The sequence below is a fragment of the Castor canadensis genome, chromosome 4 (genome assembly GCF_047511655.1).
Source record: "Castor canadensis chromosome 4, mCasCan1.hap1v2, whole genome shotgun sequence".
In the NCBI taxonomy this organism is placed as follows: domain Eukaryota; kingdom Metazoa; phylum Chordata; class Mammalia; order Rodentia; family Castoridae; genus Castor; species Castor canadensis.
Window position 1 is genome coordinate 61,254,660 of NC_133389.1, and position 1,130,771 is coordinate 62,385,430.

Here is a 1,130,771-nt window from a genome sequence, read left to right on the forward strand (position 1 = left end):
TTGCACACCTTGGGAGGGGGTCAACTGGAGGGCCAGGAACCACACAGGTCTGCGTTTGGGCAGAAAGGAGGGCTGGAAATGGTTCTTGTTCCTCCAGGGAAAAAAAATGTCTGCTCAATGGAAACCATTTGGGAACGTATTTATGCACCAGGATTGAAAAAGTTGCATGACATCAGTCTCCAATATGACCAAACTTTGAAGTAGGACATCTCAGGCTCACAACCTATAGGGGCAGGCAGAAAAGAACTAAATAAAGCAGGATTGTCACACAAGGATTCTCTTTTGGTTATCAGTCACTGCATGATACACCATGCCAATCCTTATAGGCTCTCTCATGTGTCTGTGGATTGACTGAACTCCAACAGAATCAGGCTCTAAAAGCCCTAGATTGTCACTTCCTCATTTTATTGGTCAAGCAAGTCACTAGATCAGCCTGGATTCAGGTATGTGTGTTTCTTACTCTGCATTCTTCCACCTACCCTCTCACCTTCACCTTCATCTCAAGTCTGCTGTTTTGGATCTGAACACCAGTTCAGCTTCTCCCCACCAGCTTCTCTACCCCACAAGCTTGCCCTTGCTTACCTGCCACCACCCTAGGAGTGAGGCCAGGTTCCAAGACTCCTGGTGCTCAGCCTCCTGTCCCGTTGGCACTGTGCTAGAAGTGAGAAGTGGGCCTAGGAACTGGTTGTACCATAGATGAGCTGGTGGCCTCCAAGCCAGACGCCTCACCTCTATTCCCTCATCTGTTCTGTGTCCCCGTTCTTGAGAGGTGACTGGTCACATTACAGAAGAGCATGCGGAGTGGGACATAGTGCCACTGTCATCTTTAGGAAAATGCTCTAGCACAGCATGTTACATTATGTGCTTTCCAAATGGATTCACTTTGCTTTGTATATTAATTGCATAGATGAATCTCTTGCAAAGAATAAGTACCACTCCTTATTTTTTTAAATGCACAACTCTCTCAGGTATATTTTTCATTTTTCTGCTTTTGATAGAGACATGGTACAATAAATACTCACTTTCTTCTTTATGCATCTATGAGGAAAATGACAGTGACCATGATGAGAAATGGCAACTGAGGCTACCCCAGGATAGTTTTGGGGAGTGGTAGGGACTGTGTGATGTGCAGTTTGCATGCCCTACTGAGGAGGCATGGTCTCCCACTGCAGCTGACTGCTGTCACAAGAGAAAGACTGTCAGTTATACTGCTTACAATTTACTTTAAAATAGCTCAGCAAATTCAGTGTGATGCATAGGCGTGTACAATTTACTTTTAATCTGTGCTCTAGACACAGTCAGTTAACATTCAAAGTACTCTTCAAATTACAAATCTGTGCTCCAGGGATGGTTAGTTTCCATGTGAGAGACCCTAATCAGAAGTCGTCATTCATAAACACTTCCAATATTGCTGGCTGGATTTGTCCTAAATGGCTCATTAATAATCCTAAGAAGGGTGCTCTTCTCAAACATCACTGGTTTATACTTGCTGCCCAGGCACAATCACACATGGTAGATGGACTCACCTTGTAACATAGGTAAGTGTTGCCACATGTTCTCTCCAGTATCTGGGGAAACTCCAGGACCCCATCAGTCTTGTTGGAATTGGGGAAAATGGAGTGTCTTTACTCCTTCTACTTCTTGCAATAGTTGTAGGGATGGGAAGGATACAGGTCACATAAGAAAGATCCGGTTTCAAGGTCCCATCTTCCTAAGTCCTCAGATTCCCTACTATACATTTAGCCAGAAAAGTCTAGCATCTCAACTTCATTAAATGTAGGCCACAGTTCGGTCCCAGTTTTATTCACTCAATAAGCAAACTGCCAGAGCCATTTCCAAAGGCAAAAGCTAACATATGAAATTCAGAATGTCTAGTAAATGAGTTTGGCCCAGTCTACTCTTTTATTCCTCCCTTCCTAGTCTAGCATCCTTGGAATTCAGTCCCACAAATGGTGTATTAGTTCATTTTCTGTTACTGTAACAAAATGCTTGAGGCTGGGACTTTATTTTAAAAATAGATTTACTCGATTTGTGGCTCTAGTGGTTCAATGACGTGGTCCCACCATTGGCTCAGCTCTGGTGAAGCTTTCCTAGCAGATGGCATCAAAGTAGTGAGAGCATATGCAGGAGGGAGAGATCACCTATCAAGACAGGAAGCTCAAGAGAGACTGAGGTCCCGCAAGATCTACATTAATCCCTCCTAAGGGCATGCCTCCCATGACTTTTTTTTTTTTTTTGGTATTGGGATTTGAGCTTAGTTCAAAGTTATCTTCATGCTTGCTAGGCAAGCTCTCTACCACTTGAGCCATGCCCTCAACCCTTTTTCACTTTAGTTTGTTTTTAGATAGGGTCTTGAGCTGAACCTGGATAGCACACCTCCTACCTCTCCCTTCCAAGCAGCTGGGATTGTAGGCATATACCAGCACAGCACCCTCTAGACCCCATGTGTTAAAGGTGTCACAACCTCTTATCATTGCCACATTAGAAAACAAGCTTCCAACACATGAATATTTGGGAGTCACACTTATACCATATCCAAACCATAACACCAGGTTAGCAAAGGCTTGTAATCCTTTCGGTGTGTAGCATTGCTTCCTGGGACACAATGTGCACTGTATCCCTGAGATTTCAGTACAGTTATTAGTCCAGTGGCAACACTGGATGGTCCTAAAGTGGATTGGCATCCTCTTTCAAGGTAAGGTCATCACAGTACGTCCATGCAAACAATCTTTATCTCCCGAGACACTGGAGGGCAAGCCACTCCCACTGTAAGTGAGACTCCAATGTTTGCTTCATGTGATAACCTATCCAACCAGCTGTCCCCATTCTATTTCAGGAGCCTGTTGCTCCCCAGTCAATGCTCTGGATTTTACAGGAGTAACCTGGAAAGATCGTGAGTCCAACTGTTGTAATCGAGTAACCAAGGCAGTTAAAACTAGCTTAGTTTTCAGTAATGCAAATCCAAATGATAAAAGACAGGAGATTCTTTAAGAACTGTCATGGAAGATTTTCAGTTGACTTGAATTGAGACTGTCATTTGCTTTCCATACCTCCCCAAGTACATAAAAAAGAATCTATCCCACGTCACAAATTTTATTTGTGCACTTCCACCTTTGGGAATTTTGCAAGCCCAGAAGCTCAACACTGTGGGAGGAGCACCTTTGGTCTGGAGCTCTGCTGGCTTGGTCTTTTGTCTCACCATTTACTGGATGATAATCTTGCCTAATCCCACCAGAAGGGGACTTGAATCTCCTCTTAGAGCACTGTCACATTTTCATCTCGGGAAATCTCATAAATGTTTTCCAGAGTGCCTACAGAGATGAGAGTGGGAACTTCACAGAAACTACAAAAAGGGTTGTGTGATTTTTATGCAGTCTCGCTAAGAAATGTTTACATTTTATACCCTTCTGCTTGTTATGGAGCCCAGTGTTATTAGACCTTCCAGTTTTTAAAGAAACTTCACAAATCTGGATTTTTGTGCAAAACCTCCCAATTGGTAAATGTTGGCAAATGAATGTGGCCCATGTCATAAGTCAAATAAAATCCACATCTGTGCAACCTCAGGCAGTTTATCTAACTTCTCTGTGCCTCCATTCCCTTCTCCGTCAAATGAAAGTAATAATAATAATAGCACTTCATAAGACTGTGGTGAGCTGACATGAGTACATACTTAACACACATGATAAGTAAGATGTGTGTTGATAATTTAAAACTGAGTCAGTAAAATTCTACCAGCCACCAGCCAAGAGCTACCTCCTTCAGACTCCTCCCTTTTGGTCATCACGTTGAACAGTTACACATTCCTGTTGGCCTCCCATGGTTAGTCTCTGGAGAGTGAGCACTAAAAATGCACCAAAGGAAGCAGCTTTACTGTCGGTTTCAAAAGCATCACACCAGATGAGATCTTCAGGACTCCCACCTTGTCTTTCCCTCTGTTGTCCAGCTGTCATAAGTCTAAAAGCAAACACATGTGCTGTGCCACCAAGCACTCAGAGTTGATTCAATCCAGCTCTGCGCACAGGGTGGGTGCTCAATAAAAGTGTTGACTTATTTGGACACAGTAAACACATATGCTTATGTGAGCTTACACGCCAGATGCTGCTTCTAGAAACCATCTTTCCCTGATGGAAACATTGGCCCAAGACTCTGGCATTTAAAGCACCAGAAATCAGCCTAGTAATTTCTATTTAAGCCTGGCCCAGTGGTTAAAATTTTGAAGTTCTAATCAAGGCATTTAATCTTTCTTCCAAAGCAATCAGGCTTGTTACTGCAGGAATAGAGGGGTCTGAGCCTTGAGCACTGGCAGAGTTTTGCATCTTTTTTAGTAAGCCATATTACTGTGCCCTTTTGTCACCGAGAACTGAAGAAAGGTAGGAAGGTGTTGGAGGGAGAGAAAGAAGTAACTTGCCCAATACTGGGTAGCTCCACATTGGTGAAGGAAGGGCTTGCTAGGGAAGGAAAGACACATCTGAACAGGGCTTCTGGCTCATGGACAGATGGCAGGCAGCAGGACTCCCCACTAGTCTCCAGGTAGAGGCCAAGCAAGAGCAACTCCATCTTGCAATGACCACCAAAGTCTCCCACCATTCCCATGAGTAGCTGTGATGTGGCAATGACAGCCAGAAGACTAGATTAACCCTATGCCTGCCCATCTTCCCATGGCATGGCCCCATGTGTCTTTTCGGTACCCCTGGTCCCTGAGAGTCAAAGGCAGCTTTTCTAGGGACATTTTCTCAGGTCCTAACGTGTGTAACATATTGAGCTAATGCCTTTCTTTGCCAACATGCCTACCAGTGAATGGAGATAAAGTTCTCACTACTAGTCTTTATACTTGATAAGTTTATACCTGCAGAGCACTTTTGAACCAGGGAAAGGTTCTAGGTTGTGCCTAGAAAGAGTGAGGACTCAATTCAAATAAAGCCTTCCCACCATGGCTCCAGCTCTACAATACAAGAGGAAAGTAAAAATTGCCCCAAAATGAAGGAATCCTGGAACTCTACTCTTGCATGTCCTTCTAATACAGATCCAGTGGGATTATTCAAATCTTACTAGAAAAATTTCCAGGAGAAAAATATTTGCCATATCATAGTTTGACCCAGTTTCAACTCAACAAACACAACATAACGATTACAAGGATGGGGTTTTGATCAATCTGTATCCTGGCTCTACCACTTTCTCATTATTGAGTAAGCACTCCTCCACACCTTGGCTACCTTTTCTTCAGAATGAGGGCACTAAAAGTACCCCTTTCACAAGGTTCTGGTGGTAATAAAGTGAACTAACACATGTAAGTCAAGGACCATGCACAGCAAGTGCTTACTGAGTGTTGGCTATCACTGTTGTTATGACTATTACAACTCCAGTCGCATTTGCAGCATGCTTTCTAGTTGCATGAGATGAACTCTGCAGCTGTGCAGATGCATTGATTTGTATGGCAAAATGCAGAGCTTAAAATAAAATAGGAGAAGAATCTATTATCTAGCTGAAGACCATTGAACTGGGTATAAAAAGACTCATTTTTTTTTTTTTATAAAACTAGCATGGAAATGCTGACTACTTGCTTGAAACTGTTCTCATTGCTGGGAGTAAAATAATGAACAAAAAATGGCATCTGCATCCCTCTAGAATGCCATCCTGTCTTGGATGGGGACTTACCTGTAAGCAAGCAACCAGAGCAGAGCACAATATGATGGTGCCTCTGTGTGTGCAGAGTGTGAGGAGTTGGGGAATGGGTTGGAGAGGTAGTTTGCCCCATCTTTGGGCAAAAAGAGCTTACTGAAAAAAGTAGTTTCTAAGCCAAGAACTAACCAATGGGTTAGACTTTAGCCACAGAGAGGGGAAGATTTTTCTGCATAGAGAGGGAAACATATACAAAGGACAAATAAAAAGAGTGGTTTTGACCTGCAAATAATTCAGTAAAAGTCTTTCTACATCATGTTGTACAGTCTAAATTGGAGTGTGCATCACATTATTCTTACCCGAAAGTAGTAGGGAGCCAATGAAGGTGGTATGAAGTGTAAATATCACTCTATTGCACCAAAAGGATGGAATGAAGGGACCAGATCAGAGAGAGACCTACTATGTAGAAGGCTGTCACGGACTTTCAGGAAGGAGAGAGTGGTGGTCTGATGTAAGATGATGGTAGTTGGAATAGAGATCAGAAGAAGGGTTTAGAGGATATTTATAAGTCAGAATCAAAATGACCTGGTAACATAATGGGTTAAGGAGAAAAGGACAAGGGAGCAAAACAAACATCAATGTTTGTGACTTCAACAAATAAGTGGATTGTTTTCTTTAATGAGGGAAAAGAAAGAAAAGCAGATTTGGAAAAAAAAACAATACAGATGAGTTTTGAAGACGTCATGCTAGTCCATATTAGTCCATTTTGTGTTACTATAATGAAATGCCTGTAGCTGGCTAACATTATAAAGAAAACAAGTTTCTTTAGCTCACAGTTCTGGAGGTTCAAGTATGTAGCACCAGTATCTACTCAGCACTGGCAAGGACCTCATGACATCATGGTAGAAGCCTATGCAGGAGTGAGAGATTGCATCTCAAAACAGGAGGCCAGAGAACGACTCAGGGGTCAGACTCATTGTGAGAACCTTTTCCTCCCCAAATCAACTCTTCAAAGTCACTGGGGTTGTCCCAAGGGTCGATCATCCTCTCTCAGGAGTACAGTGTTTGATTCCCACACCTTACCTCACTCTGATCTGATCAAGAGCCCAGGACACCTCTCACCCCTAAATCAGCCACACTCTGAACAGAGACCTCCTCCCTGGGAGAGGATGAGGATGTGACCTTGGCTCAGCAGGTGACAGTGGGTATATGAGGGAGTGGCACAGGCTCCATGCAGAACAGGTTCCTCGTGACTTTGTCTTCAATGCTCCTTCATGGTTCTTTGGAGGAGGGGAACATGCAGAAGCAGCCTGCTGTGTCAGGGGCTCCCCTTTCTTTCTCCACCAAGCACAGGCAGGGACTATTACCTCCCTCAGTCAACATCAAAGCACCTTAAATATTTGAAGGAATGTTCTCTTTGGTACTTAAAACTCGCTCCCACCAAAGACTCATCAGGGTATCCAGGGGAGAAATAGGCCCTTTGCAGTTGTGTTTATTGCAGAAAAAAAAAAAAAAGAATCCTAAACAAATATCTCCAGTTGGTCAGAATCTTTAACAAGGGTAGGGTCCCTTAACATTCAGTGGCAGCATTAACCACATCCATAAGCTAACCTATAAACAGCAGATACACTAATAAAAAGGATATTTATGGAGGCAATGTATGAGAGAATAGTAAAGAGACTCCCTTCCCCTTGTCAACCCTGTGCTCTGTGGTCCTGAATATCTGGCGGCCACCAACCTCATAAACTCCAGCCCAGCCGCCCTCACAGCAGCCACTGTCTCCTGGGTCCCCTGTGCTCCTTACAGCAAGGTGAAATGACTGAGTCACACATAGTAGTGGCACAAAATGTGCAAGAGGTTTTTGCCTTCATCCAAAAGCAAAAGTATCCTAATATATATGGGAAATCACTCTCTTTGTGTGTGTTTTCAAGTTTTCACTTAATTAATGAGCAGCAGTATCAGAGTTGCTAACTGGGGTGCCTCTAGGCTCCCAGAGCAGCCACCCTCCAAAGGACCTTGGAAGCTGGAGGCTTGGTTGTGTGGGTGTCATCAGAGAGAAGCAACTGGCTGTGAACAAACCCCAGAGAAGACTCTCATTCAGCACAATAGGCTACTGGCAGAAGTGGGTGAGAGATAATAACAAGGCTGTATGTTCAAATGGCACCTTTTGTTCTTCATTTCAAAGCACAGCACACAGAAATTAAATCTTAAACTTTCATCTGAGGTCAGCATCCTTGAAGCCCCATTTTACAGATGGAGAGAGAGGTCCCGAGAATGAAAGAGCAGCCCACCCCAACAGAGGAGCTATGAATAGAAGCTTTCATGTGTGCCCACCCAGCCTGCTTCCCATCCTCTGCGTCTGACAGAGTCAGAGGCAAAAGCTCAGGCTGAAACAGAAACAAAATCAACACAAGAGTCTTTCCTCCTTCACAGGGACCCTGGGCTAATCCTAGCTGCTGGGAGTGGAGGGGTCTTTGGAATAAGACTTCTGAGAAGCAGAGCTCCCATCTGCTCTTTGTGGACATCTCAGGGCGATTTCTGCAGAGCAAAGTTTACTCCTGGCTCTGGCCTGAATGTTTTCCTCTCTTAGTTGGATATGAGCTGTTTGGATCACTGCCTGTCACTCCTCAGCCCTGAAGAGGGTTCAATCAGCAGCAGATCAAGTGGTGTCTGTGTATGACAGCTTAGCCATCATGGGAGATGATGGGCACACAAGACAGGACCATCATCTTCCATCCTGGACCCGCGCCGGCACAGTTGGTCATTTGCTTCCTTGTAACTTTGGGTTCAGAGGGAGGATAGGTCCTTTTAGGATGGATGTAGCAGTTTCCCATCAGGCTGAAGAAATGGCCTTCCTTTGTTGGTTGGATGCCTGCACATATGAAAACAGGAAAGCGTTTGCTTTGCCTCGGTTTGTTTTATGGTTAAGGAGTGTTCAAAGAGATAGGGCATTTTGTAGGCGGCAGGATAATAGCAAAATATGGAAAATCATGCAATTGTGAGATAGAACCCAAAGGCTGGTCTTGCCTTTCCAGAGAAACCGTCAAGCAGCCAGTTAATAAACCAAGAGTTTAAAACAGTCTCCGTTTTTGACACTGTTAATTTGTGCACAATGTGACGAGACACAAAACTCGTGGTGCTGCTCTCAAGGCAGAGATTATTTTAACACGTGGAGGGTTGTGCAAAGGAAAGGGAAGATTCTGGAAACTGTGAGCTCCCATCCTGTGCTGCGGCGGGGGCCACTTGGTGCAGCGCGTTTCTTCCTCTTCCCCTTTCGTTTTCAAAGCAGACAGAAAATGTGTTTGGCTGTGGGTGTTTTGTTTTGATATGCTTTCTGTCCCATTCCCTGCTTGTGCATTTTTCCTTCCTGTCATTTGTATACTTTCCTCCTATTCTCTGTGCATGTCGTCGTTCCCTCCCCTCTCCAATCCCTCTGTGTTCGGATGCCTGCCTTATTTCTGGACTTACCAGCACAGTACGGTTAGGTCTTCTCTACAACAATGTCATCTGATTAAAAACAACAACAACAACAACAAGTTTTCAGTGTTCCCTGGAATGTTGTGCTGTCTGTCCCTCCCCAGCACCAGCAGAATGTTCTCGATCACAGGTGGTGTGGAGACAGGTAGGGAGATGTGCATCCCAGACCACTGGCATCTCAGAGATGGGAGCTTCAAAACAGAGTTCATTTGTGATAAAGCCACAGAACAATGACACTACTAGTGTCCTTGCCTCCCAGGCTGTTCTAACTTGAAGACCAGAAACACTGAAAGCAAACCTTCTGGCAGCTGCATACCTAGCTGTCTTTGTTTTCTGTTGCTATAACAGAATGCCACAGACTGGATAATTATAAAAAATAAAAATGTAATTTCTCACTGGAAAGTCCACTATCAAGGTGCTAGCACCTGATGGGGAGGCCTTTCTTGTTGTCTCAGAACATGGAAGGGGGCGTGGGGGAGCAGGGACGAAAGGAGAGGACGAGAAGGAGGAAAAGAGAAAGAAAGGAAGGAAAAGGAAAGGGGGTGAACGGGTTCTTTTCTCAGTTCGTGAAAACTAACCCACTCCTGTGATAGCAGCATTAATCCATCCGTAACGACAGAACCCCCCATGACCCAATCACCTCTTAAAGGCTGCATGTCCTGACACTGCTGTACAGGGGATTAAGTTATCAGCCCATGAAACTTGGGGGGACACACTTAAACCATAGCACCTGTACGCACTGCACCCCTCAAACAATGCATCGGAGATGAAAGGAATTGACGGCTACACAGGAAGACTGAGTCGTGGTGGAGAAACTAAGCATGAACTCTATACCTGTGGTCTTTGTTTGAGCTGAGAAGTGGCACTGTCTGCGTGATCTTCCCAGGAGCAGCAATGCCTGAGATGCCCACCTGGATGAACAGGACCTGATGGAAGATGCACGGTGAACCTGCCAAGCTGTTGCATCAGGAGTACTGGGCCTTGGCTTTCTCAGAACCAAAATTGATGTGCACTTGATTCACTTGAGCTGAGATTCAGAAGGCAGCTGAAGGACACAGCGAGACACAAAAGCAAAGTTAGGAGAAAGAGGTTCACTGTGGAGTATGTTATCATTGTAACCGGTGCCTAGAGTGCCATCCTGCCAAGGAGACCGGTGGGCCAGCATGGAAGATGAACTTCTGAGGGTCCCCCTATCTGTTAGGACAACCCAGGAGTCATAGGTTCCTTGACACTTTGACTTCTATTGTGGATGGACAAAATTCGCTCTGGTGACCGAGAGAATGCTTTTAGCAAAAGGAATGTAAGCTCTGGCAGGTGCCAATCCAGGCCCCCACAGTGAGAGAAATAAGCCCTCGGCAGGGTGCTGACAACTCTGCCCCAGGCTCCCAATGGCCTCTCCTGGCCTCTGCCTCCTGTAACATATTAAATGAAGCAAAGAGTCATGTGGCTTTTTTGGCTACTGATGATTGCAGAAGGTGGCCGTGAGCTATGATGATGGAGAGAACTAATTATTTAGATGAATTACTAGCTGAGTAATCTGTGGAGGTGAACGTCTTGCCCAAGGGGTGTTTTGAGCAAAAGTTCTCTTATGCAAAATTCTTATAGGTCCTACAGCAAAGAAAATAAATAAATAAAAATGCCAATTGCATGTATCTAGGTTCCTACGAAGGCAGGCAAGCAGAAGAGGAGAGGGCTTTCCTGAGGGCAGCTCTCCTCTCTAAGCCACCAGTTGGGGCATTTGCTGAGCTTCTCAACCCCCTGAACATCCTTTTGTTTGATTTTTATTGTTTTGTGGTGGAGGGATCAAATCTAGGGTCTTGTGCACCGGAGTTTAGTGCTGTACCACTGAGTGACTTCTTAGCAATCTGAGCATTCTCCCATAACACTAGTCCTTTGCACGGGGGCTCACAGTCTTGGACATCGTGTAGCTTTACACGATACATGTGGCACATAGCAAATGTCTCAAAAATGAATCAATGAATGAATGATGTGTATCTCTGAATTGTGAAAGACTGATCTTCGAAATTTTGGCAATGCTTATCTAGAGGTTTACGCTAACTTGGAATAACTGAGGTCATGCAGGGCAATGACAGCCATTGTAGCATTTATTACTTATATCTATCAAACCAGAAGATAAGCTATTAGGGCAGGAACCATGTCTAATTTGCCCACCATTGAATTCCCAGTGCCTGGCAATGAAGATTTGTTGGATGAATGAGTGAAAAAACAACCAATAAGAAGGCATGAGATGGGATGATTGATAGGACATGGGTGTGGGAGGTAGGTGTTGCTTAGCTTCAGATCTGATCTCTGTCCTCCACTAGCTCTGTTGTGAGCACTAAATGGCAATGCATTTAAAGCACCTAGAAAAGGCCTTAGCAAGTAGACAGAGGATTTATAGAAGCTTTCATAAGCTTGCAGTTCCTGTGGCATGTCTCACTCTTTTTAATGTCAAAAGGAATTATTTTCCAAAAAAATAGATAGCCATGTGGGATAAAAATTGTGTTTTAAGTAAATTTTAGGTCTCACTTTCATTATCTATAGAACTTTTGAGGTTCAAGACATAATTCCAGGCAAATACTTTTCCTACAACCTCAATTAACTTGAAAAACACAGTTTGAGCAATGAAAAGCTAGACCAAGGATGGGGAAATTTAGATTCTGGTCCTAACACATATCTTAGCTTGACTTAGAAGCAAAACTAGAAAACCACTTTGAGCATAAAAAGGGTGGAATTGTTACCAAAGACCATGGATGTAATTGTATCATTAAAATGCAGTGCTATGAAAACAAACCTTCTTTCTTGACAACTTTTAGGCAAAAATGCAGATGACAGAGAAGCAATCCAGGTGGCTCAGATTAACAGTAATAGAAGAAAGAGAGCAAATCTGAAAAGAATGCAGGAATGTACATAAAAGCTGTTTTTAAAGCCAAAAGAAAGGATAATAACAGTAAACCTGTAACCTGGACTTCACTTGCCGTTAGCAATGGGTCTTAGAGACTTGCAGCATGAATCAAGAATAATTTGAGTTTGGGTGATTTTCTTTTTCACATGGTATATTTCACCCTTATCAGATGGCTATATGGACAAATAAGCCATGACGTGTACACAGTAAATCAGACTTCAGGCACTCTCCTCCTTTAGGTTCTGAACACTGGGAAAGCATTACACCAGATGAGTTCTTCAGACACTCGCCCTGGTAAGACTGTAGGAGACCTATGTTATTAACATAGCACGAAAGAAGAAATCTGTCCTGTTACCCACTCACTCTTCCCCGAACCCTGTGAAACTGGACGCCACTGTGCCCCTAGGTAATGGGCTTGTTGCTAGGTAACAGCCACAGGGACAGCCTCTTCTCAGGGTTGCATATATTTTCTACTAAAACCCAGGCTTCTGCAGTCTGGAAACTGTGTTTCCATCACTCATTGTCTCTGCTGCCCTTCCTCCCATTTGTTTTTGTTTACAGGTACCAAAACAAATAAATTCATGCATCTCCTGCCGTTAAACACGGGTGCAAAATAGAGACCCCACTTTAATGGTATTGGTTCACTCCAGCAGGTAACTTAATAAAGAGCTTTCAGCCATGGCTACCTGTCCTCATGTTGTACAAGAAATGGGAAATGCACATAACCAGAGGAAGAGATTTTGCACAGTAGAATGCTATTTTAAATGCAGGCTTAAGTGAAGGGAAAATGTGGTTTCCAATCACAACTGTTTGAGGACAAGTGGGAGAAATTTCAAAATGAACTAGATATTAGATGGTATGAAGAAATATTGTTAATAGTTCAGCTGTGGAAATCCCACTGTGGTCAAGTTAGAGAACATCATTTCTTAACGATGATGTGATGGGTACAAAAGTATCATTTTTGTAGGTTGCTTTAAAACGATGCAGCAAAAAATATAGATGAAGCAACTGTGACAAAATATTGAGTTACCAGGTATTGAGAGTGTGATATATGGGTGTTTATGTCCTATTAATTATATTTTTCATGTTTGAAAATTTTCATAATAAAAACAAAGGCACCCACAACTACCATCTGTACAGGAAGATCTTGTAACATGGAAGGTCTATTTTTTCTGCTTCTGAAAAAAACTAGAAGAATATTAAAAGGGGGTGGATAGCAATTCAGGAAGAAGGAGATGGGGGGGCCAGGCAAGAAAATTGTGTGTGACATTGAGGACTGTATAGAGTGAAGAGGCATTTTAGAAAGCCCAGTGTTGAATAGCTGAAGAACAATGAGTCACAGTATGCAATTTGAAATCATTTGTGAATATAAATCCCTTTTCTGTGAAACACAATGATTCAGTAAATTGTGCTATTCTCAAAATGACTTCTGAGAGTGGAAAGTGAAACAGGTGTTAACTTCCATTTCGAAGAAAGAGTCAAAATGTATAGATGACAGACAACCCATAACCATAATCATTGTCATGGAAGCCAGAGACCAAAGTGATCATGAGACTCAAGCTACTTGGGAATTCATGGATACCTGGGGAAAACATTTGAACTTCCACAGATAATGGAATTGAACTTGAAGTAATCTCATCTTGTTCTCAAGAGCTCAGCTTATTGGGACAATAAATTTTAATCTTCCTTCAAGTCTAATTAGATGGAAATAAAGTATATTGTCCCATTTGTAACAAAGTAGAACATACATTAATTTATCACCAAATTAATCAGATCATAAAATAAGTGGATACATTTACTGTAAAAGTTATCTAATAAATATTTATTGAGCATATACTTTGTTCCAGATACATTTTTATGAGCTGTAGACTGGTATAGTACCAGAGGGGCTTATTTTGACATGGCATTATAAAAGGATAGGTTCCAGATATCACTTGAAGACAGACGCCAACAAAATTTGCTGATGGATTTGAGCCAGGTAGGAGATAAAGGGACGAATACAGGTGACATCACAGTTTTTGGCCTGAGCAACAGGAAGGATGTTAGGGAAACTGTGGGAGGATCAGGTTTGGGGGAAGTAGAAAAAGTTCAGGGATTGGGTGGGTTAAGCTTAAGATACTATTTGGACATCTAGCAGAGACGTTCAGAAGGCAGGCATATCTTGAGTTTACAGAAATCTGGGATAAGCTTAGTTGTGTGTGTGTGTGTGTGTGTGTGTGTGTGTGTGTGTGTGTGTGTGCATCTATGTGTGTGTGCTTATGTGTATGTGTGTGTTTTAAGAGTTCCCAAGTTTGTTTACATGAGGTCTGGTAAGACATGCAGACATGGACATGACTGTCAGGAAGGAAGTTCATTGTACTCACCATTCAGTGGAAACAGGAAACAGAGCATGCCACACAGGAAGTGCCACAATGAAATGGGAAACTGGAGTGGGGGATTGTGGGCAAGGGCCTTTGTGGTTTCTGTGAGATGGAATAAGCAGGGCAGAGCCCATGGGCTCAGGACTGGCTAGTTAGAATAATTTCAGTGCAGGGGCTATCCTTAGCTACCAGATACCAGTCCTGGGGTGACTAGAGCAGGCAGAGAGTGGATAAGGGAGGTGAGGGAGGAGGTTATGGGCTCTGGGTTAGTTAGCTTGCACATGAAAGGCACACCGAGGGCAGAGTTGATAACTATGTCCAGGAACTGGTGAAAACTTGGAGCGCAGTCCCTCCAGGGTCAGCCAGGCCCCAGCCACCAAAGCATTGTAGTACAGAAGAAAAGACGCAGTGGTTATTACGAAGGCATATCATAAGCATGGATGATCCTCAGGCTGGTGCCCTGGCCACCACAGCAAGATGAGAAGGAGTGAGCAAAGAAAGCTGATTTCAAAACAAAAAAAATTTGAAACAAATAGAACAAAAACAATAAAACCAAGAGAACATACGAATGAATGTCATACTCCAAAAGTCAAGGGAGTTGCTTCTGGAAGGAAAGTGTAAGAGACGGCCAAATGTTATTGGTAGGTCAAGTAGACAACAAGGAAGCCACTGGTAGCCTCTGCAAGAGGTTTTGGTGACTTTGGGGAACAAAAGCTCAGACTAGTCATATTTGAGAGAGAGCAGAAGAGAAGTTTGAGAGGGAGAACATCGACTGACCACTCTTTGGAGGCATTCTGTTGCCACTAGAGCACAGAAGTGAAGTTGAACCTGAAACAGAGTCAAGAGAGGAAAACTTTTCATGAGAAAGGAATGGGACAAAGAAGAGCCTGGAGAAGTGCCCATGCACAGGCAAGAGGGGTCCAGGAGGAGGGTCCAGCCTGGGATGCACAAACAGTTCAGTGGTCAGGCTGTTTCCTGTACGTTTGTGTCCCTCCAAAATTCCTATGTTGAACGCTAATCCCCAATGTGATAGAATCAGAAATGAGCCTTTGGGAAGGTCATTAGGTAATGAGGATCTGCCCTCATGAATGGGATTAGTACTCATAGAAGACACTCCAGAGCTAGCCAGCTCCTGGCTGGTAAGGACACAGAGGAAGGGCACCAGGAATGGGAAGCAGGCCCTCCGTAGACATGGAATCTGCTGGCACTGTGATCTTGGCCTTCCGAGCTTTTAAAACTGCAAGAAGTCAGTTTGTGTTGTTTATAAGTTACCCAGTGTCTGATCCTTTGTAATAACTGCACAAACGGACTGAGACTTTGTAGTGAGGCGGGGAGGACAGTATGAGTGCAGATACCGGTCACCATGTCGCTGTGGTGGTGGCAGCAAGGGGACAGGCTGCTGCTGGCTTCTGCTTTCTCAGCACAGGGTGTTCTGCTCGCCACCTGTTTTTATCTCAGGACTTTGATGATCTTGACGGGAGGGAACACAAGATCTGACTCATGAGAAAGTGAGAGGGATACCCCCACCCCCTTTTTAATGTTGTCACAGCACTGTACAAGAAGGAAATTGGGAGAAAGAAACGTTCATTGATAAATACAGTCACATAAAGTAGAGGAATAGGATCCTGATTGAACTGCTTACACCATCCTGGGGACAAACATGTAGGAGGAGAAAGAACTGAACGTGTGTAGTGATAGTAGATATTTGAATGCCTCTTCCAATAAACAGAGTTGGTTACTCTCTGTTTAACCAGAGCTCTGCCAGGTGGGCTCCCGACATCATGGATGGGGGGAGGGACTGGCCTTGGCAGTGTAGTGCCACACTAACCCTCACAGATCTTTAGGCAGTATCAGGAGCAAGGGCTCTCCTGCTTTGTTTCATGAATTCCCCTACCCATTATAAGAACGCACACACTTGTCAGATTCCCTGGGAGGGTTTATCCACTTCCCCTGAGTGAACATTTACCATCTAGATTCTAGTAGACGCACTCCAAACATTATAAATAATTTCATCTTTAATGAACCCATTTGCCGCCTGGGAAGCCAACATTTTCAGGCCAAAGTTTCTCACTTCTCTCTTACAGAGATAGATCTTAGTTCTCCCTCTCATCAGCAGAGATCTGGCAGACAGAAGGTTTTTATTTGTTTGCAAGAGCCCCTGCGTTATCTTTTATGCTACTCACAACTCCTTTCCCAGATTCCTTCATCATGAAAATGCATCATAGTTAAGAAAGAGAAAGCTTCCACATCTGGGGTCCTCTGAGGTCCTAACTGATTTAAAGCATAGGCAGACTTTACTGTTTGCTCTTTCTTCCCATGGAAACAGAACGCACACTGTGCAGCCAGTATTCAGGGAAGAGAGTGATTAGTGTTTACCATAGGGACAGCCGGCCCTGCTTCCCAATTCTCCTTGTCCTGGGTGTGGGTTACAGATTCATCTTTATTCAGGTGCAGAAAATCCTGATTTATGTCACTAATAAGTATGTGTTTTGTGTTGCAGCCAGTGTGGACTGCTCAGAATACACGATGGACTGGTTGTAAATTGATAACCACATATTGTACATCATGGGAAACTCAAAAGAGAGACACAAGCCTGTGAGTCAAATTCATATTGTGTGGCTGGGCCCAATACATACGTCCCGGTCTGAGTGGTCAGGGCATCTTCACATTCCAAGTTGCCCAGCACATCAACTCTGACCATGTCTTGATTTCCTAAGAATATACCACCCTCTTTCAGCTTTGGCATGAGTCTTGCTTGTGAATCAAACTATACTTTAGAACGCATGTTAGTTTATTTTGGACAACAAAATAATCAATGTAATGATCAATTGGCCTCATTACTTTTCACACTGTGGCAAGGCAGGACATCATAATGGGAGCACAAGGCAGAGCAAAAACTACTCACCTCATGGGCCAGGAAGTGAAAGAGAAGAAGAGGAAGGAAGGGAATGGGTTCCCTCCCTTCAAGGGCATGCCCCTGATGACCTAAAGAACTCCCACTAGACCCCACCGCTTAAAGGTTTCACCTTCTCCCGGTAGTACCACTCTGGAAACCAAGCTTTTAACACCTTTGGGGACACTTAAGATCCGAGCTGTAGGAAGCCCGGCCTTCAGACATGACAAAACTGCTGCCATCTATCTGCCTTGTGGGAGCATTAAGGTTCTAAGGCATTGAGAAGAAACTTCAACTACCACATGAATTACCTTGGTCCTTACCAAAGGGAACAATGGCTCTTAATGGAAGAAAATGGACTGTTTTCACATGAGGAGCACCGAGGTTAGCAGGAAGTCCAGTCAATATCAAAGCCATTATTCCCTCTACCCAGTCTCCTGCCTTAGTTCACTTGCTACCATCAATCAAGAGTTTGAAGAAGAAATATGTTGAGTTCAGGCTTCAATTGTGTTAATTGCTAAATTGGGCTGCATTTCAGTGATAGTACTTGAACACAATGAATGGAAATTCACAGACCTGATCATGGGGGTCAGATGCCTTTGCATCTGTCTTGGAGTGCTCAAGCCCCAAGAACTGTATTTTAGTCTGGGGGCGGGGTAAGGTAATTTGGATTTCCACAATGAATTGATTGAGCCAGCTGCTTGTAGGCTCTGCATGACTCTTAGAATCCCCCAGGAGCAATTTGTGAAGCTTGTGACAATAATTGTTTTCTCCAGAAAATGTGAGATGTTGCAATGTGGTTGCTTACCTTGTGCAGAATTTAGAGGCGCTTCCACTTTATCTGAAGTTCTGAATCGTGACATTAAATAGGACAAGAAAATAAAATCATGGCACTCCACCCAGACTGTCAGCTGAGATAGAAAACTTGATTAGAGGCAAATTTGGCACCTGAGACTCCTGCAAATGCAATGAATTGCCAAAGGCGTGTCTCACTGAGAGAACATTGCCTTTTCGTTCCATTTTAGCAATAAATATGTGTTACTCAATGTGGTGCATTAATTGTTTTCTTAGGAAGCTGCAATCTAGATATAATTTTTAGTACGTGCATTTGTAAGAAACATTTTATGTAGCTTGGTCTGTACACCGTAGTTGGCTATTTTATTGAGTTACATATTTACAAATTAACTGTCCTAACAAAAATTATATACGATATACACACTTAGGTTAATGACATAGCCAGGATGATTTTGGAGGTCCTTGACATATTTTCAATTTTGATAAGATAAACTCAGCATTGGCCAGAGTATTACGCTGATAACCAATTCCTATTGATGACACTATATTGCTGAATAAAACTCAACTGTCAGGACGGAAGGTTGGGAGCCATGCTTAGGAGAGTAGCGATTTTAAATGAAAGCTCTGGAAGAAACAAACAGGTCCATTTCCTGGGCTCTATCACCACAGCAACTGCATCTCAAACACTGTTGCTTGTTAATTTCTCATGAAGTTGAGATACAAAGTCAAAGTGATTGCCACGTCTGGTAAAGAGTAGCAGTACAGGTACGTATAATTAAAAATGTAGCATTGAATACATTTGATAGACCATTGTCACCATTCTTTCAAATGGACACAGTTTTCCACCTGCATTCCCAGAGTTTGAAGCCCTGCTAGTGATGTGACAGGGACCATTACAAGGAACAACTGGGGCCATACAGATCCCCACTGAGCTTTCTGTTCCCCACTCTAGAAAGAGCAGGTCCATGTTCCTCTCTCTCATAATACAGAGTTGAAGAGTGTCTGCTACTTAGAAGAATTTGAAAAAATGGAGTTGTTTTCACCAATTTAATGCAATAAGGCATTAAAAGATATTATAGAAAAATATTAGACATGGAACCTTGTCCATGACATATTGCTAATTTTTAAACATGGTAACAAACTATGAACATTATTAGCCCTTTCAGTAAACACACTCATACTGATACACAAAAAGATGAATCAATTTCAAAAATAAGATACCGAGAGCCAAGTATTAGGGAACGCAGATAATTTTTACTTTATTTTTACTTTTCAGTGTTTCTTTATTTGATTGTTTTGAAATAGCTCTAGATTCACAGAAAATTGTAAAAATAGTGCAGAGAGATCCTGTGTCCCCTTCATTCAATCCCTCCAGTGGTAACAACAATAGTGATGTAATTATAGGACAATATTCAAACCAGGAAACCAGCCTCGGCAGAACCCCAGACCTTATGAATATTTCTCCAGTTTTATATACGTTTGCGTGTATATGCACACACCAGCATAGTTCTATGCAATTTTTTTTTTTTTAATTTTTTTTTTTTCCTTTTTTTTTTTTTCCGGTGCTGGGGACCGAACTCAGGGCCTTACACTTGCCAGGCAAGCGCTCTTCCACTGAGCTAAATCTCCAACCAGTTCTATGCAATTTTATCACGTGTAGAGTTGTTCACCCACACTCCCACCACCACAAAGGTCCCTCCAAGCTGTTCTTTTTAAAAATTGCTCTTTTTTATTACTCAGTAATATTCCACGTATGATTGCATCATAGTTTGTTTGACTATCAATTTTAGGACATTTTGCTTATTCCCAAATTTGTACATGATAAAGGAGGCAGCTATAGACATTTATGTGCACATTTTTATGTGGACATCTGTTTTCATTTCTCTGTGATAAATTGATCAGCAGTATGATGGCTGGTTCATATGGTAAGTGTATTTAGATGCTGGTGGTGTTATTTTTGGTAGTACTGGGATTTGAACTAAGAGTTTCACACTTGCTATGCAGATGCTCTATCACTTGAGCGACTGTGTCAGTTCATGTATTTAGCGTTTTTTTTGTTGTTGGGACTGGGTTTGAACTTAAGACTTCATGGTTACAAAGCAGGTGCTATACCTCTTGAGCCACACCTCCAGTCCATTTGCTCTGGTTATTTTGGAGATGGGGTCTCGTGAACTATTCGTTCCGGTTGGCATTGAGCAGAGATTCTCCCAATCTCAGGCGTGAACCACCAGTGCCCAGCTATATTTAATTTTTTAAGAATTTGCCAAACTATTTTCTAGAGGGGCAATTCTGTTTTATATTTGCACCAGGAATGTTTGCGCCAGCTTCTGTGCAACCTCACCAGGATTTGGGGTTGTCACTATTTTTACTGCAGCTTTTCTGGTAGGTCTACAGTGCTTTCACATCATGGTTTTAATTTGCATTTCTCACGTGGTTAATAGTGTTGAGCATATTTTCATGTGGTTATTAACTATCATCTCTTTTGCCACCTTTTAACTGGGTCATTAATGCTTTACTGTTAAGCATTGAGAGACTTTTATGTATTCTATTTATATTCTACTCTATATTCATATAGTCTATGGTTTCTTGGTCTATAGCTTAATCTTTTTTGGGGGGGGTTCCTTATCCACTTAACTAGTAAGATTTCTTACTAGTAAAAGTTTTTATTTTATGTAGTCTTACTGAATGATGATATTTTACTTTTTTTTTTTTTTTGCCTTCATGTCTATGAATCCTTTACTGAGCCCTAGGTCCAAAAGATTTTCTATATTATCTTCTAAAAGTTCTATAGCTTTACATTTAAATCCACTATCCATTTTGAGTAAAATTTCGTGTAGTTTGAGGGTTTTTTTGTTTTGTTTTGTTTAACTGTGGATGTACAATTGTTCCAGCACCATTTGCTGGAAAGACTGATCTTCCTCCACTGGATTGCTTCAGCGCCTTTGCCAATATCGATCTGCTGTGTTTAGGAGTCAGTTTCTGGACTCTCCGTTCTGCTCAAGTGTGTCCACGTCTGTCCTTCAGCAGTTCCACATGGTCTTGATTAATGGCACATATACTAAGGTTCATGGTCAAGTGGAATGTTTCCTATCACTTTCCTTTTCTTTTTCAAATGCTTTTGCTATTCTGATTTTGTTGTTTTATCCTATACTTTCAATAAATGAACATGGTATGTTTCTTCATTTATTTAGACCTTTGATTTCTTTTATCAGCTGTTTTTAGTTTTCAGCACAGAAATTCTGTACACGTTTTCTTAGATTAGTACATCTTCCTTCCTTCCTTCCTTCCTTCCTATACTTCTTCTTTCTCTCTTTTTCTTTCTTTCCTTCTTTTTCCTTCAGTACTATAATGATATTGTTTCTAATTTCAGTTTACACATCCATTGTTCATGGATAGAAATATAATTGAGTTTTGGTATATTGACCCTGTCCACTGTGACTTGGCTAAACTCATGTATTAGTTCTAGGTTTTTGTTTTGTTTTGTTTGTGTTTTCCTAGAGTTCTTCAGATGTTTTATGTAGACTGTCCTGTCATCTGCAAGTAGGGACAGTTTTATTTCTTTCTTTATGTCCCCCTTATTGTACAAGCTAGGTCTTCCAGTGCAATGTTGAATAAGAGTGGTAACAGCAAATATTTTTATTTTGTTCTGAATTTTAGGGAGAAAACATTTAGTCTTTCACCATCAAGCACTATCCTAGATGCAGGAATTTTGTTGATGATCTTTATCAAGTTGAAGTTCTCATCTATTCCTAATTTACTGAGATCTTTCATCATGAGCAGGTGTTGAATTTTGTCAAATTCTTTTACTGACTTAGCTGATACGGTTTTGCAATTTTTATTTGTTACTTTGTTAATATGGTAGACTATAAAGATTGCTTTTCAAATATTGAAATAGACTTATATACCTTAAATAAATCCCACACAGTCCAGGCATATAATTAGTTTTATATATTGTTGAATTTTACTTGCTAATGCATGCTAAGAATTTTTTTTAAAGTCTATATTCCTGTCAGGTGTTGGGCTGTAGTCTTTTTAAATTATTTTTTGTCAGCTTTGGGTACAAGAATTATACTGGCTTCATAAGATGAGTTGGAAATTGTTCTCTTCTAGTTTCTGAAAGAGACTGTATAGAAGTGGTGTTAATTCTTCTTTAGCTGTTTGGTAAAATTTTCCAGTAAGGTCATCTTATTTTTTGAGAGGTTTTCCAGTATAAATTGAACTTTTTCCTAGTGATAAAGATATTCAAGTATTCCATTTCGTACTGAGTGAGTTTTGGTAGCTTGTGCTTTGCAATGGATCCATCCACCTTATCAGAGTTGCTGAAATCAAGTGTGAAGAGTACTTGTGGTTTCCCTTGCTATTCTCTCAGTGTCTGTGTCATCTACAATCATAGTCCCCATTGCATCTGTGATCTTGTCAGTAGTTTGTTTCTTCTCTTTTTAATTCATTTTTTAAATTTACAAATAAAATGCTATATATTCATTATGTACAATGTGCTGCTTTGAAGCACATAGTCACTGTGGGATGGCTAAATCAAACAAATAAATACGCTTGTCACTTTTGTAGGAATACTTAAAAATCTACTTTCAGTGACTTTCAAGAATACAATGAACTGCTACCAACTATGATCACTATGTTGTATAATAAATCTCTTGAACTTACTTCTCCTATCTAACTGAAATCTTGTATCCTTTGAGCAACATGGATTCCAAACGCTACTGCAACTGACTCAACCTTTCCTCCACTTAGAACCATAAAAAGCCACCACTCTGCTTTCCGCTTCTATGGGTTCACCTTTGTCAGCTTCCACACACACATGTGGAATGCAGTATTTGTCTTCTGTGCTGACTTATTTCACTTAGCATAATGTCCTCTATGTCCATCCATGTTGTCACAGATGACAAGGATTCCTTCTTTGTAAAAGCTGAGTAGTGCTCCATAACACATGCACACCATGTTTTCTCTGTCCATTTAGTTTCTGGGGAGCACTGAGGTTGAGTTCATATCTTGGCCTGTGTGAATAATGCTGTTATTAACATGGTAATGCACATATGTCTTTGACATACTGACTTAGCTCCTTTGGATATATACCCAGAAGAGGGACTACTTGAGTTGTTTGAGTTCTTTATATATTTTTGAAATTAACCTCTTATCAGGCGTATGGTTTGCAAATATTTTCTCCTATCCTGTAGGTTGTATCGTCACCTTATTGTGACCTTTGCTATGCAGAAGCTTATTTTTGTTTTGTTTGTTTATGGCTTCCTTTGAGACCAGCTCTTACTATGTAGCCCAGGCTAGTCTCGAACACAGAATCTTTCTGCCTTAGCCTCCCAAGTGCTGGAATTACAGACTTGTCCCACCATACTTGACCAGAAGCTTTTTAATTTGATGCAATACCATTTGCCTTTCTTTTTCTTTTTTACTTTTGCTGTCATCATATTTTTCTTGGTCAATATCATTAGAAGTTTGTCAGTATTATTAATCTTTTCAAAGTACTGGCTTTTGTTTCATTGATTATTTTTTCTATTCTTTTCCTGTTTTCAATATAATTTATTTCTGTCCTTACCACTATCATGTCCATCCTTATGTTTGCTTTAGGTTAATTTTGCTCTTCTTTTTCTAGTTTCTTGAAGTAGAATCATATATTATTGTTTTGAGATCTTTCTTGTTTTCTAATATAAACATTCAGTGTTTAGAAATATCCCCATTTCACTGTTTTAGGTACACACTACAATTTTTGATAAGTTGCCTTTTCATTTTCATTTAGCTCAATGTGTTGCTTTTTTTTTTTTTTTGCAGTACTGTGGCTTGAACTCAGGGCCTTCACCTTTAGCCACTCCAGCAGCCCTTTTGTGTGATGGATGTTTTTTAAGGTAGGGTCTTGAGAACTATTTGCCCAGGCTGGCTTCAAAACGCAATCCTCCTGACCTCTGTCTCCTGAGTTGCTAGGCATGAGACACCAGTGCTGGGCAGTCAATTTGCTTTTTAAAGTTTTCTTGAGACCTCCTATTTGATGAGTGGATTATAAGAATTATGTTATTTAATTTCAAAGCATTTGAGACCTTTCCTGTTATTTTCCCATTGTTGATTTCTGGTTTGACTTCGTTATGACTTGTTTCTGCATGGCTTCAGTTGTTTGAAATTTGTTGAGATTTATCTCATGGATTAAGCTATGGTCTGGCTGAACTAATGTTTGTTGGTGAAAAGAAGAGAATCTATATTCTGCTGTTGGTGGAGTGTTGTAAAAATCCTAATCAGATACAATTGAATGCTGATATAGTGAAATTCGTTTGTGTCCTTGCTGTTTGTTTTAGAATTCCTATCACTTGTTGACAGAGGGCTGTTCTTGTTCCAACTGTAACTCTATTTGTCTATTTCTGTTACTTCTGATGAGTTTTCCTTTGTACATTTGAAAGTCTATTGTTTGATGCATAAACATTTAGTATTACCATGTCTTCTTAGCTGGTTGTTATTACTTAATATCCCTCTTGGTCCCTTATAATTTTCTTTGCTCTGAAGTCTATTTTTATCTGATGTTGATGTAGTCATTTCTGATATCTTTTTATTAATGTTACATGACATATGTCATTTTCCATATTTTTTCTTTTTATTTTCTGAACTCAAATATATTACACTTGATGTTTCTTTCAGCCTGCTAATTTCTGTCTTTTCACTGGTGGATTTATACCAATTAAATTTGTGTTTAATTTAGTTATTAATATGTTAAGGCTTAATTGTGTCATTTTACTGTGTATCTTTTGTTTGGATGATTTTCAACGTTCTGTCTCAAAGTTCGTGGATTCTTCCTTCTACACTCTGTGTCCCATTGTTGAGCCGTCCAGTGAATTTTATTTCAATTATTGAATTTTTCACTTCTAAAATCCTCATTGGGTTCTTTGTATCTCCTCTTTGCTAAGATTTTCTACTTACTCACTTGTTTCAAGTGTTCTGTAATTGCTCATTGAAGTATTCTTATGACTGGTGTTTTAGGATCCTAGTTGATAATTCCGTCAGCTGTGTGGTCTTGATGCTAGCACCTATGAATTATCATTTCTCATTCATGTTGAGCCCCTGGTCCATGGTAAGATTAGTGCTTTTCTGTTGTCTCCTAAAAAACATTTTGGGTATTATGCTATGAGCCTATTTATTTCCTTTGCACAATATCACCCTGATTAGGTGTTTTGTATGGGCTCAGCTTGGGGGATATTCACTCCCTGCTGGACCCCTGACATCAGGAGCAGAGGGCAGAAGTGACTTTTTGATTTTTTGAGACAGGTCCTTGCTATGTAGCTCAAGTTAGCCTTGAAGTCACTATGTAGCTCAAGCCAGCCTCCAGCTCTTGATCCTCCTGTCTCAGTGCTCTCCTGAGTAGTGCTGGGATTACAGATGTGTCTCACAAGCCAAGGTTAGTAATTTTTTATTTCTAAAGGAAAATTTAAATATATATGAATATACATCTCTTAGAATCCCTACTTCATTCCCCAGCTTTTAAAAAATGCAAATTGGTCTAGGAATCTACCCATCCCTAGCTCTTAGCTTGACACAGAAATCCTTAATACATCCTCTGATCCCTACGGAACCCAGCCCTGCCTACCTTACAGGCTCTTCTCAGCCACTGTGGCTCTAACCTTTTCTCCGCTCAGTCCTCTGGATGTGCTGTGCCCATTGCTGTCTGGGATGCTCTCCCTGCTCCCTTATTTGCCTCCTTGGTTCCCCCTCTCTTTTATGGTCCTTGTTCAAATAGCACCATTCCTGGAAAGTTGCCCCCAGTTCACCAGTTTGGGTCTCATACAGCTCTCTCTCTGTTTTTTCTGAGCACTTACCTGTTTGTCACTACATTGACTTGGCTATTTCTATTTCTTCACTAGACTGGCATACCCATGAAGGAAACTAGCTTTCTTCAACATTACATCCAAGGAGCCTAGCACAGTGCCTTGCACATGAAGGTAAAAATCTAATGAAGAGGAGGTAAAAAAGAGGAAAGGAGAACGAGGAGGGTAGAGTAAAGGAAGCGAGGGAAGGAAGGAAGGAGAGAAAGAGAAGGCAAAGGGAAGAAGAAAGGAACCTCCTTCCATAGATATGGTGCCCAGGGAATCCCAGCAACACCTACATGCCTTCTTTGTAGCCACTGAGGCCTTTCATACCCCACTGTGACAACACCCCTTTGGAGGCCACACACAGGTCTGGAGGGACTTGCTGTCATCGTGGAAAGCCCTCAGCCATCCAGTTGCTAGATTCCTGCTTGTGGCATTTATGAGGCCTTTCATAGTGTCACTTTTGGTTGAGACAGAAAATATAAGACACACATACTTTTAGGGAAAATCTGTGGTGTTCCTGAGATGCTGGAAAGATGAATAAATGTGTGGGCAGTGGGGGGGGCTAGTTCTTAATAGAAAATGCCAGGCAGTATGGAGATGGGACAATTTAATTTACTGTACATGAAATATGCTGAGGAACTCTGCAGACCAGAAATGTGAAGAACTTACTTAGAATAGAAAGTACATATTTTCATAATTTTATAGTCTCTGGTAGCACAATTGGCCCTCACCTTGAGATCACATGACACATGGCCCACTTAGGGCCAAGAACTTGTGCTCTCGGCCAAGGGCCTGCACCTAAGTGTGAAGCCAGAGGACCTTGAGAGCCAGGGTGCAGACTTTCCTCTTTGTCCTCATCAGTTTTAGGATTCAGCCTTGAAAAATTGATTTCATTTCCTAGCCTTATAAATATTGAAATGCAATTTTAAGATAGAACCTGAGAGCTCCTTCATCCTCGGCCTCCGAATTGGTCTGGGGTTTTTTTATGTTAAGTTCTTATCCCTTGTTTCTTTTTCTGATTTGGCACTAGTGAAGTCCAAAAAGGAGTACAAATGTCCAAAAATTAAGAGATTCTAGGAAAAGGGAGATGGACGCAAAAGTCAGATCACCTCACAAGAGCAGGAAGGACACTTGTGAGCAGCTTTGGGACACTTGAAGGAAGAGTGAAACAGAAAAAGCTCAGAGTGAGGCGACAGCATTGAACAAAGATAAGAATGCACTCTTAGAACTCATAATTAGCCATATGGGATACATTCTTAAAGCCCTCAAATGTGAAGCTGTTTAGTATAATAAATAGTATTAATATAACTTACCATCTTATTAAATCAAAAAAGAAAATGATCATTTTAGTCATTGACAAAAGTCTAACTTCAGAGTTTTTTTTTCTGAAAAATAATTGTTGTGCATGGAGACCTATAATACAGAAACAGCAAGCATAACAGTAAATGAACTCACAGGACTTCAGATTAAAGTGAGAGTCTGTTTAGGTTTCAAAGGCACAAACTTCTTTCAACACTAATATTTCAACTTGCTCCTCTTGCTGAGGAGTGCAGTTAGGCAAAAGAATGAAATAAGAGGTATCAATAATGGAAGGAAGGAGGCTAGGATGTCACTCAAGTCGTAGAGTACCTGTCTAGCAAGCACAAAGCCCTGAGTTCAAACCTCAGTACCATAAAAAATTAATTTAATTAAATTTTAAAAATTTTGTGGAAGGAAGCAAAGTTATTATTTTTTGATGACACAATTTTATATATTATAACTCAGAATCAGTAAACACAAAAGAATTAGAAACTATAAGACATGACATTCCTCACAGAACTAGAAAAGACAATCCTAAAATTTGCATGGAACCACAAAAAAATGAAATAGTAAATCATCTCGAGCAAAAAGAACAAAGCAGGAGACATCACTTTACCAGATTTCAATACACACTACAAAACCATATCAACCAAAACAACATGGTGCTGGAATAAAAAGAGACACAGAGAGCAATGGGAGAGAATAGAGGGACTGTAAGTAAACACACCACATGCCTGCTGTCATCTGATTTTCAACAAAGGTGCTAAGAATGCACATTGGAGAAAGTCTTTAATGGCACTGGGAAAATTGGGTTTTCACATACAGAAGAATGGGACATGACCACCAGTTATAAAACTAAACTTAAAAACTGGATGGCAGACTTAATATAAGACCTAAAATTATAGAAGTATTAGAAGAAAACACAGGGGAACTGCTTCATGACACTGGGATAGAGAAGCATTCTTTTTGGACAAGCATAGGAAACAAAAGCAAAAACAGACAAATGCAATAATATCAAACGACAAAGCTTCTGCACAGCAAAGGAAACAGCAGAGTAAAGAGACAGCTTACAGACAGGAAAGATCTTTGCAAGCTATAGTGCTAACAGGAAGTTAATCTGCAGTATATATAAGGAGCTCAAAAAACTCTACAGCAAATATTCTAATTTAGATAGATATTTCTCAAAAAAAAAAAGACATACTCAAGCAAATATATGAAAAATGGTCACCATCACTAACCGTCAAGGAAATTCCAATCAAAACCACCTCACGCTTGTGATGATAGCCATTCTAGGCTATCATCAAAAAGACTAACAATAACAAGTCCTGGTGAGAGGTGAAGAAAAGAGAGCCCTTGCACACAGTTGTAAATTAGTACCACCGTTGTGGAAAGCAGTATGGCTTTCAAAAAATTGGAAACAGAACTGCACTATGATCCAGCAACCCCACTCCTGGATATACAGCTGAAGGAAATGGAGTCGTGTGTGAAAGAGGCAGCTGCACTCCCATGTTCACTGCAGCCCTGTTCACAATAACAGAAATGAAGACAACCTAAGCGCCCATCAATTGATGAATGAGTGAAGAAAATGTGGCCCATCTACCCCTCGGAATGCTATTCAGCCATAAAATGAATGAGAACTGTCATTTGTGAAAACATGGATGGAACTGGAGTCTTGTGTTAACTGACATAAGCCAGAGACAGTAGGACAAGTATCCCATGATTGCTCTCATAGGTGAAATCTAAAAAAGTTGATCTCATGAAAGTCGAGAATAGAATGGAAGCTACCAGAGGTCAGGGAAGAGACTGACTAACGGTATTGAGTTACAGTGAATAAGAGGAAGAAGCTGTGGTGTGATAGTGCAAAGTAGCCAGGTGAGTGTAGGTAACAAGAACATAAGGTACATTTCTCAAAGCTAGAAAAAAAGGAATTCAAATGCTTTCACTAAAAAGAAACGATAAATGTTTGAGGAGATAGTTATGGGCACCCTGCTTTAACCATTCCAGAAGGTCTATACATGTATTGAAATATCACATGGGCACCCATAAATTCGTGTAACTTTGTATCAATTTTAAAACATGTTGAGAAGATAGCCACATGAAATGAACATTGCAAAAGAAGTGTTGAAAGACAAGATGTCAGTACTCCCAAAGTTAATTTCTACATTCAATGATTTCTGTATAATTCCCAACAGGATGACATTATTGAACAAAATAATTCCGTATTTTATCTGAACGGGACAAGCTCTATCTGTTGTTACAATGTACAAAAAAGCTGTAAGAATGAAAGCAATGTGGACACGGATCAGGAACAAGCAGAATAAGAAATTTAAAAGTAAACCCACAGGATATAGGGATTTAGTATATTACCAAGTTGACATTTGTATCAGTGATAGAAAATCTGAGTGTGCAATAAATAACAAGTGTCCCATAGATGTATGAAGAAAGTTCAAACTCAGTACAAATCAGAAAAATCTGAATAAAAACAGTTGGTAGGAGTGTAGCTAAGAAGTTATAGCTAAGAAAATGCCCTGTCCCATGTCAGCTTGGAGTGGACGCTGGCTTCTCCCTAGCAGACATGCCACATCCAACCTGAAGGGAAGCCACAGGAATTTTAGTCCCGATTACATCCAGGACCTTTCCACTTCTTGCCCCCTGTTCCTGCAGCACCATGGGTCCGTAGATCGTCCTTTCTCACCTGGACTTTTGCAAATCCTTCCTAAACTGGTTTCTGTTTCCAGCATTGTACACACTCTCTCCTGTACTCATTTTCAGCACTTTCTCCCTCTCTAATCAAGTCTCCGGGATCACTAAGAGAAAACATCAAGTCCTTATGAGGGCTAGAAAGCCCTTGTCATCTGACCACCCTCACCTCCTTGTATCTCCTGCTCACTCATTTTGTTCCAACCAAAGTGGCGTTGTTGCTGCTCCCTGAGTGACTGTACAGTTGCTCACCTCGGGCCCTTTGCACGGACTGTGTCTGTCTGCAATTTATATGGTTCCCCCCTCAGTTTCTAGTCTCTGCTCAAGAGTCACTCCCCAATTTAATTGTCTCATGCTGCTCATCCTGTTTTAAATTGCAATGTACCCTCCACACTCTTAGTCCTTCTCAACCTGTTCTTTCTTTTTCTTTTTCATACTTACTTGGCATTTTAAAAGAGACTGCTTAATTTAATCGGGTTTAATTTGTGTTGGCTTTAGACTGCCTTCGCTAGATTGCAAGTATCATGATAGCAGATTTTGTGTGTTTTGTTCACGTACCTCTGGGTCTAGCATGCAGGCAACCACCCTGTAATGTTTGTTGAAGGAGTTGCTGAGAACATTTGCCATAAGCCGTCCTGTCTGATATGATTTAGGTAAAGCTCCATAATGATCGAGTGGAATCACAGAAGCATAGGATGGCTTGACATTTAGGCTCTTTGCAAAGCTAGGCACAATGCTTAGGAAATTATTGATGTTTTCCCGTGCAGTCCTAAAGGGTGGCCTTATTCCAACTGAAGATCTTTGAATACGTCCTAGCCACCATAATAAAATATGACAATAATAACTGTAATAATAAAACACCCCCTTACATCTGTGTATCATTTCATAATATGCAAATACTGTGCACTCATTGCCTTCATCTAGAACCCACAAATTAGGTGAGCAGGTAGCACCAACTGTGTGATGGATTTAAACAGTACATTTTGCTATGTGATTACTTCTTAAAGCAGACTTTCCTTGAGACTTTTTCAGCACTGAAAGTTAAGATCAACTTAGTCATTTTTTTCTTTCTGAGTCTAATGCAGTAAGAAAAGAATTTCAGGGCTGTGCGTTTATGCCATGTCCATGGGATAGCAAAAACAGGTGGCTCAGAATGGATCCTGTTATTTTAACCATGCAAACACTGTAGTCTAATTCATGCATTTGATTCTTGCAGTCCCCACAGAGCCTGCTTTCAGTCTAGACAAGAGTCCTGTGTGTCGTGGCTGAAGATGTCTGAATGCTGAGCTCTGGCCATGTGCATGGTCATGCAGAGCAGTAAAGAAAAACTACTTTGACATCAAATGTTATGTTCATATTTCTTTATATGTGATGCTTGGTAAAAGGAGCGATGGGGATTGATCATGGGGAATGGAAAGAGGGGAAATAAAGTATGATTTCCGGAAATGTTAGGTCCTAATATATCAAATGCCCATGTGTGACGATGGCTGAGTGTGTTTGTATGTCTGTGTGTCTGTGTGTGACTTGCAAATGTAGCTACTAAGTCTAATTTGATTAACCTTCAGACTCAACTGATAAATCACAAATGATCTGCTGAGAGTCCCTGAGCAAAGTAATTACACATAATATTTACTAAACTTCTCAAGATACCTGCATTTAATTTAAGAAAAAGAAATAAAGCCAAATTCTTACTTAATGAATCAAATAAGTCATGTGTCTGTCTGGAGCCCACAGGACATATGGCAGGGTGTGACTTAACAAGGTCACCCAAACTAAGCCACCACATTAGAACGTGCTGACACCATTTGTAGCTTCAGTAGCAGTCAGGCAAGGAGCCTCCAAACAACTGTGCCGAAGGCCCTCCAAGGCTCCAGAATGTTGGCCTAGCAGAGATTACTTTGCATAAAATGAGGACACAGAAGTCCCTGCTGGAGAGGGAAAGGTGAAGTGTGAAGGACACCTACGGGTGCTAACCAAAGTAGCAATCAACACTTCACAGAGGACAAAGAGTCAGACCTTCAGGTCAGTTAGCTAGAATGACCAGGGAATGCACTTGCCTATATGCATCACGAGGGCGTTATGACAAGGAGGGACCATTTCCATGATAGTTCCACAGAGGGACAGAGGAACTTTGATGCTACCATAGTAGTGACACTGAAGTCCTGAGATCCAACAACCCCTCCAGAATCATTGCCACCAGATTCAGGCTGTAAGGAACCCAGTTTGAAATCCCCTTCTCAGATCCCTCCCTGCTGATGTTCCTTCTGGTTCTCCTTGCTGAAAATTTAAATAGTACTTTCTGGTTGTTAAACAAAGTTCTTAAATATGTTTTAAAAAATCAAAGTTAAAAAGCAGCAACTTCTAAATGAGTGGCATGGCTCTTTCCACCTCTACAGCTTTCTTATCAGGCATATAATCTAGGCTTGATAGGCTCACCTGGTTATTTGTCTAAGTGCTAGCAAAGTTCAAGTCTGAGGATGAAAAAAGCAAATTATTTTAGCTTTTGCAGTAAAACTAAAAGATTCTGTATGCTCCTGGATTTCTCCCATAGATGTATTTTTCAGCATATGAGAACCACAACTTTCCAGTATGCTTCAGGCCAATCACATAAATAAATGATGCATCTTCAAGAACATTTTCAAAGTGCCTACTAGGTACCACATACTGATGTAGAGTCTGGATCTGCGAGGATGATTTAGTCCCTATCCTTGAAGAATTTAGTCGGGGAGCTGGGGCTGGAGAAGCCAGGCAATGTCATTGGTTGGTTAGACGAACCATGGAGTTTTAAGACATGAAAGGAGCCATATCTGAGGTCACTTAACTATGGATTTATCATTGGTAAAATATCATAACAAATGCCATGATAAGGGTATCAAAAAGTGCTTTGGATTCATAAAGAAGATGCCAGACACAACCAAAAGCAGGGAAGGCTCACAGGAGGCTTTCTAAGGAGGTGACAGCTAAGTTAAGTATCACAGTACACACAGGCATAGGTCAGAGGAAGGACACAATGGAAGATGCAATGCATGTGAGTTGAGGTGTCTTTACACCATGGGAACTCAGTGAGAAAAAAGACCTCAGGCAGGCATCTCCATGCTATTTTCCAGGAATGGTGAACACACAGACATGGCTGGGACTGAAGGAGTTTCAGGTTCACCCTCATTTTCCTTCCTCAAATGAGCCTTTGCAGCCCACAAAGCCAGCTAGATAAGCTCCTATCCTACTCAGTCTCAAAGCCCTTGGCTTTGTAGCAGACATCACTATCTGGGATGTGTGTGTTTCTGGTGTATTTCCCTCCTACTGAACTGTGAAACCTAGTATGGCAGAGACCAGACTTTTTCATGCATCAGGGGAAGCCCATGCCAGCCTGGGCACTTGCCAACAGCAGACATTTGCCAAAGACTGGGGAGTCCCATGGCTGGAAAGGCATTTGAAGAGGTTGGTGGGAATAAATGTTCTCAGGATGTGATGTCAGCATGAACAAAGACACAGAGGTTGAAGAAGTGGGAGCTCCAGAAAAAACAGAGTGATGAGAACAGGGGGCATGGCTGGTGGCTAACCTGGCTGGCAGCTCCATTGCTGTCCAACTGTAAAATCCTCAGACACTGGGCTGGGAAGGCTGGTCTTCCCTTAGGTGATGAGACATGGTTCTGCTCAGTCATTTGTAGAGTAGCACTAAGGTGAGGTCACACACAGGAAGAGGCCTGAGATAAGTGACCACTGCCCACTGAGAGTGAATCAAAACAAGGCACCAATATGGCACTAATACCCCAAATGTCAAAGCCCCAAACTCAAGAATCTCTTCCAGTTGAGGTGACTTTTTGCAAAATGTCTGTCTTCATGGAAAACAAACTGTGAGCATATAAAACTATGTCCAGAAATGAATTAAGAAATAAAAGATTTATAAAAATCTTCCGAGCAAGTGATGGACTGCATGGAGTAAATTCCCCCGATGTCCTGGCTCCTCATAACCTCTGTGTGACCTTGGGCAATCTGTCACCTGCAGGCCTCCGTCTCTCATGTATAAGTTGAGTCATAGGTTTGCCTGAACTTTCAGGTCCTTTCTTGGTATAATAAGCACCCTACATAGACTCCAGCTTCCTAGCCTTGGGCTTTGGGGTTTTGAGCTTGCAATACTTTCATTAAACCTCATAATCTGAGATCACATCATTTGGTAACACCATATGAAATTTATTGTTTGCAATTCTGCTGAGGTCCAGCGTGATCATAGAAGCAGCCTCCGTGGTGGCGCTTGTTTGTCCCTTATTAAACACTAAATTCTACATCCTTATGCTCTCAGCCATCTCTGAGAGTCATTGGTAAAACACAGCTAAAACTGAGAAATTCGAGTCTGAGCTGATGAAAGAACTCATTAAAAAATAGGTCCTGAAAAAACTCCAAAATGAAATATAAAATTGAATCCTAGTGATTCAGAAAAGTAAGGTCCAAGGCCTAAACTTTCTGAATGTCCCTTTTTAGGCTTACACATTTATTTCCATTAATTTCTACATGGAACACTATACCTTTCCCAAGGATAGAGACTGTCCCCTTTGACCTTGAGCTGGTTCCTTCCTGCTTCTCCTGAGCCTTGCTCCATTATGTGTATCGTCTCTGTCTGCTCAATAGTTTCTTCCAACCATTGTATGAATATCTCACTTTCTGAATATATTGAACAATTGCCCCTCGGTGTCTGCAGGGAATTGCTTCCAGGCCCCCAACAGCTACCAAAATCCACAGATGCTCAAGCTCCTTCTTTAGAACTGTGTGGCATTTGCATAAAAGCTACACACATCCTCCCAATACTTTAAATCATCTCTAGATCCCTTATAGTACTAATACAATGTAAATTGCATGTAAATAGTTGTCCCACTGTATAGTTTAGGGAATGACCGCAAAAAAAAAAAAAATCTTGGACACACTCAGTACAAATGCAATTCTCTACAAAATATTTTCAATCCACAGTGGATTGGATTATAGATGAAGGACCCAAGGAGACGGAGCACTGACTATATTTGATCGATTCACAGTCATACATTTTTCAAATTTAGCATCTCTGAATTCAGATGTTCCCTACAGCGAAGGCCCTTTACCAATCTTTTGCAAGCACTTTTATTTTTTCTGTCTTGGTACATGAAGCCATTAGAATGACCTTCTACCTGCTAACCCCTCAGATGTGACACAAAACAATGCAAATACCTTCTTTGTCCCCGCTCCCCCCCTTCCCCCCCCCCACCCCCCCCCCCCCCCCCCGCCACCACCTGCCTCCAGTTAAGTTCTTTGAGATGGCCAGAGAAGAAGGATGCCCACTTGATATGCAGTTGATGGGGATTTTATGTGACACTTCTCAGAAGGAGGAAATGATCCTCGCAGCAGGGGAGAAGGGGGTGTGGGGGTAAGAGAGATGGAGAACAGGAAGGGTACAAGGATAGTGAGCAACAGATGCTCTTGTGATCCAGCCCAGGTCTCAGTGGTCCCCTCTCTCCTTCCACAAAGTCAGCCTCACATTCAAGTTCCCTAAAGAAGGACTGGATCAGTTTGGCCAGTCACCATCTGTGCCACCAACAGGACTCTTACCAGGCTCTGAGGGCTTGTCCAGATTAGACACCAATCCATTCTAGATCCAATTCACTCTGGCCAGAGCTGAGATAAAACATGGCAGCCTGTAGGCAAGGAAATTTTTAGGAGAGCCTGCAATGTGGCAGGTCTTCAGAAGGGAACTGATTGGTCTTTTTGTGTTCCTCTAACAAATGCCCTATTTTTCCAATTCACCTTTCAATCCAAATTTATTATAAGAGTGGTCTACACAATGGAGGTATAAGGATAGGTAAGACACCTAAAAATTAGCTAGCATTTGTTGCCCTTAACGCAGAGAAACTAAAGCAGATACCTTAAAAGCAACTGAGGCCAACAGGAGAAGGGGACCAGGAACTAGAGAAAAGGTGAGATCAAAAAGAATTAACCTAGAAGGTAACACCCACGCACAGGAAATCAATGTGAGTCAATGCCCTGTATAGCTATCCTTATCTCAGCCAGCAAAACCCCTTGTTCCTTCCTATTATTGCTTATACTCTCTCTACAACAAAATTAGAGATAAGGGCAAAATAGTTTCTGCCGGGTATTGAGGGGGGCGGAGAGGGAGGGGGCAGAGTGGGTGGTAAGGGAGGGGTGGGGGCAGGGGGGAGAAATGACCCAAGCATTGTATGCACATATGAATAATAAAACAATTTTAAAAACTCAAAAAAAAAAAAGTGGTCTAATCTTGCCATCCCCACCTATGTCCTCAGCCTAGCTCAATCAGACATCTGTCCCACTCCTCCAGGCCTGCCCTCACACAACCTTGGACCACAGCTAAGGAAAACTTTACATTTCCACCCATTTGGTCTTTTTTAAAACTGCAAAGCAAGTAAACACAAAGAAAAATACAGAGAGTGACATAATTCCCATGTAACCTCCACCCAGCTGTAAACAATATTAAACTTGTGTATTTGCTTTAGCTGTCCCTTTTCCTGACTACCCAGAGCAACTGCCCAGAAGTTCTTGTGTATTATTCTCATGTGGCAATTTACCAACACAAGTGACTTTTCCTTGTTGAGCCCGAGGTGACACTATAGGCTCCACTCTTGCATGCAGCTAGATGTGGCCATGTGACTGTGTTTTGCCTAAGTAGTGGGCAGGTTTCTCTGCCCAAGTAGTGACAAATCAGATCTGGTCCCAGCTGCAACCTGAAGAGAGAGGAAGCAAGGACCACAAGACAGAAGCATCCAGGTCCTTGGAAGACCACACAGAACCAGAAACATCCAAATTCCACTATGATGTAAGTGAGGACAAAGAAGGCTTTGTTACATAAAGATACTACACTGCCAGGCCTTATTTGAAGCAGCTAGCATTTTATGAATTCCAATATGAACCAACACTTCATAACTTTTCTAAATATGTATGCATCCATATATAATACACAGTGACATTATGTATTTCAAAGATTTGAACAAATGGTTAAAAAAAAAAAAAGAGACAGCATTCCACAACTTGCTTTTTTTCCTGCCATACTGTATGTTTTACCTCATTGGTAAATGTTCAAACTTTAGCAATGTTAATTTATTTATTTGATTTAAATAAGCTACCTGAGGATCATAAAAATGCATGAAAATATTTTAAATAACATTAAAAGATGAGAATACCTTCAAATCTCCACAGATTTTAGATTGTTTTCAGCTAGCATATAATTAGCCTCTAGACAGCTGGGTACATACATATTTGGGAAGTGGTTTATGTTTTGCCTTACATTTTCACACATCTCCTTGTATGTGATTCTCCCTAACAAACAAACAAACACCCTGTGTGAGTTAGAGAAACTACCGTTATTTCTCTAGTTTGGCAATGAATTCAAATCCCAAACAGTCTAGTCAGGCGACTTTGGAAACTTTTACTTGGCCAGCCTGTCACTCAAAATATCCTTTTCTAAACTGGGAATGAAACTTGAGCGGTGTCTCTGAGTTGTCATGAGGATTAAATGAAGCTTTAAGTAGAAATCGTTCCCTCTTCAACATACAGGGCACACAGTAAGCATTCAACAAACGTTAACTACCTCTCAGCCGAAAACCCTGACTGTGTTACACGCTGTCAATGCAAAACTACAACCCTGAACCCAAATTCCTCACTGCAGAAAACCATGTGCCTTGGGCTGAGCCGTGTTTTCTGAGACTTCCTGTCCTGTGTCTGCTTTCTTTATTCATTCTGTGTCCCCGGGACCTATTCACAATCACCAAGTATTGTTGGGTTTGGTTTCTCAATTGCAAAGCAAAACATTTAATTGCAAGGCAAAGCATTGAAAATTCCAAACTTTCAGCCAGTTGCTAATTTTTGGTAGGGAATTGAAAAAATTCACCCATTAGTCAGTTTTATCAGTAGTGCTGCTGGACCTCGCTCACCATATTTACCCATGTCCTGTGTCAACCAGAGGCTTCTCTCCTCTGGGTATCCTCGTCAACTGAACCAACCTTTCCTTACCAAAGCCTCACACACTCTCCTTTTTCTTTCTCAAGAATGAAAATTTCCCTAGATTTTCCTTTTCCTCCAGCTTAAATCTCTGATTCCCCCAGGACAACGTCACCCTCTTTACACTGTCAGCTGATAGCTTCTGGTCCTAATTCATTGTCACCTGAGATAGTACTGAATAGTAAATAGCTGATCTTGTTTAGCTTATTGGTTGTTTCTTAAAACCAAACCTAGAGATAAATGAAAATTCAGGTTTGTTACAGAGAATTTTAGGAATGCATCATTTTCTACTAAAAGCAGACCAAACCAACAACTTCTTGTCCAGGGTCACACTGCTAATATGGTGGTACTTTTAGCCATCACAGGTTTTGTGACACAAAATCAATGCTGTGTTCCCTCCAGGCTTTATTTCCTGTCTTGAATCATACTTGGCAAGTCCCACAGGGACTTTTGCCTACGTCCCCAGTGTGATATGCTGATTTCCATAATAAAAGAATAAACTTTTATTCCAGCTAGCAGAGTCACAGAATTTAAAAGTGGAAAATGTCTCCAGAAGTCATGTTCTGCCGGCTGGGGGTGCAGCTCAGTGGGAGAGCACTTGCCCAGCAGGCACCAGGCACCATCCACAGCACCACAAAACAATGAAGACCAGAAGTCATGTTCTGAAAATGTCAGCGCAGTTTGTTTCCCTGTTAGGAATACTTACTTTATGATTGGTCACCTATGAGTTTTATGTGTAGCATAACATTTGCAAGCCTTCGCGAGGAGGTACCACGATCCCCTACCGATGAGTCTGCCAAGGTGACCCGCAGGTAGGAGGCAGACTTGGACTCATCCTGGAAAGTCTGACTTCGGAATCCCTGTGGTTCCACAGCATCATTCTGTCTCTTAAACCTCAGCACCAGAAATGAATGCTGGGTGATGACACTTGCCATGATTTGTACCTTTGCTTACTCCCTGGTCCCCATCCCACCCTCAGGCACTTCTCTGCTTATTTTCTTTCTTTATGCACATGGATGAAATATGCATCTGTAGAGGAAAAAAATGCATAAAACATTGCTTTATGTTATGGAAATATACCAGATCAAAAGGGAAAAATTACACAAAGAATCAATGATAACCCTAGGGGAAGGACTTCAGAGAGAGAGAAATCTAGAGTCTTTTTCTAATTTCCAGTCATTAAAATACTTATCATCCTCAATTCTTCTGGGCCACACTTGTAAACAAGAGAACTTCTGAAGGAGAAGAAAACAGGTGAGCAGGGGTAGAAGGAAGGAGGCTGAGCCTGAAAAGACCCTGGGGGAGGCAGGATGTACCCAGGTGAGCTGTAGACAGTCAGTGCACCAAACCCACTTCCTGGCCATGGCTGGGCTCTTCCTGGAGTACACTGTATCTTCCCCAGAGGGTGTTCTGCTCAGTTATTTAAGGTCCCAGTCATATTGACAAAAGTCCTAACAGGTATTATGATTTCCTATGTGGAATTCCACCCATCTGATGCATTACACCTATAATTGTACCACTGTGCCTAACAGTGGCAGAGAAATGCCACCCACTGAGAAAGCGCTCTCTACACAGCATTCCAGGAGTAGAGTTTAGGCCTCCTCAGCTGCTCTGACTCTGTGCCACCTACATCCAATCTAACCCAATGTACTGGGGACAGTATCAGGTGTAAGAGCATTAGGTTGCATGAAAATGGGGCACTGCGTTGAGACATGCTCCCTGGAGACTGTGCGGGAGACGACATGAAATGGCGTGCTTCAAGAGAGAATTTAACCGATGGGCTTGACGTCATTGACCCACTCTGGAGTTTAATTCTCTGTGTGATGGAGAAAAGGGTTTGATGGCAGGGCTGTATATTTATAGGTATCAGGTCAAATGCAAATGAGTAAAGGAAGTAGGAAGCTTTGCAAATGCACTTCTTTTCTGCCTGTGAACTGGGGTGGGCACTCTGGTCAGTAGTGAGGTAAAAAGATAGGACTTCTTCCTTGTCACCTTCGCTTCCAGTCCATTCCTGAGTAGGGAAGGGATGAGTCTTGAATTCAATTCACCTTTCTGATAGGCTTATATTTTGTAATGCGTTGCTACTCAGAAATCTGTCACTTCCCCTCCCGTATGATTTTGCTTTCTCAAAACTATCTTATGACAATTTCATTAAACCTAGATAAAACACTAATAAAACTTAGTTTATTCACTAGCTAACAAGAGAAATAATTTAGAAACTTTTACCACTGGACTCCCATTACTACCATATATTCCCAACAGAGTTTGTTTTGTTGTTGTCGCTATTGTTTTTTTTATTTGTTTTGTGTGTGTGCATGTGTGCGAGGGTGTGCGCATGTGTAAGTATGTGCATGTGTGTGTGCATATGTGTTCATGCATGCGTCCGTGCGTGTGTGTGCATGTGTGTGCGTGTGTGTGTGCGTGCGTGTGTGTGCGTGTGTGTATGTGCATGCACACGCACGCTGGGGAGTGAACCCAAAGCTTCTCACATATGAAGCACATGCTGTACCACTGAGCTACACCCACCCCAGTCCCCCAACACGGGTTTTTAAAGACCAATCTTTAGTAAAAATTGTTTATGTGCAAATACAGAAAGTATTTAAAATGTGCAATTCCATGAGTGCTGACAGTTATCTGAGAAACCACAGACCACTTCCATCACCCCTTCCCAGGTCATCCCCTCCTCCACCTTCAGCCATAGATGAAACTCACCTTCGCCCCGCAGGTTTCCTGTGGAAAGGTCTTTGTTTCCACTTCGAAGAGTAAGAGATGGCCACAAGGGTACAAAGAACTCTTGGAGTCATATTGAAGGATCTGCCCATCCCCAGGTCATTCACGAGTACTAATAGTTTCTGAAAGGTTACAGGAAGAGCGACAAATCCTTTGGCTCTTTCATTTTCACGGTGTCAAGTAGAGATAGGTCAGGCTGAAGGCAAGCAGGTGGCTCTGAGCAGTTGAGAACAGAAGTGGGGAAGGGAGACATCTCTCTCTCTCTTCCTCAGGCACATTGGACAAAAATATGGCCTGAATTTCGATTACTGAAACTTGACACCTTGAAGTATGCATGGCACGGTCAGGTGTTTCTGTGCCTCCAGATAAAAGGCCTCCAAATCCTCAGTCTCCTCCCTCACCTGTAAAGTAAGGAGATGGGAGTAAACCTTCTGGTACCCCTCCCCACAGTCCAACTGTAAAGAAAGAAGACTTTAAAAACACCAGTGAGTATGTTTGCTACTAGCCAAGCTAAGCCCTTGGAATGAAAACAGAGAACTGGGAATTTGTAGAAGAAATGCTCCATGACTCTCAACAGCTCTTGCAGAAATGATCTATTCACCTGGGTCATCTGGCACAAGCATTAGTTCAATTGTCTTCCCTGGCTCTTTGTTAACCTTTATTTTAATGATTCTGTCACTGTGATCTTCCTTTGAGAATTAAGAGGCAAATGCATAAAAAGTAAACAACATTAATGTCTGCTTCTTGTTGAAAAATACTGTTTTCCTGGAGGAAGTATTAGGTTTACTTTTTTTTTTTTAAGATTGCAATATTTTAATGCAGCTATTGGGTCACTTTTTTTTAGAGAAAATTTTGAATCCAATGAATACAAAAAGCTATAATGTTCTTGGACTCATTTTACTTGAAGTAAAGGATTTGAGCTGTTTCCAAATATCCTATTGTAAACAGGTTGCCCCTCTGGGCAGTTCTAACGCCATCTCAAGGTGGCTTATAACTATGGTTAGAACCGAGATTTTTATTTAGCATCTGCTCTTTTTTTATCTTGTGACAGCACTGGGGTTTGAACTCAGGGCCTCACACTTGCCAGGGAGGCTCCCTACCACTTGAGACACTCCACCAGCCCTTTTCTGTGATGAGTTTTTTCAAGGTATGGTCTTGGGAACTATTTGCCATGGGCTGGCTTTGAATTGTGATCCTCCTAATTTCTGCCACCTGAGGAGCTAGGATTACAGGCACTAGGGAGAGGAAAGTCAAATCTCAAAAGCTCTTTTCTGATTTTGTAAAGACAATTCTACAGTTTCTTCTAATTTCTACACATTTCTGAACTTTGGAGCCATGAATTTTGCAAATATTCAATGCTTAGCTATTTGGAAGCTGTGATCCAATCTGTGGGTTCTATCTCTTTTTTTTCTCTCTTTATGATTATTTATGATAGTTTAATAAAAAGAAAACCAAATGAGTCTACTTTACAAGTTATTATTATTACCCTGATAAATCTTGCAAGGAAGAAAATTTCAATCTGTTTCTTAGAAAGAAATGTGTGGATTTTTGTGAGCAACTTTAATGGAACCAAAAGAAGTCACAAGAATTTTTCAGAGCCCCATTGTAAATGAAACTAAAAAAATGTGATTTTTTAATATTCAATCCATTCAAGAAGCCAAAGACAAAACTGCAGATTATCTTGAATATTTTCTTTTGTAGTGGGGCATCAGTACTGGCAATTAAACTTAGGGCCTTCAGTCACACCCTGCAGTCCTTTTTGCTTTAGTTTATCTTTCAGAAAAGGTCTTGCACTTTTTCCATCCAACCTCAGACCATGATTCTCATGCCTCCACCCCCCCAAGTAGCTGGGACTATAGGCATGTACCACCAAACTCAGTTTGGTTTTGAGATAGGGTCTCACTAACATTTTGCCTTAGGTGGCCTCGAATTGTGATCCTCCTGTCTCTACTTTCCAAATAGGTGGGATTATAAGATTGTGCCTCCACACCCAGCCAAACTTGAATACTTTCTAGCATAATAATTCGGAAGATGAAAATAATTTCTGAACCTGAACCAAACTGGTAATTGTTTGATTTATATTTCTGTCCTCTAAATCTACAGATATTATTAAATCATTATCCCATTTAAAAGGTATCGTGACAGTTATCTTGTGAGAGCTGTATCAAGTGGTAGAACACCTCTTAGCAAGGTCTTGAGTTCAAACCCCAGTATCAAAAAAAAAAAAAGTTATCATGAGGCCATATAATTCCCAAAAGGTAACCTACAGATTTTATTTTCAATGATCCATATTAATATAGATTTCATTCACACAGCAAAGTTGTATAGCATTTCAGTAATTCACACAAGCAGATATGTATCTATATTTATATATGCATTTATGTGCCTAGATCTAAATACATGTATTAGGTGTTATACATATGTATATATATTTATACATATTTTATATATTAGATATAGGTACTATATGTTTTATAATTGTGTACAACATACAGATAGATTTAAAACTATCTTCCAAACAAAAGCATTTTAACTACACATGGTTTTTGTTTTGTTTTTACCATTTATTTCCTGGCCATAGGCAGAACTATGTCTTCAGGGCTGTGGAGTTTAGCTTACATTTTTAGTTAAGCCCTTATTTATGCTTTCACTCATTTTATCATTTTAAATCAGTTCAATTTCTTTCAAATCCTGAGCATATAAGCCTCTGCTAATTAGCATAGCCGTGCATGCAATCTTAAATGTGAAAAAGATTAGCAGTAGAGAATCAGAACACACTGGAAGCAGGGTCAGCCACTTTGGTTAGCCCGTTACCCCTGGGAGGAGGGAGGCACGTTCTCAGGTGTCAGGTACCTTTAACTAACTCCTCTTAGCTGTGTGATTTGTGGAGATAGACAATGGGGCAAGCCAGCACCAGCCAGGGTGTAACAAGTCAGAGGAGCCTAAACACACTGCCTTCATTCACTGCCCCAAACACTAAAAACAGGCAAAGACACACCAATGGTCAAGAAGGGCTGTTGTTGTCAAGACAGATTGGCTCAAGTGTCGCACTAAAGCCCAAAGCCTGTGCCTGGAGTGAATCGCCTATGCTGGCCTGACATCTGTCCACTACAGAGGTGGCCAGGTACTAAGAGAAGCCTGTGGAGAGCCTTGTAGGCTGTTGGATTCTATGCACAATTTGCCTGCTGTGGTTGATTAACTCAATTCTCCAGTTGCTTAGCCATCAGTGTTGCCACATTTTAAGAAATATTTAGAATGTAAGGAAGAAGAGAAAGGACTCACTAGAACATCAGGAAAATTCTCCTGTGGAGGTCATACTCTCCAAGCGATGCACCTTAGTAAACAGGATTTAGGCTTCCTGGAATGTGTGCTCCCTGTGATGAACACAAACAATCAGGTTATTCATAGCCCCGTTATTGCTTGTATTGACTGAGTGCTTGCTAATAGACTGTGAACCCCATGAATTTTTGTGATGGTTTTTCTTGGTGATTTTCATTGCTTTGGTCTATTTCTGAACCCCAAGTGCCACAAACAGCTCCTGGCCCTTCATTGGCCCTCAATATGTATTAGCTGAATGAATGTCTTAAGCACTGTTGGGGAGTACCTACTTTACATAAAGTAAACCTCAGCAACTCAAGTGACACAGTTCATGTACACACTCCAGTTTATAGATGAGAAAACAAGGCACAGAGAAATTAAACAATTTGCCTGATCACACATCCAGGAGGCAAAAGGCACAGGGTTTTCTTAATCACATGTGTGCCCATTCTTGTTATTCTAGACAGTCAATCCCTTACACCTACTACACGCTAAAATACAGCCACCCTTGTTCTGTTACATACACTTCACAGCCACGCTGTTTTCCCTGCTTCTAGAATATTGACTGGAAATGTTCTGACACTTTGAAAATACTGCCTTTAAGATTTGCCGTTTTCTGCCCCTGGCAGCTGTCTGTGGCTGAGGCTGCTTGCAAAGTTTGAGCTTGTTAGTCTGCAGAAGTTAGCAGGTAAGACCCAGCTATCAACAGACTTCAGACTATGGTCAAATTCCACATGACATGGGAGCCCTGGCTCTTACTGGATCATGGATGTGTGCTAATGGGTGTGGTTTGCTTTTCTCAAGTGTCTTTGAAGGAGGTTGGCTCTGAAGATAGATGCTGTATTGAAAGCTCTGGAGAAATGAGTTTCTTCCATGTGTGCTTAAAAAAGGGCTGTGTGGCTAGGGCCACATGGTTTACCTGCCATACTTTGTAACAACTAATGAACCAAGAATGTTCCATTCCTGTGATTATTCCCTCCTGAGCTGATGAGGGCTGACAATCACTTTTGTAGCACAGGCACTTGAATTAGGAGCAGGACTGAGACCATACAAGCAGCAGAGTGGCCATAAAACAATGTGATTACTTACTTTCAGCTATGGTGGGATTGGGCCATGTAAGACGCAGATTATAAACCCTGCACCCTACTAATGCTTCTCTCTTTTATCCTTTCCATATGAGGGTTTGGCTAACTTTCATATGTTTTAGAGGATTACCTTCACATTCAGATTGTCTTCTTTCAAGTTTTATAACAGTCTCATTTGCAGTAACCTTCATTTATGGTCTGTGAATGAGGCTTCGCTTTGGAGTGAAATAATCCAGAATGGTGCTGAAGGTAAGGATTTTAACCCATCTCCAGGGTTCTTTTGAGTGATGGTCAGATAGAGACAGAGAGGAATGGCTTATTTCCACCCACTGAATTCATGCACCAGTGGAAACAATACGAGGCGGTCATAACAGCAGCAATAACCATTTATATTTTGGACGTGTTCCATGCATCATGCATCAGTGGACAGAAAGGCATCACGGTGCAACAGTCCACAGCCACTCTGTCTGAAAGTTGGTCTGAGCTACGCTCTTCTATCTTTTCTCCCCTAACTGACAAAACAAACCTAGGAAGCTAATTTGTAAAGTTGAGCTAGAACAGGGCCAGAATTGATTCAAGACCTTATGAAAGATTTGCAGGGTCCAGGGCAAAGAACCCCTTGATGCTATAATCAAGATGTGTTTGCTTGTGGGCCACAGAGAATAAGAACCCTTGCCCTCTTGAAAGGCAACCTTAGGAGTTAAGATTTGCAGGAGGGTTAGAGAAGTGGCTCAAGAGGCAGAGTGCCTGCTTAGTAAGCCTGAGGCCCTGAGTTCAAATCCCAGTACCACTAAAAGAAAAGAAAAAAGACTTGCATGATCCAGGGACAAGGAATCCTGGATACTGTAATCAAGATGTGTTTGTCCATGATCACACAGAAACTATAGTAGAACATGTTTGTAACAGTGGAGCTATTCTGTGCATCTCAGGGGATTCGAGAATGGAAAAGAGAATGATAGCACATCACCAATATCGAAGTACATCACATCTGTGCAGGTAGAGGATAAGCAATATTATTGAAAGCTGTTGAATAATGGGGAGTGGGAGGGAATGGGTAAGGGAGAGCAAAGTACATTATACTCACAGCGGCGGTGCATCAAGAAACCCCTTTGAACACTGACTTAGGAATTTATAACGAAAGGCAGGACTGTAAAATGGGTATAGTGTGTGGGAAGGACATTTGGCGGGGGAAGGTGAATGGAGGAGATGAAGGTGAGAGAACATGGTTGATGGGATTCATATAAATATATAAAATAGAACAATTAAGCCTCTTGCAATAGCTGTAAGTGGGATGGAGAGAGGGTTGGTGGGGTGGAGATGGTGGGTACACCCTAACCAAAGAACAATACAAGCCTATTTGGAATTTTCACAGTGAATCCTTCCATACCACAAATATGTCCTAATTTCAAAATACAAGTTCTGTTTGCTTGTGGACCACAGAGAATGTGAATCCTCACTATTTTGAAAAGGCAACCTTAGGAATTTTGGGGACACAGGCAGTTCCCTGAGAAGAGGCATCAGACTCACATAGATGGTGACTGCTTAAAGGGTGACAGAACTCATTGGAGCTTTCCCACTCTGATATCTGTCTGCTAGTCATTTAGCTAGGGTGTTGGTATGTGATGTTTAGATTTCACCAGGCCTTCTACCAAGTGAACTGGTCAGACTTGGATCTGAGGTGAATAAGTTGAACAAAGGAGTAACATAATCACAAAAGAGGCAACATAGGTAACTTCAGGGACCCATTGAACACACAGAGGAAATATAGCAGCCCGTTGTGGCTCTCAAATCATTTATTTTCCATCACCTGGTGAGCAGGTATACTAGTCCATTTGCTGTTACTATAAGGATGTAGCCGAGGCTGGGAACTTATAAAGAAAAGAGGTTTATTTATCTCACAGTCATGGAGGCTGAAAGTCCAAATAGCATAGCTCTAACAAGGGATTCCTTGAGCACATCACCTCATGAAGGATCACAATGGCAGGAGCTCATGTAAGAGTGACAGATCACATTGCCTAACAGGAGGCCAGAGCAAAGGAGAGAGGTCAATCTTACAACCTCCTACTAGGCCCCACCTCTTAAAGTTCCTACCAGCTCTCAACACTGCCACACTAGGGACTGAGCTCCCAACACATGCACCTTTGGGGTTATACAAAATATGTATAAACAGCTCACTGTTGGGTACTCCCAACTCATTCTGACTTTCCCTGGACAGAATGCACAGGAGTTGAGAGTGGGAATAATGGTTTTTTTCCCCCACATTCTGCCTGGTCCCAGCCATAATGGCCCATCAGATGCTGGATTTTTCTTTGTGACATCCATTACTTAGTTGAGGTCAATACAGTCTCATATTTTATTTATATGATGTCACTTGTGCTTCCCCAAAGGAAAAGAAGGCGCACATGTTTGCAAAAGCAACAGCTTCACTGGGTGTGAAGATACAGCTGGAGTAAGGAGCACAACCACTGTGAATCCACAGACCACTTTGAGACTCTACTGGCACTCATGAAGACCCACTGCAGGAAAATGCATCCTTGCCCCAAGAAGGCCATATCAGGTTTTAGGGTGAGTCCTCAATCCTCACAGCCCATTGAATTCATGGGCCTCAGGGGAGGTTCAAATGTGGCACCACTGATATTTGGGACTGGAAAATTCTTTGCAGTGGAGCTGTGCTGAGTGTTGTAGGGCATTTAGCATCCCTCCAACCAGTGACAAGCGTCTATGTCTCCAGACATTGAGACACTGCCCCTCCACAGTTGAGGACCACTGCACTGAGATGCCACAGTGGAACTTCATAAAATCAGCTCCCAATTGGAAGAAAGCTATCTCATGACCGCAATGTGACCAGAGGCCTAGGATGACAAACAGAAGAAGCCCAGCTTATGTGACATTTTCATAGTTATGTTCCCAACTTAGCTTTGCCACCACTCAGTGAGGTGGCCACATAAGTAGTAAACAGCAAACCCAGGTTTAAAACCAAGTGTCTTCACTCAGATCCGAGGTGCTTTCCATAACTTGCAAAAAAGTGATTGGACTGTCATTTGAAGAACTGAGCTTCCAGGCTGGGGCTCAAGAAGTAGAATGCCTGCTTATCAAACATGAGGCCCTGAGTTCAAACCCCAGTAATGCCCAAAAAAAAGTAAAAAAAAAAAAAAAAAAAAGAACTGAGCTCTAGTTAGGGCTCTAGCCCCTAACCAGCCACATAAGCGCTTAAATTGCCCACAACTCAGTTCCAGGTTGCTCAGCTGTGTGACAGGAAGAACCCCTCAGCTTGCTTCGCAGGAATGTCACAAGAACAGATGAGACACTGCTGAGTGACAGCACTTTAAAGATGCCCAAAGCCAATTCAAATGTAAGACATTATTAAATTGAAACGTATCCATTAGCCTATAAAAATTACATGGATACCAGCACTCTAAAACCTTCTTTATGAAAAGAATCTTGAGAAATGATTGCCGTTGTAGAATATTGAAATGTTGTAGAATATTAAACTTGAAAAATGACCCAGGAATTGGCTGTCCTGCTTGACAGGCGCTTCCTCTGTATCATCCAGTAACACTCAAACCAGTCTCTGTTCCAAAAAGAAATAACTCTAAGAACTAAGTAAGCTAACAGTGACTATTTTTTTTCCATTTCCAGAAACTTCATTGAATTTTCAGTAGAACTGTGATACTTTTTAAATAGAATAAAAATACTCTGATATGGTGGCTCGCACCTATAATCCCAGCTACCTGGGAGACAGTGGTAGGGTTCAAGTTTAGCCTGGGAAAAAACCCTGAGACACTATCTGAAAAATAACCTAAAGCAAAAAGGGCTGGGTGCATGACTCAAGGGGTAGAGCACTTGCCTAGCAAATGCAAGGCCCTGAGTTCAAATTCCAGTACAAAAAAACCTCCCTTACGTGAATCTTAAAAGAATTAAAGATGAATTACATCTTGTTTGTGCATAAAGCAAAAAGCTCCCAAGACTGTAGAATGGGTGTAAAGGAGGTGAAGTGGAAGTGTTGGGACCTGGCTAGTGTCACCTGTTTGCTGAGTGTGCCACTGAAAACCAGCCGTCATAAAGATCGGTTGTTCCTCACAAAACATTGGGTGGGAGTTGTTTATAGTCACATCTGTTGTTAGCTTCAGGGTCAAGAAGGACACAGGGCATCAGCAGTGCTCCAGGCATCAGATGTCATCTCCTGGTTCCTAGTGCGAAGGCTGTGGTCTCTCCAGAATGATAATTGCTATCATTCTTATTCAGTTGCTGTTTGCAGCCCACAAGGACATAAAAATTATGCCAACCCCAGAGGTCACCTGCTTGGCTAATTTTTCACTAATTACCTCTTAGTTGTATTGTTGTGGGACAGAGAAAAGAAAACTCTCTCTTTAAGGATTTTGTGAGGAATGCTTGGGGCGTTATAGACGTGCAGGATTAATAGGACTGAGGCAGCCAGAGGTCAGCACATGCATCCTACTGAAGTCACTCAGCAGCACCACATAGAGAATACGATTTTGAAAAACAGGAGAACTTTCAGGTGAGGAGAGCCTACAGCAAATGATGGGCTGATAAATGACCACACTTAGAGTGACCAGAGCTGGCTATGAAACTTACAGAAATCACAAAATGACCCTGGATTAGACTAGATGGTAAGGTTTTTGAATTGCTGATGGAGAGAGACTGGGCATGGTACAGGCGAAGTAGACCAGGCTGTTGATGTCTCTTCTGTGTTGTTGCCTCAGACCTTGGCATGAATCCCTCTGTCAGATCAGTGTGAACGGATTGTCAGAGCCGTGGGGTCAGAATAAATACTGGGGCACTGAGGTAGCATGGGATGGTGGGGGGTTTCCATTGAAGGAAATCGATGGGCTCACCCCCATTCATCTTGAAAAGGGGCCCATTTGGGATGGAAAATACGGATTGGGGAAGTCAACAACGGTCCTAAAGGGAAAAAGTCCCCACATCTCTGGAGTCAGGCGTGCCTTTGACCTTATGACATATGTGAATACTTGGTGCACTTGGGTGGTGGGGACCCTCAAGGGTAGTGAGGAGGGGAGAGTAGATTGCCACAGTGAAGGTGAGACGGGGTGTAAGTTCTTCTCTCTGTTTTAATTCTCATCTGCCATTTTTGAAACTTCAATCAAGTCTGATCCAAAGACTGGCAGAAAAAATCTCTGAGAAAATAAGAGGTGGATGTCCCTCCCATGTCATCTTTTGCTGCATTTACCTCCCCCTCACACACACAGGTACATATTAAATCAGTGATGCCCACTGCTTTGGGAAGGGCATGTTCACAAGAACAAGGACTCATGCAAGGTCTTGAAGCTGATGAGTGAGATGTGGAAAGCTGCAGGGGTCTTTGGCAAGCATGAGCTTGGGGTTTTGAGTCAGGGAGGCTTTGTGAGCACCAAAGGCCAGGACGAACCATAGCACAGTTACAGCACTAACCAGTGGGTGTCAAGGATGCAGGACAACATCTCAACCATGTTCCTACCCTGAGGATGAAAAGATCATGCCTCTGCTGGGAAGAGAAGTTTTAAGGGGAACAGGGCCAGAGCACATAAGCCAGTGAGTGTTCACTGACAGCCCCTACTCTGATGCCCATGGGACGAGGTCCAGGGGACCTATGCCAATGACCATCAACTAGGGGACCACAGGCGAAAAGTGTGAGGAGGCAGTTCATTCTGAAATCAGCTTGTTAACAAAGTAGAAATGGTACTGTGATGTTTTTACCGAACGGAGCTAAACTTCTGCCTCTGCTCACCTCTGAGTCTGTCCCCCTGCCAACTGGGAGACAGAATATGGCACTGTATGGCAGAGTGTTTCACTTGCTCAAAATATTTCCTCCATAGCAGCTGCTCCTCTGCCTGATCCCAGTGACAAGAGCACACCAGGCAAAGTCATAGATGATGAGTGAGTGAGAAAGACAGCAATTCCCTCTTAGTTCTGCATCCTGTAATTCCATTTAGCTGCAGTTTCAATTAGCCATAGTCAATGGTGATCTGAAAATATTAAATGGAAAATTCCAGAAATAAAAACTTCGTAAGTTTTAAATTGTATCTGTTCTACATAGTATGATAAACTCTCAAACCATCCCCATCTGTTCTGTGAATATCTCCTTGCTGTATTTACGTATGCATTATATATTTAAGTGTGACATTTGCATCCTCTCCTGGATGCTGGCCCCTCCCCGTCCCACAGTTAATGGAGACAAGCTGGAGTGGGGGTGGCTCTTCCCTTCTCCCCTCTCTCCCCTTAGGCCAGTTCTGGGTTGAAGCAGGGTCCCCATGGAGAGGTACCCAGCTGCCATAAGGTGAGGAGTTTTGGTGCACACTGAGGTGACCACGCAGTGGCAGTACCCTCTAGAAACCAGGAGGACCTCACACTCTATCCCCTACAACTTGGTTGTGAAACCAAAATGTTTCCTCAAGCCCCCATTCTACCCAATAGCAGAAAGAAGTCATTTTTAGGTCTTTTTCAGTCATGTCAGGTCACAGTCAGAAAATTCAATGTCTCTGCCTCCCCATTCCTGTCTGTAATTTCTTCTGTAGCTTCAGGCCTGCAGGGAGGAACAGACTGGGGCATGACCTCCTACAGTCCACACCCAATGGTGAGGCCCACGGGCTGTGCAGCACCTCTTCTACCTGGCCACAGGGCTCCTCAGTCTCCAGGTCCTCTGATGACCTTTCTCTGCCCCAACAGAGTCTGGAATCTTCTAGATGTCCTTGCTATTAATCGCCATGAAGACTCAGCTCACTGTAACTGGCCCAGGGACAATGATGAATACTTATCAGGATGATTTGGGTTTGAGTTTTCTCCAGAGACAGAGACTCCTTCATCTATGACAACATGAGTACCTGGGGAGCCAGTGAAACATAGGCCAAAGACCACACTCCACCCCGGGAGGTCAGGCTGGACTCCCTCTGGCTGAGGTCTGGAAGTCACCGGCTGGTGTCCACTACTCTCAGTACTTTCACTGAAGCCAGTATCACAAAAATCTACTGCAGTATCTTCTGGTAACATATGCCATCCACCACCCACAGTGGTGGTGCCAATAGTCAGGTGTCCCACCCATGGTAGTGACATCTTGTAGCCGAGAGGAGGATCAAAAGAAAACAGTCTAGGCCTGAGTCCTGAGAAAGTGGCAGGGAGGTAGGGATGGCATAGCAAAGAGATAAAACCTGAGAAATCTGACCATGAGGAAGGTCACGTAGCACCAGGGAGGGGAAAGTCACATAGCACTAGGATAAAGGAGCCAATAAAATTAAATATAACCATATATGGAATAGATCTTGCTTTTTGCTTCTGTAACCTGCTTGCAAGGGTATATAAGGTGAGACCCCTTTGTTCTCTGGGCTCAGCCTTTGGACACGAGTCCGCTGAGTCTGTGCTGGCACAATAAATGTTGCTTCCTGCTATTTTCCTCAGAGTCTCGTATTCTGCAAACTCCCGTAACAATCTGACCAGGTGACTCCTATGATGGGGCCTTGGCAAGGCCTCTCCATTTTCCAGGCCGGTGCTTCCAGCCTTCCCGATCCTTCCAGCACATTTATTTTCTTAGGTTGGCCATACCTAGTGTTTGGTACTTGTAGTCAGGACAGTTGGCATTCACAGACATTTTTACTTCAGAAAGTCCCAGTACCCCCCACCACATCTAACTTCCTGCTTCTTTCCTCTCCTGCTCCTCATCCCAGCAGCGGCTGGGGCTGTCGGGGGCGGCAGTGTAAATTAGCTATGGGACAGCAACAGGGTTCTCAGAACCTGAGAAGGTACGATTCTCAAATTTCCTTGAGAAAACTCAAGTTTTCCTGCATTATTCCCTCAGCTAGTATTGTTCGGGGTGGTTTTGTCTTTTGTTTTTTGTTTTTTCCTTGAAGACCAAGGATTTAATGTATTGTTTCCCTCTGGTTCAGCTTTCACTGGGGATCAACGCACCTCAATAGTAACAAATCGTATAAAGCAAGGACAAAGAAAAAGGTGTGTGTGTAAGAGAAAGAGATCAATTGATACTTCTCAAAATATCCTTGATGTATACTATTTAATCCTCACTGACACTTTGTCAGGAAAACAATATTGCCCTAATTTTGCAGAAGTGAATGCTGAGGCTCAGAGATGCTAAATGTACACCAAAGATCACAGAGGTGGTGGGTGGTATACCTAGGAGCCAAGTTCCAACATGCTGAATTCCAGAGCCTGTGTGTTTTCCACCATAGCACCTTCCCACTGGGTTCCTAGACTGGGGCCTTTTTCCTCCAGAAACAACTGGCCAGGCTGTGTTGACATGTTTTCCGCCTCTTCCCATTACTGTCTGAGTCACCAGCCTGTGAATTTAACATTCATGGACACATTCATCACTGATGCCATCAGAGTGGCCAACACATGCCTTCCAGGGGGCTGCTCCAGCCACGTGGGGTGGAGCAGTGGGGACCAGCTCTACAGGGACGGACGGCATTGCGTGCCTGGTATCTGTAGTCAGTCCTATAGACATATCTTGCTAGGCCCACGCACAAGTGACAAGAACCATGCAATGACGAGTGGCCATTTTATAGCCTGCAAAATGTCCTAGCTCCCATCAGCAATTAGTGGTACGCAGAGACATAACCAAACCTAGCAGCGATGCATGGTTTAACCTACCATTTGGCAACATTTTCTCCCGCAAGAGCAAAAAGAGCATCTTAGCTGTGTGTCAGAGTCGCTGACACAGAGAAACTGTCCCTGTGAAAGCTCTGGGGTACCCTGAGATTCTGCCCATCTGGAGCAAAAGTACCATATTCACAGATGCCTGTGGTTTGTCTAATTACATTTTCACAAACACTGGGAAACCCTTCAGTGCTTCAGTGGCACCATGCATGTGGCCTAATGAGGTTTCTGAACCCTAGATTATGAAATTGTCACAGGTTATTTGTCAGAAAGCAGCTGCCTTATGACTATGGCAGGCCTTAAATTTGGGGTACCTGCATTTTAATAATAATTCTTTGTAATTATTAAAATACTACATGACTTCAATTACATGCAACAAGTATTTTTAGAACATTCATTTCAAAGACACCTGAGTTTCCTGGGGTTTTTTGTTGTCGTTGTTGTTCCTTTGAGCATTCTTGAGGAATTGAAAATGACATTCTTACTTCATCTTGAAATTTGAGAAAGACATGACATTTTCCTAATGAAAACCGAGATCTTGAAATGAGATGATCAATACTGATTTCCTTTCCTTGTAGTTCTATTAACTGCTGTGTTCTCTTATGTTTACCTTTCTCAAAAATTATTTTATCCTAAGCCACTCTTTGCATTGATTCTTTTTAAAGTGTATTTAATGTGAGCACTCACGTGTTTGGTTACTAAGGGGCAGATGGTCTCATTGATCTCACCAGTAGATTGTTCTGCCCTTTCTTGTTTCTCCTCCCTCGCGTCTCTTTCTGGCTCCTTGCTTTGCAATCCTGCTGTTGCTAATTATGAATTCTTTCCACCCACTGGGGTGTAGCCCAGCACCCTTGGTCCCTGCTCACACCTCATGACACCCCTGTTGCTGAGGGAGCCTCCAGGTACCTGGAGTCACCTGGCCTCACCTTAGAGCAGGTGGGCTGAGCCTTGCTGAGTGTTAGGAACTCTTACCCCAGCAAGTGGGGCCTGGAAAGCAACTTCTATCACACTTTGTGCTAAGACCAAATTGCCTGAGGGCTTCTGAACCCTCACTATTCAGAAAGCCTCAGTGTCTTTGGAGGAGGACATCTAACTGCCCTACTCCTTCCATAGAAATCCCTTGGGTACTCAAGGTCTCCCCACCCTGCCCTAGAAAAAGCTCAGCTTGTACAGTGGAGCATAATGAAAGTAATTTATTATATATGTTCACTCAACAGAACTTGGAAAGTGCAGAAAAACAAACACAGACACAGGATACCTGTAATCCATGACCCAGAGATAACCCCAGGTTAAATCTTGGGGTGAATGTCTGTATATTTTATGAAAAGGGATTATATCATAATACTGTCTCATTAATTGATTTTTAAAATTAAAAATACATCATTCTTTTCTCATGGCATGAAACATTCTCCAGATGACTTCCCTTATGCAACTAGCAAGTCTAACACCGCCTCCTATGGGCGGTCTCTTACTTCAATGCCACACTATGGCCATACAAAAATGTTTCTAAAGACAGTTGTGCATATCTAGCTATTTCCTTAGGATTAAATTCTAGAATTGGAATTCCTGCATCAAAAAGGAAGTTTTAAAGCAGACTTTCTTCTTGACCTGGCTCTAGTAGTTCTGCTTCCCATGGTGTTTTAGTTTGCTTTATGTTGCTATACTTAAATACCACAGACCGGGTAATTTATGAAGAATAAAACTTTATTTGGCTTAAGACTCTGGAGGCCAGAAGGTCCAAGGCAGAAGGTTGCATCTGGTGAGGGTCTTCTTGTGGTGAGGCAGCCTGGGGCATCCCATGGCAGGAGGGTTGCACACAAGAAACAGAGCCAAAATGGCTTTGATAACAGATCTACTCCCAAGATGACCCATTAGACAATTAATCTGTTAATCTATTAACCAATTGAAAGATTAATCCATTCAAGAAGAAAGGTCCCATCTGGTCCCATCCTTAATACCTCATGAGGGGAATTAAATTTCAATTGGTAGGAACAATCAAACAATAGCACTTAGCTAGACTTTCCTACTTCTTTATTGTCCATTCTAATACACAGACCTTGAGCAGAATTCCACATGGTGTCTTTAGAAATACAGATTCCTGGTGGCCTCACCCCTACCTCAGCTCAGAGGTCTGCATAGTTGACCCTCTCCATAGACATTGCACTGGAGCAGAAAGTTCACAAAATACCACACAATTTTCTGTGATCAATGACTCTGTTGTGTTAAATATGTACCTGGGGTTTGTTTTAATGCCAGGCATATCAAGACTGTAGACAGAAATGACTGCCATGAGGAAGAAGTTCATATTCACAGCTCCCTACAATCAGGAGGCATGACACGCCATGCTTGGCCCCATGGGAAAGGACTAGGTGGTCACGAGGCAGCAGAAGAAGGGGGAACATAATCTAGACTTATATTGGAATTTACAAGGGAAGAATTAGCCCAGCAGACTGGGGACAGTGAATAATCTTAGAATTGGATAGCTTAAATAATTCTGGGGGGCTCAGGACTGTCAGTTGTCCAGTTCCTTGTCTTGGGTGACTCAGGGCAGGAGGAATATTGGTTTGGTGTATGAAACTTTGATGTAGGAGCTGGTTGGGGTGTGGGCTCGCAGTTGGTTAGTTTGTATATCAATAGGGGGGTTCTGTGGAGCTGCTGACTGCAATCTCTAGGAATTCACTAGCCCTGGGAGGAACAGTCTCTCCAGGATCAAAATCCCAAATTCCAGTGAATCAGTAATAAAGAAAACATACCTATCACAGTGAGCCTCAGCCTAGAGTTCTTAAGGCCACTGTGCCATTTCCCCTTCAGATAGCAACTTCTTCTGGAAACAGCTATTTACTAGAATTGAGTTCGAATTTTACAAACCTCTCTGTACACACTAATTACAGCTCCTCATTCCCAGAATTCCTGGCAGCTGGCACTAGACTCAAGTTCCAATAACAACCTGACCCCCAAATCTGTCCCTAATAGAGCTTGCTTCCAGATTAAAGGGGGACAGTTATGACAGTAGAATTTGCCTATGTCAACCCACCTAATGTTAGGCACACACACACACACACACACACACACACACACACAAAAACAAAACAACAACAACAAAAACCTATCTCAACTCAAGATAGGCTTGCTTCCTTGTGGCACTGTGACACTCTATACACAACAGGCTCCTGGGGACAAGACTGAAGTTTGGCAAGATATTTATGAGTTAGCCATGGATTTCAAGTGTTCTCTGCATCTATATCGCTTCATTCGGATGGAATCAGAAATTACTTCTAATGATGGAATGCATGTTTTGAAAAAGAGGGGAGGGAGTTTTTAACTAGGATGCTTGTTATTCTCTTTTGTAGGAAAAATCTAAAATTGGACCAAAAAATAAATAGGACTATAAGCATTTGACAGTTCTCCCTGTGATTGGATTACTAAATATTATTATTTCTATTCATAGTTTACATCGGTTCTGATAGCACTGTCATTACAAGAAACAAAAACACAACAACAAAAATGATAAAAACCTTTGAAATCCTCTTTGGCAAATTCTCTAGATAGGTGGGTGGCTTCCTATCTCATTTTAATTCTTTTCTGTAGGATCAGCTAATTTTACCTTTAAAAATCACTGATATTTAAATCCTCCATTCCTTAGTGTGTAGTCATTGCCACACATGGTCTATTTCTTCTTGGCACACATCAATAAAGATGTTCTTCCCCACTGTTGAGGGAGCCCTGTTCCCTGCAATGGGAAATTGCCTCTCTAGGGAGATGGGTCACTGTCCCCTTCATTGGCAGCTCTGTTTTTGTCTGTCAGTTCTCATTGCATTTGTCATGCAACACCTGACTCAGCTCCAAACTGAGCCTAAGCAATCCAGGTGAAACATCCTTAAGTCACCAGCCTGTGACTTCTGTGCCCTTCCTAAGCAGGGCAGTCCCAGGCCTGGGAAAGACATCAGACCAGGGCTCACCAGCCTGCTCAGAGCAGATGAGTTCCCAAACCTGCCCTTTTGGAAACAGGCAACAGGTGACCAGGCCCCTGCCAACCCGTGCAGCCTCTGACATCTTGATAGAGCTCCTGGCAGCTGTCACTTTTCTCACTGTGTGCCAGGCCATCCTGGTGTCTCGTTGACATGCACCACTTAGGCACCGTATTCCTTCCCAACGCCCTAGACATCTATTGCTTGTTCTGTTCAAGCCGCAGGCCAGCGCTGGGCTGGAGCCATCTCCACGGCTCCTTTTCCACCCACTGCATGTAAATCAGGGCATTCAAGGAGGCAGAGACCCACTTTAAGGATTCTTAAAGCTGGGTTTGATGTAGCAATGTCCTTGTTAGAGATCAGTTTCTTGTCCCTTAGTATACCAGTGACGAATTCTGCAACAGAATTTGGGAGAAGCTTCTCTTTCTCCCTACCTCTTCCAATATTCCTGTGGATCATGGGTGTCTCTTCTAGGCCTTCCACAGCACACTGGGGCCACCCTCAGTGCTCGCTTAGTCCCTTTGATGGCCACATGAATATAGATTCCTGTCTATTTCAGCTGTGCTCTCTCTAAGGACTTTTCTGAAATGTTTAAGGCTGAACTCTCGCCAGCATGACGCCATTTCATTTTGCTTCAACCCAGACCCAAAATACAAAAGCTCCTACAAACACATTCATACTGGGTTTTAGAAACAAGAGGAATAAATAGAAGTTTCCAAATATGTCGCAGGAGTGAAAGTTAGATCTCTGCAAAGTCCATTTGGATAATTCAAGCTAGATCCAACCACAGAAAAAGTGATAAAAAAATCTCAGCTGTGCAGTTATTCAGAGGTTCTGAAATGGTATGGAGAGGGCTCCTGGCAGATTCTATACACACTGCACCCTTTATAAAATGCACATTCATGACAAGGAAAAAAGAGAGAGCAAGATCTCATCTACTATCTGACGTGGTGGCCTCTTTCTTTATGATCAGACACTTGACTCTGTGGACATTGACGGCGTCACAGCCGCAGCTTGTTTCACAGTGAAAAATGCTCTGCAGGGGTCTTGGCTGCAAACAGGTCCATCTCCCATGTGCCCTTCCCAAGCTGGACGAGACTCATCTGTCTCCTGGAAAAGGATCTATAGCACAGAAAACTCCATCCCTGCATGTGAGCATCTGCAGCGGGATGGAAAACACAAAAACAGAACATGTTTTATCCACGCATGTCACACTGATGCTAAGTGAGACCCAAGGGACTGTGCCTAGACAGGAAAAGGCAGCAATGCTTTTTCCAGGGGAGGGGTTTGCTATAACATTTGTTTGCTATTTTTTTAGTTTGGGAGAAAAAGCCAGCAGAAATCGGATTATAGGAGAAAGGCTTCCTTGGCATCCACGTGTTTGTCAGCCTTGCAACACACCATAACTTTTATTAAACAAATAATAGTTCCCAAACAGGGGCCATGGAAACCAAAGACTGGGAACTTTGGCCTAGCAGGTGCCTTTCTCTTTGTGTTTTGGGTTTTTCTTTCTTTCTTTCTTTCTTCCTTTCATTTTTCTTCTCTTCTCTCTCTCTCTCTCTCTCTCTCTCTCTCTCTCTCTCTCTGTCTCTCTCTCTCTCTCTCTCTCTCCCCCCCTCCTTTCTTTCTTTTAGACCGGGTTTCACCATATAGCCCAGACTGTCCTCAAACTTTGAACCTCTCAAGCACTGGAATCACAGGTGTACACCACCACACACAGCCTTTTGCAGGTGCTTTTCAAAAGGATGAGGTGTTATTTAGCCTCTGTTAGCATCTTCACCTTCTCAAGATTGGTAGACGGCATTGTATTTATAACCCAACCAGGCTGGCCCATAAATCCCTCTGGATCTGAAATTCGTATTATTTCCTATTTTCTCTGGATAGCTACTGCACTACAAGGGGAGTTGTATCTGTGTGTTCAGGAAGTAGAGCACAGATTTGTACTTTGGGCAAAGGCTTTGCATACAAAGCAAAATACTTATTTTCTAAAACTGAGTGATTGTGCTCCCCATCACTATAGCACATCCCAATTCTTTTTCTATGCATGATGTTAACAATAAACGTGTTGGAAAGAGGTGTCTTTTTAGAACTCCTTTCAAAACTTCCAAGTTCCACAAACTAGCTAGATGAATTTGGTGACAAATGTTTTGTCAGATGAAAGGCACAGGACTCAGGGAATTTAGTTTTCTCTAGGCAATCTAGTGAAGCACGGTGTTGCCAGTTTGGGGTCACACTCATTCCCGTGGTCATACCCACAGCACAGTTCACTCAATTAGTGAGCCGGGGTCACGTGCAGCACGTGGACATGACCACACTCGCTGTGGAAAACCATGGCTGAGGGACAGGGCAGATGTGATCCACGCAGAATTTGGAGCAAGGGTTGAAGACTTCCAGAATGTTCAGCGATGGACAGGTTAGCCAACTCCATTTACAGAATTGTTCACATCACCTCTCATCTCCCTTTCATGTGTCCTGCTTTGGTCTAAATTTGAAATGGTATAAAGACAAAAGAGAGAAAGAAAGGGAGTTTGCCTAATAATTGGCTTGTATTTTGACAAGTTAATTCTCCACAGATAGCTGGGCAGCCTGTGTGCTGCTACCTGGCTCCACTTCACAATACACTCTTATGGGTGACAATCATTCTTTTTTTTAAATTGAAACAATTATTTTATTGATTGGGTACACAAGACAAATTTATGCCACTAGGACAGAGGTTGTGGGTGACTCATATTTCCAATTGGAGGGGAGTACCCATTTGATCTTATAGTATGACAATCATTCTTAAAGACAAAATAGAGTGTCATCTTACATGGGAAGACAGAAATACTGGGCTCTCAAAGTCACATTCTATATGGGCCAAGTAAGTAGCCCTACCCAGTGCTTGAAGGACTGGGAGGATTAGGAAATTAATAACTTTTTATCCGTACAAGACTGTGAACGCTCTCACAATGTTTCAGTGTCTTCCATTTAAATGGAGCGTAACCTGCGAGCAATACATCAGTTTCATCTTTCGTTCATTTCAGGTAATCAAGGGAACCTCTTCTGACTAGCACAGCTACCAGGTTCACAGCAAACACTACTACTGATCAAAATAAGGGAATGGCAACTAGGGAGGGTGGGGACAGTGTTAGGGCACAGGTCATAGCACCATATGCTGAATACCTACTGGGGCCACCAACTTCAGCCTCCATCTCCCAGGCGCAGGCTGGAAGCAGACTGACCATGCTTGCGGCTGTAACTTGGGCAGCAATTTACCCTCTCTGTGCTTCAGTTCCTCATCTATATAATGAGGGAGATGATAACACTTATCACCAAATAGCTCTCAGGAAAGATGATCTGTCATCATTGCAGAAGAGGGAAACTGAGGCTCAGAGAGATTGAGCAAGCTGCCAACAACTACTCAGGCAGAAGAGTTCAGATCCAATGCCAGTCTTTCTGACCCCAGGCCAGTGCTCTGAATGCTGTGCTACCTGCTCTGATCCTTGAGGGAGGGCCAGGAGTTCTCTCCCTTTCTCTTCCTTACTGACTCTCTGAGCATTCACACTGCTGATCTCCAAAGAAGGAACTTGAGGGAAACCACTGAGAGAGAGCTGAGGGATTTTCTTTTTAGGGAGCAGAGGTTTTTAGCTTGGAGTTGGATGTTTTTCACTTGCACCCCTTCACATGCTGAAGGGCAAAATTCAAAGGCTATAAAATCAGTTATCAGCCACCTCTTTGCACCTCAGGCTACAGCAATCCCCATCTGAATGCAGTGTCCCAAAGACAGGCTGGACAGTTTGCTCCTCTGTGCTTTATTCACGGTAATTTATCTGTGTGAAATGCCTTCATTAGTCTAACTCCTACTCATCCCTCAGAACCCTTCTCAGGCATTATTTCTTCCATAAACCATCCTTGATCCCCACTGAGTCAGAGCTGCCTATGGCTCCTCCACTGTTACAATAAACAGATGATCCTCGGCTTCCTGGTTTGCTTGTTTGCCTCTTCCATAAGCTCCAGGGCCTCTAGTTACTCCAGAGACTAGAGTGTCCAATTTGTCTTTAAATCTTTGGCATCTAGTCTGGAATTTCCCATGGAGCAGATTCTCAATCAAAATGCCTTGGGTTGTCGTTCTCTACTTGGAGAAATGGTGCTTCCTTAGGACATTTCGGATGGGTTTGGAGCTCCTAGCCTTTCCTAGTTCACGTCTTGTCCTTTGAGCAGATAATCGAGAGTAAGTAAAAATCAGAGGAATGCTAGCTCTGAGCTCAGGAGACAGTGCTGGAGGTGAGCACTGGGCAGACACATGAGACAGGGAGGCTGGCTTCCCCAAGAAGTTGCCTGTGACACCAGTGGGACAAAAGAGGGTATGGCAGGAGCATTGCCCGTTTGGGCAGAAGGCACAGAGGATGCATTTTCTAACCATTGGTCTTTTACTCCATGCAGGACTTTGGAGAAACTTCCCTGTCTTTCCCTGGCTCTCTGAGCCAGTAGGATGCCAGTGGCTTGCCCAAGTCCTCTGTGGGCTGCAGAAATGTCAGACAGGAGGCATTGTGATGTAGAAAGCAGGAAACTCGTCTCTCCTCCTGCTCTCTGCTGTCTTAACCAGGTTATATGTAAGGCTAGTGCAGGACTGAGATTTTTTTAAAGCCATCTCAACATTCAAAGCAACGGTCTAGGATAAGCAGTCACCAGTGCAACCAGGCCTGCTCACTACAAGCTGGCAAACCAAGGGAAACCTTGGACCACCTGCTGCCTGTTCTTCTGCCTAGCCTTGTAGACGTGGACTTAGAAACACCATAAAGTGAGGCACTTTTCTTTGCAATCTAGAAAACACTTAGTACATTATGTCGATTATGCATACTTACAGATTTGGATGTATTGCTACCATGTTTTTTGTTCTGTTTGTCTTGATTTTCTAAATTGCTTTTTTTTTCCATTTTCTGCACCATCTCCTTGGGAACTACACTTCTCACCCACCCTTAGTGACTTTGAGCTTTGACTCCATGCACCAACCCCCATGCTAACCACTAGTCAGTGCTGCTCCCAGAAAAGAGGCTCACTCAATTTTAGACTTCTGTGTGCCCCTCCCCCAAACACACACACAAGCATGGGTGCAGATGGGACAAAACTGTTTGGGGTTCTAGCACTGCAGTGAGTCACTGAGGGAAGGTGGGCCACCTCTGAGATAACAGTACTTTCCCTGTGCAAGACTTCCTTAACTAGAAAGCAGTGCCAATGGCAGTGTCCATGGCAGAAACTTGGAGTTCTTCTCACTGTCACCCTTGCCATCCTGCATCCTGCATATCCATTGCTCCTGACCCAGCTCTGTTACTACCATCCTTGTCTATGTTCCACGTTTATTCAAACACCAGGAAACTCATTTGAGGGCTATCTCTCATCAGAACGTGATTCGTTTGTTGTCTTCCGCATCTTAAATGAGCATAGATGAAGTTGGATAACACACAGCTTCAAATGACAAGCAAGAACCCTAGGTTCTCTTGGGAGAGAGCGTTACTCACTCCATCCAAATATTTCTGAGGGGAAGGTTGCACACATGCAGCCTCAGGCTGTACCCAGGAAGCCCCCACTCCAGGTCCAAGGTGAAGACTTTTGCCTTCCTTTTCCTGCACCCAGACTAGGTAGCCCAATGCACCTGCTGCCTCTCACTGCCAGCAGGAGAGACTTCAGCAGACCGTACATGACCAGGGGTGTGATTTCCAACCCCTGGCACATTCCCGCTCATTTTGACCAGTGTGTCCAGCCCCAGGGCATCAGTGCCTGCGGTCATTCTCAATACAAGCACCAGACTCTGGGTAGAACCCAGCACTGCAGACCTCAGGCCTCCTTAGCTCCATATGTGCCCTGTTTGCTTTCATGCAAATGTGGCTTCCCTGCAAATTATTCTTCTCCTTAAAAGTTCAGGGCTGTGCTCAGGTTCCAGTCCACTTTCTCCTAGAAGGCTCCATAGAATAGCATCTATTCTAAGGCACACTTCCACTTCTTCCTATTTTCACCTTAGTGTCTCTGAAGGCAAGCTGTGTTTGAGCGTGGATAGTGTCTTGCAATTGACAGCTACTTTTAAAATTAGTGCTGCGTATGTTCTCCCTCATATGCGGACATTAGATCAAGGGCAAACACAACAAGGGGATTGGACTTTGATCACAAGATAAAAGCGAGAGCACACAAGGGAGGGGTGAGGATAGGTAAGACACCTAAAAAATTAGCTAGCATTTGTTGCCCTTAACGCAGAGAAACTAAAGCAGATACCTTAAAAGCAACTGAGGCCAATAGGAGAAGGGGACCAGGAACTAGAGAAAAGGTTAGATCAAAAAGAATTAACCTAGAAGGTAACACACATGCATAGGAAATCAATGTGAGTCAACTCCCTGTATAGCTATCCTTATCTTAACTAGCAAAAACCCTTGTTCCCTTCTATTATTGCTTATACTCTCTCTACAACAAAATTAGAGATACGGGCAAAATAGTTTCTGCTGGGTATTGAGGGGGTGGGGAGGAGAGGGAGGGGGTGTAGTGGGTAGTAAGGGAGGGGGTGGGGCCAGGGGGGAGAAATGACCCAAGCATTGTATGCACATATGAATAATAAAAAATTAATTAATTAATTAATTAAATTAGTGCTGCATAAAATATTGGTGCTTCTACAGTGGGCGCCGTCTTAAATGTAATAAAATACAACTTTGCAGATGCAGAGTAGTGGTGCCCGTACACAGCATCCAGACCCCAAATGTACCTGCCACACTGGGAGAGCTGCCCATTCACCCACGTGGGACATAAATGCTTGGAAACCAATTGCAAGCAAAGTTTCCTCTTATTCTCAAGGGAAGACATGAGTCAAAGGGATCCACAAGGAGGGGAAGTTTGCTGTCTAGACTATAATTCCTATGGACTATAATTAGTTATTATTTAAAGTCACTGAAGTGCCCAAAAGTTTAGAAAGGAGCAAAGGGACTTAGATGTGCAGAATGCCACCTCCCTTTCCCCCATTTGATGTGACATCTATTGAGGCTTCTGTGGGGAAACCAGTTAAAGAAGCTGCCAGAACCTCTAAGAAGCCTGCATTTGGTGGAAACTGCAGATAGTATTTTTTCAGTAAGCTTTTTTTTTTTTTAGTAAGCTCTCAATTTTACTTACTCTAAGGTCAATGCCAATGTTAGGCTGTGTACACACAGCAGCATGGCCTGCTGACAGAAAAGCTGTAGTCTGGCACACACTTATGCAATTGTCAACAAATCTCCCCTTTTATATTTTAAGAAACACAACATATGATTCATAGTAAGATCTACTTTGGTCAAAGAAAAGATTTGGACAAAAACTGTAAGGTTGTGGCAGCATAAATAAATTGCACACAATTACAAAAAATAACTTGGCTTCCAAAGTTGTCTACTTAGTGAACTTTAATCACACTTAGCAATGTGTGCTTGTCCCCGCTGCTTTTGCTTATCTGTGGTTTGGCTTTCCAGTGTCAGTTACCCGAAATCAACTGCCTCCCAAAAGTATTAAATGGAAAATGCCAGAAATAAACTATCCCTAAGTTTTAAACCGTGCCATTCAGCGTGGTGTGATAAAATCTTGTGCCATTCAGCTCCATCCTGCCTGGACATGAATCACCCCTTTGTCCTCATATCCACGCTGTACAGACTACCTGTGCATTAGTCACTTAGTGACTGTATCTGTGAACAGACCCACTATCCCTGACCACAGTGTTTGTGTCAAGTAATCCTCATTTTACCTAATAACGGCCCCAAAGCCCAAGAGTAGCCATGATGCTGGCAATTTAGACACGCTAAAGAGAGGCTGTAAAGTGCTTCTTTTGAAAATGAAAAACCACGATAAGATATTGTTATGATTGCCCTATTTTATCATTAGTTTTTGTTAATCTCTTACTGTACCTAATTTGTAAATTAAACCATATTACAGGTGTGTGTGTCTAGGGAAACACAGAGAGGCAGGTTTGGTGCCATCTGCAGCTTCAGGCATCCACACGGGGCTCTTAGAGGATGGGAAGACTACTGTAACACTATCTTTATACATCCATCTCCTCTTACTGCTTGTCTCAACTCCCCTATTTTTCCCCTCGTGAGCAAGGCAGAGGAGTTCCTTGCAGGTCTGCGGGACCCCAGACCACAGTTGCTCTCCATCCTTTCACTTGGCTCATTCCAGCCATGGCGTCCCTACCCAGTAACAGCTGTGACCTGCTGATTCCCACCTGCTGGCAAAGCCATCCTCATCTTCCTGGGACAAAACCCAACCTAAACTTATATAGAAATCCATCTTTGGGGACTGTGCACTAATTACACCCCTGCCAAGATGCTATGGTTCTAATTATGAGGCCCAGAGCCCTTTGCACCTCCCACTGTTACACTTAGGCATCTGAATCCTGGTAAGCAGTCTCAACACCTCCCATGTCCACCTCCAGTTCCAGGGCCTCTAACTTTTTCTTGAACCCCAGGCTCAGGGCTGGGCTGCTCCCTCACTATAGTCTGACCTGCCACCAATGGCTACCCTGCCACATTTCCTGAGTGTCCTCTTTTCCACTGTCGCTATTTTGCTATGTCAGCCATGACATCCTAAATTGACACTCTCAACTTAGCTCCACCTGTCTTGATCACCACCAATATTGCTTCTTCTCCCTGCAGTCAGGTTGGGCTGCTTACTAAAGTTGCTTTGATATTGTCAAGAACCTAGTCTATCCTTCCTGTACCTCCTTGGTCCTCTTGTTTGGTTTTAAATAACTTACCATGCCTTGTCCATTCCAGGGCTGTGACCCTATGGTCAATGGTATTGCTTTCACCTGGAATGTCCTCTCACCTCTCCTGTGTCCCCCCAATCCTGCAAACCTCAGCCCTCAATACCCCTCTTCAGGGAGTATGCTTGGTCAGTTCAGTCTTTACAGCTTCCATAGGAGCTGGATGAATGGCTAGAACTGCAGACAGACCGGAGTAGTCAGGATCACTGAAGACAAAGCAAGAAGGTTGAGGCAGGTAGTGTTTGGTCCTGTCTGCGGTAGCTGATAGGAGAGCCATCTATGACACTGAGGGCGGCACTCAATAGCTCAAGAAGAGGGTTAAAGTAGCAGCTTTGAGACCCAATTCCTAGAACGAAGGGTACAGGTAATGTTTAGTCAAACTGTTAGAAAAAAAAACAGGCAAAGGAAGCAAGACACCAGTCTAGGAAGGGATCAGCACCTCAATTCAAGTAACTCTGAGGCTCAGGAGTTCTTGCCCAAGGCCTTCTGATGTCATGAGTAAAAGAGGTAGCATCTGACTCTCAACAGAAAGAGGCAGGAGGATCCGCACTGTGAGGCCAGCCCAGGCAAAGGTAGGGAGACCCTACCTCAAAAACAAACTACAAATAAAAGGGCTGGGGGTGTGGCTTAAGTGGTAGGCAGGGCACATGCCTAGCATGCAGGAGGTCCAGGGTTAATTCTCTGTTCCACAAAAAAAAAAAAAAAGCCAGTGTTTGCCCTAGGAACTTAGAAAGTGACCATCTGAACTATTGTACTTCCTTTCCACTCATGATCTCAACTGGCATTTCCCACACTTGCCTCCAAGAGACAGGCTTCCTAAATGACGTGGGAGTCTTCCAGGACTTAAAGATGCTTGGGAATGCCCCAGGCTCTTTCTTTCACTCTACAGTATGTTTGTGAAATTAACCTGAGACCTATGATTCCTAGTCATTCATTTTCACCGCTATCTAATATTACAAATATATTAAAAATCTATCCATTTCACTGTTGACACTTGGTTTGTATCTCTTTTGTTATTGTAAACGATGACACCATCTGTGAACATACTTGAGGTATTCCTTGCATGCATGTACCGGAGTTTATCCAACATATATATTCTGGTCTGGAATCTCTGTAATGAACAGAATGGACAATTTCCACTTTTCTTGATACTGCCAGAACATTCTCAAAATACTGTTTACCAATCTATTATCCACTAACGAAGTGTGAGTTCAGATCTCTCTCTAGCCTTTCCAACTCTTTATGCCGTACGCCTATTTAATTCTTACAGCCTGACAGGTAAGAAACAGTATCTTACTTCTTTTCAAGTCACCTTATCCCTGAATGCCAGTCACATTGAACATCTTTTTCGTGCTGACTTCTATTTTCCTATTCATATCTTCAACCCATTTTTCTAATCTACTTTTATTCCTTATTTATTTTTAGGGAAAAAATCCTTTATATATTCTGGATCGTGATCATTGCTTGGTTTATGGTGGCTTGTCCCTTCATCTTTTAAATTTGGGGTTCTGGTAATAGAATTTTTTACTTTTGTGCCACCCATTTTAGAAATCTCCTTTGTGCTTTGTTTTTTATGTCTTATTTAAGAAATCCTGCCCTACTCTGGCCTTTCAGCAACATAAATCAAAAAACATCCAGTGCTGCTCAAAATACTCCAATGGCTACCTTTGTTCTAAAAATAAAATCCAATTTCCTTCCCCGCCTACATCTCTGGCCTTAAGCTCACACTGCTCCCTAGCTTCTCTGCCACCCATTAGTCAAACTCACCCAGCTGGGTCCCCTCTCTGGGGTAGTGGTGCTTCCTGCCGTCTTGATCTGTCTCTTCCTGGACAGGGGCATGGCTAGGGTCTCCTCACCTTAGTTTCCCCTCAGAGAAAACCTCAGAGATCTCCTTTGACCCTGGTATCTAAAACTCCTCCCCCATTAGTTTCTAGAACATTCCTTCTTTGATATTCTGCACACCCCCGTTGGTGTCTGGCATCACCAAGTACGTTTTTCTACTTGTCTGACACTGTCCAGTGGTGTGGGAGAGTCTCTGTGGGTGAAGACGGGTCTTCACCCTCCTCACTCCCTTCTGCACTTTCAGCCGTGGAGTGGTGGCCAGACCACTGTTGAAGGAATTCATAAATCAAGAACACACAAGGGTGAGCTTATCAGGACAATGGGACAGCAGCAGCCTGGTAAGGTGACGGAAGATGACAGAGGTGAGGTACTGACCAAGAGACTCAAACACTGGTCATTCTTTTATTTTTTTAAAAATTTTTTGGTGGTACCGGGGTTTGAACTCAGGGCCTTGTGCCTTATTCTACCACTTGAACCACACTCCAAGCCCTTTTTGCTTTAGCTGTTTTTCAAATAAATTCTGTTGTGTTTTTGCCTGGCGCCTGCATTGGACCTCATTCCTCCTGCCTATGCCTACCACATAGATGGTATTATAAGAATGAGCCACTATCCCCAGCTCCAAACATGGGTCATTCTTGTTTCTAAAAAAGATACCAGAATACATTCAATAAAAGCAATCCGAATGATAATCACTTTACTGAAAAAAGAGTTGAGTCTTTCCCCACTCTACTCAAATTTTAACACAGGTGCCAGAATATTCCTTTTTACAGCACAAGTCAGGCCAGATCACTCAATGCCTATTCCACTCAATGCCTCCCAGGTTACCAGGAGAGAAATCTAGAGCCCCCTACAAGGGGGTACGGGGTCCCAGATTCTGTCCCTATAGCCCTCAGCACTCTCTGACCTCACCTCTTCCTCTTCCCCTCCCATTCTGCACTGCTCACCAGCCTCCTCTCTTCTCCCCCTCAGCTCTGGCTACCCCTGTGTTGGGAATTCCCATCTTCTACATGTCCCTCTTCTTCAACCCTTGCCTCAAATGTCACCTTGCAAGTGAGCCCTACCCAAACTGCCCTACTTACAACTGTAAGCCACCTACAGACCCTAGCGCTTGCAGCACCCCCCCATAGTTCACCCTTTGTTTTGTATATCCTGACTGTTTCCTGCATGAGAATACACAATCAGCGCTCTGCATCCACTGGCTCCATTTTGCCATTCAGCCAACTGTAAACTGAGAATATTTTTTTAAATTGTGTGTGTATAAAACATTCACAGATTTTTTTCCTTGCCATTATTCCCTAAACAATATAATATAAAAGCGATTTATACAGCATTTACATTGTACTAGACATAATAAGTAATCTGGAGATGATTTAACATATACAGAAAGATATGTGCAAGGTAAATGAAATACTATTCCATTTTGTATAAAGAATGTAGTGCTGCAGGTTTCGATAGCCCTGGGGGTCCCTGGGGGTCCCTGGAATCAGCCCCCTGCAGATACTGAGGGATAACTACTATAATGTCCTAAGAGCAAACCTTTTGTATATTTTGTTCGTTGATACAGACCCAGCACCTATGTGGTGCTGAAGGAATAAATTCAACAAATCTGTGTTCTGAAGAAAAATGATACAGAATAACCAACACCAAGACACATTTTGGTAAATTCAGAGGACTTCCACTGCAAAGAAAGAATGCTATGTGGATCCAGGTAGAAGATAATACCTGATAGGAAGGAAAGACAGAGGAGGAGTGAAAACCAGGCTTGCACGGACCCTCAGTGCCATAACACTGTGGGGCTATGCCTGTGTCATTCTAAAGGAAAGAAAACAAGACACAGAAGTATATTAGAAGCAAATTTGTACTATTCCTTGGAAGGCAACAGACATTGTCAACCATGAAAAAACTAAGGGAACTGGTCTGCTGGGAAATTCATGGAGTAAGGGGAGTCTGCACTGTCTTCTGTGTGTGTCTCTGTTCCCCTAAGTGATCATAACATAATTTCAGCCCTGGATCACAGGGATGGTGTTTATTGAACAAGTTACTGTGATCCCCTGGCTCTTCACTTCCTGCTGAGGAAAACCTCATTCCCTCATCTATGACTTATTTGGCCCCATTTCATACATGAGAAATCCAAAGCAGAGCAAGGTGAGGTAACTTCCCAGGGTAGGACCAGGGTTCAAATCCAAGTCTGTCCAGTAATAAAGCTGTACTTACCTATCAAAGTATGGTGCAAACAATGCCTGTTGGTCTCCTCACAAAGCTGAGACCTCTAATGTTGTTATGATTTGAATCTGAAATGCCCCCCAAAGGCTTATGTGTGAAAGTCTTGTCTGTCAACTGATGTGATTGGAGAAATGACTGGATTCGGAAGGTTCTGACATAATCAGTGGATTAATCCCTTGATAGATTCATTATATGACGGTGTTATTAGGAAGTGGTAGAAAATTAGGAGGTGGGGCCTGGTTGGAGGTTTTTGATAACTGGGTTGTGTTCTGGAAAGATACACCTTGTCCCTGGCCCATCCTAGCTCACTCTGCTTCTTGTCCCTATAAGATGAGTTGCTTTGTTTCACCTCATGCCCTCTGCCATGATGCTGTACCTATCAGGGGCCTAGAAGCAACACAGCTATGGGACGAGGGGCTGAAACCTCTGAAAATGTGATCACATTAATCTTCCCTCCTTTGTTTTTCTTAATTACTTTGTCACAGAGACAAAAAGCTGACTAACATATGCTAAATACAAGTGATTTGCCTTTTACTTTTGAAGGCTGAAGGTGCCATGTTAATGCAGCACTCTCCTGTGTGCCGAGGATCCATGAGTAATTAAGTACACATCATGTACAAAGGGTATTTAATATGTCATCTTTCTACTTACTGCATGAGCTTATCAGTGGTGATTGGTGAGGGTCTCAAGGAGATTCCTGAGATAATTGGGGTTCTCAACTCAGCCCTTCACGTTCCTGACTCCAAATGCAGACTAAGAATTTTCAGGGAGAGACACAAGACAAGAGACAGATTTATTCAGCAAAAAAAGCAAAAAGAATAGATGTGCCTCTAGGTAAGGCACGGGAGTATAGTAAAGACATGAGTAGGTTGGTTTAGAGGAAGTATAAATGCTAGGAAAAACGAGGCAGGGGAATCCTAAGCATACCTTAGGATAAATGGTCCTCTTTTATTCTAGGCACCTGGTACATCTGAATCGTATGTTGCCATATTGTTCTGATGTTATCAGCTAGGCAGGTCACATTAAGTCTGAGGTTATTAATTCTGGGTCCTTCCAACATAGATGTCTGCTTTTTATGACTTTAATGATCACCTTTCAAATGAAGGGAGTGGAGTGGACCTAGTAATTTTCCTGAAGGTATTTGTCCTTGATCTGTTACTGGTAATGAGATGTTCTAGAGTTCTCCTTGGTTTTTGGATGCAGTATCTAAGATTAGGATGCTGCTCCAGGTGCAAGAAAAGAACCAGGCAGCAAAGGAACCACAAAAGAATCAACAGACAGTAGAGCGTGATTTGTTAGCAAAGCCTAAGTACACTAGGAGGCATGAGGTAGGCACAATTCACCTCAAACAGGGTGAGGCAAGAAATGGAATAAGGCCTAATGCATACAAAATCTGTCAGAGCTTGGCATTTTGTTCAAAAGACTGGGGTTACTGAATGGTGTGTAACAGAGGCTCTCCCCAAATGGTGTGGTGGTTGGGTACATGCTGCCCAGGTATAGGAAGCCATACGCCTGTGTATTTGATCCTCTTTGCCCTTGACACTTTGATCTTGACATGGTTGTGAGCCCTGTACAGAGAATATGGGGCTATATTCGTAGTCATTTATCCAGGTTGTGGATTATTGGTTGTATCTTGCTCACTGCTGCAAGAGAGTACCATTTGTTGACTCTCCTCTTGTGAGGGAAGCAAGATGGCGCTGAGTGAGATCCCTGGCCATCATTTACCCAGATAAACCAAGTTGTCTTTTGGTAGTATCTAAAACCTGGTCTGTCCCTCCTGTACCTGTGACTACTCACCACCAAAGACATCACAAGAGCTAATTCAAGTGAGAGACCATGGTGACTGCTTTTAGTATAACAAAAGGAAACAAGGAACAAAAGAGGACTGAACCTCACCCATTACTCAACTCTAAGCGATCTAGCCTGGAGAAAGCCTCCCACTTGGAGAGGGAGAAAGAATTGGGTCCTGGCCTTAGACTTGACACCCCGTAAAGCCCCTGGCCCGCTGTGGTGAAACTCAGTTCTGGACAAAGCCCCTGGCCCAGCTAGTACCTGCGGACTTAGGCCAGGAGCCTAACTGCAGCCACCCCTCTTGCAGCCCTGGCACCAGTGAGTAGGGAGCAGGACTCTGCCCACTGGGGAACAGGGCAGGAAAGCCTTCCCAGGGCACTGGCTCTGTCCTAGGTGGTACCTAGCACTGGGTAGAAACTTAAAACCATGGGCCCTACAGGCAGACCAGAGCTCACAGATAGAATGCCCAAAACTGCTCCCAAGCATCGGGTAGAGGACTGAGCATGGAGGGGCAGACTAAGGTTTTTGTGGTATCATTTTCAGCCTTGGAGTAGACCTGGTCCACATCTGCCCTGTGCAGGCCTTTCAGACTCATGTGGGACCCTGCTTAGGGTGTCAGCCTAGGTTGCCATGGGACTGTCTCTACCACCCATCCCCCCAACCTCAGGCATTACAGCCATTACTAGGCCAGTGCTACAGACACAGCCCTAAATTGCCACAACATCAGGCAGGATAGACTCAGCATGTGCCTTAGTGTACCCTGACACTCTGCAAGTCCGTGCTTCTATGAAACTCAGGTGGGATCCAGCTTAGCATCAGCCCAGGTGGCCAAGGGATGGCTTCGGCTAACATTACCCCAACCTCAGACAGCACAGAATAGGGGTAGGCCAGGGTAGCAAGCACCAGACTTTGCCTTAGAACTCCATGCTGGGATGGTGAGACCTACCACTAGACAGATCCTAACATCCCTGGGCTGCCTGGGATGGAAAAAACCTCTGGGACATCTCCTGGGCCAGTTGAAGACATGCAGCCCCAATCTATCAGACTTCTGTTCCAGCCAGCAGCTCCTGTGATTGGTTGCAGTGGTCTTGGCCCACGGATCCATCTAAGCCATAGGCAGCCCATGGCAGTGTGAGTCTTGGTCCTTCCTGGTGCTGTACTTGTCTTGTAGGCCCCATAGTGTGGTGGCATTTGGTGGCCATAGGTTGTAGTGACATAGAATACTAGGGCTGGTCCATCCATGGTGACTGCCCAGAGGCAGGCAGAATGCAGCAGTGCTTGACTGCAGGCCAGCAACTGTGGAGGAGCTATCTGAACCCTTGGAGCCCAGGGAGAGGTGGTAGGAACAGACTGTGCTTTTCCAGGTGCTTTCGTATTCCTTTCTGAACAATATAGCCCTGTTCTTATGACTGGCTTCACTTAATTTGTAAGGAATTATTTATTTTCATCGTTTATACTGCAACTTGATAAAGAAGAATTGTATCTTTTAAGAAATGGTTGGAAGCTCAGACAATAAAACAATAAAGCAAGCAGCAAAATGGCAGAAATGAAATAGAAGCAATTAGATTTGAATCTGACATCACTTTCTATAGCTAATGTAATATATTAGTGTAAAAAAGAGAATAATGCTTTTTCATTTACTGTAATATTTGTGATCATTATGAAAAATCACATTTAGAAAAACCCTAGCTTAAGCCAGAATGTTTTTTCTTGAACTGTGTTCATTGACTCACTTCTGAGGAAGTAAGTTTTTTGAAAAAAAGATATATTTGAAAACAAAGTATTATAAGCATCAATCTTTATTTTAAAATTTCATATTTTCAAATAACAAATTCAATATCTGTTACTGTTTCAAAACATTTGCTTATTATTTCTATATCACCAAAGAGTGTCCTTTTGGAGGCTGAAATGTCAGATATAACTGAGACATCCTGAAAGAGCCCGTCACATTGCTGCCCTTCAAATGCATTTCCTTCTTGAGAAAGGTACAATGGAGCCTGGTTTATATTTACCTTCCTTGATTGGACCTTGTATTTTTGAAATGAGATTTGCTTTTTTGTTAACTCATCTTACTGTATACTTTAAAAATAAGCTTGTTTCTATTTTTAAGCGAAAGAATTGCATTATGTGTAGTATAATTTAAATGAGCTCATGACATTATGACACATAGGCACAGTGATTCCTCTTCACCTCATGCCTGGGAAGGGTGATGGTACATACACACACTGCTAAGACTGAACTTGTCACCAGAGCCATCATGTAAGCCCAGCCAGACCTCCTTATTACTTGTCCCTAGATGTGCCCATTAGGACGGTGCAGAGGCCCCTGGCTACTCGCAGTGACCCCTGCTGACTGCTGCAGGCTTGGTTGAGGTAAAGCATCTCCCCAAGTGCCCCATCATCCTGGCCAAGGCCATTACAAGCTCATGCTCAGAATATTTAGATTTCCCACTCCCTGCTCAACTTGGCCAGAGTCAGAAAGGGTGCATGTAGTTTGTGTCCTACCCCATAGTATGCAAGCTTCATCATCTGATAAAGCAGCCACTGGTCAAACGTGGCTTTTCACATTTAAAGTCATTAACTGTAAATAAAATTCAAACTCGGTTCCTCTGTCTAGCCCAGGGGCTACCATATTGGACAGCACAGAGCATAGATCTTCATCACTGCATACTATTCCAGTGGACAGAGTGGCCCTAGAAGGAATCCTGGGTCCTGCAACTGATGACTGCTAGGCAGGAGTTCTAGTAGGCCACTCTGAATAGAAGGAAAACCTGACTTGTTCTGGCTCTGTCACCAACTGGTTTTAAGTTGGGGTCGGTCTTCTCTCCTCTTGGGGCTTTGTTTCCTGACCTGTGATGGCCTCCTGGAATTAAGCTTTGGTCCACCATGGAAGGAAGGCAGTTTTCTCATGCCCCACGGGTCCTAGATAAATCGTCTCTGCTTTGGCTTTTAGTGAATTTGCCTCATTTCTTGTCCCTATATAAGGGCAATAACATACAAAGATCTTTTGTATATTTTTACTATATCATATACATTTCTCTCTATGAGACCCAGTAAGGGAAATTTAAGTGACAACTATGAGTCTTTCAGTTTGAAATCAGGTGAATATTACCAGCAATCTCATTTCCCTCTGTTTTCACTGGGGGAGACTCACAGAAATAAATAGGAAACAGTTGGGCTGAATCATCTGGTATTCATTTCTCTTTCTTGATTATATCTTTAACAAAACCCTTTTGGAGGGCCACCAAAATATTTAGGGGCATAAATTAAAATTGGAATAAATTATTCTTCTATTTAAAGGAAATATATTTGTAAAACTCTCAAACCTTCAAACATATCATGAAAATGCATAATCTAAAGTCCATGGTAAAAAAATCTATCTGTTGGGAAGACAATATTTCAAAGATGTGTTCTCAACAGACTTGACCCTAGATGGAAATTTGCTATTCATATATTTCTTGAGCATTGTGAAAGACTAAAGAAATTATTATGCCTGAAGTTATAAACTCTAATGTTCAAAAGACTGGAAAATGAAAATCTATCCCTTTGTTTTTAAGGACAGGGTTGTACTTGCTATTGTTGTTTTCATTGTTTAAAAAAATAGAAAATTTCTAAAATTGTCACAGTAATAGAGTTCTCACCATTTCGCAGTTAGCATGATCTGCATAGCTGAAACCCATCCCAAGGGGAAAATATTAGTAAAAATAAAATCATTTCACCCCTTAAAACACTTCCATCCTTTGAAATTCTTGTAGCATTGTCAAAATGTAGTTTGTGTAGTTTTTTTACATCCTTTTAAAAATTATTATCATATTATTTTTGTTCTGGAGGTACATTATATAACATTTACAAAAGTTCTCACAATATATCATAGTTGAATTCACCCCCTCCTTCTTTTTCCTTTATCCTCCTCTCCCCCATTCCTGGAACAGTTTCAACATGTCTCATTTTTCCATATTCATACATGAATACACAACAGTCCCCCTATAGTAACCCTCCTACCCCCTTTCCTTATATCCTCCTCCCTCCCACTAATATCAACCCCCAGAAAGGACCTGTTTTACCTTCCTGCCCTCCATTAAAAAAAAGACATTTAATTTGCTTTGTTAAAGAGTATTTTCAAATTTTAAAATATCCAAGAAAATATTTATCAGGCAACTTTCCACTTGGGATTATATTGTCATGTATCAAATTTAGCAAAGAAAGATCGATAAGTATTTTTGGAATCAAAATTAGAAGTGACAGACTAGAATGGACCCAGCTATGGTACATAAAAGCTATCTACAAAGTACTGAATCCGAGCTTAGTTGAAGAAACAGAACTTAAATGGAGTCTGTACATAACATGTGCTCTAACAGATATCATCTGGCATGTATTATTTTCATAAGAATATGAGTCACACCTGTGTTGAGACACATATGACAGCAATGAGCACTGTCTATATTGAATGAAATTTCTTCATATTTGTAACAGAGTCATGATCAAGTATCTGTGTCTTCTCAATCATTTTGCAAATAAAGGGTATGGTAAGGAACATTACTTAAATAGTAATAAAGACCTTGAGTGAGACTCAATCAATCAAGAAGAACATTCTGACCAATGTTCTAGATGGATTCTCTTATCAATGGCTGAACAAACTAGGGGTAAATACAGTTTCTATTTCCATCCTACCTTGGAGGAAACCTTGGGGCTAACTTTTCTAGGGCTGCTACGACTTGAACGTTGTTTGCCTCCTCAAAGGTTCATGTTTCAAGAGCTTACACCCAGGGTGATGGTATGAGAAGGTGTCATGGAAACTTTAATAGGTATTGCCTATTAAAGGTATTGCAGGAGGTCCTGAGGTCATGGTGGGGAGGTACCCTCAGAAGGAACAAGGTATTTCTGTGGGACCTAAGATAGTTCTCATGAAAGAATTGTCATTAAAGTCTAAGTCTGGCCCACCCAGATGCTCTCTGACTTCCTGTTTAGAAATGGGATCCCTCTCATACATTTGTTTCACTGTGACCATCTACTATAAAGTGATACAGCCAAGAGAGCCCTCACCAGAACTGAGCCAGTGCCAGTGCAAGCCTTTGAATCTCCAAAACCATGAGTGAAATAAGCCTCTTTTCTTTATAAAGTTAGCCTATCTCAGGTGTTTTGTTACAGTGGGAAAAAACAGACTAATACAAGGGTCCACAGCCACTCAGTGATAGTTGGGACACTAGTCCAAGACTGGTTATTTAACACAACTCTGCAAAGCTTCTCAAGAGGGTAAATCTATTGATCACAAGTTAGTGGTACAGTTGGGAAAGAAATAAACAGAAAAAAAAAGAACAAAAAACATAGAGGCTTGGATGTCACCAGCCCTTCACTGGAAGAGTCCTTCTAAACTCCCTCTCCACTGGTAGAATGAACAGGAGTTAACCCCATCATTAGAGCAAATCAGCACACACACACAAAGACTCAGACAGATGGCTGCCCAGACAACTGAGAGAAGAAGATTCTGGCTTGGCGTCTTGTTATCTAATGTCAAACCTTTTCACTTTGCTTCTCCCTGGAGAGAGAACAAATGTGTTCTCACTTATACATGATTAATTTGCCTCTAGTGTATTTAATAACATCATTCTAATTATCCAAGCAGTCTGATACCAGATAGGTGACCTGTGTAGGCTCAGCTTCCTATCTCTCTGCTTCCAATTCTATTAAACAAGGATGGATAAAAAGCTTTCTTATCAAAGTACCTTTGTGTTTGAGGAGTGCAACAAACAAATACTGAGCTGCCTTTGTGTCTAGCTTAAAAGCCCAGGCATTTTCCAGTGAAGCCTCTATCCACTTATAAAGACCTAATCCAAATAGAGTTTCTATCTAAAATAACAGATCATGTGAGGGCCAACATTTTAACATTCAAAAGTAATCAACTGCTATGGTTTAAGTAAGTGCCCCCAACGACCCATGTGCTAAAGGCTTGGTCCCCAGACTATGACTCTGTTGGGAGCTGAGGAACCTTTAAGAGGTGGCGGCCTAGTGGCAGGTCTTCTGGCCACTGGTGGGCCACCCTGGCATATTAGAACCTGTATCTATCTATCTACCTATCCATTGTGCTTTCTCCACCATGTGCTCCCACCACAATGTGCTACCACAGGCCCAAGTAAGGTCAATAGGCCATGGATTGAAACCTCCACAGCTGTGAGCCAAAATAAACCTCTCTTCTTTTTAAGTTGACTATAGTTTGTTAAAGTAAAGGAAAGCTGATAGCACTGCCCCTCTCTGTAGGTTGTGATCCAGTTCATTTTGGAAGCTGCCTTAAAATGTACATGTGTTATCCATACAATGCACATGAGTTGACAGGATGTTCCTTTCCAGTTTTAGAAGTGGATGGGTGGAGGAAAGAAGAGTAAGACCCTTCCCCACACTTTAGTGCTAGGAAGTAGTACACCTGCATCTGAAGGCCGGTGGCCATGTGGGCTGCCCAGCTGCACCTCAACCTCATGGGTGTGGCTAACACCTACTTGAGAAGGGGAGGCTCTACTGGGTTACCTAACTCCTGGGTGCTGCCAGCTGCTTCCTACAATATGAAGCCAAGCTACAGAACTGCTAGGTAAATCAACCCCAAGAAGCAGTCACTCAAGCATTTTATGACACATTTTAGTTCTCTTGGGATCTTTCCTCTCCATATTGAGACTTGGCCATTTATAACTCATTCCATGTAAAAGTCAGGGATGCCTAGATTTAAGTCTAAGACTGCAGTTGCTGTTTATAAATCTCTTTGGTTCGGCATTGTTTTTAAAAATAGCTTATTTAAATACATTTATTTGAGTAACATTTGTCAGTCTCTCTTGGCATATGTCACTATTGCATTCTCTCCTGAAGTTGAAGTAAAATAGTCCTCCTTCCTTCCTTATTCCCTCCCTCCCTCCCTCCCTCCTTCCTTTCTCTTCTTCCTTCCTTCAGTTCTCCTTCCTTTTCTCATCCTGGTCCAAAGGGGAAAATAAGTTGGCTTAAGTTGGCCACCTTGGATTGCTGATGTAACCTCCCATTCCATTACTAGAATCCCACTTTTTTGCCCTGACCCCAAGTCCAAAGACCTAAAAGTGGGGGGAAGGGATGGAAGTCCAGAGTCCAACCAGGAGCTCTGATGTTCAAGGCAGTAAAAGACACATTCCTTGGATCAGGCAGAGGATTTATCCACTTTTTCTTACCTTGTTTGTTCTGTTTGAGACTCAGTGGATTGAATGATGTCTGCCCTCAATGGTAAGGGCAATCTTTACTCAGATTGCTGATTCAAATACGACTCTCTTCTGCAAACAGCCTCAGAGATACACGCAGCTATCTGGGTATCCCTTAGCCCTGTCAAGTTGACATATAAAATTAACATCATAATAGAGACAGGTCCTAAGAGGGCATCCTCAGAGGGTTTGCTGTAGAAGGGCCCTCAGCTGACTGGGAAGGCTTTCCAAGCAAACAGGCAGATCAAATGAGAAATGATCAAACAGAGTCTTAACAAAGACAGTGCCTGAGTGTGGGGAAGAGTGAATTGTGGAAGCTCTGTTTATGTTCAGACTCCTTGGGGAGTCAGGTACAAAGGAAATTTTATTGAAGTAATGAAAACATCCATTGATTTACACAGTTCTAGAAATGCATGTAGCCAGATGAAAAGAACACATAGGAGACAAGAATTAACATGATTCTCCTCCTGTCTTCCCATCCTCCCCTCATGAATGTGGCTTCTGGAAGGAAATATGGTCTGGGGATGAGGAAGAGAACAGGGACAAATGTCAGATTCTCCCTGGCTCCACCCTGTGGAATCATCCTCACAGTCATCCATACGGGCAGAATGGCAAGAGGACGGCCTCTTCCATCTTGCACTGTCCTCATCCTGCTTGTGATACACTCAACAATCACTTGCATAAAGCCATAAGACTAGAAATTCTCCCTCTTCCTCCCTCTCTGCCTGGCATCTGAACTTCATTCATGTGTTTGGAGAACTGCTTACATAATAAGCCTAGATGGGAACCAGAGCTGACCTCAAAAATAGATTCCAAAGTTGCCAGTCACTTACATTCCCAGCCTTCCTTGCACCTAGGGTATGGGCAGCCATTCAGGCTAACACACCTCCACTTTGAGTAGGGAGGATGGGAGCTCAGAGAAGTGACCAAGGCAAATCCATTCTGGTGGCTGAGTTCTGGGTTTCCAGGGCAGGACTGACACCATGGAGAGGCTCTGTGTCCAAGGTCCAGGATCACACACTGGGCAGGCAGTGCCATCCAGTTGCCAGGGCAACAACATCCAGATGGGTTCCATAGAAGGTTTGTGATACCATCTTTCCTGCTGCTCAGGCCCTTTTCCCTTTCCCAACCCCAGGTCCTGAGGCCTTCCCTGTGAACCCATGAGCCACCTCAAATCTTTGCAGTCTACTATTTCCCTACTTGTATTAATGAGTTACTTTACAACCAAGAACATTGACTAGTGGTGTGCTTTTCAGATCTGACAAAGGCTGTAAGGGCAGCAATCTGTTGGATGGCAGAATCAAAATGGAAAGGACAGTCAAGGGCCAGAATGGAAAGATATTGGACAGAGATAAATGTGTGTGCCTGATGTTAAGCCCAACAGCCAATGCCCTGAGATCAGACTTGAGCAATACTTCTTCAACCTGAATTGAAAAATACAGACACTTTTAAGAAACAAGGGGACCATCTCAGGGTTGATTTTAAATATGTTTTATCACATTGATACTCAAACATAAAGAAACATAAAATTAGGTATAAACTCCTTGTGACTGTGGCTCATTTACAGTTATAAAACCAAAACAAATTTACAAATTAATTACTAGCAGAACTACAAAAGCAATAACATTTAAATTAACATCATTAATTTAATGTGAGAGAGATGATGTTTTGCTGAAACTGGATCATTGCTCACCGCAGGACTCTGGCTCCAACTGCCAAGGCCCAGAGGTGTCGATGAGGGGGCTGGCCTAGCTGTACCCCCAAACCAGGAATCCACTGAGCCCCAGGCCCCCTCCCATCCATCACATTTCAGTTTCCCCTCTGTTTTCCATGTTTTCTCTCTAGATAATGGGGCTTTTATCTCATTGCTCTGCCTTGCACCAAAGTTCTCTCTTGTCCATGCTGATCCCTGGCCAAACCAACTGAGAGCAGAGGGGAAGACCAAATCATGCACCTGTACTGGCAGCCATGGCACTCCGGGGGGTGTGGAGCAGAGGGATAGTTCATGGTACAATGATGCTGGACAGCCATTTAGAGAGTAACGGGACATGGCTAATTACTGTGTGATCCAATTCCTCCACTCTGGTACATATGCCCTGGAAATTCCTAGGCATGCCCAGCCAGAGACACGGGGTACATTCCCTAAGGCATTGTTTGTGGCAACAAAGGGCAGCCTGGTTTCCATCACTGGGAAAGGACATGAAGCAATAGACATTGGTAGGAACTAGAATGAGAGTAAAAATACTAGTTACAAAAATTAAAGACATAAGTTGATACAAGAAAGAGTAGGAAATACTCTGGAGTTAGTAGGTATAGGTAAGAACTTTCTCAATGAAACCCCAGCAGCACAGCAACTAAGAGATAGCATAGATAAATGGGACCTCATAAAACTAAAAAGCTTCTGTTCATCAAAAGAAATGGTCTCTAAACTGAAGAGAACACCCACAGAGTGGGAGAAAATATTTGCCAACTATACATCAGACAAAGGACTGATAACCAGAATATACAGGGAACTTAAAAAACTAAATTCTCCCAAATCTAATGAACCAATAAAGAAATGGGCAGGTGAACTAAACAGAACTTTCTCAAAAGAAGAAATTCAAATGGCCAGAAAACACATGAAAAAATGCTCACCATCTCTAGCAATAAAGGAAATGCAAATTAAAACCACACTAAGATTCCACCTCACCCCTGTTAGAATAGCCATCATCAGCAACACCACCAACAACAGGTGTTGGCGAGGATGCGGGGAAAAAGGAACCCTCTTACACTGTTGGTGGGAATGTAGACTAGTACAACCACTCTGGAAAAAAATTTGGAGGCTACTTAAAAAGCTGGACATCGATCTACCATTTGATCCAGCAATACCACTCTTGGGGATATACCCAAAAGACTGTTACTCCAGAGGCACCTGCACATCCATGTTTATTGCGGCACTATTCACAATAGCCAAGTTATGGAAACAGCCAAGATGCCCCAGCACTGACGAATGGATTAAGAAAATGTGGTATCTATACACAATGGAATTTTATGCAGCCATGAAGAAGAACGAAATGTTATCATTCGCTGGTAAATGGATGGAATTGGAGAACATCATTCTGAGTGAGGTTAGCCTGGCTCAAAAGACCAAAAATCGTATGTTCTCCCTCATATGTGGACATTAGATCAAGGGCAAACACAACAAGGGGATTGGACTATGAGCACATGATAAAAGTGAGAGCACACAAGGAAGGGGTGAGGATAGGTAAGACACCTAAAAAACTAGCTAGCATTTGTTGCCCTTAATGCAGAGAAACTAAAGCAGATACCTTAAAGCAACTGAGGCCAATAGGAAAAGGGGACCAGGAACTAGAGAAAAGGTTAGATTAAAAAGAATTAACCTAGAAGGTAACACCCATGCACAGGAAATCAATGTGAGTCAATGCCCTGTACAGCTATCCTTATCTCAACCAGCAAAACCCCTTGTTCCTTCCTATTATTGCTTATACTCTCTCTACAACAAAATTAGAGATAAGGGCAAAATAGTTTCTGCTGGGTATTGAGGGGGGGAGCGGGAGGGGGTGGAGTGGGTGGTAAGGGAGGGGGTGGGGGCAGGGGAGAGAAATGAACCAAGCCTTGTATGCACATATGAATAATAAAAGAAAAATGAAAAAAAAAATTAAAGACATCTACAGAAAACAACATGCATTATGCAGGAAGGCACACAAAGGCAACAACGCATATCAAATTCAAATGTTCCTGCCTATAACAATGAGGCAGGAAAGGCAGTGGGGTATGCAGATAAAAGTGACTAACTTTAAAACAAACTCATTCATTCACAAACTCAGTGACACAAGCTTTATATGAATCAATAATATGGTCATTCATGCTCAATGAGTGCTTAACCCAGCCCTCTATATTCAGGCCAAAAACAAGAAAAAACATACAGGAGGAGGCAACTACAGACAAATGGATTAAGAAAATGTGGTATTTATACACAATGGAATTTTACTCAGCCTTGAAGAAGAATGAAATCTCATCATTCGCAAGTAAATGGATGGAACTGGAGAACATCATTCTGAATGAGGTTAGCCTGGCTCAGAAGACCAAAAATCGTATGTTCTCCCTCATATGTGGACATTAGATCTAGGGCAAATGCAGCAATGTGGTTGGACTTGGGTCACATGACAAAGGGAGAGCATACACGGGAGTTATGGGGATAGACAGGAAACCTAAAACACGAAAGTGTCTGATGTCTCCACTGCAGAGGAACTAATACAGAAACCTTGAAGTGACAGAGGTCAATATGGGAAGGGGATCAGGAACTAGTGAAAACATCAGGGAGAGGTGAATCAACTTGGGTTGTAACACATTTGTACATGGAAGCAATGCTAGGAATCTCCCTAATAGCTATCCTTAACTCAGCTAGCAAAAACGCTTTATCTTTCTTATTATTGCTGTGTCTTCTCTTCAACAAAATTGGAGAAAAGGGCAGAACAGGTTCTGCCTGGAAGCGAGGGGTGGTGTGAGGGAGAAGGAGAGGGCGGTGGGCAGTGGGGAGAAATGGCCCAAGCAATGTGTGCACATGTGAATAAATGAATAAAAAATGTTTTTAAATACAGGAGGAGGCAGAGACAATGGAGAGAGAAAGAGAGAAAAGGAGTGCTGGGTCTAAGAGACACACACATTATAAATATTCTTCTTGAGAATGAAATCCTATCATTTGCTGGTAAATGGATGGAATTGGACAACATCATTCTGAGTGAGGTTAGCTTGGCCCAAAACACCAAAAATCATATGTTCTCCCTCATATGCGGACATTAGATCAAAAGCAAACACAACAAGGGGATTGGACTTTGAGCACATGATAAAAGCGAGAGCACACAAGGGAGGTATGAGGATAGGTAAGACACCTAAAAAACCAGATAGCATTTGTTGCCCTCAATGCAGAGAAACTAAAGCAGATACCTTAAAAGTAACTGAGGCCAATGGGAGAAGGGGACCAGGAACTAGAGAAAAGTTTAGTTCAAGAAGAATTAACTTAGAAGGTAACACCCACGCACAGGAAATCAATGTGAGTCAACTCCCTGTATAGCTATCCTTATCTCAACCAGCAAAAACCCTTGTTCCTTCCTATTATTGCTTATACTCTCTCTTCAACAAAATTAGAAATAAGGGCAAAATAGTTTCTGCCTGGTAGCAAGGGGGTGGGGGAGAGACAGAGAGGGAGGGGAGAAGGGAAGGGGCAGGAGGAAGAGGGGGGAGGGCAAAGAGGGAGCAGGGGGAAGGGGAGAGAAATGACCAAAACACTATATGCACATACGAATAAAAGAAAAAAAAAACCTTAAAAAATAAATAAATAAATAAATATGCATCTTAAAATCTTACTTCCCGTGGTAGGAAAAAACTATTTTGAAAGTTGCATTGGGAAAATTCCTGCTTTAAAAGGCAATGGGCATATTGTTTGAGTGGGGGTAGTATGCCTGCTTAGCAAGTGTGAGGTCCTGAGATCAAACTCCAGTACAGCCAAATGATGATGATGAGGATGGTGACAAGGTGAAGAAATATTGTTTGATACATAGTAAAGAACACCTTCAGGACTTTAGCAGTGTCTGCACCTGCTAAAAGCCTACTGTATAGCCCAGAAGTCTACATTGCAAAAAGTAAGTCATGCTTTACTGTAACTTTGCCTTATCCATGTGCAAGTCTACCAAGCATGGTTGGAACAGAGTGAGCGTGAAGCTATTCTTGATTACACAATAAGCTTGCACACAGCTTTATCTTTTCAAGCCAGAATAGGCTGTGCTAATTCAGTCACATGTGAGTGAAATATCCTAGTCATGATTCATGAAAACATTTCATTAACTGATTATAGATCTTGTCGCTTCAGCAGGGGGACAGAGGTGCACTTCTGACCTAAAAATCCTTCCACGGGGATTCAATAAAATGCCAAGTGTTACAATTCCCCCATTCAAGTGACAGCACAAGATGCTAGGAAAGTGACATTTCTTTCTAACTGGGCACCAGTCATATATTAAATGGATGATTTCCATAGTCATTTTGGGATATATGAAAATCTTTTAAGGCTCTGCAAATAAGTTTTTAAAATAGTGGCTTTGTATGCACAAGAATCAATACTGGCTAGTTCTTAAGTTCAAGGCATAAAAATGAGCTTGCTATGGTTTGACATTGATGTAGGCCTTCACCTTAAATTAAATCACAGTTAAAAATACTTATTCCCAATATGCAAATATATCACACAGCCTCTCAAGGCTGCAGTAACAGTCAGCTGCTGCCTTAAAATCCATTTTCTTCTCAGTCCATCCTGAAAAGTGTCAATCCATAGAAATATCGGTTAAATTTTCCATGACTTCCTCTCCAGTAAATAGTTTACTGATAGTCATGTGCTCTTCTACCCCACAGCCCCATTTCAGTTAGCTGGAGCCATGTGAATTTTTTGGGTCATAAGTTTGTGGATGGGAATGAGGGTCACATCGGATGGAGAGCAGGTAAGACCTGAAATTAATTCTCTACCCTCTGGCAGTGACCATGGGTCACTCAGGGGAGGTGCTCTAGTGCCTGTCCAGCTGGGTCTTAAGAAGCTTTGAAGGTACATGCTTCCTCCATCTGCACTGGCTAAGTAGTGCAAATAAAGAGGTACCTATGTTAAGCTACTGTAGTCAGGGGCTTCCTTGGTTACTGCAGCATAACCTAGCTGATCCTGACTAAAATTCAGGTTGGATGACATGATAATCAATAGGTCAATCTATTGCATCCTGGTAGGAACAAAACAAAGGCCAATCAAAAGATAATTGGCATTGGAAAAGATAAGCAATATGTTTTTTAAAAAATAGAGAAGAAAATTTTCTTGAGGCTGTATCATATGATTAGGTGAAATGTGAATAATACAAAGAAGAGGTCCAAGTTCAGAGGAGGTATGACTGAGCTGGGCTAAGTCTTATAATTTAAACCAAATCTAGAAAGTTTGCTACACAGTAGTAACTGAGTAAGACAGTAATGAAGAATGGGCCTCAAAAGTTCAGAGTCAATGGAAGGAGGGGTTCATTTAGAAAATATTTGGAAATAAAGTTTGAAAATACTTTAATACCATAATATTACTGAGTGAAAAAAATGTACTTATATTAAAAGCAATAGTGAGCAACTTGGATTTCCAAATATTAGACTGCAGTATAGAGGGAGAGCCAACCTTACTTTTCTATTTCAGCCGTAGGTAAAAGTGGTCTTCAAAACATTAACTGGCCTCAGTGTTCAGGGTAGATTTGAGAGCTGGACTGAGTAAGGACTAGAGGCTGGAGATCTCTCTGCAGATGGAAGGTTACCCAGGGCTGTGGTGAGGACATGAAAGGAGAGAACGCAGAGGCATGAAGGGTAGTGTGAAGTATGTACAGATTACTAGAGTCAGAGCATCCCAAATCTGAAAATCCAAAATACTCCAAATTACAAAACTTTTTGGGCACTACATCATGCCACAAATGGAAAATTCCACACCTGAGTTCATGTGATGATGAGTCACGGTCAAAATACAAATGTACTAAAAATATTGTGTAAGATTATCTTCAAACTGTGTGTGGAAGGTACACGTGAAAACAAATGAGTTTCATGTTTAGATATGGGTCCCATTCCCAAAATAACTCATTATGTATATGCAAATATTCCCAAATCTGAAACACTTCCAGTCCTATGCATTTCAGAGAAGTGACACTCAGCCTGTAGTGACTCAGCAGATACAGAAAGAAGGATGATTTCCAAGTCACTCAATTGTCCATTCACTCAGTCGCTGGGCAAATGTATTAAGAATCACCTAGCAACATGACTCCGGGTTCCTGGAATGCAGCAGTCCCGGCTCTCATGGAGCTTACATGTTGGTAATGAGTAAAGAAGATACCATAGGTTATGACAGATGAAGAAAAGAGAGCAGGGTAAGGGGATAATGAGGGACAGAGGTTGGGGGAGTGGGCATTGCTGTTTTAGTTTGAGTCACATTGATAGGTTACAGAAAAGCAGAGTCTGCATCAATGAGGAAGCAAACCATCTGAAGAGTGACCATCTGGAGAGCACTGAGGAAGAGAATGGTAACTACAAACACAGAAGGTAAGATGTGCTGGAACATCCTCTCCCAACAAGGAACCTGTAGCCAACTGGAGAAGATTGGTCAAGGGTCAGCACAGGGGGCTAGAGTGAGAAGGGGCTAGAGTGAGAAAGGACAAAGGCCCAAGTCACAGGGCCATATGCATCATACAAACACCAGGACTTGCTTCTGGGTGAGGTGAGGAACTTTTGGGAGCATACTAAGCATAAGTTTTATGATCTAACTGCTATTGCAAAATATTCATTGTAGCTCTTAGGTTTGGTAGAGACAGTAGGGGAAGAAGGATGAAAACTAGGGACCAAAGAACTTTGAGGAGACCAAGCAAGAAATGGCACAATTCATGTTAGGGTGGTAACAGTGAATGCACTGAGAATGGTTGTGTCAGGAGTGTATTTTGAAGGTAAAACTGGTACAATTTATTAATGAATGGTATTTTGAACTGAGGAGGAAACTTGCATCAAAAGTGACTGCAAATTTTCTGAGCAACCTGAAGAAATTTGTGGTGGAATACTATGGAAGAAGCAGGTATGGACCTGTGAATTTGAAGATGCCAATTAAGGATGAGGTAGGGAGTTGGATATAGCAGCTAAAGTTAGGGGAGAGGCAAGATGGAGATGTGATGTGAGAGCTGCTGGCTGCTATGGTCTGAATGTTGAGGTGCCATCCCAACACCATCTGTCTCCCTTCTTTTTCTATAGAGCAGCTACTCTGAATATAGGCATGGGCAGAAGTTGGCAAGAAGGTTAACTGAATTATGCATGGGGTTATTTTTTAGTGGAAGTGTTTAAGGTAGTGTTTTAAAATTCACCTTTGTACTTTTTCCATATTATTTGAAGAGTTTATAATGATTATATATATATTTTTTAAATCTCTGTATATAATCCATAAAAGAAAATCTGTATCAATTAAGAAGTGCACCTGAGGTTTTCTCCTTATTTCAGAACAGATTTGCTCACTTTATTTTAAAAGCCCCTACAATCATTTATATAAAATTATACGATATTTCCATTTTCCTATTCTTTTTTAATTGTTAAATGAGGTTTACTGTGGTATTTCCATACATGCACATAATGTATTTTGGTCATATTCACTCCCACTATTACACTTGCTTAATCCCCTGCCCATTTTAACAATTTTAGTGTAGTTTATTATTCTGCTTTCATACATGTGTGTAATGTACTTTGATCTTACCTCCATCAGTTTCTCCTCTCCCCTTTCTCCTGTCAGTGGTTCCCTCCCCGAACCAGTCCCACTTTTACATTCATGCCTGTATTTTTCTTTTGTCTGATTTTTTTGGTCTAGATTCCACATATGAGGTATTTGTTTTTCTGAGTCTAGTTTATTTTGCTTAACATGATATTCTCCAGCTCCATCAATTTTCCTAAAAATGGCATAATTTCACTCTTCTTTATGGCTGAATAGTTCTCCATTGTGTATATATACCACACTTCCTTTATCCATTCATCAGCTGAGGGGCACCTCAGATGCTACAAACACAGGTGTACAGGTATCTGTACTGTAAGTGGACTTACATGGCTTCAGATAGATAACCAGGAGTGGTACAGCACTTCGAGACACCTTCATAGTGATTTCAAAGTGGCTGCACTAATTTACATTCCCACCAACAGTGTATGAAGGTTCGTTCCCCACACACACCCTGTGTCCTCATCAGCATTTGTTGTTCATTTTCTTGATGACCGTCATTTGACTAGAGTAAGATGGAATCCTAGTGTAGTGTTGATTTGCATTTCCTTTATGGTTAAGGATGCTGAATATTTTTTCATGAATTTGTTGACCATTTTTACTTCTGCTTTTGAGAACTCTTTATTCAGTTCATCTCCCCATTTATTAATTGGATTATTTATTCTCTGGGGTTTAATTTTTTGAGCTCTTTATATATGTTCTGGAAACTAATCCCAGTCTGATGATCAGCTGGCAGTGATCTTCTCCCATTCTGTAGTGTGTCTTTCCATCTAGTAGTTGTTTCTCATGATGTACAGAACCTGTGAAACAAAATTTTGGAGGCACTGAGGGTTAAGTCTGGGCTTCAAACTTGCTAGACAAGGTGCTCTGCCATTTGAACTACTCTGCCAGTCCTTTTTGTGCTGGTTATTTTTGAGATAGGGTCTCCTTGGTCTCCCTTTATGCTGGGGTTGGCATGGACTGTGATACTCCTATTTGTGATTCCCCAAAGAGCTAGGATGACAGGAGTGTATCACTGTGTCCAGCCGTTAGTTGAAACGGGGGTCTCATAAATTTTTTTGGCTAGGCTAGCCTCAAAACATAATCCTTCCAATCTCTATCTACCAAACAGGTGGAATTACATGTCTGAATCACTGCACCCGGTCTTGAAATTTTTAAGTTGATGCAGTCCCATGTGTCAGTTCTTGAACTATTGGAATCCTATTTCCTGAGCCATTGGAACCTTATTCAGAAAGTCCTTGCCTATATCTACAACTTCAAAGTGTTTTCCCTAGTTTCAGAGTTCAGGCCTTACATTAAAGCCTTTGATCCAAATTGTGAGTTGATTTTTTTTGGAGGGTTTGGGGAGTTTGGGTTTGAACTCAGGACCTTGTGGTTGTGCTCTGCCACTTGTTGCTTTAGGCTATTCTTTTTCAGATAACATCTCATGTTTGTACCTAGGGCCCAGCCTGGATCACAATCCTCCTACCTGAAGACTCTGTGTAACTGAAACCACAGGTGGGCACCAGCACAGCCAGTTTATTTGTCAAAATGAGGTGTCACTAACTCTTTTACCTGGCTGGCTAGAACTGTAATCCTCCTGATCTCTTCCTCCCAAGTACCTAGCATAACATCCATAAGCCACCATGCCTGCCGTTAGTTAATTTTTCACACGGCGTGAGATAGGAATCTAATTTCAGTCTTATACATGTGGATATCCAGTTTTTCCAACACCATTTGTTGAAGAGGCTGTCTTTTCTCCAACATATGTTTTTGGCACCTTTGTTGAAGATCACGTCTCTGTAGGTGTGTGGACTTATTTCTGGGTCTTCTATTCTATTCCATTAGTCCTACTGTCTGTTTTTATACCAGTCCCATGCTTAGTTACTATGGCTCTGTAATATAATTTGAAATCAGGTAGTGCGTTATGTTCAGGATTGCTTGGCTACTCAGTCTTTTACACTTCCAAATGTGTAAAAGGGTTGGTTTTTCTATTTCTGTGAAGACTGACATTGAAATTTTTATTGGTATTACATCAAATCTATAGATTGCTTATGATAGTATAGCCGTTTTCATGATACTGTTTGTGCTAATCCATGAACGTGGAAAGGCTTCCCATCTTCTCATTTGCTTCTCTACCTTAGTGAGGATTATTTTTCCCATATGTTCCTGGTTGCACTGACCTTCCTCTTCTTTAAGACTCCTTTAGGTATCTCTTGCAGTGCTGGTTTAGTGACCATGAATTCCTTTTGCTTTTATATATCATGAAGGTTTTTATTTCTCCTTCAAATATAGAGGATAGCTTGCCTAGATGCAGTTATTTAAATTGGCAGTTATTTTATCAGACTGAGATACATCATTCCATGCCTTCTTTGCTTTAAAGTTTCTGTTGAAAAATCTGCTGTTATTCTGATGGGTTTTCCTTTATAAGTGACTTGGCACTTCTCTCTTGAAGTTTTCAATATTCTTTCATTGTTCTGTGAGTCTAATGTTTTAAATATAATATGCCTTGGCGAGGTTCTTTTCTGTTCCTGACTGTTAGGTGTCCTAAAAGCCTCCTGTTTGGGAAGTTTTCTGCTATCACTTTATTGATTGTGTTTTCTGTGCTTTTAGCTTGCAATTCTTCTCCTTCTATGCCCACAGGCCTTCAATGTTCCATTCATTCTTCTTTATTTTTTTTAATCTGAATGTTCTAATATATCTGCCTTGTCTTCAAGCCCTTATACTCTTCAAGTTGTTCCAGTCTACTGGCAAGACTTTCAACTGAGCTTTTTATTTGACTTATTGACCTTTTCATTTCCATAATCTCAATTTGATTTTGTTAGGATTTCTGTATCTTTATTGAATTCCTCTCTCATAACATCATTGTCTTCCTGATTTCATTCAGCTTTTTATTGGTTGGATGGATGGATGGATATACACAAATTTTTTTGCTTACAATATTTTTCTGATAGAATTGTTTAAAATCATACTAATATCCTAATGAAAAAGAAAAAGGAGAGGAAGAATTGGAGGAGGAAGAAAGAGGAGACATCAAAAGTGGCAGCTATACCTGAGCACCTCTTTCCTTTCTTTGGTTCATGGAATCTTTGAGGATGGATCCTCACATGGAGGAGTGACCTCTGGCTTTCCAAGGCATGTCTTCCTCATTCTTTTCTAGAGCCTCCCAACCTGTCGTATTACCTCAAGATTTAGGATTGATGGATGGACACAAACCTCACTCAAATCTCTCAAGATAGGATTTCAAGATTTCACTCACCCTGAAAAGACACGAGCTTCTGAATCAAGAGTACTTTATTTAGCATATAACATGGATGGCTTTTGTTGTTGTTATTGTAAAAGTAATAGATGCTCGTTCCTTTTTCAAAAAGCCAGAAAAACATAGAAAAGATAAAAAAAATTTCAAATATTTGTTATCTTACCATTTATACTGCTGTTTAACCCTTAAATATTAACATAGCTACTGAACTAATAGTTTAAAATATACTATAGCAAGCTAAACATGGTGGCACACACCTGTAATCCCAGGTACTCAGGAGGCAGAGGCAGGAATATTAGGAGTTCAATGCCAAGCCCAGGCAAAGGTAACAAAACCCTGTGTTGGAAATAAAATACAAGCAAAAGGGCTGGGTGTGTGGCCAAATAAAAAGACCTGGGTTCAATCCCTGGCACTACAAAATAAATTAAATAAGTAAACAAACAAACAAACCAAAGCAAATAAAACAGGACAGTTAATACCACATGTAAAAATCACAATTCAGAAAAAAAGGATTGAAAATGTCTTAAATGAATACAGACATCTTAAATAATGTCTAATATTTCTTATAAAGCAGCACTTCAATATTACATTTTCTTAAATTTCCTCTACCTTATTCTTTTCTTGACCAGAAAATAAGCATTTGAGAGTGGTAAATATACTCCTGAGGAATTAATTTAAAGTAAATTACTTTTACCAAATTATTTATCATGTGTGAAAATCAGTCTTAATATTTAATTGCTACCATGTTTGGCCTCTGTTCTCATTGTCTATGTTTTGTAAGGTGTTAACTCTCCTTCCATTCTTTGTCCTGGCCTCTTTTACTGTGGCAGTCAGAAACTATAATTGTCACTCAGGGAGAAAGAATACAATGACTAAACCCACAGCAGCACAGATTCCACCACTGGAAAAGTATCACTAAGTGTAGTCTGAGGCTGATTCTCTTAAACAAGCCAGTCTTCTTTCACTCCAATTATAAATTAATAGCTCAATCAAGATAAAGTGCTTAAAATATTTATAATAACAAACTTTCCTCAAATGTTTTTAGAGTCAGATAACTCATATATTCATTAAAAACAGACTTTTAAAAATCCTAGTTTATGTTTTGCACAATGTTTACCTAAAGGTTCTTAAATCATTTAGAATAAAATATTTTGTTTAATCTTGAACTAGTCCAAAATAGTGAGATTTTACTATATTAAGTTTTCTAGTATATTCTCATAGGTTTCACATCTTTATTTTATTTTATTTATTATTGATTGACTGATTTAGTTATTTTGCCATGCTGGGGATAGAACCCAGGGCCCCGCTCATACCAGGCAAGAACTCTACCACTAAGCAGCACCCTTGCCCTGCCTCTTTATGTTTTAATCACACAAAAATATGAGTCTAGTATGGAAAAGTTAGAAAATAGAGTTAAGTTTGGAAACATTTAAAAGATGTGGAGTTCTGGACTTAGCCACAGGGAAGTAAAAATGTAGAAACATTTATAAGAGATAGCCCAATTAAATTGAAGTTCACTGTCCAGCAGGTAGGTAGGTAGCTGGCACACACAGACACATTGCTCCCAACTTGCTTTATTTAAAAATGATTGCATGTTGACAGTGACTATCAAAGTTGCCATCAATTTTCCTCTCTATACCAAATAGAGAAGATGTTGATTAATTCAACCCCCAAGGTGAACTATAAGTAATTAGTCAGAAACAAGTGCTTTTTGATTCAATTTGTAAAATATCCAAGGGAGAAGAGCCCCAGTTTGCCTGTAAAATCTGTTACTAAATTTCCTTGCCGCTCTTAATAGCTCTACCACAAAGCGACTCTTCATTACAGCTAATGCAAATCTCTTAAGCCATAACTTAACCCCATTTCTTCTCAGGGGATCAGTTGTGTGCGAATCTATTGCCTTTGACTTTCACTTCTATCAAGACACATGCTTTGATTTCTAGGCTGTTTTGGCATTTCCCTATCTGATAGCAATGATCCTCCTGTCCTTATTTTTTTGAGAGGGATAATTACTTGAGTTGTATACATGCCACACACAGTCACAAATTTCACTTGCAGAGTCAATTTCTATGATAATAGCCAGTTACGCTCAGCAATAGAACACTTGCCTGGCATGCTCAAAGGCCTTGGGTTTCACCCTAAGCACACACACACACACACACACACAAATACAAATGCACACACATACCTCTCCCAACACACACAAGTAAAACCTTACAAAAATTACGATACAAATGTTCAAGTACATACAAAAGTAAAAGCTTCAAAAATATAGAAATATATAGACTAAAACACCAACACATCCTTCACCCCTCTCCCAACTTATTTCATGTCCAAACCTGTTACTATTTTTACTTCCATTTTACCTAGCCATTTGGTAAGCCTGTTTTGAACTTTTCCCCCAAGACTTGATTAGCCCTTATTTCTATGTCTACGTAGCACCAGAAGCCATGCAAACCTGTAAAATCCAACATACAGCTAATTCTCAGTAGGAAAAGACCTTTATATTGTCTGATGGGGCGGCTAGACACTCAGACCCAGTAGCTGCTATTTGATCTAGGCTTTGTGCCCTTCTGAAAAGTTGCATAAAAACATGACAACAAATGATAGGTCATATTTCTGGTCCATTGGATTCTGTGTCCAGGCTCTGGTTATTGATCCAGGACTCAAACAGAAAAGCTTGATGGCAGACTCAGAGAAACCTGCCTTTTCCCCCAAAGCCTGACTTAACTTGTTATGCTTCACACCCTTGCTCCACTTAAGTGGTATTTCATTGCATTTTTGGTATCCCTAACTGGCTGAGTGACCTTGGGAATGTCTCCTAACCTAAGGGCTTTCAATCTCTCCTGGGTTATGCCAGTTCTAAATTTCCTCCCTACTTCTAAATGTGTTTATATTCTTTACTTTCCTCAAATGAGAAGCTAAAAATAGGACAATGATATTAGCAAGAATATAAAAAACAGAGGGAAGAGGATGAGGGAAAATGGTGGAGGAGGCAAATCTAACCCAAGGTGCATTGTAAGCATATATGAAAATGTAACAATGAAATCCCCTGTAGAACTAATATATGCTAATAAGAATGTTTTTAAAAAGAATATAAAACATAACCAGTATTTCCCCCATGGAAAATTAAGTGCCTTGTTTTCCTATTTAAATATTAATTGAGAGATATTGATGCCAATATTGATTTGACACTTGAAATTAACAGCCTGGAACTGATTCCTATGGTGGGAAAGGACAGAGGGAGGACCCAGGAGTCTGCAGGAACTGTTGAGCCCTGCTGGGGAAGGCAGTAGCCAAGGGGAAAGGCTGGATTCTCTGAGAAGAGAGGCAAAACTATAAAGTAGAGAAAAAATTCAAGCATCAAGTCCCACCAGTGAGACAAAGCCTTACTAGGAAGAGGAAAAACCTTACTTAAGCCTAGAAACACCCTGGGCATCAGAGTGGGGAATAGATGTACAGTGCGCCCCACCATCCACAGTTCCACTTTCATGGCTTCAGTTACACGCAACCACTGTCCTAAAATACCAAACAGAAAATTCCAGAAAGAAATAATTCCTAAGTTTCAAATAACCTATTATAATATATTGTTATAATTATTCTATTTTATTATGTTGTTAATCTCTTATTGTGCCTAATTTATAAATTAAACTTTATCATAAGTTTGTATTTATAGGACAAACATAGTACATACAAGTTTGGTACTATCTGTATTTTTAGGCACCTATCAAGCCTCTTGTATCCCCTGAAGATAAGGGGGAACTTATGTACCGTGGTGGACAACATAAAACTTTTGGGATTCTGTATTTGTTATCTATTGCTATATAAGACATTAACACAAAGTTAGCTACTTGAAGCAGCGCACATTTATTTTCTCAAATTTTCCGATAGTCAGGGAAAATATCTCAACAGGATAGTTCCAGTTTCTCTTGAGATTATAGGCAAGCTGTTGCTGTGCTGGTCTCTGACTGACTGGTCATGACTAGGGCTAAAGGACCCATTTCCAAGCTCACTGTGTGGCATGGGCAGGAGGCTTCCTCCACTCGTGGCCTTCTTCATAGGACTGCTCACTGTGTGGTCTTAGGAGCTCTCACAGCATGGTCAAAGGACTGCTCATGGCAGGTGCACTCATGCTTGTAGGATGGCCTACCGTGTGGTCTTAGGATCTCTCAGATTACTCTCAGCCCAGTAATCTGAGCATGAGATTGCAAGAGAGAGACTAAAATGATAGACAGCAAGAGCGTCTTTTACAACGTAATCTCATGCAATCACTTTTATCAACATCTTCTGACCTAGTACAACGTGGAAAAGCTACCACACAGGATGCAACACCAGAATCCCTGGGGCCAGAGTAAGCATTGGCTACCACAAGTCCCACACTGCAGCCATCTGTCTCAAATGGCTTGATTAGCACTAAGAAAAGGAAAACTCTGCGTGGACTTGTGACACAAACCAAAGCTTCAAGTGTCAGGAATTGAACTCAAGTTTAAAGTTGAGGAAATGCTATGAGGTGGACAGGATCATCTGCACTAAAGACGAACAGAATAGAGCGGGAGTTGTCAGACTTCACTGGAAAGGGCCAGACAGTAAACATTTCAGGCTTTTCAGCCCATATGGTCTTTGTCACAGTCATTCAACTCTGCCACGATAGTGTGAAACCAGTCATAGAAGATACAGAAACAGATGAATATGGCGAGGTTCCAATAAAACTCTATTTATGTAGGCTGAAATTTGATTTTCATGTATCACAAAATAGTATTTGTTGGATTAAAAAAAGCACACATACAGATATCAAAATTGTTCTTAGTTTACACACCATGCAAAATTCGAGTGCTCAGGTTTGGCCAGTGGTCTGTCTCTGAATTCCTGACAGAATTGGCTGGCCCAATCTATAGAAGGCCTGATTAAAACAGGGGCAAAAGAGTAAAGGGCTGCTCTTTAATACAAGTTTTAATCTTTTAATCATATTAATATGCTCAATATATCATGATATTCTCAAGGTGACTCGGCTGAGAAGAAATGTTCCTAAACTGGCCAATTCACCCCACAACTGTGCTATACAATTTCCAGTCTCATGCTTCCTTATTCATCTGTCCATTCAGATATCAACTGTTGAGTTTCTGTTACTTTTCCAGCCCTGGTCTCAGTAGATAAGACATGATTTCTTAAGAATTTATAAGTTTGAAAAGGAAATGAACCATAAATGCATGAACTGGTGAATAATAGTACAAAATAGCAATGATAAAATAGTAGGAGGGATGTCAGAGATAGCAATAGCTTAACTGTTCAGAAGGAACAAAGGGTAGCTGAGCTCACATGAGCAGAGGTCACATTAAACCTTACACTGGGCTCTGATGAATGACCAGGAATGAAGGCAAATTCTTTGACCTAACTTGCCATGACACAGGTGAGGCTCTCATCTGCTGGAGAAGAACTCAGGCAATACTCGGCCAGCTCCTTTCTTGTCACTTGCCCAGTGAGAGCTTCACTCCAATACAAACAGGACCCAACCTCATCTCCAGTAAGCTCTCCCCAGTTGCACAGGCAGAGAAACTCAATGTGTTGGTTTGCTCTGACATTCACATTAATAAAACACAGTGCCTTTGTTCATTGCTTACCTTTGTAGTTTTTAAATGTAAGTAGCTCCCAATAGTACATCCCTTTATTAATCAATAAGTGAACTTAATAATTTGTTATGCATATACATACACATATATGGCTGGCCATTAAAATTTTAGTATCATTAAATTAGGAGGAAAAACATAATTTGAAATAATATGTTAATAGTCATCTTTAAATGACCCCAATCAGGGTGTAGCATAAGAAAGATGCATTCTGGTAGCTGTATAACCTCCCTCATGATCATCCACAGTCCACAGGACATATAGGCTATTTGGATACAGAACATGGTGATGTTTGAACTTCTCCCATCTGACAACATTCAACAGGATGCCTCAAAAACAGATGATGGTGAGTGAGAATGGATGACTCCGATCATAAAATTGTATGATCTCTGTCATTTATCAGAAGGGTGTTTTTTATTAGAGAGGTTGTTGGAATGTCCAGGGAGAAATCTTCTGATTCGTTATGAATTTCCTTCTGATCAGGGACACGTTGCTCTCTAAACTACAGTTTCATTCTTCCTAAGAAGTACAATTCATTAGAAAGAAAAGAAGTGCCTCCTTTTAGGAAGGTCATGAGAAGGGACGATGCCTGGCCTGAACTATGAACAGTCCATTAGACAGCTAATAAAAGCTGACATCTTTTATAAGATGAGCTGGGATGAAATATGGCAAGATGGGCACCTGCGTGTCATGGTCGCATGTGATGTGCTTTGTGTTCCCACTCAAGCCTGGGAGGCCATGAACCCAAAGTCCTCCTTCTCATTCCTCTTCCTGTCACATCCTGACCTCTGGGGAATCAGTTCTGCTAACACTTTAGGACATTTGTCAAAAACATTTCTGAGCTGATTTAGATAAGAAAGGAGTCATAGGAATTGAATTGATTTCTATTCCTTAGGTGATGTAAGTATCTTTAGTCATAACTGAATGAACAGAAGGAGGAGCCCTCACCCTCAAGAAGGAAGATTTCACCATTAGCATAAAAAATAGAGTAAGCGACGAGCTGCGTATCGAAGAAACAGAGACAAACTTATTTCCTGTTTTTTAGGAGATGCCCACTCTGAGTGCAAATCAAGTAAATGAAACAGGAACTTCAGCCTAAAAGCAATAAACCAATATATGAATATGCAGCATCTTATTTACATCAAATTTAAGTCCAAAGTGATTTAAAGATAGGGATTATGAGTAACAGTCTATCTGGGACAGGACTAAGGAACTTGGGGGTCTGCCATTTTAATTCTAGTCAGGAAGAAGTCTTAAACTCTTTCTAATCAAGAAGGATTTTTTCTGAGCTGCACACCTAAAACAACAAGAAGTAATTTGAAATGACCATCTGTGCAAAGGGAGCTTAGAAATAAGGAGACTACAGCTAAAGTAGGGGAGCCCTGCGCTCCCCTAAACAATGGAAGCCTGGGTTTGCCCTGGAGGGACTCCCCTGTCCTGTCCTGCAGTCGCAGATTGCAGGACCCCTCCATCAGTTTGTGCAGACTCACACAGTGCAGGCTCCTCAGCCCAGGGATCAGTAGGGCAGCTCAGTGAGCCAGCGCTGTCACGCTCAGCTGGCCTGGGAGCAGGGGAGGGTTAGCATCTTAGGCTTGATTGGGGTGCTCTAGTTTATCTGGGGTGGAGAATGAGGAAGGACGGCATGAGGGATGAAAGCATGAAAGCCAAGCTAGTGTGTGCTGTTAGCTGGTTGTTGCCTCAGCTCCTGAGGCTCAGTCACACTGAAAAACCACTGAAAATCCACACAGAAAGGGACTCCGAATGATCTCACCAAAAGACAAGAGGCAGGGAATTCTCCATCAGAGCTCCTAATGCTCCTGAAAGCCTTTGGTCTGATAAACTTCCCAGCCACATGTCTTCAACTGAGTCAGCAAATGCAACTTCAGAGAAAGTTCTGAGGAAGAGAAATGGATGTTGTATTAGTTACTTTTCTCATTACTGTGTCCAGATAACTGTCAGAAAAAGCTTAAGGGGAGGAAAGATTTATTTTGTTCACAGTAATTTCAGTCCATTATGACAAGTAGTCATGGCAGATCAGGTCACATCATGATGGACAGTTTGCAGAGTGGAGCCATAACAAGAAGGAGCCCAGGCAAGATACCCACCCCACAAGGACACTCCCTCAAACCGGGCCCCATCTTCCCCAGTTCCACCACTTCTCAATAGTCTATGACAATTTTGAATCCATCAATGGATTAAACCATTGATTAAGTCAGAGCCTTCATAATCTAATTGTCTCTGACAACACCCTCACAGGCACACCCAGAGGTGTCCTGCATTAATCTCCTAGTAGTCTCTCAATCTAGTCAAGTTGACAATCAAGATTAACCATTACAGATGCAAAACACACCGGAGACTGCACACTAGGCACACTCGGTAACTGTCCACCGCAGCTGAAGTCCGAGGTGGGCAGTGGTGGTGTGCATAGAGTGTGATGGTCACTGTCTTGCAGCATATTCATGCATGTAGACCTGTGTCCCTCCTGGGTTCACTGTCACAGACTTCACTATCCTAGAATACTTTGCAACATGTGCAGTGAACTCCCTGAGCTCCAGATACATCACCCCGTTACACTGCAGCTCTTTGTGATAATCAGAGTTGATTTCCTTGCCTGTTACTCTCCCGTCTTGAAGAGACTGAATTGACCAGGTTACAGACTTGCCTTAGCTTCCTTGAATGTCTTATGGTGACCAGGTGAAAGCAATCATCTATTGGCATCCAAACCTTTCAATTCAATGTTGCAGCGAGGGTCAGTCACTAGGAGGCATGGTTGAAGTGCCAGTCCTACTTTTACAACTTTAGTTCCTGAACTCATGACATCTGGCCATTGGAGACATAGCGCTCTGTATCTACCAGTAGTTTGATAACCTAGACCCCATCCAAAGGACAGCATCATAAAACTCATGCCTTTTGGGAACCTTCAATAAGTCATTCTAGCATTCTTACTCTTTCCAGGTACTGAGATATGTAGGAGGACACACCATGATCCATGGTCATGTTTCCTTTTCCTCTGATGCTATATGATGTTATTCAGGATCACGTGCCTATAAATAAAGTGCGTTGTCAGTACTCGGAGAGAAATTCTTGCAGATGTGCTGCAGGTTTGGAATGCAAACCCAAACCTGGGATAGGACAAATCACTACTCCTTCCAGAGCTGAATGTCTTCAGTGTAAATGACTTGCCATCAAATGACCAACAGATCAAAAGTATCCAAAATAGAGCTCTGATCTTCTCCCCAAAGCCTGCTTCCCACATTCTTCCCCCATTCATAAAGTTCATGCCACCTTCATCCTTCCTGTGGAAAAGGCCAGATACCTGGGATAACCCTTGACCCCTCTTCTTTTTTCACCTTCTACATCTGACTGTTACCAAATCATGTTGGCTCTGATTTCAAGACATATCCAGAACACGGTCTTTCTTACCCCATGGCTACCACCCTGAATTTATCACTATCAACTTTCACCTGGATTATTGGGACAGCCTCTTAATTGATCTGCCTTTGGGCTTCTGAAATCTATTCTCACCATCATCTCCAGTAAAGCACAAATCACAGCCTGTCATTTCTCATTTCAAAATCTTCCAGTGGCTCCCTGTCTCACTCAGTGAAAAGGCCAAAATCCTTACAAGGGCCTATGTACTCTTGTATGATCTAAGCCCTTATGGCAGACAGAAGGTAGGCCCCATCATCTTCCTTCCTGGTGTTCTTGCCTCTGTGTGATCCTCTTCCTTGAGTGTGGGTGGAATCCATAACTGGCTTCAAACCATTAGAAGATGGCAAAGTGATGAATATCATCCCTGTGATGATGTAACTGCTATGACTTGAATGTAGTTTGTCCCCAAAAATTCACATGCTGGAAGCTGTCCCCATTGTGGCAGTATGGAGGAGGTGGGAATTATGAGGTATGGGACCTGGTGAAAGTAATTTGGTTATAAAAGTCATCATGAGATCTGTGTTTACTCACAGAGTGTGTTAGATCACAGAGTGTGGTGGAACTGGACTAGTTCCTGCAAGAATGGAGCCTGGCACTACCCCAGAATCCCCTTTTTTCATACATATCAGCATTATGATGCCATCATGAGACCCTTGGCAGAGTGGGATGGATGTCAGCACCATGCTCTTGAAATTCCTAAAATACGAACTAAATAAATCTCTTTATTTTGTTATAATGACACAAAAATCAACAGATTTTCTCTATTGTCCCACCACCTCCCACCTCATACCTGGCCTTGACAAAGCAAGCTTCCTTGTTGTAGCTGTCTATGGAGTGAGCCATGAATCAGGAAATCCTCTAGAAACTGAAGGTGGACTCCAGTTAACACCCAGGGAAGAACCTTGAAGTTCTCAGTTCCACAGCTACAAGGAATGAGCTTTGCCAACAACCTACATGAGCTAGATGGATCCTTCCATAGCTGAGCCCCCAATGAGACTGCAGCATGACCTACACCCTGATTACAGCCTTGTGACACCTGAGCCAAGGACTCTGTAGCTGGACACTGACCCAAGGAAACCAAGGGAATAAATGGGTATTTGTGTTAGTCAGCTGTGCATTACTATAAACAGAATACTTGAGGCAATCAACTTGAAGAGAGAAGGTTTATTTTGGCTCATGATTTAAGATATTTCAGCTCATAGTTATTTGGTCCCATTGCTTTTGGGCCTGTGGTAAGGCAGAACATCACAGTGGGTTATGTGCCCCAGGAATCAAAGAGAGAGAGGAAGGAGCTGGGTTCCCAATATCCCCTTCAAGGATATACCCTCAATTACCTAACTTCCTCCCACCAGGCCCTGCCTCTTAAAGGTTTCACCATCTGCTAACAGACCACAGGCTGGAGAGCAAGTAAGCCATAGATAGCAGTGTTGTTTTGGGCCTCCCAGTTTATGGCAGTTTATACAGCAACAGATAACTTGTGCAGTCCTGCTGCCTCTCACATCTCTTGCTCCTCTCCCCTACAAACCCTCTGCTTGAGTTCCAAGGCCTCTTGGCTCTTTGACATGAGCCAGGCCCATGACCATGAACGCCTTTGCATAGCTGTGTTTCCTCAGCTCTGATAGTCTTCCCCACTGTACATGCGGTTTTGTACTCACTCACTTCCTGTTGTCCATTCAGAAGCCATCTTCTCAGCAGGCCTTCCCAGGGGTTGCTGTATTTAAATTCTCTCATGTCTTTCTTTTACTTCAATATTTCTTTCCGTGCTTTATTATTTTTTCTCTTCAGTATTTATATTCCTCTAAGGTATTACACATTTTAATTATTTCTCTTGCTTATTATATTTTTCCTCTCAGTAGAGAAAAATGCTCCTTCAGCATGAACACTTTTGTCTATTTTATTCATTGCTATTGTCTTAGTGTATTTTGTGCTGAATGCCACAGACTGAGTAATTTGTAAGGAACAAAATTTATTTCTCACAGTTCTGGAATCTGGAAATCCGCTGTTGAGGAGTTGGGATCTCATGAGGGTCTTCATCCCATGGCAGAAGGCAGAGGGCAAAGGAGGACATGAGGGAGAACAAGAAATGGACCTCACCACTTCAAGTCCTCTTATAATCAGCATCAGTCCACTCATTTGAGTGGAACCCTCAGGATTTAAACACTTTGGATAAAGTGTCCAACGTGCTTGGGGGAGCAGTTGAAACCAGAGCAGATGTATTTTCTCTGCAGTGCATCCAATCACAGTGGTTGTGTAGGTCTCTTCTGCCACATGAACTGTTCTACCTTAGGGAAGATGTAGGATATTTGGTTAAGTGGGGTTGGTGTGAGATGAGGAGATACTGGGATGGAGGGCTCTATCTGATTTCTGGGGAGCAGCCTGACACTGGTAGTTAAGTGCAAGAGAGAAGGAAAGACATGAAGGAATGGATGCATGAAAGAGAATTATGGTAAGAGGACTGAAGTTTCATTAAATTCAAGGAACTCCTTGGCTTGCTAGGTGTGCTGCCCAGTAGGAGGTGACAGTTGGGGAACTGATGCTCACACTCAGGTTGTTGGGGATGTGCTGGGTGAATAGTGACAGCAAGGTCCAGGGTGTGGCTTTGTGAGTGTATGACTGAGGTGAGAAATGATCATTGACTCTAGAAGACTAAAAAACTGAGGAACCTGAGTACTAGACTTTTATCAAATTCTGAAGTCCCCAAGAATGAGAGTTAAGAGTGAAATGGTTCAAGTCATCAAAGAATAAGGGGACTTAATAGATTGATAACAGATAGCTCTGACTTGGGACAGCCCTAGAGGGAAAAACACCTTCACCTGAACCTTTCAGGACCTGTGTCCTCAGGGTGAAGCCAGATTTCGAGTAGACTATATGTTCCACAAAATCTAAATGATTTACAATCTGGCCTTTTACGGAAAATGTTTACCAAGTCGAGTTAAAGCAAGGAGAGAAACAGAATATTTAGCATGACACTGAGGATATCCTGGACTTAAGAATTTCAAAGGGACCTTTTGCAATGATTTGGAAAGATGAAGAAAGAGAGAAGATGACATTAGATTAGAGGACATTAAAACAACTTACCCAATGATGGAGAAATTGAGGTTGAGGGAGGCAGGCAAGGTGTCTTAGTCAGGTTGTGCTGTTATAACAAAATATCTGAGGCTAGGTAATTTATAAAATACAAAAACATACTTCTCATAGTTCTGGAGGCTAGAAAGTCCAAGGCCAAGGTGAAAGCATCTGGTGAGGGCTTGATTCCTGTGTCCTTGCATGGCAGAAGAGAAGAACAATGCCATGTGATGCTTCTTTCACAAAGGCCAAATGGAGCAGCCCTCTTCGCCTTAATTATCTCTTACAGGAATCCCGCCCTTAACGCTATCACAGCGGCAACACCTGAATTTCTGAGGGCACACATTCAAACACCACATTGAGAGGTGAGGGGCTCAATGTACTGGACTCTTCAGGTTGGAGAGCTCCCCGTGGGTGGAGGTGTTGAGGCAGCTGGAGGAGTCTGCAAAGAGGGAAGACCTTGGGGAGGCCAACTTGCCCTGGACTGATGAGCAGGAGTAAGTAGCTGTGAGCCTGGGCTGGCCCTGCCAGCATCTGGCCCAGTGGCAGGTCCTTGGGGCAGGCACTGCCTGGCTCCTGTTAAGTTTCTACATACAGAGGAAGGGAAAGGAAAAGAGAAAGAGCAGCAAATAGAAAAGCAATATAAATAAAAGTTAAAATAACAATTCTGTGTTGCAGTTATTAGTTTTAGATCTTCATAAACCAGATAAAATACCAACATGCTTTTCATATTAAAAAACATTTTTATCAAAGAAAGAAATTTTGTAACCAGTGCTGAGTTCTCTTCCAGGTCCTAGAACTCTGGTTCAGGGATGACAACATACAAAGGTGTATCTTACTCTCTTTCAGTGTGTCACTTTACACTCAACTACTCACAGTTCCAAACAGTGATGAGACGGCTCCTTTAAAATGTACCCTCTTGCAGGGTAAATGAGTAATACATGGCTGCCGGCTAGCCCTGGTGGAACTGCTCATTGCATCCTTAACAATTTCTACCCTTCTCCGCTCCAGGGCAACCTGCCCCCACCTTGCCTCCTCCCATCTCTGTGCTCTGCAAAGACATCCAGCTCCCCTGCTCCACATCCTCCTCTTGTCTTGCTTCCCAGAAGATGTACAATTTTGTTATAGCCCCAGAGAAGCTTAACCCAAATTCCCAGTAGGTAACCGCCAATTCTAGAACACTGCACCAGATAATGACTGCATTTTAATAACAGTTCCTTTTTTAAAGAGCAGAACAGCCCAGTCCCTTCCCTTTTACTCTTTGAGCTGCCTGCTGGATTTGCATAGTGTTAAATATTTCTCAGCTTTGCTGCTGTTAGCAAAGGCTTTTTCCTATATAAACTCTTGTCAGACCAAACAGCCACCCTGCACAGGAAAAATAAAAACATTCTGAAAAGAAGTTTTAACAACAATTTCAAGCAGAATGGATCTGGTTTCATCACAGAATCCCTGACATTCCACAGGAATGAAACCTAATTTCAGGGTGGAGAATGAAGCGATGCTTATAGCCAAAAGTTCTGAGAGCCAAAAACGACATCTAAAAATAATATTTGTAAATGTACCCAGAGGCTATTGCATGATGGGCGCCCATGGGAGCAGGGCCCTAGGCATCTGCCTATGCCTCAGGCTGCTTATGTTGATTGTCCAAAAATAGCAACAGCCCCCTTCTACCTACTGCTTACCATGTTCCCTCACAGCTACAAATGTACCTCCCTCACTAAGGATCAGACTGATTCTCTTACAAAAGGCAGCTTCCATCCCTTGTGGGGCCAAGGCAGCATTTCGCTGCAGTACACAGTCCGTTCTCTTTGAAGTCAATGAGTTTCTGTCAGCATTCTCTCTTCTGTCTTCTATCACTTCTAACTACCAACCCTCTTGTGCCTGTGTTATTATATTTACTTTACTTCCTCCAGCTTTTGTGCCTTAATTCCAGTATGAGATCTCATGAGAAGACTTCACATATAGGGAGAGGAAACAAAATCACAGAAAACCAATGTCCTTGGCATGTTCTGGAACCTAGGAGCAGTTAACCGTGTATAAAGCAAAGGCTATATCAAGGCTTAGGTAGGACCCTGAACCTTTATCCTCAGGGCAATGGTTAGCCTTCAGAGATTCTATGCTACTGATACAACCAGGTCTAGAATAATCCATCTTTCCATCATGGAAGTCAGTAATTGTTACCTATGGCTGCACAACAAATTATCCCAAGATTTACAGACTCAGAATAACAAAATTTTACCATCATACAGTTTCCACGGTTTAGGAATCCAGTATAGCTTATCTGGCTGTCTCTCTTCAAAATCTCTCCCAAGGTTGTGATTGAGGTGTCAGCCAGGATAGCTGCTCTTTCGTGGCTTCACTGGGGGAATTTCCAGTTCCAACATAACTCAAGTGGTTTTGAAAAGATTTTGTTCTTCCAGGGCTTAGACTTTGGCCTCAGTTCCTCACTGGCTGTTGTCCAGAGACCTCAGTTCCTTGACACTTCTTACAGGTTTCCTTATCTAAATATCACTCTATGGGCTTTCCCATACAGTGGCTTGCAAAATGGCTATTGACTGCATCAGAGTAAGTGAATGAGAGATCAAGAGAGGGCATACAAGACAGGGGTGTTGCTCAATGGTAGAGTGTGTGCTTGGCATGCATGAAGCCCTGGGTTCAATCCCAAGCACAAACAGTAAAATAAAATCTGTAAATTTTGACGTATGTACCCACCACCGTAAGACCATTAGCACAGTCAAGATAACCACCATGTCCAACACCTCTTGGTGGCTCCTCCTTCATGTCTCACCATCTCTGGGATCCCTTGGTGATTCTGATGCTAATGCATGAGAACCAGAATTGACTGTCATTAAGAGGACTTAGAGTCATAGCTCAAAAGAGAAGTAATGAAGATAAAGACCTAATCAGGAGGAAAGGAGGGGAATGGCAGGTTAGCAGCAGGATTCTTCTCTGAGAAAGGCAGACTCAGCTACCAGCAGCTAAGGACAACCGTAGACCCAAGGCTGGGTATAGCGTGGGCTTCTTCCCTTGTGCCAGGTGGCCAGTAAGCCACCATATGTACACTGCTGCCCCTTCGTGTCAGTGACCTTGGCATTTTCTACCTCGAAAACCTTGAATGGATTTCCGTAGCTATAAGATGCAGTCAAAACAAATAGAACAGGAGCAGCAAAAATCCTTCTTGGCTGCTTTTCCTGACATCCACATGATCTGGTCCCATGTGCCCCTCCAATATGGTCTTCCACTTCTCCCACTCCAGTGTGCACTTTTCCCTCCCAGAGGGGTGTGTGTGGTCTCTTGCTCTGTACACATTGGTCTCTCTCCCTCCTTCTTCTCTCCTTCTACCCTCCCTTCCTCCTGAAACAGGAGATCTGTGTGGGACTGAAAGCCTCCACTCCTCCTTGCTGGCTTAGGTGTTTAGCCAGAGGGAGTGTCCGTGTTCTGGTGTTCGGGGACAATGAGAGCGAGTAAAGCAGGAGAGTTTGTTGACTGTGTAAAGCAGGAGAAGAGAGCCCCCAGAGTTGGGGGACCCAAGAGACGGTGTGTGAGAAGCGAGGTGGTCCCAAGCTTTTAGCCATTTTCTCCAGGGCTTTGTTCAATCTCTATGCTAATTAGGTCTATAGAAAGCGACATTCTGATTGGCTGGGCTTGCAATGTTCTGATTGGTCAGTCCTAATCTTCCCACCATCCTTATTCTGGTCTGTTCTGCTTTTCCTTCTTTCCACCCTGTAAAATCACAGGGGGCTCATAACAGAAGTTTCCAGGGGCTCTTCTGTCTCCCTCCCTTCCTCCGTCCTTCTTTCCTCCCTCCCTCCCTCCCTTCCTTCCCTCCCACCCCCCTTCCTTCCTTCCTGTGCCTTACCTCAACCCCTCCTGAGCTCTTTCAACACCAATCTTAGTACTGCGCTTTCTCGAAGCTCTGTCTGATCCACTGTTGGGAATAATCCCACTTTGCCTGAACATTTATATCAGGTATGATTGTATTCTTGCTGAAAGTGGCAGAATTTTTTATTTTTCATTTTATTTATTTATTTATTATTTATCCATTCATTCAGTAGTACTGGGGATTGAATTCACAGCCTTGAGCTTGCTTTTAGTTTATTTTTCAGATAGGGTTTTGTTGGGTCTTTCCCCAGGCAGGCCTCAGACCATGATTCTCCTACCTCCACTTTGCCAGCACCTTGGATTGAAGATGTGTACTACCATGGCTGGCCCCAAAGTGGCAAATTCATAAATGGTTGAGTGAGTCTCATCCTTGCCTCCTAGTCCTAACCCACTACACATAGGAAGAGCTCACTAAATGCTTGCTGATGAATGAATAAGCAAACAACTTGTGTGGGCCATTTGTCTTTCATTTGTATGACTGTTGTATACCAGAGTTTCTCAGCCTTGGCAGTTTTGACATTGAAGTTTGGACAATTCTTTCTTGTAGAAAGCTGTCTCATGTATTTTTTATTGTTTGGCAGCAGCTCTGGCCTCTACATACTGGGTGCCAGTAGCCCCCACTTGCCATGTGACAACCAGAAATGTTTCCAGCCATTGCCAAATGTCACTTGTGGGTGTGTCTTGCAAGGCAGGGGAATGTGGCAAAATAGGCCTGGTTGAGAAATTTGAACATTCATTTCCCAGGTTGAAATATTCATTAAGAAGAACGGTGGCAATTATTAATTCAGGTTAAGGAAAATGTTTAACATTTGCAATCTTTCTTAAGTCTTAGGTAACTCTTTACACTTTCCTAAAGTGGATTCCTCCCATTTGACCTCCTCCTTCCTCTTTCTGATTTAGAGTACTTTATTCTAGTAGACTGTGGAATGGTTCTCAATAACAGCAAAGGAAAATATATCATGGACCAGAGTAATAAAGCCTTAAGTAAGTTGTTGTGTTAGTCAGCTTTGTGTAATTATAACAAAATGCCTGAGGTTATCAGTTTAAAAAGGGGAAAGGTTTCTTTTTCACAGTTTTAGAGGTTTAAGTCCATGGCTAGTTGGCCTTGTTGCTTTAGGGTCTGTGGTGAGGCAGTGCATCATGGAATAGACCACATGGTGGAGCAAATCTGCTCACCATGTAGAAATAGGGAAGAGAGAGAGAGAGAGAGAGAGAGAGAGAGAGAGAGAGAGAGAGAGAGAGAGAGAGGAAGGTCCTGGGTTCTAATATCCCCTTCAAAGGCACCCCCACATGACAGGAAGACTTCCACTGTGGCCCCACCTCTTAAAGAATCCATCACCTCCTAATAGCACCAGAGGCTGGAGATACATGGCCTTTGGGGAACACTTATCCAAACCACAGCATGCTTTTGTTGGCATTTGAGATGGAGCATTGCTTATGTTCCTCAAACTGAGCTGCAGTTTTCTTCTCACAGGGACTGCTGGGTGTGATGTATGCCAGCTGCCTTCAGGAACTGAAGGTGGCAAATCACTTCCCACATATCTTTGGAGGTAAAATGTTCACCAGGTTGACTTCCCATGGTCCTGTGCTGATCACACAGGAGACATTGATTCATGCTTTTCTTTCAGCTTTGGAGCCCTCTCCAATCTTAAGTATTTCTTCCTTCATCTTATGGATGCAATCTTTGTTTTAATACACTCGTTTTCTTCCTTATTACAATATGATATATGGTGTTCATTTTGCAAGTCTAATTCAATGAATTATTTGCTCATTGGGCTATTAAAACAAAACAGCAGTCTTTATTCTGAGCTGGGCTGGAGGCTCGATGTCCTGGGCTGGGCAACTTCTGTCAGTACTGCCCTCTCACTCTGCTACTTCTCCACCCTCTCCTGGAGGCAGGTGGCTCCTCTCTCCTTTACAGCATCTTCCTCTGCCCCTGCTCTTCTTTATTCTTTATTTTCAATCTATTTCCACTGTCATTTTCTTTTGATCCTTTGATGCTTTCAAGACTCTTTGTCTCTGTTCTCATCCTTGGCTTCTGTCTGTGTTATGTGCTTCAATTTTAAATCACAGAGATCATAAGCTGTGTATTACTGTTTCCCTCCTTAAGTCACAAAAGCAAAGGAAATCATCTTTCTGCCTGAGCGAAGCTTTGTTCATGCAGTTAGTCAGTGGGTCTGTTGTGTAACACCAGCTGGAGTGAATGCTGGACACGATGGTCTTAATGAGAGAACTTCTGATGCAATGAAAAGCATATTCTTTGAAGAAAATATCCTGGAAAGATGTGGCCAGCTACCCAGCAGTAGGAAAACCAGACTGAAGAGTGACAGTCTTATTGTTTTGATGTCACACCAATACTTACCTTTTTATAGAATCCTGGAATGTATCCTTAATAGAATGACTTTGGTTTTAGGTATTAATTTTGAATGTGTCTCAAACCTATGAGAATTATCTTTTATTTGGAGGTCATTAAGAAACACTGAAAGACTCTGCTAACTGAAGCAGCTATTCAGAGAGATTACCTGTAGAATGTGGGCCCCCATCATGAAGGATTCTGCCATTCTATGCAGCTCATTTGTGTCTAAATCCACCTGATTGTTTCTTTCTCTCACTGTTTTGAGAAGTATCTGTCACTGTATATGACATATGTAAAAATGAACATATAATCAGAAATATGGATTTGGATGTACCTATAAGAGCAGTTGGACAAATGCCACAAACCAGTTTGTGGCCCACTGTTCCTCCCTAGAAAAGCTTGGAGCTCTCTTCCAGCTCGCAAAGCGTTTTCTGTTGTTTGAACTCTTTTTTGGACTTGTCACCTCCCCTGATTATGTATGCAAACTGTAGAACCTGGAAGGAAAGATATTCCAGGTTCTTAGTACCAGTAAAGTCTTTTCTTTTTTTTTTTTTTTTTTTTCATTTTTCTTTTATTATTCATATGTGCATACAAGGCTTGGTTTATTTCTCCCCCCTGCCCCCACCCCCTCCCTTACCACCCACTCCACCCCCTCCCGCTCCCCCCCTCAATACCCAGCAGAAACTATTTTGCCCTTATCTCTAATTTTGTTGTAGAGAGAGTATAAGCAATAATAGGAAGGAACAAGGGGGTTTTGCTGGTTGAGATAAAGATAGCTATACAGGGCATTGACTCACATTGATTTCCTGTGCGTGGGTGTTACCTTCTAGGTTAATTCTTTTTGATCTAACCTTTTCTCTAGTACCTGGTCCCCTTTTCCTATTGGCCTCAGTTGCTTTAAGGTATCTGCTTTAGTTTCTCTGCATTAAGGGCAACAAATGCTAGCTAGTTTTTTAGGTGTCTTACCTATCCTCACCCCTCCCTTGTGTGCTCTCGCTTTTATCATGTGCTCATAGTCCAATCCCCTTGTTGTGTTTGCCCTTGATCTAATGTCCACATATGAGGGAGAACATACGATTTTTGGTTTTTTGAGCCAGGCTAACCTCACTCAGAATGATGTTCTCCAATTCCATCCATTTACCAGCGAATGATAACATTTCGTTCTTCTTCATGGCTGCATAAAATTCCATTGTGTATAGATACCACATTTTCTTAATCCATTCGTCAGTGGTGGGGCATCTTGGCTGTTTCCATAACTTGGCTATTGTGAATAGTGCCGCAATAAACATGGATGTGCAGGTGCCTCTGGAGTAACAGTCTTTTGGGTATATCCCCAAGAGTGGTATTGCTGGATCAAATGGTAGATCGATGTCCAGCTTTTTAAGCAGCCTCCAAATTTTTTTCCAGAGTGGTTGTACTAGTCTACATTCCCACCAACAGTGTAAGAGGGTTCCTTTTTCCCCGCATCCTCGCCAACACCTGTTGTTGGTGGTGTTGCTGATGATGGCTATTCTAACTTTTCAAAACAAAAAACACACCTATTTATCTCTCCTAACCCCAGGGAAGCTAAGAGCTTGACAGACAAGCAAGTTTCCAAAGGCAAATGTGCTTTGCCTATGACTGAAAGGTGATGGAATGAATTGCAAACCAGAGCTGATCAGAGAAGCAGAGGTAAAATATGGAGAGGAGACTTTATTAATTCCTCCTGAGTGGGTGTTCACAACATGGCCTCAGTATTTCACTCAATAGGAATTCTCTGAATAGCAAATATACCCAAGCGAACACTGCAGCCCAAAATTTATCTTTCAGAACCAAATCGGAATAATCTTGAATATCCATAACTCTATTATTTTTCAATAAAAGTGAAGGTATTTTTCCTTATCCTTTTATTAATCGGGACATCTTATAAACTAGGACAATTCTTATATTTATAATTTCACAATATAATATAAAAAGGAGTGTGTAGCTGTATAAAGTAGCTCATCTTTATTATGACATTGACATTTCTCTTCATGAATAGAAGCAAGATAATGCCAGTACTATTTTAGCCTTCCTCCCTTATGAACTCAATGAATTCATAAAGATAAATGTCATAAGCAGGGATCAGCAATCATGCAGTCTGAATTGCAAGGAATTTCATTTTAATCTGACAGGAGGTATTGTCTCGCAATATTTTTTAAATTACTATAAATTTTAGAAGTTTTTGTTTTGAATTTTAGCTTTTCAACTGATGTAATATTTTTTATTTCTCTATTCTCTTAAGACTTTTCTTCCTCTCTCTTTTTTAGTTCCCTAAATTGCATTGGTTTTTGTAGGACTATCTCTCCATTAAATGTATTTGACTCTCCTATTTTCTGTGTTTTCCCCAATTTTTGGTCATACTAGACACTGGATTGTAAACCTTGAGGGAACAACATTTATGAGTCCCTAAGTTCAGGCAATTTTTCTAATATTTTTAGATTTAAAAAGTCTGGCAAATTGCCAGAACTGGAAGTAAGAAAGGGAATATTCACAACTCTTAAAGGCTTGGAAGAGATTAGGAGATTTGCTTGGAGGCAAAGAGGAACTCAACACAGACTGCCACAGAGGTAGCTATATGTGCCATGCTACGGTTCGGGGTTTTGGCCAATCACATAATGACAGGTCCCCATGGTCAGTGGAGAACAGCTAGAAGTGGACAGTGACTGGGTGACCAGGACTTAAACCCATTTAGCCACAATACAAGAGGCTTGTAGCTTCAGTATACCCACGTATAACGTCGATACGGAGTCAACAGAACCCCCGAATGATGAGAAGGGAGAGAGTTGTGGTCAGAGAATCTGGCAATAGTAGAGCAGGCAATGGATGCTCACAAAAGCTCTGTGCTTCACCATGATTCTTGAGAACAGGCTGTTATGAATAAATAATGGACCAGCATTGCTATAAGAGGGCCCAGGAGCAACACAGAGGCATATTTGGAAATACCCAGGAGCTGAGTACAAAAGACTCAGAGGTTCTGGATCACGGAAGGTGATGGTATTAAATTCTTTCTTCACCATCTGTTTTAGTTTTCTGTGATTCTACCTGCTTTCCAGAAAGATGTGAACCCCTGAACACATCAGAAAAAAACTGGGAGATCAAAGAAGTCTTTCTAGGTTGATGAGTGATTATGAAACACTAAAATAAAAATTGTTGGCTGTAAGAGATGTTAGAGAGTCTTTTGGGCTTTTGTGAGGAAACAGAGGCGCAGAGAAGGTTAATGAACAGTTGTCAAATACTTGCTATTAAAAGACAACCATTTAAAGCCTCTGCAAATGGGTCTAAAGACAAAGAGCAAATAAAGAAACATCTATTCAAGATAAATCTATGAGAACTTGGTAAGGAAGGTGAGGCATTTACTATTTATTTCCCTTCTTCCCTCCTCCCAGCTCAGCAAAACTCCACTCCGCACAGCTGCGCCCAAGAATAAGGACTTCCTCCATCCAGCTCCCAGCCCAAGAGTTTTCTTTCAGGAGGAGCAGGACCTCAGCATTTTGATCCTGTTCCCAGTTACTTTTTCCTAAGACTAGGTCCTAGGCAAATGTGGTCAAGTGGAGGGGTTCCCTTCTTCTCTCCAGCTCTGACTTACAGGACCAAGAATACTGGGGCCTTGATATGCCTTGCTCCACCTCAACAGGCAGTGGTTCTGTGTTAGAAAAGATAAGCTGCTTCCCTCTCACCCCTCTTACCCTGGACTCAGCAACCAGAGCAGACACCTCAGAAGTTACCATTTTCCCCACCTTCAACTCCGGAACCCCGGCTTAGAGATTTGGCCTGGGAGAAGAAGCAAGCTGTAAATCAAGTGGCCCTTAATCTCTTCCCAAAGCAGATGACTTCATTTACAGCAGTGCTGGGAGAAGTTTAAGCCTAAGGGTGCCCTAGAAAACAGTAAGTAAAAAATGTGGTGGGGTGACTGACAGGAGATTCAAGGTACAGGCTAAACCACTATGCCCCAGGGCATGGCTGGAAACACCCAGGCAAGAAGCCCACTGATATTGTTACGGAAAGAGAAAGTTACAACCCCGACCATCACTGCCTTCCCAGTGTTGCTCTGTGGGTTAAGATACACAGGCTAAAACTTAGCTCAGCCAATTTTTAAACAGCCAAAAAATATAGTGGCAAAATTATGAAATAAATTAAACTACTACATTAGAAAATCTGTATTTCTCATAACAAGAAGCTGCAAAGGAGGGTTCAAGTACTATGGTTTGGGTATGTTTTGTTGCCTAAGGGTTCATGTGTTGGAAGCTTAAGGCAATGTTAAGGGGTGATGGGACCTTTAAGAGGCGGAGCCTAGGGTAAGGTAATTGGGTACTGGGAGCATGCCTTTGGGAAGGACTAATGTAGTTCTCATGGGATTTCAGTCATACTTTGGCTTCCTGTCTTGCCATGTGATCTCTTTCCCACACACTCCCACTGTTATGGTGCTGTTAACCATAAGGACTTACCCGAGCCAAACAGATGTTGACCCACTGAACTTCCACAACTATGAGTTTAAAAAAATCCTCTTTTCTTTATGAAATACCCAGTCTCTAGTATAGTAGCAGAAAACAGACTTAAGAAGCAAAAAAGATATAAGATATACAGAAAACGTGTTAGGCAGCTTTCTGTTGCTGTGACAAAATACCTTAGAAAATAAACTTAAAAGAAGCAGAATTTATTTTGGCTCATGGTTTCAGAAGTTTCCTTTCATAGCAAGCTGGTTTTGCTGTTTCTGGACCATTGGTAAGGCAGAGCATCATGGCAGAAAGGGTGTTGGGGCAAAGATACTCATCTGAGGTAACCAAGAAGCAAAGAGAGAGAGACAGGAAGGAGCCAAGGACAAAATTACTCTTTAAAGACATGCCCCTGGTTACCTACTTCCCCCAACTAGGCCCCACCTCCTAATAGCTCATTGAACTATGAACTCATCAATGGGTTAATCCAGTGATGTAATTAGCATCCTTATAATCTAATCACCTCTCAATAGTGCCACCAGTTTGGGACTCAACGTTATAGTTGAGTTGTAGACTTTAGTGTCCCACTAAATAATGGAAACCAAGCCTTTAATACGTGAGTCTTTGGATATAATATAGATATAACCTATGTCTATATTCTACATTCTATATTCAAACTACAACAGATAAAAAAAAATAAAAATGGTAAATACTCATCCAACTACGTCAATAATAACTTCAAATGTAAAGGGATTAAGCAATGTAATCAAAAAGAAGGGATTATCAGGCTCAATAAGAAAAACTAAGTCAGACCATATTCTGTCTACAAGAAATAATCTTTAGACTCAAAGGTACCAAGAGATTGAAGTAAAATAATGGGGAAAGGCATATCATGTACTCCAATAAGAAAGCTGGGGGCAGCTATTCTGGTATCAGTTAAAGACGGACAAACAAACTGTTGCTAGAATTTTTTAAAGGATATTTCATTAATATTAGTATATATTAATATCAGAATGATATAATAATTAGATACATACAGGCACCTACAATTAAAATTTAAATACATGAAGGAAAACTGACATAATTGAAAAGAGAAATTGACAACTCAACGTTATCGTTGAGTTGTAGTCTTTAGTGTCCCACTAAATAATGGAAAGAAGAACTAGGCAGAATGTCAACAAGGAAATAGAAGATTTGAATAACACTATAAACCAACTAACTTAGTCATCTACAAAATGGTCACCCAAAAGCAACAGGATGCTGCCCAGGACAAACTACGGTTCATAAAACACACCTCAATTAATTTAAAAGGTTATAAGAAATACAAACTATGTTCTCCAACCACAATGGAATGAAGTTAGAAATTGATAGGAAAAACACTGGGAAATTTACAAATATGTGGAAATTAAACAACACATTCCTAAATAACTAATGGGGCAAAGATGAGGTCACACACAGAAAATCAGAAAACACTTTGAGATAAATGAAAGTGAAGACACAACACATCAAAACTATGGAATGGAAGCTGAAACAAAGGTTAACAGAAAATTTATAGTTGATGCCTATGTTAAGAAAGAAGAAAGATATCAAATAAAAATCCTAAACTTCTACCTCATGATACTGGAAAAAGAACAACAAATAAAACCTAAGGCAAGCAGGAGGGAGAAATAATAAAGATTAGATCATAAAATAGTGAAATAGAGAATAAAAGGTAGAAAAAAATCAATGAAACCAATACCTTGATCTTCAAAAAGATTAACAAAATTGACAAAGCTTTAGATGGGTCACCCAGAAAAAAGGATGAAGGTGCAAATACCCGAATTAGAAATAAAAAAGAAGATATCACTACAGCCCTTTCAGAGATAGAAAGGATCATAGTCATATTATGAACAACTACATAGAAAAACTAGGTGGAATGGACAAATTCCTAAATAGACAATACTACTTCAACTCAAACTCAAAACTACTCACAATACTCAAACTGACAGAAGAAAGAAAGAGACATTATAATTAAACCTATGACAAATGACAAGACTGAATCAGAAATTAAAAAAGAAACTACCTGCAGAAAAAGCTCAGGTCCAGATAGCCTCACTGCTGCATTCTATCAAATTGCTTAAGGAACAATTTATAGTAATTCTTCACCAACTTGTCTAAAAAAATGGAAAAAGAGGAATACTTTCCAACTACTTTTCTGAGCCCAGTATACCAAAACTAAACAAAGATATAAGAAAAGAAAACTACAAACTAATAATTATTATGAATATGTGTATAAAGATTACAACAAAAAACAGCAAATGAATACAGGGCACCAAAAAATTATACACTGTGACCAAGTGGAATTGATTTATTCCTAAAATGTGAGGATTAGTTCAATATATGAAAAAAAATTAGATAACATGATATATTATATCAATAAAAAACCAAAAATTATACCATCACTTAATAGGTATAGAAAAAACATTTGAAAAATTTGCATACTTTTATGATAAAAACACTGAATAAACTGGAAAGAAAAGAAAACTTTCCCAATGTGATAAAGACCATACACAAGAAGCCCACAGCTAGCATCACACTTAATATTGAAAGACTAGATGCCTTTGTTTCTCCCCCTGTGGTCAGGATCAAGTGCAGGATATCTGCTCTTACCAGCTCTATTCAACCTTGTTCTTGAGTACCTAGCCAGGACAATTACAAAAGGAAAACAAAGAAAAGGCCCCCATATTAAAAAAGAAGCAAAACAATCAGATGACACCATCTTGAATATAGAAAATCCTAAGAAATCAACTACAAAACTATCAGTGATCATAAGTAACTTCCTTGAGGTTGCAGGACATAAGACCAATGCACAAACATCATGTGTATTTCTATATTCTTGAAATGTACAACGTGAAGATAATATTAAGAAAACAATTCCATTTACTATCAGATCATAAAGAATAAAATAATTTAGTAATAAATTTAATAAAAAGATACAAAAGTTATACTCTGAAAACTACAAAGTCTGTTTAAAGAAATTAATAATGATTTAATTAATTCAAAAACAGTCATGGTGAGGCATGGTGGCGTATGCCTTTTATCTCCCCCAAAGCACCCACTTAGGAGAAGGAGGTAGGAGGATAAAGAGATAAAGTCCAGCCTGAACAAAAGAGTGAGATCTTATCTGACAAACTAAAAGCAAAAGCACTGGGGGCGTGGCTCAAGTGGTAGAGTGCTTACTCAGCAAGTGCAAGGCCCTGAGTGCAAGGCCCTGAGTTCAATTCCCAGTACTGACAAAAACAAAAAATAACACACATACAAAAAAAACCTTGTTCATGAATCAGAAGGCTTAACATTTTTAAGACAGTGCTACTCACCCAAATTGATCTCCAAATTAGTTGTGACCCCAGTGAGAAATTAATTGACAAGCTAATTCTAAAATCCACATGAAAATGCAAAGGACTAAGAGAAGCAAAAACAATTTTAAAAATAACAATCTTTTAAAATCTTCAAATGTGAAGACTCACATTTTCCAGTTTTAAAACTTACTACAAAACAACATTAACCAAGCCTGTGTGCAATGACGAAGGATAGACATACGGATCAGTGGTAGAGAAATGAGACCCTGGAAATAAATCCATACGTCTATTGTTAACCTATTTTCAACAAGGGTACCAAGACCATCCAATGGAGAAAGAATAATCTTTTCAACAAATAGTGCTGAGAAAACTGGATATCCGCAGGGAAAAAAATAAAGTTGAACCCTTACACCTCATACAAAAAACTAACACAAAAGGGATCAGTGGTGTAAGTGTAAGAGCTAAAACTATAAAACTTTTAGGAAAAAACATAAGGACAAGTCTTTGATGACTTTGGATTTGACAAAGGATTCTTGGCTAGAACACCAAAAGCATAAACAACAAAGAAGAAAAACAGATCAATTGGGCTTCGACGAAATTAAAAACTTTTGTGCTTCAAAGAACACTATCAACTCAGGTGTGGTGTGCACACCTGTAATCTCAGCATTTGGGAGGCTGAGGTAGGAGGATCAGTGAGTTTGAGGCCAGCCTGGGTTACATAGTGACACCCTGTCTCAAACAAAACAAAGCAAAGACAATAAAAAGGGGTAAGGGGACATTATCAAGAAAGTGAAAAGACAGCCAATAGAATGGAATCAAACATTTGCAAAATATATATCTGTATCTAGAATAAATAAAGAATTCTTACAGTTTATTAATAAAAGGACAGCCCAATTTTAAAATGAGCAAAGGATCTGGACAGACAATTCTTCAAGGAAAACATGGTGGATAAGCACAGGAAAGATGCTCAACAGGCAAATGCAAAGCAAGGCAAATGCAAAGCAAGCATCACACCCACTAGAATGGCTGGAAACAAAATATCAGAAACCAGGTGGCAAAGGTGTAGAGAAAGTTGAACCTTTGTGCATTGCTTGTAACAGTGTAAAATGATGCAGCCACTTTGGAAAACGATCTGGCAATTCTTTAAATTGTTACCATAAAATTACTCCACATGACCTAGCAGTTTCACTCCTAGGTATGTACCCAAGAGAAGTGAACACATATTTTTTTAAAAACACAAATGTTTGGAGTAGTGTTATTCATGATAGCCAAAAACTGAAAACAAGCCAATGCCCATCAACATTTTCATGGGCACATGGAAATAAATGAAGAAAATGTGGTATATCCGTGCATTGTGATATCACTGACCAGAAAAAGGATGAAAGTACTGATAAGTTATTACAGCATGGCTGAGTCTCAACAACATTATGCTAAGTGAAAGGACACACAGACACCTATGAGCCCGTATTATACATGTCCTTTCATATGAAATGTCCAGAACACAGAACTCTGTAAAGGAAGTAGACTAGAGCCTGCCTAGGACTGGGGTTTGGGGAGGGTACTAGCTACAGAATAGAGGCATTCTTCTTGAGGGTATGAAAATGTTGGAAAATTGACCATTTTATGCTTACACACACGTGTGAATATACTAAAAACCATTGAATTGTACATTTTAAACAAATGAACTGTATGGAATGTGAATTATAGCTCAATGAAGCCATTCATTGAACACAGCACTGAATACTTCCCATGACATCTCATTTCCATTTCCCAGTTTATGATGAGGAAACAAAGTTAGCACTTTTCAGTAGCTATCCCAAGGTCACATTGGGAGGAAGTGGCAGAGTTGGCACTAGAATAGAAAAACTAATTCCTAATTCACTGTAAGTAAATACTACTTTCTCCCTTTTAGAAATGAATAAATTGAGGGCTGAACATGTGGCTGATTAGCCAGCATGAGGCCCTGAGTGCAAACCCCAGTACCAGCAAAAGGAAGGAAGGTAGCCACCCTCCCTCATCCCAGCCAATGGTCAGCTGGTCCACGAAGGTCATCAGATCGTAGCTGAGCCCAGCCACTTTGCTGCATATTTACATCAAATGGAGACTTTGCCAAAGTGGCCCACCCAGTCCTACAACACAGCACCTCCACAACCTTGCAATCCTCTCAAGGCATTTCTGCCGTTGTTCTATAATTCTTGGTCTCAGCCCTGTAGACCACATAAATGTAAAGACTGCCCTCCTCAAAGCCGAGGCGAAGCACTAATTTGATTCCTGTCAAGAGTAATGCGTCTTAAGCCTGTGTTTCTTCACCATTTACTTATTTAGCTGAATTACAGATCAGCTTTAAAAGTCCATTATAGTGAAATAAGCACAATTGTACAAATTGTGTCAGAACATCCATAGACAATAAACCACTTTACAAGATTGCTGAACTTCAGGCCTGTGGAAGGAACACACATGTGCAGTGGGATCCACCTGGTCAGCTCCCTCCTGGCTTTCTGGAGTTGTCTTAAAGAAAACTCAAAGGACAGTAAGCTAGTTCTGGAGCTGTAGGAACAAGGGAGGAGTTGGGAAGTAGGACACTGGTCTTTGGAGAGGAGGGAGGAACTCCTAGAGGGAGTTCCTCTCTCTTCCCTCTATTCACAGGGAACATCCTTGTTGAAGAGAACAGAGCTCGCATCTAACAGCAGAAAAGCCACCAATTCTCCCTAGAGAAAGACCAGTTCTCTAGGGAGAACCAGGTCTTGAGCCAGAACTCCTCTTGTCCCAGGTTTGTGTTCAAGGTACAAAGCATACTTTTCTGTATAAAAACAAAATCATGTGTCTATAGAACAGTATACTAGGGGTCTTGTGTGGTCCATCTTGAACTCCTGGGCTCAAGTTTGTGTTCAAGGTACAAAGCACACTTTTCTGTATAAAAACAAAATCATGTGTCTATAGAACAGTATACTAGGGGTCTTGTGTGGTCCATCTTGAACTCCTGGGCTCAAGCAATCCTCCTACCTCAGCCTCCTGAGTAGACTGAACTACAGGCATACACTGCCCAGCCCAGCAAGAAGAGCTAATTCAATGACCACTTGTCAGGAAAATATTTGTTGGGAAACTGTGAGTAACCTAAAAGAGTGGATTTCACAGGAGCAGCTTTCCTTGTATGCAAAATACGTTCTTACATTGTGGCCTCAGCAGCACACCAATCCTTTTAAGATTTTTGGAATTCCAATGGACCACAGTTGCTTTCTGAGGAGACTGGAGAAAAACCTGGAGAGGGATGAGGATGCACCTAGAACGTTTTGTTCCAGAGATTTAGGGTCACTTGGCATTTTTCCAGGAAGACAGTCCTCCAACTGCTGGCTTATCAGATCTCCAACCTAAGCCTGTCCATGAATTCCAATTTATGCCAGACCTAAAAATCCTTAAGACTTAAAAAAAAATAAATTCAGCTAGCTAAAGTAACCAAAACCCAAGGGCTGGAGATGTGGACCAAGTAGTAAAACGGCCCTGAGTTCAAACCCAGTTATTTCATAACCAACTTCATTTTGGTGCGGGGCATAGTTGCATATATCTCTAATCCCACCTTCTTGGAAGGGTCACAGTTTAAGGCCAGGAAAGGCAAAATGTTAGCAAGACCCCCATTTCAACAAACTAACTGGGGTGGTGGTTTATAGTTGTAACCCTAGCTACACAGGAGGCATTGGTGCAAGGTCAGTCCCCAGGCAAAAATGAAAAATGCTATCTGAAAAAAACTAAAGCACAAAAGGACTGGGTATGTGGCTCAAATGGTAGAATACTTGCCTTGCAAGCACAAGGCCCTGAATTCAAACTCCAGTACCACCAAGTTAATTAACTAATTCATTTTAATTAAAAAAACAAATGCCTGGGTTATCTTCTATTCTTCACATTGGTAATAGAAGCAGAGTTTTTCTAAAACAGAGACAATACTTCTTGCTATGAAAATGCCTTCTCACCATCCTCTGCTTCATAGAGCCACACCAAGTACCCTTCGCTGGTATGTCTGTTGTTGGTTTCAGCTACAGACAGAATTGTGGACAAACGTGACAGAAAAGACATTCCAGGAAGCATTTCAAGACCCATTACACTGAGGCACAATGGGAAACCATTCATACCTCCAAGTTCTACAGTGAAAGAACCACTCCTTGGCTCACTCCCTCTCTCCCAGCTCCATCTCAGATTTCTGGAAATGTTTTCACACAGCTTATCTAGACAGCAGCTGACACAGGCCAATGATTCACTTTGGGTTGACAAAGCGATCTCCTGAGGATAATAATGTCTTTACTCTGTGGTTGTAGAGTTGTTACTCACTTTTACAGTGACACAAAAAAATCAACTGAGAAACAAACATATATATATATATATATATATATATGTATATATATATATGTGCAAGTCAGTAATGAGCTTCTGACACAGTCGGTTTCTATCCTGTAAAATCTTAGGTAGATAAACATGACTTGATGATACTGTGACATCATTTCCAGCTAATTCCCACCAGCCCCCACCTTGTCATCGCTTTGGCTTCCCTCTGTGATTAGTGTGAGCCTGACATTAAATTTCCAGGCCTTCTTCCCACAGATCCTGACATTGTGTCACCTTATGTCATCACAAGAAGGTACCTCCATCAGAGGAAGGTTCTTGGCCTCTCCCACCTCCATCCCATTCCTTCATTCCTGTGGAAGAGTTGTCACATCTTCTTGGAGCGTCTGGGAGAAAAGTGAGCAACAGGCCTTTCTGGGCATGTCCTCGGGATCTGCATGTCCTGGATGGGTCCCATTGTCCCAGGCTTCCTGGGCAGTCTGTCTCTGCAGAAGAACAGAGGGCATGCTAGGGAGTAGCTGGAGGGATTTAATTCTGGACAGTTACTTTGAGTTAAGAACCTTATGCGGTCACAATCTAAGCTTTGTCCTTCCATCCAGCATTTATGTGTGACAATGCTGATTTAAAAGATCTCTTTCTGTTGCAGTTAAATTGACAGAGACAGAGAGTTGAACAGGGGTTGCCAGAGGCTATGGGGAGGGAGGAATGGGAGTTATGATTTAATGAGCATAAAGTTTCCCATTAGCAAATTGAAAAGAGCTCTGGAGACGGATGGTGGTGATGGCTAATCGACAAAATGAATGTACTGAGAGTCTCAGAGTGGTACCCTTAGAAATGGTTAAGGTGGTTATGCCATAAGTAGTTTCCCACAATTATTTTAAAAAATGGGGGAAAATGTTCACACTGATGTCCCCTAGGTTTTGGACAGTTTCTATTTGATCATATACTCAGCTTTTAGTTTCCATGATTTAGAAGAGCCAAAAGCCAATAATTTAATCAAGCAGACTTCAGCCTGTGGTCTCTTGACCCTTGAGGGGGCTTCCCTCAGAGTAACACTCCTGGTCTCTCTCCCCCTTCTCACTAGCTCCTTCCCTTGCCCTGAAAGGAGCTCTTACTGGCTCTCTCCACACCATCTTTCCACCTGCTCAGAAGAAATTTGGGGTGGCCCAGCTCTCCCAGAAGGGCCTAAGCTACTTTAATTTTAGAATGAAGTATCAGGAAACCAATGTAATTTTACATTAAGCTATCTCATTTTATTCATTCATTCATCTGCCAGATATAAGTACCTGCTGGGTGTGGTGGTTCATGGCTATAATTCCAGCTATAAGGAAGACAGAGGCAGGAGGATTAGGAATTTGAGGCCAGCCCAGGTAAAAGTTGGAGAGACCCTAGCTCAATAAAAGTACCTATTATGCTGCAAGCATGGTTCTGGAGCAGAGTAATAAAACTGCTCTTTTAACTTTGCCAGATTTCTAGGTCTTAATTCTTCATTGGGGGAGGAAAGAAGCTGGAGAAAGAAAAAAGAAAAGGTGTTTTGTATTGACTCCCCTCAACTTCTGTGCTCACAACATGCCTGTATTCTAATTAGCTCAATATGGAGATAAAGCATATTCTCAACATATCCCAAATAGAAGTCACCCCCATCACCTCCCTTTCTACATTCCTTCAAATGCCAGAAACATGGAAATTTAGAAAGGAAGACTAAAGAGTAGCACTAACAAAAAAGCATATCCTGCACGGACCCAAGAGATGATTCACAAGCATGTGGCTAGCAACTGAGGGTGCTTTCTAAGTCTCACCAGGGGGTCTAGTATGCCTCCCAAAAGGGAAGACATTGATTGAAAATGTAACTGGTGGAAGATTAGCAGTAATTTAAGAAATTGCTCACTGTCATAAGGAAATGGCAGAGGTTTTTGCATGACAGATAAGGAACATGGAAAATGAATAATATAGTGGAATTTTGTCAGTGTGTCCCTACACTCTCCAGGTGAAGAAATGTTCAGATTCTAAACACAGGATAAATTAGAAATATTCCTAGGACTAAGAAGAGCAAATCATTTTATTCCATAGTTGGATAGCCTCTAATCACAGCTCTAGTCACTGGTCAATCTCCTGATCTCACTGCTAGCCAAAGGCCATCTCCCATCTGAATGACCCAATGGTCCTGTGCAGATGGCCACCACAGTCATCCTGTTAGACGTAATCCCCAGGCTAGTTAATTTGAACAGAGATACTCATTTGCAAACCATTCCTAGTGAGTTGGATCAAGTGAATTGGTCCTCTAGAGACTGCTGATCTGAAGTCACTAATTTGAATGTGCATGTTACTTGTGTTGGTCAATGTGCGGCTCTCATTCAGGTTCAAGTATATCAAGCCATGGGACCTGAGCAAGTAATTTGTCTCTCTAATTCTTTCTTTTTTTTTTTTTATCTTCTCAATGTCATTCATTTCACATTCACTCAGGTTGAAAATCTTAAAAGCATTCTTTAAGTGCTATATCCCCACCATATACTAATCCCAGCCATGTGTGATGTGTTCCAAAAGACTTATGTGAGAGAAACTTCATCTACAAAGCAGCAGTGTTGATATGGGGAGCCTTTAAGAGGTGATTAAGCCCTCATCAATGGATTACTGTCATTATTGTGGTTATGGGTTACTGTGGGAGTGTGTTGGTTATAAAAGCACCTCCCCTCTCTCTTACATGTGCTCTCTCTTGTCTTTGCACCTTTTATCATGGAATATATAGAAAAAAGGTCCTCATCAGGAGCCAGCCCTTCTGTCTTGGATGTCTCAGACTCCACAACTGTGAGAAATAAATTTCTTTTCATTATAAAGTGCCCAGTCTCAGGTATTCTGTTATAGCAGCACAAAATGAAGCAAAATACACTCTAACCAAGTCTAATAGATTTTTCCTTCTTATCTCTTCTTCTAAGTCTGCATCCTGAGGGCACCAGAATTATGTGGTGACAAAGTGTGCCAAAGTACCACACCTACTCTTATGCTCACCTAAATAATTCATCTCCCATGACTCCCTCTTCCCAGAGAGTGAGAATAGAGAAAACCAGAAAGCAACAAAACAGCAAAGGCTGGAAATACACAATTCTTACATTCAAAATCCCCAGGTCTTGGAGGGCTCAGATCTCTATGCATGACTCTCTCACCTAGACCAGAATAAAGGAATGTCCTTGCTGAAATAAGAGGGTTGAGGGGAATGGCTGGCAGAGAGTGAGAGTTTACACTCTGCCTTCTGTCTGAGAGCTGAGAGGGGATATAATAGATTCTCTCATTTAAGTTTAGGGACACATGAAAAGAAAAGTCTTCTGATGGAATAGGGTTGGAAGACAGTTGGTAACAAAACTTGGAGAGAAACCTCTCCACACACGTACTTCCCTGTCATTGTTGAAAACTGCTGGTGTGGCTCATGTTCAAGTGACAGAAATAATTCACCTAGTGTTCTGTGGACTGGGGTGACGTGGACAGTATCTGAAAGCTCCCACGGTTCTCTGCTTGGGCTGGTGTTCTCTGAGAGGGGATTCCAGGGGACTTACAGTCATCATGAGGAAACTTCTCTTGAAAAGGATTCTGTGTGGACAGCTTCTGTTCCATGACTGTCCAACATTGTCTGAGAGACCACTATCCCACACCTGCCTAGAGGATAGGCAAGAAGGGTGACCTTGGGCGTAGGCTGTACCAAATGCAGAGGAGACTAAAACAAATATTGCCCTCCTCTGCCTTCCTTTCCCCCACCGAATCTGAATTGATCACATTCAAAACCCCAAGAAAACACAGCTGAAGTTCTTTTACTCAGAAGTGACTAGAGAACTTTTTTTTTTTTGCAGGAAATAGAAATGAGACTTAGCACTAGAAATTAAATCAATTCTAGGACAGTTACAGCTTTTGTTTATGCTGTTGTTGTTGTACACTTGAATAGGGCCTTTAAAATGTGTACCTGCTGACCAGAATATCTTTTAAATAAGCTCCCTGTGTCTGTCTTACACATTGCTGCCAAATTAATCTTGCTAAATGGCTCCTCTCACAATGCACTTGATGGCTCCCTGTTGCTTTCAGTATGAAGTCCAAACCCTTCATCCCTGAGGCATGGCGAAAGTCCTCCACCATCTGCTCCCCAAACACACTTTTCAGCATTTCACCTGCTGCCGTCTCCAGTCCTCTCTTCCAGCCTCTCCATCTTCTCTAATCTTCACCATATCCTAAACATTCTCCCTGCTTCTCTCTTGCATACAGATCTTAACTCACCGCAGCCATTCAGCAACTGGCTTTTTAGGTCCATTTTTCAGGCTTCTAAACACATCTTTGCATGTTCATGTGTCTAGATCATAAGGAAAGCAGCAGCAGATCAGAGATAAGAGGAAGGGCAGTTGTCTCAGGATGGCACTGCTGAAAGGGCTTCCTGAAAGGTGCTCACATGTGCAGGGCCATAAATGTGGACATGATTTGGACATGCAGAGATGGAGACTAGAGGGGAAGAAGAGTCCACAAGGAATGGATGAAATGATGAGCAAAGGATTCACCCATGTGTTTGGGGATTTCTGAATGGTTGACAGAGGCAAAAGCTGAACTCCCCATTTTCTTAATACGTAAAATATTTATAGTCTGAACTTTTGTATATAATTGGGACCTCTAATGACACCATATCACCTTTCTGTATACACACCTTACATACACTGTTAACATTCTGTAAGGGAATAGCCAACATACCTGACTTAAGCCTCCGAGCTGAAAAAATGTGACATGGGGATGGGTGGTGTATCTTAAAGATCATGGATAATTTCTGAGCAAGTAGCATGACTTTGTTAATGTCAATGCATGCAGAGTTGGATTCTAGAGTTGAGCACTGGGTTCTCTAAAGCTAAATGCTATTTACTTCTCAATTAGAGTTCCTAGGAAACAAAAATTTGCTGACACCAAGAGTTTGCCAACACCAAGAGTTAACAATGACGTGCAGAATACAGGTGTAATTAGCGATTAGAGAGAAGGTAGCAGACATGAAAGAGAGACTTAAGATGATCTAAGATAAGGACAGCTGGTGTTCCTGATGCAGAGAACTGAAACAAAACAAGACAAGACAGATATGGCTCAAGCCTATACTACAGATATTTTAAACAGGAATAAATGCTTCATTATTCCACAGGCTCTCTCATCTTGACCATCACTGCTCAAGGGACAGTTTGTCTAGGCAGGGTGTTGGATATTAGCATTACAAGTTGGAAAACTGAACCTGTTTTCCCATAGATAAAATAAATCATATTTAAATACAGTTAAATTGTTGTAGTATTAGTTTGAGTAAATTTTGAGTTAAATGGTTTCTTGTGGGCCAGGTTAGTAAAGATTTTTACTAATGTTTCCAGGTGGAAAAAGGTTCTGAGTGATGAACTCCTAACTTAAACTTCTAGGCCAGGTGTGACTTACACCTGTATACCCAGCTACTTAGGAGAGGAAGATTGGGAGAATTATTGTCTGACATCAGCCAAGGCAAACAGTTATCAAGACCCCATTTCAACTAGCAAGCTAAGTATAGCAGTATGCACCTCTAATCCCAACTACATGGGTGGCATAGGTAGGAGGATAGTGTTCTGAGACCTGCTCCAGGCAAAAATGCCAGACCCAGTACAAAAAATAACAAAGCAAAGAAGAGCTGGGGGTGTGGCTGAAATGGTTGAGCACCTGTCTAGCAAGTGTGAGGTCCTGAGTTCAAACTCCAGTACTGGAAGAAGGAGGAAGAGGAGGAGAACTTCTAGAACGTAAATCAGTTTCATTCAGGAAGCATCTCTATGTCTTTCATAATAGAATCCTAGCCTAGCAGAAGACTCTACTTACAGCATGAGTTTAATGGACATCTTTTGGGAGAGAAAAATGAAGACATATAGATGTTTATTTCTGAATTCCATAGGTAAGAAAAGCAATGGTGTGTGTGTGCTGGGAGGGAAACACTCAGCTCTTCAAGAGATGACCATGGGAGCGTAAAGCAGTTACCACACACTGAAAGTGATAAAATGATCATACCAGGGCAGAGATGATGGCTACATTACATAATTGTCTCTTCTTACAAGTCTCAGATGGGACAACACTCAGGTGGATCAGCACAGTGAAGGAAAATATTCAAAGGACCTTCGATGTAAAATGGATTGAGACTCCATGACTCTTAGGGAAGAGTATGTCACTCTTTCCACTGGGAAAGCACATTTGATTCATTTGTTCATTCATTTATTTAATTTGTGCTTTCTCATTTATTTATTCAGCCAGTGAACTAGTTTCCTGCTGCTGCAATAACCAATACCATAAACCTAGCAGCTTAAGCAACACAAACGTGTCATCTCAGTTATGTTGGTGAGAAGTGAAGGAGGACATTAAGGTGTCAGCCTGCGGGGCTCTCCTGGAGGCTCAGGAAAGTCCACTAGGAAGCCCATCCTCAATGCTGGCAGAGTCCAGTTGTGTAAAGTTGTAACACTGAGGTTCACAGTCCTGGCTGCCGCTGGGGTGTGCCCTGAGCTTCTGGATACCTGTCTGCTCACATGGGCCTCCACATGGTAGTATCAACAGCAGAGCATTAATACCTCTTACACTTGGAATCTCTCTGACTTCCTATTACCAGATTATTCAGAATAGAGCCTAATGTTAACCTAACCTATAGCAAAGGTCTCAAGCCTTAATTATACCTGCAAAGTCCCTTTTGCCATTTGACAAAACACATTACCAGGATCCAGATACCATGGTGTGAATGTCATTGGGGGTCCATTCTGCCTATCAGTCAAAAACTATTATTGCTGTTATAGAACTCCTTTTTTAAAAAAAAATTGTGCACAATGAACAGTATGAAAATTAAAAAAAAAAAAAAAGCTGGTATTAGCCTTGAAGTCTTGCCAAAAAGTGAACTGTTAGTCATGTTTCATGAACAACCTGATTAAAAAAAAAATCTTTCCAACTCTTCAAATTATCAAAATACATTTTTATTAAAAAAATATTTTTTATTGTGAATCAAGAACAGTATACAGAAACTGTATGCAAATACATAGCATGGATGTGACCTGTGTGAATAATTTATTGCTAAATCTCTTAAAGTATAAGGAAGTGAGAATTCTTACACACCACTGGTGAGAAGTAAATTGTAAACATTTCTGGGGGTGAAAAGCCTTAAAATATGCATATTCTTTGACACACAAATTGCCCTTCTAGGAATTTCTCTTAAAGAAATAATAGCAACAAAGGACTGATAACCAGAATATATAGGGAACTTAAAAAACTAAATTCTCCCAAAACTAATGAACCAATAAAGAAATGGGCAAGTGAGCTAAACAGAACTTTCTCAAAAGAAGAAATTCAAATGGCCAAAAAAACACATGAAAAAATGCTCACCATCTCTAGCAATAAAGGAAACGCAAATTAAAACCACACTAAGATTCCACCTCACCCCTGTTAGAATAGCCATCATCAGCAACACCATGAACAACAGGTGTTGGCGAGGATGCGGGGATAAAGGAACCCTTTTACACTGTTGGTGGGAATGTAGACTAGTACAACCACTCTGGAAAAAAATTTGGAGGCTTCTTAAAAAGCTAAATATTGATCTATCATTTGATCCAGCAATACCACTCTTGGGGATATACCCAAAAGAATGTGACTCAGGTTACTCCAGAGCCACCTGCACACCCATGTTTATTGCAGCATTATTCACAATAGCCAAGTTATGGAAACAGCCAAGATGCCCCACCACTGACGAATGGATCAAGACAATGTGGTATCTATACACAATGGAATTTTATGCATCCATGAAGAAGAACGAAATGTTATCATTCACTGGTAAATGGATGGAATTGGAGAACATCATTCTGAGTGAGGTTATCCTGGCCCAGAAGACCAAAAATTGTATGTTCTCCCTCATATGTGGACATTAGATCAAGGGCAAACACAACAAGGGGATTGGACTTTGATCACATGATAAAAGCGAGAGCACACAAGGGAGAGGTGAGGATAGGTAAGACACCTAAAAAATTAGCCAGCATTTGTTGCCCTCATCTCAGAGATACTAAAGCAGATACCTTAAAAGTAACTGAGGCCAATAGGAGAAGGGGACCAGGAACTAGAGAAAAGGTGAGATCAAAAAGAATTAACCTAGAAGGTAAAACACATGCACAGGAAATTAATGTGAGTCAACTCCCTGTATAGCTATCCTTATCTCAACTAGCAAAAACCCTTCTTCATTCCTATTATGCTCTCTTCAACAAAATTAGATATAAGGGCAAAATAGTTTCTGCCAGGTATCGAGGGGGTGGGGGAGAGGGAGGAGGTGAAGTGGGTGGTAAGAGAGGGGGTGGGGGCAGGAGGGAGAAATGACCCAAGCATTGTATGCACATATGAATAATAAAAAAAAATTAAAAAAAGAAATAATAACAGACATGGCCAAAGCTTTCATTACAAAGCTATTCAGGACAGAATAACATATGATATCAAAAGATTAATGCTACCTAAGTATTCAACAAGAGAATTGCTAAATAAATTACTTATTTTCTTAAAACAAGATAGTGTTTTATGATAAAAATCTTACATAGGTTTGGAGGTCTGACCTCACAGAGGACCTATGACTCCAAGTCAGTGCCAAGCCTGGGGAATTGATGAGGTTTTGCCCATGCCCAATTAATGTAGGAGCAGAAAGAAACAACTACAAAGGGAACCCAGGCCAAGGTCCTAATGGCCCAACAGCCAACAGTTGCTCTGAAAGACTTTACACCATAAGAATTTCTAGAACACAGGCAACCTGCCCATTTCCTAAGAGAGAACTAGACCTGGAGAGACCATGTGGTTGGCAGGCAGAAGAGCAAATGCATGCAAACTCCCTGGAAATTCTAGATGCAAGCTGAGGGTAGGGGGAAAATCACATGTCAACTCAGATTTATTTTTGGTATCGGTAAACTGAAAGCTTGGTCCTAAGCAGGTAGCACTATTGGGAGGTGGTGGAACCTTTAGGAGGTGAGGCTTAGTAGAAGGAAGTTAGGTTTCTGGAGGTAGGCCATTGAAGGGGATATTGGGACTCAGGCCCCTTCCTGTCTCTCTATTTTCAGCCATCATGAAGTGAGGAGCTTTTCTCCACCAGGTGCTCCTCACCATGGACCCTAAAACAACGGCACCTACTGACCCTAGACTGACACCTCTGAAACCATGACCCAAATATGGCTGTCTTCCTTTAAGTTGATTTATCTCAGGTTATTTGATCACAGTGACAGAAATCTAGCACATTAGATATCTGAGATTTCTATGCATAACGATGATGGAGTTGATATTTCATGATAGTAATGGTAACTCTAGATGTTGCCATTATGAATGATATTGATTTTATTTTCTGAAATTTCCTACAATTTCCATACGGCAAAAACTGGGGTAGTTATAATCTCATAATTGGGAGAAAGATGGTAATGCTACTTGTTATGTTACTCAGCAGACTGGAGACTGTACCCACCAGCCTTGTCCAGAGATAACTACCTGAGTTACTGGTGCACGAGAGTTGTGTGGAAGCGAAGAGCCTACTTCTCAGCAATCATCTGACCACGTTGGCTCCCAGTGGCCCATCTGTTGACACTCACCTCATGGTTCCTTGGGCTTATAGTTCTTCATAGCATTCTCTTATAATCTCTTTTCTTTCTGTAAGTACAGTAGTGAACCCCCTATTTTATTCTTGATTTAGTAATTTGAATCTTCCCCTTTTTTTCTGTTTAGCTAAACATTTGCCAATTTCATTAAACTTTTCAAAGAATAAATATTTGGTTTGGTTAGCATATTAGGATTCTCTCAAGGCATGGAACCAGTAACATAAATATATGTATACATGTGTATTTGCATACATATATTTATAATTATGAAAGGGACTTAGATTGACTTACATGATCTACACAGGAGCAGGCTGGAGAGGTGAGGAAACCAGTAGCTGCTCAGTCCAAGAAACCGGAAGCCTCAGAACAGAGTGACACAACCTCAGTCTAAGGCTGAAGGACTGGAGGCCCCCTAGAGAGTCACTGGTGTGAGTCCACAGTCAAAGGCTGAAAAATCTGCAGTCTGATATCAGTGAGTGGTGGCAGTAGCGAAACATGCACCTGCACAAGAAGAGTTGAGCTGGTGTTCTGTGGGAGCTTCCCCCTTCTATCTTATGTTGCATCCAGGCCTCCAACCCACACTCAGGCAGGTCTTCCACACTGGGTTCACGTACCCACATGCCAGCACCTGTCAATCCAGTCAAGTTGACAACCACGTTAACCACACACATCATTTTGGATTTTTTTCAGTTCTTTGTTTCAGCCCTTGCTGCTCTAATAGTTATTATTTTCTTTCTCCTACTTGCTTTGGATTTCATGTTCCCTTTTTCTAGTTTCTTTAGGTCAAGGTGTGGGCTAGTGACTTGAGACGTTTTGTTTTACATCAACATGTTTTCAAGATCCATTTCCCTTTAAGAACTATCTGAGCTGCCTGCCAAAAATTATGAATGCTGCAATTTAATTTTCCTTCAACTAAAAATATTTTCTGATTTCCCATGTGATTTGTATTGACCCACATTTGTGACTTTTCCAGATTTCCTTCTGTTATTAATTTTGGATATAATGGCACTATAATTGGAGATAATATTATGTAGGATTTCAACACTTTTAAATTGACCAAGGCTTGTTTTATGTACTAATGTGTGGTCTATCCTGGTGAAAAATGTGTGCCTAGCCTCAGTTTAGTGGAATGTACTATCAATGTCCTTTATGTCTAGACAACTTACCATATTGCTCAGGTATTTTATTTTCTCCTTGTTAGTATTCTGCCTAATTATACCAATTATTGAAAGTGAGATATTAAAGTCTTCAAGTATTATTATTGAATGGCCTGTTTATCTCTTCAATTATGTCAGCTTTTACTTCATGTGATTTGGGTCTCTGTTTAAGTTATATATATATATATATATATATATATATATATAGTTAACATCATCCTGACACAATGATTCACAAAAGAATTCACAATGATTCTTTTATTATTGTGAAACAATTGCCTTCTGTCAGGTAATAGTTTTTAAATTGAAGTGTGCTATTTTACTATCACTATTTTCATATTCAAGCACTATTTTCACTGCTGTTCATGCAGTTTATCTTATTTTATTCTTCTATATTCTGCCTATTTGTGACTTTAAAGTGTGTCTCTAATGGACATTTTAGAATTGGATCATGATTTTTTTGTGGTGTTGGGGTTGGCACCAGGGTTCTGTACACACAAGGCAAACGCTCACCATTGAGCTACATCCCCAGCCCTGGATCATGGGTTTTTCTATCCATTCTGCCAATCTCTGTCTTTTAATTAGAGTGTTTAATCTATTTATACTTAATACAATTACTTATAAGATCTGCTATTTTCTGTTTTGTCTTATGTTTTCATTCCTCCACTTCTCCATTACTACCTACTTTTACAACTAGATTTTTTTGTTTTTTGACTGTACTGAGGTTTGAACTCAGGGCTTCCTGCTTGCTTGGCAAGTGCTCTACCTTTTTAACCATACTTCTAAGCCCTTTTTGCTCTAGCTGTTTTGGAGATAAGGTCTCACTTTTTGCTCATGCCAGCATCAACTGTGATCCTCCTGTTTCAAGCTTCTCACTGTCACTGGATGACAGGCAAGCACCATTACACCCCACTTTTATTCCATTGAGATGGGGTCTCACAAAAACTTTTCTCCAGCTGGCATGAAACTATGATCCTCCAGATCTCAACTTCCCAACATAGCTTGGGGATTGCAGGAGTGAGCCACTGTGCCCAGCTATAATTAGATATTTTTAGTGTCCTATTTTAATCCCATTTTATCATATTTTAAAAGTTTATTTTCTTAGTGATTGCCTGGAGTGTTATAATTAGGTCCTTAATTAAAACAACCTGGTTTGGTTTAATAATAACTCAAATCCAATATAATACTGACACCTGCTCCAATGTATTTCCATTCCCTTTTCTTTCCCTTGTGCTGTAATTGCCACATAAATTACATCTTTATACATTACTAAGTCCATCAACATAATTTTGTAAGTATTGCTCTATGTATTGCCTTTTGAATTGCATAAGAGAAAAAAAGAGTAACAAAATATTCACTGGTGCTGTGTTTTATGTTTACCTATCCACTTACCTTTACAGATACTCTTTATTTCTTCCTGTGGATTCAAGTTCAGTGCCTTCAAATTTCAGTTTGCATAACTTCCTTCAGTGCCTCTTGCAGGCAACAAATTCTCAGTTTTTATTTATCTGGACATATTGTTCTGCTCCGTTCTCTCTTTCTTCTCCTTTTGCAACTCCCATTAAGCATGCTGGTCCATTACTTATTATTTCAAGGTCTCTGAGGCTTTGTTCATTTTTTTCTTTCTTTTCCTTAGGCTATATAATCACAGATGACATAATCCTATATGTATAATACATATATATTTAACTCCTACCTCTTTTTTTATATTCTGCACATATTGAGACATAGTGGCCCTACTCTTACCTAATTCTATAGACATTGTGTCTTAGTTCTGCGAACATGGTTTTAGCTATCTTAAAGTCTTTGTCTAGTATGACCAACATCTAGGACCTCTCGGGGCAGTTCGATTGATGGCTCTATTTCTTGCACATTTTGTTATTTTTGCTGAAAAAGGCATTTAGACAATACACTGTGATAAGTCTGGAAATAAGATCACCTCCCCTGGGGTTATTTGCTATTGCTGAAAAGTTTTTGTTTAGTTGGTTGGTTGGTTTGGGGTCTTTTTTATTTTTAGTTTGTTTTATTTTTTTGAACAGTAGTGGGTATTGAACTCAGGGCCTTGTACTTGCTAGGAGGTGCTCTACCACTTGCACCATGCCCACAATTTTGCCTGGGCTGACCTTGTACCTTGATACTCTTATCTGTCTCTCACATAACTGGGATTGCAAGCATGTACCACAACACCAGCCCTATTGCTGAGGGTTTGGGTTTTTTTTTTTTCCTGGTACTTGGGCTTAAACTCAGGGCCTATACCTTGAGACACTCAGCAGCCCTTTTCTGTGATTTTTTTTTTTTTGGATAGGGCCTCAGGCTGCCTTTGAATCATGATCCTCCTGATCTCTGTCTCCTGAGTAGCTAGGATTACAGGCATGAGCCACCAGAAGCCAGCTCCTATTGCTGAACTTTTGTTGTTCTTTTGCTACTTTCCAGGGTAACTTTCCTAGACTAATTCCGTACAGTCTTTCTTCCTTGTAATGTGCAGCCCCTGGGTTGTCTGTCTGATTAGTTCAGTGCTCAGATAATGTTCTTTTGAGACGCTCTTAAGTAGGTTGAACCAGTAAGTCTTACGCCCTTCACTGAGGGGCTCTGTGTGTGCATGTGTTGGGGAACACTGTCAGTTCCCAGGTAGTTTAAAACTTCTGTTCATGTAGGACAGCAAGGTCAGGTAGAGGTCAGAGCTCTGAGCCCTGTGAGGTCTTTCCTGGACATGCAAACACCACTGTCTTGTGCATGAACTTCAAAATCTCCAGGGGGTGTGACAAACTCTTCAAAGTTTCTTTTGGAGATCTCATTCCCCACATTTTCCTTTTAACTTTTCAGCCAGGTTCTTATTTGCCCCTGCTGGTTAGTGTGGCCATCAGCAGAGGTATCAGTAGAAAATTGGATGCTGTTTTTTTTTTGTTGTTGTTCTTTTTAACACACATTATGCGACAAGTCAGGTCAGATAATGACAATGCCCTGTGAATGGAGCTTTTTCAGGAAGCTAGAGATCAAATAACAAAGCTCATGTTGGTATGTTGGCTCATACCTGTAATCCCAGCTCCTCTGGAGGTGAAGATGAGAAGGATTGAGATTCAAGCCTGCTCTGGCAAAAAGTTAGTGAGACCACCATCTTAGCTAACAAGCTGGGCATAGTAGTAGAACCTGACATCCCAGTTGTGTGGCAGGTGTAAGAAGGAGGATCATGGTCCATGCTGGCTGGGAGGAGAAACATGAGGACTACCTCAAAAATCACTAAAGCAAAAAGGGATGTGTGGCTCAAGCAGTGTAGCACCTGCTTAGCAAGTGTGAGACCCTTAGTGCAAACTCCAGTGCCACCAGAAAAAAAAAAAGGAAGATGAAGAAAAGAAAGGAGAGAGAGAGAGAATTGAAAGAACAAGAAGGGGCCTTTATGAGAGGTTTCAAACCCAAGGTAACTAGTGTTCAGGGTTGCTATGGAGTTGGGGAGATGAATGGGACTAAGTCAGGTTTAAAACCATAAATCTTGTTTCTTACTATATTTCTGCAGATTTTATTGAACAAAGAGGCATTGATTATTACAAGTCTTTGATAACTTCCACAGATCTGAAAAGTTGCTTTCAGCAATTTTGTCCTTATTTTTGTTGCTTTCATAGCACTGTGGATGCATGAAAGCCCTCACTCCACCCCTCCAGAAATCCCCTTCCCACAGTCTCTTTGTATCCTTGGCTGTCTGCGTGAGGGAACATGGATTTGTTTTAATCAGGTCTGGTAAAATCTGCAGACATGTTGATGGCAGCCACTAAGGAAGAAGTTTAAACTCATTGTCCCCTGGTAGTAGGAGGCACGGCACAGCATGTAGGGCTATCAGGAAGCACCAGTGTTCGTCAGAAGGCAGAGCAAGTGAGGACAGTACATGAGTAGGACTCTACTGTGATTTCCACAGCAAAGAACAGGCCAGGGGTAAGCAGGTTTGAGATTAGCTAGTTTGAATGATCTCAGCATGCAGGAGCATCCAGGTTGTTCCTGGTTGTCTGGTCATGATGTGACTAGACCAGAAGTGTGGGATGCGGAGTAGGAGAAACCTATGAGGACATAAGCACAATTGTACTCAGTGTTCTGCAGGCTGAACTTGGTACAGCCCCAGCTGCAGAATAGGCTAAGAAAAAGATGCAGAGGAGCTGCTTTTCCTAAGATGTTTATGTCAAATGATCTGTAGGCTGAGATTTGGCACAGCCCTTGCCACACAAGAGAGCAAGAAGGCAAGATACAGCTCAGCTGATTTTCCTTAGTTATTTAGAAGTAGGAATGCAGGTTCCTCTTGTTACAATGTCATGCCCCTCCAGAGAGCTCCATTTCCTTGTTTACCACTGGGTTTAAAAGACTCACTGAAGGATGGTTTTGGATGGGGGAGGTTTTTTTGATGGGGGTTGTTTGGCTGATGGGAAATTGCTAAAGGGAGGATTGCTGAAGCAGGGATTGCTGAAGAGAAAAGAATTTCTGAAGGGAAAAGAGTTGCTGAAGGGAAAAGAATTGCTGAAGGAGAATTGCTAAAGAGGGGTTGATAGAATTGGTTGGCAGCTTGTGAGGGAACACTAAAGAGAGAACATGGGACAGTGCAAGTCTGATGAGACAGTGCAAGTCTGAGGGCAGACTTGAAGAGAGATTATGCTAAAGAAAAGCTAAGAGAAAACTTGGGACAGAGCAAGTCTAACGAAAGAGACTTTAAAGAATAGAAAAGAAGCAAGGTTTTAAAGAATTGTAGAGGAGTAAGACCTTAAAGAATAAAAATAGAGAAAAGAAGCAGAGTAGATGAACAGAATAATAGAGAAAAGAAGCAATGAGGCTGTTTCACATCTCCATCAGAGTGCCCAAAATACCTGGCCCCAACTTTCTGTCTGTCTGTCTATCCTTTGTCCTTTCTGCATCTTCCATCGCCCCCAGTTAGGCCTGTTAGGTTCAGTAGTAACAGGAGCAAGAGAAAGCTTGCTTCACAGAGGAATAATAAGCCAGAGTATAACAGCCCAATAAGGCCTGGATATGGACTCTGCATTGATGGGTTTGTGATGAATAATTGCCAGTGAGGTGTTTACTGTCTCTAGGAATTGGCTAGCCCAGGTGATCAGCCCTTGGAGGGTCAGCAAGGCTCCAACATATCAAAGTATCAAAACTTGTAGATTAAAAATGCATGCTTAATACCCTCTCTGTAATTCCCATGCCACTGTTGAGAAATACAGGTGTGTGGCTGGCACTCATTTGGTGTACCACAGAGTTTCTCTGAGATCCTATTTCCTCCCAAAGGAGTGCCAGGGCATAGGTAGCAGGTCTTTTTCCCCCTGGGACCCTTGGGCATGTTTCCATTCCTGGTAAGGAATACTCAGCCCACCTTTTCCGGAGTAGGGGCTTTCTCTCTAAGCACCCCTTCCTGTTGAGCTTTCCCAGTCCAGGTGGTGGCCCACTGTACCCAGATCCTGAATCACTGATAAGCAGGAAACTAGTTACCCTTTCCTCCAGAGGCAGGAATTTAATCTGCCATGAGATGAGGGGAGTTTTTTCCGTTTCATTTTTGTAGTTCAGCTAAAGAAGAAGATGAAGGGAAAAAAAATAAGACTGGTTCAATTTTTACATTTAACATCTTACCATTTATAATCTATCACAGACACACACATCTATATTGTTTATATGTAATGTTGACAGCAGATTGATACAAAAATAAGTAGTGATTTCAATATGCCAATCCATTCTTTAAGGCCTACCTCAGAGGCTACCTGTGGTTATCTCATCAATTCTGTCTTCCTTCCACTAACTTTACCTTCTTTCTTTTTGTTTCATATCACATTTCATTCTGAATTTCTATTCTTTGTAAGTGTCTATGTGTCTTCTGTAAGAATGCTCATCTTTAAATGAAAACAATAGTTACACATTTAGTAGGAACTAAAAAGAAAGGATCAAACAGATACTGTCATTTCCAAAAAGTAATCACATTCAATAACAAGACAAGAGGAAACCCCTCCAACTTTATCTTTTGATTTGTCTGATGGTTTCAAAGTTTTAACAAAAATAAAGCTTCATCGCTCTGAAGAAATCACATTTTTTTTTTAAAGAAAATATCACTCACTTAGGAGTGAGTCATAAACACTCCTGGAAATAAGGCAACATCTAGTTAAGCCTACTATGTAAAAGCTTATTCAGAGCCACCTGGGAGAGGAAAAAAGGCAAAGTAAAGAACTGTGGTGTCAGACTAGAGAAAAACTAGAAGCAATTGGAAGCCCATGTGTAAAGTAGCAGATTCTTCCCTGTTGCCCACACCTGAACTAAGCCTTGACAATGAAACTGTCTGTAAAGAGGCATTATTCTGTAGCTAGAGGAACCCACAGGAGTTCTCATCTTGGCTCCCAGTAAGAAACAAAGGCCCTCTCTAGGACTGATTCTCTAACTTTGAGCCTACCTCAGTAACAGTGAATATGACCTAACATGACAGAAGATAACTTACCATGGAATGTGTCTTTTATGGCTGTGGTAGATGGGGAAGCCAAGTTTAATCTCTTTATATATTCAAAGTGAACAGAGGCTTCTCTTTGGCACCATGGCCACACTTGGAGATTTTTCTTCATGTTGTAATAAACTCTTATGACACACTGGCTTTCAGCTCTGATGGAGTGACAAGGAATAGGTTCTGATTCAGGGTGACAAGGTTGCAAGAACAATGTAAAAGCAGCCAGAGTAGGTTAGAAATTGCACACCGTTCTCCTCGAGCCTGGGTCTTTTAGTCTTGATTGAAAAGATCACAGGAATGAATTACTTAGATCCCTAAGAGGTTTGTTGGCTTAGAGATTGTGCCGATAAAACAAGAAAGATTAACTACACTCCACTTCTGATATGTGGCGCTGGACTCTCTTTGGGTGAATGATGAGTTATGGCTTGGGTTCCACAGATCACTGATTAGATTTTCTTAGGTGGAGACAATGGAGAAAGGCCAGAATACAGTATGTGATATGTCTAATTGTGACCTTTCTTCATACATATTATTCTATGAAAATTATACCTATCTTGAATTTCTTAGAACAAAATATGGAAAATATTTTAAAAACTTATTACTAAGGCAAAGTAAAATTGGAATCCTTGAAGTTTGACTGCCACCAGTACACAGAATGTAATTTGAACTTTCACATCAGGGCAAAGTAGAAAATAAACATGCTAAGTGCAAATCCCCATTGTGCTCGGTGAGATTTTGGTTTTGCTCACTGGGTATGCAGAGTGTTCGAAGACTCAAGGAAATAGGGTACAAACGTTTGTCACTTCAGTCTAGTCTGCCTTCAAGTGACAAAACCTATATTATCTGCTAATTTTAATTACTGGTAATTGGTTCTTACCTTTACATTGCAACTGGATGATCTTGTCCCTCTAGTCATGGTCTTGGATTCCCAGCACATATTCTCCTTTTTGACACTGTCATTTCTCTACCCAACTAAGAGAACAAGAATGCAAGGAAACCCTTCTACAAAGACGGCTCTCTCTTTCTAATCGTGATTTCTAATCGGGATTACATGATTGACAACCACGTGTGCACACCACTCATTCCTGAGAAATGGACTTGGCCAATGACAATGTGGTGGTAAATCCTGAGAGGTCATATTTTATAATCATTCCCAGTGCATTTTTATCCTAAGGGACTTTTTCTTTTTTATATGTTATTAGAACCATATTTTAATACCCAGCCCCAGAGATAAAATACTTGTGAATATTCTATCCTCTCCTATTTACATTCGTTTGTGAATTCTAAATATTCTGGCTCCATTCCAAATGATCCTACCTCCACAAGTAATTCCAAACCATTTAAAAGACCTTTTCCTGCTCACCATCTCTAGCAATAAAGGAAATGCAAATTAAAACCATGCTAAGATTCCACCTCACCCCTGTTAGAATAGCCATCATCAGCAACACCACCAACAACAGGTGTTGGCGAGGATGCAGGGAAAAAGGAACCCTCTTACGTTGTTGGTGGGAATGTAAACTAGTACAACCACTCTGGAAGAAAATTTGGAGGCTACTTAAAAAGCTAGACATCGATCTACCATTTGATCCAGTAATACCACTCTTGGGGATATACCCAAAAGACTGTGACACAGGTTACTCCAAAGGCACCTGCACACCCATGTTTATTGTGGCACTATTCACAATAGCCAAGTTATGGAAACAGCCAAGATGCCCCACCACTGACGAATGGATTAAGAAAATGTGGTATCTATACACAATGGAATTTTATGCAGCCATGAAGAAGAATGAAATGTTATCATTCACTGGTAAATGGATGGAATTGGAGAACATCATTCTGAGTGAGGTTATCCTGGCCCAAAAGACCAAAAATCGTATGTTCTCCCTCATATGTGGACATTAGATCAAGGGCAAACACAACAAGGGGATTGGACTATGAGCACATGATAAAAGCGAGAGCACACAAGGGAGGGGTGAGGATAGGTAAGACACCTAAAAAACTAGCTAGCATTTGTTGCCCTTAATGCAGAGAAACTAAAGCAGATACCTTAAAAGCAACTGAGGCCAATAGGAAAAGGGGAACAGGTTCTAGAGGAAAGGTTAGATCAAAAAGAATTAACCTAGAAGGTAACACACATGCACAGGAAATCAATGTGAGTCAACTCCCTGTATAGCTATCCTTATCTCAACCAGCACAAACCCTTGTTCCTTCCTATTATTGCTTATACTCTCTCTACAACAAAATTAGAAATAAGGGCAAAATAGTTTCTGCTGGGTATTGGGGGGGGTAGAGGGAGGAGGTGGAGTGGGTGGTAAGGGAGGGGGTGGGGGCAGGAGGGAGAAATGAACCAAGCCTTGTATGCACATATGAATAATAAAAGAAAAAGAAAAAATAAATAAATAAAAGACCTTTTCCCCTAAGTCTCCGTTGGTCATTAGATGTAATGTCAGAATCTCACAAGAGCCAGTTGAAAATGTAAAGTGGTGTTACTTCTCGTTATGTAAGCTTCCCATCTGGACACTAATATACAACAGCATTTGAAAGATAATTGCAGAAATTGGTGTAAAATCTTAAAGTGGTATCCCCTTGATAAATGCAAATGCTTAGTGAGTAAGGGAAAATTATATTTTACTGTATGGATATGAAACTTTAATTAAACACTTTTTTATTATTAGACATATTTCCAAGGTTGACCTACTAAAAAAAACACTATAATGAATATTCATTACTTGTTTAAAGTTCTTTCTTTAAAAAAAAAAACACTAATCAAGATATTTCCTATTATTAATATGGCACTTTTAAGTACAGATTTTTTTTAGGAAATTTGCCTAGAAGGAAATAAGAAATGAAAATTTATTCATAATCCCATCACATATATGATTTGGACTTTGGGTATATCTATTTCCAGAATGCTGGGTTTTTACATAGAAAAGGTAAGATCTTGTGATTCTCAACAAGTTGGATAGAAGTTGGATAAAATTCCAGAGCACTGTAGGTGTCTTGGTGCTGTGCGTCCTGCTAGATACTTTCACATGTATTTTAAAGATAACCATAAACAAATGCTGCAAAATTATTTATCTTAAAAAAAAAGCTGAAGAAATTGATACCTGCAAAGTGTAAGTGACTTAGCCAAGGTCAAAGAGCTCATAAGAGGCAGCACAAACCTTGTACACAGGGTGCGTAGGCCATCAGGAGGAAGTACAGAAACTACTATAGATATCAGTCACTATGTGGACCAGCTCTTTCTACAGCAAGACGTGGTATAACTATTTAGACATATTTGGAAGGAATATTGGGAATTAAATACTGAATATTATCCTATCCTAATACTTGAAAAAAATATATTTGGAATAATATGTGTGCGCCTACCCATGGGGAATTCGTGACAGCAAAATTAGCATACTTTCCCTTCTTTGCAACGTCAAGTGTAGAAGATTCTTTCTCACCATGCATCTTAGCAATCTCAGTATTTTTCTTTCATTATTAAGTGGGGAGCTTTCACCTTTTCACATGAAGGATACACTTTACAGTTTCTGCTTGGCATATCCAAATTGCCAGCATCACTTGTCTTGTACTTTGGGCCATTTTTAAAGAAAACAACAGTTACTTGAACAAGCACTGTGAACAAATGAGAGCAGATCTGATCATCAAGACAGTTACTAAGTGACTAACAGGAAAGCAGTATATACAGCATGGATGCCCTGAACAAAGGCATGATTCACACCCTGGACACGACAAACCAAGATGGCACAAGATTTCATAGTGCTACTCAGAATGACACACACTTTAAAACTTATGCGTTATTTCTTTCTGGAATTTTCCACTTAATATTTCTGGACTGCAGTTGACTATGGGTAACTGAAATTCTAGAAGGTGAAACATTCAAGAAAGGCAGGGATTACTGCATAGAACTTTTCCAAAAAGAGAGATGTCAGAGCTTGAGAAGCTCCACTGATCTGCAAGTAGAACAAAACTGCTCTTAGAAAGCGGTCTTGAGTCAACCTGACAACATGTTTCTGAACAGCATCATCACAGCATCATAAAAGGCTCAGGTGCACTAATGGCACAAAGTTCTTGCATATGAGTATTAACTTTGCACTTCCCTTCTTTTTCTGTTTTGTTTGCTTGCTTTTGGTTTTTGGTGGTGCTGAGAATGGAACCTAGGGCCTCATACAAGCTAGGCATGAGCTACACTCCAAGCCCTCCCTTCTTTCATCTTTCACACATGAAATGAATGCTGCTGCTGTTTTGCTCCTTCATCCCACCACCAGCATCTATTTCTTTTTATGCTTTCCTTTTAGCATCCCTCCCCACCCCCCCTTACCCCAGGCCTATCTGTCAGTGAGCAGTGATTGATTTGAAGTTAGCCAGGTGATTCAGCTTTTGCCAACTAGATTAGCGCAATCTACATCACCTGGTGTATTAGTTGCCTATGGCTGCTGTTATCAACTACAGCCAACTTGGTAAATTTACTTCTGGAGAGCGGAAGTATGAAATCTGTTTCACAGAGCCCAAATCAAGATGTTAGCAGAGCTGCAAGCCTTCTGGAGACTCTAGAGAACACCTTTCTTGCCTCTTCCCAATCCTGATGGCTGGTGGCATTCCTTGATTTGTGGCTGCATCCCTTCTACCTGTTTCAGTCTTCCTTTGCTGTGTATGGAATCTCCGATAAGGAGATTTGTGATTACAATCCGAAAAATCCAAGGTAATCTTCCACATCAAGAGACTCTTTATCTGGGAAGACCTGTTTGCCTTAAGGAGTAGCATTTGCTGGCTCCAGGGTTTAGGACTTGATATCTTTGGGTCACCATGATTCAACTAACTACACCTGGGCAGAATTAGGTGAGCAAATGCTCTGTCTTGCTCTGTGTGTGAGGTCTGAGTGTGTGAGCCTATAGATCTGGGAGAGATCTTGGAGTGCCTACCTGAGGGCGGGACCAGCAGAAGCAGAAAGTGATCAGAACAGCAGAGAGAATCAGGGTCATGATGATGTCATTTAATGATATAGCTAAGGCCAGAAATGGAACCACTCTCTGGATTATAAATGATTTCAGCCAGCAAACTTCATTTGTTGTTTAAGCCAGATTTATATTCCTTTTGGCAACAGAAAGTCTAGTGCAAATTACCTCTCCACAATTAGAATGAAACCTGTGGAAAAGCTTCTCATACTAGGCCCATTGGTAATCTTAGGAACTTGACATTTTCTACTTAAATCAACGCTCTGGCACACTCAGGTGTACATTTTATGAACATTTACTTTGAGCTGAAGATAGAGTCAAGTTGTTCCTGCGAATTCTTGTTAAGTTTTTCCTTTTTCCATTGCCCAGAGATGTATCTTAACCTGGCCTTTCGTGTTGTTTTTCTTTTAGCATCACCTGGCTGCCACTCTATTTCTTTTTCCTTCTCACCTCAAAGGTCTCCTAATTGAAATGTGCCAAAGCAATTGAAATGTAGTACCTCGATGAATTACTGTCAGACACGGTGGCTGTGGACCAGCTAGCATCTTGTCATGAAAGAACACAGTGTGTGTTGGTGGAAGTTTTGAAAAAGAAAATCATAAGAAATTTCACAGTGGTAAAGTTGACTCCTAGAAAAAAGAATTGAAAAGAGGTAAGTTTTAAAGTGGGGAAGGTGTCTTTTTAAACTAGATTTTTATATAAAATATTTGTAACACATAAAGTAAAATACATGTTGCAGAAACAGATTTTTGGTAACGTGAATCAAAGCAGGGTAAAGGATTAAATTTCATGAAGGCAGTTTTTAGAGCATTTCTTATGGGAAGCCTACCTGAACAGCTAGACAAATGGCAGGTGTGTGACCAGGTGAAAACTAGATTGAAGGTGACAACCAACGTACACCCAGAGGGTGCTCTGTAGGAAAACTGCCCACAGCTGTCTTCCATTTAGCAGGCTTATTAACTTCAGTAAGGTTGGGAGTAAGGACAAGGACCTGCTGATGAATGGCAGGAAATCATACCATCAGGGAATGTCCTAGGAAGAACAAGGCTACAATGAGAATTCCCACATGAGACAGAGGATGTGCTTTCAAATTTTTAAGTCATGCTGAGTCCCAAGCCCCATCTCAGAAATTTAGGCTCGGTGGTTAGGGAGGAAGCTTCAGTGACTACCCTCTTTCAGACCTCCACAGGGGATTCTGATGACAGACATTATTTTTTAAAACCAATGTTATATGACTTTTAGAGCAGCTTCCAACTCATTTTATGCTCCTAAACACTTTCACTTTCAAAATTGTGTGTGTGTGTAAATCATGCTCTGCTTAACAGTATTTTGCTCAGTGATGTCACATCTGTGGTGGTGATCCTACGTGACATCATAGCCATTTTAGCTTGTACACTTACGTACAATGGATGTCCACAGAATCACAAAGTTGCTTAACAATGCCTCTCTGGAACTGTGCCTGTCTTTAAGTGAGATGTGATTAAGTGCTTCTTATAACTGATCCATTCTCAAACATATGCCAAACCCTGAGTCAGGTATTGCAGGACCGTGCTACTACCTCTCAAGCCCACCCAGCCCCAAGCGCTCAGGAAATTTTAGAAAACACAACAGTGCCACTCCCAGCCTTGGAGGTTCAGTAAACAGAGGACGGGCCTAGTAGTTGACATTTCTAAAAAGACTCCAGTATAAAATACTCCTCAAGTTTGACAACCGCTCTGATATAGGAACAGACTTGGGAGATAAAATGGATTCAGCCCTTATCCTAGCCCCAGGAGAGCTTGTTTCATCTCTAAGTCTGAGACACTGCATTTATAAATTGACAGTTTTTACTGCAGCAGAAGAAAGGGTACAGGTAGAAAAGCTAGAACCCTGAGCCAAATGATTGGTTCATCAGTCACATGCTCCTCTCCAGGTGTGGTGGGTGTCAGCTGACCCTCCACACATCTGTGTGTTTCCTAGGAGCTCCAGAGACTCCCATCCATTGTTGATCCCCTAATCAGTTCCTGGGCTTCACGTGTGTCACCTCCATTACCACTAATGGAAGTTATGTGCAGTCAGCCAGGGTTGAGACCCCTGGTAATTGTGGGATTCTGTGTTTACAAAGTCAAGTCACATTTAATGCTTCACACTTTCAAGAAGGCTCCTTGGCAGCCTTATTAATTTGCTCTTATTTTGGTAATCACTGTTCTTTCGTCTGAGTGCTTACTTTCAAATGGGAAAGGAACCTAAATTAGTATAGCATTGTACATTTTAAGACATACATTTGCATCCATCATAAACTTTAATTTATACTTTGGACAAATAATTTTAACAGTTGCTATAAAATCAGTTATTTAATAATAGATTTTACGACCATATTGAATGTGGCAGGAGACAGGCTTAATAGCCTCGTGTCCACAACAAATTTCCAGCTATTATTCAAACATCCCACACGCCTTTGACAACTCCACAGAACAGTCGGATTCCTACTGATTGCATTATTTGAATCTTGCTGACGACTAGTTCACCACATGCACACAGTGGCTTTTTATTGAATACATCTGTTTTTCCAACCACAATTTCTTTTGCTTTCTCAGATTTGCATCATTATAAAAACTACTGTTATTTTCAATAGAATAATTTCCCTAATCATAGATGTGCCCCTTCATAGGACACTTGCAATTTGGTTCTAAAGCATAAGGAAAATTGAGAAAATGAAATACTTTTAACATTTACATTTATAGTAGTAAACATAAGAGAAGATTTCAAGGGAAGGGAAGCATATTTTAGACACATAGAAAGATAGTTAAGTAAGAAAAATTTAAATGGGCAATTTGAGAGACAGTGTAAAATAAAATGTATAAAAGGATAACTGGCTCTCAGTCTATGGCAACTTGCTTCTAAAATTATGTTCATTTCCTTAAAAGTATGGATACAGCTTTGAGTTATCTAAACTTGGATAACTTTGAATATCTGAATTTAAGAAAATCTAAATTACTAAATTCAGTTAAGTGAAATACTCAAGTCTATTTTCCTTTGTCCTCTGTAACACCCAGTGTAATATTTTGCATGTGGAAATAGAGTATAATATGTGAATGAATAAACATAAGGATCTCCCTCCTTCTCACTCCTCCTCCTCCTCTTCCTCCTCCTCGTCTTCCTTCTTTCTTCTTCTTCTTCTTTCTTCTTTCTTCTTTCTTCTTTCTTCTTTTTCTTCTTTCTTCCTCCTCCTTCCTTCTTTATTCTTCTTCCTCTCTCCTTCCTTCCTTTCATTATGGGTTTCAAGCCTAGGGTGTTGTGCGTGCTAGGCAAATGCTCTGCCACTGAACTACACCCCAACCCTCAAGAAAGGATTAAGTCTTTTGAACTTGGATTGTTAGTTTTGCAGGCATTAATTCTTACCAAATAAAGTGGCTTTTAATCTTTAAAATTTTCCAATGCCTCAAAGTAGCATGTGGAAATAGATAAAGACCAATCAAAGGAAAGAAGTAAAGGATATTATTCAGAGCTCAGTGTAGCAAGGGGGCTGTCAGCCATCACTTGTGTTCGGGGGAGGTTGAAAGGCAGGCAAAGGAGTGGGAAGCTTTGTAGTGGGGAAAAAAGGCAGCTTCAGGTCTGTTCTGATTGGTGGCTGTTGGCACAGGGAAGCTGAGGCTGGCTAACAAGAAGTAGGGCGTCCTATGTGATTGGTTTTGTGTGGGGGGGTGTTTATTAGGCTTTCACACATTGATCCAAAGTTGGAGGCACAGACAACAATTAAGGAAAATGCCATTTATTAATCAAATGTTTAGGGAACCGAATGTTACAGGGACGATTGTTAGATTTCCTGGACTGGTTGCTAGAAAGAGTAGTCTGATTTCCTACAAGTCTTTCCTACAAGTAAGTGTGACTTACAGCAGGCTGCCTTCATGGGATGTTATTGTTCATTGTGGTTCAGCTCTCTTGGCTGGTTGCAACAGATTGCAGCTTGGAATTCTACTTTTATATATGTTCTGGCCATTGTTGGCACAGTTACTATCTTGAGGACTTAAGAATAGAGAAAGTTAAACAACAAAAAAATTAAAGGTGAGAAACTATAATTTTGTTCCTTGTGCCAAAAATGTAGTTTGACAATTTAGTTTAAGAAATTTAGTTTATTGTTGTATTGGCGTTATATATGTGCAAAATACCTTATCGTGAATACAGTACCCACAACCGAAATACACACAAACATACACACATCCCTTTCTTTCAGGTAACCACGTTCATCTCTGTTGGCCATGTCTTTTGGTATTGTACTTCACTTCTCAAGCTACCATGTTTGTACTTTTAATCTAGGACTTCTCCAAGGACTACCACTTTGGAAGACCAGGACTTGGCTCTTTGTCCTACCATCACTCCCTACAACCCCTCCCTACCCACCACCCCTCTCTACCACCACCCATCTATCCCACACAGCACAGACTTCCTTCTTTCTAACCTCTCAATATAACTGTCTCTGTTCACAGCTGAGACATGATACGTAGTATGATCATATTTCCTTTTCTAGTTATTTAATTTTATCACCAAACTATTCCAAACGTTATCCACAGATCTCTAGCTCTCCTCTTGGTATGCTTAAGAATAATAAGTATTCTCTCAAGTTCATTTCCTTAGATACATCTCACGAATTTGAACTTCTCCCAGTTTTCTGCCTGCTGTCATCCTTTGCACTAAGATATTCATGATTTTCTGTATTGCACTGAATCCCTTGTAAATCAAATTCTGTGCTTTCTTAATTTTTGGTTTAGTCCCTCATTTGGGTGGAGAGTATCTGTCAGTAGTTTCCATACAAGGGGTTAATTTTTCTCAAAGTGCATATTTGAGCATGTTTTTATGTCGGCTTCATATTTTATTATAATATGACTGAGAATACAATTCCAGACTGGAGGACATTTTCTTTCAGAGCGTTGAAGGTCTTGCCCCATTGTTTTCCAAACTCATGATGCCTTTGAGAAATCTGAAGTCATTGTGCTTCACAATTCACTTCATGAAAATTTTTTCTCTCCCTGGAAGCTTGCAGATCTCTTCTTTGTCCCATTGTTCTGAAATGTCACAAGGATGTGCTATGGGTGTCCCACCTATTTTGTGGGACACTCCAGGGGCCATTTAAATCTGAAGACCCATGTCCTTCATTTCTGGACATTTTCTTAGTTTATTTTCTTGACTGTTTCTTCCCCTTCTGTGTTTTCTTCTCTATTGGGATGCCATTTTCTGGATGTTCTGGCCTAGTCTTCTAGTTTTCTTAATCTTTTCCTTCCTATTTTTTATCTCCATGTTTTGTCATTCTCCTTTTGGAGAGAATCACTTTATTTTCTGTCATTTCTACTGAGTCATTAAATTCTAATTTTTAAGAACTTATGTTCCTTGGAATGTGATTTGTCTACCACATCCTGTTTTTATTTTAAAAATGCTCTATCTCATTGCTCTGAGACTGTTATTGATAGATTTTTGGGGGAAGTTTTTGTGTCTGTCCAATGGCTTATGGTGTTGTTTTTTCTGGTTATTACTTATTTCCTATTAGAGATTTTCCTATGTTTTGGTCATTGGCTTTGTACTCATGTTTAAAAGTGGGCATTATTTATAGTTGTAAAGTATGCCTCACAGAGCACTAAACAAATAAAAGGGGTGAAAGCAAGGCACTAAGAAATGGATGAGAAGTTCTGCACGTAGGTGAGGCTTATAGAGTACAGTCAGCTACTAGATGGTTTTATGGGGAGATCCCAGTGTCAGAATCAAGATCTTTTCTCATGGGCCACTCAGCCTTCTCAAAGGAGAAACTTCTCATCTCCTATATTGAGTGTGAGAGCCTGGTTGCTAGTGTCCCAGGGGCTGAGTGGCAAAAGAGGGTGAGTGCCTCCACACTCACCATTTAATACTGTCACTTGAGCTCATTTTCATGATGGTATGGCCAGTCTCAGTTGTGGAGCTCCACAATGGGGACTCCATCTTTTATACCTTTTCCAGGAATGAACCTCTAGTCTCTGAGTAGATAAGAGGCCTCAGCCCACCTAGCCAAGTGGGGAGAGAATGTTCTGGGAGTGGGCAGTGCACAACATTCAAACTTTCTCCCATCCTCCTCTGTGCAGCCTACCTTGACCCCCAGCTGCTGCTGGTGCTGAGCTATGCTAGAGACTAAAGGGAACAATGGGACAGTGCAAGTCTGAGCACCGAGGCTTTAAGAAAACTAAAGAGAACATGGGACAGTGCAAGCCTGAGGGCGAAGACTTTAAGAGTTATACTAAAGAAAAGCTACGAGAAAACATGGGACAGAGCGACTCCAAGGAAAGACACTTTAAGGAACAGAAAAGAAGACTTTAAAAGTGAGGTTTTAAAGATAGGGAAAAGAAGCAGAGTAAAGAGAAGAGAAGTAAAAAGGCAATGAGGCTGTTGTGCGGCTCCATCTGAGCACCCAGCACACCTGGCCCCAGATTTATGCATGTCTGTCTCTGTTGTCACCCCCAGTTAGGTTCAGAAAGCTTGTTCTACACCTCCCCCCCCCGCCCCCGCCCGCTTTTCTTTTGTCAAAGTTTTATTTCCTCATCTTCCATTCTTTATCTTTGTGGATTAATTCCCTTTTCCTCTTTGTCTCTTTATTGTCATTATTTGGGGCCTTGAGGAAGAGGCAATGGTGACAGTACGGATTCAATCTGCCATCTTTAACCTGAAGGCCTGGCAAACTGTTTGACTTTTCTGCCCTCAGTATCTTTCCTTATAAAAGAGGAATGAAATATAGAGTTAGGAAGGGCGCTGTAACTTGTGTCTGTAATTCTAGCTATGAGGGAGGCAGAGAATGGGAGGACTGCAGATGCAATTGGAGGCCAGATCAAGCAAAAAGTTCACAAAACCCCATCTTAACCAATGGCTGCACAGCGAAGCACAAATAAGATCATGGATCAGGCCTGCCCAGTCATAAACATGAGACTGTATTTGAAATGTACCTAAAGTAAAAAGGGCTGAGGTGTGACAGAGCACTTGCCTAGCAAGCACCATGCCCTGACTTCAAACCCCAGTACTGCCAAAAAAGAGAAAATGTATGTACGTATGAATATACTCATGACACTATATAAGATACAGTATTTTGTCTGTATAGCAGTTTACAATTTCACAGTATAGGTTGTGCATCTGTTATCCTAAAAATCTGAAATCAGAAATATGAAATATTTTGTATGCTGACATAAATTCAAAATTTTTTGAATTTTGGAGTGTTTCAGATTTTGAATTTTCAGAATAGGGATACTCAGCTGCTACAGTATATGCAAATATTCCAAAAGTTGAAAAGCTGAAATTTAAAACACTTAGATAAAGCAATATTGGTCTACATATAAAATATTTTGCATATATTTCATTTAATCTTCCTGATTCTTGTACAAGTCAGCTAGAGCAGGTATTGTTCCTTCCTTTAATGTAAGTGGAAAAGGAGGCTCTTGTGTGACCTGAGGTCACACTGACAGCAATAGAGTTATTGGAACACACAGAAAACAGGCAGATTGAGAGCACTGGCTTTTATTCTGGTTGCTGATTAAATGTCTGTGTCATTTGATAAAAATAAGAGTATTAGATGGATACAAGATCCAAATTTCTAAGCAAATAGTTTTTAAAAAAAATCCAAGTAAAAACCCAGTTATTGCAGTATATCTGTGTAATCTCAGTAGGCAAGAGGATTATGAGTTTGAGGCCATCCTGGTATATATAGCAAGACCCTATCTCAGAAAAAGAAAATCTAGATAAATCTTTGGTAGGGAAAAAGATTTAATCAAGATTTCCCTGGTAAGGATGCAGATGACACAAGTCAGGATCTAAATGCAAAGCCTTTTTGTTAAGGTTAAATCCTGATTTTCTTATCTCAGATGTCCTCTGGGAGTCTTCCTGCCCTCAGGCTCTTCTTCCTTCCTTAGAGCAGAACTGGGACATGGAAGCAGCAGACAGTATCTGCACACACCATCTGCTGGCTTCTCTCTTTTCTGCTGAGCTGTAAGGCCCACTCTGAAAAAATAATATGGGTAACCTTGGCACTTACAGGCCTTTGTTTCTTCCTAATTCTGTTATTTTTATCTCCACCCCCTTATATCATCAATTAGCAAGTCCCATGGAGTGTCCCAGTAGGAGGCCCTGGAGGGGACTCAAAGAAAAGAAAGGGCAGTCTCTGTCTTGGAGAACTCATCACCTTTCAAGGGAAGCAAAGTGCCACATGGTAGTGACACAGTAGTGAGGTCCAGACCCCTCTTCCCATCACATGCAGGATGCTCAAACCCCATCAAAATGTGGTGTATCCACATCCCATCAAAACGTATCTTCCAAAGTCACCCGACCATTCATTCAACAAAGTCTAGCTAGTGGCTTTCCTGTGCAGCTATTGTGTTACTGTGGCCCACCACGTCAGATCAGGGCCAAGGTGAACTTGGCATTTCTGTGATATGTGTGTCAGTTTTTCAGAATATTCTCTGAAACTGGCATCTGTGCCTCCATGTCTGACCCTGTCCCTCTACTTGAATCTCCTTTCTTCTTCCATGTCCCTCTGGCAGGAAGAGGATCACCTTCTACTTCTTACTCCCTTTCACATGAGCTTGTGCAGTGTGTCCTCCTCCTCCTAGGTGAGTGAGGACAGCCTGCTCTCTTATGAGGACCAGAGTAGGGCACCAAGAGTGGGAGAAAACCTTCCTATGAGGAATGCACAAATTTCTGTCCCTCTAACCTCGTAAACTGAACTAAGCATTGTGAAGTAATAAATGGTGTGCTTCTTCTTATGAGAAAGGACATGCATTCAGCCAGGGGCACTTGGACAATTCTGTGTGTGTGTGTGTGTGTGGTTCGGTACTGGGTTTTGAACTAAGGGACTCACTTGAGCCACATCCCATCCCTTTTTGCTTTAGTTTACTTTTCATATAGGGTCTCATGCCTTTGCCAGGGCTGGCCCAGAACAACAATTCTCCTACCTCTACCTCCACAGTAGCTGGAATTACAGATGAGTGCCACCATGCCTGAGCCTGAGAATTCCTTTTTGGGGACAAGACAATATTAACTGAATCCTGAAGAGAGGGAGGAACCGACAATGCAAAATGATGGTTCTCAGGCTGAGAGGATCATAAATGAGTGGCAAAGACACAGCGTAGATAATGTTGGCCAATAGGGAAGACACCCAGTGGGATCTCAGCTGACAGTGGGTGACATCAGACATCAGTTTGCGCATCACCCATCCCTACCATGTTCCCCTCTCACACCTGGACAATGAGGACTTAGTGTCACCAGATTCCACAGAGGCCAGGCCTGGCCATATGACCTGGTTTTGGCTGATGAGCTGTAGGAAAAACCATTTAGGAGGACTTCTCTCCCCAAATAAAATCCTCTTTCTGCCTGGAATACAGAGATTCATTCTCTGTACCCTGAGAATGAATCTGACTCACAGGAAATGGGGACATGGAAGGCAGAAGGAACCTGCTTCCTCATGGCATCCTGAGGTGCTGCCTGGACTGCCACCTCCTAATTCTTTTCAATGTGAGAAACCAAATCCATTTATTTGTTCAAAGAATGACAGCACTTTCTAAGCAGTCTGTGTGAACTCATTGGCAATTCTCATAAGAACTTGCAAAACTGAGCTCCATTGTGATCCCAATCTTTGCATATGGAAGTCAAGGCATGGGGAGGGTGAATAGTTTGCCCAAGATGCCTGATGTGGAGGTGCTGGACTGTGAACAGGGCTAGTGTGCCAGTGGGTCCCACGCCCTTATCTACTGTTCTCTTGCCAGCACTGGCTGGGTTTTCTGTTACCTGTGGGTGGTCACAGGCCTGATTTAGACATCCTTGAAGGTTGGTCACAGTTTAGATAGGAGCTTTTAGAGTATCTTATAAATAAGATTGGTGCAGTGTGTCAACAGACAATGGCAACTTAGACAAGGAAGAATTTATGGTAGGAAAAGAGACAAGGATGAACAAAGAAAATACAGCAGAGGGTTTGGAAAGGGGTCTCTAGGAATTAGAATTATTTGCCTGCAAATTGCAGCTCTTCTAGCTGAGCCATTGTGGTCTAATTATATTGCCTTATCTTGATTATATCTGTCATCCTAATATTAAGCCTCAGTTTCCTCATCCCAAAAATGGGCGTAATAACCATACATGTCCTCCAGAGATTTAATGTGATAGCTTGACAAAAACATCCTGGGATAATTTGAATGTTTTCTTCTGTGGCTTGTCCCATCTTGACAGTAATGACTGCCTAGAAACCATCAATTCAGATGGCAACATTTGGAAATTTTAAACTCTGGAAGATGAAGAGCAGGTAAAGATGATCTTTCCTTTGATATGAGCATTGAAGCCTTTTTTTCACATTCTACTGGAAACCCAGCCTTATTACGGATCACAGGACCTGAGATGCATTGTTGCAATAATTTAAACTGAAGTCGGAATGACATTGTTAGCATAACATTTCTTAATAGCATTAGTCAGGCTGAGCTTTAAGGAACAAACCTATCGACTTCAAAGGAATTGTTTTAAAGAAAGTAAAATAAAAAAGGAAATAAGATTCTATGGGTACTGGATAGAGGACCACAATTTTCTACCTTGAGTTTTGGACAATCTAACCTCTACACTGTGCTCTGAGAAATACAGTTGTCTCATGCAAAAGCACAGAGCTAATGTAAAACCTTAGTTCAAAGCCTCTGGGCAAAGAGAGGGACACAAAGACAGACTCTCTCCTTTAATGAACCCCCACGTGGAAAGTGGATGCTGCTGGATGAGCTGGTGTCTGTGCCTTTGAACTGACTGTGGTTCAAACAGCAAAGTGTCATCTTATACTCTCAGAGTGAGCCAGCAGATCTCGACAAACTTTGCAGTTCCAAAAAGTTTGCAAAGAGCATTCTCTTCTGAATTTCTTCGTGATTAAAACAAAAGAAATGGAGTGACTACACTGCGATCGCCTGAGGGCTCTGATCAAATCTTCATAAATCAGCTTGTTTCTTTTTCTTTTTCCTACACACAATTGATTAACCAGCCTGAAACCTCCTGTAGATTGAGTGTGGGCAGGTGGTCACTGTGTCTGTGCTGTTGGTACTGCTGTGGGTGGGTCAGGGGTGGAGACCTGCTTGTGAGCACTTCCTGCCTATGGGGACAGGGCAGACTGGCTGCTCTGATCACAAAAAGGCTTTTGCATAGGCATTCCTTTCCCCTAGTCCAAGATGCAGGAGCTGAAGAAAGGAAAGGGGACAGGGTGACCTGTCTCCCTAGTGGGTTCCTGGGTGCAAAGGCAGCCTGGTGTCCTGCCTGCACATGGAGCAGGAAGTCGCCAAGAAATAGGGTCAGCGACTCTCCAGCTGGTCACTTCTCTGACCTGCTGTTCCTAGCAACACAGGTTTGGACAGAGCTATTAATAAGCACATTTTCTGTGGTGATTACCTGGTAGGGCCCACCTGCTATCCTATGACAGTGTAGAGAAGTTATAGAGAATATTCAATCTAATGACCATTTTACCTAAACTTTCAAAGAGATGAAAGTTCCAGTCAGAAAAAGCTTTTTATAAAAACATGGCCTATTTGCAAATTGTGAAAGTCCAGTTCCATCAGAAGAGCTTGTCTTAGTCTGTTTTGTGTTGCTATAACAAAATACCTGGGATGGGGTACTTTATAAGAAAAGAGGTTATTTATGTCATGGTTTTGGAGGTACAAGAGCTTGTAGACTGAATTCTAGTGAGGGCCTTTTGGCAGACAGTATCCCATGGAATGTGTATGAGAGAGAGCAGGAGACCAGGAGGGGTCCTGTTCATGCTTTCCTAACAACTGACATTCCTGTAAGACCACCACTAATCCCTTCAGTTGGGCGGTCATGACCCCCTTACCTCACACTAGAATCCACCTTATAAAGATGCCATTACCTTTCATTATCATCATCACATTGGGGAACAAGCTTGCAGCTTTGGGGGATAGAAAACCATGTCTAAACATAGCAGAGATACATCATAAACTCACCTTAGAATGATCTAAGGTCAATAACATATTATTGCTAATCATGTGCTAGGAACTATTTTAAACACTTTACATTATTATCTAATTTAATCCTCACAACTATAATTGTATCCACAATTATAATCTTCATTTTACAGATAAGGAAACTGAAGCACAGAGAAGTTAAGTGACTGGCTCAGAGTCACACGGTCTAATTGTGTGAAGGTTAACATTTAAAAAATATGCAAATGCATTCTCCCAGAGCTAGAACTGTGGGATTTAACTGATATTTGGAAGGTCATGTAGGGAAAGTAACAAGGTCAGCCTATTACCTCTCCCCTTTTAATCAGGCCACGAGAAGGGATTCTTGGCACATATAAAAACTCTACCTAGAGTCTTGAGCTGTACACGCAATGACTTTGAACTCTGCCTGAATAAGCTTTGCCTTTTGTCAATGACAGGTTCTGGCCTTAGGCAGGCAGGCTATGAACAGCCACAGAAAAAGGGCATCGGCCCCCACTCTTCCTCCTGTTCAGGCAAGAACAGGGTTTTAATGTAGAAGGTTGGATGTCCTGGTTTCTTCTAGCCCCAGTGATGTTTTCCACATTCATCCCATTTTCCCTGGTTCCCCCTTTGCTATGGTTCTGATATGGCTTGTCTCTTCTGTCACACATGCTGGTGTTTAATCACCACTGTGAGGTATTAAGAGGGAAGAAAGGTCATCTGAGAAAGTGACCATATTTAGTTAAGGTCATGATTGAATATGGGTGGTTTTATAAGAAGGGGGAGACCACAGCAGACACACGTGGGCATGCTTCCTGTCTCTTGTCATGTGATGGTCTGTACCATATTGGAATTCTTGCTTCTCATGTGCCTGAAAAGCAAGAGCCAAAGTAAGCTGCTTCTCAGTTTGCCAATCTGTGGTGTCATGGCATCAGAAAACAGACTAAGACAACATTCTGAAGGATAGTGATGCTGTGATATGAAGTAAGAACCAGTGAAGAGTTTCATTTGCTCTTCTCCACCTGAAGCTGGGACGGGGGTATTGCTCAGTGGTAGAGCACTTGCCCAGCACGGCTGAGGCTCTGGCTCAATCCTTAATTCCTAGCACCATGATAGATATGTAGGTAGGTAGGTAGGTAGGTAGGTGGATACCTGAAGCTGAGCAAAGGGACCTCTACTCATGGTAAGTGTGCCTGAGTCCAGGCACCTGTATGTTACTTGGTCAAGTCCCCTCTACTGCCCCAGAGCTCCAACAATCTATGAAGTAAAGGAAATGGAAGTTGGTGGGGGTGTGGGGGGAGAAGGGAGGGGGCAAGGAGGAGGGAGCACTGCTCCCTTAAAGCTTTGTTTAATCAGAGATCAACATAGTAAACAATCACATTTGCTCCTGCTTCAGAATTTACTTCCACATCCAATACTGTTTCTACAAGCCAGGAAGTGAAAAGATCTGATTTTACCCACAGCAGGGAGGCAAATTCAGCTGGACTTCAGAGTTAACTCCTTCCTTTCTTTCTTCCTTCCTTCCTTCCTTGCCCCCTCCTTCCCTCCTCCCCTTTCTCTCTTTGATCACCAGAAGAGAACACATCACTGGGGAAACCAACTTGATGGAGCTTATTTACATTTTCCATTTGTTATCTCAAAATGCACATTCCTCATCCAAACAAACATCGGAAGCAATCCTTTGAGCAAGGCCTAGAGAAGATGAATGAATACATGATGAATACAATGACAGTCTTTTCCACTGGATCACAATAGTCCCCATTAAGTAGCTTTGGAGAGACTGGAATAATCCTCTGGCCTCTGCTTTTTGGCAGGTGGGGTGATACTTTGGCTTAGTTTGGCCGTTAACCTCCAAACTCAATGTAACTTTTAGGACCGGTAGGGACAGGTTATGGTAAGAGCAGTTTTCATTTTTGATTTACATTTTGACCAAAATTAGAAACAGAGTTGCTATGGCCAAAGGTATTGTCCAGCCAGCAGTTCTGCCCGTAGTCCCAGTACAATAGGCTCCTGCCCTGCCTGGGCCTTGAAGGACTGAGTATCACAAGTGTATACAAATACACTTCTTAAAGGACACAAGGTCACAGTGGTCAGTAGGGGGCTGGTCTCAGTGTTGAGAGAGCTGAAAACATAACCAGAAACATCTGCTCAATTTAGGTTCCACAGTACACGTCCCCGCAGTTTTACCCCATGTCCTTGAAACGCAAGGTGACAGCATTGAACACCTGGAAGGCTCCCAAGGTGTGCTGCTGCTGTCTGGGAAGATGGACAGTCCTGGGGCACAGAGGACATCATGGTGGAGGCCACTGATTACAAATCAAGTGAAGAGACTGTTGATGCCTTCCTTTCAGGTGGCAAGCATATCACATACACTCTTACATAATGAGCCTTGTTTCTCAGTAATACCAAATCCATTTACTTGGTTCTCTTTATGTTCCAATGCATGGATCAGGAGGAAGCCACACATTAGCATAATATTTGCATGTATTTTAATGCAGCGATTGAGCAATATTTGACTAAGTTAAATGAATATTACTGTTGAAATGGTAGATGTGTAGTTATAACGTGTAAAACCAATACTGATTTTTTTACATTGACAACTAGATGGACACTGAATGCTAGGATTGTTAGTAGTTTTATGTTTGGTTAAAAATTAATAAGGGCTAAGACTGGGCCGTGGTTCATAGTAGATCTTGGGAGGATGGGGGTTTGAGGCCAGCTGAGGCAAAAAAGTTAGATTCCATCTTAACAAAAAAGCTGGGCATAGTGGCACATACTTGTGATCCCAACTACTCAAGAGTAGGAAGTAGGAGGATTTCAGACTAAGGCCAACCCAGTCAAAAAGAGGAGACCCTGTATGAAAAATAACTAAAGCAAATTTGAGCTGGGAACTTGGCTAGAGTTCCCAGCCTAGAAAGAGCAAGGTCCTGAGTTCAATCTCCAATACTACCAAAAAATTAATAAGGTCTATTTAAATTTTTAGTTATTGTTGATATTCATAGTCATCATTTGCATTTTATATTTTAATTGTCATAGATCCCTTTGAATCATTTGGAAGAAAATAACTTCAACAGGTATAGGAAAATAATTTGAGTTTTCTGAGTTAAAACAATTCACATTTTTCCAACTCTATCCTTTAGATCACTATTGTCCAGCAGAACTTTCTGCAACGATGAAAATGTCCTCTGCATGTGCTGTCCAGTACAGCAGCCACTAGCTAGATGTGTCACTAGATAATCTAGATAGGCAGAACAGTATATTGTCTGTGACATTTTGTTGACTTTTTGTCTCATGCATACTATAGGAAGGGCTTGGGGTGTAGTTCTGAGGTTGGGAGTGTAGTGAGCATGCTGAAGGCCCTGGGTTCTATCCCCACCAACCCCTTCCTCCCAATAAAGAAAAGAAAAACTATAGGTGTTCTTATCTTTCAACTTGGTTCTTTGTCAAGACATATTAGGATGATATAATACATAGTAGATTAACCATTTTGAAATATGGTTGGTGAGTCTTCCCTAAGCCCACCCATATTAGAAGGTGCCCTGACAGACCCCTCACTGTGACCAATCACTCTGTAAATATCAATATTTTCTCCAGAGAGCCAGAGTGACATGTGGTTAGATTGAAATGTGAAATCTCCACTGCTAAAATAAGTCAAAGCAAATGTCCCCTGGGGAGGATTTTTCCAGGGCCTGTCCATTCTTCTTCAACATAGGCCTTCCAGTAGGGCTCAAAGACTGCTTTGTAAGTTACCTAAGAGAAGCAGACCACAAACAATGGTGGAAATGACTGTTAGTAAGGGCAGGAGCTATGGGCAATCCCCTTCCCCTATTCCCCTCTTCAATGTGGATGGCAGGCTAATAAGGGCAGAGTCAGCTCAGCATTGTCATGGTGAAGAGCTGAATACAAGGACAATTGAAACTCAGCCTCCCACAGAGCTTCAAGAAATAGGAGGAACTGAGTTTCTGTGGGTACCAGGGTAGTTCTGGGGTATCAGCAGTCTGGTTCCCAGACCCTGGGAAGACCGCTGGGATTGAGCTCAGTCCCCCAGGAATCTGCTCATTAACACACTCTATGTTGGCTTCTCTTTATTCCTCATTCTTTCCTCTTCTGGGGATCACTTCCCTGGTTAAAAATCCCTTGTTCTAAACTCCTAACCCCTATTTCTGAGGGGCCCCAGCCTCCATCCAGCACCTCACACAGTGCCTGCCCTAATAGACATTTGCTGAAAGAACTAATATGCTTCCTGAATGAAATCCTATCTAATATTAACCTCTGTGAGTGGATTGGCTTTAACCTCCTCATCTGGACTTGAGGCTCCCACCAGCATACAAGTCTTCTGGAAAACCATTACCATTTTAAAAAAGCCCATTGGAGCTCTGTCTGGTTCAGCACACAATTACATCAGAATTGGAAAACGAGGCCTCTGATGGGAGCATTGTCACTTACTGACCTTTTGGAAGTATGAGACTCCCCTTCCTATCAGACTTCAAAATTTCATTTGGCACTTCAAGATAAGGCTCAACAGGTACATATCTGTATAAAGTGGCATGGTTGATGTAAGGTCATATTAACACGTAAATGATTAACACGGAGACTTTGAAACAGCAGGTCTGATAACTTAAGTGGAATTCCAGAGGAAAGTTTGCTTGCTAGTTGCCATGCCAGAAGGCAAGAGTCCTTGACTCTTCAAGTTTGCCCTGGGGCGATAACAGCTGTGAGATATCCTTGCCTGTTGGTTCTGGGGCCCACTGGTCAATGAGAGCATGGTCATTTATTTCTCATTAAGGGGGAGTGATGTGAAGGGTGATGGGTGTGTGTGGGGGTGGTGAGTAGAAGGGAGAAGCCATGGGAAGAGCTCCAGGCATAGTGCTATCAAGGACTTGCCTTCCTGCCAATAACCTAGTGGAACCCGTGGTAACACAGTTACTTTGGTTTCTAATTTCGCGTCTTCCCAAGCCCTCTATTGAAGGCAGGGGAGATGTCTGCTGCTGGCTCAATGTGCTTATCCCTCTGGAGAAGGAAAGCTCACTTTAAAAATTACAAATAAAACTTAAAAATATACTTTTAACTGAAGCACTCACTGCAGGCGTTTTTATTCACTTAATAACAATAGTCATCACAAATCCCCAAATGGCAAATTAAAATATTTCAGGACACCACTGGACTCACTCCTACCATTCATCCTCCCTATTGCCCAGCAAATGTACAACAGATTCAGAAATCATGGGCAGTGTCCAAAGCCTGCTTCCGGGCGGGGCCTGCTGGGGACGTCGAGCACCATGGAGTGGCAGATCGCGCCCCACATCCCCGGCACGGGGCTCGCGGACCCGCAGCGCGTGTGCCCCGCGCCGGCTCCGGGAGCTGCCGGCTCCCGCTCCTTCCCGGGCGCCGGCCAACTTCGCTCCGTTGCGGCGCGAAGAAGCCACCGCCGCCCTCCGGAGCCACTGCGCTGGCTGCTCTCCCAGTTCCCCGCCGCCGGGGAGCGCGAGCCCTGCCGGGACTCTGGGCGCAGCTGGCCGTGCGCGGTGACACTGTCGTCCGGCGCCGGGGACAGGGCCAACGGCCGAGCTGCAGGCCTCTGGTCCCGCCCCGCCGCTCTCGCAAACTCCTCGCGGCTCGTGACCCGGGACAAACTTCTCGCGGAGGCGCGGGCCGTTTCACAGCCACCCTTCCCGGAGCCCGCCGCCGCAATCGAAGACGCGGCCCCGGAGGGGAGGGGCCGAAGTGACGACCCCGGCAGCCGCTCCTCACCGCGCGGGTCACGCCCGCACCCGCCGCTGTGGCCGCGAGGCCGCCCCCCGCAGAGCCTCCCGGAGGCGCCCGGGCTGCCAAGCGCTGGGGACCGGCCGGCGGGGCGCAGGCGCTCACGCCCTCTAGTGGACCGCGGCGGCGCCGGGCGGGCGGCCGTGACGTGGGTTCCCTTCAGCCGGCCTGCGGGGCACCGCCAGTCAGTCGAGGAGCAGGAGCCCCGCGCGCAGCCGGCGCGGGCTCGGCCATCGGCGCGCCGCCACCCGGGGCTGGCTGGAGCTGCCGGCGGAGAGGCGGCAGGCAGGACGCACGCGGCCACGGCCACGCCGGCGGCTTGGTCCAGAGCACGGGAAGCGAGCGGCGGCGGGCGCTGCCGCCGGAACCCAGGGAGGATTTTTTGGCTCGGCGGGCGCGCCCTCCACTCCCTCTCGCAGCAGCGCCAGACGCCGAGCGGGGCCAGGGTCAGGGCAAGAGGACCAGGTCGCAGTCCCCGCGGCCTGAGAGCCGCAAGAGTTCGGACTTGTGCAACTGTTGCCACTTTGGGGTCTTGGTTCAGTGCGTGGCTGCTTCCACGCCTCTTCTCGCAGCCTGAAGCCCAGGCTCGCGTCCCCTCTTCGCCGCCCGGGAGCGGCCCGGCGCGTACTCAGCACCATGAGGAGACTTGGGACTTGCCTGGCGACTTTGGCCGGACTTTTGTTAACTGCGGCTGGGGAAACGTTCTCAGGTAAGTGGACGGACTCTGCCGCCCCGGGGGGCGCACGGGCCGGAGCGGGGAGTGCGGGACGCCGGCGGCAGAGGGAGGGAGAGCCGGAGGCGCGCGGCGGGGCCGGGCGGGGGGCGCGGCGGGCCGGCCTCCGCGTAGCGGGTTATCCCGGCGCAGGGCTAGGGGCGGGAGGCTCGGAACGCTCGCGTCCCCAGAACTTCCAGCTCGGGGTTCGTCCCTCCGCGGCCTGGGCTCCTGCTTCGGGTTGGGTGGCCGCCACTCTGGGTCCCTGGCCGGCTGGGAAAGGAACAGCAGAAAACTTTGCCTGAAGTTCCCAGTTGCAGCCGCCGGGCGTAGGTGCTGTGCGGTCCCCTCTGACCCTGGGCAGCAGCCCGGCGGGGGCTGCGGTTCCACCGCTGCGTCTGTGGCTATCGCCTGGACCTAGCGGCAAGTCGGGCAGCGGCGATGTCCCCGCGCCCTGCACTCCCTGCTGTCCCCTGTCCGGGGCGGCCGGCGACTTCAGCAGGTCCCCGCGGCCGCGCGGCTTGTCGAGAGAGCCTTGGCGGGCGTTCACTGTCGGTCCCAGAGAGAGGTCTCGGCGACAGGGAAGGGAGCAGAAGTCTTTCCCCCAGACCCGGCATTGGCAGGCGGGCGTCCCCTGCCCACCCGGGCCCCCTAGCGGAGCGTCGCGGCCGGTGGCAACTTGTTAACTTAGCCCGGCTCCGCAGGGGTCCTAGGTGGTAGGAGCGGACTGGCTAAGTGCTGGGAGCGAGCCCTTTGTGCACGCTCGCCGGGCGTTTGGTGAGGATCGTGGATCGAGTCGGGGTCAGGTTCCGGGCCAAAGCTGGCACGGTGTCGCAGAGTTTACCTCCAGAATCTCCTTTAGTACCTGGTGGACACGCGTGGATGAATGGCAACATACGCATACGTATTCTCCTGATTATTAGATCAGTTTCTTTAAGGTTCACATACAGCGGTGAAAGTGGTCTTCCATTTTCTTTCAATTAAGAAAAGCGAGCTATTTGGCTTTAAACGTAGGTTGCAAAATAGGTTTCCATGTTTATTTGGCAGGAATGAGTAAGTTGGCCTTTAAAAAAATTTTTTTAAAGTTGGTGAAGGGGCTTTCGTTTAAGTAGAGAGCGTGTTTTAAACATTAGAGACGTGTGGACCTCCGGTGCGTGGAAGCGTCGGTTTTAACTTTCTTGGAGTCCGTTGGCTGTGGTCCCTCTGTTATACACACAGGCACAGAATGTCGTGTGTTGCTGGCCTCCAGACCCTTGACCACAGTTGGCTGCAGGGAGTGAGTGGAGCTTAGCGATGGCTGATTGCTGTGTGCTTTGAAAGAAACCCAAGCCTTCCACTTCAATAGAGAAATATCCTTTCCCCACATTTACTATCTCCTTAACGGTCTGATAAATTGCACGTGCATAATGATGCATGGCTGTCTGATATGCAATTGATGCAGATTTTGGCCTGTCTTTTCATTAGCGAATAATGTAGTAGTACTTGCCAGGGTGGGAGCTTTGTAACGCGTTAGTGTTTGAAGCAATTTTGAAAGCTTTAGTGATGTTTTCTCTTTATTAAGTTCCCTTAACCCTGTCTGGGCCTTGTTTAAAGGTAAGCCCTGTGAAATACCAGTGTGATGGGTTTTTAAATTTGTGTGCAAGGGGGTGGAGACAAATATTTATATGGATTATTTAAACCCTAAATCCATCACTAAAAGAATGTCTGGCTCAGGAGGACTGACCCATGCCCTTGTTAGGCTGATTTAAATGATCAGTCAAACCAGAGTAGGCTTTTACTGAACTTTAGCCCATTTTTTTCCTGTGGAGGAAATGTATCTCTCTTTGTGTTTGAGTTATTCCATTAATAGAAGCATCTTTTCTTTTTGTTTGGAAAGCCATGCTTATGCTGGCATGTTAGTAGATAAAAGAGAAAAGAAGGGCTATATTCAAGTGATTTCTTAGAAGTGTTGAAATAAAATTTGAAGTCATCAGATTTAACATGTTCAAGAATCATTAATGTTGCAGTTCATTATTTCTCCCTCTCCACTTTGGGTTTTAGGAACTACAGGTGTGAGGCACTTAATTCCTTGCAAAAGTCAAGTTTTTAATTTTGTGTGTTGGGAGAGTTCATTCTTTTGCTGTGAGTGACATTGATACTTCTTTTTACTTCTCCCATAAATTGCAGTAATTGGCTGTGTTCACCCGAAAATAAATTTTACAGAGAAGGTAGACTGGAAGCTCTTTGAGGGCTGTCAAGTTTTTCTTTCTTGGCTCCCCATAAAACACTTAATATAGGGCCTTAGACCAGATAGGCACTCACTGTTTGTTGAGTAAATGCCTGGAGTGCGCCCACAGCATTAGCAAACATTCAAATTGTATGTGAATCGACTGGCAATGAAGGGGAGTGGGTGGAGTGATTGCTGAAAGTTGGGCTTGAGGTGCAGCACCAAGGTAGAGCCTTTGCATAGTTAGATTTGACTTGCATTTTCCATGTGGTCTTTCCTAGACTACCTAATGGATTAGACCAGGAAGCTATGCAATCAGTGGAGGATTTTGTGTAACTAAGATTTATACATAAGACACTGCCTTTCCCCTTCTTCAGGGCTCCTCCTTCCTTTGAAATGAGTTTGGAATTAAGATAGCTAATCAATCATTTCTGGGGGTGGACTAGGCATCCTTTGGATACCAAAAGAATGCTAAACTCATTAAAAGAGAAAAGAATTAAGAGTTTTGAACTCTGAGGACTTTTTATAAGTATTTCACTTAAAAATCATTTTCCATCTTTACAATATCTAATTCATTAGGTAAAAGAAGTTAATGTTGTATGTTTTAGCCTTTGAATATTGGTTAAAAATAAGTTATATAAAGAGAGACATACTAGACATGAGGAAGAAACTTAAAATGATTTCATTTTTTGCTTAAACTTCTGTCTTCCATGGTGCGAAGCCAGACTTAGCAAGCTATTCCTTTTTGAGCCCATTTCTTAAAAGCTGAAATGCAGTAAAAGTATTGGACAATGAAGTGTTTAATTTTAACAGCATAGTGAGACTGATGTGTTAAGTTCTGTTAAGCTTTAATTGCAGAAACAAATACACACTTGGCCCTTGTTTTCAGCTTACGATATTTGGAATATATTTAGCCTTAACATGACTGTGAATTTGAGGACCTCTACAGAAATTTATTTTTCAAAATAATGTTTCAAGGATGTTACTGGGAAAACTGCCGGTCTCTGAATAAAGTCTGTAGTTAATAGTTTTGTACAGCACTGACTTTAGCTAATTCTGCTCTGATTACGTAAGATCTTAGCTAGCACTGGGAAAGCTATGTGAAGGGGGTACTTGAACTCTGTACTATTTTTGTAGTTCCTCTATAAGTCTAAAATTATTTTCAAATGCAAACTTGCATTTACAAAGAGTGGTGATAGACTTGTTTAGCAGTCTGATTTATTTTTTCTTACTCAGATAACTGTAGTCATGACATTTTACATTTTTTTGGTGCTTTCACTAGATAATTGATAGGAAGAAAATACTTCAAATTTAAATCAGAGAGCCTGAAAGAAATATGCCTGGAAATTACTGTAAGACTTTTAGCGTTCTGTGTTTGTAAGGAGAATTGCTTGAGCATAATCAATTGTTCTGCTGTAGGTAATCACAGGTTTTAGTCTCTGTTTTCTAAGGGCTATTTTATGGGTTTTCAGATAAGAAGTTTCTGACATAAGGTGATGTATGGATATGTGCATAAAACTTGAGTGAATCTAAATGAACTTTCCTTAACAAACAAGTATCTTGAATTATATCTATACATTATATAAGCCCTATATGGATGAATCCTGGCCTGTAGATTTGGGGAAAGCTGGTTTTAGGATTTAAATATTTCTGGGACAATTACATAAAAACCATTGATTTAAAATTTTTCATAGAATGTACTAGGTACATTCTTAGGCATTCTTAGGTTGTATGTGGAAACATGGCCCAGTGGAGGAACTGTGTTCCTTTCAGTTTTTGTTTTAGAGTTCATTACATTTTCAGTTGGGCGGGGGTCAGACATTTCAATGAATTTTATACCTTTTCCAACATTTTTTGTAAAGGTAGAAAAGTCTTCTTAAGGGTGGTGTCTACCACACATGTTGAGTCTACAATGAATGAGTTGAGCAAGAGAAGGAGGAAATGACCTGTGGACACCTTGACCCTTAGACTTTAGCCTCCAGAAATGTCGTAACACAAATTTCTGTTTCTAAGCCACAGAACTGTGGTACTTAGTTACAGGGACCATGGCAACTACGATATTGTCCAAATCAGTTACCTATTGCCACTACAAGAATACATGTACATGTCAGAACATTCTGCAAAGTTCATCACATTAGAAGAAGTGGCAGGTTTCCACTCATACGGAGATGGACTCTGTCCTTTTGGAGAACATGAGACTAGCATTAAAATGCTGAGTGTGTGTCAGTGCAAACATATATGAGAACATTACAGGAGGACACACATGTGATAGAGACATGGGAGACATGTTTCTTTTAGGCATATCTTCTCCTCACTACTTGTTGGTATGAAATTCTAGTAAAACACCTGCCCACATTTCAAAGCATATACTGAGGGATTTTAGTTATCTGGTTTGGCTTTAAGAGCAAAGATGTTTGACATCTCACCTGAATACTGAATACTAAAGGTATGACCTCATGAAATGTACGCAGATTAAGGTGTCAGTAGAATCCTGGTCAGAAAGAACCATCTCTGAGAGGCTCAGGTGGTGGTTCTTGACTGGAGAACTGTTGCATGAGGTGGTCACAGGTTAACTCCTCTAGTCTGTGCATACCTGGGTGCTCAATATCCAAAGGTCCCTGTTAAACCAGCTATGTTACTATTGTTCTTATCCCAGGAGTGCATATCTCTAAAGACCAACTCCATAGAAATGAGGAGTTCAGGATGGCTGATTTGCTGAGCTCTGAGGCCAGGTGACACAATTAATTTCTCTCCATTCTTTCTACTCATCTCCATTTTGTGGATTTTGCATGCATAGCATATATCACTTCTTTGATAAATTACTTTGCTCCTTTTAAGTTATAAATGAACATAGTATGTAGTTACTGATGTTGGAAAGAGTGATTCCTATTTTAGGTGTTAAACTGTGTGCTGCATATATAACTACAAATAATATGTCAATAATAGCTTGGATGTTGTTTTAAAAAACTAATACTCAGGATTGTATTTTATGTACAAATTACATTACGTAAAGCTTAATAAATTTTGTACTTTTTACATAAGAAATTCTAAGCTACGCTAACTCCTCAAAATTTATATAGCACTGTGACTCTCTGGTTAGAATTTCCTAATCAACTTCTTCAATATTGTCACCATAGGTTCTCAGTTTTCTTCAAAAAGGGTACTATGAGTTGAAAATATAATCTTCAGTATTAAATGAATAAAGGTTTTAATTCAGTCAAAAAAAAGAAAAGAAAAAAAGAAAACCAGCTTTCCCTTCAACTCTTTTACTGTATCACATCTTACTGTGCCCACCGGCTCTAAGAATCACAATATAGAACATGTTAATAGGCTTATCTTATAAACCAGGGAAGCTTTAAGTAGCAATGTCTTTCCAATTCACTAATGAAACATTTTTAAAATCTAAAAATACTATAAGCCTCCCATGATAAGACAATGCAGCTTCATGGATTCCTAAAATACTGCAGCAGTTTTCAGTTCAGTCATCAGAAAGCCTGAGTTTACTCTGTAGCTCTAAAAAACCCTGCAGAGAAAAATGAGTAGGGCTGTGCTGGGTGGGGAGGAGGAAGGACTTAGTCACCAAGCTTCCTGTTCTATACTACACCCCCTTCCCTTTGGTGGGGCAGCTGGGAAGGCCAGGGCATAATTAAGGGGCTGGGAATGTGAGAGAAAATTACAAACAGAAACCGGGATGGGAAGAAAAGGGTCATATGCCCAGGTCCTGGCAGGTGAGGGGTGAGAAGCCCCTCTTGGGCCTGCCTTGCTGTTAGGTAGGGAGCGTAGGGAAGGTATGTGAAGGGCTGTGAAGAGTAACAGTTACGCAGGTGGATCACGCTTACCTCCTGCACCTTGGCAGCTTTCAGAGGATCTGGGGTATTGGAGCCAGTGTTGACCAGGAGCTGGCCTTCTCAAGCTTAATGTATGCATAGATCACCCATTCCTGCTGAATGTTACCTTCCGGGGCCCAGCCATGATGATTCTGATGTCTGGTCACCTACAGTAGGGACCTACAATGCCCACAGGCCATCCTGGTTTGTAGGCACCGTTGGAGGTAAAGTGTTCCAAAAACTTAGTGTGGTCCTTGGGCATGCAGCATCGGTGTCACTCAGAAGATTGTGAAACTTGCAGACTTTGATCTTGAACCAGAAACTCTAGGCTCAGGCCCATTCTAATGGAACGAGCCCTCCAGGGGATTCTCATGAACCTGAAATGTGTAAAGTACTTATAAAATGACCTGCATCCTCAGCCTCCCTTGACAAGAACTGAAAGGGAGCTAGGATAAAAATATAACATGCACGCATTCCTTTGTCCTCTCTTGATTAGCACCGCCAAGATTCTGGACACAGCGATGTGAGTGTGCTCTGACTCTGATAGGTGAGGTCATCAGTGTGATAATTCAAATAGTGGCTTATCTGGGGAAGACAGTGGATCTAACCAGTTATAAAGCTAAGTTACAAGAAGCTTTCTAGAATTTACTGATTAAAAAATTCTGATTAAATGGTTTTATTTTTTTGATAGTACTGGGAAATTGAAGTCAGGGCCTCGTGCTTGCTAGACAGTTGCTCTACCCCTTGAGCCACTCCACCAGCCATTTTTGTATTGGTTGTTTTTGAGATAGGGTCTTGCTTATTTCACTCTGCTGGCCTGGACTGTGATCCTCCTGTTTGTGCTTACTTGCATAGCTGGGGATGATAGGTACCTACCATTGTGCCTAGCTGTTGGTTGAACTGGTTGAGTTGGGGTCTCTAGGAAACCATTGCCCTTCACCAGACTGGCCTTCACCTGTGATCTTCCTCCTGAGTAGCTAGGCTTTTAGGGTTGAGCCATTGTGTTTGGCCTTAAAATTCTAATTAAATTTTGCTGTAATGTTTAGCCATTGGAAATTTTCCTGGAATGATACTTGGCATAGAAGATATTTGTTGTCTTGTTGTAATAAGGGTGTAACCCAGTGCACTTATACTTACTGCTTATTTGATGTCTGTAAGGGCCCTTGGTGGGGTGGCAGTAGGCACAGGTAAGGAAGGAAGATGTAGGTGCCATACTTTAAAAACTTGTCCAATCTGTTTAAAGCTTCCAAAAGTCCTATAAAGAAACAAGGACTTTCTTAGGAGAGAATTGGAAACAATTTATGTAAGAGTTGGAGTTTTAACGTGGAAATGTATAACTTTGCCTTTGGAAATATATTCAACTTCCAAGTAGAAAATAAAGGGTTTTTATCTCATGTCTAGTTAAAGTACTAACAATGTGTTTCCTAAATTAGAGCCTAGTTTTCTGTTGGCCACAAGATCTCTGTCATTTAATACCTGAGGTAAATGAATGTGATGGTATGTTGTTTAGCAGATTTACTTGAACACATCCAGCCTGCGTGGCTTAGAAGTATTTGCCAGGGGCTGCTAACCTCCCGCTGCCCGTTCTCCTGCTGCATTTCAACCCACAGCTAGATCACTAGGTGTAGCTGCGGCTTTAAACCCACCTGCCTGAGCCAAGAAAGGTCTCCTGATGCAATTCATGTATAGCAAAGGAAAGGAAGGCATGCTAGTGGAACTCCCACCTGCTAGTCCTAATTGTAGCATAGTTTGGTATAATTCAGCATCGAATAAAGACAACTTTACACTTGTCTGTTACAGTCCTTTCTTTTTTGACCATTTGATGTTCGCTGCTTGTCTGTATGTAGAGGTGGAACTAAGAAGTAGTATTTATTTGCCAAGCAAGTAAGAGTTCCTGTTGACCTTTGGGGACTTGTAGTCCACCAGCACAAGCGATGAGTCATTCATGTCATTTATTAATGGATCTTTGTAGGTATTATATCTTTAGGAAGTGGCCTGTCCATACCATGCTTCCATCTGCAAGGGATGACCTCTATGGTATTTGGCGTTTTAGATATATAAGTCAAGAAGCCACTAAAACTTGTATGGAAATAGAATTCACACATTTTTCCTGCTTAACACATTTTTCCTGCTTACCACTCAGAAGGCTAATGAGTCATTAACTTTTTCTAGGAAGCAACACAAGGGTTTGGCCCCGGGCCGGAAGCAAGGGGAGGTGGAAGAGCAAGGGAAGAAGGCTTACCTTACTGGGGAGGGACGTGGTTTCAAATGCTCAAGAGCAATGCTTGCAGGACACATAAGCACAGATGAAGGAGAGTGGAGGAGTCAGAGACAGAGACTTGTCAAAGCTTCCAAGGCTTCAGAATCTCCCTGGGAGGAACAGCCACTGTTTAACAGTGATTTATCTCAACATGCAGCAGCCTAAACTGAAGCAAAGCATTTACTTTTTACGGGCTGCAAAGCATAAAAGCTTATAGAGCATTGGTTTGTTTTCAGATGGGTGAATATTCATTTTAATCTCTTTCTCTCTCTCCTATTCAATATGCAGAAAGCAAATTTACTGCAAGCAGTGGAAAAGATACGTCTTCATCTGGCTCCCTGTGGAAGTCTGAGGCCTCCTGGCTTCTCACTCTGCTTCCTCCTGTGGAATCACAATGGATTCACGGGTGGGCGTCCATGGGGATGGGACGGAACTGGATCAGACCCTTTGGAAACTCGGTTTTTAAGGGATCCTCTTTGCTCTCCTCAGTCTGAGAACCTTTGTATCATGCACGAATTACATGCTTGAGATGGACATGTTACATTTGTTCTAGATATACAATTATAAAGTGGTTTAAAGAATTCCTTTGCAAATAAATAGGATAATGTATGAAGTCAAATTACTAAACAGTATCTGACATATAGTAGTCACTCAGCAAATCTTTGTGGAATGAATATGATTGAATACTTCTCTCTTGGAGAAGAAAAAAACAAGTTACCCAAGCTTATTGCTTTTTGTTTTTTTTCTTCCCTCTTTCCTACCAACTTTGGCTTTTTTAAGCTTTTGGAATAATATTAACAACAGAACCAGGTAGGGGTTTAGTACTTGGCGCCATTAGCAATTTATGGGTGTATAGAGGTCAGTTTCTAAATTTAAAGGAAATTTATCTTTAATTAAACATGTAAAAGTAGGCTTGCAATGTAATAAAAATGTATTAATCAGTTATTGCTACAAAGTAGAATTTTGATATAATACTGATCACTTAGAAATGAAATTTATCATCTGGTTGATTTCTGATTCTACTCTAGGGGCATTTAATTTAGTCACTCTTGCCTTTTAGGTTGGATATAGAATAAAATTAATTATGCTTCCATTCACCTGGGAGCATCATGATGGCATGGGCTCACCTTTGTTAGAGCAGGCATGCTCTCCATCCTCTCCATCTTCTCTCAGTGCCACATCCTCCCAAGTGATAAAAGAGGCCACATTGACAACAACCTCATAAGCTCTGTTTTCTGTTTCCTTGGCTGTTGAAAGCTCAACTGCTGACGATAGTATGAAATTTCATCAATGAGTCAGGGCAATGGTATCACATAACGTGTATTGTAGGGGCAGTAACCTTTCCGCACCCACCACAAGGGTCATGGACTGTGTTCCCCTGTAACTGAAGACAGGTTAAATGAGAGAAAACATGACTGATTTATTGAATTAAAGTTTGAGGTGGCACGAGAGCATTCAGTCGTGAAGACCCAAAGACCCAAGGAAAATTGCACGTGTTAGTGCTGAAGTTCAATGAGGAATGGACAGTCATGTAGAAATGCTAATAGATTGATGGAGAGGGGAAATCCAGCAAGGCCTGTAGGTCCAGATTCTTCTTGGCCTCTCCCTGTAGCATTCCTTCCTCCAGGTATGAGGCATGAACCCTCTGGAAAGGGGTAGAGAGGGAGAAAGTGACCTTTCTAGGTATCAGGGCTGACTTTGGGGGAATAGGGCTCTAGTTTCTGTGGTCTACCTTGGGGAAGAGGGATTCTGGTTTCTGTGGATAGAAAGTGGTAGGAAATAGGAGGTGGTCAGAGAGACCTTGCTTCAGAGGCTACGTGTGCAACCTTCCTTGATCCTTTAGTTCAAAGTACTCAGCAGACCAAGGTGCCAGACTTTGGGTTTCCTGTTCTGAGCCTCAACAGTTATGTTCTGGCAGTTTTGTTTATGTCTTATGGGAAGTTTTTATTTTTTTATTATTTTTATTTATTTATTTATTTTTCTCTTTTTCTTTTATTATTCATATGTACATACAAGGCTTGGTTCATTTCTCCCCCCTGCCCCCACCCCCTCCCTTACCACCCACTCCGCCCCCTCCTTCTCCTCCCCCTCAATATCCTGCAGAAACTATTTTGCCCTTATTTCTAATTTTGTTGTAGAGAGAGTATAAGCAATAACAGGAAGGGACAAGGGTTTTTGCTGGTTGAGATAAGGACAGCTATACAGGGCATTGACTCACATTGATTTCCTGTGCGTGGGTGTTACCTTCTAGGTTAATTCTTTTTGATCTAACCTTTTCTCTAGTATATGGGAAGTTTTTAAAAGAGCCCCACACTTTCCTTCCAGATCTGTGTTGGGGCAAGGAGCCCATAGAGGTGGCTGGTTGGGAATCCCTGCTCCTGACCTTCTGAAGGTTAGGGTTGTGGCTGCCCAGGAAGAGACCAGAGGAGTGACGGTGACAGTGAAGACCTGGGGGTTCCTGAGGTGAGGAGAGATGCAGAGGGTAGAAGCCCTTCGTGTGTTCACATATTCCTGGGTTCAAATTCTGTTTCTGTCTCTGAACAGATACATGGCTTTGGGCATGTTATTTCATTTTACTGAACCCTAGTCTTCTTTTCTGGAAGAACACTTTCCAAGATTCTTGTAAAGACTAAATACAAGAATCAGTGTTGTGATGTTAGGGGGCTCTTGATGTTAGGGGTGGGGCCATATGTATTTAATGGTCAGGAAAAGAGGGGGTTGGCCTGGTCTCCCATCCTCCATGTACCTTGTAGGTTTAATGACATGATCTCACTGTGTAAGTCAAAAAGGGTTGAATATGGTAATATTTCATATAGTCAAAAAGGGTTGAATATGGTGGTCTTTCAAATAGTTCAAACTAACTGATCTCCTCTCTGGGACCAAGGCTTCAAGTGGTCATGTTGCCAGGAACCTGTATAAGTGACTGTGTATGTGTGGTCATATACATCTGTTTTAGGAACATGTGGATGATACTATGTTTAAAAGAAAACAAAATCCTGAAAATAGTGAAATGATCATGTGGGAGTTGACACTGTGAGAAGCCAGCATTACTGAGTACTACAAAGGCTGTGTTGTGCACCTGCTTTGGAGTCACTTTGGGTCCTTGTTAATAATACAGATTCCAGCCTGGCTGACAACACACCTGTACGCCCTACTACTTGGGAGGCAGAGAAGGAGGGTTGCAGTTCAGGACCAGCACAGACAAAGTTAGCTTGACATCCTCTGTGAAAAATAAACTAAAAATCAAAAGGATAGGGACCGTGGCTCTAGTGATAGAGCTCTTGCCTAATAAGCATGAGGCCCTGAGTTCAGTCTCCAGTACCACAAAAAAAAAAAGCATATTCCTGACCCACATAGACAGACTAAGCCAGGAGCAGAGCTGGAGACACTGGTAGAAAACACTTCAGATGATTTTGTTGCTCATTCAAGTTCAAGAGCTACAGGTCAGAGAATAGCAGTGACTCAGATACTGCCTATGTGCAGAACTAGCCACAGCTTTCTGACGAGTGTTACGGAAACATCTGAGGGGTCCTACATGAATTTTTATATCCAAACTATAATTGACCTGTGTGTGTGTATGTATAATCTATATGAAATATGTATATGTATGTATTTACTATACATACATATATGTATATAATTATATATATATAATGAAGCAGAGACTTTCTGGCATCAACAGAGAAAATGAATTATGAAACAAAGAATTTTATAAAAACTTTATCTGCCTCACATCATCCTTCAACTTGGTGGCCTCTAGTAAATGTGGTATCAGCCTAGAATTTTTGAGATATAGTGAAAGAAAAAAAGACAGTGTGGGGTCATCAGATCACCAGTGATTTTCAAACTCCAAATTTGCCAATCTGAGCTGCATTTTGAGATGACTCATTCAGGGAAGATCATGAGACAAGATAATCTGTGAGGTATTTTGGGAAGATTATTTTCCAGCACTTACTCCTTTCTTTTGCTCACTGAAGCATATGGATACTGTAGAATAATTTGTCCTGGGGGCCCCGTAAACACTGGGCAAAAGCTTGGCATTTGAGTTCCTCATAGTCTTAGGACCTCAGAATGAACATGCTTGTCTATAAAAGCACTTGAAATTTGTACTTCCTCATCATTTTGGTCAAGGAAGAAAGGTACTTGTCAAAATGTAGTCTCGAGGAGAGGTAGCTCATTAAGTTATCTTTCATATGACATTCCTAACAGGCTGTCAACTTGATACATTGACATTCTTGTGTTCAGATTTCTCAGTTGTAAAATGAAAATGCTAGAAGGTCTCTCCAGTCACCTACAGAGTGTGAGGACTGCCAGGAACTTACATCTTAGTTCATAATAGTTTGTCAGATAGCACTTGGGTCCAGGGGCCATTTTTGATCAGCGAGGATGGTAGAAATGTCTAGAACATTGGGAGCTGTGCTCTGGTAGAGCATGAGGTGGCTCGCTAATAGGAATTGAGTGGCATCGGGCCTTTGGGAGGAGTGTTGGTACTTTGTGTGTATGCCATAGGCTGTCTTTGCTGGGATACATCCAAGAGAAGTTTGCTCTCTCCCTCTGTGTTTGACAGTGTAGTTGTCATTCACAGGTGCTACCACAGGTTCTGCAGCAGCTGGCCTGTCAAGGACCATGATTTTCTATGTCAATTTTGACAACAGATCAATTTTATTTCAGGGGTTTAGAATTGACAGTAATAATTGATTACCATGTACAGAGCACTAATTACGTAATGGTACCATCCTGTGAGCATATGATATTCTCAAATTTCTTGTTGTTCTGTGGCTAATAAAAGCTTGGCTGAGATAATCCATCGAGGCTTTGGGAAATCAGGTTGTCACCGCTCCTGACCATCTCAGATCATCTGTATTGTGTCTCCTGCCCCACAAGTACCCACAGTTAACCTTTTACTGACTTGTGCTTTGCTTTCATCTGCGTGTATTAACTGTGCTCTAAAAGTGAGCATTTCAAATGTAGTATAGTTAGAATGATGTTGAGCGATACATTATTACATGATTTAAAATCTGTAAGATGAGCCAGGCATGGAGGTATAGGCCTGTAAACCCAGCTACTTGGGAGGCAGAGACAGGGATCTCTAGTTTGAGTCCAGCCCAGACAAAGTTAGTAGAGACCCTATCTCAAAACCAAAATACAACCAAAAGGTGTGGGGACATGGTTCAGGTGGTAGGCCATTTGTGTAACATACTAGAGGACCTGGATTCAATGTCCAGTACCGCAAATAAATAAATGAGTAAATGATTAAATCTGTAGGATGACCCCCTGGGGAGATTTCATTTTGGATCTTAGTTCCAGAAAAAGTTGTGATTCTCCTGGAAGTAAGTTTCTTCTTAGGGACACTGAATGCTGTAACCCTGTTGGTCAGATTCAAATGCATGCTCTGTCAGAACATTTTACATTGAGCAACAGACCTCAGCCAAAGCTGTTCCTACGTCAATCAGGGAATGTGCTGGCTTTTGTAACAGAGAAGGCCATGGCTGTGCAGGCTGGTCCCAAGGGCTCAACATTGTCATCAGGGTTCTAAGTTATCTTCTCCAAGCATTTTTCCTCCTTCTGTGATGTATCTAGGAGCCACAAGGCTAAATCCCTCCAACTCCAAGCCTGATGGGAAGACAGATTCCATTCCTTAGTGGTACAACTCAGTCCTGTGATTGGAGTTAGAAGAAAAACAGGCTGTTACTTCTGTGAAGGTAGAGGATGTATATTGGAAGCTGTTGAGAAGTGGGAGATGGGAGGTAAGGGAGCAAGGGAGAGTAATGGAAGGGGTTGAGTGGACCAAAGTTAAGTATACCCACAGTAGGGATGCATAAAGAAACTTCTTTGAACATCGACTTAGATATTAATAATGAAAGACAGGCAAGACTGTAAAATTGGCACATTTTGAGGGGAGGGTTTACTTATGGGGGGAGAGGGTGAACCAAGGAAATTAAGGTGAGGGAATATGGTTGATAGACTTCATATACTTATATGAAATAGAACAAAGAAACCTCTTGCAATAGTTTTAAGTGGGAGGGTTTAGGGGGAGGGATGGTAGGGGTGATCTAACCAATGTACAATATAAGCCTATTTGGAATTACCACAATGAATTCCCTCTCTATAATGAATATATCCTAATAAAAAATGAATGAAAAAAAAAAGAAAATGAAAAATAGGCTGTTACCAGTGGAAGAGGGTGGATAGCATTTGGGCTAAAGACACCTAAAGGCCCCAACCCATCACCTGTCTATGGTGGTTTCTGGATCATTTTACTGGACTGATTCTTAGTCTCCTCTTCACTTTCTCACCTTACTCTAATACACTGTGCTTATTTTATGTCTCATTATAATCATTATAAACACACTAAATCTGGGCTGATAGAGTACCTGCCTAGCAAATATGAGGCCCTGAGTTCAAACCCCAGTAGTAAAAAAAATAAATTAAAATAAATGCACTAAATCTTTTTGGAACTGGGTGGATGTGGCAGAACATAAATGAATTCCAAATCTTACCATTTGAATCAATGTTCCAAATGCAACTTTTGTGGGTGGGTGTTCTTTCATTTACATTTTTTTATATATATTTTCTGGGACAGGGGTCTCATACAGCTCAGGCTGACCTTGAACTCACAATTCTCCTGCCTCAGCCCTGGGATTATAGGTGTGAACCACCACACTTGTCTTTCTTTTACTTCTTAATGACACCATGGAACACATTGGAAGCTTGCTAAAGTGAAGAACACAAGGGTGAGTACAGAGGTTATTATAGTTGAGTACTTCTCAAATTTATTAAGGTATCAAAAATCTTTTGGTTAAAAATTTTATGTAGGTTGAATGTATGAAAATTATTTGGGCAAGCATTTATTTTATGGACAGATTAAAAAAAAAAAAACCAAAAAGACCCTCTGTCACATTGGGGAACATGTATATTGGTTAGATACTGCTGTGTAACAAGCCCCCCCAAAACTTAGAGCATAAAACAACCACCATTTTCTGTTTTTCATGTTCTTTGGGTGGTTCTGCTGATATAAGCTGTACTTTGTCTACCTTGTGTATTTGTCTGCGCAGCTGAGCTTGGCTGTGTTTTCTTAAAATCTTAGGGTTGGCTGGCTAGGATGGGTCTTGGCTGGAACAATTGGGCTGTCCTCCATGTGATCTTTCCTGCTACATCCCACAGTTTCCAAAGAGTGAGGAACAGGCTTGTGTTTGGGAAGGGTTCCTTGTCACTTCCACCTTATTTTTCTGGGCAGAGCCAGCTCCAAGACCAGCCTCATATCAAGGGGAGGAAACTAGACCTCCATCCTTGCTGAGTGGGGCTGCAGCACCCCATGGTAAAGGGGGTAGGGATTTGGACCCAGGTCTTATGACCTAACATGCCTTTGCCTTGCATGGGAAATCACTAGCAGGATGGAAAAAAGGAATTGGGAGTTGAAAGACCTGTACTGCTGGGTCAGCCCTGCCACTGGCTGTCATCTGAAGGAGGAAGTGGTTAACCTCAGTGACCTCCCTTGCTGATTTGCACATAGGGTCATTCAGTGCCACGGTGATTGATGGTTTTGCTTCAGAGATAAATGAGAACTTTTACAAACCCCAGTTTCTGGGGCTATTCTGAAGGGGTGGAACTTGAATAAAGCCTAGTTCTCATCCTGGCTGTGCTGGTTCCCAGCCAGGAGAGCCCCGCGGCCCTGCTAGGCCAGTCTGCTCATATAGGAAAGGGGTGAGACCTGCCTTCTAGGCCATCCTCTGTAAAACACAGGGCCTGTCTAGAATAACTATTGTTTGTAAAGCCCTTTGTGGAATAAACTTGAGCCATTATTCAGGATCTTTTTTTCTGTCTGCAAACCCAAAGGGTATGTTTTTCCACAGTCCCAGTCTTTTTTCTGTCTGTGAGTCAGTCATTCATTCATTTGGAGGTACTGGGGCTTGAACCCAAGGCCTCCTGCTTGTGCTGTACCACTTGAACCATAGCCCCCAGCTTTTTTTGCTTTAGGTTATTTTTCACATAGGGTCTTGAGATTTTGCCCAGGGCTTGCCTCCAACCATGACCCTCCAACCTATGCATCCTTTGTAGCTGGGGTTACAGATTACAGATGTGTACCACCACAACCAGTTTGCTCTGTTAAGATGGAGGGGGAGGTCTCACTAACTTTTTCCCTGGGGCTAGTCTCAACCTGGATCTTCCTGATTTCTACCTTTTGAGTAGCGGTGATTATAGGCATGTACCACTATGTCTGGCCTGTGATTTATAAACTTTGTTATTTTTCCTAGCTTCCCGGGAGCAAGGGAAAATGAGGTAAGACAGTTGCATGCCACTTGGGTGCTAGCTCCCTTACACATCATTTATTTGTTCCCCAAAGCTATCCTATAAAGGTGGTAGTGGATATTTTCCTTTCCCTTCCATGGTAGGGTGGGGTTTGAAATCAGGGCCCCAGTGTTGCTAGGGAGGTGTTCTACTACTTGAACTACTCCGCCAATACCCAAAGGGCTCCTTTTCCTCTGGTCTCTTGGGCCCAAAGCCTGTATTTTTATGCCTATCGTAATTTTCAAGTCTGGCTTTATACTTAGTGCAGTTATTCCCAATGATGTTAAAAGCAATTGTAAAATTGTTGTAACCCAACAGTGCAGTGTACTTACTGCTATTTTACAGCCTTCTGAAATAGTAATTAGAAGGAGTACTTAGCTTCTTATGAACTTGAATAAGATTAATTGAATAGAGACTTACTCATATTTTTCATGAGCAGAGGAGGGCAGAATGTTGTCCTCTTGCTTTAAAATTCTCTAGATACAGTTGTATTCTTATAATTTCCTGTGTTTTGCATCTGAAAAGTCTGATTAACGTGAAAGGTGTAAAAGCTTTGCTTCAAGGTTTCATGGTCAAATGGCACTAAAACCAGTGATAATGTATTTTTAATTCTCTCCACTTCAAGTAGAAGTGAGCGGGCCTTCGGGGGTGGAAGCCAATCACCTTTTCTAGGACAAAAATGCATTGTCTTTTGAGGTTTGATGAAGAAGCCTGCAGATCCATATTTGAAGGATTTAAAACAATGCAGCATGTAGTGTCCAGCGGCATTCTCCATGGGAAAGAACAGGCTGGCATAGTGGTCTGTAAGTCACTTTTTTTGCAGCATTATTAGGGAGAATGGCAGCAAAATAGACTACACTAACAAAAGTGAATAAGTAAACATTCAGAGAATGTTAGTATTTTTCAGAGTGAGGTTTCGAAATGATAGAGTTAGATTTCCTACTAAAACTATGACGTGGTCATCTTCCAAAGAGGCAAATTATATGTAAGTACTTATTTTGGGAAGATTCCCGATCCAGTGGAGATGAAATGAGGTATTTGTTCCTAGTAAGAATGAGGAAGATCCCAGGCCTGATGTTTAGTACACTGAGTGCTGATGTTCCGGTCTGCTGCCATGAAGCATGTGATTTGTGTTAGGTCTGTAATTGTGGTTCAAGTCCTGCAAGAGTAAAGTGGATGTTATAATAATGCTCTGAGTCCCTAAAATGATTATGAATATCAGATGACATAATTTGAAAAGTTGCTTTCTCAGCTCTGGAGTCCTGGCCAGGTGACCTGTGCTGGCTATCACATTCTTGTTGGCTTTGGGTCACAAATGTACTGCTCATTCTGCCCCTTCTACCATCTTCCTGGTCCTGCTTTTAGTTCAAATAAAGAAGCCACTAACCACAGTGGCTATTCTTAATTTCTGTTTAAATGAGAACTCATTATTCAGTTGGGATCTTTTCCTTTGGGGATGCTTTCTGAATATACATTGGTTGTTCCATTCTGAGCCACCCCTCCCACCTCAGTTTAATACTCTATAACTGAACACAGCAGGAAGAACTGAGCATTGAGTAGTGACAGGAAGAAAATTCAAGAATTGTTTGCAAAGCATATTCTCTTCCAAAAAGCAACACTTATTGAGCACTAAGAGTGCAGTGAGATAGGATGACATCCTCCCACCATGAAAGGTGGCTGGGCCTTCTTAGGGTGAATTCTTTGCTGAGCCCTGGAGCAGGCCTCTGCTGGGCATTGAAGATGTAAGGGTATCCCAGTGAGCTTTGTCCTTAAGGAGGTAACAGCAGTACTCTGGGGGCACCCAGGTCAGCTGACCCTTCTGTTTCTAAACAGAAGTGTTGTAGACATTAGAAAGGGGAGGCAGCTTCCTCTCCAAGGCTGGCCTGGCGAGTAGGCCAGGCTTCCAGAAGTACAGTGGAGGAGGCCCTCCAACGGTCAGCTGTAGAGCATTCAGGCACTATACAGAGAAGATGTGAATTTTTTAATGAGCACCCATTTACTTAGACAGAAGGGAAGACCTGGGAAACTAGAGGGAGGAGCTTTTGATTTTTCTTTTCTTTTAATTTTTTTTTTTTTTAAGTAGAAGATTGCTTTGGAGGGCTCAGCACCATTTGTGTGTATGTGTGTGTGTGTGTGAGTAATGAGGTTCCTGCATCAAAAATGGGTTGTTTTTATATTCTCTGTCTGACATCAAGGTCCTAGAGGTTCTGTGCTTTTCTCCCTTTTCCTTCTTTCTTCTCCCTCCTCCATCTCCATCCAGTGTAATAGATGAGTTTTAAAAGAAAGTGATGAACCAAACAGGAATCCGTAGCCTGTGGAACCATTGTCAGTCCTGTTGGAGTGGGCCTGTCAGTGGGCAGGCCACTGTCCTCATCTTTCTTCTCTTCAGAATGAGGGTGGGACAATAAGTGTTGTCCCCATGCTGTGACTTGAGTGTGAAAGCCTAGCCAGGCCAGGAACTGGTTGGTGCTCTGTTTTGTTTCTAATGGCACAGGGGATACTTAACTGTTGTAGGATGCAACAAAGGAACAGCTGCTGTTCACTGAATGCTTAGCCTGTCTAGGGAAGGTACCTTTTACATGTATTGCCTGACCAGATACCTAAAACAATTGAAGTTACCACTTCTTTATAGACCTTGAAATAAGCAAAGTGACCAACATCAGGCAAATTGTAAGGGGCAAATTTGAGATTTGAACTTGAAAGCCACTGAGCTACAGGACAGGTTGAGCATTCCTAATCCCCAAACCTGAAAGCTGAAATGCTACAGTATCCAGAACTTGCTAAACACTGTTGTGAAGCCAGTAAGTGGAAAATTCAACACTTGGCCTCATGCAGCGGATGGCAGTCAAAACCTAGATGTGCTGAAGATACTGTGTAAAATTACTTTCAGGCTGTGTGTATGAGGCGTATATGAAATCAAAATGAATTTCTTGCTTAGACTTGGGTCCCATCTCCAAGGTATGTCACTGTGTATGTGCAAATATTCCAAAATCTGAAAAAATCCCAAACAAATCAGTTTTGAAGTAGTTCCATAAGGGATACTCACCCTGTGTGCAGTACTTTGTGTCAGAGTTAGCACCACTGCATACATCATTAAGCTGCAACTGAGCTTAACCTGCTCAGTTTTGAGATCCTGGATCATTTCTATGCTCCCCTTTTGATTGGTTAGTCAAGAATCTAGCAAGGGCGGATGGATGGCTCAGGTGTGAAGGGCGTTGCCACCTGAATCGAAGGACTAAGGAATGGAGGGGAATACCGTCTCCCAGGACATTTCAGGTTGGTCTCATTTTGGAGGGTGACGTTCCTAATCAGTGGGTAGGTTTGCTCATTCTGGAGGTTACAGTGTCACAACCAACAAAACTGCTTTGGTCAGTAGCAAGGCAGAGTAGATACTGTTGTGTGGGATCCTGCTAAGATGAAATGGTTTTCCCTGTGTAGGGAGCTAGTAGTCGGTGCTGAATTCTGAGGTCTGTGGAGCATGCCTCTGGGTGGTCATGTGATGTTCATGCTTGTGTATTCAGTAAAAGAGTTTTTAAAAATTAGGTACTTCCTTGCACATTGATAAGTTATCAGCCAAAATTTTCATCATGTTTGCACAATTTGAAAGAAGAGAAGTTATGCTCCATGGCAAGTACTGACAAAAATAATACTTCTACAAAGAAAGAGAAGCCAGGGCCAGGTGTGGTGTGGCACACCTGTAATCTAGCACTACGGGAGGCTGAGGCAGGAGGATCATGAGCCTGGGCTACACACACACAAACACACACACACACAGAGCAAAGGGCTTGATACCCTCTATTGTTCATTTATAAGCACACGAAAACCTTTTATTTAAATGAGAGAAATTTTGCCTCCTTAATTTTTTCCTTGAACTAATATTTTGTTTTTAATTCTTCATAGAATTGTATCCTATTATAACATGTTTAAGCTTGCAAGTCTTTTACTGATTACTTATCAAACTTCTCTGCAGCAAAAAGTAGGTATAAAATTGAAATTTTAATTCCATTTTATGGGAGCATAAAACTTTAAGTGCTACATTTTATCTAGTTGAATTATTGGTAAAATTAGTAATAAGTTGAATTGTTATTAAAATTTATTTGAAAAGCATTTCAGAAATAATTTAGGCTTTAAGGAAATCAGTTCGGGTGTCCGTGAATTGATACTTCTGCTAGAGTTAAACGCCAATTCTATTTCCATTTTACATTTTCATAAATATGTGCTGAGAAACTTTGTCCATTTAAATAGATAGGATTGGAAAATTGTGTGTTAGGGTCATATCACTTCTTTGAATTCTTTTCATGTTACATACCAAGATTCACATCTTGATCTAACATGAAAAATTATTATTAATGTCCTATGGAGCTGTCATTTGATTAGGTTCATTCTCAAAATTTCTGAAAGCAAAAACTTGGAAAGCAGCTAGTTTCTCAAGGATTTCTTATGTAGTCATATACGTTCTTTGCATTTGCTGGGAAGGAGACCAAGAGCTTTGACAAGATTCAGCAAGGACTGTTAATTACACACTTGTTATGTTTTAACTTAAAGGCAAAGTTTCTGTGTTTAACTCAGAAATATTCAGAAATGGGTTGAAAACAAAAACAGTGTTAATTTCTTTATGCTTTAGCCAGTGCATGCTCCATGGTATCTGTTTACATTATGTCTCCTGTATATAAAGGGATTGGGATAATCAGTGCATGAGAGGTAGCCTCCTGTGGTCTGATTACGGTAGCAGTCCTCATCAGAGCTGTTAGTCACATCAGCCTGATTTTTTTTTTTTAACCAAGAAAGGTCTTAATTGTTAATTTAAATAAACTTTAATTTGCAATTTATTTTGAGGCAAAAATTTTAAATGCTGAAAGAAATGATAGATTACTTAAAACAGTTTGGTCAACTTTAAAATAGTGTATATTTAAAATAATTATATTTTATAATAAATTATAAAACTATGAGAAATCTTTTCTATTTTCTCATTAAGTTATATGAATGCAATATAATGAACACCTAAGCTTATGAGCTATTATAAAGTGAGTGTTGTGATTAAAAACCATGGACTTTTCTGTTAGATATATGTATAGTGTATTCTGGCATCTGACTTCTGGGAATAAGTGTGTCACTGACAAACTTTCAGAAATAACTACATTAGTTTTCAAAGACTTAAAAGTCTGATAAAAGAGAGGTCTAAGATGTTAAAAACAAGTTGTTACATATTCATTAACAAAGTTTTAAAATAGGAGGTAGAAAAAATTAAACATTTTATGAAGATGAGCTGACCATCAGTTGGAGAAATTACATAAATGAACGTTTGATAAAACACAGTTTAGTTATCATATTATATGGTGCATATTGGACCTATACTAAGTGTCATATTTTTATTTGTGAGTTTTCTTGCATAATTTGAAAATTTTAGAATGCATTATGGTTATACTTCAAAGAATCAGGGTTAGGAATCTTTGCACTTTCTTTCCAGCTGATGTCATGCTTGAGTGTGAATATGTATGTTCACAAGAAAGAATCATTACATTTATTTGCAATTAATTTTTTGTTTAAGTTTCACAATTATCTTCCCTTCAGTGTCACCAGTTCTTCTGCTGTGAAGTGTATCCTTTGACCATGGTCTTGGAAAGGAAGATGTGTGGTTGTTATGTTGTACAATACACTGAACTTTATGACAACATTGAGGGCTAAACTACTCTCTCTAGTACATTTTTTTCCCCTTCATTGAAATATTGGCATGACAGAAAAGACAGGAAGTCCTGCAATGAATGTCTGGTGGTAGGAAGGGTTCTTAGAGGGTGGTAGCTCAGTTTCTTGGATGGAGAAATGGAAGTTTTACCCCATGGTGGAGGAGAGGTGTGCCTTCCTTTAGGGAGAGATGAGATCTGTTGAGAAAGGGCACCATTGGCACCCTTAGACCTTGCAGTGCTAGACCCCTGAGTTTTCCTGTGCCCCTCTGTGTGGTGTATGGGAACTCACACTTACCTTGGAGATGATGGAGCAACTCTATGGCTGTGATGCTTGTAGCCTTCATGTTTTCCTTGGAGATCTTAAATGTTTGAAAGTGTGGCACCCCCCACCCCAGTGAGGCAGAAGTCATGGTAAATGCTGCAATTCTGGTTTTCATCTGTGTTTCTGGCAAGTTTTGTTTTTGTTTTTGGTTTGGTTTTTTGAGATAGGGTCTTATGTGTCTAGGATGGCTTCAAACTGGTGATCCTCCTGCTTCAGCCTCCTAAGTGCTGGCAGTAAAGACTGTAACATGTGCCTGGTGTTCTGGCAAGCATTTTATGCCTTTCTGCTTCAACTACCCTTTCTGAAATCAAAACAGGTAATTACGAATTTCAAATCATTTAGATGTAAGACTTTAGCTTATGAGACATTAGTACAGTGCTCCCTCAGTATCTCCCCAGGGAGGAGGTAGTTCCTGGACTCAGGCAGATCCCAAAGTCTGAGGATGCTCAACCCCTTATGTGAAACCGTGTGCTATTTGCATATATTCTCTTCCTGGCTAGGTTAAATTATCTCTGGATGATTACTTCACATAATTCAAAATGCTGTGTAAATAGCTGCTGTTCCATACTGTTTAGGGAATAATGACAAGAAAAAAGGGTCTGTGCATGTTCCATACAGACACAATTTTTCCCCAAATATTTTCAACCCGAAGTTGGTTGGGTCTCTGGATGCAGAACCCACAGGTATGGATTGCTGACTGCAATTAGATGAACACTCAACAGTGGTGTAAACCCCTCACTGGACTGTAAAGAGTCTTGCCATGCAATTAATTTCCCATTGAGTAACTAAATCTTTTGGACAGTTGACAGCTTCTAATTGACTTCTCACCTTGTTCCAGGAAGCTGAACTTGAGAGAACAGGGAACGTACAGAGCCTGAGAGCAGCCTCACAAGCCCTGCAAATCGTCGGGTGCTTACTGTTTGAGACTCACTTCTTTGCTTTGAGGGGTCTTTTTGGTGTGTCTCTAGGTGGAAGTGAGTGCTAATGCTATCTTATTAAGTGGATTTTGAGCACAGGTTAAATGGTTAGTTCAAGTTTAGAGACAGAGGGCAAGCCTAGCTAACCTATGATTTCTAATGCACTGTTACAAGGGAGAACAATGAAGCCCTGGAAATGAGTGCTGATCCTTTCTACTAATAGGTATTAAGTCTCGTTTCTCCCTTAATGGTCTTTCAGCAAACACAAAGGTGGCATCCAGTGAGTCTTTCAGTGGTTTTTGTATGTAAGGGTATTATAATATGTTTTGAGTAGACTGAAGAAGATAGTAAGGCGATGGATCATCGAGGTTGATTCATTGATCAGTGGTCATAGAGGCACTTTATTCAAATGTGATAAATTTATCGAGAAATGGGAGGGGATATATATATATATTTATTTATATATATATAAATCATGGTACAGTTTTGTAATAGGTGCCACACAGCCACTAATGATGACAAAGAATATTTAAGGATATGAGATAATCACAATGTAGTCCTGTGAGATTGAGCCTCATGACAAAAATCATGGAGAGGATAATGCCACTTTTATTTAATTCATTAGAATATTCATTGAAAAAAGTATATGGAAATGCGTAGAATATAAACCAAAATATTACCAGTGGTTATTTCTAGATGGTGTGTTTATTGGTATTTTTGCATTCTTTCTGAGTTTACTAGCCTTCTTTAGGTGTGTTTTTATCATTTCATAATGAAAGTTACTTCCAGTGGTTATTATGTAAGAGTTGGACCTGTGGTACTTACCTCTGTAGAGAAAGAGCATGAGCTTGCAAAGAAAGAGTGGTGCTCCCTGCCTCATTCAGCAGCCTAGTGGTGACAGAGGAAGATTTCCTGATGTCACATTTCACTGCCATTTTTCTTGGCTCTGAAATACATACAACACAAAACATACAAATGTAGGTGTGAGAATGCATTGAGGTGTGATTTTTAAAAACAGATTGTGTTCTTAGCCCAGCTGTCTTCTAATCCCTTTTGGCTGGCTTTTCCTCTGGAATTGTTTCTTTGTAGGAGTGTTAATGGATTGGTTAATTTGTGAACAGCACTCCTAATTGTATTAAATCTCTACAACCTTATTAAGCATTTGTGCAGAATTAGATCTGAGAGCTTGGGGAAGTAGCTTGCCTGCGGTGGGAGGGAGGGAGAGGGGGAAGGGGGGACCTTGAGGCTTAACAAGTAAGCCTGGGCACCTATTAAGATCCTCACTCTCTACCCCCAAAGTAAAACAACAGAGCTGGGAAACCGCATGGCCACAGGTTTAGAAATATTATAAACACACACAATAGCTTTCTGCCGTCTAGCTAAATTCCACTAAAGAGGGACAGAGACTATGCCAGCTAGCTTATTCTTTTTTAGTTAGATCTTTTAGGATTTACTTCTATTTGGGGGAAAAGAAATGAGCAAGAATTAACAGTCTCAAGAGTGCTAGATTTTTTTTTAAAATTCTGGTTGCTTGTGTTTATATTCAGGCACCAGGCTAGAGATATTCTGTGCTTAGGGAAAGAGAGGGAAACAATTTCAGAAAATATAATTGGGCCATGTCTATTTTGAAACTAAAGGTAATAGCTGGAATATACTGATTTTCAAAAAAAAAAACTGGTTGACAGCTGCTTTCTTCTACAAGTAAGAAAGATGAATTCAACATCTGAGAATGTTTGCTATGCTTGAGAAGTGGGGGCAGGGCGAAGGGATGTTGAGACATTCATAACACCCTCTAGGTGCTCTGTCCTGTGTCAGTCCATGGCTTATCTAGAAGGCAACTCGATGCCTTCTAAGTCCCTGTTCCTTCTTCTGCAGATTGCAAAGTTTATTACTCAGGATAATCACAACAGCAGTGGAACACCAGGTGAAATGCTTAGCAATCTGCTTATTTGACTCAAAGTTATGGGTCCGTTGTATTATGTATTATGTATGTAAGTGTTTGAGAGGTAAGAAATGCTGAAGTACTGTGAAAGAGGAAAACCGATTCAAACCCCAGAAAAGCTGGACTTCCTGCTTTCATAACAGGTCCCATCATATCTCTCTTAGAACATTTGTTGTTTTAAATTGGACATTCCCAGAGGTTTTCAGAGCCATTTGGAAATAGAAATATAAAGGCTATGATGAATTCTTGACGTTTTATGTAATCCATGTTGTTACTGGTGACATGGGCTTGGAGGGTGGTATGGTTTGAGTGTCATGCAAAGGGTCATGGGCTGAAGTTTGGTCCCCAATGTGTGCTGAGAGGTGGTGCCTAGGAGAAGATGATGAGGTCACTGGGGGCAAAGCCCTTGGAAACGATTAATGTTGATCTAAAGGGACCTGGGTAGTTCTGAGAGAGTAGGTTATAAAGAATGAGCCTGGGTCCTGAGTTTCTTTGGCTTCCTGTCTTGCCATGGATTCTGCTCACAGCTATTTCCCTTTGCATTTTTCTGCCATGTTGTGAGACAGCCAGGGCTCTGACACCAGAGCTGAATAGATGAGACCACCTGATTCTGGTCTTTCAACATCCATAAGTGTGATCTAAATAAACCTCTCTTTTTTTATAAAATTCCAAGCCTCAGGTATTTTCTTATAGCAAAAGAAAATGGACTAATACAGAGCCTGAAAACAGGGCAATAGAACAAAAAGAAAGAGAGCAATTGGTGTTGCCCTCTCAATTCTGTGGGAATTCCAACCCAGTGTATATCCACCCATAGGGTGAGGTGGGCATCTGCCCATTGCTGTCATAAATGCTAACCTGGCTGCTGTGACTTACTGTTCTCTGGAATTTTCCTGCTTCTGAGCAGTCACGTTGTATCTGCCTGCAGCTGCATGATGCAGGGCTTCTGGTGCTGGCCCAGAAAGTGGCTCCTTAGGTCAGTGTCCTCTTAGTCTGGTATAACTTCTACAATCCATGGAGTCTAGAACTGGGGAGATAAAAGATTAGAATGTGTGTTATTAAAATAGGGTGATGTTATAGAGAAAGTGCTCAAGAAAGGACAGGATTGCTAAGATTTGGGTGATACACACACACTTGTGTATCGATTGGTTAGCTTTCTGTTACAATAACTGAGTAATGAGGCAATCTGCTTACAGAAGAAAAATTGAATTTGGTTCGTGGTTATAGAGGCCTCAGTGCGTGATGACTGGTCCTGTCATTTTGGGCCTGTGTGGATCATAGCGGAAACACATGGCAAACCATTCACCTCATGGCCCTATTCAAAAAGAGATAGGAGGAGGCTGGATTCCCACAGTCCCAATGACCTAAAGCTGCTAGACCCGCCTCTTAAAGGTTCCTCCACCTCCTCCCAGTGCCATGGGCTGGGCCCCAGGCCTTTACACTTGGGCCTTTGGGGGATGTTTCCCCAAACCATAGCAGTTGGAGTTGAGTTGGGAAGGTGAAAGTGCCCTTTTCTTTGAGGCCTTGTGTAGTGGGTTGAGGGAAGGCTCTTTGCATGCTTGTGAGAGGAGGGCAAGAAGCATGGCGTCCACTACAACCTGGATTTGAAAAACTTGTAAACCTCATAGGCATTCCCTCTCCTTTTAGATCTTCTAGGTCCTGGTAATGATTTAAACACACCTCACCTCATTTTCTAGTCAGCTAAATACATAGGATGAACAACATCTGTGGCGAGGGAAGTAAGTGCACAGACCGACTGCTTAGTTAATAATTGCTGGTGTGGCGCTCTCTCCCTTCGCCTTTCCCCCCTTAATTGGCTGAGTATTAATAAACTCATGGTTTGTTTCAAGGGCACAGCTAGGTTTTAATGGTCTTACAGAAATTTCAGGAAGAAAGCTAAAGAATTAACATAATAAATAATTATTGCTTGCAGGGCTTTTTGTTGTTAAGATAATAAAATGTTAAAAAGCAAGCCACTTGAGCAGAAAGTAATTGCCCTGACAAGCACTACACAGGCAGCATTCACAATAAAGCAGCGCTCCCCTCCGTGTCAGCTAGATTTGCAACCCACATCAACGCTTCCCCACGTTATGGAAATGTGCTTTTCCTATCCACAGAACAGAATAAAACTCCAGGCTGCTAATTAATCTTGGCTGACGTTTGATTTCATACCCAAGTTAAAGGCAGGAGGTGGAGCAGCTCTCCCCTCCCCACGTGCATGACCACAGGCAAATCTCTCCATTAATGTCATATTGCATCTGGACGCCTCACCACGGCTGCCACATGTCAGTCATTAATGCATTAGCAATCACTTACGTCCACTTTCTAGTCCACTTTCTACCTGCTGCTTCTCTGCTTGAGAAAAGGGCATTGCGAGAATTGCACTGCTCAGGTCTTTAACCTTGGACCTCTGGATTAATGACATAAGGGGCCTGCTCAGATACAATGCTTTACCGATGTCTCTCTTTCCTCTTCCCACTCTGGCTGTTGGGAATCTCACCAGCGTGCTGAGGAGGACCACATACCCACGGTTTACAAAGGTGGCCTCCGAGATGCAGAAGGCCATATGCCTACCTAGGCTTTTACGGGAATTAAGTGATGGAACTGGGATTTGAATCCTGAAATCTTCCTCAGTGAGTGAGAGAGTTCTTTGTGCTTAGAACCAAGTAACTTCCTCCCCTCTCTCCTTCCCCAGTCTAGTACCTGCGGTTGTTACAGACGCAGTAGATAATTTTGATTGGCCAAAGGAAAACAAATCAAATTTGTAGAGGACATAAGTTCCATTTACCGTATTTGAAGTGGCTGCGTTTTAAGAACATTGCTAACCTCAGAGCGAGAAGAAAGGTATCGAGAGCATTAGATGTTGGTTTTCGGCTCTCAGACAGCTGTGCAGAGTGCAGTGCAGGAAGGCTTTGGGCAAGAGAGAACCGTTTTCCTGGTTGATGCTCCAAGGTGTCCACCCAAGGATTTTTGGAATGAGTGATAATCTTCTCAATAACAGCTTTAGGGTCAGTGTGGCAGCAGAGTGGATGCTTTTTTTTTTTTTTTTTTTAAATCTGACCTTCAAATTGAAGGAATAACTTGAAACAGTTCAGTGAAAACAATTCTGTGGGAGGTGGAGTTGCCCTATAACTGACTTGATTTAGGGACCAGTGTTGTCATACCAAGCAGAGTAATAAATACCTTGTTTCTTAAATGATCGTCCTCCAAGCCACTTCTCTGCACTGAATCTTGACAGCCGGGGACAGAAGGAGTAAGTACTCTTGCAGCACGTGAACTTCTAGGAGACTGTGGGATATTCGGTTCATTCTTTGAATGGCTGGTTCTTTGATACCTGCAGCTCTGGATGTAGCCAGGAGCCAGGCTGTTCTGCTGGGCTCAAACAGGGCTTGGTTGTTATCCCAGCGTTCCCCACTGTTGATGATGACAGGGTGGCTTTTGCCTGGAGTATTTTGGAGCAGGTACTGCCCAGAGAGCCACCATGCTTATAGGAACACCTCAGAAAAGCACAATATCTAAGCAACTTTCCCATGTGCTTCTGAGTTGGTACTGGCTGCAAACTGCCCCTCTGGGCAGAGAAACAGATCAACCTAAGGATTAGATAGCTTGCTTTTTTTAAATTGGCTATTTAAGTGTTGGGGAATGTCTATTAAACAGTGATTTTGTTCTGACATAATGCTTAGCATTTTGGGGGACAGTAATTAGATGAAGGTTGTTTGGGAACATTGTAATAATGTCGTCCTAGGAGGCTTAGCATTGCTAGAGGACTTGGTGTGTCACATGCATTTCACCCTGCAGTGAAGTCTCAGGTAGTACATTAAACGAAGGAAGTGGTGGCTCAGAGACTTCAGTAGTAATGACACTCTGTCCACATTTTAATGTTTGCCATCAGTAATAAATAGGGATCTTTGTATTAATTATATAATCAATACTTGTGGCCTCGTTTTTTGGTCTTTGCTGTTCATCTGTGAATATTTGAATATGTGCACACTTTCTATGCAGAAGGCATGGAAGCTTCACTTATCAATATTAATAAATCTTAACATTTTTGTAACTTTGTGGTTTTTATTTTGTCTTGTCTCAAAAATTATTGTGTCTTTAAAAAAATAATCCTCGAAGTTGGCAAGTTTCATGTTGTAGGGACATACACTGGGGCCTGGAGCAGGCCCTAGTAAATACCAGAGCTGAGGATGGGAGCACCGAGCAGCATTTGGGTGCAGTCCCGGTTTTCTCCTGCCCCCCGCAGTATACTTTTTGTACACTTACAGGTTGGACTTCCCTACCTGAAAATCCAAAGTGCTCCAACAGTCTGGTGGAGTGGCTCAAGCGGTAGAGTGCCTGCCTAGCTAAGTGTGAGACTCTGAGTTCAAATCCTAGTACTGCCAAAGTACTCTAACATCTGAAGCTCTTTGAGGCTCAAGGTGCTCACAGAATTTTGGATTTTCAAATTATGGATGCTCAAGCAGAAAAGTATATACAAACATTCCAAGATCCAAAGCAACTCTGAAATAAGTCAGAAACAGCTCTGGTTCTAAGTGTTTTTGATAAGGTATACTCATCCTGCAGGGGATTTCTCACAAACTGACCTGCAGAAATGCTACATGCGTTTATATTCATACCCTGGGATGCACCAGAAATATTTTCATCTTTTGTAAGTCAAAAGGATGGTTTTCTTTGAAAATATATATATATATATATATATATATATATATATATATATATATATGTATTGGTAAGTTTTTTTTTTCCTTGCCATTTGTATTTATTTATTGTCCTTTGTTTTTCTTCTGGAGTCATGTCACTTTTGTTTCGTTAGGAGTCTTTGCAAAGATGTCACTAACTTCTTCAAAGTCCTTTCTCCACTTTTGGGGAAATACTTGTCTTTTAACTCATAGCATTTTCTTGTGTGGTGGTGGTAGAGGGGAGTGGCAGCTGCTTTTCTGATGAGCAGAGGTGGGGAGCTGCTGATGGAGAGGTGCAGACTGGGGCTGGGGGTCAGCCGTTCTCTTCTTCTGTCCTTGTTCGTTTGCTCCACATCAGACTTGGACCTCACCATTTCTTTACCCAGCCTATCAGTGTTGTAATTAGAAGTTATTCTTTCCCAAATGGGCAATTACTGATGTACTGAAGTCAGTACTGTAACTGATATACGAAAATGCAGTAAGCCTGCCTTATTCATGCATTTATTACATGTGGTTTTGATCAAGCATGGTAAACTACTTAATTTTAAAAAATCAAAAAATTAGCCAGGTATAATGACTTATACCTATAATTCTATACTGGAGGTAGAGATTGGGAGGACTGAGGTTAGCCTGGGCAAAAAAGTTAATGAAATCCTGTTTAAACTAACAAGCCATGGGGGCCCCTGTCATCCCAGGGGGATTGAGGTCTGAGGCTGGCCCTGGACAAAAATGTGAGACCCTGCCTGAAAAATGATTAAAGCATAATGTTCTGGGGACTTGACTCAGTTGTAGAATGCTTACCTAGCAAGCACAAGGCCTTGAGTTCAACCCCCAGTAGCACCAAAAATAAATAAATAAATCCCCAAATTTTAAATTCCCATGTGCACATCATGCAGCTCAGTGGCTGCAGAGAAGCTGTCAGTCAGTCTTGTGTTATTGTCAGTTGTGTTTAAATCATTGTGTGATCTGCTGTGTGTTTCCCGCCCTTAATTTTGAGGGAATCTGCCTCCCAAAAAGCAAATGGTGCCCCCCACAAGCAAGATAAAAGTGAATGTGCTTAATTTAAGCGATAAAGTTAAAGTTTTAGATTTGTTGCAAGGTGGCAAGACTTTAGCAGAAGTTAGAAGGCCATTAGGGGAAAAATGAATCTAGCATCTACAGTATTCAGGATACAGAGCAGGAAATAAGATCTAGTTTTTGGTGACAGTATTAATGTGTGTGAGAGTAATTAATGACAGCAGTGCAGCCTATTCCATGTGGTTTCAAGTCATGCATGCTCAGACCTGCTGAAGGTATTGCAGAGGAAAATTTGAGTAGTTTTAACACTGAGCCCCATCCTCCTGAACCTGCATGGTTTTTTTCAATGGGTGGCCTCCATGGAGCTGTGCAGCACCAGTGAGTAATGAATGCCTTGGACCTGGAATAGTCCATTTTAAAACTGCATTTCTCAAAGTGGGATATTTTGCATTTTCAGAAATGGCCTGAGTAGAAAAAACTCTCTGAAAATTAGCAAGAAGTTTTAGGCATAATTTTAGAGCACATTCTTGAATAAAACAAAGACCTGATTTTTTTCTCTGGTAAAAAGAATTCTACTTTTTACAAAACTACAACAGCAGGAAATTCTTTTTATTTTGAGCCAGATAAGTATTTTGCTTGGTTTTTCTTCTTTGGCAGCTCAAAATTTCTAAGAAAATCTTTGGCTTCCCCAAATTCAAACTGTTTGGTGGCAGTAGGCATTTACCTTCTACAAACAGTGTGGCTCCAAGTTATCATCCTGCGTGTATAGACCGGAAATCCGAGCTATGTGCTTATGGTTGTTTTTGAAGTTACTGACTGTTGTAGGAATGAACACAGCATCCTTAACTCTGGGGTTAAGATAAATGCTTGAGCTCTTTCAGCTCTCTCTGCTGATGGGTCCACACATCGTGTAGCGATCAGCTGCTGTGTGCTCCTAAGCACTCAGGTCTTTTGGGGTGGGGGAGAGACAGAAGAGAGGTCAGTGTTAATTTGACGTCTTTTTACAATGGCTTCCACCCATACAGGAGCTTTGCTATATTAATAGTATCATTGGTGTCAGCAGTTTTCTTGGGGGAGTGTTTTCTGCTCATTCAACTTTTGCCTCATGTTAGATTTGTTTCTTGCTGAACATTTAAACGTTGCTGTTATTTTAGATTTTTTCCCTCTTTTCTTTCTTTTTAAACTAGCTGTTTGGTCTGAGAATTCAGTTTCTGGTTTTTTTTAAAGCAACACAGTAAGCAACTATCAGTGAGTTGCTTGGTGTAGGAGCTAGTTTGAGATAGTTTATACTCACTCACTTAGCAGTGAAGTCTCATTCCTAAAGGATGCCCTTGAATTGTTAGAACTCCCAGCGTTCAAGCCCTAATGCCAAGTGTAGGACCAAATAAAGATAGCCTCTCTTTAATTTTTGCCATTTCTAAACATTCTCCAGCCTCCTGTTGAATGGCTGAGGCATTGAACGAAGTGTTTAGAATTTTTTGGCTCCCATCAGATTACACAGGCTTAACCCTGGTTCTTTAGGTTCTGTAAATAGGTTACTGTTAAAAAAAGGAACCTTGATATCCTGATTAGAAAAGATATACTCATGGTGAGTTATGTTTTGAGATACAACTAATATATATGTATGTATATGCAAATATATGTGTGTGTATGTAAATATGTATATTTATTTATTTGGCAGTACTGGGGTTTGAACTCAGGGACTCATGCTTATTAGGCAGTTGCTCTACCTCTTGGGCAACACATCCAGCCTTATTTTGCTTTAGTTATCTTTCAGGTAGGGCCTTGCTGTTTTTACTCAAAGCCAGTCTGGACTTCCTATGACTTCTGTGTGACTGGAATTACAGGCAAACACTACCACACCTGGCTTGTTGGTTGAGATGGGGGTATTGCTAGGATTAACAGCTAAAATATTAAAAAATTTCTATGGCATAGTTTTCAAGATGGCAATAAAAAGTGACTGGACAGGTTAAATTTGTAATTACCAGCTGAACTGCTGAAGCCTGAAGGTGGATTGTACTAAGAATTAATGCAGGTCTAAGTAGCTTCAAATAAACTTTCAGTTTGCCTATACAATTGCAAATTTAATAAGAAGTACTACTTGAAAATTCCACTGTGTGATCGGGCTGCCCCGTCTTCTGCCTGGACCTTGGCTGCAGCCCCAGCCCATCTCCCACAGCAGTGTTCCTCATGTCCTTCTTTGGTTCCATCTGTGGCAGCAGCTCCCCTCACCCCCCTTAGGGCTCACAGTATCCCTGGGGTTCTTGCTAACATGCAGTAGCACATTGAACATTTTTGACTCAGAAGGCTGGCATGGGTCCTGGGAGATACACAAACCATCGAGGTGATGCAAAGCCTTCTTGACAGGAAACAAAGGTGTCTTCTAGGTCCAGAGCTGCACTGGGTTCTGTTCCTGTTGCAGCTACTATGGGACTCCACTACCCTGCACTTGCTGCTCCTGAAGCATCTGTGACCTTCACCTCTCACCCTTGTTCTCCTGCCCAGGTGCTGTGGTGAGGCCCATCTGCTTCCTTCCTGGTCTTCTTCTCCACTGTCCACCAGCCCCTCACTGCACTGTTCTTGAATACGCTCTACTTTGCAGGATGGTTTGTTATTTCCTTATCTGCTCTCAGTGCTCTACCCAAATCTCTTCATTCTTTCCACACTTTATTACAGTGGTTAAGCAGGACCCTAGGGCCCAGCAACCTGGACTGGAAAGTTGTCCTGGCTGTTTGATCAAGGATATGTAATTTAACCTCTCTGGGCCTCTGATGTGTCTGTGCACAGTGAGGGACAGTGTAACTGCCTCACAGTCTGTAGCAAGGACCAGATGAAATGAGAAACATACAGGTCTTGAAATAATGGCTAGCATTGTCCGTGTGCAACTAAGGTCTGCATTGTCATCTTGAAGATCTCTCTCTTCTGTTGGAGGTTTGTCATCATCCTGCCAGAGCCCCTTGACCCTCACAGCCCTTGAGGACAGTTGTCCTGTCCCCCCTCCACTCTAGCACCCAGCTCCTCAGACTGCCCTCTGTGTGTTGATGGAATCGAGCTGCCTTTCTTGCAAATCTATTTCCTGATGACAGTGTCACCAGGCTTCAATAATTTGTGACTCTAAGATACATCATGTTGACTTTGGTGATTTCAAAGTCCCTGTCCTTTTGGCCACTGCCTCATAATGTTTTCACCCAGTCCTTTGGAGCGTTCCTCGCCTTGCTCACACAGCACACTCTCCATCCGGGCCCTGCCTTCCTCTGCCTCTTCTCCAGTGCAGGAAGAGCAGTGTGCCGTGAGGCCTAGGCCTGGGGTGCATCTCTGAACTGACTCCAGGCCCCAGCCCATCCTGGACGTGCCCCAGGAGGGCACTATGGACCTTGGCCCCGCTGGCCTCAGCCTTACTGCATTGTACTTGGCCTCTACCTAGGCCTGCAGGAAAGTGCTCCTCCACCTGCAGGGAGCACTGCTGAACTCAGTGCTGCTGAGTTCACCTGCTGCTGCATACAGAGCTGGACCCCTGTCTTGAGCAGATACAGTCCTCCAAGCCTGTGAAGGCTGCCTCTGCTGGCTCCATTCCCCATAGGGGCTCCCATTAGGGCTGCTTAGACTGCTGGCCCAGTGACTTGCATGGCTTTCCCAGGACAAAAGGAACCCATCCTGAAGGGAAACAAGCATCACCTTTTATGAGACACAAAATGGGTTATAATGTCCAAATGACTGTTTTTCCCTGACTGCACAGTTTATAAACAATTTCATGGATCTTAGTCCTAGTTCAGCCAGATTTTCCTCCTCAGCAGTTTCTGCAAGGAGTGCAGTCCAAGGAGTGCAGTCCAAACTGTGGAAGTTTCTCTTCCCCCTGTTATTCTTCCTCTGAGAATCACTATGTTCCTTTAGTGAATTAGTTTCCTGGGCTTCCTGTAACAAATTACCACGAACTTCTGGCTTAAAACAACAGAGGTCTATTCTCTCATTGTCCGGAGGCCAGAAGTCTGACATGAAGGTAGAGGCAGGGTCGGGCTCCCTTCTGAGGCTTTGGGCTGTCCTTTCCCTTCCCCTTCCTGGTTTCACAGGCCAGAGGGATGTCTTGGTATTCCTTGGCTTGTGTCTGCATTACTTAAGTGTCAGTCTCTGTCTTCATTTTGCTCTCCTGAGTTTCTTTTCTGCTGTGTGTCTCTTACAAAGATTCTCATCCCAAGATCTCTGAGTATAGTGAAAAGACCCTTTCCCTAAGGAAGGTAATATTTTACAGGTTCCAGAGATTTGGACTTGATCCTTTGGGTGACCATTACCCAGCTTACTGTACCTGGGTGGCAGTGGTTTATGTGATCACACACTTGTTACAGTTACCAAGTTCATAAACTAAGCTTGTATCAGTTAACTTGATAATCTGATTGCTGCCAGGAATTTTTCATATATAGAAAATAGCAGCAAGTAATTTTTAAAGCCCTTACTGTGCCAAGTAGTATAACACACAAGGACTTATGGTGGTCCAGGAGAAAGGTGTCACCACTGTCCCATTTTACTGATGAGGTGACTAAGGCTTGGAGCACTTAAATAGCCTGGGAGGCTGGTTGGTAGCAGGGTCACCTTTAGTCTGTTCCCTTAAAGTCAGTAAGACCACAGGGCAGTGTCTTGGGCCAGGGCTGAGAAGGACCTCTGTGTCTTAGTTTGTACCAGTGACTTTGAAGATAAGATCACGACCAAGTTCCTCCATTTCTATGAGCTTGATTCAGTCTAGCATAATGGAAGAGTTATGGAGGGGGAATTATGTGAGGGAGAAATCAAAAGACCAGTGAGAAGCTTTGGACAAAGGTTTAGTTGGCTTTGATTGAATTTAACATGGACATTTTGGTTTTCTGGGAAGTTCAGTAGTGGCATCGCTTTTATAGAAGGTGCCATGTAAACTGTAATGCATTTTATGCATGTTAAATGCAACTGTTATTCTACTAGTTCAATTTTTACTTGCACTGTGACTAGGCTACCTTAAAAAGAAACTCGTTGGACTAAAAAATGCTGATTTGTGCTTCAGTGAACTTACATGTCTCAGTACTTGACATTACAAATATTAGGAGCAAAAGAGAAGGTATTGTAAAATTTCTAAGAGCTATTTCACTTGGAATTGTTTTTGCATCTTTCTTTTTGCTTTTTTATTTATTAGCATATAATAGTTGTACAGGGAGATTCATTGTAACATTTAACACACGTGCTTACAGGTATTTTAATTAGATTCACCCCCTCCATTATTCTCCCTTACTCCTCTCCCTCTTAGAACAATTTCAACAAGTTTCATTGTTCAACTTTCATACATGCATAAAAAACACATTGACCATATTGCCCTCCTTTACCCTTTCCTTTTACCTTCCCCCCTCCCAGCAGTACCCTCTCCCGAATAGGACCCATTTTTCCTTCCTGTCCTTTTTTAAGTGTGTGTTGATTGTGTATATATTGTGCTTAATCAGATTAACCCCATGTTACTTACTCTTTATCGCCCTGATTCCCTGTTGTTCAACAGCTTACAGTGCACTGCATTATACTGTCTTCATACACAGATGCATTGTGTTTCAATATTTTTGTAATCTTTCTGTTATCATGTCACTTTCTAATGAAGACATTTTCCTTAACTGTAGAATTTGTTGCGATTCATTGTAAAACCCTGAGAATACCTTCTTGCAACTCCATTTTTTAGAGGGCTCATTTTGAATCTTTCTGGAATGTGTTTGTCGTGGATTCAGAGTAAACATCTGCTTATGACCCCAGCCTGTTAACCTCTGCTGGGTTTTGGCTTGTCTGGCTTTGGCTGTTTCCTTGACCTGGGCTGTTGCCTGCAGGATCTGGGTGAGGCCAATGGCTGTGCACAGGAGGGCCTCCCACTTCTCTTCCCTTTTCTGCTTTGCTGTCAGGACTTAGTTGTCTGAGGCCTGCTGATTCACTCTGTTTCTCCAACTTCACCGCTGTAACTGTTGGCTGGTAGCTTTGGCTTTCAAATGGGTGAATCTCCTGCTCTCCATTCAGAATTATGATTTTTCTCCTTTCCCGGGTCTCTCTGTGACACACACAGTAGCCTGTGGAGTCTGCTAAGCCCCCAGTCACAATGGAGCATTGATCCCTGCTGTCTTGGACACCCTGGCTTATGCAGCAAACGCATGCTCAGCTGGGACAGGTTTTCAGTGGATTTAGATCTGGCACACTGGCTGTCATTTGCAGTTGCATTAGGGTCTTGTGTCCTCGTAAACTCATTCTTTATAAATCGGTGTTCTGCCTGCTGTGAGGACTTTTGGTGCCAGTGTAATTATTTATGAAATCATCACATTACATCAGATGTTCTGGTCTTTTTTCTCCTCTCACACAAGAAACGATTTTCAATTGGTATATTGATCTGTCCAGTTACTGGGAACTGAGCCGTAACCATTTATTCTTTTATTTGATATTTACTAAAATTGCCTCTCTCTTTGGGAAGCCAAAAAATGATCCAGGTTATGAATGGGTTGTTCCAATTCTTTTCATGCTGAGCAGGTCTTCAGGCTAAATTTGGGACCTCAGGAGACAGATTTAGGATCCAGAGGGTTCAGAGTGAGCCATGTGGCTGCTTGGCTGCATGCCAGAGGTAGGAGATAAGGCTGGAGGTTCATGATGGGGTTTGGACATGACTGCCACTGTAACAAAGCAAACAAACAAAAATCACCAACAAAAACTCTACTTGTGTGGAATAGGTGCTAATATATAGAAAACAGAGATTTTATGGTGTGAGAAATCTTGGGCATCTTAGCTTTGTGATAGAACCTGGAAATTGGGGGTCCTGTAGAGATGCTTGGGGGAAATTTGCACATGGTGTTTCTTTTGGGAATGCTAAGTGTTGATGGGGAAGCCAGGTTTATGAATGTAGAAGGAATGTGTATACTGAGAAGGTGCATGGATTTTAAATTTTACTTTGACATTGTCTTTCTGTGAAATGTGTGATTAGCCTGCCTTGTATGCAAAGGGCCAGAGAGGGTTTGTTCTGGAAGGACATGAGGAGGTGCCCCTTTAGCTTGGTGTCCACTTTCACTGACACATATGAAAAAGCTCAGCAGATACACAGGAATACTTCAGCTGCTGGAAACAGGACTGTGTCCTCTGATTCAGTGTTGGATGGGGTGATACACCAGTTTTTAAAAATTATCATATTATTATTGTGCTGGTGGTACACTGTGACCTTTACAGGAGTTCTTAAAATATGTCATAGTTGAATTCACCCCTTCCATCATTCTCCTTTATTCCCCCCCATTCCTGGAAGAGTTTTAGCAGGTCTCATTTTTCCATTTGCATGCATGAGTACATAATAATTCCACCACATTCACCCCCTACACCTTTCCTTAGATCCTCCCCCTCCTATTGGTACCAACCCCCCAGACAGGACCTGTTTTTCTTTTCTTTCTCATTTTCTTCAGCTTACATCACATTAAAGCTGTCCCAGCCCCTCCAAATAGAGGTTTGGCTTTTCTCTTTTGGTCTTGATACTTGGGTATCATTTAGAACATGGAGGAAAAGTGCCAGTGTAACAATGTGCATACAATGTTTGGGTCATTTTTCCCCCCTTCCCCCACCCCCTCCCTTTCCCTCTACCCCCTCCCTTTCCCTCCACCCCCTCGCTACCAGGCAGAAACTGTTTTGCTCTTATCTCTGATTTTGTTGAAGAGAGAATATAAGCAATAATAGGAAGGACCAAGGGGTTTTGCTAGTTGAGATAAGGATAGCTATACAGGGAGTTGACTCGCATTGATTTCCTGTGCATGTGTGTTACTTTCTAAGTTATTTCTTCTCGAACTAATCTTTTCTATAGTTATTGGTCCCCTTCTCCTTTTGGCCTCTGTCACTTTAAAGTTTCTGCATTAGTTCCTTTGCATTGAGGGCATCAAATGCTATCTTTTTTTTGGGGGGGGGTGGTTCTTGCCTATCCTCATACCTCCTTCATCATGTGATCAAAGTCCAATCCCCTTGTTGTGTTTGCCCTTGATCTAATGTCCACATATGAGGGAGAACATATGATTTTTGGTCTTCTGGGCATGGCTAACCTCTCTCAGGATGATGTTCTCCAGTTCCATCCATTTACCTGCAAATGATAAGATTTCATTCTTCATGGCTGAGTAGTAGTCCATTGTGTATAAATACCATATTTCCTTAACCCATTCATCAGTAGTGTGGCATCTTGGCTTCTTCCATAACTTGGCTATTGTGAATAGTGCTGCAATAAACATGGGTGTGCAGGTGCCTCTGGAGTAATCTGTGTTGTATTTCTTTGGGTATATCCCCAAGAGTGGTATTGCTGGATCATATGGCAGATCTATGTTTAGATTTTTAAGAAGCCTCCAAATTTTTTTCCAGAGTGGTTGTACTAGTTTGCATTCCCACCAGTAGTGTACAAGGGTTCCTTTTTCCCCACATCCTCGCCAACACCTGTTGGTGGCTTTTCTAATGATGGCTATTCTAACAGGGGTGAGGTGGAATCTCAGATTGATTTTTAATGTTATCATCTAAGTCAGTTTATTCACTGGAATATCAATATATATTGTGTAGTAGAAAGGCTGCACTTACATAGAACTTCCATGATAAAGTCTTAGAAATTAGCTTTGTTTATTACCCTATCACTTTTTACTTTAGAAGTCAGTGACAATGTCACAGCCCCTGCTCTCACTCTTTTGGTAGCATGCTTTGTAGCAAGAGCCTTTCAGAAAGAAAAGATACTCATAGCACTCAGTGTTCTTTCCTCCATTGGACCTGCAAGGGTGCTGAGGTAAGAACCATCTGGTCTCTTCAAGCCCTCGCAGTGGGTCAAGTATATCTTCTCGGTTATTTCAGGGTTTTTTCTTGGTTACTCTACAGTGTCAGCAGAATGGAGTGTCAGTGAGAACCTCCTGGGAACCTCCCACAGTTCTTTCATGATGCTACCTCTTCAGGGTGGATTATGGACCATCCCTCTGTGGCTCTGATTCTGCAGTAGTGATTTGGGGTAGAGTCTCCCGTGTGGCCAGCATTTCTGTGCATGAGCTGGGCATGGGAAATGGGAGGCTATCTGGAGCCTCCTTCAGAGCAGCTGTTCCCTTCAACCTATCCCCTGGGCCCACAGAGTTTGAGGGAGCTGGCTTTGAGCCCCTTCCCAGGACTGAAGTGGGAGTGGCTGCTCTGCTCTTTGCTCTCTGCCCTCTTTCTGAACTTGAAGACAGACTGTCTCCGGAGGATCCTGGCTCAGGGTGTAGCTGAGTGGTAGAGTGCCTCCTTACCATGTCTGAAGCCCTAGGATCGATTCTCAGCATTGCCAAAAACAAGCAAGAAAGAAACACAAAACAAACTCCTGAGGATCCAGTGGCCTACTTGGGGTGTTTGGGGAAGACTTCTCCAGCGAATGGTTTCAAGCTTGAGAATCAAGCAGTCACCCCACCCCCCTTATTCTGTGGAGACCTGAGGGGTCTGGGAAGAAGAGGCAGTGGTCTTGCTGTGGTTACATCTTGATTCTGTTGGTTGGGAGGAGGAAGGGAGGTTTATTCAATCCTCAGTGTGTGGTCTCAAGTTTTGTTACAAGTGTTACTTCATTAGGTGTCCACAGGAGATGTTGCTGTTAACACTGTTTTGATGATGAGATGCCTGAGCTGCAAGCACCTTCACTGCAGAACTTCTCACTCATTGTGCCTGAAGAAGCCTTTGATAAGCCTCATGGGTAAAGGTGGACATGCTCAGATGTGCTGAATTGCTTGTCTGCATCCATTCCCCACAGGAGGGAGACAGCCTAGCCTACTGTTGGACCAGAACTTGTACTCAGGAGCCAGATACCTGGCTTCCAGTCTTTTTGTTTTTGTTTTGTTTTGTGATGGGGTCTCACTGTGTTTCTCAGGCTGGTCTTGAACTCTTGGTCTCATGGGATCCTCCCTGGTAGCTGGCATTATAGGCACACATACCACTTTGTGTGTCTTCAGTTAAATTAATTAACCTCTTTGTGCCTCACTGTTTGTGATATTCATTGAATAAGCATTTGAGTACAATTTTAGTAATTGCTTTACCCCCAAAGGAGTGGTGCTTTTCCCTGCCTGTGCCAGCTTGCTTTGGTACAGGTCAGGGTTGGTTGTGTGGCCTCCCCATGATGAGCTCTGGGCTGTTTGGTTTCAAGTTTCAGCTGCCATCTGAGTGCTAAGATGTCAGCTTCCTAAAATAAGCATGCTGGATGCCTTAGGTGGGCTGCACATGCCTTGCTCTGCCTCAGGGCACTGCTCATCCTCTCAGCCTCTGCTAAAGCCCCTGGCACTGAACTTGATTTCCTTCTGCTGAATAGTGCTGGGGGTGGAGGCAGGGGGAAGGGCAGCCCAGTAGCTTTTATACAGTTCTTGCCTTACAATTGCCCGCTCACAGCCTTTTAGGGGCATGGGACCCTCCTGGTGGACAGGATCTTTCTTTTTTTTTTTTGCAGAGGTCGGAAAGATTTTATTTGCAGAGAATTTAGTTGGAGAAAAGAGAAGAGAAAGACTGCATATTGGAGAATGCAGGAGGACCCGGAAACCGGTGATCCCCTGGACAGGATCTTTCTGACACCTGTTGTAGTAATGAGTGAAACTTTCCAATCCCTGGTTAGAGAAGACACTGGAAAGGCAGGGGCTGCTGGGCGAGGCCTCACTGACTGGTAGTCACATGAAAGAGATGTATGTATCCCATTTCCAAAATAGGGTTTAAAAAAATGATGGAATAGAAATACCATGAGGGTATTAAGATGGGTCAGGAAAGGGCGGCATGATTTTCCCTGGTTGAAGTTTTATGTAGCCTGGCATGCTTCTGCATGCTCCCGATTTCACTCCACTCTACTCCAAGCTTGTCTAGAATAAGGAAGTTCTACCCATTTTCTACATTGGATTTTTATGAAAAATTCTGAGCTCCAATGACAAGACAGTTGCTCTGTGAGGTTACATTAAGGAGGTCTTTATAGGTTATCATCTGATTTTTTTCCCTTTAAAATTGTACACTGATCTCTGGAATTCATGTCAGTGAGTTTTTGAGGTCTCTGAGGTGGGACCAATAAATAGGTAGGTCCTGAAATGTGTTGGCCTGAGGAGCAGCTCTAGGTATTCTACTCTCCCTGCTGGCAGTGGCTGCCTGGTACCTTAGGATATCACTTCTCCTTTCAGAGAATCAGAGTTCTCTTACTTAGAATTGGATCAATCCAAAAGCTAAACGCCCTTTAAAAAAAAGGAAGCCCTGTCTTCAAACAACTTACATGGGACTTCAGTTTAGAAAATGTTCATACACACAATAGACAACCATTCCACTTAACTCTCCTCACTTCTTATTATCCCCCCACCCCCAACCCAGGTATCATCTTCAACTGAGCAAAGACAGTTTCTAATCTGTGAGAATTACTGGATTCCTGAACCCTGGCAGCACTTGGATTTTTTATTTCTCTCAAGGTGTGCCCATTAGTTAGGGAAAGTATTTCCACAGAGGTGAAGCAGTAGTTCCAGTGGATTTCTAATGGTTTAGGGAACTGCCTCACCAGATGGTGAGAATTTTAGTAATGACTATTGCTGAGGGATGCTTCGCTTTGGTGGTGATATTATATTTCTCTATGGAGGCCCCAAACAAATGACTATTATGTTAGTATTGTGGATTGCAAGGTATTTTTTTTATGGAAGTGATAATTATAAACATCAATAGGTCTTAACCTGGCTAAACATTACACAATGTATGTGTGTGTGTATGTGTATATATACACACATACATGGGACCCCATTAATGTATAATTTTTATCTTATGTACTAGTTAATAAGTAAGTTAAAACAATAAAATGGAAAGACATAAAAATCAACAGGGAAACCCACTAGATGTAGGAGAGACAGAAGACAAACTCTACTGGGCAGTTTGAAAACCTGGTAAGGAAGACGGTCAGTTTAGGAAAGGACTTATAAAGAAAACTCTGTGAACTAGAACTTACACCAACTTGAAATTAAGGCAAATTGATGAGCAGCCTTTTGATAGGAATTGCTGGGTTTTGCACAGTGGGTTTAAGTGAGGTTTTCACACTTGGGTTCCAATGGTTATTCTTAGTCAACATGAGTTCTCTATAATTTCTAAACATTTCCATCTGGATGTTTTAATGTGTTTTTGTAAATCATTCATAAACTTTTTTAAACAAAAATGTTTTTCTTATTTTGAGTCTGTTTTTCAAACCAGGATCCCTGAGAACCCTTTAGTAAAATATTCTTTGTATCTTTGATAATTATTTTTCTTCAAAAGTTTTTCTGAACATTGTTCAAGTTTAAGAAATATAAACTTAGAGACATGTTGAGGTAAAATAAGACCATAGGTTATGAGAATTTTTCCCATATGTGTTTGGAATAACATGTTTCTTTCCTTGTCTCATTTTTTTCAAGAAGTGAGAGAAATCAAAGTGAGCTAATGTGCACTGTGCGTGTATGTGTGTGGTGGGTGTGGTAGATAGTCTGCTGTCATCTTGCTTTGTTTTGCTCTCTGTTCTGAGTAAATGTCCAAAATGTATGAAACCTGTTTATCTTTAGAGGAAATCCCACCCCATAATGCTATGCTTATGGCCTCTGAGGACAAACTTGGATGCCTCTGGTAATTCAAACACACCACCATGAGTCCAGCAATCTTACAAGATGATACGTAGAGATGCTGAAGATTGTTGAATTCCAAACCCTCCCCTGGTCATTCTCTTCTCTGAATAAGTCTGCAGTGTAACCCTCGATTATATTTTGTCTTTGTCAGTTTTGCCTCTTCTGGTGGGCACTCAATAAATATTGTTTTCCTGGCTTAGCTACCTTGTTTCTTCAGGGACATTGAAAGTGGCCTGAGAAATGGGACCATGTTGCTTAGGCAGTTAGTGATCAGCAAATAAATTCTTGATTGATCTTAGCACAATGACAAGGTGATCCTGTTGGATTAATCTCCAGATTACTATTGTCAGATCCAGTAGGTCTCACTCAGAATTTTTTAATTTGAATCAGGTAGATAAATCATAACATTACTTAGATAGAAAATGTTTTGTTAAATGGAAGCCTGTATTTTCCCTGGTAACATTCAAGAAACCCCTTTGGACATTGACTTTGGAATTAATAATGAAAGACAGGACTGTAAAATAGGTACAGTGTATGAGTGGGGAATATAGGAGGAGGGAGGGCAAGTGGAGGAGATGAAGGTGAAGGAATATGGTTGATGGACTTCATATGTGAAATAGAACAATGAAACCTCTTATAATTCCTTTAAGTGGGGTAGGAAGGGGATTGAGGGAGAGAGATGGTAGGGATAATCTAACCAATGTACAATGTAAGCCTATTCAGAATTGTCACAATGAATTCCCCCTGTACAACGAATGTATCCTAATAAAAATGGAAAAAATAGTTTTACTGGAAAAACAAGATGTTAAATTACTGATTTAGCAGGAGATTGCTGATTTGGCTCTTTAGGCAGTGGGGTCTGCAGATGGTGAACACACTTTTTCCTCCATCTTCCCCACAATAGTTTAGGGAAAGAAGCAGAATTAGAGAACACATGTTAAATAGAATCCAAATCAAGCCACCTAGTTGTGCAAATGATTTAAGGGCTGTTGTGGAAATGTATGTGAATGCCAACTCAGCATAGAACAGCAGAGGCACAGGCCCAACCAACTTGGGTTGCCATAGTGATAGAGAACGTGCAAGGTGGTGCGCAGGTAGTGCTTAGGGTACCTCTGGAATGCCAGTTCAAAAGCAGAAGATGCCAGAAGTTTGATTCTGTGATCAAAGATCATGTAGAAGCTGAGGAACTGAAGCGATACTAAAGGACCCGTGGATATGTCTGTGTGTGAGGTGAGTAGAGCTTCATGTGCTTAGAAGTAGGGGTAAATGGCAAGTGATCATAGAAAGAACAAAGGAGCTGCTTGTAACGGAAGGGACGTCTCATTCTTCAAAGAAAATTGAATCAGTTCTAGGCGACTGGTCCCGTTAAAAATTTGAATATTATCAGCCACAGCCAAGTAGTCCAGATGAGTTTTCTTTCCTTCTCCTACCTAATGTGAAATATGAGTTCTGTGTACCTCTCATTTTTCATTGGGACCTTTTCAGCTGCTGCTGACAAACAGGTAATGAGTTTGACACAGAATCAATACGCGATCAGTCTGTAGCCGTATGTTTATCCTGTAATGTGGCTTCTTAAATCTGGGGTTTAGCTTAAAGAGTTGTTTTTCACTCCAGGGAGCTTATAAACAGACTTTATTCTAACAACTGTTTTGCAAGTTTCATCAAAATTTTAATAGGAATGATCAGTTGTTAATGGTTTTATTCTTCTGCCTGGAACTGGAGTTAAGAACCAAATCCTGATCCCAGTTTTTAGTCACCTCCCTTGCACGTACAGTATTATAATAAGACTTAACAAATTAAGTCTTTCTCTGGTTTATTTATGTATGTGTGTATGTGTGCGTGCACGTGTGCGTGTGTGTGCGTGTGTGTGTGTGTGCGTGTGCGCGTGTGTGTATTTGAGACACTGTCTCACTGTGTGGCCCAGATTCACCTGGAACTCATGATTCTCCTGCCTTATCCTCCTGAGTCCTGGGTCTGGTTTAAAATTTTAACTCGGTATTCTGAGAAGTTAAAATTGGGAATTTTCAGAAAGGTTATCTTCAGACTCCTTTGTTAGTTAATCCTGATAAGTTTTCAGTTGGGCAGTTGGTTTGATTTTGCTAAAAAACAAAAACTTCATCATTTCACTACAATCATACTTTTAATGTAACATTCAGCAGAATCTGGGACTGAAAAAAACTCATCCATGATTTTATCACTAATAACAGCATTGTTCATTCTGGTTTTCTTTGGGTGCATGTTTTGTTTGACATCCTCTGCTCTCAGGTTGGTTTGTTCTTAGTGTGGCCATCAGACATTGAGTGGCAGGATGTGGAGTGCAGACAGCATTCCTGCTCCTGGGGAGCATTCTGGTTATCCTTCACATTTTGTGCAGGGGTGGTGGCTTGGTGGTTAGGGACAGGAGTTGGTTCAGGTGGAGAAAGGGCCCTTGGGGTGTTTCCTTTGTTGCCTTCCCATAAGAGCCTGGTGCTGGCTCCTAGGGGGAGGCCTTATTGGTTGGAGGCTTGGAGGTCCGCCTGTTCTCACTCACACGGCCAAGTGATTATTGTGTCTCTCGTTTGTCTGGCCTGCTTTCCTGGCTTGTACCCAAGCCAGGGTTTCTTAGTGTTTCCACATGCGATGACTGTGTTGTGCTGGGTCATTTGACATTGTTCTCATCGTCAGCACTTCTTTGATCAAAAGAAGGGCAGAGAGGGAGGTTTGTATTCACAAAAAACAGGAGGGCATTAAAAATAATACAGTTAAGTAGATGTTTTAGAAAATAGAATGGCTGCTTTCCAGCATAAGACATTTAGGCTGATCCCACAGTGTGGGGAGCATGTGGAAGGTGCCCAGCACCGTCAGTAGAAGTGTCAACTTCATTCTTCTGAGTACAGGATCTTTTTCTAAGCAGATTTTATAGTTGTAAGAGGGGTTTGGAAAAACAGATGTGGGAAACGTGAGGTGATGGGACAGACATTCTTGATAGCACTATGTTTGGTGACTTTGTGGTTTACAGACTATGTGAGCATAACACACTGAAGACCTTAGAATTACTGGCTTAAATGACTTTCTTCTCCATTAATCTGTAAGCTTTTTAAAGCCATAACCTCCTTTTTTCCATTTTGTTTTCCTGGAGCACATATTACACACTCAATAAAGATTTATGGAATTGAATCAAAATATAGATGTCCTGCTTTGGGTAAAAATAGCATTTTCCTGAGAAGTTACTTGCCTGACTGAGTAAACATAAGCCTCAATTAAAAAGCTCAATTTAAATTATATATTTTGTAGGTTTTTGTTTGTGTTTTGTCATGCTGGGGATGGAACCCAGAGCCTCACACATGCTAGGCAAGTACTCTGTCACTGAGCTATACCCCCAGCTCCTAGAGCTTCCTTTTAAAGACGGTTTGTGTTGAACTTAGACACTGAGGATTTGAGTATGAATTTGCAGCTATTGACCCTCCCTGCCCCAAGTGTAAGCCTCTCCAGAAGTGAATAATTGTTGACCACATGAGTTAGTGTGGTGGAATGTCTGGGAAGTAGGAGGCTTAGGAATGCTCTTGTTGAATGCATTAAGGGTGAGCATTTCTGGTTTCAATTTGGTCTACCTACCCTCCCTTTGGAAGATGTGGAAGGCGGCCTGGACTTTCAGTTGACTCTGTGACTTGGCTCTGAGGAGGAGGAGAAATGCTGGAATAGCTGCTGGAGCCAGGAGTGTTGAGATGGGGCTTGGAAGTACATGGACTGGAATCTGTCCTCCAAGAGGCTGCCTGGGTCTGACTGGCTGATGACAGTAACTATTGGAAATACTACTCCACTGTTAATAACAATGTTTGCTTTCACATGCAGCTTCCTACTGATGAAGCCAAGAGTCCTGAAACAAACCAAACCCTCCTTCCCCTCAAAAACTCTTCTGGAAGCAATTCCTTAATAGTGTACATTTCATAGAGAGTTAAATAGAATACAGTGGTAAAGAAAATGTCTTTTCTTCCCCAAGAAATTGGTAGGGGGTTAAGCCACTTAAATACATGGGGATACTGTGGTCCTCAGATTTTCAGGCCTGTGCCTTCCCCTGCCATCTTCTCACTACTTCTGCTTCCCTTGTTCTGTTCTACAGATTATTTATTCTTCCTAAATAATACATTTTAAAGAGGATTTATTTCCCTCACCTTAACTCCGATTTATTACATTTAGAACGTCTGTTTAATGTATTAATAAAATTACCTTTGGTAGAAGTAGTAAAGTGGGGGTGTGACAAACAAGTAAGTTACCGAAGGTACAAAACAAAACAAAAACTTAGAAGATAAAAACCCTGAAATAAATCTCTGAGCCCTATGTCTCATATCTACTATCTTTCAAAACCAAATAAGGATTTCCATTCTGCAACACCTGTCTTTATCCTTCTTCGAGTGGTTTGCTGTAACCTTTGATTTGTGATGCTCTTCCCTTCACCCGGTGACATTTAAGATGTACGCTGCACAAGATACGGCCCCCGGCTAAGCAATTTCATCACTCTTGTTAGCCTTCTCCATTTTGCAGAGACAGGAGCTCTGAAATGCACTAGTGACTACATTCAATCCTGGCTGGCAATTTTGTGTGGGATTGAGTATTGAAATGCAGCAAAGCAAATAATGAAGGCATATGTTTACCTATAATTCTTTTTACCTTGGGAGAAGGATTAAATAGGAACAGTTTGGTTGTTGTCAAATTCTTAACAGTTGCTTTCAAGCATGAAACAGTCCCTGGGCTCTTGGAGGATTTACTTAGCAGTCTGAATAGAGAGGTCTTTACTGCTAATGGAACGAGATGGCAGGCTTAAGCAATGGGGTGCTTTATGGGCTCTTTAGCCACTTGAGAAGATGCAACATCAAATCGCTGAAACTGTCCTGGCCTCTGTAGATGCTTTGGAAGTTGTGAAAAAGATTGGTGAATAAATAATTCAGGGGTGTGTGAATGTCTGGATGCTAGGAGTGTTGAGAGTATCTAAAAGCTTGTCCCTGGATGTTTTCCCTCTGGGAGTCACTCTGGAAGCCTCCTTGAGCTTGGCCCCAGGGAGCGTTTACAGAGGATGACATTTTTGAGGAGGGAAAGAACTTGCACTTGGGGTTAACTGAGCTTTGTAAAGAAGCATTCCATTGGGAACTCCAGTCCTGGAAATGTGTCACTCATAAAACAAAGAATATTTTATTCTCAATGCAGATGGTTGGCACATGCTGCATGTGTGTGCATGTGCATGTGTGCTCATGATACAGGGTGGTGATGATCACTTAGGACTTAGGTAACCATTTCAGCTCTGTACTATTTAATGGTTGAGCTTTAAGAAAAACGTGAAGATGTAGAAGAGGCACAGTCACAATTTGTCTGATGGTTTGAACTTCTGTCTCTCTCATCATTTGTTCCAGGCTTTATTTAGTAAAGATGTTTCCCAAAAGTCTTCTTTAGTGAGCAGGTAGGAAAGAAGGTCTTGGAGATCTACCATTTAGATGTATGGCTATTCAAAGATATTCTGACCCTCTTTCTGGGCTTAGACAGCATTGAACTTCCCTGTTCATTTGGACATAGGTGTGGCCATATGACGTGCTTTGGGCAATTAAATGTTCCAACTGGATGGCAGCATTGGGAGCTGAGTGAGTGAGTGTTTCACCATGTCTTAGAATGACTTGGAACAGAGCCCTCTGTTGATGGTCAGTGGACATGGAATATGAGTACAAAATGGTCTATCACTTACAATTTGGTGCTTGTTACTGAAGCATAACTGAGCTTCCCCTGACTGATGTGACTTATAAAGTGCCAGGTTCTTCAGGAGAAGAAATGTACTCAGGAGGCCCAGTGCCATCTCCTCACCTTGGGCTAAGAGGAGGAATCCTTTGGGCAACATGGAGAGGATATGTGAGGAATAGATACCCCTTGGCTGCTGAACAAGAACAGTGACATGGGGCACTGGCTTTCTCTGCTCTTCTGTTTTCTTGCATAGATTTCTGCAACACTCTTTATCTTCTTCCTTCTGCCAAAAGTGACATGGGGCACTGGCTTTCTCTGCTCTTCTGTTTTCTTGCATAGATTTCTGCAACACTCTTTATCTTCTTCCTTCTGCCAACAACGAATCTTCTGATCCTTTGGATGGTTTCTTGGCAAGATTCTCAATTTTACATTGATCCAAGTGGACCTCCTCCTTCACATACATGACCCCAAAGGACTATGCCACACACACTCTCTTCTCTGTCACAGATACGGAAAACTGCTTAAAGCTTGTGAAAGTGGTCCCTGTCATTGCCAAACAAGGGAGTCAAGGACTTTCATAAAGTTAGAGTTGTGAATGGGTCACAGTCCAGTCCTGTTTTCCACAGGTCCACTTCAGGACTTTGTAAGTCTGCTTCTTATAAGTGTTCCTTGCTCTTCACAGAACTCAGAGAGGCTGGTAATAGAGTGTGCATTTTATGGATGGAGAAGTGAGTTTTGGAGTAGTTAGGGAACTGCTCAGATCATCTGCATGACCACCACATGGCTTACCCAACTCCAGAAACCCTCTGCTTCCAAAAAGGACACTCACTGTGCAGTGCTTTACTATCACATGGCTTCTGAGTGTAATTAAATGGGGATAGTTGGAAGAGGCAGAAAAATTTGAAACTAAAGAAGGCAATTTCAAATAGTCAACAACAATAATAAAATGGTAGCAGCTACAATTTATGTCATACTTACTATCTGCTGGCTGCACTGTTACAAGTATGTATTCAGATGAGGCAGTAGAGGCACAGAAAGGCTAAAAAGGAGGCTAAGAAATGTGTCCAAATAATTGGTGAGCTGGATTTTAATTCAGGCTCTGGAATCCTTACTCTAAAGAATCAAGCAGTAGAGCACCTGCCTAGCGAGCCTGAGGCACTCAGTTCAAACCCTAGTACTGCCAAAAAAAAAAAAAATCACTATTTGAGATTCTGTTAAATGAAGATAAGAAGTGAGAAGACCATTTGTTTTGTTGTTTTTTAATAACTATTTTTTGGAGTGGTTTTAAGTTCACAGCCAAATTCAGAGAAAGGTGTAGAGATAACCCACACACTTCCTTCTCCCACATCATCAGCACCTGCCACAGAGTGGCACATTGTCATATGATTATCACCCAGAGCCTGCAGTTCACATAGCGTTCGCACTTGGTGTTGTGCCATAGGCTTGGACAAATTACTATGACATGTGTCCATCACTGTAATGTCATACAGAGTAGTTTCATTGCTCTAAAAATCCTTTGTTTTCTTCCAATTAATCCCTCCCTTCCCACTACCCCCTGGTGACCACTGATCTTTTTACTGTCTCTGCAGTTTTGCATTTTCCAGAATGTTATACGATTGGAATCATTTTCAGTCTGTTTCTTTCACTCAGCAATATACGTTTATGTTTCTTCCATGTCTTTTCATGGTTGGATTGCTCATTTTTTAAAGCACTGAATAGTATTCCATTGCTGCCTGTATCACAGTTAGCTTATCCACTTACCTCCTGAAGGACATCTTGGTGTTTCTGGGTTCTGGAAATTGTGACTAAAGCTGCTATAAATATCTTTGTGTACATGAGTTCTCAGCTCTGTTGGATAAGCACCATGCTGAGATTCCTGCATCCTATAATAAGAGGATGTTTAGTTTTATGAAGCCACCAAGCTGTCTTCCAAAGTGGCTGCACCATTTTGCATTCCCATCAGTAGTGATGAGAGTTCCTGGTGCTCCATGTCCTTGTCAGCATTTGGTGTTGTCAGTGTTAGGGATTTTGGTCTTTTTAATACATATTGTGAGAAGAGTATTCTTGAATTGAAGTTTTATAAATAATACATGGCTTGCATATTCTGCAGTGTGGTTCATTTTTTTTAAAGAATCCTAAAATGTGTGCTATGTATATGCATTACTGCTTTATCTTTCAAACTTCTAGCTACTGCCTCTCCCCCCCTTGCCTACATAACCCATGGTGCTGACCCCCTCTATGGTAGGGACCAGGCCTCTCCTATGTTGATATGAGAAGAATTGATACACTGGGCTCTCAGTGGTCTGTACTGTGTTCCTTATGATCTGTACCAGGCTTCTTTCTTTACCAGTTTTGTCCTTTCAAAAAGAGGTGTTGGGCTGGGAGTAGCGTGTATCTCAGTGGTAAGGCACTTGTTTAGCATGCATGGAATCCTCTGTTCTATCCTCAGTACTTCTCTCCATCTCTCAAAAAATCTGTGGACTTGGCAGTTTTTGGTAGAAAAAAGACAGGGAAAGACATGATGGTGAACCATCTGGAAACTGCATCAGATTTGTGAATCATTCAAAGGTGCCGTCATACACAAGCTGAAGTAGCACGAATGCAGCTGAGCAAGCGTGGGTGCCACCCCTGCTGTGGGCTAAGCTGTGGCCAGGCCCCAAGACAGGCAAGTGGCTCCCTGCAGGGTGGAAGGCATCAGAGAGGTGGGGACAGGAGAAAAGGAACTCACTGCCCAAGTCAACTTCAGCATTAGGGGCAGGAAGAGGAGGCTACTGGGGGAGGCCAGGCTCTTCTGTTTTTTTTTTTTTTTTTCATCTGAGAACCAGTTGTCAGGCCTGGCTTGTGTGTGTATGTGTCTGTTGAGGGGAGCAAAAGAGAACAAAAAATGGGCTTGTTGAAACAAGTGAAGTTCAGCCAAGTTCTCATCTAAACCCATAATCCCTCCAAGACTTTTTTCCAGGCGTACGAAGAAAAAATCATTTTCTAAAACTTTCCATTTCTGACTTTTCTGTTATTATGGGTAGCCAAACTTGTGCAAAAGTTTTATGTTACTTTTTTATTCATAAATCCTATGTGTGTGTTAAACTTGAGTATTTGCTATTTTAATGGTTAGAAATTCTCATTTCTTTGCTTTTCTTCTTTGCAGAAGGTAATTTCTTGTTGGGGGTGATGCTTTTGCAATTCAGTTCCTTAAAATGATTTTTGTTTTTAAAGTAAACCTTACCTTTATTTGAAAAATGTATATTTGTTTTCTCAAAATTGCTTTGTTTTTAAACCTTTCTCTGAGTGTGAGATGGCTGTAAAATTGTAGGAGAAACTACAAAATACCAAAACATATTGAAAGGAAAATAGAACATATTACTGAAAGAGGCTATATTAACAGTGTGTTGTGTTTCCCACATGTATTTGTGCCTTATACACATGTACTTACCCTTGTGCATAGGATTCACTATTTTACAGCCGACGCTTTTCAATGATCAAGTTGTCATCAAACTTGGGAGATGACCTTGGAAAATGTGACTTTTTAAAGCTGTGTGTGTAACTTTCATTCTACTTCATAACTTACACATTCTGACTTTTTCTAGCAGTCTTTCAGTATAAATAATGAAACACTGAGCATCTCTGCTTCCATGGTTTTATGAGGTTTAATGCTTTAGATGAGAGATGATTATGGCCTTGCCTCTTAGTCTGTTTCGTGCTACCATAAATGAATACTGCAGACTGAGCAATTTATAAACAGTTGGGGATTATTTGGTTTATGGTTCTGGAGCTGTGATGTGTAATATTGAGGGGCCACATTCGGTAAGGGTGGAGGGCATCCGTGAAAAGAAAATAACAGTGGCCCAATGCTGGAGGTATCACGATACCCGACTTCAAACTATGTTACAAAGCAATAGCAATAAAAACAGCATGGTACTGGCACAAAAACAGACATGAAGACCAGTGGAACAGAATAGAGGACCCGGATATGAAGCTACACAACTCTAACCAACTTGTCTTTGACAAAGGAGCTAAAAATATATGATGGAGAAAAGACAGCCTCTTCAAGGAAAACTGCTGGGAAAACTGGTTAGCAGTCTGCAAAACACTGAAACTAGATCCATGTATATCACCCTATACTAATATTAACTCAAAATGGATCAAGGATCTTAATATCAGGCCACAAACTCTAAAGTTGGTACAGGAAAGAGTAGGAAACACTCTGGAATTAGTAGGTATAGGCAAGAACTTTCTCAATGGAACCCCAGCAGCTCAGCAACTAAGAGATAGCATAGATAAATGGGACTTCATAAAACTAAAAAGCTTCTGCTCAACAACAGAAATGGTCTCTAAACTGAAGAGACCACCCACAGAGTGGGAGAAAATATTTGCCAGCTACACATCAGACAAAGGACTGATAACCAGAATATATAGGGAACTTAAAAAACTAAATTCTCCCAAAACTAATGAACCAATAAAGAAATGGGCAAGTGAACTAAACAGAGCCTTCTCAAAAGAAGAAATTCAAATGGCCAAAAAACACATGAGAAAATGCTCACCATCTCTAGCAATAAAGGAAATGCAAATTAAAACCACACTAAGATTTCACCTCACCCTTGTTAGAATAGCCATCATCAGCAACACCACCACCAACAGGTGTTGGCGAGGATGCGGGGAAAAAGGAACCCTCTTACACTGCTGGTGGGAATGCAAACTAGTACAACCACTCTGGAAAAAAATCTGGAGGCTTCTTAATCTAAACATAGATCTACCATATGATCCAGCAATACCACTCTTGGGGATATACCCAAAAGAATGTGACACAGGTTACTCCAGAGGCACCTGCACACCCATGTTTATTGCAGCACTATTCACAATAGCTAAATTATGGAAACAGCCAAGATGCCCCACTACTGACAAATGGATTAAGGAAATGTGGAATTTTATGCAGCCATGAAGAAGAATGTAATGTTATCATTTGCAGGTAAATGCATGGAACTGGAGAACATCATTCTGAGTGAGGTTAGCCTGGCCCAAAAGACCAAAAATCGTATGTTCTCCCTCATATGTGGACATTAGATCAAGGGCAAACACAACAAGGGGATTTTACTTTGATCACATGATAAAGCGAGAACACACAAGGAAGGTATGAGGATAGGTAAAACACCTAAAAAACTAGATAGTAGGGGGTGGGGTCAGGGGGGAGAAATAAACCAAGCCTTGTATGCACATATGAATAATAAAAGAAAAATGAAAAAAAAAATTAAAAAAAAAAAAAAACTAGATAGTATTTGTTGCCCTCAACACAGAGGAAACTAAAGCAGATACTTTAAAGCAACTGAGGCCAATAGGAAAAGGGGACCAGGAACTAGAGAAAAGGTTAGATCAAGAAGAATTAACTTAGAAGGTAACACACATGTACAGGAAAGCAATGCGAGTCAACTCCCTGTATAGCTATCCTTATCTCAACTAGCAAAAACCCTTGGTCCTTCCTATTATTGCTTATACTTTCTCTTCAACAAAACTAGAGATAAGGGCAAAATAGTTTCTGGCTGGTAGTGAGTGGGTAGGGGGGGTAAGAGAGGGAGCAGGAGGAGGGGTAAGGGAGTGGGCAGGGGGCAGCGGGGGAGAAATAACCCAAACATTGTATGCACATATGAATGTAATAAAAAAGAAAAAAATAATAAAAAAAAATAACAGTGGCCAAACTTTCTTTTATAACAGATTAATTCCTGGTAATGAATCTACATAAGTCCTTTCAAGAGGTCACAGTCCTCATGACCTAATCATTTCTTAAAAGGTCCCACCTTGTAACACCGTTGAACTGTTCTTTTGTTTTCCACACCTGAACTTTGGGGGACACATTCAAACCACACACGTAGAGTAATAAAAATAATTACTATTCACAAGCTTCTCCCATGTGATAGGGAGTAGACACTTTACTCACCCCAAGAACAACCATGTCCCCCTCCAGAAAGTCTGACAAACCAAGCAGGGTCTGTGCTGTAAGCCACAGAGGTGGGATGTGAACTCATCCCATCTTTCTAACCAAGCCCTCTTTTCTCCCAGGCTGGGGCACACATAGGGAGCAGTGTGAGACACTGGTGAGAAGACCATAGAAAATCCTGTGGGAAAAGCTGCTGCCTTTAAAAAAGAACCTGTCAATCCCAGTTGCGCTGAAATCAGATATAGACTAGAAACCATCCTACAAATCCTCTTTCCTCAGCATCTGGTGTTTTAGATTTAAAAATTATGTCTCCATCAGTACAATTATTTGCCGAAGGACATACAACTAATTGTTCATAGAGGGGAGTGGGACTCTAACTCCCAGCAATTGGTCTTCCTTGTTCTTTCCACTGTAATAGATTCTACTGCCTTCCTAAAGAATGGAGATTCCAGGGTGTCATTCTTCAGTCACAGGTCAGCCTGCATCTTCAAGAGACATCTCCCCCAGTGAGCTACTTGAAATCAGCCAGTATTTACTGAAGTACAAGTATGGCAGCACTGTGAGGGACTAGATTCCAGTCCTAGCTGTTCCTCACCTAGCTGTTTAACCCAGGCAAGTTATTGAACTTCTCCCTGCCTCAGTTTCCTCTTCTTTAAGATGGAGACAACAGTAATATCTACTGCAAGGGGTGTGTTGTTAGGGCCAAGGAGCAAGCACACACAGAGTCCTGCACAGTGCACAGTGTGTCTCAAAACACTATGTCCTTGAGCTGCTGCTGTTTGGGAAGCTAGGCCAGATTCTTTCTCTAGCTTCCTCCATCAGCAGTGATTTTCAAAGACCTTGAAGGAATCACAAGAGCTTGAAATACACCTGTAGCTGTTATTTGAGAGTATATATTTAGAGTAATAAGATAAAAGCTTTTGCACAGAAAGCTTTTAGGAGGCTAAGAAAACTCCAGTTTCAAAGGGCTTTCTAAGTAGGCACTGGAATGTCCTCTCTAGTGTTTTCTTATATGAAAGTAGTTAAAACAAAACAACCTGATAGCATGTCAATAAGTTAGAGGTTTCCAGATCTCCTGATTTTGTTTCCCTTATTAATAATTTCCCAGTTCTTATCATATTGAATACAAACAGATGCTTGTAGAAGTCTCGTTTCCCACACTGTTTGATTCTGTTTGCTGTTTTTGGCTTACAAATGAAGAAGGAATATAGCCTAGTGCTTGCTCTGTGGTGAAACTATTGCAAGGTAAAAGAATAGCGAATACAGCTTTTCATTATAATCTCTCCATGTCTTCTTGAAGGGAAAGGTTGGGAGTTAGCAGGGGTTGAGAATCGAGATGCTCTTACTGTGTCTTCATCAGGTGCCAGCAAGGTCACAATGGGACTGGTAATAGTGGTCAGTGTGTGACATTCATGGTCACAAGCCAGTGTCTGAAACTCAGGTGCACAGCTTGTAGCTGAAACAGGTCACTCAGGGCTCTCAGCTTCATTTTTCTGGAACATAGAGATGATGCAATGTTTCCTACTGTGCAGATGGGATGAGTTAACATGTGTAAAAGCACCCAATGCAAGGCTCTTGGATTTGGGCATCTTTTGTTTGATGGTGTTGTTTACTCAGGGAAGAAAAGGCAGCACACACTGACAGATTCTTAGATCTTCATGCTCCAAAGCAGACTTTATTCTAGGCTTTAAACTAGGTAATTTTCTTAATACTATCAATCAGACAATATGACATAGGAACTGCCATACCAGCTATGAGACATGCCTTTGACTTTGGCAGAGACTCACCTTCATTTAAAAGGACTCAACAATATTTGTTGAATAGCCATCTCCTTAGAGTACAGGCCTAATATAAAGAGTTTTGCAGAGAGAAAATTTTCTATTTGACAGTCCTGTACATGGGACTCTTTAATGACTCCCAACTGTGTACCAGTCTGAGATTTTAAACATGTTTGAAGTGTTCACAATTTTTTCACTTTAATATCAAAGCATTTGCACAATTCAGAAATAAAAAAAAAGTACTTTAATAATTCTACTCAAAATTAATGCAGCTAATTTAATGTATTTCTGTGACTCCCCAGTGTGCTGTTGCTGTACGGCAGTTATTGTCTTTGAAATGAGAACTTAAAAAGATATGTAACTTTCTGAAAATTGCAGTCATGGTACAGAAGCTTGATTGTAAGTCATACATGTCTTATGCTATTTTATTTAAAAGAATGACGTATTTAAATCACAATCTTTCAAAACCATTAGTTGGCATTTTAAAAGTCACTTAAAGAACGTGTTTTAATTTGAATTAAAAGGAAAACTAAACTCATTCATTTCCATCTTTTTCATCTTTTAAATAGCATTCAAAAATTAAAATTTTCTTAAATTCTAATAATTTGCTTGGTGGTTAATAATTTATCCATTCAACATGTAACTGAGTTCTAAATGCCAAACAGAATAGACTCGAAGTCCTGTCTTCAGGGAGCTCCCTTTCTGTATATGTACACATCTGTGGGACAGCCACTAGGCTGTGCGCTTCCCACTTGGGCTGTTTAAATCCTTGTATCTGTCCAGAGAGTACAAGGATACTATTATTATCCCATTTTAATGGACAAGGAGGTTGAGGTTTGGTGAGGCACAGTCTCAGGCCTCAGAAGTGACTGGCAGGACTTCAGCTTGTCTCCACCTGTCCTGATGCTGGTTTCATGGTTTTGAATTATTGAGTTAGCTTCAGTGAGGAGTTCTAGTGGAATGACTTAGCTTGGTATTAGGGACTACACTTAAAAATGGAGGTGAATGCATGGAAGCAGCCTCAGAGGAAAGTCATCAAGATAGTGAGGTCACCAGTCACATACCGTGAGAGCCATTGGAAGTAATTACTGATCTAGGATCAATGGGCAGGTCAGTGTAAGGAAGAGCTGTCTAACCTGTCCATAAGAAGAGTAAATTGCCTCATTAAGTGCTCAGTTGTGACTGGAGATCTTGGTTGGGGATGTGGTTGAGAGAATTCACGTGTTAGATGGATGACTGTTTATCTCAAGTTCTCAAATTTGTTTATCAAAATAATCCAGCCACTGTTGAAAGTGTATGTTCTGGTTGCTCTGGTATGCTTTGAATTTGTTAGGTTTAGGATGAACTCAGGACATTTGAAATTTCAGCCAACCTATTAGATGACCCATTTGGCCAGGTGGGGCATCCTGGAGATTCAATAGAAGGCACAAATATGCAAAAGCCAGTTTTCGAAGAGTGTATGGATTATTTTAGGAACTGAAAGGCCCACTTTGTGACAGTACTCGAGAAAATGAAAGGAGAGCTATGTTAGAAAAAAAGTGGACACTCAGATGTGGATATACCAGAGATTCCGCTGAACCATGTTAAAGATCGTAAGTGAAATCACACACTTTTAGCCTAGTGAAAAGTAGGGTGACAAAATTGTGTGTGTGTGTGTGTGCATTCACACACAAATACACAGAATATTTTTAAGGATCATTCAGACTGTGAAGAGACTGGATTTGCAAATGTGCATTGAGAGAGTCTAAAATGTAGTATGGCAACACATGGAATGAAGTATGGCTGGTGAGCAGATTGGCGAGGAGGTGGCTGGGAGCCACCATAGCCTGGGCTCCATGGATGACAAGCGAAAGGAGAGCATGGTGCAGGAGAGTGAAGATGGCTACTCATCAGGGTATAGAGTGTGTGGGAATGGAGGTGTCTGCAACAACTTCTCAGCCACTTCCAGATGTTGAATGGGCATTGGAGATGTAGGACTAAGCTCAGGAGTGGTTGGATAGTTGAAACCATGTGGTAGATTAAACATACCGGTGAGCAGGGTGAGTATTGAGGAGCCAGGGCTGGGGACAGTCCCTCCTGACATCTAATACCCCTAAGTGGAGAAGTAAACAGAAGAAGCAGAAGCCCAGGGAAGAGGGGATTTCCAGGTGGAGAAGTGATCAAGATTGGAGGGAAGAAGAGACCTAAAAAGGACCTTTGATTCATCAGCCTGGAGGGCACTGTTTTTGTTTTTTTCAGATAGGGTCCCGCTAGGTAGCCCAGGCTGTACTGGAACTCTGATCCTCCTGCATCTGCTTTTTGAGTGTTGGGATTATAGGTGTGAACCACCATTCACAAATAGGCAGGGAGTTTTTGAAAAACGTAATCGTTTTTGTGGTACTGGAGTTGAACAGAATGCCTTGTGTTTGCTAGGCATACACTGTACCGCTTAAGCCATGCCCCAGCTGTTTATTTTTAGGATAGGGTATTTCATTTATGCCTGGGCTGGCCTGGACTTTGATCAACCTGATTATGATTCCCACATAGCTGAGGTGACAGGCACATGCCACCATGCCTGGCTATTGATGAGATGGAGGCTCCAGAAATTTTTGTTCAGGCTGGTCTTGAATTGTGATCCTCCCAGTCTGCTTCCTCAGTAGTTGGGATTGCAGGCAAATTTTTTTTTAATTAAGATATTATTTTTGAGGTATTGGAAATTGAACCCAGGGTTCAATTTGGATGTGCTTTCTCAGCAGTCCCTCTACCACCAAGCTACCCCTCGCCCCCACAATCTTAAAAATACTTTTTAAAGATAGAATAGACTTTTGGTCTGTTTGCTGATTTATTTGAGAGTTTTGAGGGAATTAAAAAAATTAGAGTAATGCTTTTAAAGTTTCATCTTTGTTATTTTAGGATGTTTTCTATTATGGACCCTGAAGAATCTCTGAGTGGATGATGGATTTACATTGCCAGTTCCTTATATAGTGAGCCCTTGTGAAGTAGCATTTTTGAAGCTGAAGCTTTGTTTTGCTCTTCTTGAGAAAAAAGAAACACACCCACCATTAATATACCTCATTCTGCCTTGGTATCTAAGCAGAGAGTGGCTCCAGTTGTGTGTTGTGGGATCTAAGAGCCAGTGGTTTTATCCTGAGACCCCATAGGTCAGCACACTTTATGTACCCTGAGAACCTGAGAACCTGTGCCCACAATCTGATTTTCCTCTTTGTCACGTTAAATTCAGGGGCTTTGGGACTACTGTCCAAGAAACATTGTCCCTCGTAGTGATTTGCTTTTCTGTTCTACAAATCTGTGTCCTGTTTTATTTAAAACACATGTAAGTCCTTAATTAAGAAGGTTTTAATATCATGAGATTACTTTGTAATCTGGAATCCAATCCTCTGGAATTTTAAGCAAACCACCCAATATCTTTAAGATGAAAATGTCCTTTCAGCTTTAAATTTAAACTGAATCCCACTGAGAAAATATTACCCAATCTCCTCAAAACCTTGTGTTAATTTACTTCTTTGTTTTCACCCTTCTTTTTTTTTTAAGAATCAGTAAGCTTGATTTTTTACAGCAATGATTTTCAACATTAGTAACTGTGATAGGATATATTTCTTCTTATCAGCTTTTCTGTAATAACATATTGATATGCAGAATGACAGTGAGTGAATACAAGAGTGACCTTTTAATTTCATGATATACCAGGGGATTAATTGAGGGATGCCTCTGAGGCATCTGAGGATTGCAGAGTCCAGTTCTGGGTTTAAACGATGGGCCTAGAGATACAGAGCAAGTTTCCAGGTAGATGGATGGCTTCCTGAATGCTGCCTCTTCTTCGGGGTCTGGGTTATTTTTTACTGTTATTCTTGCACTACAGATCTAATAGGGGTAACACAGTCATGTTAAGAAATTTTCTTGGGAATATATCCTATGCTGATTGACTTACTTAAGTTAAAAAATGTCACAGATGCAGATGGCTAAAAACCTGAATGCCACTTTAACAGTGTATATGGAGAGCTGTGATGTAGTGTTGTTCTATGCTGGGAATGTAGTATCCAGATCTGAACCATCTAAATAAGGAGGCAAGTGAAAAGGTTGGTTGAGTGTGGAATTAGCACAAAGGGACCTGGTTGGATGATGTCAGTGGCCAGTGGCTGACAGGCTACTTGCTTGGTGTATCTGCTTATTGTAGTGACATAGCGGTGACATGAGTTATGACATGGTCAGAGGCTGTGCTGTGTTCCTAGCCATGCCATCCTGGACATTCTTCATGAAATAAATGACATGGTTTGCTCATCTTAGAGATGAAGAAAATGAAGCTCTGAGATGTTGCATAATTGGCCTAAAAGTTACACAGAGGATAAGGGTCAAGTTGGAGTGACCACAGGCTATGTTTTTACTCCTGACAATTTGCTGCTAAGATGGAGATAGTCCATTGGTCTTCTGTAATATAGATCCTCTCCAGGAAACCTTGTGCCTCATTGTTCAGTATCATTTTCATGAGCAGAGCTCTGGTTCACTTTTCTGAGATACTGTCCGAGACGAAGTGGCTGAGAAAGGCTCCCTGGGATGGTCACATCTGTTCTCATTAGGGAAGTGTAAAATTCCAGCCATCAACTCTGCCTGGAGTCTGGAGAGGCAGTATGTCGCAGCCAGTAAACAATCTAAGCAAATTATCTGGATTTAGGGCTGGTTTTGAAGGAGCTGTGGAAATGAAATGAAGGAGAGTTATAATGGTCTCTCACCACAGCTCCGTGCTGTTTACTGTGGGAATTAGCATGACTGATTAGTACACTGCTCTGAGAAGCTGTGAAAACGTCTACAAAAATTCAGCAATTGCCTCAGTGCCCTAAATAGTCTTATGTCAGCAATTAGTGGTAACGGTCTTTCATTAATCCATCAGGTTTCTGATGCTGACATCCTCACGAGGCGCATAATAGAGAATGCTCAGGATTAGCCATGTGACATCCCATGGCAGCATGTCAGTACAGCAGTGGTGTTGAGACAGCATGTTGAAGCAGGAAGACAGTAGAGTGACAGTTCTCTATAAGCAGTCTTTAGTTCATTTTCTTCCTTAGATTCCAAGCCAGTGCATGTAACACGGCTTATTACTGACAACAGTGTGGAGTGTTTCAGTGGGCTTTTTAGTTGCATAATTAATAAGTTTTTGCAAAACTAAGACATTCCAAAGTGTCCCCTGGAAGGAAGCATGGCTGCCTAATTCAAAGGGGCTCAGATGGTGTGCATCCATTACTTGATCGCCTGTTATCTGATCTTAGCAGTGAGCTCCATGTTCTTGCCTTCTTTAATTCATCTGTGGTTGGTTTTGTAGCAGAATATTCCACATCTTTTCTGGATCCTTTGACTCCTCAAATGCCTCCACTTCTCCTTTATCCTCAATGCCCAAGTGGATTGCCAGCCAGAAAAACATCTCAGAGCCCTCCCAATAACATTTCTTCCTCTTCCTTTGATGTTTGCTACCACTCCTACAGCATTTGCCACATTTGACCTTCTGTGAGTTATTTCTGAGCACCTTTCTCCTTTAGATATCACCTTGTGCATGTGTTTAACAAACTTATTTACTGATAGAAACAACTCTAAGTTCATATTTCAAGTGTGGAGAGCTTTTATTTTTTTCTCTTGTATGAGTTATTTACATGAACAGGAAATAACATGCATATGACAACAAATTAGGATGTTATTTTCATATTAAATGTCCCTAAAATAATAAACAATGAATTATTAATCTATCAGTCAGGCATATATATCATTTCATTGTTAGTTTTTAAAATGGAGAAACAAAGCTAAGTTAATCCTACTGAAAATTCCTAGGTTGGGCTTTAGGTTTCCAGTAAAAATGATTATTTTTATTTAAAAAGAAATCAGTAATTACAGAGAAAAAAATACGATTTGCATTGTGCCCTCTAAAATTATGGCTTGTATTTGGAATGTATACTCCACCTGTTTTGTGTCTTAATATTTTTACAACAGTAGAGAAAAACAGAAAAAATGGACTTACGTTCATCATTAAGTCAACATTTATTTTATATTTCCACATTTAAAATACTTGTGATTATAATGGCTAAGACAATTTTGTAATGCAAGTCCCAAGTCTCATTACCTTCCTATTTGTCCTTCTACCAGTTAAGTAGTACTTCATGATCAAATGCACTAATATTTTATATAAAGTGCTTGGTATAGTACTGTGTGTTAGTGTATAGAGAGTTCTCAATAAATGGTATCTGTCATAGTCACAAAGAAGTGTCTTCTTTTCAGTCTTTCTTTGCCCTATTATTCATCATCTCTTGCCTGTCTTACCCTTATTTTTATGTCTTTTCTAGCTAAGCATACTTTAAGATTATAGAGAATTTTGCACATTGTGATGGATTAATAAATTATTTATCCACTGAATAAATAATGAATGTGTGAACATTCTTTTAAGACTTAAGTAGCTTTGATTTCTTGAAGTTCCATAATACTGAGCCCAAATATGGTGGAACTTCTGAGCATAGACAAGTTAATGCCTGAAATAATCCCAGAAAAGCCACTGGAGACAGGAGGCGTCCCTGGGGACTCATAAGAAGTCACATTTGCCTGTCTACGGCTTCCTTGCTGAGGCAGTTTTACTAAATTAACAGGAGATACATTACAGTGTTCAGAGACCTCCAAGGCACTGTGAAACCCATAGAATGCCCCGCTTCAACTCATGATAGAGTTCTCCATTTGGTTAAGATTAGTTACTTAGTTTATTTATGGTTCATGACTCATTTGGCTTCTATTTGGTGAGAAGGGTAAGGAAGAGCAACAGAAGGAATGTGAGACACTGTGCAGAGCAGAAAGCAGCTTCTGTTTTCTGACTGTAGGTGCAGCAGAGAAAGGTGGCTTCTAAGAAGGCATTTGCTCGGGTGCCTCTCCTTGGAGATGAGAGCTATTCATCTTTGAGGCCTGCACTTGCTCTTTTGCATGTTCCTTTTCATCTACCAATTATTGCAATGCTTGAAATCTAGCATTTGAGGATAACTGGATGAGGATAGAGTATTCCAGGTGGAGGAGATAGGTTCACTTTGCAGAGATGGCTCAGTTCCAAATTTTCTGCTGTTTGAAGCTCAGTGTTTTGCCTCAGCCATTTTCAGATCAGTGAATGGAATTGATCTTAGCATTAGTATTGTGTTGTACCATTGACTTCTAAGTAAAACCTGCCTCCCTTGTCATGATTATATTAATTCCCACAGTGATTCTGTGTATCTGAGTTGCAAGACTTTCTTCTGTGCAATAAGAGGGGCTATAAAAATGAGGAGGGTCTTTTGCAAATTCCTTCAGTCTTATAGGGAAGAGAAAGTCTGCTTACATCACTGGACAGAGCAGTGTCACATACCCAGGGACATAAGAAGATGGAACTATCGAGTGCAGTTTGGAGAAACTCAAAAGACTTCAGAGAACAAGTTGTGTTTTGAACAAGGCCTTGAATGAGAGATACTGTATTGAAAGAAATGAACTGGATTGGAGATTTAGAGTAAGAGAAAGCAGCAAGTATAGTAACTGGTAACTGGTCGTACCAGCCATCTTTTATGTTGTTACTGTGGCTCTGTAGCTTATAATTTGAAGTCAGGTACTATGGTACTTCCAGTATTGCTCTTTTGGCTTTGGGTATCAATGTTTCTACCTGCCCAGTCTTACATGCTGTGTTATGCAAGTCTCTTGGTGGCTTATATTTTTCTAGATATAATGATCTCATGACAGTGACATGAGAACGTCCACATTTTGTGTCTACTCTAGTGCTTCAGTGATTCCAAGCTCATTGTGTAAGTTAAGAATATTATATATACCATCTTCTAAGAGAAAGTCATGAAGTGCCAGATTACCATACCACCATGCCTGTTTTTTTTCTGTTGCCTCAGCTGGCCTGGACCCACAATGCTTCCAATAGCAGCTTCTCATGTAGCTTGGGATGACAGGCATTCGCCACTGCACCCAGCTATTGGTTGAGATGGGGTCTTCCAAACTATTTGCCTGGTCTGGGCTTGAACCACAATCCCCCCAAGTAGCTAGGATTACAGGCATGAGCCACTGAGCTTAGCATTATTAAATTGATTTATGTATCAATTTTAGATTTATTAACAGAATCTGCCAGATTCATCTTTATGACAGAATGCTTGAATCTGCCAATTATTAATTCTTACTCTTAACCTTGATTCAGATATTATTTGGATAGTCAGAAATGCAGATGCATTTCTTATAGATCTTTTTTTTAAATTTTCTGCCGGGTATTGAGGGGGTGGGAGGGAGAGGGAGGGGGCGGAGTGGGTGGTAAGGGAGGGGGTGGGGGCAGGGGGGAGAAATGACCCAAGGCTTGTATGCACATATGAATAATAAAACAATTAAAAAAAAAGAAAATCCAATAAAATACAAAGACAGATTAAAAAAAAGAAAAAAGAAAATGGTTTTCTTTTGGTTTAATCACTTGGAGTAAGATACATCCATAACACGTCCAGATCTAATTAAATATTAAATTCTGCAGGTAACAGTGATTACAAACTCTCCCTTACAGTGGAAATGCAGAGCATCTTACATAAACTCAATTATATTTGTTTCTTTAAAACACTAGTGTTTTACCTTGAAAGTTTCTTGGTCTCTGGGTGATGAATTTAAACTAGGTATCTCATTTACATTTTCACTCATTCGATTGGCTTATATACTTTTACATGTTTTCACCTCTTGTATGTGTTGATAGAGCACATACTGTCCTTACATTGAATCACAAGCCGTTTCTTGCTGTTTGCATTGGCTCATTTCCAGTGAGCAAATAATGTATGCTTTGACATTATTTATCATTTCTAGTTAGATTATTACCAGTTTGAAATTTTACCCTAGGAATTTGGCCACATCTTAACAAGTAGATGAGTAAAGTAGGAGCCAGCCCATTGTCATGCTGTATTCTACTCATAACTAGTTGTAAGTTCCTGAATCATTCAAAGGAAGTACATAATTTGATTTTTTCAGGTAATTTATTTACTTTATAAGAAATAGTGTTTGTCTAGGGGGAGTGTAGAGCAGATGTAGGTTTAATAAGAAGTGGTAGAATGAAAAAATCATTGGCAGTGACAGATGTTGACAAAAGAGGGGGAAACAGAGGTTACAATGGGTTTTCTATGTCATAGAAGGTCAATAAAAGTATTTATACTCTATTATGCTGATGTAATTAGCATTTGGGTTTCTTTCCTGTACCAGTACAGATTTGGAAGTTAGAAATTTCCAATTCAATCTAGCATAGTGGCTCACGGGTGTAATCTTAGCTTTTTGGGAGGCTAAAATTGGGAGGATTGAGGTTCAAGTCTAGCTTAGGCAAAAAGTCCAGGAGACCCCATCTCAGCTAATATAAACTGGCATGGTAGTGTGCACTGTCATTATAGCTGCACAGGAAGTTTAAAATAGGAGGAACTCAGGCCAGGACAGCCCAGGCATAAATGTGAGGCCCTGAGTTCAAACCTCAGTACCCCCAAAAAAGATAAAAGAAAAAGAAATACCCATAGTATTAGAAAAGAAAAGGAGAGATAGGAAAAGACTTAGTAAATCTTAGTAAATCTAGGACTGTATAATATGCTAAGATATAATTGTTATCACATAAATAGGGTGTTTACATTCTCTCACTCCATAGAAACACATATCTTCCAGATACTAACAACACCAATGTGAATACTTAAAGGATGTCCCATATGTAAAACCACAGAAGTGGCCTGGATCTGAAGAAGTGGACAATTGTCCAAAGCTATGCTTCTGTCTCTGATGGATAAATATAATTACTGATCTTTCTTACAGGATTGGATATGATACTAAGAGCATATTGGTTGATTAAAGGCAACTTTCTGTCACCATTAATTTGTTATGATCAGAGAACAGGGTAATCAAGAATAGGTAAAAATTTTATTGAATACTTCCTTTTGGACCGGCACCATGCTATACACACATTCTAATATTACTGCAAATACCAGTGTATTTCACAGTGCAAACTGAGGCTGGGGAGGTTAAGTAAATGGTCTGAGCCCATGCTACTGGGTACCATGAGGGCTGAGGAGGACAGGTTCAGGGGAGAATCCTTAGAGTGTAAAGATATCTGGCTTTTCAAGTGCCCTGTTTTGCCTGTATCCAGGGCAGTCATTGCCCCAAATATTTTAGGATGGAAAAAATATACTGGGTTATTGACTCATGCTCTTTGAAGAAAAGAAGATTGAATATTTGTTTCTGAGAAAAATTGTTCCAAAGTAGAGCATGCTCTTAAATTGTATCAAGTTTCAAGAGGTGTTTTTTAGGCAAGAAGAGTTGGCAGCTTTTTTCCCCAGGAAATGCTCTCCAGCTGAGTGCCCTGGGAGGAATGGAATATACATTAGCCTCTTTCCAGAGAACTATTTGTTCTCTTTTAGAGACAAGATTTGGTCTTAAAAGTTGGGCAGACGTCACATCTCATTCTTGTGCTGTCATTATAATTTCCTGTCCTAATCCTAAACCCTGTGGAGGTTTTATTACATTGGTTGGTGGCATTAGCTTGTCAGCAGCTGGATGAGATAGAAGTTAGAAAATGGACTTTTTAAGGTCAGGGAGCTAAGCAACCAGAAGAACCAGTTTGTCACCTTAAATCATTTTGGGAATTGGAAAAATCATTCCACAATGTGGGAAATACAGCATAGCTCAAAGCCTCTGTGTTTTGTGGTGGTGGTTTCTCCTCCTCCTTTCAGCCTGCACTTCCTCTGACGTGGGGTTGGTGGACGTGCTCAGTGCTGGTGTGATTGGTGAAGAGCTGTAGTTGTGTCTTTGTGCTCATTTGCAGTGCTTGCTTTAATGTTTACCACAAGTCTTGGGAGTGGCTTTCACCTTCTGTCTTACTTACCTATGGCATGGCTGCTGAATACATTTACAAAGGGCTTGAGTCTTTGTAATAGTTCCTCCTTCCTTATTTTGTTACTTAAAAAAAACCCTTTTAACTTTCTAACATCTATCTTTTAATAATGGGATAATAACTTTTCCACATTTGAGGTGAAAGTCTATGGAGAATGAGGTTCGTCGCTTGTTTTATAGAAATAATTCCTTCAAAATATTTAGGAATATATTTGTTATAGTGCTTTATGAGATTTAAATGTAGGCTCATTCTATTCAAATAGGTATTTTTATGTTCTATTATGTGAACAAATATGTAAGATTCTTTTTTGAAGCCAAGAGATTTTTTTTTTTTTTGAAAACATGTATGTATCTCCATGGGCATTGGCTGGATGCTCTTTTTCAATTACTTGTGTCTTGTTTTTCCTTAGAATAATATTTTATAAATGAAAATTTATATGCTGACATGGCATGAAATAAAACTAATTATTGGAAAAGCTCTATTTCTTAATAAGGCTTAATGCTACTTTCTTTATTTTTAGCGTGGGTCCATGTTTTTCTGGTTATTTCAATGGACTGTGAAATCCAAATTGCTATTTCTTTAAATAGTAAAGTAAATAAACAACTTAAGATAATCTGGGCTTTTAGAAAAGCAGTACAAAGAAAAGTTGGTATTTTTTACTCAGGTTATTCTTTTTCTTTTGTCCATTGCATTTCATTTGTACATATCAGCATAACTCATAAACAATCTGTTCATTAACTTCAAAACAACATTGCATTGTCAACACATATTCATGAAATCAAGTCAAGAGTTAAAAAGGGGAGAAAACTTTAAGAACTGGGCAGTAGCACATATTTAAGCCTATTGGTTCTGTAGGAGGAATTTCTGTTTTCAAACAGATTTCTTTGAGCATTAGCATACTTACTATAATAAGAATATTTTTCTCTTAAAAAGGTACATATGAATTGAAATACCACAAGTGGGATATTTTATAATACTTTGGGGATTTCTACCTAGCATAGTTGTTCTGAGAGTAATTCTTTTACAAAATAGTGAAGGAGTTTTAAAAATAAACACTTTGTTATTTGTGTTTACACATTTGGAGTGTTATATACTGTATTACCTTTTCTTCAAGTGAAGGATGCCTGTTTTTTTTTTTCTTGTGGTTTGGGTCTTAAATGTCCAAAGGCCCATGTTATAGAGGCTTTGTCCCCAAGCCTGTGGTGCTGTTGGGGGACGAAGGAACCTTTAGGAGATGGGGCTGGTCACAGTTACGGAAAGTTGACTAGCACACATTTCAAACCTGGAGCCATTTATATACTAACTTCACACTAATTCATTTGACACTCTCCATTTCGTGTAGAATATGCTAATTGATATTCACCCATGATAAACACAGGAGAATGGCATGTCTAGAAGAGTCAGTGTTGTTGCAGTAGGGTAAGTGAGCTAGCTGAGGAAAAGTTAGAAAAGAATTAGAGTCATCCAAACTGGGACTCTGAGAGAAGGCATGGTGAGGGTTATGCAGAACAGACAGGTGGAGCTCTAATCAGCACACCTGAGAAAAAAGTATGGCTGTACAGTGAAAGATAAGAGGATGATGTTCATATCTGTCATTGAAGTTCAAAATACACTTTTATTTTTCAGTCCTCATTTTGAAACATCTGTCAAATGCACTGAACTTATTCTTTCCTCAAGGTTGAACAAGATATTTTAATGGTTATTGTTAAATATTCAATAAAGGCTTGCATCACAGATTTCATTTCAGTTAACATGTATATAAAACTTTTGTCAACTGCTTCAGTCAGTGGTTTATCTTCTGCCATATTAAAGTTGTTAAATGTAGAAAGACTTTTCTCTTCCATGAACATCTCCTAAAGCCTGGGATATTAGATTTTGGAGTAGTTTGCATAAATGTTATGTTTTTAAGTGCAACCCAGGAAATAATTAAATACTAAATATTTACTTGAAATAAAAGCCAGCTTTTAAATTTAATGATATAAAATCTAATTTTAACTAACCAACTTCATTTTGCACTACTTATTTGGGAAATAAGTTCAGTGTTAGGCACATTTTTGTGCCTCCAATTTAATCATGTTTTAGTTCCACTTATGTAGCCATTTCAATAATTCCCGAAAAACCCTTAGTGTATAGAAATGAAAATGATTTTTGACCCACCTATTTTATCGAAATGATAACTTTTGTTTTTCTTTTGTTTGGGTCACTTCCAAACAAAAGTTTGAAAATAAGCTTTTGTAGGAGGCTGTGGATTTGGACTGGGCAAATCCACATGCATGGGTTCCACAGACCAAACCAGTGTAGAGTTTCATCCCAGTATCTGAGCTTTGGGTGGTGGCAGAAGACCCTGTTAAGGTTCTAAACAGTGAACTAGTTAACCTGTAACCAATTCACTGGTTGATTGATTTACAATGTAGCTAGTTAGGTGGTTTTCTCTGCCAGCATTCTGTTTTCCTATAAACACTGTCTGATCACATTGTTGGTTGGAATTCTCGAAACCTGCTGGGATTCTGGAAGTTGTGTGATTGGTGAATGTTTTATTTGCTTTGCTCAAAATAGCTGTTAGATTTAATTGGTCTAAGGAATTTTCCTTGTTAACACTTCTAATCATTAAACAACAGAAGACATTTTGGGAAAGCACCTAGTAATAAAAACTCCAGGCCATTGTAGTGGCAGGATGCTGAAATGTGGTGGGGACCTGGCAAGCCATTCCAAGCACAAATGCTAATTTAAACCTTATCGTCTCAAAGGCAAAGAATGCATGACCATCTCCTCTGCCCCTGTGGACTGCTGCTCATTTTGCTTATCAGACCAATCATAATTCAATATCTGCGCAGATAATGACCTGCTCAGGATACAGGTTTAAATTTTTAACACCTGTGGAAATTGAAAGAAACAGCCCACTGTGGAGAAATGGACCGTGTGGCCCTTGAATTTGCCTGAGTCTTAAGATCAAATGTCTATTCCTTGGTCTTTGGAAGACACCATAGCCAGATGTGTCAGCCCACTGAGATTGGGTCTTTCCCAAAACAGAGGCATTGGTATTTTATTTTATTTTATTTTTTTGATAGGGTCTTGCTCTGTTGCCCAGGCTGGTCTCAAACTGGTGGCTTGGGTGATCTTCCTGTCTCAGCCTCTGGAGTAATTTGGCTACAGTTGTGCACCACAAGGCATGGAACCTTTAGCTTGGCCAGTCTTTCTGGCACTCCATTATAATTGAGTTATTTTGAGTGAGCCTAAAAGCAGGGAATGGAATGCACTGGAAGATGTCAGGCTCTTCCTCTAAGCATATGCCCAGGGCTTAAAGCAGCTGTGTTAGCATTAACAATAATGTATTCTTGTTCCATGCCTGTACTCAGATCATTGAGAATCACAATTGCTGTTTCCACAAAGCTTCCAGTCCAGAAGTTTCATCTTGAGTGTATCCTTCAAGCTGTGGGAAACATGTAGTCTGGGTTACTTGAGGACCTGACACCATCTGAGATAGAAGGGGGACAAGGCTTCCTCAGGTGTTAGGAGGGGACACACAGGGCAGGAAGGAGGGCCCTGGGTGTCAAGGTCCATGGTGAAGGGGAGTGGCTTTCCAAGGAAAGAGGAGGAGCCAGTGACTCCAGATGTGAAGAAATAGGTGGGAGGTGGATGGGCAGGCTACTGCCCAATGCCTGGCCTGAGGCGTCTGAGCCGGGTCTTCCTGCCTTTGGGGACCCACCATCCTCCCCTGGTGCTGCAGTTTATCAGAGAGTGTCCATATCAGCCATGCTGGTGACCAGAATTATTGGTGACAGGGTCACTTTCTTTCACTTCAGGAACTTCTCTCTGTAGAACTCCTGCATAAGTTAGTGGGAGTCTGAACCAGGAGGTACATCTAAATGGCTGTCCTTGCTCTGGGTCCTGATGAGGGGAGGGGGGTGGTGTCATTTCTTCTTTGGTCAGCCTCTCCATAAGATCCTCACTTTGTATTTCTGATGAACTGCCCAGGCTAATGCAAGTTAGAATCTTAGTGAGGGGAAGGTGGCACCTGCGATCCTTGTTAGGATGGCCTTAGGCAGCCATTGCCAGAGTAGGACACCCCTGTGTCCCTTAGTCGGCCATTCTAGTACTGGGACAGGGATGTCCTCCTCTTGCCTCCAGGCTTTGATGGCTGTGGCTGCTGCTGCTGGTCTTCTGGAGTTGCTATGAATTTATCCTCAAACAAGCCAAGCAAAACTCTGATAAAATGTGAGTCTTTAGTCTTCTGTGTGTAAGAACTCCAATGAAAAGCTCAATCTCACAGGGTACACTACGATTACTCCTATACTGTATCAAAATAAAAATGACCTTCAATTAATAATGTATTAAGCTGGGCATGCTTGCCACTAGCCTGCAGTCCCAGAACTCAGGAGGATGAGGCAGGAGGATCAAGAGTTTCAGGTCAGTCTGGGCTAACTAGTGAAAATCTGTCTCAGAACAACACAAAACAATGTATCCATGTTTATCAGTTGTAACAAAAATACCACATCTGTGAGAGATATTAGTAATAAGAGAAATAAGATGGGGGTGGATAGAGAGTATATGAAACTCTTAATTTTGCTCAATTTTTCTGTAATCCTAAAAATTCAGTCAACAGAAAGAAAGAGGGGAAAGAAGCCCATATGGAACTGAAGAACTAACTAAAGTAATAAAATCTGGGTAGTACTTGAAATAACTCACATCTTAGAAATAGTGTGGATGGAGTCAACTATTTAAGGTAATAAAACAGTAACTATGAGAAACTTTTAAATAGTCCGTCTTCTTCCTGCCTCCATTACCATATATACCTGCATATTAAAAAATTCAGTGCAGCACTGGATGGAGAATGAAGGCTTAGCTGAAGTGTGAGGAGATGGAACGCACATGACAGATCTCTGGGGTGGGTTCTTCATTTCCTGGGGACCATTCAGTTACTTTCCATTTCTTTTGAAGGGTAATAGCCCATACTTCAACTTTTCTTGTGTTCCTCATTCATGGATGGGAGTCATTTGTACAAAGCAGTTTTCTCTCCTCCCAAATCTTAAAACTCACCTTCCCCCAAAGGTTGAAGCCATCCTTTTGCTGTCTCCCTCCAGCACTATTTTTTTTTTACTTACTTTAAGGTGTATAGGAGCATGTAAGAAGCAGAGATAACTCTGCGTATCCCACATTTTCCTTTGAAATCTCCCTGCTTCTTCTTGTCCCTGCATTTTCCCATAGACAGTGACCCTTTCTGCTAAAATTTGGATTCTTCATTGTGCAAAAACTTGAGTGTGTCCCTTTCCAGCAACTGTTATTTAAAAGATGCTTCATATGCCCATCCTTACCTTGAGTTTAGTGTTTGCCAAGTTGTTGTCAGGGTTTGAAGGCCACGAGCCCTGTGCCTGCCTATTTCTGGATCTGCCTTTGACAGCAGTCAGGTTACAGTGAAGCCTGTAGAGTGACAGCTGAGGGGCAGCACGATGTTGCCATGGGCAGTGTGAGCCCGGCTCTCCGTCCTCCTGACTGGGGACATTCGTTCCTCCTGAGGTAGCTTGTCCTTTCTGGTGATGGATTGAGGGAGACAAGCAGCACACGGGTAGACAAACACCTCACCCAGGCAGTTGGTGCCATTTAATGGTTTCCCCATGCATTTGACATTTTCATTTCCCTCCTTCACCTCGCTCATCACGAACTGTTTGCGTCTTATTTTCTGTACACAGCAGTAATGCAGAATGACAGAAAACACACACAAGTTCTATTACTCATTTTGTGTGCAACCTTCTAGTCAAATTACACAGTGGGCTCTACATGAGCTTAGCCACAAGAGGGGCAGACAATTTTAATTGTGCACTGGCCTTGCGCCGGGCATCATTTGAGATGGACTGAAATTTTCAAGTGTTGCCTCTCAGAAAAGCAGCATTGAAATGAAAAAGGTGTTTTATTTGTAATCTGCTCATGCCAGCTCCAGCTTTGCCTGCCTTGTTATCAGGAAGACTCTTTTCCCAGGGAACATGGAGGAGTTTTCATTGTATTCCCATGAGAAGAGCATTGTGTTGTCACCTGGTCATTCTTTCCTGCAGCTTTATTGAGTTATAATTGGCAAAGAAAAAGGCTTTGTCTATTGAAGGTGTGCAGTGTGATTTGTTCATATACATTGTGAAGTGATCACCACCTAGTTCTCACCTAGTTACTCTGTTCTATGTGTGCTAACAGCCATTTAAGAGCCATTCTCTTAGCAAATTGCAATATGGCATTATAAACTACAGACTCAGTGCTATACATGAGATGGCCAGATTTCATTTATCTAGCATAACTGGAACTTTGCCTTTTGACCAACATTTCGTGATCTTTTTCATTCTTCTTCTTCTTCTTTTGTTTTTTTTTTTTTTTTTGATGGTACTAGGGTTTGAAGTTAATGCCTTGGGCAGATCAAGAGTGGCTCCAGTGTTTTTGTCCTGAGCAACTCCATTTATGCTGTGCCATTAATGAAGGTGTGGAGATCTGTGGATGGAAGTGGTATGGAGAATGAGATGATGAAAAGCCAAGAGTTTGTCTCAAACATATTAAGTTTGAGATACCACACAGATAGTTTAGTGGAGATGTTGACTGTACAGTTGGACCCACAGGCTGATGTTCACAGAAGACTGATTGGGTGGAGATAAAATATGGGAGTAGTCATGGTAAAGTCAGTATGAAAGTAAATGTATTTTCAGGGAGAGGTCTCCTTGGGCATGTGATTAATTTGCCATTTGAAGGTGAGATAGGCCTTTTACATTTAGACTGAGAACTAAACCAGTGTTACTATCACATTTCCTCAACTTATATCCTTTGATAGCCAACCAGTTTTTCTGTCAAGGATTTTGTGTATGTGTGCTACTGTGCATGTTTGTGTATGTGTTATAAACCAGGTATCGTAGCCATGATCTTTCCTTTGTGATGTGACTGTTTATGATTTTGTTTTAGGTTATTTGGATTTTTAAGATATTTAAATGTTTTCATTTAAGTAGGTATTTTGCATGCATTTTATTTATAAATTTCTTAAACTAATTTTATAGCTTAAGTAGTGCTTCAAAGATTGCAAGGCCAAATTACTGTGTCTTCTGTCTTTCAGTGATCTGATTCTTTTTTGAAAGTAGCATAAATTAAAAGAAAATTTAAAATTTAGGATATTCAGAGTTACTCTTTGGATCAGTATGCTTACCTAAACTTGAATCAGAAATTTACAGAATAGAGTCCTTCAACTTTTGTTAATATTCCATGAATCATAATTGGCAAATACTGTATTATAGTCAAATAGTGAGGTAAATTAGTTGAGGCAAAATGACAGTATGTGTTTGATATCATCATAAAATATTTTAAAGGTGTATCATTAATGTATAGTTCATCTAATGAAGAATGTTTTATTTAAAAATACTTGAGACAAAGCTGTTGAAAAGTTTGGTTAAAAACATTTTGTTCCTGGATTCAACATTCCCTTTTACTTAGGGCTGTACTCCTCTTCCATGAACCTTTTCCCTTTTACCCCCTTGCATGTTCTCTTCCCCTGTTTCTTTTCCTTTTCTTCATGTGGTTTCTCTTCCTAGAGGACAGACCTGGGATCTGACTGCAAGGGGAAGATTGAAAAGCATGTGCAGAGGATAGCAGGGACCATGTCAACACCAACACTCCTGCCTTCCACTGTGGTTGAACACGAAGATGACCAGGAGCCCAGGGTGCTTTTGTTAGCTAAAGTCTGGAGCAACCTTATGGCTGGGCCAACAGTTCCACTTTTGTTTAGTGAAGAGAGAGGCTCAAATGCCTGAACATTCTTCACCACATTTGGTCCCACCACTTAGGGCTATTTCATAGATGGGGATCCACCCAACCACTACCCTTCTAGACTGTTTTTAGGAAACCCAGTAGATTATTCTGTCCTGCTCTTTGTACTTCTCACTCCCATAGAACTGAAAAAACAAGGCTTTCAGATGAACACCTTATTTTTACTTATTCTCTTCAGCATTTTCCAACACTTTACAAAAGGCTTGTAAAGCTTACCATATTTGGAGATTCAAAGAAAATGAGCAGACTTCTTGAGAGGATGGGTAGAGAGGGTGGAAAGGTATTAAGAGGAAGTCAAAAGCAGGGAGGTAATGATGGGGAGGGTCAGCCTCCCTGGGTTCAAGGCCATAGTTCACATGCCCATTAAATGCTTTGTACTAAAGCACATTTTCAATAAATAATACCAGGCACCAACTCTATTAGTATGCCCAACTGAGAGGAAATTAAGGTCTGTTCCTTGACTGATAATGATGCCAAACAGTTTCAGGTGTTAGAATTTCATTAAGACTGTGTGTTGTCTCTCACCATACCCATGTACTTATGTGTCAGGTATTTCAAATTAATCATGAGCATAATTAATAGTTGTACTAATTAGATTACCATTTTATGATGATCTACAGTGTAACAGAGAATGTGAAGAAGCAGGAAAACTGAAGAGGCCCACTTAGGTCTATATAATCAATGCCCCAGGCTCAGTGAGACTTACCAAAACAGGTCAACTCTCAGGATTAATGTATCAGTGCTTCAGTACATGTTGAATTCTTATTATAGCAGCTAAAAATGGAGACAGCTCTAATGGAAGTGGAGCTCTGTTAGGGCCATTAGATCCCAAAGCACTCATGGTGAACTATTTTATGAGGATAATTTTGTAACAATGGTTCTTGTTGAAGGATAGGTTGCTTTTGATAACTGTGAAGAAACCAGGAAGTGAATACATAGTTTTACATTCCTTAAATGCCTGATTGAGATAAGCATTGGTCTGGATTGTAAGCTAAGAAAGAAGGAAGTTTGGCATTTTAGAACTTTAATGAATTATTGAACATATTTCAGAGAGACTATTTTTTTAAGTAGCTTTTTGAATAGCTCTTGTTAACCTAAAGAGACACTTAGTAAACTATCCACAGGCTCAAAGGGCATTTGCATGGAAGTCACTTTCCAGCCATGGTCTGCCCTGGAATGATTTCAAATGATTGCGTAATGAGGGCAGTACGTTGCAAGGCTACATATAAACTGCATGCTACTTAATAAATTATTCATGTTAGCCCAGAGGTATAATTATTCAGTGAAATGAACACTATGGAAATTAGTTCTATATTAATGTTTATTTATACTGATGATTTTTTTCTTTACATACTCACATTTTCCTGATAGTAGAGGTAATCTAAAGGCAATCCACATCCACAATATGCTTCCTAACTAAATGTTGAAACAGGGTAGCAGAACCAGGTTAATTGTGCTTACCCTTTTCTCCTTCTGTTGTTGTTATTTTAATGTGTTTGCATTTAGAAATAGTTTCTTTCTTGCAATAGGGAACATCAGTCAAACTCTCTTTACGCAGTCTTAATTCAAAGGACAGGTGTAGCCTGTGAACACTGCTGCCTGTCTTCCACACCTGCTCTTCCATGATGGGTCAGAATGACACCATTTTGGTTCTTGGGAGTCATGGGATTTCCCTGTGTCTCCTACTTTTATCACCAAGAGCCTTTCCTCCCTCAGTCCCAATTGGAAATCACTATTCTTGTTCTTGTAGCTTTCATTTGCAACAGTATCTGACAACTTTTAGTTAAATTTAAATTTTTCCTTTCTACCCTCCCTGGAGTCTGTCTTCAGAACAAAAGCAGGGTGATTCTTTCAGAAGGAAGAGCAAACAATTCCTTTGCTCAGAGCCTTCTAGCTGGTTCTTATCTTAGTCAGAGTTGCAGTCCTCAAGATGGCCTCTGCATCCTTGGAGGTCTAGCCCATGACCTCTGTGATTGCCTGTCACTTTGCTCCTTACCAATTACCTGTATACAGAGACCTCTTTTCTGCATTGGGACCATGCCGGCCATGCCCCCCAGCTATGGTGTCTCTTGTCTTCATCTGCCCTCCTGGAGGCAACCTTGGCTTGCTTCTTCATCCTCCTGTCTCTTGGAAGGTCTTACCTCAGCCAGGCCCATCCTGACCCCTCTACAAATCTATTGCTTTTACACCCTGAGCCCCAGAACTGCCTTTCATAAGTTGCTTTTACTTTCGTTTAGCACTTACAATCTTCTAGAAGTGGCATAAAATTTACCTTTTTGTTACATTTGTTGTTGTCTGGTTTGCTACTTGAACAGGGGCTGTTGTCTGTTTTGTTCAGTGGCGTGTACCAAACCCTCCTAACAATGCCCGGCACATAGTAGGGGCTCTGTAAGTACTTGTTGAATGAATGAATGAATGAATGCACATCCTGAAGCTCTCCCATGAAAAGACTGACTCTGGTGGTCTCCCAAGGTATGTTGGAGAGCAAGCCAGCTCCATGTTGGGAATGCCCAGTGACCAGCATGAATTTCTCATGACTAGTGACACCTGAGGACATGAGGGCAGGAAGATGCGCAGAGATGGAAAAAGTTCAGAGCTTCAGTAGCTTAGGGCTAGAATGCAGTGAGGAGCCCCACCATTCTTACTCCCAGCACACAGTCCATTCCCCCAACCCTTGCATTATCAATCCTGTGAAAAGTATGTGGACATGATAGGAGGAGAACTGCACGTGTGGCTTGGGTGTTGAACTGGTGCTGGTTTTGGGTTGAAGTCCTGCTGTTTTCCCTGTCAGGGTTTCATGGACTCCTGGAGGTGTCCCTGGTTGGGTACCTGGCTTTTCTAGAGCAGTGCTGATTGCCACTGAGCAACTAAGTAATAAAACATTTATTCACCTCCCGGGAGATTGGGGTCACAATTTGCTTGGAAACTTTTCCCAGCAGGAAGCAGTGGAGCAGAGGAAAGAAGAGGTAAATGTCAGGGATGAGGCTGGAGGCAGTGAGCTGCAGTTTGTGTTTCAGTAGCCTTCCTGATGGATGGTTTTACTGCTCCTTCTCTCCCTACTTCCTGCCACCCCCCAGGGCATATTTGAGAAAGGGAGGAAATGTATGTTTTATACCTTAGTGTTAAGTGAATGCCAGTTGATCTGCCTCGTAGACTGTTTCAGCTTTAGTCTCTAAAACCACACTGTCCAGAGCCAGAGGTAGAACTCAGTGGTGGAGCTCTTGCCTAGCATGCATGAGGCTCTGGGTTCCATCCTCAGCACTGGATGCAGGGGGAAAAAAAACCATAAAATACCAAAACTAACACTGCAATAGAAATATAAAGTGTGAGCCACAGTTATAAATTGATGTTTTCCAGGAACCACATTTTCCAAAAGTAAAAAGTTGTAATATATTTTAACAGCATATTTTATCTAACCCATTCCATTCAAAGTATGATTATTTCAGTGTGAAGTATTTTAATAATGAGATATTTTACCTTTTTGAAAACTTAATTTTCAAAATTAGGGGTACGTACTATACTCACAACATAGTTTGAACTGGCCATTTTCAAGTGCCCGATAGAGTCACCTGTGCTAGTGCTCATGGAGTGGACAGTGCAGTAATATGTAGTTTCAAGGTAAGATTAAAAAGCTGACTATAGCAGATTCCCATTTCAAAACTGTGCTCAAGCCTACATGAAGTAATTATATTTTGGAGCCCTCTGAGGAATTTTGGTTGATAAAAACCCCAAGTAAATTCTGATGATAATCAAAGGCTGCTCATGGTATGGCATGTGTGACTTGATCGACTGTGAAAACTGCTGGGAGGCTGTCATGCCAGACAGGAATCCCGTATTAGTCTTGATATCCAGTGAAGAAGAATGGGGCACTTAAAATTAGAACTAAATACCATATTTTTTTGTTTCTTGCCATCTGAGCAAAACAGTTGTGACACCCTTCAGTATTAAAAAGAAATCATTCCTTAAAGATTAAAAAATTTAATATTGGAGTGAGTCCCTGGGTTTTGGCTGTCTTGCATATTAACCTTTCTGTTTGTTGCCATCTTTAAACCTGTGTACCTCCTTGTGTGCTTTCCACTTCCCACTCCCAGTTGTGAGAGACAAGCAATTATACATACACCAGCTAAATGTCTGGTAAAATCTCCTGGCAAAACTGAGTTGACTTGTGTGGAACTAAATTTAAAAAATACTTGATAAGATACTGCTCAAGTCTCTGGATACTTGTCAGGTTGCATTTATTGCTGTTGCCTCCTTATCCAGATGCTGCTGTGGTCCTCAGAGATACAGTCCCTGCCTCCTTCCTCCTGAATGTGTGACTCCAGCTTCTCAGGGGTCACAGTCACACAGTTACTCATTTTGCCCTTCACAATAGAAAAAGAGAATAATAACAGAAATTTTGTTTTCTGTTACTAGACAGCTGTCTAGGTAAATGTTTAGGGGAAAGTTTTATTAGTTGTATAAATGGTTTAATTTATAATATAAAACATAATAGTAAACATTCTAATATGTATTAATATGGAATGTGTAACAATGATTATATATTATTTTCCCAAAAGAGAACTATTTGATTTAGAGAAAATTAGTCATTTATTTGTGTGTCAGTTGCATATATAACTAGCCATTGCAATTTACTGTGATTTTTGCACTTGATGTTATGATAGCTCACTGGGGAAGGCTGCCCCCAGACAAATGAAAACAAGACATTTTAAAGCTCATAATGATTAGTTTTAACTTGTTGACTTAAAAAGAAATTTAAAAAAATGGAGACAGTATTTGAATTTTGTATGTCAATCTCTTTTATTTATTTTTTATTACCTAGTGTCCCACTATCTAAACAGAACAAGTGGCAGAATTTATAAATATTCCTTTTTTCTTTTTTTTGCAGTGCTGGGGCTTGAACTCAGGGCCTTTACCTTGAGCCACTCCACCACCCCTATTTTTGTGAAGGGTTTTTCAAGATAGGGTCTTGTGAACTATCAGGTGGCTTTGAGCCAAGATCCTCCTGATCTCTGTCTTCTGAGTAGCTAGGATTATAGGCATGAACGACCGGCGACCGGTGCCTGGCCACAGTTTTTTTTTTTGTTTGTTTGTTTGTTTGTTTTGTTTTCTGGTGCTGGGAATCAAACCCCTGACCTGGCGCAAGCTAGGCAAGTGCTCTACTACTGAACTACATCCTCAGCCTTAATGTTAAGTGGATATGTAATTTCTTAGGGAAGAATCTCTTTCCTCATAGCACTCAGCCTGAATTTATTTGGGAATAAGTTAATTGAGAAAGAATCCCTGGCACTGGTAAGATTCATAGTTTTCTAAACATGTCTATCAAGAATTCTTTTATTTTAAGTGAAGTTTGTACATTCAGTATCTGTTGGAATCCATAGCCACTGGAACTGGTGGAGGGCTTCTTCATGGTTATTAATGGAGAAGAACCTACTTATAATTTGCATATTAGATGAAAGTTAGTAAAAATAATAACTTGTCGTTTAGAAGTGATTTCTGTTTTTGTTATTTAGAATACTAAATTGCAGATTAAGTGATTTTTTTCACACTTTGATCAACTTAAGACTTTTGGAATAGTTTATATTTGGTTGGCTTCACTAAAAGAAAGATGTTCATTGGCTTAACTTTAAACTGTTTAAAAATTAAACAAAGACCTAGTTAAAGATTGTGGTGGAAAGCCATTTTTTTATCCCATTTTTCTGCCTGGAAGCCCACGAAAGGAACAAAAAGAGTGAAAACCAAAGAAGAAATTTTTGTCTTCTATTAAACTGCTACAACCTCAAACCACCAACTATAAAGAATATCTGCCACATGAGGTGAAGTTTGGGCCAGAGGAGAAAGGGTGCTGAGAATTTACACAGTTCTGTGCAGGATACATTTTTCTCCAGTAGGCAAGTCTCTAGACAGTGAGTGGTGTCACAAAGATGAAGGAATGGCATAGCTGTACTTTCGCCACGGGGTGTGGCTGGAGGACTGGAGCTCGTAGAGAAGAGCAACCCTGTAGCATTGGGCAGGTTGTAAACTAAACAACCCCAAGGATGCCATGAACAGCAAGGTCCTTGTGAGTGAAGATCCCTGGAGTCAGTGCCCAGCCTGTGTGCTCTCCTCACGGATTGGGAGAACATTCTGCTTTAATGTCTAGTTCTGGCTCCTAACTGTGGAGAACTCTTTAAAATGATGGGAAAAGGATCAGCTGGGTGGTTAGGATGTCACCACACACAGTGTCTGTGACACAGTCGCTGCTCTCTAACTTCTGCTTGGGTCAGAGGGGGTCTCCTCAGAAACCTGAGTGTGGAATCCTCCCAGGGTCCAGATGGGACAGAGGTGCAGGGACGTTGGAAGTCAGCTCTAGACTTGCAGCTGTTGCTCTCCATGCTGTTTTCCTGTACGTGGTGCCGGCCTCATCCCGTGTACTAGGCGTAGACTGTGCAGATCCACAGAGGGGAGGAACACAAGTCAGTGGGGAGTAACAAGGCGGATCATCTCACTAACAGAAGGAAACCCTGACTGCTAGGTCTTCAAGGCCTTCAAGCATAATGGTAGCTGGGTTTTGTAAAACCATGGTTTAAAGAAAAGATACATATGATGAAAGGAAAGAGAAAATAAAAGGGGTGGAAAGGGAGCTGATGAATCCCAGTAAAAAAGAGAAAAATAAACCCATTGGAAAGATGAGAATCACCTTAGAAGCCAAGGAATATAGTAAACACAAGTGAAAATTCAGTGATAAATTTCAAGAAACTCTGGAAAAAAATGAAAAATGAGATAAAAAGAATTTCTCTGAAGAACAAAGGGTTACCATCACTTATTTACTTGTTTTTCTAAAGGAAGAGAATGAAAAATACAAACAAAAGCTTCAAAGGGATGGTAGAAGAAAATTGTACTGAGAAAAAAGAAGGACATATGGGGGTAAGAAGGTTATGCTGTCTACTAGGACAAAACTACTTGGGAACAATGAATCAAAAGACATGCGGCTTGGTGGGCAGCCAGGGACACTGGAACAATAGGACCATGAGTCTCTGGGTGAGCAAAGGGCACTGCAAGTCAGCTGAGAGAGGCTCCCAGGAAGTAGCAGGGCAGATGTTGGTGATAACCAGGTGGGAATGTGAGAGAGGTCAGCAAGTGCACACAGCCTAGGCAGATCTGAGAGGTCTTCTTGTGAGGAGATGGGGGACGTGGATGTACCTTGGCACTTCACAATACTGCAGGGTATTTTCTATACATGTAGACAAAGGACAGTGATCAAATCAGTGTCATTGGCATTTCTATCACCTCTAACATTTTTGTTTCTTTGTCTTGGCAATGTTTGAAATCCTTTCTTCTAGCTGTTTTGAAATATGCAGGAAATTGTTGTGAACTGTAGTGACCCTGTTTCCATAGGCCACTCAACTAAAAGTTACTCTTCCCACCCAAATGCATTTTAGTACCCATTACCCCATCTTCTGTCTTCCTTCCCCCTACCTTTCCCAGCCTTTTCTTCTCTATTCTTCTATGAAATCAAACATTTTTAAAGTGAGTACATGCATTATTTGTCTTTCTGTTCCTGGCTTATTTCACTTAACATATTGGCACAGAGAACAGGATCTCATTCCTTTTTGACACTGAATAATATTCCACTGTGTGTGTAGTCCACATTTTCCTTATTATCCATTCATCCATTGAAGGACATGTCAGTTATTGCCATTTCTTGGCTATTGTGAATAGTGCTGCAATAAACATGGGAGTGCAGATGTCTCTTTAACATACTGATTTTATTCCTTAGTATATTTTCCCAGAAATGGGATACTCGATCATATGATAGATTGATTTTTTGAGATTTTTTTTAATAACCCCCACATTATTTCCTTTAATATCTCTACTAACTTATATACCCATGAACAGTGTATGAGAGCGCCTCATCTCAATACCCTCACCAGACTTTGTTACTGTTTTTGTCTTTTTGATAATAAGGATAAAATTTTTTTATGATGGGAGAGGCCTGCAAATCTTACCTTATAGAATGTGAAGCTAAAAGGAAGCAGTTCTCAATCTTGGATGCCAATTGGAACCTTAAAAACTCAATGATGGTGGTTATACTCATAGAGATTCCAGTTTAATTGGTGTTGGACATGGATGGTGTGGAGATTTTAAAGCTGCCCAGGTGACTCTAAAAGGTAGCTAAATTTGAAAACAATTCTCATAAAAAGATGAAACAAGCTCCCAAGAAGATGGGAGAGAATTAGATCTTCAGCTGAAGAGAAGGACTGTCTTAATGCATTTTTAATTACACCAAAATACCAGATGCTGCCAACTTTATAAAGAAAAGAGGTTTCATTTAGCTCAGGGTTTTAAAGGAGTGTATTGTTCAATAGCATGATCCTAGGTATTTTTTTGCCAACAATGGCATTTAAACTTGAGGCCTCATGTTTGTTAGACAGACACTCTACCACTTGAGCCCCATCCCCAGCCCTTTTTGCTTTTGTTAGTTTTAGAATAGGATTTTTCATTTTTGTTTGGGCTTTCCTGGACCATGATCCTCCTAATTACACCTCCTATGTAGCTGAGATGACAGTTGCTCAGCTTTTTATTGGTTGAGATGGGGTCTTGCTACCTTTTTGCCAGGGCTTGTCTCCAACTGTGAACCTCCTGATCTCACCTCCTGAGTAGCTGGGGTGCCAAGCATGTGTCACCACCTAGCCAATGTCATCATCTTCTTGGCTTCTGGTTGGGGGCCTCCTGCTGCATTACAGCATGGCAGAGAAGCAGAAGGAAAAGCAAGCATGTGCAAAAAGAAGATACATGTGTGAGAGAGACCAGAAAAAGGAGGCTGATCTGCTTGGTAACAGCCAGCTCCCACAGTAGCTCATCCAGTCCTGGGAGCCAACCTGTTCTTGCACTAATCCCTCCCAAAGGTGGTTCCACATCACCTAATCATCTCCCACTAGACCCACCTCTTAACATCCCAGTACCTCTCAACGCCATTGCATTGAGGATAAAACTCCAGCACATGAACCTTGCGGAGACTAACTGTATTTGGGCCATAGCAGGGGTATTCTAATCAAGAGTGGGTCTTCCTTTTCTCCTGTAGCTAGAGGAAGTGAAGGAGGCACTTTCAGGTAGGTACATAGGTTTGAGGGAGTCCCTGCTATGACTTGTGTTTTCTCTGGAAGGGCTGGCAGTGGAGAAGCACATTGAGGAAGCTGGGAAGGCCCTGAGAGCAGATGGACAAATTTGAGGCAGCAGAATACTAAGGAGCGGTTTAACAAGGGGGTGGGCAGGCAGAGTGAGACTGCTGACTCTTCAGATTATAAGCTTTGGGAGGCTGTACTTTTCCTAGGTATAGATGAGGAAGAATTAGGGGAGTGGTCAGTTTTCTAACAAAGAGTGGAAAAGTTAGTTACTTTTATTTTTCTCTTATTTTATACTATACATGGTAGAAGTAAAATAAGTAAGAAAAATAATGCATTAGATTAAATACTGTCTAGATCTACTTTGGTAAGCTTTTCATTCTGTTGGCCAAAGCACCAAATTCGATTGTTTGTTCAGTTAATGCCGATTTTTACTCCTATTGGCTTAAAATTTCAATTGGGAATGTAGAAGGCTTCAGCTCTCCAAGGGGCAGCCAGTGTGATTTAAGAGTATTGTGTGTGGCAGTTGTTAGAGTTGAAACAGTTTGCTACCTAACCTGTGCCTTGAAATACAAAGGAAGACATACACTACATCATTTTTAATAAAAAAATCCTGTTTTGTAAATATTGCAAAGGGAATTTTATTATTCTTTTGGATTTGTTGGTAGGGTCCCTTGGATGAGATATTTTTGTGTTCATTAGGACTTTAGTTCTTTTAGTGTTTTAAAAACATGATTCCCCACTGCAGGTAGTTTGCATTTAGAACCATGTCACATAACTTACAGGAAAAAGCCTAAAATTGGTGCTGAGGACATTGTGACACATTAAAGGAAAACTGAATAATTTTGGTGTGTGAGAGCCCTCATCCATAAGTGTGCTGGAAGAGTGAGCCCAGGGCTGAAATTCAGAAGAGCCCATTAAGAGCTCCTTCCAAAGTGGGCAGCCAGTATAAGAGGGTTAATATGGTGCCAATATTGTGTACACATGTATGAAAGTGGAAAAACAATACCTGTTGAAATTATTCCAGGCATGGGGGGTGGATTAAAGGAGAATGATGGAGGGAGTGAATTCAACTATGATATAAGAACTTTTGTAAATGTCTCATTGTGCCCCTAGAAAAACAATAGTAAAAAATAAGAGCGGGCAGTCAGAACATCTGGGAAGATTTGCCCATGTCACCTACTTGCATTGTAGTGGTGAGCACAGAATAAACATTGGCTGCTTGGGGCAGGTTTCTGAAGGGCGTCCTGCATCTTTGCAACCTTGGGATCTACTGACCTTGTTTACCTGCCTCTGACCCTCTTCCACTCAATAGCTTTCTGTAGAAATTCCCTGGCACTTGACAGAAGAAATTTTGATCCTTTCATTTAACTTAAAAAAAATATATGAAATTGCTGTATGGGTGGTCCTGAGCAAAACACCAGTAAAACCTAGCTGCTTTCTGTTCTCAAGAAGTGTGTTCTAACCATTTAGAAGCACAGGGAAGCAAAGACATTTTTCTTAGCTTGCTTTTTCAATGTTGCCATAGTATTCATGGCTATTAGAAAATAGGAGTTTGTTGTTGGAATTGTTGGAAAAAGTCATTCAGCCTCTGCCTTAGTCCATTTTCTGTTGCTATAATGGAATACTGCAGACTGGCTAATTTATAAAGACTTATTTAGCTCACAGTTTTTGAGATCCAAGGTTGAGGGTTCACATCTGCTGAAGGTTCTTCTTGCTGGTGGGGACTTTGTAGAGTCCTGAGGTGGCACAGAGTCTCACATGGTGAGACCGAGTATCCTAGCTGGGTCTCTCCTCTTATTAGAAAGCCACAGTCCTATTGGATTAGGACCTCACTCGCATCAGCTCATTAATGGTCGTTACTCCCAAAGGTCCCACTTCCAAATACCATAGGTTAAATTTTCACCATCTTTATGTCTCACAATGGGAACTAAATTTCAACACAAGTTTTGGGGGGCGTGCAAACCATAGCATCTCCTGATTAGCTTCTCCAGTGGAGCTCAGTAGACAATGTCTTGGTCACCTTGGAGCCTTGGCATTAAGGGGGAAAAAAAGTTCGGTGTCTGGTGATGAGTTGCAACTGTGTGGAATCAGAGTCTCCTTTTCCAGTGTTCTTCTGCCTCTCCTTTGGCCTGGATGATAATGGTGCCTCCCTTGAAGAAGGCAGTGGTAAAGGAGGGAATGAAGCTAAAATCAACACTACTGATTTTCATGATGAAACTGCCCTCCCCACAGTCCCCAACCCACATCAGAATTAAGTGTTTCAGCTTCCTCTTTGAGGACAAATGGTGAGCAGATGTCCATCTAGGCTGGTTTTCGATCGTTTGTGTGTGAACTATTTGAGTGTCCAAACATCCAGTTCTGTAAAGATTTAATTGCACAAATCTAATGGACAAGTATTATGGATTCAAACGTGCTACATTATTGACAGGTTGAGAGAAAATGGTGAGTTCAAGGCCCAGCCTGGGGTTATAGGAAGACCCTGTCTCAAAACAAACAAGGAAATATCTTAAATGGGCCAGATTGTGTCAAAACATAAAGGAGATGATTTCTATTAAGTTCTGAGAATATGAAAATATTTCTTTAAAAAAAACAACAAATTACATCTTTTCTAGTCCTTTGGGAGGCACCTACAAGGTTCTAAACTAATTAATTTTCTGCACTTGGCACAGTTTTGCCAGCAAAATTACTGATCATCCAAGTCTAGGAGCAGCTATAGAAATCATTTGGAGGTTTAATTCAGGATTTAAAGAGTACAGTTTCTCTTACTTTCTAGACAGATCGAATTTCATGTCCTATTCGTTCCAAATACCCTTCTCTTTTTATTTTCATCTTAAAAACTCTTTACTTTTTACAGTTAATGAAGCAGTCATGTAAAAGTTACGTGTTATTTCTCTAATTGCTCTGTGGCAGCCAGTCATGTCCATATTTCTTACAGTTTATAAAACCTTGCCAGTCCTTCTCTGAATATGAACTTTTGGGAGTGTTTGGGGGTTTAACAAGTGCAGCCTGAGTACTTTTTCCTCAGTAGTATTGGATGTCTGTAGTTCAAACTGACAGCAATCCTAGTTTCACAGGTGTGTGTGTGTGTGTGTGTGCAGATATGCACAGCAGTAAGTTTCAGTGACTCCCTGTTGTGACAGCAGAGCTAGACATCCCCCTTCCCACCTTCTAAAGGGAGTTGGTGAGCCTGCACTGTTGACCAGGGCTCACTGCCCCTTCTCAGTTACCATGGAGGCAGAGGCTGTGCTGGTTTTTCTCACCCTGCAGCTGACTTCTTGGTACCTTCAAATTGGCTTTTTTCTGTGAGGAAAGTCCATAGTTGTCACTCCTCACCATTCTCCCCTCCTCTGAACCCTCCCCTGCAGTTACTGCTGTTTGAAATGCTTGGTCTCCTCTCCCTAGATTTCATTGAGCTTCCATCCTGCCCAATCACATGACAGCCTCACCCTGCCTGGAGAGCAGTACCTGTTCCCTCTGCCCCACATTCCTGAAGCCCTGTGCTTGTCCTCTTCCCTGGGACATGGCCCCCAAACTGCTGGACATCAGGGTGATTTTTTTTTATGGTACTGGGATTTGAATTCAGGTCCCACACGTTGTTCTATGATTTTTTTTTTCATGATAAGGGTCTCCCAAACTGTTTGCTGGGAGTGGCTTCGAACCATGATCCTCTTGATCTCTGCCTCCTCTGTAGCTAGGATTACAGGCGTGAGCCACTGGACCCTGGCTGTGTGTTTCTTCAGTGTCTGTTGTCCCCCGGTAGAGCGTTACCCTACAGAGTCAGTGTTCCTGTCCTCTCACTGCAGGCTCCTGGAGGGAGAGAGAGGATTGGCACTTATGGCTTCTGAATGTGGAAGGACTTAGACACTGACCCTTAGAAACTGGGGGTGAATGCCCTGGATAAAGGGAACCACCCCTCCCTAAAGAGAGGGGTCCCTGTGAGGAAGGGGGAGCTAGCTTGTCATGGCTTTGTACTCATGGTGCAGTGGCTCCATGTCTACTTTTCCTTGGGACAATACTATTACACACTCATAAGTTTTGTTCATGATTATAATTGACTCTAGGAGAGTTTGTGTGACTAAGACAGTTTGGAAGACTGTGATCCAGGGAGCTTGTAATGTAATTTTTAATTTTGAAAATAGGCTTTATTTACTCATTTATTAAAGTATATTCAATAAATGCAAAAAGTGTTAAGTATTTCACATCTGAAGGATGAAATGCTATGGAGAGGGCAGGTTAATGAGCAGTGACCGTAGGTGTGATTCTGCACAGTTTGACAATGGCATCTTTGTCCCTTCAACTAAAAGCAGTGATGTGAACAGCAACTTGATTATAGCAGTGTGTCATATTCAAGGTGGCATGTTTCCATCTCCAAGGGCCTTGGTGTGTTATGAAAACTTCATTGATTGGTGCTGTAAACATTGTAACACAAAATAAAAATACATTGTTGTGAGGTAGCAATGAAAGGAACTGTGTTACTTGGCCTCATATTTGGGGGGATGACAGTTTGTGCAGACATAGCAACACTGCACATGTGTATATATCCTCTGGGCAACTACACATGGACAAGGGCACATAAGTGTGGGGAATACTTCTGTACTGCTATACCTGGGAATTGGTCATTTTTCCTGGAGAGAGAGAAGGGAGATGTATGCCTGCGTGTTTATCAGTTTTCTGCTTTGTAGTGAAAGTACTCTTTGAAAATAATGAAGTGGACCATTCTCTTTGGTCCTTAGGCCCTACCCTGACTGTGGTCTCCACTGGCTGTGCACCTTGTAGGTGAGGTGGTTATTCTTGTTCACCTTACCCTTGTCTTCTATGTCTGTATCTGTCCTGAGCCTCTAGTTCAGTGTGCACCTCTTAATCATAGACCTGCCCAGCTTGTGGGGTCACTGTCCTCTACTAGTTGCAGACCTGTCTGGGTCTTAGAATGGGGTATGGAATGCTTGACAATGGCTGAATAGAGTGCAGCGGTCAGAGGACAGTCATCGTAGAAACCTTGAGTTTCCTCAAGTCAACCACCAGAGAGAAGAATTATAGTGATTTACCATTAGGGTCCCTACCACTTTAGTGATTTAGTGTTTGTTTTTTTTTTTTTTAATGGATCTTGGAACTGTCTGACTAATAATAACGGGTATACTTACTGAGTCCTTTTTAGCAACTATGATATATTATCTCATTTAATCCTCAGATTGTTGAGGACATTGAGATTGGATGAAGTTTAAAGTAGCTTGACAAGGGTAAGCAAGGCTAAAGAAGAGGGTCTGGCTGCCTGTGCAACCCACACAGACAGAACTTGGTGTAAAACTCTTTTCTTTTTTTGCGGTACTAGGGCTTGAACTCAGAGCCTACACCTTGAGCCACTCCGTCATCTCTTTTTTTGCGAAGGGTTTTTTTCAAGATAGAGTCCTGCAGAACTATTTGCCCTGGCTGGCTTCAAACAAAGATCCTCCAGATCTCTGTCTCCTGAGTAGGATTACAGGTGTGAGCCACTGATGGCCGGCAAAACTCTTTTCTTGATGTGGTGCTGGGGTTCGAACTTGGGGTCTTGTGCTTGCCAGGCAGGTGCTCTACCACTTGAACTACATCCGTAGCCCAAGAAGTTTTCTTAATGAGAAAATTTGCAATTGTTGGTTTATGGGCAAGGGGAACCTGATTATTCTCCAGGCTGCACGTGTACCATCAAGTTCTTCTAATTTTGTTTTTAGCATTGGCTTGATAGGCCTCTTTGCCCAGTGCTGTCTTACTTCCTGTGTTTGGGAATTAAAGTAGTGTTGTATTACTTTTAAACAATCCTAATTTTTGCTTAGAAATGGCTCCCAGTGCACTGCTGATAATTTTTTACTACATCCAGATAGCAGGACCACTTTGTGGGCCCAGGACATACTTGGTTCTCAGTGACTTCTCCTTTAATAACAACTCTGAAGTTTTGATGCTTGCTTTATACTAGTTTTTTTTTTCATTTATGTATGAAAATGTGGTTCTCTCATACCTGTGACCAAAGCTGGGTAAATCTTTGGTTCAGGTGGGCTGATGTAGGGATAGGTGTCCTCAGTGGTCTCTCCTCGGTGTCCCCAGACAGTACTGTTAAGTGAGAGTAGGTAAATATGACAGAACCTAAGGGCTGATTCCCATACCCAGGCAGGGCTCACAGTCAGCACTGTGTGAAGGGTGTTTGTGTGTGTGTCCATTTCACCGTTACCACCTGTGGGATTGGTTCTCTGAGGAGTTCCAGAAGAGGAAGCTGAGATGATGCATGGGTGTTAGTGGCCATACAGGCAGAAAGTGTCAGAGCTGAGATTCCCTTTCAACTGGTCAGATTCTTGGGTCTCCATTCTTAACCTTAGGCTAGAGTGTAGCCATATCCTGGTTCACATGTATTGAAAATACTCGGTCTGGTGTGTTTCTTAATAAACAGTATGACTGAAGGTATCTCAAGGAAATGTCTAAGAAGGTATATGAAATAACTTGGTTAAGGAACTACCATTAAAAAACACACTAAATGACAATTTTATTTAGAGTCATTTGGTTATTCATTTATTCCAGATTATAACTTTTTCTTGAAAATAGTAGGAATAAAGAAGAAAGTGGCTGGCATCTTAAATTTTACTCTGCTCTGCTTCCTGATTGTTATTAGGCACTATCTGATTTATTCTTGCTGTCTCAGGGCAAGGGACAATTGTTTATGTGGTGGGAAGCCTCTGCCTGGTTTGCATTTGACAGTAGAAGTATTTAAACTGCTCTTTTTGTTAAAGATGTCCCCAAAAGCCCCATTGTGTTATAAGTGTAGGATTGATGAAATTTATGACCTCTTTAAGTTAGTTGTAAAATGTAGCTTGAAAATGAGGCATTATTTATTTGCACAAAATCACACATTTTGAAGTTTTACAAATAATTTGCTAAAGTGGCTTAAAGAAAGTCATTGGACTTTTATATTTTAAATGGCACTGTGGCTTTATTTTTTACTCTGTGTCTTAGGTATTACAGGGGTGCCACTGAAGGCCAGAAGGCCATGTGACCTAAGCCTAGTCTTTCCATTTCTTTAGTGTCTTTGTGGTTTAGTATCCCCTAATGGTTTTAGGGTGATCATAAATTTCAAAGTAAAAACCCAGTTTATGGGTTATGGGAGAACAGCTTGTTCCCTGTTTGCTTTTATTTCTGTGTTGTAACTTTAAGCTTCCACTTATACTCCCTTGTCATCTAACTCTTCTGCAGCTCAGTTTCTCCTGACTTTAATTCTTTTGGATAAGTACCCAGAAGTGGTATTGCTGGATCAATTTTATGATAGTTCTATTTTGAATTTTTTGAAGCAAGTTCATACTGTTTTCCATAATGGCTGTACCCAATTTACATTCCCACCATCAGGGCACAAGGGTTCCAGTTATAATCTCTCATATGCAAGGTCAGACATGACATCTAACAACACAGAACATTGTAATCATAATTCTGCTTATGATGATAGGCAGGAGTGATAAGTCATCATATTCACAAGTTCTGCCGGTGAGGAGTCTGGGGGCAGTAGGTGCATTTTTAGCATTTCTCCCATCGCCAGGTACATTTTGGGAAGCCTTTAAGTTCACCTGGACCTGGTTGGACCATTAATTACTGACTCAGCCAGCAATCTTATTTCAGTAGGTGGCTAATTTCACTTGATTTAAAAATTTTTGTGGGCCAAATCACTGTATCTTAATGTCCTGAAGGACATTAAATGAGAATAAACATATTAGAAAATGAGCAAGTATTGTTCAGGTTTGTAGAGTTGTTTATATCCAGACTCAGTGTGTTTTACAGGTGAGACAAAGACATATTATGTATGGGTCAGTTCACTTCTCATTTCATTGTGGGAATGAGTTTGTGGAACTGGGTCACTTGAGGTTTCTACAAATATAATTGGGATTATAGGTCATAACTTAGATGGCTCCTTATATAAATGGACGAATGTGGCATTACCATGTTGATCAGTTACCAGATTCTAGGGCTGCATAGCAACAGCAAAACCATTAAAAGTAGTTCTCCTAAGGCTATTGATTTTATTTTTTTCTTTTACTTTACCTCTAAGGATTCCTCAGAGCCAGTGGGCAAGGTCAGGCAATAATTCATCACTAGAAAGAGTGCCTGATGGTTAAAATGGAGTCAGTGTTCATTACTTTATCACAGAGATAATCTCACAAAAGGCCACCTCTATCAGTTGGGGTTCTTTGGTTGCCAGCAATAAAATTGGACTATAGGTCACTTAAACCAGAAAAGGAATTTCTTGTATGGCTATCATGAAGCTTGCAGAATGTAGTGGCAAGCCAGAAAACGAGTACAGAATGAAGATTGAGCAAAATCCTGGGCCTTTTTTGGGAGCTGGGTCTCCTACCTCACTGCTACCTGGCTTTCAGGTATGCTGCTGGAAAGGGGGTAGAATCAGTCTATGTCCACCCATCCCATTAATCAAGACCAAAGCCCTTCTGGAGGAATGTCCAGGGCAGGGACTCCATGTCTGCACCCTGATGAGTCCCTCAAAGGGACTCAGGATGCTGTTACCAAGCAAGGTGGGGAGAGATAATATTTCTTGGTTGCTTCAAATGCTGTCTCAAAAACTATCCTAAAAAATGTATTGGGTGGTTATTTACAAAATACACTTCTTACTTAAATAAAATAATAGTCTTTTATTGCTATACAACTGCTGCTCTAAATCATAGAAACCCCAAAATCTTCCCCACTAATTAATGTTAAATTAGAGCAGTTCACACATCTTCTTTGCATAATGTCAATGAGGTCCTTTGTTATGGTGTATGAAAAGGTTCCACTTAGCATATTACAGTGAAAACTGAAGTTTCCCTCAGGGGGACAGTACCAGCAAGTGAAGACACAGGAGCAAAAAAAGCCTGGTTTGCAGTTCTGGAGTCTTGTTAACTGAGTATTTATTGTAACGTGAATGCAAACTACAAAAATAATCTCTATTCTGTTTATTGCATGATAATGGATTTAAAAATGAACATTTGTATCTAACATAAAAACCCCTCTATATCTGAGAATTTATGGGTAAATGATCATGTTGTAATAGCATTGTATCCAAAGCTGCTTTTCTTTATAAACCCTTATATTTAATCCCTCCAACCAGCCGACCTGCTGCAAGCATCCCAGGGAATTAATTTAAGATTGAAGATAAAAAAAGAGAGGCCAAAGTTAATGACATCAAAGAGAAAAGCTCCTGAAGGAAGTAATAGTTTCAGAAAGATTTTGGCTGTTTTGTAAAATGAATATAAGCTGTTATAGAAGGAGTTGGTATAAAGTAAGGTTATTGCTTCTGACTGATTCAAAATGATTTTTTCTAGTTTATAACCTCAACTAATCTTGTAATAAATGTTTTAAAGTAAAAGTTTAATGTGTGCCGTGGGAACTCCACTGACCAGCTTTATTATTAGATTGTAAAATATGTATTAAGTATTAATGATGTAATTTTGACAAGAGCAAATCATTACTTTTGGTATTATAAAATTCTTATACTTAAAAATGTGAGATTTCTAAATGTATAAACAGGCAACAAGGATGTTGGTGAGTGAGGTAAAATCTAAGATTTAATTGTGTTTTTGCAAGGTAATAAAAAAATAGCTTAAAAGCACAAGGGGAATTAAAAAATGACAATTTTGTTGAATGATCCCCATTTTTAATAAAAGACCTTTTCATGTATTGACTTACACCTATACTGGCATTGAAGCAATACATTATTTACATATTTAATCTTATTTTGATTTACTCTAATTTATCTGATATCAGCAGCTTGTTAGATAATTTAAAAATCTGCTGCCACCATAATTGCTTTAGGAAACCTTCCTAATGATAATTTTATTCCCTGGAATAACTTAACTTTCCATTTAAAATGCACATCTCAACACTGTAAAGTATGTACTGCCAACTGAAGATGTTTGTGCTCATGAAGAAGGGAAGCTTTCCTCCATGGTCAGCAGTGCTAAGTTTCATACTTTATGGTAGTGGAGATGGAATAATTACCACATGACCTTTCCATGTTGGTATGTGGCATCAACAGGAGGTATAAAGAGATTTAAAACTTAAAACATTCCCAGAAGAGTCTTCATGGGGGCAGAAGTTCCTTCATGTCAGCTGTCACACATACTGTGGCATAAGCTACTTTCTGGCATGGTGGTACTTTTTTCTCCCTTCCCTTCCCTTCCCTTCCCTTCCCTTCCCTTCCCTTCCCTTCCCTTCCCTTCCCTTCCCTTCCCTTCCCTTCCCTTCCCTTCCCTTCCCTTCCCTTCCCTCCCCTTCCCTCCCCTCCCCTCCCCTCCCCTCCCCTCCCCTCCCCTCCCCTCCCCTCCCCTCCCCTCCCCTCCCCTCCCCTCCCCTCCCCTCCCCTCCCCTTCTTCCTTTCCTTCCCTTTCCTTCTTCTTTCCTAATGCCAAACACAACAGTGTCTTGTATTATTGAGCTGTGTTGTGTACCTTAACTACATTCTGTAAAGATGTAAAGATGTGAATGGTTAACAACTTCTTTAAAGACTATTTCAATACACTAGGTCTACCAATTCCTATCCAAAGCTAAGAATTCACTATTAATTAAGCAAAGAATATCCCTTAGGAAATACTCACATAGTACCTACCTTGCTTTTTGGCCACCCAATAAGTACAACTCTTCCCAATCCTGCAGAAACAACAGTGAGCATTAGGAACTTGTGCCCAATTTAACTAACAATTTGGACATTGGCACTGACTAGTTCTATTATTGTTATTTTTTTAAATTTTCATGGGTTTTTACCACTTCTTTTTTTTTTTTTTTTTTTTTTTTTTACAGTTTCTTTTTTGTTCATTTAGTCACACGTGCATACATTGTTTGGGTCATTTCTGCACCCTGCCTCCCCTCCCCCGTCCTTCCCCCACTCAGTTCCAGACAGGTCCTGTTCTGCCCTTATCACTAATTTTGTTAAAGAAAAGACTTAAGCATAATAAGGAAGACAAAGCGTTTTTGCTAGTTGAGTTCAGGGTAGCTATACAGAGAGATTCCTACTATTGCTTTCGTGTACCCATGTGTTACGACCCATGTTGATTCAACTCTAACTGATCTTTACCTTGGTTCTTGATCCCTGCTCATGATAACCTCTGTCATTTTAAGGTTTCTGTGTTAGTTCCTCTGGAGTGGGGACATCAAACGCTTTCATGTTTTGGGGTTCTTCCTATTCCCATATCTCCTGTGTGTGCTCTCCCCTTGTCATGTGATCCAAGTCCAACCACATTGCTGCATTTTCCCTAGATCTAAAGTCTGCATATGAGGGAGAACATACGATTTTTGGTCTTCTGAGCCTGGCTGACCTCGCTCAGAATGATGTTCTCCAGTTCCATCCATCTACTTTCTGGTATGGTAGTATTTTTGAAGGCCTGCATCTGGCTTTTTTTCTTGTTTGTTCTTTCCCTTTCTGACCTTATTTCAGCAGAAGGTGATGGCATTTAGGAGCATCCCAAGGTCAGTGTGTGTGAGAGAGGAGTTGTGGACCCCAGGCCTATGAAGTCAGGGAGAGGAGCCCAGGCACTTTCTAGTCCAGGGCATTTTCCATAAGGTGACATTTGTCCCCTCTCACTTGTTCTCTGACTTCTGTTAGAATACCCAGCCCATCAGTGGCTTTATTCTTATTAATTATACTAATTTTTAAAATAATTATTTTCAATTCATATGGGTTGTTTTATGATTTTGCTGAATAAGGTACTTTCCTAAAAAGGATTTATAGTGAAGGTGATAAATTTCTATGCTTAATCTTTCACTGCAATGCAGAGGGCCCTGTCAAGGAGCTCTTTCTGCTTTATTTTTCACATTCAGGTGCATCAAGCACCTGAATGAAGAAACTATTGTATGGGCGCTCTGTGTTTTGACCAAGAATCATCAGAAATCAAAGGAAGGGAGTCCTTTGTCAAATGTGACACAACCTAGACTTTTATTTATTATTGTGGTGCTGGGGACAGAACCCAGGGCCTCTTGCATGCTGAGCAGGTGATCTGCCACTGAGCTGCACTCCTAGCCCAAGACTTTCATTTAAGAGCTGTAGAAATTAATTTCATTCAGTAGCAAATCCTGAATTGTTATAGATGAACTCTGTCTCAGAAGCCACAGGAGGTTAGACATCTCTGTTACCCTTCCTGTCTGGGTGAGCACCTGTGAATCTATACAGATTCACAAAGGCCTTATAGCCATGGTGATACCCAGCGTGCAGTGGAGGCTGCATTTCCCCAGGAGAATTTGTTAATTCCATAACAAATTTGTTTTTTGTTTGTTTGTTTGTTTTTATTTTATTATTCATATGTGCATACAAGGCTTGGGTCATTTCTCCCCCCTGCCCCTACCCCCTCCCTTACCACCCACTCCACCCCCTCCCTCTCCCCCCCACCCCCTCAATACCCAGCAGAAACTATTTTGCCCTTATTTCTAATTTTGTTGAAGAGAGAGTATAAGCAATAATAGGAAGGAATAGGGTTTTTGCTGGTTGAGATAAGGATAGCTATACAGGGAGTTGACTCACATTAATTTCCTGTGCATGTGTGTTACCTTCTAGGTTAATTCTTTTTGATCTCACCTTTTCTCTAGTTCCTGGTCCCCTTTTCCTATTGGCCTCAGTTGCTTTTAAGGTATCTGCTTTAGTTCCATAACAAATTTGTAAAAAAAAAAAACCAAAAAATCATGTTTAAACTGCAAAACTACAGTTAGGTTCTGAGTTCAGCTTCCAAACACATATTTAACTATTATATATTCTTCCTTTTCTCTACCTTGGATGCTGTTTATGCTCTTATATGCATTGTATTGTGTCAAGCCTGCTTTTATTTGTTGTTGTTGCTTATTAGGCTCAGAATTCCTTGTATGCAGGGACACTGTGTCTTAGAAAGTGTGCAGGCCTATTCTTGGTACATATGTTCTATTAAGTATTTTTTAAAGTGAGTAAAAGTATAACATTTAATAGGTTCCAGAGAAGTATATGCATAATGTGTGTTTTCATGAGAGAAATCTATTCAGAATTTCAAATATGAAAGCCAAGAAATACTCCCTGCATATGTAAATTGAAGAATGTCTGCAAGCACTGTAGCTCAGTATTTTAAAATTATGACTGTTACCTAAACTTCATTAGCTCTAACTGCCTGATAAAACCCTTTGGGAAAAGCCTAACATGTCTTCAGCTACAAAGTGATCAGACTTAAAGAGTCAGTTCTGGGCTCTAGGACAGACCTTCTTCAAGTCTGTAATTCTTTTCCAATCCAAAAAGAAAGAAAATTAAGAGTTATATGTTGAGTTATTTGTTTTCTGGAATGTTAATGGAATGTGAATAATGTCATTACAATAGATTTCAAAAGTTGGGTCCTCTGAACCAGAAAAATATAGTTTTGTTGTTTTTTGCTTTTTGTTTTTGGGGTAACTATTTCTTAGACATTGCATCTTGGTTAAGCAATTTTTAAAAGTGAATTGTTTAGCAAATGTTTTGATTTTACTTTTTTTGTAATTTTTAAGGCCTTAGATTACTCTAAACAACTTCCTCGTAAGGGGAAAATATGAAAATCAGAGTGCTTTTTTTTGTATTTGGAAATATTGGGAGCACAGTTCTAAAATGTGCTGAACATATAGTACCAGCACGTGAGCAGTACGTTAACCAGAAGCTTGAAGTGTGGTATATGCTGATGTTTTAATATTTGAATCTGTTAGATTGGTCTCCTTTCTGACTGCATGTTTCTTGAAGAGAAACTGTGTCTTAATTTTTTTTTAATCCAAAACGACTCTGACAGAGTTGGACATTTGACAGGAACTACTAATATTTGTGGGATGAATGAATTATGAAAAATTGACTGAGGCATGTTGAAGACCATGTTAAATATTTTTGTACCTTCTCTTTCTGGGACTCCATGTCTGATGCAATCCTAACTCTATATTAAAATCTGTAACGGTACCTTTGATCAAGTCTGAGGGTATTAAATAGCTTTAGAAAGTTAGTATGGATAAGAAAACATTTTAAAGCAAATGTAAAATGAATTGCTATCAGGCATTATTGAGGGCCTACTAACATTTTCATTCTGGGTAAGCTTGTGAAACAGTTGAGGAATTAGGAACTTTTAAGTGATTCATGAAGCCAGCCATACTTACTCTTGAGCTTCTTGGATGGGTCCCACTATAGTCATAAAGTCTGGTCTTCCTCTGTTTTCATTGGATTAAATCAAATCCTCTGTGTTTTTCTGATGATACCAGGGACATGCAGTGTCTTATGTCTGACAGAGTTACCTGATGCTTGAAGACAAATGCAGTGACTTTCTAGAAATGGTGTTGTTGTATAGTGAGAAGTGTGAGAATTTGCTATTGAGGAAGAGTTGAAGAACAAAACTTTGAGAATTACAAGGGAATCTGGAGCAATAAGATATTATTGCTTTAATTTGTACTTTTTGTGGGGCACCGAGTTCACACCAACACCTTCTCAAATACTCAAACCTTGTTGAGATCTAGAGTAAACACTGTAAATGCTCATTGTAGAAGACTGGTGCATGATTACTGTGGCTGAGATGGGTTGAAGACCAGCTGTCTTGACATTGCTTATTTTATCAAGGATGTATCTAGGAACATACATGAATGTTTGATTATAAAGAGTTTAAAAGCTAACAGTGGAGGGGTACTTGTTGCTGACCATTCTGTATGCATGGTCTTATTCTACTTCCTACCAACTTATGAAGATGAGAACTGGTTTCACCCATTTGACCCTTCACCCATTTGAACTTGCCCACACATTCACACATTCTATGGCAGAATAGATTGGAAACCCGGCACTCAAATTCCAAACACCAGCCTTCCTACTGTTTCACAATGTACTGTTCCAAATATGAAAAGGCCAATGAACAGAAATAAAGAAATGCATGGGGCATTGGTAACTAGAATATATGCTTTAGACTTGAAAACATTTAATGTAATTCTTGTCTTCTGCCCAAAAGATGTACATATATATCTGCCCTTGGTTCCAAGTCTGAAAAGGGTATAATAGAGGCAATCTAAAATATCAGCAAAGAACTCTAGTACAGGTAGAAAAGTCTAGTTGACAAAGACAGTAATTATATCCATGGAAAATCTAGGAAGGCATCATGGAGGAAGTTGTATTTGTCTTGAGCTGTAGAAAGCCAGATGGTTACCTGAGATGCAGATACGGGCTGAGGCGTGAAGTGTTTGAGTTAAGGAGGGTGCAACAAGTATAAGCAGGTGCAGGGAAAGGAAGGTATAGGACTGGTGTTGTGAAAAATGAGAGGTACATGCCAGGCATGATAGGTACAGTCCTGTAATCCACCTATTCAGGAGGCAGAGGCAGGAGGATTACATCTGAGGCAACCCCAGAAATTTTGAGACCTTATTTTAAAAATAAAATAAAAACACTCAAGCACTCAAATGGTAGAGTGCTTGCTAGGTCCTGAGTTCAATTCACTTAACAAGAAAAATGAGATGTAGTTTGGTGATGCCAGATCTTTGAAAACCTTGGTTCCTCAGTAGTAGCCAGTGGGGTGTCACAGAAGATTTTGGGGTGAAATAGCTTTCTGCTATGCCAAGTACATGATGAGGTATTCAAGTTATTACAGAGCATGGGAGCATGCATTTGGGGGTTTGGGGGTTAATGACATCCCTTTTTCTATTGGCTTGTAATGACATCTCTTTTTCTGCTGCTTTGCTCTTATGTTGTCAACTCCCTTTAAATTTGAGGACTTAACCACCCCAGAACAGAGTGTGTGTTATAGTCTTAATAAGTTCCATGTGTTTTTTAAAGTCATTTTCCATTCTGGAAAGCATCATGAGAAAGTACAGGTTGTGTGTAATGGTGATTCTTGCTCCTGAGGAACAATGCTTGTGAACATACTGCCTTTGAATTGAATCAAGTGTGGACAGTTCACAGGAGCAGCGGAGGAAATGGTTTTCCACACCAGCATTGAATACAAAGAAAGGCTGGGGCACAAGAATGCGTGAATGTATTCATGTCATGTTTATAGCTCTTTTAGACAATGTGGTACGTGTATTATACAAGTCAGGATAAATGTTTAAATGAGTATTTACAAGATCAAGGTTAAAAAAAACAACTACCATAAGCAAAAAACAAAAGGAGTTAGAATAGACCTATGTTGAAGGCTACCTCAGAGCTGCTAAAATTTCCCTAAGCTCATTGTTCAATTCTGACATAACCTTGAGAAGGAAGGGTCTTTGATACCCCATTTTGTATGTAAGGAAACAGAGGCCAGCAAGTATGTTTGACTTGACTGTGATTGACCTGATTGACATAGTGTGGTTGCTAACGAGTCCAGATTGGGGCTTTAAACTCTATACAAGAATGAATATAGAATTTTTAAACCTGTTAAAATCACCTTAAGAAGAGGACTAAGGTAGAGAGGAGAAAAATGGAGGGGAGGAACCAATTCAAGATACAATACATATATTCATGGAAATGCTGTAATGAAAAAAAATAGTAAAACTAGTTTGGGTAATGCTGTTCTTTGTTGGTTGGATGTGTCTCCATGAGCTCAGGGAAGTCTGTGATTTGTATTCCTTTGGGTCAGGAGACATAGATTGCCACACAAGTGTTTTCCATTGCAACATGTGCTCATAAATGGACCATTTAATGCTTAGTGGGATGTTCTGGGGTGTTGGGGTGCTCTCTCATAGGCATTTCTTCAAAGTTTTAAGTGCACTTTGCATGCATTCCCTTCATTAATTCTACAACAATTTATTCAGTCTCTCTCTGCATCATTCTGTAATTGTAGAACTTCAAAAATGCCCATGGTTGCCTTTGACATATAGCTGTTTATTTCCCATTTACTTGGTATTTCTTGCTTAGATTTTCTCTACCTCAGAGGTTGTTGATGTAGAATTAGCTGCTCTGAGTCTTGCCTTCTGCCAGGTTAATAGGAAGAGTGGTGTTTAGTACTATGCTGTGTATTAAGGTGGCTCAAGTGGTATGGTCTGCAATTTATAACCAACCTCCTGCAAAGTGCAGTCTTCCTGTTACATCTTCCATGAAGCAAATGGCTTTTGACAGGAGTATTGACATTGCTCTCACAATAGTTTAAAGATAAATAGGTAGCAAATGTTTCTTAAATTCCTAATGTAAAGTAGTTCTTATAAAAGTTCCTTGCTCGGTGCCAAAGATGATGTTGAGAGCATTATTAATGCTTTCAATGTTCTAATGTCAGCCATCATTTGTTATCTGCGTAATCCTTTTAATGGCTAACACTGGCATTTTACCACAATCGTTGAAGTATCCTGGCAGACTGGAGTGATTATTCCTCACCAACTAGACTCATTTGGAAACGAAGAACATGGCTCACTTGTGCGATCAGGTGTGCCTTTTCAGGTTTTTCTCCTTTAAATCAAATCAGTGTCCCTACACTGAGATCTGTTTTGACTTATTTCTCAATAAAACCATAAAAATGTATATTTTTTTGCAAATTAGGCCTTTGGAAAAATGCAAACCATCTCATAATTTTCTGGTTCGAATGCCACATGTGGAAGTTTGGTGCATGACATCTGAATTTTAATTTCCTACAACTGGGTTCCCAGAGTGTATTTGCTTTCATGTATGATACCCAATTTTATCTATGGCAGATTGTTACTTAGATCAGACTTCATGCTTTTCTGGAATGTTTTGAAATAGTCATACAGTGGAATGTTTCATAAGAGTCATTTGAATACTTCACACCACACACTGTTTTTGTAGCTTCTCATTAACGTTGACTGTTCTGTTGCTGGGCACTTGTGTGCATCTTCATGCAGAGCCTGTTCCTGGGGCTGCTTTACGTCTGCAGATGATCCACAGAAACGCAAATAAGCAATTGTGGCAGCCACATTTCATTTCTAAAGCTGGATGATGTCAGGCATAATTACTGGGACTAACATCTGGAGCAGTTTATTAAAGGGAAACCTGCCAAGATTGGTAGCTTCCACCAAACAGCATTATCCATATGTGCCATTTCATCACCATTGAATGTTGTCAGGGTGTGTTAGTATGACAGGAAGTGAATACGATCCAGCAAAGGCTTGCCACTAATGCATTATCATATTGCAGCTAATTGTAGTTTAGCTCAGTGCAGCAGTTTGCTAGAGATTCTAAAATTTATGCCCATCACCCAACTGGAAGATTTCTGGATCCCTAGGTACCTGGTTACTTTGTCTTATCAGAATTAATATGTACTCCTTCAAAAAAAAAAGTCCCATTAAATTCTTTTTTTCTTTTTTATAAATCTTCTCTGAATCCTAAAAAATAATTAAAGGCTATTATTAACAAACTAACAAGATAACAGATATTGAGGGTCTACTGTATGTTCAGTCTTGTTGAAAACAGTGCATACACTTGGAGAATTTAATTGGGGTCTTATCCAATAGGATGATAAATGAATACTGTATGATTGGCAATTTTCTTAGAGTAGAATTGAATTACTGTTCACTCTTTCCCTGAGAAGAAAGCTCAGTAGTTGCACAATCCTAAGGCCACGGGGTGATCCTTATCAAGTGCTTAAGTGGTTTAATTCTTACAAATACATGCATATACATACGTATCTATACACACATATCTATGTACACACACATTTATGTGCACACACACATACACAGTGTACTGTGTGCATACGAGGCAAGTGCTATACCCTGAGCTATACCCCAAACCCCTAATACTGTATTTGTAATGACCTTGCAATTCAGTTTATTTACATAGTAACCTAAAGAGACTACCCCAACCTAACCTGGTAAATATTGACATTATTAGGCAGCAGCAGAGTATGTCATGCCACTCAACATCCTGTACACAGGAATGATGGCAGAATTTGTAGATTTTAAAAAATTGTAGTAGGATAGTTTTGGTAGAATAGAGAAAAAAGTGGTCCTTAGAAAATGCTCATAGTTTCTCCTTTGTGTTAGTCACTGCCAAGTCCCAGAGACTGAAGAGGGAATAAAACTGTTGCCATCATTTACTTCTAATGTAGCCAGAGTGACCGCTATTAACAGCAACAAAAATGTCTGCAAGTAGTTCAGGAGTTGCGTGCCCCACTTCCCTTCCCTCAGAAATCCTGTTGACCCCCTTCACTCTCTTCTCCAGCTCCCCCAGCTGCAGCTTCAGGGTAGCACCATTCTTACCTGGGTCTTTGAAGTCAGCTCTAAGTGGGCCTTTGTTTTTATTTATTTAAAAAAGTTAAATTGATATACTTATACATGTTTATGGCATAGCATGTGCTACTTTGATACATGTGTGTATTATCTGTTCAAATAGTCAATTGAAATATCCTTGTCTGTAGGTATTTGGAAACACATGTTACATTATTGTTAGTTGTGGTCATGTTACCTTGTAGTAAAACATCAAAAGTTATTCCCAGGTTGGGGATGTAGTGCCTACTTAGTATTTGTGAGGCCCTGGATTGAATCCCCAGAACCGCACTCTTACATACACACACAAAGAATACTCATTCTTCCTATGTAACTGTAGCTCTGTACCCATTGACTAACTTGTCCCCATCCCATTCTCCTCAGTTTCTGGTAACCACCATGTTATTCGATAGTTCTATGAGAATAGTGTTTAAGATTTTTGTATATAGCTGAGATTATGCTATATTGTCATTTTGTGCCTGCCTTATCTCATGGAATATGACGTCCTACAGTTCCATCTATGTTGTCCAAAATGACAAGATTTTTTGAGTTTCCTTTTTATGATGTAGGACTATTCAATTTTGTTCATATACCATATTTTCTTTACTCATCTGCTGATAGATACTTAGGTAGGTTTCTTATCTTTGCCATTCTGAAGAGCCAAAATATTGTGGATAATGCTGTATGCATTGTACTGGAGGAAAAACAGACATATAGACCAATGGGACAGAATAGATAGCACAGAAATAAACACATGTGTCCACAATCAACTGATATTGGACCAAGATGTCAAGAACACACATTGGGGAAATGATAGTGTTTTCAGTAAATGGTGCTAAGAAAATCAGATACCCCATGCAGAATAATGACAGTGGGCCTGTATACAAAACTAAACTCAAAGTGGATTGAAGACGTAAATAGGAAATGGGAAACTATGAAACCTAATAGAAGAAAACATGGAAGAAATGCTCCATGACTTTGGAGTGGGAAAGGACTTTTGGGTTATGACCTCAAAAGGATAGTTCATAAAAGCATGGATAGATTAATGGGTTTTTTGCTTTAAATCTCCTTTTCTTCCAAGCCATTCTTTATTGCTGCTCTTTATGCACTGCACACTTCACCTCTTGTGTAAAACCTAAAGTTCTTGGTAAGACCCCAGTGGCTTTCCGCCATTCCATCCATGTACATGAGACAGGCCACCCCTCTAAGACTTTCCCTGTCTTTTCTTCTACCTCGAGGACTCTTCCTCCTCAGTCTGCTGAATTCCTTGTTATTTTCAAAATGGAACACAAGACATCCTGCTTTAGCTTCCAAGCAGTGGCTCTTCCTTCCTCTTAACTTTGGTGCCTCCGCCATGCCCCAGTGATACAGATTTCACGCAGCTTGTCAGCATTCTGCCTCCTGTGGTATTCTTTGAATTTGTTGAAAGTAGGGATTTGTCTTACTCAGCTCTGTCTTCCCAGGGACTCCCATGGCTGGAGGTGTACAAACTATGTCTGTGGAATAAATGCATAATTGAGGTGATAATTGAACTTGCCCTTGAAGGAGGACTAAGGTTTGTCAGGGATGAATACTGATTAATAGGTATTTGCCAGAAGGCAAACTTAAGCAGTTCCCTCACTTTAAAAAATGTGTTTTAGTAGGATGGACTTTAGCAAGTAGATCGAAGAGCAGGCCAAGGATGAGCCCTCCAGGGAGAGATCCTGCCATGTTACAATTCTTGTTCTTTAAATGCATGCTGGTTTTTTTTTTTTTTTTTGAATCACACAAGTGTTGCTTGAAAGCTTTTTGCCCATTTCTTGAATAGGTGACTTATTTGATTTCCAGACATTTTGATTTAGAAATTGCTGTTTTGCAGTTTTAGAATTCATCAATTATTGATGCCCTGGTGGTTCCTATATACTATATGAAAATGCACGCACAAAAAATGTGTGGTCGTGAAAGTATCCATAACATTTTCCTCTTTCTGAATTATATGTAACTGTAGCAAGAGAAGGTTGTTTGGATCATCTAGTACCAGGTATTCATCCTGAAGATAGAAGGATACCTTTAGTCACTTAGAGACTTGGGGACATTAAGTCAGGAAATAATGGGGACATCTGAAGTGGTTGTGGGTGTTTTGCCTGACCTGACAGCAGGCATCTTCTCTTCTTGCTGCTGCAGTCTTTCTTATGCCCTCTTCTCCTCTCTTTCTTCTTTGCTGTCCCTTGTATATTGTTCATTGATTCTTGGTTATCTGACCACATGTTAAAAGAAGACAAGCAATACAATCTGGGGTGCAGGAGGACTCCAGGGCCTCCCTCCTGTACTCACTGTGCACAGATAGATCAATAGCCGTGGAATGTAAGGCTGTGTCAGGAGAAATCAGAGCACTGAATCTGACTGTCTACATCGGCTTCTGGTTCTTGGTGTAGGTTGGAAAAGAGGATTGATTTGCAGTTGTTGGATTGATGAATTTGAATATTATCTAAGTACTTATTGTTCATTTGAATTCCTTCTACTTAATTTCTTTTCTCCATTTTTTTTTTGTATGGCTGCTTTGATGCCACAGGAAAGAACTACTTACTTGGTATATTGCCAGTGGCCACAAGTAGCTTGTTGTATGTGATGCCTGGGTCAGGATCCATGCCTGCAAGGTTGAGAGTTAAGCAGCCATCTTTTAATTTCTCCAATGCCCTGTTTCGTTGATGTTTCAAGTCAATCTCAGAGCTTAAGACAGATGGAAAATGTGGTCATTTTCTGTCTTTCTTGCTGCTACTGAGTATCTTTCAGTAGTGTGAACTCATACATCTTCTAAAATATCCCTGACAGTGACTGCCTTTCCTTGTTTCTTTTCTTTCTTTCTTTCTTTCTTTCTTTTTTTTTTTTTTTTTGCCTCCTCTGTACCTCTTGTAGTAAGCTTTTCAGTGAAATAACTTTTGGCTCAAACTACTCATCATCCTAATGCTAGGATTTCCATTTTACTCAGTTCAGTTCAGTAACATCTTGCAATTCACATGAGTAATTTAAATAACTTTGTTAACCATAGAAGTTTACTTTTAACCATTTTATAGGTAAATGGCATAAAATATTCTTGTTTCAGGCTTCTGTGATCATAGTCTCATCGTAAGTATATAATCTAGAAGTAGCATTAAATAGGTTGTAGAATATGCGTATACTTCAGTAACATAATCAAAGAGTTTTCCAGTGTGATTGCACCTGTTTACATTCCTTCAATAGTGTGATTGGTTTGGTTGTTGTACATAGTTACTAGTCATCTCTTAGTCTGAGATGATTCTAAATGAATAACTTCCAGAGCCTCTGATAAGCTCATGGGAAAAACTTATAAAGTGCCTGAAGGAGAAAGGGAGAATAGTAAGAGCTTTCAGAGAATAGTCAAGGTATATGCCAAAAAATGATGGACTGACTGCAGAGTTTTTATCAGTAACATTAGATGGCAGATGATATTGAAAGTTAAAGTGCTAAGAGAAAATGTATTAGCCTAGAATTTTATACCATGGCTAAACTGTCCCTTGGGATTAAGGATGAAACGAATACATTTTAGATATGATCAGAAATATGAAATAATTTTTAAAAGAAAAATATAAATAGGTAATGAATATAGTCAACCCTACTAGTAATTGGAGAGATAAATGTTAACAATTATTTATTTCTATTCATCAAATTGAGAGAGATTGAAAAACAAATAATCATGTTGACAAGGAGATTCTACATAGGACAGTCTCACCCTTAGCTGGTAGTTATATTGCTGTACTTTTAGACAATAAGGTAGCAAAGACCTCAAACTGGTGCCGTGTCTTTGTACCTGTAGTTTCATGTATGTAATATATCCTAAGGAAGTAATTTTTAGATCTTTTGCTAGCAAGTTCATTCCAGTGTATTTTCTGCATTCCTCTCCCCCCATTTTTATTAATGTGTATTCATTATACAATGTGAAGGGTTTTCTGATATTTCCAGACATGCATATGATATACTTTGATCAGAAACAAAGTAAATTTCCAGTGTGAAGTGATTGATACACTAAATTATTAATTATATATAATAGAATTGCTATATAGTTACTAGAAGCAATATTTTAGTAACATCAGTTAACAAGAAAATTACATTAAATGACATAAATATACTAAATAAAAATTGTGAATAGTCTGATCTGTTTTTATAAAAGCAAGCAATCATTTGTGCATAAAAATATTTGAAAATTTGCCCACATCTCTCTCAAAAAAGTTTAAGAGTGGTTGTACTTGGGTGTTTACATTGGTTTAAAAATCTTCATTGTCTCTGTTTTATTATTTTTCCAAACTTAGACTTAAATTTCTTAGAAGAAAAGGGAAAGCAGAGCAACCTTGTGAAGAGACACACACACACACACACACACACACACATGCATGTACACACATGCATGCACACACACACACTTTTAAGCTTAATGGTCAGTGACACATAGGTTAGATAAGTAGAATCCAGGTAAGCATGTCTGGTTCATAGTTGTTTTTTTTCACTGACTTTCAAGGATTAAAGGTGAAGTTATTTCTACATTTTCAGTTCCACTAAATAATTCTCACTTTTCTTCAAGTTTTTTTTTTAACCGCTCAAAGGACCAAAGAACTCTACATTGATTGATTAAATATGTAAACACTCTTATTTAATCATATACCTTCTTTAATAGTTCTCTATGGCTACTCTGATAAGTCTTTTTGTGATTTTTTTTCCATCTGAAAATGACATACAGTGTTCATCTGTTACATGCATAAAGGTACCAGAGATGTCAAGAAAGAGGCAACAAAGTTTATCTTTCTCTCTTATCTATCTGTCTGTCTGTCTATCTGTCTATATATCTATTTTGGCTTTGTGTGTTTGAGGCAGGCTAGAAGTTAGAAAATTTTAGGGCTCATGTAGGTTGCCCTGGGATGTCCCAGACCACCCTCACCTGGCTGGGAACTGCCCACATCCCTCCCCACTCCTTCATTATTGGATGGATATTTCCTGGGTCTGCCCTTCCATGGGATAGTGTACATTTTACAAGCACCTAAAAAAAAAGCACACTTTCTCTGCCAGTAGACTCCACCTGTGCCCGCCATGCTTCCTTTGTATTTCCTTTCCTAACTTTTAATAAACCCTATTTGCACCATTGTGTTCTGCTTGGATTCTTCCACAAGGGAACAAGAACCAAGGTCTTCTGAAAACACCATTTGCCATTAACATGTGGTGCTCAGTTTTCTTTTTTCTTGTTAAGACTTAAAAATATCTCAAAAGAGGTGCCTGCTTCAAATGGTAAATAATTGAAAAGGAATTGAAGGCCAAGGTTCTGTATGGAGGAGCAGACTGTTCTGGTAGAACACAGAGTAAGCCATACCTGTGCTCTTGCCCAGTAAGAGAGGGAAGTCATTTGTTCCTGTGTAATGGGGATGTGCCCATACTGAGAACTGTGAGAGAAATAGACATGAGTTATGATTTAAAACAGAAAAAAAAAAACTTCAGAAAGCCCACCATTTAAACCTTCCTAGATTTTTTTTTTTCTGAAACTAGCCATTTAAAATGCTTCAAGTTTGGAGGGTAGGGGTGGGGAGCAGAAGTAGAACAATTGAAATTGGCTTAATTTTTAGAGCATTGACCTTTAGTGATTCTTGATCTCTGAATTCCTTATGGAGGTGTTTATGAAATATGTTTTTAAAATCCTACCTCATGTTTGGGAGAACTTTTAGTAATCTCTTTATAGGAAAATATAAAGCATTATTAATTACTTGAAGCTCTATCCTGTTATATTATACAAGTCAAAGTCATTACCTCAGTGTCTTGAAGAAGAATGTAAATTAAAACATACAATGCCTGCACTCTGAAAACATGCTATGCTGTTCTTTATATGAAGCATCCCATATTCTCTTATTACCTGTGATGTGGGAGGGGAGCAGGTGACATGGAGCTAATACTGGATTGAGAAACCCTAAAAATGAGTTCTAGCTCTACCAGTTTTCTGATGTGTAGCTTAAAAAAGAACTAACTTACTTGGGTTCATTATTTTTCTTTTATTATGTGAGAGCCCTGAATTTATTAGTAGGTGATTTTCAAAGTCCTTGCTACCACAATACTCTATTTCTGTGTGAAACCCAATGATTTCAAAAGTTGATACCCTGACTTTTGACTCTGGTATTCATTCCAGTAAGAATTACTTTATTTAGTATGAGAATATTGCAGAATCTGCTGATTAAAAGTGTTCTTGATTATTTATTCCCAGCTGCTTTATTCAGCATTGGAATTGGTTTTTTGGAAGCATAGAATAAGGTTTTTAAATAAAGTGAATATCTCAACATCTAAATTAACAGAGGTTCAAGATTATGCATTTTTTGGGATATACCCAACTTTAGCAATATCATATCGAGAACTTTAATTGTAAACAAATAATGTTTTCCAGTCCGTGTTTCACTATACATCAGCTCAGTGGATGACTCACAAAGACTATAATTGACAGCTAGTAAACCCCTTGCAAAAGTGAATCAGCTTTTAACTTCATAGTAAATTATCCTTTCTAAACGATTGAAAACTATAATCAAGCTCTTTCTGGGTAATTTGCTATAGATTACTACTTTAAGAGAATAACATCCTTTGTTAAAAAGCTTTTATATTATTGGCTTACCTTGTCCCTTTCTCCCATTGAATTAAAACCTTCACCCTGCTGTTCTATGGCCTGAGCTTTTCACCTGTACCTTTTAACAATGAGAGCATAATGAATGTTGAAACTAGTGTAGATTATTTAAAATAGGTTTAGATTAGCTCTCTTTTGCTGCTCTTGACTTCCAGGGAGAGAAAAGAAACAAGCTCCCTCATACAGAGATGAAATTTTTGTGGAATGCTTTAAAGCTTAAATTGTACAGGTAGAATCTATAGACTCCAAGCCAGCTTTTCTAGCTACTCATCAGATGAACTGAATATAAATGCTTTTCTATGATAAACAATAGAAAACAACATAATGATCAATATATTATGTGGAAAAGTTAGGAGCTTAAAATTTCTCATTTAATTGTTAATCAAAATATAATACTAAGCTTGGTGTGTAAGCATTCTATAGATAGAATACTGAAAAATACCACCAAGATAGCTGACTTCTTGGAATTTATAGGATTATGGTTCGGATGTTTACTATAATTCTTTTTATAGCTGCTGAAGAAGTCTTTGACAAAGTTCAACATCCATTCTTGACATGAACCCAAAGAACAACATATTCACTAAAATAGTAATTTATGAACAGTTCCTTAACATTAGATAAAATATTTAAACTGCATAAATAAGTTCAGCTTCTACTTGATGGTGAAATATGAGAAGCATTCACAATAAGCCTCTGAATAAGGTAAGGTACACACTATTTTCATTGTTGTTTAACCTTGTATTGGAGATAATAGCCATTCAGAATCAATGACAAAACTAACATAAACAATGAAAGAACTAAGTAAGATAGCAAGATATAAAATTAAAGAACAGAAAACATAGTAGTCTTCATGTATATAAACATTAATTGATCAGATCATGATATTAGAAAAATCCCACTTAAGCCAACAACAACAAAAATGACAAAATAATTTTAAGGGTAGAATTAAGTATGTATTTAAAAAATCTATGTAAGGGAATCTCTAGACCTCTGTTAGAAAAGTAGACTTGAACCAATGGATAGCACTAACTTATGCTTGGATAGGCTGATGCTTCATTAGAAAGATGTCAGTTCTCTTCAGATTAATAAATTTAATGCAGCACCAAATAAAAGTGACAAGTTTTCACTAGACAATTTGATGCTAACATTCATGTAGAAAATACTTGTGCGGGAATATCTAGGTAAACTTAAATAGAGGAGGAGAGTGGGGTATTGTGTTTTCTGAAAGCTTTATTCTGGAGCCTTAGAATAGTGAAATAGTGTAATGTTAGCACACCAGTGTCCCTGGCGGTGGGGATCGAGAAACATACCTAAGAACACATGGAGATTCAGTGTAATAAAATGGCTTCTCAAACAATGGAAAAGATAGAGCTTAAAGAAATTGACTTTATTTTTGTTTGATTGTGGTACAAAAACATATAACAAAATTTGCCATCTTAAGTTTTTTTTAGATATAAATGTGACCATTTCCAGAACTCTTGTCATCTTCCTAGACTGACTCTATATCCATTAAAAATAACTGTCCGTTCCCCCTCCCATCAGCTCATGGCTAACGCCATTCTGCTTTCTGACTGTGATTTGACTTCTCTCAGTAGTCTGTACAAGTGGAGTCATGCAGTATTTGTCTTTTTTGTGCCTGGCTTATTTCATTTAGCCTAATATCCCCAGACCCAAATGTAACACATATGACAGAATTTCCTTTTTAAGACTGAATATAATGTATACATGCACTTACCACATTTTGTTTGTTTATATTCATCTATCAGCGGACACCTGGGTTGCTTTCATTATGAGTAATGCTGCAGTGAACATGGGTGTGAGAATATCTTTAAGAACCTTGTTTCCCTTCTTTTGTCAATACACTGAGAAGTAGAATTGCTAGATCCATTGGTAGTTCTATTTTTACCTTTTTGAAGAACTGCCATACTGCTTACTACAGAGGCCATACCATTTTGTATTCCCACCAATAAAAGTAGAACAAGGGTTTTAATTTTTCCACATCATCATTATCAACACTTGTTTTCTATTTTTTTGATGTCAGCCATCCTAATGAGTATGAAGTCATATTGTATAGTGGTATTGATGGATATTTTCCTAATAATGAGTGATTTGAACATCTTTTTTATGTGTTTGTTGGATTGTTGTATTATTTCTTTTCCCCTCCTCCTACTTTCCCTTCCCTCTCCCCTCCTTCTCTTCCTCTTCTTTCTCTACCTCTCCTTCTACCTGTTCCTCTCCTCCTCTTCCCCTTTCTCCCCTTCCTCCTCTTCCTCCCCTTTCTCCTTTTCCTCCTCATCCTTAATTTTTGTATGTGGAATAAGGCAAACATTTAGGTTCATTCTTTTACTTGTGAATATTCAGTTTATCCAGAAGCATTTGTCATTTCCCCAATAAATGTACTTGGCACCCTTGTCATAAATCATTCCGTCACACATTCGAGTTTGTATCTGGGCTCTCTGTTCTATTCCATTGTTCCATATGTCTGTGTTTATGCCCGCACCACACTGTTGTGTTTTGAGTAACATTTCCAAAAGAACTTGAATGAAAAGAACAGAGAGTTCCCATATACTCCTCATCATTTCCCCATTTTTTAGCTTGCATTTGTGTGGTCCATTTATTCTAACTGATGGGCCAATAGTGATACATTACTCTTAACTGAAGTCTGTAGTTTACCTTAGGAGTTATTCTTTGTATTAAATATTCTGTGGCTTTTGATAAGTATATAATGACCTAAGTTCCCTATTACAGTATCATACAGAATGTTAGTTTCAGAATATGAAAACCCTGTGCTCTGCCAGTCTCTTCTGCCTTTCTTTCACTCTTGGAAATCACTGTCCTCTTTGCTGCTCTGTAGTTTTCAGCATATCATTTTGTTGGATTGAGACAGTCTATAGCTTTTACAGATTGGCTTCCTTTATTTAGTGATGTATTTAAGATTCCTTCTTGTCCTTTAGTGGTTTGCTGGCTCATTTCTTCTTACTATACAAGATAGACTTTAGGTAATTGGTTTTGGAAAACTGAATAATAATTTGGTGAATATAAAATAGAGTTCATATGTCATATCATGTAACATCATAAACTCCAAATGGATCAAGAGTTGTTTATTATAGAAAAAGAAAGAAAAAACTTAAGGAAAAAAAAATGAAGCCAGAAAAATATGAAAATGAAACATGGGTGGAATTCCTTTATAATACAGATATAAGGAAAACCTTTTTATGACTCAAAATCCAGGTAGAATAAAAGAGAAATTGATAAATTTGTCAATAGCAATATAAACACCTAAAATGTTTTGTCATACACATGACAAAAAATACCATAAGAATAGTAAAAAGAAAATATTTGCTATGTATCAAAAATAAAGGGATAGTGTGATAAAAAAGAATTCTTAAAAATAAAAGAAAAGAAGGTCAATAACTCGGGAGAGAAAGAAGCAAAAGATATGGTCAGGCATGTAACTATCGTAAACCATCATGCTGATGTCACTTAGAACTAAATGAAGATGTTCAAATTCACTTATGATCACAGAAATGCAAATAAAAATGACACGTCTGCTGTTGTATAGTGAGTATAACTGGATTTAACACTCAGTACTGAAATGGTACTGAGATACTATTTCTCACCCAGTGGACTGGCAAATACTAAGAATTGTGACAAATTTAGTCATAAGGCTGATGCCCTAGGGGCTCTCACAGGCATTGCTAATATGTGCAAGCTGACTTGCCCTTGTGCAGAGAGGTTTCACAGCATCTGACTGAGTTGCCTTCACTGACCATGAGTGCCCTCACCCTGCTCTCTCATTCATCTCTGTGCTCTGGATCTTTCTGTTGGCTGGTTCCTGGCCCTGTTTCCAGTGTCACCTTCAGGATCAGAAAGGCTGTTTTCTAGGGAATCAGCTTCACAGAGAACCCTGCTTGACTGCTTTTTCATCCCCTGTCCCTTCCTCATCTCCCTATACTCTCTGTCCTTCCCAAAGAAACAACTTGCACTTGTTTCCTTATTGCAGTTTCTTTTGGTGTTTGAAATTAATGTTCTGTGCCTCAAGGCTCTGCTCTCAGCACCCTCTAAAAGCCATCTGGTTCTCAATTCCTAGTGCCTTACCATTTCATGAAATTCACTCTAATGTATCTTCTGCGTGTCCTACTAATTTCTTCTCCTGCTTCTCCTCCCTCCTTCCTCCCTCCCTCCTTTCCTTCCTTCCTTCCTGTTTTCTTCCTTTCTTCCTTCTTTCTTCTTTCTCCTCTCCCTCCCTACATATCTGTCACATGGAAAGTTGTAATGCTTCTCTAATTTTTGGTATAAGCTTAATGTGATATTTGTAAAACTGTTTTCCTATCTCTCTGTATGTATTTTCTGCTTTAGTCAACTATCACATTAGAAATTGCACATCAAAAGGTTTCTATGTTGAAAGAGTATGGTTTTAACAATCTTTTTTCTCACACATACAAGGAACCTGGCTTGTGATAAGTAGTGACAATCATAAAAGAAGATTGGTTCATTTATATCCTTAGCACACCTGTAGACTGACTGCTGGTGCCTGGCATCATCCCTACAATATTGGCTTTCCACCGGGATCAATTACTTGACCTTGCCTGAAAAGACTTTTTTAGAATCTAGCGGTGAACTGTTGTTGCTGTTTTAACCCCATTATGGAAACACAGGGCATGTACAATTCCCAGTGGTCAGAGGACATACACTTGAATAAATTTAGCAGGAAGGATGAAGGTAGCTTATTGTTCAGTGCAACACAAGAGAGATTAGCAAAGGTTAAGACAGCAGTGTTAAAGATTGGTACACTGAAAATAAACTTTAAAGGGTGATAGGACTCTGGCTATTAAAAATTTTAAATTACTATTATGGTAGTGTTACTCTTCTTTAGTGAAAAGTAAGTGTTGAATTAAAATGTTCAGGTTATTTTCTGTACACACTTTTAACACTTATATAGTCTACTGGTAGTTTACTTATTTTATATTTTATGGTCCTGTGGATGAAACCCAGGGCCTTGCAAATGTTGGGCAAGTTCCCTGCCTGTGAGCTGTTCCCCCAACCCTTGGTCATTTTTTTAAAGCAATGTTTTCATAAAACATTTTTTGAGATAGAATCCACATGCCATGTGGTTAACTGACAAAGTGTGAGGTTCAGTGGTTTTTGTGTATTCAAAGAATTGTGCAGCTATCACTGAAATCTTAGTTTTAGATCTTTCTCATCATCCCCCAAAGAAACCTTTTATCCAGTAGCAGTCAATACCATCTCTACGCTCTAACTTGAGCCCTTGGCAAGTGCACACAACACTTTACAAATTGTGGATTTGCTTAATGTGCGCTTCTCTTATACGTAGTTTCCTATAGTGCATGATCTTTTATGATTGGCTTCTTTCACTTAGCCAGTGTAAAGTTTAGTAATGGCTTTAAGGTTTGCCCATGTCTTAATATCTATTAGTCCCTATTATGGTTTAATACTATTTCATTGTGTGCTTATGCCATATTTTATTTATCTGATTATCAGTTATCAGATTATTTATGATTGATGCTCCATGAACATTGGTTACAAGATTTTGCACGGATATATGTTCTCTTTTGTTTTGGTTATATATATCTAGGAGTAGAATTCGTGGGTAACTCTGTGCATATCTGTTTATTTCCCCTGGACCTGGGGTTGGAACTCATGGCCTTGTGTTTGTTAGGCAGGCATGCTATACTTGAGTCATGCTGCCAGTCCTTTTTGCACTGGTTATTTTTGAGATAGTGTCTTGCTCTATGTCCCGGATGGCCTGGTTCATGATCCTTCTATTTGTGCTTCCCCACTGGGATGTCAGGCACACAACATAATGCACAGCCATCAGTTGAGAAGGGGTCTTCTGAACGTTTTGCTGAACTGGTAGAGATCAGGAGAATCTCCACCTCCTGAGAAGCTAGGATTACAGGAGTGAGCCACTGTGCTTGGACTCCAGTTCAATTCTAATGGCATCCCTGTTAATAGATAAACTGAAGCCATCACCTCCTTTGAACTTGATATTTTGATTTATTCAGTCTAAGGTTTCCTGACTTTTAAAGCAACTCTACTATGTATTTGTTTATTGCAAATAGAAGAGTTGTTATATTTAATGTTGGAATACTAGCTCCAACTCAACAAAGCTATATACTTCAGTTTAAGAAGAATCAGTATGTAAGTGAAGAATACAGGATAGCAGCCTTAGCAGTAGTTCATATAAAAAAACCCAGACTTTTCATCATCTATAATTCAGTTATAGGACAAAGCTTGTTTTTGTTTGTTATTGTTTGGAGTTCCTTGGTGATTTTCTTTTTACTGAAGAGCTCCTTATCAGTTAGAGCTTAGAAACCATAGAGGGGGTAATTTGAAAAGTAGTGACTTCCCTGTCTTCCAAGTAGAGATTGGTAGAAGGGGCTTTTGATTGGAAAAGTCCATAACCAAGTAACATTTAAGACAAGTCATTTTTCACTTCTAATTCTATATCATGTCAAGACACATAAAAAAAAGGCCAGTTTTTTTTTGTGTGTGTATTTCTGTGGATTGAAATTGTGTTTTCAATTTACTTTTTAATCAGACAGATACTTTTAACCTCAATTGATTGTTTTTATTTTCCACTGAACTGTTCTGGGTTGTAAAGAAAATATGCTGTATTTAGTATTAATAGTTAATGATTTTCTTAGAAAAAATTTTTGTGATGTGGGGATTGAATCTATGGCCTTGTACAGGTAAAAGCACTCTATCACTAAGCTACATCTCCAACTCTTGCTAATGATTTAAATTGTGTACACAGATAAATTTTTGCTTAGTTATGTATTCTCACTTTCTTGGTTAAGTTTCACAGCTGTATTTAGTGAAGTCTTTTGAGAGACAGCCAAGTAACTGATTTTTTGTGGCAAGCCAATGGCATGTCAAATTTGAATTTATGTTGGAAAGCTGTTTTGCACACATAGAAGTCCAAATAAACAGCCAAATTATCATTTCTCCTCAATTTGGATGTGGGAAAGTGAGTATGTGCTTGGCTTTTATTTCTAGAATAACATGAGGATATAAAAATAGGTTTTTCTGTGTTCTGTGTTAGATGGTTACAGTTTAGCAGCAAGCTCAAATGGGAGAATTTTAACCCAATGAATTATGTTACTTGGGAACATCCACTTGTTCCAGACACTAGGCCAGGTATTTTTAAATGACAGGTAGCACTGTAGTATTATAACCATTTCTGTGTTATAGGCACTAAAATTGACGGCATCATAGTTTAATGTGATGTGCTCAGGATTACAGAATCACACACTGTGAATCACACATCTGGGATTAGATCCCAAATCTTCTCAGCTCTAGTCAAGACTGTCTTTGAAGATTTCCCTAAGTTTTTCCATAACATGAGTTGTTAACTAACATTCAAATATTTTGATGTTTAAGAATATGTCTTTTGTTGTGTTTAATCTAATGTGTGTGGGGGGTGGTGTGCACGCACACATGTGAGCGTGTATGCTAAGGCTTGAACTATGGGCCTGGCACAGGCTCCACATTGATTTTTCATGACTATCTAATGCAAAATGGAAGCACTTCTCCATTTCAGTTGATAGAAACAGGGTAGAAATAGTGTTTGTGTCCTAGATTATTTGTGAAGCCTGCCTCAGTTTGAATGTATTTTCATAAGTAAAATCTTGAAGGGTCATCATGACCTTAGCTGTTAAAATTTTTGAAAACTAGTTTCCCTCCAACCTTCTATGTGAAGTATTCCCAAATGAAATAAGTCTTTGTTACACATCAGATACTGAGAATAAAGTCAGTGGTGGTCCATTTTTCAAGGCAAAGCATTTAACCCTGAATGGGAAATTAGAGGTAGCTTGCTTGCATGCACCTGGAAAGTCACAAACAAGGTTTTGGGAAGAAGCCATGATAAAATCAGGAAGTGGGTAAAAACCAAGTACATGCCAGAAAGCACACATCACAGGGAGGCCATCCTGCCACAAGAGACAAAGGGAGGCGAAGACAACTAAAAGCCCACTTCTAAAATTTGATCAATCCTGAGGGAGACATATTTTTAAATAACCCAATAAAAATGAATACAGCTTAGGTGACATCTGGGAAGACTGTACACCCCATGGTACTCAGCCAGTGAGGAACTGGGGGAGGGATTTGTGCACATCATAGTTGTTGTAACTGCTTTGGGTTTGCCTGCCAGCCAAACACTTGATCTTGCAAGACTGTCATTAAAGTCTTGCTCTCACTTCACTTCTCTGAGTCCATTCTTTGAGTTTGGGCAGGTCACAGTATTTCTTATATCAGAGTGTTGGAGCAATAAATATTCCTCACTTACAGCTTCTTTTTTTTTTTTTTCAGTACTGGGGTTTGAACTCAGGGCCTTCATCTTGAGCCACTCCACCAGCCCTTCTTTGTGATGGGGTTTTTTGAGATAGGGTTTTGCGAACTATTTGCCCAGGCTGGCTTCGAACTGTGATCCTCCTGATCTCTGCCTCCTCAGTAGCTAGGATTACAGGTGTGAGCCACCAGCACCTGTCAAGGCTTCACCTTGCTTGTTTATTTGTTAAATGAGGAAAGGATGCTTGTGTATCCCTAATTGAGCACACAGAAATCCCCTTTGGGTGGGGAAGTAGATTATGGTCTCAGGAGAGATTCTACACTCATGGTGTAGGCTAATACTATCTCTTTCCCTGTTCTTTTAATTTTCTGCTACAGGCAAAACTGTTGTATTTAAAAATACTATTTATTTTGTAGTAAGGTGGAAAGAAAAAGTACAAAACACTGAGAAGGATATAATCCAGGTAGAGTTCAGGTCAGAAATTCATGAAGCATCCACTTACCTGGTCACCTAAAATGGTCCTTAGATTCTTAGTTTTGCTTATTATATTGCTGGTTTTAGAGCCACTCATAGATGTTTTTTTATTTTCCTTATCATTACAAAGCACATTTGAGTTTATTATTTTAGTTATTGTTCCTCATTAGCTTCTTTGATTTTTAAAATGCTTCTAATTTGGAGAATTAAAAAAGTCTAATCATATAGAACCATATAAAACTAACCTAAACTTAAATCCTAGTCTCATTTTTATTTTAGTGATAAAATAATGAATTAAAATCAATCTTTTGGGCATTCTGTACTGCAGTTCTATCTAGTGTATTCCATGAATGAAAAATGTACTCTAGCTGTATTTCAGTGCTTAAATACCTTTCATGTTCCAAGTACTATTGGAAAAATTTTGTTTTCATCCTACCTAAAACACCATTCTTGGGTTGTGTGGATGTGGAGGATGCCACTATTCTAAATATTTGACACTTAAGTAATACACCTGTTTTGTTAGGGCTAGTATGGATCCTGGCAAATGAATGTGAACTTTTAGCATTAAGCTAAAACACCATGATAATGCCAGAGTCTCATGCTCAAGGCTTTTGGGAGGATGTCACCATAGGATGTGCGATGCTGAAAAAAAACCATGCTATGTTTACTTTGTCTTTGATAAGGAAGAAAAGCTCATTTGCTTATAAATTTAGCATATAAATTGTTGTCTTAGGTATTGGAGATTTAGTGGCTAGTCATATTTCTATCTTATGGGTAAAGATGTCTTCCTGTAACTTTGAGGGTTCCTATTTTCCCTCCCCAAGTTGTTAAAATGAGGCAGCCGATCAGTGTCTACATTACCTTAAACCCTCACTATTAGAAATGCAAATGTGCTCAAGGCACATAGCACTCTGCAAACACCTGAATTACCTAATGGCCACGTAATTATTGTTGGATTATGCAAAGTTGAGCTGGTGTATATCACTCTTCATTCAGTTAGGACAACTAATTAAGTAATTTATCTGTGATTGCTGTATTACTCAAGAAGCATGGAACCTGAACATGTACCTGTGCCTCATAGTAAATCTCCTCCTTAAAAACAAGTAACGATGTAGCCAGAAATATTTTCTCTTTTCTGGGGAGAGGTTTGTATGGAAAGCTTACCTCAGTGTCCAAATAACTCCAAATTTGTTGAGGCAGTCTTGTTCCCTGACATGTTGATTGAGTTTCACATCACATCTAATCCTGAGAGACTGTGTTCTTGCAAGGTTTCTGGCCTTCTCCTTTATCATAATTGAGGAGTGTCACATTGATCTGATGGAGATGGATGTGGATGAATTGTTGATGGGAAGCTCTTAATACAGACAAGGAGTTCAAACACAGCCTCTGTTTGGAAATTCATCAGCAAGCATCACTCATCTATCATAATTTAACCAATGGAAAAGATCAAAACAACTTGCCATCCATCATATCTATTTAACTACTCCACAGTGAATTAAATTGTGTTTAACAACTTTTATCTTGCAGTATTTGCACACTCAAAAAGTGAATAGCACTTCTCCATCAAGTTGTTACTTTCTGTTCATCAACTTGACATTTTGAAACTTGGTCCAAACATTTGATGTCTAGTAAATTATTTTCAAAGTCTTCTTGGCTCTTTATTCCCCCTACCCTAAATTTTGCTCTTCACAATTAATATGACTATTTAATTTAATGGTATAGCAATGGAAATACATTGTTAGGCTACATAAAATAGCCCAACAATAAAAATATAGTTGATATAAAGATAGTTGATTATTATTAACATATGGGGGTTATTAATAGAAATAAAGCTAGTCATTACTACAGGTCTTAATCTGGAGCTCTTGAAGACACATTAATAGATATCATTATAGGACATATCATCTTAGAATTTGCTGGAGGCATGGCTCAATGGATAGAGTTTCTACCTTACAAGTGCAAGTTTAAATCAGAGTAAAGATAAAAAAAAAAAAGCAAAAGAATCTTAGGAGGATACCTAATGATCTCATTCACTCCTGTTAATTCTGAGCTAGGAAAACTGGGGTATCTGACTGTCACACAAAGCCTTCTAAATGATCTGTGGAAGAACCATCAGGGCTCCTGATGCTTATGAACAGCTTTCCCTTTATCTCACCATAAATTTCCATGTATTCTGGAAATTCTACATGGATTCTGTGAACCTCAGGTCTTATCACTGTCTTTGGGAATATGAATATTAAAAGTCCGTCAATTTTGAGTGATGAGAAGACATTTATGAGGAAGGTAAGGGAAAGGATACCACATTCTTTTCTTTGCTTCTATCCAGCTCACATAATGTTGGAGAATTAATAAATTGATTCATGAACTTTGTTGACAGAGTGGCTGTGTACTGCTATCTTGGTTAATTTGTACATATACTGCGGCAAAACACAGAGGCTTAAAGTTTATGTTGTTTGTGAGAGGAGAAACTCCGATAAGAAAACATTAAATAGCTTCTTGATGGAAGTTTTTGGTATAAAACCTTATGTGTTAATGAGGATTGGATCTAGCTCAAGATGATGGAGGACACAAAATAAGAATGGTGTCATCAAGTAGAATATTTTTTTCCTCCAATAAAAGAAGTGCAGAAGTAGTCATAGGTTCCTTTTCTCTTGCCTCCACTGATATCTTGTATATTCAGCTTTCCATTGCTAGGAGAAAATACCTGAGATAAGCAGCTAACAAGGATGAAAGAATTATTTTGGTGCATGGTTTCAGAGGTTTTGGTCCATGGTTACTTGCCCGCCCCTGTTGTTTGAGCCTGTGATGATACCGTTCATCATCGTGGGAGCACATGGTGGAAGCCTGTACATCTTGTGGCAGCCAGAAAACAAAGACAAAGAGAAGAAAGAACTGGGATCCCAATATCCCTCTCAAGGGCAACTCCCCCCCATGACCTGACTTCCACCTCTTAAAGGTTCTGTCACCTTCCATTAGCACCACAGTCTGGCAATGAAGCCTTTAGCATGTGAGGGACATAGCCTTTAAGGGACACTTACTATTCATCTCCATAACATATCCCATTATCACAAATAAAGCTATGCTACATGCTCAAGCTCCAGCCATCATACCCTCATTTTAGCTGGCCTGGAGCATCATGTGACAGAGGACAGAAATAGGGAGGTGGGACAGGCCAGAACAAGCTGGCTTATGAGGTGGTGTCTGGAAGTAGCTGCATAATACTTCAACCTGGGGTATCATTTTCTGAGGTCAGAACTTCTTGTTTCAAAGAAGAATGGAAAATTTAATTTTCATTCTGAGTATCCAGGAACCCAGCTACAGTTGGGACTGTATCACTGCATTTGATTTGAATAAATCACAATCATTGAACATAAAGATTTACTTTTTTGTTTTTTATATTTTTGGCTTTCGAGACAGGCTCTTACCTTCTTGCCCATGCTAGTCTCAAGCTTGTGGTCTTTCTTCCTCAGCCTCCCTCAGTGCTGGGATTGCAGGTGGCACCACCACAGCTGGCTGGTTTGTCATTTTCTTATTAGTATGAATTTGTAGCACCATGTAGCACTTGTCATTGGTGACCAGTAGTGCCATTCAAAACTTGACTGCTAACCATTCTTTTCACCTTCTTTATCTAAAGTCCCCGTTTGTCATCAGTGAATTTTCCCTTGACCAGTTTTTTCCCCCCTACCATGAGCCTAAAGAATTAAAAGTACTTTGTAAATATCTAGAACCTTCTATCATGGTATTTTTAGCATCTGTGTTCATTTTTCAGTTACTTTTGATATCTGTTACTTGAAATGAATAGCACAATTCAGTTAAAAGTCCTGTGTCAAGATTCTGAAGGACATCTGGGGTCCTGCCCTCCCATTTGATCACAACCATCAGTGAATAGACCTCTAGACACGTAGAGAGGAAAGGGTCTCTAAAGCTTTGATGAGTTATATGATATCTCTCTTCAGGCTTCTTTTTTTCCCCCCAACCAAATCCTTGATTCCTCAAGGCAAAGAGTGGACCTCTTCTCTCTGTGTGCATATACTATCTTTTGAGAGCCTCTTCTGGCCTCCATGGCAGTCTTCAACCTGGCTGCATCCTTGATAGAGTGTTTCAGTGCAGCTCAAACCATAGGGAGCATCATTTCTTGAAAACACCTAGACTTGAGGGGAACATATTCACAATATGGACTCTTGGACCACATGGTTGAACCAGGGAACCAGAATCTCTGGGTTTACTTGATAGATTATTTCCAGTGAACTTTTTCAGAGTGCCTAAGGAAGCTGTTTTTATGCTGTATTTATAAACCACTGGACTGTGGGACAGGCTGTTAGATATGCCCCCTCAGAAAAGGAAAAAGGCCTTCATACTAAACATTTCACAGCTATAAAGGGTTTGAAACTCTTGATAAGTTCCATACCTACATCCATAGCCAAAGCTGGCTGGGTCCAGTTTAGTATTAAATATTTCAAAGCCCTTTCTGAGCCCCCTATGCCAATGGGCCCAGAAACAAACACGTGGTATTAATATTTAAATGGTATTACCATTTAATTAAAAACGGTCAGAAACCAGGGGTCTCATGAGTCAGGGCAAGCAGAGTTTGGGGAAAGTTCTGTAGAAAAAGAAAGAGTTATGTGTTTCCTTCTTTTCCTTTGTTTCTATCCAAAGCCAGTGGGGCTTCACTATATTTGTAGCACATTCAAGTGTGATCTATGTTATTTCTGCTTTAAATTTGATTTTGCTGTAACTAATAAATCTGCGATCTATTTATTTAATAGTGATGTCATACATTCTTAAAAGTTTAGTTTTACAATTAAGTCCCCAGGAGTATTTTTGAGTACTATGTCAAGATTATCATGTAATTCTGTCTACAGGCAAGTGTCTTGAGGAGAAGGCTGGCAAATCTGGGTTCCAGTAGAATTGATATGTAAAATTTATCAGAGTTGTAGTTTCTAAAGAAGCAAAGTAGCCTATCATATGTTAATAAGAAAAATGGAGAAAATGGTATGGAATTTACCACATCTTGAAAGAGTCCTGCTGCCATCATTGTTACAGGGGGCATTGTAACATTGCTAAGTTCAATTAAAAATAGTCTATGGTAGCCTCATTGATATATTGGGAAATCATGAATTCCCCAAAGAGTGACACTTTCAAACTCATTGTGACAAAAATTAACTGTCTTCTTTGGGAATTTATCTTCACTTCAGTTTGAGCTTCCACCCTAGCTGGAGCGCCATTTTATAGCACAGACGCCTAATGTTACAAAAACAGACGAGAAAGAGATGACATTAGCCACTGAGTGGCCCGGTAAAAGAGGGGCTACCACTAATTAGCTATAGGTGGGAATACGGGCCTAGTTTTGGCAGATCTTTTGAGTTTTCATAGAAGTCCTAAGTCTGGAATTTTTAAACTGAGACAATTTTGATCTTTAAACGTTACCAGATAATTCAAATAAAATAGGAAACATTGAGGTATAAGGTATAGTTTGACCTCTCAGAGAAGACTCCAGGGCTTATATTTATCCAGGGTGTGTCTGGTTATTAAAATGTAAAAGCACCTATGGGTTGGTTGTTAAGTGGCCGTGGCCTGGTGCTGGTGGCCTTGCTGGGAAGCTTTGTATGACCAAGGCCCAGGCTTGTGCCAGGCCATCCATGACAATTCCTGTCCTCCATACCCTTTGGACCATAGTGGGCTGAGTCCCGAGTGGAGACATGGCATTCTCAGTGGTCAGCTGTGAAACACATGGAAAGCCAGTGTCTGGTTCTGGTAAGCCCTCTGCTCCCCTGTCTTCAGGATCTCTTTTGGGTGCCAACTGATATATATATATATATATATCCCAGTGTTGTCCTGTGTGATAGTTCAGGGTCTTGTAATTTTCTCTTTGAATGGCAAAGGCAGCATTCACTAAATATTTTGAGTTTTTCCCTGCCACCTTCAGTGCATGCTTTTTGCAGATACTTTACCAGTATATTTTGCCCTTTGCATAGAATATCCTTTTTTCCCTCATGAACAGGTAGTTCTGTTATTCATTCTGTTAGATTGATAAAACCTTTCTTTTGATCATAGACCATTTTCCTTCTGTTTTCTCACTTTTTAGCCCTAGGATTTAGTGGGGAACAGACACAGTAAGCACCATAGTGAGTAACTGTAGACTCCTTGTATACCTCTGCCTGTTATTCCACCGTGCTCTCCCTGCTGCTGTCTTATGACCTGCTCTGCTGCATTTAGATAATCTATCTTTGCTTCCCTCAGCTTAGAAAGCTCTTCCTTCTAATGTAGAAGTGGTTATATCAACTTTGATTTTTTCCAGTTATAGGTAATGTCTTCTTCCTTGAATTTTTAAAGAGAGAATCCATTTGTATGGTTTTTAGAGTATTTACCACTTTGCTATTTCTCCCCTGACATAAGAAAACATCTTTTGTCTCTACTTGATATTGCTAAGGATGAACTGTGCCATATAGATACCATGAGCTAACTTTGCTGTTTAAGGTAGTACAATTAAATAAAGAACTTAGTTCCCTCAGCTTCATTAGCTACTTGTGGGCAGTGCTGAACATAACAGTCTCATCATCAGAGAATGTTCTGTGTGATTGGGCTGCTCTGAGGTCCTGAGGGCTTAGATGGTCCTCTCCACTTCAGCAACAAGCTGGAAGCATCTTATCTGTGATCACAGGGATTTTCAATGGACTATGTTGCAGAAGAAGCTATGTGTGGATAGCAGGGAGTGTATAAACTCTTGGAGTTTGATGGCCTACTTCGTGGAGCAAGTTATGAATCTCTTTTTGCCTTAAGGTTTTGGGTAAATGGAAGAGTCATAATTTACATAGCTCATTGTTTTAAGCTCAAAATAAACTACTTTCTGAAAAATTCTTAGTTTGAACATGGTGTAAATAATGTGATACACATGTATATAAATGCAAAAATGATAATTGTTAAAAAGTTCTTAGCTTAGAAGTGGGCATACAGTATGTGTTCAGGTGTTCTTTGTATGTGTTGTGCACCAGGTGGGTAGAAAGCATGCCTCCCTACCTTGGCTGTACTTGAGCTGCATTCAGGAAGCAGGAAGCCCTGTGGATCTGTAGCCCAAGTGTGGCCTATGGTTTTGTTGGAGAAGGTGGAAAGCTGTTTCTACTTGAACTGCTATCCTGCCTACTTTAAATGTATATAGCAAACACTTGTCTTTGTCACCAAGCAATGGCCTGAATGGTTGGCAAGGTTAATCTACAGACAAGATCTTTTTAAAACATTGGCAGTCTGGAATTTATTTTCCCAAACCCAATATCTTTTATGAATAAATGTTGGTATTTACTGCTCACTAATATTTATAATGAAAACAAACAGGAAGTGTGCTATGTTTTCTGTATGGCTTTCATGAAGCACCCAAGGTGGTTGTTTTTGAAAAAAACTGTTAGAACTCTTAATAAGTTGCCTAATCTTTAAGGCTGGGATGCTAAATCTTAGAGTTTTCATCTCAGTAGGTGCTTCTGCCTCTGATGAGATGAATTTCATTCTGCAGGGTTCCTGTGAAGGAGCCATGAATCCCTTTTGTATAAATGAACCCTTCCCACTGGTTTGTCTCAACAGATGCAGGGGAAGTCAACCACCCCTCTTCCTGTAATTGCTTTCATTAGTTTCTTAAGGTAACAGCCAAATTATAGATCCCAGGGGGAGGAAGTTTCCTGTAGAGAAGTTCCTGTTTATGGGAATGGCTGTGCACCCATTTGTTAAGACCATTGTTATTTTAGTGTGTCACCTTCTAGTCCTCCAAGTTCTACTAAAAAAGCGACATCTAGGACTCAGTTCCTTATGTCATTAACACATTCCTCTCTGCTGAAGTTTCCTAGTTTGAAGGCAGATAGGCTGTAGGTGTGGGAGAAGCAATAGATACGTTCATGGGAAAGGTGGCAGAACAGCACAATATAAAGGAATTCTGCATATTCTCATTTATCTGTTGTGAAGATATTATATATATTTAAAGCAGAATGATTTTAAGTTACTGTGAGTGAAAATTAATAGTGTAAAAAGTAATTCCACACAGAATTTTGCATAGCTGGATGCAAATAATGGGCTCTCAGTTCATTTTCTTATATGGTGCATAGGCCCCTGGAATTTTCTCAATCTAATTGTGTAAAAGGATTGAGGTACTAGAAGTTTCCTATTCACTCACCCATGTCTCTGGCCATTCACCCAGCCAGCTACTCATTTATGAGAAATTAGGTGGTCCCAGAAATTAGGTGGATTAAAAGATGTTTGTTGTACTTGAGAAATACTGTTCTGTCTTTCTAAAGAACTCCTTTGGTTTGAAGGAGACTCAGAGATTCTGTGTAGCTGATCAGAGTTCTGCCTCTGACCAAAGACACCAAAGAGTGTTTGAGTCTTACCAGATAGAAATATGAGAGATAGCCAAGGTAAGATTGTGGTAAGTGTAGATTTATAAAATTGTCAAAATTTTCTTCTAAAAGTAAAGATTTAACATTAACATTTGAAACTAAATTAAATTGATTTACATGCTCATTACATGGGCACTGTATGTGCTTTGTCTGATTTAATTCTCATAACAGAGTCTGGCATGGTGGTGCACACCTGTAGTCCCAGCTAGTTGGTAGGCTGAGGTGGGAGGATCACTTTAGTTTAGGACTTTTTTTTGAGAAAAGAGAAGGCCAAAGATGTCAAGTAACATGTGGTTGTCAAATTAACATTAAAGGTTCAAATCTTGGTTTGAATTGATTAGATTCCACTGATTGAGCTTTAAGTTGTTCTGAATAGAAAGGAAAAGGGTTCAAAATCCAATTCTGCCACTTGCTGCCTGTGTAGCTGGCACTGATTATCACTTAATTTTCCTTGCCTCAGTTTTCTCAGCTGCAGCAATGAGAACTGAGATGCCTGTCTCACCAAATTTAAAACACTATTGTGAGGATGGTATGAGCTGGTGTGTGTGAAAATGTTGGTGTGCTGTATCATGTTACAGTAATGAAATTTGATATTATCATACTTAGTCCACTGCCTTCGTCAATGAAATCTTTCATAAGCATGTAAGCAACTCTTCTAGAAGAGTCCTAGCTGATGTCCATTTGTGTCTGCTGGGTGATTATTGTCAAGTTTCAAAATGCTAGGAATATAGACCATTACATGACAATTTTGAATAATGTTATATTTTTAAATAAAAAGGGAAAGACTGGCTAAAACCTTGTATTTCAAGAAATTAGGCACATGGGACTCCTGCTTCATTTAAGAAGTGGACGCTGGGCATTACCTCTATAGGATTAAGTATGTAGCTGGCTAATATGAGTGTAATTTTCCTTGAACATTTAGACATAAAACAGAAAGGGAGAAATTTATATGTAGTATAATTATTCCTTAATATGTTTTGGTCTGTCAACTGGTTTATAGAGAAACCCATGCTCATCTTTTAAACTGTAGATTAAAAACATCCATACAAGCTATCAAAATTAATAACACTTTTATTTACATAAAAGTAGGAATGCATTATTTAGTAGCCATTCTTCTGAGCTTAGTGTGCGCTCATCTAAGCGGCTTCCTGAGTATTCTGAAATTATAAAATTCATCATCCAAATGGGAATGATTACCATGAAATCAGGCTTCTGACTTAGATTCTTCTGCAGTTAGTGGGAAAGCATCATGCATGGATTTATGTTATTTAGACTGACTGAAATCCTTATTAAAGCCTAAAGCAGACAGTACATTTTCAAGAATTACTGAGTAGAGTCAAAACTTTAGGTTCTAAAGATGGCAGCTTCCTAACAAATTAGCAGCTGTCCTGGAGGGAGACTCAGGCTGTTAGGAGGATCCTGCCTTCCCCATGCCTGCCTCATCAGCCACATGGGACCTGTGAAATGGTGGGGCTCAGCAGCCCGCCAAGGAGGAGGAAGAGGAGGATGAGTTTGCCAAACTTTGGCCCCAGACACCTGCCAACCCTAAGGGGACTAAGGATGAGGCACTAGGGGCCACAGGCCAGTGTGGACAGTTACTGATAGAAGAGGAGTAGTGCTTATGATGGGACCCTCCAAACCTGGAAGGTGCCCTTGCCATCACCAATGTCGCCTGCACAGAGCATGTGAGCATCTGCCTAGACCTGTCAGGGGAAATGTCACTGCCATAGTGAATCACCTAGGGGCTGCAAAACCAAAGCGCTCTACATCTGCCAGAAAATGATTGAGAGTTTGTGAGAACAAAACACAATTAACAAGAGCCGCAAGTTTGTATCAGTTTTGATAGTCGTGACGTGGCCTGGCTGTCCTGTCCCATGAGCGCTGCATCTCCTGTATGACCTGGAGCCATCTCTTGTCCCATCTTCAACCTGGAAGGTCTCTCAAGCCTCACAATCAGAAGGAAAAACTGCCAGTCCAGAGGACGTGCTGATGGTGTCACCTCTGTCGGGGTCTGGGACATCCTTGTCTACAGCCACATACCCTGTCTGCCGCAGTTCTCCCTGGCAGAATCTGTGAAGAAGATGTTCCAGTGCCCAAATTTCTTCTTTGACATTGTTTACATGCACAATGGTGCCTGTGAGAAGGAGATGAGCCATGTGCCTTCATTGGCAACCTGGATGCCATGGTTACCATGTACAAGTATGAGGTAATAGGACTGGGCTGGCCCTGGATCTACACAGCTGCATAGCAAAACTTTTGGCTCACCCGCTGCAGCCAGCCAGGTAGAGCCACATCCCTTACAGCCTGCTGGGAGAGGATGAAGAAGCCACTGAGGTTGAGGCTGAACTGTACATGTCAACTTCCTTGTACAAGGGAACCCTTGGTCTGGAGTGCTGATTCTCAAATTGATCTCTGTAGTATCCCAAGGGATTCCAGAGGCATTCAGTGCACATGGACACCTCTGGAAGGAAATCCAGGATTCCTGTAGGCCTCTGGACACCCATTTCCCATGTCTCTTAGCCCATAGTCAGTCCTAGTTTGTCAGTTGTAATTTTTGTTCTTATCCGTGTGATTTTTGTCATCAAAATAAAAATCTGAGAATCCCTAACATAAGTAGGAATTAGAGTAAGTTTATTAAGAGTTTAGTGAAAAAGAAGTAAAATATATTTTGAAAAAAATCAGACTGTGTATGTTGGCAGATTTGGAGCTCAAAAAGCTCAAAAGCTGGTGGTGAATACCAGATTCTGTTACATAAGAATGATTAGTGTATTTGTTTGCCAGCAGGTCATAAAGGCAACAGAGGTACTCAGAATGAATATTGAGTGCTAAGGTGTTTGCTGTAGAGCAATGAAAGGTGGTAATATTTAGAAAACTTTTTTTTTTCTTTGAGACAAGTTCTTGGCTATATAGATCAGTCTGGCCTTGAATTTGCTATGCGGTTCAGACTGGCCTGGAACTCTCAACGCTCTGCCTCTGCCTCCTGAGTGCTAGGATTGTAGACATTTACTACCACACCCAGCTAAAATTTAGGAAACCTAATTGGTAGCTGAAAAATGTTTCAGAATCATGTCTTCATGAAAAATACTGTGGGAGTGATGGGAGTAATTACAAACTATATTTTAGAATAATTTATGTAAAAGTAAAATACTGCAGCCTTCCCTTCCTTCCCAGGGCATATAATATGACTCTGTTTTTTCCCCAAAGACTTGAAGATTTATATAACTGACTTATTTGTTATGTTTCTTATTATTCTTTCACCTGCTAAAATACCTTCCACCTAGCACAATAAATAAACATTTGTTGAATGAGTAAATGAACCAGAAACTTCTTCTTGTGGCCTGGGGTTTGTCTAAAAAAATGGAACAATACTGGACACTCCTTCCCCGACACTCCAGCAACATTTTCTCAAAACTATTAGGAAAATAATTTTGATCATAAATGTTATCTTTTTTCTCTTTTTCAGTGCTGGTGTTTAAACTTGGGAGCTTGTACATGCTAAGTAATCCTCTACCATTATCTTATTTTAAACTGAGCTAGGGCTTTTTCTCAAAATGTTATTTTTGGAAGTTCATATATATTTGCATATTTTCCTGACTTTAGTTTTTTTGCTATACTGGGGATTGAACCTGGTCCTCACCATGCTAGGGAAGAGCATTATCACTTAGCTACACCCCCCAGCCCTTTTAAATTTTATTTGGAGACAGGTTCTTACTAAGTTGCCCAGGCTAATCTTGAACTTGCAATCTCTTGCCTCAGGCTCCTGAGTAGCTGGGATTATAGGTGTGTTCCGACACAAGTGGCTTTCATGTGAATTTCTTATAAGAAAGAAAACAAAAACTGTAGTTGTCTTCTAAAGTTTTTTATACTAAAGTTTTTATTACTAATAAAAACCATCAAGAAGATGGGATATTGAAGTCAAAATATGAGCTCTGAACCCCAGAGTACCATTTTCTTTCTGCAAATCAGAAAGCATAATCTCCCATGGTTAAGAAATTCAGCTCTAGAGTTTTATTGAAGTAGGCGCAAATCTTTTGGTAGGTGATAGACTTGGGTACGTTTCCCAAGTTTGTTAAACATCCTTCTTCTCTGCTATGTGATTTCAATAATATGTAAAACTTCTTAGGGTTGTTGAAAGGATTGCAGACGATAAAGGAAATAAAAATTTATCAGCAGCCCATTGATCTGTGGCAATAGGACTAAGTTATTTTCGGCTGATTGGGATGCTAAGAACAATTAGAAAGTGGAAATAAAGGATAACAGATGTTCGAAGTTATCAGAGACTATCTAAAAGAGCAGTTCTTTAATATAGACCATCCAGTGGGATGAGCCCTGCATTCATGCCACTTTTCTCCTAAGGCTGCGTATTTCTCTCTCTTCTCTTTCTCTCTTTCAGCCTGTGCTTTGGAAACGAGCATTAGATTTTGAAGGGGAGGATTTTCAAAAGATTCACAAAGCTGGCAGTAAGGCAATTGAAGTGGAGTTCAGTGCCTGCTAAGTTTGATGTAAACACGCAGGCTTTGGAGCCTCAAAGGCCACATCCTAGATATTATGGTATATGGGAAGATGCAAGCTTGAATCATCTCAGTCACTGAAGTCTTGAACTGTTAGCCTGTCTCCCTATTAGAAACCAGTCACAAGTAACCAGTCATATATGAAGAGATGGTAAATCAGTGACCAAAAACCAAGAGGAAATGCAGACAGTGGAAAACACATCTATAGAATATCTAGAAAAAGGAGCTGAGAGATACATGCTTTCACTGTAATTCACATGGCAAAGACTTTAAAGATACAATTGCGAATTTGTTGTCAGTTGATAGAAATTCTAAAATTATAAAGCACAATAGCTAAAATTTAAAGATGGTTTAAATAGAATATTAGTCACCTGTAAGAGAAAGGTAGTGAAGAGACAATAAAATATTTACAGTGAAGCAAAGAGAGACAAAAGTTGGAAAATACATAACAGAGCCTAAAAGACATATGGACACGATGAGTAGATATAATCTAACACGGAAGCAGAGTCCCAGAAAAAAAGAGAAGAATGGATAATGGTAATGTTTCAAAAGATGATCCCTGAAGATTTCCAAAACTTACTAAAGGCATCAGGCAGAGATTTGGGGAAATTACAAATGCCAACCAGATGAAGATAAAGACTATTATGTGTAAGGATATCATAGTCAAATCAAAGACTAAAGAAAAATGCCAGAACAACCAGGAAAAGATGTATCTTCATAAAAGGAGCAATATGATTTTCTAGTTTATTTCTCAACAGAAACAATGGAATCTAGAAGACAGTGACATGGTAATTTTGAAGTCCTGGAAGAATTATGCCTGTATAGAATTCTGTATCTAATGATGATGATATCCTTCAAAAGTGAGGACATGATTCAGAATATTCTAAAACGTATAAAAAGTTATCAGTGTATTAAATTTGTTAAAACATTTTAATAGACCTGAAGTACTGCATGTAAAATCCACAGAACCTGCCACCATATCAGTGATCTTTCTGTTAAATCATGTGCTCAGAGTTCTGTCTGACTTCTACATGGTCATACAACATCTCTTCCTCCTGCTCTTTCATCTCAAGGAAGCTTTGACAGGGGCACAAGTTTTTTTAAACCATCTGGTGGCTAGGTGGTGATGGTTCCACCAAGGGAGGATGGAGGGAGGTGGAAAGGAAAGGCATCAGAGGTGTAGTATTCGTCCAGCAAGAGAGGGAAGATAAAGAAGGTCTCTGGTACTCCAGGGTCTCCTGTAGGCAGGAGCTCTCTGGGCTGTTTTCTCATTCCTTGTGAAATCTTTTTACTTCTCTTTTTCTACTTTCTGTTGTTTGTTGTTGTTCTTGTTCTTGTCCTTTTTTTTCTTCCCTCCTCTCTCTCTCTTCTCCCTCCATCCCTCCCTCCCTCCACTCCTTCCTCTGCTTTCCTCCCCTCCCCTCCATTCCTTCCCTTTGTCTTCCTCCTCCTCCTTATTTACTGGGTTTGAATTCAGAGCCTCATGCTTTCTGGGCGGCTTAAATAGAAATCAATTGCTCCACAGTTCTGGAGACTAGCAGTTCACGATGAAGGTGTGGACAGGGTCTGTTCCTTCTGAGGCTGAGGGAGAATCTTCTATCCTGGCTTTCTGTTGGTTTCTGGCAATCTTTGCTGTTGCTTGACTTATAGATACATCCCCTCTGTCTCTGCTTCCTATGTACATGGTATCTTGTATGGGAGTCTTTGCATCCAAATTTCCTATAAGGTCCATCCTATTCCAGTGTGACTTCATCTTAAAGAACTATATCTGCAGTGACCTTATTTCTAAATAAGGCCACATTCTGAAGTCTTGAGGGGTTAAGATTTCAACATATGAATTTTAGGAAATACAGTTTGACTCATAACATTGGCATTTCCAAAGGGGCTGTTTTTTTGTGTAAGAATGTTTTAAAGTTTTAAAAGACTGTATTCAGGGATTGTTTCTTTGTGTGCTTGTAGTTTTCAGGAGATTGCAGTTCTTTCCACCCCATTCTGTTCTCCCCTTCTGTAGGCAGGGGTTATCTGATTTTATTTGGGTACTTGGTGTCCACCATCAAGACTACATTTCCCAGCCCCTGTTGCAGTAGGTATGACCCTATGACTTTAACTGCTGATGAATACCACCCAGTAGAGCTTTCTGTGATGATGGAATTGTCCAGAACGTTGGCTAATGAGCATGTGAGGCTGTTGTGTAGCTGAAATGTGGCCAGCATCTTTAAGGAATGCACATTTAATTTTAATTATGTTTAGCTGCTTTCAGTTTAAATAGTTGCGTGTGGTTAGTAACCCCATATTGAACAGCATAGCTCTAACAGTGGGGGGTAGATATGGAAGTGCTGGGCGTAATACCCATCAAGTACATCTTGAGGATGGAATACCCCCTTCTTCTTCCCCTTCCTCCACCCTTCTGCATGCAGTGTGAGTGTGCTTCCTGGAGCCCCTACCTGACAATAAGGGTGAGGATTGAACCATAAGGACCCTAGAGCACACAGGCTGGAAGGACTTGGGGTCTCCAAGGACTTTGTGAAGCAGACCTGCCACATAAGCCCAGGCTGCTTATGTACATGTAATATATCTAGGAAAGGAATATTCTGTGCAGTATCTTGCTTAACTTGCTGGCAATTGACTTTTTCTGCCTCCTTTGGATTATCTCATCCTCAGAAGTACAGGTAGCAAAAGCCAAGTGTAAATCCATCATTAGTGATGGTGATGGATAAATATTTTATAGTGCCAGAGATCCTCATTGCCACCCTTTAAATGAACAACTTGAAAAACAGGAGGAAACAGAGATGTTGTCCTAGGAACCTCTCCACTAGGGTACTCACCAAAAAGATGCCCTGGAAAGTTTCTCCTGTAAAATGCTTAGAGGGATTTGCCAGTGTTTAACTCTAGGATAATTTTAGAATTCCTCTGTTGATCTTTCTTGATTACAACCTAAATGGTCTGCGTTCACTTGGGATGAGACAACTGCCTTTGAGAAGCACTTTCACTCACACTTTTTTTTTGTATTTTAGCTATTCTCACAGTTGTCCATGGGTTACTTGGGCCTTAAAGTCTCGCAATTGGCCGTAAGAAGAATCAGGGGTCACTGTAGGAGCTGGGGATGATGTAGCCTCAATAGTGCCAGTGGCTGCTGGAGAGGGAGCCGGGGGAGGGGCAGCATGGTTCTCCTGCTCTCCTCATTACAGCTCCATTTAGCTGGCAGAGTCACCGCCCACTGTTTTTGTTGGCAGCAGTATTGCAAGCTGTGTGTATTAAAAACCACCATTTTTTTGTCAAGCTGTTTTGACAGGGATTTGGTCTTTAAATAGTAATAACTCATTAATTGCCTTTCCCACTATAATCCTGAACCTTCACGGTCTCCTTATATACTTTGGAATATCAAAAGATATTAGCCACTAATATTTTTATTTCAAGTGAGATTGTGGGTGCATTAAAAAATGCATTGGGCCCATGTGGGAAGTTGCATGTCTTGAGTGCAGCCCTGTTTAAGTATAATTACAGTCTGACCTCAATTGCTCTAACAGTCTGGCTGAGCCCTCATAATGAGACCGTGGATGGTTTGGGCTTATGGGGTCATGTGCAGGAAGCAGGGACTGCTGGCAGATGCACTCACTTAACGATGATTTACCTGACTCTGGTACCTTGTAGCTTACAAGGCATAGATGTACATTCTCAATCCCCATGTTGGGCTATTAAAGACCAAAACAACTTTTGTCGAAATCCTTTTAGTTATACAATTCTGTTTTTAAGTGAAATTGTTTGCCTCCCAAGGCCAGACTTGTCTGTGCTTTGTCAAGCATTTAAAATATTCATTTACAGCAAGTTTGATAAAAGCCTGTGTTTGCAGATGGCTCACAAAACCTGCCATCTACCACTGTAATGACAGTTCATGTTGGTTAACTGTTGATTTTTAGACTTCTTAAGCAAAGTCCTTATTTACTTCAGGTTTTAAGACCTGGTATCTATCCTACTGGGTAATAATTTCTATATAAATCCACAAATAGATATAATATTTTTCTAGGTTTTGCTAGGAAAATTGGAATTATAGGATAGTTTTATGATTAAAGCATATTTTTCTGTTATCATTTTAGTAACTATAAAAGGAAATACCATGGGGATAAGTTTAGTTCTGATAAACTAAATTTAAATATATATCCTTTGTTTACTTTTAAGTTCTATTGTTTTATTTTTTTTAAAGCACATTGAAATGGTTTCTAAGCCTCTTAATAAAACAAGTTTATTAAAGGCAATTTGGTAACATCTTTTACATTCCCCTTTGTGGAATTAACTCTTTATCTTAATTTTCAAACCACCTGTGTGGTACTTGGTGGCCTGGTCTGATTTTATGGCAATATTTATTTTGCAGCTGGAAACAGAATAACATCCTTGCATTGGTCTCTCCAAAAGTCTCCAGAATGGCTCTTTCTTAGCCATTATATAACTTTTCTGTTTTGCCTCAAGACCTTCTAATGCCTGACTTTATTACCTCACCTATGTCACACACCTACTTTATCTTTCCCTCCTGTTGGCCTATTCTTTTCCTCACAAATCTGCATAAAATATGTGCCACCTACAGACCACACTTTATTTAATCTGATTTCTTCATTTTTGGATGATAATATACAGCTGCTTAAACTGCCTTCTTCTCAGCCTTTGACTCCAACACAACTGAACTTTCAATGTACTATGAATTTAAACATCCAGAGTTGAGTGTCAAAGGCCAGAAATGATAGAATGGAAGCATGTCTTCTTGAGGTGGGAACAATGCTATGTCTTCTTAGTGTCTATGGCAGAGTCTAGCTCCCTAACCAATGTGCCCCAACTGGGCTCCTATCTCCAGGAGAACAGACACTGGACTTGTCTCCTCTGCCCCCACTGAGATGGATAGATTAGTTTTCTGTATGTATTGCCAAGGCATGAGGAAGGCTGGCTAGAGCACCAAGAAGTCCTTGCTTAACACCCAAGGCCATTATCACTTTGCTCTCAGTTTATTTTTTCCAGTGCCATCTACTGACCCCAAGAATTTGGGTCTGTACAGCTTGGTTCATAGTTTTCCTTATGTTACCTTTAAGGTGAATGTGACATTTCTAGCTGTCTGATATATGTGTCTCCTGTCATTTTTTACTAGATTCTCTTCTAACTTCTCTACTGATAGTAAATAACGTAAAATGTTTGCGTCTCATTTGACTTTTCTTTATTCCTCCACCCCTATATTTAAGTTGGCCAGATTATCATTCCCACTAATATTCACTTCTGTTTTTTTTATACCTTATTCTTTATTCTGGTCTTTATTCTACTTTTATTGTCTGTCCAAGAAAGTGATTTCACATCTTGGTGTTTTGATCTCTAAGCTGAAAATGGGGAGTTGGGAATCACATTTTTCACATGTAATTTAGAACTAAACCTGTATCTTGTACAAGTTATGTGACTTTGGGTAAAAAAATATCTTCTTTCACTTGGAAATTGTGTACAATCTGTTTCTGATAGAGTTGCTCTGAGAGTTAAGCAAGACCTACTTTTGCAGTGTGATTCATACAACGCTAGTCATCAAATAGACATCTGGCCTACCCAAACAACTACAAAAGCATGATTCTGCCTATGTGAAAAATTTTCCCACAGTTTTCTCTTCAGGTACTAGTAATATTTTCCTCTTCCCTGCCCCACAAAGACTGTAAACCTCAGACACAGAGCCAAAGAGTGTATCATTTCTAACCTTTCAAAAGTAGACTATCTTGATCAGTAGGCAATGGATTCTTGCAGTTACCTATTGAGCTTTATGAGAGCAGTCAGCATACAGTCTGGTACACTCGTGTTACTTGTATATTTGTTGATCTAATAACTTTTCACTCTGGCATTGACCAAACTTAAGAGCATGTTTTTCATTTTTCTCCCCCCCTTCCCAACACTAATATTTTGTAATCAAATGAATTTAATATCTTTTGATTTCAGTTCTTAATGAAAATCTCATGAAGATGAGCCAACTTTCCTGTCTAAATTCTACTGAGTGTGTTTTTTTTTTTTTTGTGGTTTCAGGATTTTGTATCTTTAAGATGGGTTTCTGAATCTCCTTGATGCTAACCCTGTATGACAGTCTAGAAATGCACCTATGATAGGCCTTGACTGTAGTCTTTTTTTTGAAAAAAAACAAAACAAAACAAAAAAAACTTCTTTCTGTGATTTCTGCTAAGAGGAAGCATGACAGTAATGGCTAATTTTAGATTTTATTAATGTTCTGTGGATGTGAGAATCGTGAAAACAATACTCAGAAAATGACCTCAACTTAGACGTCCTTTCACTTCTCAGTTATCACTTGGCAAAGAATGTGTTTTCTCAGTTTGAGTTACTTTGATGAATACTCTTGGTTTAAAATCTATTTTGTTTATTTCTTGTTTAGTTTTACATATTATCAATTTCCTAATCCTCCTTTAAAGGGAAAAGTCATGTAGGAGTTTCGTGATTTGGGAGGAGGGGCAGATTCTCAAAATACATAGAGCAAGATTTGGGGAGCATACCTTTCTTTGGCTGTGACATACCTTTCTTTGGCTTAGTAGAATACTGAAGCCAGTTTGGAAAGGGGGTAACATGTTCTTAGTCATATAAATTTGATTGAAAATGTTTGGGAAAATTAGTAATTTTGTAAAACACCCACTGAGGTTTAAGTAATGATCTCTATTTTAATCTAATACTTCTGAAGGAATAAAGGTAAGAGTAGGTGAGAGTTCCCTTTTTTCATGTGAGTCTGTATCATTTGTGTAAAAAAAAGTAGGTATTTTCACATACATACACTTTCTAGATTTTAAGGGGAAGAAGTATAGAGTCATATAAAATATACTTTGAAATAGGCACATCCTGAATTGACTGCTAGTTACTGTCATTAACTTGCATCTATAATCTTGATAAACTTACTTTATCTTTCCAGTTAAATGAGCACAATACTTTCCATATGATAGAGTTGTTGAGTATGAGACTTGAATGAGGGAAGTAAAAGCTACATCGTAGGTGGTCTGTAAAGAATATACTCCATTCTTACTCTGTGTAGTACAGGCAAGGTTTAAATCTACAGAGGGAGCTCACATATATCTGCAGACTAACTTTGCCACTGTACCCTGAAGAACGTTTAAGTGGTTAAATTTACTTCTCTTTATTTTTTTTTCATTTTTCTTTTATTATTCATATGTGCATACAAGGCTTGGTTCATTTCTCCCCCCTGCCCCCACCCCCTCCCTTACCACCCAGTCCGCCCCCTCCCTCTCCCCCCTCAATACCCAGCAGAAACTGTTTTGCCCTTATTTCTAATTTTGTTGTAGAGAGGGTATAAGCAATAATAGGAAGGAACAAGGGTTTTTGCTGGCTGAGATAAGGATAGCTATACAGGGCATTGACTCACATTGATTTCCTGTGCGTGGGTGTTACCTTCTAGGTTAATTGTTTTTGATCTAACCTTTTCTCTAGTTCCTGGTCCCCTTTTCCTATTGGCCTCAGTTGCTTTTAAGGTATCTGCTTTAGTTTCTCTGCGTTGAGGGCAACAAATGCTAGCTAATTTTTTAGGTGTCTTACCTATCCTCACCCCTCCCTTGTGTGCTCTCGCTTTTATCATGTGCTCATAGTCCAATCCCCTTGTTGTGTTTACCCTTGATCTAATGTCCACATATGAGGGAGAACATACGATTTTTGGTCTTTTGGGCCAGGCTAACCTCACTCAGAATGATGTTCTCCAATTCCATCCATTTACCAGCAAATGATAACATTTCATTCTTCTTCATGGCTGCATAGAATTCCATTGTGTATAGATACCACATTTTCTTAATCCATTCGTCAGTGCTGGGGCATCTTGGCTGTTTCCATAACTTGGCTATTGTGAATAGTGCCGCAATAAACATGGGTGTGCAGGTGCCTCTGGAGTAACCTGTGTCCCAGTCTTTTGGGTATATCCCCAAGAGTGGTATTGCTGGATCAAATGGTAGATCGATGTCCAGCTTTTTAAGTAGCCTCCAAATTTTTTTCCAGAGTGGTTGTACTAGTCTGCATTCCCACCAACAGTGTAAGAGGGTTCCTTTTTCCCCGCATCCTCGCCAACACCTGTTGTTGATGGTGTTGCTGATGATGGCTATTCTAACAGGGGTGAGGTGGAATCTTAGTGTGGTTTTAATTTGCATTTCCTTTATTGCTAGAGATAGTGAGCATTTTTTCATGTGTTTTTTGGCCATTTGAATTTCTTCTTTTGAGAAAGTTCTGTTTAGTTCACGTGCCCATTTCTTTATTGGTTCATTAGTTTTGGAGAATTTAGTTTTTTAAGTTCCCTATATATTCTGGTTATCAGTCCTTTGTCTGATGTATAGTTGGCAAATATTTTCTCCCACTCTGTGGGTGTTCTCTTCAGTTTAGAGACCATTTCTTTTGATGAACAGAAGCTTTTTAGCTTTATGAGGTCCCATTTATCTATGCTATCTCTTAGTTGCTGTGCTGCTGGGGTTTCGTTGAGAAAGTTCTTGCCTATACCTACTAACTCCAGAGTATTTCCTACGCTTTCCTGTATCAACTTAAGAGTTTGGGGTCTGATATTATTTACTTCTCTTTAAATGCCATTCCTATCTCAGTGTATATCATTTGGTTTTGGCTGTAGTTGCTAATGTTTGTGGTGGAGTCATACCATTCCCTGTTGGCTTCATCTACAATTCAATTTTCTATTTGGCCGCGTATATACTATTTCATTTTGGGCCCCATCGCACTGTTGGGTTTTTGGCTTCACTCACCTTTTTCTCCCTCTCTACTTTGGCCTGTCTCCTCCTGTTTTATTTTGGCACTACTGACTTGTATGCTGAGGTTTGCCCTGTGTGCCTTCACTGGTGGAGCATTTCTTTTCTTTCTTTTTTTTTTTTTTGTGAAAATGCTTTAGAACTTGTTGTAGAATATAGATTAGTTAAACCATAGCCACTGTTACACCATTGTGTTTGTGTTTTCTTTTTCATCTTTTCTGTCTCCACCATTTATCTCAAAATTTTTGTCATCAGCGAGTGATTATTAAGAATCCTGCTGGTGTAGTGGTTACTCCTATAATCCTAGTGCTCAGCTGGCTGAGGCAGGATGATGGGAGTTCGAGGACAGCCTGGGCTATATCGCTATAAACTCTCTCACAAAAAAAAAAGAATCTCAATATCTACAACATTGTTTTTATCATTTTACTGAGAGTTTAAAGAGACTGAACAACTACCCAACATTCTCTGTGTGATAATTACAAGCAGAATTTCATAGGAGAAAAATTATCACTTTCTAAGTACTTGAATCTAAAACAGATAGGGGCACAGATTCCAGTCACATGGTTGAATAATGAGTGAGTGAGTTTGTGAAGAGTAAACAAACTGACATGAGCATGGTTTACCGTAGACCAGCCTTCTAGCTCCCCAGACATGACCTTCCTTCTGTCCGCATTGTCTCTGTGGATCGAGATGCCAGCCTTCTTTTCGTATTGCCTAGAGTAATTGCCAGGCAGTTGTACTACTTGTTAGGGGTAAGGAGTCCTGTGATTAAATCAGCAGTCATGTTACCTATGGTAGCAGCTTTGGAGCAGTGTGGGTTTGTTCCCTCCATAGTTTGTTCTCTTGTGAAAGAAGCAATGTCAATGGACAGTAATGGTTTGGGGGATCCCAAGACATGTAGAGAAATTCACCACCTCCCTCCATGAAAGGCAAGGGGAGATGGAGCTGGTCCCTTGAATGCAATAGGGAAGTGGATCTGTTATTCCTTGATCCAGTCAGAAGCTTAATGTAGGGAGGCTGGGATGACCTGTGTGAAGGTTAGATAAGACTTACTGTGAGGCTTTGCCAGAGGGTACAGGCTGGGCAAGTGACTAAGGGGGTGCAGTCTTCCTTAGCAGACTGCTCATATGGCTTAGTCCTATCTGAGTCCTCCTCTCTACGGCCCGGAAAGAGCACAGTTCTTCATTCTTACCATTTTTAATTTCCTTTCTGATAAAGTGCACTTCAGTTTAAATTTACCAGTGCACATTTGGTGATATTTGGAGCCAAGAATCTGAAGATAAAATATCAGACAAATCATACAATTAGTAGTCCTGCAGAAAGTGGTAGAATTATCATTGAAAACACTGTCAAAGCAGACATTTACTGACAAGACTAGCCAGAGGTGAGGGCTAAAAGTTGGAGGAATTAACAAGAAGAAAACAAATGGCTTTATTTTTAATGGAGAAATTAATTTATTTTGCAAACTGGTACATAACCTTAAAATTGTACATATTAAAGGGGTACCATGTGATTTTTTTTGATGCATGTATGCAGTATGTAATCAAGTTAAATTTATCTATATCCTCATTTTTACTACTTCTTCATGGTGAAAACGGAATTACATTGAAGTAAGATGCTTTTGCACAACAACGAAAACAACCATCAGAGCGACAACCTATATAATGGGAGAAAATATTTGTAAACTGTACATCTCATAAGGGGTTAAGATCCAGAATATATAAGGAACTCCAAAAGAATAGTCCAATTCAAAAGGGCAATAGGCCTAAGTAGACATTTCTCACTAGAAGACAAATTGCTAATTGAAAAAAATGCTCAAAATCACTGATCAGGGAAACACAAATCAAACCACAATGAGAGACCACCTTATGCCAGGATGAATGGCTATAATCAGAAGGACAAAAGATAACAAGTGCTGGTAAGGAGGCAGAGAAAAGGGAACCCTTGTGCACTATTGCTGGGCATGTCAATTAGTACATTATGGAAAACAGTGTCCTCAAACAATTAAAAATAGGACTTCCATATGATCCAGCAATCCTACTCCTGAGTATATATCCAACCAAATTGATATTAAGATGTCAAAAACATCTGCACTCCTGAGTTCATTGTAGAACTACTTACAATAGTCAAGGAATAGAAGCAACTTGTGTCCATCAGCTAATTAATGGATAAAACAGTGTGGTATATGTACACAGTGGAATTGTGTCCAGCCTTGAAGAAGAGTGAAATCCTCTCACTTGTGGCAAAATGGATGAACTGGAGGTTACCATGTTAGGTGAAATAAGCTAGACACAGGAAGAGAAATATCATGATCTCACTCATATGCAGAATCTAAAAAAGTTGATCTCATAGAAGTTGAGAGTACAGTGGTCATTATCAGAGACCAGGGATGGGTTGACCAATGACTACTAAGTTCCCATTAGGTGGGAACAAGGTGCTCTGGATACTGGTGTACATTAGATGACTATAGGTAGTGATTATATATCTGAAAAGACTAGAAGAGAAGATTTTGAAGTGACAAATGTTTGAGGCTTTTAATTTTGGAGGTTCTTTGAGGAGTTGGATAATATGATTTGTTGAATCAGTGTGGCTTTTTATATAGTGAGGAGGAGCATGGTGAGAAGAAGAAAAGTGCATGCAGTACAGATTCTTGGTCTGTGGATGAGTGAGGTCTTCCTGTTCCATATGAGAAGTATGTGTGTAGCTCATGTGGAGGAGTTCTTAAGATGCTTTATAGCTGATTGAATTTGGGTCCAAAATTTGTAAAAATAGGAGTCTAGGACAGATACAAAAATGATGGTTTTTGCTGTGCACACAATCTGCCCCATTTCCTTGTGGCTTTTCCTAAATATCATCTAACCAAAGTCTGACCTGGTCTTTTTATTTACAAAATACCATCTTCAAAAAGTAATAGGTTGCGCTGAATCATATTTGTGCTCATCTATAAATTTTTATTTTGTGCTGCTTCCTTTTATGCGGGAGGTTAAGGTAGGCATTTGGAGAATGTGGAGCTGTGCGCTGAAGGCTTCTATCGTTACCTTTTCAGCACCAGTACATTTCCCTCTAGACTTTTCCTTACACAGGAGTGAGTTGCATGACCTTGTTCCACTTTGAATTCTCTGTAAGATTTGTCTTCATTTCCTCTGTTCTATCAGATTCCTGTACTTCCTGTACTGTTGGGCTACACACCATTGTCCTCGTGATGCTGTGCGGGGCAGTAGCTGCCATTCCATCTTTGACATTAATTTCCTCTCCAGACTGGCAGTTCTGAGCTGGGGTGCATTAGCATTTCTTTTCAATTTTGAAGAGAGATTTTGATCTATGAAAATTCTTTTCATGGGTTTATGTTTTCTTTTTCCTTTTCTCCTTTGAAGGGCCTACAAACCAGCCCACCTAACTTTCTGTATGGTTCATTGTGCTTGCTTTCAGTGTTAAGCTAAGTTTCTCTAGTTTGGCTTCTGATGGAAATTGAAAAGAAAACAAGCTGTTGATCCTAGGTCTCTGTACATTTGCCTTGTGCAATCTATTGCCTCTCCAAGTACTCTTGCTTAACATACTTTTGTCTGTATAGGATCGATTTGTTCAGCAGAATTACTGATAGTTGATCCTAGCAGTGAATTTTCTCTGATATCTATTTGAAGGAATAGATACCAGAAGGAATCTCTCTTCTCTGTGCCTTTCTTTTCTTTATTCCCCCTGGTACCTGGAATGGAACTCAGGGCCTTATTCATGCTAGACAATTGTTCTGTCACTGAGCTACATCTCCAGCCTTCTCTGTGCCTTTCTTTCTTTAATTCCTTTGTGTTATCAGATTGTTACTTACTAAGTCTATAAAAGATCTGATGCAGTGATTTTGAGATGTCAGTGCTCTTTGGCTGTACAAATCAAAGGTGACATCTAATGTATCTATCTTAATAAGATGCAATTTACTTAGGTAGTAGATATGAAAGGAGCATCCATGGAACAGTCACCCTACTGTGACAATCTTCCAATTATACTGTGAGAGAAATGTGCCTCTTAGTTGCTAGGGTACTAGGATCAAGTTCCATCTTCTGTGTTGTCTATCCTTAGGACTACAGACAAGTCACAACATTCTAATTGTGTCCCTTTTCTATAAGAGGGGATAAAATTTTTCCCCCTGTTTGTCACCAGGCTGTTTTGACAGCAGAGTCCAATCATATATATAGCAGTATGAAGATCCCATTCCTGCCTGGATGGACCCCAGCCTGGCACTGTACTGCCACCTGTGCTGTCTGAGTTTCAGCCACTCTTTGATATTATTTCTGCTGTGATAAACTTGTGTTTCGTGCATACATAATAGTCTTCTCACAACACTCCTTGTTCATGCTCTGTGCCTCAAAAGTTGACCCAACTTCCCAGATACACCTTAAGTGCCTTCTCCTCTGTCAATTCTCCCATATCCTTCTTAATCCCAAACCCTCTTGGTAATCTCTGCTATGTATTATCATCTTGCCACATGCTGGATTATATTTGGTCAGGTATGTGCCTTGGATTCCTATTAGATTAAAGTCAAGATCGGAATCCTGTGCATTAGAATCTCTTCCCACACTGACCCTTGATGTGGATTGGGCTGGATGTTGAGTGTATTACTTTCAATAAGCCACAGCCTTAGTTTCCATATTTGCAGATTACCTCGGGCCCCATCTAACATCACTTTCAGCTTCAGAGTTCAAGATTGCATGGCTCTGTGTTCTTGTGTGGACATGTAAGTTGGACATCCTTCAGCCTCAGTGTAGACAGATGGGAGTGATCCTTGACCACTCCATGTTACTTGTGGCAGGTGCTTTTTCCGTAGTGAGCCTTGGGTGTGCACTGCATTGTTGTAGTCACTCTATCATGAGTGAGAAGACAGCTGCCCGTGTGTGAGAGTGATGGGGATTCAGGGAAGGGGTAATACCAGGAGCAGAGGGGGCCAGTACCTGCTGCAGCCATGGTCTTAGGGCATGAGTGAGTGAGATTATGGTAGGAAGTTCCTCAGAACCTGCTATTCAGGTCACAGAGAGGGATGGTGTGCACATGGAAGCAGAAGTGGGGAGAGCTGGTAGGGAGGACATTACATTGTTGAACATGCTCCTGAGTCATATGGAGAGGACAGGGCTTGAGCTCCCTAGAGGGAGTTGAGTAGGAACTGGAGCATTTCTTTAAGACCCAGATGAATTGAATGGGCCAGAAGATGGCCAATGCAAAGGATTGTCTTCTGCCCTTCATTTAGGATCACTGGAGAAGGGTCCTAAAATTCCCAGCCCCAATCCAACTCCCAACAATTCTAATTCCATAAATTTAGAGTGGGGCCCATGATCTGTGCTTTAATAAATGATGCCAGCAAATCGGATGCAAGTGGTGAATAAACTACCCTTTGAGTAAATGCTGAATCGTTCCTGAGAACTTCATAAACAGAGTTATAAAATGTGCATGGATACATACTGTCCTGGGGAGAAGGATCATGACTAGCTCACGGAGGACTAAAAACTCCGTGAAATTTCAGAATCACTGAGCTATGAGAAAAGCACAGAACAAAGTGTCAACAATGCCAGGGTGGAAATACTGGATGCCAGGTACCTTTAAAGAAATGTTTAGTGCAGATAGGAAATGTTGGTGTTTTCAGGAACCCATCTGTAAGGAAGTAAAAGCCAAAGCCTAATTTGTAAATCAGGATTATGTATGTGCTAATATCTCAGTCTTTAGTGAATCTGGTTGTTTAACCATTTATTTAAAATAGGTTTTATTTTATAGCACGTAATTCAAATTCACATTTTTCCTGACCTAATTAAATCTTCTGGTCTCCCATGGGCTCTATTCATTTATTCTGAAGTTAGCAATATATAAAAGTGAAGTATAATGAAGGTTTTTATTGGGAATTATTAGTAATGGAGCCACATTTTGCCCTCTCATGGTTAAGGTCATGTCTGCATTTCTGTGATAAACATCCTTCAGAAATTTATAGAGCATGTGGGAAAAACCTAAGATTGATCAAGTTGGTTTTTTACTCCTAACCCAAGAATTTTCACGTCACTCAAGTGTGTACTTCTAAAAAGTGGTGTGTGATTGTTCATTTCCCCCTAAGCCCAGGTAGAATAGCATATTGTTGGCACTGGCAAACTCAGACTCGCAAATGGAATGCAGTAACCTCAACACAGGAGCTCTGTGCTCAGAGATATGTTTCCCATAGATGGCCAAGACGGGTTTACCAGCTGGTAATCTCAGCAGGGGTTTATGGCTCACAAAGTGCTACATTGGATCATTGGTTTAAACATTCCAGAAACTGAGTTGGTCTGTGAATCTTCCTCTAAACAAATTAATAGCCCCAGGGAGAGTTATTTCTCCTTAAGCCTGGTCAATGTATTGATCCACAAGGGTTTGTTCTCTAGTCACAAGATGCCCACACTGGGTTAGATACTGTTATAGTTAAGTGTTCAATATGGACAAGGCAACTATAAGCATCAAAAAGCATCCCATGAGAAAGAGAAAGTCAAAGCCAGGCAAGGTGGTACATGTCTGTAAACCTAGCACTCAAGGCTAAAGCAGGCAGATTGTGAGTTCAAGGTCAGCCTGGGATACACAACCATTGAGAGAGAGGGAAAGGGAGGGAGGGAGGGAGAAGGAGAGGAGAGAGAGAGAGAGACAGAGACAGAGAGAGAGAGATCAAGAGAGATCTAAGTTATGTATAATCAAGTATAAAAATTATGCTCAGACTGTGCTGAGGTGTAGCTCAAGTGGTAGAGCTCTTGCCTAGCATGGAAAAGGCTCTGGGTTCAGTCTCTAGCACCACAAAAATAAATAAACAGATAAATAAGTAAATAAATATCAAGGATTTAAATTTATCCCTCCACCTTATAGATAGGATACTAAGGACCAAGAGGAAAGAAAGGCAACATTTACCTATAGATAAGCAGGTAGGTAGATAAATGTAGGTAGGTAAGCAGGTAAGTAGATACAGTATAAAATATATGTATAAACACATGCATATATGCAAAATCATATAATCCTTAATATGATTCTCTTGAGAGAGTGGTGATAAATGGGGTTTGAATTTCAGGACTCACACTTGCTAGGCAGGCACTCTTTCACCTGAACTACAGTTATGACTGGGGTTTGAACTTTAAGCCTCACACTTGCTAGGTAAGCACTCTATCACCTGAATTACATCCTCAGCCTAGTCTGAGAGTAATTTTTATATTTTATTATACATTGTCTGAATCTCTCTCTGTCTCTCTCTCTCATAAAGATAGGGTCTCCTGTTTTTGCCTGGGTCAGCCTCAGACCATGATCTTCTTATTTCTGCCTCCTGAGCAGCTGAAGCCACATTGAATCTGTACTCTGTCAGCTGGTTGCATTGCCCAAAGGCAGGACTGGGACTGGACCCAGACATCCTACCTCTTGGTCCATGGTCATTCTCTCAGATGGCCTGCCTTTGTAGTCAGTGGTTAAATAAAGGTTAACAAGTAAGTAGAATATTCAGTAAACACTCAATTAGAAGGAAAAAGACACTCCAGCTCTGTTAACCTTGAGATGGGTTAAAGTTCTTAGTTCCCTATATTTGAGCAACTAATTGGTCATGTAAAATGACTGGAAGGAAAGCTGATGCACAATAGTTTTTGTATTTTGTAAGTCTTGCTCTCAGATTGGAGAATTTTGCATGGCATCTGGCTTTCTAATTTTAAAAATTATTAACAAATTATTTTTTCAAAGCATGCTTTCATTATGGCCCTTGTGTGAAAATTTGATATTGACTAAGTATTAACTACTTTTATGTTTCCTAAACTTAAAAGCTAAACAATACATGATTGTAAATATCTTTTTTTATACTTAAAACCTAAAACAAAACACGACCAACTGAAGCATTAAAGCAGAGCTCCAGTGTGGTACACATACAGTCTTTGGGTTTTCAGTTGGCTTATGCTGAGGTCTGCCAAATAGTAAACTCATTATGCAGATTCTTTCAATAGCAGGCCATGGATATCTTAGTAGAGTCCTATATCCAGTTGCTGACTCTGGTTTTCTTTTCAGCTGGACTATTTAGTAGGAGGCCTCCAGGATGTTTTTATTCTTTCTTTTGGTTTCTACAATTTTTTTTTTCCTTAGACATGCTTATTATTCAGTAAGTGTCATTTACCCTACAAACTGATGGGTGGTCAATAAACAACGACCCAGAAGACTGGGTCAGAGCTCAGGTGATAGAAGACTTGCCTAGAAACCAATTTCAGACAATATTTAGTAGAGTGAAATGCTTGTACTCATTTAAATGAAGTCTTCATTGAGTTACTGGGGCACACATTTAACATGTCTTGCTCTGCTCTGTGTTCCAGCTTCCTCTTTTCGCCTTTCTTCTGGAATGGCACTGAAGGGAGGGGGGGGCTGCTCCGCCCACCCTGTAGATTGGCAGATCACGGGGGTGGGGCAGACATGGGGCATGCGCACTGGCTCAGCAACGTGAGCTGGACCAGGAAGACCCCACAACCCTTGGCCTGGGAGTGGTGCGTCCAGCCGCTGCCCGGTTACTAAGGGGCATCTTGAGGCTGTGGCTGCTTCTGCTGGAATTGTTTGCCTCAGGAAGAGGATGTAGACGTCACCAATGAGTTTGTGACCCTCCATGATGCCCTCCTGCCAGCGTTTTCCCTGAGAGTCTAACTTGTGCTTCATGGCGAGGTCGTCTGCTCAAGCACGCGGGACTATTGCCCTGAGCGTGGAGATCCAGAGAGCCCCTCCTCCGGTGTGAGCCTAAAAACCCACACCGGAACTCTAGTCCATGAGCATTGCCACGGTTTTGCAACGATGAACAAAATACCACAACTGTAAAGGCAGGAAAGGTCCTCGTGTCTCAATTGAACAGAAGCACTCTCAGAGGGTACAAGGGCAAGGTCAGGTCCTGTTTTTATTTAAAATTTTGAAGTTTTTTTGGCCCATCGTGGATGTTTTCACATTAATTCTGCCTTTTAAAAATATTATTTATCTTGGTTGCTCATACCTGTAATCCTATTTATTTGGGAGTCTGAGATCAGGAAGATCTTGGTTAGAGGCCAGCCCAGATAAATAGTTCGTGACACCCCAATTTCCAAAATAACAGAGCAAAATAGACTGGAGGTGTGGCTCAAGTGGTAGAACACCTGCTTTGCAAAGGCACAGCATTGAATTCAAACTCCAGTCATACCAATATATACGTATTATTTATCTTCATTATAGAGTTCTTTTGGTGCCCTCTCCAAATGTTGCTCCCAAGGAAATGCCTTAGCCCCCTCATCCTCCTTTAGATCACGATTTTACATTTTTTTACAACGTTATTCTTGCCACCTTCTATTCCTATTTCTGTTTAGCATCTAATTAGCTATTTTCTTTTTTTCTACAGAAATTGCATGATAGTCATTAAAAATGACCACAAAATTCGGCAAGTAAATAGCCCTCTTCTTATTTGGCAGTTAGGAGCTTCTAATTTACATTATAATACACATTGCAAGGCCTGTCTCCCAAGACCTATCTCTTTTCTTCCATCAAGACTTGTTCCTTAGTAAAAATTTCAGAAACAGGATTAATAAAGTATGGGTATGACTTTTTAAAACATTTATTTGACACATAGAAATTGATCTTCTAAAGGGATAGGAAAAATTAAGCAAATACTAACTTTACATAAGTGTTATTTTTTCATGTCCTCACTGGCTTCTGTATTTTCAATCACTTGCTAAATTAATAAATTATAAAATGGTACTTTGTTTAAATGTTAATTTTTAAAAATACTGTTTTATTGGGCATCTTTTAATTTTTTTGTTCATTTTCTTCATCTTTTGTATTGCCAGCATTTCCTTATCAGATTTATGTAGTCCTATTGTGGAAGATAAGTTTTTTCCAGCCAACATTTTATATTTTGAATCTAAACATAGAATTTGGAGACATTTTGGAATTTTATCTGCATATTTCTTAACCTTTGTTACTGTTTTTTTTCCAAGTTTGGAATTAACCTTCTTCTTGAAATTAATGAATACTTTCTTATACAATCTTTTATAAGTTTTATATTTCTGAGATCCTATCTGAAAAGCAACTAAAGCAAAAAAAAGGTCTGGGACATGGCTCAATTGGTAAAGTGCCTGGTGAGGCCCTGAGTTCAAACCCCAGTATCACAAAAAAAAAAAAAAAAGAAAAGAAGAGATTAAAAAAAAATAATATACCTCTGAATCCATAATATAAAATATGAGCAGTTTTAAAGTAGTGGAGTATAGCACCATTCTAAATTTTTACCCATTCTTTCTAAAAGTTGGTGTGTATTTTCCAAGTATGTACCTATAAAATTTTTATATTTCTCTTTCTTTTCTTTCTTTCTTTATTTCTTTTTTTTTGTTGCAGTATTGGGTTCATGCTTGCTAAGCAGGTACTATTCCACTAGTACCTAGTCCCATATTTCTCCTTTTTAGCTTCTTGTGTCTTCCAAGTTTTCATCCTTGAGAAGAAGAAGATAACTATTTTTTAATCCTTTATCTGGCCCCTTTAGTCCCCACTCCTCTTTCCTCCCAAGTGCCCAACTTAGAGTCTAGTACATAAGTCTTTAGTTAGGAAGGGTGGAGCTGAGAGAGGGAGAGAGATACTAGCAATCAGATGAAAAAGGCAAGAACTCTAGAATCAAGATTTCTTTTTTGGTTGGTACATACAGAGTATTTAGAAAAGAGAGTCTTCTTCAGTCTTACTTTTTAACAAAGGAAGCACTGAGTGGCTTTTATTCTTACTTTAATAGCAAAAATCTTCACAGAATTCCAAGTCCACTAGGTATTTATTGAACAGCGAGGGTTGGGGTTAGGGATAGAGATGAACAAAACATTGTGCAGGTGCAGGAAGCTCACAGTGTAGCAGAAAAGACTTAAATGTGTCCATAATTATGTTGCCTTCAGCTCTAGAAGGACCTCAAGAAGACCTGTGCAGTTTGCAGTGATGGTATTTAGGAAAGAGTGATTGCTTGTATGTGTGGAAAGGCATCAGCAACAGATGTATAGGAGAGGTGGCCTCTGCCCAGGGACTTGTACAGTGCATAAGAGTTTTTGAGCTAGAGTTGGGTTAGGGTGGGGACAGTGCTCAACAGGTATGGGGACTGCATGAGTAGAGGGGGATTGGTGAGCAACCTGAGAAGTGGGTGAATCTGTGGAGAGCTGGGAATTGCTAGAGTAAACTGGCAAGAAAAGAAGATAAAAAGATAAGGATCAAATGCCACATCATAAAATTTGAATGTTATCCCATTGGCAGTGACACGCTGATAAATAGATTTCAGAAGAAAGTGAGAGCATTTCCAGCTATGTATTTATAAAAGCCAACTTGCTAGGTATGGAGGGGAAGACATTAAGTAAATGGGTCAGATTAAGTGGGGACATGGTATGGCACTCAAATCGTGGTGTGGAGAGAATAGAAGACTGATAGGAGAAATATTGAGGAAGTTGTTTGAGACATAAGATATTGCCCAGAGAGGGAGATGACTCAACCAATAAAGACAACATAGGTAAAGTAGCAATGTCTGTTGCTTTGCTTTCCTGTCTCAGTTGTGTGCACCCATAAGAGATGATGTTCACCATCTGTGTCAGTGACCACACTTTGGCATACACCACCAAATTCAACCTAACCTTGTTTCCCTAGGAAGTAGGTACTACATGTTATGAAGGAGTCATACATATTATAGGACATAGATTCTCAGATTTGCCCGTGGTCACGGTTATCCTAAAAATCCTTTAGGCACCTTCTAGGCTGAAGATCAGCATATTGTCTCTTAGTCATTTCAACAGAATCACTCTGGGTCCCCTCTTGGCATTGAAATAGTTGGTTGTGGCTTCATTTGAGTACAGAATTAGGTGATTTAGAGTACAGACCCATGTTTTAGTAAAAATTCAGATCTTTAGATGAGAAATATACTGGCCCCAATGAGATGCCAACTAAGAAAGGCCTAAAGGGTGAAGGAAGATAGACCTTCCTTGGTGGGTGAGGAGAAGTGGGGAGCATCAGGTCATCTTTTTCGTTTCTCAGTTCCATCTTATCTGGGGCATCTGATTACCCAGTCTTGGACAGTAAGCAGTGACTTCTCTAACATACACCTCCCTTTTCATCCTTGAAAATATGTAGGTTCAAGGCACTTGAGATTGCTTATCTCCTTCTAATACACCAAGTAAGACATGCATAAGTGACAGATCCAGGACTTCATGTATCCCAGGTCTCTGATCCCAGTTCAATGCAGTCAGCTTTCACAAGTTGCCTGATCCTATGCTAGCTTTTTGCCTGTTGATAGGAAATAGGGACATTTACTGAGAGGATATATAATATCCTTTTCTTTGTAATTTGATTCTGCTCAGTGAATGTAATGTGTAGAAAACTGTTCATTGCAGGATGTACAGTTAGCATAGCTTAGGTTGTTCAGCAACATAACATTTGGTGGCTGCTATAAGCTGAATAGTGTGGCCTGGCTTCATGGCCTATTGGTGAATTCAGGAGTTTATTTTATCAGCGGTACCAGAAATGATTTTATTGTAATAAAATCATCAAGTGGTATATTTGTAAGTCATACTAACCTGGCAGCAGTGGTACTAGCAGGGCATTAAATGAAATTCTACTTTTTACTAATTTCCTGGGTACCACTGACCAATAACTAGGATTGTTTTCTATGCAGGATATCTCTTTTGTGAAGTAGTTCGACTTAGGAGAAGAATGATATACCAGAGGTTTCTTAGCAGGAAATTAGAGCAAGGAATTCAGCATTTTAATCCAGCCAGCACACTTCTGTTGTCCTTATTCATCTGTGAGGTACTCATGATTAAATCATTAAGTTGTTTATAGTGAAATCTCCAAAAAGCTTTCTGCATGCCCTTTTTGAGGAATCCCATATATATGGATATATATATTTGTGTGTGTGTATACATATGTGTATATATATATATATATGAACATATTTGGGTCTTGACTTACACATTTATGTTCTAGTAATGTTTTAAAAAGCTAATTATATGTATGCCTATCTTAATCTGCATATGGTGTATATGCAGATTATGTATATAATTTATAAATGAACATAGAATGGTGGACATTTAAAAAAAGAAAACTGGGAAGATATCTGTTTTCGCCCCATGGGAATCAGGTCTGGACCCCCACTCATGCTAGGCAAGCTCTTTACCACTGAGATACACTCCCAGCCTGAAAAACTGATGTTTTCTTAAACATGTTTGGAACTACTGATCTAGTCCATGCTTTCTAAAAATAGGTCAATGATCAGATTATTCTGGGACATTTTTATAAACCACAGATTCCTGGGGATGCTCCCAGAAGATTCTATTGAATAGGTCAGTCTAGAACAGTGGTTACCAAACATTAGCGTGCTTTGAAGTTACTGGAGGCTTTTTAAAGTAGAACGTGATGAACCCTGCCTCCAGAGTATCTAACTCAGGAGTGCTGGGGTGAGGCCTGAGAATTTGTATTTCTAACACCATCCTGGGGGTTGCAGTTGGCTCCAAGACCCCCTTTGAAAATCACTACTCCAATGTGGGACTGAAGACACAAGCCATTTGAGAGGTCAGGTGATAATTACTGATCTGGTCATCTGCCCCCTAGATAGCCTGGCAGATACTCCATCATTTTGTTATCATTTTTAATTCCTGTTTCTAGGGTACAGGCAGACAACTGTTGTTTACAGTATACTTTTAGGAATTGTGATACCAAGGATAAGTGCACCAGCATTATATTCAGATATATTCAGATAGATTCTAATTTACCCAGGAAAATCATGTGAATGGTTTAATTAAATCCAGTAGCAGCTGTATTAAGTACTTATTTGCATATGGAAAAATGGAGACAGTCAATCCCAAATAATTTGGCTGCATCTGTACAGTATTTAGAAATAACACCATTATCTATTAAAACAACAGATTTTAACATCAGTAAGAAAATTACAAGGCTATTTGTTGCAATCCAGCCTTTTTAAAAATTGGGAATCCATAGATATGAAGTATGTGGTAAGCGTAATAAGCCATAGAAACTTTAAAAATAAGACAACTCATTTCCTTTGTATTACATAGGATATACCCATCGGCAAAAAGCACTTTTTAAAACCGAGCATAGCATTACCAGTTTAATGCCTGTGCAATGTGTAAAACTGCTTGCTAGGTTAAATTATGTAGGAGAGTGTTTCTATAATGCTTAGTGTCTGATTCACTAAACGTCAGCCACATACTCAGAGGTTAAGAGCCTTTATAGACTTTTATTGTTTGGCAGGCAATTAAATGTAGATGCCAGTGTGATTTAAAAGTGGAAGGCAGGGGCCCTGGCATGTTGGTTTATGTCTTTTCCTTTATTTAACTCTTAAAACAATTGTGTCTATTGTATTTCACTTTCTGTTTATCCTGTGAATTGTGTAGCTTATAGTCATTTATCTTACACAGTTTTTAAAATTGAATTAAATGGAAAAGACTACCCAAGAGTTCATGTATTTTAGGAAAAGAGAACATAGAATATTAATTCTTCTGGGGGATACTTTCACACTTTTTTTTTGATCTGTGTTCTCTGTGGAGAGACCCACTTAATACGTTATGTATTTGATAAAGGCTGCCCTAAATGGGGTCATTCTGTATTTAGAACAAATGAGAAAACTGTTCCTGAAAATTCCTCAAGGAGAATTATAGCCTTTTTACAAAATAATTTTAAAAGGACTATAATTTCAACAATAAGAATGATTGCTGGAGTGGATAAGTCAATTTAACCTTTTCAAGGCAGAATAATTCAAGATGTGTGTGTAAGTTACAAGTTTATGAAATAACATTTGATTGTCCTGCACTTGCAGGAGCTTTTGTGAGTGTGTTACTTGCTTACTTTGTAGAGGTAGGTGAAATGTGCAGACTGGGAAGAACATGAGTTTTAGATGTAGACCTCTGTTGAAATGTTGACCTTGCACTGAATCTCATGTGACTTGACTTTGGGCAAGATATTTGACCACTCTAAACTGCTGTTTGTAAGAACAGAAGTATAGTAACCAGGGTCCAATCAGGAGACAGAAACAACGCAGTAACATGAATAGAGAAAACTTAATATAAAGAATAATGAAGTATACTGAGGGATTGGAATAGTAGAGATTGGCTAGCATGAGTTAATGAGAACTCTAAAAGGATAAAGGAACAGCAGATGTGTGAAGCAGTCACTACTCCATGGGAGACATACAGCCAAGTAGGAGACCCTTCTATGGCTGAGTTTCAGGGTAGGGCTTGGCCCAATGAATAACAGGGAAGTCACTGCACAACAACACCTGAAGGACTTGGAAGGACTATGTCCTTGAGGGGGAAGCATAAGCTGTTATTGGGAGGTGTTCCACTGGAGTCCTGCTTAAAAAAAAAAAAACCTAGAGAGGGGTCAGGAGCAAGCTGCTGTTACTGAAGGGGCCAGGCCCAGAGTAGGTCCTCCATGGTGTGCTGACTACCTGCCAGGGACCTCTGTGAGGCTACCCCTTCTTCCTGCAGATTCCCACACCTTCTGCTGAGTTATCTTGCTTTCTGGTGCAGGAAACGTAGGTGAGGGCCTAGAAACATTTTTGCAAAGCAGATGGTGAAAGTGGATTTAAAGCAGATGACTGCTGCAGGAATATGAATCCTTTCCTCTAGGGTTTTAAAATGAAATGAGCTAATACATGCACATACTTGCATGTTTTTCTTTTGCAGTGAATTATTTGAATCAACACATAGAGACAAAAGTCTTCCATGGATGTACGGAATAAATGAAATTGTAACTATCTTATACCTTAGACAGAATATGGCTGGTTCTTGCAATGTTGAAGAAACATGGATGTCAATACCAGATGCTCTTCTAGCTTAGTGGTGCTCTTGTAATATGAGTTTTGGTTAACAACTTAGTCAGTTTCAGGTAATGGCTCTCACTCCAAGACCTCAGAGACTACAGGCAGCAGCTTTGAAGATCTACAGAAATCAATTCAGTATATCTAGAGCAGCCTTGCACAAAATCAAGTAGAACAGGATGGAGACTATTCACGTACCTCAGTAGAGATCCATTTGGTTTGTAAAATATACATGTATGTGTACTGGGTTGGGATGGCATGTCAGTGAGTCACAATCAGAAACAGACTTTTTAAATCAGGCTTTAAGTGGTGGGTTCTAATCCTTGTCGATTTGTTTTCATTTGTCTTCTCTCCAGGCCTGGAGCTTCACTAGGATATAGAATGCTCACATGAATCATACAAGGTTCTTATTGGGGTAAAAGTTGGCTTTATTTTTTCTGTTTTCTTCTTCTTCTTCTGTACTGGTGTTTGAACTCAGGGTCAAGCTTGCTGGGCAAGCACTCTATCACTTAGGTCATACCTCTGCCCCTTTTTTTTTGTTGCTTAGTTATTTTTCAGGTAGGGTCTTGTGTTTTTGCCTGAGACTGGGCTCAGGTTGTCATCCTCCATATCTCTGCCTTATAGATACCTGGGAGGTATGAGCCACTGTGCCCAGCCCTCAGCCATCTTGTCTATACCACACACCTTGATGATTTCATACTACTCTTGATGAACTGACAAGAATAACTAACAGTTATTTCTGTTACTCCAGAGAAAGAAGAAAGATAAATGCCCCTCAGCATGCAAATGATCATATTTTATTTTCAGAAATCAGGAATGACCTTTTTAGACAACTAGTCTTGCTATCTAATTATTGCCAGGATTAAAAAAAAAAAACTCAGAGAGCCATGATTTGTGGAGACTTCATTAACATTTAACTGCGTTATTGTTTTAAACCATAATAAAAGTGATCATATTCAGTCATACTTTGCAGCTGTGTTATCTTGGGATATATCAGAAGCAGGCTAGATGGTTTGTGGAGCTGTATTGATGTTTTTCATTGTTTATTGAATATTACATTGTACTAATTTAAAAATTTTTAGACAAAATTATTGCAGCCAGATTCTGCATAGAATTGTGGAGAGTTCATTGTATATTTCTAACGAAGCATTTAGTGGGTGCTTATCACATACGATTTCTAGGGAATACCAAGGTGACTTAGATGCTGTTCGAGTCAGTATTGCTTTTTAGTAGAATTCTTCCCATGCCTGTAGGCTTTCAGATGTGTCTTCTTAAACTATGGAGATTTTGTGAAAAAAATACTTGGGGGTGTTTGACTGAAACTTGAACACTTTGTTGTTACATAAAGCTGCCTTGAAGACTAGAAGCTTAATTGTTCTCTCTTCAATTGGTTATTTTAGTTCTGATATCATTTCCTTTAAGTTCATCTTATTTTAACTCAACAAACCATCTTTGCTATCTTGGGGACTCACCAATAAAGACTGTTATGCAGGGGGATTTATCCTAGGGCAATAGGAAATTCATAGTACATCCCATTTTTGAAGGGGCTGGATAATCATACATGGGTCCAGAAAGAACCATATCATATTTTTATGTTTCCTTTCAAGTGATAAAAGCAGCTTTGTGAAATGGGAAAATTATACCCTCATGCTGGCATTATATTGGTCTTCTGGGTTTGCTCTCAGCCATGCATGTTCTTCCCTTGGTATCAGGCTTCATGTTCAGTGCCAGTAATCCCTTTACAAACCAGATCCTTAACTAGTGCTACAGGACTTCATCAGAGTGCTGTGAGTGTTTCCACTGGGGCCCCGTTCTGTCAAAATTGATGATTATTTCATTCTTTTTTTTACTGTTATTTGTGCCACTGCTATTTGGCTTATCCCTTCAGTACTAAAGCTATTCTCTACCTAAAAATTAGGGTTTGCAAACAAGAAAAAATTTCTCAAATGTTTTTCTAATAGTCTTCTAACATTTCTTACCCCCAGTTGGAAAGCTGATAGCATTATGATATCAATCCACTTTGCTTCCACACTTGTTAAAACTCTGTAGGAGGGAAATATAAATGACCATTTGTTGTCAAGGTGAAATGTTGAGTTTAATCCTGTATATTTTATAATATGTTCCCAGGGGAAGAATTAGTTTAGGCCAGAATTGTTCAAAATGTTCTGGAAGACAGTGCACTGTTTTCAATTCCCATTCCTTAAGCTGCCCAAGGTCAGAAAGCTGGAGAGACCACTTAGAACAGCCCATAGTTCCTTGACTCTCCCCTGTTTAGCATTTATCACTATGGAGAGGCAGACTTATGTAGTGCACTCATTCCATTTGCAGATTTAGGTTGACTGTCCCTTTACTAAAATGATTGTGACCAGAAATGCTTTGCTTTTCAGATTTTTGGGGATTTTGGAAATATTTGCATATACTTCATGAGATATCTTGGGGATGGAACCTAAATCTAAAAATGCAATTCATTTCGTTCATATATACCTTATACACAGAGCTTGAAAGGAATTTTATACAGTACTTTTAGTGTGTCTGCATTTCAACCCTGATCTATCACCATACCAAGTATGGAATTTTCCACTTGTGGCATCACATCAGCACTCCAAACCTTTCAGATTTCACAGCATGTGGAAGTTGGATTTTCTGATTAGCGATGCTCAACTTGTGACATGAATCAGCTAGGTAGGATGGTTAATGCCTGAATGACAGGGTCAGGTTTCCATAGGCCAAGTAATGCACTAATTTAGTGAAGATAAGTGAACGGTTCTGCATGGAGGTTCAGAAAAGTCACTTACCATATTACAAAAGAGAAGAAACAACTGATGGCACTGGTGAAGAAACAGTAGGTATGTGGGATTTTAGCCCTAAGCAGCTCAGAATGGATATGTGAGCACTTCCTGGATGGTTGATAGAGAAGAACGTCAAGGGCAGGAGCTACTTGACTGCCGGTCCTAGCAGTAGGTGCCATTATATGGGACAAGCATTTGGAGAACACCTGCCAGAATGGTCTGAAAACAAGCGAGTAGGAGGAATTGAGAACAAAACATGTTTTCCCTAGAACATTGAAGACTTAGAAATGACGGCTCTTTTCAAACCATCAGCTTGCCTGTGGAAGAGCTGAGAGTTGTACTGTTGCTTTGTGGATGGAGCTAAGATAAATGGGTGTACATCTCAATAGCCAGAGTTTGGGACTTTTTAAGGGTAATTTTTTTGCATGGCAGGTGCACTTTACAAAATATTGAGTGTCTGTCTCTTGACAGGCACTGTCCAGCTGTCTGGCAGGGTGGTGGATTGTCTTAAGCATTTTTGTGGATGTTGACCCCTAACATCTGTTTTGCCTCTAGAGACATACAATTGCTGTTTTACTTATCTTGCCATTAGGGCATTCATGCATCTATAAGGTAATAATCTTAAATTTGTGTGTTCTTTGTTACTGTTTATTATTTGTGATATCGGGGATTGAACTCAGGGCCTTGAGCTTGCTAGGCATGCCTGTACCTCTTGAGCCATGCCTCTAGTCTTTTTGTTTGTATTTTGTTTTTGAGATAGGGTCTTGCTAACTTTACCCTTGCTGGTCTCAAACTTCGGTCCCCTGTCGCTGCCTCCTGAGTAGCTGGGATTATGGGCTTGGGCCATCATGTCTTACTTTATTTATTTATTTGACAGGAACTCACTATGTAGCTGAGGCTGCCTGGGAACTTGCTACGTAGCCAAGACTTAGCCTCAGACTGTGATCCTCTTTTCTCAACCTTCTAAGTGCTGGGAGTACAGACATGTGCCACTACCCTGAGATTAAATTCATGGGTTTTTTTTTTTTTCTCCAAACCTTACTTTTCATCATTTGCAGGCAATCATAACTGGTATTTTGAGTTAATATAATGTATTACGTAATGGGTTATATAATAATATCTATTATCCATTATATAATGAATAGAATTTTCATAATCATTAATATGATCAGTATAATCATGTACTTTTCCATATGAAACTTTAGAAAAAGGTCTGATACTGCAATAATTCAAAGTAATAAACATGTAAGGTGATGTGGGTTGGAACCTGACATCATCAATGTGCTGAAGGCTGTTGATGCTGAAACAGCTGAACTACTGTGCATATATTGCCTTTTCTATTATTTGTTTCTTTATTTAAATCACTTTATTCCTAGTACCAGAGTTAAGCAGATGTTTAACTCTGCTTAAACATGTTTTGTCTTGAAATTATTTTTGCTTTTAACACTTGTGTGGCCTATAAAGTAAATTTATAATCTCTTTTAGTTTTGAAACCCCAAATTTTCCAAATCATAAAATGAAACCTGTTTCTATGTTAGGTTTAGAATAAACTCTTGAAAGATGTTTTATAAACTATGTCTATAGTTTGTACTGTGTCTTATTCTCTACCATTGTGCCAGTTTTGTGGAAAAAGCATATTCCTTTTTTTCCTATTGAAAGCATATTGAGTACTTAAGGAAGTTCTATTAAATTTTTGAATGCAACATGAATTTTCCTAATTCCTATACATGTGGAAAATGTGAACTTTAACTTTGCTTAGATCTTACTTTCAATTGTTTTCTTACGACAATAGATTCCTTTTGGAGAACAGATAATGTAGTAGTATGGACAAGGTGTGGCTAATGGTCAGTCACACTTAGCAAGAGTACAGTAAAGGTTAGACCCCCAGTTCCTGAGCAAAAAGGTCAAGTCAAATTTAGTTAGTTTGAAATGCAGTAATATTATTGGACATGGGCCACACACTAAGGGGAGAACACACACGGGAGAAATAGGGAAAGGGAAGGAAACCTAAAACTTGAATGTGGTTGATGTGCTTCCTGTTGAGGAGCAAATATAGTAATCTTAAACTGGCAGAGGCCACAATGGTAAGGGGACCAGGAAGTAGCAAAGAGGTCTGGTAGAAATGAACCAATGTGTGTTGCAACACGCATGTGCATGGAAGCAATGCTAGGAATCTCTTTGTATAGCTGTCTTTATCTCAAACTAGCAAAAGTGATAGGTCTTTCTTATTATCTCTTATGTTTTCTCTTCAACAAAATTGGAGAAGAAGGTGGAACAGATTCTGCCCAGAAGGGGGTGGGGGTGAGTAAAAACAATAAAATAAAAAGGAGAAAAAAAAAGAAAGATTGATATCACATAAAAAAATTTAGTTAGTTTGGTGTCAAGTTGGTGTGTGGTCTCTTGAAGTCACCACAGCTTACTCCAGAGGTCTGGTTATTACTTACACTACTTTTTGTTCTTTTACATTATAGGTGGCTGCCTCTTTGATGAGCTTTATACCTCATGTGGATATAGTCAAGCTGAAGATGATGACTTCAATTGGGAACAGGTGAACACCTTGACCAAACCAACTTCAGATCCATGGATGCCATCAGGTTTGCTTTTAGTTTTCAGTTTTCTTTTTAAAATTGAAGGGCACAAGAGTCTTGATCATAGCAAATGTCCACTGGATATTGGTAGAGTGAAGGAGAATGTTGGTCTTTGAGTGTAGCAGTCAATGGCTGATTAACTAGTAAGGATCATATAGTTAACAGTATCAGTTTTAAGAGTTTTAACTTTGAATCTCTCCCTTCAGAGTCTAATTACAGTTTACTTCGTTTATCTTTGGGTTCACCAAGACTAGATTAATGGGCATTACCCAGTCCTTTCCCTTGATATGGGAAATAGATGGATGTTATTTCTGGCAAATGTGTCTCATAGATGGAACACTAGCTGGAGAATACAAATAATAGTCTCCGTCTGTCACAGAGAGGATACCTTGGAGGTGACTTTCTTTCTCAGCCTTAAGGGTTGACTTAGCACCTGGGAAATCTGGGTGGATGCCCAGTGATCTTGAAAGCATTCAGAAGATACAGTGGCAATGCATCAGAGTGCTTATGTTTTCTACTGTAGAAGTCCTTAGTGAATTTTGTGTTGAGAGACAGACATCTATTTCACTGAACACCAGCAAGAATTGTACTTCTCTTTTGGAGGGAAGAGTAGAAAGATTGGTGACTCTCAAACTAATTACAATTGAAGCTTGACCATTTTATTGGACCTCCTTTTAGTCTGTAACCTTGGACATCCCTTTAAATGTTTAGATTTGCAGGTTCATTATATAGATGGGGTGATAAGCATGCCCCATTTTGGATTAAGATTGGTAAAACATATTCTAATTTGGATTTCAGATAAAACAGTTTTTGTATTTTTCATGAAAATAAAGGTTTGCATTAATGTACCTACATGCAGCAATAATTATATTCCATAAGAAATCTCTTAAAGTAGCTTTAAAACATGAAGTAGAGTTTAACGTTGTTGTGACTAAGCTTTAACGATTATGGTGCCCCCGGCCTCTAGGCAAGCGCTTCACCACCAGCGCAAAAATTTATAATTTTTTTTTTACATTAGGTAGTTGATTCCATGGGATTGTGGTGGTTTAGATTGGAGCATGGTTTGGAAGAGTTAATTTTAAAAGGAAGACCAAATCCTGCAGAAACTTCTTCAGCTTCTGATTCTATTTTTCTCACAGATCACTCAGCTCCATTGATAACAGAGGACAGAACAATCCCTTCTTGGCTCTATCTTGTCCTTTTCTTCTCTCTGTTGACTCATACTACCAACTCAGACTAAATTGTCCACTTTTTAAATTTAGAAAGGATGGGCTCCTAGCAGAGGCCATTTGAAAATGTAGTGAATATCAAAGGCCAAATGTATCCTAGAATAATCGGATAGGTAATGGAAGGAGCAAAGGGCAAGTTAATTTTCAAAGATAGGACCTTGAAAGACTCTTCTACTTTGAGAAGAATGAAATGGGGGCATTTACTTTTTAAATTTATTCTATGTTTATTAACAAATAGATTAGATGATAGTTAATATTAGGCCTTTGCAGCTTAAAGTCTTTGACTTAACATCTTCCTTTGTCAGGAATTTCTTATGGTTACAACAGGTGTGCCCTGGGCTGCTACCTCCCAGATAGGGTGCAGCTCATTGTTAGGACAAGTGGGATTTTTACATGTCTGCATGTAAGCGAGGAAGGGAAAACCTTAGTGCTTTCTCTACCTCTCTGCCTATGCTTGCCTGCATGGGTACAGGTGAGATTTCTGAAAATTGATAGTGGTCCCTTCAGATTAAAATTTTTCCATATCACAGAATTACATATCTCATATATCTCTTTGTACTATTCCTTAAGCAATCTTTAGTCACTGTAATTTTTTGAGTCCTAACATATGCTAAATATTATGATAGTTACTATGGGAGATGAAGGGGCTTATAAAAAATGGTTTCGTTTTCTTATTGTAAGCCCAGTATGTTATAAAAGGTTACAGACTTCTGTCCAACTGACACTTTGTCCCTAAGTGAAATGTTAAGTTCTCCTTGTAATATTGCTAGAATTAAGGAGCTATCATCTTATAAATTTGCATATACAGCTTGAGCAATCCCTAAAATTTGAAATCTGAAATGATCCACAATATGGAAAAAAAATATGAAACTTTTTGAGTGCTAACATGATATGATGACACAAGTGGAAAACCCCATATCATGTGATGGGTTACAGTCAAAACTTAGGTGTACTAAGAAGATTGTATAACAAATTACATTTGGGGGCTTGGAACTCAGTCGTAGAACATTTGTCTAGCATGTGAGAGGCCCCGGGTTCTGCCCCCAGAACTACATTAAAAAAAAAATCACCTGTCATCTATGATATAAGGTGTATATGAAGTATAAATCAATTATATGTTTAGATTTGGTCACATCTCCAAAATATCTTACTATGTTTATACTAGTTATTCCCAAATCCAAGAAAATCCAAAATATCAAACATTTATGTTTTCAAGCATTTTGAATAGGTTATACTCATCCTGTCCCACGCTAAGGTGTGGATTTTAAAACTGAGTATTCACCACATGTACATCCATGAGTGTTTTTGTCTTTTCTTCCTTTTCTAATTTTCCATTAATGTGTGCAATGTGATTTACTCCGTTCGAAATCCAATCCTAGTGCTGGTCTTACGGAAAAACAGAAAATATTTTTTAAAAATTCTGAGGGTAAATGGGTGACAAACTCAGATGTAACTGTAGCTTATTATGAGTTAATTTGTTTAAGCCTCTATTTAAAATACTCTTAGATTTGTTTTTGTATATGCATTTGATCCCTCACTTGTAGGCTGGTTCTGTAATGCCTTATTCCAAGAACTGGCAAAAGAGGTCCTGCCAGCCAAATCCAATTAGCTGCCAGTTTGATGTGGTTTGCAAGCTAAGAGTGGTGTTTCAATTTTTAAGTAATAGAAAAGAGAAAAGTAGTATTTTGTGACATGGGAAATTCAAATTTCTATGTCTAAAAAGTTTTATTGGCATACAGCCATGCTCATATGTTTAAATACTAGGCATGGCTGAATTTAAGGTGTAAAGCAGAGTTGAGTAGTTAAGACAAGGACTGTTTTGTCCACACAACCTGCAGTATTTTCTCTGGCCCTTTACTAAGAAAGTTCAAGACCCTTGTCTTAGGCCATTTTAGCATCAGCATATAGATGCTGTTTTGCACTCTTGTTTATTGTTGTTGTTTTCTATATTCATATTATAATTATTAATTTTTAAGTATTTTACATTTTCTTTTGCTTTCAGTCTATATAGTTTTCCAAACACTGAGCTAGTAAACAAGGATAGTGATTTTGTTTCTCTGAAGTATTTTTTGTGAAAGTACCATGTTATTCTTTATCATTGAGTCCCACAATCTTTGTTTCACTACTGCAATTCTAATTAGCAAATAACCCATCAACATGAATTAAAAATGGTGATAGACTAAAATTTTTAGCTTTCTACTTTTCCTGTGCCCTTTTGAAGTCAGTGTTCTTGTGTTTTAAGTCAAATGCTACAGGATTTGTTTCTGTGTATCTTCATGTGTGAAGTTATTTTTTAATCACATTTTTAAAAAGTTAAATGCAGTCAGGAGCTTTGTACAAGCTGACTTGATAACTATTCTAAGATAGTGATGTCATGTCTGGAAATACATATTTAGGACAAATAAATACCAAATGTCATTTTAATTTTGTATTTAGAGTCAACATTTGTGTAATAGTAGATTATACTTTTGCTGCTTGCTCTGAACCGTAATGGTTTTCTTGATGTCACGTGAAACTATGCCAAACCTAGGTTTTATTGGTAAGCCTGTGGCTTATCTCCTATTAAGTGATCTCCATTAGGAATGAGGAAAATTTCTAAACTTTAACATAACGATTGCTATTTTTGAGCACAGGAACTTGTATTAAGAATCCAAATAATAACCTGGTGCATTTTGTTAATTGTTGCATTTGATCCCTGTATATACACAGCACATTGTGTGTATATAAGGCTGCATAGCTTATAGATAAAAAAGTTAACCCCTTATATTGAAAAAGTAATAAACTTTTCCATATTATTAAAATGTATGGGTAGTTATTATCATGGCTATTTGATAGTTGTAGAATTGATATTTATTCATGGCTTGTGTTGTCATCTTAACATAACACACCTCTAAAACAACTGTCATGAACTGAATATGGATCCTGATGCTGGAAGAAGGTACTCCTCCTCCAGGTGGTATGGCATGCAATTATAGAAGCTCATTTTGCTCTCCATGTCTTATGGGGATTATGATGTTGCTCATCTTCCTGGAAATGCTGTGACTAAGGATTGAGCCATGTCCGCGGTGCCCTTATGAAAAGCAGAGAGACAGAAGTGCCAAAGTAGAGCATCAATATGTACTCTCAGTGTGATGACCCAGAAAATAGAAAAATGAGTATGTGTATTTGTTTACTGTCAGCTTCACATTTGGGAAAGATGATGGAGTGACAGACGACATAATTGGAGTTTTCTCTATGGGTGCATTTACCAGGCATGTTTTCTGTGTGCTAGGGAAGGCTTCCACATTTATTCACACTCCAGGGCTCCTGCAGGGCTTAGTGAGTAATGAAGAGAAGAGTATGAGCTTGAAAAGACTTTTTCCCTTCAATTTCAGTGTGTATCCAGTGAGAAATATGTTTGGCACAGAATATTCAGGCTGTTGTCTAATTATCTCATTCATTCTCCAATCAGTTGACATTCTGCAAATGTTTATTAAACACCTGCTATGTGCCAGGCATTGTTACTGATGGTTAGGATTCCTCACCAAGGGAAAGGAGTAAAGATGCTTTTCCCCCAGCATACCCTGTAAGTCTGATTAGATTGTTCTTAGATGGGTAAAAGGTCATATGCTATAGAACCATGCTAGCTCTCATTTAGTAATGAGATGATGAATATTTAAAAGGTAACCCTAAGTTCAGTTCATCAGACTTAACACACAGAAGAATCAAATTTAGCTTTGCTATGTGTGGCGTTCTTTAAAACAGTAAAGAAAACAAGAGCAAAGGCAAGAAAAAGTTTAAATCAAAGGCATGTGGCTGTGTCATACTTTCTGACCAATCTGTCTTACAAACAAGATAATCTTGTACTCACAGGTAACACCTAGCAGTTGATAAATTTGACTTCTTTGCTTTATATCATTTGATCCTCATGATGGTCCTGAGAGATTAGGTGGCAGTATCCCCATTTTACATCATAGCAGACTGAAATTCAAAGAACTAAAACTTGACCTGGGGTTATTGATGAGAAAGGCAGCCTTTATTTCTTTTTCTGATTGTCCTTGAGTGACATTCCCATGTGTGCACATGCATTATGTAGAGGATAGGCTTTCATTCCATATGTTATTTGTTTGTAACCTATGAAAACAAACACTGTAGAGGCTGTATGCATGCCCTGCCTCTGTCTACTGTTGGCTGTATCTGTAGCATTTGACCTTGGTCAAGTTCTTAACCTCTCAGTGTTACTGTCTCTTCATCTGTAAAATAACAGGAATATAGTCTTTCCTCTGCATTTGTGTGTTTCATACCCATGAATTCAACCAACTGCAGATTGACAATATTTTAAAAAGAATGTCTTTACTGAACTTGTAAAGACTTTTTGTCATTGTTCTTTAAACAATAATGTATAACAATTTTGCATAGCACTTATATTGCATTAGGTATTAGAAGTCATACAGAGAGGATTTAAAGCATATGGGAGAAGGTGTGTTGCAAATACTACTCCACTTAATATAAAGGACTTGAGCATCCATGGATTTTGATATTAAAAGATCCTGGAATCAATCCCTCATAAATACTGAGGGAACAACTCCATGTGTTTATTGCATGGTTACTGTAGCCATGGAGGAGGCAGTTGAGCATTATACAGAAAGAACACACTGTAATTAGGGACAATGCTGAGAGCCAGGAAGCTAAACCAAGTCAAGCTAAGGGATTAGGGTGTGATGAAAGAGGCAGACATATCAGACAGGGAGGCAGCCTCAGCAGAGGCCTGAGCCAAAGTAGGGCTGGGAGGCTGTGGAGGCTGAGTGAACCAGGTCCCTCAGGGGAGACAGGAACAAAGGGGCGAGCTTTGCCATGGGTCAGATCAACAGGACCTTGAAAGCCACATTCAGAACCTAGTTGAGGCTTATTGACCAGGAGATTACCCATAACCCATGCCTGGTTTAGCACAGTGTTCAAGAAATGTCTTCCCTGTCCTTTTCCTCTTCCCTCCTCTTTCCTTCCTTCTTCTTAGGGTCAATTTGGTATGAATTCATCTATTAGCTTAATTTTGACCCTATAAAGTAGGCAGTTCATGTCAAAGCCTTATTTTCTCTTCTAAATGTTATCAAATAAGAAACAGAATTTATAGATCTCCACTAGATTTTGGAATGGATTAAAACAAACAAGCTGAAAATAAATTAAATTAGTAACAATTTTTTCAGGATGGTAGTCTTCGAGGTAATTTACCCATCATTTCTATTGGATACATTTTCGTTATGATCTAGTCTAACTAGATTTACCATTGTTTTAGTTGAGTCTGAATATTTCTAGTCACTGAATCTAGGACATGAGAACAACTTTGTTGTCCTTGACATTGTAGTTTTTAAGAGGTGAATGATGAGACATGGTGAAAACAATTGGACTGGAGTTGTTTCTGGTCAGCAGTTTCTAATTTACAAAATTTAGAAAACTAATTTTAGAGGATGATGTAGGGAACTTCTAGTTCAACAGCACAGAGCTCTGCAGCCTCACTTCCACATGAGTGTAAACAAGTGTGTGCCACATGGGGACACTTGCTGGTTGTGTAAGGAGCACACATGCAAGGGCGCTAGGTGAGGTCTCTGCAAAAAAAAAACACATTGTCATTAGTTAGATTTATCATTATTTAGGAATGAAGGAAGAGTTGTCTAGTTCTTGAATTATATATCTGATTTGGGCTCCTCTCATTTAAATAATTGTAAAATATACAAAGTATAAAATTTATGATTATAACCATTTTTAAGCAGTATAGTTGACTGATGTTAAGTTCACTCACATTTTTGTGCAATATCACCATCATCCAGCTCCAAAACTTTTGCATATTTGCAAACTGAAACTCTATACCCATTAACTGATAGTGCCCCTGCCTTTACCTCCAGCTCTTGGGAACCACCATCCTGAGTTTGACCTCTGTAAGATCCATATAAATGGAATCATACAGTGGTATCCTTTTGTGTCTGACCTAACTTTACAAGGCTGCCCAGGAGCCACAGGTGATCGTGGGAACTCTCAGCCACCTAGAAGGGAAAAAGCAGAGATGAGAAGCCAGAGGAAAGACTCTTAGAAGCTGTGCTGAGTCTGCAAAGGATGAGAAGCAAGGGCATGATTTGACTGTTGACTTTCAGCAAAGGGGGAAGGGAACATATTTGACTATGTGAAGAGGAAAATTCAAAATTTCTGATTAGGATTGTGTCAGAAATAGATGTAATAAAGAAATTTGATTAGTAAATAAATACCCAAGAAACAAGGAATAATAAATAAATACCCAAGGAATAAGTTTTGGATATATGCACAAAAGAAAGTGTATGTGTGTGTGTTTGTGTGTGTGTGTAGCCAGACAGCAGTCCTGCAAATGTTATTGATGCTGGTAATTGTTAAATGTAGGTGAAATATAGATAAGTAATTATACTTTTTCAGCTTTTTTGTGCTTTTGAAGCTAAGTAAATTTGCAGTGTAAATTGCCAAGCCAACATGATTTTTATCCACTGATGCATTTAAGGCAAATGATGTTACTTATATTTCACAACCCCAGGTTGAGCTCTGGCTTGCCTTCTTAAACATATTGAGGTGATCCTTGGTTGTTACTGAGGGGGTTCAGTAGAGCCAGTGAACTTATTTAACACCAGTTTGGAAGAACTCAGTCCAGGTATATAATTTTAGGACTTTCTAAAATAGGACAAATATTTCATGCTGTGGTTTTATGCCTCATAGATGTATCAAGAATAATGGTTTTATCTTATTGGTAGATATTCTGGTAACTAACTGAAACTTTATAAGAAAGTGCATAGGAATTTATAAATTTTATTTTTGGATACATACTTGTATGTATTTATATCTTGTCCATAAGATGGTACTGAATACAGAAAAAAAATCATACAGAATGTCTTGGCAAACTCCAGTAAATGATTGTGCAGATCATTATTATAAATAAGTGGACTTTAATGCCTAGTTAACCAATCTTCTTTATTCTTGGAGATTGTGACAAATTATTTCTTAACACGGTATTTCAAAGCTTAAGTGGCTGAAATAAAAATAAATATGGCTATTTAATTAATTGTCTGTTGGATAACCATAATGCCTCTATATGGTGGGTGGACAAATTGAAACAACTGATCATACAGCAGGAAGTGTCTGAGTCAGCTATGTGGGGTAGTATATTAATATCGTGGTGCTTTTAGGGAGGATATCACTGAAAATTTGTTTTTTAAATGTCTAGTCCCTTTTGTGTACTTTATATTCTCCAATATTGTTTGTTAATTGCATTTTTCTTTATCCATTCTTGAATATTGAAGTCCTTGCCATAAGACCTGAACAGACTGGTTTTAATCCTGTGCTTCTTAAATATAAATGAGCAGGGCTTCTAGTATCATTGCAGGAAATGATGAGATCCTTGTCTGTTCCTTGCTTCTTCCATCTCCGTGGAATTTAAGACTCCTGTTCAATGCACACCTTGTGAAAATGGTGTCACCTCCCTAATTGTACTCTATAAACAAGACATCCCTGGCTTGCTACTGATGGTTCTGCCTGACTGTGGAGTGACAGGCTGCAATTTGCCAGTAGGTCAACGACTGAGCTGATGACAAGTGACCTTTCTAGCATTGCAATCAATGCTTGTTATTTGGAAAACAAAATGATACAGTTTGTATTTTTCAATGGGTGGGTCAGTAGGTCTTTCCACCATTGACATATGAATTTGTTACTTGGCTTGGATGAGTTAGTTCAGACAGGACAGTTAATTCTTTGAATTGATCTTAGTCTTACTTTTATAAAAAGGTGTGGGGCATCTGTTGATGACATGAATTATTGTAATTGGTTTTACATGCCAGTCTAACAAATGCTCTTAAAGTGCCAATTTTACACAATAGCATTATTTACTAGCTTAGGCATTCCCTGGAATATATTTTTGATACTGACTATTTCTCAATAGTTTAGGGAAAACTTTTTAAATAAGTGGTCTTGTGTGTGTCATGATTAAAATAGTATCTCTTCATGTATTTCCTGAAATGTGAGATATGAGGCCTGTGAAGAGTCATGTAGGCAAAGGGTTTCTGGAAAAGTCTGGAAGAGATTAGTTGCTACCTGATGTTGTAGTTTTCTTTCTACACATGTGGAGAGATTTTGCATTGTGTTGCCTTTGCTTTACACTTGGAAACACCTGCTTTGGCTGGTGAAATGTGAGTGGATGTGACCAGTGTTACTTTTCTGGAAGAAGCTTCTAGGATAAGTTTTTTCCTGCCTTGGTCATTGCTTTTTTTCCTGCCTTGGAAGCATTGATGTGCTTTTAGCCTGGGTTCCTGCTGTTGTTAGAAAGTCCTCTGAAACTGAGCATGGTGGTACATGCCTGTAATCCTAGCTACTTGGAAGTGGAGGTAGGATGACTGTGGTCTGAGCCCAGCCTGGGCAAAATCTTGGGTCTCTAACTGAAAAACAACTAAAAGCAAAAGGACTGGGACTGTGTCTCAAGTGTTAGAGCACTTGGATGAGGCCCTGAGTTCAAACCCAGTACTGCCAAAAAAACAAAACAAGAGACAAACAGTGCTCCAATAAGAGCAACAGATGGGGTGAATTCAATCAAAGTACATATATGCATGTATGGAAATATCACAACGAAACCCTTCTGTACAATTAATATATACTTATAAAACAAAGAGTTTTAATCCCCAGATTTCATATGCTGATGCTGTTTGGAGGTAGGACTTCAAGGAGGTAATTAGTATTTGAAGTCATCATGGTGGGCCCCATGATGGGATTGGTGACTTTATAAGAAGAGATACCCAAACTCACATGCTGCCTTACTATTGACATATGATGCCCTCTGCCATGTTGTGATGCAGCATGAAGACACTCAGCAGATGTAGGTGTCACATCCTTGGACTTTCCAACCTCCAGCATTGTAGAAATAAATTTCGTTATAAAATACCCAGCCTGTGGTATTCCGTTATAGAAACAGAAACTGGACTAAGACAGTACCCAGTTGAGGAAGATGTGGGAGTGACTTCCCTTGCCTTCTACAATGACACATGCTCTTCTGACCGCATTGGGCTGGTGCATGAGAGAGAAATAAGCTTTGTTGTGCTGTGATGCTAAGGTCTGTGGGTTGTTTATGGAGTAGTTCTCCAACTCTTTTGTCTTAGGTTGCCTTTTACACTCAAAATATTTTAAGCAAAACATCCAAACAACTTTTGTTCATGTAGGTAGTATCTGTTGGTATTTTCTGAATTATAAATTAAAGCTGAGAAGTTTTGAAAACACATGCATACCTAAGCATCCTTTCTACTGGACGTCAGAGCAATGTTTTATACCTCTGAGCAGTCAGGTATGAAATGGGAATGGTCAAGTCAGATGATGTCCTTTCATCATTGTGAAAACAGCTTTGATCTGGTGGACTCCACGAAAGAGCCTCATAGACCTTGGGGGACCCTGTAAGACACTTTGAGAACTACTTCGGTAGGCCTTCCTAAGTGATGTGTCTACCTGCAGTTAAAGGCTCTGAGGAATCAGGAAGAGAAAGAAAGAAAGGAAACTCATTTTGAAAGTGTTGCAAAAAGAATATCCCCGAGTGCTCTACTTCACATTTTCTTTTGAATAAAGACAATATAAATACTTCCTTCCTGTTATTGAGAAGCAATCCTTCTTTATACTAACAAATACACATTTCACTAGCATATCAAATGAAATAATACACACAGAATTACATTGGTGAATAACTGTGGTGAATATTATTAATTCTTTGAAGGCTGAGTTTATGAAATCCTTTGCTCTAGAAAAATTGGAAAGTAAGATTAATATTCATGTACTTGCAATTGAGTATAGAATTTCTGGGCAGTTGAAGGTTGAATAAAGTCAATTATTTAAACTTATAGTTTAGTGGTTTGTCTAAATTCATTTAGTGGTGCTGCTTCTGAGATTTTTAACTGTGAGCTGCCATATAGGTTGCCATGATAAAATCATTTCAACTCCTTTTATTGTGAAACGTGTAGTGACTAAATGATAGAAAGATGACTAAACACATCTGAGGAAACCTTGGAAACTGCATTGGATAGAAATGGCCTATGAATCAATAACAAATCCCATAGGTGAATTTAGCAGTCACACACCTCCCAGCTATAGGCTGATTATGGAAAGTATTTATTTCCAAAGATGAAGATAGGAGTTGTAACAGGGCTTGCTAATATTTAAAAGGCATGATAGGTAAACATTGTCTGAGTTTTATGTTAATATAATGACAGAAAAGTTCCCAAGGGAATGAGGTGATCTTTATAGATTTGTCCAGCTATTTTAGATAGTTGATATTTAAGCTTGAGGAAGAAAATAAAAGTGAACTCTTTCATTATCCTTTTGTAAAATAAATACTTATGAAGTACTTACTGTGAGCAGGCACTGTTTTTGTAATCCTACAAGGTAACTTCTTGGAGGACTAATACCCAAAATTGCCAACGTTAGCATAGGAAGCCAATACTTTACTGGACAGAAGAATTGAGTATTAAAATTTAATAATGCCTTGAAAACAAGTTAAATTCATGGAATGGCATAGGCTAGCTAACAATTTCATTACTAGTTGGCTATTTAACTACTGTGGTGGCTTTTGAAACCTGACATTCGCTTTAAAAAGAGAATGTTATCTGGAGTCCCTAGCAGGCAAAGAACACTTTTAGTAGGACTTCCTGCTGCCTAAGGTGATTGGATAGATGGAGTCAAGACAACCTGACGCTGCCCTCTGCCCATTTCATAAACTGGCCTCTGCAGAGATCCCCAGGATGCTGAAGGCACATCATTCTCCTTCCTCAAGTATAACCAAGGGGTTGTGTTCACTGAGAGGTAGGATGTCTTCATGTAATTTCTGCTTGGTTCATTGGTTGTTGACCCTGACTGAAGAGAGAAATAGCATGTTGTTTCATTTCAGCCTTTAAGTAGTAAAGTCGTAGTTGTGACTGGTATGAGCAGGCAGATTTTCTTACCCTTGTAATGAAGTAGTATTTTTTTATTTAATTTCTTTTTAATAAGATTTTTGGTAAGCATCAAGCCAAGTCACACCTTCTAATCTGGGTAATTCCTTGCATCCCCCAGCAGATGGAGATGTGTAATTCTTCACTTTCATATTGGGGCTACTACTGTCTACCTCTGGTGTCTTGTTTGACTTCCAGTTAAGATTCGGGGTCAGATGTTATGGATTAGGTGATGAATATGCCTTCATGCATTTCTTTGCCTCCCTGCCTTTGGCCTGCTAAGAATTCTTATTTATTCTTGCATTGCATAAGTTCTTTATTATTAGTGACCTTTCCCAGTGACTAGGAAAACACTTTCTATAATGACACATCCCCAGCCAAGCTCAGAGCAGAGAATCCTCAGCCACAGGGGTACTGATTGAGATCACATGTGAGCTGCCATATCCTGCCCCTGTTTTGGTTCAGAGAAAATCCCACAGGTCAGATCTGTGTTCAGCCAGCAGGGTAAACTTTGATTACAGATTTTGGAGGTCAGAATAGGAAGTACAGAGAAGCTATCCTCATTTGCCTCCCTGCATACCTGCTGACATACAAAGGAATTTTAAGATAGCCTTAGTTAAGGAGGGTCTTCTGATTCAGAAAACTTTTTTTCCATTCCTCCTCTGTTCCCTTATTCAATCCATCAAATATGATATTCCTAAGATTTCATTTTTGACAAACCCAATAAAGCTGTTCAAAAAATAATAATTGTTGTAAAGCTCTTCAGAGCCATTTGGTGCATGCGTTGCCATCCATGACTGGCTTTCACATTCTTAAACCCAGTGGTTTGTGTGCTGATGACTTTTCCTCCACAAGTTAAAAAGAAAAGAAAGGTAACATCTTGATGTAATTCATGGGAGTAGGTACAAACTCCTAAGAATTGGATAATGAAAGGGGAATTGTCAGTCTGAGGCCAGTCTAAGCTATATAGCAAGACCTTATCTAACAAAGAAAACAAAACACCACCCCTCCTCAAAAAACAAAAAAAAAGATGTGGTCCTGGTAAATTATTAGAAGAGAAAATTATTTAAAATTAAATAGAATTATCTTTTGTTCTCTAAAGAAACGCCATGTACAGGGTGCCAGTGGCTCATGCCTGTAATCCTGCTTGCTTGGGAGGCTGAGATGGGAGGATCAAGGTTCACAGATAGCCCCTGGACAGGGAGTTCCTGAAACCCCATCTCAACAAATGCCTGGGCATGGTGGCATGTACCTATCATCCCAGCATGTTGGGAAACTTAAAATAAGAGGATCACAGTCCAGGCAGAAAGTGAGACTGTGTTTCCAGAATAACCAGAACAAAAAGAGATGGATGTGTGGCTCAAGCAGTGCCTATCTGGCAATCACAAAGCCCTAAGTTCAAACCCCAGTGAACCCCCCCACTCACCTCCCCAAAAAAGAAAGAAATGCCATCTTTAAAAATATCCAAATAATTGACTAAAAATAGTGTTTTGAGAATTAACTTTGTGATGTTTTGATAAAATAGTCAGCAAAGAATGAATCAATCACTGTTGGATCATAGGCAACTGCATCCTTCCCGATGTTTTAGGTTATTAAAACCAGACCTTAAGATTTCTGTAAAATATTCACTTAACTCTGATAAGATAATTTCGCTGGTACAGCAACGATACATGAGCATATATTGCTACTTAATTCAGTAGAGTAAATATCATTGAATAAATGTCACCTTTTCCAGAGAAATCACTATGTATAACTTCGCTAGATAATATATTTATCAAAAAATCCATAGTGAAAGTAAACAGACTTTTAATACATATGAAGGCTCTTCCTAATAAACTAAACTACCAACCCATAATTTAAAGTTAGTGATACCAATAGGTATTTATAGATGGTATCATCATAATTTGTGTAGATTATTCTTCATAGTGGTCTTCTGCGTACATCTAGCTCAGTTTTACCTTGTACTTGGGAGAATTGATTTATTATGGAGGTGCATTACGATTATTCTGGCTTTTCATTCCAGAGAGGAAAACTCCAGAGGGTGCAGGAATCCTGGCCTTTCTGTCTTTTCCCCTTCTGTTTTGCTCTCTTCATTGTTGGGTGGTCTTGCTGCTTTGTGTCTGCTGTCCCTCTGAAAACATCTGTGTTCAACCTCCTGGTACTCACTTCTCTGTTTATTTAGGACTGTATTTCTCAAACTTTTTGTATCCCTTGATAATGCATTAAAAAAATAATGTCAATCACAATTTAAAAAATATTATTGGAAAATTAATTTTTTAATTGGCAAAATAAAATGGTTTTGTAATGGTGAAGGAATTTTTTATTAGCATAAAAAGGGATACATTGTGACATTTACATATGTGTTTACAATATATCTTAATTGGATTCATCCCCTCCATCATTTTCTCTCATTCCCCCCTCTCATCTTAGAACAATTTCAGTAGGTTTCATTGTTCTGTTTTCATATGTGAATATAAAATACACCTACCATATTCACCCACCTTCACCCTTTCCTTGTGCCCTCCCCTTCCCGCTTATACCCACTACTGGACAAGAACTTGTCTTACTGTTCTGTCCTTCATAATTTTAAGTGTACGTTGATAGTTCAAGGGGATTTTGCCTTGGTATTTCAGACATGTACATATTGTGCTTTCTAATCAGATTAATCCCCCCTTTACTTTTTCTCTATCGCCCTGCTTCCCTATTATTCAATAACTTAGTGTGCATTGTGTTATATTATCTTCATACACAGATGCAGTGTTTCAGTATTTTTCATTCTCTTCACATTTTCTTTCCCTCTTCCATCTTTCCATAGTCCCCTCAGATAGACTCACTAATACAACCAATCATATTGTCTCCCTCTCTCTAAATCTATATATCTACATATGTGTGTGTATTTACATATGTATCTGTATATGTATATATCATATATGTATTTATATGTACTTTTATTTTATAGGTATAGCTTCTACATATGAGGGAAAGCATGTGACCTTTTGAGCCTGGCTTATTTGCTTAACACGGTGTTCTCATAACAATTACACAACAACATAATTTCATTTTTCTTTATGGTTTAATAATACTCCATTGTGTATATATACACCACATTTTCTTAATTTATTCACTAGTTGTGGGTCATCTGGGCTGTTTCCAAAGCTTGGCTATTGTGAATAGTGCTGCAGTAAACATGGATATGGAAGTGTCTCTGTCTTATCCTGGCATATTCCTTTGGGTGTATGCCCAGTGATGGTACTGCTTGATCATATTTGCAGTTCTATTTTCGTTTTTTGAGAAACCACTATACTGCTTTTCATAGCAATTGCACTGATGTTCATTCCCACCAACAGTGTGGAAGTGTTCCTGCTTCCTGGCGTCCTCACCAGTGTGTGCTATTGATATAGGTAGCCCTTCTGACTGGAGTGAGGTGGAATCTCATTTGTAGTTTTGATTTGCATTTCCTTATGGCCACGTATGTTGAACATTTTTACATGTGTTTACTGGCTATTTGTACTTATTTTGGAGTTGTCTATTTAGTTCATTTGCCCATTTATTCAGTGAGTTGTTGTTTTTTTGAGAGGTTAGTTTTTGTAGCTCTCTGTATATTCTGGTTTTTAATCCCTTATCAGATGTACACTTGGCAAAGATTTTTCTCCCGTTCTGTAGGCTGTCCCTTCACTCTGGTGACCATTTCCTTTGCATGAAACTTTTTAGTTTCATGCAGTCCCATTTGTCAATCCTCTTTCTTAATTTCTGAGCCATTCATAAAGTTATTATCTATGCCATGTGGTCCAGTGTGTTCCCTACTATTTCCTGTATTAATTTCACCATTTCAGACTTAAGATCTTTAATCCACTTTGAATTGATGCTAGTACAAGGTGAGAGATTTGGATCTAGTTTCAGTCTTCTGGAGGTGGAAATTCAGTTTTCCAGAACCATTTTTTGAAGAGACTGGTTTCTCCAACACATATTTTGTGTTCCTGTCCAAAATCAGATAGCTGTAGTTGTGTGGGTTTGTGTCAGGGTCTTGTAGTATACTCCATTGATCTTCATGTCTTTTTATGCCAGTACCATGCTGTTTTTATTACTATGACTCTGTAGTATAGTTTGAAGTCAGATATTGTGATACCTCCAGTGTTGCTCTTCTGGCTCAGAATTACTTTGGCTATTTAAGGTCTTTTGTGCTTCCATATGAACTTTAGGATTAGCTTTTCTCAGTGAAGAATGTCACTGGAATTTTGATAGGGATTGCTTTGAATATACAGAATGTTTTTAGTAGTACGGCCACTTTCACAATATTGATCCTGTCTATCTATGAGCATGGGGTGTTCTTCCATCTTCTAATGTCTTCATTGATTTCTTTGTATCAGTGATTTGTAATTTTCCTTGTATAGGTCCTTCACCTCCTTTGTTAAATTTATTCCTAGGTATTTAAAATTTTTGAAACAATTGAGCAATTGTATTTGTTTTCTGATTTTTTTCTCAGCCTGTTCATTGTATGTAGGAATGCTAGTGATTTTTGTGTATTGGTTTTTATATCCAGCTATTTTTCAGAAACTTTGCTGAACCTTTATGAGATCTAAGAGTTTTTTTGGTTGTATTTTTAGGTTCTTTCCGGTATAAGATCTTTTCACCTGAAAATGGGGACAATTTGAATTCTTCCTTCCTTATTTGAATCCCTTGTATTTCTTTCTCCTATCTTATGGCTCTGGCTAGGAATTCCAGCCCTATGTTGATTTTGCCTTGTTTTTAATTGAAATGTCTGTATTTGTTGAATTGTAGTACTTAGTAAAATATTCTAATTTTTTTTATTTGGTGGTAGTGAGCTTGAACTCAGAGCTTCATGCTTGCTAGACAGGTTCTCTGCCACTTGAGCCACACTCACAGCCCTTTTTGCTTTAGTTATTTTTTTGGATAGAATAATATGTTTTTACTCAGACTGGACTATAAACTTCCTATTTATTCTTTCCATGTGGCTGGGATGACAGGCTCCTGCCACTGTAGCCAGCTATTGACTGAGATGGGGTCTTCAAATGTTTTGTTGAGGTTAGCCTAAGCCATGAACCTCCAAGTAGGTCAATTTACAAGCTTGAGCCACCATACCCTAGCCTGAATATTCTGTATCATAATCCGTTAGCATATATATGATGTGCAAATATTTTCTCCCACTTTTAAGTTGTCTTTTTACTTTATGGTAGTGACCTATAAGGCACAAAAGTTTTTAATTTGATAAAGTCTTTTGTTTCCTGTGATATTGGCACCATGCTTAAGAAGTCAGTTCCAAATTCCACTCCAGAATGTGTAAATTTTCCCCTATGTTTTCTTCTAAGAGATTTATGGTATTAGCTCTTGAGTTTCAGATATTGGATTCTTTTTGAGTTAATTTCTGTGAATGGAATAAGAAAAGTATCCACCTTTCACCACCACCACCACCACCACTACTACTGCTACTACTTATTATAACTAGACTTTCTCGTTCTCCTCCCCCCCTCTCCTTTCCCCAATCCTCCCCTTCCTCCTCCTCCCCTTGCTCCTTCTCTCACTCCGTCCCTCTTCCTCCCATCATTTCCTTCTTCTCCTCTACCTCCTCTTCTCTCTTCTTTCATATAGATACCCAATTTTACCAGCAGCATTTATTGAAAAACTGTCCCTTTCTCTCTGGTCTTGCAATCTTGATGAAAATCAATGAGTGACACATGTCAGGTTTATTTTTAGGCTCTCTGTTCTGTTGCATTGGTCGAGGCCAGCTTTTATGTCAACACTACATTGTCTGTTTGATTATGGTTGCTTTCTAGTAAGTTTTGACATTGTGAAGTGTGAATCTTCCAACTTTGTTCTGTTGTTTTGGCTACAGTGATAGTTTTTGAATTGAACTCTTGGCAGTGTATGAGACTCACCAGGACCTTAAATAGCTTCTATCAAGCTATGACAAATTAGGATGTATCATGGCTGAATCCTTCGAAAAGCCACAACCTTTTTTATTACCTTGGCGGCATTGTATTGATGTCCTATTGCTGTGTAACAATTACCATCAACTTAGCTTCGTTATATCATACTTCTAGAACTCAGAAGACCTAAAAAAAGGTACAGCGGGGTTGAGTTCTTCTGGAGGTTCCAGGGGAGACTCTGTTCCCTGCCTTCTCCTGCTTCCCCACTGGCTCCTGGTTCATTACTTCATCTCCAAGAGGATCACTGCACTTGGGCTTCTGTCACCACTCTTTCTGCATCTGACTCTCCTGTCTTCCTCATATGAGGGCCTTGGTGATGATATTGACCTCCAGAAAATCCAGTATAGGCTTCCCATCTCTAGGTCCACTACAGACTTCCTTTTCCATATAAGGTGGCATATTCATACCTCTGTGAGCTAAACTGTAGACATCTCCAGGGACCCTATTATTGGCTACCATACTCATGAGCTGGGAAGAGTTGCTGACAAAAGGACACCCAAACCTCTAAAATGCCCTTCATTTAAAAGAACAATGGGTAACAACAATGTACAGAACATTTGAAAAGTTAGGAGAGGGTTGGGAGTATAGCTCACTGGTCAACCAGTTGACTAGCATGCATTAGACCCAGGGATCTGTTCCCAGCACTCCTGCACAAAAAAACAAAACAAAACAAACAAAAAAAGAACTAGAAGATTGGAGTTTGAAGTAAATGCTTGGTCAGACACAATGTATCACACCTGTAATCCCAACTACTCAGGAGGTAGAAATCAGGAGGATCCCAGTTTGAAGTCAGCCTGGGTAAGACATTAGTGACTCCCCATTTCAATCAACAAGGTGACTATGCTGTTTTAAGCTTGTATGCAGGAGCCTGTAGGTAGGATGATTGCAGCCCAATGCTGGATTGAGGCAAAAGCATGAGAACCTATCTGAAAAATATAACTAAAGCATGAAAGAGCTGAGAGTATGTCTCAATAGATAGAGCACTGCCTAGTGTGAGGTTCTCAGTTCAAACCTCTCAGTACTGCCAAAGGGGGAAAAGAGATAGATTGTTAAGGAGATAGATATGTTTAATCTTGATTTAAACAGTATACAAAGTGAACATGATTAACCCATCACATGGTACCCATTTGTGAGTATAATTTTTATGTGTTTATGTCTCAGTTAAAAATTAATATGAAAATAAAATGGGATAGAGAAATTTCATCTGTGTAGAATAGAAGTGAATAAAATAAAATGTCCCTTTATTCTCCCTATTGGTCTCCTCTATAGAAAGACATTAGTTGTCCAGTTTGGGGCTTAGAATATCAAGGTGTTAACGTCATTTTTCTTTTCTACCTCTGGAACAATTTTTTGTACCGAGGCTATGATTCTGAGAGTGAGCAAATTGCTTTGCAATCTGTTTATTGTGCACCTAGGTGCACAAAATGCATACAAGGGAGTCCTTGACCTTGGGGACACGTGAGTCTGCTAGAGGAGGGAAATGTTACAGAAATAAATACACTTTTGTAAAACTTGTGTTTCCTAACTATCTTTAGAATCCTCCTTTCCATTTGTGTCCTCTTTTGTTCATTTGTTTACATAGTATCTGGAAAAAATACTAGCCAGTTGATCTTGACATCAGCAGATTTCCTACTTCATTCCATTCCAATACCCCCCGATGCCCCATTGCCTAAACTCCTCTTCCTGGCATCCCCATGAGCAGACTCCTCCATGTGTCATGTGCATGGGTGGTCCATTCTAGCAGGGCTTGTATTTTTCACTTCTTCATCGGCCTCAGGTAGACACTCTGTTTTTTATGGTAGGGATTAAGTTAGGCCTGCCCTTGAGCCTGTGCTCTCCTTTGGCTCCTGTTGCTGTGGACTGCTTTTCCACTCTCTGCTGACTGAGACGCCCTGGGGTACCCTGGAGCCTGGACCAGGGGCGCTGCTTCCTCTCCAGTTAGGGCCTCTGCCTCTGACTTCATGAGGGAGGCAGTCATGGCTCTGTGTTTTGAGTATTGCCTTACTTACCTGTTTCTCTCACCAGACTGCAAATCCAGTGAGGTAAAGGAATGTTCTTTAAACCTGTATGCATCATTAAAAATGTTCACTGGGATTTGGGTGAGTGAATGCTTGGATCCATGCACGTATCAATGGTTTAATACAAAATGAGCTGCAGATCTGAGAAAAGCATGAGATCTGGTATTCCTGTGTGGATCTTATGCTAAAATGCTGCTAGTTAGCACATGGGGTCCCTCCCTGTGCACTGTTTTTCATGAAGAAGCTGAATTTACCGCTCAGTGTGGTTAAGTACATGGGATTTTTACAAAAAATTTCCTGAGAGTTCCTGTGATACATTAGGGTTGTGTAGAGATGCTAGCTGGCTGATATTCTACCAGGCAAATCTGTGGTGTAAAGACAGAGCAGCTTCCAGTGACGCTGCTGCAACACACGTAGGCATCCAGAGTTGCCCCCAGTACAGCCGTGAGTTGTTAAGAGGAATCCATAGGGCATTCTTTTTGAATAAATAGTCTTTTGAGATATGCTGTTGTTAACAAAAATATGACAGGATTACTACAAAAGTATGTTCATAAGTTATTCATGCCACGAGTAAGTAGTAGGTCCCTGGCCTTTTTGTTACTATTGCTAATAAACAAACCAAATCCTTATCAATATGCAATGTCTTCCTTGGGATCTCACTTTTCCCTCAAAACCAGGAAATAGATTGTTTTCTGTTTGAAAAAGGAAAAAACTTTATAGACTATTAAATCTAAGATCACTCCAAATGTCAGAGTTTGATTTTGGGGTGGTAAGTATGGGAGACTGGATGTATGGCATGCAGAGAAGAAAACTTTCTCTTCAGTTAATTACTAATGCTAAATTTTGATGGTTTTTGCTTTTCAGTTGTTGATGATATTTCTCCGATCAAATTTTCAAGTTTAGAGCATTTAGTAAAACATACACATACAGTCATAAGACATACATGGGACTTCATATTCTGCTTTAAAAACAGTGTGTTTAAGAGTAATTAATACTAAAGATAATGTGGGTGGAACTCTTCTTCCCCACTCCTGATGTTTCCTTCCATGTGGCAGGAGCTGTAATAGTGCAGCACTCCCGACTGCCTTTTCCCTGCTCAAGTAGTAGCTGCCTGGGAGGAAACAGACCATGCATAGCCCAGCCCCTTCTTTGGGGGAGATAACTGCCTGTGAAAACCCTGGGCCTCCATCCTGTGAGTTTTACAGCAGTACTTGACGTATGGGGAAGGCTGGGACTAGGTGGGTGCATTTTTTAATTCTGTGCTTCAATATTAGCAAGTGCATTGTTTCTGCACACCTCAGCCAGAGTTTTCAGTTTCTGATTTATCAGTACTATAGGTGGGATTTTGCCAGCCTGTCTGCTTTCCTCCTGAAGTTCATTTTGCCCAAAGCTGGGGTGGGGACGTGTGGTGCCTTCCTTATGCCAGTGTCCTCACGCATATCTCTCGTGTCCAAAACAGCCCCGAAAGTGAATTGTATAGTCTCTGCTTTTCAGATGAGAAAGGAGGCGCCCTGGGAAGGTAAATCACTCCACGCACGTGATTAAGTTCTACTCGGCACCCTACAGCTAATTCCTAAACCTGAGGCTCCAAGGACATACTGCCAGTGACAGTATTACAGATTAAAGCTTTTAAAGGGCTTTGCATACACAGAGCACTGAACAACACAGATGAGGTTTCTTCTTTTGTAGCTTTGCTTGTTATACTGTAAATAAAAAGCACTTAAATACAGCCAGCAATTCCCTGAATGGCCACCTCCTCTAGTTGTGCATACTGCCTTTACTTCTTCCAGCTCTTTCTAGCCATCTTGGGCCTCTGAACTGTTTCTAGTGACTAGAATGCTCTTTTCCTCCTTCACCTGGTTAGCTTCTACTTATTCTGCAGATTGCAGTTCACACGCCACTTCATCAAGCTGGCCTCCCGTGTCATGGTAGCTATGGTTGGTCCACTTTGTGACTTCTGCCGCCATCTGATCTTTTATATCACCACCCAGACCATCATTGGTGGTTCTGAATTCATCAAGGCTGTTCCTTCCAAGCCAGTGAAACTCTGCATGCACAGCAGCCAGTTTGCTCACCATCGTGAGCCTAGCGTGCTAATGTGATAGCACAAGGCTGGCACCCCAAGTGTGGTTAGTGGGTGAATAATGGATGCTGATGTTTCAGTTGGAAACAGGCAGTCAGACAGCAGTTTCTCATTTATCTCAACTCCGTTTCTATTCAGACCTCCCATAGATGGAGGAGGCCCGCCTCCATAGGTGAGGCCCATATGCTTTACTTAAATCTTCTGATTCAGATGTTAATCTCATTCTGAAACATTGTCACAAACATTTCTAGAGAAATGTTTAAAAAAGTATCTGAACTCTCTGTGATCTACTCTTGTTAACAAAAAAATTAGTCATTTTACCTGGTTAAGTCAATTTCCTGCTATTAGCTATTCCTGTTTTTGTTGTTGGTGATGGATGTAGTCTCCTGTGAGACATTGGCAGGTGTGGCTAGCTGTATTTGGAATAATTTGGATGCTCAAGTTCTGTGTCTGTAACTGTATTTGCAGAATATTGGATCTTGTAACTTCTAAATTTTAAACTTCTGACTCATTTCTTTTAATTCTTTGTTTTGTTTTTTTATGGTACTGGAGTTTGAACTCAGGGCTTCACATTTGATAGGCATGTGATCTACCACTTGATCCAGTCCTCCAAGGCCTTTTTTGTGTTGGGTATTTTCTAGATAGGTCTTGTGAACTATTTTCCTGGACTGGCTTTGAAATGTGAGATGCTCCTGGTTTCAGCCTCCTGAGTAGCTAAGATTATAGGCATGAGTCACCGCACTGGGGCTGATTTACTTCTTTATGGCTGAGTGTTACATATTCTAGCAATTTTACATGTGCTAGGAGAGAGAAGACACTTCTTCTCAAATACATGATTTTATAAAATCACAAGCAATGTTTACTGAGAATTTGCCTTTTTCTTTAGGTGTGTACACAAATAACGTACATAGGATTGGGCCTAACATACTCGTATCTACCTTTACATACATGGACATACAACACAGCAGAAACAAAGCAAAAATCACTAAAGCAAAACTTTAATGATATATCCATATTAATTTGAATATGTGGGGTAGGGAATTTTTTTTTTGTACATCTAAGATGTATTCTGTGGAATATAGTGATCTTTATGTCCATGTTAACATTTTTATCATTTTGTGTGAATTGTGTAATTTATAGATCCTTAATATTGGAATTAAAGGGAAACTGTGCCTAAACTAACAGTGTCTGGGTTACAAGAGAAAAAAAGGAAAAAACAGTTTCACATTTGAAAGCCAGAATAGCAATAAAGATGACTTTCCTTTTAAGGAACAAGCATGGGGCAGTGGACTCTGCCATGGTATCCATGGCTCTGGTCAGCTGGACATAGTGATCTAGCTCCTTCACCTGCTTCCTGAAGTCCAGCTTCTTCTGCATGAACTCCAGGAGAGGCTCTACAACTTCTCCATGGGCACCTGAAGGGCCTGGTGACTCTGCCCACGCACACAGTTGCCCCTGCTCCCGGGGGCCAGGCCTGCCACACAGCCAGGTTCTGGCAGCGTGCCTTTTCTTTCTCAGCTGCCCCTGCAGCTGGGCCTTCTCTTCCTCAGCTCAGGCGAGAGTAGCACTGTAAGAAATGTCACCATGTCTTCTATGGTGTTTAGATCCTCTGGGATGATGATATTGGGCCGAGGAGCCTTCTCATCATTTTTCAGTTTGCCCACTCCATCTCCATCAGGCACAGCCAGGTGGCTCACTCATCTGGGCCTGCCGCTTCTGGTTTTGCTGGTTCATGGCTTCTGGCCACTCTTGGGTCTCCTTCAACTCCTGATGGCCAATCTTCGGGGCCATCTAGCCTTGCACCTCCTTGAGCTGCAGCTGTTCCAGGAGCTGGGTCTGCATCAGCAGCTGCCTGTGCAGTGCCTCCTTGTCGGAGGTCAGCTGTTGGTAAGCTGCCAGGTGTTGCTGATATACAGCCACTTACTGCTGCAGGTGGGCCAGGCACTGGTCTTGCTGTTCCTACAGACCCCAAGCTCTTGGCTCTTGACCTCCATCATCTCCTGTAAGCTTGATGAATCCATCTTGCAGCTTGGCCAGCTGCTCCTTGAGCTGGTGGTTCTGCAGGAGCATACTGCTGGTTGTGGTTCAGTCATTGTCCACAGTTTCTAGGGTTTTTTTTTTCCGGTCTTCAGCCTGCTGGCTCCAGACCACTGCTGCCCTCTGCAGCCCGAGTAGCTGCTCCTCCTGCTCCCGATTTAGCAGACAAAGACTCTCATTCTCCTGCACTTGGGCCTGCAGATGTTCTGCCAGGTTTTCCATCTCCTCCTGTAGGTCTTCTGCCTCAAATGGCTCAGCTGGGGGCTGTGGTATTGGTGGTTCCACTAGCTGGCTCCTGAGTTCAGCCAGCTTGCTGTCCAGCTTCGACACCTGGTGCACACTGTGCTCTTTCTTGGACCTTAAGGTGTTCACATCCTCCAAAATTTTCTCCATCTTCTCCCACAGGGATCTCTGTCTTCTGAGTCTTGTACTGGTCTTTGCTGCAGCTTTTGCAGGAGCTCGGTCAGTGTCCCCACTTGGGTCTCAAGCTTGGCCCAGTCCTTCATGGCCCAGTTACTGTCGAGGGCCTCAGCCCCACTGGAGAACTGCAGCAGCTGCTTGTCCAAAATCTCTACCTTGTGAAATTCTTCTGTTTCCTGCTGCATGGCCTCTTTGTCCATGTGTGCCACCCCATGCCTCTCCTCCACTTTGGACTTCTGCTGGATCTGGTCCTTGTTGTGTTCTTGGATGTCATACAGTTGCTATTTCAGGGCAGTTTGTTGTTTCATCAGCTCATTATTGGACCTGTCCACCTGTCTCTCCTGTGTGGACACGGGACACACAGTTAGCTCCAGCTCTCTTACATGCTGCTGGGCAGAATGGAGGCAGCTGGCAAGAGCCCCGGTCTCTCAGGCTCTGCCTGGCTTCCTGCTCCATGTGGGCCAGAGCTGCATGCAAGTCTTACTTCTCAGATACCAGCGTCTCTGTGGTGTGCATTTGAAGCTGCAGCTGTTGGGTTGATCTTCCTGTTCCTGAGCCACCTCCTGCAGGCCCTCCTTTTCTTTTCTCAGTTGATCTAGGCTCTTGGTATGTGGTAGTGCCTTGGCCTCATGGATAAAATTGAGCCCACCATGCTTCTGAAGTGACACCTTGTTGGTAATCAGGGGAAGGGACACTGGCAGGCAACCCAGTGTCACCCACAGATGGATGTGGGGGGGAAGCACCATCTTGGAGCACATCCTCAACTAAGTTACAACCCCCAGAGGTGGTTGTCTAGCCTTGTATGTATATTTTTAGGCTCCATTTCATTCATTTTTGTCCTGATTTTTATTGTTTCTTTCTGCCTTTTAACTGGGTTTAGCTTGTTCTTGTTTATCTAAGCTGCTCAGTTTTATTGACTGGATTGTTTGTTTTCAATTTTTTTTAAAGCTAGATGACACCACAAAATCAATTTTATTTCTTTTCTTTTATTCATTTTTATTTCATTATCATATTATTGTTGTACCCAGGGTGACATTTGTATAAGTGCTTATAATATATCTTAATTAAATTCACCCTCCATCATTCTCCTTCATCTCCCCTCCCCCATGCTTAGAATAGGTTCAGTGGTCTCATTTTACCATTTTCATATGTAATATTTCCACCATATTCATCCTCCTTCACCCTTTCTTTATGTCTATGCTCATCTCACTAGTACCAGCCTCCAGACAGGACTTGTTTTACCCTCCTGTCCTTGGTTTTTGAGAAACATTTTTGTTTGTTTAAGACAGCTATACAGTGAATTTCATTATGACATTTCCATATATATATATGAATTATATTCTGAACTGTTCATCCCTCCATTTTTTCTCCTTTATACATCAGCCCCTTCTTGTGATGATTTCAACAGGTTTAAAAATTCTGTATTCATTCTTATCTAGGAAGTACATCAACCATATTCGCCTTCTTAGCTTCCTTCTTTTAATCTCCTCCTGTTCCTGAACTCTCCTTAGTGTGACCTGGTTTTCATAATGTTGCTTGTAGTTTTATTGGGACTATATTCCATATATGAGAGATAACTTGTGGCTTTGGCTTTCTGAACCTGGCCAACTTAAGATGATATTCTCTAGTTCCATCCATTTACCTCCAAATAACAAAGTTTCATTCTTCTTGATGGCTGAATAAAATACCATTGTGTATAAATACCACATTTTCTTAATCCATTCATCAGTGATGGGGCATCTTGGCTGCTTCCATAACTTAGCTATTGTGAATAATGCTGCAGTAAACATGAGTGTGCAGATGCCTTTATTGTAACCTGACTTATATTCCTTTGGGCATATTCCTAGGAGAGGTATTGCTGGATCATCTGGAAGTTCTTTTTTTAGTTCAGTTTATATTCACACCAACAGAGTGGTGGGAAGGTTCCTTTTTCCCCACATCCTTGCCAACATTATTTGTTATTTGTGTTCTTGATGATAGCCATTTTAACAGGAGTGAGGTGGAATCTTTGTTTTGAGTTACATTTCCTTTATGGCTTAGGGATATTGAGCATTTTATCTGTGGTTTTTGACCATTTGGACTTCTTCCTTTGAAAAAGCTCTGTTCAGTTTATTTGCCCATTTCTTCATTGGGCCATTGATTTTTTGGGAGTTTAGTTTTTTGAGCTCTCTGTGTATTTTGGTTATTAGTCCCTTGTCAGATATTTAACTGGCAAAGATTTTCTCCCATTCTGTGGGCTGCCTCTTCAGTCTAGTTACTGTTTCCTTTGCTATGCAGAAATAAGTTACGTACATAATTGCCCTTTTGAGATTTCTTCTTACAGGCTATGCAAGGACCAAACTAAGAAATATCCCATCACTGAAAACTGGAAATTTGGGCATTTCAACTGGAGTAATAAATACATTCTTAGAGCACAAGTTGGTCATTCAGCTTTTGAAAACTTATCGTTTTAAGCTTTTATTGACATATAAGGCTAATATTTCTAATTAGGCTCTCCAATATGCCTAGTGAGAAAGTAGCTATAGGTGGTGTACAACCTTGTTCAAGTTACTATCTTCTGTGAGCCTCAAATTCTTCATCTATAAAATGTAGATATCATGTGTTTGGTCATGATGTTGTTATAAGAGTTAAATGAGAAAATGGGTACAGAGCTGAGAATAATGTCTAGTGCAGACTCTAATTACTCATTTTCTTCCTTTGTAGTCCTTGCTTTGAATGTACTAGCTCATCACCAGGAACATTTTGTCGTAAAGGTTTCACATTTACTTTCGTTCTTAATGACCTGCATTTAGGCCCAGGATCCATACTAATTTATTGGCATATAGTGTGAGGTAGGGGTCCAAGTTTATTTATTTACTTGTTTTGCATATAGCTACCCAGTAGTAACTGCCTCATTTGTTGCAAAGCCTATCTCTTGTGGACAGAACTGTGTTCTCCCTACCTCCAAAATTCATATATTGAAGTCCCAATTTCCAGAATGTTAAACATACTCGAAATAGGATTCTACATTTTTTTTCTTTTTTTGGAAGTACTGTGGTTTGATCTCAGAACTTATTAGACAGTCATTCTACCACTTGAGTCATGCCCCCACTCCTTTTGCTTTTAGTTTGTTTTTCAGATAGATTCTCGTGCTTTTTGCTAGGGGTGAGCCTCAGAATTCATCCTCCTGTGTCTATGACCCAAGTAGCTGGGATTGTAGGCATGAGCCACCTTGTGTGGCCCTGGAAATAGGAGGTTGAAAGCGGTAATTAAAATGAAGATTTTATGGTGGGCCATAATGTGGCTAGTGTCCTTACAAGAAGAGCAGCAGGGTTGTGTGCACACAGTGTAAGGGCCATATGAGGCCATATGAGAGAGCAGTTTCAGAAGATACCAGCCCTCCAGGCAACTTGATTACAAACATCCAGTATTCAGAATTGTGAGAAAATTAATGTCTGATTTTTAAGCCACCCAGTCTGTTATTTTTTTCAGAGCTTGCTGGGAATCACATATGCTAAGCAACAATTTTACCACTGAACTAGCTCCCCAGCCCTTGTAAGTGACAGACAGACAGATATACACACATGTAACACAAAACATATACAAAGTCCTAATAGATTAATACACCTTATTTTCCCCATTGAATTATCTCAGCACCTATGTGGGCTTTTTTTTTTTTTGTCTCAGATAGGACTGTGTTGCTGAAACATGTCTCTTGATTGAGCCACTCAGTGTCATAGAGGGTATTCACCAGCATCCTCTGTGACTGGCTAGGGAATTCCATTGTAGCCAAGTCATTCTCTTTCTTCATGCAGAGCTTCCAGAAATGTGGTTATTTGTAAATTTGATTGAAATTTGCTCATTTCCCCATTGCCACTGTTTTATTCAACAATGAATTAAGCTATGAAGTTTATGATAGTGAATTCTACCCTAGGGTCTTATGGGGTAAATGTTGGGGGAAGAGGACCACAGGGCCTGAATCTCACTCACACTTAGCTTTCAACATTTTTATCAAGAAGAGATAAACTTTAGGGCACAAAGAAATGTGAACAGGATTGATAGTAGAATGTATTTATCAAATGACTAAACCTATATCTCACTACTGGATCATACTGCTTACAGTGGAACATGAATTAATATTCTGTTTATTTTATTACATTGTGAATGTTGTATTATAATTTTTCACTGCTTAAAATGTTAAGCATTTAAAATAACCCATTTAAGAATTATATCTTGGCATTTCTTCATTTTTTTAATGTGCCAGGACCTGAGAATAGCACTGGCATGGGACTCTTTGACCTCACCAACTGTTCCCTGGGAATAGACTAGGCTGTGGAGGGCAGCCAGGTGCAGCTCTGATCTCTCTCAAAGGAATTCTGGCAAGAGCTCCAATAGCACTGACTTCAGAGGACTTTTCCCAGTGTATATCATGGCTTACAAAGCAAGCCTCAAGTGCATTTTAAAAATGCTCTTCTGTCAAAAGACCTCCATTGTAGAGCAGTCCTCTTTTGTGACCCCAGATGTACTGAGAATGTTTCACTGGCTGTACTTAGTGGCTTATCTATTGGCAGGGATCCTGGATGGTAATTGTTCTCCACCCAGTGCCTTTGACTTTCTATTGCTATTGTGTTTTGGTGTTCGATTGGTAGCCAGCAGTGTCATTTAATGTAGGAATTCTGCCAGTAGACTCTTTTGTGTTTCCCCAGGCATCATCAACCTTGCAGCTGGTTTTAAGAGCCATTTGGTGTGATTTCTACCTTTCTTTTTTCCCCTTTAAGAAGAACAGTTTTGATTGGTGCCTCTGTAATTTAAGGATCTTCTTTCATTCCTGACCATGTTTATTAGGTGTATGGAGGAAATTAATATGCCTGTAAAAAATCCCTATTAGATTATTCGTGATGCCGCTTTGAAAATTTTTGTAAACTTTTTGTGATGCCATCATTTTGAAAGTTGAACAATGGTCAGCTTTCTGAAGCCTGGAGGCAAATGCATTGTGGGTAAAGTCAAGACCAACTTACAGATATTCATCCTCTGCCTTCTGATTTACATTTCCTCTGTTTTGGCAAAATTCATGAAACTATCACTCCTCAGGATTCCCTGCACCAGCACATATGAATTTACACTGCAGATCTGCATGTAGGTTTTACTCATCAGCACAGTATTGTTTTGATTTATGAAGTTGGTTGCTAGTTTTGTCACTGCTTTTTGTATTAATCAACTACTTTGGAAACCTGGATTCATTTTTGTCAATTTTGGTCAAAAAACATACAGTAGTAACGAAGCTAATAGGTTCAACAGATGAGATTAGCAGTAATAAATGACTGAAGTACCCTTTAAACATGTGAACTGGTGACTGGGTGACATGCTGAACATGCAGAGACAAGATGAGTGAGTACTTGTGTATGGCAGGCGCTCCTTGTCTTCATTCAAGCCACAAGCAGACCTTTACATCAGATTACAAATCCCTTCACTTTGACTTCTGAGGAAAACATGACCTTTAAGATTAAACAAAAAGTCCTGAATTACTGTGTGTACTCAGTATGGCATGGCTCAGAAAGGGTGGGGAAGAGGTTGTGGGTACACATCTTACCCTGCCTTTTCCTGAGCTGTCTAGTCTGGGGGGGCGGGCAGGGTGGAGTGAGAGCCCTTGCTCCAGCAGGTCCTAGCAAGGGACAGTGGTAATGGTGTTACTTATCCAGGAGAGCATCCCTGCTACACTGGACTGTTTCCAGAAGGAGGGTAGAGGCTAAGGCTGCTCACTGCCTCTTCTGATGTTAAATGGATGTGGTTACTTTTATTTCAGTGTAGTCCAAGCAGCTCTGGATGCAGTTGTCAGTCTCCAGTCAGATGGAAAGGTTCAAATTGATACTCACATGATTTTAGGCCAAGTTTACTCAGTCATCTGGTGAGGATTTGGACTCTTGTTGCATGGTACACTGAGCTGAGAGAGTTGGCCCATTGTCATTTTCCTTTGGATGCATCTATATAGTACATGTGTAATTTTTATTTATTATTTTTGGCAGTAGTGGGGCTACCTGTTGCATTTCATGTTCCCACATCCAAAGCTCATCTCTCCCTAAGACTCAGGATGTTCCTCCATTCATAGTAGCCTGTCTTTGGTCCCACAGTTTGTTTACCATTGCAGTGATCTTCTGTAATTGAAAAGTGTTAATTACACAGATCATCCACTGGGTCTTCCCAGTAAATTAGATGCACGTGGGTTTTAGGCTATTGTCTAGTGCCTCTGAAAGAACTTAATTGAGTGTAACCCGCATTCCTCATGCCTTAGAATCTGGGAGTTCATCATCAAGGAGAATGCATTGTGATCTGAGGAGCAGTGGAGTCCATGGGACTCTGAGCCCCAAGGAGCTGCCTTTTTCCTGGGGAAGGCTTGGGTCACCCTGCAGTATTCTGTACAGCCCAGTGATTTCTCTAGCCACAGTCTTGCCAGCAACTAATCTCAAGTGCTTTAGTTGCAGCTGCTGCCACCATGAGGGCAACTCCTGAGCTATCCTGCATTGCCTCCTGGGAGTTGGTTTTGAGCACCTGTCTTTGACTTCAGATGTCTTGTGCTATTTTCATTGAAGCCGGGGTGGTGGTGGTGGAGGGCTTTTGAGTTAGTCGGGAAAGGGCGCTCCTGCTTGTCTACTGGTTACAGTTTGCTAGGGCGAGGCATCTCCTACCAATGTAAGTGGCCTTGTGCTGTGTTATCTTAGCATAAAGGGAGAAATAAAAGACCCCTAGGTTGGCAGTTTAATTAAATCATGGAGCTTGTTCCAGAGCATTGTGAATGTAGTTAACCCTTAAGACTGAGCCCTTAAAAATGGCTAAAATGATAAATTTTATTTGTGTGTTTTATCACAGTTACAAATTAGTCATCTCAAGCCTCTTCCAGGCATTGCATAGTTAATGAGTTAAGATATGAAAACATATTTATCAATTATTTCACTGTGATAAATAAAAAGATACTTTTCCCAAACCAAATAATACACATTTAAAAAGTTAATTTTTAAACAGGTTGCTTATAACATTCTTGATGTTTTATATTCGCAAGAACTTATGAACTGAAGTAATATTTGGTAAATATTCTTAATTGCTCTTTTGCCACAAGTAGGCATCTGTGGCTTCCAATTACAAATATTTAGGCTGTATTCCTCTTCACAACTCAAGATATTCAATACTGCTGTGTATTTGCCAGTTTCTGACAATTTAGTCAAAAACACCAACTAGTTAATCTAACAATGCAGTTAAAAGCAAATATCCCAAGTATCCGTTTTTGTTTTTTATTTATAAAACTAGAGGAATGTGGGGTGAACCATAGAGCATTTGTTGACGTTTTTGCTTGGGTTTAAGTTCTAGTATTAATGTTTTATTGTGATAAAATACATTGACAATGCTGTATACTATTTAGTTTTAGAAAATTCTTATCCTCCCAAATGGAAACTCATACCCAATTAGCCATAACTTCCCACTCTTCCAGCCCCTACTAATCATTCACCAGTTTTCTCTGTTTGTGGATTAGCAAATATTGCTTTTGAAATAAAATTTATATTAGTCTTCAGACAATTGAACCTGTTTTCTTTTTGCCTCTGTGATGGCTTAAAATGTATAAATGAGAAATAAAGATAAGATGAAAATACACATAAATTTCCATCAGTCTGAAGATGGTTGAACTCTGACAGGGATGTCTTTGTGTTAGATATTCTAAAGCTATTAGAGGGGACCTGTGAGTATACATTGATTGGTATTAAAAACAATTTATAGGGAGGGAGCTCACTTTATAGCTCACTTGCCCAGAATTCATGGGGGTCTGGATTTGACTTCCAAGACCACAAGGAATACAAAATTGTTTATAATATTAGCTAAGGTAAGAGATTTAAAAAGTGTATGGTATGACCATATCCTGCAGAACCACACATAATACATAGCAGGATGCAATGCAAATATTATGATGACAGTTTAAGGTGGATAGTTGTTTTTTAAGTTTTCTTTATGTTCTTTATTATTTCATGATTTCTTTAAAGAACATTCTTTAGTTTATGATTTGTGAGAACATTTGCTTAAATGAGAAATAAATTGATTTATTGTCTTAATTAACACTAAAATTATTAGTATAAGACTATGTGGTATTTTGAAAATCCAAGTAAAGTACATTAATCTCTTAATTGTCTTAGCCAAAAAAATCCATTGTCCAAACAACTTAGGAAATGAAAATACTGCAGGTGTCTTTATATTGAGCCCCCTCAGTCTGTCCTCAAAAGAATGCAGTTGTGGGAAAATCACTGTTCGAAATTTTAAAAAGTGTTTTTTAATGGATGTGTACATTAGTTCAGTGAATGAAATTCTCAGAAACTGGTAGACAACTCCACCAGCCAGGCAAGAAAGGGAGTTGGGACTGGTTATTGTAAAGCCATTTAATTCTGTACAGAGTTCTGTTTTCTGTGTGTGTTTAAAAAAAGAGAGAAAATGTATATAAAACTGGCAAGATGGTGAACTGAAAGAAAACTCTAGTCTACAATGCACCTTTTATTGGTATGACAGAGAAGGCAACATGTATTCAGAGATTTTTTTCATGATGCAAGCATCCATTTTAGTCTAGAATGTTTTGTATTATTTGTCTTTAAGGTAATAGGCATTCTCAAATCCTGTAACACAACTTAATATTAAAAAATTATTAACCATGCCTGCCTTGGGCTAATTTAAGTTTATAGTGTGTTGTATTCTGCTAGGAGTCCTTTTTTACTGTATGGATGGGGATAATAATAATAAGATCAGATATTATTCCTGTTTTTAAGTCTTCACATTCTATACCTCTGGTTTACTTTCTTAAGCACCTGCACTTCAGTTGCTTCTTGACCATATACTACCTATGGGCTGTATATGTTGATTACCCTTGTCATTTGATGTACATTTTAATTACTTTGAATTTCTGAGGAATGTTGAGGAAAAATTATGTAATATTCAAAGTGCCTTAGTAAAGGATCTTTTTTTAATGTGATCTGTAGAAGTTACCACTTTCTTAAAATATTATTTAAGTTATTAAATATAAGTACTTACCATAAATGGGTAAAATATGAATGTACAGTGAAATAGTTAGGAGGTTGGTATTTGCTTAGCTTTCAGCCAGGTCAGAAGCAGAACACTGCCCATATCTTAGAAGCTCCAATGATCTTTTCCAGTCACAACTGCCTTCCTCTCCCTAGAGGTGACCACCTCTTGAGTTTTATATTAATAACTTTATTGTTTTTTATCTTTCTTGGGGTTTTTAATGTTATTTTTCAAAAAATAATTTTGGTACCTATGCATTCTATTTTTGTTTTGCTGTGTGATAATTGATTATACAAAATGGAGTCATTTATGTAATGCTCAACTAAAATGAAGTCAAGAGGCTCTCTCTCAAACCCAGTTCACTACAAAAGACTAGTCAAATTTACTAGTTTTACCTACCAACTACTGACACTCATCAGTCAGTACTCTCCAGTCTTGTAAGACACTGCTAGTGCCTATGAATGCTCTTTCAAAACAGTTTCCCCCTACTATTCCTTACTTCTCCAAACACACGCAGAAGTTACTCTGATCTGTATCTTCTGAATTACAGTTCATATTATGCTTCAATAAATTCTTTACTTGGAAATTCTTCTCTTTGTATTTTTATTTTAGCTTGACAACTGCATTTAAATTTCAAATAGTTACACATTCTCTGTTAGCTTGTAGCCTAGTTTTTTGTGTCAGTACTGTTTAAGATTAAATTACGTGTAGCTATAACTGGTTCATTTATGTTGCTTAAAGATATTTCTGTATATGCTTCATTTTGTTTAGGGTACTCAAGCTGGACATTTGGGTTCTTTCTGAATTGAGACTGCTGTGGAGCAATGCTGCTGTGAACTTTCTTGTTTATGTATCTCTGAGAATACTCATGCAAAGACTGGAAGTGAGAGTAGAGAAAATGTGTAGCTTTTACTTTATGTTTTGTCTGATAATCTTTTTCTGAGATAACTGTGTTAACTGTATGTTGTCACATTGTCAGTGAAAATACATGAGCTAGTCTTGTCTCACATCTTTCTGATGCTAGATATTGCTAATTTAAATTATCAAATTATTGTGCCAATGGATATACAGCACAGTCTCATTGTTGATAAAAATTGTATTTTTCTTAAAATTTAATTGAACATAATTTCATGCTCATGACCATGAGGGGTTCCTCTTTTGTGAAACCATTTCCTTACTGGATTATGCTAACTCTTTATAAATCCTTTGTTAGTTGTGTGTTAACTACCTTCTCCCATTCTATGATTTATTTTTCACTCCCTTCCTGGTGTCTTTCAATGAATAAAAATCTTTTGTCAAATTATTAATCTTTTATTCTGTGGCTAATGCTTTTTGCATGTTATTTAAGAAATACTTCTGCACACCAGGATTTAGAAGATATTATTCCATATTATGCTGTAGGATCTTTATATATTCTTTCTGTATTTTGTTGTTTAATCTATTTTGATTTTATTTTTGTGCATGGTACAAAATAAGTGCCAAAATTTCCCTTTCCCTTTCTTCTTTCTTCCTCTTTTTCTCTATTCTTCCTTCCCTTCTTTCCTTCCTACATGGAAATCTGCTTTTTCCAGTATCATTACTTTAAAAGTCATCCTTCTTTGTTCTGCAGTGCTGCCTTTGCCATAAATTAGCATAAACACATAACTATGTACAAACATGTAGTTAGTTATCTGGCTGTCTTTTCTGCCCCATTGGTCAGTGTGGCCACCCCTGCACTGATACACAATCTTGATGACTGTAGTATCTTTAGTAGTATGCTATTGAATGTGTTCAACCTGTCCCTTCTCCTGTTAGGTATATCTTAGACACTTAGTCCACTTGTACTGATATTTAAAAAAAAAAAGCCCCAAGACTTCATTATTTATAAGTAATAAAGATGTATTTTTTACAGTTGCGGAGGATGGCAAGTCAAGATCGGGGTTTTGGTAGCTTCCTTATCTGGTGGGGGTCACTCTCTCTGGTACCCTATTGCACCCCCACATGGCTGAAGGCAGAACTGCAAAAGGCACAAGCCTCTTTCATAAGGTCCTTATTCGTATCCCTTCTGGCAGAGCCCATGTAGCCTAATCACCTCCCAAGCATCCCACTTCTTAATACCATCATCTCAGGGGTTAAGTTACAATAAATGAATTTTGGAGGAACACACACTAAAGCAAATGCTGTTGGCATTTTTGTAAATAGTAATCTTGCCGTATTTGTGTATTAATTAGATGCAGTTTTGACTAAGCTTTGTCAAAAAAATTTTTACAGTGCAAAAAATGTGTATGTATGTATTTAAATACAAAAATGATAGCTGTTGAAACTATTCCAGGAATGGGGAGAGGTGAGGCTAATGGAGAGAAATGGAGGGGATGAATTCAATTATGATATATTTGATACATTGTAAGAACTTTTGTAAATGCCACAGTGTACCCCCACCCAGAACAACAATAAAGGAGAAAAATAAATAAATCAAAAGAAATTTCAGATCCAAAAATTTTAAATTTCCATGTGCACATTCTACAGTTGATACAGAGAAGCTCTCAGTCCTGTGTTATTATCAGTTGTTTTAAAAATCATTCTGTGATCTGCTGTTTCCCTGCCCTTCATTTTGTGAAAATGGAGCTCCCAAAAAGCAAATGGTGCCCCCAAAAGCAAGGCAAGAGTTACTGTGCTTGATTGGTATGATAAAATAAACATTTTAGATTTGTTGAATGGTAGTATGTCTTTAGTGGAAGTTGGGTGGCGTCATGGGAAAAATGCATCAAGCATCCGCAGTACAGCCCTGAACGCTTTGAGTCCTGAGCACGTGTACAGTGGTCTCCTTGGAACCAGACACTGTGGAGACCAAAGGATCTACTGAATATCTTAAAGCCAGCTTGCCAACTAAGATTTTGATTCTGATTGTAATATATGGAGGATAGATTGTGAAAAATTTAGTATCTTAAATAATCATGCTTTTTAATCAGTGAGCATGTCTTCATTAATTTTGATCTTCTTTATTCCTGCTCAGTGAAATGAGAATATATATATTTATTCTCTATATGTCAGATATAAGATATATATATATATATCTAGTGTACACATTATATAATCACTCCTGTTAGATATGCATACATGTTTATTCACTCATTTATAAGTAGATATGTATATGTACTGTATATGTTTGTGTATGTTCGTATACACATTGTAAGAATCCTTGAACAACTTTGGTTAGATTTAGTCTTAATGTGTGATATTTTTAATGCAATTGTAAATGTTATCTTTAGAAAAATCACTTTGAACTGTTACTGCTACATTTTATCTTGTTAAATTCACTTATGAATTCTAAAAGTCTTTTGTAGGTTCTTTTGGGATTTTCTACATAGACAGCCTCCTTGTATTATTCCTGATCTTGAAAGGAAAAATTTCAATGGAAAATGATTAATCATTCTTTAAATAAGTGCTGTTTATTTACTGAGACTCCTTGATTGCAGTCCTCACCTGTGATTGGGGTGCGGGCCATGACAGCATTTGTGAATGTGAGCTGTTGCCATCTGCCCTCATTCTGTTGAGCATTGTGGGGTATTTGTTTATGAGTATTTCATAGATATAGGTCTACTCTAAGCCCTTAAATTAACTGTTCCTGTTACTTAGTATGAATGTTCCTGTTAGTATGAACAGTGAAAACAGAAACTCTCTCTGTGTCATTTGATAGCAGTTACATTCAATAGCCAGATGAACATAAGACCATATACCAAATCTGTTATAGTGCTGCCTGGTAGAATTTTCCATTGTAGTGGGAACCTTTATAGGGTGATGGAGAGTGCAGTGGATAAAGCACATTTAGAAATACCCTGTACTTCCTTCTCTTAGGAATGGCAGCCTGAGGTAGAAGCTTTTTCTTTCTCTTCAACTTTGTTCTCCAAGGCTTTTTCCCACCCTTTCCAGTTTGAGGCAGCTCTTAGGTTTCATTTGCTGGTTCATTTCCTTATGATGCTCACATTGGGCAGTCTATCAGGCTATCCATTTTCCATTCTGAATCCGCTTGCTTTGGATCTTGCTGCTTCATATTGACATTGTCTCTTTCCAAGAGGACACTGAATGAGAGGGTTGTTTTATTAAACCCAATAAAAGATTTCATAGCTTTTGAAGTTAGAAGTATAGGGACAAGTAGTGATGACCTAGGTAAGATTGTTGAAACTACAATGAGTTGGAAGTGGTGTTGACCATAGAGGAGTAGCACAGAGATGATAGGGACATAGGGGAGCCTTTATGACACAGGGCACCATGTGTTCTTTGGCATCAGCATTTAAGGGAAATGTATTTTTTAATTTTCTGACCCTTCTATAGAGCAGCCCCTACTGTTGTTATGAATGTGTATTATTTGTACAAGAATATTTATACTTTACAAGACTTACACCATTTGACATAACTTTTGAAACAGACCTCTTAGTGAACTGGATTTTGCCTGCAATCAGACAATCCATTTGAGTTCTTCAGAAAGGACAACATCTTTTTATTGATTAATCAATTCACTCCTTGCTACATCATTCATCCACTCAAGAAATAATTATGGAAAAATTCTTGCATATGAGGCACTCTGCTGGGTAACGCATATTTAACAGTAAACAAACCCTCAAGGAAGTTATAACTGATTGAGTATATAGACAAGTATAGATGTGACTCTATTCACAAAATGTTAGTTGGGATTATGGAAGACCAATTCTGAGCAAAGAAAGAAGGAACCTACCATTGGATGGCATCCAATGCTTCAGAGAGTAAGTGACACCTCATCTGAGAGGTCATAAGGATTTATGATGGGAAGATGGAGGGAGGAAGACTGTTTCACACAAATCTATTAATTTCTTATGGCTGCTGTTACAAATTACTATACACAGCTTTGCTTAAAATAAGAAGCAAGCTTCTTATATTACAATTTCTGGAGGTCAGAAGTCCCTAGATAGTTTGATGGGGACTAAAATCAAGATGTTGGAAGGGCTATGTTCCTTTGTGAAGTTTCTTGAGGAAAATCAGTTTTCTTGTTTTTCCCAGCCTCTGGAGGCTGCCTACTTATCTTGGTTCTGTGTTTAGTTTTCAAAGCCAGCAGCCTGGTACTCTCAAGTCTGTCTGCCTTCCCTTCTCTTCTACTTGCACAGACTCTTGTGATCCCACCTGGGTTATGTGCCCACCTCCAAGTCAGCTGAAGAGCTACTCCAGTTCCATCTGCAACCTAGTTCTCCTTTTCCATGTAACTTAAATATATAGTCATGTCTTTGGAGATTACAACACAGTCATGATTATGGGGTGACATTATTCTGTATCCCATAGGAGAAAAAAGAGCATAGCATATTTGAAGAGCTGAAAGAAATTCAACATGGCTAGAAAGTTAGCTCACTGGGAAGAAAATGACTGGAGAATAGGCTGAAGAAAGAAGCCATGAAAATGTGGTTGAATTTTATCCTGAGGAATGTGAGAGACCATTAAGAGTGAGATAATTAGATTTGAGTTATTGAAAACTTCCTCTACCTGCACTTGGAGGCTCTTAACTGATAATACATTCCTACTTCACTGACTATAAATTGAAACTAATTAACTGAGAATTATCAGAGATTAATCTGAAATATGAGATAGTAAGAAAAAATGAATAAGCTCTACATTGGCAGAACACCAAAAATATATTTCTGTAAAGAATTTGATTATGAAAAAAAGAATTGGATTATGACAAGCCATTCAAAATATTGATCAACATTTTCATCAGGGTTCTTTGGTCTGGTGAATACCTGTTGCAGGTAGACCCAAACTCACATAGGGGGATTTGTTGGTTTATGTAAGTAAAAATTCCAAGGGTAAGCTCTCAAACATAGCTGGGCCCAGGGGTTCAAATAATGCCATTGTCAGTCTTTCCCTATGGAGTCTGAAATCTAGCAGCTCAGACTGCTTCTATACTGGATTAGACACTCTGGCATGGGTCATCTGGGGCACATAGGTTAAGTATTAGTTATCTTGTGCTTATTCCTGAACCAATCACTGTGTCCAGGGAGATGTGGTATATGCATTGAGCAACTCAGAGAATAGTTGACTACTGTGCTAGTTAGGCAATCCTGAGAAGTAGATTTTGATAGTAACACTATGTTTTGAGAGTTGAGCTCTGAGCTTTGTTACCCAATTTCAATTAAAACCGTTCAAATGGAGGCATTGTCTAAGTGCCTTTGTCATAATGTTATCATTAGTATGGAAAGATACGATCTGAAATCTATCATGATACTGATGGTAATTGTTTTCTATAGTTGGGTCTGGATTTGAAATCTTAAGATGTACAGGTCTGTGAGCTGCCAAATTGTCATTTAAAATCAGCACAAAGGCTTGTGGTAATGGGTATGAAAATGGAAATATTTAATTAAACTTCCTATAATGATGAAATAAGACCACGCTTTTGTTTCAGATCACTTTCTTCCCTTGAGCAACTGACTGTCTCTATCAGAAGATTTAATCTCACTTCCAGTAAATCCTTTTCAGTCACATCACCTTCATTTAAATACAGATGTGAGTTAGGATAATTCTGTGTTCCTTATACTCTGCCCCCAGCACTTTACTCATTTGTGCCTGAGTATTTGTCAATGGAGCATCTCTTCTTTTATAAGGGCATGAGAATCCAGACTGAAAAAATTAAACTATATTAGACTGTGTTCATTTCTTTTCTTGGCTTTATTTCTGTTAAAGTGACAGAAACTCTTGAAACCACTCTCACTCATCCTCTGCTCTGAGGCCCTGCCCCCTTCTTCAGCCTCTGCCATTTCTCTGTGAGTGACTCTCAGTAAAGTAGCACAGCTCCAAACCTGAACCCTTCCTCTGCTTCTGTATTTCCAGCATTTTTTTCTTTTTTGACATTTACCTGCTGATGACACGGTTTTGTGAACTTACCATCTCTAAAATTGACCTTCCGGTCTCTGATTTTTCTGCTGTTCACACCACCACTGTAGCTCATCATTCCTCCCTGTAGTTTTCTACCCATGCCTTTCCAGAATGATTGCTCCCTAGCTATTCAGTTCCTTATACAATTGATTTCTGAAACTCTCCAGTAACCTGCTGTGCAGTCTGTAAACTCACTTCAGTCTTGGCAAGATTGAGATAAAGACGTTCCAAGATACTTTCAAGTCCCAAAGAGTTTTGAGAACTGGGGTTTATATCCTATTCCTTTCTTAGGCAGCAAGTTGAGAAGCACTTTGTCTGAACTCTGCCACCCTTGGCAATTGCATTCTTTACCTGATAACTTATTTCTTCCATGTGCAACTGTCTTATCGTTCAGTCTGGACTATAAGTCCTTAGAGGGCAGAAAGCATGGGATATGGATTGTACATTCCTGCATGAAAGATATAGAGAACTGAGTACCACTCTCGAGGGAAGGTACATGTTTGTTACCAAGATGATAAAAGAAGATTTGGAGTTTGGAAGATTTGGAGTTTGAGAGAGAGAGAGAGGCTGTCTTTTCTTGAAATGGCAAATCAGTTAAAATGGGTGGCCCCTCTACTCCTCAATCAAGGAAAGTCTAGGAAGTTAGACATTTTAAATATTACAAGTATTTTTTAACTGTCAACTCCATCTCAGTCCCAAGAAAGGGAAGTCTTCAAGTGTCAGAAAGGAAGGAGGAGGCCACAACCTTAAACAGGAAGGGGAATAACTTGAGAAGAATGTGTGGCAGGCTGTGGATTCTGAGCTGAGGCTGCAGGCCTGGGGCCTCATGCAGGCTGGGATTGGTTGGGGGCCTGGACAGGGCAGACCCCCTGGAGAAATCCTTCTTTGCACCCTCATTGGGAATTGGGCCCCTCACTTTTCCTTTCAACTTCGATGGGTCAGATTTTCATTGTGAAGAATACTCAATCTCAGAAAAGAATGTAAAATTTCCTCTTCAAATTAGTGACGCTTATAGGGACATCTCCACAAACCAGGCAGGACTCATTGGGGTCTTCAGGGATATGAAGTTTTTCAGAATAATTATGAGCTCACAAATGCTACAAGTACATTGGAAAATCTACTGACATGAGATGTAGTCAGTAGACACAGATAACATCAAAGTAATCAGTCACAGATCAGAAAAACTAAAAGAATACAATCTGCAAGGAACAGTCAAGGATTAAAAATAAACTACAGATTTATGTGAAGAGAGTCTAGAATTAAAAATATGCAGTTGATTTTTTTTTTCAGTGCTGGTGTTATAAGCCAGGACATGGTACACTCTAGGTGAGTGCTCTACCACTGAGCTATATCCCCAACCCTCATTAATTTTCTAAAAATATTCAGTAGTTTGACTTAAGAGTGAGTCAAACATAGCCAAAGGAGAACTGGCATGCTGGCTGATGGAGCTGAGGCCACTCCAGAGCTGATTTGTGTAGACTGGAGCTATAATAGAGGCTGTGACCCCTCCAGGGATAAAATGAGATGCCCTTGGTAGATCAGCATTCTTCACTCACCTGCTCCCTTTGTATGGGTCAGACGGCATTTGATAGGCCCAGGTTCAGAGCTACTTGATTGGTTTCTGTCCCTTTTCCTTAAAACTTAGGCATCCTTATTTTTGTTGCCTATGCATGAAGGTGAAGTTAGAATCCATGTTCATGAGGCACAAGTTGGTGGACTATGTTGGTAAGATGCTACAATGCTTAAGATGTTCTCAGAGAAGAGGGAGGGAACCTGTGCATGAAACAAGATTGCTTTCCGGAGGACAGAACTTTGTTTCCTTTGGCTGCAAGATGTTTTGTGCAAGGTATTTGCTATTCTCCACCTCCTTCCCAGCATGCATTGAGGTAGCTATAGGTGCATCTAACTGATTGGAGGTTGTCTTGAGCAGTCGGACCCATTATGAGAGAAGCAGTTTCCTCTCTGTGTTCCCACATTTTTCTTTGCTAAACTTGGGTCTGCTTCAAAGTGTTCAGGTCTCTGCTCAGATTCTGGTGCTCAGTGCTGAAAGTGTTAATAAAGTAATGTCATTATTTTTCTTGTACTGCAGATAGATTTTTTTCCATTTTTTTAGCATATATTCATTGTACAGGGGGGATTCATTGTGAAAATTCCAAATAAACTTACTAGCCCTGGCACCCCCTCCTGCCCCACTTAAAGCAATTGCAAGAGATTCCATTGTACTATTTCATATATGTATATGAAGTCCATCAACCATATTCCCTCACTTTCATCTCCATTCACCCTCCCCTCTCCCACAAATAACCCCGTACGCTGTACCTATTTTACAGTCTCGTCTTTCATTTTGAATTCCAAAGTCAGTGTTCAAAGGTGTTTCTGATGTATCCCAGCTGTTAATAATACTTTACTTTGCTCAATTCAAGCCCCTCTAATACGCTTCCTTATCCTTTTCCTCTACCCCCTGTTATCCAATAGCTTTCGATATATATCATTAAGACAGGGATTTTTAAAGTTCTATTTTAATGAAATGACTCCTTTAGCAAAGATTATTTTTATGCCTCTTAGGGGAAATGGGTAGCAAATACAGAAAACAGAAAAGGTAAACTTTTTTGTAAATTAACATAGCTAAATTTTATTAAAGTACAGGTTGAGCATTCCTAATCTGAAATCCAAAATGCTCTAAAATCCAAGATTTTATTTTTATTCATTTGTGCATGCATTGTTTGGGTCATTTCTCCCCACTCCCCCCACCCCCTCCCTTACCACTCACCCCGCCCCCTCCCTCTCCCCACCACCCCCTCGATACCCAGCAGAAACTATTTTTCCCTTATCTCTAATTTTGTTGAAGAGAGAGTTTAAGCAATAATAGGAAGGAACAAGGGTTTTTGGTAGTTGATATAAGGATAGCTATACAGGGAGTTGACTCACATTGATTTCCTGTGCATGTGTGTTACCTTCTAGGTTAATTCTTCTTGATCTAACCTTTTCTCTAGTTCCTGGTCCCCTTCTCCTATTGGCCTCAGTTGCTTTTAAGGTATCTGCTTTAGTTTCTCTGCGTTGAGGGCAACAAATGCTATCTAGTTTTTTAGGTGTCTTACCTATCCTCATATCTCCCTTGTGTGCTCTCGCTTTTATCTTGTGATCAATGTCCAATCACCTTGTTGTGTTTGCCCTTGATCTAATGTCTGCATATGAGGGAGAACATATGATAAAATCCAAGATTTTTTTTATGGAAAACTCCACACCTGAACTCATATGATGAGTTTTAGTCAGAAAACATGCGACTAAGAATATGGCATAAAATTCCCTTATGGCTATGCATATATAAGGTGTTTTCAAAATATAAATGAAGTTCATGTTTAAACTTGGGTCCCATCCTCAGGATACCTCATACAAATATTTCAATATTTTAAAATATTCTCCTAATCAAAGCACTTCTGGTCCTAGGCATTTTGAATAAGGGATACTCAGCCTGTGTAGAGTATTAGGCAGGTGCCTAATATCCTGTATACCTTACTTGTTGCCTTAAATTAAAAAGAAAAAACCAACAACAACAGCAGTTGATATTTGTAGATTTATGAAAAGGTCATCATCTGCACACATGTCCCTCTATTTATCCATCCTTCCCTTCCCTCATTTTGTGTATCCTGGAATCAAGGATTGTGGATTCTGAAGTTACTTAAATATCGAGAAGATGATGAAGGAGGAAAAGTATCTGTGCTGTAAAGTTATTGCTTATACTTCTTTCTTCTTGTAATCTAAGTGCTTTCTGTGGTTTTAGTGCCTCAGAAGTCCCCAGATACATAAACAAGTGCATTACTGTTAGCAAATAAAAGATAAACATGCCCTAATCTATGATTCTGATCACGTATCATCAGGGTGTTCTTTATGTGCTTAGGAAAATAGATGAAAGTTACCTTTGGATATGGGTAAAATTTGACTTCATTCTGATATTTGACTCAGCGTGGGAAGGCTTTGCAGCTTTACGCTTGTTAAATGGGTTTACTACTTTTTAAATAGGGTTTATCACATGACTACTCAGGGGGTACCCATGTACCCTTTAGTTTTTTTTTTTCTCAGATTCATAACACTCTGTTCTAACTTTATTTTTGTTTTTTAAAAATGGTGTCTCTTTATTTTTATTTTTTGTAATTTTTTATTAGGACATATTTGTTACACTGGGGGAGGGAGAAGAACACTTTTCTAACTTTAAAGATAAAGCAGTGAATTTTTTCCAGCTGTACTAAGAAAGGCACGTGCTCATCTGTCCCAGCGTCTCCTGCGTGTTTATAATGTTCTGAGCTCTGAGCATTACGAGTGACAGAAGGAGCTTGTGGGACAGCATAACGGCAGTCCTCCAAACCCATATTTGCCAATAATTTTCTTTTTTCTCTGTATCCTGAAACCTGTGAACTTGAAAAAAATTGACAGAGTGGCATCTAATTGACCCACACTCTCTTGGATAATTAAAGATGTGTGATGAAGTGGTTGATAAGTAGTTGGCAGAAGGCCAAAGATAAGCTGAAGTGAGCTTGCTGACCCCGGAGGCCTCATCCTTTCTAGGAAGAGCTGCTTTGGTAGTAATAGTGAGAGAGAGACATCTTCTTCATTGTGAGGTTCTAGGCACTGATTCCAGAGACAATACCTGTGTGTGCTTCATTTAAGTGGATGAACCTAACCACATACCAAGCATAGCCAGCCTTCTTAAGGAAACTGCCTTTATGAGGATCAAAGCATGGAATTGTCCTAATTCTTAATTCTTCATTAGATTCAGTAACAGAAATGCAGCCTGAATTTGGTGGCATACTTTATCCTTTTTCCTTGTCATGCTCAATTTTACTATTTGACAAAGGACATAGGTTGAATTGTTGAAATTACATATGCAGTATCAGAAAATTGAAGCTATGTTGAAGAATGTTTTTGATAAGTTGAATTTGAAGCTAAATTCTAAATATGAGAAATAAGGAATTCCTTTAATAGGGAATATTTTACTAGCTTTTTAGTATTATGTCATAATTATCTAAGTTGCCTTCCACATGCAAATCTATTAATCTATAATAGTCAAAGTTAATATACAGTGAGTGTCAAAATACTCAGTTCTGATTTGTAGTAGATTCCTTACTGGAAAAAATTTATGCAGTAAAAAGACTCCCAGATTTTCATAGGAATAACAACAGTAATAATAGCTGTGGAATATGAGTACCTCCTCCTTCTAACTGAAAATTTTCCTTGTAATTTATGTTGGTCTACTTTCTGTCACAGTATCACAACATCAGAGATAATCATCTAGTAAAATAAAAGGTTTATTTTTGCCTTACAGTTTTAAGGTTTCAGTCCATGAGTGGTTGGCCTCATTGCTTTGGACCCATGGTAGCACATGAGAACAGAGCAAAACCACTCATCTCTTGGCCAGGAAGCAAATGAGGAAGAGGAAGGGGTTGTGGCCCACTATCTGTTTCAAGGTTACAACCCCACAGACTTAAAGACTTCCCCTACTCTCCAGACCTTCTAAAAGTTCCAACACCTCCCAGTAGTACTACCCTGGGGACCAAGCCATCAACCCATGGGCTTTGGGGACATTCAGCTTCCAGTCTTTATCAGCAGTCATTACCACCTTTGACAGTTACTGCCTCTCATACTCAGAGGGGTAAAGGTACTAATGTATATTCCAGCATGACTGCTGTCCTGGCTTCAGCCTCCCGGATCACTTGGTATTTCTGGGATGCCTGTAGGAGGAGAACAGTAGACAGTGAACTCGCAGATTAGCTTGAGTTCGTGTTTCTACTCCAGAGGCTGGGCAAATTTCCCTGCTTCCCCATGCCCCATTTCCCAGCTGTAAATACTAACACTGAGCTCATAAGTAGAGTTCCTCAAGTTAGTACATGAAGAGAGCTGTGGGGTGACCCAACACAAGGAAGCCCTCAGCAAGCCCATGACATCTAGGTTCCTCTCCCCCTCCCTTCCCCACCCCTTCTGTGGACCGCTTCCAGGATCACTTTTCTCCCATTTCTCCTGGGCTGCTCCAAGTGTGTCTAAGGTATGGTCTCTTTAGGGGAGGATGAGGAGACAGGAGATATTACCTCTGTAGCTCCTCCTTCCTCTGTGTAGCCATTGTCACTCTTTAGGTTCCTTCATTGTCACCAGGATTTCTTCTTCTGTCTTTAGTGCCTCCATGTGGCCCATTCCCTCCCCATTCCCTGTCTTGTTGCTACTGACCAGCCCTGCCATGTTGTATAAATGCTTCCTATAACCTGAGCCTGAATCAGTTTCAGTGAGGTTTACCCAGAGCCCTTTCTGTAATTTTTGCCTTCCTCTAGGAGCTTGAGATTAGAAGGGGAGGATGGCAGAGTGGGAGGCAAGAATGAGGAAAAAAAAGTTGGGGGGGGGGGATGTTGGGAAGGAAAGACACAAGCACCTTAAGGATACTAGCCATAAACTCCCAAGAAAACCTCAAGTTGTGTGCTTCTTTCAGGGCTGATGTGTACAGTGGAATTGTCCAGTGAAAATGATTATTCCTGAGCCTCTGCAGTACAAAGTGATTTTAGAATTATAGGAGGCCAGAGGAGCTTGGAAAGGGGCTGGGGAAGGTAACTAGGGAACCTGTTGGAATCAGAAAGCTCTATTCTTAGGGATCCCACACACCTGCTCATTCCCTTTCTTGCCCCTTTCCACCTTTTCTCTGCTCCAGTCCTGTCACTCTGGGCTAGAGGAACTGCCCTTTAGCAATTTGAGGTTGGGGTGTGGATGGAGAAAAAAGGCCGGACAAAATTGCATTTCCCCCTAGCCCTGTAATCTCATGGCTAGTTCTGTTGCATGCTTGTTACACTGTTAATTGTGTATAACCCTGTTGTACAGCTGTCTTAATGTTAACAACCCTGAGATATAGGATGTTATATTGATTCATTATGAATAGCCTGGGGATGCAAATTACCAGAAGTATATAGTTTCTGTAAGAACATTTATTATGATTTCTAGATAGTCTGCTTACAGATGAATGCCTTTGGCAAATTGTGTTGTAAGTGAATACACTTGCACTTGATTCAGAAAGCATGAGGGTTGCAAGGGAAATAAAGACAACCCTGTGCCTTAGTCTCCTGGGAGACACCTACTTAGTACTGTGTGTATGTGTGTGTGTTGAGAAAGACAGAGAGAGGCAAAGAAGTAGAGGGAGCAGAGATTGGAAAGGCACTCTGGAGTTTGGTGGGAAGTCATACCTTTGGACTAATTTAAGCCAGATGTCTCCACACAAATTGTCATAAAACTCATTGTAATTGTAGCCAATTTTGAATTACTTAGCTTTTGTTTTGCTTTTTGAAATGTACAGATTTTAACCAAAACTCCATTTTCAATACTTCTCATACTTTTTGTTAGGCTGAAGGTAGATTTTTTTTTTTTGAGGGGGCTAGGAATAGAACTCAGGGCCTCATGCTTGCTAGGCAAGCGCTGTACAAAAGCTGTACTCTCAGCCCTTTTTGCTTTCAGTTTATTTTTCAAGTAGGATCTAATGCTTTAGCCCAGGGCTACTCTTAGGTGGTAATCCTCTTATCTTCATCTCCCGAGTAACTAGAATTATAGGTATGTACTACCATGCCCATCTTGGTTTTTGACATAGGGTTTTCCTAACTTTTTTGCCTATACTGCCTCAGAACAGAGTTCTCCTATGTCAGGCCCATCAAGTAGCTGGAATTACAGGCATGCCCCACTGTGCCTGGTCATGAAGGCACATATTTTGACTGAAACTATTAGTTTTATTTTAAATTAATAAAATCAGCACATCCATAGTTTACTTTTCCTCTGAATAGTTCTTGTTCTATTCTATATACTGTTCAATTATTTATTTTTTCAACCAGTACCTGGCCAGTTGTCAGAAGTCATGTTGTAGCATGGGCAATTGTTGTGTCTTCTGAAGCACTCTTGCAAGAACTAAAACATGGAAAAATCACCAAGTTTTGTGGGACGGTTCTACATGGAGCAGAGGAGAGGCAGGCATGATTCAGTAACTTGTAGACAGCCCATGACAGCAAGCCCCCAGCCACCCTCTTACTGAGCATTCTAGAAGTTTCCCTAGCATCCCATCCCTCACAGCGGGAGTCATCTCCAGTGAGGATTGTACATCTTCCAAAGCAAGGGCGAGAGATTCCTTGTTCCTGAGAGGGGCATGTGGGGTCTCTGGGGCACAGTGATAAGAGGCCTGCAGTTATCTGGAAACTTACTGTAGAAGCACTGGTGGGCAATTATAATCAATATTCCAAATACTTGAACAAGTTAATGTAACCAAGGACTGCGGTGATATTTGCACATATATGGCAACCTCTGTTTATGAGAGACTCTGTATAGAATCGTTTTGTAAAATTAACTTTCAGGGTATTACATTGGAGTGAGTTTGAACCCCAGTTCTAAAGCCTTTTATAGGACAGTACACATTCATCAAGACTCTTGCCCACTGATTCTTACTCAAGAAAAAAATGAATCCAGTTTTATTTAAATGTGTGTTCATTACCAATCCTATGTGTGATAATGAGATGGGAGGAATGGATATTCTGAGTGAGTGACTCAGTTCCCAGCTCTTCTCTGGCTGTCATTCACTTTAGTAACCTCTTGCTCTTTTCCCCATATTTCAGCTTTTCATATGTCTTGTTGGCATTTATAAAGTTGTAATGAGGCTACAGTTTCTGTAGATCGGTGTATGTGACTGCTGCACTTCTTTTCTTGTCTTCCATAAGCAAGAGGTTGTCCTGTAAGCTGCCTTTCTCTAGCGGCACCATGCAGATTTGTGGGTCAGAGGTGAATGATGTTTTGCAGTGGGAAGTCAGCTTCTTCGATCTAAGCTCCATGGGTTTGGCCCAAGAGAGGCATAATCTGCCCTAGGAATCTCCTGCAGCTATGGATACAAAGGTAGACTCTTCCTCTTCCCATAGGGGACAGATTCTGATAGATTGCCAGGGCACAGTATGAAAATAAAACTCTACAAAGCAGCTCGGGAGAACTGTGCAATCAGTCCAGAATTTAAAATAGCCAGTTGCCAAATTTACCACTGAATGTTAAAAACTGAAACTTTGGGAAGTTTTTTTTTTCTTTTTTTAAACAATGATAGTTTACAGTATACTTGCTTATGAAGGAGAAGTTGAGTCTGTGGAGTCTAGCTCTGTGAAAAGTGAAAACTTGCTTATGAAGGGGGAGTTGAGTCTGGGGAATCTGTCTCTTTGATGAGCGTCGACAGGGACTGAAAAGATACCCCCAGAGTAGAGGGGCTCCAAGCCACATGGTAGAACTTGTAGGTCTGATATTGGACTGAAGCAGAGAGAAGGGTCTTTGTAAACTGTGGCATAGCTTCTGTGTGCTGTTCATGTAGAAGGAGCTAATGGTGTCTTAGCAACCCCCTGCCCCCACCCCCTGCCAAGACATTATGCTGGCAAATATTTCTCAGTGATTTATGAATGATTGCAGGTACTGTTCATTTTGGTGGTCTTTACCTTCTAGACAATTCTCACTCTCTTCCCTCAAAGATACTCAAAGGTCAAGCTCCTTTTCTTTTACATAGAAGTGAAAGTAGGAGGAATTAAGAAGTGAGAGGAGGGCAAAGAGAAAGAATGAATGTGAATGGAAGGGAAAGGTTTTACACATTGGTGTGTTATGAACCTGAAGAGGAACACTGCAGCAGAAACACTGCTGAAGATGGACATATGTCAAAAGTTTGAATTCAGTTGCCAGCAGGTCTGTTTCAAAGACAGTCAATCATTCCTGAATTCTGCTTCAACTGGACACAGTTCAGGGACTGAATATCCTTAAAATGAGGCATTCCCAGTACACGCATAAGAAATTGGCTCCAGGTGACTTTTTATCTACACGTCATCCTTCTTGTAACTTCCTAGGTGCTCTACACTGAGGATGTGTGCCTTCAACCATGGATATTTTTCTTCTGTTTCTTTATTCTCCCCTGTTACTTTCTCTAAGTTTTCTTCTTTGAAGTATTTTATCTTCTCAGTATGCTTTTTTCATATTAAGCATAGTAAAGCTTCTGGGGTTCTTGCTTACCTTAAGTTTTCTTTCATATTTTAAAATCTCTTTCTCTCTCCTTCCCTCCCTTCTTCTTAGACTCTGTCTTCTACATTACTAAGTTATTCCTTAGCTATTCTTTTTTCCTGTGTAGACCTAATGTAGTTTCTCATTTTAAAAACCTTTTTGTAAAAAAATAAGAATCACCTTTTAAAAATACTAACATAGTGTCTCTGTATTCAGACTGTTTTAAGCCTTCTCTTTACTCTAATACCTGTTTGCTGAAGTCTTACTTACGCCATTTGTTGTACGTGCCGTTTCTTTCTTTATGTTTATTTTCTTTCAGTGGGTTTCAGTCCATGGTTGTGAGCATATCTCTATGCCTAAGGTTTCTTACCCAATTTGTGTAGCTGTATTTGTTTTCAGCCATATTTCTCCAAAGATTATGGGAAGTGGGTATTGAGAGAGGTGTGGGTGGCTGCTAGGATCCCTATTCCTCTGGGCCTCAGTGGCCTCCTTCAGCAAATCTTCCAGGTGGGACCTGCTGTGCCTACACTATGCTAGGTAGGGTTTATTTCATTGAGCCTAAGGGCAGTAAAATAAAATATTATAATTGCAGTTTCAAGGTAGTTCAAAGGGAGTAGATTACTTTGAATGGATGGTAATAAGAAAAGCTCTTTGGAGGATTATGAGGTATGCCTGGAAGAATAGATGATATTTTAGCAGGAGGTGATGAAGGGATGCAATTTAAGTGCAGGCAATTGAAGACAAATTGAAAACAGGATCTCAGAAAATTGCATGGTCTAGGTCACTGAAGAGTGACAGAAAGAACACTACATAACAAGTAAAACCAGTTGAGCACTTACATGTGTTGAGAACCGCCATCCATCTATCCATTCATCCATCCATCCACTCATCAGTCCATCCACCCTTCTATCCATCCACTGATCTACCTAACTACCCACCCACACATTCACGCATCCACTCATCTATCTACCCACCTAACCACCCACCTGCCCACCTACCCACCTGCCCACCTACCTAGATATCCACCCATCCAGCCATCCATCCATTCATCTAATTACACAAAGCCAGAAACTAAGGAGTAATACCAGCTGTTTCTGTCTTCTGCTTACCCCACAAGTTAGTGGTGATGTACTTTGCTGTTCCTAAAGGTCCCTCAAGTCTGTCCACTTTTCTTTCTTATCCCATCTATCATGTTTGTCTCAGTCCTTAACAAAATATACACTAATTTATACTTTTGCCCTGTGAATTCAGGAAAATTGGTTGTGGAGTGAAGCAATACTTTGGGTTTAGGGCATGTTTCCAACTTATGGGTAGTTATTTTTCTCCGTGTGATGTCTAGTGTGTAGTTAGAAGTAGAGGCCTCATATTTGAGGAAAAGGTCAGGGTTAAAGCAGCAGATTTAGAAAAGATTACCGGTGTTCCTTGACTTATGATGGGGTTGATCCTGAGAAAGCCTGTGTAACTTGTAAATACCATAAGTTGAAAATGTATTTAATGTACCTAACCTGCCTACCATTCTAGCTTAGCATCACAGTCCCCTACAGTCTCCATTATTTGCCCTTGTGATCACAGGGCTGACTGAGAGCTGCAGCTTGTTGCTGCTGCCAGATATCATTAGCCTGGAAAAAGATCAGAACTCAAAATTTGAAGTAAAATTTCTACTGAATGTGTGTCACTCTCTTGCTATTGTAAAGCCAAAAAATCTTAAAGTCAAACCATCACAGTTTGGGGATCATCTATGGGAATAGATTTAGTATTTTGCAGGGAGAATAAATACGGAGAAGAAAATGAGGTTATGATACAAAACTAAATTCAAGGTTTACTATCAAACTACTCTTCTGTAGTAAGCAGAGTGCTAGCCTGTTTGAAGGACATTGATGCATGCTGTGTTCCCTTTGAAGTGATTTTAATTTAATAGGCAAAATCATACCTGAAAAATTGAGTAGCCCTGACTAGTATATCACGAATTGCCAAGTGAGTGAGAAGTGCTTTTGGGTGTCAGGTTATGTTCTGCAACACTTTATAAAAGCTTTCCTGAGACCAAAGGATTCTGTGAAGAAATAAGCTTGCTGGTTCCTTTATTCTAGGTCTTACTGAAGTTCACACACCTGATTCTATCCAACGTTGGCCCCAATACTGTGTTAGTGGTATCCTACAAATTTTGATATGTGTGCTTTCATTCAGTTCAAAATGTTTTCCAGTTTCTTTGTCTGATGAGTCACTTTAAAGTTACTTCATATTTGGAGATTTTTCCACATATTTTTTGTTACTGATTTCTAATTAAACATACTTTGGTGTAATTTGAATCATTTTAAATTTGTTAAGATTTATTTGTTGTACAGAGTGTGTTTCATCTTGGCAAATGTTCTGTGTACCTTTCAAATGAAAGTATTGGGCAAGGTGTCCTATAAATGTCAATTAGGTCAGGTTAGTTAATAATATTTTTCAAGTCTTATATATCAGCACTGCTTTTCTGTTTGTCCTATCAATTATTAAACAAGGAGTATTGAAATGCCTGATCATATTTTTGGACTTGTTTATTTCTCCTTATAGTTCTGTGGGTTGTTGCTTCATACACTAAGAAGCTCTTTTATTTGATACATAAATATTTGAAAACATTATATTCACTGATGAGTTGGCCATTTTATGATTATCAAATGCCATTCTTCATCCCTTATAATATTTTATACTCTGAAAACTACTTTGTCTTATAGCAACTCCAGTTTTCTTTTGATCAGTATTAGGTATATTTTGTCTGTCCTTTTGTTTTTAACCTACTTGTATCTTTATATTTGAAATGCATTTCTTGTAGGAAGCATATAGTTGCAACTTATTTTTGAATCTAGTCTGATACTTTCTCTCCTTTAATGGGCTTATAACCACTTACATTTAATGTTTTTTGGTATAGTTAGGCTTAAATTTATCATCTTGGTGTTCGTTTTCTATTTGTCTCATCTGTTTGTTGATGCTAGCCCCTCTTTTAATGTCTTCTTTTAATTTTTTATGATTCTATTATCTCCTTTTTTAGCTTATCTTTAATGTTATTATTCATATAGTATGTACATTTAACCTATCACAGGCTACCCTCAAAATATATTATAATACATTAAGTGCAGGATAAGGATATTTAGCAGTGAATTTGTGTTTCTCTATCCCTGCTTTTATAGTGCCATCATAATATATTTTAATGTCATATCCTTCATAGACTCCACAATCCATGGTTATTCCTTTTGTGAATACAATTTTCTTTGAAGAGATTTAAATAATAAGAAAAATCTTAAGCATTTCTCATATAATTGGTGTTTCTGGTGCTCTTTATCCCTGTGTATAGATGGATATTCCCATTTGGAGTCTTTTTTTTTTTTTCTGCCTAAAAGATGTCTTTGTTTCTCATTAGTGTGAGTTCTCTCAGAGAAAGGCCTGTTCTACACCCCGGCCCTCTGCCTTTATTTTTTAAATAAATTTTTTGATATAAAAATTCTAATTTGATTGTTTTTCCTTCATTATTTTGAAGATGATGTTAAACTTCTGTCTACCTTGTATTTGGTAGGAAATCAACTTTAATCCTTGTCCTTGTTCCCTCTTATACAATTTGCCCACATCAGCTGCTGTTACGAGCTTCTTGGATCTTTTAGTTTGGAGTTTTCATAAAATGTAGAAAAATTTGGCCATTATTTCTTCAAGTAATAGTTCTTTCTGCTCCTATTCCTCCTCTTCTTTGTAAACACCAATTATATATTTATGATGCTTCTTGAAGATGTTTCACAGAATATTGATATTTTATTCACTTTTAAAATTCTTTTGTTTTTCTGTGCTTCATTTTTGATATTTTCTGTTGCTGTGTTTTCAGGTTCACTGATCTGTTGTTATTCTGTAATGTCTAATCTACAGTTATTCCCATCTTGTTCAATTTTCACCCCATACATTGTGGGTTTCATCTTTAGAAGTTATATTTGGGTCTCTCTTTATGTTGTCCATGTCTTCATTTAAAATTTTAGACATATGCTTGTCTTCTAATTCTAATATCTGTATAAGCTCTGCATTCATATCAATGGGTTGACTTGTCTCCTAATCGTAATTTATATTTTTCTGTTTGTTTGCATGCTTGGTAACTTTTGATTAGATGCCAGACATAATGAATTTTACATTGTTGGGTACTAGATATATTTTTCAATAAACATGCCCCAATTTTTTCTTGACATGGGAATCAGTTAAATCCATTTTCATCTACTTTTAAGATTTCTCAGGCAGCACTAATACCTGGAGCAGTGCACAGTCTGGAATCAATAATTCATAAGACCCTTCTGAGTCCTCTACACTATGCTGTGTGAATTATGCAGTTGCTCTCTCTCTCTCTGTCTCTCTCTGTCTCTCTCTGTCTCTCTCTCTCAGTTGGTCTTCAAAAACACGGGATCTCTGCTGGTTCTGCCTGAGTACCCCTGCCTCCACTATAGTTTGGAGACTCTCTCAAGGGAATAAGCTGTGGTAATTGTAGGACTCATCTCATTTGTTTCCCATCTTTCAATGCCCATTTCCTTGCCTGAAATGTAGTATTTTGTAAATTTTACTTTTGTACATTTTGATAAGTATTTTATTTGTTTTTTCATGAGATGATGATTTGTCCTTTGTTTGTTACAAATAAACCATTGCAGTGTTTATTCAAGTTTTGAAAATGAAGCTTTTTCTCCACAGTGTCTGACAGAACTAGTGTTGCCCTTGGAAAGTAGGACTGGAAAGTGCTTTCTACTGGTTGCAGGATATTTGTCTGACGTGGCAGAAGGTAGAGCCTCAGAGTTGGCATGGATTGACAGTTGCCATAGAGATCCCCCAACTAGTTATCTTCAAATGTTTTCTTTTTACGTAGCTAGAAGAGTTTATTTAATTTATTTATATGATGGAGATTGAATTCAGGGCCTCACTCATTATTAGGCGCCCTAACAGAGAGCTGTGCCCCAGACCCCAGAATAACTTTTTAAAGATAATAATATACTCCCCTTATGTGTTTGTAAATGACATGGAGGTTTTTTTATTTGTAAGTTGTAATATAAGTAAAGGATGGCATTTCTAGTAAAAATTATAAATATTGACATTTTAAAATAAAGTATATTTCTTCTAAATATATAATTTGAAATCTAAATACCATTGCAATTCGAAGCCCGTTATTTTCATTTTAAATTCAAGATCAAGTTCTCATTCAATGTAGAAATTTTACATCTTTTTTTTTCTTCTTAGACTCCTGTTCTCATTGTGCTTACCACATTGAATTTAATTCTAATATCATGTGTCTTGTTCTTGCTTTTTAAACACTTTGATGAATCCCCCTATCATGCTTGTCTGTATTTAAAATAAGCACATAAAATGGTACTTTTTAAAATTTCTCATGACCACAGAATCCTGTTCTCAAATCAGATCCTTTTGGATTGAATTGTCATCTCAATTGTCAATGGCAAACAGTTGCTACAAACAACATAAGTTTCTCAAAGACTGATAAATAATAATTAAGCATAATAACCAAAATTACTTGAAATGCATCTGTTTGAGAAGAGAGGGTCTTTGTTTCTTGTTAGTTTATTTGTCTGAGGGTGATTCTAATTGATTGCTAGAGTAGGACCAGGTTTAGTGAGTCATGTTGCCAATATAATGCAAACTTGGCTTTAAGAAAATTATTAGACTATGTAGTGTGTGAAATATGTCAACACAAATACCATAGAATATGAGATGCCACTTGGGGGTTAGTTTTGTATTACTCTTGCTCTTTTTTTTGTGTTTTGTTGCTGCAGATTGAACCCAGGGCCTCATGCATGCTAAACACATGTTCTGCCACTGAGCTATAATCAGCCTCTTTTGTGGTAATTAAGTTTTGACCACTGTGCCTTTTCACAGGGGATAAGCTGTAAGAACTAAATTTTATTATTACAAAGGGTTCCCTACTTTGTGCAGGACTTGAAATGACTCAATTCATAAAATGATTTCCTTGCTCTTTCTCCTTATCAGCTCCAGGAATTAGCTTCTGTCTGTATAGGGATGCACTTTGACTGTTCTGACTTCTTAAACAGTATGATAGGTAAATCTGTCTCTGGTGAATAATTGGGGTCAGATTGTAAAGTTGGGCTTGTGTTGCTCCACATGCTTTTCAGAAGTCTTGGAATTTTGGGGCTGATCCAGGGCAGCCGGCCATGCTCCTATGTGCTTGTTGGTCTGACTTCTGGTCTTTACTCTGAGTAAGGCACCCATAAGCTGGTAGGGACTGAGGTCACTGACCTCTCTATCTGGGCTGTCAAGGATGAAGAGTATTTCAGAAAAGAAAGCTATGCCAGGCAGATGGTATGCAGGGAGCATGGTGTCTGCCCTGAGCCTCACACTCTCCATTCAGGTCTGCCTGAGGATTTTCAATCATAAGCTTTTTCCTGCATAGCAAAATTACTTTCCTTTTATCTTTGCTAATGCCCTCTTTGAAGGAAGCTTTTAACTAAAGTTATTAGGAAAAAAAGTCACTTAATTTCTAGGAAATAGGATTCTATATAGCAGTAGTGTCGCTTATAAATGATCACAGGTTTTCTGTTTTGGTTTTTTTTATTTTTTTTCCAAAAAGACCTGAAGTGAAAAGTTGCTTAATAGTTAAGAAACCATTATTAATTTCCTTGGTTAGACCTAGGTATTGTTGCTTCTCTTGGAGAACTTTAAAATGTATATAATCATATTTACTTCCTTTTCTTTGATCTGGCATTCAAAAACAGATTTGACTCCCTCCTAAGGTAGGATGAACCCCTCCCCACTTCTTTCCCATCAGGTAGAGACTGACATCCTACCACCTGGAACAATTAATTGCTCCTGACATTTGATGCTCAGGTTGTATTCATCTTTCTATGCCCCACTGAGCCTGATGCACAGGGACTTCAGCCCTAGGCATTTGAACAGTATCTAATCCTCGCTTGCACTTGCAGATACACACCTCTCTGGTCCCGGTTTGTGCATTTCCCAAATGGAAATAACAATAAACCCCACAACACAGAATGGTGGTCAAAGTTAAGGGTCTGTAAAGCGCTCAGTCTGTGCTAGTACTTAATTCCTATAAAGAGCCAGTCTCCTTGTTACTGAGGAAGTGACAGCAGGAGCAGGTGCACATTTATGAGTCTGTGCTGCCCTCAGCACAGATAAGGATGGTAAGCACAGTTTCTGCTCACAGGGAATGTACCTTACAGTGTAATGGGAGTAGATTATGTAAGGAACTCCGTAAAACTCAGGACAAGAGTTTACTTTTTTTGAACATTAGTTTGGAGAAGCTCCTGTAAGAGACAAGGGCTGGGGAATGATTTGAGGAAAGAATACCCAAGTTCTCTAGGTAGCCACCAGGGTAGAGTAGAGGAGGTATGATTGCAATTTCACCTGGTTTCCTACTTCTGGGGTGTGACATTTCAGAAGGGGAGAGTGTCTTGAACTGGCCCCTCTTTCTTGGGCCTTTCCCCAATATTCAGATGGCAGTGGGCAGTCGTGATCAGATACTAAGCTTTGGTTACCTTCACTTCTTTATGATGCCCATTGCTAATTTTCACTGATAGCTTTACCTTAAACTAGGCTGGGATTATGCAGGATATACCAGGAAAGACATAGCAGTTCTTCTAAGGATCTTTGAAATGGCCCCCTGTCCTCCCAGGACCCTGGATTGCTGCATGTGTTCTAGTCTAGTAGTGGAGCTCATAGTGGCAGGGTACTACCCCTGAGTGGTGGCAAGGCTAAGTCTCCAGATGTAGTTTGCTTCTACTCACTGTGCCACTGAGAGCCCAACTGCTATGGGCCTGCCCTGTGCAGAGGGCAAATTAAATAATGGAGTTTAAGCTGCCTTAGCTCATTCTGGTCAATAGGCATCTCCAATAGAATCAAGTTGGTTGTTTTAGAATTGGATTCCCCACTTTTTCAGTCCATGACCCCTAACCTACTCATTCCTTTGCTTTTATTTTTTGTGTGTGATTCCTGAGGAAAGAACACTTGTGATCTGTTGACAACTGACCCTTGGATTAGAGGAAACTGTGATGAGAGAGCCCTGCAGAGAACTGTTCCTTTCTGGCCTCCCCAGCAGGTCTGAGAGTTGGTTCCCAGGGGAACCTCTCCTCTGATTCCCTCTGGACCTCTTATGCAGCCAACATGCTATTGTCTGGGGACAGCCACCTTCAGTGGGTGACTTCTTCAGCCAGTAGCACTGTAGCCTAAGACAGAGGAATAATTATTTCCTCTTCGTCTGTCCTGCCTTCACTGCCAGCTGAGCCCTTCCCCTTGAGTCTGGGCAGCACAAAGACCAGGCTGCCATTTACAACCCATTCATCTACAGGGAGAGGAGGGCAGTGTGGAAATAACACAGAGGTCAAGTCTTACTTGTGGGGTCTCCTGCTGGCTCCATCTGCGTCAGTTGAAAACACACGGACTATGATTCTACAAAGAAGTGGAAGTTCTTTTGTAACTCCAGTTCAAATATCCCCTCCTGATTCTTTACTAGAATCAGTGCTGGGCAGAAAGCCTATGTAGTGGCACTTTGCTGCCTCCCCAGGATGCTGGCAATCCCATAATAGTCCAGCATGGATGCATTCTACACCACCTGGGTTCTTTGAGTTGAGCAATTCCTTGTGCTTTAATAGATGAACATTCTAGATTAAGGTGGGCCAGGCCGACCAGGGACATTTATTTTTCAGTCTGTTTCCCTCTAGAATTTAGAGAAATGTCCCAGTGAAACATAAACACAACTTCTTTTCCTTTTTAAAATTTTTTAAAGAGAGAGAATCTTGGTCTTGCCCAGGCTGTTCCTCAAACTCATAGCCCAAGTGATCCTCTTGCCTCAGTCGTCTAAGCAGCCAGGTCTACAAGCACGTGCATGGCCACACTTGGCCCCAGAACGTGTTGTTACCTAATGGGCTAATGCCTTAAAGAAGCTTGTGTCATGTAGCCCTATTCTTATTATGGGACAGATGGGTAGAGCTACAATATAGACTGTTGCCCTTTATAAACATATCTGTTTGAGGTGGGATTCCAATTGTAGTTACATTACCTTCCTTCATTTGTTTCTTTAATATTGACAGCACCCTGCCCCTGATATGTTCTTTTAAACTATACTTTCCTTCTCTCTGAACTTCCATGTTGTTCTTTTCCCTTCCATTTTGTTCAAGTTTGTGTGTATATGTATATAATCTCCAGAGCTATTGAGACAAACTGAAAAATATGAAGTGTGGTATACTTTAGAATGCCTGTCCTGGACTATAATATGAAAACATTCTTTTTCCTCACTGGCATTTCTTTGAGTAATAATAATCTCCTGCTATAACATTTTTGTTTCTAAAGACCACCCAAAAAAGGTAGCATTAGTGATAGAATTTGTCAATTTGTGTTTGACTTTACAGTTTCTGTTTTGATGGGTATTTTGTGTACTAGGTACTTACAAGAATGATATTTTTCCATTTAAGATTAGCCTAAGAGTGTTGCATCTAAAATGCAGATCTCTCTAGTTGTCAAGTAAGTAGCTCTAGTGGTTTGTTTGATGTGGTCTGTGGAAGGGGAGAAAGATTATCTCCAGCTTGGTCTTTATTGTTCTTTAAATGAGCTAGTCTTCTCAGGCTGCTTTTATTACCACTTTTATATTGACATGTTTCCTGTTTACCTTGAACCTCAAGTCCAAATCTAGCTGCTCCAAATTCCCTTTGGATAGGAGGATATAAATAAATGAATGGCCATAATCCTTCTTGATTTCTCTTAGTTTTCAGTCCCTGTCTGCTGAAACACTTAGTCTCCCAGGCCTCCCTGAAATCACACACTGATGAATGTGTTCCTGGCCACCTCTCTTGTTTTCACTCCACCTCACACTTTCTTTCCTATAGCTGTGGGGTAGGCTTCCTTGACAGGAACATTTTTTGTGTAGCATCTGTCTTGTGCATTGAGAGATGTTTACGGAATCCTTCCCTGTAACCACTAGAGGCATCTAGGCACCTCACTTTTATGACCATCAGAAGTGTGCCCTCACATGGACAGATGTCTGCAGGGGTCACAGAGTCACCCTGGTTAGAGAACCACTGTCCTCACATCCGTCATGGATATAGCACCCGTTCTACTTTTGTTATCCTCTTCAGGCTTTAATAGCCCAGGATGGCCTTGAATGCTCCATCCTCCTGCTTCATTGTCCCAAGTGCTAGGATTATAGGCCTGTTCTACCATGTCCAGTTGCTTGGTCCAGTGATTGGCTGCACCTGGTCTGTTGAGGCCCCGGAAGTCAGGCCTCCTGGCCTAGGACTCCCCTACTCCCTGGAGTAGTCAGTCTAGACAGTTGCTTACCTGTCCTAGTAGCAACTAGCAACAGTGTCTCAATCACTGGCACCAGTACCCCAAAAGATGCTGGGTGTGGTTGTATTTGTGTGGTTTGGGATTTATTTGATTTTTGCTATATAGTATTCTGTTTCTTTCTAAGAAGAAATCGTTTAGTTAAGAAATAAACAAAATCCTTTCTATTGCTTTGTTTTATCACCATAGTTTTCAAGGTTTTCTTCTTAATTTTTTTCCCCAACTGACTGTTCCTGTCTGCAAGGTACATTTTTTTTCCTTTTTTGTGCTTGGTGGGGGGTACATTGTGGCATTTACAAAAGTTCTTGCAATGTATCAAATACATCATAGTTGAATTCACCTTCTCCACTGCTCTCCTTTATCCCCCCTACCCCCACTTCTGGAATAGTTTCAACAGGTATCATTTTTGCTTTTACATACATGTGTACACTTTTTTTGTACTGTATTCACCCTCCTACCCCCTTTCCCTGCCACCTCCCCCCTTCTACTGGTACCAACCCCCACTCCCCTAGGACCTGTTCCGCCCTCCTGTTCTCCAATTTTGTAGAAGAAAAGGAAAAAATGACATTTCACAAGGTACATTTTTAATACAGCTTTACTTTCTTTGTTCCTATCCAATTACTAAGGTTAAAAGTTTTAGGCTGGTGGAGTGGCTCAAGTGGTAGAGTGCCTACCTAGCAAAAGTGTGAGGCCCTGAGTTCAAACCCCAGTACCACAAAAAAAAAAAAAAAGTTTTGCTTTATCATTTATAATAAAATAGAACATCATCTAAACTGTGGTTAAATTAGGTTTTTCTCTGTTAGGATGTGGTGTGATAAAGTCTGAGCTTTCTCAGTGTGCTTGGCCTCTGCTGACTGTGACTGGCCTGTCATGGCTGTGAGTGAGCGAGCTCAGTCCCCAGGGAAGCCCTGGGGGAGGAAGTTCTATTCAGGATACTGCTGGCTGCTCCCTTGTATTCTGGTGATGAATGAACTTGCTTTCTTTTCAGGGAGCTCTACTAAACCCTCAAAAGTATTTATTTTTAAGATTTGGGGATGTGGGTCTTCTCTTGCTTCAGTTGGAGTGAAGTGGGGCGCCTTTCATGTGGAGAAGGCCCTCAGTATTATTGGGACAGAGTAGTCTGTCCAGCTATTAAGGGAGGAAATTAGCTAGGGAGAAGTGGCAGGGAAACAGGATGCTGAACTACATAGCGTTCCAAATTTAGTGACAGTTGTCCTAAAAAGAAGAGAAGGCAATTGCTAAGGCTTTGGTTCCTCAAACTGTGGGCCAAGGCACCCTGAGCCCTGGAACAAATTCGTAGAGGTGCTGGGGAATGTGTAAATTCTCAAGGGAAACCCAGCAATATCGATGTCAGGTGGACAAGATACAGAGTGTTACTATTAGGTTTTTTAGGCTTACTGGTTTAATAAATAGATTGGCCAGGTATTTAATTTGGTCTAGGGACATCATGAAAAAAAAAATCACCAAGAAGGTAAACACTGGGGATTTTCTGCTCTAAGGGAATATTAGCTGAAGATATAGCTAAGTGATAAGTGATAAGGACTAGTACTAAAGGGTGTCAGAGGGAAGAAGAAAACTCAGATTTGGAATTTGGGTAACAGGGCTCAAATGAGTCTAATTTAAAAGGAGTAGAGGTTGGCTGATAGCTAATGATCTCTGAAGTGCTATAAACTGGCCAGTGCCCTGGCTCCCCTATTCTGTACTGGTAATACTACCCCAGCCTCTCACAACAACGCATTGGCCTTTTGTTTTGACCCCCACCTACACATTTTTTGAAGACTACCTACATGCTAGGAACTGGGAGAAAGCAATAAGCAGGACAGACAGAAGTCACTTGAAGCTTACATTTTTTTTCTGGAACAATACCCAGTGTGCTTCGTAAGTGTTTACTAAATGCCAGATATTATTCTAAAAGCTTTACATGTATTAATTCATTTAATCCTCACATTTATTCATTAGGATATTTATTATTGCCATTTTATATGTGTGGTGCAGCTGTGATTTGCGGCCCACCTGTTGCTGTCCCTCACCAGATCACATCCTCATCAGCCTGACCTGCCTGGAGAACTCAGGTGCCAGAGCAGAATGGAGAGCCTTGTGGATCTCTGTGTGTGGCTCTGCTAGTGCTGTGAGCCTGCTCCATATTGTTGCACAGAAAACTACATACCTCACAGGGTCTGATAGAAGTCTTGGCCTACCACATCTTCATCTCCATGTGTGAGATTTATATTTCATAAAATTTATATTTTAGGAAGCATTTATATTTCATGGACTCCACAGTAGCAAAATGTTAAGCCTTACTTGGGGATGCTCCCTACTGATGTGCCTTTTTACAGCTTGCTTATCTACATACAGCATGCCAAGGTGGATGTAATACTCACAATGCTACACCACCCCCATTCTGATCATGATAGAGCAGCTTACCTGTGTTGTGCCATCCAGCGATATAAATTTTGTCACTTAGAAAACATGAACTGGATGTAGCAAAATGTTTTCTTTCCATTTATTGTGGGACTCAGTTATTTCCCTGTGAAGCAGAAACTAAGAAATTAAAAACGTTGGGGCAGAGTATGATGGCTCCTGCCTATAATTAGGAGGTGGAGATCAAGAGGATCACAGTTGGAGGTTAGGCTGGGCAAAAGTTAGGAAGACTTCCCATCTCAATCCATAAGCTAAGTGTGGTGGTGTGTGCCGTTCATCCCAGCTACTTGGGAGGCTGTAGGTAGGAGGATTGTGGTCTGAGGTTGACCTCAGGTGCAAACATGTTCTCTAAGTAACAACTATAGAAACAAGGGCTGGGTGTATGAGTTAAATAATAGTGTCTACCTAGCAAGCATGAGGTCCTGAGTTCAAATCTCCTTACCACCAAAACAAAAAAATTAAAGATGTTGCATATTGAGTGGTCATATCAAGTGAAATTTCCACAAAATAGAAAAGTTCAGGTTGTTATTCTCTTTCCTAATAATACAAGTAATACAAGTAATAACATTTTGTTTATCATGGAAAGTAGAGAACATGATGAAACAAAATAAAAGTAACTCCAATCGTATACAAAGAGACAACTCTACTTTTTTGTGTATTTTCTTTTCCTTTTTTCTGTGCATAGATGTGCTTATATTTCTTTGATGAAAATGTCCTGTGTATCAGCTACATGCAGGGCATGTCGTTGCACTTTGGAGCAAAGTAGAATGGATGCATGTTTTTGGTAGTTAATTCAGGTGTAAAGAAAGGCAAATGATTATCTCCAGATCTTACAAATAAACAAAACCAATACTTCCCTCAAACCTGCATCCTTCAGTCTGCTGACTACACTTCTTACTCTTTCACAGCCATGGAATTGATGTTATTTTTAAAGGTTGCTGTGGCCTTGTAGCACTTCCCAGTTTTCTATTAAAGTTTACCTAATGGTAGAGATCACAGAAGATGAGCCCTATCTCCACCCCTTTGCTGTAGCACTTCCCACAGCTGTCATGTGGTTTATAAGCCTCACTTTCTCTTTGAGAGCAAATTATTTGAGGTTAGGGACTCTGGCCTCTATGTCTTATTACCCTTGGGAAATAGCAGGTGTTCAATAAACATACAATCTCCTCCCCATGAACTCCTCACTCCAGCACATCAATGATCTTGGTTAGGCATGGTGGCTTCCATGGTAGCTGTGCATTAAAGATCACCTGTGCTTGAACGTCAGGAGTTGAAGGGAGTCAGTCCACTCTGAACGTTCAGGAATCTGCTTCTCTGTCAGGGTCAGCCAGCATGGTCCTTTTGTTGTAGTTGATTTCCCTTGTGAGTATGTGTGTCCACATATCTGTTTGTGTTTGAGTCTGTGATGGACACATGTCCTGTCATTGACAGGAGTCAGGAAGCATGGCTTTCTCATGAGAGTAGACTCCATCAGTTACCTGTCAGGATGATAGTAGGCACAGTCTAGGTGAACTGTACAGGATACTTTACCAGTGCTTCAGGTATTTAGAGAGGACTTGGATGCAGTCAGGACCACAGGCAATTTAAAATCCATATCAGTGTGAGAATGGTCTTCCATCAGAATCCCTTGAGAAATGTAAAAAAAAAAAAAAAAGTGTGTAAATATGCATGCATGTTTGATGTTTCTATTTGTCCCAGTCTCTTACTTCCTAAAATCAAGTGGTGTAGGGAACTGCAATTGAAAACTTCACACATTTCTGATGAATAGCCACATTTAGGAGCTACTGCGTTAGAATAGCTAACACCAAGAAAAGTTTGTTGGAGGGGATCCAGCAGGACCACATCTGATGCTTCTCACATGTGTGGCTCTTGACCTTGTCCTGCCTTCCTTGCACACCAATAGACAGGAGGCTTCTGTTTGGAAAGATGCTCTTTGTTTTTAGCCTAAAATAAGAAACAATGTTCTGGAACAAGCTGGGATTTCCTACTATGAGAACTAGGCCCAAAGTAAGAGGTAGGCCGATGCAGGATTGCACAAGGTGTACTTTATTGAGGACTTACTGACAAATGTGTGGTCCTGGACACCAGCAAGACCACATGGGTCCTCAAAATTTGCATCAGGGAGGAGGGTATATAATAGTCTGGACAAATGTGACTTCCTTCAAGCAGCAGTGTATCTGGTTTATCTCAAGCTAATGTCACATACTTCAGGTACCAGGGCCCTATGTAAAAAAGCCCCACATACCACTCGAAAACCAACCAGGGTCACTCAGGGGCAGTCATGGCAGATACAACTCAATTTGACAAGAATCCTGTCAAACTGAAATCATACGAGTAGGATCAACTTGTATGAGTCCTGTGAACGGGGTCACTCCAGTCTAGTGGACAAACAATATGCTGAAGCCACCTAGAAAGCATGGGTGTAGAATGAGTCTTGCTGTACCACAGCTGATAGGACACCTGCTTATATTTAGTGTTCTTGAAACGAGAAATGAGAAAATAGCTATGAAACATATTTATAAAAGATACAATTGGTTATACAAATAAATGGTGGCATTATATAAATATTGCAGTAAAGACCACTTTTCTTCTCTTTTTTGGGGGGAATTTCCCCTCTAGTAAGTTACAATAGTTCACACACAATGTTGTTGATTCTTATAGTATCAAAGATGTGCATTTACTGTAAATACCAAATCATATTTTGAAATCAAAATGAAATAATTTTCACATTATCTACTTTTTGGGTTATCAATACCATTTTTATCATAAATAATAGAAATCTGAATACAGATGATTATAAAAGTGGTATCTTTGTGACAGTATTTTTGTGGTTCAACGCACTTCTATATTAAAAGGAACAAACAAAATAATTTAAAAAAATGTTAGAGACATTTTGTGCATAATATTTTCAGGAAGCCTGTATCTGTGTACACAATAATTACATATTTGCCTGCCTTAGAATTGAAGATGACACCCTCTTCACATTCAAGTTTCAATAGATGCACATTTTATAGCTGGGAAAATACCAGCAGATTCAATCCTAGCTAATCAAGGTATTTGTGCTCCAGACATGGGTGGCCAAAACTGGATTGCTAAATTAAAGTGGCATTTTTATGTCTTGGCTTGTAGATAGATATGCAGAATATCAATCGAAAATTATATGTAAAAGTAAACATGACACAGGTTGGTGCTATATTATTAAAGTTGTAAAGCCATGGCTGTGAGATGCCATTTAGAGATAGATCTCTTAAGTCAGCCTGATACATAAGTAAATCTCAGGGGAGCAAAATGATCTGTAGGATCATTTGCAAGATCGTTTAGTATGAGGATCTGTGAGCCTCAGGAAGTAGAATTCTTTCAGCATGATAACAGAAATTTGGGAGAAAGAATTTCCTAAGCAACAGGGCCTTCCTGCTTGCCTGACTCCCTCCCTTTTAGTGTTCAGGTGACAGTTAAATCATTTTGCAAACATTGTCTTATACTTTATGGAGGAGTGAATGTTCTGTCTAACTTGGAGCTAAATGAGATACTTCTTTTAAATTTTGTGAGCTAAAATGTCATTAGGTTGAGGACATAGCTCAGTGGCACAAGGCCCTGGATTGGTTCAATCCTCAGCACTTAAAACATCTCTTGAGTATAGTTCAATGTACTTTTTATTGTTTTGACAAATTTAATATAACAGATTATAGTAAATGCTGTGTGTTTTTTATCCATGTTCATTCCCTTCCTTTTATCACCAAAAGTCACATTTCCTTTGTACAGCCCTCCCCAACCTCAGTCCATGTGCTTGAGGTGGAGCCTTTCCCAGTTGTGGGAGGGTCAGTGTCACTCACGGCTGGTCAATCAGAGCCTCAATTCCCTCCAGCCACGGTGCTTGGTTCAGAGGTGGAAATCTGCCTCAGGTGTGGCAAGTCCACAGAACTAACTGCTTCTCTGTGACCAAAGTTACTTGTTTAGACACCAAATTCATCCAGTGAGAGTGAGTCATGTCATAGTTACTAGGAAGATGTCTGTTCTGTTTTCCAAGGGTCTTGATTAGGTAGGATGTAGGTCCATTGAAGCTTCCAGTCATGCTTTCTAAACCAAAAGCAGCCAGTGGGGAACAGAGCTGGAAGATAGAGACTTGAGTTGGAGGCATTTCTGATTAATTCCTTTACCATGCACCTGGAAGCATTTTTAACATGATGACTGTTTGTTACACGAGCCTGTGTATATGGTTCCTGTTTGGATTAGCCTGGTGTGTTTTAGATTTTCTGGTACAACTGAATATAATAGAAGCTACAGCCAGGCATGGTAGTACCTATAATCCTAGCACCCAGAAGGCTGAGACAGGATGATCTCGAGTTCAAAGTCATCCTGGATCACATAAGGAGACTCTTTCTCAAAACAAAAAAACAGAATAACTTATGCAACAGTGTTTTATTTGTCTATGAGCTATGGAGTTCATCCTGAACCTTTCATCTCTCTACTTAAAAATTCTGAATGCAGTGATAAGAATTTTAAGAGATTGATTAGGTTGAATGTATTCTCTGAAGTTCCAGAATAGTGTTTAGGCAAAGTCTGGGCATAAGTTCAGGAGAACTTAGGTTTTTTTGAATGTTCTGGACAATCACAATCTTACCTTGCTTAGTTTTTGAGGAAAATACATATTCCAGTTAGGATCACTGCTTACTGGCATAGGAAGCCTTCCTGAGTTTAAATTTTGTTCCAGATAATATACATGTGGTACAATGCTTGTTGAGCATGTGTGCGGTCTGGGTTCTTCCCTCCCCTCCCCTCCCCTCCTCTTTCCCTCTTCTTTCTTTCATTAGCTCAGACATTAGTTACCTTTGAAGGTATCTTATCTGGGTGCTCTTAGAGAAGATACCTCTATGCTATGAGAATTACTTCACAGGTCTACTTCTAAAAACTCACAGATTTTTCACTGTCCTGGCAGGGTCTGTGCTGAAAAAGTCATTGGCAATGTGTTTATCATTTTTGAGCAAGACTCCACTTCCTGTTTAGACTTCAGAGCTTGCTGTTGCAATAAATTGTCAAATGGTCAGAAATGTGGCTAGACTCTGTGATGTGTTTTGTTCAAATGATGAATTTGTGTTATGTAGAGTAAAAGCCATTAGAAACATATGATACACCAGTTGTTTACAGAATTCGTTTGTTTTTGTTGTAGCTCCAGAGGCTGCTGCTATTTGGCTTTGACATGTCCTTGAAAATCCAAGATGCTTTAGTCAATGTGCTTGTTGTATTAAAACTAATATAAATTTTAGTGGGACTTTCCTTGGAAGACAGGCTTCACTTCCTTTTGTGTGTGTGTTCTGAATTGATCTAAGATGAAAGGATAAAATGTAATTTGTAAATTACCACAGTGAAAGTAACTTGGAGAAGCTGTGTACAGAAATCAGGGTCATTATTTGATAGTCATATGGCATTATTTTAAGTTCTTCCATCTGGAAAGAAGATCACATACAAGGACTGTGTAGCAACACTGCTGAAGGTGAGTGGTACAGCGTGTACTTCATCATCAGACAGCGGAAAATGGTGTAAGTCAGAAAAGATAGAAAGCCCATCATGGAGCCCCTCTTCTGTGTGCTTCTTCTTTGTAAGAAGAACAGAGTTGTATTTCTAACTTTACCTCTGACAGATTTGGGAATGTGGGGGTCAAATAATTGCTTAATGTAATGGTGATTAGCACGTGACTATTCAGAAAGCATATGTATATGGCACCAGTGTAGCTGAAAATACCATGACATGTGCATATCATGAAAATAACCACTTAGGACACAAAATGACTTATGCTGCTAAAGCTGGGGTTGGCTCTTACTGGGTGATCTGAGCATTTAGTACCTTGCCAAATGACTTGAAGGTTGGCAGAGTTTGTCAGATGAGCTACTTGACTTGGGAGTGGGGCCCTAAAAGGAGTAGAACAACAACAATAAAAACTATTTATTTATACCTTGAAATCTTCTTTGTGTGTAAAAAGATGACAGTTTGCAGTATTTTCCCCTTTAATACCCTAGGTTAATTTGAGCTGTTTCTGAGGTTACTTGAGTATCTAATACATAAATTTTTTAGAACCTGAGAAAGAAGTCACTACAGTAAGTATTTGAACACATTAAGTGCTAACATTTTGCAGTTAGCTTTAAGGCAATTTTGTTTCTGAAATCAATGATGTACTCTTCTGATGCTCAAAAGAGATATCTGGTGACATTATTTGGCTTGGCTTATTGACTCTTAGGTCAGGGACTTGGTTGCTGTCATGGTGTGTGACTGTAGTCTACCTCCTGAAGCAGTGAAACAACCCAGAACTGAAGATTGTGCCTTGGCTCCGCTTTCTCAGAAATACCTAGCATGCCTATGATATTCCTTCTTTTGAGCCACTTTCATGTTAAGTAGGATGAAGCATGAGGCTGGATAATCCTCTGACTTGAAAGATGAACTTGTAACTAGTAACTAAGGTGCATGAAAGTGCTGGGAATAATGATACAAGAACAGGTAGAAGTAAAGACTATCCAGGGCAAAATCATGGCTATCCCATTAACAGTGACCCTGCTTTGAACATTTACTGCTTGTGTGGCATTAGATGAGATCCCTGTGGGTATTATCTCCCTTCAGCCCCATTCCACCCACTGAGATTCTGGTACTCTTCTTTATCCTCACGGTGGCTAATGTTTATGGGTCTAGTTGGTTATGCCTTGGTGCTCAGTAGTTCAGTCGAACACTATCTAGATGTGGCTTTAAATGTATTTTTAGGTATGATTAACATTCAAATCAGTAGACTTTGAGTGGTGTTTAACATTTGAGTAAAGGAAATTACATGTTTGTGTACATGTATATATGTATATGTGTGTATGTGTATCTGTATATATGTGTATATGTATGTGTATATATGTGTATGTAGAAGTAATTCTGTGCTGGTGATTGTTTCTCTGGAGCACTCTGACACATGTAACACCTCTTTCACAGATGAAATGTAAGTATGGAAGTTAATTTAACTAAAGTCACAATGGTTCATAAGTGCAAACATGAGATTTGAACTTCAGGAATAAAGCTCATTTCTATTAGGTTCTATTGCCTCTTACAAACAAAATAATACCAACAAAAACCTTATGTAAGTTTTGTTCAAATGGCCCATCTTCATTATTACTGACAGTTTTCTTTTAACATAAGAGCATCAACCAAAGTGTTTAGATGATTTTGTGTCAGTATTACTGGGACCATACATTTTTGGCTAAAAAATTTCCATTCTTCATTTGTCATATGGAAAGTTTGTTAAGGGCATGTGAAGGAGCAACCCTGTACTTCTCACAATTTCTGATTGGTATTTCAGGGAAAGACCTGTTCTAAGCCTACCAGTAAATTATTGTCATCATAATTAGTTAGCATTAATTCAGCATGGCACTCCTGTGTCCTAAACCTGATATTGGGTTGTTGCATAAACAACTTTGAAATATTCATTTTTATTACAGCAGAATATGGTGTAATAAAATATGTGCAAGGTTGATAGTTTGTGACACAGATATGTGTTAGTTCTCTACTGATACATGGCTTAAACAATAATTACTGTTATCTCTCACAGCTTGTATTGTCAGGAATTTAGACATGGCATGGTGGGGATGAGTCATTGCTGCTCCATCAAATGGGGCTTCAGCTGAAGTCCGAAAGGACAGATCTGGAATTACATGAAGGCTGTTCACTCACAAGTCTGAAAATGGTTGCTGACCATCAGCTAGGGACCACACTTGGGCTGCTAGTGACAGTACCCACATTGGGCCTCTTTTGGTGGTCTGGGATTCATCTCAACATTGTGACTTAGATGCTGCCCTGCCTCTTATGACCCGACATTGGACATCACACAGCATCACTACAATGTGGTTGTCAAGCTTTTCCCCACTGTATTCAATGAAGAGTACATAGACCCAGCAGAGGGTGTCAACATCACCTTTTAGGGAGAACTTATGAGACAGAATAAATACTGGTAGGGGCATCACAGGAAAATACAGTCTTCTTAGTGTCCTCTGACCACAAGAATTCAAATTGTGTCTATCCTATGTATAAAATGCACTCCCCTTCTTCCCCAGGAACTACAAATTTCATTTCAGAAGGACAGCAGGTTAAAGTTCAGAATCTCAGCTTCTAAGTCAGGTTCAGGTGCAGAAGAGATGCCTCCAGAGTGGTTTTATACAGCATCTCAAGTATGGATCTTCCTAGTTCAAAGACCCTTGAATTAGAAATAAGGCATCTATACTCTCCTTGCCTCCAACGTACAATGTGGGGACAGGCAGACTGCTGGGCAGAGCCTCCTACTCAGAAAGGGCAGAAGAAGGGTCATTGATTCCTAGAACTTTTGAAACCACCTAACGTGTGACTTTCTGATAGGACTTGAGCATACTGCTTAGGAAGGATTTTCTGTAACTCTTGGTTCTGTCTCAGTCATTCTTATTCTTAAGTGGGAAATGAGCAGCATTGCTGAGGAGCTTCTTCAGCCTGACATCTGGCAGTAGGACTTTGAGCATTCAACAGCCTCTGCCTTAGGACCTTAGTCCATTTTGGTCTGAACTGGCATAGTTTCTGTCAAAATAATGTCCCTAAAAATTGTGTGGGTCTCCTGATACTGCAATTCACTTTATTGTCCCAAAGCCACACCTATCAATCTCTTTAAGAGAGGCCCTGAGCCTTCATGTGGAGGATGGCCCCTGCAGGTTCTGAGTGCCAGTGCTGTTGAACAGACAGATGCCATGAGGTCTGCATCGCAGGTCCTTAGCCCCTGACTGACTCAACAGTTCCTTTAGGAGCTTTCCTCAGGGAACATCTTTCTGAGATTGTTAGAGGATTTTATAATGTACCTTCAGCTTCTTCTGTGAGAGGATTTGTATATATGTGTGTGTGTATGTGTATGTATGTGTGTATGTGTCTGTGTGTATATATGTGTGTATGTGTGTGTATGTGTATATGTGTGCATGTGTCTGTGTGTATGTGTATGTGTGTGCGTGCATGTGTGTGTGTGTGTGTGTGTGTGTGTGTGTGTGTGTACGCACTACTTAGAGATTAAACCCTGGGCTTTGTGAATGCTAGGGACGCACATGCTATGGAGGGGAGGGAAGGGAAGGGAATTAAAGCAGTGGCTTCCTTTCTGTAAGAATCACAGGTAATTTCAAGCATTTTTGACTGTTTTCCTCTATTTCTGACAACTAGTAAACATTTCTTCTGCAGGAAATTAGGCTATCTTGTGGCAACTGAAACCCCTGTGTGCTTCTGTTATGTCCTTATCCCAGTCTGGGATGAGTGGGCCTCCTCTTTGTTTCTGTGGCAACAACCTAGGCCTAGCAGAATTACTGTCCTCACAACCATGCTCCTGTTATATTGCTAAGTCCCATGGTGGATTGGAGGCCTTGGGCTATTTTTTTTTAACTTATCTCATTTGCTTAGCAAAGTGCCCTGGAAGACATTTACTAAATACTTAGTGAACTGATTCCTGCCTGCCTTCTCTATCATAGGCATTGCTGTGTCTTTCTCCTTGGCTTTGGAACTCCATCAGCTCTTCTGAGAGGCCGTTGCCTGCTCCTCAGGCTAATGCTGCATACAGTTTCTGGACTGTTGATAATTTTGTTCCCTCTTCTATGCACTTGTCTTTATATAGGACTATTTGAGAGAAGAGGGAGAGACTTTGGCTTCAGTTACAGCTGGATTCAGGGGCTTAATGCCAACAAGGTTCTGTATCCCTTTCCAGAACTCAACTCACTTTCCCATGTGTTATATGTGTTATAGCTTCATTCTGGCAGAACTTTTCCCAGGATCATGAGAGATGATTTAGTACAACCTCGAGCCTGTCTCCCTAAAGCTAAATATTAAAAAGGAAGCACCATTATTCCTAATTTCAGCATCCATACGACACATGTTGTGCCGAGTGACATACCCAGACCCACATAATGCACTCACTATTACCAGAAGGTGAAGAATCCTCATTTGCCAAGCTAATGCATTTGTTTACCATGACTGACAGGCTAACCCAGAGTCTGTGCAATTTTACAGTCCCCTCAAAGGAACAGACACTGGGTAAATATCAAGTGTCCTTTGTCATGGAGGAGGGAGAATGAGCACTCATGCCCAGAGAGGTATTTCAAGAGAGAAATGGACAAAGCAGAAATAGATGAAAGCTTCATATCACAGCTGCTTGATTAGTCAGAATTTGCACCCAAATGCATTGCTTTCAGAACAGGTAGACATGGGGTTGCTTGGCAGTCATGTATCTGGGTTAGCTTCCTCCCATGCTGCCCTCCCCATCAGACTGTGTATTGGTGCTCCCTGGCACTGTGTCCAGCCTATAGGAGGTTTTACAAATAGTCCACTGAAATAAACTGAATCTTGAATTTTACAGTGTATATTGGCACCCTTCCTTAAGTCACTTGCAATTTTCAAAGTCAGGGTTGGTCAGGCAGCTCTAACAGATTTCAGCTTTCTGTAGTCAGATGAAATAATGTGAAAAATGCTTGGTTTGGTCTACTAATCCTGGTTGTCCTGTTGCTAGTAAACCTTACCCATGCACCAAGAGGCAGACCTCTGTGTTCCACATGGAAAAACATGTGGCTTACTGTCATCTCTTCTCTTTGGTTTCATTGAAGTCTGAATTACAAGAAATTGCTTAAATATAAACTTTGCTTTGGAATATGCCTTACTTAACAGTAAGGTTAAGCCCACTGTTTAAAAAATGAAATGTTTTCATTCTTTTAAAAACTTTTTTAGTTTGTTGTATAAAGTTGTGTATTAACTTCGGGAAGTTAAATGAGTTTTCCTGTAAATATGTACATTTCCTTATAAATAAAGTATGTTTCAGGCTTGATTCCAGTTCAGATATCTGATCATTCTTGGTTCCTTTCCTGTCCCCTGCCATGGGGAAGCACACAGCTTATTCTGCCTGATCTGAGATGGCAGCTGACTCAGTATTTTTTGTGGGATATATCACACCCCAGTGCTTTTGACTGTCCCTCTTACCTGTGCAATGGATTTTCCCCCAGTGGCTGACTGTGATGTTTAGCTCATTTCACTTTGGGTGAAACCTATATGTCTATGATTGCAAGGAAAAGGTCTCAGTGGGGACTCAGTGTGCCATATCATCAAGAAGCTGCTCTTCTGGATACATCTGTATGTATTTTAATGACATTATCCCCAGGTCATCCTGCTGCACTCCATACCAACTCCCTGCCCTGGGAACCAGAGAATGAAGCCTGCATTGGGCTCTTTTAAACATGAAGAAATGTAGTTGAAGTGTTCCGATTCAGGCAGATCTCTAAACAATATATACTACTCTACCTCCATTTTTTTAGTAGAATTCTAAAATTTGTTGATGCATTGTTCTGTGTTTTTGGAAGCTTTCAGTCTGTGACTTTCAGTTTAGATGAAATGACTGGAATTGGGCCTTTTGTTACTGTGTTTCTTCATAGCTGTGACATGCAAAATTTTTAATAAGTGCTGGCAATAAATGTGAGGATGTAATTTAAAAGAACATTCTGGCCATGCTGTGGAAGTTATTTAACAAAGGCTGAGAGCAAAATATGGGATTGAGAGGCAGTCACCAGAAGTGACAAACTTGAGAGAAACTTCTAATAAAAACCATGGTGTGAAAGATAATACTTGTACTGAGGTTTATTTTAATGCTAGTAATCATAACATAGTTTGCTAGTGTTTGTTGAGTTTTTACAAGATATACTAGTATGTACTTTCTTAAATACACTCATGCATTTTGTTTAGATCTTCTGTGCCACCTATGACACAGGCAGTAAAATCATCACTATTTTACAAATATGGAAACAGATGCCCAGGCTGAGTAGTTGGCCAGTGACTAACAGCCAAAACTTGAACTTAGACAGTGTTCACCTATGGGCAATTCATGTTCCAATGTGTCCATCTTAAATAAGATCTTTGTATAGGCATGTTTACTGTAATTTTGACTTCGGGTATATTTGAAAATATATAGAATTTTGGAGAAAATGAAGGTGAGGCCTCAATTCTGGGCTTTGTTCTTGAGTATGTATATATGCATGTGTTTATTTACATACTTAGGTCTTTTTGAGACAGGGACTTGCTATGTACCCTAGGCTGGCTTTGAACTTGCAATCCTCCTACCTCAGCCTCCCAAGGGCTGGGGAAACAGGTGTGCTCCACCATACCTGGCTTTTGTCTTGAATTTTTAAATGGAATTCCATTTCCAGCAATGGCTAATAAACTTCTTTCAAACTGTTCCTCACTTAGAAGAAATAGAAAACCTGGGAAGCATGAGGGTATCAGTCTGAAAGTGTTGAGGTCTGCAGCAGCAAGAATTTGTGGGCAAGAAAACCCAAACAGCTGAGCCCAGCATTGGGTGCAAGTTTTCCTATTCAGTTATTTGCTGAGTCAATGTCATCCCAGAAGCCAAGAAGGTGACCTGAGCTTTTGGAAGGCACAGAAGCTTTGAAATTCATTTTCTGCTAAAGAGAAGCAGTCCTAGGAATGGGTTCCTGCTTTCAGTGGAACCCCAAAGGATTATTCCATGGAAATCAGAGTGAATCTGAAAGATACCAACTCTCACAGTGACTAATGCCCTGTTTTTATTCACCCCCAAGCCCTGAAATAAAGTAATGTGGTTTTGGCCTTGCCTTCTGCCAGAAACAAAATTAATTTTCTTTGGAAGAAGATAACATCAACTGGAGTCTCAATTTTTTCCTATAATTTTTCATTTACAGCATTACTCCATTTAAGATGCTCCAAAACAGTATTAAATGGGGAATCAATAGAACAAAAGAGAATGAAACCAGAAACCCTTAGCTACTTAGCTTTAATATAACTGTGATTAAAATATTTAGAGAATTAAGTGACAAGACAGAAAAATTTCACTGAGAACTCATTCTGTAAATAAGTATCAAATGGAGATTTGAGAATGACAGCCTATAATAGGTTAAAGACCAAATGGGTTCATCTTAACAAAAGATTAAAATATTTAGCCTCAAATATGCAGAGGAACAAAAGAATAGAAAGCCTGAGTAAATTACCATATGGTACAGAAAGCATAGCATACATCATTGAAAGGTGATGAAAAAAGGGGACAGAAGCACCATTTGAGGTAGTGACTGAGCTTTTCCAAAACTGACGAAGAACATTAAGCCACAATGTAAGGGAAAGTTACAAACCCAGGGATGGCAAATGCAGATGAATTTCACTCAACTCATCAAAAATATAAGCACTGGGCTGGGATGTAGCACATCAGTAAAGTGCTTGCCTCGTGTGTACTAGGCCCTGGGTACCATCCCCAGCACCCGCCCACACACCCATTCCCAACAAATGTGAGTCTTAAGCAAGCCTTGCTGGGTTTCTTAATCTTATCTTCACTTTTCTTCCCATATACTAGTTACTCATTGAGTAATAGCATCGTCTCCATTGATTAGAAGTGATGGTGACATCCATGTGTGTTTGCAAGGGAGAAATAGAACTTGGAAAAAAACGTAGTCTTGAAAGATCTCAAAAATAGTATTCTTATACCAAGCTGATTCCCTTTGAAACTGCTGTTGGCCACCAAGATAAACAGTTTCAATCATGGAGCAGTTTTTTCCAATCAGGTTTACAGCTTTGAACTTCAATGAAAACTGATTTTGTAAATTGTTAGTCAGTGGAATTACGTTTTCAGCCTGGTTATCTTTTCATCCAAAGAAGCCTAGCTAATGAGAGCAGGTGTTGAGGAGAAAATGAGCCATAAAATTATCTCTCTATATCTGTTGGACCTAGACTGCTGAATTGAGAGTTGCTGAATTGGCCATTTGTTAGAATGCATTTCAGGATTTCCTCCCAAAGTTTCACAAAACAAAATTTAAACAGCAATACTAGTTTTTATGTATCACAAGAGGATGAAAGAAAGTAAATACTTTAGCTAAAGGAAATGATTGATACAGTTGTTTTAAAGAAATGGTTGTCTACTATCTTCTAGTAATTGCCATTCTTCTTCTACTTCTTTTTTTTTTTTTTTTTTGCTGAGACATGGGGGAAAAAAGAGTGTATCTGGAAAGAATTCTATGAAATTACAACTTTTGGTTTCATATGTTTTTCTGCCCCTCTTGCCTAGGCTAGAAGTAATGAGCATCTTGTCTGTTCCCGTTTTGCATTTCTGCATAGATTCTTAACTTTTGTAATCTTGACAGTTCTTTTTAAAGTAAAATAATGTAGTGGAACCTAATTTCATCTTACTTGAAACTGCATTTTGGAATGAGTTTGTAGTGTAAGGTACTGGCAACAACTTGAAAATGCAGGTACCAGAACCAAAATATTCTTTGATTTGCTCTCTAACCTGAAAATACTGTTTAAAGATGGATCTCATATCTGGAAATGCACACACCAGATTGTTAGCAGTTGGTCATCTCTGAGGCATGAAATTAAAGGTTGACAGAGTGGGAGACTTTCAGTCTTTACTTTTTAAACTTTGGAAGTGTTAGGATTTTTTTTTTTACTCTGGCATGTCATTTTGAAGGGATTTTTAGTGACCTAGAAGTTTCCTGCATAAACATTTTGTTGTGTTATATAAGAGTATTGAAGAGACATTTCATTTCTTTATTGTTTCATTTTGCACCTCAGAGTTTTGATCTCTGAGAGGTTTGTTTCCAAGGAAATAATTTTAAGTAAGTTAGCACTTTACAAAAACATATCCTTGGAGGTTAGGTAACATTGACTAGGCAGGTGAACATTTTTATATTTATGTGTATATATATATATATATATATTTATTTATTTATATTGAAAATATTTATAAATATTTTTATATTTAAAACTTTCCAGGGAGAGAATTTACACCTTTCTTTACAACAGGATTTTCTTGAGTAAGTTGTCACTCATTATCTGTTGGTGATTTCCAGGAAACCTAGTGTCCCTCCCCCACGGATACCAAATTCTTTGGATGCTCAAGATGATACTCATATCAAATGGTGCAAATTTGCATATAACCTACCCACATCCTCTATGTACTTTTAATTATCTCTACATCACTTATAATACCTAATACAATGCAATCATTATGTGAATAATTTTTAGATCATATTATTTAGAGAATAAAGATAAAATTCTGTACGTGTTAGTACAAATGCAGGTTTTTTTCCTGAATATTTTTGATCCATGGTTGGTTGAAACTGCTGTTACAGAACTGACAGATATGGATGGCCCATCTGAGCATTTTCTTCTCCTCCTTCCCTGAGTGGAGAAGGACAGCTGCTTATTAGCCCTCCATGTACATACCCTTTTAAATTGTTAGAAAGCTGTGTATTAGGGTCTTCATTTAAAGTTCACCTGTTGGCCTTGGGCTATAGTTCACTGGTAAAGAGTGCTTGTTAGCAGGTACAAGGGCCTGGATTCAATCACCAGCACCACATTTAAAAAAAATAGTAAAGGTTCAGCTGTAACTGGGCAATGTTCCAGGCATTATGGAGCATGCCTGGCATAAGTGATTAATGAACTGTGGTCTCATGGAGGGGTGCTGCAGGGCATGTGGCTCAGAGGCCTCCTGGCTGGGAAAATGTCACGTGTCCACTTAACACTCATCTGTCACATGGGATGGCTTCTCATGAAGCTCCCTGGGCTCTTTTTCTTTTGTACTCCATGTTGTGTGGGGGACATACACAGGAAAGAAAAAGGCTTTAGGACACTCCTACTAACAAAGGCCCGAAAACTGACCTTGTGAATCTTGTCTCTATCCCTTTGTGGTTTAATTATCTTTGGCCAGTTTACTTCCCCTCACTATCATCTTAATTCTTCATTTATAAAATGGAAATCATAAGATCGAACTCATCTTACAGTTTGTTAGATCTAAGTGAGATTTTTGTCACTACAAAAAGCTTCTTGATTACTAAGCTCCCAAGAGAGGTAGAGGAAGTAAGATTCCAATTTATTATTTTGCAATGGAAAATGTAGCCAGAGAGAACATTACTTCCTCTGGCTGGCATGTGAACTACTTGGAAAGACATATATGTGTTCACATATATATAGTGAACACAAAATCAAAACCAGGAGAATTAATGACATAATTCAAATGGTGAACCTAGTCAGAACTTGGTTCAAGGTACCATCCCTACACTGAGTGGGCCATGGCCCACTCAGCAGACTTGGGAATCAAATACTCTGTGTTTGGATACAATGAGACTTAGTGACTCTGCATTAGCTTTGCAATGTGGGCATAATAACACTCTTTGGTTTGGAATAATTGTGAAATAAATCAGTGTGCAAAGGCCTAAAAGTGCAAGACCTCCCCGTTCCCCTTCAGAATATGGAGCCCATAGATGATATGTAATTAGTGAAGCAAATGTTTCTGTAGTCTAGATTCCCATCTATTTTCCACAGGAGTAGAAGCCCCCTGAGCAGTCTGAATACTGCCCCTCCCCTCCGACCCAAGCAAAACTGACAAACATAAACAGTGAACTGTGGAGGTGGGAGTGGAATGCTGAACCTGCCTGGAGAACAGGAGTGGGGCAAGGAGCCGAACTTGGGGGCAGGGTGACAAGCCAACCTCCCAGAAGAGCCACTAGCACCCAGGAGAGATTGGCAGAGGCACAAAGCCTGAGAGCTGGGGTGGGGCGACAGGCCAATCTCTCAAAGCAGGGCAGGTGGTGGATCCCTGAGGTGATCTCCTGGGACAGACAGCAGCATTCAAGACTGAATTGCTGGGATAGGAGCTGACTAAACAGAGTTGCAGCTGAAAGGCAGTGCAGCTGCTGCCTGGTGAAAACAACAACACAATCTGGCAGACTTACCTCACCTCACAATTGCACTAACCTTGTGGACAGAAGGACCAAATACTACTCATAAGTCAGTCACCTGGTGAGACCACATCAGAGCCACTGCTTGTACACCAATGTCAGGATTAGATACCTAAGGAATAACTCCAGAATTTTTACCAAAAGACTGAACTTTTTGTCATTCCTGAACCTGGTGGGTATTTTTGTTTTGTGCTTTTATTTTTCTTCCTGTATTATTAACTTCACCATCACTATTTTCTTAACCCTGTTCTTACCCCTGTACTTTCCCTCCTTCTCCAGTGCTATAATCCATTATTGTCCCTCCCAACTATTCTTTCTGCTCCTTCTCATCCACTCTTCCCCCATCTTCACCTTCCCCTCTTATCCTTACCTAACCTGTCACCACAGTACTTCTCCCTCCTACACACTCACCACCCACTAAATAGCCTACTGTATCAAGTGTACACAACCCCAGACCTCTGCCGTCACTGACACAAGCACCCTCCACCACAACAATGGAAATATACCCGAACACACACAAGGGCCACAAAACCTAGCAGCCCCCCCTTCCACTTCCCCCACCCACCCACACCTTTTCCTGCCACCATTACCAATTTCCCCAAATCTTTATCTAGCCTAATAACCATTACCCCCCCGCAACTTTCACTGTTTATAGATATTATCACCAAGGGGTTTTCTATATAATAGTTAACAACTGGCCTGGTGTTGAATCTGTGAATTTGTTATTACTAAATTACACCTCCAGGCCAGGGACAGAAAGAGCACACCAACCTAGCTAACAACCAAGACAATCACAACACAAAAATTAAATCAAGAGAAAGAAAACAGGTAATTAAAACCACCAACTAGCCTTTATGTGTCATTACTGAGCTAGAAAACAAGGCCCTTTGTTATGGTTTGGATATGAATTCTACCCCTCACAGGCTTATGTGTTAAAGACCTGGTCCTCAACTAATGGGGCAATTGGATCTGAAGAGTGCTAACCTCATCAGTGGATTAATCTAAATGAGCTATTAGGAAACGAGCCCTATTTGGTTGAATTAAGTCACTGAGAATATACCTTTGAAGAGTCTGTCTTGTCCCCAGACTCCCTCTCTCTCCTTTTTTGTTTCCTAGCTGCCACAGGGTGAGCAGCTTTCCTTTACTAAAGCGTCCTACCATGATGTTTCTATCTTGCTGCAGGCCTAAAAAATGGAGCCAGCAACCATGGATGAAAACCTCTGAAACCATGAGCCCAAACAGATCTTTCCTACTTTTAGTTGGTTCACTGAGGTATTTGTCAAAGCAACGAAAAACTGGCTAAAACACCTCGTGTATAACATTTGAGGTATGACAGGAATCAAGCTAGGATTATATTATAATGTCCGTCTCTGTTAGTCAGCTTTATGTTACTGTGACAACTACAAGTAAAGAAGAGGAAAGTGGCTTCAGATGTTTCATTCCATAGTTGGTTGGCTTGTTCCTTATGGACCTATGACCGGCAGTACATCATGCCAGGAGCATGTGACAGAGGACCCTGCTCACTTTGTGATGGCTGGGAAGTAAAAAAAAGAGGCAAGAAAACTGCGGCCCCAACCTCCTCTTCAAGGGAACACCCTAACTGACCTGATTTCCTCCCAGTAGGCCCACGTTTACTGTAAACTTTCCTTCACCTCCAAGTAGCACCACAGAATGGTCATTAAGCCTTTAACATATGGTCCTGAGGAGGCACTTACAGGAAACCATTGCAGTTGCTCAGAGGTCCTAACAAAGGTGAAGAAGCAAGTGGTGGGACTGTCCCAAAAGCAGAGCAAAGAGAAAGAAGGGCTCACATATTTTCATGTTTGTTTTCTATTTAACTGCCATTAGAGAGGGAGAGAGGGCAAATCCACAGTTTGAATCTTTCCAACTTGTCAAGTTCTAAGACTCCTTTGGCTGTCCTAAGAATAGCATTTTTAGCAATTAAAATCATAGTGCATTAAGCTTAACTTCATCTCTGAGCTCACCAAATATTTAAATCTTTACATGAACTCTATTTTTCTTTTCAAATAGAATAAAAATAACAGTGATGTTCAAGAGAAGGCCACACTTGGAAGATTACAGGATTGCTTTGCTAGTGCCACTTTGTAGTGTGGCACTGAGAAACTACCAAGTTAGTTTTCTGTTTATTAAAACATAAGTTTTAGAAACTTTCCTTGTGATAGGAGTTACCAATATAATTTTAATGAAAGTTTTAATATATATAAACTACTTAGCATAGTGCCTGGGAATATTCAGAGAGTTTAGAATAGTAGCTAAAACTGTTAACAATGAAGAATCACATGATACTCTCTGTACTAGGTGAAGAGTGGGACATTATTTACTGAGCACCTAGTAAGTTTCAGGTAGCATGTTACCTATAATCAGGTCTTTTGGAGCCAAATATTCCAGTGGACTATTGGCTAATCAGTTTTCAGTAGAGAATTATTAATAATTTAATTTACTTGCTAGTCATATGACTGATTAAAAATATCCTGCATCCTTTGGTTATAGGGGGAGGCCTTACAGTAGTTAGTGAGTTCTGGAGTATTGCCAAACTGCTGGGAATGTGAAATCCAAAGTATATAAATGCGATTTGAGCAGTTTTGCTTATTCTCTGTGCTCTCTACTGATTTTCTGTTTTGTGTAAACCACTGTACAATGAGTTTCATAGAGAGTTGAAGTCAACTTTTTTATACATCTATTAGAGAAATGTATGTGGATTGGTATTTTTAATCCACATGTTAATGTACACATTGTAATGAACCCAGGTTATATGTCTTCCAGGGTCTTCTTGGTAATTGCTTTCTTCTTGGCCTTGCTGATATTTCTCCAGGTAGATTCTTGCAGCCCACTGCAATTTTTAGTCACAGAGGCCAGATGTCTACCTTTCATGGTACTTCTGCTAGTCTGGCCAGGTGTGCTAATAATGCCTCCATACTGATGTTGCTTGTAGTGTCCAGCCAGCAAGCCAACATTCATTCCTGGCATCCTGGGGTTTGCTTGATCCTCTGAGAGTCAGTTCCCCTGCACTGCCCCAGACCAAGTTCCCCCCTGGTGTCCCTATGCTCCCTGATCTGCACATCAGATATCATTTCTATGGGAGGATTTGGAGGGATTCAGACTTCCAGGACAGCCATCAGAGAGACCAGAGCTCCAATCAGATCACAAACACGGGCGTTGGTGCCACATGAGGCAAACTTTGACGGTTAGAGACCAGGACTGGACAGTAAGTTCTTCCTCCATGGCAGGATGTGTGGAGATTGTACAGTAGACCCCTTTATCTGTGGGTTCAGTTACCTGCAGTCAACTGTGGTCTGAAAATATTAAATGGAAAATTCTGGAAATAAATAATTCGTGATGTAGAATAAATAAAATTTATCATAGTATGTTGTAACTGTTATTATTATTGTTGCTTGCTTCCTGTACGTAAGTCATCAATTAAACTGAATCATAGGTATGTATATATAGGGAAAACATAGTACGTATAGGGTTGGGTACTGTCTGTGGTCTCATGATGTATCTCCTGAGGATAACACAGCCTGCTATATTTTGATCAGCTCTGCTGTAACAACTCTACCCAGTTAGTAACCAGCCTGTTCACGCTCCCTGCCTGTCTCCCAGCCCTGTCCTCCTCACTCCTGCCTTCCTTACTTATTTTTTAACACTTTAGCCAGCAAGCCTTTTCTGAGACCTCATTTTCCAAGGAACTTGATGAAAGTAAAGTTGAGGGCTAGGAGACTTGGGGTCCACATTTGAGAAAATTTGTGTAGGATTTTTTGATCATATTGACTATGTATTTTTAACAATGTCTTATTTTTCTACTTTGGTGGGACTGGGATTTGAATCAAGACTTTGCGCTTGCAAAGCAGGTGCTCTACCACTTGAGCCACACCTCTAGTCCATTTTGCTCTGGTTATTTCAGAAATGGGGGTCTCGTGAGCTGTTTGCCCAGGCTGGCCTCGAACCATGATCTTCCTGATCTCAGCCTCCCAAGTAGCTAGAATTATGGGGTGTGAGCTTCCTGTGCCCGACAATTTTTTTTTTTTGGTGGGACTGGGGTTTCAACTTTCATTTTTCTTTTTGAGATAAGATGCATTCAGATACACAGATGGGCTTTTGTGCTCAGTGAGACAGAGTGGAGTGTCTCTTGTTCAGTTGCAGATTCTGCATATTATCTTTGGGAAGTCTACCTGCAAAAGTCATAGAACTCATGATCTTTCCAGACCTGGGCACCATCTGTTCAGCCTTTCCCACTGCTTCCTCTCATTCTCTTGTCCCTCTGGAAGCAGAAGTGCTCAGTACCTACCTGCATTTTGCAGAAACACTGGAGACACAGCTTACAAAACATGCAAAGAAATTATCTTGGCTGTGTATTACAGTTGGATAACTTTAATTGACACATTAGGGTGTGTGGTTCCTGCAAATTTGCACAGGGATTGTGATGCTCTAGAGCTTGTTGGAGCCACTCTGCTCTGCCTCCACTCTCCATTCTTCATTGTACAGGCCATCTTCCCTCTGCTTCCTACCTCTACCACTTCAAAAGACTTAGGCTGACCAATTCTTTCAGAGACCTCCTATTTGAAGTTATTCTCTGGCATAGATGGTGAGTGCTCCCTTTAAAAATTCTTCTGAGAAAGAAGCCACTTTTGATCCAGCTGCCTTTCTGCACCACCCCTTCATTCTTCCCTCTTTTGTGTTGCCCTGTACATCCCAAAGCAAGAATGTATTGTTAGTTATACCTAAAACATGCTTGCATTCCATGTAGGATGAGCTTCCCGAAAGCCTCATCTGTGTCCTCTTCATCTTTGAATTCCGGCCCCTAGGCTCTTGGCTCAGTGTCTAGACCATTAATAAATGTGTTCTCTTTGACTGAACAAATGATTTCTTGGCGTCTCTTGCCTGCCCTGTAAGTTTGTTTTCTTTGTTCTTAAACTGGAGGTTTGTAGTTCTGTAAATCCCATGAAAAAATTTGTGCTTTGTGCTTTTAAGTTTCTGCTTATAAAGTAAACAGAATAATGATTAAAATGAAACACACTCACTATTTATAGTAATATGAAGACTAAGTGAGGCTAACAGTTACTCACTGAGGGTTTTCATGTCTTTAATATTTGAATGCAGTCTGGCTCATTGCAACAGGGCTTTGCAAGTGATGGCATAATATTTTTAAATATTTATGCTTGCACCTAATCAGCATTTTCTACAGCTTATTTTGTGTAAATTGAAGTGAGCCTAAAAACTCTATAAAACATACCCAAAGCAAGTGTGAAAAACCATCCAACTTTGGAGGCTTCTACTAAACTCACTCAAATGTCTAAGCTTTGGTGGATTCTCCTAGGTTCTCTTCTGGATAGGGAGATACTTAACCAAGCACATAGACCTGCATTAAAGGCCTTCTGCCTATTACAGCCTTACATACCCTTCTCTCACAGGAGAGAAAGTGGGATAAAGATGTTAGAGAGAGAGGGAGAGGGGGAGAAGGGAGGAGAGGAAGAGAAGGAGGGAGGGAGAGAGAATGAGAGAGAAACAGACAGAATGAGAGAATCCTTATAGAGACAGTGTTGTTTACCAAAAAAAAGAAAGAAAAGATGTAGATGGGAATTTGTAGGCCAAATAATAAATTGAATATTGGGGAGAAACCCTCTTCTCCAGATCTTTATCTTATTAGATAACAGAAATTCTGTGCTTATAGAAAATTCTTTATAATACAGTGGTCATAAGGGAAGGGAAGTCATTGAAAGGCATGAGCATTCAGAACATGGGTCTTTATTGTTTTTGTGCTGTGGACACCTCTGGCAGTTTTGTGAAGTCCACAGACTTCTTTTTCAGGATGTTTCTAAATGCATAAGATGAAATCTGTGAGACTGCAGTATAACTACTTGAATCAAAATAAAAGTTTCCAAATCTTAAAATGGCATCGAATTTGTGATATAATATAAATGTCTTTATCAGTACACTGATGACAGCCAGTAGTAGATATATTCCCTCTGATAATTTCACATTAGTATAATATGATAATGTGACATGAAAATGTCTGATAGTTTTAGTGATGACAAAGTTTTAAGTACTAGAATACAATTGTGGTTTGTCCCCTATATTAAAGTTGAAGAAATTCTGTATTCAGTTAAAAGGTAGTAAAACTACCATGAATTTTGTTCTCATCCAAGTTCATGGATCCCCTTGAATTTCATCTATGGATTCCTCCCAAGTATTTGTCGATGTACTTATAGGAATTCTTAAGCGTGTGAATGGTGTGCAAGGAGGTGACGGGAGAGGAATATAGGATTGGGAAGGAGGAATGTAGAAAGTGAACCTGACACTTGCTGGGAGTAGTCATGCTGAGACTGTAATTTTGTTCTTATGATACTGAACACACTAAGTACAGTTGCTCAGCAAATGTGACTGAGCTCTGAATAATTTCACTTCTGACACTACTACTCGTGTCATTAGTGCAGAATCCTGATGTCCCCATCCACAGGCCTTGGTGCACAGTTTGCCTGGCTAAGTTACCCAGGTTTGCCTATGACCTCTCTCAGTGGATTAGGTTATCAGAAGCCACTCTATAAACTTTGCCCAGGAGAAAGGAAATGTGTACACACATGCCTGTTAAGGAAAATTTCTATGGAAACTGCAGCATTCTGTGGTTATATTGGGTGCTACTGCTATTGGGTGTGAAATGGGGAAAGTTGGACAGTAGGATTAATCCTCAGAATTTCACCATCCTTTTGCTTAATGCTTGTCTTTTTTTTTAAAGTATAATAACGTGATATAAACTGTGCATTTGAGAAAACAATAAAACCAAGGTCATGAAAGTAAAAGGGAGCTAGTCTGGACATGGAAACTGAAGAGAGGAGAGGAGGATAAGAGGGAGTAAGAGGGGTGAGTATTATTGATGTGCATTATATGCATGTATAGAATTGTCATGATGAAAAATTTAATATATGCCAATAAAATAAGTAAACTATAGTTTGATTCAGTTGACCTAGACTTTAGCAGTTTCAGGTGGATCAATGAATGGTGAAGCTTAAAGGTTTTTTTGGTTTTTAAGCTTCCCAAACAATGAAATGATCTTTTCTTCCTGAGGTATATAGTATCAGTCATTATTAACCTGATTTTTTTTTAGGAGGGCTGATTTCTGTTGAGCAAGCTGTAATGTAAGTAATTATTGGATATGTCTTTCAGGGACATGAGTATCAACTCACTTGGTGTCTGCCCTTTGGATATTGTTTCTAGGTGTTCCTACCTGGCCCTGGCACCAACGATGTGCTAAGAGCTAAGTGGCCCAGTGTCTTCCTTGAGAGTGGACCACAGGATGGCTTCTGCCATTCTGCTACAGCACTGTAATTACTCAAGTATATGGCTACCTTGTGGCTGCTGTGTGAACTTCTCAAGGCTGTCTTTTGTGTTTCCTGGTGTTTTCCCTTTTGACAACTCACACTTCTCACTGTTGACTTTCTGTCTTAGCAACCTCTTGAAAGGTGTAGAAAACAGGCAACATATTTTTGTGGCTGTGATGGAGTTCAGGCTCAGAGTTCTCTGAATACATGCATGGGCTTGATGACATCTCTTTGGCTGCTCAGTTTGCTTTTCTATACTTCCTCTCCAGGACATAATTTCTCATGTAACTGATAGATAATTCTAAATAGATACTACCCCATCTTCACAGCTCTTCATTTCACTGCCCACCAGTCACTATAGCAGCTAACAGAGCATTTTAAATATTAAACCAGTGGAATAATTTTTATGAGGAATATTATAAAACTACTTGAGTTTTTTTTTCCTAAAGAAATTTTATATGTATTCTTTGCCTTTGGCTTAGTTTTCTCTGCTGGGCCTCTTATAGACCCTGTAGAAGTAATTCTGCATAATGAAAAGCTGCTTCCTAAAATGGTCTCCCAATGAACTATTTCTCTGGCAGTTCACTCCCACAGGGGTAAAGTAGCTTTCAAACCCCTCACAGTAGTGGTTAGTTTGAAGTATTTGACCTGTTTGTGTGCAACGTGGGAGATCACCTCTTAGAATACCACTTAAGGCAGCAGCGCAGCTCTTGAAAGAAGTTTTATAAAGGCAGTGCATCAAACTGTAAAGAACAAAGTATTTTCATGCGAGCTGCTGTTACTTTTGGAAAAGCCTGGCTGTTTTTCCAAGAATGCTCTGTCTCTGATTCCTGAGACAGCTGTGGAAATGCTGGTCTGCCTGTGTTTAACTCATACCTTCCTCTCAGCTCCTGACTACTACTTAATCCTCCTAAAGTTTGCACTGTGCATAAACTTAATCACATGTACCTCTCCATCCCCCAGGACAACAATGGGCCAGTTTAGTTCAAAATATGGGCCGATTTAGTTCTTAGTTTACCTTGACAATAATCCTAAAATTGTATTAACCACTCTTTTCAGCTGTCTATCCCACCTGGAGCTTTACTGTAACACCTATAACTTTGGTTGTAACTCTTGGGTTATGTGGTTACTTATTCAGTTAGAATGGAGTTCTGAAGGGCCATGAACATGTGTTCCTCCTGCCAGTATCATTTTTTGTTACTTGTAGGGGCCTCACAAATGTTTGTAGGATGAACAAATGCTAAAGCCCTAGTCTGTACTTCTGCCTCTGGCTAACTCCCCATCCTGAGATTTAGTTCAGATGCCTTCTAGGAGTCATCACCAGCGCTCATCTCTCCTTGCTAGCTTTGGTGTCCTCTTGCTGTGTGCTACCACTGTTCACACAATGGCAACCTTATCCTTCTATTCTACTGAACTTGAGAATAGAGCTTGAGTCTTGCTCAACTTTGAGTCCACAGTGCCTGGCACACAATGGTTGCTAAAGACATGGGCAGAGATTTAAGGAGTGATTTAAGATATGATTGCAATGTTAGACAGGTGAGATATTGAATTCCTTGTTCAAAAGCTTCCAATGTATTATGGAAGTACTTCTGGCATAGTTCAAGTTTGCTTTTACTTTGTAGTACAATAAATAGTACAGATAATCAAGTTTTTACTTGCAAGATACATAAAGGGATTTTTTAATGCATCCATTGCCATTTATGGTAGGTATTTTAACAACTAATTGAGTGCCTGCCATATCCCAGATAATATGCAAGACTAGTGGCACAAAAGCATAAAATTTATTATTTTTCTTTTTTTGTTAGATAAAATTCAGTCAACATGACATGGAATCCCTATTCTTCTAAATTTCATGAGTTAAGAACTCAGTATCCATTCAGATGTACAAATTTTTGCTGTAACTTTTACCTTTCCCTACTTCACCAGCAGTGGTGCTCTAGATTTCTACTGGTCTACTATTTCAGGTTAGTATTTGCCCTACATTTGAACAGAAAAAAAAAATGATAGTATTGTTTACATATTCTTACTGCTTTTCAGCTTGCAGTCCTGCCCAGCATGTTCATGTGTATGCAATTTGTTTTTCCTCCTGGATTAAAGAGCAATTCTTTCACACTTTCTTCACAAAAGTATTGGTCAAATGAAAGAGAAATTAGCCTTGAATAAAAGTATTGAGGATCATCAATTATTTTTGACTTCTATACATTTCTTCCCATTTCATTGTCACCAGTAAGGAAAATAAACTTTGCATGATGATGAATGGTGGGGATGATTCTCCTTGTACTTCTTGACAGACCTCTAAATGGGGGACTGTTGAGGTAGAAGATGGAGAGCACTTGGCACTGAGTGCCTTACACTTCATCACGAAATGTTCTGACCCTCACACTCTCTTGGTGCTTAGTAGATACTGTTTGTCTTCAGTAGGGTTGTGTAAGCTAGGGGAACTGGACATCTGTTTCAAATAATTTGACCTTAAATCACATTTTTAAGTGTTACTGTATCATTTTACTGCATTAGGAAGCAACAAGTATAAACACTATCCCAGGGGCTTCTACAGAGACCCAGGGGCTGATTTAATTGCTTATATTAAATGTCTTACTTGAAATTCATGTTTTTCAATGAACCTTGTTAGTTTTTAAAGAACCAAATTTCATTTTCATCTACGTATCTTGTGTTCTGTCACAGTTGTTTTATTTACTTGAAAGAAAATAATGGAACTAATTTTGGCTTCATACTATCTTCGTAAGCATAGCAGGATTTAATTTTTGTGTTATAAATAAGAGAATGGCTCAGTAATTTGAGAATCTAGTAGTTTTCTTTTCTTCAGAGTTGTAATTCAAAACTGAAGATAACCCTAATAGCTTCTACTGTGTTTTCTTGTTTCTCTATTTTGAATTTTCTCCAGAGAGTGTATGCCACAAATACTTGGCTATCTGACTCTGAGATGTACTGTGTACTCCTGATTATACATATTGTGTTAAAATGGCAACCCTAGAATCTGACAGACCAGATTAAAATCCTGGTTTTCTGAGTGACCATGGGGAAAAATTTTTCCCTTTAACCCTTCTGAATGTGAAATGACAATGCCCCTCTCAGTGGGTTATTGAAGAGACCAAATAAAAGAATGGTGCTTAGCAGAGTGAAAGGCACAGAGTGAGGAGTCAATAAATGTTCCAGAAAAATATCAACAAGAACAGTAACGTGAAGAGGAAGTCATGACTGCCCTTGCTTACAACTGGCAAAGCCAAGAGATGGCTGCTTCTGGGATTCCCAGTCTCATTACCCGTCTCCCTTTCTCTGAAATAATGGGATACATAGACAAACCCCTGACTGTTACCTTCAATGAGTGAGAGACTACTATGTTCATGTTTGGAGCAGTTGTTTAATATTTACAGATACAAGTAACCAGATCAAAACATAAAATTAAAAATGCAAATACCTTTTGGTCAGCAATTTGAGTTATAGGACTGTATTCAGCAGAACTAAAACCATCAGTGTGTTCATGGACATGCTTGCTGGGATATGCTTTGTACTCCCAGGTGTTAAAAATATCCACTGGGGTCTCTGTGTCATACTGGCTTGCAGAGTAATCCATAGCATATTATTGGTTCAAGACCAAATGAACTGCGTAGGAGTGTGTCTGCTTATTATTCTTTGAAAAAAATAGGAAAAGCTTTAAAAACTCCTTCACACACGTTAACTGAAGTTTATTTGTGTAGAAAGACGGGTTTTGAGGGAAATATACTGCTGCCTAGGTGGGACAAGTTAGTGATGGAGCACATTGGAAAGAGTGGTGAGTTTTTCCCTTGAAACTGCTTATTGTTTGATATTTTATAATAGCGTATATCATTTTTCTTATTTTTTAAGAGCAAAGGAAAAAGTTAAAATGAAAAGAGCTAGCCCTGTGTGTAAACAGAAAATAATTTTCAAGATGTCTAACATTTGGCTCTTGAGTTCTTTACTATTTTAAGAGCTAATATATACATTTTTCTAAAGCATCGTTATTTCTCCTATAAGGAGATCGTATTATCACCAAGTGAGTACAATTGGAAGGAAAAGTAAGAGAAATGAAAAATTTGAAGTGGTGTTTTCATACAAATACATATATATATAATATTTTTTTTAATCACACTGGGGCTTGAACTCAGGGCCTTCACCTTGAGCCACTCTGTCAACCCTTTTTGTGATGGGTATTTTCAAGATAGTCTCACAAAGTATTTGCCCTGGCTGGCTTTGAACCTTGATCCTCTTGATCTCTGCCTCTTGAGTAGGATTATAGGTGTAAACCATTGGCACCCAGCTAAAGTGGTTATAATTTATGCTATGCAAGATTTACCTAAAAATAAAAATAAAATATGCCAATGGCAGGGAACAAATAAATTGTTTATAACTATGTGAAAGCAGAGTTTTAAAACTTTAGGTTTTATTAGAAATATAAGACGTTTTGCTTGATTCTGAAAAAAAAAAAGAAAACCAACTGAAACTAAATAGTAAAACTCAGTAAAAGTGACTTTCCTTCCAACCAAGGTTGGAGATATGGTGACAGAAAAAGATACCTGAATCTTTTTTGCCTATCAACTCAAGATGCTCTGAATTAGGCTTGCTTAGCATATATTTCCTACGGTTTAAAACATTAGGAGAAAGAGAAACCCAAAGTGTCACTCAGAATTTCCTCACTAGTGATCAGCAAAATATCCATCAGTGTGTAAATTGTTACACATATGCATGAACTCTTTCAATCCTTGCAAACTCAGGAGAATGCTTCTCCTCTTTCTTCCCCCCCATGCCCCCCCAACCCTTTCCCTTTCCTTTCCCTCTCATAAAACTATCTAACTGATGCGCTACCTCTTGTGTGAGAGGTAGCATGGTATCATGCTTCAGAGAATAACTCCAGAGTGCATTCACCTGGGTTTGTATCTCATTTTTCCACTCACCACCTGCATGATCTTGAGCAAGTTACCTAACCTGTCTATGCCTCTGAGTCCTCCTGGTTTGTAAGGATTCAGGAAGTTCTTGTATATGAAGTGCTTGGCATGTATTGGACATCGTGTAAATGTTAGCTAGAATTGTTCCTCATATTAACAGTTACTACGTTTACCTATAACTATTTAACTATCTGAAAATTCTTAATGATTGGTTTTGTAAACAAAATCAACAGCTTTCACTATCATCACTGATTAGGACAGTGTTTTATTCATAATATAAAACATGTACATTTGAAATTCAACAGACTTAGTATTTCACAATTTAAATCACAGTAGGAAATTTTTTAAAAATCCAGGTTTTATCTAAAATGATTTTTATTTGAAAATTAATATTTATGTATTGAAGTTACATGCATGTAGCATGTATGGTTTGTATTATTGACCTTGCTTGGCTGAATAGGGATAGATGATGGTAACTTATAGGATCACCTGATCATCAACACTCATGAGTTAAAGGGTGCCAGAAATGACATTGAAGTAGGCATTCATTTATACCATCTTCTTAGGCTGTATTCACATTCATTTGGGTAAAAACCAGGACCAAGACCAAACTTGGTTTCATCTCTGCTTTGCACCAAACATATTTAAGCATTTTGTGTGAATTCTCTCACTTAACTCACTCCACAGCATCTTTGAAGTAGGTACAATGTTTTCCCCATTTTATAGATTAGGAAATGGAAGCATAGAGAAGTTAGCTAAAGCTCAAGGGCATACAGTGAGTGACTCAGTCAAGATCCAAGTACAGGCTGTTTGGATGCAGAGACCAGATTTTACCTCCAAGCTCAGGGACCCTGGCCCGGGTCCTATCCAGCATGGTGATGAGGACTTGGCTTGCCTTAGTCCATGTCTTTCCAACCAGGCACTGTTTATCTCTGATTTTATAAATGAGTTGATTCAGGTTAAGAGTGATTTTCATAAACTCACAGAGCTGATAAATTTTGTAGGTAAGATTTATCTAGTAGCCTGTTGTCATGGGGACAAAGAGTCTAACTCTTTTCCTAGTGTTGCCTATTGGAATGTTGTAATAAATCACCCTTTATTTGTCTGTCCTTAGTCCTTCCTGAACACATGCAAGAGTTTCATCAGACCCTCACAAATGAGGGACCTAGAAAACTTTACATACTTAAGGGATGCATTCATGTTAAAATTATGTAAGCCATTTGCTGTAATTTAAATTTCTTGACCAGGATAGTGTATATGCCTGTAATGCCAGCATTTTTGAGGTTAAGGCAGAAGGAGGCTAGTTCAAGGCCAGCCTAGACTACATAGTAAAATGTGGTTTCCAATAACTAAGTAACTAAGTAAGTAAATAAATAGATATCTTGGCTTAATGGTGAGAAGAAATATTTCCCAGACATCCCAAGAGTAGTTATGTTTTGGTTATACAAATTGTTTTTTCATGTCATTTGCTAATTATTTACTGGTATCTTGATGCTTTTTCTGATTAATTAACCCTACAGATTCTAGACTGTGTTGATAACTTACAAATTGAATATTGTATCATCAGACTCATGTGGAGACCAGTTTCATTTCCTAGGCTGACTAACCAGTGCCTCATTTCTGTCCTCGGCACAGTCGACGTCCCCAAGGGGCTCTGGGGAAATCCCTGTCTTGAGCCCCCTGCCTGTCCTTTAGTTTCCTCTTTAAGAGGAAGGGAGATTTCAGTCAGGGATTTTTCTCTAGCCATTGGAGTTCCTTGGAGAGCTGTTTTGTATGACGAAGAAGGATTTAGCAGGCTCCTTTTTAGTACTACTAGCAGGCATTTGTTAAACTGAAAATGGCTTCTTAAATAATTAAGTTTAGTCTGCTTTTTATATAAAAGCTCATTGCATACTTTCTTCTAAGACAAGACTTAGTTTAGTTGTTAGACTATCACCAGATAAACATGTAAAACAAATGGTCTGTGAATCAACTAATTTGGGGAAAAAATAAGTGGAAGCTTATATTGTGATGGCATGTGTGTCATTCTGAGATTTAGAACAAAAATGAACCTGTTCTAAAGATGTCAATCAATGAAATGTTTGACATATGAGAAATTAAGCAGTCTCTTAAGAACATTCTAAATAGCCTGCCTGTCACCACTTGATTGTTATACTTGAGGCTCATTTCCTAAGATATAGTTATTACCTTCATCAGACACTTAAAAGGTTGTGTTTGTTTTTTACTTATAAATTATAAATCACTCACACCTAGTATTTCCAGCTAAGTCACTGAAGCCATTCATCTGCATGACACAGTGTAATACGATTTAATTTTCATTAAAGTCTCAGTCCCCATGTAAAAGGAGAGCCCATTCCATTCTCTACAGGGAGTTCCCTGGGCTCCCTCCCTTTCCCAGGAGATTCTTGAAATGTTTCTCTGTCTCCCGATAATTGTGTCTCAAAACTCTGTGTAAAGATTGGTGACAGTCCCCAAAACACAATCTTCAACTCTTTCAGGTTATAGGTATATAAATGTTGGCAAATTTAGTGAATCTGATAGATTAATTCTGTGATTTCATAAGTTCTCTTTGTGCTAAATACCAAACATTTGAGATATGATTCATGACTAAGTTGTAAGGATCTTATTGGAGGAATAGGTTCTGGTTTTATTGTTTGCCCAATACAAACTGGGTGCCCAGAGGAATCATGTAATGACTGAAAATCACTGATGAAGGTGAAAAATTGTATTTTTCTCAGATCTGTTTTTATGAGTTATTAAAAAAAAGGCCATTCAGTTATGCTATGAATCATTGAATTGACATTTTTCTTTTGGGTATTTAATATGTGTATCTTCTAGCCAGTATTTATGTATGTTTGAGGTGTATGGGTTATGCTTTGTATGACTTTGATAGCACTGTGTTGGTCATCCTCCCAGTATCAAGTATCTGTAATGATAAACTTATAAAGCAAAAGAGTTTATTTTGCCTCACAGTTTTGGAGGTTTCAGTCCATCCTGGGTAGGCCCTACTGCTTTGAGCAGAACATGGTGAGACATGTGGGTGAGCAAAACCACTTGCCTCAATGCCATGAAGCAAAAGAGAGAGGAGGAGAAGAAGAGACTGTGGTCCCTCAGTCCCTCTAAAGGTCATGCTTTCAATGAACTAAGGACTCCCACTAGGCCCCACCTCTTAAAGTTTTCATTTCCTCTCAATAGTACCAGCTGGGGACCAAGCCCCAAGGATGTGGGCCTTTAAGGACATTTTGAATGCAATTTATAGCAAGCATGGAGGATGATGTGGAGAACAGGTGCCCTGTACTAAGGAATGTGACTTGTAAGATTACCCCTGCCAGGATGAGTCCATCAGCTTCTCTCCAGTGAGGGCACCAGCTATGCTGGGCACAGGTTGTGCAGTTGGTGAGAGAATTTTACTTGGCCTTCCCTTTGCTATCTTGCTGCATTTTCATCAGCTTCTCCAAAGTGTGGCAGAAACGAGTGCAAATAGCAAATGATCTTGTTCAGTAAACTCAGAATCCTCAAGGAAGGCTAGAAGAGAGTGGCAGATAGGAAAGGAGATGTGCTATTCATGTTCTGTGTCCTAGTGGCTGTAAAATAAGTATTTCCTGTTTGCAGGATGGTAGGGTTTTGCCAGGGACAAAGATGAGGCAGAGCAGAAGACTGCATGACATTCACTCTGCGGGACGTGAAGGTGGCTGTGGAGACAGTGATTTCAGCAGCTGCCGTGGGTGCTAATAAGTGTTTAAAGTGCCATGGTACCTCCCATGAAGGCTCTTCTCCCTTCTGGAGGTCACTTATTTTCCCAGGGGCTTTGCCTCCCCACTTTCAGAAGGGAGGTCTGTCATTGGAGAAGAAGTATTCTTTGGGGGCCTTGGCAGTACTGGCTAAGAAAGCAGGAAGAGGGTGTGACCTGGTATTTTGATGATTGATGATGAGATCAAGTTGTAAGTCCAAAATAAAAACTGTCTTTCTGAGGGAGTAGAACACAGTGTAGATCTCTGGTTTTGGTTATTGGTAGTTGTGGGTGGACAGTGGTGTTTGGTCTTAAAGTGTTTGTGGGCTATAAAGTCAATTATGGGTCAAAGCCAGCGTTGTTTCATTTTTTCATCTTGCAAAATGAAATCCAGTAGAATAAAAAATGCAAGCACTTTGCACATACACACTGTCAGAAACAGAGCGACACCCATTTCTGTGAAATTTTTGTACGTGTGTGTACATAAACTACAGGCACACAGCGTTCCACATGTACACTGGGTTGTGATATGCAGTATGTTTTGTACTGTGATTTATAGGCAAGGTATTTGAAAAGTGTCGATGTCAGAACACTTCCTTTAGAGCTTGAAGGGAAGGGCTTTGGAGTCCCCTGACTGTTAGCTGCTTACTGGCTTCTTTGGGAAGTCACTGTTTCCCCAGTTTTTCTTTCAGTTTGTCTCATTGACCATTCAGAAAAATGTGCACATTCACCCTTTTGCAGACCAATCCACATCCGCACATTCAAAAATTTTTTAAATATCTGAAAAATAATTGCACCTGTATTGAACATATACATTCTTTCCCCTAAATAATAAAGGATAACAACCATTTACATTTACATTGTATTAGATTTGTAAGTAACCTAGAGATGGTATACAATATGCAGGAGAATGTGTGTAGGTCATATGCAAATACCATGCCATTTTATACAAGGTACTTGAGCATCCAGGGATTTTAGACTTCATCTGGGGTCCTGGAACCAATCCCAGAGAGCTAGGAGGGACAGCTTATGTGGGTATCTGGTATGGCATGGCTTTACTATTGTGGTAATGGTAAACCTGTGCTGCTCAGTGCAGTGTGCAGATCAGAGCCAGTCCAGGCTGTTTGCTTCTGGCCCACGGCCAGTATAGACATTGACAGCAAGACTTGAGAAAATGTTCATAGGAATATGGCAGGGTAATTTTATGTTCATTTCATTGAATCCAAACAAATTTGGGGCTTGTATTTTGTGTGTCTTTATTTCATTTTTCTAGCAAGTTGTGTTTATGGCATTTTACATAAATTTTGTCTTAGATACATTGGAAATATTTTTATAAAATAACTGCTTCCAGTGGTTTGAGAAGTGCTGCTCTAACGAACTGAATTGTTATCCTTGATTGTTTATGAAGAAGTTAGAAAAAAGCCCAAATAGCCCTGCCAAGTGAAGTCAGAGCATATGTCAGGAATGATGGAACCTGCAAACATTTTATGGAGTTTTTAGACTCTTAATCCACAAATTTGAAGGCATGCTTACAGTGAAAAAAAAATAAAGGCAAAACAGCCAAAGGGAAGGAAAAACCAATGATCTGTGTGTTTTTGCTAAAACTAAGAAGCTTTTAATAAGTGAATTTTATAATGGCTTTCAAGTTCATAAAATGTTGCCTCGGTATCAGTCTAAGTATTGAATAACATGTGCTGTATAATGGAAATGTCCCCTCTTTTGTTGTGTGCATAGTCTCTCAAATGTAGGATGAGAATTCATGCAATTTCCTCTGCTTTTTTCAAATCTGGAGCCTCCATCACACCAATGCAAATTTAATGATGGGGTAGAAAGGAATAACTAACCCCATGTAGTTATTACTGCTGCCACAAACAATGATGGACGATAGTCTAATCAAACGCATTTGCCAATGGATATGATTAAGCTAAATTTAATTCACCCAAAGACTTGAAGATACGAACATTGCATATTCTCTGAAGACAGTTTTCCTCTGCAGGGAAACCAAAATAATTATTCTTAAAAACCTTCGAAGTCTGCATCTAAAGACTGCCCCCTTTGAAGCTGACTTCCTCAAGTGTAGCTCATTTAATTTGCTTGCAATGTTATATGCTCTGCTTATATCCTAGTGACTTAAGGCTGTTTTGTTATCTGAACACAAACAGAATTTCCATGCTAATTTGAATTATGATTGCTTTTACTTCTTTGCCCAGTTGGAGTGCTTTTTATAGGGGCAAAAATTTAGGTAAGGAAGTAACTTCAGAGGGAGACCCAATTACTCTTTGAAAATGCATCTCCTCGCAGTCAAAACATTGAAATAGAAGTGAAAATTAAACATTCAGCTATACAGGGATTTAAAAAAAGACATAATGAGCTAAAGTTGAATATCAGTGCTTTGAATCCTTTAATTCTTCAAACATCGGTAGGTGAGTTTACTTTCATGGCAGATAGGTGATAAATTCAAACAAAAGGCATCTCTCCCTCCCTCCTGCAATTCCTTTATACCCAACTGTGACTTTCCCTCAGGCTTTGGGCTGCTACACTTTGCTAAACACAAGTGTTCCCAATTGCTTCTGCAAACTCATTGGATGACAGCAGTGCAATGCTGTCAGAAAAGACTTATATGGGTGAAAATGTCACCTTCTATACTTTAAAGCCATGAAGTAAGTCCTAATGGCCACACACTGAAGATACCCTTACCTTCGAAATGCAAGGGCAAAATTAATTGAGTTGTAATATCTATTAGTATTTCATTCATAGAGATAGGAAAACATTTAAATTACCACCTAGATTAATTAGGATAGGATGGAAGGGAGAAATAGATAGAGATAGATGGCAAGGAATTGGAGATAATATAGAGAAGCCAGGTGTTTAGGAGTGTGGAGGGACCTAAGTCATCACAGAGTCACCAAGGGTTTGGTGAGCTTGTGCTTCCTGGCAGGCTTTGTCCTGAGTACCTTTAAATGCATCCATTGCTAAACATGGCACTGCAAAGAGAAGAAAGGGATAGCTCAGTGGAGCAAATCCCAGGGAAAGGTGCTTAGAAAAGAGACTTTCCCGCTAAGAAATTCCATGGGTGGAAACCAGAGGGCTGATTGGCTTGTAAAGTAATTGGAAGCAGAGTAGCTTTGTCTTGATCCTGTGGGCAGTACAAACAGGATTGCATCCTGAGGGTCAGAATGAGTGAAAACAAAAGAAGAGACGATGCATGTAACAGGTGTTTTTACCAATGCTATGCATTGCTTGTAAAACCTCTCACTAATTTCACAAAATCACTGTCCACTAGGGGCAATGATCACATCAGCATGCCAGGTACTGCTGTGACAACACTGCCACTGTTATTCAGAATTTATACAGCTTCATATGTAGAGAAATAACAAAACACAGACAACCCTAATAAACATACTGACCTCTAGTGCAGAATTTCAGGGATCTTCTCCTTTGCCCTAAACGATAGGGCTGCAGCCAATTGCCTAGCTCTGTAAACATCCTTGAACTCTTTCTCTTCTAAAAGAGACCACTTTCTGCCAACATATGGTTTAGAGTTTGTCTTCTTTGTCAGCTGTTTTCTTCTCTTTTGAATATGGAAGAAGGGGGTGGAGGTTTCATAGTTCCTTCATCTGTTCTTACAGTTTCCTAGACAGCTTGGCTGAGTGGAAAGAGGAATGGCTTTTAAAACCACGAACCTTTTTCTGGCCACTGCTCACACAAAGGGAAAGGAAGGCAGTTTTGCAGGGTTGTTGGCTGCGCTTAAAGGCCATTATGTAGTGGTGTAGTTCTCCCTTCATTTGAGAGAATATTTGCCCTTGGTAACTCCACAGTGTTAATGTCAAAACACTGGGCATGAACAGAAGCCAGTTCTGTATAACAGGGGTCTCACAACTCAGACCTATCTTACAGAAGCATCCCTTGTAGCGGATCAGACTACATTCTGACTCAAACAGCGTTGAAAAAGAGAAAGGACTATAAAAATTAGGATCATCTGAGTACAGTAGCTCCCCCCTTATGTGAAGGAACATCCCAAAACCCACAGTGGATACCTAGAATTTGGGATAGTACCAAATTCAAGCAAAGTGGTGTTTCCTCAGTCCATCTAGTAATCTAGATGACTACAAAGTGACTAATGGGTGAGTTGTGTCCTGGACAGAAAGGAGCTAGACAAACACAAAGTTTCATCACACTACTCAGATGTACGCAGCTTAAAACTGTTCATTTCTGTAATTTTTCATTTGCTGTTTCTGGGCCATAGTAGGCCACTGGAAACTGAAACCACAGAGCCAAACAGTGGGTAAGGAAGGACTGTTGTGTTTGTATCTTAGGTTACATCTTAACTTCACCTTGATCTCAACATAAAAAAAATTCTGTATTCTTTAGAAAACTCACAGAAGACCATTTTGTGCTGGAACAGAGTAGAGCAGTTTAAGCATTGAAGGACAGTCCAGATAACTAGGAAAATAGTATTCTCAGAAGCACAGGTGACTTCCTGAATAGTAACGGCAGAAAGTTATGCTGCTTACTGTAGCATGTGAGAGTTGCCTGAGTCAGCTTTATCCTAGCCTGCTGCACAGGACATGGGCGGGTGGCCAGCATGCTTGCCATCCTGTGTATTCTGCCGTGATTACCACGCATAGTTGTCCAATTTAATTAGTGGAAACAATAAATGGAATAATATTATTGGCGGTATGACCGATTTTGATCAACCAGAGGTGGCTTCACCATCCTGTCATTCCTCAGCCTCACCAGCTATAGCAACTAATGGATGGATTCATGCTTGCCAGATACCCTGGGACTTCAGCACTTGCCTAAGATCAAATGAGTTTCTATGTCACATTAAAATACATGAAAGCAAAACATTCGGAGAAAAATGGAGAAATGAGAAATGAGTTATCATGAAGTCATCTTTAGCAGAGACAAAAATATATTGATGGTTTATAGAGGACAAGCATGGTAATATGTTGCAGATCACAGAACCTAAGTGATAGAATCTGTAATAAATCCGTTTGTATGTCACCTAGAGCGTGAATTCTCTTTTTTCCCCTTTTCCTTCCTTTTTATGTATTTGTTTTTGAGACGGGTCTTCACTGTTGCCCAGGATGATCTCAAACTCCTGGGCTCAAGTGATCCTCCTGCCTCAGACCCACAAGTAACTGGGACTACAGGCTTGTGTCATTGTGCCTGGCTCCCACTCTTTCCCTAAATTGTATTTGAAGTTGTCCCCCATTACTCATCTCTTGAAAACTTCCTGTATTTTAAAATAGCTACTACAATTTTCCTTCACTATTGTGAAGGGGTTGTTTTTGCCATATATGTTCAAATGGCACATGGGGTTTTGGAGTGGGTGGACTGAACACTTACAGGCCCAAAGTTACTGTTTTGTGAGTAAGTCATCCTAAAACCTGAGTAGGCTGCCTCCTCATCTCTCTGGAACCCTGTTCCTGTTTATTTACATGGCATTAAAAGTAGCTCATTCCATATAGGGATATTGTAATGTTAACAGCCATAAGCAAACGTAATACAATATTGATCCCTAACTAAAGCTTATTCATGTGTAAAGGATATGTATATTTATATTTTTTATTTGGTTCTTATAAAATTTTTCTGGGAAAGGTAGTCTTTATATTTTTGGAAATCATAGCATGTGTTATAGGCAAGATAAAAATTCCACATGTTTTCTTGGATTGTGTATGTTTGTTTATAGATTTGTGTGAGTATGCACATATGTATATATACACAAACATACATACACATACCACCTTGACCATTGTGAGTCACAAAGAGATATGTTTAAAAAGGTTATTCAAGTAAGGGTGGCAGCCTGCCTGCCTAGGAGCAAAGGGACTCCAACCTCACCTGAATAGTATTGTTTTTCTTTCATTTTTGGATTCCAAGTGTTGGTAGACTTCCTCCTTACACTGTCAATACATTTTTCTCTCTGCTGAAAAGGACTTCATGATAACCTACTTTCCCATTTTTCTCAGAATATTTTGCTTTCATGTATTTTATATCAGATATAAACACAGACACACACACACGCACAATTTCAGCTGCTATTTCTTTCTGTTGATCTTAGCCATGCAAGCACTGAAGTGCCAGGGTATTCTGGCAAGTGTGAGTCCATCTGGAAAGTCATTGGCACTCATTGTCATGGTTGTCAGTATGCAAAGAGCTCCCATTTGGGCTATCCCTGGATGTTGAGGTTTAACAAATGGTGGTAGAGTTATAGGATATTAGTGCCCCATTCTGAGAGGATGATGACTTTCTGTATCTGTGCTGCTCAGTGTGTTATCAAGGAGTCACATGTGACCATAGACACATGCATTGTGGCTGAAGGATTTTAATTAATTTGAATTTAAATAACCACATATGGCTAGTGATTCCCAGCTTTACCATGGCAGATGTATAAACATTATGCTGCATATCTGTCTGTTATTTAGCAGACTAATGTGAGTAACATTCAGGGAACTTTACACTCACCTACCTTCAGACCATATTGGGGGTGGTAGGAGCAGCAAGTAATGTATGAAAAGGGTGTGAAAGAAGTGGAGGTTTTAAGCTTAAGTTGGTTATGTGTGACTCCACTGTCAACTCGTGTGAATGATGGTGACTTTTCAGAGGTGACCAGAGAGTGGTGTTTGGGATCTTCACTCTCTTTTGATTTTGTTTCCACAGGATCTTTCATGCTGGTGAATACATCTGGGAGACCGGAGGGGCAGAGAGCTCACCTGTATTTACCTCAGCTGAAGGAAAATGACACCCACTGCATTGACTTTCACTATTTTGTATCGAGCAAGAGTAATTCTGCTCCAGGGTTTCTCAATGTCTATGTGAAGGTCAATAACGGACCCTTGGGGAATCCTATCTGGAATATATCTGGAGACCCAACACGCACGTGGAACAGGGCAGAACTAGCCATCAGTACGTTCTGGCCTAATTTTTATCAGGTATGTGTTTTCTTTCCACTTCATGTTTTAAAGCATCCTTGAATATCTAAAACTATAATTGTTCTTATATTAGTATAATCAGAGATTGAATGATATACTATACTATATGATAAGGAGTGTCTTTTGGCTTTGTGAAATGACTGAAAACACAGTTCACATTTGTTTCTGCCTGTTATACACAATTTTAAGAAAGACAGCAATAATTCGCAGCAGGACAAGCAGTGCTATGTGCTAGGATGTTTCAGTTTCTATATTAACTAAGCATGTGACCCAGAGGGACAGTACTTGAGGCTGAAAAGAAGATTCCTTTTTTGCCAATGGATCTCAGGAGTAGATGAGCCATGAAGAAGAGAGCCCTAGTAGAGGTCAGCCTGATGGGGGCAAGTCCTGCCTCCTCACTGACTTCATGTCACAGATGGATTGCTATCAGCCCTGTCCTGTTAATTTTAGACACTCTATTGAGACTCCAGTTGCCTACTTTGTGTGAGCTCCCTTTTTTAAGGTAACAGCAGGCAAAAGGCCAGGGGCAGTTAACAAGTCATACAAAAGCAATCTCATAAGAGTATCCTGAAGTAGGACCAAAGGTGGGAAATTAGTGACAATTGGCATTTGGGGTGCTTTTCCCTTTTAACCACAGCATCTTTTACAAATTGTTTGATATTGAGAATACTCAATTGATTTTTAGCTCAGAGCAGTCTGAAGAGGATTGTGATATTTTGCTGTTCTCTTAATGCCTTTGGCCCATTCAGGGGTTGGCCTGAACCTGCGGCTATGATCATTTCTCAATTTTAATTAAGTTGCTCAGCTAGACTCAGGGGGAGGCCCAGGTCTTCCCAGGGCCAGTTGTCTTCAGAACAGGCATGAACAGCATCCAGCTATTCCCCAGGTGTGCTGTTACCAGTGAGACCCTTCAAGCCCAGTTCTTCTATCCTTGGATTGATCATGGGATAAATGGGCTATAAATTCCTTGCTTAATCCATTTTTGTGTCCCTGTACCCAGCATATGTTCTGGTTTTTAATGAATGATAAATAAATTTTTCTTAAGTGGAAGTAAAGAGGTAGTGAAAGCTCTGTTAGTACATACCTAAGTTGTTTAAATCTTTTTAGAGTATACTTTGGCAATAAATTTTAAGTGTGTTAAAATTTAAGTATGACTAAATTTAGCAAACTACTATTAGGAATATATACTAAAGAAATAATGAAGAGTGATTTCAAATAATTAACTAGAGATATGTTGCATAGCAGGCTATTTATCATAATGCAAAATCGAAACAGTTTTATTTCCAGCAGTAGGGGATTTTAATTTATGCTACCTCAATACAAAAATTCGTTTTGTAGACATTAAAAATGTTATAGAAGATCATTTAGTGATGTATTTAAGCTTATGCTGGTAAATGGATAAAGCATGTATAAAGCAATATATCGAATTCTAGTCTTAAATTTAAAAACATATATAATAAAGACCAAAATATATTCTGAAATAAATGTATAAAAAAGTGGTAAAAAGTGATTTGATTGTTTTTCTCCTGTCATAGTATATATTTTCACTGGTGTATATGTGTTATTTTTATTTGTGAAACAAAAAAAAGAGTAAAAATTACTTTTTCCTCAGGAAGGAAAGTAACTATTTAATGAATATCTTCTTCTAATATAAATGTAACAGAACCAAATCAGTAGCACAATCAAAAAATATGACCTGTGAGGCAGTTCACGAAGCAAGTGGGGGAGGGTGTTTGGTTGAGCAGGACCTCAGGAGGGTTCTCCATGTTGGCTCTGAGGCTGAGTAGGAGTACAAAGCTTCATGGGAAGGAGACCTTCTCGGGGTAGGGCAGATCTTGCTCCAGGAGACTTGCTCTGGAACAGATCCTAGGCTTGTTACCTGCTCAGGGTGGATGGGCTGCACTCCTAGACACCAGTATCTTGTGTATTGCCCATCTTTGCCCTGAGTTCCTTCTATTTGGCCCGAGTTAGGTCCTTTGCAACCTTTAGAGTGAGTTCTTTCTTCAACATACTGGTTTAGTATGACATTGGCTGCAATTGAGATCTAGGATTTCTGTTTTGCCTTTTGCATGCATAGCTCAGGGAGTCAAGTACATTTAAGGAATGGTTTAATTTATACACAGTCTTAGAGCAGGCTTATTTAAGGAATTTTTGAGTCACATTGAAAGTAGGATGGTCCTACATTTTAGGCTATTGTCACTTTAAATGAATTCTTACTTTCTGCAGCAAATCTGGCTAAAATATTTTTCTTCCTAATTGTGAACCTGATCTAACCCTCATAGTTGCCACTGTGACCTCTCACATTACTAAGTAGAACATGATTTACCAAATTCAGTTGGAACTTTGTTTTCATAGCTTTCCGGTTTATGGATTTTTTTTTTTTTTTTGGTTTTATGAAGTTTATTGCATCACTGGTGTCAGTCTGCTGGGCTGCAGTAACAGAATACCATAGAGTAGGTATCTTAAACAACAAACATTTACTTCTCACACTTCTGGAGTGTGAGAAGCCCAAGGTCAGGGTATCAATTTGGATTTTGGCGAAGGCTTTCTTCCTGGTCTGCAAACGTCTGTCTTCTTACTATGTGTGTCCTGTGGTAGGGGAACAGAGGGAGAGGAAACTTTCTCATGCCTAGTCTCCTGAAGGCAGTAATCCCATCATGAAGACACCATTCCCATGATTTAATCACCTCCCAAAGGTAACACCTCCTAATACCATCATATTGGGAATTAGGGTTTCCACATCAGTTTGGGGGCTGATACAAACATTCAGTTCATAACACTGATTGATTCATTAAGAATCACTTCATACTTTAAAGGTGAATTTAAAGTTTAAAGGTGGATTTGCAGAGATTCTCTTTTTTATTTTTATTGTACTGGGGGTACATTGTGACATTTACCGAAATGCTTAACAATATACCATAGTTGAATTCACCCCCTCCATCTTTCTCCTTTATCCACCCCCCCCATTCCTGGAATAGTTTCAACAGGTCTCATTTTTCCCATTTTCATGAATGAGTATATACTATTTCTACCATATTTACCCTCCTACACCTTTTCCTTTTATCACCCACCCTCCTAGAAAGGTACCTACTCCTACAAAGGGCCTGTCTTATCTTCTTGTTCTCCATTTTTGAAAAGACATTTCTGTTTAAGATAGCTATATGGGGAGTTTCATTGTGACATTTCTGTGTATAAGTATTAAAACCTGAATTGGTTCATCTCTTCTATTTTTCTCCTTTCCGTCTTAGTCCCCTTATTATGGTGATTTCAGCAGGCTTAAAAATTCCATATTCTTTCTTACATGGAAAGTACATCAGCCATATTCACCTTCTTAACTTCCTTCTTTTACCCTTTCTCTCTTGCTAGTGCCCTCCCCTTAGCATGATCTATTTTTTTTGTTTGTTTGTTTGTTTTTTATGTCCAAACATTTTGAAATTATAATTTAAGGGTAAAAGCTGAAAAACTATGCTATTTCTGCTAGAGATTAAGTGTACCTTTTCCTGTTTCTCCCAAATAAAATCATAGTTTACTATTTAATTACACCTCAAAGTTTAAGTTTTCTCTCAGTACAAAGCAACCACTACATACACATAAAATACTTATTTGTTAATGTAATTATTTCCCTGGCTCATCCAACGTGCAATGCACATGACTCTAAAGACTACAATTTGGGGCAAGTGTAATGAACTGATAAACCACAATTTCAAGTTTCAAAACTTTTTCTTAAAAGAATTTATAGGACACTCATGTCATTTTTACTTCTTAGTAAGATGTTGCACTGTCATTTCATTATCAGTCTACCTTTAGTACTAAAAGAATTACCAGATGCCAATTTGAAGGAACTACAGATACAATTTCAAAAGTACTATTATTTCTTAATGGCCAACTAAGGTCATTATAAATTAAGTTTCTGTTTACATCCTGCTGAAGAGCTCTGTATAGTTTCAGCACCTAACTATCTACCAGGCTCCAAGGACTCAGGTTAAATGATAGTGCGATATTTTAAAAAGGAGCCAATTACTTCAGCATAAGCCATTCAGAGCCCCAAATCCGAAGAATGACCAAAATCAAATCTTTATTTTTTATAACTATAATGTGATCCAAATGTGTCCACCACTAGTTTTTCCAAAAGAAACATGCTATAAATAAGCAAACTACGTCTGCTCACTGATGTGTATGGACTCCCTAGATGTCTCATTGGGCTTAATTACAGACCACTCACAGTAATAATTTTTAGTATAAAGTGTAGCATGATGTTAAGCCATTTAGCTTTTGCACATACATGTTGCACTTCTGGCTGATAATGGAGAAAAATTTGCAGCATTACACTGTTAAGCTAGGTTGCATCCATCCTTTTAAATGGCATCAATATCAATGTCATCATCCTTGTTGTCAGACTTCACAGTTTCAACTTTCGGTATGCTCCAGTCTTCGAATACACCACCTCAATGTTCTCATCTTCGTCTTCTTCACCACCCGAAGATTCTTCCTCTGCCTCCTTCAACCACTTTATAAATGGTTCTGCTTTGACACGAATCTCTTTGGCAAGTTCTTTTGAGACATATTTCTTAGAGGCCTTTTCTGACCAGCTGATGATGACCTCCTCTTCTAAAAGGTCTGCATCATACATCTCCTTCAAGATATGTGGAATCTTGAAGATGAGTTGAGCTTGATGCATTGCCACCACACATTCCAAACCATGAAGAAGGTACCGCTGAGCTTTTTTGTTGTTGTGACAAAATCTTAGGAAATGGCGCCTATATTTCTTAATTTGTTCTCTAATCTTCTCATTAAAAAGAACTTCAGTCAGAACAAGAGGGCCCATGGCTTTTACATCCAGTCTCTCTGCTTCAGCAACAATTTCTTTGTCTGATGAATCAATAATGCCCTCTTCTTTTTCTTAACAAAATCAAACAGGATATTGACACGCTCTTCTACAGTTCTTTCCAAATCATCACTCAGTGTCAGAACTTTTGCATGGTCACTGATTTCATCCATTCTGCGCCTCTGAGCTTCCTCAGTTGTATCCTCTCCCCAGTCATCATCCTCCTCTTCTTCCACAGCATGTGGAGGAGGACTGATTTCATTTGGTGGTGGAGGTGGTGGTGTCTCACTGCTGGATACGGAGCCATTTTCCTTGTCTTTGCCCTTTCTATTTTTCTTTTCCTTTTCTTTCTTTCCTGTACCACTGTCACTATTCTCAGGTAGGTTTTTGAGAATGAATGTGCAGAGCTTATGATGTGTATCAAGCATGCCTCGATAGCCACAGGCTTTACAAGAATTACCTATTGTTTGCTTCTTTGGATTGACATGCAGAAGCATGATCTATTTTTCATAATACTAGATTTGCAAAGATTCTTTAATACAGTCTTGTGATGTTTTAAAGAACCTGGCAATCAACATCAATAAAGGGTGTGGATCAACTGTTCACTTAACTGTTTATTTTTTGGCATTGGGGTTTGAACTCATGGTATTACAGTTGCTAGGCAGGTGCTTTACCACTTGAGTCACTCCCCCAGTCCTTTTTGTTTTAGATATTTTTTGAATAGGATCTCACCATTTATGCCCAGTTCAGCCTGGACTGTGATCCTCCTATTTAAGTTTCTGTGTACCTGGGGTGTCACACCAAGGTTTTTATTGGTTGAGATGGTGTCTTGCCAGCTTTTTCATGGGCAGGCCTCGAACTGTTATCCTCCCAATCTCCTCCTCCCAAGTAGCAAGGATGTAGGCATGAGCCACTGTGCCCAGCTTGTTCACTTAACTCCTAAGCATTCTACCAAGCACATACATTTGAGGTTTTAAAGGCATAGTGGAGGTAGTACTGTTCACATATTTTCCATTTTTCTGCTAGAGGGCAATAAACTTACTGAAGTCATTACCCTAATAGCAATGTATCTTTGGGTAAGTGGCACATCATAGATGATACAAGAGAGATGTCAGCAGGAAAAGTACCAAACACCAAGCCTTAGGCCTTAAAGCCACCAATAAGACCTGAATAATGTCCCCATTTGGGATAAAAAAGACAGCCATATTAACAGCGATGAAGTGAAAGGAAACCATGTCTAAAACCTATTTCGTATTTCCTGTCCTAAGGTGTCAGCAGAACTTGTCGTGGTCAGATAAGAGCCAGGACATACTGTCAGGTATAGTCAGCGGCAGGCTTTCATGGACTGAAGGCCCACTCCCAGCTTTTGAGGTCAGCACATGCTTATAAGGACATGGTCATTGTTTCCTGATGGTTTTAGAAATGTGGATCATAAGGAGCCCATCTGCTTTTGATGCTATTTTCCGTACAGATTTTTCTACAAGGAGTGTTGTTCTGGCCTAAGGAGGTGAATCTGGTTGGAATCTATTAGTATTTCTAAGTTCAAAATATGTAATAAAAAAATTCTAGTATAATACATACTTGTATGTGATATTTTCTTTTGTAAATACTTTGTATAAAAGTCAATATCTAAATGATGCATTCCTAGAATATAGATCAGCTACTTCTGGGGCTGAAAGCTACAGAAAAGATAGGATATAGGTATTTAAAGGAGGCAGTATTTTTGAGAGAACCTCTCTCAGGGACTCAGCTCCACCTCCACATACCTCTGCATTATTATATGGGCTGCAATATATGTCATATGAACGTATGCTTTATTGCTATTGGGTAGTTTTCACACTAGTATATATTGGAGTATTTTGTTACTGTTTGTTTATGTGATTTGTTGGTGGTGGGAATTACACCCAGGCCTGGTGCATGCTAACCATGTGCTCTCTCACTGAGCTACATATCTAGCCATACTAAGTACATTTGGTATGAGTTTAGATGGATAAGTAAAATGTTTTCAAGGCATTTCAGAGTATTACACTGTAATGGGAAGCATCACAATGGTAAAAGAGCACACACAGAATTGGATTTGAATATCATCCCTGCTTACTTACAATCCCCCACAGCTGATGTAAGTTTTATGAGCCTCACTTTCCTAATTATGGCCTAAATATAATAACCTTTTGGGGTGTGCAAATGAAAGGAGAAATGCATTTGGGATATGCTAGCTTCTCAGTAAATAATGTCAGTTTGTTGAGCCACCATTAAGATTTGTGGGAGACAGTTAAAAGCGAAACAGTTAAGAGTTGAGTGGTCTCTTCCTGCTAAGGCACTTCCTAAATGTGTTTAATGGAATGTCATAAGGTGTTAAATGATAAAGGGAACCAAGAACAAATCCTTTTGTGAAATGCTGGATGAAAAAAAAAATCCACTTTCTTTTCTATAAGAATGCTTCAGAACTGCTGTCCTATAAAGCACAGGTAAGGCTTCCTCCCATGGAATTCTCCCACACCAGGATGCTTGGCTACATCCTAGAGCCCTGGGGAGCTCTAGGTTCCTTATTTCCCTGTACCTCCTGGAACTGTGTCATGAGCATCCCTTTCTCACTTAGCACTGGTGGCAAAATAAGGAGTCATTTTTCATCTTGGTCAAAATGTGAGCTTTGTAGTTGTTAGGTTGGAGGAAGTTTTTCATCAAACCAGACATCACTGCCCTTGTGCTTTGGTTAAACTTTGTAGGTATTTTTAGGCATGTCTTGTTTTCATAGTCCTTCCCCAGTGTGATCTTCATTAAGCATTTATAGAGTTTCGAAACAGTTCTTTAGTGCAGTAAAGCCTTTTTACATAATAGTCGTTTTCTGTAGTCCTTACTATTTATAGTAGAAGAGTATTCTGCAGGTACAAATCACAATGGTAACCTGCATGGAGTACAGCTAATTGCAGGTTAATTAAGACTTCTTAAAACAGAAATTGTCAAGCATTTGTTGATTAGCACATTTTTAATTTGTTAATTAAAGTTTGTCCTAATTGCTGTTCCTCAGACCTGCCTTGCTGGGGCTCAGAAGCAGTGGGAAAGTGCAGGGTAAAGGCCTGCCCTGGGGCACTGGCTACCTTGGATTTAGACATTGACTTCCTGCCATTTGAAGAGGAATATTTTCCTTTTACTCTCACCTTCTTGCTTTATTGTACTGATAACAAGAAATAGTTGTCAGCTTTGATTCTGCTTCCTCCTGCCCCCTCATGTTTCAGATGCCCCTGAAGCTGAAGAGTCACCAATTGATTCCTCTGGGTTCTTTCTAATCATGGATACAGCCCCAGAAGCCTCCTGAATCACCTCCAAGGCCTTTATCACTGCTTCTGGCAGATAGTGGTTCTGAGTTACTTAAAGGTCAGGAAGGCAAGGGTGTTTAATATAAGTGGTGGCTTTGTAAAGAGAAAAATGCATAGGCAGCCTGAAATCCCCTTGCCCAGACCTCTCAATAAAGGGAGCCTGTATAGATACAGTCATCAAATGGGAGAGTGCTGTCTCAGGGGAACCTCCTTGTTAAAACAAATTCCTTAAATATGCTGAAGAGTCCTGGGTGAAGATTATGAGTGAATTCCAGGTGAGCCTCCTCTGAATTCTTTGTGCAGAGAGGACACAAGGGAGTTTGTACTTGGGGGGGAAGGCTAAACCAATATTTGCCCTATACCAGACTGACAGCTTTGCTGGTAAATGAGGAGTTAAGGGAGTAGGGATGGCTTTATCTCACCCATCCCTTCATTTTAAACTCCAGTCTTTGTTCCCTGCACTGCTGCCTTGGTTTCTTTGCTGTATTTGCCTTCAGACCACATATTTTTTTTAATCAGGAAGCTGTATAAGATCCTAGTGAATGGTAGCCTGAATAATTTGCTGCCTAGAGACAGTGTTTTAGAGCTGAATGGGTAAGTACTTTCTGAATTGTGTTCCATAAATCCCGGGAATGTTAGGAGGTATTAGTTGACCAAATATAAAGGCACACGGATAAGTTGAGCAGTCTTGTTCTGCAGGCCTTTTGAGGGCCTAGATGTGTTTCCTGAATCTCCAGAAGGACACTGGGTAGGTGTGGGTACCCAGCTAGAGTCTGGGAATCTACTTGGGCTTTTGCAGAGAATCTCTTGAGTCTAGTTTTCTTGCCATAAACTTGGGAAATACTGATAAGTACCAACTGAAACACAGTACATATCATGACCTATAAGTTCCTTTGGCTATGGCTTTTATTCCAAGTGCCAGACCATTGAATTGCTTCCTTCCTCTTAGGTGACCTGGAGAATTTGACATGACAGTGATGTGTAACTCTCTGTCTGAGCAAGAACTTGAGTCTAAGCAGTTGCCTCTGTACTCTGCATTTTGTGTTTAAAAAAGACGAACAATCTGGTTTTAAGAAGCCAGTGGGAGCACGGGAGGTATCACTTTATTATTGACTCAGCTGCATTCAGAAGGTTGAATGATCTATGTGATAGTCTTTTTTTTTTAATCAAGAACCATGTTTTATTTATTCATGTTTAAAAACTTACCACACCTCTAAACTTTATTCTTAAGTTGTATTTATTATTTGATGATGATCAAGGATGAGCACCTCTTCTGCTGTTTACACCCTCACACCTCTGTGTGGGCTGCTGCTGCTTTCTTGTCAGAACTCTCCTTTATAGTTTTCCCTATTTTGCTTTTTTGTTTCTTTCAGTGATGTTTACTTTCTGTTTTGCATTTGGGTGTATATTAAATGCTACATGGTAAAAGGATTCATCATGACATTTCCATAATGCATACATTGTACTTGGATCTTATCTCTGTTACTCTTCTATCAATTTTCCTCCTTCTTTTCCCTTTCCTTTTCACTTCCCAGTAGTCTTTTACTTTTATGACATTGACTTTTTTGTTTTGTTTGATTTAGTTCCTCTCTTTGAGAGAAAACATTTGATAATTATTTTTATGGTACTCGCTTATTTAATTTAACATGATGATGTCAAAATTTCCATTTTCCAGCAAGTGACATGATTTATTCTTTTTAAAAGCTGAGTAAAATTTATTCTGCATATATAAAACATTTTCTTTATCCATTCATCTGTTGATAGTCACCTAGGCTGATTCTGTAACTTGGCTATTGTGAATAGTCCATGATAAATGTGGGTATTCATGGTTCTCTATAGCATACCGACTGATTCTTTTGGGTAGATACCCAGAAGTGGTGTGGCTAGATCATGTGGGAGTCCTACCTTCAACCTTCAAGACTACATTCAGTTCAAAACTTCCTGGGAGCTGCTGCTAGCCCTATCAAGTTTTGCTACCTGTGTGCTAGGTAGGTTCCCACTCAACTCTTATAGGCCACCATTTTGTGCCCCTAAGGGCAGCAAGTGTCCAAACCTAGGAGTGTTCCCTGAATGTGTTGGCAAGTGGGAGAAGAAGAGTACTATATACTGCACTGGAGGGAGAGAACTGAGGAAACCCAGCACTTTGCTGGTCTCAGCTCTTTCAGACCCCACTCAGCACTTAACCACCGTGTAGGAGAGAACATTTGCTCAGAGATCTGAGCCCTACTCAGCAGTAAGTCACATGTAGCTGGAAGGCAGCTCCTGGAGGCTAAGCAATCTGCCAGCCACAGGCTTGAAGCTCTGCTTTCCCAATGATCCTTGGTGGATCCTTCGATTCCATAGAGATTGGGGGTCACTGTCCTTTGCCTTCTTCATGGCTCAAGCTTACTGCTGCTTAATCTTCTCAGTAGGTCCACATCAGATCCCCCTACCCCTGAAACCAGCTCTTGTGGCTGTCTCCCACCCAGACATTGTGGCTGAGTGTCCTTAGGTTACCTGAGCTGAGATTGTCCTTGTTTTCAAGTCCCCCTAGCAGCTCAGTCTCAAACAATAGATCCCCCTATTAAGATAACATCTGGGATACAGGGAGTGACAAAACAGATGTGTTCTCCAATGCTAGCCTGCCATCCAAGAGGAGTCACTGTCACATCAAATCCTCCCATTGGATTTCAGGCTTGTGACAACTGTTGGTGTATTCTGCAGCAGTCTGTAAATCTGTTGTCCCAGGACTGCCTGACTTGTGGCTTTGACTTCTCCCCTCACCCCCTTCCCAGAGAACCAGGCTTGTAGCCATGGACTGTTTTTGACTTTTCTCTTATACCCTTTCTGTTTCCCCATGTTTTCCAGCTTTCCTGTCATCTCTTTTGTGATTCTGGATGCTCTTCCTCTCTTTCTTTCTAGATAGAGTATAGCCTCTCATTTGTTACCATGTCTTTTCTCATTTCACATGGAGGGAGCTTCTACCAATTTGTCTCGTCCTCTGTTTTTCTTTTTCATCATCTTTAATTTTCTCCTATAACCCGTTTTATACAATTAGATGAACTGTGATCATATCACATTCTTTTCAAAAAGGAAAGAGAAAAAAATGAGGAAAGTCATGTTTATTGGGAAGAAAAATCAGTTAAAATCATATAAGAACAGGCTCCAGTTGCCGGGGGTGGCGGGGGGGGGGGGGGCGTAGTATCTTAGTGGCTTAGCCTTTGGCTAGCATGAGTGAAGCCCTAGAGTGGATTCCCAATATTGCAATAAATAAATAAAAAGTAATGGGAATGACAAAGCACCAAAGATAGCTCCATTGCCTGTTTTGCTGTCTGTCCTCTTAGTGCCTTTAGGATTATAGAACTAGGTTAACAGGTTATTTTTTGATAATGCATCAATAGAAATAAATTCTTGAACATTTTGCGGTTGGTTTCCTTCTTTCTTTATTTTGTCTATCCCAGTCTTGTTTCAAACTGAGATCCTATTGCCTCAGCCTCCCTAGTGCTGGGAATATAGAGATATGCCACCATGTCCAGCTAAAGAATCAACACTTCATTTTTTTCCTGTGTTATAGATGGAACCCAAGTCCTTATCCATACTAGGTAAGTGCTCCTCCACTGAGCTACATCCCCAACCTGCTCCTGATTTTTTCTTTTTTAAATTGGAGAGGGGTAGGTTACAAATATATTTTAACAAATAGGTGAACTCATAAATATGGAATCAATGAATAAAGAGGATCAACTGTACTTAAAAGTATTTTATGATATATTGTTTCATTGTCATACACACACATGTGCACTAATCTACCTCGTTAAAGGAGGGTCCTGTAGCCCACAATCCTGACCGCAACTAAGCACCCTTCTTTTCAGAGCTTGGACTATACACAGCCACTCCCCAAGACATCATACCCTTGTGACAGACTCTGGAGTTACACTGGCGGGATTCTAATTCCATTTCTGCCATTTACTTGCTAATAAATAAATCCCATGGAAAATCTAATTGAAGAGCCCAGAGTGTTCTAATACAAATAACTAGGCTTGTCACAGGCTGTCATAGAAAATACTCGATCTGTATCTGTTGAATGAGTAATTGAATGAATGGAGTCCCCCCCACCTTGTTGGTAAATCAGAATCCTATACATGAGGCTTTTTCTCTTTCAAGGAGACCAACCCTGCTAAGCTTCTAAAAATCAGATGAGACTGGGTACCTTCAGGGTGTTATATTATAGCCATAGACTCATGAGGTTTTCTGAGATACAGTGTTATACAATATACCCCCTTGAGGTTCCTTTCCAGGCTTCTCTGCTATGAGCCATCAACAAGGATGTTACTTAATGTTTCTCCCCTAATTTTAGTTTTTTGTGTGTTTGTGTGTGTACATGTGCTTTGTTTTTTTTTTTTTTTTGGGGGGGGGAGGTGTGCTTACTATTACCCACTTCCTTTTTAATGATAACATCTAGCTACTTCATTTTCCCAAATAAATAACAATCTGAAGACCTCCTGATTTTTTTAATGTGACATATTTTGTAGTTTTGCTTTGGCTTTTTAACATTATAGAAACTTTTTGCTGTATGTGTTGCTAGTTTTATTTAACTTATTTGTCAAACCTTAAAATTTTGAAAATGTGTACGACCTGCCTTTGCTTTTTATTTAAGTCAAAACCAGAAAGGATCTCGTAGGTAATCTTCCTTAGGACAAACACCTACCCATTAAATCCCCTGTATTCTGGGGAATTGACAAATAACTTCCATCCATGTTTTCCTTGGTGAGGATTTGTGTTGGTAAGCAAATTCCTTCCCTGTGCTCACACATACAAGGGAACGTGGTGGCATGGAAAGCTAATTTTGCTCTTCACTGAAGCAGGGAGCATCAGGATGCTGTGATGTGCAACTGCTTTACTGTCCCCCTTGGCAGGAACCTGCGGGAGAGCTTGATGTCAATCCCCTCGCAGGCTGGCTTCCAGGAGGGCATTTCAGGAGCAAATGAGAGCCCTAGTCAGTAGCTTAGTCATTTGTTTTCTATGTGACATCAAGCAACTTTTCTGGAACTCTCCAAAGGCTATGGGGCTGTGGCATCTTGTCTCCCGAGATCTTATTAGGTGAGGGATTGACTGAATGTTGAGTCTCTTTATTCCAAATTTCCTTACATCCTATGGTTGCAAATAATATCCTCAGGAAGAATATATTGGTAGAAATGGGTACTTGGATTAATCAAAACACACTAATACAGTTGATTCTCATTATTTGTGGTAGGTTGGAGAACAGTGAATTAGTGTTTTCTGTAACTCTTCAGTATCTGCAAGAGATTGGTTACAGAACCCCACTGTGCATACCAAAATTGCTGGATGCTCAAGGCCTTCAGATAAGATGTCACAGTATTTGTATATAACCCATGTACAGCCTCCCTTATACTTCAGGTCATAACTAACTTGCTTATAATTCCAAATAGAACATCAATGCATTGTAAATAGTTCTTATGCTATATTATATATAGTGCTTATGCCATATTGTTTGGTAATGATGACAACAAAAAGTTTATCTAAAAAAAGCTTATCTAACACATATTTTCTCTATAGGGCACATCACATTCTCTTGCATTTATGAATGAATACTGTACATCATTTAAGCACTACACTAAGGGCCATTTCAAACTGCAAAATCCTCAGTTTTGCAGAAAAATATGAAAAACACCTTTCTAAAAAATCACAGTGTAGACATTTTCCCCAAAATATGATTGTCTTGGTAAAAAAATAAATAAAAACATTTAGTCCATTTCTAGCTAATATCAGGAAATAAGGTATAAAATAAGATCTGAGGGTCAGGTTTAAATGGTGAAGTGTTACAACTGCTCAGCAGTGTAATTTTCTTTTGATGGAACACTTAGCTTCTAAACGAATTGGATTTCGTTTGATTGTATTTTGCCCAGTATATTGGGGTCTAAGTAATTAGTTTCTGTGGTTTTGTGTTGGTATCTTGCAGTTATGTATTATTTTAAAAATTTGGTAATGGTATTATAAGCCTAAATGGGCATTTAAAATACCTCCCATGTAATATTACTGAAAACAAGTCAAGCCAGGGGCAGAGTTTTCTCCTTGCTTTTACTGGAATATGAGGCTCCCACATGGAGTGCCAGGCATATTATATCTGGCTGTGACAAAGCATTGGTTTTGACGCGTGCTTTCTTGTTAACCAGAGTAATGACAGTGTGTTGAAGAGCTAAGCAGGAAAGTCTCTAAAAACAGGAGGCTAGATAGTAAATATTTCAGGCTGTCGTGCCAGACGGGGTCTGGGGCAACTAGTTAGCTCTGATGATGTCTGAAAGCAGTCAAAGCCAAACATAAATGAATGAGCATGGCTGCGTTCCAATAAAACTTTATTTATTCATGGATGTGGAAATTTGAATTTTGTGTAGTTCTCATGTATCACAGAAGCATTATTATTGTCTTGATTGTTCTCCCTCCATTGAAGGCTGTAAAAACCATCCTTAGCTTGGGAGCAAATCTGTGGTAGGACAGATTTGGGCCACAGCAATAATTTGCAGTCCAGCTTAAAATTTATATTGGTAAAACTATGTCATATGACTTGTCCTTTCATCTACATTTCTAAGTCAAATAAATGGTTGCTATATCCTTTACTTAAATCTGAAAGTAATCATTTTAGAACATATGTATCTATGCTTTTAAAGGGCATATTTGTGTGTATGCATGATTGTGTATTGTATATATGTGTATATATGTACATGTAGCATGTGCAGATGTGTATACGTATGCATTCTGTGTATATAATCTCTTATACTTGCGAGTTAAGGCAGTTTGGTAGTGTGAAGATAGTCTAGAGTTGGAGGCAAAATAGACCTATGCTTATTTTCCAACACTGTAACTACTTGTGTGACCTCAGAAAAAATTATTTAACCTTTCTGAGTCAGCCACTTGGGCCTAAAAAGGGAGCTAATATGACCCACCTCAAATTGCTTGACTGGGGAAAACTGGATAATACATACAAAAGATGCCTGGGATATGAAAGAACCTGTACAGGTAAATACATGCATTTTGAATTACTGAATCACTTTAAAAAAAAGATGATATGGTGCCCTTAAGAATCCCCAGCCTTACTTCTAATACAGATTTTCAATATGTTCTGCTGTGCTTGATAAAAACAAACATGGCACGTCCACAAATCAAAGTCTCACACATTTCTGTTTTCTTTTTCCAATGATACCACTGTTGTCCTCATGTTATTGTTTTCTCTGACCTCAATCTTTTTGGACTTGGATGTGGGTATTTTCAAACTTTCTTGTGACTCCCTCTGGGTTTTGCATATAACCGTAATACTTCACTAGAGCAATATTGCACTTTCAATAGACAAAAAGAAACAAAAATATTGTTTTTGCTTTGAAGCTTTGGTGGTAAGGACACTGCCTAGAAAAGGGTACAAAATGGAAAACTCGCCAGGCAGCAAGAACTCCTATGGGGTTGTTTCCAAGAGACCTATTTAAAGTGGGTCTTGCCTTTTGAACTGCATGTTTTAACCTTTTAATTTGTTAAGAAACAAATCTCTCAGTGGTTAGATATTTAAAGTAGAGTTAGTAGTCAATCTAAGACTGACTGGTCTACTGAATTCAGGTATCTTCTTTTAATCATATCTATTTCAAAATGGCAAACTTATCAGTATAAATCATAGCTGTTTTATACTTGTATGCATTGAAGCAAATATTTTCTTAAATTGTAAATTTGTACTCATAAATCACTTAATAAGTGACTTAAAAACAGCTAGAAATAGTCTTTTTTAAAAAATACACTTTAATTTTTGAAGAAATATTGTATTTCTGGACTTAAGCTTGTAACACATAACCTACCTTCTTATTTATAAACATCTAAGTGTGGGATATAAGAAGTTCTTATGTGTATAATATATATAAATTATGTACGTATGTGTGTATAGACATTAACAAAGAATGCTTTCCTTTCTCCTTTCTGAAGTTAGCGTTAAGTCAGGCAGTCAGTCCTGGGGCCTGCACAGTTGAAGTTCACTTTTGAAAGTTCCTTATTAACTGCAAGGGTGGGCCTATTTACAATTAGATGCTGTCTTTCATTGCATCTTGATATTCTAGTTAGAAGACTAGGGGCGAGCAAGTGAAGCTGCAGAAATAGCATGTGTTCAATTCTTGTGTTGTGACCTGCTGCCAAGTCACCTTGCTGGGAATTTGGGGTTCCTTGCTAAGCTCTCCTGCTTCTAGCTGGGGGAGATGAAAGGAAATGCCACCTAGGGCGTCCATGCATTTATACTGGCAGGGCAAGGGCTGTGTTGAGGGTGCATTGGCTGCATCACAGGCTGCCTGGTTTCATGGTATGAAGGATGTACAGTCCTGAGGCAGGAAGGACTTCTTTGACCTCCTTGTTGCTTGACTGTTCTGTAACCATGATTGTCTTGTCTTTATTCTTTCATTATGTTTTTTATTCTTCCACTAAATCTCAATTTTCTTAAGAATGTTTAACTTTTTGATTCTGCAGAGAATAGAGTAAATGTTCTATAAATACTTGAACTAAAACACCCAAAATTTTGAGAATAAAACTTCAGAGGATCTTCATTCCTTGACTGGATGTATGAAAAACCAGAGTCTTGGAAGCTAGTGCTTTTCTAAGTGTCTAATTTCTTCACTATCTTCTTTCACTCTCCATGGTTCCATATTGGTTTAAATACAATACTGTGGATTATATTTATATCTGCAGATCAATTGACAGATTGAATCCATGAGCATATTTTGTATGTGCACTACAGTCTGAGCTAACATATCTCTTCAGAGAATAAGGGTAATCTGTAACCTTTGCAGCTGGTGAGCTATAATTTCTATAAGGACGAGGACAGATTGTTAAGGAAAGGATTCTGTTTTTTATATATTACAAGTGCTTACCATGGTTCCTGGAAGAGAGATGACACTCAGTAGAGAATTGAGTAAATGAATTTGTGATAGGAAGGGACTGAAGAAGGATGGGAGAAAGGGAGGACTGATAAATGAAGTAAGGTCTGGTGGACAAATCTGGATTTGGCTTTCAAAATTCATTTATTGGGTGATGGGAATACAAGGTCTCACTATTTTGCCCAAGCTGATCTTGAACTCCTGGGCTCGAGTGATCCTCCTGCCTCTGCCTTCTGGATACCTGGGACTATGAGAGTACAACACAGCACCCAGCTCAAAAGCCATTTTTATGACCAGAGTGACAGTGATGTCAGGTAGCTGGCGGAGTGCCATCAGTAGCTTGCAGGTCCTGGCAGAGTTTGCTGTTTCTGTTCCTAATTTTTCAGGATATAACTGTTGTCCAGGGCCCTGCCGTGAGGGCCTCTTGAATGCCTTTTCCTGTTTTTACTCTTAAAACTCATCTTTTTTGTTCCTTCATTTGTTGTCTTATAGACCTTAATAGGAGGGAAATAAATGAGCATGGTCCAGTTGCAGAAATATCCGGCCGTCTCTCCCTTTCTTTTTTATCATCAGTGAAAAAAACTGTATCAAACTTGTGAACAGGACAAAGTTTTATTTCATCTCTTGTTTTCCTGCAGAGCCTCTTCTCTTTCCCATGTGTGTTATATTTTATTGTGAGTGTTGTAGCAGTGTTGTTTAATCTATCAAGAGTTTCTTGATGACTTCTTGTGTGTGTTGTGTGGAAGCCCCACCTTCCTTTTCCATTTTGTGCTCTGCCAGTTGCGTTCTCTGGCTTTATATGAACACAAACATTGTAGTCCTTGGATCAGCTTTGTTCAATTTGTGTGTAGGAGTGAAAACATGGCATTTGGAATCAGATAGATTGAGTTTTAAGATTATATCTGTGACACAATCATTGGTAGTCAGTTACTTGTATCTAATGTTCTTCATCTTTTGAAATCTGAAATTCTTGAACAATTTTTGCATGAACTAATAAATAAGTTAATAGAGTGGTAATTGTATAGTCCAGGCTACATAAGTATTTAGTAAATCATAACTTATGATTCCTTTTGAAATCAAAATATTTGTAGAGGTACACACAGTAGTGAAAAGTAAGTGAAATTTCTGTGTGTGTGTATGTGTGTGTTGCTCGTATCCCCAAGGTATACAGTACCTTGTTGTATACAGTTCCACAACTAGGATATTGACATTGTTATAATCTACAGAGTTTATTTATGTTCCCACACTATGGCTTGTATTCCTGTGTGTGTGTGTTTGTATGTATGCATTTAGCTCTGTACAACCCTGCTCCCCAGGAAGGTTTGTCTGTTAACCACAGTGACAAGGATTATTCCAGTTGTCCTTTGGTAAGCATACCATCTCCCTCCTCCTGCCTCCTTTTCCTCTATCCTCCAGTCCAACCCCATTTACCACCACCCCTGGAAAAGAGAATAGTATTAAGGATTAAATGATTTTGCATATATGCATGTGTTTATAATGTATCTATCTACCTACCTGCTTACCTATCTATCTATAGGTAAGTGTTGCCTTTCTTTCCTATTGGTCCTTAGTGTCCTGTCTATAAGGTGTTGGGATAAATTTAGATCCCTGTTATTTATTTATCTGTTTGTTTACTTAGTTATTTTTGTGGAGCTGGAGACTGAACCCAGAGCCTCTTGCATGCTAGGCCAGAGCTCTACCACTCGAGCTACACCCTAGCACTGTCTGAGCATAATTTTTATACTTGATTATACATGGCTTAGATCTCTCTTGATCTCTCTCTTTCTCTCTCTCTCTCTCTCTCTCTCTCTCTCTCTCTCCACTCCCCTCATCTCTCTTCCTCCTCCCTCCCTCCCTTTCCCTCTCTCTCAATGGTTGTTTTTTGAGATAAGGTCTTACTATGTATCCCAGGGTGACCTTAAACTCATAATCTGCCTGCTTTAGCCTTGATTGCTGGGTTTACAGGCATGTACCACCTGCCTGGCTTTGACTTTCTCTTTCTTACATGCTTTACAATTGAGTCCTTAGACAGGTACTGTCTCACCCACCCACTACCCTTTAGACTTTCCAATGACCAGGTTGGGGTCTTGTTTATCTTTGTGCTCTAAAAACTTGAACAGATATTATATACTCATTAGTATCTGTTGGAAACATGAATGAGTAAAACTATGTGTCTTATGTATAAGAGATACTTGACAAAAGTTTGACAAAATGAGTGAATAATTAAATTTTTCTCGGTTTTCCAGGTGATTTTCGAAGTGGTAACCTCTGGCCATCAAGGATATCTTGCTATTGATGAAGTGAAGGTCTTAGGACATCCATGCAGTAAGTTGTCTTCCTTTTAAATGTTTGGCTACATCTCTGGGGACAAATTTACATTACAGATTGAGAGAAGGGATAAAAACCTAGGAGGAGTAGTTCCATGACAAGTCTCTAGATGTTGGTTTTGCCAGCCCCAAAACATGTACTTCATGTGTAAATGGCATGGTTTATATATGTGAATCTTTTAAAATGAAAATCAGGCGTGGGGAATAAAGGAATTCTTGGGTACGCTCAAACATTTTTGCAGAGAGCCTGCTTATTACTTCACAAGATCTTTGGATAACCATTTTCAATAGTAGCATAAGAACAAATGTTGAATAATTCTAGTTACTTGGGAGGTGGAGGTCAGAAGAATTACCGTTCAAGGCGCACCTAAGAAAAAAAAAGCTAGCAAGACCCCCTCTCAATAAACAAGAAGGACATGGTGGCATGTATCTGTAATCCCAACTCCTGGGAGTCATAGATAGAAGGATCATGGCCTGGGCAAAAACATTAGACCTTGTCAGAAAAATAAAGCAAAACAAAAACAGTGGGTTGGGGCATTCTTCAAGTGGTGCAGTAGCTGCCTAGCAAGGAAAAGTGCTGGGCACTGAGTTTAAACCCCAGTACTACCCCAGAAGTATACATATATGTACACACACACACACACACACAGAGAGAGAGAGAGAGAGAGAGAGAGAGAGAGAGAGAGAGAGAGAGATATGAATTCTGCCATACAGTTTTAAACAGTATAGCCCCAAAGCAGGGTTGGGATCTGCTAAACAGAAGGCACCTACCTAAACTATCTGGGAGTGCCGGAAATGGCCTCTTCTTTGTCTTTTACTAATTAGGGCTTTAAAAAAAGTAGAATGGGTAACTAAGAACTAACATGAAGAACTCTTAACGGTCACCATTGCTCCCCTAAATAAATAAAGAAGGAAAATAATGCAGTCGTGCAGGTCCCTCCCTTGGCCACCACAGTGGTGAACTGTCCATGGTCCCTCTCCACTGACACCATTTCTAGTCCACTTTCAGCAGCTGTGGGCTGTAGCTGCACTAAGCAGAGAAAGCTTTCTCCCAGAAGGGCACTGGCTCCAGTCAAAACCCTGGGAGCCCTGCCGGTGTAGACTCAGGCAGTGAGCAGGCCCTACACTGAAGGAAGCAGTGCAGACCCTGCAGGCATTGCCATGGCAGAGAAGCAAGCCACACCCTGCCTACTCGCTGACCCTAGAAGGCGACCCTCATCTGGACATTCTTCTCTGTCTCTGAATCTTTACATTCTGAAACCTAGGTGTAAACCTGGAAAGTGAGATTGTTAGGAGGGCAAGGTAGATCAAGTGCCCATTCCCTCCTAGTAATTGTCATGATCAGGGAAGCAGGATGTGGCTTTTCCACTTTGTCATGGGAGCCAGACCTCAATTTTGGCCAAGAGACATATCCTGTGGGCAACCAAACACTGCAAATGTCTCTCTGTGTATGCCACTCCTATAATCACTGTGTATCTAAAAAGCATAGGTTTGTCTTTCATGAATTCTAATGCATGTACCCAATTGTATAAATTTATCTGTCCAGTTGTCATTTGATATCCATGGGAGATTCAAAGTCCTCCCACAAGTACCCAAATCTCTAAAATATGGATGCTCTAAAAACTGATGTCATGTTTGCATATAGCCTATGCACTTGTCCCCTGTGCATTAAATTGTCTCTAGATTACTGGTCATATCTAACACAATGTAAATGCTACATTAGTAGTTAATAAGGGGAAAAAAATATTTACATATTCAGTGCACACTCAGTATTTTTCTTGAATATTTTCTCTTCATGGTTGGTTGACTGCAGATATGGAACCTGTGGGTATGGAGTGTTAAGGTGCATTCTTGTTTTTTCCCTTCCACTTAGTATTACATTTTTAAGGTCAACTCAGGATATTCTTCTACAGTAATGTACTACAGTTTATTCTTTTATGAACATTTAGTGCCCCCCCCACCCCTTTCTGTGTTGAAAATGTTGCTGTGGGGAATATCATGCCTGTGTGTGTGTTGGTGGAAAGTGTGAGAGCCTTGGTGGGATACAGATATAGATTCCTACAAGCCAAGTTGATGGGATGTGGGAGAGACACATTTTTAGTTTTACTAGATGCCAAATTGCTATGAAAAGTGTCTGGACCCGTTTATATAACCCACAAGCAGTAGAAGGATGTTTTATTTCCACTCTATATTTGCCCAAAATTGATAATGTCAGACTAAGCTTTTGGCCATCTGAGCAGTGCAGCCTGCTTTATTTTTAGAGTGCCTGGCATTGAGAGAAACTGGCAAGTTCATGCACGTCACTAATCTCTGCTGGCGGACCCTTCTCTAAATCATGAGAGAACAGTTATGTCTGCAGTATTAGGAATCTATATGTGTGAAGAAACCTCTCAGCTTTTCGTTGTTGTTGTTATTTTTGCCAGGTTTTGCATTTGTCAGTAGGTCAGTCTCTGCTGTAGTTAGGGAGAAGACTTGTGTGTGTGTTATCCTGTGAGGGCATTCTGATGCAGTTGTCTAACTCTGTCCTTGCTCTCTGATACTTTATTTGATTCTCTGAAGCTTGCTACACATGCAGGTGTCATCTCATTCATCTCATTCATTACTAGGGCAGCCATTACTTTTGTAGCATGCCATATTCACCTTTTCTTCTGCATCAGCAAGTCTGGGGAGCTCAAGAATTCCCTCCACCTTTTCCTAAGAAGGCAGGAAAACAAAATGAATGAGGCTGTAGCTAACTGAAACAGTAGGGAAAATTTAGGAAGCAGATTATAACTACCTGAGTTGGAACTTGGCCAAAACCTCAGAGCAACAGCCTCTGGCTTAGGAAAGTGCTGCCGACTCTTGTGCACACAAATATTCAATTTTTCTGGTTCACTGCTTATGAGGAGGTATAAACTCAGCAAAATTGCACCCCTACTAAGTGCTGAGCACCCTAGTGACAGGCCATCTTCCTGTTTCTTAGCACAAACCTGGCGGCAGAGCAGATGGTGCTGTACTGGGTACAGGTGCAGCCTCTATGGCCAAGGTTGCCCAGGGCTTCCTAAGTAACCTGAGTTCCTTTCTTGTACATCTGGCCTCTGGCCAACACAGGAACTCCTCAGGTATAGCCCCTTCCATTCCACTGGACTCCAGCCATGGTGTTCAGCAAGAACTGAGTGTTCAGTAAAGACTGAGTGCTTAGCCTCTGTCACAGGTTCCTGCAATGTAGCTGCTGCAATGTCGTGCTTTCCTGAGGGGCAGGCTTCCTTCCCAGGGTCATAGAGGAGGTGTTGATGGGCCTGCTCAGGAGAATCCCTGTGTTTGTACTCAGTTGGCTTTGTGAGCTGCTGGGAGGAGGCCTGGCATTGCAAAGCAGCCTCTATGCTGTGATGAATGCTGCTGCAGCGTTTTGAACTGTGAAGCTTTAAGTGGTTTTGATGATAGCCCTTCTGCAGTTATTTTCTCCTGAATCTCTATGTTTATGGGGAAAACATGCAAATAAAGACTTTAAAGATTACGACATTAGTTTGATCTTAAAGTGGAAAGCTTTAGGTAATATTTTATGAGATTTCCTATCAAGATTTCTAAATAATAATCAATTATTTTGAAATTTTGATGCCCATTAAATTTAGATCTCAAGGGATCAATAAATATTTCATGCCCAAAGCTACTCTTTCCAAATGGATGCAGGATTGCTGAATCTTGTTTAGTTCACTGTAAAGGCTTCTGTTTGGACTCATATAGGTTTATGAGAGGCATTATAACAGTGTTTTAATAGTGGCTGTTCTCATGCCAGTATGCAGTTGCTCATAAAATTGATTTTAATGTAGTGACAATAAGATGCAGGATCAGCTTGAAATGTGGAGATAGCTGTGCAGAATCAGCAGCTTGCTGGCATCAGACCATTTCTAATAAACAAAGACAATTCTTGCATTTGCACACAAGTAAAACATGTTTTGAACTTGGTTCAGTGATGCTTGTGGGAGAGACAGACGGAGCACGTCACCAGCTCTGTCATGTCTGTTTTAAGTGTGGCGTGAGCTGTGCATCGAGGGGCAGCTTTTCTGAATGTGTGCATGTGCCTTTCTCACTTCGTAGCCCAGGATGGCCTCAGACTTGTGATCTTCCTGCTTCTGCCTCCCAAGTGCTAAGATTGCAGGTGTGCACTACCACACCCAGCCTCTGCAGCCATTCTGTTTTTATCTTGTGGTGCCAATAGATATGTTTACATATTACATGCCCCCTCGAATTTTAGCAGGTTTACCAAGATATAATCCACATGTTGTATAAGTTGCAGTGTACAATTCAGTGGTTGTTTGTATCTTCAGAGAGTTGCATGACCACTACAGTAATCAATTTTAAAGTATTTTTGTCTCCTCTCCCTAAAACTCTCCATTCCCTCTGGTCCCTGCCATCTGCTGTAGGCAAACATCAATCTACTGTCTGTATGGATTGTTCTATGCATTTAATTTAAATGCAGCCACACAATTTGTGTTCACTTGTGTGTTTTTTCAGGGTACATTCGTGTTGTAACCAAACGTCATACCTTTTTATTTTTATTTTTTTTAAGAATTTATTGTCTTTATTTTATCAAGTCCAAAAGAGTACATACCTTTTTAAAGCTGAGTAATTGTTCATTTAATTTATTCACATTTGTTGATGTGTGTTCCATGGTTTTGACTATTCTGAATAATGCTTCTGTGAACATCTGTGTGCAGGTTTATGTGTGGACGTTTGTTTTCGGTTCTCTTGGACATATACATTGGAGTGAAACTGCTGGGTCACTCAGTAACATGTTTAGCATTTTGAGAAGCTGAAATTGTTTCTCAAAACTCCATTCCGTTATACATTCCAAAGAGCAATACAAGAGGATTCCAGTTTCTCCATGTCCTCGCCAACATGGATGGCATCTTTATCAGGGCATCATGAGGGTTGGTGTCCTGTATCTTTGTGGTTTGGATGCCAGTGGCTAGGCTAATGACACTGAGCATCCTCCCATGTGCTTCCTGGCCATTTGGGTGGTTTATGGCCACACCACCCTGAACCAGCCGCTCTCATCTCAGTCTCTTCTGGGGAGACATGTCTATTCAGACCCTTTCCCTCTTTCTAATTAAGTTGTCTTTTTATTAGTCAGTTGAGTTTTTGTATGTCTAGGTGAAAATCCCTTGTCAGACACCTGATTTGAAACTATTTTCCTTCTAATATTTAGATTGTCTTTTGATTTTCTTGATGGACTCCTTTGTAGCACAAAAGTTTAAATTTAGGGAAAGTCTAATTTTTTATTTTTTCTTTTGTCAACTTGTGGTACTTGGGTCATTTGAGGTTGTAGCTAAGAACACTTTGTGTAATCTAAGATAACTGAGGTTTCTTGTATGTTTTCTCCTAAGACTTTTGTAATTTCTAATCTTGCTTATAGACCTATGAGCTCTGTTGAGTCAGTTTGTGTATGGCATAAGAAAACAGTGCAATTCTTGTCTTCTTGCAAATGGATATCCAGTTATCATATCACTATTTGTCAACAGACTATTGTTTCCCACTGAACTGCCTGGACCCTATTGTTGAGAATCGGTTAACCATAAACATAAAAGTTTATTTCCAGCCTACTAGTTCTGTTCATATTGAGCTATAAATATGTCCTTGTGACAGTACCATACTGTTTTGATTATTGGTACTTTGCATCTGTGAATCCTCAAAATTTGTTCTTTTTATTTCAACATTTTTATGGTTAGTCTGAGTCCCATGTATTTCCATATGAATTTAAGGATAAGCTTGTCAATTTCAGTCAAAAAATATCAGCTGGGATATTGATGGGGATTGTAGTGAATCTTTAGATTGTTTCAAGTGAGGAGTTATTGTCATCTTCACAATATTAGGTTTTCTGTTCCATGAATATGAGATATCTTTCCTTTCATTGAAGTCTTAAATTTTTTGTTAAAGTGTTTATAATTTTCAGAGTTGTTCTTCTTTTGTTCAACATATTCTCAATTATTTTGTTTTGATTTATTGTAAGTGGATTGTTTTTCTCAATTTCATTCTTTTGGATTGTTCTTTGGCAGTGTACAGAAATACGACTGATTTTTATATATTTGTTGCAACCTGAGACCTTGTTGAACTTGCTTATTACATGTAATTCTTATGTGAATTCTTAGGACTTTTCTATATACAGAATCACATCATCTTCATGTAGAGTGTGCAGATTCTGTTTTTCCAATAAGAATGCTTCTCATCTGATTTCCATGAGCCTCCAGTACAGTGTTGATCAGAAAGGATAAAGCACATCCTCACTTGTTCCTGATCTTATCAAGAGATCTTTCGGTCTTGGTATCCATCTGTGGATTTTTTGTAGATGCTTGTTTTCAGGAAGGAAATTCCTTTTATTCCTGGTTTGCTGAGTGTTTTTTTTTTTTAATTATGAATAGCTGTCTTAGGAAGTGCTTCTTCTTTGTCTATCAAATTATCATGTGGTTTCTGTCTGTTTTTCAAATTGATTTTTTTGTATTTTAGACTAACCTAGCAACCCTTGGACAAATCCCACTTGGTCATATGCATCATCTTTTCATATGTTGCCCTATGGCACATTAAATACAAAGGTATTTGCATGTACAACTCCTTTAATTCTGAGATCTAAATATGATTCAGAATCAAGACTTATTATTTTGTTACCAGTTAAGAAATAATAAAATGAAAAAGATACAAAGCCTTTGTACATCCATGTGCTGTATATTAGATCAGTTGAATACAAAATCCAAGACTATTCTCTATTACTACTTCAAGAATATGAACTAGATCAGGAGTTTCTTTAAGCATCAAAGAAGAAGCTAAGTTTGCCACATGGCATCTTAGGTTCAAAATTATTGTTTTTAAAAATAATTTTTACTCAACTTATTTGCATAACCATACTTCCTTGCCTATGTCTAAATTTAGATTTTTCATGAAGACTTATACTATGCAAATAAAATGACAGTGACAAAGTACAAATTAGAATTGTTTTTTGAGTTATGTGCTTTGGTTGATTGGTACACAGGACTCATTATTAACATTTTGTTTTAAAGATGTATTTCTCTTCATATATAGTTATTCATTTATACTTCCTGACTACTGTTCTTAAGTTTTAAAGAAAATAGTCTGAGCCTGAAATATGTTGAGGTCAAAGTTTCCTGCTTCTATCACAAGAGTCACTTGACTTTTTGGACCAATAACCTCATTCATATTGTGGGGAGAATAATAATTTTTCCCCACAGGGTAAGGACAAGGGTTAGATTTCTTAATGTACATAAATAACTTAGAACTATGTTTAGCATATCCTAAGAGCTTAATACATGCTAGCCATTTATTATAATTATTTTCAGATTGAACATCCTTAATGTGAAAATCCCAAAGTCAAAATTCTCCAAAATGTGAAATGCTCCAGAATCTGAATATTCTTGAGCATTGACATGACACAGTGGGAAATTCCACACCTGACTTCATGTGATGGGTCACAGTCAAACATAGGCACACTAAAAATATTGTGTGATGTATGTATGTACATTTAAAATACAAGGTGCTTGTTTATACCTACCTGGATCTCATTCCCAGCATTACTATATGTGATTATTTCAAAATCCAGAAACTTCTAAAATTTGAAAGACTGTTGGACCCAAGCATTTTCGATAAGGAATACTCAGCCTACATCATTACTGCTCGGCACCACATATTGATAAGCCCATTGCATTAGTGAGCTGCAAATAGTAACCTCAGGAGCTAAGCTGCTGTTCTAGATGGGGGAATTTAATTGTGTCAATTTTTAAATTCAAAACATGTTTGCAAACCATACTGTTTTTCAGGGTTAGAGTGGGCAATGTACAGGCTCTCCTTTTTGGCAGCATTTGGTTTCCTTGCTTGTGATGATTAGAGGGAAGCATTAACTTTATTCTGTCAGCTGGGCATGCTTCCAGTTCATTTCAACCTAGGCATTACATTAAGAGCTAAAGGGAAAAAAGGGAGTGGGGGGGTGGTTAGGACCGACTCCTCCTTTGTTCCCCTAAATTTGCACATTGATCTTGAAATTTACTCTTTTTTGATCTTGTTGCTAGTATTTTGATGTAGGCTTTGAAGAATCTATAATAATGTCAAATCTACAAAAATACTTGAATCTTAATCAATGATAACTTCTGGTTTAGGGATCAAAGGTTGATTAGAGATAATTAATTCCTCAAAACTTCTTTCTTTGTGAAAAGCAATAGAATATGGCAGGCAGGAGAGAACAGGAGAGTTATACCAGAACTTGCTTGTTATTCATGGAAGATATTTAGTTTGTGGAGCTCCTGCAGAGTTTAGAAGAAAGCTGGCAGAGCATTTTGAAAGGGTATCCAGGAGACAAATAGGCCTATAAATTTGGGGAGAGAAAGAGAGAGAATGTTTCTTTTTGAATGTGAGATAGATTGAAAATTTCCATTCTAAAGGTGCTATACCTGGAGTTACAATTAAAGTAGTTTGGCAAGATTCAGAGCTCACTGCTCAGCATGGGATCTAAACTTTTCTGGCTGCAGAGCCCTTTTTTCTTGGGCTCTTTTCCAGTTTCCAGTGATAGGTCAGTTATTTTAAACAGTACAGAACATTTTTGAGAGCTCAGTACTGGGTAAACAAACTGTCTTGGCCACATCATCTTATTTAGTCTTTATGCCACTCCCTTTAAAACAGGTATTTAAAAAAATTCCTATTTTATAAATAAAATAAATTTCACTAAGGCTTGGGCTTAGGAACTTTTGCATACATTCAGAAGTAGTAAAGGGCTGAAGTGCCAGTGCTTGAACACAGATATATTGAAACTCAAATCAGAAAATAGTACCCATCTTAAATTGCTTGCCAGCTGAAAATGGTTCCAAGATTTTCATCTATAGACAGGGAGAATCCAGACATCTTAAAACTTTGAAAAATTATATAATCCTTGATAGTTATTAAAAGAAGTTTTGTATACCATTAATAGAAAGTTTGACTTCCATGTTCTTGGAAAAAGGTGATCTTGGAAGTAGAATTCCACTGTCTCTTTGTTAAATTCATCCTGGTGGATGAGTGACTATCTACCATTTAGGTCATCACCTTTTATTTGAAATGGTAATTTGCTTGTGAAAGCATTTAAATTTAATAGTTTTGTAAGGCTTCATCTGGTCTCAATTTAAGGTCTGGCTTTGCTATGCTAGTCAGATTGTTGTTATTTTTGAAGTCTCTTGCTCAACCAAGCAACACTATTTCCTAGACCAAAGGCAGTCATTGGGTTCCAGGAGAAAGGCTCCCTAAAATATAATTTGAACAGAGGCATGAATCCCCAGGCCTTTAACCTCACTGTGTAAGAAATATGCATTGAGGTCAAATTAATTCCCAACTAAAAGTGATAACTTTTGTTCTGTCTGGAATGTCTTTATTAAGGATGGGAACAAACCAGAAAGGCAGATATCACATAGTTGTGTCTAGATCCAGGAGTATTCTAACAAACAACCTCTGGTGAAAGTATCACATCATAGTGATGAATTGACTTTAGTATACCTTTCCCTTTGGTTCAGACAGCAATTTCTGGAAACATGCCCCTTAAGAAATTAAAAATTGGACATCTATGAATCTTGAGCCGACCCAATAAGAAATCTGATAATTCAAATATTTTATTATTTTTTATTAAGCAGAGAGAATAGAGTGCATGTATTTCAACACTTTCTCAAGAACTGCAGAAATTAACACTTAGTATTTTGGAAGGGACACTAAGAAAAGCCCTCTCATATCCTGCTGGAAGAAGTGTAAATTGTTATAAGTGTTATGGAAAGTGGCTTGATGATTGTGTCAGAAGTCTTAAAATGTGTAATTTCTGTCTTAATAAGTTAATCTAGGGGAAAATAACAACTATATTTAAGAATTTAATTAGCTACCCTTTTATCTTGGCACTATGTAGAATGGAATGAAGCCCACTGTTCACTGGTAGGGGGTGTTTCAGTAAACCTGTGCATTTATGATATATATATATAAATTTCTCAGCAGTGCTCTCCTGACATTCAAGGATGGATAACTCAACTCTGTCACCAGGGCTGTCTTGTACCTCTTAGGATTTTTAGTAGCATCTTTGTCTTCTGCCCATTGATGCCTGCAGCACCAACACCACACTAGCTGTGCAGTTAGAAATGTGTCCAGATAATGGTCAAATGTCCCCTGAGGGATAGCATTACCTCCTGGTGGAGAACCAATGATTTATAATAATCAGATTTTCAAGTAATTTTACATGGTTGTTTCAGAAGGAAAATGCGGACAGTATCTTTTTAAATTGAAAAAGAAAAAATGCACATTGCCATGAAAAAAAGCAGAAAGATAATGATAGTCTTGAAGTTAGAGATTGTAATGTTTCCTTAATGGCAAAGGATTGTTTGGAGAGTGTTAAGCAATTCCAGAAACTCCCACCAGGTCTTCCAGAGCAGCCTCAATCCAACATAGCACTGTCACCTGTACTAAGTCTACCCGAATATTCTACCCCATAGTGAGAGCTTTCTCTTTTGGTTGAGGATTTTGTGGGGTATTTTTTGTTTTGAAATAATTTCACTATGTAGTTCAGGCTGGCCTCAAAGTCAGGATCCCACTAACTTCCTCCTCCCAAGGGCTGTGATTATAGGCATGCACCACTGTGCTCAGGCCAGTAGGATATTTTTTCCGTTTATCCACCCCATCTGTTCCCATTCTCACCCTGTTTTTAGCTGTTTGCAGGATTTGACTTTCCACCTGCCTCTTTACTTAATGCTTATGAAGTAAAGTAGATAATCTCAGTTAACATTCTGGAGTTCACTGTGAGCCTGTATGAATCAACATTTAACTTCTCAGCCAAGCTTTAGGTCGAAGTGCTGTGTGTCTTCTCAACAAATTACAGGAGATTCACCATTGAAAAATTAAGTGTGCAGTGATACTCATACATTCCAAAAGCTACTTCTTATAAACAAATGGATAATGCTTACAATTATTTCTATTATGAATGTTTCTTATTAAAATATATTCTAAATGTAATAAATAATTCTAAAAATCACAAATCACAGGGAAAAACTACTTCAAGTATCTTGAAATCTTTTAATGTATTAGTCAGATTGAAAGGAGAAATATGCAAATGTAGACTGTAGGTGGGTTCAGGAGGTTTCTTCAGATTTAGGGGAAAATAAAGTAGTTTTTTAAATATATATATAAAAGGAATGAACCTACATATTTCAAGATTTGAAATTCATTTAAAACTGATTTTAGTAAATGAAAATTCTATTCATGACACTCAAAATTAAATGGGCAGCTCATACAGTGTTCTGTCAGCCTGCGTTAGAAAACCTGCTTTTACCTTTACAGAAATATGACTCTACAGTGAGTGTGTATTGGGTTTGTCTTACTAAGGTGATGCCAGACATCTTTCTCCATAGCTTTTTCTTCATACCCCAGCTTTTCCTTGCTGCACTGAGGAGCCTGCTTTAACAAAAATAAAAGCCTGTTCGTCCCCATGTTTTTATCATTCTCTGAACATACCTAGCTCGTCAACTTTCATATTAGCATGACTCCAACAGAGTTCTGGGGCTTCAGGCCAGTGCTGAGCAACAAGGGGACAGTGGCTTGCCTCCCTTCTCTTGTAGTGCAGTCTGATGTCAGGGCTGCCTTTTTAGGGGTGCTGGGTCCTCCTTTGTCTGGAGGCAGATTATTGACTGAAGTGCCACCTGTTTTCTTATAGTCAAGAGCTCCCCATGTGGCTGGCTGGAGGGTAACTCAGTTTAGGCTTTTATGGGTTCTCTGTTAAGAACTTAAGGCATGTTATTTTCAGTGGTTTTTTTTTTTTTTCACTGAAAGAGTTGGAACTGTTGTGTGTGGGATATTCTGTTGTATTTGGGCTTGTTATTGTTATGGTGGCAGACGACAACTACCAGGAGGTAGCTCTGGAAAGTGCAACGGTCAAGTTCTAATTTGAGATATCTCAATAGTAAGGGAGAGCCAAGGAAGAAGGAGGAGCAGAAAGAAAGCTGCCGCAAAATGACTCTGAAAGGAGAATTCTGCAAGTGTTTTTGGAAGTTTTGAAAAAAGACCAGTGAATCTGAGTATGATATATTTGATATATTGTAAGAACTTTTATAAATGCCAGAATGTACCCCAGCACAGCAATAAAAATATTAAAATTTTTTTTAAATAAAAAAATAAAGAAAAAAGACCAGTATGGCTGAGACCATTTCTTGTTGCTGGGTGTCTTGAATAAGAAGGAAAGAAGACTATGGGCCAAATTCCAGGTTTGCTGTTGATCTAAGAGCAGTTTCCTTAGAAGGGCAGGGCTGATGCCTTCTTCTGATTAGTGATTGGAGTGATTGATGAGGCTAATAAGTGATTGGAGGCCTTCTAATGCTTGGAATGGTCAACAGGAAGTAGATCTAGCAGTCCTTCAGGAGTATCACTGCAGGCTATGTACACATGCACAGATGTGCTCTGTAGGAGGCGGGCCCGATGTGCTGGACCAGCCACCACAGAATTCAGGGGAAGGAGCTCAGACTTGACATTTGTACAAATACACTGGTGCCAACATTTTTTTTTTCCTAATACTGTGGTTTGATGTTCATGTTGGTAGGAGTAATGTATTTAGAATTATTTTATGGGGAAATGAACAGTTGACAAGGTTTCCAGTTAATGCCATACATACCAAAATGGAAGTACATGTCGAGTCTCCCTTGTCCAAAATGCTTGCAACCAGAAGTGTTCGAGATTTCAGATTTTTTTTTTCAGATTTTAGAATATTTGCATGTATATAATGAGACATCTTGGGGATGGGATGCAAGTCTAAATGTGGAATTCATTTCTGTTTTGCATACCCCTTATGCACATAGGCTGAAGGTAATTTTATACCTTTTTTTTTAGCATGCCTGTGTTTTGACCTCAATCTGTCCTGTGAGGTCAGAGGTAAACTTTTCCATCTGTGATGTCATGTTGGCTCTCAAATATTTTTGGATTTTCAGATTAATATGCTTCATTTATATCTATGTCTATCTTTGTATTCATGTTTGATTAGAAAAAGTACAATACTCAATTTTGCTTAAATTTCCTTGATAAGAAAACAGCTATTGAGTTTCCAATATAGTTCTTTGAATTTAGTGAAGTCTCAAAAGCCTTTCTGATCTCTTTTTATGTTGGGGACTCTGGTGTAGATAAGCCTAAAATAATTGTTATAAAGTTTTTTATAGAGCAAAAGTTTGTGTCATAAGTGAGATGGAGGGTGAGAATTCTCCTACATAAGTTGAAATTCAAGTGAACAGTTTTTAAGGATATGTGCCTGGAGTTTTAATAATTTTAGGGAATGTGAATTAAATTTAATGATGCTATCAAGTGTCTGCCATGTGTGAGACACTATCATCAAGTGCTCTTGCCATTGTGACAGTAGAAGGCCTAATGACAAGCTGAAAGAATCCACAGAAGCTTCATGGAAGGAGAGCCCAAAATTCCAACAGGCAGACAAGAGGAGGCACCCCAAGTGGGATGAGGACCATTGGGAAAGACAGAGTGGCAAGACTGGGAGAGGCAATGTGGTTTATTGGCTTCTGCCTAGACTTTGGAACTGGCAAACCCAATTTCACATTCCCCTTCTAATGCTTAACTGTCCAAGAACCCACAAATTCTAGCATTTGTAAAATGGAGAAAGTACCTACCCCACAGGACATTTGTGGAAAAGTCTTAGGCACATACACATTCAATAAATGCTACTTTTTTTCTGATTTTCTAAAAAGAATGGGATTTCCACTTTCTTAGGAACAAAAGAGAAATTTGGCATAGGGAATTTTTTAGAGATTTTTTTAAAACCATAGAATTATGTTGTTCGTGAGCAAGGAGTAATTTGATAAAATCAATGAAATAAAGCTCATAGAATTGTATGTTAATAAATTAAAATTAAGAAACAAGAGTCTTTAGCTCTGCTATTTTGTTAGAAGCTGGTTAGAGCATTTTGCATGAATACATTGAATTATTAGTGGCCTCCAAACTAGTAATGGGATTTTCCTATGTTATTTATATTAAAGTGCATTTTTTTCTCTGGCTGTAACCCACTTCCATCTGTAATTATGTCCTGCTCGGGCTCATGTGAGTGCTAATTTATAATTGTTCGGTCCTGTTAGCAAAGCATTGTTTTTTAAAGTGTCTATACATGTCCTGAAGAGCCACTGGCAGTGAGAGACAGTTGCAAGGCATATCAAATTTATTCTAGTTATTATCCAGCTTTATCTGTCCCTCTCAGAAAATGTAGTCATCCCATTCGCTTCCTTTTCTTGCCCATCCCCTCCTTCATACTATCATAGAGATAAGAGAATTTTTCCTAAAAGAAGTTGCACAACATTTAAGTCCTGACCCCCTGACCTATCATTCTAGTTCCTGGATACCTGATTTTAGTGTGATGAAGAAATGATCTGTGCTTCTTACATCAAATTGTTGTACAATTTGTGTCCCACATGGACACTGTACATTATGAGACAATGCTTTTTAGCATTTGGAATTATTCTTTCTTCTTGAATTAGAAATAAGAATCAGCAAAAAATTGTTGGGTTCAGGCAGTCACAGCATCATTCACAGAGTGTGTCTGGAGGGATAGTATTTTTGGTAGCAGGAAAATATTATACAAGTGTAATGTTGCGTACCAATTAGTTGTATTAAAATACATATTATGCACAGCTCTGTGTTTGGGTTTCAGAGTTTCCTTGACAACATCATTTAACTTCTCACTGTTCTTTTCATGTTGCTAGTATAAATATCTAATATGTTTTTGTTCAAAACATCAATTAGGCTTCAGTATAATCTTTATTAATACAGATCTGTTATTACAAGAAGACTGCTGAGCTATGATAATTTGCACAGCAGGAACAATAAAATATCTTCTCTTTTGTTTCTTTCCCAGATTGCTTGGCATTTTGCTTCTTTTATAAAGCATTCACCAAAAACCTTCTATGATATCTTTTACAATTACAGTGAAATCTTTAGTGAACTTATAAACAAAACCATTATTTCCTCCCAAAAAGAAAAAAAAATTGGAAAGATCCCAAATTGCAGGTAGATTGAAAAAGACACCTGTTAGTTAAAGGTCCCCACTTTTAATATCTTGACTTCTTTTTCTTCATGTAGCCAGAACTCCTCACTTCTTGCGGATTCAGAATGTGGAGGTGAATGCTGGTCAGTTTGCCACCTTCCAGTGCAGTGCCATCGGCAGGACCGTGGCTGGCGACAGGCTTTGGCTACAGGTATGTTAACTGCTTTTCAGTTGGACCTGAAGACAGGCCCTGCCTTCGTTATTCACAAATAGCCAGGTTCCTAGTGCACAGGTGTTCCACATAGCCAGTCATTTTTTTCACTTCTTTTAGGAATTTCTGTTTTTACCCTCACTTTTACTTAGTGATCTCATTCAGCAGATCTCTCGTCAGATGACTTTGAGAATAGTATATTAAGATTCAAGATGTAGTACTTTGTCTTCATTCTTCCTCCTGAGGAAAAAATCCTAAGAATCTCACATGTACAAACACATTCACACAGGGTTTCTAGGCCTTTTTAAAACTTGGATTTCCAAACAAGTCACATAAATGTAAAAACTGATAGCACATCTTTTAATTTCATACATTTAAGATTTATCTATCTGTATATATGTATGTTTTAGTGTAATCATAACTTGTGCAAGCTATTTTACAACCTTTCAAATTCCATCCTATATATTTTGCATGACAAATAGTTTCATGAATCTATCGCTTGTCTTGGGAATTTTGACAGAATAAGTGGCTTTAAATGACCTGTCCTCCACACACAATGCCATCCCCTTCTTTTTTTTCTTTTCTTTTTTTTGTGGTACTGGGGTTTGAACTCAGGGCCTGCACCTTAAGCCACTCCACCAGCCCTTTTATGAAATGGGTTTTTTTGAGATGGAATCTCTTGAACTATTTGCCTGGCCTGACTTTGAACCATGATCCTCCTGATCTCTGCCTCTCGAGTAGGATTGTAAGCGTGAGCCACTGGTGCTCAGCCATCCCCTTCTTTAAGCTCTTGTTTTTGTGGGGTGTTTGTTCCCCCTTGTGTTCTCCAATTCTATTCTCATTTCTTCCTGTTAAATATTAACCTGCAGAGTACATTTTTCCTTTTCTTTCCTTACATTGTTTTATGTGGTATTTTTATTTTTTCTTTGTGTGTTGCTGGGGATTGAACTCAAGGCTTTATGCATGCTGGGCATGTGCTCCACAACTGAACCACTCCCCCACCACTTTCATTTGTTCATTTATTGTAATTGTGAGTTTGCTACTGAGCTGCATTGATCTTTACGGTTTAAACCTGCTGTACCTACTATTCTGTACCGCTCAGCTTCCACTTCTTTGTGCCGAATTTTGCTGTTTGTCACCTCTGTACTTCCGATTCTACCTCTCCTTTCTGTGGCAGTGATGATTGTGATGTGTTAGATTTGTTTGACACTATCATTTTTAAATCCCTTACCTTTTAAAATCATCACAACTAAAATAAATAGTCATTTTTATTGCTCTATTTCTAGAGAAAAGGGGAGACAGCCAAATGTACATTCCCAAGAATATATTCTGGTATTTAGAATGTCTCCTAAATACTTGTTGGTTCATCTGCACAGGGTGCCTCACCCTCTGCCTGATGTCACTCTTCTTTTTCATATCCTGTCCCTGTAAGGAAGGAGGAAGTAGGCTGGGAGGAATGTGTGTAGAAGAATGAAATTGTATGTTCCGAATCCATCTTTCCTTTTTTCCTTCTTTCTAAGTTTTGTAATCACTACTTTGAGAGCTTTTTTCAGCATGTGTAAACTGTAAACAGTATTCACCTTTCTTCCCGTTCTATCTTACTTCTCAGTTATTTTAAATTCTTGATGTTAGAGGTGAAGAATAATTTTCTCAGCTAGAGTTGCTTTCTATTAAATGCCATCCAGATTGACTATGTGTGGTGATTAATGATGAGACAGATATCCTTTATTTACTTTTCCAACAAGGCATTAACCACCTTTAAAAAATAAAACTAAGGCAACTGCTGGTGGCTCACGCCTGTAATCCTAACTACTTGGGAGGTTGCAATCCAGAGGATCCCAGTTCCAGGCCAGTCTGGGCCAAAAAAGTTTGTGAGACCCCATTTCAATGGAAAAAAGCTGGGCACACTTGTCATCCTAGCTACAGTAAAATAGGAGTGTAAAATAGGAGGATGGAGGTTCAGGCTGCCTGGGAAAAAAGTGAGACCTTATCTCCAAAATATTCACAGCAAAAAGGGCTGGAGGCATGGCACACGTAGTATGAGTGTCTGTCTACCTGGCAAGTGCAAAGCCCTGAGTTCTAATCCCATTACCACCAAACAAAAACTGTTCTTTCCATTTTCATTCTATCTCTAGAGCTATTAATTTTTCTTAGAGAAATAGTTTTTTGTTCTTGATATTTGTATGAATATTACTTGAGAGAACATACTGTGAACTGTGAGCTCTTATCTCCAGAGTCATCTGAGGTACTCCTAAAGATTTTACTGTATGTTGAGGACACGGTTTGTCTTGTTTTATTTTTGCAAATGAGATACTCCTGCTTAAACTTGAATATTTATTTGGGGTTGCAAGTGTTTATTTCCTATTACAGTTGGAGATTTTGTTTTTTTAAAAAACTTGTCATGTTATTGGAAGAAAGCTAGTTGCTTTTTTGAAGAAAAAAATAGATCTTAATGTAGAGTCTTCAACCCTGCCTCCATTATCACCTGGGGAATTTTTGTTTGTTTGCCTTTTTGCAGTACTGGGGCTTGAATTCAGGGCCTGCACCTTGAGCCACTCCATCAGCCCTTTTTAGTGATGGGTTTTTTCAATAGGGTCTTGTGAACTATTTGTCTGGGCTGGCTTTGAACCATGATTCTCCTGATCTCTGCCTCCTGAATAGCTAGGATTACAGGCGTGAGCCACCAACTCCTGGCTTCACCTGGGAAGTTTTTAAAGAATTTATGAAGCACTTCTAGATTCTAATTTAATAGGTCTGGGTGTGGGGGTCAGCATTCAATAAATCAATAGTGTGGAGCAAAATGCAACATGCATTCTAAATTGGGATAAAGACTGACTTAATAGACAACTAGACCTGTATAATAGTCCTTCTGTATCTGTGGGGGATGGGGTCCCCGATCCTTGTGGATGCTACAGTGTTTGGATGGTTGAGTTCCTTGTGTAAGTGGTGGAGTATTTGTGTATAACCTGTGCAGTCCTTGAGTACATTTACATCATTTCTACATAACACATGATGCCAAATACGATGTCCATGTTGTACAAATACTTGTTCTACTGTGTTATTTAGGGAATTGTGAACAGAAAAAAATCAGCTCATATCTCTCCAGTGCAGATACGGGTTTTCCACATATTTTTGATCCACGGTTAGTTGACTTCTTGGGCATGGAACCTGTGCATGTGGGGTATTTGGAAGCCTCAGAGTGATTTTCAAGTTGAATTTCATGTACTGGGTTGCTGTTTATTTATTTGTTCTATTAAAATAGAATTATAGTGCTCATGAATTTGTTCCTGCTCAGTCCATTAATGCTTTTCATTTTCTACTTCCCATTCTTTTTTTTCCCCTTCTTATCATCTGTGACTGACTGTGTGGTGCCCTACAGATTTCATGAGAGAGAAAGAACTTCTATGACTTTGCATTTTAAGTGACCCCTAGCTTATCCTGCACTCAGGATGCTATTTAGTTTGTGAGTTTTTGTGATGTTAGAATAATTTTATTTTATTATTTTTTTATTCATTTATTCACATGTGCATACATTGTTTGGGCCATTTCTCCCCCCTGACCTCCCTCCCCTTCCCTCTCGCCCCCACCCCCCTCTCACTTCCAGGCAAAACCTGTTCTGCCCTTATCTCTAATTTTGTTGAAAAGAAGACATAAGCATTAATAAGAAAGACAAAGTGTTTTTGCTAGTTGAGATAAGGATAGCTAAACAGAGAGATTCCTAGCATTGCTTCCATATACAAATATATTACATCCCAAGTTGATTCAGCTCTACCTGACCTTTTCACTACTTCCTGATCCTCTTCCCATATTCACTTCTGTAGCTTTAAGGTTTCTGTATTAGCTCCTCTGCAGTGGGGACATCAGTCACTTTAATATTTTGGGTTTCTTACCTATCCCCATACCTCCTGTATATGCTCTCCCCTTGTCATGTGACCCAAGTCCAACCACATTGCTGTATTTGCCCTAGATCTAAAGTCCGCATATGAGGGAGAACATATGATTTTTGGTCTTCTGAGCCTGGCTAACCTTGCTCAGAATGATATTCTCCAGTTCTATCCATATACTTGTGAATGATAAGATTTCATTCTTCTTCATGGCTGAATAAAATTCCATTGTGTATAAATACCACATTTTCTTGATCCGTTCGTCAGTAGTGGGGAATCTTGGCTGTTTCCATAACTTGGCTATTGTGAATAGTACTGCAATAAACATGTGTGTGCAGGTGCTTCTGGAGTAACCTGAGTTGCATTCCTTTGGGTATATCCCCGGGAGTGGGATTGCTGAATCACATGGCAGATCTATGTTTAGACTTTTTTTTTTTCATTTTTCTTTTATTATTCATATGTGCATACAAGGCTTGGTTCATTTCTCCCCCCTGCCCCCACCCCCTCCCTTACCACCCACTCCGCCCCCTCCCGCTCCCCCCCTCAATACCCAGCAGAAACTATTTTGCCCTTATCTCTAATTTTGTTGTAGAGAGAGTATAAGCAATAATAGGAAGGAACAAGGGGTTTTGCTGGTTGAGATAAGGATAGCTATACAGGGCATTGACTCACATTGATTTCCTGTGCGTGGGTGTTACCTTCTAGGTTAATTCTTTTTGATCTAAACTTTTCTCTAGTTCCTGGTCCCCTTTTCCTATTGGCCTCAGTTGCTTTAAGGTATCTGCTTTAGTTTCTCTGCATTAAGGGCAACAAATGCTAGCTAGTTTGTTAGGTGTCTTACCTATCCTCACCCCTCCCTTGTGTGCTCTCGCTTTTATCATGTGCTCATAGTCCAATCCCCTTGTTGTGTTTGCCCTTGATCTAATGTCCACATATGAGGGAGAACATACAATTTTTGGTCTTTTGAGCCAGGCTAACCTCACTCAGAATGATGTTCTCCAATTCCATCCATTTACCAGCGAATGATAACATTTCGTTCTTCTTCATGGCTGCATAAAATTCCATTGTGTACAGATACCACATTTTCTTAATCCATTCGTCAGTGCTGGGGCATCTTGGCTGTTTCCATAACTTGGCTATTGTGAATAGTGCCGCAATAAACATGGATGTGCAGGTGCCTCTGGAGTAACAGTCTTTTGGGTATATCCCCAAGAGTGGTATTGCTGGATCAAATGGTAGATCGATGTCCAGCTTTTTAAGTAGCCTCCACATTTTTTTCCAGAGTGGTTGTACTAGTCTACATTCCCACCAACAGTGTAAGAGGGTTCCTTTTTCCCCGCATCCTCGCCAACACCTGTTGTTGGTGGTGTTGCCGATGATGGCTATTCTAACAGGGGTGAGGTGGAATCTTAGCGTGGTTTTAATTTGCATTTCCTTTATTGCTAGAGATGGTGAGCATTTTTTCATGTGTTTTCTGGCCATTTGAATTTCTTCTTTTGAGAAAGTTCTGTTTAGTTCACGTGCCCATTTCTTTATTGGTTCATTAGTTTTGGGAGAATTTAGTTTTTTAAGTTCCCTGTATATTCTGGTTGTCAGTCCTTTGTCTGATGTATAGTTGGCAAATATTTTCTCCCACTCTGTGGGTGTTCTCTTCAGTTTAGAGACCATTTCTTTTGATGAACAGAAGCTTTTTAGTTTTATGAGGTCCCATTTATCTATGCTATCTCTTAGTTGCTGTGCTGCTGGGGTTTCATTGAGAAAGTTCTTACCTATACCTACTAACTCCAGAGTATTTCCTACTCTTTCTTATATCAAATTAAGAGTTTGGGGTCTGATATTAAGATCCTTGATCCATTTTGAGTTAATGTTGGTATAGGGTGATATACATGGATCTAGTTTCAGTTTTTTGCAGACTGCTAACCAGTTTTCCCAGCAGTTTTTGTTGAAGAGGCTGCTATTTCTCCATCGTATATTTTTAGCTCCTTTATCAAAGATAAGTTGCTCATAGTTGTGTGGCTTCATATCTGGATCCTCTATTCTGTTCCACTGGTCTTCATGTCTGTTTTTGTGCCAGTACCATGCTGTTTTTATTGTTATTGCTTTGTAATATAGTTTGAAGTCAGGTATTGTGATACCTCCTGCATTGTTCTTTTGACTGAGTATTGCCTTGGCTATTCGTGGCCTCTTGTGTTTCCATATAAATTTCACAGTAGATTTTTCAATCTCTTTAATGAATGTCATTGGAATTTTGATGGGAATTGCATTAAACATGTAGATTACTTTTGGGAGTATCGACATTTTTACTATGTTGATTCTACCAATCCATGAGCATGGGAGATCTCTCCACTTTCTATAGTCTTCCTCAATCTCTTTCTTCAGAAGTGTATAGTTTTCCTTGTAGAGGTCTTTCACATCTTTTGTTAGGTTTACACCTAGGTATTTGATTTTTTTTGAGGCTATTGTCAATGGAATTGTTTTCATACATTCTTTTTCCGTTTGCTCATTGTTAGTGTATAGAAATGCTAATGATTTTTCTATGTTGATTTTATATCCTGCTACTTTGCTATAGCTATTGATGATGTCTAGAAGCTTCTGAGTAGAGTTTTTTGGGTCTTTAAGGTATAGGATCATGTCGTCTGCAAATAGGGATATTTTGACAGTTTCTTTACCTATTTGTATTCCTTTTATTCCTTCTTTTTGCCTAATTGCTCTGGCTAGGAATTCCAGTACTATGTTGAATAGGAGTGGAGATAGTGGGCATCCTTGTCTGGTTCCTGATTTTAGAGGGAATGGTTTTAATTTTTCTCCGTTAAGTATAATGCTGGCTGTAGGTTTGTCATATATAGCTTTTATAATGTTGAGGAACTTTCCTTCTATTCCTAGTTTTCTTAGAGCTTTTATCATGAAATGATGTTGGATCTTATCAAAGGCTTTTTCTGCATCTATTGAGATGATCAAGTGGTTTTTGTCTTTGCTTCTGTTAATGTGGTTTATTACGTTTATTGATTTTCGTATGTTGAACCACCCCTGCATCCCTGGGATGAAGCCTACCTGGTCGTGGTGAATAATCTTTTTGATGTGTTGCTGAATTCGATTTGCCATTATTTTGTTGAGGATTTTTGCATCAATGTTCATTAAGGAGATTGGCCTATAGTTCTCCTTTTTGGAGGTGTCTTTGCCTGGTTTTGGGATAAGTGTAATAGTGGCTTCATAAAATGTGTTTGGCAGTTTTCCTTCCCTTTCTATTTCATGGAACAGTTTAAGGAGGGTTGGTATCAGTTCTTCTTTAAAGGTCTGATAGAATTCAGCAGAGAATCCATCAGGTCCTGGACTTTTCTTTTTGGGGAGACTCTTGATTGCTGCTTCAATTTCATTTTGTGTTATAGGTCTATTCAGGTGATTAATTTCCTCTTGGTTCAGTTTTGGATGATCATATGTATCTAGACATCTGTCCATTTCTTTTAGATTTTCAAATTTATTTGAATATAGGTTCTCAAAGTAGTCTCTAATGATTTCCTGGACTTCCATGGTGTTTGTTGTTATCTCCCCTTTTGCATTCCTGATTCTACTAATTTGGGTTTTTTCTCTCGTCATTTTAGTCAGGTTTGCCAGGGGTCTATTGATCTTGTTTATTTTTTCAAAGAACCAACTTTTTGTTTCATTAATTCTTTGTATGGTTTTTTTGGTTTCTATTTCGTTGATTTCAGCTCTTATTTTTATTATTTCTCTCCTTCTATTTGTTTTGGGATTTGCTTGTTCTTGTTTTTCTAGGAGTTTGAGATGTATCATTAGGTCATTGATTTGGGATCTTTCAATCTTTTTAATATATGCACTCATGGCTATAAACTTTCCTCTCAAGACTGCCTTAGCTGTGTCCCATAGGTTCCGGTAGGTTGTGTTTTCATTTTCATTGACTTCTAGGAACTTTTTAATTTCCTCTTTTATTGCATCGATGATCCATTCTTCATTAAGTAATGAGTTATTTAGTTTCCAGCTGTTTGCATGTTTTTTGTCTTTACTTTTGTTGTTGAGTTCTACTTTTACTGCATTGTGGTCAGATAGTATGCATGGTATTATTTCTATTTTCTTATATTTGCTGAGGCTTGCTTTGTGCCCTAGGATATGATCTATTTTGGAGAAGGTTCCATGGGCTGCTGAGAAGAATGTATATTGTGTAGAGGTTGGATGAAATGTTCTGTAGACATCTACTAGGTCCACTTGGTCTATTGCATATTTTAGATCTTGGATTTCTTTATTGAGTTTTTGTTTGGATGACCTATCTATTGATGATAATGGAGTGTTAAAGTCTCCCACAACCACTGTGTTGGCGTTTATATATGCTTTTAGGTCTTTCAGGGTATGTTTGATGAAATTGGGTGCATTGACATTGGGTGCGTACAGATTGATGATTATTATTTCCTTTTGGTCTATTTCCCCTTTTATTAGTATGGAATGTCCTTCTTTATCTCGTTTGATCAATGTTATAGTTTTCTTTAGATTTGGGAAATTTTCTGTTATTTTGTTGAATGTATTATGGATTCCTTTTGCTTGCACCTCTTCTCCTTCTTCAATGCCTATGAGTCTCAGGTTTGGTCTTTTGATGGAGTTGGTGAGTTTTTGCATATTCTTTCACAGGTTTTGAGTTGTTTGATTAATAGTTCTTCAGTTTTTCCTTTAATTTCCATTTCATCTTCAGGTTCTGAGATTCTGTCTTCTGCTTGTTCTAGTCTGTTGGAGTGGCCTTCCATTGTGTTTTGAGAGGTTTTCCCTATCATGGGTCACTTCCTCTTTAATATTGTCAATTTTTGTCCTTAATTCATTTATCTCTCTATTTATGGTGTTTTCTGTTTCACTTTGGTATTTATTTAGGGCTCCTGTGAGTACACGTATTTGTTTTAGTGTCTTCTCATATTCTTTCTTTTTATTGTCTTGGAATTTCTTGAGTGCCTTTGTATGTTTTGGTTGACCTTGTCTAGTAACATCTCCATGAAATTCTCAGTGATTTCTTTCAGGATTTCTTCTTTCAGTATGTTCTTGTGGGCTTCATTGGGTTCCTTGGAATAGTCTGTCTTTGTTTTGTTGGAGTCTGGAACTGGGTATCCGTTTTCTTCATTTCCCTCTGAATTCTGTACTAATTTATTTTGGGGGGGAGAATGGTTTCCATCCCGTATTTGTCTTCCCATCATTCCACTTGGTGCTGTCTCTGTCCCTGGTCTGTGTGTAATTTAGTATTAGCTAACTTACAATAGTAAAACTAATGAAACCAAGAAAGAAAGAGAAAAAAGAAAAAGAAAGAAAGAAAATAGAGAACCAAAGAAATCAACAGGGAGAGAACAGTGAGCAAAACAAACACTTAGAAAGAAAAAAAACTTCCAGATTCAGAAACAATAGAATTTCAGTCTTAGTAGTTCTGGTGTTACTCCTTCAGCATCCATCCCTGGGTGTTGGTATTTAAGCAGTAGCTCTACCATAGTCTCACTGGGTGTTTGGGTCAGGAGATGAGCTTTGTAGACTGCTATCTGCCCTATTTCAGGCAGCGGCTTATCACCTGCTTGCTGTCAGGCCGTCTACTTTTCCAGGCTTTGGTTACTGAAAGTTCATGCAGAGTTCAACTCCTTGCTCCCCCCACTTTCTTAGGTGTACTGAGTGTACCCTGCCCCCTCTGTTGCATGTTCCTTTTCAGTTCCTTGGTTATTATCCAGTTTTTTTTTTTTTTGGTGGGGCAAGGGTCAGTCTGTCCAGGGGGCTATGCTGGTATATCCCAGGGGTAGCTGTGGGAATACTGTGTGCTGCTTATTTGCTCATCTGTTGGTCTGAATCTCCCAAGCAGGTCTGGAGCCTGTGTCTGCAGTGCGGGAGCCTCCTGTCTTCTCAGTGTCGCATGGCATGGAGAAGCTTTGTATGGGCTGGGGGTTCGGAGTGTCGGAGTTTTGCTTCTTCTTGGTGTTTTTTTTCTGCCAGGTGTGGCTCCAGCATCTCAGCAAGATTTTTGATTTATGGAGCTCACGCTGTCTGCTTCTTCCCTGTAGTTGCCATCTTGGATTCTAGAATAACTTAAGTATTAAACAATTTAAGGCATTTTGTGAGAAAGTGCTTATTTTATTAATAGATTCTCAAAGAAGTCCAGTGTCCTTCACCTATGAGGTTGTTTTTTATTAATCTGTAGTTGTACCAAGTGGTTTCTAGGAAGGATGAAGATCTCAAGAATGGGAAAGTTTTCCTGTTGTTTCTGCCCTCTTGCCTGCTACTTCCAGCCCCTTCTCCCCCATTGCCTCAGGTGTGTCTTAGGAGTAGTGGGGAGAATCAGACCTGTAATCAGAGACCAGCCTCTCTAATCTAGAGGCATGAAAGCTGAGCATCCCCAATCCAAAATCCAAAATGCTCACAAATCCCAGCACTTTGTAGTGTCAGATTCCATACCATGAAACTTGTCATGAACAAAATTATGTACCTATGTATAGTCCTAGAATTCAAACCCAAGGCTTGGAGGAGGCTAGGCAAGGACTTTATCACTAAGCTGCACTCCTCATATATAAAATTGTTAAAAAATAGTGTATAAAATATTTTCATGTTAAATTATATGAGGTATATATGAAATGTAAATAAATTTCATGTGTAGATTTGGGACCCATTCTTAATGGCTTATTATATATATGCAAATATTCAAAATCTCAAATCTGAATCATTTCCTGTCCTAAGCATTTTTTTGGTAAGGGATTTTGAACTTGTAGTGCTGCAGTGCTCTAACAGTTGCAAAAATGCCTTCCTATGTGTAATACCACTTGGGTCCTTAAAGTCAATCTGAGATCCTGGCAGAAAACTGAATGAGAAAAAATACTTTGACATTTTTCTGTGATTTGAATCTTCCTGAAAGTAAGGAAAAGATTTAGAAATTCATTATGTGTCTTTTATTTGGGGGATATGAGTGTTTTTGAGTGTAGTCGTTTCTAAAATTTTTCATTATTGTTGTCTCAGTTCTATAAGCCCATCATAGGCAGTAGTCACGGAGCTTTGTAGAGACCTCCAGTGGTGTTACATCTTGTCTTTTAGATGGTGAGATTGAGATTCAGGATTGTCGTGGGTCACAGATGAAAGTGGCATAGTTGGGAATAGTATAACTCTTTGTCTCTAGCTTTGCTTCATCACTGATTAATTCCATTATGCTATGTTCTCTGCTCCTCTTAGGGAGGTGAGTGGTTGGCCATATGCACTTAACACTTTGTTAGAAGAATTTGGCTTTGACCAACTTACATGATTAACATCAGGGGGCCATCTGACCGTAGGAGAAATGTCAGTTTGCATTCCTTGTATATATTGATCCACACCTATAAGAAAAGGCCAAGGATTTGACTTTTTGAAATATAGTTGAAATGTAATTCTTGCTATAGTCATCACAAAATAATAACACAAATAAATCTGGTGACGGCACCAGTGGAGAAACGTTGTGACTGAAAGATGTATCTTGTCTGCTTATATTTTTTCCATCTCATCTGTGGGCCACAGAGATTAGTGCTAAGGGAGAGGGTTTTTTTCCTACAATACAGAATGACAAAAATCCATGAGTATCCATCATTACACCTGAAAGCACTAAAGACACCATCTAGACAATCTGTAGCAGGTAGACAGAATTTGCAGGACTACTTTCATGTAGTACGAAGCTAACAGACAGTGAAGTTCTGATATGTTACCAGATATGGCAATCTGTATATAGAAATATAGAATCTCTCCATGTGAAGATACTAAAATTAAATGTGTTTGTGAAAATCATTCAAGCACCCAATATGTGATCATGTTTCTTATTGTTACCAACTTTCTGATCACTCGTTGAGTCTACATTTTGAAAATATCTCAGAGTATATATAGGTGTATTCACACACACAAACACACACACACACACACACACAGTAGGAAGAGGATACCATTTCTACTTTTTGTATCTTTTAATACTTCTTCATACTTTTTGCTTGTGGGGAGTTTATGAGTTGCTTAATCTTTAAGCCATGTCTGGTTCTATGAAACCTGTAATTGTGCTTTCTTTAATATTTCAAATTTTGTTGTCCTACACTTACTTGTTTTTCCTAGGAATTCATATTAATAACATCAACTTAAGTTTTTCAGTAACTGAAGATGGTAATCAAAACTAGCTAGTGTTGACCTTCAGTGTGTCACTGCAGGTAACAATGTACACAGGTGGTTCTGTGGCACTGGTTTGTGGGTCACTTTGCCATCTCTTCAATAACATCTTGTCCCATTTTAGTATGTTTTTAAAAAAAACTTCTGGTCTTTAATTAATTTCTGATGATTATGGAAACTCCTTTTTTCCTTACCCTTCTCACTTTGCCTCCGGGACAAATGGCAGAAGGCTCTGAGGCAGTTTACAACAGTGTGAGGGTGGGAACTTGGTTAGTGTGTGTTTGTTAAGTGAATAGTACCTGTAAAAGGATACCTGGAAAAAAAAACCCTTTCCTCATGACAGAGGCTCCTACCATGTTTCAGTGGCTTACTTTTTAGAATTGCATAGTTATGTAACTTCTGAATTCTTGAACAATCTCCAAATTAAATTCCTAATTTAATTAATGTGGAAACAAGAGCCTAGAAGAAGTAGGAAACTTTAGCCTAGTCATACATCTAGTGTTGATCATATTTATTATGACTAACTCCATTTTATTCAGTTATATAGTCAGTTTTCTATGTATATTTATGTGTGTATGAATTTATGCTTACATATAAATGTGTTCTTTTTTATAAATGACTGAATTATTTTTTCTTAGACTTTTTTTTCCAAATGAATGACCTTCTATTTCAAATAATATTAACCTTTTAACCAGAAATTTTCAGATTTATTGTGAAAATATCTGTGCTAGCTTCAGAACTTTAGAATCTATCATTGTTTGGTATAGTTGAGAGTAAAGCGCTCAAATTATTATGAAGGTACCAATATAGGCTTTTAAATTATTTTATATATGCATCAATTTATAGAAATAGAAAAAGAAACGAGATGCTGTTACTGGGAGGTACTCTCTTAAAAACATTACATAATCCAGCAGTGCTCACCTGCTGACACATGGGGTGTGTTGACTCTTGGGAGATCATGTGTGTCTCCTCCTCCCAAACCTGGCTGGAGCTGAAAGAGAAGCACAAAGAAAGCCATGTTTGCTTTCTGGTATGTTTGCTTTTGGTCCCTAGCTCCCATCCAGAGGAAAGGTCTTTGATGAGAAAAGATATATAGAGAACTTGGTGGTGTTGCTTCTGCTGGTTCAGAATCCAGAGTTACTAAAACTGTGTAATAAAGTCGGATACCTGTTACAGTACTTTAACACCAAATATGGCCAAGATACCATCTTTCCTTCTTGACCCCTGCCCTTAGGCTTTTCTATTCTATTGTAAAACTTTTCCCCCACTTCCTTCTTAAAGAGAATTTTTTCTGCTGCACTTCTGTTAAAAGTAATAAAAATACACCTCTGATGAGGCTATTCCATTTGAGTTTGCCTGTGACAACACCTGTGCTATAGTAATATGTGATTGAAACATCTCCCTTTCACTTTTTCTGAGTAATATAATTCAATATGAGCTCCTAATATGGAGAGTGTACTTTTGTTAGAGGACAAAAAAACTCACTTGGAGTTAAAAATATTTTTGGTGTTGGCCTAGAAATGGATGTATTTTTTTTTCCTTTTGAGAGATTAACATATAATTCCACTTAACTGGCTATGAGTTATACATTGTGAAATAGTATTTTTCACCAGTCTAATAAATTTCACACGTTGCTTTTCTGAGTTCAGGTAATTTTAGACCTTTTTTTGAGAGAGAAAAGAAAATCTTGAGATTTTTGTGAGCTAAAGTGTTTCTCATAAGAACAACTTCTCTGATCTGCCCTAGAATTTGGCTTGTGAATGAACAAACTACACATTTCGTGGATAGGATTTGGATCACTGGTTTCAACAGATATTTGAAATAAAATAACGACCCTTGGCATTTACTGAGCACTGCTGGGGGTTAGGGACGCTGCTAGGTAATATTTGTGCTTTTGTTTTTTCATGGATCCCTGTGAGGACTTTGGTCTGTTTCTGTTTACAGAAGAAGAAACTGAGGCTCAGGCACTTTCTGTGAATTTTTCATTGGAACATTTCCTAGGATTTGCATCCTAGGCCATTAGAATCTGGGTCCTAAGCCATAATGTTCCTTGAGTAGTATAGAGAAAACCCTAGCTATCTACCATGTAAGCATTATGTAATTTAAGTAGTTACTTTTATTAGAATTTAATTTTCTTGTGTGTGCGTAGGATTGCCTTGGACTTTGTGTGCTTATGGTCAACATTCTTTGGTGGCCTTTAGGTCATTTGTAGATTATGAGGGCAGAAAATCACAAGTGTATATCAGAACAGTTTTTTTAATTAAGTATAAAAGCCACTAAATGATTTGTAAAAACGTAAAATTATGCTTCCCTTGGCAAACTGAGCCGGTGCTGAATGTGGGATGCAACAGAAATGGCTATGGTAGCAGTGGAAAAGCTTTCTGCTCCACAACTTCAGGGTCAGGATTTACAATTGGACTTCAAATTTGGAATGCAGAGGGCAGAAAAGAAAGGCATTGACAGCTGCCACTAATCTTTTCTTGTTTTTTTTTTTTTGACACTACAGAGCTTGAACTCAGGACTGTACCTGAGTTCGAGCAGGTGCTGTACTATTTGAGCTATGCCTCCCAGCCCTTTTGGCTTTAGTTATTTTTCAAATAGGGTCTCTCATTTTTGCCCAGGCTGGCCTGGACTGCAATCCTCCAATTTACACCTCTCAAGTAGCTGGATGACAGGTGCATACCATCACATCCAGTTTATTGTTTGAGAGGGGGTCTTGTTGATTTTTTGCGTTGGCTGGCCTGAAGTTCATTTATCCCATTCTCTACTTCCTGAATAGCTGGGATGACAGGTGGGAACCATTATGCCCACTAATCTTAAGGGCTGCTTCCTTTGGGCTCATTAAGTGTGCCTCCCAGGAAAACCTTTCTTCTGTTTCTTTTTTCACTCTCATCAGGAGGTGCACTTGTTTATCTTGCTTCTAAGAATTCTGTGAGAAGGGAAGACAGACTGGCTCTGAAATTCCCAAGGAGGAAGGCTTCAGACTTTGACTCTGTCACTTCTTTTTTCCTTTTAGCAATACTTTGTCTTAATTATTAAAATAAAACAACATGGGCTAGAGAAAGATTGGTTGAGCTATCCAATGAATATTGGATATAGATTGCATAAGATGTTTCAAAGAAAATGACGCCGGCCCTCATGATGTCTATCAGTGATCTTGATGGTAAGAATCCACACATGGGCACATGTGAAAGTGGGATAATGAGATTGCTTTTGCTGTTGAAGACAGGGAAGTGCAGGTTAATCCCCACCTGTGTGGCTGAGGAAGCGCCCAGCTCATCTCTGCCTGTGCTCCCACTCTCAGAACAACTCCAAAATGCCTGAGATTGATTAATTTGCTACAAGTGCTGCTAACTTCCCAGGCCTCAATTTCTCTCAATCATTGCTCTGATTATTGCAACACTATTCCTGAAAGACTTAATATGTATCTTTTCGCTGGTAAATTACTGCTCATTTAGAAGTCCTCCAGTTAGTCCATTGCATAAAGAAGGTTGTACGTATAATTTAAATAACTATCAGTACTTTTTTCTGGCTTGCTCACATTGAAATAGTGCACATTTAAAGATATTCTTGCCTTCATAAAGGGCTGTATTTAACCCAGTAAGATCATTTTCTCTTGGGCGTTGTCATTATGGTTCTTTTATTAAGTTAACAAAAGCTGGAGCTGCAGTTCCATTATCAACTCTGGACAGGCAGTGGTCATGCTTTGCATGGAATCTCAGGGTTTTGTTCTCAGCAATCGTGTCCTAGGCAGTCTTTCTTGGTGAACTCTGAGGTGAAGAACAATCTGGAGGTCTGGTCTTGGTCACCGCTCATTATGCTGTCATGCTATTAAGCAGGTGAGGCACCAGTGCTTGGTAAGGCTGCCTTTCTGTAACCCTAGGAAGATTAGGAGAAGTCCAGCTGACAAACTTACTGGCTCTGCCCTCTGTACCTTTTCATCATTATCTGCTAGACTGACCAAGAGGTTGCCATGAGCTCCCACACGCTCAGTAGTACCTGAGGTTCTGAACACACTGTCCCCTCCAATCATCACTGACGTGGGGAAAGGCCAACAGGGAGGACAGTTCTCATAGCTTTCTGTACCTCCCCAGTGTCAGAGGCACTTCCCAGTTTAATTCCTTCAAGAGGAAGGAAGTCTGGAGACAAAAAGGCTTCTTAGAATCCTCACATTAATGACCCAGTCACTTCTTGAATACCATTTAATATTACCACCAGGCACACCCAGGATGGGTTGGAGATACAGCAGTAAAATGTGTGAAGTCCCTGCCTTCCTGGGACTTGTGTTCTGTAAGGGGAGGAGCTAATGACCATAGTAAGGAAGTAAACTCTGCAGAATATCAGAGTGGTCACTGCCACTTCAGAAGAGATGGGTAGTGTCATGCTGAACACATTTCTCTCTCCAGTCTGCTGTGAATGAGACCTCACTGAGTGCACAGCTGAACAGTGACTGAGGACTCTAGGAGGTAGCTGTGGGAAGTAAAGTTCATGGCTTGCCTGTGTTACAAAAGACAGATCAACAAGAGAAAAGCAAAAATGTGTATGTAATGTACCTTTTATGTGACACAGGAGCCTTCAGAAAATGAAGGTTCAAAAACCCAGAGAGACCTGTTTATATGGGTGGTTGTGTGCAGGTGTAATTGGAGGGCAGTTGGTGTGAACAGACTGTAGGAACTACCAAGACCTGTGTGTTCCAAGTATTCCTAACCTCTCTTTGTGCCTCCCTTCTCCCTTCTGTTGCCCATGGGGCAGAACACAGTGTCTCATGAGGGGCTTTAGAGGGGATGGGAGGGAGAAGGTGAGGGAGGGACCTTCCTAGCTTTTGTAACCTGCTTCTGCAAAGAAGGGGTGTGAGGAGAATTGCATCTCTGGTGGCCTGCTTCAGAGGAGAAATGGGCTAGGGGAATTTTAGTTTCTAAAGACTGCTTCAGGACGGCTGGGTAGTGGGACAGGATCAGAAACCCTTCTGTTTCTACACTTTCCCAGTTCCTTCCAGCTTAAAGCATTTAGTATGTCAAGGGGTCATTCTTTGGAGTAGCATTTCCTGCACCAGTAACAAAGCAATGGCCAAGATCTCTCCCCTTCCATCTCTACCCACTGCTGTACTTTGAGGATATCCTCTCTTTTCTTCCCCATTAGCCTGCTGTGGGTGACTTCTTAAATATGCCATCTGATAGGTGAGCTAATATGGAACCTAAAGTTTCTGTTGGGTTTTCAGCATTAAGAAACAAGGAGGTTCTCATTGTGTAAATGACTGGATTTCAGCTGAGAAGAAGAAATAACTGCATCCAAGGAGCAGTTGTGTTTCCCATTTGAGGTTCATCTTTCTCTAAGGTTTGAGGACTTGGGCATTCATTTGCTCTGGTTTCTGTGCCTTCCCATCCCTGCCTGTTCATTCCTCCACTGCTCCCTCTCTTGTTGCTTTGCCTGATTCATCCTCATACTGTTTTGTCTTCTTGTCTTTATGTGTTATTTATTTCCCCCTCTCTTCTCCTGTGAATGTCTCTTTTTTCCATCTGATTACTTTTTTCAGCCTCAACACTTGCTGTCTTCAGGCAGCTACTTGAGGTTATGTTTCCAAAGTGGGATCTTTACTTGTATAAAATGATTTGTAATGCCACAAGTTTAAATGATACGCATCAGTGTGAGTGATTGACCTTATAGATAGTTAAATAGTGCCATGCATCCTTGATGATAACTATACATGTTGGTAGTACTGCACTTTTCTCTGGAATTATCCCAAGCACACTTAATATTACCCAGCTCGTTTTGTGTATTCAATTTTACAAGATGCTCACATATGGTTACTGAAGGTATAGATTCCAAGGAACATCCTTGTTCTATGGAAAGAGATCGACACAGAACATGTCTGGGCATAAGTAGGGAATTTGTCATTTATGTGAATTTATAAGTACTGTCTAGTAAGAAAATAATTTCATTCTAAAAAGCCATGTGGTATCACAAAATTAAATATAAGTATTCCTTTAAATATCTGAACTCATTAAAAACAGTTCTTGTTATATTTATATACGTAATTTTATTCCAGTTTGCATTATTATAATTATTGAATTATTTAGTAATGTGAAAAATTCTGTAGGTATCACAGGGAGTTAAAGATATAAAACCTGCACAGTTTCAACTGTCATTTTAAATTTTATTTAATTTAAAATAACAGAAAAAATTAACTACCCTGATAAAATATTTATAAAACAATGGTGATTTTCAGCTCTAAGTGATGAGATTATATAGTTTAACTTTTTTACTCCTAGTATTGAATAAAAAAGTTTCTATAGTAAACATTTGAACCTAAACTTCTTTCTCTTTTGATTGCCCTTCAGAGATGTTTTGTGAAGGTCTGCATCAATGTATCTCATAGATTCTCATAGATATGTGCAGTGTTCTGCCCTTGGGATTCTGTTTGTTCCTTCCCACCTTAGCTGAATAAAGCCTTTCTCTTTGCCTTCCTCTTCTGTTCACACTTGGACAAATCAGGTCTATTCATGCCTCTCGTTCTGGTCTCATTTCAGACTTTTCAGCTCTGCATTTTACCACTAATTGCACAGACTTTTCTTTTTTGAAATATGGTCTCACTGTATTTTATAGACTGGCCTTGAACTCCTGGGTTCAAAGATCCTCCACCTCAGCCTTCTGAGTAACTAGGGCTACAGGCATGCACTACTTAATTACCACCTGTGCCTGACTTAATTGTAAGCACTTTACATCTACACTCTAGTTTATTCTAGGGAAGTCTTCAAATGTTAATTCAGAATCCAAATTTTATGCTATGGATCAGTAGGTAGTGATGGCTGTTTCTTTTAATTGTGGAAAAATATATGCAACAGTTTACCATTTCTACCATTCTAAGTGTATAATTAAGCAGCATTCAGTACATTCTCAATGTTGTATAACTATTGCTACCCATTTCCAAAGTTTCAAAACCCTTTCCATCAAAGAACAAAAACCATTAAGAATGAATTCCATTCTCCTCTTGCCCTTGGTAGCCAGCATTCTATTGTTTCTATGAATTTGTCCTAGATATTTCATACAAATGAATTTATACAGTATTTGTCTTTTGTAGCGAGCTTTTATTTCACTTACCATAATGACATAGGGTTCATTCATGCTGTAGCATGTGTCAGAATTTCCTTCCTTTTAAAGGCTGAATAATATTCCACTGTCTGTACACAATACATTTTGCTCATTCATTCTTCTTTTGACAGAAAGTTGGGTTGCTTCTCCTTTTTGATCATCGAGATTAAATGCTGCTGTGCTTCTGTCAGCACATCTCTTCTTCAGTTGACTCTCCTACCTTCATTGTACGAGGGCCCTGGTGATGACTTTGGCCTCCCAGAGAACCCAGTATAGTCTTCCTATCTCTGGGTCCACTGCAGGCTTCCTTTTCCATATAAGGTGGCATATTCTTATATGAACTAGTTCCATGAACTAGAGTGTAGGCATCTCTGGAGGCTCTGTTACTGGGTACCATAGTCATGATGAGTTGGGCAAAGTTGGTGACAAAAGGAGGCCCAGAGCCTCTAAAATGTCCCTTATTCAAAAGGACTATAGATAGGTAACAATAATACACAGTGCATTTGGAAGGCTAGGAGAGGGTTGGGAGTGTATCTCAATTGTTGAGCCCTTGACTAGCAAGTATGAGACCCTGGTTTCTATTCCTATCAGCGCGCGCACGCACACACACACACACACACACACAACACACACAACACACACAACACACACACCACACACACACACACACACACAACACACACACGCACAACACACACGCCACACACGCAACACACACACACAACACACACACACGCACACACACAACACACACACCACATGCATACACACAACACACCACACACACAGCACACACACAACACACACACCACACACGCACACAACACACGCAAACAACACACATGCACACACCACACATGCACACGCCACACACACAACACACTCACCACATGCACGCACACACACAACACACATGCACACAACAAACAACACACAACACACACACACCACACGCACAACACACACACCACATGCACACACACAACACACACACCACATGCACACACACACCACACACACCACATACAACACACACAACACACACACCCTCCACACACACAACACACAACACACACACCACACACATACAACACACACAACACACCACACACACACCACACACACACAACACACACAACACACACCCCCACACATGCACACAAAACACACCCCACACACACCCCCCCACACACAACACACAGCACAACACGCACACCCCACGTACACCCCACGCACACCCCACGTACACCCCACGCACACCCCACGTACACCCCACGCACACCCCACGCACACACACAACACACGCACACATACAACACACACACAACACACACACACACAACACACAAACCCACTGCAAAAACAAAAACTAGAAGATTGGACTTTGAAGTATATATTTGACCAGGCAAATTGGCTCATACCTATAATCCCAACCACTCAGGAAGTAGAGATCAGGAGGATTCCAGTTCAAAGTCAGCATGGGTAAGATGTTAGCGACTCCCCGTATCAATTATAAAGATGAGCATGATGGTTTAAGCCTGTAAGCATAGCTATGTAGGTGTCTGTGGGTAGAAGGATTGCAGATCAATGCGAGCTTGGGGAAAAAGCATAAGAGTCTATCTGAAAAAAGTAAAGCAAAAAAGTATTGGGGGCGTGTCTCAAGAGGTAGAGCACCTGCCTAGTGTGAGGCCCTAAGTTCAAATCTCATTTGTGCCAAAGGGGAGGAGCATAAATGTTTGAGAAGATATATGTGTTTAACCTGGATTTAAACATTACCCAGTAAACATGTATTCATCCATCATATGGGACACCATTAATGTGTATATAATTTTTCCACTTTTATTTATTTATTTAAAATAAATTTAAAAATAAAAGGGGGATGCAGAAGCTTCATCTATGCAGAATAGACTAGAATATCCCTTTATTCTCCCTATTGGTCTCTTCTGTAGAAAGAGATTAGTTGTCCAGTTTGGGGCTTAGAATATCATGATTAACCCATCACATGGTACCCATTTGTGAGTATTAATTTTTATGTGTTTATGTCTCAGTTAAAAATTAATACAAAAATAAAATGGGATAGAAAAGTTTCATCTGTGTAGAATGAATAAATTCTGAGTGAATAAAATAAAATGTCCCTTTATTCTCCCTATTGGTCTCCTCTATAGAAAGACATTAGTTGTCCAGTTTGGGGCTTAGAATATCAAGGTGTTAACGTCATTTTTCTTTTCTACCTCTGGAACAATTTTTTGTACCGAGGCTATGATTCTGAGAGTGAGCAAATTGCTTTGCAATCTGTTTATTGTGCACCTAGGTGCACAAAATGCATACAAGGGAGTCCTTGACCTTGGGGACACGTGAGTCTGCTAGAGGAGGGAAATGTTACAGAAATAAATACACTTTTGTAAAACTTGTGTTTCCTAACTATCTTTAGAATCCTCCTTTCCATTTGTGTCCTCTTTTGTTCATTTGTTTACATAGTATCTGGAAAAAATACTAGCCAGTTGATCTTGACATCAGCAGATTTCCTACTTCATTCCATTCCAATACCCCCCGATGCCCCATTGCCTAAACTCCTCTTCCTGGCATCCCCATGAGCAGACTCCTCCATTTGTCATGTGCATGGGTGGTCCATTCTAGCAGGGCTTGTATTTTTCACTTCTTCATCGGCCTCAGGTAGACACTCTGTTTTTTATGGTAGGGATTAAGTTAGGCCTGCCCTTGAGCCTGTGCTCTCCTTTGGCTCCTGTTGCTGTGGACTGCTTTTCCACTCTCTGCTGACTGAGACGCCCTGGGGTACCCTGGAGCCTGGACCAGGGGTGCTGCTTCCTCCCCAGTTAGGGCCTCTTCCTCTGACTTCATGAGGGAGGCAGTCATGGCTTTGTGTTTTGAGTATTGCCTTACTTACCTGTTTCTCTCACCAGACTGCAAATCCAGTGAGGTAAAGGAATGTTCTTTAAACCTGTATGCATCATTAAAAATGTTCACTGGGATTTGGGTGAGTGAATGCTTGGATCCATGCATGTGTCAATGGTTTAATACAAAATGAGCTGCAGATCTGAGAAAAGCATGAGGTCTGGTATTCCTGTGTGGATCTTATGCTAAAATGCTGCTAGTTAGCACATGGGGTCCCTCCCTGTGCACTGTTTTTCATGAAGAAGCTGAATTTACCGCTCAGTGTGGTTAAGTACATGGGATTTTTACAAAAAATTTCCTGAGAGTTCCTGTGATACATTAGGGTTGTGTAGAGATGCTAGCTGGCTGATATTCTACCAGGCAAATCTATGGTGTAAAGACAGAGCAGCTTCCAGTGACGCTGCTGCAACACACGTAGGCATCCAGAGTTGCCCCCAGTACAGCCGTGAGTTGTTAAGAGGAATCCATAGGGCATTCTTTTTGAATAAATAGTCTTTTGAGATATGCTGTTGTTAACAAAAATATGACAGGATTACTACAAAAGTATGTTCATACGGAATTCATGCCACAAGTAAGTAGTAGGCCCCTGGCCTTTTTGTTACTTTTGCTAATAAACAAACCAAATCCTTATCAATATGCAATATGTCTTCTTTGGGATCTCATTTTTCCCTCAAAAACCAGGAATTAGATTGTTTTCTGTTGAAAAGAAAAAACTTTATAGACTATTAAATCTAAGATCACTCCAAATGTCAGAGTTTGATTTTGGGGTGGTAAGTATGGGAGACTGGATGTATGGCATGCAGAGAAGAAAACTTTCTCTTCAGTTAATTACTAATGCTAAATTTTGATGGTTTTTGCTTTTCAGTTGTTGGTGATATTTCTCCGATCAAATTTTCAAGTTTAGAGCATTTAGTAAAACATACACATACAGTCATAAGACATACATGGGACTTCATATTCTGCTTTAAAAACAGTGTGTTTAAGAGTAATTAATACTAAAGATAATGTGGGTGGAACTCTTCTTCCCCACTCCTGATGTTTCCTTCCATGTGGCAGGAGCTGTAATAGTGCAGCACTCCCGACTGCCTTTTCCCTGCTCAAGTAGTAGCTGCCTGGGAGGAAACAGACCATGCATAGCCCAGCCCCTTCTTTGGGGGAGATAACTGCCTGTGAAAACCCTGGGCCTCCATCCTGTGAGTTTTACAGCAGTACTTGACGTATGGGGAAGGCTGGGACTAGGTGGGTGCGTTGTTTAATTCTGTGCTTCAGTATTAGCAAGTGCATTGTTTCTGCACACCTCAGCCAGAGTTTTCAGTTTCTGATTTATCAGTACTATAGGTGGGATTTTGCCAGCCTGTCTGCTTTCCTCCTGAAGTTCATTTTGTCCAAAGCTGGGGTGGGGACGTGTGGTGCCTTCCTTATGCCAGTGTCCTCACGCATATCTCTCGTGTCCAAAACAGCCCCGAAAGTGAATTGTATAGTCTCTGCTTTTCAGATGAGAAAGGAGGAGCCCTGGGAAGGTAAATCACTCCACGCACGTGATTAAGTTCTACTCGGCACCCTACAGCTAATTCCTAAACCTGAGGCTCCAAGGACATACTGCCAGTGACAGTATTACAGATTAAAGTTTTTAAAGGGCTTTGCATACACAGAGCACTGAACAACACAGATGAGGTTTCTTCTTTTGTAGCTTTGCTTGTTATACTGTAAATAAAAAGCACTTAAATATAGCCAGCAATTCCCTGAATGGCCACCTCCTCTAGTTGTGCATACTGCCTTTACTTCTTCCAGCTCTTTCTAGCCATCTTGGGCCTCTGAACTGTTTCTAGTGACTAGAATGCTCTTTTCCTCCTTCACCTGGTTAGCTTCTACTTATTCTGCAGATTGCAGTTCACACGCCACTTCATCAAGCTGGCCTCCCGTGTCATGGTAGCTATGGTTGGTCCACTTTGTGACTTCTGCCGCCATCTGATCTTTTATATCACCACCCAGACCATCATTGGTGGTTCTGAATTCATCAAGGCTGTTCTTCCCAAGCCAGTGAAACTCTGCATGCACAGCAGCCAGTTTGTTCACCATCGTGAGCCTAGCGTGCTAACGTGATAGCACAAGGCTGGCACCCCAAGTGTGGTTAGTGGGTGAATAATGGATGCTGATGTTTCAGTTGGAAACAGGCAGTCAGACAACAGATTCTCATTTATCTCAACTCCGTTTCTATTCAGACCTCCCATAGATGGAGGAAGCCCGCCTCCATAGGTGAGGCCCATATGCTTACTCAGTCTACTGATTCAGACATTAATTTCATTCTGACATACTCTCATAGACAGATCTAGAGAAATGCTTTAAAAAGTATCTGAACTCTCTGTGATCAACTCATGTTGACAAATAAAATTAGTCATTTTACCTGGTTAGGTCAATTTCCTGCTATCAGCTATTCCTGTTTTTGTTGGTGGTGGATATAGTCTCCTGTGAGACATTGATAGGTATGGCTAACTATATTTGGAATAATTCGAATGTTCAAGTTCTGTGTCTGTGGCTCCATTCATAGAATATTTGATCTTGTAAAGTATTTTAAATTTTAGATGTCTGAATCATTTTCTTTCTTTTCTTTTGTTCGTACTAGGGTTTGAACTCAGGGCCTCACTCTTGCTATGTAGGTTATCTATCACTTGATCCAGTCCATCAGGATATTTATTTTCTGGATAAGGACTTGTGAACTGTTTGCATGTGCTGGGTTTGAGCCCTGGGATATCCCTGGTCTCTGCCTCCTGAGTTGCTGGGATTACAGGAGTGAGCCACCAGTGCCTGGCATGACTCACTTTTTTTTTATGGCTGCATTTTACATATTCTGAGAGAGAGATGACACTCCTCAAATACGTGATCTGTATAACATCACAAGCAACATTTGCTGAGAATTTGCCTTGTTCTTTAATTATGTACACAAGCAACATATGTAGGATCAGGCCTAACATACTCATATCTACCTTCACATATATGGATGTAAAGACACAACAGGAACAAAGCAAAACTCATTAAAACAAAACACTTCAACTGTATATGAAGATTAATTTGAACATGTGAGGTGGTGAATTCCTTTTTGTACATCTAAGGTCTAATCTGTTTGGAATGTAGTGACCTTTCCTTTATGTCCATGTTAAGAACATTTTATTCTATTAGTTGAATTGAGGTTTGAAACATGTCTAACTTATGGTTCCTTAATATTGCAGTTTAAGGGAAATTGTATTTAAACTAGCAATATCTGGATTACAAGAGAAAAAAGAAAAAAATATTTTCACATTTTTAAAGACAGAGCAGTACTAAAGATACTTTCAAGGAGCAAGCATGGGAGAATGGGTGTATGTGTTTGTGCCTCAGAGTGAGTGAGTGTGGTGTGTGCATGCATTAGCATGTGTGTAAGTGTGTGTGCATGAGGGTGTGCCTGTGTGTGTATGTTGTGTTGTATGCATGGTGTTTTTAATGTGTGAGTGTGTGCATGTGCTTGTAAGTTTGTGCCTGTGTTTTTGTCTGACCATATATGATGGAAGTAACATTACAAAATAGAGGTTGTATTTTAAAACTGCAATATTTTACTATGACTTAAACCAGTTCAAAACTTTCCAGTTGTTTGTTGAATGCCACAAATACATGAACATGAATGTGCACTGTGCCCTCTCCTGGCCTATGGTTTGCCAGGACTACCTGGAGGTTCCTGAGAATGCTGCCTGGGCCATCCAGACCCAAAGGGCCTCTTAAGAAGATGGGAGCTGGCACTGTTTTGGGAACCGAAGTTCAAAAATGAATACTCAGCCCTTGCCAAGATGGCAAAGGGTCTGCCGCTGTTTGTGCACCCTTTGAAACAGAAGTTTTTATATGGCTACTCTGAAAGGGTGACTGGGAAGGAGTGGAAGGAACAAGGTGGCAGGGACTGGGATGGGGCAGAGACCCAGCCTCACTTCTCCAGGATTGGGCCATTAGTGTGTTAGATCAGCATGAACTGTCCCCCTCCATATGATCCCAGTAGAAGAAGGAGATGTATGGCCTTCTTGTTCCTCTTGTACCCCATAACCTTCAAAGTGTTGATGAGGGTAGAATTGCAGTTTCTTGGCCACCCATTCTCCTGGAAGAGCGGCCCATGGGCAATCAACAGCTGAACTGAGAGCCGTGTGAAAATGATATTGATAATGCTCATCAGGTGTTGTACTGTTTTGATGTGACAGCTGACATTGCTTCTTTTTGCCTCCCCCGCTCCCTCCACTAATACAGGGCATTGATGTTCGAGATGCTCCCCTGAAGGAAATAAAGGTGACTAGTTCCAGAAGATTCATAGCTTCATTTAACGTTGTGAATACGACAAAGCAAGATGCTGGGAAGTACCGCTGTATGATCCGCACAGAAGGAGGTGTTGGGATATCAAACTATGCAGAATTGGTAGTTAAAGGTATTTAATGTGTTTTTCATACCTCTCATAGTCTATTATAACAGATATGTTAGATAGTTGTTAGTTCATTATTTGTTTAATGCTCAAACTTACCCTTGTCTGTTTCTGAACAGTAGTTTGGTGATAGGCTACATTGATGGATTGCATATTAAGTACAAATTTTGCACGTGAGCAATATTTTTGAAAAATGCATGTTATTTATGTTGGTTTACTTGCATGCAAAGCAATGAATGTGCTCTTGGCAAGGTCTACTGCTAGTTCTATATGTACAGATTACAACCTATAAATTTTTTTAAGGAATGAAAATTGTTTACTGATAGAAAATCACTTAAAATGCAAATATTCAGCAGCCAGGGTGTTTATGACAGCACAGTAGTTAATAAAATGAAGCAGTGTCAGTATAAAAATGCTCCCTTATATCACACAAGCCATATTGATTATACTGTCTTAACATTCATAATGTCCCAGTTAGGCTCTATTACTATATTTTGCATGACTGGAAAATTGAGTCATTATATTCAAGAAGGTGGGAGATGAGTGAAAAAAAGAGGGGAGAAATAAGTTTCCTTTAGCTGGTTTTGTGATTTTTTTGTGAGCTGAGGAGTTTATAGTATTAAGGTGCTAAGGCAAATTTTGGTCCCAGACAAAGTAATTTGGACTTTATGCTGTACCAGTTTTAGATAACTGTGGCAGGTCATTGGTGTTTTCATAGGATATCAAAATAATGCCTTGTTTATTTTACTTTACTTTTTGATTCTGGGGATGGAAGTCAGAGCCTTGTCCATGCTAAGCAATGCTCTACCACTGAGGAGCCCTTCCTACTCTGTGCCCTATTTTATATTTTCCCTTTTCACTTATTAAGTGTGGAACCTAAAATTCATCATCTTAAGATGGATTATTCCTTTTATCAACTCTTTCTACTTGCGCATAGTTTTAAAACATTCTGGGTTCAAATCCCAGGACTAGCTATGTGGACATGGGCCAGGGGCTTGCCTTCTCTGTGCATCTAGTTCCTTATATGTAAAGTAGCTATCATATGTTATTACCCAATAGGGCTGTCAGGAGGTCCCATGCAGAAAGTCATGCGTGGCACTTTGAACAGCATGCATAATAAGCAGCCAGAGCTGTATGAGGAGAGGAGGACCAGGATGCTCTTACTGTCTGAGCCAGTACGTCTGTGGTTTTCACTTGGGAGTGCACAGCAGAACTACCTTTCCAAATTTTAATCAATGAAAATGACTGCTCACCTATTGTCCCTCCATCTTTCTGCCACATGGTGAGTCAGAATCTCTTGGACACAGCTTACAAGTTGGTCTCTGCTTCTCTGTGAGATCACTGCTCCCCAAATTATTGTGTGGCTTAGGAGACACCACTGCTTGCCAGGGAGTCCACGTTGAGATCGCTCACTGCAGCAGTGATGGATGCTCACTGTGAGGAAGCACACATATAAATATGTACAAATCACATCTTGGTATGTTAGATTCTTATGTGTTTTGCTTAGTAGTGAAACTTGAACTAGCCTGCCTGCTTAAAGTTTCGAGTTTAGGTTTAAGATTTATAGCAAAACTAAAATTCTGTGTATCCCTTACATAGAATTCAACCCCTGTTGAAGGCTGTCCTGGAGTGGAGGCACCATAGTGTAGCAAAAGCAATAGACATCCTGGGCATTCCCATACTGAGATGACCCTCCTTCTCCCCCTCCTCCCCCTCCCCCCCCCTCCTCCTCCTCCTCCTCATCCTTGTTTTCCTCATCCTTGTTTTCCTCATCATCGTCATCATCGTCATCGTAGCTGTTATCTAACTTCCATCTCCGTGCAGTTCTTTGTGATTGTCTTTCCTGTCTGAGTTACAGTTGTTATTCTCTTCACTGTCACCAGCCAAGCCCCTGTGATTGAGGAATCCTGCTTCATGATCAGTCCAATGCCAATGTATTAACTTCTTTAAAAGCGTATGTCTGACATCCCAGCAGTGGTGGGAAACCTAAAATAGGAGAATCATAGTCCAGCCAAGCCTGGTCAAAAAGTGAGACCCTATCTCCAAAATGACCAGAGCAAAAAGGACTGTATGTATGGTTCAAGTGGTAGAACAAGTATGATGCCCTGAGTTCAAATCCCCCCACTATCACCAAAAAACAAGACCCAAAACTAACATAAAACTCATTGGAAACATTAATTTGTTGGGAGTTTGTACAAATAAGCCAGAAATTTCTAGTGTTCTAGAAAAGGCACAGAAAGAAGAAATGGAAGGGTCCTTGTCACATCTGTGTACCATGCTTTCCCATATTAGAACAGCATAGTTGTATACTGGCTCATAGGTAGCAATGTTGTGCTGTCATTGCTTTCCATCTCAGCATGGTGACAAAGCCTGTGACAACTGGTGTGCAAGTAAGGGCTCAGATGTAAAATTTGTTGGTATCAGCTTCCCTGAGGTCTTGTTCAGTAGGAATCAAGTATGTGATGGGTTGACTGTGCCTACCCTGGTAGAGGGCAGAAGTTGAAGCAAGTATGCGAGCACACGCTCACTTTATTTTTCATGTATTTGTATATGCAAAACACACCAAAGAGGCATAGCCACCTGTGAAAACACTTGAGAAAAAAACACTAGATCTTATGTTGTTCCTTGCTGGTGACAACACATTGAAGTAATACAGTTTATCATTTACCGTGTGTGATACCACTCACAATGACCCTGGCATATAGAATGCACTCATTTGGTGCCTGGAGGGCTGTTCAACTAGCATCTAACTAATAGTGGGAAAAGGATTTATGATGAGAAGGTTGTCTCTGGCTTCTCACACAGTGATGTGGAAAAAGAATTAGTCTCGGGTTGTGAGAGAGAGACTTCTTGGGTCGCAAAGTGTTTGTTACTGATTTCTTAGACTTTTATCAAGCTGAGCATAGCATGTTCTTTGATTCAGTCTTCCCCTCTATTCATGCCTTTAATAAGACACATGACTGGAAGTCCACTGAACATCAGCAGTGGTAGACTTTATTGTCCAGAATGCTGAATTCAATTTTCCTTTAGTTAGATGAGGCAGCCCAGTGTGATATGTTTTGTTTTTTTTTTTTTGGCGGTGGGAAGGAGGAAGTGGGTCATCTCAAAAATGTATTTATGATGTGATAAACTATAATTTAAGCCATGTGCTTAAAATTATGGTATCTTTGGGATGTAAAGGAAGCTCAATTTAATGATGTAGAGAAAACTAGTACCTTTGATGATTTTGAAAAGATTTTTCAATAGAGAGGTTGACAGTAGAATGCTTCCTGTTGCTTAACCACTACCACTTGAGAGAGCTTTCTCCAGTGACTTTTAGTAAGAGAAGTAATAACTGTTCATGTTTGAGTAGCTGAATAAAAATGAGTTGTGTCCTAAGACCAATTAGGGGTATCCCTACTTCACAAATTAGGCTTTGTTTGTTTGTTTTGAGTACTGTGTTGCCCAGTACTCGTGGGCTCAAGTGATCTTCCTACCTCAGTCTTCTGGGTAGCAGGTTCTACAGGTGCCCAGCTCAAGTTAGCTTTTCATAAATGCTTTGTTTTGCAACTAGTAACCTTGTGAAAACCTTTATTGTTGTGCTTCTTCATATTAAGCTGAGCAAAACTATTATCATAATTTCATTCCTAAAATTTTAATGTATTCTACCTTTTGATCAGTGATGTACATTTAGCTTTTTCTGACTACAGACAAAAGTGACTGAAAGATGGCTCTGGTTTGCCTTTCAGAACCCCCTGTTCCCATCGCCCCACCTCAGCTTGCCTCTGTGGGAGCCACCTATCTATGGATACAGCTCAATGCCAACTCCATCAATGGGGACGGGCCCATTGTGGCCCGTGAAGTGGAATACTGCACAGCCAGTGGGAGCTGGAATGACCGGCAGCCAGTGGATTCCACAAGTTACAAAATTGGGCACCTTGATCCGGATACTGAATATGAGATTAGTGTGCTGCTCACCAGGCCAGGGGAGGGTGGCACTGGATCTCCTGGTCCAGCTCTCAGGACAAGGACCAAGTGTGCTGGTGAGTATGAGGACTTGCTTCTGACCATCTCGATTCTCCTGTGCGTTGACTGGTAGCATTGGGATCATCAGGTGGCTCCCATGCTTCCCCAGCTCTGTCAGCACCCTGCATGCGAATAAAAATTCCCTGAACCTTGAGAACAGTAAACTAACAGCTTGTGAACTTTAGGACCTGTGACCTCAAGACTTGGTATCTCTCTGCTTACCTATGCCTTTTTCCTATTAATTTACACCTTGCTCAGGGTGCCACATAGTCCTACTGAATGATCACTAAGGAGCACAGCAGCTATCTACTTCATTATGTCTGCTAGTGGATCAGACCCTTTCCTACTGGTTCTTTTGTTTTATGGTCACAGTTAATGTGCTTATAATGGGGGATAGGGGATTTGGAATAATAGATTCCCTCTTAGAGATTGAAAGCTGTGGGGTATTTTTTGTTTTGTTTTTTGTGGTACTAGGGTTTGAACTTAGGGCCTACATCCTGAGCCACTCCACCAGCCCTTTTTTTGTGAAGGGTTTTCTTCAAGATAGGGTTTTGCAAACTATTTGATTGGGCTGGCTTCAAACTGTGACTCTCCTAGTCTCTGCCTCCTGAGAAGCTAGGATTATAGGTGTGAGCACTGGAAAAGCTGTGTTTTGTCGATGGATGTCCAGATGGAGTCCTGGATACAGGGCTGCTGGACAGTGACTCGGTGTCCATTTGTAGCTGTCTACACAGTCTTTGGGCTCTTAGATTATGAAGTCCTTATTGTGCTAAACTTGTTCTGTAACCTAAATAAAAGTAGGGTTGATGGATAGCAAAATGTAAGTTTTATTAAAATCAGAACCTGAAGGAAGCTCCTGTTAGAGGTGACAGGGTTGTTTCTGAACTGTGACTCTCTGGTAAGATGACAGATAACATTGGGATCCTCAAGTATTGTTTTGTCATTGCCATTAAGAGTCCTTGTACTAGGGAGGGGTGAGGATAGGTAAGACACCTAAAAAATTAGCTAGCATTTTTTTTCTTTAATTATTCATATGTGCATACAAGGCTTGGGTCATTTCTCCCCCCTGCCCCCACCCCCTCCCTTACCACCCACTCCACCCCCTCCCTCTCCCCCCGACCCCCTCAATACCCAGCAGAAACTATTTTGCCCTTATTTCTAATTTTGTTGTAGAGAGAGTATAAGCAATAATAGGAAGGTTAGATCAAAAAAGAGTTAACCTAGAAGGTAACACCCACGCACAGGAAATTAATGTGAGTCAACCCTGTATAGCTATCCTTATCTCAACCAGCAAAAACCCTTGTTCCTTCCTATTAGCTAGCATTTGTTGCCCTTAATGCAGAGAAACTAAAGCAGATACCTTAAAAGCAACTGAGGCCAATAGGAAAAGGGGACTAGGAACTAGAGAAAAGGTTAGATCAAAAAGAATTAACCTAGAAGGTAACACACATGCAGAGGAAATTAATGTGAGTCAACTCCCTGTATAGCTATCCTTATCTCAACCAGCAAAAACCCTTGTTCCTTCCTGTTACTGCTTATACTCTCTCTACAACAAAATTAGAAATAAGGGCAAAATAGTTTCTGCTGGGTATTGAGGGGGGAGGAGAGGGAGGGGGCAGAGTGGGTGGTAAGGGAGGGGGTGGGGGCAGGGGGGAGAAATGAACCAAGCCTTGTAAGCACATATGAATAATAAAATAAAATTAAAAAAAAGTGTTGCAGTGAGACCTGAAAAAGAAAAAAAAAAAGAGTCCTTGTACTGAATCCAGTGCTAAGGGAAGAAGAGTCCATAAGGTTTGATAGACACACTTAATTGTTCAGAGAGCATAAATCAAGAAGATTTCTGTAAATCTAACTTTTACAAAAAACAGTCTGACACTATGTATCTAACTGTGGATTCAACCAACCTTGAATTGAAAGTATTAGGGGAAAAATTGCATCTATTCTGAACTTGTGCAGACTTTTCTCTTGTTATTATTCCCTCAGTAACAGTATAGCAACTATTTACATAGTATTTGCATTGCACTGGGTATTATAAGTAATCTAGAGATGTTTTCTGGTGTATGGGAAGATTGTGTAGGGTATATGTAGATACTATGTCATTTTGTATGCGAGACCTAAGCATCCAAGTATTTTTATCTCTGTGAGGGGTGTTCTTGGAACCATTCTCCCCTTGCAAACTGAGGGAAACCTACTTAGCACCATCAGTTAATAAGTAAAGGAGAAATTATTGAACTTAACAGTGGTAGGTTTTGTTTTGAATTTTTGTCCATGCAATTTGAATTATACTTCATCTATTAAGCATAGTACTCATGGGAAAATTCTGGGTTGTTTTTTTTTTAAGATTTTTGTTAGAAAAAGGAGCAGATGCTTTGATTCTTCCAGAGATTCAAGCCAATGAATACATGGGCAGGACTTTTTTTTTTTTTTAGCAGACTATACCTTTGGCTGTTTTGTACAGCTTGCATTGTTTCCTGGACCCCAACTCTGCCTTCTCCTAGCACCCTCTGTGCTGAAATAAGAACCACTCTTCTGGATTGGTGCTTCCTACCATCTGTTCAGTGGTTACAAGGAGAAAGTAGGTTCCTTATCCTTTCCCACCCTTTCTTTTCTATACTTACCATCCCCTCTTTCTGTCTCTCCTTTCCTCTCTTAATTGAGTATACTCTTTTCTTTTGAGAAATGTTTTCTTACATTATCATATCATCTGTTGTAATACAAATGATAGCTTTCTATGACATTGCCTATATCATTTTATAACATGGCAGTTGTTTTCAAGTCTGGTATTTGTTTTACAGTTGCCTAGTAAAGTCTCCAGGGCAGATACAGTGATTCCCACATTATAGATAGGGAATTGAATCCCTCATGAATTCCTGTGTGCCTGTAAGATGTAACTTCAGTGTTAGAATGGCAATTCATACTTCCCCCACTCTCTAAAAGAGGTTAGAATTTCATTGTCGGCATGTGATCTGTCTCATTGTATTCAATAGCAGCCCCATCTACTTAAATGTTTCCAGTCCTGTTTCTCTTCTTATGTTTGGCTTTTCTATTGGTTTTGTGATTGCTGATTATTTCCCCCATGATTATAATGCATGAGTGTATTCTCAGGAAGCCTTTTTGATACTTCTGCATCATGTATAAATGTATAGCTCTCAGACAGAATATCTTTTATAATAAATTGTCAGTCCCTTTTAAAAAACGAGAACCAACTGGCATTTGCACTCCCATACTGTGCATCAAAGGATTTAACCTCAGCTAAGCAAGGGAGCCTAGTGATGAAGCATCTGTGTCCCTTTCCTGTTGCATCCTGTACTAGACACTGTTCGTAGTGTATGTTCCTGATGTGTCAAGACCCAGCATAGAATATTTTTGAAAAGCTGCCATTGAGCAAGTCAACCTTTGAAGACTGAGGGACATACATTAGGGTCAGAGTTAGAAATAAGAGGAGGAGTCACGTTAGGTGGGTGATGAAATTGTCAAATGAGACTTTTTCCTGAGAGAAGTGAGACACCCTTTCTTGACCTGAGGCTTTTGAGAAAATGTGCAGGTGAGACTGCTGATGGCTGTTGGTGATCTGTGTAGAGTTGTGGATGCCAATTATAGATTGAAAAGTTCAGATTGGTCTACACTGTTGCTTAGGTGATTTGTGAGTATTTATAGGGTTTAGACAGAGCAAGTCAAGGACAGTGAGAAATGGAAGGAACAAATGTAAACTCACTCAACATATGGCTTAAACACTCAAGATTATTAGTGTTAGAGCAATAAAACTGACCATCAGCATATATGGAGAAGACATAGAGGATAAGGCTTAAATGCACCCAAATCTACAATATAATCCATATTCTAGTAATCACCTTTTAAGGCTATTGTCTCACTTCCCCCAGGGGGAGGAAAAAAAAAACCTACTATAATCTTAAGTTGCATAGGAAAACAAAATACCGATGTTGAAGGTAGACTTGTTTTACCAGTGCTGGTTAGGGTCCCCATAATCATTATGTCTATTTCTGGTCCCTACATTTTAACAGACACAACACAAAAGAGTTTGTATCCAGAGGAGATCAACCAGAGTCAGACAGGTTGTAGAGCCTTGCTCGACCAATGAGGACTAGTGGAAAGATGGGGGAGGGGTACCTATGCACATGAGACAGGAGCCAAGTCATGAACAGTGAGTTTCTAGGAGCTGGTTTATTTTGTCAGAACTTGGCATTATAGAAGGTGATTTCTGTATTCAATATGATAGATCTGGCTGAGCTTGAAAATCTTTTCAGTATGAAGATTCTGTGATTCATTTGTCATTCTCTTTCTCATGAAATGATCTATCATGTATTTCCAGCCTGCATATCTTCCAGTTTCACTTTTAATTTATCCTTGCCTGAATGCTCCCTAATCATGTTTATAAAGCACTGCAGACCAGTTGAACTTTGCCATGACCTTTCAAAAAATCTCAGCAAAAGGAGAAACACGGTGAAGTTTTATTATGGCTAGATAGATTATATTTAAAGGTCTGGCTCTTAAGCTGAAAATTTGCTGCCTGGATTGTGCTGCTAGAGTATCTTTTAATTGTTGAAACCATAGTGTTGGTAGGTGCTAGAGCTGGAGTTGGCAGTTGAAGACACGGGCTCTGGGAAAATCACTGTCCTTCTCTGTGCATCATTTGCTTTATCTATAAATCAAGGGTAGTAGCCATGTTATATGTATCTTATGGTTTTATTATGAAGCCAGTGAATATCAGGTGCCTATAATGGAGCATAATACATAACAAGTGGTCAAAATTAGCTGCCAGTTAAATTTTTAAAAATTTGGCTGGCAGAGCAGCTCAAGTGGTAAAGTGCCTGCCTAGCAAGTGTCAGACCCTGAGTTCAAACTCCAGTACTGCCAAAATATTTTTTTAAATCTTTTGATGTTTTCATTTTCAAAAATTGACATTGAGAACCTAATTTCATTACCACTGATCTTTTAGAAGTATTACTTATATGGAAAAAAATTCTGAAATCTGAGAGCCATTGTTTTATATCATGAGCTCATAGAATTGCCTGCAACTGAGCATTAAGTTTTTGACAGGCATCATTCTTTCATGTTTTAAATCCATTTGTTTTAACCAAGCTCTGTGTTTCCATTTCTGTGCTGCATGGAAACTTGTCTTATCATGTCGTGGTGACACCTATGAAACCGTATTTAGCTTCTTGCATTAAAATGGCAAGATTCCCATTTATTGCCCGCCCTCTGTGCAGTGGAATTGATTTCCTTGTGCAGCTTGGAGAAGCAGTGTCATTACCTGGTCAGATTTCTGCAAGAATTTTATTGTAGTGCACTGGCTTCTTCTGCTTCTGAAAATTAGTTTCAAACACAGGCAGAGGCTCTTCATGTGAGAACTTGATCCAATCACTTAGCTCCTCTGGTTCTACTTCTTGCTTTCTAGACAGGGGCAGCAACACCTGCCCTGACCACCTCCCAATTATGTTTGAAGATCAGGTTAGATCATAAATGCAAAGGTTTTTCAAAAATGATAAAATGCTATGCCTGGATGAGTTACTTTAATGATTTATATACATACCTAGTTATTTACAAACTTTGCGATTCAGTTATAGTTGGGTAACTTTGCAGAATTAAAATTACTTTAGCATCCAGTCAACTGCAGTTTAGTTTGTGGTTTCTGTTATATATTATTTTCTTGTAACTATGAGCAGTCTGTATAACCCAAGCCATTAAATAATAGCTGCTTAAAATAGAGTTGGACTGATTTTCACAGTGGACTTTTCATGTGCTTTATTTGGAGATGTTGCTTTGTGTAGGCTGGTTATTGGTTAATTGTGGTTAAGTGACTTGCTAATACCCAGCCCCAAAAGTTAAAGAGGGCAAATGATAAACTAATGACACAACAATTAAGATTGGTGACAATGGAAAGAAGCTGAATTCAAAGTGTACCTTAGTATTTGTATATCTAAAAATCTTTGAAAAAAAAGAGTAATTATACATTTTAAAGGTATTCATATGTGTGGGTGCTGTGCGTGAGAGTAGTTTTTATAAACTACTGTCCTTTTATACTAGAAACAGCAAATGTAGACTTGCCTAGTTATACATGGCTAGTTAGAGCCTTTTATATTATTGCAATAAAAACTTTGAATATGTGTTACATTAAAATTCATTGCTTTGATAACATGCAGTGACAGTTGTCTTATCTGCAGTATCATCAGTGACACAAAGGAAATGTTCCCCATTTTGAAACATTTTGCCTTGCATTTCCTTTGGTTTGTGGCTGGCTGAGTGTGTGCATAACCCACTCTGGTATGCACTTTTGTCTGGATGCCTCTTTGTGATGGAAATTGTCCTGTTTCACTTGAATAAATATATTTGTACATCTGTCTTATGTCCTCTGATGAACAAACCACATGAATGAGGTCGGTGTTCTGATTGTGAGAATTTTATATAGACTTTAAGTTTAAAGTCCTGCAATTTCTTTTCTGATCCATCCTGAGCCCGTCTCAGGGTGCATTGTATGGTGGCATACTCTGTCAGACCAGGTCTAGACTAAACTTCATGAGGTTTTTATTAACATTGGCTACGAAGTATTAACTCTGTGTTTGCCTAACTGTGGCATCAGTACAACTCATTTTAAATATGTTTGAATGAGGTTCACTAGTGGAATATAAGTTGTGATGAGTTCTTGGCAAGGGGAATTACATGAAGCCCAAACCGCTCAGTGCCAACATTCACCTAAAGGCTGCATCTCTCCAGTTTGTCTGTTATCTTTAGTCTCTTCTTGTGGGAGGAAGAGAAATATTCTGGTTGGAAGGAGCCTTTTAGGTTTGTTTTCTCCTAAATGAAGGGTAACCAGGTTTCAACAATTGTTGTCAGCATTACAATATGTGTTTGGATCTACAGTCCTGATCCCCGCCCCCCTTCAACCCCCCAGAATTTGGGAGCAGGCGGGAGCTGATCTAATAATGGCTGTTATTCAGAACATATAAAGGCCAAGGACCTAATTGAATAGAACATAAATTATTTTTAATTTAAGTTTATTTACTAGGAAAAAAATTAAAAAGTGTTCTAATGCTAAAGCAGCTTTGCCAAAGGGCAACATGTTTTTAATGCATTCCTAACACATTAAGCCATTAAGAACCTTTTTAAATTACCAACATTAAAAGGGCATTAGAAGTACCTTCCCTGTTAGACAGCAGATGTAAACACGTTTTGCTTTTGGTTGCATCACCCTGCATATATAGGATGGATGTATTAGCGGTACACATCTTCTTCATTATACTATGTCCAGTCCCTTCTTTACAGTAGTTCATGCCCTACGGGTTTTGTAATGAATACCACCATTTCAAGTCCTGTGTTGATTTAGTACTCTGCCTGCATCTGAGCCTGGGACAGTGGCAGTTGTGTGTATATGGGGGGGGGGGGAGTTAGAAAGGAACCACCTGAGTGGTTCTATAGGAGAGGTGTGGACGTTCCTCAAGATGTGCCCATAGCTAGAGATGGTTGTTCTTGGAGTCATCATCCAGGGACTCTAACAGTGCTATGATAGTTCTCTAGTGGGGTCAAGCAGGCCTCTGAGCTGTGAAAAGTGAGCATACTGACAATATCTCTTAGCTTCTCTAAGCTTGTTCTTGAAATCTTGATAGACAGCTTCCTGTGTAGCTTTGAATTCCCTGAGGAAGTAGAAAAAAATGAAGAGAAGGAGCTGGGAATGCCCACAGGTCTACTGCAACAGAGCCCCCTGCTTCTCTGATGGGCCATCTAATATTGGGAAAAATGGCAGGATCATTCCAGGCCATATTTGTTATGTTTGTCAGTTAGCACTTGACTAGATTCCTTGTTCTGGTGTTCTCATTTCATCAGCCTCTGGGGAAACATGGTTGTTACTAGTTTCAGTCCTTTTAGAGTACCAGGAATCCTCCACTTCCTGCAGCAATATCTTCTAGAAAAAAGGAAGACATCTACAAAATCATTGTGTCAGTCAGTTTTCTGAGACAAAATACCTGAGATCATCAACTTCTCAGGAGGAAGGGTTCACTTTGGCTCATGATTGCAGAGGTATCAGTCCGTGGTTGGTTGGCCCATTGCATTTGGGCTCTGCCAGCTCAGTGCATCATGGTGGGAACATGTGGAGAGGAAGATGCTTATGTGGCAGCTTAGAAGCAACAGAGAGAGAGAAAGGGGTGGGTCCATGGTCCCAGGATACCCTTCAAGGGCACACCCTCAGTGATGTCAATTAGTTCAACTAGGTCCCACATCTTCAACATTCTACCACCTCCCAGTAGTCCATGGACTTGGGACCAGGCTTTGAATGCATGGGCCTTCAGGAATATTTCAGATCCAAACTATATTAATGGTCTTTAGACCACATTAAAAGATACTCTGGACCATCTAAATCTTTCCCAAAATGTTTTACAGATTTAACAAGAAAAAGATATTGATAAGAAATGATTGTTTAGTTAGTGGAAATGCCTTAGTTCTTTGTTCCATTTGTGACACAGTCAGGTTATATTTTGTGGTGTCTCTTAGTGTTTGAAATATACTGGCGTGTTGTAAATCTAATCAATATATACCACATACTTGTGTTTTTTGATACAACATGGAACATAAGTGGCCATTTTAAATGATCACAGAGACTTACACTTTTGTTACTGCTTCTGTGAACATTCAGAAGAGTTAGTGTCCCATTGGGGATTGTTCCTTTACTTTGGAGTCTGACCTACTTCCAGTGAGTGCTGCTTCTGACACTAATGTGAAAAACCATCAACTGATTACTTACCCTTCCTTAATGTAAGTTTTCGAATACTTCTGGCCAACTTTCTTCCAATATCAGCGTCTTCTTCCTGACAATGCTGTGAAAATCATACCTACACTAATGCATGGAAACAAGTTGTCATTTTACCTTTGTCATCTATTGTCCACTTGAATCCTATACAGACCTGCTGTCAAGCCCTTATCTACTTATAAAATTGCTCTTTGTTACAGCCAAGGAAATGTACTGCTCTGGTCAGACCTTCTACTAGGACTTTTAAGCTAAATGGTTTGGATTTTGTTTGATATACAAAACAAGTTTCCGTTTGCTTTAAGTAAAACAACAAATACCTATATGTGCTTATCCTAATGCCAAAAACAATCTCATGTTTCCTGGAATGTGGGTAACTTTTCATTTTCACTCTTTCAATTGTCATCCAGTGAGTAAAGAGCCTGGTGGCCCAGAGTTACACTTTGCAGAGTGGTAAAGAAACTAGAAAAACATGACTGTTTTATTCATGCACGAGATGTTATTATTCTGCAGTAGTGGACTTGATTCATTACTGAAGTGATGAATGTTTTTAGCACTTTTAACCCTTTGAAAGGTACTGCTCTGATCTTTAATAACCTTAAGACTTCCCAGAACATGCAACACTGTGGAATAGTGCTTTGGTTAGAGCAGCAAGGTCCTGAGGGACCGCTTTTTCCTTTTGCTCATATATGCACAGACCTTAGGAAGGTAGAAAATCCATATTGAATGAGATGGGAGACTCAGTATTGATACTGTGAATCTAGGTATTGGAGCACACAGTGAAATCATTTCACCATGAGGACTGCTTCTGAGTCACTCTTGCCAATTTCTCACTTCCTAGCAGTGTCATGTACTATGCCTGGAACCTCAAGTGCAGCATGGCCCAAAGCAATGCAGGCATTAAATAAGTAGGAATTTTCTTTGACCTCACATGTTCTGTTTGCTTCTGACCAATCTCTTCTCAACACACCAATTCCTTCTCCTTTTATCTGACCAACTCTCCATTATTTATCTCCTTTCACAGGGATGTGTAATTCATTGGAATGTATTCTGTGGCACTTGGCCTTCCATTAGAATTTGCCTACTTTTATTTGTAAGGATAATAACACTTGTGTTTTTAAAAATTATGTTAACAAGCAAAATAAATGAAAGCTAAAACTTGCACCGTAACAACAATAGATTATAAAAGCTCGATGATGTGTCAAAATTTTATCTTACAAGGGTCAACTGTGTTACTTTGTTTGTGTAACCAATTTTATAAATTAATTTTAAGAATATAAAGAACCAGTAATTACATTACCTATTGGAATAAATTGGAAGAACATAGTTTTAAAAATGAATAATGCATATAACTGGAATTTTATCTGTAAATACAAGAAATTTTATTAGCAAGTATGGTTATACCTATTATTAAAACAGGAAGGATAATAGAATTCTTTTATATCAAAATTGCTGATCTTCCAGCCATGTTATTACTCGTGTAGAATGAGCAATGCAAGTCATATAACTGTTCAGGCAATATATTTCTATTGACTATAGTCAATAGTCTATTGCTGTTGACTAAATAGCAATAATTCTTTCTTATAGATCTAGACAAGTGACTGTAGGCACATATTTATAGTTGGCATTGAAAACCCTTCCTAGCAGAAGTTATTATTAGGACAGATTTAAGTGTTAAAATACATTTCTGTTGCATACTATGTATTGCTGTTTCACTATACTATCACTCCTAATTTGGATCATGAACTAATCATAAATAACTTTTTATTTGTTAACATTTATTTCTTGTTGTCAGCTTCAATCACTGAAATCATAGATGCCATATAAAAACAAAAAATATAGGAATATGTGATATAAAAGCTAATAGATTTTTTTCTTATCTTTCTTTTAGCCTGGGAGATTATCATTGTTAGTATTTATGTTAGTCGGCTTTCCATCACTATAAAAAACACTCCAAATAATCAATTTATGGAGAGAAAAGGTTAATATTAGCTCACAGTTTTGGAGTTTTCAGTCCATGATAATTTGACTCCATTGCTTTGGGTCTGTAGCAAGCACATCATGATGGAAGTGAGTGGCAGAATAGAACTTTTACTTCATGTCTAGGAGCAAGACAAAACAACAACAAGAAAACAGAAAAAGCAGCTGAGGTCCCACTATTCCCATACTCCCACTTACTACAAGACCTTCTACTAGGCCCCACCTCTAGAATTTTCACCACCTCCCGATAGTGGCAAAGCCGGGGACACTCCAGATCCAAACTATGGCAGTACTTACATGTTTTTCCTTCCACATTTCTCTCTATGCCCATTTAGACATATAAATATCAATATATTGCCCTTGTCCCTTCCTTATTAATTCCAACATAGTGTATGACATATGTAATTCTGCATCCTATTCCCCTGTCTGTCAGTATTCTCAGAACTCTCTCTTGGTGCTAATGCAATGTATATAAACTTACTTCATTCTTATTAATAGCTATTTATTATTCTGTAATATGGATATACTTATGTATTCAGCCTTTCCTCTCTTGATATATAGGTGATGGTTGTTTACTGTTAAAAGGAATATTTCAATAAGTATTTATAACTATATCTTTTTATATTCAAGTATTTTCATTGTGGTAGACTACAATTTAAAGATAGAATTGCTGGACCAATAGTGTGGGCATTTAGGTTTAATTGATTCTATCAAATTACATTCCAGGAGGTTCTATCAAGATGTACTTCACCAGCAAGGTGTGAGAATGTTAGTTTCTTGTTATGCTTTTAATCTTTGACTTTTAAAAATCAGTTTACTGGTGTAAAGTGGTGCTTGCTTTTTAAATTTGCATCCACTTTTTCATGCATGTATTGACTCTTTATACTTCTTCGTTAGATTTTCTATTTCTATGCTTACTGTACTTTACTGATCTTCTCAATTTGCCAGTGTTTATATAGGAGGTGTTTTATATAGAAGAGTCATTAACCACTTGTTATGTTTTCTAAACATTTTTTCCTCATTGTATTATTTGCCTTTGATGTCACTAATGGCTTACTTTGTTATGATAGAGAAGTCTTTATAGTTAATTCTATCATATCTTTTAAGGCTATCCATATGTATTACATTTTTGATGAAGATGTCATTGGACTCTAAATCCATATAAATGCATATTAATTCTATGTAGATGTCTAGATATGCAGTTACATTTACTAAAGCTGCTGTTTTTTCTGGCAGCTTTGTACTTTCTAGTCTTGTTTTTAAAGGTACTTTTCTATATTTTCATTGGACATTTTTAGTTATTTTATGCTTAGATATTAATAAAATTCTTGTCAAAAATTACTGAGGGGAGGACTATGGATCTGGAGAACTTCTGGGGAAGGTTCCATTTCTTCTTAATGATATTTAATCGGAATGATCCTTCATCACCTTTGGATGTCATATGATGTAGTGCCTGGGACCACACCAGGTAAACCAGCTACATCTATCAGCTTCCATAAAATCAGAGGAGACATAATTAAATTCAGATGCCCTCTGTGCCTCATTTTGATTTGATCTAGTCAACAAATATTTGTTGAGACTTTCTTTTATTTTATAGGTACTTTCTGGGACTTTGAGGATACCATGATAAGTAAAACAAATGAGCATCCCACCCTCGTGGACATAGCCTTCACACTGATCTGGTTCTGCATATCTGGTTCTGCATTGGTGTACACAGTGGGTACACATAGTTACATGATGCAGAGCTTGCTAGGATTCTCAGAACAGTTGTAGGGAAGAGGGTCTTAAGGTAAACATAAACATTAGGACAGACAGAACATTACAAATGAATTGTTTTAGTCAAGATGTTCAGACCCTAGGTAATAAAAACTCAGCTCAAAAAAGGCTAACCAGAAAGGAAGCGTATTAACTCCTATTAAAAAGTAATCCATAGATACATCACATATTAGCTCAAGAATATGAGCAGTGGATGGGTTCTTTCAAGTCTCTGTTCCATGGGCTTTAGCTCAGAGCTGGTCCTCTTCATGGTGATAAGTGGCCTTCAGAAACAACTAGAGGAGCGTGCCTCCTTCAGATCCAACAGAGAGTACATAGAAACACTTTCCCAAACATGGAATATAACTTGTTTCTTTAATTCTTTTAGTCCCATTAAGGACCAATAATAATAACCAGGAAATTTTCCTGACTTCTGGAACTTGGCGCACTTGTTCTGAAGCACTAATGTTTGAGAGAAGGGAGGGTACATTAGGACAGTTATAGGAATTTACATTTCTAACCAATTCCTACATGATGCTGATGTTGCTAGTGGAGCGCTCCCAAATTGGAGTCATGAAATCAACACCCTTGATCACCACATACCCATTTTAGGAGGCAAAGTCTGGAACACTGGTCACACCAAATATTGGGGGATATTCATTGCTGGGGGATGCAAAATGGCACAACCACTTTGGAGGACAGGTTGGCTCTTTGCCCTACAGTTTAGCAATCATGCAACTTGGTATTTACTCAGAGAAATTCAAAAGTTATATCCACACAAAACCATGCACATGGGTGTTTATAGCCGCTTTATTCACAATTGCCGAAACTTAAAAAACAAACAGGGGATGTCCTTCCAGTAATGAATAAACTGTGATCTATTCAGACACTGCAGTATTACTCAACTGTAAAAGAAATGAGAGCTCAAGCCATGAAAAGACATGGAGGAAACTTAAGTGGACATACCTATAGTATGATTCAAATCATATGATATTCTGGAAAAATGAAAACAATAAAAATGTTGATGGTTGTCAAGGATTCAGGGATAGAGAGGGCTGACTAGGGGAGCACAGAGGACATTCAGGGTGGTGAAGTTATTCTGGATGAAACTGGAATGTACTAGTATATTGCTAAGCATTTGTCACAAATAATAGACAACCAAGCCCTAATCTAAGCCATGGACTTGGGTGATAACAGTGTGATAGTGTAGGTTCATCACCTGTAACAAATGTAGTGGTGTGGTGTGGGATGGGGGTAATGGAGGAGGCTGTGCATGTGTGGGGGCAGGGAGCACGGGAAACTCTGTGTGCCTTCTTCATTTTGCTGTGAACATAAAACTCTTCTAACAAATGAAGCCTATGGGGGGGAAAAACATAAAAGGGAAAGTGAATGTGAGGAAAGCAACTGACAATGTCCAGAGTACAAGGTGAGGTGAATTAAATGCAGTATTTGAGGTCAAGTTACCATTGAGAAATTGTGAGATTTATTTCTCATCTCCAGTAAATATGTTCAAGTTTAAGTACAGTCTATGAAATCAGAATTGAGATCTACAGAGAACCTCGATTTTTTTCATTTCATTTCATTTAAGAAAGCTTGATTTAGCAGGTATACTACTATATGTGGCTGTGGGACTCACTTAACTACTCATTTTCATACTCTGTATGGATCTAACTGTGGGCCTGGTTACAGTGAGAAACCTTTACAGTACCTGGCTCACTGCAAAGACACTGGGATGCAGTTGCCTGTGGGTCTGCACATCTTGCAAGCTGAGGCACTGAGGTCCTTTGTTCTGGGCTATCTTTCCAAGGTTGTTATAGGTGAATGGCCAATGGAGATGTCTATCTCTGGAGCACAGGACAAGCTTTCATACTGTCCAGTATGATCTGTCTGGAGCAAAAAGCAGGCAGGTTTGCGATTTGCCATGAGAAATCATTTGGGTTCCTCCTCAGGGGTCCTCAGCTGTGACTTAAGCCAGCTTCTTGTGCATTCTCCATTTAGACTCCTCCATGTTGCCCCGGGGACCTTTGTGGGCGAGGGAAGCTGACAAGAATGTGAAGCTCAAAGCCTTTGGCCGTGTTACCAGGAATGAAATCCTTTTTCTCTGACCAAGAGCCTCACATCTTCTGCCAGTGCCCATGACGCTGTTAGCCTGGAAGGTGGTTAAAATCTCAGCTCTTTCACAGTTCTTGATCGAATACACTTGAGTGAAGGAAAAAATGAGCTCTTTATAACTTCATCTGACTCCTACATTTTGATGACTGGGAAATCAGGGTCTGGATGCCAAAGCAAATGCTCAGTGAGGCTGTTTGCACAAATGAGCCTAGAGCCTCTTTCTGTAGAGGCGCTCTCAGAACCAGCACCTCCCCTTGCCTTTTGCCTTGTGCCCCACTGCAGAAGCCCATTGAGTTGAATCAAGGATGTGCTCAGATAATAAGCATCGGTCATTTCAAGCCAGAACCAGATCAAATTGACATAAACTGAGAGGGATGATTAGTTGTACAGACATATAAGTAGATCTGGGGCACTCAGCATGGCAAAGTACTTATCTGCCAGGGTCATTTCAGTGCAACTCTACTAACAGTGCGAGATCGCTAAACCGTATCCATTGGTTTTCCATTTATTTACTTGTTTCTGTAGTTCTGTGAAGGTTGAAAACAATGTATTTTAAATTATAAAAATGATTCTATTTGGCCACTAGGTCTTAAATATGCCTCCTGGCCAAAGACACTGTTGATTTCGAAAGATGGTCACATTAAATATTCTGTCTGATGTTACTGTCCATCCTGCTAACTTAGGAGGTATTTCATGGCAATTCTTTTTCTGTTCTGACATGTTGGCATGTATTTTTTTCTCTTTAAGATAATTTTCTTTGTACTACTATGAAACTGTCACTTTTGTTCTCTGTCAGTATTATGCATGACCCTTACAACATAGTGATTAATCTCAGCTTTAATTGTTAAAAAGGTTTATATCATAATCTTAAGGCTAGGATATTAAATGTTATGAAAGCCCTGTGAGCATGTGGCAGAGTATTCTTTCATATAAATTCCAATACAATGTCATGATCTGTTTGAAAACACTGAGCTGTCTTTGTATCCTCAGAATTGCCTGTAATAACTTTGAGAAAACAATATCACACTCTGAGCTGACTGGACATGGCTGTGGCCATGCACCTGTGTTTCCACTGAGTCATAGGCCTGTGGCAAAGAAAACTGAATGTTTGAATGTTGTTTGGGTGACCTCATCTATAAGCTGGGTCTTTAATTTTATTGCTGGCTGTATTGAAGCCATTGTAGTAAAGTGTCTGAAAACAAAAGTGAGTGAAGGGATGATTTCTGTAGGTAAACTGTAGCTAGCCATCAGAAGAAACCACTGACTCCTCACCCGTGTTGTCATTTCCTGTGTTCTGGCCACCTTGGTCTTACCCTGTCTAAGAAAACACAACACCTAGACATTTCATTCTAGGAGAAGATTCTGGAGTTTCTAAGGAAGACCTCTAAGAAATCAGCAAATGGTTACTTGTATATGGAATTATTGAGGACTTGTGATGCAGAAGTTCCTACATTTGTAAACTTATGATTTCTCCCAAGAAGCTCCTCAGACACCTTGGGAAGCATTTCCATCATGGGTCTAGGAAGGGTGACCTAGGCTACTCTTTTAGGCAGGTTCTGAATCTCAGGTGTGGGCTCAAGTGTAGTAGCTCAAGTGGTAGAGTGCATGCCTAGCAAGCAAACTCCAGTACCACCCAAAAAAAAAAAAAATTACTGAATCTCAGGTGTTTCCTTTGAGACAAATGGTTAACATGTTACATGATATATTTATTAGTCCAACTGAAAATACTATATTAAACCTTCTTTCCCCAAGGCAATGTAGAGCCTCATTACTGAATGAGAGCAGGAAAGAACAGTTCTGGTGTCTTGTGTTGTGATGAGTATTCTCTCATCACCTTGCAGTGTGCTGGCAGAAGTGTGCGGGGCCACGCAGAAGGCTGTGCTGAGTGGCAGAAGGTCATGGAACAGGCCGTGCATTGCTCTTGCAGCTGCTCTGGCTATACTTCCTCTTCCCAACCAAGAAGGACTGCAGGGCAGTGGCTAGGAGTGCTGCCTCCCAGGCTCTGTGTTCAGCCCAGCACTCTCACCTGTGCCACCTACTGGACACTCCCAGGTAGATTCCTGGGCATTTCTACTTGTCAGTAGAGTGCAGTTGAGAATCTTCCTCTTCGCTTGCGGACTTCCTGCGCTTCCCTGCGTCCTCTCTCTAAATGTATTTTGCCAGAGCCCCTTACCATGAAGAATTCCACCAACTGCTCATTATTTCTGGCCAGAAATTTTGACTCGCCTGTAACTCTTTCTACTTCACTTCCTCACATTGGCTATCATAAATCCTATCCATTGTCTTTCCTGTAAGTCTCTGTGTTTGGGGAGTTTCACTGCAGTGAGCTAGCCTGTCCTCAGCCCCACCATGGCTCATCATGGCACCTTATAGCTCACCTTCCCAACTTCCTTTACTTCCTTCCAGAGTTTCCCTACCCTCAGTCACAGATCCCTTTAAAAGGCTAGTTCCTCCATACTATTTCTAGTCAGGAAAGTAGCCAACCAGTAACATACCATGCAGCTCCTTCTCATGCAGCCGTCCCTACCCTTCTCCATAACTCTCCTCCAGATAGACGTGTTAGAGTGTAAGCTTTGGTGCACATGGCCCTTTGCAGCCTGGGCTGTGAAAGGGGCTCAAGGAATCCCGTGTATGATTGGCTCTGGTTTCACACACACACACACACACACACACACACACACACACACACACACCACCCCCTGCTCCGACTCTGGCTCCTTTCATTTTCTTCTTAGCTCTCTTAGCTTTAGTTTTGTTGCATTTCTTTTGTTTTGTTTTGGTTTTTAATTTTTATTTTATTCATATGTGCATACATTGTTTGGGTCATTTCTCCCCCCTTCCCCCCACCCCCGCCTTTACCCCCCCTTACCCCTTGCTACCAGACAGAAACTATTCTGCCCTTATCTCTAATTTTGTTGAAGAGAGAGTATAAGCAGTAATAGGAAGGACCAAGGGTTTTTGCTAGTTGAGATAAGAATAGCTCTACAGGGAGTTGACATGCATTGATTTCCTGTGCATGTGTGTTACTTTCTAGGTTAATTCTTCTTGAACTAACCTTTTCTCTAGTTCCTGGTCCCCTTCTCCTGTTGGCCTCGGTTGCTTTAAAGTATCTGCTTTAGTTTCTCTGCATTGAGGGCAACAATTGCTATCTAGTTTTTTGGGTGTCTTACCTATTCTTATACCTTCCTTGTGTGTTCTCGCTTTATCATGTGATCAAAGTCCAATTCACTTGTTGTGTTTGCCCTTGATCTAATGTCCAAATATGAGGGAGAACATATAATTTTTGGACTTTTGGGCCAGGCTAACCTCACTCAGAGTGATGTTCTCCAATTCCATCCATTTACCTGCGAATGATAACATTTAGTTCTTCTTCATGGCTGCATAAAATTCTATTGTGTATAAATACCACATTTTCTTAATCCATTCGTCAGTAGTGGGGCAACTTGGCTATTGTGAATGGTGCTGCAATAAACATGGGTGTGCAGGTGCCTCTGGAGTAACCTGTGTCACATTCTTTTGGGTATATCTGTTGTATTTCTTTTGAATCAAGGTGCTTTTTTCTGAAGATGTCACCCTTCCCAATGCTCCCCACTAGCACTGTGCTCTCTTGCTCCCTAACTCTACCTAAATATCCCTTTTCAGGCCAGTTGTCCCTATGCAATCTCTGGGACCCATATATTTTTTATACTTATTATTGTTGTTGTTATTATCTTGCAGTGCTGGGATCAAATCCAGGCCATGCCCATGCTAGGCAAGCACCATACCATTGAGCCACATCCCAAGCCCCTGTCATATATGTATACACATATGTGTGTATATATATGGGGAAGGCAGTATTGGGATTTGAGCCTAATGCCTTACACTAGCTAGGCAGGTGCTCTGCCACTTGAGCCACTCCTGAGCCCTGTTTTCATCAGTTATTTTGCAGTAGGGTCTCACATTTATGCCTGGCTGGCATGGACCATGATCCTCCTCCTTACCCTTTCAGCTTAGCTGGGATGTAGTCATACACCACCATGCCCAGCTTTTCAGTGATTGAGATGGAATCTCACTAACTTCCTGCCCAAGCTGGCTTTGAACCATGATCGTCCCAATCTCTGCTTCACCAGTAGCTAGGATTACAAGTGTGAGCCACCATACCTAGCCCTGTCATATATTTTTTAAAAATGTGTTTCTGATCTCTGTGCTTCACTAGAAGCTTCAAGGCATCAGGAACTGTGTCCATCTTGTTCACTGATAAACACACAGCACCTAACCCAGGGCAGTCTCTCCACAAATATTTTGTAGGGTGACTCTTCATCATTCAGAGTCTGGGTCCATCCCTAGTGAGCAGCAAATTATCATTCTTTTCTTGAATGAGGCATTGATACCAATGGAAGCATAAGACAGTCAATCTAATTCCAACCCCACTCTCTTATACATAGCCCATTCTCTGCCACCTAAAGGTCTCTTCCCCTCACATAGCTCCTGATAAGTTGCTGTCACGTGGTAGAACTTATGTACTTAGTCTATTTAGGTTAAGGAGATGTGGTTTTCTGAGTGTTCATAAGAGCCAGGAGGCTTCTATGAGAGGCCCACACGTCCAGGACGTGGCACCCTGACCAGGGCTCCCCGTAACTCCTGCTTCAGTCATTCAGGCTTTCTGTAGGAGTTGTTCAGCACATCATCTTGTGCTCTCTTTCATACCGCGGTGCCTTTTCACATGCTGCTCCCTGTCTGGGTAATGTCCTTCCTTCTTTTCCACATACATCCTTGGAGGAAAGGAACTGGGGTGAGTCGTTCACCAGGCAAAGCTCAGTTCCCTGTTTGCTGCCCAGCGGTAGCAATTTGAATACCACCAGCATTTTGTCTCACATGCTGCAAGTCTCTTTTCCATCTCTGGCTGCATCATTAGACTCTAAAAGGACTTTTTTGTATCTCTTCTTACGTTGTGCTCCAGTGCTCAACATCCACTAGGGTCCCAGGAAATATTTTGAACATTTCATTCTCTGCCTCTCGTTCTGTTTAGGGAAGTCCCCTCTCTACTTGTAGTGTTGTTTACTCACCTTCCTTGCCACTATCCTTCTTCGAGAAAATAATCTCAGGAAGGTCATTATCAAGTTATCTCAGCACTTATTTAAGCTGCTTTACTGTCACATAAAAACGTGTGGTGGTAAAATAAAGTAATAAAGCTGTCAATAAAAGCTCCACTTCCACTCAGTATTTAATGCTAAAGAGCATTGAGGCATTTGAGATTTTCACCCATAACCGTAAATTGACGTTATCAAGGTTGGTAGATGATCAGTTTACCTTGAAATATTGTTAGCTTGATGAATAAAAGTGTAAATTGTTAGAATATGGTATGTTGTGAAAAGCAGTGTGTTTCAGTATTCCTCATGTAATAGCCTCAAGTAAAATCAGGATGTGAAGCAGCCTCATGCTATGGGAACTATCCGAGTGCTTTGAGACAAAATAAGGAGAGTGGTGATTTCTGATCAACCAAAGAGTCATTAAAGAATCAAAAAAAATGCTACCACCAATATCTTCCTCTGGTCATTTTAGTTTATAAGGTGCCACTATACCCTTTTTAAAAAATCTAATCCCTGATTGATTACAAGGTGGACAATAGTCTCCTCACTTTCAAAGTCAGGAAGTGGAGGTTCAGAGAAGTTAAACGACATTCGGAGTCACACAGAGCCCAGATAACTGTTCCAAATGTGTCAGAACCAAAATTGTACTCGCCCTTGTTAGACATAGCTAATTCATTGCTAGGGAACTAAATGGTTCCAGTTAATGCTAGTGTATGAAATATTTAGAAAATCTACCATCATGATTAACATTCAAAGAGTAAACTTCATGTTGTACCCTGGAATGAGTAGAGTTGAGTGTACACAATCTCTCCTTTCACTCCTCCCAGCCACCTGCTAAGGGAGAGGACATGCAGTGCAAATGAAAGTTCTTTCAGAGTCTAAAATTCATTTCTGTAAACTTCAACACATTGTCCCTGACAGTATCACACTTTCAGAATTCCCCAGGAAAGTAAACATTTATTTCAAAATTATACTTTGAAGTCTGAAGATAAAAGGAGAGCTGTCTGAGACCCAGTGCTCAAATAGATGGACTAAAAACATTTTTAAAAAATTCTGGCACGCTTATCAGAATTCAAAATGAATGTGAATAACAGATTCTCCATAGTTTCAAGTCCTCAGTGCTGTGGAACAGGATTTAAAGCAGCTTAGCTCAATCTAACATATTCAGGAATCAAAGCCTTTGTAGGGTTTTGAAATGTGTTCATTTTCTCAGGAGAATAAAAGCAGACTCCTTGCTTTTATTACCTGGTCACCCAGGAATATGTTCTGTGCTGTGGGCCTGCTTGTGTCTTCAAGCAGCACAATGGACCTTATTCAGACCTGTGATTGCCAGCTGTCACCTGGACAGTGCTTCCCTTGCCTGCCTTTGTGTGTCAGAAAGAGTGGGAATTATTGCGGTGGGGATTGGGAGCTTGCGCCTGAGTTGGGGACAGTGGAGCACATGTCCTCAGCCACCTAATGGAGGTGCCCTGACTTATTAGAGATGATCAGTAGGGGCTGGCACTGCAGGCAGCAGCATCAGAGCAGCTGCTGGGGGCTGAGACTGCAAATGGGCACAGTCCAAATGTAGCAAACATTTTTAAACTTGGAAAACTTATCTGTACACAGTAGTTTATAGAGGTGTTCTGAGTTGGTGTTGTAGGTTGTATTGTGTTCCCCAAAACCTCACATGTTCAAGTTTTAACCCTTGGCACCTCAGATTGTAACTGTACTTAAAAGAGGATCTTTAAAGGGATAATTAAGTTAAAATATCCTAATCCAATGTGATGAGGGTCCTTAGAAGACGACAGTACAAAGGGAGGACCATGTGAGGACAGGAAGGCAGCCCCATACAAGCCAAGAAGAGAGGCTTCAGAAGAAACCACTCTGTCAGCAGTGATTTCTAGCCTTCAGGACTGTGAGGACATGTCTATTGCTTAAGCTTCCAGTCTGTGGAGCACTGCTAGGGCAAACCTAGCAAACTGGTTTAGCAGTAGCCCCCATGTGGAGACTGTCAGTTAAATAGAGCTTTCTATAACTGAACTCCAAACTATTTCTTCCCCCCCCCCAACAGTGAGAAATATGTTAAGATGCTTCTCCACTTACAAAGTGTTATTTCCAAATAAACCCTTCATAAATTTAAAATATCCTAAACCAAAAAAGGCATTCAGTTGACCTAGCCTACTGAACATTATAGTTTAGCCTAGCCAACCTTAAGCATGCTCAAAATACCTGCATTAGCCTACAGTTGGCCTAAACCATCTAGTACAAAGCCTATTTTATAATAAAGTACTGAATATCTTATATAATTTATTGAATACTGTACTAAAAGTGATAATCAGAATGGTTGCATGAGTACGTTTTCGAACTAGAACCATCTGTATAAAAGGTTATGTAGCCATTCTTCACTTGTTTTTAAGAATGGTTTTATTAGGATTATTCTTATAACTACAGGGATGCTAACTCAATTGTAATAATGTAAGTCAATGAATGCTGGCTAAGCCCCTGGTAACGAACAGGTGGAGAGCCAGGTGCTAGTGGTTCACACCTATAATGCTGGCTACATGAGAGGGTGAGATCAGGAGGATCATAGTTTGAAGCCAGCCATGGCAAATCATCCTTGAGACCCCATCTCAGCCAATGGCTGGGTATGGTGGCACATGCCTGTCATGCCAAACTATGCTGAAGGCTGCGATTAGGAGGATTACAGTCCCTGGCCAGCCTGGGCAAAAACCTTTGTGAGATTTCATCTCAGTGGAAAAAAGCTGAGCATTGGTGTGTGCCTGCCATCCCAACTATGGTAGGAAGCCTAACATAGGCCAGCCTGAGCAAAAAGCAATATCCTATTTCCAAAATAACCAGAGCCAAAAGGACTAGGAATATGGCTCAGGCAGAAGAGTCCCTGTGTAGCAAGTGGAAGGCCCTGAGTTCAAGCTCCACTACTGGAAAAAAAAGAGCACATGGAAAAATGTTAGTATCTGTGATTGGTCTTAAATTATTAAGAGACAAGTCCTTACTTCAAATGCTTAGCATATGATTTAGGTGAGAACTGGTGCATCAGTGCAGGGGGAGGACTGGTCACAGGTGTGTACAGCCTCCCTGCCATTCCACTAGGTCACCTGTGTGCATTGGGGGTCTGGGAAACAGACCTACTGTGGATGCCCATGTGGGTGATTCTCAGGACTCCGAGAAGATTGGGACCATTGGACTCCAGGTCACAGCTGGGTTGATGTGGAAACTGGCCTGGGCAATGTTTTTATTTTATTTTAGCTGTAGAAAACTCAGGTAAAGTAAGTAGACGTAATACTCATGTGTTAGATTATCTTATTTTCAAAACATTTCATTAAGAATTAAAGACAATGTTTCCAGAGTCAGCATTATGACTCATTTTGTTCATTATCCTCATTGATTCATTTTAGGTAAAAACAAATTCATTCTTTATTGATATTTTTAAAAACAAGTATGTACTTGAAAATTAATGATTTAGAAATATTTTTAATTATTTGAAATTTTTGGTAAACGTAATTATTTCATTATTTTATGGTTTGAATATATGAATGATCCCTTTGTAGGCTTTAAAATTTTTTATTATGATAAAATATACATATACTTACTTGTATTTATCATTTAACAGTTTTTAAGTGTATAGTTCAGTGGCATGAAATACATTCATGGTGCTCTGTAGCCACCATCACTGTTCATACCCAAGACATCACCCTCAACTAAACCTTTGTGCTTACTAAATAACACCCCACTTCTACCCATCCCTAGCCCCTGGCAACCTGAATAATCTGTCTGGAGTTTGCCTATACTCAGTGTCACATGTAGGTGGGTATAAGTGGGATCATGCAGTAATTTTCCATTTCTGGATGAAATCAGTAATCATGATGTTTTCAAGGTCCATTGATATTGTAGCATCTATCAGAAATTTTGTTCTGTTTTGTGGATGAGTAATATTCCATAATAGGTATAGATAGGTACAGACCACATCACCTATTGATTGGCATTTTGGTTATTTCCACATTTCTTCTATTATGAAGAATGTTGCTACGAACCTGTAAGAATCAATTTGAATTCTTTTTTTTTTTTTTGATGGTATTAGGGTTTGAACTCAAGGCCTTATGCTTGCTAGGCAGGTGCTCTACCACTTGAGCCATGCATCCAGCGCTTTTTTTTCCCTTTTAGTTATTTTTGGGATAGGATCCCTCATTTTCACCTGGGGCCAGCCTTGGATCGTGATCCTCCTGCCTATGCCTCTTGTGTAGTTGGAGTTACATGCACTTCCTAGGTGTGTTCCACCATGTCCAGCCTCTACTTGAGTTCTGAGCACTTAAGCTGCAAATTATATTCAGGCCCACAACATTTCAGGTTGGAGATCAAATTCAATGTAGGCATAGGGAAAACCATCTATTGAGTAACTATGGCTAAGGTTAGAGAACATGTCACCATCATTTAAATATTCATATATACCTTGCCTATGATATTAATATATATTCATTTAATAGTTAGTGAGTTTATGTGAGTTGAAAGTTCACTCTGTTTTGGTGTGGTTTTATGGTTAAGTTTATTATTATAAATACCATTAATGTAAATCTGACAAAGAAGCGTATATGGGTGTGACTGACTTAGACTAATTATAAGCAAGATTAACAGGGAAAGAGAATGAATCCCCTCTTGTAACTGCATTATTGTAGAAAACATGGGCAGTGTGCCCAGAACTAGTGGTTCAGCTGAAACTTGTGCTTGTCGTGATACATTGCCACTATTTTCCCTAAGTTTCTCTCTCCATCCATCTTAACAAAGTACTTCTTTTTGCAGTGCATATCAGTCTTCAGTTCTTGTCACTAGTTAAAATTTGGCCCTTACTCTCTATATGTGGACTTCTAGTCACAATACATGGCACTTCTACATGTCCTGTCCTCTAAGCAAGAATCCGCAGGGATCTTGTCCAGGCCATCACTATATCCAACTGGATAGTCTCCTATCCTCTTATTGACTTTGATTTTTCTACCATGTCTACTCTGTTCTTCTTGATGAGCATTTTTACTTTTGAATTCATTCCCATCTGCAAACTTTCTATAAGGTTCTGTTTTATGCCCAGCAAATGAAAACAATGCTGCCGTGTCACTGCCTTACTCCTCCCTTTACCTGCCTTGTCTTCTCTTTCCTTCTTCCTTATTGAAGATCCTCAAAGCATTCTCTAATAATCATGATGATGTTTTCCCATCTTCCCTTTGCTGAATATACCTTCTATGTCTGTTCTAGCATTAACCATCATTCAAAATGCTCCAACACCTTTGCATTGCTGCACTGTGAAGAATTGTGTGCATGCAGGTGTGTTGTTTTCATCTAGATGATTCATTGCAGCCAGTTTATCTTCCATTTTATTCTGCTAATGAGGAGGGGGCCCTCTGACTTCTTTGGATAAGACACAAACAGATTGTCTCAGAGTTAATGGTTTCAAAAATGCTAGTTTTGAGTGATAACTGCTTACTTACAATCATTCCTTACTGTCATCCCTTACTATCCCTTACTATCAAGGGACCCACTTCAGATTTTAAAACCCTTGGATGCTCAAGCCCCTTTGATAAAAGGGCATATAACCTTCTAATACTTTAAATCTGCTCTAAATGTTTTATTCCTAACACAAGCTAAATGCTCTACACATGGTTGTTAATACTGTATTGATTATGGAATAAGGACAAGAAAAAAGTCTGTCCATGTTCTGTAGAGATGTAATATTTCTTTCCAGTACTTTCTGTCCAGGTTGGTTGACTCCATATATGAAGAACCTATGGATAAGGAGGGCCAACCATATAAGCATTAAAAATGTGAAGTGAAAATCACTCAGTAGATACCAGAAATATGTTAGGATAAAAAACTTGAGTTGAGTTTTCCCCCAGAAAGTGGCAGTGCTGGGTGATGCTTTTCATGGAGAAAAAGCTCTTAGCCCTTTGTCCATGGGGGATCAGCATGGGAGCTCACATACAGAGTCTTCTTAGATCACCTAGTCCGTGGGTGGATTTCTTCTTTCACACTGTCTCTTTAAAGCATTTCTTTCCTATGGTTATTCTCTGTGTCCATGGCATCTTGTGTCCCGTGTCTAAGTGACTGTGAGGCCTTGGGAGCAGGGCATAGATGGGTTGTCTGTAGCTGGTCTCATTGTGCCAGGTTTTGCAGGCAGCAGGGCCTTGTAATAGGTTCTTACATGAATGATTGGCGTAACTAATGGAGGCCTTGTGAAATGATTCAGAATAAGCCTCTGGTTTGCTTGAAGCTTACTGACCCAATATGATTGAGTGTAACTCAGCAGAATCAGTGAATTTATATCTGTATAGTTAATATCAGTGTGTTCTTAAGAATGAAGAACCCAGGAATGAGGTTCCTAATTTGCTTTTCTCCTTCTGCCATGATCTCAGGGAGAATTTCCTGAAAGCATTGTAGAATTACAAAGAAAAAAAGAACATTAAAAAAACTCTATTTGACCACATCTGCCATTAAACACCGTGTCTGTTGGTAACTATGCTTTAAGTGAGGAATAATGAGGAGTAAGGGTGTGTAGGTCGTTTCATTCCTGGGACACAGTGCTTTTAACCACTTAAGTATTGTGGCTCTAACTGTATTGAGAATGGAATTTCTGTTCTTTGTGTCTGAAAAATAACTCAAGACTGAGAAGAGAGAGGCAGGGAGAGAAGGAGAGAATGAACAGAGGCAAATCTAAGGCATTCCTCAGAAGTCATTATTGAAGTAAAACATTATTGAAGTATTACAAGGCAATATCACAAAACAGAATCCCAGCTGCTAATTTCCTTAGCAATCTTGTAGCAAATAATTTTCCTGAAAGAAAGGAACAAGCTGTACCAAGAAGATTCATACCTTTCAATAGCAACCTAATCTAGCAGTTTATGTAGAACTAATACACTGTTTGCTACCTGACATAGGAGCACTCATTCCTGGTAGTAATAGTTTGACATGAAGAGTTTTGTTGATGGTCCATGTGGTTCCTGATTCCCAGAAAAGGATAAGCAGTAAATATTGTAAAGGCTTATAACGTATGGGATGTGCACAGGAAACATGTAACTTCCAAGTATTATATAGGAAAGAACCCATTGTAAGATATATGGGTGGTGTTTCAGATCCTCAGGGGATTAACAAGTCGTTTCTTAAGTATTTTTCTAAGAAGATGCTATGAATGGGAAAAACTCTTTTTTTAAATTAATTATCCTGTAGAAAAAGAGATCTGGTAAGGGAAAGAAATTCAGACAAGAGGAGAAAGGATTTTTTTTCCTAGTGCTAGGGATTGAAGCAGGGTTTTGCATACCCAGCTGCATAGGTACTTTACCTCTGAGCCACCCCAATCCCCAGGAGAAAGGATCTTCAAGTCCTTCATGGGAAGTGAGTCACTTTGCTTGAATCTGATGTGCTTTCCTCAGTGCCCTGCCCTAGATGGGCAGGGAAGAGGTGTTCTTGTGACTCCTGCTACCCCAGGACAGCTGCAGTGAGTGTTGTTTTATCTTTTGGGGTTCTTGGAAGGATGTTGCTGAACAAAATATTTTGACTACAAAAGTATGATTTGAGTTTTGAGCCATAAGCCAAGGCTATTCACTTCATTGAACATGGAAGCAAGGGAAAAAAAGCTTCTTAGAGCCATCAGATAGTTCTTTAGAGATTTCTTGATAAGTGTTTGTGTGATGGTATACCAAAGCAGTGATGTTTCTGTAAGGTTCTTTACAGTTTGGAGTGCTTCCCCTCTGTGGGTAAATGGCAGAAGTCATTTTAATGTCATGTTTCCAAGATACCTGTGAATATCTGCCTCTTCTTCACCAGCAGTGGACACTGAGGGGATGGGCATTCCTTCCATGAGCACAAGTAAAACAATTATCTGTGAATTTGCCATCCCATTTATAACAGAACATCATGAGTACTGGTAGTGCAGGATGACAAGTACTTACAAGAAGTGGCAAATCCACAGTGCAAGCAGCAGTGTCAGTACAGGCTGGAAGGCTGGTATGGCTCAGCAGAGAAAGCACACTGAGGTTTCCAGGAGGAAAGGAAACCCTGTCAGCAGAGGAGAGTGGGATAGAGTCTAGACACAAAGGCCCAATGAACAGGGTGTTCCGGAGAGGCTTTTGATAGCATGGAAGATGGAGAGAAGGTGTCCTGTGTTAATTCTCATAGGATCTTTACATCAAAAAGGAATAATAGAGACGGTTCCAAGAAAGGTCATTTGTATTATTTATTATTGCATCAGTGAAGGGTCTTCAGAGAAACAGAACCTGTGTGTGTGTGTGTGTGTGTGTATTTCTGTGTGTAAACAGATTTATTATAAGGAATCAGCTGCATGAAAAGACAAAAAGTCCCAAGCTCTGCGGTGGGCAAGCTGGAAACATAGATGAGTCAATAGCATGAGTCCAGGTCTAAGGCCAGCAGACTCAAAACCCAGGAAGAGTCAGTGTTCCAGTTCAAGTCCAAAGGCCAGTAGGAAACAATATCCTAGCTCAAAGAAAAGCAGGCAGATAGGAAGAGTTCCCCTTACTCACAGGAGGGTCAGCCTCTTTGTTTTATTCAGTCCTTCAAATGGTTGGTGAGGCTTACCCACCTTGGAGAGGACAATCATTATTTACTTTACACACTGTTTCAAATGTTCATCTCATCCAGAAACACACTTGCAGACATACCCAGAATAATGTTTGACCAAATATCTGGGCACCCTGTACCCAGTCAAATTGATACACAAAATTAATCTTCACAATCTTGAATGCCACAAGTTTAGATGTAGTTTATAGATAGCTGAAACTTGTATTTAGACAAAATCCACAATGAAACATCTATGATTAAGTATATTTATTAAAGTGACCTGTATTTTATTAAATCAATTTGCTCATGAAACTCTTGGTGATTTATTATGGTCTTACTCTGTGTCAATAAGAAATAACATGTTTTCATTTCTACGAAGTGTATGTAAATAACAAAATTCTCATTTCCTGGGAGAAACTGGCCTCAATTCATACTTTTATGCAAAGAAAATTATTGATGTCGTACAGAGTCTTGGCTAAGCAAAGAAATAATTGCCCTTTGTAATCAAGCTAGAAGCAGAGCCATTTGGAATAAATATTTGTGTTTATGGGTAGGGTCTGAAGTGGTGTCTTGAACTATGTTTTTAGATCAAGTTTGATTAAAAACAGATTTGCACCTTACAGTGACCACCTCATCATTGGAAACCATATATCATGAAGCCACAAGAAAAGGAAAGGAGCAATCATTTCCAGGTGGCAGCGAAGGTTAAATGTTCTTGTACAGGAAAGCAATACAGTAGTCAGCTGTTTTAGTTGCTCACATTTCTTTGTGCTTTCTCAAAAGCTCATGCATCTGCTTCTCTAGTGGTGGCAGGTACTTGAAGAACTACTCAATTTGGAAGGAATGTATCAGATGACTTCCAGGCCTATGAAGAATGGTGGTGGGGTAAATTGGTGAAACATTGTGGGCACCTAGCAAAGAAAGCAGCCGTTCCAACATGTTGAATGAAAAATGACATTCTAGAGGAAGCTGAAAATGTCTGGGTGAGGCAGAAGAGTGAGCAACTGCAGCTGTGGGAGAGAGAAAGAGTTAGGGGACCTCTTGGGACCACACTGTCCAGGGAACGAATCTCTGAGTCTGTGCTGAGCACAGATGACCCTTTTCATTCCTGTGTCCTCACTAGAGGAGGCAGCATTGACCTCTTGGACTCTACCAAGGTGGAACTATGGTCATGCCTATAGGATGGGCAGAGTTTTAGCTGCCAGGACTTCTGGGACAGTGGCACCACCCCTTCCATTTGGTATGGCCTGAACCTTCAGCCAGGTTGAGTTTACTCTGAGAAATTGTGTGTATGCAGGCTGGTTGTATATATATCTGGCCTAAAAGCTTTGCTGAAATTCTACCAAAATTTAATGATAGCTGCTGAGAGATTGGACTACCACTCAGGATAAAGGTTTTCTGACATTTAGAAGTCTGAATGAAAGGGTTTGACTTTTCATTTGCCCCTCTACCAGCCTATATATTCACTGGTGGTTGTAAGTTTTTCTTTTTAGTGGTACTGGAGTTTGAACTGAGGACCTCATGCTTGCTAGGCAGGTATGCTACCCTTGAACCACTCCACCAGACCTATGGTGGTTGGGATTTCTAAGGCTGTACTCAGATATACATTCCAAAATTAGGAAAAATCATGAAATGATTGATTCAAGAACCCATGGTCAAGTCTGCATGGCTCATAAACCCAGTGGCCTCTGTACTGTGCTAGAATCTCTGTGAAAAGCCAGACAGTGCTGCCTTTGATCATCCTTCCTTCCCTCCATCAGAAGTTGGCCTCCTGAGCCTGAATGATATCAGGTAGCAGTGCCAGGCATTAGGAGAACCGATAAGCAGAGGCTTGAAGACTGGTCTTACTGAACAAATAATAATACTCGACTAATGTTAAGACATGGATTTATAGCTTCTAGCACCAAGTTCCCTGTCAGCACCTGCTATGTTTTATAATTGACATTTTCCTCTGGTTTTCTTGAATGGTTCTGCCTCAGCTAATGTCATTAAGTTTTAGAATTTAAAGAGAATTTCTGTTAAATGTTGAGAACTGCTTCTGATTATTTTGGCCATTAAAGGACCAAGCGAGATGAAATCATATAAAAATGTCAGGTAATCGATCCACTCATATTCATGCTGTATTTATAAAGCCCTGGGAAGAATGGCTGGTAGAGATTTTGGCACCTGAGTGCTGGGTGTATGTATATATGCAAAAAATGTGCATCATTTCTCTCCTCTTTGCTTATCTGAGTTTGGATTCTGAATACCTTGGTAACCTAAAGCAAACAGTCGTAGGGAAAGACCGTCCTGCTATCAGGGAGACACATTCAGGGTGTAGAGCATGTAATTCCTTATAGTTATAACTGACCCTGGACAGGTGCTAAGTCATTGGCACCCAGCCAGCACTATGGATTAGGATAGAAGTAAGCGGAACTCAGAACTAGCTAAAGGCAGAACAGTGGCCACAAAGACATCAAGTCACTGGATGCCTCAGATAAGGGTGAAAAAGTGGTAGCAAGAAAAACCAGCCTAGGAGAAATGAGGCCTTCTTGTGTCTTGGTCTTTGGGAAGACCAGCTGCATCTCCTGCTGTGTCAGTTATTCTCCCAGCATGGCCCCTAGACCAGCAAAGCTTCAGCATCCTGAGCAATCTGGTTCTAAGTGCAAATTCTCAGATTCGGATTTACGGAATCTGAAACTCTGGGTGATGGTACCTGGCCATCTTGTTTTAACTAGTCCTTTCTGATGTGTTCCAAAGCTTGAGCACGAAGAGCAATCACTCACCACAAGTGAGGTACAGGCAGTTCCATAGGCTTTCTGTCCATGATTGCTATCCTCAAGCCAAGACGGAGAAGAAATGCAATTATATCTCTACCCCCAATTTGGCAGGCAACTCAAGGGAACAATGCATTTTAAAATAGTTTCTTTAATTCCAGTTTTTTCTCTTTTAAAATCTGAACCCCCCCCTGAAAATTCTCTAGTAGAACCAAAATGAAGATGAATTAGACAAAACACTCTGGAATTTGCTTTCATGCCATGTTAACCAGAGTTTCTCACTTTGCCAACACTGAAAGACAGAGCTTGTAAACATGGGCTTCTCATTTGCACTGTAGACACAGAGTTCTCCAGATTAGAAGGAGAAAGAATGTCTCCGTGATCAGAGTGCCTAGTTTCTGGCCTTGCAGAAGGTTGTCTTGGTTGGTGCCTTATCACTTTTCCTGAATGAAGTACAGAGCAGCCCCTCCTCTTGGGCCATTTTTAGGGTTACTAGGAGCAACACAAATTTTTAGCTCAGCAAAATAAAATAATAGCTGTGGCCCAAATCCCTAAACTAAATTCTGGGAGTCAGTGATGTTATATATGTTCATTTAAGCTTATGAGACTATACTTCTTTGCATCTATATACTTGTAGCTGTAGTTCAACAGTTTTGTTTAACACACTTTTGAGGGTCTCCTACATATAATGTGGCATTCCTTAATTATGCTCTCCTTATACTACCTCCTGGCCTTTGGCCTGTGCCCATTCTATTTAAAGAAACTTAGGGAAGAAGGAAGAAAAATACTGTTTCCTTTTCTTCAACATAGGTGCTCCAAGTTCAGTCACTCATTTCCTGGACTAAGCTCAGAGAATACAATAATAGTTTTGGCAAATGAGAACTGAGTGCATCTTGCAGCCTGAAAGGCACTTACTTGAACTCTTCAGATGCCCAGTGTTCACTGGGCAGAAGGCACAAGCCTCTCAAAAGAAATAGAAATTCTTTCTTTGCAGACTGACCTATTAACCTTTCTGTGCCCCAGGTGGCCTGAGAGAACTTGACTGAGGGGGAATTTCAGCTGTGCAGTCAAATATGTGGAGTCCAAATCACTTTCTGTGATTTTTGAGAGTGAATTGAGGATTGTTTTGATGGCTAAAAGTAACTTAGGCTTTACATTGAAAGTAGTCACTTACTTAGAGTGGGGGTTGAGAGGTTGCATGTTGGATAAGCCCCTTGTTTTAAAATAATGAAAGAGACTCAAGGAGACTCATAAGATCACTGTAATTTTGCAGTTGTTAGATTTTTTCCTGTGCTTTTATGAAAATTTGTGTGTGTGTGTGTGTGTGTGTACATGGGTATGTGTGTATGTACCACGTGAGTAGTGTCTGTCTTGTAGGAAACTGGGTAGAAAAATTGCTTGGGCAATTCATACTGATAACATTTAGCACAAGTTAGCATATTTTGATTGGTTGTTTGCCTGCCTAGTGGGCTTGAAAATAAAAAAAGGGAAACTATTCCAACAGGTTTGGAACTGAGTTTGCAAAGATAAGGTGGGCCTGAGTTGGTATTGCTTGCAGTCCCTAATAATTCAGTTCAGATATGGCCAATCCCTAGCATGGGGGAAGAAAGACAGAAAGAGAAAAAATCCAGAGCACCGGAAAAAAGCAGAGTGGCTTCCAGCGAGCGTTTCCAAAGATTGCAGCAAGCTGGAGGAAACTCTGCAGAGAGTCACATGCTTCGGGGCATCTATCAGAGCAAAGGATCCCCCTCTCCCAACACACATACCTTTGCAGGAAGTTTGAATTTGTGTTTTATTTGGTTGGTTTTTGGCTTTGTTGCTTACTCTTTTTTCTCAAATGTTGCCCTTCACCCTTTGATTTGAGTAGAGTAGTTTTTCATTGCATTTAAGTGATGACAGAATTTGCATTTCTATAGACTCCAGCTGTCTGGTTATGAAATGACAAGCATACACTATACGGTGTTTCCAAAAGTCTGTGTGTAGCTTATATATAGCTAAGTGGTAAATTTATTTCAGAGCTTATTAAGAATGGTTCTTTGGGTATGACTGGAGAATGGTCATACCCAAATGCATGGAAGTACAGGGAAAGGCAAGGCAGCAAAGCTGTGGATAAGTCAGATCTCAGCTGAGGAATGCCCTCACATAACCAGGTCAGTGGTGTCACAAACAAACCAGAGCCTTCATCTGTCCTCTCAAATTGAGCCTCCTGATTTTGTTCCTGCAAAACGAAAATGTCTTCACATCTTTTATCCCATTAAAAGTGAACAGATTCACTTCAGACAGAGTCATGTCTCTCAGAGGTTTTTGTTTTCTGGCTCTAGCTTTCTGATGTAGAAATAGTGCCTTATTTTTGATTCATAGCTTTATCCTTTTTAAAATACTTTTACATAAATAATCCCATCTAATTTTCAGAGTGATGACTTGAGTTTGACACAATCCTTATTTTACAAATGGGTAAATTGTGGTTCACCACAATGAACATTCTCCTTAAATTTTACAGCAAGTAAAGAGCAAGACATAGATTCAAATCCAATTAGCTTTGTGTTACTATAACAAGAGAGCTCATATAATCAACTTAAAAAGAGGAAACATTTATTTCAGTTCACAGTTTGCCAGGTTTCAATCCATAGTTGGTTGGCCTATAATTTTGGGGGCTGTGGTGAGACAGACATTATGGTGGGAACATCTGTCAAAGGAATTTGCTTTCCTTATGGGTGCCAGGAAGCAAACAGAAAAGGGGTGGGGGGGGTCAGGATCCCTCTTGCCCCCATATTAACTGGAAGGTTTCCAACTAGGCATATCCTCTTAAAGGTTCTACCACATCCTATTAATACATGGGCTGGGGACTAAGTCTTTAACACAAGGGTCTTTGAGGGGGCATGTATCCAAACCACAGCATGCCCCCATCTCCATTGGTATATTTTTACATGTAATGGTGCTTTATCATCACCTCAGGAGTGACCTCTCCAGCAAGAGGTGCCTAGAGCACCCCAGGGCCCCTCACTTTGTTCCTCTCCTCTCATTACAGGTCTCAATAGTTATGGCATTATTTTTATTATATAGCTAAAACTCAGTTATACTTCAGCATTGCCTCAGTCATTTGTATTTTAAGCCTTTTTATTTCTAATGATGGAATAAGTGACCTTTTTTCCTTATTAAAGGTTCTTTCAGAAGCTGTATGGGAGATGGGGGACATCCTTCAGGAAATCCCCAGGATCACAGTGGTGCTGTAGAGTTCCATGTGGAAGCAGTAACCTAATTTATTTGGATTTATGGTGACTTAGAGGAGTGTGAAGTAAAAGAAGGATTTGTGATCTCTTCCTCTTCCAAAGGTTGCCTGGGGCTGCTGGAGCCCCTGGGAAGGGTTTACTGGAACAGATCTACTTGGGAGCTTCCAAACTAACTTAGCTAGTCCTGCTGCCTACCAACACAAGCCAGTGTGTTTTAATTACTAATTAGGTAATTGATTATATCTCCTGCTGTGTAAATTATGAGTCCATGTCCTTTGTCCCATGTAAACGTTTATAAATACTTAGAAAAGATTTCATTGATATTTAAATCTCCTCATAAAAGTTCACTTCAGTAATACATTGAACTTCACATTCAGTAACACACAGACATTGTATAGGAAGAAGTCATGGTCAAGGGCACTGGTCCTGTGAGTGAGATCTACTGTGTCACTATGGACCTGTTGGCATAATGTTTAACAGTGAGCATTTGCATATTAACATTATGAGGCTTCCTTCCTGGCCTTGTATAATCAGTTACAGTTTGTTAGAAAGTGTATGCATCAGAATACCCTTATAAGTACAGAGCAATGCATCTTTACTGCTTCTCTCTCTCTCTCAACTCTTGGCTTTTCCCAGTCTGAGAAGCTGCCAGGTGTCTGATCTAGATTTCAGAGAACCTGGATTACAACCGGGAGGATCATCTCTTCCTAAAACCACAGCAACCCCAGACAGACTCAAAAAGAGTTGCTGTGCTGTTCTGTGCTGTTGAAATGCAGCAAAGTCAGTTGACTTGCAGGCTGGCAGAGTGGCTGAAATGGTAGTTTGCCTAACAAGTGTGAGGTCTGAGTTCAAACTGCAGTATCACCCTAAATAAATAAATAAATAAATAAATAAATAAATAAATAAATAAATAAAGTGACTTGCCTGAAGGTGCCCATTAAGCCATTGGCTGGGAATATATTCAAAAGGGGATTTTTTTTTTTTTTTTTTGGTCTTACCTTTAAAATTTTTTTTCTATTTTTCCTACTTCTTTGAGTGACTAATTCTCATATTCTCTCTCTCTCTCTCTCTCTCTCTCTCTCTATCTTATTATTATTTAGTGGGGGGTACACAGTGACATTTACAAACATTCTTACAATATATCATAGTTAAATTCACCCCTTCCATCATTCTCCTTTATCCTTCCTCCTAACATTAGTGGAATAGTGTCGACAGGTCCCATTTATCCATTTCACACATGAGTACCTAACATTTCCACCATAGTCACCCTCCTGGTCCCTGAAAGGGACTATCTTGACTGTTGCTTGTCCTCCTGATTTAATTGGTAGGAAAAAACTGGAACTGGGGCTAGAGATTTTCTCTGTGACAGAGTATGAAACCCTGGCTTCATTCCCAGCACCAAAATAAAAACAAGGCAAACTAGAATCAATCAAATGTTTGAGGCACCATTTATATAATGGTTGAAATCCATTACACAAAAGCATGAAGACAGTTAATGGGTTAACATAGTGCTGTGGGTCCTAGTGTTTGAGTACTAAGTCTGCCACTGACCACGGAAGGTCTATTTCTAAAAAATTGAAATTTTAACATTGAGTCAGAAGTATATATTACGTTATACATTATGATTGTTTCTTATGGTAGATTTTTGTCACATGGTTAAAGACTTTTTTTTTTCATTAAATTCCTTTCATTGATGGCTGTGTCTGGGCTATGAGGTGACTTCCTGCTTGTGTGGCTGTCTTGCATTTTTAAAGTGGCAGTACATTTTTGTCTGACCATTAGGCTCCAATAACGACCTGAGAAATATTTTTGAGGAAATTTATTTTGATGTACATGTGACGTATTTGCCTGCTGGCTGCTGTTTGGACAATGGAGAAGCAACTGATGTGGCTTTGTGCAGGCAGTACTGCATGGACAAATGCTATAAAGTCTGTCCCACAGTCAGCCAACGTCAAGTCCCCCTCTTCCTCACCCTAAAATTCCAGAAGATCGGATATCTACAGTGGGAAGTCAGCAGTTCAGTTCTCTACAGTACAAAGTGAATCTCTAAGAGATCAGTAGTCACAGCTGACAAGACAAAGGAGGGGGAAATTAAAGGCTGAGAAGAAGGTTTGTGAAAGATTTCATCTTGCAGCTTAAAAACATAAAACCCCTTTTTGTTTTATACTTTTAAATAAAATGTCTTTACTTTTTGTTTTTGGGAATAGATAATTAAAGAATGAGAGAAAAAAAGTGTTCCCTATCCTAATGCCTTGAATGCATTGGTTCCAAACTCAAATAACTAGCAAGGTTATTTCTTTGTATTTTAGGGTTTAATATAAAATGTGGTTGGTTGACAGAGAAAAAAAATAGTCAGTTGTTCTCTTTGACTTCTCGTAGCTTTGACTGTGAATGCTGTTTTTCCTTCCCTCCAGAGTTTTGCAAGCTTGGAAGGGTGTGAGACATGTTGTTTCTGGAAGCCCTGTCTTTTTAGTGCTGAATTCCATGGCAGTGCTCACATACATGTACATAGAGGGCTGTACTGACCTCACTCCCTCAACTGCCAGAATTTGGAGACAGCTATTACTCAGCAGACACTGGAATATGAAAAGAAACAAGAGCTCAATTCTGCCTACTTTATAGAGTTTGGAAGGAGAAACCAAGAGTAAATAGGATATGCCTAGTAACAATGTAAGGAGGACTGAAATCTAGTGGCTAAGTGGCTCTGAATAGCAAATGGAGTTATGTTCAAGTCATTCAGTGGAAATGTACTGTCAGTGGCCCCAAAAGAAGGCCTCTCAGAGGGTAAAAGCTAAGTTTGAGCTTTGAAGGGCAAGCACTGTTTAGAAAAATGGAGAGGAGAGAGCAAAGACATTTCAAACACTGGTATGTCTATGATAGTGCTGGGTCAAACTTTGTGGAGACATATGTAAATCACAGAGTGTGATGCCTGGCATCAGAAGTGCTCAGTAAATACTGACTCATTTTGAAGTTAAAAGGTGAGTTATCCTGAGGCAGGTAGAAAACCAATTATATATCCCTGGCTTCTGTGTTTTGTTTTGTTTTTCAAATCCTATGAGTCAGTTACTTAAGTTAGAGTCTTGGTTTTGCAACTAAGTAGCTAAGAAACTAAATAAATTACTTTTTGCCTTATACCACATGTTCTTTCCCTATAAAGTGTCAGTTGGGTAAAATGATACTTTGTGTACCTCTCACTTTGAAATGTAGCAAGTTTACTTTGCATTAATGAATGAGCAAAAACTAGGACAAGAGGCATAAACTATTTGCCACTTTTTCCTTGAGTTATATTTTTTTGTTGAAATCATAATACCTACTTGAATATAAACTCACTTTATGTTCCTACTAAGAGTAAAATACTAAATTATTAGTTACTTAAACTTCAAGAGCATGTAGATAGATTAGAATCGGCTGAACATTTCTTTTATGCAACTACCAGTTCCATCCTGAAATAAACAAGGTAGGAGGTCATAGAGTGTCTGTTTTTTAGTCTTTAACTGTATATGGGATTCGTGTAATGGTGTGCTATGCAGAGATAGAAGAATGTTCTAGACTAAATGACTTTTTTATTTAGAAGGTGACTTCTGTAGTCTTCTCTGGTTTTGTCAGCTTTGTCTCATATTCTAGCCAGACCTTTCCACCATGAAAGACCCAGCTGAAGAAGAGTAATCACCATGTTGAAAAGAGCAGGAGTGGAAATATTATGTATGCATTTATGAAAATAAAGAAAGAGACCTGTTGAAACTACTCTAAGAAGAAGGGAGGAGGGATAGAGAAGAATGATGGATGGTGTGAATTTAATTAAGATACATTGTAAGCACTTTTGTAAATGTTACTTTTGTAAATGTCACAGTGTATCCCAGCACAACAATAATATGATAGTTTAAAAATAAGCAGGAATGAAAGAAATGTGAAAATGTTGACACTGTGATTCTGTCTACCTAGGCTAGGTGGCAGCACATGAGCAGGTAGGCAGATGACCAGGGTCAAGGAACTTAGACTTAGTGAAGCTGGACGGAGCAGGAAAGAAAGATAGGAGGTTGAGGTCTGGCAGGCTCAGTTGACCATTTAAGATGTTGGAGGCAGCAAACTTTGTCAGTGTCTTTAAAACTGGAGGTCAAATGGATAGGCAGGAAAGGATTTGGAGTTCTTTGAGCCAGATTCACTTTTAACGTGGCTGGTCCAGAGACAAAGATCGTAGATGGTAGGAGATGAAAGATGTGAGTGAGAGGTCAGACTCCTTGGGAAGAGGTTTGGATGTCACGGAGGTAAGGTGATAACAGTATCTTGAATGTGAGGAAAATGGTGTGAAAACAAAAAATAAAAAAAACTTCTGGAAGAAGCATTGGAGAGCCCAAATCAGGATCCTTTCCCACAACCTGGGCTATTTAGGAGGAAGAGAGTATTTTGTATAGAAAACTCCAATGGAAATAAAATGCTTGTTCCCAATAGAACAGGCTTTACAGAAAGGGCTACAGGAATGTTCAGATGGGACAGCAGGAAATGGTTTGGGTTGAATTGAAGTTGTCCAAGAAAAGATAGAGGACGGTGGATCATACATGGCTCTGGTTGGAGGGTAGCTTGGAAACAAATGTTGGTAGTGGAAAATGGTGACTGAAATATTGATGTCCCACACCTCTGAGGCAGGACCCGCCTCCTTGGAGGGTAAGGATAAGCAGAGGCTCTCCAAGAGAAGAAGATATTGCCTGTGATATGTTCTGATGCTCAGATCTTCATGGCCTGTAGCTTTTGTACACATTGAAAATGCTTGCATATTTTCATGGCATTCTCGTAAGTTTCTTTAACCCATATGTAAAGATTCAGTCATTGCTTACAACTTCTGATACACACATCATGCTCTGCCCAAGGCAAAGGTTACTGGCAATTGGTGTAACCTGGAGGAGACTTTGCAGTTACAGGAAGATTGTATTCAGGATTTCTTGCATTGGTCTTAACTTTCAAATGCAGAGGTGAACTTTGAGTTCTATCTGATTGTTATGAATAAATAACCCCTCAAGAAAATGATTCCAGGTAAAGCACAGGATTTGTGGTGGTACTCAGTTAACTTACTAATAAAGTTTAAAGTGTCATACTTGTAAGCAACTCATAACCATTTGATGCTAACTGCACATTTTAGAAGGAATTCCTCCTTCACCTGTAAAAGAAGAAATGGACATTTGTTAGTTCTTACCTTAAAATTATTGTAACTGAGTTACACAGATATAAAGAATGGTGTATAATGAGACATTTCTTTGTATTGTTTTTCCATCTCATATTCCATCACTCTCTTAGAGAGGAAACTCAGAATCTATTCTGACCACATTTTCCTTTCCTGCATTTCTGGCCAAAACTGGTCATCACAGTTGCCCAAGATGATGAGATGCCACCTCATGGTGACACTGACCTGTATTACCGAAACTGTGCAGTGAATTCTCATCTTTCAAAAGACCTGTAGTAGTTGATATTTTTAGACACAAAGTTTCCTTTATGGATTCCATACAGCTCTGGGAAATAGTGCATCTGCTTTAATTTCAAACTTAGAGTTATTTTAGAAATGCCTTTTTTGTTTTCAAAGCATACCCATGTCTGTGATAGATGACAAACTGTGGTTACTTGGCTTCTCCCAGGGCATTCCAGTGGCATTCCATAGTCTTCTCATTCTGTCATTGCTATTCTTTGCTGGAGAGCCCTGCCATTTTGAAATGCTTTCTCTTAACCAAGAGAAGAATGATTCATTGGAAGATATATCTCTCAAATGAAGTGTGCTGTTGGATTTGCTGGAGAATAGACTAGTATTTTGTGCACAAAATAGGTAGGCATCCAGGGTGGGGCAGATGTTCCCTGCTACTACCCCGTAGGGTGGGGAAGGAAGAGGAATAAGAGCCATAGCAGAGGCGGCTTACCAATAACAAGGAGGGGAAGCCACAGAAGTACTGTAGCTGGAAATCACACTCCACCTTGGTGTAAAAGCTATTCTCAGTATATTCATGCTTATAAGGACAGCTTCAGTTTTCAACTGCATAAAAAGCAATATAGAAATTGTATCAAATACCAGAAAATTTCAGTTTGTAGCAATGTAAATCCTAGATTTTGGTCTCTTTTTAGTTCAGAAAATTCTGCCTGGGCTCCCACCTCCTTCATTGCTCCTGATGAAGGGGAAGCGCCAGTAGTTCAAGGATAAGGAAACTACTTGCTCATTTGGGGGATAATAATTCTTTTGAGCTTCTAAGTGTTTTTCTGTAGTTTCAAACATACTAAACTGCAGGAGTTATATCACTGCACTTATAGAGATTATACTTCTTAGTGTTAAAAATTTAGCCCTTTCAAGAGAAAAGTATAAATGTATGTTTTAGGTGCAGAATTCTTTTGCATCCATTAAGTGAAAATTATATCAAAACGTATCATCCTGGAATTCAAGGACTTTTTCATGACATAGTTAAAAGAAAAAAACTAAAGTTTTTGTATCAGTTCTAGTCTTTCCTCTTTCTTAACATAGGCAGTATAAAAAGAATAAGGTGTTATTTTGGTTTAGATTATTTAAATAGGATTTTTTCCCTCAGTGCTGGGGATCAAGCCCAGGGTCTCACACATGCCAGACAAGCACTTTAGCACTGAGCTACCTTTTCCTCCCTATTTAATTAGATTTTTTGAGGGAATTAGGTAACTTTTCCCCTGATTTTTAGTATGTAAGAAATTCATATAGGCCAGTTTTTAGGCCACTAAAAACTGGCCTATTATTTAAAAAAATAATACATAAATGTTAACACTTAAGTTTATATATTTATTTATGCATGCACATGCATATATATACATAAATGTATATATCTTTTTTCTGGTAATTAAGCAAGCTTTTGACTAAAAATTTAGTTTTTCTTATTTTATGATTTCAAAGTTTTTTCTTTGTTTTTGAAGAAGTAACATTCTCCTGGATTATTCAGTTGATCAAAAGAGCATCCCTCTTGACTACTTGTTTTTTCTTTTTTGAAGTAAGCAAACATTTGTGTACCCACACACTGAAGGAAAAATGTGCAAATGTTACAAGATAATTAGAACTGTTAGGATAATTGCCTCTTATGGATACATTATGCTTCAGTTGTTTACTGTTAAATGAAATGTAAAATAGAGGAAGGAATAGTGTACAAAATAGATCCAAGTACAAGAGAAGTATGTATGTATTCACACCATATGGACTGCAACCACTCTGTACTTAAGTGTTAAATTTCTGTGGTGAAAAATGAATGTCCTTTATAATGGCATTCATCATGTGGTATTCTGCCAATTGTCATTGTGGGTCCAGAGGAGGTTGTCAGTTACAGAAATGTTTTTCATGCTCTAGTAGTTACCTGGAGCCTCAGCGCAAAAGGGTTTTGCTTATCTCTGTCCCTCACTTTTCATGTTTGGGAATGTTGTTGGGGTTCATCAGTAGAACCCATTCTGGTAAGCTCACTGAATTTCAGAAATCACCTCTGTTCAATAAATCCACACTTGGGCTGGTGGTTTCGTGAGCCTACCAGCAACTCAATCATAGCAAGAAAGGACATCACATTTCTACATGGCCACTAAGATGAGGGGTGAGGGTCACACACTGCCCAGCACAGACTCCAACCTCTGCTCATCTCAAAGGCAAACTCTGCAGAATTAATAGAAGACAAAGTGAAACAGTGCTGCTCATAGTAAGGACTTCTGTAGTTATGTTTTCTCTTTCATCTTGTTTTAAATATGACAAAGACTAAGCTTACTTCTCAAATCTGCATCATGTTCATATTAAATCAAGTAATTTTCTTATTTAAGACATGACATCTATTGAAGGAGCTTGACTTTGATCATTTGTGTTCTCTGACATTTTTATAAAATAATTTTACATATTTTTGTAAAACAATTTTATAAGATAATTTTTATAAAATAATTATATACATTTGTATAAAGCCATATCACTTTTTGGTCAAGATTTCAGTAAACTAGTCATGATGATGGTGGTGATGGTTATGATGATGACTGTGACAATGATGGAGGATTTGTGCAAAATCTATAGGAACCTTTTAAAAGGTTGTTTTTTGTGGGTTTGTAAAAGTAAGAAACAGCCTGTTGATCCCAGTTTGAGCAGAACCTCTAGTTGTGATATGGTCACTTGTTATGCTCCCCTTCTTGTCATAGAGTGTTAAACTTGTCCCCTGGTAGAAGGAGGCATCTGCCACTGATGGATAGGATATGAAACTTTTATCAGAATGGCATCACTATTTTTAAGAATTCTTTAAGGAAAGGAAAAATAATCCATAATAATAAGGATCAACTCTTGAAAGACAGGAAAAACATTTGAGTATAAATTGATAAGGAAATTAATTTTCCTTTCTCATTTAATATTGTGACATGTTAAAAGTATTTTATGTAATTATAGAAAGGAAACTGGATTTTGTTTTAATCTGTATATATGAATGTGTGGTCTTAAGATTGTATACTAAACAGTATGGTAGAATCTGAGTGATGATTCTGAATAGTATAGTTGACATTTGGTTTCATTAAAGATTAATAGTAGCACAGTCTTCTATGCTTTACCACATCACAGAAAGCAAGATTTAGTGGCTGGGGCTCTGGATTATGTATTAGGTGGCAAGACTTCTAGCCTTCACTGCCACTCACTTGATGACATTTGTGCTCACCAAGACTCACGTTATTTTTCCCATCCATAATAACAGTGGTAATAACATCCCAAACTGGTGTACCCAGATAAATGGAAAAGATTAATAAAGTGTTATTGATGATAGGCTTTGGTCTTCTTAGAAAAGTACTGAATGAAATAAGTAAGAGAAAAGCCTTCCAGAAAGTGTGTCATCAGTTCTCTTCATACTTACAAAAGGACCCCATTGAAGCTCTGCTATTCACATAAATCCCTTTGTAAAGGTGGGTTAGTAAGGGAGGAAAGGGACAGCAGAATGGGTTGCCTTGGGAGTAACTAGGACACTCATTATTTATGTTACTTTGGACAAGTTACTTAATTCAACTATATCTGGCCCATCGATCAATTACTAGAACAGATAATGTACAGAACTCGAACTTGTAAGAATTAAATGAAGGTAAGTAAGTTCATTCACAATTGGGAAATTATCCTAAATTTATCTCTCTTTTTTTGGCCCTTGTGAAATAAATACATTAAAAGCAATACTCTCCTATATTATCAAGGGGGTGATATAGTAGAACATAAGAATTCTTGGTCATATTTCTCATTTGGTCATTATTTCTAATAATTTCACCATCACTCTAGTCATTATAAAACATGTATTAACTCTGAAACAGTTGAAAAGAAAATACCTTTCCACTCCTGCTTCTATTTCTTACCTTTTACTGACCGTCAAAACTAAACAAGGATGATTGGATGTCATACCGCACTTCTTTAACATGGACATGAAGTTCATTACATACATGTAAATGTTGATATGTCTGCATGGTTCTTATGAGTTAAATTCCTGCCAATCCTGGGTCACTGAGGAAAAGATCCTGCTGGTAAACTTGATTCTTATATTATTTCATTTTAATTTTTATTAGGATATCTTCATTGTACAGGGGGGTGGGGGATTCATTGTGACAATTATGTTGATTCTTCTTTAAAGTTGATGGTGTGTGCATTCTTATTCTCCCCAATAACTAAGGTAGCAAGAGTTGATACTTTAGAAGTCTTACTGAGGAGAAATCTTTTTTTTTTTTTCAGTACTGGGAATCGAACCCAGGGCCTCATGCATGCCAGGCAAACACTTAACCACTGAGCCATATCCCCAGCCCCTGAGGAGAAATCTTGTTGACAACTTTTAACATAAATGTATTATTTATAATTAACTGTTGGCACTAGACCTCACGTTATTAAAGTGTATGTAGCAAAAGCATATCTGATGTTTCTATGCTTGGTACCTACCACCTGAATAAAACTACACCCCCTACCCATCCTTTTTTTTTCATGGCAGAGGTGAAAAGTCATACATTCTCATTCCTTGGCCCAAATAACCATTTAATTTGAATCACATTAGCGGGATTCTCATGTTTACTGGTTTACAAGTCTTTATGGAGTAAAGGGAAGAGTCTGCACATAGTCTTTAGTCTCTACTGTTACTGAAAATTGTGTACCTGAAGGCTAAGATAATGCATATGAATAAGAAGAATTTTCCTTATCCTGTCAATATTCACAAATTAAGGGATGGGAAAAAAAGTACTTTTCAAAAGATTTATGTCCAGAAGTGGTGGCACACATTGTGGAGGGAAGTGGAGGCAGGAGGATCACAAAATCAGCCCAGCAAAATCTTGTCTCAAAAAAAAAAAAAAAATATATATATAGATAGATAGATAGATAGATAGATAGATCCATGAGCATTTTTTAAAGCATATTTAAATGTGTTACATTCTCTGTGTAGGGTTTGGGGTATCTTTGCTTAATCCACTGAATCATATCTAGGTCTCTTAGGACATATTTGGTATAATTATATTTATGTAAATAACGATTCATGGTTTTGTTTGTTTGGTACTTTTGTTCATTGGTGGTTTTAAAAAAATGACAACCACCCAACACTGTAAACACACATCTTGCGTATTGTCTCTGTGTGCCAGAGATGAAAGAGTTCCACAAAGTTCCCTTTGAAATTGTTCAGTATAAGGCTTTGATTTTCAAGGTTCTGGCACTTATGACTTAATTCCCAGCTTCCCAGCACAGGTCTGGTGGCATTCTCAGAGCCTTTTGTTTCCACTGTGATAGGAGACTTGGTTGTAACTAGATAAACTCAGATGGTTGGTACATGGGATCCTGGCCTGAAACACCTGTCAGGAGGACTAAAAACGTTGTTAAGAGTCTGGAAGTCTTCAGAGCAGCAATCCCTAGTGACTGTTGTGCCACATGTATTTTTGAAAGTTGCTCTACAAAATGCTTTGTGACTTGGTGACAGTTAAGCCTTTCTATCCCAGCTCTGTGTTGACAGGAAGTGGCTGCTTAAGCTGGCCTTCAGGGGCTGTCATATGAGTTATGCTTCCTTGGTTCCAGCTAACAAAAACCAAGTGATAGGAGTGGAAGCATGAAAGACATGTAGAAACTAAAAATGTGAGCCTGTTTCCAGGAGGCCTGCCCAAGGACAAGGAACCCTGCATGAACTTCATCCACTTCCTCTGTCTTGTGCCTCTGCTTCCTCTCATTAGTTTTTCTTCTCCCAGGGGTATTGTGTCATGTTCCGTATGCTCTGGGAGGCCTGTGCATAACCCCCAAGCTGTACCCCCAGGGACAAAGGACACATGAAATAAAACTACCTCTGAAGCTTATTTTTGTGCATGAGCGTAATTGTGAACTTGGCAAAAGCATTTAATTCCATTGTTTAGTCAACTTTGGGTTTCTGTAACAAAATTCCTGACATTGGGTAATGAATTAAGAAAAGAGGTTTATTTGGCATGTGATTCTGTTGACTGGAGAGTCCAAACAGCATGGTGCTACCAGATGACTGCATCACAAGCAGAGAAGGGGAAAGTGGCCACATGTAGAAAAGGGTGTGTGTGTCAGCAAGGGCGTGAGACTGGGGAGGCATGAGCTTGCACTTTCATGACAGCATGACAGCTTCTCCACCCTGAGAGAGGAGCATTAATCCCCTCCCCACAAGAAAGCTGCCCTGAACCATCTCCTCCCTCTAGGCCCTACCTCTTACTGCTTCACCTTGGCTACCCTGGAGAGTTAAGGTTCCAAGAGAGTTTTGTCCTTGTAAACCATGTTCACGCCACAGCAGCCATCAAAACTTCTTCTTCTACCGCCACTACCACCACATGCAACTAAGAGCTTAGCCCCACGCTGCTTAGGGCGTTCATGCAGAGAAGCATCGAATCTCAGGGAATATGTTCAATTCTTTTATGTTACTCCTAATTCTTCCTCATTACTCTCCATACACAGTTCTTATCATTTCATATATCATACGTGTCCATCTTGAGCCTGGATCTTGAAGAGACCGCTAAAGATCATTTTCTCACCCTGGCCACAGATGCCCATGTAAAGACACTTGGGCCTAAGTTTCCTGGCTGTTGTGTGAAACGTATGTGTGGGTGTAAAGTTTAAAAATGGTTGGCAAACAGCTGGAATAGAGACTTTCAGGCTTCTAAGGAAATGGGCAGAAACAGGAGCTTCCAGTATCCCTCAGCCCCAAGGGGACTGAGGACTGAGGACATCAGCAGTCTGAAGTAGTATCACTCTCTTATTCAGAACTGTTCGGTGGAATACAAAGTCCTTGATGTAGGAGTGAGGAATCAGAAATACAGGATCAGCCCTCTACTACAGGAATGTGGGGTCCTGATTTGGAGATCATAGAAGGACAATAATCAAAAGGATATAAGTGATAGTGAAAATTATTGATGGGGTAAGCCAAGATACCCCAGCTCAGAAAACAAAGAAAAGCCAAACAGGAAAAAGGCAAAGTCCTGGAAAAAATGAATACACTGAAGAGACAGAAGATTCTATCAATTGAATTTGGAGAGGGCGTTAATTCCAGGTGATAATACAGTACATGCATGTTCTCAGAGCCTGGGTTCAAGATCATGTTCTACTAAGGACTGTATGTCTTCTGATTGGCTTCATAACAGACCGGGCTTGTCCTATATCTGTATTTAACTTAGGATAATTATAGGCCTGGTTTTCAGTTAAAACTGTTGCATGTAACTTTGCATGCATGACTTGAAATAAAGGATTTTATCTCAAGAACTTAATACTAACTTGCTTTTTAAAGTCCATTAGTTTTAATTGGTATTCAAATAAATAGTTTTAGAGCATTCTTGTTTTTTCTTAGAATTGGAATAGTTAATATAAGGGGAGTCTTTAAAAAGTAAATGAAAAAGTTCAGAGTTGGGCAATTTTTGAGAAGCTCATTATTTTCAGTCAGAGGGAAGACCTTTTTTTTTAATTATAGAAGCCAGCTGGAATTGAGAAAAAATTGTGACTAATAATGTATAATGTGAGGTAAGGTATGCTTATCAGAATACACACACATACCCTCAAATGAACTGCTTCCTGGCTTTAGGTTTATCCCGTCTTTACTGAAATCATTTTTCTAATCTGTGTTTCAGTCAATACAAGGATTGCTAAGTCAGTAGCTAGTATGGCTTACCATGTACATATTGATCACGGGCTAGATGCATGACTTTACATTAGTAGTGTGAGTCCTTAGGGAAAGGAAACATGGAAGAGACTGTACTTTCCTTTAGGAAATCTGACACCACACCAATATGTGTGTTAGGAGGGCAGAAGTGATTTTTCATACCTGGTATTGAGGCGAGCTCTGTGTATTTGTTTTTAATTTCTCTCTCTTTTTACTATTAGTAATCTTATTTGTTGATTAGAGTAATGTTAGTTGACTTTTATTTCGGATAACTGGTAATTCAGCTGTCATATTTCTGATAGACTTACCATTTTGTTGATCTTCATTCATTAGTATCTTCCCAAGCCTAATGGTTTGTCTGTTATTCTTTTTGTTTTTTTTTGCTGTGGATAACATGTAATGGCAGGGACACCCTACCGCAGCTTGGTCTTCTTTTTTTTTTTTTCATTTTTCTTTTATTATTCATATGTGCATACAAGGCTTGGTTCATTTCTCCCCCCTGCCCCCACCCCCTCCCTTACCACCCACTCCGCCCCCTCCCTCGCCCCCCCCCAATACCCAGCAGAAACTATTTTCCCCTTATTTCTAATTTTGTTGTAGACAGAGTATAAGCAATAATAGGAAGGAACAAGGGTTTTTGCTGGTTGAGATAAGGATAGCTATACAGGGCATTGACTCACATTGATTTCCTGTGCATGGGTGTTACCTTCTAGGTTAATTCTTTTTGATCTAACCTTTTCTCTAGTACCTGTTCCCCTTTTCCTATTGGCCTCAGTTGCTTTAAGGTATCTGCTTTAGTTTCTCTGCGTTAAGGGCAACAAATGCTAGCTAGTTTTTTAGGTGTCTTACCTATCCTCACCCCTTCCTTGTGTGCTCTCGCTTTTATCATGTGCTCATAGTCCAATCCCCTTGTTGTGTTTGCCCTTGATCTAATGTCCACATATGAGGGAGAACATACGATTTTTGGTCTTTGGGGCCAGGCTAACCTCACTCAGAATGATGTTCTCCAATTCCATCCATTTACCAGCGAATGATAACATTTCGTTCTTCTTCATGGCTGCATAAAATTCCATTGTGTATAGATACCACATTTTCTTAATCCATTCGTCAGTGCTGGGGCATCTTGGCTGTTTCCATAACTTGGCTATTGTGAATAGTGCCGCAATAAACATGGATGTGCAGGTGCCTCTGGAGTAACAGTCTTTTGGGTATATCCCCAAGAGTGGTATTGCTGGATCAAATGGTAGATCGATGTCCAGCTTTTTAAGTAGCCTCCAAATTTTTTTCTAGAGTGGTTGTACTAGTCTACATTCCCACCAACAGTGTAAGAGGGTTCCTTTTTCCCCGCATCCTCGCCAACACCTGTTGTTGGGGGTGTTGCTGATGATGGCTATTCTAACAGGGGTGAGGTGGAATCTTAGCGTGGTTTTAATTTGCATTTCCTTTATTGCTAGAGATGGTGAGCATTTTTTCATGTGTTTTCTGGCCATTTGAATTTCTTCTTTTGAGAAAGTTCTGTTTAGTTCACGTGCCCATTTCTTTATTGGTTCATTAGTTTTGGGAGAATTTAGTTTTTTAAGTTCCCTGTATATTCTGGTTATCAGTCCTTTGTCTGATGTATAGTTGGCAAATATTTTCTCCCACTCTGTGGGTGTTCTCTTCAGTTTAAAGACCATTTCTTTTGATGAACAGAAGCTTTTTAGTTTTATGAGGTCCCATTTATCTATGTTAGCTCTTAGTTGCTGTGCTGCTGGGGTTCCATTGAGAAAGTTCTTACCTATACCTACTAACTCCAGAGTATTTCCTACTCTTTCTTGTATCAACTTAAGAGTTTGGGGTCTGATATTAAGATCCTTGATCCATTTTGAGTTAATCTTGGTATAGGGTGATATACATGGATCTAGTTTCAGTTTTTTGCAGACTGCTAACCAGTTTTCCCAGCAGTTTTTGTTGAAGAGGCTGCTATTTCTCCATCGTATATTTTTAGCTCCTTTGTCAAAGATAAGTTGGTTATAGTTGTGTGGCTTCATATCTGGGTCCTCTATTCTGTTCCACTGGTCTTCATGTCTTGTCTGTTATTCTTATTGCCCCATTATTGTGAACATTTCTGACAAAAGAGGACGGTGAGCCAAAGCTGTAGTGGCAGCTATGTGGTTTGTCAGCAGGATGACCATGTGATTTACTTTCCAAACTATGGTGGTTTGGGCTAATAATAATGCCAGGATAACACTTAAGCCCATTGTAAAGCACAACATGAGACTCTCTGTGTTTTTCATTACCTTTTCAGGTCAAATTCTTACACTGCCCATGTTTAACCAAATCTCTGTCCTATGAGAGCCTGTATCTTACTTCATATGTAAACTATTAGGTAGACGTGGCACCTTCTGGGCATAACAGTTTAAATCAGTGATAATTAATGAGCAATACTCTTTTTATACTGTACAAATTTTTATGAAACATTCAAAATCTACATATTTTAACATAAAATTTGGGATCTTCAGAGAAATATCATTTCTGCAACAAGTTGCTTACTGAAGCATTCCCAGACCTCCCTGTTCTTGCTTGTCCACAGCCAGTGGTACTTTTGTTAAAATGTTTGAAAAGACCCAAGATAAGAAAAGCTGATTGACTGAAAACATCAGAATCCTGCAGTTGCTCTTCCTGCCTTTTCTAAAAACATAAAGGTCATGACTGGGGGCAGGGGAAGAACCACCCCCCTGTCACTCTTGAAAGTCTGCCTGATCTGATTCCAAGAGAGGTTTCTTCTTTGGGTTTTCTACTGTCCTTTTTTGTGATGCATCTTATAAAATGTAAATACTCTTCAGAAGTATTTATTGATCTATTTAACAAATATTTTGGTGCATTTATTTGGTCTGTCTGTATTTCATATAATACACAGCCTTCAGCAACACAAAGATTTGAGCAAGTGCTCACAGCCAGAAGGAAGAGAAAATATATTCCCACATACTCAAAAATCCTTAGAGAAAATGCTAGGCATGGACAGGACAGCCTCAGACCAGAGTCCAGGGTTGAAGAGGATTTTCTTAGTATTTCAGATACGGGGTCTCTTGGCTCACCAATGGGTTCCAGGTTTATTGGAATTTTCTGCCCCTTTGGTAGTTTAGTCTTAGAAAATAGAGAAAGGAAGCAGATGGGAGACACCAACTTCTTTTTCCATTTGTTTAGACATATCCAAGGATATTAATCCTTTGATATGGACTAGAAGTTCTAAGTTGAATAATATGGAGAAAATAAAAAGATGCTTTGGGGCATAATACAATAAAGTATACAACAGAACAATACAGTTAGCCTTTGGTATGCTGGGATTTGGTTCCAGGTTCCCTCACTGAATCCAAAATCTGATGATGCTCAAGTTCTTTATATAAAATAGTGTTTGCATAAAACCTACACATATCCTCCTATATACTTTCAATCATCTCTAGACTGCTTGTTACATTTAAATGCAATGCCAATGCCATGGAAATTCTTGTTTTTCTGTATTATTTGGGTAATGGTGACAAAAGAATAGTCCGTACATGTTCAGTGTGATTTTTTCCAAATATTTTCAATCCAGTGTTGGTTGAATCTGAGGACATGGTTTGACTGTGTGTTAAGTACAAAAAAATGGGATCCAAAATTATGCATAATATTAGCATCAAAAGGGCAGTGTAGTGAACAACAATACCAGTGTTAAATGCTGACTTCCTAATGTGTGGTATATTGTTCCACCAGTATTTTAGTTGTATTTCAAAATATTGGTATGCTTAAAATAGATCAAAGCATGTCAATTTTAAAATTTGGCTCTATGAGATACTAAATTCTGGGGCTTGTGGTATATTCTCAGCCAAACTATTTCCCTTGCTATGGAATCTTTTTAAAATATAGATACCAGACACCCAAATTTTTGATAATTATTAGTGCATAAATAGATATTCATTTGTGCCATAAACAGATACTCATTTGTACCAGCTTATATTCTCCTGTATTATGGATATGAAATAAAGAGTCTTTTCCGGAGTTTGGTAATACTCAGTTCTTCATCAAAAAATAAGATGTACTTTTAACAAAGCATATAAACTACTGTTAAAATTAATTAAGTTGGATTTATCCATTTAAGGATTAGTCTTTTAGAATTTGAGTGATATGTAACTCAATCTTTTTATTATCTTAGTATAAATAAGTTATATGGACAATTATTTTATATTCCTAGTTGCATTCAATTTTACTGAGAGAGATGGCCTGATAATTAATTCTCACTTACTCTAGAATGAGAAATTTATGCATTAAAAAATGAAAGTCCCTGAGTTTTGGCATATGAGAATTACTAGGGTTTTACATCCCTTTGGAATCTGTTTTGTATGGAAATGTGTATAGTGGTAGGTAGTAACTTATTAAGTCAGTTTGAGGTTTCTATTTAATCAGATGGTGACATTTCATTGCCAAATCCCACATCCCTACCAAGAATCATCTTTCCTTTCTTTCGATCTTTTTATTCTTTTCTACCTTTTTGGGTGTGAGGGGCTGGGGAAGGAGACAATGCTAAAGACTGAATCCAGGACCTCACACATGCAAGGCAAGCACTCTACCAGTGAGCCACACCCCTGCCCTCTTTTGTAACTTTTGTGTTCTTCTATTTTTGTCCTGATAAACGTCTGTGATTCTTAGCAGTTTATAGTTCTTCTTTTCCAAAGTCTTACCTTCCACAGTTTTGTAACCTTTAATCAACCACAGTCCAAAAATATTAAATGGAAAACTCTAGTAATAAATTTTTAATGCTATGCAGTTCTGAGTAGTATCGTGAAATCTCCCTTTCTGGTTCTGGTCAGCCCAGAACTTGAATCATTCCTTTGTCTCGTAATCCTGTGCGACATAAGCTACCTGTGAGACAATCACTTAATAGCCATCTTGGTTATCAGATCACAGTAGCATGGTGTTTATGTTCAATTACCCTTATTTTACTTACTAATGGCACAAGAGTGTTGATGAAAGGAGACATCAGAGCATAAAACATGGAAGGACAGATTAAGCCTCAGGACGATACTGCAGGACCCACTGTTTATTCAGGATTCAGTGTTATCTGCGGTATCTGTCATGTGGAGAAGGGAGAACTGTGTATGTCAGTCTTCACCACTAACACGAACTCCTTAAGAAGAGGGAATATGTTTCTTCTCTCTTACCTTTGTATCTTCAAGGTGGCACATAGTGCACCCTCACCCAAATAGGATGGTTCCTGCTTACGTCTTCTGGTCATTGAAATTTTCCTGCTGCCCTGTGTGATGCAAATCTCACCTGTGATGGAGTTGGCCTGTCCGCATGACCTCTGCTGTGAAGTGTATTCACTTCACACCAAGCTTTTGCTGGTGATGTGTCCTCCTCCCCAATCCCCTGACTGCAGGGAACCCATTAAGTAAGAGCCCAGATGGCACTGTGCACACGAACGCTACAGCCCCTTCCTGTTTGGACTGAGGCTCTCAACTCAGGACCTTCAGGGAAGATATACTGTATGCTTTGCACAGTGCAGGGTGGGCATTGTACACTACTTCATTTACATGTTCCCAGTGTAGTAGATTCATAGCAACACAAAAGAAGACACTTTTGGAGTGCAAGAGTTACACCTTAATACTTCTTTTGTATTCCCAGCAGCACTAATCATAGCCTTTGGATTGAGTAACAGGTAATTTGTGCTACAGGTAGAATAAAGTGGAAGGTAATTTGGGGACCTAGACCTGCCATGCTGATGCCCAAGATAACTGTAAGTATGTACCCTTTGGTATGTTCCTGTAGAGTGAGAATTTTTCAAAACCGTGCAGAAGGAATTATGTGAAAGCCCCCTTGTGAGTGGTGTTTCTCTAAATGTGCTTCTAAAGAGATAATAAGCTGGCACACTAACTCTGCATTTATTTGCAAGTTCATCTGTTTATATTGATATAATGAATTTCGACATATCACGTCTTTTAGTTTCATTATTCAAAATATGCTCTGTGTCTGCTCTGTGTTTCTAAACACAAACAGGAACCCTAAGTGAGGTGAACTCTCTCAAAAAGTGTAGAAAATACTGTAAGAACCATCTTACGAATACTGTGAGGACAGCATGAGAGAATTCAAATGAAATTCTTACTATAAGAGCTAGCACATAGTAGGCTCTCAATATATAATTTTTGTTAGATCAGTAATAATTAAATCATCTTACATTTCCATACATTTTGAATATAAAGCAATAAGTTCTGTATCACAACATTGTGCAAAAGACCAGACTTTCTACTCCTTTTTTTTTTGAGTTGATGGTCTCAGTCTGTTGCCCAGGCTGATCTTGAACTCTTGGGATCTAGTGGACCCTCCTGCGTCAGCCCCTTGAGAAACTAAGACTACTAGTGCACACACCATGCCCAGCTTAACACTTGCCACTCTTAATGGTAGAATCAATTAGCTCTGTAATATCAAGTCTTTTTCTTTCTAAATTGAAACTTTGAATACTTGCATTTTCTATTTTGGTTCCTTTTCTTTCTTTTTTTTTTTTTGAAAGAGTATATTCTTTGTGCTCTGTATGGGTTTTGACTGTCTCCTTGGAAAACAGTTGGTCACTTCTGATTTGTTTGTTTCTTCTTTGTGTATTGTTATTGGGTCTCACTCTGTTACCCAGCTTGGCCTCAAACTTGCCATCCTTCTGCCTCAGCTTCCAGAGTGCTGGGTATGCCACCATGCCTGGCTTCATTTATCTGATCTTCAAGAAACTTAAGCAGTTACCTAATATTTATTTCTGTCTTTGCCAGTTTTGAAATAAGTTGCAGGTTGTGTAGGCTGTTTGGTAGTAAACACTTTAGTTAGTGCAATGCTGTTCATGCTCTTAAATCTTCACCCACTTGAAAATAACTGATATGACTTGCTGGAAATTAAGGCTGTAAATTTTCAGGTAGGGATTTCAGTGTTTCTGCAATCAATACTTTGCAGATAGTGTTACCAGTTTTTTCTATGAAATATGTTAGCTAGTGGGTGGAAAATCAATGCCTGGGAATGAAAAATAGGTGTCAAGTTTGATAGGGACATCATGCATTTGATGTTTGGAGGCCAGAGGGTCCTGTCAACAAACAACAGTAATCCTGTCAGATGCAATATGCATGGAATTAATGAAAATGCCAGAACAAAGTGGTCTGGACAAGCTAGTTCTGAAAAAAAAAAAAAAAAAAAAACCAGGGCAAAACTATGCCTTCCTCTTGCATTGTAAGTGAATGCCATACAGAACAACATGGCAGCAGAGCTAAAATGAAAACACATTTGTAGCACTGTCATTTCTGGTAAGGCAAAGGTTGAAGGGACAGCCTTGTTTCTTGCTCTGAGGGACTCCCCTGTGTCTGGCAGAGGTTCAGGGATGTGGAGAGTGGTGTCATAATGCTATAGCTGAATTCGAAAATTGCTGAGCAGAGCAAATTAGCAGTCTTTTCTAGGCCAGTCAAGCTTGGTTTTCTCCAGGAGTTGGTGAAAAATGACTCAAGCCTGAGTTAGCCAAGAAAGTAGAAGAAACAAGGAAAAAAATGACCAAAGATATATATTTCCCCTACAAAATACTTATTATATAGAATGAGCACCAGAGTCCTAGCATTAAAAAAAAAATGGGTTCACAATCACCATTAGGGAATTGTTTGCAAATTCAATAAATTAGGATGAAAGTAAAGTGTATTGATTAAAGTGAACAAAATTTTTTCTAGTATTCTCTTTCCAGAAAATGTAGAAGAATCAACAGAAATTTATTAAAACTATTATGAGGATTTCACAGTCTGAAAGCCAGAAATCTCAAATAAAGATGTTAGTAGGGCTGTGCTCTCCTTAGGAGAGATTCTACTTCTTGACCATCCAGCTTTTGGTTACTGTGGCCATTGTTTGGCTTGTGGCTACCTCAGTTGAGTCTGCCTCCACCTTCACACAGCCTTCTCCTTAAGTGTTCATCAAATCTGCCCTTTTAAACTTTATGGAAACACAGATTATTGGATTTAGGATCCGCTCACATAATCTAGGATGATCTTTTTATGGCTAGATCTATGAGTTATGTTTTTGAAGACTTTTTCCAAATTAGGTCACCTTTATAGGTTCTAGAATGCAGACATATCTTTTAGGGGCTACCACTCAATCCATACAGTCTACCTTCTAGCTTCAAGACATCCACATCTATCTTATACACAAAATACCTTCACCCTAATCCAGTATCCCCAAATGTCTCAACTCACTATAATGTCAAATCTAACTTCAGAATCTCATCTAAAGCATCATCAGGTCAAAAGTCCGAGGTTTCATCATTTGAATCACTTGAGTTAGATATCCCTGAGACTATGTCATATGTCTAGGGCCAAATTTACCTCCATCTGTAGGCTTTGAAACTAAAAAAAGTAAGTTATCTCCTCTAAAAATACATGATAGGGTAAGCACAGGATAGTCATTCTCACTCCAAAAGGAAAAAAATTGGAGACCTAAGTTCCAGGCCAAATTTGAAATTCAGCAGGGCAGATTCCATTAGATTCCTAGGTCTGAAAATCCAATCCTCCAAGTCTCCATTCTAAACTCTGGGCCCACAGTTCTGCCAGCCTCTGCATCTGTGCCCATATTTGCACCCTCTGGCCTAAGACTCTTGTTTAAGGCTGAGTAGCTCCATCAGCCCATGTTGTATCTGTAGAATCACAGAAGTCTGACAACCTTCCTTCATCTCATCCTGTCTCTGTCCCCATTTTATGCAAGATGGCAGTATTTCTCTTGATAAAAACAATGTCAGACAACTCCTGCATATTGCAAAAGATCCAGGTCAATAGACCAGAGTCCTCCATGGGATTTTCATAGCTAACCCTGCCTCTGTCCCTAGTTTCTGCTGAGGTGCTTGATTGGATTGAGTCATACCCATAATCTCTTCAGCAAAAGTTGGCCATCTACTCCCTTGGCCCTCTCCCCAGAGCTCCTTTCCTAACCACTGAATAGCCTAATTTTAGCATTCTTTGTAACTGTATAGGCTAAGAACTAGCCAAGTTATCAAGTGCTTACTTTGACTTAACTACTTTTTTGTTGCTGTTATCTTGCTCTCTCGATTTATCTCTTTTTCCCTTGCATTTTATTATAAACAGGAAGGAGAAAGCAGGCTGCACCTTCAACATTGGGCTTAGAAATCTCAGCTCAATTTCTAACCTTATTGCTTACAAATTCTGCTTCATAATCAATTGTGGGGCACAATTCAACCATGTTTTGTGCCATTATATAACAAGGATTGCCTCTCTCAGTTTTGAATATCTTTCTTGATTCATTCTGTGGCCTCACCAGCACCTCCTTTAATGTCCATATTTCTAACATTCTATTCAAAGCAATCTGGGTTTTTCTTATATCAAATACCACAAATATTATTCACCCTCTGCCCAACTCCTCAGCCAGGTCTGCATTTTTAGATATTTGTACAGCAGCATCCTACTTTGCTATAACAGCTACAATAAATTACCACATAGTTAGTGTTTTGAAACAATAATGCTAGAGGCCAGCAGCCCAAAATCATGTGGTCAGTAGGGCCACGCTCCCTACAGAGACTCTAGGGAAGATTCTATTCACTTCTAGTGGCTACAGGCATCCCTTGGCTTATGGCTGCATCAGTGCAAATCTGCTGGCATCCTACCATGGTTCTTCTTCTCCTGTAAAATCTTCCCTATAAGGACACTTTTTGGATTTATGGCTCAAACACATAATCCAGAATGATCCTGTCATCTGAAAATCCTTAATTACATTGTCAAAGACCCTTTCTCAAAATTAGGCCCCATTCTCAGATTCTAGAACAGGGATATATATTTTTGGAGACCACAATTCAACCAGCACAGTACCTAATGTTAGAAAAATCATGGTTTCAAACATTGCTAGTGGAGATGGAAAGTGGAGAGATTTTCTGGAGTCCAATTTGGTAATTCACAGAGAAATTCTTAAACATTTACTATCTTTTGAGTTAACATTTCTAGTCCTAGGAATAAAACAAAAAGTTTGAAAAAGGAAAACAATGCATGCTGAAAAGGGCAGCTTCAATAATATTTGATATAATAAATTTTATACTATAAAAATTGTAATGTACCCTTATTGCCTACTAGTAGAGAACTGGTTAAATAAATTTTGGTTATCATCCAGGAGAATACTCTGCTTTGGTTTTTTTTTTTTTTTTTGAGGGGGGGCACACTAACCTTCAGGGCCTCATGCTTGCTAGGCAAGCACTCTACCACTTGAACTATACCCCAGCCTGTTTTGCTTTAGTCAAAAATGACTCTCGGAAAAATCAGAGAGTGTCTCACATATTTACCCTGGGCCAACCCCAGACCACACCTCCTACCCATGCCTTTGACATGCCCTGTATTACAGATGTGCTACAAGCTTGCTTGTTGAGATGGGGGTCTCACTAACTTTTTGCCTGGGCTGGCCTTGAACTTCCATCCTCCAAATCTCTGCCTCCCAAGAAGCTAGCATCATAGGTGTGTGCAACCATCTCAGCCTATGCAATCATTTAAAAGGATATTCTTTTAAATATTTGATGTCAAAAATTTTCTAATTAAAAGTACAAAAAGGTAGACTATAATATGTTGTTCAGAATTACTACAATTTTGCATAGTTACACACCCATCCATACATAGAATAGATCCTATACTCCAAAATATTAAGTTCAATATTGGGAAGCCGTGAAAATTTAGGTAGATCTCATTTCTGTCTTAATCTGTATTTCAGTATTTTACACAGTGACTTTGTTTTGCTATTGTAAGCATAATATAGTATGCAGTATGAAAGTTCCTCAAAACACTGGAAATAGAGCTGCTATATGATTCAGCCACTGGCTCCTGGGTATAAATAAAAAGGAAACAAGTCAGGCTATCAAAGAGATACCTGTATGCCTCTGTTTGTTGAAGCTCTGTTCACAGTAGCAAAGAAATAGAGTTAATTGAAGTGTTTACCAGTGGATGAATGAATAAAGACAACATGGTTCATATGCACAATGGAATATCATTCAGTGCCAAAAAAGGAATGTAATTCCGTCATTTGTGACAAAAAAAGATTGGAACTGGAGGACATTATGTTAAGGGAAATAAGGAGGGTACAGAAAGACAAATTTTGCATGTTCTCACTCACATGTGAAAGGTAAAATTGATTCTATAGAAATAGAAAGTAGAACAGTGGTCACTAGAGGCTGGAGACAGTGACAGGAAGAGGAAGGGATTTTAGATGAGTGCAAAAATTCAGTTACATAGGAGAAATTACTTCTAATGTCCTTTAGCACAGTGGAATGAGTATAGTTTACAACAATTTATTATATATTTTATAAAGCACTAGAAGAGAGGAGTTCAATGGCTTCTGATATAAAGAAATGATAAATGTTTAGGGATGTGGAAATGCTAATGAACCTCGTGTGACCCTTACGCATTGTATAAATCTGTCCAACTGTCATACTATACCCTGTACTCTGTGTCAGTTAGAATTTTTTAATTGAAAAAGGTTATGGGAAAATAGTTGTAGATATAAGGAAATGATCATAGCTCTTTATGTGCTTCCTTTTGGTCTGATTGGCAGCTACAGGAAAGGCACACACCAGACATGTAGAAAGGTGGCATAAGAAACAAGAGCAATCAAACCACATGTCTATTGGAAAAAAACAGTATAAAATTAAGAGCTAAGAGAAACACTTCCACTGTTAGATTTCTTGATCTAGAAAAACAACCTGCAATCATGTAGACAAAATTGCCTATAAAAAAAGAGTAGCTTTCATGTTAAGTGTTCTTATACCCCCCAAAAAAACCCAAAGAAGTAAAAACTAAAGGAGCATAGGAAGCTTCTGGAAGTGATAGATACGTTTATTACCTTGATAGCATTGCATAAGTGTCTGCATATGTCCAAACTTATCAAATTGGATACATTAAATATGGTCAGTTTTTGGTATCTCAGTTATACTTCAATAGAACTGTTTCTGAGAAAAGAAATAACAGGTCACCTTAAATGAGGAAATAATGTACTTGAAATAATTTAGGAATCTTCTCATGTTTATTATATCTCTCTGTATGTCTTGTTGGGAACATCCTGGTCTCAGGAATGAAGTGCCTAACTGAATAGTGAAACTATTACTGAAATACAGCAAAAAAAAAAAAAAAAAGGATAGTTTGAGGTTGATTTAGCCATATCATGTTGAAGTTTGAATTAAGTGGTGATGTTTACTTGTGAGAAAGGAAGATCTGGGAGACCAGGACCATGCTTAACATATGTCAGGATACCTCTGGAAGGCAGAAGGATAAAAGTTAATTGTTTTGGCTTCAAAGGAAATATGGATTGCTTCAGAGGGTTGTTCTGACACAATAGAAAACATGTTCTATCCTTTTATTTTCCCCAAACAAAAACTAGCTATCCTATGGCAGTGCAGGCTGAGACAGAAGGCGAAGGAACCTTCTAGAAATTCTTTTAGAGAGATTTATACATCCAGTAGGAAGTTGTATTAAATTGTCCCTAGTTCCTGTTTTAACACTAAAATAGTGGGAACCTAGACTATAGGCAGAAGACCTCTTTTTGCATTTAGTATCTCTAGCTATTTAAATAAGTTCTTCAGGGAGTAAGATTAAAGTACAAAAAAAATAGCAAATGGAAAATATTTATTCCTGAGTGACTTTTTAAGTACATCACACAGTGACTACTGTAGGCAGAATCTAGAGCGTGGGCATCACCTGTTACACACAGGTAGAGTGGTATGCTTTGTCACAGAAAGCACATCTTCCAAGGTATACCTTCAGTGACTTAATTTCCTCCCACTAGATTAACTGTGGCTGGATTTAAGACCAGTTTACCCAAAAGATCTCAGCTATCTCTTAGGAACTATTGGACTTATCTCTTCCACTGTTCCCTAAGCTCCAATAACATAAAAACGTTGTTTGGATGTCTGATGCATCCAATGAGGGCACATCTAATGTGTTTATACCTAAATTGGATATCTACTATTCTGATTCAAAGATTGCCATATTCACAACTATTGTTGTAAATATAATTGTTCCGTTTGCAGTGATACAATCTTGAGATACAGGAAAGCTGCCCTTTGCTGGATATTTATGAGCCATAGGTTAGTGCCTTAGAGATTTTCTGTCCTTATAGACTGAGAGCATGAGACCCTGGTTTTATGAAATACATTCTACCTTAAAGGCAGTTTTTCGACCCAGAAATGAATGATCTAAACACAATATAGAAATTGTGTATAAGTAGTACATAAAGTTAAATAAAACACCTGGGAGAAGGGTGAAAGTCTCAATTTTAGGGCTGTCTTCTCAGAATGAAGGCTTTTTCAATGTTTGTGTGCTTTTTCTTGTAGCTTCATACCTCCCTCAGATTTAATGCCTTCCTTAGCTGGGACTACAATATCTCTCTCTTGTCTTCTTAACAAAAAATTAATTTCTTACATCTTCACTAATTTTCCAGGTTTTCAGAAACATATGCATGAGGAAAAATATTTCATGACTCAGATAATGGCATCTTTGGATGTCTGAAAGGTTCCCCTTTGCTTTTAGACATGATTTTACTATTTAATTTCAGAGGCAGCAAATTGTAATTTTTTTCCTATTGCTGATACAACATCTTAAGTGTGAGAAGCCTGCATTTAGTTAACTGCAATTATTGAAAAATACCCATTTGCCCTGAGGTAGTCAATTTCTCATTTTGAGAATTGAGTTAAATGTATATGTGAATGAAGCAGTCTCAATTCTCTACCCACTGTCAGTCTCACAAATCTTTTAGGTTCTAATTCTCAGATGATAACTTTTTTTCCTCCATCCAATGCACATTTGTAAGCCTTTTAAAATAAGTTGGTGTGTGTTACTCAGCTTTTCATTACTGGGACAAAAATAACCTGGGATAATCTACTTAGAAAGAGAAAAGGTTTATTTTGGCTCATGGTTTCAGAACTTTCAGTCCATGGTTGCTTGGCCCTGTTCCTTTGGGCCTGTGGCAAGGTAGAACATCATGGTAGGGACCATGTGATAGATCAAAACTGTTTACCTCATGGTTGCCAGGAAGCACCTGTGGTCCCAATATCTCCTCCATGGAACCCCCCACCAATGTCTTATCTTCCTCCAACTAGGTATCTCCTAAAGTTTCCACCACTTCTCCATTGCACCACAGGCTGAGGACCAAGTTTTTAGTATGTGGGCCTTTGTGGGGGGAACATATCAGATACAAACGAGAGCAGATGCTTTTCGTAAGTTGTTTCTGGGGCTCTCTTTAAAGGCTGGGTTGAATTGATGGTAGTGCTATCCTCATCTGAGGAAGAAGAGGTCTGGGAGAGCAATGGGACAGTGAAGAAGCCCACACCCAGCAACTACCTGGAAGGGCGTAGAAGTGGGGTCTGCCTGTCTGTGTATCACTCCATGATTCTCTGTTGATACTTTTGTTTCCTTCTGCCTCACCATGTGTCCTCACTGGTCTTTGGACGTGGTTCTACTTTTGAAATTCTTAGAGTATATTGAGATTATGTATGGAGGACTGATGTGATAGACTCTAAGCTGGTTTTCCTTTTCATACTGATAGCGCCCTTAATTCATGATTCATGCTCAGTTTCTGTCCATGGAGTTACTGAGGATCCCCCGAGCCCCCAAACTCCTCTGTGAATCTTTGAAAATAAAAAGAGAGACATGTTCTTCCACTGGACTTTGATATTGTCTCTACTATGCTACAGCCCTTGCATGTTTAGATTTGCCTCTGAAATGGGTTACATCTCTGGAATTTTCCAGTGAAGTTAATTGTCATGTTAATCAAGTTTTCTTTGGTTTCAGCAGGAGGAGGCAATCAGCTGAAAGGATAGGAGGAGGAAAGAGGCCCCCATGGTTTTAAAAATAGACTCTGGTTTTTGGGAGGGATGTGTCTTTCTTCAGTAAGTTTCTTGAGATTTTAGCAGGTAGTCATATTTTTTCTCCCCCTCAACCTCCTCCCCACCACACTTAAAGCAATTGCAAGAGGTTTCTTAGTTCTGTTTCATATAGGTATATGAAGTCCATCTACCATATCCCATTATCTTAATCCCCTTCATTCACCCCCCCATACTACTACCCCCCACACACACTGTACCTATTTTACAGTCTTGTTTTTTGTTATTAATATTTAAGTCAATGTTCAAAGGGGTGTCTCAATGTATGCCCTCTGTGAGTAAACTTTACTTTGGTCCGTTCAACCCCTTCCATTACTCTCCCTTACCCTTTTACCTCCCACCCCTCATTTTTCAACAGCTTTCAGTACACATCCTTATGTCCTCTACCTTCACATCATATGTTTTATAATATTACTGATGCTCTATCATTTTCTTTTCCTTTCCCCAAGTTCCATAGAGTAGTTCCACTATTACAAACTTGTTCTACATATGAGTTTGTATGTGATCATGCTTGTTTTTGTGTATATGTTTATCTTTTGGATCTATCTTCAACATATGAGAGAAAACATGCTGCATTTGTGTTTCTGAGCCTGGCTTAGCTTGATGTGCTTCAACTGCATCCATGTACCTTCAAACCACATGTCATTATTATTCCTATTTTTAATCATATTATAGGCAGTGTTAATAATCTTTCAGTACTCAGTCAGCCTCTCTGTCTTTGTTTTCACTCCCACTTTTAATTCTAGGAAATTGCAAAAAAATGTTTGAAGTTATATATATAGCCAGAATTAGAATATTTGGTTGGATTAGCAGGAGGATCATATCCATAGGAAAACATGTCTTTGAGACATATTGAACAAGTCAGTATTAGTAAATAACTGGAAGTACTTTTTAAAGTTTATTTTTACAAGAATTGCATTAGAGAAAACCTGCTACATTTTATGATTTCATGCGACTCAGAAGTAATTGCCAGATTCATAATTCTTTAAGTAGCAGATTTTAATACCTACATTATTAGAATCCATTAGATTTATTGTTTAGAAACCAGCCTTTGAAGATAATAAAATGCAGTTGTCAGAGTTGCAGATACCTCTTAAATCTTGTATTTTATTTTGTGTGTATATAAACCATGTATGAGAAGGTGAAGCCTCATAAGTTCTAGAACTTTTACAAATGATTGTATATCTCTCCTCAGCAATATGGTGCTTCTTCAGTTCTGTTTTCCTATTTACATTAAAGGAGGTTGGGGCTTATGGGTGGCTCAGTGGTACAGCATGTACCTGAAGCCCTGAATTCAACCCTTAGCATCACAAAAAATAATTAAAGAAGCTTTCATCTTAATCTTATATTTAAGCAAAGGTGGTATGCTTTTTTGGGAGGGGGAGAGGGGATGTACTAGGGTGTGTTGAACTCAGGACCTTGCACTAACTAGAGACAGGCTCTACCACTTGAGCCGCTCTACCTCCACCAGCCCTTTTTGCATTGGTTATTTTTTGAGGTAGGGTCTGACTTTACACCTGGGCTGCCCTGGACTGTGATCCTTCTATTTGTGCTGGAATGACAGGTGTGTTCCATTGAGTCCAGCTATTGGTTGAGATAGAGTTTCATGAACTTTTGCCTCAAATCACAATTCTCCTCATCTCCACCTCCTAGGTAGCTGGGATTACAGACTTGAGGTACTGTATCCAGCCTTGTTTTTGTTTTGGAGATAGAATCTTGCTGTGTAGTCCAGACTAGTCTAGAACTTGCTATCCTCCTACCTCAGCCTCTCAAGTGCTGAGATTGCAGGTATGTACAACCATAATCAGCTTAAACATTTAGTAAATAACTTTGCTTAAGAACATATTTGTTGTCCGATGTGGTAGCAGGCATCTTTAATCCCAACTACTAGGGAGGTAGAGACAAGGATTGCCATCTCAGAGCTGTGCCAGCAAAAGCAAGAGACCCTACCTGAAAAAAAATTTAAATCCAATGGACTAAAAATGTCACTCAAGTGGTAGAGCACTTGCCTAGCAAGTTTGAGGCCCTGAGTTCAATCCCCAGTATGAAAAAATTAACTAATTAATAATAATATACTTGTCTACTTAATTAGAATACTGCTTCCTACATAAGTATTCAGAAGATGGCAGATGATGTTATCATTATTTAAAATAAGGTGTTTGATACATGATTAGATCCTTGGTTTCTTTTCTTAACAGTTTTATTTACATTTTTTAAATTGACAAAATAAAAATTGTGTAGATTTATGGTGTACTACATGATGGTTTGAAATGCATTGTGCATTGTGGAATGGCTAAATCAAGCTAAATAATAATGCTTTATTTTAATACTGATTTGTGTTTGTACATGTGTGGTGGGATGACTTTGACCTACTGTCACGGGTATAGAATACATTGCTGTTAGCTGTAGTCACCAGGTTGTACACTTGAACTCTCAGTCTTACTCCTTAAGTCTCACTGAAGTTGTGCATCCTTAGGTATTATCACCAGAGTAGATTTTTAGAGGTGACAGATAATTTGGATTGGGCAACAGATGTTCTTAACTCTTGGAGATTATTAAAAGGACCTTCCCATTGCAGCTCTACAGACCATGGTCAAAAATACTAAGTAAAGACTCCAATTTATTTTTTTTTAAATGGGGGCTGGGAGCCAGGGCATTTGCATGTAGTACCAGGTAGATCAAGAGGTTAAGACAGGAGGTTTGTTGGGAGCCCTGGAGTTGGAGACTAGCCTGGGCTGGGATGTGACTCAGCAGTAGAGTGCTTGCCCAGCATGTGTGAGGCCCTGGTTTCATTCTCCTGGCACTACAGAACACACACACACACACACACACACACACACACACACACACACAGAACAAGAAAAAAAAATCCCTTTCAAATATATTACAAGCTGGACATATTGCAAACTGACAGAACAAGTTATGATCAGCCATTAGAAATGTTTTTCATTCGGCTTTATGAAAGAAGTAATCGCTTTTATGAGATGGAAGAAATAAAAATATTGTGGATAATTGTATAAGTTCCCCTTAAGCAGAGGATTGGCTGCATATAGCATGGCGATCTCTCTTGTCTGGTGACCAAGCTTCCTGTTCAGGTCCACTTCCTCTTGCCCTTAGAGCCCTAGTGAGTAATGGTGTAGTTGTTTTCTTTGCTCCTAATGTTGTCACTTATTTCAGTTCACCCTTCTGTCTCAAGCATAAGCTACCCCAAACTTCTAGGTTTCAACAACAACTTTGAATGCAATGTGTTTTAACATGTGGAAGGCAAGCAGGTGCTGGCTGGCATGCTTTCTCTGAATGTGTAGCATGTGTTTTGTAATTTATTTTTAGCTTTAAGTTTCTTGTTTGTTTGCAGTGCTGAGGATTAAACCAAGGGCCTCATGCAGGACATGCTACACAAACATTCCACCACCAAGCCACATCCCAGCCCTGTAGCTTGTGGGTTGTTATGTGGCAGCCAAGCCCAAGCCCCTCTCTCCTCATTCTACCCCATGATCTTCCTACTAAGAATTATTTCTGTATGCAAGTGACAAGCCAACATTCAGTGCCTGCTAATCCTGCTGCCCATATTATGGTTGGTACAATGAAGTGTATGGTTGTGCTGGACTGGTGGCATGTGTACACTTTGGAAGTTATGTAGCAAGTTGACCAGAAGCTCACTTGAAATTAAAGAGCTATAGTTAAAGATAGAGTTCAAGGTCATCACAATTTTAAGGAACAGAATTACAGATTTGTTTGAGAATACTGTTATGTATTTTTATGTGAGGAACTAGAAAAACAAGGTGTGTTCAAAAATCTAAATGTGATTTTTTTTTCATTTGTTTCCTTTTAATCTCAGATTTTTCAATTTTGAGATCAGTGTTTTTCTATCTTGTTACAATAATTTATTGCTGAGAGAGCTCTCTGTTCATTTTGGGCCTGAATGCACTGAGCAGCTCAAAGTTTATTTCATCAGTTGGTCTAGAGAATATTGTTCACTTATCAATTTCTGCATTCCAGAGTTAACTTGCCAAAATTGGTTTCATTTTACATTCTTTGGCTCAAGCTCATTACATGTATGAGAATCCAACCATTAAGGAAAAAAAAAATTACTGCTGTTTAGTCATGTAACATTCATTGGTAACACTCTGTTGCATAGACTGATGTGATCATGCAGCCTTGTCACTATTCAGGAGTCTTGTCTTAGATTCTGGACTTAGCTAACCTCAGTGATAATGGTTTTGAATTAATGCGGTTTGTCAGCAGCGATAGACTGCAGTGAGAGAGACAAAGTCCCGTTCCGTCTTCTTCAGACTGATGTACCAAATAGCATATCCCATTTATTTTTGTACAACATTATAAACAACATCTGTGCCTGTGCTTTCCTGGCAAGGATGGAGCTGCAAAGATCTGTGAAGATTTATACCACCCTTTATCATTTTATCGGGTGATTTTCTTGGCAATCTTAAAAGCGTAAACCAGGAGCATAAAATATTGCTCAGGTGTGCATCATGGATTGGATTCAATAATACCTTGAAAGCCACTTGACTCCTTCAGCCCTTTAGTGCTAAATGGACACACATTTAACACTTGGTGCAGTTTTGGATTTAATTAGGCGCATTGTTAAGGGCATGACCTTGATTTGGTCTGAACAAAAATGCACTTTGTGTGACAGAAGAAAGAAAAATAAGGCTAAGCATATACATCATTTCTAATATAGTGTGGTTATATTTCCTGCCTCCTGCGATGTGGAAGCACTGTTCTGCAGTAGCTCATGTTCATGCAGGATTTAAAGTGAGGACTTTAACAATGGCTATTGTTCTGTGATTATGGCCACTTGTGGCTGGAACTCCAAGGTCCTGCAGTAGAACTCTTTGCCTTGAACTGATGAAGAATTGACAGACCTAGCTACTTTTTGTTGACTTAGATGTGTACCATGTCACCTGGGGTGCATTCTGGGTCAGCTGTCACTGACACTGGGTGAAGTGAAAAGTATATGTCTTTATTCTTTTATCTTCCATTTATCAGCTAGACACATGTTTCCTTCATGCAAAGGAAAGAAAATCACAAGAACCCGTGCTTGTCTCGTTTTAGAACTCTGTAGAATTAGCTTGTCATGAAATGGAAAAGTAATGTGCAGTTGTAGAAACTGCTGCCAGCTCTTTCCTTACTGCTGCCTGATGGCTGAGTAGATTTGGAAGTGAAAGGGGTTATTATAAAGTGATTACTGAATAGCTAGGTATGTCATTTTAAACAAGCAGCTAAAATCTCTCTGTTAGGCATTCAGTCTGTAGCCTTGTTTTGTATCATTCATATTTAAGACATGATTTTGATTGTGGAGGAGTAATCAAGCACTAGGGGTAATTTAAGAAAAAAAATATACTGGGTGATATTTTCTTTCATCCCTTATTAAAATACATTAGAATTTAAATGAGGCATTCTCTAAAGTGTATAACTATTAAGTATGTACCAAATATAAAAATCTGAATACCAGTTGGCTTTAGTTCAGGGTTGAAAATCCTGCACTTGATGAAAAACTTACCTTCTTTTAAAATTCAAGTAAAATCTTTTGTAAAATAATATACTGAAAGTGGCATATAGCAAAGAATGAATAGTTTAAAATTATAATCCTTAATATCTTATTACTGTCAGTTGCACGTGAGAGGGCAGACACCTTGAAGAACCTTTAAGGAGAAAACAAAATGAAAATAAATACTAGCTAAGGCAGTCATTACCATCACTCCCCTCTTCTTTCTAGATGCATTCTGGGAATTGTCATCAATTCGGTGGCCTGAACAATCACAAAGTCTCCCAGTTCTCTACCCCCGCTGTGAGCTTGAGTTCCATCCTCAGTAACATGCTGGGTGTTCGGACTTAGCTCACAAGCTGTGCGCATGTGCAGCTCGTGTAACTTCCTCCTTTGTTCCCTGTCGTGCAGTATGAGTATGAGTTGGGTTTTTATTGTTCGGGGTTTTTTTTTTCCTGTCCCTTGTCACCTTCCATCCTTACCCCCCGCCCACTTAATTGACCATATCCTACATTTTCTGTTTCCAAGATGTTTCTCCTAGTGCCATTTTTCTGGCCAGGCTCCATTTACCCATTGCCAATACAGTCTTACCTTGAGAGTTTCCCCCTTTCTTCCAGGCTTTCTGTCTCCCTTCCATCTCTGCTGCCTAGAACTGTCACTATCTCTGCCTATCAGGTACATCACACCTCTCCTCCCCAGAGCTGTGACCACTTGCCCCCACATGTAGGCTTAATCCTATACTGTCTTCAGGTCTTTCACTTAACTCAGACTTGGGAGATTTGAAGAGGACCTGTGTTACTGTCTTTTGGTTCCTCTGTAGCCTGTATTAGCTGTTTTACTGCAATTAAAGAGTAGATCTGATCTCAATTTACCATGCTAAGCAGGCAGCAGCTCATTCTTTGAAGTACCTGACCCTCTTTCTTAATCATACTCCTAAGAGTTGCCCTGGATTCCATTTCATGATCAGGATCTTGCTAGGCACTGGTAGAATTCCCTGATGTAAACCTTGTGCCACTAAGGTAACCTGCTGAATAGACATGCTGTGTGATCACCTGACTCTGTATCATCATTGCTGTGGTCCACTCTACCTAGAACATCTGTCCCGTCTATTATTTGGAGATATGTGAATATCTACAATGTGTGCTTGTTATTCTGAGTTGACATTAGAAATGAGGTTTGTGTGTACTAAGCTATTTAGGTAGATACTTTTTAAAGTTCTTTATCCTGTGTTTAGAGGAATGATTTTCCTACACACATGGTGTGTCCATCCTGAGGAAAGGACTGCCTCCTCAACTTCTTCCTCTCCTGCCTTCTGTCAAAGATAAATAGAATTGGACATGAAAGTCGTAAGATCACATTTTGATCAGTAATAATTGTGCAATAGGGAATTTTTACATAGGTGATTGGCATTTTTAAAGGAGAATTAGGGAATAAGGTGGGATAGGAGTTCAGTAGTGTCAGGGAAGTAAAAAATCATAAAAAAGTGGAAGCTGGGAATTGATTCATGTGAAGGCCAGCTGGATTTGCTAACTGGTTCTTAGTGAAATTAGGTTCCTCTCTGCCTCAAAGACTAGGACAGGGGCCCCTTGACTTTAAGTGTTGGCTGGAACCAACATTCAGTCTTGAGTTTTCTCAGGCAAGCCCTTTAGGAGGTGATAGGGTCTTCTTAGGGATGTTTGCACAAGGAGAGAATCTTTGTCAGCTTTCAGCCCTTTCTAGGTGAAGAACAGTGACTCATTGATTTAATGCCATTTGAGAAATGAATGGAGGGTACTTCATTAACTTCTTCTGAACATTATCCTCAAGACACAAATGCTCTTTTCTATAACCACAGTCCTATTGACCTGCCCAAGGTGGGAATGAGGAATGCCCACATCTCCCAATGAATGGAGGGTATGCAAATTTAATTCAAGAGTAGATTGAGTAAGTAGCTGCAATTAAGATTCTGTGGTAGTGGTACAGGGTAGACATGTACGTCAATGTAATAGAGTTGAAAATTTAGAAATAAACCCAGATTATATTTATGGCCAGTTGGTTTTCACCAAGGTTGTCAAGACCATTCAATGGGGGAAAGAATAGTGTTTTCAAACAACAATGTGGGGACAACTGTGTATTTATGTGCTAAAGAATGAAGTTGTGCCCCTACTTCACACCATCTACAAAAATTAACTCAAAATGAATCAGAGACCTAAATACAAAAGCTACATTATGAAACTATTAGAAGAAAACATAAGCATTAATCTTCATGACTTTGGATTTGGTATAGTTTCCAGAAAGGACACCAAAAGCTCAAGTAATAAAAATTAAGGTAAAATGAACTTAATAAAATTAAAAGTATTTGTGATTCAACCTAAAGAATGGGGAAAATATTTTGCAAACCATATCTCTAGCAAAGGGCTGGTATTCAGAATATATAAAGTACCTCTTATAAGTGAATAATTTAAAAGGCAAATAATCCAGCTTTAAAAATGGGCAAAGGATTTGAGTAGACCATTTTCTATAGAAGATATGCACATGGTCAACAGGCATAAGAAAAGAAGTTTAACACCATCAGACTTTAGAGAAATGAGAATTGAAATTATAATAAGGTACTACTTCATACCCACTAGAATTGTTATAAGAAAAGGATAAAATAAAAACACAGAAAATTAACAAATGCTAACATGGGTATAGAGAAATTGGATCCTTACACACAGCTGATGCAAATGTAAAATAGTATCACTACTTTGGAAAGCAGACAGTTCCTCAAACTGGTAAGCATAAAATAATAACCACATTATCCAATAATTCCACTCCCAGTTACATTCTTTAGAACATACATAGGAAAACATATATCCACACAAAACTTGCACATGAATGTTCATAGAAGTACTGTTCATAGTAGCCAAAAGTAAACTAACTCAGTTCCCATCATCTGATGAATGGATTAAAAAATCCTGTAGTATATCTACTTGTGGAATATTATTTGGCAAAAAAAAGGCAAGTGATACATGCTACAGCATGGATGAACCTTGGGAACATTGTGCTAAGTAAAAGGAAGACAGTCACAATGGGGCTCACATGTTGTGTGATTCCAGTTTTATGAAATGCCCAGCATTGGCAAATCTGTAGAGAAAGGTAAAAGATTAGCAGTTTCCAAGAATGGGATGGGCAGGAGGTTAGGAAATGAGAAGAGCTTATTAATGGATATAGAGTCTCTTTTTGAGGTGATGGAATTATTCTGTGCTTAGATTTTATTGATGGTCGTGTGACTTTGTAAATGTACTAAACACTATTGATTGTGTACTTTTATGGTGGGTTTTGTGGCACATGAAGTACAGCTCAAAAAAGGTTGAAGAAAAAGAGTAGAAATGAGTAAAACTAACAATCTAAGCCTCATTTTCTCCATGTAACTTCATTGATGGCAAGTCTGATACAATGATCTTCATTTGTCTTTAATGAGTGAGTATTCATTTCTTAGTTAGGAACCAAAAGAGAGCATAGGCTATTTGTTTATTGGCCTCCTGAAACCTAAGTATGTTAATGAATAACTAAGAATATTACTTATCTTAAATCTTTATCTTGCATCTGTATCCTATCATGTTTTTATCCAGTGTCAACACTCTTGTACTTAATTTTTTTTAAATTAGTTCCCAATGGAGAGGGCCCACTTAGGGAAAAAAATGGGATTATTTATCAGCACCCTTCTTGGTCTCCCATCTGTGTGACTTTTGGTCTTCCTTGATGTGATTCCTTTCTTTGAATATATTGTCTTTGATTAAAGACACCATTTACTCTCTCCACTTTCCCTACCCCACAAGAAGATCTAGTCTCAGGGTCCAACATCCCCCAGTATTCACAGTAGAGTCAAATATATTTGTTCAGTCACATCATTCAAAGCATAGATCTGATTATGTAAAATGTCTCTCTACAAAATCCACATTTCTGGACATCCAAGTGCCCTGCCTTTTCATTCCTTCTCAAGTTTGTACGCTACACCCCCAACCCATCATATGCTCTTGACACACATTATTCATAAGTGAAAAAGTGGAAATTCAAATGAGCACTCAAAGAGAAATTGTTTTCAATTTTGGGTAACTGTCTCTTCACTAACAATTAAACTTTAGATAGGACAACAATGCTAAGTTTCAAAAAATGTTTATATATAATTAGTCCATTGGAATTATTATCTACGCATCTTCATGAAAAATTCTTGTTAATTTTTGATCTGCAGTGAATCATGATTTTAAACTAAACTGAACACTAAATGATGAGTGTTCTACAGTGTGTATTAAAATTACTTGATATATTGCATAGTCTTCAGCCTCTTCTAAGCAATATTCAAGGAAGCACGCTTGTCAGTAATTAAAAGAAAGTTTGTGTCTCAAGTAAACAGAATTGATAAATGAAAAAAATGCATGTCAATGAAATGCAATTAGTTGCATACTAATCCTTATTTTGTTATAGTTCCATTGTTATTTTACTCAAGAAGTTGATACCCAGAAGGCACAGCAAGATAGTTCCAAAGGAAAATGTGCTGTGTTATATTGGTCACACAATACATTTTCTCATGGTGTCAAATGTGTAGGGTATGTGACATATTTGCTAATTAGGGATTCCTGGTCAGGTAGTGTTTCAGTTAGTTGGGGAGCTTCATTAAAGGTTACATTATCCTTATCCCCAACAATTCTCTCATCCTCTGTCATACTAACTGAGTGTCAGAATCTAAGCAATTGGGACACATAAGGTATGTGGATGACATGCTAAGAGGCTCCTGGGCTCTGTGAGACAGAGACTGTCTGGACCATTTTCAATGGAGTTCTATAACATCAGGAGGCAAAAGTTCATTTGAAGGAGAAATTCAGGGTAGCCATCCACAAACAGATGTAGTAGATTATTTTTGAAGGGACATGGAATGAGTGGCAGGCTTCTGAGAGTAGTGGAATTAATGACTGTGATTCAGTACCTTTTCAATAAATAATGGCGATTTCCTGGCTCCCAAGAAAACAACAACAAAAAGTTCACATTGCCTTTCCATTTTTTCAATCAGAAAGTTGAATTTTTGCATATTACCTTAGACTTAATATTGGAAGGGTTAGAAGAGTAACATTGCAAAAGTCTTCTAACTTTGATGGAAAATGGAGTTGATTCCTGACAAAAGCTGCTTTTACGGATCAAATCACACTAATTTGATAGAATATGGAGGTCACTCAGCATAGAGGTGATCTGTTCTCCAGGAAGGAACAAGCTTTTATTTTTTTGAATGGTGTTTGTTTGGGGGAGAAATAATATCAAGCTAGACCTTTTATTTTCTCCCCATCGTTCTAAAAGAGGACCTGGTTCATTGCTTTCATGGTTATACTTTGTCCTGTCCTTCTGGTAATAGTTCTAAGCAGGGTGCCAACTCCACGGTCTTCTGCTAGTGCTGTTTTCTAACCTCTCATTCGTGAAGCTTCCCTAGAAGGTGAGCAAGATAGAAAAACAGGATCGGGAGGGTCATATGCTATTTTAAATTGAGGAAATCTTTTTTAAACACGTTTTCATTGAAAACAGAATACTTACAGTACAGCCATCAGTCTAGCAGAGTTTAATGTGGTCTTTGTGAAACTATTTATCCAGATCCATAAACAACTTCAAACAGAAAACTGTATAATCATAAAAAGACTATAAACACCAACATAGAACTCTCTGAACATATAAAAGTAGTTTAAATTACATTCATGTGCTTACTGTTAACTAGAGTGAATTATTACCTATGAGTCAAACTAAAATTGTCTTTGATTAACTTTATTCAATCGCTAATCGTATTACTACAGTAAGAAAGAATGAATGGTTTGGGTCCTCTTTTGCCCTGGGTTAAATATCAGTTCCAAACTTCCAAAGCTTTTTGTGGGTATCATAGCTTTAAGAGGGTTAGAAAAGGTCGAAACTCATTCTGAACCAATTTTTGACAGTTCTGAAAAACCCTGTGAGAATCTCTTTGCCTCCTCTTGTTTTATATAGTCTGAAATAAATGCCAAGGAAGTCGTTTACTGCAGACTCATTTTTATTTCATATAGCAGTATTCTTGTAAAGTTCATCTATAGGATGAATTGCAGTTTGTTCATTCTGGTACATGGAAACAATTCAAGATTCTAATTTTGAGGAGAGCTACAGTGTTCCTTCTAGAATGATGAACTTTACACTTCTGAAATGTTACCAAGGAGTACCAGCCTAAATGAAGCTATTCCAGCAGTTAGTGCATGCCAGGTATAGAGTGCCTGGGCTACTTCTATATAGCAGTTAGGAAGAGTTGAGAGTCCAACACAGAAACTAGGAATGGTACATAGAAAATAGGTACACTTCCATCTACATTGCTGCCAATGACAGGATTTCATTTGTTTTTATGGCTAAATAATATCCCAACATGTATGTATACCACATTTTCTTTATCCGTTCATCTTCCTTGGACAGACATCACAGCCATACCATTTCTTGGCTCTTGTGAATAGTACTGCAATGCATATGGGAGTGAAAATGTCTCTTTAACATACTGATTTCATTTCCTTTAGATATATACCCAGCAGGTGGATTGCTGGATCATATGGGAGTTCTATTTTTATGGGTTTTTTTGAGGAACCTCCATTCTGTTTCCCATAATAGGGATGGAGAAGAATATGTTAAGTGAAATAAACCAAGCACAGAAAGACAAATACTGCTTAAAAAAAAAAAAGAATTGATTTCATATAAGAAGAGAGTAGAATAGTGGTAATTTAGAGTTTAGAAGGGGTAGGGATAGGGAGGATAAACAGAGATTGGATAACAAGTACCAAAATATAGGAAGAAAAAGTTCTATAGGATTATTACAGTTCACAAAATCTATTATGTACTTCATAAAGAATTAGAAGAAAGGAGTTCCAAGACTCCGAACACAAAGTAACAATAGATATTTAAGGAAATGGAAAACTCAAGTTGAATCACTACAGATTGTATACATACATCGAATTGCCACACTGTACCCCATAAATATGTACAATTAGCATATGAAAAAATTTAAAACATAAAAATAAAGCTGGTAAATATTAGAGAAAAGAAGGTGGATTCTGAATTAACTTATAAGAACCAAAGGACTAAGCAAATTCTCATTATTTATTGTTCTGTGTTAATACTCTTTGAACCTATATGTTGAAAGACAAATATAGACATGTCCTAGGAGAAATGTTCCTGTTATACATGGGGTGAGACATGTAACTTGAGTTACAAAACATGATAAGATATAGAAGCACTGTCAGCACATGGAAAGTGGGGTTTTGACCATGTGCATCTGTGGATATCTCTTGATTTATTGTATCTTAAGAAGAATTACATGAAGTAATTATTTTGAAGAAGGAAGGAAATTGAGGGCTAGTTTTTGGCAAATTAAAAGGTGACTGTCACAGAATGCATATGGATCAATCTAAGCACAGAGATTAATTTTCCAGGAGAACAGTATTCCCTGACTGGTGTGCAAAGCGAGAAGGGTTATATGATCAGCTAATGGTTGTTACTATCTTGTGGAAACATTTTTTAATTTGGTTTACCTGATAAGAGGGCATCAATTCAAAGTCCTTCAACTGATGCAGAAGAACTGTCACATCAGGAAGGCGTTCTGATGGTGATATGAAGGGCAGATAAGATTAATAGGCAGATGGGAACCTGTGGGAAATGCAGCTTAAGTACTTTATCATACATATGAATAACAAAGTCTGTTAAATGTGTAAATGCTATTAGTTTCATGGAAAATAATCCGCATGGTTCTGTCAACATGCAGACTTTAGCATGTTCATTTTTTCAGGCTGGTTTATCATAAGCTTTGAAATTGTTACAAGTATGGTCTCTAAGGACTTCTCCTATATACAATATGGATGTGTATATATTCATATATATGCATCTGTGTAATTTACACCTTTCTCACAGCACATAAGCATACATGTACACACACTGATCCAGCCTGGGCCACTGTGTACAGTTGTGCAGTTTGTACATGGCACAAACATGAACATGCAGTGCCCAGTCATACCATAACCCTCTACATTTGCATCTTTCTGTGACAATTTTCCAACAGATGATTCCCAACAGGGACTCAAGGAAAGGGCAGTCTGTTTCTCAGGGTGTGTGGGGCTCTGTTTCTAAACTGACACAAAGACACCACATGCCAGCCATGGCCCTGTCTGAGTGCTCTCTCCCTTGATGTAAAAATCCTGAGTTCTGTTGTGAATCCAGCCACGAGTATCCAGGAGTGAGAGTCCTATTTGTCCAGTAAGCATCAGAGCCAGCCTACCCACCAGCCTGAGGCTCATGCTTTAGGACCCAACGTGTAGTTGCAGGACTGAAAATGTTTGTAGTGTGAAGCCTGTTGTGCCCCGTGAGGACCCCACCCCATGCACTTCCCAGACCAGGGAAACCTTTGATGAGGTGTGCTCTTGCTGTCTTAAGTCTGCCCAGGAGAAAACGTCACCCTTGCGTCATACAATCCACAGATGGAGATTTGTCTCAGAGCCAACAATGTTTCTGGAATATTCAAATCTTCCCTATAATAAGCTGTTTCTTAAGTTATTATAAAATACTTGATATACAACAAAAGAATATGTGTAACCAACATACGTTGTGCAGCATAATAACAATCAACTCCTAGGCTTAAGAACAGAATTTCCCTAGACCTTTGCATTTTATCTCTCTGCCTTATGGATGGAAGTGCCTGGTATCTTGAGTTCTTAAGTAAATGTTTCCATTGCTCTTTTCTTACTTTGACACCCAGATAATTTTATCACATAGGTTGCTATATGGCGATTATCTTTTGAGTGTTTGTCAGTTTTATAAAATGCATCTTCATAGTCTCTGTGATGTGAGGTTTTTCCATCTCTACCATGTTCTTAAGACTCATTATTGCTGTAATTGTAGTTGCTTCATTTTCAGGATAGTATAACTTTCCATTGTGTGGATATTCAGTTGTAGGTAGGGGATTCTAATTTTTTAGGCGGTACTAGAGTTTTGAACTCAGGACCTCACACTTGCTAGGTAGGTGCTCCACCACTTAAGCCAATTTGCCAGCCCTTCAGTTTTTGCTCAGTAAACATTTGGGTTGTTTCCATGCTTTTCTTTGCTGTTCTTTTGACTGTGCTGATAAAGATATATCTGCACATATCTCCTAGTGCCCACTGGTATGAATTTCTCTGGAAATGTGTTTTTCAAACACCTTGGATGCAGAATGAAATATATTTTGCATTATGACCCAGTTATTATACAGTATAATTTCCACCTTTTGACCTAAAATGTATTGTGATGTTTCTTTTCCATTCCCTTTCTTTAAAAAACTGCTAGTGTGAGAACATGACCTGAGACTCAGTGTGTGCTCTGAGAGCCCTCCTCCACACCAAAGCATCACAAACTTCACTGTGCATTCAAAGGGGCACTTCAGGAAGCTGGGTGGGGCCTTTCTAAGATCTACCAAGTAGGGCTTGAGAGCCCTACATGGGGTAGCAAGGCTCCAAGCCCATTCCTCAACTCGTCTGGTGACAACATTCTCCCCCTCCTCCGGCAGCTTCTTTAAGATGCCAAGTCTGGGGCTACATTACTGGTGCATTGCACCTGAGCATATTAAGCTTAAACCACACTTCCACACGTTTATGGTCTCTATTTTCCACTTCTATGAAGTTAATTCCTATTCTTAACTTTTCCCAGTGTTTCTTTGGAGACATCCCTTTCTCTTGTGATTTGTGGATATTCTGTGTATAACCTCCAGAATTCTTCTTTGATAAATTGTTGCCAATGTCTTTGACTCCATGTTTTGTCTTTTTAGTTTTCCGTGAGATGCCCATTTGTATCTTTTGTCCTTATTCTGTTCTGTTGTTTTGCTTTTTCTTACAAGAATAAGGTTTGCCTTAACTTATTTGTTTCTTTCTGGTATATTTTGAGAAACAAAATATACCAGTACACTGTAACATTTACAGAAGTTCTTACAATATATCATAGTTGAATTCACTATCTGTCATTTTTCTTTATTCTCCCTCCCCCTATTTCTGGAAAGATTTCAACAAAAAATTGATTTTAATGTACTCTATATTTTCAGACTTTTCGTTTAAAGAGTATTTCCTTATTGTGAGATCAGAAAATTAATACTCTACTGTTTGTAAAAAAAAATTTTAATTTGGGTTTTCACCTTTAGACATTTGTTTCATGGCAGTACTGATGTTTGACCTCAGGACCTTATTGCTTGAGTTATGTCCCTAGCCCTTTTTTGATTTATTTTTCAGATAGGGTCTTGCTTTTGTCCAGGGTCAGCCTTGAACTACCATCCTCCTACTTCTACCTTCAAGTACCTGGAATTACAGTAGTGAACACTATACCAAGCTTGTCCTTTAAAATACTATCTCACTAACTTTTGGACCAAACTGGCCATAAGCCATAGTCTTCCTATCTTTGCCTCCCTGCATTTAGACCGTTAATGAAGTAGGAGTAGATTTTTTTTGTATGGAATAGAGTAGGAGTCTACTTTCATTTTCTTCCCATATGGACAGTTTTCCTAACATCATTTGTCTTTTCCTAGGAATCAGAAATCCACCTTTGTCACAACACCAAGATTTCTATAGTGTCTGTATCTGTTCTCTTAGCAATGTCACCCTGCTTAATAATTCTAGCTATTCAATAGGGTGAATTTTCCTGGGGCATTCTCCTTCAGTATGGTTAGGACTATTTTGGAATCTTTTCTTTTTATTCTTTTCATTGTTTTATGGTTCTGGTCATAGAACCTAGGGCCTTGTTCATGCTAGGCAGTTTCTCTACCACTGGACTACATCCCCAGACTTATTTATTTTTAAATCGATTTATCAAATTCCTCAAAACTCTACATTCTTATTGAGAGTATATTCACTCCATAGGTTAATTTGGAGACACCTTTAGGACACTGAGTCTTCCCACTTGAGAACATGGTATAGCTCTTCAACTAATTTGATCTTCACTAATGTATTTCAATAAAGTTTTGGGCATTTAACTATTGTTCTCTTGCAAAGATTTATGCCTGAACACTTACATGTTTTGGTCCTGTTGTAAATGACAAAGAATTTTAGATTAGCATTTCAGCTTGTTATTAATACATAAAAATACAGAGACGTTCAAAATTAATTTCATAGTCAGTCACCTTATTAAACATTTGCTCCTTGTCCTCATTTGTATATCTTGTTTGTGTGCTAAAACATTCATACCATCTATATCTAGCTGAAGCTGTGTGTCTTCCTTTTTCATTCTTATACCTTTCTTTTATTACTCAGTAGAGCCTCCAGGAAAGCACTGCATAAAAACAGTGATAATGTGTATTTTGTGTTGTAACTTAACTTATTAACTTTAAGATGATGTTTGCTGATCACGGTAGTAAAATTTCATTCTTTCCTTAACTTGATGAAAGTTGTTTTTATTATGAATGGATATTTTAAGAAACACTTGCTGAATCTGTTGAAATGATCATGTGTGTTTATTCTTTGTTAATGTCATGATTTACATTAATACAGTTTTTAAATGTTTAATCTTTGCAGTTCTTAAACTAACTTGGTCATGCAGTGTTTCATATGTATAAAGCTGGATTTGAATATTTTGTTTAGAGTTTATTTGTGTATACTGAGCATAAAACACACTGTTCACACACATAACCTTCTTTGGTTTTGGTATTAAGATTACCAATTACATCAGGTATGGTGGATCTCACCTGTAATCTCAGATACTTGGGAGGTGGAGGTGGAGAGGGTCATGATTCAAGGCCAGCCCAGGCAAAAGGTTGGGGAAACACCTTCTCAACCAACAAGCTGGCATGACATGGTCTTGTCACCCCTGCTACATGGCAAGCATAAATAAAAGGATTGCTATTCAGGCTGGCCTGGACAAAAATAAGATTTTACCTGAAAAATAACTAAAGCAGGAAGAGGTGGGAGCATGGATCAAGTGGTAGAGCATCTGCCTAGCAAGGGGAAGGCCCTGGAACACCAGAAAGGAAAAAAAGATTGCCTCTTCCTTCAGATTTTCTAAGACTATAATGTTGAGTGAATTAAAATTTATAGCTGTTATATCCTGATGAGTTGGTGCTTTTGTCATTATGTGATGATATTTTGTGTTACTCAGTACACCCACTCAGTCTTTCTTTTGCTTAATATTTATTAGTCATCATTTTTGCATTTGTTTACTTTCAACTTTCTGTGTACTCATGGCTTAACTTTATTCCTTGTAAACAATAATAGGATACAGATTCTTATATTGATTTTGTATCTGTGTCTGTTAATTGGCAAGATTCCATTTATATACATTTTATATACATTAACTGTCACTAATGATATAGTTGGACTTAAATCTACCACCTTTCTGTTTTCTTCTCCAACTCTTCCTTCCTCTTTTTATGTTCCCTCTCCTTCTTGCCTTTATTCCCTGCCCCATCCCCCAATCATTGACTGAAGACACCTTTTTTCCTCAGATGGATTATCTTTCAATCATCATTTTTATTATTTGGTGTTCTAACAGTATCATACTACACTGGCTACTTTAGAACATTTGGTGTTGTATTTAAGCAAAGTCTACATTTGGCCCTGCCTGCTCATATGTTGTTGTTAGTAGTTTAATTCTGTATTATTGCTAAAACATCTCTCAAATTGCACATTATTACAAACCTCAAATACTTTTTTCCTCACTGTTTCCCCTAGTATTGCCAATCTTCCTTTAATGTAATTTTTCCCTGCAATAGGGCCTTTTGGAATTTATCACATTGGTAGTAAACTCACTTAGTTGTGAGTCTTTGATGTCATCTTGGTTTCATTTTGATCCTGCAAAGATAATTTTAATAATAGCTAGGATTTCTGAATTGATATGTTTCCTCTTGGAACTTTGAATGTATTGTCCATTATATTCTGCCTTCTGCCATGACGTTGAGAACTCTCTTGCCAGTCTACTTTCTATAAATGACATGTTCTCTCTCCAGGTGCTTCTGTGAGATCTTCTCTTTGATTTTGGTGTCTGTAGTTTTACTATAGTAAATGTAGTTTTTCTATAGTAGAAATGTGGACTTAGTTTCCTAATTTTAATGTTATACTTTATGTTTTGGTTTGTGCCTTTTTGATTTTTGGACAATAGTATGTGACTCCTCTCTGTTCTCTCTGCTCTATTTCTGGAACACAAGTTAGACATAGATAAACACTAACTCTGTTCTCCATCTTTTTTCCTCTATTTTCTAGCATGTTCCATGTGTATTTCCGTATGCTGCTTTTGATATAATTTCCTTGACCTATCTTCTCTTTCATTAATTCTTTCTTAATCTGTGTCTATCTTGCTGTTTAGTTCATGTACTGAGTTTCTGTTTTATTTCAACAACTTGAGTTAAAGTGACACTGCTTTTAAAATGTATATGTTCATATTCATGGTGACATATTGCATGCTCATTTTTGTGCTTATATTTTTTAATTTGGAATTATTACTCAAGTTTTATATTCTGTATGATTGAGGTGATCCAAATCTGTTTCATATTCTGTTATCTCTTATTCACGGTGGTTTGTTTTCTACCATTTTGGGTAATCATTGCTAGTAAGCCCATGTTTATTTGGACTTTATCTGTGAAAATAGGAAGCCTGGCTCAACATCATGGTTCACAGAAGATTAGTGTTTGTGACTGCTGGATCCAGAAGATGGTCCCTGGATACTTTAGCCACTGATAGGTATATGAAATTAGTCAGACACCATTAGGTTGGTTTTCTTTACCCTCCCTCTGGCCCTGGCCCAGGACTGGGTTTTCAGACTACAGAGCAGATATGGGCAGCTGCAGTTTCAATTTACACTTTGTACACAAGATACAATGTAAGGTGACACTAAAGTCACCCTACACCTCCTGCATTAGAAGAAAGCAATTTTGTGGTAGAGCTAGCTTGTTTGAAGAGGCATCTTCAGAGTAAATGGTAGAGTATTTAATTTTAATCAGAAATCATAATAATCATTTTAGGGATATAGCATCCATCAATTTTTTTAACTTACCTAGTTTTTCATTTTATAAGTTTGAATATGTTGTTCTGCTTCTGTACAAATAAATGTAATGATATGATATAATGAATGCTTATTGAGAGAGATTTTTAATATAAACACCTGTCATAACTGCTATAAACCAAAGAAAGAAGTATTTTTGTGCATTATAAATTTCTATTTCAGGGGTTATTTCAAATAAATCTAGCAATTCATGAAATGGTCCCACATTAAGCTTCGCTTACTCACTTTCAACTGGAACCAATACCAATGATTTAAGATCTATCCTCAGGAACTGGTATCAGCTCATGGTCTTGAAATATAATATCTTTAGAGAAAATGGAATACTTAAACGTGTTTCTTTTGGAGAGCAATTTGACATTATCTAGTACACTTGAAGGTGTGCAGACTCTACAAGCCATCTAGGTACTTTTTATGTTCAGTTCAAGGAAAACTGTGGCCAAGAGGACATACTGCAAGGATTCTCTGTCTAGCACTATTTGTAATAGTGAAAACTAGACTCAACCATCTATCCTTCATTAGGGAAATGGATAACTGTGATTTGTTTAAGTAATGCAATTCTATGCATCAATTCAAATGGTAGCTACATCTCAATGCTTCACCTTGGCTATGCTGAATGAAACCTCAAATTGCAAAGAATGGTAGCATGTTTGTAAATTTGAAAGACTCTTACAGTAAAAACACATATGATGTCTTTGGAAGGAAATTTATATCTGTAATGTTTTATTCTTTAGTCAAAAATGATCTGAAGTAGAACACAATATATTAACATTTGACGTTAGTAGGTACACAGGAGATTGTTTTAGTTGTATTTTTCAATGAGTTTTAACTGTTTTGTTATTTAAAATTTCAAAAAGCTTGAGTATGAGTCCAAAAAGAATACTTCATTTAAAAAAATGTCTTTCAACCATTGTGGGCATTCTAACCTTATTTTGTATCATTAATCCAGGCAGAATAAAATATGACAAATTTATTTGTTGTTGAATATCTCATCAGTACCTACATTTCTTTATGTTGGCAGGTGTTGGCAATAAATTTTAACCCCCTCTTTTTTCCAGTCTCTATCCATCAAACCCTTTACTTAAAAAGAGTAAACCTATAAAACATTCTTTAAAGTTTTTACCATGACAGACTTGTTGAAATTATCCTGCAGCAAGTACCTTGGGTGACTAACCCAGGTTCTCAGGTATCTTCTTTTACTTTGCTTTTTAAGCATACAAACCAAGTCAAGAATTAAATACACCATTTGCCTACCTTGCCCTTCCGGATTTACTTAGTACCACTAGAGAGGCTCCCTGTGGCCATCCTGGAAGCTGGTGTTTACAGTGCTGTGCTTCTGGCATGAGAGAATCTGTGTTCCTACCCAGTGGTTAGATTCTAATCATTTTGTTAGTAAGGCAGTCCTTCAAGTTTCAAATCCTAAACTAAGAAATAAAGTACAACTTTGGTCCTATGTAGGGTTTGGCTTTCATTCATTTAGTTCGTCTTGTGTATGTGGTATTGCTAGACAGGTGCTCTACCCCTTGATACATGCCTCTAGCCCTCTTTGCTATGGTTATTTTTAAGATTGGGTTTTCGCTTTGTGTCCAGGCTGGCCAGGATCATAATCCTTCTGTGCTTTGTACCTAGCTGAGATGACAGGCACTTGACATTGCACCCAGCTATTGATTGAGATGGGGTCCCAAGAACATTTCACTCAGGGCTGGCCTCAAACCATAATCTTACTGATCTCTGCCTTCTGAGTAGCTAGTATTAAAGGCTTGAGCCACTGCACCTGGCCCATCATTTACTCTTGAAGATTGTTTGGTTTTTTTTTTTTCATCTCTTAAATTAGTAGTGTTTTCAAAAATCAACTTTTTTTTAAGGAAACAATTCTTCCTTTGTATAAAATTTAGTGACATATTTAAGAAAACAGATTGTTTTTAAGGGCATTTCTCTTTGTTGTTTTATTTGTTGAGACAGTGTCTCTGTACATGGCCCAGGATCCTCCTGCCTCTGTCTCCCGAGTGCTTCAAAGGCATTTCTTGATTCCAGTTGTGACTTATGATAAACTATGGAAAGTATTAATATCTATGCAAAGTATTCTAGTAGATGAAGCTATTTAGATTATATAATTCTTATAAGTTATCATACTGTAGTGTAAATTTAAGTTAATATATTTTAGAATTTTCAGCTTAACTGACAAAGATGCTTTTTAACTCCAGAAAGCCTTGACTAACTAAACAACTATGTCTATGACACTTGAAAACAGTGCCATGTGCCTAGAATTATTGCTGCTTAGGAATATTAAATCATTGGGTATGCTCAGATAATACTAGTAAATTAAGTCTTTGCTGTGATTTAGCTGAATAGTAAAGTAAATGAAGTAATTGCTTTTTTTTGTTGTCATCCTCTTTTGTGAGTTTGGTGAGCAGAAATACAGAGCTGAAGGTGCCAAAGAGGCCACCACACCAATCAGTGCTTATTCCCTGTACTGTAATAGACCTCTGTGTGGTTCATGAAGAGGTAGAAAAGGGAAACCTGTTAGCAGGAGCATTGGTTGTAATCTATGTTTTTGATTATCAATGACAGGATCCTAAAATTACACCCAAATATCTCTCACAGGTGCTGAAATTGAGTTTCTGAAAAAGCACTGTAGAAGTAATAGGAGGTAAAGTGCAGAGTTCCAGAGAAATGAGCTGTGAATTGAGCCTGCAGTGGAAATTGATCCTATCAGTCAGCTTTGGCCCTTATTCAGAGAGGAATGGGGCTGAGCAGCAAAGGAGCCAGGATTGCTGATTAAATAGGATACTGAAGTGCTGGAGGCTAGCACTGGGCTTGTTGGTCCCTCAGGTCAGGACTGCAGCTGTCACACTTCTCTGCTGCAAACCTGGCTCAAACTGGCAGAAAGAGAACAAAATGAAAAATGCCACAGAGCTCTCTAAGACTCCAATGCCACTGCCATTGGCTCCCTAGGGATTCAGTTCTCATCTCTTTCTCATCATGAGCCCATGGACGCAGAGTGACCATCCAGCCTTATGATCTACGCCTATGGGGCCTATAGGGAGGCCCATTCCAGAGAAGGGGGAGACATGCCAGTGCGGCCTGAGGGTGTGCATGTGAAGAGAGATAGCCTTGGAATTGATTCTGGTCCTCAGTAGCATCTTTAGGATTGTGAGGAAAGAGGAGCAAATATAACTGCTGGTCCTATGAATTTAACCTGAGAAGTTAGATAATCTGTTATCTAACTGTAAGATTTATATTGTGCACATAGAATGGTAGTAATGGACTGCCAAGGGTTTTAGGGGCAGTTTTTGTGTTGTTCTTCCTAAAACGCAGTCTGGGTTGCAACTAGCCCACTGAAATTACACATTTCTGGTTATGAAGTTGCCATGTATTTCCTACAGTCTGATATATTTATACAGTGATGCCCTATGAAGTCTTCAGTGACATCAGTTTAACTTACTAGAGTAACTGTCCATGGGGAATAGCTCATTCACAATTAGCAGCACACTAACAGAAATGGCTCCACAGAAACTGAAACTAAAGATGCTGTGAAGCACTAACTGCACTTGCAGGCATTATAGAAACTGCATTATATTACATTGCTGCTTCAGCCTAAATTTTGCAGAATGGCAGAAGAAAAAAAAAAGGATGCTTAGGATGAATTGAAAGGCTTGTCAGGTTTCCTTAGTCATTGGACTCAACTTGTCAGCAATATCAAAAGAGAACGCTATCACAGGTACACAGAAGCACCCAAGATTCCACTTATATCCTTGGATGTATCTAGTTTTATTGTTATTATTGTTTTATTATTTTGCTTTTTATGGGGAGGAGGGAGTATTGGGGATTGGACCCAGGGTTGTAGGCATGTGTCTACCACAGAGCCCCCAGGTGTCACATCTGTATTTTACTAGCCATTTTCCTAACTCTCTAACTTTGCCTTTGGGCCCTGACATGAGAAAATGACATCTCTGGTGAACCACATGGTTTGATTTAAATTCACTCTTAACCTCTTCACATTAGGAGAAGTGTTTAGGAATCAAAGTGATCTTTAGTCCTATGTTTTATTGAGATGATTCATCCCTACTGTTGTTGATAGTAATCCTGCCATGTTGGTATCAGCATATCGATAGGTGCAGTAGAATCTATACCATTGACAAAGGCCCAAAAAGGACACAAAGGGAACTATAAATGTGCCTCATCTATGATGGAGTTACCTCCACATAAAGCATCCTAAGTTGAAGATATCCTAAGTTGAAACTGCACTGAACCCACCTAACCCACCAAACATCATTCATGCTTTAGCAATCCTATGCACAGTAGTGTGTCAGCCTGTTTCCCTTGATGGCTCCTGGGCTGACTTAGGGGTGCCATTTGCTGCCACTGTCCAGCAGCAAAGAGAAGATTATACTGCATATCACTATCCTGGGAAAAGATAAAAAATTCAAAATCTGAAGTACAGTTTGTACTGAATGTTTATCTCTTTTGTGCCTTTGAGAAATTCAAAAATTGTAAGGCAGGCCATCTTAAGTGAGGGGCCATCTGTACTCAGTAGATGTTTCTATAAGACAATTTTGCTTGGGTTAACCTGGAACCTGAAGATGTCAATCAGTGAGTGCCAGCTTCTTCATCTGAGAATTGAACCTCTTGTGTCTACTTTCACTAGTCTATTACCACTCATGACAAAGGTGACTTTGGATACTTGGTTATAGAGATGGTTGTTTTGTGCTAGGCTTAGCTATTTTCTTAGCAAATGAACAAAAACTTGAGACATATTTTTACCATGATGGAATTCTAAGGAGTATTAACAAAAAGGAAGGGGGAATGCATTTGTAGAACTGGACCAGCAGACAGACAGAACCCTTTACTTCATTGAAGTATATTTTCTTGGCTAAGGAATACTGAAGTGATGAAGACTAATTTATGCAGTAGAAAGTAGTTTCCCATTGAAATTAAGTTAGAACTGCACTGCTTGTTTAAACTAATATCGGAAGCATTTAGTCATTTTATTAGTAAGTAAAGTTGATGAAAACCTTGGGGAAATGCTTTAGAACAGCCCTTGCAGAAACCTGTGATTAATAAGGAAAAGAGTAAGGAGGCATATGCAAATCAGCTTATGTATAAGGGATGTGGAGCTTATTAAAAATTTTTACAAACATCCAACTAATGAAGCATTAAATAAAATTAGACATTTCCTTTAAATTGTAAGTTACTAATCTGAAAAAATCTTCGGTATTATTTCTAAACAACTTATTTATGATATTTTCTCTAACAGTAGTAATGTAAATATAAAAAGTTTATTTAGTAATAAGGAACTACCCATGAGAACCCCATTCAGGATTCCTGGGGAAGTTTTCCCTTCGCTCGTCCCTCATCCCTGTTACAATAGAGCATCATGGATAGTCTTTATTAGCCTCACTTTATAGTTTGTATAGATTTCTAATGGAAAAATCTTAACTTGAATATATGAAATCAGAGCATTGTTTGACTTTAAACATTTTCACCCCTCTGGGGTAGTCCTGAGTTCTCTCTGGGTCCCAAATGGTAGTGAAAAGAGACACCAAGGATTTAGGAGCATGTGGAAAGAAGAGATGAACTTCAGCAATAGTCTAGACACATTTCTAGGCAGGGTTGTCTGGTTCAGCTGGGCTGGGGACAGTGGTCCAGACCTCATCTTTGATGGAATTGGAAGGAAAAGAGAGAATTCTTCCCAGTATTTTTGTCTCAGAATTAAATACATTGGGTCTTTATTATATTTAACATGTTTAGGCATCTTTAATGTCCTCATTGCTTTTTTTGTGATTTTCTTTACTTTGGTAAACTCCGCAGTAGTGATGAAGCTTCATTATGTTTCCTTGTCACATCTAAACCTGAGTGCCACAACCTAGGCTTGACCCTGGTCAAATCATAGAGCTTAACTTGACTGCAACGTTACATAATAAGTACACAGTAAATGGTAGCTATTATTTCTCAAATTTCCATGTACATTTTTCCTTACAAGCTGTAGATCTATTTACATTCATATATGGTGACCATACTTCAGGAAAACAAAAATTTAAATCAGGAAATGTACTGTGGGATATACCAAAGTTGAACATTCTAGGTTAGGCTTTTCCCAGACTCTTGAATAATAAACTTTCTAGAAGAGTGCATAATAAATATAATCTTCAATGATTATCATGTATTTAGTTGTATTGTATTTTATTATTTCATTTAAAAAGTGTAAGCTTTTTCTCTGTATATTTTTACTTGAACTTGTCAAACTGTGTATGTTCCTTGTGTGTCATTTAGATTTCTAAGCTTGAAACTCTGTATTTTGAGCTTGCACTAAGGAAGAGTACGAGGACATTGTCACATAAACTTAGCGTTGATCGTGTAACATTCTATGCAGATCAAACCCCCAAAAGGCCTGTAATGTTGCCTACAAGTGTGTGCTTTCTCAATGCTTTATTATTTCACCTTGAATTCTCAACCATTTACTGCCAGCCAGGACAAAGTTCTAGAGACCCCATCCAAATGAATACAAAGCTGGCCATGGTGGGGCACACCTGTCACCCCATCTACACTGGAAGCATAAATAGGAGAATGGTGGTTCAGGCCTGCCCAGGCATAAACGTGAGACCCTATTTGAAAAATAACTAAAACAAAAAGGATTGGGGGTGTGGCTGAAGTGGTAGAACATCTGCCTAGCACATGCAAGACCCTCAGTCCAAACTCCAGTATCCCTCCCCAAAATAAAATAAATTTTAAAAAAGAGCACCTCCTAGAAACTGCTGTTCTTCACATTTCATCTTACATGCCATCCATCAGACATTAGGTGCATGGCCACAGAAGAAAACAGAAAGTTTAGTCTTTATTCTGGGGCTGTCTGTCCAGGCAGGATTTAGGAATCATCATTCAGGAAGAAAAGGAGACTAAGTGTTGGGAATAAGTAGGAATATATGTGATAGATGGGCTCCATCAGATCACTTACAATTCTTTTATGTTCTTGTTTTCTTCTTTTCTTTTTAAAATAGATCCCATGCGTGGCCCAAGAAAGCTGGAAGTGGTAGAGGTCAAATCTCGACAAATCACCATCCGTTGGGAGCCATTTGGATATAACGTAACTCGTTGTCATAGTTATAATCTCACGGTCCACTACTGTTACCAAGTTGCGGGACAAGAGCAAGTGCGAGAAGAAATAAGCTGGGATACAGATAATTCACATCCTCAGCACACAATCACTAACTTGTCACCATACACCAACGTCAGTGTGAAACTCATCCTCATGAATCCCGAGGGACGGAAGGAAAGTCAAGAACTCATAGTGCAGACCGATGAAGACCGTGAGTACTTTGTATCATATGTTTGTATGAAGTATGTTCTTTCAAAAGCAACTTTTATTCTTTAGATTGAGAACTTACATTAACAGAGCAAAGCAGTACCTTGTTGAATAATACAAATGTGTATCTGTGCTCTTATTCTTAAGCACTATTTAAAAGGGAGGCAAAAAAGATGTAAAAATTTATTTTAAGTCTTTATTAGTCATATAGTATTTTCCATAATGTATATTCTACGTTCTTCTAAATAGTTCTTCCTTCAAGTTTTGCTATCATATTGGACAGAAAAATTGTTATTTGGGGTCTTAGATTAGATTTATGAAGTGATTCATTCAAATATATTTAAATGGAATTCTGAAATATTGTTCATTCTTCTGATAAAAATTCAGCACAAAATAGAGGCTGCCCTTATTTTTAACACAGTGCTGAGAAACTATATAATTAAGTTGGTGGTCAAAAAATGAATCATTTTTCTCCCAAAGGAACAAGGCTGCAATTGGATATTACCTTAATAAAAAAGGACTTAATAAATAAGCCATGTCATGTCACCAGCAACTCATCAAAAACCAGAACCACAATTGTAATAAACTTATAAAATAATTTAAAATAGTACAAATATGTCTCAAATTCCATAGCATGGATATAAATGTGCTTTTGTACTGGTTTATACAGGGAAACTTGGTGTATGATAACATGTTCACATAATACATAAAACATAATGGTCACATTGACCAAAGTTCATTGCCTGGGATCAAAATAAGCTGCAAAGAACTTGAGAAGTTTATTCAATGAATAAGTTTACTTCCAGGAAGAGTAGATGTTTAATGTTTTTGTTTCTTTACGCAAGTGAGTATGCGATTTTGGTCAATAATTAACTCATAAATGAAATATTCAGATTAATACTTTGTGTTTTCACTTAAAGAACTAGCAAAGTGTGTTTGAGTGTTTAGAACCTACCCACTGCCATGCATGTTGCTGAAGAAGAAAAACATTGAAACAGGCAGCGTGAAGGAGGAGCTCATCTAATATCTTTTTCTTCCTTCGTTGTCCTTCATGTTCTCCTTTTGTTGGTTACTCTCAAACAGTGACTTATTGCAGTTCCTTTTGGTCTTAGCTTTACACAAGTCACAGAGTCAAGACTGAGACTGGAAGCCTCAGCCTTTTTGTTTCTCCCATGTCTTTCCTATTCCCTTGGGAAAGAGAAAGGATGCCAACATTGTCAAAAGGATGTTCTTGACCTCTTCCTCGTACTTCTAAATTCTGGTCCTAACTTTTGTTGTTTTTATTTTCAAGGTATTAGATTGTTCTTTTCTCTGAGCTTCCACCTATATTCAGAATCTCCTTATTTTGTGTTGAAATTTCTGTACTCATTTCTAAACTTTCTTTGTGGTTCCAGCCTCCTTCCACTCTAAGCTAATATTTAAAATGTGTCTTCATCCTTCCTTTCTCTCTACAAGACCCTACAGTGGCTTGTCCTCTTCATTTCACTCCAAAGCCTTGACTTTCAAGGTCTACTATATTCTTGGCTCATACTCTAGGATGGGCCTTCACAGCAGCTCATTCTCTCATCAGGGCTTTTATATGCCACACTTCTCACTTCCTGGGCTTCCTCCTTTCCTGGCTGTTCTCCTTTGTGGATGCCTTTCCACCTAGCTGCTTAAAATGTCTGTCTTCTCCCCACCACCCTCCAGAGTTCCCCCATTTCAGGTCCTTCATAAAGTCACCAACAACCCTTCCAGCCCATATTACTCTCATGTTTCATATCAATTTGCCCTTGATAAGATCCTAAAATCTCTTGGCCACAATTTCTTCATGTGAGAAAAGGAGTAACAATTCTGTCATTTCAGAATTATAAGAAATTTACATGGAGAGCTAATTGTACCTGCTAGAGAGAGAGAGACCTTTCTTAGTAAATAACTGATACTGTTGCTGCTGTGTTATAGTTCATAGCAACTCAGTGATTCTTCCTTGTTTCCTCATTATGTTATATGTGCTTTCTTTCTTTAATCTGTGAACTACTTGAGAGAAAAAAGCCATCTGAGTTTCTTCTATAGCAATATTGCATGTATTGAAGGAGGTAATAAACACTCAAAAATACAAAATTAGTCCTTAGATTAAACAATAAAGTATTACTGATAGTTAATTCTTGTTTTAATCAGCACTAAAATTTAAGCCAATGAGTGATAAATGCAGTCATTGCTAGAGATGGAACATATATGCCTTGCTGAAACATGAACCCACTCAGCATTTTTCAGTTTCAAATTGAGAACAGATATAAGCTAGGAATTCTTTGAAGTTCTGTCATAAGATCACAATCATTTATTTTGTGTGTATATGTGTTTGTTTGTTTAAATTATTTTGCCAATCCTAGAAGACAGGCCAAGCATTACTTCCAAATAGAAAGCTATTGTTTTCATAATACACCAGCAGCCAGCTAATTAGAAAAAAATCTATTACTGCAAATTATATTTTTAAACCAGCCAACCACATACTGATTTAAAACAAGATGGAAAGAAGAAAAACAGGAATAGAATAGCTGTCAAACAATACCATTAACAAAGATTGAGCACTGTTTTATTGTAGTATCACAATTTTTATTGAAATGTTTCCTTTATCGGAAATAAATTGTCTTTTTATTACTGTTAGGAGTTTCACTAGGCAGCATAGGACTGAGTTACACAAATTTAGATAGTATAGCTTCATATCCCAAATCCTGAAGTCCTAGAACATCTAAAAACAAGTATGAAACAAGTCATATCTATGACATCTTATCTTCTCTAATTTAATTAATCTTCTGATATTTTTAAAATTCATTTTCTGTTCTTGATCTTAAGAAAATTATATGAACCCACATAAAGTTTTTCTGTCAACATTTTCACATTACCTTCAATTACAGGGTCTCCTCCAAGACATTTTAATAAGTTTATCCTTTTAAGATGTCCTTTGATTAACTGTTTTATACTCTTATGTGTTTTCAATAGTTATATTAATAAAGAACATATTTATATCTGTAATATATGTATATTTTCCTCTTTTTGGAGATGAGGGTCTCCCTATGTTGCCCAAGCTGGCCTTGAACTAGCGATACCCCACCTCAGCCTGCAAGCAGCTTCCCCACATATTCTTCTTTGACATGCTTTGTCACTCAGCATTATGGTTATAAATTATATCCATGATGGTTTATAGAACTGTCATTTGCTTTCACTTTTTTCAGTAATTCATCATATGAATATAATTTATTAAAGCCTTCAGGTTATTTCTGTTTTACATTTTTATTATTATTGAAATGCACTGCTATGTTGGCATTCTTATATATGTCTCCTGTTACCTGTGTGTACAAATTTTACCAAGGGGTATACCTGGAGCTGTCATTTTTGTAGTCATATGGTATGTGTATACATACATACATGTGTATAGTTTTGAGGATAGCATCTTATTATATATCCTATATGTTCTTGAACTTAAGATCCTCCTGCCTCAGCCTACCAAGTGCTGGGATTACAAGTTTGAACCACCATGTTCAGGTTGGTTTGTGTATCTTTGGTTTTACTAAATACTACGTGATAACTTTCAAGACGGATTATATCAACTTACACTCCCACAAGCAGTGTGTGTGAACTCTCCTAATTCCATATCCTTCATTGCTTTGGGAAGAGAGTGAAAAAGTTCATATAAAGATAATTACTGAGCTTTGTCTAATTGACTCACACTTTAAAGAAAAAATAATTATTTTTTCTGTAAGGACAGCATACCTAAAATGGCTTTAGATTTCAGATTTTGAAAATAAATTTGTGTTTATCTTAGACTATTATACCTCAACAGAAGGTTAAAACCTACTTGGGATGGAGGATTGGTTTATTAGCCATACATTCATCTCTCTCCACCCTCCTTCAGTCCCAGGTGCTGTTCCTACTGAATCCATCCAAGGAAGCACCTTTGAAGAGAAGATATTTCTGCAGTGGAGAGAACCAACTCAAACATATGGTGTCATCACTTTGTATGAGGTAGTATATACATTTGTCAGTAATTTAGTTTTCCAATATAATTCCTTATGATAATCTGGGCTGTCTAGTATTTTAAATATACATAATTTAACAGTGCCTTTTGAGACATTTAATGCTTTCTGTAGTTTAAGGGTTATCATATAGAAGCAAAATTTTTTAAATGAAGTTTTGAGTTATGTATAATTTCAGATACATATTTGGATGATTCTGTATTCTATGTTAACCACAGTATAACATTTTTTTTTAAAATTCACCATTTGTGAAAACAGTATTTTGAAACATACGCTAAAAGGCAAGCACTGAATTCTATTCTTTCTTTGCTATGAGAATTTTTTCTGCTGAATTATAGAAGAATGCTGATTATTCAATTAGCAAAGTCAGAAAACTTGTCTCAGGATTAACCATAGAATAATGTCTTTTGGTTTCTTAGTACTAGCAAAACATTTGTTAGACTTCATTGACACAGTTTTGTCTACTGAGGCATATCAAACAGTTGAGCGATAGATAGCAGAGAAGAATTTGATGAATTATTCAAGGAAAAAACTCACAGCAGTAACAAGGCAACACTCATCAGCACATCTGTGTGAGCATCATTTCATTGTACCTATTGTCATAGAAACAAGCAGGTGCATTTTTTAAAGCTAGCATTCATTTGAATGCAAATTCAACAAAATTATATGTTGTAAGGCTTCTAAAAATCGTGGCAGATCCTCATGTGGAAGCCCCACCTGAATACCTTTCAGAACTATTGACAGAAGCCTGTGCAGATGAGCTGTCAGCAGTAATCATTGGTGAACCCCTTCTCTGACCCTGTTAGCCTCCCATTGGTGTTTCCTTAAACCTTTTGAAAATTGGTATTGAAATGCAAAAGAAAAGAAATTAATAGCAAAATGAAGAAAGATAAAAGAAAAAAGTTGATTTTATGCTGTTATTATTGATGTTCATTGGCTATTTTACTGGTATGAAAATTCATGGCTCAGCTGTTATAGAGCTAAGTTTTATAATTAAATCAAACAAGTTTAGTTTTTTTCTTAGTGATGAGAATCCTTTACTTCATATTTTTGGTCCTATGACTATCTTTAGGTCTCTGTTTTGGGGGTTCTTACTTAAGAATAACAATATTTTTTTACAGGAGAAGGTAGTCTTTGAAGTCCACTTTAATATCCAAGCAGTAAGCCTGCTTGTCCTAAAAGCTACATGTTGCTATCTAGACTGACAGAAAATAAAAGCAAGGTTCTTTCTTTCTAATCCCACTGGACATATATCTTTGTGTGATAAGTAATTTCACCATTGAAAACACCAGGGAAAATAATAATTCAAAGGAAGAACTCATTACTCTCTGACTCAGCAGCTAGGCTCTCCCAGTTGAGCACTGATCTAAATGCTGGTACAGTGGGGATGTGTGGACGTGTCGTACATCAAGGTCTTAAAAATCAGATATTTGTAAGTGGAGCGGGTTGGCTCATTTTTCTACAGATCCAAGGGGGAAATGTCAAATGTGTGAATTGGACTTAAGTGATTAAATACAAGTTTTCTGGGCACAAATCTTTCCCACCTGATATCTAGAAGAGGGAAGAAAGAGAGTTCCCAGGTTCCTTAAGGTAGACTGTAGATGGAATCTCAGGAAGGGACTCTTCATTAGCTGAGGTGTATCTGTGTGCTGTTATTCATCCAGCCTACACCAGAGTCCACAGAATCCACAGCTCCCTGCTGACACGGAAGATCAGTGTGGAACCAGACTGGGTCCTCTCTCTGAAGGATATGGTCTTTTGGGACAGAGATCATGTTAAGAGAATAAAACAGTTGCCCCAAAGATGCAGGGACCATAGGAAGAGTGGATTCTGTCATGGAGTCACATTTGAATATAGGTAAATTCTGGAAGGTGAGGTAAATGATCATGGTTGGAAAAAACTGTAGTAATAAATGTCACAGGTGTTTCTGTGGATCAAATAACACAGTTGTGTGGTTTTTGGAGGAGAGAAGTAAAAGGAGATTACTGTAGATGTAAATAAGCATGTTAGATTTCTATTGTTCTTGGAAGTCATTTAAAAAGGATTGGCCAATTTGGTTATATGAGATTTTTCAGCTGCAGCTGGGCATGATGTAATCACACTTGAGAACTTGAGAGGTTGAGGCAGGGGGAGCACAAATTTGAGGACAACCTGGTTTATGTAGCAAGACCGTGCCTCAAAAAACAAAAAGATTTAAAAGTTAATGAACAGTGAAGGATACCATGAAGAAAGTCTAAATATAAAAGAGGACTTAGACAAATTATTTTCACCTCATAGGGAAAAATACTTTTACTTGTGATACACAGAGACTTCATTCAGATTAATAAGTAAAAGACAGAACAACTCATTCAGAAAAACTTGAACAAAGAGTAAGAGGAGGCAACTCAGGAAAAAAATCTCAGTGGTATGCAAGCATATGGTAATATGCCTGCCCAACCATATCAATGATTAAGCAATGAACTAACTGGTGCAGAAATTTAAAATTTCTGTAATATCAGGTATTAATTAGTGACATGGAGAAATGTGTACATTCATAGATGATGCCGGAGAAATATATTTTACAACATCTGTTATAGGCAATTGGAGAGTTTCTATCATGATTTAAACATTGCATATCTAACCTATTTCTAGAAGTTTATTAGTTAGTAATACTCCCAAATGTTCATGGGTATGCATCCAGATATTTTCACCATACCTCATTAACTTAGCTCTCAATTACATAGTGAATAAATTCAGACTCTTAGTCATGAGAGTAACCTATAAATAGGTTTTTTTTTAATAAAAATATTTAATATGTGTAAGAATTGAAAGAAGATAAAACAAAAAAAATAGTTCTGTGTTGTATATTCTACATGCAACTTCCACATGGAAACTAACTATGGAAAGAAGAAATTAGGTACCAAATTCAGGTGCTCAGTTTAACATGTAGATAGCAGATAAAGTACAGTTTTGTTCAGGTACAAACTAGAGTGGAAGGAGCTAGGCTTGTCAGTCAGTTAGGACTTTGACATGTCAAGAGTTGAAGACATCACCAGATGTCAGGAGCCTTGATGACTTGAGGCTCAGTTGCTATCAACTGAGATCAGTAATAATGTAGAAGGAATAAGAATTGAAGGGCCTTGTTAAGAAGCTTGGATTCAATACTCAGGAGCTCCCATGATCTAATCCCAATTTATATTTACTGTTTTATCTCCCATTGTTTTTCTTCTGAACTTAATCATCCGTGCATACAAAATGGTCTTTGCTTTAAGAACTTTCTGAATTCTTGTACCACTTTACTTGCGCTGATTGCATCTGTCCTCCTATGACTTCCTTCTGCTCTCCTCACACAGTGTATGTACTTCCACTGCTCCTTCAGTATTTCATTCAAATACTGTTCTTTACTTCGAAGTTTTCTAGGTCCTTTACACCCCTGAAATCAGATTTAATTATTCATTACTTTGTGTTCACAGGGTAAATTGCTCAGACTTCAATTAAAGGCCTATATTTTATACTGGCTGCAATTCTCATACTCCCTAGAATAGTTCAGTTCCCTAAACTGTTATTCCATTTTGCTCTCTATGAAACTCTCAACTTAGAATTTGATACGTTAAGGGGATAATAATTTTGGATGATTTCAGGCACTTACCTCCAAATCAGGAACCATTCAACATAAGCAACAGTTTATTCCATCTTTCCTAAATGTAACATTCCCTGTCCCTACCATGTTGTTTTAGTATCTGTATTTTCCTCTTGAGGCATCCCATAAAATGACCTGGATCCCACATGGCACCTTCAGTGTTCTTTATAGAGGCTTCAACTAAATGCCCTCACCCACAGGCAACAACATGGTGCAGGTGTAAAAGCTTTCCCGACCCTGCTTCTGGGAGCTTCCTGCTGCTCTTTCTCCTGCATAGTCCTTAATAGACACTTAAGAAACATTCATTGAATGAACAAATGAAAAAGATAAATGCCTGAGGGACATGTGACTTACAAGTTTGAGCATGGGGCCATACAGTTGTACCTTGAGCATTGCTGCCCAGATCAGCAGCTCTGTGCCACCTGTGGCCTCTGTGGCAGGTGGTGGTAAAATGATGAAGTTTGGTTGCCCCTAGTCCTGAGGAGTGTTCTTTATTCCTGGAATTCTGACTCCCAGGGCTTTGTAAGTAGGTTTAAAGCTATGAACTTCTGACATTTCACATTCACATAGCTGCCCAACATAGTAGAGGTAGGGAAATGGATTCATAATTTTAAGAGGGCATGGATTAATTATATACATGCATTTTGCAGGAGCAGGGAGAGAGGATCTATAATTTTTACCAAATTACGGAAGGATTGTAACTAAAAGATAGTCCAGGTCCCCCAGTGTACCTTATTCTGGAGAAGCATGGCCACAGACAACTCTCATCCCATCGGCCTGGCAGTAGTCTCTGCCTGAAGCCTCTGCTTTTTCACCTGCACTGGCAGAGCAAGGACCCTGCTTGCTGTCGTGTGGAGGTCTACATGAGTACAGGCACACATCTGCTTCCCCCACCCTAGGAGTCTTTTTAGGAAAATAAATACCAAGTGCCAAATATTTACTGATCACAGTGGGATCAGAAAGAGGAATGAGACATCAGTCACTCCTCAGAAAGGGGATACAATTACATGAGATGTTCTGATTCCTCTGACAAATTGAGGTTGTGATTTAAGACTGAACTAGAAATGATACAGCATCTATGATTCATCGCCAAATGGAGTACATGTGCACAGTCTCTGCAGTAGGTGTTGGCTGATTGATAAGCCAGACTTAGGAAGGATTTACAGATAAGCAAAATTCAGGCTCTGGCCTGAAACGTGAGTGGGCACCTGTTTATCCGAACCTCACCTGAACTCTCAGCAGCTTCTTTGAAACCATTTCCTTCTTAAAATCTTTCTTTTCTCTTTTGATGTGCATGACAGCTCACTTCCTCTCCCTCTACTTCTTCCTCTCTCTCTTTGAATTTCTTCCTGGTTTTCTGACTCTTTGTTGGCTTCTCCTTCTCAATCCTACATTAAACATCAGTGTTCACTAGGGTGTGGAACTGGGCCTCTTCTATTTTCTCCTCTCCCTACCCATTGCTAAGCCTTTCTGATATCATTTCAAGCATGATCACCCCCAAATCTCTATTTCCAGCCCAGTGGTCTCTGAAATTCCAGCTTTATGCGGTGCACATATGGACTATTCTACTGTCGTGAGCATTTCAAACTGAACATGTCCACATACATCTGTAATTTATTCTATCCCAATTCAATAAGCAAGACCATCTTTTGCCCAACTCCAAAACAAAGCATATATTCTTGCTTCTTCCATCTTTTCTGTATATACAATACATCACTGAATTCTGGCTTCTCGCTAAAATATCCCAGGTCTTTTCATTTCATTATTCCCACCCCACCTTGATCTAAGCCACTCTGTGCTGTCACACATACCCCAGCTCTAGCCCCTAGGTTCTGCATGGTTCCTAGTGTCTTCTCTCCCACTTCTATTACCCCCTCCAATCAAATCAAACTCCCACCTGATAGCTAAGGTTTATCTTTTTATAAAACAAACCAAATTATTTCATTTCACATTTTAAAATATTCAAATGCACCCTGTTATGTGTATCCAAATGTTTTATCTTAGAGTACAAAGCAAGGCATGATTTAGCCCATGCCCGCTCCTCTAGCCCCTAGAGACTACATAGGCCTTGTTTATTCATTACCTGGGCTCAAAGCTTGCCCACTGCATTGTCTTATTCCATGCTATTCTTCTCCAAACTCATGGCCTAACTAGCCCTTCACGAAGCTCAAGTCCCCCTCAAATTCACTGACATTTCCTTCCTCAGCCATTCTGAATGGCTGTAGGTAGACTCTTGTCCCCCATAATGCTTTTTATCTTAGTACCATGCTTGTTTCTTCCATATTTAGGGTTTTTAGATTATTAATTTGCTTACTACAGGGCTCCCAGCTCTACAACACCTCGTCCAGATTCCTCACTTCCTGAAGACAGAGCCTGGTCCACCTGCTGACCACAGTGCTTGTTGAATGGCATTGTTCAGGCAGTGTGTGAATGGAACCAGCACATTCAAATAGAACCTGGCCCACAGGCAACTCTGTTGCATTTCGGGCAGGTGAAAGTCCATGAAACAGAGCAGTGTCAGCAAGGCCCTATAAGTGTCTGTAGGACTATGCTTCTGCATCCCCTGAAAGAACAGAGGGTGATGTAATGTGGTGTTGCTGCAGGTCTGAAGCCGGAAGCAAAGGAGTGTGAACTTTGTCCTGTATTCATTTGTGTCACATTAGTTTCTGGTCAATGTAATAAAATAAACAAAAAGACTAAGGTAGCCTTGGTAGGAAGTGGTCATTCTTATTGTGATGTACTGTATCCTAAGTGTTGGATGGCCTGTCCACCTGCCCCCACCATAAGGTTACCCCTTCAAGGCAGATGAAGTTACTAGGTGAGACCTCAGCTCAGAGCACAGTGCTAGGCATGTTTGAAGCACTCAGCTTGGTTTGTTTGTGTGAATGAATGAATTAGTAAATTTGGGGGAGCAATTATGCTGCCACAGTTTCTGTCTTTTCTTTTCTTTTTATGATGTTTGCCTTCTTTCTGTTGTTGTGCTGGGTGAGGGTAAATTGTGGCATTTACAAAAGTTCTTGCAATATATCAAATATATCATGGTTGAATTGACCCTCTCTACCATTCTCCTTTATTCCCCCTTCTCCCCCTTTCTTGGAATAGTTTCAACAGGAATCATTTTTCCATTTTCTGTCTCCCTTCTTTAAGCTACCCTTTTCTCAGGGTTCCAGAATGGAGAAGCAGGCAAGCAGCACACAGAGGATATGTGGCTGTGGTCCCTCCCTGAGCAGCTGGGTGATAGATCTGGTCTTGCCTTTCTTGACTTTTTCCACCTTAAGAAGGAAATCAGATAGATGGGGAGCAACAGATCTTCTGCTTGACTCTGATGGTGTCATGCACTGCCGTGATTAATATATACAGCAAGCTGATGCAATCTAAATATTCTTTCAGAGAGGTCTTCTTAATTATAATGACATGGTATAAATATAAGAAGAAAGAATGTCAATTATCACTCCATATAATAACAGTGTTACTGTTTCATGCACATAAATTATGAGTAAGTTTACCTATTTAGAAGCAAGAAAAGTGCTCAGTTTTGCAATTTAGAACTTTTGAATATGCCACATTTAAAAATTATGTCATTACAACCAGTAGAAGTTAGTAATCACCACTAAAGTACATGTTCTTGAATGGCTGATGAATTACTCATACTGAAATTCTTTTAGAAAGTCACTTGAAAAGGCAACATTTAAAGGCACCTATGTTCTATTTATTTCCAAACATTCCAGACTCATCCAACATGAGGATACCTGTTGTGAAGCAAACACCATGAAAATTTCTAGAGTTGCACTTTTCAGTATGGCAGCTGCTAGTCACTCATGGTGGTGTAAATTTATCTAATTAAAATTAAACAAAATAGGGCTGGCAGAGTGACTTAAGTGGTAGAGCACCAGCCTGGCAAGTGTGACACCCTGAGTTCAAAACTCCAGTACCACCAAAAATATTAAACTGAATAAAAATTTGAGTTCCTTTTTCTTGAGAACCACATTTCAAGTGCTCACTAGCCACATTTGCCTTGTAGCCACCATATTGAAATAAACAGTGTAGAATAGAACATTTCCATCATGACTGAAAGTTCTGTTGAACAGTATTGCCCTAGAAAAAAATGAATATGATCCTTACTGAGCACTCCATTCACTGAATGGAGAACGATTGGCATGAGTCTAGGATTTATTTTTGGAGCAGACATCTTTGCCCACATGGATGAAAACACTTAAACATGTTCTTTTTATCTTTTTTGCCTCAAAATATACTTTATTTATCAGTATGCCCATCCAGTCCACAGAAGACAGGCTCAGCAGGACTACTTTAATCCTCTATTTAAATGTAGATAGTCAGATTTAGACCATCTCAGCGTTGCTAATTTTCTCTATTTAAATATCATTTTTCATCCTCAGGTCCTCATGATTTTACATCTCCTGTGAATGGAGTTTCTTTTCTTTTCTTTTCTTTCCTTTTTTCTTTCTTCTTCCCTTCCCTTCCCTTCCCTCCCCTTCCCTTCCCCCTTCGCCCTTCCTCTTCCCCTTCCCCTTCCCCTTCCCCTTCCCCTTCCCCTTCCCTTGTTGTGCTGGGTGTGGGTACATTGCAGCATTTACAAAGGTTCTTACAATGTATCAAATATATGATACTTGAATTCCCCCACTCTACTTCTCTTCCCCCTCCCCCCTTCCCTGAATTCTGGAACAGTTTCAGTAGATATCATTTTTGCATTTGCATACATGTATATACATTTTTTTGCACCATATTCATCCTCCTACCCCTTTCCTTGCCATCTCTCCCCTCCCACTAGTGCCACCCCCAACCTCACCAGGGCAGAACCGTTCTGCCCTCCTGTTTTCAGATTTTGTAGAGGAAAAAACATAAAAGATAAACCAAGAAACATGACAGTTTTGCTAGTTTGAGATAAAGATACCTACACAGGTAGCTGCCTTGTGTTGTTCCCATACATATATGTACTACAGCTCCAATTGATTCACCTCTTCCAGTCCTCTTCACTCCTCCCTAGTCTGCTTCCCATGGTGGCCCCAGCCAGTTTAACTTTTCTATATTCATTCCTGTACAGTGAGCACATCAACCACATTCAAGTTTTTGCTTTCCTTCCCTTGCATTATCCCTCCTTTGCACAGCCTCCCTTTAGTGTGACTGTGTCCCAAGATAATGCTGCATTTGTTTTAGTTCTACAATCCACATGTGAGGGAGAACATGGCCTTCTGACCCTGGCTAACTTCACTTAAAGATGATATTTTCCTATTCTATCCACTTACCTATGAATGACAAAATTTCATTCTTCTTTGTGGCTGAGTAAAATCCCATTGTGTATAAATACCACGCTAAAATGTCCTTGTTCCCAATAGACAATAGTCCTATTAAAATAGTGCTAAATCAAATTATGGCCACTAGATTACAGATGAGGCCTTATGCTTATCAATGCTTTATCTGTTTAAGGTATTGTCTATTTTATTATTGTGTTCTAAACCAGCTGTGGTATAGTTTTATAAAAATGACATTTTGGAAGCAAATAACTTCAAGGTATCAGTTTAGACCTGAATTTGTACTTCATGTTCTAATCTACCGGCTTTAAGTTCCTGTCTATAAACATAACAACTCCTAACAGTTTTGGCTGAGTTCCTGTGCCCTTCACTGGATCCTGGATTTGCAGGGTCCGAGTGGAGAGAAGATCTCATTATACGGGGTCTGATAGTGCATCTGTCAGGAGGGCTGCATAGATAAAAGATGCTGTCTAGGTCCATCTGCTGCAGATTTCATTGCAGTCTTATTCTTTTGCAGATCACCTACAAAGCAGTCAGTTCCTTTGACCCAGAAATAGATTTATCCAATCAAAGTGGAAGAGTCTCAAAACTGGGAAACGAGACCCATTTTCTGTTTTTTGGACTATATCCTGGGACCACATACTCCTTTACCATCCGAGCAAGCACAGCAAAGGGTTTTGGACCTCCAGCAACAAACCAGTTCACAACCAAAATATCAGGTAATACGCATTCACAACTTATTCCTTTTATCAAAAGAGGCATTTTTGTGCTTTTACATCCCTATTATCAAGAATGAGAAGCATAAACATAATCAACACATCTTTGTTATATAAGCTCCTCTGGGTGCCAAAAATTCAGACTCATGGAAATAAATGAAATAGTATAAATATTTATCATTTGGGAACTTCAGGTCCTCCTATGTTATGATGTGGCTGCTATTTTAGCAGTTTGGCTTGGAGGACTTGGACATGAGGCAAAAGATTCTGTTAAGGCACTCTGAGCCTATACAGTCCCAAGAAAGCAGAGCGGCAGTGTTAGAAAAACCTATGTCATGAACTATGAAATCAGCAGAAAGCAGTGTCATTGGCAGTCTGCCTCCAGAAGGATCAGCCTTCCTTGGCTGACCTTCACTGCAAGTAGTTTTCTATCATGCAGAGAGAGGTGACTTATAGAATGGGACCAGGCACTAGGACCTCCAACTTTTTGCTTTTAGAGACTCAGTTATATCATCCAAGAAAAGATGTAATTTGAAAAATATTTCTGGGCATGTTGAACTATGCATAAAATGGCTTTGTATTTCAGAGCAGAGGAAAAGAAGTTGCCACTTGGTATGGTATAAGTAACCTCAGTAAACAGAATTCTTTCTCTTATTTTTCTTCCCCCCCCCACACACACACACTTCTTTTAGGTATGAATGTGGAAATTTTTTTTTGGCTTTGATTGCTTTTTGAGTTATATTAGCCTTCTTTCATTGTGTCAAAATACCTAAAAAGAAACAACTTAAAAGAGGAGACATTTGTTTTGGCTCATGATTTCAGAGGCCTCAGCTCATGGTCACTTGGCCCTATCACTTTGGGCCTGTAAGGAGACCAAACATCATGGTGGAGAACGTGTGATGGACAAAGCCAATCTCCTCTTGGTAGCTAGGAAGCAGAGAGAGAGAGAGAGAGAAAGGGAGGGAGGAATTTTCTAGGGACAAGATACACCCTTTAAAGGCACACCTAGTGCCTACTTGCTCTGAGTAGCCCCACCTCCTAATGGTCCATTCAGTGCCCTCATGACCCAATCATCTTTCAGTGGTGCAACTGGCTGGCAACCAAGCCTTCAACACATAAGCCTTTGGGGAAGTTTTATACTCAAACCATAACAGGGGTAGATGAGATGGAGGTGGGGGAGGGAGGTAACTATATCAGTCAGGGTTAGATTAACAAGAATCAGCATAATTGTTGCAACTATTATCCTTCAATCCTAGCTTTGCAAAAGGTTTTCTTTGGAATAGATGGAAGGGAATATCTCCAATTAGAGTATCATAAGTGTTCTTTTTGAAGGAGGGAAGGAAGGAGGGAGGTTTGAAATTTTGGTTTTCAGCAATTATAATCCAAGTGATACTTTTTCAGGTTTTATTTAGGGGTACAAACTTGACTAGAAATTTAATTCAGATTTGATATCCAATGTGAAGCATTAGGTTATAGGAACAATGAAGAGTTGAAAAAGAAGTCATCCTTGGGAGTAAGCAAAGGGCTTAGGTTGTAAAATAGATAAGTAGAAAGGCAACTAGATGTGGAGTCAGAAAATGTGGGTTTTAATTAGTATTGTCAACGTACTTCCTCTCTGATATTAATCCAGATCTGGTCCAGCTGGGCCCTGGTGGCTCATACCTGTAATCCTAGCTATTCAGGAGACAGAGATCAGGAGAATCTTGGTTCAGAGCCAGCCCAGGCAAATAGTTTGAGAGACCCTATCTCAAAAAGCCCTTCACACACACACATACACAAAATAGGTCTGGTGGAGTGGCTCAAGGTGAAGGCCATGAGTTCAAGCCCCAGTACTGAAAAAAAAAAAAAAAAGGATCTGGTCCATCAGTTTATCATGGGGACTTAAGGAGGAAATGTTCTAATATGAATATCTCTTAAGTAATTTTTAAATATCTTCCCCAGAGGAGAACATGTTTCAAGTATCATTATTTTAATGAGGTATTCTTTTAGAAAAAAATTCACTTTTCCCATGTTTGTTAGACAGAAATTCCATCCAAGATGAGTATGACCACCGTTAGTATGGCAAGTTCATATAATTTTACCCAAAAGCAAAGAAACTTGACATTTTAGTTTGTGTATGCAAAGCTTCTCAAGGGTAGCTGTTTGATTTTTCTAGTATTAAAAAAGTTGCCAGGCATGACTTTCTGCTACTCTTGGAAGCTGAGGCAGGAGGATTACTTGAGCCCAGGAGTTCAACCTGGCCCAACAGTGAGACTCCATCTCAAAAAAAAAAAAAAAAAAAAAAAAAAAGTTACAGCTCATGGGCCCTATCTTCTATTTTCATGGACTTAAGGGAACTGGTCTCATACCCCAAAATGTAATTCTGTGCTATGAATCAGAGTTAATTTTGAATGCTGAGGAAATGTGTTAGGTGAAAATGAGAAATAACTCATGTCTCTTTCAAAAAAAGCTTTTTTTATATGGAAGACCATTTTAAAAGCTGTATTTGCAAGACATGATCTCCAGCTGCACCATCACTTACCTCTTCCTGTGAGTGTAGAAAGCTGTGCCTCCCACATGATGATTGGTCTTGCCCAGGGTGGGGATGTGATTGTTGAAAAGTGCTGTAGCTGACTTAGTACAGTGAGATTTACCAATCCAGAGAAGAAAGAATGCCAGCAGATGGCCTTGAAAGAAAGCTAACCTTTGTAAACATGCCTGGCACACTCCTATGTATCTCTGAACTGCCACAATAACTGTGGAAGGTTCTTTCCCCTGTTCTGAGAGATGCCTCAGCTGATGCTCCAGAGATGATGACTGTACCTAAGCTGTTGTGCTGGTTAAATCAAAACACATCCAAGATCAAATATAAGTCATTCTGTCTTTAGTTCCCACATGTGTCCCACCCTCATGCTTTCCCCAAGAGTCTCCAAGTTGTCTCCACCTAACTCCAACAAGTCTCTCTGGCTCCCACTGTCCTCTTTAAATTCCAGGATGGACCCTTGGTGTGTGAGAAACCTGGACTTTGAAGGAAGAATTGTAAAGTCCCGATTTTATGACCCTACTGATTATTTCAAAACTTAAAAATGCCTTTAAAGTAAATGGTTTCCTAAAGATAGTGCATTTATATAAAAGTGCACGATGAATAAAAAATCAGAATATCACTGACACCTCACACAACCCAGTCTCACCCTCTCCCAACTTCAACTCAAGATAGAAGAGGTTATTCGGTGTGTGCTAGTTTTAACAGCTGCCCCTGTTTTTCTGTGTAGGATATATACATAAACCTGTTTACAGTCAGCTGATAGCTACCATTTAAAGTAAGCGTATTGTGTTCTTAATGAATTTTGTAAAACAAAGTAGAAAGTAAATAAAGAAGATAAACCAGAAATAATGGGTCTCCCATCTAATGATTTTCCCCAGCACCGTCTATGCCAGCTTATGAACTTGAGACACCTTTGAATCAAACTGACAATACAGTGACAGTAATGCTGAAGCCTGCACAGAGCAGAGGTGCACCTGTCAGGTACGAAATGGAGGGGTGGGCTGGCTCAAGAGAGAAGAAAGCTAAAACCAAGTTGGTTAATTTCTCCAGTGTGTTTTCCAGGGATTTGCTGCAAACCTCAATCTGCATGTAAAGCCATGCAGATTCATTAAAGGAAATGGTTCAGGAAAATGAAAGGATTTGAATAGGTGATCAAATATTATTTGTTCTGATATAAGTGGGCTGTTCTTCTGAAAATAAGGAACAAAGTCCTGGTCTCAATTGAATGTTTAATGTATAATAATTTTTTTAGGCAGTACTGGGGTTTGAACTCAGGGTCTCACACCTCCTAGGCAGGAACTCTACCACGAGAGCCACACCCCATGTCCTGTTGCTTTTAGTTTGTTTTTCACATAGGATCTCACTTAAGTTTCTGCCCAGGCTGGCCATAGGCATAAGCCACCACGCCCAGCTATATAACCATCCTTTAAAAGGAAATAAATGATTGTAAGAACATTGTGAAATCTTTGTTTGAACAGCTTTAAGTTTATTCCCAACATCTAGGCCCAATTTCTCATTCCATTGTGATTTATATAACTGAAAATTACAAAGCATAACTTTTACAGGGAATGAATAAAATAAATTTATTCTTCCCAGAAAGGAACAAAGGAAGGCTGGAATAACCCCAAGTGTGAACCTGTCAAAAGTTGATTAACCTGTATAAATGAAATTTCTATTTTTTTTTTCAGAGGGATTTAGATTTTTTACCTTTGCTGTTAGAATAGACTCCCTTCAATGTGATCTATGATTCTGAGGAGCATAGTCCAAGGAAACCTTTCCATTCACACTTGGAGTATATACAGTTGTCTATGGGTTCCTTTTGCAGAATTTGATTTCAAGAGCCTTTGAAAAACCAGTTATATTTGATCACATTTTCACTGCACTATCATGAGCTAAGCAGTTGAAATATACACAAGTCTCAGTTCATAAAACCAGAAGCCAAAACAGAATATATTGATTGATGGTGAAGTCAGATTTGGGTGGAATCGTGGAAATTTTTTATTTAAAAAAAATCTTCAGGATTCTATGACTCAATTGTTATCTTATTCTGTTGAATTATGCAGTATAGCAGCTCTTGTAAGGCGTTCGTGTTTGCCATTTATAGGTGCAGTTTGTGAGAACTCTGCAATATAGAAGAGCTCTAGTCTGAGTTTGAGATTGCGTCATAGCTAGAGATGCTCCTGGCACTCCTCAGACCCCCTGAGTAGATGTGTGTGTGTGGTGAGGGGTTGCACTAATCTATTAGACCAAGGTACACATTCCTCAGGTCTGGCCAGTACATAAGAACCTTAACAGCTATTGGTTAGATATTATTTTCCTGCAAAAGCCTGAGCTTTTATTTATTTATTTATTTATCCATTCTCTTTTTTTTATTGCTGTGCTGGGTGTGGTACATTGTGGCATTTACAAAAAGTTCCTGTAATATATCAAATATCATACTTGAATTCATCCCCTCCACCGTATTTCTTTTCCCCACTTCCACCATTTCTGGATTAGTTTCAACAGGTATCATTTTCCATTTACATCTGTGTGTATACAGTATTTGTACCATATTCACCTTTCTATACCCTTTCTCCATCCATTCCCCCCACTGGTACCAACAACCCCTACCACTACCCAGCAGGATTGAGATTTCATTAGATGAAAATTTATGCTCTGACCTTGGCCTTGGAAACATCAGTTAGGTCAATCTCAGTTGCTCAGACTCAGCAATAATGGGTAGCCCATGCAGCAGTCGGAGTTCTACTGTGAAGCATCTAATCAGAAGGGTTAGAGGTCACCCAGTTTCAATGGCTCCTAACTGCAGGAAACAGAAATCCTAACTATTTCTCAAAAGCAGCCAGTTATTCCCTGTTTTCTTGTATTCTCATCCAGACTCCCTTTACACATTTTCTCTTTTTCTCCATTTTACCTTCATACCCTTAATTCAGATTCTATCCATGTCTGTGTACAGATTTTCCATGTCTTAACATTTAGAAGAATTTCTCTTTGGGCAATTCTTCCCTGTCTTTTTAAAATGTCAGGTATCTTCTAAACTACTGTTCGAATTTTCTATCATAGGCCATACTGAGACATTATTTTCTTGTTTACTTTTATACATTTCTAGTTGTTTGGGAGACTTTAGGAACTCACTAGTTATTATAGATATCCTCAGGTATTCCTTTGTCTCGATTTAAAAAAAAAGAAAAACAGATTCAAACACTTAACAGAGTCTAAAACCATGTTTTTATACCACTGGCTTTACATCATTTCATCAGGCCTAACTCTCTGAAGTCAGATTTAGTTTTCCATTGTATGCCCTCTACCTCAGTGGTCATATCACCCTTGTTTCCAAGTTTAGCAGTTCTCTGCTTTGATTAAACAGCACCTCATTATTGAGGGAATGTTCCTTGAATTTGCCAGGGTCAGTTTGCATTCTGTATCCATTACAGCTTCTTCTACAATGTTAGCATCTTGAAATTAATAAACTTGGTATCCGTCTTCATCATCAAAATCCATAGTGCTAGAATCATTATCAATTCTTCTAGGCCACTATTCAGTAATCATTATAGGGAAAGCCATTACAGATACCATCTTTACTGGAAGGATGCCTATCTTAAAACGGGCAAATTATCTTGGTACAAATTTGAGAGAAGAGATTTTCTCAACCTCACCTGGCAAGGTGGGGTTTTTATTTTTTCTTCTTTTTCTTCCTTTTAGCAGAAAAGTGAATATTCCTCTCCAAGGGATTCATTATATAGTACAACATAATGGGACTGATTTTCTATTGAAAAGATAGAAGAGCAATATATCTAGAAAGACTAGTTTGGAAAAAAAATATCCATAGTCCTTCTGAAATGAATGGAGTATATTAAAGCTCTCAGTTTCATTTAATGTTTAGAGAAATAAGAACTCTGATTAGGGAATCATATGGACCTAAATTATAAAGCCATAATGTAGATTAAAACATTTGAACACATCTGGAAATTTGCAAAATGCACATGTAATCAAACTGCAGTACAAGAAAGCGTCTCCCAAATGATAGACAAATGCTTGAAGAAAGAGGAGATAAGGAAGCAAACATCTGTTTGCTTTCCTGGATTTCACAGAATATTATGTGTTCAAAAATGCCATCATTGTGTGATTTCCAGAACCCATTCTTTCAACTGATTTGATTTCTCTTTGATCCATATTCATTGGTATTGAAATTTCAGTCATACTTCATTTACGTATTTCACTAGGTAAGGTAGTGTATTGATTCCACTACAAACACTCAGCTTGGTTAAGGCAGATCCTTGAAATTGCACTCAACTCTCAATGTAAATGATTGTTGTCTTTTTATTTATCAGTACATCAGTTGTGCTACATAACATTACTTAAATCCTGAGATGGCCAGGAAGAACACAAATTCCATCATTCTTGCTAGTAAACTAGTACCTTGGATAGAATTTTAATATCTGTACTTGGATTCATTCTTTTTCTTTAGTAGGAAAGGGGAAAAGGCGTAATTTTCTTTTAGAATCACTTCATTTCTCTCCTCTCACTGTTCATTCAGTGTAGACACAATTGAACAGAAAAAAACCCTTGTAATTTGGCACCAAGAGAGCAACTCTAAATAAAAGATGAGTTTTGCATAAGATTTGTGCTTTCCTTGTGCAACAAAAGTGCTCTACAGTTTTGCTCTGTGTGTATGTGTGTGTGTTGTGTGTGTGTGTGTGTGTTTGTGTGCACACGCATACATAGATATCAAGAAAAATAGGCAGTGGAACAATTATATTTATTTTCAGAAAATTGTACTTTCTAGAAATGATTGATTTGATCCTGGGACTATGTGGGAAATGAGATTGTTTCTCCACTGAGCCATCAGCCTGTCTGTGTGTCCCCAAATGGCCATCAGACAGCCATTTCTGATAAACACAGAAGTGTCTGTAAAGCTGAGTTACCTCAGATGGGAAGTGAAAAAGGAAAGGGTCATGATTATTAGAAGGTAAGTGTGTATTTTAAGAAGTTTTCTATATTAGAAATTATAGTTATTGGCATTCAGTTGATTATAGTTAAGAATTAGAGGTTATGAAGTATGAACCTGATTAAAAAAATTTAAGCAGTAGCAACCCACTTGTCCAATCCCCAGTACTGCAGAAGTACATACCTGTCATCCTAGCACATAGGAGGTGGAAGCAGGAGATTATGAATTGAGGCCAATCTAGACTACATAGTGAGACCCTGTCTCAAAAACAACAAAAACAAAACAAAATGAGATGCACATAAGTTCAAAGAGGGCAATAAGAACTGAGTGAGCAGTTAGGCTTAGACTGGGAGGGAGAAGTGTGATCTAATCTGAGAGAAGGGGCATGGATCAAGAGGCAAGAAAGATGGGACTCAATTGGGCAACCTCATGCTCTGTGCTGAGAAGTAGCCATTCAGGGATGTAGGTAAGGAGCAGATGAGTCCAGAAGAAGCCCTGGAGGGGACATGAAAAGACTTAGGCCATGGGGAAAACATAGAGGAGAGGTGAACAGGAGGTGCATGGGTCTTATGCATGTCAGGTGTTGGTTTTCATTAGAAACAAGAGTTGGAGAAATCTAAACTATTTTGTCCTTTGTAGAAGAAAAAAAAGAAAATATAGTGACTAATCAAAGCAGTTGGCGACAGTAACATTGTTTAAAATATTGCTAAAGGGAACACTAGGACACTAGAAACTGAAAAAAAAAAAAGCTTAGTAAGAAGTCTGTGATAACTTATTGGTAATGCCTAATTGTTTGACTGTTTTTAAATCCAGCAAAAATGTGTGGCATTATTAGTCTACCTTGTCCAGAGGCACTGTTTAGATCCTTCTCTTTTGCTTATCTCTCCATTCCTGCTCCTGCTTCTCCCTAACCCCTTTGCCCTGAGCTTATGCTAACTACATTTTTGGATTTTTTGAGACAGGTTCTCATCATGCAGGTTCTCATCATCTCACAAGGCCTTGAACTCATAATCCTCTTGCCCAAAAACTGAGTTCAGGTGCTAGGATTACAGCTGGCTTGTGTGGTCTGCAGTGCCTATGAATGGATGCCTATGGTGTCTTTTTTTACTGAAAGCCAGAGAGAATGAAATGCTTCTGTAAGCTTCAAAAGGAATGCCAGCAGTCTGCTTAGGGGATGATTGTGGCTAATTCTTGGCCACAGGACCCAAGTTTTTAATCATACTTCTCAAAGTGTGATTGAGCTACCTTTGGGGGTAGCTCAAAGTTCCTGTTACCTCCAAAGGAACCCCTGAGTGTCTCTGAAAAGATAACTGTCTGAGATTGGAACTGCAGATTACATGAAAGCCCGAGTGTCATTTACAGTGAGGGCCATGCATTACACCTGAATGCCTCCCTGAAGTGAGCGCAGTGTGGGCATGCAAGTCCCCCACACTAACACCTGCCCAGAGCCACTCGACCTGGAGAGGGAGGGTAACATAAACGTTGATCTCATTTTCCACTGGCAGTCAAGAAGGTTATAGGCAAGTTATTTCTCTCATCTATCTGGACCATCTAACCGATTACAGCAGAATAATTTAGAAATAGTTTCCCTTATAAACCCATCAGAGCACCAAAAGGTTACAAATGGCTTGCATTGAACAATGTATTGTCTTGCTTGTGAATCTCAAAACTGCCCCACTGTTTGTTCTCAGGAGCTGCTAGGTGTTAATCACAGTGATTGTTCCAGGGAGTTTAAGGGATGAATTTCTTCAGGAGAGAAGATCCTGGAAATTCTGAGAAAGTCTGGCTGATTTGACTACAGATACTGTACTTTCACTTTCACTGTCATTTCGTAGGGAGTGGGAGAGACTGGAGTTTTGAACTCAGGACTTTGCGCTTTCAAAGCAGCTGCTCATAAAGCAGACATTCTACTGCTTGAGCCACATCTCCAGGCCACTTTCACTTTTTTAAAGAGTTAAAAATCTCATGTATTGCAAATTCTTCACGGCTGATAAAGTCATGTGAGGGACATGTAGAGACAGCCAGTCCAGTATGCTTCTTATAGCCCTCAACCTGAAGAGTTGAGGAGCACCTCAAGGAGGCGATTACTTCTTTCTGTACACATGTACTCCTTCATCCTGCTTTCATTGGAAGAGAGGGTGCATAGCTGTGCATCATTTTTTGCAACAGAGCATTTTAGCAACCAACACTTACAAATATAATGGACAACATGTAATTTTTATTATGCAAACACAAAAGTACACCAAAATGCTAATGTATATTCAGTTTGGTCCAAAGCTGTTTTGTTAAGTGTATTACATTATGCTTGCAATGCCTACCTGGGCTGGGTTTTCAGCTACTTCATTAATGTTCAGTTCTTCAACCTGTTAGAAAGATGGAGGAGTAGGGTTGAGTTGTTCTCTTCCCTGACCCCATATGGGCCATAGCATCATGGCCCTTATGTCTTCCTCAACTATGTATATTCCAGTTCTCATACCTCTCTACTCTCACTGCCAAGTGTTTCCCTGTCTGGTAGCAGCATGACCACTTTCTGCTCAGTAAGACACCAGAGAGAAAGAGCTCTCTCTGGTATCAGTATCTAGTTGCAATTCCTGCTCTTTGTAACACCGACAAGTGTTTTAGGAGGTTTAGGAGGTGATGGTTGGCCATAAGTCATTCTTTCTTCATTCACCAAATATCTATGGAGCATTTGCTGCTTTCAAGTTACTGTGCTAGGATTATAATCAATACTTTCTAGAAGTGTCCAGAGTTCTCCGCCAGCCTGTGCCAAAGCAGGGATTCTCCACAAGAGAACTGTAGTGTCTTTTGGAAAATGTGTAGGGAAGATGAAACCAAAAGGAGAAGCAGGAAGTGACCAGTCAGGGAACTGGCAGGTGGCTGAATAGTCTGGAATGAAAGAAGTTAAAGAGATGTGAACAGTGGTCATCCTAGTTAATAAAACTGAAAATGGACACATGAGGTTTGGGCCAACACTCAGAAGCATTAATTAGATTTGTGGACTTCATCTGGAGAGTAATTATTTGCCTAGCCTAAACCCCATGGAAAATGTATGTAAATGTAATAGGAAATGCAAAAGAATCACGGAATGATTTTCATCGTTTCATTTCTGCATATCATTCGGTGCCTCCAACCTGAATAAGTGGGCAGTAAATGTTTATTGAATTGAACCTCATCCTTTTTCTGGCCAGCAGAAGTAATTATTACCTGAAAACCTTTTTGGGGGGCAAAGCTGAAGGCCCACAGCCTCCTTTTAACTAGTCAGATATATCAGGAATAAGTAGAGTTTTGAATTTTCATTTTCATCCCTAAATAAAATTTAAGTGCCATGACCCTTCTATAGAGTACAGAAACATAAAAGAATCCCTTGCCTTCACTTTGAATCAATCAACTTATTTATTTTTATTGAAAAGAGAATTCAGAAAGATGACTTGAAATAAACCATTGCCACAGCCTGGACCCATCAAGAAGGTCATTGTGTATATGCTGGCCTGTGCTGTCTCCTTTGAATACTTGTCTCACTTCTCACTTTGGGGTCAGAAAGGACATCTACTTTAACCCTTTTGCATCCATCCCCAGCATCAACCATTGTCTTAGTGCATGCTTTTGTCTTTCTGAAGTCTCCAGTCTGAGCTGTCACTCTCCTGCTTCACAATTCATCCAAGAAGCATTGCCTTTCATGTAAATCCAGACTTTCTTAACATGCAAGGCTTCTAGCATCTAGTCACTTTCTGGGATAGCCTCCTGCAAAGCCATCATCCAGCTGGAAACAGCAGTCCCCCTTTTATTGGGGATACATTTCAAGAGCCCCAGTGGATGCCTGAAATCATGGATGTACTAAACTACATGTATACACACACACACACACACACACATATGTATACATACATACATACTGTAGTTTTCCCTATCTGTATAAAGCTTAATTTATAAATTAAGTACAGTAAGGGATTAGCAGCAGTGGCTAATCATGAAATAGAACTGTTATAACAATATACCTTAATAAAACTGCCAGAATCACTGCTGTTCCACACAGAAGCCATTGCTAAGTAAAGTAAAGCTTACTTGATCACAGATACTCAGTGACTGCAACGGTTAATGCACTAGCTGAGGCAGTTACTAAGCAACTATGTGTGGGTAGCATATACAGTGTAGATACGCTGAACAAAAGCGTGATTCTCATCCTGGGTGGAACTGTGCAACCGTTCACCACACTACTTGGAACAACATGAAATTTATTTCTAGGATTTCTATTTAATATTTTCTACCTCTGGTAACTGAACCTGTTGGAAGAAAACTGCTGACAAGAGGTGACTACTATATTCTCTCAGTTCCAAGAATATGCTGGGTGCTTCCAAGCCATTTTCTTGGCCTGTTTTGCGTTTGATGTTTCCTTAATGGACTCTTCTTTTTTCTTTCCTTCTGCCATGCTTTCTTCCCCAAACACACATATATACTCTACCTTGCCCCTTCTCTCACCAACTTATTTCCACCCTCCTCTGAGATATGGTTCAGGTGATTACTTCTTTGGGCCTTCTCTGACCTCACTGCCCTTCTGTATCCTGCTGCTCTCTCAGTCCAGCTCACCCTAAACTTACCACACTGGCTGGGGATGCACTACTTAGCCACCAGCTTCTTCATGGCAAGGGCTGTCCTGTGATTTTACCTCTGTATTTCCAGTTTGGGGCTCTTTGCCAAGCCCTTAATAAGTATTTTTGTTTGTTCATTAAAATGTTTGAACTTTAGAACGATTTTTATTAGGGTAAAAATAGAACTGGATCCCCATACCAGATCAGTCTCAGAGAAGGACATAGAGGAAGTAAATGGGCTCATGTGGCTTCCAGATGGAATGTGGATGGCTGATCCATGGGGTGGATGGAGGACACTAAGGGCTTTTATGAGACACACAGGTGTAACAGGGATAAAACAATCAGGAAATCCCTGCAGTGGAAAGACACAGGGTCTTTCTGTCCAGAGCACCATCTCCTTCTCTTCTTAGAAACACTGTACTTGGGAACTTGACCTTCTGGGGTCAGCACCTGCATTTTCTTTTCAGGCAAATACATTCCTTTATGGCAAGCCTATTCCTACATGCTGAGGGAGGAAGGGGTATTAAGAGGCCTTTCTTTAGAATTTAAAATACCATATGGAAATGATGAGTACTTCTAGGGAAAAGGATTAAGGAGTTGGAAAAGTAACAGTTTCTGACCACTCTACTACACCAAGAGAGAGTAAAGGTTTAATATGATTAGCCTATAAAACATGTTGACTAAATTGCTATTTAGTCATTGTTCCCTTTCTTTGCTGCTTTTAAGACTATACTTAAAATTTCTAATGACCACTGCATTTTCATCAACACTATAGAGGCCTCTTGTTCCATCCAAATACCTCAGTAGTCAGAGAAGCATTGCTGTTTGGGGTAGTTACAAGTTACAGCTCTTTTCAGGGAAGGAAGGCACAAACATGTTAAGAATAATAAAAAAGGCAGCCATGGTATGGAGTTGAATGATCCTGGGTTTAACTTTTGGATCTATATGTTTGTAACCTTAGGCATCCTGTATAACTTTTCTCCTGGTTGATTAGAGGTGAGGAGTAATAAAACTTACCTCAAAGAGCAACTGGGGAGTTAATGACATGTACACAGTCAGGATGGCATCATACATTGCCCTTACCTGTTCAGTGTAGGAAACTCTTCCATTTGTGAAGGCTTTACCATCCAATAAGAATAGATAAAACTTGTAGATAGTGTGGCTACCCGTTTTACTCTGTCTGTGTTTTAGAACGTTCTCTGAGACTTAGGATATAATATTCCTGAACCTCAGTTATGTTCTCCTGAGCAGCCTGTGATCAAGCTGGTGGCTCACGCCTGTAATCCTAGCTACTCAGGAGGCAAAGATCAGGAGGGTCACAGTACGAAGCCAGCCCCAGGAAAATAGTTTGTGAGGCCCTGTCTCAGAAAAACCTATCACAAAAATAGGGCTGGCAGAGTGGCTCGAGTAGTAAGAGTGCCTGCCTAGCAAGTGCGAGGCCCTGAGTTCAAACCCCAGTGCCACCAAAAAATTAAAAAATAATTGTAATAATAGTAAGTCCTAATTGTTAGTTGGAGTGAGAAGCTGTGATGTGCCAGGCTTCTGTTTGGTCATTTGCAGAATTATTTTTAATTATTCAGGGCAGCTTTCTTGAGAGTTGAAGAAACTGAGGTTTGAGAAGGTTCATGGGCGTGCACTCTCTCACCCCATACCCAGGAGCTTTCTGAGTAACCTCAAATCCTGTGCTTAGATCCACAGACCTTGTGAACCCCTGGGACCCTGCCTCCGCCCTGCTGCTCCCTTTCTCTCCTTCTCTTCTCCACACCTACCCACTGCCCTGGGTGGGGAGGCATCTCCCCTGCTGTTTGGAACTAAGATGTTGCACCACCCTTTGTAGACAAAGACTTTTTTGCAAGTGCATAGGTTTATTTTCTGTCTCTCTAATATTAAAAAAAACACTGTAATTGTTGGAATCTTTGGGGTTTATCCCTACTGCTCTAAGCAGTTACCCCTCTTTTTAGAAGCAGTGTTATTGCTTTCTTCATTATTTCATTACTGTTTTTAAGCTAAAACTTTTTGGGAGTTGTGCCAAGCTCCATCCCACCCCTCTAAGTGGTTAACCATGTACTTTTGAGAACTTAAATGAACTGTTTCAACCAAACTAATCAATCCTGTATTGTTGGTGTGGGTGTTCTTTTGACCAGTTTTAATTGTGTCCAGAAATACTGATGCACGGATGACACGCGCAGGAATTTCAGGTGCTCAGGGTTCTTGAGCCTGCTCTGAGAATGAAAGCACAGATTCTAACAGCAGAGGTCGGAAAGATTTTATTTGTAGAGAATTTTAGTTGGAGAAAAAAGAAGAGAAAGACTGCATATTGGGGAATGCAGGGGGACCTGGAAACTGGTGATCCCGTGGGTCAGGTTGGGGAGTGGGGTTTTATAGCCTATTTGCATTGCCTGATGGCAGGAGATGCCTTTCAGATGCAAACAGGCATTTCCTACAGAGAAGTGTCTCCTTGACCACTTATCACCTTTTGGGACCTCCCACAGTCTGTCCTTCAGTCCTTCAATACAAGAAAGAAGATGCCAGGATTTTTTGTTTTTCTGGTTTTTTTTTTGTTTTTTTTTTTTGAGATACTTAGAAGCAGTTTTTTGGCTGCTCATTTTCAGTCATTGAAAAAATGAACCCTGTGGAAATGTCTTAAACCATTGGGGCTAAATGCTTTTTTTGTCCCAATTTTAAAACCTTGAGAAAAGGTTCTATCCTAAGATAGAAACTGTCCTAAGATAGTTTTAGGAAAGAAACTTTGACTTGTGATCTGATAGTTTGCCTTTTTTACATTAGGATGCATATCCTCAAGGAAGATCACAGTGCCAAACTATGGTAGAGCCTCAGCTTTCCTATCCCAGTCCCAGCCTGTTTTATTATTACTTACTGTTGCTGAGTTTCACACATGAGTGTTAACAGAAAGTGCTAAGTCTCTTACTACCTGCTTCCCTTCCCTACCTGCTTTTAGGTGAGTTTTATTGTATTAAAAAATAAGACCTTGGATTCCTTGACTACCAGAAAAAAAGAATCATTTTTATTAATGTTGCTTCTTGGATGACAGTGTGAGTCATCTTTTTGAAAATTCATTTTGGAAATGAAATTTGTTCTTCAAGAACCCTAGGTAAGAAGCTTTAAAAATGGCAGGGAAAAGATAATAATAATAATAGACAAGACGTATTGGAGCATTTTTACAATGAAACTTAATTTAACTTTCCCTCAAACTCCATTTCAAACTTGCATAAAAATATGCTGCATCACTTTCCCTCCTCTATTTTTCAAATTTTCTTCTCCTCCATATAATCTCCTCTGAAGGATTCTGTGTATTAGATCAGAGTTTCATCCTCATTAGTAGGGCCTCACATATAGATGCACTAGTGAGCCCAGCACCCATGCTGAGGGGCAGTGACCCAGGCCTCCTGTGAGGGAGGTAGATGAGTGGCCACCTGCCCTGAAAGTGGGGATGGCTCTTGGGACCAAATTCCATCCCTCTAGTTGGTGGAGTGGCTCAAGTGGTAGAACACACTTGTAGCAAGCATGAGGCCCTGAGTTCAGACCCCAGTACCACAAAAATAAATTAATTAATTAAATAAGCTTTTAAAAATTTCACCCCTCTAAGAAGTCGACAAAACACTGAAATAATATTTTGAGTTGACCTTAATACTTAAAACACATATGGAATGATATACTAAAATTGAGAAATTATGGGTTGTATTACTATCAGAGTGATTACAGAGGCAGAAAGAGTAATTCCAACTTTGCTTACAGGAGTTTGGAGAAAGGCAGAGGGGAACAAACCCCAAGACTAATCATGTTCACCAACCCCATTCCCTGTGTACCCCAAAGATGTCCACAGTTCTTCCTCATCTCGGGCAGCCTGAATGGCTTTGGAAGCACGACCACTACCCTTTCAATAAAAATAGAAACAGAATGCTGTGAAAGCCATACCAAATAGAGGTTGAGAGCATCCCAAGTCTGAAAATCATTCAAGAATATTTTGGATTTTGGTTCATCTTTGGATATTTGTACTATAGATGCTCTTGCATCCCAGAATTTTCATGTCCTCCATGGTAGTTCTGCCGGAGGCCAGGCAGTATTGGAAATAATGAGGAAAACCATGCCACTTTGGGGTTACTCAAAATGAGTAAGAGGCCTTGGAGCCTCCCTGCCACAAGGGCCCCAGTACCTTCCATCTGCTGTACGACTGACAGTGGCTCCTCCAAGTGATTGGAGTGAGTGGAGAATACAAATCTAAAGAATCTAAAGATTTTGTTTCTTGCTCTCTTTTGGTTGATTTACTTCTTTTTTGAGGAAGAGTCTTGCTGTGTTTCCCAGTAGGCCTCTAGTTCCTGGGCTCAAGTTATCCTGCTGCCACAGATGCAGACTGGAAGTAGCTGGAATGACAGATACAGACTACCATGCCCTGCTATGTTCCATTATTTTGTTTTTAGGAGAAGGCTAGTGACATAGTCAGAAGCAGTCTTCTGGTGTCATCAGCAGGTGACAGTGATTGGTCCCTGGCCAAGTATCCTCAATATAGTAGGTGCTGCTAGAAACTTTGATGTAGTGATTAACACTGCCCTGAGTTCTGTGACTTTGAATAAACCATTCTTAGATCCTTATCACAGTATTTCTTCCCTGGTGTAACCTATTTTTAGCACCCTTAGACTGAGCTTCCCAAGGAGAGATAGTCTATACCTAATTCCTCTTTTTATTCTTCCCTGGTGCTCAGCACAAGGCCTAATAATTGACAGGTACTGTGTAAAGAAAGGACAGAGGAAAATGAGTGAGATAGTTTTCTTCTCATTTATCAGTGTCACAATTGGCCCAGTTTTGTACCAGGAATCATGAAATCTCAGAGCTTAAAAGGGCCTTCCTGGTTAGTTGACGCAGTGGCAAAACTGATGTGGTGGCTCCCATGTCAGGGTTCTTTCAATTGCTCCCCTCAGAGGTCAATTCCTTTGGTGGCCACATCTGTGTTCCAGCTTATCTGGCCTGCAACAGTAAAACTTTTCAGAATTGAAAGATTGTGAATTGAGTATTATATAAACATACAAGAATGAAGATACAGGTTGAGTATCCCTTATCCAAAATGCTTTGGACCAGAAATATTTCAGATTTCAGATTGTGTCAGATTTGGAAATTGACTTTACAAGTTGAGCATCTCTAATATGAAAATCCAAAATCGAAGATGCTCCAAAATTCAAAAATGTTCGTAAGGATTTTCAGACTAAAGATGGTCTTAATCTTTATTTGGTGTAGTTTTGATAGTATTCTGTTGAAATCACCAGGGCTCTAAGAGAACACGCTTTCATCATAGTAATTGACCTTGAATTGAAATCATAATGATTGAATCATGGTAAACAGGTAGCATTGGAAATACAAAGGCAATGTCTTCATCGTTCAAAGCAGTAGAAATCACTCTAAAAGATGTTCCACCTAGGACTAATTTACTCCAAATTTGGTGTCTGTTGTGAAGATTAATGACAGGTGGCCTTTTCCAGAGCTTCACAGCCTGAGTCTAATGTGCTGGTTGTTTTTTTTTATTATCCCAAACCTCCATAATGACAGGATTTTTCCACCCTGCCCTTTGTTCACAAAATGGGACTGTAATTGAGTTCATATTTCTCACCCAACCTTTCAGCTGTAATTAATATTTCATTATAGCAGATTTTATCACTAACTAGAAGATAGCAGAGTATTGAACTGTGAGCTTGTGCATGTATGCACACACACATGGGCACACACACAGAGCACTAGTAACTCTCTGGTGCCAGGAAAGCTCTTTGTAATGAATTATGGCTGAGAAAACATAAAACGTGCTTATGGCAGCCTAAAAATATACCACAAGAATCTGTGGCAAGTCTTCAGATCACAGCAGGACAAACAGAAACTAAAGATGTCAATACACAATGTCCAACCCCACGGGTCTGATACTGCCCATTGTCTATAAAACTAGCTTACCAGTTACCATTCATAATTTACTGCTCTGGACAGTGTTTAGTCAGCCGCAACCTGTGCCTGCTCCATGCAGGACTTTAAGGAATTCTAGCCATGGCAACAGCATATTCAATTCTCACCTGTTTTTTTCCTCATTGTAAACTGGCAACATACTTTTCAAAACTTATTTGGAGGATCTGGGTGTCATTTCAGTAAATGCAAAAAGATTTAGAAAAGGGCTATATCTAAACAAAGAACAAGAAAAACATAACATTGTTCGTGGTTGCCTGCCAACTAACCTTAGTTATACATTTATTTTGCATGCTTTGAATAGAATGACTATTTTTATTTTCTCCCATTCCCCAGAAGAGTAGTGTTCAGAAAGATATCAGTACTAATCTCTGTTCTTTTTATACAGATAGAATGTATGATTTATGCCAAAAATTGACAATCAAGGCCAAAGTCACCATGAGGTACTGTGAAGTGAATAATAGTGTTCTTTGTTATCTGGCCGTATTAGGATTTGAACTCAGAGTTTTGTACTTGCTAGGCAGGTGCTCCAGTGAACAATAATATTTTAAGTGCCTATTTTAAAGGACCAGCATAAACACAAATGAAAAGATCATTGCATTTCTCCTTGTCTTGTCTCCTCCTCTCTCCCTTTTCTCTGTTAACCAGTTGGGTAATGCTTTAATTTATTATACTGATAAGAATTAGAATAAATGGATCAGAAAAATGGACTTAATGAAGGATTTAATCTTTAAATGAATTAGGGTAAAAAAAACACTTAAGTCAGTTTCCAGTCTAATGTAGGCTTCCTCTGAAAGACCTTAATGTTAGGGAAAAGCTGAAAACATTTCATCACACTTGAACTTTCAAGTTTAAGAAAGTACATGAAAGATGTTCAGATGTTCTTTTCTAGGTTATACTTCATGTACTATTCTGTATAAATGCAGATGTCTTATTCTCCTTGTAAAGGCCTTAGAGTTTTGTTTTAGAAAATCTGAGCCTAAATTAAATTTTAAATTAAATTTCATTTCATTGGAAAGTTCTTATATAATGATGTCACATATTTGGCAGACTCATCTTCACTACAGGCTGTGCTTTAATATTGCAAATGCTGGAGAGAGGTTTTGTGTTACTTGAAATTCCAGGATAGTGGTAGAACTAGGCTAGAAATGGTGCAACTTGAATAAACAAAAGGAGCCTGAGTAATACATTAAAAGGATAATCGAATTTTAACTCAGCTTACTAAGCTAGAAACTTCCGATCGGCTTTCTATCCTTGAGAATTTGCTTTCTTTAATCTTTTTAGAAAAACCATTCAAATAGTGAGATTCTCAAAGCTAGTTTTGAGATTAAGATTGTGGATGGGAAGATTTTTATGGAATTCATTAGTGAAATGATGTTTGTGTAGATGAAAAACATACCAGCCAAACAGTTCAGTCAAGGTACCATTGACCTGGGTGCTAATAACATGTTAATTTCCATCAGGGAGACAGCAATGTATGGCAGTTGGGCAGCAGAGAGGATTTAACTATTTTTCATTAGCACTTAAACTTTGATAAAGGAGAATAGAAAAGAGCTGCTTGACCTTTCAGTGCTTAAATTATTAAAGAGCAAATAGATTTGAGGTCTGGATGCTTGCAAATCTAATTTGTCTTTTGGAGCAAGGATGAAAAGACATTTGGGGTTTGAAATTGCTCTAGTCAACTTAGTTCTTGCTTTAATATATCTAGAGATGAGTAGATGGTAGCCATTTAAAAAGTAATGTGTCCAGAGTAGAGTGAATAGTATAACTACTACCAGCTGGCTATAAAGGCGGCCCATTAAATGATCATTTAATTCTCAAATTTTCATCTAATCCTCATTAAGTTACTGCTTGGAAATAATTAATTTTTATCCATATTCATGTAGATGCTATTTAAATTACAATTTTTTGTCTAATTAGGAAATGTCTTATTAGGGAACAATACATTGTATTGTTTTGAGTTAAAGTAGGGCAGCGCCTGGTACATAGTAGGCACTCAAAAATATTTGTTAGTAAAGAAGTGAATATACTCATATATCACACATGCTAGTGATATTAGGAAAGGAGGAATAGGAAGTGAGAGGTGGAGGTGAGAGGAGGGTAAAGGAAACAGGGATGTAGAGTCTGAGTCCCTTGGGGTTCCTTATTTAATTGTGACTCATACAAGATAAACTTAAATTTCAGTCAGCACATCTTATCATAGTTTTTTTCTTGGTAACTTCTTCCTCTTTTTACTCTTGGGTATTCAGGAAATGAATACAAAATAAGCTTACTATTAAATTTTAGTAAAGCACAGCACACTTATGAATATCAGGACCTTCACCCTAACTACCACATGCAGTATATAATATCCCCAGATAAAATGTAAGAGACTTTTAGATTATATTGTGCTTTCAAAAATTGTGCTTCACGCCCACTTCATTGTAAAGAGCCATGAGACACAAAAATGACTAAGTCATACCCTTCCTCCTTCAGGAACTTAGGAGATTTGAAAATAATGATAAAAGAACTCCATTGACTGTAAGTCTTCACAGAAAACATATTTTCATGAGTGTGGAGCAAAGCAAGAGCAAATCAAAATGAGGATCAACTGAAAGCCCCTGAGAGAGGGACCCTGTGCTCCCAACAGTGCACATCTATCTTCATTTTTCAGCTTTCTCTTCTATATGGGTTTCCTAAAAGTTACTTTTAAATTGAAATTATTCCCTACCAGAAATGAACCAGAAAAGCTGACTTTTTGAAGGAAGCTGATTTTTGTGGTGTATTTTATTGAATGGAGAATCCCTTTGCAGAGCAAGTAATTGTTCTTATGATTTGTGAGGGTAGTTCTTATACATTGAATCAAAAATCTAGGTGCATGAAATGAACCCTAGATATCTACCTAATTCTCTCACTTCCTAGGGAAAAATAAGACTCCCACAAAATAATTTAAAGTTAGTTAATTGAGTCATTCGTAGAATTAGGATTAAAGCCCAGACCAGTGCACTGTCTCAATCCCAACAAAAGCAATTTCAACAGGAGTGTCATATTTTTTCAGTGCTATGTGTCTTAATGGTGCTCTGGGTTAAACTTCTTCCATAGCTGACATCTGCTACAGAGCAGGTGTCATTTAGTCTTTGACTTTGACCCTCTTATTTGGCCTGATATACAGATTAGTACTGCACCCCTCCACCTGTGGTAGATAAATTCCAAGGCGTCCAGTGGGTGCCTGAAACTGCAAATAATACCAAACACTACCTGTACTATGTTTTTTTATATACATGCATATTTAGGATAAAGTTTAATTTATCAAGTAGGCACAAAAAGATATTACCAACAATAACTAATGATAAAATAGAACAATTATAACAATATGCCATAACAGAAATTATATGAGAATATGGTTTTTCTCTTGAACAATGAGGTCAAATGTTTCTGTTTTGGGATGGCAGTTGACTGAGGATAACTAAAACCACCAAATGCAAAATGGTGGCTAGCAGGGGCAACTTATTATATTTGCTGCATATCAGACAGTGTGAAAGAGCCTTTTTATTCTGTTATGATATTTTGGGTCAGCAGAGGGTGAACCAGGCAGCTCCTGGTTGAGGTTCGTTAGGATGGCCTTCTAAAGGCACTCACACACATGGCTGCCAGGACCACTGCCACCATTTGAGGGACTTGCAGCCCCTCAAATGTCTTTTGGAGCATGGCAGGTGCAGTCATTGAACCACTTACTTGATGGTTGGTTTCTCCAAGAGCAGGCTTCCCGAGGGAAACTGGTGGAAGATGAATATACAGTGTCCTTCTGCAACATTCTGTTGGTCCCTTGTGAGTCATTCATTAAGTAGCACCAACTCCACCTTATGATGGGGAAAAGTCAAGATCTTTGTAGATGTGTTTTAAATCACCACATCTGAGTATTTGTAAGTTTCACAAGTCAGGGACAAGGAAGAGAGAATTCAAAGCCTGCTCTCCTCCCTTATGTGTCCTTGATGTAGGAAGATGCTTCCTAAGTTCTTCCTTTCATGTTACATCTATCATGCAGGGAGAAATCTATCAGATTTGGTGGCCTAATTTATATGACTAGACCCATTGGAAACTGATGTGAGAAAAGAGATTCTTCCTACTTTCCTTCCTTCTTTCCTCCCTCCTTCCCTCCATCCCTCCCTTTTCCTCCTCTGCCATCCCTTCCCCTTCCCTTTCTCTTTATTTATCACTGGTAAGAATTCACTTTATCATCACGCTGTAAGACCACCTATGTGCTGAGCAACCACTCTGATGTTCTACAGCAGATGATTTTGGTGAGACAAGATTACAAACAGAATGACAGCATGTGCTTTCTAATGGCAGTAGACTGTGTTAAGTGGTTATATTCACAGAGGTAGAGGGGCTGACTGAGTACAGATTCATGTGTCACACAGACAAAAGCAGTAAAGAGGCATTCGCAGGACAGTGGGGGTGACAGGCACCCTCTCCCAGCTTCTTTCTTGGTGTTAGTGGGTAGTTTTGCTGACGAACTCTTGGATCACATCATTGTTCTAGAGATTCACGGCGTTTTTCTGATACTGCAGGGAAAAGATACATCTCATTGCTAGAAGGACTTTTAATCTAATCTGGATCCAATTTGTGAAAGCTGTTGTTAAGATTTAATTTTGTTCAGCAGGAGAAACTTTTTTCCCAATAAAAGTATAGGAATAGCTCATCATTCCAGCAAATTTAAATATCTTAATTTTTTAAGAAGCCCTTCATTCAGGGTTTCTGATTGTCCTAAGGTCACTTCAATATCCAAAAACACCAGAAGGGGGGCAGATAACTGAAGTCCAATCTCCAGTGGGGATATTGTCCTTTCAGGCGTCTTCAAAAGTACTCATTGCCATTTTGTCTTTATATGTGACTCAGGTGGCGTTGCTCATTATTTCCTTTTATAAATCACTTGTCACTCCAAAGCCTTGGCTTTAGAGATTCTAATTGCTTGTCTCTGTTTTTCTTATGTCATCTCTTTCCACTGACTGAACATGGTCAAGGGCAATGAAATATAAGGAAATATGGGGAGGAAGCTAGACCTTAGTTAACATGAACCCCACACATTGTGCTTTGTGACTTGTTAAAACTTCACATGTGTCCATTACAGATCTCGCTGAAGAAACTGATACATTGCTTTTCTTTATAAACCTACAGTTAATCTCATTTCATTTATCAGGAAAGCTGACTTAATTCTGTGGAAAGTCATCTTCAGTTGCATGCAAGAAGCATCATTGTATTGTCTTGTTTAGGAACAGCAGATATTGTCACACAGTTTTTTAAGTTGTTTCTCACCATAAATTGCATTACTTTGGGCTAGATAGAATGCTGAGCATTGAATGAGGGTCTTTTAAGTACCATGCAAGTATTATTGACTATGTTCAGAGTATTCTTTATTTCTGATATGCTTCTGTGCAATTGAAGGCATAGTGGATCAGCTCAGTTATAACAAAATGTCATTGATGATTCTATTTTTTTCTAGTGTCTATCAGATAGTTGTTGAGGAAGAGCGTCCTCGAAGAGCTAAAAAAACAACAGAAATCCTAAAGTGCTACCCAGTACCAATTCACTTCCAGAATGCGTCAATCCTGAACTCCCAGTACTATTTTGCTGCTGAATTTCCAGCAGACAGCCTCCAAGCTGCTCAGCCTTTTACTGTTGGTGATAATAAGACATACAATGGATACTGGAACACTCCCCTTCTTCCCCATAAAAGCTACAGAATTTACTTCCAAGCTGCTAGTAGAGCCAATGGGGTAAGTTTTATAGATGACTATTTATTTAGGCTATTTGGAGTTATTAATGTGAACATGGATTAAAATAGTAGTAAAAAAGTAAAGTCACACAAAAGTATGATTTTACTTATAAACATTTTTTTCTCTCTTTCAAAGTCATTTTCATCCGAGAAATCTGTGGAGAGAAATGAGTATATCCATTTTGGGGTGGGGTTGGGAAAGCATATCATCAACATGATTTTTATTTTCAGATTTTCTTATTACAAAAAGTTGGCTAGTCATTCTGCTTAGCTAACTATTTTATAGGAAAACAGTGTAGCTACAACGCATATATTCAACTCCTTTAAAATTTTGTGAAATCTACAATATCAGTCTTTTCTGCATAGTCTGCCCCATTTCCTTAGCTCCAAAGATTTTATTCTTCCTCTAGCTGTGACTAAATTAGGTATTTTTTTTCCCTAAGAGAAAACAGTTTTAGAAAGATGGAACCAAAATTAAAACTACCATTGAGTCTTTTATGAAGACTTTTCCCGTTCCTGTTCAGACCAACCCAGAGCTCTGATAAGACTTTCAAGTTTCTTTAGACAGAAGGAAACATTTTCCAGACTCCAAAGTGAGTTCGCTCCTTCACAGCACAGGTCTAGGTATCATGGTCCACCTGACGTTTGCCAGTGAAAGGCAAGGAAATCTGGACTTCTTCCCTAGTACTATTTGCATGGAGAGCATACAGGTCTGGTGTAGGAATCCGGGGCCACTGGGTAAAGATGTTTTGTGTCTAGCTCCTCACTCATCATCCAGTCCAGAAATGCCAACTCTACTGGCCCTGAAGTCAGAAAATGTATCCATGCTTGGTTTGTGGAGTAATCTGTGTGTGATAAAAGCCACACTTGAAACAATGAGCGCTTTCCTTATCTGTTCTTCAACTAGAACTACATTTATATTGTTTTAAATAAAAGATGAATAGTAATTTTCCTCCTTTTTTATTTGATACAGGAAACCAAAATCGACTGTGTCCGAGTGGCCACAAAAGGTATGTTGAAAATGTAGGATGATCTCCTGGTTTATAGCTCTCAAAATCTATTTTTAGAATGTGTTTCAAAACTTCTTGAAATGTAACTTCACTGAAATAAGTTTGTGTATGTATGTGTATATGTATCATATATAAATGCTTGTGTGTATGTATGTTTGTATGTATGTATTAGGATCTTGTGGCAAATAACGTTGAGTATTTAATTCAGATATTTTTATTAAATGAAATATACTGATGTGTTCCAAGCAGTTTTCAATGGTTACATTTTTAAAAATTCTCTATATACTAATTTTTATATGATGTAGGTATGCCTGTTTTAAACCATAGTGCATCATACCTGGTAAAACTATAATTAGTGAATCTTCATATAAAAAGGAGTAGAATATTGCTCTCCTCCTGTTTTTGAGATGGGGCCTCATTGTGTTGCCCAGATTGGCCCCAACTCCTGAGCTCAAGTGATCCTCCTGCCTCAGCCTTCCCAGTGGGCTGGGACCACATGTGTGAACTACCATTCCTGGCACTCCTGCTGTTTTGCAGCAGTGATCTAGTCATAATAGCAGTATAAGCCAAGTCTACATGGACTCTTTGCACTAATGAAGCTTGACTATGAACCCAGTAGCCAGATAATGTTACCGTGCAATTTATGCTTTCCTGGCCTAGTTAACGTTCTGACGGATGTGATCAGAGATGAGCCATGAAAGTGGATAGGGTGTCCCACCATGTATTTCCCTACACAATGGAAGGTGCAGATGTATGTCCTTGTATACATAGAGTAATGTCTCATCAACTTATGGCACCGTTTCAGGACTTTGGAAACACTGCACTATTGCATTCCATTTACCCTTATGGTATGAGAAAGTAAATCTAGTTCCAGGGTACCTAATTTATAATGTCTTATGTTTAACATCACAGCTAAAAGATATAGAATCACTTTCATCCATGTGTTCTCATTTATTTCCATGAAAAAGGATAAGGGTACTGCTGTTCTTATTTTTAAGATGAAGAAAATCTGTGCTTTGAAATAAATTAACTTGTCAGGGTCACTCAGACAATAATCTGTGCATCAAGGTTTGATCCCAGGTACATGGAGTCCTACCTCGGGGTTCATTCACTTTATATCATGGTTTTCCATCTAGAAGCAACTGGCCATCTTATACTATCATGTAGTATAAGCATCTGACCTTCCCTTTATTAGAATTGAGTCACTGCCCAGTTTACTGTGAAAACAACAAAACATCTGTCATTTACATAGTTAAATAATTATATAAATCACATACTAGTAAATATGGAAACCTGACAAGTTTGCTGCTTTCACAATAGATTGAATTAGATGGTGATTTGGATCATTTTTCTCCAATCAGCTAGATTCCATCAATATTGTAATTTGTTTTTCAATTCACCAAAGGATGATTAGGCAATCAGATGACCTGATTGACTAAATAGTCCCCACTCATATTTTCTGAGTCATTTGCAAACATTTATACAGCAACAGACTCTATCCAAATAATCTCTTTGGGGGGAAGAGGGAAACAAATTTTAATATTTACTGCCTAATGCTGTCATTTCTGTTTCATAAAAACATAGGACAGTAGGAAATCTTGGGAGATAATTTCCCTCCAGGCAAATGACACTGTTCTGTGATGTGTTATTAAATTCTACATGGGCAGATTCAGCAGTTCCCCTTTACATCTCAACGTGATGTTTCACCACCTTTATAATGAGAAATGTTCCCTTCTTCATACTAAAAGTTCTTTTTTCAGCACAGGAAGCCATTCCATCCTGATTATTTAGCCAAAACAGAGAAATAAGTAGATCTAATAATTTTCTAAGTACCATGTAATACAGATACTTGAAATTTATGAGTTCAAACATTCTGAGTGTGTTATGCCGCACATTGCTGGCAGGGTGATGGCTTAGTTGAGTTTCAGATACTAAGTCACTTTCCTATGCAGCATTGTGAGTGTGCAAAGATTTCCAGTGTTCTCATGAAACAACTATTGACAAATGCATTTATTGCAAAAGTATGGAGGTCGATCTGTTTCTGAAAGAGTTTGCAATTTCAACTAATGGTATGGCTCTTAAAAATATATTTCATACTATTTATAAATTTAATGTGATTAATCATATTCCAAAGATATATTTTGACACTCATCATTTCAAATCTAAAACCTCATAAAATTAGACACTAAAAAAGCCCTAATGCATGTTATTAAATATTTTCATGTTGGAGGGTTGCCTATACTTTTATATATCCTCCTTTAATTTGTGCATCTACATGAGATCCCCATAGGGTCACATGACCATAATTTGTTGATTATAGACAAACTCATACCAGAATATTCTCTCTTGAGTTAAAGGACAAAGACACCCTACAACAGGTGATGCATGATGTTTGGAAGTAACCATCCCATTTCAAATCTGTACCATGGAGTGAGCAGAAGATCTTGTAACTATTCTTAGTTTCTCCAAATTTATAGTTTTTTGAAATCACATTCATATTTTTATACTTGTATCCTTTTCATGATCATTTGTTCCAACTTTGACTTAGTAATTAGTATGTTTTCTATAAGTTTTATATTCTTTAGTAACTGTTAAGGTAGATATATTTTTCCTATGGGAGTTTTGGAAGGCTTTATAGATGACCAGTTGTAAACTGAGAAGATTCACTTAAAAATTACAGTCCATTCTAATAGTTAATTAGATCTCTTGTATGAAATGAAGTATATTTACTATAGTCAACACAACATTCGGGGTCAAGTACATAAATTACATTCATCTTCCATAACATAATGTTTTCCACACTAAAATGCCACATGTATGTCTCTCCTTAGCAATATAACCATTGAGCTTTCCTGTTACCCACTTAGTTTAAAAAGTATTTGAATGCCTACCCCATGTTAGATATAATCTGTAAGAGTTCTAAGTATAGATACATAGGTATAGCAACCTTTGAAGATTTTGAGCACATAAAAAGTTTGGGGTGGTGTTTATTTTTTGCATTTCAGGGGGCAGGAGTTGGTCATATATGTTTGCTCCTCTTCTTTCTATGATTTAGCTAACAGCAGAGTAGCTAGAAGTGAAAACAAAATCTGCATGCAAATACATGCTCAGTTATTTCCTAAACTACTATAGAAATCAGACTATGATCCTTACAAGAAGAAAACATACTTTCCAACATATTTTAAGATGAATGTTCTATGAAAAAATGCTTCACTGTTTGTAAGTTTGGTATTTTATTTGACTCAAATTTATACTGAATGTGAATAGCTTTGCTGGAAGACCTTGAGGAAACTTTGAAGGATTTCTATTGTTCTGGCATAATTTCTAACTGTATTCAGAAATTTGAATGTTTCCTTTTTTAATCACTAGGCTCTTAGAGAAGTTTCTCCAGACTATTTTTCTTTGCACTCTTTTGTTCAAAGAAATACCATCCTTTCTAGACTATACTGCTACAGAATGAAACTATGCTGATAAAAGAACTAAAAAGAATGTGTGCTGAGATGTAAAGCTAATTAAGATTCCTTTTAATTACTCATATTCAATACAGGAGCAAACAAATGATGTAGTAAGGCCTCTCATATATACCTCTAAATCATCTCCTATTATTTAGGCCATGGATTTTGAAATAGGAACATACACATGCAATACTCAGCATTTTATAGAGAAAATGTTTTCTTGATCTGCAGGTCTTCATAATGTATATAAGGAATACATTAACCCCACCTCCCCATGAGGTTCCTAAAAACAAGAAACCACAAAAGCCCTATGATTCCCGAGTGTATTTGATGCAAACTCATTTTTTCATGGAATACCAGGGTCATGGAAGACACAGTTTGGGAAATGCTGTTTCAGTGAATTCTAAAATGATCCTCCAGTACGTAACTGAAATGTCATTTAGGGGCTGGGGGTGTTGCTCAAGGTGTAGAACAACTGCCTTGCCAGTTCCTGAGTTCAAACTCCAGTAAAAAATGAATAAGTGCCAGGATGGTGGCTTGTGCCTGTAATCCTAGCTAGCAGGAGGTAGAGATCTGGTGAATCTGTAGTTCGAGGGCAGCCCAGCAAAGAAGTAAGCAAGACCCCCATCTCAACCAGTAGCTGGACATGCTAGTGCACACCTGTCATCCTAGCTATGCAGGAAGCCTAAATAAGAGATCGCAGTCTACAGGCAAAGAATGCAAGACCCACCTCCAAAAATAACTAAAAGCAAAAAGGGCTGGAGGCATGGCTCAAGTGGTAGAGCATCTGCCTAGCAAGCACGAGGCCCTGAGTTAATGCCCAGTACCATCAAAAAAAAAAAAAAAAGAAATGAAACTTGATCTACTCCATGTATTATTTACTTTTCATGCCTGAAGGATACACTAAACTGATCACCACCATATATCGTCTTTAAAAAGTATAGGATTGCAGCTGCCAGTGGCTTATGCCTGTAATCCTAGCTACTTGGGAGACTGAGATCAAGAGGATTGAGGTTTGAGGCCGGTTCAAGATACCCCATGTCCAGAATCACCAGACCAAAATGGACTGGAGGTGTCACTCAAGCAGTAGAACACCTATTTTGCAAGCATGAAGCACTGAGTTCAAACCCCAATCCCTCCCTCCAAAATAAAAATTGAAATTTCTGACTTACTTCTGCGAAATTCAATGACATTCTCTTTTGTAATGCATTCTTACTGATTTTTTAAGGCAGGTGTCGACAAACAACAAACTTTTTATATCACAGGCCAGATAATAAATACTTTATTTTGGCCTGGGGTATAGCTCAGTAATAGAGTCCCTGCGTTCATCCTCTAGTGTCAAAATTAATAAATGAATAGATAAATCCTATTTTAGGCTTTGTGGAATATGATTTCTGGCACAACTACTCAGTTCTGTCTTGTTGGGTAAGAACAGGCATAAATGATACCTAAATAATTGAGCTTGGCCATTTTCTGATAAAACTTTATTTATAAAAGCAAACGGTAGGCCTGCTGGCCCATTTTACAATAATTTGGAACATAATCAAGTGTTTTCATTGAACTAAAAATAATAGTTACCAAAAAAAAAAACCAAAACACCACTGTGTGAAGCCCAAAACAGATCATATAAAGTCCCTTCCTCATGCTTGTAATGTACATTTTACTTAGAGGCAGGCTTAGCCTCAGACTGTAGTTTGAGTTCTTTTTTATTTATGAATACCTTGTGGCCCATAGCTATTTTCAAGTAACTTTTTGATAATGTTGCTTACTTTGTCAGGTATTAGATAAGTGCTCTGTTGTTCTATAAGATACTATCTTTTTTTCAAAAGTAGATGCCATGTTTTCCTGCATGTCATGCAAAACTGCACAGGAGTACACCATTCGTCTGTGACCAACCAAAAATTTTATGCATGTAGAACTTGGAGTTGATGCCAACTTTGTAAAAAGTCTCAGAAATAACATTTTACCACATACAACTTATTATATCAGTATGCAAAATTGCAGAATATGTCACATCTAGAAAACAATGTTCGTAAAACATTGGAAACTCTGTTCTCTGACCAGTTTGTCCATCTCACTTAGCAAAACTAGAATATATTCATTAATAATGTGTGAAAGGTCGCTATACCATTTTTAAACTTAGTTACTGCAGTTATCTGGCTATAAGGAATAACACTGATACAGGGGGATATTTCAAAATATTATGCAGCAGCAGTTTTGGGTTTAATTGTCTACAGATGGCAGATGATCTATTTTCCTTACCCGCTACACATTTCTAATGGCACCCAGGCTGTTCCATGTAAATTAGTAATCTTTCATGTAAGCCTGCCCTTAATTTTCCAATATTTTTTCTTTGCATCATTTTCCAGTTGTATCATGTTAGAACTGACGTTTTAATTTTCTCTCTTTTTTTTTTTTTCCCAGTATCTATATGTCATAAATGTTAACCAGTTAAATACAACTGCTGAGCTGTTCAGGCAAACCAAGAAGCCCACCTAGTTTGCTTCAAGAATCTGAATCATTTCTTTGGTCACATGTTAACCGTGACAATTACAGCAAACGAAATTAGCTGTTTCAACTTTGTCTTTAGCCAATACTTTGAGACACATTTTTTTTTAGAAATCTGTATGAATTTAGTTATCAGAGAAATTAGCCTCTTTAAAAATGTTTTTAGTAAAGGAGGATAATATTCTTCACAAAGGTGATTTTAGCAATAGAAAATATTGTGACTTAAGCAACATAAGTTTAAGTAACCTAATAAATTTTAAAAGCATAACATTTGTATCATCAGAATTAGCAATGAATCTTATACTGCATACTCAGTTGCTCTAGAAACCCTTGTTTGGTCTTCAGTTTAATGTAGGACTAACATTTTGGTTTTCTTTTACTTTTTTTTTTAATCCTTCAGTTAATCTATCCAAGATCTTAGCCAAAGCTTGCAACTGTGTCAGAGTTAGAAATCCTGTGGCCTGACTATAGCTTGTTTTAGAGAAAAGAATTCAGAAAATTCAATACCTTGCTATGTTTTTTTTTTTCCTTTCTTTTTTCCTTTTCTTTTTTGTTTTTGAAACAAAGTTGAGACAATTTGATATACTGATGGGAATTCTTCTTGTTAGCCTAGCTTCAGTCTGGCTTTTTTTTCCCTCATGCATGCTGACCTGGAAATCCTCCTTTGCCTTAGCTGCGATAATCGTGACTCAGCTTACAACACCTTACATTCGCATCGCCCCTGCTGCAGGCGACGGCCAACTAACAGGTCAGATGTTCAAGTATAGATGAGTCATCTTGCCCATTTCCTGCTCATTTTTCTCAGCTTTGTTTCCCCTCTACATTTCCTCCTCTGCTTAAGGCCTGTTTACAATGTTTCAGACCCTTGGTCTAGACCTGTGTTTGCATTAAGTTAAGTGACATGCTTGGCCTCTTCTGTGTGCACATTTATGTCCATGCATTAAGTACAACTCCACTGCATGTTTTCATTGTGTGTTTGGTCTGTTGGTGTGTTCCTTTCTAGTCTAATGTTATGTAGAAATGAAATTTTCTGGATTTGTGATAGCAATGACATCAATTGATAGGATTTCAAGCAGAATACTTAAAGATGTATTCCTGTTTTTCCAAATTAATCTAAAAATCCATTGAGTTTCATTGAGAATGACAAAGGTTTATTTTTCATCCCACAAGGATGAGTTTGCCCATGCATTGGCAATACACAATCCTATCTGCCAATATTATTAAATGAAGCCACTCCAGGGCTGTTTAGGGTGATAATGTTCAAATAGCTTTATGTGCAAGCACAAATGTTGCGGAGCTGATTGCATTCCTTATAGATTCTTGTTGCAAAGCAAACCACTTACATAGTGCAGTGACAGGTCTGTCAGCCAATTGCATTGAGTAATTTAGGAAAGTTTAGAAGAGTTGAGTGGCTTATAGTTATGGAGCCAAACTGGATGCTTCTTTATATTAAGAGAAACTAGGCTAAGCATGATGGCTCAACCTGTGATCCCAGGGACTTGGAAGCTGAAATTAGGAGGAACACAGTTCAAGGCCAGCCCAGGCAAAGAGTTAGTAAGACTCTATCTCAATCAATAAACTTAATGTGGCAATGCACACCTGTGAACCCAGCTATTAGGAGACCCTAGGTAGGAGAATTGTGGTCTAGGCCAGCCAGGTAAATACTGGAGATCCTACCTGAAAAGTAACTAAAACAAAATAGGGCTGGGGGTGTGGCTTAAGTGGTAGAGCACCTGCCTACCAAGCATGAAAGTATGCGACCCTGAGTTCAAAACCCGAGTACTGCAAATTAAAAAAAGAAGTAGCTTGTTCACACTTTCCCCCCTAAAGATATATGAAAATGTAGGATAGGAATCCAGTAAATTACTCCAGATCCAAGGTGAATAGTTAGTGCATTCCAGAAAGCTTTGTCCTTAAATAAAAGCAAGATTTCTAATCTAATCAGATGAGCAGATGTCAAAATTCTGGATTCAGAAGGACCCATAGTCTGAGGACTAGTACATGTAGTTGAGACATAATTATAGGCAAGTAGGAAACACACAGCCCCCTTCCATAGAACTTCCACTCCAGCAATTGTCTTTTTGTGTACAAAACTAGGGAATATTCCCTGACATTCAAGAAAATGGTGAAACTTAACTCATATAAATGTTGGACTATAGGAATTGCTCAAGTGGTAAGAGTGCCTTCCTAGCAAGCATGAGGCCCTGAATTCAAACCCCATTGCCACCAAAAAAAAGAAAGAAATGATAAATGTATGGTTGTTCTGTGAACTTACGACTTTGGAAAATAAAGCAACTGAGACTCAGGAAAATTATAGGGTGATTTGATAAGATAGAAAAAGTAAAATAATTCTACTCCTCCACTAGAATTCTGTACACATTTTCAGGGCCTAAGAGCTGTAAGTTTTCTGGCATTTCAAGTTTCTTTTAAGCCTATTTCTTTTACTTATTGAAGTCCAGCTTATTACAAACTCTTCCTTTGTTACAAACTCTTCCTTATCTGGAACTTCTGATGTGCTCCTCCCAGCAGTGAAAGTGTCAGAGTGATTGTATCTTTCCAAACACAAGTCCTCCTCTCTAAAACTTTTCCATTTGAGGACTGGCAGCTGGCATTGTGTGTGGGGTTAGGTGTCCCTCTTGAGGGTCCTCTCAGATCCTTCCACAGGTCTCATGCTTTTTCCCCCATTATATCTGAACAAACCCCAGTCTTGTCAGCGAGTCATTAAAACTAGATTGGCCTCACCATCATAAAAGGCATCCTTATGGGAAATCTAGTTAAATAGCCCTTCTCAGGCTTTACCATAGACTGCTGTCATCAAATGAAGCATAGTGTTCACTAGGCAGGATGTAAATGAAGCTTCTCGATTCAGCTTCCTCTGTAAAACGTGTGATTATGATACCTCTTAAAGAAGCCTTGTTCATAACGCTTTCAGAACCAGCACCTGCTACTATTTAGAACTAGTCTATGAAGGACACTCACATCACCACAGGTATGGCCACCCTTCTTCTTAAGGATATAGTGGTCGCGTGATTATTTTGGTTTATTGGGGATTAAAATGATGAAAGATCAGAATAAGGCCTCAAAAACTCATAAAAGATGCCTTGATTATTTCTTCTATATTTGCTGCTAATTTTAATGATAGTTCATCTTACCCAGATACATTCATACTCCAGTCATTTTTTCTTTTGCATTTTTCATCTGTATCAGCCATCAACTTTAATAGCAGAAACACTGTCTTTTTTTTTAACAGGTTTATTCCCAAGTCAGACTGCAAGCCCTAGACCTCATGCATTCAATCATTTTTTGACATTTATTAAGCACCTTCTTTGTCCCAGGCATGGATCAACAACTCTAAGAGTCTAAGTTTGTGTGGTTGCCCAGATATTTTAGTATGTTTGTAGCTAAAACGTCAAAACCTATGCATACACATACTCAAGTGACTGAAAAGTTAGTATCCTACTTGTCATTTAGCCAAGCTGATGCGGGGAAAAGACATGAGTTTGATAACCTGTCTCTCGATGATAAGCATCTGAGGAAACGGTTAGGGTGTCAGCTGTGAACTTTCCCATCTGTGACCATGGTAGTTTTCTTTACTAGAGCAGTCGTTTCCCTTCCAGAAGCCAGCAGGAGATGCAGGAGGAAGGGAGGGAGGCTTTTTTGTTCATTTCGTCCTAGTCTGTTGATATCTTGCCCTCGATGTCCTGTTTAGTGCTAAACTCCCACTAAGAAGCTCTCAGGAGACCGAGGTTCCTTTGCATCCTCTTTCCTCTCCTGCCAGTGTGCATTGTGTGCTGGTTAGGTGGGCCTTGGTGTAGGTGGAACCATCCTCGCTCGGCTAACACCAAAGAAAATAGGCACCCCGGGGACTGCCCTGGCCCTTGGAACTGTGCGGTGCACAATTTTTTTAGTTGAAATCCTTGAAAGAACAGTCCAGCTGCCTGTAGTCTTCCAGAACAGAAGCTCTTACTATAGACTAGGAGCATATGTGTCCCAGGCAGCCCTGGGTTGCACTGGGGAATGTCCCCTAAACATTTTGTCATCCATCAACAGTAATAAATTATTGTTACCCAATTAAGATGCATATACACCCACACAAGTTTAGCTAAAGCAAAAGATTTAGAGGCCATTCTACCAACACTACTCACTGCCTAAGATGTACTCTGACTCTCCCTATTCTGTTCCATTTTACTCTGTTTCATTTTGAAAAAAAAAAAAAAACCTTCTAGTTGCTACCTATTAAATTCATTTCATTTTTCACTAATGAGTTTAACCCAAGTTTTAAAAAACACTTTGTCAAAGCGCTAAATTTAGGAGCAAGTGAAAGGTAGCAGAATGTCCCACTGAAGATCCTCTCTACCTCAAAACTCCTACTCCAGAATGCACACACACAAGGAAAGTTCTAGAAACTGGAAATGCATCTAGTCACTACCTCATTCCCTTTATCTTTGGATTCATTGTTCATAATATACAACTGTTTGGGGAATAAAATCGAAAGCTGAACATGCTATAAAATTTCCATTTAAAAATTTTTATAAATATGTCTAGGCTATTTATACTAATATATTTCTGTTTATGATTTAATAACCCAGCCAACTCTGAGATGCTATGAAGAAAATGATTTGCCTAAACAAAAATTGTATCACCCATTTGTTTAACCCTTGCATCTGCTAATATAAGATCTATAACCCAGAATATTTATAAACAAGGTGACTTCTGGGACTCAAATACAAATTAGATACAAAATTAGATTGAGAAAGTATGAATAAGCCAACAGCTATTCCTACATAAAGTTTCAGGTTTTGAAAAAATGCACAGAACATATGTCTATATTATCGAAGATTAAACACAGCCAGCCATTAGTTAAAGCACTGAAAATAGATTTTTTTATTCAGTAGCTACTGACAATAGGTAGAAGAACTGAGCTTTATTCAGATTCTCTTTTAATGGAGAATGAGGAAGCAGTGAAAGAAATGACTGGGGCTCAGTACAGTCAGGGAAGCAAAACATTACAAAAAGCCAGAGGACAGGGCAGGGGTTAGTCCATGAGAACCCCCTGTGTTTGTTGCCTGGCATTTATCAAAGTCAGGCCCCTGCCCTCCCTCCGAGGCTGGAGACAGAGGCCTATCCTGAGGCTTTAGCAGAAACTAAATTTTCTGACAGTCTCAGGTTTTCTTAGAAAGGCAGGTGAAGGGGCCTGGAGTCACTCTTGGGATGCTGCTTGAGTGTTGGACCATGTTAGTGTTTGTTCAGATCTTCATAGACCACAGCTGAGGCCTAGTTGAGACGAGAGCCTACAAAAGTCTGGTAGAGTTTGGTCATGGAGAGAACTTTGTCAGTATACAGGAAAGCCATCACGAAATAAATCCTTTATCCTTAATGTGACTTTTAGAACAAATATAGAGGTTTTGAGTTCTTTTTTTAAATCTAAAGTTCAGGAAGCAATGGAACTAGATCCCCTGAGAAGGAAAAGAAACTGCACTCTTCACCAAGACCCTTCTGTGTTCTGATCTGGTACAGGAGTCTTCCACATGCATTGTTCACCAGCGCCTCACCGCAGCTCATGAGGGAGATGTATCCTTACATCTAACAGCGGGAACAAGTCTGCTCTAAGGGATGATGCTCACCTACACAGGCCTTATATTCAGTCAGCTCAGGGGCTTCCCAGGTTTCTGATTGGAGTCCTTCCACCTCAGGGTGTGTTTGATACCTCTGACACCACTCTCAGCGGCTACTCCTGAGTCCTCCAGGCTGCTTGGTTCTCACCTGACACCCCACAGAAACCCGTCACTCTCATTCTCACTGATATCCTTGCCTCCTGGGCCCTGGCTGCCTTGCCCTTCTGCTACACATGTTCATCCCTAGCCCTGAGGAACTGCATCAGCTGCTTTCTCTGCTCCTTCTCCATCCTTCCAAGTGTCGCTGGAGAAATGACAGACATATGTGCTGTACACCCATCCCCATGCCATGGGTGATCTCTGCTCATCCCCAGTGTCCTGCATCTCTGGTGTAGAATTGCTGCCCTCTGCCCCCACCCAGGTTCCTCTCCCAGCCACTAGGGATTTATACAAGTGCCCGGAGTTGGTTTGGTCAGGTTTCATTTCCTTCCTTTCTTCACAGTACCCTTTTTCTGATCTCTCAGGTTTCACAGGCAGCCTGTGCACGGTATACCTTCCTAATGTCCTTGGGGGTGGGGGGGTGTCACAGAGAAGAACACCTTTACCTTAGGAGCGAAAATCATCATTGAAGTTCAACAACAGCAGCTAAAGGAAATTTCTGGGGCTCTCACTGATGAGTGTGTCCATATCAAATACCAAATTTACTCTATGCCCTGAAACCTTCACACTGCCTTTCTAGAGCATGTTTGTCCTGCTATCTTTACAGAGGACAAAGCAGAATGCCAAGTCCAATATGACTCCAGTTCATGGATTTCAGCACCAGGCAAGAGCTGAAACTAGGAAAAGAGGCTACATTAGAACCTTTAAATGTGGTGATGACTTCAGCTTTGGTATAGAGGAAGGGGAGCTGGTGTATTGGGGAAAACAATCTCAGGGCCTTCATTTCACAATTGCATGTATCAGCTACCAGATTACAGCCCAGCAGAGTTGGGGGCCCTACAACGTGTCTTGATTTAGTGCCTCTCAAACTGGGCTCTGTAGGTTCCATGGCAAAGCCTTAGGAACAGTAGGTCAAAAGGCAAGTTCTTTTGGGCATAGAACCAGTTAGATCATTTTGATGCCCTGATGCAGCAAGCGACCCTCAAACCAAGAGTCCAAGTGCACTGATGTTCACTGCTCCACCCTCACTGCAAGTCACCACCAGCGTTCCCAGAACAAGAGCTGAAATGCGGTTCTAGTGACTTTTCAAGAATTTGAGTGTCTTCGCATGTTTCTTAGCCATTTGTATTTCTTCTGTGGTAGCTGTTCACAACCTTTTCCTTATCAATCTATCCTTTTGACTTTGTTTACTGCATCTTTTACCATAAAGAAGATTCCGCTTTAGATGGTGAATTTACTTCCATTTTCCTCTGATTCTCCAAGTTTTTCTTGAAACTCCCATCTCTCAGGTTATTCAGCTGTGAACTATCTCACAATGTTTTCATAGTATTCTCTATATTAAGCTCTTGAATTCATCTTGAAATTACAACTGATAAAATGTGAGGTGTGATAAATAATCAGCTAGACCAGTCTTTATTAAGTAAAGTTGTTTTCTCACTGAACTGAAGTAGCACCTGCAGTCCTGTGTGGGACAGGGCAGTTAAGAGGCAGGCCAGACAGATCAGAGGAACTTAGAATGCCTCTACATGATGGCATCCGCCAGCCCGCTGCCTAGATGATCATTTCATTTTGGTTGGGAGCTCTTACTGGGGCATATGTGTGAATCAAAACTGATAAACACAGGATGGTAGAACTCAACAGTATGAACTAAATGTACTGGCACTGGGATAAAGCCACACCTTCAGCGCAGTTACATTTGGCCCTTTCAGTAGTTAGCATCATGAATGGTTATATCAGATCGTTAACTCCATTTACTGTAATATGTGTACAGATCCACAGACAGATTTTTATCTGCCATTGCAAGTACTACGCTCTGTATATCTTTAAACTTTCCACAACCTGTCAGTCAGGGTTTGGCACATGAAAGACACTTCAGAGACCGGCTATTATTTTCTGATAGAATGAAGTCATTTGTAAAAGATAAAATTCCCTTGAAGGCATGAAATAATTTACAGTCCTTTTTTTTTCTTCTTTTGACAATACTAGGTATTGAACTCAGGACCTTGCACTTGCTAGGCAGTTGGTCTGCCACCTGAGTCCCACAGCCAGACCTTTTAATTTTGCTTATTTTTGAGATTGGGTCTTGCTTCATGCCTGGCCTGCCTCAACCCCAGTCCTTCTATTGGTGCTTCCCCATGTAGCTAGGATGACAGATGTATACCACTATGCCCAACTTGTTGGTTGAGAATGGGATCTTGTGAAGTTTTTGCCCAGCCTGGCCACACGAACTGAGATCATCCTGATTGCCTCCTGAATAGCTGGGATTACAGACTTCAGCTACCATGCCTGGCTTTTTAAAAAAATTCATATAACATCTCTGCCACAGAAGCCCTTCCAAACATGATTGCAGTCAGACTTGTGGGATTTCAGGAGGTACCCTGGATCAAGAGTTCACTAATATCTTGAACTACTAGTAATATTCCTAAGTGGATGGTGAAATAAGTTAACAGTTCAGTTGTACTGTGAAACATGATCTGAGTGATACTGTAGTCATTTTCAGCATGAGAAACTTCTATTTAACCCTTTGAAAGAATTTTGAGGGCAAACTGAAGGAAAAAAAGACCTTCTTTAGGCTTCCTGATAAATAAAAATGGCCAAACTCTTCATTTTCATTGATAACCAACTGCTTATAAGTAGGGGCTGAATTAAAACTACTGTGACTAACTAGTATCTTGCTTTTGTCCAATTCTATGTCATAAAAATATGGATGGCTAACAGTGCTTCCTGCCGTTGGCATTACATAATTAGTTGGCAAGAGGTAATAGTGCTGGGGATGTTGGCATGGAGGCCATTGCAGAGCATGTGAGGAGAATTTGCTTGACATTCCAGAACCTCTTACAAGGTTTGTTGAGGACTATGAATTTCCATTTCAACTAGAAAGAATGTAAAGTGAGGAGGGTATTTTATTCTTTCTGCAGCACCAGCTGACTGCATTTTAATGGGGTATAGTGTCACTGTTGATTTATTGTCCTTTTTTGTTCTTTTATGTGTTATATTTTTCATTTTGCTTTGGCAGTTTCATCTATAAAGCAGCCTAGTTACAAGGAAATGCTGAGAGGATACAGGGATGCCATGGGAGACGCTGTTCCTTTTTCCTGTCAGTTTTTGGAATGAAATATTGAGTCAAATGTCAAGTATTTGATTTTTTAAATAATATATTTAAACATTAGAGATTGCACTTGAGATAGTATTTTCCATTTTTACCACATAAAGTTGAGATTTGTATATAAAATATTTTCAGTATAGATGAACAATTTGGTTTTTCAATATCTTTTTGTGTTTTTCCTTTTTATCAGCAATGTGATAAAGAAAAACCAAGCAATATACTTAACTGTCTTTTATCTGCTTAAAGCAGAGTTTTCTGCCTTGAAAAGTGTAAATGGAAATTCTATATTTTAGGAAATCTAGTTTTTTACATTGGAATTAATCTGGTACATTGTGTACATCCACAAAGAACGCTGAAGAGGAAGTTTTGAGCTCAGAGTAAGCCAAGTGTGATAAAAGGTGCAAAATAGAGATTTTTCCATACAAGATTTCATATTGGTAGTTAAACTATTTGGGCCTTCTGTATAAGGAAATATATTTTTTCTGCTTTTTACTAAAGTTAAATTAATGCATCCTAAATATCAATATGAATGAGAAAAACCTGGATATTTTTAAATGGTGACCAAGGCTGGGTGACAGTGTTTGCCTCTAGTCCCTCCCTTTTCCTTCAGTGGCTGGCATGCTCGCTGCCACTGCCAACTGTTGACAGATACCCTGGTGGTGTTTTGATTTTCATTCCTGTATTCACTTTAGGAAAGCTGTTACTACAATTTAAAACATAAGGCTTCAGAATTAATTCTGAGAGATTTACATCTTAGGATTGTTGTGAATTTCACTCAGAATTTATAGGCCATGGGTCATGTTGGGTTACCATGGAATTAACTTTTTGATTGACTTTGGACTAGTATCTCATAGATATTTTCAGATGACTGTAAAATACTTAACATTTGTGAGATTTCTTTGAAATAACTTCTGGGCATGACCCAATATATTTGATCAGAATGGAAAGTAAGTCAGTCTCTCCCATCATCATCTTAAGACAGTAAGATGTAGAGGAGGAAACAGATGGGAAAATATCAAGGATGGATTGAAAGCAAATGATGCCCCTTTTTGAAGAAAGAATTGTTATTTTTTTATTGTTTAATTAATTTTTTGGCAGTACTGAGGATTGAATTCATGGCCTGTGGTTGCCAGACAGGTATTCCATGACTTTGGCCCAGCCCCAGCCCTTTTTGCTCTAGTTATTTTTTCAGACAGGGTCTTATACTTTTTACCAGGGCCAGCCTTGGACCAATAGCCTCCTACCTAGGATAACTAGAGTTATAGACAGGTGCCATCATGCCTGGCTTGTTCTTTGAGATGGTCTCACTGATTATTTTCCCAGGCTGACCTCAAACTATCATCCTCCATATCTTCACCTCCCAAGTAGCTGGAATTACAGGCAAGAGGCACTGAGCTCAGCAAGAATTCTTTCAAATGCTTTACTAACTTTGTAAAAGAATTGGGAAAGATAGAAATGCCTTGTTTTCCCTTTCAGCATTATTGTCAGACCTGGCTCATTAATGTCTCCATTGGACTGAAGGTGAGGCCCAAAGTCTTTTAAAAATTGGCTTACAAAACTCTAGCATGGATTGGAGGCATGACTCAAGCTGTAGAGCACCTGTCCAGCAAGTGCAAAGCCCTAAGTTCAAACCCCAGTACAGCCAAAATATAAAACTCTATCATGTTAAAAAAATATATTCTCCCTAATCTGTAACATACACACACACTACTCTATTTTAGAATTGTCATTCTTAATGGGAGATTATCTTGGCTTTGGCTGTTGTCTGATCGCTTCTCAAGATATGGTTTTCCTGCCATAGCTCCCATACACTCTGTATCAAGCAACCTTTCTCTTCACTGTCCATTGTGGGACTGCATGCTTGTCTAGCTGCTGACCCAGCTCTAATGCTGCCAGCTGGAAAGCAGGGTTTCATGGTGCTACAAGACCAAGTGTGGTGCCACTTCTGAGAGCATCACGTTCCTTGTTGATTAGTAGTGTATGAAGAATTGTCTTTGTTAAAAACTGAATAATCTTTGCCATCATGCTTTCTTTTAAAAGATCAAACAACAGATTTGAAAGAAATTTCAGGCTGAGGTGGGCCACTTTGGGTACAACTGAGCCTCTATGGTCTCTTGTTCTTTCTCCTCCCCCTACAAGGACACATGGTAGAAAAGTAGAGAGCCATTGCCTCCCTTCCACCAGCTTATAAGGAGCAATGAGGACCCTCAGGGGTAGAATCCAGATGATTTTCACAATCACGGATAGGGATGGTTGCAAACATGTCACATAGGCCTCTGGACCTAACAATTCTCTGTCCCTGATTTTATTTTTTATTTACTTATTTTTGGCAGTGCTGGGTATGGAACACATAACATGCTAGCCAAATGCTCTGTCACTGAGCTACATCCCCAGTCCTTGGTTTGTTTGAGACAGGGTCTTGCTATGTTCCTCAGATTGGCCTTGAACTCACTGTGCAGTCCAGGCTGTCCTCCAACTCTCAGTCTCTCTGCCTTTACTTCCTGAGTGCAGCAATTGCAGAAATGTGCCACAGTACCCATTGCTATCCCTGATTTCAATTGGGTAGTTCACTCAGGAAGTCGAGATCCAGAGCACATAATTTAGAAGCATGTATTTTAGGTAGAAGGTGCTGCATTCAAGTCCAGGTTTCTGGGAAAATTTCTTTATCTCTCAAAATCCCAGCTTCCATTTGTATAAGACAGGGAGGCTACCATTTCTTAACCTTATAGTGGGCTCTAGGACAATGAATACAATAAAATGCACATACACCTTAGAAAAAACTGGCTCAAAGTGAAGGCAGAGGAAATGGCAGGTGCTTCTGTTATGGCTTCATTGTTGTTATTTTAATATAGAACTCTTTTATGACCCTTGAGGCTTCAAAAGAATTAGATAATTATCCAGGCCTCTACCAGTCCTAAGTTTGATATTGCAGCCCTTCACAGAGGTTCACAATTGAAAATCCATTCATTTCACATTCACCTCATAAAGGTATGCATACATATGTAGATATATAATGTGATAAGATTACATATATTCACAGACTTCTTGACAGTATGTAGGATGTTATTTACCTGAGCACCATGTGGGTGCTGTGGTCTTTGGGATCACTGGAGCATGAGAGGAGCATCATAGTTCTATCATGTCAACCCTGTAGTGAGTCCCCTATGGTTGACACCTCCTGTTGCCTATCTTTGGGTTATAAACAGCATCATTGTGACCCAGGCTATTATCTTGCTGCTGGCAGTGGTGGTGATGAGTGGGATGAAAAAAGTTTCTGCATTTTCTAATGCAACTACTTTATTTGAAGCAGTAATGGCCCAAAGCAATGTATGACCTATTCTGTACTTCCCTGCAGCCAGCACACTGAATAAAACCTCACCTCCCTTTGTCCTCCTAGCTATTGAGGTTCTTTTGTCCCCCCATGTCCTTGGTTTAAATATGGACACCTTTGTGTTTGTCCTTCAGTCATATCCGTTCTCAAGATACACTTTAGTAGATGAGAAGATATACTTGAATAGAACACCATTATGGTGGGTTACAGATTATTTCATATATTAACCTTGTTAGACACAGATTATAAAGTTGGAAAAATATAAGGCAGTTTATAAGGGAATGAGAGACATTATTTAGAAGTACAGTGCAGGCACCACTTTTCTTCAAAATGTTGTTTTCATTTCTAGAGCAGTAAATAACTATCTCTGAGAAACAATATTTGGAAAAAATCCTGGCACCTGCTTTGCAGTTAATAAATAGCATCTGCTTAGCACATCTATCAGTATCTCCACTGAGCTTGCCCATGGACTTTAGTAAATATCCAAGCAATACATCACTCAATTAATGTAATCAATGTCTACTTTAATATGTATAATTTACTTATTGATATTGCAAATGATGCAGTTATTAATTATCATTCCTTATTAGCTATAACATAGTTTATTCAAATAGGAGCTCTTGGTCAAAACACATACTAGCATACCAACTTTTGTCTGAGATTTTGCATAGGTTTTATACTTAGGTGATTTTACTTTCTCTTTCTTACTCAAATTATGTATGTGTGTATATAATAGTTTTATGATACGAACATGACAGGAAACAAAATTATCTTTGATATTGCCAGTTTTGTCACAGTTAAAGACCACACCAGAGTGTGCTGTGTGTGTATATTGTATATATATTAGCCAGGCAGGGGCTTAATAAAGAAAATCATTCCTATTTCTGCCTTGTTTCTTGTATCAGTAATAAGGAAGCTAGAAAATGTTCCCATGATAGGCTCCTATTAATAGTTTTAGTCATACTGATATCATCTTACTAGATATTTCTGGTTTTTTCTTTTCCTTAGAACCCTAGGCCATTGTAATTATAATGGAAATGAAATTTTCAGTGGTTTAAAGATTTCTAAAACAAAGTCCATATAGAAGCATGAAAGATTGTCTGTATTCACTTAATCAGTACAAGTATCGAGTTCATAGCACTTTATTCTTGACAGCCATTCATTTCCCATCTTGCTGACATAGGCTCCGTAACTGTAATCATCATTGATGGAGATATATTGCATTGATTCTGAGGCTGCAGATATAACATTTTGCCACTTGTATTTATTTTCATGCTCTTTTTTTCTATTAATCTCATTTTATCATTGATGAAAGTTTGATCAGTAAATTTCCTGGTATGGACTTTCATCTGTCATCAGTGTACTGAGAACACTCCTCTTTTCTGGCCTTCCCTTGGCATACTCCATGGAGCCTGTGTTCAGTATTTTCCTCTCTTCGCATGTTATCCTGTCATCCAGAGGTAGCCACACATGCCTCTCTTCCTAATGGACTCCTTTCAGAATCCTAGGGATCTGTGGAGGATCCAACCAGTTAACAATTTGGATCCTTTTGTTGCCTTTACTTTTCTCCTTTTTCCTCCTATCTCCTTTTGTGCCCATTGCCCAGTATCTGAGGACTTTAATGAAAATAGAAAAAAAGAATAGAAGTGAAGAAAAGATTGTAGAATATAGAAAGAATATAGAAAATAGGAAAGAGTGAAAATGAGGGAAAAGTAAAACTAAAGTGAGATTTATTGTTAGGACTTCAATGCTGCAAACATGTTATTGCACGTGACAAGATACGGGACCAGATCACATGGGACACAAAGATGAGTGCAAGAGTTGTGTCCCAGGAACTTGTGGTTTCATATATGATAAAAAGAATTTACTAAAGTAACCTAATTTAATGTTGAAAATGGTTCTGTATAAGAGAAGTGAAGAAGCAAGGTGCTACAAGACACAAGTGAATACTTTCTACAAAGCAAGCAGTTGGGAGAAATACTGGGGCTGGGTAGCCTTTAACAGATGGGTAGGATTTGAACCTAGAAAAGGTTGGTAGGGAAAAGCTTCTTGGAGAAGGAACAGCAAATATAAAGGCCTCAAGGAGGGGAAAATTGAACATATCTATTTGGCTAGTAGGCACATGAATGAAGGAAAATAGGAAAGAGGGAGGCATAATTTTATAAAGGATGTGGGAGCCAGCTCCTGGAAGGACATGATTGCTTTTGAAATAAGCAATAGGAAACTCTTAGTTTTGGTTTTTCAAATAAAGAGTGGCCCAAGTAGAGCTGTGGTTGAGGAAGATCAATATGGCCGCAGCTTGTAAAAGGGACTACATAGGATGTTTACTTGGCAGTCAAGTACAAACGCCCAGAAAAAGAGATGTGTCAGGGTCATGGGTGTGGAATAGCCAAACAACAAGGAAGGAAAAATGTAGCATTGCTTGGCTTGCTACAGGTTGAGCAGGAGAGTGAAAACTGACCTGTGTAATGTCAGGTGACTGTTCTTCAGTCCAAGGTTAAAATAACCCTCCTTCATAATTTAGTCCAGCTTTACGTGCTGAGGGTTAAAATGTTCTTTATGTACAACCAGATTTCATTTACTTGCTCTGACTTTTATTGAATACATAGTACATTCTAGGACAGAGAAGAAGAAGCTTCTCACAGATTTTCTCCTGTAAGAAATTCAACTCCTGTTTTATGCTGTATGTTGAAAAGTATTAATGCACTGACAGCATAGCTCAGTGCTGGAGTGCTTGTGGAGTGTGCCCAGGCCCTGTCCTAGCACCACAGAAAAGTATTTTTCTACATTCATTTGTAGACAATTGCTCTCATCATAAATGTTTGCCTCCTATATATTGTAAGGCTTTCATTCATCAAGGACTTGTCAAATGGTCACATTAAGTAGATGCCATGTTGACCACTAAGAGGGCCATGTGTGCGTAGCTCTTGGGCCATGTGGGAGACATCTTCCATGTCCACCATGCAATTTGTCTGACTCCTTGTGCATTTTTTGAACTTCAGAAATGTTAATATTTCTAGCAAGGATGCAGAATTTATTAAGTATGCTTTCTTTTTTATAAGAAAGTGAATGACAAATTTCAGGAAGCAGAAAAATCTCTAAAGAGTTTTAGTAACAGGTACTACTCTGTGCAGAATGCTGTGGCATTGTTTCTCCTGCAGAAATACTTTTTAAGAGCTAAACCTAAGCTAGACCATGACCCAAAGCACAAAGTCTAGAAGAAGATCTGAGAGACAGTATACTGTGATTTTAATTCACTCCAAGTTCCACGCTTAGCTAAGTCATCCTCAAAAACCATCAATTTCAGGAGCAGTCACCTGCATCTTCTTTACTGATTATTTGCTTTAAATGAAAGGCACACACAGTTGATAACTTAGTATTGACAAGGTGTTCCCTTATCTTATTACTTGACCAAAATTTAAATTCAAATGCAAAATAGAAAAAATTTTATATAACAGAAATAGAACTAATAATTTTTTGGAACTTTTAGTGTCCAGATAGTAAGTGATAAGCCTTTGATAGATCATCTTATCCACAGGGTGTCAGCCATATTAATAAATTAGAGCAATAACTATCCTGAAATTAGAACAAACACAAAAAAAAGTAGATTAATTTTTAAAGAAGATATATATCAAATTACCCACACTCTCAGTTTTATTTGAAAACCGTGCTTCTGATTATTGTAATGCATGCTCTGTGTGCCCTGCAGTGAAAATGAGGGGCAAAGGAACGGTTATAAATTCAAAAACATAATCAGGTTACAAATAATACATAAAGTGTAACTGCAGATTATTTCAGGAGTAGTAATTGACTTTCCATTCTCAGGAAGAGAAACAATGATAGGTAATTTAAGTGAAAAATCTTGGAAAGGTGGTGTGACTATATAATTAATGTTAAGGTACAATTGGAAAAGAAAAATAAGACTGTGAGGGATTTTGCTTCTCTGAGCAAGAAGACATTAATGAACTGTCTCACAATAATCTTTAAAACCAGAATGCATGCATTGTGGATTTCACTCCATGGTAGAGCATTTGCCTTGCAAGTGCAAAACCCTGAGTTTGGTCCCCAGTAAACCACTGCCTAAAACAACAACAAAAACCCCAACAGAATGCTGCTATTTCTAAGAAAAGTAAAAGAAAGACTTCATTTGTTCAAAAGAAAAACCCTATGACAATTAATCAAAGTAGATGATCAGTTCCATGAAATTCTTAAAAATGTGAGTGCATACTGCCTGAGACTTCCTCAGTTGCAATTCTGGATGATCCTTCAGGGCCCATGTTCGCTGATTCACACTTGGAGAAGCAGTACTCTCACATGCTTCCACAGCTTCTATTTTCCTTTCTACTTTCCTCTCCTTCTGTATTCTCATCAGGGGTCCCAATCTCCTCATTTTCTCTTTCCAGAAGTTCCAATAGTCCTCCCTCTTTCTCTTTCTCCAGCAAATACTAGGAATGGTGTTATGGTATTGGGTGTGCCACTGAACATTTGTGCATGGGTGAGAGAGGCATAGTTTGTCTTGGGCTCCTAGTTTGGCGGGGCCTTCCTATTGCTCCCTGAATCAAACCTGTGGATTCCTGCCCAGTTAATGTCCTCAAAGCACATCTCCATTGTTCTCTGTACTTCCCCATTGGTTGACTCTAGTCCTGGCTGTTCTACCCAGTGGGCAATGCCTGTCACACCATAAAGCCTCAGTTCCAAGCTCACTGTGCTCCTCCACTGTTAGCAGACCTGTCCCCAGCTCCAGAAAACAAAGCTAGTGTGTGACACAAAGGCTTTTCTGCCTGACCTTCAGAGGTATCCTTCCCACAAGGGATCCTTCTAAATCTGTCCCCACTACCCCAGTCAGGTTCTGTGACTCACCTCTGGCACTCAACATGGATTCTTGTGTTAGTGATGGCCAGCTCCCTGCAGGAATGAGGGCCCAGTGTGCCTCCTTGTAGTTCCCAAACAGGGCCTAGTTATGGTACCTGGAACATAAAAGGGATTTAGTTAAGGAGGGTCCATTTGAGGCCATGATATGATCAGGGTTGCTTTACACATATCCAGTGCTGTGGCTGTCATATGAGGTGGCGACATCTGGGTATTCCAGGGATGCATCTCTGCCACTAATATGAACACTGGATATACTTCCAAGTGGGCATAACACTCCTCTTCCCCTTCTTCATACTGGTTATAAGGAATGAAAAGAGGTGCTAGAGCTTCAGGTCCTCCCCCATCCCCAGCCCCCATATCTCCCCATGGTGTTGGCTTTGAGAACATTAGATTTGACCTCACTGTGCCCATTTTCTCAAGAGCCAGCAGCCCAACTTTCCTTTCCCCCTTCTCTCTATACCTTACACTTGCACCCCTATCTCCCCCCAAAAACAAAACATTTCCCCAGCCTCCCACATTTACCTGTCATTGTTCCAGGCCACTCTTCAATCTTCTCCTCCCTCCTCTGATTCCCCACACCTCCTTGCCATCCTATATCTCCCTGGTCCCCTTGCTGCTTTTTTGCACTGAGAACATGAAGCCATCCAATGGGAGTACTCTAGCATTCTTTTCCCAGACCACATCAACTTACCTGCAAGCCTGTGTGCCGTAAACTGGCCTCTGTGCTCTTCTTCGACAGGAAGTGCTGCACCCTACCCTGGCCAGTCTCTCCACCTGGGCATTGAGATTACCGCCCCCCCCCCCCCCACACGTCTAGGACATCACTCCTGCAGGCATCTCCTGCATAGTCAACTTTTCCTCTCTGTTGGGTCATTAGCTTTTGTATTCAAAAATGCTATGATTGCTCTCCTCTTTAAAACAAAACAAAACTCTCAATCCCTTCATGCCTCTCTGGCTGTTTCTACAGGGTTACTCCCTCTTTTTCTTTGCTCCCCTTGACCTTCTCCATCTGGCTGATTTCCCTCCTTCCTCAGTTGACTGGTCCCTCCTCCTGACCTGGGCTCTCTTTCTGTGTTTATTTCCTCAGTGTCCTCCTGCAGCCTCATGGCTGTACACATTGTCTTTTTGATAACAGCTTCAAAATGTTTGTCTCAAACACAGATCTGTCCTCTGCATGTCCAGTGCCCATTTGGTGTCTCTTTTGGATGTCAGCATCTCAAGCCTAAGTGGCTCAAAACCAAATTCCTGGTTTCCCCACCTACCCGCCAAGCCTGTTTCATCCTTACTTTTGTGTTTCAGTAAATGACAGATTTATATCCCCCAGCAACTCCTGTGGGAAACCTGGGTGTTTATACTGAGACATTCTCTATCCAGTTCATGGGAAAATACTTGTGGCTCTTCAAAATATATCAAGTTGGACCACATCTTACCACCTCTGCTATTCCATCTTATTCCAGCTGTCATAGACTCAGGCTAGATTATTGTAGCAGTCTTATGATTAATTCTCTGTTTCCACCATGGACCCCCGACATTCTGTTGTGCACCTTAATGCTAGAATGCTGTTAAAATACAAGCGAGATCCTTCCTCTGCTCACAGTTCTTCTATAGCTACCATCTCAAGCAGAGAAGCAGCAGAATCCTTCCTGTCATCTACCGAAGGAACCCCTCCCCCCAGTGTCACTTTTCTCCATTCTCCCACCTCACTCCACTCCAGACTCACCCAGTATCTCATCTTCTGCCTCTTAACTACTTCTTCCCTCTACCTGCCAGGCTCCTCCCTGGATATCAGCCTGTCTCATTCTCTTTCTTCCTGAAAAGCTCCACCCTAATGTTATTTTCTCAGTAATTCTCTCTGATCCCTGCATCTTAGCAACCATCCACTTTTGCCCCCTTATCTCACCCTGCCTAATGCTTCTCTACAGGCAGGCTACCAATCAGTGCACTGCCTACAGTATTTGTCTACATGTGTGTCTGTCTTTCCCCAAAGGAATATAAGTTCCAGGAGGGCAGAGGACTTTTTTTCATTTGCTCACTGCTGTGTTCTTGAAACAGTGCATAGTTAACTGGTCAGGAAACACTTGTTAAATAAATGAAGAATATTGCTGATGTTGGCTTCCACGTTCAAGGTCAGCCTAGCATTCTTCACTGTTGTTGCAGAGGTTCCTCTTGGCACCAGTGTACCAAGCTGAGCCCTTGACCATTCCCAATTTGGCCTCTCTCTTTCCTCTAAGAAGGTGTCCATTCTGTGCTGTGGGCACCAATGTCAGTAGCTCCAGGCATCAATGATGGATTCGGGGCCTTCTGGGCCTAGACTCTTGAGTTTTCTGGCCAGCCTGTGCAGCTGGGTCCAAACCTCAAACCAGTGGCTGAGCACATCATGTTCTCAGCCTGGCTTGCTGCTGTTATTTAATTTAACTTTGAGCACTGGGCCAAAACTGACTTTCTGCCAAGTTGAAAACCAACTAAATACTTCATTGGATAATCATTCCCCTCTTTCAAGTTTCTTGTTTTCACACTAGATATTATGTCTGAAGCCTTAAATGAGGGACTCTGACTGTTATACTACCCTTTTTACTTTCTTTACCATTGAGAAAAAACAGCTAGAGCTGCCCGCAGGAGACAGTAGCCTGGGCACCTGCAAGGATCATGCTCTCTGGGTTCAGCAGCCTAATTCCCCTGAGCAGTCTCTCTGTCTTGGCACTCACCTTATTTTAGTGAAGATGATCGTGCCTAACTAGTGCCCACTGTTAAATACACACGTTGGAGTGCATTCACTTTAAAGAGAAACATAGTGTGCAGTAATCTCTAAGCAGAATGCACACAAGGAGATAAACAGTTGCCTTTCCATGAAGACTTAAAATTTATATTGGGAAAAACACAAAAGTTTATACAGTTAGAAACCTGGAAAGGAAACAATACAGAGGGGAAAATATTACAAAACAATTCACTTGCCAAGCAGTTTGTAATTGTACTATTAAATTCATAGCTGTGGGTAAGGAAAGAAGAACAGTTACCTGTTACAATCAAATTCTGTCACAAGTTATCCTGTATCAGGACCGGTGGAGTGGCCCAAGTGGCCTGCCTAGCAAGTATGAAGCCCTGAGTGCAAATCTCAGTGCCACAAAAACAAAAAACATGATTATCTTGTGTCCAAGGCTGATAGACAACTCCTAACCACAAACACCTGTTTCCAAAGAAATGAACATGGGGAAAAGAGCATCTGTCTAAACACAACTTAGAGACACTTGTTTCAGAAAGAGTGAGAGGGTAAGCACGGGCGAAAAAGGAAGGAGCTATGTGCCAAGGGCGAAAAAGGCAAGAGCTATATGCCAAGGAGGCCCAGGACCAGTGACACTGTTCATCACATTGTCTGATGCTGGTGCCTTGTTTCACCTGAACTTCTCCAGAGAGGCCCTAAAGCATAATGCTAAATGTATCAGAAGGTCAGTCACAGGCAGTCCACCCACCTTGTTTTGAATCACTGTCCCTTTTTTCCCGATTACTACCATAATCACGTTGCAACTGTATCATGCAGAGAAGGAGCATTCATTTTCTTGACCTCCAATGGGAAATGAGTCAAAAGCTTAGAATGATAACATTGAACTTCTGCTGGCTGCATAACAATGAGCTTGCCTGCGTCATGAAGAGGACAGGAGACTGAGGGGTGACCATCTCTCTCTGTCTCAAAGTAGAAGAGTCATTCGCAATTCTTGAAGAGCCTAGGTAAAATCCTGAAATAAAGGTAACTAGGTGTTAGGTTAACAGAAGCAAACACCTAACTATTAGCGGGACATACTCTTCTCTGTGGGTTGTATCATATATTTTATCTTTGAATTTTTTAAGTAAAAGTTTCCTAAACATTTTCTTTACCAATTGTTGTACTTACTAACATAATTTAGTTGCTTAAAAAAAACCTTAAGTCATTTATCTATTTAGAAAATGTATTTGGAGAACTAGTAATCTATAACTAATGAGATAAATAGAATGGCTTCCAGTATGTCAACATTAAGGAGAATAAAATCCATTTTATTTTATTTTTTCAAAATTGTGCTTTTTAATTGAGTACAAAATCAAAATTGAAAAATGTTAGTCTTCAGTTTCTGAATTTGAAATACTATTTTTTCTGCATAGATTTCTTTTTCATATTTTATATTCACCTTTTTATTAAATACACATTTCATCTTTTAAGTTTTCATAGCAATTTATTTAGTGGAGCAAGTTCCTTCAAATCAGTCACTTGTTCTATGCCCAGTGGTTTTGGTAGTATATTTCAGATGTAATTACCACAAAAATAATTAACACTAATTCTTCCAATATTTTAACTGGACAACTAGTTTGAGGGATATTCATTCAAACAAAATATCAGGGCTCCCTCTTGACATTGTCAGAAATAAAGGATAATTTAGAAGGGTGAATCATTATGACTGGCATTCTGATTAGATTTGGATGGACTTGACCTTCCATTCTTCACAGATCTTGACCAGCTTTGTCAGGTCAGACCACACAACACTCCTGATACAAAGTGTCTTGTATAAAATCTTAATATGAGTTTCATTATAGGATTTGTATATTCCTGAAGGAAACAAACATGTGGATAGTTACCATTTGACACTCCCTGTTTCTTGTGATAATCATTTTAGAGTTTGCTGGTCTGCTGTATACAAGGCATAGATGTAATAACAGTTAAGTTTTTTAAGTACCAGGTGATAACCAGAGGAAAGTCCAGTGGAAGGGAAGAGAGAGCTGGTTCCCACATTCACTCCTAATTATATTTTTACCAAGAAAAGCATAGATAAAATTGTAGGGTGAGAAGTTTGAACATGAAATTCCTCTGTCTACTCAGTCAAGGTGGCCTGGTGGCCCAGACACTGAATACATCATATCCTGATTGGACAAAGAATAGCCTTTTTTAAAAAAAATGGATTCTGTTTAGTGAATTGAACATTACATGCCTAATATTTTTCATCCCAAACTCATTTAGCAGAGGAAATGGATATTTCATCAGACATGGATCTGACATTCCATCACATTATACTGTAAGCTGGACAAACGGTGCATTGGAAATAGGCAGGCAGGAGAGCTGAGATGTAGCCACCACTCTGAGGCCCTGGTTATCTCATTTAAGCAGATATTAAATATGGGTGTCAGTGGTGTTGATCACCAGCTGCTTCCCACTTGATGAATAGATTGCTTAGAAGGAGCCTTTGCCTACCAGATGTGACCTAGATTCAGATTTCCAAAGGCAGGGGAAAAACTCTATTGTATTAAAAAACAATTGCTGGTAAAATGCATGGTAAATGAGCTTATCTCACTTTTCCAGGTGTTTGAGTTAATATGTTATGGAATTATTGCTTCATTTATGAAAAATAATTGAGAAAAATGTTCCAGCAAATCAAATTTGGATAAAGGCTTAGGGATATCTATTGTGTTCGTTAGCAAGGTTTTAAATGGTGGCAAGAGCAGGAGCCAGGAGAGATGATTCAAACATTTAAAAACTGTATTTGAGAAGAGTCCTTTAGAGGGGTCGGACGTGGGTGTGCTGTGGTTCAGTAAGATATTGAAGAACAACCTGAACAACTACTGTGCTTTCAGCACAAATGAGAGCGCTCTAAAAAATCAAAGCTTGTCTGTCTGCTGGCTTTGATAAGTCTTATTATTCTGTTAAATGCAGCAAAAAATTTAAATATAGCATCTTTACTCTCTCACCCTCCCTGTCTCCTTTTTATTTCCTCTCACCTGCAGGAGCCGCCACTCCAAAGCCAGTCCCAGAACCTGAGAAACAAGCAGACCGCACAGTTAAAATCGCTGGGGTCATTGCTGGTATCTTGCTGTTCCTCATTATATTTCTTGGAGTTGTGTTGGTGATGAAGAAAAGGTGAGCTACTGGCTGTTGCCAGAAATGCAGTTATAGCCATTATTTGCCAAGTGACTTTGTGTGTGTGAAACTGCCCGGTTACTGGTTTGGCATTGATGACCAAGACACATCTGTGACTCTGTGATTGTTAACAGTTTTCATCACGTCACATCCAAGGTTAGGGGACAAAAATTTAAGAGTGAATAGCTGGGGTTTTTTATGAATATACAAAGCGTGACATGCCAAAAAAACCCCAAAAACCATAAGAATGATATATCTCCCATAAAAGTTTTTGAAATCTTAAGAGCTACTCATTCTTATTCCTCACATGCTATACTGTATTTGATGTTCTCAAGGATATGAGGACAAAGACCTCTGTTCTCTCTTTAATGAAGATGGTGTTGATGACAGAATTTACTGAGCCCATGTTATAGGCAGGCACCATGCTAGGGCATGACACCCATGAGAAAGCAGTCTCAAAGATCAGCCCCAAAGAAAAAAGACAGGACATTCACAAGCAAAAGCCTAAGTCAGAGAGCAAGTTCACAGTCATAGTATGGTCCCGTCTAGCTGAGGGCCCTTTGGGGAAGAGATAGATAGATCTGTGTATAATAAGCAATCTATACTTAAAAAATATGCAGCATCTTCATTTGTATAAATAAGTAAAAATAGACTTAATAATAAAATAAAATATTTAATTTATATAAAAATGACCAACATATAAAAATAGATGGTAAAAAGTGGTAGATAAATGTTGGGTTTTCTCTAGTTTAAAAACAATTATAGTCATGGAGTGAGACTGAAGTTATGGATGGAGGACATGAAGCAGGAGAGGTCTTGAGGTCACAGAAGGAGGTCAGACTGTGTGGTAAAGTGTACCAATGGCCTTTAAGCAGGTAGTGACAGGATCTAAGTACATTGAGCACAGTGAGGAGGAAAAGCGCCATAGTCAGGAACATGAGTTGAATGTAGAGCAGGGGCAACTTGAGAAATGTTTAGGAGGCAAATTTGAGTAGCCATTTGAAAAGAGAAGGAACAGTATGGGCGGGGAGGGGGGATACTGGTTCCTGATTGGGCAAGCTAGTGGAGACAGCACCATACACCCAAATGTGGAATAAAGGAGGAATTAGAATATATTTGGGGAATTAAAAAATGGAGAACTCAGCTCTGCATGTTTCAGTCCAGAATTCCATTAAGTGGAGATGTCCACTGGCAGTTGGATATGTTGCTGTGGACTGGGAATAGTAGTTTCCATAGTCATAAAGTCTTCAACCTTTCTGGAGCTGAAGCCATGGATTTGGGTGAGGTCACTCCCAAGTTACTATAGCATGAGAAGAAAAAAATGTCAAGAAAGAAGACAAAGCAATGAGTGATAGGAATATATAAGAGGTGAGTTAATATCCAAATATTTATACATACCTATGCTTCTTTTCTTTCATCTTCTTCCATTTTATTTTTTTTTGCTCCAGGAAAAAGTATCATTTCATAGCTCTATGTATCACTAGTCTTGGGTCCTCATCATATAATGTGTCCTTTGTCCTTTCCGTTTATCCTTGTTTCCATTTTTCACCCATCTAATCACTCTTCATTTTTCAGTCTGTTTTCCTTTTCATTCTATTCCTCTGTGTTTCTCTTTTCTTTACTCTTCTGTCTTTCTCTATATATTTCTTTTTTCCTCCATATTGCTTATTCATTTTCTTCTTGTCCTCTTCCTTACCTTTGTTTTATTGTACATTTTATTTTTATGTTATTGTAGGTTTGTTTTATTACATACTTATTGTAAATTCTGGGAATATTTTGATTCTTTGTGTCATTTAGCAAGCTCTCTATGAGGAATAGCTTGAAACAAGTAATGCAGTTGCCCTGGTGACCTTAGCTAAACATTAACGAATTCTCCATGGGGCTTTTTCTCCTGGATTAATTCATTGTCCTGCCTAGGTCTCTCAGGTAGTCAGTGGGGCTGTGTTATAAATTATGCATTTGCACAGATTGCCTCTGGTAACATATGGCCTTGATACAACTTCAGGCTGAATCCCTATAAGTCATGCCAGATTTTACATGATCATTCACTACACAGTAAACTTAAAAGGGTTGTCTTCACAGCATGTATCACTTCCATATTTGCTTTTTCTGAAATTTAGACTGTGTTCTCCATAAGACAAACTAGCCCATATACTATGCCTATGAATACAACACTTGTAAATTTTAAACCCGAACAGTCATGTGGTACAACTATCATATTTAATAGAAATTCCTAAAACTCAGAATTGTTCAGTTTCCTACCATAATTCAAGTCTAAATTTTAAAAGCAGTGTTTTTCAAAACAGAAGAGTTAAAACACTGAATGACTCATAGATAAGTTGCCCCAGTGTTACCAATGGGTAATGGCATGTTTCATTATTTAAGCCTACCTAGTAGGACTTCCAAACACGCTCTTTGTTCAGTCACTGGAAGCCCAGAAATATTTGGTAAGTAGTTGACCTTTCAGCCACATCTTTCCCACTGTCCCACAGGAGGCCCTCAATTAAAAATGAGAAGCAGTAGGGGGAATGAAAAAACAAAATGAGAAAGAAGGAAGGAAAATCCATGCCTCAGGTGTAGATTTCTATATGTAATTAGTTGTTTTTATACTATGTAAAACTTAATTCTATCAGATGTTGAGCTCTTTCCTATATGAGCATATTGGCCTGCTTTTCCTCTGCCCATAACATTCTGAGTCAATCAAGTAAAGTATACGCCATGAGTCAGAAATATACATTGGGTCCAAGAGAAAATGCCAGTGAGACAAATTGATTAATGTTTTGTCTGTGTGGCCATAGATAAGCTTGTAATTGCTATCTGTTCTCTTTAGCATGCAAAGCTAAGTTGGCCTTGATCTTGGGAGGAGGAGGATGGCAAATTCCAGTACTGGAGCATCCCTTGGCATTTTGTTGGGAGGCATTGTTAGTTAGTAGCTTGGTTAACATTGTTTTTGCCTTCTGAAGGACTGGCCTTCTACAGAAAATAGTCAGGATGGGCATGTAGTAGGAAAAGTAAAATCTGCTCATACCAACTCATGGAATTCTTTTACACATAGACAGACAAGACTGTTTTGTTTGGTTGGTTGGTTGGCTGGTTTTTTGGGCTACAGTGCCCTACAAAACTCTCACAAGTCAATAACTAGTTGGGATTTTTGTTTGTTTGTTTGTTTCTCAGTATTAATTCATTTAGCCCTTGCCTGAACTAATATAATATGAAGCCATCTTTTCTTTTAAAAATGCTTTATTTTGTTCTGTAGGCAAGGCAATTACTTTTTATTTTCCCTATCCTAAAGTGATATGTTTTTTGAAAGTGGAACATTTTGATGTAGCAAATATTAAGGAGGAATGTGAGCTAAATATCTATAAAATAAAAGTTTCTTATCAAGATATATGGCAATATATTCTCAAAATTAATATAGAATAACTTGAGTAGCAGGTATTTATTTTTACCATATTTCATCCATGTATAATTAAATATATTTATGTAAATGTGAATACTTGCATTCTCAACATTTTTCAGAAGGAATAATTTATCTCAATAACAGGTTTGACAGAATTTACTATGTAACCATCATCAATTTTACCATGATTAATTATATTTACTATTGTTTCTAAAGGTTCTCTAGATCTTTCATAATTCTGAGGACATTTGTATTAATTTCAATAATATTCCTGTCTCAGCCATTGTAGTACATAGAAGTTGCTACTACTGGAAAATAATTAAAGAGATATGAATTATTGGGCAGAATAGCAAATGGTAATCATATTTATACAGGTATTTATGTAATAGAATAAGTATTTTAATCCTGAGACACTATATCCTTCTCTCCTTTCTATTACACATTTTAACAGGTAAACATTTTACAAAATGAAGTTATTATTAAATGTTTACTATTAATTCTATTACATTTAAGTAACACTAGTACTACCAAGAAGAAAATGACAATTAAAATGGGAACTGTTTCAAAAGACATCATGAAACAAAAATGATAAGAGGGAAAATTTGATGAAAGCTGAATTTTGAAAGAGATGCTGAAGTGTATGGCTGGAGGCAAGTTGACAATCACTGTTGTTCCCTTGCTCTGTTTACATAGGAGATGGGATTTCTGCTCTCCACTATAGCTAAGTCTAACTTATATGTGGAAAACATCTTAAATCTGAATGCTTAATTCAAAGTCTTGTTTCAAAAACACATTTTCTGAAGCTTCATGGAGAAAGTCATATGTAGGCATTTCTTTCTCTTATTTTATGTTAAAATAAACATATATATTTAACAGGCACTCATATAAATAAGAATCAGATGCCAAGACCTTTGTGCACTAGCATATGCGTGGGCATGCTTGACGTGGGATATAGAGGCACATAGGTGTGTATGGACATGTCTCCTTCTGTCTGTCACTTCTTTTTTTTTTTATTGTTCTATTATTCATATGTGCATACAAGGCTTGGGTCATTTCTCCCTCCTGCCCCCACCCCCTCCCTTACCACCCACTCCTCCCCCTCCCCCTCCCCCCCCCCACTCCCTCAATACCCAGCAGAAACTATTTTGCCCTTATCTCTAATTTTGTTGTAGAGAGAGTATAAGCAATAATAGGAAGGAACAAGGGTTTTTGCTGGTTGATATAAGGATAGCTATACAGGGAGTTGACTCACATTAATTTCCTGTGCATACCTTTTAGGTTAATTCTTTTTGATCTAACCTTTTCTCTAGTTCCTGCTCCCCTTCTCCTATTGGCCTCAGTTGCTTTTAAGATATCTGCTTTAGTTTCTCTGCGTTAAGGGCAACAAATGCCAGCTAATTTTTTAGGTGTCTTACCTATCCTCACCCCTCCCTTGTGTGCTCTCGCTTTTATCATGTGCTCAAAGTCCAGTCTCCTTCTTGTGTCGATCACTTCTTGTCTGTCCTTTGGGTTTCTTGATGATAACTGAACAGTCTGATGGAGAGGGTCAAATTGAACAAATTGACCTGTGTAAAGGCTCTTCTAATCTGGACTTCATGTGATTATTCTACATTAACCCCATTTCTGCACCCAGCCTAATGATTTATTTAATTATGTTCCATTGGGGTTTCTTTGGGAACTCTTTTGGTCTCACTTTGAAGCCCAGACTGGCCTCAAACTCATACTCTGTTTGCCTCAGCCTCCTCATTACTGAAATCATAGGTGTGCACCACCCACACCTGGCTTTTGGGAACTCTTTATAAAGATGATTTTATTTGAAAAGATGGGTCAGAAATATAGGTATCAGTGTTTTCATCTGATAGGAGTGCACTGTCAGAGAATGCTACTAGGCATGGCCTTGGTATCTTTAAAGTCTTGGTTCACTGACCTCTACAAGGAAAACTATACACTTCTGAAGAAAGAGATTGAGGAAGACTATAGAAAGTGGAGAGATCTCCCATGCTCATGGATTGGTAGAATCAACATAGTAAAAATGTCTATACTTCCAAAAGTAATCTACATGTTTAATGCAATTCCCATCAAAATTCCAATGACATTCATTAAAGACATTGAAAAATCTACCGTTAAATTTATATGGAAACACAAGAGGCCACGAAGAGCCAAGGCAATACTCAGTCAAAAGAACAATGCTGGAGGTATCACAATACCTGACTTCAAACTATATTACAAAGCAATAACGATAAAAACAGCGTGATACTGGCACAAAAACAGACATGAAGACCAGTGGAACAGAATAGAGGACCCAGATATGGAGCCACACAACTATAACCAATTTATCTTTCACAAAGGCGCTAAAAATATACGATGGAGAAAAAGCAGCCTCTTCAACAAAAACTGCTGGGAAAACTGGTTAGCAGTCTGCAAAAAACTGAAACTAGATCCATGTATATCACCCTATACCAATATTAACTCAAAATGGATCAAGGATCTTAATATCAGACCCCAAATTCTTAAGTTGATACAGGAAAGAGTAGGAAATACTCTGGAGTTAGTAGGTATAGGTAAGAACTTTCTCAACGGAGCCCCAGCAGCACAGCAACTAAGAGATAGCATAGATAAATGGGACTTTATAAAACTAAAAAGCTTCTGCTCAACAAAAGAAATGGTCTCTAAACTGAAGAGAACACCCACAGAGTGGGAGAAAATATTTGCCAGCTACACATCAGACAAAGGACTGATAACCAGAATATATAGGGAACTTAAAAAATTAAATTCTCCCCAGACTAATGAACCAATAAAGAAATGGGCACATGAACTAAACAGAACTTTCTCAAAAGAAGAAATTCAAATGGCCAAAAAACACATGAAAAAATATTCACCATCTCTAGCCATAAAGGAAATGCAAATTAAAACCACACTAAGATTCCACCTCACCCCTGTTAGAATAGCCATCATTACCAACACCACCAACAAAAGGTGTTGGCGAGGATGCAGGGAAAAAGGAACCCTCTTACACTGCTGGTGGGAATGTAAACTAGTACAACCACTCTGGAAAAAAATTTGGAGGCTACTTAAAAAGCTAAACATTGATCTACCATTTGATCCAGCAATACCACTCTTGGGGATACACCCAAAAGACTGTGATATAGGTTACTCCAGAGGCACCTGCACACCCATGTTTATTGCAGCACTATTCACAATAGCTAAGTTATGGAAACAGCCAAGATGCCCCACCACTGACAAATGGATCAAGAAAATGTGGTATCTACACACAGTGGAATTTTATGCAGCCATGAAGAAGAACGAAATGTTATCATTCGCTGGTAAATGGATGGAATTGGAGAACATCATTCTGAGTGAGGTTATCCTGGCCCAAAAGACCAAAAATCGTATGTTCTCCCTCATATGTGGACATTAGATCAAGGGCAAACACAACAAGGGGATTGGACATTGATCACAAGATAAAAGCGAGAGCACACAAGGGAGAGATGAGGATAGGTAAGACACCTAAAAAATCAGTTAGCATTTGTTGCCCTCAACGCAGAGAAACTAAAGCAGATACCTTAAAAGCAACTGAGGCCAATAGGAGAAGGGGACCAGGAACTAGAGAAAAGGTTAGATCAAGAAGAATTAACCTAGAAGGTAACACCCACGCACAGGAAATCAATGTGAGTCAACTCCCTGTATAGCTATCCTTATCTCAACCAGCAAAAACCCTTGTTCCTTTCTATTATTTCTTATACTCTCTCTTGAACAAAATTAGAGATAAGGGCAAAATAGTTTCTGCCAGGTATTGAGGGGGTGGGAGGGAGAGGGAGGGGTTGAGGTGGGTGATAAGGGAGGGAGTGGGGGCAGGGTGGAGAAATGACCTAAGCATTATGAATAATAAAAAATAAAAATAAAAATAAATAAAGGTATGAGCATATTAAAATAAAATCTTGGTTCACATCCCAGGTCTCTACTTTGACGTAGTATAATTTTAAACGGGTACTTTACCTCTCTGAACTAGTTTGGGTACATGAAATGTTGTGGTGATGGTGAGGATGATGGTTATGATGATGGTGGTGATTATCATTATCACAGTGAAGCAGTGAGGATTAGAGGAGGTAATGTATGTACATATTTGGTGCTTGATAAATAATAGCTGAAGAACCCTGAAGTTCATAAACTGTTTCGAGGGCACATGAATAGTAGATGGCAGAGGCTAGGTGGAATAGAAATGTGCCTGATTCTTAGCGAGCTGACTCACACATGAATCTTCCTCTGTATAGCTCAGGTTCTTTCTGTAATCGTTAGCTGAAAGCTCATTAAGCTTGATACAGTTTACCATTGCTGGAAGTCTTGAAATATCTAAAACACAACCAGTATTGTTATTAAATATATGGTTGTTAGATATGAAAAACATCTAAATAAAATCCCTTTTCCACTTCCTCTTCTACAGCAGTATTTTAAAAATCCTTTTGAAGTGTGTATTTTGTGTCATTTGCTGATTCATAAGTTCTGGTAGTTCACAATAATGAGGATACTGTGCCCTTTTGCATGGTTTAGTAAATGAGAGATGTGAAGTTTTACAGTAGCCACAGGCAAAGGAGTGTTAGCCACACAGCTTCATGCTCAGAGACAACATGGTGTCTAGTATCACCAGGCTATGTGGGTAAGAGTGGGGCTCTGGAAGGAGCTGTCTGGTCTTATGCCTTACTTTGGAGGCGCCCCAACTATGTAACCTTGAAAAAACCACCTACTTTGTGTCCCTCAGTTTCCCCCAGTAATACCAAGAACATTATAATAGAAACTTCAAAGTGCTGGTCCTCCTAATAGTGACAATATTGGTAGTGTATATAAGCCATTAGTGACAAGCTACCACTGCCTCTCTAGTTTCAATGCCCATTGCATGTGTGCCTCAAATCTTTGATTCCAGATGCTGGAGAAGAGTGAGGATAGATGTCTCTGTTTTAGAGGAGGACCTCTCCTCCGTTGCCTGTGAAGAGCATCATTTCTTGGCACCCAATGACATAAACAGGGTGGTGTATAATTGTGAAGTTAGCTAGGAACACAACCACCTGTAATTAGACAACTCGTGTCCCGTTATCTGAAGGTGAGGCCTCAGAGAGGGTGCTCTGGCTGAAAGCACAAAGCAAAGCCATTCTTTAGCCACACTTACTAAGATTCCTTATGCAGAGGCCCCTACTCACTCATGGGGACAGCTGAACTATGGGAAGGTGCTTTCTGCAGAGAAGTACATAAAAGGTACTGGCATATCAGTGCTACCATGAGTCCAAGGAAAGCCCTCTGATTTCCAAATTTGTTGGAGTGAGCAGTGGCCTTGGCATTAAACACAAATACTTCAGGAATCAAATCCTATCAGACCAGATCTAACAGGTTGTCAGTAGTCTGCCTCCTGGGGCAGGGACATAAGGACAGCATTGCTTTCTCAGTGTGCTTAGAACCTCACCATACACCTGCATGGACATTCTGCTCCTGCAACTGCCACAATTCCAGGAGGCCAGAGCAGGCTTCTGGACCGTCTCCATCCTGGGCTTTCAGGCCACCAAGGGGCCAGACACCAGCCCTGCACATGTGTCCTGTTCAGCTAGGTCAGTTCTCTCTGACCATCTCAGGGTACTTGTCCTGCTGACTCCTGCTGTTAATGCCTGGGCACTTTCCAGCACAGCTCATTTTTATTCTCTGTTCATTAGCATAGCTTATGAAAATGTGCATTCTGTGGATCTTATTCCTAAAGCTCCAGCCCTAGCATCCATATGAGGACATTAAGAGAATGTTGCATGTTTCCTGGTAAAGATGACCATTATTCACAATGGCTTTCTCTAGATGTACTGACACTTCAGCCCAGTCCTACCCATACTCTCTGCATTTCTAGAACATGTGTGTCTATTTGTGTTGACATGACTTTACCTGCTAGTTTGTAGAGTGGGAAATACCAAGGGGGTGAGGATATTTTACTTGGGACAATTATTGAAACCTGCATCTGAGTCCAGGAATACGTGGCACTCCTTCAATTCTTGTTTTGTTTTGTATTAATTAGTAAAGCAGCAATGAAAAATACTTAGAGGAGAAGGAAAAAAATATATGTACATTAATAAAAATTAGGCCAGTTTCTAATCTGATTTCTTTGGGCAAGATTCATGATCCTCTAACATAAGTTTCTAACACAAATAAATTTCTTTTTAACAGGGAAAGGAGTTATAAATGGAATCTTTCATTTAGGTTCATTTATAGAAAATTACATAAAATTAATATTTGAAAAAGATAAAGACCTGTTGTGTTAATTAGAAGAGGAATTTTTTTGGAGGGTGGGATTTTGGACAGCATTACAAGACACAGTGCTATGTTAAATAATATATCCACTTATGTTAAATAATATATTTACTTAAATAAGAAAGGCATGTTTTTTACCCAGTGTCCTCGTAGACTGTGCTTTTTGAAGTAAATGGCACTAGAACTGCTGAAAGACGTTTTTGGCTTTGTTATTTTCAAATATTCTATTTCCTTATTGGCACTGCTGTGGTGGAACTAACATGAAGCTATTTTTATGGATTTTACTGCAACAAGTAAAATTGACTCATTTATTAAGATCCAACGTACTTCTTGGTTTGTAAAAACAAAACAAAGCAAAAACATTGACAAAAATATAGCCAAGGTTCTCGTATCTAAGAATGGCACATTTTATCTCTCTCATGCACTCATGGGTATGAATACAAATCTCTAGCATCATTATGTTCCCATGATGATGTACATAGCACCTGCCTGAGTGCCCAGATTCCAATTTGGACACATGGGATTTGGTACTTTCCTCCTCTCTCATTTCAGTGCCACAGTCCACACTCCTTGCATTCCCCCTCTGAATGATTTAGGTATCATCTGCCTTTCCTATTAGTTTATAGCACAGTAAGGGCTACAATATGGTTCTTGTTAATCACCTTCAGCATGCAGTGCGTTCTCACGTCTAGCCTAGCACTGTGCCTGTGGTGGACATGTAGTATAACTCCTTATTAAAGGAGAGCAAGGCACGTTTTTAACACAAGCCTTCTGGGACTGAGGTGGAGCTCAGTGGTAGAACACTTGCCTAGCTTGCACCAGGCCCTGGGTTGATCCCTATACCCAAACAAACTAACAAATAAAAAAGCAAATCTTCAACTGTATCACTAGGCTTTGAATTGCTTTGGCCTTTTTTAATAAAGGGTTTAAGGTATAAGTTTGGTTATATATTTTATTGATTTGTCTATAGCATACGTATTCTGATGGACAGATTCCCAACTTGGAATGTGTGATTTTTTTTTTAAGTTTGACTAATAATTCTTTAGATTTTTAATTTAATATATTCAAATAATTGAATAGGTGTATATTTAAATTAAAAGAAAAATGAACTCATTACTGTCATTTGTTGTATTAAATTTTTATTTTTTAATATACTTTAATTGACACATAGTTATTACACATGCACACAATGTGTAAAGATCAGATTTGGGCAAGTGGCATTATCTGTCACCTCAGACGCATATCATTTCTTTGCATTGGGAACACTCTAAATCCTACTGTCAATCATAGTTACCCCAAAATATTTATATTCCTCCTATGCAACTGTACCTCTGTACTATTGACCACCTTCTCTCCATCCATCCTCCCCACATCCTCATCAGAATTTGGTAACCACTGTTCTTATAAATAGTGTGCTCCATTACATTTTGTTCACAATCAACATGAACTTAGATTAAAAGTCATATTTAAAAATGAATAAACCAGTTGGTGTTCTGGCTCAAGTGGTAGAGTGCCTGTCTAGCAAGCGTGAAGCCCTGAGTTCAAACCCTGTACCACCAAAAAAAAAAAAAAAAAAGAATAAACCACCTCAGGCTGAATTTTTCTTCATACTATGGACATGGTTCCTAAATAAATTAAAATATGTAGTTTTTTTTTTAAGATACACTGTTATATACTGTACCATACCTCTCCCAAAACAAAGCCACTAATTGAACAATGATACAGTTGGGTTTTTTTTTTTTCTCCAGGTTACTTTTTATTAGCATACATGAATAGTACAAATGTTAGCCTTGACTGGTGGATGAGGAGACAGGGAAATTATATTATTTTAATAAATATTAAAAAGGCCAGACTCAGTCATTAGAAGGAGGAAGTAAAAACCAAAAAGCCAGAGCAGCTATCCTCCTTTCATCTCCTTTTAGTTGCTGAGTTACAAGAACTGTGAGACTTAAAGAGGCCAGCTGCATCTGCCTACCTCAGATGTTAACATGCTGTAAATCTTCCTTGGATCGGTGGACAGACAAAAAGAATGAAAGATGTGTCTAGCAAGGGGAAGACCTAAACATACCTTTTGTCCCTGTGTTTTGTGTAGGCCTATAGGACAACTCCCTGTTTCAGCACTCATCTTAACCACCATTAACTTAATGACCACTTTGAGTCTTTACTCCCATCTCCTTTTTCCTGTTATTCTAGGTTCCTTTCCTAATAAACTTTACTATTACTTTTACTTGTGTCTTGTCTGAATTCTTCTCTTGCCAGGTGCAAGAACTGAGGTATGCATTAGGGCTAAACTATGTGGTAACACTAGGGAGTTTCATTATGATAAATCCGTTGATACATACAGTATACTTTGAACAATTTCACCCCTCTCTAATACTCCCTTAATTCCCCTCCCTCTGGTTTTCATTCCATTCAGTGTGTTTACAGTGGAAATGCCTAGACTTTCGGTCTTAGCAGCTGTGCTGGGTCTCCCTAGGACTCATTCAGGTCTTCTCACTTCTGTAACAACCTTGCTGTGGTAATCACTCTCCCATTGCATCCTTGTAAGGCACCATTTCTTCCAGCATGTTCAATAGGAGTTTGTTGCAAACAACGTGTCATTGTCCCTGTGTCAGAAAGGAAACATTAATAAGAACAAATTTAGAAAAAAGCTGCTTACTGAAATGCTTAGTATAAATATGTAGTTATTGGGAGCTGTCAGATGTCTTTTTACCTAATTTGTCTAAAAGCCTGCGTTGTGAGTTCAGAGTCAGCAGTCAGTCATTAAGAAGTTGGCCATTCTTTGAAGAGAACTGGTCAGTTATCAATACCTAATTCTTTTTTTAGTTACTTATTATTTATTTTGGTTGTATTAGAGTTTGAACTCAGAGCCTCATGCTTACCAGGAATTTGCTCTTACACTCGAGCCATGCCCCTTGTCCTTTTCGCTTTGGTTATTATTTTTTATTATTATCATATTATTACTGTATGGAGGATACATTGTGGCATTTACAAAAGTGCTTACAATATATCTTAATTAAATTCACCCTCTCCATCTTTCTCTGTTATTCCCCTCCCCGCTCTCTTAGAATAGCTTTAACCAGTTAGGTTGAGAATTAACTAAAGGTAACCTCTTAACCTCTGCTAAGAGGGAAGGGATGAAAATCTCAAAGATACACTAAGACCCTAAAAATAAAGTAGTAAGACAGCATCAACTGAAAAATCTTAACTCAGAAGCCATCACCCTGGAGTTGGAACCCTGGGAAATGCCTCAGAGTGTCCCCAGTGAGGATTACTTCATAGTGGTGGAAACTGTTGAATATGTAGTTTTATAATCACCAAGTGAAGAATTTTTAAAAATAGTTTGTTAACCTACAGTTGACTCAGAGTTCTGACCCTAAAGGTCCCAGAAGGTATTGTGAAGGGTCACAGTTATAACTGCCCACAAAAGGTGAACCAAGTGAGCAAAGTGAGGCCCTGCTGCACAGCATATAGTGAGGAGGCACCCTGCAGCCAGCGTCAGTCATGTGGATCACAATGTCTCCCCAAGAGAAGGGAAAAAATCTTGGTTTCTTTTATGAAATCTTCTAATTTTTTGTTGACAACTAATTGATTTTTTAAATGTTGTGTTGGCCAAATAAAATAGGCAAGTAGTTACCAGTTTGTGGCTCTAATTTTGTTTAAGATAAACCAACAAGAGTCACATAAGTGACCATGTTTTAAGAATCTCTTTTTTTTAACCTCCAGATTTCTGATGATAGATATCGTCTTATATAGGCAAAACAAATAGACCTTTTCTTTGCCCTAGCTGCCTCTTTTCCTATGTCCTTACCAGTCAGTGCCCTTCGATGCCTTCAAGTAGCTAAGCTGACCTGCAACATTGTGTGTGTGTGTGTATGTGTATGGTACTGGGGTTTGAACTCAGGGCTTTGCTCTTGCTAGGCAGGCTCTCTGCCGCTTGAGTCACATGCCCTGTCCTTTTTGCCCTGTTCACTTTGGAGACAGGGTCTTGGTTTTTTGCCTGTTCCACCTGAACTGTGATTCTCCTGTCTTAAGCTTCCCACTGTTGCTGTGATGATAGGTGTGTACCGGCATGACCAGAATTTTTCTCATTGCAATGGAAAGCTCACAAACTTTTTTTGCCCCACCTGGCCTGGAACCATGACCTTCTGGATCTCAGCCTCCCACATAGTTTATGATGACAGGCGCCTGCCACTAGGCCCAGGTATTGGTTGAGATGAGATCTCACTAACTTTTTTCCCCAGAACTGGCGTGGAAACACTATCTTCCCAATCTCAGCCTCCCAAGTAATTAAGATTATAGACATGAATCATCAGCCCTGGCCACAACCTATTTTGAAATGGTAGTTCCTGCTTGGGAAAAAGCTTAGGCCTTGGTTCTCTTGTTGGTGACTGGGCCAGGTGACCAGGAATAAACATGCCTCCAGTTTAGAATCAGAGCTCAGCCCTTCACTCTGCACTTGAGATTGCTGTTGACTACTGCCTTTCTCTGATCCAGGCTGGGAACCCTTCTGGACTCTTAAGCCTTGAATACATCTATTTAGAGCATCTTTCCTGCTAAGCCTAAATTTTTTAAAGTCTGTTCACATGAATCTTCCTTCTGGTCTTTGAAAACAATCTCCCCAGTGTAGGAGAAAGTAATGGGCTGCCCTTGGCCATGCTCATCTTTGTGGATGATTCCCAGAGAAAAGCAGCCTGGCCCACCCCAGTGAGGTTTTCCTCTTGAGGGATTCATTAGAGCCCAAAGTGCTTGGGGCAGCCAGCTGTCTCATCCAGCCCAAGTGACAGAGGCAGGAGACCTGGGATCCAGAAACAAGCAGAACTCTTGCTAACACTTGGCTGTTGATTTTTTTTTCATGTACTCTTTTATTGTTGTATTTTAGAAGGAAGAAAATTTATCAAGCTACGGTAATCTAAGAATAATGTGATAGTGATTCCCTATACAGTTATCCCTCCATGATCTGATTCCAGATCTATGGATTCAACCAATAGACCGAAAAATATTAGAAACAGCCATGCCTGTACTGAACACATGTAAACTTTTGTCTCATCACTATTCTCTAAACAATATTATAACAACTGTTCACACAGCATTTACATTGTTTTAGTTATTGTAAGTTACCTGCAATGATTTAAAGTACATGGGAGTATTTGAGTATGTCACAGGCAAGTACTACATCATATTATAAAAGGACTCGATCATCTGTGGATCTCAGGGATTCCTGAAACCCATCTCCCACGGATCTTAGGAACAACTGTGTATCTTTTACCTTCCTGCCCACTCCATCTCTATAATCAGTCTTTAATAAAAATTTAAACAATCTTTAGGGCCCAGAAATTTCTGAGATCCCTAGTGCCTAGCCCAAGCCCTTGTGACCCTCCTTGGTCCTTTGCTGCTTTTGGCTGAAGCACATCCTGAGCTATCACCACACATCCACCATGCCCATGACAGCACCACAGCACTACCACTCATCAAGCACTGTCCTCTGTGCCCTTAGCCAGGCCACAGCATGCTCCTAAGGCCAGGACAACACACTGTTCCTTGACAGGCAGTTGCCCAGGTTCCTGAGCTGAACAGGATCAGCTTCATTTCCTGTCCTCCTAATGATGCCTAGACTACAATGACTTCTTTGTTTGAATGTTCAAACTGATAACTCTTATCCCAAAACTTCTCCCTGAAATACAAAATGGTTATTTTTTTTTCCTTAGTCTAAAACTTCAGAGTCAAGCCTGACTCTGAGCTTTGCCTCGCTCTAAATTAAGTCTAGCTTCTTGAGTGTCCTTGAGGAACAAGGCACTGGTCAGCACTCCTTTTGCTAGTGGTGAGGTCCAGACTCTATCCCCCTGTCATTACTACAGTGTCCTCCGTACTCCATAGCCAGGAGATGCCCCACCAGGGAAGGTGGCCAAGTGCAGACATTTTACCAAAGGCGTGCAGCATAAGTGACTCATGGTCAACCATGATTTAAAAAACAGCAGCAGTGCCAAATTTAACTCAAGTTATAAGTATCAGAGTAAAAGGACAATTTATTATGTGGGGGAGAAACAGACTCTGGGGACAGTGTGGTTGATGAACGAGGACCATAAGCAAGTTCACAGTTCCAAAGGTCAAAAATGATAGATATGATTATGTGCAGTGGAGCAGTCTTCATTGATTTTCAGGTCCTTTTCCCAACATAAGACATTAAGAACAACCCTCACAATTTTTAAATACCATGTGTCCTGTGATTTATAAAATTTTGAATTCTCAAAAAATCTTTCATTGCTACCCTGACTACAGCACTAGCTTTAGCATTTTTAGTTAAATTGAGGGCACTCAGCAATCCTATCTCTTTCAGATGTCGCACTGCCAATTTTAATGACAATATCTGAAGTACTAACAACAATTTAACTAGAGCTCTGAACAAATAACAAATCAAATTAACCTAAAGGTAAATGAAATAAATATCCCTAATGAAAGAGCTATAAATTGAGAGAGAGAAACGAAGAAGGATGTAGAAAAACAAATTAAAATAGGCTTTTGGATTCTAAAATTCTGTTTATAATCATAACGTAAGGACTGCTGGATTGTGGCTATTAGCCAGGAAGTCTCTTACTTAGGTAATTTTGTGATTTGGCAAATGCAAATTGTTAAAGTTCTTTAGCGACATGCAGTCCCTTTTTTAGGTGTGCATGTATGAAAAAGTCAGGTCCAACAATGCAGCTCCGCTAATTTTAATTATGAAAATGTCTTCTAGGTATATGTCCAAAAAAAAGTATACTTGTGTTCATATTAACCAAAGGTAGAAGCAACCAAGAGTCCTTTGACGGTTGAATGGATAAATGAATGATTCAACCTTAAAAGGAAGGGCATTCTGACACATGTTACGATGCAGATAAACCTTGAGGACATTTTGCTACATGACATAAGCCAGTTGCATAAAGACAAATACTGTATGGACCCACTTACAACAGAGCTCTAGAGTAGTCAGATTCATAGACAGAAAACAGAATGGTGGTTGTGGGGAGTGGCTGGGGAGGAGGAAATGCAGAGTTAATGTTTAATGGGTCAGAGTTTCAGTTTTGAATGATAAAAAAAATTCTCGAAATGGGTAGTGGTATTGGTGATGGTTACACAATTACATGAATGTACTTGATGCTACTGAATTGTACACCTACAATGGTCAAAATGGTAAATAAGTTCATGTTATCACAGTGAAAATCTTTTAATATTGGGAGACAGAAGGCATCTAGACAGGCTTAAGCTCTTGCCACTGCCCTCCCCTTTGTAATCAGTTGTCAGGCACAGAGCATTTGATGACTGTGGTCACTGGACATGGGTCTGTCATTTAGTATCTCCCCATTGGACTTCAGGCCTGGCGTTGCTGGGAGAGTTACATTGTTTAGCTGACAGCAAAAAAATATTTATGTGTATGTACCTGAGGCCATGGAACTGCACGAAGCCACACTGGAAGCTTACCACCTGCAGTCTTCCAGCATTGCTTTTGACAGCAGTGACAGCAGAGAAACCAGACTGCCTTGGGAAAGCATTGCCTGCATTGTTACCAGCAGCCCCTAGGTAGAATGGCCATGGATGTGGCACCAGCCAGACACATGTCTCACATTACTATTGCTGATGCCCTGATTATCACAATCACAAGTGAAAAAAACAGTATGTTCTTCTGCATTATTTCTTGACTCTAGAGAGTGACGGGTAGGTAATGTTAAGCTGATGGCTTCCACAACTGTCATTTTTTAAAAAATCATCTTTACTACTCACAGTGACAATGGCACAGACCATCCATAAACAGAATGTAAATGTGTCCAGCATCCTGGACTCTCACAGCACTTCAGATCAAACCACAGGGCTCCTTGTAGGCCAACCCAGCATTGTGTAGTTTCAGTTTTATGACTTTGATAAAAAGAAAGAAAATAAATTCAGTATGTGCTATCTACAACTTAGGATGCCATTCCTCTCTACTGAATGAAGTTTCTGTTCTGGATCTTATGTAGTCTGCATAAAGCAGACTTGGTGGCTCTCAGTTGACTAGATATTCTTTGACAACAAAAGTTGTGGCTTAATCATCTTGGTCTCTTCCTTTCCTAACTTAGACTAGGTACTTGATAAATGTTTGATGCATTGTATAAATGCATGAATGAGGGATGGGGATGTATCTCACTGTAGAGCAATTGACTAGCACATGTGAGGCCATGGGTTCCACCCCCAATGCTGAAAAAAAAAAAAGGCAAATGAGCAAACCATACCATATATGAGTGCCCCCCCACCCCCCACCATGCTCTTCCTACCAAGCCATCCCAGCTTTAGGAAGAGGCCTGAACTTCAGCCTCTTTACTTCATATTCTTGCTGAAGCAAGGGACTGTTAGTCTTTATTTCCATTTCCATTGCTGGGAATGGAACCCAGGGCCTTACATGGGCAGGCAAGTGCTCTACCACTGAGCCACACTCCCACTTCCAAATCCTACTCTTGCTTCCCACTCTCTTCTTCTTGGAAAACTCCTTTCCCTGAATTGCAGCCTCTGTTTTGTAATTTGAATCACCATGCAGAAGATGGTGTCCCATGATGGAATTTCTTCTGCCTATATGTTTTAGGACACGGTATGTTTATGTACATGATGTCAGACATCTGTCAGACATGTCTTAGAGGTCCCATTTTTCCTCCAAATATATTTATGCATCAGAAGAGATGACAGTGACCAAAAACTAACAAGATTTGCCATGAACAATCTAAATTACTAATAACACATCTATAAGAGCATGAGGAGCTCTTATAAATAGTCTTGACATTTGTATTACTTGTTTCTCATTTGATGATGGCAATGATTGTGGTGGTGGTTGTGGCCTGTATGTATTAATCCTTAAGCATCTGCCTCATTCTAGGCACTGCCCATAGGATTTGGGGGTGAGTTTTTCTGGGTTAGGCCTCGTAACAATTCTATGAGATACATCCTGTTACCTTATTTCAACTCAAAGGACGCCAGGAAAGAGAAAAGTAAGTCATTTAAAATCATGTGGTCAGTGACTGATAAAACCAAGAGGTATTCCCTGTGTCCAGAGTTGCCATTCTGAATCATGAGAGTTGTGTAGTTGAAATAGAATAGACATAGAAAATGATGGATATGATACCTACCTGGTGGGTTGGGAGAAAACCCTATGACCTATGTTGTGACCAGTATTCCAGTATTTCCACCTCCTGCGTTTAGAGAAAGAAGGAAATTGTACCTCAGATCCAGGTGCAAAGTTTTGAAGCTGGTGCCAGACAAGAGTCACTTAAGGTCAGGATGAACAGAGGAAACCTGCACACCTTTGGTGCCTGTAGAAGCACATGACATATTAGGCATCTGAGCAGGTTTAAAATATGCCACAAATGAATGGAAATAAAAGTATAGGCCAAATATGGCAGCTCACACCTGTATTCTCAGCTATTCAGGAGGCAGATATCAGGATGATCACAGTTCAAGGCTAACCCAGGCAAAAAGTTAACAAGACACTCCCCCCATCTCAACCAGTAAAAAGCTGGGCGTGGTAATGTGTGCCTATATAATCCCAGCTAAATGGAAGGATCATGGCCTAGACTGGCCCCAGGCAGAAATGTGAGACTATTTTCAAAATAGCTAAAACAAAAAGCGTTGGAGGTGGGCTTCAAATGTAAAGCATCCATCTGACAAGTGCAAGGCCCTGAGAGAGCACAACTGAAGTTCCTAGGCCTGGTCTCCTTCTCAACTCTGGACAACACAGAGTATATTTCTAGCATTCAGTTAAATATATTTCCAGGCATTAGTATGCTTTTTGTCATATATTTCAGCAATATTTTGCAGTTTATTTAGCATTAACTTGACAGATACATGCTGAGAGCTATTAAATATTTTTAAATACATTTGATAAGGACATATTTTTATTTTTGATCACAGCTAATCTTACTTTTATGCCAAACTCTTTGGTTTTCACATTAAATCTTGCAGCCCCAGGCCATTTTATATCCAAGTAATAGGAAAACAACTATAATAAATTCTTTCTTTTACCCCCATACTGGGGATTGAGCCCCAGAGCATCACACTTGCTAGGAAAATCTCTGCCACTTAAGTTATGCCCCAGCCCTTTCGCTTTTATTCTGTTTTAGGAATAGGGTCTCACTAACTTTGTCTGGGCTAGCCTCAAACTCATGATCCTTCTGCCTCTGCCTCAGAAGTAGCTGGGTTTTTAGGCATGCACCACCACACTCAGCTTATAGGAAGGTCCTTAAAGCATCTTTTGGAATTATTACAAAATATATGTTGAAGCGTCATCATAAATACATAAAATTAAACTAACAAAAATAAATGCATAGTCTACATTTAGTGCCCGCAGTATTCTTGCTTTGAATTTTCTTTTCCTCTCTCACTAGCAGATATCCTAAATTTGGTAATTTGCAGACTGTCTCTTCATTAGTGAGAAAAATAAGTTAGTTCCATATCCATTTTTCTTAAAATAACTATTTTCTAAAGTTCCCTTTTTAAGTAGAACCAGTACTCAAGTATTTGTGTTATTGGAGGAGACCAAAAGTCCAGGTAAAGCAATACATAATCACAAATTATATAGCAAAAAGTGCTGAATGTTGTGGAACAAAACTAATTTATGGGCTATTGATCCCTCTCTTACTAATTTTTTGTTTGTTTGTTTTGAGACAAGGTCTGGCCTAGAACTCACTATGTAGCCCAAGCTGGCCTTAGACTCCTGAGGGCCAAGATTATAGGTGTGCCCTACCATTTCCAGCTTCTCACTAAATTTTATGGAACAGGATTTAGCCAATGCAAATGTATGCAGTGACCAGCATCACTGCAGTGGAATTCCCCTCATTGGGCCTTAGCTTGTGCATCAGACTTCCTGTCATGATACAACTGATGAAAAGGATTATTTGCTCATCCCTGATCTGCACTCACTGTTATACCATGTATGGACGCCCTGCCTAGGAAAGACTTCAATAAAATAGATTGCATTCCTGTTTGACTTTGGAATTACATTCTTCTATAAATGCCACATTAACCCTCTAAGATATGGTTTCCTTAGATGAAGAAATGTTGTGAATGTATGGAAGGAAAACAAAGTGAAAAGGATAAATGTCATTGGTATGTCAGTACTCTGAGTGGGACAAGAGTCCTGTTTTCTCTTGCCTTTTTATATTCATTTTCTTTCCCTTCTGCTTGAAAAGTGAATTTAGGAAGCCATATTTCAGTGTATCAGAAATACATGTTAGCAATGGCTCCCAAAACATAGCATCTTCAAAAATAGGTTGAATCTGGGGAAAACAATCACTTACCAAGTTAATAAAACAAAAATTTTTGTTTGTTTGGACGAGTATTACTTTTTGAAAGTAATAGGTCTATTGAAAGCAACTGCCGCTTGGCAGAGTGCATTCTCCAAACACTTCATAAAGTGGGCCTCCAAGCAACATTTTCTGGTAGCTGTGATTTAGAACAACATTATCAACAAGGAAGAGAAAACTGAAACTGTCTACTCCTTTGCTATCATAAGATTCCATATAATTCATAGAATTGGAAAGAATTTCACCCAAGGAACTTAGCATGGTGTGTGTGTGTGTGCTTTTACTTAGTCTTCAGGAGTCTCCTGGATTGATACTAATGTTTGGCTACATTTATGTGTTCATATGTTGGGTCCTTTTTTTCTAAAAGTATTTATTCCTGAAACAACAGTGCAATTTGGAAACATGATTTAGTATGCAAGTATTCAGTTTACATTCCTATCTTTTGAAACACATTTCATACACAGGATTGTCCAAACTAAATAGTACATAGAATTTCAAGAGCTAGGAAGAGTCTGGAGGTTCATCTCTTCCCTAACCTCTCATTTTATAGAAGGAAAAAACACAAGCCCAGATAAGCTAATTGCTTCATTGGGGGAGGGGAAAAACCACAGCTGTGATTCCTAACTTACAGTTTCTGCACAAAGTGCTCCCATGTGACTTTCCTGATGACTGTTTTAACTGAGTGATGTCAGGTATGCTAATTTCATGGCATGGCAGTGACAACGCATGATCCACACATCATATTTTTCTAATGCATCTAGGTGAGCTCCACTAAGCAGGAAGTCTTCATCTGCGATGGCCCAGATGCCTAGAGAAAGTGCTTGGCCCACCACAGACCCTAGTGTGATGGATTGCTCTGCCAGCTGCACAGTTACAGTCAGTTACAGTCTTTGCTCCTTCAACCTAGCAAGTAGTAAATTTGTAAAGGAACTAAGCATTTGTTGTTATTAAAACTTCATTTTATATTCTCTGTGCAACAAACATTTCATGTTGTGTTCACTGAAGGAAAGAAAAGCAGCTCTCAAGTTACCTATAGGTAGTGTTAGGCCTATAGTCAGTCTCTTTGGGGGTCCTTAAAATATTACACAAAGGATTGTCTGCCTTTCTGATTATTATTACAAATAAAAACTTAAACTCATAGCCTGGGAGAGGAGGGAAAGGAGGAGAAACTCATTAAAGGAGCAAATGATAGAAGATTCCTGAAGAATCCATCTCTCAGCTATCCAGGCACTTTAGTTGTGTCAAGCGTGGCATTAAGATTGTAACTGAGTAGAAGGCCTTGAGATCCTAGCTGTTCCTCCCCCTGAATGCCATCAAAGGTGCCCAGCTTCTAGCACTTCAGAGGTGACAGTCACATTTGCAGCTGAGCAGGCTGACCACTGATAGCCAAACAGATCCATGTGTTGGTCCTTCCTCATTGCTGCCACACTCAGATGCCCTGCAGCAAAAATAAATTAGCTCTAAATTTTCTGTTGACCGCCTTGGATGGGGCTTTCTTCTGAATCCTGTTCTATCATGTGTTGAGGGTCAAAAGAGAAGTGGAAGATCCTCAGGCAACAGGAGTGGCAGAGCTCAAAAATATTCCCATGAAAAGACTCTAGATTCATCAGTTCATGGATAATTAAGGCAAAACACAGAAGTCATTTGTTCTAGACCTAAATAACCTTTTCTTGCTAAGGAACTTTTTTTTTTTTTTTTAATTTCGGTGTTTGCTGTCTGAGGGAGGCTTATAAAGGTTATGCTTTGTGCATCCTGAATGTATAGAAAGAACAGTTGTAAATGTCTCAACAGCAAATGGCCTGTGAGGTGTGCTGCCGCTCAGCCTGCTAGGTAATTTATGTTGCTCAGAGACTGTAGTTTTCTAATAGATTGAACTGTTAGTTTTCAGGAGGATTTAATGAAATATTGAACCAGATGCCACCGGTCTGCCATGGATGTGAGACTGTGAGAAATGAGGAAATGTGCCTTTGTAAACAGCTTGGACCTCTGTGAGTAGGAGAAAATGTTGGGGTGTTAGTGAAAGGGAATCAGAGCCAAGAGAAAACATGGTGGCAGGTCTGCTGTAAAAGTGCTTGCTTCTGTGTCCTGTGCTTATGTGAAACGGGAGGCTAGGTTTAGCCTGGGGCCCTTTTAATTACCCAGAATAATTGCCTAAATCTGGAAGGAGGTGAGAGGGACTGAGGTTTCTCTGGGTCATCTACTAGCTATGCTTTTTTCTGTTCTTATGTTCAGTAGTGTCAACAGGAAAAATGGCATCAGGATTGGTCTAGAAAATTTTTCATTCTCTTCAGAATAAAATTCTTACACATCATTTTAAGAGCCCTAACAATGAGACTCTTTTCCTAACATTTTTTTCTTTTTAAAAAAATTTTTTATCGTGATGAGGACAAGTCATTTCTCAAAAAAAAAAAATCAACTTGTGAGTTAAATTTTTATTTTTCATTTTTTAGGAAAGAAGCATTAGAGAGCTACTTCCTCTTCTTTGAGCAGTTGTTCAAATTAAAAACACTTTTTTAAATAGCATCATCCTCTTTGTTTTGCTTAAGATTTGGAACTTTTAAAACGTGATTTTTAGTTGTCTTTGGCAGTACTAGGTTTGAATATTTGTCTTCTTCGAAAGGCCATTCTTGTTCTCGCCAATCCTGCCATTACCTGAGAGCACCCAGCAGAAGCCCGCATGACACATGCAATGAGAAGGGCCCTGTCACAGTTCTTCGTTAAGGGTGCACAGAGCAAACAAAGCTTGTGGGTGTTAAGATGAGTAGCTCAGTGCATAAATGCATGTCCACAGGAAGATTGTCTAGATAACTGGATGTCTGATATCATCTGAATTAGCTTTAGACCATGTGAAAATAAAAGCTGTTGGTTTTCTCTAAGTACTTTTGTGTTTTTTTGTTTTTTTTTTAATTCATATGTGCATACAATGTTCAGGTCATTTCTCCCCTCTTCCCCCCCCCGCCTCTAAGTACTTTTGGACAGAAGTGGACAGTCTTCCCCTTAGTAGTACGTGGAAACCTTGCTTATGTAATCCCATCCTGGGCAGTCCAAAGCACCTGATCCTAGAAAAGAAATAGGCTGAAAGGCAAAGGAAAGAAAATACATCTTGTCAAGTTCCTTCTGAAATCCATGGTGTGTGCTCTGTACTTATCTATGCCCATTTCATAGGGCAGTTATCACTGCTTCCAGATCATTCAAGAGAGTTCTGATGAAGGGAAAATGTTAAGATGCTCATGAGAAAAGAGGAAGCTTATTGTATGTGGGAGAAGGCCTTGGGCCATGTACAGGGCCGTGGGATGTGGGGCATATCTACAGCAGGGCCGCTGGGGCAGTCCTTTGGCAAATGATCTTTGGGACAACTCTGGAGCATTCTTTCACTCTGCTTAAGGTTCCTTAGCACTGCTGATGCACGATTCTGATATTTCCATCTCCAGTCTTTACAACTAAGAATTCTCATTAGATTAAAAAAAAAAGGAAAAAAGAAAGAATTCTTTAGATAAACCAGCACTTGGATTCTTTCTAGGAGACCTTGGGTTCAGTTATTTGATTTGTTCATTTTTAGAACATGCATACCAGCCTGTCAGGTAGGTTGCCTCATGTGTGTGTGTGTGTGTGTTGGACTTGGGTTTGAACTCAGGGTTTCGTGTTTGCAAAGCAAGTGCTCTACCGCTTCAGCTGCACATCCAGTCCATTTTGCTCTGGTTATTTTGAAGATGGGATCCCTTGATATATTTGCCCAGGCTGGCCTGGCACAGCTGTCCTTCAGATCTCAGCCTCCCAAGTAGCTAAGATTGCAGGTGTGAGCCACTGACACCTGGCAGGTGGGTAACCTTAAATAAATCAGGAGACATCTTTGTAGTGATGTTGTATTGTACACAGTGGCTACAAACACAGTTTGAAACCTATTAACTGAGTCCTCTCATACCTGTGATCTTGCCTTCAGCTACCCCCTTAGAGTAATAAGGTAAATATTGCCCCAATTGCATACACATCAGTCCATCACCCTAAACAAGAAACATGAAAATATGAACAAAAGATTGGTTGTTTTGAGACTTTGCTCCCTCATCACTAAAGTTCACATGATGGCTAAAGTGACATTCCTGTGTAACACTTCAAGGTTGGGCCTTCTTTGCCTTATAGACCACCCCCTGTGACACACTTGAGGTGTGGATCCTCCCAGCTTTGTCTTATGGTCATGCTGTTATTCATAGTCTATTACTGGCTGTATATTCAGTGCTCCAAGAGATGTATCTCTGCAGGACAGGGCTGTTCTGAGACAAAGAATCCTGTTCCTCAGTGTATGGTCTGAGGCCCTGCTACCTAAGTATATCAGGGGGCTATATCATTAACTGTTCTTGGTCACACCCCCAGGCACAGTGGATCAGAATGAGGGCAGGGATCTGTCCCACAAGTTCCCCCCTGGCATGGTGGTCCTTAGATGTTTAAGAACCAGTGTCCCAGAAGGGTGGGCCACCTGCACACATTCCTGTGTGTGTGAGGAAGGGTCTGAACTGTGAACTGTTGGCTTCAGTACAAAAACAGAAGCACTTCCACTTAACCTCATGAGACCCCACCTGGATTAGAAGGAAAACACCAAGAGAACCTATTTCTGAGGTCCTGACTCTGCTGCTCTAAAGCTTAACCTTTTGGGATAGGTGGCAGATAAACTAACTCACCTGGCCCTGTAACAAAGTGTGATGAAGCATGAAACAATGCTTGGTGTACATGTGTGTAAATTCATTTATGTATACACATAGACATAAGTTTTTTAGTTTGTGTTATATTTGAGGTTTCATCCTTTTTAATTTTATTTTACTTTGTGACACTAGGATTGAACTCAGGGCCTCATGCTTCACTGAAGCCACACCCCATGTCCTTTTGCTTTTAGTTTGTTTTTCACATAGGGTCCTGCACTATCTTTTTCCCAGCTGGCCTTGAACTGCCATCCTCCTGTCTCCACCATGCAAGTAGCTAGGGGTTTCATCCTTTTTAATAAAGGGCTGCGTTCAAGCCGGGAGCTAGGAGTGGTAGGGAGAAATGTTGATTCATTCCATGAATGTTTCAAGTGCCTCCTTCCTCAGAGCTGTAAGAGCAAATACCTGACTCACCCCACTATCTCAAGGGTATTATGATCTGTTCAGAAACATGAGCTATGGACATAAGGACTTGGTGACAATAGTAACACACTGTAGGATGTGTTGGAGAGGCTCTGGCAGCTCAGAGGGAAAACTTGCTTTCAGACATAAGAATCAGAACAGCCTCGAGGAGGGGGCAGTTCTGTGGAAATTTTCAAATAGGAAAAGAATGAATAGGTATTGGAGTAAGTATCATCATTATTAATTTTTGTAATATTTCTTAACACTTGAAGTTACCAGAGCACCTAGTCTGCTCATTTCCTGTTAGTATTTATGCTCAGTGTTATAACAGGCCAGTCAGAGTAGTCCTGCTTTCAGAGAAAGGATATTGGTACATTTATAAAACAAATAAAAGACTATGTATGATTTTGGAAGTAAACCAAAAGACCAAGTCAAAAATGAGTTGGTAGTTTTGTAACATAAGAATTTGTAAAATGTTGTAGCTAATGTGATGGAAGGACTTGTCAGCCAAGTAGTATAAGCACAATGTGACAGAGTGTGGAGGAGTATTTACCTCAGACATTGTAACTCTGTAAGCAGAGGGAGGAGAGACCTATGGAGAAAGTGCAATTTACTATCTCTTATTAAAATAAAAAATGACTTACTACCTGAGTAAGAATGAACAGACTTTCTTATTAAAAATATCTTTGTCTTATGATTGCCTGTTACTGTTTGAGTCATAACTTCCACTGCTGCTTTCATTCAAAGGAAGCTATTAAAATCACATCCTTCCCAAATGTGCCCAGTGTGTGAAAGCTTTAATTAAATCTACAAGTACAGCCTAAAAAGAACAAGAATCAAATTAATTGCAACATGGGCCACGCATTTGTTTCTCTGACAGTACCTGTGCTTTGGAGAAAAGGCAATCTGTGCACTCTTATCTGAATTAGTAAATTCAATCTCACTTTCCATTAGCATGGCGGGCTGGAGCCATGTGTCTTCTCCCTGACACTGTTTACACGCTAATGCCCTCACAAATAGAGTCTGTTCCAACTGGTTTACTATAGGACTCCAGAGCAGTAAATTCAGAGGTGGAATATGCTGTCTTCTGCTTTCTGCCTCACTGGCTTTTGTGAGTTCTCTAGATTGAGCTCCATAATTAGACTGCAGAGTAATTAAGGAAAATTTAGCATTTGCAAATAGAGCAAAAGGATTTGCTGCTAATTATGGTCATTATACCATAGTCAAGAAAAATTAATTTATAGCTTTATTATTTGGCTTCTCAGTGACCTGCAGTGGTCTAAAGTAAGGAAGTGATGCTTGTGCTGTAAAAAAAAAAAAAAAAAGACTACTACAACTGGAGTTAAGAAATACTTTTCTACAGGTGGGAGGGAACTCGAGATAAATGCTTCTGTATTTGAAGTTTTAGCTACAGTGGGGGAGTCTCCGAGATTCCTTATAGAGGCTTTGGTGTATAATTACTTTGTTTTTATTTCTGTTTCATTTCTAGAATGTACAGTTGTTTTTTTTTTTAATATGCCATTGCTACGTTATAATCTCACTGGCAATCTATGAATACCCACTTTACAACTAGCAGTTTAGTTGGACAGTATATAGTTTTCTTTTTCAAGATTTTCACCTATGAACGCCTTAGGCCAAGTTAATGCCAGTGAACTATAACTGGTAACATTCAGGTCACGTGAAGGCATGGCCGCCAGCGAGGTGGTCAGGCTTAGCACACTGAGTCAGTGGGTGTCTTGGAGGTAATTTTGTTTGTTGCACATATTTTAGCATCAGAATTATAAGGATATCTACTTTGAAATGCCATATTTCATCATGAGGTTCATCTCACAGTCAGAGAATTGGGTTTTCTCACTGAAAATGGAGTGAGCACCTCCTCTTGCTGCTCTGTTTTCTTTGTTTTTCTCATTCCTTAGACACTGAAGACTAAAAGACAAGCATGTGTTCTTATGGCTGTAAATGGGGAGCAGCATTTTAAGTGGTGAGGGCTTTGTGTGTTAGTTGAGAGAAGCGATATTCACAAAGTATTAAAATTTAAAGATTTAGTCCATCCAGGGTCAAATTGGGAAATTTAAAATTTTATGAGCTTATATTGTTAAGAGTTTCCTGAGGGGAAATTCATCCCGCATTTTGAGCAACTAATGAATTGCTTATTGTAGGGCAGTATAATAAAGAGAGAGAGTACAGTTAGACATAATCTGGAAGCTCTTTTTTGGAAACAAGTGAACAAGGGAGCCTGTGTAATCTCTGTCTATTGCAATCTCTAAAAATAGGTCAAATAAGCATCTGTCTTTGCGGATTTCAGAGTGATGTGCCTGGAGGCAAAGAGTTAAATCTGGTGCTTCCAAAGTTCCTTACACTTCTCTAATTCTCATAATTAATCAGGCAGTATAAATACAGAAAATGTGATTTTCTTTATTCAGGATTTCTCTGTGTGAAAAAAATGTATCGAAGAGTCAGTACTCCCAATTTATAGAACATTGCTATCAATTATTAGCTTAACCCCAAAGAGCTATTTCTAATAAAAGAAGCCAAAGTGCACATTGTCCCTAACAGGATGGTCATGCATGACGTACTTTGAACATTCAAATGACTGTAGAAGGAAGGGCAAGAGAAAGGTCATGTGAAGGAAGATTAGCTGTAGAGCACCAACTAGTTACTCATGAAGGGTCTGCTGTGATTAACAAGGCACCAACAGCCAGTCGGGGAAAAGGTCAAGGTTGGTCACCTTCCAAAGAAGTCAACCTCGGTGATAAGCAAAGGCTGCCACTCTCTCTCAGGTCATTAAAGGCATTTAGACTTGATTAATACTGTCCTTCACTGTGGCTTGAAAGCCCTGTGGACAGTTTTAGTTGGAGTTATTTGTGGATCAGATTGAACAGAAATATAACTGCCGCTTTTCAGTCTTTTCTTTTACCCTTTGTGTTCATCAGTTTTCTGTCACTTTGACAAAACCCCTGAGATAATCAACTTAATAAGGGAAAAGGTTCATTTTGGCTGATGACTTTAGAGGCTTCCATCCATGATCACTTGGACCTCTGGCTGCACAGTGTATCATAGTGGGAGCATGTGGCAGGTGGCTGGGAAGCAAAGAGAGAACTTGAAAGGAGCTGGGATCCCAATATCTCCTTCAAGGAAGGGCAGGTTCCCAATGACCTAATTTCTCTCACTAAGTCCCAATTCATAAAGGTCCAACATATCCCAGTAGTGCCGTGGGTTTAGAACCAGGCCTTAAACTCATGGGCCTTCAAGTTCCAAACTAAGCACCTTTCCTTTTTTTCTGGGTTTATTTGTTTCTTTCTGTATTTTATTTAGAGACAGTCTCCCTTTCCTTCCTTCCTTCCCCTCCTTCTCTTCCTTTCCCACCCTCCTCTTCCTTTCCCCTCGTCCCCTCCTCTGCCTTTCCCTCTCTCTCTTATTTCTTTCCCAGCCTGAACTTGCAATCTTTGCCTCAGCCTCCCAAATTCTGGGATTACAAATGTGAACCACCATGCCTAGCTCTTGCCCTTTTTTTTTTTTTACATTCCCTGAGTCCTTAATTATTCTTCACTTCTTTTATATTTTTTTCTATGAAGATCTTTTTTTCTTGCCTTTCTGAGATGTATTTTCTTATTACTCATTGAAATACTGATACCTTTTAAAACAAGCTAAAATGTGTACATTTTTCATAAGTTTCCTTTTTTAATGTGGGAGAAGAATTTTTTAGATTCTTAGTGATACTTTCTCAACTCATCATCCAACAAATAAAATCAGTAGTTTCTTTAGTAATTCTTTACACAGTTTTCTATTCCTCTTTATTTCACTTAATTCATTTTTGAGAAACTACCACCAAAATTTTAACTTTAGACAAGTTTAATTCAGCAGATGATGATGCATAAATCAGGAAGCCCTAGAAACCAGCAAAGATACAAAGAACTCTGCTCACATGTGGGCAGGCAGATTTCATGACAGGCAACAGAAAGGAAGTACAGAGACAGCCTGATTAATACAGCTTCATTTACTTTATTTGAACATGGTCTGATCATTTGGCTACATGTGGTTGGCTGAAGCTCAGCTACTGTGATTGGTTGAGACTCAGCTATTTGTTACAAAAGTATATGCCTGCACAGCACCCATGGCTCATGCCTGTAATCCTAGCTACTCAGGAGGCAGAGATCAGGAGAATCACAGTTCAAAGCCAGCCCAGACTAATAGTTCACGAGGCCCTATCTCGAAAATACCCAACATTAAAAAAGGACTGGCAGAGTAGCTCAGGTGGTAGAGCACCTGCCTAGTAAGCATGAGGCCCTGAGTTCAAACTCTAATACTGCCAAAAAAAAAAAAAATATATATATATATATATATATATATATTCCTAAATGTAGGCTTTCAGTTAGTTTGCAGACTAGATTTGTGTCTTTGTGTGTTGGACTACTATAACAAAAATACCTGAAACTGAGTAACTTATAAAAAACTGAGATTTATTTCTTACAGTTCTAGAGTCTGGGAAGACCATGATACTGGGATTTTTAAAGGAACACATTCTGCTAAAACCAGGCCATAAGGGATGTGGCAATTAGTGGAGGCAAAGATGAATCTTGACTTCTGCAGGGGTGGGAGGAAAAAAACAAGAATGGTGGGCAGCGATGAGATGTGGCTTTACTCAATGTGTAGAGGCTCTGTCTGAACCTACTGCAATGGCAGAGCACCTGCTTTCGGCATCTGTGCCTCTGCCTGTGTCAGTAGCATTCTCTCTACTTGTGTATCTTAGGAAATTGTACTTTGATCTATCTCCACTTCCAATTTCTCATGAGGGGCCTGAATCAGACACAGGGAGTCTCTGAGGGGAGGATGTACCTGCATCTAGTGTCCCTGGGTTCATAGTTAACAACTACTTTCCTTCATCATTGCTGGCAACAGTGCAATGACAGTTCTCCGCTTTTAGCATCTTAAAACTTCTGGCCTTTTAACACTTCTTTAAAAGGAGAAACTGGAACTCACAGGGAGCCTGTTCCTCTAAATGTTGGGTTCATTTTTCAGATGAGGATGAGAAGCATCAGTTCGGAGCTTCAGTTTCACTGGGTCTCTGGCCCACCTGAGAATCTGCCTTTGATATTTTCAGTCCTTATTCCTGTGCCACTATTACACCATGAAAGGAACCACACCCAAAACCCACCACATTGTTCACTGTGGAGCAGAATTCAACAGGGGTATGAAAATAATTATAGTTACTGAATATATTAAAGAATCTTATCTTCCTCATTTATTTTAAATTGGTCAAGACATTTCTAAGGTAAACTTTGGTGCACTTTAAATGCTTAAATTAAAGTGTGTTAGACAGCATTCGTGTACCTGACAAAATACCCATACCTGAGAGAAATGACTTTAAGCATGAAAGCATTCTTTTTGCTCATACTTTCAGAAGTTTCAATCCATGGTCAGTTGACTGTATTGCTTTGGGGCCTGTGATACAGCAGCACATCCATGGTGGGAGCTCCTGTCAAACAAGTCACTTACCTCATGGAGGCCAGGAAGCAAAGAGAAGAGTGGAGGTACCAGGAGTCCAGCATCCTCTTCAAGCAAGTTCTGCTACCTCCTAGGAATGCCACAGGCTAGGCACCAAGCCTTTGGGAGACATTTACATAAGCCATAGCATAGAGTAACTTGTTTTAAATGTTGTACTAGCTATGTACCCTCTTCTCTTGCCAGACTTACGTTGATGTCAGAATCACCCTAAGGCCTTTTTGGATATACATATGTTTGGTTCTCACTCTGATTGCTCCAGATGGTTTTGGGTTTTTCTCTTTTGCTTTGGTATGGTTTAGTTTAATTTCATTTGGTTTAGTTTTGGTGCTGGTGGTAGAACCTAGGGCTTCCTATGTGCCAAGCATACATTCTGTCACTGAGCTACACCTCCAGACCCAGGAATCTCTTTTGTGTGAGGGGCTAGTACTGGAGTTTGAACGCAGGTCCTCATGCTTGCTAGGTAGGCACTCTACCACGAGTCACTCCACCAGCTCTTTTTTGTGTTGGGTATTTCCAAAATAGGGTCTTGTAAACTATTTCTCTGGACTGGCCTTGAACCATCATCCTCCTGATCTCTGTCTCCCAAGTAGCTAGGATTACAGGTGCATGCCACAGGCACCCACCAGGAATCTCTTTTTTAAAAAAGCAGTATAGTTCTTATTTGAGAACAACTTTTGTACTCAAAAGTGCATTCCATTGCTATAAAACCACTTTATTAAATGATATATTTGATAGCATTCCTGTGTTTGGAAAGCTAATACATGAGTATTCAGCATCTTCCATCGTAGCAGAAAAATGACAAGGAAAAAGTAAAATGATCTAATGTCTCCCCTCCCCCACGTTCTGTGATTCTTGATGACCATCATTTCAGGCATCCCCATGAAGGTGCACTCATGTGTGTCCTCTGTAAGGGAGACCAATGCTCTATGAGCTGTTCTATAGCTCTTTTTTCCATGCACTGTTACAAATATCTTGTCACACCAAGGGGTCGTAGTTAAGTCAGTATTAATAAATAATTTCTGAAAATGCCACTTTATCAGGAAATTAGAGTTCGTAGTCACATAGTCCTCACAATGAGATGCTTGCATTTTCTTCAAGAAGCTCATTTTAACAGATTTTAATGTAGAGTTTTTAAATGGTTGTGAACACTGAATGTGTTCTACAATAAGTACCTTTTCTTCTTGATAAACATTTTTAAAACTGATCAGTCCTTTAAGTATGGCTAAATTCTAATTTTTAATATTCTACAAAGGTGGTATTTTGGTTTTCTTACCAAAATCAATTGTGATTCCTAATATAACCAATAATGAGAGATGAAAAAAAAGGAAGGAAAATTATACAGTTGTGATAAAATAAAGGATGAGTAGCTAAGCATTCTGGGTTATTTGTTCTAAAAGCTCTCTCTTTAAATAAAGTTTTCTTGGTTGCTTTTTCCTTCTTTGCCCCTCTTTGCCCTCATTGCTTCTGCAGGGACCTCTAGAGCATCTCATTCATGCCTTCGATAGGAGTATGTGTATGGCCTGTCTGCCACCTTCCAGCACTGTGCTAAACAATGAGAAGTATAGAGTAGACAAGGTTACCTTCCTCCTGGAGCGCTCAGCTTAGAGGAGACTGATGCTCCTGCTTGCATCCTCCCAAGTCTGAGTGGAGCCAGCTGCCACCTGGGCCTCAGTCCAGGAAAATCAAAAAGTTGGAAGCACTTTTGAATGCTTTTGGATTCCACTGAGCTCCATGAATAGAAATTCACTCTAGGTTACTGTTTGGATTCTGCCTAACTCTAGGTCTCTGAAGAATGGTCAGACCTCCCTCTTCTATTTCTGCCTTTATGTCTGTCTTCGAAGGTATTGTGGATCAAGAATGACCAATCAACCAATTTGTACAAGAATTTCCCTGCACTTGCTTCCCTCTTTCAAAACCTAGTGGTCCCCATGAAGACCACATAGCAAACAACCTGCACTAGCTGAGTACGCCACTGGCTTCATCTAGCAGTTTTGAGATTGGAATGAGAGCAATTTATGAGAATGGTATTTACAACAAAGAGTTGTTATGAGAAAAACAAGAACATTAAAATAGCCTGATTCTATCTGTTTTCTAGAAAGTTTGGTATATGAAAAGTTATCCATAAAGTACTGCTGAGCTCAGGGCCCAGTGTGAAGGACTTACAGAGCAGTCTGGACTCCCACCTGAAAACAAACTGACCCCTCTTTTGAGTAGGAACTTTCTGCCTGTCCATGGTAGCCGTGGATATTCATTCAAAGTCCCTGTTTATTTCTTGTGATTGTGGGTCACAGTGATTTGTGGAGGAGGCACTCTGGAATAATGTGGACAGGAAACAGCACAACTCTAGCTGTATTCATCCAACATACCCTATCTGTTCCGAGGAAATGTAGAAATCCCTTGCCAGTGATGTTTTTGTGTTGCTTTTTTATTTTTCTTACTTTTAAAATACTGCACTGTTCTGTACTCTCGTATTTGGGACTGCCACATAGTTAGAGTGATGTAGTGTTCAGCAGCCCCAAATGTGGATCGTTTTCTCTGTTTTGTCAGATCTGAGTTGCAAGAACCCCTTTTACTGTTGTAGGGATTGAGCATACAAATCTCTCATTTTGGGAGTCATAGAAGGATCTCTTGAGAAACTGTCTCTCCCTGAGTGCCCCAAGGGCAGGACTCCACATTTGAACAGATTTCTTTTCAACCAGGACATCTCTGCACAGAAATTTCTTAAGAACTGCAGTATTATTGTCCACACTTTGGCCAGACCCCAACATAAAATTGAGTCAAAATTCTCAACTCATAGAATTTCATTTTCGTTATGTTTTGGGAAAGCCAATTATAGTCCTTTTGCATGGACTCCACGAGCTAATTCTGACCTTTGGCTCAAGTATGTATTTGCTTTGTGACTCCAACACACATGAGATTGGCTAAGGTTATTGCAGCGATGGCTGCCTTTAAAAAAACCTTAGTCCAGAACATGTTGGAACATGTGGGCAGACTTGGCCAGCCATCATCCATTTGGAATGGGCAAAAGGGCAGTGAAAAGGAAATGTAAAATCAATCGTTATACCATATGCAGAAAAAAATAGAAAGGACACACTTGAATCCTTACATAAGCTTGAGTAACATTCTTGTTACAGGCTGAGTCGCTCTTACCCAAAATGCTTATGACCAGAAGCATTTTATTTTTCAGATTTTAGAATGTTTGTGTGTGTGTATATGCATATATGTACATATATATATGTTTTATATATATATATATATACACACACAGAGAGAGAGAGAACATACTGCCTTGGGATAGGAGCCAAGTCTAAACACACCAAATCCATTTGTGTTTCATGTACACTGGTATGTATAACTCAAGGGTAATTTTATACAGTGTTTTTAAGTGTACCTGTGACCTGTGGTTTCTCCACCTGTAGCATGAGGTCAAGGATAGAATTTTCACAAGGAGCATCATGTCAGCACTCAAAAAGTTTTGGATTTTGGAGTATTTCAGGTTTGGATTTTACAGATTAAGGATGCTTAACCTGTGGTTGGTTAGTGTTTTTCAGTTGAGCACTTCAGCCAGCTGATAGCAGTCTTTTTAGAAAGGTCTTCAAGAACTTACATTGCTGAGCTTCTACTTCTGTGGAATTAGCTGTCCAATAGAGTGAGAGGCATACTTTGGGTTGCATATAGTTGGCAGTTAGTGAGCTGTGTGGCTTTATTTTGCATCAGCATCACTTAGGACTCTGTCCTGTGAAGTCTTTCCATCAAGGTAAGCCTGTGTGAATGCATTAGGACAATAAAAAGTTTTCACTGTAGATGTACCTGATGCCTTCTCTTTTATTCAGGTGGAGTCTCATACCCGGTTCCTTAGTGCTGTTACTGTTAAGAGAGCCGGGAGTGGAATGAACCATGTTTACCTCGTTGAAGAAGAGTGCTACATCAGTCCAAGGAAATGGGGTAGAGCAGACCATCCATCAGCACTCTGGTTCTGCAAAACTCAGTGTGCTGTTTGCATGCAGTGCTTGCCTAGAATGTTCAACTTTCCAGGGTTATGGCTCAATACAGGGACTGGCAGGAGCAGTCTCATTGTAGTTGGTTTCAAGTTATTTTCTATATTGGATGGCAACTATGTTTAAAAAGATCATTATGTTACACTAAACAGCAGTTTGGAGAAATGTTTGCCTATTGAAGACTTACAGCACTGACATTCCTGAATCCTGTGAAATTCTGGAATGTTCTCACACTGCCAGGATATTGTCCTTACTTCCTGGTCATGGGCTCAGGTTAAAAGCGTCATTCTGAGCCATGATGTCACCACAGGGCAGTCTAGACACCTAGGAATTCAGAATTGCATGACGTATGTGGTGGAAGATTCCTGGGGTATCTGTATCATTCCTTGGCTAAAAACCTGACCTGAGGACACAGAGACAGGCACCCTGGAGAACTATTAATTACTCTAAGTTTAATTGCCTCTAAATGGTTAATTGGGAGGGTTAGATAGAAAGCCAAATAAATGTTCACTCCAACCACTTCAAGGTAAGAAAAATAGTTGATTCTGGTTTGTTTGGAGAATGTAGAAGAGCTTATACACATAGTAAGTATTAAGAAATACTGTTGAGTACTTCAGTGCGCAGCAAAGCATTAAATAACTTGTGGCCACAGTCTCCTCTGTGACTTGAGGCCAGTATTCTATGTAACATGGTGAATTATCTAAGGTTCTGATCTATATATACATATATATATTGTTTTATTGTAGAAAATAATGTTATCATTTACTGAAAACATGTATTTAAGAAAATAGCATATTATATAGATGCTATGTCACTAAGCTAAACATCTATGAAGCATCATTGATAATCACTCAATTGATTATTACATACAAATTTTAATGTGGTTATTAATACTTAAATTGTTGGAAGGACCTATTTACAATGAAAGGATGGGAAAATTGGAAAAAAAAAGATGCAACTTTTTCATCATGCTGTGGGATTTTATGAACCACTACTATGCAACTTTGATTTCTGTTCGTAGGACAAAGTTAGGATCAATAGAATGAAGAAATTGCTTAGGAGGACAGTTCTCCATTTACTGGGAGCTAGTATTGTGCATTCATAAACGTGTAATCTGCATTATGTCCCAGCAATGTGTTAATGCTGAGTTCATAAGATTAATCAGGCCACATGCTGTCCTGTGGCTTCACCAATATAGTTCTCAGTAACATCAGCATTTTTCTCTCACATCACACACAAAAGGCCTTACAGAGCAGTGTGTAAGCAGTCCTAATGGGCAAATGTTCAGACACAGTGAAAGATGAAGTTTAGCTTTTCTGTTCTGCTTGGTGAACAAGGTAATATTCACTGTATGATAATAAAATAGAGCCAAGACATTTGGCTGCCAAAACACATTCTCCAGTGGCTGCAAGCTCATTCTAGGAATTCCAGCCTCCAGGGGATCACTGTGGAGCCCAGGAGAAGGAATGTTCTGACAGGTGGAAACAGTCATCCTGTCCTTAGCCACATTTTCCCAGGTGTGCTTTCTGCTTCTGGAATTTCTGTTGGGAGATGGATTTCCTTGGTAGACTGTGAATTAGAAAGATGTATGCATTCATTTTATTGCTGTAAAATTTTGTCATAGAAATGAGTCATAATTTTAAACTGAACTTGAATGTTTTTAAAGTTAAAGACATGACTCATTATTTATAAGAAAACAAGTCAGATGTGATAATCATTCCAGCAGGTATTTGTTGAGCACTTACTTGTGTTTGACATGTACTGCTCAATGATGGTTCTGTTGTGAGGAGGGGAGCATTCTAAACATAAAATAATGCTAAGGGTTACATCTGTCACTCTTGAGTGGTGAACCCAGTGCTTTTCAGCTTGTCCTGTGGCTATACCAGGTACATTGCCTGTGTCCTTAAAGGCTGTATTTATTTCAACATGTAGGAGGTAACATTGTCCGGTTAGACAGACTGAAATACTGACAACCCCTAAATGCTAAGTACCAGATGAAGTAAATATGTAAAGCATAAAGATGTTGTATGTAACTGAACTGACTTATCCAAGTTATCAGTTATTGAGCATCCACAGTCATATAGCGGTGGTGGCAGAGGGTGACCTGGGGGTTCATGCTCCTCTCCCCTAAAGTATCTGGAGGAGTAGAAGACTTCTTTAGATGGAGTTCAGATCCAGCATGGTGAGTGTCTCTTGTCCCTCCCCTACCTGCATGCTCCTCTTCATTTGTTTTATGTAATAATAATAATACCATCAAAATTCCCTGAGTGATGAAGTTATCTTAAGTGTATGCTGTGTGTGGTATGATATGCCTTAGATTGTTTGATTCTCACCACAGCTCACTAAGTGAGACACTGCCAAAGGTTGAATAACCCTCATCCCAAACCCCCAAGCCCCAAAAATCTGATACTTTTTGATGTCAACATGATACAACAAGTAAAAACTTCCACCTGTGAATCTTTCCACCATGCTCCAACTCATTGAACATATTACAGTTACCTTCAGGCCATCTGTAGGTGTATATGAAATATAAATGAGTTTGGTGTTTAGACTTGGGTCCTGTCCCCAAGATAGTTCATGATATATATGCACATATTCCAAAATCTGGAAAAAAATCCAAAACACTTCTAGTCCCACGCATTTTGGATAAAGGATACTTATATTACAAGGAATTCCTGTTGTTATCCCTGTGCTGCAGCAAAGGAAGTTTAAGTGTAGAAAGTTTAAGTAACTTGCCTGAGATCACAGAAATAGGGAGTGGAATTGCAGAGACCTGAGACCAGGCAATTTGACACTAGAGCCTGAGCTCGTAACTCACATCCTGCCTCATGTATCACAGAAAGTTGCTGAGGAAGTTCACAGAAAGAGCTATCCAAAGGGTCGTGTTCTATGTCTTGTCTGTTAGCAGAACTCCCTGATGATATGCATAGGAGACTCCTGAGCAAGAATAAAGCCAAGGTTCCAGAACAAAAGATAGGTGTTACTCTAGAGTTCCTCAAGGAAAATATCCACCATGGGTTTCTATTTTTCCTCTACAGCTTAGTTGCCAGGAAGATTCATTTATTATTTACTTAAGTAATACATCACAGGAACAAGATTCATTGAAGTGAAAGTATTTCATTTCCAACTGTCCCACAGGGAAACAATGAGCCCAAATAAATCCTATAAATTCTCCCTGGTGAGGGAGCAGTGATTGATTCATCTGCGCATTTGCAAAATGCAGAGATAATCAGAGTGTGTTTTGTTCCCTCTCTTAACGAAGTTCTCTTACCAATGATTGGTTAAGGCTTTATTGCCACTCTGTGTGTATTGCTGTTTTCTATACCCGGCACTATATCCAGCTTCCTGGGTCAAAAACCTTCCCAACTCCAAACAAACAAAAATTCTACTGGATGTTAAAAAGTATTTGGGTGGTTATTTTGTTCCACATCATAAATACTACTATTCATATCCCAAAAGAAACAGCCATCCCTTAAATGAATGACTGGTGTGCAGGCCTAGTCATTATGCTTTAGAGAAGCCCAGGAAGTAGCCTTTCGCACACGTGACAAAAGGAAGTTGGAAACCCCTGTGCTGGAGAGATGAATATATCACAGCCTGGAGCAGCCCCAGCAAAGCAAGGACCAGAGAACCCATACTGTCACTGCCTCAAGTGATCCACAGCATTTACATTTGCAAATCTATAACTTTAACTTTTTAATTTCAAATCATTTCAGACTCACAGAAGGTTATAAGAATAGCACAAAAAAAATCTACATAGATTTTACCCAGATTCCCCAATTGTTAAAATCGTACATTCCGACTGGAGGTGTGGTTCAAGTGGTAGAGAGCCTAGCAAGCATAAGGCCCTGAGTTCAGCCCCCAGTACCAAAAAAGAAACAAACAAAAAATGCACATTTGTTTGTGTAAATGTGTGAGAAAGCCACAAAACAATGCCTATTTATTCCTAACTACTTCAGAGTAATTCCTCAAAAGTAAAACACACAGTCCTTTACACAACTACAATACATAAATTAAATTTTTTAGTAACTTAATAAATTTGTTATTGTATTTAAATAGTAAAATAAGGTTTTTCCTTCTGTTCATATTAATAATTCTGTGACATAGACAAGAGAAAAATCCAGATTTTAAAAAAATACAATCTTTTATTTTATATACATATAGATGACTATTTCTTTTCAAGGTGACCATTTTGAAAATTCCATGGATGTCCCCATCTTTACTGATGCCCTTTTAAAATATATTTGTGAATATTAAACCAAAATAACCTTGCAGTGCTATTATTTCCTCCTTTATTAGTCTGTTCAGACTGCCTGAACAAAACACAATACACTGGGTGCAAAACCAGCAACCACATATATCTTATAGTTCTGGAGGCCAGAAGTCTAAGATACAGATGCTGGCTAGGGCTCTGTTTGCTGGTGTGCAGTCTGTCCACCATTCTCTCACAACGTGTGCCCTCACATGGATGTGGGAGCTCTTTTCCTTTTCTTACAAGTATACCGATCCTATCCAACTAGGACCCAATGACCTCTTTTAACCTCACTTAACCCCATCTGTTATTTGGCATAGGATTTCAACATCTGAATGAGGGGGGGCAGATGTTTTAATCCGCAGCACCCCATACTATCTTTTTATTTTGACAGAATCACTGGGTGTCTTAACCAGCAAGCACATATATTTTAAGTGTTTTCTCCTGGCCTCTGTCTCAGTTGTCCTGCTCTCACCTGCCCTGCCTTGCTGGGTAGTTGGCTCTCTGCAAGAATATTCTTAGGGCTCACATGGGTCCAACAGGCCTTCTTTTCTACATGGAAAGTCCCCTAGTCATGCTGGCTGACTCAGCTCCCTGCAAAAGCACAGGGGTCACAGGACTCCTCTTCCTCATGAAGCAACTGTTGCCCCCATCACAGCATCCATCAGCCCTCACGATGAGTTTGCCTTTAGTTTTCAAACGTGAAATGTATTGCTTGTATACAGTGAATTAAAGTGAATGGCGATCTGTGTATTACTGCTAGTTGGAATGAGTCTTGGACAGTGTAGAGAGGGATTGCCATCTTACTCAATTTTGTGGTATGGCTTTTAGGAGAGCAGGCTCCATCCTTGGACTTTGAAAGTAATGGGAAGTAACTGCTATCAGAGTTTCTTTGCTGTTCAGAACAAGCAGAATCAGAGAAGCATGGTACACACTCTTGGGGATACACAGGTTACTCCAGAGGCACCTGCACACCCATGTTTATTGCGGCACTGTTCACAATAGCCAAGTTATGGAAACATGCAATATGCCCCACCACTGACGAATGGATTAAGAAAATGTGGTATCTATACACAATGGAATTTTATGCAGCCATGAAGAACAACGAAATGTTATCATTCGCTGGTAAATGGATGGAATTGGAGAACATCATTCTGAGTGAGGTTAGCCTGGCCCAAAAGACCAAAAATCGTATGTTCTCCCTCATATGTGGACATTAGATCAAGGGCAAACACAACAAGGGGATTGGACTTTGAGCACATGATAAAAGCGAGAGGATAGGTAAGACACCTAAAAAAATTAGCTAGCATTTGTTGCCCTTAATGCAGAGAAACTAAAGCAGATACCTTAAAAGCAACTGAGGCCAATAGGAAAAGGGGACCAGGAACTAGAGAAAAGGTTAGATCAAAAAGAATTAACCTAGAAGGTAACACTCACGCACAGGAAATTAGTGTGAGTCAGCTCCCTGTATAGCTATCTTTATCTCAACCAGCAAAAACCCTTGTTCCTTCCTATTATGGCTTATACTCTCTCTACAACAAAATTAGAAATAAGGGCAAAATAGTTTCTGCTGGGTATTGAGGGGGTGGGCGGGGAGAGGGAGGGGGTAGAGTGGGTGGTAAGGGAGGGGGTGGGGGCAGGGAGGAGAAATGACCCAAGCCTTGTATGCACATATGAATTAAAAAAAAAACCCAATACCACCTAAATAAATAAATAAATAAAAGATTAAAAAAAAAAGAGAGAGAGAAGCATGGTACAAACTACTGTGGAGTGAATTGATGGGTATATGTCACAGTCAAAATAACAGCAGCATAACTTTCAGGAAGCTATTATAGAACAACTGGATATATTCTTCTAAATGGCCAGTGTCAATGAAAGAAAGAACTGAAGGGGACTGCTTCAGATTAAAGAGACCCAAGAATCTGCAACAAAATACAAGGGTCTTGTCTGATTCTTGACCCAAAATAGGGTATGTGAGTGTATACACACTGTCATCTCCACCTAGGATGTAGATCAACAGTGGATCACATATGACAGTGGTCCCATAGGATTATAATGGAGCTGAGTGTTCCTGTTGCCTATTGATGTTGCAGCTGTTGCTATATCATAGTGCAGTGCTTTACTGACATGTTCGTGCAGTGCTGGTGTAGACATGCCTGCTGCACTGACTGCAGTCATGAGAGAATAGCCGTACAATTACATACAGTACATGATACTTGAGAATGATACCAGCTGCATTCCTGGGTCATGTTTTACTACACTGTACTTTTTGTCATTATTTTGGAGTATTCTCCCTCTACTTATTTTTCAGAATTTGACTCTAATAATAGTTCACCATGTGATGCTGGCAGCAGCCTCATATAGCTCATGTCACCATCTCTCTTGATCCCATCAAGAAGCCAGTGCAGTGACTGACTTACAGTGAACAACTGTGTTTTATACTGTGGTGTTTGCACAGCAATGAAATCACCTGACATGACCTTTCTTGAAATATGACCCCTTATTAGTCATGCCTGATTGAATATACATATGTAGAAGCAAAGAAATAAGTTGCCAAGATTCATTCTTGCCATTCCTTACTTCCTCTGAGTAAAAGATAAATTTCTAAATTAGCTATCATACTGGTAGACTTCTATGCCTTTCTTTCCTACTTAAATATTTTTCTTATGCACTGTCCAGAAAACTGAAAGGGAGTGTGCAGTGGGAGTGCAAGCCCCCTACGTCCTTCCCCGTGGAGGTGCAGAATCCATCCTAGCAGCAACCCCCAGCATCCTCCAGACTCGCCTTCTCCCTCTGCAGAATTTAACCAAGCCACATGCGAACTGCAAGAGGCTTTTCTTGGGAAAATTAACCCAAGAAATTGAAATCATTTGCTGTGGAAGGATGTAAAAAGTATTGCCTGCTATTGCTGAGAGGAACGGAATGGGGCCGGGACTGTGCAGTCATTTTCATGTACCTCTTGCTCCTTGCAGTCTTATCAATGGGAGTGCAGCACTCCCAAACACACCCAAATGTGACACTTTTTATTTGTCACCATATATTTTGGGATGTAGTAATTTGTCGTCTTTGTTGTGTGCATGTAAATTGTGTGGGGAGGTGAATTGAGTCTTGACATTTTGATGTAAAAAGGGCCTCATTTTCTTTTTAACACCCTCTCCAGTTGTTTAGTGAAATACTTCGGTTGGTTTTTTTATTGAAATATAAATACAGGGAAGATTAGTTTTGAAAGCACAATGCAGTCTTAGAAAATACAAAAAAAAAAAAAAAGAGAAGACAGCACCTCAATGTCAGTCAGCACTTTGAGGATTGGAAAATGGAGGGAAACAGCCACCAGCCTTGGCAGGTGGCTTCTTGAGGAGTACCATTAACATTTGACAATGGAAGTAGTGTACTGCAGGCCATTCCCCTGCATTTTGCTCCATTTAGGAGCTGTCATGAACTGCAGTTGGGCTTGATGCAGAAAATGCATCCCCAGGCCTTGTTCTTAAGTAATCCTTATATGGTAACAGAAAACAGAATTTCTTTTTAGGGTTACATCCTTGTGGTTTCTTTCTGGGGTATCAGGATTTATGATTCTTCCTGTCAAAGAGTGGAAAGAGCTTGGATAAAGCATGTGCCATCTTCTGCTTGTTTCACGTGTGTTTGCAAACATGAGATGACATTTTCCTGTTTAAGTTGCTACTACATACTTAAATTTTCTTTATAGTATTTGTCTTACACTATTTAACAAAATACTGTGTGTCTCAATGATTTCAGTTGATCTAGTTGACTTGATAATTAGACAAGCATACTCTACCATCAGTTCAGAGCTGAAATATTAAGCCATTTAGTTAGCAGAACACTTTAAAAAACTATTTACTTACTATGCAAGGAAACAAGTCAGTTTTTATAACAAGACTGCTATAAAGTCTTGTTTCTGGCCATGGAAGGAACATACATCAATTTTAACCATTCATTTGCCCCCATCCCCTTCAAAAAAAACCCATCAAACTGTGTTTGGGTTCCCCCAAACAAACATCCCTACTTTCCTTATATGCATGTATGGCCTTATTTATATGATTCCATTTTTAGAAATGTGTAACAAACATGCATCTTGTTTCCATTTCTAACAATAAACTACACTAAGTTCTTTGCATTTGCTTTTTTGATTAATTTATTGTATGTTTAATTGATCATGTACTTAATAACCATCAATATTTTGGCATTTTAGAATACAGCAATATGCTGCACTGGTATGATCCACATAGTTATATTTGGAATGATATGTTATGCTTGACTTAGAAAAATAATTTGACACATCCACCTCCAATAACACATGTTCAGTAGAGATCATATCTGCCAAAAATATTTCCATGTGCACACTGTTAGCTTTCATACATAATTGCTTACTTGTTCATTTCAGGACATAATGTCAACTTGTACTATGTAATATAAAATAATCTCATCTAGATGCATAATGAATTTCTATTATCTAAGATTTGTTTATATTTGGTAGCATTTTGAAAATGTATGGTGGTGAAAGAAACAGTGCAAACATACTTTAGGTCAGCACTGAATTTTTGGCATTAGGGTGCGTTTGGAGTGGCTGTGATTAGGACCACTGTTTGTTGACCATGTGCTAGACTTGTGAAGCATGAGAAATGGTCTCTTAGCTTACAAATCTCATAGACATTATACCATTGGAAGTTCATTATGAAATAGACAGGGTGGAGAGACAGTTCTGATTGGTTTGGAATTTAGAGAAAAGTGAGGTTACCATGGACCCAAAAAGAAAATGCATGCCAGGGAACTGAGACTTGCAAGTGAGAATTAAAGAAAAAATGCACACTGGGAGGAAGACAGAGTATGGCAGAGGCACAGATCACTGCTGATTGTTTCAGTAACAACAGCCTGATATTCTTATGTAATTCATTCAAATCATGAATGGTGCACAAAGATCTTAAGAGAAAAATGGGCAAAGGACATGCACTGTCAATTTATAGAAAAGGAAATGCAAATGACTGGTATAAGTATTAAAAGCTGTTCAACTTCATTAGTAAATGATGAAATACAAATTTTAAAAGTCTGTTTATGTTTCTCATCAAGTTGACAAGTGCTTTTAAAATCCAGTTGGGGTACAGTGAAAAGGGCAACCTCTTGTATTTTCTAGTGAGAGTAGAAATTTGAACAATTTGGGGGGAAAGTAATTTATAGTGTGTGCATCATTACTCTTTTAAATATATATAGCAATTAATCAATACCACTTAGAACTTTTTCTAGGGGAATTTTCAGAGGCAGTAAAAATTTATAGGTAAGGGTGATCATCACAGGGTTATATATGACAGTGAAAAATTTAGATGCTACCTAAATTCTCAATAACAGTGACATGAATAAATGATAGTGCTTTGATTAAGTATTGTTTAGTTATTTGATTAAGTGTTTCTTAGTCATTAAAACCTGTGTTTTCAGACAAATTTTTTTTTCATTTTTCTTTTATTATTCATATGTGCATACAAGGCTTGGTTCATTTCTCCCCCATGCCCCCACCCCCTCCCTTACCACCCACTCCACCCCCTCCCTCTCCCCCCCCAATACCCAGCAGAAACTATTTTGCCCTTATTTCTAATTTTGTTGTAGAGAGAGTATAACCAATAATAGGAAGGAACAAGGGTTTTTGCTGGTTGAGATAAGGATAGCTATACAGGGCATTGACTCACATTGATTTCCTGTGCGTGGGTGTTACCTTCTAGGTTAATTCTTTTTGATCTAACCTTTTCTCTAGTACCTGTTCCCCTTTTCCTATTGGCTTCAGTTGCTTTAAGGTATCTGCTTTAGTTTCTCTGCGTTAAGGGCAACAAATGCTATCTAGTTTTTTAGGTGTCTTACCTATCCTCACCCCTCCCTTGTGTGCTCTCGCTTTTATCATGTGCTCATAGTCCAATCCCATTGTTGTGTTTGCCCTTGATCTAATGTCCACATATGAGGGAGAACATACGATTTTTGGTCTTTTGGGCCAGGCTAACCTCACTCAGAATGATGTTCACCAATTCCATCCATTTACCAGCGAATGATTAACATTTCGTTCTTCTTCATGGCTGCATAAAATTCCATTGTGTATAGATACCACATTTTCTTAATCCATTCGTCAGTGGTGGGGCATATTGGCTGTTTCCATAACTTGGCTATTGTGAATAGTGCCGCAATAAACATGGGTGTGCAGGTGCCTCTGGAGTAACAGTCTTTTGGGTATATCCCCAAGAGTGGTATTGCTGGATCAAATGGTAGATCGATGTCCAGCTTTTTAAGTAGCCTCCACATTTTTTTCCAGAGTGGTTGTACTAGTCTACATTCCCACCAACAGTGTAAGAGGGTTCCTTTTTCCCCCGCATCCTCGCCAACACCTGTTGTTGGTGGTGTTGCTGATGATGGCTATTCTAACAGGGGTGAGGTGGAATCTTAGCGTGGTTTTAATTTGCATTTCCTTTATTGCTAGAGATGGTGAGCATTTTTTCATGTGTTTTTTGGCCATTTGAATTTCTTCTTTTGAGAAAGTTCTGTTTAGTTCATGTGCCCATTTCTTTTATTGGTTCATTAGTTCTGGGAGAATTTAGTTTTTTAAGTTCCCTGTATATTCTGGTTGTCAGTCCTTTGTCTGATGTATAGTTGGCAAATATTTTCTCCCACTCTGTGGGTGTTCTCTTCAGTTTAGAGACCATTTCTTTTGATGAACAGAAGCTTTTTAGTTTTATGAGGTCCCATTTATCTATGCTATCTCTTAGTTGCTGTGCTGCTGGGGTTTCATTGAGAAAGTTCTTATCTATACCTACTAACTCCAGAGTATTTCCTACTCTTTCTTGTATCAACTTAAGAATTTGGGGTCTGATATTAAGATCCTTGATCCATTTTGAGTTAATGTTGGTATAGGGTGATATACATGGATCTAGTTTCAGTTTTTTGCAGACTGCTAACCAGTTTTCCCAGCAGTTTTTGTTGAAGAGGCTGCTATTTCTCCATCGTATATTTTTAGCTCCTTTGCCAAAGATAAGTTGCTTATAGTTGTGTGGCTTCATATCTGGATCCTCTATTCTGTTCCACTGGTCTTCATGTCTGTTTTTGTGCCAGTACCATGCTGTTTTTATTGTTATTGCTTTGTAATATAGTTTGAAGTCAGGTATTGTGATACCTCCTGCATTGTTCTTTTGACTGAGTATTGCCTTGGCTATTCGTGGCCTCTTGTGTTTCCATATAAATTTAACAGTAGATTTTTCAATCTCTTTAATGAATGTCATTGGAATTTTGATGGAAATTGCATTAAACATGTAGATTACTTTGGGGAGTATCGACATTTTTACTATATTGATTCTACCAATCCATGAGCATGGGAGATCTGTCCACTTTCTATAGTCTTCCTCAATCTCTTTCTGAAGTGTATAGTTTTCCTTGTAGAGGTCTTTCACATCTTTTGTTAGGTTTACACCTATGTATTTGATTTTGTTTGAGGCTATTGTAAATGGAATTGTTTTCATACATTCTTTTTCCGTTTGCTCATTGTTAGTGTATAGAAATGCTAATGATTTTTCTATGTTGATTTTATATCCTGCTACCTTGCTATAGCTATTGATGATGTCTAGAAGCTTCTGAGTAGAGTTTTTTGGGTCTTTAAGGTATAGGATCATGTCGTCTGCAAATAGGGATATTTTGACAGTTTCTTTACCTATTTGTATTCCTTTTATTCCTTCTTTTTGCCTAATTGCTCTGGCTAGGAATTCCAGTACTATGTTGAATAGGAGTGAAGATAGTGGGCATCCTTGTCAGACAAATTTTAATGACATGGAAAAATCAAGAAATAATTGGTACTCTAAAACCAAAGCTGTGTAAAAAAGACTGGAAACAATATTCTGAAGAATTAGCAATTATATTCTGAGTAGTAAAATTATGGATAGCTTGTATTTTCTTTTCTCTCTCAGTTTTTTAGATTTTTACATAATGAATGAACATGAACTGTTTTTTAGGAAAATTATATTAAACTTTCATTTATTCTAACAATTTATTGGGGTAGGACAAATAAAATAGGTACATTCAAGTACCAGTAGAGAATTTTATAGATTAATATGTGTGAATGTTATCCCTGAACCCACTAATGAAATGAAGCTGTAAATAAAGCTGAGGAAAATATTTGGCTATTTGAAAGAAATGCGTTTTATCAAGAAATATTCAGAAATTAGATAACATATTTTTAAAATAAAACATGCACTCTCTAATTATAGAAGGAGAAACATAAAGTGCCAAGTTCAGAGGAAATGAGCAAAAAGGTTACAACTCAGGAAACCAAGAAATAATGGACACAGCCAGTAGCAATAACCCTAAACTGAAGTCTGTTCAGAATTCTGGTCTAGACCTGGTGTGTGCTCTCATGTGCGGCCTCTTATCCAGCCCACATTGTGTTCAGTGCCTTTCTTGTATTCTCCACCGTCCTCACATTGGCTAGTACTTATGTAAATGCTGAATATGTATTTCCTCATTCATCTAACAAATGCCAAATAATCAGCTGTTATAAGCTAGGCAGTGTAGCTCTGGAGAACAAAATTAACAAAACGTCTTCTAGAACTTGCTGATGGGAGGTGCTAGACCATAAAGAAAATAGTTAGCTTATTTGTACTATAGAGGAAAATAAAACCATGAAGGTTGATAGACAATGTGGGGTGGGAGTATACTTGTGGATAAAAAAAGCTTTACTTTAAAGCACATTATTTAAGGAGGAGCAGAAGTAAAGCTTGATAATATCAGGAGAAAGTGATTCCAGGCAGAGGGAGCAGTGAGCAGAAAGCTTGTAGGAGGGAGAGCAAGGAGCCAGTGTGAGGAAACAGAATGAGCATTTGGCAGAGTGCAAGAGAGGTTAAGTTCTAAGCTAGTGGCAAAGCTATGAGGTCAGATGAGGCATAATCGCTGTTGTAAGGACTTGCTTTTCTCCTGAGTGCGGACCCCTTGGAAGGTTTCAAGGAGTGACACATTCTGATTTCTGTTTTAAGACAGGAGGGCTTTTTTAAATACTGTCTCCAGTTCTTTTTAAAAGACTAAATGTGGCTGCTGTGTTCAGAATGTATGAGATAAAGAAATGCAGGCAAGAGACAATGATAGTGGGTCCAGAGTGGTAGCCGGAGTGAGAAATGGTCAAGTTTCATCTGCGTTTTGAAGATAGAAGGAGTTGGCAGAGTGGCTCGAGTGGTAGAACACTGCCTAGCAAGCATGAGGCCCTGAGTTCAAACCCCAGTGACACCAATCAATCAATCAATCAATCAATAATTGAAGATAGAAGCAGCAGGATTTGTTGATAGGCCATAGTGTGAGAGAAATTGAAGAATCATAGATATCACCAAGGTTTTTAACCTGAGCAACTAGAAGAATGGGTTTGCCATTTTCTGAGAAGATTATAGAAAAAGGAGGTCTGCAAGGGAGAAAAGGAGAAATTAAGAATTAGGAATTTGTTTGGGGACTATAAATTTGAAATGTGTACTTGGTATCTGTTATGGCTCTGTGTTCTCCAAAAAAAAAGATGTTGGAAGTTTAACCCCACTTGTTCAGGATGTGACTTATTTGAATATAGTGTCTTTATGAAGGTAATCAAGTTAAAAAGAGGCCATTGGAGCAGGTTTAATTCAATATGATGATGTTCTATAAAAGGGGAAATTTGGACACAGATACATAGAGAAGAAAAGGTATGTGAAGAGGCCCAGAGAAGAAGGTAGTGTGAGGCAGAGACAGAGACTAGAGAGGTGCTGCCATAAGCCAAGGAACATCTAAACCACTAATGCTGGAAGAGGCAGGAAGGAACCGTCCTCTGCAGGTTTCAGAGGGAGAACAGCCTTGCCTGTACCTCAGTTTTGAACTGTTAGCCCCCAAAAACTGTGAGACCATAAATTTCTGCTATTCTCAGCTACCCAATTTGTGGTACTTTGTTACAGCCACCCTAGGAATCTAGTATAATACACAAATTTTAAAAAATGAGTTGATGGTTGGATCTGAAGCTGTGGTGCTCATATCTGGGCTACAGAAACCAATTTTGGAGTTAGCACTAAATGATATTTAAAATAATGAGACTGGGTGAGATTTTGAGAGGTGTGCATATAAATTAAGCCCTGGGAGAACAACAGCTTTACAAGATTTGGAAGATGAAGAGGAGCAAAGAAAACTGGAGGCCTTGTTCATGGTGTAGCAGGAATATCAGAAAGGATGGTTCCCAAGCTAACAAAGTGTTTGAAGGAGAAAGAGGTGTTCATTTTGACCTAAAGTTGCTGATAGAACATGTAACATGCGAGCTGAATACTGGCCATTGGATTTGGCAACGTGGAGATCATAAGGAATCCTGACTCATGGCTCCACATAGGATCAAAATCCTTACTGGAAGGGGTTCAAGAGAAAATTGAAGAGTATCGTAGTTTAAATATAAAATGTCCCCTACAGGTTTATATGTTAAATACTTGGTCCCCAGCTGGTAATACTATTTAGAGGTGGTAGAAACTTTTGGAGGTAGGGTCTAGTTAGAAGGAAGTAAGTCACTGGGGGTGTGTCTTTGAAGGGTATACCTGGTCCCCAGTCCTTTTCTCTCTTGTTTCCTGGCTGTTAGGAATTGAGCTGTTCTGCTCTGCTCTGCTCTGCCATGATGAATTAATACCATAAGCAAAATAAATCTTTTCACCCTAAGTTGCTTTTTTTTTTTTAGGTAATTCTCACAGTGACAAAAAGTCTGACTAACACAGAGAAGCAACAGTTGTTTAAAAGACTCTGCTATCTGACTGTTGTGAAGTATATGATAGATAGATTAGAGAAAACAGGAACAAAGAGGGTTGTCAGGATGACATCACTCTCACTCATTTATTTATTCAACAAATGCCTAAACTGTTGCGGGGCTGGGAGTACAATCAAGATAAATAACCTTACATTCTAGTGAGGGCAGACAACTTAAAAGAAATTCATACATAGAGGAAATATAAGCTAGGAATACGTGCTGTGCAGAAAACTAAAGTAGGATAATTGACAATGATTACTCTTGGTTAGGGAACCAGGGAAGGCCTCATGGAGAGACTGCATGATGAGGAGGAACCAGCTCACAAAGATGGAGAGAATAGCACAAAGGGCACAAAGGCATTAAGAAGGGAATAAGCTTGTTGTGGTTAGGGGAAAAAAAAAAAAAGCCAATGTATCTTGAGCACAGGAAGTGAGTGGAAGAGCAGTAGAAATGTCTGAAGGGTAGGCAAAGACTAGATGGCAGGACCTTGTAAGCAACAGTGAAGAATTTGAGTTTTATTCTGTGTGGTGCAGAATCCACTGAAGTGCTGCAAGCACGGGAAGAACCCAAAGCCTGTCTTGTCTTTTGTGGACAGGATGATGGTAAGTGAAAGCAAGAGATCATAAACAAGGTTAAAATAAATGCAAAGATAGTTTTTATCTGGGTACAGAATAAATTTACAAATGAGGAGACATAGATTCACTTAGAAGTCAAACAAGCATTCCACCAAGGGGAAAGAGGACTAGAGAGTTTTAGAGGGGAAAAGCAGAACTATGGGGTGAGGTGAATAAATCTGAACAATTTTTGAATGGCACTGTTAATTACACAAGTTGTTCTGAACAATTTTAGGTAAGTGCTAGCATACCTTCATATGCTATGAAGGGCTATCAGGAGAGTGTTATCAGGAAGCAATAAGTTTTTTGGAACAGCCAACAAGTCAGCAAAAGTCCACGGGTTGGAGGCTGTCACAGTCTGAGGTCTTGTGAGTACATTCTTCCCAAGCAGCATTCTTTATCTGGAAATTAAAGATGGAGAGTCCTGTGTCTGTGAGGTAAGCTGTCACATGCACCCTCTGAAACTCACAAAGCAATTTACTCTCTTTCTTGGCCAAAGTGCTGCCATTTTAATATTTATTTCCACAATGGGAGGATGGCTCCAGTAAGGGGAGGCTGTTGGGAGGCAATTGCACTAAGCCACAGGAGGCACTAGGGGGTTGGTATAGGCTGATGGTAGTGGAGGTGGAGTGAAGTAGAGGATTCAGGGCCTTTGAGTACAGAGGTTAGAACCTTGTGGTTGGAGTTCAGTGTACTACACAGTGAGAGAAAGAAAATGGGCCAAGTGCTCGCTCTCCAGAGCTACTAGTGTGAAACCTGGTTATGTTGCTTCCTGAAGAGGTATTAGAACCACTTTGAGAGTTGATTCAAATCGTTTTTGCCATTCTCTAAGAATCTGAATGCTGCAAAAGACTACTCTCTATTCTGTCTTTAATCACTGTCATCATAACCTGCTTTTGCCAATAGAAAGATAATTTACCCCACAAATTGCTGAGGCAGAAAACACAAGGTGACAGTATTGCTATAGGTAGTAGTTTAAGGTAACATACACCCCCAAATCAAGAAAACCATTACACCCCTTCTGATGATAAGTGCCCCAAATAAGCCATACAAAAACAAGCTTCAAACAAGCCTTAAAATCTTTGAGGCTACATTCAATGTAAAATATCCAGGATAATCAGATTTAAGTTCACCTAACACTCATTAAGCATAGTTTTTGCCAGGCAGGGGGATATCATAAAATGGACTCCTTGTCAGAATCCTTTTGATACTTCACAAATAACAGGGATACTCAATAGCAGATTCCTGAATTAAGATATTTAATTATTACCTAAGATTTTTCTGGACTGAGTTTGGGAATGGGGATTAGTCATACCATCTTATAAATTCTGACTGATAAACTGATAAAGCATAAAAGAATCCTCAAAGCACCTAGGACTCTCCCACAGTTGAAAGTCCCAGGCTCCCACCCTAAGGGCTTATGGTGGTGACAGTTCCACAGCAGGAACCAAATGCTACAAGTTCGACCTTTCCTGATAGTTACACAGAGACTCTGAGTAATGCCAGAAGTAGGTCTCACCATGGCCACTGGCCACCAGATGAAATTATGACACCCAGGTTCCTATGAGAAAGGAGGTGCTGCTGTTTGCTGTTGTATTTGTAAGGACACGGTGACAATATTAACCAGCAGTAGCATTTGGTAGCAGTTTCTGAACTGCAGCTTTGGAAATTTAAGCAATGACTATTTACAATTTCATTTATGAAATTGTTGCAATGACTATTTACAGTTTCATTTATGAAATTGTGAACAGGTTTATTACCCATGATGGTAAATAAAATGCAGATTGAATAATGTTATAATTCTGTATTTTGCATTATTCTGCATTTTCTTTACCATTGGAAAGGTTTTTCTTATCTGCAATGACCCAGTCTTTGAAGTTTTAAATCCAGACTTTAATTGAATTTTCAATGTTTGGTTTGTATTTCTCATATGGAATTCAGAATATTCGTATTAATGATTTCAAACCATTTTTCCATAGGACCAAACTTGGTTTTCTTTGACTAGTATAATTTTACTGCAATATTAACCCCAGCAATAAAACATAATATTCTCTTTAATAGTATCTTTCTTACTTCCAGAACTGGGTTGCTGAAAAATCATGTTAGGAAAATTCATAGTTAAAGAAGAAGACTGAGAAGCAATAAAAAAAAGTGATCTCTGACATTCTTGAAATACTTAGATCTCAATTCCATAATACAATAAGGATGAAATACCACAGAAATGTGCCATCCATTTTATAAACATATTTAAAATAGTAATAATAAATATTAGACAGGATTTGTCATGCATCATCTTTTGCTTTGTAAGAAAAAAGCAAAAGATCTACAAAGCAAAAGATCTTTTCAAGATCAGCCATTCCCAAAATTTCATACTTATAAAAGCCCTGATTATGGCCTATTGAGAGCCATTTTCCTATGTGTCTAGCATAATAGACAATTTTTCAAAGTATTTCTGGGTTTTGTGTGTGTGTGTGTATGTGTGTGTTGGGGGGTGGTTTGTTGGAGGTGGTGATGGTGGTCTGATTTAATGTTGGTGTTGGGCATCTCTCCTTATTTTAATTCTTTCCTCAAGTCTTATCTCAGGATTCTTATCTGGTCCCCTGAGATACAGAGTAATATGGCTGCTTTGAATAAAAGTAGACTTGGAATCACCTTAATGTAGCCTGTTTGACCTAACTCAGCCCCTGTCCCAGTATTGCAGGTTCTTTGGCCCTCTGTCTGAAGTACCTTATGTAAAGCATCAACCCAGGGCTCTTCCTCCCTGAAAACCAGCTTTCTTCCCATTTCAGTCTTTTTGATGGCTTTGGTTATAAAAATCCTCTAATTCTGTTCCACCTTATTTTGGTTTTCTTTTTCTATTTATTTATTTAACCATTCCCAACAGGGATTGTCTGGCCATTCATATCCCCTATAGCTGAAATTCTCCCAGGGACTTCACACGTGCAGAGATAGAAATTTATGTGCCATAAAACTTTTAATAAAGAGAATATGTGGGTGGAAAGGGATCGTGCAAGCTCAATAATAAGTGAACCATAGACAAGCATATCTACATGCAATTCAGATGTACAAAATCTATTATAAATGCTCATAACGTGTGTAAAGAAATCCATGCTGCCAATTTCTTTGTTTTGGATAACTTTTTCTCTGATTCAGTGTGATTACTTGTTTTCATTCATTTTCAATCATTTTCCCCTGTTTTTTTTTTTTGCTTTTTTCCCCTTACAAACCAGTTCTCTCATTTGGTTACTCTTTTCCCAAATCTTGATTTTTTTAAGGGTCAGCTATGTTTTAATTAATTTTTTTCCCAACTAGACTACAAACCGCCTCTTGAGTCATATGGTGACATTATTGTTTCCATGGAGCATGACTCAGTATTGTATGGGAAATTACAGGCTTTCCATAGAAACTGGTGCTCCTTTTTTTTTTCTTTTTTTTTATTGTTTTATTATTCATATGTGCATACAAGGCTTGGGTCATTTCTCCCCCATGCCCCCACCCCCTCCCTTACCACCCATTCCACCCCCTCCCTCTCCCCCCCACCCCCTCAATACCTAGCAGAAACTATTTTGCCCTTATCTCTAATTTTGTTGAAGAGAGAATATAAGCAATAATAGGAAGGAACAAGTGTTTTTGCTGGTTGAGATAAGGATAGCTATACAGGGCATTGACTCACATTGATTTCCTGTGCGTGGGTGTTACCTTCTAAGTTAATTCTTTTTGATCTAACCTTTTCTCTAGTTCCTGGTCCCCTTCTCCTATTGGCCTCAGTTGCTTTTAAGGTATCTGCTTTTAGTTTCTCTGCGTTAAGGGCAACAAATGCTAGCTAATTTTTTAGGTGTCTTCCCTATCCTCACCCCTCCCTTGTGTGCTCTTGCTTTTATCATGTGCTCAAAGTCCAATCCCCTTGTTGTGTTTGCCCTTGATCTAATGTCCGCATATGAGGGTGAACATTCGATTTTTGGTCTTTTGGGCCAGGCTAACCTCACTCAGAATGATGTTCTCCAATTCCATCCATTTAACTGGTGCTCTTTTTGGCAAGGATTTTCATTCTGAAGGCTACTGACCATCAAGAGCATTAGCTCTTGTACCAGACACATCATCAACAGCGACAAATAATTCTCCAGTGGAGCAGAGCTGGGATGCTGGAAGACTTCTCTGAGTTCCTGTCCAGTACTTGCTTACGGTGCCTCTGGAACTGTTTTTTTTGGAAACAGTGCTATGAGCACATGATAAAAGCGAGAGCACACAAGGGAGGGGTGAGGATAGGTAAGACACCTAAAAAACTAGCTAGCATTTGTTGCCCTTAATGCAGAGAAACTAAAGCAGATACCTTAAAGCAACTGAGGCCAATAGGAAAAGGGGACCAGGAACTAGAGGTTAGATTAAAAAGAATTAACCTAGAAGGTAACACCCACGCACAGGAAATCAATGTGAGTCAATGCCCTGTATAGCTATCCTTATCTCAACCAGCAAAACCCCTTGTTCCTTCCTATTATTGCTTATACTCTCTCTACAACAAAATTAGAGATAAGGGCAAAATAGTTTCTGCTGGGTATTGAGGGGGGGAGCGGGAGGGGGTGGGGTGGGTGGTAAGGGAGGGGGTGGGGGCAGGGGGGAGAAATAAACCAAGCCTTGTATGCACATATGAATAATAAAAGAAAAATGAAAAAAAAAAAAGAGTTTTTGACTCTTACTCCATGTTTAAACCTCTGACTTAGAAATATATATCTCTTTCATTTATACTCTGCCAGGGTTAGTAATATTTACACACTGTCCTTAGTGTTGCAAGATGTCAGTCTACAGTGGGACACCTGATTTGTTGTTTTCTGAAGTGCATCAGTTTATCTTTGGTTTAGCCTGAAATTGCAGCAGAAAGATACTTCCTCCTGGGATCTGAATGTAAAATAGCTGAAGCAGATTGAACCTGGCAGTGACTAATGAATCTCGTGCAGAAGTCGCAAGTCAGTGAGATTTTGTCTATCAAAAGGAAGAACAGAGGAATCGGAGCCTCTTTGAGATCCAGTTATTTCCTCTTCTTCCTCCCTGCTCCCAGGTGCATTGCGGGAGGGGATTTAAGCATAACAATTCCACCTACATTCTTTCTGAAGACATCAAATTCGGAGTATACAAATTTGTTACATTACTAATAATTCCCAGCCAGCTTCCTTGTTTAATGAGCCATTTTAGCCGCCTGAAGGTATTCTTCATAACAATAATTTTAATCAGCCACATAAAATTTATGAAGCTGGGTGAAAATTAGCATGAATTAGAATAGTGGTAATGTTTCTTTGATAACTCCTTCCACAGGCTGGCCACATTCTTCCACCTTCAGCATCCTGGGAGGGGCTCCCTGTCACTAACAAATGTCATAATGACCACCTTGTGCATCACGGAGCACAGATGTACTGTGTGTCTTTGTGTTACCTCGTTTTGTTTGTGGTCAGTATTCGGTATTTCCATATATCACTTCCACATCTACAGCTTTACTTCAGAGAATGCCACAATAATTTCTTTGTTTCTCTCTTGAAATATTTTGTTTTGCACCTATTTTTAGTTAGGTTACTTTAAAATGGCTTCTGGATCCATAGCATCACAAGGCATAGCCACAGTTCTCAGGAGCATGAGAAATATGTTTTGAAAGACACGGGTATGCTGTCTGTCTGTCTTCAGTTCAACTCTCATGGCCCATGCCCACATGGACAGCAGCAAGATTTGTGTTTTCCAGCTCATTAAGTTGACAGCAGAAATTAGTTTGCGGTATTAAAAACTAAAAAGTTAAATTACAGCTACACGTGTCCTTTATGCAATGGGGCGTGTGGAAGATGTTTGATTTTAATGTTTGCTATAATGGAGAATTTAAATTACAATGTTTGTCAAATCTCTAATCTCTGTTACAGAGTGGAATATTAATTATGCTTTTAACTATGAGAGGTAAATAAAATGAGCATCCACTGCATGCCCAGGGGTAAATTGCAGATTACTGACAATGTGACATAATGTTCCAAATGTCAGTTTTGTCAAACAAATTTAGAGGAACCGTTAAACTATTAGCTTCCTGTTGTTGGGCCTTTCTTACAGCAAGAGGCTGTTTGGAGCAGCAGGGACACTGCTTTCTGGAAGAAAGAGGGAATTAAATTGAATAAGCAAGATGGATGAGGAGATAGCGCTGCAGACACACTCAATTAGTTTATAACTGTCTATTAACTTCTGTAGGTGGTTTTGAATCAGCAGCAGATTAATTCATGCACTTTTGTGAGGGTTTGGGGGAGTCTTGCAAAAGGGGCAGTTGGTGCTCTATGGAGTAAAAAAATGCTCTGATTCTCATTTTTCTTTGTCTTCCCCTTTGCTAGTTTTGTATGTGAAGCATTGATGATGGCTTTCAGGGCTTCCTTGTGTGGTTTGTGGGAAAAGAATGGAGGAGTGGTCCAAGCCCTGGTATTCCCTTGGGGTTTCTTGCATGGGACAGTGCCTGTGCTTTCCAAAGAATAAGTTCAATTATGTTTGCTGTGGCTGTGTTTCCGGACCCACACTTGGAAAAAGAGGAGTGACTCTTGGTTCTTAGAACTGGAGAAGATTGAAAACTCCTCCTAAGTGATCATACCTGGATTCCCTGGGATGGCTGGAGTCTGAGGGGCACTCAGGGAGTTCTCACCTCAAAGGACACAGCATGAAGCTTTGCACTTAGAAGTGGACCCTGCTTCCATGAAGGCCTTGTTTCTAATCCCAGTATTTATGCAAATTCTAATCTTACAATTGCCTGAGGAAATGTGGAGATCATTAGATTGTCATGAAGAACAGCCACATCCAATGTGAAATCAATAAAGAAATATAGTAAGAATTAAAGGAGAAAGAAGAACAAAAATAGAGAATGAAATAAGACCAGGAAAATGCAGAAAATGTGAGTGATGGTTTCAGATCCTTAGTGTTTATGTTCTTCATATTGCACCCCAGCTTGCTTTTGGGGGGAACGCAGACATTATATGATCTATTACATGATCTATTTATCAGAATTCTTTTATGTAGCTTGGAGCAGTCATAAGACACTCCTAGTTTTCAACACACACATGCACACTCCTCACAAAGAGGCACATTATCTTTTCCTATTTGGAAAAGGCTAAGATGTGCCTGTTGACAGGTTTCAAACATTCCTTGTGTGAATCTTTCCTGTGTAGAAACAGTTGTCAAGAGAGAATCAAGGAAAATACATAGCTGGGTCCACTCAATGAATATTATTATTTTTTTAGTTAGGAAAGCTATAGTTTCTCCTTTAACGGAAAGAACCAAGACTTAGTCTTACTCCTACATATTTGTTTTGACACCTGTGACTATAATTGCCAGTTCACTTTGTAATTAGGGTGTTTTCTTTGATCATCCCTTGAATTACCTATCCCAAGATCCTTGATATGTTTAATGTATAATGTTTCTTTGGACTAAATGAAAGCATTTATGTGCTGACAGATGTTATTAAACACCACGTCTCTTTTATAGTCATTAAAGAGAACCATCGGAGTGGGGACAGTTTATGTACCAACATACCAGCAACCTCTATGAGGTTGGATTCAAGTGAACAAAGTGAGACAAGCAAGTGAAATAAAAGTCAAGTGATTGCCTTTGAAAAATAAGGCATTTGGCATATGTTAGACTTGAACTCTTTTTCTTCTGGATTTTTTCTTGTTTTGGTTTGGGGTTTTTGGTTTGTTTGTTTGTTTGTTTGTTTTCTTCCCTGTGAACTACTGCAGACTTGAACAGGCATTTATTTTGCAAACTGCAGTTGAAAGACTTTGTTAAGGAAGAATAGGCTAGGAATGGATGTAAAGAAAAGCATTACCCAAATTATAATCCAGAATTTATTCACTCATTTTCCTCTGGTGCCTACTACCTTTCAGAGCCTATATTATGACACACTTTGCTGTTGCTATGGTTTCTACTGTGGCTACTTTGGGGCTCCTGTCTGTCTCAGTTATTGTGAGCTTCTCAGAGGCAGGGTTCACTGGCGAATCTAACTAGATGAATACTCAAAAAGACTAAAAAACATCTTTTGATATCCAGATATCTAAGAAAATGCAACAGTGGTATTAGGCTGTTAGAGAAGGCTTCTATCTCATTTCTCCTATCTGTTGAGTCCTTATCCAATATCTGTGCTTCACGTGCATTCTCATTAATTGTCATATCATGAAGTAGTTGAAATGCTGTCCCCATTGTCCATATGAGGAAACCACAACTTAAGGAAGTTTCAGTGTCTTTCATACAGAAAGCCAGAAGGGGCAAGTATAGAAGAGAGGTTTCCTCTGGTGGTTGTTATTTACTCATTGAAATAAGTTTTCATCTACAGAAGGGCTCATAGAAGAAGGAAGAGATAAGAGATAAGAAAGTGAAAAGTTAGTTTTTCTAAATGTAATACCTGCCATATTATTCTCCTCAGTGTGAGTTTTCTTATCTAAGAATTACCAAGTTCTCAGCTTTGCCTCGAAGGCCTCCCCAGGAGTAGCGCCAAGCAGCTCACATCATACCTTATTTGTTTCTTTAAAACTTGGTTTACTAATTATGAATAAATTCTGGACTATATAGTCATATGATAGTAATTTTAAGAGATGAGCTGAGTGCTGTGGCTCAGGCCTGCAGTCTTAGCTACTCAGGAGGCAAAGATCAAGAGGATTGAGGTTCTAAGCCAGCCTGGGCAAATAGTTTTCAAGATCCTCTCTCAAAAACAAACAAACAAACAAACAAAAAATCACAGAAAAGGGCTGGTAGAGTAGCTGAAGGTGTAGGCTGAGTTCAAACCCACTACTGCAAAAAAGGAAAGAGATGAGTCTTGTATCTTGTCAAAAAGACGTGCTAAGGAGCATTCAAGTGAGTGACCTGGAGTTGGATAGCTTAACAAAAGGTTTTCAGCTCTGTTAATCTTAACATGAATCAGTCTCAAAGAGAACAGATGTTTTTCAAAGAACTATTTTTGTTGTTCCATGCATCATGAGCAGAATGACATCCTGAGCATTTTCCTTGTGCTGGGCAGACAGACCCTGTCACAGTACAACACCCCCTTTGCCTAGCCACCAATACGTCCCTAAATTCCTTATATAAAACAGAAATTTGCATCTGTTTGAAGATAGTCATCTTTGCCATCCTGTTCCTGTAGGAAAACAATACTTCACACAATCCACTGCTTGTGATAGGTCTGCTGTCATGGTACTTCACATGGAGGGCAGGTGTTTTAGAAATTAACCAGAGCCATAATTCTCCTGTTGGTAAATATAGCATAAGCCAGGAAAGCTTTCAAATCCACCACCTAAAATTTATTCTCTTGTCACTCTGATGTGACGGAAGCTTGCTACCTGAATTCCTTGGGTTGGGGACAGGGATAGCAGAGTCTTTCTCTTTACTCCACATATCTGAAGAAAGTGCCTTGCCTGCTAGGTGCACATCCTCTGAGAGTTGTTAGCACTGCCTCCCAGACAGCTCCTAGATAAGCAGATGGCTTCTTTAATAATGAAACCTTATTTTTCTAAAATGCTAATGAGTTAAAGAAAGATAATTTGAAAGTCTGCTGTACATGGCAGGAAATATCTTTTGTGTCTGTATCCTTTGCTCCTGAGAATCATGTCGTTATCACCCAAGTAGCCTCAGTTTTCTCTCTTCTTAAATCCTGCCACTTTAATCACAAGTAAAGAGGAAAGAGTGTGAGGAAAAGGAGAACACTCATTCAGGATGTAGCACTCAATAAAAGTACGTTATTTTCTATTTTTAAAAAAGTGACCTTACATTTTCTTTTTGAGCTACGCATTTGGAACAGTTTCCTCAGTGGCTGCACATAGCATGTGCATCTCAACTCATTTCTCTGTGAATTTCCACAAAAACTCAAAAAAGTCAGATTGCTCATTTCAGAGTTGGTCTCATTATGAACTTCTCAAGCCAGAGGTCTTGGACAGAATATGCTTTCCCCAACACCTGATATGTTTTGTGACCCAGAATAAGCCCCCAACCTTATATGTATGATTTCCTTGTCGTATTGTGGAATAATATGGTCCATTTCTAATCTATATGTTTATTGAAAAAACCATTCAACCTGTAGAATTCACCACATTCCGAACTTGGCCAGTGTAGTCATGATAGTGTCATTAACATATCCCTTTGTTATCTGTGTTTCCCCTGAACCAGGGCTGGGACTAGAGGCTCAATCAGATTCTGATGTCTTGTTTTGGTTGTGGTAGGATCATTCAGAGGAACTTTTTATACTTCTTATTACCTTGTGTCAGGAAGCACATGATGCTGAGATTGATCAATGAGTTGTGGTTTTGCCAATCTCACCATCCATTATGAAGTTCCAGATCAACTTTATAATCATTAGATCTATTATTTATAAACATTAGATCTATAATCACCTAGAGCTATTATTTTTTAGGGGAATCATAATGGTGACATCTTACATCTGCCATCTCTTCTGTTTTTATTAAGTGCCATTCTCTATTCAACTGTTTGTTTGCCCTGAAGTGCAGTTCATTTAGGAGACTCAAGATAAATGTTTGAGGTTCATTTCTCTTATTTGCCAGTTCCATGATGAATTGGCATCATAGGACTTTATAAAATTTCCAATAGTGTCATTATGAACTCAGGAATCATATGCAATATGTTTGATTATTTTATAGCAGTTAGTTAGGGTTTAGACGTTCAGAGAATCTCTTCTTTGACCATCAGGAGTCCTTTCAAGTTGTCCCTTGAGTTCTTTGACATGACTTGAATTTCTGAGAGTTTCTGGGACAACACAGTGTCTTCAGTTCATCTGCCCATAATTGTAATCATTCATTTCTTCCAGAAACTCTGATTTCTTATGGTGGGAAATGGTATTTGGAACACAATCTGACTATAAGAGATGGTTGTTGAACAGATCAGCCATTGTTTCTAGACCTGTGTCATCCATTTTTACCATCTTTACTCTGCTGTCTCCTTATCTACCTAATGTATTGGATATGCCAGCATCTAACTTACCCCTTTGTCTGTACTCATATTTCAGAGTACTAGTGTCCTAAATATAAAGAATATGTAGACATCAATAAGAAAAGACAAAGAACCTAATAGAAAATGAATATATTAAATACAAATAGGCACCTATAGAACAGGAATGTATTCTGTAACACATGATGCAGATAGTCTGTAACATAAGAAATATTTGAAAAGTTGTTCAACCTCACACATAATCAGATATATGCAAATCAGCAATTTATAAGTCACCATATTTTTACCAATCACATCGGCAGACATTTTTATAAGTGAGAGCATGTGTTGGTGAATGTGTGGGAGACAAAATCTGCTAAGTTAGTACAACTTTGGTGATAATTTGGAGGCTTTTTTTAATTTTGGAAAAAACAATCCCTTCTCTTCCTCATCATTCTTTAGAAAGACTAAATTACTTGCTTTGCCTAGATTTTTGGGGTGAGGGTGGAGGGGAGCAGTACTTGGGTTTGAACTCAGGGCCTCATGCTTGCCAGGCAGGTGCTTAGCCATTTGAACCACTCTGCCAACTCTTTTTTATGTTGGGTAAAATAGAGTCATCTAAACTATTTTCTCAGGCTGGCTTCAAACCGCAATCCTCCTGAACTCTGCCTCCTGAGTAGCTAGGATTATAGGTGTGAGCCACCAGTGCCCAGCTCATGGTTTGTTTTTTATATTTTTATTTATTTATTTTATTATTGTGCTGGGTGGGGGTATATTGTGGCATTTACAAAAGTTATTGCAATGTCTTGAATGAATTCACCCCCTCTGCCATTTTCCTTTATTCCCTCCCCCCATTCCTGAAATAGTTTCAACAGTTATTTTTTCAACATTTTTCCTTTTACATACACGTATACACAGTATTTGTACTGTATTCACCTTCCCAAGCCCTTTCCTCTCTTCCTCCCCCTCCTTATGTTTTTATTGACAAGTATAAACCTTTCTGAGCTGGATGTGGTGCTGTATGGTTGTAATCCCAGCTACTTAGGAGGTAAATGCAGGAAGATCAAGAGTTCAAAGCCAGCTCAGGCAAAGGTAGCAGCAACGTTGCTACCTTTAACAAAATAAACAAAACAGAGAACAAAAGGACAGGGGCATAACTCAAATGTTAGAGCACTTTCCCAGCATGTGTGAGGCCCTGGGTTCAATCCCTAGTACAAAAAAAAAAGGAAAAAAAAAAGTCACATGATTATATGAGCCCACCAGCATAAGTCAGGTGAACTCCCTATTGTAAGCTTACCTCATTAGCAACCTCAATCCACTGCACCTTAGTTCCGTGTTGCCACATAACGTCTAGTAACAGGTTCCAAGAGTAGATTGGTATCCTCAAGAGGCCATTCAGCCCAGTAAATGAAAGCAGCCCTTCCTGGTTTAAAGTTCATGCTTGTCTTAGGAAGTTTGTTCCATGCCAGTTAGTAGTGGCTTTTTAGGAACAGGTTGGATTCACTCCTGTGTAAATTAACTAGCAGCTGTATTTTTAACTTGAAATATAATTTTTAAAGTTTTTCAACCTATGTGTTTGTGAGATTCTTGGATACTTCGTTCTGTACATCTAAGGGGTCTCCTGGATTTTATAATAATATCAGCACTTAAATTAGGATCCAGATAATATTATTTTATTGAGCCCCACGTTTTCCTATGTGTTGACAGCGGCCACCCTGTTTTTATTAGGCAGAGGTTTTCCAAGGATTTTTAGTGAGCTTAACAAACACCATCAAGGGGGAAGTAGAAGTACTATTCCAATGTGACATGCACTAAAATCCCTCTCTTTCTCACTGGTATTTATGGTCTGATAGAGGATCAACAGTATACCAATTTAGTTTTGCTGCAGAGTGACATTTTTGAAACTATTAAATTTCAGGATAATGTGCACACATGGAATTAAGTCACATAAGCTGACTGTGAGTGGGGACCTGCTATCAGTAATGTCACTTTATTAACATTTTTGCTTTACTGTGGATTGTACTCGTTTCATACTTCTTGTGCCATTGTGAGTTCCAGTCCCTCTGGATTCAATTGCCCTGATGTGAGAAATAAAACTAAACAAAATATTTTTAATGACGACAGATATTGCATCTGTTATTTTTATAACTGACTCTTTTTAGTGTTTAAAAATCTTCAGCTGGTTTAGGAAATTACATTCGGGTGCTCCTGTGAGCTGCAAGTTGCTCCCAGATGGAAGATGTGTTTATCAGGAGGGGTCTCTGTGCAAGTGGGTCTTGCAGGGCAGGCTGCATGTGTTTATCGGGCTTGCTGCAGCATGTTTGAGAAGCTCCAGTCAAACTGTTACAGAATGGGAGCTCCCACCCTCCAGGCACGCAGCTGGATTCAGATTGAGAGGGGAATGAGGGGCCCATAAGGAATCTTTCGTTGGTTGGAAGGACAACTGAGGGAAATAAGGAAGGTGCCCAACCTATAGGTAGTCGGGGACCAATGGTGAAGTGCATTTCGAGATTGATCCAAATGCTTTTCCTCCAAGGTTGTTACATAAATGATGATAAATTCATGTTACAAAACTTTGTAATTTTTTAAATTCCTCTTCATCACTGTGTTAGTCCATTTTTTTCTGCCTGTGCCCATTAGCTGTCCTCTCTTCATCCCTCTTTCCTTTCCATTCTCCCCAGCCTCTGGAAACCACTGCTCTACTCTCTACTTCTGAGATCACCTTTCATAGCTTCCACATATAAGTGAGAGCATGAGGCATTTGTTTTTCTGCCTTACATCACTTAATATAATGTCCTGCAGTTCCATCCATATTGCTGAAAATGATGGGATGTCATTCCTCTCATTTTTAACTTATCAGGAAAAATTTTAACTTACCATGTTTTCACATTACCTGGTCAAGATATAAATTCTAAAACAGAGGCCCCACAAAGATTAAATAAGAAGCCTGACTTGTCTAAAAAGTAAACTATTCTTTGGGATAAACACATGCCTTTAACTAGTCAGTAAAAAACAAAAAGCAGCTGGGTGGATAGTGAGTATTCTCCATGGTTCTGTGTCCAAAGGAACACATTTGGTGGACTTCATAAGTGATCATACCCTTAATTATAGAAGAAGAGCACTTCTACCCTGGTCAACAACTGGAAACTCCCAGCTGTCGAGGTGAACTAGCCTTTCTTTATTCACTGTGTCCAGAGGTAAGCAACCAATGCAGGATGACCAGTGATGCTCAGCACCTGGAGATGATCCTGTCTCTACATGCAAGTACAACACCAGATGTCTAACACATCCTTCTCTAGCCTTGGGGCCCCAACAACTTACCATGAGTGTGCCTCATTTCCTTCTCTCTACTATAGGAACAGTAACAGCAGTGTCCTCACTGAGCTGTTGTGAGAATTAGTTAGTGGGCAAATTATCTGGTTGAACTCATCCAATATTATCTGAACTCCTCATAATTATTTCCTTATTGTATTTCTATCAGCTGTTGTAGTGCTAGTTCAAGTTGAAATAATTAATTATCAGAGCACTGTATTTTGTCTTTAAATTTTAACTTTTAAAAATGTCATTTGATGATTTGCACAGATATATCTATAGCAACACCTCTTACTCATTTAGGCTTACTGCATTGGGCCTTGGCAATTCAGCATATGTATTGTTGGACTCAACCAATAATAATTTCATCCCTACTGTGAGAAAATCAGATACTTCTTGGTTCCACCTTCTACCCCAGACTTCAATTAAGTCAGAGCACATGCTTAATTACAAAAGCCAACACCAGAAAGTCTGTCTGTGTGTGATTTACATTTGTGTAAGTTTTGCCAACCCTGTGTTACTAAGTGCAACATTATTCTAACATGAAGACACCGTTTCTATGGGCAGCAACTGAGCTTCAGGTCAGTGTTACCAAGTTGTTTTTAATCACAGTCTTCATGGCTACAATAGAGAGGGAAAGGTCAGTGAACCATGACCTACATCCTCAGTGGCAATGACAGAAACCATGAGAGCAGCCACAATGAAGTTGACCCAAGAATTCTTCCCCCTTGAATCTGCTGATACTGGTGCCAAATGGACCTCTCCATCCTGTTCCTCCCCTGTCAGCTGCAGAGGAGAAATGGGAGGAACCATCAGTCCTGCTTCCCTTCCACTGTGCTGTACTTTGTTCTCCTAGTTGGCAGCCATTTGTCCTCTGGCTCTTCCATGGACACATTGCTCACAAGTACATTCTTCACTACATTTTCTTTGTCAGTTGTGGTTCATATTTGTCATGTAGATAATCTTGTGTCAAGAAGTTGTGTTTCTCATTTTCTCTATCCTCATTCCACGTTTTTATTTTCACCCAATGAAAGAAATAAAACATAGATTATAGTATAATCATGAAGTATAATGACCCTTTCTTTTGAATTCATTGCACAGTTCTCTCTGATTTGGGGCCTGTGGTGAGAGAGCATATCATGGTAGAGAGCATGTAATAGATCAAAGCCATTCACCTTATGGCATCCAGGAAGCAAAGGAAGGAAGAGACCGATGTCTCACAGTCTTTTAGGGGGCACACCACAATGACCTCTCACTAGACGCCCCCCCTCTTAAAAGATTTATACCCCTTCCAGTAGTGCCAAGTTGGAGGCTAAGCCTTTGGGAGACATTCAAGCTCTGAGCTGTAGCAAATAGAAAACAGAGATCCCAAATACCATCCCTGAATCCTACACAGCCTCTTCTACTATCAATATAATTCATAAACTTACCGTGACACATCATTATCACCCAATGTCCATAGTTCACATTAGGGTTCACTCTTTTTGTACATTTCATTTTGACAGCTCTGTAATGATGTGTATCCTCCATTATAGTATCCTAGAGACTAGCTTCACTGCCCTAAAACCCACTGTGTTCTGCTCATTCGTCCCTTCCCCATTACCCTGATGACCACTGACCTCTTTACCTTTTTCCTATCTCCACAGTTTTGGCTCTTCCAGAATGTCATATAATTGGAATCACACAGTACATAGTAGCCTTTAAGGGCGCCTCTTTTGCTTAATCATGTGCATTTTCATTTCCTCCATGTCTTTTCATGGCTTACAGATCATTTCTTTTTCACACTGAATAATATTCCATTATCTGGCTGGACAACAGTTTATCCTTCACTTATTGAAGGGCATCCAAATTTTGTCAAATATAAATAAAGCTGCTATAAATATCCATGTACACATATTTGTATAAACATAAGTGCTCAATTCCTTTGAGTAAATTCTTTTGCTGGGTCATATGGTAAGAATATGTGTGTTTTGTAAGAAACTGCCAAATTCTTTTCCACAGTGCCTGTGTCATTTTGCGCTCGCATCACCAATAAATGAGAATTCCTAGTACTTCACATCTTCACCAGAATTCAGTATTGTCAGTGTTCTGGATCTGGGGTATTCTAATAGATATATAGTAGTATGTCACTATTTTTTGCTTTTCTGTTTTGTTTTTTTTTTTCATTCATACAGTGTCTTGCTTCATGTCCCAGACTGACCCTGGACTCACATTCCTCCTGACCTGAGTGCTGGGATTACAGGCATGCACCACCATACCAGCTGTATCTTGTTGTTTTAATTTTCATTTCCTGTTGATATATTTTGTGGAGCATCTTTTCATGTGCGTATTTTTCCATTTGTATATGTTCTTTGGTGATGTGTCTATTGGTGATGTGTCTATTGGTCTTTAGCCATTTTTTTCAAAATCCTGTTGTGTTCTTATTTGTTGAGTTTTAAGAGTTCTTTGCATATTATGGAAATATCCATAATCAGATGTGTCTTTTGCAGATAGTTTCTTCCAGTATTTGGCTTATCTTACCTTGATAGTGTCTTTCACAGGGCAGAAATTTTTAATTGTTTTGGTTGTTTTTTTAATTTAGTTTTTAATCGGGGCTGTACCGCCTGTGGAGCCCGCACCCTCCCCCCACAACCCCCCAACACCCGGCTCAAGTTTTTAGTTTTAATGAAGTCCATCTTACCAATTCTTCCTTTCCTGCATCACAGCGTTGATGTTCTATCTGAAAAGTCAGTGTCAAGTCCAAGATCGTCTAGAGTTCTGTGTTCTCCTCTACGAGTTTTGTTGTTGTATGTTTCATACTTTGTTCTGTTATCAAGATAATTTTGTAAAGGGTATAAAGTCTGTATCCAGATGTATTCATTTGCACATGGATTCTTTTGCATGAGGCTGGCTTCGTCCAGCTGCTACTTGTTGACCTGATTAGTTCTGTTCCTTTCTAGGTCTCTTACTGGGCTCTGTATTCTGTGACGGTGATCTGTTTGTCTGTTGTTTTCCTGACATCATAGTATCGTCATTACTATAGCTTTACAGTAAATTTGGAGGCCAGATAGTTAATCCTCCAACCATGCACTTCTCCTTCAATATTGTTTTAGCTATTCTGCATCTTTTTTCCTCTCCATATATACTTTCGAATTTGTTGATATCTACAAAGGAAATTTCTAGGATTTTTATTGTGATTATATTGAATCTATAGATCAAATTGGGAAGAACTGACATCTTTACAATATGGAGTCTTGCATTTACTTAGTTTTTTGCTTTCTTTCACAAAAGTCTTTTAGTTTTCTTCTTAATAGATTATGTATATTTTTTAGATTTATGCCATATCATTTCACTTTTGGGGTGCTAAGATAAATGATATTTTGGTTTTATTCTCTAATTCTAACTTCTCTTTGCCAGTATGTAGGAAAGATTGGCTTTTGTATATTAACCTCATGTCTTATAATTTTGCTACAATTGATTCTTAGTTCTAGAAGATTTTTTTTGTGGCTCAGATTTTCTATATAGATAATCATCTCATCAGTGCATGAAAACAATTTTATTGCTTTTTTTCTAAATCTGCTTTATTTCCTTTCTTACTGTCTCTTTTCTAGTCCATAGCTAAGACGTCCAGCAGAATATTGGAAGCAGTGGTGAGAGGCAGCATCCTTTCAGTTTCTCGTGTTGAGTGTAATGTTAGCTATAAGATTTTAGTAGCTGCTCTTTATCTAGTTGAGGAATTTCCCCTACATTCTTAGCTTGCTGAAAGTTTTCATGATGAATGGGTATTGTTTTTTGTCCAATGCTTTCTCTGTGTATTCATATGATCATGTGGTTTTTCTTCTGTAGTCTGGAGTTGTGATGGATTATATTCATTAAGTTTCAAATGTTGAACCAGCCTTGCATACCTGGAACAAATTCCATTTGGTCGTGATGTATAATTCTTTCTATAAATTGTTGGCTCGGTATGTTAATATTTTATTGAAGATGTTGAAGATGCAAACTTGTATGTTCGTGGCAGGTATTTGGTACAGTATTCTTGTATTGTCTGCTTTGGGTATTAGGGTAATGCTGTCCTCATAGAGTGAATTTTTATCTTAGAGTAGAGAATCAGTTCAATTTCTTCCTTAAATGTTTGACAGACTTCAGCAGTGAATCCATCTGAAGCTGGTGCTTTCTGTTTGGAAGACAGAAAGATTCTTTAATAGATCTGCCATATGATTTAACAATACCACTCCTAGGGATATACCTGAAGGAATGCGACTCAGGTTATTAGAAAGACTCCTGAACACCCATGTTTATTACAGCACTATTACAATAAGCCAAGCTATGGAAGCAGCCAAGATGCCCGACTACCAACAAATGGATTAAGAAAATGTGGTATTTGTATACAATGTAATTTTACTCAGCCACAAAGAAGAATGAAATTTTGTCATTCACAAGTAAATGGATGGAACTGGAGAACATCATCTTAAGTGAAATTAGCCAGGCTCAGAAGGCCAAAAATCGCATGTTCTCCCTCATACGAGGATTATAGACCTAAAACAAATGCAGTAATATTATTGGACTTGGATCACACTCTAAGGGGAGAATGCACAAGGGAAGAATAGGGTAAGGGAAGGAAACCTAAAACTTGAATGTGGCTGATGTGCTCACGGTAGAAGAGCGAATATAGTATTGTTATGCTGGCAATGGCCACTATGGGAAGGAGACCAAGAAGTAGTCAAGAGGTCTGGTAGAGATGAACCAATATAGGTTGCAATGCACATGTGCATGGAAGCAAGGCTAGGAATCGCTATCTCTGTATAGCTACCTTTACCTCAAACTTGCAAAAACATTATGTCAGGGGAAGGGGGAAGAGGTGGCCCAAACAATGTACACACATGTGAGTAAATGTAAAAATGGTAAAATAAAAAAAAAAAAAGGAAGATTCACTGTCTTTAATAGGTGTAGACTTAGTCACATTGTCTATTTCTTCTTGTGTGAGTTTTGGCAGTTTATGTCTTTCAAGGAATTGACCCATTTCATCTAAGTTATCAAGTTTGCAGGCATAAAATTGTTTGTAATATTCTTTAATATCCTTTTAATTTCCATGGGATCTGTAATTATTCCCCCTTTTTAAATTCTGATATTAATACTTTTTTCCTTAGCCTGACTAGATCCTTACTAATTTTACTGATCTTTTCAAAAAAACAAGTTTTGGGTGATTTTTTAAAATTGATTTCCTCTTTTCATTTCATTGATTTCAGAACTAATTTTTATTAATTGTTTTCTTCTGCTTCCTTTAAATTTAATTTGCTCTTATTTTTTGAGTTTCCTTTATTGGAAGTGTAGATTATTGATTTTAGATTTTTCTTTTTTCCCTAGTATTTGCATACAGTGCTATGCCTCTGTGCACTATTTTTGAGTGTACCACAGAATTTAATGTTGTATTGCTATGTTCGTTTAGTTAAATTTTACTTTAATTTTTCTTGAGAGTTCTTTGACCTGTGTGTCACTTTAAGTGTGTTGTTTTTCTTAAATTATTTTGGGATTTTCAGTTATCTTTCCGTTATTAAATTGTAGTTTAATTCCATTTTCATCTATAAACATGCATTGTGCAGTTTCTATGCTTTAAATTTTTAAATGTATATTTTGTGGCCCAAAATTTATTCTGTCCTTGTGAATGTTTCCTGTGAGCTTGAGAATCCTGTGTGTTCTGCTGTTGTTGCATGAAATATTCTGTAGCTGTCAGTTAAATCCAGTTGATTGATGGTGCTGTTGAGTTCAACTATGTCGTTACTGATTTTCTGCCTGCCGGATCTGTCTGTTCTTGGCAGAGGGATGTTTTGTCTCCAACTATTACAGTGGATTCATCTATTTCTCCTTGTAGTTCTATCACTTTTTGCTTTGTATATATTGATGCTCTGTTACAGGTGCATAAACATCATGGATTTTTAAGTCTTCTTGGAGAATGGACCCTTTTGTCTTTATGTAATACCTCTCTTCATCCATGATATTTTCTCTTCTCTAAAGTTTTCTGGCAAATTTTATATATACATACATATATATATATATATATACATTTGATATAGAACTTATTCTGACTTTTGCCTTTCTTTTGTACATAACTTTCTTATTTTTTGTTAACTCAGGGCTTCATGCTTGTGAGGCAAGTGCTCTACCACTTTAGCCACTCTGCTAGTTGACTTTCTTTTGATTATTGTTTTTATGGTACATCTTTCTTCGTCCCTTTACTTTTCACCTATATGGCAAGTCTCTTATAGATAATATGTAGTTGAATCTTGTTTTTTCATAGATTTTGACAATTTTTTAATTGATGTGCATAAAATGTTGACATTTGAAGTGATTATTGGTATATTTTATTAATACCCATCATATTTTTACCATTTTCTGTTTATTGCACTATTCTTTCTTTGTTCATATATTTGTCTCCCTTTTTTTTTTCCTTTTATGGTGTAGCTTTAATTGACCATTTTATATTATTCTATTTTCTCTCATTTATTAGCCTCATTGTTTTACTTTTTTCATTGGTTAACCCGGAGTTTGCAATATGCATTTACAACTAATGCAAATTCATCTTCAAATAGCATCATACGACTTCACAGGTAATGCATGTTCTTACGATAGCAAAGTATTGTTTTTTTCCTCCATTCTGTCCTTTGTATCATTGCGATTCTTTATTTCACTTATGCATAAGTTGCAGTCATTGAATACTGTTTTAAACAAACTTTTACCTGCTAGTTCAATTAAAAACTTAAAAATATTTTATTTTACCCTACTTATTCCTTGCCTGTGCTCTTCCTTTCTTTACATAACAAGTTTTTTTCTGCTACATTTCTGATCTCTCATTTTGCTTCTCTCTGAAGAATGTTTTTTTCACACTCAGGGTTTTTGTTTAATTTTCTGGTGGGCAGCTTATATATTTCTCTCCCCCTTTCCTTATGAAACCAGTGTGACAATTTTCCATAATAAACTACTTAAAGAGAAGAGTGGAATGAAATAGCAAAACCAAATGAACAAAAACATGACTTCTTTCGCAAACCAACATTTTCATCAGTTGTATTTAAAAAGAACACACAGTATTTGAGCAGTATATATTTACAGTGTCTCTTTAGGGCTGATCCCCTTTCACCAACATGCTGAATGGCAAAGACCCACTCAGTTTCACATTCTCTGGAGATCTTGAATAGAAAACTCCAAGGTCTTGAAATCCTAAGTTGCTATGGCTCCATTTCTGTCATTAGTTCAAAGTTTTTGGCAACCTTGCTTGTCCACCTACCAAATAGACACTGGGGTGATGATATTTTGGGGCAGGATCTTCAAGGCTGAGTGTAGTCCTTGATTGTGGCCCTCCTGTCCATGTTATAAAAGTGGTCCATGGCAGGTGTACTGTACTAGATGCTCTGTTGTGGAATATCTAGCTTGAAGATGAAGGTCAAGCAGCTATACTCAGGCAGATGGCTCCTACTGATGAAGAAGGTATAGCTATCAGTGTCACTGCTACCAAACTCTGAGGGCCATGGAACAAACCTGCTTCTTGATGTTATTGCTCACTCATCAGTCATTTTTAGACTCCAAAATAGCAAACGAAAATGAGTCATGTTCCTTCCCCCCCAGCAAATTTGTCCTCTGGAGGGCTGCTTCTCAAGAGCAGCCATGTGAGTAACCCTTGAGATCACTGGCATTGGCTTCCAAAGATGCCATCCTTCTGATTCCAGTTGTGGGCAGTGTGGTCCACCATGTAAGTGAGGATGTGGCCACACTTGGGAGCTCAGTCCATACCTGTGAGGTGTCCATTGTCCTCCATGAGTTTATGAACATCACCAGTGGCTCTCATCCTTCTTACAGATGTGTACTTTGCAATTATTGGGGCTGAGAGCAATCTGAGCATGATGCTATTCCAGGCATGACAGGTGGATTGGCTCTAGTAAAAACTGACTCTGGTGTTTGCAAATGGTAGAAAACTGGGGTCCAAAAGGGCTCAGAGTGGAGAATTTGTGAACTGTGGTCAGTTGCTGCAAACAGGCTCCATCCATCCAACACATGCAGGCTGAGGACCAAGTTATGGAAGAACTTCTTTTAATGTTTCTTACAAGGCAAGTTTACCAGCAACAAATTTCCTCAATTTCTCTTGTCTGTAAATCTTTGTTTCTCCTTCACTTTTAAAGGATAATTTCACAGAATGCAGCATTTCAGGCTTTTCTCTTCAACACTTTGAATATTTCACTCTTCTTGTTTGAGTGGATTCTGAGGAGTTCTAGCTTCTTTCAAGATATTTTTCATTTAGTTTTTTATTTTCTTCAGTTTGAACGTAATATGCTTAGGTGTAGATTTTTGGTACTTATCCACCTTGGTGTTCTCTGAACTTTGTGGATGTGTGCTTTGGTGTCTGACATTAGTTTTAGAAAATAGTCATTATTGCTTCAAATATTTCTTCTGTTCTTTCTGTCTTTATTCTCCTCCTGGCATTCCCACGACATATGTATGTCATACCTTTGTAATTGTCTTACAGTTTTTTTTCCTTATTTTGTTTTTGTTTCTCAATTATTTTGCTTTTATTTTCAGTTTTGGAAATTTTTCTTGTCATGTCTTCAAGTTCAGTGATTCTTTCCTCAGCACTGCCCTCTCTACTATAAGTCCATTGAGAGTACTCTTCATTCCATCGCAGTGTTTCTGCTCTCTAATGTTTCTTGTTTTTTTTCTTAGAATTTCCACCTCTCTGATTACATTGCCCATCTGTTCCTACCCGCTTTCTATTTTCCCATTAGCATGAGCACATTAATCATGCTCCTTTTAAATTTAAATCTCTTAATTCCAGCATCTCTGCCATATGGCATCTGGTCCCAATGTTTGCTCTGTCTCTTCAAACTGAATTTTTGGTTTTTAGTATGCTTTCTGGGTCTTTCTTGATAGCTGGACGTGATATACAGGGTAAAAAAGAACTACAGTGAGCACATTACCTTGAGTAATGTGGTAGTGTGTCAAGGGCAAGGGATACATTCTACAGCACTTAGGATCTGCTCTCAGGCTTTTAGTGAACCTGTACTCCTGGACTGTGAACTTCACATATGCTTCTCAGGCCTGTCTACCCCTACCCTTAGGTGGGGCAGATTAGCTAAAGTGGGATGGAGCTGGATATTAACCTTCCCCCACATAGTGTGGTGCTAATAAAATTCCAGCAGGAATTTTAGGCCCTGGTAGAACAGTTTTTTCTTGAGGGCAAGCCTTCAAAAATGGCTGCCTTTCTACTTCCTCCTGCCTAAAGCTTGAGAAGATCTGCCCTTGATCTTCACTGTGAAAACCTGGGAGGACTCCTGAAAGTAAAACTTGCAAAAGTGCAGAGGCCCCCTTAAGACCCCTGCTCCCATGTGCACCACCATTGTTTCACTCTAAGCCTTGTCCTCAGCTGCTTGTCCATTATAGCTTAGTACCCTGATGAGGTAGTTGTTCTTATAGAGATTTCTGAATGTGGATTTTTACTTCACTAAGCTGTGAGCCTTATGTTCTCCTTTGGTCTTTCTAATGTTAGGGGAGTGGCTTGCCCTGTGACTTCAGTTTTCTGATGGTTCCAAGAACAGTTGCTGATTTTTAGCCTGCCCAGCTTTAACTTGTTGTTAGGACAGAGTAATGAATATCTGCTCCCTTCCACTGCCCTGGAATCAGCATGTCCTTTCTCTAGTTTCTTATGAACTATTTATGGATGCTCAGAGGAACTTTTTTTTCTTTTTTCTTTTTTTAATTACTAAGGGCCTTTGAGATTCAGGCAACACAAATTTGGACATCAGAAGTTAAAATATTTCAGGCAAACTATTTGCTAAAAAATAGAATGGAAAATAAATTTACTTGTGTCTTTACATAAAATTATAAAGAAAATTCTTTCAATTTCAGGAATGTCCTTCCACAAAAAGATTTTATTTCATTACGTCCACAAAAGTTTTCTCTTAATTTTTAAAGTTTTCACTTAAAAAAAAAAAAAAACAGAACTGAAATACAAGGCTCAAGAGAGAGAGGAAGAAAAGGAAAGAAAGAAACTCCAGTTTATCACTAGTCATCACTGAGACTTGATTCTAAATCTAATGTGTCTCAGCTCTCTGTAAGTACAGACGAGAACATTAGAACTATATCTAAGAACAAATTAATTCCCAAACAGTAAATCAAAAGATCATAACTATGTAAGCTACGTTTGATAGATGAGTTGTCAGTCAACTCACTTTATTAATGCTTTGGTGTAATAATAGTTAATTCAATTGGCTAGGCACTAAACTCAGTCTGACTTTTTAAACACATAATATTTAGTTTTGAGGTGATAGAGCAGTCATACTGGACAGCAATTTGATGATAATGTAACTTGTAATGAAATACTTTACAAGAGAAATCACAGGGTACTAGAATTAGGACCTGTGAGGTCTCAGGAGAGTTCTGGTTCCCTCATTTGGACAAGTTATCTAAAACTCAGTCTCCTCATCTGTAAAACAGGAAGTAAGAATAACTCTTACACAGTTGCTAGGATTCAGCGCGATCACGTGGGCAGAGTACCAACCTGCAGTAGTTGTTTGAGATGTGTTGATTTCTACTCCTTTCCATTCCAGTACCGTTTAGCTTCTTAGTGCTGTTATTCATGGATAGCAGCAGTACCCAGCAGTGTGCTTTATTTGAGACCTACAGTGGTTTTTTTCAATTGGAATTATTTAACAATATTTGAAAATTGAGCTGAAACTTGCAGGAGTAGGGTCTGCGTGGGGCCTCCACTTGTCAACTGAGTCACTGTTCCCATTGTTTTCACCACTCTCCACCACTCTTTCTTGTCTTGACACTGCCTTCCCTCATTTTACCAAGATGGCACCCCAAGATGTTTATGTTTGGGACATCTTCGGGGAGTGTAACATGGTTATAGGGTGGAATTAATACAGGAAAGATTGAGGACAGTTCACAGACGTAAAATGTGAGTTTAAATGATAGTTGCTTTGGGCAGATGGGTCTCTGAGTCCACGTCCATTTAATTTGAATATGCACCTATGGGTCCTTAACAGGGCTCCTTTGTGCTTAAAGATGAACCATATAGTATGTAGTATTGCATCACTGAACTTAACTCAAGCATATAGAGGATGAGAAAGGAAAACTATCTTTTCCAATACAGGCCTAGCTTTTTTTGGGGGGGCATACATGCCCCCCATATGCCAACATCCCCCACCCTCACCCTGTCAACAACAGTGTAAGAAAGAGTTTAGCTATCATTTCCAAACCTTTAGAATTAGAGGAATTCAAGCAAGAAAAGACAGAAGGAAGTTGACTGATTCCATAGGCAGAACAACAACAACAACAAAATACACTGAAGCAAAAATCACTCCAAAGCACATCAAAGAAACTCGTAAAAAGTGTACATTCTGCCTGACTCATGGAGTTTATTATCTCATTCTTCCACTTCAGTGTTCCTGGGGAGACCTGGACTAACTGTTTTTCCAGGAGCTGGCAGATTCAGAAGTGGAGGGAAAATGTGTTCTTGGGAGCTCAACTGTGGAGACAGAATCTGCTGTGGCCCCTGCCCAGACACCTGCTGAGAACTCCCAGACCCACACTCTGGGTGCCCACACCAGCACAGCTGGCTGAAGGGAGGTGGCCTTAGGGAAGATGACCATGTCTGCATGTAGGGAGAGATGATGCCATTGCCCAGAGGGGTCACACTGGCTGACCTTTCACAATCTTTACAACTTTATCCTCGCTGAGACATTGTAGGTGATTTTCTTAATCTTTTTAAAAATGTATCTTTTTTTTCAATCAACTTTTAGCAATTAAAAGGGCAACTTAGCAATTAAAAGGGCAACTTAGTGATGAAACCCTTCTGTCTTCAAAGTATGAAATTAAAAGACGATCATAACTACGTGCAAGAAAGCATCTGGATTCTGTATCATTTGGAAATGATAATAACTATTATCCACATGGTCTCATGTTCAGCACCCTCCACTGCATTCGCGATCACATGATGCCAGTGCAAGTTTGATTATATGGTTTGTTTTAAATTCTGCTGTGTCCTAGGTCAGTCAGTGTCAAGATGATTTACTAGAAATAGCTGCCATTTTTCCTTTGTAAATGTTGCTAGGTGCATGGACAGAATTAGAATATTTTTGGATGAAGTATATTTGGTGTGATGGCACTGTGGTCTTCTTAAACCTAACTACCTTATCCCTTCTCCTTAAGCTTCTCAAATCCTATTCTTGTCTGTCTTGGGTGCATAAAATAGCTCTGGTGTTAAGATTTCTAGAAATGTGCCTTATCTCTTTGTTTATGTTAATTTCCCTTAGCTTTTTATAGCTTTCATATGAGTGGCTGTAAGGTTAAGATATAAGTTTCTTGTCATCAGTGAGCATTATACAGAGGGCAGAATTGCTGTCCTAGGCCTTTTGCATTTCCCTCCACTGAAGGAGGGCATCATGAGGACTTAACCATGCTGAATGCTCCAGCTGTGATGTGTAGAGTGGGTGTATTCAATGTGTTTTCAACACATAACTTTGTCAATTTACTAGGACGTTTTGTCTGTCTGGAATTTTCTCTTTGACACTATATAGACAATGTAGACAATAATTTAGTAAAAAGTTAATAACTCTAGGAGCATACCAGTAAACAGATGATTATATTATATAAGAATCATTGATCATTTTCATTTAGCTTATCATAGGAAAGAGATGTTATTTTAAGGTGTGAATTTTTGATTACAGGCAATGGATAATTTTCATCTCTGTGTATGTAGCCTGGCAGAGTACCTGACATATAGAAGGTACATAAAGCACCACGTGAATGAGTAATTAATTCAACAGAGGTTATTTCTGAGTATCAGTTAATATACACATCACAGCTCCATTTTCCATACATGCACATGTCTACATAATTGAACTCTTTGTCCTAAGGAAACTAGCCAAGAAGCGGAAGGAGACAATGAGTAGCACCCGGCAGGAGATGACGGTGATGGTGAACTCCATGGACAAGAGCTACGCCGAGCAAGGCACAAACTGTGACGAGGCCTTCTCGTTCATGGACACGCACAACCTGAATGGGAGATGTAAGTGCACACATTTCATGGATTTTAATACATCTCTCTGGTTGTCCTGGATAGCACTGTGGGATTAAAAGCAAAAACTTCCTAAAGAATTGAATTCTTACACAGTATTGCTTTCTCCAGTCACTTTAAATGATCCTTAAAACTTTATATGCCAGAGTTGCCTAGCAAAGATGTTCTGAAGGTGCTAGGACCAGGTCAGAGAGAACCAGAAATCAAGGTGAAGTTCCCATTAATTCTCTGAGAGCAGTGACAGAAGCCTTCCTACTGGCTAAGGACAAAGGCACCTGCTTCTCACCATCCCTTTTGTTGTGTAGATCCCACTTGTAAGCAAGTCAGGTGTGGAACTACTCTAGGGAATCCTGCTACAAAACAGTTTGAGAAATGGCGGTAGCAAGTTAATTGTTTATTTGTTTAGCTTGCAGATTCTCCCCGTATTCTAGGACTGTTAGTGGCAATTAATAAATTAAAGTGTATTCTAACTTCACAAGTCTTAAACTTCACACCAGATGTGTAAACCAAGCTCAGTGAATACTTTCATGTGCCACCATCTGCAATCCAGGTATAAGCCATTATTTCAAGAAACTAACAACTAGATTGATTATATGATGTACAAGAGGAACCATTGTTTGGTCCCTGGTGATATTCTGAGAGAAGAGACAAATCCCAGGGTTGTGCCTGATTTTCTAGCTCAAGGCACACATTCAGGGCTGAGGATTTCTTTACCCCTGTGTATGAAACCCATGCCTCAGCCTGCCACTCATCCCACCTTCATGATCAGGACATTGTCAGCATGGAGATGGAATCTAAGTGCAGCACTACTGTGACCAAGATATTGCACAGAAGGGTTGTGCCTCATGACACCAAGGAGCACAAAGATGAAGATGAGGTTTGGGTGGACAACTAAGAACCATTTGACAGTGTGTCCTGGTGTCCTGCCTGGGCTCTGTAGCCGATTCAGATGCTGCTGCTCTCTAGCCACTCCTCTCAGATCATGTCACAGCCCATGCATGGTACTGCCCATGACCCTTGCCTTTCTGTGAAGCTTCACAGAATTCAGTGATTTTTTTTGTTTACAGTGGTTGCAGTCTTACCACCTTTTCCTTGCACATTTAACTGTTCTCCACGCTTGCCCAGCCAGTGGACTTGCAGACAGCAGGTGCTGCTCTGACACAGGGGTGACGGCAAAGCCTCAATTTCCATCCTTGACTGCTGTCCTCTGCCCTCTGTCATTTCAATGTTGGAAGCTTTGGTTTCCCAGCATACCACAAATTACTTCCCAGTCTTTTGTTGGATTCTCTCTGCTTTTTTTTATTTTTGTACCAGCTGTTATTTTTTCACTTAAAAATACATATATAATGCATTTAACTATCAAAATAATGCACTCTGTCCTGCATTTATTATGGGCAGGGGCTATAGACACCCTTTGACTACATACAAGCTTGGAATTTTTATAGTGGCCGCTATTTCTTGAACAGCATCATTATGTAAAGCACCACACAGAGGCTGGGGTGTAGGACAGTGGTACAGCACTTGCCTAGCATGTGTGATGTACTGTATATGATCCCAGGCACTGCAAAAAAGAGGGGGGAGGGGGGACCATACAAATATATTCTCTCGCTCTCCAGGATAACTCATTAGGATACCAAACTTTCTATTTCATGGTGATATTCCTCATGAATAAATTTACTTAGAGTGACCTGCCCCAAGAACAGGAATCTACATTAGTAGTTTCCAGGCATTTGAAGTTTGAACCACAGGAGATACTTGCCCCTGGAAAGAAAGTTTAATTTGGCAGTTAATTTTTTTAAAGTCAGTGTATCTGTAGAAATCCAAAAATGTTCATACACAGAGGACTGCTGCAGAAGCCAGCATCCAAGGGCCTCTGTGGCTCATCTGTTTGGCATTGTTTGATACCCCCCAATAAAGCCAGCAGAAGAAACGCAGTAAGAGACTTCCTGTTTCCCTCCCACCCTGTCAGCAGTGAGTAGGTCTCGTGCAGTCTCATCTGTCAAAAGCACCCTGATGGTAAGCGTTTTCGTAATACTCTATTAATTCCCTTAAAATGAGTGCAGTTACTGGGGCAGATATTCTCAGGAAGGGTGCTCATTAGACCCCTGTACTGCCAGCCCCACCCCTACTGCAATTGTGCCTACCTGTGAGATCTTTGGGGGCTGGGAAAAAGCCCTAAAGCTCTTGAGTGACCTCACGTTTAGAAATGAGAGAGTGAGAAAAGTGAGACTGGAGAATTTAAAAGTAAGCATGAACACATTTACGAGAGTGGGGCGTAATCTGCCCACCAAAGCAAATATGAGTTTAGCCTTCTATTTTAATATGCTATAAAAATAGAAGCATAGAATATGGGCAGTAGGGATGGGTTGAATTTGTATACTACGAGACAAACAGATTTTAAAATATTGTAACAAAAAGGTGGAAATAAATATAACTATTTCATATCTGCCTTGCACATTTTTACCAAACACATAAGAGTGTCTGAGGGTAACAAAGCAACATTCTACTCACTAGCCCTAGCGTAGTTCATAAGGCCATGGTTTTTTAGCTTTTGTTTTCATCAACTGCAGCCTTCCACAAACATGCATCATAAATGTGACCCTCCTCTGTTATAGAGAAATATCAAATAAGTGACAGGAAGCCTGGGTACTGGTCCTTCTTCAGTCACTTACTAATTCCACCTTTTAAAAATCTGAATGCTGATAAGGAACTGCTCCTGAGAGCCAAAATACATTAACCTGTCATCAGAATAATTATAACATGCAGATCCATGGGATTTGGAATGTTTCCGATAAACAATAATGTAATTGCATATTAGTGTCCTGATGGAAACTCAGTATCAAATAAATCATGTAAGTATATCATAGGAGTATAGACAAGGTGGATCTGTTTAACCAGCTTGAGCATACTTAAATCCTATACTTTAATGAAATTAACGTGTTTTTATATCACAAATCAATTAAGATTTGAAGAGACTTAACATGCTACCTTAAAATAGAAAATATCTGTTTTTAATAAAATCATATGCATTTCATGAGACTGACTACCCTCTTAAGAATAGAGAGGAAGTTAGGGTTTAGCAGCGTTAAGTGCTTCAGAGGAATATTTTGAAGAAATACTTGCAAGTTTTATAAGGATTTAAAGACTCAAAGACAATATGGAAACATACAACTTCTATGTAATATACACCACCTTCATTTTTCATAAGCCAGGTCATAACAATGTGCATTTCCAAAAAATGAGGAAGGAGAGGATTTTAGGAATCTACAAAAACACTAGCATTCCCAGTTTTTTCAGAAGCCATGTGGAGACTCCTTCCCAAACCTTTAGTTGTAAACTTTAGCTCAATGCAACAGGAAGAAATATACAAGCAAAGGAGAGAAGCCAAACGGAAGTCTTCTGAATTTCTCTATTCAAAATGGTGCCTGTGGTTATGGGGTTTTTCCTTTATAAGTAAGACAAGTCTTTAAATGATAAAAGGGTGTTTAAACGTCCTCTAAAAGGGCAAGTAAGTGTAGGGCCCAAAGTGACCACGCGGAGAGGAGTGATCTGGCCAAGAGATGTTTAAACCCCAGAGACACTGAAGGGAGAAACCACAATGGGAGCCCAAGAAGGGTATGTGGACTCACCAAAAGAATGTCCAGTGTTGGATGCGAGTGAGGGCAATTGGGAGAATGAGTCCTGGCCAGTCACGTCCTCAGGGTGGTTGTGGGGTGAGTCGGAATCGGGGTCCCACCAGGATTAGTGGGAAGACCCAATCCGAATCATGGCACCAAATGTAGGGCCCAAAGTGACCACGCAGAGAGGAGTGATCTGGCCAAGAGATTCTTTATTGCCAGGGGTGGGAAAGGGAGAGAGCAGAGAGAGAGAGAGAGAGAGGCGCAGGGGCTTAAATACCCCTCAGTGAGACTCAGCATGATCTGATTGGTTAGGATCTTATGGTTCATGCTGATTGGAGGTTGGGGCAGAAGGAGAATTCAAGCTAGACTTGAGGCAGGACCTTGACCCTGGAAAACAGAAGCTTAAGGGTGCAGTAAGAACTGAAACCTATCGGCACCATTATTGCCAACATTAAGTACACAGAGAAAGCTGGGAATGATATTATTTGCCATGTACACATCAGTGAATCTCGGTGGTTTCTTTCTAAGCAGTCCACATTGCCAAGAGTGGCTGAGGTGATCTCAGAGTATGGTATGTTGGGTGTTGAACCTCTCTGCAGCCTCTGACCAGCCTTTCTTTTATTTACAGCTGTGTCATCACCATCATCCTTTACGATGAAAACAAACACACTGAGCACATCGGTGCCTAATTCCTATTACCCAGGTAACAGAGTTCTCCATCATCTCCTGTCTTCATGGCCCTTTGGCAGTCAGAACCATCAGCCCCCCTGTGGTACTCCACACTAGGGGCTCCCTCTGTTTGAGACATTGTAAGCCAAGGCTTCCTGTGGTTTTCATGGGGAAATCAGGGGATCTTTCATCAATCATTTACTGTTGTTTCTCTTTTTACTTTCTCCGCATTGCCCTGCTTACGATGTATGACAGACCCATTTGTGCCAACTGCAATTTTAGGTGAGAACATTTCCCTTTGCCACAGTTTCATGCAGGAGGGATTGAGAAAGCCAATGGCCACTCTGAGGAGACTGCATTTTAATTGTGCATGGTGCAGTGATTAGCAGGGGGACTTGGGAGTGGAGAAGGAGTAGAAATAAGGGGAGGGGTAGATGATAAAAAGACTTTCTCTGAACAGTCTCCATTGATAAGGGTTTGCTGCATGTATGTGGGAGTGATGTCAAAAGGTGCAAGTGAACAATCCCAGCTCCAATATTCTCCCTTTCTACATTCAGGATTTAATGTTAGTTCTGATCCCAGGGGAAGAAAAACGACATGTCATCACTCAGCTGTGTACCTCCAAAAGCTGAATTCTGTCCAGTGTGATAGTCATAAAAGTGAAAATAGCTACTCATTATTTTCACTGATTGCTAAGCACTAAAAATGCCAATTTCAAAAATAGCATTTTTCTAATGATGCCCACTGTTATGCAGAGCAACGATCACAATAGAGTCTGGGCCTCCTACCCATCCGCCCAGGGCACCCTCAGCATCCCAAAGTGTCTATCACACAGCAGAATTTTCAATGGAGCTGATGTTCTGAGTAGTGAAATGACACTTTATCATCCTGTGGTTTATTACGTGTCACATGTCACTAGAAATGAACTAAGATGTTAGCCCAGTGGGGCAGAATGCATTCAAAGTATGAAATATTCCCAGCAGGGGGTTACAGAAAAAAATCCCGTTTGTGCAATGTAAGAAGGGTGAGGAGAAATGGCATTACCTGGCTGTGATAAGCAAACAAGCATGGGCTGCTGTTGCATTTGAGACGCATAAGTAACCCGAGTGTGTCCCGGCTGTGTTCTCTTTCTACTACTAACCTTCCCGGAAAGGAGCACAACAAAAACGACTTCCAGGTATATAACGATTCATTGTAGCAAGAGCTCCATCCTCAGTTGTTCAACTTCCTCTTCCTGATTTCTTTACAAGGGCTTGTGTCCTCCCAACCTACTATTCCTTTTGTGCTTCTCTCCTCCCTAAGTTAAGATTTCTCACTAGAGGCTATCTTGAATTTTCCTTATGATATTCTCCAGGCTTAAGCAAGTGAGTTGTCTGACAGGAAAATGAACTGAGACAGAAGTTAAAGAATAAAACACAATTTTTGAGTTTTGTATCATACTGAGGACTAACAAAGCCTATTAAAGCCCCTACACACATTTTTTAATACCAGCTATAAGGAGAAAACTCCACTTTTATTTTTTTTCACAAGTGAGAGGCACAGGTACCAGAACGTTATATCATCCATGCAAATGACATCCACAGAGTAGTTGGATAGAAGATTTGTGATTCCTTTGTGTGCTATGGCATTCATTCCCAGGTTCCTCAATAGATGTTCTGGCCCTGGGGAGCAGAGAGCAGGGAGGGCTGAGATGCACATTGTCATTGGGAAGAAAATGTTCAGATTTCGCAGCAGGATTAAGATAAGCTTATTAAACAAATATCATTTTTTTCTAAAGCTGCTATGTTATTATGAACACTAATAACATCTTTTAAAGTTGCTTAGGCTTCTTTTCTGAGAAAGACTCAATTGAGGCGACAATTCAAGTGACAAAAATGATGCACATCAAGAAAAATTAGTCAGCCAAATGCACAAATAACCATCCTCATGTGTAGCATACATAAGGCACCATTGTCACAGGTGGCCAGCCACACCCATTAACTTACTGCAAATGTGAATCTGTATACTGATTAATAAGGATTCAGTAGGTGGGCACCAGTGACTCATGCCTGTAATCCTAATGGACATCAGGATGATCTCAGTTTGAGGCCAGCCCGGAAAAATAGGTTACAAGACTCTATCTCAAAAATACTCAACACAAGAAAGGGCTGGCAGAGTGGCTTAAGTGGTGGAGCACCTACCTAGCAAGTGTGAGGCTCTGAGTTCAAATCCCAGTACTACCAGAAAAAAAAAACAATGATTGGTAAGGATATCCCTTGGGAAGAAGATAAGCTGTATATCCACTCTGGTACTTTTGGGAGGATAGTAGCACTTACAGTTTACGTTAAGACAAGAAAGAATGTTTTGTTTGTGAATCAGAGTTCAGCACAATTAAGTCCTCTAGTACCTTAACTTTTTTATTCTCACTTGCTTAGGTGCCCAGCCCTAGTACAGAGTTTAATTATGTCTTTACCATATTTTCTTGCAAAGATAGATAGATTGACTGATTGATTGCCTGAAAGAACCTTCTCATCTCAAAAATTTCATTCCAATTTAGTATTTTTCAACTGAGTTCTTAAAAATTTGAGGTAATATATTCATAAATATAGATAGAATTAATGATCTTAGAAAATCATCAGAACTATTGAGAAGCTTTATTTCTTATTTCCTCCTTTAAGGCATTATTTTTAGTTTAAAATATGTTGGTTGGTGATTTTTTTAAACAAATATAGGAAGTTAATGACAAGCAGTAGAGTTTATCAGTAATAATTCATTTTTAAACAGTCAGAGGAAACAAATTAATCACTCATTTTAGAGGAGTCAGGAATTTCTATTAGAAGAGATGACCCAATTTCCTAACAGATACAGCATGGGAAACCTTCTACGTTCTCTTCAACATTTATGCACTAGATAAGAGCACTGTTTTTCTAGGCAGACTTGTAGTGTTTCAGAACTTTAAGACATGTTCCACAGTAGAAATGAGGCAAAGGTGTGGTCAAGCATTGCGGGAGAATTATATATACAGTGGCAATGGCTTCAAAACTCTTTGTCTCTGTGGCTTTGAAACCTCAGGAACACTTAGGCCAGGGATTAGCGTGTATCAGTTTGCTGGCATTATCCACTTGAAAGCCCCATATCACTTAGGTGAAGTTTAGAAGTTAGCCCACAGCGAAGAGCAAATTAATTATATTCATCTCACAAGGTACAAAACTTAAGAGAAAGAGAGAAGCACAGAGGGGAAACTAGTTAATATTCCATTTGTTTGGGTATGAAGAGCAGAACTTCCTGCTGGAGGAATTAAAAGCCCAGTGGATTCAGTACTTCAGCAGAGGTCCTGTATTCTAGTTGATAAAGCTTGGCTGTTGCCAACATGCACATCTGATGTGCAGATTTCAAAGGTATCTTTGTGACTGTTGAAATGGGAACATACACATGGCTAAATTACAAAGCAAATCCAAATGAAAAACAAAAACAAATCATAAAATCAACTTACCACCCTTTTTTATTTTGTCTTTGTGTCTTTAGCCGCCTTGTAGTGATCGAGGTGCCATTTCAGCAACAGCGACATAGCTATACACCTGTGTGCCACCTTTCATACCATGCATCCCCAGGGGCTTTGCAGTGCAGACACAAGTGAGGCTCCAGGACAGGCCTAGCTCACCAAGCACCATAGGACTAAATTTCCTTTAGAGCTGAACCTCTATGAAAAAAAAATGAAAACATCAGAAAGAATTATAGCTGAATTCCCTCTAATCCATAATAGCTAAATTCCCTATTGATACATAATCTGGTAATTTTCAAACATTGAACATATGATTTCTTATATTTTAATTCTTTATATCTGAGTTCAATTTTGATAGCATATTCTCCTGTTAACTTATTTCAACATTATGTGTTGATGAAAGCCATCCTCAATCATAAAACAACTGAAGGGGTTCAGCATTGTAGTGAGTTAACCTGTAGAATATGAATTCTTAATCAAATACCACTTTCCTGTCTCAGACATTTTTTAATAGCTACCATTTCTGCAGTTCATTAATCTGATTTACTAGTTGTCATTCATTAAAATAGAGCCTCTTTAGGCTTATTTGACCAAATTTTGACATTAATTTTATAGTACAATTTGGTTGACTTGTTCAATAAATTTAAATGAGAAAATGTGTTGAATACAAATAAGCCTTATTTAGTCACTACGTGGTTCATGGGGGATGAAAAAGCAATTATGATACTAATTTTAACCTCCTTTTTGTTATTGAGTGCTTAAATTAAATACCTCCATCCTAACATGATGGGGGAATTGAGGCTTTGCCCTCTGACCACATCTGAATAGAAAACTTCTTTGGAAATTGAAAGCACAAAATAAAAACTACCTGTAATTATTCACACAATACGATTGCTTATGCCCTCTTTCCTTTTTCTCCTCCTCTTTTCTCCTGATATGTATCTTCTTAAAAGTGCCAATAAATGGTAAGTTACCCAATTCGCCCCATGGAGAAGTTGTGGAGGGAGTGGGAGTGTGTGTCTCACCTGTAGACTCGTGGAGCCAGCCGTGCTGCCCTGGGCTGGCCTGCATGTTTGCTGTTGTAGAACATTCCACATGTGATGTGTTGGTCTGCAGTATTTTGTCAAGCTTTCTGATACCAGAGCATGCAAAGTGACTCATCAAAATGTTATCCCCAAACAGGTTCCCTTTTAATTTTTCCTCTCTTCTTTGATTTCATGTATTAAGTCCCCATTCCCATTGCTAGCTTTATAAGCCACATCATTTTGTGTCCTTTTCTTTTGCTCACAGAACATTTGTACAGAGTTTATTTACTTCATCACACAAACTAGATCACTAACATTGGAAAGACTTCAAGCCTGGTTTTGTACCAGGTCTTGATGAAGTTTCAGATGGAAACTTCTACCAACTTGAGCAGTGAAAGGCTAAAAAGCTCTTATCCATGACCTTTGCAGAAGCAAGGTATCGTTTGGACTACTTTGTAAAATTGAAGATTTCTGCTTGATTCCTATTAATATTCCCACCCCATTTAGATTTCCAGACATGTAACTTTTCTTTTCTGGCCAAGCCATCCATGGGATTATACAGCTGTAGGTTGAGGGATGTTAGCAGTCAACTTCTTACCATTCCGTGACCCTGATCTGGCCCATCGGTTTGCCCTCATTTTCTCCCTGGCCTTCTTTTCCTAGATGAGACCCACACGATGGCCAGCGATACCAGCAGCCTGGTTCAGTCCCACTCTTACAAGAAGCGTGAGGCAGCTGATGTGCCCTACCAGACCGGGCAGCTTCATCCCGCCATCCGGGTTGCAGACCTCCTTCAGCACATCACGCAGATGAAGTGTGCCGAGGGCTATGGCTTCAAGGAGGAATATGAGGTGAGCATGAGCCAGGTACTATGCTTCCAGCACATTCAGCAAGCCATAGGGTCCAAGAGATTCCAGAGAGGAGCCGAATGGCTCATCCGTGGATCCTTTTCCAGCTGGTAGTAAGAATTATTACCTGGGAGTTTATGTGTTAGATGGGAAAGGAAAATCACTTCACTCTTTGCCTTCTTCTGTATAAACATGCTGCTTACCAAGCCCTCTTTCCCTCTCTGTTCTTCATCACTTTCCTTCTTTGTTCTTTATCACTTTCCTTGGCTTTTCATGTAATTAACTATAATATTAAATCCTAATTTTGTAGAAGTTATCTAAGGAAAACTACTGTCCACTTAAAGCAATTATAGACCAACCAGTGATGTGATGTGGTAGAAATTAGATGACAGTAAAGAGACTGACTATTATCTTGACTATGACAGCTGCTATTGCCCTGCAAGGCCAGACAGCACACCTCTATCCCGGGCTGTCCTATGGACAGCTGTCAGGGTGTTTCTGGGTTCTCAATATTTTCCTACTATATATAAAACACAGGGTCCACCCTCTTCACACCCTTTGCCATTCGTGAATTCTGTTTGAAGGTCACTCAGGAACTGAAGAGCACTCACTGACTTGAAGAAGTCTGACTCCAAGAAGAATGCCATTGCTCACGTGGGTGTAGGGGAAGCAAAGTAGGAAGGATTGCTTTTCTTATGTTATTAGAATTAGTTTACAGTCATTCATGAGGACAAAATGGTATGATTACTCAGAATAGAAACAGGGCTATATACACACATAGCTTTTTAAACCTCAGAATGTTTTGTCAGTCCTGTGTCCACATAATTAGCTCATAATTGGGAAACATCTAGTTTGGAGTTAGGTATTTTTTAAATCAGCTCCTACTTCTTCTTAGAGCCTATGAGTGAGCGTCATATTCTGCTTCTGTCTCCTTTTGGGGGTTTGCTCACGATGTGTCATCTCATGCCTCTGGTGCTGCCTTGCCATGGGTAAGCTTCTATCAAAGATCCACTACATGTGCAGCAAGGTTGGCCAAGCCACTGCTACCCTTAAGAGTAGGTCTGTGGTCCAAAGCAGAGAAGTAGACACACCTTCCCTTGCTCACATTGAGTCCTGATGGGGAACCAGTGACCTTAGTTCAGAGACTGCAAGACCAAGGAAGCCAATCCAAACTGTGTCCCCAGGATTTAATTTTAGTCCAGAAAATATTTTCAGATGAAGTTTTGCATTTTAGCAACCCTGAAATTCTTAGATTTACCTTTAGCAGTTCAATGTATAAATCAGTGAAATTGACTGCCTTTGCATATTGCCTCATGCACTTTTAAAAGGTAGCTTAGGAATTAATAGGATTAAGAGTAAGACTTTCAAAAGCATTAATATCTTATGAAAGACAAAATTAGGTTATTGAGAAAATATAACCCTAATGAACGGAGATGATGTCTTAGTTCTATCCAATATTCTGAATACAGATATTGCTCAAATGTTTATTAAGATGTTAGTGTCAAAAAGATTAGTTATAGGCTCAAATAGCAATTATAAAATAGCTGGACTATTTAAAAATACCTACCTTGCAATTTCTATAACAAACTATATAGGCAATACATATTTGAAAATATGCAAAAAGTATTTCCATTTGGGTCTCCTGAAGACATTGATTTATAGTTTGGATCTTACACTCATTTTAAATATATTATGATTGACAATTCATTAAAAGCTGATACCCTAAAAAATGTTGCATTAATAGATTACATTTTAGAAACTTCTTTCATTATGTCTATTTAGTGATCAGAAAAGATGACTTTGAAGAAAACTCTTAAACTCCAAATCAGTTATCAGTTTTAAAAATATAAGGAAAGAAAAGGGAATGGAAAAAGTGAATATACTAGAAAATGAAGCAGGGACAAATGGAAAGGAGCTATTGAGAGAATATGAAATGGAACATCCTGTTAGGAATAATCTTATCACTTAGTACCTCTGCCCTTGTCTCCAGCTGCCCTCCCAGATGCAGGAGGGATGACATGTGTGGGTGCACCTGTGTGATGACTGTAGGGATTAGGGAACCCCTTCTAAGTAGCATCTTACCTGAAGCCTAAAGTCCTGGAACTCACCATCTTTGTCTGTGTGTGCCACTAAATTACTTAAAATTTGTGCCTAGATCTTTATTATGGTCATAACCAAGCTTCAGGGACTTCACAGTTCGGTGAAAAGTCCTATTCTGCGATTATTCTTGCTCTGTTTCTCTATCCCCAGATACTTTTTATCCTAGTGTGAATCTGGAAAATCTTCAAATGGTTATTTTTTAAAGTTCAGGTGGAAAGACTAGCAGAGTGGCTTAAGTGGTAGAGCGCCTGCCTCGCAAGCTTGAGGCCTTGAGTTCAAACCCAAGTACCAACAAAAAAAAAGTCTGAATTAAAGTTCAGATGGATTTCCTATTTCTTTTAGTCATGCTCTGAAGTATGCATCCTTTCTGTAAACCATGGGAAAGTTATATCCAGCCTGAGTCTCAGTTTCTTCATCTGTGAAATGGAATAATTGCAGTATCAACCTTCTGATGTTGCTGTGAGGATTAATCATTTAATATGTCACAAGTGTTGGAATTGAGTCTAGCATAAAGTAAGAATTCATTTGAAATGTTATCTAGTGGAAGAAACAATACTAGCCTGTGATAATATCCAAGAAAAGTCACAGCATATTCTTTGTCGGGAAATGACCCATCTCTGTCATCTCTGGTGTATAGTAGTTGAGGACAGTTAGCCACACACTATGTGGAAAGGTGTCAGTAGGTTTTGCTCTATCTCCAAGGCTAGACAATTTCCTCACCATGGATCACATATTATCAAAAGCTCCCATTAAAAGTAACTTAAAAATAAGTAAGTAGATTTGATTCTCTGGACTAAGAGTTTAAGAACTGAGAAAATATTTTAAAACATATGCTATCCCCTTTTATTGCTAAATAGTATTTTCCTGTCTAAGGAAAGTCCTAACGAATAGTATAACTGTATACTACAGAGTCCTCTGTCTTTGGTGTCTCTGGGAAAAGTAAGAAAGATCTGAAGGAGTTTAAAGTAATCAATTGTGCACTGCGCTCACTGCCAGAGATACAGGGGAGACCCTTACCACCCTACCCTCAGGAAGCTCATAGTACAGGCGAAGCATCCAGGTAGCATAGCAACTGCAGTGCATCTGCTCAAAACCCACACCCTCCAGACACATATTCAGGGTTCTTTACAGGCCAGTGGGGGACACCTGAGTCAGCTCAGAGCAAGGATGACTCTTCCTTAAAGGATGAGTGGGAATCGACCAGGATTAGATGAAAGAGGAAGCATTCTAGATAGACATTGTGAGAGAATGGGATGCACTGGAGAAATAGCCCCAGTTCTGTCAGCCTGATTTGGGAAACCAGGGTGGTTAGGGCTTCAGTCACAAAGGACCTCTTGTATCTTATATCAGAAGTTTGACCATCATTCTGGAAGTAGTGAGAAGAAAAAAATAAGACTTGGCACGAGTCTCGCTCCTATATGTGGATGGAGATTGATTTAGTATGAACAGCTCAGTTTGTAAATATTATTTGTACAAGACATACAGGAATTGCTTGAATGGTACTAACTAGTAGCCCACAAAAGCAAAGGGAAAATCTATTTGCTGAGAAAGGGTAATGGGAAGTACATTGGTGTATCCCTGGTCAAAGATGCTATGCAGTGCTTGGCAACCAGATGTGCTGAAGCCATGGGAACCTTCAGAACAGGAGCATCTGTGGAGAGAAAAGACAGCGGGTGCTCCAGCTGCCTCTGTGACTCAGTGTACCCAGCCACCCCATCCTTCTGCTCTTCTCCAATCCATGTATGTTGGAAAAACCAGTCACCCAGGTAACTCAGTATTTTTGAAACAGTGAGTTTCTCTCTGTTGACTTTGTTCCAACCAATTCTTCTTTATCCTTTCCAAAACAGCAGTGTCTGAAAATTGGCCTAAACACTGGAAGACTTCATTATTGATCAAGTACTCAACAGAAGTGTGTCCAAATAAGAGGGAAGCATGTGGTAGGGATGAGATGGAGTCACCCTCTGTGCAAATTTTTTATTTGATTTTGTTCTAACAAGATAGTCATATGGCACATCTCACCAGGGAGACACAGTAATTTGATTCAAAAGAGACTCAGACATGAATCACAATAAAGAAATAAACATACTGAATGGAACAGAAAATGGCATGTTGTCAGCAGAGTGGCCCAGGGGTCTCAGGAGAAAGACCAGGTAGAAAGGGAGAGTTTGTGCTGCTGCAAGAGATGAGCAAGTTCTTTCTCCTGACAAGCAAAGGGCAGTCTGCTGACCCCCTGGGGGCTCATCTCCCCAACCCTGAGGATTGCTTGGCCTTTAGTCACCTGCAATTGAAAAGTGAACTTCACCATGGCCCTGCAGTTTTGCCCTGACTCCATAGCCCCCATGCTAGTCATGGGAGGTGGTGCTGGGCCCCTAGTTGTCACAGCAGTGTGAGAGCTGCAGGTTGTTCAATACTGTGTCAGAGACAAGGCAGTGGTGACCCTGTGTGGTCTGAGAGTGACTTTTCTCTCCCTCTGTGGTCCCCAAAGGGCCTAGTTCACACCTCAGTTTTTGAGCTGGTCCAAAGTCCCTTTGGGGATCTAGGCAAAAAGACATCACCTAAAGTAGACAAACAGCCATGCCATTTGGAAAGAATATGTGTTGCTGTTTATGTAAAATTAAGGTAAAGGAAGGGCAACAATTGAAAACCCCTTCCAAATAGGACATCCTGGAAAACACAGGTGCCTCTACTTCAGTCACTATCATTCTGAGGCCCAGAAGTTTATTTTCCCATTACTAGAGCTGAAACTTTCCAGAATCCTAAATTACTCTTTGCATCCTACTTTTCAAAACAGTAAATGTGTGGACCAGGCTCAGTGGCCAACAACATCTATAATCCCAGCTACTTGGAAGGCAGAAATCAGGTTCAAGGCCAGCCCAGGCAATAAGTTAGTGAAACCACATCACAACAATAGCTGGGTGTGGTGGTACACACCTGTCATGTCAGCTACATGGGAAGCATAATTAGGAAGAGCGGGGTCCAGGTCAGCCCAGGCAAAAACACAAGACCCTATCTAAAAAATAACCACAGCAGAAAAGAATGGGGTCATGGCACGAGTTGTAGAGTACTGCCTAGTAATTGCAAGACCCTGAGTTCAAAACCACAGTACTGCCCAAAAAATCACGTGTGTGTGTGTGTGTGTGTGTGTGTGTGTGTGTGAACTTCTAAGTGTGTTTAGAAAAATGTTATCTATATCCTATTTGTTTCCTCATGTGTCTTTCTGCAGGGCACAAACCCTGCTGATTAATTTTATAGTTGAATGTGGATATTGTTTTTTCACTTGATTTAAACTGGGGAATTGAAGACATTACACCAAAATCTTACTTACAGTATTTCAGTGTTTCTAAGGAACCTGGATTTTCTTTAAATCTTTTATTTCCTTGCAGCCCCCTTTGAAATGTATATGTTGTATATTCTCCCACCCCTTAAAATTCTTAAACAGCTGAGCTTGTTAAATGCAAGCACAATGTTTTATGTGGTCTCTTTGTCTATATTGGATAAAGTTCTGACAATCTAGCAGTGAATTATTATTGAAAAGTCTCCCCACCCCCTAACATCTCACTGTTTTTCATTTGCTTGCCTTCTATCTCAGAGAAGCCACCATAACTGACAAAGAAATCACTGCTTGAAAAACTCTGCTGTGTGGCAGGGTTGAAGTTCTAACTCCCCATCTTCAAATGCCCTTAGATGGAAAAGGCCCTTAGCCTGGGAAGACAGGTCCCAGCCCTTATTAGATGGCCTAGCACAGGGCACTTGTTTCTCCCTTGGCAGAGGGAAAACTGCACGTATTTCTAGAAGCGTTTAAGCAGTGGTGCACAGAAGTCCCTTTTTTAGGTTTTGAAAACAGAGGCACTAGGTGTGACTTAGCTGCTGGAACCTTTAGCTGAGCGTGGCTCACTCAGTGGTTCTGCGATGCTCTGGGCCTTCCTGAGTGGAAGGCACCTCCCCCGCACCGCCAGCCCACGCATTTCTCAGCCCTGCCGTTCAGTTCCCACTTCATATTTCCAGGCACCAGCTGAGTCCATCAATTGCCACAATCAGTACAGGTTATTTTCTCTCCCACAGGATACAAAACACACAAAACAAAACCATTGAAAGCTAAAGATGGAGGGGAGGGGTGAAGCATTGGCAGGCGCTATAAACACATTAAGAATTGCAACAGCTGCGCCTCCAGCGGCTGTGGCAGCCAAGTGAGTTTTTGACATTTTTTTTTTCTTTAATGATTATGGTGATGGTGAGCCAGGCCCATAAGGAAATGATAAAAATTTCTCTCTGAAATTTTGAAGTTGCTTCAAGCTCTTTGGGCAAGTCAGGTGTGTTTGTGTATTTATGGATATTTTCTTAGTGGATAAAAGTTTCTGCATATTTTTAAATGATGCAATTGAGCTAATTTTTCCATGGATGCTTGGGTTGGTTTTTCTAAAGTACCAATCTAAAGGTGTCCATTTTATTTGTTGCCAGCTGCCCTTCCTCTTGCTTGCTTTCAGAGCTCCTTTTACTAGCTGATTTCTCATCCAGTTTCCTTTTGTCCTGGCCTCCAATGATGTCATGCACAAGTTCAGACTTGAGAGAATTAGGATACAGATTGTGATTTCCTACAGTTCTCTGTCTTCACTCTGATGATAGTTCATAGTAGTTGACATTTTCCAATTTGTTTGAAATACTTCTAGGCAACTGCCTGGTTTCTGTTTGGAATCTGGTTATTAGAATTTTCTTTATCTAACCTAAGGGAAGTTAAGCAATTTTCCCACTTGTTAACATGCTTTTAGTGTCACTTGCCATTAGCCAAGTGCTTTTGCAGAGGCCCTGGGCCTCAAAGGAACTGCAAATGTGCCTGTGTCCCAGCATCTGGGGACTCTATGTGTCTCTGGTGTCCATCATGCCTTTGATTAGTTCAGTAGTGTCACCACCCACTAACAAGGTTGGACTAGACTTTTCACAGTTGTCCTTGCCTCTTCCTGACCTCCTTACCTGCAGGTTCTGAGTCCTTACTGCTTTCCCTCCCCACCATTTTTCAATCCAGCCCCACCTTCTACCCCACTGCCTGGCCCTCATCATTGTCAGAGTCCCTTCACTTATCCTTGTACATTTAGTCCCACCCTGCAACCAGTTTTCTTTGTAAGACATGGATGGTGTCACCATTGACTGGAGCTCAAAAACCTCCTTGAGATTCTTTCCAAAAATAAGAAACTCAGCACAGCATACCGGGACCTTCATGAGGTGACCTCAGCTTGTATTTCAGACTTTTATTTAAACCATAGGTACCCTCCGCCATGTTTTCTGGGCTCTAGCTCTGCCAAATTACTTGTATAATCAGAGTTTTAGGCCGTACACCCAGCTCCAAGGGTTCCACATGTCAGGTCTGGCCACTTGCCCAGTGTACCAAATAGAGAGATGAGTGATGGTGAAGGACAGAGAGAGAATATTTAATTAATGCAGCTGGGCACACCAGGGGAAGAGGCAAAATAAGCCTTTCAGTCTGCCTTCCCCTTATAGGTATGGACTGTAGGTTTAAATAGAAAAAGAATTGGGGACAGGGGGAGAGAGGTATGCATGATTATTAAGCAGTCACAGTCACAAGTATGTGCTGGTGCTCAGAGGTGGTGTTTACAGGTGGTCAAGTGTGTTGTCTCAGGAGTTGTCAGGCAGGGCCTTGTAACAGTAAGAGTCTTTGCTGCCTGGAAGGTGTCTGTCCTGTGGAGGCTCTGCCTTTCTTTTCCGTGGATTCTAAATCCCACATTCTTTCCACTACAGCACATTACAGAGATGCAGAACTGTGCAAATTGCCTTTGTGTTTTATTGTTGTGATTTGTGGTTTCCTGGCAGGAACACCATTTTTCCTTTCTGCTGTTCGGTTTGCTTTGAACAGCATTTTATCTTTTGACGGAGGACCCATCCAGCTCAGGAACCCCATGACATTGCCAGCCCTGGTGCATTTTCATGTCTCAGCTCTGTGCTGTGAGGTCATTCCCCTGTTGCTCCTCCCCCAACTAGTTTTCCTGTTTTGCGAGGAAATGCAGGAAAGTCATTCTGAAGATATTAGCCAGTGTGGCTTGTATGAAATGACCAGTTAGAAGCTAACATCAAGCTACAGCTCTTGAGAGTCATAGGTTCTTTCACTGTCTTCTTGGATTGTCACATTAGTGCCATTCAGCCCTGTAGAGGATAGTAAGGAAAAGGGAAGGAGAAGACAGACTTAGGAGGATGAGTGGTATGTGAAACCCTGAGATTTTCTAAAAGATCCTCTCTGAAAGTTGAATCTTTTTTCAGTGAAATGATAGAACATAACAGGGCAAACCTTGTTAAATGAATCTCTGACCTCAAGGCACAATCAAGACAACCCTTAAGTTTTGACACAGTGATACAAAAAACAACCAGGTGAAAAGCCAGTTCTTACTTAAAGAACAGTGCTGTGTGATAGAAAGGACACTGGACTGAGAATCAAAAGACAAGACTCCCAGTTCCTTTCTGCTAACTATAGCTCAGGAATATTATACAAGTCAGTCAGTCTCAGCAAAGCAACCTCAGTCAGTGAGGACTGTGGCTTGTTGAACACGTCTGATGTTCTGAGCAGTGCAGTGGCTTCATTGGTGACAGACTCCCAGTGTGACTTGTGTCCTCTCATGAAAAAAAGTCTCAATGGGCAGCACTGACTGGCCACCAACAACCTGTGTGAGGACATGATGTGGATGTATTAGGACCCACAGGCTCTTTTTGGTTCTCGAGGGCCAGGTTCGATTGCATTCAGAGTTTCTGCCCTGATATGCCCTTCCTGTCCTTCCCTGTTCTCCCATTTCAGCTTTCCTCCGCTCTCACTTCTCATCCCTACCCCATTCCAAAATGCTGTAAAATGTCAGTTGAGATAATGTGGTGATGGTATCCAGCCTTTGCAGTGTCTGAAATGCAGCTACAATCACATTCCATTATGTCTCTAGTCCCCATTGTCCTAGTTTTGAAGGCTCGTGACTAATAAGGAAACATACGGATTAAATGTTTTGAACTACTTGTTTCACATCTCATATTGTGCAAATTCGTATTACCACCAAAACAATATTTAATTACCTCCCATAATATTTTTTGACCTGTCATTTCAAAGAAAAGAAATGGAGCATGGTGACTTTTCCAATTTCTTCTACTAGCTGTTCTGAAATCGCTTAGTGTCTATGCTTGAGATATAATAAAATTTAGAATTCACCTATATTCACTATCCTATGGATTTTAAAAACTTCTTTACTCCCTGTATCCTCTACTGTTGCCCTTTAGAGAGACACGGAAACCCTTTTATCTGTTTATTTCAGGGAAATTATATAAGAGCTACTGAATAATTATAATGTATTCTGTGTTAATTACAAATAGGCAGCATATGTTTTTATATGTATTGTATTTATGTGCTTTAGGTAATTATGCATTTGAGTTCCTTGCCAATTTTATGGCCAAAATATTTTGCTTGGCTGATTACTAAGTGTATTTTAAGCTTACTTCTTAAAACATGAAGAGAATATAGTGTAAATCCAATTAACATGATTTATCTGGCTAAGAGAACACTTGCTTTTATTTTTTCGTGTATTTTAATGAAGAAAAACAGTTATAAAGATACAGAGTAACTTAATTTGTTTTTAAAATGTTCCAAGTCCAATTTTATTGTCACTTTCTTTACAAGCAAAACATAATTTTTGAAATATATTTGGAAATTTTAAGAAAAGCATGTAGAGCAAAAGGACAGTAAACGTCACCCTTGAGAAGGACCGGTACTGTGGCTCATGCCTAGATCTTAGCTACTTGGGAAGCAGAGATCAAGAGAATTGTGGTTCAAGGCCAGCCTTGGGTAAAAAGTTACTGAGACCCAAACTCAGCCAATAAGCCAGGCGTGGTGGTGTGTATCTATATACCCAGCTATACAGAAGGCATATGTAGGAGGATCCAACTCTAAAGCTGGCCGTGGGGAAAAAATCCACAAGACCCTACCTGAAAAATAACTGAAGTAAAAGGTTGCAGTGTGACTCAAGTGATAGAGTGCTAGGAATCTAAGCTCAAGCCCCAAACCCCAGCACTGCCACAAAAGAAGAAAAACCCAAAATGTGAGGATGAAGTTAGGTTGTTACCAGTTTAAAATAGGAAGATATATATGTGTATATATATTTCATAGTAACCACAAAGGAAAAATCTGTAGTAGATACAAAAAACAAAAGATTAAGAAAAAGGAATCAAGACTGGGTGTGGTGGTGAACACTTGTAATCCCACTTACTTGGAAGTCAGAGGTAGTAGTCCATGACCAATCCTAGCAATGTTAGCCAGGATTTTCAGTTTGTTATCTGAAAAACAAACTAACAGTATGAAGGACTGGGATCATGGCTCAAGTGGTAGAGTGCTTGCCTAGCAAGCATTAGGCCCTGAGTTCAATCCCCAGTACCAGAGAGAGAGAGAGAGAGAGAAAGGAATTAGAGTATACCACCCCAGAAAGTCATAAATCGGAGGAAGACAGCAAGAAAAGAAGAAAGGAACTACAAAACAGAACACAAGTAACAAAATGTCAGTAAGTCCTAACCTACACACAATCACTATTTTGAACATAAATCAGTTACACTCTCCAATCAAAAGACATATAGTGGCTGAATATGTTTTTTTAAAAAAAGATCTAACTGTTTGCTCACTCACTTTAGCCTTAAAGGTACACATAGGCTGAAAATGAAGGAATGAAAAAAAGATATTTGGTGCAGATAGTAACCAAAACTCAATAAGAACAAATAAGGATAGCTAAATTTTTTTCAGACCAGTGGGCTATGAATGTAAAATGGTCACATGAGATAAAGAAAGTCACTATTTAATAACAAAGGATCAATTCCTCAAGAACTCAGCAATTGCACATTTGCGCACCAAACATCAGCACTTCCGAATAGATGAACAATACTAATAGAACTCAAAGGATATATAAGTAGCAATTAAATAAAATAAGGGGCTTTAATACCTTCAACAATGGATTAAGCATCCAGAGAGAAAACTGATAAGAAAGCACTGTAGATCTGTGGACCTAACAGATATGTACAAACATTGCTCCAAGCAGCCGAAGAGCACACACAGAACATTCTCCAGGGTTCAACACATGTTAGCCAACAAAACAAGTCCTAACAAATTCAAAGAGATTGAGATCATCCTATCAAGTATTTGTCCAACCACAGCATTATGAAGTAGACACCAATGATAAGAGGAAGAAAATTGGAAATACACAAATACAAGAAATTGAACAAGCATGTGAACAACCAGTGGGTCAAAGAAGAAGACAAAAGGGAAATTTTAAAAATCTAAGCATGAATGAAAATAGAAACACAATATCCCAAACTAGGGGATATAGCAAAAACAGTTCTATAAAGAAAGTTTAAAGATGTAAATACCTTCATTGTGAAAAGAGAAAGCTCTGAAATAAACAACCTAGCTCAAGAAACTGGCAAAGAACAAACTGCCCAAAGTTACAGGAAGGAAGGAAATTCTAAGGATTAGAGCAGAAATAGAGGATAGAAAAATTTAACAAAACTAAGATTCAGTTGTTTGATGAGTTAAAAAGTTTACAAATATTTAAGCTAACCATTTAATTGAATGACTAAAAGTATAAAGAGAACACATTACAGCTGATACCAAAGAAGCACAAATAGTTTTAAGAGACTACTAGAAACACATAACCTAACCAGACTGAATTAGGAAGAAACAGAAAATATAAACAGATAAAACATAAGTAAGGGTATTAAGCCACTAATCAAAACACTCTCCAAAAAGTTCAAGATAGATGGTTTTACTGGTGAATTCTGTCAAACCATTTTTTTTCTTGTGAGCTTTCTTTATCTTTTTTCTTTTCTTTAAGATAGGATCTAACTATTTAACAAGACTGGAAGACTGATCCTGAGCTCACAATCCTCCTGCCTCAGCCTCCTGAGCACTGAGATTACAAGTGTGTACCACCACACATGACTTATAGCAAAGATTTAAAGAATTAACAAACCTTTTCAAACTCTTCCCAAAAATTGAAAAGGAGGGAACACTCTCACAATCATTTTACAAGACCAGTATTACCATGACCCAAAGACAAATAAGGACACTACAAGAAAAGAAAACTTGTAGAATAATATCCCTAATAAGCATAGCTGCAAAAATTCTCAACAAATTATTAGGGAACCAAATTCAACAGCACTTTTAAAGGACTATATTTTAAAGGACTTTAGGCAGGATATTACTCAACATATGCAAATCAATGCATGTAATATACCACATTAACAGAATGAAAGATAAAAATCCTACAGTGATCTCATTGATGTAGAAAAAGCATTTAACAATATCCAGCATCCTTCTATGATTAAAAAAGCTATTAACAATAGTATGGAACGAATGTACCTCAACATAAGTCAGCTGGAACTGATATAAAGACTTAAATGTAAGAACCTGAAACAGTGAAACTCCTAGAAGAAAACATGGAAAAAGCTGAAAAAGTGTTATGACTCCAAAAGCACAAGAAACAAAAGCAAAAATAGGCAATGGTCTACCTCAAGGTGAAAAGCTCTGCCACAAAGGAAACACCTAGCAAAAATAAAAGGCAGCTGTGGAATAAGAGAAAATATTTGCAAAACATAGCAAAGATAGTTAATGTCCAAAATATAGAAGGAATTTTTACAAACCAGTAGCAAATAAAGAAAAAACCCAAATAAATCCATTAAAAATGAGCAAAAGAGGCCAGGTGCCAGTGGCTCACACCTATAATCCTGGCTTCTCAGGAGCAGAGATCAGGAGCATCACCATTTGAAGCCAGCTCCAGGAAAATAGTTTGTGAGACCCTATCTCAAAAAAACGATCACAAAAAAGGGGCTGGTAGAGTGGCTCAAGGTGTAGGCCCTGTGTTCAAACCCCAGAACCGCAAAAACAAACAAAAGAAAGAGCAAAGGACCTGAACAGGCATTTTTAATCTTTCTGAAACAGCCATACAAGTGGCCCACAGGTAAAGGAACTACTGAAGACAAGACCCACAGTCATCAGGCAGTAGAGAAAAACTGCAATGAGCCATGGGAATGGCTAGTATCAAAAAGAAGAGGCTGTGCATGGTAACCCACAACTATCACCCTAACTATGCAGGATCTCAGCCCAGGCCAGCTTGAGCAAAATTGCAAGACTCTATTCAAAAAATAACTAAAGAAAAAAGGGCTGAGAGAATGACTGAAGTGGTAGAGCACCTGCCTAGCGGCCATGTGAGGCCCTGAGATCAAACCCCAGTACTGCACTCGCGTACACACACACACACAAATGAAGCTCTTGGTTCTGTCCCCAGTCCTCCCAAAACAAATTCCACAACAACTTAGATTGCTAACATTCTTGTCCTGATCCTGATTTTACAAGTTTCCTTCTTGTTCATTAACAATGATGGTTAAGGAACCTCCCTTCCACTCCTGGTCTGTGTACATCATGCTATCGATGGATATCGGGTTTGATAGAATGCTTTTTCAGCATCTGTTGAGATGCAAAATAATTATCTTATTTTTCTTCCTTAATGTTAGTATGGTAAGTTAATATGTTTATATGTATATGCATATATAATTTATGTAACTAATATTGTATCCTAATAAGCCAATCCTCCATTCCTGGTCATGATATATAGTAAACATTGCAGAATACTGTTTACTAATGATTTTTTTATTCATGTTCAATTATGAAGTATAGCCTATGAAATCTTACATATTCATTTTCTGGTTTTAGAATGAAAATAACATCTGTCAAAATGAGTGGAACAACATTCTATATTATTTTCCTTTTAAAAAATCATGTAAAATCCACATTATTTTCCTCTTAATTCTGTAGAAGTCACCCATAAAACTTACCAGACCTGGCATTTTATTCTTGTTAAATTTTTTAATTACTTAATTTTTTCAGTACTTCAAAACCAGTCTTTCTTGAGTTAATGTCCATGGTTAATGTTTTCATAGGAATTCATACAATCTGCCTTTCTTATTTATAAGCACATATTTGTTAATGGTCCTGTCTTTGCAGGATTATTTTGTCTGCACAGTTTATCCTTCTTTTCCCCTTTTCACTATTACTATTTTTATTTGTCCATTCTATCTTTTTTTCTTAAATATTCCTGCCAGAAGTGTGTCAGTTTCAAAAACACTACTTTAGTCAGTTCACCTTTAAATTTTTTTTCTTTTATTTCTGCCCTTTGTTAATTTCCATTTCCTTTGAGTTTATTCTGTTCTTAGTCTTAAGTGGGATACTAAACACATTCATTTTTTTATCTTTTTCCCCCTAATATAAGCATTTACTTAATAGTATTCATTTCCTTTTTTTTTGGCAGTACTGAGGTTTGAACTCAGGGCCTCATGTTTGCTAGGCAGGCGCTTTACCACTTGAGCCACTTCACCAGCCCTTTTTTTGTGTTGGATATTTTTTGAGGTAGGGTCCTGCTTTTTGCACAGGCTGGCCTGGCTGAGATCCTCCTGATCTCTGCCTCCTTAGTAGCTAAGATTACAGGTGTGAGCCACCAGGGTCCAGCTCATTTTACCCCTAAGTAACAATTTCCTACACCCATTTTTGATAGCTACTAGTCCTCCTGTCATTGAATATTAAGTATTTTAATATTTTCATTATTGATCTCTTTGTTGACCCATGAATTATTTAGAAGCACAGGAACATTTTTTTATCTTTTTATCTATGGTTTCCAACTTGATGAAAAATCCACTGAAATTTTGGACACTATTTAGATCCTTCTACTTGGCCAGTTTTCTTAAGTATTTCATGGGTTTTTGTTTGTTTTCGCAGTACAGGGGTTTGAACTCAGAGCTTTGTGCTTGCTAGTCAGGTGTTGTACTACTTAAGCCACACCTCTAGCCCTTTTTTTCTTTAGTTATTTTTCATGGTGTTTTTACAACCCTAGACCACAGTCCCCTGTCTGTTCCTCCCAAGTAGCTGTTGGGATTATAGGTGTGTACCGCAATGCACAGTGTATGAATTCTCACTAACTTTTTGCCCTAGCTAGCCTGAAAATATAGTTCTTTTGATCTCTACCTCCCAAGTCATGCCTGGGATTACAGCCATGAGCCACTATGTGCAGCCTATTTTATCTATTCTTAACAGCAATATTGAGCACAGTGTTTTATGTATTCTTTAGATCAAGATTTTTTGATTTGTTGTGCAATTTTCTTTATACTTACATTTTATCTGTTTAATCTCTCAGGTACTGAAAGAAATGTGTTAAAAGAAGTCATACCTTTTGAAGTTAACTTTTTACATTACGTTAACTTCTTTACAATTATTATCTCCTCTTAGTCAATTGAACATTTTATCATTACACAGTGATACTATTGCCTTTTTTTGTCAGTATTGGGATTCGAACTCAGGGCCTCACACTTACGAGGTAAGCACTGTTACCACTTGAGCCATATCTGCAGCACTTTTTGTTACCCTTCAAGTAGAGACTCATGTTTCTGCTTGGGCAGCCTGGACTGCAATCCTCCTGCTTTACTCCTCCAATGTTACTGGGATGACAGGTGTGGATCACCATGCCCAGCTTATTGGATGAGATGGGGGAGGGTCTCATGAACATTTTGACTAGGCTGTCCTCTCAATCTTTCATTCTCCCTACCTCTGCCTTCTGCAGAGGTGTAAGCCACTGTCTTCAGCGACTGCTGTCTTTTGCTTCATGGCTTATTTTATCTAATTTCAGTGCAACTCGGTATACATTTAATTACTCTTCACCTAGAATAAACTGTCAGCCTTTGTAAGCTGTTTCTCTCATAAATAACATGCACAGTGGACCCCTCATCTGTAGAGGGTACATTGCAAGACCCCCAGGAGATACCCAAAAGCACAGACAGTGCCAAACCCTGTATGTCCCATGCTTTTCTTCTACATACTTGCCTATGGTGAAGCTCAATGTATAAATTAGGTATAGTAATATACCTACATAATTTACATAATAGAGTAGATTTACATAACAATTTCCATAATAAAGGAGAACAACTGTTTTATATATATATATATATATATATATATATAATATTATATTCTGTAATAAAAGTTATATGACCATAGTTTATTTCTTTCTAGAATTTTCCTTTTAATATTTCAGACCCTGGTTGATCACAGGTATCTGAATCCACAGAGAGCAAAAGCATAGACAAGGGACTTTACATTTCAGTGGAGTCTTATAGCTTTAAACTTTAAATTCTACCACATTACCCCTCAGTGCGTTTTTTTTTTTTTTTTTCATTTTCATTTTTCTTTTATTATTCATATGTGCATACAAGGCTTGGTTTATTTCTCCCCCCTGCCCCCACCCCCTCCCTTACCACCCACTCCACCCCCTCCCGCTCCCCCCCTCAATACCCAGCAGAAACTATTTTGCCCTTATCTCTAATTTTGTTAGTGCGTTTTTAATTAGGGGTGATTACCGCTGAATGTGACTGCATTTGTATTACATTAACGTTTGTCACATTTTTCTTATGCTTCTCCCGATGTCTTGCCTTTTCTTACAAATTTTTTTCATTGAGTTTTGGTCTTATTCTACTTTTCACTGTACTAATATGGAGAGTATATACTCTCTTTTCATTTACTGATGACTATAAAAACATTAGCATGATATTTAAGTTTAAAAATCTGGTACTAACTCAGTCACATTTGTTCTGCTTATGAATCTCTTTCTTGTTCCTTTATAGGCGGGTCCCTGGGATTCGTAGCATCTACAGAGTAGCATTTAACCTGCTCTTTCACACATTTGACAGATATTCACTGAGGACTCTAAACTAGCCCTAGGATTAACAAGGTCAATAAATCTTGGTCTTTGTGCTGACCACCGCTCTTTTACCCAGGAGGAATTCAGAACCCACCAGAAATTGCGTGCCTTTATTATGTCCTCATTCTGCCACATAGTTATAACAGGTTTCAGGCTTATGCCCGTGGAGCCATATTTCCCTAGTTGGTGGTCATAGCGGTTGTCCTTCCCCAGCATCATCTGTTGCTCCCACTGTAAGAGGGTCTTTCTGGCAGTAGCTGGCTGCTGTATTTCTCTCATCCTTTCTCTGTGTCTGCCTTCAAGTTCTGCTGCCTCCCTTTTTAATGCAGGTTGTACCCCAAAATGGAGGGGACATCATAATGTGGATCTTTCTAGTCTTGATGTTTGTGAGCACCCTGCCAGCTGCACTTTCCTATGTGAATTGCAGTGGTGTTGAAAGATGGGGTATGTGTTTCTGTACCTCATCTTCCCCTCCCTTTCCCACTATCCCACAGCCTGGACTTCAGCCAGGCCTGCTTGTTTCCCTCTGCAGTTCTTCTTCCTTCTGCCCTTCCTTCCACTGCTAAACCTTGGGAGCTGTGTCTTAAATCTCTTTTAGACACCATCCTCCCAGGTCCAGCAGGAATACTTGGTACATATGTGTCTTTTACAAATTGTATTCATAACTAAGACTGCCACTATGCAGAAACAACTGATGAGTGGAAAGGAGGAGAAAATGAGCTGGGCAAATAACGTAGAGCTCATGGAAAAGTACTTTGCCAAAAAGTCCTTTAGCATTTACTCCTTTTCCTCTGCCCTTTTGAAATTCCTCTGACTGCAGGCTACTCATGTCTTCATCTCAATCCCAGCTGACCTGCTCCCAGTGTGCTCAAGGGCTCTGGATGGGTCTGGTGCTCACCCCTGTAGATGGAGCTGACTGGAATTCCTTCACACTGTTCCCGCTCTGTCAGTGGGAACTAAATCCTTCATGGGCATTCAGTGCTTTATGCTTCGTTGAGGATTTTGATGTCCATTTTTCATGGAGGGCTTTTTTTATAGCTCAACACCAATCTCATTAATATTACTGACGTCTTAACCATTTTAAAGAGTCTCGGGTAGTCTGCAGAACATGGAATTTAATCTATTTTGCCCTAAATAAAAATTTAAAATTTGTGTGTTTGAGTTCTAGCTATGACTACTGCATTGGTCAGATAACTTTAAAACTTTTTGTAAATGCCAATATTTAACACGAGTATTCCCATAAAATAAATAAATGATTCTTCATAATTGCTTTTCCAATGCTTTATCCCACATGATTCTTTCCAATAGTTTTCCCTCCCAAATTGTTTGAGTAGTGACTGTCATGATTCTTGGGAACTGGCAATTATGTCAAAACAATTTAATCAGTGCTTACGCTGTGCTGGCACTGCTTGTGGAGACCATTTTTCAGAATGACGTCCCCTAAGCATTTGTTAAATAATTAGACCTCTAAGCTCTTTTCCCACAAGGACTCTCAGAACCACCATTAGAGGCTCAGAGCCTTGGAGACATGGCTGAGGCACCACCATGAGCACCAGAACCCTGTTAAGCAAAGCTCAGAAACTTTGAGCGTCATGGTTTTCTGACTTCTGGAAACATTCCTCCAATGGTATTGTCAAGAGTTTGCATACTTAATTAATACCTCCCTGGGATTTTGATTGACTCAGACACCATTCCAATATTACATGTTAAAGGACAACTAACAAGGTTTCCTTTAATTTATGGGACATAGGTGATCCTCCTTCAGGCACAGTCATGGTAGAAACATGTTTCTTCTGCAATCTGCAACTAGTAGGCACAAGATGAAAGTGCATAAAACATTAGTATTAGGTTTCAAAATGGATAGTAAAAATCAAAACATCCCTCTTTCAGATACATCCATTTGATTTATGAGGGGGCTAATAATGTAAACATAAAAACTTCAGTGGTTCCAAGAGACTCTTGTGAGCAAAGCTTGGAAGATACATAAAAGAATCATTCTTTTGTGAATGAGGTCTGAACATCTCAACATCTCCAGACACTTCATGGTGTGCCTTCTGCTGCCTACTTAGAAGCACACACTGTCACAAATACCTGTCATTTACCTGCCCCTTTCACACACCTTCTGTGTTTCCAGTTTCTTCTTCAGGAAAGGGGATTCATCTATCTCACAGGGCCATGGTGAGAATGATGTTTTGTGCATATACATATGTGTATGCATGAAGATATACATAGATCTTTTCACTGTGGTCCAGAACTAGGCCCCTTTGTTCTTGGATCACTACCAGAGCCATCAAACCACCATCTGATCAATTTTGTCATTACTCCACCAGCAGCCTTTGCCTTCTTGAGTCTCATTGACATATTATCCACTCCCTATGCTTAGTCCCCTGCAGTGACTTAATGTCCTGGGAGTTTATGGCCCATCATCAGTGAGCTCCGTCCTGCCTCTCCTTGGGTCCCCTGTTCTGGGGTAGAAATCTCTCACTCAGGTCAAGTAATCACCTCACTTCCCCTCATTTCCACACCCCTATCTTTGTTACAAGCATCACCTGCCTCTGCCCATTTCTGCTCCCCTTACCTTTCCAAATCTTCCTGGTCAGTTGTACTCGAACCAGTTCAAGTCCTTCCTCCTCCTGGAAGGCCCTCAAGCCTTGCTCTAAACCTTCACAGGTTCCATGAAGTGGGCTTGAGTTGGTTCTCGCCTATCTCTTCATTGTGGCATACACATGCTGTTTTGTACCATTTACTGTTTCTTGAATCTTAAGACTGGGCTGCATTTTCTCCAAATCTTTGATTCTTTGCTGAGCTCTCCACGGTATCTGGCACCTTGCTTAACATCAGGTAGGATTGGGGGTTGACTTTTGGACAAGGGAGCTCTTTATCAAACTGTCTTCTATGTCAACACAAGCTAGTGATGCAGAAGCTTAACAACCAATCATAACTTCCTGGTTTTGAAAAATTTTAATACCAAACAGTAGATTTCTTCATGGTTGTGGTAAGAGTAATAAACATGTTCAGCATTATAGCAGCTAACATCTGTTGGGCGTCAGCCGTGGTCCATACGCTGGGCTAAGCTCTTCTATATTTAAGGCTCGCCATAGCCCTCCTACTGTGAAACGGAGTCTTAGTGAATCCTATGTCTGTCACCAAGTCCATGAGTTTTAAACCCAGGAACCCTGACTCCAGGGCTATACCAAGGACATAGAATCTCTTTTTCCCATTTCCCTTGTACTTTGCGCCTATAAAATCTGAAGTGGGCCAAGTTTTATCCCAGTTACTCAGAAGGCAGAGGTAGGAGAATCATAGTCTAAGACTAGCATGGACAAAAGCACAAGATCCTACCTGAAAAATAAACTAAAAACCAGAAAGGTTGGGCTCAATTGGTAGGGTGCTTGCTAGTCCCTGAGTTCAAGTCCCAGTACTACCAAAAGGGCAGGGGGGACCTGAAGAGGAAAGGTGATTGAGCAGAGATTTTGTGTATGCCAGAATAAGAGGGCAACTGATTATGAATAACAGAAATAGAAAGTATGATTTTTAAGAGAGTCCTTTTTGTTTTTCCTTTTCCCCAAATTTGAGTTGATTAAAATGTTGGAAGTAAAGTTTATTGACTGCATAACTATAGGGTATTGATACTAGAACTTTCATCATTTTAGGCAACCTGATTTTAATTACTTTGTTTGTACAACTTAACAACTTATTTGAAACAACTTATCTGTAAGTCAGAGTTAAGCACTGATCTGGGTGAACTACCACCCCAGAAACACTGTGGAGGGGGAAGGAGACACAGATGAGAGCAAAGGGCATCTTTCCTTTGGTGTTGGCTACCAAAGCAAAACCATACTGCACTTAAACCATTGTAATATTTTTTTCATTAAGTACAGGAGATGTGCTCAAGCCAGAGAGCAATGGAGAAGAGATGTGGAAATTATTTGCCAGTGTTTAATATGTTAATGAAGATATTTCAGAAAGTCAAAAGGTCATTCTCCCAGTTATACAAATTCTCAGAATCTAATTACAACCTTGTAAGCTTACAGTGGTGATTACTTTTCGAAGCTTGTTGTTTATAAGGCGTGTATATCTCTTGGCATAGAAAACTAGAAAGTATTACACTGATGGTCACAGGCATACACTAAAAGAGCCACACCTAAAAATATTTCTGTTTCTAGCGCAATTAGGTACTCAGAAAGACTTCATTAACAAAATGACTTAAATGGAAAAGCCAACATATTCACATGCCTGTAAATTGACATGAGTTGGGGGAGAAGAAGAATGAAGGGCAAGCATGGAAAAATACAAGCACAGGTACAAAGCAGGATTTTGGTTTCTCAATGTACATTTCCTTTCAGTGCTCTGAAGGGGTGCCACACAGTTTCTTTAGTTCTTTTTGGCCAACCCCTAGAGTTGTTTCTCAGTACATACTGCACATATAACCTAGAATCTATGTAAGTGAATCCCAAATGGAGTCTAATGAAAAAGAGATGCCTGGCATATTTGTAAAGGTAAAGTCTACATGTCAGCCAAGGTTTCCTCAAAGTTTTGATTTGGGCATCAATGCAAAACAGAAACTCATCTGCCGTCTCTTAGGCTGAGCTTTTAAAATATTTTACAGCAGCTAATTTAACTGGAGTGCACAGTTCTAATGAAAGAGACTGTAGGGTAAGAAGGTGGGGTTAAAACATTTATAAATCTTGGGTGTCCTTGCAGATCTGAGAAACTGCCATACTTTCCAACACTTATGCAAAACGGAAAGTGAAGAAACAAACTGCAGAAAACTAAATTATACATAAACTCATTAGACCTCACCCTTTACTTCTGATTGAGGGATTGCTGCCATCATCAGTGAGAGCAGAGGGAAAATGAAAAAGTAAATAAATGAAAGACCTTATCACATTATACATTTCAGAGGAAGTGTAATTGCCTGGAAGTTCACTGGAAGTTCTTGGGAACATGCAAAATTGCATGTCTTCGCTGAAAATAAAACAGGTATGACACACAGCATCCCTGTGAATTTGGAGTCTAACCCTTATACATGGGGTGTGCAAGGGCAGAAGGGGGCTCGCCACTGATGCCAGCACATCAGTCCACATATCCCAATCAGCCCTGTGTATCAACAGTCACTCTTTCTCTTGACCAGTTTTTCCCTTTGGCTGTCTAAGGAGCTTGGCTGAGCTATGAACTAAGGATGAGCAACTTCTTTTGCCTAAGTTCTTTCAGCAGCTCTCATCTTTCTCTAGGGGGGTGTGCAAGACACATTCGGGACCACTAGGAAACAGGCATCTCTTCTCAATTCATTAAGTTACAGGAAGAGTAGGGAAAGGGGGGCACATAAGTGTCACCTTGGAGAGTCTGCCTGGTTGGGGTCCACATGTGCCTTTATGGCAGGCATTTCCTATCCTATGAAGTACTACTACTGCCATCACCGATTCACCCTAGTTACTCAGTATTAATTACATTTACTTTAGAAGTAAATGCACAGGTTTTTGTAGTTAGAAGTAAATGTACAGATTTTAGTAGTGTTTTAAATCAAATAATAGTTATTCTATTATTCTTTTGGGGACTAAGGCTTGGTGAAGAATTCTTACCAGCCCAGAAGCAGGGAGGTAACACAATGTATACACATGTAAGTAAATGTAAAAATGATAAAGTAAAAGGAGAAAACAAAAAAAAAGAATTCTTAGACATTGCACCAAAAATATGGTCTATGAAAGGACAGAATCAAGAAATTGGATTTCATCAAAAATTGAAACTTTTGCTCTATAAATGATGCTGTAAGAGATAAAATAAACCACATTGCACATTGCAAAACTTCTAACCCACATATCTGGCAAAGGACTTCTGTCTAGAAAGTAGAAACACTTCTCAAAAGTACAAATAATCCAACTAGAAAATGGCGAAGACATGAGAACATTTCTCCAAAAAGGACATACAGATGGTAAGCAAACACATGAAAAATTGACAACACAATTGGCCACTGTGAATACCGCTAAGGCTACTGTTGGTGTCCATACACACATACTAGAACAGCTAACACAAAATAGGAATAATACCAAGTGCTGGGAGGGACACAGAGAATTTGGATCTCTCAGAAACTGCCCGTGGACATGTGAAATGGCACAGCCACTCTGCAAAATAGCTTAGTAGTTCTTTTAAAATCAAATATAGATTTATCATGTTACTCAGCATTAGCACTACTAGGCATTTATCCCAGAAAATAAAAACTTGTTTTCCCACAAAACCCGTTAAATGAATACCTATCAAAGCTTTATTTGTAATAGCTCCAAACTGGAGAGAGTCAAATTGTTCCTCAGTAGGCAAATGGCTAAACAAACAACTCCATCCATACTGCTTTGGTTTGCATGTCACACATCCCCCAAAGGCTTGGTTCTCACATGGCATTATCAGATGCTGGAGCCTTTGAGAAGTGGGATCTAGTGGGAGGTCCTTAGGTTATTGGAGGGTGTGCCCTCAAGGAGGATTGTAGAACTGTGGACTCTTTGTCTTCTCTCATTTTGTTCCTGGCTACAAGGTGAAGGGTTTTTGCTCTACCATGAATGTCCACCATGATGTGCTGCCTTGCAAAGGCCTAAAAGCAATGAGTCTGTCTAATCATGGAGTGGAATCTCCAAAACCATGGAGCCAAAAATAAATGTTTCTCTTCTTAAATTGATTATCTTGGGTATTTTTGTTACAGTAACAGAAAGCTAGCTAATGTATATACCATGGAATATTAATCATGAAAAGATGAAAAGGAATAATAGACTGTTGATCCAAGTAACAACTTGGTGGACCACGAGGCATTGTGCTAGGAAAAAGCCAGTTCATGATTTTATCTATAGACCATTTTGAAATGTTAAAGAAATCAAATAAATGGACACCAAGAATTAGGGGTGGTAGGATGACTATGAAGAAGCTTCATAAGGGAGTTCTTTCTGATGATGGGATAATTTTGTATTTGCTTGGGGCTGTGACAACACGGGCCTACCCTTGAGGTAAAATGGTACAGAGCTATGCACACACAAGGTGCCAGCTCTAGTGCCTGCTTTTGGTGTTGCACTGCAGTCATGCACGGTGTAAGCACTGCAGAAAGCTGAGTTCATGAGACTTCCCCATACCATGCTTGCAGCTTCCTCTGAATCTGTAATTACTTCAAGATAAAATGTTATTCTTTGATTTATTTCAAAGATTTTAGTTACTAACATAATGATTATTAAAATGTATTAGGATCTCTTCATGAGCCTAAGTAACAGCTTTAAAAAGAAAGTGAGGGAGGATTGCAGTCCGTTAGTTAAGCTGGCATCTCTGAGACATTTTGAGTAAGACATTTAGCACAGTATTCAAGCATAGCGTGCTGCTCTTGCTGCAGCATTATCTGCTGTGCTTATTAAGTAATTTATTGTGATTGCAACAACAGAATTCTTACATGATCAAACTCTTTTGCGCCAATTCCCCCTCCCGGCCCCCCCCATTAGACCTGTTGGTGAAAATTCAGATGCCCTTTTAGGAATTTTCTTTGCTGAAACAAGTCTCTAGATATCATGTGAAAGTTAATTCCATTTAGGGTGAAGGTAGCAATGTAGGTCCTCCATGGGCATGAGGTCTCTGCTGTTTGCATTTCACAAGTGACCCCTTGAGTTTGCTTTAATTCACTTTCAACTCTGTTGCCTTCTCTAAAATGTTCTGAGAGTGTGCATCTGATAGCATCAAGTATCTTGGTGTTAGTTTAATCCAAAACTATTTCTAAGTAAAAAATTGAATGATACGCCTCCCCTCCCCCCCCCCTGGTTTTAATCTAATATCTCGTTCTTTGAATTACGACCAACTCTTCATTTTTTAAAAAACCATCAGCAGATTCTATGTAAAACTTTGGCTACTGCTTTTAGCATCTGACCTTGGTTCACTTGCACTAATTGTTATACTTTCGGCTGATTGTGATTCTGAAGGGGAGAAAGAAAAAAGGCCAAACACTACTACAGACCACTAGAAGAATTTTTTAAATTCCGAGTACAGTGCCTTTCATGTAAATAGTACCTGAATATTACTCTCTCAAACATGATAATAATTTAAATACTTTTATGATGTATGAATCACATAATTTATAATGGCCATTTATTCCCTAATATTGATAGTATGTTTCAGGGAGATGCTACCGGCCAAGGGTCTACTACAGAGGGATCAAGCTCCCCTTTTAATTTATAGTCTGGGGAGGGTGTAACTATTTGTGACCTAATGGTCTGTACATTTCCACACGAGTTCCTCATGTCATGCCACAGGTCTTTATGTGCATATGCTCTGTGTGTTCTTTTCACTGACATTCATTGGTTTTAAAACAGAAAGCAACCCTGGTGAATAATTTAACTATAGAAATCCTTTTGAAACCAGAGTTTTGGACCTAAGGCCCAAATTCCTGAGATTCCATATGCTAGGTCCAGCCACCGCCCCAAACGCCAAGTAAAGAGGCGTGGAGAAGGCAGAGAAAGGAGGTTTATTTTGCAGCTCAGGACATGTGGTGGGATGAGCACTTAGCTTATCTTTAGCCACCTTCAGGGTACAGACATAAACAATAGGCCTAAGTAGACAAAAGAACTGGAGACATGAGACAAAGGTATGCATAGTTAGATAGTCCCCGTCACCAGTGTGGTCTGGTAGGTTCGTGCCTGGTGGAGCCACAATCTTGGTCAGGCAGGTGGTCTGGTCCAGTTCTGGGAAGTTATCACCTGGAGGGAGTAATCTGGTTCCTGTTTGAGAGGATTCCTCTGACTTGGTACTTGAATTGTTCTCACTGGGAGGGTGACAGCTCCAGGTGGCTCTGGTTTCTGATCACAAAGATGTTAATATCCTTTTTGGAAGGATGTCCTTTCTGGAATCCAAGGTGATTGCAAAGTGACTGTAAGGGGAATGGCTTAGAGCAAAGACAGATACAAAATGGAGGCAGGGATGCTAAGCTTCTCCTGTTTTTAGTTAATTTGTTGACCCAAGTAAGGAGTCAGTGCTTTTCAGCAAAAGCAGTTTGAGCACCTCTTACACTTTCATGAAACTTTTAAAAACAAATTCAGTGACTCATCTGCAGTCTCACAGTTGAGAATTAATCAGAGTTGGAATTTAAATCAGAGTCTTCTGCCCCTGGGTCTCATGTTCTTTCCCTTCAACCCCGGTTTGTTGAGCCAAGATGGATGTGAGATACAATAGCTGGTGTTGTACAGGTAGGTGATGATAGGAGGTCTGCTCACCAGGGATCTGTGAAGTGAAATCTTCCTAGTTAAGCTGAAACAAGACCTGGGTCCAAACTCCTGGGCTTCCACATGTCTATAGATCAAATAAGGAGTCACAGTGAAGGACAGAGAAAAGAGATTAAGATGCCCAGACACACATGGGAATAGGCAAAGTAAGCATTCAGCCCATCTTCAGCCATCTTCTGGGTACAGACATGGACTTTAGCTTTAAGTAAACAAAGAATTAGAGCAAGGAACAAAAGGTATGCGTAGTTAAACAATCTCAGTCACAGATGTGACCTGATTGGTCATTATCTCAGTCCTTGTTCCTGAGGATTCTGGAAAAGTTGTTATGGCCATCGTCACTTGAGGGTAGTAATCGGGTTCCTAAGACATAATTACTCCTGCTGCAGGGTGCATCCTCATCATTAATATGTAATTGCCCTCATTTGGAGGGGTGGTCTGTCCTGCATGTTCCACTGTTCTTTAGAGGCAGTTTTGATGCCTTATCATCAAGATATTATCAATCATTCCTATCCTTCCTTGGTGGCTGCAGAAGAGACTAGCTCAGAGCAAAAGACAATAAGTACAAACTGGAGACAGATGCAAAGCTTATCTCCTGTGTTTAGTTAATTTGTGGGGCCAAGTAAGGAGTCAGTGCTTTTCAGCAAAAGCAGTTTAAGTACCTCTCACTGTCTGTCATTCCTTTGGGGTTCTTCAGTGAACCTTGGTTTGAGGCTTATCATCTTTTCCATCTCTTATCCTAAGAAGAGGCCTTGGTTTAGAACATAGCCAGGTATTATTGCCAACTGATGCTGTTGTTTTGTTTTTACTATATCTACTTTTTCTGTAATCTTTGCCTAGTGTAAATGTTACTAGCTTTTCATTTACTGTAATGATGTAAAATTTCAAGTAAATATATTTCACGTACAATCATTAAATTCAGATAAGTAAACAATTTAGAGGAAAGTGGAAGTGAAACTAGGCCCAAACTCCTGGACTTCTTCATGTCAGGTCTGGCCACTTGCCCTTTTGCCAAATAAAGAGACATGGTGAAGGGCAGAGAAAGGAGACATACTACATGGCTATAGGAAGAGGCAAAGTAAGCACTCAGCCCATCTTCAGCCATCTTCAGGGTACAGACATGAGCTATAGGTTTAAATAGACAAAGAACTAGGAGCAGGGAGAGAGAGGTATGTAGTTAAACAGTTCCAGTCACTGGTGTGGTCTGGTTGGTCATTATCTCAGTCCTTGTTTGCAGAGGGGTTCTGGAGAAGTTGTTACCCAGAGTTATTGTTGCCTGGCAGGTGGTCCATCCTAAGTAGATTCTACTGTTAGTAGTTTCTGTCCCAAGTCTTGAATATGCTATCAGTTCCATCCTTCTGGAATCCAAGATGATTGCAAAATGACTGCAGAGAGTGGCTTAGAACAAAGACAGATACAAAATGAAGGCAGAGATGCCAGACTTTCCTCCTGCTTTTAGATACTTGTGGACTCCAGTAAGGAGTTGATGCTTTTCAGCAAAACCAATTTAAGTACCTCTTATGGTAGTATTACCAGAAAGTAGGCACAACTATCCTCCATCCTTGTGTCGAGTGAAAGAAGAATTCAGGGAAGACGTGAAAATTATATAACAAAGTTTATTTGAAAGGAATTTAGTATAACAAGATAAAAGCAGAGAGAAATGGGAATAAAGGAAAAACAGTCCCTGCTCCCCATCCGGGAAATGGGAGTAAAGACTCAAACAGTGGTTACTAACAGTAGTCTTGAAACCAGAATCTTCATGTGAAATGGGGTCTGCTGTACTGGCTCTTTTTAGCTCAGTGGCAGAGGGTTTTCAATTCAAATCAAATTAGTTGTCTCATGGATACAAAGAATGCAGTCTATGAACAACAGAGGGTGAGTGTGTTGGAATTAAAGACACTCCAGAGCTGAAAACAGACACACGAAAGACAGGGAAAATCTTGACAAGGCAATTTCTTTTGATCAAAAGGGTGCAAGCATGTACTCACTCCAGCTGAGCAGACACTCGAGCACAAAATGGCTGACAGTGGCTTCTCCTTATATCCCTGACACAGTTGTACCTGCCTAGGATTTGCCCAGGTCAGAGGTTCACAGTCTTTCTCAATTGGCTAAAAGGTTTGGGGATGAGTTAAGGCACACAGTTGGCAGGCAATTTTCACAGACCATGGGGCTGTACAAGAATCCAGAAGAAGAAACAGGAACCCTTTAAACAACACAAGTCACGTAACATGGAGACCTGAGGACTGTTAAGTAATCTAAGAGAGTGGCATATACTTTGGTAGAAAAGATTGTTTTTCTTACCATTTCCCCCCTCTTTTAATTTAAGTTCTTTTCTTCAAACTCAGTTAGGAGGTATTGGCTTTCATGTTTCTGTGTTTCTAAAAGGAACAAATTATTTGGGGAGGGCGGGGGTAATTGTTTGGTGAGGGCTTTCTCAGTTAACTGCTGTATTAGTACTTGGACACAAGGAATTATGTAGCATCCTACTAAAATTAAAACTCCTTCCACTATGACCAAGGAGGTTTTGGGAGCCAGATGGAACTTAAAGGCAACTAAAGGTTCTGTTTCTGAGACATCTGCCCCCAACTCATATTTACAAAATATAGGTGGTTCTTTTGTCATACTCCAAGAGCTTTCTATGACCAATCTAAGTGGGTCACACTGTTTATCTCTGCAAGAAGGAGAGGGGTGTGTCTGAAACAGCTGTAATTTTGACTATAGTCTGTTAAAAGACTACTGATTGTTCTGGATAGTGGAAATTGGAGTCTTGCCAGTGCCTTGGGGTCTGGTACAGCTCTTAGGATTGTCATAAAAGGAAGAAGTATATCCTTTATACCCAGTGTTTCACCCCACTTCCGTCCACTCTGGATAGATACCAAGCTTCCCTGTGGGTCTCTGGATGGGATACATAAAAGGAGTATCCTCGGAGCTGGAGTTGGGACATAAGGTCTCCACAAGGAAGGACCTGGCATACATCAAATTCAACAGTTAAGGGAAAAGTACTCTGAGTTACATTAATAATAAACATACCATTTCCCAGATGAAAGAGAAAGAATAATTTCGCTATAGTCTTTTTAAGGTTATTCTGGTATCTCCTGGATGTGAGAGCATGGTCCATTGTTCCTTCTGGTCAGGTAGGGATACCTTTTGTACCCATGTGTGATGAGTCTACCCCCTCTATGTGGTTCCAGAGGCTGTCTCCATGGTCAGCAGGACCAGGAAGGGTCCGTCCCAAGCTGGCTTAAGCTTATTTTCTTTCCAGGTCTTGATCAGCACATAATCGCCATGCTGGTGCAGGTGAACAGGAAAGTCAAGTGGAGGAGCCTGTGCTAACACCCCTTTTTCCTAAGAGAAAGTAAGGTAGAGGACAATCAAAGTATATAATTTTTGAGGAAATAGTCTTTGGTTTCAAAGGTAGGCACATCAGTAACAGAGCTAAGGTGAGGAAGCCCGTAAAGCATTTCGTAAGGGGAGAGGTCAGTGTCCTTCTGAGGGGCTGTCCTAATTCTGAGTAGTGCTGTGGGAGGGCATTTAATCCAAGGTAATCTGGTCTCTAAAACTAATTTAGTGAGCTGACTTTTAAGAATGTGATTTAGAGCAAACAATTCACAAGTCTGTTAGGGGGTCGGCCTGATTCTATTATAGTCAAGGCTTACCCATTATGTCTTTTTCCCTCAATTACCTGAGAGGATCCACCCACAAAGGGATAGAGCCCGGTCTGGAAAGGAGTATCCCCAAGGTCTGGCCTTACTTTCGTTTGGTATTCAATAATCTTTAAACATTTATGTGTGGAGCTACTCCTTCCTACTTCCCCTTCCAAGAAAGTGGTTGGATTTAGGGCCTTATCAGTAATTAAAGTCAGGTCATCCTTTTCTAGCAAGATAACTTCATACTTGAGGATCCTAGAATCCGTCAGCCATCTACCCACCTTCTGGTTTAAGATCATTCTAACTTGATGGGGAGTGCTAATAACTAGACTTCCCCCAAAGGTGATTTTTCTACTTTCTTCAGTTAGAAGGACTGTAGCCGCTATTGCCTGAATACACTCAGGCCAACTCAGGTGACGGGAATCCAGGGTGACAGGAATCCAGGAACTTAGATAAGAAGGCCACAGGTTGATGTTGACACCCATGTTTTGGGGTTAGTACCTTAAGAGCAACTCCCTTATTTACATTTACAAAGAGGTGAAAAGGCTGTTCAAGAGAGACCAAGGCTGTGGTAAGGGCTTGTTTTAGCTCATCTACTTGTTTTATTTCCTCAGGGATCCAGTTCCTCTTTGATCAATTTCAGATATAAAGATTTAGTTTTAAGGACATATGAGTCTATCCACAACTGGCAGTATCCCACTAAACCAAGGAACTTTCTTAATTCTTGTTTTTTTCCTGAGAGTGGGAGACCAGTGATTCCTTCTATTCTTTCTGAACCAATCCTTCGTTGGCCCTTACTGATCAAATGTCCCAGGTATTTTACTTCAGGCTCAGCAGATTGTAACTTATTCTTTGAAATACGAAGTCCCTGGTTTCCCAAAAATTTATAGAGCTAATGGTTGTGTTAATCACCTCCCTCTGTTTATCCCCTTATTATTAAGTCTCTCAAGTCTCTTATATTTTCTCAGTGCCCTGGGGTGTTGTTATCCCATCAGGAATCTTGATTAGGAGACTTAACATCAGCCACCAGGACATTTTGTCCCAGGGGATGTTCATGCTCCCAGCAGAGAGCCATGCCACTCTACGGATTGGGGCTCTTTCCTCCCCTGAAAAGAGAATTCCCAAAAGAGATATTAACGCAGCCCAAGTATTTATCTGTGGTCCCAGAAATTGATCAACCTTTTCTGAGACCCTGAAGGGATCCTCGAGAAGGGGTCACAACTCCTTTTTAAAATTTCAGACCTCAAAGATGGTAATTTCACCTCCTCCAAAGGGAACCTCCTTGAGAGGAAAGAGGGAGTGGGGTTTTTCTTCTTTAGACTGAGGAAAAGGTAGATCTCAAGGTCTCAATGACATTGTTCTAACTCCCTTTGAAGTTGCAGTGGGGAGGGGTTCCTGGTAGGGAGGGAAGGGGCAGGAAGTTGATGGGAGGCAGATGTGGAAGGACTGGAAGGGGAAGGTGGGGAAGTGGGAGCCGGCTCTGGTGCCTTAGCCAGAGGAGCAGTGGGATAATAAGGGTAGTAAGGGAGGAGAGTAAGTCCCAGTTCGAAGGAGTTTTTTGGGTTTTTTTTCTTTTCTTTTCTTCAAGTGGAAACAGGACTATGGGACTCTGTCTCTGACAGAGGGCATATTCCGTCTCCTCTTGGTGACTGAGCTCTTGTCGTTTACATGTTGAATTAATAGTTTGGCAAACCCAGTCCTCATCAGACACAAATTTCAGTCATAAAACCAAAGGCTTTAAGATTGGCTCTTGGGTCCAGATAAAAACAGTATTTGACCATTCTTTGTTTCTTTTTCCCATTAGTACGATAACTATCATCCCAATATCTTAACATCTTTCCTGGGGTGCTCTCAGAGGGTATTTTATCCTGAATCTTTGTTTGTTGGCCTCCCTCTTTGCTGCCTTTATTTCCCTCTTCTGGTTGACTGTGCTCTGTCTATCAGGAGCTCAACTCCCCTTTTGCCTTGGAGGTTTCTTGCACTCTGATGCTCTTTCACTTTGTCCTTCTCTTTCACTTTGTCCATCTCTGGCTGCATCCCTTCTTGGAGCTTGAGGCACCTCTTGGTAGCTGGTGAGTCAGTAAATTCCTGCCCTGGATTAGATTCAAGAACCTAGTTCCATTTTGAACAGTATGAGGTCGCCTTGGAACTACAGATCAGGACTCCACTTCCCTTCATATCACCAACATGTCTCATTCACGCATCACACAGCCTCCAATGTCCCGACCACCAAGACGTTACTTGGTAACCCTCATGACGTTCTTGTCTTGGTCTGTGCACAAAACTTACATGATCTTCGTGGTCCCTGTCTTCAGAACTCTTTTACACATGTTGTCAAGAAATTCTGGAGTCCAAGTTCATTTGCAGATCCAGAAAATTGTCACCCTCAGCCAAACCTCTGGCCGCCACAACCAGGGCTCCCCTTCCTGAACAGAATGTAAAATCCCGGATGATCCCCCAAATTGTTGGTGCCAAATACAGACACACAAGAGACAGAAAAAATCTAGACAAGGCAATTTCTTTTGATCAAAAGGGTACAAGCATGTACTCACTCCAGCTGAGCAGACACTCGTGCACAAAATGGCTGACAGTGGCTTCTCCTTATTCCCTGACACAGTTGTACCTGCCCCTCACCTGGGATTTGTCCAGGTCAGAGATTCACAGTCTTCCTCAATTAGCTAAAAGTCTTGGGGGATGGGTTAGGGCACAGATTGGTGGGCAGTTTTCACAGACAATGGAGCTGTACAAGAATCCAGAAGAGGAAACAGGAACCCTTCAAATATCACAAGTCACCTAAGATGGCGACCTGAGGAATTTTAAGTAATCTAAGAGGGTTACATACACTTTGATAAAAAAGTTCATTTTTCTTACAAGTGTATAGGCAAGAAGTTTAATAAAAGAAAGGACAAAGCTCCCAGTGAAACAGGGAGGAGTGCCGAATGGGTTGCTATTGAAGTGATGTAGTCTAGGGTTTTTTAATCCATCTACTCCAAAGTGATGCTCAACCTCTATGATAATTAGGTGTGCAAAAAGCAGCATTTTTATTGGCTGTGTCTGTAATGTTCTGATTGATAGTGCTTTTTAAACCATAGGGTGTTGTAGAACAGCTCAGACAGAGATGGGACACCAATGCTTTCAGGAAGCAAGTTTATTAAGCAGGCTGGCAGCAACTCAGCAGATTCGCATCCAAAGGCTGAGCCCCAAGAACAAAGGGGGCTTTCCTTATATGCCATTTAGAGCAGTTACAGAAGTGGGGGGTACAGCTTGTCCCACACATGGTCACATACTATTTCACTGGCCTCATTAACCTGTGGAGTGAGGTAACCCTTCTCTAGTCTCTATCTACTTGACATTTCTCAAATCCAGTTTTTTTTTTTGTTTCACTGTTGCACTCATTATCTCCCTTCACCCTCTCTGCCTTCCTGCTGTAAGGGGTTTGAAATTCCTACTAGTCCTGTTAGTGTCCTCATTCTGGTCCTTCCTACTTTTCCTTTTTTCTACTCTTTAAGATCACAAGGAGATCATCATGGAGTTTTCCAGGGACCCTTTTGTCCTGGCTGTACTAATTTTAGCTAACTACCTAACCTACTTGATCAATCATACATTTTCTGAGTTGGAGGAATAAGATGGTTGTGTTGTCTAGCAATCCCTAATCATTAGATAGTGGATCAGGGTGTCTAAGGTGGGTGCTAAAACATGGAAATATGATCTAGACCTACACAAAACACAGGAAAAACAGGTGAGTTTTAGCACTTCCCTTTGCCAGGCATGCCTTTCATTTTCCCCTCTCTACCCTTCCAAGCAGCCTTGCAACTTACTAACCATCTCTAAGGAGAAGGCAGATGCAGATAGCCCCTTCTTGTCCTCCCTAATTTAGCATCAAAAAGGAGGTGGGAGGAGGCTAGCTGCTCTGTCTTTTCAGTTTTTACTTCCTCATTCCAGTGTTGAGTCTGGCCCTTTTAATGTTTATTAAAAGTAATATAATTTTCTTGTTTCCTCATTTAGCTATCCTGCCTCAATAGGGGGCAAGGGAAATGGTGACATTGATAAAAATTTGGACAGACGTAGTGAATTGTAGTCTTCCCTCCCAACTGTCATTATTACAGCCTTTAGGGATTCATTTTGAGCTACCTGTACCTCCCAACCCCAAAGTGTGTTAATGTGAGTTTCATTTCCAGAGAGCATATTCAGATGACTGAGGCACTGCATCCAAGGCCTACAATAAGGTGATACATCTGTTTTGAGCAGATGGTTCCTCCAGGGTTCAAGGAACAGGCCACACCTACCCCTGTAAGGATGGATGATCCAGCTTGTTGGAACATCCACCATGCCAGGATTCTGCCCTGTCCCTGCTATAGGCTGAGGGTTTTGAATTTTTTAGAATCTCTTCCTCATACCCACAGACTGTGGCTCAAGCCAATGCTTTCCTCACCAGAGGAAACTGAAGTGATGGTAGGCACAGTTTTTAATAGGAAGGACATTTAGCTAAAATCCAGTCAGGGAAGAAGAGCCTCTTTGACTGCAAAAATAATACTCGTTGACATTTTCAATAAAAACATTTGGTTTTAAGTATAGACATTGGATTGTATAGTTCAGTGGTCAAGCATTGCCTGTCAGTTCCAATGGCCTAGGTTTGATTCCCCAGCACTACAAAATAAACAAACAAATAAACAAGAGTAGACATTGGACTTCCTGACAATAAATCAAAAGGCAATTATTTTTCACTAAACTCTTTGAAAAGATATTTCTAGCCCTGTTTTCTAATTTTTGAAAATAATTCTCCACTGTAAATTTTAGTCTTTAATCACGTGGCGTGGGTATTACAGGAAGAGCCTGGGAATTATGTTGAGAGATTTTATAAATTAATACATGTCAAAAAGAGAGTCACACATAGCATATTAAAATTCTCTTTTTCTGCTATACTTACTCATATCCAAGCCTGTCATCTCTAAAAAATTGTCCTTAGCTTTTCAATCACATTTCATGGCACTTATGTGCTCTGATTTCTCAGGTGAGGACTTTTTTAAAGTCACAGCTCTACCAGCAGTACCATGAGAGGAGGATGTTTGCTTGTTTTACTTTATTTTACTTTATTTCAAAAGAGCAGCAAGAATAAAACACTACTCCAGCTCCTAGTGGTGTAGCTTAATAGTACAGCACGTGCTGAACATGGAAAAGGCCTGGGGTTCAATCCCTAGCAACAAAACAAAAACAAAACCTACCTTGCTTTTAACTGCAGTACAGAATCAGTGAAGGAAAAATATTGAGCCATTGGAGGGAAAAACTAGAAAAGATTGTCAGGGAGACCATCCTGTCATCAGTCAGGAATTCTACTATTAGAACCAGAAGCATCATTACCACCTTGGTTAGGCACTGAGCATATGCCCAATGTGTCTCACAGGTTTAGTCTCATGGTCCTTCTGCTGGCTATATAGTCAGTAGAGAAAATCACTAGATTTTCAAATAGGTGAGTGACAGGTGTTTTGCTGCGTTTTAAGGAGCTCACTCAGGTACAAGTGTACAAACTGAAGAAACCAGTTAGGAAGCATCTGCAGTAGTGCAACAAGAGATAAGTACAGACTCAACCTTTCTGGCTGCTCTCAAAAGGACAGGAATAACTGGATTTTCTGTAGAAACACCTATTTGCTCTCTAGCTGTTTTCGGGTCCCTGTTCCTAAGGGGATACTCTTGTTCCTCTCTGAAGATCTGGATGCCTCTACTGCATGCTCAGTGAAACATCACTATTTCACGTCACATGCAGAAATGGAGGAAATTAAGCTCCAACCAGCACTAATGTCCCAAACTATGGCAATATCTGCATCACAGGGAAAGTGAAAATGGTTCCTCTCTCTCCAGTATGGAAGGCAATCTTGAAGCCTTTCTTCAACCTAGAAAGGCTTAGATAAATTACAAGTGATTGACCAGATGCTTTTACCTGCTTTTAAAGCAGAGTAGTCCTTCTTCTAGTACCCCTGGCAGGTCATTCACTGACATCACTGTTTTGACACCCTATTCAATTGCCATGACTGCCTAGGGGTTACCAGGGTAACATAACCTTGGGGAATGCAAAGAGGGGCAGAACCAAGTTCCCGAACCTTGGAAGGATTGATTGATCTCATTAATGTATGCCATAATGAAGAGACAGGCAAGGACCAACTCAAGCCTAACTTGAAAAAATAAATTTTGGCCAAGTTTTATATGATGAGTGTAAACACTGCTGTAAATTCCTTGTTGTGCAGACCTTTACAATACCTGTCCTCATTCCATAATAAGTCCTAGGCACCCTCTCAAGGAAGAATGAACCTATAGATGTAGCCTTGACCTTCAAACTGATAAAAAATTTTCCTTATGATGTGCCCTTGAAGATCTCCTTCATGGGTAAGCCCTGAGGAGCCAGGAGCCCCCAAAACTCTAAGCTGAGGATTTCCTCATATGTAAGAAGCCAGAGGCCTGCATTCTTGAGGAGGAATGCCAGATAACAGGGGACCCTCAGCACAGCTGAGAATCTGGGTCTTTTAGCTGTTTTATAGGGACTAAAGGGAAGAGAAATGCAGGCCGAAGAAGTGTTGAATGTCCCCAATCAGTCATGCTGTGCTGTAGGCCACCCTGTTGTGTAGAAGCCATTCCCATTGTAAAGTGGGCACAGAGTACAACAGTCTCTATAATCCCATGGGAGTTTGGCTCTATCCATGGGATCTCCAACAGCCATGGCTGCTCTACTGTTCACACTTTTACCACCTTTCCACCTTTTCCTCCATCACTCACTTAAAGAGGTTTTTCTTCTCAAATGTTTTCTGCTTCCATACCAATAAGTAATATGTCACATTACCAGGAGGTGACCACTGCAAGGATCTAAAGGTGGGGAGAGGGTAGAGGGGTTAAAATTGGTCAAATGTAAAGAGATCGAGGGTTGCTCCTTGTGTCTATGCTCCCACACCCCCCAGAGAGTCGTTGTGCAGATGGTGCCTGGGCTGTGTCACTGAACTGTATCATTCCCTAAAAGTGTGGTAACCAGAAATGCTTGGTAGCATGTAACTCACAACCTATGTGGCTTCAGAATTTTATGTGCACAGAACAATAAAGCAGGCACAAAGCCGTAAATTCTAAGCCAGCTTTGTGGCCAAGTGGTAGGAGCACTGACTTATTACTGAGAGCCCAGCTTCTTTGCTTACCAGCTGTGTGATGTCTGGGGAGCCACTGAATGCCTTTGATACTAAATTTCCTGATCTGTGCAGCAATATTAAAACTGCTCCTCAAGGCCAGACTGCTTAGCTCAGGGTGGAGTGCTCCTATAGCATATGTAAACCTTGAGTCCCATCCCCAGCACTGAAAATAAATGCTCCTCATATAGAGCCTCAGAACCCCCATAAGTACATGTTAATCAAAAGAAAAGTATATGACTTTGCTGTGTAAAGTCACTTATAAAATCACTCAGAGCAATTTTTAGCAAAATTAGAAGCATGTTCTGAACCTCAGACAAACATGAGGGGGCTATTTCTAGGGACTAGAACATCGTAAACTTAGCTTTGTTTTAGGCTGCTAACCTGCTATCATGGTCAGAAGAGAAAGAAATGTTAGGAAAAGGAAGGCAGTTATAGGAGAAGTATGACCTAGATCATCACCGTTCTGAACTGGCAAAATAGAAAAATTCTAAATTTGTTCAAGTTGCCATAAAAGAGATCATCTGAAGGGCTGAGAGATTAGCAGTTTCTTGAAAAGAAACAGGATTTCAGCTGGTTTAGGAATGACACAGATCTAGTGTGAGATTCTTGTATTCACCCAGTTCCTATCTCTTTTGCCTTGCAGTGTAGCAGCTCCCTTTGACTACTTTTATCCAGGACATTAAAAGATCACAGAGGCCAGACACTGAGGCCACTTAGACCTGAAATTCGGGGTCCTCTCCCACCAGTGCATTGTGTGACCCATCAGGCAGAGTTAGGTGCCTTCAGTTGCTTCAGTGCTATAGCAATAAAGTGTTTATATGGACCTAATAAAATGCAATACTTGGAAGAACCAGAAGAGAACTATGGGCAGAAAACAAAGAAAGTTCAGAGACTCTGCATGCCCCAGTGAGTTCATCTTCCTTCTTTCAAGGTGATGATTTTAGTCATTTTACGTGCACAATTTTATTCATAAGAGAAAGGGAGGAAAAATTCAATTTCAGAAGCTTCTGAAACACTTGACCCTGCACTGCCTGAAAATATACTGTACATTACACACAGCCTTGACCTGCATCCCTTTCTTTCTAGCAGCCTTTCTATTGAATAGGATTTTTTTTCCTCCTTTTGTAATATCTGGGAGCTGTGGCATTTTTAACAGACTATATCATTTGGAGTAACATTCTCTTGAGGTGGGCAACTGAGATGTATAATTATATCCTGAGAAAAATGATGGTGGATGAGAGGTGGGGGAGGAGGTTATTGAATCACAAAAACATGTTTTCTATTCAGAAAAAAATGACAGTGTGCAGGATGTTCAATTTCCTTCTGCTCTGTGGCTATGGAGAGTGCGGCATCTTAAAGTAGAGAAGTCATTGGTATTCACTGGAGCTTGCCCGATTTCATTTTTATTGTTTTGGAGACTTATTACGCTTTCAGAGTGGTTCCCAGGTTTGCAGACTTTTCTCTTTATATATGGGATAAGGTAGTCAGAGAAAACACTTTAGTTACATTTTAAGTAGAATAAAAGCATAAGTATATTTATGAAAATTCTAACAGAAGGCTCAGTGAGACCATTAACTTAAATCCCCCAAATACACAAAGTGTTTTTTCATAATAAAAAAACTATAGTTGGTGCATTAAATTGTACCTGCATATTAAAAACCTGCCCTAAGCACTAAATACTGCCTAAATGTGCGTATCGTGTTCTAAATTCCTCCCATAAAAGGTGTGCTGGTGGGAGGATGGGCCATCATCACCTGATTCCCAGACTCATCCTTGAGTCACTGCTCCTGGGATGGAAAGTCCATAGTTGCCAAATATTGATCTTCCTCATGCTTCTCTCAATCATCACTTCTGCTCTCCCTCATTGGGCTTTTCCCCCAAAATCACCTGAGCTTTGGTTGAATTTGACCAACCAAAGTGATCAGTGAGTGATAGAGAGGAATCAGAGGCTGTACTTAAACTTGAACATAGTAGAGAAATTTAAGGAGCAGATAAGTTTCCCCTAAACCACCAGAAGCCAATTGTTGGCATATGTAAAGACAACACTGCTTCTTTTGAGTAACAGAGCTCTTTCCGTCTTGGTACTAGAAGGATTCAAAACCTGGTTGGCTCTAATTTCAGCAACATTGATAAGAACCATTCCTGTCTAGATATGATGAACCATTCCTGTCTAGACAGACTATATGATGATTACTTTCTTCCCAGGAATATTGATTCAAAGTAGAATTCTAATCAAAGCATTCATTTAATTTGTGTAATTTTAAAGGAAAGTGTATTACTTTTGGCCTGTTTCTTAAATTATCATGTTATTGTTGTACTGGGGACTTTTGTAAGATAAAAAGATAGTTGAATAAACTTTTGTTTTTGCCCAAAAAAAATGCATAGGAGAAGAATCTTATAAAGTGGGCTCTGACTTTGCTTAATTTATTAAAAGAGCTGGTCATGGTGGCACACATCTGTAACTATAACACTCAGGAGACTAAGGCAGGTACATCAAGAGTTCAAAGTCAACCTGCACTACATAGTGAGTTCCAGGCCAACCTGGGCTACATAATGAGACCCTGTCTGAAAAAAAATGTTTAAATGTCAAAAAGTATATGAAAAGGGGTATAACAGATTTACTGAGTAGCAAAATTTATAGCCAACCCCAGGTTCTTGATTTTCTGCATTGTATTTCACCAGTTGGTGGGTTTATTAGTGAATGTTTATTTCATGGTGTACAAAAACAAAAGAAGGAAGTGGACTGACAGTGGGTTGATATCAAAGGAAGAAAGAGTGAAATGTCTGTTACATCTGAGGTCACATGTCTGTGCCAGGCCAGCTGCAGACCAGATGTGAAGCAGTATTCTACTGCTGACCTGTGTTCTTGTCCATATTGCTATTCTTGCTAGGAGAATTCCTGATAGAGAAAAGCAGCCTGGTGCTCACAGTGTGAAGGACCCCGTATCACATCATGGCTTCTCTGAGCAGGTCTGGAGCTGTATAATTTTATAACTGGAAACTTAAACACTTTACTTCTGTCCTACTTTAGGAGTAAGAGGGAGTTTAAAGTCTAAAAGTAAATATTTTCTCAGATATTTTGAAAATCTAACAAAAATCTGTAACATTTAAAACTAGGTCTGTCTTAGAAAAGAATTTTTAAATCTTCATAACAAAAGTTTAAAAAAAGCCACCATAGGCAATCCATAAAGCCCTTGGTTCCTCTCTCTGGTCCCCTTAGGTATGTTACTTGTTTTCCAAGCCAAGAATAAGAACACATGGTCTTACTGATGCAGATGGATTCATGGGGAGATTGCCTATGTAATTGGAAGCAATACTTTTGAGACCATATTCCTAGGGAGTCAGGAAATGGTGGCGTTTATCTGTGGAGGCAATAGTCAGCTGATCTTTTTTCTCAGAGCACCCCTTTTTTGTTTTTTAAAAAATATATTTTTGCTATTTCTAGTGATTCACATAATTCCTTGCAAGGAAGTTGTATAACTCATGGCAAGATCTGCCATTGCTTCCCTGCAGTGAGCACATATCCTATGAGATAACAAAGTATTTCATTAAAATATCAACAGACCAGTTTTCTTTTATATTCTCTTATTGTAAACCTTCCTTTATAGACAAGGTAGTGATCTAAGTATAAAAAGCAATTGTTGTCCATGTGTATTTAAATAGACTTGCTACTGTCTTCCCCTTCAAAGTCATTGTTAGAGCAGTGAATTAAGAGTTAAAACACATTGAGATCTGTCTCCATCCCATGTCCCTCAGCTATAGAGCAGGGTGGTCACCTCTCTGTGCCTGCCTCTACCCCAGTGAGCATAAGTTGAAACAGTGGAATCGTTCATCTGCAGACATTTGTTGATGCCCACCATAGGAAGAGCTCAGCGGTGGCCAACACTTTGGCCCCATCCTTTGGAAAACATTCTGGAAACTGTAGGTCTCAAATGGATGAGATCTGGTATTTCCCCATCTGTTGATTTGTATCTGTTTCCTGGGCATTGATTAAATGAAAACAATGAAATGAGAATAACTGCTTTTAAGTGAAAGGGCTCTCAGAAGTGCTTTGAGTACCACACATATTAAGCACAGGAGCCATGCGAGTGCCAGACTACCGGAGAGCCTCTGCTTGACAGGAGTGGGATGGGCTTCGTGGGGCTCAGGTGCGACTCTGCCTTGGGTGATACAGGAGTATCTTCCCCATGAGTTAGACCGTGGTTTTACTGGAAGATTTCAGTGTCTCCCTCAAAGTCAGTTATCTTCTTCCATCTTCCTACAGAAAAAGATCTGAGAACTTTTTAGATGGGTGGAAAAGGCAGGAGAAAGTGAAATTGGTAATTAAATCATGACAAATTCAAATTGTTGAAAGTCAAATAATAGTAATTACTCAACTGTAAAATAATTGTCATTCATAGACTAACAAAGACACTATTCAGAACATGAGTATCTGACTTTAAAATCCCTAAAGCTATTTTTAAATGCGTATTATAAACAGAATAGAAATGAAAGTTTTGTAACTTGTTACATGTTTATAATCCCTGATTATATAATGGTCTTATTCTTAACTAGTGACATTTACTTCATATATTTTTATTTGCTTTTTTTATTAATAACCCAAGATGTTTTAATTTGTGTCCTGCATCCTACAGTATTTTTTTTTTTCAGTCCTAGGGTTTCAACTTAGGGCTTTGTGCTTGCTAGCCAGGTGCTCTACTACTAAAGCCATGCTTCCAGCCATCCTATGTTATTTTACCCTCAGCTAGCAATGCATATTATTTGTTTGTTTGGTTTTATTGGGAGTGGGGGGAGCAGTACTGGGGTTTGAGCTCAAGGCCTATACCTTGAGCCCCCTCCACCAGTCTATTTTTGTGATGGGCTTTTTTAAGATAGGATCTTGCAAACTATTTGTCTGAGCTGGCTTCAAATTGCGATCCTCCTTACCTCTACCTCTTGAGTACATAAGATTATAGGCTTGAGCCACAGGCACCTGGCTCCCCAGGTTTTTTCATAATGATAAATATAGTGTAAAAATATTATGATAATAAGATATCAGTCATGATCACAACCTAGAGACCTTAAATTAAGATGGGCAATTTAAACTGAGTTCTTACGTTTGTGTTGTTATATTTTCTCTCTCTCATAAAGTGGTGTCTTTTCTTGATGTTCTGTGGCCTGAGATTAGATAGTATATGACATTAGTAGTACCAGTACCCAGCAGGTCATGTTAAGTGTGGATTTCACAAATCCTATTACAATAAAATCTTCAAACTGTGGACAGATGATGCTATGGTTTTGGATATGGCTATCACCTAGGTTTCATGTGTTGAAAGCTTGATATTGACCATATTGAGAAGTGGAACTTTTGAGATGTGGGGAACTTCTCACAAGAAGTTCTTAGGTCAGCTGAGAGTGTGTCCTTTGAAGGGATTATGGAACCCCAGCCTCTGAGGCTTCCTGTGTGACAATAAGAATTCTCCCCTTCACAAGTGTTTGCCCCTTGACACCATCCACAAGTAGGCCCTCACTAGAGGCTAAACAAATAAGGCCATTTGGACTTTCAGCCTACAGAACTGTAAACTAAATAAAGGTCTTTATTAAAAATAGCCTGCCTCTGGTATTTTATTACCATAGTAGAAAATAGACTTAATACAGGCAGGTTTTTCAAGACTTAGAATCCCTCACACACTTAAGCTGTAGAATAAAGCTTTATTTTGACATCAAAGCCAAAACTTATGGTAACCAAACAACACAGCCCTTCCCTCATTAGTTATTGAACTAATTATTGAATTCATACTATAGGCCTTAGCTCTAGGCAAAAACGAAGATGAGCATGCAGTCCCTGCTCTCAGGGACCCCATACCCTAATGGCACAGACGAACATGAGACAAGAAATCAGTTTTATTAAGTCTTTCTTGCTGCCTTTCTTCTCCCCATAACCACCTTATAGTAAGTTAGTTGACTATACAAAGGGGAAATATCACCGGTACTAAAGTGGAAAGAAAGCCCCAGATTATTTTTTCCCTGGTCCAGTGAGAGAGGACATTTTCATTATAACTAGAACAGGAAAAATACATCTAATAACAAGAAGATTAAAGATCCTGGGCACAGTAACACCAAATCCTTAAATAAATGGACATCTAAGCTCCATTGGAAATGAAGAGAAAACTCAGGCAGAGTATATTACAGAATTTTAGCCTTGAAGTCATGAAGTCTTAGCTTTCCTACTTTGACTGTTTTAACCAAAAATAACCTTCTTTTCAGTTAGTGATCAGGGAGAGAAAAGATATCTTCATGTCTCTTATAAGAATATTGAAAAGGGTAATATAATTAATAAATTGAGAAAATGTTCATTTTTTTCTTTATTAAATATTCAGGTAGGATAGGCATGAAACTTGTGGCCATTTTTGGTGGATTTGTAGCAATAAATTACAGATTCATTCTTCAACCTTCACCCGTGTTTATATGATACTATCTAAAGGAAGATAAAGCTTAACATAAATTAAATGTAGTATTTCATTATAAAATATCTTCATAATCCCTTATCTCATCCTCGTGGACATTCTTTCTTGCTTGACCATGGCTTCATATTTTTAAGGCCCTCTCCTTGATTAAGATCCCTCTGTTCACTGCACCAAATTGTAATGCATACTGTCACATCCTCTTTCTTCCAGAGCTTCTTTGAAGGGCAGTCTGCACCATGGGATTCTGCTAAGAAAGATGAGAACAGAATGAAGAACAGATACGGGAATATCATTGCATGTAAGTGTTGGCAACATAATTGTGCTGTTATGTAACTTTCTCTCCACAGCTGATAAGATTGACCACCAGGCTCATATGGTGAGAATTTACATTGTGATTACTGCCTTGGTCCTGCAAGAGCTGGTGCTATGCTCATACTAAGGGAAGGAAAAATTACCTGAATACCCCCACTACATCAATGCACTTTCACTCTGGGCCCAGTTTTACTTTTAGATTTAAATTTTGGGGGAACATAAGTAATGTTAAAATGCTGAGAAGGAAAATGCATTTCAGAAGGTGTAAACATCCTGGTCCTAATGTTTCCCAGCTGCTGTCTGAGAATGAATAGAAATAACAGCACACATGTGCTATCGTGCAAGGAGCTCAGAGTTCTCTGCACACATTAACTCATTAATCCTCTGGACACTGGGTTAGGTAGGTCAGTAATAGCCCCATTTTAAGGGCAGGAAAATGAAACTCAAGTTAAATGATATTCCCCATATCACAATACTCATTAGCAAAAGAGCGAGGGATTATATCTCAGAAATTCCCAGTGCCGGTGAAGCTGAATGTTACCAATCCATAATGCTGCAGATGGGTTTTAAATCGAGCCCAAGCTCATTAATGTTCTGTAACGATGCAGAGACTCATGGTGATTGATGGGCCTCCTTCTCCCAGGGCTCAAGCCATCCATCCCCAGCATTAAACTGCTCGAAATCATACATGACCACTTCAAGGTACTGCACTGTTAGAACCTAACAGAATTCAGAGTATTTATAAAGGTATGGAGAGTAAACAACAGCAATGTTCAGCTAGACCTAGAGAACAAACATCTCGCTTATCATGTCTTACTATGTAGAACAAACTTGGAAGGTTTAGATATTCCAGGAGAACAATGTATTAGCTTTATTGATCGTGAAAGTACATTGAAATTCTGTTTGGCCAAGTTAGTATTTCTTGGTTTGACAGTGCAGTCTCTACAGCAGTGATGTACTCCCAAATGTCTGTGACTGCTGAAAAGCTTCTATCCATTCAAGCCCCAGAAAGTCATTGACTTTGGTGACTGTTGCCACCAAATAGTGGATTTGGGCTTTTATTTCATTTTTATGATTTTGAATTTAAATGGTACATGAGACTAATGGTTACCATATCAGTCAGTGCAGATTCTCAATGTGTTTTATGCAAAGAAAAGAGGGTAAGGCTTAGATGGAATATGAAATCTCCCAACTGAGCATGGCTTGGTTTCCCTTTGGCCACCAGTAAAGTAACTACCGACTTCGCAGGGTACAAGTGCTGGCTTTGTGTGTTTTGCTGGTCTGTTTCCAAGCATGACTAGTTACTTAGGCTTCATGGTGTGTCACAATCCTCTGTAGACAGGAAATGCTGCCATGAGGTCTAGGCTTTGACTGCCCCTTGGTGAATTTAGCTAGCACTTGGGGGACACTTTCTCAGTATTGAACAGTGGCAATACATAGGTCGTTGAAATGATATATTGTCCCTGCCCCCAGGACAGAGCAGACCACACTCAGAACAGATCTCTGTAGCTGTGATCCAGTGTGATGACAGCAGCGCATACAGTGTTGTTAAGGCTCAGAGAAGAAAGACGTTTCTTCTTAGCCCATACAGATCCTTCCCAGGCCCTTCATGTTCTCTGGAAGCCCATGAAACCTTGCACTGGTAGTGGCTGACTGGCTCCTTCCCAGGAGTCCCTCCATCGCCACACTAAACCCTGAGGGGAGTCACAGAGATACAGTGGGGTATTCACTTCTTATGCCAGTAGAGGCAGACTTTGATGAGTCCTTGTCCTGCAGTCACCATAATGTCACCCATCTGGGACTCACGATGAGCACACAGAAGGCCATATCAAGTGATGCCACTTTAAGTATACTGAGAAATACAATTGGCCTCTGTCCAGTACAACTTTGATCCCATTTCTTCCTTATGTATAGTTTAATACTTGCACTTGGTAGATCCTTGAGAAACTCTTTTAAATTATTAATGAAAAAATAATAGAGGTTGAGCATCCCCAACCAAAAAATCTGAAATGTGCTATGCTCCAAAATCTGAGACTTTTCTGAGTAGGGACAGATGCCACAGATGGAAGAGTACATTATGAAACTTTGTTTAATATACAAAGTTATTTTTTAAAATTGTACAAAATTACCTTCAGGCTATGCACACAAGGTGGATGTGAAAACAACATAATGGATTTTGTCTCTAGACTTGGGGTCCCATCCCCAAGGTATCCACCCATTACATATATGTAATGTTCAAAAGTCTAAAAATACCAAAACCTAAACCCTTGTGGGTTTCACTTTTTTGGATAAGGGATACTCAACCTGTAAAAGCTGGTATTTACTGAGCACCTATTTATGCTAGAAACCATTCTAAGCACTTTGCAGGCATCGTGACTGTTTTACAGGTGAGGCAGTTGAAGCCTAATTAAGGTAAAAGGAGCAGGCCCTGTGGTACATGCTTATAATTTCTGTACTCTAAAGACTGAGGGAGGAAGATCTTGACTTTGAGTCCAGATTCAGCTACATAACTGGACTCTGTCTCAGAAAAAAGAAAAAGAAAAGGATGGTAAATAAAAGGGCTGTGCAGTTAAGATGTAGAGGCAGGGCTCTGATCAGGAACAGCTTGTATAGCTGCAGCCTGTGTGTGGTAGGATGATTTGGTCACACTGGCTTAGTTTAGCTCTTAGTATCATTGTCCTCAAAGACCAGGGTTGGTGACAGGGCAGCTTAAAGAAACATTAGCCATCTTCTTTCCCATCCTTTATCTCCCCAGGCCACCAGAAATAAATATACAAATTCAGTAAAAACTGCATTCAAAGGCAGCTTCAAGGCAAGTGTTCGGGCCCCCAGGCCGACCCCCAAGGCCTGCAATTTAGGAGCTGCCTCTGTTAGGGCTCCTGCAGCAGTTCAGTTCAATGGCTTCATGCCTGTTTTCTAGGAAGGACAATAAGGACAGAGTCTAATTTAGCAATTGTTGACCTACTATTACTCATTGTCACCTAGCTCAGAATGGCATGGAGAGGACAGGATGTCAGAGGACTTTTTAAATCATGGGTCAAGTGTGAGGACATGCAGGGCTGCCCACATCCTACCTTTGGGAAGGCAGGGTGGTCATCTGGAGGGCACCATGGAGCACTCTTGAACGTGGAGAGAATCAAAACAAAAGATGCATGTGGTCTACCTACCTCCTAACATTATTGTAACCACATATACACCATCTTTTTTGTGAAGACAAAAAAGTCTTCACAAGATAACACAATGCCCTACAATGGTTTCATGGAGCTAAGTGTAGTTCTCATTTTCAAGTTCAGGTATAGAGAAATGAAGTGACTTCATTTATTACTTCCCAGAAGTACATAGTTATTCTTTTATAACATAAAAAAGGGATTTTCTAGTTAAGTCATTCAGACAAGTTTGTTTTTATGGACTCGGGAAGAGGAATGGCCCATCCAGGCCAGCATGGTCCTATACTGACTGTTTCCTTTCAGTAAAACATTTGCAGTTTCCCCACAGTGTTCAAATGGATCCCCTCCCTTTAGGATCTTATTGCTGCCAGAGTCCTGCTCACCTTGCTGCTACTCGATTCTGTGTATACTTGGCATACAGTTGTTTCTCTCAGGAACATTGTGCCCACTCTTCTGCTGCTTATTTTTCCTCATAGCTGGTCAGGCTATGCACTTAAATAGACCCAGTAATCCATCCCTTCATTCAACAAGCATTAACTGATCACTTACTGTTTGCCAGACACCATGCGAGGCTCTACTATAACACGATGATTAAATATAATTGAATACTCACCCCTGGCAGTTATAACCCAGAACTGACTTTGGCAAATGTTTTCAGTAAAGTGCCCAAAAGAAAATACGGTAACCTTTATAGGTGATTCGGTACATTCATGCTGCTGTAATGAAATTACTGGGTAACTTATAAATAATAGATGTGTATTTTTCTTGGTTTTGGAGACTGGGAAGTCCAAGATCAAAGCATCTAGTGAAGGCTGCTTTCTGCCTCATAGGTGTTGCCTTGTAGCTGAGTGTTCACATGGTGGGAGGGCAGAAGTGTGGAGGGGCCTCACTAGTTCCCTCTAGCCCTTTGACAAGGCACCAGTCCTGTCCATGAGGGTGGAACCATGTGGCCTAATTAAGTCCTGAAGGCTCTCAGTACTGTTTTATTGGGGGTAAGTTTAAGATGAATTTTGGAGGGACGCACAAACATGTAGACCCTGGTGCAGGCTAGCCAGTCCCAGTTTAGCTGCTCAGCTCTGCTGTTATAGTGCCCAAACATCCAGAGACAGCACAGGAACAGATGGGTCTGTGTTCCAAAAAAAACTTTATTGCAGAGCCAGACAGTGACCTAGATTTGGCACACAGGCTGTAGTTCACTGACTTCTGGTTTAATGGAAAAAAGATCCCATGAGGAGAGCCTCTCATTTCCACACCCAGGACCCATTTCTACCACCATCAAGATCATCTTCAACTGTCAGAACCTTGCACTTAGGACTAATTATTTCAGCCCCCCCACATATTGGAACTGAGGATGGCCTGTGCATCAGGCCTAATATAGTCAGAAATTGAGTAGGTTCATGAGTTTACAATCTGTGTGCCAGACCAGAGCAGGATGTGCATGCAACAGTTCATCCCAGGTGCACGAATATGTAGAAACTGCATTGCAGAGACCCTACTGGGGGCCATGAGGAGATGGGTGAACGAGGAAGAGTGGGCTGACCAGGAAGGACCTTCCAGCAGAAGAGAATAGCATAGTTCTTGGCATTAGGATATACAGTCTGGAGTCCTTGTCCTTCCGTGAGCTAGCCAGGTGATCTTGGGTGAGTCATGAAGCTTTTCAATGTCATGATTTCTTGAGAACATTACCAGTTGTAGAAATGAACTGAAATGCCATGCAAAAGCATTGATTATTGTTACCTGAAAGAAAAAAATCACATCTTTTCTTCTCTTCCCCTATGCTTAGCACTCAGTAGGTCAATTTGGAGTCTCAGGCTGGTAGGGAACTGCAGGTACCACAATGCCCTTCATTGTCCATCCACTGTGGACAGCTCTTCCCAGGCTTGGCTCTGGCCAGCATTTTTGAGTGCTTTGCCCGGGTGTGGGGTGGGGGGGAGGCTGCATTTTCTAGCCTCTTCCAGTGTTCTTTCAGTGTTTCTGTACTAGGTTGCTGGGTTTTGTACCTTTCTAGGGACGATATCATACAGAGGCTTCTCTGCCCTGGCTACTCTGTCCAGCCTCTTTACTTCTCACCATCCACAGCACCCTGAAGCCTTTCCCTGTGCCTTATGCTATCTTTTCCTCTAGTTTTCTAAAATTTCTCTAGAATAGCCTATTATTTATAATTAGTTATTTATATAAGAATTTATTTTTTATAAATGCATATTATATATTTACTTACACAAAGATCTATACATAAACTTGTTTTATATATATAATGCTTTTCTAAGGCTCTGTGCTGGCATGTCCAAAGATATCAATCACTTAGTTCACCTGCCAAACAATTGCTAATGCTTCCAAAATAGAGTGTCCAAATTCTTAGCTAGAACTGGTACTCCACCCAGCTATTTAGTGTGATTTTGATACCATGTATGGGGTGAGGGAAAACCACTACCGCTGGCTTAAATAGCACAACTGCCCTGGCACCATTCCCTGCCCATGTCTGTGTCCAGTCCCATAGTCTGAGAGCTGTGTCACAGGCAGGTGCCCATCTGGTGAGAGTTCCCTGGCCATTCCAGTGCAGCCACCGCATAACTCAGTGCTAGTCATTGCAGCATCATCTGGAAAGTGCTTCATTTATGCTATGTTTGCCTTTACAGAAATAAAAATCAATCTTGGCTGTTGTTGAAGTTGTGCAAGGATCTGAGGAATAAAAAGAATGAGAATATTTACCCAACCCATACTTACACATATGCGCATGTACACATAATAATTGTTACTTTATAGGGATCAAGAATGGTATCACCATCCCCTAGTCCTAAAGACTTGTATCATTGCAGAAAGATCAGTTTTACTTACTGGGAAGTCTGCCTCACTGAACCAAGACCCCGTGGGGACACCACCACTACCTAGGGTGAGGAATTGGGGGATTCAGTCAACCTGTCTTAGGGATTCTTGTGAGTGCTTTCCAAAGAACATGCAGAGTGCTAATGAGGATCACACTCATTGTTTTGCAACAGTGTTTGCATACAAAATGGCGTTAATGGTGCTTAAAAACTGTTTATTGGCTTTTGCTCTTAAGTAAATTAAACTTTTTCCTTATTTACACTGTAAATTTGCTAAGCTAGTTCTTTCCAAATAGGAAATACCATCCTGTCCACCATTACCACACCACACAGAGACAGCCTCCCTCATACCCTCAATGATTCCTGGTTATAATTAACTCCAACAGAAGGCAAATATCAAATCCCCCAGCTAACAAGGCAGCCTCCTTGCAGCTGCTCCTCATTCTGGGCCGTGGCAAATGAAGAGAATGAGCCAGAATCCACAGGAGCTCCTTAGGCAGATTCCCTGCCTCCTCTTTTCTGTAGTCCATTGAACAAATACATATTGATCTGCCATGTGCCTGGCCCTGTGCCAAACTGAAGTCATTCTTTCCACAAATATTTGCTGAGTTCTTCTTACAAACCAGACGCCATTGCTGGTATCAGAGATAGACCAGAGGAACAAAGCAAGCAGAATGTTTTGCAGGTAGAGTGCTCAACATTCCTAAAGAGGGGACAGAGAAGCAATCACTAAGTACATGCTGTAGTATGTGCATTGAAAAGTGAGGCATGGACCAAGAAAACAAAGTAGGGAGGGAGATGGTCTGAAGCACAAGTTGCAGCTTTTAGACTGTGGTCCAGGATGGCCTTCCTGAGAGGACATTATGTAACCCAGGAGGTGAAGCAGGTGAGGAAATGGCCATTGCAGAAGGAGGTATGTCTGCCCCAATTGGCTGGAACAACAAGGAGACCATTGTTGGAAAAGAGAGACAAGACAGAAAGTTGGGGGATTTGGAGACATACTCCTTACCATATGACAAAAGCTGACAGAGCCCTACCATTGTGAACCTGGCAATCCCAGGGAAGAGGGGGGCATAACATTAATTGAATGATTATACATGATAACACAAATAAATGAAATTCAAGTTAAGAGCACACTGTAAGGTACATGGTTTCATGGAAACTTTAAATACAGGGGTTGACTTTTTCTTATGGGCCTGCTAAGCAGGCACCCTACCACTTGAGCCACTCCTCCAGTCCTTTTATGTGTTGGGTATTTTCAAGATAGTCTCATGGACTGTTTGCCCCAGCTGGCTTTGAACTGTGATCCTCCTCATCTCTGCTTCCTTAGTAGCTAGGATTACAGGCATGAGCTACTGGAGGCTGGCTGGGGGTTGACTTATTTGGAGGTGTGGGAAGGCTTCTCTGAGGGTGCTACATGGAAGACAGTGGAATAAAGGTGGTAGGGCCAGTAGGATGGTACAGACAGAGGGGCACCACATGAGCAAACCCTGTCACATGGGGGAGCTGATTGAGTCTGATAATACTATAGGAAGGTCAAGGTGGCCAGAGTAAGAATAAGGGAAACCTCATTAAAGGAGATTTTGGGGGGGATCATTGCTAATGAAATTGGTATTGAAAAACTTACTATGGAATAGAAAGTTCAGAAAAAGATACTAGTTAAGAGATCCTGAGTAGCCCAGATGAGAAACATCAATAATGTGTGTTAGAAAGAAGAAATGTTATGGACTAGAGAAATAATTGACCAGACCAAAAGGTGGAAAGGATGTGGGATAAGACAAAGGAGTCAGAGATGACTCTCATATTTCCACCTTGCAGGAAGGTGGATGGATAGGTGGATGGACAGATGGGTGGTAGATGAATAGACAGCTGGGAAGATAGACAAATTGAAGGATGGGCCATTTGCTCAGATGGGCAACATTGGAAGGGAATGAGATTGGAGGATGGCAGTAGCATGGCAAGCTTCTGAGCTTAGTTTGGAGACATTTTGAAACATTCAAATAAGCTGCCAATGCACCATTATGTAGACTGCTCTAGGACCAACAAGAGAGGGGTCTGAGCTAGATAGGGGTTAGTAAATCATGGGGCAGAGAGGTGGTGGTCAAAGCCATTGGCGTAATTAGATTGTGCAGGGACATGGACAGTGTGAAGAGCGCAGACCAACAAAGGGGCTATAATAATGAGCAGTACAGAGACAGAAGTGCTCAGCCTGTACAAAGGAGCATTGGTGGTGGAGAAAAGGGAGTGTCAGTGGTGTTCTGTTGGTAGATCTGGTACAGTTAAAACTCTGATGTGGCGGTGGTGACAGCAACTAGTGTAGCCAAGGAGAGAAAGAGAATAGACTCTTCTGAGTTTTGTTTTCATTTTGATTGAAGAAAGTCTTGCTTTCCCACTCCATTTCTTAATAATGAGATAACTAAGAGGGGCTGAAACTTCTGACTTAATTTATCTCTCTAGATTCTTTTAACCAGTAACCCAGTCTTGATGGCCAAGGTTGAGGGTTCCACTTTTCCAGGATATTGTATTGTAGCAAAGTTCTTCTGTCTCTGCTAATGAGCAACTCCAATAGTTTTTTTTTTAAGGACTCTACAGTTGTCTTGACCTGGCTTAGCTGTAAAAGCCAGGACAGTGGGAAGGGAGGGAATAAGAATTTAGTTAGATGAGAATTAACTGGCAGGGAGAACTTTTTGCATTATATGCAGGTAGACAAGATTGACACAGAATGTTTAGGAAGACATACAGTAAAATCTAGAAATACCCTGCAAAACCAGAGTCAGGGATCCCTGCCAGGACTCTGAAGAGTAAAGAGTAAGAGTCTGGAACAGGGACAAGTAAATAAGGAGCCAGAAACAAGGCAGGGCACACAGCAAACCAAAGCAAGATTAAAGCTTCTTACAGAGCCACCTGCTATCAAACTCAAGATTTCTTCTCTGCTTCTCGCTTGCAGCCTGTGTGGCTGGACTTGAGACCCCTGGAAAACAAGCATGGCCAGACCCAAGGAATGGGGTGGGGTGTCTTGTACTTCCTACCTGCCACAATCACATCGGCTCTTTTGCATCTTGGGCTTTGCAATCAGTACAGAAGCAGCGTCCTTGGCAAGATGTCACCACAGAAGGAACAAAGCCATTCCTTGCAGAAATCACTAATAATTAAAATTAGTTTTGGGTCTTCTCTCAGAGACTGAATGTCACTTAGATCATTGTGATTCAATGATGTCATCAATATTTAGCAGAGACAGAATTGGCTGGAGGCAAAAGATTGTCAATGACATGCTCACAGAAATGTCCATGGGAGTATCTAATCACACACAAGTTAAAATTGCAAAGCCATTACTGATATCATTAGGTTTAATATGAAAGTGTAAATATATTTGAAGCTACTTAGAGGTATTTTTTTTAATATAATGTTATTTGATGGCAAGGACACAGCAAGTACCATGTTTCAGGGACTTGGGTATAGAGACCTATTTTTTGTTATTTTTTTCCCTAATTGCCCAAGAATTTTAAAGTTTTTTCTAAAGTTTTTTCCTCTTTCACCAATACATAATAATTATGCACACTTGTTTGATAATTTGATACTTGTATGATCAGATCAAGGTACTAAGCATTTCCTCCTCTTTAACCATTTATCATTCTTTGTGTTGGGAGACTTTGAACTCCTCTCTTGTGGTTCTTCATAACACATATAATAAATTGTTATGAATGATAATTATTCTACTGTGCCATAGAACATTAGAACTTATTCTTCCTATATAACTATATTTGGCACCTGTTGTCTAGCCTCCTTCCTTCCCCTCTTTCTAGCCCATAGAGACCTTCTTTAATCTCACATGACCTACCTGTATTCATAGACACATGCCAAAAGCCTTTGTAGATGATAATTCTTAAAAGTAACTGCTGGTTGTTATAACCAGGTCTTTATATGCCAATTTCTTGTCCAAAAAATCAATTTACCTGCTTTGATAGGAACATCAAGTAGTCCTTTATGCAGACTGAAATTCTCAAGGTGATGAGTTTGTTGCATTTCATGGTGGGGTAACACTGAGTTGTGATCATGATATAAACATTACTTGGATTTTGATCATACTAGTCATGCACAGCAAATAGCTTTCTTTACCTCCAGTTATAAAAACAATCCATATATATTAAAGAAAATTTGAGTCCAAAGTTTATTTTATTTTATTTTATTGGCAGCACTGGGATTTGAACTCAGGACCTCATGCTTGCTAGGCAGGTGCTCTACTACCTGAGCCATTCTACTAGCCCATGAAAATTTGTACAGTAAAGAAACACTGGAGAAAAAAATTGCTCGGAATCTCAACACCCAAATGTAAACCCTACTAATACTTGTTTCTATTTCATCCCAATCTTTTTTTTTCTATGCCATGAAGTTATTGGCTTTATTTTTTTTTTAATTTTTTTGTTGGCTTTATTTTTCTTATGAAAATAGGTCTATTGGTTTTCTTTGGTTATAAAGACAATATAAACCACATAAGAGCTAAAGAAATACATAAAATCATGAAGGTGAAAATAAAAATTACTACAAATTCTACCCCCAGTTCTCCCAGTCTACATAGGTCTGCATATATAGTCATCACTTAGTATAAGGGTGGAGGATTAGTTCCAGGACTCCCCCATGGATACCAAGATCCACCAATGCTTAACTCCCTTACCTGTAAAGGCATATATTGGTGTATAAAGTATGCACATCTGACATAAAGATAATACCTTAAATCTTGTCTAGTTTTCTTATAATACCGAATACAAATGGCGGGAAAGTAGTTATACTGTATGGCTTAGGGAATAATGATAGGGAAAAAAGTCTGTATGTATTCAGTACAGACACAACTTTTTTCAAGTGTTTTCAATCTGAGGTTGGTTATATGTTTGGATGTGAAATACACAGATAAAGAGGGCCAACTGCAATTGGGTACATTTGGATTATTTCATGGAAATGACTTTTACTAGACATGCTGCCTTGTGAACTGCTCTTCTTCACACTATAATATGCCACAGCAACACTTCAATGTAAATAAACTTAAAAGACCCACAGTAATCCCTTATAATGACTGTATTAAGAGTCCTTTGTTTATATGACCATCATGGATAGATTCAATGTTGATCTCACTGAATCATTTAAACAAGTGTTGAAAGAAAAAGTGTTTTTTAGAAAAGCACCTCTCAGCATAGATCCACTGGAGAGGGAAGAATCTAGAGGTGAAAATGAAATAGCCAGGTAAAAAATTAGCAGGTCTTGCACTAAGACATTGGAAGTAATAAGACAAGTGGTAACTAACTTCTATTTCTTATTATGTAGCAGATACTTACAAATGCATTACTTATATGAGCTCACTGACTCCTCACACTATAAAATAGTGACATTATTATTCTTCCCATTTCACAGTGGGGTAACTGAGGCATGAATTAAGTAACTAGTTCAAAGTCACATAACCAGAAAAGCACGGAACTGGGATTCAAACAGGGATTGTGATTCCAGAGCCTGGAGTCTTATACTCTGTACGGTACCTCCCAGAAGTAGGGATAGAGAAGAAAAGCTATTGAGAACATGCCTGGGGGTTAAATGTAGTAGGTTGAACAGCATCCAGTCTGTTTCCAAACCTTTTTTCTAGCTCTCCTTTAAATTTAGCTCACCTTCTTCATCCCCTAAAGATTGGCTACCTGGAGTTTTCAGCGTTCCCCGCTCTGCTGCTCTCCAAGCAGGCATCCTGGCTCTATGTGCTTTAAAAATGGTATTATGAAATTTCCACAAGGATGTTGCTTTTATTCATGTAAGTGGGATGATTTCTTGTTAATAGGAACTGTTAGGGTTTAACTATGAGTTGTCCCCTAAGACTCATAAATTGGGTGCATGGTGGCCAGCTAATGAGCTTTTGGAAAATGATTGGATCTGATCTAATGAATGTATTCAGAAATGATGACATTATTGGGAGGTGGTGAAAAGCAGGAGGTGGGGCCTATAGAGGAAGTAGGTCACTGGGGACATGACCTTGGGGGCTGTATCTTGCCTTGGCCCCTGCCTGTATTCCCTTACTATGTTTCCTATCCTCCATGAGTTGAATAAGTCTTCTCCATTCTGCTCTCCCTACCAGGATGGACTGAAACCATGAGCTCAAATAAATCCTTAACTCCCTTAAGTTATTCCTTCAGGTATTTTGTCACAGAGATAAAAAAAAAAGTCTAACTAACTAAAACAGGAATGTTCCAGGCACTTAACATGTGTGATCTCACATGTCAGTTGATCTTTCCAGCAATTCTAGTAAGGTAGCCCACTGTTTCCTCCTTTTTTCAGAAGTTCACTATCTGTGAAAGTCATAGAGCCAGCATTTAAATCAAAGTCTCTAGGACACCAAAGCCCTTGTTATTTTCATTCACTACAAAATAAAAATGGCTTTTGAATAGCCAAAGAAAAGACACCTATGCTGGAAGAGAAATGCAGATGGAGTTCATACCCTAAAGCTGTGCTCAAACTCACCCAACTGAGTCTTGAGCCCCTCACTCTCATGGGTAATTGGCCTGCTGCTAACCACAAATCCCATTGAACTTCTCAGTTTATACCTGAAGAGCTGAGTTTTTCAAACACCTTCCTCCTTTCAACATAAATGTCTAGATCCTGACCCTGAGAAAGTTCCCTTCCAGCTGACAGCCTTCAGAGCAAACTGCAGGACAGGGACTCAGTTGGTGGGCACTTGACATTTCTTTAGGTCTTTTGTCTGAGTGCCTCCCGTATTTGGCCCATGCCTGAATTATCCTTTAGGCATTTTCTCATGGAAATTTGATAACATAGCTTCAGGATTGCCCCTAAGAATAACCGAGTTTTCCTAAAAGAATGCTTGATCTACATTCATCTTCGTAATTGGCATTGTGATTCAAGATGAGTGAAGGCTCAACAAAATCTGGTGATGAGTCCCATGTATTTGCCCCAACAGCCTATATTACTTTTCTAGTCAAATGAGCACTTGACTTCAAAGATGATTCTAGAATGCACAGTCTATTCTGAGTCATTCTTAGATATCCAAGCAGCAATGCAGCATGGGCTCTGTGTCTAGGAGGGCCAGTCATTTTACTTCCGCTTTGTCCTCCTTTCACTCCCTCAATGTGGGTGGTAGTGACACGTTCCTATTTACCACATTTCTTTTTAGAAAGCATGATTTTCACATCAGCCTACAGAAAACTAGAGGGTTTTCTGATAGGTGCTGGGCCACAATAGCCAAGAAATGCACTTATGTGATGACCAGTCTGCTCTCCATGGACAAAGCATGTCCTGTGTTCTCTACAGTTGGACTCCTAGATGCTAGCCCACTCTCTCTGCCAACATATACAGTTAGCCCTCTATATCCCAGGGTTCCACATTCATGAATTCAACCAACCTCAGACTGAAAATACTTGGACAGACATTTTTTCTGTCATTATTTTCTAAGCAATATAGTATAACAACTGTATGGACAGCATTTATATTGTATCAGATATTATAAGTAATCCAGAGATAGCTTAAACTATACAGGAGGATGCACTCAAGTTATGTGCAAATACTGTGCCATTTTACATAAGGATTTGAGCATCCATGGATTTAGGGGTTCTGAAAATAGTGTACTACAGATACCAAGGGACTACATCTTCCTGGCTAAAGCAGATTCACTTCTCAGTAATTAAATTTATTTTACTACTGAAAGAAAGAATACTCCATAACCTTCATTTATCTAAATATTCAACATATCAACTCAGTATATATTGATAATATGTAACTATTGTCCTCCACTAGCAGGCTACAGAGTCACTATCACCCCTGCCTTATCTCATCAGGGAAAGGAACTAAGCTCATCTCAGGAGGATCTTCCTGGCAAAGGAACCCAAAGGGCTCAAGTCCATCAATGCACTTCCTGTCCTTGAAAGTGCTGCTTCCTGGAATGTGTGGGGCTAGGGTAGGAAATGAGGGGCTCTTACACAAGGGAGGGATGGAAAAATTGGACTCTAATTTTAATTGTGGTAAACTACACATACATAGCATTTATCATCCTAAACACTTTTTAAGGGTACAGTTCGGTGGCATTTAAGTACATTCACATTATTGGGTAGCCATTACTACCATCCCTCTCCAGAATTCTTTCCATCTTGCAGAACTGAAACTGCATGTATTAACATATTTCCATGCCTCACAACCCCAATACTGCTATTCTGTTTCTGTCTTTGTGAATCTCACTACGTAGACTCACAAGCCAGTCCCTATAGTATTTGTCCCTTTGTTCATTTTGTGCCTTTTTATTTTGCATCTCAGAATGTTTCTTTTCTTATATTGTATTTTATTTTTTAGCATGTTATTGTTGTACTAGGGGTACATTGTGACATATATAAAAGAACTTACAGCTGGTGAAGTGGCTCAAGCAGTAAGAGCACCTGCCTAGCAAGCATGAGAATCTAAGTTCAAACCCCAGAGCCGCCAAAAAGAAAAAGTGCTTCCAATATATTTAGATTCACCCCCGCCATCATTCTCTTTTATCCCCCCCTTCTTAGAATAGTTTCAACAGCTCTGTTTTCCATTTTCATACATGAATATATTTCCATATATCCACTCTACTTCACCCTTTCCTTATATCCCTCACCCCAACACACATTAGTACCAAATCCCAGAAAGGACCTGTTTTACCTTCCTATCCTTTGATTTTGAAAAAAGATATTTTTGTTTGTTTAAGGTAGCTATACAAGTAGTTTCTTTATAACACTTCCATGTATGTATTTATTATATCCCAAACTGGCTCATTCCCTCCATTTTTCTGCTTTCCACCTTCGTCCCTTTCTTATGGTGATTTCAACAGTTTTAAATATTCTCTGTTCATTCTTATATAAAAAGTACATCAACCACATTCACCTTTTTTGCTTCTTTCTTTTACTCTCTGCCTCCCAGTCCTGCCCTCCCCTTAGTGTGACACAATGTTTCAAGGTGGACTCTTTAGCAGATTGTTATAAAGCAAACACTCATAAAACCAACAACTAAGCTACAGCAGCTAGAAGTGGCCAGAACTCCCAGAAAGCCCCAGTGTAACTTGTTCTGAGCACAGATGGCCTCTTCCATTGGAGTAGTGACTGTCAAAAGACACTTAGAGTAACATTTTTCATTTTTGTCTTTCTTGTTTTATGTATCTCCTAGGAGCATGATTTAAGAGAAATACAGTGTGAACCACAAATATGAGCCACATATATAATTTTAAATTTTTCTGATAACCACACTAAATAACCCAAAGAAATAAGTGAAATTAATATTGATATCTTATTTAACCCAATATATCTTACACACTAGCATTTCAATATGTAATCAATATAAAAATTATAAATTAGATATTTTATATTAAGTTTGTCATGCTAAATCTCCAATGTAATAGCTACTAGTCCATGTAACTATTTAAATTTAAATTCACGGACTGGCACGGCATCTCACATCTGTAATCCCAGCTACTTAGGAGGCAGAGATTAGGAGGATCACCGGTCGAGGCCAGCCCATACAAAAAGTTAGCAAGATCCTATCAAAATCAGTAAGCTAGACACGATTGTAAGTACCTTTAAAAAAGGAAATATATATATATATGTATATATATATACACACACACACACACATATGTGTGTGTGTGTGTGTGTGTGTGTGTGTGTGTGTGCATGTACATATAATCTTTGGCTTCCTGTTGAGCTCAGTATAAATGTCCTACATGACCTGGCTCTTCCTTCCTGTCTGGTCTTTATTCCAGCCACTCCTCCCCATCCCCTATGAGTCTGCATTTGGTTTCCTGAACTTGCTAGATCCTTCTTTCTCATGGACTGAACAGGTGTTATTTCATAGACCTGGGATTTAGGAACTCTGTCCTCTTTACTTCCAATTTTCACACTCTCAGCTTGATTGTCCCTTTATTAGGGACTCACTTCCTGGCCCCTCAGAGTGAATCCTATGCCATGCACTCTAATAACTCTCTTGTCCTTTCCAGCATAGCACTTACCAAAATTATATCCAAATCATTATTTGTGAAATTACTGTTTAATGTCTTTTCCATTGCCTATAGGTGCCATGAACTCAAGGACTTTGTATCTGATTTACTTACCCCTGTATTCCCAACACTTAGCACAGTGTTTAGCACAAAGCAGATGCTCCAAACAAATACTGGATAAATTAGAAGACCTCATTGATAAGAGATCATTTAAGTTGGATCTTGAAAAATGGGCAAAACTGGGCTAGTTAGAGATGGAAGAGCAGGTAAGAGATTAATGGAAGGTGAGACAGCTCACTATTTTGACAACCTTAGATAAGCCTATTTTAAACTAGACTTTGAAACAGCATTGTGAACAAGTTCAGACCTCTCAGGTTATGTTGGACAAATGTCCATTTGTAACATGGTAAAGGGTTCAATACTGTTTGTGTTGGTTACAGTGTTGCACATGGCACTGTCAACTGCTGTGAATGGAGCCCCTGGTAGTGGCCACTGTGGCCTTGGGGAAAGGTTTTCTTCAGGTATTCTTGGGTTATAATCTAGTTGAATTCACCTTTTTTTATCATCCTAAATACTTTTTAAGGGTACTGTTCGGTGGCATTTAAGTACATTCACATTATTGGGCAGCCATTGCCACCATCCCTCTCCAGAACTAAAAGGGGGTAAAAATGCCATCATGTATGTAAAAACAGACACATTATGCTGAGTATGTGTCTTAGCAGTTTCTCTACCACAAAATAAGAGCAATTAAATTTAGAGAAGTGGCAGCCAAGTTAAACGTAAGAGTAGAGGGGTGAAGTGAACTGTAGGAGATGATAGAAAAACTTAATTTCAAAGCCATGTAGAAGATGAGAATTCAATCTTGTCAGACTGAAGTTCCCAAATAGATGGTTCCAGAACAACTTGAGGAGACACCAAGGGTGGTAAATCATAGAGAATGAACAGCATTCATCCTCATGTTCTGAGAGATACAAAGTATAAGTGGGTGGTGCTCTCACAAGGAGGAAACAATATATCCTTACGATGGTTCTGCTCCTAAAGACTGGAAGGTTCTAATGTGTTACCTGTCTTCTTAAAAACCCTCTTCAGAGGAGCCGACTAGAAAGGGGTTATGGGTGGAAGAGATGAGACTTAGTTCTGGTAGAGCATCTTTTATTCAGGAAGCCTGAATGGCCTCACCATAGAAATGCCTAAAGCTCTGCTCTGTCATGGTTATGTGTGTGTACTAGGCCTCATAGCAAATACAAAAGCTGTAACAATCCACACATACTCAGTGTATCAACAGTTCACCCTCCACCACAGTCTCCAACACTGGCAAGACGTATAGTGAGCCACTGGTGTTAAGTAAGCTGTGTCCTGGGGGGAATGAGTCTCTGATGTAGGTCACCATGAGGACCCGTATTTTGCTGCATGTGGGCCCATTGCTGGGTCTGCTGCCATCCTGTTTGGATATCAACTGTAAAGGCAGTGAAAAGGACAGTATGACTATCTGTTGCCTGGCACATGACAATAGCAACTGACATCTATCCATCACTTACTGTATGCTAGACTTTTCCTGCTCTCTTTATGTGTATTATTTTAATGCTCACAATTATCCATGTGATAGCCCCATTTACAAAGAAGGAAACTAAAGGGATGAATAGAGAGAGGGATGAGGTAACCGGCTAAAATCACAAGTGGGGATCACTTACCACCCCCCAGCAGGGATTCTAACCCACACCAGATCCCCAACTTTACACATATAACCACCATCACATATCCCCTTTTGAGCAGAGCAAGAAGACCCAGCTTCCTCTAATTTTTGCCAGCCCAGTTTGTAACTACATTTCAGATACATTTATTGAGCCCTGACTCATTGTGAGGCTCTGACATGAAATAATCTGTCATGACACAAAGTGAAAAGCCCCATCAAAGGAGCATTAGAAAATTTACACAGATTTCTGTCTGCCCACACTGTTGACAGCAGACAAAACATGCAGCCATCAGGAGGTTGAACCTCAGGCACTCATAGGAAATTGTGGCTCATGCATTAGCCTGTCAAGCCAAGGAACAAGATCCAAGTCAGCACTTGACCCCATAATTGGGGGCAAAAAGATCCATCACCTGTAGTTCTCCTGCCTCAAACTGTGGACTTTGTTCCTCACCCTCAACCCAAATAGAATGCTGGGTAAAGTTGGCGGAACAAGGCAGTTGTAGCTTTCTACCTGGGTTGCTCACTCCAGCAGCATTGGAAGGGAAGTTTAGTAAACTGCCTTATCAGGCTGAAATGAAAAAAAGATTTATTCACTAAAAATAACATTAATTTAGGATTTTTCCCCAGTAATGGAGATGGAGCCCAGGGCTTTACATATGCTGGGTAAGTGCTCTACCACTGAGCCAGGACAGTAATTTTTAATAGAATGTATTTTTTCAAAAACCAAAATGTTCACTTCTCATTTACTCAAATAATATTTGGAGGGGGCCACACTGTGTTCCAGGCACTTATTTAGTGATCACAAGAGGAAAATTTCTGCCTTAAAGAACTTTTAGAACTTTGTTTTTTAAAAATCAAGACTTCTAGGGAAGCAACTGAGATGCTCGATAGTATTTGTGAAGATTTTCCATTAAGGAAATAGTAGTGTACAGCCCCTGTACACTACTTCCTGTATTCCAGACATTATGCTTGGCAGTGTATGTTCTAATCCTTGAAGTAGCTGAATTTTAGGCAGATTCTGCCATCCTTCTCCAGATAAGGAGGATGGATCTGGGTGGGTTATTCAACCCATGTAGACACATGATGATGGGTGACAGCATTACCTTTACCTACAGAAGCCCTCAGGTACAGAGCTGGGGCTTAGAGAACTCTTGGATGGTTCATTAGGAGCCCATTTGAAAGTCCCAGAAGATTGGACTGTGGTATGGTAACCATCATTTGTCAAGGCAAATGTCATAGACAACTTTCAACATCTCAGGCCTTACATGTGATTTAGTGAAATTGCTGAAACTTCCAATCCAAGAAATAACTCTTTTTGAGTTATAGGGCTACAAGTAAAAGTCTCCAGAATTCACCAATGCTTTATGTACATCAATGATCAAAGAACAGGTTAATGGTATTTAGTGTACAGGTAAAGAATTATAAATCCTTCCCAGTCTTAATAGCAAAATAGGACATTTAAAGCTGTGTGGTATTTAATTTGTTATGTTTGTGTTAGTGGGCTTTCTGTTACTGTAATAAAATAATTGAGAAAAATAAACCTAAAAAAAAAAAAGGGAAGGTTTTTTTTAGTGCAGTTTCAGAGAAAGAAGAAGAGGGACCAGGGTTCCATTATCCTCTTCAGGAGTTCACTACCAGTGATATCACTTCCTTCTACTAGTCCCTGAAGGATCTACCACCTCCCAATAATGCCACAAGTTGGGACCAGGCCTTCAGCACCAGGCCTTTGGGGGACAAAGATCCTAGCAGTAACAGTCATAAATGCAGCATTTATGGGAACATTCTCTATGTAATGTGTGTGGATTTTGGGGCTCAGAGCAGCTTAACAGGCTTTCATTGATGGTTGTTTTCTTTTTCCTTTCAGATGATCATTCCCGGGTGAGGCTGCAGACAATTGAAGGAGACACCAACTCAGACTATATCAATGGAAATTATATCGATGTATGTATTTTGAAACTGTCTATATGCCCACCCGTTTTGACATAGTCCATATTGTGTGTCTGCTATACAATTAGTGTACTCATGTTGGTTTCATTCCCAAAACAAGCATACTAAAGTTGTCCCACATCTTACAGAGCTACAGTGACAATAGGGTTATTCCTTTCCATTTGCAGGTGAACGTCTCTGTAACATGCTATGCCTTCTTTGCTATCTCATTATGTGAACTAGAAAAATGTTAATTCCATTTTTTGTCAACAACTTGTAATTATTTGACACTTTTTAAAAAATCTGTTTGCATATTAATGGGACAAAACTCTCTAATTCCTAATGTGGTGATTTGCAATCTCTTGTCATTGCTGCACTTTTAAGTTGCCTTCAAAGTAGGCTGCAGCTGTTCTCCAGGACTTCCAATGCAAGCAGGATGTGTCATTAAATATGTAGGATTTTTAATTATTGAAGTTGCTTCTTTGTTCATTCTGCATCATGTTAACTTAATGTTTTACATTAGGATACGTTCTTTAGGAGACAGCATGTTTTCAGTTGAAAGAATGAATGAAATCAAAAGTAGACTGAAAAATCAAGGGAAAGTTGTAACTCCCTCCCAGGCCGAACTCTACATGAAACAGATTTCAGCACACATTCTCTGCTTGGCCAGCACACCATTTCTTAGTCCATCAGTATTTTCAGGGACAGGTTTTTAAGCATCTCTAATCCACAAGTCCAAAATCTGAAACTTTTTGAGCAACAGCATGACACCACACAAGTGGAAAATTCCACACATTCCACACATGACCTCACATGACAGGTTGCTGTCAAAACACTAGCACACAACCCAGAGTTTATTTGGTGTCCCCAGAGAAAAAAGAATCTCCCAGCTGTGATAAACTGTGTTTCATGCACAAAATTACTTAAAATATTATGTCAAATTACCTCCAGGTTGTATTTATAAGGTGTATATGAAACATAAATAGATTTCATGTTTAGGGTTAAACTCCATCCCCAAGATATCTCACTAGATATATTTGTGTATATATTCTGAAATCTAAAATTCAAAACACTTCTGGTCCCTAGCATTTCAGATAATGGATGTTCAAACTGTATATGGATTGTTTCATTTTCTTGGTTTAGTATGACTCAGGTGCTACTAAAAGCAACTTAGCATCATCAACTCTAAGAAAGAGTTCTCTAAAAGTAACCACAAAATGTTAATTTTAGTGCTAATTAAAAAATTTATAGTTGTTGAAGCTGTAAAATGACAAAACCTATATTTCAACTGCAAAAAAAAACCTTGACATTTTTCGTTACAGATTTGTGGGAGGGACCTAGGGATGATTATTGAACAAATAGTTTATAACTCATTCATCAAAAAGAGTGCATCACACAAGGGAGGGGTGAGGATAAGTAAGACACCTAAAAAATTAGTTAGCATTTGTTGCCCTTAACGCAGAGAAACTAAAGCAGATACCTTAAAAGCAACTGAGGCCAATAGGAAAAGGGGACCAGGAACTAGAGAAAAGGTGAGATCAAAAAGAATTAACCTAGAAGGTAACACACACGCACAGGAAATTAATGTGAGTCAACTCCCTGTATAGCTATCCTTATCTCAACCAGCAAAAACCCTTGTTCCTTCCTATTATTGCTTATACTCTCTCTACAACAAAATTAGAAATAAGGACAAAATAGTTTCTGCTGGGTATTGAGGGGGTGGGTAGGGAGAGGGAGGGGGTGGAGTGGGTGGTAAGGGAGGGGGTTGGGGCAGGGGGGAGAAATGACCCAAGCCTTGTATGCACATATGAATAATAAAAAGAAAAATAAAGTAATACAGGAATTCAAAAAAAAAAAAAGATAAGGAATGCCAATTTTTTGCCATTTTTTGGGGGCAGTACTGAGGTTTGAAGTCAGACCTTGCACTTGTTAGGTGGGTGCTCTACCACTTGAGCCAGGCCCCCAGCTGGAATGCCACCTTTTGAGTTGGCACAGTGTCTGGAACAGAGCAAAGAGAAGGAAGAAGAAGGGAGGAGAGCTGTTTGGGGTGGAGATGGAGTGTTTCACAGGACAGGGTGCCACATGACTACCTGCTGTTCCTAGCAGGACAGAGTCATCCCTCCACTATCTTTAACTTTCCACTTTCCTTCTTGTTTGGAGGAGACTGGAACGATCATTGCTATTGGTGAGACACCTGCTCACTGTAATGAGCCCAGGGTCCTCAGCAATCAGCTATGAGCAGTTCCTTGTAATTGGCTGATAAGAATGACAAGGTGTAGAAAGCACAATTCGGGTTTTTTCAATTTGCACGGGCCATTAGCAGGAGCTCATTAAGACATGAGTGAAGAGAAAGTTTTAAATAAAGAATCCTGTTCCCTGTATAAAAAAATAAAAAAGGTCACTTGGCCCAGAGAGTAGAGATGGAAGGGGAGAAATGGTGAGATCCTGGATCAACACTGAGGTCTGAGCCAATGGGGTTTGCTGGCAGATTGGCTATAGGACGGGGAGCGGGGTCAAGGATGATGCTAAGAGGTGAAATTGCCATTTTCTCATCAGACTGTTGATGGAGCAGATTTGGATAGTGTTTAGGGAGGAAACAAGGAGTTCAGTTTTATTTATGTTAAGCTGTAAATGTTTATTAGATGTCCAATGGAAGCATTGGGTAGGCAACTGACACGCATCAAAATTTTAAGGTAAAGGTCTGAGCTGGAAACAAGAGTATAGGATTCATGAAGATACAGATGGTATTGAAGGTCACAGAGCTGGACCAGATGGCCAAGACAGTGAGTGTAGACAGAGGCAGATGCCCAAGAACTGGGCATTCCAAGTTCAACAACAAAGGGAAGAGGAAGAACCAGCCAATGAACCTGAGACCAACTGATTAGGAAGGTAGATAGGCAGAAAGGCAGGAGATAATCATACCCTGGAGCCAAGAAAATGAAGTATTTTAAGGGGATCTGTGATACCCATGCAGCCGATAGGTTACATAGGTGAGGATTGAGAAATCACCATGGTGTTTAGCAACATAGGACATTCCTGGGTGGTATGGGTGACTTCAATTTATCAAACATGTCTCTCCTATCTCCTTGGTACCTTTTTGGGCATGAGAAATAGAGAGCAAATCAGTCAAAGTTCTTGCCCTTGTGGGACTTACCAGCTAACAGAAAATGAGAAATTGTGTAAAGAATTCTATTTAATATTGGTCATGATTCTATTATTTGAGACCAAGGTCAGGTCAGTGGTATAATAGAATGTGTTTTCTTTTGTTGTGCATTGCTGTTGACTCATTTTTAAGAGCAAAAATAATCTAACAGATCCACATTTAAGTTGTCTGAGAATCTTGTGTTTCTCTCCAAGATTCTTTCTGTTTTCTAGCTAGCTTTAGGCATATATTTGGGGTGATCTCAGGAAGCAGAAATGGAAAGTATCAAGGTCCATGCTGATATAATGTGTTATTGGGTATAATTTTCTCTGAGTTAGTTTTATCTTTCCCAGATACATACTCTACAGTATGTATGTCTGCTTTTTTTTAGTCCCAGTTTTCATCTTCCCTATTTCCTCTAGGGGCATGATAAAAAAAGGAGAGTTCTTGCAGAATGTATGCTTCTTTAAATTTCTGGCCCTTACTACAGCATTGTGTCATAGTATTAGCAGTGTTTAAGAATGGTTCTGAGTATTGTTATTGATGTGACTGTCTATACTGATATAACAGAGTATTGTTAAGTCCTTGCCATACTGCCAATAACATCCCAAACACAAATGAAACTCTTATTGCACATTCCCAGCCTGTTTGCACCTTAATAGGAGTTGTAGTCATGTTATTTCAGAGGATCCATAAGTTGTTAGTGTTTATTGCTCATCCATCATCTCATAGCCAGCATATGATTAAGTTACTCATTCCACCCGTGGAGCATCAGAGCTGTTATATTTGATGCAGTTTTGCTTATTAAGAGAGACCCAATGATCCTGGGCCTGCAATTTAACTTTGTGTTAAAGTGATGCAGCTGTTGGGGTATGTGTATGCGTGTGTAAATGCAGACTCATTTTCAAGACCTAGCATGTGACTTCTGTGCTACTTATTGATTTAAAGTTTATCAAATATTCTTTCTCATTTATTTCTAGGGTTATCATCGACCCAACCATTATATTGCTACCCAAGGTAAGTTTCTTTCAGCTTTGACATCTATCTTTGGTTGCTTGCTTGCCATTCTCCATCATTTATTTCCTATTCCTCCCACCTTCAGGAAGATATTACATATTTAGTGCATTGCAGTTCTAGCCATCAACACGTACAACCTTATTCTCCTGTCAGAAGTTTGGGAAACAGAACCATTTAGTGAACTTCCATGTTGAGATCATTAAAAGAAATACGTTCATCAGCTCATTATTGAATTCAGTCTGTCTCTCTTGGGAATTAGTCTGACATTTGCAAGACTAGATGGATAGATACCATTCAGTAAATATGTGCTACCTACTCTCTGTACAAAGCACTGGGCTACCTGCTGCTGGGGAGCTGATCTGAATTCAGTCATCGTATTTAGGGGGAAGATGTGAGGGACCTGGATACACCTGAGTAGGTGCAATCCTAGGTAATTTCTGTGAGAGTTACTGATAAAGTGTTAGGGAAATTTGGAGCAGAACAAGGTTGCTTTCAAATGAGATGGCTCAAAACCATCTTCATGGCAGAGGTGGGATTGGGAGTAGGATTTGTAAATGAACAGACATCATGAACAAAGATCTAGAAACAGGAAGTGAGCACTCTGGTGGAAAGCAGTTGGCAAGTCCTTCTGGCTAAAGGAAAGAAAAAGAAAAAGCTTAAGAAAATATGGAAGAAGCTCATAGCAATAGTTTTTGGGTTTTTTTTTATGATCCTCTCTGCCACCCATGAGGCTAGTTGTCTGTGAAGTATAAGGGGTGAGAGAACTGAGGTATTAGGGAAGGAGGCATCTTAATGGACCAGGTGATAAGTGGATATGAGATGAACTGAAGAAGTGCTAAGAAGCAGAGAAGACCCAGGTAAGGTTGAATGGCATGTGTTTTCTCCATTTTATTATTTCAGCAGTCTCCAGTGATATAGTACCACAAAGCTGATTAACACAAATATAACGAAATGCATCAGATAATCAACCTATAAAAAGACAGGTTTATTCTAGTTTACAGTTTTAGGGGTTTCAGTCCATTACCAGTTGGCACCATTGCTTTGGGCCCCTGGAAGCACAGGATATCATAGCAGGAGTGTGAGGTAGAGGAAGCTGTTGATCTCATGGTGGGGAAACAAAAAAGAGAGGAAGAGTGGGGGCTGGGGTTCTAAAATCCCCTTCAAGGGCACAGTGCTGATGACCTAAGGCCTCCCTCAGTGACCCACCTCCTAATAAGTCCGCTGCCTTTCAATAGTGGCAAGCTGAGAACTAAGGCATTAACACGTGGGCCCTTGGGGGGGACACTGAAGACCCAAACTGTAGCTGTATTATATCCTAGGAAGAGAAGCAGGGAAATCAGTTGGCTCTCCTTATCTTGGGCTCCATATCCAGTTTCAACCATCCACAAGTTGAAAATATTGATGGGGGCAGAGGGGGTAAAGGAGAATGATGGAGGCGTGAATTCAGCTATGATATATAGTAAGAACTTTTGTAAATGTCACAGTGTATCCCCAGTACAACGATAACATAATAAATAAATAAATAAATAATTGTTTTTTAAAAAGAAAGTATTGAAAAAATTGTGTGTATACTGAACATGTACAGTTTTCCCCCAACGTTATTCCCTTAACAATCCACTATTTATGTAGCATTTACGTTGTATTAGGTGTGGTAGGTCTTCTAGAGGTGATTTAAAGCACAGGTCATATACAAATACTATGCTTTTTTGTATATTAGGGATTTAAGCTATCTGCAGATTTGTGTATCCTCATGGGCTCCTGAGATGACTATACTTGAAGTGCAGCTACTGCAAGCAAGGGGCTGATTTTAAATGTTAAACTTCATATGAACAACTACATTTGGCTGTCCCCTGTGGTAGTACTGGACAGCAAAGCTTTGGGTGGAAAAACTCTAAGTGTGGCTGAGATGGAGACATTGCACATCCTTATCTACAGCTGCACTAAGAGCCTGGGTGGCATCACACTCACAGTCCACAATCTCATGTCACCACTAGGGACTCTGCACCCAAGTCAAGATGACCTGCATGACCTCCAGGTGTCTCTCCTTCTCTGTTGTGTGAAGTCAGTAATGGCTCCATCCAAGGTCACTTTGCTAGCCAGATGCATACTCTGTATCTGGAACAAAGCAGGTGCTGCATAGGAGTTGCCAGGATCTTCAGAAAGCACTACTTGGCTCAGGCTCTCACATCTAGAACAGATCAAGGACCTCTAAGTCTGATCCTGGGCACCTTCTGGACTTGCTGCCTCCAAACTGACTTCATTAGTGCCTTTAAAGTAATCCTTTGTGAGTTCTTTCAAATTCATTCCAATAGCTTTAAAAATGTCCTAAGGAAGGTGTCATAACACCTGATTTAATAACACTGATTAAAATTTAGATAGCAGTTTTTTTTTCTTTCATAAAAGCACATGAAAGGCTGGGTGTAGTGGGTCACATCTGTAATCCAACCTACTAGGGAGGCCAAGATTGAGAGGATTGCAGTTCGAGGCTAGATGGAGAAAAGAAAATAAGCTGGGTATGGTGAAACACATGCTCCTGTAATTCCAGCTACTCTGGAGGCCGTAGTAGGAGGATCACCATCCAAGGCCAGCCATTGGCAAAAAATACCATGAGACTCTACCTGAAAAATAACTAAAACAAAAAGGGGGTAGCTCTCAAGTGGTAGAGTGCCTGCCTAGTAAGCAGGAGGTCCTGAGTTCAAACCCCTGAGCTTATCTATCCAGTAAGTTGATTAGCGATCCATGTTTTCATAGATAACATGAACATAAAGTTATTATTGTTTGAATTTTAAGATCAAGGACATCTAAATTGATAAGACTACACAGCCAGCTAAAGTAGAGATTGAACACCCCCGCCAATCTAGATTTGGCCCCTCACCTGGCTTCCCTTAATTGATTCTCTCCCACACCTAATAATCTCTCTAGGGGAGATTATTCTTTGAAGCAAAATAACCACTAGCAAAGTCACTTACTGCAGAATGAGTTTGAATGGTACTTCCTTGCTCAGCAGCCTTCAGTCCATCAGGGTTTATGACCAAACATATTCATAGGTAGCTAAGGAATGACAAATGGAATCAGTTCCTAGGACAGCTGGCTGCCCTTAGTAGAGAAGGGTCTGCCTAAACCTGCTGCTGACCGGCTGGGGCAGCCTTGTCGCAGGGCATCTGAGCTGTGGACCAGACCTCAACATCCCAGTACTTGCCTCACTGCTGATGGTATAAGGGGCAGGGAGAATGAGTATCTTTAACATTCAGCCAGGACTGGGCATCAGGTTGAGAATAATGCATTCACCATGATGTTCAGATCAGAAACCTAGTATCTCCTTTCTGATATCTGCCACAAGCATAATGTTACTGATGCTGCAGGTGGCCAGTAGTGAGGCAAGCAGGCAGTCTACAGTCATTACATGAACAGGTAGAGTATGTTCCTGGATCGCCTCATTTAAAAAAAAAAAAAGAAGGCACAAACCTCATTCTAAGAAAGTAGGTAGTAAAGACTAGCAGATGGATGCAAGTTTTAATCCTCTCCTTGCCCTTTTTCATATATTTGGCAATGAGGTAATTCTTTAAAAATCTATTCACAGAATGAACCTAAGAAAGTATGTGCATGGTTCAGTTAACTGACAACCAGTTTTGTTCCTGAGAGTCAGTAATACTCAGATTTTCACCAAGTTCCTTCAGTGTAAAGTATGTATCATGAATTTATGTATTGAGTCTCTTCCCACCTACTCCCACCCCCACTGAGGGATTTTTCTACTAGTATCCAACTTTGACCTTCAACAACAATGGTAATATTTCTGTAAGTTGAAGGGAGCCCCTTCAAGCAAAATCTGTTGATTTTTCAGTACATTCTTCCCGTCTACCCACTGTTTAATTGTTTTCTGTCTGGCAGTTAAGATATTGATGGCCCAGTATTAATCTCATCACATCTGAATGACCAGACATTAATACAGTTGTAGCATTCAAGATGTATGATTTATTAAATCCAAGGATCAAAGGAGAGGAAGTCATGACTGTTGCTGCATGCATGGAGTCAGGCAGAGTTGGGATTTCAAAAGCAGGGCTCAGAGCAAGGGGCAGAGGTGTATGCAATGGGCAGGTAGCCCAGGACTGATCATATCTCACTATCAAAATATGAACCACCAAGACTGCCTGGACCACAAGCTGCGCACGCACCATTCAGAACTGCTCTTGCACAGTGACCGGGGAGAGCATCTCCAGCCTCACGGTGGGCAGCCGGGGAGCCTGCACAGGTGTTCCTGTTGTTGGCTTCTTTTATTTTTAACACTGACTTCAAGACAGGGAAAGCAAGGCAGTTCTGAATGAAAACATTGCAAGTCTGTGGCAAGTGTGACTTTGTGAGCACTGAATCACTCTCTGTCATTTCCTTTTTTTGGCATCAATATTTTTATTTTTGGCATATTTATAGTTGTGTTTTTAATCAGCATATAAGAATTGCACATATTTACTGGGTTCAGTGTGACATTCTAGTGCATGTATACAATGTGTGGTGATTAGATCAAGGTAACTGGCATTTCCATCACCATTTCTTTGTATTGGGGACATTCAGAATGCTCTCTATTGGCTGTTTGAAATATGCATGTATTATCAGCCATAGTCATCCTACTGTGCTGTAGAACATAGGAAGTTATTCCCCAGGGCTGGTGCTGTAGCCAGGAGAGGGCACTTGCCTAGCATGCATGAAGGTTCCATCCCCAGTACAGCAAGAAAAGAAGTTACTCCTTTTGTCCAGCTGCACCCCTACGCCCCTTCCTCACTTGTAAGCACAGTCGCCTGAGTGCAGTGCCGAAGGTCCCCTTTAGAAAGAAGCTCTGCCCTGTCTACTACATTTCTCCAAGTAATGTGCTCATTTAGTGAAATGAATCTAGAATCCATCCCCTTCCTTCTAGTTATGATGCCTCTTACTGCAACATAATAAAAAGGCAAACTTTGGCCAGGTGCAGTGGCTCACATCTGTAATCCCAGCTACTTGGGAGATGGAGATCAGGAAGACTGCATTTTGAGGTCAGTCTGGGAAAAAAGTTAGTGAGATTTCTACAAGCTGAGCACGATGGCATACATCTGTAGTCCTAGCTATGCAGGAGGCATAGATAGGAAGATAGTGGTCTGAGACCAGCCCCAGGCAAAAACTCTTGAGACCCTATCTGAAAAATAACTAAAGCACAAAAGGACTGGGGGAATGGCTCATGTGATAGAATGCCTACCTGGTAAGTGTGAGGCCCTGAGTTCAAACCTCAATACTTCTCCCCATTCCTCCCCACCCCACCAAAAAAGGTAAATTTTCTGTAATACAGTCATATCAGAAAAGGGATCCACACCTTTTATACTTCATAAGCATATGTAACCGATGCCTACCTCATCATTTCTTTTTTTCTGAATTGTGTTAATTTGACACATTGGCCTTTTGGCTTAGGTTCTGATCTTGCTGTGTGGAGCCTCTTTTTGTCTCCACCAGTGTGTGGTAGCACTCTTGTTTAGGGAGCCCTGGAATCAGGCTCTCAGGTGCCTGCATGGGAAGAGGGAGGCTCTTCCCATGTTCCCTACTGGAACACTCACTCAGTGAACTATACCCAGCAGTTCTTCACCTTTACAGACACAGAACTTCTTTCAGCAGCTCATGAAATCTGGAGATCCTCTCCCTAAGAGGAAAATTTCATATGAACCCATGCACACAGCATCTTACCCAGTTTGAGGTGGTACATGGTCATACATACTCTCAATTCCATTCATGAATTCTCAAGTTCCACAAAACTCAGGTTAAGAACGTCACTATTTGGGGGTAAGACTGTTTTAAAGCATACACTTATTTTAAAAAGCATATTTCTTAAGTGTTAGAAAGTCATGGATTTCTTATAACTATAAAAAATGTGTTCCTAAGAGTATCAAAATTTTTCCTCATTTTAAGACATTCTTATTAAAACAGTTCCTAGCCTAACTTACTGAAAGCTCCTGGAGTAGTGTTCTAATTTTTAATATTTTGAACTATGGTCAGCCGAGGCATGGGTTGTCTGTTTTTATGTTTGGGGGTGTTTTTCCCTGCATGTTATTTTTATACATTTGTTCCCAAACATTTATGCTCGCTTTTCAACAATTTTAGCATTTATATTAGAGAAGTCTTTCTCAATGACAAGAAAGTAAGTAGAGGAGAGGAGAGGCTCAGAGCCTCTCCTCTCTGAAGATTTAGTACTTCAAAACACGAGGTGCTAGAGATACCACATATACCACGGCCAAAGGCCTATGTTCACATTCTCATGCTGCCACAGACAGGTGATTGAAACCTCCTAAATTTACTGAAGATAGAATCCTAGTGTTTGTAAATAGCGGTAATCAGGATCATGTTTCCTATGTGTCTGTGTTCTGTGCAGTTACACATATCATAACTTGTTGCATCTTTACCATTGATAGGGTGCTATTATTGTCCCCAGTTTTTAGACAAGGTAACTGAAGCAAAGAGACTCAAAATAACTTGCTCAGAATTAAAGACCTAGCGAGTAGAAGAGCTGTGTCCAGGTGTGAGCCATTGAACTCCAGCACCAAGCTCATTATCTCACAGCACTGCCTCCCTGATGCCATGGTGGGGATGAAACCAGTTCATAGTCATACATGCATAGAGCAGGCTGTGGCATGGAGTAGGTGTCCTGTGCACGTGGCTGCTATTACTGTGAGAGATAGCCCAGCTTCAAGACTAGGAAGGTGGATTCAAGAGCCACAGTGTCTCAGATGGCCCCTCCATTAGTAACCCGGATAATTAGTTAACATCTCTGTGCATAAGCAAAGATAGTGATAGTTGATCTTGTAGGGTTGTCACATAGATGAAATTAAGATTGCTAAAGTGCTTAGGACAGTGGCTAGTACATAATAGGTGCCTTACAAATATTTATAAAATAACATCCTTTATCAGTGGGCTTTAAAACATACTGAAACAATACAGAGAAGGTCTTACTAATTACATATGATCATATTTCAAAGTGTAAGTCATCTGCATAAAGTCCCTATATGTGTAGTGACACTAACTTTGATTTCTCCCACATGAATAAACCTGACCTTTATATACTTTTTTTTCTTAATTTTTATTGTTTTATTATTCATATGTGCATACAATGCTTGGGTCATTTCTCCTGCCTGCCCCCACCTCCTCCCTTACCACCCACTCAGCCCCCTCCCTCTCCCTCTGACCCCCTCGATACCCAGCAGAAACTATTTTGCCCTTATTTCTAATTTTGTTGTAGAGAGAGTATAAGCAATAATAGGAAGGACCAAGGGTTTTTGCTAGTTGAGATAAGGATAGCTATACAGAGGGAATTGACTCAATTAATTTCCTGTGCGTGTGTGTTACCTTCTAGGTTAATTCTTTTTGATATAACCTTTTCTCTAGTTCCTGGTCCCCTTCTCCTATTGGCATCAGTTACTTTTAAGGTATCTACTTTAGTTTCTCTGCATTGAGGGCAACAAATGCTAGCTAACTTCTTAGGTGTCTTACCTATCCTCACCCCTCCCTTGTGTGCTCTCGCTTTTATCATGTGCTCAAAGTCCAATCCCCTTGTTATATTTGTCCTTATCTAATGTCCGCATATGAGGGAGATCATGCGATTTTTGGTCTTTTGGGCCAGGCTAACCTCACTCAGGATGATGTTCTCCAATTCCATCCATTTACCAGCAAATGATAACATTTCGTTCTTCTTCATGGCTGCATAAAATTCCATTGTGTATAGATACCACATTTTTTAATCCATTCATCAGTAGTTGGGGCATCTTGGCTGTTTCCATAACTTGGCTATTGTGAATAGTGCTGCAGTAAACATGGGTGTGCAGGTGCCTCTGGAGTAACCTGTGTCACAGTCTTTTGGGTATATCCCCAAGAGTGGTATTGCTGGATCAAATAGTAGATCAATGTCTAGCTTTCTAAGTAGCCTCCAAATTTTTTTCCAGAGTAGTTGTACTAGTTTACATTCCCACCAACAGTGAAAGAGGGTACATTTTTCCCTGCATCCTTGCCAACACCTGTTGGTGGTGGTGTTGCTGATGATGGCTATTCTAACAGGGGTGAGGTGGAATCTTAGTGTGGTTTTAATTTGCATTTCCTTTATGGCTAGAAATGGTGAGCATTTTTTCATGTGTTTTTTGGCCATTTGAATTTCTTCTTTTGAGAAAATTCTGTTTAGTTCACTTGCCCATTTCTTTATTGGTTCATTAGTTGTAGCAGAATTTAGTTTTTTAAGTTCCCTATATATGCTGGTTATCAGTCCTTTGTCTGATGTGTAGCTGGCAAATATTTTCTCCCACTCTGTGGGTGTTCTCTTCAGTTTAGAGACCATTTCTTTTGATGAGCAGAAGCTTTTTGGTTTTATGAGGTCCCATTTATCTATGCTCTCTCTTAGTTGCTGTGCTGCTGGGGTTCCATTGAGAAAGTTCTTACCTATACCTACTAACTCCAGAGTATTTCCTACTCTTTCCTGTATCAACTTTAGAGTTTGTGGTCTGATATTAAGATCCTTGATCCATTTTGAGTTAATCTTGGTATAGGATGATATACATGGATCTAGTTTCAGTTTTTTGCAGACTGCTAACCAGTTTTCCCAGCAATTTTTATTGAAGAGGCTGCTTTTTCTCCATAGTATATTTTTAGCACCTTTGTCAAAGAAAAGTTGGTTATAGTTGTGTGGCTTCATATCTGGGTCCTCTATTCTGTTCCACTGGTCTTCATGTCTGTTTTTGTGCCAGTACCATGCTGTTTTTATTGTTATTGCTTTGTAATATAGTTTGAAGTCAGGTATCGTGATACCTCCTGCATTGTTCTTTTGACTGAGTATTGCCTTGGCTATTCGTGGCCTCTTGTGTTTCCATATAAATTTAACAGTAGATTTTTCAATCTCTTTAATGAATGTCATTGGAATTTTGATGGGAATTGCATTAAACATGTAGAATACTTTTGGGAGTATAGACATTTTTATTATGTTGATTCTACCAATCCATGAGCATGGGAGATCTCTCCACTTTCTATACTCTTCCTCAGTCTCTTTCTTCAGAAGTTTATAGTTTTCCTTGTAGAGGTCTTTCACATCTTTTGTTAGGTTTACACCTAGGTATTTGATTTTTTTTTTGAGGCTATTATATGTGGAATTGTTTTCATATGTTCTTTTTCAGTTTGTTCATTCTTAGTATATAGAAATGCTAATGATTTTTCTATGTTGATTTTATATTCTGCTACCTTGCTGTAGCTATTGATGATGTCTAGAAGCTTCTGAATAGAGTTTTTTGGGTCTTTAAGGTATAGGATCATGTCGTCTGCAAATAGGGATATTTTGACAGTTTCTTTACCTATTTGTATTCCTTTTATTCCTTCTTCTTGCCTAATTGCTCTGGCTAGGAATTCCAATACTATGTTGAATAGGAGTGGAGATAGTGGGCATCCTTGTCTGGTTCCTGATTTTAGAGGGAATGGTTTCAGTTTTTCTCTGTTAAGTGTAATGCTGGCTGTAGGTTTGTCATATATAGCTTTTATAATGTGGAGGTACTTTCCTTCTATTCTTAGTTTTCTTAGAGCTTTGATCATGAAATGTTGTTGGATCTTATCAGAGGCTTTTTCTGCATCTATTGAGATGATCAAGTGGTTTTTGTCTTTGCTTCTGTTAATGTGGTGTGTTACGTTTATTGATTTTCGTATGTTGAACCACCCCTGCATTCCTGGGATGAAGCCTACTTGGTCGAGATGAATAATCTTTTTGATGTGTTGTTGAATTCGGGTTGCCATTATTTTGTTGAGGATTTTTGCATCAATGTTCATTAAGGAGATTGGCCTATAGTTCTCCTTTTTGGAGGTGTCTTTGCCTGGTTTTTGGATAAGTGTAATACTGGCTTCATAAAATGTGTTTGGCAGTTTTCCTTCCCTTTCTATTTCATGGAACAGTTTAAGGAGGGTTGGTATCAGTTCTTCTTTAAAGGTCTGATAGAATTCAGCAGAGAATCCATCAGGTCCTGGACTTTTCTTTTTGGGGAGACTCTTGATTGCTGCTTCAACTTCATTTTGTGTTATAGATCTATTCAGGTGATTAATTTCCTGTTGGTTCAGTTTTGGATGATCATATGTATCTAGAAATCTGTCCATTTCTTTTAGATTTTCAAATTTATTTGAATATAGGTTCTCAAAGTAGTCTCTGATGATTTCCTGGACTTCCATGGTGTTTGTTGTTATCTCCCCTTTTGCAGTCCTGATTCTACTAATTTGGGTTTTTTCTCTCTTCATTTTAGTCAGGTTTCCAGCTGTCTGTCGATCTTGTTTATTTTTTCAAAGAACCAACTTTTTGTTTCATTAATTCTTTGTATGGTTTTCTTGGCTTCTATTTCATTGATTTCAGCTCTTGTTTTTATTATTTCTCTCCTTCTATTTGTTTTGGGATTTGCTTGTTCTTGTTTTTCTAGGAGTTTGAGATGTATCATTAGGTTATTGATTTGGGATCTTTCAGTTTTTTTAACATATGCACTCATGGCTACAAACGTTCCTCTCGGGACTGCCTTTGATGTGTCCCATAGGTTCCGGTAGGTTGTATTTTCATTTTCATTGACTTCCAGGAACTTTTTAATTTCCTCTTTTATTTCATCAATGACCCATTGTTCATTAAGTAATGAGTTATTTAGTTTCCAGCTGTTTGTATGTTTTTTGTCTTTACTTTTGTTATTGAGTTCTAGTTTTATTGCATTACGATCAGATAGTATGCATAGTATAATTTCTATTTTCTTATATTTGCTGAGGCTTGCTTTGTGCCCTAGGATATGATCTATTTTGGAGAAGGTTCCATGGGCTGCTGAGAAGAATGTATATTGTGTAGAAGTTGGATGAGATGTTCTGTAGACATCAAGTTAGGCCCATGTGATCTTTTGTATATTTTAGATCTTGGATTTCTTTATTGATTTTTTTGTTTGGATGACCTATCTATTCATGATAATGGGGTGTTAAAGTCTCCCACAACCACTGTGTTTGAGTTAACATATGCTTTTCAGTCTTTCAGGGTATGTTTGATGAAATTGGGTGCGTTGACATTGGGTGCATACAGGTTGATAATTATTATTTCCTTTTGGTCTATTTCCCCTTTTATTATTATGGAATGTCCTTCTTTATCTCGTTTGATCAATGTAGGTTTGAAGTCTATTACCATTGGCTTGGTAAATCTTATTCCAGCCTTTCATTCTAAGCCTATGCTTATTTCTGTCGGTGAGATGGGTCTCCTGTAAGCAACAATTTGTTGGATCTTGCTTTTTAATCCATTTCATCAAGTGGTGCCTTTTGATGGGCGAATTAAGTCTGTTAACATTAAGTGTTAGTACTGATAGGTATGTGGTGATTCCTGTCATTTAGTTGTCTTAGTTGTTTGAAGATTTGATTGTGTGTACCTAAGTTGAGGTTACTCTCTACTTTCTTGCTTTTTCTTTTCCTGTAGTTTGGTGCTGCCTGTCCTTTCATGGTTATGTTGGGTTTCACTTTCTGTGTGCAGAATCCCTTGCAGAATCTTTTGTAGTGGTGGCTTTGTGGTCACATGTTATTTTAGTTTCTGCTTATCATGGAAGACTTTTATTGCTCCATCTATTTTGAATGATAGTTTTGCTGGGTGGAGTATCCTGGGGTTGAAGTTATTTTCATTCAGTGCCCAGAAGATCTTGCCCCACGCTCTTCTTGCTTTTAACGTTTCTGTTGAGGAGTCTGCTGTGATTTTGATGGGTTTACCTTTGTATGTTATTTGGTTTTTAATCTCTTATAGCCTTCAATATTCTTTCCCTAGTTTCTGAACTTGTTGTTTTAATGATGATATGTCGTGGGGTGGTTGTAGTTTGATCTGGTCTGTTTGGTGTCCTGGAGGCCTCTTGCATCTGTATGGGAATATCTTTCTCTAGATTTGGGAAATTTTCTGTTATTATTTTGTTTAATATATTATGCATTCCCTTAGCCTGCACCTCTTCTTCTTCGATGCCCATGATTCTCAAGTTTTGTCTTTTGATGGAGTCGGTGAGTTCTTGCATTTTCTTTTCACAGGTCTTGAGTTGTTTAATTAATACTTCTTTGGTTTTTCCTTTAATTACCATTTCATCTTCAAGTTCTGAGATTCTGTCTTCTGTTTGTTCTGTTCTGCTTGATTGGCCTTCCGTTTTGTTTTGCAATTCTGTTTCATTCTTTTTTCTGAGGTTTTCTGTATCCTGCATCCTTTCCTCTTTAATGTTATCTATTTTTGTCCTGAGTTCATTTATCTCTTTCTTAATCGTGTTCTCTGTTTAACTTTGGTGTTTATACAGTGCTTCTATGGTTTCCTTTAATTTTTGTTATCTTGGAATTTCTTGAGTGTCTCCTGTACATTTTGGTTGACTGTATCCAGTATCATCTCTATAAAATTCTCATTGAGTACCTGTAGTATTTCTTCTTTTAAATTATTCCTATGGGCTTCATTGGGTTCTTTGGCATAGTTTATCTTCATTTTGTTGGAGTCTGGATCTGTGTATCTCTTTTCTTTATTTCCCCCTAGTTCCTGTACTAATTTTTTGCTGTGGGGAAACTGGTTTCACTGTTTTTTCTGTCTTCCTGTCATTGCCCTTGGTATTGTTATTGTCCCTGTACTGTATGCAATTAAGTATTTTCTGGCTTATAATAATAGCACTAGTGATATTTAGAATGGAAGGGTGAAAGGGGATGGAAAGCAAAGAAGTTAAAGGAAAAGGGAGAAACAAATAATCAAGTAGAAAAAAAAACAAAACAAAGAAACAAAAAAAGTTTCAAAGATATAAACAGGGAGAGACAGTGTACTAATCACCTGTAAGCTGAAAAGGCATTAGAGAGACAGAGAGAGGATTGAAGATAAAAAATAAAAAGAGTAAAGATAAGAATAAAAATAAAAAATAAGTAAATGAAAGAAAAAATATATAAAATAACATAAAATAAAACTGAATAAAATATTTAAAAAACCTCCAAGTTCAAATGCAATGAAGTTTCAGTCTTAATAATTTTGGTGTTCATCCCTCAGCCTCCAATCCTGGAGATGGTGCTTCAGATGTTGTTCTGTAATTGTCTCATCAAAGGGGAGACATAAAGTAGAACAAAACTGCACACACACAGAAAAAAGAACCCACCAGGTGTCCCAAGTTCAAATGCAATATAGTTTCAGTAAGTTTTGCAGCATGCAGGTGTAGTTCGGTTGTTGTCTCATCAAAAGTAGGGAGAGAGAAAAAAAAAAAAGAGTCTACAGACAGGTCTGGGAATGGCTATCTGTGGCTGTGGCTCACCTGCCCACTGCTGTCAGCCTGCTGTTGCTGGCGGCGTTATTTATGCAGATCTCTGGGGTGAGCTTAGCACTCACCTGGCCCCGCAGGCTTTGTTTACTCAGAGTTCTCCTGTGCGCAAGCTGCTGCTACAAGCTTTCCCCTTTTCAAGCACAGTGGGGGAGGTGACACTGCACCCACTTTCTCAGGCCTGCATGTTTATTTACAGTTCACGTGGGAAGTGGGTCTTTCCCCCTCTCCTGTGCAGTTTTCCTCCCACCTCAGCTTTTAGAAGCTTTCCTGCTCCTGCTTGCTGGGCGTATGCTGCTGCTCCTGCCAGCCAGGGTGTTTGTTTGCAGCTCATGTGGGAGGTGGGTCTTCCCCCCTCTCTTGTGGAGTTTTCCTCCCTCCGCCACTCTCACAAGCTTTCCAGCTCCTGGTTGCTGGGTATGTGCCACCACTCCTGGCAGAGCCTCTCCGGCCAGGCCCAGCTTGTTTATTTACAGTTCCGGGAAGGATTCCCCTCCCCCCCTCTTCGGTGCTCAGGGCGCCCCACCCTCTTTGCAACGTGTCTTTATTGTTCTTATTGCTTATTACTCAGTTTCTCCTTTTTCCCTGGGTGGGGGTCGGTCTGTCCAGGGGGCTGTGCTGATCTGGCTCAGGGTTGTCTTGGAAGTACCACATACCGCTTAGCTCACCTTGTCCGTGTCTTCCCAAGCCATCTGGGCACGGGCGTCTGGCGGCCCGGGGGCCCTCCTGATTTCTCCGTTCATTGTAAAGTGGAGATTCTCTGCACAGGCTGGAGGTGTGGAGGGGTCAGAGTTTTTCCTCTTCTCAGTGGCCTTGCCTGCAAAGTGTGTCTCCAGTGTTTCTCCAAGATTTCACTGTAGGAGGCACGCTTTCTGCTTCCTCCCTCTAGCTGCCATCTTGGACTCCTCTATATACCTTTTTTCTTTCCTGGTACTGTGGTTTGTAGTTGATCCTTGAGTTTGTTAGGCAGCTGATCTAACTTGAGTCACACCAGCCCTTTTTGCCTTTTAGTTATTTTTTGGATAGTGTCTCATGTTTTTACTCCTGTCTGCCTTGGCCATGATTCTCCTGCCTATGTCTCCCATGTTGCTAGGATTACAGACAAAAAGCATTATGCCCAGTTGCGATGGGATCTTGCTGTTTGCCTAGGCTGGCCTTGAACCATGATCTAAGCAGCACTGGAAGGCTCAGTAGAGACTGTAGCCTATGGGAGAGTTGGCCATTCAGGTGGATACAGTGTCACATGTCATCGGTTTCTCCATATCTGCCTTTTATGCTCAGAGACTCTGGCACTGAGTGTTATAGTTAATGATGTCAAGTCCTGCAGTCAGAGATCACAGGAATGGTTGTAGAAAACCAGATGGCAGGTAATCTTGATAGTGAGAAATACAACTATCCATTAGACAGTCTATACACAACCTGACAGGGGCACTCTCCCTGCAACCCAGACAAAGAGGAAGAAGCCTTGATAGGTTTCATGACCAGGCACCAGAGGAAGGGTTGACAGAGTTCATTTGCTGATTCACAAGCAGTCACCAACTATCTGGTAGACAGCCAGCATGATGCAGGCACTAAGTAGGAATCCAAGAGTGAGTGAGTGCCTGAGTGAATAAATGAACGAACCGGGAGCTGGCAGACACCAGTCAGGTAGTAGAACATTCCAGGCAGGCAGCAAAGATGTGTTGTGTTGGCCTGACAGAATGTCTGCTTTCACACGTACTTTGGGGTCATTACCTCCAATGCTAGTGGCTGTTTGTTTCTTCAGTTAAGGGCTGATGAGTCCTCTTCCAGGTGTGCTTTTTCTTTAGGTCTGTCAGGAAGTCAAGGCACCATCTCTGGAGGTAGCCCACCTTGTCAAAGTAATTTTGCTAAGCTCTGCACTGGCCCTGTTGGCACAACACCCCCTCATACACCTTATTGAATCAGTTTTGTCCATCATTCTGCTTCTTCCCTAATTTCAAAAAGGAGAAACCTGAAAATGTTTCCTCCAGAGCCTCACATTTGAACGCAAACTTTCCTGTGAAATAATAAAAATGCAGAGTGGAGGTTTATCTTGAAAATGTCTACAGAGCCTTGACTACTGCCCAACAGTGGACATTGCCATGGTGGCTTCCCTCTGTTCGCTGTGATTCTGTTTTTCCTCTGCATTTCTTCCATAGATTCTGTGTGGTGTGAGCAATTTTAATAAAGATCTTCAGAGAGATGAATACGGTTTATATTTTTCCAGCTCACAACCCACCCCCCCAAGCCACTGCAGCAGTAAATAATGGGCTTTGAATAGTTCACTTAGCATTCCCCAGCAAGCCATCCTCTAAGCAGAGTGTTCTCAGGGCGTCAAGCAAGGTCTGTAGGCTCTGTGAAAAAGCTTTTGTCTCCTGCATTCTGGCTCCAGATGGAGATGAGCACTTGAAATTATTTCTCAGTAGAATTGAAAGAACCCTTTTAAAAAAAAAATCGAAAGCTCAGCCTTCAGTAAACAGCTTTTGTTTTTATTCTTCCAAGCACCAGTGTGGCTTGTACTTCAAGTGCAAGTTCTATGGTAGCTGATATTGTTCTTCCTGGCTACATTGATCCTACATTGTCAGTGGGTTGTAGATTATGGTTTGGACTCATATGTAATGTCCTATTTGGGATTGAGTGAAAGGCATTGCGTAGTGGAATGGAGTGCTCTCTAGTTTCCAATATTAAAGCGGGAGGCTTTGAGAAAATGATTTCTACACAGGCAAACAGTGTCCACCTCATGAAGCTAAGGATTACTTTCATCCAGGGCCACATTTGTTCAGGGCCTACCTACATCTTACCCACATCTGTGCTCAACCTGGAGAGACTGAGCAGTCATAATGAACAGGTTATCTGGGAACTTCCTTCATCAGCTTAATTTCCAGAAATGCCAACCAGTGAGTCAAACAGTCAGTTTCAGACATCCCTCAGCCCTGTGTTCCTAACAAACTTGTTTTTTATAAGTTTGTTTCAGTTAGCAGAGAACATTTAAAAGGTGAAGCCAAATATAGATCCCCTTAACTCACATCTGCCTATGTTGTTGAATGCCATAAAAGTAATGTGTTCCTCAAACAACAGAAAATTCTGAAGATAAATGATGTCCTGTTGTGCCCAGCTTAAAATGAATGAATTTTATTCTTTTTATTCTTAAATTGTATTAAATGTTATTATTTTGATGTATTTATGGGGCACCACCTGTGTTTCATTGCATCCATTCAGTGTAGAGTGATCAAAGCAAGGTAATTAATCACACTGTCACTCAGATGTTTATCATTCCTTTGTGCTGAGAACATTTAAAATCGTATCTTTTAGCTGTTCTGAATATACAATGCATGTTCTTTATATCATGATTCACAATACTGACCTATGGAAACAACTTAAGTGTCTATCAGTGGGATGAATGGTTTTTAAAAACATGGTCTGCATCCCCCTGAATACTATTCAACCTTTAAAAAGAAAAACCAGGAAATCTTGCCATTAGCAGTGTGGATGAACTCAGAGCACAATATATTGAGTAAAATGAGTGAGACACAGAAACACAGATAATGTATGATCTCACTTATATGTGAAATCCAAGAGCCTCATTGAGTCTTCAAAAGAAATTTAAATGGGTGCTTCATTTGAGCTGGAAAGTCGCACTCTTTTAGAACTGGAAGAAGCATGAAGAGTCTACAGTCTAACTTCCTTGTTTTGTAGTTGAAATACATGGAACTTAAAGCAGAAATCGATTTAAATGACCTTCATCCACATAAACTCATGTAAATCATCTATGCAAAAGTACCTGCAAACTGGATGGCTAACGTTCACAACTTAATATAGAGCATGTGCAGTGTTCAACTTAGGAGAAAACTAATATAGTAAGACAGAAGACAGACGTGTTCTCCTAAGGGGCCTTTTTGTCAACAGGAAAAATATATGTGTGTGAATAGATAGATAGATGGAAAGATAGAAATGGCCACATCTATTTTGCAGGTTCATCCATTTGAAAAGATGGAGCTGTAACTAAGTTCCCATGTGCGTTCCGCCTTCCCCAGACTTCCAGCACCAAGGGCCCTTGCAGGACAGAGCCTTTCCTTTACAGCCAGACTCCTCCAAAACTGAAAAATGGTTTCTGTTTCCTGGAGTGCCAGGCTCAGCACAGGGTTGGGAATACACCCATGACCTCAGAATTTCAGTGCAGAGGTGTCTATAAATGACAACTTCCATTACTAGTTTGCAACTGTGCTGCAGTATCAGATGCAGGGTCCCTCTTCAGTTTCTTTTCCCTATTTGGCAGTTGAAAAAGTGAAACCCAAGGCCAACCTTGAACCACTTCCCTTGCTCTGGGCTCAGGTTCCTTTTCCACTTTGGACATAGTTTTGGACAAGTTTGTCAAAGCAGGGAAGAAGTTTAGGAAGTTTCTGGCCTTTACAAGTTACTTCTGTTTCTTGCCTTCTCACCCAAAAGTTTGCAGCTGATTATTTCCTGATGCTATGCCCCATGCTGCCATTGAACATTTGAGATTGCCAGCACTGAGCTGTGTCTAGGGACCCAACTTATCTCTATTTTATTCATTTATTAGAGTTACTCTCTTTTTTCTTAAATAAAAGAGGATCCCACTTGTGTACTGATAAAAGCTTAATTAAAGAAGATAGGGACTAATGAAACCTTTTATTTCTCTGGCAGGAGCCCCTGAAGCACATGAATATAGGTTTTCCCCTTCATTGTACTTCTTGACAGAAGGCAGACAGTCCTTTGGGTTGTAAAGCCCTCCATTCTGAAAGTTGCCATTCTTTCTGTCCTCCTTGATTGCTTTCTGTCTGTTCCTCTTCTTTCAGTGTAAGCAAGTACCCAGGCTCAACTTCCCAGAGTTCTTTTTGTAGACAACATTGATGAACACTCAGGGCCACAGATAGCAGAAGGTTCTTGTGTTTTGGACATGTTATGTTCCTGTCTTCTAAGGTTTACAACCTGCACCTCCTCCCAGCTCACCCTGCACATTGCCTTTCCCAGGATCCAGAGGTTCCTGATGAAGTAGTGAATCTTGCTGTGTCTTGTAGAATAAATTGTTGCCACACATCACCCACCAACCTTGTCATTCTTTCCTATATTACAGTTGCTCATTGGAGGCTTAATCTTTACCCCATCACTCAACTCTGTTTTGTGTGCCTTTATTAACCTGCTTTCCATGTGAAAAATAATAGAAGCCTTTGCATTCCCAGGCACAGAGGTACTGCTGCAAGCTGAAAATGTGTGTGGAACTGTTAAGGAGACATGATTCTAGAATAGGATTGAATGTAGCACAAAAAGAACAAAATCCAAATGGCTTATTTAGGTAGATAGGGTTTCCAGCAATGCTTTGGAACATTGCAATTCCAAGTACAGGTAAGGTAGAGAGTACCCCATTATTGGTTTCATTCATAAATGCTTATGCAGCATGGTCACAATCAGACCTTTTATTCCTGGCCCTAAAATTCCTTCTTTGTACAAGCATGTTTTGTGTCAGTAACTAGGTCAAGAAACCTCCTCCCCCTAGAGGCCTTAAAGAAAAGGGGTTACTTAGAGTATGGACTCTAGACTTAGACTGCCTGGGCTCAGAAAACAGCTATGCAAGCAACCTGTCAATCAATATGAACTACAGTTCTTACTATTACCCTATGACCCCAACAACTCCAAAGACCCATCTCTCAGTAGCACAGAGGTAGTTCAGGCTTTAACCCAAGCACAATGTATATTCATATAGTTTCATAAAAAGCAGTGCTGTCTACACCTGTTACTGCTTGCTTCCAGAAGGATGTATCGAATAGAACCATTAGGCTTCCACCAACATCCTACACCTACCTCCAGCATACAACGATTATTCTCACTGTGAACTTTTGAACAAAGGATAAATTTGGGCTAGTAAAAAAATATGATATATCATAAGCTGTGACAAGCATGTTTCCCACAGTTTTTGAAGTCGTGCAGAAATTGACGAACTCTAAGAGCAGAAAAGAACTCCAATTTCATGCCCTGGTGTTCCAAAGACTTCTCCGAGGTACACTTAAAGTCAGACTACATATACATGAAGATAACTTAATCCCAAACAACAGAACAGTTCCTTCCCAGCAGGCCTCATATAAAGTGATTTCTGAGATAAGAATTACATGGGTATGTTTTAGAGAAGAGCTCTGTAAGGATAAGAAGCCACTGGAGAGCAAAATAAGGCACAGTCTTCTGGGGAAAAAGATAATAAAGATAACAGTGCAGACGGGAAAATTAGAGGGCAAGAGGGATGGTGTCCTTGGCCTGCTTCTACAACTCTGGGTGTTAGGTGGGACAGGCTAAGTGGGCAGCATAGTCTTCTTCACTAGAGGTTGACCAGACGGCTAAAAGTGGCAGGAGACAGTAGGGTTGGACTCCAGGCTACTTCTGAGCTCAGTTTTCCACAGTTAACATGCCTGTGCAGCCCAGGTCTCTGTGTCAGCTTAGGGAAGGGACTACACAGTCAGTAGTGGGTGTTTGATGACCTTAAGGAATTGCTGGTGTTTCTAAAGTGACATAACAGTGTTGTGGGTATGTTCTTTAAAAATATAGATTCCCAGTGAAATATTTACATGCAGACAGTAAGACATAGACATCACCCAATGAGTAATTGTGTCCGTGGCTTTGTATATATGCAGGTGACTTCCTACCCTGCCCACACCCCAGGTCTCACTATTTGCACAGCAAAAGCATAATGTATCTTAAGAATTTTCAGCAATAATTTATTAACAAGTTTCCAAAATGAATTTCCTAGAAACACAATTAGAGCAGTTTTATTCCACTTGTATTTCATAAATGAAGAACATTTCCCTAAGTTTTCTTAACATTTAGAATTTTGTGCCACCTTGAAGAATTTTGAACTTACATGCCAACATTTTATAGATAAGATTTTTTTCACAACAAAACCATATCTGTGATCTAAATGATCATATGCCACATGTGGTATGAAAGTAACTGAAATTATTTTTAAATGATTTTCTATTTTTTAAATGTTTATCTGGGATTTTATTAGCACAAATTTCCATCTAAATGGTTAGAAATGTATATGTGTATATATATGAAATAATTTCTTTTAAGACTTTAAGTGTCTTAAAAGACTTTTTTTTTTTGAAAACTTTAATCTAGAAAAAAATGAAAGAAAATAGAAATACACCGGATGTACAGTGAGATACAAAGTACATGATCCAGAGCAAAATGTGGCATTGTAAGCAAAATAATTAGAGAACTGAAGCAAAATAGAATTTCGTTGAGGATCAGTGTTAATGTTCTCTGACAGCCTAATTCCTTTAGACTTTATCTCGAATGGTGCATATCACAATTTGCCCCAAACCTTGGCCTAGTCTGAGATGCCATCCCTGCCAGGTAGGTGACTACAACACCTGCTGACCTCATCTCCCAGGCCCGCTGTGTGCTCCTCTGACATGCTCCCCCCGCAGCCAGGGTACTGCTTTTTTTTTTTTTCATTTTTCTTTTATTATTCATATGTGCATACAAGGCTTGGTTTATTTCTCCCCCCTGCCCCCACCCCCTCCCTTACCACCCACTCCACCCCCTCCCCCTCCCCCCCTCAATACCCAGCAGAAACTATTTTGCCCTTATCTCTAATTTTGTTGTAGAGAGAGTATAAGCAATAATAGGAAGGAACAAGGGATTTTGCTGGTTGAGATAAGGATAGCTATACAGGGCATTGACTCACATTGATTTCCTGTGCGTGGGTGTTACCTTCTAGGTTAATTCTTTTTAATCTAACCTTTTCTCTAGTTCCTGGTCCCCTTTTCCTATTGGCCTCAGTTGCTTTAAGGTATCTGCTTTAGTTTCTCTGCATTAAGGGCAACAAATGCTAGCTAGTTTTTTAGGTGTCTTACCTATCCTCACCCCTCCCTTTTGTGCTCTCGCTTTTATCATGTGCTCATAGTCCAATCCCCTTGTTGTGTTTGCCCTTGATCTAATGTCCACATATGAGGGAGAACATACGATTTTTGGTCTTCTGAGCCAGGCTAACCTCACTCAGAATGATGTTCTCCAATTCCATCCATTTACCAGCGAATGATAACATTTCGTTCTTCTTCATGGCTGCATAAAATTCCATTGTGTATAGATACCACATTTTCTTAATCCATTCGTCAGTGCTGGGGCATCTTGGCTGTTTCCATAACTTGGCTATTGTGAATAGTGCCGCAATAAACATGGGTGTGCAGGTGCCTCTGGAGTAACCTGTGTCACAGTCTTTTGGGTATATCCCCAAGAGTGGTATTGCTGGATCAAATGGTAGATCGATGAAAGACTCTTAAATCTTTATTTTGAAATGACTCATTGAAATTATTTTAACATGTATAGCTTTTAAGAGAAAAGAAAAATCCTCAAAATGAATGACAGACTACTCCTTTCATTCATCTTCTTGTTTGAAGATCTTGTTCTGTGTTGGGGAAAGGAAGAAAATACTCAGAAAGTTGGAGTCATTTTGTTTCCACTTTACTTTCTTAAAAGTTACTTCATTTTTACTGAGACTTGAGACAAAATCAGTAATAGTGCATTAACTTAGGAAAACCAAAATACAAACCATAAAGGTATATAAAAAAAACATATAATGTAGAAACAAAGGAATTATCATAGTGCCTAATCAAGGTAGAATAAACCCATATTGGAACTAAGGTACCAGATAGTAGTAATTTGAAAACTATGAAAGTAAATACTAGAAATGAAACATACTAGGATCTTTATATCTTAGACCATGACTATTAATTAAATTTATCTTCATGAAGATAAGATAATATGTACTATGTAAGTCTTCATTCTTTTCGTATTTTTAAATATTTCATAATTATCTTTAATTGAATAAATGAATAAAGTAAAAGATCATTAACCAAATAAAAGAGATAATAGTTGAAGGGTTATAACTGAAATTACAGGGACTACTTTAGTGTTTACATGTAGCCTGTCCATAAATGTCTGTTATACCAATTTTCTCCTAATTAAATCAGATGTAACCTTTTGCTATCCAATCAGGGTATTATCTGTTCTAGTTTCCATGAAACTAATTGTGTATAGACAGCCACAAATATGTGCACAGTGAGTATTGGCATGCTTTCTTCAGTCTGCAAGGAGAATGCTGGTGAAGAGCATGAGTGAAATGCAAACGTCAAGATGTGGCTGTGTGGTCTACAGGAATGGAAACTTGTGAATACAGCAGGAAGGGCATACCTACTTGTAGCTATAAGAACGTACACTTGAGGGCAATGTAGAAGAAACATGGCAAAGACCAAGTACCTGCTGATCAAAGTGAGCCAGGTGAAAGAGCAAAGACTCATGTAGTAGGAAAACTATTCCAGGGTAAGAAGGGACTTGTCATGTGTGGGAACCACTGAAATTTACTAATTGAAAATACTATTTAACACCATCATTGAAGCCATCACTCCTGATGCTACTTCTAAAAGATGTGTTCGTTATAGTGCCAGTGCCAGTTTTCTCTTTTTCTGTCACCAGTTAAAATTCCAACGGGCTGGTGATATTCCTGACCTTGTAATTCTAGACAATAAAAAGTGCTTCCCTGAGAGCTATCCTTAGCAAACACTATTGTAACATGCTGTCAGTTCCATTTTCAAATTGAGGTTAAATAAAATATTCCCAGGTTTTCCTGAGATAGAGCAGTTCTTGGTGTGCTTGCTTCTCATTCATTAGTTGACTTTTATTGTTTCTTTTAAATGGTGATTTTCTTGGGATATTCTTAACAGTTTTAAGAAAATGAGCAAATCACATTGCATATAACCAGTCACCTCAATTCTGCTTTTTCTGCAGCTAAAACCAAAAATTATTCATAAAAATTCCACAGTTTTGCCTTAAGTAGCCTCAGGGGAGAGGAAATGCATCTATCAAATAAGTGATGTTAAGGATTACTAATGCAGAAGCCACCTGTTTCTCTGTCACTATTATCACTTCAGTCTGTAAAGCACAGTGTCATATTTTACCTTTTACATTTCACTTCTGCAAAAATGAAAAGATACTAAATATGAAATTATGGGTGTAAGTGTTATGGCAGTATCATGATGAAAAATCACATAAAGTTTTGTAATAAAAACTTACTCAGAAACCACTGAAGGGATGTCTAATTCTCTGACTGTTGAATAACTGACATTATAACACTTATTATAGATTATCACCAGCAGCAACAGTAGCAATAATGGATCAAAAATTTAGGGCCACTTTTATGTGTGTAGCAAGAGCTTTAAAATTAATGCATAAATCTCAGGCTCATCTTTTTTCTATATTCATGCTGCACATTCAGTGGTCTCCAGTTCTGATGGAATGAACTGGAGGCGAAAGAGCCTGACAAAACCTAGCCCAAAAGTAAAGATCCTGGCTTTTCTGCAGCTGGTCACCTTAGGGTCTCCCCTCCTTCTGTCATTCCCCACTCACCATGAGCCCCACCTCACACTCCCTCCATCAGCTGCCAGACCACATCATCAGTAATCATATCACAGCATGTAAAGACTCACAGGCACAAACAAGGTCCCTGTTCTGGGCTTGTCTAGTTCACTCTGGAATAGGAACAGCGTAACTCTGCTAGCGTGGCCTTGGAATCCCAGCTTTGCCATTTGCTCCTTCTCATCCCAGCAAAGTCTCTTAGTTCCCTAGGCCTGCTTCTCATCTTATCATGGAGCATGGGTACCGCCTCAGACCTTTGCAGTGGGGATTAAATGAGACAGTGCACACAGAACATAGCACCCAGCTTGTGAGGAATCTATGTATAGGTCTCATTTAGTTGTTCTCCATCATGGTTCTGGCTCCCTTCATTCTGTCCCTGAGCCCTAAACAGATAAAATACTAGGGACAAGAGTCCCCAGTCATTGCAAATCCACTCTCCTTCTAGCCCCTGGCCAGCTTAACCTGGGCCTAGAAGCCATCTGAGCCCGTCTCTGCTCTAAAGGAGCCATGGGTCCCACTCTGGCAATGCCAGTTGAGTGAGGTCAGTGTGTGGCCTGTCACTCTGCCCCAGGGTTCCTGTGCTGCTCATATTGAGCCATCACCTGGTGCCACACTGCTGTGTCCTTTGGATCCAGAGTTAGCCCTGCCTGGACATTTCTGCTACTGGTCTCCATCAGCCATTCAGATGCCTAGAGAGCTGTCTCTGGCTTTAATATAGCAGAGGATATTTTTAAACTTTCTCTTTCTTCACTAATATCGAGCGTAGTCTCCTTACTTACTGTTCTTTACTATTCATGGCCAGCATAGTCCTATATCTTGGGAGTCGTTTGTTCATTAAAAGGGTCCTTCCTACTCTGAATGCTGATGTCTGTCTGAAACATGTAGGGGATCCCAGTGGGGGCCTTTGGACTTTGCCTTTTGATACCAGTGATCAGTTTCTGTTCCTCTTTCCCACCATGCCAGCTCCTGCCTGACCCTCTCCTTTCTTCCATGCCTGCCACCTGGTCACATCAACGGCTGAGCCACACCCATGGAAACCTTCTAGGCAGTGCAGTGACTTCCATCCAACCCCTGCATCCTCTATTCTCCTCCTCTGACTTGCTCAGGCTTGGGGTCTATAACTGCAGATCTTTTCCTGGCTGTGTTTTTAATATCTGCCTTCTTCCTCTGCTACTCAAGTCTGAACTTGTGACTTTTATAAAATTTTCTGTTTCCTCACAAGAGGGCCACATGCATGTCCCCTTCCCCTCTCAGTTAGCAAGGAGTCACTCCTGCTGGATGTTTCACTGGAGGACTCTTACTGCGCCTGCCTCTACCCTCAGTCCTCTACTGAGGTCACGTCCACTCTGTGAGGTCCTTTGTCAGTGTCCACGTTCAATAATGCCTTTCCACTTCTGTACCAGTCAGATGTTGTCCCCTCCCAACATTACCTACCATTGATCTACTTAAATATCACCTACTAACACATACCTCTTGTGTATCCCCCAAAGAAATTTTGACGAAGTTATATACCCCTTTGAGCATTTTATAGAAGGCTTCATCAGGTGTTTATGTAAGTTTATTTGTTAATTGCAAACAGACAGTTTTATGTCTTTTCCAAGATAAAATGAAGATCTGTTTTAATTAGAATGAGTATTTTGAGGTATGTGTTAAATATATCTTAACCACCTTACAGAGTAAAGCACACTAAACCAGAAAGAAAACACATGAAAACTTCATCCTTGGGTTTAGTCCATGAAAATGGTGACATTCCCACAAAACATTCCAATTCCATTTAAGTTTTCCAGTCTTTACTGCTTCAGGCATTCAGAATTCAGATTTGAAGGGAACCAAAATGCTTAATTGGACAGTGACAGAAATATATCAAACAGGGAAGATAGGAAGCTCTGTCTTTCTGGGGTCAATATTATTCCAGCTCTTTATAATTTTTACACTTGGGTTGTGACTCAGTCACATTTGAGATGAGTGAAGGTCTCATCAAGTAGGAGAAAAGCAATTGCAAATGGAGCCTCCTACTCAGGGAGATGAGCTTTAGCAGAGTCCACATAGATGTTAAGCACCAAGGAACCAGCACTTTAAAATGTCTTCTTTCATTTTCCCTTTGAGAAATTTTCATGTTGCCAGGGCTGTTCATATCTCAGTTTGAAGTGTCAGTGTCTCAGGACATGGGGCTCAGTGTGCTTGATGTGAGAGTGTGTTGCCTCTGTAGCTCAAAAACCAATGAGTTTCTGGGAAGTGAGGATCATATTTATGCTGTTCTGTGTGCGTCCATTATGTACCTCTGATGCACGGTACCTAGCATGCAATGCTTGGCTGAGTGCTGAGCTGGTATGGTCAGAGGTAGCCCCTCACTCACACTGGGGACAAGAAGCCTGTATAAAAGCAAGGGGTCAGAGGCCCCATTCACAGACCAATGAGAAAAACATGCAGAAAGAACATACTGACTCCGCAAGTGACATTGAACATAGTGAAACACGGAGAGCGTTAACTTCAGTCTTAGAAAAGTAGTCTGAGGAAGTGACCTTCAGCCTGCTAAAGTAGGCTTTGATTGACATGGGAGGAAGGACCCACAAAGAGGCATGATGGAGGAATGTGGTCAGGAAAGAGCAGAACTTCAGATAACCAACGTACAGACCCCGCTTGAGGTGTAAGCTGTGAGGTGCACTTGCCAAAGCAAAAATACGGGTTCTACTCTGTACCCCTTGGAAAATATTAAGTAGCAAAGTGACATGATGGAATTTACGTTTTTCAGAGATGAAGTCTGGCTGAGGGGCAGGAAGTATATAGGAGGGATTTGGTATTTCAGGTGAGCTGTTAAGGTGAGGGCTTGGAGGGGGGATGGGAAAGGAGGGAGGGAAACAGGAAGGGCTGTGCTCTGGAAATGGCTCACCAGAAAGATTGGAGCTGTTGGAGAAGCTGAGAGCCTGCTGTGCTCATGAAGTTTGATTTTATTCTGTCTCAGCTGAAGGCCACTGGAGATGTTAAAGGAGGAAAGTGACCCCATGTAAAACCACTTTCGAAGATGCTGGTTTCCTGTGACTGATGTAGGTTTTCTTCTGCTTTCCTCTCATGGGGACTGTAGAGTACACACCTGTCTATTTGAATCCTTTTAAGTTGCTCTCAATATTCAGATGGAATGGAAGGAGTCAGACCACATGGCTCAAAACCTAGCCTCTTAATCCTGGAACTTGGGAGGCTAAGGCAGGAGGAATGAGAGTTCCAGGCCAGCTGGGCTACATAGTGAGATCTTGATAAACAAAGGAAGGAAGCAAAGGAGGGAGAGAGGGAGAGAGGAAGAGAGGGAGGGAGGGAAAGGGGAAAGGGAAGAAGTTCAGTCTAACAGCTCACTGGCTGTGTGACCTTGGGCAACTCACTCAGGTTCTCCGTGCCTCAGTCTCCTTTCAATAAAATGAGGAAGGAGAATAAAACTTATTTCATGGGATGGTGATGTCTAAATTTAATGAGATAATATGTGGTATTTCAAACAGGACCTGGGAAGTACAAATTGTTCAAAAGATGTTCGATTTTACTCTATATATGATGGAACACCAATTGGTATTTGTGCTTTGCTTCAAAAAAACTAGAATACAACACTGTGAGCTTTCAAAGGACCTTGACTTCTTAGCAGCTTTAGTTAACAGGGAAACACACTGTATAGCGATGCTAATGTGAAAAGGGGTGCAAGTCATTTATCAAGGTTTGAAATTATTATTTGTAATCTCTCTCTCTTCCCATGAACTAGAGAACTCATCTTATACAATAGAGGCCATCCTTGAATGTCTTTCACTTATGCTTTTTGTTGCATTTCATCTTTTCTTGTACTCTAGTTCTTTCTGCCTTTCTTTTTCTTCCTTGGGGCTTGGAGGCCATGAACAGTCCCTTGTACATTCCTTCTCAGCAGAGGTCTGTGCGTGCCAACTATTGTGAAGGAAATGAAATGTATTACTGGCCTGATATTATTGAAATTTCTAGACCTTATCTTTCAAATGCTATAGTCCCACTGGGGGACAACTGCTGAGAATAACCTTCCTACACATTGTGCGAACATCAGTAAATGCACTGCCATGGCAATTATGGTAGCTCCCATCCAGCCAGAAGCCATAGACATCAAATGCTGGGTTACCTTGAGAGAGGGAGGGTTTACAGAGTCCTTTGCCTTCTGTGTGAGATTCCTTGTCTGGGGAATCAGGTTGTGTGTCCACTCTGAGCAATCCCCAGTGACCTTGGGAGGCAAATGTCTCAGCAGCCTGAGACATCTCAGGCTCCTCCCTGCATTTCAGTTCTTGGGGGCTCTTTGTATTCCCAGCCCACACCTGTAGACTCTGTTGGCTCACAATGGCCACCACCACTAAGACCCTGACATGAGCTACTAAAATCACATGGAGCAGCTCTTGGGTGATAATCAGGTGTGCTTCCTCTCTGGACAGTACAATTTTTATTTTATAAGGAAACATATACCTGTGAGAAATAATGTATTCAGATCTTGGAAATGGTTTGAAATATGCAGAAGAGAAAAGAAAAAAAGGGAATGAGAAATGAGTAGAGTTCCTTCTAAATCAGAGAGAAATGTATTCTTTGGTTCACAGAGCTCACAGACAGATTTAGACTAATCAATAGTTCAAAACACTGCTTCTCAACAGAGAACCATGACTGGGAAGTAGGGCTGTACTCTGGCCACCAACAGTAAGGGTCTGAGCTAGGTTGGGAGCACAGCCATGGCAGGGAAACATAGCAGAGCGATCTGCTTAGTAGTTGGGAAAACAGATCAGTGTCAATGCTGTGAAGACAGAGTGATAATTCCTCTCATCCTAAGAACCCTTACAAAAGCTGCCCCCTTTCCACAACTTGGAAAGAGAAAAAGGCACTGGGTCCTTAGCTTCTGCAGGTGATCTTAGAAATATGAATCAAGAAAGAAAATCAGGATCAGACCGACATTCTACATTAATACTATCCAGTGCTCAGTATGCAATTTAGTGTAATATTTGAACAGCAACCGCCTTCACACATTCGTTCAGACTCACTCATCCACTCCTTTACTCATGGAGTGCTTGCTCTGCCAGACATTCCAAACAATATTGAGGAAGCAGCAGTAAACCAAGAGAGTGTGCTCCCCTCCAGGAGAAACTAAACTAAGTAATCAGGGTATGTGTCTGCTGAGAAGGAAGAAGTGAGGAGTAGTTTGGAATCGCAGAACAGGGCCCCTGCCTACAGTGTTCCTGGGAAGTCTTATATGGGGACAGAGAGGAGAACTGACTTTTCTTTCTGCAGGTACATGCTGTCCTGTCTGTGGTGCCAGAACATCTGATTCATGCACTATAGCCATTGTCATCAGAACTATTTCTGGAAATTTCAGAGTAGGTGAAGGCCTACCTCTTTCAGATCACATTGGATATGCTATGCTTGCTCAAAGATGGACTCAGTGCAGTTTTTTTCTCATGAATAAGTAACAAGCTTTTAAGTACACAATGGAGAGGCCTCTGTGCAAGCTAGAATGTGGTGGTTGATGGAATCTGATGTTTACTTGTCCCCTCTGTAATGTTAGATTAAAGTCACTGAATCTTCAGCCTCTACATCCGGAGAAAGGCATGCACATGCCAGGGGAATGACTGGTATAACTTCACAGGAGGTCATGTGCATGGTCCTGTCCCAAAGGGATTAAACACAGAGATACTAGGAAACTGAGTCAGTGTGTGCTCTGGAGAAAAGGGAAGGAGGCTTGGGTAGGGAGAAAGGGGAAGAAAATTATACAAGAACCAATTGTTAATTGGTGAAGAGAAAGGGGAGGCAGTGACTAAGAAGACCCTGGGTGTGCCACTGTTACTCCATATCCAGCTCTCAGCACAGGTATGACCATTAATAAATATCCTTAAACACACCTGTCTCCTTCTATTGCTTTGCTGTTTATAAAATGTCTATATGCACATTAATTCTAAGAGTCCTCAAAATGACCTTGAGAGGTGTTACTATACTGAGTGTATAGATAAAGAAGACACTAAGGCTCACAGTGGTTAAGTAACTTGCTCTAAAACACACAGCCAAATTAAAAAAGAACAAGCAAATCTCAAATTCTAATACCTGAGCTCCAAATCCAGGAACCTGTAATGTCAAGAGACTGAGGTACAAGAGGGTACTCATTCTGGATTTGCCTGAACATTTGTATGCTTCTCCATGCATCTGTGACTCCAAGAATTTAAGTTGCACTTCTCTCATTTCCTTGCATTTTGTCTTGTCTTCTAAAAATTTATACTGTTGCATGTATACCTTCAGGTATGCATGGGTGTGAAGTAGAGTTTGGGTACTTTTAAAAATTTGGGTAATAAGACATCTTGATTTTCAACTTTCTGCACCTGATGGTATCAGTAGACTGCCATTTTGTAATACATATCCCCACCCCCTGTTTTTCCCCAAGCCACAGGAAGGAGTTTTTGAATGCTCAGATTACAAGAGCTAAGAAGTCCATGTCTGGCCATGTTCTGCTGGGATTCTGTATGTTCACTGAGATGAAGTACAGCTGCTTAAAACTCGTAACTTTTCTTCTTACTTTAGAAAGTCAGGAGGAAAGAAATGGATTAATTTGACAGATGGCACCAAATAAGAAAAATATTAGAAACAAGAAGAGGCCATTTTTCCTATAGAGGCTCATTTCATTCTATATACCACTTCCCTGGGATATCTGCCAGTTGTTAGCAGAAAGAGTAATGTTAGCCATTTTTTAAAATTTCACTCTCGAGTATTATGGAGATAAATAGATAAATGATGGAGAAATAACTTTCTTTCACGGTAGTAGTTTAAGAGCGGTAAGAAGAGCTCAAATGCAGATAATGTTTGATGACATGAGAAAACTCAGCCATGAATGAAGGAGTGGGTGTTTCTGTAGGTGTAGTTTTATGAAGAGTACCTTTCTGCATGACAACAGAGAGTTATGTCCATCTATAAAAGTGAAGGATCTGTATGTAGCTGTTAATAGATGTATTTGCAACCTCCAGAAATTCTCCAGTTTGAGTTAGACACAGTGGTGCACACTTGTAATCTCAGCTACTCAAGAGGTGGAAATGGGGAGGATTGTGGTGCAAGGCCAGCCCAGGACAGGGAGAGAAAATTAGTAAGATCCTATCTCAAACAACAAGCCATTGTGGTGGTGCATGGTATAATCCCAGCTATGAGGGAGGCATAGTTAACGAAGATCTAAATCCAAGGCCATCCCTGGACAAAAACATGAGATCCTATCTGAAAAATAACTAAAATAAAAAGGGTTGGGGGTGTGCCTAGCTAGCACAAGGTCCTGAGTTCAAATCTCAGCATTCTCAAAAAATATTCTCCAGTTGAAACTTAAGAATGAAAAACAAAGTCTCTGTTCTGTTCTGTTTTGTTTTGTGGCAGGGCCCATGCAAGAGACCGTCTATGACTTCTGGCGGATGGTGTGGCATGAGAACACTGCAAGCATAATAATGGTGACCAACCTTGTGGAAGTGGGAAGGGTAAGCTGGCCGTGCACCACTATAAATGCCCTTCTGTTCTTTGCTTAATTAGTAATAAAAAGTAAGGCATGGGCCAACCTCCTGAAGTATTGTATCTGCTCCACAAAACAGTACCTACTCCAGCTCCTCCTATCACTTGCTTCTCTTGCTTATAAATTACCAGTAAACATAGCCTGAATCCCGAATTGCTTTTATTTGCAACAGACAGGAAAAGCACTCAATATTAAAAAGCCACCGTTATTTGGCTGTATTGAGTACACATAAATACTTTAAGCGTCAGTGCTGGTCGTTGGGTGTCAAAATTCCATGGGTGCTCTGCTCGTTAGGCATGACTGCATTCCTTAACTCAGGAAAATCAGCTCTAAACTGTGTGCAGTGCTGGGATCACACCTTCCCTTGTTTGGATTTGACCTATTTGTGCCTCAGTATCCTAACCTGTGAAGTGAGAACTGCAGTGTTCCCTGAAGGCCTTGGGTTACTTTCTCTGCAGTGACCATTCAAGAGTGCTATTTTTGTTTAACCAGAAAATTCTTAAGTGGTTATTCTCGGCAGTGGTATGCAGTAGGAGTACTTCCAAGGCAAAATTAAAATGAGAAAATACATAGGTTACAATTGTCTTATTCACAGTAGGTTCAATTCCATGGTTATGCTCCACTCAAGAAAACCCACTACTTCTTAGACAGTTTAGTAGGAAGACATTTGCCCTCCACAAAGGCAACATATAAGTCAGACTACAATTGCAGTATTGGGGCAGGAGCCATAAAGGGGTGTCTCTTACGATTCTCAGAAGGTACTAGGAGGCCCAAACCAGGAAGAAGAAGGTCATTACAATTTTCCTATAATGATATACTTAATAAATGGGAGATATTCAGAATTCTAGCAAAGAGGATAAACAAATTAACCTAACCAGAAAACCCTCCTACAAACATTTGAAAATTTTGGATAAAAATAGAAATACACATTTTAATGTTTATATACATCATATGTCTATGTAAATGTGTAGCTTAGCACTCAAGAGAATAAAGAAAACTGCCACAGGCAGAAGCACAGTGACGTCTGGAGAGCAGACAGAGGATGGCTGTTGCAGGCATGCTCAGGAGCAGGCAAGGCTGCTTTGAGCCCACCCTGGTGAGAAGTGGGAGTTTCCATCAACCAATCTTCTGTCTTGAGTTTTAAAGCCACTAAGAATGGGCAAATTGCATCTTGGACCTGTGCAATGCTAACATAAAACCCAAATCCACAAAACGTAGACAGTCAGAAAAGGGGCAGATTGGGAGAGGAGGGGAGGGAAGATTGTAACAACCAGCCCTAGAGGAATCACAAAGAAGTTAATCCTTCTTCATTTAGGATCTGGGTGAGAACCACATCTGCTAGCTCATGGGTCCATGTACAATACCTATTATAAATCAGAAAATCCTTAGAGCCACACACCAGAAAGTATCACAGATATTCAGCCCTCCATATCTGTGGGTTCCACATCCATGGATTCAACCAACTGTGGTTTGAGAAAATTCAGGAAAAAATTATGCCTGTACTGAATATGCGCAGACCTTTTTATTTTCTTGTCATTATTTCCTAAACAAGAGTATAACAACTACTTATGATATATTTATATTATATTAGTATTATAAGCCATCTAGAGGTAATGTAACTCATATGGGAGAAGGTACACAGGTCCTATGCAGATATAGTAACATTTATATAAGTGACTTGAGCATTCGCAGATCTTGGTATCCATAGGGGACCCTATAACCAATACCCACTCCATCGATACTGAGGGAGGGAGATATTAAACTTGTAGAATGCAAATGAAATGGTACCTAAACTTTGTTAATGTTATTACAAGAGGACCAAACATGTAATTCAATAAGATAGAATAGAAAGAAAGAAAAAAGGAAATAATAAATGTAAGAGCAGAAATTTGTTAAAATAAAATGCAAAGAAACAATAGTAAAGATCAACAAAATATAAACCTGGTTCTGTAAACAAAAACTAATGACATAGACAAACCTCTGGTGATAGATCAAAATAAAAAGGAAAAACACATATAACCAATATTAGAAATAGGATATTGTTTTTATTATAATTGATTAATATAAATAACAAAAATTGGACAATTTTCTAAAATTCTGACTAATATTTTGAAATTGAAGCATGGTTTAAAATTGACCTACCTCTATGGAAATGTACCAGACCCAAATGTATTTCAGTGTACTAGACATTCAAGAAAAAGATCATTCAAATTTAATAAATGTTATAAAAATGTGAAATTTTATAAATGTATAAAACAAATGAATTTTATAAATGCTATAAAATTATTCTAAGAGAATAGAAAAAGAAAAATTCTCCTCCATTTTATTTCATGACGCTAAGAGAACAATGAAATCAATCCCAGACAAGGACTATAGAAAGAGGGAAAGTCATGGGTGTCATAAGTTGACAGTAAGAGATAAATGGAGCAGTATATAATTAGTGGGCTCAAGTGAGGTGGACAACTTGGTTACCCAAATAGACCAATAAGAACCACCGCCATGAAATTCCCAGAAAAGAGTAGCAGATACAGACCTAAATATAACAAATAAAACTTTAAAACTTGTAGAAAAATACAATAGGAATATCTCAGACTTTAGTTATTTTAAGGATGTTTCAAAGTCATCAAAGCCCAATACATTAAAAAAAGGACTGGGAAATTTGACAATATTAACATTTTAAATTTCCTGTACAATAACAGCTATCCTAAGTAAAGTGACAAGTTAAAGGGGAGATATCATGGGATCACTGTTTAAAGCATAAAAACTTACAAAGCAATATTATATGTACTAAAAGAATAAAAACCACTTCTTTCTTTCAATCTTGTCTCTGCTGGAAACCTGGCAGGAGCACAGGTGAGCTGGCTCAGAGTCTGGCCAGCAGGTGCTCCACCTGTATAGGCAGCCTAGCCTATAGACTAGAAGGAAGTGGGGGTGTAATATCGCCTTTGTATCTGCATCTCAGGCTGCCATAACGAAATGCCACAGCCAGAGGTGCTCAGAGCACAGACCTGTATTTTCTTACAGTTCTGGTGGCTGGAAAGTCCACATCACAGTCCCATAGGATTCAGTCTGGGGAAAGCTCTTCCTGGATTTTGTGTGGCAGCCTTCTTGCTGTTACGTCACATGGTGTGGAGAAAGAGTGAGCTCTCTGGAGTCTCTTCTCATAAGGACACTAACCCTGTTGGTTAACCTCATTTCAACCTTAATCGCTTCCTTACTGGCCCCATCTCCAGATTCGGCCATACCCGGGGGTCAAGGCTTCATCATTTGTGTTTGGGGATACACAAATACTCAGTCCAAAACAAGTGGCTGTATGGGATTCTTATAAAGATCAAATGAGTTTCTCCATGTTTGGTGGTTTAAGAAATTCCTGCATATTATGAGGACTCAGTAAATATAGATACTAGTTTAACCTTTGCACTTCTGCCAGCAAACTTCAGACCCACAGTGGTGCATATAATTACCTTCTCCACGCACACATAAATTCTTCCTTTTTTTTTTATTGTTTAAGCAGTTAGAACTAGGGAGCAGGGGAGTCAACTCCACCAGAATGCAAGCTCCTTGGAGGGAAATGGTGGTCTTTCTTCCTTCAGTGAACATGCAAGAGGGGTGCGTGACAACGCTTCTACCAGCCTCACAGCAGTCATTAACTGGAACAAAGCCAGGGCAAAGATGTCCTCCATCTTCATGTACTTGTGATCTTTCACTGAGCTCTACACTCAGTCCCAAGCCCCTCATTCATTTGAACAAGTTCTTGAAAACTGCCCACTCCTGCTGGGGAGAAGGAGGGATATGGAGGCTGCTCCCACTGGTGCTCACCATAACCACATTCGCTGAAAGGAGTCCACCTCCTCACATTTCAAATATTTGCATCAAAGCCCTGTCCTAAGTAAATTATTTTGAAAAGCAGATAATTATTAAAATAATACTGATTACTGGGTTTTTAAGAATAAAGGCACATATGTACTTTTTGCCTAACTGAAATTACAAAGTATGCAGTGTCCAGATTCAGTGGCTTCAGAGAGTAAATTATTTTCATATGATAAACCCCTTCACTTTAAGGAAAGGCAGAGAAATGTAACTCTTCAGTTGAAAGATCAAGAGAAGATTGTGCTGCAAAATTACTGTAGTAAAAAGTAATAATAATAATATAGCATCACTCACTATCTCTCGGGCATGGCATACTTTGCAAGGAACCAGATTTCATTTCAAATGACCTGGCTTTGGAAAAATAAAAATGACAAAGGTCATGATGTGGTGGTCACTGTGCCAGTCGCTGTGCCTTCCTCTAGGTACTTGAACCTGTCCAAGTGGTATGATCACTGTTCATTACTGACAAGTAATGGTGGACCCTCCAGCCAACAGGATGTAGCTGAAGGAGTGGGTAAAAATTATGTTTCTGGTTAACTTATAAGTCTATGTCCATAGGCTTAAGCAACTCAATAATTTTATTTTATTTTTTTTTTTTTTCATTTTTCTTTTATTATTCATATGTGCATACAAGGCTTGGTTCATTTCTCCCCCCTGCCCCCACCCCCTCCCTTACCACCCACTCCGCCCCCTCCCGCTCCCCCCCTCAATACCCAGCAGAAACTATTTTGCCCTTATCTCTAATTTTGTTGTAGAGAGAGTATAAGCAATAATAGGAAGGAACAAGGGGTTTTGCTGGTTGAGATAAGGATAGCTATACAGGGCATTGACTCACATTGATTTCCTGTGTGTGGGTGTTACCTTCTAGGTTAATTCTTTTTGATCTAACCTTTTCTCTAGTTCCTGGTCCCCTTTTCCTATTGGCCTCAGTTGCTTTAAGGTATCTGCTTTAGTTTCTCTGTGTTAAGGGCAACAAATGCTAGCTAGTTTTTCAGGTGTCTTACCTATCCTCACCCCTCCCTTGTGTGCTCTCGCTTTTATCATGTGCTCATAGTCCAATCCCCTTGTTGTGTTTGCCCTTGATCTAATGTCCACATATGAGAGAGAACATACGATTTTTGGTCTTTTGAGCCAGGCTAACCTCACTCAGAATGATGTTCTCCAATTCCATCCATTTACCAGCGAATGATAACATTTCGTTCTTCTTCATGGCTGCATAAAATTCCATTGTGTATAGATACCACATTTTCTTAATCCATTCGTCAGTGCTGGGACATCTTGGCTGTTTCCATAACTTGGCTATTGTGAATAGTGCCGCAATAAACATGGATGTGCAGGTGCCTCTGGAGTAACAGTCTTTTGGGTATATCCCCAAGAGTGGTATTGCTGGATCAAATGGTAGATCGATGTCCATCTTTTTAAGTAGCCTCCAAATTTTTTTCCAGAGTGGCAACTCAATAATTTTAGAGCTGGTAAGCTTATTTGAAAAAATTCTTTTAATCTTTTAGCAGGTTGGTGGGAATGTGGGCAAGCTCTGGAGAGGCCTACCTCATGGCCTTCAGCCCTTGGATCTGTCTGTCTTCAGTTAGTAATGACATTAATAGCATCTGTCCTTGAAATGTCTGGCATGATTTGAGAGTTTTGACAAAAGGTCATATTCTTTCTGGGAGAGGGCATTCACCTTATTTCAGGCTGTTTCCCATTGTTAATCCTGCACAGTTTGGTTTATAGACATCTTCCCCATTTTCCATGCATAAAAACAACAACAAACCATCCAAGAAATCAAAATGACATGTTTTTTAAGGGCAACTTACCATGTGTACTGCATGTGGTATTCCCTTCATGAATTAAGCATGAGTCAGGCCAAGTGTGTTTGTTTGCACAGACTGGCTGTGATTCATTAAGTCAGAGCTGCTTCCCCTATTCTTGCCCTGAAGCACTCTGCATTAGGTGGCTTTAATTGCTGGTGTTGGAGCCACTGGGAAGCCTTCTCTGTTGCAGCACCTGGTGCAGAAGACAAAGGCTTTTCACTCCCCTCCAGCGGGGTCCCTGGTACATCTGCCAGGATCTGTCATTATCTATGACTTCCTTGTCACCACCGAGCATCCCCTTTCAGCCCGCATGTTCTGAGAAGGGACCCTTACCAGTTTTTCTAGCACCTGCCGCCAGCTGCACACCTGGCATTTAAGTGGTGCTGGAATGTGTTATGATTGTTTTTCCTCTTTAATGAACCCACCTGAGGGACACTTAGCGTTTTATCCAGTCTCCTGTTTCCCAGGCATTCCCATTTACACTGTTTGTGTAGAAATTCAAAAACTATTGTGGCGTTGAACTAATCCATCTGCCAGAAGTCTCATAACCAAATCTGCAGGACTCCCAAAGGAGATTTTTGCACCGGTAATTTAAGCTAATGATTTCTAAACATATTTAGTCAGTTTTATGAAAACCTCATTAGAATGTGACTGTTTATTAAAAATCCAAATGAAGTCTCACAGTCATTTAGGGAAATTATTGTTGAGTCACTATGAATAGTTCTGATAACAGATGATAAAATGTCTTACAACTAAGAAGTAGGGCCCAGAGAAGTTCATCTTTGTCATAATCGAGGGGAGGAAACCACCTAAATAGATGCTTTAAAGATATTAATCTACCCAAAGAAGCTGACCCAAAATTCCTTTCACAGTATTTACCTCTAAAAGAATAACCAAAGAAAAAAGCTTAAGGTTAACACCAGACATCAGAATTAACTTTCAAATTCACATACAAGGAAGCTATATTAAGATTCCAAGTGCCTGTTACATAAACAAAGACCATCTATCTGCCTCCCAGCAACAGCCTCCAAACCAGGATCAATGGAAAAGCCAGAAAGGCAAGGGAGATGTTTTAAAAATGGGAAATCCTTTGCTTAATAAAGAGGGTAACTAGGTAATAATGCCTAGCAGTGCAAAAAAAATGGTAACACCTTTTTTTAACTATAAAATCTCTCAACTTCTTCTAAGGCATCAAACACATTATGAAAGGGAAGAGGCCACCTGTATTTTATAGGCATCACTGAAAGTTCCCTGTCTGAACTTCTACTGTTCCCTTTCATAGATCTTTTTAAATGAGGTAGATATTTAGGAATGTAATTTTGTGACCTGAGTATTTATAGTCTTAGCCTGTGACTGTGTAGGCTCATTTAACAAATCCTTGTCTCCCTTTCTACCTACTGCAGCCATTTCAGCCTTCACATGAAAAAAGCAGGTTTGAACCTCCTTCCTGGGCTTTATGCCTGAATTTCTCACTGCTCATTGGCCATCTCTACCTGTACATTCCATGGCAGCCATGAGCAAAGCACCTCAGAAACTAAATTTTTTATTCCTTCTCAGACTCTTCCTCCCACTACCTCTTCTTGTTGCCCAGGATTGAAAATGAACTTCATTTGCACATATCCCAAACCAGTGGCAAACCATACAGATGCTACCTTAATGGCATATCTACCTCCTGCTTTCATGATGCCTCCTCTCACAGGCTTTCACATGAGCCACAGCAGCAATATGTACACTGCTCGTCCTGACCGCATGGAGTCTTCCACTGTCCACTCACTGCATTACTGCTACGTTAATTTTCATAAGATTAGCTCTTGACCTGCCATCCCTCACCATCCCTCAGGGATTCCTACTGTAACCTGAATTAAGCCCAAGTATCAGCATCCTGTTTTCTGTGCCCTGCCTATGGCCCCCATCTCCCACACCCAACCTTACTTCCTCCTATTCTCTTTTCAATACCAAAATACATTGCAGCTGGGTACAGTGGCTCATGTCTAACATCCTAGCTACTTGGGAGGGAGAGAATGGGAGGATTGCAGTTTGAGGCCAGCTCAGAAAAAAATTTAGCAAGACCCATTTCAATCATTGGTGGCTGGGGTGGTGTGCACCTATAATCCCAACTACAAGGGAGGCCATAGGTAAGAAGACTGCAGACCAGGTTGACCCCTACAAAAAATGAGACCCTATTTGAAAAGTAACTAAAGCAAAAAAGAGCTAGAGGTATAGCCTAGCAAGTGTGAGGCCCCGAGTTCAAACCTCACAAGAAAAAATTATCAAGCAAGCCAAGTTTGGATCTGAAATGTTCTTCAGTGGCCCATGTGTTAAAGTCTTCATCCCTAGAGTGGCCCCTTAAGAAATGGGGCCTATTGGGAAGGCTTATGTTCACTGAAGATGTGCCCTTGAAGGAAATATTAGGACCCTAACCCCTTCCATACTCTCTCTCTCTGGCTTCCCTACTTGCCAAAAACACCCCCACCACACTCCTCCTGTCTTTGGTGCCACCTGCTCAGGTGAGCATAGCTCTCCAGGAGAGCCTTCTGCAGTGATGGGAATGCTCTGAATTGACCCTGTCCTACACAGAGCCCCAGCCTCAATTGGGGCTTGTGTGACTGAGACATTGAACTCTTGAGTTTACTTAATTTGTATTTATGTAGATTTCCTTAGCTACTATGACTAATGGTATTAGTCGTGATCTATTCAGAGACCTTGCCTTCTTTCCTCTTCCTGCTTAAATATAACTCTTCTTTTATTACTAATTTAAAATACCATCCTTTCCTTAGAAAGAAATCTCTCTTGATTCTTCACTCAGCTGCTTTATCTCCCTCATGCCATGCCCTTTTTAAGTTGCTTGCCATCAGCTGTGCTTTAGTGCAAGTTTTAGTCAACTCTGTCCTTCCTGGTTTATAGTGAGTCAGAGATCAGAAGCCCTTGGTTCAGCTCTTCAATGTCCACCATTATCTCTCTGAGCCCTTGAGTCCTCATCTATAAAGGACAAGGACAAATTCACAAACACAGACCATCTGTTTCACAGAATTAGTATGAGAATTGATATATAAATTAAGCACTCGTTGTGATTTTTCCCATTCCTACAAGCTGATCTTGGCCTTTCCTGTGTATAACCACCTGGCCCTGATGCTTTCAGGAAGGCCCATAGAAGCCATGGCCAAAAAGCTTCCCCTGAACTTGGCAGCAGGGACAGGGTCTCTGTGGAATTCACATCTTTGATTCAGTGGGTCATAAATTACTTGTTTCTTACCCAGAATTGCCATTACTTTAATAACACAAAACTAAGAGTAAAAGAGGAAGTCAGCAGTGTCCTGGGTCAGTTCCTGACCTGACATTGACATGACTCACTCACCTACCTGGCACATCCCCCAGGAAAGAAGACACTACATGGTACAGAGCTATGCAGTCAGCAGCAGAGCTTCTAGAGACTCCTGCGTACCAGCAATTCCCCAGAAAAGACAGCTCCCCGACTATCTCACTGAACCTTAAGTCACTGTCCACTAAAGATCTCACTTCCATTGACTTAAATATTAATAATGAAAGACAGGACTGTAAAATAGGTAAGGTATGGGGGGGATACTTGTGGGAGGAAGGAGGGTGAATGAAGGAGATTAAAGTGAGGGTATATGGTTCATGAACTACATATACTTCTATGAAATAGAACAAAGAAACCTCTCCCAATGGCTTTAAGTGGAGTGGGGAGGGGGATGAGGGGAAGAGATGATGGGGGTGATCTAACCAATGAACAATATAACCCTATTTGGAAATTTCACAATGAATTGCCCCTGAACACAAAATGTATCCCTAAAAAAAAAATCTCAATTCCCCTCTGGGAAAAATTGGAACATCAGCTGAGGGGGCGATTTGTCTTGTTCACAAATTAGCCCAAGGGTAGGCTTGCTAATCCTTCTCAGTACAAGTCAGTCAGACATTTAATGGTACACTTAATGTATCCATGGCACCAAGAAATACAAAGATCTTGTAATTCCCTTGTTCTCTTATCAGATATAGTAATAGAGAATGGATATAAACAGTGCACTACATCAAAATATGATGGGACTAACAAGGGGGTTAATTCTGCTTTCAGGAATCCAGGACTTCTTAGAGAATGTGGTAAGGGGCTCGACCTCACTAGGAGAAAAGGATTTAAATGGCAATAACTACTTTGAATGGGAAGGAAAGCCACAGAACAGGGTATCAGTGGCAAGAGGAAAGAGCCAGTGGCCTGGTACAGCTGTGTAAAGCTGACCAGACTCAGGATGGAGGCCACACCAGGGCTTGCTGGAGAGGGTCTGAAAGTCCTTTCTGGAGGGGAGGAAAATAGAAGTAGAAAGTGGATGACAGTTTTGCTTGTTTGTTTGTCTTAATGGAATGTATTGAGGGGGTGAATGATATGCTCTAATCAGCATTGTTGAAAAACAATTCTGGCTGGGCACAATGGTGCATATTTGTGGTCTCAGCTACTACAGAGACTAAGGCAGGAAGATCACTTAAGTGCTAGAATGCAGGGCCAGCCTGGAGGAGTGCCAATAAGGAGAATTTGAATGTGAGTCAGGGTCTCTGTCATTGTGACTTGGGTGGATATAAAGGCTATTAACTGATAATGAGTACGTTTTCCACCTACTCCATCCCCCCAAAAAAGAGCAGTAACATAAAAAGTTGGGGATTAAACTCAGCATTCCAAAGACATGATTTAAGGAAAAGGCTTTGTGATTCACTTTGAATGAATTCAGAAGGTGAGTGAAGAATATATGTAGGACTTTCCAAAAAAGATATGAACTAAAGACACAATAAAATGTGAGAGTACCATGTTCTAGTATCTGGTATGTGCTAAGCTTTGGGCTAGACAGGAGGTACCTAAATAAAAAGACAAGGCACTATCTATGGGACAGAGAGACCAAAAAAATTTTATAGAATCAAGCCCAGCACTCTTGGGAGACAATGGGCTCCCAAGAGCCCACTGACAAGGAGGATATGGAGAATAGTATATCTAGGGAGCATTCAGGGAGGAAGGAGAGACATTGGGGTCTGAAAAAGAAAAACAGGAGAAATAGGGAAAGAACTAGGAGGCCCCGGAATCATGAGCCTTAAGGGAGGATAGAGTTTCAAGCAGAAGGAGGGAATGAGCAGTGTTCCAAGCTAGAGACACTAGGTGAATGGAAGGGAGAAGACAGTAGATGATAAAAATGCATTGTGCCAAGCCTTCTGCTGAATGCTGTTACAAGACTTTTCTTTGCACAAATGCCCTGTGAGTACATAGGAAGATTCCTACTTTCAAAATTGAGAAACTGAGGCTGATTGAGGTTAAATAATTTGGCCCAGAATACAAAGCTAGAACTTTGATCATGGTCTGTTCAGCCTGAGCCCAGGGTCTCTCCACAAGTCTACAGTGCCTCCCTATTAACCTCCCCAGTCTCTGGTGTGAACCAGGCTTCTATCTGTGATAGAACAGGAAAACAATGGCAATGGAATAGTGTTTGCATTGTAAAAGCACAACTGTAACTTTTCTTGGAGAAGAGAATCAAAGGAAAGAGATGGAGCAGTGTCTGAAGGGAAACGGTCAATACGGTGATTATAGTGGGGGGTGGGGGGAGGGTGTGTGTGTGTGTATGTGTGTGTGTGTGTGTTTAGTGATAGGGTAGTGTATTTTCTCATTACTATCATGAAATACTGGAGGCAGGCTCCTTTATTTAAAGAAGATATTGATTTAGACATTGTTTTCAGAGGCTGGAAGGCCAAACTACACGTGCAGGCTTTTGCAAAGGTCCCTTTGACTTTGTGGCAGGATCACCTGTGTTATCTCTGTGCAGTCTCTCTCTAACACCACCCCCACCCCCTGCTTTCTCTTTTCTGTGTGCCTTATAAAGCCTCTAGTATTTAATCATGGGGGCTATACACTAATCTATTCTAATCACTTACCAAATACTCCACCTCTAAATTCCATAGTTTCTACCATGAAAATTTGGGGATTAAACTACTATGTGATTTTTGAGGGGTGACTATATTCAAACCATAGTGGGTAGACATAAGCATAATTGGGGATCGGAAAAGAAGTAATTGAGTCAGAAATTAAAGCAAGAAGTGACAGAGGAAGGTCACAAACAAGATGGAGAGATTCCTTTGGGGAATAAGCATAGGCTACACCAGCCAATGTGGACAGTCACAAAAGGCTGGGCTATCAAGGTAAATTAAGTATGTCCCTGTGCACAGGAATGGGGACTCAGCCAAAATGATCAAGTTCTATGAGAAAGGTTTCACAGAGTGTTCTACTAGTCCTCATTCAGACCTGGGGTTAAGGCTGGAGGGGCCTGACAAGTAATGCTTCCAGAACGAGTAGCATGCGGGGCAAGAGTGGGACAGTACATAGCCAAGAAGGAGGGAAGGCTGTTGCATGTAGAGGCAGTCACAGGGCCCTCTAGACCTGTTCAGTGTGAACCAGAAGGGGCAGTGTGAAAGCACTGGAGCCTTGTCATGGAGAGCTGGATAGGACACATCAGGAATTGGGCTTCATCCTGTGAATTCAGCCCCCAAAAGATGTGAGTGAGGAAGGGGCATGAGCAAGGGACATACTGGAGCTGCTTCATAGTCAGCCATCTAAAGGCAGAAAAATAGCCAAGGACCTGGCAAGAAAAGGTCTTTGGTAACCTTTTGCCTCCATAGTTTCCAAGGGATAACCTATCAGGCTTCTTTGGTTGTATGCAACAGAACTCAGCTCTGGTTTATTTAAGGTAAAGGGAAGTTATGGGACGAATACTAGGAGCTCCAAATATTGATGTGAAGAGTAAGGCTTGCAAGCAGACAGGAGAGAAGGCAGCATCTCCAGAGTTCAGGGAGCCTGCTGGGTCTCACAGCCAAGACAGTTGGGTCAGGTACCTGTGGCAAGGAGGATAAGCACCAGGTTTTTTTCTCCTTGTGCTCAGGATTTCAAAGACAAGGGTGGAACATCTGACTCCCCAGGGTTGGTTCCTGTGTTCATTCTTTGCTGTGCAGGGCCTCTAAAGAAAAAAAAAGTCCAATAGGGAGGAAGTCATTCCCCAAAAGGAAGCCAAGGGTCTGTTGGGAAGGATGCATGAATGAGATGTATGCATTCACTATAGATATTGCGCACAGAATCCGGACTGCAGAGTCAAGGAAGGAGGAAGTATAGACTGAGTCTAGACTTGTCTAGACTAGAAGCTTAGAGAGGAGGAAAGAGAGCACAATGGGGCTATAATCAGAGAAAATCAGGATATTTATAAGGTGTAAAGCCTCTACAAAATATGTATGCCAAGAAAAAAAATGAGGAGAGAAGGAGAACATAGGAAATCTTAGAAAACAGATAGCTGATGGAGTGTTTGGCAAGGGAGAGGGGGCAAGTGCAGATCTTCCATTGAACCTTATAAGGGATGACATCTTTCCCTCAGTCTGCAGAGTGGAGGCATGGTCACACTTAAATGAACATAAACCCCAAACTTGGGATGTAAACACCACCCCCAGGACATTAGTTTTCCTTGTGACAAAAGGAGCAAGGCCATGGTCTGAGGCACTGGAGGAAACTATTTTAAGGATAGTTGAGGACTCAGGGCGAGGGGCTTGCCTAGACTAGGAGCCTGCTTTTTCTTCTCTTGAGGCAAAGATAAGGAAAAGAAAGATCTAAGCAAGACCGAAGTTGGTGGCAGCGGAGGTGGATGGGCTGGGCCTTGGGAATTAGAGGGAATGGGGCTGAGATGGTGAATCTGATGTGAGCATTTGCAGGTGAAGAGCAAAGCAACCAATTCCTATCTCCTCATCTCTTCAATCAAATGAAGATTTTTCTATTTGTTATTTACACTCTGGTTAAGATATCCACATGAATAGCAGATGTACCTATATCCAGATTTATGTTAATCTCCACATGAGAACCAGAAACAGGAGAAAAGATGAGGAGGCAAAAAAAGCCAGCCTCTCCTGCTTCTTCTGCACTTGTATACTTGAATTTCATACAAGACCTGCAACAGAATGGTGTGGTATGATTAAGTACCAATGAGATAAGTCCTGCCAGTGATTAAGCCATATATTAATTTATACAGATCATAAATGATGCTCAGTCTCTAATTTATAGACCTCCTTTTGAAAACAATTTAATGTGTCAACAGCAAATGCTGATACTGAGAGAATGTATTCTTTTCAAAAGTTCTCAAGATTGCTTATAACAAGCCACTGGCTTATCACCCAACACAATAAATCAATCCTGCCTTCCAAGTGCATTTCTATTCCCTTGCCAAGAATCAGATGTACACCATCCACACCCTGTGTGCAGCAGGAGAGGGTCCTGAGAGAGAACATGGCTCCTCTGGAGAACCCTCACAATCATTTAATGAAGCTATGCAAGCACACCCCATCGGGCCTACGTACCTGTGTGTGAGACCTTCACATCTCAAAGAAGTTCTCTTTGTATACAGAAGTAATATTTTACCCAATGTGTGTAATCCTTAAAAAATCATCACTTCATTCTGTCAGTCCAGCCTGGATACAGATCTGTTTACTGGAAAGGTGAACAGTGGTCAAATGAAATACAGAAACAGATTCAATTGCAAAACAAACTCATTTAACAGGAAGCTCTTCATTAACTACTAAATTGGGCAGTGATTTTGAAAAATGTGAGACTAAAAGAAAACTCATACTCTCAGACTAAAGCAAGGAGAAACCCACACACCTACATCTTACTGAAGGCTTATTAAGAATTTTAAATTCTTAAAATACTAAGTACTACATTTTATAACTTCAAGTCAGGAGGTGTCCTATAGAAAATTTCATATATGAAGTGTTAACCCCAACTTCTGAAAACTTTATTCTGATAGTGCTATTACACATAAATATAGACATAATATACTTACACAAGCACACATATACACACTTCCGTTTGGGGCTATTCCCTGCCCTCACCTTTGCCTATATGACTATCAGGCTAGATCTTGTTCACAACTTTCCCATTCTCTGACCTGATAAAAGGTACTTCCTTAAAGTATGCATATGACACTCACACACACAAGTGCATGCACATACATCTTTACCTTAGTTTTAGAAGTGTTCTTCACCTTGTTGGGAACAGCATGCTGTTTTTTTATCTATTCTCAGTACAGGCCACTGTCTCTGTCTTCTGAGAGAGACACTGAGCCATCATTGTCTGAGCTAGTGAATTTCCTGTGGGGAAGACAGGATCAGTGTCATATCTTTTTCTTGTACCTCCTATGTCTCTGCTGTTGTCAGTGTTAGACACCTAAACCCCCTCAGAGTCTGTTCACCTCTCCTCCTGGCTCTTCTCCCTGGCCTGGCCTGACATACAGGCACTTAACATACAGGTACAGGTGTGTGCCACATGTGCTTCAGGCCATATGTACAACAGTGGCCCCCTAGGGTTAAAAAGAAGCTGACAAATACCTATGCCCAGCGTTTTTACAGTACCTTTTCTTTGTTTAGATACACAAGTAGTTATCATTGTGTTACAGTTGCCTACCATATTCACAGGTTTGTAGAGTAGGAACAATAAGCTATACCATATATAGCACAGGTGTTTAGCAGCCTATGCTGTCTATATATGTACATTGCATGATGTTTGTACAATGATGAAATCACCTAACACATGTCTCAGAAAGTGCCCACATTGTTAAGCAACATATGACTATACTAAGTGACCTAAACCTGTTTTAAGCCAGGAAATAGAAGAGAGGACCCATCAAGACATTTACAGTCCAATTGTAAAGGTGTTACATACAGCTGTGTACAAGCAGTAACAAGATACCTTGGATAAACTACAGGTTTCTGTGAGCAAAGGCACTATGATTTCCTCTTTGACTCCCAAAGGCTGGAGACATGGAAAGGACTGAGTGAATGTGTGGAGAGGAGTAGAAGAATAATTACAAAGGCACATATAAGCTAATAGAAAACAGCTTATTTCATACAGGGGAATTCCTTATACTGCTCCCTTTCTCTAGGCTGCTTCTTCACTGGAAGACCAGGCTTACATTTAAAGTAATAGATTCATGATGGCTGTGAATGAGGTTTGCTGCGACTCTATTTGATGTGACAGAAATATACCTATAGTTAGCCTATGTAATTAACCCTCGTGTATTTACTTCTTGCTACTTCAACCTAATCCATTATGTCTCTTAAAAAAAAAAAGCCAAAGTCATTTTTTTGTCAAATATTAAAGAATTACAAGTCAGGCTTCTCCATCTGATTTTTCTGAACCAGCCATCCCTCATTGCCACAGTGGCAAGATATTGTGAGATCAAAGTAAACCTGCAGGTCTGAATAACAAGTGTTTCTCAGAATGCTCTCTCAGGGCTCCCCAGGTAACTGTGGGCTGGATACAGATTAGCTCCTTAACATTCTCTCACCAACCCATGGAGATGCCCGGTCCTCTGCTTCATGGTCACCACTGTCAAACCCTGTCACTTGCCTCTGGCAGACACTCTCTTTGCATTGCCTGAACTGGTTGACCACAGAAAATCCTACTTCCACCTGGGTCTGTCTATTTGTCTATTTGCCTTTTTGCCTGAGCTGGATCCTCATTCTCATCCTGTCACCTCTGCCTTTGTCTGCCATAGTCTTGGGGGTGCACATAGGCAGACACCTGCCTCCAAGGGTCTGTAGAGCACCTGAAGAAGGGAGGGTTCTGTGCTCATAGCAGATGGCACATGCACCTTGGGACAAACGTATCCCAGCTTGAGAGCTTTTATCACACAGCCAGCCATACTTCTATGTGCGTGGGCAGTGCACAGCTGTAATTTCTTGGCACCGACATTGGACACAATATGGGGAGGTCTCAAAGCTGCAATAGCCCATCTTCTCTGTTCTGCTCACACCAGCATGAGAAAGTCAGGTTTCCCCATTTCGCCCACTGCAGGTAAAGCCTATTCTTGAACAGTTTTCTGACAAGCAGTAAATGATGTACTTGCTTGAATGCAGGATCCTTTTTCCCCTTCTCTGCTTTCCAGATCTGCTAAGTTAATCTTCTGAGCCCTTGCTCTACCTCTCTCTGAAGGCTTAGGGTTATCTGGCCAAGTCAATACATGAGTAAACTCCAGGGCCTCCCAGGAGGATGGGACCAAAGAGCAAAATAATGAGTGAGCAGTTGTATAGTTTTTCTATCACTTCTATCAGCTTATCAAAGTGACAAGACAACAGTATCTCCAGTTTCCCTAATTAAGGAAATAAATAAGGCAGAATATAACCCAGTAGATTGCAAACAGCCAGAATTCACTGTCTTAGAACTTTGTCTCAGATAGTATTAAGACCAAAGAAGGATAACTTATGGCTTAAGCTTCTGCCCCATTTCTCTAGGACCAAGTTTCTAGCAGTGAGAATATGAAAGAGCTCTGGGATGGTATGGGTGTAAAATCTACTTAAAGAACCTTTCACTCCTCACAAGAAGAGAGTGTATAAATTGCTTCCTGGTGCTGAGATTACAGGCTTGTAAACCTCAGGATTGAGAAAGGTGCTTTGGGTGACATTTGGGCATTTATGGGGCATGCTGGATTATAGAAGTGCACTTCTGTAGTAAGGAGAGGAAGCAAACGCAGGTCAGCCACCAGGATTTCATTTATTTGCTAGAAGTTTCTATAAAGAAGCACAGCCAGAATCAGAAAAGCAGCAGGACAGGGACATACAGTGGGGAATTTCATCTGCAGGACAGAGTATAAAAAGTCAGGAGGAATAACTGCTTCAAAAACCTGACACTGGATTTACACTGTTAGCTTTGGACTACCTACTGTAGACAGAAATATTATCTTTATCACTTAAAATTCTAAACAGATAATTCATATTCCTGAATTCATACTGTCCCTCTCTTTCTCTTACAATACTGGGGATCAAACCCAGGGCCTCAACATATGCTAAGCAAGCACTCTACCCAGGCTGGGCTTGGAACTCACCATCTTCCTGCCTCAACTCAGTCCTCTTGCCTCAGCCTCCCCGAGTACTGGGATTACACGTGTATACCACCACACTTGGCCAGATAGTTCTTTATTTTAGACTACGATAGTGCGTTCATTATATCACCAAAAAGAGTCATTTCTTTTTTTTTTTTTTTTTTTTTTGGTTAGTAAATAGTTTTTTTTGTTGTTTTTTTTTTCTTTTATTATTCATATGTGCATACAAGGCTTGGTTCATTTCTCCCCCCTGCCCCCACCCCCTCCCTTACCACCCACTCCACCCCCTCCCGCTCCCCCCCTCAATACCCAGCAGAAACTATTTTGCCCTTATCTCTAATTTTGTTGTAGAGAGAGTATAAGCAATAATAGGAAGGAACAAGGGGTTTTGCTGGTTGAGATAAGGATAGCTATACAGGGCATTGACTCACATTGATTTCCTGTGCGTGGGTGTTACCTTCTAGGTTAATTCTTTTTGATCTAACCTTTTCTCTAGTTCCTGGTCCCCTTTTCCTATTGGCCTCAGTTGCTTTAAGGTATCTGCTTTAGTTTCTCTGCATTAAGGGCAACAAATGCTAGCTAGTTTTTTAGGTGTCTTACCTATCCTCACCCCTCCCTTGTGTGCTCTCGCTTTTATCATGTGCTCATAGTCCAATCCACTTGTTCTGTTTGCCCTTGATCTAATGTCCACATATGAGGGAGAACATACGATTTTTGGTCTTTTGAGCCAGGCTAACCTCACTCAGAATGATGTTCTCCAATTCCATCCATTTACCAGCGAATGATAACATTTCGTTCTTCTTCATGGCTGCATAAAATTCCATTGTGTATAGATACCACATTTTCTTAATCCATTCGTCAGTGGTGGGGCATCTTGGCTGTTTCCATAACTTGGCTATTGTGAATAGTGCCGCAATAAACATGGATGTGCAGGTGCCTCTGGAGTAACAGTCTTTTGGGTATATCCCCAAGAGTGGTATTGCTGGATCAAATGGTAGATCGATGTCCAGCTTTTTAAGTAGCCTCCACATTTTTTTCCAGAGTGGTTGTACTAGTCTACATTCCCACCAACAGTGTAAGAGGGTTCCTTTTTCCCCGCATCCTCGCCAACACCTGTTGTTGGTGGTGTTGCTGATGATGGCTATTCTAACAGGGGTGAGGTGGAATCTTAGTGTGGTTTTAATTTGCATTTCCTTTATTGCTAGAGATGGTGAGCATTTTTTCATGTGTTTTCTGGCCATTTGAATTTCTTCTTTTGAGAAAGTTCTGTTTAGTTCACATGCCCATTTCTTTATTGGTTCATTAGTTTTGGGAGAATTTAGTTTTTTAAGTTCCCTGTATATTCTGGTTATCAGTCCTTTGTCTGATATATAATTGGCAAATATTTTCTCCCACTCTGTGGGTGTTCTCTTCAGTTTAGAGACCATTTCTTTTGATGAACAGAAGCTTTTTAGTTTTATGAGGTCCCATTTATCTATGCTATCTCTTAGTTGCTGTGCTGCTGGGGTTTCATTGAGAAAGTTCTTACCTATACCTACTAACTCCAGAGTATTTCCTACTCTTTCTTGTATCAACTTAAGAGTTTGGGGTCTGATATTAAGATCCTTGATCCATTTTGAGTTAATGTTGGTATAGGGTGATATACATGGATCTAGTTTCAGTTTTTTGCAGACTGCTAACCAGTTTTCCCAGCAGTTTTTGTTGAAGAGGCTGCTATTTCTCCATCGTATATTTTTAGCTCCTTTGTCAAAGATAAGTTGCTCATAGTTGTGTGGCTTCATATCTGGGTCCTCTATTCTGTTCCACTGGTCTTCATGTCTGTTTTTGTGCCAGTACCATGCTGTTTTTATTGTTATTGCTTTGTAATATAGTTTGAAGTCAGGTATTGTGATACCTCCTGCATTGTTCTTTTGACTGAGTATTGCCTTGGCTATTCGTGGCCTCTTGTGTTTCCATATAAATTTCACAGTAGATTTTTCAATCTCTTTAATGAATGTCATTGGAATTTTGATGGGAATTGCATTAAACATGTAGATTACTTTGGGGAGTATCGACATTTTTACTATGTTGATTCTACCAATCCATGAGCATGGGAGATCTGTCCACTTTCTAAAGTCTTCCTCAATCTCTTTCTTCAGAAGTGTATAGTTTTCCTTGTAGAGGTCTTTCACATCTTTTGTTAGATTTACACCTAGGCATTTGATTTTTTTGGAGGCTATTGTAAATGGAATTGTTTTCATACATTCTTTTTCCGTTTGCTCATTGTTAGTGTATAGAAATGCTAATGATTTTTCTATGTTGATTTTATATCCTGCTACCTTGCTATAGCTATTGATGATGTCTAGAAGCTTCTGAGTAGAGTTTTTTGGGTCTTTAAGGTATAGGATCATGTCGTCTGCAAATAGGGATATTTTGACAGTTTCTTTACCTATTTGTATCCCTTTTATGCCTTCTTCCTGCCTAATTGCTCTGGCTAGGAATTCCAGTACTATGTTGAATAGGAGTGGACATAGTGGGCATCCTTGTCTGGTTCCTGATTTTAGAGGGAATGGTTTTAATTTTTCTCCATTAAGTATAATGCTGGCTGTAGGTTTGTCATATATAGCTTTTATAATGTTGAGGAACTTTCCTTCTATTCCTAGTTTTCTTAGAGCTTTTATCATGAAATGATGTTGGATCTTATCAAAGGCTTTTTCTGCATCTATTGAGATGATCAAGTGGTTTTTGTCTTTGCTTCTGTTAATGTGGTTTATTACGTTTATTGATTTTCGTATGTTGAACCACCCCTGCATCCCTGGGATGAAGCCTACCTGGTCGTGGTGAATAATCTTTTTGACGTGTTGCTGAATTCGATTTGCCATTATTTTGTTGAGGATTTTTGCATCAATGTTCATTAAGGAGATTGGCCTATAGTTCTCCTTTTTGGAGGTGTCTTTGCCTGGTTTTTGGATAAGTGTAATACTGGCTTCATAAAATGTGTTTGGCAGTTTTCCTTCCCTTTCTATTTCATGGAACAGTTTAAGGAGGGTTGGTATCAGTTCTTCTTTAAAGGTCTGATAGAATTCAGCAGAGAATCCATCAGGTCCTGGACTTTTCTTTTTGGGGAGACTCTTGATTGCTGCTTCAATTTCATTTTGTGTTATAGGTCTATTCAGGTGATTAATTTCCTCTTGGTTCAGTTTTGGATGATCATATGTATCTAGAAATCTGTCCATTTCTTTTAGATTTTCAATTTTATTTGAATATAGGTTCTCAAAGTAGTCTCTGATGATTTCCTGGACTTCCATGGTGTTTGTTGTTATCTCCCCTTTTGCATTCCTAATTCTACTAATTTGGGTTTTTTCTCTCCTCATTTTAGTCAGGTTTGCCAGGGGTCTATCGATCTTGTTTATTTTTTCAAAGAACCAACTTTTTGTTTCATTAATTCTTTGTATGGTTTTTTTGGTTTCTATTTCGTTTATTTCAGCTCTTATTTTTATTATTTCTCTCCTTCTATTTGTTTTGGGATTTGCTTGTTCTTGTTTTTCTAGGAGTTTGAGATGTATCATTAGGTCATTGATTTGGGATCTTTCAATCTTTTTAATATATGCACTCATGGCTATAAACTTTCCTCTCAAGACTGCCTTAGCTGTGTCCCATAGGTTCCGGTAGGTTGTGTTTTCATTTTCATTGACTTCTAGGAACTTTTTAATTTCCTCTTTTATTGCATCGATGATCCATTCTTCATTAAGTAATGAGTTATTTAGTTTCCAGCTGTTTGCATGTTTTTTGTCTTTACTTTTGTTGTTGAGTTCTACTTTTACTGCATTGTGGTCAGATAGTATGCATGGTATTATTTCTATTTTCTTATATTTGCTGAGGCTTGCTTTGTGCCCTAGGATATGATCTATTTTGGAGAAGGTTCCATGAGCTGCTGAGAAGAATGTATATTGTGTAGAGGTTGGATGAAATGTTCTGTAGACATCTACTAGGTCCACTTGATCTATTGCATATTTTAGATCTTGGATTTCTTTATTGAGTTTTTGTTTGGATGACCTATCTATTGATGATAATGGAGTGTTAAAATCTCCCACAACCACTGTGTTGGCGTTTATATATGCTTTTAGGTCTTTCAGGGTATGTTTGATGAAATTGGGTGCGTTGACATTGGGTGCGTACAGATTGATGATTATTATTTCCTTTTGGTCTATTTCCCCTTTTATTAGTATGGAATGTCCTTCTTTATCTCGTTTGATCAATGTAGGTTTGAAGTCTACTTTGTCAGAGATAAGTATTGCTACTCCTGCTTGTTTTCGGGGGCCATTGGCTTGGTAAATCTTCTTCCAGCCTTTCATCCTAAGCATATGCTTATTTCTGTCGGTGAGATGAGTCTCCTGTAAGCAACAAATTGTTGGATCTTCTTTTTTAATCCATTTTGTCAAACAGTGTCTTTTGATGGGTGAATTAAGTCCATTAACATTAAGTGTTAGTACTGATAGGTATGTGGTGATTCCTGCCATTTAGTTATCTTAGTTGTTTGAAGGTTTGATTGTGTGTACCTAACTTGATGTTACTCTCTACTGTCTTGCTTTTTCTTATCCTGTGGTTTGGTGCTGCCTGCCTTTTCATGGTTAAGTTGGGTGTCACTTTCTGTGTGCAGGATCCCTTGCAGAATCTTTTGTAATGGTGGCTTTGTGGTCACATGTTGTTTTAGTTTCTGCTTATCATGGAAGACTTTTATTGCTCCATCTATTTTGAATGATAGCTTTGCTGGGTAGAGTATCCTGGGGTTGAAGTTATTTTCATTCAGTGCCCGGAAGATCTCACCCCACGCTCTTCTTGCTTTTAATGTTTCTGTTGAGAAGTCTGCTGTGATTTTGATGGGTTTACCTTTGTATGTTACTTGTTTTTTCTCTCTTGCAGCCTTCAATATTCTTTCCTTAGTTTCTGAACTTGTTGTTTTAATGATGATATGTCATGGAGTAGTTCTATTTTGATCTGGTCTGTTTGGTGTCCTGGAGGCCTCTTGCATTTGTATGGGAATATCTTTCTCTAGATTTGGGAAATTTTCCGTTATTATTTTGTTGAATATATTACGCATTCCCTTCGCTTGCACCTCTTCTCCTTCTTCGATGCCCATGATTCTCAAGTTTGGTCTTTTGATGGAGTCAGTGAGTTCTTGCATTTTCTTTTCACAGGTCTTGAGTTGTTTAATTAATAGTTCTTCAGTTTTTCCTTTAATTACCATTTCATCTTCAAGTTTGTCTTCTGTTTGTTCTATTCTGCTGGGTTGGCCTTCCGTTTTGTTTTGCAGTTCTGTTTCGTTCTTTTTTCTGAGGTTTTCCATATCCTGGCTGTTTTCTTCTTTATTGTTGTCTATTTTTGTCCTGAGTTCATTTATCCATTTATTCATTGTGTTCTCTCTTTCACTTTGGTGTTTATACAGTGCTTCTATGGTTTCCTTTATTTCTTCTTTTGCTTTTTCAAATTCTCTATTTTTATTGTCTTGGAATTTCTTGAGTGTCTCCTGTACATTTTGGTTGACCCTATCCAGTATCATCTCTATAAAATTCTCATTGAGTACTTGTAGTATGTCTTCTTTTAAATTATTCTTGTGGGCTTCATTGGGTCCTTTGGCATAGTTTATCTTCATTTTGTTGGAGTCTGGCTCTGAGTTTCTGTTCTCTTCATTCCCCTCTGGTTCCTGTACTAATTTTTTGCTGTGGGGAAACTGGTTTCCTTGTTTTTTCTGTCTTCCTGTCATTGTCCTTGGTGTTGTTACTGTCCCTGTACTGTGTGTAATTAAGTATTTTCTAGCTTGTAATAATAACAATGGTAATATTGAGAATGGAAGAGTGAGCTGAGATGGAAAGCAAGAAGTTAAAGAAAAGGGGAAAACAAATATACAGACAAGAGGGAGAAAGCAGAACAAGGTATCAGACAAGAGAGTTTCAAAGGTATAAACAGGGAGTGTTAGTGTACTAATCGACAGTAAGCTGAACAGACAATAGAGAGACAGAGAGACGATTGAAAGTCAAAGATAAAAAAAATAAAAAATAAGTATATGAAAGTAATATCTATTTATAAAAATGAATTAAAATAAAATGGAAAATAGAAAATTAAAAAAAAAAAAACCAAAAAACTTCCAAGTTTATATGCAATGCAATTTCAGTCTTAATAATTTGGATGTCCGTCTCAATCTCCAGTCCTGGAGTTGGTGCCTCAGATGTTGTTCTGTAGTTGTCTCATCAAAGGGGATGCATAAAGTAGAACAAAACTACACTCACACACACACAGAAGATAAAAAAAAAAAAAAAAAAAAGCCCCACCAAGTGTCCCCAGTTCAAATGCAATACGGTTTCAGTAAGTTTTTCGGCTTGCAGGTGTAATTCGGTTGTTCTCTCATCAAAGGTAGGGAGAAAAAGAAAAAAAAGCGTCTGGAGGCAGTTCTGAGAGTGGTATCTGCAACTGTGGCTTGCCTGCCTGCTGCTCTCCGCCTGTAGCTGGCGGCGTTATTTATGCAGATCTCTGGGGTGAGCTTAGCACTCACCTGGTCCCACAGGCTTTGTTTGCTCAGAGTTCTCCTGTGCGGGGGAGGGGGGCCTCTGCTACAGGCTTTTCCCTTTCCAAGCACTGGGAAAGGTGCCACTGCCCCGCGTTGTCAGGCCTGCGTGTTCATTTACAGTTCCGTGGGAAGTGGGTCTTCCCTCCTCTCACAAGCGTCCCTGCTCCTGGTTGCTGGGCGCGCCTCGCTCCCGCCAGAGCCTCTCCGGCCCGCCCGGCTCGTTTATTTACAGTCCCGGGAAGGATTCCCTTCCCCCAATCTTCAGTGCTCAGGGTGCCCCACCCTCTTTCCAGCGTGTCTTAACTGTTCTTATTGCTTAGTACTCAGTTTCTCTTTTTTTCCCGGGTGGAGGTCAGTCTGTCCAGGGGGCTATGCTGCTCTGGCCCAGGCTTGTCTGTGGGGCTACCGCGGTACCGCGAAGCTCACCTGGTCCGCGTCTTCCCAAGCCGTATGGGCGCCGGCCACTGGCGGCCCCAGGGGGCCCTCCTCGGTTCTCCGTTTAACGTGAAGTGGAGATTCTCTGCGCCGGATAAGCAGGCTCTCCTCTCTCAGAGATTTCCCATATTTTAGATTCTGAAAGGGCCTTAGAGAGCAGTTCGTTTCCTAGCACTTGTTTTACCAAAAGAGTCATTTCTGATATTGTAGAGAATCCCAAATCCATAGTGAGTTTGTAGCCACTTTATCCTATTCAACATGTTGAATCACATACTTCAAATACTCAGGCCTACTTATATGATGCTAGATCAAGATAATCAGCAGGTCATACATTCCTGTCGCTGTATTCTTCCAAGCCTTCTGAGGCTCTGCTTCCTGGCAGTAACCTAGGGGAGAGGGCACTGGAACAGGCAGAGATGCTGAGGCCCTAGCCTTGTGTAAGTGCCTTTTTCTCCTTCCTGCACCCTTAGAGCCAGTTACCTCCCCAAAGAGATTCACTGAGGGTAATGACATATGTGCATCCCAGACCATCACAGAGGAATTTAGTCCAGATTAGTGTTCCTGAAGTTAAGGTTCATTGTCTCTCAAGTCCTGGCATAGACCATGGGGCAGGTACAGTCTGCACTATGAGCTTCTCCCTTCCCTATAATAAAGGTACTAATCAGTGATAAGAGAGCACAGTGCGAGCAGGCAGGGTGGCTCACACCTATAATCTTGGCTACATGGAGGCAGAGATCTGATGGATCTCAGAAGCAGAGACCAGTCCAGTTGAGCAAAAAGCTAGAGAGGCCCCATCTCAGCCAATAAAAAGCTGGGCATGATGGCACGTGCCTGTCATTCAGGCTATACTGGAAGTATATATAGGAGGATGTTGGTCCAGGCTGGCCAGACCATGAACTTCAGACCCTATTCAAAAAAATAACTAAAAGCAAAAGGGGCTGGTTGTGTGCCTCAAGTAGTAGAGTGCCTACCTAGCAAGTGCAAGTCCTGAGTTCAAACCCCAGTATCATCAAGGAAGGAAGGAACGGAGGGAGGAAGGAAGGAAGGAGGGAAGGACAGACGAGAAGAAAGGGAAAGAGGGAAGGAAGGCAAGCGAGACGATGGGAGAGGATGGGAGAGGATGGGAGGGGAAGGGAAGGAGGGAGGGAGGCAGGAAGGAAGACAGGCATGCTTGCACCAGGAACCGTGGGCTTCGTGTGGCAGCCCACACAGCAGGACCTGAGATCATCACAATGACTATGAATTAGACATTTTATAATCCCATTTCTTTTCCAAGCACATACAGCTAGTGAATATGAGACCTGGATTTGAACTCCAGAACCTACCCTCCTGACTTCTGTGCCTTCCAAAGGACCAGTTCTAGAGTCATATAATCAGATCATTACAGGACTCAGAATGCTTTTAATAACCAGACAGTCTAGGGTGCTTTTTGGCAAATCAGGAAACTGAGGTCCAAATGGTTCAGTGACTTGCACAAGATTACCTAAATAGATTGTAACATAGCTTTCCTGCCTGCTAGCCAGGTATTTAATGATGACATCACACTGTGTCATCATTAAATGTTCATTTTTAAGAGAGATTCTAAAAAGTATCTTTATCAATGGCCCTTAAAAATAAAATGTTATCCTTTTACTTGGAAAAAATATATGTGAATGGGGGCGGGGTATGTGTTGCAGAAATATTTCAAAAACTAAGACTAAGCCACAGAGGTTGTGTTCTGGTTCCTTGGAGCCCACAGGGATCCAGGACCTGAGTTCCATTACCCTAGGACCCCTTAGCTGTAGCCATTTGGCGATCACCCCAGGCCTGAAGCTGCTGGCTTCTGCAGGAAGTGGGGATGGTCCATGTGAGCTGCTGGTGATGGAGTGACTACCTGCTATTACTGTCAGCTATTTGTGGCTCTCCTGTGCCCCACCTACTCATCCATCCCTCTCTCCCAGCAGTCAGTGTGCATTCTGCACATAGCAGTCCAGCCTGCCAGGGAAGCTGGCTCAGCTGCAGAGCTCCCCAGCTAGTCCAGGGATCATGGACATTCAAACAGAGGGAGTAGGTACCCTTGAGAATGCTGGGCCTGCAGCGATTCCTTCCCGCCTCCCACCCTTCTTTTGTAAGTACACACTTTCCATCCCAACACCATTCCTGTTACCTTGCAACAAAGCATCAAAGAAGTACAGGTGTAACAGCACAAGGTGCCGCTGCAGCCATGAAACAGGGACCATTTTCTACTGCTGTTGGGGATTCTCCCCTTCCTGGCCCCGCCCACAGGGACAGGGCCAAGCAGGCTTCCTGGAGATGCCCCCTGCTGACTTCTTCAGTCTATTTTGTCCTCCCCTCACTATCCACCCACAGAAATAGCACTTCTTGCTGCTCTCATTTCTGATGTAGTCTCTCTTGGGAAACTTTGAATCCCTTCCTTTGGAATTAAACATTTTTCCTTCTGACTTCCAATAGCAGTTTTCATTTTAAAAATTGTAACAGACATTTACTTATGCCATTTGTGTTCTAAGTGCCTTACCAAAAAAAAATTAATTTTCAAGATGCTTTTATTATCCCCATTTTACAAATGGAAAAATGGAGCCACCAAGAGGTTAAGTCACTTGCCCAAAGTCACACAGCTAATGAATGTGGTCTGTCTCTGGACCCAGATTAGTGTATGCTCAGGGAATGTGCTCTTGACCATTAAGTTTGCCTCTCATTCTGCCTTGAGTTACATTTACTGGTTATACATAGCTCTTAGTTAGTATTACAGTCATATCTGATTTCCCTGTATCCTCAGCAATGCCTGCATGGGGTTCTGCTTGTCAAGGGCTTTGGGGGCTATCTGAATGACTGGCAGGACAGCCTGAAGTCCATGGCCCTAGGCTTAGACACAGCTTTGCCATATTGCAGTCACAGCACTGAAACACTGATCCCTTAAATCTTCAGTCTGTCAGACTTTCCCAGTTTCAAGGCAGGTATTTATAAAATAGAGGTAATAATATGAATCCCACAAACTCAGTGTGAGGGGCATGGAATCACATCATTTTAGGCATTGGAATCATTTCACCCAACATATGGTCTGTATTCTCTTTGACACATAAGAAAACAGAGCCAGCATGGTCCTGTGACTTGCACAAGGTGATAGATCTAAACTGTGACCCTGACACATGTGAAGACTGACAGAGAAAAGGATTTTTTTTTCTCAATGGATTTGTCACATATCTTCTAAGCAGTGTCCTTTTAGATGTACCTTGGGCCTGTATTTGTATTCTAACAATGTCATCATTGCTTAGAAGATCTCTAGAGCACTTCGTTCAAGAATAGTCTTCAGAGTATATGGCACACTCCTTTTTTTTTTTTTTTTGCATTTTTATGATGGCAGAGTCCCTTCTTTGGCAGGACTTGAATCTAGGGAATGGCTAAAAGTCAAAGCCAAATCTCTTGGTAGAGGGGGACAAGCAGTCTCAATGAGTACATCTTTTGGAAGTCTAGCTGCAGTTGGAGCATGCTAGTATCTGATTAAGCTTTCATCCAAATGAGGTACAAGAGAAAAGGAACCAGACTGATTTCTCATAGGTTTGTAAGATGATCCTTAAAACCCCACCAGAGGCCTCAAGCTGTGCGCTTCTCTACAGCTGATGAAAACAAATGTGGATATGGATGTGGCCTTGTGCTCGTTAGAAGTATTATATGACCATTAAGTGATAATATGAAGTAATAGATGGAATTGAAAAACCAGAAAGAAAACAAGGAGCCATGTGTGGTTGGGTGAGGGATTTACACAGCAGCCTAAAGGCATGAAGGAGGGATTTCCTTATCCTACAAAGTTATTTCTCAAATTCAAACTACACAGACTTCCAAAAGCCCTTGATTTAGGGCCACTTTTGAAAGACTTCAAGGATATTGCCCAAAGGCCCAGCCAAGTAAGACACGTCTGGAAGGGAGAGACTAGGGAACCTTTTAAAAGTCAGGTCGTTAAACAAATCACGTGTGCTCCCACACACACAATCTCATTCAATTGTCACATCCTCCCTAAGAAAGCAGCAATCTTGACCCATATTATGCAGGAGAAAATTGAGGCTCAGAGGGTGTAAAATGCTACAGCACCACAAACATGATAGTTTGGATCCCTCAAAGCCCATGTGTTAAAACGTTGGTTTCCAGTCCATAGTGCTTTGGGGAGGTGGAGCCTAGAGGAGGAAGTTAGTTCACTGAGGTGTGCCATGAATTGAGCATATCCCTCCACCGTACATTTCCTATGGCATACTGTCTGTCCATGGGGCCAAGAACCATGGATGGAAACCTCTGAAACTAGGAGCCAAAATAAACCTTTCTTCCATATAAGCTGATTACCCCAGGTATATGTTACAATGACAGAAAGCTGACTGAAACAAGTTAGAAAAAAAAAAAAAAAAAAGCAAATGCATGTCCATCTTACTCCATTACAGTGAGACAGAAGCAATCTGTATTTTCAGGATATTTAAGTGAGTAAATGTTTTTATTCCTGTAAGACATCCGTAACATTTCTTTTGGAATATATTGAGTCTGTTTTTTGGAAATAAAGCTGGCAATTGCTCTTGGCTGGGGCTCTGTGTGGTAATGTGCTTCATAGCAGTATTTGGGCTCTATCCAGCATCTCCATCAAAGTTGTACTCAGAGGGCTGAACACAACTATTAATAGAAGTTTCTTCACTCTTTTTGGATGTCTCATTCAAAAAAAAAAAGCATTTTGAAAATTCTTGACAAATCAAAGCTTATAACTTCCTTTGTCTTTGTTCTCTCTTCTGCCCCTTTAAAATTGTGTTTATTAGATCACACTATGGTGTCCCCAAACTTAAGAGCTAACCACTCAGTTCCTTAATCCTTTTTAATCATGGGCTTCTTAGCACCCAGGCACAGTACACATAAAGAACCTGCAGTTCTGCCCCACACTCCTCAGAGGCATCCACAGAAATTAGCAGCTTGTGATGGGGACAAAAGTCAATCATGGTTTCAAAGTACTCATTCTGTTCTCCCAGCCCCACCCTCAACCCCCATCTCCTCTTCTGCCCTCATAAAGGATAGGCAGCTAAAGCCATCTCAGACTTCCTCTTTGGTGTCTGTGCCTAAAGCCAAAACCTCCTAGGCAAGACCAAAGCAAGCATCATGAGTCTTGAGTTCCACCCTCCCACACAGCCCTGCAGCTGGGGTCAGAACCTGGCTTCCACCTCTCCCCTACCAGGAATTTTATTCCCTTAAGGAAACTACTCATCCTTCCTGAGCCTGCCTTCCACTTAAAAGGAATGAAGAGGATAAGAGACTAGCCCTGGCCCTTGCAAATCATTTGTCCTCCCCAAGCCACCAAATGAGGCCACAGCTGTGAGAATGCAGCCGTCCAAAGGGAGGAATTCCAAGCAGGAAAGGCTCTGTATATAGGAGTTGCAATGACCTTGAAATTGAGGGTTTGGAAACTGACTCTAGCTCTGTTTGATTTGAATCTCCTCCCCCAAAATGCAGGCATTATTTCCTAATTTCTGTTGGGAATTCATAGGACTGTACTAATGGGAGATAAGACATGTTAACCTCTCTCCCAGGTTGCCTTATTTCCATGGAATAAGGTTTGTGGAAATGAGGAATAACAGCAGGATGCCCCTCCCCCTTTGTTTCCTCTCCACCATCATAAACCATGCACAATTGCCAATGTTCAGCTCTTCCCTGCTTCTCCAAAAAAAAATCTTGTTTTGCCTCTCCAGAACCTCAGTGGGCTTCTTGCCCTCTGAAGTCTATAGCCACCTAGGGTCCAGATCACAAAATTATCACTTAAGCATAAGAATTAATATTTTGATGTCTTAGGATGAACCAGGCACTTGTCCAGATGTTTTCACTGGACCGCCTGGGGAGCTTCAGGAAATTATGGATGCCTCTGTCCCACCCCAGAAATTGAGATTTAATCGGCCTGGAATGTGGCCTGATTCCTCCCAAGTGATTCTAATGCATAGGCATATTTGAGACCCACTGATTTACTCTTAGACCCCTCTTGACAGATGGAGGACCTGAGAGTGAACAAACTTGAGTATCTTCCCAAGCTCACATCAGTGTTGTGACTGTGCCTTCCAGTCGTGTTGCTTAAATCCTTGCAGCTCAGTGTGAGCCACTGTTCAAAGCATCACCTGGGAGCTTGTTCAAAATGCAGATTCTCAGGCCCCCACATTAAGATCCAGGGAATTTGTTGAGAATCTCTCCAAGGGATTCCAATGCTCACTGAAGTTTGGAGCCACTGCTTTAGCCACATAAAGAGGCACCAAAGTTCAGGTGTGGTGTGCTGCCAGCCCTGGAGCTAGAGCTCTGCCCAGCTAGCTTCCCATGGGACTTTAGCATACATGGGGATTATCTATGGGCTGTTGGTTCAAAATGACTCTCTTCAAAGTTTTTTTCAGGAAGTTCGAAATACTGGAGTTACACTGCTTACTGAAGTGTTTCGTATTTGTGAATCTTAAAGCCCCTTTGTTACAGGGACCACATCATCTCTTTTCAGCTCTTAGCTAGTAATGAGCAGGCAGCAGGATTCAGTACTGTTGCTTGATTGATGGCCTGATGGAACCATGCTAGGGCACCAAGGTAATTAGACGATCCTGATCGGGCCTCGCTTTTCTGGGCTGGAAGCTGTTGCCTTACATGACTGGGATGTGTGGGAGGCTCGCTTTTCTGGGCTGGAAGCTGTTGCCTTACATGACTGGGATGTGTGGGAGGCAGTCTCTGCTACAAACTGGGCAGGTAGCACCAGGCTGCAGGAGGCAGCTGAGGCTGGCACAGGATCAGACAAAGAAGCATCGGTTTCTTCGGTTACTGAGCGCCAACAGGTGTCTTAGAAGCCATGGTTTCAATATTCTTGTGTGCAGACTCAGAGGACAGGAGGCAGCTGCAGGCCCTAGACGCTCAGACATGCAAAGTCTCCATCCCGAGAGAAAGCATACTTTCTTTTCCTGTTCCTTTTTTTTTAAGCAAAATAACTTGACACAAGTCCAAGCAGTTAAAAAGATACTAAAAGGAACCTAATTTAGAAGGGATTTTAGTAAACTGGAAACAGATGTGGCAAGCCATTTCCGGATATTCTGGGAGACGAGATGGGGAGGAGCGGATGCCGAATGGCTCGTCCGCCTCTTCTGGGCCCGCCCCACCAGGTGCCAGTGCGCGGGAGGGGCCGTGCCCTGGAAGGGGGCGTCCCACGCTTGGGTTCTCCTACCTACCTCCCCATCCAGGCATCCAGGCATCCCGGCGGCGCGCGGTCAAGGTTCCCTCGCTTCCTTGGAGAGAGCCCCGCACCTGTGCGCGGTAGTACAGCTCCGGACAGAAGCTGCCCGGTAGCCGCCGCTGCCTGCCGCCGCCGCGCGGGGGCGCGCGCTCCCGGAACGCTGGTTGGAATTCGAGGAAATGGAAAGTGCATCCTCCAGGGAGAGCTGTCCCTAGGAGAAACTCTGAGCCCCCAGTCCATGAAGGGAGCTTTTAAGTTTCCTGATTCCTGAACACGATAAAGCCCCCTCACCCGTATGTATTGAAAATCTGAGAGCAGGGAGATTAACGAGTCTAAAATAGAAGAGGCGGCCCTACAAAATGCCTTACATCCATTGCAACATATAGTTAGTAAATTCACTTGTTAGATAAGAAACGCCCGGATAAGGTATTTTCATTAGGTAAGCTGTCCCTAATATAACATAGGCTTGCAGCTGTTAGTGTGGTTTGGTTCACTGTAACTTCCAGAGAAACACATGATTTTTTTTTTTTTAGTTGTATGAGCATTCCATTGAGTTCGTTTTAAAAGCTGTGGCACACACTTGTAATCCCATCACTCGCGAGGCCAAGGCTCAAAAATTCGATGCCAGCCTAGGCTACACAGTGAGACCCTGTCTTAAAATTTTTTTAATAAAAAATAAAAAGAGCACACATGGACTGTGTTTGTAGTTCTGTCCACTACCTTCTGCTTGCATAAGTGAAATCACAAAATAAATAAATAAATAAATAAAAGCAAGTCTCGAAATACCGAGGAGAGTCAGCATCTTTGTTAATTAGCATTGTGGAAGTACAAAGCTAGACATTCTATAAGTGAAATTATGGTTGCTATTGGGTTAGACATCTCCACACATAGGCGTGGTGTGCTCAGACTCAATTTACATGTAGGCAAGAAGTTCCATGTCTCTTACTCTGGGATATTTTAGATACTGCACTGGTATCCATGATGTAGATTTCTGAGATATTATTGATAAACTCTTTGATAAAAGTAGCAGATAATGTTCCCATGGAGGGGGGAGTCTCCCAAAGGAGACTGAAAAACAGAATGAGTGTGGGCCTATCTTTAGCCTACATTCCCTCATCTCTAACTCCTAGCATGTCTGGCTTATATCTTGCCACCTAAGGGTAATAAGGCTTCCTAGAACTGCCAGAGAGTTTCATGAAGAAGCAGCTAGAATTGGCCAGCCAAAGCCACACTATGTACCACAGGTGTTTGGCATTCTGGAAAAGATCTTCTTGGCCCAGTGGGATTCCACTTTGTAAACTTTGCCAGTCTGGGATTTTCCTTCCTATAATGATCTTGCATGTCTCCCTGAAATGCGTCCACTGCATATTTACCATGTACAAGACATGCCAGGTGCTGCAGGGCCTGCACCTTACTACTGGGCAGTAATGAGCAAGTACCAAGCATTGTAAGAAAGGCATCATCCTAGCTCCAGAACAAACTTGTTTCATTGAGGAATCAGAGTTCACATCTATGGAGAAAAGACTTCAGAGGGGTGTGGTATTTGAGATACACTTAAAGAACAGAGAAAATCTTCAACTGGAAGAGTTTTCCTCAGGAAAACACTCTAGAGGAATGGCTTGTGTAGGACTTTGGATCATGAGGTCTGTTTAGGGAGCAGGGCAAACTATTTGTCCTTGAACATAAAAAATAAGCAGATCAGGAGAATAGTAACTGAGCTAACAATGCAACTTCTAGCCACATTTTAAAAGTCAGTCTGAAGAATCTGTATTTACTTTCATGTACAGTAGTTAGAAATAGAAATCCTTGAGCACTGTAGGTCGGTGAATGGGATTCTGCTTGGGAAGGGCTATTCTGGTACTCATCTGTGTAGAACACCCATACCAGGAAGACTCCAGAGCCCAAACTAAGATATGGCAAAGGAAATAAAAAGTGGCATTTCAATGACACTCCTGGACTTGGCAACACTCTCACACTGGCATTTTGGAGAAGGAATTGACCAGATTTTGTGCCTGGGTGACAGAAGAAATCTCAGTGGCACTCACATAGAAGTCAGCAAGGGAGTGATGGATACAGAGCCAAGAATTCTCTTATAAACATTTGGCCTTTGAGGATCTGCAAGGGGACAGGCCCACAAAACAATGGGATCAAGGGATCACATTGAATTCTTGGAACAGAGTTTATAGAATAAACAGTCACAACGGAAGGGCAACAACTCAGGAGAAGCAAAACAGACCAAGGAGAGAGGCTAAGGATGACTGCAGGCTCTGCCCAGCCTCTGCTATGGTCTTTCCTCATCCCAAGCTTATGCTAACATCTGGAAATGATGCACCATTAAAAAAATTCTAGGAGGAGTTAAGTCTGCCAAATTTCTTCTACCTGAAAAATCCTCAGGTCAGATGCTTCAAATAATATGGAAAGGCTGTGTTCATATTTTGTCAAGTTTTGTTTATTGGATTTGCTTATTTTTAAATGAATCTGTAGTTGTAACTTGGGAAAGCCACATAGTTACCTCCTTCAGAAAAAGTAACCTTTTCCTATGGTACTGAGCTTTGAAGCCAGAACCTCACACTTGCTAAGCAGGCACTCTACTGCTTGAGCCACTCCAACAGCCCTTTTCTGTGATGCGGTTTTTTTCATTATAGGGTCTGGAACTATTTTCCTGGGGCTGACTCCTGATCTCTGCCTCCCGAGTAGCTAGGATTACAGGTGTGAGCTACCAGAGCCCAGCAGAAAAAGTAATTTTAATCTTTAGCTTTGACTTTAATTGTCTGCTCACAGACAATTAGAAAGATTTAAGATTCCAAGGAGCTAAAATATGCAAACTTCCTTTCTGTGGTTTATTTTTCCAGACCATTACCTGAGTAGAGATGCATGAGAAATGGATGGTTACTGTAACTGGGATATTTGTAGTATAAATACAGTTTAACTTTAGACCATTTTTGTAAGCTTTACTCCTCCCATGACTCAAACATAGTTTTCTTCTAGAAAAAGGAAAAACATAGATGATACCAAAAATAGACCTTGCTCTTGTGTATACTGTTAACTTTTGTTTTTGAGTGCAGATTTTCTCCTACAATATGTCATAGTGTGACTCATCACACTATCTAAACCATAACTTCCTTTGTATTTTCTGAAGGTCAAATGCTGCAAATACTGGCCAGATGACACAGAGATATATAAAGACATTAAAGTCACCCTAATAGAAACAGAGCTACTGGCAGAATATGTGATAAGAACATTTGCTGTTGAAAAGGTAAGTGCAATAGCTATGGTGGTAGTGGCCTAACCCCATTAACTTACCTAGGGCAGTTTACATGTAGTGATATCTGAACACAGGTAGGCTGTGTCTGGTGTGTTCTCAAGGCTGCATCTTGCCGTCTGATTCTATAATAGCTCAGTTCCATCTTTAAAGTAAACCATTCCCATTTCATAACAATATATATTTTGCAACTAAGCAAAAAGATACTGTCTGTTTTCTTTTTATCCTGATTAACATTATTCTACATCCTTCCAGTTTGATAAGTTTTTCCTGTGTTGGAATGTCCACATGGTTTTCCCAGTAGTGGGTTAACATAGGTCCCAACTCTTCCTGGAATCTCTCAGTCCCTTGAGGCTTTTCAGACCTGCAGTTCAAAATGGACTGGAGGGTTTTCCATGAGGAAGTGACCCACCTGGAAGCCCAAGTTGACCAATTGCCATCAGACATGGGCTTGCATGAGCCAGCGCCTTCCTTCATCCTCATGCCCATTCTGATTTTAATCTTCTGTAGTTGCTGGTGTCGAGTCTATGAATGCTGTGATTTGGTTCTACCTTGCCTCATCCCATATGCATGGATGGGGCTTCTTCACTGGGAAGCACTGTAGGGCGTAACAGGGAATTTCCTTATTCCCCCCTCTTTCTGCTGACATAGGCAGGGGCCGGAGGTGAAGCAAACTGCAGTCCATCCAGAGAAGTGTCACAGGTAGGCTGTGGGGAAAGTGGAGGTGATGTGGCCTTCCAAAGGCCACACACTTTTCTATCAAGAGCCAGTTCCTTAACTGAGCCCTGTGCAGCTGCACTTGACTTCGCGATTTTGTCGTGAATTTGTTCTGCTTCTACTCACTGAATGGTACCAGGTCTCCTCCGAGGACTGCTGGGCAGTGGCTCCTAGTCTTCCTCTTTATATTCTCATTGTATCTAAGTGCATATTTTGAATTAACAAGGCCATTTTTAGGAAATCAAGGAAATTTCAGCTTTTGTTATTAGCTAATTTACACTGATGATTTGAACTATCAATCCTGGTTTACAAATCCAGATTTGTCATAGTATGGCAAAGCTGAGAAGGCTTGCATTTATTTTAATCCATTTCTCATACTATTTGCTTCCCCCCCCCCCTCCACTTAGACTGTCTTTTTAAATAAGCAAGCGGGAGGCTTGGAAACTTCAAAGAATGTGAAGTTCTGGTTGACTCGATTCTTCAAGTTCAGAAACTCACACTTTGATGTCAATTTTTTTCTTTCTTAGGCAGGATTGAGGAAAAAAACCACACGTCGGATTTTTGTATGGCTCTTGGCAAGAACACTCATGAATAACTGCATTAAAACAGCAATAAAAGACCCTCAGTATTTTTTTTCTTAAGCCATCCCTTAAACACACAGTTCTTTGAACAATAGTCAGCTCTCTAATAAGCTGAAAATGCATCTCTGTTGCTAAAGGAAGGGCTTGTTTGTTTCTTTGCTCTTTTTTTTTTAACCTCTTATTGTGCTCTGCTGCATTCCCAGCAGCACAGAATGTTTCTGAAACACCCAGTTATTTTAGTCATCAGACAACCGAGGAAGGAAGGGAAGGTACAAGGAAGGGAAGAAAGAGGAGCTTGTTAATGCATTTGGGGAAATCAAAATGACATATTAGTGGTTTTCTAACTGGGCAACCGAAATCTTTACGGGAAACAAAGCACTGAAGTTCCCTAGAACACTGCATGTAGATTTGAAATTTTCTCATTAAAAGGGAAAGAAGAAAAAAATGTGCTCTGAGATTCCTGCAGTTCTGATTCTATTTTGAGAGCATGTTGCAACAAGGGACCTAAAGGTGAAAAATGGATTTGGACTCTATTCTGTGCAGCAAGCAGACATTGCAATTTGAAACTGATGAATTCCTCTTTTGCATCTGATGGTCTCCTCTCCCTCATTTTTTATTGTTTTGCACAACACAACACAGTGGCCATTGTGTTGGGAGGAAGACAGCTCCAAAGTCTCCATAGACCCAGGCTGTGAGTCTCTTCCTGCCCAGCCTAACAGGCAATAGCTACCCAATTCTCTCTAACTGGGACTTAGAGAAGGCAGTGGGAATATGATCCCCTGCCTCACAGACGGAACATGCACTCAGGGATTCAGTCATTCACCAATGTTTTACTAAGTACCCATTTTGGGGTAGATGCTATTGTATAACATGGAAAAATTAAGTGGCTATTACTTTTTTTTAAACGTAACATTAATACTTTTATAATGAAAACTAAAGAATAAATGTAGTTAACATTGAATTGGGAAATATTTGGGCTCCGATTGCTCTTTGCATCTATGATTTTCTTCCCCAGATGTATTACAAAATAGCCAAAGGAGAAACTTGTTTCCATGAATAAGAATGAAAGTTTGATGAGAAGCAATTTCCTTTGCTAATCTCATCAGTAACAAACATATTAGAAGGTGGAGCTTTATAATGATTTTTGCTCTCCAGAAATACATTTACCTTGCTCAGAAGATGAGTTTTAAAGATATCAGTTGGGAGCCCATCTCATGATGGATGGAGTGGAGAGCTTGATGACACATGGGCTGAATTTAGCAGAGAAAGAAATTCCTGTTTTCCTGCTTGGAATAACTAAATATTTATTGCAGAAGCCTTCCTGGTTCATGCCTACCTCCCAGTTGGGGCTGCCCTAGCCCAAGTTGTAGTGCATACAACCAGGGGAGCTCTACAAAGGCATGTGTTCTGATGGAGACTTTGGGACCAGCCAACTGTTGCCATTTTTTCAGCGACATGACATTTGGTCTCCTAACCACCCAGAGCTACTGCTCTGGGTCCCCTCAGCCTATGTAGCAGATGACAATGTTGACTGGCATTGTGAGTCTCTGACTGCTTAATTCCCTACTGCTAAAACTTGCACTTTCACAGAAAAGCAAAGCTTCGGCATATTAAACTAAGACATAGCAAACAAGTCTTATCTTAGAATCTGTATTTGTTTGCTTCTCCACATCTTCCCAAGCACATAAAAATTCGGAATTTATTCTTTGTTTGCCAAATATGTGTGAATGATTGATGGTCAATGTGATGAGGTTAACGTGTGTTTACCTTAAGATGTAATAAAGCCAAAGCCAAGGCCTAAGGCAGAGGTGATATTCAGGAATGGTGATCCAGTGAGAGGATGGAGAAAGTCAAATGTGATCCCAGATGTGCATGCAGCCTTGGTTTTAGAAGTAATTTTTGTTTTCAAAACATACTTTGCCTTAAAACATAGTCTTAAAACAAAGACATGTGGTTAGAAAACAGAACTGATGGGTATAAATCAACTTAATTATTTTTAAAACAAGAGCAAATTAAAAAGCAAAACAAGTGCCAAGTCTCTTTCCATCAGCCTCCCTTCCATTTAGGGACAGACAGCTCCCTCACTACTTCAACTTACTGGTTTAACACAGAATTCCAGCAAAACCTCTCTTGGTTCCCCTGGTACCTGTTTGCTGTCATGCCTGCTTCTCACAAGCAAGGTGGGACAGCCACTCAAAGACAGGAGACAGTATCCACATCTCCCCAGCCATAGCACCTTCAGTAATGTTGGAGTTTGTAATCCCAAAATTGTTAGTGATTTAGATAAATGTATTAAATGTTAACTCAAATTAAAAAGAGAGGCCTAACAAACTGAGTTGCAGTGAAAATGAGTTCTCTAACCTATGTGGTTGGAAAGTAGTCCTCATTCATTCTAACCGCAAACTTTTTTGATCATGCACAGTTCCTGGTACATCTTTGAAGACAGAAGAGCCAAGATAGAGTCTTGCATTTCAGTAGTTGATATTAGCAGCTTCTAACATAGTCTGCTTTTTAGAAGGGAATTTCTAAGAACCAAAGAGATCATCCATTTGTGGAATTACATGTGTAAATTAGCATGTTCCCCAAACATCACCTCCCCTTTCACATCTACAAACATCTTCCTAGGTGTCATGACCCTTCCACATTGTGTGTTACATCTAAGAATGACCTTCTTCCCCAGAAATTCACTGTTTCCTGGCCTTTGGCTTACTACTTAGGGAAGTTTTATGCCCCTGGTCACTCTTGCTTATCATTTATTTTCCTCTGTTCTCTTCTGTCTTGTGGATGACCTACTGGGAAATACAGAGAGGCGTTCATGAAATCCGGGAGATCAGACAGTTTCACTTCACTGGCTGGCCGGATCATGGGGTCCCCTACCATGCCACTGGCCTGCTGGGATTTGTCCGGCAGGTCAAATCCAAGAGCCCGCCCAATGCAGGCCCATTGGTGGTGCATTGCAGGTAAGTAGCGCTCCTAGTGCCTCTTAAAGGGAGCACCATGGGTGATGGGCTAGAGACCTTATTTGCAGGGGTGGGGAGGGGGTGTTGGTAATGAAAATGTTTTGGAACTGCATAGAGGTAATGGGTGCCCAGCATTGTGAATGTGCTTATTGCCTGAATTGTACATTTTTAGTGGTTAATTTTGTTAAGTGAATTTCACCTCAAAAAAAATGGATTTCCTCCATTGACAGACTCCTCTTTTCATGCAGTGCTGGTGCAGGAAGGACTGGCTGCTTCATTGTTATTGACATTATGCTGGACATGGCCGAAAGGGAAGGGGTGGTGGACATCTATAACTGTGTCAGAGAGCTACGGTCTCGGAGAGTGAACATGGTGCAGACAGAGGTATTGCAGCTCACCCTCCATCCTGTGTTCTTGTCCCCAGTGTCTCTACTGTATCCCTATTTCCCAGAGCCATGGACAAAAGAAAGTCTACCAACTATTCTTCAGAATGCCCTTGAAGCAAAAGCGATGTACCTGGCAATCCCTGTTTCCTCCTTCCCTCTTCCTCCCTATCTTCCTTCCTTCCTCTGGCTTGTTTCTCCTTTCATAAACAAACAAAAAAGGAGTTTTCAAGTTACAAATTCTGTTGCCAGGAATTTTCCAGGCAACAGAATCTGTAGCCATGAGCTAAATTTGCACATTTTTCTGTGTCAAGGGACCCAGTAGAGCCTCTACATTAAGCACTCAAGGTTTCAGTACCATTTCTTTTTATTCTATCTTTTAAACTATCTGGGAACCAGAGCAAGACCACTCCTGAGAATAGCTAGGCACCAGCCAAGTGGATGTAGGGTAATCTCTGTTCATGTTATTCTTCTCCAGGGTATAAAAAGAACACAACCCTCCTGTCCCTAAAAACTCTGTCCCATGGCCTGGCATCATGGGAAATTTCCCATTTTGTACAAGTTCTGTGTACCATCTAATAACTCTTTAAACTGAAATTCAAGGTGTATCAGAAATTTAAATTTTTTAAGTGTCTAAGACATATTTTTATTATTATTTGATCATTTTAAGCAGGCCTGACAACCCATCTTGAAAATGATTCCTGAACCAGAATGAAGAATAAATAAGAATTCCTTATGTTTAGATTTTGCATGAAAGTTTATAAAAACCACTGGGAAACCTAACCCCATTTCTTTAGCCAACTTAAAAATAACAGAAACTGTAAATTCTGCTTTCATGGTCTCTTTTCTTTAGACTAGGGATACTTTGTTTTAAAGATATTGATAAATATTTACTTCTGATGCACTTTGCAGTTTATCTTCCCTGTTGAGGGGCTTAATGGTTGTGTGCTGCTTTTGAGAATTGAGCCTTCTAATTATTTATAGATATTAATGGTAATAAGAGACCCTTTAACATTTTATAAAGTGACAACCAGTAATAAATATGAGGCCAGGCATGGTGGTCCACACCTGTGATTCCAACTACTTGGAAGACATGGGTGGGAGGATCAATGTCCAAGGTCTATCCTGGGAAAAAAGCATGACACCCTATCTAAAAAAATAACTAAAGCTATAAAAGGCTAGGTGCATGGCTGAAGTCATGGAGTGCCTGTCTAGCAAGCATTAGGCTCTGAGTTCAAATTCTAGTACCACCACCAATAATAATAACAATAATAAATAAGGTAAAACCTTACAAATTAGTTATAGGCAAAGTCACTGCCAAATCAGAATTAGATAATGAATTTTAATGCCTGTTTGTTGTTTACTGTTTTGAAGTACTGAGGCTCAAACCCATGACCTCACACTTACATGACAAGTGTCTACCACTGAGCCCCAGCCCTAGAGGGACCATTTTTAAACTGTAGAATTACTGTATACATATACAGGAGCTGTACTCTCAGCTTATAACAGCTTTTGTAATTATTCCATTCATTAATGTTTTGAAAGAAATAGATCCCAGTGTTCAGAACTCTTTGTCTTTAGAGTAATGTCAGGTTTCCTAGACAGTCTTTACACTGTTAATTTGGATAGCAAATTTTCCTTTTAACATAGAAGAAGTCTGCTCATTCCTCATCTGAAATACTGAGTTCAGAATTCATAGGATCAGACTTACAAAGGTATTTTAGCCACCACTGGTATAGCATTCTAGTGCCTGCTCTAGTGATTTTATCTTTGTGTAACATTTGTTTGTCTCTTCCTCTCATGGTCAGTCAGGAGCATTCCAGCTGTTCCCTGTGAGGAACAGTATTGCTGATGCTGTAAAACCAAGTGTCCTCACATCCAGAGCCACAGAGCTTGTTAAGAATGTACTGTCTCCATTATTTTGATGATATGAGCTAAAACCAATACTGCCCTCCCTCTGTCTCTAGCTCTTTAGGTTGCCTTGATCACTCCATTACTAACTAGTTCCGTCTACCTCTCCAGGAGCAGTATGTATTTATCCATGATGCAATCCTAGAAGCCTGTCTTTGTGGTGACACCTCCATCCCTGCTTCCCAAGTTAGATCTCTGTATTATGACATGAACAAACTGGACCCACAGACAAACTCAAGCCAGATCAAAGAGGAATTCCGGGTGAGTTACACTAAAGAGGAGGCAGGTGCCTGTGACCTTAGGAAGTATCTCAAAGTCAGCTCTCAAGCCCTTGAGCCAGCACAGGGTTCCTCAACCTCAGCACTATTGGTATTTAGAGCTGGGTGATTCTTTGATGTGGGGCTGTCCTGTGAGATGTTTAGCAGTACCCTTGGGCTCTACATATCTTTAGCACCAAACACTTTGCAGACATCACCAAATATCTCCCAGAACAGAGGACAGAATTACCTGATTGCAAACTACTAGTCTAATGAAGTCATTTGCATTCCAAGCAAGACACCAAGTAGTCCCCAGCACTAGAGCCCTGTGTTGAGTGTAACTAGCCATCAGTGCAGTCAAGATATGGAAATGTGTGTTAAGAATACTTTCTGGGTGTAGTTCTTCATGTAGCTAAAGCCCATATTCCAGTTTTAACTACATGTACCTGATTCTAGGCCAAATCCTCCCCCAACCTCTTTCCTTGCAAATCCCCAAATCCCTAGCTGTCCACTTCTACTTGAACGTGAAGCACTTAATCCTAGGGATCCACAATGGCCCTTACGCTCCTATCTCTAGACTCATACCTGATAAGCACTGTCTGTAGACAAAACCCAAAGAGGACAAAAGAAAAAGATGTTCAGGGAATTTAGGAGAGTGGGAGAGGCCACCTTGCAATCAGCTTTAGGAGACCTACTTCTTTTAGTTGCTGAGCATGAGACACATGTACAATGGGTTAAAAATAATAACGTATTTTATTTAACCCACTGCAATAGTTCCCCTTTCCTGAGACACACCATGACTGTACATATTTATGGGATATGGTGTGCTGTTTCTGTGCCAGGTATTTATACTATTGAGCCATAAGCATACATGAAGTCAGTCACCTGTGACAAACAGCTGAACCTGGAAGTCACGCACCTTCTTTTGTCCTGCAGACCCTAAACATGGTGACACCAACGCTGCGTGTGGAAGACTGCAGCATCGCACTCCTTCCCCGGAACCACGAGAAGAACAGATGCATGGACATCCTGCCCCCAGACCGCTGCCTGCCTTTCCTCATCACCATCGATGGCGAGAGCAGCAACTATATTAATGCTGCCCTGATGGACGTAAGCTTATAGTCCTGGGAAGGAAATAGGCAGCACATCGAAAGCCCAAGCATGGAAAGATGGCCACACACCACAAATTACTTTTTCAACAAAAAAAATTGCAGATTCAATCAGTGTTTTGTGCAGGACAGGTGCTCCTACTCTCTCAGAGGCCACATGGGAGCACTGATAATTGACCCTGAGCACTGAAGGTTTTAAACTGCTAACAGCAGAGCAAGGGGCAGCTGTTAAGTCACCATTGTGGGAAAAGGATTATTTCTTTCCTGTCCTCCTAATCTAGGCAGTAATTAACAGGGGAAGAAAACATAACTCGTTACTTCCTGCCTGTTTACTTTTTGCTATTCAATTGGTGGGAAAGTAAATGGATATTTTCAGTACTAATGTGGAAATTTTAATTCTGTGGTTGTGATATCATAAAGGGTACTTAAACTTGTTAGAAGCTCTTCAGAACTGAAAAAAGCAACTTTATCCTTTATGGCAGGAATAAGTAACACCATCATACATATAAATGACAAGCAAACAAGTTTTAGGAAAAGCAAAACTATTTTAATTATGCATAATTTTCAAAGTAAAATTAAATTTTCTCCATTAAAATAATGAGTAGAGTCATGTTGCCTTTCTATCAGAAATATAAAAATTTGGTAAGAGATACTTATTAAGTCTTCATATTAAAGTGAGAATATTTCAGCATTATTATTCTACAGACAAGTTTATATTAGTCTCTTTTCATGCTGACAGTGGTTATAGAATTCAACAGTCACTAAATACATTTGGTGTTTCATGCTACCCATTTCCATGTGCACAAAATAGCTTAGCTTCCTCCCTCCCAATTTTCCTGGGTATATTTGGATCTTTCTTGTTTGTGTTTGCAGAGCTATAAACAGCCTTCAGCCTTTATAGTCACCCAGCATCCTTTACCAAACACAGTCAAGGACTTCTGGAGACTAGTCTTGGATTATCACTGCACATCAGTAGTTATGCTCAATGATGTGGATCCTGCCCAGGTGAGACCAGGGGTTCTTGCAGGCAGGGCTCTTGTCACAGGGTCAAGTCTATGTGTGCTTTTTTTGCATGTTGAGAAGTACAGGTGCCTGTGCTGGGGCTGAAATACCAGTTGATGATTAAGAACTAGAGATATTGAAACACAACTGAAAAATCAGGTACAATTAGGGCCTAGAGCAGAACATTGGTGGAAACCAAAAAGGTAGGCTGAAGTCATAGACATGGAAAGTGATGCATCAAGACCATAACAGAAATTGGGCTGTCCCAAAAGGATGAAAATGCCCCTGAGACAGATACCAAGTCATTGACACAGGAACCTGACCATTGCAGAACCAAAAGCGAGCATGTAAAGCAGAGGACAGTGGAGAGAGGCCACAGCCCTGACCCAGTTGCGGGGCATCTGTGTTTCCAGGTACTGCTCAACTGGACCCTGCAGGTGGAGGTCATCAGTGTGTGTGAGCGGGGACTGGGGGTGGGGCAGGAAAGATAAGTGAGTTTAAGGGATGGCCATTAGTTCTGTCAACTCTTTGGTAAAATAAAAGATAAAACTGGGACTTAGAGACAAGAGAAGCTCAGAATGACAAATGGTGTTTTGCATAACTCCTCTTAACAGAAAAAGAGAAAGAACTGAATAAGGGTAACTCAATGCTAGTAATAGAGTGGAAGTGTTTTTCCTAGATGGAGTTTCCAGGAGAGCATTAGCACCAAGGCTCTTTGGGAGCTGAATTTATTACAATGACAGACTTCACCACCATGACAGGGATAGGGCATATAGAAAGTTCAAAGTTAGTGAATTTTAAGAATAAACTCATTTTGGAACTGAATTCATTTCCTATGTAGCAGAAGAAGGTCTGAAGCACTTCAGCTTGTAAACCAGACAAGATGTTCCAGGTGGCTGCCATCAAGGTCCATGGATGGCATGGACATTTGGGTCTGTGTGGCTTTTAATTATGTTTAAGGTACTGCATTACATTGTTGAGGCGCTGTCCTGAAAGCCAGTTAATGAAATAATAATGATCATCCTCATTCTCATCTAGACCTTTTGGCTTATGAAGCTTAAATATTTTATAACTCTTCTCTGTTGATGCTCTCAGAACAGTAAACTCTAGCCATTTATGACAATACATACAATTCCATATGGAACCAAGGATTCTGGCCTTTTAATTTACAGTAGTATCATGAGTTAAATTTCACTAACTCAAGATTTAGTTACAGTCAGTCACAAAATAAAGGGTTTGCTCCCTGTTGAGAATCATTTTTTTTTCCTAATGTGAATCCTGAGATGTGTAGACATATGCTGGTTTTGTTCCTGTTAGTGAACATGACATTCGTGATTCTAGCATTCTTAGTGAACAACAGTTTAAATTCTGAAGCTGCATTCTCAACCCAAACTGTCTGGACTCCACCCAAGCCTTGGCTGACTAGTGACAGGAAAACAAAGACTCCAGTTCTATTTAGCAGACAGCAGATTTTCAGAGTGAGGAAAAGAGGCTCTTGGGACTCAGTCTTTTAGTGAACACTAGACTGAGCATTTGAACTTAAAGGTTTTGCAACTGTACAAGACCAGCACTCTTTTAAGAATTTATATGTCTGGTTCATGGATGTGTTATGCACCATTTAAGCCATTTTCTACATGGTTTCCTTAGGCAGAGTGTAGGATGCAGTGTGCCAAGAGACTGGCGCCAGACCAGGCCATTCATATTTCTTTGGTGTAAGTGACAAGCTTTTGATCAGACACTTGAAATGAAAAGGCAAGCAAAAAACTAGCTCAGTCAGTGGAAAAACGGGCAGAACTGTTCAAATGTGCACATAGGGCTAGTATTACCACCTTAGCTTCCTCTTATCATGCTTATTCATTTTAACAGTGGGTACCCTTGGGTATCAAAAATATATATCAGCATGCTATATTTTGACAAGGCAACTTAATAACTTGTCACCAGGAAGTACTGGTGAGGAAGTAAAAATCTCATGGAAGCATTACTTAAAAATAAATAAATGTAGTTTTCCAAATGCAGTAGACTTAGCTAACATAAAAAGTATGGTTGGTTATCCTACTTTCATTCTTAATGATATGGCCATCTTTTAACTTCTTTATCATAGAGAGAGAGAGATGGCTGTTTGAATTGACCCACTGTTGGCTGAGAACTTACTTTGCAATCTTGACTATAAATTAACCTTTGCAACATTTGACAATAGGATTTAATCCATTGGAAAATCAAAGTCATCAAAAAATAAAAATGGAAATCCATCCATTCTTCTTTTGTGCCACATCATTTTGCTTCAAATGAGGTGGTATGCTTTTCATCTGCTCTTGGCTCCTTAACAGGTTAGGAAATAAAGAAGTAGTTCCCTTTTGCCTCGCCATGAGCCATCTGTCCCTCAGGTAAATCAGAAAGATAAAAATTAAACACCACTCCAAAAAAAGTCTCAAACACCAAGTCCCAAAGGAAGTGTAACTTCAAACTTTAAATGCCTAGTAAGGCTTCAGGGAGTTAAGAAAGGTTTTTGAAGAGAAAAGATCTTAGGGGATTTTCCCACTTGTGTCCAAATCTAGGGAGTTTGTAGGATTGTGGTAAATGTAATCTCCTAGAACCACTCTGGCCCACCAGGTTGGGCATTATGTTTGTGCAAAAGTTCTGTTTACCTGGTAACATCAATACCTGAAGTTTGAGATTCTAGGAAACTGTGGTGGTGGGGTTGGCTTACAGTGGTACTGGGGTTTAAACCCAGGACCTTAATCTTGCTAAACAGGTGCCCTATCACTTGAGCCACACTTCCAGCCCTTTTTCCCATAGCTATTTTTCAAACATGATCTTGCGTAAAAACCAGCCTGAACCATGATCCTCCTGCTTACACCTCCTGCATTGGTGAGATAATAAGTGCGTGCCACCACACTCACCTTTATTGGTTGAGATGGGTCTCACTAACTTTTTGCCTGGGCTGGCCTCGAACCATGACCCTACAGGTCTCCATCTCAAGTAGCTGGGATTACAGATGTGTACCATCATACCTGTCAAATACTATGTTTTTAATCAAAGGTACCTCCAGGTGAAAGAGCAAAGCATTTACTCTTAAGACATCAGGTTTCCTAGATCTGAGCTGGGATGGCTTGGAGCAGAATATGAAAGTGCTGTCCAACACTATTACTGGTTCTGAATCTTGCCCCAAAATAGCCTCATTCCCTGAAGTCTTAGTGAGATGATGGAGGTTGGGCGTTAGCAGGTTAACAACTTAACATGGTTAAGTGTCTTCACTTTCAGAGTAACAGCTAATGGCACCTCACCCAGGGCCTAAGAGCATCTTTTACCATATGAGAGACAGCAGACAGAGGGGCATGCTGAACAGACCCACATGACTTTCTTGGAAAGCAAAATTGTTCATGGCTAATGGATGCTGTCTGAGAAAATGAAGAAAAACATCTAGGTAAAGAACAAGAATAATCAAGGAATCCACCACCATGAAATTACTAACATCTGTTTGGTGGAAGGAAAGGAAGGGAATCAATGAAGTCTTAAGAATCAATGAATGCTGACACTGACCTTACCTCAACAGTTAGGAGTAAATTTATTGTGACAATTAAGCCAGTGTTTCTGTCATGATTTCAGTTGTGTCCTCAGTACTGGCCTGAAAATGGAGTCCACAGGCATGGTCCCATCCAGGTAGAGTTTGTGTCTGCCGACTTAGAAGAGGACATCATCAGCAGAATATTCCGGATTTATAATGCTGCCAGGGTAAGAGCCAGGGCTAGCACTGCTATTTTTCTGATTTCATTGTTTTCTCATTCATTGAATTTTAGCATAAACCACTCTTCCTCGGTCATTATTGTAGGAGGTTGGAATGCCTCAGGGAACAAAACATAGATCCCTGACCTCAGGGAGTTTATTAGTGGGAACCATGTTAAAGGAAAAGTTACTCATTGATATTTGTTAAGGCACAATAAGGAAGACTTTATTCGGTACCGTCACAGTAGGTACAGAGACCACTGCAGCAGGGTCTTGCAGTGGGAGACAGGACTTGAGCTCAAGTCTGAAAACAGTATGAACAAATGGAGATAGATACCCAAAGAGGAGTGTGGGGTCAGTGGATGGAAAATTACTGCAAGAAAACATTAGGGATAAAGGGGGGTTCTTGCTGAAGACAGGCCTGGGCATGGTAGAACTTGATCAGATATGAAGGATGATCAGGTAGGAGGATGGGTGGAAGTTCTTGCTAAGTTGACTTTAGAGGGGATTGCTAAAATTAAGTTTACTAAATGCACAGATGGGACAAGGAAAAGGTTGAGGAGCCTGACAAAAGTTTGTTAAGCAAAAAATCTATTTCAAAATTTCAAGATTTTTGTCCTGAGAACCTGGATGATGGAGTTGGCACAAACTGATTTGCAAAAGGCTGTGGGCATAACAGCGTTTTGGGCTGGGGACAGTTGTAGACAAAGGAGGGGGAATGTCTTTGAGTATATGAGGGTAACATTCAGGAAAGAAGTCTGAACTGGAGATGTAAACGTATGACTTCTTTGTGATGCTGAAAGCCGTGAGACTAAATAAAATCATCAAGCCAAAGACAGAGACTAGAAAGGGACCCCAGGACTGAGGCTGGGGGCTTCTGTCAGCCAGAGGCCTGGGAGAAAAGGAGGCCGCTTCAGGAAGAGGAAAGCCAGGTGAGTAAAAGAACCCTCACCTGTGTGTCCAGTGCTGCTGTAGCCACAGAGGGTCTAGCCCAAACTATCATCACTTTTCTAATGTAAACCCAGTAACACTTTTTTGAATCCTGCAATTCTGTTTAATTATGACTAAAGATTAATTAACTATTGAGATCTTAACAAGATTCACATCAGTAAACAAAACCATATTATATGCATGGGAAACACAGTGTAATCTGTATCACTCTGTGCTCACCAATATGTCCAGGTTATAATTTATTCTTTAACTTAACCTATAATTAAAGTAAAGCCATTTTACCACATAATGTGGTCAATGTTTATGTTCTTATTTTTTACTTGGGTTTTCCAAAATGTAAACATTCTATTCCACTTTACTTGTCTGTGGCTGTCATTTAAAACAGTGGTTACGTGGTTACAAAAAACCTGTTTTTTGTAACCACTTAAGATTAAAAATCTTATCTCTTCAGACCTGTGGAAGCTGCCTTGGTTATTTGTTGGCCAGGCTCTCCTTTAATAATTCCCTGCTCTGATATGAAAATCAAGTAGGTGGAATCAGCCCACTGGAATTCAATAAAGTAAATAATGTCTGTTTTCTTTCTAACTCCCTAATTATTGCCTGGCTTTCTGCAGCCCCAAGATGGATATCGGATGGTACAACAGTTCCAGTTTCTGGGTTGGCCAATGTACAGGGACACACCAGTGTCCAAGCGTTCCTTCTTGAAGCTTATTCGCCAAGTGGACAAGTGGCAGGAGGAATACAATGGTGGTGAAGGCCGCACCGTAGTGCATTGCTTGTAAGTGCTTGACAGAGTCCTTCATCTTGCAAGGGCCAGACCCCACACTCAGCTCTCACCTCCTTTTTCCTGTCTTTGTTTCATTATAAATAGAAGAAATAAGTCACTCTGGGTGAAAGGGAATGATCAGCACTCCCATTGAGGGTTCATTTGACTTTCAAGAAACAAGATATGCACATTTTGCATTTGGATGGTATCTTAGTCTATTTTCTGTTGCTTTAACAAAATATCTGAACCAAGTAATTTATAAACAATAGAGATGTATTTATCTCACGGTTTTGGAAACTGGGAAGTCCAAGAGCATGCTGCTGGCATCTAGTGAGGGCCTTCTTGTGGTGGAGGGCATCACATGGCGAGACAGAGCAAGTGTGCTAGCTTGGCTGTCATTTCCTCCTTTTATAAAGCAATATTAGTGATCATGTGGGACCCCACATGATCTCATCTAATCCTAGTAATCTCCCAGGCTTCAAATCCAAGTATCATTAATATGTGACTTTGGGGATTAAGTTTCTAACACATGAACTTTTGAAGAACACATTCAAAATGTACCAGATGGTATGTCACCATTATAAAAATAAGCATTGACTCTTTGACTGGGATAGCCACCCCCCACACACACACACAACACCATACTTGGGTAGATTCACTGGGCTCCTGGCTTTGAGAGCTTATTATTGTCTTTAGAAATTTTCAGAGCTGGTTGTTAAACTGTTGGTAACTTGAAATAATCCATAGTAGAAGTGTTTCCCCCATAGAACTCAACAAATGCTGTAACTGAGGGCTCCCTCCCACCCAGCCAAAGTGGGTTCATCACATCACAATTCTCATAATTATGTTGGATATCATGTCAGAGGTTTCTAAGTAACTGTGTGTTGTTTTGTTTTGTTTTGTTTTGTTTTGTCTTTGTAGTTTTTAGGAGGGATATTTGCCAGAGAGTGTATTGGGAATATTTGGTTAGAGCCTAGTATAATTTGGATCTGCCATGTCCCCCAAAGGTCCATATGATAAAAGCTTGGTTCCCAGAATGGCACCACTGGGAGGTGGAAGAACCTTTAAGAGGTGGGGCTTAGTCGGGGGTCATTGGGAACAGAGGGGATTGTGGGGCACTGTCTCTTCCTTTTTCTTTTCACTGTCTGGCCATGAGGTGAACAGCTATCCTTTGTCACATGCTCCCACCTTGATCTTCTACCTCACTACAGGCCCAAAAACAATGGGGCCACCAATCATAGGCTAGAACCTCCAAAACAGTAAACCAAAATAAGTCTCCCCTCTCTGTAAATTGAAAATCTGAGGTGTTTGTTATAGTGACTGAAAGCTGACTAACACAGAGCCACTGTTCTCAAAGACTGACCGCCAGACCAGCTAAAATGTGAGAACTTCGGCACAGGTGGTTCCCACCCTCACCTGCTCATTGAGAGTCTGGGAGTTTTTTTAAAAATGTACCCTCAGGCCACACACAAACCAATTAAATTTCAATCTCAGGGGAACGCAGACATCAGTACTGTTTAAAACTCCTGGATCATTTCCAGATGCAGCTGAGGTTGAGAGCCACTAAATAGAGTGCCATACTTTTCAGAGCACTTTTACCTGCGTTTTCTCATTGGCAATGATATCCAGCTGGAGTTGGCTTAATGGAGCAGGCAATTAAAAAGACATGGCAGTTCGGGAAGACATTTAGAGAATTTGTGGAAATTCAAAATATAAGCATGTGTTGCTTTTTCAGGGTAGCGTCATTAGAAGCACACAAAGACAGCTCTCCCAAACTGAAAGCAAACTGAAGTTTGACTCTGAACAGACCCACTCGAGCTCAAGTGGTAAACTCGGTTGAGGGCACAGGCTACTGTCCACTCAGTGCCCTCAATCTCATACGGTATCATCTCCACCCAGGGTCCCCCTGAAGCCCTGACCCCTGCCCTGCCTTTTGCCGTATCAAAATGTGCTGTGTTTCATCTTGCAGGAAACTCATATTCCCTGGGAAAGAGTCTTAGAAACCTGCTTACATTTTGTCCTCCATCAGAAGTCCCATCCTTTGTCTCTACAAAGTGGTGTATTAACCCCTCCCCACTTACTGTTCCCCAGTTCTTTCTAATGGACCCAGTACACTTGAAACATCTCTGCCACATCCCCATTTTTATTTCTTTAAGTGAAAATGTATCCACTTGTATCCATAGTGGATAATAAAATCCAGAAAGAAAAAAAATTGACATTTCAATCAGTTTGTATTAGATCTATTAGTTTTCTGGGGAATTGTTTGGTTTTGTAGTGTTGGGGATCAAACTTTGTGCCTTGTGCATGCTAGGCAAGTGCACTACCACTGAGCTACCTTCCAGCCCATTTTTTTATTACTTAAAATAGTTTGCAGATACCCCTTTTATGTCTGAAGACCCCAGGCAACTGAATCATGAAGCATAACTTTGTCTCAGTGGATTAGTAACTTTCTAACAAGGGCAAGTGCTTTACCCCATGGCACTAAGTCACTGGTGGAGGAAGTGGAGGCACCAAGATAGATGTAAGTGAAAGATACAAAAGCTTTAAGGAGCTTAAATTAATTTTAAGGATTACTGTACCTCTTAGACAACGCACTTCCAAAAGACAGTTATAACCCTTGAACTAAACAATCGCATGCCATTCCTTGTGGTATCTCTAACCGTGGGCTGTTTGGCTGTTGTGGACAGTGATGGGAGTCTATTGTTTCTGTCCTTCTGCCTGCCTGACTTGCCTCCCCCTTCTTGTGGTGAGGGGAACCATTAGGGCCGCCCTCTTGCTCTCTTGGCATCTGGTTAGGCATGACACTCAGGTCTTAGGCCTTTTTCTGTCTACGTTTATAAATATTAATCTAAGATTTTTTTAAAGAGTAAATTGACATCTTCCAGTATTGACCAGGAAAGAATGCTTTGGAAGCACTGTCAGGTAAGGCCAGTGTTTTCAGCATGGTGTACCACCACCTATTGGCTGAGGGCAGGCAGCTCCTGTCCTAAATGAGAGCAGTACTGGTGGTGTGAGTGGAGCTCACAGATATGCATGGTGTATTCTTTTCTTTATAGATGTCTCCCAGGTTATGAAACCCAAATCAATGAGCAGAATTAAGGTATCACCATTTTGAAACTCATTGAAAATAATGGATCTAGACAATGGGCATCAACAACTACTAAAAGCATTAGGTGAAACACTGATGGGAAAAGCCATGGAATATTACTGCAGGACAGAAAACAGACTAATGGTCAGGGTCACACCCTGTGCCGCCCGGTGTGAGCCCAGTCCTTAGAAGCCTTGAGTGCAGGACAGCGGGGAAACTTCCCACTGTAGAAAGGAATTTTTTCAGATGGATCATGGGCCACAGTGTCAAAAATCAAACAACATAGCTTCAAGAAAACATGAGAGAAACTCTTCATGAATAAGAGGTTATCAAAGACTGGTTAAGAAAAGACATACAGAACACTATCCATAAAGAAATAATGGTGATAAATTGGATTTCATTAAAACATGGCACACTGTTCATCAAGAGACATCAATAAGAAAGCAAAAAAGCAAGACAGTGGGAGGAGGGTTTTACAATACATATATCTGACAAAAGATTCTGAGCCAGAATGTCAAAGAAATACTGCAAGTCATTAGAACAAGACAGACAACCCAATTTTTTATACAGGCAAAAAGTTTGACAGGCACTTCATTTTTAAAAAGAAAAGACCAGGGATGTATCTTAGTGGTAGAACCCTTACCTAGAATGTATAAGACCTTAGATAAGCTCTCCAGCACTGGGAAAGAGAGAGAAGAGAGACAAGAGAAGGAAAGGAAAAGAAAGATGATCCAAGCAGCCGTTGAGCATAGAAAAGGTGGTCAACATAATTAGTATCTAGGAAAATACACAGAAAACCAGGATTGGATGCCACTGGATTGCCCACCAGAATGACTGAAATTTTAAAAACAAACAGTGATACCAAGTGTTGGTGAAGCTCTACAGTACTTGGAGCTGTCACGCACTGCTGGTAAGAAGTAACTGTTGTACAACCATCTTGGAACTGTGTGGTAGCATATAAAAAAAAAACTAGATGTACACATGCTCTTTGAGCTCTTGTATTCCTTGATAAGTGACTACAGAACGAGTCCTGTGCCATAGGACATGTTTATAGCAGATGTATTCTTAATACCTACAAACTGGAAGCAGCCCAAACATCAACTACTGTTTAAGATACAGCAGTATACTTCTGCAGTGGAATTCCTAGCAAAATAAAGGAAGTACTGATACAACAACAGGGGCAAGTCACACAAGTGAATTAAGCCAAACTCAAAGGAATACATACTTTATAATTCCAGTTATATAAAGTTCAGAACAGGCAGCAATAATGTATGCACTACAAGTAAGAACAGACAAGTACTGACAAGTTCTTGGCAGTGTGAGGGATGCCCCTGGGAGCTGACCAGGGCCTGTGTCTGGACATGATGGTGACAACATGATAAGTGCATTTTAAAAATTAATCTGATATTATTTAACATTTATAGACTTGGTTGTAAGTATTTTATACTTATACAATGGTCCATGACCACTGACAGTGATCCATCTTAAAGTTACAAAACAAGGATCAATCAGATATCTTGTGCTTGCTTCCTAAATGAAATATAGTTACAAGGTATCTTTGTATGAACGAAAGAATGTATTTATCTGTCTATCCATGCATATATCCAGGATCCTTTTGAAGCCCTGGAGCTAACTACCAATTTATAAGACTTACAAAGTCAGAGAGCACTATGTTAAATGATATCAAGAGGTACAATCAGTTAGAAAATAGAGAATGTAGACTTGCTACAGGGCAAGTACCCCATTTCTTCAATAAATTCCCAGAAATAAAAGAGAGAAAAGAGGAAAACTATAGATTAAAATAAATTTATAAGACCTACTAACTGAATGTGATGTGTAGATTTTGCTTAGATGTAGATTTTTTTAAAAAGCAACTATAAGAAGCCATCTGGGAAGTTTGAACACTGAGTAGATATTTGATTATATTAACACAGTCATGTTTATTTCAGGTAAAATAGCAATATTGTGTTTAAAACAATTCAAAAGATACTTTGCCTCCTTGGAAGAAAGGTTGATTTCAGAGCTGGTACACAGAAAGTACACAATGAACCTGGAACATCTTCTAATTCCAGAAAGTAAGGGAATGCTCAAAAGAAGAGAAGTGTGTAACAACATGGAAGCAAACCCAATGAATCTCCTATTGGTCAAAACAATTTGAGCCACAAGATAAATATTGACACTATTATATTTTAGCTCATGTAATAAAATGAATATTCAGTCTCTGTCTCCACAGATATAAATAATAAAATACATTTTAAATTGGGAGAAGAGACAGCTCTTTCTTACGGCAGCATGTTGAACAAAGAAAGCAAATACAAAACCTAGGGAGACAGCACAACCATAATTAATCATTGCAGACAAGATACACCAATGGGCATGAAAATTAGTGGACGAACCTTTAAAGAGAATCAGGATGTTTTCACAGCCCCAGAGCATCTTTTCTTAAGATATCTATTAACTACAAAGAGAAAGAGTATAACTTGACAGTGAAACATCTGGCAGACACCATCTTGTTGAATTCAGAGTCCAGAGTGCTAACCATTACACCATAGAACCAGATCAGACACCATCTTGTGAGTAAGATGAACATTGCCAGGAATAAGATAAGCCAACATCACAAATCCCTTAAAGGATATAAAATCCCTTCTGTGGCTTTCTTGCCAGAATATATGGCCTCCCTTACAATTATGAGAAAACATCAGACAAATAGGAATGCAGGACAGTCTACATTTTGTACTTTGTAGTGACTTCTCAGATTATGGGTGATGCCCCTGAGTCCTTTCTACACTTACATTCTACATTCTGTGCTTTGTATTCTACAAAATCACAATCAGGTCTCTTCAGTAGTGTCAAGGTCAAGAAAAATAAGGAAAGACTGAGGAACTATTACAGATTGGAGGAGGCTAAAGAGACATGACAACTAAATGAAAGATGGGATCCTGGGTTGGATCCTGAGCCAGAAAAAGGATTTTAATGGAGAAACTGGTGAAATCTGACCAAGGTCTATATTCAGTTAATAGTGTGATAATACTATTTTGATTTTGATAATGTGCTGTGGTTATATAAGTATTAGTACTATTAGGTTTTAACTCATAGAATAAAATTCATATGTTCATATCAGCAAAGTTAGATATACAAGGGAATTCTCTGAGCTATTTTTGCAATGTTCCTCTACATCTAAAATTAATTCAAGATAAAATACTTTATTTAAAAAGAGCCTTCAGAGCTGGTGGAGTGTCTCAGGCAGTAAGAATGCCTGCCTAACAAGTGTGAGGCCCTAAGTTCAAACTCCAGTGCCACCCCCCTCTCCCCAAAATAAATAAATAAATAAAGTTGCAAAAAGAGCCTTCGTGTTTTAGAGATAGTGAAATACTAATGGATTTTGAACATATCTCACACTCATAACCAATATTCCTGGCAGACATTACATAAGGTGTCTGTTCCTGGAAAATCTTCTGCTGTGGTCCCTTTGTACAAAAATCAATATAGTACCATATCAGATAACATATTCTAGGGCAGAGGCAAAGCTGGAAAAGTTCCTGCAGCCAGTTGAACTGTGGGCTCAGGCTTGGATTCCTGTTCCCTTTGCTTTAACTAGGCAATCTGGCCCAGAAGGAGCAGTCCATAGCTTCCAAGGACTTCCTCAGACTGGTTCTCCAGGGTTTAGTCCACAAATCCCCACAGATTGTGTGGGAGGTGCAATGTAAGGGTAGGCATTGCCTCACCATCTGATTTCTTTTAACAGGAATGGGGGAGGCCGCAGTGGCACATTTTGTGCCATCAGCATCGTCTGTGAGATGCTCCGGCACCAGAGAACTGTGGATGTCTTCCATGCTGTCAAGACACTAAGAAACAACAAGCCCAACATGGTGGACCTTCTGGTAGGATGCCCCTCTGTCCTGCCCAATGGGGCATCCCTGTATTAGTGTAGTACTTTACTGCCCAATGGGCCCTCACTGCTTGAGTGCAGAACTCCACCTCCTATTGTCCTGCCCAGTGGGGCATCCCTGCTTTAGCTAGTACTGCAGCAGCCAGCTCTTAGATTGTGGTGATGCTGATTCAGAGAGGAAGAGACTTATTTTCAAAAGCATAGCATACTGCTTTGCTTGTAGGATTTTTTCTTCCTTTTCCTTTTTCTCTATCTGCCTCTCCTTGTTTTTTCACAAGGAGACTGTCTCAACTCATTTGAAATGTGGAAATAGTTGAAACTTACAAGTGAACATCCTTATTAGTTTCCTTTCCTGGCAGTGTCTTCCACGTTGCTAAGCACTTAGTCTTCACTGAGAAGAAATAATCATAGCACATGAAATGCCAGATTTTCAAATTATATATTTTATAAATAGCTTAATCGCCTAATATTTATCAAAGCTATGAATTTTAGTTTGACTTCCAGAATATTGCATTTAATTATGGTGGCCACATCTGAGAAAAAGGATTAAAGGAGTTGAGAAACAAAGGACTAGGTACAATTATTTTCTTAGAGTATTTCATGAAGTCTCTTTTTATGTAGAGCTGTTGAAATGCCAACCACAGTGACTCAAGAATAGGAGAATAGCTTCAAGGAGGCAGATTTTCCATTAGGTTTTTGTGTTTCTCTGTGAGTGGAGAAAGGATCTGAAGGAAACAGTAGGACTAATCCAGGATTGGGACAATGGCTTGTGGCAGGAAAAGAGAGATGAGATGGTTGATATGGACACTCTCAGAAAGCTTGTGTTCTAGGGTCCACAGCACTGCAGGGGTGTGGTGAAAGTTAAAAAATAAAATAAAAGGACTAAAGAGAGAATCAAGCTGAAGTTGAGTTAGTAGCCAATGTCCCTTTGTGTGACTTGAAAAGTCATTGCAACAGTGCCCAGGGCTGGGTAACAGTAGTGATGGATGACAGCCAGCTCCCAGCGCAGTGTCAAGCCCTACTCAGTACAGGCCACTTTCCGGGGCATCTTCTTTACCCCGGGGCATTTTATGCTTGAGGAGCCCTAGGGCATATGGCAAAAGAACAGATTGTTCCTTTGACCAGGTGCACACCCTTAAATTATCATATTGGCTTCTCTGGCAAAAGGAATCATCTTTCCCAAACTGCTGCCACCTATTCCTTGCCCTACAGGAAGCCCATGGAATCCCAAATTCCAGTCTCAACTGTACTACTAATTCAGGTTAGGTGATCTTGCATACATTCACTTTGCATTTTAAGTGTCCTAGAATAAGTCATTTAACTTCCTTTGTTTTAGTTTTGTAAACGAGAGGTATGAAGATACATGTGAAAGTGTTTTGGAAAGAGGAGAGAGGTGGCTATTGGCAGTGTGGGTATCTGCTAGGCACTATGCCTTGGTAGCCTGTGAGAGCCTCCTCCAGTCAAGCTCTGGAGGAACGTGCGAGCAGCTAGCACTTACGTGATGTTCAACATATGACAGGCCTGGGTCTTGAGTGCTCCATGTGGATGAACCAACAGGTCAGCTGCTGTGTTCCATGTGCAGGCTTCACTGGACCCAACTGAGAACTGTCTCCCTTCCTGGTGCCCCACATGAATGGTAAAGAGCTCTCACTCTTCTGGGCAGGAGGCGTGTGAGAGAAGAGCAGTCCTGCAGTCAGTGATGGCCTGAGTTTAGGGTGGATAAGAAGGCTGGCACACCATGGAACCTATATTCTCTGACTGTGACTTCATCTGGTACTTAACATCAGGGACAGACTGTAGCTTGGACAAAAAGCTGACCTCCATAAAAAGTGTCATTTCCCTCTCACTGAGCTTGAATTAAGCAGATCGTTAGAAGCAGACCCTTCCAGGCCTTTCCCCTAATGGTTCTGCTGCAGCTTTCATCACTCAGAGATTTTTATAGGCAGAATGATGGGGCTTTTTCCAAGTCAGTGGTACAGACTGTGGGACAGGGGTGTTTCTTCATGAAATGAATGGAGACATAGGTGGATGGGCCAGAGGGAACTTGTGGATATAGCCTACTGTTCTGTAATAACTTAGGACTGTCTGTCAGTATGGATAATTTTTTTTCCTTTTTTCATGATAAAAAGATAATTTCTTTTAAAAAATTATTTGTATTTTTCATTGACACATAGTAATTACATATGGGGTACAATGTGACATTTCAATATCTGTAAACGATGTGCAATGATCAGATCAGGGTAATTATTAATATCTTGTCACCTTGGGCATTTATCATTTCTTTGTGTTGAGAACGTTCCAAGCCCAGTCTACTGGCTATTTTGAAATCTTCAATTCATTGCCATCAACCATAGTCATCCTGCTGTGCCATAGAACATTGGAAGATGTTCCCCCTGCCCAACTGCAGCCTGTACATTTATGAGTAACTCTGACAGAGAGCGTGGATCCCCAGGTGTCCAGACCTCTGAAGGTCAGCACCAGTTTTAGGATAATGTCAGTGGCTAAAAAATGTCAGAAGTGAGATTTCCTGAGAAAAGCATCTGCTAAATCTGTCACAGTGACTGTTAGCAGGATAATAGACAATATCTGGTGACCAGAGAAAAAATGTCACAGTGCTCTTTCAAGCAGGTTTGTAGCTTCTGGAACTGAATAGGCTCTCTTGTCATTTGTTTGTTTGTTCTTGCCTGTGAGTACTATTTCTGTTTAGTTTGGTATTCACACATGAGTATGTTGACTGAAAGAATTAATTAACTCATGTCAGGGAGGTGAGGTCTGGAATGATTGCTCCAGGCGTAACAGGCCCTGTGAGACCTGAGTGCAAAATGTTGGGCAGCTGCTGAGAAGGGCAGCATGGTGAGTCTTGTGAGCTGTGTCTTCAGAGAGTAAGCGTGCCAGAAAGCCCTGGGGTGTGCGTCTGAGCCGGCCCATGGGGAGACAGGGCAGGATGGAGTGGGAGCCCTGGCCTGGGTCTCCTTATGCTGCAAATGGAACCCTGCCGTGGCCTTTCCATCTGGAACATGGAAGTGCTGTGGCTGCACCTCACTGCCAGGTGAAGAACACACAGGGAGGTCGGCTTGTCTCTCCATTTCCCTTTGTGGCTCTGATGTCTGTAAATTGCCCCTGACTTTGAAAACCCATCCATTCGTTTTGAAGCCTGGCACTCTAGAGGGAAATCCAGAAGACCCTACAGGTTGATTCCTCCCCATTTTTCGTTTTGGGGGCTCTGGAGAAAAGCCAGGGGGAAAAATAATTTAGAGCACATGGTTAACTTTTTTTTCCAATCCAGCAGAACCAGCTGTACTTGTTCCTGACCCATTTTCAGCTGAGCTTCTAAGTTATCCATCTGTTCAACCAGCCTCAAGTCCCCATCAAAGAAGTGGGTGTCCAGTTGGTGGACAAGGACAGCCCAGCCTAGTTACATTCAGATAGAGTCCTTGGCTTGCATGGCTTTGAAACTGTTGCAGTCACAGGAAAATGGCTGCCTCACAGAACAGTTCCCCTCACCTCTGTCCTTCTCACTTGTCTTTGAGGTTCCCAGGGCTCTGTCTCTACAGAGAAACAGCCTCTGGGAACAGATCTTGCCTAGGAAAGCATAATCTCCCCTGGGAGGGGTGGAAATTTTGCAAGGCTCCATTCTGCCAGCCTATGCATTGCCCAGAAGTGAATGAGCTCAGCATTCCCTAAACAACCGCCCTCTGCCAATTCAGCAGAGCTGCTCTATAGACAAATACACATCTAAATAGCCATCTGATCTTGAGCTTTCCATCATGACTTCATGACTCTTGAAGTCCAAATAAGACCCAGCTCTCCAGGAAGAAAGTTCAGAGCTGTTTTCAGGGTTTCCAGAAGTGGTCTGGTAACTCAAGTCAAGTTATCGTTGTCTCCTGAAACTTCCATATAGAAAGTGACCTCTGAAAGGCCTTCCTCCACCTCCACCAGACAACACTGCCATCATGCTTCCAAAATGTTAATTAACATGGGACACATTCTGCAAACTGCAGCACACTTGAAATAGAACATCGGGTGCCATCATCATCCTTAACATCCTTTAGCCTCCCTCCCAGACCAATTCACTCAGGCCTTGAACCACACCTCCCCTCTCCTCTCTTTCATGTCTAAACACCCACATTACTACCCACCCCTTCTTGGCTCTTCCTTCTCTGAAGCAAAACACATTTGTGCTGAGCACCCATGCCCTCAGACAGCTTTGCTTCCCCTAAGCTCACATATTAAAACATTTTTCCAAGCAAAAACCATTTGCCATCTAATAGAAACTCTAGTCTCTCTGCTAACATGTAACTAGTATGATCAGCCAGAGTATTGTCTCAGTTATATCCCATTCTGAAATTTGTTTCTCAGCTTTTGTTCTATGCACAGTACTTTGCTGAGTGTGGCAGTAGATGCAACATAAGTGGAAGATGTGGTCTGCCCTTTATTATAGAGCTTCTAACTCAGTGGGGGACACAAAACTTAAGTTCTTCCTGGACCTCAGTGTTATTTACTTGGAAAATGGGGATAACAAGTTAATCCAGTCACAAAAGGCCACATATTACATGATTCCATGGACATGAAATGTTCAAAAGAGACAACTTCATAGAGATAGAAAGTAGAATAATGCTTGCCAAGGACTGGAAGAAAGAAGAAAGGGGTGATTGCTGATAGGCATGGGATCTGTTTTGAGGGTGGTAAAAATGCTGTCAACAAAGATGTGTACAACTCTGCAAATACACTGAAAACCACTGAAGTGTTTCAAAATGCAAAACCTAGAGACCTAATTGGCTTTTAGAGTGATCCTAGAATCAGGCAACATCTCATTCGACAAACAGAATGGGTGTTCCAGTGATCTGAGCAGAGAGGTTGGCTTTATAGGCAGAGATGGAACAAACTGATGATTGGTCAGTTCAGAGTTACTCTCCTGATAAGAGTTAAAGCAAAAGGAAATGTCTTCCTTATCTTGTCAGCTGTGGTAAACTGGGCTTCCTCTCATTAGTTGCTGTGAAGCTCTGTTTTTTGGAAAACTCTCCCATTTCAAAGTTCAGTTTGATTATATGGTACTTAGCACGAATGACTCCATTCTGATTTTGTCTGATCTATTGGGATTCGTGCAGGATACTAATCCAAAACAATGTCCTGTAAATTTTATTTAAAATAAGTAGACATTAGGAGTATCAGTCCTAGGGCGCGTGAATTATATCTCATTAAAGTTACTTTTCTTAAAATAACATTTTAAAAGATGCCTATAGGGCATTTTTGTTTATAAAACATGGTCCCTCACTCTACTATTATACCCCAGTCATCTTCACACAAGGCAGGAGAAGCTTACAGATAAGGAAACTAGTCTAGAATTTTATAGCTATTGCTATAAAATCCAAATTCAAATCCTCATTCCTAGCTCCAAACCCACTAATTTTTTGAGTACCCCACAAGGATCTCCTTGCCCCCGCAGCTGTCTGGACACATGGGAATTGTCATGAGTAGGAAAGGTAATGTACACAAAACTATTAAATGAAAATCCCCAATAGAATGTAAGCAGATACATAATCTCATGGTGTGGGGGAGCTCAGAGAGAGCTGGGACCCACATAAGAGTGATGGTCATAAGTCTTCAGTGGCTTGATTTCATTATCAGTTGCCTGACAAATGCACAGATTCACCAGGGTGTATGGGAACATAATCTCAAACAGGGTTTCCTCGGAACAGCCTGTGCCACTGTGCTATTAAGAAATAGCATGTCCTTCTCAAACCTGGCTATACATTGCAGTGACCTGGGAACTTTAAGAAAATTCTGCTTCCTTCATCCCCAGGACTCAGATTTGGCAAGTCTGGGTCCCAGCTTCAGCAACAGAACGTTTTGTTTCATTTGGTCTTTAAGCTTTTTTTTAAATTGACAAATAATGATTATATATATTTATAGGGTTCAAAGTGGTATTTTGATACATGTATGCATTGTGGAATGATCAGATGGATTAGATTCTGATGTGCAGTCATGGTTAGGAACCTAAAATTCTAGAACCTTTCTCAGCCCCAGTTGTACCTGGAGGGTCCCTGGGGAGCTCTCAAAACTCCCACTGCCTAGGCCATGACCCCAACCAAGGGAGCCAGAGGAGGAATGTAAGCCTGGTGAATGGCCGTGCAGCAGGGCAGAGAAACCTGGTGGTGGAAGATCAGCAGGCTCTTCCCTTCCTTTATATGCTTTGTCCCAAGCCTCTTTCCACCTCTTGCTCCATATCCAGGCATCTGTGTTTACCCACTACAGGAGAAGCCCCTTCTGTAAGTTAGATCTGGGCTCACCATTCTCTTCAGTTTAGGAAGAACAGTGTACTTTATAATGTGTGTATGTGCAAAGTGGCACAGGCCATGGGGTCTGCAGTTCTCACCCTTGTACAGACAGCACCGTCTACTGACTGGTGTGTATAAGCTACTCTCTCTAGAGCTCTACCTGTGAAAGCTATTTGACAGGCTGTGTACACACATGTTGGGGTAGAAGGTGGAGGAGTCAGGTGGGGAATCAGAGGTGAGCCCGACCCTTGAGACCTGTGCTTAGTCTCCTGCATGCCCAAGGAAGGCAGCCTCACCTCTACCTTCAGACTCTGACCTTCTTAAGGCAGGGTCCAGGTGCCTGTCCTGTGTCCCAGCCTCAGCAAGAGCAGAGTGCCTGGCTCCCAGGAGATGCTGATTGCCTGGACATTACTTCTGTGCAGCTAGATCCTCACTCTGTTCAAGCACACTTGCTGCAAAAGCTGTGACTATCACCAACAGGCTCTGAATAGGAAACTGGTTATAGATTTCAGGGTTAGGGCTTCGACAAAGCAAGTTCTACATACGTTTTTTAGAGCTATAGATGAAAGTCACGACCTACTCAGTGGTGAATGCCAATGAGAATTTATTGGTCTCCCTGGTACAGAGTGTATGGTCACTGACATAACCTGCTGGAAACTGAACCCAGCAATCACCATCCACCCATGGTTATTAGCACATGATGCCCGCATCACCTTCCTGGCAGGGCATCAGTCACAGGGTTTTTTTGGCCTACAGGATCTATCAGTATAGGAGTCCACTAATATTGTGGAACTCTTCTGAGTTCTAAAAGCAGGTACATGGAGAAGGGAAGCTTGCTCAAGGTAAGATGCATGGACTATTCTCTTTGAATCTTCGTAGGCAGTTGATGTGGGGTGTTTGAAGCTCTCAGATTGACTGCAGGCCCCCAGCTCCTCAGACATGGGTAGTTTGTATGTGCTGACAAGATGGAGCTCTGCCCCTTCATGGGAGGCCCCCAGAACTGCCTGCTGGAGCCCTGGCCTCAGAACCTCATTTCACATTTCACCTTCTCCCTCTTCACAGGGACCAGGAGCACAGGCCAGAGTGAGGTTAGTGTCAGTCCTCTGGAGAGGAATAGCAAGTGGCCCTGATGATGGTTGTGAGGAGGAGCAGCTGAGCCCCAGCTCACGGCACCTCCTCATGCCTGCAGCTAGTTAATGTCACCCAAGTTGGGAGAACTCAGGACCAAAGCATAAATATTCTTGTCTCTCTGAAGCACAGGATAGCTCATGTGGCTTAATTATACCATTCAGAAGCAAGTGAGCTGACAGAGGAAACTGCACAAGACAGGCCTTTACCTGGTGATCAAGTGTAATCACTCGCCAATGTAGGAAGATTTCAGGCATTTACCCAGGTGCCTTTGGGGAGGGGACACAGCAATTTATGGTCTTTCTTCTCCTTCCCCTTATTTTTCTGATTCACAAACCAGTCATCACAGAATCTGTGGGGATTGGCAGCTTGCTCAGGAGGGATAAGATGGAAGAAGGGGAATTCATTTTGAAAATTATAGTCATGCCTGACACAGGACAACTTTGGTGAGTTCCAGGCAGTAAGCAGTTCCTCCACAGTGAAGCACAAAAAATCCCTCTAACTCTCTACCCTGTGTTGTTCTGAGGCCAGCAGCCACAGTCCCACTAACCACATTTGAACATACTAGAGGATTGTTCATAGTAGTCACTGAAATTAATTGCACAGTTAGGCATGTCCATAATCATTTTTATGCAATGAGGTATTAGACTTCCATAAAGTAATCATCCCTGTGATCTGCAGAAACAAGAGAAGTGAAGAGGAGCACTTGGTGGCCAATTTGTCAGCCTGGCAATCTGACTACATGGCCTTTTACAATTTCAAAATTCAGATCATTTCTTTTACATATTCTGAAAATAAAACATCCAATCCCAAAATAATAAATGCTTGAATGTGAATCACAAATATAACTTTGCCCAAGGCATAATAGTTTTTCCAGCTCAAGGGTTTAAAGAAGAAAGAAAGAAAAAGGAAAACTTCTACACAGAGAGTGGGCTGGTTAGTAGAGATGATAGGCTAGTAGGGTACTTGTTATTTGCAAGATGAGATCATTTAAAAGTCACTTTTCCTTGTGTTATCAACTTGCTTTAAAAGCAAAGTAGGTCCTAAACTCATAGAATTCTAAGCTGACAAGGCTGGAAAGGAGCCTTAAGATTTGACTCCTGTTGTGTAACCAGAGGAGAACTGACAGCCAGTATCTCAGGGCTGATCAATAGGACCCTAGGCTCCTGGTCTGTGTGGAACACTCAGACCCATGACTCCTCAAAAACAAATGCAATCAAGTGAATTCATGTTTCACACAAAGCTCACCCAGTCCCAGCCCCACCTGAAACCTTGACTGACATAAGAGGTAGGACTCACATCATGGAATGAATAGTATTTTTCTGCTACTGATTTTTTTTTATAACAGCTTTAGTGAGACAGAACTCACATAGCATAAAATTTGCTCTTTTAAGGCATACAGTTCAGTCGTTTGCAGTATCTTCACAGAACTGTGCAACCACCACCACAGTCTACATTTAGAACACTTTCATTACCACCAAAAGAAACCCCATATGTGTTAGCAGTCTCCCCATTACCCTCCTTTCAGTCCCTGGCAAGCAGGAATCTACTTCTTTATAAATGTGCCTATCCTAGCCATTTGTACCAATGGAACCATATAATATTTGACCTTTGATTTCTGACTTCTTTCACTCAGCATGATTTCACATGGTATATGTTTTGGCATATATCAGTACCTCAGTCTTTTCCATACCAAATAGTCTTCTCTTATGGGGCATATTCCTTTGATACCTTTGATCTATTGGCAATTGATGGACATTGTGTTGTTTATCATGAATAATGCACTCTACTTGTGAATAACTTTTGAGTAAACACATTTTCAATTATCTTGGGTGCATACCCTATAGTACAACTGTTGTGTCATATAATTCTATGTTTAAATTATTTTTGGTGGTACTGGGGTTTGAACTCAGGGCTTTGTAGTTGCAAGACAAGTACTCTACTACTTGAACCATTCCTCCAGCCATTTTTACTTTAGTTTTCAGTTAAGGACTGGCTTTTGCCTAGGGCCAGCCTCAGATCATGATTTTCCTACCTATATCACCTGAGTAGCTGCCTCATGAACCCAATTTGGCTAGCAAAGTGGCTTCGACCAAATCCAACTGGGTGTCCTACACCCAGTAGACATCTGTTAGTAACAGGACAGGGAAGGAGCTGCCCCACTCCTGCCAGACCACATAGGTGGTGTTGAGGGGTGCCTCAAGCAACCCTCTGCTCTAGCTGTCATCCTATCCCTGGCATGCACTGTAGCTGAGTTGTTGAGGGAAGAAAAGTCTTAGTACCCTCCATTTCCCCACCTGGGCTCACACAATCAAAGAGAGCCAAGAAGCACTTTGCCTGGTGCTGGCACCAGTCCTGCTCCCAGGTCTGCACTGGCACTGTCAGTGAGGAACACTACAGTTCCTGCTATCAACATACTTGTGCTTTTCCCACCCACCTACCCACTCCCAAACCAAACGCTGCTGTCAGGACTGTGTATGAGTACACAAGGAAGTGTGCATAATCTGGGTCTGCATCACTAACTAATTGGAGGACAAGTACTTCAAGACCCTCACAGCTGTGACTGCAAGTGCCAGAGGCAATTTCTGGTAGCATAGTTAGCATTAACAGTGCCTGTGAAAACACCCATAGCCTAACAAGAGCCACTGTTCTCATTGTAAGAGTAGCCACCCAATGGGTACCCCATTCACTGCTCTCTGCATCACACCTACCTAAACCACTAGAGTGTTTCCACTCGGATGGCCCATAGAGTCCATGGGTTTCTCCAACTCCACAATGCCTGAAGTCTTTAATCCCAGCCAGAGGACCTACAGGGAGACTACACACACAGTGGTTCCCAGGCAGAAATAAAGCCAACATTACATAAGAAATTGAACTCCAAGACACAACTTCAGGGCTGCATACCTAGAATATCCAACCCATAAAAATGGTAGAGATACTTGATCCACTGGGTAGTGCTCCATCTCAATGTAGGACCACAAGAAATATGAGCAAACAAGATAATATGACACCTCCAAAGAACATAGTAGCTCTCTAGTAGTGGATCCCAAAGAAATCAAAGTGGACAAAATGCCTAATAAATAATGTAAAATTATTATTACAAACAAGTTCAATGAAAGAAACTTAGATAGTTAAATTAGGAAAACAATGCAAGCTATGAGTGAGAAATTCAGCTAAGAGATTTTGAAATAGAACCAAACAAATATTGAAAAAGAAAAGTAAGAAAGCCTCAACAACAGACTTGGTAAAGGGGAAGAAAAGCTGAACTTGAACTTGAAGACAGAATCTCACCATGCCACCTGGGATGACCTCAAAGGTAGTCCTCCTGCCTCTGTCTCCCAATCATTAGGATTATAGGCATGCACCACCACAAAAGAAAAAAAAAATAAACAATGGAGAGAACATTCAAGACCTTTGGGACACCATAAAAGGATCAAAAGCCCAGATTTTTAGAATACCTGAAGACTAAGAAAAACAGTTAATGGCACAGAAAACATATGTGTTCAGTAAAATAAGAGCAGAAGACTTCTCTAATCTTGCAAAAGATGTGAACATCCACGTAGGGGACGGTTATAGGACTCCAAATAGACAGGGCCATAAAAGAGCTTCACCACAGATTATATTTAAACTGTCTAAAATAAAAAAGAAAAATGCCAACTCACATTTAAGGGAACCTCCATTAGATTAACAGCAGATTACTCAGAAGAAACTATACAGCCAGGAGGGAATGGAATGCCATATTCCACATTCTGAAAGAAAATAACAGCCTATCAAGAATACTGTTCCCAGCAAGACTGTTCCTCAGAAATGAAAGAAAAAAAAACCTTCCAAGAAAAGCAAATGAAGGAAATTAATGACCACCAGAACAGCCTACAAAAGATGCTTAAAGAAGCTAAGTGCCAGTGGCTCACACCTGTAATCCTAGCTGCTTGGGAGGGAGAGATCAAGAGGATGGCAGTTTGAAAAGTTCAAGAGGACCCCATCTCAACCAATAGCTGGGGGCAGTCTGTCATCCCAAGTTATATGGGGGGCTGAGATCAGGAGGATCATGGTTCTAGACCAGCCTGGACAAAACGTGAAACCCTATCTCCAAAATAACCAGAGCAAAGAGCATATGGCTCAAAGAGCCAGTTGCATAGCAGACCAAAAGGAAAAAAAGTCAACAAAGAAACATTAGGATTAAACTATATTATTCATCAAATAGATTTAACAGACATTTATAGGACAGTCCATCCAGCAGTTACAGATTACACATTCTTTTCATAAGCACATGGAACTTTCTTTATAAAACACTGTATATTCCATGACAAATTCAGAAAATGTAAATCCCATCTGGTATCTTCTAATCACATTGGGATAAAACTAGAAGTCAATAAGGTAGGAAATTGTAGAAATTCTACAAATGCATTCAAACCCAACAATACCCTTTTGAACAAATACTGGGTGGGAAAATCAAAGGGATATTTAAATTTTTCTTAAAATGGAAACACAACATAATAAAACATTGAATACAATAAAAGCAGCACTAAGAGGAAAATTTATAGCAATAAGTGTCTATGTCAAAAAAAGATTTCAGTAAACAATCTAACAGTGCAGCTCAAACAACACAGCAAACCCAAGTTAATAAACAGAAAAAAAGAAAGATCACTGCAGAAATGAACAAGAGACTAAAAAATACCAAACACCAGTGAAACAAGGAATTGAGTTTTTTTAAATATAAATTACAAAATCTTTTGCCAGACAAACCAAGAAAAAAAGGTAACAAACAAAGAGAAAATCAGAGATAAAAAGGAGACATTAAAACCAACGCCACTGAAATGAAATGGATCATTGTGGGATTATTACGAAAAACTATATGCTAACAAATTGGAAAATGTAGAAGAAATGGACAAATTTCTGGACACGTATGACCTAACAAAACTGAGCCATGAGGATATAAAAAACTTGAACAGACTAACAGCAAGTAATGAGATTAAATCATTAATAAAAATGTCCCCCAAGACAAGAATGCCCACTATCTCCACTCCTATTCAACATAGTACTGGAATTCCTAGCCAGAGCAATTAGGCAAGAAGATGGAATAAAAGGAATACAAATAGGTAAAGAAACTGTCAAAATATCCCTATTTGCAGATGACATGATCCTATACCTTAAAGACCCAAAAAACTCTATTCAGAAGCTTCTAAATATCATCAATAGCTACAGCAAGGTAGCAGGATATAAAATCAACATAGAAAAATCATTAGCATTTCTATACACTAAAAATGAGCAAACTGAAAAAGAATGTATGAAAACAATTCCATTTACAATAGCCTCAAAAAAAATCAAATACCTAGGTGTAAACCTAACAAAAGATGTGAATGACCTCTACAAGGAAAACTATAAACTTCTGAAGAAAGAGACTGAGGAAGACTATAGAAAATGGAGAGATCTCCCATGCTCATGGATTGGTAGAATCAACATAGTAAAAATGTCTATACTCCCAAAAGTATTCTACATGTTTAATGCAATTCCCATCAAAATTCCAATGACATTCATTAAAGAGATTGAAAAATCTACCATGAAATTTATATGGAAACACAAGAGGCCACGAATAGCCAAGGCAATACTCAGTCAAAAGAACAATGCTGGAGGTGTCACAATACCTGACTTCAAACTATATTACAAAGCAATAACGATAAAAACAGCATGGTACTGGCACAAAAACAGACATGAAGACCAGTGGAACAGAATAGAGGACCCAGATATGAAGCCACACAACTATAACCAACTTGTCTTCGACAAAGGTGTTAAAAATACATGATGGAAAAATAGCAGCCTCTTCAAGAAAAACTACTGGGAAAACTGGTTAGCAGTCTGCAAAAAGCTAAAACTAGATCCATGTATATCATCCTATACCAATATTAACTCAAAATGGATCAAGGATCTTAATATCAGACCCCAAACTCTAAAGTTGATACAGGAAAGAGTAGGAAATACTCTGGAATTAGTATGTATAGGTAAGAACTTTCTCAACGAAACCCCAGCAGCACAGCAACTAAGAGATAGCATAGATAAATGGGACCTTAGAAAACTAAAAAGCTTCTGTTCATCAAAAGAAATGGTCTCTAAACTGAAGAGAACACCCACAGAGTGGGAGAAAATATTTGCCAGCTACACATCAGACAAAGGACTGAAAACCAGAATATATAGGGAACTTTAAAAACTAAATTCTCTCAAAACTAATGAACCAATAAAGAAATGGGCAAGTGAACTAAACAGAACTTTCTCAAAAGAAATTCAAATGGCCAAAAAACACATGAAAAAATGCTCACCATCTCTAGCAATCAAGGAAATGCAAATTAACACCACGCTAAGATTCCACCTCACCCCTGTTAGAATAGCCATCATCAGCAACACCACCACCAACAGGTGTTGGTGAGGATGTGGGGGAAGAGGAACCCTCTTACACTGTTGGTGGGAATGTAGACTAGTACAACCACTCTGGAAAAAAATTTGGAGGCTACTTAAAAAGCTAAACATTGATGTACCATCTGATCCAGCAATACCACTCTTGGGGATATACCCAAAAGACTGTGACACAGGTTACTCCAGAGGCACCTGCACACCCATGTTTATTGCAACACTATTCACAATAGCCAAGTTATGGAAACAGCCAAGATGCCCCACTACTGACGAATGGATCAAGAAAATGTGGTATCTATACACAATGGAATTTTATGCAGCCATGAAGAACAATGAAATGTTATCATTCGCTGGTAAATGGTTGGAATTGGAGAACATCATTCTGAGTGAGGTTAGCCTGGCCCAAAAGACCAAAAATTGTATGTTCTCCCTCATATGCGGACATTAGATCAAGGGCAAACACAACAAGGGGATTGGACTTTGAGCACATGATAAAAGCGAGAGCACACAAGGGAGGGGTGAGGATAGGTAAGACACCTAAAAAATTAGCTAGCATTTGTTGCCCTTAACGCAGAGAAACTAAAGCAGATACCTTAAAAGCAACTGAGGCCAATAGGAAAAGGGGACCAGGAACTAAAGAAAAGGTTAGATCAAAAAGAATTAATCTAGAAGGTAACACACACGCACAGGAAATCAATGTGAGTCAATGCCCTGTATAGCTATCCTTATCTCAACCAGCAAAAACCCTTGTTCCTTCCTATTATTGCTTATACTTTCTCTACAACAAAATTAGAAATAAGGGCAAAATAGTTTCTGCTGGGTATTGAGGGGGTCGGGGGCACAGGGAGGGGGCGGAGTGGGTGGTAAGGGAGAGGGTGGGGGCAGGGGCGAGAAATGACCCAAGCATTGTATGCACATATGAATAATAAAACAATAAAAAAAAAAGGTCTCCCAACAAAGAAAAGCTCAGGACTGGAAGGCCTCACTACTGAATTTTACCCAACTTTTTTCTTCAAAACAGTGTTTCACTGTGTATCCCAGGCTGGCCTCCCTCAGAGTCACAATATTCTTGCTTTAGTCTCCTGAGTTCTGGGATTACATGTGTGTATCACCATGCCTATCCAGAAACTCTTATCCAGAATTGGTGGGGCTGTAAATTAGTACAGCCATTGTGGACAATAGTTTGTAAGTTCCTCAAAAAAATAGCAATAGATATCTACCATACTATCCATCTGTCCCACTTCTGGGTATATATCCAAGAAAATGAAATCACCATATGAAAGAGAGACCTGCACATCCATGTTCATTGTGGGACTATTCACAATAGCTCAAATGAGGAATCAGCCTAAGTGCCCATCAACATATGAACGAATAAAGGAAAGTGTCACACAATGGGAGTATCATTCAGCCACAAAAAAAAATGAAATTATGTCATTTGCAGCAAAGTGTATGAAACTGGAGGACATTGTTAAGTGAAATAAGCCAGACACAGAAAGACAAATACCACATTGCTCTTTCATGTGGAAGCTCAAAAAAGTCAACTTGAAAGTAGAATAGTGATTATTAGAGGCTGGAAAGAGAGAGACTGAGTTTGATCAGTGCATGCTGTATACCTATATGGTTATATCATACTGAACCCCATTAATTAAATAATAATATGTGTTAATAATAAAAAAATTAAATGGATGCACTGATTAAGAACTGGCCTGTGCTTTCCAGAGAATTTCGGACATTCCCCTTCACTGCCCTTCCTTCTTCTTTTGCCTCTACCCACAATGCCTGTTTTCAACTCAGAATGGCCACACACTTTATCACTTAAAGTAGACTGTGGAGTCAAAGGGTACACTAGTAACAATCATGCCAGGACAACAGGCAGAAACCAGGACTGTCTAAAACAAACCAAGGTATAGAGTGCCCCACCCAGCTCCATGCATCTTCAGTCTACCACCTCCCCCTGCCCTCCTCCCAAGGTCTACTCTGACCTTCACTGAGCCCACAGCCCATGTTGGGGGACTGTTCTGCCTTGTACTGGAACTGAGTAACCTGTCATCCTCCTCCTGCATCGTGGGCTTCTCAAAATCAGGAGCCACATCAAGGTGCATGGTACTAAAGAAAGGCTTCCTCAGTTCTCATGGAATTGAGGGAATCCTGCTGCCTAAAAGTTCAAGGTAAAGTTAGGCTGGAGAGAAGTCTCAACTGCTGGGTTTGTAAGAGCAGGTCAGTAAGGCACTCCATCTAGTCCTCAGGGTCTCTCCTTTCACCTCTTGATTCTCCTGTTCAAAGCTCAGATTGTTGATACACAGGTAAACATGTGAGGACAAACATACAGTCATCCCTTGGTATTCACGGGACATTGGTTCCAGCACCAAAATCTGCAGAAGCACAAATCTCTGATATAAAATGGCATAGTATTTGCACAGAACCTAGGCACAGCCTTCTGTGTACCTGCAATCATCTTTAGATGACTTACAATATCTCACACAATGTAAATAAACAGTAGTTGTTCTCTAGTGTTCAGGGAAATGTATACAGTGACCCAAAAAAGCTTACATGGTAAGTACAGATGCAATTCTTTTTCAAATATTTTTGAACTGAAGTTGGTTGAAGCTAAGCATGCAGACCCAGGGATGTGGAAGGCCAGCTCTGTGAGACTCTCTGTTGCCCAAGAGTTCTTCTGAGCACAGATGTCAAAATACTTCCCATCAGGCTCTGCAGGGGAGCATCAACAAAAAGTGAACATATTCGTGGTTCAAAACCATGACTTTCTGATTCTAATTCAAATCCTTATCAGTTTGATTTCTTTCCATTAAGACCCTCATCTGGCATAGCTGCTTTAACGTAAGCTGTGTTTAGAGAGCTGACATTGCTGTCCTTCTGTTTTCCAGGATCAATACAAGTTCTGCTACGAAGTGGCCCTGGAATACTTGAATTCTGGCTGATGGCATCAACAGCTCTGCAGATGACCCCTCCCTACCACAAAGCCAAGATGTTCCGTGGTATTTGTGTAGATGAGATGAAGATTTCTCAATATGCTTATTTTGCTTTGCATAATTGGCTCTTTTTTAAGAGCCTGAGCCCAAGAAAGTGTTTATAAAACTGCTTGCACTGCCCAATTCCCAGTAAATGCTGCTGCCTGACAGAAACACACAGCATACAGTCATCAGATACTGTACTCCTTGTCACTGGCCTGTTAGAGCGGCATAGACATTTGGTCATCCGAAGAGCACAATTATATTCTTATGAAGGAATTTGTACCTTTGGAGTATTTTTTTGTGGCCTGTGATCCTTTGTCATTGTGACAGCTGACTGTATGTTTTTGTTCTGTGGAGAATGCTGCCTGGCATTATGATAATATATTATTTTAGTTAATATTTGTATTTTAACATGTCACATAATATAAGCTTATGTAGCTTTCCAGGACTAACAGATAAAGATGTAATGAACAAACCTATGTCATAAGAGTGGTGGTTTCTATCAGATTTGTATTGTTTCCAAGGGAAAAGCTTGGGAGGACTTAGTTCAGATATGCAACACAGTCAGATTCGCAGATCCAAAGCTTTTCCATTTGTTTATATTGTAAATATTTTTGATTTCATCAAATTATTTATTCATTAAAAGAAATTTTTGTGAAGCACAGTGAGTGACAATCATTTTTATTAAGCCCTAGAAATGACTGACTGTATGATGTTACCTTGTGTTAATTCTCAATTCAATAAATGGTGACCCCCTGACCAGTCGTGGCGTATTGCTGGTGTCCCAGTGCACAGGTGGAGGAGGCCCGTCACACCAGACCACTGGGGAAGAAGCGGAACCTGAGACCTTGTCTTAGCCATTTTGAACTTCTTTGACAGAATGTCACAGACTGAGTAATTTATAAAGAAATTTATTTCTCATGTATCTGTAGGCTGGGGAGTAAGATACAGGGGCTACAACTGGTGCGGGCTTTTCTGCTGCATCAGACCATGGTGGAAGAATGAGTGAGCACAGGAGACACAGACTGAGGGGGTAGGAGCCAGAGAAAGCTGAGGAAGCTTTTATAACAAGTAGCTCCCACAATAATGGCCTTAAACCATTAAAGGTCACCTCTTAAATTCCACGTCCTTATACCTTCACAGTGGCAGTAAACCATCAACATGAGTTTTGGAGGGGGCAGTCAAACCATAGCAGTTCTCTTTGCCTGGAGCAGGTAGAGTTGGGGTTTTCATCAGTAAGAACTCTAGGCCCAAAACAGTAGTCTGCCCTGTGTTCAGGAAGTACATACCGTGGGGTCACTGTGGTACATGAATTCTGACCTGACTGGGCAGGCTGAACTTTCTAACTGGAAGCAGCCTCTTCATTTCTGTTTCCCTCAGGCAGTGGGGGACAATATGTCCCCTCTTTGTGCCCTATTCACGCATAAACCTTGCTGAGAGGACAACTTTGGGTTATAAAATCTGAGTACATTTAATTGAAGCAGGATACAATGCTAACAAGACAGTTTCTGTCAGGAGGGAAGATGGTATCCAGGCAGCCCATTCTGAGAGCTTTGACTCCTAAAGCAGAAACCCAGTGTGCAGGTTTCAATTTGAGCTAACTTTCAGGCTATGTTAAATGGTTACCAATAGCTGATGAAGACCTTTATGGAACACCAGTTCTGTGCCAAATGTCTTCCCATGTGGTAGCAGGTCCACTTCACAATAGGATCCAGGTTCAATTATGAATCCCATCTGACAGAAGAAGGAACTCAAGTTAGAAAAGAATGAATAACTTGTCCAAAGTCACACCAGCAAAATGTCTCCAGAGGGAGGTGGAAAGACAGTAATGACACCATTCCTGGCACCTTATTACAACAGATGAGTACAGGAAAGTCCGTTTGTATCAGAACGGGGAGACTGGAGCCATCACCACTGCAACACGTGGGGAGGCTTGAGATTGCTCTTACTTGGGGAGCTTGGTGACCAAGGAGATAAGAGTGGAGGTCATCCATCAAGAGGACAGAAGTTGGCATCTGTATTTTAGGCCTCCACTACTTTGCTATACTCTGAGCAATTCGTGTGCCCTTTCCACAGAGCCATCCTTGAAGTGGTCGGATTCTTTATACCCTCACAAAGACCTGGCCAGAACTGAGCCTCGTGTCTGCACTCAGTGCCTGCTCACACAGGAACTCCTCCCAAAGAATATCCTCTCACTATCACGCCCAGTTCTTTCATATGCTCCTAAAAGACAGAAAGACTGTCTTTTCTGTATCTCTTCAACATCATTTCTCCAAAATCCTGGAACATGGTTGCACTGTTGTATGCAAGTTAGGCCTTGGCAAGGGAATGGGTGACGTCCTAGGCTTTCTTCTACAAAGTTGTGGGCTCCATTCCCTAAGCCTGGGTGAAAAGAAAAGTCTTTTTAGGCTGTGCTGAAGTAACCTGTGGTTTATGCATCTAATGATAACCCATTTCCCAGACAATCCCTGCATTATTAAACACCAGTCTTACATTGAAGTCAATAGTTTCCTCTGTAATTAAAAATCTCCTATTTTTATCTTTCTTTCACTTGTTAGCTCTTAGCACAAATAGAAGAAAAACTTTATGGCTTGTTCTGATTTTCCATGAGGACTTGCAGCATGTATGAAATCTGTTACTTCCAGCATGCAAAAAGTTTGCCCCTTGAAAACAATAGAAGCCAACCTCTTGGCTGAATGTCCTCTAGGTTTCCTTCTGTGGCCTCCTGAACCTCCAAGACACTTTAATGCCTATGGCTGCTATGGAAGGCAGATAGTCCTGTTCTTGACTCCCTGACAACTTGGTAAGAGCTTTCTATGGTGTCTTCACAATATGGCAGCATGGCAAGGCTGAACTGCATTTCCCAGAATTCCATTCTCTGTATATTTCCAGTTATGGTGAGTGCCAGGACTCATTTAGTGCAAGATGTAGAAGGCAGAAGTAAAGTGGCAGCTATGGTGGTTTTATTCTCAAAGGGTAGAGAAGCTGCTGCCTCTCCCACAAGGTGAGCCAGCAGGTTAGCAACCAGCATCTGAGGTCTCCAGCACTCTAACTAGAGTCCTTCCAGAGTCTGCTCATTAGATCCAACCCCATGCCTATGTTTTTAGGCTTTTCTAACATTCTAGTTCCAGGTCCCAAAATATCAAAATATGTATTAGTCATCTACTACTAAATAACAAATTGCCCAAAATTTAGGTGCTGAAAGGAAATTTAGGAGTGATTCAGCAGCTTGATTCTGACTCACAGGTTGCTCACAAAAAAAAAAAAAAGCTGGGTCAGACTTATCCAGTTTCCTTTCATGGGCTGTTTTCTGTTGCTATAACTGAATGCTACACACTGGATAATTTATAAAAAATAAAGGTGCTCACGGTTCTGGAAGGTGGGAGCCTTCCAGAGGCCACATGTGATGAGGGCCTTTAGGATCCAAGGTCAAGAAGCTACATGTGGTAAGGGCCTTTTGCTAGTAGGGACTCTGTGGAGTCCTGACGTGTTGTGGAGTAGTAGCATATGACAAGATAGGCCTTAGTCATCTTAGAGCTTGACAGGCTGAGATACATTTCCAAAGTAGTTTATTCACACGTCTGGCAAGTTGGTACTTGTTCACAAGAGGACCCAGTTTCTCCCTACATGGCCCTCTCCACAAGCTGTTTAAGAGTGATCCAAGAAAGAGCAAGGCAGAGATTCACATTTCTTCTATGACTTAGCTTTGGAACTCATATTTTGTCATTGCCATAATATCCTCTTGGTACAAAAGTCAGCCCTATTTAATGTGGGAAGGGCATAAATAAATGCCGGGATGTGGAAATCATAAGAGCGTTCTGGGAGGTTGGCTAGCCCTGCTGGCTACCATCAGACCTACAGGCTGGTTAGCTGAACAGAATAAATCTTAGCCCTCGGGAGTTTGGCCTGTCAATCAAGTTCCTTTACACTGTCCTCTCCAAACTGCTATGCATATTTGTCCTATCAGTACTGCTGACAATACTCCCAGTCATTGTCAGTATATCCCAATGAAAGCTTATTCAGTTATAAACTCCCCCATAGCCTCAACATGATGCTGTCTGTGACAAACACCAAGGAAATGGCCTCCTCTGAAACTGCCAAGCAGTTTTTCCGGGTCTCAGTACTTCCACAGCCTCAACAACTGCCCTTTTTACTCCACTTGTGCTAACCGATGACCACACCCCCTGGATTGTCATTTGAATTGCCTCTGTGCCTAAACATGCCAGAGTCTGACCCAACTTCTTCAACTTCTACCTTTCTCTTTCCCTTATTCTGGCATCCTTGTTCTTTGAATTTATGAAACCTCCAGTCTACTCTCTGAGTATTGCCCACTTACCTTTTCTCCACAACAGCCCAAGTCCCATGATGCCTCACTTCAACCATAGTTTGGCCAACACCCTCAGTGCCCTTGACACATGGTTCTATTACATTCACCATACAAACAGTTTTAGAGACATACATTCAGGACTTCCAATTCCAGACAAGTGAGGATAAGTTACAAAGATCAAATTCACCCTCCTAAATGAAACAATTAAAGAACTGTAAAAATATTTTTTAAAATGTTTTCCAAAATACAAGAATATTAGCAATTGAGGACATTGATCTCTAAGAAAATAGGAAACAAATTATGTGACCACTAGGACAGCCCTCAGCTCAGGACCTAGAAAGAGTTTCCAGACCTTGTGACAGGGAAAAGGAATTGAGGTGGAGCCCAGTGGTCTCACTTATTTGAGGAGATGGTGCTGAAAACTCAAAAAGGCCAATGTGGTAAAGGTTTATAGGGCAAAAAATGAGAGGTTAGAAAGCTGCCTAGAGAAAGAGATATTCTAAAAGTCTCCCAAAGATCTTCAGTCCTTCAGCTAAGTCCTAACGACATAGGCAGATTACCTGAGGCCAAAGGAAGAACCATCCAAAAATATGAGAGGGAGCTATACTCAGAGTTCACATAAGGCAGAAGAGTTTCTGTTTCCATTGCATAGAGAACTCAGGAGGGGATATGCCTCAGTAAGTGGGGCAAAATTATCTCTAGACCAAGCACAGCTGTGGTTCTGCCTAACAAAGCAATAACTATGGATCAAACTTGTTTCCAAGTAATGTAACTACAACACAGAATGAAACTTGAGAATATTTATAGAGATTCAAAATAATCTAGTACCCAAGAAAGTAAAAGTCACAACACACAGCATCTAAACCCAAATTACCAAGCACAAAAGTATGAAACATAATGAGAAAAGTCAATCAATTGAAACTAACCCAGAAATAAGACAGATGACAGAATCAGTAGACAGACACATTACAGCAGTTATTTTTACTTCTATTTAGTTTTTGGTTTCTTGAGACAGTTTCTGGTTTGAGGCCCAGGCTGACCTCAGACTTAACTATGTAGCCCTGAAAAAAGTATTTGTAGATATTCAACAAAATTGGAGAAAAGGGCAGAACAGGTTCTGCCTAGAAGCAAGGGGAGTGAGGGGGAGAGGGCAGGGGGCAGGGGGGAGAAATGGCCCAAACAATGTATACACATATGAATAAATGAATAAAGAAAAAATATTTGTAGAAATAATAGGTTGAAATTTCCAAACTGGGTGGAAATTATAAACTCACAGATCGATGAAGTTCAATAAACCTCCAGCACAAGAAACAAGAAGACCCCAGGTAGATCAGAATCTGATTGCCTACAACAAATGGCAAAAAGAAAAGGACACATTATGCACAGAAAGACAAGGTGCAGCAGGCTTCTTTTTGACAGTATTGCATGCCAGTAGATAGAACAATAATTTATTGTACCGAACAGAATAAGAACTTTTAACTTAGAATTATATACCCAACAAAAATACTTTCTAAGATAATTCTAAAAATAAAATTTTTTGAAATTTCAAAATTTTTTGAAATTTCAAAATTTTTTTGATATTTTCTTTTGAAAGAATGAAGATTATCTTACATGGAAATCTGCATCTATACAAAGGAATAAAGAGCACTGGAAAGAGATATGATATGGATAAATATGAAGGAGTTTTGTCTTAAATATCTTTAAAAATAAATTCACTGTGTAAATAAAAACAATGTAGCATGTGGTTTATAACATGTAGGAAAAAAAGTATGAAAGTAATAGAGCACAGAATAGAGAGTAAGATTCTTCTACTAGTCATGATAATGTCACTAGAAGGTGACAGTGATAAGTTAAGTACTATACTATAAACCCTAAAGCAATCTGTAAAATAACACAGCAAGGAATTATGGCTACTAAGCCAACAAAGGAGATAAAGTGGAATGATGAATGAGACTCAATTTCCAAAAGCCAGAAGAAAAAGTGAGAAAATAGAACAAAGAACAGATGGAACAAGTAGAAGACAAAGAGCAAGCTGGAAGATTTAAACTCAACCATATCAATAATCACATTAAAATGTAAATGGGCTGAACACCTGAATTAAAAGTTAAAGATTGTCATATTACAGGAGGGGGGGAAAAAAACAAAAACAAAAACAAGACCCGACTATATGCTGCCTATTAGAAACTCACTTTAAACTTAAACAAATTTTACAAATCTACCCATCTGCTTTCTTTATTACACCCAAGCTGCTGAGAGCTGCTACAGAAAAAATTACACTGGTAGATTTATTATTGCTGCTGTAAAATCATAGCACCAATCTTTCCTTTTCTACTTCCCATAGCAAATAATCCAAGAATTCTCATAGGTAAGCTACTTACACCACAGTGACTTTTTATTTCCTACTTCACAGAAAAAAGCCACTATCCACCCTCCTACCAATAAATGTATCTGTCACCACACCCATCCACATTCATTTTCACCAATTCAGAAAAACAGTGGCAGCTACCTTCCTTCAAAACACAGGTCCTAATGATGGGAACCACCCCTGAAGCCCCAGGGCTCAGGCCCCATTGAGGTTGGATGGGTCCCTCTCTCTCTCTCTCTTTCTTTCTCTCTCTCTCTCCCTGCCCCCCACCCCCCGCCCCGAGGTCCCTCTCACTGCATCTAAGTAGACACACTGTTGTTCCATTTGCTTAATCAGGAACCCTGAGTAATTTTAGATTTGTTCCTATGTGTCTCAGATTCATCCTCATCTCTATGTCCCTACTGACAAAATGTTTTTCTGGTCTCTACCTGGCAGGAAAACTGTTCTCCTTAGCATCCTCTCAGTCCCTCCCAACCCTCCCCCTATCTTCACCCAGGAATACTTTTCAGAAAGTCAAATGCGATCCTGTCACTCCAACCCCTACATTCTTCTTCCCCTCTCCCCACAAGCCTTAGTTGGCCCCATGTGGCCTGGTCACCCTGTCCCTCCTCCCACAGACTCTGGGCCCACAGTCCTCCCTCACGACCTTCCACCTCTCCGTCTCTGTCTCATCTCAATGCACTCACACATGCTCCTCCCTCAGCATGAAGACAATTCCACCCTGTCCCCTTCCTCCTGATGCCCCCCCTTCAGCTCTCAGCTTCCAACCACTCTCCTCCATGTAGTAGGATGGTTCAGACTATAGAGTGCGGGATACAAGAAGCTTTATCTCAGCTTAACTCTACTCCAGCCTCTCTCGTGCTAGGCTGGAAGAAATCACATTTTCACGTTTCCTGAGGCTTTTGCTCTCCCCACCTCCCAAATCGTACAGAATCCTAGTGTCTTATGCAGCTAGGAGACCCTATCATGTAGTCAGCATCCATCAGCATGCCTCTGTATATGATAGCCATGAAACACTGGCCATGTCCACGTGGCCCTCAGACCTATTGACTCCACTGCTTCTTTGAGCTGCCTGGACCTTAGAATACTTGGGAAATGCTATAGTTTTAATGTGTCCCTCACAAATTCAGGTTTGAAACTTTGTCCCCAAATCTGTATATTCCAAGAAGAGGAAAAGAGGCCTTGGCCAGCATGCTTGCTCTGTCTCACCTTGTGATGCCCTTGCCATGCTACAATGGATCTAGACGTCCTCACCAGATGCCAGCACCATGCTCTTGGGCTCCCAGCCTCCCGAACCATGAACTAAATAAACCTCTACCTTTATCAATTACCCAGTCTGTGGTATTCAGATAAAGTAGGAGAAAACAGACTAAGACAGGAAGGCTGGGCAGCCAGATGGGTGGGGCTCTGTGCTCCCAGCTGCACTACACAGCCAAGTCCTGGGATTGCAACCACAGACTGGTTACAGAGATCCTCCAGTCAAGAATCCACAGTGCCCCACCCCTGAGACAGTTTTCCTCTTGGACTGCTTCTTCCAAGACTTTTCCTTTCTGTCCCTTTGAGGTCACCTTTAACAACTTCAATGAGTTTTGCAGGTACCTTCTGATACCTCAACCCACAAAGGTACTGGAGGCTCAAGAAACCCAACTAACAAAGTCCCCTGCTTATTTCAGAAAGCCTTCTGTGACTCGCAGACTAGGTTGGTCTGCCTCTGAGTCCTACCCTTTGTCACTCAGTGTGCCCTTGTAGCTCCACTTTCTAATGTCTTTGTCACTAGTGGGCCACAGGGTCAGGAGCCTGATGTAGGCCCTGCCACATCACATGTAGTACTGGTAGATGAGTGAATGCAGTCAGAAATCAGTGAACCAGGCCCCATGCCCCTTCATACATGCTGGCAAGTCATACACATCTGGAGGATGTGTGCTGGGTCTTGGCAAACTCCAAAACATCCCAGAAAAAGGTTTGCTCTTACTTGAAGAACTGATTATAAAGCCCAGATATTGGTTTTTTTTATCCTGATAGAAAAAAAAATTAAAAAGCAAAAAGATGTGTACCTATTCAAAAGGAGCAGAAGTTAAAATGTAGGCAATTAGCAGGCAAAGTGTCATTTTCACTCTGGTTTTACACCAGCTAATGACGTTTGAATGACTGCGATGACATTGTGTCTCAGCCCTGGGGAACACTCACTCTTTAAAAGCAAATGGGACGTGAGGGAGCAACAGCTGCATCGATTGTGTTCCACGTTAAGAATAACAACCTTGCTTCGTCTCCAGCAATCATGCTCAGGGGAACTTTACCAGTAGTAAGATAGGTCCACAAATTCTCTGCTAGGCTCCCTGCAAGAGGCCAAGCCTAGTCTCCCTCCAAGGTGGTCTGTACTAAGTTAGGAACACATAGGATGAAATGGAATGAAGGTGTCCAATTCCAGAGACAAGATATGAAAAAGTCCTGTGGCAGCCTGCTTGCCCTGCTCTCTCATTGACCACTCACTTTGGTGAGGCCAGCTGCTGTGATGACTACCCCTTTGGAGAGGCCCAACGGATGAGGATTGAGGTCTCTAACCAATGGCCTGTGCAGAACTAAAGTGCTATGGTTTAGATATGTGGCCCCCAAAGGCCCATAGGTTAAAGGCTTGGTTCCCAAATCATGGTGCTATTGGGAGGCAGTGAAACCTCTAAGAGATGGGGGGCCAAGTGGGAGTCTTCCAGTCACTGAGGTCATGCCTTTGAAAGGGATATTGGGACTTCAGCTCCTTCCTCTCCCCTCTCTCTTCCGTTTCCCCACTATGAAATGAGTGGCTCACTCCACCCTATGCTCTTCACCCACCATGATGTACTGCTTTGCTATAGACCCAGAAACCACAAAATATGGATGGAAACCTCTGAAAGTGTGAGCCAAAATTACCCTTTTCTCTTTTTATTCATTAGAAATTGATGTTGCTAGATTTCTGTCATTGTGACAAAATAACCTGAGATAATCCACTCAAAAACAGGAAAGGTTTGTTTTGTCTCATGGTTTTGGTCAATGGCTACTGGGTTCCATTGCTTTTCAGCATGTGGCAAGGACAGAACATCATGGAGAAGCAAGTTGTGAAGCGAAGCTGCTCACCTCATGGTGGCTGGGAAGCAGAGAGAGAGACAGGAAGGGGCCAAGGTCTCCATAATACCTTCAAGCCCCACCTACTAAAGCTCCACCACCTTCTAATAGCATGACAGGCTGGGTACCATACCTTCCACACATAGCCCTTGGGAGACAATTAGATCCAAAGTATACCAGTTGATTGGCTCAGGTTTTGTCACCATAATGTAAAATAACTAACACTCAAGGCCTTCTGCCCACAGTCACTAGATTGAGTTGGAAAGTGGATCATGAGTCCTGGGGAAAGCCCCACGCCTACACCTTGACTATGATGCCATGACAGATGCTGAGACAGAAACTACCCATCCATGCTGCTTCCAGACTCCCACCCCTCAGAAATGGAGTGAGATAACAAAGGTTGCTCATTTTAAGTGGCAAAGTTCTGTGGTGTAATTCTGCATGCCTGACTTAGGCTCCAACTCTGGTATGCATTAGAAGCTTCCAGAAAGAGATACTTCTAGCCTTGAAAGTTAAAAGGGTAGGTCAAAGCTCCTTATTATGTTCTAGGTTCTGGAAACTTCTGCCCAGAAGGGGTCATTTCCCAAAATGTGCTTAGGAGGTTAATGTAGCTGGGGCAAAGGTCAGTGTTTACTTTTATAGCATCTCTGAATTTATTTTACTATGTATTAGAAAAGTGCTGGTTTTCCATGTTCAGTGCTGATGGATTTCTTAGCACAAAGGGGAATTGTGTGTGCCAAGGAGTATACTCACTACTAATTGTAATTTAGGCAATATCCCAATTATTAATCCTAAGAATTTATTAGATAATTACTGTTCTTCAAGATATTAAATAGTCAAGATTGCCCTAAATAATATCTAACAACTAATAAGTAAAAAATTATGGATTTAACAAATTTTCCCAATCAACATAAATCTCATTTATAAACTTAACTTAGTACTTTTAGACTTTTAATTAAAATATCAGTGCTAATATATTAATTACCTTCAGTGTTCTAAGACCTTAAAATAAAAATGTTCCCACAAAAAATTATAAAACTGATGAATCCCCTTACTGCAAAAGTACTTTTCAAAGTACCTATTTAGAGGATCTAAGATGATGCCTGCAACACAGCCACAGACTGCATGAGCTCTGTGAATTAGGGGCCTTGCTGAGATGCTGGACACACTTGGCTGAGGTAAAGCACCAGGGAGAGCTGAAACTTCAGCACTCTGAACCCCTAGATCATGGAAGGCTTCTCCATGGCACAATCTACTAAAAGAACAGCTGGCCCACCAAGTCCCCACCCCATAGGTCCGCAGAGCCACTATTCCACTCCACCGGGCTCCCCACCCCTCGGGCCCTGCTGGGCCCCAGCTCTGCATGGGACTGCCGCATCCCCGCCCCACTGGGCCCCAGCCCCTCAGGCCCTGCCAGGCCCCAGCTCTGCAGGCTTGCCAGATAGCCGCTCCACCAGGCCCCCACATGGCAGGCTGCACAGGAGGGCTCCAAACCTGCCTAAGAGATACAAACAGACAGGACTGGATGCTAAAGGAGTAACATCAGAACAACTAAAACTGCAATTCTACTGTTTCAGAACTGGTGTTTTTTTTTTTTTTTTTTTGCCTTTCTTTAAGGGTTTGGCTGTCTGGTTTGCTGTTTGATCATCCACCATCTCTCCCATTTGTTCACTTTTTTCTTTCTTTCTTTCTTTCTTTATCTTTCCTTTTCTTTCTCTTTTTTCTCCTTTCTTGGTTTTGTTAGTATTAATATTGTAACTCAGCTAATACTAAATTACACATAGTCCAGGGACAGAAACAGTACCTAGTGGAAATATGGGAAGATGAAAAAGGGATGGAAACCATTCTCCCCCAAAAAATAAATTAGTACAGGATTCAGAGCGAAATGAAGAAAACAGATACCCAGATCCATAATCCAACAAAACAAAGATAAACTATACCAAAGAACCTAACAAAGCCCACAAGAACACCATGAAAGAAGAAATCCTACAAGTAATTAATGAGAATTTCATAGAAATGTTACTAGACATGGTCAACCAAAACATACAGGAGGCACTAAAGAAATTCCAAGACAACAAAAATAAAAAATACAAGAAAACACAAAAAACAAATAAATGAAATCATAGGAGCCCTACAAAAACACCAAACTGAAACAGAGAACACTATAAACAGAGAGAGAAATTAATTAAGGACAAAAATTGACAATATTAAAGAGTAGGAGACCCACAATATGGAAAACCTCAGAAAAAAAGAATGAGACAGAAATGCAAAACAAAATGGAAGGCCATTCCAGCAGAATAGAACAAACAGAAGACAGAATCTCAGAACTTGAAGATGAAGTGGCAATTAGAAGAAAAACTGAAGAACTGTTAGTCAAACAACTCAAGACCTGTGAAAAGAATATGCAAGAACTCACTGACTCCATCAAAAGACCAAACCTGAGAATCATGGGCATTAAAGATGGAGAAGAGGTGCACGCAAAAGGAATGCGTAATATATTCAACAAAATAATAACAGAAAATTTCCCAAATCTAGAGAAAATTATGCCCATTCAGGTACAGGAAGCCTCCAGAACACAGAACAGACTTGACCAAAATAGAACTACCTCACGACATATTATCATTAAAACAACAAGCACAGAGACTAGAGAATGAAAATTGAAGGCTGTAAGAGAGAAAAAACAGATAACATACAAAGGTAAACCCATCAAAATCATAGCAGATTTCTCAGCGGAAACATTAAAAACAAGAAAAGCATAGGGTGAGGTCTTCTGGGCACTGAATGAAAATAACTCCAATCCTAGGATACTCTACCCAGCAAAACTATCATTCAAAATAGATGGAGCAATGAAAGTCTTCCATGATAAGCAGAAACTAAAACAATATATGACCACCAAGCCACCACTACAAAAGATTCTCCAAGGAATTCTGCACACAAAAAGTGAAAGCAAGCAAAACCATGAAAGGGCAGGCAATACCAAATCACAGGGGAAGAAAAGGCAAGAAAGTAAAGAGTAACAATGATTCAGCTACACACAATCAAAACCACATACATGACAGGGATCACCACATACCTATCAACACTGAATGTTAATGGACTAAATTCCCCCATCAAAAGAAACCATTTGGCAAACTGGATTAAAAAGGAAGACCCAACAATCTGCTGCCTACAGGAGACCCATCTCATCGACAGAAATAAGCACTGGCTGAAAGTGAAGATTTACCAAGCCAATGACTCCCAAAAACAGGCAGAGGTAGCAAAACTTATCTCAGACAAAGTAGACTTCAAACTTACATTGATCAAATAAGCTAAAGAAGGACACTTCATACTAATAAAAGGGGAAATACATGAAAAGGAAACAATTATCAACCTATATGCACCCAATGTCAATGCACCCAATTTCATCATACTCTGAGGGACCTAAAAACATACATAGACTCCAACATAGTGGTAGCGGGAGACCTTACCACCCCCATATCACCAATAAATAGGTCATCCAAACAAAAAATCAATAAAGAAATCCTAGAACTAAATCACACCATAGATCAAATGGACTTAGCTGATGTCTACAGAATATTTCATCCAACTTCTGCACAATATACCTTCTTCTCAGCAGCCCATCAAACCTTCTCCAAAATTGATCATATCTTAGGGCACAAAGAAAGCCTCAGCAAATATAAGAACATAGAAATAATCCCATGCACTCTATCTGACCACAATGCATTAAAACTAGAACTCAACAACAAAAACAGCAGTAAAAAACATGCAAACAGTTGGAAGCTGAACAACACATTGCTCAATGATCAATGGGTGATTGATGAAATAAAAGAGGAAATTAAAAGGTTCCTGGAAGTTAATGAAAATGAAAACACAACCTACCAGAACCTATGGGACACATCAAAGGCAGTCCTAAGAGGAAGTTTATAGCCATGACTGCATATATTAAAAGGACAGAAAGATCTCAAATCAATGACTTAATGCTTCATCTCAAACTCCTAGAAAAACAAGAACAAGAAAATCCCAAAACAAGCAGAAAGAGAGAAATAATTAAAATAAGGGCTGAAATCAATGAAATAGAAACAAACAAACAAAAAAAACAAACATACAAAGAATCAATGAAACAAAAAGCTGGTTCTTTGAAAAAATAAATAAGATTGACAGACCCCTGGCAAACATGACTAAAATGAGGAGAGAAAAAACCCAAATCAGTAAAATAAGAAATGCAAAAGGGGAGATAACAACAAACACCATGGAAGTCCAGGAAATCATCAGAGACTACTTTGAGAACCTATATTCAAATAAATTTGAAAATTTTAAAGAAATGGGACAGATTTCTAGAAACTTACAACCATCAAAAACTGAACCAAGAGGATATTAATAACCTAAATAGATCTGTAACACAAAAAGAAATTGAAGCAGCAATCAAGAGTCTCCCAAAAAAGAAAAATCCAGGACCTAATGGATTCTCTGCTGAATTCTATCAGACATTTAAAGAAGAACCAATACCAACCCTCCTAAACTGTTCCCAAATTAGAAAGGGAAGGAACATTGCCTAACTCATTTTATGAAGCCGGTGTTACACTTATCCCAAAACCAAAACACCTCAAAAAAGAGAACTACAGACCAATTTTCTTAATGAATATCAATGCAAAAATCCTCAATAAAATAATGGCAAACTGAATCCAACAACACATCAGAAAGGTCACTCACCATGACCAAGTCGGCTTCATCCCAGGGATGCAGGGGTGGTTCAACATATGAAAATCAATAAACGTAATAAACCACATTAACAGAAGCAAAGACAAAAACCACTTGATCATCTCAATAGATGCAGAAAAAGCCTTTGACGAGATCCAACACCACTTCATGATAAAAGTTCTAAGTAAACTAGGAATAGAAGGAATGTACCTCAACATTGTAAAGCCTACATATGACAAACCTACAGTCAACATCATACTTAATGTTGAAAAACTGAAACCATTTCCCCTAAAATCAGAAACCAGACAAGGGTGTCCACTATCCCCACTCCTATTCAACATAGTACTGGAATTTCTATCCAGAGCAATTAGGCAAGAAGAAGAAATAAAAGGAATACAAATAGGTAAAGAAATGGTCAAAATATCCTTATTTGCAGACAATACAATCCTACACCTTACAGACCCAAAAATCTCCACCCAAAAACTCTTAGAAACCATAAACAGCTATAGCAAGGTGGCAGGATACAAAATAAACTCACAAAAATAATTAGCTTTTCTATACACCACCAACAAACAAACTGAGAAGGAATATAAGGAAACAATTCCATTTACAATAGCCTCAAAAAAAAATCAAGTACCTAGGAGTAAACTTAACAAAGGATGTAAATGACCTATACAAGGAGAATTACAAACTCCTGAAGAAAGAGATCAAGTAAAACTACAGAAGATGGAAAGATCTCCCGAGCTCATGGATTGGTAGAGTCAACATAGTAAAAATGGCTACACTACCAAAAGCAATCTACATGTTTTATGCAATTCCCATCAAAATCCCAATGACATTCATCACAGAGATTGAAAAATCTACCCTAAAGTTCATTTGGAAACACAAGAGACCATGAATAGCCAAGGTTCTGCCTGGATGTGAAGGGGGAGTGGGGGAGAGGGTGGGGGAGAGGGCAGGGGGGAGAAATGACCCAAACAATGTATGCACATGTAAATAAGTGAATAAAAAAAATTTTTTAAGTACCTGTTTATTTAACATTAAGAAGTAAAGTGATTAAAAATAAATTGTAAAAAGTCAGGTGTTATGTTTCATGCCTATAATCCAGCTATTCAGGAGATGGAAAGCAAGATAATCATAGTTGGAGGCCAACTCCAGCAAAAAGCTAGTGAGACCCCCTATCTCAACCAATAAGCTGGGTATGGTGTCATGCGCCTGTCCTCACAGCCATATAATTGATGCCAGTAGGAGGATCAAGGTCCAGGGTGAGCTCCAGGCAAAAACAGGAGGTTCTACCCAAATAACTTTCAGCTCTTTGTGCTAGTGCTAAGCTGGAACCCACTAAAAGACGAAGACAGACAAAGCCATTTGAATGAGATTGTCTCACACTGAAGCCCTCTCTAGTTGTGGGAATGTAAATGCACCATTTAAGTCATGGGGTGGTCCTGAGTGCCTCAGTTCATTGGATGCCAATCAGGTATACGAGGAAAAAAACAAGGCAGTGATTCACTCCACTTTTTCTCCCTTTAAGAACACAGAGACTGTATACCAATACCCTATTCCTCCTGCCAAATGGAAATGAACCTAAACTAGCCTCATGGGGACCACTTCCTGCCTCAGCTTCCTCCTCTATCTGATGCAGGGTCTCCCTATATCCCCCAAAAGGATGTAGCATAAGACAAAATGAAATAAGAAGACAATGAAAATGAAGAGCTATGTGAATGCAAAATACAGCTGCTCTCGGTATCAGTTGTAAGGAATTCTACCCATCCAAGCTTTGGCTCCTCCAGCTGTATCTGTGGACCAGCCAGGCCCCCCAGGTCCTTGTCATCAAAAGCAGCCATCTGGGCCCTGTAAACAAGATAATGCCACAGCTGGGGCCCCAATGCTGCTCTTGGCAGTATGCAGAGGTTCTCTCTTGGTTCATTAAAGCGACATTAAGATGCCCTTTATCCCTCTGTGTTAATATAAGTAATAGAGTGAAAGTGTAATTACCACTGCGGACTCAATTTAGAACATTTCTGAAAGCTGCCCCTTGCTTCCAGTGTGGAGAAGACTGGATTTGGAACCACTTACTCCCCTATAATGACCCCGAAAGCCAATTTGATCAGCCCCATTACCCAGGGAGGAACCTGATCTGGTAGGTGAGTGGCTTCCTTTAAGGCCTCGCTATCACAGGGGGCTTGGCAGAATTTGAACTTAGGCTGGATCAGCCCATGCTTCCCAGACTCACAGTGGGGACTTTGGCCAACATTCAAGGTTCCAGCATCTGCGCCTTGGCTGTTTGGTCTCTGGCGGTTTGGTCTCTGGCGGTTTATCTAATCCGTATCTTAATTTCTTTATCTGATCAATTCAATCAGGTGCTTCCCGGCAAACTGCACATTTCAAGGCCATCACGGGATCCCTCCCTTCCCTTTCCTTCTCCCAGAATGAGCAAATCACTGTCATAGGACTGGTGTGGCCTTGGCTGTCTACTCCAGTGCAAGTCCACAAAGGAGTCTCCCATCAGACCTCCCAGGTGGAACTAACTTTCTAGCACACAAACCTCTGAGGGACACATTCAAACCACATCCAACCACAGCAGGACCTCTTTGGGAAAGCAAGTGACTGCTACACCAGGAGAATACTTCAGGCTCTCCTGACACCTCCAGAAAACATGGGATATCAACCCAGTGCATGCTTTCCAGCAGGGTCCAAGAGAACAGAAGCAATAATGTGGCATGGGAGGATTTGCACCTCTGCCCACATCACTGCTGGAGCCAGGCCACTGCTGGAATCCCAGTCTGTAGGGACAGAATGCTGGCCTTCCTGGAGCCTGGTATAACCTGCCTGGCAAGAGGATGTGCTACTTGGGGGTCACATGTGACCTGATGCACCCTGTCAGTGGGTACAGGGAATAAATAGCTCCTGCCAGGAGAGCAAAGCCTTCCCAAGCCAAATATTTCCTGGAGCCGGAGAGCCATTGACTTTGGGTGTGTGTGACCAACCCAAGGCAGAGGGCTCGGCTCACCTGATGACTTAATGAGGGGTTCGTGTCCATCCGCTCAAGTCTCCTGCTTTTCCTTGTGCTAACTCCACATCTCTATTTCATAAAACACCAATTTATTGGTTATTACCCTCATGTAAATTACGTACATCAGTTAAGCATAATTCACCTCTCTTTCCGATCCTATTAACTGATAAAAGCATTAGCAAATTGTCACACATTTAAGTGACTGTGTAATAGGTATTGGTTTTAATTGTCAGTACTTAAGTGGCCATTATTCCAAAGAGTTTTGCACCTCACTCAGAGACAGGGATGCCACAGAACTCAGAGACCAATTTATGACCTGCTGCCACTAGGGATGGCACTCTGGACGTTAGCATCAGCCTCAAGACAGTTTCTTTGGTAATAAAACATACATAACATAAAATTTACCTCAAAAGCCACTTGAAGTGTACAATTCAGTGGCGTTATTGTGAAACCATCACTGCGATCTATCTCCAGAACTTTTCAACTTCTCCTACTGAAATGCTGTACCCCATTAAGCAGTAAGTTCCCATCAATCCAGTAACCACACTCCATTTTTAATTCTGACTGACTACTCTAGCTATAATTCCTATAAATGGAATTATATATTTGTCCTTTTATGAATGACTTCACCCAGCACAGCATCCTCAGAATTTTTGAAGCTGAATAATATTCCTTCATCTATCTCTATGATATTTTGTTTATTTACATACCCATGGACACTTAAGTTGTTTCCACTGGGTTTTTTTCTTTTTGGCAATACTGAGGTTTGAACTCAGGGCCTCGTGCTTGCTAAGGCGCTCTACCATTTGAGCCACCCCACCAGTTCTTGTTTCTACTTTTTAACTATTATAAATAATGCTATTACTGATCACAAGAGTTTGAGTTTTGTTTCATATTGCAACCTTTATGTTTTCCTTTCTTTCTATGAACATCTAATTTATGCTCCTTAGTGATTGACATTAGACTCCATTGTAGCCCCTCCATAAGTTCTGTTAAACTACTCAAGTTACACGAGATCTGACACCAATGTGAAAGATAAAACTCCAAAATGAAATGAGCTTTCCTTTACATAGAAGGGCTAACCTATTTGGGAGGCCTTGAGAATCCAGTTTTGACCCCCTCCCATTTAAAAAAATCATTGATGCACTCATACAAATATCTTTTTGATTTCCATGGAAACCCCTGAAGCTCAACCTTGGACCATATATGTACTCATTACTTTCCCAAAAACTGAAAATCAAAAATTTTCATATCAGATATGGTTAAATGCTCGAGTATATGATCCAAGTACCAATTTGGCAGTGCTCTAACTATAAACTGAACATCTGGTTTGAGAACTTTTCTAAAGCAGACATGATGGCAGGAAGTGATGCTATGCATTCACAGTATCTCCTAAGAACCTGGGAAGTCAGGAGCGGAGCACACGGTGCTCATTCTGCACAAAGCAAATCAGGCACAATGCACATGCTGTAGAGGGAGGCAGACACTCTCCCTTCCCCACCAGGGTCTCACCCTCTGCCTGCTTCTTGCTCTGACCACTGGCAGCTTTAGCCATAAGCTCTGCCCTGACCACCCCTTACACACAGCTGTCTCCCACCTTCTCAGTCAGCAAATCAGTCAGCCAGCCAGCAGATCCTGTTTCCGATTGACCTTCATGTCATGTGTGTTATGTGTTCCAGTAAGGTTTTATGGGTAGATAGATGCAGAGTCCCCATCTCAGGGCAATTCCAGGCACACAGGCCAGGAGCCACTGTCAACCAGCTCTGTCTGCAAGAGCACGGGGACCAAACAGTGTCATCCACTGAGGATGAGGAGTGTGGCTACAAATTTGCTTTGTCCGAGCAGGAGATACTAGGTCAGAATGGATGTAACCTAGTGCTGGTGCTGACCCTCAGCCAAGACACCCATGTGACTCAGTGGTGGAAAGCTGAGCGCTGACATCTAGGCATCCTTATGGAAGGCAATTTGCTTGCACTGAGAGGTGATAAAAGGAGAGGAGATCAGGACTGTGCGACATCTGAGGGCTGGTCCCCCACGAGGGCTGTTCCAGAACAAAACCTGGGGCCTCTTCAGCACAGGAACACCTGGACACTCTTCCCAGGTGTCCCTCACAGTGGAGGAGAAGGACAATCTCCCTTTTCCCTTGGTCAGGGATCACAAGAGGGGCCAGAGCCATGATGCACCTTTGGATGTACCTTTGCCACAGGACGGAGCCATCTCCTGGAGCCTGGGTCAACACTGATGGGAGGTGTTTTTTCCAGAAACTGTGGGAAATGACCCGGAATCAAGTGATTAAAAATTAAAACATTACGAGGCAGGGAGCCCCATTCCAGACCTATTATAATCATCTCAGGAATGTGACCTGGGCATCAGTCATTTTAAAGTCCCCAGTTGATTCTAATGTACAGGCTGGACCCACTGATGGTTTCTTCCTCTTCCTCCTCATGGAACTTCCCCCACCTTTGGGAACACGTTCTTATGTATAAGACAAGTCTCTCCCATACTGAGTCTACTCTAAGAAGTACATTACAGGACACTGATAAGGATGACAGTGACATTCAGTGTTAGGCAGGTGACAAGTATAACAACCTGCCATAGTTGTCAACTATGTGTGTGCTTACTCAATTAAAATATTTCATGTAGTTGTCATTTTAATGGATGTTATGGGTGCTACACATGGTGCGTTTAATTGCTATTTTTCAATATCCTCAAAAATGTTACCCTGGGAGTCAGTCTTGAAATAAAAAAATATATGTAACAAACATGGGCACAGAGCAGGAAGCATAAGTTTAATGTTAGTGAGACAAGTGGTTCTCACTACCATTTTATGGGTTTTTTGCAAAACAGCAGCCAAATTCTTTACAGAACTTAGAGGAAGACACCACAAAGCAATAATGAGAATGAACTGTCATCCCACAGCTAGAAATGTGACCCAAAGGCAAATCCTAGATGCTTCTGCTAAGAGGAAAATTCCATGGACCAATTAAGTTTACTAGAGTTTATTTCAGCAAAGCAAAACAGTTCATAAGCTGGGCAGCTCCTAGAACTAGAGTTCTGAAAACTCCAAACTCACAATGTGATCACACAGCACTTACAGGAGAGCAAAAGTGAGTCACAGAACAGAACTAGCTACAGCCTAGTCAATCAACAGTCAATTGGTTATAGCCTTTCTGGTGAGTTTGTTTCTGAGATCAGCCAAAGCACAGTTACAGTGATTAAACTCTTGGCTGGTTCTGTTGGACGCAACTCAGGTGCCCTGTCCAAGAAAGTCTACTGTCTCCCACAACTTCTGGCAATCTCCCCTCCCTTGCTTTTGGTCATGCTCCACTGAATGGGAGTTTGACCCAACTTAGGCCCTCAGTACCACTCTCATCACCCTGAGTTTCTAGTCTTTGTGTGTCATCCATAGGTGATGGTATCCTCACGATCACACATGAGTTCATTCCTTGTGTTCTTGTTATTCCAGCAAAGACACAACTTGGCATTTAGCAGATGGCTACACACAGGCATTTAAGACTTGAGAACACAGTTCACCAGGAGATTCAGGACTACCAAGACGATAATACCAAGTGTTTGGAACACGCTCCCTGGTCAGTGACCTCATAAACCAAACCACTGAAAAATCAGATGATTGAAGAGCAAGTCTGGAGAGGAGTCTGTCCATTTTAACCAAATAGTCTGCTTGTTGTTTTTCCTGTACCTGTCTGTGACTCTGTAATACCCAATGTATTCATCCAGTTGCAACAAAAGTATTAGTACCTGCAGATTCCTCTGTGTTCAGATATTAAATCATCTATCTAATAGCCTGCAAATGGGCTAAATTAAAACAGCCAATGAGAACAAGTGTCTAGAAGTCTAATAACTGTCAAGTGAAAAAGGTGAGCCCAAGGAAAAAGTAAGATGGCTAAGTACCTCATCCTTCTCAGAGAGTCTTGTTCTGATGTCTTGGTAAAAACTGTCCCCATCTTAAGATACATCTGCTTCTGGGGAAGCTTTTCTCTAATCAGCTTCACCTAAAGTCTCCAACAGGTGTGGGACACACAGGTGAGAACTTTCCGTAGTCCCTTCCAACAAGGTTCAAGAGAAGTCTCTCTAAATAGTCACTGTACTGATATTTTTCCTGATTTGTGTTGTGTTTTCTACCTCATGATGAATGATGGAACACAGAAATTAGAGAACATACAGAAAAGAAAGAAAGATATTCTGTGTTCATGGATTCATTAATACTGTTAAGATGCTCAAAGCAATCAACAGATTCAGTGTCATCCCCATCAATATAGCAATGATCTCATACACAAAAATTAAAAAGTGTGGTTCCATTCCTATAACCAAATAGCATAGAGATTCAGAATGACTGAAGAAACCCTGAGCAAAGGAAAAAAAAAAAAAAAAACCCAAAAAATCCAACAAAACCCAAAACCTCCCTCCACAGGCCTTTGCAGGCTCTCCTACCTCTGGCCCCGCGCTCTGGGAGGCTCCGTGGTCCGCGGCCACAAAGCCCCTTTGATCCTCTGCTGGGCTCTGAGCCATGTGACCCGGTAGGCAGGCAGCGGCTCTCCGGCATCCCGTACAGCCTGACTTTCAGCTGCTGGACCACCGAGGCAGCTCCCACCTGTGTTGGCGACATGGCTGACACCCCCAGAGACGCCATGCTCAAGCAGACACCTACACCTTAAGAGGAGTTCGGCTACACGGGGATCGACTCCATCCTGGAGCAAATGCGCAGGAAGGCCACGAAGCAGGGCTTTGAGTTCAACGTCATGGTGGTTGGGCAGAGCTGCTTAGGAAAGCCCACCTTAATCAACAGCCTCTTCAAGTCCAAAAATCAGCCGGAAGTCAGTGCAGCCCACGTCAGAGGAGCGCATCCCCAAAACCCTTGAAATCAAGTCCATCACCCACGATATCGAGGAGAAGGGGTGCGGATGAAGCTGACTGTGATCGTCACACCTGGGTTTGGGGACTACATCAACGATAAGAACTGCTGGCAGCCCATGATGAAGTTCATCAACGCCCAGTACGAGAAGTACCTTCAGGAGGAGGTCAACATCAACTGGAAGAGGCGCATCCCGACCACTCGCGTCCACTGTTGCCTCTACTTCATCCCTGCCACCGGCCACTCACTCAGGCCCCTAGACACTGAGTTCATGAAGCGTCTGAGCAAGATGGTCAACATTGTCCTCGTCATCGCCAAGGCTGGTATGCTGACCCTGGAGAAGAGGGTCTACTCCAAATAGCGGATCTCTGCAGACCTGCTGTCCCACGGCATCGACGTGTTTGATGAGGACTCAGAGGACCGACTGGTGAACAAGAAGTTCCAGGAGATGATACCATTTTCTTTGGTGGGCAGTAACCATGAGTACCAAGTCAATGGCAAGAGGATCCTTGGGAGGAAGACCAAGTGGGGCACCATCGAAGTTGAGAACACCATGCACTGGGAGATGGCCTACCTGCGGGATCTCCTTATCAGGACGCACATGCAGAATATCAACGACGTCACCTGCAGCATCCACTTGGAAGCCTGCCTCGTGAAAGAACTCAATGAGGGCCACAACGCCATTGCCAACAGGGTCGAGGAGAAGGAGCCAGAAGCCCAGGAGATGTAGATGCCACCCATGCTCCTGGACCCTGCCCCCAAGTCTGTCCCTCCCCCCCAGGCCCGCCCACTTGCCCCATCTTATTTTATACAACTTTCTCCATTTGTCATTGTTCTCCACCCCTTCCCACGCAGCCAGGTAACAAGAGAAGATGCGCCCTCCAAAAAAAAAAAAAAAAAAAAAAAAGCCTGTAGGGATCAAAATATCTGATTTAAATATCCTAAAAGCTATAGCAACCAAAACAGCATGAAATTGGCATAAAAATAACACATAGACCAATGGAACCAAATAGAGAAACCAGAAATTAATCCATATACTTACAGCCAACTGATCTGACAAAGGCACCAAGAACATACATTGGAGAAAAGACAGTCTCTTCAACAAATGGTGCTGGCAAAACTGAATATCCACCCAACCTTCTTACTCTACACACACACAAAAATGGATCCTCAAAATTGGAACAATTTTGTGCAGCCATGGTGGGCTGCACATGTAATCTCAACTGCATTTGAGGCTACAAAAAATGGGATTTTAGCAAAATCCCATCGCAATCAATAAGCCAAGCATGGTAGTACATGCCTGTGATCCCAGCTGTGTGGAATGTTATAAGTAGGAGGATCAAGGTCTGAGGCCAGCCTCAGGCAAAATCAAGAGACCCTACCTGAAAAATAACTAAAACAAAAAATGGATGGGGGTGTGGCTCTAGTGGTAGAGTGCCTGCCTAGCAAGTGTGAGGATCTGAGTTCAAACCTCAGGGCTGCCAAAAAAAAAAAAAAAAAAAAGGAACAAAAGACTAGGTGTAAGATCTGAAACTATGAAATAAAAAAAGAAACACTTCCAAGGCATTGTAGGCAAAGTATTTTTTATAAGTCTTCAATAGCACAGGAGCAAAATTAAAAATGGATGAATTATACCAAAGAAGCTTCACCAAAACAAAGTAAATCAACAGTGAAAAGACAACCTACAAAATGGTAGAAAATACTTGAAAACTAGTCATCAATATGAGATTAATATCCAGAATATATAAGAAACTCAAAAACAACAATGCAATTTAAAAATGGGCTAAGAGGATCTGGTTAAAAAGTATATAAAACAATGCTCAATGCCAACTTAGGGATCAGTGAAATGCAAATTAAAACCATAACAAGATATCACCTTACCCAGTTAGAATGGATATATCAAAAAGACAAAATAAATGTTGGTGAGTATGCAGAGAAAGAGGATATCTGAAGCACTGTTGGTAGAAATGCAAATTAGTACAGCCACCATGGAAACCACTATGGAGAATCTTTCAAGTGGAAATAGAACAATCATATAATCCAGCAACCCCACTACTGAATATATAGAGCCAAAAGAAAGTTTATATCAAAGAGATTCCTGCACTTCTATAGTTTTGTTTGTTTGCTTTAGTTGTTTTGAGCCAGTCTCACTGTATAGCCCAGACTGACCTCAAACTTCCCTTCCCCCTTCCTCCTGTCTCCTGAGTGATGGGAATGTAAGTGTACGCCACAACACCCAGTTATTCCCATATTTATTGCTGTACTACTCTCAGTGCTTAAGGTATGGAATTCGTCAATAAATGAATGGATAAAGACAATGAGGAATACATACACTATGGAATATATTCAGCTATAAAAGGAATGAAATCCTGTCACTAGCAGCAACATGGACGAAATAAGCCAGACACAGAAAGACAAATACAAATTCAAAGAGAGCTTCACACTAACTGAAGCTTTAAAGATTCAGGAAAGACTATGCTGAGGTCCAAGCTCTCCATGAATACACATTTAACTTTACTTCTTTTCAAATACCGGTTTTGTTTTTCCACTTCATGTGCGTAGCTCTGCCCGTTAAACCGGCCACTGTAGGCTGTCTGATTTGGAGCAGCCTTAAGGAGTTTATTCAAATTACAGGTCTCAGTAATCCTGGTATAGGCTAACTTGGAATGAAAACCTGCCAAAGCATTTCCTGGGGATTCAATCAATTCTCCTTCGCCTGATGTTGGATTAGTAGTCTTACGAACTATCAGTCTCTCCTAGAGTTCTAGGAATTCTTACCAAGTTCAATGATGTTCTCTTAAAGTTATCAAAAGCCTACTTGTCAGTATTCTTTTGTGAGCTTTTGTAAAGGCAAAACACTTTAGGTCAGAGTAAACAGTAAGCCATCATGAAACAAGACTCAAAATGACCATGACTAATGATCTGTTAAGATTTCATTACAATAATGATGCAGTTGACAAGGAAACTTGACAATCTCTATTGAATACAACATTAAAACAATTACTAGAACTGTAACCAAAGACATAATACTACAACTATTAGGCTTCTGTGAATTCCATACAAATTTGACTCCATTCGTACATGCATACAAACACAATTCACTGGATATCCAGTGTCACTTTTTGACAGTGCTTTCTTTACAATTTAATGCATAAAATAGGCCTAATTAAGTATCTCCTTCTTTCAGATGCTCTGGAATATTCCAAAGTTAGTTCCAGGTCAAACAAATAAAGTTAGAATTTCATTTTAAGAAATTTGTCAGAAGTAATATTTCAAAATGCTGGTCAAAATAAGAAAATAAAAAAACATTATTTCCTTTCTAACTTTAACTATCTTAACAAGACTCCTTTCACATGATTTAGCTTTCACAAGTTTTCTACAGCCTTCTTATGTTCTTCTAGTTGTTTGCCCTGTCCTTGTTTCTCTCTCATTCCTAATAACCAGTCATTCCACTTTAGGTAAAAAAAAAAAGTTTACACATCTTTCATACTTTATTTCAAAAACATGTCTCACTTTCCTTTCATAAGTAGCTGATATTTTTAGTTTAGTGACAATTATGAGACCAGAACTATTTTTGGTACTATAGTCAATAAAACAAGCAGTACACACAAGGAATCCACCACAAGCATCCATCTCTGAAAATACTAGTGAGTGGATGATTCTTTTTCTTCATAGTGCTTGACATTACCAGATCTGGGTCACTGGGTCAGGGACCAGAAGGTTCTTGGCCTCATCTGAGAAAGAATTCAAGGCTGGATTCAGAGGAGACTTAAGCAGAAGTAAGTTTATTAATTCAAAGTAAAAGTACACTGTCAAGTGGGGTGAGTGAAGAGACTTAAGAAGGAGGGCTTTTATTGGTGTCTGTGGACAGTCTTGAAAAAAATGAGTTATGTGTCATTAACTCCTGGAGACTGAGTTATGAATTATTCACTTCTCCCACATGTTGGGAGGGGGAGTTTGGGGCCTTGGACGGTCAGACTGAGACTGTCATTTTCCACAGGCTACAGGGTCTGTGGCCCAGCAAAGACCTTGTTATATGTCACAGTCATTCTGTTTATGTCAGGGGGTAAAATTTTTATCAACACATAAGCCAACATTCTCAACCATCAGGTTTCCTGACTTCTTGCCTAACGTCTATGTCATTCCCCCTTCAAGCAATGTGAATCCTTATATCCTTATGTAGGAGGAAAGCTGTATCTTGCTTCTTCCAAAACTATTTGCTACGAAACAGGGGCTCTGGTCATACTTAGGGTCAAGTTTCTCCTCGATGTCTATTAGGGCAATGGTTGAGATTGAGTGGTGGAATAGAATGAAGGGATGGCCTGATCTAGAGGTCTACTTATTGATCACACTCATCTTGCAGTATTGGCTGGAAGTGCTGCTGTACCATTATTCGCTTTTGAAGCATAATAGTTGGATTTGCCATGGGTTGCAATTGTAGTGGTATCGCATTGCAAGAAGAGTTTCCCTTCCACTATGACTGGCAACAGCAATGATCAATGGGCACAGACACAAGAATTTATAGTTGTTTTATTGGCACATCATACTCATTTTACAAAAACAGTGGCAATGACTTTCCCAATGGGGCCTATGACTTTCTCAGCCACAGGCTTCTGCCCTGGTTTACTTACTAAATGTGAGTCCCCCTATAAAACAGGCCTAAGATCCAATCAGAATGTGGTTAGTTACACCTGTACTAGTCCTGGCACAACTTCACTGACAGATATACCCTACAGGACATGATGAGAATGTAACACTTGGGGCCCATTGTTGAGCAGAACTGTTGAGACAGTTCTCCCCAGGCAGCCTGCATATACTACCCTCCAGCACTGTGAACACTGGCAAGCTAGAGGAAGCTTCCAGTTCTATCCTAGCTTGACTTCTCTGTATCTTGAAAATAGAGTATGTGGTGTCTTCAGCAATAGGGACTTCCTGCCCAGTTCTGGTGTGTAACCAACCACAGTGGCAATAGCCACATAGTTGGGGTATGGAGAGGTTGGGGCCTCCCCAGTCAACAACACATAGGGAGAGAGCCCATCCCTGGCACTGGGGTTTCCATTTAACAACCTTATGGCTTTTGAAAGCACTTTCCCACTCACACAGGGTGCCTTCATTTAAACTCTTTAACTGTAGTTGAGGTACTATTTCTGTAGTCAATTTTTGATAGTGGTCATATTTTTTTATATTCCCTTGGCAGTCTATGCTGTTTAACAATGCTCTCTTTTCTTTATGTCTCTTCATCTACTTCTTAGTGGTTCCTTTTTACCTAGTTTTTTTGACCCAAACTAAATTTATGACAGAAACAAATCAAGATCACCTGCCACACATAGCTTGCAAGTCTTGTGCAGACTTTATTGCTGCCTGGAATTTTTTCCCCTCTTCCATCAACTTTATTTTATGAATTAACAACTCACACATCAGTTTGGAAATAAGATCTGGTTGGCATCACCCAGGAGCAGGTTACAGCACTTAATAAGGGAATGCTCTGTTTCAGATGACTTTTTGGGTTTCACATTTAAGTAGATATCATATACATGAGACTATTCTGTAATCGTACAACTACATCAGTTACTTCTGATTTCATAAAAAATGTGTGTTAATGATGAAATATATACATGTTCTTCAGACCCCTAGTTAGAAGGCAGAATTTCTATACTTAATCTTTGCCAAAAGGCCTAGAAGTGATAGAAAGCAGAATTTCTACAAATATGTAGGTGAGTGGCTTAATTCCAGTGAAGACAGTTAAAGGCTATACTAAAAAAAAAAAAAAATAGAAGCCAATATTCAAATATTTCCTTCAATATTGAAATTGTATATTCAAAGTAAGTTAGCAATAGAGCTTCTCAAACTTTGAATTCAGGCAAACATTTCAAAAATTAATTCTGTTATTTTACTTGCCCTCTCATTCAAACATTAACTTAATCGACTTTCTACCTAGAGCCTAATCCTAATGAGGGTAATTTTGAATTGCGTCCTGAACAATGTAAATTTCAACAGTAAAAATTTCCCTGAATTAGTAGAGACCTGCCAATTTATAGGTGAACAGACTGATGAAAAATATGGCCTGCTTTCTAATGACACTGGAAATGATCACATGTATTACACACAAAATAAGGCTACACATAAAATGACCCTTGGCAGTTTTGAAAATGCAGAGAGATCTTATACTCCAATTGAAACAGAACCAAACTGTATTATTCCAGTTCTGAGGAGACTTTAATTTAATTTGGGAAGAGTAAACAACATCTGCAGCCAAGTTGGTGCTAATGATGGAAACCATGGCCACAGAAACGACCTGCCCAGTCTTGATCTTAAGTTCTCCCTCCTTCTTCCAAATTGTATCATTTCTGTCTTCTAATATTGATCCCTTTGTAAACCTCTCATTGTAGTCTTTTTAGTATACATTAATAATACAGGGTAATTTTATTGTGATGATTTTGCAGATGCATACAGTATACTTTGAACAAGTTCACTCTCTCCATTATATTCCTTTAAGCCCCTGCCCTCTTGATGCTTGGATTTTAGAAAGGCCCTCTTATGCATTTTTCTCCTCTTGGTCTCACGTGAGTCTAAAAGACTGCTAAAAGGCTACATTTCAGCAGGACTGGGCAAGATAACAAGCCTCCCAGTGACCATGAGCACGCACACTATTGTAGTACAAGAAAGACAATGGCATAAGGGAGAAAAATACACAAAGAGGCCCAAATCTTTACATGCTTTCCCTGTAATTGTGGTTTAGGATACAAAGTCAAATTGATGGGTAACTTTTTTGGTCTTCTCAAACACAAGAGAGAGGAGGCATAAACCTGTACTCTTGAGGCCTCTCCTCAACCCCTCTAATAGTGCATGTTTTGGAAGATAAAGGCCTAGGATGAGAGTGTAAGATTTAAAATGCAGCTCTGTATCTATAAGGAATCAGATAAGCTTTCCAGACATACCCAATCACCCAGGGCTTCTCCCCTCCAGATGTCCCCGGAGAGGGCTGCAGAAGGCCCTTGGCAACTTCAATTGGACATGGCCAATATTTTCTCTTCCAGGTTTGATCCCAGCTCCCTTTGCAGCTGAGGGAAATCCCCTTTCCAATGCTGTTTTGGCTCACATGTAGGTCAGGTATCTTTGGTGGCTGTCATAATTGAGGGGCATTCCTTGCTCCAGTGCTCAGACTATTTGTAGTTAAAGCAAACCCCTCCACTTGGGGATTTCAGGGGAGTAATTCCCAAATGACTTAAAGGCATTATGGCTTCTCAGAGGATGGCCAAAAAACTTGGCTGCTTCACATCCAGCATCTTTTGTCCTCTGCTTGTTAAGGATTGAGAAGGCTACATCTAGTAATTGAATCTGAGGGGTTTGGGAGTCCAGCTTCTGGAGCTTCCTCCTGCTGTCTGGGGCCAAATCTCCAATAAAATGGGTCTCCTGAATGGTAAGCCCTTCTGGGGAGGTGGGGTCAGTTCCTGATGGACTCTATTTTCTCCCACAGGAAAAGGTGGGGCTCTCATCTGGTCCTTGAGTCACCTCTTGAAGTGGGTATAAATGGGAGGGGGTTGGAATTAAGTGGGCAAGACTGGTTCAGGCATGATGGGATAAATGCACTTGAAGGGGGGTTGCTGGAAAGAAAGACTCGGATGAGTGGGCATGAGAAAATGCTCCACCCATAGTGGAAAGAGCCAATAGGGGATGCAAGGATAAATTGCGTCTTCCCAGGGAGCATTGATGACCTAGGTCTGTGCATAAAGATCTGTGCATATGGCATATCTACAAAAGAGATCTAGTTGGAGAATAGTAGTGTACAGAAGAGATCTAGTTGTAGGATAGTACTGTAATTTAAACTCCCATTTATAGACCAAATTTCTTTGTCCTTCAACTTATTTTGGGCCAACCTACACAAAAAAAATGGGTTAGAGCTTTTTTCCTGAGACTATCCACAGATAACTGCTTCCAATGTTTGAGAGTACATCCCAGAAAAGCTTGGTCAGGATTGACTGAGAACCTCCTTGATCTGTAGGAGACAAGAGAGAAAGACTAAACCTGACATAAGGGAAGATGGTTCTTCCTGGAGGAACCCCAGAAGACTGAAGGAGAATCTCAGATTCCTTGAGTTTGGGGTTAGCCTTCTTGCGAAGGACAGACACCCCTCCTGAGCAGATACCCTGCCAACACCAGTGTCTCAGGATTCATGTTCCAGTCTAGCATTGGCTGCCCCAGGGGTCAGAACCTTCCTGGCCCTTCCAAAGTCTATGGACCTTGGGAGTCCCAGGCTGAGGTCCTCTGGTTTATGCATCCTGCCTTACCCTAATATCCCACTCTCTTTGCTGGAGACTCATATGCCAATTGAAAACGTGCCAGTGCATGGACAGGGGACAGAGGCCTTCAGCCACCTGCGATGTTCTCTCCCCTTTCTGACTCTCTCAGTATCTCCCACACATGCTGGCCGTGCTCTCGTTCCTCCTTGTCCCTCCCAACCAGGGCAGCTGGGATCCCGCAGATCTGTGGCCTCTTGGATGGCCTTGAGCTCCCGTGGGTTGCCAGAGGTGCAGAAGGGAGTCAGACGGCCCAGCTGAATACCTTCCTTTCATTTCGGCTCCATTCCTACCCAGCCAAACCTCTGTGGTCCTCTGCAGAGAGGGACACAGGAGGCAAAAACTTTGTGGTTCTAACCTGTTCATCCAGCATGGCTCTTGCTGGTGGCATTTTCAATGCAGTGTCTTTAGCTCTTCTGGCTAGCCTCAAGTGGCAGCAAATACATCGTGTGTGTAAGTGTGTGTGTGCGTACGCTATTTTTTGGTGGTACTGGGGCTTGAACTCAGGGTCTTGCACTTGCTAGGCAGGTGCTCTAACGCTTGAGCCATGCCACCAGCCATTTTTGCTCTGGTTGTTTTTGAGATGGGGTCTCACTTTATGCCCACGCTGGCCTGGATCACAATCCTCCCATTTGTGCTTCCCCACATAGCCAGGATGACAGGCCCATGACAACATACCCAGCCATGGGTCGAGATACAGTCACTTGAACTTTTTGCTGGGGCTGGACTAGAACCTTGATTCTACAGAGCTCTGCCTCCCAAGTAGCTAGGATTACAGGTGTGAGCTACTGCAACTGGTTAATTTTTAAATTTGTTGCTGAGACAGGGTCTCACTGTGAAGCCCAGTTGGCCTCCAATTTCCAATCCTCCTGCCTCTGCCTCTTGAGTGCTGGGATTACAGGTATGCCCCACCATGCCCAGCTTTCAGAGTTTTAAATATAATGACTTTTCCTTTTTGGGCCTTTGACAGTTATACAGGAGAGAGGATTGTCTACCAGATTTAACAGTTCCTTCCCTGAGGCAGCAGACAGCACATACAGTGTTTGCCATGAGAGAGGCCCCCTGGGAACCTTCCCACCCTGGCTGCCTTCTCAGGGGCACATCAATCTTATTTATGGCCAGTTCTGTTGGCTGGAGTAAAATTGGGGGCACAGGCTCTTGCTGAGGTCTGGGCTGACCAGGAGGATCTCCCTCAAGGGAATAAAGAGACTGCCCCAGCTACGTCCTGCTCCCAGGAATCCGGTGTTGACTTTAGAAGGCTGAGCCTCCGTCACTGCCACACTGCCACCGGCTCCCAGTTTGGTCCTGGTGGCTTGGCTTGGAGTTCCCTTACTTGCTTTTGCCTCCTGATGACAAGAATCCAGGCAGTGCTCAACCTTGTGAGAAATTCTCATATTTGTTTCAGAATTCTTGGCAATACTTCTCAATAGGCCTTGATTCCATTTGATTCTAAGCTGTGTCCCATCACCACTGTATACGTTTCCCCAGCTTGAAGAGAAAGGCAGAATGTTAATGAAGCGTTGAGTTCAGCACACACTGCTGTATATTTTCCCTGTAGCAGTGAAATAGGTTGCATGCATAGGGAATCTGCTTTAATGAGAGATAACTTTGTTTTAAAAAATTGAAATTCATTTCATTCATCTAGTGCTTCCAATTTGTAAATTTTGATAGTCTATAGGTTATTTGAAGCAACAAGTTTATGTAACTTATAAATAAATATACATATGTATTAAAAAAAAAAGAAAACGTGCCAGTGTAGAGAAAGAATTTGATCCTTGTGACTCTGCTCTGATGTTTCAGTAGACCTGGACTGTAACCTTCTACTGAAGTCTATGTCAAGCAAATTGCCACATTTGATGACAAGAAATCAGTTGATATGCAAGGCAGACAATCCCATGAGAGGAAATCTTTGCTCCTGGGATCCTCTAACACTAAATAAAATGGTTTGGACAAAACATTCAAATGCCCAGCACAAATCAAGCATTTCCTTGCAAGGGAAATAATCTAATTGCTGTTCAGGAAGAACAATCACATAATTGCTTCCCCTACCACCATGGAAACAGGGTAGTAAATTAGAACTGGACAATTCAGGGCTGGGAGAGTGGCTCAAGTGGTAGAGTACCTACCTAGCAAGAGTGAGGCCCTGAGTTCAAACCCCAGTACCATAAAAAAAAAAAGAACTACCCAATGAAAGAGAAGGTGGATAGGTGGATTGAGATGCATAAAAGAGAATTAAGGAAGCTAGGAAACAAATGAGATTGAAACTGGAAAAAACCTAAGGGGACAAGTTGCAGGGGTTGCATGTGGATGATATTCACAGTGTCCCTAAATGACTGCATAGAGATTGACTTTCAGTGGATGGGAAGGCCTAATGCCACTCTGTCCCATTCTGTACCCCACTTAGCATGTCATGGGAGTCTTCAATCTGCAAGCATCTTAGTGACATTTAAATGCTCAATCTGTGGCTATAACATATGGTAGTTTGGTTTCAATCTCAGAAAAAAAGACAAGCAATAAGAAGAATAGGGATAGAGAGATTAGCTGCTAGCTTCCAGAATTGAAGGAGGTTAGTCACCTGCTCCCAAGTAGGGGCGTCCTCAACACTCCTGGCACGACTCACCAAGAAATGTTACCAGATCCAGGTCACTGGGGCCAGAGGGTTCTTGGCCTCATCAGAGAAAGATGAGGACACAGAGGGTACCTAAGCGGACAGATTTATTTATGCAAAGAAAATAGAAAATGCATCTTAAGGGGGAAGGGTATGCAGGCCCAAGAAGGAAGGCTGTGTTGAAAGTCACAAGACCTCAAGGTTTTGCTGGGGTGGCGGGGTGGGTTGCAGACATGGAGGTGGTCAGTATGTCAGTCCTGGAAAACAAGGTTATGTGTCATTAACACCTGGAGACTGGGTCATGCATTATTAATCCATTCCACACATTGGGAAGCTAAGCTTTGGGCCTTGGGTGGTTAGACTGGGACTGTCATTTTCCATGGGCTGCACATGTCATTTGCATGGGTCAGCAAGACTTTGCTGTATATTACAAGTCATTCTATTTATGTAAGAAGGCCATATCTAAGAAATTGTTCTTGGTTATCAGGCTTCCTAACTGCTCCCTATGTCAACCAATATGTCAAGATTACTATTTTTTGTATTTTTTAACCTGTGCTATGAATGTGTATCTGTTTCTCATATGATATTCCATGAAGGAAGAAACTCTTTATACTTTTTTTTGCCATTACATCCTTAGCTTTAGTAGAATGTGTTGCAAATAGATGATTAAATAGCTGTTATCTGAATGCATTTTACTACTCAATGTTTCCCTCTTACTCAGGACACATTTCACATTTTCTCAGCAATGAACAACTTTTTCTCTGCAGAACAATTTCTAGTTACCCATCCCCAGCAGTGAAGGAAATCAGGAAATTTCCAAGTCAGTATCACATGTCTGTCTTTAGACCCTTCTCCACACAAATTAAAATTAGAATGATGAAGCAACAAATTTCTGTTTTTTATATTACCTGGAAATGACTCACATTTCATAAATGCCTGCCACATGACTCCTAGACTTCCAGCCACTGAAAAAGTCTTCTGAAACTGTGCTAGTTCACCAGTAAACTTCCAGCCCATTTATAGTCACCTAACTTACTCATCTTAACAATTAAGCATAAATTGTCACTAAATGAAAATAGTCATTGAAGTTCTGACAATGCCACCCCAAAAGATATTGCTTTAATATACAGCTTTACGTTGAATGCACTTGAAAAACACCAAAATGCAAGGCTTATCTGAGTTCCCCTTCATTTAAAGACAGAGGCTCCAAAGAGACTCATCTGTTACCCATTCTCCGAGGATAAACTCATCACAGGATAGTCCACTCCACCTAGAGAGACCTTGTTACAAACCGTCCTCTGTTTTTTTGAAGGGCTCATTCATATCTCTCTCTCCCTCTTAATCTCCTTCTCCCTCCTCCTTCTCTTTCTCAATCCAGGTACTGAGAGCTAGGAAAGTGTTCTACCACTTGAGTCACAACCTCAGTCCTCCTATCTCTTAATAACTATTTAGGGATATTTTATTGACCGACCTGCTTGACCAATATTGTCCTAAAGTCTGGCAAGCTAGGTTATCAGATTTCAGGCTTAAGTAGCATCAGTTAACATAAAGAAGAGTATAAATAGGAAGCCTTAAGATGAAATTGTCCAAGATGTTACACAGCCAAATCTTTTTCTTCTGCACTGCAAAAACTTCCTGAGATTTGGTTCTCCCTCTCTTCCAAGTGCAGAGAGGGATCCACACCCATGAACAGAGACTTACTCCACAAAGAGAAATTCCCTCCACTAGAGATGGGGTTCAAAGCAATATGGACTGCTATCCGATCTGGCCTGTGTCTTTGTAAATAAATTACTGAGTTCATGGCAGAGTCCACTAATATGACAGACAGAGCACCTTCCATGCTGGACTAAGACACCTTACATTATTGTTCTAAGGTTAAGATTTTAACCAAGGCAGAAAGGTAATTTAAAAATCAGATTCCATTGGCTGAGCATGGTAACTCATGTCTGTAATCCAAGCTGCTTGGAAAGCAGAGGTAGGAGGATCATGGTCCAAGAGGGTGGAAAAAACTGTAAGGCACTATCTGAAAAAAATAATTAAAGCAAAAAAGGGCTGGGGGCATTGCTCAAGTGGTAAAGCACTTGCTTATAGTAAGCACAACACCTGAATTTAAACAGCAGTACCATAAAAAAAAAAAAAGATTTAAAAGCACTGATCTATATCTCAATGTCTATGAACAATTTTTTCTTTTAAAAGCTTCTGCATTCTTAATAAAAACTACATCTTTAGTTTCTGGGGGTATCTTTAATCCTTTTCTAATATACCCTATAAATAAACAATTTAGCCAAATTAGGACTCCTTCATTGTGATTACTGTGATTCCAAATAATTTATGGCAATATCCACCAGTCCTCTTTTAAAAAATAAAAAATAAATTTTAAAGTACAAGTTCTGGAATTTCCAGGCATGACACTGACTGGAGTTCCAGATGGATGGCTTTCAGAACCTGAACCTCATTCATTTCCTTCCAGGCAGCCACCACAATCCTCCTTCCCCAAATCACAGCCCTCTCATCTTACAAACTAGTGCTTCCTAACCCACATAGGCGGTATACTCTCTCAAAGCATAAATTGACAGACAGAGGTCCAGAAAGTGAAGTTCTAGACTGGATCCAGATGAAGCCACGAGTTCTGTATTCTAATAATCTTACCTATGCACCCAGGTCACATGTCTGAGGCCTCTCTCCAGACCCAGGCTGGTTCCTACTGAAGCCGGGTCAGTTTCTCTCTGACCCAGCTGGATACCGGAGGCTTCCCCATGGGACTCAATTCTGCATCTGTTACAACATCCAAATCCATATCCAGTCTAGATAAACTTTGCTGAAACTCAGCTCAGAGCACAAACGTACGGAACTTCAGAACCTGAGAGAGAATGTACCCATTTGCAGCCAGGAGACAGTGAGTCACAGGCTTAGCAGCACCCACGCCTGCCCACCTGATGCTCCTGGGCGCTGAAGGAAACTCTGCTTCCCATCCTGACTCCCACACCAATGCTGCAGGGAGAAAAATTCCTTGGGCCAATTAAATGTAGTGAAGCAAATAAAAATGACTTGCAAATCAGGCAGCTTCCTGAACCAGAGCAGGCTGAGAACCCAACAATGGAAGGCAGCACTTAGAGGGAAACAGAAGCGGGCCTGGCTAACAACTTAATTGGCTATAGCCTAAGTCAATCAGCAGTCCATTGGTGGGCTGGGGACATGGCTCAAGTGGTAGAGCGATTTGCCTGTCATGAGCAGGACCCTGGCTTCAATCCTCAGCACCACAAAAACAAACTAAACTGAAATCAAACAGCAGTCGTTTGGGTACAGCTCAGCGAGTAGTTTACAACCTGATTGATACAGGGTATTCTGTGTCCAACCAAAGCTGTTTCTGTAATTAAATTCTACTGGTTTGGTACTTTGGTCCCAATGCAAGTCTATACCTATGGCTTCCTACAACATCTGTTGAAATGTTACATCGCTATTGTCCATTATAGCCCAGTCATTGTGGGAAATCCAGGCTTATGGTCTAGGCCCAAAGCAGATTCCACATGGTTAAATATAGATGCAGAATGGGGAGAAGTTTTAGACATACCCTCACTGATGTATTTCACTTATTTGTCCAATTTTACATGAGCAGAAGAGTGACGTGATAAATCCATGTCTATGGAGTCCAAAATATATCTTTCAAAAAATTTCAAGAAAGGCTGGCAGAGTGGCTTAAGTGGTAGAGGGCCTGCCTAGCAAGCGTGAGACCCTGAGTTCAAACCACAGTACTGCCAAAAGGAAAAAAAATTGAAGTGACATGAAAGCACAGTGTCAGTTGTATCAGCAGTGTTTTTCTTAGTTATTCACAAAATGGGTGCATCTTAGAATCAATGGCTTCTTAGTTTCTATGAAATATGATTATTTTGCTATACACTATAAATTCCCAGCTCTCAAGTTTGACCTGCCCCATTACAATGCCACCTGAGAATATGGTCACCTTCCATATGCTAAGTTTGTTTCCTGGATTCCTAGATTCCTAGAGGTGCCCTCTTCCCAAGCTTTTCTACTTCACACAGATGCTCTGAAGCCAGCTGCTGATCTCAGGCCCTTTGTACCTGACCCCTCCACCTGGGGTCTTACAGTTCTCTCTTGAATCAACCTTCACTCTTTCTTCTGCCATTTCCCTTTCTAAAGATGCTCTATCCATGTACTACTTCCTGCCTATTTCCACCACACACCGCCCAATGGATACTCTCGTTTCAATTTGTTGTGCACTTAACCATCTCTACAATGGGAAGCAGAAAAAGCAGTGCTTAGAAGTGTGAACTGAGCAGTCACAGAGTGGGTGCCTCTCTCACTCATCATCTTTGTGACCTTGGACAAGTAACTTCACTTTGCCCGTCAGCCTGAGTCTTCATCTGTAAAGGAAGAAAACAAATGACTGTCATGGACTTGTTGGAGGGGGAGGTTAAATGAGATCAGTGTGGGAACTGTACACCCTCTCAATGACAGTTGCCTCTCTGGCATTCTTTCCAAATGTATCAACTATGGGGTTTGGGTGGGATTGACCAGGTTGGGGTTTGATTGGCTTATTCTCAATTATGTGACTGATGATATGTGACCTAGTTGGTCCAATTAGAGTGAAGCTCAGTTCTTAGTTTGAGGAAGAGAAATTCTTTCTTGCCTTAATGGTGCAGTATCTGCGAGGCTTACTATCCTAAGAGACACTGGCTACCAAAAAAAGCAGCCTGGAAGAGGCTGGAAGAACAAGAGAGAAAACACTTGAGAAAAATGAAATCAGGACCCCAATGCAACACATCTGATCCCTATGTTGCCTCATGTATGTGAACCATGAAAATCCTTTTATTTAAACAAATATCAAGTGTCTCTTCTGTCATCTGCAACCAACAACTTCTAACTGCCTCAGTAGAAAAAGTGCTTAACAAGTACTTAAGAAATGGCAGTTATTGTTGTCAACTAAAGTGACTAAAATACACAGTGAAAGTGTGAGTCTCCCACCTTCCTCCCTCTCTTGTCCTCCCTCTAACTTTCTGGTGCCACATGTCTGTTACTCAAAGAGCACCCACTGGGTAGTAACATGTAGACCTCTGGACCCTGTTCTGGGACTCTACCAGTGACTCCTCACCATGCAGACCATGGCCTCCACTCCACCAACCAGAATGTTTCCCATTTCCACATCAGGACAACTCAGACAAATCCGTCAAAAAGCACTGACTCCAGACCACTTGGCTCCCCTCTCCCCTCAGCAGATCAGGCATAAGGAATTAGGAAGTTGGCTGCTCCTCCACAAAGCACCAGCTCCAGAGGCTCCTTGCAGACTGAGCAGGCCACAGGTGCCCTCACTGTGTGCACAGAAGCTTGGGCCTTCCTGTTCCTGACTGGCAGAGAGCATGCCACATCAACAGTTCCCAGGATGTGCCACCTACAGAAAACAGAGGATCCTGTTGTCTGGCCTCTCTTGTCTGGCCTCTCTCATGTTCTGTGGGGAGGAAGCAGAGAAGAGCCCACTGGGCTTCCGTCTTTTACACTCCACGGGCTTCTAAGCACTCCCTCCTGAGAGGTTTAGGCAAGCTGCAGACCACAGAGTGCCCTGTGCCCCACCCAGACCTGGCCCTTGCCATGCAACTGCTTCCTTTGGGGCACAGGGGTTACATTCCCACCTTGAGAGCCATCTCCTCCCAGCCTGGCCCCACTATCAATAGGTGATATGAAGAGACTCCTCTTAGGTCATGACCTTGTCTGCGTGGACAGACTAATTATAGAAGCATACTCCACATGCATCCAGTTGTCACAGCATCATTGGTGTGATCTGAAATGCACTTCCTCAAGAAGGGGGAGCAAGTTGGAGCAGGTAGGAGTGGAGTAAGGAGCCCTCAGGCACAGCAGGAGCTGAGCTGACTGGAACAATCACGAAGGACGACAGGTTGCTAATAGAAATTCTTCCACCGACAAGCAGAAAACATGCTGATGACTTTATCATTATACCCAGGGCTCTGCTACAATTCATATCTTCCTCCCAGTTAATGGCATTTTAGCCCACTGACGCCACATAATACATTCCATTAATTCAGGGGGGAGGTGCCTGCCCAGAATGTCAAAGCCAATTTGTAAGTATGGAGTGATAGATTTTGTCAGCAAATTTATATCAGAACGAGGCAATAGTGTTTCCCCACAAATTAATGTGTCTTAACAGACGTTTGACTTTTGACTACGCTGTTTTGAATATATATTACCTGATAATGTATGTACATTGGAAGTGGTTTTTATTTCTGCTCATTAAATCTCAATCAAACAAGTAACTGTCCTAAACAACGAGACACAGAAATCCTGTTTCCCTATTCATCAAGTAGTAGTAGTTTGTGTCACATAAAAGAAATGAACTGCTAATATGATTTTTAAAAACAACAATAACCAAGCCAAAGGTTTGTGCCCCTAAAGAAGGATTGTCACAGTAGACTTGGGTGCTCTGGCATTTGCTGAGTGACCCTTGCCAGTTACTTCATCTGCCAGGGTCTCCATTTCCTTCTCTGCAGCCTAAGACAACCATCATCTACCCACAGGTGTGGGGAGGGTTAGTCTGCACCTTTAGACTCATACTTGGCCTGAGGTATTGCTTGCATTATTGTATTCTAAATGACCCAAAAGGAAGCAGGAAAAATATTTCTTCAGAAGAAGAGCCTGGATGTCAGTAACACCAACCCCTGTGTCAAGACTTCTCCCTAATATGACTCCTGGGATAGCAGAGCCTCAGTTTCCACAAGTGCAGGTATGGATGAGCACCTTTATCTTCTCCTGGTGCAGCTGAGCTCAGGCCCACCATACAGGTTCTCTCTTAAGTAAGCGCCAAGTGCCTTCTTGGCCTGTCCTCTGGTGCCTCAGAAGGTCACCGGGGCAGCAGGCTCTATGGAACCTCCTGGGCAGACTAGGGTATGGAGTCCCAGCTAGCAGGCAGCACTTGCTTCATTCTTCTTCCTTTTCCAGCTCCCTCTGTCTTGGCTCTTTTTTGGCTTTCTCAGCTCTTCATTCTTCAACCTCTTATCTCCTTGTCTCCTCTCACTCCCTTAACTTATCTGACAATTATGATGGTTTTTTTGTCCTTGTGATCATCTCTGACATTTATTTATGTTCTTTGATTTGATTTGTTTTCTCCCACTGATTTTACCTTTTCTTTACCTTCTCTGCAATACCAACTTTGAGAGCTGTTATTCCGTGGCTTGTCCATTCTGGTGTAGCTTCTATATTCGTGATGGGAGAATGAAAGTGTAGCTTGTCAGGGTGCTGTGGCTAGGTATGGTTTGAGTGTGTCCCCTGGAGGTTCATGTACTGGAAGCTTGTTTCCCAGTGTGACTATGTTGGGGTGGTGACCTTTAAGATGTGAGCGCCATCTTCAGAAGGGATTAATGTTGTTCTTGTGGGACCACTGTTAGTGTCTGCAAGAGTGAGTTTTTTAAAAAGATTGAGCCTGGCCCCTGTATCCCTCTTGCTTCCTGTCTTGCCATGTGATCTTTTCTACACATACTCCTGCCATTATAATACCATCCACCATGAAGCCCTCACCACAGGAAAAATACATAGAACTGCCCAACCTTGGACTTTCATCCTACCAAACTGTGAGCTGAAGAAATTCCTTTTCTTCATATAGTATCAGCCTCAGGTTTTTGTTATAGCAATAGAAAATGGATTAAAACACAGGTTGAGAATGGGTCTCAGGTCCTTCATTTACTGTGTGGGAAACCAGGCCCCATGTGGCCAATCTAGTCTGCCACTAGGTCCATGGTAAGCTGGTCTCCCCCTTCAATCTGTTGTGTAGACAAACTGGGTTGGAGCAGAGAGACAGGCTGAGAGGCCCTCCCAGACTAACCTTTGCTGGTCTGTCATGTGTCAGGAATTTGTAGAATTCCAATGTGCAGAGAGCTTTGGACCTTGTAGTTATAGAAAGCAGGTCTCAAGGGAGTAGCTTTCCCCTGAACACACAACCATTAAGTCTTATCAAGATTGAGTTAGGATATTTCTATGCCATCTTGACTGTGACCTGTTTTGGAACCCAGACTTTACTCTGCCCTATGCTAGGAACAATTAGTACTTACCAGTAATATATAACTTACCTCTCCAAATTAGGACTGTCAACCTGTATAACATAAAGTGCCATTCACAATGAGGTCCCTGTGAATGGATTCCCTAGAGGTATGGGGTACTTGGGCTGGGTGGCTCTACACAGAATCCCTGATCTGATTACTTGTCTTATCTTCTTTTTCTGCTGGTTTCTGGATGGAAGAGGAAAGAAAAGTGCTTCTACCTCGTGTCAGCTTTCTGTCACTCTCACAAAATGCCTGAAAAAAACAATTTGAAATGAAGGAAGATTTATTTTGGCTCATGGTGTCAGAGGTTTCAGTCCATAGTCACTTGGCTCCATCGTTTCTGGGCCTTAGCAAATCATGGCTGAGAGGGTGTGGGGAATTGCTGAATTGCTCACCTCATGGTGGCCAGGAAGCAGAGAGCAAAATAGGAAGGGTCGGGGACAAGATACACCCTTCAAAGGCACACCCCCAGTGACCACTTTCTCCAAATAGGCTTCACCTCCATAAGTCCATTCAGTTATGAACTCATCAATAGGTGAATTCCATTCAGGAGCTTAGGACTCTTACTATGCAATCAGCTCTCAGCAGCACCACCAGCTGGGGACTAAACCTCTTACATATGAGTCTCTGGGGAACATTTCAAATCAAAACCACAACATAATCTCACTTTTCTTGACTCATGGGAACTCAATGAACTTGGTTATTCCAGTTATCAATTTATTTACTCTCAGTTCCAAAGTCATATTTCATTGCCTTCTCTGCAGAAATGGAGCTGGGGCCTGAAAATGCTTCTCCTTTGCCTGCTGGTAGAATGTTTACTTCTTGCCAGTACAGGGTGCTGAAGGGACACTGAATAAGGAAGCCATTTTCTTTCTCTGGTTCTGAACTACATCCCTTATCATACTCCCACGTCATGAAGTCTTCAGCTTTGCCAATGGCCACATTCAGTGGCATGGCCAGTGAAAGTAGCTGTCCCCAGCATACTGGAGGGCAGCTTTGCAGACTCTCTAAGATTCAGCTTCTCTTTGTGAACAGCATTGTTGGGGGAATATTTTGACAGATGAGAAACCAAGCGACACTTGGAGGAGTGGAGAACTCAGATTTTATTTTACGCCAGCAGGCCCAGACATATACCGTGTCTGAGCATCTGAACAAAGGATTCATAGGATATTTAAAAGGCAGTTCAGGACATCAAGTTACAAAAATGTGCTCAGGTTATTGGGGCTAACAGTGAGTTAGAGACCTAAGCGTGAGTTAGAGACCTGGGTTTGTTTAGATAAGAGCAGCAAGGGAGTCCTGCTTTGGAAAATTTATTTACAGGTGGAGACAAAGGAATGAGGGAATGAGTGTTTATCTCTGCATGGTGCCCTTTACCTCAATCCTGAACTTTTTGCATGGCTTTAATAAGCCAGTCCTCATGCTCTACATCTCTGGCAGCTTACCATGTTTTACAGCCCTGTTTCAAGGCTGTCTTCCTCTCCCATTCCTCAGAGGGAAGATTTCCATCAAGTTCTCCTGGGGCAGCAACACAGGCACTATCCTGCCCTGGTCAGTGAAGTCTGCATCTCTGCCTGAGGTGAAGGGCTGCTTCCTTAGGTGCTGTATCTTAGCCCCTTGGATGGTAGCTACTTCCCATGTTCGTGATTCCCATGTTCTTTTGAGTTCTTTTATTTCTTACAAGCTGGTCACCCATTATGCCCATCCCTTCTACTAGTTAATAATTCTTTATATCAAACTTTTGAATTACTGTGTGGTTTCTATCTCCTGGTTGGACCCCAAGTAAGATCCAGTTTTAATGGTAATCACTTAAGTTCTGAAACCAAGCACCCTTTGTACCTGACCTTGTAAAGTTAGCTCTATTGGCTCTAGAGAGCTGCAAGCTTAACCAGTTTGGTGAAACCCTGCCTACGTGTTGTCATGCCAGGCTGGTATGAGGGCAACACTTTAGAACAATCGAGGACTTGTGCCTGTACACCAGTCACCCATCAAGCGTCGTATCTATTGATCATATCACACAGACATGACTTGTGTTTATATAGTCTGATTAGAAAAAGAACACACTGGAAATACTTTTGCAGATGGGCTCTGTATAGCAGGGTATGGGTTAAAAATCAACATCAAATCGGTCCAGAATCTGTAATCCTTCTGAAACATACGTGGGCATAGGCATAGCCACTCAAAGCTGTAAATAATGACTCATAAATATGAGAGCCGGAGGAGACTTTGGAAACCCATCATCAGTCCCTCCAGGTTTGGGATCAGCCTCTGTCTTTAGTCACAAGGATAGCTACTTGTTTGCTCACAAAGAAAGATCTTCTAAGTGGGTGGAAGGCAAGGATGCAAGGGTGGTACCTAGCCTCAGGTCACACCAGTAACAGATCTGGTAAACAGTTAATAAGTAGAGGACAGAGGGTGTGACATTGGCCAAACAGAAATCAGATGCTTAAAAGTCAAAAATGTCTTAGACTTTATTTCACATCTCTTTCCATTTTATAGACAAGAAAACTGAGGCCCGAGAAGCTAAAGTTGCTTGAGTGAACTCCATCTCCAGCCCTCAGAGCTTGTACAAGCTTGGACAAAGGAAGAGGTGCAATCATAAAATTTATGTACATCTCCCCATATCCTGGAGGGTGTATTAACTTTGACCCAACTTTAAAATAAATAAAAATTAATTTTTTAAAAAATAAAAACATTAAGATGATAAAATAAAATTTCAAAAAAATAAATAAATAAATAAAAACATTAAAAGTCACAGTTTTACCTACCCTCTTTATGGCAGGTGTGGAGTCCCAAAGGCTCAAGGGAGGCCTTGGGTTTGGTAGCTACATCTCCTAGGCTGCCTCCCCTACTCCACTGTACACATTTGTCAAGAAGCCCCTGCACACAGGGACACTCAGGACATTCTTCTGACCAACTGGTAACTATTACTGAATTCATAATCTTGAGAGGAAGGGCTGGTTGAAGTGGGTTGAGTCTGAGACTGAAGAGTTGCAGCATGGAGATCTCACACAGGTCACCTGGGTTCCAGGCATGACTGTCATCGCTGTGATGGTCATGGTTAATATTTAACGATCGTTCTACCCCTTTCTGTGTAGTACAATTCTAACTGCCCTGCAGATGTGAGGAGAGAAACTGGGTTGCTTGCTGGAGTCCCCTCCCCCATTATCACAAACTTAATAACTTAAAACAACTGCTGTTTTAAATCCACATTTCCCAGGAGTCACAAGGACAGGTCAGTGTGGCTCAGCTGGTTCACTGCTTCAGGTTTCACAAGGCCAAAAGCAAACCCTTCCTGCAAGGTTAGAAGGGAGAATCCATTTCCAGGGTCATTTGACCACTGGCAGGATTTGGCTCTGTGTAGTCTGCTTGCTGATTTTTAGCCAGGATGGTTCTTATGTTCCAGCAGCCACTTGCATGGCCTGGCTCCAAATCCCCTTCAAAGACAGCAACTGCAAACCAAAAGGTGTGAATTTTTTTGGGGGGGAGCACTGGGGTTTGAGCTCAGGGCTTCACACTTGGTAGGCAGGTGCTCTACCACTGGAGCCACATGTCCAGCAGGTGTGAAGCTTAACGATCTCCCTACCTCATCTCTGCTTCTTTCCTCTTTCAGCTCTCTCTGACTCCAGCCAAAGAAAATGCTCTGTTTTTATAAGGTCCCTAGAAATCAAATTTGTCCTACCTAAAAATCCAGGGAAACCTCCCGATTTTCAAATGAACTGATGAGTCATTTAATTCCATCTGCAAAACCCCATCAGAGCAGCACCTACGTTAGTGTCCGGTTGAGAACAGAGATGTTCTAGCAGGGTGCCTTTAAAATTAGGCTGAGCTCACCTGGCAGGGAGCACTCTAGGAGTGAGGGCCCCTCTCCCAGAGCAGAGGAGACACTTCTGAGGTCTCATAAGCCAGCAGCACTCAGCAAGCCCCTTTGGTGTCAGAATCAGTCACTGTCCCCAGAAGGCTCCTTCAGTTCAGGGAGCAGACACCCCTGCTGGGCTCCATCTGCAACAGAAGGCTGCTATTCAAAGCATATTGTAAAATCCCTGGGCCTCATGAAAGTATCCAGTGTTCAATATTTTAAGTTATAGAAGCAAATCATACATTTAGGAACCATTGGCCAAAACAGGCTCTGTTCACCCAAGTCCATGCGGCAGCTCTGCATAGCACGTGGGTATCAGAGGCTCTGACCTGCACTTGGTCACTTTGGTATAGTTCTGGAAACAATTCATCTCTGAAAACACAAACAAGTTTGACAGCACTTCAGACTTACAGGAAAGTTGCAAGTACAGACATAGAATTCTCACATGCTCGCTGGGTGCTGGTAACTCATGCCTGTAATCCTAGCTACTCAGGAAGCAGGAAGCAGGGGGATGGTGGTTGGAAGCCAGGCCAGGCAAAATAGTTCACGAGAACCTATCTCGAAAATATACAAAACAAAAATAAGGGCTGGCGGAGTGGCTCAAGTAAGTGGTAGAGCATGAGGCCCTGAGTTCAAACCTGTGAAAACTAACTAAAGTTAGGTCTTTTCTGTCAAAGGAGTTAATGTAAAACTATCATTGTGTAGATGCCAGCTAACCTCCCCGAATTGCTGCCTACATGTTTTGTGAAATGTTGCTTGACCTTGCAAGAGTCTTTAGGTAAAAAAAAAAAGCTGTTTACTGCCAGATGCCCTAATCTGAAACTGCTTGACCTGTCTTTTCTGCAGCTTAATCAAACCACTAACATCTTTTTTTGAGCTTCATATTCCTGAAACCATGAGTAAAAATGTCAGCCCCCGTCCCCTGTCTACAGGGGACCTTGAGAAATCACTCCCTCCCTGAGCTATAAACTGAGTAATCACTCTCATTAAATTGTAAAATGTCACTGTGTCAGACAACCTTGTCCTTACCCCCAAACAATAGCCAATTGGCAAGATTGTGAATCCAAACCCATCCATCAGGGTGAGGGGCAGAGAGATAAAAACTGAGCTGACTTCCTGCTCAGTGTGCTTTGCCTATCAGACTTTTTGTGGCTGCACCCTTCTGCAGAAATAAAACTTTTCCTTTTGCCTTGCTGAGCAACTCCCACGTGTTTCTTTGATAACTGTTTGGGAACAGCACTTCTAACAAACGCTAGTCCAGCCAAGAAAAAAAAAAAAAGAAGAATTTTCACATGCTTTTACTATGGCTTGGAGAAGTGTCCTCCAATGGACCATGTATTAAAGGCTCATTTGCCAAACTGTGGTGTGTTAGTGGAATCTTCAGGAGTTGAGGCTTAGAGCAAGGAAGTTAGGTAACTGAGGGTGTGACCTGGAAGGGAGTATTGGAAGGCCAGCCTCTTCTCTCTGCTTTCCAGCCACCATGAGATGAGCAGATTCCTCTACCACTTATGAGCTGCCACAGGCCCAAAAGCAACACGTCCAACTGTGAATCAAAATGAAAGTTTCCTCTTTTTAAGCTGATTTATCTCAGAATGAAATGTTAACATAACCCTTTGCCTCAGTTCCCCAAAAGTTAATATTTTACTACTTTTCTGTCACCTTTCTCTCCATTTTTTTTTCTCCTCTTTCCTCTTACTCCTCTCCTCTTCCCCTCCCTACCCCCATCTGTCCCTCTCTCTATTTTTCAAGCTGTAGGTAGCCATATAGCTGAGAAGCCCACAAGAAACAAGCCTGCCCACACCACACAGATGAGTTTGGAAGCAAATCCTTGGTCTCCACATCGTCTCCTACAACTTTTAATTTCACAAATCTGACTGACTGGAACCCTTTTTCATATGTATAAGGAATATATATATATATATATATATATATATATATATATATATATATTATCTGTTCTTGTCTTTACCTATTTTTAATCATGTATTTATATTATGTCATATATGTTGCAATTATTTTCCAACATCTTCATTTTCTTATAACATCCCATTTTTCTTTTTATTTGGTTGAATTCATCAATCCTTTTTCTTTTCCACTTAAATTTGGGGTCCTAGAAAGCTTTCTCCCACATCCAGGTTATAGGTGATAGAGAGCCCCACCCATGCTTTCTCTGGGCTCTACATTTGAGCCCAGAGAGAGCTTATCTTTCATGTGATGTGGGCATGAAACTTATTTTTATCTTTTCTGCATGGCAAGCTGGCTGTTTAGGCACCATTTACTAACAATTCAATCTAAAACCCAGCAACTAAGCTGCTACCTTTATCACTTACTAATTCTCTCACACAGTTGAGCCTGCATCCTGTCTGTCTATCCTGTCTCAAAGGCCTTTTTGCCTGCAGGAGGTCAGTCTTCATTACCCCGGCTTTGTAGCATGTTTTAATGTCTGCTTGGGCTTGTGCTCCTCACATCTTTTTTTTTTTTTAATGTTCTCACTATCCCTGCATGTTTACTTATCTAGATAAGCTTTAGTATCAAGTCTGGATTATAAAAGCTTATCAGTATTCTTACTGGGATTGTGTTAAATACATAACTTGAAATAGAGAACTGACAGCTTATTATGCTGATTTGTCTTGTCTAAGAACAGGGGATATCTTACTATTTGCTGAAGACTAAGTTTGTATCTTGCAAGAGTTTTTAGAAGATTTTCCCATTTAGAGTTTGTCTGTTTCTTCTTAAGTTTGTTCTGGAGTGTTTTCTTTGGAGGTACTGGGGTTTGAACTAGCCTCAGCCTGGATCCTCTTACCTACACTTCTCTGTACCTGGGATTTCAGACATACACTTTATTCAAACACCCAACTTATTTGTTGAGATGGGATCTCACTATTTTTTTCTCTTTCATGATACTCCTGATCTCTGCCTCCCAAGTAGCTGGGATTATAGGTATATACTAACACACCTAGCCTGGAGTGTTTTTATCTTCTTTGTTTTTAATGCAAATGAATTATACCTTCTAACTAGTTAATGACCTATTTACTCCTTTATGTTGGTTTTATATCCTAGTAAGTACTGGATTTTCGTTAATCATTTGAGTTACTTTTAACATTGATTCTCTTGGATTTCCAGGTATTTTATCATATTATCTAAAGATAGGGATAGTTTAATTCCTTTTTAAAATTCTGTGGATTTAATTTCTTCTCGTGTGTAATAGTATTGGCTAATATGTCCAAAATAGTGTTTAAAAGGATTGGACACAGTTAGCTGCTTTGCAATGTTCTTGATCTTACTGGAAATTTCTCTAGTTTCTCTAGTACAGAAGATACTGACTTTAGGACTGAGGACATCATTCTTATGATTGAAAAGGCGCCATCAAATCCAACTTCCTTTATGTCTGTATCAGGAATAGTCATTCTTTAGCATTTATAGTAATAGCTACATGGATTTTCTCCTGAGATTTATTAATATCTGTATGACATTAATGGATTTCTTAATATTGAACCAACTCTGTATTCCAGAAATAAACTCCACTTGATGATAATTGTTTTACAATAATATTTTACCTAGAAAATTTGCATCAATATTCACAACATTTGTCTGTTATTTTTAAAAAATAATGGTTTTTAGGACTGGGGATGTGGCTCAACTGGTAGAGCAATTGCCTGGCAAGCATGAGGTCCTGAATTCAAATCCCAGTACCACTAAAATAAAAAAAATAACAGTTTTTAAATTAAAATTAAATTAATAAACAGTTTTTAAATTAAGAATGTTACGTTGTCAGTGGCAATCCATTTTCAATGCAAGACAGTTAACCCTGAATGGAAAATTACTGATAACTTGCTTACATAGCTGCTGTGGACTTAATAAGCTCATACACCCAGGAAGTCACAAAAAGGATTTCGGAGAGGGGACAAGGGAGGGGAAAACTGGGAGGAGTAAACCACAATGAGATGAGGAAATGGGCAAAAACTATGTACTGCCAGAAAGCATGTATCACAGAGAGGTCTTCCTGCCACAAAGAGACAAAGGGAGGTGGAAACTTAAGTCGGCTTCTAAAATTTGACCAATCCCAAGAAAGGCATATTTAAAAATAACCCAATAGGAAATAATCAAACTTTGTCGAGTTGTGTAGTATGCAGCCAGTGCGGAACCGGGGGCAGGACTTGTGCACTAGAGAATATAATGCTTGTAAGTGCTTTCGGTGTTCCTGCCAGCCAGACACCCGACCTTGAAGACTATCATTAAAATCTTGCTTTCACTGTTCTTTGTGTCTCTGAGTCCATTCTTTGAATTCGGACAGGTGAGCATGTTTCTGACATGTCTGTTATGTTTAAAATTAGATTTAAATGTCTATGATATGCTTGCTTTGTAAAGTGAACTAGGACGTTGTCCTTTTTTTAATGTTACAGGACAATTTAAGGAGCATCGGAATACATAGTCTATGAACATTTGGCAAAATTATCCTATAAAACCATGAGTCTGGTTCTTTGTGTGTGAGAGACAGTAGTAATAGTAGCTCCTTGCTATCTCTCCTTCTGTTACATAAATTGATCTGTTAATGTGTTTTCTGTTCCTAATAGTATCAATTTTGGCAAATTGTATCTCTTTAGGAAATTATCCATTTCAACAAACTTTTCAAATATGTTTTCTTTTTTTGTAATTTTATTAACATATAATGGTTGTACAGGAAGGATACATTGTGATATTTATATTTGTGCTTACATTATATCTTTGTTGAATTTACCCTCCATTGTTCTCCTTCTTCTCCCCTTCCCCCTTCTTAGAACAATTTCAACAGGTTTCATACTTCTATTTTCATATATGGATACAAAATACATCCACCATATATATCCTCATCCCCCCTTTCCTTCCCACTGGAACCAATGCCCAGAAAAGACTTCTTTTTCCCTTTTGCCCTTCATTTTTTTAAGTGTACATTAACAATCCAAGAGGGATTTGCCTTGGTACTTCAGGTCTGTATTATATCATGCTTTAATCAAATTAACCTCCCCCATTACTTATTCTCTATCACTATGCTCCCCTAATATTCAACAGCTTAATGTACAGTACATTATATTCATATATAGACAGGTTGTTTCAATATTTTTCATTCTCTAACATTTTCTTTATCCCTCCTGCCTTCCATGATCCTCTCAGATGGACTGATTAATACAATTTTGTTCCATCAGTATACCTACATGTGTCTATGTATGTAGACATATATGATTATATTTTATATATTATATATGTTTCTATACATACATTTGACTAATAGGTCTAGTTTCTACAAATATTTTCAGAGAAGCCTGTAAAGTAACCTCATTGTTATTTAGATTTCTTGTGGCCTTTCCCCTTGGCCAGTTCTTAGTTTATATATTTGTGCTTTCTGCACCTCCCACTTTTTTATTTTCTAAGTTAGCGGTTTGTTTATCTTGTTACTTTTTAAATAGTTTTATTTACTTATCAATTACTAATTATTGTGTTAGTGTCCTTGAGCTCCTGTAACAGAGTACCACAAAATGAAATTCATTCTCCCAGTTCTGGGGCCTCCAAGTGTGTGTTTGGTTTCAACTATGTTGTATTATTTTATGCTGAAATTTCCACTTTATGTTGATGGAATGTCTTTTTCTGGGTAATGTATTTTATTTGCTCCTTCAGTTTTTAATTTTTCTTTTGGTCCGTAGGAAGGTTCAAAGTTTCGTTCTAGTGGTTATCTTTGTCTTCGCCACTTCCTAGCTTTTCTCCTTTACCATGTGGTTTGGTAGTTCTTAATGGTACCTTTTCTCCCATCATTTAGGCACCAAATTATAATTCACCAACATCCTGGCATTTGTCTCAACCAAAGAAAAGACAAAATTGAATCTATGTTTGAGTGGAGGAAAATGCTTTGTGACTTCTTTGCCCTTTTTCTCCTCACATGTATTTTTGGTTGTTGTTTTTGTTTGGGTCTTTCCCTGAGAGCATCTCATATGTATCCCAGACTCACTATGTAGCCCAGGGTGGCCTCAGCCTCCAGAGCTCTGGGCTTACAGGCCTGCACCACCATGCCCAGCTTCTCTTCACTCATAATAACCTCCCTTTTTCACCAGTCAGGAAAATGGACCCAAATATGCAGAAACACAGTCACTTACACACCAAGTATGAGCCATCCCTGCAGTCTCACGGGGTCTCCCTTAACTGCTCCTCAAGTACAGAGACACCAGTGACTTCTGTGAATCCTTAACCAGAAAGGAAAAACTGGCAGGCATAATGGTGCAGGTCTATAATCCCAGCACTCAGGATATGAAGGCAGGAGGATCAGGAGTTGAGGCCGGCCTGGGCAACATATAAGACCTTGTCCCAAAAAACACAAAAACAAAAATAAAAATGTTTAAAAGGAAGGGTGGGTAACTGATGGCTTCACAACTACCTCTGCATGGTTGTGCCCCCAGCACTGGTGATCTGCCCAGGAATTGGAGTCGGGTCAGGGCCACAAAGGTCTTGTCCCACAGCTGTCAGCACTGCTCAGGGATTCTAAGGAGTCAGCTCCAGGGGAGGAGGAGCCTGGGCTGCAACATTTAGAGAACACTAGTCCTCAGAGGGTCACCTGAGGTGGAAGATAAGGCTTAGTAAGCATGTTGTTTGGGGAGCAGAAGTGACCATTAGGTGCACAGTGTGTGTGTGGATCACAAGAAGGTCCGCCCAGTCTTCCTGGATCCTGTGTCTGGGGAGCCTGCACCCTGCATCCTCTCCCATTTCCTTGGGCACCTACAAAGGGTCAGATTCCCAGAGGAGGAAGAAAAAGAAGTCTGCAAAATAGGAGCTCTTTCCTCTCACCTCTGCAGTTTTTCTGCTGCTCTGAAGATTTCTTTTGTGCAAAAACAAAAAGAAAAAAAAAAAGGCTTTCATCTGCCAAGATTTTTACTTATCACATATGAAAGGGTATCGTCTTCTACAGATTCTGAAATGCCTTAAAATCGGGTATCAAAGAGTCCAAGTTCCATTAATCTAAATTGCTTTAACACTTCGAGAAGAATAAAAGGCACATTCTAAAATCTGCAAATGAGAGTAACCTACAAAATTACAGATTAAATGCTGGGGGGAAAATCCACCTTAGGTTCTCACTTGAAACAGGCATCTTTAAAGGGAGAGATATTACTTCAATATTTGAAAATCATGTTTTGAACTAGATGAGAAAAGACAGATATGTACTTAGACCCAATTGAAAGTGACAGGGAAAAGAATTCTACTTCAGCTAAAACTAGTTGTCATTAAATTTCATTCAAGAAAATTTCCCAACGAGGGAGCAGTTCCATAAAGAGGCTATTTTTACAATGTTTGCAAATACCCTTCTATATGAATCTAAATTTTGAAGCCGTTTTCCCCTTGGAAAAAGATACGCAGTTCTCAAAGTTTAGAGTTGCATTCTTGTTACAATTGGTAAGAAAGAGTTCATCTTATTTTTCAGATTCTCCATTTTAAATTTATTCTCTGGTACTCAGATAGTAAAACTAGAACCGAAGACCTATAATATTTGAGATATAGATGGGAAAGCCATAATAGAGTAATAACTCCTTAAATTTACACCCTTTATATTGCTAAGGAACTAATAGAGTTTTACCAGGCAATCTTGAAATCTGATTAGCCTATCATCATCCCTGACAGACAGGCGCTGAAGAGATGTGGTCTTGGCATGAGCTCTCTCTATTCATCAGAGACCACACGTCCAGGGCCACACACAGCTTTCCATGAGACCCCCTTCCCTCTGCGGCTCAATCTGCTTAGAGCCTCGGTGTTCTGACTCTGCTGGAGGGTCAGGCTTTCTCCGGGAGGCCATCTTTGATTTTTTTTCCCCTAATTTCCCTATCAAATAGAACTACAATAATATAAACTAATGAAGAAAAATTAGAGTATTTGAGTTAACTATGGGGTAAATGACTCATTATAACCAAGACACTATTGTCATTCTAGTATATAGCCATCCAATCAGGATGCCTTTCCTCCACACAGGTGTAAAAATAGATGAGATGCTATTAAGTTTGTATTGTACGCACACAAACACACACAGAGTTATTCCTCAGTATCCTGGGGCGATTTGTTCCAGATCACAGAAAGAAAGAGAGAGAGAGACAGAGAGAGAGAGAGAGAGAGAGAGAGAGGGAGAAAGGGAGGGAGGGAAATAAAGAAAGAAGAAGGGAGGAAGGAAGGAAGGAGAGAGAAAGAGAGAAGGAAAGAAGGAGGAAGGAAGGAAGGACGGGAAAACAGCAATTCCTTCTTTGGGGGTGATGTTGCCTTAGGGACCAGAAAGTACCTCTCCCTCCTCCAGGTTTCCAGAGAACCTGTGTGAGTGATGGGGGTATCCAGTTCTTCCCTGATGTCTGACAATCCAAAGTCATTTTGTTCAAATCCTCTAGGACTTGGAGTGAAGTTTGGCCTAGATGTTAATGCATATCACAGTTGATGTGATAGCTTGCCTCTGGGATGTCATCACCAAGTTCCTTTGGCCTTTCTGCTATTGAGGCTTCTCTATTGCACAGGGGAAATTTGGCCATCATCAAATGAAAAGTTCGGCTGAAGTTTTGATTCTTCAATCCTGGGAGAACCTTGTAAAGTCCCTCACAGCACTTCTCATGGCTGGACATGGAGTTGCTGCCATCATCCCCAACATGGTACCCTGTTAGGGTTTGTCCTTTTCCTTTCTCAATTCCCACTCACTGTGTCTCTTTGGACTTACCCCAACATGGATGAATTAGGGCTTGCCTTCCAAGGCTAAGAATAGAAGTCAGCCTGACCTCCCAACCATGGTTCTCTGCTTTTCAAAAAAGGCCACCCCACACTTTTCCACAGAATTTAAATTCTCTTTGAAAGTGGTGGTTTCAATGACTATGTGATCTATGTATCTTTTACCTTTCAATCTAATATAATCATGTGTTGTAAGGGTGTCCCTGTTTGGTGAGAGAGAATTTATACAGTGATTCCAAATAATTATAACTGTCCAGCATAAACCTGACAATATACAAAACACAAATAAGACACCCCTCTCTGGACTGTGCTGAAAGTTTTGAAAAGAGCACCATGGCTACAAGGAAAACTCCCTTTGTTAAAAACAGTTATTTCTCAGAATGTTTTCTTTGCACTGAATGCTACTTTATGCAGGAAATCCACGCCTGCAAAAATGTCCAGCTGCAATTCAGCCAATTAAGAAAACTCAAAGTTCACTTTTATTAGTTTCTAAAAGTCTTTTTTATTTGATTGAAAATGGCTTCCTGGAAAGAAAGAAATTTGCATACAGTAACAGAACAATCAACCCAGTGACAGTTTCCCTGTCATGTTCTGGTTTTAGACTGCCCATGAACGGAATAGTTCTTCAGACATGGCTCATACACTATGCTCATTACTGTTTGAGCGAGCTGTTTATGTTTGCTGTTAAGGAAGTTTGTGGAGAAATTATTTTCCTCCATAGCCTTCTGATGTGATCATCCAAACAGAGCCTGATGTCACTTGGGGGAGGAGGCTAGGACAAAGCAAATGCTCCAAGTGGATCAGAGAAGTCAATAGCTCTGTGGCCTCCAGAAAGTTTGTCTTCCTCTCTCCCCCACATTAAAGTCCAGCAGGCCTACCCTGCCTTGGCTTAAATGTACCCTCTGAAATTCATCCTCCAATTCTTATATTGAGGGCTTGGAGGCATGGCTCAAGTGGTAGAGCACCTGCCCTGCAAGCACAAAGCCATGACTTCAAACCCCAGTGCCACCAAAAAAAAAACAAAAAACAAAAAAAACAAAATAGCAATCAAATTCTTACGTTGATGATATTTAGAGGTGGAGCCTTGGGGAAGTAATTAGTATTAGATAAGGTCACAAGGGTGGAACTCCCATGATGGCATTGGTAGCTTTCAAAGAGGAGAGGTGTGGGCTAGCACACTTTCTGTGTCTTGTCATGTGTTGCTCTCAGCCAAATTATTATGCAGCAAGAAGGCCTCACCAGATCCTAGCACCATGTTTGTGGACTTCCCAGCCTCCAGAGCCACAAGCCAAATAAATTCCTGTTCTTTCAAATGACCCAGTCTCAAACATTTTGTTATAACAACAGAAAATGAGCCAAGCTATTTCCCCTGCCCTGAAAACTAATGCCATTGCCACTGAGAGGACATTACTTTGGGTGATAGTTTTAAGTTGTATGGCCTTCCATTTAGAAACTAAATTTATGAACAAAAACATATAATTCTAAGAATTTCCTAAATCTTTTAACTGACCAGAGCTGTCAAATTGACCTCACCACCTTGTCATTCTCTCAGGAGCCTGCCTCGCAGGTGGAGGTAGGACACCAGTAGGCTTTGTAACACCAGCTGTCATTTCTGTTCAGTTCTAACGATCTTTTACACCAGGAAGAAGCTCTGGTGTTATCTTATTGAGTCCCTCCCCTAGATAACTCATTTAGACCTGATGGCCCAGGACTCCAAGACAAGTAGAGTCTTCACAGGTTGTTCTTCCCTGTAAGTTGCACCCCATTTTCTTTGTTTTTCTCAAACACCTGTAAAGTCACAAAGCTGCTCTTTCCCTTCACCCCCTCCCCACTTCTGTGAGAAAGGTGAACTGAAAGAGGCCAGCCCTAGGCCACAAGCAACAGCCGAGAGAAGGGAGGGGATGGTGACACTTAGAGACAATGTCAGCCAGAAAATCTAGCTTTAGAATGGCATGAGCATTTAGATAATAAGCACGTGTAGCAGGAAGTTAAAAGAGTTACCATTACAGTAATTTGCTCCCGAAGAAAGGGTGAGAAAATTTATAATTGTGCAGCCCTGAGCTCAATCCCCATTGCAAAGGTAAAAGTCACTGAAATGCAAACAAGAGAAAGCCAGGTGCCGGTGGCACACACCTGTAATCATGGCTACCTGGGAGGCTGAGATCAGAAGGATTGAGGTTTGAGACCAACCTCAGGCAAATAGTTGGGGAGCGAGACCCTATCTCCAAAACAACCAGAGCAAAATGGACTGGAGGTGTGGCTCAAGCTGTAAAGGACCTGTTTGCAAGTGGGAAGCTCTGAGTTCAAACCCTAGTCCCACCAAAAAAAAAAAAAAAAGATTAGAGAAAAGGATTCCATAGAGAGAACATTGCCTGCACAGAGGTGAGAGAAGGTTCTTAACTCTGTAAAATCCAGTGAGAGGTTCATTAAGAATCCACAGGGAGAGCTTAGTCCTTGGGAATGCTTTCTAGAGTTTGTACAGGTTGCTATTGTACAAGAACAACAGCAGGGCTAAAATGAAGTCCTTTTTCCTCATCAAAGCCTGACCACCCTACTAGGAGACTGTGTCATGAATTGGCACATGTACATGGCACATGTGTGCTCACACACACACACACACACACACACACACACACAGAGAATTTATATATTGTTGGAGGCTAGCCTAACACTTACCTAAATCTACACAGTTCTTAGGTCAGAAGTCCGAAGTGGCTTCAGGGAGCAGAGAGGTAGGCTGAGGATGCAGTTGCCTATGGCATGAGCACTGGCGTGGGGGGGGAGCGGTGGGTTACACTGGCTGAGGTCATGCTCTGGAGGGTTGACACATTTTGGCCCTGCAGACAAAGTCTGGACATGGCCACTGGACATCCAGAAGCAGAGTGAGATTTTTCAGGAGCAGACATGGGGAAAAGTCAAGTTGCCATAGGATAAATGACTTCCACAGGCTCCATTCCTACAGTGACTGGTTCCATAAATGCACCAATGCGAGGCACTACATAAAGAAACATGACATCACAACAATCATGACATGCTTTTTCTCATTACATCAGCAAATGTTCCAGAAACAGTAGGACACAAGGCTGGCAAGGGTAGGGAGAGAAAGGTACCCTGATACACAAGTGAGACTTTCAACTCTTTCAAACTTTCTGAAAAGCAACTTGGCAATAGGTAACAAAAGCCTTAGAAATATTAAAATCATTTAGCCCAGTAATTTCTCCAAAAGAAATAAAAGACAAATATAAAGACCTTCCCTTGCATAGAAAGAAAAATTTAAATGACACAATGTCTAACATTATTATAAAAAGCTTATTGTTTTCTGCTATTTAAATGGTTATAGGAATTAAAATTGTGTTTATGAAGTGAAAAAAAAGTGGCATTCTAACAAGAAAATAAAAACCCAAATATAAATAATGGTTTTATCTGGGAAGCGGGATTATGGTGGACTGGTCTTTTCTCTGTTATACTTTAATTTCCCACAATAGATATATATTACTCTTTTAATCAAATAAAGAAGAGAAAATGTCAGTGAAAAGCTGGCTGGTGAGCTGGGTGCTGGTGTGGATGGGAGCTGTGGTGGGTAGAGCCTGTGGCACAGCAGCAGGTCCTCTGGGATGAGCTTTGCCTGTGGGCATGCTCAGTTATGCTCAGTTTGAGTGCAGGCAGTCATCCCTTGGGTCTACAGTGTGTCACTCTCCTTAAATGCCCAAGGCTGTCATGAAGCTTCTGGAACAGTCCTCTAGAGCCATGCTTCCCAGACTTTAATGTTCAGACAAGCTCCTGGGATCTTGTTAAAATGCAGGCTCTGGTTCATGATGTCCTGGCTATAGCCTGAGATTCTGCAGCCCCAGCTTATACATGGCAGAGATGCTGTCTGTCTGATGACACAGTTGGAAGATAGGATTGGATGGCTCTGGGTGGGGTTTTTGGATCTGCATCTAACCAGATCCCAGATGATGCAGCCTATCTGTGGACTGCATCTTGGGTAATGCCCTTTAGCACTCGCATTTTTGACTCCTCAAAAATGAGCTGGCCCAAGAACTAACAGCACTGGTGTCATCTGGAAGCCTGCCAGAAATGCAGATGGTCAGACCCTGCTCCAGACCTATGGGATCAGAGTCTGCTTTTTAACAAGATCCCTGTGATTTCATGCACAGCAAAGTGTGAGATAATTTGATCTGGGAGACACTCTCAAAGAGCTGTGGATAGCCTTTTCCAGGTGGTTCAGGGCATGTCCTGTGCGTCCCAGCCCTCAATCACTGGAGGAGTGAGCGCTCTCCTCTTGGCAAGCTGAACTACTTCCTTGTTCTTCCTGTATCAGCCAGGGTCACCAGTCAAGATCACAGTCCAGGTGGTTTATTACCTGTGGACAAGGATCAGCTTCTGGCTTTCAGTTCATTTCCTTGAGCAGTGCTGACCATGTCTTTAGGAGAAAAACATCTCAGTCACCATGGAGCAAACTTGGAATTCTTACATCAACTTCTTAAATCAGAACTCCTTGCCTAGACAAGTGGAGGTGACCGATGGAAACTATTTCTCAGGTAGGGGAGATGGTACTTGATATGGGAAATTCTGGGAGCTGCTATAAATGTAACCTGTCAAGTTCTGGAAGAACTATGAGATTGCTCAGCATTCCTGGTTGTTAAGACTTCAGGGAATTCTGTTCTAGATCATCGCAAAGCAGTGCTGTGCTCATTTCACCAGAATGATTTCCCTGAAAAAATAAAATCTTCTTTTTATATACTATAACTTTAGGAGGAAAAAAATCCCTTTCCCAAGACAGTAGAGTATTGGAAAAGAGAGAGAGAGAGAGAGAAATAATTCTTCTGTTTATTGGAAGACCTGTTTATTTGCTAAGTATTTGCCTTAGTCAGCCCTGGGAAGAATGAAGCATGCAGTCTAGAGATTCTCTTTGCTTGACTTTCCATGCAGTGTAGGTTGTCATATTTCCTGCTTGTTGAAGGTGCTTCTCTCTTTTTTTTTAAATTTGACAGGAGAGTAGAGAGGGAGGGAGGTTATTTACCACTGGCTATTTGAAGTTTAGTGATTGCCTAGAAAGTTAAAAAAAATCCAATGTTATTTTTGAACAGCGAATACTTTTCACTCTGCTAAGAAATTACTGCAATTTGACACATGAAATCTAAGGCATAGATAAGTGTGATCTTGAAAAATTGTCTCTTGTTGACTTGATGATAACAAAAAAAAAGTCATGTCAATGCTATAGGCGTTTTTCCCATGGTTATGAGAATTCAACCTGTGCAGAAAGCCATCTAGCACTTTGTCTGCATTTTATGAGAGGGAAAATGGGACTAACTCTGGAAATTATGGGGCGGCCATACCACCTATAAGCAAGGCAAATCATGAGTACCACTTATTGGAAGAAAATCTCTTCTAATCATTTTAACATCAAGATGATCTACACATTCTGACATACTTAAAATTCTGCCTCTCTAAGAGACATAGAATTACCCAATTAGTGGTCTTTTTCTATTTTTGTGGAGAGAATCCATTTGTCTTCTATGTTATATTTAACAAGTTCAAACAACCATATTTTGCTTAAAGTTTTCATTTACCAATAGAAATACTAGATACAAATCTCTGACTGTAACTTCAGTCTTAGAGAACTTTTCCATGCAAATTATTTTCTTTCAGGGTCACTGCAAAATCTATCATTCTCCAAAGGGGACATCATAACGGTCATTGACCTTCTACCCTCCCACCTCAGAGCAGAAGTGAATGATGGTGAGCAGACGCTGGGGATGATTGACATACCTCTTGGATATAAAGGTACAGTGCCCAGTGTTCTGTTTTACCTTTTAAGACCCTTTGCAGAATGTGCGTGGGGGAGAAGGGGAGAGGGTAACTTTTACCTAGTTTTGCCAGGTGGAGTCATGAAATGAAGACAAGTGCCAGCTGGAATTTGGTCTAGTGGAAAAGCAAATAGGAAATGGGCATTTTCCAGATGTGTGTCTGGAAAAAGTGACTGCACAATCCTGTGCTGGCTCTGTGACTATGTTTTCCACTACCAATGGTGTGCACACTTCTGCCTGCACTCCTCTCACAAATGCTTGCTTTGTTGTTGTTGTTATAGCATCAACTCCATGCCTGGTGGAGATGATGTCTGAGAAAATCTCAGCCTTTCCATACTGTATTGCATAGAAACAGTAAGTGCTCCTATGTAAGTGCAAAAGCTGTTTTCAGAAAGCTGCTGACTCCCTTGCAGTACAGACTCAGTTGGGCCAAGGTAACTCAATTGTGGGGTTGTTTTATTTTGTTTTTGAGACAGAGTGAGGACTAAAATATCCCATTCATTTTTTTGTAACTGAAAGAGAGCACATGAAATAAACCAGTTTAAATGAATTTCATATATATATCGGGATCAGTTAAGAGAATCAGAGAAGAGAATAAGAAGGGGAGGAAGAAATAAAGAGGAAAGGAAAAGAGAAAAGAGAGCAGGGGTGCAGAGGGACACACAAACACAGATGGGAAAAGAGGAAGATAGATAGATAAATAAGAGGGAATGTGAGGATTTAGTGTTTAAACCTAGGCTCTACAACTCAGAGTAGAGAGACTGAGAAAGTCTTATCTTCATCACTGGGAGGTAGAAATGATTCGGACAGAGCATTTGTGAAACCACAGAGTCACTGTTAAAGCCAGCACCAAGGCTGGCCTTTTTGCAATACCCAGGGTAGCTGTGGCCATTCCAGTAGAGATCTCAGGTCCCTGGAATCAAGTGAACATCTGAGGCAGGTGTGGGGCGGGGCCAAGGGGGAGAGGGGGTGTTGATGCCAGAATGGATAAGGTGCTCAGTTTTAAGCAAATGATCAAAAGAACACTAATAATGACTTTTTATTGATAAAATATTAGGCTGCTTGGACATTGATGCAGTGCCACTAAACAGTACTGCTAGACTGATATAAAGAAAATTGTCTGAGTCGGGCACCGGTGGTTCACGCCCTAAATCTAGCTACTCAGAAGGCAGTGATCACGAGGATCTCGGTTTGAAGCCAACCTCAGCAAATATTTGGTGAGACCCTATTTTGAAAAAACCCATTATAAAAAGGCTGGTAGAGTGGTTCAAGGTGTAGGCCCTGAGTTCAAGCCCCAGTACCACAAAAAAAAAAAAAATGGGTGAAAGGAAGATCTTTCCTTTTTTCAACTGGCCTCTACATTCTTATAAAAACAGATCCAGAAGTTCTCATCTGCAGCTCTAGATGAAGAAGCCACATGTTTCTCACTCTCCTAGAACTCCAGTGAAGAATTTTAGGCATAGATTTCCTGCAAAAGAAGGACAGAACACTTCATTTTGATGGTTCATCTATACCAAGGGTGTTTTTAGTTCTGGAAAAGCATTTCTAGGATTAGGGTCAGCTGGGAAGGCCGGAGGTCCCTGCAGTGTTCCTCTGGTCCTGCCTATTGACTAGCACAAACAGCAAGTTTGTTCTTTTTTTTTTAATATTCTTTTTTTTTTATTCATATGTGCATACAATGTTTGAGTCATTTCTCCCCCCTCCCCCCACCCTCTCCCTTACCCCCCCCCCTACACCCTCCCTCCCCTTCCTACCCCCTTGATACCCGGCAGAAACTATTTTGCCCTTATTTCTAATTTTGTTGTAGAGAGTATAAGCAATAATAGGAAGGACCAAGGGTTTTTGCTAGTTGAGATAAGGATAGGTATACAGGGCATTGACTCACATTAATTTCCTGTGCGTGTGTGTTACATTCTAGATTAATTCTTCTTGATCTAACCTTTTCTCTAGTTCCTGGTCCCCTTCTCCTATTGGCCTCAGTTGCCTTAAAGTATCTGCTTTAGTTTCTCTGCGTTGAGGGCAACAAATGCTAACTAATTTTTTAGGTGTCTTACCTATCCTCACCCCTCCCTTGTGTGCTCTCACTTTTATCATGTGATCAACACATGATGGTGGGAATGTAAACTAGTACAACCACTCTGAAAAAAAATTTGGAGTTTACTTAAAAAGTTAAACATTGATCTACCATATGATCCAGCAATACCACTCTTGGGGATATACCCAAAAGAACGTGACACAGGTTACTACAGAGGCACCTGCACACCCATGTTTATTGCAGCACTATTCACAATAGCCAAGTTATGGAAACAGCCAAGATGCCCCACCACTGACGAATGGATCAAGAAGATGTGGTATCTATACACAATGGAATTTTATGCAGCCATGAAGAAGAATGAAATGTTATCATTCGTCGGTAAATGGATGGAATTGGAGAACATCTTTCTGAGTGAGGTTAGCCTGGCCCAAAAGACCAAAAATCCTATGTTCTCCCTCATATGTGGTCATTAGATCAAGGGCAAACATTAACAAAGGGATTGGACTTTGAGCACATGATAAAAGCGAGAGCACACAAGGGAGGGGTGAGGATAGGTAAGAAACGTAAAAAATTAGTTAGCATTTGTTGCCCTCAATGCAGAGAAACTAAAGCAGATACCTTAAAATCAACTGAGGCCAATAGGAAAAGGGGACCAGGAACTAGAGAAAAGGTGAGATCAAAAAGAATTAACCTAGAAGGTAACACACACACACAGGAAATTAATGTGAGTCAACTCTCTGTATAGCTATCCTTACCTCAACTAGCAAAAGCCCTTGTTCCTTCCTATTATTGCTTATACTCTCTCTACAACAAAATTAGAAATAAGGGCAAAATAGTTTCTGCTGGGTATTGAGGGGGTGGGGGGGAGAGGGAGTGGGCAGAGTGGGTGGTAAGGGAGGGGGTGGGGGCAGGGGCGAGAAATGACCCAAGCCTGGTATGCACATATGAATAATAATAATAAAATAAAATAAAAAAAAGGGCAAATACAACAAGGGGATTAGTTTGTTCTTCCATGTGCAAAATAGAACGCTGACCTTCCTGTTCTGCACAACCCCTCTTCCCAGCTGAGGTCCAGAATGTTCTCATTGAAAGATGTATTCCTTGGTGTAAGCCTTGGCTAGGGGTGGGGAGTACCAAGTCGGCTCCCAAGGAAGGAAATCTCTGAGAACAGGCATGGTAAGGGAGCTGAACAAGTAGGTGTAGGGGCACCCAGGTAGCGAGCCTCTCTGGGACACATTTCACCTGCTTCCTCTCCCCATTGAAACTGTGCACTTTAACCCAGTCTTTACAGGGAGCAGGAGCAGTGACTGTGTTTCCAAGCAGGAACATAGGCAATCAGAAGGGCCTGCCCCTTGGACTCTGTCTCTGCCACCCAGACCTGCCTGCTATAATATAAAAGGAATTTAGATCCTGCTAAGATCTAAATAACTGATCAGAAGCAGCAACAGCTTTCTCAGTAGGCTTGGGTATGACAGTCAGAAGTAGGGAAAGAGTGAGAGAAAGCAGCAAGGGGCAGGGAGCCCAAGCGTGACCAGGAAGAAGGAAAAACAGGGCACATCAGCAGGGAAGGCTGCCTCAGAGCACTTTCAGTAGTTCACTTGAGAGACACAGCTGGAATGTCCGATTTGGAGGAACACCTTACCTTCTATTATTGCCTCTTGCCTGCTGTCTGGTTGGGAACATCACTAACCTCTTGATGTCGCTCTATCTAGTAATCTATAAAATGGGGATAACAATCTAGCCACTTAGCGAACTCCTTGAGCCTCTGATGGCCACATAGTGCTTTAAAGTTTTAAAATTGCCAAGGGCAATGTTCAAGGTACCAGCCAGGATATTTCTCTATGGTAAGATCGATGTTTCCCTAGTTGCTCCAAGAGAGAAAGGGATTTTGAAGATGGAGTGTGAGGTTTCCTAATTGGCAGAGGCATGTTTCAGGTGACTGTGCAAATTACAGGAGTATTGGAAAGGAGCACACAGGGCATTGTTGAGGAAGACCAGGCTGAGCTGGACACCTACTGCTCTGTGTCTTTCTCTCTGTATTTATTTCCTCATTAGCATTCTAATGTGCCTCTCTGTTAACAGTAGCCTACAGGGTCAGATTAATCAAAGTGGCAAACATTCCTCTTTAAATTGCAATTACAACCATTATTTATGTTTTGAAATTAATCAATCACCATTGATTACCTTTACTATTTTTATGTTGCTTTAGAGAATGGGACAAACAAATCTCCAACACCTTCCAGGGTAGGTAGCCTTGTGCTGGGGGCAGGAATGGTCTCCTGACATAACAGAAGAAGGAAGGGGGGTTGGTTATGTGGTTGATATTAAAATTTAAGAGGCAATTTCTGTGTAAAGGAACATGTAATTTATGATCTTGTATTTTCTTGGCCAGGAGCTTGGTTTTTTAATAGACCTGTGTCTCAGTTATAGGTCACCCATATCAGCACATTTTGGGGTGTATAAGGGACGCTTGTTAATGTGACATAACCCTCCTGCTTATTAGGGAGTGTTAGAACTGAGGGACAGACCTCTGTGTTCAATATAGCCATTGAATTCTCTGGATACAAATTGGAAAAAAATCTGTAATATTCTCTTGCTAGCTTCAATGTGTAGCATTTTTCCTTAGCACAACAGAAAAATGGATGTTTAGCAATATGGTTAAAATCATACTTGCACCTTGAGCAAGACAACAATTCAGTCTATGATATGGAAATTTGAATAGCTTCTAATGCATGACTTTCTAAATATCTCCAGTCATCTCCCAGTATCTGTGACAGATTGGTACCAGAACCCACCATGGGTACTAAAATTTTCAGATTCCCTTCTATAAGGGAATTAAGTCGCTTCTATAAAATGGCATGTATTTTATATAACCTACACAGATCTCCCCATGTACTTTAAATCATCTCTAGATGACTTATAATACCTCACACAATATAAATGCTATGTAAATAGGTGCTATACTGTGTCATTTATGGAATAATGACAAGAAAAAAAGTCTGTGCATATTCAGAACATATTCAGATTTTTTTATCAAATGCTTTTGACTCAAAATTGGTCAGATCTACAGATGGAAACCTGTGGATTCAGAAAACCAACTGCATTTTTAGCATCTCATCTCATTCTTGTCACTTGAGAACTCGGCCAGGCAGTTGTTATTAGGAAGATACATGATATAATAAAAAAAAAATTTATAAAGCAGGGACTGGGCCTCAGAAAGATGCCTTTGAATGTTAGGACTGCTATTGTCTAGACTGTGTGGATAAGGCAGCCTTTAAGCCTGCTTTGTAAGAGGGGTTCTGGAGGCCAGGAGACCATCTCATATAACATGTGAGGAGTTTCCTGGTTGTGGGAGTGAAATTTCCTTTTTCAGGCAACACATGTAGGCAGAGGAGGCCAGAATGGTTGGTGACTCTGTAGGGGTGCACAGGGATGGGGTTCCAGGCAGGGTGGTAGATGAACCAGTCTTCCCCAGTCTTCCATGGTGGGAGGGCCGTGAGTGGAAGCAGCATGGAGCTAAGTGATACTAGAGACATGGGAACCAATTATGAAGAGCTCTGAATGATGGACCAGACATTTTCATAGGGTGGGAGGACAAGAAGTTTGTGGAATGTGAGTTACAGGTCTCGCATATGTTGGTGGCACCTCCCTGGGCTGGGTGGGGATGCACAAGGACACCAGGTTGGTGTGGTGGCACAGGTAAGTGGAGATGCCACGGTGCTACCTTCAATGAAGCTTGGGCAAGCTCAGCATGGGGTGGGAGTTGAGGTGATTTTTTTAGGATATGTAGGGGGCAAGAAACAAAATTCCAGCAAGTTTGTTTACACAGAAGAGATCTATTGGCTCACAACAGGGAAATCTGCTCCAGCTTGGTCTTGCCTGCTGCAGCTCTTTTGGCCCTGCCCATCCTCACCTAAGCACAGCTGGGCCCTTGGCTCCTGTGTTATGCCCCCTTTTTTTGATATAAAAAACAAAACAAAAGAATTGCACATCCTTAGTGCACACAATTTTATGAGTAGAGCATGTGCACACCTGTGTAACCATCAGCAAAATCCATGTAATAATCAAACATTACCCCCAATAGTTTCCTAGCGACCCTTTGGGTTTTTTTTTCTTTGTTTTCCCTTTTTTCTTTCCTTTTTTGTTTGTGGTAAAACAGTTAACATGAGAGACCTGCCCTGTTAATTTTTTTAAATGCACAATACCATATCATTAACCATAGGCACTACATTGTGCAGAAGATCTCTAAAACTTTCTCATTTTGCATAGCTGAAATGTTCTACCCATTCAACAATCCCCATTTCTCCCCCCACCTCTTCCCTAGCCCCTGGCCACCACCCTTATAAATATCAGTTTCTTCTGAAAGTTTGACTTTTAGATTCAAGCAGTGTGAGTCCTCTGTGACTGGCTTATTTCACCATATGATCCAGTAATTCCACTTTTAAGCATTTATCCAAAAGAATTGAAATCAGAATCTCAAAGAGGTATTTGCACTCCCGTGTTCATAGCAGCACTATTCACAATAGCCAAGATATGGAAACAACCCAAGTATCTATTGATAAATAAATGCAGGAAGAAAGTGTGGTATCTACATATGATGAAACTTCAAAAAGAGGGAAATAGAAATTCTGCCATTTGCGACATGATGAATGAGCCTATGGCTCACTCATAAGGGTAAAGGTAATACTTTCCCTTCCATGCCCCGGAAACCTCACCCGTGAATCTCAGTAGCCATTCCTGAGCCGATCTCTGTATCAGGGAAAGCTGTTTATTGATGAGCTTCTGGATTCCTGGCTGGTCAGGGGCAAGGCCAGTTTTCCCTGGAACACGTGGCCTGCTGGACAGAGGGGTAAAACTGAACACAACTCAGCCAACTCTGGGATGGAGCAATGGGCAGTGGCATGACCACCCTGCACACCAGAAGAAGTGGTGCAAGAGAGGAATGGAGGGTGCTCAGCCATCAGCTATATTTGGAGATTAAGGGCCTCTGGGTTTCCGATACTTCGTGGTAGTTGAGATGAGCTCTGTGCCCACGTGCAGCAGGTGAGCTGTGTACCCAGGTCCTCTTGGAGTGACACTTGCCTGAGCCATCTCTCTATAGGAAACCTCTCCCAAGGAAAAGCAGAGAGAAGCCACTCCAGGACTGAGGCTGGTGAGGAACTGAGTCTTCCCCTCCATCAGGCACTCCTCAGTCCCCACCAAGGCCCTGCATATGTTACAAAAGCTCAGAGCAAACTCTTGCTGGTACATTGCCTGGAGTGCTTCAGGTTTTAAAATGTTTACTTGTATCCCCAAGGTTGGAAGCCCTTACAGGATAGAAGACAGGCTCATTGGCGCACAGTCAGTGTCTCATCCTGATGTACTGACTTTTCTAGGCCTATAATCACTCCCAGCTCTCCTGTAGGATTCTCAGGAACTCTGTTTCCCAGTCCCTGGCTCCAGATCTAGCAGCTTTTTAAAGTTCAGTTCCAGGCACCTCTGTGCCCAGCTCTACCCTCAAGGGTGAAGTAGGTGAGGTATGGAATTGCTCTGCCACAAGTAGGAGAGACCAGGGCACCCCAGGAAAGAGCCTTCAGAGCCCATGACCTGGACTTTGTGGATGAAGACTGGACTTGGTTTAGGACTCACTTTACCATTTCCAGACCAGAATGAGGGCTGACATCTTTCTCACTGTATTGAAATGCTGCATGTGTCTGTCTACCCCGCCTACCACAAACCAGAAAGTTTCAGGGGCAGATCTGAGACAGTAAGCAAATCCCCCACGTGTTGGGCTGAACCAAGGCGTCTGTGGAAACCAGTTACTGAGTTCATGCTGTGAAGCCCAATTGCATCTACCCAGTGGGTTCCTTAGCTTTCCTCCAATTAAGCAAACGAGTGATCCCACTGGAGATTGAATGAATGGCAAGATCAATGGTAGCTGTGTGAAGCAATTTATCTCTTATCTATTCACATGTCCAACACATGGGCATTTCAGCATCTTGGTCTCAGACCCAGTTTGTTAACTTTACAGATAAAAAGATTTCTTGGCTCTCAAATCCTATTTGACTTTTAAAGCCCTACTAGGATTCATAGCAGAGGAAAATATATTTTGTGCTTATTCCCAGAGCAAGTTATGTTTTGCTATTAAGGCCAGAGAAGAGCTTCTCTGAGGCTGTTGATGACCTAAGGCCGACACCTGCAAGAATTTCTCGGCTTTCCATTGAGAATAAAGGAGGGGGAACCAAAAACATGGACCAGGATAAACCCACTGCCATCCCTGTGTTGGCCTTGCTTTAAAATGCCACGGCTCACAGAACAGCATGGTGTAAAGTCTCAGAAATCTAGTGCACCTCCCACTGCAACTACAAGCAATTCTGCCCCGATTGCTGTAACCCGGATGACCATGCATTCTGCTGTACAGGAACAAACTAATGAGCTGGAGAGCTTTCTCGAATGGGAACCTGCTGGCCCATTGCCTAATGCAGCATGCCTGGGACCTCTGGGAGCCCACCTCCTGGATTGCCAACGTGCCTGCTTGCAGTGGAACATGCTGATGTGTCTGTTGCTGGGGATAGGATGTAAGTGAACTGTAAAATAGAACAGCAGGTGAAGGGAGACCCTGCAGGGAAGCGACTAAACAGTTCCTCCCAGCACACTGGATATCAGCAGCATCACTGGAATAGCCGATTCTCAGATAACAGGGCAGTTATCTGCCCGAAGCGCACATTACGAACACAGCCATGGAGCCACACATTAGGAGAAAGTCGCAGTCACTGGTGTGGGATGCAGCAGCTTCAGGCTGGAAATCTGTGTCAGAGAGCAAGAGTCATGCTTCACTCTTAGTGATGGTGAACCTTGCAACAGCTGGGCCATATATAGTTAATGTTATCAAGCTGAGGCCAGGTTAGTGGGGCCTGCTGGGCGTTGAACTTGGTCTTTTGAGTTGAGGGAATAAAATAGATTGGAAGACACTAGTGACTTGTTTCTCTGTGAGATCCAAAGGCTGACCAAAGGAAAGATGGAGTAATAAGAGCTTAGAAGACTATGGAAGTCTCCAGAAAGAACTAGAAGCTTCCAGAAACAAACTCTCACCTACCTGGTGTCTCACACACCCTGCAGGCTTCTCTGACAGAGACAGGCCTTGCCGGAGGGTCAGGGTAATGAAAAATGACTACATCACAGCTGTGTTTTCCTTTGTGCCTGATTTGGCATGTCTTTTTATCCAGTCTAGCTCTCTGTTGGAATCATGGTGGGTAGACAGCTGTAACGATAGCAAATAGGAAGAAAGAAATGCTCTCTCTGGCTGACTCACTAACTTTCTTAGGAAGAGTCAGCAACTCTGCTTGCTCAATTCTGTTTACTAACCCCCCAGGTGATTCAATGTGAATGCCATGTCTGACACCTGTCTTTCCTACATTTCTGTCTGCTGACTGGGGGGAGGGTAAGCATTACTGAAGCATGGAAACACTGTCTCTCTTACCTGACATAGAGTCCACTTGGTATGTGGGCTTCATTGATTTTCCCAAACCACAGTGTCTCTGGGAAAGACATGGCTTTGGCTTCTCTGTGCTCAGCATTGTGCTTTTGACCTTTACCCTAGATGCTGTCACCAGAACACAGTGGTTGCAGCCTCAGCATTGTAGCAAGAGAAGGAAAGTGATCTTTGTGTAGAACAAGATGTGAAATAGATAAACCACACAATACCCCATCATCCTGGGCTTGCCCACAGAAACTGAGGTGCATTAATGCTGTTGAGTCTGCTATTCCTTCTGGGTCTTTCTGAACAGCAGCAGAACTCCGCCTGAGCTCTAAGGAGGTCAGCTGCAGGCACTTTGGGCTTACAGCAGTCTGCCATCCCAACACCAAGCCCATTAGACCTAGCAGTGAGCAGGGGCTCTTGAGAGTTCTGCTCTTCCTCCAGCTATTTTAGTCCTCATTGTAACAGCATTTTTCCAAATGCCAGAATCCTGCTTCCTGCTTTTGCATCAATGAAAACTCTGACTCTTATCTGGGGACTGATATGGCTATGCTGGGTGGTTCCTAGGACAGGATATCTGAGCCCCAGGGCCTGCCTAGGCAGGGGACTGGTAAACTGGGCAAACTTTGGTAAAAATCTGCTCACTCTGAGCTTTCTTTTGGCCAGGATTGTCTCTGCCAGTTTTGATCTATCTCTAATTACACAGAAGAGAGGTTTTTCTGCATGTGATACTTCTTAGTTGGAAAGTCAAGATTGTCACAAAACCATCGGATGCACTATCAAAATTGGAAGTGTGCTTGTTGGGTGCATAACTGTTCTTGAGACTGTACTTTGTGCAAGGTGCTGAACCGAGGCTCAGAGGGCTGCTTCTCTGAGTCCTAGCAAGGACCATATGATCTTCCAGAGGCCCTGGGAGATGGTAGTACAGGACATGCCAGAGAAGAGTACTGGGATAACAGGTCGGAAGGTGGTAAAGGCCCAGGTGAGCAGAGGGTCTCTTGGTGGGCACCTCTGTTCCCTTGTGCTTGGAGCTGCCTGCATTTCAACATTGGTCATGAGATGCTACCTGTGTGGCAGGAATGTGCCACAACACAAAGTCCTTTCACAGGAAATAAAATCCTATTGATCATGGTTCTCAGGTAAACCTGCAAAAACACATACTATACACACACATGTATATATACATATATATGTATACACATATATATACACGTGTATATGTAGGTATGTAACGGTTAGCATGGAGTGGTTCAGGGGTTATCCAGAAGTGCCTTTATGTCTCATCCAAGGCTGTCTTGCAGCTGGCTGCACTGGCATGAGAGAGCTGACAGTTAAAATATGTATGAATTTTGTGAGCTGCTGGTAAGCTGCTGGTACCTTCAAGCTAGCCAGGAAAGAACTAGTTCATCACGGAAATCCTTAAACACTGCACTTCAAGGGTATCTTACTGTATTTTTTGTGTGCCGGTTTATTACCATATCACTGTCCTGGTCCTGTCACTTGATTGCTCGAAGCCTGCGTTTCATCGTCGGCCCATCTGGATAATGATACCAGTTTCTCGGGTTTATTGGGGCAGGGGTGGTTACATGAGGAAATGCACATCAAGGACACAGTGTGACTTTGGCCAGCACAGGCCAAATGGGAGCCTGTTAGAGTGCCTGTGCAAAGGGAAATAGCCATTTCCATAGATGAAAGAAGACTGATTTGGAGCCAATGTTTTTCAAAAACTCCATTCTCCCTGCTGGTCCAGTGGATCCATACCAAGGACTTGCCATGCTCAAAAAGTCTTCCCATATGTGAGAAAGCCCACACAGATAATTCCCATGACCAGGGCTGGTAGCCTGATGGTTCCCAGAGGCAGCTCTGAAGGGCCCAATGAGTCACAGCTACTTCAAAGACCCAGGAAGCTCAGTCACTGCTGAGAGCTGGGCTGGTCAACAGGAAAATCCTATAATGAACCCTTTTATAAAAACTTGGCCTTCTCTCTGCTCAGCTGATGCCCCCCTCAGATGTGGTGCATGTGCCTGCTGCTCTCTGCCCTGTGGCTTAAGTGACAGTCCCTGGCACATAAACCACCAGACTTATTTCTGGTGCTGTTGGTTGACCAAAAAAATTGGGCTAATTTTAAGACTCTCAGAGGGGATAGTGATGTTTCTTATTGAAGTAGTGTGTACTGGTCTGTTCTGATATGTCAGAAAGACTTTTATTAATTTAAATTAAAATTTACCATTTTCCTTTATTATTCTCAATAGTCAAGATATGGAAGCAACCTAAGTGTCCATCATTGGATGAATGTATAAAGAAAATGTAGTACACATACACGACAGAATACTATACAGCCTTATAAAAGGAAGAATTCTGTCATTTGCAACAATCTGGCTATAACTGGTAGATACTATACTAAATGAAACATGGTAGCATGGAAATGTGAGTCCTATGTAATCTCACATATATGTGGAATCTAAAAAAAAGTTGAACTCATAAACAGAGAATAGAAACTGAAAGGGAGGGATAGGTTTGGGAAAAGAAGGTATGTTGATCAAAAGGTACAAAGTTTCAAACAGACTGGAGGAATGAGTTTTAGTATCTATTACATTGCATGACAACCACAAGTAATTATAAAGTCTTGCATATTTCAAAATTGCTCAAATAGATTTTAACAAGCTCACCACAAAAAATGATAAACTGGTGAAATGATATATGTTAATTAGCTTGATTGAATCTTTCTATAATTTATATTTGGGGCAAAACATCACATTGTACCCCATAACATAAACACACAATTACTATTTCTCAATTAAAAGTAAAATTAAAATGTTGCCTTTCTTCTAGTTATAAAAAGCCATACAGATTTCCATAGAAAATTAGGAAACTGGCCTTTATTTTAGAACACTTGGTATTTGTACTTTGCGTTTGTTCCGATATGGCCACCTAGGTCTGTGTGAGTAATGGGAGAAGTAGAAAAGGAAGAGATCTGGTCCTGGTCCTTACTGCTCAGGTGTCTTTCTAGGAGGGGACAGGAATGAGCTGAAAAATTTCAGAGCATTTATTTTGAGGATGGGGCCAAGCATTGAATTTCTTCCTAGAAGTGATGATAGAAGTGATTTCAGGTCATTTAACCCACTTTTCCTCATGGGTGAATCCTTCATTGGACTCAGCCTTCCTCCACAGGTGCCCTGCTTCCAGGAGGTAATGAGAATGTGACAATTCTTTGCACTGAGGAATACATTTTCCTTCAGCATCATCAGAAGACTAGCTTCATAAAACTAATCAGAGACCGGAGGCCGTGCTATTGTATCTTCAAATATGCAAGTCAGTCAGCTAAGGTAGCCTAGTTTTGATAATTTGCACCTTCAACCCCACAGTCATCATCTTGGAAAACCAGGTTGAGTCTTTTGAGGGCAAGAGCCATAGCGGCAGAGAAAAAGACCAAAAGACCCTGGAAAAAAAATATACAGAGGTATCCCACACAGCCAATAAGTTTGAATTTTAATTTTTTTCTGGCTAACTCTTGTAGGTCAGAGCTCAGGATTGTTGAGGGAATGAATAACAAATAAATGATAGTGAATGCCTGTCTGAATTGACCCATGCACCTGGACAGTAAGTTCATTGCTGGGGAACGTTGCTAATGATAGCACAACCCCAGGATGTCCCAGACTCCTCTCTGTGGCTCACTTAAAGCTGCCAAGTCTCAGGTCACAGTGGTCTTGGATGCAGGTGTGGCCTCCACACCAGAGCAGAGCTTCCCTAACCTCCCCTTTCTCTTTCCTTTCCTTGTGTCTTTGAGCCACACACTTAAGTCATCTGCCCCATAGACTCCCACTTGCCATCTTTCTTTCCTTGTCAATGAGGATGATCCTGATGACCTAAGAAGGAAGCCAAGGCCATCACCAATGTTCCTTGATGAACCCAACAGGTTATAGCAAGGCATTAGAAACAGCATGCTACTCTTTTTTTTTTATTGTGTATTGGTGATTAAAAAAAGGAATGGATGCATTCAGTCATATCTAAGACAAAACGGTGAGCCATCTAGCTTTCTACTTGCACCTCTCTAAGTGAGCTAAGATAAGCCAGCCTTAGGGAAGACTGGGGATGGCCCAATCTTGGTCCAGTCTCATGGAGATGGTAGCAGAATTTGATGGATCTAAATATAATTGTCTGATTAAATGAAGAGAAGTGGATCCTCAGTAATCTGAGTACTGCATGCCTGAAATCCAGTACCAAAGACTGTTAAAGATAGTCTAGTAAATCTAAGAGAAAAATTTATTTGTATTGTTGTTGGAGTGGGATGGCTTTAGTCTGAAAAATAATTCACAAAGTAATCATTATATGAAATAAAATGACTTCTAGGCACCCTCTCTCTGATCTATTTTAAAGCATAGCTATATGTAATGAGTTCTTTTAATTGCTTTAATATTTGACTCAGTTTCCATTTATTTTTATCACTGCTCTTAATATTTCAGAGTTCTCCTGGCATCTAAGGTAGATGCCAGATGGGGGAATGATCAAAATTATATTTTATAAATTTAATAAGATGCATCATTTGAGGCTTATAGGGCTCACTCATGATAATATCACCATAATGCTTTATCCTTACATAATAACTTTCAAGAAGAGATTGAGAAAATCTTTAAAGCCATAATTTAATTCTTTATTAAGTAAATTAAATTAATTCTTAAAAGAGTCACTATAATTTCTGATTTATAAATGAGGAATTTAAATTTAAGGTAGATAAATAACAAGCCATATCCTTTTATAGATTCACACTCAAGTTTCTGATATCAAAAAGTCCAGAGTAAAAACTCACATCTACATTCCAACATGGCAGGGAGTTTCTGCTTTTCTTGATTGCACAAATGTAACTGATTCATCCATTTTCCCAAAGTTCACCTTATCTTCTGTGTTAGTCAGCTTGCAGTTACTATGACAAAATACCTAAGACAACAACTAAAAAGGAGGAAAGGTTGGAGCTTGGGCACGGTGGCTTATGCCTGTAATCCCAGCTATTCAGGAGGCAGAAATTGTAAGGATCATAGTTCGAGGACAGCCCAGGCAAAAAGTTAGTGACACCCCATTCAACCAATAAGCCAGGCATGGTGCACAGGCCTGTGATCCCAACTCTGCAGGAGACTGTAGGTAGGAGGATCTTGATCTGAGGCCAGCCCCAGCAAGAACGTGAGACCCTATGTAAAAAAATAACTAAAAGCAAAAAAGGGCTGGGGGTGTGGCTCAAGTGGTAGAGTGCCTGCCTTGCAAATGTGAGGCCCTGAGTCTAAACCCCAGTGCCAAAAAATAGATAAATAAATAGGAGGAAAGGTTTACTTTGGTTCACAGTTTCTGACGTTTCAGTCCATGGTCGGTTGGCCCTGTTGCTTTAGGCCTTGTGGCAGCATAGCACCTCATGATGATAGAGGAGGCTGCTTACCTAATGGTAGCCAGGAAGTAAAGAGAAAGAGGCAGGAAGGGGCCAAGGTCCCAATATCCCCTTCTAGGACATGCCCCATTTCCTTATACTAAGCCCCATCTCCTAAAGGTTCTATCACCTCCCAATAGCACAATGAGCTGGGGACCAAGCCCTTTAACACATGGGCTTTTGGTGGACATTCAAGACCCAAATTACAACATCTCATCTCTCCCTTGTTCTTTCCTCTCCCTCCTCTTCCTGCCCCCCTCTGACTACTGCACAGAGCAAAGCCATTTCCCCGCCTCTCTGTCATGGCTTCATAAACAGATCCTTAATCACAGAAAGCAGATCACATCTTAGCAATAATAATACTTACTGAGTACCAGTCACTAACTAGTTATTCACTTGAAGCCTGGAGTGGAATGCAGATGAGGAGGGAAGGGAAGAGAATGAATGCGGTGGGCGAGTATAGACAGTAGGTGCATTAGGCCTGGCTATGAGAGCTGGAGAGAGATGTCCTAATAAAGGAGTTGTGTTTGTGAGTCTTTCCTAAGGAGAAAATGCATGTCCATCATCTATCTATCTATCTATCTATCATCTATCAATCATCTATCAATCATCTATCTGTCATCTGTCTGTCATCTGTCTATCATCTGTCTATCATCTGTCTATCATCTGTCTATTATCTATCTATCTATCTTTCATCTATTTATCTGATATCTACCATTTGCTATAGAGAAAGAGACTGAAGAAAGGGAGAGATGAAGGTGTATTTGAGAGAAGGGATGATCAACAGAGCTTTGTCCCTTAGGAAGTGAGGGGATAGGGTCCATGGACACATGTAAAATTAACTCTGGGGAGAGTCCGGGAAGTGTACCCTCTCAGTGAATTTGGGTAGGATCATCACACCTCTGTGTTCCTTCCTGTCATCTTTGGAACCAACAGAAATAAGGAGCCAGCCCAGTAGCAATCCAGTTGAGACTGAGAATGCAGGGAAGAAAGCTGAGTTTGTCTGTGGGGCAGGACCTTCCTTCTTACTCTTTACTCTACGTACCCCCCATGGCCCTCTGACTCTAGCACTAAATTCCCTCACCAGGCACAGGACCACCTGCAGAGCGCATTGGCCTGTGCCAGAGAAACCACTGTTCCATGTGTGCCAAGGGAGTGTATTCAGCTTCCCAGGGATGGTGCCTCCAATGATGGGGGAGAGAGAGGTGCTCCTTCTTCTTCCCACACTCACCCAACCAGAAGTGAAGGAGGAGATGGGTGGTGGAGTGGGTGGTAAGGAAGGGGGTGGGGGCAGGGGGGAGAAATGACCCAAGCCGTGTATGCACATATGAATAATAAAATTAAAAAAAAAAAAGGAGGAGATGGAGAGGACAGAGAGGCTCTTTTCACCTTATGGATTTGTCTGGAAGGGTAAGGTTTCATATTTAATACACTTAGGCAGCAATGAGGAGAGGAAATTGTAGTTCCCTGAAATTTGGAGGTAAGCAAACTGGAAGTTGAGGGATTGGTGGCTAGTTGTGCAGTTGTCAGTATGAACAGCCACTGAGAATAAGCAACTAACACAGAAAAAATAAGATTGTTAAAGGATGTAAAGTTTCACTGAGGCTGGAGGAATAAGTTCAAGAAAATTCACTTACAGTAGTGTACAACATGGTAACCATCCTGCCCCAAGTTGTCTCAAGGATCCCTAAAGCCACAGATAGTATAAAACCCTACTTATTGTTTTTTCCTACTCATACATGCCCATGTTAAAGTGTAATTTGTGAATTAGTCACAGTAATAGACTAACAATAATAACCAGTAATAAAATAGGACAATTATGACATGATTACCAGCATCACTACTCGAATAAGGGTTATCTGAACACAAGCACTGTGACACAGTGGCAGGTGATCTGATAAGTGACTCATAGGAGGGTATACAGTGTAGATACATTGGCTGAAGGGATGATTCATGTCCTAGCCTGGACAGAAGGGACATCAGGAGATGTCATCATGTGCTCGATGCAGCACCACATATAATAAAATTGGAATGATACAGAGAAGATTGGCATGGCCCCTGTGCAAGGATGACACGCAAATTCATGAAGTGTTTCATAGTTCAATAAAGAAAAGAGGGCTGGCAGAGTGACGCAAGTGGTAGAGTACCTGCCTAGCAAGTGTGAGGCCCTGAGTTCAAATCCCAGTACCACCCAATCAATCATGCTGGTCATGATTATGTGCAACTTAAAATTTATGAACTGTTGATACAGGAAAGAGTAGAAAATACTCTGGAGTTAGTAGGTATAAGTAAGAACTTTCTTCATGAAACCCTAGCAGCACAGCAGCTAAGAGGTAGCATAGATAAATGGGACCTCATAAAACTAAAAAGCTTCTGTTCATCAAAAGAAATGGTCTCTAAACTGAAGAAAACACCCACAGAGTGGGAGAAAATATTTGCCAACTATACATCAGACAAAGAACTGATAACCAGAATATATAGGGAACTTTAAAAACTAAATTCTCCAGAACTAATGAACCAATAAAGAAATGGGCAAGTGAACTAAACAGAACTTTCTCAAAAGAAGAAATTCAAATGGCCAAAAAACACATGAAAAAATGCTCACCATCTCTAGCAATAAAGGAAATGCAAATTAAAACCACACTAAGATTCCACCTCACCCCTGTCAGAATAGCCATCATCAGCAACACCACCAACAACAGGTGTTGGCGAGGATGCGGGGAAAAAGGAACCCTCTTACACTGTTGGTGGGAATGTAAACTAGTACAACCACTCTGGAAAAAAATTTGGAGGCTACTTAAAAAGCTAAACATTGATCTACCATTTGATCCAGCAATACCACTCTTGGGGATATACCCAAAAGACTGTGACACAGGTTACTCCAGAAGCACCTGCACACCCATGTTTAGTGCGGCACTATTCACAATAGCCAAGTTATGGAAACAGCCAAGATGCCCCACTGACGAATGGATTAAGAAAATGTGGTATTTATACACAATGTAATTCTATGCAGCCATGAAGAAGAACGAAATGTTATCATTCGCTGGTAAATGGATGGAATTGGAGAACATCATTCTGAGTGAGGTTAGCCTGGCCCAAAAGACCAAAAATCATATGTTCTCCCTCATATGTGGACATTAGATCAAGGGCAAACACAACAAGGAGATTGGACTTTGATCACAAGATAAAATCAAGAGCACACAAGGGAGGGGTAAGGATAGGTAAGACACGTAAAAAATTAGCTAGCGTTTGTTGCCCTTAACACAGAGAAACTAAAGCAGATACCTTAAAAGCAACTGAGGCCAAAGGAGAAGGGGACCAGGAACTAGAGAAAAGGTGAGTTCAAAAAGAATTAACCTAGAAGGTAACACACATGCACAGGAAATCAATGTGAGTCAACTCCCTGTATAGCTATCCTTATCCCAACCAGCAAAACCCCTTGTTCCTTCCTATTATTGCTTATACTCTCTCTTCAACAAAATTAGAAATAAGGGCAAAATAGTTTCTGCCAGGTATGGAGTTTCTTCCCAGGTGGGGGGAGAGGGAGGGGGCAGGGGCAGGGGGGAGAAATGACCCAAGCCTTGTATGCACATATGAACAATAAAACAATAAAATAAATAAATAAATAAATAAATAAATAATTTATGAACTGTGTATTTCTGGAATTTTCCGTTTAATATTTTTAGGCTGCAGTTGCCCACAGATAACTGAAACTCCAGAAAGCAAAACCTCAGAGAATGGGGAGCTACTTTAGTTAATAACTTACACTTGAAAGTTGTTAAAAGGGTGGGTTTTAGGTATTCTCATCACAGAAGAATGATCAACTTGTGAAGGAGGCACATGTTAACGATTTTGACTTAGCCATTTCATCACGTAAGCGTATATCAGAACACCATGTTGTACACCATGAATACATACAATTTTTGCTCATCAACTTAAATTTTAAATAATAACAAAAAAAAAAACCACAAAATGATAGCAAGACTATAGAACATCTCCTGTGCCTGGCACTGTGCTGGAGACTTGACATATGTCTGTCTCTCATCCTTACAAACTTCTGCTGGGTAATTAACATTGTCTTTTGACAGATGGGGTCACTGAAGCTCAGAGGAGCTTTCTCTGGTGTAGTGAGCCCAGGCCCTTGTGTGTTTTTGGCCCAGCCTGTGACCAAAGAGCCTGGAGGGAACTGATGAGGCCATGGAAGGGCTGCTGAGTAGCATGGAGCCCCCAGCAGACTGCTATATACTCAAAATGGTCCACATCCAAACTCAGGTTTAGCAGTGGAAACAGCAGAAAGCTGGATGATACAGGAGTGCAATTCTGCTATACAAGGCAAGGAAGTGGTGGGTGTTGTGCACAGAGAGACAAAGAAACAGAGGAAGGGTCCAGACCCTTAGAGCAGTGGTTGGTCCTGGCTGTGCATTCACTCCTTGGGGAGTTTCACAGGTGGGTGGCTGCCTGGCCCTAGAATGTCTGATTTAATTAGTCTAAGGTGGAGCTCAGACCTCACTGGCTTCTACAGCTCCCTGGGTAACTGGAATAAGCAGTCAGGGCTGAGCCCTACTCAAAGTAGCACTTCTCAAGTGTGACCCCTGCAATGGGGATATTTCTTAGAAATGCACACTCACAGCAACGACTCCAGACCCACTAAATCAAAATATGTATGCGAATTTGTGCACACCCTCTGGGAGACATCAGTGGACCCTAAGATTTGAGATCCAGTAGCCTAAAGGAACAATGGAGTGAGTGTAAAATATTCAGAGCTGGAGTAGAACCAGTATGAGAGCTGGGTGTGACAGTTCACATCTGTAATCCCAGCTACTCCAAAGGTAGAGGTAGGAGGATCATGGTCTGAGGCTGGCCCTGGGAAAAACTGGAGACCCTACCTGAAAAATAACTAAAGCAAAAAGGGCAGGGGATGTGGTTCAAGTGGGAGAGCACCTGCCTAACAAGCGCAGGTCCTGAGTTCAAAATCTAGCACAGCCAAAAACGAAACAATACGTGCCCCTCCACTCACAAAAAAGGGATGCTGTGGGCAACAGATGGGGATCCAGGTCACTGGTGCTTGAGGCCTGGGATGTATGAGGCTGCAGTGCTGGCTCGTCATTGTTGGTGATGAGTGAACTCAGATGATGTGTGACTTACTGAAGGCAGAAGAGCTCGGTGCCCGGGACACAAGCCGCAGGTGTGTGGGAAGGAGACTGGCTAGGGATAGGGAAACTGTTTACAGATGCTGTGAGCAGCGGCTGTTTTGTGAGGAAGGAGGCTCCTCAGAAACAGGTTTGGGGAGCAGAAGAATGGTTGCTATGCCCTGAGATCCTGGGAAATCCTTATAAGGTGCTGGCTTGGGGAGAGTTCTATGAAAGAGGGAGAGGATGCTAAGGGCGTGCTACAAAGCAAGGTTCCAGGAACACTGCAAGGTCTGAGAGAGGGGCGCACAGAGTGGCAAGGGAGAGAGCCCAGGCCACATCGCGCTGTACTGGCGCTGTGAGGCCTTAAGAGTTACGAAACTTCTTTGCACAATGGGTGACGATACTAGGTCCTAGACTGTGGGCCTGAGGCATGAGAGGGATCCCTCCGCTCCAGGGTCCAATTGCTCTCCAGTGGTGCTGCCTGAGGTCTTTGTGCCTGGAGACTGGAGCCATTTGTAGGGACCTCTCCATTGCTACTTGTCTGTGTTCCAGGCCTCCTCCTGCTCCCTGGCTTTCTGTGTGGAGTGCAGAATGCTCACCTTTTTTCCCTATGTCCTATGTGATGCTGAGCGACACAGGTAATCATTATGGTGATCAGTGTCTTTATCAGCAATGAAGGGGTGATATGCTGCAGGACAGAAGTGAGGATAAATGTAGACACCCTTCTTGTGTCTCCCCTGCGCCACATTCAGGGCTGTTTGGATCCAACACAATACAGAAATTACCTTCCCCATCTCTAGTGACTCCAGCCCCTAATCAAAGCCCTATCCTCTTGGTGCCTTTCAGAGAGTCTAAGGAAGTGAGGGACAGTTTGGCAAATGATCCTTCAAGGTGCTAAGTGGAGGGGGGAATGTTGACAGGTATAGCTTTGGCTCTAGCGCTTTCTCTCCAGTTAGCTCTCCTACAACAGTTTCCTACCCTTTTGCAAACTCTAAGCACCTGGGGAGGTTTCCAAACATGTCACTGTCAGGCTCCACATAGGCCACAAATCTATGACTCAGAGTTGCTTTCTGTGACACTGAGTGTCCGGGCAGGTGGCGGGGAAGGTAGATACAGGCCTTGTACAATTTCTTCTGTGGCACTTACCTGGAGGGGTGTCCACTCACTGCACTCCTCTTCTGGAAGTCCCCTCATGTCCTGCCTCATGTTCTGGGTTTCGCAGGGACCAAATGAATGTGTGTTAGACCTGACAGGGGCAGAGGTATCTTTTTATCCAAAAGCAACCTAGCAAAGGTGCACCCAAACATCACTGCTTAAGTGGTCACTGCACTGCATTCGTTTTGTTCAGAAGAAACGCTGTGTAACTTGAGTGAAAGTGGAGCACACTACCTGAGCAGTCCTAAATTGCCTTTACCCTCGAGACCTTGAATTAAGTGCTTTTCAGTTGAATCAGACTATAAGGAACTGTGTCTTTGTCTGTTAATAGCAAAAAAAACTACCCCATTCTAAAAATTGCAGTGAAAAATGTCTTCTTGGGGATTTATAGGATAAAAATTGCTCCATGATTTTAAGCACAGCTTATTTTTCTCCCATTTAAACAATGTTTATGGGAGGAAAAAAATGATGGTGCCCAGAGCAGCCTTGGTGAACAGGAAAGATCTGTTTATAGATGCGCTTTTCTATAACACTGGTATCTTGTTTATTAACACATTAAAGTCACTTACTAACAAATTATGAATTGTTTAAAAAAATAGCACATCTACCTCTAGCATGGTACCAGTACTGCCATCGTTCCTGTCAATAGCACCATACATGGGCCAGGGAAGTCTTTACCGTCCACTGAAGGCTTCCTAACATGGATGGGATTTAACCATTTTTGCTGTAGCTACAGTGCCATCTTATGGTTCTGGACAGTATTAGTTACAAGGAATTGTACCCCAAGCCTTTCTCAGCAGAGCAGCTCTCAAAATCCTTGTGGGTGGTCAATGAGATCCATGCCTTCACATGGCACTGTATGAGTGTTTCTAGAACCCTTCTGCGTAGGCAGAAGTGGATAATACAGAAATAATAGGTAAAGAAGAGGATAACTTTAAGAACTGATGAGAACTTGAACTCTGGCAAATCTCTGGGGCTCAAGGAAAAGCGTATTCATCTATCCCTGGTCTTACACAACCAATTTATTAGCTAGGCCAGGAGAAAAAGCCATCTAGCCTTTTCTATGTGACAAGAAAACAGTAACAATAGAGAGGAGACCTTTGAGAACTTTCAACCATGCTCAAGGTCTGAAGCCTGGCTACCTTTGGGAAAAGAAATTGCAGTAGGATATGTCAGATCACTCCGTGTTTTAATGTTTCTGTCAAACAGTGTAGGTCAATGTCAGTGTCCCAGAATGCAGTATTTATAGGCCTCCCTCTTGCCTGGCATTATCTTGCTATCAGGGAGACATGAGCAGCACTGTCTGCGAACATGCTCTGTGGCCTTTGCATTTGATGTATTCTGGTTTGAATGACAGCTGGGTTTGTTAATTATGACTGCTATGTACCTTGGAGAAAATCTAATAAAAATCTTTATCAAATCTCTTGAAAGGAATGGCGTAGTAATGTCTTGGAACACTTGGAATAAGCGTGAGGTCTGGGGAAGAGAATATCAGGAATAACAAGGTCTATAGTAACCATGTGGGTAGATATGAGGACCACTGAAGTTTTCTATTAATTTTTAAATTCAATATTTGATTAAGGTGGATGGACACAAAAGTGGCTAAATATGTTAGAAGGAACTTCGAATCTCGGGGGATTGTTGAAGAGGCTGAATGTTACTAACCTGCTTTCAACAATGCCAATCTATTGATGCTGTTGCACCGTTCCTGCAAGCATTTATTATACTTTCTGTTGAAGGGCAATAGATGTTTTATTATATAATAAATATAGAAAATAAATTGCTTGTATTTCTACTGCCTTTAGTAGCTCACATATTCCTTTCAGTTTTATTTTTTGTCTTCTTATGTACAGTAGTCCCCCGATCCTAAATTCTGTTTTCCCTAATCACCTGTGATGAACCATGGATCAAAAATCTTAAATGGGAAATTCTGGAAATAAATAATTAAAGTAATTAAGTTTTAAACTGCTTGTCATTCTGAATGGTGCGATGAACTCTCTCCATTCCTGCCCAGAATGGGAACCACCCTTTCATCCAGCATATCTGTGCCATGGGCCTGATAGTCACTTAGAAGCCATCTGGATTGTCAGACAGAAGTGTCATCCCAGTGCTTGAGGTTAAGGGGACCTTTTTTGACTGAATGACCCCAAAGCACAAGAGTAGCTATGCTGGCAATTTAGGTCAGATAAGCCAAAGAGAAGCCACAAGTGCTTCCTTTGAGTGAAAAGGTGGAAATAAAATATTTTGAGAGAAAGATCATGTTCACATAACTTCTATTATAGTATACTGTTATAATCATTTCATTTTATTATTAGTTATTGGTACAGTTTGGATTTGAAATGTTCCCCAAAGGCCCTCGCCCATGGCTCTTTTGAGAGGTGGTGGAACCTTTAGGAGGTGGGGCCTAGTGGAGGGAAGTTAGGTCATTGGGGATGTGCCCTATTGAATCTGAAACCTCCTCTTCCTCTGCCTTTGCTTCCTGGCTGCCATGAGGTGAGCATGTTTCTCTGCCACATGCACCTAACAGGATATGCTGCCTCCCACAGGCCCAAAAGCAATAAGCCCACCAACCATGAGCTAAAACCCCCTCCCACAAACTGTGAATCAAAATAAGCATTTCCTTTTTTTAAGTTGATCATCTCAGATATTTTGTTACAGTAATGCAAAGCTGACTAATATGGTTAATGATTGCAAGTACCTACTGGCAGAATTAGAATGTATCCTTCATGGTTAAGGAGGACTGCTGGAGATTTTAAAGATAGAGGTTGTGATAGTAATAGGTATCATTTTATTTTTCCACTAACATAACATAGTATTGTTACTGAATTCTTTAAATATCATTTTAATAACATACTACATTTAGAGCAAAAATTATGTGCATATTTTATATTTACATTGTTTTTAAAAGTCACCTCAAATGAAAAGTGGATATGTAAACTAGGATTTTTCTTATTCCTTGCCATTGTAAATAATACTTCAGTGTTATTTACAAAAGTCTGCCTAGATTTTGAATTTGCTTTGGGATTCAGTCCCAGTGGTAAAACAACCACATCAAAGGCTAAAAACAGGCCTGTGTCGCCATGTTGCTTTCCATAAAAAGGAACCTATCAACACTTCCACAAACAATATGTGAGAGCCCTCTTCTTACCCAGATCCTTTGCACAGGCTGCGTGGTGTTTTGAAAGGGCTCATTTACCCTCAGAGTGGATCATTACCACCCTCTGCTCAGGAAGCGGGCCGCACTCTGGGAAGGCTCCATGTTGGAGCTGGTGTTCTCAGCTTGAATTTCCAGACTTTTTGTAATAATAAGTACCTACCCCTCTCCCCAAGAAAAGCAGTTTGCACCCCATTTCTCTTCCCTGGTCAGGCTGGGTGCTGCCCAAGCACATGCTCAGATCTTCAGATCCTCTGTTCCAATGTTCTGTGCACCAGGCTCTGTGGGCATCTCTGGAGAGCTGAAGGTTAACAGTTGCTGGGAGGCAAGTCACGGCCTCACACCCACTAGGCAAGCGCTCTACCACTGAGCCACATCCCCAGCACAAAGCCATCTTTACTGTGCTTCAATTGTCCAGTTTCTTCCCATTCCTCTGTTATGTCTTGCAAGGTGCTGGGTAATCCCCTGGGATTACATGGCTCCAGCACAGCCCCATTTACTCCTTATAGGGCAGGGTTCATTTCTTTAGGTTCAAGTGGTGCGTCCTTTAACCTTTTAAAATATGAGTGCTATTGAGCAAGGGACTTCATTAAACTATTGTGGATCATAGTTTATCTTTATATATACTAATTTATCCGGCCCCTCCTTCTCTCCCCTCCTTTCTCCTTCTCTTCTCCTTTTTTCTTTTTCCCTTTCCTCCTTTCCATGCAGTTTTGTACATGTCACACTTTATAAAGCCAAATAGCTCTATGAGGCTTATAACAACAAAAAAGAAAAGCTCCTTCTCTGCTTTAGTTCTGACTCCTTAGAAGGCAGACTCTCATCTAGTTCTTCTGTCTGTCTTTTTATCTCCATATTTCTAAATAAAATGCACCGTTCAGTATAGGAGATTGGTCCCAGGACTGCTGTGGATACTGAAACCTATGGATGCTCAAGTCCTTTAAACAATGTGGTGTTTGTCTATAACCTATGCATGTTCTCCCAAATAGTTCATTTCATCTCCAGATGACTTGCAGCGCATAATACAGTGTCTATGTATTAGTGTCCATGTGAAAGTCCTTATACTGTGTTGTCGAGGGACTAGCGATAAGGCGAAAAGTCTGCTCATGTGCAATTCAGATGCAGCTTTTTCCAAATATTTTTCATTCCCAGGTAGTTGAATCCTCAGGTGTGGAACTTACAGGCATGGAGAACCATGGGTGCTTCCTGGTTTCTATCTCACTTTTACATCGTGCTTATTGGTTTCTGTCATAGAGCGTGAAGACATAGAACTCTTTTTGTATTGCAAAACACGTTTACATTATTATAATTAAATTATTCACAACTGAGCCATATGTAGTATAATAGTTAAATTTCCCTCTTTTATAGCTTTTTTTTTTTTCTGAGACAGGGTTTCACTATGTAGCCCAGGCTGGTCTTGAACTCACAATCTTCCTGCCTTTGCTTCCCAAGTGCTGGGATTACAGGCAACTTTTGTAGTTTTTTTCTTGCCTTTGTTGTCTTTGTATTTATTGTTAATTTAGCCTCAAGTTCTCTACCATTTATATGATCTTTTCTCAGTCCATTCAAATTCCTCAGATAATTTGGTCAATTTCACTTTTTTTTTTCCTAACACCTCTTTCTTAGAAGCCAGCCCTCTTCCAACCTTGGCTCATATCCCTGGCACCTTAAAATCCCCACACCGCTTTCCTGGTTTGGGTCCCATGACACCCCCTTCTTGGCTCACACCTTATTTGGGAAGAGACATCTTCCAGCAGCTTTCTTAGAAATAGTACATGGAGAGTAAAATTCGAGACCCTACACTTGTAAACTTCTTTTCACCAGACCTTATTCTTTCCTTTTTGGTGGTAGTGGGGTTTGAACTCAGAGCCTCACACTTGCTAGGCAGGTACTCTACCACTTGAGCCACCCTGCCAGCCTTCTCCTTTTTTGGATTTATGACACTATATTTTAAAATGTACAGTACATTTTTAACCAAAATATTATTTTTGGAAAGACAGAAGGATGTTTTCTCTTTTTCTATTTTATTTTATCTTTGTGTTATCATATTTCTGTTTTACTGGGGGTACATTGTGACATTTACAGCAGTGCATACAATATATCATAGTTAAATCCATCCCCTCTATCATTCTCCTTTATACCCCCTCCTCCATTCTTAGAACATTTTCAACAGGTCTCATTTTTCCATTTTCATACATGAGTACATAATATTCCACCACATTTACCCTCCTGCACCCTTCTCTTATATCCTCACCCCTCCCACTGGTGTCAACCCCCAGATAGAACTGTTTTACCTTCCTATCCTCTGTTTTTGAAAAAAAAAAAAGATGGTTTTGTTTGTTTAGGACAGCTATACAGGGAATTTCATTATGATATTTCCATGTATATAGCAAATTGGTTCATTCCTCCATTTTTCTCCTTTCTACCTTAGTCCTCTTCTTATGATGATTTCAACAGGTTTAAAAATTCTATATTCATTCTTGTATAAAAAGTGTATCACCCAAACTAACCTTCTTTACTTCCTTCTTTTACCCTCCCCCTCCAGTTAGTGCTGTCCCATTAGCATGACATATGTTTCATTCTTGTCCTTCATTGTTCAGGTGTCTGCTCATGGTTCAGTGGGATTTTTGCCTTGGTATTTTCCCTGTACATGCATTGTGCTTAAATCAACCTAACCCCCGCTCACTGCACTTCCCTACCCTTTTCCCCCATCGTTTGTTGTTTAGCAGTTTTCAGCATGTTTTCTTTTGTCTTGTTCCCACACAGATCTGATGTACTTCATTATTGTTCTTTTTTTTTTTTTTTTTTTTTCATTTTTCTTTTATTATTCATATGTGCATACAAGGCTTGGTTCATTTCTCCCCCCTGCCCCCACCCCCTCCCTTACCACCCACTCCACCCCCTCCCGCTCCCCCCCTCAATACCCAGCAGAAACTATTTTGCCCTTATCTCTAATTTTGTTGTAGAGAGAGTATAAGCAATAACAGGAAGGGACAAGGGGTTTTGCTGGTTGAGATAAGGATAACTATACAGGGCATTGACTCACATTGATTTCCTGTGCGTGGGTGTTACCTTCTAGGTTAATTCTTTTTAATCTAACCTTTTCTCTAGTTCCTGGTCCCCTTTTCCTATTGGCCTCAGTTGCTTTAAGGTATCTGCTTTAGTTTCTCTGCATTAAGGGCAACAAATGCTAGCTAGTTTTTTAGGTGTCTTACCTATCCTCACCCCTCCCTTGTGTGCTCTCGCTTTTATCATGTGCTCATAGTCCAATCCCCTTGTTGTGTTTGCCCTTGATCTAATGTCCACATATGAGGGAGAACATACGATTTTTGGTCTTTTGAGCCAGGCTAACCTCACTCAGAATGATGTTCTCCAATTCCATCCATTTACCAGCGAATGATAACATTTCGTTCTTCTTCATGGCTGCATAAAATTCCATTGTGTATAGATACCACATTTTCTTAATCCATTCGTCAGTGCTGGGGCATCTTGGCTGTTTCCATAACTTGGCTATTGTGAATAGTGCCGCAATAAACATGGATGTGCAGGTGCCTCTGGAGTAACAGTCTTTTGGGTATATCCCCAAGAGTGGTATTGCTGGATCAAATGGTAGATCGATGTCCAGCTTTTTAAGTAGCCTCCAAATTTTTTTCCAGAGTGGTTGTACTAGTCTACATTCCCACCAACAGTGTAAGAGGGTTCCTTTTTCCCCGCATCCTCGCCAACACCTGTTGTTGGTGGTGTTGCTGATGATGGCTATTCTAACAGGGGTGAGGTGGAATCTTAGTGTGGTTTTAATTTGCATTTCCTTTATTGCTAGAGATGGTGAGCATTTTTTCATGTGTTTTCTGGCCATTTGAATTTCTTCTTTTGAGAAAGTTCTGTTTAGTTCACATGCCCATTTCTTTATTGGTTCATTAGTTTTGGGAGAATTTAGTTTTTTAAGTTCCCTGTATATTCTGGTTATCAGTCCTTTGTCTGATGTATAATTGGCAAATATTTTCTCCCACTCTGTGGGTGTTCTCTTCAGTTTAGAGACCATTTCTTTTGATGAACAGAAGCTTTTTAGTTTTATGAGGTCCCATTTATCTATGCTATCTCTTAGTTGCTGTGCTGCTGGGGTTTCATTGAGAAAGTTCTTACCTATACCTACTACCTCCAGAGTATTTCCACTCTTTCTTGTATCAACTTAAGAGTTTGGGGTCTGATATTAAGATCCTTGATCCATTTTGAGTTAATCTTGGTATAGGGTGATATACATGGATCTAGTTTCAGTTTTTTGCAGACTGCTAACCAGTTTTCCCAGCAGTTTTTGTTGAAGAGGCTGCTATTTCTCCATCGTATATTTTTAGCTCCTTTGTCAAAGATAAGTTGCTCATAGTTGTGTGGCTTCATATCTGGATCCTCTATTCTGTTCCACTGGTCTTCATGTCTGTTTTTGTGCCAGTACCATGCTGTTTTTATTATTATTGCTTTGTAATATAGTTTGAAGTCAGGTATTGTGATACCTCCTGCATTGTTCTTTTGGCTGAGTATTGCCTTGGCTATTCATGGCCTCTTGTGTTTCCATATAAATTTAACAGTAGATTTTTCAATCTCTTTGATGAATGTCATTGGAATTTTGATGGGAATTGCATTAAACATGTAGATTACTTTTGGGAGTATAGACATTTTTACTATGTTGATTCTACCAATCCATGAGCATGGGAGATCTCTCCACTTTCTATAGTCTTCCTCAATCTCTTTCTTCAGAAGTGTATAGTTTTCCTTGTAGAGGTCTTTCACATCTTTTGTTAGGTTTACACCTAGGTATTTGATTTTTTTTGAGGCTATTGTAAATGGAATTGTTTTCATACATTCTTTTTCCGTTTGCTCATTGTTAGTGTATAGAAATGCTAATGATTTTTCTATGTTGATTTTATATCCTGCTACCTTGCTATAGCTATTGATGATGTCTAGAAGCTTCTGAGTAGAGTTTTTTGGGTCTTTAAGGTATAGGATCATGTCGTCTGCAAATAGGGATATTTTGACAGTTTCTTTACCTATTTGTATTCCTTTTATTCCTTCTTCTTGCCTAATTGCTCTGGCTAGGAATTCCAGTACTATGTTGAATAGGAGTGGAGATAGTGGGCATCCTTGTCTGGTTCCTGATTTTAGAGGGAATGGTTTTAATTTTTCTCCGTTAAGTATAATGCTGGCTGTAGGTTTGTCATATATAGCTTTTATAATGTTGAGGAACTTTCCTTCTATTCCTAGTTTTCTTAGAGCTTTTATCATGAAATGATGTTGGATCTTATCAAAGGCTTTTTCTGCATCTATTGAGATGATCAAGTGGTTTTTGTCTTTGCTTCTGTTAATGTGGTTTATTACGTTTATTGATTTTCGTATGTTGAACCACCCCTGCATCCCTGGGATAAAGCCTACCTGGTCGTGGTGAATAATCTTTTTGATGTGTTGCTGAATTCGATTTGCCATTATTTTGTTGAGGATTTTTGCATCAATGTTCATTAAGGAGATTGGCCTATAGTTCTCCTTTTTGGAGGTGTCTTTGCCTGGTTTTGGGATAAGTGTAATAGTGGCTTCATAAAATGTGTTTGGCAGTTTTCCTTCCCTTTCTATTTCATGGAACAGTTTAAGGAGGGTTGGTATCAGTTCTTCTTTAAAGGTCTGATAGAATTCAGCAGAGAATCCATCAGGTCCTGGACTTTTCTTTTTGGGGAGACTCTTCATTGCTGCTTCAATTTCATTTTGTGTTATAGGTCTATTCAGGTGATTAATTTCCTCTTGGTTCAGTTTTGGATGATCATATGTATCTAGAAATCTGTCCATTTCTTTTAGATTTTCAAATTTATTTGAATATAGGTTCTCAAAGTAGTCTCTGATGATTTCCTGGACTTCCATGGTGTTTTTTGTTATCTCCCCTTTTGCATTCCTGATTCTACTAATTTGGGTTTTTTCTCTCCTCATTTTAGTCAGGTTTGCCAGGGGTCTATCAATCTTGTTTATTTTTTCAAAGAACCAACTTTTTGTTTCATTAATTCTTTGTATGGTTTTTTTGGTTTCTATTTCGTTGATTTCAGCTCTTATTTTTATTATTTCTCTCCTTCTATTTGTTTTGGGATTTGCTTGTTCTTGTTTTTCTAGGAGTTTGAGATGTATCATTAGGTCATTGATTTGGGTTCTTTCAATCTTTTTAATATATGCACTCATGGCTATAAACTTTCCTCTCAAGACTGCCTTAGCTGTGTCCCATAGGTTCTGGTAGGTTGTGTTTTCATTTTCATTGACTTCTAGGAACTTTTTAATTTCCTCTTTTATTGCATCGATGATCCATTCTTCATTAAGTAATGAGTTATTTAGTTTCCAGCTGTTTGCATGTTTTTTGTCTTTACTTTTGTTGTTGAGTTCTACTTTTACTGCATTGTGGTCAGATAGTATGCATGGTATTATTTCTATTTTCTTATATTTGCTGAGGCTTGCTTTGTGCCCTAGGATATGATCTATTTTGGAGAAGGTTCCATGGGCTGCTGAGAAGAATGTATATTGTGTAGAGGTTGGATGAAATGTTCTGTAGACATCTACTAGGTCCACTTGATCTATTGCATATTTTAGATCTTGGATTTCTTTATTCAGTTTTTGTTTGGATGACCTATCTATTGATGATAATGGAGTGTTAAAGTCTCCCACAACCACTGTGTTGGCGTTTATATATGCTTTTAGGTCTTTCAGGGTATGTTTGATGAAATTGGGTGCATTGACATTGGGTGCGTACAGATTGATGATTATTATTTCCTTTTGGTCTATTTCCCCTTTTATTAGTATGGAATGTCCTTCTTTATCTCGTTTGATCAATGTAGGTTTGAAGTCTACTTTGTCAGAGATAAGTATTGCTACTCCTGCTTGTTTTCGGGGGCCATTGGCTTGGTAAATCTTCTTCCAGCCTTTCATCCTAAGCATATGCTTATTTCTGTCGGTGAGATGAGTCTCCTGTAAGCAACAAATTGTTGGATCTTCTTTTTTAATCCATTTTGTCAAACGGTGTCTTTTGATGGGTGAATTAAGTCCATTAACATTAAGTGTTAGTACTGATAGGTATGTGGTGATTCCTGCCATTTAGTTATCTTAGTTGTTTGAAGGTTTGATTGTGTGTACCTAACTTGATGTTACTCTCTACTGTCTTGCTTTTTCTTATCCTGTGGTTTGGTGCTGCCTGCCTTTTCATGGTTAAGTTGGGTGTCACTTTCTGTGTGCAGGATCCCTTGCAGAATCTTTTGTAATGGTGGCTTTGTGGTCACATATTGTTTTAGTTTCTGCTTATCATGGAAGACTTTTATTGCTCCATCTATTTTGAATGATAGCTTTGCTGGGTAGAGTATCCTGGGGTTGAAGTTATTTTCATTCAGTGCCCGGAAGATCTCACCCCACGCTCTTCTTGCTTTTAATGTTTCTGTTGAGAAGTCTGCTGTGATTTTGATGGGTTTACCTTTGTATGTTACTTGTTTTTTCTCTCTTGCAGCCTTCAATATTCTTTCCTTAGTTTCTGAACTTGTTGTTTTAATGATGATATGTCGTGGAGTAGTTCTATTTTGATCTGGTCTGTTTGGTGTCCTGGAGGCCTCTTGCATTTGTATGGGAATATCTTTCTCTAGATTTGGGAAATTTTCCGTTATTATTTTGTTGAATATATTACGCATTCCCTTCGCTTGCACCTCTTCTCCTTCTTCGATGCCCATGATTCTCAAGTTTGGTCTTTTGATGGAGTCAGTGAGTTCTTGCATTTTCTTTTCACAGGTCTTGAGTTGTTTAATTAGTAGTTCTTCAGTTTTTCCTTTAATTACCATTTCATCTTCAAGTTCTGAGATTCTGTCTTCTGTTTGTTCTATTCTGCTGGATTGGCCTTCCGTTTTGTTTTGCAGTTCTGTTTCGTTCTTTTTTCTGAGGTTTTCCATATCCTGGCAGTTTTCTTCTTTATTGTTGTCTATTTTTGTCCTGAGTTCATTTATCCATTTATTCATTGTGTTCTCTCTTTCACTTTGGTGTTTATACAGTGCTTCTATGGTTTCCTTTATTTCTTCTTTTGCTTTTTCAAATTCTCTATTTTTATTGTCTTGGAATTTCTTGAGTGTCTCCTGTACATTTTGGTTGACCCTATCCAGTATCATCTCTATAAAATTCTCATTGAGTACTTGTAGTATGTCTTCTTTTAAATTATTCTTGTAGGCTTCATTGGGTCCTTTGGCATAGTTTATCTTCATTTTGTTGGAGTCTGGCTCTGAGTTTTTGTTCTCTTCATTCCCCTCTGGTTCCTGTACTAATTTTTTGCTGTGGGGAAACTGGTTTCCTTGTTTTTTCTGTCTTCCTGTCATTGTCCTTGGTGTTGTTACTGTCCCTGTACTGTGTGTAATTAAGTATTTTCTAGCTTGTAATAATAACAATGGTAATATTGAGAATGGAAGAGTGAGCTGAGATGGAAAGCAAGAAGTTAAAGAAAAGGGGAAAACAAATATACAGACAAGAGGGAGAAAGCAGAACAAGGTATCAGACAAGAGAGTTTCAAAGGTATAAACAGGGAGTGTTAGTGTACTAATCGACAGTAAGCTGAACAGACAATAGAGTGACAGAGAGAGGATTGAAAATCAAAGATAAAAAAAATAAAAAATAAGTATATGAAAGTAATATCTATTTATAAAAATGAATTAAAATAAAATGGAAAATAGAAAATTAAAAAAAACAAAAAAAAACAAAAAACCAAAAAACTTCCAAGTTTATATGCAATGCAGTTTCAGTCTTAATAATTTGGATGTCCGTCTCAATCTCCAGTCCTGGAGTTGGTGCCTCAGATGTTGTTCTGTAGTTGTCTCATCAAAGGGGATGCATAAAGTAGAACAAAACTGCACTCACACACACACAGAAGAAAGAAAAAAAAAAGCCCCACCAAGTGTCCCCAGTTCAAATGCAATACAGTTTCAGTAAGTTTTTCGGCTTGCAGGTGTAATTCGGTTGTTCTCTCATCAAAGGTAGGGAGAAAAAGAAAAAAAAGCGTCTGGAGGCAGTTCTGAGAGTGGTATCTGCAACTGTGGCTTGCCTGCCTGCTGCTCTCAGCCTGTAGCTGGCGGTGTTATTTATGCAGATCTCTGGGGTGAGCTTAGCACTCACCTGGTCCCACAGGCTTTGTTTGCTCAGAGTTCTCCTGTGCGGGGGAGGGGGGCCTCTACTACAGGCTTTTCCCTTTCCAAGCACTGGGAAAGGCGACACTGCCCCGCGTTGTCAGGCCTGCGTGTTTATTTACAGTTCACGTGGGAAGTGGGTCTTCCCTCCTCTCACAAGCGTCCCCGCTCCTGGTTGCTGGCGCGCCCCGCTCCCGCCAGAGCCTCTCCGGCCCGCCCGGCTCGTTTATTTACAGTCCCGGGAAGGATTCCCTTCCCCCAGTCTTCAGCGCTCAGGGCGCCCCACCCTCTTTCCAGCGTGTCTTAACTGTTCTTATTGCTTAGTACTCAGTTTCTCTTTTTTTCCCGGGTGGAGGTCAGTCTGTCCAGGGGGCTATGCTGCTCTGGCCCAGGCTTGTCTGTGGGGGAACCGCGGTACCGCGAAGCTCACCTGGTCCGCGTCTTCCCAAGCCGTATGGGCGCCGGCCACTCTTCATTATTCTTCTTGATCTTTCTTTCCTTCTTTTCTTTCTCCCTTGGTCTCCTCTACCAGTCCCACTTTTGGATACATGTTCTGTATATATTTCTATGTGTATATGATATTGCTTGTATTTGTATTGGGTCTATATTTTGCATATGAGAGAAAACATGAAGCGTTTGGCTTTCTGAACCTAGCTAACATCACTTAAGATGATGTTCTCCAGTTCCATCCATTTACCTGCAAATGACAAAATTTCAGTCTTCTTTATGGCTGAATAAATTACATTATATATAGATACCACATTTTCTTAATCCATTCATCAGTTGTGGAGCATCTTGGCTGTTTCCATAGTTTGTCTATTGTGAATAGTACTGCAATAAACATGAGTGTGCACCTGACTTACATTCCTTAAGGTATATCCCTAGGAGTGGAATTGCTGGATCATATGGAAGTTCTATTTTTAGATTTTGAGGTGCCTCCACACTGTTTTCCATAGTGGTTGCACTAATTTACATTCCCAATAGTGTATGAGGGTTCCTTTTTTTCTCCACATCCTTGCCAATGTTTGTTGTTTGTGTTCTTGATAATGGCCATTCTAACAAGAGTGAGGTGGAATCTTAACATATTTTTAAAATTTTTAATTAGGATATATTCATTGTACAGGGGGGATTCATTGTAAAAATTCCAAATAGGCTTATATTGTACATTGGTTAGATCACCCCCACAGTCTCTCCCTCTCAAATCCCTCCCCACATCACTTAAAGCAATTGCAAGAGATTTCATTATTCTATTTTGTATAGGTATATGAAGTCTGTCAGCCATAGTACTCTTAATCTCTTTTGTTGACCCTCTCCCTCCCACCAGTAACCCTCCCCCACTGCACCAGTTTTGCTGTCCTGTCTTTCACCGTTGATTTTTTTGTGTGTGTGTGATTTATTATCTTTTATTTTCTTTTATTATTCATATGTGCATACAAGGCTTGGGTCATTTCTCCCCCCGCCCCCACCCCCTCCCTTACCACCCACTCCACCCCCTCCCTCTCCCCCCACCCCCTCAATACCCTGCAGAAACTATTTTGCCCTTATCTTTAATTTTGTTGAAGAGAGAGTATAAGCAATAATAGGAAGGAACAAGGGTTTTTGCTGGTTGAGATAAGGATAGCTATACAGGGCATTGACTCACATTAATTTCCTGTGTGTGTGTGTTACCTTCTAGGTTAATTCTTCTTGATCTAACCTTTTCTCTAGTTCATGGTCCCCTTCTCCTATTGGCCTCAGTTGCTTCTAAGGTATCTGCTTTAGTTTCTCTGTGTTAAGGGCAACAAATGCTAGCTAATTTTTTAGGTGTCTTACCTTCCTCATCCCTCCCTTATGTGCTCTCGCTTTTATCATGTGCTCAAAGTCCAATCCCATTGTTGTTTGCCCTTGATCTAATGTCCACATATGAGGGAGAACATACGATTTTTGGTCTTTCGGGCCAGGCTAACCTCACTCAGAATGATGTTCTCCAATTCCATCCATTTACCAGCAAATGATAACATTTCGTTCATCTTCATGGCTGCATAGAATTCCATTGTGTATAGATACCACATTTTCTTAATCCATTCGTCAGTTCACCATTGATTTCTAAGTCAACGTTCAAAAGGATTTCTCGATGCAACCCCACTGTGGGTGTGCTTTACTTTGGTCTCTTCAACCCCTTCCATTACTCTCCCTTACCCCTTACCTCTCATCCCCCATTTTTCAACAGCTTTCAATACACATCCTATATCCTCTACCTTCACAGATGTTATTCATTTTGATATTGCGGATTTTCTATCATTCTCTTTTCCTTCCCCTCCTCCCCTGAGTTCTATAGAGTACTTCCACTGTCACAAACATGTTTTACTATGGTTTGTATATGATCATGTTTATTTTTGTGCTTATATTTATATTTTGGATATATCTTACACAAATGAGAGAAAACATGCGTTCTTTGTCTTTCTAAGTCTGGTTTACTTCACTTAACATGATGTCCTCCAATTGTGCCCATTTACCTTCAAATTACATGGTGCCATTCTTCCTTATGACTGAGGACTGAGTAAAACTCCATTATATATATATAATGGAGTTATATATATATGCCATGTATCTCCATTATTTTTATTATATATCATATATATATATATATCATGTATCTCCATTATTTTATGCATATATATATCACTTTTTCTTGATCCATTCATCTGTTGTACGGCATCTGGGTGTTTTCATAGCTTGGCTATTGTGAGTAGTGCTGCAATGAACATTGGTGTACAGGTGTCTTTATTGTTTCCTGACTCATGTTCCTTTGGGTAGATACCCAGGAGCAGGATCACTGGGTCATATGTCAGTTCTGTCTTTAGCTTTTTGAGGAATCTCCATAGTGCTTTCCATCATGGTTGTACTAATTTGCATTCCCATCAACAGTGTATAAGGTTCCTGTTTCTCCCTATCTGTACCAGCATTTGTTATTGGTTTTGCCCTTGAAGATGACCATTCTAACTGGGGTGAGATGAAATCTGAGTGTTGTTTTGATTTGCATCTCTTTTATAGCCTGGGCAGTTGAACACTTCTTCATGTATTTACTGGCTATTTTACCTCTTCCTTTGAAAATTCCCTATTTTAATTCATGTGCCCATTTTTTCATTGGGATGTTGATTCTTTAGGGGTTGAATTTTTGAGTTCCCTGTAAATTCTGGATATTAGTTCCTTAGTGAATGGATAGGTGCGAAGATTTACTCACACCCTGTGGGTAGTCTCTTGTTTAGTGACTGTTTTTTTTTTTTTTTTGCTGTGCAGAAGCTTTTTAATTTGATGCAGTCTTATTTGTTTATTCTTTCTCTTAGATGCTGAGCCTTTTGAGTTCTATTTAGGAAGTTGTTTCCTATGCCTATATGTTCCAGTGTATTTCCTAGTATTTCAAAGTTTCAGACCTTATATTAAAGTCTATGATCCACTTTGAGTTGATATTGATACAGGGAGAGAGACAGGGATCTAGTTTCAGTCCTCTACACATGGATATCCAGTTTTCCCAGGAACATTTTTTGAAGAGGTTGTCTGTCTTTTCTCCATAGTGCGCTGTGGGCTTCTTTGTCGAAAATCAGTTGGCTGTAGCTGCGTGAATTTATGTCTGGGTCTTCTGTTCTGATCCATTGGTCTTCATGTCTGTTTTTGTGCCAATATCATACTGTTTTTATTATTATGGTTCTGTAGTATAGTTTGAAATTGGGAATTGTGATACCTTCAACACTGAACTTTTTGTTCAGAATTGCTTTGACTATTTAAGGTCTTTTTGTGTTTTCATATGAATTTTAGGATTGATTTTTCTATTTCTGTGAACAATGTCATTGGGATTTTGGTAGGAATTGCATTGGATATGTAGATTGTTTTTGGCAGTGTAGCCATTTTCACGATGTTGATTCTGCCAATCCACGAGCTTGAGAGATCTTTCCATCTTCTGATGTCTTCTTCAGTAATTTATAGTTTATTATAATATATATTCAGTAATATATAGTTTATTATCTTCAGTAATTTGTAGTTTCATTGAAAAGGTCTTGGGTTTCCTTCGTTAAGTTTATTCCTAGGTGTTTTAATTTTGGAGGGGGCTATTGTAAATGGGATTGTTTCCCTGATTTCTTTCTCAGTCTATTGTTGTTATATAGGAAGGCTGCTGGTTTCTGTATGTTAATTTTCTATCCTGCTACTTTGCCAAAAGTGTTTATGGTTTCTAAGAGCTTTTTTGGTGGAGTGTGTTGGGTCTTTTAGGTATAGGATCATATCATCTGGAAATAAGCATAGTTTGACTTCTTCCTTCTCTAATTGAGTCCCTTTTATTTCTTGCTCTTTTCTTATTGCTCTGGCTAAAAATTCCAAAACTATATTGAATAGGTGTGAGGAAAGCAGGCATCCCTGTCTTGTTCCTGACTTTAGCAGAAATGGTTTCAGTTGTTCTCCATTTAGTATGATGTTGGCTCTCGGTTTGTCATATACATATATAGCCTTTATTATGTTGAGGAACATTCCTAGTTTCTTCAGTGCTTTTATAATGAAGGAGTGTTGAATTTTGTCAAAGACTTTTTCTGCATCTATTGAGATGATCATGTGGTTTTTATCTTTGCTTCTGTTAATATACTGCATTACATTTAATGATATGTATATGTTGGACCATCCCTGCATACTTGGAATAAAACTGATTTGATCATGGTGTATAATCTTTTTGATATGTGGTTGAATTTGGTTTGCCAATATTTTATTGAGAATTTTTACATCTAAGCTCATTAAAAAGACTGGCCTGTAATTCTCTTTTTTTGTTGTGTCCTTGTCTGGTTTCGGGGTGAGTTTAATGCTGGCTTCATAGAATGATTTTGACAGTGTTCTTTCTCTTTCTATTTCCTGGACAAGTCTGAGGAATCTTGGTATTAGTTTCCAAAGGTCTGGTGGAATTTAACAGTGAATCCATCAGGTCCTGGACTTTCCTTTGTTGGGAGACACTTTATTGCTGCTTCAATTTCATTACTTATTGTAAATCTATTTAGGTGATTTGTATCCTCTTGGTTCAATTTTAGTTGGTCATATGTGCCTAGAGATTTGTCCTTTCTTCCTTTATTTGAATATAGGCTTTCAAAGTAATCTCTAATGATCACCTGGATTTCCTTAGTGTTTGTTGTTTTCTCCCCTTTTTTGTTTCTAATTTTATTAATTTTGGTCTTTTCCCTCCTCATTTTAGTCAGGATCACTAGGGATTTATCAATCCAATTTATCTTTTCCAAAAACAACTTTTTGTTGCATTGATTCTTTGTATGTTTTTTTTGGTCTCTATTTCCTTGAGTTTGACCCTTATTTTTATTATCTCTCTCCTTCTGCTGGTTTTGGGTTTAGCTTGCTCTTGTTTTTCTAGGAGCTTGAGATGCAGCATTAGGTCATTTATTTGAGATCTTTTTGCTTTTTTAATATATGCATTCATGGCTATAAACTTTTCCCTTAGCACTGCCTTTGCTATATCCCATAGGTTCTGGTAGGTTGTACTTTCATCTTCATTAAATTCCTGGAACTTTTTGATTTCCTACCTTATTTCTTCAATGACTCACTGATCATGAAGCAATGTGCTGTTCATTCTCCAGGTGTTTGAGTATTTTCTGCTATTTCTTTTGTTGTTGAGGTCTAGTTTTATTCTGTTATGGTCTGACAGTATTCAGGGGTTTTTCCAGTTTTCTTATATTTGTTAAGACTTGCTTTGTAACCTAAAATATGATTTTTTTGGATAAGATTTCATGGGCTACTAAGAGGAGCATATATTGTGATGTTGTAGGGTGGAATACTCTGTAGACATCTGTCCACAAGCATTTAGCTATGTGAAATACATTGTCTGTGATGCCAAGAAATGATATAAATTATGACATCAAAACAAAACATATGTGGGAAGATTTACAGTTGCTTTATGTAATGAGTGTTATGCTGCTGTCAGTTTCAAGACTATTAAATGTAAAAGACATTCTATGAAGGTCTCACGGTAGCCACACTGTGAAAATCTGTAGCAAAAACACCAAACCACAAGAGAATGGATTCAAAGCATGTCACTACAAATAACTATCAAACCACAAAGCAAGACAGTAGGAGAGGAAGAAAGAAACAAACATCTACCAAACAACCATAAAACAATTAGCAAAACTGCAATATCTTCATGCCTATCAATCATTACCTTGAATATAAATGAATTAAAACCTCCAGTGAAAAGACATCAAGTGAATGTATGGATTAAACAATAATTCTCAGATAAATACTATGTTAAAGAAGCTTATCTCACTTTTTTTATACATTGACTAAAAGTGAAAGAATTGAAAAAGATATTTCACGTAAATAGAAACCAAAAGAGAACAAGAATAGCCACTCTTATACCAAAGTAGTTTTTAATGTAAAAACTGTAAAAAGAGATATAAAAGGACATTATATAATGATTAATGGGTCAATTCATCAACAGGATATAACAATTACAATTATATACACACTCAACATTGGATTCCCTAAGTACATAAAGCAAATGGTAAAGCACTTGAAAAGGAGAGGTAGATTAGAACATAATAATAGTGGGGACTCGATATCCCATTCCAATAATGGAAAGACCACACAGGAAAAAAATTAAAACACTGAACTTCAAGATTAGTTTAGGCCAATGGATCTAATAGTCTTCTACAGAACATACCATCCAACAGCCACAGAATACACATTCTTCTCAAGTACACATGGATCATTTCCTAGCACAGGTCATCCACAAGCCCACAAGAAAATCCTCAGCAAATTTAAAAGATTTAAATTATACCAAGTATGTTTTCTGACCACAGTGGTGGTCAACTAGAAATCAATTACAGAAGAAATTTGGGGAAAATCCACAAAGACATGGAGATTAAAGATTATGCACCTTAACAATCACTAAGTCAATGAAGAAATTGAAGGGAAATTTAAAAATATCTGTAGACAAATGAAAATGGCTACATCACATATTAAAACAAATGGGAATGAGCAAAAAATAATCCGAAGAGGAAAATTTATAGAAATAAATGCCTATTAAATAAAGAAGAAAGGCTGCCAGGTATGGTATCATACACCTACAATCCCAGTACATGGGAGCCTGTGACAGAAGGATCATGAGTTTGCGGCTAGCTTGGACTATACAGTGAGACTCTGTCTAAAAAAAAGATGATAAAGACAATGATGATGAAGAAGACAAGGAGGAGAAGGAGATCTCAAACAAATAAACTTATGCCTCAAGAAAATCAAGAAAATAGAAAATAAAACAACTAATCCCAATGTCTGCATAAGAAAAGAAGTAATAAAGATCAGAGTAGAGAAAAAGAAAATGGAGGGCTGGTGGAGTGGCTCAGGTGGTAGAGCACCTGCCTAGCAAGCATGAGGCCCTGAGTTCAAACCCCAGTACCACACACACATACATAAAAGTAAATGGAAACCAGAAAACAATAAAAGGATCAGAGATGGTTTTCTGATCAGATAAGTGAAATAGACATTTTGTCAGTCTAAAGTAAAAGGGGAGAGGACTCAAATGAAGAAAACCAGAAATGAAAGAGAAGACATTTTAGCTGATACCCCAAAAATACAAAGGATAATAAGAAACTACTATGTATGGTTAGATGCCCCAATTAAGTAAACTAGAAGAAATGGGTCAAGTCCTAGACACAAAACAATCTATAAAGGAGCAGAAAATCTGAACAGACTATTAATGAGTAAAGAGATTGAATCAGTTATCAAAATTCTTCTACCAAAGAAAGTTCCAGTAACAGGCAACTTTAGTCCTGAAATCTACCAAACATTTACAGAACTAATGCCAATCCTTCAAAAACTCTTCCAAGAAGTCAGAGGGAATACTTTGAAATTATTTTCACGAGGTCAGCACAATCCTGATACCAAAGCCAGATAAACACGTGACAGAGTCTACAAGTGAATATCCTTTTTTAATTAATTAATTATTTTATTATTCATATGTGCATATAATGCTTGGGTCATTTCTCCCCCCTACCCCCACCCTCTCCCTTTACCACCCACTCCGCCTCCTACCTCTCCCCCAACCCCCTCGATATCCGGCCGTTATCTCTAATTTTGTTGAAGAGAGAGTATAAGCAATAATAGGAAGGAACAAGGGTTTTTCCTGGTTGAGATAATGATAGCTATACAGGGAGTTGACTCACATTAATTTCCTGTGCGTGGGTGTTACCTTCTAGGTTAATTCTTCTTGATCTAACCTTTTCTCTAGTTCCTGGTCCCCTTCTCCTATTGGCCTCAGTTGCTTTTAAGGTATCTGCTTTAGTTTCTCTGCGTTGAGGGCAACAAATGCTAAGTTATTTTTAAGTTATTTTTTAAAAGGCTCTCGCTTTTATCTTGTGATCAAAGTCCAATCACCTTGTTGTGTTTCCCTTGATCTAATGTCCGCATATGAGGGAGAACATATGATTTTTGGTCTTTTGGGCCAGGCTAACCTCACTCAGAATGATATTCTCCAATTCCATCCATTTACCAGCAAATGATAACATTTCGTTCTTTTCATGGCTGCATAAAATTCCATTGTGTATAGATACCACATTTTCTTGATCCATTTGTCAGTAGTGGGGCATCTTGGCTGTTTCCATAACTTGCTATTGTGACTAATGCTGCAATAAACATGGGTATGCAGGTGCCTCTAGAGCAACCTTTGTCACAGTCTTTTGGGTATATCCCCAAGAGTGGTATTGCTGGATCAAATGGTAGATCAATGTTTAGCTTTTTAAGTAGCCTCCAAACTTTTTTCCAGAGTGGTTGTACTAGTTTACATTCCCACCAACAGTGTAAGAGGGTTCCTTTTTCCCCACATCCTCACCAACACCTGTTGGTGGTGGTGTTGCTAATGATGGCTATTCTAATAGGGGTGAGGTGAAATCTTAGTGTGGTTTTAATTTGCATTTCCTTTATGGCTAGAGATGGTGAGCATTTTTTCATGTGTTTTTTGGCCATTTGAATTTCTTCTTTTGAGAAAGTTCTGTTTAGTTCACTTGCCCATTTCTTTATTGGTTCATTAGTTTTGAGAGAATTTAGTTTTTAAAGTTCCCTATATATTCTGGTTATCAGTCCTTTGTCTGATGTGTAGCTGGCAAATACTTTCTCCCACTCTGTGGGTGTTCTCTTCAGTTTAGAGACCATTTCTTTTGATGAACAGAAGCTTTTTAGTTTTATGAGGTCCCATGTATCTATGCTATCTCTTAGTTGCTGAGCTGCTGGGGTTTCGTTGAGAAAGTTCTTGCCTATACCTACTAATTCCAGAGTATTTCCTATTCTTTCCTGTATCAACTTTAGAGTTTGTGGTCTGACATTAAGATCCTTGATCCATTTTGAGTTAATGTTGGTATAGGGTGATATACATGGATCTAGTTTCAGTTTTTTGCAGACTGCTAACCAGTTTTCCCAGCAGTTTTTGTTGAAGAGGCTGCTATTTCTCCATCATATATTTTTAGCTCCTTTGTCAAAGACAAGTTGGTTATAGTTGTGTGGCTTCATATCTGGGTCCTCTATTCTGTTCCACTGGTCTTCATGTCTGTTTTTGTGCCAGTACCATGCTGTTTTTATTGTTATTGCTTTGTAATATAGTTTGAAGTCAGGTATTGTGATACCTCCAGCATTGTTCTTTTGACTGAGTATTGCCTTGGCTATTCGTGGTGTCTTGTGTTTCCATATAAATTTAACGGTAGATTTTTCAATCTCTTTAATGAATGTCATTGGCGTTTTGATGGGAATTGCATTAAACATGTAGATTACTTTTGGGAGTATAGACATTTTTACTATGTTGATTCTACCAATCCATGAGCATGGGAGATGTCTCCACTTTCTACACTCTTCCTCAATCTCTTTCTTCAGAAGTATATAGTTTTCCTTGTAGAGGTCATTCACATCCTTTGTTAGGTTTACACCTAGGTATTTGATTTTTTGTGAGGCTATTGTAAATGGAATTATTTTCATATATTCTTTTTCAGTTTGTTCACTATTAGTGTATAGAAATGCTAATGATTTTTCTATGTTGATTTTATATCCTGCTACCTTGCTATAGCTATTGGGGATGTCTAGGAGCTTCTGAGTAGAGTTTTTTTGGGTCTTTAAGGTATAGGATCATGTTTTCTGCAAATAGGGATATTTTGACAGTTTCTTCACCTATTTGTATTCCTTTTATTCCTTCTTCTTGCCTAATTGCTCTGGCTACGAATTCCAGTACTGTGTTGAATAGGAGTGGAGATAGTGGGTATCCTTGTCTAGTTCCTGATTTTAGAGGGAATGGTTTCAGTTTTTCTCCATTAAGTATAATGCTGGCTATAGGTTTGTCATATATAGCTTTTATAATGTTGAGGTACTTTCCTTCTATTCCTAGTGTTCTTAGAGCTTTTATCATGAAATGGTTTTGGATCTTATCAAAGGCTTTTTCTGCATCTATTGAGATGATCAAGTGGTTTTTGTCTTTGCTTCTGTTAATGTGGTTTATTACGTTTATTGATTTTCATATGTTGAACCACCCCTGCATTGCTGGGATGAAGCCAACTTGGTCCTGGTGAATGATCTTTTTGATGTGTTGTTGAATTTTGTTTGCCATTATTTTGTTGAGGATTTTTGCATCAACATTCATTAAGGAGATTGGCCTATAGTTCTCCTTTTTAGAGGTGTCTTTGCCTGGTTTTGGGATAAGTGTAATACTGGCTTCATAAAATGTGTTTGGCAGTTTTCCTTCCCTTTGTATTTAATGGAACAGTTTAAGGAGGGTTGATATCAGTTCTTCTTTAAAGGTCTGATAGAATTCAGCAGAGAATCCATCAGGTCCTGGACTTTTCTTTTTTGGGAGACTCTTGATTGCTGCTTCAATTTCATTTTGTGTTATAGATCCATTCAGGTGATTAATTTCCTCTTGGTTCAGTTTTGGATGGATGTCAGTTTTTAAAAAATAGAAGAGACAATCCTAAAATTCATATGAAACCTCAAAAGATCCTGAATAGCCAAGGGGATCATGAACAGAAAGAAGAAAGCTGAAGTCATCACACTACCTGATTTCAAAGAACAGTATAAACCAACAGTAATGTAAATAGTATGGTGCTGGCATTAAAACGTACTAATCAACCAATGAACAAAACAGAGAGCCTAGATATGAACCCTAGAAGCCAGGCGTGCATGATAATAATCCCAGCTACTCAGGAACAGGAGTCAGTAAAATGGCAAGTTTGAGTCTAGCCTAAGCAAAGTTAATAAGACCCCACTGCATAAACAAAAAATACAAAGACAAAGGGCTTGGGGGAATGGTTCAAGTGGTAGTCCTTGCCTAGCATGTACAAAGGCTCTTAGTTCAATCCCCAGTACAATGAAAAAGAAAGAAAGAAAGAAGGAAGGAAGGAAGGAGGGAAGGAAAGAAAGAAAGAAAAAGAAACAAACAAGGTGTGAACAGTCAACTGACTTTGCTTCAAGGTGCTGAGCAAACATTGGAAAATGGAGTTTCTCCAATAGACAGAATTGGGGGAAATGGATATCCTTATCAGGGGAATAAAACTGTACTCAATATCACATCATACATAAATCAAGGTAGATTATGTAACAGAATAAATGACCCATATATAATCCCACATATATATGAATAATGAATTCCTGACAAAAATACCAAACAATTCATTGGAAAGAATATACAATCTTCCAAAAGACTTTCTAGAACAATTAGAATTTTAATTCATACTGTGTAGCCTAACAAAAATGAACACAAAATGAGTCACATACCTAAATATAAATCCTTAAACCATAAAACTTCTGTCAGAAAACATCATAGAAAATCTTTGTGACTTTAAGTTATGAAGAAATTTCTTACATATGAAACTAAAGGCATAACACATGGAAGGAAATAATGATAAATTGGATTTCATCACAATTTAAAATTTTGTGCCTTCAAAAGACAGAGAATGAAAAGACCCACTAAGAGTATATTTGCCAAGCAAATATCTGATCAATAACTTGTATGCAGAACACATAAATACTCAATACGAATCAATAAAAACATGAGCAAAAGATTTCAGCAGGCAAATGTTACAAATATTGCAGATGTCAGAAATGTGAAGATGTGCTTATTAGTCACTTGAAAATGGAAATTACAACAATGAATGCAACACTATTACTTAAGAGTAAAAAATAATGAAAAATCATGAACTTTTGATATACCCCAAACTTGAATGAATCTCAAAGACATTATGCTGGGTAAGAGAAGCCTATTTCTAAGGCTGATTCACGGTATAATTCCATTGACCATCTCAGCAACAAAAATATATAGGGCCAGGGGGCAGAGACGATGGGGGTGATGTAACTAATGACAATATAAGTCTAAGTAGAATCGTCAGTATGATTCCCCCCTGTGTAATAAAAAAATTACTAATAAAAAAATTACTAAAAAGAAGATACAGGGCCAGAAAAATGATTAGTAGTTGTTGGGTTTTTTGCTCAATGGTTTGATAATAAGAGGGGGTGTCTTTGTGGTAATTCTCTACATGTGTACAGGGTACTTTAAACAAGTTCTCTCCTCTGTTATATTCCTATGCCTCTCCCTCTTCCTCAATTATTTTGGTACATTTCATTAGTCTGCTTTGAACATACACATGTATCATATTTTGATCTTTTCCAGTCTCAGTGTCCTTTCCTTTCCCCTCCCTGCCCCATTGATCACCCCCAGGTTGTCTCCTGTTCACCTTATGTCCAGTTACCATCATCATCATCATTTTAGGTCTAAGTTCCATGAATGTGCAAAAACATACGAACTGTTGATAAGGATGTAGAGTGTGGGTAGTGACTCTGGAAAACGCTTTGTCAGTTTCCTAGAAGCAATGCTATCTCAACCCCAGGTGTTCACCCATGAGTAGCGAAAGCACATGTCCATAAAAAATGTGAACGCAAATGTTCATGACACCATTATGTGTAGTCACTAAAAACTGCACACAACCTAAATGCATACATTTGTTTGTCCATGAGATCAATGCAGAAATAAATCTGCCTGTAATCATTCAAGGAAACACTACTCAGCAATAAAGAGGAATGAACTATGATATACATAATGACATGGAAGAATCTTAGTCCTGCTGAGTGAAAGATGTCACACACACACAAGAGCACAAACTGCATAATTATTTAAAATTCAAGGAAATGTAAATGAAAGTATAATGACAGAAATCCATTTGAGCCAGTCCTCCAGGACTTTTTTGTGTTGGGTATTTTGTAGATAGGGTTTTGTGAACTATTTGCTGGGCTGGCTTTGAATCACACGAAGACCCTGGTCTCAGCCTCCTGAGTAGCTAGGATTATAGGTGTGAGCCACTGGCACCTGGCCTGACTCACTTCTTTATTCCAGCAGCTTTACATATTCTAGGAGAGAGATGACACTCCTTCTCAAATATGTGATCTGTATAAAATCACAAGCAACGTTTGCTGAGAATTTGCCTTGTTCTTTAGCTATGTACACAAACAACATACATAGGATTGGGTCTCATGTTCATATCTACTTCCACATACATGTACATACAAACACCACAGGAACAAAGCAAAACTCACTGAAACAAAACATCAATGGTATATGCAGATTAATTTGAACATGTGGGGTGGAGAATTCATTTTAGTACATCTAAGGTCTGATCTGTTTGGAATGTAGCGACCTTTCCTTTATGTCCACGTTAAGAACATTTTATTCTTTTCATTGAATTGAGGTTTGAAATATATCTAAAAGATTCTTAATATTGGTGTTAAGGGGAGACTATGCCTAAACTAACAATATCAGGGTTAGAAGAGATAAAAAATATTTTCACAGTTGAGAGAGAGAACAACAATAGATACTTTTAAGGAACAAGCATGGAAGGTTGTGTGTGTGTGAATGTGCATGTGTGAGAGTGTGTGTATGTGTGTGTTTCTAAAGTGCCTGCATGTGTGCATTGTGTGTGTTTGCACATTGTGTAGGTGTGTGCACGTGTATGAGTGTGCATGCATGTGTGTGTCTGTGTGTGTGTGTGCCTGTGAGTGTGTGTGTGCACACTGTGTATATTGTGTGTGCATGTTGTGTGTGTGTGCCTGTGTATGTCCATGTATGCAAGAAATATCAGCAAAAATAAAGATTGATTTTTAACAAAATTTTACTATGACCTACTAGTTCAAAACTTTCCAGTTCTGTGCTAAATACCTCCTATACAAGAAGATGCAGGTGGACTCTGCCCTCTCCTGGCCTGTGGTTAGCCAGGGCTGCCTGGAGGCTCCTAATGCTGCCTGGCTAATCCAGCCCCAAAGGGCGTCTAAGGAGGAGGCAGCTGGCTCTTTTCCAGGGACAGAAGTTTAAAAATGAAGACTCAGCCCTTGCCATGTTGGCAAGGGGTCTGCAGCTGTTTGTATACCCTATTAAAATGGGGTTGACATTGCTACTGTAAAAGGATGACTGGGAAGGAGTGGCAGGAACAGGGTGGCAGGGACTGGGGTGGGGCAGTTTTTCAGGATTGGGCTCTGTTTTAGGTCATCATGAGCCTCGCCCCCTGCTCATGATCCCCATAGAAGAAGGGGAAGTACGGGCTGCCCTAGCTGGACAGGAGGACATAGTGAGGATCTAGCTCCTTCAACGGCTTCCAAACTGCAGCTGCTTCTGCACAACCTCCAGGAAGCAGCTCTGCAGCTTCTCCATTGGCACCTGTAGGGACTGGTGGCTCTGTCCACACACAGAGTCCCCCTCATTCCCCAGGGCCAGGCATGCCTGCTGAGCCAGGTGCTGGCACATGCCTTCTGCTTCCTCAGTTTGGGTGAGTGAGGCACTGAGAAATGCCACTATGGTTTCTGGGGTGTTTAGATAGATCGTCTAGGATGGTGAAATGGGGCCAAGAAGCTTTAACATATTTCACTTTGCCCATTCTATCTCCATCACGGACAGCCAGGTGGCTCAGTTGGGCCTGCAGCTGCTGGTTTTGCTGGCTGGTGGCTTCCAGCTGCTCCTGGGTCATCGTCAACTCCTGGCAGGCCATCTCCAAGGCCATCTTGCCTTGCCCTTCCTCCAGCTGCAGCTGCTCCAGGAGCGGGGTCTGCCTCAGCTGCTGCCCCTGCAGTGCCTCCTTGTCGGAGGTCAGTGGTTGGTTAAGCGGCCAGGTGCCGCAGCAGGTGGGCCGGGCACCGGTCTCTGAGGTGACGCGTCCTTGGTAATACTGGTGTCAGGGGAAGGGACGCTGGCAGGCAACCCAATGTCATCTGCAGATGGAGGTGCGGGTGCACCGCAGTCTTGGGGTGCATACTCGGCTGAGCTACAACCCCCAGAGGTGGCTGTCTCAGGGTCTCCTTTTCCTCTTGGCGCCTAGGGGAACACCAGGGCTGTCCCTTTGCTGGTTCTCCCTCAGCGTTTTCTTAGCCGCAATCAATTTTCCGTCTTACTTCTTCCGCCATGCCAGTGCTGGGAAGGTGTGGGGCCACATCTCCAGGATCCCTAAAACTCACCACAGTTGCCCTCAGCTGTCAGCACGAGCTGCCTTGGTCAGCACTGGCCCTGGTGTGAGAAGAGGGGTGTCCAGGGCATTAGGAGGCGTCATGGAATGTGGGCGTGATCAAAATTCTCTCACCCATTGTTGATGAGAAAGATGAAAAAGAAAAGGGGGCGGAGCAAAATGCCCTTTAAGCCAGTAGGAATGGGTAGAGTCACAATGGAGCTGCACAGAGCAGCCCCTGACCCAACCCCCACCCACCTCAGGGAGCCATGAGGGAGGGCGAAGATGAGATGATGGGAAGGACCTGAGGGGTCGGCTCTATCTGGACATGTACGCAGGTGCTATAATTGCTCATTTTATAAATCACCTGGGTATCCCCCATCCAGTCCTCCAGACAGACCCCATGGCACAGCCCCCTCCTTGTGGATCCCTAATCCCGGTAGTGTATGTGACCCTCTCCCGCTGAATACCATCCAGGTCTCCTATCCCAGGTGCTTCTCCTCCTGCACCGCTTGCTACACCATTCCTCTCAGCGTGCCCCAACCAGCCTCTCTCTCCCGGATTCTTCTCTAGCACTGAACCAGGAATGAACTGAAGTCACCATGGGGCCTTCTGATCCCTTGTTAGTAGGTCTGCGATCCTCCCTACTCCATCCTAATAGCCACCCACCACCTCAGTACTCTTCAAGGTCTTCCTCTAGCAGATCTGTTCTGAGGAACTACAGGTCATTTCTGTATCCCACCCTCCCCCTTCCCTGCTCTTGCCTCCATCTTCAGAAGTGTTTTTGGGTCCTGGAGCTTCTGCCTCCCCAGATGCCTTTACCCTCTCTTTCTCAGTCACCTCCTGCTGACTGCTTTCCCCTCATTCATCTCTTAATTTTATTAACTTGGTCTGCTCCCTCTTTCTTTTGGTTACTTTGGCTAAGGGTTTGTCAATCTTGTTGATCCTTTCAAGGAACCATCTTTGCATTTCATTGATTCTTTGTATTTTTTTGGCTCCATTTAATTGACTTTTGTTATTTCTTTCTGCCTACTCACAGGGTTCAGCTGAGTAACCTAAGTTATTCGGTTTTATTAACTGGATTGTTTGTTTTTCTTTCTTTTTTTAAATTTTTATTTATTTATTACTTTGTATTTTTTTTATCATTATTGTTGTAGTGGGGGTACATTGTGACATTTATAAAAGTGCTTACAATAGATCTTAGTCAAATTTACCCTCTCCATCATTGTCCTTTATCTAACCTCCCCTCATTCCTGGAAGTTTCAACAGGTCTTATTTTTCCATTTGCATACATGAGTACATAACATTTCTACCATATTCACCTTCCTTCACCCTTTCCTTACATCCTCCCCCTCCCACTGGTGCCAACCCCCAAACAAGACCTGTTTTGCCTTCCTGTTCTCCCTTTTTGAAAAAAAGACAACTTTGTATAACATAGCTACATGGGGAGTTTCATTGTGATATTTCCATACATATGTATTATAAATGAAATTTGTTCATCCTCTCTATTTTTCTCCTTTCTACCTTAGTCCCCTTCTTATGGTGATTTCAACAGGTTTAGGAATTCTATATTCATTTGTGTATAGAAAGTACATCACCCATGTTCACCTTCTTAAACTTTCTTTTAGACCTCCCTCCCATTAGTGACCTCCCTTAGTGTGACCGGTTTTTCATGATATTGCTTGTATTTGTATTGAGCCTATATTCCCAATATGAGAGAAAGCGTGCAGCCTTTGGCTTTTAAAAAAATTTTCTTTTATTCATATGTGCATACAATGTTTGGGGCATTTCTACCCCTTCCACCCCCCCACCCCTTCCCTTTCCTTCCACCACCTCCCTCTCCCCCCCACCCCCTCGCTGCCAGGCAGGAACTATTTTGCCCTTATTTCTAATTTTGTTGAAGAGAGAGTGTAAGCAATACTAGGAAGGACCGAGGGTTTTTGCTAGTTGAGATAAGGATAGCTATACCAAGAATTGACTTGCATTGCTGTCCTGTGCATGTGTGTTACGTTCTAAATTAATTCTTCTCGAACTAACCTTTTCTCTAGTTCCTAGTGCCCTTCTCCTATTGGCGTCTGTCGCTTTAAAGTTTCTGCATTAGTTTCTCTGCATTGAGGGCAACAAATGCTATCTAGTTTTTTGGGTATCTTACCAATCCTCATACCTCCCTTGTGTGCTGTAGCTTTATTATGTGATCAAAGTTCAGTCCCCTTGTTGTGTTTACCCTTGATCTAATGTCCGCTTATGAGGGAGAACATACGATTTTTGGTCTTCTGGACCACCTAACCTCACTCAAATGATGGCCTCCATTTCCAATCATTTACTTGCAAGTGATAAGATTTCATTCTTCTTCATGGCTGCATAAAATTCCATTGTGTATAATTACCACATTTTCTTAATCCATTTGTCAGTAGTGGGGCATCTTGACTGTTTCCATAACTTGGCTATTGTGAATAGTGCTGCATTAATCATGGGTGTGCAGGTGCCTCTGGAGTAACCTGTGTCACATTATTTTGGGTGTATCGCCAAGAGTGCTATTGCTGGATCATATGGTAGATCTATGTTTAGATTTTTAATAAGCCTCCACATTTTTTTCCGGAGTGGGTGTACTGGTTTGCATTCCCACCAGCAGCATAAAAGGATTCCTTTTTCCCCTGCATCCTCGCCAACACCTGTTGTTGGTGGTGTTGCTAATGATGGCTATTCTAACAGGGGTGAGGTGGAATCTTAGTGTGGTTTTAATTTGCATTTCCTTTATTGCTAGAGATGGTGAGCATGTCTCGTGTTTTTTGGCCATTTGAATTTCTTCTTTTGAGAAAGGTCTATTTAGTTCACTTACCCATTTCTTTATTGGTTCATTAATTTTGGGAGAGTTTAGTTTCTTAAGTTCCCTATATATTCTGGTTATCAGTCCTTTGTCTGATGTGTAGCTGGCAAAAATTTTCTCCCACTCTGTGGGTGTTCTCTTCAGTTTAGAGACCATTTCTTTTGTTGAGCAGAAGCTTTTTAGTTTTATGAAGTCCCATTTATCTATGCTCTCTCTTAGTTGCTGAGCTGCTGGGGTTCCATTGAGAAAGTTCTTACCTATACCTACTAATTCCAGAGTATTTCCTACTCTTTCCTGTATCAACTTTAGAGTTTGTGGTCTGATATTAAGATCCTTGATCCATTTTGAGTTAATATTTTCATAGGGTGATATACATGGATCTAGTTTCAGTTTTTTGCAGACTGCTAACCAGTTTTCCCAGCAGTTTTTGTTGAAGAGGCTGTCTTTTCTCCATTGTATATTTTTAGCACCTTTGTCAAAGACAAGTTGGTTATAGTTGTGTGGCTTCATATCCAGGTCCTCTATTCTGTTCCACTGGCCTTCATGTCTGTTTTTGTGCCAGTACCACACTGTTTTTATTGCTATTGCTTTGTAATATGGTTTGAAGTCGGGTTTGTCATACTTCCAGCATTGTTCTTTTTACTGAGTATTGCCTTGGCTATTTGTGTTCTCTTGTGTTTCCAAATAAATTTAACAGTAGATTTTTCAATCTCTCTGAGAATGTCATTGGGATTTTGATGGGAATTGCATTAAACATGTAGATTACTTTTGGGAGTATAGACATTTTTACTATGTTGTTTCTACCAATTCATGAGCATGGGAGATGTCTCCACTTTCTATACTCTTCCTCAATCTCTTTCTTCAGGAGTTTATAGTTTTCCTTGTAAAGGTCGTTCACATACTTTGTTAGGTTTACTCCTAGGTATTTGATTTTTTTTTTGAGGCTATTGTAGATGGAATTGTTTTCATATATTCTTTCTCAGTTTGTTCATTATTAGTGTATAGAAATGCTATGTTTTCTATGTTTATTTTATATCCTGCTACCTTGCTATAGCTGTTGATGGTGTCTAGGAGCTTTTGAGTAGAGTGTTTTGGGTCTTTAAGGTATAGGATCATGTTTTCTGCAAATAGGGATATTTTGACAGTTTCTTTACCTATTTGTATTCCTTTTATTCCTTCTTCTTGCCTAATTGCTCTGGCTAGGAATTCCAGTACTATGTTGAATAGGAGTGGAGATAGTGGGCATCCTTGTCTGGTTCCTGATTTTAGAGGGAATGGCTTCAGTTTTTCTCCATTAAGTATAATGCTGGCTATAGGTTTGTCATATATAGCTTTTATAATGTTGAGGTACTTTCCTTCTATTCCTAGTTTTCTTAGAGCTTTTATCATGAAATGGTGTCAGATCTTACCAAAGGCTTTTTCTGCATCTATTGAGATGATCAAGTGGTTTTTGTCTTTGCTTCTGTTTATGTGGTTTATTATGTTTATTGATTTTTGTATGTTGAACCACCCCTGCATTGCTGGGATGAAGCCAACTTGGTCCTGGTGAATGATCTTTTTGATGGGTTGTTGAATTTTGTTTGCCATTATTTTGTTGAGGATTTTTGCGTCAACATTCATTAAGGAGATTGGCCTATAGTTCTCCTTTTTGGAGGTGTCTTTGCCTGGTTTTGGGATAAGTGTAATACTGGCTTCATAAAATGTGTTTGGTAGTTTTCCTTCCCTTTCTATTTCATGGAACAATTTAAGGAGGGTTGGTATCAGTTCTTTTTTAAAGGTCTGATAGAATTCAGCAGAGAATCCATCAGGTTCTGGACTCTTCTTTTTTGGGAGACTCTTGATTGCTGCTTCAATTTTTTTTTGTGTTATAGATCTACTCAGGTAATTAATGTCCTCTTAGTTCAGTTTAGGATGATCATAAGTATCTAGAAATCTGTCCATTTCTTCAAGATTTTCAAATTTATTTGAATATAGGTTCTCAAAGTAGTCTCTGATGATTTCCTGGACTTCCATGGTGTTTGTTGTTATCTCCCATTTTGCATTCCTGATTTTACTGATTTGGGTTTTTCTGTCCTCATTTTAGTCAGGTTTGCCAGGGGTCTGTCGATCTTGTTTATTTTTTCAAAGAACCAACTTTGTTTTTAAATTAATTCTTTGTATGGTTTTTTTTGGTTTCTATTTCATTGATTTCAGCTCTTATTCTTATTATTTCTCTCCTTCTATTTGTTTTGGGATTTGCTTGTTCTTGTTTTTCTAGGAGTTTGAGATTTATCATTAGGTCATTGATTTGAGATCTTTCAGTCTTTTTAATATATGCACTCATGGCTCTAAACTTTCCTCTCAGGACTGCCTTTGCTGTGTCCCAAAGGTTCCAGTAGGTTTTGTTTTCATTTTCATTGACTTCCAGGAACCTTTTAACTTCCTGTTTTATTTCATCAATGACCCATTGTTCATTTAGTAATGAGTTATTCAGTTTCCAGCTGTTTGCATTCACTCAAGATGATGTTCTCCAGTTACAGTCATTTACCTGCAAATGACAAAATTTCATTCTTCTTTATGACTGAATAAAAATCCATTGTATATAAATACCACATTTTCTTAATCCATTCATCAGTAGTGGGGCATCTTGGCTGTTTCTATAGCTTGGCTATTGTGAATAGTGCTGCAATAAACATGGGTGTGCAGTGTCTTTATTGCAACCTGATTTATAGTCCTTCGGGTATATTCCTAGGAGTGGTATTGCTGGATCATATGGAAAGTCTTTTTTAATTTTTAAGAAGCCTCCATACTGTTTTCCATAGTGGTTGTACTAATTTACATTCCTATAAGCAGTGTATGAAGGTTCCTTCTCCCCCACATCCTTGCCAACATTTGTTGTTGTTTGTGTTCTTGATGATAACAGGAGTGGGGTTGAATCTTAATGTTGTTTTGATTTGCATTTCCTTTTTGGCCAGGGCTGTTGAGCATTTATTTCTTCATGTATTTTTGGCCATTTGGACTTCTCCCTTAAAAAAGCTCTGTTCAGTTTGTTTGCCCAGTTCATTAGGTCATTGAGTTTTGGGGAGCTTAGTTTTTTGAGCTTCCTATATATTCTAGTTATTGATTTCTTGTCAGATGTGTAGCTAGCAAAGGTTTTCTCCCATTCTGTGGGCTGTCTCTTCAATATGGTGACCAATTGTTTTGGTGTACAGATGGTTTTTATTTCATGTAGTCCCATTTGTCAATCCTTTCTCTTAGTTGCTGAGCCACTGGATTTCTATTTAGAAAGTTATTGCCTATGCCTATTAGTGCCAGTGCATTTGATACTTTCTCCTGCAGTAGTTTCCAAGTTTTAGGTCTTATATTAAGGTCCTTAACCACTTTGAGTTGAATCTGGTACAGGGAGAAAGACATGGATCTTATTTCAGTTTTCTGCATGCAGATACCCAGCTTTTCCAGCAACATTTATTGAAGAATGCCAGCCCTTTTTTGTTTTGGGTATTTTTGAGATAGGGTCTTGCTTTTCACCCAAAATGGCCTCCACCTGTGATCCTCCTGATCTCTATCTCCTGATTAGCTAGGATAACAGGTGCGATCCACCAGCACCAAGTAAGACCTTATTCTCCATTTATGAATTGATTAGATGTCTTAGGCCATTCTGAATGCTATATCAAAATACCATAAGCAATAGGAATTTGTTTCTCATAGTACTGGAGGCTTGAAGTCCAAGATGAATGTGTCAACAGATGCAGTGTCTTGGTGAGGTTCATAGATGTTGAGGGTTTGTAGATGGCACCTTCTTGCTGTGTCCTCACATGGCAGAAGGGGAGTGGCAACTCTTAGGTGCCTCTTTTATCAGGGCACTAATCCCATTCATCAGGGCTGCATGCATATGACCTGATCACTTCCCAACTTCCTAACACTATAACCTTGGGGAGAAGGAGTTCAATCTATGAATTTTGAAGGAACACAGCATTCAGACCATAGCACTGATGGGCATTATTTTCCCTCTAACTTTAAAGGGCCTCCTCCATTGTTTTTCTAAAGTTCCATGTTGCTGCTGTAGACTCTTGACTTTCTGATTCCTGATTCTTTTTCTATTACATGTTTTATACATATTTTTAAAGGGCTTACGAATCTATGCTTGAGCCAAGGGTGTAGCTCAGTGATAGAATGCTTTTCTGGCATGTGCAAGACCCTGGGTTCAGTCCTAGCACTGTTTTTTTTTTAAATATATCCTTTCTCAGTGTTTTGAAATTTTATGCTCACGTCCCCTCTTTAATAAATGGAATCCTTAATGAGCCCTTTCAAACTGGAAACTACTATTGTTCAGTTCTGATGAATCTTGAATTGCTGTCTGATCACTTTCTCCCCTATATTTTCTCTATTCTACATTTTTAGAATGCCTATTATTTTTATTTGTTGGAACTTCTGTAATGATCATCACATTTTCTTTTTTTAATTTTTAGCACATGATAGTTTTACGGGGGAGGGTTATGATATTTACATATGTGCTTATGATACATCTTAGTTGATTGTCTAATTGTCTTACTATTTTCCTCTTATGTTATATCTTTTGTCATTGTTCTATATTCTGGGAGTTTTATCACCCAACTCTTCTATTCAGCTTTTCTTTCCTGACTGGTAGAGTGGCTCAAGTGGCAGAATATCTGCCTAGCATAGCAAGTGTGAGGCCCTGAGTCCAACACCCAGTACTACAAAAAAAATCAATTCTTTCCTGCTCTCAAGAGTTGTAGTGTCTCCTGGTGAAGGATTAGCATAGTGCTCTTGTCTCATGAAACTCTGAGAGTATAATTTTTTAAACTTTTACTCTGCTTCCCGTGTTGTCTCTGTCTCTTCTGTGCTCCTTGCTTTACTTGCTTGGGATTCTGTCTTTCATATTAAAACAGATTTCCTCAAATGTCTGTTGATTCTTGACTTCCTTCTTTGTCAGTAAGGAAGCTCTATGTGAGTGTTATGTACTGACTATGTCCTTCATTGTCCACATCATTTGAGGGGCCCTAAATTGCCAGCATCATTATATCTTTTCTCTTGGTGAGGTTGGGTTCCCCAGGAGGAATCCTGGGAAGGGCCAGTTTGGCTGTGTGCATCATTGGACCCAAATGAGATGGAGCTAAAATTCTTATCAACTGGAATGTAGTCTATCATCTACTCACTCCTCTCAGTATTGTACTCAAGTTCAGCTGTGCCCAGTGTCTCCAAGTCCAAGTTTCCAGGGTGTCTCTGCAAGTGAAACTCTGGTTTCCCACTACGGATGGGGAGAGGGAGTCACTCAGCTTATTGAGAAGGGACAGGCCCACAGGGCTCTTAGTTTCCTTTATGATTTCAAACAATGCCCCTGCCAGCCATGTTAGCACCAGTGTTTCCCAGGTCCTGGTACTGACAGTGTCTGAGAGCTCCTGGCGCTTCTGTACACACCCCTCTGTGGCAGTTTTCCACTTCCTCTGGTCCACTCAGACCATTCCCCCTTTTCCATCTTCTCGCATTTTGCTTTTGTCACCTCCAGTCCTGATTTCTTTTGTCTTGTAGATTTCTGGACATGGGACTGACTGTCATTTACTGGTGAGTTGGTTTGTTTCCCACACATACACTCAAGGAGTCAGCAAGGTCCTTCTTTGTGACAAGTGGGGAGCAGTGTCTGAAGTCAGGTGTCCTGGACAGGCAAGAAGCAGCCAGGACACCCCAGTTTCCCTGAGGATACTGGCTGCCAGTAAAGAAGAGATGTGAAGAGAAGGAAGATGCGGCAGTGGCAAAGAGAATCGGTTACTTCAAATAGATGCACTAGGCCAGCTGAGGGTTTGGTAACAGCAAAGAATATTAAATCACAGAAGTTGTAGCCACTAGGAAAGGCCCTGGGTATGAATTGCAGCATGACAGTCTCAAAAGGACAGAGTGAACTTTGGAAAAGACCCTAGTGATCATCTAACCAACCCTTGCTTTCCCAGATGCAGGGTTTTGGGGCTCTGTCTTAGTCACAGAACCAGCTGGTAACCCAGTGCTGGCTGTGATCTAGAGAAACACAGTGGCTCACAAGTCTCAGCATTGGTGTCACCAGCAGAGGAGCACTGCCTACTGCCTATCACACTGGCACTACAATGTTACCAACAGGGCAGCTGGTGACTCCCTCAGCAGTAGGCTCCTCATACTTCACCCTCAGCCACCCTGAGTCCTCTTATCTGTGCAAACTCATCATCACCTCTTCTGCTCTGAGTCACGACCCTGATGTTCCCTTAGGTTCTCCTCTTCCCCTTCTGCTTCTTCTTCCTTCCTCTTCCCCTTTCTTCCTCTTCTTCTTCTCCTCCTCCTCCTCCTTCTTCTTTGAGTGTGGGAAGGGGCTACTGAGGATTGAACTCAGGACCTTGCATTTGCTAGGTAAGTGCTCTACCACTTGAGCCATGCCCTCAATTCTTTTGCTTTTAGTTTGTTTTGTAGCTAGGGTCTCTTCCTTTTACCTGGGCTGGCCTGAGATGTCAATCCTCCTACCTCTACTCCTGAGTAGCTGGGACCACCAGTGCACACCACTATGCCCGACCTCCTCCCTTCCTCTTCTTGTAAAGCTGCTAAAGCCCATCCTCATGACCACCTCTAATCCTAATTACTTCCCAAAGACCATACCGTTACCATATAAATTTGAGAATTGTTTCACATGAACTTTTGGGGGATACATTAAAATCACAGTAGTTAACTTTGGAGAGTTTTGGCAAATGGGTTGGAGTAGGCAAGGTTGAAAGGCTAGATGATAGTGGCCCGGGCAAGGTAGAGATGGTTGCAGCTCCATAATTCTTCAGGAGGAACCAAACACAAGTACATGGTGAGTTTGCCCATATATAATGAAAAGTGTAGCTCAAAGCAGTGAATTCAAACATCAGTGGGCACGCATCAGATTAAGTCATTCATACAAGAAGCAATTTTCTGTCATTTTTAAATGTAAAATTGGGTGGCTCCCCCAACTCCTTTCTTTTTCTCATCAAGATAAGTTTTCTGCCACATTGGGTATTAGGCTGATTTCCAGCTTTGTACATTAAAAGTAAATTTAGAAACTACAATTGGATTAAAAGAGAAGACATGTTGCTTACTCAGACACTTGCATTTTAAACAACTTAATTTCCAAAACTGCTACCTACATGAAAATGAACAAGATTGTTTTGATTTTACTGGCTTGTGTTTTTAGAAACACAAGCCAGTAGCTTCCAACCCAGGAAAATCCTCTGACTATGAGTCTTAAACTAATCATCTGTGACTATGAAAAATGAGGCTCTAAAATTGAGGGTTTTTTTCCCCAGACTTTAAGTTCCACTGCTATTCTTTGCTCAAAAACAACTGAGCTGCACTATGGTCATCAGTATAATACTAAATTTCCATCCCAGAATGAAGCTATCAGACCTTCCAACAGCCAGACAAATTAGGGTGCACTTCTTATGCAAATAATTAAAATATTATTTTAAAACATTAATATTCAATTTCCATTGTATAGCATTTTCTAGCATTATTTTTGTTTGTTGCAAGCTAGAATATCATGGTATTCAAAATTTACTAAGCCAATGAAATTTTTTGGGTGGCTTTGCTCATTGGAGGGCAAGGGTAAATCTGAGCAATACAGAAAAGTTCAAAGAGAAATAAAGATCATGTGCAGTTGTGCCACGTAGAGATAGCCATGGTTAACATTTGCCATGCAGACGTATTCTTTTTCTCAATGATTGCTCTCACCTGCCATACCACACACACTCCATCACAGACACATAGAAATCCTGTTGTTGATACAGCTCTTCCTTGTGACCTTTTTTCCTCAATAGATCATGAACAACTTCTTTTGTGATTTAATAGTCTGCTCGTGATTATTAAAGCTTATTAAAGCTTACATAGTATTCCATCATAGAGCCTTACCAACACTTACTTAACAATTCCAAACTACTGAATACTGAGTGTGCATTTTCCAATTATTAATAATGGTGCAATGTATAACCTGTGTTGTATCAATCTTGGTTTACATCTCTGATGACTTCCTTAGGATAAATTTGTAAAAGTAGAATGGGTGTGTCAGAGCATGTTACATGCTCATTTAAAAGATCTCTTTCATTAATTATTTTTAAAGCAGTTCTTTGGCAGAAAAGTTGAGTGCAAGATATAGACCTTTCCCATATTCCCCTGCCCTCACACATACACAGTCTCTGCTTCCCCCCTCATCAACATCCCTGCCTGAGTGGAACATTCCTTACAATTGATGAACCTACAGTGACACATTATTATTGTCCCAGGTCTACAGCTTACATTACGGTTCATATTTGATGGTGTACATCCTGGGAGTATGGACAAATGTTTAATGACACCTGTCTACCTGGTAGTATCATATGGAGGAGTTTTGTTGCCCTAAAAATCCTTGATTGTACACAGTATAAACTTAAAAATTCCAAAAATTGGACCAATTCACACTCTACCAGTATGTAAAAGGTTCCTATATCTTTGAATTCCTGTAACACAGAGAATTAAAAGAAAGAAATCCTTGCCTATTTTATGGCTAAATTATGGCATCTCATTTTGGCTTTTTGGTAAGTTTTCGTGAATCATGTAGTTATTGGCTATTTGAATTCTACAGGATGTCTGTTCATGCCCTTTGCCTATTTTTAAATTGAGTGTTTATCTTTTTCCTTTTGATTTATATATTTCTTAATACTTACATTGTCCATTTTCATGTAGCTACAAATATTTTCCTAGTTTAGAGATGGCCTTTTATCTCTCTGGAATTTGGTTATTTTTTAACAGATAGATATTCTAATTCTTATTTAGTTAAATTCATGGAAAATTAGTTGGTTCTAATTATTTGAAAGTAGAATTTCTAAATAGGGATTTGCAAAAGGAAACTCTGGTCAATATCACACATAAACAATGCTTCCCTCATAACTAAGGAAACTGAGATGTGAAGCAATAATAAAAATGCCATTTTTAATCTAGCATATTAGCAAAGGTTAAGTCTTGATAATATGACTTATTGATGAGAGCATATGAAAATACACACATTTACACACTTTGGGGAAGTGTAAATTCAGCAAGAGAAGCAGCTTGTCAATACCCTTTGACCAAGGAAGTCCTCTGCTAATCATTTTACCTGTGTGGTTGTTGAGGTAGAATGCACAAAATGCACTCATGAGAGACTTGTGATAGCACTATTTTTCATAGGAGGAAGATAGAAACCAATCTATATTTTAATTATTTTTTCAATGGACATTGATGTTGTGTTTAGTGTATGCTAAGCACCACTTTAAGCATTTTACAATATAAATAGATTAAATCCTCCTAATGACTGCATTTATTAAGATACAGATTGTTCAGAAACTGAAGTTCCCACCAGCTTTTTTTTTTTTTTTTTTTTAAGGAAAAATGCCAGGGGCCAGTGGCTCATGTCTGTCATCTGGCTATTTTATTTATTTATTTATTTATTTTTTTATTCATATGTGCATACAATGTTTGGGTCATTTCTCCCCCCTGCCCCCACCCACTCCCTTAGCACCCACTCCACCCCCTCCCTCCCCCCCACCCTCTCAATACCCTGCAGAAACTATTTTGCCCTTATCTCTAATTTTGTTGAAGAGAGAGTATAAGCAATAATAGGAAGGCCCAAGGGTTTTTGCTAGTTGAGATAAGGATAGCTATACAGGGAGTTGACTCACATTAATCTCCTGTGCATGTGTGTTACCTTCTAGGTTAATTCTTTTTGATCTAACCTTTTCTCTAGTTCCTGGTCACCTTTTCCTATTGGCCTCAGTTGCTTTTAAGGTATCTGTTTTAGTTTCTCTGCGTTGAGGGCAACAAATGCTAGCTAATTTTTACGTGTCTTACCTATCCTCCTATCTCTCTTGTGGGCTCGCGTTTTTATCTTGTGATCAAAGTTCAATCCCCTTGTTGTATTTGCCCTTGATCGAATGTCTGCATATGAGGGAGAACATACGATTTTTGGTCTTTTGGGCCAGGCTAACCTCACTCAGAATGATGTTCTCCAATTCCATCCATTTACCAGCGAATGATAACATTTCGTTCTTCTTCATGGCTGCATAAAATTCCATTGTGTATAGATACCACATTTTCTTAATCCATTCGCCAGTGGTGGGGCATCTTGGCTGTTTCCATAACTTGGATATTGTGAATAGTGCTGCAATAAACATGGGTGTGCAGGTGCCTCTGGAGTAACCTGTGTCACAGTCTTTTGGGTATATCCCCAAGAGTGGTATTGCTGGATCAAACGGTAGATCAATGTTTAGCTTTTTAAGTAGCCTCCAAACTTTTTTCCAGAGTTGTTGTACTAGTTTACATTCCCACCAACAGTGAAAGAGGGTTCCTTTTTCCCCACATCCTCACCAACACCTGTTGGTGGTGGTGTTGCTAATGATGGCTATTCTAACAGGGGTGAGGTGGAATCTTAGTGTGGTTTTAATTTGCTTTTCCTTTATGGCTAGAGATGGTGAGCATTTTTTCATGTGTTTTTTGGCCATTTGAATTTCTTCTTTTGAGAAAGTTCTGTTTAGTTCACTTGCCCATTTCTTTATTGGTTCATTAGTTTTGTGAGGATTTAGTTTTTAAGTTCCCTGTATATTCTGATTATCAGTCCTTTGATGTATAGCTGGCAAATATTTTCTCCCACTCTGTGGGTGTTCTCTTCAGTTTAGAGACCATTTCTTTTGTTGAGCAGAAGCTTTTTAGTTTTATGAAGTCCCATTTCTCTATGCTATCTCTTAGTTGTTGAGCTGCTGGGGTTCCATTGAGAAAGTTCTTACCTATACCTACTAACTCCAGAGTATTTCCTACTCTTTCCTGTATCAATTTTAGAGTTTGTGGTCTGATATTAAGGTCCTTGATCCATTTTGAGTTAATATTGGTATAGGGTGATATACATGGATCTAGTTTCAGTTTTTTGCAGACTGCTAACCAGTTTTCCCAGCAGTTTTTGTTGAAGAGGCTGTTTTTTCTCCATCATATATTTTTAGTGCCTTTGTCAAAGACGGGTTGGTTATAGTTGTGTGGCTTCATATCTGGGTCCTCTATTCTGTTCCACTGGTCTTCATTTCTGTTTTTGTGCCAGTACCATGCTGTTTTTATTGTTATTGCTTTGTAATATAGTTTGACTCAAGTGTCATGATACCTCCAGCATTGTTCTTTTCACTGAGTATTGCCTTTCTATTCGTGTCCATATAAATTTCACGGTAGATTTTTCAATCTCTCTGATGAATGTCATTGGAATTTTGATGGGAATTGCATTAAACATGTAGATTACTTTTGGGAGTATAGACATTTTTACTATGTTGATTCTACCAATCCATGAGCATGGGAGATGTCTCCACTTTCTATAGTCTTCCTCAATCTCTTTCTTCAGAAGTTTATAGTTTTCCTTGTAGAGGTCTTTCACATCTTTTGTTAGGTTTACATCTAGGTATTTGATTCTTTTTTTTTTTGAGGCTATTGTAAATGGAATTGTTTTCATATATTCTTTTTCAGTTTCTTCATTATTAGTGTATAGAAATGCTAATGTTTTTCTATGTTGATTTCATATCCTGCTACCTTGCTATAGCTACTGATGATGTCTAGAAGCTTCGAGTAGAGTTTTTTGAGTCTTTAAGGTATAGGATCATATTGTCTGCAGATAGGGATATTTTGACAGTTTCTTTACCTATTTGTATTCCTTTTATTCCTTCTTCTTGCCTAATTGCTCTGGCTACAAATTCCAGTACTATGTTGAATAGGAGTGGAGACAGTGGGCATCCTTGTCTGGTTCCTGATTTTAGAGGGAATGGTTTCAGTTTTTCTCCATTAAGTATAATGCTGGTTGTAGGTTTGTCATATATAGCTTTTATAATGTTGAGGTACTTTCCTTCTATTCCTAGTTTTCTTAGAGCTTTTATCATGAAATGGTGTTGGATCTTATCAAAGGCTTTTTCTGCATCTATTGAGATGATCAAGTGGTTTTTGTCTTTGCTTCTGTTAATGTGGTTTATTATGTTTATTGATTTTCATATGTTGAACCACCCCTGCATTCCTGGGATGAAGCCTACTTGGTCGTGGTGAATGATCTTTTTGATGTGTTGTTGAATTCGGTTTGCCATTATTTTGTTGAGGATTTTTGCGTCAACATTCATTAAGGAGACTGGCCTATAGTTCTCCTTTTTGGAGGTGTCTTTGCCTGGTTTTGGGATAAGTGTAATACTGGCTTCATAAAATGTGTTAGGCAGTTTTCCTTCCCTTTCTATTTTGTGGAACAGTTTAAGGAGGGTTGGTTTAAGGAGGGTGGAACAGTTTAAGGAGGGAAGGTCTGATAGAATTCAGCAGAGAATCCATCAGGTCCTGGACTTTTCTTTTTGGGGAGACTCTTGATTGCTGCTTCAATTTCATTTTGTGTTATAGATCTATTCAGGTGATTAATTTCCTCTTGGCTCAGTTTTGGATGATCATGTGTCTAGAAATCTGTCCATTTCTTTAAGAGTTTCAAATTTATTTGAATATAGGTTCTCAAAGTAGTCTCTGATGATTTCCTGGACTTCCATGGTGTTTGTTGTTATCTCCCCTTTTGTATTCCTGATTCTACTAATTTGGGTTTTTTCTCTCCTCATTTTAGTCAGGTTTGCCAGGGGTCTGTTGATCTTGTTTATTTTTTCAAATAAACAACTTTTTGTTTCATTAATTTTTTGTATGGTTTTTTTTGGTTTCAATTTCATTGATTTCAGCTCTTATTTTTGTTATTTCCTTCTATTTGTTTTGGGATTTGCTTGTTCTTGTTTTTCTAGGAGTTTGAGATGTATCATTAGGTTATTGATTTGGTATCTTTCAGTCTTTTTAATATATGCACTCATGGCTCTAAACTTTCCTTTCAGGACTGCCTTTGCTGTGTCCCATAGGTTCCGGTAGGTTGTGTTTTCATTTTCATTGACTTCTAGGAACTTTTTAATTTCCTCTTTTATTTCATCAATGACCCACTGTTCATTAAGTAATGAGTTATTCAGTTTCCAGCTGTTTGCATGTTTTTTGTCTTTACTTTTGTTGTTGAGTTCTAGTTTTATTGCATTGTGATCTGATAGAATGCATGGTATGATTTCTATTTTCTTTTATTTGCTGAGGCTTGCTTTATGCCCTAGGTTATGATCTATTTTGGAGAAGGTTCCATGGGCTGCTGAGGAGAATGTATATGTGTAGAAGTTGGATGAAATGTTCTGTAGACATCAAGTAGGTCCATTTGATCTATTGTATATTTTAGATCTTGAATTTCTTTATTGATTTTTTTGTTTGGATGACCTGTCTATTCATGATAATGGGGTGTTAAAGCCTACCACAACCACTGTGTTTGAGTTAACATATGCTTTTAGGTCTTTCAGGGTATGTTTGATGAAATTGGGTGTGTTGACATTGGGTGCATATAAGTTGGTAATTATTATTTCCTTTTGGTCTATTTCTCCTTTTATTATATTGAATGTCCTTCTTTATCTTGTTTGATCAATGTAGGTTTGAAGTCTACTTTGTCAGAGATAAGTATTGCTACTCCTGCCTGTTTTCAGGGGCTTTGGCTTTGTAAATCTTCTTCCAGCCTTTCATCCTAAGCCTATAGTTATATCTGTCGGTGAGATGGGTCTCCTGTAAGCAACAAATTGTTGGATCTTCCTTTTTAATCCATTTTGTCAAACGGTGCCTTGTGATGGGTGAATTAAGTGTGATGGGTGAATTCACATTAAATGTTAGTACTGATAGGTATGTGGTGATTCCTGTCATTTAGTTGTCTTAGTTGTTTGAAGGTTTGATTGTGTGTACCTAAATTGAGGTTAATCTCTATTTTCTTGCTTTTTCTTTTCTTGTGTGTTGGTGCTGCCTGACCTTTCATGGTTATGTTGGGTTTCACTTTCTGTGTGCAGAATCCCTTGAAGAATCTTTTGTAGTTGTGTTTGTGGTTACATATTGTTTTAGTTTCTGCTTATCATGGAAGACTTTTATTGCTCCATCTATTTTGAATGATAGTTTTGCTGGGTAGAGTATCCTGGGGTTGAAGTTATTTTCATTCAGAGCCCAGAAGATCTCGCCCCACACTCTTCTTGCTTTTAATGTTTCTGTTGAGAAGTCTGCTGTGATTTTGATGGGTTTACCTTTGTATGTTATTTGTTTTTTCTCGCTTCCAACCTTCAATATCCTTTCCCTAGTTTCTGAACTTGTTTTAATAATGATATGTCGTGGAGTGGTTCTATTTTCATCTGGTCTGTTTGGTGTTCTGGAGGCCTCTTGCATGTGTATAGGAATGTCTTTCTCTAGATTTGGGAAATTTTCTATTATTATTTTGTTGAATACATTACGCATTCCCTTTGCTTGCACCTCTTCTCCTTCTTCGATGCCCATGATTCTCAAGTTTGGTGTTTTGATGGAGTTGGTGAGTTCTTGCATTATCTTTTTACAGGTCTTGAGTTGTTTAATTAATAATTCTTTGGTTTTTCCTTTAATTACCATTTCATCTTTGAGTTCTGAGATTCTGTCTTTTGTTTGTTCTATTCTGCTGGATTGGCCTTCTGTTTTGTTTTGTAATTCTGTTTCATTCTTTTCTAAGGTTTTCCATATCCTGGGTAGTTTCCTCTTTAATGTTGTCTATTTTTGTCCTGAGTTCATTTATCTCTTTCTTAATCATGTTCTCTGTTTCACTTTGGTGTTTATACAGTGCTTCTGTGGTTTCCTTTATTTCTTCTTTTGCTTTTTTCAAATTCTCTATTTTTGTAGTCTTAGAATTTCTTGAGTGTCTCCTGTACATTTTGGTTGACCCTATCCAGTATCATCTCTGTAAAATTCTCATTGAGTACCTGTAGTATTTCTTCTTTTAAATTATTCTTGTGGGCTTCATTGGGTTCTTTGGCATAGTTTATCTTCATTTTGTTGGAGTCTGGATCTGAGTATCTGTTTTCTTCATTAGTACAATTCCTGTACTAATTTTTTGCTGTGGGGAAACTGGTTTCACTGTTTTTTCTGTCTTCCTGTCATTGCCCTTGGTGTTGTTATTGTCCCTGTACTGTGTGCAGTTAAGTATTTTCTGGCTTGTAATAATAGCACTAGTGATATTTAAAATGGAAGGTTGGGAGGAGATGGAAAGCAAAAAAGTTAAAGGAAAAGGAGAAAACAAAGAAACAAACAAAAAAAGTTTCAAAGATAAAAACAGGGAGAGACAGGGTACTAATCAACCGTAAGCTGAAAAGGCATTAGAGTGACAGAGAGAGGATTGAAAATAAGAAGAATAAAAATAAGAATAAAAATAAAAAATAAATAAATTAAAAAAAAATATATATATATATATAAATCTCCAAGTTCAAATGCAATAAAGTTTCAGTCTTAATAATTTTGGTGTTCGTCCCTCAGCCTCCAATCCTGGAAATGGTGCCTCAGTTTTTGTTCTGTAGTTGTCTCATCAAAGGGGAAAAATAAAATAGAACAAAACCTCATAAAGCAAAAAAAAAGAAAAAGGAAAAAAACCCACCAAGTGTCCCACGTTGAAATGCAATACAGTTTCAGTAAGTTTTTCAGCATGCAGGTGTAGTTCAGTTGTTTTCTCTTCAAAGATAGGGAGAGGGAAAAAAAGAGTCTGGAGACAGGTCTGGGAATGACTATCTGCAGCTGTGGCTTGCCTGCCCGCTGCTGTCAGCCTGCTGTTGCTGGTGGCGTTATTTATGCAGATCTCTGGGGTGAGTTTAACACTCACCTGGTCCTGCAGGCTTTGTTTACTCAGAGTTCTCCTGTGCGTGAGCCACTGCTACAAGCTTTCCCCTTTCCAAACACACTTGGGGAGGTGACACTGCACCCGCTTTCTCAGGCCGGCGTGTTTATTTACAGTTCACATGGGAAGTGGGTCTTCCCCCCTCTCCTGTGGAGTTTTCCTCCCTCTGCCACTCTCACAAGCTCTCCTGCTCCTGGTTGCTGGGCACATGCCACTGCTCCCACCCTCTCTGGCCAGGCCTGGCTTATTTATTTACAGTTCCCCTCCCCCCCTCTTCAGCACTCAGGGCACCCCACCCTCTTTGCAATGTGTCTTTATTGTTCTTAGTGCTTATTATTCAGTTTATCTTTTTTCCCTGGGTGGGGGTCAGTCTGTCCAGGGGGCTATGCTGATCTGGCCCCGGGTTGTCTGTGGGAGTACCGTGTACTGCTTAGCTCACCTTGTCCGCATCTTCCCAAGCTGTCTGGGCACGGGCGTCTTTCAGTGGCCCAGGAGCCCTCCTGGTTTCTCCATTCAACATGAAGTGGAGATTCTCTGCGCAGGCTGGAGGTGTGGAGGGGTCAACATTTTGCCTCTTCTCGGTGGCCTTGCCTGTAAGGTGTGTCTCCAGTGTCTCTCCAAGATTTCACTTTAGGAGGCATGCTTTCTGCTTCCTCCCTCTAGCTGCCATCTTGGAATCTCCCCCTCCCACAAGCTTTAAAAAGCAGGAAAGTTTATCTCTCATATTGCAAGTTCAGAGGTAAGAAGGAACTCAAAGATGTTATCAAACATCCTTATCTTTCCTCACTAAGTTCTGTCATTTCTTGAATTCATGGAGTCCTCTCTCAAGTGCAAGATGGCTGCATGTTTCCTTGAGCCTGTCCAGAGGGAAGAAAAAGACAGAAGGCAAAGTTTAGCTCTTCTCCCTCAAGCATGAACTCTAAGCTCCAACCTTCAGCCCCAACTTAGGTTATGTAAGCATTTCTGGATTAGCAACCATCACCAGAATATCGCCAGGTTCTGATGGGCTTAGGTTAATCAGCATCCCCTTCTAGAGGCAGAGGGTGAACAGATTTGGGGTTATGTTAAGATAGGAGCAGGGGTGAAATGATGTTAAGAAGGCAGCCAATAATGCCCACCAGGTAACTTAAATATACATCAATAAGGGATTGACTAAATATATTCATGGTGCATCCATGAAATGGAAACTTTTATAGCAACAAAAACAAGTTAATCTATATGTGGTGATATGGAAAAATCTCTAAGATACATTAATACATTAGTAAAAAGTTGAAGAGTAAATATCATATGCTATCATTTGATAGAAATATATATAAATTGATTAGACTTTGATATACCTAGGAAATTGCTGAAAGAATACTTCTAAGGAGTGAGATTAACATGGGAAGGAAATAGGAAGATAAAAATGGATAAATTTTGATTTAAGAACACATTAAGGGGGTTTTGTTTTTATGGTTCTGGGAATTAAACCCAGGGCCTCATGCATATGAAACAAACCCTCTACCACTGAGTTACAATCTAAGAAGCATATTAGATTTCATAGAAGGTTTTCTTGGTAGCTTCAGTACACAGAATAGCAATCTAAGATACTCATGCTCTAATTCCTGGAACCTATGAGTATATTACCCTGCATGCAAAATGGATTTTACCAACATGATTAAATTAACTGTCTTGAGATGGGAAAATGATCCTAGATAATACAGATGCATCCAATGTGATACTATAGGATCTCCTTATAGGAGGAAGGCAGGAGGAAAATGAGAGAAGTAGAGGTGACAAAAGAAGCAGGAGTCAGAGGGACCAGAAGATGGAGGAAGGGACATGAGCCAAAGAATGTCAGTAGTCTCTAAAAGACCAAGGAAAGATTGAGCAAAGGAATTCTTCAGCTTGATTTTAGCCCAGTAAGTCCCATTTCCAACTTCTGACCTCAAAACTGTAAGATAATAAATTTGTGTTGTTTTAAATCACTAAATTTGCACAATTTATTACAGCAGCAATAAGAAGCTGTTACAGAAGGGAAATTTTTCTGAATTAATTTTAAGCTGAAAATATAGGGATTGAGAAAATCTGTTACTTTCTTCTGAATTTCTGTTATCTAATACACAAAAATCACTTTAACAGTCACTCAGAGCACACTAACTCAGTGCAGCTTTGTGTTTGTGCAACAGTGGTTGCAAGGTATTTGGGCTTTGATGTCTCATTCTGCCTTCAGCACCTAGTATCTCTGTGACCATGGGATGGTCACTCATTTATTGATGTGGGCTTAATATTCCTCTATAAGACTGCTGTGACAATTCTGTGCATTAATATGTTGTTTTTATTCAAGCAGGGGTTAGAGACAACTGCCATTAATGCATGATTTATTACTTATTACCCCAAAGGAAGGGGCAGGCCACACCTTGATGGCTCACTTGGGGAGGCACCAGGTGAAGAAGAGGCAAGAAGAAAGAGGGTAGGGCTGGCAGCGTGGCCCAAGTGGTGGAGCACCTTCCTAGCAAGCATGAGGCCCTGAGTTCAAACTTTAGTACCAAAAAAAAAAAAAGAGCAAAGGGGGGGAATGCTGGGAAGCTTTTATTGTTTTTTTCCTTAAGAAGGAGTGGATGAGGCACAGTAAAGAGGCTGGCCAGGCAAGGATTGGCATTTTCGCAGACTCTTAGGGTATAAGGTTATTCCTAATTGTCTGGTGCCTGGCCTGGGATGATTAGGATGGGTAGGTGTGGGTCTAGTGTCTCACAAAAATAGGAGCAAGATATAGCAGGTAGGTAGGGATTATGGACTCCAGATAATCTTGTTTGCATATCAAAGACATGTTCTTAAATAAGATTTTTGCTGTTTATAGGAATTTATTAGCCTGGGAAGGGCAGGCTCTACCATGTCAGCAAGGCCCCTAATGTCAAAAGAGCAGAGACAGAAAATTCTTGGATCTCATAGACACTTTGAGCAAAGTAGCAGAATACAAAATCAATATACAAAAATCAGTAGGTTTTCTATACACCAACAGCAAATAAGGTGAGAAAGAGATCAGGAAAACAATACCATTCACAATAGCCTCAAAAAAAAAACCCCTAAGAATAAATTTAACCAAGAAAATGAAAGACTGCTACAATGAAAACTGTAAAACATTGAGGAGATCATGGAAGACACTAGAAGATGGAAAGGCCTTCCATGCTCATGGATCAGCAGAATCAATATTGTGAAAATGGCTATACTATGAAAGCAATCTATATCGCCAATGCAATACACATCAAAATTCCAATGACATTCTTCACAGAAATAGATAAATCAGTCCTAAAGATCATACAGAAGCACAAAAGACCCTGCCTGAATAGCCAAAGCAATCCTGAGCAAAAAGCAATGCTGGAAGTATCTCAATATCAGACTTCAAATTAAACTACAAAGCCATAGTGACAACAACATGGCTCTGGCACAAAAACAGACATGAAGACCAGTGAAATAGAATAGAAGACCCAGAAATAAGCCCAAAGTTATATCCAGCTGATTTTTGACAAAGGTGCCAAAAACATACATTGGAGAAAAGATAGCCTCTTGAACAGATGTGCTGGGAAAACTGGATATCCTCATGTAGAAAACTGAAAACTAGATCCTTGTCTTCCACCTGTACAAATATCAACTCAAAATGTACCAAAGACCTTAATGTAAGACCAGAATACATAGGGAAAGTGCTGAAAGACACAGGTATAGGCACCAGCTTCCTGAACAGAACTCCGAGAGCTCAGGAAATAAGAGCAAGAATTGACAAATGGGATTCCATCAAACTAAAAAGCTTCTGCACAGCAAAGGAAGCAGTCACTTGATTGCATACAGCCTACAGAATTGAAGAAAATCTTTTCCAGTTATTCAACTGACAAGGGATTAGTAACCTTCAAAAAACTAAGCTCCAAAAGAACCAACAATTCAATTAATAAATGAGCAAATGAATTAGACAATTCTCAAAGGAAGTAAAAATGCCCAATAAATAAGTGAAGAAATGTTCAGCATCCCTGGCCATAAAGGAAATGCAAATCAAAATGATGCTGAGATCTCACGTCATTTTCACCCCAGTCAGAATGACTATAAAGAAAAACAATAACAGATGCTGGTGAAGATGCAGAGGAGAAAGGAACCTTAGAGCCCTTATATGCTGTTGGTACAAATGCAAATTAGTACAGCCGCTATGGAAGGAAGTATGGACATTCCTCAAAAAACTGAAAAATAGAGCTACCACATGATCTTATGATAGTATATATAATATATACACATATATGTATACACATAATATACCAGATACATTGGGCATCTATCTGAAGGAAGTTAAGTGAGAATTCAATAGAAACACCTGTACACCCATGCTTGTTGCAGCACTGTTCACAATAGCCAAACTATGGAATCAGCCTGGGTGCCTTCAACTGATGAATGGATAAAGAAAGTGTGGTGTACATACAAAATGGAGTACTATTTAGCCATTAAGAATGACATTATATCTTTTATAGGAAAATGGATGGAGACCATCATGTTAAGTGAAATAAGTCAGGTTCAGAAAGACAAGTAGTGCATTTTTCTCTCATATGCAGAATCTAGACCTAATTGTGTGTACATATAAAGCATGAATATAACTGTAGGACTGTTTGGGGGCAAAGGGAGGGAGCAGAGAGAAGGAGAATGATGGGGTGAATAATATCAAAGTATAATCATGTCTATGTGTGAAGATAACACAATGAAACCCACTAAAACCTATTTAAAAATAGGATGGAAGGGCGATGCAGGAGGAAAGAAAGAGCAATAGAGTTTTCTGATCAAAGTACAATAAATGCATGTATGATGCACCGGAAATCAATGTGAGTCAACTCCCTGTATAGCTATCCTTATCTCAACTAGCAAAAACCCTTGTTCCTTCCTGTTATTGCTTATACTCTCTCTTCAACAAAGTTAGAGATAAGGGCAAAATAGTTTTTGCTGGGTATTGAGGGGGTGCAGGGAAGAGGAAGGGGGCAGAGTGGGTGGTAAGGGAGGGGGTGGGGGCAGGGGGGAGAAACGACCTCAAGCATTGTATGCACATATAAATAAAAATAAATAAATAAATAAAAAATTTTTTAAATGCATGTGTGAAATACGATGGTGAAAACCTTTGTACAATTAACATATACTAATAAAGCATATATAAAAATAAACTTAAAAAGGAAATTAGAAAACATGGTTAATTGGTAGATGAAAACATAGCTGGTACTTTGTTGGCACAGAGTAAATATGGTTTCTCTGTCCCTGCGTCCCATCAAACAATTACATTTTTGACACATATAAAAATATTTATATTGTCTTTGAGTTTGTCTGCAAAATGTGAGATATGTGGTATAGCATTCCACATAAAATAATAAAGCCCTGTTTATTGAGTGCCTGTATTTATAAAGCATTGTACAGTTGGTGAATTAAGACAATTGAAGATTGAAAATGTATTAAATTGCATCTATACTGAACATGTACAAACTTTTTTCTTGTCATTGTTCCCTAAACAATATAGCATGACAACTATTTACGTAGCATTTACATCGGCTTAGGCATTATAAGTCACCTAGATATGATTTACAGTACCCAGGAAGATGTGCACAGATTATATGCAAAAACCATGCCATTTTATATCAGTGTCCCAGGGGCTCCTGGAATCAAGGCCCCACTAATATTGAGAAACAAGTATATCCATACTTTACTTACAAGTAAGGAGACAAAACCCAGAAGGAAATTTAGAATAGTGGTTTCCATTTAAAGAGTCAGAAGTGGAAGGAGAAGTGACTAGTATTTTGTTGTTACAAGCCTTATAAAACTCTTTGGCTTTAAAAGGTGCCTATATACATAACTTCACAGTATTCAGTTAGGAAAGGGATGTGGAGATGTACAGAAACTTAAATAATCCCTGCCCTTAAGACTTTTTAAAATACAGTAGGGCTACAAGAAGCTTGTTGCAAAAATAATGGCAATAGAAGGTGCCAGAGGAGAGAGGAGGTGAACAAGAAAGCAGAGTTTTGGACAGTGGGGGGCAGGGGAAGGACTCAGAGCTGAGCCTTTGAGGGTGTGTGGGATTATATACGTGGAGGTGGCAAAGGTGAGGTCTTTCTTGTCTGGATCATCACAGAGAGACAGGGTTACATGGTGTGCTGGCGGGATGCAGTTCAAGGCCCTCAAGTGAAAGGCTGAATAGCTTTTTAACCTCACCTGTTGATGGATGGCCATTGTTGTTTCTGAACAGAAAAGGCCAATTGAAGTGATGTAAGGCAGATTGAGCTGGGCCCAAGGCCCAGAGTAATCTGAGTGGCCGAGAGCTGAGTTATGGGATTTACATCACAGGATGGGGTGGGAATATACAAGAAAGGATGAATGGATTTGGGGAAGTGAAGGAGCAAAGCAAATTGATTGGATGAGAGGAGAAGAGTGAGGGGTAAGAATGACCTTGATGGTTTGAGCCTGAAAGATAGCGGGAGAACACAATTTGGAAGGGAGGCTATGTGCTCTATTCTGAACAGACTGAGTTTTAGAAGCCAGCGTGGCATTCAGACCAAATGGCCATGGGCAATCAGCAGAGCAGAGCGGAGTGGAACTCAGAGAGACACCTGGGGACTGGGAGAACGTGCGTGCCTAGAAAGGAAGGGGCGCTGCCTTGGGCTTGGATTCTCTAGGAGAAGAGCCTAAGACTCATGGAGGCCGTGTTCTCAAAAGCAAAGATAAAGGAGTCGGGGTGGGGAAGGGAAGGAACCACACAAGAACGTGATTTCACGAGAAGACTAGCTTCAGTGTGGTCCTGCCAAAGCTCTGTCATTCCAGCACAGAGACTTAGGCCAAGTGAGTGGGATATTTGTACCCCTGTCCCTTTCAGTTCTGGACCATGGACTGCTGGGGGCAGAAGAGGTGGCAGTGTAACTACCAGCCACCAAAAGAGGTGGCTTTGATTGTTCAGGGGCAAGCCTCGGGGTCACAGAGGCAACCATTAACCACAGTACCCAAAGCAGTCAGGACATGGGGCACCGATCAAGCTGGTGAAAGGCACCCTGAGCATCTGGCAGAGCATGAGAACATGAGCTGCAAGCTGTCCCTTGTGTCGCCCACACCTCTTGCTTCTCACCTTAGGTGCCTCCATCCAGTCTCACCTCTAGGATGCTGGCACCCACACTCTGGGGAAACTCATGGATGTGATTAAGGAACAAACTACAGTCCTCACTGGTGCAGCTGGTGCTAAGGCATCATAGCCATCTAGTGCACATTCTCGACTCCCTTTGTCTATCACCCTTATGACCACTACGGAAGTAGATTTCTCTCTCTCTCTCTCTCTCTCTCTCTCTCTCTCTCTCTCTCTCTCTCTCCCTCTCTTTCTTTCTCTCATAGTGCTCTCTGAGCTGCTACTGGGATTTTGGTTACAGGGAAATAGAGTGCTACTGTAACAAACACCTAAAAATGTTGGGGTGCCTTTGGAATTTGGGAAGAGGGAGGGGCCAGAGGGATTCCAAAGCACATGACAGAGAAAGCCTAGATTTCCTTGAAGAAAGATGGATGTTAACAGTTTTTCTGGAGAAGTCTCATGTGAAAATGAAGAACACACTGTTGGATGTTGAAGGAGATATAATCTTAGTTATGTAGATGCTGAGAACATGAGGACTGTGGTACCCCCAGGGGCTACCACAGACCAGGGGATTCCACCTACTGCCAGGGATGGGTACTCACTGCCAGCTGGCTAGGGTGACCCAAAATAAGGCTCCCACTGTGGAGTTCACCTTCTAGGACACCAAATGCTTTAAGCAGGTTCCCTAGAAGCAGAAGTGATGACCAGGAGTTGTAGAGTGAGAACACCTGTTATTGGGAAGAATGAAAATGTACTCAGTATTCTGCTCGTGGTACAGATTTCTTTGGAAACTATTTAACAGTGTGTATGAGCATCCTTAAGGGCGTTTTTTTGTTTTGTTTTGCAGTACTGCATTTAAACTCAGGACCTTACACTAGGTAGGCAGTCTCTCTACCACTCGAGCCATGCCCCCAGCCCTTTCTTGCTTTAGTTATTTTTCAGGTAGAGTCTTGCATTTTTGCTTCGGGATTGCCTCAGACTGTGATTCTCCTACCTATAGCCTCCGGCACGGCTAGGGTCATAGGCATGCACCTCTACCCCCAATGTGGTTGTTGAGATGGAGTCTCACTTTTTGTCTGGGCTGGCCTTGAGCCACTATCCTCCTGATCTCCACCTCCCAAATAGTTGGAATTACAAGCATGAGCCACCTGCTCAGGCTCCTTAAATTTAATTCAATCATTCCCCATGCCAAAATTATATCCCATGGTAACAATAGGAAATGAACACAAATGTGTTCAATTCAATGGTTATTTACTATAAAAATTTAAGATAACCAAAATGTCCAGGAATCATTTGTTCAGTGGTTAAATATTTTATTATTTATGCCTTATTTCATTCCAAAGAGTGCTTAGCTAAATTCTAGTCACTTATTGGCATATTAAATGATAAGGGCAATAACAAACACAAGCCTGTTATTATTAAAGAGGACTGGGCTCTGTTTGTTAGCTTTCTGTGACCGTAACAACCATACAGCACAGTTTATTAGGAGGAGAGTTTCGTTGGGCCTGTGAGGAGCAGAACATCACTGCAGGAAGTGTGTGGTAGAACCACTCACCTCACGGCCAGGACAAGGAAGTATCCCCTTCAGGACACACCCTCGATGAGCAGACCTCCCACTACCCCACCTCTTAAAAATCTCACCACTTTCCAAAAGAGCCATGGGCCGGGGACCAAGCCCTTAATACAGGAGGCTTGGAAGACAAATGAGGGGCAAGAGTCAGAAATGCCATTTCTTTATGCCCCTGGATGAAATTAAATCCAAATCCAGCCTTCATCTTCCTGAACTAGTAGAAAATTTCTTCCCCAACATGCTCTCTTCCTCTCAGCTTTTCCCGGCTCAGTAAACTACATGCCTACCCACACAGTTGCTTAAATCTACACTCAAGCTATATTCCTTCATTCCTATCTCTTCCTCACCCTGCCACATCACACCCAGGACTGGCTAGTGTGAGTCCCCGGAGCCCAACCCCACACACCCAGTTGACTTCCCACCCTCATTACCCTGGACCACTGTCCCTAAAAGGGGCTCTCTCTCTCCCATCCTGTTCCATTCATCCCCCAAAGCCTCCACAGAGCATTCAGAGTGACCTTTGAAGAGTGAGACGGTCATGCCACCTTGCTGCTGAAAGCCTGCCATGACTTCATACCCATGGGTTGATGTCTGATCTCTGATCCCCATTTAACCTCCGTGGCATTGGCCCTGCCACCTAAGCCTCCTCTCTCACTGCCCTCCTTAAGGAAGCCTCTGTTTGTGTCTTCAAGTGTCCCATGTCCAGCCAGCCCTTAGCCTAGTCCTAGCTGTCCCTCTGCCTAGATTGGCCTTCCTCTGGGTCATCCCACAGCCAGGCTTCAGCATGACAGTGATTTTTGCCAAGGCCATACCTGCCACTTCACTTGACTTTCAGCCTTGGAGATCACTCATCACTTCTCAGATTTCTTTTTCATGTACTTATTCCCTGTCCCTGGACTCAACGGTAAGCTGGATGAGAAGAGGGAACTTGTCTATCTTTTTAAATTTTTTTGGTGGGACTGGGGTTTGAATTCAGGGCTTTCCCACTTGCAAAGCAAGTGCTCTATTGCTTGAGTCACACTTCTAATCCAATTGCTTCTTGGTTATTTTGAAGATGCGGTCTCACAAACTATTTGCCTGGGCTGACCTCGAACTGACATCCTCCCAATCTCAGCCTCACAAGTAGCTAGAATTGCAGGCATGAGCCACCAGTGCCCAGCAGCATTGTCCACCACACCTAGAGTGGTCCCTGGCACATAGTACCAAGAACTGCTTCTTGAATAAATATTCATTTCCCTTCAATGTGGTTAGAACCCTGGCCTGTTCTGTCTGTTCTAGCCCAGCCTCAATGCTATGCTTAGGGCTCAGGAGGCCCAGAGGAGGCAGGGAGGCCCCTTATCAGCTTCCACAATGGGCAAGCTTATAAACTTATTCCCCATGTTACTAAACCATCTTCTGTGCAAGAACTGCACTGAGCCATGTAGGCACCCCCTCCTCACTCCCACCCCAACTTTGCAGGCTGAGCTGAGCTCCAGCTCTCCCAAGATCCAAGGCCTGGCCTCTTCCTTAGCATTCCAAGTGCTCAGCTGATGCTCCTTCAAATTGCCCAGGAAGGGGGTTGCTTGTTTAGTTAAACATCCATTGTGTTTAGGCAGCTCTCATTTCCTTCTGGGAAAATCCTACAGACTGAGAATTGGAATATATACAGAATGAGAAAAGCTATTCAGCAAACATTAATTACCCTGTCACATCATGTGAAATGAAAACTAAAGAACACAAAATCATATAAAGTGATCAATTACATTTTAAAGCAGACAAAACAGTGGAAGAAAGTAAAATAAACTGTTATCAGTGGTTGTTTTAGAAGAGATGTCACTATGGGTAATTGTGACTCAACTTTCATGTATTTTCTACATTTTATGTAATCAGAGTATGTTGTGTTTATAAATTTTTTTCAAAAATTTTTAAACTGTAGCTTAATTTGGCAGTGTGGGGGACAGCACTAGGGTTTGAACTTAGAGCCTCACACTTCCTAGGCAGGTGCTCTATCACTTGAGCCATGCCTCCAGTTCTTTTTTGTTTTAGTGATTTTTCAGACAAGGTCTCTCATTTTTGCTGGGGGAACTGAGGCCCTCCTACGTACACCTCCTGCATAGCTTGTAGAAGCAAGTTCTTTGAGATAGAGTTTTGCTAACTTTTTGCCCTAACTGGCCTTGAACCACAATCCTCCTATTTCTGCCCCCCAAGTAGTTAGTATTACAGGTGTGAACCTTCATACCTGGTTTAAAAAATGATGTTTTTAGCACAGAATTCCATATCTGGTAGTGCATCACTTGAAAATATTCATATGTGCACATAGAATGCAGCATAAGAATGTTCATTAAGTAATTTCCATAATAGAGAAGAGGAAAAACTAAACATCAAAAAAGGAGCTTTCTCATAATGATGCAATTTAGATAAATATAGACAGACCTTAAACAGTACAGTTTTAAAGGGTACTTCATGTCATAGACAAATGTTCACCATATAGGTAGGTTGAAACCATAACAAAACAAAATATGAGGTCACTTCTGCAACTATACATAAATACCTGCTGGGTGCTGGTGGCTCACACCTGTAATGCTAGCTACTCAGGAGGCACAGATCAGGAGGATGGTGGTTCGAAGCCAGCCCTAGGCAAATAGTTCATGAGACACTATCTTGAAAAAAACCCATTACAAAAAAAGGCTGGTGGAGTAGATCAAGGTGAAGGTCCTGAGTTCAAATCCCAGTACTGCAAAAAATTAAAAAATAAATACTTAGAACTTGTGCTTACCTTTCTTTCTTTTCTCTTTTGAACATAAACATTGGATATTACTTTTCCAGTAAGGAAATATATATATTTATTTTTATTTGTACATATATATTTAATTATATTTATATTTAAATATATATGTGTGTACATATATATGTGTTTGCGCACTCACATATTCATGACCCTCAAAATAGTAATAGTGCTGTATGGAAAAGTCACATCCTGATAGGATTATCCAGGACCCCTGCTGAGGGCAGAAAAGGAGGGGTTCAAGAGACTGGATGCCAACGAGTAGGTGATTCATATGGCTTGTTGGTAATGAGTGATAGGTGGTTGTGACAATTGGTGACAGTTACCCACCTTTTCCATTTCCTTTATTTGTATGATTTGAGGGAGCACATGACATCTGACAAGTATTAAGTAGTTAGAGTTGGTCTTCTGGAAGTAAAGAAGATGAATGTGGTTGATATACTTTCTATATAAGAATGAATATAGAATTTTTAAACCATTGAAATCACCATAAGAAGGTGACTAAGATAGAAAAGAGGAAAATGGAAGGAATGAACCAATTCAGGTTATAATTGATATATACATGGAAATGTCACAATGAAAATCCCTGAAGAACTATATTAAACAAACAAAAATGTCTTTTTTCAAAAACAGGACAGGAAGGTAAAACAGGTCCTGTCTGGGATTGGTACCAGTGGTAGGGGGTAGAATGTGGAGAGAGGGTTTAGAAGGGTGAATATGGTAGAAATATTCATGTATTCATGTATGAAAATAGAAAAATGAGACCTATTGAAACTATTCTAAGAAGTGGGGGGATAAAGGAGAATGGTGGAGCAGGTGAATTCAACTGTGATATATTGTAAGAACTTTCGTAAATGTCACAATGTACCCCCAGCACAACTATATATACATTTATAGTGCCTTACTGAATATGTACAGACTTACCTGTTGTTATTCGCTAAACAGCACGGTGTAATAATTTTTTGCATTTGTTGGTGTCTCCCAGGGGCCAGTTTTAAGTACTGCAGTGTTGTTCTCAGCCCAGTCACTCCCACCCACCACTTGGCCTCAGTCTCCAAGATCACCTACAGCATGGTGGTGGTGGGGGGGGTCATGCAGGTGGCCTCACAGAGAGCAGGGCAGGCTGGACCAGCATGGAACAGAGCAGGAAAATCCACCCTTTCCAGGCTGGGCTGAGGCCAGCCAGCCTGTGCACAGGTTGACTTCAGACCTTGCTGCCTTCCATCCAGGCCTTCTGACTCTTCTGTGAATTATATACAGCCTGATGGGTTGCTGAGCCTGGAGATAAGGCCTGTGGTCGCCTCCCAGCCTTGTCCCAACTCACTGTGGGGACTTGCCCTGGTTCAGTTGTGCTCCTGGCTCCCAGCCATAGCTGTAGGCTTGCTGCTCTTCTTGTTTTTCTGTGTCCCAGACCACTGCCTGAATGTGCAGTGGGGTGTGTGAGCAGCGATGTTATCCATAAACCACTACTTGTGATTTTTGCAAATGATACTCTGTGGATGCCTTTGCACCTGGTCGCCCACTAGCTATGACTTTCTTGGGCTGTGCTTGTCCAGATTTTCAGTGTGTGTTGTCTGGGAAGACCATCGGCTGTGGAAAGGCCAAATCCAGATTTAAACTCAGGCTTTGCTGTGTGACCAAAGGTGACAAACACATTGCTTAACCTTGGGGTCTGAAGTTCCCTACATGCAAAGAACAGGAATAATACCCGCCACCAGGGTAGCACTAGAGGGAATTATATGTGACAACAGGGACACACCCAGGTGGTGAATGACATTCAGTAGGCGCTTAACCTGTGCTTTTCACTTCCTAGTGATTTTATAAGAATCTCTAGAAGTTGCTAAGATTTTAACTTTGATCAACCAGTCTATCAAGAAATAAGAGTTTTACTGTTACTGAAAGAGGAATGAGTAGTGGAGCTGAGCAGCGCCTGGGGGGTGCCCAAAGCTCAGGCAGTACTCCTCCTCCTTCTCCCTGTGGAAGATTTGGGGTGACTACAGGACAGGGTGATATCTGGGGGACTCCTGGCTTCAGCAGCGTGGACAGACATGATCTGGTGCAGCATTGGGGGTGGGAGGTGGGGGAAGGGGAGAAACAACTTCAAGGCCTCAGACAGAACAATTAGAATGATCTTAAGCTGGTTGCCTGCCAAACAAAGTGATTTCTAGCACATTCGGTGGTACTCACTGCAGTGTGAGTTCAGAGGGTGGAAACAGGGCTCTGTGCGGAGTTGAGGAGACATCCTAAACACCCTCAGGGCATTGAGGGGAGGGGAGGCCAGCGGTTTCTTCACCACTGTCTTCTCAGACCTCCAAGTTCTCAGGCGCCTGGCCAGTCTCTCCACAGGAAAGACTTACTGCATTTCCCAAACACACATGACCATTCGGCTCTTTTTTTTGAGGAAGTTCTATTAACACATGTAGAACTAGGATTGTTCTGAGAAATATTTCTAAAAATACAACTGGATTTTTTACAGCTTTAGAGAAGTGCATCATGTACTTCATCCACTTCAAGTGTAGAATTCAAATTGTGTGATCATTACCATAAGTCAGTTTCAGGACATTCTTACCGCCTCCATGGGTTCCTTATACCCATAAACATAACCCCTGCTCCTGCCCCTGGCCTAGGCAAACACCAGTGTACCATTGTCTCTACAGATCTGCCTTGAGAAATTTTGTTATTTGGTACATGTGGGGATATACATTATGTCAAACTTGCCATTTTAGCCTTTTTTTTTTTTTTGGTGGTACTGGGGTTTGAACTCAGGGCCTCACACTTGCTAGCCAGGCACTCTACCACTTGAGCCACTCTGCCAGCCCTTTTTTGTGATGGGTTTTTTCAAACTAGGACATTGTGAACTGCCTGTCCGGGGCTGGCTTTGAACTGCATTCCTCCTTATCTCTTCTTCCTGAGTTGCAAGGATTACAGGTGTGTGCCACCGGCGCCTGGCCACTTTAGCCATTTTTAAGTGTACAGTTCATGACATGAGTAAACTCACATGGTTGTACAGTCATACTGAACTTTTCCATCATTCCAAACAGAAGCTCCATCCATTAAATACTAATTTCCCCTCCCCTGATCCCCTGGTGACCACTGTTCTATTTTTGCCTCTATGAATTTGGCTATCCAAAGTACCTCCTCTAAGGGCCATCACTTAACATTCATCCTTTTGTTGTCTGGCTTACTCCACTTAGCATGATGTCCTCAAGGCTTATTTTATTATAGCATGTGTCAGGATTTCTTTTTTAAGGCTGAATAATATTCCATTGCATATATACACTACATTTTGTTTATCCATTCTTCCAGAGATAGATACTAGGGTTGCTTCTGTCTTTTAGCTATTGTGAATAATGTTGCTGTGCATATTGGTATACAAATGTCTGTCTCTGCTTTGAGTCCCTTCTTTCATCTCTGAGCTACATGCCTAGAAGTAGAATTACTGAGTCATATGGTGATTCTGTTTCACTTTTTGAGGAACCATCTTGTATTTCCCATGGTGGCTGCATTATTTTATATTCCTCCCAACAATGCACAAGGTTGTAATTTCTTCATATCTTCACCAACAATTGCTATTTTCTGTGTGGTTTTGGTTTTGTCTATGATAGCCAGCCTAATTGGTGTAGTGGTGCCTCTCTGATTTGCATTTGATTTGCATTTGCCTAATGACTAATGATTTCGAGCATCTTTTTGTTGCGGGCCATTGTTGAGGGTCCTTGCCTTCACTGGCCAAAGAATTGGCTTGTGAGGCAGTGACTTGACTCGTGGGGTGGCAAGGTGAGCACACAAGTAGGATTCAATAGAGAGAAAGGAAAAGCTGCCCCTAGAGATGAACAGGGAGCCCAGAAAATCGGTAGCTCTCTGTTGTTTACATAGACGAGTTTTTATTTGGTCCTTTTTTTGGAGGGAGGGCAGTCAGGAGTCAGGGCTGGAGTGATCTTTTGACATGTCTCTGCAGGAACATATATACAGTCTTGTAAAAGCCTCCTGTTTATCGGCCTTGTGGCATTTTGAGGCATCCCCAGGGGGCCATGCATGACTTGTGAAACCGCATGTCCCTTTGCAGGTCCCATGTCCCATGTCCCATGTAGGGCTCACAGTGCTCTCATGGGGGATGGGGGCACTGGCTCATTTTGTCTTCTGATCTCCCAGACCCAACATTTTCATGTGCTGATTGGTAAATGCTGATAGGACCTCTCTGGATCCATCTCTAAACCAATGATGGTGGCCAGGCAAACGGACCACTCTGATTGGCTAGCTTGGGTCATGTGCCCAATTTGTTACCCACTTTGGAGAAATATCTATTCAAATCCTTGACTTATTTTCAAATCAGGTAGTTCCATTGTTGCTGGGCAATAGATGTTCTTTATATATTCCAGATATTAATGCCTCATCACTTACATGACTTGAAAATATTTTCTCCCATTCTGTGGGTTAGCTTTTCACTTTCTTGATAGCAGTCTTCAATGCACAAAAGTTTTTAATTTTATTGAAGTATTGACTTTTTCTTTTGCTGCCTCTGGTTTTGGTGGGAGAAGCATTATTTTTGCTTTTTAAATGTCAGAGAGAAAAAACATGAAAAACAACAGAACAAAATCAACTGCTATTGTGATATGAATTCTTATCATTCCTCTAGAGATAGTTTTTTATTAAGTAAAAACTCCCACGTATGCAGTTGCTTCAACCATGTTTCTTGGCACCTGGCTCAACAGTGGTTGTTGCTGTTACTATTTATTATGCACTGATAATACGTCAACATAGACACTGAGTTGTAAGCCAGTGTCAATTCTGGAGCTATCTGTTCTATGTTAAGATTGTAGTTATTAGTAAAGACTTAGTTGCAAGTGACAGGAACCCACTTTAAAATAGCTTAGAAAGAAAGGAGATTTTATTGGCTCGCATAGCCAAAGTGTTGAGGTAGAAAATAGTGGTTTTAACCAGATCACAATTCTTTCCATCTCTTTTCTTCCCTCCTCTTTCTCTTTCTCCCTCTCCTTGCTCAGGCCTGAATGTCCAAGATCTCTTCAAATTTATATGTTGAAATCCTAACCCCCCACAGTATGAGGGGGTGGCACTTTAGGAGCTGATGAGGTCACAAGGACAGAACCCTGGTGACAGTGATTAGTACCCTCATAAAAGAGGCCCCAGAGAGCTCCCTTGGCCCTTCCATCCTCTGAAGTCATAGGGAAGAGATGGCCATCTGTGAACCAAGAAGTTGTTCCTCATTAGACAATGAACCCATTGACACCTTGATCTTGGACTTTCCGGGCCTCAGAACTGTGTCTTCTGCATATTGTTTCTAAGCTACCCAGTTTATGTTACAACAATGATGACACTCCTTGTCTCTATCACTCTGTTTCTTGGCTTTGATTTTTGGCTTCGTTTTACCTGTTAGCCTCATCCATGTCTATTGTATATAAATTCCTTTATGCATTTAGGGGACAGTCATGAGCAACAGTAGTGTACAATCCCAGTAATTAAAATACTAAGTCCCAGTGGATGCTGATAGGACCTCTTTAGATACATCTCTGAACCAATCATGGTGGTAAGGGGCATGGACTACTCGGATTGGATAGCCTTGGTCATGTGCCCAATGCCATGGCTTGGGGTGGGGGTTCAGAAATGGTGGACAGAGACTTTCTAAAGTCTCTGCAGTGAACCTTTAGAAATAGACTAGAGTGCACCTTCCAAATACCATGCAAGTATTTACTAATTATGTGCCCAGCTTCCTTTGGGGGTGTCATCCTCTCTCTAATTTTGTGGGACTTTTTTTCTTGTTTGGTGAGATTTTTGTAGAAATAACAAAGAATGCTATGGCTTTATAAAATAAGGAAAGATCCTTGGGCTCATGAAAATTTCCAACTAGAAGAAACAGTTGAGAGGATTTTTGGATTAAGGGATGAATAACTTTATAGACAGAAGATAAGTGCATGTGTGCACACAGCTGAAGGGGCACAGCACGCTAAAATGAGAAGATCAGGCAGAAAGGCAATGTCATGACTAATCTTTCAGAAAGCAAGGAAATAATAATTAATGTGCCTGTAGGAAGAGAACCTCAGATTCTTTTGGTTAAAAGAGATGGAAAACCACTTTGGTGTAACTGGCTTAGCCTTTGAAAGCAATTCCTTTTTTGATTCATGTAACTGAAGAGTCTATGGGTAAACTCACATTTCAGATGCAGATTGATCTAGGATTAATGCAGCATTCATCTTGAGCTCCCAGAGGGGTTGCCACAGTCAGAACATTTTTCAGACCACGGGTTTGGATTCAGAAACTGTGATCCCAGAAACTCTAAAATTCTCATCGAGATTAGCTAAACAAGTTGAAAAGACCAATGTGCAAGCCCAGAGAGGTGTGACCACTGCATGGACAGAAGGTCTCCTGGAGGGGACAGTATCTTTTCAGGCCTCTGAGATTGTAGCAATCTAAAGAGAGGACAGAGCGTTCTGGGCAGGAAAGGGAAGGAAGGAGGCATATTCAGGAGTAAATTGACAGATGTGCCTGCATTTTGGGTCAGGTGCTGAGAGAGTGATGACAGGGCTCTGGGGGACAGTGATCCAAATGGCCATGGAAAAATTCCAAGGGTTTGAATACAGAAATTGTGGGTGGTAGTTTGTGGTGCTCTTTGGGAAGGGGAAGAGACTGAAGGACAGAGATCATTTTAAAGCAAAGGAGAGAGATATTATGGCCTAATTTGGGTTGGGCAATGGAGAAGGGATGGTTTGAAGGCAAAACCAGTGGGTCCTGGGAATTCAGCAGGTGTGTGAAAGAGAATTATATTAAAATAATAAGAAGAACAGACACTGGACTTCCAAATGACACAGGGTTTGGAGTCCCAGTTCTTTAGCTGTTCCCATAGGTAGTATAACTTGATAACTTGAACTTTGCTCCTGTTTCTCTGCAGGGAAATTCCAGCTGATTGCAGATCCACTTCCATTCAAAACGGTGGCTGATCTGGTCCGCTCTGTCCGAGTTGCCCGGGGTCCCTCGGCTGGTAGAAGCCCCTCCTGCTTCCAGAATTTGGTTCCCATCTCCATAGCAGAGTTACCGATGGTGCTCAAAAAAAGAGAGACTTTGTCCTTAATTGATTTTGAAGAGAATCAAGGGAGGAGGCTGCTAAAGTGTGAGGTCCTGAGGAAGAAGCCACCCCTGACACTGCTCCTCCCCATGGACTGCCAGGGCCAGTTCCAGGAGTGCCAGGATGATGAACTCTATTCCATCGACACCATTGTGGAGTGGAAACTGCTTGCGGGCAGGAAACGCAAGATCAGGATGGGGGCTGGGCATTGCCTGACGACTCTTAGTCCCCTTATCCCAGAGTACTTTAGTGGCCATCTAGTTTTGCATCCCTATTTCTCAGTGATGGCACTACTGCCAGGTGAGTAAGACTCAGAGCACATTTTAGTCCATTCTTCTGTTGCTATAACAAAATACCTGGAAAACTTACAAAGAAAAGAGGTTTATTTATCTTACAGGTTTGGAAGCATGTAAATAGCATGGAATGAACTCTGGCAAGGTCTTCATGCAGGCAGGATCATGGCAGGGTTCATGCAAGAGAGAAAGCCCATGAGGCAAGACAGAAAGCTGAGGGTGGGGCTGTCTTGTTCTTTTATAACAGCCCTCTGATGACAGCCAACCAGGATCCTACCAGAACTATGTAAATTCCTTCTGAAGCCAGCACTCCCAATGACCTAATGACCTCCCAATAGGTCCCACCTCTTAAAGATCCCACCACACTGGGGGCCAAGCTTCCAACACAAGAACCTTTGAAGAAAAGCACCAAACTGTATCCAAAATGGTAGAGCAATACCACAGGCAATGTGAGACACTGCCCTCCAGTGGGCATGGTAGGTGCCTACATCAAGTACTTCTAATCCTACCTCCAGTGTGGCTCCAATCTGGGTATTTTGCCAGGCCTAAAGGTATGCAGATTGATGAGTTGAGGACCCCAGAAGTAGCTACAAAGATGCCATTTCCAGAAACTGATAATTTCTTACTTCACTGACTTCACATCTTTACTTAAGAAAAACTATTAGATGCCAAAAACAGACTGCTAACACACTCTTCCTAAAGAATGTGATTTATGTTATTATTTTAAAAATCCAGTCCATCCTATCATCTATTATTATATTTTTGTCATCATATATATTTAAACACATTTCTTTAGTAGACTTAAAATGCTTTTATTTGATTCCCTTAATAAATATTCATTTCAGGGTAACAGTCAGATGGGTTATAGACTGAAAAAAATAGTTTATCCTTTCAGCAAATTTATTATTGGTGCATTTTCTTATATGTTGCTGTAAAGGCCAGTCCCTCGCCACACATTAATTTTATGGTTTTGTTTATAGTCCGTGTGAATGCCAAATGCCAGTGCGCTTTTCTGTCTACTCATGGACTGAATCGTTTTATTTTCCTTTGCAGAAAAGAAGTGTTATATTAAGCATGAATTTGTAGCATCCTTAAAATTTAGCTTGTTAGTAGACCTCTTCCAGGAGGCAATGTTTGTAAAAGACTCATTCAGCTTCATGCCAGGATATGAATGTTCATATTTTCAACTGTTGAGTATCCCGTAAAAGCCTTGCTTGGATGGTTATGCTGTCTCTGTTTATTGGCTTTATTTGGACTCACTACAGCACCATATACCCCTCATCCTCACTCCAGCATTTCTCAGTAGCTCCTGTCCATTTTTCATTCTCATTCGGTTCCATCTTTTGGGTAACGATGACAACAGTGATGGGTGTAATAGAAGTGATCAGCCAAATGACCACACAGTCCCAAGGAGACACCAGGGTAAGGTGATCACCCACCTGTGTTCAGGTGCTCTCTACACACTGTTCCAGAAGCATCTATTTGAGCAGGGCCATGTGCATCTCAAGTTGAATTTTGCTTCTTCTTCCTGGTCTCTCTTTCTTTTTTGTGTGGTGGTATCTTTCATTTTAGTTATTTTTTGAATATACTTTCATATTTTTGCACAGATTGCTCTGAGACCTCAATTCTTCTATTTACACCTCCCTCATAGCTGAGATCACAGGCACACGTTGCCACATTTGGTTTATTGGTTGAAATGTGTTCTTGTTAACTTTCTGCCTGAGCTGACCTCCAACCATGATCTTCTCAATGTCTGCTTCCCAAGTAACTGGGATTAGAAGCATGAGCCCCTGTGCTCTGCAGCTACATTATTTTTGATGAACACTTTCTCCTTTTGTTTTACGCCAGCTTCTGATGCTTTCAGCATACCAGCATCTATTAAGAATAATAATAATATTTTTTATTAAAAACATGAGTCAGGATTGAGGATGTGACTCAGTAGTAGAGCATGTGTTTAGTATGTGCAAGTCGCTGGGTTCAGTCCTTAGTACCAAAACAATAAATAAATAAATGAAGTGGGAACTGAATTCAAAAAGACAAATAATCAGAAATATCCTTAAAATATGATGCTCCTGGATACCATACTGCATACCTTAAAGTCTCAGCTACTTGAGAGGGTGATGACAGGAGGCTCACTTAAGTCAAGGAGTTTGGGGTCAGCCTGGTCAACAGAGAGACCCTGTCTCAGAAGCTAAGTAAATAAATAAATAAACAAATAACACTGGGCTAATGACAGTCACAGGCAAAGCATACTATTGCACTTGAACCAACCTTTTAAATCTTGGGCGAAGTTACTGACATTTCTGGCTGAGGATCCTGATGGACAGTGAATACACAGGTCAGGCCATGGCTGACAAAGTCAGACCAAGTCTAACGAAGATCAATACAAGGTTCTTATTGAGGCTTTTGAAAAATGCCTATCCTGGTGTTATGATCAGAGAAGACCTGGGCAGACCAACAGGAATTCCTCGGCCATCAATGCAGACTTAAGAACAGCTTTGAGTACATCTTGTCTGGTGTAGTTGACATTATCTTATCCACTGTATTGGGAAAATAAAGATCAGAGAAGTTTAGTAATTTCGATAGTGTCTAAATCTTTCAAACCATTATCATACTAGAAATTAAAACTGGGAAACTGAAAAACATTCACTAATGCATTTTAGAATAACCATAATAAACCTTTTCACCTTTAAAAACCTTGACATTGTATGCAGGAGGCTACCTACAGCCTTAAGATTTACAAAACTGATTCACCAGGCAGTGTGCTCCCAGTATTTCAGCAGAATATCTGCTGAGCAAAGATAGTGTCCTCTCCGCCAGCTGTCTTGAAATTGTGGCTGTGGCTACTGTCTGATTCCAGAAGGAAGGCGGAAGGTGCAAAGCCATGCCCCACCCCTAGCTAGAGCCCTCCCTCCTGACACTCAAACCTCCAATGCAGGTTGACTCCTGAGTGGGAGGGCAAAGCACCTTGTGCCTGAACAAGGTGTGTTTACGAGGATATGGGTCAGGAAGTAAAATGAGAAGGAAGGGCCTAGAAGAAGGGATGGCAAGAGTGGGAACTAAGCCTGTCTGTAGGCTGATCTCTGGGACAGCTTCTGTTTGGGTCTTGCTATTCTTTGAGTTAAAGATGAGGCAAAGAACAAAAAGAGCGAGGTCACTTGTCGGTGGCCAAGGTCTGGCAGGCTGGGATGTGTATAGTCTTCAGGCAATGGTTTTGTCTGGTGAAGGGAGTATCAACAAGGCTCTCAGGACCAGGCAAGGTGGGATGTGGTATATATCTAGGAGAACAACAGGTTATCTGGAATTTTAGTTCAGGAAACAAGGCCAATGTAACTGGAAGGATGGCTGAGGCTCGATATTCCAAGTCCTCCGGCCTGGAGTCATGCCAGGGGCTCAGCCTTCACATCTGCTGTGAAGTCTCCATTCAGAATCCACACACTGGATCTGACCAGATGGGTCTAGATTCCTTTCCAGAGGTCCAGGCCTTATCTCTTCTGGGTGCAAACAGCTGCTCTGGAGTATGGAGGCAGCTAGAGAACCTGTCTTAGCTCCCAATATGATGCCAAAGACTGGTCATTAAGACGCAGTAAGCTTCTGCTTATTTTAGATTTAAGAATTGTGTCTTAGATGCTAAAAACATACTGCTAAACCACATATGATTGCAGGGAATGTTTTGTTCTAGGGTGCTCCTGGAATTACACCCAGAGTAGTAAACATTTGGGAATTAGGGATTTTAGATTTGCAGTATATATTTCTACACCTTCTAGGGAAAAAATGCTTTGAGTTCAGCAAAAATAATACCTCATTTTTGTAGAGATAGAATCTCATTTGCTCTTCACAACTACTAAAAGAAAACCAATTATTCTCATTTTATGGATAAGAACTGTAAAAAGACTAGGATGAGTATATGTCCTGCCCAAGGCTTCCCAGCTAGGAAAGTGGTAGGTCTGAACATCAGAACACACTAGTCTGACTTTCCCACCCTGCAGACTCTGGTCTCAGACTGATATTCACCTCCCAGTGGACCACTGTACCCTGGTGATTTATGCTTTTGTTTCAGGGGCTCCATCATCAACCAAGATCATTGATCCAGCCTGCAATAGGCCATGGTTTCATGATTTTCCATATTTTAAAGTGAAGTTTATGCCATAAGTGATACTCCTTGCAGTTTTGTTTTGTTTTTTGAGACCAGTTCTCACTATACTGCCCAGGCTAGTCTTAAATTTGTGGATTCAAGTGATCCTACTGCCTCATTCTCCCCAGTAGCTGGGACTACAGGTATGCACCACAACATCTGGCTCTTTGTTTTGTTAAGGAAATTCTCACTTCTCAGCCTTTTGTGAAGTTTAAATGACCATGTCCAGATTCTCCTAAAAACATTGACAATGAGCACAATTGGTCTTGGTCTAACAGTCACTCAAAAGTCACTTACAATACAGGCTCATCTGTAGGAATCCCTTAAAAAGAATGTGGCTACAATTTCAGTTTTCAGGAGTCAATCAGCTATTGTCAGATTCTCAATACTTTGTATTAGGGTAAGTCCTCCTTCCCAAGTAAGACCTCAATTTACCTGGAGGACTTATCTGGGAAAATCAGCACCTGATCTTGACCTCATTACATCCTTACATGTTTTACAAGTCTTAAGGGTCTGTGTCAGTCTGTATTCTTCAGACAAAAGCCCAGCTAAGAGAAAATCATCACCCCCAATGGTCATAAAAATGACACATACACTTAAACCTCCTTCTCATCATTCTAACATTTTAATTTTTACTCAAAATCTATGAAAGAAAAATTGAGAGAAGATAGGCAGCTACTTGCTCATTGTGCTGTACAAGTGTTCAGTCTGGTTCCTGCTCTGTGCCCCTAGAGGCTGGGGCTCACCTGTGAGGACCTATCAACACACCTGCCTCACTTCAGATTAGGTCCAATCAAGAAAGGGAGTTCTCTGAACCAGGAGAGTGAGGGCAGGATATGGATTACCAATTCCCACATTGCTGTGTTGGCTGTGTCCCTCTGCCCAAAGCTCCAATCAGGCTGCTAACTGCCTCTCTCTGTGCCTTCAGACCAAGGGAGAGTAACTGCGCCTGGTGCCTCCCCCATATCCTACCCAGGGATTTCAAAATAGTCCCTTTATTACACTTTCTTCAAATTACCATTTTGAGTACCACTTGATTCTCCCAAGAGCTATCTGATCCTCGACTTTCACGTACACGATGAAGATGGTGTGAGCTTCCATCACAACCTTGAGTACACGTGCAGTGTTGCATTATAGATGTGCAGGGCTCCAGGACATTTGCAGATGTGCAGGTATAATGTCCTATGAGCCATAACACACTTTAACTTTACAATGTCTGGCATCTTATTTTCTAAGTTTACATATTGGGATTATCTTCTATTTGTTGTTAATATATAAATCAAATATGAATTAATCAGCTGTGCTTGTTTTCAAACTGCCTCCATTCTCCACGACCTCGTTTTAATTGTCCCCCTCTTGCTTCATTACCAGGTGAAAACCACATTACCATCCCCTCTGATCTGGACATCCATGTTACTGACATTACAGGCTTAGGAAATGACAACTGCAAAACCATGACAATGAGACAAATATATGGTATGGAAAGAAACAAATTCCCTCTGAAAATTAAAATAATGAGTGTGGTCATAGCAGAGAACAAAACAATCCCAAGCAAGCCATTTCCTTTGAAGTGTGGGCAGCTTTTAGCCATCTTCAGGACCGAGAAAGTAAGAAAGTTCATTGCTACGGAGATTTCCCAAGGAAAGAAAAGGCGGCATTTTCTCATCCCGTGCACCTATCAGGGCATGGTGCTTAGGAGAGGCCGATATTTTAACTTTGTTTCTGACGTCGCTGAGGCCATGCAACATAAACAGCTCTGTTTCCAGTCCTCCAGGGATTACACCTCCCCAGGGAAGCCACTTGCATCATTTGCAGCCAAGGAATGCTTCCTGGCTCTGAAAAAAAGTGTGGTTTCTGCTAAAATTCAAGGTGAGCTGCACAGGGTTGAAGTTCTCAAGTGCCAAAACATTGCCACCAAAGCTCACGTCAAACTGCCCCTGTTTGCAAAAGGAGACTTCCTGGAACTTATTGAGGATGCTGGACCAGGGACCTTGCAGGAGCTGTGCCAAGACACAAGACTCCCATGTCACATCAGGGTGATCAGCCCAGATCCTTCTATGGCCAGAGACCCTTTGTATGGAACTGAAGAACTGCGAGTTGAGAACGTTGTCATTGAACAATGTCTCATAGCCAGAGATGAAACTTTGTTAGATGACATATACTCAGACTGGTCAGAAGACACATTTGCCATCCCAGTGGAAAGGACAGACTCAGAAGTGCTGGTAGTAGAAGAGCATTCACTGATGAGAACTTTGGGGGAGGATACTAGAGTGGCTTCCTGGAATGTTGAAGAGATCACTAAAGCAGAGTTTCTTACCTTCAGTGATTACTTGATTGCTCCTCGTCCACCACCATGCCTTCCAAAGCCCAGAAATTTGTCTTAAAACAGAAAATGTGAACATTATCCCAGCCTTGCCTCTGACAAACAGTGCTGCGCACACAGGCCTGTGTATTTGAGGGTTACTAGAACGTAAAAGCAGCCCCTGGCTATAGGAGCTCAGATGAACAGAGACGAAATCAAAGGTGTTTAAAATGACTTATCTTTTCCTTCACTCTTGTACATCTGCTAAAAGTTGTTGTGTGGGTCAGTTTTCTGTCACTGTGACAAAATACCTGAGATGATCAACTTATAAGAAGGAAAGATTAATTTGATTCACAATTGCAGAGGTTTCAGTGCATGGTTGTTTGACCCCATTGCCTTTGGGCCTGTGGTGAGATAGTACATCATGGTGGGAGTGTGAGTAAAGCAAAGCTGCTCACATCATGGCAGATGGGAAGTGAAAAGAGAGGAAGGTTTGGGTCTCAGTAATATCCCTCAAGGGCACACCCCGAAGTGGGTCCTACCTCCACCAAGGTCCTACCTCTTAGCATCATGGACTGGGAACCAACCCTTTAACACCAGGGTTTTAGGGGATGCTTATTAAAACCACAGTAGCTGTCTTTAGGTAATGCACTTTTTTCCCTTGGTGTGCATGTAAAGCAATGCTGTGATAATGTTTGATGTGGCCACAGTACTCTTCTTTCAGTTAAAATGAAATTATATTCAATCAGCAGAAACATTTGTTTGATGTAAGACACAACTCTTCATCTCATGTGCCCCTAGGCTTGGACTCACACCTGTCCAATTGCCCTCACTCTAAACAGTGCCTGACAATAGAACATGTTCAGTAAAATTTTGTTGGATGAATGGATGGATGCACAATTTGGATATTTGTATCTTGTCTTCCTCCTTGCTCCTCTTCTATTATCCACCTAGCTGCCCAGGACAGAGACCTGTACAACTCTCTCCTACTCATCCAATCACTCAGTCAATCACTCAATCACCGTGTCCTTCCAGTTCCACCATTCACCTTTTCTCAGTCTCTACTACCATGCCATTTAGACCACCATCTTTCCCTTCTCTCTGTTGTCCCTTTCTCAAATCCTGTCCCTTTTCCATCCATTCTCCACTCTAACCAGAGACCTGTGTTAAAGTCAAAACTGAAAGAAATCCCTATTCTTCAAACTCCTGCAATAGCTCTCTATTACCTTAGGATAAAGTCCAGACACCTTGACATTGTTTCTAGAGTTCTTCATGTGCTGGCCTCCAACCCAAATCTTCATCTCTCACCCCCATCCACACTTATTTCTCTAGCACTCTTAAGCTCCAGCCAGACCATGTGGATTCTGGTTTTCTACATAATGGCTTTGAACCTGAGGACATAGTATGGCCTAGACACTCTGTCCACCTTCTTATGAATAACCTCTCTACTTTTTTCAGTTCTCACAATAAATGTTGTTTCCTTCAGAATGGTTTCTCTGAGTGCCAAATCTTTTTTAGTGTCTCTTCTGCATGCTAGAGTCATCAAAGCACAGTGGATAAGAACAGGTTCTGCAGTTAGACGACCTGTGATCGGACCCTCCATGGTGGCAATTTACCCTCTCTGGAGCTTGGTGTCTTCCTTATAAAATGTGGATGACACTAATTCTGAGAATTAAAGGAGATGATCGATAAGAACAAAAAACACTGCCTGCAGTATAAGTGGGGACTCACTAGTTGCGTACTCTATTGCTTCTGAGTCTTTTTCTCCTTTCAACTACATTACCAGGAACAGGAGGCTGCATTAATTATTTGAGTTTCATTGGTTGGGGGTTCATGGCTGTGTCTTTGCTGATGCTGTTCTCCTAGTGTGGAGTGTACCCCCCCAACCCTGCTCATTCCTCAGGCTCCTACCCCATATCATACCTTTGCCTCTCCCGTGAAGATGCTGGATCTCACTGGTCTTTCTATTGTGAGTTCCTAGAGTATTATTTGAATCTTACTGACTGTAGGCATTTCTCATCATTGAGTACCTACTGCGTACCCCATATTACAATGCATGATTGACACTTGACATCTATTTCATACTGTAATAGTCCAGAAAGGCTGAGCTCTAGTATCTCCTCTTTAGCTGAGGACAAGAACCTATGCAAAGGCTTCCTTGTCAGGTGTAACAGAGCTGAGATTTGAATCCCTCTTGAGCCCTGGAGCACGCTCCACTTCCCTGCTTGGTCATCATGCTACCCAGTAACTGTGTGTTAGCGCTCCCTTCTCTTGTGGAGCAAAGGCACTGCGGTGTGATAGAAAGACAGTCTTGATCACTGGAACATCTTTGGGGAAGTGGAATGAGAAGCCAGAGCTTTGGAAGCTAGCAGAGCAAGAGGGCTGGAAGGTCAACATGAAGAGGGCCAGGAGCCACCCTGCTCTAGCTACTGTGCTCTGTAACTTTGGCAGGAGTGGAAACAAGAAATCCATTTTTCCAGTTCTAGCAAGAGGTCTAAGAACAGAATCAGAATCTGAGAGGAATTTGAGGGCAAGTGTGGTCAGGGTGACTCTGAGGAGGAGGGCAAGTTAGGGAAAGGAAAGAAACAATCCAAGGTGCTCTGATACACAGACTATTGCTGCAGGCAGCCAGGGCTCACACTTACTGGATGACCCATCAGACTGGGGTCAGCCAACTGGATGAACCCAGCCCATTGTTGTTTTATAGCCCATGACATGAGCTAGGGATGGTCTTTATGTTTTTAGATGATTAGAAGTTAATCTAAGGAAGAATAACATTTTGTGACAAGTGATTGAAATTCAGATTTCAGTTGTCATACATAAAGTTTTCTTGTAACAGAGCCACACCACTTATTCACATATTGTTTATGCTCTGACTGATATACCTCCTACTGCAGAGTTGAATATTTTTGATGGAGACCATACAGTCCACAAAGACTCAAATATTTACTACCTGGCTCTTTGCAGGAAAAGCTTGCCAACCCTGAGTTAGACCATGTTTCAGCATTGTCCTGCTATTGCTTGAGGGCTATTTTCAAGCACTTGCATTTTCTGGCACTTCTAGCCTGCCCCTTGGTCAAGCATGCTCTTGAAAGAACTCTGGCAGTCACAGGTACTTATAGCAAGGAGCTAATTGTATATTGGAAAACCAATGTGTGCCAAGGTGATCCAGACAGGGCACAGACAGCGCCTGTCATTCCAAATGGCCCTGGAATTCTTAATGCCCATTTTCACTGGGCATCAACCATGGGACACAGAGGAGTTGGCCTTATGTAAAGTCACAGGAAGGGACAAACATCCAAAGACAATTTGTCTGTTATGAAACTGTCTTATTATGAAATGACATCTCTCAAGAAGGAAAGGTAGAACCAGCCCTCTGAAATGAGTGTGTTGTGTCACCATGCGCAGGAAGACAGGGTAAGGTTGTAGGACTGCACAGGGAGCGAATCACAGTAGCAAATTGACTGCAAGCAAGAAAGAATTGGGGACCACAGGCTGTGGAGGGCAGCATGTGGGGAAGCCACCTGTGCTTAGAGCTGCAAGCCTCAAATTTGTGTGGTCTAAAACTCAGGGAGAAAAATAGAAGTTCCAATCTGAGAAGAGGTCTACTAACAGGATATCCAAATTAATGCTGGAAGTTACAGGAGCAATTGGCATTACCATATATCTTGGTCTTTAACTATAAATGGGACATTTTTATTTATGGACAGAAATCAAGGTCTCCCCTAGGGTGCACTGGTTAGTAAGTAACAGAGCTTGGACCAGACCTGGGTCTTCCATTTCTTGTCCCTTGTATGTCATCCTGAATGTATCTCTTTCATGTCACCCTGAGTCACTATAGTGTATTGTAAATGGTACAGGGACATGTCTTTGAGGACTCAAGGGGCGTGATTATATTCTATTCAATTAGAAAAAGACAATCAACCAAACAGAACAACAACAAAAATGAACAGAAGAAAGAAGATGGAGAATCAGAGAAGATGATATAGAAATACTCAATAAATGAGTAAATAATGCTCACTTCTAGTCAAAGGAATAGCTTTGGTCCTAGATTTCCATTAGCTGGGAGAGGGGAGTGGTCATAGATCAGAGTCTCACATTTTTGTCAGGGACAAGTTTTATAGCACTCTGGAGAGAGCAGAAAACAACTCTTTTTTTCTGGATAAGTAGAGATGAGAAGAAGCTGTTTGAAGGAAGGGTATGTTGGACTGGAGGTGTGCTCAAGTGGTAGAGCACCTGCTTTGCAAGCATGAAGCCCTGAGTTCAAACCCCAGTCCCACTAAAAAAAAAAAAATGGGAGGGCTATGTTCTGAACTACCCTTTCTAAAATGACTTTTTTTCTTTCAAGGAGGATCCTGAATAGTTTTCTATTCAGGCAACATGGAGTCTGAAGTGGTGGAAAGATGACTGTAATGGACTGGGGAGGTGGTCCTGTAAACCAGCTATGAGACAGCATTGATAATACTGTAGCTGATGTTTCATCAAAACAGTATTGCCAAGCAGGATGCTGGTGGCTCACAACTGTAATCCTATTACTGGGAGTTAGAGATCAGAAGGATTACAATTGGAGGCCAACCTGGGCAAATAGTTCATGAGACCCTATCTTAAAAAATCCCATCCCAAAAAAGGGGTGGCTTAAGGTATAGGCCCTGAGTTCAAACCCCAGTACCACAAAAAAAGAAAAAAGAAAAAGAAAACACCCACACAAAAAAAGACTGGCAGAGTGGCTCAAGTGGTAGAATGCCTGCCTCACCAACATGAGACCCTGAGTTCAAACCCCAGTACAGCCAAAACAAAAAACAACAAACAAGATAACACCAGTATTGCAAGCCAGATGTGGATCCCAACACTGAAGAACAGAGGCAGGAGGATTGTAAGTTAAAGGTCAGCTTGGGTTACATAGTGAGACCCTATCACAAAACAAAACAGTATTGCCTTAAAATTATGAAAAGTGGCAGACAAGCCAAAGAGACATGTCATCTTCATAATCATGAGAGGTCCTTCTCTGTGCAGGTGCAGACTGGTTTGTTGGTGCTTCAAAGAGAATGGTACCAAAGTGGATGGGGTGGCTCTTCTCTGAAGAAGATCCCAAGTCGAACCTGAGTACCTAGTGACCACCATGAGTGGTATAAGCAGATCTCTCCAAATTTCCCTCCCTTCTCAGTCAGATGTTGAGTTTGGGACTTCAGGGGGCCCATCAGGAAATCCACTTTCATCCATCTCATTTTGTTCATTGTACACTCTGACACTGGGTCTTTTGCACTCATCCTCTGTAACCTATGGGTAGAGCAAAGTTTGTCCATCTGAATGGCCTGCAACTCAGACTCTAATAGGCAATATGGAGGACCTTCTGTTCTTTACAGATGCCTAAGGTCTCCAAGGGACTAGAGCATGCATGCATCTGGTTGTCAGAAGCTCTGTCAGGAGCTTGATGACAGGAGCCTTGTGTGGACAACATGGAAGAATTAAATGTAGTTGACATTTGCAAGATGGTACCATGAACTGATTTCTATGTCCTAGTCTTAGACTAGGACTCTTCAGCAAATCATGTCTGAATTTTCTAGCTTTATAGAACAAAAAACTTGGAAGCAACATTTGCTTTTTTAAACTAACACTTTTTAGCTGGTAAAAGCAAAACATATTTAAAACTTCTCTTATGACAAAATATATCCTAAAACAAAATGAAAAGACAAGTGCCAAATTTGGGTAAACATTTATAACAGTTATGACAGAAAATATTCATACTAATAATGTAAAGAACTCCTTCACACTAGCTAGAAAAAGACAAATTAGTGAGGAAAATGAATAAGAGAAAGAAAATGAAAAAATCAGAGAATGTGAAGTAAAAATGACCAATAAAAATGTAAATAATGCCCATATCTGGTAAGCATCATGGAAATGAACCCATTAAAAATACACTATAATTTTTACCCACTATAATACCAAAAATTTTAAAGCTTATTTTTATTAATGATTGGTGAAGATATGAGAAAAGTTATCATCAACATTGTTAGCAAGAGTATAAGTCTACATTAATTATAGAGGGTTATTTGGTGGTCCCATAATTAAAATGAGCCTGTCCTCATGGCCAGTCATCCTACTCTGGGTATTTGCACTAGAGAAATGCTTATGGTGACAGAGGCCACCAGTTATTCCCATAGCTCATGTAGTAACAGTCTCTAGGTGTCCTGCTAAAAACTGCATTTCCCAGTGCCCTTAAGGCTGTGTGACCATGTGACCAAATTTTAGCCAATGGAATGGGAGAAGAGGCTACAATTTTTAGGCTATTCTCTTAAAAGAAAATAATGTACCCTTTCCTTTTCTTTCTGTCCTTTTCCAATAACCAGTGTCATTAGAAGAGAAGGGGAAATGAGAGAGGCACACATGAGGCACAGACCATGTAAAGATAGAGGCAGAGATAAGCCATTCATCTACAAGCCGAGGAGTGCTGACAGCCAGCAGAAGCTGGAATAAGTATGTATATCCTTTAGAGAGCGTGTAGCTCTGCCAATGCCTTGATTGTGGGTTTCTAGCTTCCATAGCTGCATGGTAATAAATTTCCATTGTTTTAAGTCACCACATTTCTGGCATTTTGTTATAACTGCACAAGAAGATGACCACACTGTGGGAAACGTATTTCATAGCGTATTATGCACTAGTTGAAAAGATGAGGGCCACCTATACGTGCCAGCATCAAAAGCTCTTGAAGCCGTTGGTGAGTAATAAATGCATGTGGCAGAATCTTATGCCATTCAAATACCATTTGCATTAGGGGAACTATAAACTAGGCTGTACTTTCAACAGGAACAAATCTCTTGCGAGCTTTGCAAGTCCCTGTCCTACTGGCCTAACTGGGGGCAACTGGAGATGCAGAAAGGACAAAAGATAGAAGACGAACATGCACAAAGTTGGGGTCAGCTGTGCTGGGCACTCAGATGGAGACACACAACAGCCTCATTATTTCTTTTTTACTTCTCTTCTTTTACTTTGCTTCTTTTCTCTATTCTTTAAAACCTTACTTCTTTTCTCCATTCCTTAAAACCTTACTTCTTAGACTAGCACTGTCTCATGTTTCCTCTAATCTCTAGCATAACTCCTAAAATCTCGGTTCTTAGACTCAGACACACAACCGCAGCCACCAGCAGCATCAGCAGCAGCGTCAGCAGCGTCATCAGCAGCAGCCAACCTCACAAGCAGCCAATCCCCTTTCAAGCAGCCAACCAACCAACACCCATCCTCCTTCAGCCAGTCTTTTATATACAGTGGCAAACAAGGAGGTGGAGCGACAGTTCTCAGGGAGGGAACATTGTAACAAGAGAAACCTGAGATCTCTATTCTCTGAATGTAAACGTCTTAGGAAAAGCAGCTGTGCTGCATTTTGCCCCCATCCTCTTCTGTGGCTGGGGCCATGCCAAACTCAGCCTGCAGATTATTGAGCAAAACTGTGCTTATGTCAACTTCTCATAGGCTTCTCATAATCCACTCCCCACATCTGGTGACCTTTGGGGTGGGACTGGTAGATGAGGAGAAGATCAGGACTGGGGCAGGTAGGCAGAGGACTTGGCTCTATCAGGAATGTTACCAACTTTTACAAGATGAGTATTTACTTTGAATTGTGTAATAAAGTATTGGCAACCTCACATGGCACTGGAGAGCTGAGAGACCAGGAGCAGGAAGGTGCAGGGCTAGGCTTCTGCTCTCCCTCCCTCCCTGCCTCCTTCCCTCTCTGCCTCTTCTCCCCACCTTTCCCTGTTAACAAAGTCTCCCTATGTATCTCAGTCTGACTTTGAACTCTCCATCCTCCTGCCTCAGCCTCCCAAGTGCTGGGATTACAAGTGTGTGCCACCATACCTGTTTTGGAATTGCCCACCTGCTGTGGGAGACTCAATAATGGCTCCTTTTAAAAATATGTGCATGGGGTTTTTTTTGGCAGTTATTGGAGCTTGAACTCAGGGCCTCACACTTGCTAGGAAATTGTTCTACCACTTGAACCATGCATTCAGTCCTTTTATGCTTTCAACTGTTTTTCAGATAAGATCTCATGCTTTTGTCCAGGACTGCCTCAGGTAGCTGGGATTACGACTGTGAATAACTGTGGCCAGCTTACTTGTTGAATGTGGGGTCTCAATAACTTTTTACAGTGGCTGGCCTTGAACCAAGATCCTCCCGATCCCTGCTTCCCAAGTAGCTGGTATTTCAGGCATAAGCCACCATGCCTGACCATCAAATATGTGCATGGTCTAATCCCCAGAACTTGTGAGTGTCACCTTATGAGGCAAAAGCAACTTTGTGGATGCGATTAAGTTAAGGATGCCGAGATTTGAGGATTATCTTGGATTATCCCAGTGTCCCTGATGTAATCACAGGATCCTTACGAGATGAGGCAGGGTCAAGGGGAAGCATGTGACAATGAAAGCAGATATCAGGCAATGCGCTTAGGCAGTGGAGAAAAGAGACCCATTAACAGATATAAGGGATCAGCAGTAGCTGGAGAAGTTGAGGAAACAGACTATCCCTGCAGCCTCCAGAAGGAAGCAGCAAGTCAATACCTTGGCCACAGATTTCAGACTTCTCACCTCAAAACTGTAGGAGAATAAGGCTGGGTGCATGGCTCAAGTGGCAGAGGACCTGCCTAGTGAGCACAAAGCCCTGAGTTCAAACTCCTGTACTGCCAAAAAAAAACTGTAGGAGAATAAATTTGCACTGTTTTAAGTCACTATGTTTGTTGTAATTTGCTGTACACATGCTTGCTAAAAGAAGCAAACCTATTTTGAAGAAAGAGTTTGAACTTCAGGAGCATATATTTTTTGTAGTATATGTTTATCCTAGTTCACTTATGCACCTATAACAAAATGACACAGTTTGGACAGCTTATAAACAGTTGAAGCTTGATGGTCCACCATCAAGGCTCCAACAGGTGAGGTCAAGTCTCTGCTTCCAAGATGGCACCTTGTTGCTGTGTCTTCTGGGAGGGATGAACATCGTGTTCTCACATGGCAGAAGGCAGAAGAGAAAAAAGGCCTAGCTAGTTCCCTGAAGTCTTTACATAAGGTTGCTAATCCCTTTCATGAGATCTTTGTCCTCCTGACTTAATCATCTACTAAAGATTCCCCTTGTTCATATTGTCACACTGGGGTTTAAGTTCCAGTCTGTCCATTTTGGAGAGGCACATACATTCAAACCATGGAAATATTTGTCTGAACTTCTGAATTGTGGTATGTTTGTCTCCAGCTCTGCCCTTATTAGAGATGAGTTAGCCTAACCAGCCAGGCCTGTGTGACCTCAGCCTGGGTACAGAAAACTCTACTAAATCGTTCATTAAAGAATCCTTATAGGGATTTTACCCTTATAGGGTAAAAAAGTCTGAATTTCAGTATTTTTGCCTGGTCAATCTTTAGATACTGGCGATGATGAAGACATTCCCTCCTCTTCCAAATTTGAATTCTATATGTGCTTAGCCATTTCAGCTCAGTTATGGGAACATGGCAAGATAAGGTAAAACCACAAGTGTCTACTTTTACCCCATGTGATACACTAGCCAAGTGAGATGCTATACAGCCCAGTAATTAAGACCCATTGGCTTAAAACTCACACACAAATGCCTGAAACTCACTTCCCGAACCACAGAAGCTCCCACTCTGAACATCACCTCCCTCCATACCAGGAAATCACATGGGAAGAGACTCCTCACCAGAAGAAGTACCACCATCCCCTCAAGTCTGACCCTGACATGATGGGTGAACAGTGGTTTGCCAAGGGCCATCCACATGTGATGTGAAGACTGTCAAGACAGCTCCCAGAAAATAGGAGAGAAGAAGCTATCTTCTACCGAATCAGGAGGAATGTTCTTTTTACAAAGCAGGATTTTGAACGTAGAAACAGTTTTCTGCAGAAGAACACAGATGGACAATCCAGAGCATATCTCCTCCGCCATTCAGTGACAAGCAGAGTGGAGGCACATCTGGGCTTTTAGCTCCTTCCTTTCTCCAGGCACATGGGGAAAGGTTTTGGTTTTGAATCTTAAGTCAGCATTTCTCAAGATGGGGTCTCTGATTTGCCCTATGTCAAGGAAGAGGGGCATTGGAGCACCAGGACTCCTGGCCCTTCTCAGAGAGGTGTTTGACAATCCCCTCCGTCTAGAGGATAGGAAGGTGGCTTCAGGTTTGGCGTTTGACCATTGGAGGTAGGAAGATGAAGACTGAAGACTTTATGAGCAAATATTCTCCTGCCTGAAGAGTGCATTTCTCACCTAAAGCAATTTCTCTATCATGGTCTCCTTACCTGTCCTCCTTTCTTTCAGTGCCTCAGTCATTTATTTCACAAATACCCCGCTGTGCTGCTGAGAGAGAGAGAGAGAGAGACATTGAGAGAGAGAGAGAGAGAGAGAGAGAGAGAGAACCTATGTATGTTGTTCTGGCACATTTTTTGAAATGTGAAAGTTTATTGTTTTTTGTTTCATCATGCTCTTTTAATGTACTCAAATTTTTACCTCAAATTCTCAAAAATAACAATACAGTGAACTCACCCAAAACTCACCAACCACTGATGCCTGTGGGCCCCACGTGGCCTCTCTGCACACAGGCCTGCCTCTTGCAGAACCATCAGGAAGTAGGCGTAGGCACCATGACAGGCCCTTGGAACCCTCACCACAGCACCCTCCCATCCTCAAGGAAACCAGCCTGATTCAGTAAACTAATCCAACGCAATTTCCGGAATTGTTCCAGCAGTGTCCCATGTAGTTCTGTTTCTTTTTAACCCAGAATGGAGTTAGAGGTGCACACATTTGTATTTGGGTGTTATGTCCTGCATTTCTTCCCTCCTATGGCACAATCCCCTCACCTCATCCAGTTCTCCATGGCTAGAAGCCCTTTGAAGAGTTCCTGAAAAACATCTCACATTCTGTATTTGTCTGACTCTCTTCTTGTCATTATATTTATTTTTTTTTCCATTTTTCTTTTATTATTCATATGTGCATACAAGGCTTGGTTTATTTCTCCCCCCTGCCCCCACCCCCTCCCTTACCACCCACTCCACCCCCTCCCGCTCCCCCCCTCAATACCCAGCAGAAACTATTTTGCCCTTATCTCTAATTTTGTTGAAGAGAGAGTATAAGCAATAATAGGAAGGAACAAGGGGTTTTGCTGGTTGAGATAAGGATAGCTATACAGGGCATTGACTCACATTGATTTCCTGTGCGTGGGTGTTACCTTCTAGGTTAATTCTTTTTAATCTAACCTTTTCTCTAGTTCCTGGTCTCCTTTTCCTATTGGCCTCAGTTGCTTTAAGGTATCTGCTTTAGTTTCTCTGCATTAAGGGCAACAAATGCTAGCTAGTTTGTTAGGTGTCTTACCTATCCTCACCCCTCCCTTGTGTGCTCTCGCTTTTATCATGTGCTCATAGTCCAATCCCCTTGTTGTGTTTGCCCTTGATCTAATGTCCACATATGAGGGAGAACATACGATTTTTGGTCTTTTGAGCCAGGCTAACCTCACTCAGAATGATGTTCTCCAATTCCATCCATTTACCAGCGAATGATAACATTTCGTTCTTCTTCATGGCTGCATAAAATTCCATTGTGTGTAGATACCACATTTTCTTAATCCATTCGTCAGTGCTGGGGCATCTTGGCTGTTTCCATAACTTGGCTATTGTGAATAGTGCCGCAATAAACATGGGTGTGCAGGTGCCTCTGGAGTAACAGTCTTTTGGGTATATCCCCAAGAGTGGTATTGCTGGATCAAATGGTAGATCGATGTCCAGCTTTTTAAGTAGCCTCCAAATTTTTTTCCAGAGTGGTTGTACTAGTCTACATTCCCACCAACAGTGTAAGAGGGTTCCTTTTTCCCCACATCCTCGCCAACACCTGTTGTTGGTGGTGTTGCTGATGATGGCTATTCTAACAGGGGTGAGGTGGAATCTTAGTGTGGTTTTAATTTGCATTTCCTTTATTGCTAGAGATGGTGAGCATTTTTTCATGTGTTTTCTGGCCATTTGAATTTCTTCTTTTGAGAAAGTTCTGTTTAGTTCACATGCCCATTTCTTTATTGGTTCATTAGTTTTGGGAGAATTTAGTTTTTTAAGTTCCCTGTATATTCTGGTTATCAGTCCTTTGTCTGATGTATAATTGGCAAATATTTTCTCCCACTCTGTGGGTGTTCTCTTCAGTTTAGAGACCATTTCTTTTGATGAACAGAAGCTTTTTAGTTTTATGAGGTCCCATTTATCTATGCTATCTCTTAGTTGCTGTGCTGCTGGGGTTTCATTGAGAAAGTTCTTACCTATACCTACTAACTCCAGAGTATTTCCTACTCTTTCTTGTATCAACTTAAGAGTTTGGGGTCTGATATTAAGATCCTTGATCCATTTTGAGTTAATCTTGGTATAGGGTGATATACATGGATCTAGTTTCAGTTTTTTGCAGACTGCTAACCAGTTTTCCCAGCAGTTTTTGTTGAAGAGGCTGCTATTTCTCCATCGTATATTTTTAGCTCCTTTGTCAAAGATAAGTTGCTTATAGTTGTGTGGCTTCATATCTGGATCCTCTATTCTGTTCCACTGGTCTTCATGTCTGTTTTTGTGCCAGTACCATGCTGTTTTTATTATTATTGCTTTGTAATATAGTTTGAAGTCAGGTATTGTGATACCTCCTGCATTGTTCTTTTGACTGAGTATTGCCTTGGCTATTCGTGGCCTCTTGTGTTTCCATATAAATTTAACAGTAGATTTTTCAATCTCTTTGATGAATGTCATTGGAATTTTGATGGGAATTGCATTAAACATGTAGATTACTTTTGGGAGTATAGACATTTTTACTATGTTGATTCTACCAATCCATGAGCATGGGAGATCTCTCCACTTTCTATAGTCTTCCTCAATCTCTTTCTTCAGAAGTGTATAGTTTTCCTTGTAGAGGTCTTTCACATCTTTTGTTAGGTTTACACCTAGGTATTTGATTTTTTTTTGAGGCTATTGTAAATGGAATTGTTTTCATACATTCTTTTTCCGTTTGCTCATTGTTAGTGTATAGAAATGCTAATGATTTTTCTATGTTGATTTTATATCCTGCTACCTTGCTATAGCTATTGATGATGTCTAGAAGCTTCTGAGTAGAGTTTTTTGGGTCTTTAAGGTATAGGATCATGTCGTCTGCAAATAGGGATATTTTGACAGTTTCTTTACCTATTTGTATTCCTTTTATTCCTTCTTCTTGCCTAATTGCTCTGGCTAGAAATTCCAGTACTATGTTGAATAGGAGTGGAGATAGTGGGCATGCTTGTCTGGTTCCTGATTTTAGAGGGAATGGTTTTAATTTTTCTCCGTTAAGTATAATGCTGGCTGTAGGTTTGTCATATATAGCTTTTATAATGTTGAGGAACTTTCCTTCTATTCCTAGTTTTCTTAGAGCTTTTATCATGAAATGATGTTGGATCTTATCAAAGGCTTTTTCTGCATCTATTGAGATGATCAAGTGGTTTTTGTCTTTGCTTCTGTTAATGTGGTTTATTACGTTTATTGATTTTCGTATGTTGAACCACCCCTGCATCCCTGGGATGAAGCCTACCTGGTCGTGGTGAATAATCTTTTTGATGTGTTGCTGAATTCGATTTGCCATTATTTTGTTGAGGATTTTTGCATCAATGTTCATTAAGGAGATTGGCCTATAGTTCTCCTTTTTGGAGGTGTCTTTGCCTGGTTTTGGGATAAGTGTAATACTGGCTTCATAAAATGTGTTTGGCAGTTTTCCTTCCCTTTCTATTTCATGGAACAGTTTAAGGAGGGTTGGTATCAGTTCTTCTTTAAAGGTCTGATAGAATTCAGCAGAGAATCCATCAGGTCCTGGACTTTTCTTTTTGGGGAGACTCTTGATTGCTGCTTCAATTTCATTTTGTGTTATAGGTCTATTCAGGTGGTTAATTTCCTCTTGGTTCAGTTTTGGATGATCATATGTATCTAGAAATCTGTCCATTTCTTTTAGATTTTCAAATTTATTTGAATATAGGTTCTCAAAGTAGTCTCTGATGATTTCCTGGACTTCCATGGTGTTTGTTGTTATCTCCCCTTTTGCATTCCTGATTCTACTAATTTGGGTTTTTTCTCTCCTCATTTTAGTCAGGTTTGCCAGGGGTCTATCGATCTTGTTTATTTTTTCAAAGAACCAACTTTTTGTTTCATTAATTCTTTGTATGGTTTTTTTGGTTTCTATTTCGTTGATTTCAGCTCTTATTTTTATTATTTCTCTCCTTCTATTTGTTTTGGGATTTGCTTGTTCTTGTTTTTCTAGGAGTTTGAGATGTATCATTAGGTCATTGATTTGGGATCTTTCAATCTTTTTAATATATGCACTCATGGCTATAAACTTTCCTCTCAAGACTGCCTTAGCTGTGTCCCATAGGTTCTGGTAGGTTGTGTTTTCATTTTCATTGACTTCTAGGAACTTTTTAATTTCCTCTTTTATTGCATCGATGATCCATTCTTCATTAAGTAATGAGTTATTTAGTTTCCAGCTGTTTGCATGTTTTTTGTCTTTACTTTTGTTGTTCAGTTCTACTTTTACTGCATTGTGGTCAGATAGTAAGCATGGTATTATTTCTATTTTCTTATATTTGCTGAGGCTTGCTTTGTGCCCTAGGATATGATCTATTTTGGAGAAGGTTCCATGGGCTGCTGAGAAGAATGTATATTGTGTAGAGGTTGGATGAAATGTTCTGTAGACATCTACTAGGTCCACTTGATCTATTGCATATTTTAGATCTTGGATTTCTTTATTGAGTTTTTGTTTGGATGACCTATCTATTGATGATAATGGAGTGTTAAAGTCTCCCACAACCACTGTGTTGGCGTTTATATATGCTTTTAGTTCTTTCAGGGTATGTTTGATGAAATTGGGTGCGTTGACATTGGGTGCGTACAGATTGATGATTATTATTTCCTTTTGGTCTATTTCCCCTTTTATTAGTATGGAATGTCCTTCTTTATCTCGTTTGATCAATGTAGGTTTGAAGTCTACTTTGTCAGAGATAAGTATTGCTACTCCTGCTTGTTTTCGGGGGCCATTGGCTTGGTAAATCTTCTTCCAGCCTTTCATCCTAAGCATATGCTTATTTCTGTCGGTGAGATGAGTCTCCTGTAAGCAACAAATTGTTGGATCTTCTTTTTTAATCCATTTTGTCAAACGGTGTCTTTTGATGGGTGAATTAAGTCCATTAACATTAAGTGTTAGTACTGATAGGTATGTGGTGATTCCTGCCATTTAGTTATCTTAGTTGTTTGAAGGTTTGATTGTGTGTACCTAACTTGATGTTACTCTCTACTGTCTTGCTTTTTCTTATCCTGTGGTTTGGTGCTGCCTGCCTTTTCATGGTTAAGTTGGGTGTCACTTTCTGTGTGCAGGATCCCTTGCAGAATCTTTTGTAATGGTGGCTTTGTGGTCACATATTGTTTTAGTTTCTGCTTATCATGGAAGACTTTTATTGCTCCATCTATTTTGAATGATAGCTTTGCTGGGTAGAGTATCCTGGGGTTGAAGTTATTTTCATTCAGTGCCCGGAAGATCTCACCCCACGCTCTTCTTGCTTTTAATGTTTCAGTTGAGAAGTCTGCTGTGATTTTGATGGGTTTACCTTTGTATGTTACTTGTTTTTTCTCTCTTGCAGCCTTCAATATTCTTTCCTTAGTTTCTGAACTTGTTGTTTTAATGATGATATGTCGTGGAGTAGTTCTATTTTGATCTGGTCTGTTTGATGTCCTGGAGGCCTCTTGCATTTGTATGGGAATATCTTTCTCTAGATTTGGGAAATTTTCCGTTATTATTTTGTTGAATATATTACGCATTCCCTTCGCTTGCACCTCTTCTCCTTCTTCGATGCCCATGATTCTCAAGTTTGGTCTTTTGATGGAGTCGGTGAGTTCTTGCATTTTCTTTTCACAGGTCTTGAGTTGTTTAATTAGTAGTTCTTCAGTTTTTCCTTTAATTACCATTTCATCTTCAAGTTCTGAGATTCTGTCTTCTGTTTGTTCTATTCTGCTGGATTGGCCTTCCGTTTTGTTTTGCAGTTCTGTTTCGTTCTTTTTTCTGAGGTTTTCCATATCCTGGCTGTTTTCTTCTTTATTGTTGTCTATTTTTGCCCTGAGTTCATTTATCCATTTATTCATTGTGTTCTCTCTTTCACTTTGGTGTTTATACAGTGCTTCTATGGTTTCCTTTATTTCTTCTTTTGCTTTTTCAAATTCTCTATTTTTATTGTCTTGGAATTTCTTGAGTGTCTCCTGTACATTTTGGTTGACCCTATCCAGTATCATCTCTATAAAATTCTCATTGAGTACTTGTAGTATGTCTTCTTTTAAATTATTCTTGTAGGCTTCATTGGGTCCTTTGGCATAGTTTATCTTCATTTTGTTGGAGTCTGGCTCTGAGTTTCTGTTCTCTTCATTCCCCTCTGGTTCCTATACTAATTTTTTGCTGTGGGGAAACTGGTTTCCTTGTTTTTTCTGTCTTCCTGTCATTGTCCTTGGTGTTGTTACTGTCCCTGTACTGTGTGCAATTAAGTATTTTCTAGCTTGTAATAATAACAATGGTAATATTGAGAATGGAAGAGTGAGCTGAGATGGAAAGCAAGAAGTTAAAGAAAAGGGGAAAACAAATATACAGACAAGAGGGAGAAAGCAGAACAAGGTATCAGACAAGAGAGTTTCAAAGGTATAAACAGGGAGTGTTAGTGTACTAATCGACAGTAAGCTGGTCCGCGTCTTCCCAAGCCGTATGGGCGCCGGCCACTGGCAGCCCGGGGGCCTCCTCGGTTCTCCGTTTAACGTGAAGTGGAGATTCTCTGCGCCGGCTGGAGATGTGGAGGAGTCAAAGTTATGCCTTTTCTCAGTGATTATGCCTGCAAAGTGTGTCTCCAGCGTCTCTCCAAGATTTCACTATAGGAGGGTCGCTTTCTGCTTCCTACCTCTAGCCGCCATCTTGGAATTCTCTGTCATTATATTTAGGTCAAATATTTCCACAAAGAACACTATTTGATGAATTTGTGAATTTTACATTACTTCACAACAGGAACACACAGAATAGCTGGTGTTTAAAGCTAGAGAAGCAAATCCAACAACACAAGATTCTTCCCCAACTTCCTCCACGGTGCAAATGCTGCTTACCAAAACACAATATAGAGCCCACCCTCTACACTTTTCCATTCTGCACCTGCACATTCAACCAAGCACGGGCCAAAAATATTTGGAACAAACTTGCACCTGTCCTGAACATGTACACACTTCTTTTCTCTTGTCAATACTCCCTCAACAATGCACTAGAACAACTATGTTGACAGCCTTTACATTGCCTCAGGTAGTATAACCCACGTAGGGATAATTTAAAGTATCGGGAGGCTGTTATATGCAAACACTACCCGTTTTCTGCAAGGAGCACGAGCATCTGAGATTTTGGTATCTTCAGGGGTCCTGAACCCAATCCCCCGAGGACACCAAGGGGTGACTGAATTTCCTTATGTTCCCTAAGCTAGAGTTCACACACTAGACTTGTAGGTTTAAAGCATCAATATCATTAAAAAGAATATGGCCAATACTAAAGTTAAGACTCCATTACCTTTTTTGTCCTAAGAATATATTCAACTGAAGGTGTACCATCAGATCATTATGTTAAAGTCATTCTCTTTAATTATTTATATTGGTACTAGTACAGATAGTGTTAAAGAACTATGTCCTTCTGTTAAAATAAATTTAAAGATGTTGAGTGGCTCCATTTACCAGCAAAATAAAGTAGGGGAAAGAGAAAAAAAGGGAATGGACACAGAACCAGGGAATTTCAGCAGCAGATTCTTGGAAGAGAAGTGGTGACTGGCTTGGCAGACAGGAGGAAGTCACCACCCAACTGTGTGCCCGGTAATGTCAAGGTCGAAAGGGAAGTGGTTTACACTGCCCTCTCTGTATAGTCTGAGGCCCGAGGGCAGCCAGACCAAGACTGAGACACAGGAGAGAAAAGTTTGCATGGGACATTTGTCCTCACAGCTGTCCATGATCACAGATAGCCCAGAAGGCCCTCAGATGACTCTCCTTGGGGACCTTCACAGTCCCCTAGAGAAGGACCCCTCAGCCCTTCAGGATCTTCTCCTGACCTTTCCCTGTTATGCGTTGTGTTCCCAGAGGTAAGCCACACTGTGTCCCTTGGGCTCTCTCTCGGACTTTGGGTTGGTTCTGCTGGCTTGGAGATACACTGTGTGGTCCTGGAGGACTGCAGGCGTCAGAGAGTTGTATTTATTCTACCCCGTCTTCGTGCCAAGCTGTCATTTGACAAGGGCCACATTCCCTATCTATGGCAATGGTTCCTATAGAGGAACCCCTCTTCCACAGCTGGAAGTGTTTATTAGCATCCAGAATCTTCTATGCTCCCTTGTCTCTTCAGGCCTTAAGTGGTGATGGCTCTCTGCTGTTGCCAGTCCCTAAGCACTCACCCTCCACTGTTGGCCTCCTAATCCCCTCCTAGAGTCCCTTAGTGTCCCTTTGTGGACACAAACTCCACAAAACTGCTAGTTCCCTGATGGGCTCCCTGTCACCCACTCTTAAGAGAGGCCCATGGGGCAACTTCCAATCTGCTTCAGACTCATCTGAATGGGCAACCAAGGACACGATGGAGAAAGCCTGCCATGTGCAGGCAAAAACCAACAAACAGAAAATAGGGAACTGGGGAAAACAACTGTGCGGGAAAAGCTTTAAGTCATAAATAAAATCAAGTCCTCAGTGATGTTCAAGATGACACTGACTCCATAACTTGAAAGCAACAGCACAGTCTGCTATTTAAAGGTGTGATAAATGGACACATTTACTGCTCACAAATACTCACGATTACCCTTTCCCACCTGCAAAGGGCTGACTCGCTCTGGCCTTGGACTGGAGCAGCAGTTCAGGCAGAAGCTTCCAGAGTCGTGTTCAGTTTCCCACATGCTCCATGTTTTTCCCCTACAAGGAAAACAGCCATGTTACACATGTGGATTATGCCGTCAACCTGGTTTCAGTGTGACAAAAATGAAGAGAAGAGGCACACACACACAACCTTGGGCTAGCAAGAAACCTTTGTCATTTAAAGCCACTGAGACTTTGGTGTCATGATCCCAGCTTATACTATCCTGTGCTGACTGATACAATGTTCAATGTTTAAGGTCTTTAAAATTAATGAGTTTTAAAAATTCATTAAAAGGTTGGAGAGAAAAATCAAGAAAATCTGGGAATTATAACCGATAAGAGGATGAAAAATAGGCAAGAAAGAAAGGTAGAAATTCAACTAAAAAATGCTGGTATACAAATAATATGGGTTCTAAATGAGAGAACACAGAAAATTACTGGGAAAAAATTATCCAAGAAACCCAAAAATATGAGCCCTGATTGAAGGTTATGTCCCTAGAATTCTACTATCCATCATCACCATAAGTAAAAACTCAGCACCATAAGTAAAAGACTAAAAAGCTGGTTGCTGGTGTCTCACGCCTGTAATCCTAGCTACATAGGAAGCAAAGATAAGGAGGATTGCAGTTCGAGATCTCGAAAATACCCAACATGCATGCACACACATGTGCGCGCACGCACCCACACACCCACACACACACACACACACACACACACACACACACACAATGGCTGGTGGAGTGGCTCAAGTTGTAGAGTATCTGCGTAGCAAGATAAAGGCCCTGAGTTTTCACCCCAGTACCACTGAAAACAAAACAAAAGACTAACACTAAGGCACATTTTCAAGAAACTTCTCATCACCAGAAATGAACAATTCTATAAGCTTCCAAAGAGGAAAACAAAACAAAAACAGGTTACCACTAAAAATCATAATGGCATCAGGATTTCAGACGATAATGGAATAAGGTCTTTAAAATTCTGACAGAAAAGTGTCTGCAACTTAGAATTCTATGTCCAGCCGAACTATCATCAGTAACATCTGAGCATAGCAGGATCTTTTCAAACATGCAAAGGCCTATAATATTACTTCTTAAGCAATATTCTCTAGGAATAATTCCTAGACAGTATGCTCTTCTAAAAGGAAGGTATAAACCAAGAAAGATGAAGACATGGAACCAGGAAACCTGGGGTCAACCCAGGAGAGCTGTGAAGAAAAGACCCAGAATGTTATCTGTACATGTGTGGTGAGTAATCTGGCCACACTAAAGGAGGAATGTGAAGGCTCCAAGGATGCAACTGTTTGCTGCTAAATGTATACTAAATGATACATAGTCAGTCACACACTGCATGATGATGCTTCTGGTGGTGATTGGCTGCATGTATGACAGTGGTCCATAAGATCACACTGCCTGGTGACATCTAGTCATCTTGATTCATGTAAGTACACCATGATGCCATGTAATAACAAAGTCATGCGATGATATGTTTCTCAGAACCTAGTCTGTCATTAGTGACACATGACTACATTATAAAAGTCTCATAGGACATTTCCATCAGCAAAAGGGTAACACAACAAAGACTTAGGTCTGCCCCCAAAGAGGGTAGCATTTCTCACTATTTGGCAACCATAAGAATGCTAAGTTGGGGATAGATTGCTATATGTATATTTCCATTCAGCAGCTACTAAAAAGAACAAGACAAACTGTGCACTGATAAATAAGTATTTCATTATTTCATTATTTATTATTTTTTGGTGGTACTGGGGCCTGACTCAGGGCCTGACACTTGCTAGGCATGCACTCTACCACTTGAACCACCCCACCAGCCCCTTTTTGTATTTTTGAGCTAGGATCTCATGAACTATTTGCTTGGGCTAGCCTCGAACTACAGTCCTCCTGATCTCTGCCTCCTGAATAGCTAGGATTATAGGTGTGAGACTGTGCACCAAGTGAAGAAGTATTTTAAATGACAATATCAAGACACAAAAATCAGGGCACAGAATAAATGTGCTACAAATGAAAAATGAAATATCTTTATAGACACACACAAATGTTTGTACCGAAAATACCATATTTGAAATCAGGGCCACCAGATAATATTTAAGATGCCCAGTTAAATTTGAATTTCAAATAAATAACGAGGAATTTTTTTTACTATGGTTCATGAACTAGTTGGAATAAACAATTAATCCTTTGATTCTAAAATTCCAATGTAACTGGGCAACCTGCACTTATAATTGCTAAATCTGGCAACCCTCCTTTGAAGTGATAAAGTCTATGTAGCTCAGTGCTCTGTTTTCAAAACTCTGATGTGATGACATTAGTATGCACAGGAAGCCAATAGCCTCTCCAGGCTCACATTCCTTCAGCTGTGCCCTGGGGTTGTGACTGCAGCACCCGGCTGAACTGCGGTGAGGCAATGTTGCTAGTGAATGTGGCTTGTCCTCAACGGACATCACCATCCCTTTTTAGAAAGCAGCTTGAATCTGCCCTTCAGGCCCCATGGAGCTGAGGCACTGGTGAGCTGCTTGGATGGATTTCTCCTGGTCTGACTTTGAGGAGAGCTGTGGTCACTCTGTTTCTCCGAGTCACTCTCCCAGTCCCCACCCCAAGTCACTGTGGAGTTCACGCTTATACTCTCTTGGCAATTGGATCTGAACACTTTATAGATTTTATCTGAGAGATTTAATTTTGCTGCCAGCTGTACAGATTGTTTAAACTTCTCTGAGTGACACCCACTGGCCACTGAATGGATACTGGTGGCAAATTTCTCTGAGGAGGAGAGACGGCTGGGACAAGTTCTCCTTCCCTCTTGCAGCCTGGAAGCACTTTCTCCTCAGCATAAAGAGAGCTGCATGCCCCTCCCACTTTTCTGCCTGCACACACTCCTAAGCATCCCCCTCCAGAAGCTATTCCTGCTGCAACCAAGTTTTCCAGAAACATCCATTAAGCATTTACTAAGTGTCTGTTGTGCACCAGGTGCTGGGGACTCCAGTACCATTTCACAGCCCACCCAGCTGCTGCCTCATGCAGAGAAAACAGTTTCAGCTGCAGCACTTGAAGAATGTCCCACCTTATCCCTCATTGTGGAAGAGACCTATGTCCAGAGGGGTCAGGTGACATGCTAAGGTCATGATATTGGTGATGAGCTAAGCCAAGACTGGCTGCCTACTCTGCTAGACACAGACCTTGTGCATGTCTAGCTTCTTTCTATCCTTGGTCTACAGAACTCCTATGCCCACACAAACCACCCCTGGGTTGCCCTTTCCCTCCCAGGTTGTAATAAAATGTCACACAGGCAGAAGGTGTTGAGGAGCCACATGCACCCCAAATATGGGGCAGTAGCTCCCCCACAGAGCGTATCTTGACCAGTTGGAAACAGGAGTTAAAAGAGAGCTAGGCAGACATGCCCTATCATCTGCTTCCCACCCTCAGACTGTCCACATGCAGCCTCCCTGTATTCATGTTTTTGTTGCTAGAATAAAATCCCTGAGGCAGGCTGCTTTATTATAAAAACAGATTTATAGTAAGTCTTATAGTTCTGGTCTCAGGTCAGAGGTCCGTATCTGGTGATGATTTTCTTGCTGGAAGAGTGTCAGGATTGGCACAGGGCAATGGGGATCCCATGACAAGACATAAGGGGTGCGTGTGTGTGTGCATATGTCTCTGTGTGTGTGTGTGTGTGTGTGGTCTCTTGCTCTTGTACTTTCTCGCCTTATAAAGTCACTAGTGTCCAATCATGGGCTCCACCCTGATAATCACATCTAATCCTACTCACTTCCTAAATGCCCCACCTATAAACACTGTGGTCTGATTAAGGTTCCACCCTCTTCCATCTCACAATGGAAATTAAATTTCAACACAAAAACTCTGGTGGACATGGTCTGGCTATATTCAAAACACAGCTCTCCCCTTGCAGACATCCAGACAAGTCCAACCTGCTGGGCAGAGTCACAGGCCTGTGAGCTGTACCTCCCTCCGGCTCTTGAGGGACATGTCCCACTGCAGGCCATCCCATGTCTTTCATCTCTTTCCTCTCCTAGTCCCCCTTTTACCCACATCCTCACTGCTCTGGGCTCTAAACTCACAAATCAAGCATCCTCACTTTATTTATTTATTGCAGTACTGGGCTTTAGACTCAGGGCCTACACCTTGAGCCACTCCCAGCCCTTTTTTTTGTGATGGGTTTTTTTTTTTTGAGAAAGGGTCTTTTTTTTTTTTTCTGTGCTCAATCACTTTTAATAATGAAACTTTAAAAGACGAGACATAGAGAGAACCCCCCCCCCAATTTGGGAACCATTTAGGCAAGCAAATATTTATTAAACAGAAAGACAGCATTAAAAACTAAAAGTCCTCAAATTTAGAGAATGCAGTTTAAGTCTGATGTGCATTTATTTGTACAGGAGAAAGCAAGTATCTTAACATAAAGGAAACCAAGTCCAAGTGCTTACCTTTTTTCTTCCAACATAATCTGCCTTGCAACCCCTCCCACTACAGTACTTCATCGGTACTGTAGCAGTGTTAGTTCAGCCCCACGGCACCCATCGTGTTCACTACATTACTCCCTTACAAGTTTGCACGGCCTCACACAGAGCATCACCACTGTAACTGAGCTTGGGAATTTCAGGTATCCAAAGATAACTGTGTATACACAATTCTGCTTTATTGCACAGCTCATAATATTTAACAAATGATTATATAACTAACCATAAGATGAGTATTGACTATTTACACAAAAACATCAACTTTGTCCCCAACACGAATGAAACAAGTCAGATACAAATTTCCTACCATACAAAGGCTGTGTTTACTCTGTGGTGGGGTCCTGAAGGTTCATACCACTAGAAATGTGCTAAATTCAGAACTCATGACACATATTTGGTGGCATCAGATATGAATCATGGGACATAAGGCTTAAATGTCCTATGTTCACGAGCCACCTGTGCCATATATGTAACAGAAAGGCTACTTTTAAAGCTATTCAGATATTCAATCATGTTTGACTTTAAAAAATTATTACCACACTAGTTTACACTGAAGGTAAAAACAATAGCAGAATTTCTTACTAATTACACATGACACTAAAATTCAGATAAAGCTGTTGGCTACAGTTCTGAAATTTTTTGTCAAATTTAAGAAGTCTACAGGACGACACAAAACCATCTCTGGTAATGTATTTGCAGTTTGGTCTTAAGGAGCTGCAGTGGGCAGGTGCCTTTTGATGGGTCCTTGAAGGCCAAAAAAAAGACACTGCTGAACCCATTATGGAAAAGAATGGGCATCAAGCCTCGATAATACTCTAATTCCATGGCATTTCAGTGCCCTGAAAGCCTGGTAAGTGTTTGTGAACTTATCATGATGCCTGTGGTCTTGAAGCAATGTCTGAACTCTTTCCAATGGAGTGAAAATGGCTTCTGTGGTCCCTGCAAGCACCGCAGCCACACTACGGGCTGCAAACTCTGGAGCAGTAACATGCTTACGGAGGAGGCAGGATAAATCCTCATACGGACAAACATGAGGGCCAGGGTAGTTGTCTTCTGCCTCAGTGGGGGAGGATTCCACGATACAAGTTTCCAAACCCATCCCTCCTCAACTGAAGAACTGCATCCCGGGTTTTGATGCCATACAGCTGCTGCCGGAAGAGGAGCTTCTGGATGGGGAAGGTGATGGCCATGTTGTTGAAAGCTGAGCAGCAACCACACAAGTAATGCTTCATCTCACCCACATGTGCAATGTGAGGGGACAGGTCTTGTTTCGAAGATGTTAAGATTGGTGACCTCTTTTCATGAGCTTCTGAATCCATTATGTTGCTTGAGATCTTTCTTCTTCATGAAGGACTATTTAACCTGTGATGCCAGCTGAGCCTGGTGCTGTGGGGGACGACAGCTTTTTGGTGGCTCTCCCAATTTCTTCCATTGTTACTGGTTTGCCAGGTTCTCTCTTCTGGAGTTAATTTTGGTAAATGGATTTCCTGTGCTCTGGGACCACTGTGGGACACCGGATCTCCCAGCACCTTGGACTCTATGAATCAATCCATACGCTCCAGCTGCACGGTGGTCACGACACATGTATTTCAAAGGCTTCCGTTTCATAAATTACAGGTAGAGAGGCAGAAGGTGGGAATTAAGACCAGCTGTGTAGAACCATGGCCGCGGGCGCCGGCCTCACGCCCCAGCCGCCCATCTTCCCGCAGGACGGCGGGCGGGCGAGCGAGGCCACGCCCGCGCAGGCCGAGATAGGGTCTTGAGGACTATTTGTCTCAGCTGGTTTCAAACCTCGATCCTCCTGATCTCTGCCTCCTGAGTAGCTAGGGTTACTGGCGTGAGCCGCCAGCACCCGCTTCATCCTCACTTTAAATCTCAAGGAAGCTCTGCTTTCCCGAGGACCGTGGCTGGGATGTCCCCTATTTCCAATCGCCAAACCCAGGCCAATGGCGCCTCAGGCTACATTCTTAATGGACTGCTTACCCACTCATCCTTAACTCAGGGAAACTTCCGGAAACCCAACATAAAACTCCAGTCAGTCACAAAACTTTTTTTTAGTGATTGAGCACTTATAAACCAACCCCCAATCCTCCTTCCCTGCCTTATTTTCTCCACAGCATTTACCACCACATAAATTTTTTGTTTATTTCCTCTCTTCTTTGCCCTCCCAACAGAATGTCAGCTCCTTAATTCTGTTCTCTGCTATTTCCCCAGCACATGGAACAGTGCCTGCCAGAGTGGGCACATGAAGGGTTTGCTAAATGAATAAATGTGCCAGGGATTGGGCTACACACCAAATTGAAACAACAGGAAAGACATGGCCCCAAGCCCTAGAAAGCTTACAGTCCACCGGGAAATGAAGCAAATTCCTCCACCTCTTCAGGAGGCCCCAGATTCCTGTTCCACTTTATTCTGCATTGGAGCCCTTCACTTCTGCATCCTGGGTCTTTGAATTCTGCACTGATGAATTCTGCTTTGTTTCAATTATGGCATCTTTTGCACTGGTGAGCTCTCCTGGCCCTGCAGCTCTCTTTAAACATGGATCTCTTTACCAGCCCAAGTTTGGCAGACACCCTTTGGCTTGTACTGTCATAACGTGTGTTCTTTTCCTGCTGGAATTATGGGGTGGGTGTTTCTAGCCCCACTTCTAGTCAAAATAGTTACCCTCTGATTAGGCCTGTGGCTGTCTCCTCATCATTCCTTCTACCCTTTCCCCATAGTGAGAAAACTGATGTTATTTGCAGTCCATCAGCCTACAAGGGCCAGATGTCAGATTTGCAGGAATTGTATAAATCAGTTGTTAAACCATTGGCAGTTTGAAGTTGACCATGGTGGTGGTATTTACATCACCGAAAATAGCAAATGGGTAGGATCAGGTCTGCCTATCTGTCTGTCTGTCTCTCTCTCTCTCTCTCTCTCCCTCTTTGTTGGGATTGGGGACAGGTAAAGCTGGATTATGAGCACAACAGGATGAACATATACCCAGCTCAGAAACTACATTTCTCAGCATCCCTTGCAGTAAGAAACGGCTAAGAGACAAATGATGTGTAAGAAGTGTTGTGGGGATTTCCAGAAGCTTTTCTTAGAAGAGGGAGTTCTGTGCAGGTGGCTCAAGCCTGTAATCTCAGGAGGCACAGATATGGAGGCACATGGTTTGACGCCAGCCCAGAGAAATGGGTTTGTGAGGCCCTATCTCAAAAAACCCTTCACAAAAAACAGGCTGGTGGAGTGGCTCAAGGTGCAGGCCCTGATTTCAAACCCCAGTACCAAAAAACAGAAGGAGCAGGAGAAGGAGAAGAGAGTTCCTTTTTTCCCAATATTGTTGCCTGCCTGAAACAGGAACACAAGGGCTGGAAGTCTAGCAGCCTTTTTGACCATGAATTCAAGAAGAACTGGATGCAGCTTGATCCCAAATGACTTAAAAAGACTTGGTTACCTAACTGGAGAGCACAAGTAAATTACCTTTGTAAGTTCTTATCTGGGAGTTTTCTGTTAAATGTAGTGACACCTAAGCCTAACCAATAGAGGTCTCAGCTGAAAGGAAATTTCTCACCAAGCAGATACATGTTTCTTATGCAGTGTCATTAAACTCCCCTGGCCACAGTGTCTCACAGACATTAGTGCTTAATTACATCATGCTTTCCATGATGTGGGCTACAGTTGTCACCACACCTTCAGACTATACTTCCCAAACTGTATGAAGCAGCCACTGGTGTTTTCTTTCTTAACTTTGACATATGACGAATGATCAAGTCTGTCTCAAGTGCTGAATCCTCTTAGAAATGTTTATGCCTCTCAGTCACTTCCTTACACACCATGGCAAGTGACTGGCACCTTCTCCCCTTGGATACCATCCTTGAGGCAGGAGCTAAGCATTGATTCTGTTCACCAGATGTCCACTTGGGGAGGATGGAGGACACGGCAGGGCGATCAGCTCAAGCTTGCTCAGGATCAAGATCCGATTAAAAAGGCCAGGCGGGGCCACAATCCTGAATAAACTTAGTTGGCCCCGAACCCTCATCTGTGGGCAGGAAAGTCCCTCAGTGTTAATTGGGTGGTGATTTGCTCATGAACAAGAGGTAGTTAGTACCTGGTGAGGCTAGTCAAATTATCAGCCCACCTTCCCCAGCTACCCCTGCAAGAATCAGGGCAGGGTATATGCTGGTCAGTAAGGCCTGATTCCTGGTTCTGTGCCTGGCCCGCTTTCCTCCAGCTTGCCTGGGGCCAGGCCCTGGTTAGAAGCTACAGACAACACTTTACAAGCAAAGTCTGCCTACTTGTAGCCCATGGGGCTGTAGGAGGAACACGGGGGACCTCCTTCCCCTCACTTCCCTTAAGCTCCAGTTGCAGCATTTCAGCTGTTTGCTCCCTCAGCTTCTCCTGCATTGGACAGAAGCTGGGGACAGCACCTGCATGATTCTGCCTGCCCCCCTACCATTTGTCCCCGCTCTGGAATGGACAGTTTTCAGGCTGCTCATAGGAACAGAGACTGGTATGGAGGGTTCTCCCTTTGCCCATGGCAGGGCTGATCCCTCCCCACTGCAACTATCTGTTGCCATATCCAGATGAGAGGGTGCAGGACAGGATCAGCACGCTATGGGTTGATGTCCAACCCACCGATTCTGTCTCATCCCCCTTGCCTTTGCACCAGCCTCTACCCCTCAGATGTCTGGGGGGAAAGGGGTAGGGGCTATCCAGTACCCTGTGGTAAGAAACAACACACCAGGTGCCAGTAGCCATGAGGAACTCATCCCCATTCTTCCAAAGTATCCTTGCCACTTCAAAATCAGTCAAGGGAAAGTACTGGAACCCCTTGGTAGAGACAGAAAGGAGGGAAAAACCATAAAAGGAGTACTTAAAATGGACAGTTTGTAAATAGTCTATTCCATGAACATGTTGGGGCAGAGCATGATTTCTATATAGAGATGACTTTTTAAAATCCTTTATTGTGCAAGCTCTGTGCTTTGAGAGTGTGGTAAATGCCTTGGGGAGGGTGGCCCCCAGCTCAGGGAGACTATTGTTATTTGTTCAATTATAATAAAATTATTAGTTGGTCTAACAAAAAAGTGAGAAACGGATGGACAAAATATCTGTGGAATGAGGGAAACCAGTGTCCCAGTGATCCTCTTTTCTGGTGTAATTAAACAGGTTGCAGTATTTCAGGACCAGACCACAGACTGTGCCTGTCTATTTGTAAGCAGTGGTTTCATATGAAAGAAAATTTGTTTATAAGGAAATGGAGAGATTGATTTGTTTTTTCTGAACTAACTTAATCAGCCAGCTTTTAGCCATCATCTGTGTAATCTCTAAATTTACAAAATCAGTCTATGAAACAGAATTGGCCGATTTCATTACTGAATAATCAGTGGAATGGCCCCAGAGACAGATGCATACTTACGAAGCATGACACTGTGTCATTCCAGGAAATCGATTTCTGAAAATTCCTGTTTAATGCCTTTTATTGGTTATCATTCTATTAGAGAGAGAAACGAGAGAGGTTCACACCTCTTTTGTTCTTGTTGATTAAGCTAATTTAATCTTCTGGTCAATTATAAATTTTTTGGTCATTTTCCTGAAATGAAAATGAAGATAATCTATCTGTGTAAGTCTAAGCAGAATTGCAATATTGTGTTTCAAATGTAGTGTGTCCAAAAAATGTGCATTTGCAACCAGAATGAAGGCTTATTATTACAAAGATAATTAGTGGGTTTGGGTGAGTTTTGCGGGCTATTGAAATGTCTTTTGGGCATCAAGTAATCACTTTCATCCCTAAATGCTACCCACGGCCCTTCAGCTCATCCTACACCTTCTATCTTGTGGTTTAATTGAGGCCAATTCTCTTCCTTTGCTCAGGGCAAGTAAATCTATCTCCAAGAAACTGCAGAGTTCAAAAGCAGTGAAACCCTCCTGGATCCCACTGCCTCCCCTTTCTAACATGGTAATATAATTTGATGAACTGAAATTAAGATGCCTTTGAGAAGAGAGTGGGGAGGGAGGAAGGGAAAGATTCTTCTAGGTTTGGAAGAACCATCTATTTTTCAATTTCTGTTTTTCCCTTTTAGCAGCTTTTTGCATAGAAATAATTTTTATTTATTTTATTTTTGTTGTCTTGATTTTTTTCCCTTTTTTTTTTTTTTGTGACAGCATTGAACTCATGCTCCTTGAACTAGCCTGGAACTCATGATCCTCCTGCCTCAGCCTTTCCAGGGCAGGGCTTACAGACATGCACCACCATGTCCAGCTCTGTTTTTATACGTATTTCTAGAAGTAATCATATCTGCTTGCGAATCATTATTTGGGCCCTGAAGTTCTTTTAGAAGTGATTACTATCAGAAACTATATTGTTAGAAATAAAAATATGAATTATTAGTGTCAATTTATTTTTTTTCATCTTGTTGATTTCTTTCTAAGTCATGTTTAAGATTGAAAAGTTCTATAGACATTAGGAGTTTAAAGTGGAAAACTATTCTTAGCAGCATGATGAAGTTGTAGTCTTTTGGGTCAGGACTGATGTATGCTCACACTCACCAAAACTGGAAGTCTGGTTTAGTAGATGTACCACTGTAGCAAGTGGCCACTCATCAGCTAAATGTATTCAAGTCTCCTAGTGACTCTGCCAAGGTCCACACAGCCCTGCAGAGGGGAACAAATGGGATACTTGGAGAAACTCCAAGCAGATTTCCAAATGGTTTTATTAAGGCTGGATTAAAAAGGTAGTTGATCCAAAAGGCCACAATCACTTGTTTGCATGTTCATTTGTTTGTTTTAATTAGGAACTCTAAGAGGATGGAAAGCTGTAGGTACAAGAGATTCTGACAGGCAAAGCTCCCCATTACCCATTAGGAAAGAGTCACAAGGGTATTATAAAATATGATTTAGATTTATATGAATGTTCATCTTCTCATTAAAATACTGAGTTTTTAGGCAGGCACCAGTGACTCATGCCTGTAATCCTAGTTACTTGGGAGGCTGAAATCAGGAGGATCAAGGTTCCAGGCCAGTCTTAGCAAAAAAGTTTGAGACTCCCATCTCCACAGAAAAAAGCTAGGTGCGGTGGCATGTGCCTGTTACCCCAGCAATGGTGGGAAGCATAAACTAGGATTGTGCTCCAGGCTGGCCTGGACAAAAAGAAAGACCCTACCTCCAAAATAAGCAGAGCAAAAAGTGCTAGAGATGTGGCTCAAGTGGAAGAGCGCCTGCTTCACAAGTGTGAAGCCCTGAGTTCAAATCCCAGTACCCCCTCCCCAAAATTGAATTTTTATCTGTTTACTTAAAAAAGCAGAGCTATCCAGTTTTATTGACAGATTTGTTGAAGTTGTTTCCAGGACTGTTGATGAGAACCTGGAGCTGTGGGATATTTGTTATAGGGAATATAACATATGAGAGTTTGTTCACTTACTTAATGGTGAATGTGTTTAGTAACTTGGTGCTACTCTACCAACAATGCCATAGATCATGTTCTGATTGGTACAACAACAAAAAATGGTGTTGTGGGTTGTCTTTAACTCAAGACACCTGATATCCCCAAAAAAGGTATTTTCCAAGTGAAAACAGTAAGTGACTGACTGCTTGAACTTCAATGCAGGAACTCAATTTTCCATGATGTGTTTTAGTCAGCTCCTTGGCTGACTGCCCATCAAAAGACCTGAGATGCTAACTTACAAAGAGAAAAGAGCTGCTTTTCTCCCACACTGGGAGAGTTCAGGCTATGACCAGTTGGCCCCGCTGTTTTGGGCCTGTGGGGAGGAAGTGCACCATGGGAGTATGTGGTGTTACAAAACCACTTACATCAGGATCCAGGGAGCCATGAGGAAGAGGAAGGAGCTGGGGTCCCCAGGTCCCCAGTGACCTAATGACCGCCTTAGAAGCCCCTCCCATATAACCTTTAGGTGACAGCTCCTCCCCAGAGCATGACCTTGAGAACCAGCCCTTTAACACAGGGGCTTTTTTATTTTATTTTATTTTATTTTTATTGTTTTATTATTCATATGTGCATACAAGGCTTGGGTCATTTCTCCCCCCTGCCCCCACCCCCTCCCTTACCACCCACTCCGCCCCCTCCCTCTCCCCCCAACCCCCTCAATACCCGGCAGAAACTATTTTGCCCTTATCTCTAATTTTGCTGAAGAGAGAGTATAAGCAACAATAGGAAAGACCAAAGGTTTTTGCTGGTTGAGATAAGGATAGCTATACAGGGAGTTGACTCACATTAATTTCCTGTGCATGTGTGTTACCTTCTAGGTTAATTATTCTTGATCTCACCTTTTCTCTAGTTCCTGGTCCCCTTCTCCTATTGGCCTCTGTTACTTTTAAGGTATCTGCTTTAGTTTCTCTGCATTAAGGGCAACAAATGCTAGCTAGTTTTTTAGGTGTCTTACCTATCCTCACCCCTCCCTTGTGTGCTCTCGCTTTTATCATGTGCTCAAAGTCCAATAACACAGGGGCTTTTGGTGGACGTCCCAGGTACAAACCATAGCAAGATGTGAAAACATTTGGGAAAGTACGAGAAGTGTATGAGCGCAAGTTAACACTTTTTTTCAAAAGCTGGGAAAGAACAATTTGTAATAACAGTGACTTATGCTAATGGAGAAAGGGAAATATTTTTGAGCTGGTCTTAATGGCCTTCACCATGGGGTACACACATAGTGTTAGAGCTCATCACGTGATTTGAGAAGCATCATCGTTCTTCAGGGTCACCTCTTGCTCCTCTTAGCCCTATCCCATGCCTTCTCCCCAATAGCACCCTTCCTCTTCCCTGAGTCTTCCCTATCTCTCATCTTTCCATACCCCAGGATCCCTAACTGCCACAAAGACATTGAAATGGTCTGTTTTTGATTTTTTTGAGACAGGGTCTCACTATGTAGCCTATGCTGGCTTTAAACTTGTGATCCTCCTACCTAGACTGCATATATGCTGGGATTACAGTTGTTTACTACCATACCCAGCTTCTGTTACTTAATTATGTAGAATAACCTCCCTCTTCTTTAACTAAACTGCCTTCTCCCAGACAAGACACACACACACACACCCACACCCACACACACGCACACATACACAAAGTGCCTACTGTATGCAAAGGGCAGGCCTTGCAAATCAAGCTAATGGCTGGAAAATATTCACCTACCTTGGTGAATTTTCTTTCTGAACAACTTGAAAGGCCATTTTCACATTGACCATGTTTGAGATGCTTGGAATTCCTAAGCAGACAACCCATGACCCACGTTCCCTTCCACCCTCTCAAAAGGGCCCCATGTCGTCTATTTGTAGCTCTGATCTGACATTCTAGAAGTTCCCCATTTCTGTGTTCCCATCCCCATGTTTTCAGTAAGGCATTTCAATTACTCTGGGAACAGGTAAGTTACCTATCTCTTGCATGAAAATCTTCTCACTGTTTTCCCTAAATTAGAAAAACATTTATACCTTGTTTATGGTATGGTAGAAGATCCCACGAAGTGAAACTGAAACAATTTCCTACTAGTCACCATTTGCCATTGTCTGTGACAATTCTGACATGTTGGGATAAGCGCAGCTTAAATGAATTCTGAGGTCATATTTAGACACTAAGCAAACTGAACACATCTACAAAGATCTCTAGGATGCTCCTCTCTTCGGTGGACATCTTCAACCTGCAGTATCAACCATGTGCACTTGATTTTGTGCAAGTGATGGAGTCAAAGCACACTGGCAAGTGTGGTCTGCTTTTTCTCCTTTAACTACATCAGTGTAGAATGAGTAGGAGTCTGTACTCATCTGTATTCAGTATCTGTTAGATGCAAAACAGCATTCGTGCACATCCTCCTAATAGATAGGGAGAACAGGCCTTTGAAAGCATAAAAAACAGTTACATTCCAACACACACACACCACACCACACACACACACACACACACACACACACCTGATAGAGCTATTCAGGAAAGTGGCAAGATACAAAATCAATGTGCAAAAAATCAGTTGTGTATTTATACACTAACAATGAACCATCCAAAAAGAAAATTAAGAAATCATTTATAATGGCATTAAGAAAAATAAAATACTTAATAAAAATTAAACCAAAGAGATGAAAGACCTGTACAGAGAAAACTGTAAACTGTTGCCAAAACATATTAGACAGTAAGCAATGGAGAGACATCTTATATTTGTGGCTAGAAGACTTAATTTTTGGGGGGGTGGTGATGGTGGTATAAGGTTTGAACTCAGGGCTTCACATTGGTAAACAGGTGCTCTACCACTTGAACCACTCTGACAGCCCTTTTCTGTGTTGGGTATTTTTTGAGATAGGGTCTTGCTAATTATTTGCCTGGACTGGCTTCAAACTGAGATCCTCCTGATCTCTGCCTCCTGAGTAGCTAGGATTGTGAGTGTGAGCCATTTTAATGCCTGTCTAGACTTACTAACCTTAAACTGACAATGCAACCCAAAAGGGTCTACAGATTAATGCAATCCCTACCAAAATCCAATGACATTCTTAACAGAAAAAGAAAAATGCATCTTAAAATTCAAATAGAATCAAAAGGGACCCTGAGTAGTCAAAACAATCTTAAAACAGAAGTACCAAGTTAGAGCTTTCATACTTTCTGATTTTAAAACTTACTACAATGTTACAGTAATCAAAACAGTGTGGTACTCACAGAAAGACAGACATATGGGCCAATGGAACAAAATAAAGAGCCAGAAATAAACCCACACATGTACACTCTAATGATTTTCTCAAGGGTACTAAGATCTTTCAATGGGGAAAGGACAGTCTTTTCAACAAATGGTGCTGCGCTATTCACAATATCCAAGTTATGGAAACAGCCAAGATGCCCCACTACTGACGAATGGATCAAGAAAATGTGGTATCTATACACAATGGAATTTTATGCAGCCATGAAGAAGAACGAAATGTTATCATTCGCTGGTAAAGGATGGAATTGGAGAACATCATTCTGAGTGAGGTTAGCCTGGCCCAAAAGACCAAAAATCATATGTTCTCCCTCATATGCGGACATTAGATCAAGGGCAAACACAACAAGGTGATTGGAGTTTGATCACATGATAAAATCGAGAGCACACAAGGGAGATATGAGGATAGGTAAGACACCTAAAAAATTAGCTAGCATTTGTTGCCCTCAATGCAGAGAAACTAAAGCAGATACCTTAAAAGCAACAGAGGCCAATAGGAGAAGGGGACCAGGAACTAGAGAAAAGGTGAGATCAAAAAGAATTAACCTAGAAGGTAACACCCACACACAGGAAATTAATGTGAGTCAACTCCCCGTATAGCTATCCTTATCACAACTAGCAAAAACCCTTGTTCCTTCCTATTGTTGCTTATACTCTCTCTTCAACAAAATTAGAGATAAGGGCAAAATAGTTTCTGCCAGGATCGAGGGGGGAGGGGGAGAGGGAGGGGGTGGAGTGGGTGGTAAGGGAGGGGGTGGGGGAAGGGGGAGAAATGACCAACATTGTATGCACATATGAATAAATAAATAAATAAATAAAATAAAAACAAAAAAAACCCAAATGTGCATAAAATGAACTCAAAATTGATCAAAGACCTAAGCTTTGATGATTGGGTTTTACCATTTGCCTCATAGCATTGATGAACAATTTAACTACTATTTTTTTGGCCATGACACTAAAAACACAGGCAAAACAGAAAAAGTAGCTGAATTTGAACTACATAAAAATTTAAAACTTCTGTGCAACAAAGGACAGATTAACAGAGTGAAAAGGCAGCCTGCAAAATAAGAGAAATACTTGAAAATCATTTATCTGATATGGCTTAATATCCAGACTACTTATAGAACACCTTCAACTCATCATCAACAACAACAAAACAACCCAATTAGGAAACAGGCAAAGGACTTGATAGACATTTCTCCATAGCAGACATACCAGTCACCATGAAGACCATGAAAAGATGCTCATCATCACTAAACATTAGGAAAATGCAAATCAAAACCACAATGGGATACTACCTTACACCCACTAGGATGACCACTATCAAAAAACCAAAACAAAGCCAGGCATGATGGTGCACACTTGTAATTCCAGCTTCATGGGAGGCAAAATCAAAATGTGAGACCTAACTAAAAAGCAAAAAATGACTGGGAGCATGGCTCAAGTGGTAGAGTACCTTCCTAGCAAACACAAGGCCCCAAGTTCAAATTCCAGTACTACAAAAATGCCAAAAGAAAACAACAAGCTTTGGTGAACACGTGGAGAAAGTGGACCCCTTCTAAAATTAAAAATTCAATTAGCATATGTTTTAGCAATTCTACATCAGGGTAAATACCCAAAAGAATTGAAAGTAGAATTTGAAAGAGATATTCGAATCCCTATGTTTGTAACAAATCAGTCACAGTAGCTTAGATGTAGAAGCCACCCAATGTCAATCAACAGAAGAACAAAGAAGCAAAATGTGGTGTATATATCCAATTCAGTCTTCAAAAGGAAGGAAATTCTGACCCCCACTACAAGACGGATGAAACTTGAGGCCATTCTGCTAAATGAAATGTTGGGAAAATCTCTGGATTAATGATTAAGACTCAGGAGTCAGTCAGCAAGGCAAACAGTTTTACTTCTGCAGAAGGGTATGCCACTGACAAAGGTCTGGTAAGCAAGCACACCCGGCAGAAAGTCCACTTGGGTTTTTATCCATGATGCAACACTGCTCCCTTCTCCTATTGATAGGATCCAGGGTTCCCAGCATTTTTTGACTGACGAGGTACAGGGCAAGGTTAACATTTAACATGCCAGGAAGCTGTGAGCTAAGCAAGGGTAACAGGCTGCTGCTTTAAAGTGGATTTACCTGTGTTGCTATTTGTTTGAAGGAAAAGGCAAGTTATTCCCTACAGAAAGAAGCCGGATAAAAAAGGATGAGTTCTCTATGATTCTACTTATAGGGGGTGCCTAGAACAGTCAAAATCACAGAGACAGAAAGCAGAATGGCAGCTGCTGGGAGCTGGAGAGAAGGGAGAGTTATTGTTCAGCGGGTATGGAGTTTGAGTTTGGGATGCTGAAAAAGTTCTGGTGATGAATGGAGGTGATGGTTGTACAATAATGGGAATGTACTTACCACCACTGCACTGTACATTTAAGAATAGTTACAGTGAACTGGGCATGGTGGTACATAACTATAATCCCAACTATTCAGGAGGCAGAGGCAGGAGGATCATGAGTTTGAGGCCAGCTCAGGTAAAGTTAGTGAGACCCTGTCTCAAAACAAAAAATCTGCTGGGGGGTATAACTCAAGCAGTAAAGCACTTGCCTAGCAAGCATGAGACCCTGGGTTCAATCCCTAGCACCACACACACACACACACACACACACACACACACACACACACACAAAGTTATAATGATTAATTTTATGTTGTGTGTATTTCACCACATTCAAAATAAAAATAAGGGCTGGAGGTGTGGTTCAAGTGGTAAAGCACCTGCTTAGTAACTGTGGGACCCTAAATTCAAATCCTAGTATCATCAACAACAACAATAATAATAAGTAAATAAAATAAAAATAGAACAAAAGATATATTCCTTTAAGCTAGAGAGTCTTTTCCTGAAGTCATGTAAATAACAAAACCAATAAACAACAGTGTAACACTCAGTGCCTCATGGTGACCTTTGGACGAAGAGGACCAAGGCAGCACCTCTTATGTAGGCATTTCTGCCTTCACAGATGCAGGCAAGCAGCTATTTTCCTCAGTGGAATCATTAATATACCCCAGAAAAAGTCCAACTCAAATGCTCAAAGGTTAATACAGCACAAGATAAGATATGTCAAAGCAAGGGAAATATTGGCAAGGCACTTGTTAGATGGCAGGGAGCCAGAAGTAAGGATGAGCCAGGCTGGAAGCTGCCTTTGGCCTGGGGTTGTGGAGTGACAGAGACCTCCTGAGGGTCCCACCCTGGAATCAGGAATCTTTTCGCCCCTGAAATAAGACCGAAACTGCTTCCTCCATCTGGTCAGAATACCAACCAATATAACAAAGACTTTGGCACAGTCACCATATCTCAAAGGTCACCATGTGTTAGAGGTGTGCAGCCTCCATGTGTATCACTTATGCTTGGTGCAGCTCAGCATCTCACAGAGTGTCTGGCACAGAGAAGTTCCCCAAAAAGGAATTGCCAATGTTCCTCGATGCTGTGAAGTACATAGTGTTATCACCATTACAGACAAGAGCTGAAAGATTGAGCTACATGCAAAGGCCACACAGGGGTGGGGGCACTGCTCTATGTCAAGATCTTGCTCTGTTTCCAGGACCCCTCAGAGCCTTTGTTCTAGAACAACAGGAAGAAGATTCTCTAAGGTTGAAAATGAGATCAACTCACTGCCCTGCCCTCTGTCTTCCAAGGGTCTCTCATTCCTTTCTCCATAGCTCAAATGAAAGTTCTTTCCATGGACCAGGAGGCCCTGCATATGACATGCAAGTGTCCAGCCTCCTCCCCAGCTCCAGCCTTTGAGCAACCACATCCCTTACCAGCTGCATCCTCCACTCAGCCCTGTGATCTCAGGGCCTTTGCACTGGCCCTGAACCCTGCCTGGGTGGTTTCTTCCAGAGGTCCCTATGCTCCTGCCTTCACTAACACAAGGTTCTATTCAAACATCACCTCCTCAGAGAGGCCTTTACTGACCACTTCATCTAGAGGTCTTTCCAATACTCTAGCCCCCACCATCTTTATGCACCCCAGAATTATGTCATAGAATAAGTAACTTGTTATTGGGTATTTTCCCTCCTAGCATGGTATCCCCTGAGTTCATACACTCTTCATGTTTGATCACTGCATCCCCAGACCTAGTATTCAGTAAATATTTGATAGACAGATAGATGGATGAATGAATGATAAATCCACTGACCACCATTGTCTGATTTTTGAGGACAGTAGTTGATTCCACCCAAGTCAAATTCCTGTTGCCACAAAACTTGTGCAAATTGTCTCTTGAGCACAGAAAATCATGTTAAAACAGTCTTATTCAGAATGGCGTCCCTCCTCTGTACATGCATACCCCAAGCCACACCACCCCATACCCACTCCACACAGAGCTCATCTCATACCCAGCAAGGAGCCTGTCCCCTTTCTTGTCTGTGCCCATGCGTTAACCCTTCTTTACTCAGCCCCCTTCACTCCCTAACAGCCCAGATTCCCTGGCTTTATACTCTTTGGATAGGTACTGGGTGAATCGTCCTGGCCAGCTAACTAGGTCATCCCAAGGGAAGAGGCTGTCACATTTCAGGAAATTTGCAGATGCCTTGGGAGGTAGAAGAAGACAAGAGGGGAGCTTGAAGGGGTACTTGCCTCTCTCTTTCACCTCTCAACTCTCCTGGACCCAAGATTCCTCTAAAAGTAAAATGCCTTTCTCAGCCAGGCATGGTGGTGCCTTCCCAGCTACTTGGGAAGCAGAGGTAGGAGGATCCAGGTCTGAGACCAGCTAGGCAAAAACCCAAAACCCTACCTGAAGAATAAATTAAAAACAAAAGGGCAAAAACAAAAATGAAACAAAAAACCTTTCTCACCCCCGCTGTTGGTGCTTTTGACTAAATATAAGAAAAAGCACATCACTAATTCAAGCTCTATGGTGGGATGGATTGCCAGGGAGAGCTGGGGGCTTCCGCCCCAGGAAGCCAGAAGGCAGAAGATGGTAGGGTTCCCAGGACAGTGTTGCAGGATCCCCACTTCAGAGGCAGGTGGCAGTACATTAGTAATGCCTGAGCTCCAGGGACCATCAAAGAGACTACCTGAGTGACTGACTGCAGCTGTGTAGCAGCACTAAAATTCCCCAGGCACAGTCATCATCACATAGCAAACCCTTTCCTCTGGACTCAGTTACACCACTCACCAGCCCAGAATTTAGTAGCTTAAAATAACCACTGTGTATTTGCTCGCTAGTCTGTGGCTTCACTTTCTGAGCTAAGCTCACTGAGACGGCTGGCTCTGTCCCATGGGATGGCAGCAGCATTCACATGTACCTGTGTTTGCCAACAGCATTCATGTCTGGCAGGGCCAAAGAAGAAAACCAAGTGAGGTTCCCAGCTTGCAGCTAGGCACAGAGCAATGGGTCAGCAAGAGAGCCAAGTCCAATGCCACTCCCTCCCCAAGCCTCAGCTTACCTATACTTGTAACATCTCACTGGCAAACCAAGTCACACGGCCTATCCACATTCAAGGGCAAAACAAGACGGTTGCAAAAAACGATGTCACAAAGGGATTCCAGCGGGCATGGGCTTCAACATCAGTCGCTATGTTCCCAGTCTCTCAGATTCATGTCGCTTTGCCCAACTGTAGGCTACTGCAAGTGCTCTGAGTGCATTTAAGGTAGGCTAAGCTAAACTATGAGCATCCCAGGTTAGGTGCGTTACATTTTTGACTTACAATGTTTTCAACTTGTGATGGGTTCATCAGGGTGGAACTCCAGTGTAAGTTCAGGTGCATCCATACTGAGGTGTCTCAGCTTCTGACATCCCCTTTTCCTTCTTTTTTTTTGTGGTACTGGAGATTGAACGCGGGGCTGTGTGTTTAGTAGGCAAGCATGCCAGCACTTGAGCCATGACCCAGCCCTTTTGCTTTTCGTTTGTGTTTCAGATAGGATCTCCTACTAATTTTGCTGGGAATGGGAACCACCATGCTGGCCTTTGTGAGTCATGATTTACACCAGAGAGCATGCTTCAAGGTCTCCACTGACTGAGCACTGTTCTGCAGGACTCTCATGCTAACACATCAATCCCGGGAAGCAGTTGGGGTCAACATCCTGCCCCGTTGCAACTCCTTAGGGATAACCAAATCTTGGGAAATGCAGTATGGTCCTCACTCAGTTCCCACGGGGACTTATTCCAGGACCCCCAGCAGATAACAAAACCTGAGGATGCTCAACTCCCTTACGTGTGTGATACTTGCAGGTAACCTATACGCATCCTTTTGTATATCTTAAATCCTCTCCAATGCCTCATCATACGTAAGATAGTAGAAAAGATATGATAGCACCTGTCATACTGTAAGGTTTGGGGAATAATGACAAGGAAAAAGTCTGTAAGTGTTCAGGATGGACATGATTTTCTTTTCCAGACTTGTTTTGAATGTGGGTGGTTAAATCCTTGAACATGAAACCCGAGGATATGGAGACCTGACTGCATCTTCAAAGCTACTTTCCCTGCCCTCTCTGGATTTTGCTGGCTATTGAGGGAAGGAATGAGAATTTCAGAAAATTTCTTTGTGAACTCATAATGCCCATAAAGGCCAGTTCTATGATTTCCAGCACTTCGATTGAATGATATAGATGATCAATGTAGATAAAAACCCCAGGGACTGATGAAGTGGCTCAAGCGATAAGAGCGTCTGCCTAACAAGATTGAAGGCCCTGAGTTCAAACCCCAGTACTACCAAAATAAAAAAAAAAGATAATTAAAAATAAATAAAAGTCTAAACTCTTGAAAAAAAAAACTGGTACAATATTTTTTTAAAAGCTCCCAGTATTCTGAATCTATCACTTTAGGGCTAGATATTATGGCTTCTGGTGAGCAGGAGGTCTCTTTAAGACTCAACTTTAGTACAGATGGCTTGGTCAAAAAGAGTTTGTGGCTCAATCCTGTAATCCTAGCTACTCAGGAGGGAGCGATCAGGAGAATTGTGGTTCGAAGCCAGCCTGAGCAAATAGTTGACAAGATGCTATCTTGAAAAACCTATCACAAAGAAGAGTTGGTGGAGTGGCTCAAGGTGTAGGCCCTGACACAAGCAAGCCTCAGCAAATATAAGAAAATAGAAATTATACCGTGCATATTATCTGATCACCATGCAATAAAACTAGAACTCAACAACAAAGGTAAAGACAAAAAACATGCAAATAGCTGGAAACTGAATAACTCATTGCTTAATGAACAATGGGTCATTGATGAAATAAAAGAGGAAATTAAAAAGTTCCTGGAAGTCAATGAAAATGAAAACACAACCTACCCGAACCTATGGGACACAGCAAAGGCAGTCCTGAGAGGAAAGTTTAGAGCTATGAGTGCATATATTAAAAAGAATGAAAGATCCCGAATCAGTGACCTAATGATACATCTCAAACTCCTAGAAAAACAAGAACAAGCAAATCCCAAAACAAATAGAAGGAGAGAAAAAACAAAAATAAGAGCTGAAATCAATGAAATAGAAACCAAAAAAAATATATACAAAGAATTAATGAAACAAAAAGTTGGTTCTTTGAAAAAGTAAACAAGATCGAAGGACCCCCTGGCAAACCTGACTAAAATGAGGAGAGAAAAAACCAAATTAGTAGAATCAGGAATGCAAAAGGGGAGATAACAACAAACACCATGGAAGTCCAGGAAATCATCAGAGACTACTTTGAGAACCTATATTCAAATAAATTTGAAAATCTTAAAGAAATGGACAGATTTCTAGATACATATGTTCATTCAAAACTGAACCAAGAGGAAATTAATCACCTGAATAGATCTATAACACAAAATGAAATTGAAGCAGCAATCAAGAGTCTCCCCAAAAATAAAAGTCCAGAACCTGATGGATTCTCTGCTGAATTCTATCAGACCTTTAAAGAAGAACTGATACCAACCCTCCTTAAACTGTTCCATGAAATAGAAAGGGAAGGAAAACTGCCTAACACATTTTATGAAGCCAGTATTACACTTATCCCAAAACCAGGCAAAGACACCTCCAAAAAGGAGAACTATAGGCCAATCTCCTTAATGAACATTGATACAAAATCCTCAATAAAATAATGGCAAACCGAATTCAACAACACATCAAAAAGATTATTCACCATGACCAAGTAGGCTTCATCCCAGGAATGCAGGGGTGGTTCAACATACGAAAATCAATAAACATAATAAACCACATTAACAGAAGCAAAGACAAAAACCACTTGATCATCTCAATAGATGCAGAAAAAGCCTTTGATAAGATCCAACACCATTTCATGATAAAAGCTCTAAGAAAACTAGGAATAGAAGGAAAGTTCCTCAACATTATAAAAGCTATATATGACCAACCTACAGCCAGCATTATACTTAACGGAGAAAAAAGTGAAACCATTCCCTCTAAAATCAGGAACTAGACAAGGATGCCCACTATCTCCACTCCTATTCAAAATAGTACTGGAATTCCTAGACAGAGCAATTAGGCAAGAAGAAGGAATAAAAGGAATACAAATAGGTGAAGAAACTGTCAAAATATCCGTATTTGCAGATGACATGATCCTATACCTTAAAGACCCAAAAAACTCTACTCAGAAGCTCCTAGACACTATCAATAGCTACAGCAAGGTAGCAGGATATAAAATCAACATAGAAAAATCATTAGCATTTCTATACACTAATAATGAACAAACTGAAAAAGAATATATAAAAACAATTCCGTTTAAAATAGCCTCCAAAAAAATCAAATACCTAGGTGTAAACCTAACAAAAGAAGTGACCTAGGTGTAAACCTAAACAAATACCTAGGTGTAAACCTAACAAAAGAAGTGAATGACCTCTAAAAGGAAAACTATAAACTTCTGAAGAAAGAGATTGAGGAAGAGTATAGAAAGTGGAGACATCTCCCATGCTCATGGATTGGTAGAATCAACATAGTAAAAATGTCTATACTCCCAAAAGTAATCTACATGTTTAATGCAATTCCCATCAAAATTCCAATGACATTCATTAAAGAGATTGAAAAATCTACTGTTAAATTTATATGGAAACACAAGAGGTCACGAATAGCCAAGGCAATACTCAGTCAAAAGAATAATGCTGGAGGTATCACAATACCTGACTTCAAACTATATTACAAAGCAATAACAATAAAAACAACATGGTACTGGCACAAAAACAGACATGAAGACCAGTGGAACAGAATAGAGGATCCAGATATGAAGCCACACAACTAACTAACTTGTCTTTGACAAAGGCGCTAAAAATATATGATGGAGAAATAGCAGCCCCCTCAACAAAAACTGCTGGGAAAACTGGTTAGCAGTCTGCAAAAAACTGAAACTAGATCCATGTATATCACCCTATACCAAGATTAACTCAAAATGGATCAAGGATCTTAATATCAGACCACAAACTCTAAAGTTGATACAGGAAAGAGTAGGAAATACTCTGGAGTTAGTAGGTATAGGTAAGAACTTTCTCAATGGAACCCCAGCAGCACAGCAACTAAGAGATAGCATAGATAAATGGGACTTCATAAAACTAAAAAGCTTCTGTTCATCAAAAGAAATGGTCTCTAAACTGAAGAGAACACCCACAGAGTGGGAGAAAGTATTTGCCAGCTACACATCAGACAAAGGACTGATAACCAGAATATATAGGGAACTTAAAAAACTAAATTCTCCCAGAACTAATGAACCAATAAAGAAATGGGCATGTGAACTAAACAGAACTTTCTCAAAAGAAGAAATTCAAATGGCCAAAAAACACATGAAAAAATGCTCACCATCTCTAGCCATAAAGGAAATACAAATTAAAACCACGCTAAGGGGCTGGCAGAATGGCTCAAGTGGTAGAGCACCTGCCTAGCAAGCATGAGGCCCTGAGTTCAAACCCCAGTACCAACAACAACAAAAACCACGCTAAGATTCCATCTCACCCTGTTAGAATAGCCATCATTAGCAACACCACTAACAACAGGTGTTGGCGAGGATGCGGGGAAAAAGGAACCCTCTTACACTGTTGGTGGGAATGTAAACTAGTACAACCACTCTGGAAAAAAATTTGGAGGCTACTTAAAAAGCTAAACATTGATCTACCATTTGATCCAGCAATACCACTCTTGGGGATATACCCAAAAGACTGTGACACAGGTTACTCCAGAGGCACCTGCACACCCATGTTTATTGCAGCACTATTCACAATAGCCAAGTTATGGAAACAGCCAAGATGCCCCACCACTGACGAATGGATCAAGAAAATGTGGTATTTATACACAATGGAATTTTATGCAGCCATGAAGAAGAATGAAATGTTATCATTCGCTGGTAAATGGATGGAATTGGAGAACATCATTCTGAGTGAGGTTAGCCTGGCCCAAAAGACCAAAAACCGTATGTTCTCCCTCATATGTGGTCATTAGGTCAAGGACAAACACAACAAGGGGATTGGTCTTTGATCAGATGATAAAAGCGAGAGCACACAAGGGAGGTGTGAGGATAGGTAAGACTCTAAAAAAATTAGCTAGCATTTGTTGCCCTCAACGCAAAGAAACTAAAGTAGATACCTTAAAAGCAACAGAGGCCAATAGGAGAAGGGGACCAGGAAGTAGAGAAAAAGTTAGATCAAGAATAATTAACCTAGAAGGTAACACACACACACAGGAAATCAATGTGAGTCAACTCCCTGTATAGCTATCCTCATCTCAACTAGCAAAAACCCTTGCTCCTTCCTATTTTTGCTTATACTCTCTCTACAACAAAATTAGAGATAAGGGCAAAATAATTTCTGCTGGGTATTGAGGGGGTGGGGGGGAGAGGGAGGGGGCGGAGTGGGTGGTAAGGGAGGGGGTGGGGCCCAGGGGGAGAAATGACCCAAGCACTGTATGCACTTATGAATAATAAAAAAATAAAAATTTAAAAAATTTTTAAATCTTAAAAAATAAAATAAAATAAGTAAAAAAAAAAGGTGTAGGCCCTGAGTTCAAACCCCAGTATTGGAAACTTAAAAAGAATGAGTTTTGATATGGTGATAATTTATTGTTCTTCCATTGTAAAAGAAAGAAAGAAAAGGTTTAAATTTCACCCAAATGCTGTAATAGTATGTGAAGAAACACTTCCTAGAGAGCTTACTGAATGGAAGTAAATGGATTTTACAGGGCCTGAGCCAAGTGTGGGGAAGCCAACGATTTCAGGGCTGGCGTAGAAGAAAGGACCATAAGAAGCAGGGATCCAAAAATCCAAGTATAATATAACTAACTTTGGCCCAATTTAACCCCAAACTATGTAGAAGGAGAGGATGCAGAAAGGGGAGGAGAAGCAGTTGATATCAGAGCACAAAATCCTCACTCTCCTGTCAGGGAATTAATAGAGACTGTGTACAGCTTATGGATCTAAAAATTCTAAATAACCCTCTCACTCTGCATCTCTCCCTTCCTGTCTTCCTATACATCTCTTCCTCCTCCCTCCCTTCCTTTTTGAGCATTATCTTTTTAAGTACTTGTTATAGTAATCGAAAATATAAAAAATTATATTTAGAATATTACCTGTTCCAGCTTTTTTTTTTTTTTTTTGAAATGCTGGGGTTAGAACCCGGCAAGCACTCACCACTGAGCTATATCCCCAGCCCAGACACATATTCCTATAATCTCGGGGGGCCTTGAGTTCCCATTCAAAGTCCTTATCCATAGCATTCCATGCCTCAAAACCCCTGCAGAAAGAGTGGCACAGTAATTGGATAATGGATCAAAATCAACTGATACAAACCACTGGAGGTTTGCTCTTATTTATTTCAACTGCAGTCACCCTTTTAGTTCAGTATCAAATACAGGAGACCTAGTTAATTTATCCTGGCCTAAAATTAGTTTAAAAAATAAAACTTTCAGGTCACATTGCAAGCATGCTACAACATTTTCTCTGGTGCCACACAGTCTCGCCTTGGGGTGATGGGCAAACCCCAAAGTGGAGGTTGGGGTGGGAGGGGCACAGCTAAAGCCTTAATTATTGTTCAAACAGACTTGGTCAGGAGACATCATTCCACTCTCCCAGACCATGGCTTCCTCTGGCCTAATTTCTGCTGGGCTTGGTGCCTGTTGCCCTCTACTAATGAGCTTGGCCGTCCACAGGCTTTGATGTGAGTGTTTCAATTGGTGCTGTTTTGTGTTTTGGTCTTCAAACTACTCAGTGCAGACAGTGATTCTTTTTTTTTTTTTCCTATATTTCAGAATTAACACATACCTTGCCAAAAGTTTCCTTCATTGTATTTCCAAAGTCTCATACAAAAAGGGCGTAATGTTTGCCTGTGACCTATGCATATCTCCTGGATACTTGAACTTGTTTGTAGATTGGTTATTTTACTGAACCAGACCTGTTTTGCCTGCTACACAGTTTGCCAATGACTAAAATGTGTCTTGTGAGTTTATTTGCCAGTTGGCCAAGCATAGGCAATGGAGAGCCAAGTCTCAAAACCTTGACAATAGGATACAGGAATATTAGAAGGGGAGGCAGCAGGGAGGTCTGAGGAGAAAGACAATTAAAGCAGAAGTCATCGATGACCTGCACGTGTGTAATGAACTTTCATGGCCTTTCATAGATTGAATGTTCTGAAAATCATGGAAGTAGCATGACCTGAGGATGGAGTTTAGGGCTCTCTGGTGCCAAAAGTTCACCCATTGGAGGCCACCTGTGCAGGCCCAAGTGAAGAGATGATGGTTTCAACCAAATCGGCCATCAAGCCTGAGAAGTACCTAGGCAAATGTCAACATCATGATCCACCCATCAGCAAATGTTGTGCAGAGCATGTTGGAGGCTAGGAACACATAGGTCATCACTTAAATCCATCTAAAAGCAAGTAAGTAAAAGCAAGAGCAGAGGAAGGGTTCATTCATGGTTTCCTTGTCTTGTGATACTTAACAAAATGTAAATACCATGCAGGCAGTCGCTACACTGTATTGTCTAGGTAACAATGACAAGAAAAAAGTCTGTACAGGGTTCAGAGGAGTTGCAATTTTTTTTTTTTTGGCTGTTTGCCTCACACTTTCTAGGCAGGTGCTCTTACCACTTGAGTCACTCCACCAGCCTTTGTTGGGGTTTTTTTTTTGTGATTGTTTTTTCAAGATAGGGTCTCACAAACTATTTGCTCTGAGCTGGCTTTGAAGCATGATCCTCCCTATCTCTGCTTCTGAGTAGCTAGGATTACAGACATGATTCACTGGTGCCTGGAAGAGTTGCAATTTTTTCCCCAAGTATTTTAGATCAATGCATGGTTGCTTGAGTCCGTGATGCAGAACTTGCTAGCATGAAGAGCTGACTGTACTTTTATTTCTAACTGAGGAAAAAACACTTAAGAATTGAGATTTGCTTATATCTATGTTTAAAAAAGAAAAGGCTTGGAGTGGTGGAGCAGGGGAGAGTTTTCCCAGAAGAGAGGCTCAGAGAAAAGAGTGGAAGGAAGGAAGACAAGGCTGAAGGGCCAAAAGAGGTCTGCCGGGGACATCAGCCTGAGAAGTCACAGCAATTGGTGCACAGCAGGGCAGCCAGTTCCCTACTTGGGGTGAGACAGCTGTGGGGCAACCAAGGTACTGGGTTCCCCCACTGGGTGGGGTGCTGGCATATTTCCTTGCACGATCAGAAACTTGACTTCTAATTCCAGCTACTTGGGAGGCAGAGGTAGGAGGATCATGGTCCAAAGACAGCCCAGGTAAAAGCTGGAGACCCTACCTAAAACGCAAACTAAAGCAAAAAGGGCTGGGGGCATGGCTCAAGTGGTAGAGAGGCTCTGAGTTCAATCCCCATTTCAGCCAAAAAAAAAAAAAAATTAGGAAGACTTGACTTCATGTGAGCACCAGGCATGGATAGCTCTTGTGGAAAAGCTCAGGTTAACCGGAAACCAATTGCTGTGGTGGTTACCAGAAGCCAGGGAGGGTTAGGGGGAGGAGAATGCTGGTGAAATGGTACAAGGTTGGAGTTAGAGCAATGAGTTCTGGCGACCTGTTGTGCAGTAAGTAGTTATAATAAATAATAATGCATGGAAGAGCTCAGCATGGCTAGATAAGTAGATTTTAGACTTTTTTTCCCGCCAGTTTCGTGTTTATTGACGCGTACTTGCGCAGAGGGTACAGTCGCCCCTTCCGCTGCTTGCTGTTCAGCTTCTCCTGCAGCTTGCTGAGCCAGCGGCGCAATGGCTCGTGTGTTCTCGGACGACAGGTCCAGGGGCTTGTACTTCCTGCCCTTGCAGAATTTCCTGAGGGTTTTTGGTTTTGTTTTTGTTTTTTTCTGAGTCTGGTTAATGGCGGTGAGAACTTGGACAACGGATTTGCGGATAAGTCGGATCTTGGAGAGCTTGGACGCCGCGCTGCCTGTCACTTTGGCGATGCGCAGTTGGGACAGCGCCACCTTCAGGTCGTCCAGCTGTTTCAGCAGCTCCTCCTCCTTGCCGCGAAGGTCCCAAGCTTTGATCTTAGCCACAGCTGCACTAGCCGCCGCCGATGTCCGGTTCAAAGGAAAGGGCAATTTTAGACAAAAATAAGTATGTGAGATAGTGCATTTGTTACAGCCTGATTTAATCATTCCACGTTGTAGACCTATATCGAACATTACACTAAGGATTGGTGGAGTGGCTCAAGTGGTGGAGTGCCTGCCTGACAGGCCGGAGGCCATGAGTTCAAACCCCAGTGCTGCATAAATAAATAAATAAATAAATAAATGTTACACACTTTCTTTTAATTGGCCTGACCGTGCCTTGGAGCTGCCCGGACAAATATACACATTATGTGTGGCAACAGGCAGTTAATTTGAACAGAGATGTGCTGTGAGGATAAAAAAATACCCTGGAATCCAAAGTCTTTATAGGAAAAATCAATTTTAAAATATTCACTCATTTTTCTACAGCTTGTAACATGAAACAATGCTATTTTGAATATATTGCACTGAAGGAACTATATGACTAAAATAAATTCCACCTGCTTCTTTTTACCGGTCTTATAAGAACGTTCACTAGAGGATGGAAAGTGCGCATGTGGCTTGACCTCTGTTGTCCTGGTCAGGGCCGCTCTGAGTACACTATTGGGTACCATCAGGTGACAGTCAAATTCACTGACCTGAGCACCCCGTCTCTGAGATGCATGCATCTGTCCTGACCTGTTATGTGCTGTCTTTAAAGGTTTTGTTCAAAGGGACTCCAAGGTCACACTCCCACAGACTTTGAGAGGAGATTCATGTAGCAGGCAGACTCACTGGGAGCCAGGAAAGGCGAGCTGAGCTTCACATGCATCCCATCCACAGGCGGGGAATCACGGTCGTCCAGGGTGGTGGCGTCTAACTCCTCCACAGCCTGTTGAGGAAAGGCCTGGTGTTGGATCTTAGGAGCCCAGCACTCTACTAGAGGGGTGGGGCTGAGGGTTTAGCCTGGGGTGGAGAATGTGTTTAGCATGACTAAGGCCCTGGGTTCAATCCCCAGCACCACAAAAACATAAGCAAAAAATAAAAGAGGGGATGCACAGATGCAGAAACAAGGCAGCTGGGATGTGTAGGGAACTCAGCCCCATCTCCAGGGCAGCCAGGCCCAGGTTCTTGAGGAAGTGCCCATGTGCAGCCTGCGTGTGGATGGCATACACTGTGAAGCAGCAGCATGGCTGTGTAGATCGAGTGACTGAGTGTCCTCATGTGGGTCAGGCCCTGACACATCAGGAAACATCTCTGAGGAGCACTTTGCTGAGGGACTCAGGAAAGCAAGCAGTCTGTTGCTCTGTTACCATTTTATGCACACTTACCCCCTCTGGGCCAGCCTGGGGATCCCTACAGGTACCAACTTTATTTACAACTAGGGCAGCCATTGTAAGGAAATACAGGCCCCGTAACAGCCATCACATACTACCATCCTGTGCAATATGATAAAACAGTACTATTGCTTTTCCAGACTTGTTGGCCACCTTGTGGTTTGAAAGTGCCCATGGTTTTCTGACAAATTAGAGTGGCCAGTGTGTTAACCATACATCACACAACATACGGCACAGGGCTGATTGAGGCAGACATGATGCTGGCAACATGTGGTAGAGGAAACTGCTTACCTCACGGTGGCTGGGCAGTAAAGAAAGAAAGACAGGGTAAGTTCCCTTAGCCCCACATGACTGGAGCGCTTCCAATCAGGCCTTATGCCCTAAAGGTTCCATCACCTCCCATTAGAGCTGTGAGCTGGAAACCAAGACTTTTAACACTTGGCCTTGAGGGAGCTTGTAGATCCACACAGTATAGGTTGATTATGGAAGTGCTTTTAAAGCTCGTGATGCTGTAAGTGCAAAGCTGATGTTTTATTGATCCAGAACTAAACTCAGTCTGTTTTCCCTGAACAAATCACAAGGTGTAATCCATCCATCCTTTGAAGCTCTTACACAAGTGACGCCACACCCATTCCATGACTTCCTGTGAAGCCCGTGCCCTGTCCTGGCTGCTCTTCACAGGCACTGCAGGAGGGGAACCATGTTCCTTTATGCTCTACCTCAAGGCCAAGTGACAAGAGTTGGGCCACCTCTCCCTACCTGTCAACCACTGAGGCACAGTATTCGTAGAAGTAGTCTGACCAGGCAGATGCTGTGCCCTGCTCCTTCTGGACTCAGTGCATCGCACAGAGGGGAGAGAGTGGGAGATGGAAGAGGAGGGAAGGCAGGCAATTGGGCTCTTTTGTGTTGTCCTCCTCACTGCCTCCTATTTGGGACCCTGTCTTGTCAGGGGACACTTTAGAATTTGCAGGTAAGACAGCATCATGCAAGAAGAGATGAATCACTGCCTGCTTCTTCTATACAAACTGCCCCCTTCCTCACTTCAAATCTGGAAGGACACTGTGGCCCTTTAGGCTGCTTGCTCACCATCTTCCCTACTATTATTAGGCAAAGGAAAACCCAGGTTTCTTCCCAGAGTTTCCCTCATGACAAGGAAAGTATCACAAATATGACTGGACCCAAAAGGTCCAGAGTGTAGAGTTGCTCAGGCTGTGTACTGCCCAAGGACACCACCTATAAAGGAGGAGCCATTCTCATGAGATGCCTTTGTTATTGTGGGCTTTTATATCTTATTAAATCTTTGTCCACTTTAAAGATGGGCAAGTGGTATAATCATTATAATGAATTTCCAGGAGATGGCAGTAATGTATCTTATTTTTAACAAAGTCAGTATGCACTGATAATTTTTGATGGATAGAAAAGTGACTTGCAGCCAGGAGCCTGTGGCTCATGCCTGTAATTCTAACTACTCAGGAGGCAGAGATCAGGAGGATCACAGTTCGAAGCCAGCCTGGGCAAATAGTTTGCAAGACCCTATCTCGAAAAAACCCATCACAAAAAAGGACTGGTGGAATGGCTCAAGGTATAGGCCCTGAGTTCAAACTCCAGTACCACAAAAAAAAGTGTATTAGAAATATGAACGAAGCAACCTTAGATCGAAACTGCTACTGAGGGCTCCACATTGCTTTACCGCCTTCCAGTGCCGAAGTCTTCAGCCAACAGAGTCAGTATGCATTGATAATTTTTGATGGTTAGATGACTTAGCATTCCTACTAATTGGTACCAATAATTTGAAATTATATCATGGTTGATATTCATCTATTTGATTTGTGTAACTTTTAATTTCTACTATTGTGTTTATTCAAAAGTGTACATATTAAAGTATACAATGTGATATTTTTGTTTCTGTTTGTTTGTTGAGATAGGGTTTTACTATGTAATCCAGGCTGGCCTTGAGCTCACAATCTTCCTGCCTCAGCCTCCCACGCTCTGAGATTGCAGGTGTGCTCCACCATGCCCTGCCACAATGTGTTATTTTGATATAAGCCCATTGGGAGTTACGAGATTTCATTAACCAGTGAGAGCCAAGGTTGGGGCAGCCAGCAGAAGATGTGAGGATACTTTCTGGAAGCATCCACAAGACCATAAGATGAATCAGAGTTCTCCACCGTGAATTACAGCATGAGAGACCCCAAGAGAGCCAAGGTTCCCTCTACAAAGACACAGAAAGTACACACACACACACACACACACACACACACACACTAACCCACTCACAGAAGGAGAAATAGAGGGAAGTCACCCATTGAATAATTCAGAATAATATTCCTAAGGGCAGTGTGTCTCCAAAATCCAGAGACCTACTATGTGCCTTGTCTTTTATTTTCACTGGTAAGGATGTAAGGTGCAATCACTTATCCTTTGTCTAGAAGGAAGTCCCCTTCTTTCCCCATTAAATCCCCCAAATCTTCACCAAAGTGACAGATGCTTGGATCTTCCTTACATCTTTCCCTCACCTCGGCCACCTTTGTATTTTCTTAGGGCATCTGGAGTTCCTGAGAGTCTGTACTCAGCAAACCCACTCCACATGGAGTTATCAGTGGAGGGACCGGTGTGCTGGTTTGTCCAGGAAATCAGTGTTCCCATAGATCCCATTGTGACAGAGAATAAGGGAGTCAACACAGCCCAGCTAGAGAAAGTGCCATGTGTTTCCCTGTAAATCAGTCTGCTTTTATTCTTTTTATTGATATTCACTGAAAAAATTCATTTGTCAGATCGATAGTTCCATGCCAGGTGCCAATCTGGTCTGATAAGGATAACACACTCTGCATAGTTCACTACCATGTTTAGGTTTGCGTGATCCACTCAAGTGTGCCACAGTCAACTTGGGGTGTGGAAGAAGACCAGACTCCCCACATTCCCACATCCTTTTGTGGTTTTCGTGCTGTTGGAGTTTGAACTTAGGGCTTCACTCTTGCTAGGTAGGTGCTCTACTGCTTGAGGTAAGCCCTCAACCCTTTTTGGTCTGGTTGTTTTGGATGGGGTCTTGCTTTTTGCACAGGCTGGCTAGATTGCAGTCTTGTTTACAGTTCCTTCTGTAGCTGGTACGACAGGCACACACCACCATGCCCAGTTTTTTTCCATTGAGATGGAGTCTCACTGGCTTGGAACCAAGATCCTCCTGATCTCTGCCTCCCATGTAGCTTGAATGGCAGGGGCAGGCCACCATGCCCAGCTATTGTTTGAGATGGGTGTCTCTCTAACTTTTTGCCTGGGCTGGCCTCCCAGTCTCTGCCTCACAAATAGCTAGGATTACAGGTGTGAGCCACTGGTGTCTGACTTCCTACATTCTTTGTCTTTGACCATAGAGCTAATAACTGCCCTATCTCTGAGGATACGGCATTGCTTCTGATTTACTCTCTTGGCCCAGCAAAGTAAAGGGGAGGCTTTCATCTCTGACTGGTCAAGGGAACCCATAAGGGTTAATATCTGCTTGTTCAGGTCCCACATGCCATTGGCTTGTGCAGATGGCTTGGGTGGCATCTGAGAAGCCCTAGAGTAGGCAGTGAGAGGTTCTCAACATGGCTTTCTGAAATGCAAGGCACTATCAGGCTGCACTTCCTAAAACCACTCACTCAGAGCCTGCACCATTGTGGTGGCCGCAGCTGGGGCTGGGGAGCGACATGGGGCTGAGAGAATGTGTGGCAACCCAAAGGCACCCGATGCACAGAGCCAAGGGAGACACCAAAAGAAACACTGACTTCCTACTGTGTTATCCCCTCTTTTAAGGCTGAGTGCTCTCATAGACGTCTTGATCAGCTACAATGGACCTACCAGGTAGCTACTTACCTGGTAGAATGCACTTCTACCAGGAGAAGTTCTCAGAAGACATTTGTTGATGCATAAGCTGATAAAGTCTTGAAATTGCTGACGTCAGTGAGCCTCTAACCAGAAGATCTTGGTTCTTGTGCTCTGAAGAGGAAGAATCCAAGCAGAACATGTGGATGTAGTGAGGGAAATAATGGAGTTTTATTATAGGAAAGGGGAGAAATGATTACAGAAGAGGTATCTGTCAGGTGGAATGGAGGCACACGTGCAGGAAAAAAAATGGGAACAATTTTATTTTAGGTTGTTTTTACATCATCTTTAACTTGGAGGTGGGGAGAAAGCCCCATTCCCTGTCTCCAGTGGTCTTTGGGCCGGGGAAGGAGCTGGGTACTTAGAAGCACCTAAGTAATTCTCAGGTACCCCATGCCCATGAGGGAGGAAATTTCCACTCTAGTTTAACAAAGGGTTTGCAATTGAAATGGAGCTCTCTGGGCTCAGAAGTGATGGTCAGGGAGGGGGAGCAGGGTGCTGTAAATCAGCCTATATGGTCTTAAAAAGTCCTGAACTTTCCCTAATGCTAGCCTGCCTCAAAATGATAAACAACACTGTATTGAATGCCGGGATTTTACCCTTCCTAGCAGGAAGAAAAGCGCCCTTTAAATCACATGAGCCTGAGAATGCCTGGACTAGGGTTTTGGGGTGATAGACGCTGGTGTCGACCTCACAACACCAAAACTGAGGAACTCAGGACCAGGGGTTTTTGATAGGCCCCAGATGACTTACTGAGAAACACATTTTCTCTTGTCGATTTTCCTAAATATTAGTCAGAGCAAAGAAATTGAAGAAGTCATCAAGAGACACAGACTAAGTCTAGCCCACTTCCTCCCAAAGACTGGGTGGCTCTCTGTGGGCAGAAAGCACGTGGTGCAGGGGGACCTGTATGCCACACCCAGGGAGAAGAAGGAAGGACAGTTGGTGAATGGAGCACCCTTCTTTCCAGCCCCACCTTTCTCCTCAGTGGGGAAAAATAGAGGTTCAATCACCAGTTAAACTATCTGCTGGGGAATTATAAAGTTGGGGTGGATGATTTATGTAGAGAACAAAATAGAAAGAGAGGGAACAGAAGAGGGAGAGGGAGAAAGAAGAAAAGGAGGAAGCGAGAGAGGAGTTTTTAAATAGAGTTTTTGTGGTAGAAAGCACAGGTTCAGAAACGACTCCAGCAAGTCAAAGAAATGCTCACTATATGGGTGATGGAGTGGCCTGGGCTGTGACACTGCACACACCCACCTGAAGCAGCCTCACCTGTCTTGTATGCACTTGAGGTACATGCAAATGTGCTTTCTTCATACTGCCATTATTTTTCTATTGTTATTTTGAATAATTGAGTACAGAAACAAGCAATTTGAAGGCACTCCCTTTAAAAATTCTAAAGTGTTATGTAAATGAAAGGTATTATCATTTCCAGTTTTAACTCTGAGGCACAGGGTGGCATGTCTAATTTTTTTGACTGTACTGAGAGTTGAACTCAGTAATAATTTGTTTTTTCTTTCTTTCCGTTTTTTTACGTTTTTTTTTTTTAGGGGGGGTTCAAACTGGGGTTTGAACTCAGGGCCTCAAGCTTTCTCTACTACCTCTAATTTTTTTTTTAGTAGTTGTACTGAAGTAACAAAGCACAATTCTAAATTTTCCAAAACAAAATACAGCTCTCAAGGGTGACGCATTTTTCCTTCCTTCCTTCCTTCTTTCCTCCATTCCTTCCTTCCTCCATTCCTTCCTTCTGTCCTTCCTTCCTTCTGTCCTTCCTTCCTCTCTGTTTTGGCAGCACTAGGGTTTGAACCTTACTCGGTTTGTGCTCTACCACTTGAGCCACACCTCAGCCCTTTGTTACTTTAGTTATTTTGTTGGATGGGGGTCTCACATTTTTTTTTTTTTGCCTGGGGCCAGCCTTAGACTATGCTTCTTACCTACACCTCCTGAGTAGCTGAGATCACAAGCAGGTACCACCAGGTGCAGCTGACTGTTGTGTGTGTGGGGGGGGGGGTGTCTCACTAACATTTTTGCCTGGGTTGACCTTGAACCTTGATCTCTGCCTCCATCTTTTCTTTAAAATTAAAATAAAGACAAAAGGGGGTAGTATTGTAGTATGCAATGCATAAGAGAACATAAAGATGGAAGTTTAGACTGAGATTCTAAGATGAGAAAGATGCCACCTGAGTTCCCAAGCAAGGATGCTGACTGTTAGGGTAGCTGGTGATGAACTTTGATGGGTGGCCACTCAGAGCTGCAGAATTGCTGGACTCCCAAGGCCAGGGACAAAGCACAGACAAAGGCAGAAGAAAATTGTCCCCCAATTACAGAGCCGCCAGAAGGAGAGGCCCATTTGCATGTGTGGCTGGAGAAAGAAAACCACACAAAACTTTCTGAGACAAAGAATCAGATTGAAACATCTGCCAGGACCAGGGCGCAAGAAGGCAAGTCATGATAGTGTCAGATAAATCCTTATTGTCCCTCTCTTATCTCCCACTGGCCACCATGCAACCGTCAGCCCTGCAGGTGTCTGAATCCATGACCAGCAAACTGCAGGGCTTGGGGATGCATTGGATGAGAAGAGAGAGAAGACCCATTCACCTCAGCTGCAGGCTCCCAGCTGTCCTGTTCTGCTGATGGAGAGACCCTCCACTGCCATCAAGTGTGAGTTTAGAATGTTGCAGGAGGCTAGAAGGGCCCATTTCTGTGTTGAGATCATTTGTATTACCTAAGAATGATCTGAAAAGTGCAAATTTTTATCTGGTTAAAGAGAACAGCTATCCCCTCTGGATAAAAGAATAGTGACATAAAATAAGATGATTTCATAATGGCATCCCATGAATCATGTCTGTTCAATGCACAAGTATGTGTGTTCAGAAAACAGAAATGAGGTGGGGGAGAGGGGTGGCTCATGCCTGTAATCCCAGCTACTTGGGAAGCTCGAATCAGGAGGATCAAGGTTTCAGAGCAGCCTGGGACAAAAAGTCTGCAACACCCATTTCAACCAATAGTTGGGTACAGTGATGTATACCTATCATCCCAGTTATAGCAGGAAGCCTAAGGGATGTGGCCCAGGCCAACCTGGGCAAAAAGCAAATCTCCAAAATAACCAGAGCAATAAGGGCTGGAGGGGGAGTGCCTGCCCAGTAAATGTATCCTGAGCTCAAACCCAGTACCACCAAAAAAAAAGAAGTGAAACTCTGAAAAAGGATGTCTTCAGAATTACCTCTTATTATTATTTATAAATACATGCTTTTTTTTCCAAATAACAAAAGTAGATGCATTTTAGAGAATTTAGGAAATGCAAAAATGTATTAAAAGAAAAATTCAAAACATTTACATAATTCTACCACTATTTCTTTCTTAAACTGTGAATTCAAAGTGTCATTCTGCCAAGAGGAAAAAGGCATTTAAAATGTTCCAAGTATTATCTTCAGTGCTGTAATTACAGACTTTTTCCTCTCTTTTTGCCTATATAGCCAGCCTCTTTTATTTGAGGTTCTGAGTCCCCAGATTCTGGTTAGAAAATACTCAGAAAAAAAAAAAAAGATTGCATCTGTTCTGAACATGTACAGACTTTTTTCTTGGCATTATTCCCCAAACAATATAGTATAATAACTATTTACACAGTTCTTACGTTGTGTTAAGTATTTTAAGTGATATGGAGATGATTTAAAATATAAGGGAGGATGTGTGTATGTTTTATACAAATATTAGATGTCTTTTATAGAAGGCACCAGTCATTTTATAGAAATGCTTTTAAAATCCCTTACATGGGGCTGTCTGTTATAGAAGTTGTCCCCCCAGCTCACTGCCTACCCTCTTGACCACCCCACCACTTTTCTGAAATCAATCCATCCCCCCACCTGCCCCATTAATACAGTCACATCAGAACTGCCATGTTCTCACACAAAGCCACTTTCTTTGCCACTCTGCATTGGTCTGAAGATAGACTAATCCAAATCAGGCCAATCACATGCCTTCCCTATGAATTTAGAAATGGAAAGAAGGAATGTAAGTTTCTATTCTTTCTGTCTGGGAGCTGTTGATAACCTCTTCTTGGAACTGGGAAGCAGAGAGTGATAACAGATTTAAAAAAAAAAGAAATTGACCCAACCCCAGGAAAGACACAGATGAAGGAGAGAGAAAATCCCAATGGCATTTGAGTCTCTGGTTCTGAATCACCTGTGGTCCACTTGCATTTCTTTCCTTTTAGGATGTCTCCACATCCTAAAATCAAAATTCCTCTTTTGCTAAACCTTGTCACTTAAATTTCTATGATCTAAAACCAAATACTCTAGTTAAAAGCTTTATATTTTCTAAGTTTCTTTATTTTAAAGCAAGGTTACTTATTTAATTAAGATTTTCTAGAGATGTAGAACTACCCTCATTCATATGTGAGATCTATGCCAACTCAGCTATGATTTGAGTGTTTCTCCCAAAACCATGTGTTGGAACCTTAATATCTCAGGGAGGCAGTTTAGGGAGATTGGGCCTACAGGAAGATGTTTGGGTCATGGCACAGAACCCACATGAATGGTGTAATGCCTTTCTCTTGGGAGTGGGTTAGCTATTATAGAGTTCAGTCCTATTTTCTCTCTTTCACTCTCACATCCTTGCCCTTCCACTTTCTTCTGTCCAATTTATGACATAGTTTGAAGCCCTTGCCAGAGGAACATCTCAGCCTCCAAAACCATGAGCCAAAAGAAAACTTCTTTCTTTATAAATTACTCAGTCTCAGGTATTCTGCTAGGGCTGGTAGAGTAGCTCAAGTGGTAGAGTGCTTGCCTAGTAAGTTCAAGGCCCTGAGTTCAGCAAACAGTACTGCCAAAAAAAAAAACAAACAAAACAAAAGAAAGAAGGAAGAAAAAAGTCCTACGTTGAAGTATTCTGCTATACCAACAGGAAACAGACTAAGTCACATTTCTAGGTGACAAAGACAAAAAATACAATGGATGTGCCTATTCCCATGGGTGTGTATTTTTTATGTGTTTAAAATAATAATTAAAGAGGGGAGAAAAATCACAAAACAGTAACAGAGGGCTGTGTGTGTGTGTGTGTGTGTGTGTGTGTGTGTGTGTGTACACATGAAACACTCTGGGCTACTTGGCCCCTCGTGGTAGTTAAAGTCATCTCTCAAGTTTTCTATATCTGATGGTTTCCAGAATAAGCCAATGGAGACATTTCCTCCTTCCTTCCATTCCATCTTGCTTTCCATTACCAGCTAAGAGGAGGGAGATACAAAAAATTTAATCTGGCTCCAGAGAGCCATGTCGTGTTGACTTTGTCTGATGATCACACGTTCAACTTCAGGGTTTTGCTTAGCACTGCTATGGTGCATCTCTCCATGTGTTCTGGCCTAGCCTCAGCCTCCTTATCTGAATTACTCATGACCAGTCTCTCATGTGGATGGTGAAAGCCAGGTCTCCAGGTCTCCATCATGTCACTGTTTTATTCCAACAGCCACAGCTATATCAGGACGGACATTTGACCCAATGTCCAATCAGAGTTAGGTTCTCTCTTGTGGGAGATTCCATGTAGTTGACCTTGAATCAAGACTGAGGAGTCCCCTTTGTCATATGTGTACACATCAGAGACAGCTGGTCTGTTGATAGAGATAAGTGAGGCAAATGGACCAAGAAAAGCAGAAAAGAAGGATCCCAGGCTCCACAGAGGAGAACTCATAACCTGGTGACCTCTCTGTACCATTCCCCTCAGGCTGCCATAATAAAACACCACAGACTGGGTGGTTTAATCAACATATGTTTATTCTCTTACAATTCTGGAAGCAAGAAGTCTCAGATCAAGATGTCAGCAGGGTTGGCTTCTTTTGAAGCCCTCTCTGGCTCACCTTCAGAAGGCTGTCTTTTCTTTGGGTCTTCACAAGGCCTTCCCATTGTGCACATGTATGTCCAGATCTCTTATACTGCCAGCCATATTGGATTAGTGTGTGACCCATTTTACCTTAATTACTTCTTTAAAGGCCCTGTCTCCAAATGCAGTCATGTTCTAAGGCACTATGGGGTTAGGATTTCAGCATATGAATTGGGGCAAGGGGAGAGGGGGAGTGGAAGAAGGGGGAAAGACACAGCTCAACCTATAATGGCCCATTTGTGTCTTTCCATTTCCTGATTGTAGCTTCTCACGGGGCTAGTTACACTCTCCAACTTGTGGTAACAAGTCCTAACTAATGATAATTTCAGTAATTTCTGCTCCTGAGAAAGTAGGCTAGGCAATTGGCTGAAATTAGACCGTATAGCTAGGACAAAAGTTCCCCTGGAAACCTCCATTATGACCCCCCTGTGACCCTAAAGGTGGAAAGAAGAAAAAAGCAGGATGGACCAGAATGATGACACTAAGAAGACTAGGGTATAACCAATCAGAATGTTGCAGACACAGCCAACCAACTGGGATGCTGCTTTCAGCACACCTAATTAGTATAGAGATTGAGCAATGTCCTGGAGAAAATGGACAATATCCTCAGACCACGTTTCTTTTCTGTTCAGCCTTTCTGAGACTCCTGGCATATGGGGACTTTTCTTCCTCTCTGCTTAATAGACTTCTGCTCTTTTACTCACTCCGTTGTCTGTGATTTTCATTCTTCAAAATTGCAAAATAAAGATCCTGGGCTTCAAATAGAGTACTTCCATATCACCCCTAGCAGCCAAACAGTACCTGACACAGATAGTACACTTTTAGCAAAAGTCATTCCATGATATTTTTCAGAATGCAAGGATCAGAAATTGCCTTTCTACCTGAATTTGAAACAGCCACGATTCCAGTTATCTCTCTGAGTTCTCATTTGAAATGAGCTTAACCTTCTCAAAGGTGCCTCTTCGTCCAACTGAAATTCATACTCAGGCTTCCATGTAATATGACAAACCCCAACTGCTATTCTTAACCTTTGTCATCACAAACACTGTCCTCACTGGCATTTGGGGATTGCTCTGTGGTTCCCACTCTTTGAACTTTGCAACATTAGACATGTTCCCCTGGATGGACATTTGACTTTCCCATGGAAAAATAGAGGATAATATTTGTATAGACTTGGGAAGGTCCAACAGGCAGAAAATCATTATGTACAGAGTTGAACTCAACAAGTCTATCAGTCAACTGGATATAATGGACAACTGTAAGAAGTTTCTTAAACTGCTTTTGCTGAAAAGCATGAACTCCTTTCTTGGGTCCAAGAATTAGCTAAAAGCAGAAGGAAAGCCTGGCATTTCTCCTCCATTTTGTATCTGTCTTTGCTCTAAGCCACGCCCTCTGCAGTCACTTTGCCATCATCTTGGATTCCAAGAAGGATGGAACTGATAGCATCTTCATGACAGTAAAGCCTCCTCAGGATGGATACAACTCCAGATTCCCTCCCAGAATAAGAACAGAGATAATGACCAACCAGACCACTCTTGTGAGTTGGACTGTTTATGCATACCTTTGTTCCCTGCCCCCCAGTTCTTTGTCTATTTAAACCTATAGCTCATGTCTGTACCCCAAAGATGGCTGAAGATGGGCTGAGTACTTACTTTGCCTCTTCCCATAGTGTGTCCCAAACTGTGTAATAAATCTCCTTTTTCTGCCTTCACCATGCCTCTTTATTTGGTACATAAAATATGTACCAAAAATTTATTTGGCCAGACCTGGCAGGTGAATTCTAGGAGTTTGGGCCTTGGGTCCAAAACTCTGGTTTCACAATTTACAGATTACTTCATTACAATACACATTCTTCTCCAACTCCTATAGAACAGTCACCAGGATAGGCCACATTCTGGGCCACCAATCACATCTTTACAAATTTAAAAGACTATCTGTTCCCAGACCACAAAGGGATTAAGATAGTTGGAAAATCCCCAAATTCTTGGGAGATTAACTAACATACTTCTAAATAATAGATCAAAAGAGAAATTTCAAGAGAAAATTTTACGTATCTTAAGCAAAATGAAGATAAAAACACAACTTACAAAAATTTGTGGGATGCAGTAAAAGCAGTGCTTAGAGGGAAATTCATAGCATTGAATACACAGATTAGAAAAGATTGAAATCAGTCATCTAAACTTGCACTTTAGAAAACAAAGAACAAATTAAATCCAAAGTATGCAGAAAAAAATAAAGAAATAAAAATTATCGCTGAAATCAATGAAATCGGAACAGGAAATCAATGGAGAAAATCAATGAAACCTAAAGCTGTTTCTGCCAAAATATTAGTAAAATTGAGCCAGCTGCAGTGCCTCTGAACAAGATTATCTCAGGCAAGGTTGTAGGACATGAGAAATTGCTAATTAAAGCTGTAAAAGAAAGTTCAGGGCCGAGACAAAGGGCACCATGTAGAGATAATCATCCATTCCCACCTTCCCTTGTCTCCTTCTGTAAATAAACTTTTCAAAGCAGATCTCCCCTGCTACCCTTATCTAAACAACCCTAGGTCTCTAACTCAGCACTGGCTCACCTATTAACCCTAACATATTCCTTATAACCGGATGTCCTGCACTGCCCTTTAAGCATCCTGTGAATTCTTTGTTTGGGGCCCAGAATTTCAAGTGCGAACTCATCTGGGACTGCCGGTGTAAAATAAAATCTGAATTCTCCATTTCTCTGAGTGTCTCTTGGTTTCTTGTCTGACAATATTTCCACAACAGCTCATGCCTGTAATCTATGAGAAATGTGCTTACTTGTCCAAACTCAAAGAATGGACTAAGAGACACTTGAAGTACAGTGGAAGTGAGACTTTAATGGTGATCTTGCAAGATAGGGTGCCTGGTGAGTAGAGGCACCCAAAGCAGTTATAACAAGTATTATATTGTCTAGCGTTCAATTCCCTCCCCAGGTTCCTCACTGACTGAGTACTATGGTGAGCACATCCCCCTGCCGCATTGCTTAAATTTCCTATTGGGTTATTTTAAAATATGCCTCTCTTGGGATTGGTCAAATTTTAGAAGTGGACTTTAACTGGTATCTGTCTCCCTTTGTGTGTGTGGGCTGGGATATGTGCTTTCTGGCACATAAAATTTTTACCCATTTTCTCATTCTGTCTTTGTAAGGGAAGCATGACAGAGGTGACTCCATTTTGGATGAGAGAAGCACTTTAGAAACAGACATAAAAAGGCCATGAGAAACAATGGGTTTCTCACAAAAATAATAAGCCTCTAACCAAAATAACAAAATGTAGCTGCAAGATGTGGGCCCCAAGGCCAGGGCAAGCTAACCAGACCTTCTTGGAATGCTCAGTTTGATAAGGAACAGGACAGACATGTGGCTGAGTTCAGTGAGAAGCTGACTCAGCACCAACCAATCACAAATATAGTTTCAAGGTAGAGTAGTTGGACCTTAGGTAGTTAATACCCTATATCACCTCCTCACCTTCAGCCATTGTTTGGCTTAGCTCTTTCACTAAGTCCCACCCATCAGGGTGTTTTATATCCTCTCAATAAACTTTGTGCTTGCTTTACTCTTAACTCCTGGTCTGTGGTGTGAACTTGCTTTAACTCCTAACTGCTTGTCTGGTAGTTTCATTCATCCACTGTTCCAGGACACAAACTGGGAAACAACAATACAGTCTGGTATCATCTTGATTTGCCTAGGCATGGTGGCATACACCTGTGTTCCCAGCTACACGGGAGGCAGTAGATAGGGAGATCTTAGCCTAAGGCTGGCCCCAGCACAAATGCATTACCCTTTCTGAAAAATAACTAAAGCCAAAAAAAATTAAGAAAAGAAATAAGATTGATAAGCAGGCTAACAAAGAAACGAGAGGATATGAACAAATATTATTGAAAATTAAGGAGGAGTAATTACTATGAATCCCATAGACACTGGAAGAATAAATCAAGGAATACTATGAAAAACTCTATGAAGACAGGTGGAGGCAGTGTGTATACCTGTAACTCCAGCGTTCAGAAGGCTGAGGCGGAAGGATTGTGAGTTTGAGGCCAGCCTGGTCTACATAGTAAGATCTTGTCTCAAAACAGAAACAAACAAACAAAAAAACCCTCTACGCCTACAACTTGATAATCTAGTTGAAGTGGACTAATTGTTTGAAAGAGAAAATCTGTGAAAATTCACAGGAGAAGAAATAAGCAACCAACATAGGCACATAACTATTAAAGAAATTGAATCATTAATAACCTTCTGAAACAGAAAGAACCATTCTCAGATGCATTGACAAAGGATCCTACCAAACTCTGAAGAAAGAAGTGATACCAATTCCCTTGCAGAAGACAGAAGCAGGGGTTAGGTACCCTTTCTAATTCATTCTGTGGCATCAGCATTACACTAATGTCCAAACTAGCTAAAAACAAAAAGAAAAAGAAAACTACAAGCCAACATCTCTCATGAACATAGATGAAATAGCCCAACAAAATATTAGCACATCAAGCCCAATAACATCAGAAGGGAATTACGTACTACAATCAAATGGAACTTATTCCAGGTATGCATGGTAGTCTCAACATTCAAAAAGAAATTAATGCACTGGGTGCTGGTGGCTTACACCTGCAATCCTAGCTACTCAGGAGGCAGAAATCAGGATTGTGTTTTGAAGCCAGCCCAGGCAAATAGTTCATGAGACCCTATCTCAAAAAAATCTATCACAAAAAAGGGCTGGTGGAGTGGCTCAAGGTGTAGACCTTGAGTTCAAACCCTAGTACCACAAAAATTAATTAATTAATTAATTAATTAATGCACCTGGGCTCTGTGGCTTCCGCCTGAATTCCTAGCTACTTGGAAGACTGATCAGGAGGATTGGATAGTGCTTCTGTGATCAGAAGACTTTCAAATTCTTCGTGTCCTTCAGGAAGACTCCATTGCAGGACATGTAAGTGTAAGTGGGGTTTACTAAAACTTAGGGAAGGGAAATATAAAGGGGAGCATGATGGGGCCCAGGTGGAAGCTGGAAGCCAAGAGAGCATGTTTCTGTTCTTTTTTTGTGTGTGGTATTGGGGCTTGAACTCAGGGCTTTCACCTTGAGCCACTCCACCAGCCCAATTTTTTGTGATAGAATTTTTTGAGATAGGGTCTCTCAAACTGTTTGCCTGGTTTGGCTCTGAACTGCAATTCTCCTGATCTCTGCCACCTGAGTATCTAGGATTACAGGTGTAAGCCATCAGCACCTGTTTCTGCTCTTCAGATGCTTTCAAAACCTATGATAACCTATGAGAAGGGGAAAGCAAGGTGATTCCAATCAATGAGTGGGAAGGGGCATGGGCAGTTCCTAGCCAGGTAAAGGTGGTTCCTAAGCCAAAGCATGGTTAATCTAAGATGTAATACTTTTCTATGAGTCCCAAATTTTCCTAATTTCAGCTTACCTCAGTTTGAGGCCAGCCTGGTCAAATAGTTCGAGAGACCCTCCCTCCCCAATCTCCAAAATAACCACAGCAAAATGAACTGTAGATGTGGCTCAAGTGTAGTGTTAGGTCCCTGGCATTCTTTGGGTGGGCAGAAGGTCCCGAGGCTAGCACCAAAACCAGACCCCCTGATTTATGACCGATTGTTTCTCCCTGCCTGATTGTTTGTTGGCTTGCAAAACACCTCAAGAACTTCCAGTTATTCAACTAGCCAGGCATGTTGACCTGTTCCATCTGGTGATCACAGACAATCAGAGACCAGAGACTCTCTCCCTCCCCCATGGCTTGGCCCCTCCTATAAAGCCCACTACCCAATTCAGCCAAGCCACTGCACTCTGAACCCAAAAAGAGTGACAGCCCTGCAGTCTGGATTCCTGATAAATCTTTCCTTTCCACACATGGCATGGTCTTTATTAGGTAATACCTTATAGGTAGAGCCTCTGCTTTGTAAATGTGAAGCCCTGAACTCAAACCCCAGTCCCATTAAAAAAAAAAAAAAGAATTATGGCTTATGAACTCTGACATCTAGTCACCATCAAGGTTTTAGGCAGCAGTTAGCCATGAGTGGTGGATGAGGCAGGATAGATGAGGACACAGGGAAATTGTATGATCTTAATAAACATTAAGAGAGTCAGACTCAGACATTCAAACTGGAAAGTAAAAACTAAAGAGCCAGAGCAACTAGCCACCCCCTCCTGTCTTCTTTTAGATGTTAAGGTTACAACAAGGCTATCTACATTCCAGGGCTATCTGCATCCGCCTTTCCCTTTGAGTTGTTATCAAGCTCCAAGGCTCCTTGGATGGGTGGAGGGACAAAAAGAATGAAACATATGTCTAGCAAATGGAAGCCCTGAGCCCACCTTTTGTCCCTGTGATTTGAGTAGGCCTCAGACAGGATGAGGTCTCCTTGTTTTAGCACCCATCTTAGCTACCCAGATCCATTTTTTTTTTTTTTTTTTTTGGCGGTGGTGCTGGGGTTTGAACTCCAGGCCTCATGCTTGCTAGGCAGGCGCTCTACTACCTGAGCCATTCTACCAGCCCCAGATCTATTATTTTAATGACCACATGTATTCCTCCAGCTCTAAGATAAGGACTGCCATCTTGAGTCTTCACTCCCATTTCCTCCCTTCCCCCCATTTATCCTCACTTTTATCTCATTATAATAAATTCCTTTCTTAATAAACTTTACTATCATTTTCATTATATTTTTGCATCTTGCCTGAATTCTCTTGCTGGGCCCAAGAACTGAGAGATACAACAGCACTAAACTTTCCTATAACAAAGGAACAGTGAAACTGTCATAGTACCTGATAAACAGAAATTGCAGATTCTTATATTCTATATGGATGCATATATAGACATAGCAAGAATGATAATAAGTTTATTAACAATTAGGAAAAAATGTTACCAGAAAAAATGGTCCTGAAAATTACCTTGGTTCTTGCGTCTGGCAGGAGAAGTCAAGCAAGACACAAAGATTTAGTAAAAGTAATAGTAAAGTTTATTAGGAGAAAAATGTAAAAAGCGATTAAAAAAAAAGTTTACTAGGAGAGGAATGGGGGTAAGGGAGATGAAAGAGAAACATTTCATGTTCCCCACACGGGAAATGGGAGCAAAAACTCAAAATGGTGCATGTGTGGTTTGGATCTCTCCCCAGCGCCTCACGAAGGAGCATCCAGCCTCAACTTGCCCAGATGGAGGCCCTCAAGGGAAGAGGGACAGGTGAGGCTTAAAAAGATGTCAGCAATCCTCAGCAAAATTCGAGTGAGATTCTTTCTTTCTTTCTTTCTTTTTTTCCTGGTGGTTCCTGAGGTTTGAATTCAAGGCTTTGCATTTGAGAGGTGTGGAGTGAGATTCATTACTACAACCCCACTTTTTCCAAAGTCTGCTGGTGATGGATCTCAGTGCACATTAGTTCAAACACAGACAGCTAAACATGTACTTGTGACATCTTCTCATCAACCAGTGCTCAGCCTATCTGACATTGGCAAAAAAAATGATCAAAACAAGAAACTGGCCAACACAGATACAAGTGCAGCAAAGAAACAAGAATGAGTCTGGATGTGAGGTTTGAAGCTACCATAAATGGAGAAACAGCTAACCATGGGAAAGGTGGCTCCCCTGCTGTACAGAGACTCCTGGTGTGTAGCCTGTGTGTAGTCTGTGAAGATGGCCCAGAAGAAACAATGCCAGCAAAACACTTAACATTAACCGAACTTTGGGAGCTATTTCAAAACATTGAAAGCACAAAGAATAAGATGTTGGAAGCTGATCAAACCTAGAAAGAAGTATAACAATTCATCAACCCTCAAAGTTAATTACTGCAGAATCCAGCCATTGTACTGTGTCAGTCGGTTCTCCATCCCTGTAACAGATTTCTGAGATAATCAGCTTATAAAGAGGAAAGGTTTATTTGGGCTCTCAGTTTTAGATATGTCCTTCTATGAACAATTGTCCTCAGTGCTTTAGGCCTATGGTGAGGCAGCATATCATGGCAGGGAGGGCACAGTGGAGCAAACTGTTTACCTTATGACCAAGATTAAAGAGAGGAAGAGGAAGCAGGCCTGTGATTCACAGACATGCAACACCATGCCCAGCTCGTTTGTTCAGATGGGGTCTTGTTAAATTTTTGCCAGGGCTGGCCTCAAACCACAATCCTCTTGATCTCTGCCTCCCGAGTAGCTGGGATTACAGATGTGAGCCACCTCACCTGGCCTTTTTCCAATGTCTCTTTCTTTTTTTTTTGCAGCATTGGGATTTGAACTCAGGCCCTGATGCTTGCTAAGCAGATGCTCTACCTTTTGAGCCACTACCAGCCTTTTTTTGTGTTGGGTATTTTTGAGATAGGGTCCTGCAAACTATTTTCCTGGGGCTGGCTTTGAACCATGAGCCTCCTGATTTCTGCCTCCTGAGTAGCTAAGATTATAGGCGTGAACCACTGGTGCCTGTCTTTTCCAGTCTTAACAACCATTTTTGAAGGCCTAAAATGATCATAATTGTGCCTACTGATTATCAAGATCAGGCGCTGGTGGCTCACGCCTGTAATCCTAGCTACTCAGGAGGCAGAGATCAGGAGGATCATGTTTCTAAGCCAGCTTGGGCAAATAGCTCAGCGAGATCCTATCTCGAAAAAACCCTTTACAAAAAAGGGCTGGTGGACAGGCTCAACGTGTAGACCCTGAGTTGAAGCCTCAGTACCACAAAAAAAAAAAAAAAAAAGTTTGAGTTTGCATGGTCACTTAATTCTGTGGTCCCATACTAACATGCAAATGGGGCTTGCCTGTAATTATTTCACCTGCTGTTCTGTAGCATTTAGCTCTTTGGGTCATTTCCCACTTTGTGAAACACAATTCTCGCAGTGATGCCCAAGTTCCGTTTCTTATTCTCCATACTCCTCTGGCTCTAGCCTTTTGTTAAAGTCGAAACTTCTCTGTCTTAGGTGAGGATGAGGGTGTTAGGGTGACAGTGAAGAATGGGGTGGAGGCATACCAAATGGTAGAGAGGAATTGTTTTTAAAGCAGGGTGTGGGGGTATCCCCTTTATCTCAGTCTGGATCTAAGACTGAGCACAACTAACTTTATTAACATGGATATCCATGACAATCTCAGGCATGTATTCACCAGCAACACTGACAGCGATGGGTGCCAGGCACAACTGTGGGTGCTGGAGCTCTCTGCAGTGACTTGGATAATTGGTTTAAGGCAGCAAAAATGCATTGAAACTATGGCCTACCGAACCAA

The 1,130,771-nt window shown here is 40.3% G+C and overlaps 2 protein-coding genes, 1 long non-coding RNA gene, 1 other non-coding gene and 4 pseudogenes across 18 annotated transcripts; 4 read left to right on the top strand and 4 right to left on the bottom strand.

Annotated features, from left to right (window-relative positions):
* Window positions 1-162,774: 162,774 nt before the first annotated feature.
* On the top strand, window positions 162,775-910,309 carry Ptprm (protein tyrosine phosphatase receptor type M). 15 transcript variants are annotated; one of them, XM_074070321.1, is made up of 35 exons: window positions 168,049-171,684; window positions 173,604-173,741; window positions 325,145-325,267; window positions 428,010-428,281; window positions 447,564-447,642; window positions 462,747-462,862; window positions 489,145-489,319; window positions 493,042-493,335; window positions 582,018-582,326; window positions 586,215-586,324; window positions 595,742-595,943; window positions 599,343-599,445; window positions 619,436-619,709; window positions 620,682-620,718; window positions 627,355-627,429; window positions 649,507-649,639; window positions 727,965-728,116; window positions 732,374-732,448; window positions 732,670-732,696; window positions 737,584-737,771; window positions 781,327-781,414; window positions 800,963-801,039; window positions 805,147-805,183; window positions 836,275-836,372; window positions 871,308-871,424; window positions 872,082-872,132; window positions 875,534-875,688; window positions 875,937-876,072; window positions 878,094-878,243; window positions 879,176-879,349; window positions 880,222-880,353; window positions 883,957-884,082; window positions 885,639-885,802; window positions 892,624-892,759; window positions 909,464-910,309. In XM_074070321.1, exons 3-35 carry the CDS (start codon window positions 325,258-325,260, stop codon window positions 909,515-909,517), a joined length of 4,326 nt encoding a protein of 1,441 aa, XP_073926422.1. In that variant the 5' UTR covers window positions 168,049-171,684; window positions 173,604-173,741; window positions 325,145-325,257; the 3' UTR covers window positions 909,518-910,309. The 15 variants fall into 15 exon arrangements, with proteins under 15 accessions (XP_073926415.1, XP_073926417.1, XP_073926416.1 ...); XM_074070314.1 differs by lacking the exons at window positions 168,049-171,684; window positions 173,604-173,741 and adding an exon at window positions 162,775-162,982; XM_074070322.1 differs by lacking the exon at window positions 168,049-171,684 and having other exon boundaries at window positions 173,396-173,741.
* LOC109689150 (eukaryotic translation initiation factor 5 pseudogene) lies at window positions 431,703-433,618 on the bottom strand (annotated as a pseudogene).
* On the bottom strand, window positions 850,122-868,271 carry LOC141422521 (uncharacterized). Its single transcript, XR_012447134.1, has 3 exons — window positions 868,164-868,271; window positions 851,121-851,250; window positions 850,122-850,591 (listed from the first exon to the last, which is right to left on the bottom strand). It is a non-coding gene; the product is annotated as an uncharacterized lncRNA (long non-coding RNA).
* A 21,341-nt stretch (window positions 910,310-931,650) lies between the features above and the next one.
* On the top strand, window positions 931,651-932,652 carry LOC109689154 (septin-9 pseudogene; annotated as a pseudogene).
* A 34,990-nt stretch (window positions 932,653-967,642) lies between these two features.
* LOC109675542 (protein THEMIS3-like) lies at window positions 967,643-1,063,518 on the top strand. Its single transcript, XM_074070328.1, has 4 exons — window positions 967,643-968,002; window positions 969,114-969,248; window positions 1,055,127-1,055,600; window positions 1,061,100-1,063,518. Exons 1-4 carry the CDS (start codon window positions 967,912-967,914, stop codon window positions 1,062,110-1,062,112), a joined length of 1,713 nt encoding a protein of 570 aa, XP_073926429.1. The 5' UTR covers window positions 967,643-967,911; the 3' UTR covers window positions 1,062,113-1,063,518.
* On the top strand, window positions 986,172-986,278 carry LOC141422805 (U6 spliceosomal RNA). The gene has a single exon (XR_012447528.1). It is a non-coding gene; the product is annotated as a U6 spliceosomal RNA (small nuclear RNA).
* A 22,610-nt stretch (window positions 1,063,519-1,086,128) lies between the features above and the next one.
* LOC109675543 (mitochondrial nicotinamide adenine dinucleotide transporter SLC25A51-like) lies at window positions 1,086,129-1,087,113 on the bottom strand (annotated as a pseudogene).
* Window positions 1,087,114-1,110,121: 23,008 nt separating this feature from the next.
* LOC109679803 (large ribosomal subunit protein uL29 pseudogene) lies at window positions 1,110,122-1,110,629 on the bottom strand (annotated as a pseudogene).
* Between the last annotated feature and the right edge of the window lie 20,142 nt (window positions 1,110,630-1,130,771).

What these genes read in the sequence shown, in the direction of transcription:
- Ptprm (XM_074070314.1), top strand. Translation starts at nt 162,910, where the DNA reads ATGAGGAGACTTGGGACTTGCCTGGCGACTTTGGCCGGACTTTTGTTA. An exon ending in CTGCTAGTAGAGCCAATGGG is followed by an intron (nt 619,710 to 620,681) that starts GTAAGTTTTATA and finishes TATTTGATACAG; the next exon opens with GAAACCAAAATCGACTGTGT. An exon ending in ACCTTGTGGAAGTGGGAAGG is followed by an intron (nt 836,373 to 871,307) that starts GTAAGCTGGCCG and finishes TATTTTCTGAAG; the next exon opens with GTCAAATGCTGCAAATACTG.
- LOC109675542 (XM_074070328.1), top strand. Translation starts at nt 967,912, where the DNA reads ATGGAGCAAACTTGGAATTCTTACATCAACTTCTTAAATCAGAACTCC. An exon ending in CGATGGAAACTATTTCTCAG is followed by an intron (nt 968,003 to 969,113) that starts GTAGGGGAGATG and finishes ATTTTCTTTCAG; the next exon opens with GGTCACTGCAAAATCTATCA. An exon ending in CATACCTCTTGGATATAAAG is followed by an intron (nt 969,249 to 1,055,126) that starts GTACAGTGCCCA and finishes GTTTCTCTGCAG; the next exon opens with GGAAATTCCAGCTGATTGCA.